Consider the following 1,153,433-nt stretch of genomic DNA (forward strand, 5'->3'; position numbering starts at 1 on the left):
TGACAATGAAAGTCAAAAATGTTAGCCATTATTACACTGCAGAATGATTCAGAGATAGAATATGTTGGGGAGGAGACATATGGACCTTGGTTTTTCTCCTCATACCCATAAGCTGAGCAAAGAAAGAGCACTATGGGTTAAGAACCTAAAGTGATTAAAGGCATGTAGACTTGAGAGTAGAAATAACATAGCCTGTTTGTGGAACAGCAACAGAGATAAATCAGGCTGCAAATATTGGATTCAGATTTTCTTATATGTGTTTTCTTTTATGGGAATTGTTCTACCATACTTTTGATACATAACAAGTAGAAGAAAATGAAGTAGAATAGAGATTTTATAACTCATAAGGTAAAAATATATCTGAAATATTTTGAGACAGGCATTTTAAACTCAATAAAATATACAATAAGATATATTATTTAACTGAAAGAAAGAAATGTCATAAAGAAGGAATACAGTCTATTCAAATTACCAGAACGGATTATTACTCCAATAGGAATAATTTTGTATAAATAGCAAAAGGGAAAATATTTTCAAAATTTATTTTTAAATAAGATAATACAACTGCCTCTTCTATTGATGTAATTTATTATTGTAGACACTTTTTTACAATTTTCCCCAAATGAATCACTTAATTTTTATTCTTCAGAAATTGTAACTGCAGAAAGAAATCAGTGAAAAATAAAAAGAAATTAAAAAGATAATCATCAAGAAAAGCAATCTTTTGACTCTTGCTTCAAACTGTTTTGAAGCATTCAAAACACAGGAGAGAAAAAAGAATTGCAGTGTAGGTCAGACAATGTTTATCTGAAAAATACGTTTCTTACAATGAAAGAGCAATGAACAACCCGGGACACTAGGTTTGCCATTCCATTCCAGAGGAATATCATTGCTGAGAGAATGGCAGAAATGGAGCAGGTGGCAAGGAAAGAGTTATAACATTTGATCTTTCTCTTTCCTTCATTCATTTTAATTTTTTTTGTTTATTTATTTTTATGTTTTGTACCAGGGTGCTTTTACCTAGTACTAAGACATCCCCAGTCCTTTTTTTATATTTAGAGACAGGGTCTCACTGAGTTGCTTAGGGCCTTGCTAAGTTTATGAGGCTGGCTGCAATCCTCCTGCCTCAGCTTCCAGAGGCGATGGAATTACATATAGAAATTTTAATAGCAGTGAAGAGCTATTTTGAGGAAATGATTTAGGCTGTATGGATTAATGAGCGTGTCTCCCTGAAAAATGTTACAAGGTAGGACATAAAATACAGATGTTTCACATGAAACACCTTCTGCTATGTGATGTAAGCTCACAAAAACTCTTTTGGAGATCTGACCTGTTACTCTGGAAGAGTGGTGGATGCTCAGCATAGAGGGGTCCTTGTTTTCTGAGCTTCTTAATCCCCAGAACCTTTGAGATGCTCAGTAGAGCTTGACATGAGGTAAGGTCTTTGATTTGTGTGAATCTAATTTGACAATCCAATACTCTATTTTAGCTCATCTGTATTCAATATTTTTTTCATTAAATACCAACAATACTTTTCCAATGTTTACACAGTATTCTGTTAGATGCTTTTCACTTTTAAAATATTTTAATTTTTTAAAAAATTTTGCTTTCTAAAGCTTATAATCAGATAACAAAATGTTGGAACAGTTATATATAGTTATGTCTATGCATATATAAAGTTTGACTCATGCTGAAAATGTATTATTGAAATTGACAGTATAGTTTTTAAGAGTCTAGGCAATTTTCAGTATCCTCTCTTCAGAATTGATGTAGCTATAACCAAAAGACAATCAGTTATAGAGATTTTTTAAGATCATAAATCACAAAATAAAGTTTCATAAAAATTTTTACTGGAAATAGAAATTAAATCAGAAATCTACATTAAAATATTAATTTCTTAAGAAATAACTAAACCATGGTAAAGAAATTAACATTTATTTCCACATAAAGTTATTTGTTACGAAAGAGTTAAACAGCAGTTTTTTTCAGATCAGAAATCTTGTCAGCCTTATTAAGAAGAAAGTGCTAGAAAGAAACTGAGTATGAAGGTATGACATTTATTCACTCTCCCCAACCTTTACATCCAAAATTTATTAGTACACATGTCTTTCAGACTGCTCATGAAAATTAAACTACTAGCTATTTTCCATATAGGAGTAATGGAATCCTTCATCTTTGGAGTCATATTTTCAAAAACATGGAAACTTAAAAAAAAAACAAAACTAAATCTTAGAGTGACTTATAGGCAGCATTATTTTACCCTTGCTGCTACTAATGTTTTCCTCCATCAGAATCAAATTAGCATTCACTTGCCATCATTTTTCCCCAGTCATGAAACTTGCCCTTTCTTTTCTCTAAGACTGCCTATGCTTTCTACACCTGTGCTCCTCCTAATCAAGTTCCTTTTTTACAAAGACAACTTTAACATGAGAAAATTCTCATTTTGTGTGTGTGTGTGTGTTTGTATATATACAAACTGACCATGATGTTTACAAATTAAAGATGCAAACAGCTTTCAGATAGTAAAAACAGTTATCATAAAATATCTTATTATCCTTTGGGCCTCTGTTGACTGACTTCTTGTAATGTGCATCCACATGCAGCAAACCATAAAATAGATGGAGAAAAGCTTTTAAAAAATAGAGGTAAGAGAAGATAATAAAGGATAGAATTAAAATGATGCTTATATTTTTCTTCCTTTCTCCATTCTACAGCCTGTTTTATTCTTCTCCATTATATAAATCAAGATATACAACATGTCATTTTTAACATATATGACATTCTAATGCTCATTAGTATGAAGAATGATTCTTTTGAATGGAGGAAACACATCAATCTGTTCACTGACATTTAGGTTTATTTTAACTAAATATATCAAATGAAATTAACATATGCTTGAAAATATATGCTAGTGTTACTGTTTTGGTTTTTAAGGTGCCAACATATCACATTGACATTTACTGTTACCAAAAAGAGCATCAATTGAGATATAGCCCTTTTTGAGAATTTTTATATGAGAAATTAAAATTTGATGGGGTTTCATTTGGAGAATCAAATAACGAGAAATAAGAATAAAATACAATGTAAAAAGCATTCCTATGTTAAATCTGGAGATTCATGTCTCTGGTTTTAAGTTAAACATGGAAAGAAAACTATTTTGTTTTGCACATAAATATTTAACACAAAATCCAATTAGGTAATTAAGGAAAATTAGTAATTTTGAAAACTTCAGCAAGTAAGACTACATGTCATAATAAAATTATACACACACAAACACACACACATATATATAACATATTAGAGTCTCATTTAAAACTTAAAATTTTCATTTAGGTTCATGACATATTGCTATGTTTTAAGTACATTCATTTAAAAATATGGTAACAACATTTAATAAGTTTATATTTAAGGACATGACTAAATAAATATTCAGAATGAGTTAGAATAATGATAAAATATGTTAATGATTATTAAACTTACTAGAAATTGTGTCCATGGTTTTCCTTAATTCCTTCTCTATTTGAATAAATAATTCCCCTATTATATTATAAAATAATCTCCTTAACACATATATTAAAGACCTTAGTTTGGCATAGCAGATATCATTCACATGATAAATGTCTATCATTGCAACTTTCCATAGTCCATAAAGAACATTTCAAAGAAATTTAACCTTTAATAATATATAATAAAACACACAATAATACATATGTGTGTATATAACCAATACATACTTTCAACTGCATTCTGTAGTCATACAACCCATTGGCATTTTGAAATCAAGAAAACAAAACAAAACCCTGACTTTGGATCTGGACCATCTAGGGCTTTCTCTTGTTGGAAAAGTCATGTGAACTTGAGAAGGGCACTATACCTTTTTAAAGTTGTCTCTTTATTTGGAAAGTCAAGTTGCCTAATCTTTTACTTTGATTTATTGACAGTGAGAGCATTTTGGATGAAAATGCAGGCATAATCATAAAGCGTAATGTTTCCTTTGATCAATAAATACAGATGACGCACTACCTACAAAACCCTCATATATATCCTCATTTCTCTCCTCTCCTTTCTAAAATAATTAGCCTGTTTTGTTATAATAATAACTCTTACAAATTTTCTAGAAATAGTAGCAACAATCATGAATCCCTGGTTTTATCGATATTTTCTGTAATGACACAAAAACTTGCAAAACAACATTGTAATATTTAATGGAAAAAAAATGCATAGTTATATTACAATAATTATATAATAAACATTGCACGAAAAGTTGAAAATATTTCCCCTAGAAACTGAAATCACTGACCCATAAGCATGCTCACTGATGTACATTCAGCATTGGTTCCAAAAGGAAGAAAGGGAGAGAGGGAGATAGTGAAAAAGAGGTATATAGAGAGATCGAGTCCAAAACAGCAGCATAAAATAGTTTACTGGTATTAAAAAGCAGTCTTGAAATTGTACCTCTGAGGTAGTTGGCTTATTTAGTCTGTATGACAGTTTATGTATGACAGTTTATGCTACCTTGTTTTTGTGAAAGTAGCATTCTTGACTTACTCCTCTTGCAAATATGTTTTTATCTCTGTAGCTTAGTCAAAATATCATATTTGTATTCTTTCTTCTTCAAAAGACTATTGACCATTGAAATTAATCAACATCTTTATCCGGCAAATGTTTTACTTAAGATGATGGAGTTTTGCATTATCTGCACTAAAAAAATGTCATACTCAAAATAAGACAATTAAAAATGAGATAAAAATAATAAACTATGAAAACAATTGGAGAAATAAAAAATGTTTTTGTATCTTGGATTCTAAAAGGATGCTTTAAGGGGTGAAATCAGCAAAAGCACATATCATGTGATAGTATAAATAAATACATTTATAGTTTTATTTAATAGCATGGTTTATGCCCAGCATCTGATTATTCATATTATATGTTACATAATAACTCAAATAATTCAATAAATTGTGTATTTCTGAATGTTACCATCATTAACCATGGCTATTTCATGGCTTGTATGTGAAATAGAAAATGTGCTGTCCTGTCCTGAGCTCTTTGGCTCTCCTATTGTCCTGCACAGTTCCCACAACAGTGCGTCATTCAGAAGTGCCTTGCAGCCACCTGGCTGTTTGATAACTAAAATGAGCTATTATAGAAAGGCAGTAAACAGGAAACACAAAGAAATTGGGGAGCAATACCAAGTTCAGGATACAGACATCCTTTTATGACACATTAAAGAAACATCTTTCAGTGTGAGGTCAGTAGCCAATAAGCATTTCTTCAACTCTTTAAGGTTATGAGTAGGATTTCTTTTTTTTTTAATATATACTATAGTTAAGACTCTTCAATACATATTCCATTTGAAAACACTATTTTTATATTAACACAAGAGAAAAGAGGTTTCAGATAAATTAGTTATTCAGTAGGAATTGTCCCACTGAGATGGGAGAAACTAAGGCAATGTTTTCAAACTAATCTACTCTTCATACATGATGAAAAAAATGAAAACTATCACCAGAGAGACAAATGATATGGATGAGAAGGTTGAGTAACAACATTTACTGCCAAGTGGAATATTACATTTTAGAATATTTGCATATAGAAGTAATTTCTATATAAAAGTATATTTTTGTTTTTAAAATAGAATAGGAATAAAACAGACATATATTAATTGACTCTTCATCAATAGTATGTGTGATTATTTACAAATACAAAAAGTATAAAGTATCTGGAATGAAAACATTTCTGTATCACATATTCTGAGAAACAGTTAACATATGGAATACTAGAAAAATTGATTTTACTCAATATTTAATGTCACAGATTAGTGATGCATTTCTTGTAGTCAAATAATGATTTAGCCTAGGTTGAAATATGTACTGGTTTAAATAAAACTTCAGTGCATGTAGGATTCCACAGGGCCTTGAAAAGAAGAAAACAAAAAAGAAATGAATGATAAATTAATAAAATGAAATGAAATTTTAAATGAAGATTTAAAACATTTAAATAAAAAACAGACCAACATAAAACCACTGTTAATGATTTTTCTAGTAAAAATTATTATTAATATTTGTAAAGAATATATTAATAATGTTTACAAACTCCCAACTTCTAATTAAATATATTTTGCTACAAAACATAAGATGAAAAACAGAAGATAAATCAGCAATATTTTATTTCTTTGGCTTTGTATGTAGGTTCAAAAATAACAATTTCACTCAACTCTTAATGCATTCCTCAAATAGAAAACTTCAAGAAAATTAAATAATAGGTAAATCTCACAAGGCTCTCCTGATATTTCTGTAAAATACTGTTACCATTCAAAGTCCTAAATACAAAACTCCAAGAATTTTTTTTTATCCTGCAGCAATTATTATTATGATCCTTAAATCACTGAACTTCATCGAAACTGTAACAGTTAATTAAAACAATTCAAAATAATTCACTCAATTTTTAAAAAGAATTCCACTTGAAAGGTAATATGTATGAAAAAAAATACAATATCTAAGAAGTGAATAGTATGCTGCCCACTTGCATGGAATGTGCAATTTTTGTTGGAGAAATATAAGTGAATATAGGAAAAGATGAATCATCCTATGTAGCAGTAGGTTGTCAAGATATAAGACATGTCAATATTTTAAAAAGATGAAAATACATATGTCTGGTAAATGTAAGAAGGTAGGTCAAATATGACTGAAAGTTGATAAAGGAGATAAAATGGTTAAAAAATAAAGTCTAAACAACTGAAACAAAAAATAGCAGTCTTTACTGAAGCAGTTTAGGTGGAAGCAGTTTTGTTTGAGAAGAGCAAGAGATAAAAATCACATAAATAGTAAAGGGCAGTATTCTAGCAGTCATGCAGGCTTGCAGGCTGGTTAGAGGAATGTAGATTGTCTTATAAAGCTTCCTGAGAAATTTTGTATGTGTGTGAGTTTAATTACAAGCACAACATGATGTTGTGTACTTGTGTTCATTTCTTTACAGGTTTATGTATAGTGCTGTATAGATTGGAATAGACCTGTAAGTAAGAAGACAAACTAAAACCAATGTGAGGAAGCCCTAAAACACCAGGCACTACTGGAAGGCCATCATTCTTGGTGACCTGATTTCCACTGTCAAGATGCTCATTGTGGTTATGTGAACTGCAGCTCTATTCTTAAGTGCAAGATCCTTAGAAAGGTATTCCTGAGCTTTTCTAGCCCCTTCTGTTCTCCCTTGTTGCTCATAATCTCACCTTCTTGCTTTCTGTTTTAATGGTCCTTATCACTGTTTACAATTCTTTTTTGGTCTCTTTGATTTTTTTCATTGCTTGTCTTTATTCACCATAATAAGAGGCTTTTGTAAACAGGTAACTTGCATGTCTGTTGTCCACTTTTATACTATCAGTTCCTGGACCATATTTTTTGTGACTATAAATGACGAAGGATGATATACTCAGGACCATAATCACATGTTACACACAGAGGTAGGTGTGTATTTGAAAACCAAACACATTCTATTTTTAAAATACAAAGACCTACAAAATAAAAATTATTTAAAAGATAAAGGACTACATAAACATTAAGGTGATGCCTATTATTCAGTGTCTGTTGTACACATGCAATTTGAATAAATGTGAAAAGTCAGAGGGAATATATCCCTCTATTCTTTTATGTAATTTAAAAATCAGGATACTCAGTTTCCAGTACATTTCAAAGTTCCCTACTATTCATATATTACATAAAATTTTAACCTGAATCCATCTTTTAATATAATTGAAAAAAGCTGGTAGAATGAAGGGAAAAATACCATAATGGGTTGAATGTGTTCAAAGACACAAATGTCACTAAAATACATGATGGTAACATTTTTCTTTCCGTAAAAGTTTATAATGTTCTAGGATTGGCCACATAAGAAGGGTGGACAAGTATGATACTTCTGTGTTATTTTTAGTTGCCAAAATATGAAGAGGACTTCAAGGAAATATTATACCTCCACTAAAGATAATAAACAGCTTTCACTGACTACTCCATATTAACAATGATAATTTGAAAAATAGGATTCCTTTTATGTTTAACTGCTCTGGAGATATTATAAACTAAGAAAATCAGCCAAAAATAAATTAATATTTGTGAGCTTTAAAGTATAATGCATTCAATATATTTTCATATTAGATACTCTCCAAAAATTAGCATTTATTTTTAATAATTTACTTTAGAAGACTCAAATATTTGTTTTCTCAAAAATTAAATACCCATACTAAACATAATTTCATATTCCTTATAGCAACAAGAATTTGCTTTTTAAACAATACATTTTTACACTGATAGTACATTTTATTATTTTAAAGGTATATATGTTCATTGAAAAATGTGACAAAAGAGGTAAGCATTAAAGGAGGAAACACAATACCACCAGAGATGATCACTATACCAACCTTTGTGTATTAATTTTTACTTATTTTTTTTCCAAAATAAGACCGTATAGTGCAAGATGTTTTTTACATTACTGTACTTGGGTGTTCTCTCTCTCTCTCTCTCTCTCTCTCTCTCTCTCTCTCTCTCTCTCTCTCTCTCTCTCTGTCTCTCCCTGTAATGACCTTTATTTGCTCATGTTAATAAGTTTCATCTAGTAGCAATTCTTGTTAAAATTTCCTCAAATGTCCAACAAATACATGTTACTGTTGGACTGCCCAACTCCAGATTTAGTCCAGGACTGTGCATGTTTTTAATTTTCCTGTAAATAGGGAAGACTTTTCCTTTAATGGGAAAACTTCTAAGTCCTAAGAAAAATGGGAAGATGTGCCGTCAATACCCACATAGCCCTCACCTAGTTTCACTAAAGGAATCCTCACGGCTGCTTTCTGTGAGCGTGTGTGTGCATGTGCACATGCATGTAGGAGGCTTACATTTGTCATTTTGTCTCTTCAATCCAATGGAGAAAGTTACCTGATTTTTAATAGCATTTTCTTTTAAAAGGGTTCCATATCAGTTGTTTCACAGAATTGCAAATCTTTTATCCATTCACCTCTGGGTTTGCTTCATGCACAATGAAAGTTAGGCTTGTAAACATGAAATGGTTTCAGGTCAGCAATTTTTAGCTATTGCTTTAGAGTCTTCCAGTGGACAAGCTTAATGAGTATGTGAGTTTTTGAGTGTTTTTATGTTTATTTTAGTATATGAAAAAGGGAAAGGTGGAAGAAAAACAACTTTTAGAAATGTAGAAGACCACACAATCATAACATCTAAATCATGCTTATTTTATGGTTTATGTAAAACATAAATTCCTGTAGTTCCATATTTCAAAAGTCACAACAGTAAGCTATACTTCTGATGTTATTGCAAAGAAGAAAAGTTTGTCTTTCAGACTTAGTGTTTGTAACTTTCCCATTAATTACAAAAGACTTCTAAGTAGCTTTTTTTTGTTTGTTTGTTACAAGGGTTTGAACATCAGGGTGCTAAACCACCAAGCCACATCCCCAGTCCTTTTTTATATTTTATTAGAAACAGGGTCTTGAGGAGTTGCTTAGGACCTCTCTAAGTTGCTGAGGCTAGCTTTGAACTTGGGATCCTCCTACCTCAACCTCCTGAGCTGCTGGGATTACAATATAAAGCCATTTATAAATTTTTTTTCCCTTTAGTGCTCTCTGATTATTTAAAATTCATCAAATTGTAATTATTTATCAAATCATTTTGCATCTTTATTTTGAAACACTAATTATCTAAACATTTCAATGTTTTTTTTTTTCCCCTAAAATCAAATCAGATCTTTCACTGGCAAAAGATCTAAACCGTGTATTCTTACATCCCAAAACATGAATCAAATATCTGAAAACCTTTTTGATGAACAAAAACAATTAAGGGGGTAATTCTCTTTACAGAAATTATCCCTTTTTGTGTTCCTAAACAAATCTCCAGTAGAGTTGTCAAAGAGAACAGCGTTCTACTAAACAGGAAAGCTGAAGGGAAAAAATAATTAATTAAATTTGACAGCTCACTGAAACAAAGGCTCAGCCATGACATTAGCAGAGAAGCCAGGAATTAAGAGTAGTGTGAAAAAGAAAATAACTGTCATACATATAACATGGTAAATTTGGTACTATTATTGTTTTAGAATGTCTAATAGTTTTAAAATTATTGCCTGTTGAAAGATTAATTTTTCTAGAGTTAAATTTGACTATTGTCTTTAAAATAAGCCACTTTAAAAGTAATTTTTATCAAGTATTATGAAGTTGGGCCATAAATATGCCCAGTCAATAGCTGTATAAATATGGTTTAATCACATTAAAATTTAAGCAACCATTTTACACATTAATGTGGTATGATTTCCATTAAATCTTTTTATATACATAGACAAATTAATAGATTCATGCCTAATAACTTCTATAATATGAACAATATAGCAAATAAAGTAGATTTTTTGTAGTCCTATGTCATATCATACAGTTTTGTGTGTCTTTGTACTTGTTTATTTACAGAGTATGCATTTTGATGTACATACATTCATGCACACACACATATTTGAGGTAATATGAAATATATATATCAAATACATATAATTTGAAATGATACAAATATATTTCAAAAATATATATAATTTGAAATATACAAACATATTTCAAAGACAAATTTGCTTTTGCAGATTTTTCTGAATATAGACCATATCAAAAGAAAATAGCACTTTTGATCCCAAATAATTCATATAAAATAAATCCACAGAGATTTACTTTAAACTTGTACCTGATCAAAGTCTTAGAACTATTTAATACCTATTCTAATTAGCTATAATTGCATTACATACCATAAATAGGCACTGAGAAATTAGGAATCTATACTTTGTTTTTCCCCCAAAGAGGAGCAAAACTTCCTTCAGAATGGCCTCATTATGCAATGCCCTTTAGCACACTATTTACTGAAAAAAACTAAAGTCAAAGGAAATATTAGAATATTTTGGAATTAAATTTAGATTTCCTATACAAGTAGAAGTCTATGATTTGGAATTAGACAAACTGGGAAACATTTCTTTTCAATGAATATATATGTTTTTCCCCTCTATTACCAATACTACCACTAAATCAACATAGTTTCTGCAAATATCAATGGTTAATAGTTTAATCTATATAAAAATATTGTTGTATGTAGACTTTTAAAACACATTTTTAATCTACAAACCATAACTGCATACACGTATGGGATAAAATATGGTGTTTTGACATAGTTATACAATGTGGAATGATTACATCAAGCTAATTAACATATCCATCACTTCACTCATCCTTTTTTGTGATAAAATATTCTTAGTTATTTTAAGATATACAGTACATAGGGTTGATAATGCTCTCTCAGCTGTGTAATTTCAAAACTTATTCTTCCTAACTGAAATTTTATACACATTGACCATCAACTTCCCTATCTTCTCCTTCCCTGTGTGCTTTCATCGTTTCATTTTAATGAATATTTTCATGATTATAAAAACTTTCATAGTTGACATCTAGGCTTGCTATTTTTTTTCCTACAAGGGTATCAATCATAAATTCTCTTAACAATATGTTGACAGTTAATTGGTACTAATTCTATGCAGTTATCGCCGAGTTCAAGATCTGGAGATGCTCCAGGGAAGACAAGGCTTCAAAGATAGGAGTTTAGGAAGGAGCTCCCAGTGTGATGCTATAAGAGCAACCACATATTGGCACTTGTGTTTTAAAATCACTGGTTGCTATGATGATCTGCATTTCATGCAGTTTTCTAAATGGCATACAGTAATCACTTTCAAGTAATTGTTGGATATAAAAAGTAATATAGAATGATAATATGACAGCAATATCCTCATCTGTATGATTTTTTCTGAATAAAACAATGCATACTGATTTGTTATAGATATTTAGTACTGTGAAAACATTAATAATTTATTCATTAGTTCATGTCACTACATAATTATTGAGTTCTTTTCGTATTTGTGTATATTTCTTTTCATATTTTTATTAGCACATCTTACGATAAGAAAGTACTGATATACAATGAGGTCGATTATACATTTAAAGGAAAGTTGGCCCTTCGAATCCACAGGTTCTATCTGTGCAGATTCGACCAACAATAGATCATAAATAATCAGAAAATTTGTATTAAACACATGCAGATTTGTTTATAATTCTCTAATACAATTTAATGACTACTTGCATAGCATTTACATGGTATTAGGTATTATAAGTAATGTAGAAACGATTTAAAGTATATAAGAGGATGTACACCTGAGGGTTTGGGTATCCCATGGGGGTTCCTTGAATCAACCCCTCTTGGATACTGAAGGATGACTATGTATATAAATTCAGCTTTGCCTGCTCTTGTTAAATGGCATATTCAGAAGAGAGCAAGATGAACATAAGTGGGAGGGAGAAAAAGGGAGGAGGAGGAGGAGGAGGAGGAGAAGGAAGAAGAGGAAGGATAAGAGGAAACAGTACAAAAACAAATAAACATATAAAAACGAATGCATATATGCTGTGGTTGATCTTGCCCAGCTTTCTCCTCAGTGCTTTTGCCAAGTGAATATACATCGAGGCCTGAGTGTCATTTTTCCCTCAGGGGGCTGTGTTTTTCAAGCATTGAGTCTGTTGATATGCTGGATCCATTTCTAGGTTTAATAGTACAGAATGCATTTTTTCACACTTCATGGTCTATAAATGAAGCTGACTATTCTTATCTAGGGATGTGGCAAAGGTAAAGCAATCTGTTACTGACTGAGGGGCTTTGAGGAATTTTCATGTATCACATTACAATTTTTTAAATTAAATATGATTTTTACTTCACCTTCTTCAAATTTCACATATCATCCTCAAACCTACTAAGATTACCCTGTTCAAATTTGATCATAGTCCTGACCCCTACCTGATACACTCCCAATTATCATTTCCTCATGTATTTTTCTTTCTTACATTGCATGTAAGCACTTTCTAATATATTATATAATTTGCTTATTTATTATATCATGCTTATTGTATAAGTATGCCCTTAGCAATTGCAAACTCCATGTGGGAATATTTGTTGTTTTGTTAAAGAATGTTTCCAAATACCTAGAGAAGAAACTGGCTCCTAGGGGAAATAGTAATATTTTTTTTAATTAATGCATGAATAGATATTCAAAAGTGATGCCCTTAGAACATTACTTTCGAAAATCTACCCATGCATTAATTCAACAAATATTAAGCCTAGATGCCTGTTACATGTCTGTGGCATATAATCATGTTAATATTTTTAATGAATGTTCTTGTCTAAAAGTTATCTTAAATGTAATATGAAAGATAATGTCCAAGAGAAAACTCAGAAAATGTAGCTCAGTTTATAAATTTGATTTTTTAAAATTTATAAAATAAACAGAAATGTCTGAGATAAATGAATAAAAATAAATGAAGTGTGTGGAAAGATTTTTTTTCCCCCTAACAAATGCCAGGAAAGATGATAGCAATGAATGAAACTTAAATAGAAAGCTTTAATAAACGAGTTTATCAGCAGCTGGATGAGAGAGCTTTAATTCAAAGTGATTTAGTTCTTAGAATTGGGCTTAATGCAAAGGCTAACATAAATATTAGCGTAACAAAAAATAGTCCCTTCTCTATCTAATAGCTAATAAAACAATTGCGATAAAGCTAATCATTTTTATTTTTTAATGAACAGGACATGATAAACTATTTTCATATTTTTAAGAACTCCCCATAATACCCTGTGCCAGAGCACATGCAAAATTAAATCTAATAAAAGTAGTAGAGATTGCAAAATACAAAGAAAATTGCATTGAGAATTTTGTCAATACGGGCATTCATAAAGCATACACATTTTATTATTATTATTTTTATTTTCATAACTTATAAATAGAAGCAATAATTATAAAACAAATCTTTTTAAAAATAGTTTTTAGTTGTAATGGGTATAATACTTTTATTTATTTATTATGTGGTCCTGAGGATCAAACCCAGTGCCTCACATGTGCTAGGCAAGTGTTCTACCACTGAGCTAAAAACCCAGCCCCTGTGAAGCAAATCTTATCACTTGGAAAGTACATTAAAATATTTGGAAAACAAACAAAGGAATGAACATCCATTACAAAATTGATTCATGCTTTTTTTAGACCTGACTGTGTGATACCACAATCTGACCAATTTTAAAGGGACACATAAAAATCACTAATGATATTTAGACTAATATAAATTAATAATAATTTACTATTTAATGAACTATCTGATAGCTTCAAAGCACTTAAAAAAGGTGAATAATACCTTTCAAGTTCAAGACCAGTGAACATTAAATATCAGTGTAAAACACTAATAATAAAAGTTGATGCAAGAAAAGTAGGAAATCTCTTTACTTAAAACTATCACGCTTGGCTTAAACAGAATTTAGAGATTTTTGTGACTATGCAATCAAAGTTATACATTAATTGAAAGGAAAATTTATACTTAAAAGAATAAAATGTATTTAAAAATCTTCCATAAAACCTAACAAGCAAGAAAAATACTATTATTAACATGTTAAATTAATAAAAGTAGTGGAATTTTCCTACTCTCAGGATGTAAGTTTTTCACTATAGTATTTTGCCTATTTTCTCTCAAATATTCTAATCAAAAGTTATTTTCAGTAATTCAAGCTATAAAATATTTATGAATAGCGTATGTGCTATGTTGAAGCATATATATATAGTTGATGCAATCAGAAAAATCTTCCCTGCCTGTTAATGTAATTTTATAATGGGCAACATTGCTACTTGACTATATCTATTCATCTTCCATCATGTTTTAATAACACAAATGACACCTAAGAAATTATTCTTTGATCTTTCAATAAACTAAGCCTGAGCAGACAGAGGAAAGTGAACAGGGTTAAATTGGCATTGATTATTTAAGACACATTCATCATTTATTTAACAATTTTCATCATCACAGAAGTATTATAATTATGGGCCTCTGCTGAGACACTTTAATTTGTTTTATAAAAAAATTGTACTAGGTGCTTTAGAAATCAGAGCATATTGTACACTAACATTAGTTTCTAAACTCCTGATAAATCTTTTTAGGACAGAAGTTTACTGTACAGACCTTTAAATTTACTCACTACAGTAGATTTTTAGTGAGTAAATTTTTCTTTGTACCTTATTCAAAATGTGTAGCAACAATGATCTTTTTAAATAGTGATATTTATGATGACTCGTAGTCTCATGGTCTCATATATATTAACATTTATACCCATGAAACATTATCCTGAATGATCAGTAAAGAACAGTTTATGGCCAATATTGGCAGCTTTAGAAAGACGATAAGGGAATATAATTACCAGTCATAATGAACAAGATTTCTATAAGATTTTTCCTTTTCTTCTTTTAAGCACTGCTTTTAAATTATAAATAGATATGACACATATCTATATATACTATATTTGTGAAAATTAACATTGAATGTAAAAATTGAATACAAAATTAAAAATGAAACATTAAAACAAGATTATAAAATAAAATTATAAAATCAAAATCAAAATATAAATATATACATCAAAAATATAAAACAATATGAAATTAAATAATTAATAAATTTTTATTTTTTATGTAGAAATATTCAATAATATTTTAGAAGTATATTAAATGTCTTCTGGTCATGGGAGAAATTATAATATAGATGAATCACATACTTCCAAATAGTAATGTAACTCATCATTCTTAAAGTATTTTACATATTTATAACTTGTTTATTTAAAATATTTCCCTCCCCAATTTTTTACATACAAAATGCCCTATTAATAAAGTTATATCCACTTGCCTTCATACATTTTTATTTGTTGATTCTGATTAATATGCCTTTGAATGCATCAGTAGGAAATGTGAAACATGAAATCTTTAAAACAGATTCCTATTCTATTTTAAACAACTACTCAAATAATAATATAGACTTATATAAGTGGGTTCTTTAAAGACTCACTGCCAAGAAAGAATTATTTCTTAATTCAATACAGTCAAATACATTAAGCTGTTACAGTCATATATAAAAACAAGCTAGAAAAAACTAATATTTTAGGAGGAATACTATTTTCTATGGTTTAATTTTTCATTTTTATTTACATGTTTAGAAATATAAACACTGTTGACATAAGAAATTTTGTAGAAATGAGAAAATTATAAGACACAGATGGGCACATTCATAAGAGGCTGCTGGTAGCTACAGTGTTAGGATATAACAGTTCACAGCTTAGCTGTTTCCCCAGAATTATCATCCATTCCTCAGTAACCAATCTTCACATGTAGTCCCTGCTAGTGTTGCATTTTATATTCATGTTCAGTCATTCAGGAAGTTAGAATTCAGTCTCCCAAACATCTTTTCATCGAACGGATTAAAGTGGACTATTTGAGTTGACATGCACAGTGTGTTTCCTTTTCCTTCTTTTAAGAACATATTACTTTTTACACAGAGTATACACTCTCACAAAGTTTATGTGGTAGTGGGCAAATGACTTCACCTTTGTGGAATTCAATCAACTTACATAAAAACTGAGGGATTTGAAATAGATGGATTCTAAGAAAACCTGTAACACCTGTTATGTTGGAATATAATTTGGTGGGAATTATAGTTTCATTGTTCTTACTGAAAAACTCTCTGATGTGCAGATGTGTAAATTCATGGGCTATTATTATTTCTAAAAATCATTTAGATTTATATTCTAGGTACTGATATACAAATATTGAAAATTTTTTCGGTGGGAAACAAAACAACTTCCAAAAGAGATAAATACTGAATAACTTGTAGTAAATTCTCTTCAAACTCCATAAAAAAACATTTTCTTTTAAAAATAATAACCAGATCAGTAACCCTGGTGCATGCCTGTAAGTAATCCCAGTAGCTTGGGAGGCTGACGTGCTAAGCAATGCAGTGAGACCCCATCTCTAAATAAAATACAAAATAGGGCCAAGTGCCCCTGAGTTCAATCCCTGGTACTCTGCCAATAAATCAATCAATCAATCAATCAATATCATGACCATCATCATTTCAATAATGTGTAATGCTAGAAATCAGGATGCATTGTGGTCACAAGATAAAACAGATATTTACATTAAAATCAATGTGATAGAAAAATTCAAAAAAGCATAACTTTAATGGTTTTTAGAAAAAAAATATAAAGTCTATAAGTATCTGAAAACAATTTGTGTCAGAATTTAAAACTTTCATTTTTTCCTTCAAAAACAAGTAGTTCTATATTAACTTTATTAACACAGTATATTAATATAGTGTACAGGCAACAGAAAAGTAACAATCACTTTTATGTTATTTCATACAGTGAGGATACACAGATAGTGAGGATATACATCTTCATAAAACTTGAAATTATTTCTGTTCTACCTATTTTATTTTGTCAAAAATGCTAAAAATATAAATAAAATTTTTAAGTAGAAGAGAGGGTTCTCTCAAGTTTTAGATACAAAATAACAGACAATTCCTTTATTTTTCATTGAAGGAAAGTTTAACATTATGAATTCAGGCAAAATATGAATTTCATAACTGTGTTTAAGAAAAGATGGGTATTCATATCAAAGATTTTCACAATCATCCAGTGTTATTAGAAGCAATGTGTATTAAAACATGTTTTACTATCCTATTTTGAGAGTTCAAGTATTTCACACTAAGAAAAAATACTTTCAATTAAATTACTTTCTGTTTCTTGCTCTGAAGTCCAACAGCCAAAATATAGAGTAAATTTCTCTGTAAAGGCATGTTTCCTTTTGTGTTCTGGCATGTAAAAAATAATGTTCTTGGCCCTTGGCGATTGCAGACATAAGAATTTTATTAAATTGTTAATAAATAAATTAGCACTTTCTTAAAAATAAATTGCCCTAATATTCCAGTATGTATCTTCCACATGTCTGCAATTTCACAAACCCAAATGAATGTATTAGAGATGTTGGTTTAAAAACATTAATAACACATTGTTATGCTAGTTGGTGCCTGTAATTATCTTTTTTAGTTCTGGAAGGTATTTGGGGATTGTTTAAGAGCAAAAGACGAATGGTGTGCTGTTAAATCCTGTTAAATCAATGCATAGACACAGCAGCAGCAGAGGTAAATAAGCTGTGGAGGTCTGAATACCAATAAAGAAGATAAAAATGGTTTTACATAGCTACTTACATCACAGCTTAGAAGTTCAGTCTGTGTAGATTTATCTACTCTTGAAGCAAAAGCCTTCTGTAAATGCTGAACTTTTTCCTGCAAAATGAAAAAAATAATTGTATTGTTGGTAAGTCATGTGCTTCTATACTAATAGTCCCCACTTATTGAAATATGATTAGTATGCAATTCATGATCTTCTCAGTGTGTACATACAGTTGGTGGTTTTCAAATCAGCCTAAATATTGATAGCTTTAATTTTCATGTCACAATTATCCTACCTTAGGTATGTTTTCTTCTTTCTAGTCTAGAAGATATGGAGTCAAAGTCATAGTTGATTGTTGGACACAATTTGCTTGAATCTAAGACCACCTGTTTATATTAGCTGTTTTTTTTTCAAATTTTTTTAGTTGTAGATGGACACAATACCTTTATTTTATTTGTTTTTATTTTTATGTGGAGTTAGGGATCAAACCCAGTGCCTCAAACATGCTAGGCAAGTGTTCTACCACTGAACCACAATCCCAGACCCTGTGTTAGCTGTTTTTTCATAACTAAATTGATATGAGTTTGTTGATCTCATTTCAAAATATTTAAATTTCAAAGCATTTTCAATACATGAGAGAGCCATAAGATTCAATTTAGTTTGTGTAAAAATTTTTATGCTTCTTAATTCTCTCTAGGAATCCCTACACATTTGGATGTCTGTCTTTTAAGGAACTGACACTACCCCAACCCTGTGATAACTGGGTAAGAGGAGGAACACATGAAGGAAATCTGGGGTTTCATATTTCAAATGCAAGGGTACTAATTCTTGATCCATTTATTTAACTGGATTTTGGTGTGTGGGCTTCTTTTCTCATTCCAAAACCTTTACATAAAATAAAACAGGATCATGGACTTAATTATTATGTAATGTGTTTACAGCTGAGAGATTTGTTCTCTCATGACCACATCTCATGTTGGGTTACTACTGTCACTCTTCCCCCTGCTACCCTCCTACCCCCACTAAAAATTAAACACAGTGACTAATGAGTCACATCCCCAGCCCTTAAATATTTTTTTTTTTTAAAGAGAGAGTGAGAGAGGAGAGAGAGAGAGAGAGAGAGAGAGAGAATTTTTTTTTAATATTTATTTTTTAGTTCTCGGCGGACACAACATCTTTGTTGGTATGTGGTGCTGAGGATCGAACCCGGGCCGCACGCATGCCAGGCGAGCGCGCTACCGCTTGAGCCACATCCCCAGCCCCAGCCCTTAAATATTGAGATAATATTTTCCCAAGTTGTCCAGGCTGGCCCTGAAATTTCAATCCTCCAGCCTCATCCTCCTGCAGTAGCCAGAATTACAGGAATATACTACCCGGCCTGGCTTCTATTACCATCCATTTTAAAAAGAGAAAATGCAGCTTAAAAAGTTTAACTTAGTTCCCAAAGAATTTGTTTCAACTAGCCTATGTTTAGACTTCACTTAAAGGAAAATTCCTTTCATTTTCTTTTCTTCTGAATGCTTAACAAGATAGTTTTATAATGCATTAATGATTAAACACAAAACAAAACAAAAAAATTACAATTTACTTAGAATTTTCCCAGGATTTTCAGTAGTTATCAAAAATCTCAATCCAGAATTCCAATTACATAAGTTTCTTCCTTCCCCTCTCACTTTTTCCTCCTTGCTTCCTCACTTGGTTTCCCTTTCCCTCCCCTCCACATCACTCCTTCAGTTCTGGGATTTGCAAGATTACTTGGGATTTTGAATGAATTCTCAATATAATTTAGGTAAACAGAGTTTGTTTTATTGTAAAACAGAAAAGAAATATTATAGGTACTTTTAATGTCTCATACTTTCTAATATCCTTAGTCATAAAAATTCTAGTGCAGCTATTCAGACAAAAATGAAAATTAGATTAGACAATTCAAGATGTGATATGAGGTAAAACTGATAAGTGTCTGAAAAAATTTAAGTGAAAATGTGGCTGCATTGTCCAACTTAAAAGGAGCTGGAGGGCTGGTGCTGTAGCTCAGTGGCAGAGCACTTGCCTAGCATGTGTGAGGCACTGGGTTCGATCCTCAGCACCACATAAAAAAATAAACAAAGGCATGCTGTCCATAAACAACTATAAAAGAGATTATTTTAAAAAATGAGCAGGAGCACATTGTGTTTATTTAGATGTATATTAGGAAGGGTGTTGGAGAAGAACAGGGAGAGTTAAAAAATAGGTACAGAAAGCAGTAATGTTTGTTATCATTGAAAGGTTGCTCAGAAAAGTTTAATTATCTATTTTTGAGGTAGATGGAATCATAAACATCTGAAAAGTAAATCTCATACACAAAGTATATAAACTTTGTGTATGAATTCGAGAGCAAGAGAAAATAGCTAGGAAAAGTTTCCATTATGCTTCACCTCACATTTTTATTGTTAAGGGCTTCTGTCCTAGTATAGGAATTGGAATGGTCTGGTAAAGTTGGCCTCATTGGGCTGAGTAATGAGTCTAAGGAAATTCAAAAAATATAAATATAAAACTCAAATAGCTTCATAACCAATAGCCTGATCAAAGCAAAACAACAATAATTTTAAAAATACCTAATGAGGGCTGGGCTATAGCTCAGTGGTAGAGCACTTGCCTAGCATGTGTGAGGCACTGGGTTTGATCCTCAGCACTACATAAAAATAAATAAATAAAATAAAGGTATTATATCCATCTACAATACACACACACACACACACACACACACACATATACATATATATTTAAATACATATATTTTTAAAATACCTAAAAAAAACAATTACATTTAGACATAAATAAACAGACACATATTCAATCAAAAAGTCATTATCACTCTTTTTTATATATTTGGATTTTGTATTATGTATGTATATGTGTGCCATATTCAAAAGTGAAGAGTAATTATAAGCTTCTAATAGACAACTTAAGTAACAAAAATAAAAAATTAAAAATTAAAAATCTATACCCATCACAATATATATACTTGTCTTTAAGTTTCCCTTTTCAAATAATAACAATATCATTGGGATTTTTTTCTTATTTAAGATCAATAAAACATATACAGTAAAACAAAGAAAAAAGATTATTATAGTAGTGTCCATGAAAAAAAATTACAAAATGGAAAGAAAAAGAAATTTCACGATGTTATTTTTGCTGATGAATTATTGTGTGATCTGAGTCTTGAATTTTGAATGTGGAAATTTTGAATATTATATAATATTGCTACTTGAACAAAAGTATAGTGTTTTTTTCTCAGCAAATTTCTAGGTTATTTTATTTGAGATTAAATGTGATATAATAACTATGTGTACAAAAAATCCGACTACCATAAATAAATGCATAAAGCTAAAGGAATATGAGTTACACATTTACTTGATTATATTCACATTTTCTTTCCTTCTGTAATCTTTACCACTATAAATATTACTAACAATAATGGATTCCATTGGTAGACTGCAGGTTTTATGCCAGGCACTGTACCAGCAAAATAAATAAATAAATAAACACATAAATATACATATATATTACTTGTTTACATAGTATTTTCCCACTTTTAAAGAACAGGAAATTTATTCTTAGTAAGATTAAATAAATTCCTAAAGATCATACAAGACAGTAAGTGGATAAAAGATGAAAACCTAATTTTTCTCTCCTTAAACTGTGGTGCCAGGGCTGGGGTTAAGGTTCAGAGATAGAGTGTTTGCCTAGCACATGGGAAGCCCTGGGTTTGATCCTCAGCACCACATAAAAATAAATAAATAAATAAATAAATAAAGGTATTGTGTCCAACTATGACTAAAAAATAAATATTAAAAAATATATTAAAATAATAATAATTTAAAAAACTGTGGTGCCCTTTCTATATTCTGACTCTGGAAAAGCTTTACAAATGTTCTGTCTCCAAATCATATATGCAAAGAAATATACCAAATATGAGGTTTTTATAGTTACTTCACAGCCAATAATTATAGGTGGTTAATAAAGCAGTATTCTTGATATTCACCCTACCCATAGTCTTTTGGGGATCTATTAAGTTATTTTACTTTTCTCTGGAAACACTTTAAGATTACTTAATATTTACTGATGTATTTCCTTTAAAGGTTACAATTCCACGAAATACCCATTACTATAAATATTATCAGTAATGCACTTTGGAGCATGGGTTACAAATAGAATGGCTATTTGCACTATAACACAAAATTGGAAACAAGATGTGAAAAAGCAAACAAGTAAAAACAAATTTTGAAGAGGCATGAAATCCTTCAATAGCAACGATATTATCAGTTTAAAGAAGAGAAAATATTCTGTTTAAGCTTTTAGAATAGGGTCAGGAGTGTGTATGTATTATACACTGGGTAGTGATAGAATCTGTCTTCACAATACATGCTTTCCACATAAAAAGTTGTTCTTTAATATCTCTTAGGATTTTTAATTTAAATTTCATCAAAAATGTATTTCTATTGAATGCTAGAGGGAAAAAATAGGTACCACTGACTTGTGCACATTTTACATTTGCATTTGTATCAAGCACATAGCACCGAGAAAGTATTGAAGGGGAGGAAATGTGATATAAACAAAAAACAAGATAAAATCATGACAAGCTAGTGAAACTAATTTTTTTATATTAAGCTTTAATGTTTTTAAATTGGTGCATCATGATTTTACAAAGTAGCAGAATTCATTGTGATAAATTCATATGTGCACATAACATAATCTGGTCAATTCCACACCTGTTACATTCTCTTTCCCTCTCCTCTTTCCTTCCCCAATCCCAATTCTCTCTCTACTCTTCCCATCTTGCTACTTTAATTTTTTTTTTATTTTATAAATACCATTTTCCCCTTTCTTTCTATCTTTCACATATGAGCTAAAACATCACCCTTTACTTTCTGAGTCTGGTTTATTATGAAAACATATGACCCTTGACTTTCTGAATCTGGCTTATTTCACTTAACACATTGCTCTCAAGTTCCATCTATTTTCTTGCAAATGACGTAATTCCATTCTTTGAAAACTCCACTGTGTGTATATATTCCACATATTCTTTATCCATATGTCCATTAACATGCACAACTTGTCTATTATGAATTGTGCTGCTAAACCTGAATATGCATGTATTGCTAAAGCATGATGATTTTAGTTCTTTGGATAAATACTGAGGAGTTGTACAGCTAGGTCATAAGGTGGTTCTACTCCCAGTCTTTTGAGGAACTCCATACTGATTTCCATAGTGGTTGTATTAATATTAATCCCACATCTTCACCAGAAATTTTTATTATTTGTGTTGATGATTGTCATAAAATCATTTTTTTCAAATGGCTTTGTCAAATCAAACTAAACCCCTGTCTCTTCACCAGAGACAAGATCAATTCAAATGGATTAAAGACTTAAATGCAAGACCTGAATCTATGAAATTATTAAAAGAATACAGGCAATATCTCAGGACATTGAAATGGACAAGGATTTTCTTGGACAGGAATCTAAAAACAGCACACTAAACAATAGTTAGAATAGATAAATGGAATTGTATCAAGCTGTAAACCTTTGCCCAATGACTATATCAGAAGTTAATATAGGAAATTATGTGATAATGATTAAACACTGTGGTATGAACTTTGAATCTGAAGGGGAAAATGCATCTGAATTGTTATTCCAAATTGGCAAAATTTGGCAAATAGTAGGTTAAAAATATGCTTCAAATAGCATATTCCTAAATTTAGATCCTAAGTTATGAAGCTTAAAACTTTATGCTTATGGAAAGAGAAATTGTTGAAAATCTTGAAAATCTGACACTAAAAGAGGGTGAAAGCTAACCTTTACAATTTATCACATGAAAATTCACAGTGCTCTGAGTCAGTTTAAAGCTAGAAATTAGGTGTGTCAAAAATAATTTGATCATCATCTTGTAATGGACTTTAATGTCAGTGGTCAATCAAATAAAAAAAGAAAAAGAAAAAGAAAAAAAAACTATAGAGAAAAATCACTGGAACTGGTACTATGACAGCAATGCCAAGGATAAACTCAGGAATGAAAAGGCAACAGTACACAGATACCACTGATTATTTTCACCCACCTTTAATGAGCGGATATCACTGAAAATATCAGTAGAATTATAAAGCAGCACAACAGTGGCCAAGCAAACAAACCTCCTTATACAGAACTTAAAATTTCTGGAAACAAAGAAGTAGGTGTTAAACTTTATTAATGAAATTCAGCCAAAAATAACAAATTCCCTCCTCTTCAAAGATGATAAAGATGTTCTTCAGGAAGCTGGTAGAGAACCTAACCTAAAATGACCTTAAGAATTTGACAAGAGTCTCCCATGAGAAGAACCCAGTGAACAAGAAGAACAAGACTCCTGGACCTAGAAGAAAGAACAGTAAACACCTCTAACCAGACCAGAGCAACAGAAAACCTGGAAACTTACCAATCAGAAAATATCTGCAAGTTCTAGCCAGACTGCCTACTGAGTACGGGCTATTCCACCAAGACAAGTAACCCCGTATTTCCCTCCATTTCTTCTTACTCCAGACAGACTTGAGCCTGTCACCTTGTTCATGGGCCTACAATAAAGCTCTTTCTTAGGGGACTTTTTACCTAGCATCAAGGATTTGATCCTTAGCACCACAAAAAAGGAATAAAAATAAGAACTATTTTCACAAAAACTTGTGCTATAATATTGGCTTCAGTGTACATGCTGCAAAGAGCTCTTGCTTAGTAACATTGATATTAGTTTTTGTTATGGGAAATTGCTAACATAACAAAAAATATAGGGCAAATAATAAAAAAGAAATACTATGCAACCATCACTAAGCTTCAAAAATTCATATTGAAATTTAAACAAGAAGTACTGATGCTAGCTGTACTCTTTCATAGCTCACTGTTCAGTAATGTCATCTGACTTGGAAGAAGCATCTGTGTTAGTGGACCCAGATCTGACCATCTCCATGCCTCCACCTATATGGACAGGATTCTGTCAGGATTAGGCAAGTGTCCCAATAACAGAGTATTCCTTCCTTCCACATCATATCCAGATATCCAGAACACTGGCACTGAGTGCCCAATTCACAGTATATTTGGGTAAGTCCTCCTAAGGGTCAATTCAAAAATCAGTCATGAGTATCTGGTTGGTGAGGTATGTGGGGGATCACACATGTGTTCATAAGACTTTGAAGGATAGAACCTGTGGTAGACTGAGGCTAGGTATGGCTAGAGCCAAGGTCTGCTCTCTTTATGTTGCTAAGCACCTGTACAGAATGCTATGGAGTCCCTCAAATATGTGCAATTTGAACATTTTTTTTCCAAATTACTAGCAAAGTATATTTGCCAAGAGAGGAGAATAGAGCAAATTTTATTCAACAGGTTTTTAAAGCATGATTTATAACCTTAATATGAAGACACATTCTGTAAACCCCTATTTATAAGGTTGGCCTGGGACTCACCAATGTTAGTTCTGTTACTGAGATGTGCTTTCAGGTGTTTTGGTCAACACACCTCAGGGAAAGCATTGTCAGGTTTTAAAAAGGTGTAGAAAAGTACAATGAAGAGGTTTATTTTATGTTTATACGTTAAAAAATGGTCAGTATAGTAAGAGCAAACAGAAAGGTGAAATGTCAGTAAATCAATAAAACAAACACCTGGAAAACATTTATTTTCATTGGATCTTATGATAACTGAGCCAGAAAAACTGCCTGACATGTGCCATCCCCCAGAGACCACTTTCAGACTGGTTAGTAAGTGGTTTTTACAAGAAATGAAGCTTAACTCATTACACAGCATATTTTAAATTTATAAGATTGCACAAACTAAAAATATTTTAAAATTTAAGAAGTGTTTAAGTCACTTAAGAAAGAAACAGACTGACCAAATGTAAAATGTAATGCTAATGTCTTTAGAGACAAATTATGAGGAATATTTGTATCTCCATACCCTTATCCAATGTTCTCAATGCAAAGCAGGTGGGGTTTCTTAAAACAGAATTAAACGATGCTTTACATTTCAATTCTAACATTGCTACTCTATTTCCAAAGTTTTTAGAGCATGTTGCACTACATATAAACACCAACAAAGTTTCACTAATGGTGGATTAAATAAGTATTTATTTCATTTACTTAGTACGTATGACAGACTAAATCCATTTCTTCTAGTTTAAACTTCTTGTCAATGATGTAGAGCTAAATTTAGAAATGTGAAGGTGCTGGTTTTGAATTAGGTTCTTTAGAGGCTAAGAACATGAAATTTCAGGATAGTAACAGTGGACTTGTAGTCACCAAACAGGAAAATGATGAGGGACATTGTAACTAGGAAACAGCTTGCAGCTGTCATTCTGTCACTGTAATATCTAAGACATCAGTTAATCACAACACTAGAATTCATTTCACAGTCACATCCTCCTTCATTTTATATCCCCTGCCCTAGTCCACTACCTATGTGGCAGGCAAACAGGAGAACAGAGACATGTGCTGGATTAAACAAGTACCACCAATAACTTCTGCTACAATACCCTGTGTACGGAGTAAACTCCTCATGGACGGGGAATGTTGTTCCCTCAAAATCTATACCACTTAGAAGCTATGAATGGGATCTGATTTGGAAACAGTGTCTTTGCAGAAGTAATTGAGGTAAATGAATGGATAAATTCATGAATCTAATTTGCCTGGTATGCTTAAAAGAAAGGCACATTTGGAAACAGTAATACAGACACCCAAAAGAGAAGGCTTTTCGAAGACAAGAGGTAGAGGTTAAGTGCACATCTACATGGCAAGCAACTTTTTTTTTAAGGAGTGGGGTTTATTCAAGTGCGAAGAGAAACAGATCTCTGGCAAGGGCAACAGGAAACTCATTAGCTGGTCCAAAGATGAGCAACCTCAAGAATTTCCAGCAGCCACAGAAGGTGGCTGAGGCCAGGAAGGATCCTTCCCTAGAACCTTCAGAAGAAATGTGGTTCTACCAACACCTTGATTTCAGTATGTCTGTCACCAAAACTGAGAATAGATTGCTACTGTGTCAAGTTAGCCAATGTATGGTACTTTGTGACAAGACTCGCAGGAAACTAATATTCCCTCCTAACTGGTTTTCAACTACACATGTACTTTCTTAATTTCATATTTTCTGTCAATAATTGCAAAGTAACATGGAAATATAATTTGAATCAATCTCTCTTTTGTTGAAAACCCGGTAATAATTTCCCATTCCTTCTGGTCAGGTATGGCAAGTGAGCACCACATAAGTAGCTCATTCAAACTGACACAAGTGTCAAATACATAATGAATTTTGAAGAATTAATATCAAAAACTCTCATTAATAAAATATCCTATTAATGACTTTATACTTATTACATCTTCAAATCATACTATTTTGGAAATAGTAATTGAAATGAAATGCACTTGAAATATTAAATTATAGAAGTGACCACCACTTATGGCTTGTTCTATATTTCCATTGCACAGTTTGGCTCCATAGAATAATAAATTAACCTTTTAGCATGATGTACAATCCCTGCCTCCTATGGCCCTAATGTACTCTGCTAAGTTCACATCATACCACCATTCCATTTGCAAACTTGACTCTCCTCACACTAATCTTTCAGTTGCTTGACTGGACTAAGAATTTTCCCACATGAGGAACTTTAACATGCCATTTTTTCCATCAGGAACATTCTACATATTAAATGTTACCGTCTCAAAGATTTTTTCTTTTTTCTTTCTTTCTTTTTTTTTTTTTTCGTGGTACTGGGGATTGAACCGAAGGCCTTGTGCATGTAAGGCAAGTACTCTACAACTGACTATATTCCCCAGCTCCAGAAATAAACTTTTAAAGCAGATTCCCCTCTCTAGATGATTCTCTGTCTTAATATCTCTCCTCTCCCTCTCCCACCCCTCTCTTTCTCTCTCTCTCCCCCCCCCCCAATGAATTTCCTTTTGACTGGCACCTATCTCTTTTATTCATCTGTTTTTCTATACTTAGTCCAACTTCAGCATGAGCAGAAAGTTCCTCATAGCAAGGAGCGTCTATTTTTAGAGCCATAATAACTCCACACTGCTCTAGGTACATACTGGGTTCTGGGCACATTCTAGGTGTTCAATTCTTTGAGTAAGTGAAGAAGTAGGTGAATGAGAGAAGATCCAGGAGCTTTGAGTGGCATCAGAAATCAGTTGGTGAACTTGACATCTGTGGAAGCATTCACTGGCCAGGAGTTAATGTTGTTGAAGTGACAAGTCCAGTAAAACTTCTGGCATTTATATGGCATATAAATTTGAGTAGGGACAGACTGGAAATGAAATATGAGCTAAGAGGTTCTTCTCATAATTCTAGGTTGCACAAATGTCTTAAGCTGAAACAAAAGAAAGGCAGAACAGTAATATTGGGAAAAAGGGGTAGACAAAAAGGAACAGGTACAAATTTTACATGTGTCTGTGGAATCAAGGCTATAACACCAAATGAGAAAGTCATGCATGGATTACGATTTCTTTTATTTGAAGAGAAGCTTATGTACTCCATTCTCACTCTGCTTGAATTATGAGAAATTAATGAGGTGATTCATCCAATGAAGGTAATTGGGGGAAAATAATAAAAGTAAATGTGTCTTCTAAAGGAAATAGGGCCCAGCAGAATATTTGGATACATCAAGTCCCAAACATTCCCTCACTGTCAATATCCTGGTTTGAAAACACACATTCTATTTTTCAGGGGAAATTTCCAATCCCATTGCTCTTATTTGTATGAGGTGACTTCTATAAGATATACACTTGTGGTTTTTATCTCTATCTCTTACTCACTCCTCTTTATCAATAAACTGGTAGATGACTTTGGATTAAAGTAACATGCTTTGCTTCTTATTGATATAACCTATACATAGGATGAAATCACAGTTTGTCTGGTCACTAGCTTATAGATTCTTGTCCTGGAGGAGAGGTCTACAATTTTCTCTTTGTGTCTGCAACTCCAGTGGGTAACTTCAGTTCAAAGAATATACTGGAAGCTCACAGGATTGCACTCTAATCCAGATTTGCATTACATTATGTTTTAGTGAAGTTTCTCTGAATCTTCTAGTTTGCAATTTGTTCTTCTGTTAGTCAGTTTTCTGTCACTATGACAAAGTACCTGAGATAATCAACTGAAAAGGAGGAATGGTTTAGTTTGACTCAGTTTCAGAGGTTTCAGTCCATAGTTTGTGGGCCCTGTGATTTGGGGACTGTGGAAAGTCATGGCAGTGAGCACATGATGAAACAAAGCCTCTCATCTCAGGGTAGGTGAGAAAGAAAGAGAGGTGAAGGGGCCAGGATCACAATACAACCTTTGAGGGCATGCCTCCAATGACCCAGCTTCCATCCACTAGGCCCTACCTGCTAAGGGTTCCACCATCTCCCCAAAGTGCCACTGTCTGGCAATAAAGCTTTTTAGAATTTAGGCATTTGAGCAAAATGTAAGATCCAAATCGTAACTTCAGCATGCAAAGAAGACTGTTTATTTTCCCCTTTTAAGGCTCAAAAGTGTGTGTGTGTGTGTGTGTGTGTGTGTGTGTGTGTGTGTGTGTGAGAGAGAGAGAGAGAGAGAGAGAGAGAGAGAGAGAGAGTGTGTTTTGAATAATTGGACCTAAGAGAATTAATCGAAATGACCAATACAATAACCGTAAATCCCTAATGCAACCTTGAAAATTCTTTCTATGGAAAAAAAAAACTATTACTAAAAATAGAAACCTGTCTGAAATGACATCCTGAAAATATGGCAAGATTCTTCAAGTCTTTTCCTGATATTTTTATTGAGGAAGACGGACTATAATACCTCGCCTACTTTATCACTGCTGTTTAAAAGTAAAACTTCTGTTTTGAAGAAGATTCATTCTGTGGGATTGTGAGCATTTTTATTTTATGGTATTGATTAAACTTCAATGTATATAAAAATTCTCATAATAAACTGTGAAGTGATACAGAATTCTTCAAGGCAGTCACTCACTAACAGTAATATGCTGATGACAGCACTCCAGAAGCACCAGAATAAGGGAGACAAGAGGAAGATCACTAACCACTTGCAGAGTCAGCACAGCCTGACAGGTTGACAATCAGCTAGCAAACAATGATGCTATGAATCAAATTTCACTAGAGAAATTGTGCACACAGATCAAATTTTACTGGAAAGCTCAAGAAGTTCTAACTGTGATGAAATGCATTATCCACCAATTTTCCTTCAACACACTCATAAGCAAAAGTAAAAATATAAATTAAAATAAAATACCACCTCCATATGTATGTCTAAAGAGAAAAATCTATATAAATCTATGTCTAGTGTGGCAGATATAAAGAGATTGTTTGTGACTAGTGGAATTACTTATTGCTTTTGATATCTGTTTATTCATAACAGAAATGATAGGCAAAGACATTTAAAGCTGAACTTTAAAGCTGAACTGACTGCAACAAATATTTAATAAGCATCCATAATTTTTATTCATTCACCAGTAATTATAGTACATTTAACTATGCAAATTAAACTGAATTCATTGTTTATATCTGTGCAGATATATAATAAAATTTTATTTTGCTTAATATCTGTTGTATTATTTTGTACATGGATGCCTCTCAACTTATGATGATGTTACATCCCAATAAACCCGTCTAAGTTGAAAAGTTTGTATGTCAAAAAATGCATTTAATTCCCCTCATCCACTCAACATCACATTTTAGCAATACAGTACATTACACTATGGGTTGTTTACCCTTGTGACCGTGCAGCCATCTGTGAGCTGCAATTCACTGCTATTGCTCAGCACTGTGATACTATCATATTGCATACTATTAATCCAGGAAAAGATCAAAATTTAAAGTGCGGTTTCTACTGAACACCAATTGCTTTTGTACCCTTGTGAAGTCAATAAATCATAAGTAGAATGCCCATAAGTGTGGGACCATTGGTATTTTATACTTGTTATTTAGAGGACACTTGTAACTAATTGTTTATCGTGAGTCTCTTTTGAATCCAACGCCTGAGGAGGACACCAATTCACTATGCAGCTAGCTAGTGGAGAAGAGGTGCAGGCTCTGTACAAAGACAGTGACTCAAACTCACATGCTCTTGCTGAAGAAGGTGGGTTAATTAAGTGCCCCTGTCCTTGCTGTTTCATAGCTTATAGTTCACAGGGTAGAAGACTTCCAATAAGGAAGCATACATTGGTCTACAGTTACAAATTTTCATAAAAGATATAAAGAAAAGTGAGCAAAAAAAATAATTGAAAACTATATTAGACAGAGGGATTGGAAAATGCTTGGGAGTTAGATAATAGGGAGGAATTTTTTTCCCCTTGAGAAACTGATGAATGTATGGGATGACTAGAATATGGAAGGGGAGTTTCAGAATTATGATAGGTTCTGCGAAGTACTGGATTTCAGGTGTAGATCAATGGGAAATCAGAGAAGTGTTTTATATGTTTCTATGATATTTAGCCAACATCATTCTGGCTGCTGGATGCAGAAAATCGAAGTTGGAAAGAAGGGAATTTGGATAATATGGTCTAGAAGAAATCTTTTGGCAAGAGGAATAGAGTCCTACACATTTTATAGTCATGAGAAAATTAAAAACGAGTAATTAATGACATGAGTAGGTTAAAGAAAAGGGAAAAGTCAAGACTGACTCCAAAGTTCCTATTCTGAGCAACTGGGAGGCTGACTGGTGGTGGCTTTTCTGGTACGGGAAATGCCTTCAGACAGGTAGGTTCAATTGGAGACAGGAGTGCATAGGAAATCAAGAAACAGGCAAACTGAGAATGCAGGTGATTGGGAGATTGTAACTATATTGAAAAGTGAGAAAACTGTGAGACATTTAAACAGGTATGTGGTGGTCTAAGTTGGCGGGACACACTGCAGAGAGGTATAAATAGTGCTACTAGCTGGGCTAAGAACACAAAATATCTTTACTTGAATGCAAATATCTTTACTTGAATGCATTCATCTTGCAGATGGACATGGATCCACTTGGTTTCTGCTCAGCACTCCACATTACTTGCTTTGCACAAACTTTCCTGGAATCTTGTTCTGCTTCCTAAGCCACATGGCAGTAGGGTATAATCAACTGTCATGTTTCATTGATTTTTAGGGAATATACACATTTCCCAAATTGAAATGTAATGTTTTATGGCAATTTTGGTAAAAGGAGTAAGAAAAACAAGTGACATCCCTTTTGTGGCACTTGGGTATAAAGTAATAAAGTCTGAGAATAAGCTATGGTTGAATTTACACTCATGAAAACCAGAGAACCAGATGAGTTTGCTTTCTAAAAAGACAAAAATCAAAGAACAACAGAGAGGAGAGTGCTGATAAAGAAAGTTAACATTATTTGAGTTAATAACAGTTGCCCCTGGGGTCCAGCCTCAGTCTTGTTCTTGGTTTCCTAAGTCACTTCAGTAGTCATTTAATAAGTTCCCATTTTTGTTTAAGGGAGAGCACACTCTCTTTCTGACATATACAGTCAAAAGATAACCAGTCCAGGAAGGAGAAAATTGATTGCAAAGAAATCATAAATTTACGAAAACTCAATAAATAGTGGTAAGATCATGAGTAGCAGTTTTCAAACCAGTTTTGTTTTTTGTTTTAGTAAGAAAAAATATATATTATTTATTTTTTTATAGTTAAGTCTTAGGAATTAAGAAATCAAAAAAACCCCAAAATTTTAAATATGAAGTTATATGATCAGAATCCATGTATATCCATATTTATAGTCAACTTACATGTTGACTATTATCCTTCCTATTTGTTCAATTGGAGCACCCACATATTATTTTGTGCATAGATTATTATCCTATTATTTTAAGACACATTTCAATTTCAAATATTAATGCTAGCAACTAATTTAAAACTGAACAATATATTATAGATGAAATGTGTTTATTATAGATGCAATGTTTTTAAATATCTCCACCTAAGCATATAAAATATATAAAATTAAAAATGAAAACTTATTTTTTTTTCTTGTTCCCCAGTCTCACAGATTTACACATTCTTAACTTACTTAACTTTATTTGTTTTGCATACTACAATTTAAAAGATAATGAATCAAAAAAAGATTAAATTACCTTTAGACACCATTGATGCCCCATTAAAAATTGTAATTAACATACTTCATTTGAGCTCCATTTTTCTTTCTCCTGCACCTTCAATTTTCCCTGGCTACACAATTGTTAATAATATTGTTTTTAGATCTTTTAATGGACACCAATATTTTAGGTGATCTAATTAAGACTCTGGTTCTTGACATGTCTTATTTAGATGGTATCTAGTGATCCTTGATCATGAAAGCTTTATACCCAAGTGCCAAATTTTATTTATAAACATTCACTTTTTCTGATGGGGCTACATTGCTATACTATTATAGTAAGTCTTGTATGCTTTCTCTATAAATTGATTACATATAAAATGGATAAAATGTGATGATTTTGGTATGTAAGTATGATTTAGGTAATAAAGCAAGTAGTGTAATTGGTCTCAAGAAGAAAATGCAATTCAATTAATAAACAATTTTATGGGGGCTGGGGTTGTGGCTCAGTGTCAGAGTGCTCTCCTAGCATGTGTGAGGCCTGGGTTCGACCCTTAGCACCAAATAAAAATAAAGATATTGTGTCCAACTAATAATAATAATAATATTATTATTATTTGACTTTATAGATGCAAAAAGAAGTGAAATGTATAAAATAATTTACATTTTAAATCACAAGAATAATGACCCTAAGCAAGATGAAGGGTTGTTATTATTATTATTATTATTATTATTATTTTCTGAATAAAATATTAAGATTCAAGGTTTAATGGACATTCTCTTTAATTTCATTCTCCTTTCCCTTACATGTGAATTTGTAATGCAGTTTTCTGATATTACATTATTTAAATCTTGAGGATATAAGACTAACTTTTGATCCACATTGAACATTTTCATACATATCTCTATTTTTTTATTTTGAAATATTCCTTAGGGTAAATTGAGGGAGTAGAATTAATCAAATATTGTTTTTAAAATACCTTTCATACTCAGTCTATATATTACTAAATCGTATTCCAAAACAGTGTAAGCAAAAATGCTTCTGGAAATTAATACACGTATCAGTTTATCACCTTGCTCCCAGCATTTGATTTCTGTTTAAAATATTGGCTAACTTAGTGAATATGTTATTTTAAGTTCATATTATATTTACATGCCAAGGATGAGTGACTACTGGAGATGACAAGGGGAGTGACGTTTGGTAGACGTATTTACTGTCATTTTCCTTTTGGTATTTCCCTTCACAACTGTAATATTCATTTTGAGAATATTATATAAATCCTAGTGATGTCAGCAGCTTAAAAGCAAAAGCTGACTTCTATTGAAATTGTAATAAAATAGAAAGCTAATACTCAGCAAGTCAAAATTATGAGTGATAACATCATGCCTACTCCTTACATTCATTACTAAAACCTATCTAACTTCTTTTAATAATGTTTATCTTATACGTCAAATTGCTTAGGAGGCATGCCTACTTAGATATCCTTCATGTATCACAATCCCAGTATATTCTAAACAAAACTAGTCATCTTCTAATAGTGTTTTGTTCTTTTAGATTCTCTGTACCAGTGACATAGTTTCAAAATAACTTTCAATAAAGCCCCTATATGTTATCCTCGACACTTAGCCTCCCACAATCATCTATCTCAAGTTCAAGAAATTCTACTTCTGACATCTAAAATAATTTCCAAATCTATGCCTTCTATTTTAGTTGCTAGTGCTTACTTCAGGATCTAATTTTTTTTCTCAGAATCAGTGCAATAAAATTTCAAAAGTATTCCCTCTTCTTATTTTGTTTCACTTAATAAATGCTCCATATTGCAGCAAACTAATCTTTCCAAACTAGAATGAGATTGTGTTTGACTGGTTCTTTACAAATTCAAGGTAAGTTTAAAATGCATTAGCATCATTCATTTGGTTCTTCATGATCTGTGTACTGGCTATGTGTATTATGTACCAATTTCCAGGACACTATAAACCAACCCCATCCTCAAAATATTACTTTCTGCACAATGAATCTGATAAGCTCTCTAAGGTAAGTTTGTTCTTTATTATACTTAAACCAAGTCTAAACAATATCTACTCTACAATCTTCTTCATCTTGCTTAGGGTCATTATTCTTGTGATTTAAAATGTAAATTATTTTATACATTTCACTTCTTTTTGCATCTATAAAGTCAAATTGGTTTGGTGCCTGCAGTTACAATGCAAATGGCTTTCTATATTTTCATTCTTTCTAAATGGGCTGAGAAAAGCAAACTTGGTGACCTTCTTAGAGAAAAACACCTAGTTTCCATTTGTCTAATGCTACCAATTTATTGTAAAACAATTTCAGTACAGAATTTCATGATAATGAATTTTACCCTTGAAAGCCAATCACAAAATACATCACTCACCTGCCTATCAAGAAGCTGTTCTATATTTTTTTCTATTATAACACATTTCTCTGAAAGAGACTTTTTAGCACTCTTAAATATTATTATTGCATAAAATAACATCTACTAAGTTTATTATGAAGTACTATATGTTTTTGATTAGTGTTTTAAAGCAAGGGGAAGAGTACTTTTTAAAATAGTGCTGTTTTTATAAAATAAACTTATGAGCAATTAAATTTAATTTCAGTGTTATTTCATTTTAAAATATTCACCACAATTCTTATTCCTTAAGAATTATATTTTTCTCCATTTTTAAAATCAACCCAGGGAAAAAGTATATATAGAGGGGCAATATACTTTACTAGGAGTGTATCAACACAACTCTAGAGTTCTTTTGAAGTCTATCTTCTTTAATCTAAATTCATTAATCTATTAATTCAATCAAATTTGAAAGATATCAGAGCATGATTTTAAGCAAACTGCATGCAAATTGAATTGAACTTCCCATTGAATCTCAAGCACTAAAATTACTCATATCTGGTTAAAAGCTGAGCTCAATGTCGAACACATGGAAAGCATTTACTGGATGATGAATACAACCATTATTAGTACTTGCAAACTGGCAACTACTACCACTGCTACTTGATTACCAAGGAAGAAGAGAAGGAAAAAGAGGAGAAAATATGAAGAAGAGGAGGAAAGAAATGATGGAAGAAAATACAAAAAATAAAAATAAAAAGTAAGAAGCAGGGTGAGGAGCAAGAAGAAAAAGGAAAGCAGGGGTAGTGAAAGAGGGCAACGAGAGAGGAGCCAATAAGTACTACCCTCAGTGTTTCTTGAGACAAATTGTTTTGGGGGTGAGGAGAATCAACAAAATTTAAACTGGGATTTGAGCAAGTATTAATTCTTTTTCAGTATTTGCTTTCTTGGCAGTACCAACACAAGGCAATGTGCTCATGTTAATGCCTTCAAGTATGTACATTCATCAAACAATCTTTTCTGTTAATTGCTGTGTTTGTTTTAGTCAAAACAATACGGGGGCTTTGTGTGACTCAGTATACCTAGCATGCACAAGGCTCTGGGTTCAAGCCCCAGCACCCTAAAAAAATAAAAGATGCTTTGATAAATTAAAATAATGTTTGGAGGTTACTTAGGCTATAAACTAAGTAACATTTACTAATATTAAATTGTGTACATGAAAGAACAAAAATTTTGATAAGATTTCAAAACTCTTCCCAAATGCGGTCTATTGATTCCATGTCTTAAATTTGTGACTTATTTAAAAATTGCATATAAACAAATTTTCACAAAGATTTATTAGCTGATGTTTAGCATTTTCACACTTCATGAAGTGTCCTTTCAAAGGAATATTTATAAGGTCAGCTTTCAGAACATCTATTTTCATTGCAAATGGAAATTTTTTTCATTGTAAAATAAGCAGATTTTCAACTGTACAATATTATCTAACTATAAATAAGCATATGTATCTTCACAAGTAACAGAAATGAAAAAAGCATATGATTTTAAAAAAAGAACGTGAACTATAGTAAAAGTATCAACCACGAAATAGGAATTCTTTATATAAATTAATACATATTAAATATATATACAAGTTCAACATGCACACACATCTGTATATATTCACACAAGATAGCAGGTGTTCAACAAGATGTCCAACTGGCACAGGTTACTGCCTCAAAAAATGATGCCAAGAATCCACAGGATGAGAAAAATGGATTGCAAGATCGAAAACAATAGCAATGCTAACAAGTGTATTTTAAGCTGCTCTGTTGAGAGAGTGAGTGGCCAGCTTAGGGCAGAGAGGAGCTAGAGGCAACACAGGAAGATCAGTTTAAAATCTGCTTTAGCTCTTCCCATCCCATTCCCCACCTCTTTGCCTTTGGGCTGTCATTTCCTATCCCCTTTCCCTTGCACCACTGCTGTGGGGTCTAGTTGGGCAAGAGTTTTTCTAGGTGAGATCAAAGTAGGTGGAGGCTGACATGTTTTGGGCATTCAGTCCTTTACTTCTCTAACCAACTCCCAACGTATGTGGATTGCAACCTGGTAAAACTGCCTTCTACCTACATTCCAACATAAAAAAGAACTTGGGGTGCCATCCTGACCATAGTTATTTTCTGCTGGGCTATTGCAAAATCAAGTGATAACTGTTTTATGATGCGATGCACTGCCTGGGACTTTCTGATAGAAAGTTCATGTCCCATGCCCTGTCTCACACACTTGAACCTTGAGCTACCCTGCAGAGATAAACACTATGTTCTGGCCTTTGGTTCTTCTCCAAACCCAAAGAGCCAATACAGGTAGTTGAATAATTTTAAATAAATATGATAAACTATGATTCATGAATATATAAATGTAAGAAAAGAGAAAGATTACTCATATCACCAGAAGTAATATTCCAGGCATCATACAGTAGAGATGAAAGGAAAAAAAGACATGAGGTTTACTAATGCTCTTCTTTTCCAAGAGGGAAGATACAGCCACTGATACATTTGGGAAACAGAAGTATTGTTTGTGTCTCTAAAGAGAAACAAAAATAAAATTATTGTATAAAACTTTTAAACACCAGAAGAAAATATCATAGAAGTGAATTAAAAGAGCACAGAAAGTACAGGAAATAAAAAGAACATTAAATAATATGGCAGAATTAAAACCTACTTAGAAATTAAAACAAATGAAGATGGATTAAAGTAACTAAATAAAAGACAAGGATCCATAAATTGAAAAAAGGAAAACAAAATCTAACAATGTATTTTCTGAAAAAAACCAGAAGACTTGGAAATACTGAAAAGGACTAAAAACATATGCCTTATAGATATAAATCAAGGGAAAGCTCGAACAGCAGTCTTATGTTCTCACAAGCAAGCAAAGAGAATCCTGCTTTGGAGGGTTCAAAGCTTTATGTGAGTTTACAGGTGATTTTTATAAATGCTCCTGATCCAATCAAAGTGAAAGAGGAATAATACAAGAAGAAGGTAGCTAGTGGGGGGAAAAAGAGGAAAACAAAAGAGAAAAAAAAAGTGAAATAAAGAATTTATACAAAATTCTGCCACCAGTACAGATATAATAGTACAATCCTGCTTTCTAAGAGTAAGCCTCATTATAAAGAAACTTCTACCTTGTGGATCTCTCATCTTCAGATTTTATGAAGCCAATAATGAAATATGTTTTTAAATAATTGTATTTAAATGTAGCCAGTGTATTTAATTTAAGAGAAAATAAAAAGGGAAATTTTCATTTCAGCTTGCTAAGTGATGTTCGTTAATAAAAACATGTAATATGGAATGTAATGAAGGAGATAAGAGAGAGAGAGTGCCATTGGGCAAGAAAGAAGTTGGTGTGGCCATGTGGACTACTCTCCTGTACAGATCCTGTTGATATTACATTTCCAGGTAGCAATTACACTGTTCAATGATCCATCAAAATGATATAAGTTGAAAAGTGAGACTTTAGAACAAAATTCGAAATTATTGATCAGTAAAAGAAAAATGCCTTGAAAAATAAGAGTGAACATACGGTTAATCTTTATACTTTTTTTTTTTAACCCCAGAGAAATGAAATCTTTCCTCTTAGCATGAATTCAAAAGAAATGATTGGTGAAAATAAATGTCAGGTTGAGCAGTTGTGCTTATTTTTCTTCTTATTAATCATGCCACTTGAGAGTAAAAATAGTATTTTGAATATACTGGCATGCACCAAGGAGGTCCTTTCCCTCAGAAATATTTTAGTGTTAGGGAGTATTTATATCATGCAGCTGATGTGTTTAAATCCATGACCTGTCTTTATCAAAGTGACTTTTTTTGTGTGTGTGTTTTTTAAAAGAATCTATTTCCATACACCAATATTTTAAAATGTTGTAAAAAACTTTCAAAGATTATATGTGTGTGTAATACATAATGCCAGAATTATAATGGTAGGATTTTGTTCTGAAGATAAATTTTAAAAGTAAACAATGAAGCCAGAATTAGAGAGGCAGACAGTCAGGGGTTGTGGATCCAGAGAATGGATGGATTGAAATGTTAATGCCTTCAGAGCCCTATCTCCACCCGTATCAAGATTACCTGCTCCAGCTCCAACCTGTTGCTAAGGTAACCTGCCAGAGATTGCCCCTTCCTACAGGGAGTTGTTAATTACATTCCTGTCCTGATTTCTCCAATTTGGCCCCTCCAGCCCATCTGCTTCTCACCTTTTTTGGCCATCCCACTGAGCATCTCCTGGGCCTAGTCACATGAGCAGGAAGGAGAGAGATAAGGGGAAGAGAGCAGGAAAACAAAGGAAGCCTAAGTCCTATAAAAAAAGGCAAAATGCCCCCATTTCTTGAAATACCAGCTATGGCCCCCTTCTCCCTCCTCAGAGAAGTCTGTTATCCCTTTTTAAATAAACCCAGCTTTATATGCTTGCCTCAGCATGCTTTTCTAATGTGAGGGAACAGAACTCATCATTGGCAACTAGCAGTATCAACAACATAAAATAGAATTATTTTTTAGAAGACTTGAAACTGAAATTATCTGTTTGATTAACCATTTACAAATATCCTTTATCTAAAAGTAAACTTTAATCTCAGTATGTTACATCTATATTTTTAAATCTATTTGTAAGATTGCTCAACTTAGCATATTTCCTCAATTTAGCATATTTACCTCCTCCCCCTTATTTCTTTTTCTGTTTCAATCTCAAAATAGATTATATGACATGGTAAGACTTTAGGTTTGCTTGAGAAACATAATATACATGGTTAGTGGTTTGTATATTGGTAAGGGTTTCACCCAGATATCCATCAGGATATTATCATTAATTTATTATACAAAGTTATTATGGTAATTGAAGTGCCTTATTTATGATGATTATATATATATATAATATGATGATTATATATATATATATATATATATATATATATATATAGACTTGTTTCAGGCACAAAGATTATGGTAAGTAGTTCTTGCAATATTTGGGGGGATGATATGCATTATCTAATGCTAGACATTAGACATGCTTCACATAAACCAATGTCAATCCAAAACCACATGAATCAGAATATTATTGCTGAGAATACTTAAGGACTGAGGTGAGAAGTCAGAAAGGGAGGAGAAATAGAAGCAGCATTTGAAGAGCAGATCTCAGAGGGTGTCACAGGACAGCTCTGGAAAAAGGGGAAGTCTCTTTTCAAATTGTCTTAGGCTCAGGGCAATGGAGCAAGCCTATGGAGCCCTCCAGGAAATCTAATGCAGGTTAAGGGAGTAGGGCTGGGTGTATCCAGGCGGCTAGAGGCACAGTATCTTCAGGCAGTGTGGGGTTTAGGTTCCTTGAGCTGCGATGGCTCACTCACAGATCAATAGGAGCTGGGTGCCAAGAGTGAAGCATTCTCCCAGGGCAAAAATTCACACTTAGGCATATCCAGCACTCACTGGTAAAGCAATCCAAGGGGAGATGGGCAGAGCCCTGGAAGCACTTGCTACAATTTGGCTGAAAAATACCTAGGATCTAATCCTTGAGGTGAGATATGAGAATACTAAAGCCCAGAAAGGTAAAACCATTTCCCAGAGACACATACCTAATAAGTGGAAAACCAAAGAGCAGCATCCAAGGGTCCACTGTTTCATGGCAGGACACTTTCAATGACAATGTTCAACATTAATACATTGATTCAATTTGTTATAATCGTTATTTTTATGCAAGAGGCAAGATTTGAGATTTGTAGGTTGAATAATGCTCTATTTTATTCATATAACAGTTTATCCATCTCTCCATGGACTCAATGTTGTTTCCATATCTTGCCTATTTGTATGTTATAAAAATATTTTTAAAAATAAATTGCTCTAGAAGTTCCTGTAGTGGGTTTATCTCCTCATTCCTATCTTTATGTATAATATTTCTCAAGGTGTTGAAAAGTTCTAGGGTTGTAGAAAATAACCATCGAAATAAAAACTAACTGCTATGAAGAAATGGTAAGTTTGTATGAAAGTACTTGGGTAGGCAAAGGAGAGATAGGATACTCAGCTAGTAATAAAGACAATTTTGGTAGGAAAAATAAAATTAAAGAGGGGAAAGTCTGTATAATTGATAATATAAATTGAAATCATATGGAAATGTATTTCATAGTCTCAACATTAAACTGATCTGTGAATTCAGTTAATAGTTTATCTCAGGTGATGTTGATGCAAATATTATGTATATTTTAATTTTTTTTCTGTGCTTTTATCTTTATTGAAGATTAATCAGAGAGTATTTTTATTGGTATAATAAGAATATCTTACAAAAACACAAGATAGGACTATGTGATACTAGACATAATTTTATCTGGAGATATATTTCTCATACTATGAACAAACTTGTTAATCAAGTAAAAATGAAACTACTTATAAATTCTGATAACAATCTACTGATCTTACAATGAAGGACTAATTAAATGTTCAATATGGATGTATAAATATTTACCAGTTGTATAGTAATATCAAAAGACACTGTGCTGGATAGAAAATTTGGGAACATCTTTTTTTTTTTTTTTTTTTTAATTTTCTCTCTTTAAGGTACTTTTATCTCAAACCCACATTGTTTTCAGTTTGTATCTTTATGCTTATTTTCAAATAATTTGACCTGAAATTTAAGTGAGAAAACGCAGAAATGTGAAAGCATTCCTCAAAATGACAAATGATTTATTTCTGTCTAATTAGATAAAATATAAGCATCAAATGTTTTATCTTACTCATTTAGAAATGCTACTAGACACTGATTTTTATAGGAAGCAACAGAGATTATCAAATGCTGAAATATAAAATAAAGCTACAAGATAAGGCTAAGTCTCCATTATATTTTCAGAAAACAGAAAGGCTCATTTTCTGTAAATTTATTTTTATTACCTTTTTATTCACTATTCTTTCTACTCTTGCCCTTTCAAAGTGTATCTAAATCAAGAAGGAACACTTAATATAAAATTACAAAGGACAGAATAAGTCAGTAATAAAATAGTGTGATGAATTAAAGGTATAAAATTGTTTTCCTCTTTAATCTACTTTTTATATTTCTGTGTGCTATTTTTCATTGGCATTACAATTGAACTTTTAAAATTTAACTGTAATCAAGTATTACTTAATACCCATTAAAACTAAATTATTTTTAAGACAACAAGGAATATCGTATTTGTGGATATATATATTGACTATTGTTAATATAAGTAAGTAGCTTGCATTCTTTCAGAGCCAATTATTCCTAACTTAGTTTCCCTTCTCCTTGGTTTTTATATTCGTTTTTATATCTTTGCAAATTTTTCCTCACTGCCTACACAGTATTTCTGCCCTTTGCATCATTATTAATTCTAAATGCCTTTGTAAGGCTGTGTTGGTCTCTCTGTCCTTGTTGATTCCAAATTGCTGTCTTTTTAAAAAAAAATCTCACTTGATATCCCTTCTGGATATTACAGAAGTCTGGAATGTTCTACGAGGTTCCTGAATAGGTGAATTTATAATTTCTTTAAGAATACCAAGAAACAGCACAAGTATGGACTTTAGGCTGGTTGATCTCTGGAATAAATCAGCCAAGAAGTCAGCCTTCAATTTGTCCAGTTATATGAATACATTTTTCACAACTCAACTGTACAAGGTGAGAAGATGGTCAAGGAATGAAGATCTCCTAAAAAGTAAGGTTGATTCAGAAGGGTATAAAACATCTCTGTCTACCAATACCCTTCTTAAGAACTACAAAGGTTAAGGGAGTTTTAGCTTGTAGGAGACATTTTGTTCCTTGCTGACGGTATTCTCACTCAAGATAATTCTTCTAAGTGGCTGGAATCTGGGAAATCCTACCTCCATCTGGGAGCACATTCATTATGTACTGCTTTGACAACCATTCTGTAAGTTTTACATCCTGCATCATTAAGGGATGTTTATATCAGTTGGTGTATAACCCCGCTTTTTTAACCTCCTTATTTAAATACTTTGATTTTCTGAATCTATTCATCTAATTTCTTTTAAGAAGTTTCAGTATGTGTGATGCTTGCTGAATATGCAAAAACAGAAACAATAATCCAACTAGAGAATGTCTACAAATTTCTGAGCCCATGAGATTTATGAATTCACTACAGACCTAATTTTCTCTTAGTCAACCAAGTAGACATGGCATTTTTTAAAGGACCATTCTTTATAATTTGTAGCTTCAGTATATAAAATAGTGCAGCTGTCATTTCTTTGTTAGGTGACAGTGGACAAGTTTATAAACTGCTTAACATCTCAACTTTCTCATCAATAAGATGAAGATACTCATATTTGATCTGCAGACTGAGATCAGATCTACTACACAATAAATGTCCAACATATGTCATTACAATTCTTACTGAGAGTGAATGCTACTAATCGTAGGGATTATACTTTAGAGGTAAATATCTTCTTATCAATTAACATAAATACCAACTGTCTGTATCATTTCAGAAGTATCTAAAGGTTTGCCAAAGAGAAATTTCTATCTCAAAGGAGTTTAAAATTCTTCATTGAAAGTGTGACAGACATTTCTGGTAGCTCACTTAGACTAGTAATTACTGCATTTGAGAACAATGGAATGGTTTTTTTTTTTTTTTTTTTTTCCATGCAAAGAAAAGACTTGACTGAAACTGAAAACTGATGCCTGAGAGATGGAATTAAAAAGAGACTGAAGGCAGGAGATGATAGGAGGGTTAAACAGAATCAGCATCTGCAAGATGGGAGGTGTCATCGATTATTTTTTCCTAGTTCATAATTCTGCCAATTAAGCTCTGGCTCTGCTTCTCAAAAGGTGAAAGGCATGATTTAAATCCCAGTGCTGTTATAAGTGCAGCCAACACATTGTAACTCCAATTATCTGACTAGGAACACTGTCTCGCCCACATTTAAGATTTTAGCTAATGCCAAAGCATAGAAGTCATTGGAAACAAGCATTGAGAATCAGTCCTTGGGAGTCAGAAGTTCAAAGGGACACTGGAACAGCTTGGCACTGACATAGGCGGATGATCATTGATGGGACTGAAGGAGGAAATTAGAGAACGACCAAGGGGAGAGCATTTGCAAAACAAAATTAAAAAATAAATAAGGAGCAAATAGTTTGTGATAAGGGGATTAATCATAATGGCAGCTGAATACTGGATAATTTGGCGGATTTGCCCTAACAATTGATGATCTCTCATTTATGATTTCAATAAATTCTGCATTTCATTAACAGACTTTCTATTACCAGGAGAAGGCTGTATGTCTTCTTTTACCACTGATCATAATTTTTCTTAAATGCCATCTCTTATCATGGTCATCTTTTCCTCAATTCCATTATTGTTCAGGCACATTAATGATGACCTTATAACTGAAAATGCATCTCAGGAAAATATTCCATGTCCTCTACAATCAAATGGAGGACCTGAGGGACAAACCCAACAAATAAAAAGCAGGTATTTCCAACTAAGTTGCCATAAAGCTTAAAAGAATTTTCAGCTCACAGAATTGCAATATGTGCTATCATACAGAGCAGATGAAAGGCAATTATATTTTACCTGAGATAACAATGCTTGAAGTCCTTCAGAAAGTCAATATTATAAATAGTGACTTCTCTATTGCCATTCTGAAGCACTTTCATAATTTCAATTATATCATCTTTTCAATGGTCTTCAGTATTCAAAAGTATAAAATTATATGTTGTGTAATATAATACATTTTCCTTTCCTTTTCTTCCCACAGGTGTTCTCTTTCTAGTGTGTTTTGGTAATGATAGAGTATTATTGGGTACTGCAACTATATGATGATTCTTTAAAATATATAAACGCACTTCAGTTTGTGAAACAAAAAAAAAGTCTCATAGTCACTGATTTCCTCTGAGAAAAAAAGATTATGTGACTTTGTCTTACTATAATTTCTTGAATGATGTCATCTAACAAGTATAACATTATCCTCTTAGCTCTTTATTATAATGCAGAACTAGAGAAAATGAGTTTATGCTTTTAGTAGGAGAAGGAATATATTAAAAATAAAAAGTTGTAACTCCATTGTAATAAAATTTGAAGGACAAACATCAGACAAGTTAAAATATTTCTCATTTTTTATTTCGCATCTATATTGCTGAGGTATCTCCGAATGCTCATGTTTCAAAAACTCTTTATTTCCTCTTTTCTTAAATCCATAAAATGCCAAATTCTCTCCTATGTTTTAAAAGGAAAATCTTGTTGTCTAACTTTTGCTCTCCTTTTTTCCTTCTAGCCAAAGTTTTACAAAGTGCATTCTATACTTACTTAATCTATTCTTCATGTTCCAGTTACTCTTTAATAAAAATTACCAGGAAATATTTCAAGCATATATTTATGGACTCACTGTGAAATTTTAAAATGCATTTCCTGTTGTTTTAAGGTTGTATTTAAAAACACAATAATTATTGATATTGTTGAAGTCTTGGGTACAGCTATCTTCCTTTATCTTTATCTTCCTTGCAAGCAATAGTTAATCACTAAATTATTTTGATACTCACCTGCCTTGTATTCTTTTATACTTTTACTATATATGTGTAGGTCCACAGAAAATAATTAAGTAAATGACATTATGTGGTATTACATGTACTTCCCTTCTCTGTTGGTGTTTCCTGTTGTCTATATATGGTGCTATTCTTGTCTCTAGGGATATTTTTTTTTAAATAGGTAATTTTGTAGAACTTATTATATGCTACATACTACTCCATGAACATCCTGTTTGATCATCCTTGCATAGTTTTACTGCCACCTGTGGGTTTATAACTCCCAAATGCCTTGTATTGACCTCTGCACTGATACCCAGTCATCTCTCCACTGGGCTGTAGCTACTGTAAGTTTCTTACATAGTGAAAAATGAGCACGATTAACTCACCAACCTCCTCCATCTCCACCCTGAGTCTTCCTCTTGATTTCTGAATATCAGAATGGCTTTATATGTCAAGCAGTCCTCTTACACTAGAGGTCAACTTACATTCCTAATTAGTTGTCAATCACTGATTATTTTACCTCAAAAAATTTCCTAAGTGCATCTCTCTCTCTCTCATCTTCTTTCCTTTTCTCCAATTATCCTTTAAAGGCCCTTTTGACTTTCAGTATTATTTCCATTTTGTTCGGTTTCATTTCACCCAATACCCTTCAGATATAACACAGGCGAATTAGGAAGTAGCTTCAAATAGTTCCAATAGCATGAAGCCAAAGCCCCTCACCATGACAGTGTGACAGAAGGCTCCTCTAACTGGCACCTGCCTCTTTCCCAGCTTCCTTTCTGCCACTCTCTACTTGGCACTTTTCTTATTTAACACCGGAATATTTTTAGTTCCCTATGTATGTTTGGCTATTTTAGAACCGTGTACATTTGCTGTTCATTCTGCCTGAAAAAGCTCTCAGACTTTCCTCCCTTGTCTTTTATTCATCCTTCAGGGACCCATTGCTTTGGTGGTAGGCAGAATTCCATTTCCCCCCATCTTATCATTCTTCGTGCACCCAAACACACTATTCCTGGCATAGCTGAATATCTAAATAAATACAAGTGGGAAGTGAACTCAATTTAAAGGTACTATCTTTAGTGAATATGCATATTTTGGACACACACAAAAACATTTTTTTTAAATATAAAGTTTATGGTTTGTCACTGATATCATCTCTGACATATGGAAACAATTTATAGTTTCTTTTAATTTCCTGCTGTCATAAATTATATTGGTAGCTTAATTTAAACTTTATTCTTGAATCTTGGTGAAGCAGCATAGAATGATGAAGATGAACCAAGGAGACATAATGGAGGGGTTCTAATTCCAGCTTTACCACTCACTACATTTGTATTGATGGGAGGTTTACTTTACCTCCCCTTAAGCCTCACTTTTCTGATCCAATTGTGATAACAGAAACTATATTATAGAGTTATATAAACATGAATCGATATCTTCACTCATGTTTAATCATGACATTTGCATGATTCTTTTTATTTCATTCTAGATTTAATTTGCAAATACTTCACTAAGTGTGGGCATGGTGGTGCATCCCTATAATCCTAGTGCCTTGGGAGCCTGAGGATCATGAGTTCAAAGTCAATCTCAACAAAAACAAGGCACTAAGCCCCCCTCAGAAACAATGAGGCTGCTAAGCAACTCAGTGAGACCCTGTCTCTAAATAAAAAGCACAAAATAGGGCTGAGAATGTGGTTTAGTGGTTGAGTGCTCCTGAGTTCAATCCCTGGTAACCAAAAATAAATAAACAAATATGCCTTCACTGAGAAATTAGGTAAACTATTTTTAAGTGAAATTTTTCTGAATATGGTCTGTTGGTTTGGGGGGGGGCAGCTGGCCTTTTATTTGTAGTGCTAAACTTAGCCTAGAATTATAAAATAAATGGAAAAAAAGCTATTCAGTGTTTCTATGGTATAGAATAAATTAGTGAAGTAAGAATCATTCATTCTTTAATGATAGATAAAGCTCAATTACAAAAATATTGACTCTTAACTATTAAAAAGTTCCAATTCCTTAATTTCAGGACATTTTCATTTGAATTTCACAGGAGCACTAGGCATAAAAAAAATCCAGCATTATATAACCAGTATATTAAATAGAAAATGAAATAAAAACTCAAAAAATATTTAGTAAATAATTTAAATGCATCAAGAATCTCTATGTTCTTCCAATCTTTGTATTCGTAATTTTATGCTTTGTCTTTGGTTTCTGAATGACTGTATTTATATGTGTGTATTCAGTTGAGAGCAAGTTTACATAGGCATCTGCTCATATCCCTTGGTAAATTTGTGTCAATGCTTTAGCTTCTTTCCATGACTAGGGATTATATTTGACATATTTTCACTCATATATTGCTTTGATCTTACCAGAAAAATAAAGAACAGTAAAAGAAGATAAAGTTATTAGACTTAATATTCTTTTTTTAAATTTTTTTAATTTTTTTTATTGTTGGTCGTTCAAAACATTACATAGTTCTTAATATATCATATTTCACAGTTTGATTCAAGTGGGTTATGAACTCCCATTTTTACCCTATATACAGATTACTGTATCACATCAGTTACACTTCCATTGATTTACATATTGCCATTCTACTGTCTGATGTATTCTGCTGTCTATCCTATTCTATATTATCCCCCTTCCCCTCCCCTCCCCTTTTCTCTCTCTACCCCCTCTACTGTAAATCATTTCTCCCACTTGTATTATTCTTCTCTTACCCCTCCTTTCCTCTTATATGTAATTTTGTATAACCCTGAGGATCACCTTCCATTTACATGCAATTTCCCTTCTCACACCCTTTCCATCCCACCTCTCATCCCTGTTTAATGTTAATCTTCTTCTCAAGCTCTTCGTCCCTACCCTGTCCTTGGTTACTCCCCTTATATCAAAGAAGTCATTTGGCATTTGTTTTTTAAGGATTGGCTAGCTTCACTTAGCATAATCTGCTCTAATGCCATCTATTTCCCTCCAAATTCTATGATTTTGTCATTTTTTAATGCAGAGTAATATTCCATTATGTATAAATGCCACATTTTTTTATCCATTCATCTATTGAAGGGCATCTAGGTTGGTTCCACAATCTTGCTATCGTGAATTGTGCTACTATGAACATCGATGTAGCAGTGTCCCTATAGCATGCTCTTATTAGGTCTTTAGGGAATAGACCAAGAAGGGGAATAGCTGGATCAAATGGTGGTTTCATTCCCAGCTTTCCAAGAAATCTCCATACTGCTTTCCAAATTGGTTGCACCAATTTGCAGTCCCACCAACAATGAACAAGTGTACCCTTTTCCCCGCATCCTCTCCAGCAATTGTTGTTGTTTGACTTCATAATGGCTGCCAATCTTACTGGAGTGAGATGATATCTTAGGGTGGTTTTGATTTGCATTTCTCTTACTGCTAGCGATGGTGAGCATTTTTTCATGTACTTGTTGACTGATTGTATGTCCTCCTCTGAGAAGTGTCTGTTCAGGTCCTTGGCCCATTTGTTGATTGGGTTATTTGTTATCTTATTGTCTAATTTTTTGAGTTCTTTGTATACTCTGGATATTAGGGCTCTATCTGAAGTGTGTGGAGTAAAGATTTGTTCCCAGGATGTAGGCTCCCTGTTTATCTCTCTTATTGTTTCTTTTGCTGAGAAAAAACTTTTTAGTTTGAGTAAGTCCCATTTGTTGATTCTAGTTGTTAACTCTTGCGCTATGGGTGTCTTATTGAGGAATTTGGAGCCCGACCCCACAGTATGTAGATCATAGCCAACTTTTTCTTCTATCAGATGCCTTGTCTCTGATTTGATATCAAGCTCCTTGATCCATTTTGAGTTAACTTTTGTGCATGGCGAGAGAAAGGGATTCAGTTTCATTTTGATGCAGATGGATTTCCAGTTTTCCCAGCACCATTTGTTGAAGATGCTATCCTTCCTCCATTGCATGCTTTTAGCCCCTTTATCAAATATAAGATAGTTGTAGTTTTGTGGATTGGTTACTGTGTCCTCTATTCTGTACCATTGGTCCACCCGCCTGTTTTGGTACCAGTACCATGCTGTTTTTGTTACTATTGCTCTGTAGTATAGTTTGAAGTCTGGTATCGCTATACCGCCTGATTCACACTTCCTGCTTAGCATTGTTTTTGCTATTCTGGGTCTTTTATTATTCCATATGAATATCCTGATTGTTTTATCTATTTCTACAAGAAATGCTGTTGGGATTTTGATTGGCATTGCATTGAACTTATAGAGAACTTTTGGTAATATCGCCATTTTGATGATGTTAGTTCTGCCTATCCATGAACAGGGTATATTTTTCCATCTTCTGAGGTCTTCTTCTATATCTCTCTTTAGGGTTCTGTAGTTTTCATTGTATAAGTCTTTCACCTCTTTTGTTAGATTGATTCCCAAGTATTTCATTTTTTGGGGGGATATTGTGAATGGAGTAGTTGTCCTCATTTCCGTTTCAGAGGCTTTGTCGCTGATATACAGGAATGCCTTTGATTTATGCGTGTTGATTTTATATCTTGCCACTTTGCTGAATTCATTTATTAGCTCTAATAGTTTCTTTGTAGACCCTTTTGGGTCTTCTAGGTATAGAATCATGTCATCTGCAAATAGTGATAATTAAATTCTTCTTTTCCTATTTTTATGCCTTTAATTTCTTTTGTCTGTCTAATTGCTCTGGCCAGTGTTTCGAGGACTATGTTGAACAGAAGTGGTGAGAGAGGGCATCCCTGTCTTGTACCAGATCTTAGAGGGAATGCCTTCAATTTTTTTTCCATTCAGAATGATGCTGGCCTATGGCTTATCATAGATTGCTTTTACAATGTTGAGGTATGATCCTGTTATCCCTAATTTTTCTAGAGTTTTGAAGATAAAGAGATGCTGTACTTTGTCGAATGCTTTTTCTGCATCTATCGAGATGATCATATGGTTCTTATTTTTAAGTCTATTGATGTGGTGAATAACATTTATTGATTTCTGTATATTGAACCAGCCTTGCATCCCAGGGATGAATCCTACTTGATCATGGTGTATAATTTTTTTGATATGTTTTTGAATCCGATTCGCCAGAATTTTATTGAGGATTTTTGCATCTAGGTTCATTAGAGATATTGGTCTGTAGTTTTCTTTCTTTGAAGTGTCTCTGTCTGGTTTAGGCACTCCCACTGTTGGTTTTCAATGTTATTTTCCATTTCCTCTTCCTGTAATGTTTTGCCGAGGATGTTTTGAAGAGATGGTTTTCTAGCTGCGAATTCTTTTAACTTTTGTTTATCATGGAAGGTTTTAATTTCATCTTCCATCCTGAAGCTTAATTTCGCCGGATACACGATTCTTGGCTGGAACCCATTTTCTTTCAGTGTTTGAAATATGTTATTCCAGGTTCTTCTAGCTTTCAGAGTCTGTGTTGAGAGATCAGCTGTTATCCTGATTGTTTTACCCCTAAATGTAATCTGCTTCCTTTCTCTTGTAGCTTTTAAAATTCTCTCCTTATTCTGTATGTTGGACATCTTCATTATAATGTGTCTAGGTGTGGATCTCTTATGATTTTGCACATTCTGCGTCCTGTAGGCTTCTAGGATTTGGGATTCTGTTTCATTCTTCAAGTCTGGGAAGTTTTCTCGTATTATTTCATTGAATAGATTGTTTATTCCTTTGATTTGGAGCTCTGTGCCTTCCTGTATCCCAATGACTCTTAAGTTTGGTCTTTTAATGTTATCCCATATTTCTTGGATGTTCTGCTCATGGTTTCTTAGCAGACTTGCTGAGCTGTCTATGTTCTTTTCAAGTTGAAATACTTTGTCTTCATTGTCTGATGTTCTATCTTCTAAGTGATCTACTCTGCTGGTAGTATTCTCAATTGAGTTTTTAAGTTGGTTTATTGCTTCCTGCATTTCTAGGATTTCTATTTGTTTGTTTTTTATTACCTCTATCTCCCTGTGAAATTGATCTTTTACTTCCTGGATTTGTTTATGTAGTTCCTTGTCAAAGTGATCTTTCATTGTCTGATTTTGCTGTCTCATGTCTTCCTTGAGAGTCCAGATCATCTGAAGCATGTATATCCTGAACTCTTTATCTGACATTCCATCTGTTGCAGCTATTACCTCTTCTAAAGTTGAGTTGACCTGAATTGCTTGTGGTCCTTTCTTTCCTTGTCTTTTCATACTGCTCGCGTTTCTTTCTGCTTGGTGAAACTGTTGTGTTTTTGAAAATTTCCCCCTATTTATTTATATTGCTCTTGTATAGTTGGGAGATCTCCCTTGCAGGGCGGGTAGTGGCTGTGCTCCTCCTCCAATTAGGGTGATCTGTCTACCACGCTGGTCGGTCGCAGGTCTGCCCACCCTGCGGGCGCGGGTGGTGGCTCTGCTCTGCCCCCACTCCATTGTGGTGACGTAACTACCACGCCCTTGGGTCGTTGGTCCTGATCCGGATGTGGGTGGCGGCTCTGCTCGGCCCCTACTCCAATTGGTGTGATGTGTCTACCACGCTGGCAGGCCTCTAGGCCTGTTCCGCCGGTGGGTCGCAGGTCTGCCTACCTTGCGGGCTCAGGCGGCAGTTCTGCTCAGCCCCCACTCCCAGTGGGGGTACCTGACTGCCTCTCCAACGGGTCGCTGGGCCTTTTCCAGACACGGGCGGCGGCTCTGCTCCACCCCCACTCCAACCAGTGTGACGTGACTGCCTCGGTGCTACTTGTCCACCACGCTGGCAGGCTACCGGGCCTGTCCTGCCAGTGGGTCGCAGGTCTGCCTACCTTGCAGGCTTAGACGGCGGCTCTGCACAGCCCCTACTCCAAAAGGGGTGACTTGGCTACCGCGCCGTCGGGTCGCTGGTCCTGTTCTAGGCGTGGGCGGCTACTCTCTTTGGCCCCAGCTGCAGTTGGGGTGTCGTGATACCACGCTGGCGGGTCACTTGGCCTGCTCTGGGTGCAGGCGGCAGCCCCACTCTGCCCCCCTGGCCCCCACAGCACCCAGCAGGACCCGGACCGAGAAGCAGTCACCGCAGGTTCCCCAGCCATGGGCCAAAGCAGCTTTGGGAGCCAGAACCTGGCCTCTCCGATCCCGGCCACGCTCCGCTAGGAGCAGGCTCCAAGGAGTGACCCCCGCGGGTTCCCCAGCCCCAGGCCAAAGCTGCCCTGGGAGCCAGAGCCCGGCCGCTCCAAGCTCTCCGAGCTCGGTGAACGCTCCGCTGGGAGCAGGCTCAAAGACGCAGTCCCTGCGGGCTCCCCAGCCCCGGGCCAAAACTGTTCCGGGAGTCAGAGCCCAGCTGCCCCGAGCTCAGCGCACGCTCCACTTGGAGCTGGCCTCAACACGCAGTCTCCGCAGGTTCTCCAGCCCTGGGCCAAAGCAGCCCCGGGAACCAGAATCCGGCCGCTCAGGGCCTGGCGCATGCCTTGCCAGGAGCGAGCCCCAAGGAGTATTCTCCACAGGTTCTCCAGCCCCGAGCCTGAGCGATCTGTCTGCAAGACGCAGGCAAATACCAGCCTGAAATCACCTGTTCCGTAGCTGAATGAGCTGAGATCAGTAGAAAACAGGGATGATTACATCAGCTCTCCAAGATGGCGGCTGCTGTCCTCCTCCGTGGTCTGACCGGTGTCGAGAATCGAACTGGACCGCTTCTCTCCTCTGTCTCAAAGCCGGAACTCAGCACTAAGCACGGCCATTGCACCACTGGCAGGAGCCCCCAGAATCCGCATCGCTGCACCCCTTCTCCGGCACCTCGCCGCTTCCCAGCGCACGCCGCAGACTCCAGCTGCGGGGCGGTCAGCAGATCAGGCAATGCGACCCTCCGTGCGGAGAAAGCCCCCACAGCCGAACCTCGCGTGATGGAAATCCATCCACTAGATTCTGGAGCACCTCAATTTCACTAGAAATTCCCAACAAGATAGCCTTCAGCTGTTTCACCTCGTCTTTCTCCCGCACAGTGATGCGGCGCACGGGGGTGATGCACTCCCTTCACCGCCATCGTTTTCCTCCAGAACCCTTGATATTCTTTAGTAAATGAAATCTTCATATTTGGAAGAAAACTATTAAATATTGAAGTTATCTAACTTTATTTTAATACTATTGATTAAATTTCTTAAATTTTATACTTTGAAATTAATATATTAAAGAAAGTTTAAAACAGTACTTATTTTGCATGCTAAGAGCAACCACATAAGTTTTTATTGCAAAGGTATCTTTTAGAACCACTTGCAGACAAAACAATGACTTCCACTAAAAAGGTTTGTGGGAAAAAAAAAAAAGTTGATAAAAGCCATATCCATACTAGTAACTAAAATTAAGTAAATTCATAGCTTCTTGATATTTAGTAGTTAATGACTTAATTGTACATTTCCTTACATAAATTTTACTTCTAAAAACTGCACAAAATAATATTAAGATCACTTATTCATTCTTGGAAAGAGAAATTGCTACTAAATGATAAATAGTAGAGATAATCAAATTAGTTTAAGCAGACAATTTTGATTTAAAAATGAAAGTGAAATTTAGTAAATAAACAGTTCTCTTATATATTTATAGTCTTCCAGGAACAACACAAAGGTCATGCAAAGTATAAAACTTTAAAATCTCTTATTTAAAAAGATTAAAAATCTTTAATATCCTAGGGGTATTTGACAGTCTCTCTTTGAAATATTTTTGTACTATTCATTCCTAAAGTCACATTTGATTCCACACAAAAATCGAACAGGCTTTTTACCATTTTGCTTTAAAAGAAGTCCCAAGAAGTAAATCCTGGCTGTAGATATGAAGGCCCTCGACTTAGCCAAGGGGACTCCTGAAGGACTGTGATAACAGCTCCAGAGCTCTCATTTTCTCACTTATGTCTTGTCTTTGGCTTCATATATGAGACCAGACCTGACTTCAGTGATGGTCAGGATGTGGTGGTCTGGGATTCCCCTGTCCAGTGCTAAAACACCCTTAGCCAGACCTGAAGGTTTTACATTAGTCATTTATTTAATTTAGACAATGAAGAGCCATTTACAATGAAAATAGGAGATGATATTTTAATTCCTTCAAACTGGGATGTTCACATACCCCGGAACTAGCAATGTAATGCCAATGAAAGATTTTAGGCAGTGAAAGTTATGTGACAGGATAAATGCTCAAATATACTGATATGCTCAGAATAATACAGAAAAGTGTTGGGTAGCAAAACCTCTGAAGGTAAGGCCATTGAGGATATTTTGATATTTGGAAAAAGAATCCTGTTTTTTTCTTTGAAGGCATCATTTTTTTGTTACATCTAGAAGGAAATAAAATGAAATGGACATAATACTGTAAGCCTATATGGCAATCAATGTTATTATAAATACTTCGCAAATTATTAATTTTCAAAACTATTATCTTTTTCTCACATAAGAAATCTGAGGTACAGACTTAAATATCTTACTCAAGTTCACAAAAGTAGTGGCATGCCTAAGACTGATACCCCAAGCATCCATAATTATGAGTATCTTGAGAGAGCCCTTAATCTGTGCAAGGGTGTGGAACTAAGAGATCTAAAGATAACAAATATGTAAATACTTTTAAGAAAGGAATATAAGATTTTGTAAAATATTGGAGTTCTAATTTTGGTATTTTAGAGCATGCATTTTAGAAAACAAGGCTATCTTCCCAACCATATCATTCTATTTATCATCTCTCTGTTCCCTAGTCATTCATAGAAAGTGAAGAAAAGTGAGGGAAAGTGTGTAGTTTTTTTTATCTAAAAGTGCTCAAGGAGAGGTACAAATGAATGAAAAATGTTAATGAAATGTTATTGAAAAGAATCAGAATTGGTGGGAAGTGAAAAAAAATGTCAAAATAAGACTGGGAGAATTTGATTAGAATCAGAGACTACAGGGCATTGTGAATGTCTATAAAAAGCAACTGAAAGGAGTTTATGGTTATATAGAATAGGATTTGGAATGTAAGTTTTCTACAAAGTGATCTGTGTAACCCCCAGATGAACACACATGGATGGCTGAATGGGGTGAAGAAGATCATTGGAGGTAAGGAGTCCAGGATGATGAAGCTTTAAATCACAATGTATCATTGTAGTTTTCCAGAAGGACAGCAAGAGAGAGAATGTAAATGAAGTTTATAATCTAGCAACTGCTGTGGTTCATCTTCAATGGTAATACACATAGTATGTCTGAGAAAAATGAAATTTGAATTGTTCACCCTAATTTGTTCCTTCTACTACCCATGTGTAATTTGGACAGAAATTAATGCTTTATTCCACAGGGACTAAAATAGTTAGAGAAAGACTACCTGTAAAAAAAAAATTAAGTAAAATTTAGACTCGATTTTTTGGATTTGACTTTTCCCTTTTACTTCTGTTTTTGTCTCATTCTCCATTCCTTAATCTCTCCTCAACCTAAAGCAGCTGTTTATGTTTAGCAAGGGTGTAAGGAGGAAAATAGATTTGCCTTTATTTAGCAAATTTTCTACGCCACTGTCTTGCTTAGTTGCCATTTTAGAATTCTCATTTATTCCTTGCAATAACATTTATGAGGTAGATGTTGTTCTTCCAATTTTCACATAGGATTATATAGTACGCAAAGTCAAGAAACATAATCAAGATTACAGCCAGGGTCTGTATCCTGGATTCTCTCCTCTAAGTTCCATGTTCTTTTCAATTCATTGTACCTTTCCCCAGGTACACAGCAGCCAAGGTGAGGTGAGTCAAATTACTACTACACCTGAAATCAAATCCAGAAACACTGACCCATAGAAAAGTTCAGAAAAGGAGAGAGAGAGAGATTGGGACATTTATTGAGCTACTAAAGTCAATGCAGTCTGCAAATGACTTCAATTTGGAAGAGTTGCAAACTCTGACAATGTCAGTAACATTAAGCAGAGTGAACTTTTCCACTTTCCACCTAGTTAGGCATGTAAAGGGCCAGAAACAAGTATTTGATCCTGAAAACAATTTGTCTAGAAAACACACTTAGTTTTATCCACCGCAAAGACGAAAAAAAATAAAGACTATTGAAATAAAATGATGATGTAATTCACCTCAATATACATTAATGATATACACAGAAAAAGGAGAGTGCTATCATTTGGGTATAGTTTGAGTGTTGCCCAAGGGTCCACTGGAGGCTTGGTGATTGAGGGTTGGTCTTCTTCAAAGTGGCAGTTTGGGAAGCACTATGGAACCCTTAAGAGAAGGGACCTAGTGTAAGGTCCCTGGGAACTTGCTCTTGCTCTTATAAGAAGACCATGTGACTCCTTGGTAGTTCTTTCCAGAGGTTGGTATAAAAAGAGGAAGCCTGACTCCTCCCATCCCCTCTGCTTCCAACTCACTCCATGATCCTTCTCTTCCACACAAGCACACCACTGTCCACCATCTGCCATCTGCATGGGAACTTTGCCAGAACTTGCCTTGTGCTATTTGGAATTTGATCCTCTAAAACTGTGAGCTAAATAAACTTTACTTCATAAGCAGTATGTCAGGTATTTCATCACAGCGGTCTAAAACTGATTATTGTAGAAAGCTGAAGAAGAGATGAAAGAGGAGCCAATGGTGTTTATGTTATGGTTATTACAGTAACTCTAACATGAGACAAAAAGGAAATTCATAATTAAAGATCCTATAATAATCAAGTTTTATAGGTAGAATAAAGGAAGAGTTAATCTTTTAACTATTTTTTCAGTATAGGGGATTAAATGGGGGCTGGAGGGCTCTCTACCACTGACCTACATCCCCAGCCTTCTTTATTTTTTTGTTTTTAGACAAGCTTCCCAGGCTAGGCAGCTCACATGTACAATACTCTTGCCTCAGTCCTAATCCCTCAGTAGCTGAGATTACAGGTATGTGCTACCACACCTGTCAAAGAGAGTTAATTTTGATTGAAAGCATTTAAAATGACTCTAGGAGACATCAACTGAGCTGCATGGAACAGAAGAAGAGTGCTTAAAACAATGACTAAAGAGAGGCTGGGTTTGTGGCTCAGTGGTAGAGTGCTTGCCTGGCAAATGTGACATACTGGGTTGGATTCTCAACACCACATACAATAAAAAAAATTTAACAATACAAATATTTTTAAAAATTCACACAATGGCTAGACAAGAGTGTGCAATGAGTAAAGTTTAGTGATAAACAGTTGTGATTCTATGAGGCTCCAAATGTCATACTAAGGGAGCTGTGCACTGGGGACAACTAAATATTTCTGAACTAAAACATGATTATCTAAATGTTTAGAGAAAACTCTGAGATCTTTTGTTTCTCATTTATCTTTGAAACTATGGTTTTATGACTAATCAGGAAATGACTCATATTTACAATCTTTAATCTTGAAATATCATAGTATTCCTTTCACATTAATTTCTTCTCTCTTGTGTTGCCAGCACAAGATTGGAGAGAATTTAATTTCTGATATTAATTGATAGAATCATTTTAGCTTATGAATTGCTGTAGTAATAATATTTATGTTCTGTAGGCTAGAACATCCTTGGAGTTGCAAAAGTCCTAAATTTTGTTTTTTTTTTTTAATTTTCTTTAGTGGTGCTATTATCAGTGCTCTAAGCTAAATGTTTTTGGAGTACAAATTGGATGACTGTAAAGACTGCTTTTCTAGTCTTCTAATTGAGGAGGATAAATACCTTCCTAGGTAGCAAGTGAGACAGGAACAAACATTTCAGTCTTTCTTCTCTGACTTCCTTTGCAGATTTAATGATGTTTTGTGTTTGAATAAAAGCAGGCAGGATTAGCACAATGGAAGAAGTACACAACATTCTCAAAGCACAATGTTCATGATTTTTAAAATGTACTTTTGTAAACACTGTCATGAGATTAAGAATTTATTGCATTGCTTTCCATAAGTGAAACACCATTGCAATGCTCTGCTCGGTTTTCTTTTATTTTGTTTGGTTACATTCCATTAAACCATGCTCTGCAGAGTGCTTTTTAATACGCCCAAAGAAAATTTGTAAATGACTAGGCTGCATGTGCACTGACCTTCGCTCTTCCTTTGAATCTGCAGTATGGCTCGTTTTAGTCAAGCTGTTGAAACATTTGTGGCATAATGCATCAAATTAAAGCAACCAGCTGTGATGTTTAATTTAAGCTAAAAGTTTATGATCTACAACTACATAATACCTTAGGGAATAATTGATATTGTATGTAACTGCACTACAGTGACATGCAAGACTTGTTACAAAATGCCTATAAAATGTCACATATTTTATCGTATTAAGCCATTTGGACTTCAGGTTTAAAAAGAGCACCATCATTTATCCAAAAATGAATACCAGAGGATAAATGAATAGACTTCACCATCATTCTCTAAATATAGATGAGATGTGAAGTCATTTGTTCTCATGTGTCAGAAGAGAGGTTCATTGTTTTAGTTTCCATTGTTTATAATGAGGTTTCTCCATTATTTACGGACGTTCTAAAATTTGGAAATGTCATTAACCATGAAACTCAACTCTGTTTATCACATTTCTCACTGTATGAAAGGAAAGGCATTTAATAACCACCGAAACAAGATGATGTCGTTTATCATGTCCCCTGTTCTTTGTTCAGTATGATGCACAACACATAATTGCTCAAGTGGCCCAGCTGATACCAGCTGCTCCATGCCATAGATCACTAGAGAACTCTAGAACGTGAGAAAATACTAGATAGGTACGTAGGTAGGCAGGTGGTTGGTAGGTATGTGGACAGACATACGTAGATAAAAGCTTTGCCTTCAAGAATGGCAGGTATTGGGTTTTCTAAGTGACTAAAGCTGGTTGAAGAAAAAGCAAATAGTTATAAGTATCTACTTTAAAGAAAATCAGCATGGGAACACCAAAGACATCATGAGTATTTGTTGAGTTTATTTTTAACCATAAAAATTACTATCTTTTGATAAAGATAGCAAAGTTATGTTACTTTCTCAAGGTCTCTCCGCAGGGGTTGGGGTGGCAGAACAGTAGCAGCTGGTGAGGTGTAGTACACCTGATGACCTGGCCAAATGCCCCATCCACAAGACTAGCATCAAAATAGACAGCCTATGGGGAGATTTCTTCCTAGGAAGAAAAAGTTTCTGTGGTTTGGAAGACAGAAAATACTTTTACAAGTGTAGGGAAAATAGGAACATTTCAAATAGGTTTACAGTTTTGCTACATATCCACTAGCTTTATATGCTTATTTTAAAAACTTCAAATACAAATGGTTGAATGATTTGTGTTTGTAGATAAAGGATTTATGTAATCGTATCATAAGAAAATATTTTTGTAACTTTTAAAATATTACCTAAAGCTGTGGCTAGAGATAACTGGAAGCAAAGAGGAAAGAAATGCTTCAACAGCAATTTTAGGTAGAAGAAAACATTATTTAATGCCTCTGACTAGGTACACAGTTAACATTTTAAGGTGAAAATGGAAGGAAAACCAATGGGAAGGAATCATTCATTTTTCACTTTACTAGCCTTCTCTTTCACCTTGAAAACAGGCCAAAGAAGGAAAGGTTGAAAGTCAATTATTAACACATCTACTAGCATAGTGTTATATATAATTATTTACATACATTTTTGAAAATAGACTCAAAAGAGAATCAGTTATTAAATAAGACATCTTGGTAGATCTGAAATATAGAGTTGCTCATTGGGAATATAAATGCCATCTGTCAGCATTAGGGGTAAAGCATTAGAATCAGGATAAGATCAAGTTACTCCAAATTTTAATATTGGTCTTTTTTTATCCACATGTTTGCGATAACAGTTCCCTTTCCTCTTCATTCTGTCAAAAACCTGTATGTGCGTGGGTGCACATGTGTGTACGCAGGCGCTCACACATGCCTCAGCAGGTAATCTTTATTTGCTTGGATAACTCTTAGTAAGTAACAAGATCTGTGTACATTCAGTAGGATTCCTGGTCAAAGGGCATAGCAAGTCAGTCAGGGACTAATAAAATAAAGATAATGATCAGAAAATTTATTTGGAAGATAAATAAAATCTACATGGGATTTTAAAGGTAAATAAACTTTTCTTAAAGCTTTGGTTTGTTATTAACAATAACTGAACATCCAAATGAAAAAAAAAAATTGGATGGGAAAACTTTTAAGGGAATATAAGTCCTATTTGGAGGATGTGAAAATCACAGCAAAAATTTAATAATGGATATATTGTTTTAAAATTTGTCAAAAGTTTAGATATTACCAATAATACTGCATAGAAGAGCTACAGCAAGTTCTAACTACTAAGAACTTTATAATCAAGAGCTCTTATTTACAGTTTGATTAATCAAGAAGAAATTATTGAACATGTACTATTCCTAGGATTATTTAAGCCCCAGGGGAAAGAAAAAATTAATATATAGTATGTGTACCTCAGCAGTGTTCAATCTGGATCAAGAGACAAAAATAACAAAAGTGATCGGGGCTGGGGATGTGGCTCAAGCGGTAGTGCGCTCGCCTGGCATGCGTGCTGCCCGGGTTCGATCCTCAGCACCACATACAAAGATGTTGTGTCCGCCGAGAACTAAAAAATAAATATTAAAAAATTCTCTCTCTCTCTCTCTCTCTCTCTCTCTTTCCACTCTCTCTTAAAAAAAAAAATAACAAAAGTGATATAATAATGATTAGTATCACTATGTAACCATAAAATGAGTTGCTAAATCATAGGAGAGTGAAAGATCAATGAAAGCTGTAATAATTACTTAAGGTTTTACAGAGTTAGGATCATACTGATCAAACTTTTCATCCATAAATAAAACATAAAGCCATAGAAATTTATTCATTTTTTTAATGAAGATAATTCTCAATATATCATCTGAAAGCACCAATAGGGATTGCATTGTTACTCTAAAATGTCAGTCATTTCCAAATGAAGTGACATGCTCAGTTAAATGTCTTCATTCACCATCTAATATTGACATGAGAATCTAAAGGCAAAAATCAAAGTTTCTATTCTTTCATTAATTCACTGTATGAAGTCTCATATTTTTTATTAGTTCATTAAAATGAAATGCACACTTAATTTTCCATTATATGACAAACAATTATTTTATTGCTATTCAGGAGGCAAAAGTTAATCCTGCTGAAAATGCCACCTTGGGACTGAAAAACGCTCTTGAATATAATAATTTACAAATGCCTTACTGCCTTTCTCTAGAAAACATTAAAAACCTGTTCATAGAAAAATTGAGACCAGTGAATGTTTTTGCAAAGGTAAGGCAGTTTTTAAGGAAACATTATAGAGTTGCTATATTTCAATCATTTCTAAAGCTGACTATTTAACCTTAGCTCCGCACTCTATAAAATGGTGGCAGTTAATAGTTTATACTTAATATGGCAGGATGACTGTAAAAATGGAAAGATTTTAAGATCATCATCAGTATATGATAAATGCTGGATAAATGTTAGCTACAGCTGTAGGCTGGATAAGTGGTTCCTAAAAGCCCATATGTTCACGCAAGCACTAGCCTGTGACACTATGGAGACAGGGTGGACTTTCAAGAGGTGGATCCTTCAGGGAAGAAGTTGTATCATTTCAGGAATTCCCTTGAAGGGGATATTGAAACCACAGTCCCTTCTCTTTTTTTGCTTCTGACTGTAATCTGGTGAGCAGCTACCTCGGCCACATGTTCCCATCATAAAGTGCTACCTCAATGCATATTCAAAAGCAACGAGCCAACCAATCATGGAGTGAAAATTTCAAACCTGTGAACCAAAATAAACATTTCCTCTTTTTAAGTTGATTTATTTCAGGTATTCTTTTAAATAGTAATTGTAAAATCATCTAATACAGCTAATATTAATGTTACTAATTTGATTGACACTGTCCAAAGTGATTACTCCTGCTTTTAGCAGGAAATAAGGCACTAGTAATAGGTATACTCTTATTCTTGTGAAGTGTATTGTAAAATGTAGAATACTGGTTTATTCAGGAACTTTTGAAAGTCTTTCTATACCCACAACAGAATTTGAAGAATATTTTTCTAAATGTATGTGCATGTGTGTGTGCACACAATATGTATGGGCATTTATGTGACTTGTGTATACACTTTGTACATATATACACAGTACAGCAATATATAGTTTCATTATGAATCTGTATTTTTAAATAAGACAAACTGGGAATGTGCTATTACAACTATATTTTACACATTTAAACTGTTCTTTAACATCATACTTCTCACCTACTTCCTTTCTTTATCTGAACTTTTCTCAAAGGTACACATATATTTTTCAACACATCTATGAATTACTGATGACAAAGCTTTTGATCCTATTTTTTCAGCACCATTTTAAATTATATACTCAAAAGAAACAAAACAATGAGATTTTTAGTTTCAATAGCATATATTTTAAGTGTTTCGTTGCACATTTTAGTATTATAATATTGACTATCATTTTCATATTTCTTCCCCATGTAAGCAAATATTGATGTAGCTTGCATATATTGAGAATTAATGGAGTAAAACAGCCCAGGTAGCCTTCACAACTATTATGTGTGATAGGTATTATTTCCAACATTTTTCATGTGTGATTCAGGCAGTATGGGTAAATTACCAGTGTCACCCTGCAAGTACTATGAAAGCTGCAGTTCAAATTCAGACTTATTTGGACAGATATTTGGAGGGTGCTGTCTTAAATACTGTGCTAATCTGTTATTCACATCTTGCCCTCCACCCAAACCTTTCTAGAGAAAAGCAACTGGGAAATAACCATCTTGCTAAATAACATAAATATTAACCAGCTTAATAAATATATTTGAAATTGGTTATTGGTTAAATATAAAATATAAAAATGAAAATTTTGCAAGTTTAAATAATTGTAATATATGCATGAAGTATGAATTAAAAACAGAAATGTGTTCAGTTTTCAAAAATAAGAGAATTGAGCTAGGGATATAATTCAGTCATATGCAGGACTCCCAGGTTCAATCCTGGTACCACACATATACACACACACACAAAAAAAAAATAATAATAAAATTAATTCTTACTGGTTATTAAGAGTACAAATATAAGGATTCCAACATGGCAGCGGGCACGGAGAGATCAAGTCTCTGACCTCTTCAGCTGTGCGGGCATAGGGAGTCGTAAACAACCTAAATCTGTTTGCTCAGGATCACTAGGCAATGCTGAGCTGACGTGCATCTGGGGCGAACAGTCTGGGCCTCTCAGAACACACACTGAGCCCGGATGGGTTGAATTCAAGCTCCCGTTCGCCTGCTTCCCGCAGACAAACAGCTGTGACTCAGCATTAATCCATCCGGCTGAATCAGCTGGTCAGCCCTTTTCATCCTACGGAGGTAAATGCCTACCGAGCCTTCATAAGTAGTGGCCACAGGTTTGAAACAGGGCTTGGGAGAGACAGTAAGGACCCACCCATTGCATTGGTCGCCCGGCAAAGGGAAACAAACTGTCGCCATTTGCAAGAGACACCACTATGGCAGAGAACTGACGTCATCAGACTGTGACGGAGGAGATAACGTCATTGAAACCTGCAGCTACAGGTCTGTAATCCCCTAGCCTTCCCTCTCCACACATCGGGGAAACCTTAAGGGCCCCTCCCAGCTCTCCCATAAGGGCCCCTCCCAGCTCTCCCGTGAGTGCGACAGCCAGCCCGAGGGAATCCCAGGTGGCGCGGGACCAGCGGCACAGAACTACCGCTCCCACCAGGGCTGACTGCTGAGGTCTCTTGCACCAGCTACCGGGGGAGTGGCTACCGGAGGGCAAATAAAATTTGCTAAGGATTCTCAGCCCCAAGCTCTACAAACTTAAGGTCTGAGGGAATGGCAAACTGGAAGAGTGTGCCCACTCGTTCATGAAAACAGGGCTCCCGGGAGCAGCTGACCTGGCGTGTAGCCAGTATTGTGATGAGCGGCACCGGTGAGAGGGGCCTGGCTAGAGGAAAAGTGGGAAGTGACTAGACACAAGAGGAGGCCCTAGACACTCAGGATTGGAGACTCGCCCAGTCTGGGAGGAGCTGCTGCACAGTGATTGGTTCCCGCGTATTGACAAGAGAAACTTGACCTGGTGGGCACAGCGCCACCTACTGGAAGAGAAGTTAATCAAACTCTAAGACTGCATTTATTAGTTTTTTTTTCTTTTTTTCTTTTCTCATTTTTTTTGATTTCGGTTTTTCTTTCATTTTCATTTTTCTTGTTTTTTAAATTTTTTTTTACAATTTTTTAATTTTTTTTCTTCTAATTTTAATTTTAATTTTTTTATTATTATTTTTTAAAATTTTTTTTCCTTTTTTTATTTCCTATTTTTTTCTTCTTTTGTCTTTTCATTTTTCTTATCCTCCCTTCCTTGAATTCTACCTGCTTACTCTCATTCTCTTTAGTGACTTCTTCCCTTCCCTTCTAATACCTTTCCTCCCAAGCATCAAATAAATTTATAGGACTAAACAGTAACTCAGCAGTCAAACAGAACAAGAAGTAACATGAGCAGTTTCAAAAAGCAAGGAAGAAAAGGAGTACAAACAATGCAGGACAGCCTAAATATTCAGGAGGACCTAGAGTCATCAGAAAAATGGTCATATAAAGAACTCAAGGAACACCTTAGACAGATGGAATGGAACCTTAAAGAGGATACAAGACAGCAAATTCAAGCAGCGAAAGAACACATTGAGAATGAATTACATAAACAGATAAAAGAAGAAGTTAAGCATCTTTATCAGGAGATAGAAATTATAAAAAATAATCAAACAATAATTCTAGAAATAAAGGAAACGATAAACTAAATTAAAAACTCAATTGAGAGTATCACTAACAGAGTGGAGCAAGTAGAAGCCAGAACGTCAGATAATGAAGACAAAATATATCATCTAGAAAAGAGTCTAGCCAACTTAGATAGGCTGGTAAAAAATCACGAGAAAAATATCCAAGAGTTATGGGATAACATGAAAAAAACCAAACTTACGAGTCATTGGGATAGAAGAAGGTACAGAGATTCAAACCAAGGGAATGAGTAACCTGCTGAATGAAATAATTACAGAAAACTTTCCAGAAATAAAAAAGGAAACAGATATACAAATTGAAGATGCATACAGGACACCGAGCACACAAAATCACAGTAGACCAACGCCAAGACACATTGTTATGAAGATATCCAATATACAGAACAAAGAGAAAATATTAAAAGCTACAAGAGAAAGGAGACAGATTACATTCAGGGGTAAACCAATAAGGTTAACAACGGATTTTTCATCACAGACACTGAAAGCAAGAAGGTCATGGAACAATGTATTTCAAACACTGAAAGACAATGGATACCAACCAAGAATTCTGTATCCAGCAAAATTAAGCTTCAGGTATGACAACGAAATAAAAATCTTTCATGATAAACAAAAGTTAAAAGAATTTGCAGCCAGAAAACCAGCATTGCAAAGCATTTTGTGCAAAACACTACACGAGAAAGAAATGAAAAACAATAACCAAAACCATCAGTGGGAAGTGCCTCAGTAAAGCAGAGGGTGAGGGGAAAGATAATCATGGAGAAACAAACTAAATTTTTTAAAAAAAGGATAAACAATCAAACATGGATGGAAGTACTAACCATATATCAATAGTAACTCTGAATGTTAATGGCTTAAGCTCTCCAATAAAGCGACACAGGCTGGTATCATGGATTAAAAAAACAAATCCAACAATATGCTGCCTCCAGGAGACACATCTGACTGGAAAAGACATACACAGGCTGAAGGTGAAAGGATGGGAAAAAATATACCACGCACACGGTACTCGTAAGCAAGCAGGGGTGGCCATCCTCATATCGAATAAAATCGACTTCAAGACTAAGTTAATCAAAAGGGATAAAGAAGGTCATTATATACTGTTAAAAGGAACCATTCACCAACAAGACAAAACAATTATCAATATTTATGCACCAAATAATGGTGCTGCGACATTCATAAAACAAATTCTCCTCAAGTTCAAGAATCAAATAGACCACAACACAATAATTATGGGTGACTTCAACACACCTCTCTCACCATTGGACAGATCCTCCAAACAAAAGTTGAATAAAGAAACTATAGAACTCAATATCACAATCAATAACCTAGACTTAACTGACATATATAGAATATATCAACCATCATCAAATGAATATACTTTTTTCTCAGCAACACATGGATCCTTCTCAAAAATAGACCATATATTATGCCATACGGCAACCCTCAGTAAATATAAAGGGGTGGAGATAATACCTTGCATTTTATCTGATCATAATGGAATGAAACTGGAAATCAATGATAAAAGAAGGAAGGAAAAATCCAACATCACATGGAAAATGAACAATATGTTACTGAATGATCAATGGGTTACAGAAGACATAAAGGAGGAAATCAAAAAATTCTTAGAGATAAATGAAAATACAGACACAACATATCGGAATCTATGGGACACAATGAAAGCAGTTTTAAGAGAAAAATTCATCGCCTGGTGGTCATTCCTCAAAAAAAGAAAAAACCAACAAATAAATGAGCTCACACTTCATCTCAAGCCCTAGAAAAGGAAGAGCAAAACAACAGAAAATGTAGCAGAGGGCAAGAAATAATTAAAATCAGAGTGGAAATCAATGAAATTGAAACAAAAGAAACTATTGAAAAAATTAACAAAAATAAAAGTTGGTTCTTTGAAAAAATAAATAAGATCGACAGACCTTTAGCCATGCTAATGAAGAGAAGAAGAGAGAGAACTCAAATTACTAACATACGGGATGAAAAAGGCAATATCACAACAGATGCTACAGAAATACAGAAGACAATTAGAAATTATTTTGAAAACCTATATTCCAATAAAATAGAAGATAGTGAAGACATCCATAAATTTCTTAAGTCATATGATTTGCCCAGACTGAGTCAGGAGGATACATACAATTTGAACAGACCAATATCAATGGATGAAATTGAAGAAGCCATCAAAAGACTACCAACCAAGAAAAGCCCAGGACCGGATGAGTATACAGCGGAGTTTTACAAAACCTTTAAAGAAGAATTAATACCAATACTTTTCAAGTTATTTCAGGAAATAGAAAAAGAGGGAGAACTTCCAAATTCATTCTACGAGGCCAACATCACCCTGATTCCGAAACCAGACAAAGACACCCCAAAGAAAGAAAACTACAGACCAATATCTCTAATGAACCTAGATGCAAAAATCCTCAATAAAATTCTGGCGAATCGAATACAAAAACACATCAAAAAAATTGTGCACCATGATCAAGTAGGATTCATCCCTGGGATGCAAGGATGGTTCAACATACGGAAATCAATAAATGTTATTCACCACATCAATAGACTTAAAGATAAGAACCATATGATCATCTCGATAGATGTAGAGAAAGCATTCGACAAAGTACAGCATCCCTTTATTTTCAAAACATTAGAAAAACTAGGGATAACAGGAACTTACCTTGACATTGTAAAAGCAATCTATGCTAAACCTCAGGCTAGCATCATTCTGAATCGACAAAAGTTGAAGGCATTCTCTCTAAAATCCGGAACAAGACAGGGATGCACTCTATCACCACTTCTATTCAATATAGTTCTCGAAACACTGCCCAGAGTAATTAGACAGATGAAAGAAATTAAAGGCATAAAAATTGGAAAAGAAGAACTTAAATTATCACTATTTGCAGATGACATGATTCTATACCTAGAAGACCCAAAAGGGTCTACAAAGAAACTACTAGAACTAATAAATGAATTCAGCAAAGTGGCAGGATATAAAATCAACACGCATAAATCAAAGGCATTTCTGTACATCAGCGACAAAACTTCTGAAACGGAAATGAGGAAAAACACTCCATTCACAATATCCTCAAAAAAAATAAAATACTTTGGAATCAACCTAACAAAAGAGGTGAAAGATTTATACAATAAAAACTACAGAACCCTAAAGAGAGAAGTAGAAGAAGATCTTAGAAGATGGAAAAATATACCCTGTTCATGGATAGGCAGAACTAACATCATCAAAATGGCGATATTACCAAAAGTTCTCTATAGGTTTAATGCAATGCCAATCAAAATCCCAACGGCATTTCTTGTAGAAATAGATAAAGCAATCCTGAAATTCATATGGAAAAATAAAAGACCCAGAATAGCAAAAGCAATTCTAAGCAGGAAGTGTGAATCAGGTTGTATAGCCATACCAGATTTCAAACTATATTACAGAGCAATAGTGATAAAAACAGCATGGTACTGGTACCAAAACAGGCGAGTGGTCCAATGGTATAGAATAGAGGACACAGAGACTAATCCACAAAGTTACAACTATCTTATATTTGATAAAGGGGCTAAAAGCATGCAATGGAGGAAGGATAGCATCTTCAACAAATGGTGTTGGGAAAACTGGAAATCCATATGCAACAAAATGAAACTGAATCCCTTTCTCTCGCCATGCACAAAAGTTAACTCAAAATGGATCAAGGAGCTTGATATCAAATCAGAGACTCTGCATCTAATAGAAGAAAAAGTTGGCTCCGATCTACATATTGTGGGGTTGGGCTCCAATTTCCTTAATAGGACACCCATACCACAAGAGTTAATAACAAGAATCAACAAATGGGACTTAATTAAACTTAAAAGTTTTTTCTCAGCAAGAGAAACAATGAGAGAGGTAAATAGGGAGCCTACATCCTGGGAACAAATTTTTACTCCTCACACTTCAGATAGAGCCCTAATATCCAGAGTATACAAAGACCTCAAAAAATTAGACAATAAGATAACAAATAACCCAATCAACAAATGGGCCAAGGACCTGAACAGACACTTCTCAGAGGAGCACATACAATCAATCATCAAGTACATGAAAAAATGCTCACCACCGATAGCAGTCAGAGAAATGCAAATCAAAACCACCCTAAGATACCATCTCACTCCAGTAAGATTGGCAGCCATTATGAAGTCAAACAACAACAAGTGCTGGCGAGGATGTGGAGAAAAGGGTACACTTGTACATTTCTGGTGGGACTGCAAATTGGTGCGGCCAATTTGGAAAGCAGTTTGGAGATTCCTGGGAAAGCTGGGAATGGAACTACCATTAGATCCTGCTATTGCCCTTCTCGGACTATTCCCTGAAGACCTTAAAAGAGCATGCTACAGGGATACTGCCACATTGATGTTCATAGCAGCACAATTCACAATAGCTAGACTCTGGAACCAACCCAGATGCCCTTCAATAGATGAATGGATAAAAAAAATGTGGCATCTATACACAATGGAGTACTATGCAGCAATAAAAATTGACAAAGTCATAGAATTTGGAGGGAAATGGATGGCACTAGAGTAGATTATGCTTAGTCAAGCTAGCCAATCCCTAAAAAACAAATACCAAATGTCTTCTTTGATATAATGAGAGCAACTATGAACAGAGCAGGGAGGAAGAACAGGAAGAAAAGATTAACATTAAACAGAGACATGTGATGGGAGGGAAAGGGAGAGAAAAGGGAAATTGCATGGAAATGAAGGGAGACCCTCATTGCTATATAAAATTACATATAAGAGGTTGTGAGGGGAATGGGAAAATAAACAAGGAGAGAAATGAATTACAGTAGATGGGGTAGAGAGAGAAGATGGGAGGGGAGGGGAGGGGGGATAGTAGGGGATAGGAAAGGTAGCAGTATACAACAATTACTAATAGGGCATTATGTAAAATTGTGGATGTGTAACCGACATGATTCTGCAATCTGCATTTGGGGTAAAATTGGGGGTTCATAACCCACTTCAATCTAATGTATGAAATATGATATGTCAAGAGCTTTGTAATGTTGTGAACAACCAATAAAAAAATAAATTAAAAAAAAAGAAAATAAATTCAAAATGTTCAATATACATATTGCTTAACTCAAAATATTCAGCCTACCAGTCAAAATAAGATGAAACATGTACTATCTTTTCCCACCAATTTATAAATTGTATAATTCAACTGTGGCTTAGTGGCCTAGTACCTCTGAGTTCAATCCCTGGCATCCCCCACCCATTTTTTTTTTTAATTTATAAATTAATGGGGAAAGATAGTACATGCTTTAAAAAAAAAGAGTACAAATATTTTGTTCATTTGTATGAGTTATAGTAGCAAATCAGTACTTTTCGTTATTAATAGAAGTTAATTATTTATAAATATTTCATAGATGATTAGTTTTAATTTGTCTTCTTATTCCTTTGTACGGATTTGTGAGAGCATAGTGCACGGGGCGGGGGGCGGGAGTGGCAGGAGATAATGATACTAAGGTGTTCTGAGGTTTGGGTATGAAGAGTCTCTTATGTCCCCCATGTATGGGCAACAGCAAGCCATCAAAAGTCTTGTGGAGAGGATAAAACATTCTGTGTAAAATATAGCGGCAGGAGGAGGGCTGGGTGTGGCAAGAAGGAGACAAGCTAATTAAGTAATCAAGATGAGGAAAAACAAAAAAAGTGATGTTTATTCCATGTAAACTCTTGATCAGCTTCATGACATCTTAAGATATTGCATGTCTATAGTCTTTCTAACCCTTAGAATTTTTCTGTATCAACAGATTCAATTTGTACCCTAAAATTTAAATCTAAATTTTAACAAGCAAAACAAATGATATTTGAAAAAGTGGAAGAGAACCAATAATTAGATTCCAAATTGCAAGTGAATATCTTGGCTAACGCCTATGCAAACACTCTTGCTGCTCTTCCAGCTCAATTTTTATTTCATATGCACACACCCTGTTCTGGGAAGTGACTATAAAGACCCTTTGTAAAATAAGATTAATGCTTTTTTGCCTTTGTAATTTGCTTCATTACTCCAACTACTAACTCATTTATAACATGCTCAAATATTTCCTCAAAGCAAATTAGTCACATTAGTAAATTATTTCTAATTTTGAGTGGCTCAGTGATATTAGACATACAGACCACTGACAAGGAAAATAAGGGAGGGGTAAGTGTGCACATGAAGGACACTTAAGGAAAAAGGACATTAAGAACAAGTTACACAAAAACAGCATGGTATTGGTACCAAAACAGGCGGGTGGACCAATGGTACAGAATAGAGGACACAGAAACCAACCCACAAAACTACAACTTTCTTATATTTGATAAAGGGGCTAAAAGCATGCAATGGAGGAAGGATAGCATATTCAACAAATGGTGCTGGGAAAACTGGAAATCCATATGCAACAAAATGAAACTGAATCCCTTTCTCTCGCCATGCACAAAAGTTAACTCAAAATGGATCAAGGAGCTTGATATCAAACCAGAGACAAGGCATCTGATAGAAGAAAAAGTTGGCTACGACCTACATACTGTGGGGTCGGGCTCCAAATTCCTCAATAGGACACCCATAGCACAAGAGTTAATATCTAGAATCAACAAATGGGACTTGCTCAAACTAAAAAGTTTTTTCTCAGCAAAGGAAACAATAAGAGAGGTAAATAGGGAGCCTACATCATGGGAACAAATCTTTACTCCTCACACTTCAGATAGAGCCCTAATATCCAGACTATATAAAGAACTCAAAAAATTAGACAATAAGATAACAAATAACCCAATCAACAAATGGGCCAAGGACCTAAACAGACACTTCTCAGAGGAGGACATACAATCAATCAACAAGTACATGAAAAAATGCTCACCACTGATAGCAGTCAGAGAAATGCAAATCAAAACCACCCTAAGATACCATCTCACTCCAGTAAGATTGGCAGCCACTATGAAGTCAAACAACAACAAGTGCTGGCGAGGATGTGGAGAAAAGGGTACACTTGTACATTGCTGGTGGGACTGCAAATTGGTGCGGCCAATTTGGAAAGCAGTTTGGAGATTTCTTGGAAAGCTGGGAATGGAACCACCATTTGATCCAGCTATTCCCCTTCTGAGTCTATTCCCTAAAGACCTAAAAACAGCATGCTACAGGGACACTGCTACATCGATATTCATAGCAGTACAATTCACAATAGCAAGACTGTGGAAGCAACCTAGATGCCCTTCAATAGACGAATGGATAAAAAAAAAATGTGGCATTTATACACAATGGAGTATTACTCTGCATTGAAAAATGACAAAATTATAGAATTTGGAGGGAAATGGATGGCATTAGAGCAGATTATGCTAAGTGAAGCTAGCCAATCCCTAAAAAACAAATGCCAAATGTCTTCTTTGATATAAGGACAGTAACTAAGAACAGAGTAGGGAAGAAGAGCATGAGAAGATGACTAACATTAAACAGGGATGGGAGGTGGGAGGGACAGGGAGAGAGAAGGGAAATTGCTTGGAAATGGAAGGAGACCCTTAGGGTTATACAAAATTACATACAAGAGGAAGTGAGGGGAAAGGGAAAAATAATACAAGGGGGAGAAATGAATTACAGTAGAGGGGGTAGAGAGAGAAGAGGGGAGGGGAGGGGAGGGGAGGGGGGATAGTAGAGGATAGGAAAGGCAGCAGAATACAACAGACATGAGTATGTCAATATGTAAATCAGTGGAAGTGTAACTGATGTGACTCTGCAATCTGTATACGGGGTAAAAGTGGGAGTTCATAACCCACTTGAATCAAAGTGTGAAATATGATATATCAAGAACTATGTAATGTTTTGAACAACCAATAAAAAAAAGAACAAGTTACATCATTGTGGCTGTTGCATTAATTGTACCCTAGGAATTTAATTAAAATACATGAATTATAATGTTTTTCATACTAAAGTGATTATTAGAGTTGTATATATAGGTAAAAAAAATAGAGTATGATGTTAGAAAGATAATACGAATCAGTCTATTGATGTCATATGTGTCTACTGGCTGCCTGAATTAGTGTAAGAGATGCTAAGTCTTAAGAGTGATGTTTCCATTCCAACAATAAATCATCAAGGAAGAAGGCAATGTTCTCAGATATTACAGTCTGAAGGTATACATTTTAAAATCTCCATATATTATATTTGCTCAGGTGTTGTTGTCATATGAACTCCTAAATTCTAGTTAGTATGAATTAATTTTCAGTTGAAGATAAAAATCATCTTTTCACTGCTTAAGAGGTCACCTCTGACTAGGTAAAACTATACTAAGTGGAAATGAAGTAACCTTAAAGGATATTCAAAGAGAATTTTTGCTCTTATGTTCTTCATTTTCTATTCACATTTATGCCTATAGCAAAGGCCTGTGATTTTGAGTGAGTGACAGAAGACAGATTGTTCCTACCTGGATGCTTCTATATCCCTGGGTAACCAGTTAGTCTGTATTAATAATTACTTTATCTATAAAGGAGCATCCATTTATATGATATCAAAGTTTCTTAAAGGTAAAAAATAAACTGCTAAAGAAAGAATCTATTAATCAAAATGAAAAGTTGCCATTTAGATTAAAATTTTTAGAAAACCAAAACCTCAGGGTTTTTTTAAAAAATAATTTTGAAATGTGTGGACATGTGTAAAAAGTTATCTCTCAATATTTAATAGTCAGAGCCTCTAGAGAACAGAGGACACATAATAGCAGTCACAGAAATGTCATAAATGAAACTCTTTGGTAACCTGATGTGACCACATTGGTGATGTCAGTAGCCTCAAAGAATATTGAACATAGCATATTTTAAAGGTTATCGTATCTGATTCGCTATAGATGAGGCCCAAACATTTCTTGGCCCAGAGATTGGAAAGAAATAATCAGTGTTCTCTTAGGTTTTCAGGGAATGTTGTTACTGTATCCATATATCTACTTTTCACTTGGGATCCAAATAAACTTCTTTTTCTCCCCCTCGCCCCGGCCCTGACATAGAGGAATCAGGAAAAAAATATCTTTATTACAGAGGGATAGAAAAAGCAAGGGCAGAGAGCTTAGATTAGAAAAAGAAGAACAGCTTTAAGTATGTGGAAGTAAGCAACCAATAGCTTGTAGAAAATAGGGGAGGATGCAAAAGTGTGAAGACAGCAGTGGGGAGAACCGTACTCTGAGAAGTTTATAGGGAAAAAAGACACAGAATTCTAATCCAAGACAGGGCTCTCCTAGCACAGATCACTGTGGTCGAGAAAGTTCACAGGGGAGGGTCTGTATTAAATACAGAGGAGGAGGCATGATCCCAAAAGGATTCTTGTAGCTATCTAAGTCCTAGAACATTTCCCTGGTGCTTTAATCATGAAGCCTTGTCACATGAACTGTAATTCTGCTACTCAGGATAAGTACAACGTGTCTAGCAAGTTTAACAAAATGAAAGTTTAGCAAGTCAATTTTCCTCCTGTTCCTCCCTTTCATTCTTTATTCGTTATTATTTTTTTCCTAATTGGGAAAGTTATAACCTTCAGATGTATAGCAGTATTTAGGATAATTACAACCAAAGTTATAGTTTTGCTAAATTGTTAAAGGTGACTAAATAAATTGTTTTGCTTTTAAAAAAAAAGAAATACAAAGAAAATGAGAGTTAAGGAAAGGAAAAGGGGAACATAATAGGGATATATATGATTGCATTTATTCCTGTATTAGCAGTTAATGAGATGTGATGTGTAAAAGAATCTATTATCTGGCTGGAAAAGAAAATGGTTATTGAACCAGTGAGGCAGAAGAAAATGATGATTTCTGTGAATAAGGCATATTTAAAACATGTCAGGAACTTAATATTCATAAGAATAATATATTAATAAAATAATTTCTAAGGATTCATGTTAATTATTTTAAGTATTCACTGGTATCTTTCAAGAATAATAGGTTAAAACAGTCATTTTTAAGAAAAATAAAAAAGGGAAATTAGTACATCATGTATTACCTTAACAGGCAGGAAATATTGTGCTCCTGTATTAAGGGTTGGGAGTTAGATGCCACCATGTTCCTATGTTCTACATTTATAATTTATTAATTAAAAGGAGCGAAAACACAGAGAGGCCAAATGGTAGTCTCATTTCCAAAATAAGCTTTTTTTGTTGAGTGCATAATAAGTTGAGTAGAAATGGTGTTTTCTTGGAATCCAGTATCGTAACACAGAATCAATTCTCATGTCTGTCCTGCAACTTCAATTGTGAATCAACAGCTTCAGGGTGCTCACAATATATTGTCCTGTTTCCTCCTTAAGGCAGGATGAGGTCTGGAAAAAGGTCTTTGTTGGAGTAATGTAAAGTCTCCATGACATGGTCCTGATATGCTAAGAGTTGCCTCATGCCTGCTAGATGGAGCTAAGAGCACTTTATTAAATAGAGTACTGTATTATGACATTCTGTTGTCCTCACAGAAAAGTTTAGATTTCCAGATAGATGAGGCATGAGAGGCACCAGGAAAAGCTAGGGATACCCTTAGATAACATGTCATTTCTAAAAAAAGAAGTGCTAACTTTTGATTTACTTGGGAAACAGCCCAAATAATGAAATATTTCATTTAAAAATAATTGAAATTCATTTGAAAAGAGGTACCAGATAGTATGTTGTATCTAGGTTTTACGTAATTATTTACTAGTCTTAGGGACAGAGTAGCAGTTCAGACATATTTTAAATTCATATGATTACGTGATCTAATTGCTAACATATTTTACACAGAAAGTCTTGAGTCTCTTAATATGTAAATCTTCCTTGACAAAATTCTTGTAAGAATTGGTTGAGTAAATACATAAAATGTACTCAGAAATGTGTCTAATAAGTTGTCTTTTTAGTTTTTCACCTGTCAGACTCTTAACTACCTGCTGATAGACTGTGAAAAACAGATGTCAGTATGCTTATAAACATTATTCCTCATAGTCTTTCATCATCTCCACCTCACTCCTCTCACCCCCACCAATACCACTGCTAGGCCCATGCTATTCTAACAGAAGAGATGGAGTGCTAAATCTGATATCTGTGGGTTTTGTCTTAGAAAGCCTCCAACTATGAAATATCACATTTAATTTCATGTTGTCTTTCCTTATCTGTAAATATGGAGGAAGGATAGCTGTATGCTCTATCTCACAGAGTTTGTGAGGGTCAAATGAGGCATGGTGCTCACAGGTACATGAAGAAGTTCAATGACATTCGAATTTAAGGTGACATTACTCGAGATTCTAAACTCTTAGAACTCTAAAACTATTTGTATCTCTTTTCTTATTGTCACTTGCTTAATTAAATGGTATTGTTGGTACCTTCTCCAACTTCATCAAGAAACAATAACTAATTCATTAAAAACAAGCATTCCATAGCCTATCCTTTTACAATGGCAGCTTTCTAAAATGTGCCAATTCCAAGCTGCTTAAATGTGTACTTACAGATTGACTATTTATTCTAAAATGTATCCTCAGTTATTTAAATGAGTAGAATGAATATAATTCCATAGCTGCATGCCTATATCACTAGAACATTAATAATTATACATAGTAGCGTGTGAATGCTTTTGAAATCTATTTATTAGAATCATAAGCCAGAAACCCTTCAGAAACTGATTTAAATACACATTACATCCCTCAGAGCACACTACTGTCTTTTTGATTTAGTTCATTTTTTAACTTCTTGTATCATGAGTAGAATACTCTGCATTTAATTCTAAATCTGAAAACTCAAAGGTCTGCCTTTATCCTTCTGAAAATCTTTATTTTCAGATAAAGATTCATCTCTAATTCTTTATTCTCTAAAATAGATCCCTGCTTATTACTATATTTGTATCAAATTTGTTTCCTGAATAACTCATATCTCAATTTAAAAATACTTATTTGATAATTTTTATCATTTTATAATAGTTTTTGAGCTATGATTCATATATCATAAAATTCATTCTATCAAACTGTCCAACTGAGTGCTTATCCCAATAATCACAGAATGGTACATCATCTCTATTACGTAATTCCACAACATTTTCTGCACCTTAAGGAGGAAACTCCATTCCCACTAACAACTATTCCCCATCTTCCTTTCCCCCAAACCCTGGCAAGCCCTAATCTACTTTCTGTCTCTAAATACTTGTCTATTCTGGACATGTCATGTAAGTGGGGCAATACAATTTATTTACTATATTTTCAAGTTTCATCTATGTATCTGTACTTAATACTTTTCATGGCTATATAACATTCTATGTATGAATATGAATATTCCACATTCTGTTTAGTCATTAATCAACTAATTGACATTTTTTATACTTTTACTTTGGGCTATTATAAATATCATTGCTATAAACATCATGTACACGTTTTTGATGGACATATTTTAATTATTTTGAGTATATTCATAGGAATAGATATTGCATTACTTATAAGCTCCATATTTAACGTTTGGAAGAACTACAAAACTACTTCCAAAGCAGTTGGACCATTTTTCATCATGAACATCAAAGTATGAGTGATCTAATTATTCATGTCAACATTTGTTATTTCTGTCTTTTTGATTAAAGACACTTTAATACCAAATGGTAGCTCACTGTGGTTTTTGATTTGCATTTTTCTAATGACTAATGATGCTGATCATCTTTTTCATGTGCTTATTGGTCATTTGTATATCTTCTTTGGAGAAATGTTTATTCCAATTCTTTGCTCGTTTTTAAACTGAGTTACCTTTATTGTCAGATTTTAACAGTGTTTTATATATTCTGCATACAAATCCCTTAGATTCATGGCTTGCAAAAATTCTTCTACCATTGTGTTTTCTTCTCTTTCTTGATAGTTACTTTAATACCCAAAACTTTTTAATTTTGATGCAAAGTTTTATATTTTCTTTCCTCAGTTCTACTAGTATTTATTGCTTAAATTTAAACTTATATGACTACAAATATATCACATTTTTAAATACCACTGTCTTAATAAAATATTACCTCCTTAAGGATTGTACTTACATATGAAATAAAATGTTTTTTTTAAAAAAAAACATGAATTTATTCTTCAATAGGACAAATAGCCAAAATGATTCCATTTTATTTTTCATCTGATAATAAGCTTATGATTCTAATACATTCAAATTTTAAAAAGCAATGTTTCTAATAGAAATATGTGGCTCTGTACCCTTAACTTATAAATGAATGTTGGATATTAATATTTATAATGTACAATGAGGTAAATTAAAACAATTATTTCAGACCTATTATAAAGAACAAGTACTTATGAGAATCACAATAGCATAATGATCAATATAACTAAATTAATATAATTCTAGATTTTGTGAAGAATATTCCATTATTTTTTAAGAGCATGGAAACAAACAACAGATGATCAGGATGTCTCATCGTTTACACAAATCAGAACTCCTTAAAGTTTCAGTATTAGGTCAATCATAAACCTTCATAGGGCAAAGAGCTTTTCTCCCATGGATAAAGGAATAACTGTAGTTTTAAAATTATATTGTGAATTTTAATTTGTTAAATACATTATCAAGACACTTTGAAAATTTGCACTTATATTGAGTAGACAATAATATTTTCTTCACATCCACTGTGAAATGTATAAGCTTTATAGTAACTAAAATTGTCAGATATTTTTCCTTGAGAATAAAATTACAAGTGAGATGAAGTAAAGGAGAAATTAAATGAATTCCACTGAATTATCAAAATACTGTGTGTCAGAAATAAGACTAGAAGTGATTTCTTTGTTCCATATATGAATTCTTCCTGGTCACCAGTCATTTCTGTCACTTTGAATATTAGACTGATAAAATTACACATTCACTTTTCATTTTTATCTTTCTCTTTTAAATTTAAGACACAATGTCAAGTAGGTGCCATAATTTTGTGAGAACCATAAACACACTTCAAAATATCTTTTGATCTCTGTTATTTCTCAAGAGCTGTATTGTTGCTTTTTATTCACAATCTGATAAGTCATTATTTCTTGTAGCACACGAAATGTTTGTCTTTCTGTCTCTTTCACAGCAGGAAGAGATGATAAGCAAATATGTGGGACTGAATCATTTTCTAGATAAAATGTATCAGTTATATCAATTCTGTAGACTATGTGAATAGATTAAATGCCATGATGAAATATTTCTATGGTATATACTTCCAAATAAAAATCATATAGCATCTTTAAAATAAAGAATTTTATTTTGTAGAAAACAAGTTTAAAATGTTTATAACTTTTATCCATTACCACTGGGGGTTTAGGTCCTATATGTACAAATTGTCTTATTTGATCTAAATAGCAATTATCTATCTTTGTGTCTGTGAAATGGAGAAAGACTTGTAGGTTCTGCCATTTGGGGCATCCATTTTTAGTTAAGTCACTTGTGAAAGCTTTGCTCAAATCATAATGTGGAGAACTATGTCCTCTTAGGGGCTCCCTGATATTTATGCCCATTATATGATCTGCCTTTCCTCTGAATGCAATGAATTTAGTGAGTTTGATATAACAAACAGTGTATAGAATACATCCAAAGTGATGGGGTGCCACTTCTGAAAGTGGGTCATGAAATACTGTCATTCTTGTCTTGCTCATAACTCTAAGTTCTATTCATGAGCTTGTTAAGAGGAAACAAGCTATAGGTTGTCAGATTACCTATGGAGAAGCCAATGTGCCAAAGAGGTAAGAGCTAGTGAGGGACTGTGGTCTCAATGCAATAACCAAGAAGAACATAAATCCTTTGACAAGCCACATGCCTGGGCATGGAAATGGTTCATTCCCCAATCAAACCTGGAGATAATTGTAGGCCTCACTTGATTATAGTTTTTCTGAGACCCTGAGTCAGAGGATTCTGCAAATTCACTTTTAGATTCCTGATCCACAGCAACAGGGAAACCAAGTGTTATTGTTTTAAACCAGTAAATTCAGGGTAACATTTTTTAAACAAAGATAGACATAACTAATACAACTTGTGCCTCAGAATTCTGTCTCCACTCTAACCTCAAAATAAAAAAAATAAAACCTAAGCAAAAATTAGCATTCTCATCATGGTATTTTTTTTAAACCAATCCCCAAATTGACACAAACAAGAGAAAACAACAAAAACTAGTTCTTAAGACCCAAACCATCATGGTTTTAAAAAATAAAATCAAACTGTATATGAATCCTTAGATTCAAGTTCCAACTGAATTGTCACTTATTAGTTTCCTCAATATAAGATGCTAAGTCTGCTACTGACCCACTCTCATGGCAGTCTATACATAGAAATATACATTTTTGCATATTGTTTCATTTGATTGATATAACCCCTTAAAGCATTTGAAGATACCATTATTACCATTTTACAAATGAAAATTGAGGAAAAAGAGATAAGTTAGTGTCACAAGCTAAGAATCTGATAATGAGTTATAAATGGGGATTGGTCTTAACACTGTTCCTAGTGCAGAATTGTTACTATACCACCCTACATTTACATCTGGGAAGATAGTAATTTCCATAATTATACCATGTTACAAAACATGGCATGTTACCCCAGTGGAATATATAAACTAATCAGACACTTCATTCTCTGTGAAACCCTTCTTAATTGCCAAACTTAATTGCCATATTTGTTTTAAATTTCAAAATTATTTTATATACTTTCAAGTGGCATTATCAATGGATATAAAGCAAATATTTTTAAATTTAAAGATATTAAAATTAACTTTAGAATTTTAAAATTAATATTTATGCTATTTCCATGATATTAAGTTGTCTAATGAAACAGTCTTGTAAAATATCGTAGTAGGACATCTTCCAAGTAAACTGAATGCTTTTGAATTCAGAAGTCCATAACAGACATTAGCTCATGAGCGCGCGCGCGCACACACACACACACACACACACACACACACAAAATTGACAAGGAAGCTACATGTGTTGAAGTCATTCATCAGGGAGCTATAATTTGGAATTAGCATTGAAGAAAGACAGGAAAGAAAAATGGGAAATAACCAAATTGAGTTGAACACATACTGAATATTTTGCATAGTCATGCAATTTGAGGGGTAGCAATGTAAATACCTTGAAAATACAGACTCATTTTTGTCTTTTCTCTGAATTGGCTACTGATAAACTCAATTCCTAAATAAAGCAGTTGCTGAAGAAATGGTAAAAGACTAGCATGTGACCGTGTTGCTAATTACATGTAACAGATGAAGACAATAAAGCAAATAGTAGTCAAACATTTTCAATAACACTGTTAATGAGAATTGGAATTTGACAAAGATATTACCTTTCCACTTGTATAAAGTGTTCTCAAATAATTGTTTCTGATAATAATTAAGAACTAGATAGACATCTAATTGATTGTGAAGCCAGAACATAAGGGTGATAGTTATAAATATCATGTATCTTCAAGGAAAAAAAAGAATGATTTTTCTAATAATTTTAATAAAAATGACTTAAGTCTTATGCTTAATAATTCCATATTTACCTCCAAATCTGTACTTATTCCAAAAATAACAGTTCAAAAATATAGATTGAGCAGATAATAGTGGGACTCCCAAATTCTACTTTTTAAAATTCTTAGACTTCACTAATGGTTGAGCTAGCAATAGCAGTGGTCAAAGCCAACTAGTGTTGCTCTAATCACAGAGAAAGACATCACTCATTTGAACTCAGATTAGTCATCTTTTGGCCTAGAGCTTATTTAAATTCTGAATTTAAAGCTTAATGCTCCTTTTCAGGCTGGAAAATGGTAAAATAAGAAGGCTACATCCTCATATACCTGCACAATTAAGTGTGAAAAATGAAGCATCTCATGGGATAGAGAACAGAGAGGATGGAAAGACAAGATGAACTCCTGGATTGTATGTTATCAAAAAAAACTTAGGGAAATGTCCTGGGCTGAAACACTGTGTATTAGACTTAAAAAGGAAAAAAAAATCTCATTATATTTTCTTGGCAGTAGATAGCACATGAGTTTCTAAAATAAAATAACAATGTAAATAAAGACCTTAGGCATTAATTGGATAATTGCTTTTAAACATGATCTGAATGGTAAGAAAGCAACAACCACTTGAAATGTCCCCTTTTAGAATGTGAGTGAAGCAACTGTTTGTCCCCTAATTCCCACATGGAAGATGCATCTTTCCAGCTCTTATTTTCTTTCCAATGCCCTTATTCAGGATTTGCACACCAGCCAAATTGGTTCATTCCAAGTTTCCTGAACATCCTTTTGAACCCTTGTGCCAGTTAACATTATTAACTCCATCTGGCTCTTCTAATTATGTAACTACAGATGATCTTCTCTTCAACATCCAAAATAGATGCCAACATAGCCATGAAATATTTCATTACCATCACGTTAGGGGAAAAAAATCAACCAATATTTCTGTACAATTTTGGACCAGGTCATTTTTACTTTTTTTTTTAATCTTTAAGCTCCTTGAAGAGTTATTAGAATGCATCAAGAAGCCAATATGTATTTGTTAAGCTGAAATAAATCATAATTAAATTTGATGAGTTCAGTCAAAAGCCATATTATATATTTTTCTGAGTTCTTGTCAAAGTAGAAAGTAAGTGCTAAAAGATAAACAATAAATGAATGCATTTACTTGTAGACTAAGTGGACTGCAAACTTTCTTCCAATAGTTTTTGTTGTTATTGTTGTTGTTGGTACAAATTTCGAATTTCATGAGTAAAACCACCTGAATTAACTGCAATGACAACCATAAAAGTAGTACTAAAAGACATTGCTGTTTATGAAATGTGATGTAAAACAAGTGATCAGAAACACTATGCATTTTTGCTCAGAACTTTCAAAAAAATATATAGGCTTGCTTTAGTCTTTTAGTTTAAACCAACATGTTCATTTCCCAGCTTTTTAATTTTCATTAATAAATTTTTTATTCAACTATATATGATTAAATGTATTGGCTTATATAGCTAGAAAGGTATTTTTTTATTTATAAAGGTGAAAACAAAAGCCTAGAAAAACCTTACACGGTACTTGAAATGGATCAATGTCATTGATGAGAAATAATAATCCATCCTTAGCTTAAATGTTAAATTGCAATTTTAATTAGAATTTTATTTATACGTACATACTGTCTCACTTTTCTTGTACTTTTATTAATTAGTAAAACAAATTATAGCAGTAATGCTCTCGTTAATTGAGTTTTTTTTTAATCCCTAAGATTTTGTTAGTTTTAAATTCTTTTAAATGAAGGCTATGTTGGGGGGTGGGGAGAGTACCTCTGTTTTAGACAACTTTTTCTCTTCTGTGACTAAAAGACCTATCCAGAACAATTGTAAAGGAAAAAATTTATTTGGGGCTCACGGTTTCAGAAGTTCTAGTCCATAGACAGCCTGCTCTACTCCTCAGAGCTGGAAGCGAGGCAGAACAACATGGTGGAAGAATGTGGCAGAGGGAAGCACTCACAAAGTCATCAGAAAGCAGAGAGGGTGCTCCACTGGCCAAATACAAATACAATCCAAAGCCACACCCCCAATGACCCACTTCCTCCAGCCACACCTGCCTCCAGTTACACTGTGTTAATCCCATCGGGGGTTAAATTCACTGATTTGGTTAAGGCTCTCACAACCCAATCATTTACTCTCTGAAACCTCTGGCATTGTCTCACGTGTGAGCTTTTAGGAGACAGCTCACATCAAAACCATAAGAACCTCCAAGAAAAAAGTATCATAAGAAAATCACCCATTCTATGCACACACTTCCATTCTTGGCTACATCTGTCCCAGAAAGGTTACAGAGAAGCAGCAGCCAGTGAATCAGTAGGATAGGAATAGAGGCAAGGAAGGAACCACAGGCTATTATGTGTTTATTTCTGTTGCTATTGTGGCTGATTCTGTACAGGTGGAAACCATGGACTTCTTTATTTCATACTTTATCTCTTGATTCTCCCTAAAGCCTTCCTAAACCACAGTGCAATTGCAGTTATTTGGTTCTGAAAGTCTGTAACAGGATTTTGCCTCAATTATTTTTTTTTTTTCAACTTGGATTAGTCAGCTTTTTCGTTGTTGTGGCTAAAGGATCTGAACAGAACAATTTTAAAGGAGGAAAAGTTTATTTGAGGGTTCACAGTTTAAAAGGTCTTAGTCCACAAAAGGCTGACTTCATTCTTCGGGGCTCAAGGTGAGGCAGGACATCATGATGGAAGAGTATGGCAGAGGGAAACAACTCACATGTTGATCAGTAATCAGAGAGAGAATCCACTCTTCACATACAAAATTTATATCCCATAGCCGCGTCCCCAGTGAACCACTTCCTCCAGCCACACCCACCTGCCTCCAGTTACCACCCAGCTAATCCCAATTATTGATCCTTGGATCCTTCTTGCACTGTATCACATGTGAGCTTTTGGGGGACACCTCACATCCAAACCATAAAACAACTTCAAATTAATGCTTCATTTCCTGTTCTGCAAAAAATTAGCTAGAAGCATTGAATATTTTTTCTTTGCCAGGTAACAAAGTAGCAGGATGTTAAAACTTTTAAGGAAAAAGAAGAATAGAGACCTGAAAAGAGGAAGGAGTTTTTCTTCCTACTTCCGAGGTGCTCTCTCAACAGGCTCCTGCAATATTACCAGTTTCTCCAGCACTAGGCTTCTGGAGCATCTGGCTCCCCACTGTCCAGCTGCTGCAGTATGACTGCCAGCTGAACTCACTGGCCAGATATCTCCCACAGGAATGAGTTTATATAGTCTTGTGGAAGAGTTCATCTACCAAGACATCCCCTTTCACAGCATTCCTCAGCAGTGTGAAGGATAGACAGATCTTAGCCAGCAGTGACTCCTCTGCCATCCAGTCAGCCACAGTTGTATTCTCTTCAGCATGGTGTAGAGTTTAACCTTGGAGAGGGTGGACTTCTCTATGGTTGCTTTTTTTCAGTCCTAGGACTACGTCTGCTCCTTACATCTTCTGTACCTATATTCTTTAGAGTTATTATGTATTAGCTATTGCTACATTATCCAAATTTACTATAGTTAATAACATTTTATGTTAAATATATTCTTTTCAAATTAATATCTGATTTCTACCTCTTGATTTATGACTGATGCAGAGGATTTGAAGTTTACATAGAGGATAAAAGATTAAATAAATATTTAAATGTTTTAGAGAAAGGAACTAGTGGCTGGGAAAATCAAAAAATAAGGAGCATATTAGTACACAGAAAAATAAGGTACATATTTATGTACACTTGGCTGAATATTTAAACTAGTGAGCAACGCTTTGAAAGAAAAACATCCAGGGCTGGGGATGTGGCTCAAGCGGTAGCGCGCTCGCCTCGCATGCGTGCGGCCCGGGTTCGATCCTCAGCACCACATACCAACAAAGATGTTGTGTCCCCCAAGAACTAAAAAATAAATATTAAAAATTCTCTCTCTCTCTCTCTCTCTCTCTCTCTCTCTCTCTCTCTCTCTCTCTCTCCCCCCCCCCTTAAAAAAAAAAAAAACCACATCCATCTTTAAGATTCACAGTGCCTAATAGGGCAATCCAGCTGAAATAGCTCAACTAGCTTAGTGTAAGTGAATAGGCACCAGTAGGCTGAAGTGGATCAAGGGTAAAATTCTGACCACTTAGAGGAATAGACAGATTTCCATGTGTTTCAGGTAAGTCTCTATAAGTATATTTAATACAATGATGGGCAAAAAATAGGTCAAGGTTGTCATCCTTGATAAGAACCTAAAATTCTGATTCTGTGTTCCCAATGAAGGCGAGGGTCAAAAATACGTGCTTGTAGAGCTATTTTGAATTTCACCTTGTCTTCAGAGACTATTCCACTGAAACATTCCTTGAAAGTATCATAATGATGAAAGACCATACATCTGACCATAAAATATTACAATCTATTGATTGATCATTACCAAATTTTTGGTTGAGAGTTAATTCTCCCTAGTAAGAATGAGCTGTTGGTAAATCAAGAACACATTAAATGAGCTCATTTATTTAAATTATAACTAGAAGAGGACACTAGATATTTTAGATTTTTAGAGTTATTGGAAAACTTTGCAAAAGAGATTTCCTTCACCATGTCCTTATCTTGGAGGAAGAAACAAATTTGCTATTGAGTTATTTATACTAACCTTTTATACCTTTTAAATACTCTGCTACTGCCATCTATATCTTAGGGCCATATATCTTCTGCCCTTAGATTCTTGCTATAATTTTTGTAAAAGTGACTTAACATTTGAGTGCCATTTTTACATGAAATTCATGGTGTTCTCTCTCTCTCTCTCTCTCTCTCTCTCTCTCTCTCTCTCTCTCTCTCTCTCTCTCATAGGTGTGATCCATAAAAGCAAACATATAAGTCAACTATATTGGTCTCCCTATTGCTATGCATTTATATTATGAATCATTAATTCCTACAAGCTAACATAATGTTTGCATTTACCAAATATAAAATCATGAGTTATTAATTATTGGAGATGGTATAAAAAAGTATAAATGCAACAAGTATAAATTACAATCCAAAAAAAATTGACTTAAAAAAACTCTTGATAATCAAACTTGTGTCTGTCAGTCAGTCTAATTATGAAATGACTACCATGTAATAAGACTAAGAAACAAGTATGCTGTTAGAATATGTATAGTCACAAATATCAATTATCTATGAGTAAAAGGAATCAGAGAAAAGCACTGTCAAAATAAATAATGCATACCTATAACAAAAATATTAAAAGGAGATAAATCAAAATACACAAATTCTGAAAAAGACAATTAGAAGACCTAGAATAACATTGCATCTCCACAGGTCTATTTGATATGAATCACAACATTATTTTCATATATTTTTCTGGAGTTCTTGGTACTTTTTTTCCCTTGCTTTTTAATGTTTGTGGAAATTTACATTAACACATGTCAACCTAAGAAAGCTAAAGGAAAGGCTGATGAAACTGTCTTGAGGCTGGTGAAGCAAATGCTCTTATTAGATGGCAAATGGGTTAAAAACAATTTTTAAAGCAAAAGATGAGGAGAATTCAACCAAAAAAAAAAGAAATTGGAAGAAGAAATAAGATCATAAACATTTAGGATTGAATTGGGAAATCTCCAGAATAAACAAAAAACAACAAAAAAGAAAAAAAAAACTGTAGTGAGGAGCAAGGTCAAGATCCAGAGGCTGACTTTCTGAGATGCTAAGTGGCAAATCTGTGGTTTCCCCCATGACAATCTAGGAGACACAGTAACAGACCAGAGTTTAGAAGCTCACAGACAGATCCCCATTCAACCCATGCACAGCATTCATCACAATGAATTAAAAATCACTGATCTGCTAATATATATTTGTATGTCCTTCAAGACTATAATGGTTTAAGTATAAAATTATATCTTATTCTATTTGATTATAAAGACCTAACTCAAAGTAAGCACGCATAAGTGGTGATAAATAAATACTTAAGCAAATAAATGAATAAAATCTTTGTAATAACACCAAAGAAAATATGGGTCATCAATTAAGTTAAATCAAAAAGTATGTTACAAATGTGGGAATATATCGAAAAGAATAAAGACACTCTATTATAGAGGATTAAGCCCAAGTAAAACAAATGCTTACAGTTTTCGTCAGCTTTTGCATCACTGTGGTAACAACAGTTGCACACAGTGAATACTCCTATTCCAAAAAGTAGGAATGGGGCATAAAAAGAAGTGATGAGGCCAAAGCAAGACTGAAATCCAGCTGGGAAAAACACGTCTTAACTCTGCCTATAACTCCCTTTATAGCATCTAGAACACTTGGTTGTAAGATGTTATTTCCAAAGGTCTTGGGGAGCTTTGCCCCTCTGGCATTCCCAGTTGCAGTGCCCATAAGCTCTATTTTGGCCTGGCTTGCTGCCAACAGCATTTTTTTTTTTTTTTTTTTTTGGCAGGGGTGGGTAGACATCCAAGTTACTGGCAGTTCTTGATTCCTGATGTCTCCATGTTAGCTTTGACTTTACCTTCACAACAGTGTGCATTTCTCTCTCAGAGGCAGCCCACAAGGATCCTGACCCTGCTGTGTCTTGCCTGGCCTTCCAAGCCTTCCTCTGAAATCATAGGGGAAGCCTCTATGACCCTTAACTTTAGCATCCAGTTTTCATGCAGAACCAGAATGATGTTTAAGGTGCCACAGTCTGCTGCCAACTCACTGAATACCTGGGCCCACTGGAAACACAGATGCACAGGCTTCTGAGTGCCTGGTGGCTGAGCCTGGTGAAATAACTTCCTAGGTCCCCTTATTCAAGGAGGGGCACACCCAATATTTCTTTTCAAATGAATTTCCTCTTCTACATCCTTGAGCCTGCAATGGGCATGTTCTCTCAAATTTCTAAGATGCCCTGAAGGCATCTTTCCTATTGTCTCTGTGATAAGCACTTAGCATCTCTTTAGGAGCTGCAATCTCTTCAATAAGCACAATTTGTAATGTTTTGAACAACCAATAAAAAAAAAATAAGCACAACTTCTTCAGCCCCAGCTTTACAGACACTTTTTTGGTTAAACTGCAAATTTTAAAAGACTTTATTTAGTTCTAATTTTTGCTCCCAATACTCACAGTAAACATGGCTAAAAGCTGCCAGAAATATTCATTTCACTGACTGAATGCTTTGCTACCTTGACATTTTCTCCATCAAATTAATTAGTCTATCACTTTAAATTCAGCCTCACACAAAGTCTCAGGATATGGCCAAGTCATTTGCCAGAATGTAACATAAATGACCTCTAGTTGAATTCTGAATAGAGTCCTCCTTTCCTTCTGAAAACACATGAACACTGTTCACAATTTGCATTCCTGTTGACTTCTAGAATTTTGAATTATATCTAGAATCACCCATTCATCTCTGCTTACAACATTCTAAATCTTTTCCATCCTGAATCTCTAAACTTTTCAAAATTCCTCCTGCAAACCACCTCAAAAATTTCTGAATCACATGGTCTGGTTCAGGCATAGCCATGACCCCACTCTCGGTACCATTTCTGTTTTATTCAGTTTCTGTGCTATTGTGACCAAATTACCTTACAACAACACAACTGAGAGGAGGGAGAGTTTACTTGGGACATATGGATTCACAGTGAAAGTACCCAGTGGAGAAAAGATGCTCAGCTCAAGGTGGAATCAGGAGGGGTGGGGAGGGAAGGGGGGAGGGGAGAGAGAGAGAGAGAGAGAGAGAGAGAGAGAGAGAGAGAGAGAGAGAAAGAGAGAGAGAGAGAAAGAGAGAGAGAGAGAGAGAAAGAAGAAGAAGAAAAAGGAGGAGGAGGAGGAGGAGGAGGAAGGGAGGAAGGGAGGGTAACGGGAAGTAATCACAAGAGAGGAATCACCTTTCCAGGGTATGTACTGAGTGACTTTGTTCCTCCAGCCATGCCCCACCTACCTAAACTTACTAGTAGGTGATAGATATGAATGGTGGGAACATGATCTATCTCTCACCCTGCACAAACCTCAATTAAAAGTAGATCGAAGTCCTAGGCATTAGGCCATAGATCCTGTGCTTATTAGAAGAAAAAGTAGGCCCAACTCTCCATCATATTGGCTTAGGAACCAACCTCAATAAGACTCCTAAAGCAAGAAAAGTAAAATCAAGAATCAACAAGTAGGATGAAATCAAACTTAAAAGCTTCTTCACTTCAAAGACCACAGTGAAGAATATGAACAGAGAGCCTACAGAATGGGATAAAATATTTGCCACCCGCACCTGAGAGGTGAACACTATCTCCAGGTTATAAAAATAACTCAAAATACTTAACACCCCAAAAAACAAATAACCCAATTAATAATAAATGGGAAAAGAAACTGAACAGATACTTCATGGAAGAAGAAATGTAAATGGTCAAAAATACATGAAAAAATGTTCAACATCTCTAGGAATTAGAGAAATGGAAATCAAAACTGCACTGAGATTTTATCTCACCCCAGTCAGAATGGCAGTTATCAAGAATAGAAACAACAATATGTGTTGGCGAGGACGAGGGAGAAAAGGCATACTCATACATTGCTGGTGAGACTTAAAATTGGTGCAACCCAAAGTAGTATGGCGATTTCTTAGAAAACTTGGAATGGAATCACCATTTGACCCAGTTATCCCATTCCTTGGTCTATACCCAAAGGTCTTAAAATCAGCATACTACAGTGATACAGCCACATCAATGTTTATAGCAGCTCAATTCACAATAGCCAAGCTATAGAACCAACCTAGGTGTCCTTCAACAGATGAATGGATAAAAAAAATTGATACATGCACACACACACATACACACACACACAATGGAATACTACTCAGCCATAAACAAGAATGGAATTATGGCATTTGCCGGTAAATGGATGGAACTTGAGATTATCATGCTGAGTAAAATAAGCCAGTCCTCCAAAACTAAAGCCAAATGTTGTCTCTGATAGGTGGATGTTAATCTACAAAAAGGGAGGGTGGGGAGAGGAAGAATAGAAATCCACTGGATTAGACAAAGGGAATGAAAGGAAGGGTGAGGAGGGGAACAGGAAGTACAAAAAAATTAACAGACATAATGTCCCTCACCTTGTATTTGAATACATGACCAATGTAACTCTGAATCATGTACAACCACAATAGGATCCTAATTAGAATAAGCTATACTTCATGTATGTATAATGTGCCAAATACATTCTACTGTTAGCTATATCTAAAAAGAATACATAAAATTTTAAAATTTTGTAAAAAATCAATTTATCTGCAGCTCTGTCCTAGCTTAGGTTATTCTCTTACATTCTTCAGGTACAAAATCTGTTATTTGCAGAAAAAATGCAGGTCCAAGATGCTGAGAAGAACAACACAGATTATCAGGGGTGTTTTAATTGATCATGTGTTAGTCTGTGTCTTTTTAAAATTTAAATGTTGGGGCTGGGGATGTGGCTCAAGTGGTAGTGTGCTCGCCTGGCATGCGTGCAGCCCGGGTTCAATCCTCAGCACCACATACAAACAAAGATGTTGTGTCCGCCGAAAACTAAACAATAAATATTAAAATTCTCTCTCTCTCTTAAAAAAAATTAAATGTCAAAGATAATTTCTCCATGACAAATCTTTACAACAATGTGGAAACACATCTATCTAAAGTTGGGGAGGCATTTTTATGACCCTTACACAGAACAGGTTCCAGAACTCACAGATTAGGACAATTCTCTCTAACCATAAAACCTGTAAGAACAGATTCCAATAAGAAACAGTCATCATGGGCCACTGTAAACTGGAGTTATCGGGTGCAGTGGGGACTTGAAAGCCTGATGTCATTCTTCAGTCAGTCAAAAGGTGGAGCTAGGTGGGATTCAGGAAATTTCCCGGGGACCTACAATGCAGCCTGAGGGCAAGAGGGCTGTGCTATCCTTCTCCTCTTTTACAGGGCCTATTCTCTCCCTTTCTATCCTTTCTAATAGACTTATACCTGCTACTCAGAGCAATATGTCTGAAATCTTTCTGGCATATCACAAGATCCAGTGAGAAAGGACTGCAGGGGCTGCCTTGGCTCCATAGTCAACACTCTCCCTATAACAGTTTCAGATCTCTGAGTCCATCCAAACTCATTAGTTTGCATCTTTAATAATGTAATCATTTGACCTCTGAATATTCCTGCAGGAATAACGAGGAGTTTTGGGGGAATACCTCATATTTAAAACATAACACATACTATACATATTATTTCAGGACATTTATTATTTGAATGTAAATATCCCAAAATAAAATTCCAACGAATTTTAATGAGGAGAACAAATTATCTTGGACTCTCCTTCTATACTGACCTGAGAAAAGAATTAATAAACACCTCTTGATGTGACAGCAAATAATCAATTCCTTCAGAATAAGTCAATGCACATGAATTATTTATAAACTATTTCTTGTGTATTTTATATATTTTTATTTCTAAAATTTAAAACCCAATTGCTTTTAGAAGTCCCAAAATGTACAAATTCTGGGTGATTATCAGGGGTGTTTTAATTGATCATGTGTTAGTCTGTGTATTTTAAAATTTAAATCTCAAAGATAATTTCTCCATGACAAATCTTTACAACAATGTGGAAATACATCTATCTACCTCACCCCCACCCCCTTTCTTTTTCTGGTACTAGCAATTGAACCTAGTAGTGTTCTACCACTGAGATCACTAAGATATCTATATCCCCCATCCCAACCCCTCCCCACTTAAAAAAATTGAGGCAGGGTCACAAAGTTGCTGAAGCTGGCCTTGGCCTTGAACTTGTCATCCTTCTGTATCAGCCTCCGAGTACCTGGGATGACAAGCATGAATCATAATACATGGCATGAAAATAGATTTCTATAAATAATTTATTCCAATTTCAGCAAACAGAGCCTGTGAGACAGCTAATATACCTGAATTCTTATACATCCCATAATTATTCACTAATTTCTTTCCTTAAGGTGGATATACTTCACTCTCAATTCTGAAGGGTTTCTGCACACACACACACACAGACTACTTAGAGCAAACAAACAATCACCTTGAAGCTCTTGAACAATGAAGAAATCTTCCTAGGGTTATCAGAAACAAAGTGATCTAGTAAAGTTCAAAAGGTATTGATATATGAGACAATGAAGCAATTCTCCAGTTTTGGGTGACTGAGTCAATAAACTCAAGAGTGTTCTACTCTGATTAAAAAAAAAATAACTACTTTCTATCATTTATTCATATTGTGACTTTAGGATCAATGACATTTGTAAATAATGTCTATAAATAGATTTAGAGCACTAATTCACTAATTATTCAGCATTTTGTGCTTACAAATGTGCTCCACAGTGAGGAAATAACAATTTCAGCTACAACTCCACATTTCAAGTTGACATCTAACTCATGAAATAAGAAAACCTACTATTCATGTAGTTAAAATAAAAGAGAACATTATGCACTATTTTGAAAAAATACTTCTGTTCTTCAGGAATTAAACTTAAGAATAAATGTCAACAAATAGGTATGAAGTGAATCCTAAATTCAAGATTTTGTGCCTCTGTGGCACAGGGAAGCTTTTTGTCCTCATTATGATAACAATATTTATTCTTTCCTGGTTTTTCTATCATACTCCAGAAGAGCTTGTTAACCTTATAGTTTTCACTGAATGCAGAACATTTTTGTTTAAGATGGGGATATAATAAGGGAAGGTAAATATTTGAAATAAAAATAATGACTACCAATTTTAGAGTGAGAAAAGAGGTAACCTTCTTAAGTAATTTATGCTCATGTCTTTACTACACTTGACTTTCATATATTTAGTTTTCAAAAAATATCTTAAGAGTCTATCATGTACCAGATATTATCACTAGACTATGGGCTATCAGCTAAATCCAGCTGACAGTCTGTTTTTATAAATAACGATTTATTGGAACACAGTCACACAACACATTTGTTTAGAGTTTGTCTATAGCTGCTTTCAAGCCATAATAACCAAGTTAAATGGAGGCAGAGACACTATGGCTGATGAAATCTAAATATATACTATCTACCCTTAATGAACAAAGTTTGCCTATTCATTGTCTAGAAGCGAGGATACATGAGTGAGCAAAGACAATATCTATCTCCCAGCACTTACATGTTGGCTAAGGTGGTTATAGAGTAACTAAAGACATATAAATACTCAAATAAATAATTTTTAGGAGGCAATAAATGCTAATAAAAAAAGAAAGGATAATGGGTTCAGAGCATGAGATGGGGTCAGGCTGTAATTGTAAATATGGTAGTTTGTGGGAATTTGAGAAAGTAACATTTGAACAAATTTGTGAGTAGGGGTGGTAGTAATTCACATGAAAACTGGGGTGAAGAAATGTGGAGTCTGTGAAGACACCTGAGACAAAGAATCTCAAGGAAGAGCAGACTCTGTGTGTTCAAGGAAGAATAAGGAGGCCCATGTGGCTGTGGCAGAATGAAATAAGGGGAAAGCCATTCCTATAGCAAGGGTTGTTTCCATTCTCCAATGGTACCAACATTTTCTACTACCAGTAATTATAGTAAAATTGTGACTCAATGCTCTGAACATAGAAATTATTTTGTATCCTGTGTGGTTAAGCAAATACAACTTAAGAACTCTGAAGTACACTGTTTGTGTAGTCATATCCAGTTGCTACATCTCAAGTTATACATATATGTATCACTGGAAAGGAAATTGAAATATTAACATGATTTATAATAATATCTTAAAGAACATCTCACATATTATATGTGAGGACACAGCATGCTTAAACATTTCATAATATCTTGAAAGATTTGGCTAAATCTTAATAGTACTGAAAATGTAAGCAAATGCATTTTATATTGTGACCTTTAAGCTTGAAGAGGCCAAGTAATGTTATTAGATTCAGAATCTTCAGGTAAGTTACATTGTCCTGCAGGACTATGGTAATAATTATAAAATAAACAACTGGTGAAAAAAACTCTTCCTAGAGAAAGGAATATAAATCACACACTCTTTCAATATACTATATTGTCAAGAAATTTAGAGATTTGCTTATTAAAAAGTTTTATGCCAAATGGCTTAACCAGATTCCCAACAAAAGGTACATAAAAAATTGAAAAAGATGAAGGAAAGGATGAATATGTATAAGAAAATAATTTTGCTTATGTTGCAACTAATAATGTGAAAATGTTCCACAATACATTACTAAAGATATGCTCCTGTCAAAACCATTATTCTATTGAGAAAGAAAAAGGATTAAATTTAAGAATGGATCAAGTTTTTAAATTTTTAAATCATATTCTAAAGTATTAAAAGCAAAACATCAAAAATTCATAGAATACGAATACACATTAATTCTACTTAGCATTTGAACAATGCTCTAGACTATTTTAGGCAATGTTGGTCAAAGGTCTAGTTCATTATCAGTTTTTCCTGCAGCCAAACTTTAATACAGCCACCAAAGAACAATTGGAAATCTGTAAGAAGCAGATTTCCCAGAATCTGAGAGGTGCCACCTTTGTAAGAAATAGCCACACTGTTATAAGCACTTTCCTTTTTCCATGGATTCATTTAAGCCTCATCAGTTTTATTTAAGTAGATATTATTATTGCCTATATACAGCAGATAAGAAACAGAGGAAATAAGATGTTATGTAACTTACTCAAGGTCATGCAAATAATGAATGGTCAAAAGATGGATTTTAAACTATGCAGCCCGGCTCCAAAGGATACACATGTAATAATTAGACTATATGGACTCCTTGTGAGAGATATCATCCTCTTAAAACTGTTAAGTCTAGAAATACTCTTCAGCTGTTTACCCAGCCTGAATTATTACTCTCATTTCAAAGTACACACACACACACACACACACACACACACACACACACGCATATATATGAAATTTCGTAGCTGTATTAGAAGTCTTTTCATACACATTTTTTTAATTATACGGAGTGGGCATATATTATGAAAATTGTATATTTTTAAGAGAAAGAGGACCATTAAAAAGTCATGATAGCAAAATTGTTTTTGTGAACTGGCATTGTCTTTTATAAACCAGATATGGTCACCCTAAACATGAGGATTTATTGACCTGTTCCCTTTGGAAGTTCACACCATAAGTATCCCTGCCTATGTCTTATGAGTGGACAATGTTTTCCTCATCCATTTCTTTTCCTAGGGGCTGTTTTCCCCCAAATTGGGTCTGTTTCTATTTGTATTTTACTTTCTTATGGTTTTCTTTGATTATCATATGCCTCAGACCATTTTCATAGTCTCTTCTTTATATATCCAAAACTACACCCTGTTCTTCATCCCAAAAGATATTACTCAATCCCTTTCAAACTCCAATGCTTACCTGAGGATCTGGTTTCCTGTAGGATGGAAATATTAGTTCATCCTTGAGGTCATCATTTCTGTTCCTACTTTTCATCCATATTCCTGCTAGTTTCCTATTTTAATATTATGTTAATTTGTTTGTGTGTCGTCTATATAACAAAATAACTGGGACTGGTTATTTTAGAAAGAAAAAAGGCTTATTAAAGCTCAAAATTGTTGCAACTCAAAATCTATGACTGGGTGACTCATCTGTTTGGCCTCTGCTTAGCCATCTGGCTTGTCACAATATGGTGGCTGGCATCACAATAGGGGGAACTTATGCAAGAAGGGTGAGCAGTGTGTATGGAAAGCTCACATGGAGGAAGAGGAAACAGGAGGAGAGGGATAAGCATTCTCATTCTCTTACGACAACCCAAATCTGCTTCTCACAGGAATTAATGCACTTCTATGAGACCTAAACCACTTCACAAGACCAGTCATAATTCCCTCATGAGAGAAGTCATGACTCAATCAGCTCTCACTAGACTCTACCTTTTTTTTTTTTTTTTTTTTTTTAAAGGTACTGCTACCTTTCAACACCATTACTTTGGGAATCAAGCTTCCATCACATGAATCTTTGGGGGACATATTCAAACCACAGCACTTCTCAAGAAGAACTATCAAACAACAAAAAGATACAGAACTAACTCAACTAAGAAATTAGAGTCACAACATACCGAACACATTTACTATTTAACTTGTTCCTGGTGTATGGAAAAAAAAAAGAGTTTTACTGGCATTATTAGATTAATAAAAATATTATTTTTAAAAAATTGGAGAAAACGTGTTCTTGCTTTCAAAATAAGTCTGCTTAAAGATCTTTTAAAATAAGAAACTGGTGGGAAGAAATAAGCTCTGTGGACTAACAAATTAGTGCAAGGAAGGCTAGCAAGGTGAAGTAATTAGTTTCACTGGGCACTCACTAATACCAAGCATTATTTTTTAATGGGAAAAAAGAGAAAAACCCTTAAATAGATCAATACTTAGGAGAGAGAAAAATACAAGGACAGTGGTCACACAATTAAATAGAAGAAGTTTCCATGACTTATGCCCAAGTTAGAAGAGACACCACAGTCTTTCTACTTAAGAGTTTGCACTATTATTAGGATGAGGGAGAGCTGGATACACTTCCAGAAACAAGGGTACTAGAGTTTTATCTTGATATATAATATGATGCAATTCAATCTATCCTTTAAAATTGCAGAGTAGTCAGAAGTATAGGCAAAAGAGAAAAAATGTGAGGGTAAATAATAGCTCTAACAAAAATGTTTCCTGAACCAGATGGTCAGGGGAATACATGGGAAATGTCTTCCTGTTTATGAAGCACTGATTTTAACATTTGTTTCATCTTTGTTCTTTGACATTTTCTTGTCTCAGGAATGAGTTATCTAAGTCACAAACTAATATTTTAATAATAAAGTTAATTTTTTAGAAGATGTATGTCAGTCTTAAGTTTCTATATTGGCTATATGCTTGTTAGACACTGATCTCATTTGCCAGAAGGGAGGAAGAGTGTCATTTGCTGACAGCTGACTCTAGCTGCTGACTCAGCATCTCTAAGTTAAAGAGATAAAATTGCATAGTGGCAGGGCAGAGGCATGATGTTTTGGACTGGGAAGGAATCTCAGGTAATCTCCCTATCTTAGGTAACTATTGTTTTAGATTTTTAAGGGGTTGAAAAATGTTTTAGGCTTTTTTATTAACACATATGCCATTTTATCATGCTGAAAAATAATTTAGATTTTGATGAGTAATGCCACACTGTCAGAGAAACTTATAGTGATTTGCAGACAGAGTCATAATTGTTTAAAAAAAAGTGAGATGTATTTCATGGATGAGGGTATTTCTTTTTGCAATATAATATTGTCCCTTTGTGGTTATGCATTAATCTATACACAAAAGCACTATGGTCAGAGAAGACATAAAATATATGAACTATGAAACATTTTAATTTTGACATTTTAAATTATTTTTTTTAATACTCATAAAACCTTACTCCTGAATTTGCTGAAATTCAGAGCTGTCTACTTCAGTTCATCAGATACCTAGTGGGAGGATATAATCACAAAGCCAGAAAAATGTGAAACACTCCAGGCTAGACATCTTAAGCTAATCATAATGTAGAAAAGTTCTTCAAGGATTTGAGCACACAGCACTTCATAAATAGTGCTGCTACCAATTAATTTCTCTAAAATGAAGATTACTGATTTCCCATGGTGAAATTAATGTCATAGAGTAAACCTCTTTTGTAATAGAAAATGGCTATTTTGTCTCCTTTCTAATTCTGAATTAAGATATGCACTTTCTTCCATTCTTCTCGCCCACACACATTTAGTATTAGAGAGTGGTGGAACTGTTTTAAATTTAACTCCAAAAAAAAAAAGTAAAGAATTCTCTCAGCTACAAAATAGATGATGCTTATTTTAATAGTATATTTAATAAAATCATGAATCTCAAGGTATTCAAGCAGAAGGGATCCAAAATATACTTTAAAATATATGTCATGTGTTGCATTATATGTGCTGTATAATACATGGTATCATATCAATTATATTTTATAACTGTATTATAAAATTATACCAATTACACCAATTTTTATAATTAATCCAACCAAGTTGGAGATCAGAATATTGGTTAATGATAAGATACGAAAATAAGAAAACAATTCATGTATCAATCTCATAATTCCTTCTGGGGAAGCATTTCCTTTCTGTACTAGGTGCCTCTCTTAGTTTATAAAGTGTTATAAAGCATGAACTCTCTTTCTGGAAGAAGGAGAGAAGGATTTGCAGGCTTTGTTCCATCTTCATCTATTCTTCAACAACAGAGCAATGTCTTATCAAATTGCTGAGATTGGGCAAGAGGATTAACTATGGAGAGTTCAGCCTTTCTAGTAAAATTATTTTCTGGTATAACCTGATCTGTAGTTGTGGGCTTTCTGCTCATGCTCCTTCTTTATATAAATACTCTTGAACCAGGGCTCAGGGCCAGCCTTCTAGAAGCACTATCTTTCTTCAAGCTCCCATTTTGGGGTCTTGATGGATGCAAGGTGCAACAAGCCTGTGGCAAGTTGCATAAGCACACACTCTTTGCTCTTCAGATCTAAGTCATGAGAAGGGAGCTGTTTCAAGCTCTGTCTGTTCATGTTTAGGTTTCAATTGTTTCAGAACCTTAAGTTGAACTGGAAGCTATTTACAAACTCTCACATTTCTTTGCTTATTTAAATATTCTCTGCCTAATTCAATCTATGTTTATATATGTGTTTGACAAACTGATCATTTTAAGTGTGCAACAGGCTTAACTGAGAAATTTGTGATATGTGATAGTAACTGCTTACAGCTGTGTCTTCCAGATTTACAATTTAGATAACATATTTCTCTTGAATGAAGATCAATATTATTTCTCAAAAAAGTTAATCATATAGAAGAAATAAACTGAGTGGTCTATATAAAGTAAACTCAAATATGTATTTAATAGTAGAATATAGATCATTAAATTTACATGCTTTGGTAATTTATTTTAATTATTGTACTACTGAATTAAAATGCACAACTTACATATTTTTAAATGATTGCAATAAAGTTTATGCTTCCATTACAATAATGAAAGTATCCCTTGAAGACCCCGTAGCTAGAAAAATTACTCATATTCTTAAATTTAAAAATATCTTTGTTTATACTATTTATTTTCCTACATAGATATATACTCTGTTACCATTAAATTTAAAGATCGTTTTAAAATTTTTAATAGACTAGAGAGATTAGTCTTTCCTTTCACTCATTGAATTATTTAAATTAGTGACTCATTTAAATCACCGGCATACTTTATTGCACATTTATTGTATTTACTTATGATCTACCATAAACTTGGATTTATAAGACATTTTCATATAATTTGTCTACTCCTAATTCTAAAAGGTAAGTGTTAAATATACTTATTATCTGGTATTTATCCTGAAATATATATTCTTGATTTAAAAATTATCCTTACATGATTTCATTTTTTACTTATGTTTAGAACTACATCTGAGACACTGAGAACTAAAAATGATACCCTATCATTTACAATCCAACTATCTAGTAGCTATGTCCATTTAGAAGTCCCAAGAATATATCAATTTTAGCATATAAAAAACTAAATATTTTTTTCCCAACACTGTTCTTCTTTCTAAACAATTTTAGTGTCTCAATATCTTATACTGCAGTTTCATGATTTTTTTAAATGTATTTTATCTTATTTAGTTATCAACCTCAAAAACAGGCTTTTCTAACAGTTATTATTTATTTTTATTCAGGTACTATACTAAACACTTTGAAAACATTTTGCTATACTCATACTAGTGTGCTAAATTAGTGGATATTCTGACCCCCTTTATACTGATGAAGGAACTTATAGAGGGCTGCACACCCAATAATGTGGAAGCCATGACTATAATTCTATCTCAACAATAACAAAAGACACAAAATTTTTAGAGAATAATGAGGAAGCATTTTATCAATCTGTATGGAGTCATGCTTCTATGAACATATTTTTTTGTCATTTTTATAGAAAGATGAATATTATTTGGAATAAAAGAAAAATAACAGTGCTGCACAGATTCCAGAAATAACAAATTGAAAATAAAAATATATTATATCATTTTTATATTACTTGATGCTGTTCTATAATATAGCTCTTCCTTTAGCTTTGACTTCATGTGTTTTGATCAGTACTTCATATGACAACCATTTTTATATTTTCTATAGATATAATAGAAGGTAATTCAATGTGGCCTCTGGCATGGCTGGTCAAGTTTTATTTCTATTACAGTAGGACTTGGGTTTGTTCCCCAAGCGTTCATACCTATGTTGGAAACTTATTTCCAATTATGGTAATGTTAAGAACTGTTGGGACTTATAAGAAGTTTGGCCTAATAGGAGGAGAATATTAGGTCATTGGGGGTTACTCTCTCCTGGGACTTTAGTTAATTCTTGAAAGATTATTATTACAAAAGACAAGACTATTCCTTAAACCTCTAAAACTTTGAGCTAAATAAATCTCTTTATACATTACCTCACCTCAGGGTTTTTGTCACAGCCTTAAAAAACAAGAAAATATGAATAGCAAAGAAAAGTTATTTCAGCTTCACTTCTGGTCACTACTAATTCCATCTCTATATGTTTTTACACTGTAGTTTCTTCTTACTTCTTGGAAATAATGAGGAACAAGTGGCCATGTATTACTAGTTGTGATATCCTAGGCCTTACCTCATTTAGGTCCCTCTCCTTGGGGTCAAAAGTAGGCTATCAACACTTGGTGAGGTGTGTCAGAGGCTCACCTCTGACATCCCAATAATCCCAACCAGTCTAGGGTTCATGTCCCGGTTTGTGTAGCAATACCTTACAATTCCATTGTGGGGCTGTGGCTGCTGCTCCGTGCTGCAGTTTCCTAGAAGAAAACAAGGTGTCTTCTGCATTGAGCTAACAGAATATCACAGACTGGATAAATTATAATTATAATAGAAGTTTATTTGGCTTACAGCCCGGGAGGGTGGGCCATCCAAGATCAAAGGGCTATATTTCTTGAAGGCTTTATTGCAGCCTCATAACACAATTTAAAGCATCATGTGACAAGAAAGTATGTGAGAAAGAGCAAGAGGCCCAAACATGCTTTTAACACAAATTTACTCTTCCAATAATGACACTGATGTATTCATTAGGACAGACCCCTCACTGCCTGATCTCTTCCTAAAGGTCTCATCTCACTACCATTGCACTGGATATCAAGCTTCCAACACACTGACTTCTAGGGACACATTTGAAGCATATTAAATAAGTATAATATTTTCATAGTAAATTCACTTCCTCTACTATTCATAACCTTAGAATTGGAAATTTATCTGTGTGTCTTCATTATTTTTCAGGAACACCAAGAGTGAGTAGAGAGTGCAGAGGAGGAAAAGTGACCCACAGAGCAAGGCTTATGAATTGAGGATGCTGAGCAGAACCCAAGCCTGGCTCATCCATTTTAAGCCACAAACATAATCCTCTATGCAGTTTCTGACACTTAACTAATACTCATACATCAGAATGACAGATTCAAAGGTTAGGTTGACCTAAACTTCTCCTCTGTGGTCAAACTGATGATATTTCTAGTCATCAATATCAGAAATTTAAGGTAATGAAGGGCACAAATAAGGGTGCATAAAAACCCCACTTGTCAACATTATTTTTACCTAAGAATTTCTACCCAACTGTGCCACAATATTTGCAAATATATAAAATGCCAATAACTTCATGCCAGGTCACATGAGAGGTCTCACTAGCTCAGAATGTGCAAAAGAAGGCCCAAACAGGAATGCAATCCCCAAAATCCTGAAATAATCTTAAATTATTTACAAAGGCACTAGTTTTAAATGGTGGAGTCTCTATCACTGCATTCTAGGCTTTATTTAGTATAGTGCAGTCACTAGGAAGTTAGAAAACATGCACTATGTCCCAGACCTTGTGTTGCCTGTAATACGACAAACATGTCACAGTGGCATGAGACTCTCCAGACTGCAGCAAAAGTCTCTGGGATGTCTTGCATAAAATTAAAACTACCTGGTATGGTCTATTTCAACTTGGCAAAATTAATACTATCGTCTACTTGGATATGTCTCTCTGGGAAAATTCAGTTTTCCTAAGCTGTCACCCTCAATGAACAATCCAGGTGCCACTAACAAAGCACTAAATGCTACCAATGATGTACAGAGAAAGAAAAGAAAATGTCTACAACCATATTTAAATAAAATATGCTCATGGGGCAAATCCCAGGTACCAATTCAAAGTAATTCTTGGCATATAAGTGAATTGGGATTACTGTCTTGCAAGTTTGTCTCATGGCTCCAAGGTAATAAATACTGTGCACTTTAAAAGGCAGTTTAAACAAGAAGTGGCAAATGTACCTAAATTGATTACATTAAGTTTAAATATGAAGCTGTAATTGGTTGCTCTAATTTGGAAAAAGGCAAAATTAGAATACTAAGAAACATGTTTGTAAATACAAAACAAGATATTTTAAAATATTAGAAGAAGTTTAAAAATGGCATTTAATGTACACACAGTTCTTTCGTATCAGTGATTGACACTTGAAAACTATCCATTATTATTCACTCCTAGAATGAAAGTAATTTTTTTTTGTGCTCTGTAATTTGCCAAGGAATCTTAGCAGGAAAAAGGAAGATTATATTGAAACTGTTAATTTGAGTAAAATCTAGCATCAATATTATATTGGTATCAATTATTCATTCAGTTTATTGAGTTATTAATAATACTAAAATTATTCTTCAGAATGTGTATGAAATTCTAATGACTTAAAATGGTCATTATTCACAAGAAGTAACTTATTCACTTTGAGGTTCCCCTGATCATTAATAATCACCTTCTTAGTACTAGAAAGGGAAATGGGCTTGATACTTCCAAGGGAGAGAACTGATAGGGATCTTACTAAAGACTGCCTTTACTGTGAAAAAAAAAATAAGCTGTATAAATAACACATTGAAGGGATTCATTTATACACAATGGAGAATTACACAGTACTAAAAAATGACAAAATCATGGAATTTGCAGGGAAATGGGTGGCATTAGAGCAGATTATGCTAAGTGAAGCTAGCCAATCCCTATAAAACAAATGCGAAATGTCTTCTTTGATATAAGGAGAGCAACTAAGAACAGAGCAGGGAGGAAGAGCATGAGGAAAAGATTAACATTAAACAGGGAAGAGAGGTGGGAGGGAAAGGGAGAGTGAAGGGAAATTGCAAGGAAATGGAAGGAGACCCTCATTGTTATACAAAATTACATATAAAAGGTTGTGAGGGGAAAGGGGAAAAAAAAACAAGGGAGAGAATTGAATTACAGCAGATGGGGTAGAGAGAGAAAATGGGAGGGGAGGGGAGGGGGGATAGTAGGGGATAGGAAAGGTAGCAGAATACAACAGTCACTAATATGGCAATATGTAAAAACGTGGATGTGTAACCGATGTGATTCTGCAATCTGTATTTGGGGTAAAAATGGGAGTTCATAACCCACTTGAATCAAATGTATGAAAGATGATATGTCAAGAGCTTTGTAATGTTTTGAACAACCAATAAAAAATAAATAAATAAATAAATTGAGGAATTAGGTTTTTATTTAAATAATATGTTCATTTATTTACCAAATAAACATTTGCTGATTTTTAGTATAGTATTTTGTGCACTGGGGACTGGTTGACAGTGAATAAACAAAATGCAATTATAGAGATGTGCAAATACCTTAGTATAAGCTTTTTCTTATTTCTACAGAAAAAAGACCTAATAAATAGGAGAATAAGAGGGTTATTGATAGTCCCCATAATTTCAGAGACTTGATACTGTCCTTGTTTTAGAGAGAAGTAACTGGGAAAGTGCTGAGTAATGAAAGATTCATTGCCTTTAAAATGACATTAATGAACATCCTCCTGCTTCTCTGAACATTGAGTATAAATAGGATAAAATGCTTACTTTATCAGTAGGTTTGGGTCATCCCATTTATCCACAGGAAATGTATTCTTTACAAAAGTGAACTTAGTATTTTATCTATGGAAGAATGTTATGAATAAAGTTGCAATTCCCCTGTCTTGTAATGCTTTGTTTAAAGATTATACAAAATCACCATTGACTGCTCAAAGGTCAAATCTATGAAATGTGAGAGATATTGGCCTTGTCTGTGTTCTTTCATGAAAAGTTATAATAAATATTTCTGAGTAAAAAAAGAATATGGACAATTTCTGCAGATTCTGGAATTGAAGGAATCAAAGAAATAATGATCTTTTGTGTAATAACAGACATAAAATGCTTCCAAAAAGCACTATATCTTTTTTTTCATAGAGCTCTAACATGGTATATATTTCAGTAACCATAGTTTAGCACACATAACAAGTGAGAAGTCATCAAACAGGAAAAAAGGTCAACTCGATGCAATTAACATGCTTGCATTGCATAGTTTTAAAGAAGCACTTTTTACACATTAGAGAACATGACACTTAAAATATTTTTGCTCATATGCTATAGCAATACCCACTTATTATGTGGGGTTCTAGCTGAGTATCTTTACCAAAATTTTAAAAAAGTGATTCATTTTTAGGCATTTCTAGAGGAACAGACAACTTTAAAAATAGAGTTACTGAAATTTCATTGTTTCATGAATAGGATCCATGTAATAATAGCTTGTTTTAATGTATAAATGGAAAAAAAAGACATTGTTCATAAATTATGCCAACAAATTAGGAAGGAAAGGAAATACTTGATGATTATGAAAAAGAATGTCTGGCCTGCCTTTAATAATAAGCTTCCTCTGAGAATCTTACTTCCGAGACTATATTTTAGGAAAATAATTAGACATTTAAGATACTATGTGATATTTAATTAAGAAAAAGTGGAGCATAAACTATATAATTCTTATTATTTCAATCACATAAAAAGGGTGATGGTGGTAATACCCAAATATTTCCAGAAGAGTTATGGTGGGATAATTGATAATTTTGTTTACCTTATGCTACTAAATAACTTTTATTTTTAAGGAGATTTAAAAAGTATAGTCAAAAATAAATTTTATATGTTTAGTTACAATTATTATTTTGATCAAAAAATTACTCCCTACTGTAAAATGCAAATAGTTAAAGTTGTTTAAGCAGTATTTAATGTTGATATGACAGTTGTGTTCGTAAAGTTTCAAGGATGAAATAAAGTGTTCTTCTAACCTTAAGTTCAATTACATCAGATGGATGGCATTAAACTTGCCAAGTGTCTGCCTTTTGCAACATATTGGAGATAACTTAAACAAATTGTTTAGCCAATCTTGAGCCATTTAAAAGGAATATTGTTACCTTTCTAGCAGCTTATCTATTTTTCCTAAAATAAATGTGCTCATTGTGACAAAATTCAGGGGAAGAAAAAATATATAGATTCTCATTCACCGGAAACTAAAATGATAGTTTTCTTAAATGACATGTCATAATAAGATAGGTACACAGCCCAAAATTCCTGTGTGCAAAATGATAGAGAGCTATGAATACGCCCTATTATTTTAAATTAAAAAGGTTAGATTTGCTAAGAAATAAAAATCAATTAACAAATATCTTTTCAACTAATTTGGCCTCTCTCTCTCCTCTCTAATGTGGTATCTCTTTGTCAGTTTTAAGAGAAGTTAGGGGGAAGTTAGGGTAGGGTCCCGTAAAGCCTCCCTCAATCATTCCCCTGCCACTTGTTAGCTTATGGGAAAGTTCATTAATAATGCTAACCCTTAATTTCCCTGTTTAAAATACAGTGTGAATGAGAATAAAACTGACAAGATACACAGTTGTGGAGAACAGTACTTAAAGACAGACTGTGGATGACTAAAGATCAACATGAAAAAGGAGAGCAGAGGGTTCACATGAATTAGATGTTGTTATGTTGGTGCTAGATACATTTCACTCCTCAGTAATAATTATTAAAATTCACATCATTTTTAAATAGCAATTTTGTGTTGCTACCAAACTAGAATGTTCACAGACCAAGAACAAATGACAAAAGTTATGCAATTACAAGAAATGGAAGATTGATCATAGCAGCCTCAAAGCCTGGGATCCTTCAAGTTCATCCTGGATGGCTGTGTAATAAACCAAGAACTGTAAATTGTGCTAGGAACTGGGAATTTAGTAAAAGTAAAATTGACTATTACATGTGGAAAATTATAAGACTATTAAGAATCTTTCATTCCAAGGTAACAAATTTCTTTGAGCTTCAATAGCTCAGAAATACCCTTAATCACCAATGTGACACAATTTGTATTTTCTTTGTTCTTCTCATCCGTAAGTCTGTGCACCAGAACAGTGGGAAATAATTTGTACTCCTCCATAGCAAATAGTTGAATTTACATGTGCATACACATCTTTGAGCCTTACTTTCACAATTATAAAAAAATATACAACTGAGGGCAATGTGAAACATAATTAAATTACCCTTCATAATATTGACACTTGATATGGACCCTTATTTGCCTCATATATTTCTTAGTCTTTGTACTTCTCTGAACATGTTTGCTATTTTAAAGTTAATTTCACTCCTCCATTTTATTATTTATTCATTTAGTTTTAGTGCAGTTCTTCTTTCTCCAATGTCATTACTTTCCTAGTCAAAGCTACTTACTAATTGTTCACATTACAGATGCTCCTGGATGAGGTTACATTTCAATAAGCCCATCCAAAAACTGAATATACCATAAATTAAAAATTCATTTAATACAACTAAACTACCAACACCTTGGCTTAGCCTAACCAAATATGCATGCACAGATCACTTTCATTAACTACAGTTGGCTAAAAATCATCTAACACAAGCCCTATTTTATAATAAAGTGTTGAAAACCATGTAATTCATTGAATATTATGCTGAAAGTGGAAAATAGTTGGGAAGAATATATGTTCAGATATTCATAAAGCAGAAACCAATCATTAATTGAACGATTATAAATTGAGTACTATCTCTAGAGATCATTTCATCTGCAAACATATATTTTTAAAGAGGACCTCCACATCCTGTTCAACCAAATGATTTTTCTTGTGAAGCAAAGAGAAGCAGATGATATTCCTATTACCTAAATTTTTGAAAATTTTCACTATTTTGCTTAATATTTCTTTAAAACTTTTCTTCAACTTCTAGAATGTTAGATTATGATTGAGTTTGATCTTTCCTTTTCTCTTTGTTTCTATAATTTCTCTTGATTACTGATTTTTGCAACATTTCATAATTCTTCTTTCCTTTCCCATGTTCTTTTTCATTATTTTTGGTGGCAGCCAATTGGCATTGAAGTTCCCTACTTTCACATTCCTGGCTTGTTTATTCTGTACAACTTCTTAAGGAAATTATAAAGCAAAACTTGCACCTTCTTCCATTTTTTTCCTATTGTTTTATCTCCTAAATTATACAATTTAATAATAATGCCATTGTCTTGCTTTATTCTTGAAAGGTTTTTTTAGCAAATGTAAGAGCAAGATCTGTGATATAAATTTCATTCACTTCTTTGAATATTTAATAATGCCTACAACTTTGCTAGATACAGAGCCTGTAAGAATGACAAGGACCCATCATTCAGGAACTTGTCAATGAAAGAGAAACTAAATAAAGGTGACAACACAGTGGAGTGTGATAAGGGAACCCACAGAAACAATTGTAAGCCCCAGCTTCTGGGTGGGAATCATCACGAGTTGCATTTTGAATCTTCCTATCCATCACTTATAGAAACTAAAATAGTCCTAGAAATAGCTTAGTCAAATAGTTGTGAAGTGGAATGAAATTAATTCTGAAAATCCGTTTCAAGCTCATTTATTCATGTTTTGTTTAAACAAGTAAAGTATTTGATCAAAAGAAGATATCAGACACTTGGTGATGTTTGTTTAGATATTGCTTTTCCTCAATTTTGATATTTTCCTCCTTTTAAATTTGGCTGATTATGATAGATTTATTGGTGATGTGAAATAGATATATGCAAGAATGTATATAAATGATTTGCCATACAGATACAGAGATATTCAGTATCATTAAAAAACTTTTGCTTTCTCAGCTGCAGTTCAGGAAAAGCTACCCTTAAATATGGTCCTTTGATATACTGATTACTTTGAACAGAGAGCACTAGGGGAACAGTGGATTGAAGAAGAGGTTTTCTGTGAGTTCTCCATAACTGCCTAGAAATGAAACTTCCCAAAGGATTCAATCTGTCACAATCCCCTTCCTAAGGGTTTTAACAAACAGCAATGATTATGGAAGAACAACACTTATCACAGGAGAGAAAGATTAGATATCAGAGTTAAGTCACAAACTTTGTTGTAAACTATATTCTGTTCATCCAATAGCCCATTCATCTTTTCCCCAAATCACTTACTCTTCCCTAAATTGCCTATATCCACCCTCTTTCCTTACTTATGAAAAAAGTATATGAATCTCATTAGGTTTTAGGGTATTCATCATTTTTTCCTTTGATACCTTTGTGCACACAATACATTATATACATCTTCTCCTGTTAACCTGTCTCTTGTCAATTTATTCCATAGACTCAATTATTAATGCTCGACATGTAGACAGAAAATGTACCTTCTTCTATATTTAAATTGTTTTTTTCTCTTTGTTGTTCTGATAACACCAATTTGTGATTTTACAAGCACTTTTAAACAATGGGCGGCATTTGCTGTGTTCAAAGCTCAGATGGAAGGTGTATCCGTGAAACAGGACATGGTAATAGAAATGACATTAGTTTTTAATATCCTATGCCCTTTCTATTGAAGGCTATTGAAGGTGTAGTTACTATAGGTGATTCCTCCAAAATAAGTCTGTTTTGTGGCCCTGACCACTCACTTCTGATTATCACTACCAAGCACTAGGCAAGCAATCTATAAACAATAGCCATTATTTTTATTATGGTATTTATATGCAGCAAAAATAAATTGGGTTATCCACTTTTACAGCACAAATCTCACAGCTTTTTAACTTAAGAATGTTTGAAATGTGAGGAAACCTGTTCAATGAGTCAGACAAAAGCTACTTCAAATCCTAATCCCATCACTTATTATGCAAGTTGAAGAAATTGCTTAATTTCTATGAATTTTGGTTTTATTATGGATGAATTGGGAGTGATAATACTTCTCAATTTGATTATAAAAATTAAAGGCAATAATCAACGTATGCATTGAGGAGAACATCTATCAAAAAGCAGGTGCTTAGTAATTAATAGCTATTCTTATTAAAATTATCTGTTTCTGCCTGTCTTCTTCATTTAAATGTTGGCTTCTTAAAGACAGTGACCACTGCATTTCTTTTTCTTATTGATCCTTGCTCCAATCAAAGTCTGGCTCAGACTGGCTTTCAAATATTTAAAGGTAATCTATTGTGCAGTAGAGCATAATGTACATATCTACTACTAAATGAATCCAAAATGGAGTCACTCAGTATAAAGTTCCACAATACCAAACTGAAAATGAGGGGTTTTTTAATTTGACCTTCAGAAAAATTGAAAGTCAAATTCCCAAATAGTCCAAGTTCTGTCAGCATAATAAGAAAGTCCCTTTGCTTTAATCCTTACAAGGAAAGTAACATGAAGTAATCTGATGATAACCAATCCACTTTTTGGCTTATGCTACTTCTTTGTTCCTGCTCAAGCAACTTTATAAATATAATCTCAATGTTCTGCCATGCCTACTGAGGGTCTTTTCTAAATGTTTATTTGAGAGTTGTGTCTGATTCATAAATGGCTAATAAAAGCTATTTAGATATTTAAATCTGTTGTAAATTTGCTTCTATAAACCACACACATGTGCGTGTTTGTGTGTATGTATGTGTGTGTGTGTACATATATATAAGTACAACTTTGTATATTAACTTCACTAATATTTCAGGAACATGATTTGTATTTTCCCCTGAATTCTATATCTTTGGCTGTCATTGTGTCTTGATGACTACTTAAACAGTTGAATTTGGTAAATTTTTACTCTAAGCCATAGGATGTCAATTGGTATGAAAAAAGAAAAAATTAAAACAAAGTAGTTTGCAAATTGTATGACATCTCTAACAGAATAAATGAAACAATCTTCAAAACATTCAGTGACTTAACTATGTAAAAATTAATTTCTGCAACATACCCACTTTGTTCATGGTGTGGTTGCACTCCCCTTTTTAAACTCTATTTACATGTTAAAGGTAAAACACCTTCTGCTGGAATTTACATTATACAACAATTATTTCTCTTTACCCATGACATACTGCAATATGACAACACTTTGTGATAAAGACTTAAACAAATATGTAGGGTTGTACAGCAAATGCTGCACAATATTAAAGATCATATCTTTTTGGCAGCTCTTCATCAGGGTACTAGGGTACGAAAGGAACTAGAGGCTAATCCCCATTATGTATCATAGGATAGTGTCATATTCATACTCTACATCTGTCTCACTGAGCTGAGTAGAGAGTAATTACTGCTGAGATAAGCCTTTTCTGGAATATATGCAATTAATTCTCCTGAAAAAAGAAGGAAAGTAGCCTGACACTTTAATAATGTTTAAGTATACCTAATCTATTTCTTTTCTGTTCCTAATGTTTCCTAAATATGAGAAAGAAAGAGGATTTGAAAGTACTTACAGCTGTCTGTTCTTATGTAAATCATCCATGGGGCTGTAATATTCTATCTTAAAATGACTGGCATGAAATAATACCATAAATTATAATAGAATGTAGAGCAAGTGGGAAATTACTTTTAAGATGAATTCAGGATATGATTTTCATGCACAAAGAATGTTTCTCTTATCAAGTAGGAATTATTCTGTTATTAAAGCTTCAAGGGTGTACAATTTTATTCAATTTGAATTCTGAATATATTTTTAAACTAAATCAAAGTTACTCTTCTCTCCAGAATCTTGATAAAGTGCTATTTAGCTATATGCATTTCTTTGTGGGTCTTTTATTTTTAGCTCACTCTTTTTTTATTATGCATAGTAACCTGATTACACATAATGGTATACTTTTGGTTTTTCAATTGCCTTCAATTTTTCAAAAAAATCATCAATTCTCAAGCTCCTTTATGCAGTCCCATGCTTTGCTATTCAAATGTTAACAAATGAGCTGAGAGCTTGGCTTACATTCAAATAGACTAAATGGTGTTTTAAAGGGCCTGAGAAAATGATTGTTTATATGTTTACTTGCACTCAAGTAAGAATATAATTTTCAATATTTCCTTTGAATGAGAACAAAAAAAGTTTAATAATACAATAAGGTATATAAACTTTTTAACCTCTTTTACGTTACCTGGCTTTCTTGAGACAATCTTTACATTACTGGAGGAAAAGTATCCTCAACTTGGTGATATACCTACTGTATTGAGCACCAGGACAAGAGCATTTTAACAACTTCCTCTTTTATAAGAAAAAAATTATGATAAAATAATAGTCATAAAATTGAATTCATATTAACAGGGGCCAGAAAATAAATGCAGGCAGTTAATACTTTGTTTTATTGAAGTGTGTAAATATACAATTATCAAAAGCAAGTAAATTTTTATAAACAAAATGTTGGTTTAAAAAGACTAGAGTCTGTAAGAGATTGAGGTAAACACTAAATCTTGCCTCTGATGTAACATTTATTTTTTTTTGGTGTGCATTAGTTTTGAAATACATAATTAATGCTTCAAAATGAAAAACTGTCAAGTTTTTAAGATTGTATTAAAATTCAGTAAAATATTTAATGTATGAATTGAAATTTCCATGAATTTCCTAAAAAATATGAATTTCATAGTTCACTCTTTATTCCTTTGTTTTAAATCTTAAATTCAAATAAGTAGTCCAAATGGTTGCACCAAATGATAAAATTTAGTAACTAAAATTCCACTCCTTCATTCCCATAAATATGCTTTCACTGCTTATTTTGAATCTATTGTTGAGTACAGAGATACTCAGTATCACAAAGGATATGAATGCAAAGTCTATTTAAAGCTAGCTGAAATGTTCTGTACTGTTATAAACTCAACTCTCAAGGAAATTTATACTTCAATCTTTGCATATGTTTCATCTCTAGAACTAAAAGTTCTCCTAGTCACCTTTTATTTAAAAAATATTTTTTATTAAAAATGTCTAAGAAAAATGTGATAATTGAAATTGTGTTTGTGTATAAACTTAAAAATCATAACTTATTAGAATTCAGATCCACAGCAAATCTTTCCAGGGGGGAGTATTTTATCACTCATAGTTTTAGAATTTTGGTCCTTGATAATAGTACCAATAACTTTTAGTCAGTGATTTTCATGCTCTACCATCATCATGCCCTCTCATTGCTTAACTTAGAAAGATGGTGTTTAAGGAAAGTGATGGCTTCCTGCTACCTCTTGATACATATATCTATTGTCATGTTAGTAAACAGAAGGGTATGAAGACAAACATGAGAAGGGGTTTGTTTTGTTTTACTTTATTCCTTGAATAAAGGCTATATCTGCATGTATTTTTAAAGCTAATAAACTTGGTTTTTAGAAAATTTATTTTATTTTGGGGAGACTCATTTAGATTTTTCTTTTAAACAGAAACAAATATTTTGGGAAGAAATACATTGCAAAAAAACTGTCCTTGAGGCTTTTTACTCAGATCAGCTAGAAAATGAATAAAAATGCCCAAAGGGAAGACTCTGAGTGGGAGAATTCATTATAGTTTAGAATCATAAACTACCTAAAATTCACCTTTGCCAATGTGCACTTCCATATAAATACATTTAACGTTTTGACGGAGTATAAATAACAGGGGATCAAATTATTAGAAAAACAAAATCATAAATTCAAAGCATGGCATACTGACTCAAATTAGGACAGTTAAATCTTGTTCCTCACAATGAAAGACTAACTAGAATTTCTTTTCATCTATAAGTTGCTTTTGACTTACTTAAAAATATATTTTGACAAAACCCATAAATAAATGCTAAGTACACTTTCTTTAATTTCTGATATCATGTGGGGCACACTTTTCAAGCAAAGTGTGAAACTACTTACAAGATTTCTGAAATCACTTACAAGGTTAATAATAATTTATAAGAAATATCCATTTCCTCAAAACACAAGGCTACATTTCAACATCAATATTTTTGACAAATCTCTCAGATTTATTTTAGCCACATGAAGATAATGTTTACAATGTCCCTCAGTTTCATGTTAGCAATAAAATTACATGGCATTCCTCAAAATGACCTTCACTATATAGCAGAGAAAAACTCTTAAAACTTTTCATCAATGAGAGAAATATTTCTGTTTCATATCATTAAGTTTAATAAAGTAAACATATATAGATATGTTCAGTAACTTACAGTATTATAATTGATTCTGGTTAAGTATGCTTATGTTTGGTTATTATGTTTAGACTTTGGGGCTCAACTTAAACTTTGCATTAAGTATGTTAATAAATGAGTAAAACGCCACTATCTTTGTATTATGTAGGAAAGTTATAGTTCCAACTTTCAATAAAGTTCCAAATTTCAATAATATGTCCTACAAAGAAAATAAATGCTTATATTTAAATATACATGTAAATATTATTTAATTATCATAAAAACCCTTCCTATCAGTCCTGATTCTAAATGTTGGTTCTGTTCCATGCTCTCAATTAGCTGATATCCTCCCCAATCAACATGATGTTGATTAATTCTCATAGAGGTGTATGTCTCGGCTTTTCATCTCACTTCCTACTCTTCTAATAATTCAGAGTAGCTCTTAGAAATCATCTTGTTCAGTTATTTGGTCTGTTTGATTTTATTCTGTGGCTTCTCATCAACTAAACTTTTACAGGCTATAACTGTATGCAAAAACAACAAAATAAGACAACTCTTGTCCACTGAGTAGGGACATGAAAATCCACAAGACCCCTCTGATTTCATCATTTCACCCAACGCACACAGATCACAGGAATAAAACCACTAAACTCATCTAAGTTCTTCATTCATTTTCCAAAGATATCTGATTTTTTTTTCTGAGTGTAAAAGTAGTATGTATTTGTCAATAAAAGTGAGACACTACTAAGTTATAATAAAACACATTCTCATTATCCAAAGATAAGTACTATTGACTATTCTAGACTTTCTATCTACATATAGTTTTTACATCATGTTACTATACAATATGCGATTGAAAAAAATCTGATTTTGCCTCCCACTATTTTTAATATTATGGTGTCATGGTATGAATATATCCCTCAGTGTCACAGTGTTTGGAAGTGGGGCTAATAGGAGGTATTAGAATTAGGAATGGATTAATGCTTCTGTAAAGAGGGCTTTAGGCATTATATTCACATTTTTCTGCATTTCTGACATGTAAAGACATAGCATTCCTTCTCTCAGAACTCAGAGTTCAAAGTGACATTTTGGAAGTAGTAATGTCAGGCCCTACCCCACTAGTGCCTCAATTTTGGGCTTCCCAGCCTCCAGATCTGTGAGAAATAAATTTCTGTTCTTTATAAATTACATGGTCTATGGTACTTTGTTAAAGCAGCACAAAATGCCCTAAGCCACAAGATAATATTGTTTGAAAGCTTAAGAAACTAAGGCACAGAGAGAAAAATACCTTAATCTGGTCCAAGGCGATTCGAGTTAGCTAGAAATTTATATTGTGATTTTTTATGCAGTACATGCCCTCATTTTTCTCTTCGAGTAATAGTAGAGCCACAAAGAAGAGAAGAAATCTGTGCATTCCTCTCTTTCTTATTTAATCTCAAAACCCAGGTAAGTTGGTCAAACTTGGCACATGCATCTAGGCTTTGCGCCATATGCTCCCTCTGAACTCTAAGAATTACACTGGTGGAGAGGAAGTGGGTTTGAATAACAGTTACTAGTTTGGATTTGCTTACTCAAACATGTGAGCAGAAAAAGTCTCAAAAGAAGAGGGTTTTCTGAATACAGTTCCCTACATCATCCTCTTCCAAGGTCACACTAACTACTTTTGAGCTGAAACAAAGGCTGGTGAGTACAGGCAAGACTTGGAGAGTGTATGACCTCAGGAGATTGGGAGGAAAGAGAAGGCTCACAGCTTTGTTCTCTTCTGGGCTTAACCAGAGCCACTGGGCACAGAGCCAAGAATCCTGGGTTGGTGATAAGAAGTCCAAATTTCTGAGGAAAGATTTATGACTAAATATTTATCCTTGAAAGGAAGAGTAATGTTTTTCCAAATTTCTGGTCCTAAGAGTATCTAAAGAGTATTTTTGGCTTAGAAAAACTGCAGAGCAGTCCCCACATTGGCAGAAGGTGTTCTAATGTTTACAACTGAAGAGAATTCATGGTGTTATAAAAGAAGTCGTAGGACTTTCAAGTTTCTTCACTGTCACTAGGCAACAGAGGTAAGAGTGCCTTAGGCCTTTGACCATTTGTGGATGAGTGCTGAGAAGGAACAGAAAGAATAAATAAGTAAAAGAAAGAAAGAGTGAATCTTAAGAAGGACCAAAGATGCTAGGAAAGAAGAACAAGAAAAACACAGAGACAGGTCAAGTAAAGTAAAACACAAATGCTGTGAAGATAAGTGACTAATAAATAATATTGTATATTTAAAGTTTCAAATTATTTTCTGGAATTAAAAATAGAATTCTCAATTTGAATATATCTTAGACTATGAAAGTGTAGTCATTGAGAATTAACTCAATGTTAAAAGAAATATCTCAACTAAAGATAAAACCCATAAATACTGAGGGAAAAATATAAGAGGAATTGGAAAGACAGATTGAGGAGATCAAATATGAAGATACTGAGTTTCAGGAGAAAAACAATTATATCATTTGAAGGAAATTTGTATGGATTGTATTACTGAATTACTGCTGCTGTGTGTGTGCCATTTTTGCATGGCGGACATACCTAGATAAAACATTGAAAAATGGCACATACGCAGCACCAGAATCTAAAACTCATCTATTAAGAAAAAAAGGACCAACAACTGTAAAGATGATGCTTAGACGTGGTGTGGGTACTAAGGCTCAGGCCAATTAGTGCAAACACCATAGACTGGGTGACTTAAACAACAGATACCGATTTCTTACAGTTCTGAAGTATGGAAGTCTGAGATTTGGGCACCAGGATGGCAGGGATCAGTTGCCAATTCTCCTGGATTACAAACTGCTCTCCTACTCATGTCTTTGCAGGTGAAAAGAGAAAGTGAGGAAAGGGTAACTAAAGGATCTTCCTCTTGTTATAAAGCCATGAGTTTTCACTATCAACGTGAAAACATGCTATTTATATAGCCCGTATCACATAGATAAGACTAACAATACCCTTCACTATGCCTTATAGGAGTGCAGGAGAGATCATGTTTTATTATGACAGAGTTGAGAGTGCATAGGTTCTGTGTTGTGAGCCACATCTTTCCTGTTTACAAGACATAACTACTGGCTGCAGATTGTGGTTTTTGTTTCCTTCAATTATATGCCCCACCATGTATATAACACCAGGATACTCTAATAATCAAACATATAATATTCCTTTGGACATAATAAAATAATTTCAATTATTATTTTTATATGTGGAAAACCAATAAAGCTCACCAAAGTTTAAGTGATACAAAAAAAAGTTCATAGATAATAATTTAGACTCCTTGAAATTGTTCCTAAGAATATAAACTGTTGGTTGTCTTCTTTTTAAAGAAAACTGAAAGGATTAAATTGAAAGTGTGGTTATAGAATACACTCAAGTTACAAATGCAGCTAATAATTTGGATACTTTCTCTAAATAATATAAATATATAATTTAAGATCAAATTATTATTTTGAGTTTAATAGTATATTTGTGCTTTGTGAAATCTACCAACCTGGCAAACAAAAAGTGTTGAGCTAAAGTAATAATTCTGAAATCATAGAGCAGAAAAAGAATAATAATTTTTGAAATGTGTATTTAGTGCTCGAAAAAGAAATATAATAGCACTCTCTAGCCACAACTCTACTTGTTAACATTAAACAAGCATGAATGAACATAAATAATGCATGATATTGATTGCATGGTGCCTTCCTCCATTCATATATTAAAGTCCTAACAATGTGATGATATTTGGAAAAGGCGCTTTTGGAAGATGTTTGGGAGTAGGTAAGGTCTGTAGGTATGGGACCCTCATGATGGGATTATATAAAGAGACACAGAAGGCTTGCTTTCACATTCTCTTTCTCTATGTGAATGTACTAAAGAAAAGCCATGTGAGCACACAGTGAGAAGATGGCTTTCTGTCAGCCAGGAGAGTCCTCACCTGAATATAGTCATGCTGGCATCTAGGACCCAGGCTTCCAACTTTCAGAATTGTGAAAAATTAACTTTCTGTTATTTAGGCTACTCAATTTAACATAATTTGTTATAGCATCCCAAGTAACTAAAACAATATGCAAATACCTACATAAAGTACAACCCAAGGAGTAGGTTTTAATATTAATTATTAATATTAATATGAATTAATATTATCAAAATGACCATATTTCCAAAAGCACTACACAGATTTAATGCAATTCTGATCAAAATTCCAATGACATTCCTCATAGAAATAGAAAAGGCAATTGTAAATTCATCTGGAAAAATAAGAGACCCAGAATAGCTAAAGCAATCCTTAACAGGAAGAGTGAAGCAGGTGGCATCACTATACCAGACTTTAAACTATACTACAGAGCAATAGTAACAAAAACAACATGATATTGGCACCAAATCAGACTGGTAGACCAGTGGTACAGAATAGAGGACACAGAGACTAATCCACAAAATTAAAATTATATTATATTATATTAGACAAAGGTGCCCAAAATATGCATTGGAGAAAAGACAGCCTCTTCAACAATGGTGCTGGGAAAACTGGAAATCCATATGCAACAAAATGAAATTAAACCTCTATCTCTCACCATGCACAAAACTCAACTTAAAATGGATAAAGGACTTAGGAATACCACCAGAGACCCTGCATCTAATAGAAGAAAAAGTAGGTTTTAATCTCCATCATGTGGGATTAGGCCCCAACTTCCTTAATAAGACTCCTCTGGTGCAAGAATTAAAATCAAGAATCAATAAATGGGATGGACTCAAACTAAAAGGTTTCTTCTCAGCAAAAGAAATAATCTGTGAGGTGAATAGAGAGCCTGTGTCTTGGGAGCAAATCTTTACCCCCTTACACACCAGATAGAGCAATAATCTCTAGGGTGTATAAAGAACTCAAAAAGCATAGCACCAAAAAAAAAAAAAAAAAAAACAATCAATAAATGGATCAAGGACCTGAACAGACACTTCTCAGGAAATGATATACAAGATATACAATCAATCAACAAATATATGAAAAAATGTTCATCATCACTAGCAATTAGAGAAATGCAAATCAAAACCACTCTTAAGATTTCATCTCATTCTAGTCAGAACAGCAGCTCTTATACATACAAACAACAATAATGTACATACAATAACAATGTTGGCGAGGATGTGGGGGAAAAGGTACACTCACTCATATACTGCTGGTGCGACTGCAAATTGGTGCAGCCAATACGGAAAGCAGTATGGAGATTTCTTGGAAAATTAAGAATGAAACCACCATTTGGCCCAGCCATCCCTGTCCTTCATCTATACTCAAAGGACTTAAAAACAGGATACTACAGGGACACAGCCACATCAATGTTTACAGCAGCACAATTCACAATAGCTAAATTGTGGAACCAACTTAGATGCCCTTCAATAGATGAATGAATTTTAAAAAATGTGGCATATATATACAATGGAATATTACTCAGCAATAAAAGAGAATAAAATCATGGCATTTTCAGGTAAATGGATGGAGTTAGAGAAGATAATGCTATGTGAAGTTAGCCAATCTCAAAAAACCAAATGCTGAATGTTTTCTTTGATAAAAGGAGGCTGATTCATAGTGGGATGGGGAGAGGGAGCATGGGAGGAATAGACAGACAAACTCGATATAGGGCAGAGGGTTGGAGGGAAAGGAAGGGGGCATGAGGTTATAAATGATGGTGGAATGTGATGATCATTATTATCCAAAGTACAGGTATGAAGACATGAACTGGTGTAAATATACTTCATATACAACCAGAGATATGAAAAATCGTGTTCTATGTGTAAAAAGAATTGTAATGCATTCTGCTGTCATATTTAAAAAAAAAAAAAGTAGAACCCAAGGAAAGGCTCATCCCTAGGACTTGTTTTTCTCTGGGTATAGGTAAATTTTTATCCTATAACACAATTTCTTTTAGGGACTATAACTTAACCTGGCACCGCTAGCTAAAGTGATGTTTCTCAACTGGGGGTAATTTTGGCCCCAGAGGATATTTGTCAATGTCTGCAGGATGCATATTGGCATCTAGTGCAGAGTGTTGGAGAGTCTGTTAAAGATCCTACCATGCCCAGCACAGCCACTTACAACAAAATGTCAATACTGTTGTTGCTGGGGAAACACTGCCCTAAAAATATATCACTTAAAAAAAAAGCATATAAAATGATCTCTTTTGCCCCAAACGCTGATTAACTTTTGCCAACCTTTGAAACTGTTAAAAGTAAGGCTAAACAGGCAACCATAATTACTTTAAAAACATTTCTTAATGACCTGATGCAAATATTTCTTGGCTTAATTAAATCTAAATTTGTGTTACCATGTATGGGTAAATAAAATTGCTTATGATAATAGTAGGGGTCATCAAAGAAGAAACCCATGACAAATAATAGGAAATGAAACCAGTTCTAAATTATTATAGATTATGAATCTGCAATATAAGTAACAGCTAAACTGGCTCCTAACATTGTTTAGAATTTTCAAATTTGGATGAATACAAAGTGCAATTTCCACCTTAACAAAATGTCAGAAGTTATTTATTACAAAGATTGGAAGTTATATGGATCCTGGTGGACTATATGTGATTGCCCCCCCCCCCCCATCATGAATGCTCCAAAGCTAGTTTTATTGAGCCTTTTGCTTTTTAAGGTTTCTTCTCTTAAATTTGTAAATATCACTTACACACTTTCCTACTTAGTAATAATTCTCATTTAACAAAACAAACTATATTTTCAAAAGTTAATATTTTTCCTTTATTAAACAGTCAAAAGGATTATGCAAATAACATGGTTCAAAAATTAAAATGATATCTTGGTTACTACCTGGGAAATTTTATAGAGTAAGGAGCCAATTTGGGAAATTCAAGTTTAAAGGAAAGGAAAAAGAAGATAATAATTTTACACTTATGCCTCATATTAGTATGTCAGCCAATATAAGACTTTTTTGGAGGGAGGGGTATTGAATTACTTTAATTATAGCTATGTAGTGTTGGCTCTGGAAGTAATCATTATCTTTTTCATTTCATTCAACAAATGAAGGTCTGATTTCTTATATACCATATATTTTAAATCTGATCACAACTAATGTTGAGAGGAAAAATGAATACTTCTTTCTGAGTTAATTATACAAAATAAGCACTCTCTGGCAAAGAGAATGAATAAATACTCTTCTATGTTAAAACTGACAATTCCAATCTTCAAAAACATCTATATTTGATATTCATTAAATTCAAAGATATTTTTGTATGCTACATAAATAAAGCTTGATTTTATAATATATTCCTAGAGGGCTGTATCAATATAAAATGATTTCGGTATGTAATATATAAACTTTGTATCATAAACCTTACATATATATTTATAAAAGGTTATTTTCAGTAATGTAAGATGTATTCCTTTTGTCTATGATACTATTCCTGTTTTCAGTAATGGTTTATAGGTCTTCTAAAAGTCACAATTATATGTTCAGGAGACCAATAAACACCATAAATCCAATCACAGAGCACAGTCTAAATAAAGATCAAATTTTGGTAAAAAACACTGTCATCAAGAGTCAGTAATAAGAAATGCTCTAAATTGGTCTCATATGTCATTAAAGTTAGGAGTTTTCAGAAGCCTTGTTCTAGAAAGTCTGCTTCATCATTTAATTTTATTTAACAGTTACCTAATATGACATTGTCAATGTAGCCAAATATAAAACAATCATAAAGAATATTTTTGGCTACAATTTGGTTTTTGATCTGGATAATGGATCAGTTTGTTTTACAGCATTTAGTTTACTCACATTAGAGAGGTCTTGATGAGTTTGAAAAAAAATCTTTCTCACTTCTTAATTCTTGTTTTATAGTACTATGAGTTTTATGTATATGCAGAGTGTACACATTTTATTTTAGACTACTTTTCACACACATCCATAATTTGAAAATGCATACTTAGAAAATTAATGGCCACAGCTTTTCCTGTTATCTACCAGGTATATTTCATGTTGTGAAGGTATGATTCCTTCCTGACATTCTTTAATAATGCCATATAAAATAACTAAAATTTGAACTATATGTATTTTGTATTTTACATCATTTGTGAATTATATATGAAAAAAGCTACACTTCAAACTTTATGAAAAATAAAAAGCAAAATACATCTTTGTTGAGAGCCACAGCCAAAGGGGCCCCAGCAAACTTCCAGCTGCCAGCAACCAGCTGCCAGCTGATGATTGGCTCACAGCGGCCCCAGCAACATCTAGCTGATTGGCTCCTCTGCGGTGATGTTCATTGGGCTGTTTCCCTGCCCTTCAGACTGCCGGCTGATGATTGGCTCACAGCAGCCCCAGCAACATCTAGCTGATTGGCTCCTCTGCAGTGATGTTCATTGGGCTGTTTCCCTGCCCTTCAGACTGCCAGCTGATGATTGGCTCACAGCGGCCCCAGCAACATCTAGCTGATTGGCTCCTCCACGGAGCTGCTTATTGGGGGACTTCTTTGGCTCCGCCCACGCAACCCAGCCAATCGGCCTCAAGAACAGGAGGATTGTGGGAGGTGGTGAGGTTTGTGTGGGGGTGAGAGGCTTGTGGGAAGCCGATGGTGGCAGTTGGGCTCTGAGGGGTTTTTCCTGAGGAGCGGTTTTGTTTGGCGTTTGTAGTTCTAAAAATAAAGTTAGTTTCTTTTGACAAGTGGCTCCTGAATTGTGCCCAGCCAGACTGCGGCACATCTTGTTTTCAGTATTATTGTTTACTTTGCTTCATAGAAGTTATATCATGCACTTCACAAAACACAATATAGCCTTTGCCTTCAAATTTTTGATAGATAAACTGAAATGATTAACCCTGCTTTCAAGATCTATTTCTAGAATTACATAAATTTTCACACATATTTCTATTTCCATCTTGTCAAAGACCTATAGTTTTTATTACTATAGAATTATAAATTTGATAAACAGATTAAATCATTAACAGTATTTATAAATAAGTAATAGTATTTAATAGATAAGGGTCTATAACAAACATGCACTCTGTTGGCTAAATATTGTTGTCACTTACCAGCTCTTCCTGAAGTTGGGAAATAAGTTCATCCCTCTCTTTCAGCTGTAACTTGAGCATAGAGCATTCATCTTTCATTATATCCTATAAAAACATCAAAGAAACAGTATAATAAGCTTAGCCCTTTCACTTTGCTCTTAATAAAGAAAGTCAACTTCACACAATGAGAAATAATTACATCTGAATAATGAAACTCAAATTTCCTCTATAGCATGATATTTTAAATATTATATTCTAACAAAAAAACAAGCTAATGTATCCAATAATGTTATTATGTTATACATGATTTTATATAAGAATCATCCATCCATCTATCTCACTAGTCCATTATGTTGCTTCAGACTGAAGTGAGTAATTCTTGATTCTTTCCTCTTATTTTTGTGCATATATATTCAGTGAAATAAAAATAATCATACTCTCAAAGAGACACCGTATAATTTGTTCCTTTGTTTTAATTAAATATTAATTCTCAAACCTGTGGCCACTAAGCAGTCTTATCACCCATGATATGTGACCCTCTCACTGGAAGTCTTTGGGCATTTAATCTTCTCACTGTGCAGGCTACCCACAGTGATGGACTCTATGTACATAATGGATCCATACCCATGACCCTTCCCATTCTGTGCTGCTAACTACTATCCTCAGTTCAGAGTCCCCTGACTCTAAGTTGCAGCTCATTAATGTTTCTATTTCCTGAAGACGTAAATAGCACTGTCCCACACACATGACAACTCAACATGCAGCTCTGCTCTTGTCCCACCCTGAAACTTCACTTCTGATTATTTTATGTTCCTATTCCTTAAAATACCAACTAGGAAGTCACCCAGTACTCTCAGCTCCTACTCACTATGAACCAAATCTGATACCTAATTCATTAACCTCTACTTCCCTCATATTTCTTGGACTTGGTCCTCTCTAGTTCACATTGTTTTACTCTAGGAACTCATTGCTCCTTACTTGAATTTCTACAATAGTCCCTAAAATGTTTTTTTCTTACATCTATCACTTTTCCTATTTATCAGTGAGATTTTTCTAATTGGGAATGGATTCTTTCTCTTCCTAATTTAACAGAGTATCGTCTTTTTTATGGAAGGGGAAAAAAAAAAGCCAAAACTCTTTGGCATGGCATATTGTTCCCTTCATTATCTTTTACTTACTTATTTCAAAAGCTTCAGAATTTTTGATTTCCACCCTCCTTTTACTCTCTGTTCACTCCTACAGATTTGAAATTCATTGCTTTATGTCTCCTTGCTTTACACATGAACATCTTGGGATTTTACTGCCCTCTTTTCATCTCATCTCTCCATTTTACACAATATCTCATACTCTAAGACTAATATAAACTTCTACTTACCTCACAGGAAAGTTTTCCTTTACTGGTTGAGTTATGCATTCTTTTGGGGAAAGGGGATAAGCCATAATATCTAACAAAATATTATTCCATACAAAATTTCTTGAGCTCTTTGTTTTTCTCCCGGTTTCATTGGATTACTTTAATTCCTTTTTCTCCCCACTTGAGCCTTTAGACTCTATTTCTTTAGCATATTATTAGCACCAAACATAGTAAATGACACCATCAATTCATCTTACCTTCCCTTGAAAGTGCTTTCATTTTGTTTGTTAGACAATACAAAATTCTGGGTCACTAAAATTAATTTGCCCAGTTATTGATAGAGAAGGCTTTTATGAATTTTCTTTTGATGGCATATAATATTTAGCATGTGCTAGTCTGCAAATAACTGTAAATAATATATTACCATCTACCTAATTTAAAGTTGTGAAACTGTGAACTTCATGAAAAATTTCCCTGGGAATAAAATATGAGAATTTTAAAAGTGAGCATATTTTCAGAAAACTGTTTCTTCATAATTCCCATAAACACAAGAGAAGCAAATCTTCCACTTTAAACTAATTAATCAACAAAATTTTGATTAGTAAAAATACTGTTGATAATCAATGGCAACAAAAATACTTTGTTGATTAAGTCTCAGGTCCCTTTTTAATGAAGGATTCACTGAGTAGCTGTGAGGATTGTGGTTAGCTGACTACTTTCAGCTGTTAGCTCTTCCAGCAAGAAGTCCAAGATCATTACTGGGTGGTCTGATACAAAGGACTGATTTAAGGCAGTGGTGCCTGAGATCTAGCTATTCTTCTCTCCAACCACAGACTCCACAAGAGCTACCCACTTTTCCTCAGCACGAGATTAGTCTCCTAGGTTCTTGGATCTGGAGTTCCTTGCTCAGCTGAAAGAATCTGTTACATGGAGATGAATAACAATACTCTCTCAATATTCTCATTATATCCGCAAAATTCTGCAGCATATTGACAAGATGATCTATTGAGTTTGAAAGCATACTGATGTGTAGAATTAAAAGGTTTTTAATATTCTTGGGTTTCAAAATAAGATTATTCCATTAACCTGTGGGCTAATGACCAATTTAACCTTGTGATTTTTAAAATGCACATTATTCATAGTTAGAAAACATAATTTTAAAATGATGATATCCTTACTTTCTCATTCAATTATAATTAATTTTAGGGCCAAAATTCGATTGTATTATTTCCTCCTTTCAATAATATTCATAAATATGGCACTCAGTATGGTAGACTAAAAATGGCTGTATATTTGTGATACTAACGCTGCTCTCCTAGGATCTGGTCTGTTCTAACTGACTTTGCATGACTAATAGAACATAGTGGAAGCAACTCTGCATGACTTTCAGGTCCAGGTCAGGAAAGGCTTCTCAGCTTCTACAGTGTGTTACTTAGAATGTTTCTCTTCAGACTACTCCTTTGCAGAAAGGATCTAACAGATATGCTGAGAAGTACAACCACATGGTGCTCCCACTGAGAGAAGAGCAGTATCTGAGCTTCCAAAAAACATGCAGCATCAATTACAACTGTAAAAAGGAGCCACCTTGGACATTTAGCCTTCAGGTGACTGCAACCTCAGCACCTCACTCTTGTCTAAGAAACCCAAGAGACCCTAAGCTAGAATCACCTGGTTGAATCATTTTCAAGTTCTTGACTTACAAAATTGTAAATAAAATCCATGATAGCTTTAACTCATGATGTTTTGGGCTGATTTACAACAGAGATCACCAGGATATATGGACAACTTCCAAATTATTATAACTAGAATTAGTATGAGTGACTTACTCTAATTGCATAAAATGCATACAATTAACTTTTATAATAAAATATTTCATGATGTAATTTTTATTTTTTGATTTAAGCTATATTTAGAATGATTTCAAGTAGCCTGTTTCAAGCATATCAGGAATGTTCTTATCATCTAAGCTAAGGAACTCAGAAAATGAGCTACTATATTACTATACACTTATTTTATAAATTTGGAAAGTTAGTGACATATAACCAGAAATTGCGGTGATTAGTCCCAAATTCAGTTTCCTGACTTTAGTCCCATGCCTTCTATGATATATTTTCACCTGTAATTAGAACCACTTCATTGTTTAAGACTATAAATAGAAATCAGGTATCAAAAAAATAAAAGCAAGCAGAAGCTGTCAGTCACCTGGAAGTCTTATTTTGAAATTAGAAACACACATACGCAAAAAAAATCAAATACTTTATGATTTACAAGCCATTTGTAAACAAAAAGGTCAAAAGATTCTAAAACCAAGGAAACAGACCACTATATCAGTGCTGATGAGTACAGAATGTTTACGAACAAGTGAAAAAGGAATAGAAAACAGAAACATGTCAGGGGAGGACAGCAGGTCAGAGATTAGAAAACACAGGAATGAATAATAATTGACAATGTAGTTTGCAGCTCTTTCTAAATAAGTGTAATTCTTATGTTGACTTAGCTTTAAAGTAGCATACTGCCTATGACAACTGGTAGCTAATGAAAATACAACTCCAGGGGAAGAAAAGCCTTTCAATCATCGAAAACTAGGTAAATAAGAACACTATTTTAATTATTTATTATTTTTTAAAAATAACTGAAACTATTTCATAATCCATTTCATTATTAATAATATACATGATGGTATTAAATTTTCTTTTTATAAACACTTAACAAAAAATTATAAATCTACCTTTACATGCTCACTAAAAAGAACTAACATTCTATTGATCTATAATAGTATGTTTTTTTCCTCTAGTGTTGCTTTCCTGGAAATATAAAAATAATAAAGCATTATATATTATTATGTTTTAAATAGCTGTACTACAGGTTGAACACCCCAATCTGAAAACTGAAATGCTCTGAGATCCAAAACTTTTTAATGCCACAAGTGGAAAAATCCACACCTGACCTCATGTGAAAGCTTGTACAGTCAAAACACAGGAGAACTAAAAATATATAGAATTACTGCCAACTAGGTGTATCAGGTCATATAAAATATAAATGCACTTTGTGTTTAAAATTGGATCCTATTCCTCAGATATTGCATTGAGTATATAAAAATATTTCCAAATCTGAAATAATTCTGGTCCCAGGCATTTTGATAAAGGATATCCAACCTGTACTATATTAACTAGAGATAAAATGCACATAGTTTAAAATTATCTTTTTACCTTTTTTTTAAGAACTAGCAAATGTATTACCAAAGAGTACCACAGATTGTATATCATAAATCTTTTTCACAATTAAAACTGAATGATTCTCAGATATTACATATATCCTGCTTTACTCCAGTATTCATAAGAGATATTCGTGAAGCTTATATATAAAACACAAAATCTATGCAATTTTTAAATATATATTTATATGTATGTATATATATTTATATGTATATATATTTATATATATTTATATGTATGTATATATATATATATTTATATGTATGTATATATATATGTATATATGTATCTATATATATAACATTATTATTTGTTATTAAAATTGTTGGTAGTTCTTTTTTAAGGTAAAGAATGAATAGATGTACAAAGCCAGCATCTCAGAAAAGCATTTTTTAACATACAATTCAAACCAGGAAATTGTATTATCCTTTGTCATAGTGGTGTGTATGCATATATATATACATGCACACACCCACGTGCGCGCGCGCGCGCGCACACACACACACACACACACACACACACACACACTAGAAATTTCTTCGTGTGTAGGTATGTTTTTTTTTTACTGCAGATTCTGCAGATTTAATTCAGGGCTGCTCTATGGCTGACCTACACCCCCAGTTCATTTTTATTTTTATTCTGAGGGTCTTTCTAAGTTGCCTGGGCTGGCCTTGAACATGCAATCTTCCTGAGATTGTAGCTGTGCATCACCATGCCCAGCAGATACCTAGTAATATTTTCAAGTAATTAAAGAAGAATTTTGGGAAACCAGCATTATCTTTTCATCTGTAAATGGTAGTCTTAGGAAATCCTAAGAATTCTTACGGATCTCCAGCATTAAAAAGATAACACCTTATAAAAACACAGAATCATCTTTTTTACCTCCAGAATCTTTCTTGATCGGCTATTGAACAAAATGATAGAATTATGGGATAAGTAGGGTTTAAAACACAAAAAAAATGAAGCACAGAAGACCACTGCAGCAAGGGTAATTAAAAGGCAAACACTCATTATAATACCAAGAGCCTGAAATTTGGCTCATCACCTGTCAGCAAAATTCATCTTCATCGTAGTTCAACATTTTTTGGAATACTTAAAAAAATTAGCCTACAATGAAAAATTTGCTAAAATGTAAAATTTGTTTCATGCAACTATAGACTTATTATTTCCAAGTTGATATTGTTCTCTCTGATTCACATACTTACACTAACAAAAAAAAAATGAAGTTTTAAAACTCGTTTAAAACAATATATTCTGGCTGGGCATGGTGGTGCATGCCTGTAATCCCAGCGGCTTGGGAGGCTGAGACAGGAGGATTGCAAGTTCAAAGCCAGCCTCAGCGAAAGTAAGGCACTAATAAGCAACTCAGTGAGACCCTGTCTCTAAGTAAAATACAAAACCAATATAATCCATTGACTCATTTTTTTTCTAATTATAGGGAAAGTGGACATAACATTTTAATCTAACTCAGGATCATTATAAGAAAATTACTAGACACTTCACTTGTGTTGTTTCACCCAGTACATTTGTATAAAACTTCAATTTAAGGATAAACATTGATGTTCAATTTTTCTAAAGCTATTTTAAAATAAAGAGTATTTTCCTGATGGAAGTATGAGAATTTTCTCAGGGTCATTTAGAGACTTACTAGGCAAACAATATTAGCTTTCTGATGTCCAAAAGCCCCTAGGTTTCATAAATATTAATTTTGGCCAGGCACAATGGTGCATGCCTGCAATCCCAATAACTCTTAAAGCTGAGGCAGGACTATTGCAATTTCAAAGCCAGGCTCAGCAACTTAGTGAGGCTCTAAGCAACTTAGCAAGACTGCGTCTCAAAATAAGTAAAAAATGGGTTGTGCATGCGGTTCAGTGGCTAAGTGACCCTGGGTTCAATGCCTGGTACAAAAAAAAAAAAAAAATCAATTTGGAACTACACTTAAGACACAACTATCTTTATAAATTCATCATAATGAGCTTCTTAACAAATAAAGCTGACAAGTGAAAGTGATAAACAGTTTTTATCGTCCCACAGGAAACACTCGTCAGGAATTCCTGGGGCAAGAAAGGTCCTTATAAATGTGTCAAGAAATCCTCTGATACAGCATTTTTCCCCCCTCAGAGAAGACAGGCAGAATTTTTGTGTGTGTGACCAGAAAGCAATTATTGAAGTGTCCCTTTCCAAAATATACATTATAGAAAGAAAACAAATTTTCAAGTGGTTATAAAAACACTGTGTTGAAAGTTTCTTTCTATTATACAGCACACTTAATTTCTTTTCATGCTTTCAATATGAATAGGGGAAATCTTGTGTTTCTGTGTCCTGGATTTTATAAGAAATGTTTGAATACTATAATGATCTTACTTTCTGGAAGGTAAAAATGTAATCAAAGACATCTAAGTTATCAACCCTACCAGGCCTCCTCTACTCTATCCAGGCCAAGTTGCAGGCAATAAGGACAGGCCCTAGTCCTCAGAGCCCAAGAAGTTATTCAAATTAGCCAGTCTACAGGTTGCCTGGGAGCCCATCCTTAACCCCATCCTGCTTTCCATGACATTCCCAACAGTTCCTGTTGCTATTCTTTCCCCACAGGCAATAGTTTGCAAGGTCCTGCAGGGCAACCTTTGCCCCTTTGGTGCCATTAGTAACAAACAATTCTGTCAGTGTGATGAGTCAGTGTTATTTCTGTCTCACCACCTTAAGCACCTTTAAATGTAATTGAATATAGTGCCAGCAGGAGTGTGTCTGCTGGTAGTGACCACCCTTCTGCCCTCCTCCTGGAATGAGGAAGCCAAGCCATCTCTTGGCCCCTAAACCTTTACCTCACTGCAGTGCCAAAAGAGACTGTGCATAACATGGGGGGCTGCTTGACAATACATATATTCTCTTTGTTTTAGATACAAAGGGAAAGTTATGCCCTTATGATTTTATCTGTTAATAAAGGGCATTAAAATCAGAGAGGACAGACTTCCCTAACATTAACAGATCCTTAAAAAAAATGTGTATTATTTTGTTTTACGGGATGCTGAGTTGTGACACTGTTGAAGAATACAGAACTAAGTAATGCTTTAAAGATGTTTCAAGGATTCTGGCATAATTATAGAATTTTGGAGAGGAGGAAAAAGCAGAGAGTTCAATATTGTGCTGTACAGAAATTACAGATAATGTGACTCAATTTAAGCAGTGGTGTCAGGCAGTCTAGGAGGTCAGAAAACTAAAGTGCAAAAAGGCAATGAACACCAGCTGAAGCTAAGGATTGCAGCTACAAAACATAAACCACTATTACATAGTAAGGAAAGAAGTAAAGGTCATGCTTTGTTCTTTTTTAGAGACACTAATGGATAGCAACAGCACACACAGTAGTACATTCAGATACTCATTATCTGTATCATTGTAAAGCAGGAGTCTTTTAAGATAGTATATAAATGAATTTGGTAAAAGTAGCTTTTTTAACACATGAAGTAGAAGCACTTTGAACAATTGCTTATGTAGTGAATTCCTGCACACATTCAACTATGTAATTAACTTCCATCACAAAATAAAATCTTGGGCTCAAAGATTCTATAAATTTAAATGCAGTCCCAAATCGGAAATATTATTACATCACTTTTCTAAGGTTCAGTTTTCCTCATAAAATTGGGTTTGTGGCATATTATCTGCCCAATAAGAAGCTTTCAAGTACATGTAAGGGGAAAAATCCTATCAGGTTGTGGTACACAGAGTATCTAAAGTGGCCCTCAGAGTTGTCCTGCCCATCTCCAGAGTCTGTCAATATACAAAGATATCACTCCAATGGTTATCTTCTGTTTTATGGCACAGATGACCCTAAGTACGGAGGTGATCCAGGTGGGCCTAATCAGTCACATGAGCCCTTCAAAGCAGAGGCCCTTCCCTGGATGGAGTATAAATGATACTTGAAGCATAAGAACTGACTACTGAGGGTGCTTTGAGGACTGAAGAAGCCAAGCAAGAAGGAAAGAAGGAGGATTTCAAGCCACGAAACAGGTCTTCAGTTGACAGCCAGCAAGGACATGGGGACTGCAAATCTGCAACCCCAGGAAGTGAATTTTCCAATAGTGAGAAAAGTCCCAAGGGGATCTTGGGTGTTAACTTTTGACTTGTGAGAATGACTAAAAAAAAAAAAAAATCTTTATTAAGTCATCAAGTTTGTAGTAATATGGGTCACAGGGACAGAAAACAAATACATGCACAAAGACTCAGAGAAAGACTTCTTGAGAAAGAAATAATCTAACCAGAATCCCAAAATTTAGAAGAAATGTATACATGATGAAAAAAGGGAAGTGATTTTCAGAGAAAGGCAGGATGAAGATTCCCAGAGGCACAAGTTTGGAGTTTAAGTAGTATTTTGATATAGTGGTATAGAGATGCGTCTATTGACAAAGAGAAAAAAAAAAACAGAGTCACAAGTCACTTATTGTGTAATAATAAATTCAGTGTTATTCAGAAAGCTATGGTACATTAATTGTGAATTCTAATCCATTAGAAAGTATGATGAGATTTAAATATATGCACCTTAGTCCTGATACAGTACTGAGAACAACCCGATGGCATAGAGACTAGAGACAGATAAAAGGCTATTTTAACAATCTACATAAGAAAGAATTAGAATTTAAACCAAGATGGGGTTATGGAGTGAATTTGAAATCTACTAAGAAGATGAATGGAGTAGGGAGAGGAAAACGGGGGTGAAAAGAGTAAAGGATTATTCCATTTCTGGCAGGTCTACTAAGGGACCTCACTTCTGTTCAGAGCTACAAATTTCAGCTAGAACTTTAGGGTGAGAAATATATGCATTCCATTTTAAGGTCATTTATAGAATTCAGCTGAGCTACCTATCAGTTAATTATTTTTAAATGAGAAAAAAATCCAGCTGAAGAATTTAATAGCCATTGACTACATGGGTATGAGCTTGGAAGAAAGGGACGTTTGGTCATCAAATGGGAATTTGAGAATTACCAACCAGCATGTTGATGTAGTAGAAAACCAAAAAGATTTAAGAACCCTGAGCATACGGGTATAGTAAAAAGTAAAAATAAAGTAACCGTGAAGTAAAATAAAATGAACTGATGGAGAATAAGTAAAGACATTGTCACAATGACTTAGAGAGGAAATAACTTAAATGATTTTAGATGTAATAGGAGTGAAATAAAAATAATAGTTTTTGTTGGATTTACCAAAACAGTAAGTCATTGTGGACTATAACAAAACAGTCTCGGGTGGTATGTGGGAGTCAAAATCTAAATTAGAGAAAGCTAACAAATGAATCGTAAAGTGAAGTACTAAGTTCCCAACTACACAATTATCAGAATGCAAGCTTCTTTCAAGAAACTTGTGAATAGTAGAAATGAAGATGATTATTTTGTGTTGCTATAACCACATACATGATACTAGACACTTTATAAAGAAAAGAGGATTATATATCTCAGCTCTGGAGGTAGAAGATCATATTGTCAGCATCTATTATATTCTGGTGATGACCTCATTGTGGATGGCATCACAATGTTGTGGAAAGAGAAATCACTTGGCAAGATAGCCAGTGGAAGATGGGAGGGGCTAGGCTTTCTTTCTATATAACTATCTGCTCTCATGGGAACTAATTCACTTACAGGAGATCTGGCCCACTCCCAGAGAGAGCATTAATCCATTCATGAGGGTTCAGTCCCCATGATTTAGTTACCTTCATGGTCCCACCTCTCAAACATTCTTAATACTGCCATATCAGGGGCCAAAATTCCAGCCCTTTAACCTTTAGGGGCACAAAATATTCCTACAAATACAACAGATAATAGGATTGAGATGGCGATAATGATGATGATGAACATGTGTGTGTGCATACACATTTAGATTTAGAAAAGGTTAAGAGTGATGAAAATGATCCAGAACTTTAATATACAGGTGAAAGAAGAATGAATGAGGGAGAAAAATCCTTCAGGTATCAAGAAAAACTAGGAGGAAATGATACGCTTTAAGTAAACAGAGAAGTGTACGAAAAGAAGAAAAAAAATAATATTTTTGTTGATGGTGAGTGAATGTGATAAGGGAGCCCTTCTCTAAAAAAACTCTAGATAATAGTTTGCAATAATTGAACTGTTTGCCCCAAATTCATATGCTAAAGTCCTAACCCCCCAAATGCAACTTTATTTGGAAACAGGGTTACCACAGATGCAATTAGATAAAATGAGAAAATACTAGAGTACACTGGGTTGTTTTATAATGACTGACGGTCTTACAAAGAAAGAAAATTTTGACACAAAGGAACACATACAGGTAGAACAACCTTGAAGATGGGAGTTACATGTTACAAACCAAGGAACTGCTAGGAGCTAGGAGTGAAGCCTGGAACACATGCTTCCCAACAGCTTCTAAAGGGGATTTTACGACCAAAGCTTTGGCCTGAGAATTCTAGGCTCCAGAACCTTGAGAAAATAGTGTCTGTTCCAGATACTCAGCTTATGATACTTTGCTGCAGAAGCCCTAGAAAAATAATATGTAGATATATCCATCATTTTCAATGGCTACATCATGTTATAATTTATAAACATATATATACATATATATAAATTACATATAAATTATATAATTATAATTTACATATATATCATATATAACATATATAAAAACATATATAACATTATAACATTGTATGTTACAATGTTATATATTATATATAATATTATAACATATATAAAAAATTACATATATAAATAAAATTTAGTTGACGTGATTTTTTTAAGTAATTGATAAATGGGCTAAGAGAGAAGAAAGGAGGGGAAGAAGAGAGTAGATAAAAGATGACCACAAGTTTTGTCATTTTTAAAGCTCTCCAAAAATTTATTATTATTTTTTAACATGGGGTGGCACTAGAAATGGACAGATTTACTAGCAAGTCTAATTAAACAGGTTTTTAAGAGTCCTTAACATTATAAAGTACCACTGTCTGTACATATTTTGTCACTACTTGATTCCTGAACAGCTGTCTACTTAATTCTATAGCTGCTGTGATATTTTCACCTTCACATTACACTCACCTAATCATTCATATGAACTATAGAAGTTACTGTTTGAACCCTGATTCATGCAGATATGAGGGCAACCACCACATAGGAAGTATCACTGAATTCAAGCACCCTGATTGCTCATCAAAATTTTAGGTAAGTCAATCTCATCAATGTCAAGGTCACTTTGTTCTCTAATCAGTACGTGATGCAGTTCATGGAGACACACAATTCTCCAAATTCATTTTCACACATGATTAACTTTCAGTGAGGGAAATATCACCCCCAGACCCTGCTTCCCACACTTAATCTCCATTCCATCTAAGCCCCGCAGATAAAACAACATCAAAGACTGAAAATTAAGGGACTATATATACCAGATACCTAGCATTTTATTGTCTAAATATTGAAAGCAACCTTTAAGTATATAATAATTAAATGATTAATGTTCAGTGATGATAATCATCTATTTAATGAAATACTATGCATTGCTTTAAATGAAAGTGGAAAGTACACTTTTTTGTTAATGGAATTTTTTAAAAAGTGCTTATTACAAACAAAATTCTGCAGAATTATGATGATAATTTTGTTAGAATTATAGTTTTATATGTGACTTAATTTTGTCTTAAATTTCTAAACTTCACTTACATGCTTATAAAATTAAAGGCTCTGTGTTCTAGAAAAATATCTATAGGAAATAAAATATTTATTTAAATACATTTAGTAATCATGTAACAAATTGAATCTATGGGAGACATGGTTGAGTTTCAGAGTAATATCATATTCAAAAGAAAATATTCCAGGCCCCAAAAAGAAATTCACAACAATCAGAGATTTTCATATGTATATCTTGAACATCATTACTAGAACATATTCAAAGAAGTAGTTTTTACTAAAAACTACCCCCTTTTTCTCTATCACTTTCCCAGACTCATTCAGCAGTTCTTTCAAGTGCCCTGCAGAACTTAAGAACCACTAGTCTTGCTACATGCCCATCTTGCCTTCTGATTCTGTATCAGAAAAACCCTGAGAATATATCTGACAGAGAAGAACCCTCCCACCAGAGAGCAGGGATGAAAAGAACAGACATTTGTTTTTGTTTCCATTTTTTTTTTTAAGTGAATAGGATAGGGGTATAGTTTAAAAACAGTTTCACATAAATATTCCTAGCTCCATAAAATTAAAACTGTGACTCTTTACTATATAACAAACATGAATTAAAAGGGCTAAATTGGAAGTACCTGCAGTGAAAGAATGGCGCCTTTCAATCTATTTGATACTAAAAGCTCCTTAAAATAGGAAAGCATTAAGCATTTTGTTAATTAAGCTTAAGAAAATATACATTATTCAAAAAGATGTTATTGTAAGTCTACTAAAAGGTTAAGATTATAAAGAAATGGTAACTTATGAAAATGTACAAGTTTAACAGTTTTAATAGATTCAGACTGGGATTTATTTAGAAAGTTGAATATTGTAAATGCGAATGGTTACCTTATTTCTATCAATAATTGTCAAGTTATTTTGCTTGAACACAGAAATTGTAATTGTAATTTCATGAAGTCTTTACCCTGAATTTGTCATGTTGAGAGATTTGCACTTTAATGGTATAATATTATATTGAACGTAATAGACCTTTTTGTTCACTTTTACTATGAATTTAAGTACTATTCCTATTTTGCTATTGCTACTTTAATTTTGTCCAGCTGTGCAACATCGAACATCATAAAAAGAAAGCCAGTCAAGGCACAGGATTATAATTTAAAAAAATAAAATATTTGTTGAGAGAAGCCGATACTGAAGCATGTGTGCAACAAAGTAGAAACAGTTTTCAACAGTGGGTGGGTGCAAACTTTGTCTCAATCATCTGGAAGCATTTCAAAGATTCACAGTGCCTTTCTTGACATTCCAGCCAGATTGATGAGAACCAGTTGGAAATGTAGATTGGACCTCATCATTTTCATCAAAATAAGCTCACTTTTTTTGAAACACACTTATTGAAAACCAGGTAAATAAAGGAATGATTATCAAAATAAATAATGAGTTTTTGTGTTTATGATAATTAGTATGATGTTTTCTCACTGTAATCACAACGTGCCACAAAGTGTTTTAATGTGGAAAATATTCTCCATCATCCCAGAATTATGGAAGTAAAAAATTTTCCAAGACTTATTCAGTTAGTTGTACATAAAATATTGAGCAGTATGGGCATCTAAGAGGAAAACTCCTTATATTTAAGTAACTTTCATTTTAACTTAATCTCTACTAGTTATGTCAGTCTATAAACTAGCTTAGTTTCTACCTTTCCTAAAACAAACATCACAGCAAAAAAATACTAACAAAATTTTGTGTTTCTGTCTATATCTGATTCTCTCTTTCATTAATAAGACTGTTGGGAGACATATATAGCATGTACATAATCCATATCATCATTTGCAATTTACACTAATAATTGTTCAATCTTCCTGTCTTTGAAAGATGGTTTTTATTGTAGTTCTTTCAGTGAAATTATTCTCATGAATGTTAAGTAGAAACCCATCAACCCCCATGTTTTTCTTTTCTTTTTTTTTTTTTTTTTTTTTTTTTTTTGGTCCTCAGCTTGATCTATGCTTTTGATTTGGCAATACAAAATCCCTTCAAGATACCTCTTCTTCCTCCTGGGCTTCTGTACTTCCAATCAACTTAACTTTCCCTTCCTTAATTTTTTCCTTTTTCATTTTCACTGTCTCCCTTCCATCAGCTGGGTTGCCCTCCCTTCTTCCCTCCCTCCCTCCCTCCCTTCCCCAGGAGTGCTCTAACACTGAGCTACATTCCCAGCCCTTTGTTCATTTTTATGTTGAGACAGGGTCTTCCTAAGTTGCTCAGGCTAACCTGGAGCTACCTCACCCTCCTGAGTGGCTGCAATATACAACCGAAGCTACCACACACAGCCCAGTTTTTCCTGTGATACACTTTGAATCCTTTTCAACTCTCTGACAACATTTTTTCTTTGAGTATTTCTCTGGTTTCTGTCCCAAGCCCAATCTCATATCCCTCTCAATGCTTCACCTCAGCAATTTATTATATAGCAATGCCCTATAAATTCTCAAATAATATTTATCATGAATTCCTTCCACCTGCTGAAATCCTGTGCCAAATTTTTACCTTCCTCTATGTAGATCAGCTTTAAGCTTCCAAAGCTAAAGCAAAAACAAGGTGTTTTTCCTACACTTGGTAAGCAGTTAATAACATCATCTCCCCCTACAACTTAATTGATAAACCTAATCAATCCTCAACTCCTTTTGAACACTAAGTATTTCACTTAATTATCTTTCTGGCATGGTTTCTGATGAGAAATTTTCTTATTCATGTTTCTCTCTATATATTTTCTTTCTCTGATTTCTTTCAAAATTTCTCCTTATTTTCAGTTATCTGCAATTCTAATATGATATGTTGTAGGAATTCTGTGTTTGAAATTGGGGTCTATAAACGTTGTAATTGTGACATGCTTGGTGACCAAGAAGCTTCTGTGCGAAGACACAGAATACCTGGCTGCTAGATAATACCTGGCGACTGGGAAACTCCTGTGCAATAGCAGGGGATGCCTGGCTGCCATAGCAATGTCCTTTACAAGTCTTCCCTGCTTCCCAGACCTAGGATGCCCAGCCTCCTCCCTCTGAGCTATGGAGCCAACTCTGCAGGCACTATCTGGTTTCCATGGATATGTCCTTGGTAGGTAGGAGCCCCATGTTACTACTAACCTAGACCTAACACTCAGGTTACAGAAATACTAATTAGAATATAGTCATGGTATTGGGAAGTGTTTCTTTACAATATGTATAGGCATAATTTTTTTTTAAAAAATTTACCTCCTTGGTGTTCTCTGAAGTTCCTGAATCTGTGGTTTGGTGTCTGCCATTAATTTGGAAAAGTGCTTGACCATCATGACTTCAGAAATTTCTTCTATTCCATTTTTGTTCATCATTGCATGGTATTCTGTTATGCTACAATTGCAATCTTTGAAATCATCCAAGAATAATTCATACAGATTCTTTTCTGCTTTTCTTTTTCTTTTCTTCCCTTCTTTTTCTTTGCATTGTAGCAGAAAGGTTTCTATTGGCATATCTTTGAGCTCACTGATTATTCATTCCTTAGTAGTGTCTATAATGTACTGATGAGCTTGTCAAAAATATTCTTCATTGATGTTAGTTATTTCTTTTCACTCTTTCTTAGAATTTCCATCTCTCTGCTTACATGATTTGTGTGTTCAGGCATGCTGTTTATTTTTTCTATTACAGCCCTAAACATATTACTTATATTTACTTACCCTAAATCCCTTGCCTAATAATTTCAAAATCTGTGTCATATCTAGTCTGGTTACATAGCTTGTTTTGTTTCTTCAGTGTATGTCTTTTGGACCTATACTATTTTAGCATGTTTTCCATTTTTTTAAGATGGACATGATATGTTGAATAGTAATAAATGAAGTAGCATGGAGTTATATGTTAATCCTGCTAGAAATTGGTCTATTTAATATTTGATGGCACCATAGATACCAGAGGTGGAAAATTCTTCTACTTTCAACATTTTTGTTTCTTCACTTTTGTTATCTTTGGGTTACTGTAAAAATTCCTCCTTAAGTAGAGTCTGTGTCTTATAACTTTTTCAATGGTAATCCACTATTATTTTACTGGATTCCTGTTGAAGTTGTGATAAGGAACTGTGGTGGGGAATCATTAAATCTTATGATTAAATCTTGGTCTTTTTTTAATGAGTCTGTGTTATGGATTATGGATAATGTCCTTCATGGATTTTGTCCTTCATGACTTTTAAAATGTACAACCTGACACATAAAACTAACCATCACACTTAATTTTATTTCACTCCTTGGTGAGACAGGAAGGCGAGTGAGGACAGGAATTAGGCAAGTACCCTTTCTTCTAGGGGAGATAAACCTTTTTCTGCTAAAGTCCTTTCTGCAGTAGAATAGACCTTTACATGGGGAATGGGGAATGTGCTGGGCATATTTCATATAGTTACATTTCTCTATACCTGCCAAAGATGCAGGGAATTTTGTTTTTCCTAACAATGAAGTTTCTAACTTTCAGGCTAGTCTACACCCACCTTCCAGCAACTCATCAAAATTTCTACTTCCAAGTCCATACCTATTTATGTCTTCAGAGTCTTCTGCTTGAAGCAAGCTAATCTCAGTTATGATTCTCTGTATTCATTTGTCTGTCCAGTTTGCTCTGTGCCCTCATTTCTCTGATAGACCCAGGAAAAATAGATTATATTCAGCTTGTTCAGTTTTTTCCCCTCTTATTGTAAACACAGGAGTGAAGACTTCTGAACTCTGTTCGAGCTCTGAACAGAAGTCCTTGACTTCTCGTTTTCTCTCACATTCCATACCTGACAATCTTCTTACTCCAAAATTCTTTCAGTGCATTCCTTTAGTTCAATTCCCATTGCTCTTGCCTTAATTTGGACTTTCACAATTGGTTAGAATCCTTTATAATTCTTGTAATTGCTTCCTTTGCCTTTGAATCAACAGTTACTAATAGACCGTTCATAGAATTATTTATGTGTAGTCCATAATTTCCCTATTAACTATGAACTCTTTGAGGATGAGATCTATATGTTATGCTTGTATATGCCAAATCATCCAGTCCAATGACTTTCACAGACAGGGAGTTTGATAAGTATCAAGCAAATGGATGAATGGCTGAAACTTTACTGTCCTTGGTGACTTTCATGCTTTAGCTGAGAAATTAGACTGAAATTTGAAGTTAAAATTGATCTTGAATCCCTTAGATTAGTCCAGAAATTCCTTAAGGGAAAATATTTTGCCCACAAATATATTCCATCAGTGACTCCAGTAGCTGCCTCCTGGTGGTATCTAATTAACAATTCAAAGAGGGCCAGCCAGGAAATGTGCTGTATAATCAACACACTGATTCTTTTTTTAATTCTTAACAATTGATCCCTGAATCATCAAGTAAGTATATATTAGGAAATAATTTCACTGCCTTTCACAATACTAAAACCATTTAGGAAAACACTTTTTAATCGTAATGTTCTTCATTTATTTTTGTTGCCATATCTACATTAGCACAATGCTTTAGTTTTCAACATTCATTTTAATTTGATTTTATTTTTTGTCAGGTACACCACAATCACTATTCCTGTCTTTCATAAATTAATTGAAATAGAAAATAGAAAGAGAAAAGATAAGTGACTTGCTCAAGGCAAACATAAAAGTTATCAAAAGAGTTAAAATAAAAGACTGTCAATATTTCAATAACAAAAACATGATTTCATACTTACAGACAACAGCTATAGAAAACAGAAAATGCAGATATTCTTATTTATCATAATATCTAAGCCAATATTAAATAATATTGTTTGTTTTTTTAAAAGATTACAGGCAGAAAGTATACAAAACACCTCATTGTTTTTAACCTCATCAACAAAGAGAACAATTTCACTCATTCTTATGTTTCATGTTTTATCAGGAAAAAAACTTTCAAGTGTAACTTTTAGTCAGATATGAGACAATGGTCCACTCAATTCCATGAGCTTTATGTCCATCATTTCATTGAGTCTGATTTTATAGGAGCCCTATGGATGAAGTTACATTACAGCACTGGGATTTTGTAGGAGAGTAGATCAGACACCTCAGCAACCAAGATTCCACAGTTACACTTATTTAACAAAAGAGGTTTATCCATTTGTATTTGATGAATTACTACTTTTTGAGCTTAACCCAGTGCCTGTCTATTTCTGAAGAGTATAAAAGTTTTATGGGGATACTCTTTGTAAGTTCCATGGATTCGTGGCCTCTGGAAACTCACACATACATAAAAATATTGATACTTCATTGAATTTAAGTTAGCTTAACAAAGTATGTTAGCAAAGTAAAAAGGAGAGTATTCCTGGGGCAAGAAGCCTTCCTGATTGTCCATCTTGCTTACAGCCTCTATAGTTCATTCTTATTTAAAGAAAATTATTTAAATGGATGTCCATTGATGTGAAAATACACATTGTCCTTCATCCCTTCTCCTTTTAACTTTAAGTCAACTGGATGGAAAAAGTGCTTCCTCAATTGTCTCTCCCCTAAAACTGTTGAATAAATCCTAGTGGATAATCTCTACCTCTTTGACTCCTAGACTCATTTGACCAGGGAATCTTTTCAGAATTCCCTACGGCATAAGACCTTCAAATACAATTTTAAAAAATAACATTCAGAGCATTTACCATCTCAGTCTTTGCTTGAACTATTTTTGGGATCACTAATGAAGCTGAAATACTCTTAGAGATAATTAGATTGGAAGTATAAAAGAACATTGATGTTCCAGACTCCATTAATTCAATGGCATGGTGACATCATCAAAGGTCCAGATGTAATCTATGTTTATTTTCTCATTTATCCCTGAAAATTTGGCACTCGTTCTCAGGCTTCACCATTCATAGTTTAAGGAAGGCAAAGACTGAGAGCTAAAAAGCATTTTCTCATTAAACTGCATTTAATAGTGAGGACTGTTTCTCCTCACAATGTCTATTTTTCCTTCCATCCATTGTTCAGCACTGGGGTCATATGACCAAGGCCTTGCTTCTTGGGAATATCAGGTATTTTTCACCTGGTGGGCTCAGTGTCAAGGAAGAGTACGTGTGCAGGGAGGGTATCAATGAGGTATGTGCTACAGAATCTGACATTACAAAAATGTATGTATGCATAATCCTCAGATAAAAATCAGTGTGATTTTATACTCACACAATTCTCATTAATTTAAACTCTTTTATTCAGCAACACATTTAGGAATGAGTGAATGTTAAATGTTAGTCACTGAACAAAATGCTTAGGATACAGTAGCAAATAGGAAGGTGAAAGGATTCTTCCAATTCAAAGGAGAGATTAGGTATGAGCACCGTTATGTAAGAAAACTTAAATTCTAGAGAAATTCAAAATAGACTTTATGAGGAAGTAATGTTTAAGCTGAGATCTGAGGAGTAAGCATGTCTGTGCTTTGAGGAAAAAAAAAAAGAAAAAACACTAAACTAAGACATATATAAAAGAGAACCCAGAGAGTTCAGAGGAATAAAAAGACAGAATAGATAAAATTAAAAAAAAAAAAACCACAATGAAACACAATGGCACTTGTAAATGTTGTAAAATAAACCATGTTATTTTGTGCTTTTTAGATATGAGGAATGAATGAAGTATTAAAGATATTTTAGCTGGGACATAACATTTGTATAAATCTGAAAGGAAGACAGATGGTGGGAAGTGAGGAAAGTAGATAAGGTTTTAAGAGAGGAAACGAGAATACCATCTAGGAGACTGTTACAGTATTACAGGAAGGAAATTATGTATTGCTGATCCTGAGTTACAGATATTGTGCCTTAGGAAAATACTCAACTACTGTCTGATATGACTTTTACCAACCTGTTAATACACCTGATTCTGAAATGCCTAAGATCAAATGTTAGTCACCTTTGCATTACTATAAAAAATGCCTGAAATAATCAACCTGAAGAGAAAGCATTTATTTTGGCTCATGGTTTCAGAAGTTCCTGTCTATTATCTGTTGGTCATGTTGGCTTTAGGTCTGTGGTGGGGTAGTACATCAAGCCAGAAGTACATGGTGGAGCAAAGTTGCTTATATCATGGCCAGGAACTGAAAGAGAGAGAGGGAGGGAGAGACCAGAAACCTCCTTCCAGAGCATGCCCCAATGACCTAAGGAACTCCCACTAGGCCCCACCTCTTAACATTTCTACCATTTTCCAATAGTGCCATGTCAGGAGACCAAACCTTTAATACATGGGGCCTTGGGGAACATTCTAGATCCAAGTTTAGCAACTAAATAATTCAACCTAGTTTAATGATGAGCTTTAAAAATTCAACCAATGACCTCTAACACTTACTGCTAGAGGGATCAGGAACTTTGAGGAATGTAGGATTCCCTCTACTTAAACATACATTATTTGCTTCACTACAGAAGACTGCTCCCTTCTCAAACACATAGCAGAATACAGGAAAAATATGTAATCTCTGGAGTGTTGGTTTTAGAAATGATAGATTTTTTTTTTGTTTTTTAATATGCTTGTGTATTGGTCTGGTTATTTTTCTGTAAGAATGCATTTCCAGTAATATACTGCCATTTAATGGAGAACTCGGTTACAATAAATTTTGCTTCTTAGGTATTTTCACAGCAAGGCTTACTTACAATCAAACAACAAGAGATACATCTATCCATGCACTCATGCACATCCTGCTTTAAAATTAATCTTCTCCAATATATTTTTCCAATGCTTGAATTGTGTTTCTTTCTTGAGAAACTTATGAATATAAGGATATAGTATAAATCTTCTGCCTATCATAGTCTTCCAATTGCCACTGGTCTGTAAAATACAGATTCAACACATTAGCTGTTGTTAGACCTGAATTTTCTACTTCTTGCAGTAGTAACTTTAAGCAAAGTAGTGTTCAAGATAATATAATTTGAGTTTTATGGTTATCAGGCAAAAATTGTGGTTATATTTTTGAGAGAACTACATGAAAATGGTCTAATAAATGTATTCAGTTATGAGGCAGTGAATTGCCTTCTTTGAAACTTGCAGATTAAAAAAAATTGAGTAAGAGGATATTTAAAGGAAAGGAGAATGGTTATAAATAGGATCAGCTAATATGTACTTTGTTTTAACTATATATATGTCAGGCTTTCTGGACATATTATCTCATTTACCCTCACAACAGACTCAAATTAAGAACTTATATTTTGAGATTAGGCATTGAAAAGCTAATATTTTAAACTTATGTATAACTGTTGCACCAAATATTCCACAACTACCCAGTAATAGTGTTAGGTAGGTCTGCTTGGCTCCAGCTTTTAGCTATTTCAACACAATGCTATATTAACCTCTTTCATATCACATCTACAATATGTCAAAAATTCTTAGGTATTTTAAACACACTCTAATTTAGTTAATACAACAGACCTGCTGGGTAGATACAGTGACTATTAATAGCTGCAGTGTATATAAAGTAAAATGAAACTCCAATCAGTCCAAATACATCTTCCTAAGTCATACAATTAAGTTACATGCACGGAAAGAAGTAATGGTTTTCATTTGAATCTACACATTCTGACATAAAGACACACTGTTTCAGGTCCAAATTCCTCATGACGTATAACAGAAATGGTGTCAGATTATCAAAAGCAAATTAAGCAAGGGAGGAGAACAGGAAGTGCTAGTTGTGAATCAAGTTTATCAAGTTATATGTAGAGACATTTTTAGTCTCTGTAATAGCATCGATTAATTAATCCATTCATACATTTATTCAAAAATACTTTGTGAGTGACTATCTCCTGCCAGAAGTAAAACATTGAAAGAAGCTAACTTATAATTGAGAACTGGGAGGACAAGATAACTAAAGATTACTGGAAGTACTGGAGTAGGGAAGAGTAAGAAACAGAAATGCATAGAAAAATGAGTAGTTACAGACTTAAAAAACCTTATCACTTACTAGCTGTGTGATCTTTCTCAAATTTCTTAACCTTAAGATATTTTAGGGTTCTCATATATAAAGTGGGTACAACAGACATGCCTATTTTGTAAGGTTGTTGTAAATGCTACCCTACATGGTCAACGCTAATGTGTTAATACATGTAAAGAAGTTAGAAGGAGTGCCTGACTTCCAAGCACTCAATAAATATTAGTCAGAAATTCTTAAATAAATTTTGGTGTTTTGGTGATAAGTTATATTCCCTCTTAACATTAGAGCCAGTTGCCAAGGTTTATCCAGGATCTGTCTACTAGCTTTTAATTGTTAACACTAATTAGAGTTCCTAAGTGGAGCATGTCTTTTTCACACACAGATTCTTGTTCAAAACAGGGTCAACCAAAGCTCTGAAAAACTTCCTGAGGCTATTGTATATTTTTTCTATTATCTTTGAGATATCTTTCAAGAAATTTGCTTCCTTTAACAAGGAGACATACACTGAATATTCAGCAACATGTCACTGTTGTCTCTAAAAGATGATATAGTAGCATAGTCAAAAAATGAGGTGCCTGTGCGGGAGGACTTAGAGCACAAAAATTATCTGTATAATTTCAGAAGAAGTGAAATGAAACAAAAGAGAAAAGTTGTTTTGCTTTAAAATACAATATTTTCCATTGTTGCATTAAAATCATTTAAAATACCAAATTTACTATTAGTGGTATTTTCTCCATTATTGGATGCACTGTTTAGCCTTACCCTTCACTCCACAGTGATACTCATTTGGACTCTGGCTAAATTGTTTCCTCAAGGCCATTCAGTGAGGTAATGGGGCAGCCTTCATTAACTCCCAGGTCCTCTAAGCTGTTCACAGCATGGAGCCAGCTCACCTTCACACATGCCAACTGACTGTCATGGGTTAGAGCTGATCCCAGAGTGGTAGAGATTTTGCTCAGTGACAAAGGTTATGAAATATTAGCTAAGAATTCACAAATGTACACAATTCTGACCATATTATCATAAGTTAAAATATGCCTCCTTTTTTCCAGAAAAACTTGGTTCCAGGGGAAGAGAACTGGCTGCATGGTGCTTTGAGACAGAAGAAAGAGTCATATGAATGCAAGATGGCACATTGTGCAATTTATTGAGGACTTATGAACAGAAGCATGGGTGTAGACAGCAGTACAACCAGATGAGCCCTCCCATTCAGGTCAGAAGGAGGGGTCCTGTGTAAGGGTCAGGTCAAAAGTGACTTTATCCACAATGGAATGTACTTGGTTTATTACAAGCTAATATCTAGGATTTCAGGCACATTCCTGGTATGACAGCACCAGGATCTGGTCACAAAGCTCACATACTACGCTAATGATTTTGTTTATATACAGTATTCTGGGAAACTCTGCAGGGAACTGTCTAGGGTTGCTGGGGGCAATGATGACAGTTATACATACCTCCAGATGGCAGTGGTCAGTTCAAACTGAATTCTGATGATGGTTATTTGTAATTAACCCATTACTACCATTCTTTGTTAGTTTTAAAGCCTACATAGTTATAATTCACTTTTAGAAATGAGAAATCCATGTGTGTGTCATAGAAATAATGAGTTTCACAATAAAAACTTCTGTTATAAAAATATCAAATTATAATGAAAATAAAATAACAATTCCCCCTAAAATATTTTTTCTAGTAACACTTGTGGTTCAGAAGTTTTTTTCCATGTTTACACTTAATAATCACATTTAACAACCTTATCTCTTTGACTATGAAATTATCTCTGGAACATATGTCTATGTTACCAAACTCTTTGTAACTGAATGGAATAATAATTCTTAGGTTGTTTGATCAGGCACTTCAAAGAGCTGGAGACAACTTAACAACAACAAAAATTATTATTATTATATTTTGACATTCTGAGAAGATATGGTAGCTCTATCTGGAGAGGAAACAGGCTGTGTTTTTATGACTTGATCTCAAGTACTCAATTCATCATTCTTTCATGATCTCTGAGAGGAATGTTGAGTGAGTTCATTGAATGTTAGTCTTCGAGGTGCTGAAGAGTTATTATTTTGTAATGAATCATTTTTTCATTTATTAAATCAATGATAAGGGAACTTAAATAGAAAAGAATCCTGTCAATAAATAATCTTGGAAGAGTGTAAAAGATACACATTTCATTCAAGGCACTGATCAGCAATTTGCAATTTTTTAAACTTAAATATATGATCTTTTTGGATTTTGTGATAGTTGTCCATTTTTAAGATGAAGAGTTATACTCTTTCAGATCCTATCTATGGACTTTTTGGAATAAGGGTAGGTGAGATTAATGAGCTTATTATAATTCATTAGGAAGTGATATGTGGATGACTGCCTACTTTAATTAGTTTTATAACTGTAGGAAATTGTTTCATATGCCAGGCTCATCACCAAGCACGCCTGGAAAACATTAGAGCAGTAATCAGACTTGATAGGAGGTACCTTTCATTAGGCAGTATGGCTAAAGGCACTTAGAAGGAACAAGGAGGACAGTAAAGAGAGGGACATGACAGCAGGTAGCAAAAAGGAATTTATCACATTTATCACATCAACTATTTTTGTGAAGGATAGCACAAAGTGGAGCACTTCAAAATACTGTTGTGACATACAGGACACAAGACTCATAATTATGGCAAATGGTTTAAATAAGTCAGGTTTATCCAATTAACCTCAATGTAAATTTTCTATGACTCATATATTACCATAAAATGTTATTAGTAACTAGATCTTTCAAGAAAGTAGTCCTACAAAAGATGCTTCTTAACCCTTTCTGTCCCAAAGAATAATACATCTACATGTAACTTTGAGCAAATGGAAAAATCAAGTTGCAAATTTAAGGAAATAAATTCAAATGTAAAACTTATTTCAGATTATAGGCATATGAAAAAACTACAAATACGTCTCATGGGAATTATCTAGATGCTTTTGGTAAATTCTGATTAATAAAAAAAATTCTTCTTAATGTTCAATACTGTTATTCTTTCCTGAAGTTAAATAAATAAATACACACACACACATACACACACACATTATTCTTATGGGTATTTCATAATTAGAAATTGGCTTTAAATAAGTATTATTTTATATTGCTGGTTAGTGTTTAGGGAGCATAATTTTTAGTTCACTGATCAAGAAAATGAATGCCATCCTGTTTTTTACCTATATTGACAGCATGTTGAAATATCTAACTAGCAATCTAACCTTTCCTTTTGTGTGTATATTCTTTCAATATTCAAATTTATTCCTCTAAATATATGAGCTATAAATTCAAGATATTCTAATTTATATTCAGCTATTACAGAATTAATGCTATTGTATTTGGGAGTGAAGACTGAAATTGCTGTTCTCTCTCCTACTGTATCTTTGTTTTAATGAAAATATTGTAATTGACAAGCGTTACAACCCAAAAAGCTATCATTAAGCAACAAATACAGAAAACACCCATAATGGTTTTTCCATTCAATATATATGTCACTAGGCTGGATGAAGTCAAACTTAACTATATCGGGAATGATCAGGGAAGGTATTTAAATGTAAATTCTATGCCTGAGTAGTCTTACTAAACAACAGCAAACAAACTTAACTATCATCATGAAAACCCACAGAAAGAACTTCAATTCCAAACCACAAGCATTTTTTAGTGTTCTAAACAAAGTTTCTTGTATAAGGTTTCCCAGGACCTTCAAATGACAATGGAAGGATTTTGATTTACTGTCCTATGATATATTGATTTAGTATACAAGGCTACCATCTATTGCTTTTACAAAAGTGAAAAAAAGTCACAAAATCAAATAGTCCATAAGATGCAAATTAAGATAAAGATGATCAGTGGTATTAGAAATGTTTGTCCATTTGGGAATTAATTTTTAAACATTACTTTCTTTGAATTAAATTTATTTTGTTGGCAATACTGACTATTGATTACTAAGTAAAATAGGATATAAGAACTTGGGAGAAAAAAACAATTTTTTTTTCCTTTTGGGTCGTAAAGGGAAAGATCTTCACAAGAAAAGACACTTAATAGATGAAATCATTTTTTAACACAAGAAAAGCCTATTTTTCTTTAAGAGGAAATCAATTTTAACAGACAAGTCACAGTAATTCTGCCAGAATGTTCCTGAGATTAAAGAATGATTTGAGGCTTCATTTTATCTGCTACACCACAACTCAAATGTTTGAATACTTCAATAACTTAAGCCTATGCATTGAAATAGTTTCAAGTATGAAAGCAATCTGGTGATTGATGCATATTCCACAAGAAAGTTATCATTCCCTGTCAGTTTTTCTTGTGACAGTGAAATATTTGTGTTTTGTTCCAGTAGTGAGTATAAGCAATATCTTTCATTTTCTGTGAGAAATTTTACATATTAGTATAGAATAGTCATCAATAAGTACTATACCTATATTAAGTATGTATTTTACTCAGTTTGGACAAAATCTAGTGTTAATTTTTTTAATGAATAGAAATTGACTTGGAGTTAGCCATATGTTTCCTCTCACATTTTATAACACACCTGGACACTTTATTAAATAATATTGATTTAAAAACAAATTGTTTCTAATAACAAAGTCTTGGTCTCCCTAAGAGTACCTTTAAATAACAACATGCTAAGAAATAATCTAAGAAACAAGGGAATGTTTTGGTATATTTCTTTTTTTTTACTAATATACAACATATTTTCTGAAGAATCAACTTTTCTTTTTGTATAACAAAAATGATAGCATCATTTATGCTTTAGACTTGATTATCTCACAGTTAAAATACCCCTCTAGAACTAAAGTGGGTTATCTGAGTAGAGTTGTATAATTTCTCATCCTTCTCTGAGAGCACCTGGGGTTTAGACAAAGATGAAAAATTGAGGGTCCACCTTGGCCAAATTTATACTGATTGTATGATTTAGGCCTTAGCAATTACAAATAGCAATGACTTCTAAGAATCACTCCGGGACACACATTTTATTTACTACAATGTAAATAAAATAGTAACAAGAAATAGTAATAATGAAATAGTAACAAGAAGCCAGAAAACACACCACACAAAGCTATATATAAGAAGAAAAATGAGTATTACCTGCTGTGGCTCAAAGAAAAAGCCAAATGCCCATGTCAATATTGAGATCTATGAAACTGCCACAAACTTGAAAACCTTCAAATTAAGTGAACCACCTCATGCAGTATGCTTCAACATTACTGCTTGGAAGCTATTTAAAATCAAAATAGTACCTCGTTTTCTTACAAAAAGATCAATTTCATTCTGATTTTTTGTTTTTTAGTGCCTGACATTTTCTAAATACAATCATTTTACTTGGTGAAAAGGTTTCAATATTATCTTGTTCTCACCAGAAAGAAAAGAAAAGCAGGATGCAAAAATAATAGATTTTTATTCTTATTGATTCAAGGGTAAAATTGTAAAGTGGTATAAATGACTCAATGAAAATATTTTAAGAACATCTGTTTCTGAATTTAAAAATGTGTTTACTGAAAAATTTTGTCCAAATGAAGGCAGATGATTATTAAATCACCAATAAGAAATAATATTTAGCAATATAGTAATTAATAAAATTCTATTTATCACTTTAATCATTTGAGTAATGAATTTAAGGAATTCACACTCCTAGAATAATATTTTATAGACAAACAAAAATATCATTAGAGATGAAAAATATTTCACATTTTATTTCCAGTAAAGGGATATGCCATTATAAAGATAAAACCAACAGGAGGCTAATTAGAATAATTTGCATAAATATTAGCAGAGCGTAGGCATTTTAAAACATAACTATATAAGAGGTTGAATAAACAACAATGCATTAAAATTTCATAGCTATATTTATGATAGCAAAAGGAGTACCCAACCAAAAAGATAACTCTGTACTTGTAAAATATCATTAACTTGGAATGGATTAAAAGCCAACTTTTGTCTCTAGTAACTTTTCTTTTGAAATAAATGAAAAACATCCAACATCTCCTTTTTTCCCCAATGTAAGTTATAAATTTAATTTGCTTTATTTTCAAATGAATTATTCAACTCAAATTTTAGTAACCTATTGACAAAGACATTTTATTTGACTTCTACAGTTTTAATTATATCAGTATCTCTGGATTTTTTTTTTTTGTGTGTGTGTGTGTGTCATTTATATGTAATTGCACTCTGGTGTGTGTATGCATGTGCAAAAAGAAAAATATTTTTGTGAGAAAGAAAGAAAAAGTGAAGCAATGGAATGAGAGAGAACTAGTGGAAGTTTAGGACAGAGGCAGTAGAGAGGGAATGAAGTAGAGAAAAGGGAGGACAATGGTAAGCATAGTTGATGGTATCCACTGATAATTCAAAAGGGAAGTAAATAAGAGTTAATAATAAGGAATGTTACTAGTTTGGAGATTTCATCCTAATATATGAATTTCATATTAGGATACTTAAATCTTGTTCAGTAACTCATTCTTTCACATTATATGTTATTGCTGAAATAATGATCTGGATGAACCATAACACAGTTCCCAAATGATAATCCTTACATGTCCTTTTCCCTTCTTAGTGGAAGTCGATTAAATATAATACTCATATACATATTTGGTTGAAAACATTGAGCACTGAATTAATTATCTATAACAGCATAATAAACTAAATGGAACAAGTATTTGTATCACACAGTTTCTCAGTCAGGAATCTGGGTGTGGCCTGGCTACCGTGTTGGGTGTTCTATTTTGTGGTCTCCTGGGGTTGTAATCAAACTGCAAGGCAGGGCAATCACCTTCTTAGCTACAGATCAATTGGTGATCTGTATGAAGGATCATTTTCCTAGCTAAAACAGGACTTTCTTCACTGGGTGCTCATGATGTGGAAGCACCCCCCAGGGGAAGAGATCCATAGGAGAAGGAGACAGAGTATCGAAGATGGAAGCCACAGCCTCTTCATAACCTAATCTCAGCAAAAAAACTTCCCAAATTTTGTTGTATTACATTCATTATAAGCAAGTAAATGAATATAACTCTCACTCAAGGGAAGAAGATTAATTACACGGGAACTTGAATAACAGGAAGCAGGGATAACTGAGTATCATTACATTTGGCCTCTGACCACCAAAGACTAACTTCCTCCTCACATGTAAAATATGCTCATTGCTCCCATAGTTCACAATTTATATAATTGCACCATCTTCTTAACCCTTGCCATCTGAATCATATTCAACTGTGGCCTAGGTGTAGTTCCATAAGTTCATCTACTTGAATACATTCCCTTTTGATCTGAAGATAGGTAGATATTTTCTCCCCAAACAACAAAAACATGATAGTAGGACTGACAATAGTGTAAAGGCTGTAGGGCATCCATGTTCAGAACGAGGTAGGAGGTGGAAAGTGTGAAACACTAATGGTCCACAGCAATTCTGAAGCCCACTCGGGCAACAGCTGGAAGTTATTTAATAAGGTAAAAAACACAATGCTCCATGGCTCTTGGCTTCAACTGCCTGAGCTGTCACTCTGTCCTTAATCATCATTCGGCTGAGTAGCTCTATTGAGCCTCCTGTCCAATAGAATTCTGAGAGTCCAATGAGCCTAGCATATATGACATTTAAGCATGTCATGGGTCTCTTGTTAATCACCTTAGAGATTCTGTCATTTGACTAAGACATATTCACAAGTCTTGAAATAATCTCTTTTCTGGGGCTTCCATTTCGATAGTGTCTTTAAGCCTTCAAGAAGTCAAAATAATGTTTCTGAGGGATTGGGCAGAGTATGTTCTTAAACTCTTTAAGCATTTTCTGAATTGCCAAGTTTAATCTATCGTCTCAACAAAATGTTTTCATCATCATACCCTCACTTTCATCTTTAGACTACATTTTCCTGGAAGTGTCCTGAATTTAATCTATGCTTGAAGCCCTTTAGTATGATTTAATTTCTAGAGAGGCTGAGGGTTTTCAAAGCCACCACCAGTACTGGATGCTCTTGGTTTAACAATCCTTCTTTTAACTCATCTCTCTATTATTGTATTATACCATATATTGCTAAAAGAAATCAGGTGGCATCTTCAACATTCTGGTTAGTCATCTCCTGAGGCAAATCATCCAGTTCATTGGGCCTACTTTCTATTTTTCACTTTTTCAATCAACAATATTACTGCATTTTATGATAATACGTAACAAGGATTCTCTTTCTTCCAGTATCCAATACCATTTATTTAACTTTTCTGAAAATCCTAACTTGCAGACTTATTAAGGATATCTAGTACTTGTAAGTACACTACACTTTCAATAACATTTTTCTCAAAATCTACTCTCTAAAACTGAAGTTGCTCCTGTAGGTGAGAAATCCAAATTCAGAATCAAAATCTATATCAGGTATCAGTTATTATTTAGCAAATTATCCCCAAACTCAGTGATTTAAAATGAGTTTCTGTGGGTCAGAAATCTAGACACAACTGAATGCCTCTGGATCAAGTTCATCATGAAGATACATTTCTAGCTCCTGGCACAGAATATTGATACTAAGACTCTACTCAAGGACTGAATCTACTTTCCCCAACCTTACTCACAAGATTGGAAATCTTGTATCTAAGCAGTCATTTGAACCCCAAATGTGTGACTCAACTGTTGATTTCCCTCAAAGTGAGCATTCCCAGGGACAGTGAGTTATAACACTTAAGACAAAAGATAGTTTTCATCTTTTAGACTAACCTTGCAATCATAACTTCTCTTTGCATTTTATCCATGTGAAGTAAATCAATAAGTGGAGGAAGTATACAAAAGCATAAACACCAAACTACGGGTCATTTGGGACAATCTTGTAGTCTGCCTACTAGAAGTACCTAATAGAACTATGCTGTCTAACTAGTGCTATGATTTGAATATGTTCCCCAGAAGGTCATATGTTAAAAATTTAATCTCCCAATTCATATGTTAATGGTACTTGGAAATGAAGCCTTAGGGAGATAATTAGGATTAGATAAGGTTATGAGGGTGAAGACACTTTGATGTTATTAATGGCTTTATAAAAAGAGAAACAGAGCCCCTGCCTCCCATGATTTCTCTGTCTTTCCATGTGATGTCTCCTGCTATATTGTCATAGAACAAGACAGCCCTCAACAAATGTGTCTGGTTCACCTAGGACCACCCAACCTCCACAACCTTAAAAAATAAGTTTATTTTCTTTGTAAATCACCCTTCTCTTATTGTGCTATAGCAATGAAAAAAGGGACTAAGAAAACTATCCTGTTAGATTGAAAAGAAAATGAACTTTAATTAATCACATTAATGAAAGGCAACCTAGATATTGAGTGATCTGAAATTTGATATGATTTATAAAATTACAAAATCTTAAACCTAATTGATAATATTCACAAAGATATTCATGAATAATGGGTCTTTTGAGTTAACTAAGGCAGAATAGACATGTGGTTTAGTTCAATATCAGCAACATAAAATTTAACTGATCTCTGGTGGGATAAAAAAAGGTCATAGATAATTCTAAAAGTAGAATAGCTAACTGTTAAACCTATAACACTATTTAGCTCGTCAACAAAACAGCAAATCCAAAGTTTATGTCCAGCTACTTCAGATGCCTTCCATAAAAATAAAGACTTGTTCGACATTTGCATTTGTAACTTTTGGCTATGAATGATTACACTACTACTAAATTCTCAGATTAATCTATTTCACCTAAAAAACAAATGAGCAAACACATAAGAATAAAGAAAAGCAGAACAATGAATCTGTTTGTGCCGTTTTTATTAAATATCCACTTATGCAATCAATCCAGAATGCTTAGTGGGGCAAACATTGTGATTTTGAGATAATAACTATCTTATGCATTTTTCCCCAATATGAATAGCACACAGAGCATCTGTGAAATAGCTGGGCAACATTCTTTAGTCAAAAAAAAGGGCATTCAAGTTGCTGAATAGTACCATCACATTACACAAGCAGTCCATCTTCAACTGAACTGAATGCTAAGATGCTAATAAATTGCTATTGCTCTACTAATCTACAGAGTATATATCACATCTAATACGACCCCCTGTAAAAATGTAAAGGTAGTTAGACTTCATATATGCTTTGTATCTTTATATTATTTCCATTTCTATGCCAATAAATACAACTTATGGCTCAAATGTGTGAATACAAAGAAAAAAACAGTTTTTTTAAAGTTTATTTGCATGTGTATAAAATTAAAATTTCATATAAGATGGCATTCTCCATACAACTATATTTGTAACATATTTTTGTATATATATATATATTACATATAAGTAATATATTCATATAACATAGACTACTACTTTCTGAGTATTCAGATATTTGACTTTTCCTTTCTTAGCACTATATACCGTTATTTAATAGACATCATCCTGAAAATGTGAGTTGTAATAAAAGTTCTGCATAGAGGACATTCTATGTAAACTGAGGAAAATGTGTGAATACAACTTTCAGAAAATTATTTTCACAAGTAGGAACTATTTCCATCTGCACTACAAAGATTCTCATCTGCTATATTCAAATAAGCGTAGGATTGTTGATCAAGATAGACTGGTTTCTTTAAATTTTGGCATAATACAAATTTCCAAATTTCTAACACTTTATGCCTATGTTAGAATGGTTATCATTAAAAATACAAGAAATAATAAATACTGGTAAGGATGTAGAGAAAAGGAAACACTTATACACTGTTGGTAGGAATATAAATTAGTATAGTCATTATGAAGAACAGTATGGTGATTCCTCAAAAACCTAAAAATAATGGTTTCAAGATGGCAGACTAGAGGAAGGTTGCATTCCTAGTTGCTTTGTCACTCGATACTCAAGCAGCAAGAGTACTACTTCTCATAAAGGTGGGAGAAAGACAGATTTCACTAAAATTCAATATTGAATAGAGTGTTTAAGAGACTCAGAAATTTTGGTACACTAAACAAAGAAAACTGAGTACATTGGCACCAAGCTGGTTGTAACTCAGCATCGTAGCTGATTTACACAGAAAGGAGCAATAACACAGAGAGAAACACAATGGACTGATTTGATACAAGAAACTGAGATTAGAAAAGTAGTCTGAACCTGGACAATCCAGAGGCTGCACTGATGTTTGAAAAGTGCTGTGTGTTTCTGAACTGGCTGCAGAGAGCAGAGGTGGATCCCTGTTAAGGCAGCCACACTGCAGCTGCTAACTGCAGACCAGGGAAATCTCAGCAAACACTGCCACACTGTCCCTTGCATGCATCTACCATGTGGTCTAGGGTGTACCTAGCAGAACATGAGTGAATCATGCAGAGATGATTGTGTCAGGGGGATTCGAGCAGGAAAAGCAAAAGGGAACCAGTGGCTTCTCCTTTGAGTTTGACTCAAATGACCAGCTGAATCAGATAGGAGATCTGAACAGGTGGTGTGAATACCCTCAGGGAATGAGCCTGGGAAGGCTGTGTTCAAGGGAAGCAGAATGTGTGGAGGATGGGGTCTCCACCCCCAAAAATAGAGTTCTTGGGAGACTCCTGAGATGGAGACTCCTGATAGAGATCAGCAACTGGCAAGCCCTAGAAATGCAGTGATCTAATCTCCCCAGAGAGGCCCCTCAACAAAGCCCTATGGCCTGGTTTAGACCTCAACTCCAGCCGATGGAACTCCTCTAATAGAACTCTGCAGCAGCCGCACCCTGGAAGTGCATCTTTCTGGTCTGTGTAGACAGAACTCCAACTGATCCTGATCATACTTCCCACTCTCTCCTGCCTGATACTGGTGAGAAGGGAAGTGGAAAGTTATTTCAACCAGTTTCAGTTTTAGGCCACTCCAACAGGCAGCTCAAAGAGCAACACAAGAAGAGAAAGGGGTTAACAACCCCCAGTTCTCCATCTCTTTCTCTCCAGTATTTAGTCCAAGAAGAAACAGAAAGAAAGACAGTTGGGCACAGACAGTGACCACCCATCCTTGTTGACTATTTTGACCACTTCAGTGGAGATAATTCCCTTACTTTTCATTAAGAATAGTTTCCCTTTTTATTTTTTGTGTTCCTGCTGTGCTGATTGGTTCAAGGGTACATATGCATAAACATTTCTTTTCCCCATTTTTGGCATTTTTAAAATGCAGTTATTTTTTCTTGCTTTTCTTTTGAGGGTTAAGGTTTTGGGTTTGTATATTTTGCTTTTCATTTTTTTTTCCATTTGTTTGTTTCTCTTGTTTCTCTCTTTTCTCCTGCTACCAGCTGCATGCTCTTGTTTTCTTTGTCTTTATTTTTGTTTCTCTTATTATTCCTCCTCCTTCCTTATAACCCTCACCTGCTGCATCTCTTATGCATTCTCTCCATTAAATTTTTGAAACTGTAAACTCTTTCCTACCTTTCTAGCACATTTTCTTTTCTCTTAATTAACGATATCTTTTTCATCTTTTAGAACTAATTGGTTTATATAACCCCCTGCCCTCACCATTCATGTTGTTGCAATATTTACTTCTGTGGATGACACAGTTGACCCCTACTGTTTGCTTTATTATCAGATCTAGTTAATGGTTACTAATTGTTTTTGCTGTAGGCAATTGCTGAGCCCAGCATTTCTGGGTTTTGTGGTAATTAACTTTGTATATGTCATTGTATGAACAAGGTATTTATTTTAATGCTGTACATTGTTTGCATTGTTTGTCATTATTGTTTGTTTTGCCCTATTCTGTGAGGGGCTGGGAACCTACAGGAACACTACAAGTTAACAGGGTAGAAACTGCTGCTGAACTAAACTCACCCAAAAGACAGCTCACCTTGTTCCATATACAAATTGATAATGAACTGCAGCTATACTTTTGTACAAAGAAAGAAGGGAGAAAAAACACCACAAACTAATGATCAGGCCCTAAGTAAAAATGGCAAGGGATGAGCCCTCAGGACCCACTTATGTACATTTACTGCTACAGCAAAAGAGAGAATTAACATAAAGGCTGTGGATACCACACATATGAGGAGGTATCAATCTAGATCACTCTAGGATACTTCGGTAAACCCTGAAAAGGTCCACATAGAACAGTTCAAGAAAAATCCCTCCCAACTGATATATAAAACCCAACACAGGAAAACAAGAAATATGAGGAAACAAAGTAACAAAACACCTCCTTAAGTTCATAATTCACCAACAACTGACCCCAAAGATATTGAAGTGGATGAAATATCAGATAAGGGATTCAAAAGAATGATTATAAAAATGATCAATGAATTCCAAGAGATCACAGAAAAACAACTGAATGAAGTAAGCAACTCCATACAGGATATGATGGAAAATTCAATAAGGAGATACAGATATTGAAAAAGAACCAAACAGATATCTTGGAAATGAAAGACACAATAAATCAAATAAAATGTTCAGTTGAAAGTCTCATAGAGTGGATCATGCTAAAGACAGAATCATGGAGCTGGAAGACAAAATGTCCAGCCTTAAACATTCAGACAGCATGAATAGTTTTGGAAAAATTGGTTATCCATATGTAGAAGTTTGAAACTAGATCTTTTTCACTCCACATAAAAATTACCTCAAAATGGATCAAATGCCTAGGAATTAGATGGCAAACTCCGCAACCGCTAGAAGAAAATATAAGGTCACCACTCCAGCATGCAGGCACAGGCAACTTTCTCAATAGAACTTCTAAATCTCAAGAAATAATGTCAGGAGTTAATAAATACGTGGCTTCAAATTTACTGCACAGCAAAACAACAACAACAACAAAACCAAATAGGAATGTGAAGAGAAACCCTGCAGAATGAGGGAAAAAAAACTCTTTGCTAGCCTCTTTTATGACAAGAGTATGAATAATTAGAATACAAAAGAACACAAAAATCTTAACACTGAAAACTAAAATGACTTAATTAATAAACAGGCAAATGAAGTTTTTTCAGGGGAGGGTACCAGGGATTGAACACAGGGGCACTCAACAACTGAGACACATCCTCACCCATTTTTTTTTTTTTGGCATTTTATTTAGAGATAGGGTCTCACTGAGTTGCTGAGCACCTTGCTGTTCCTGAGGCTGGCTTTGAACTCCTAACCCTCCAGCCTCAGCCTCCTGAGCTGCTGGGATTACAGGAAATGTGCCACTGTGCTTGGCTAAACAGGTACTTCTCAAAAGAAGAAATACAAATGGCCAAAACATAAATGAAAATTTTTCAACATTATTAGCAATTAGGAAAATACAAACTGAAATACAAATTACATTGAGATTTTATCTGACATGAATCATCAAGAATATAAATAATAAGAAATGCTAGAGAGGCTGTGCAGGAAAAGGAACACTTTTAAACTGTTGGTGGGGTTGTAAATTAGTTCAACCACTATGGAGGTTTCTCAAAAGACTAGAAATGAAACCACTACATGACCCAGATACAACTACCACTGCTCAGTATTTATCCTAAAGAATAAATTCATCATACTATAATGATACATGTATACCTATGTTTATAGCAGCACCATTCATAATAGGCAAACTATGGAACCAGGATGTGAGCATCAATGGATGAATGAATAAAGGAAATGTGGTATATATACATAGTGGAGTTTTATTTAGCCATAAAGAAAAATCAAATGATGTCATTTGCAGGAAAATGAATGGAACTTTACAGGCCATTAAGTTAAGCAAAAGAAGGCAAAGTCAGGTGGTCAAGGGTTTTGTTTTCACTCACATAGGGAAGCTAGAGAGGAAAAAGGAAAAGAGGGGGGCAACAACCTCAAGAAAATCAAAAGGATATCAGTAAAGGAACAAGGGGGTGGAAGTTAGGGTGGGGAACTGGTAGGAAATGATATTGGCCAAAGTATACTGCTCTATTGGTACATGTCCAAATACGCAACAACAAATCCCATCATTATGTTCAAATATATATATATATATATATATATATATATATATATATATATACAGCATTAATATATAATATAGTTAAATATATGTATATATATACAGCATTAATATATAATATAGTTAAATATATGTTCAACTATGTGGAAAACAATTAAAGAAATAAACAAAATGAAGAACTAAAAATAAAACTACCATTTGATCCAATGATTCCACTACTAGGAATATGCCCCAAAAGGATGAAATCATTATACCATAAAAGATGTTTGTAATCCCATGTTTATTGCAGCACTCATTTCAGTAGTGAAAATGTGAAATCAACCCAGATGCCCCTTAGTAAATAAATGGAGAAAGAAAAATTTGGTATATTCACAAGATTGAATACTGTTCAACCCCCACAAAAGACTGAAATGCTGTCATTTTTAGCAATATGGGTGAAATGGGAGTTCCTTATATTGAGTGAAGCAAATCAGACACAAAAAAAGCAGAAGTCACGTGTTATCAAAGCAATGGCCAACCTTGTAGAAAAATAGAATGGAAGAGTGGTCACTAGAATATGGGAAGCAGGATGAGGAGGGAATAGAAGGACATTCAATGAAGGAACACCAAAAACAGAGTGAAGAAATCACACCTGGTTCTTCTCTAACAGAGTAGGGAAAGCATTAGGCAAAACTCCTCGTTAGTTCTTTTTCCTCCATGACACCTCTCATAGGAGCCTGCACTGTTAACAGTCATAAATGTGTAAGTGATCCTCAAAAAAATCGTTCTCAACTCCATAGACCCATTTTTATTTTGTTCAGAATGACCTGTTCTAGCAAAATCTGACTCACTCTCTAAAACTGACCCCAGATTATCCAGTCAGAGAAATCTTAAATCTCCTGATTTTGTATTTTCTTAAAAATTTGTAATATCCCTTATCAATCTAGGCTATACTCAGTATTTATTTTCTTTTCTGAGGCACTCTTTGCTCCACTGCAATTCTCTGAAAATATGAAACCATTGACTTTGCAACCCTGGCTATAATGAATGATTTGCAAAGAGTAATAATTAATAAAAAAAAGAAGCATGAATGGGAACATTCCAAGAGGGGACTACCCTCCTTAAAATGTCTGCATTCCAGATCCTAACAAAAAACGACACACAAAACAATCTTAAACAGGTTTTCAGGAATTTTCTTATTTGTCAAAGTTCTGGAGGGAGAATTGGGTAAGATATTTGTTTATCAGGTGCTTACAGGTCAAGAAATTAATAAAGGAAATCCATATTAGGATACTCCCTAGGAAGGCAAAAATAAATATATTTCTTACTCTGTTTAAAATCTGCATACTTATGTGCTATTAATAAGCTTATTATGATTTTATGCAGTGATTAAGAATTCTTGAAAGAGACCAAAGCCTATTTTAAAAACAGATTTTGTTAAAAAAAATGTTAAAGTTTGTTCAGATTGTAATTAAGCCAATCCAGGTTTCATACAGAAACTCTTCCTAGAACATAACAGAATTAACTAAATGAGTTAGTGACCTGTTTGCTAAGAATTATGTTCCTGATTGGAAGAAAACTTGGACAGAGGCATTTAAAGAGACTACTGCAAAGAGATAAGTTTGCCATGATTTTTTTTTTCTCTAGTTCTCATTTGTGAGAAGAAATGAATATAGGCCTCCAAAGGCAGATGAGAACAGTAAGATACCCCATAGAATAAGGGAAAATTATTTTGAAGTAAAATAATAGGTAAGTTTATTAAGTAGTGAGGAATATATATTGAGTAATATATAATACATCATTTATGTATCTGGAAGTAACCCCAGTCAGAAGAAGAGAGAGTATGAAATGCTGTTTATATCCAAGATACAGTGACTCTTTTAGAAAATCATGAGTTAAAGACTTCCAACTAATATTCTAGCTGAGAAAAATTAGGTTTCCAAAACTTGGTATAAATCAAATAAAATGTTCTTCTTTCCTTTAAATGACCTATATCTTATAATTGCACAAATAGCAAATGCTAACATAATTAATATTTTAAAGGCATGCATTTATTTCAATAAATAATTCAATTCTTACAGAGAAAGCATTATGACTTTGATACTCTATTTTTCTGTTCAAATTAGCTTTGCCATTATTCTCTATGTAACCCATACCTCAGAAACCACCATCTATACGTGACAATTGATTTCTCTGTAGCCATAGGACACCTAAGAAAACATTCATCAGTATTATTAGCACATTCCACAAATGTAGACTTAGTGATGATTATATTTACATTTAAAGAGAAAGTATTATCATATCTCTATTGCAGACCAACAGCTTCATGAATTATAGTTCTGTTCATAGTGTACAGGCCAAAGAGATACTCCTTGAGAGATATCATCTCCTAAGATGTTCTTCATCTGTTTACTAAGTAATTATGTACTAAGTGCCAACCTGCCTTGATTACTTTTTACAATGTACCCAGGAGAAGAGACTTTGTATAAGTCCTGATAGTATGTTACTCTGTAAAAGAAAAATGAGGTGGTAGGAACATTACAAGAGAACAGGTCCTGGTGAGCCAAAACAACATATATCTTTCCTTTTTCCTCTCATTTTAAGAAAGGACCTGGAGTTGATTTAAAGGAGAGTCAATGTAAAAGTAGAAACTCTTTATAAAATCTTATATTGGATATTGGAAAGTGATGAGAAAACACTTGAGAAATGGCTAAAATGTAAGGGGAGGTCTTTTAGGGCAGCTGGGAGGTGAAGGGTATTGGTAAGGGAGATTTGTTCCTGTTCCTGATGTCACAAGGGGAGGTGGCAAAGAATAGTGGGGAAGGAAGACCTTGTTCACCCTTGGCCTAAAAGTCTAGATCCACTTTTCCAGTCCATCCAAAAGTGCCTCAGGTATGCCATGAAATGAGCAAAGACATGAGATCTAAATGGTGGAAATTTTGTGTGAATTGATTATCAATCACTATACGGGCTCACCAATGGCTACACTATTTGCAAAATTAAGGACATTTGCAAAACCTTGAGGACAGAACAATACATACATGATTGAAGTCATGTTTCCTACATCACTGGCAGATGAGTTCTTAGAGCTAAAATTTATTCAGTTCAAAGATCATTAAAATAATTGTAATATTATTCTTGAGTAAATTTGTGTCTTATTGGCTTCTATACATTATGGAATCTGTACAAACACCAGGAATAACTGGAGGTGCTCCAGGTCTTCCAGAATGTGTAGGTTAGTATTTTTTTCTACTGATTTATCTGTCACCACCCATGAGGTTTCCATAGTTTAAGGTACTCAACACCTGGGCCTAAGCCCTAAGGAAATAACAATGTAACCTAGTGATCCCATAGCCAGAAAAAAGGAAATACAAGAGAAACAATCATAATCTGTAGCTTTTTGTCAAAATAAAGCTGTTAAAGGAGCAGAAGATAATTTGAACAGTAACAAAAACAGCAATTTAAAAGAGGTTGAAGCTGAACTAGTCTTTCCAGAACTAAATAAAAAATATTGTAACCTAAAGCCTACTGCAAGACCACCAAAAGAGTAGATAGTCTTCTTCTAAGGCTTATTTCAGTGACCTAAAATATCAAGAAAAGAAAAAAAGAAGAGGCACAAATGGAAAACAAAACAGAGAAACTGGGCTGGGGGTATAGTTCACTTGTCTAACAAGTATTAGGCTCTGCGCTCTATCACTAGCACTGCATAAAAGAAAGAAAAAGAAGAAGAAAGAGAGAAAAATAAATAAATAAAACCACAAGAAAAATAAAGGAGATTTGGATAACAAATTCAGGACACACAACTTGCAAAATAATAGAATTTACAGAGTGAGGAAAAGAAAGAAAGAAGAGAGATAGTAACCATTTAATATATTTTTAAAAAAACTTGTAAGCTAAAGAATGATTCAAGTATACAAATGGAAAAGGTTCACTGAGTTCTAGGCAGGGTTGACATAAAAAGATACAAACTTGAAGTTTCTGACACCCTATGGGTGTATGCATAAAAAGATGCTTGAAACTTTTATCACCAAATAGATTATGGTTAATATATGGGAAGAGTAAAACATCTTTGAATACTCCTACTTTGTATTTATTTTTATTATTTTTATTTGTTCTAATTAGTCATACATGAGAGCACAACGCACTTCTATTCATTATACACAAATGGAGCACAATTTTTCACTTCTCTGGTTGTACATGAAGTAGAGTCACACCATGTCTTATTCCACCATCTTTCCTACCCCCTGCCCCCTTCCCTTCAATTCCTCTCCTTTGCCCAATCCAAAGTTCCTCCACTCATCCCATGCCTCTCTCCAATTATGGATCAGCATTCACTTATCAGAGAAAATATTCAGCCTTTCTTTTTGGGGGGATTGGCTTATTTACTTAACATGATATTCTCTAACTCCATCCATTCACCTGCAAATGCCATAATTTTATTCCCCTTTAATGCTGAATACTCATAGAATTTATTGTTGTTTTGGTTTTATTTATTTATTTGACAGAAAATAATGTGAGTTGATTTCCTATGGCAGCCATAACAAATTACCACAAATTTGCTTGTTTAAAACAGAATTTTATTTTCTCACAATTCTGGAGGCCAGAAGTCCAAAATTAATATCACTGAGTTGAAATCAGGTGACAGCAGGACCACACGTGCTCTGGAGATTCCAGGGTGTTAGAGTCTGTAAACAAGTTTGGATGGCTCCTGGCAAAATGCCAGAGGGAGTGGTTTGTGAAGTAATGCCAGCGAGCCAGTAAGTGTGGAGATTCCTTATTGGTTGACTGATGTATCTAGTTTATGCTAATTAAGATAAGCTGTGTGGAATGTACCAACACTGCCTCCTCTTTCAGTGGCAAATATCTTTCTTAAAACCATATTTGGGATTGTGCTTTGGACTCACCACAGGAACCAGGACAAGAGTGGTTCCAGCATTAGGGAATGGCTATGTTTAGCCTACTACAAGAAGTTTTATTTATTTATTTATTTATTTATTTATTTATTTAAATGTCACAAATACATGAAAAAAAATTCCAAGGTGCAAAAGCAAAAGGGATTTGGAGCTTTTACCTAAGTACTAGGTCAGAAGCCATGAGTAAATTTTTTACATAACTAAACTTTATCTCTTAAAGTGTTAAGGATTTTTACAAATGTTGGTAGTTTCTGAAATTACTTTGTTTACTTGTTTTTCTGTCTCCCTAATCTTTTGAAAATATTTGACCCTTTCTTCATTATCCTATCATGGCCAGCATGCCTAATAAACTGCAATAGAAATGGGCTGAAGCTTTGGTGTCTCCTCTTGCTACGAGCTATTGTTTCTCAGCTTGGCCAGCTACAAAGTGAAAGATTCACTTCATCTCTAATGTGCTATTCTAACAACCAACCACAAGGAAAATCAGAAAATCGGTGAATCTACCTTTTCAATTCTGTAAGGCAAGTCCAAAGCCAAGACATGACCTTTATAGAAGCTGTGTATCAGAATCTTTCCCAGTTTGATCCAATTTGGGGATAATGCTTATAGATAAGAGGTCATAATTCACCTCTATCATCTACAATAGGCTGAGTATTATTTTTTAAAATTATTCTTGTTAGCTATATAGTTAAATAATTGGAAAGTAGGCTAAACACTTGAAACCTCCAATAACCAGGAGGGTAAAAAACTGAAATCATGGGAGCATAATTGCATGAATTCACTGAAAAATGCTGTATCTTGTCTCAAAAATTGGCATCTCTATGGATAACTAAGAACTCCATTTTTCCCATGTATTCATAAACTTATTTTTTAAATAAAACTTATAGAGCACCTGTTAAATTCTAAGCAATGTGATCAGACGGAGATGTAAATAAAAATGAGGTTGTGACTGTTAACCTCATTAAGTTTATAGTATTTTTGCAGAAAGTTATATGTAAAAAATAGCAAAGCACAATTAAGTAATTGCTATCATAAGTGAAACCAAGAGCTACCATATAAGTGTATATTTAGAAAAACTAGAGTCAGTGCATGGCAGCATCTGCCTATTATTCATCATCTACTATTTGATAGGGACCTGATAAGGGCTGTACATTTGCCATTTTAATTTCATAATGTGCTATAAATGTCATTATTGTCATTTCATATACTCTGATTCATCGTGCTAATTTTTATTTTTTGTACAATTGTAAGGTTAAATAACAGGCTCCTCAGGACTTTTGATTCTGAAAATAAATTTAACATTCCCTGTTCTTTACTCATGTAGCTCTCTGTATTTCTACATTATCACATGGTGAGTCCCTGTTTACTTGATATTTATATTCACCAAAAACCAGAAGGTTCATGAGGACAGAGACCTTGTGTACCTTACTTATTTTATAACCTCAGCAGAGTTCAATCATAAATGAGTGAATATGTAGTCTTATCCACAGGCCTACAAAAAGAAACAGAACATGGGCTCAATATTGATCTGTTGCTAAAACCTGCATTTTTAATCATTAGACAATTTCATTTCTAATGATCTAGAATATTTGTATTTGTTTAAAAACTTTTTATAAATTAAAATCTGAAGTTTTTTCTTTCATGTGGTATTAGCAATTGCTTGTTAACAACAACTTAGACAATGCTTGCTCACTGTCTTCAATTAAAAATAGTATTATTAGGCTTATCTTGTCATTTTTTCAAATATTACTAGATAACAACATTTAAATTTTAGAACCATGATAGTAAGATGTGTGAAAGATAAATGAGAAGATAAAAATTCAAATTACTAATGATTGCAGATTTTATATGACAGGAAAATAGAAATGAGATCATATCTGCTCCTGCTAGATGTTAATGATGAGATCATATAGTAACATTAATCAAACATTACGAAAGAATAAAATTTTGTATAGTCAGCATTACTATCATAAGTGAGCATAATATCTTGACTTGACTATATTCTAAAAGTTATTTATTGATTAAATTTATAGTAACTTTTCAACTCAGAATGGCATATATTGTTTCATTTGCTCATTTATCCATTATATATTCTGCATACTTTATTTTAAATAGGCAATAATTATTGCTTACAAGACTAGTTTAACTTGGAGCATTTCTCTCATAATAAAACTCCTAAAGAAATCCACATTATAAAGATTCTTAGTGAAATATTTACATATCTATAATCATTTGCCATGTTAAAAATCACTAATTTTACAGAAAATATTCATATTTTGACACAGTAAGTAGTTTTATATACTATTTTAACCATTTTTGTATATCCTTCTTTAAGTCAAACTTTTATCATTTTGTAAATTTTGTATAGGTAATAATTTTCTTTCTGATTTCATTGTCAAAATTGTTTTTTTCATGACATACTCCTGTGCTTTATATGTAGTGAGGAGGGAAAAGACTATTGAAAAAAAAGTTAAATCTATTTTGTGTTTCCAGATATTGGTTTTTTAGTCCAAAAAATATAGTGGTATAGATTTACAGATATACACATACACACACACTCATATACATGTATGTATTTAGAAGTAGTTAATATTAATATTTAATATTAATCTATTAATATTTAATAGGTTTGTTAATAGGCATCACCCAAAGCTCCTTTGTTAATGCATGGATAGTAAAAGGTGGAATGATTAAATTATGAGAGCTGCATAATTGGTCCAGACCATTTTGAATGGAATGACTGGGTGTTAACTATGGCTGGGAAGGTCATTGAGGATGTGCTCTAGAAGGGTTCAAATTCCCTGTGGTTCCTTCTCTCTCTCTTCTTCCAGGATGTCATAGCTGAGCAGTTTTCCTCCACCATGCCCATCTGGTATGATGTTCTGCCTCACCTTGAGCTCAGAGTGCTGGAGTTGGCCAACCATGGACTAAAAATCTGAAACTGTAAACCAAAATAAGCTTTTCCTCTTCCACATTGTTCTCATCATGTATTTTGGTCACAGTAATGAAAAGCTGACTACAACTGCTTAAAAATGCTTAGAATATAGATGATCACTGTACTTTTCCAAGTTGTTTCAGACATCCATAAATTTAGGTTTTCTGCTTTACAAAAATTTAAAGATAGTATCTGGACATTCTAATACAAAGCAATTGACAATGAAATCAAGTTTTCAGGAATATTATAATTATTTTATGCAAAGAGAGTATATCAACAGAATTTTGTTTATGTGGACAGATGAGCATACGTCCTTCTCTCATTGAGCAAGATACAGTCTATGGCTCTCTTTCCTAAAGGTTATAAATGCACTACAAAGCATCAGATAACTTGCCATTCTCATTGATGTTTTTGAGAAGCTTCTCATTTATGTTTTGCTTAACATATCAGTTGATTCTGTGATACCAGCCACTGCTGAGTGGACAGGGCGATCAGAGTACTGTGGCCTCCAATCTGGGCCTAGAGCAGCACGAGGAGAGACCATGGACGCAAACACTAACCTTGGCATTTTATTCTAGACAATAACTGGTCACTCCAATACATAATTCACACAGGTTTGCACAACAACCATCTCTAGTGTTCATGGGAGAGTAAGAGGTAGGCATTAGTTGACAGAGAAGCATGCAGATATTAGCCAACAGGACATACTATGTAGTAGGATGATGAAAAGAAAATCCTAAAAATTTACCGGCTAGAAACAAAGGGAAGCTGAGAGAAGTAAGGCAACAACAGAAAACAGGAGATAAAGAACAAGCAGCTGAGAAGAGGTATCCCATCAGGAGAACCACAGTAAAACTAAAAGAAACATCAATTTTCAGTTCACCAAGAGTTCTCTGCTGACTTTGGCAGTTTATAAGAGTTGGTTGATTATGCTCATCTTTTCACAATGCCACATTAAATGACCTGACTTGGTAGCTTGAAATCAGGCATGGTAGAGTAATAATGCCACAGAAATTGGCCACAAATCACTTTCTTCTCCTTCTCCTTCTTTCTTTCTTTTTTTTTTAAATTTTTTATTTATTTATTTTTTTGGTGTGTTTGTGGGGTACTGAGGATGGATTGAATCCACCGGAACTTCACCTCTGAACTACATCCCAGTCATTTTCATTTTGAGACAGGGTTTTGCTAATTAGCTTAGGGCCTCACTAAATTGCTGAGGCTGGCATTATCCTCCTCTCTCAGATGCCTGACTCATTGGGGTTAAGGAACTGGCGACTTTGTTTCCTTTTCAAAGAGCTGATTTTTAAACATTTACTTGCAAATCACCTGTCATAGCTAGTTTACTGCTGAGACTGTTTCCTTGTTAATCTTCTATTTTATTTACAAAATAAAGTCATATTTACTGTGCTATTTTCCCCTATTCCTAACATCTTGAAAAAAAAGGGAAAAAAAGTAAAGTTTTCTAGTTATACTCCTCATTTCATGCAATGTATTCAAAGTCCACAATTAATTAAGTATTGTAGACAATATAATACGTGCAACTTATTCAGAGGTAAATAAGATATCATGTTTCTTTCAAATCAGTTAGACTCCATTAGAGAAAATGATAGGAAATCATTACAATGTAGTGTCCATTGAAAATACACAGAACATTAGAGACATGAGGTTAAGGGGGTAGTTTTATAAACTGGGCCTATTATGGTGATCCCTGATACACTTTCTTTAAAAACAAACAAACAAACAAAAAAACTCATTTCCTTGTAGCCTTGCCTGGCTTAAGTCAATAGGGTATGTTACAGCAACAGCCTGCTATCTACAGGAGAAATGCAAGTCCCCAAAGGTTCCTCTCTGCCAATATAAGAAGAACACAAATTACCCTGAAGTGTAGGATTTTTGTGACCCTCACACTAGTAAGGATAATTCCCCAGCTATAAACTAAGAACAAGTTCCAATTAAAACTAGTCAGCATGCACTAAAGTGACCCAGAGTTGCCTTGAACATTTATGATGTGTGCGGGGACTTAAAAGAGATAAATCTGTGCAGGACTCTCTGGAAACTTTCTTGAGGCCCCCAGTAAAGAGAAGGGCTTGCTATCCCTCTCCTGAGAGGACCCACTCTTTTCCTTGACAGTGTTTGCTTTTCACCCTTTCCTATCCCTTCTAAAAAAACTCATCTCTGCTACTCTGACATATTTGAAATCTTCCTGGTGTTATTACAAGAACTGGTAATGAAGGACCACTGTAGTTGTGTTGGGTCCTGACAGGTACTTGATGTACCACAGTGTCACTGGGTTTATTGTTGAAATACAGAGGATGAATATAGGATAAATATATAATAAAGATATTGTCCACTACTTAGGAGGAAGTGTTTTGATCTGGAAATATTACTAACAAAATTTGATAATGGGAGTTTGAAATTAAATATGACAATGTTTTGGCTATACAGATGGCTTAGGAGGAGATAAATGATGTTCTATTAGAGAACAACAAATAAGTTAATAAATGAGATTTTATGAGAATGAATTGGAGAGAGGTCTTAGGATCATGATAAAAAACAACAAAATGGGAAAAATTCAGATCTCTGTTCTGAAATTCTAAGTTCCTTCCTCCTGAAATCATCTGCTTTAATCATCAACATGAACTAATACTTGTGTTATATTCCTATATTTTAATCTGTTAGAGAAAGAGATTTCTTTATTCCTTGATTTAGCATCCTTTACAGGATTTCACCGAATACTCTATGTTTAAAGGACCTGAGTATATATTTATTGACTGGAAAATAATAATACATTATTTTTGATGTCATTGATGTATGATGGAAAATACCACTTAAACATTACTTTTAGTTTAGCATCATAGTAAGACTAAAATTATTTATTTTAGAAATAGTAAAATTAAGTATGTGATACACAGTATATTTCAACTACTCATTTATTTTTCTGTTTTATTTTTTAAAAATGTTTAGTTGCAGATGGACACAATACCTTTATTTAATTTATTTATTTATATTTATGTGTTGCCGAGGATTGAACCCAGTGCCCCAAGTTTGTAAGCCAAGCAGTCTACCACTGAGCCACAACCACAGCTCAACTCATTTATTTTTGAAGATATTATCACTTACCATTTATGTTTTTTTATATTTGCATATTGGAGCATAACGACTTTACTTTCTCCAAAATTGAAACTTTTTAATTTTTTTTTCTATAAGTAACGTTTTAAACCACTAAGCATTTTTCCTATTAGCATACCAAAGATGTAAAGCTCTACAAGATATGCATTTCACATTTCTATTATTTTGACTACACAATAATTTGATTCTTTTCCTCTTAATAGGAGCAAAGGGGGCTAATTTTTGTTACAAAAGAGAGATTATCATACACTTCATTAGTCCTCTTTCACACTTTGAGCTTTGCCTACTTTCAGTTTTCAATCACATTTAAATGTAAAAGGTAATACTGGGATTTAAAAGGAAAAATTCCAAGTTACTTAAATGCATTCCCAGGCTGAGATCCCCACTGTGACTACTGAATGACAAACATCAGCCACTGGTCTCTTGCTCCTGTAGAGTAGTAAAAGTAAGAGAGGCCCCTTGGAGTGGGCTCCCCAGTGAGCAACTTGTTAGGGATTCTTCCCCTGCTAGGAATTGGTCCTTGTCTGCTCCCATGGTTCCAGGGGATTAAGTGACCAATATTCTGGAGCTCTACCTGAAGCTCACTATGGCTTAACTATGGCCTCTTATCCAATTCCATTTTAAAAGTCCGACACGATAAATAAGAAACTATTGTAAATGCTCTAATATAAAAAAGATGATCTTTTAATGATGAAGAATAAAACAAAATGTTGCACTGAAGTTATTTAATGCTTAATATGAGTTGAATCTGAGTTTTCATAAATTCAGTTTTAGCTTAAGTAATATGTACATAGTGATAGAAAAACTGCATGTAAGTGTCCTCTTGTTAGCTTCTAGGCAGGAGTGATCATCTATGCTTGTAAAGGAAAAAAGTTCCTGTCCTTTTAAATGACTCTTAACATTCCTGCAAAGCTGTTTTGTTGTCTTCCTTTTGGATAAGGCCCTCCAGAGAAACTTAAAAGAAACAGCCAAAATCACTGAGTTACTTTGACCCACTGTTTAGGTGACCCAGAATACACTCTGTTCATACTACCAAATTCTCTTCCCAGAGACATTCCCTGGGTGATTTTCTTGAACCTGTGATCTATGACCTAAAGCTGAGCATGCTTGGGAATAAGTATGGCTCCTCACGTGACAAGTCTTCTCTATATGAAAAGGAACAAGTTTCCCAATATAAGCCCCTTATTTTCTTTGGTCAGGGAGAAACTTTTCTTTGAGAATTATCCTCAGTGCTATCCTCACTTGCTACAAGTCATAAACCTTTCTTCACTCCAATCTCCTGGTTGTCCTTATTGGATTTGTACCCACCAAGGGCTAAACACACTACATTTGGTTACACTCTGTGATCTTTATTTCATCATTTGAATAATGCTACACTTCAAGAAATACTTAAACCTAAGAAGTACTTTCATTTGATAAGTACTTAATTTAATTACACAAGGTACTTCACTAGGTATTGTATAAAAAAGTGTGTGGTTCTTGTCCTCTATCAGTTCACAACTGACATAATGAGAACTAAGAACATACTTTTCATATCTTTTCAAGCGTTAAAAGAAAATTAATATGTAATTGTCACAAGTGCTTAAAGTTAAAATTAGAGGTTATTTGCCACCTGACATAAAGCTGTCAGTAATTCTCAAGCATATTACATAATGTCAAAAAACAAATCTCTAGAGAGCTTGGCAAATAAGACATTGAAAAAAAAAAGACTTTCTTAATAACCACCTTCAATTTAAAAACATACATTGATTACTCTGATGCATATAATTCTTTACGAATTATTTCTAATACTATTGAAAAGTTACTTCTATCCTGTGTCTCAGAGTTGAATAAAAAGACAAAAGTTATATTTATGAAAATCATTATGAAGTTATACGAACAATGGGGAAGATATTTGGCATTTGAAAATAATGTAAACAATTTCATAATAAATATTACCTTATATATTTTAAAATTTAAACTTGCTTTTAGATAAGATGAAAGCATTTTAGTAAAACTGGAAACACACTTTAGAAATGTAAATGCCTCATTGCATCTAATTTAGACAAAGGAGCAAGTATTGTTGGAACTTTTACTCCTGCTTTAACTTCATTATGGCAACTGATGGTCCTTTTATTCACAGATTCCATTAGTAAGTTCAAGGTTTTGTTTATTTTATTTAATACAAATCACAGTTAGCAATGTTTTTGTCCCTAATAATTCTCTTCAAATTCTGTTGATACCTCAGTTGGGTTTTCTTTCAAATTTAAATATGCAATTTGGCTATTTTTATGTGGGAATACAGTACTAAACAGAATGTGTGCATTTTTCTTGTTTTTAAAATGTCTGTGGAAATGCCTACAATAAAAGAAAAAATAGAAGAGCTGGCTTCTCCAGCTTCTTAGCATCTGCCAGAGTAAAGAGCTAAGGAAATCAAGCTAATAGGTTTCAGTCACTTGAATCCAAATTTAACAAGTATTTACTGACTATTTTGTAAAAGACACTGCTAGATGGGATGGCAAATAAAGAGACAGCACAATAATGTGATTTATGGGGGAGGGAGTGGTAAAAAGAAAATGTGGGAAAATAAATATATACTAATAACTATATGCTAAAACAGAATAAGTTTTGTAAGAAACCAAGATGTATTTGGCATCAACTGTTATTTGTCTATAGTTATTTACTTTACCCTTTTTCCTCAGTTACACAACCCTGATATTATTTGGGTGGTAACATAATGAACTAAAACATTGCATTTTCAGCCTCCTTGGCAGTGAAGTTTGAACAGTGAGACATAAGCAGAAGTGCAGTGTGGGGTTTCCAGAGTGGCTGCTTAGACCATGTTGTGGCTATTAATGCAGAAACTGAAGATGAGGAAATTAAAGCAGAAAAAACAGGAGTTAGGTTCCCAGACAATTTCCAGAAGTAGCCCTATGAACTCTAGAATGCTTACCTTTAGACCTTTTTTTATGTGTAAGACTAAATGAACAGGATTTAAGTCAGTGTTGATTTCTTTTTTTTTTTTTAAGAGATAGAGAGAGAGAGAGAGAGAGAGAGAGAGAGAGAGAGAGAGAATTTTAATATTTATTGTTTAGTTTTCGGTGACACAACATCTTTCTTTGTATGTGGTGCTGAGGATTGAACCCAGGCCGCAAGCATGCCAGGAGAGCGCACTACCACTTGAGCCACATCCCCAGCCCAGTGTTAATTTCTATTATATCTTTTTTATTGTTTTGTTTGTTTTATTTTTATAGTTGAATATAATTTCTAACTAAAACAAGGTACCAAAAATGCTAGAGAGTTTAAGTCAGAAAGAGCTTAAATGTAGTTAAAAGTAGAGAAGGAAAGAGATTGCTTTTGAAGTGAGGGTTAAATACCCTCACCATACTGAGTTATATCAAGTTAAAACTCTGCTTTCTGTTTTCTGTTTTCTGGAGAAGTATGTATTTTGAAGGATACAAATTTGTCTGCCAATTCTGTCACCTGTGTAAACTGGATGAAGACAGGGATTGATCAGAAAGAACTCATCTCCACTCAAAGAATGTTTTGATAAGATAATTCAGGATCATAGAATAACATTTTATCATGATTTCTATAAACAATTATAATAAATTCTCACCTTTTTGCATATAATATATAAACTCTTTTGCTTATGTAAAGGAGTACATAATATGCATATAAATTCGTAAATAATATGACAAAACATCTTTTTTATTTACCAAATGTTTATTAAATAAGGTTTCTGAGCTAGTCACTATTGCATGAGCTTTAGATACAAGGTGAGCAAAATCCCTCCTCACCTGAAGCTTCTATTTTCCTTAACAAAACTGATTAAAACACAAAAATACAAAGTAATATCAGATCACAGGGTTGTGGAGTTCTGTGATAATAAAAATAAATTTGAAGAAGAAAAATACAGCAGGTAAAGGATAGTAGTAATGGCAGCTATTTTAGAAGGGTAGTTAGGAAAGTCTCCTCTGATTAGCTGACTTGGTTGCAGATTCTTAAATGCAGTGATAAAATGAGCTGTATGGTAATCTAAGGAACAGCATGGAAAATGCAGACAGAAGAAAAACTTACTATGAATGTCACTACTATGTATGCTTGAGGAACAACATGAAGGTCAGCATTACTAGGTCTAGGAAAGACAAGAAAATAAATGGGAGACAGGACTGGAAAGATGCCATGGGTTAGAACATGTCTTGGCATGTGATGTGAAGCCTATTTTATAGTGTTCTGAGCAGGGGAATCATACAGTGCAATTTAGTTTTTAAAAAGATCACTCTGACTCCCATGTAGAAAATGGATTATAGGGGAGACCTCAATGGAAACAAAGACCAAAAAGAAACCATTGTGGTAGTCCCAGTGAGAAATGATGTGGACGGCAGCATATATAGAAGAAATGAACAGATTTGGAACATATTTATATATGTTCCAGACAGAGCTGACAGAATGGGTTTGAGGAAGCATGGAAAAAGTCAAGGACAAATTTCTAGTCTGTTTTGTTGTTGTTCTTTTATTTCTTGACCTCACCCTCAACTACCTTAGCAACTGAAGGAAATCAGATTGCATCACTCTAAAATATGCTTCTTTAATATAAAAATTAGTTTGAACTGAAAAAAAATGCACAATTATCAAATGGAGAAAAAGCTCTCTCCATTCTACCTTTTTCTGTCTAAAAGCAGATTATAAATTCTTCTTTGCTGAAGATAACTGAAGATTTTTATCAGATCAAAAGGAATCTACAAACACTCCTTACTCCATTGTTATGATTTACATCAGGTGTAAAGCTCATGTGTGAGACAATGCAAGAAAGTTTAGAGGTGAAATGATTTGGTTATAAAAGGGATAACCTAATTCATGCATTATTCCTCTGATAGAGATTAATTGGTTGGTAAAAGGTAGATAGGGTATGGCCAGAGGTGGTGAGTTCCTGGGGGTAGGGGCATTCGTTGCCTTTGGATTTTATATTTTTTCCATGTTGATTAGATCTCTCTCTCTGCTTCCTGTCATGTCCTGAGATGCTTTTCTCCAACACACCCTTCTGCCATGATATTCTGCTGTACCACAAGCCCCAAGGAATGAAGTCTGCAGTCTATGGACTGAAGCCTCTGAAACCTTGAGCCTCAAAATAATTGTTTTTTCTCTAAAATTGTTATTGTCAGGTCTTTTGGTCACAGCAACAATAACAATACAAAAATCTGACTAAAATATCCACTATTTTTTTGTCACTATGTATCTTCCAACTATGATTCCTATCCTTAGAAGTTTAAAACTGCTCCTTTTGTTTTGTCATTTCTTTATAAATTCATTGTTCTTTGATGAAGAGGCTATGTAAGCCAGATTTAAAAGTCATTGTTTTGAGTTTTGTTGATGTTTTTTATTTCCTGTATAATGTATACTGTGTGTTATAACTGTGTGTTAATAAACCTGTTTTATTTTCCGGTTGTTAATCTGTCTTTCGTTATAGGAGTCTGTTCTTAAAAAATTGTAAGAATTGAGAAAAAAAAAAAAAGAACACTTTTTCTTTTTTTTTTTAAACGTTTATATCCATTCACAATAGAGAAGTGGTCAATGAAACCATGTATTGAGATTGAGAAAGGAATTTGAAGATTAAAGACAGCAAGGTGGATTAAGGGGATGAGAATCAAGTTTTGGATGGTTCTATCAATGTGGCAATTCCTCGTAGACATCCAAGTACAGTCATGGAGTAGACATTTGTATACACGAATCTGATACTCAGACAGGTCTGGGATGGAGATGAAATAATTGAGAGGCATCATCCCATACATGGTATGAAATTACCAACAGAGTGGATCTCAAGAAGAGGCTGTAGAAGAGGGGATTAATAAAGGGCAACATGATATTTATGTATTGGTTAATAAAACCTTCATCTCACAGAAAGAAAACCATTCCTAATATTTGGGAAATGATTCTCTATAAATGAGAGCATCCAGATTTTTTTAAAAAAATAAAACTGTAAATATTACCTCTTCTTAGGCAAATACAGGTTAATAACATGACTTGAAGCCCCACATTCTTGTGCTCCTGGATGAAGTTAGAGAGGAAAGACTCTCCTGTCTGTGAATTCAAAAGGCAGTGTTTCTCAAATTTCAAAGTAGATGTGTAATGATTATTCCAAAGAAACATAAGAGTTGAGAGCAATTGAAAAGTAACTTTATGCCAACAGAGAAAAGCATAACATACTACCGAGAACCATGAGTTTTAAAATCGGTTTGGCTCTACCATCTATTATTGACATACTGGACACATTAAAGACTTTGAATCTCAGTTTCTTCTTATGGTAAATAGGATTTAATATGCCTAGCATAACTCATAAAGTTGTGTGACATTTTCCTTTTAAGGATATATGTAAAATGCATTAAGATGTCTCTAGCTCATAAGAAGTACTTATACTATAGCTACCTTTTAGATACACCCTGTGCTTAAATAGACCTTGTATTTAGCAGGGTCAAGGTTCCTAAAAACTCTTAGCAAACATTTGGAACTTGTCCTCTTGTAAAATTACTATTAAATATACTAGTATTTGAATTGGATTTATAACTTTAATATTTAAAAACAAATTTTGTGTCCTATGTTTTTTAATTTAAAAACATTCCCTGTTATCTGCTTTTTATACATTGAAGACTAAAATATAAATGTAAATGTGAAGTAATGCTTTGTTTTTCAGAAAAAGGGATGCATAGTTTAAAATGAATTCCATGATAATTAAATAACATAAACTTCAATTCATAAAGATTACTCAAAATGAACATATCATGTAATGATGACAATATTCCCCAAATCCCATCTATCAGTATTTTAATAAGACAAATTCAAATCCTTAAACAACCATTTAATATTCTATTAACTGCAACTAATTTTTGTGGATATTTGTTCTTGGTTCCTTAATTCACTATTTAAATTAATGTTTCTGTTTTTTTCCCCCTGCAAGGAGCTCCTGAGAAGAATGTAAACACCATATGTTACATAGGGTTAGGACAAAATTATAATTAGTTACACAAGTCAACAGGTAATTTAAATCTGAATAAGTGTAAAGCCCTTCTACAAGCAGCTGCTACCAGTTAAACTGTTCTTACCACATAAAAATGTATTAAATTATGTAGGTAGTAACCTAATTATACAACAAGAATACATGAAAAAACTGAATTTTGAGAATATTAATAAATCACATTCTTTATTTTGACTAAATCTTTAAAACTAACTTATAAGACAGTAAAGTATTGAGAGCCACAGCCAAAGGGGCCCCAGCAAACTTCCAGCTGCCAGCTGATGATTGGTTCACAGCGGCCCCAGCAACATCTAGCTGATTGGCTCCTCTGCGGTGATGTTCATTGGGCTGTTTCCCTGCCCTTTCAGACCACGGGAGCTGCTCATTGGGGGACTTCTTTGGCTCCGCCCATGCGACCCAGCCAATTGGCCTCAAGAGCAGGAGGATTGTGGGAGGTGGTGAGGCTTGTGTGGGTGAGAGGCTTGTGGGAAGCCGGTGGTGGCAGTTGGGCTCTGAGGGTTTTTTCCTGAGGAGCTGTTTTGTTTGGTGTTTGTAGTTCTAAAAATAAAGTTTGTTTCTTTTGACAAGTGGCTCCTGAATTGTGCCCAGCCAGACTGCGGCAGTAAAGTAATGGTATTAAATCATAAAGCTTATGGAAATTTGACTCACTTCCTTATGTGGGTATGGCTCTTAGATGCAATATTAAAGCAAAATGTGAATCTATTCAACTGAGTTTATGCACCATTTTTTGCACAGTTTTGGTGAAGTTTTCCTCAAATCTTTGCATGCACTAAATCAAGTGGAATTAAAACAAGTTAGTTCCAGCACATTTCTTGAAATACAGAAATGATTACTAATAGAGTTCAGGCACTTTCCAAATCCACTGTGCTCTACTCAGATGAATTTCAAAGATGGGGCAATTCAAAATTTTAACTAGACCTCTCTTGACACATAATATTGTCTGTGTGATAAGAAAAAAAAATTAAAACAAATTTCATATTGCTGTCATTTAGACCTGCCAAATTAAGCAGAGATAGGAACTGATCTGTTACCAATGTACATATACAACTGGATATTTACTGTTCATTATGTTTTACAACCATGTATCCATATTTAGCTTGGTTTTAACATAGAATTATTATTCAAAGTTTTGTTTTCAAACATTGAATATAAGTATTCTTTATCTCAAAGAGAGAGATTAATGCATCAGACACTTGTTCATTGTTTGAGAGAGAGAGAGAGAGAGAGAGAGAGAGAGAGAGAGAGAGAGGAGGGAGGACATGGAAAGCAGAAAGACAGAAACATTTTCAGATAAGTTCATGATGGAATATTTGAGCAGCTTCAGTGTAGACAGCAGCTGAAAAAGGAAAGTGGAAAGCAGACAGACCTGAGAAACCTGGATGCTGGGTCAGAAGCACACCTGTTAATCCCCAAACATGTCCAAGTTATCACTCTGCAAAAAAAAAGAGAAGCCATATACCTATACAGTGGGACGAAAGATGGACCTGACAACTAAAAGTCTGTCCAAAAGGCTCATGCAGCCAAGCACCTTCTCCTCCTGTCCCTGGTAGAACAGAAGTTTATTCTCTTCTAAAAGAAAATTAGATGAATTCTGGACTAAAGAAACATAAGGCAAAACTGAGGAAGGGAGCACCCCACTGAAAACAGGTTAGATAAAATTCTACATGCTAAACACTGAAAAGTCCCCAAGCTCCATCTTTTTTTCCTTTAAACTGGTTCCACACGCTATCCCCTCCTGGCAGAAATCTCTCCTAGAATTCTTCCCTATATATCCAAGCATGGTTTGCTGAGAACCTTCAAATAAATTCTATGAACTATCAAATTCTTTCTAATAAAATCCCTTCTGTTTAAAATAGCTGAGGCAAAAAATATTCCAGGTAATTTTCATTCCAGGATCCCAGAGATAGCTCAAAACTACTAGGTTTTCTAATAAAATAAACTTATATTTTTAGTAAGATTATGATCACAAACAATGCAAATCTAACAAAGGGATACTTTCTTAGATTTCTTTCTTTTCCTCCTGTGCTCTGGTCTCTCTGGCTTTATTTCTCTTTAACTTGTCTCAGGCATACAAAATAAACAAACTTTCAGAGTTATGATTAAAATAAAAACACTGTGCATTGCTTGCAGTACAGTAGTTAAAATCACAATGTTTATACTTTTATATACCTGACTTGGAATCTCAGCTTAGCTATATACAAGTACTGTGCCTTCCAGTCAGGTTACTTCACTATTTTCCGCTTCAATTTCCTTATCTATAAAATGAGACAATAATCCACTGTATTGAGGATTAACACTTTAAAAAAGCAGACAGCTTTCGGGATTTCCAATTTGGAGAAATGAGACTGTATCTAAAACTTCTATTGCCTGGCATTGGAAAAAAATATTCAAGAGTGGAAATACCTATAAACCCCAAATAAGCGGTTGACAGGGATGCCGTTGTTTCTTAAACACTGGTTATCAAATAAATATGAGCTAAGGCAGGAGCCAAGTTTTCAGAACACAAGATAAGATCCTGACAAAGAACAAGAAGAAATTTGACACTAAATTTCCTAGAAACAAGTCAGAGTCTCAAAACAGATCATTTGTATCTAGGACTGGCTGAGTTATGCTAGGATTGCAGGAAAAAGGAATGGAATAAGCTACAGAAAATTTGGCAGGCTGAAAATACTTGCATATCTTGGTAAATTTTATCATATTATTTCATCTTATAATGGCAAATGTAATAAAATAATCATTGTGATCTAGAGGAAAATACTTGAGAGGAAATTAGGGATGTTTTCATCATTCATTCATCAACTAATCATCAATTAAGAGTGTGTGATATACTGGTTCTATAGTAGACACTGAAATAGGAAATTTAAAGACTATATCTTTATCTATTGGAACAAAAGATTTTAAATAAGCATAATTAAAATTTTGTTTCATATTAGATGTCTGATTAAAGTATTGCTGAGAATTGTAGAGAGGAATTTTCATGCTCAAGGTGGCATTAAGTGGGAAGTAGAAGTTTTCCAGAAAGAGATGGTTGGAAGTATACCAAAGGTAAAGGAATACCTTGTATAAATCAACACAATGGGAATTCCATTTCCATGTTAACATAATAACCAATTATCAATTATGAGTAATTAATTAATATGCATTTCAAGTATTTAAATGACCAGCTCAACATTTGCGAACAAAACAAACCTTGCTTAGGAAAGAATAAAATCCAAACCTTACATATATGATATTTCTCACAGTAGTAGGCAGAATTCTGCCTCTCTCCTCTCTCCAAAGACATCCATGTCAAAAGGGAATTAAAGATGCAGATAAAATGAAGGTAGTTAATAGCAACTCATAAAACAGTGAAATTTACTTGGACCACCCATGTGTACCCAGTAAGATCACAACTGTTTCTAAATGTCAAAGAGAGAAAAAGAAGAGTAGTCAGAATCAGAGTGATGTAGCGTAAGAAAAATTTGATGGGCCATTGCTGGTTTAGGAAATGGAAGGGGCCCAGGAGCCTAGTAAAGCAGGCAACCTTGAGAAGCTCAAAAAGGCTAAAAAATGTGACTCTCCGTAGCCTGTGGAAAGAACTAAGCCCTGCTGTAACCTAGAATTTCATCTTGTAAATTACATTTCTGTTTTCTGAGTTCCAGAATTGTGAAATTGTAAATGCATTATTGTAATCCTCCAAGTTTGCAGTACTTTCTTAGAGCAGCAACACAGAACTAATACACTAAGTACGATTTAATAGAACTAATACACTATAAATTCTCAAGATATATAGATAAATGTAAATGTATGTATCTTTTATTATATACTTACAATAGTCTAAATCATCTATATATTCTTTTAATCTGAATATAGGCTATTTCATTCTATTTGGATCATGTATAGATAGAGGCAATCAATAGTACATAATACAAAAATTGTTCATGTTTCTTAAAATTTTTATTTGATCAGTACCATTATGTGTATGTATGTGTGTGTGTTGTGTGTGTGTGTGTGTGTGTGTGAGTGTGTGTGTGTTATTTTTGGGGGGTGGAGACACTAGAAATTAAAAAAAAAACCTGCATGTATACTGAATATGCTTTTTTTAAAAAAATTATTTATTTTAATTAGTTAATCCTACTTGATATTTTTGATTGACAAATTTCAAACAAAGTTCAGAATCCATTCTGTGGTAACCAAGCTAAAGTAGTATTATTTTTTCTTTACTTTGCATCTTACCATTTGTTCTACTCTTGCTTCCTGTTCTTCACATCCTTTAAAAAAAGAGCCTAAGTTATTTGTGGAGCAAGCCCAAAATGGCTGCAGTTTGGCTCCCTTGCCAATGCTTCTGGAAGGCTATGTTTTTAGTATATAGCGAAGGTCATGACTACCCTGCTTCAGTGTGTGTTAGGTCTTAAACATTTAGTTATAAGCATGCAACCACTTATGTTACTTGTTGGCAATGAGCCTTCTTTGTCTAGCCTGCATATATTTTTTAAACATTTTTTTTTAGTTCTAGTTGGAAACAATACCTTTATTTCACATATTTATTCTTATGTGGTGCTGAGAACTGAACCCAGGGTCTCCCATGTGTAGGCGAGCACTCTACCGCTGAGCCACAACCCCAGCCCCCAGCCTGCATATTTTTTTAAAAGGCCTCTGGAAAGTCTCAAGAGGGCTAAACAGAAATGGCTGGGGCAAAATGGGACTGGAACTAGAGACTGGGGACTCCTGCCACCTCTGAATAAAGAATGTGTACTATCCCAACTGCATCTTGCATCTTCTTCCACCTATCAGGATTCCAAAAATGTTTTCTGGGTCTAAGCCTTCCATGACATTCATTATTAAGCTTATACTGTCCTACACAGCAAACAACTTCTACTTCACCACTCCATATTAAGCCATGACTCAATGTTTATAATTTCTGCATCTTCAGGGTCTGTACTGAGACCTTTACTCTTAATTGGCTGAAATCTCACATTTCTCTCTGCTCAACACCACGTAGTTGAAATTCTTTGAGCTTTTCTAGGCCAGGCTCAGGTGTGTATTAATTAGTCTGGGTTCTCAAGAGAAACAGAATCAACAGGAAGTATGATTATAAATAGGGCATTTATTAGGTCAGCTTATGCACCAGAAGCTGGATAGTCAACAATGGCTGTCTGCAGGCTGGAGAGCTGGAGAAACAGTAGCTGCACAGTCCAAGAGGCTGAACCCCAGAACAACAGGGGTGAGTGGTACTAACCTAGTCTGAGACTTAAGCTTTCTGGAGAATCACTGTCAGAGTCCACTTTAGAAGAGTAAAGAAGCAAGAGCCTGATATCCTCCGATGATCACAACAGTAATCAAGAACCCATTCAAGAAGAATCCAGCTTGCATCTGTTGCCGCTTCTATGTGCTTCCAATTTTTACTCCATTCAGGTCATCATCTTATTGGTCAGTACTGCCCATGCTTCCAATTTTTACTCCATTCAGGTCATCATCTTATTGGTCAGTACTGCCCATTCTTAGGGAGGGTCTCCATTTCACTTGGATATCCCACATGCCTATCATTCCTAGACACACCCTCATTGGCACACCCTCTATCTTTGGCATCTCTTAATCCAATCAAGTTGACAGTTCAAATTAATCATTGCATGGTAGGACTATGATTTTCTGTAGCTTTGTATAATCCCAAAAAAATATATCCACCTCTACTACCTTCAAATAAGGTCTTACACATAGTAGGACCTCAATAAATTTTCCATGACTCACCCCTTTCAGGAAAGTAACAGAAATGGTGAGAAATGGCGAGAGTAAAGAGAACATCACTACTAAGGTCCATGGGGAAAAGCAGAAAAGAGAAAGAGGAAAAGGCTAATGCAAACAAGAGGAGAGACCACCATTAACTTTATTCTGTGAGTATATTACCACAAATTATGGTGAGTCTCACTATAGTATGGGTACTGGCATGTCCTTATCTTCCTACTTTGCCAAAAGGTTCCATTTCTGGCAAAGACACTTACAAAAAGAAAATTGAGCTTAATTCCTCTACCTGAATTATGATTTGACAAGTTAAAAAAAAAAAAAACTTTTTGACTCAAATGCTGCAGCCAAGTTTTCTTGTTAAGCTGGTCTAACTGCTCTTAATGTACCTTTGTTCCCAAGAAGTATATGCAACAGGATTGTAATATAATTGATTTAGCCTACGTCTTCAGTGTTTGTCACATATCCTTAATAAGTGTCTCATCAGATTTGTTCTGATAAAAGACATTAAGAAAAAGAGGACATTCTAAGTGCGAAATATAAACCAAATGCTGATAATATAATTCAAGAGTTTCAAAGAAAATATAGAATTTCTTCCTTTGAGAATCTGACATGAATAGTTGCTCATTGTATTCAAATTATATATCAATTTTCAAAATTTATGCTATTAGACTATTGATTATAGTCTAATACACCCAACTGGTAATTGTTTACCTTCTAATTTTCTGAGATGTGTATCAGCTACTATCTGAAAAAAAAAGAAGTTTCTGCCAAAACATCTTTTTCCAGAATGCATGGTTTTATTTCCCTACAGTACTAAGAATGTCTTTATTATGAGCACGACTAAATAGAATTTCCTAATTCTCTCATTATTATCCAGTTTCTAAGTTTGATTATCAATATTATATTATAAATATAGACTCTCAGCAAAATTACTTAAATGTGGTATGAAAACTGCAGCAAAGAAATGCTAAATTTATAATAAATGCAAAAATTTCAAAACATAATATTTGCTTATTTTGCTAATTTTCTGAATCTGTCCACACAGTTACTTAATATTTCCATACAAAACAATAAAAACAAGGGAAACCTAATGCTCTAATAAAACATTTTACATCCAGAATTTATTTTTTTAAAATATTTTTAGTTGTTGATGTACCTTTATTTTTTATTTATTTATATGTGGTGCTGAGGATCAAACCCAGTGCCTCACACTTGCTAGGCAAGCACTCTGCCACTGAGCCACAACCCTAGCCCCTGGATTCAATTTTTTTAAAAAAAAATATCATAGAGTTACCAAGGAAAATAGAGACATTTCAAAATTATTTTACATTTGATAGAAATAATTGTACTTATTTTCTTGCATATTTTATTTTATAGTTTCAACTGCATGTATTTCAGTCGCTTCTGGTTGTTATAACAAGATACAGACTGAGTAACTTCTAAATAATTGAATTTTTTTCTCTCAATTCTGGAGACTGGAAATCCCAAATCAAGGTGCTAGCACATTAAGGTTTTGGTTAAGATCTACTTCCTGTTTCACAGGTGGAAATCTTCTCTATGAATCCTCAAAAAACAGAACATTCTCCAAGTTTGCATATCAGGGCACCAATATAATTCACCAGGCCCTACTATCATGACCTAATCAATTTTGAAGGTCCTACTTCCTAATATTATCACATTGAGGGTGAAGAGTTCAACATTTGAATTTGGGGAGTGCACAATGTATAATATTTACATGTTATTTAGTATTATGCTAATTCCCAGATACATTGAACTCATGCTGAATTCACATTTGATGGCTTCTCATATTCATGTTCTACCTCAAAAGATGAGGATGATAATAAGTTGTAATCTTTGAAGATTATTTTGTTTGCTCAATTCTCCTTTAAAGAAATGGCTGTAGTATACTTCTTCATACTTACATATAACTCAGCAGCAATATTAAAGATCATATAAAAAGACGAAGGATAAATGTGATTAGAAGTTTATATGAAATGATAATATCAAAATGAGAAATAAACACTGATGTACTACAGATGTGATCAGTTGCTTTAATTATTATTGATAATGATGATATTCTCTTACAGAACCCTAAGTGTTAAATCCTAGACAATTACAATGTCTGATTTCTGCACTGGATGTTAAGAGATCTTATTATATTGGTATACACAGCAATGATAACCTCCTCCGCTATTATCTCATATCAGGTTTTTTTTTTTTTTTTTTTTTTTTGGTTTGGTTTTTTTTTGAGAGCAATAGAACAGAGCACCAGCCAAATGTGCACTTGTTGACTTCAATAATTCACAAATAAAACAGTCTGGTATTTTGTTGGCAGACAAAACAAATATTTCAAAGATGTGAATCTACTCTGAAGTCAGTTCCCAAACCAAAAATGAGGTTGTAATGAGTCACTTTCTTAAAATCTTTTTATTTAAAAAAATAATCCATAGTTTTTTTTTTCCAAATTTTCAAGGCTTGTACTGGCATTTTTGCTAACAATAGTTCAACATCCTGTACTTTACATACAAATGAATCCAGAAATATCTTTCCACATTTTGTACCTGAAATACAGCACACTATTCAAGTTTATACTTCCAAATCTTTACATTTTCCCATTAGAGAGGATAATAGGAATTGACATATCTGTAATTTTCTGGAGCTCTGTTTAGCACAACGATAGAGAAAGCAGATCATTGAATTTAATGTTCCAATATCATCTTTTACAAGTGCTCAATAAATGTTGTCAAGTAAATTTATCAAAGGGATTCTCTGATTAAAGTAAACAGATAAAATAAGACTTGTTATGGTTTGGATATGAGGTATCTCACAAAAGCTCATGTTAGACAATACAAGACTGTTCAGAGGTGAAATGATTCTATTATGACAGCAATAACCTAATGTAGATTAATCCATGCCATGGGTTAATAATTGAAAAGGACTAACTGGGTGGTGACTGTAGGCAGGTGGGGCATGGGTGCCAGAAGTAGGTTCTGGGGACATGCCTTTGGGGATTATATTTTGTCTCTGGCTCCTTCTGCTCTTTCTCACTCTGTTTCCCAGCTCTATGAGCTGAGCAGTTGCTCTCTGCCATACCCTTCTGCCAAGATATTCTGCCTCACCTCAGTTCCACAGCAGTGGAGTTAGTTGAAGATGGAATGAACCTCTGAAATCATGAACCCAAAATAAACTTTTCCTCCTCTAAGTTGATCTTATCAGGTATTTTGGTCACAGCAATGAAAAGTTAACGAACACAAGGTCCAAAGTCTGAAACATGCTAAAATAAAAGTTCACAAAAAAAGGTTTTTCCATTTGTCATACCCCTTGGAGAACAAAAAAAAAAAAAAAAAAAAAAAAGTCAGGAAAAATCTAAGGCACCAACCTGGACAAACATGAAGAAACTCTTTGAGATTTAAATTTAAGTAAGAAAATGAATGAGATGGGATGGTAAGAGGTCTGCCATTATTTTGAGTATGTATCAATGTTGACAAGTTCTTCATCTTGTACATACCTTCCTAAAATCATTTGGACAGTATGTGAGAAGAATTTGGACAGCTGTGCGAAGCTAGCAGGCAATAGAAAAGTATTTGCTTATTTTTCCCATTAACATCTTTTGCCCTGAGGTCTACAATGTATGAGAGATACTGCATCTTTTGCCACAAATTAAGTTCACTTTGGCTTTCATTTATGTCAAACTTTTATTTTTCTTACTAGGATATAAATTCCAAAGCTATAAGAGCAATCATTATGGAACAATAATGCTATTTGCAAACATCAATAGATATAATGTTAATTCTAAATTTATCTCAATAGAGCAGAGGAAAAATAATTAATCTAAATTATACTATATAAACATATTATAGAAATTATTGTTTGGTAGTTGTTATTTTGATTTAAATTTTACTTTTAATGTATTTATATGAATTCAGTAAAATATTCTTTGATATTCTCAACAACAATTTTTGAAGGACTTTAATTCAAATTGAGTGAAATTTCTAAAATTAATAGAATTTAAAGGGGCATTGGAAAATATGCTCAAATGATATACTAATTAATAAATATGAATAAGAAAAACTATTTTCTTTCTGCCTTCAAACCAAGATTCCTCATACCTGACTGAGAATTCAATAGACATGAAACTGACCTACTAACAGAATATCACATAGCAATGTACAGTTTAAAAATTGCTACAATTCTCTGTCATTCCCTATCAAAAAGTGCAATTTTATTTCCCCATTTCTTGCTTTAAGGTTTTTGTGTGTGTGATAGAGAGTTCACATAGCAGGTCTGAGTCTGCCTATTCATTATAGGCTGAATTGGGCTCCCCACAAATTTGTAAGTCTCAATCCCTAGCATCTCACAATGTAACCATATAGAGAGATATGATCTTTAAAGAGGTGGTAAGTTAAAATGAGGCTCTTAGGATCAGGACTTGATCTGATGAGACTGGTGTCCTTATAAGAAGAGGAAGAAAGGTCAGTTACACAGAGGAAAGGCCACATTAGGACACAGCAAGAAGCTAGCCTTCTTCAAGCCAAGGAGAGTAGCCCCAGAAGAAACCCCCAATGCTAACACCTTATCATGGGTGCTACCCTCCAGAACTGTGACAAACAGAGCTCTGTTTTCTAAGCCACCTTAGACTGTGGTATTTTGTTATGGCAGCCTTCATGTTACATACCACCCTTCCAAAGCCCTGCCTGCAATGCTGGCTATTGGCCCTTGTCTAAATACTTGACCTGTAACCAGTGTCCTACAAAAAAAAAACTTTCCATAAAATGGTAAGACTGGTTCACTGTTCCTCAAATGTTTGTATAAACAATCTGGTTTATGTTAAACACCAGATTTCTTGCTTGGAGTTTGGAATTTTGGTAACCATTAGGTATAGAGATCCCGCATGATCAGCCCACAATAAAAGTCTCTGTTGTCAAGTTTCTAATGGGCTTTACTGAGATGAAACTCCACATGTATCTTGCTGTATTTTCACTGCAGGGAGATGAGATTGTATAGTCTATGTGGAGTTCTGTGTTTTTACAAATCTTTGTGGAAGTAGACCTGGGGACCACTGGCATAATTACCTAACCAAATCAAGAATGTGGAAGTAAAGCTGGTATTGCTGACCCTAGTCCTAAATGGCCTGGCACTTCTACTTTTTCTTTTCTTAAAACAGTCACTAGTTCCTGGAGAAGAGGAGGATGAAGGAAGGGATTGCAAAGGAAGGACAGGCCAACAGGCTTTCAGGGGTTCCAGTCATATAGGCAGGTATTGGATTTGTTAATAAAGGGGTGATCTTCATAATCTACCTTACTTAAGCCTTCAGTTTACTTAAATATGCATATTATAGATAATAGATCCCCCTTAACTTCTATTCCCATTATAGAACATATTGATGACATTTTTATTTAAAATTACTTTCATAACTGCTATGTTTTGAAATTCCCCTCCAAAACTCATACTAAAATTCAGTTGCCACTGTGATGGTAATAAGAGAGAGAATCCTCAAGAGATGATTAGACCACAAGGGCTTTGCCTTCATGATTAGAGTAAGATCAACATGGTGGGAATGGGTTCCTAACAAAAAGGTTGAGTTCAGTCCCATTTCCTCTCTCTTTCCCATCTACTCACTTACTTGTCCATGTTATGATGCAGCAAGGAGACCCTCACCAGTAGCTTGCACCACACCCTTAGGTTCTCTAGCCTCCATAACTATGGTATAAATAAAATTCTGTTGTTTATAATTCATCCAGTATGTGATATGCTGTTACAACAGCAGACAATTGACCAAGACATTAATATCAACTGATCCTTTAAAATAATCATAATCTGAATTTATATTAAAAATTCATCATCTGTTCCTTGAAAAATTTTACCTAATCATTTTGTCAACTAAGTACCAATGAATCACATTTTTCTCCTATAATTATTGCTCTATCAGAAACTGCCTCAAATGACTTCATGTCTAGCTTTACCTGTGTGCTTTTCAGTTATTTAGAGAAAATAGATTATAAAATGAGTATTAATTTTGGAATTGAATATTAGCCTAAGCAAAGTCAATATCCTCTACCATCTCACATTTAATCTTTCTGTTTTATTACTATAATAAAAACCAGTCAAATAAAAAAAACTTCATTAGTGTTTATATCATGATATTTAGTTATTTATGATACCATAAAGATAATTTATAGAGTGAAACTTGGGAAATATAGAGAACAATATAACTAGAATCATCTTTCGTTTTGTCTTTTCAGTATATGCTATGTATGACCCATCCTATGTATTAATACATTCCACTAGCTCAACATTCAAAATGTGTTCAATATTCAACCAATTCTTACCCCTTCAATTTTACCACTCCAGTTTAAGCCACCCTAATCCCTAAACTATAGGAACCTTGATTTCCTTCTTTCATCATGTCCTTCAGATATCTTCATAAAAGCCAAGTAAAAGTTTTAAAATAAAATCTGATTATTCTATTGTTTTTTCTGAAAATGCTCCAGTGGTTTTCTGTTCCATGCAAAGTAAGATACTGAGTCTAACACAGCATATAATACCTTTCCTAATAAGGTTTCTCCTCGGCCTGATCTCTTAAGCTACCTGTTCTCTCATTTGCTCTTCTCCACTCAGAATGCCAATTCTGAATACGTAAACTGTTCTCTTTGCTCAAAACTTTTGCCTCTTAACCTGGAAGCATGAGTAGCTTTCTCCCTTTTTATTATTATGGTCTCAACCAAAATGTCCCCTACTCAAAGCAGGCCTTCTTTGAATATCCTTGTCGAAATAGCAACACACTCCAGTGCCACTTTCTATCCTGCAAATCCTGCATTATTTTTCATTTTAATATTTACCCTACCTGAAGTGTTGTATATTTATTTATTTGTTGTTTATTTCTTCTCACTAGAACCCAAACACCATTAATGTGTGTACTTATAATGTCTGCTTTGATGTCTTAGAAAATCATCAAGCATATGGTAAGTATTCAATAAACTGTTCCACCAACAAATCAGTGAAGGAATAGGTGGACTAGTCAGAAAGGGACTAGAAATGCAGAAATACACCACAGTGGGCTGAAAAGGTGATTTCTAAAACTAAAAGAGACTATTAAATCTAATATATAAAAAGCAACAACAATAAGATACAATACATCTTCCACTGTATACCAAGCAGAGTCAGATTTGTGTGGGAGCACACAAATCTAACGCTGCTTGGTGTACAGTGGAAGATTCTGTGAAGGTCACACCACAATTTTTGACCCCTCTCTTCTAGAGTCTCCAAAGGTGCTCTTTTCACTCCTGATATTGATACACAAGATAAATGGAAGCTACTCACTATATTGACGTTATAGCAAAAGAGAAAAATATCAACAGTGCTTTGTTTACAGTGAGTTTCCCCCCAGTATTTTTTAAAAATTGAGTAATATTCTTTTAGCGAAAGCCATGCATTTAGGAGTTACAAGGTTATCCTACTATGGAGGCTTGGAGAATTAAAGAAAAGTTTACTATGGTGTGTTCCTGATAAAATGATACCTTATTGTCATTTTGGTTGTCTTTTTTCCAACTAATGTTTTACTACACTTATTAGTTATTCATAAAGACAGTTCATTTACTTTTTCCTTCAAAATTAATAAACATTTCTATTAATTAGTTTTCATAAGAACCTGATATACAAGCTCAACTGAATAGCCACGACTTGTGAAAATAAATTTTGGGAGGAGGGGTACTAGAAATTGAACATAGGGTATTCTACCCCTAACCTATATCACGAGTCCTTTTTTTTATTTTGTGACAGGGTCTTGCTAAGTCGCTTAGGGCCTTGTTAAGTTGTTGAGACCAGCCCCAACTTTTGATCCTTCTGCCTTAGCCTCCTGGTTACCGGGATTACAAGTGTGCACCACTGTGCCCAGCTACAAATGAATATTGAATAGTGTAAATCCATAGCAAAAATTATAACTCAATGGGGAAAAATTAAAGGAATTTCCTCTAAAATCAGGAATGAGAAATTGGTCTCTACTCTCAACACTCTTTTTAAATTTACCACTGGAAACTTTAGCCTGAAAAAGAAATAAAAGAGATTCAAAAGGAAAGGAGAGAGTGAAATTATCTCTGTTTGCAGATGATGTGATTCTATACTGAAAAATTCCTGAAGACTCCCCCAAAGTATCTCTTAGAACTGATAAACCAGTCTTCCAATGTAGCAGGATACAAAACTAACATACAAAAGCCAATGGCTTTTCTATATAGTGAATCTGCTGGGGGGGAAATGAGAAAAACAGTTGCATTCATAATGGAAGGAAGAAAGGAGGGAGGGAGGGAGGGAAGGATGGAAGGAGGGAGGGAGGGAAGGAAGGAAGGAGGGAGGGAGGGAGGAAGGGAAGGAGGGAGGGAGGAAGGGAAGGAGGGAGGGAGGGAGGGAAGGAAGGAAGGAAACAACTCCTAGGAATAAATCTACCCAAGAAGGTAAAGATATCTACAATGAAAATTATACAACACTGAAGAAACTGAAAAAGACCCTGGAAGATGGAAAGACCTCCAATGTTGTTCATTAGGCAGATTTCCTATCCAATATTTCATTTATTTTTTTTAATTATTTTATTGTTGGTTGTTCAAAACATTACATAGTTCTTAATATACCATATTTCACAGATTGATTCAAGTGGGTTATGAACTCCCATTTTTACCCCGTATACAGATTGCTGTGTCACATCAGTTACATTTCCATTGATTTACAAATTGCCTTTCTAGTGACTGATGTATTCTGCTGTCTATCCCATTCTCCACTGTCCCCTCACCCCTCCCCTCCTCTCCCCTCCCCTTCTCTCTCTCCATCCCCTCTACTATAAATCGTTTCTTCCACTTATATAATTTTTCTCCTACTCCTCCTTTCCTCTTATATGTAATTGTGTATAACCCTGAGGCTCACCTTCCAATTCCATGCAATTTCCCTTAACTCTCCCTTTCCCTCCCGCCTATCATCCCTGTTTAATGTTAATCTTCTTCTCCAGCTCTTCGTCTCTACCCTGTCCTTGGTTACTCCCCTTATATCAAAGAAGACATTTGACATTTGTTTTTTAAGGATTGGCTAGCTTCACTTAGCATAATCTGCTCTAATGCCATCCATTTCCCTCCAAATTCTATGATTTTGTCATTTCTTAATGCAGAGTAATACTCCATTGTGTATAAATGCCACATTTTTTTAATCCATTCATCTATTGAAGGGCTTCTAGGTTGGTTCCACAATCTTGCTATCATGAATTGTGCTGCTATGAACATCGATATAGCAGTGTCCCTGTAGCATGCTCTTGTTAGGTCTTTAGGGAATAGACCGAAAAGGGGAATAGCTGGGTCAAATGGTGGTTCCATTCCCAGCTTTCCAAGAAATCTCCATACTGCTTTCCAAATTGGCTGCACCATTTTGCAGTCCCACCAACAATGAACAAGTGTACCCATTTCCCCGCATCCTCGCCAGCACTTGTTGTTGTTGGACTTCTTAATGGCTGCCAATCTTACTGGAGTGAGATGGTATCTTAGGGTGGTTTTGATTTGCATTTCTCTGACTGCTAGCGATGTTGAGCATTTTTTCATGTACTTGTTGATTGATTGTATGTCCTCCTCTGAGAAGTGTCTGTTCAGGTCCTTGGCCCATTTGTTGATTGGGTTATTTGTTATCTTATTATCTAATTTTTTGAGTTCTTTGTATACTCTGGATATTAGGGCTCTATCTGAAGTGTGTGGAGTAAAGATTTGTTCCCAGGATGTAGGCTCCCTGTTTATCTCTCTTATTGTTTCTTTTGTTGAGAGAAAACTTTTTAGTTTGAGTAAGTCCCATTTGTTGATTCTGGTTGTTAACTCTTGCGCTATGGGTGTCCTATTGAGGAATTTGGAGCCTGACCCCACAGTATGTAGATCATAGCCGACTTTTTCTTCTATCAGACGCCGTGTCTCTGATTTAATATCGAGCTCCTTGATCCATTTTGAGTTAAATTTTGTGCATGGCGAGAGAAAGGGATTCAGTTTCATTTTGATGCAAATGGATTTCCAGTTTTCCCAGCACCATGTTGAAGATGCTATCCTTCCTCCATTGCATGCTTTTAGCTCCTTTATCAAATATAAGATAGTTGTAGTTTTGCGGATTGGTTACTGTGTCTTCTATTCTGTACCATTGGTCCACTCACCTGTTTTGGTACCAGTACCATGCTGTTTTTGTTACTATTGCTCTGTAGTATAGTTTGAAGTCTGGTATCGCTATACCGCCTGATTCACACTTCCTGCTTAGCATTGTTTTTGCTATTCTGGGTCTTTTATTATTCCATATGAATTTCCTGATTCTTTTATCTATTTCTACAAGAAATGCTGTTGGGATTTTGATTGGGATAGCATTGAACTTATAGAGAACTTTTGGTAATATCGCCATTTTGATGATGTTAGTTCTGCCTATCCATGAACAGGGTATATTTTTCCATCTTCTGAGGTCTTCTTCTATGTCTCTTTTTAGGGTTCTGAAGTTTTCATTGTTTAGGTCTTTCACCTCTTTTGTTAGGTTGATTTCCAGGTATTTTATTTTTTTGGAGGATATTGTGAATGGAGTAGTTGTCCTCATTTCCGTTTCAGAGGATTTGTCGCTGATATACAGGAATGCATTTGATTTATGCGTGTTGATTTTATATCCCGCCACTTTGCTGAATTCATTTATTAACTCTAATAGTTTCTTTGTAGACCCTTTTGGGTCTGTTAGGTATAGAATCATATCGTCTGCAAATAGTGATAATTTAAGTTCTTCTTTTCCTATTTTTATGCCTTTAATTTCTTTCGTCTGTCTAATTGCTCTGGCCAGTGTTTCGAGGACTATGTTGAACAGAAGTGGTGAGAGAGGGCATCCCTGTCTTGTACCAGATCTTAGAGGGAATGCCTTCAATTTTTCTCCATTCAGAATGATGCTGGCCTGTGGCTTATCATAGATTGCTTTTACAATGTTGAGGTATGATCCTGTTATCCCTAATTTTTCTAGAGTTTTGAAGATAAAGAGATGCTGTACTTTGTCGAATGCTTTTTCTGCATCTATCGAGATGATCATATGGTTCTTGTTTTTAAGTCTATTGATGTGGTGAATAACATTTATTGATTTCCGTATATTGAACCATCCTTGCATCCCAGGGATGAATCCTACTTGATCATGGTGTATAATTTTTTTGATACGATTTTGAATCCGATTCGCCAGGATTTTATTGAGGATTTTTGCATCTAGGTTCATTAGAGATATTGGTCTGTAGTTTTCTTTCTTTGAAGTGTCTCTGTCTGGTTTAGGTATCAGGGTGATGTTGGCCTCGTAGAATGTCTTTGGAAGTTCTCCCTCTTTTTCTATTTCCTGAAATAGCTTGAAAAGTATTGGTGTTAGTTCCTCTTTAAAGGTTTTGTAAAACTCTGCTGTATACCCGTCTGGTCCTGGGCTTTTCTTAGTTGGTAGTCTTTTGATGGTTTCTTCTATTTCCTCTATTATTATTGGTCTGTTTAGGCTGTCTATATCTTCCTGACTCAATCTGGGCAGATCATATGACTTAAGAAATTTATCGATGCCTTCACTATCTTCTATTTCATTGGAGTATAAGGATTCAAAGTAATTTCTGATTATCTTCTGTATTTCTGAAGTGTCTGTTGTGATATTGCCTTTTTCATCCCGTATGCTAGTAATTGGGGTTCTCTCTCTTCTTCTCTTCGTTAGCATGGCTAAGGGTCTGTCAATTTTATTTATTTTTTCAAAGAACCAACTTTTGGTTTTGTCAATTTTTTCAATTGTTTCTTTTGTTTCGATTTCATTAATTTCAGCTCTGATTTTAATTATTTCTTGCCTTCTACTTCTTTTGCTGTTATTTTGGTCTTCTTTTTCTAGGATTTTGAGATGATATATGAGATCGTTTATTTGTTGGTTTTTTCTTTTTTTAAGGAATGCGCTCCAAGCAATGAATTTTCCTTTTAAAACTGCTTTCAATGTGTCCCATAGATTCCGATATGTTGTGTCTGTGATTTCATTTAACTCTAAGAAGTTTTTAATTTCCTCCTTAATGTCTTCTATGACCCATTGATCATTCAGTAACCTATTGTTCATTCTCCATGTGATGCATGATTTTTCCTTCCTTCTTTTATCGTTGATTTTCAGTTTCATTCCATTATGATCAGATAAGATGCATGGTATTATTTCTACTCCTTTATATTGTCTAAGAGTTGTCCTGTGACATAATATATGATCTATTTTTGTGAAGGATCCATGTGCTGCTGAGAAAAAAGTGTAACTACTTGATGTTGGGTGGTATATTCTATATATGTCAATTAAGTCTAGGTTGTTAATTGTGTTGTTGAGTTCTATAGTTTCCTTGTTTAACTTTTGTTTGGAAGATCTGTCCAGTGGTGAGAGAGGTGTGTTGAAGTCTCCCACGATTACTGTATGGTGGTCTATTAGACTCTTGTACTTGAGAAGAGTTTGCTTGATGAACGTAGCTGCACCATTGTTTGGGGCATATATATTTATGATTGTTATGCCTTGTTGGTGTATGGTTCCCTTGAGCAGTATGCAGTGTCCCTCTTTATCCTTTTTGATTAACTTTGGCTTGAAATCTATTTTGTTTGATATGAGTATGGACACTCCTGCTTGTTTCCGCAGTCCATATGAGTGGAATGATTTTTCCCAGCCTTTCACCTTCAGTCTATGTATATCTTTTCCTATCAAATGTGTCTCCTGTAGGCAACATATTGTTGGATCTTGTTTTGTGATCCATTCGACTAGCCTGTGTCTCTTAATTGGTGAGTTTAAGCCATTAACATTTAGGGTTATTATTGAGATTTGGTTTGTTCCTCCAGTCATATTTGTTTATTTATGTTACTAAACCTGATTAGTTTTCCTCTTTGGTTACTTTCCCCCCTTTACTGTCCTACCTCCCACTGATGGTTTTCAATGTTATTTTCAGTTTCCTCTTCCTGTAATGTTTTGCCAAGGATTTTTTGAAGAGATGGTTTTCTAGCTGCGAATTCTTTTAACTTTTGTTTATCGTGAAAGGTTTTAATTTCATCTTCCATCCTGAAGCTTAATTTCACCGGATACACGATTCTTGGTTGGAGCCCATTTTCTTTCAGTGTTTGAAATATGTTATTCCAGGATCTTCTAGCTTTCAGAGTCTGTGTTGAGAGATCAGTTGTTATCCTGATTGGTTTGCCCCTAAATGTAATCTGCTTTCTTTCTCTTGTAGCTTTTAAAATTCTCTCCTTATTCTGTATGTTGGGCATCTTCATTATAATGTGTCTAGGTGTGGATCTCTTATGATTTTGCACTTTTGGCGTCCTGTAGGCTTCTAGGATATGGGATTCTGTTTCATTCTTCAAGTCTGGAAAGTTTTCTCGTATTATTTCATTGAATAGATTGTTCATTCCTCAGGTTTGGAGCTCTGTGCCCTCCTGTATCCCAATGACTCTTAAGTTTGGTCTTTTAATGTTATCCCATATCTCTTGAATGTTCTGCTTATGGTTTCTTAGCAGTCTTGCTGAACTGTCTATGTTCTTCTCAAGTTGAAATACTTTGTCTTCATTGTCTGATGTTCTATCTTCTAAGTGATCTATTCTGCTGGTAGTATTGTCAATTGAGGTTTTAAGTTGGTTTATTGCTTCCTGCATTTCTAGGATTTCTATTTGTTTGTTTTTTATTACTTCTAACTCCCTGTGAAATTGATCTTTTACTTCCTGGATTTGTTTCTGTAGTTCCTTGTCAATGTGATCTTTCATTGTCTGATTTTGCTGTCTCATGTCTTCCTTGAGAGTCCAGATCATCTGAAGCATGTATATCCTGAACTCTTTATCTGACATTCCATCTATTGCAGCTATTACCTCTTCTAGAGTTGAGTTGACCTGCATTGCTTGTGGTCCTTTCTTTCCGTGTCTTTTCATGTTGCTTGCTTTTCTTTCTGCTTGGTGAAACTGTTGTGTTTTTGAAATTTTTCCCCCTGTTTATTTATGTTGCTCTTGTATAGTTGGGATATCTCTCTTGTAGGGCGGGTAGTGGCTATGATCCTCCTCTACTCAGGGTGATCTATCCACTACGCTGGTTGGTCGTAGGTCTGCCCGCCCTGCGGGCACGGGTGGCTGCTCTACTCTACGCCCACTCCAATTGTGGTGACGTTCCTACCACGTCCTCGGATCGTCGGTCCTGATCCGGACGTGGGCGGCAGCTCTTCTCCACCCCTACTCCAATTGATGTGACGTGTCTACCACGCTGGTCGGCCTCCAAGCCTGTTCCGCCGGTGGGTCTCAGATCTGCCCACCCTGCGGGCCTGGGCGGCAGTTCTGCTCAACCCCCACTCCCAGTGGGGGTACCTAACTGCCTCTCCAACGGGTCTCTGGGCTCCTTCTGGACGCTGGCGGCGGCTCTGTTCAACCCCCACTCCAACCAGTGTGACGTGACTGCCTCGATGCTACTCGCCCACCACACTGGCAGGCTGCCGAGCCTGTCCTGCCAGTGGGACGCAGGTCTGCCTACCTTGCAGGATCAGACAGCAGCTCTTCACGGCCTCCACTCCAAGTGGGTTGACTTGGCTACCCTGCCGTCGGGTCACTGGTCCTGTTCCAGGCGTGGGCGGCTACTGTCCGGAACAAGAAGCAGTCCCTGTAGGATCCCCAACCCTGAGGCAGAGCCGCTTCGGGAGCCAGGAGCCGGTCTCTCCGATCCCCGCCACGTTCTGCTAGGAGCAGGCTCCTCAGGGCAACCGCCGCGGGTTCCCCAATCTCAGGCCAAAGCAGCCCCGGGAGCCCAAGCCTGGCCACACCAGACTCTCCCTGCTCGTTGCCCAAGCCTGGCCGCACCAGACTCTCCCTGCTCGGTGCACGCTCCGCTGGGAGCAGAGTCTAAGACGCACTTCCCGCAGGCTCCCCAGCTCCGGGCCAAAACTGTTCCAGGAGACAGAGTCCCGCTGCCCCTCGTCGCAAGTTTCACTTGTGGCTGGCCTCAGCTCTCGGTCCCCGCAGGCTCCGCGGCCCTGGGCTCCAGCAGCCACGAGAGCCAGAACCCAGCCTCTCCGATCCCTGCCACACTCTGCTAGGAGCAGGCTCCACAGAGGTACCCCAGCCTCAGGCCCAAGCAGCCCTGGGAGCCCGAGCCTGGCAGCTCCAACCTCTCCCAGGGGCAAGGTCAAAGATGCAGTTGCCGCGGGTTCCCTAGCCCCGGGCCAAAACTGTTCTGGGAGTTAGAGCCACGCCGCCCCTCAGTACACAATCCACTTGTAACTGGCCTCCGCCCGGAGTTCCCGAAGGATCTCCCGCCCTGGGCCAAAGCAACCTGGGGAACTAGAATCTGGCAGCTCAAAGTCCGGCGCCTGCCTTGCCAGGGGTGAGGCCCGAAGAGTATTCTCCTCAGATTTTCCAGTCCCGAGCCTGAGCGATCTGTCTGCGTGACGCAGGCAATTACCAGCCTGGAATCACCTGTTCCGTAGTTGAATGAGCTGAGATCAGTAGAAAACAGGGATGATTGCATCAGCTCTCCATGATGGCGGCTGCTGTCCTCCTCCATGTTCCGACCGGTGTCGGGAATCGAACTGGACCGGTTCTCTCCTCTGTTTCAAAGCTGGAACTCAGCACTCAGCGCGGCCAGTGTGCCACTGGCAGGAGCCTGCAGAATCCGCTTCGCTGTAATCTCGCTCTGGTATCTCGCGGCTAATTAACTCTGGCGCATCCCAGACTCCATCCACGGGGCGGTCTGCCGACCAGTTACTGCTTCCCTCCGTGCGGAGAAATCGCCCGCGACCAAGCCCCTGCAGCCGAATCCCGCGTGCTGGAAATCTGTCCTCTAGGTTCTGGAGCACCTCAATTTCACTGGGGATTCCCACCAAGGTAGTCTTCAGCCGTTTCACCTCGTGTTTCTCCCGCACAGTGGTGTAGCGTACTGGGGTGCTGCATTCCCTTCGCCGCCATCTTCTCTGGTCCAATATTTCATTTAATATCCAGGTCAAGAAGGCACAGCCATCGTGATGGTGCATGCCTAGAATCCCAGTGGCTTGGGAGGCTGAGGCAGGCAAGCCAGCCGTAGCAAAAGTGAGGCTTTTATTTATTTTATTTTATTTAGGGACTCTGTCTCTAAATAAAATACAAAATAGGGCTGGGGATGTGGCTGTGTGTCCTTGAGTTCCATCCCCAGTAACCCCCCACTCTCAGAAAAAGAATGAAGTCACAAACATTAGTGGGATAGTATTTATTAGGTTTTTAAAAATAACAATCTTTTTTAAAATTGAAAATGGTATGGTTAAAATTAATTTAGCCTGAAATGTCATTCTAAAGATAAAGTGAAAAGTAAAGCATTCATCATGATAAATGTTTAAACCAAAATAAGATATCTTCCTTCAATGGTTCTGAATTTCCAAAATGAACCATGGAAAGGGAGGGAACACGTTTTTATTAGTAGACTAGTTTTCCCAGAAGAAAAGGGAAAATCAAGTCCTTCAATCAGTCACCAACACTTATCTTTCAGACGTTTTGGTCTTCCAATATCAGAGTGGATGGTGATGGGTTGCTGCACATACTTTATTGTAGGAGGCTAAGGAATGTCCCTCACCCATGCAACATTCATGGAGAAAAATATAACACTTTGTTTTCTAGTTAGCGTATTGGTCAAGTATCATAATCTTAGAGAGAATTTAATCACATAGGAATTATAACATTATATTTTTTTCCTGGTATGTTTATAAGAAAAATTACGTTTTCCATGGTTTCAATGATTTTTCAACAGATTTTTGAAATTTATGATACAGACTGCTAAGTACTTCTAAAGATATTTTCAATACATCTTGCCTTTACATAAAGATAAATAAATATTCCATTACTCATTTACATAGTGAAAATTTATAAATTAAAGATAAAAGAAGAAAATGCTGGAGTTTTATTTCATAATTTTGAAATTTAAATTTTATATACTTTTAGGTACTAATGACATCATTTTACAAGTGATAAAAATTTTTTAAAAAATATAAATATTCTTTTCACAAAAATGTAATTTAAGAAAGACTACACTAGCATTGAATGTCAATATTACATATTATAAGCACTTGAAAGTTTTAATTGCTTATGAAACCACTTAAACACATTAACTTAGAAACAATATTGATCTCTTAGAACCAGTTAAAGAATCTAAGTAGAATAATTATATTTATATTAGCATTATGTCAGCAGATTCTGGAACATATCTGACCTACTTTTTTTACCTTTGTTAAAAAATACATTAATTTTTGAGGACTGCAGTCATTATCAATATATTAAAAAGAGAAAATGGTTTCTGGTGAAGCTTTCAGAGTTCAAATAAAGTCTTGTTAAAGATTTGTTTCTTCTATAAATTTCATCCCACATGCCAAATAAAATGGAAATATCAAGTCATGCTAAACTTTGAAGCATTAGTATTATGTTCTCATTTTAATATAAAATAACAAAGGAAATATTTCTCAATAAATAATGGAATCAAATATTATTCTGCATGTAACCATTCTTTTGATACAGAAATTAGCTTTTAACAATTATTTCTTTATTCTTAAGCAAATAAAGCATCCATAAGGGGAAAACTAAACATCCTCAATGGAATTCATGACCTTTTATAATTTTCAACAATATAGAAATACTGAGTATAAGACATCCATAATTAGGCATAAGCAAGATGAAGTTCCTCATGGTTTGGATGTGAGATGTTCCCCAATACTTCATGTGTGAGACAGTGCAAGAAGATTTAGAAGAGAAATAATTGGGTTAACCCAATCAGTGAGTTAATTCCCTGAAGGATTATCTGAGTGATAACTGAAGGCAGTTAGGGTGTGGATGGAGGAGGTGGGTTGGGGGCATACCTTTGGGTTATGAATTTTCTATCTAGGGAGCAGAATCTCTCTCTCTCTCTCTCTGCTTCTTGATCATCCTGGAAGCCCATTCCCTCCACCATACTCTTCTGCCATGATGTTCAGCCTCACCTCCAACCCCAAGGATTGGAGCCCACTTTCTATGAACTGAAACCTTAGAAACCATGAGCCCTCAAATAGACTTTTCCTCCTCTATAATTATTCTTGTCAGGTCTTTTAGTCACAGCAGTGAAAAAGCTGACTAAAACAAACTTCAATAGCATAGAGTTTTGACATGAACAAGGAAAAGTATCTCATAACAATAATACTTTTATGACAAATCATGAAAATCATGAGTCTCAAAAGCATGAACTGCTGTTTTAAACCAAATTATATGGAAAGCAATTCAGGTGTCTACATCATTCCAATTTTATCAGTTTTTTCCTCAGACTCTTAAGAATTGCCTTTATTTATAATAATTCTAATTATATTCACTTTTCTTGGTACAAATATAAAATAGTTGATCTTCAAGCTTTGGCTGAAAGTGAAACATCTGTTCTTAAATGGGGAAATAACATACTTCATGTTTGTAATGTACACATAGCATCTCTACTCATAGCATTTAAATATTTATTTGCATATTTGCTTAAATACTTAATAAATATAACGTATTTCAGAGAATGAGTCCATATTTCAAATCTTAATGTTGACTTTTATTTTGTAATGATTACATCATTACTTTTTGGTGACCTAGTATTGCTAACAAAAATGTAACTGCTGATAGGGCTTAAATAATTCATTCGAAACCTTTAATTTGAATTAGTATAAACAACAGACGTGAAACTCCTAAATCACATGCATCGAAGATTATGATAAAATCCCTGTATCTTAGATGTAGGGCAAACAACTGTTCCACAAAGTAGTTAACACCTTTACCTTAAGCTAGCAATAAAATAACAATGGAGAGAAAAAACAATGGTTTAAATATTTGAAATCATGCTCTTAAAGATTAAAGCAGCTTACCTTGCTTCCTATGCATCAAGTATCTAAACTATTTTTTAACCTAAAAATATGAAAAAAAAATTCCTTTCTGGTTATTTCTTTACCTTGAAAGGCACTGGCTCTTCAGTGAGAGGACTAACAGGAAGCGAAGTGGTGCTGCTTGCTGGGCTCATGTCTGCACTCTGTGAAGAAAGAAAAACTACAATGAACGGGGGCCTTTCTGGAGTCATTCTTGCCACTCATACCTTAGAATCCAATGCTTCTTGTTATAAGAAACAGATAAATAAATAAGGACATATAAGAATCCAAATCATGATTATTTAATCATCATACATATAGAAATAGTTATCTGGAAAATTAATCAAACTATCGTTCTTCATGGATCTTTTTTTTATTGGTTGTTCAAAACATTACATAGTTCTTGATATATCATATTTCACACTTTGATTCAAGTGGGTTATGAACTCCCATTTTTACCCCGTATACAGATTGCAGAATCACATCAGTTACACTTCCACTAATTTACATATTGACATACTCATGTCTGTTGTATTCTGCTGCCTTTCCTATCCTCTACTATCCCCCCTCCCCTCCCCTCCCCTCCCCTCCCCTCTTCTCTCTCTACCCCCTCTACTGTAATTCATTTCTCCCCCTTGTATTATTTTTCCCTTTCCCCTCACTTCCTCTTGTATGTAATTTTGTATAACCCTGAGGGTCTCCTTCCATTTCCAAGCAATTTCCCTTCTCTCTCCCTTTCCCTCCCACCTCTCATCCCTGTTTAATGTTAGTCATCTTCTCATGCTCTTCTTCCCTACTCTGTTCTTAGTTACTCTCCTTATATCAAAGAAGACATTTGGCATTTGTTTTTTAGGGATTGGCTAGCTTCACTTAGCATAATCTTCATGGATCTTTTAAGTGTATTTCATTAAATATAATGGCTACCAAATGCATCTCATAAATACAAAGATTTTTAGCATTATCTTTGCTGAACGCATAGATTTGCATTTTCTTTTAAAAATTAAACTGTATCTGCAATGACCTATTACATTGCTATTTCAATGTCTTTTAGTTGATTTTGAAACATGCATTATGCATTTTTTTTCCTTCCACAGAAATTTAAGTTAATGGACCTAGTTTTATTTTTCATCATAGAAACCATATCTGTCAATAATATACAAATGAAAACTAAAGAAATATTAAATTTAAGAAGTTCCTATATTTATAGTTTCTGGTATTCTAAAAGCTCTCTTACATTTTTCTAGATAAAAAAATAAATACAAAGCATGTAATCTAATATAAGAGAATGATAGGAATGTTGTTAACACTGTCCTAATCCTTTGAAAATATAATCCATTAAAACTTCTTAAATAAGGGCTGGGGTTGTGGCTCAGTGGTAGAGCGCTTGCCTAGCTGGGTTTGATCCTCCACACAATATAAAAATAAATAAATAAAAACAAAGGTATTTTTTTAAAAATTCTTAAATAAAAGATTAACCTTTAAAAAGATATGGCCTTAGAAGTTCATTATTAATTTAATTTACAAAAAGGAAGAAAAAAGATACTAATAATAGGCAGCAACAGAAGATACTTAATTATATTCTTAACACATTCTCTCAGGATATTTTCCACTCAAGTAGATAAGCAAATAAAAATTTGAAAATAATGTATGCTCATATTTTTCTACTTGGTTTCAAATATACATGCACACAAATACAGAAAAAAATTTCAATGAAGTTTAAATAAAGAATTAATCTTGACTCAGATAAGAGAACAAGTTTGCCTAGATGGTACAATTGCTACACATTCTTAGTGTCTATTCAAACATTATTTCAATTCTTTTGATTAAAATGTACAATAAACTGAACATATTTTAGATAGCCATTAAGAGTACTTTAGATTTACTATTCCAGAAACCATGAATAAGAACTCTGAAATAGGAATGAAGATATTCAGTATAATTTTCACATAATATATTGCAACTATTTTAGAAATTGATATAAGGCTATGTATTTAAAATGTTGGTAGGAGAACTCTGGTAAAATCTGAACAATACTTTTAATCTACTAAAAGTAGAAAATACATGTAGCAAATACTTGAATGAGTTGCTCTTTCTCTTTTATTTCTAAATTTAATCTAGAGATTCCAGGATATTTAACTGATAAAAATTAGGAAATATTATCAATTATTGCCTGTCACTATCTGATTACATGACACAAGAGAGAAGTAAAGCTTTTCTAATCAACCAAGCTATTGGAGGATTCTAATAGAAGAAATGAATGAAACGTTTTGCAGAAATAGAAAAAAATCATAAGCAAGACTCCTTGAGCTGCTTTTGTCAGTGTGGGATTTCACATGAGATTTTAAGCAAGTGACAGAAAAGATTATACACAGATGAATTATCTGATATTGACTCATAAAATTGATGGTCTGCATATCCTATTAATAAATCATCCCTTAAAAATGTATATTCAGGAGACAGTGGTAACATTCAGTTTTGGAAATTCAAAAGCCTGGATCATACTCTTGCAGATGAAAGTTTTTGAACTCCCATAAGACAATGAGCTTAAAATAAAGCTCTATAGCAAACTTTCTCAAGGGCAGAGGTCTCCTACAACTTCCTGGAAATAAATGTGTATAATTCTAAGGAATTTTGCAAAACAGATTCCAAGCTTCATTGCCTCACATAACACTGATTATTTAAATGTCATTCTTAAAGAAAACTTTGTACTGGCTTTTACTGTCAAATCCATTTTATAATAAGTGTTACATTTTAGTTCTGTTGCTCTAAGAAAATCTTGAGATAAATGTTTTGAAAAACAAATCAATCTACATGACAACATTTGATATACTGCACTAAATTATCGAGTTGAGAAAACATTAAAAAATCAGAAGTATCTTCATTTATTATTGTTTCTCCATTTCCTTTTCAGTGTTCTATAATTTATGTGTCATTCCACTATGTTTATGCTTTTTTAGATAGAATTACAGTAAACACTTGAAGATAAGTCTTTTCTGTACTTCATATTTTAATCCAATTGCCCTTTCCTTTGAAGATAGTAATATTTATGCAAGTGTCTACCAAAATATACATTAATGGCAGTTGTGGTGACTGTGCCTATAATTCCAGTTACTTTGGTGAGAAGGAAGGATCCAAGTTCAAGACAGCCTTGGAAACTTGGAATCTGTCTCTAAATAAAATAAAAAGATGTGTTGTAGCTCAGTGGTAAAGCATCCCTGAGTTCACATATAGAATATATATGATAGACATTATATATATGAAATCCTTTTGTAAGTTACTTTTTGAGTTTTCAAAAGGTAGCAATATATGTTAATTCACAATTTTCTTAATAAAATAATGCTAAATATGGCTTCATTTACTCTTTTTATATTTTGGAGACTCTGGGAATGGTTGGTTGACAACAAAGTGAAAGTGAAACCCAAGAGATTCATTAACACACTTGGGCTTTGTTATCCACTGAAGACTGCATTAGACATTTTTGTATAAGAAGCCTATCCCAAATCTAAGAAGTGTCCTGGGCCTGGCTGGTTCTATATCCAACAGATAAACTGCTTCTTTCTGATGCTAAAGTGAATAAATAATATGAACCTAATATTTTTCTACCCTTAAAGTATTCTTCCACTCAAATTAGCAGACTTCGTTTCTATCTCATGTCATCAACAATATTTTATTTTTCTTTGAATTGAGCTTCATGTTACCTATGTTCTTTAAGTTCAATAATAAAATCTAGACAGATATTTACTTTTGAACATTTTGTACACGTTCTGGTGAATATCATCCTCTTCTCAATGCATGTTGCGCTCTAGAATTCTCTTTACTTGACTAATTTTAGAGAAACTACTTACTACTTTGTTACTGCTGTTTCAGAACATGAGTCTTCTATGCCATGGTTTGTATAGGTGTCATCCATAGACACATGTGTTAAAGGCTTGGTCCCCAGACTGGGGCACTACTATTGGGAAGTGATGGATAGAGGCGGGGCCTCCTTGGAAGGGGATATTGAGAACTAGCCATTCTTCTTTCTATCTTTTACTCCCCAGCCATCATGTGGTAAGCAACTTCTATGACCACACACTATCACCACTCCAAACAAATGGGTCAAATAACTATGGACTAAGACCTCCAAAACTGTGAGCCAAAATAAACCTTTCCTCTTTTTAAGTTGGTTGTCAGGCCTTTCTTTAAAGAAACAGAAAGCTGACTAAACACCCTAATTCACAAGTAGTCTCACGTCTGTCATCTCAAAGACTGGTTCTTTTTAACTATTTGCTTATCTTTGTCCTTGAGGGAAAATAGAAAACGAGAAGAAATAGAAAATGCTATTTTAAATAAAATGCCAAGAGATGGGGAGGGGATATTACTCTGTTCAGCAGATTGCTCAATGGAATTAATCATAGTGGAAGTACAAAGATGATCTACAAGCACCACACCATTTATTAAACTGTGCCACACAATGAGAGCAAATACCAAGGGTCTTAAATTAAAGTGACACCAGACTAGAGAAAAACAACAGCAGAACCCACTATAATTTCTCCCAGCTCCTATGAGATAACTTCTATAAATGTACAGAATAATTAATGATGATTTATCCAGAGGCAGGATATAAGAGATAAGTTATCTCACTGAAATCCTCACGTTAAAGTATCATTTTATGTACTCTGACTACCAACCTAGTACCTACTCTATCACCACTGCAGCCAGAACTAGCATAGTCATCACTGTTGATGGGGGGAAAGTGTATGAGTTATAAGAACAAAAAGTTAACAAGAATAAACAGGCAAATCATAATTGTCAGTCTCCCTCAGATAAATAATAACTATGAAAGAAAATATTTTATTATAATAGTGGTTTCTTTCCCAGGTGAAGTTTCAGATGATAGTTTGAAAAATGGAATATCACCAGAGATTTGGGTGTTCAGTTAGAAATTTGATCATATCTACTGATACTGCTTTATGGACAAGTGGCAAAGTACACAGTCCAGGGCCCTGGCACTTAGTGCATGTTGGTTAAAGTATCAGGAAAATTGAAGGGTAAGACTCACTATTAACAGTTACTAAATCAGAAAAGAACATGGAAATTTTGAGCATTACATCCCTTAACTTTCACTATTATATTTATTATTGATACAAATTTGTACTTAATTTAGTAATATTGAGAGACACAATTATTATTCCCTTAGATATGAAGAGATGAAGAACACTCAGATGATTTACAAATGGTCCATCACTTGTACTTATAATGTTCTGACTATGAAATTTCAAAATCAGCTATTTATATAATAATGATAAAATTTTTAATTTAAATTTAGTTTTAAATATTCTTAAATCACAAATGAGGAAGTTATTCTGTGAGAATGAGAGAAATTTTTCACAAGCATTTGGCAATATATTATGAGGCATATTATGTTTTTTTTCTCTGATTATGGGTAAATACATTAATTTATTTAATAAAAATGTTCTTTATTAACTTGGATCTTGGTATCTTCTAACAAAGGAACAGAGATCCTCAGTGAAATGGCTGACTCCAGCCAGAAATGGGGCATGGAATGTACAAGATGATTCTGAAGTTTATTGGCTTGCTAGAAAGTAAGAGAGTGCTCACAAAACAGGTAAGAGTATGCCAAAGAGAAAAGCCAACATTAACAGTGCTCCCAAATGCCAGAGTTGAAATGATATGAACAAAAAAAAAATAACGTAGTATTAGAGAACAACTTGAAAGTATTTTTTTTAAATTCATGAATCCACACAAAAATAAATAAGAAAATCAAATAAATAATTGAGAGAAGGGACAATTCCTCTTACGGGAAAATTTCAAAAATTTATCTAGACACTCACTCTCTTCAAGAGATGGAACTTAACATCCCTTCCTCACACTTGACCTTTGGTGACTAATTCCAAAGAGCAAAGTATAAAGGGAGAAAGGTAACTTTATACTGGAGAAACCTGGCAAACCTGTCTTAGACATGGGGCTCAAGTTAGCATCATGTTGACAGCATATACCTTGATAATGTTCTAAAAGGGGTACTCTATATCTGTGCTCTTCCTTTCCAAAACCAGAAACACCACTCCTCTTATGAGAAGAACATCAGACAACCCAAGTTGAGAGATGTCCTGCAGCAATCTTGACCAGCACTACTCAATATCATCAAAGCCATCAAGAAAAAGGAAATTCTGAGGACCTTTTACAGACCACATTACTTGACAGCCTTGTTACAAGACAACCAAATATAATATAGTATCATGGATGGAAATTTGGAATAACAAGAGGCACATTAGGGGAAATGGTTGGAATCTGAATAAACTATCTAATTTAGTTAAAAGTAACTTTAACTAAGCAATATACTTAAGCAATATACTTTGCTTAGTTAGGATAACAATAGAGGAAAATTGGTAATGAATATATAAGAGTTCTCTATACTTCCTCTGCAACTTTTTTGTAATTCTAAAACTATTCTAAGATTAAAACTTAAAAACACTTAGCAATATAACTGAGTTACTCAGGGTTATAATACATGATAGTCATTATACTCTTAGCTTCTAGGCTTTTATCGGAGTTCTTATAACTTTCATAAACACAAATTTTGACAGATCATTTTATCAGGATGCACAATATCCTCCACCAAGGAAACTTAATTATCCAAAGATCTCAGAAGTTGATGCTAAATTGTTTTGCATGCTTTTATGTTCCATGTGGAAGTGTTGAAGGAAAGCGTCAGCCATATAACATGATCTATTTGTTTGGGTCCTCTTAAGTTGCTTGGTAGAGTGAGTTTGCATTATTAATATTTACTGGAAGCTATAATTCCATAGTATAAATTCATTAATTATGTTGTCCATGAAAGTATAATTAATGAATCTGTCTTATGGGATTAAAGCTTGTTTAAAAGAATTTTTTGAAGTAAAGCATGATCAATTGGACTAAAATTCTTTGGGTACATAAACAGATCTGAATATAAGTGAAATATTTTACTTTTTTAAGCCATCAGGTTAAATTTTATAATTCTTTAGGTCTAACAATTTAAGGCTTACCCTAAAACCTAACTTAAGGGTGTATTAAAACAGTCCTAAAATTTTATAGAAATATACACACACATTGAAATGTATTGCTGCTATAATAATGTTATTCTTATGTAAAGTATGTAGGTAATTTTTATTTGTGTTATATTGATGAAATACTATTCTTAATATTTTTATTTTTACACAAGAAAATTCATTTATTCATACAGCTGTTCAACATGTATTGAGTATACTTAGGCTTCCATATGCTTAGATTTTAAGTTTTGCTATGATTCGCCCTGCTGGGAAAATGTGATCAGGCTTGCTGTAGACCTAAAGACTTAGTAAAAAAAGGAATATAGAATATCTAATTGTGATACAGAAAAACATTTTTTTATATATAAACAGTATAATCAGTTCTAAAATGTGCTTTTTATCAGTCTTATACACCAGGGGCCAGGAGCCAACATACCTGGATTTCTCCCATCTAAGTGCCAACCACTAACCATCAGGCAAAACTCTATGAGGAACTCTGAGAGCCATGGGAAGCTGATTCTACTCATTTCATCCCTTAAGTGGTAGGTGTCCGATGCCTACCTGTTTGGTAGCAGCAAACCACACTGAGAACATCAGAAAATTGAGTTAAGTCCTATAATCAGGAGCAATTCTTTGTGTTTAGGCCTATTTCAACAATGCTTTCCCTTCCAGTTACATCTTCTACTGGCTATACTTTTTCCAAATGAAAATCAGGCATTTTCTTTATAACATCCTCTTATAGTTGTTATCTGCTATTTTTTTCTATCTATCACATATTTTAGCAACAGTTTTGTTTTCATGGGGGTGTGATTTTCCCCAAACTCTCAGTTCATGTGTTTTGAGAAATAACTAGGCACTTATAATAAATAGCTAGCCAATGTTTCCTACTAGACATACACACAAAAGGCACAATAGACAAATTATTTAAAATTATTTAAATGAAGCTCAAATCTGAGAATTCTGTTGGAATTTTTAGAAAGGAAAGCTTCCATTCAATTAATGATGCTGAGGTCATAAAAATGTGTTTCTCTCTGAATTTCAGAGGCCACCAAGTGGATGGAACATCCCTAGGAATAAATCCAACAAAGGGCCAGTAAATCCAGGAAATGGAGAAATAGAATAAAAGTCTAAGGACATATAAGACATAGTGATGGTCCAGTTCTATTTTGCTCACTAAAACAGTGTGGCTGAGATTTGAGCATCTTTTCCAATCCAGTAATAAGCACTATAGCTGGAAAGTTGCTAGTTACAGAATGAACAGTTTCACATTGGCTGACATAGTGGAGCAGAGAAAGCCATGATATTACTCTATTCTAGAATAGGAAGGTAACAATATTTATGTGATGAAAGATGATTTAAAAAATTATTTTCTAAATTTTTTGGGACTCATTTTCTAATTAGTTGGTCATGAGATTGAGTGGGAAAAAATGCCTGTATATCAAGCATACTTATTTCTTAAAAACATTTTTAGTTGTAGATGGACACATTACCTTTATTTTATTTATTATTATGTGGGGGTGAGGATTGAATCCAGTGCGTCACACATCCTAGGCAAGTGCTCCACCCCAGCCCCTTTGCTATTTTTTATTTAATACATTTTTAAACTTAGTTTTGACTAGTTAACATGTTCACATAGTAAAAAATTCAAAAGATACATCTTTTTGCAAAAAATAGTCTGTTTTTCATGAGTAGTTCCTAGCAATGCTGAGCCAACAAATTTTACTTTTTAACCTTCCACAGAAATTACATGCATAAAATAGAAACACACACAATTTTTTTTCTCATTCACATATATATGAAAAAAATATATATATAAGGAATATATATATATATTCTAGGAATATATATATATATATACATATATATATATATATATTAGGAATATATATATTTTAGGGAAAAAAATATATATATATACACCCACATACGACAGCTTAACTATACAAATAGTCCTTAAGCTTGCCTTTTTGAAATTTTTTATTTTTTAGGATTCTGTATGTATGTATGTATGTGTGTGTGTGTGTGTGTATATATACATATATATTTTAGTATAGCATGCTATACAAAGTGTCCTTAAGCTTACCTTTTTGAAATTTTTATTTACTTCTCTATATTGAGTTTCTTGATTTCATTTTAGGGCTATCTTATAATGTATTTAACTGGCATTACATTCCCACTTCTGCTATTATAAACATAGTTAAAATTAATAAAACTTAATAATATTAGGGGCTGGGGCTGGGGCTCAGTGGTAGATCACTTGCCTAGCATGTGTGAGGCACTGGGTTCGATTGTCAGTACTGCATATAAATAAATGAATAAAATAAAGGTAAATCAACATCTAAGAAATATTTTTTAAAATAAGTAATATTAAACTATGCACATAATTATCTATAACATAACTTTTGTATATGGAATCATTGGTCTAAAAGATACATTCAGTTGTAATTTTCAGGGATATTAAAAATTGTCCTGCATAGAGATTCTATCAATTTACACAGTGATGTAAGACTTAGGAGTAAATATTCTTCCACTGTCTCATCATGTATTCTCCACCTGAAAAAAACATTTAGTACAGGAGGTAGGGTTGTGGCTCAGTGGTAGAGCACTTGTCTATCATGTGTGAGGCACTGGGTTCGATCCTCAGCACCACATAAAAATGGATAAAATAAAATAAAGGCATTTTGTTCATCTACAATTAAAAATATTTTTTAAAGGCATTTAGTACAGACGTACAAGATGGTAGTTTTATTTGATGATAATCTTCCTAAAACGACAGAGAAAAACGTAAATAATTTTTAAAATTAACTTTCTGTTTATCAATAATATTAGAGGGGAGAGATACACTATCCTACAAGAGGACTTGAGTCAGTTTTGTTCTTATCTCTACTCTGATTATGTGGTACAGTTACAGTGAATCATCTCTTTATTGTTCTGTGACTAAATCAAAGCTGTGACTAACCCTCCAGAATATATCAAATTAATGGGCTATAGCAAAGAAGTAAAGGTGGCTTGTTCCTTCAGAATGGATTCCAGAGGAAAATCATGAATTTGCTCTTAGTTTGGAATGTTCAGAAATTAAATTATATTAAGGGATGAGAAGGTTTTGTTGGATGATTCAAAGTAAATGAGTAAGAAACTTTACCAGGTATTGGTGAATACATTAACCAATGACAAAACCTAAAGTTGGCCTAAGAACTCAGGCTTATACCTTATTTGAATTTGTGCTTTTCAGTAACTAGAACTACTGGGAAAGCATTCCTGAGTTGAAGACTCATTTTTTTAGTATAAAATTAGACAAAAGCAACTATATACACACACATGATGCTTATTATGAAGCTGTGGTAGTAAACATACAAGCAATATCAGTCACCGAGATCCAGAAAATTTTCTCTTTATAACAGTGCTAGAGGTCAACCACAATGACAAAATTCACATTCTATTATTCACTAAAAAAAAAAAAAAAACATAAAATCAACTACCAAAAGTACAGTTACTTCATGCCAGACAAACTACAATATAATGGAGAACAGAAAAAGCTAATCTTATTAACTATGTAATTTTCAAACCAGCTTCTTTTTGGGTGGTGGTATTAGTTATCTCACAATTACTAAGCTTCCTGATTTTATCTTGCTTCTTGTTTGTTTCAGTTTTAGGAAACTGAAGTTTTTAACCATATACCAAATTCTGAGAGTTCATAATACTTGAACCTTATATTCTTGTACAAACACTTGGAGAATCAGTCCCTGTTTTAATTCATTTCTTTTCCCAGGATGAAAAGTTCTGTCTCTAACCTCCCATTTCTGGTTGGAGCCACACTAATTGCTGCCAGAACTCTTTATGCCTTGGTCTATGACTTACATCTCCATTATCCATCTATTTATCTTATTGGATATTCTTGGTATCTTCAGCTGCTTTCAACAAGTCCCAATTAGGTTCTAATTTTATTAACAACATTTAACAGACAGTACTGAGAACCTCCACCAAACCAGATACTGTGATGTGTGCTCAATAAAAACAGTCCCTGTCTTCAATTATCTTAAATTCATTGTGGGGACAAGCCAAGTACAAAAAGTACAAACTAGAAAAAGGAATAAATGAATAGATTTGATTGATAGATGGATTGAGGGGTAAATAAAGAGGAAAAAAAAATCCACTGTCCAAAGACAGTCACATATACAATATCTGTACTTTTTCCACCATTTTTCTGTTTATAATTATTTATATCCTAAATTTTGCTTCTAACTACATTCTCAGTATTTTCCTCATATTCAAAGGAAAATGTTTTACTTTAGCTTATTTTATGATGAACTTGCAATTTCTATCATATAAATGTAACTTTATTCATCTTCCTAGAGTCCTTACTTTAGATACTTTTGCATTTTAATTTTTTCATACACCAAATTTTGTGATAACATGTATGTAAGTACATTCCCAGGCTTTTACAATAAAATTATTAAAACATATCCTTGATTATTCCATTTAATACATTTATAGAGTTATAAACTCAGCTAAGGGCTGTGTACATAATTGAATAACTTCACATATATTATCAATTTCACTCCAAGGCAATTGTACTATTATTTGACAAGGGATGTAGTTCCAAATGTATTGAACTTTGGGGGCAAAGAGATATATATCTGCTTTTTAATATGCTCTGATGTACCAGCTGGTTAACTGTTAGGGGGAAAAAATCCCAGAACCTTACACTGCATTGAAAAAACTTAATGGATTAAATTGTTAAATATAAAACCTATGAGAAACAAATACCTAAAGAAAATAAAAGTAAATATTAACTATCAGTTGTGTCAGCTGTCATAGAATGGGCAGGGCCTTTCTAAACGTAAACCTAAATAAATCACAAAATCAAAGATATATGTTTGGCTTTATTAAAGAGAACATAAAATTACCAAGGAAAATATCTGGAAAAGTTGAGGACACTGATTTTTCACTCTTGCTCTCCTTCCATGCAGAAGGAGCTCTAGTATATATTTAGAATGGATGAACTCAGTATGTATGGCTCAGCCTATTCCTTTTTCTTTTCTTGCAGGATCACATGCAGAGAACATGTGTTCTCAACTGCTATGTAGCTGGCTTTTCACTGCTAAGGCCTGTGTAAGAGCTTTAAGTCTCAGATCACTAGGGGGTTTAACCTGGAAGGTTGTCTACTGCTCCTGAGGGCTTTTCCCTCAGGCAAGGAGCTATTTTTATGTGGCCTTAAGAGATTTAAGAGATGACCTGTGTGATAAATGGGGCTCAGCAAAGCCTGTGGGCCCTAACAACTTCAGAAAAGACAAAGGCTATGGTAGCCTCAGTGAAAACACAGATAGCTAGGCCTCTGGAGACGCAAACCACAGCTGACTGACCTTGAATGATATAGACAGGTTTTTCCGCAGATTTGACTGAGATAGTAATGAAAGGAAGGAAAGTGTCTTTCCATTCTTGGGTTTTTCAAGTTAGTAGATAGGATAATAATTCTACTTTTAAATTGAAATACAGCTTAGTTCTTAGTTCTGGAATAACGAAAGAGTAATTAAATGAGAGTGAGCTTCTAGCATTAAATTCTGAAAGCCAGACCTCATAGTAATCCCTGCCTCCCTGTATTTACCTCTTTTGTGAGACCCTCCTCTTTAGGGCAGGGTGGATTTAATAACTTACTTGTAAGTAACAAATACAGCAAATGATGGTGAAGAAAAACACTACAAAAGAGCAGGAGTGGAAGCTGAAAGGTCACTTAGAAATAAATGTAATATGTTGACAGATGATGGTCATTTGGACAAGGTATTTAGCTGAAGTTGATGTTTTAGTAAGCTTTTTCACTGCTGTCACCAAAAGACCTGACGAAAAATAGAAGACAAAAACTTTATTTGGGGGCTCACAGGTTTCAGAGGTCTCAGCCCACAGATAGCCAGCTCCATTCCCTAGGGCTCTCGGTGAAGCAGACATCATGGTGGAATAATGTCGCAGAGGAAAAGTAGGTTAAGACATGGCCACCAAGGAGCAGAGAGAGACTAAGCTCATCTGAAAAATATATACCCCAAATGCATGTCCCCAATGACACACCTCCTCCAGCAACACCCTACCTGCCTATAGTCACCACTGAGTTAATTCCTATCAGAGAATGTTATGGTTTGGATATGTGGTGTCCTCCAAAAGTTCATGTGTGCAACAATGCAATAAAGTTTAAAGGTGAAATGATTAGGATATGAGAATCTTAACCCAATCAGTGATTTAATTCAATGATAGGAATTAACAGAATGGTAACTGAAAGCAGGTAGGGTGTGGGTAGAGGAGGTGGGTCTTTGGGTGCATGCTTTTGGGTACATGTTTTGTCTTGGTGAGAAGATCTCTTTCTCTACTTCTTGGTGCAATGTCCTGAGCCACTTCCCTTTACCATACTCTTCCACTATGACATTCTGCCTCATCTCAAACCCTGAGGAATGGTACCAGGTATCTATGCACTAAGACTTCTGAAACCATGAGTCCCCAAGTAAACTTTTCCTCCTCTATGTTGTTTAGGCATTCATTGATGAAATATGTAAAGACCTAGAGGAATGTTTTATGATAATGGGCAGCTGAATTCATACTTCTGTATGCTAAGATCAGTCTTTTTTCAACCAGAAAACTTCTTTAGAGAGGAGTTAATGGCCTTCAATCAGTTAGATCTAAGATGGTATAGGGGAAGTTTTCCTGCTAACACTTGCCAAATTCATGTTCAGTTACACCACTGGTAGATAGAATTTGGCCATGGGATAAACTTATGTCATAGTAACTGACAAATACTACAAATTTCTTTCTAGAGAGAAATAATCATAAAACACATGGAAAAGGTCAATTTCTAAATAGGGCTTGTTTTATGAACCCTACCTTCACTAAGCACTCAACTCTATATTGGTCTATAGTTTTGATTTAAAATAATCATAATCCTTGTTTGCACTGCTACATCTTCAGAAATTTCCTAACTCGGACTTTTCCCCCTTCAACCATTCTAGCATCCCAATGTCAGATCAATTTTTCTGAGACATGGTTCTTTATGTCCAGCCTTTGATGAAGGATTTCAGGGTTACAAGTAGAGCAGTGAATGAATTCCATACTTCTTAGACTGTCATTTAGACCTACCAAAGAACAACCTTTTCTTTTCATTCTTATCATCCTTACTTACTTGAGTCCAACTGTCAAGACAATTATCAGCTGTTTTCTAACAATAGTTTTAACAACTATTATCATCACCACACTTAACTTTCTTTTAGCCACAATTCTCTTTCCACCTGAGCATTTGGAAATGGCCTTCTCTAGTAAACCTGGTATCAAATACCATTAATCCTTTACAGCTAGGGTCAAATGCTCACTTCTCCATAAAAACTTCCCTAATGTCTTCAATAGTAAGCACTACTGCATTTCTCTGAACTCCTACATTGCCTTCACCTCTTTGGCGCTTCTAACATGTTCTATCTAATTTTATTATGCTTTGTGAGTGTGTACACAGCCAATTTCCTTGATAAATTTCAAGCTCCCTATGAATAGTGCATATATATTACATGTCAGGGACTAGAAGGAAATTCTCCTTCAAAGAATAGCCTGACAGCCCCCTGGGAGACATCCTGCAGCTACCTATCTCCCTGGAACATCCTGCGGTTATCAGGATCATCAGACATCTTGCAGCTGGCAGTTTTACCACCCACATCCAGCAATTGCTGATTAGAGAGCTTCCCCATCCCCAGCATATAAATACCCCTGTGTGAACAATAAAAGTTTGCAGCTTGATCAGAATTCCTGTCTTGCTGTCACCTTTCGTGTCTCTTGTCCCTTCATTCCTCCCCATCTAGGTTCGCTGCCCACGTTGATGTGTCTGCCGGTCGGGACATTACACATAGTACACATGCATTCCTTAGAGTATAGGATAAAAAGGCTTTCATACAGTAGATATAGAAAATACCCATAAACTAATTGTTCCCTTTTAATATTTCTTTTAAGGAGTACCTCACATTATCCTATTGCTACCAGATTTGAGAATCACTATGTTAATTAGCAAGCGAATGAATGAATGTTGAACTTGTTCATATCTTTTGAAACTTTCTGTATAATGATTTTTTGCAATAGCAATAAATGGACTAGAATGAGTAAGGGGAAAATGTAGTGTCTAAATAAAAGAGTGGGGATGTATTGACATTTTTTTTAGTCAGTTCTTTAAAAGATTGAATAAAGATCTAAACAAAATATTTTATTTTGGTCTGTTGGACTGCTTATTTTACTTCCATGTTTTAAATCTATACTAAACTTTATTATGTATTTTGAAATATTTTTCCTATCTTATAAATAAATTAGAGGAAAATTCAGGTTTACAATTCTGTAGTCCTTATCTACTTCCTCTCTGGACACTTTCATCGTGAACTTTACAATACGGAAGAGAGTATTGAAATTCTTGATGCAGACCAGTTAGTCATTTGGCATGCTCTGTTAAAATGTTCATTTTGGGGTCCTGCTGAAAAGATTGCAACTCAGTAGGTCTATGACATGGTCTAGGACTCTGTATTTTCAACATGTATCCAATGACTTCTTTCTCCAAGAGTCTGTAGACTCACTTTGAGAAATGGGACTGAGGTTCTCTGAGGTAGGAACGTGCTATAAACCCCAGGATGCATCCATTGGTTCATAGCTCTTTGCTCACAGTAAATCTCTTAGCCCAGAAAGCTCATTAACTGTATCCACCACTTCCCACAGGGTTACCTCACTGTTACTTCCCTTCACTGTGCAGTCAACTCTTAACTAGTATGCTGTCACTCATTTTTTTCTAGCTGTAATGGCCATTGTGTCAGTGCTACAATTGAACCCAGTGTATCACTATTTAAGTTTTAATCTACTACATGAAAACAAAAATTGTACATTTATGAGGTACCATTTGATGTATACTCTGTGTAATTCGTAATGGAGGATAACCATATGTATGTCTTCAAGCATTTTTTAAAGGTGAAAACATTAAAAATCTATTCTTTTAGCTTTTTGAATTATGGAGTGCAATGTTGTTATTCATAATCATCTGATGCAGTAGAACAACAGAACAGCTCACTTTTATCTAACTATAACTATACCCTAGTATCTATTTATCAACCTTTCCCGACCCACCCTCCCCATTCTCTCCCCAGCCTATGGTAACCATCATTCTACTTGCAACTTATTTTAAACTCGACATATGAGAGAGATTATGCAGTGCTTGTCTTTCTGTTCCTGACATACTTCACTTAACATAATGATATCCTGTTCCACCTAAGTTGTTATGAATGACAGGATTTCATTCTTTTTTTTTTTTTTGTTTTACAAACAAATAATTTTCCATTGTGAATATGTACCACATTTTCTTTATGTCTCTCTTCTCAAGTGATTCTTGAACTGTTTAGTTTATGTCTCAGCTCTTCTATTTACTAATTGTGTCACTTTAGGCCAGCTGCATATCCTCTTTGGACAATTGATTTCCCTTCTGAAAAATGGCAACATTAATAGAACCCACTTTGTTAGGCTGTTGTGAGAAAAAAATGAGGAAAAACTAATAAAAATGGAGTTGGTATACCCGATGGGCCGAGTAAGTGCTACGTTTTAGTGATTAGCATGTTTTATTAAAATTATTGCTATATGTCTGTCAGCTAAGAATATAAGTCAACTTCATAACAGCTTACTGTGCTTTTCATGTTTACATCATAGAAACTACGATTATTATTCACTTAGGGTTTATTATGCAACTGAATTTAGATAATCAGGTTCAAACAAAGTCAAGTGTTTACTTTGAAAAGCCCTTATTTTGGTGAGTTCTACTTATCAGAACTTATGTAACTTTCTTTTCATAGCTTTATCAGAAAATAGCAGTTTATCATTAATTTTAACTATAATAAAATATCAGCAAATTAGAATATCCATCTTGTCATTAAAACTACAATGAGGCATTTTTTAATAATTTTTGAATATAGAACAGCTTGGCAAGAACTAATCAGTTACTGTGAATGTAAATAAATTTAGCTACAGAACACAGGTGCATATATCTATGGACATTATTCACCTAGACTAGGGGCATAATTTATTTTCAATTAAAATGAAATGAAAATATAAAATCAGCATGATTCTAAGCCAACCTTAATCTTTACTGCCTATAAATTAAGGCTTGTTGCTTCATAATTACTTATATTTGTAAAACTATAACAATGAGTTATATAACAATATAACAAATGAGTTTTTAATAAGGATATATATTTAATTCAAGAAAACACAGAATTTTACTTATTAAAATTATTATTTAAAATTAATCATTAAAGTAATTTAAATAGTATTGAGGCATTCACTTATTCCCCTAGGATATCTAGATCTTTTGTCATATCCATTTCTGAATAATCAATCTTAATATGACTATGTACATAATAGAGTGGTTGCACTCACAAAGTATGATGGAAATCTTATGCTATAATGTAAAGATTCAAAAATAGAAATATCACTACTTAGAGCATCAATGTATAAGTATTTAGTTCAATAATATGAATAAATGAAATTTTAAAAATGTCCCAATGAAAAAAGAGAACTTGTTTTCCCTTCTGACATTCAAAACTGCTCAGATTCACTTAAAAGAGCTAATGAAAGTCATGAGACCACAGACAATACTCATATCACCATAAACTCACAATCAGCACTGTTACATGTTCCTCCTCTGTAAACAAGGTTTGTGCCATACTTTACTCCTTTCAAGATCTATATATTTCGAGTGTTACTTAACACTTTCATATGTTACTTGCCAGTGGGGATATGTTCTAAGCAATGCATGGTTAAGCAATACTGTCACTGTGAGAGCATCAGAGCACTTAACTCCAGATGGCTACAGTGTCACTGGGCAGTGTAGTCATATGAGAGCAATATGATATATGCAGTCCACAGTTGACCAAAATGTCCCTATGTGGCACATGATTAACAGTATCTACCCAGAGTAAGTTCATGAAGAGAACTTTTAAGATCTGTTTCTGCTTCAGGCCCTAGGACTCAATATGCCCCCAAAATGATAATGTACAATAAAAGTACAATACTATTATCTAATTTCTACAAGTTGGTGATTTGGTTTATACATTAATTCTGTATAATATTATACTGTACTCAATGCACTTAAAATTTCTTTAGCCTCGCATCACAAAATCCATCATTTATGCCCAAACTTTTATTGAAAATTGATGAACTTATCAAGTTCACATTACTGGAACCTTTTATTCAAAACACTGCATCCTGTATTTAATACTTTAATTTCTTTTTAAATTTTATATCTTTTAATTCCCCCAATGGTTGGCAAAGCATTTAAAGATAAGAACAAAAATCTGGATGAGCACACATAAGAAACATCTTTTCTAATTCTGTTCTTCTCCTACATGCCCTCTAAAGACAAAAGAAAGCAACAGCTGTAGCTCAGTAGCAGAATGCTTGCCTGGCATGCCTGAGGCACTGGGTTCAATCCTTAGCACCACACAGAAATAAACAAAAAAAAAATAAAGGCATTCTGTCCATTTACAAATACAAAAAAAAATTTAAAAAAAGAATGCAAGTTATTGGTAAACTGTAGCTCATTGGCATTCAGATTTGATAAGAAAATAAACGATTTCCAAACATATTTTCTATTCTGTAAAATTGAAGATGGTGGCCAGCATTTTAAGAATGCTGTATTTAAATTGGTCTCATAAATTAAAACACACAGACGCACAGATCATGCAGTGAAAAGGTGCCAAATTGCACTGCCTTAATGGAGCTGTTTATATTGAAGGGAATGTTTGGCAGAGGTTGGCACATTTAATAAGCACTCTGACTCTTTGTAAAAATTTTAAGATTTTAAAAGTGCCTTGCAGCTCTGGAAATTTTCGTGAAGAGAAAAACAATAAACCGACTTGCAATCATTTTCCAAGCCCCATCCTCTCCAGAAAATAAGGCCTTTTGAATCCTCAGGTTTGTCTGTGGCACAAAACATCCCACTGGCCCTGGGAGTTAGGGAGAACACAAAACATACTCAAGTTTTCTGAGCTACTTTCAATTGACCTTTTCTCTCAATTAAGCAGGGAAAGTTAGTAAGGTACTGAAGACGGAATAAATCAGCAGCCCGCCAACACTAAATGACTATCTACTCAAGCTCTGCAGCCTCCTGACTGTAAGCAGCTCATAACATAAATAAAAGTTTCTACAGAGAAAAAACATAAGTTGTGCTTTTCAATTAATCTCTTAAACATGAAGTCTCAAACCCTGGTAATTAGCAAAGTACCTAATTCATGATAAGTGCTCCATAATTATTATTCTTCCCACTCAACAAGATGATGCAGCAAATTTGGAATTAATTTCACTATTTCTGATTCTGAGTTCAGAGTCTACATCTACCACAGTAGCCATTATTCTCTTTCAGGTAATTTATCTTACTTATGACTGTTAAGGTAACAAAAATTCCTAAATCACCATCACACTTTCATTGTCATGAAGATTGTTCACAGAGTTTTTAACACGTTTGTGCCCTTGTTCTAAGAATTAGATTATTTAAAAAAAGGACAGTAATTGTCCTTCTTCACCTTCTCTCCCCCTTTTCTCTCTTCTTCTTTCTTTCTTTGTTCCGTGTTCTCTTTCTGCTTTATTCTTTTGCTCTCAGTACTAACTAGTATTATATTAGGGTGATAGAGACAAGGAAAGATAAGTGAAAATTGATGAACCTATCAAGTTCATATTATTGGAAACTTTTATTCAAAGCACTGCACCCTTGAACTTAACACTTTAATTTCTTTTTTTTTAAATTATACATCTTTTAATTCCCCCCAATGGTTGGCAAACATATAAAGATAAGAAAATCTGGATGAGGGGCTGGGGATGTGGCTCAAGCGGTAGCGTGCTCGCCTGGCATGCGTGCGGCCCGGGTTCGATCCTCAGCACCACGTACCAACAAAGATGTTGTGTCCCCCGAGAACTAAAAAATAAATATTAAAAATTCTCTCTCTCTCTCTCTCTCTCTCTCTCTCTCTCCTCTCTCACTCTCTCTTTAAAAAAAAAAAAAAAAGAAAATCTGGATGAGCACACACACATTTTTAAAAAAAAGCATTTTACAATGACTGCTAAAAGTTACACCATGTAACTGGCTGGAGTGGGATTAGGTATCTGAGGGCTTGAGTCAGATATCTTGAAAGAGAAAATAGGGAACTTCAGAAGACAGCACCTTACCTCATATTCTGGGGCCATAGTTTATGTGGTGTCAGTTTAGCAGGAAATTGAAAGTTTAATCTCAAATAATCATTTCAGGAAATATAATAACCAAAAATTGCTTAGAGAGAGAGAGAGTTATAAAACATTGAGGAGGTAACAATGTGATTTCTGCCTGCAGGAAAGGATGGGATGATAAAGAGAGGACCTCCTGCAGCCTATGGTCTCTGTGACTTTGGAAGAAAGGATGAGGAAGGAAATTAGGATAGGAGGAGACAACAAAAACGAACTTAGAGAACTGAAGAATATTTGCCAGGCAGAACAAGAAGCCTCTCTAAGGCAGAATTTATGATCAGTTTGAAAGGACAATAATTATTTCTTTCAGTGGGAGAGTTTTGGACAGATAATACAAGAAACTATAAAAGAGACCCTTCTTTAAGGGTTAAATAAAATGATAACATTGTCCTGAAAAGAAGCAGTGATTGGATCACATGTGTAACTAATTAAAACAAATATAAATAAAAAAAAGAAGCAGTGATCATCAAACTAGACTCACATTTTAAATAGTGATGGAGCAAGCAGACTAGCATTTGGTCTGTTCTCTTCACCTTTCTCAAGAGTTCCTTGACCCCTGCTATTAGTTGGATGTGGTTCTTCCTCAACAGGTTCATGTGTCATAAGCTTGGTCCCCTATATTGAGAGCTAGTGAGAACTTTAAGAGGCTATGGGCTAGTGAGAGTTGGGTAGTTCATTTAGGGTGCTGTGCTTGGGAGAGAGTGAGATGTTTTTGTGGTACTCTGAATTAGTTACTGAGAGAAATTGTTATAAAAGAGCTAGTCTGGCCTTTTCCTGCATTCTAGTTTCCTATCTGGCCACAGGATCCCTTCATGATCCCTGCCATCATGAAGGCCCTCACCAAAATAGTCACCATGCTGTTTGATCTATCAGCCACCATCACAACTGTAAGATAAATAAAGATATTTTCTTAATAACTTTCCTAACCTCAGGTATTTCATTATAGTAACAGAAAATGGACTAATATAGTCCCATCTCCTACCACAGTCCTCTAGTTCCCTTTCTGTGTATTGTGACTTCAATTATAACTTATTACTGTATTTATTATGCTAACATTTTTAGGGATTACCACCCACTTCAGAATATTAATTTCTGACAGTAATCATTTCTATTGTCTCCACAGACTGCTTCCATATGTGACACCTGCATTGACTACTATACTTTAACCAGCTCTGTACATGCCTTACCCAAGTTCATGCTTGTTTTGCTTCTAAAGACTTAAAACTTTATAATTCATCCTTCAGAAGATTACCCTGCAAACTGTGTTTTCTTCTTCTGTAGGAGTTATTAGATGATCCTGGGCAGCAGTATTACCCTTCCATCCCTCAACTGCATCCTGTTCTGTGCAAAAGAATTATAAGGCAATGCCCTTTACCTACTGTTAGAACAAACTCTGAGGTGTAATTTATCTTCCAGAACTTTTTACAGAATCAGGCTGTTTCTGGAACTTCAAGTGAGATCTCTCTATTCCCTGACTCTTGTCTTCCTGTTACAGTTTTCTCCACTCTTATTGGCTTCTCCTGGGAGCTTACCGTCAATCTCTCACACCTGAACTGTAAGCTCAGGTTCTACTAATTAGAGCATCCAATCTATGGCACTCCTTGAATCTGGGTACCATGATAAATTATTTTTGAGGACTCAGCACCAAGCCTGTCCCTAGCACAGAGCAAATATTACATAAAAGATAAGAGAATAACATTTGTATTAGATGTTAGAAATCTTATTTCAATTTTATCTATATTAATAAACATTTAAAAAATAACTCTTCTTTTTTTTTTTAACCAGATACGTTGGGTAGTATAAAGAATTGTTTTTGAAACATGGGGAATTTCTAGTCCCTTAACATGCCACTCTTTACTTAGACAACTTAAACTGTGACCTATTGAATGCCCAAGAGTATTCAGAATTCCAAATAATTTGTTCATCATTCCCAAAGGGCAAATGTAACTTTGTTTCCCCCTCTCCAAATCTTTTTCTGTATTAATTTGAATGTGAAAAGACTGATAGAGGAAATATCTTTTAGTTTGAACTCATATATATCTTCAGCATTTCCAAAGACTAAAATATCACAAGTCCTTGAAAACGGAATTAAGTACAAATTAAGAAAGTCTGCCAGCTCTAAGTGGTTAGGTAAATGAGTTGTTTTTACCATGGTCTACTGGGCATATGTAAGAGTGTTTTAACTCAAACACTACTACTCAGGTTTACTTTATCTTTCTTAGCCTAGATACATATACACTATCTTCTAAAGTAAGCAGCTTTATAGAATGGCAATATAAAACTATTGTCAGATATGCATTTGAGTAAAAAATGTTTATAGTCACTCTTAAGGTTCCTCAGAATCTGAAAGCACAATCTATCTATCAAATAGTAATTTTATAAATAACTTGTGTGACCAAGGTAGATATTTCATTTAAAGGGTTTAAAATTTCCACAGATGCATCTGTTAAGTAGATTTGTCATATTTTTTCATCTAAATATATGAATAAAATGATTTAATATTGTGAAAACAGGTTCACAGGAGAACATAAAGGCCACTATTAGGCATCATCTAGCACGGGAATTAACAAGGTCATTTACTTGAATTATCTACTAGGTCTTCTTTACTTTTCCTAGGGGCTAATATTAATTGCAACTTTTGAATTCAGTATATTTGTATTAAGGTACAGAGATTTGATAAGGTAACAAGTGTATAATTTTGTGGCAATTAGTACAATAAGTCTAGGATATGATTTCAAATAATTCTTGTGACATTATGCAGTATATATTATTAAATGTTCTCACAGAAGTTTAATGTACAGCATTTTTATATTTCATAGATTTTTCAGAAAGAGACCACACACACACACACACACACACACACACACACACACTTTAAATATTGAGAAATTATTTAGTAAAGAATAGAGACCACATAAGGGTATAAAACGGCAATAAAGGGTAGGGGATGATGTGGAAGTCTTGGGTGATTTTCCTTGGCCACAGTTCCTTAAGGAGGTATGCAGACATCCTTGACACTTGCCTCAAGGTAAACTCCAGAGTTAGGAAAATAGGCTAATGCTGACTACTGCTCTCCAATATTTTGGCCTTACCCACTATCTCAGAAAAAAATGTCCACTAATAATCTACACTTTTCCATTTAAGGAAATGTTTATGAATATCAAGTTTTCCTGTTTTTTTTAAAGATAGATAGAGAGAGAGAGAGAGAGAATATTTTTAATATTTATTTTTAGTTTTCGGCGGACACAACATCTTTGTTTGTATGTGGTGCTGAGGATCGAACCCGGGCCGCATGCATGCCAGGCAAGCGCGCTACCGCTTGAGCCACATTTCCAGCCCAGTTTTCCTGGTTTTTGAACAAAACTCAGCATCAGCCAGGCCACCTTGATATACATGTGGGGTGGGAATGGGCTTCAGAGTTAGATCAAAGTAAGAACCTAGGTATCACTGAAATATTTCTCTCTTACTTTCAGAAAAGTATTTCCCTAGAGTATGAAGTAATCATAGTTCATGTTGGGCAACTACTGATCATGAAATATATGTTCTCAAGAATTTCATACTAGAGACATTTAACATTGAGAAAAGAGAATTCTGCAGTGCTTCTGTGAATAATATACTCATGTCTAAGATACCTGGAAAAGAACTATTCTTCTTTCTCTTCTCATCATTGTATCTTCTCTGAAGGAGCGGAAACTATTTTGCTAGTCGTCTGGGAGAAAAGCAAGGGACAAGAAAATTATAATAGTTTTAGATCCAGTTATGAGACATAGTTTCTTTTACTTTTTAAAAGTACTTGTTTGATGTTTTGTGATGACAGTTCCATGAGGAACAGTCTTCAAAGTACTCAATTGGCAGAAGAAAGGAGATAAAACCAGGGTGAGGAGACTCCACTTTACTCTTCAAATCTTGTGGATACTGACCCTTCTGGTGTGGCTTTGAAGCATTTGTCCAAATGTTTTCTCATTTGGGGAACTGTGAGAAACTTTCAGAACATTGGTGTTTTGGCTAATTCTTGAATCTTTCAGTTAAGTCCTTAAGGAAGAGTTTTGCTTGGATTAGAATTTATTCACTGGAAAGCAGGGAAGGGATTAAATACAGTAATGCCTAAAGAGATTCTTCATGTTTGTGGCTATAATTTAAACTTTTTTAAAGACCAATAATTTGAAATTTGGGGGGTTAGAAGAGCCAAGTTTTCCACTTCAAGATCTAGGTAAGAGCAGAGATAGGGAAACTAGGTGAGAATATTTGGTAAGTAAAAAGAAATAATTTAACTTCATATTTCTACCAAATTCCTTTAGTTAAGAATTGTTCACCTGGAAAAGGAGACAAAATTTATTTATAAAATGCAGTTTGTGAAGTACAGAGTCATTTCGAGTGAAATCCTATGATTAAACCAATATTCATCCCACTAAATCTCATTCATAGGAAGGGGGTTGTTAAAGTTGTGCAGCCTGAAAGGAAAGCTGTTTTACTATGGGTCATGGTAGATACAAAAATAAACTTGTTACTCTTCTCCTGCTCCAGGCAAATGGAGTACCCAGATTGGCAGAGCAAGCAAGGTAGTCAAGTACCAGACTGAGAAGTATTCACTATTATTTTCCAGCAGAATACGAAACATCCTATACATCAGTACCCAATGTTTTCCAATTTTCTGAATGAAAATTTTTTTATGGTAGTAGTCTTTCCAATTTTCCACCTATCAGAAATTGTTTATCTTGGGTAGAGAGGGAAAAACTCTTTCTCTGGCTCATAAATTGTTATATTCTAACAGGACAGAAAAGACTACACTTAAATGCTGACCCTTAATTGGAACTTGCCTAAGTTACTATGTGAGTCTTTGTTTTGTCTCATTCTGAAGAAACTATAAATACCTTTGATGGGCATAATTACTTTTGGAAATGGCCTACAAGTGAGAAGAATGTGTGTCTTCATGCTGGATATATAAATTATAGTATATAGGGGTCACTTTGACACCCTTATATGCATTAAATTCCTAAATGAGCAATAATTTTATTCTTCTTTCCAATTTTTTTTTGTAGGAATAGATAATTCTGGAAAATTCACTGGGATCTCTTAGGAAATTTTCTTCAATCCCAAGAAGGAAATAGAGTGTTAGCTCTTTTTCTTAGGGTTTGGCATGGTCTGCAGGAGTAGCTTGGAAATGCTGCTGCCATCTTGTTCCTGCCTAAAGTTGATGTCATCACCAGTAATCACAAGACAGAATTCTGTAAAAAGCCTGGGTCTTGGAAGACATGGCAGACCTTCATATCAAAACATCAACTATATAAGAAGTTATCACTGGATGGAACTATGTCCAAAATTCAAATGCAACCATAACTGCTTATAACTCTTTATAAAACTAATAATATTGGTGAATAATTCTAGCCCATTCCAATTTATTTTCTATTTTTCCTTGGATGCCACAATTCTAAACTAGAAAACTGACATTTATGAAGTAATAGATAAGCCTAATTTAAAATAGAATGTGTAAAGACATCTCAGGACTTTCCTTAAAGCTCCAAGAGTCTACAAACCTGAACAAATAAAAAGAAGGACAATAATAAGTGTGTGTAGCCTGGCAGACTCTATGACAGTTGCGACCTAAGAAAATTAAAGCTTAAAGAACCTGTATTTCAAACCTAAGTCTCTCTGATTTTGACATTATTCTTTCCCAGACACAAAATATTTTCTTGAAGAAACAGATTGTATCCAACAATAAAGTGAAATGACATAGCTATAGCCCTTGCTACACAATATTGTAAGCATGATCACTACTTTTCTAATATTGATAATGTTATAAGACTTTATTTTAAATTTTGGAAGGTGATGAGAAGCTGGTAATTCAAAACATAATAATAGAATCAATCAAACTCAGAGTATTCTTCTGAGCACAAACAAAGCATGACAATTTGAGGCTATGGGAAAGCATCTTTTGCGGAATTGCTACTAACCTTTGAAGGCTTAGAACTATATTAGAGGAAAAGACTGAAAACAAGATAGCAATTATTTTGTTTCATTCTTCCTTCAGTCAAAAAAACATGGCTCAGAAGACAATTTCAGACTATTAAAAAACACACAATCTCTTATTAATTGACTAGTTGAAACAATCTTTTCTTATTAATTTTATCAAAACTCTAATTTCACCATTTTAGGAATGTATTACTTTTTTCTTGACTCAAATGTGTATGCTATTTTCTTTTAGACAGTTTAAAAATAAAAGCATACTTAATCATTACAACAGAAAATAGTTTTAAGTACATATATTCAAAAAATAAGATGATGTTTGTTCCAAAGCAATTCAATTAGAGCTTGTCTATTTTAAAACCATTTTCATTGTACAAATTGTTAATTTCCCCTCTAAGATTTTTCATAATGAGATTATTTAGCAAATGGTAATTTTTTAAATTGTGGTTTAAAATGACTCAGAGATTAATGAAAGTCATTCTCCATTACTGTTATGAATTTAGCTAAACTATGATTTATAAGAGGATGTGGAAAATATGGATTAACTAAGAATAATATGACTGCCATTAAGCAATGCAGTCATTTATCGTAATTTCATGTTTAAAAATAACCTGAGAAAGATATATTTTGCTGTCAGATTATAAAAAAATTAAAGAAAATGTTTGCAAAATTTAACAATTAAATTTAGTCACACATTTAGGGTTATTTAGTAATTCACAAAAAAGAGACTATACAATAACACTTATATAGTCACCAAATTCTGAGAATTTACATAAGTTGTTACATATTCAAGAGAAAAGTAGCCATGGATCTCCATGGACATTACTAGTGTTCAACAATAGCCAGTTCCTTGTAACAAGGCAGGAGACAGACTCTTCCTTTCTCTCTTCCTTGGGTAACACTTAGTACTAGTGCTGGGTATATGCACTTCCAGAATAGAGCTCAGGTGAGCCAACATGAGCCGGATATGTGTTCTATTGGGAAGCTGTGGTGACTAGGGAGATGAAGCTGTAGGCTATAATGTGCCATCAATAGCTCAGGGCCCTAAATGATTTGTGGAATCAGAGTACTCACTACATAACTGACATATAACAAAGCAACAAGTAAAATTTTGTTTTGTTAAACTGCTAAGACTGTGCATTCATCTCTTAGTGACCTAACATAACCTATCCTGATATATGATACAACTCTCTGTAATGTTAAGATAAGGAGAAAGAAGCCAGTCCAAGATAAGCTACTTGAAGGCTTGATTAAATAATTAAGATACACTTTAATATTAGAAATCATAAAACATCATTTCAAGGTAATGTTTTGTGAAAGTAAGCAAAATAACCACTCATATAATTAGGTGTACAACCAGCATTTGCTGAACATATGACAGAATACACCACTAAATTTTTTCCTGAATATTTAGAGCGCATTTGCTACATGTAATTTTAAAAGAATGTATTTTAGTACAACATTCTTCCAAGAAATATTATCTTTCATTTTATTTTTATTTCAAGTAAAGCACAGATCATCTCCAGGTTGAAATAAGCCTTAAATAAGCCTGTGAGTAATAAATTATAAATAATAGATTATATTTCTTGATTTGTTTTATTTTTTTTTTCTGTCTTGCATCTTTCTTTCCCCCTAATTTCCTCTGAAAACTCATCACAACTCTTTGAGATAAGTGCTATTAGCAATTACCATTTATTAATGAAGTACGGGTTAAAATAACTTTTTCCAGGTTATCCTGATTGTAAATGTCAGCACTGCGATTTGAACCCAGGCAGTTTGGTTTCAAAGACTACAGTCATATATCCTAAGCATAGGTTATATTTATTCAACAATCCACTGAAAATTAGCTATAATAACATGAAACAATATTTTGTTTATAAAAGCAATTAATCTTTGCTTTTCATCCTGAATCAGGTTCCTGTTTCCTTGGTGGTGAATTGCACATAAACTCAACTATTTGTTCACCTTCTATAATACTTATAAAACTCAACAACCATTCACATACAGAAATAGCACATTTTTCACAGACTGTGAGGAAAGAAGTGGAGAAGTCAGATGGAGATATCATCAAAGGGTTAGGGTTAGGGTTAGGGTTAGTCAGATGGAGATATCATCAAAGGGTACCATTTAAAATAGGTAAACATTGCAATAATGTGGCCTCAAAATCCATTGAAACTCTGTGGACTGAATGTGTTAATTTCTTAGCGATTAGAGAAATGCATTTTTAAATGTGAAATATAATTTTTGTGCAGAAAGAAAAGTGATAGATCTGTTTCTTCCAGTCAGAAAAGATTCCTGACTACCACCTTCTTCCCAATCTCTCACCACCTCCTCCTTCTTTACACTTTTGTACCTGCTTTTTATAAGGATGAGTTGGCCACTCACTGTCAGGCTTGATGATTTTCCCTTCATCATGTCCTGCTTTCCTCTAACAAGATGCCTGCATCTCAGATAATGTACAGCCTGCCTTGGGATTTCAGACTATGTAACTGCATCAGAAATAAGAATAAATGATTCCCCTTGGGACTAAGGAGCTCCAACATGGTAGTATAAGGACAAATACAAATTTAAAATAAGAGACAATTCTTTCTGTGGAAAGACACTCAATTTCCCCTTCTCCATTTTCTTAGAGCATGTACTCCAGAAAACTTGTAATTCTAAGTACCTTTTCCATTCTTTCAAAAGTCTATAAATTGTTTTAAAGCCAGGTAGGCCTTTGTCAGCATTCTGTCCTGACAGTAGTTTTCTCAAGGACCTGGGAATTATCCCTTTGAAGTATAAACTTGGGAATTATTGCTCTCATTTCCCAGCTCCTGTGGGAAGTTGAGAGTCCAACTCTGCAAGGGACCTTGATCCATGTTGCAAAACTACTGCCATAAAGACACCCCAAGTCTCCTTCTTCTCTGGATCAAGCCCACTAGTTAATAAGGATAGTCCCCCAGTTAACAGGAAACCTTTGAAAGAACTACACATGATAAATAATGTTGTCTAGTCTTCTTTATTTGTTAGTTACTATTTATCTTGAAAACATGTAAACAACAACGGGCTGCACCTGCTTGCTTATGCAGAGTGAGGTTCCTGGCTTTGCAGTGTCTTAGGGAAGTGATTCACCTGTGTTGCCCAACAAATTCAGGCTCAACGTTTGTTTGATAATAAAAATGATTTCCTTGTTACCTTTGTGGAGAGAGTTTCTGGATTGGGAGAAGACTTTGACCTTAATTATATTTTCCTAATAGGTAAACGTGCCTCATCCAGATAAGGATTTTGTGCCCTGTTGTGACACTCAGGAATTCACTTAATTGTTTTCAAATATTAACAATCCATGTCATGTTCTAATTATTTTGAAGTTGGTGATAAATGGTAATCCAATAAGTGACATGTTATTATACATGCATAGGCACAAATATCTGGCCATATATAATTTATAACCACACAGTAAAAAGAATTTTTCACAGAAACAGGGCCTAAAATTTTGAATTTAAAAAATCATATAGTGCAAAAATATATAAATAACAGGCAGCAATAGTTGAGACTCCTGTCTTCCTGTAACAGTTGAAAACTAAATATTACTTTATCATATTAACTATTGTACATAAATGCTGGTATACTTCACCACTGTCCCCAGAAATGCTGACCCCCTACTGAGTAAAGGGGAGGTCAAGTATTTTTTTTTAAAGCCTGTAATAGTTCACTGTCCCTTTTCAGCAGTTAATAGGTGTTTAATGCCTGTCCAGTGATTAAAGAGTATCCATGCTTCTCATTGGTCAGGACTGCATACTGAACATTTTAGGTTCCCTGGCCACCTGAGAACTCCTTTTTAGATCCTGTTGCTTTTTGTATTGGCCACTAAGGGTTCATAGTTGCTTGTTTCTTTGGAGAATTTCCTTTTTCCTATGAAAAAAAACTCCTTCCTATAGATTACTAAGCCCCCTTCCCCCAATTCAATAGTGGATATACAAAGTTACTAAATGCCAGCCCCTTTGTCTCAAGTTGAGACAAGCCAAAGGGTAAATCATACTGTAGAGTTTCCTCTTCTACCCATGGTATTGGGCTAGACCCAGATGACAGAAAAGATTACCTTCCTGCTTAGGGATTTCACCTAATCTCTTTCTTTCTCTCTCTTTCACTAACCATGAAGAAATCATGTGCAACTGAAATCCTCAAGGTCTTTTCCTAAGGAGCCCAATCTGACATATCATGTAGAGTATAGAAAATTTAAAAGTAAGCAGTAAGCAATTCTGTTAATATTAGTTGCAATTCTCAGCATCTTGGCTACCTTTTAATTCATGAGACTGTAATACATTTCACCTCACTAAAAGAAATCTACTAAATGCTTTTACATAGGGCAATGAGAGAATTTTCAAAGTGTAAGACATTGTATGGAATTATAATCTGCAAGGTAGATATTATAATTGTAGGGAAGGATCATTCAAGAATGCTTTTCTTAAAGAATAGATCTATCTTGTAGAAATTGTTTTACATATAATAAAGTCTAAATAAAACATTTTAGAGATTTTGGCAATTTCTTTTAAAATAAGAACATTTTATTGATCTGCAACAATGAGATAACATTCTGATGACAGTTGTTGACTAATATTAGAGCTTTTCCTAACTAACCTTATATACCAATTTGAAAAGCATATTTATCTCCTTCATATTTTTTTCTTCTAGTCAAAAAATAGAAGAAGAGAGAATCCAGGAAGAGTAACAGTATTCTTTCACAAAAACTTCCGGGCAATGTCTCCAAAAATTTGCAGAAAGTTTGGTTCAACTCTGAGTTCTTAACAGGTCATTTAAATGATGCTTTCCTTTCCCACAGTATATCAAAATGAAACTTATTAGGCATGGCATGACAGTTTTTTACTAAATAATGTTTACTCCAAAATATCAGAAAGAGAATATTCTTTACAGGTGCTTTGCATAGCCAGTGAGAGTTCAGTAGATTTACTAAAGCTGTCCAAATGTGCTTACCGACCTGCTTCAACATTTTTCTTCTTTCTTAAAGTCACATTTTAAAAAATCATACGTGAACATATGCTTAATAATTCCCTCGGAGTCTTCTCTTATCTAATGTCTGTTCAGTATAGATTAATATCTGACCATATGTTGTAATCAAACTGCTTATTTTATTAAGAAAAATATAATTATAGAAAATTTGAGAATTTCAAAGAAGAGGCAGAGGAGGAGGACATGGAGAAGAAAGACTGGGAGAAGGAAGAAGAAGAAGAAAATGTATATGACCTACTACACTTTTAGACCTTTACTTCTCATATTTTCTCTTTGTATATATGTTTATAAAATATGCATTATTTGATTTTACTATGTTGTAATTATATATTGTATTTTTAGACTTGATATTTCCATTGTCTATCTGCAGTAAAAAGAGAGTTTTCATTCTCAAAGTCCATTATGTTTTGCATTATCTCAGGGCATTTACTATTTTATATCTTGTACAATAGTTATATGTGTACAAGACTGACATCTTACTTTTATTAGTAGCCTAAGGCAGGAATGAATTGACTAATTTTTGCATTTTCTAAATGTTTAACAACAGATATTATACATCTAATTTTTAATAGAGTGGTCCAATCAAATTATGCCAAAGTGATAATACCAACTTTGTAGTTATGACTAGAGAGCTGATCTAAATAAAACAATTACCAAAATAACAACTGCCAAACAATTGCTTAAAATCTGAAATCACTATTCTTAGAAAGGTTTTTATCTATGAATTTAATTATTTTAATCAAGATGTACTTAAAAATACATTTAATCTCATATCCCCATATCAATATTCTTTGAAAGCTTTTTAATCTATTCAGATAATCATTTTAATCAAGATTTACTTGACAACACATTTAATCTCATATCCTCTGCTAATGAATATTTTATATCTTTGTGATATATATTTTTTAAAAAAATTAGCATATAATACTCTGATACCTTTAGAGTATTTTATTCAACCATAATAAGTTAGAATGAATTCTGAGACATTCAACTTACAAAACATAAAAATGATCATTTAAGTGGTTTCAAAACACTAGTTTTATAGTCTGAACTAAATGGCAAGAGGCCAGCATTTTGGGAGATAGTTCTTTATCTTAAAAAGTTTTTACTCTGCTGAAAATTGAGTTGTACAAGGATATTTCCCAACTGAAGGGTGCTTGGAGGAGAGAGCTAAAAAAGAGATAGACAGTTTTCCAATAACAGAAGTGACAGTATATTTCTTCTGCCTCACTCTAGGTGACAGTAGATATTTATTGTGACTACTATACCTAGAAAAATCATTTGACCTCCTTTGTTTTTAGTGACAAATACATTTCTCAAGAGCATTACTTCTAGAAAATCATGGCTTGTTTTATTAAAGAAAAAAATAATCCATCAGGAAAGTCTACGTTACTAGGATTGGCATCTTTGGATCTAGCAAACTCACTTAAATTGTAACCTATTTTCCCATCAACTATGTTGACACGGAAGCTCCACAATACACAAGCAGTAATACCTGTATCTCCAAGGTTAATATTATTTCCTATATAGTAAAATTAGAGCAAAATTGCATATGTAGAATTATTAAATTTTGCATATATATCCAATCTGAAAACTGTTTACTGGCGTTTCTATAATATTTAATCTTATGTAAGTAGGTAAAAAAAATGTTAGTAGTGGCCATTTACTAATAATAGCTATTACAAATGCTTATAGTAAACTAACTTGTTTAATCTTCAAAACTACCTCGTGAAATGATTGTCAGTGACATTATTTTCACTTCGAAGCTGAAGAATCTGAACACACTGAGTTTAAAAGTCACCTGTTTAACCACAGGCCAGTTCTGTACTGACACACCTCATGCCACAGTTTTTGTTCTTAACCACTGTGGTGAACCCACCTTCGTAAACTGGAGTAAGTGACCAAGGAAGGAAATGGCTGACTTTTTCATACAAGCTCTAGGTATATCACTGGGCTTTGCTCAGTATCCACGCTACCACCCATAAGTAAAGACATGTAGTTCTTTCCTACTGAAAATCCTTTCCTACTGGACTTCTGGAAAAAAATACACCCACTTCCAAGAGATTATTAGGGCTCATGGTTTTCTTTACACATCTTTAGTCAACTAAATCAATTTTTGCTTTTTACCACTACTTTCTTCCATCTCTCCACTGTTCCCATCTCCATTATGTTTTCTGTATACTTTCCTGATCCATGTGCCTGAGTGTTCCTTTACCTCCCAAATTCTCTATCTAACCCTTGGAATGTCCAGAAAGGAACCAGGACTGCTGACACTCAATCATGCTGTCACTATTATGAGTGACTTCAATGTCTACATGAATAGTTAAAAAAAAAAAAACACTCGAAAACTTAGTTTCTTGGCATTCTCATTGGCAATGAAATTCTACCAACATGGTAGGTAGAAATTTGGTCTTGATATCTATGAGCATGGTTTCTAGATTGTGAATAAGTTTCTAGATGATGAATAACAAATGGCAATAAGAACTTGTAATTGAAAATAAAATTTGTAATTAGAATTAAGTATCCTTTGAGTTTAGGACTAATTATGCATTACTCACTGTGTAAGCTCTATATAATCACATTAGCTCTTAACCAAAAAGCTGTTTTATTTTTTTCTTAGGTGACTGCAGGAAAGGAAAGTCAGAAAATATGTCCAAAGGGTAAGTCAGACAGAAAGAATGGGTGAGAAAACCTCCACAAACTGTTGATGGTTTGGGGGAGGGGGCTGCCTGATAGAAATGAAGGAGTCCTCAAGTTGAGGATAGATGCTACAGGCTGACTTCCACCTAGTGAACGGAAACCTCAGCCTATGACAATAAGGAAATGAATTGTGCCAATAATTGAAAGAGCTTAGAAAGCTTCCCTCCTTCTACCAACAACATCATTGCCATTAGGATGTCCAGATAGGACCCAAGACTGCTGACATCTTGGGATTTACCTTTTGAGAACTGTGCCAGAGAAATGAGATGAGCCCCGAGACCAAATCTACATAAATATGAAATAACAGATTTGTGTTATTTTCAACTTCTGAGTTTGTGATAATTAACTATTGCTGCAAAAGAAAACGAACATATCAATGCTTCCCGTACACTTGGGCTCAGTGCCTTCAGACTAGTATTTCTTTTCTCCAGCCAGAAATACACTTCTTTTACCCCTAAAGTCTTGGCATATTTTTCAGTACCCAGAATTCTGCCTCTCCCCTAAGATTAATGCTGCATGTCCATAAACTCAGAAAATAAATCCCAAGGAACACTTATAAGCATTTGTTTAATGATTTTCTTTCCTGGTATTGTGTTAAACAGAGACACTGTTAGTATCTACGTATACCACCACCACCCAACTAGAAGAGTGTTTGATCTTAGCAGGTACTCATTAAATTGTATTGGGTTATAACTTAATAAAAAGCAAGGAGAAATGGAAAAACTTGTTCACAACATGGACATAAAATTGTCAAGATTAATTTTTATATAATATTCTTTGAAAAGATTTACTTTGCCACAATACTAAAATTTGGTAAAAGCACATCACCATATGCCAAAAATTTATGTTTCAGTTTCTAAACATATGTTTTATATATCTTAAAAAAAAAAAAAAAATATATATATATATATATATATATATATATATATATATATATATATCTTCCAAGTATATAAATTCATAAAACTTTTACCAGGATTATAATTATTAATGTAAACTACATGATAGTATATATAGGCACAAAAAATATGGTGCTGATAAACTCCATTAGCTTAACAAATTGTTTTAATGTTTGAAAAAATTTTTTTCTTTTTCATTCACATATATATGAATTTATGCTATTTTTACACTGTGTGAAGACACACCTAAAATAAATTTAATTTTTTATTGAACATTGAAAATAACAAGAATCAACAAATGGGACTTACTTAAATTAAAAAGTTTTTTCTCAGCAAGAGAAACAATAAGAGAGGTAAATAGGGAGCCTACATCATGGGAACAAATTTTAACTCCTCACAGTTCAGATAGAGCCCTAATATCCAGAGTATACAAAGAATTCAAAAAATTAAACAATAAGACAACAAGTAACCCAATCAACAAATGGGCCAAGGACCTGAACAGACACTTCTCAGAGGAGGACATACAATCAATCAACAAGTACATGAAAAAATGCTCACCATCTCTAGCAGTCAGAGAAATGCAAATCAAAACCATCCTAAGATACCATTTCACTCCAGTAAGATTGGCAGCCATTATGAAGTCAAACAACAACAAGTGCTGGCGAGGATGTGGGGAAAAGGGTACTCTTGTACATTGCTGGTGGGACTCCAAATTGGTGCAGCCAATTTGGAAAGCAGTATGGAGATTCCTGGGAAAGCTGGGAATGGAACCACATTTGACCCAGCTATTGCCCTTCTTGGACTACTCCCTGAAGACCTTAAAAGAGCGTACTACAGGGATACTGCCACATCGATGTTCATAGCAGCACAATTCACAATAGCTACACTGTGGAACCAACCCAGATGCCCTTCAATAGATGAATGGATAAAAAAATGTGGCATTTATACACCATGGAGTATTACGCAGCACTAAAAAATGACAAAATCATGGAATTTGCAGGGAAATGGATGGCACTAGAGCAGATTATGCTTAGTGAAGCTAGCCAATCCCTAAAAAACAAATACCAAATGTCTTCTTTGATATAATGAGAGCAACTATGAATAGAGCAGGGAGGAAGAGCAGGAAGAAAAGATTAACATTAAACAGAGACATGAGGTGGGAGGGAAGGGGAGAGAAAAGGGAAATTGCATGGAAATGGAGGGAGACCCTCATTGCTATACAAAATTACATATAAGAGGTTGTGAGGGGAATGTGAAAATAAACAAGGAGAGAAATGAATTACAGTAGATGGGGTAGAGAGAGAAGATGGGAGGGGAGGGGAGGGGGGATAGTAGAGGATAGGAAAGGTAGCAGAATACAACAGTTACTAATAGGGCATTATGTAAAATTGTGGATGTGTAACCGATGTGATTCTGCAATCTGTATTTGGGGTAAAAATTGGGAGTTCATAACCCACTTGAATCTAATGTATGAAATATGATATGTCAAGAGCTTTGTAATGTTGTGAACAACCAATTAAAAAAAAGAAAAAAAAAGAAAAGAGATACACTAAACTACAAAGTTATATCATTCCATTGCATCCCACTTTGACTTGTCTGCCTTCTACTTGGAGATTTGTACTGAAAGGCAAAATCATCATGCAATTCCATTAGGAAATAATGGAGTACAGAGAGAACACTGTATCCATTTCATGATATTTCTATTATATTCATAACATCTTTATTTTGAAGTTAATCCTTTGACTGAAAGTTAATTTCAAACATATTGTACCAAAACAGTTGTTTGCATAGAATACCTTGTAAAGTAAGTAGAGGTTTAAAAAAAAATTATCCGCAAGCTGGGAAATTAATTCTTTTTTTTTTTTTGGATTTTAATTCTAATTTTATTTATTTATTTATTTTCTCTTTTTTTTATTGGTTGTTCACAACATTACAAAGCTCTTGACATATCATACTTCATACATTAGATTGAAGTGGGTTATGAACTCCCAATTTTACCCCAAATGCAGATTGCAGAATCACGTCGAGCTTTAATTTAGTAAGAGCATTCAGGTACCTTACATTCTTATGCATAAGTTTAACTTTCAAAAAACTAGAAAATAACTCTCAAAACTTTGTTTCAAGAGTTGGAAACACTCATCCTTGATATTTGGACATATAAGTAATAATAAAAATGGTATATTATTTTCTACTTTGGTCATACAGATAAAACATACCTAACCATCTGTCCATCAGCAATATTGTGATAGAAAATAACCAGAAATCATAGGTTTTAAACTTGACACATGTATTAAAATATTGTAAAATAAATATTTCAGATAGAGTGATACTACTTGAATGCATGACTTGTAGGAGTGAAAGTAAAAAAAAGAGCAATGAAAGTTTGAATAATGGCAAATGTAAGTATAATGTAAGATGTGAACTTGTATTAATACTTTCTTAAAAGAAAGCTTCAATTATTTATGATTCACTTTCTTACGTGAATTACATGTTACACAGAAGTGAAAATCAAATTTAGTTGAAATAGTGTGCACTTCACAAGATTATTCCAACTGAATGAATAACCCCATTAGAATACACATTAAATACTCGGAGAAGTACATTTATTGTGCCTTGATGTAGTAAAGTAAAAAATGCAGTTTTTTCATCATTTAATCACAGAATGTTACAGTTAGAAAATCTCAGAAATCAATGAGGAAAATGAGTAAAAGGAGATGCAGAAATGTATAGCAAGGTTCTGTGGCGCACACCGGTAATTCCAGAGGACTGGGAGACTGAGGCAGGAGGATCTTGAGTTCAAAGCCAGCCTCAGCAAAAGCAAGGTGCTAAGCAACTCAGTGAGACTCTGTCTCTAAATAAAATATAAAATAGGACTGGGGATGTGGCTTAGTGGTCGAGTGAGGAAGGAAGGAAGGAAGGAAGGAAGGAAGGAAGGAAGGAAGGAAGAAAGGAAGGAAGGAAGGAAAGGAATGTATAATGACTTACCCAGTCAGTAAGTAGCGGAAGCTGTATGAAGCATGAATGCTCTCAAAACCAGTTGAGCTGTTCCTCTCCCCCATAACAGTAGTTGCGGAGAACAAAGCTGTTTTTTCACAACTTGTCAAACTATCACATAAAATAAATCACTTGTTTGTTTGTTGATGGAGGATCAGGGCAAAATCCCTTTCTCGGTTTACTCAACAGGGTAGCAGATTTTTTGATATTTCCTGTGTTGTGTTCATTTTACATGTTTTTAAATGTCACATTATTGCACTGAGGGTTTTTTAAAAGCACAAAATCCATGTGTATAAAATCCCTGAAATTTTCATAAGCACAATCAAAAGTGAACACTGATAATTTAGGGAATCTTGGAGGTATCCCTCAGCCTCTTTCTCTAAACTGTGGCACAGTCTGATAGTCATCAATGGCACTGGGAGATTCTATTTTACAGCTAACATAAATCACCTCATTCTACAGTTAGATTCTTTTCATTGTATATTTTGCTTCAACCTTCTCTTCTTCATGCTGAATAATGTCTCCCTGTCTAATCCTTCCCCATAGGAATCATTTCCACAGCTGCTTCTATTTTATTCTTCCATCACTTTTCTATTGATGCACAAACACATTTGCCAGTTTTCCTTTTGGAAATGCAGTAAAACAACTGCCTACTCTTTAAGTACTGAAGAAAAAAATGATCTTTTACAAAATGTTCAAAATGATTGAGACTAAACGTATAATTCACTACTTTCATGACTGTTATCTACTCTAATTGCTCAAACAATTTGAAAAATGCCACAGGATAAAGTAATAAAACATTGAAACCTCATTATAAGGGATTTTGCAAATTATAATCTTTTCAGTGTTGAAATAAGGCAATAAGAAAGGTAAAAAGTGTTTATTTCTCTATGTAAATAATATAATTTGGGGCTGGGGCTGTGGCTCAGTGGTAAAGTGCTTGCTTAGCACATTTGAGGCCTTGGGTTTAATCCTCAGCACTACATAAAAATAAATAAAATAAAGGTATTGTGTCCAACTACAACTAAAAAATAAAATAATAATAATAATAATAATAATATAATTTTAAGAAATACTTATGAGAATTTATACAACCAAGTTAACACTGTTGTAATAAAATTTTTGCATTGTCATCACTACCAGAACTCTGTACTTATTCTAAGAAGGTAATAATGATAACATCTTTATCATTATGGAGAACTATATGCCAAGTGTTGTATATATAATTTATTATATATTATAGAAAGCATAATTTACATACTTTACAAATTGTTTAAAAATTACAAGGTTATTATCAATGTACTACTTTACATAAGAAAAATTAGAAGTACTATCAGATTGCAAAAATCAGTCAGAAGTCCACATGGTACAAACAGTGTGACTGGCTCACTGCCCATCAACGTAGTACAACTACTCCCATCAATACATTACAACTAGTTCTCTCATCATTTCTATTTAGGATTAAAACTTTCCTAGCCTTGTATTTGAATACACAACCAGGGTTACTCCACATCATGTACAACCAGAAGGATAGGATCCTAATTAGAATAAGTTACACTCCATGTATGTATAATAGGCCAAAATAATTCTACTATCATGTATATCTTAAAAGAATAAATGAAATAAAAAATTAGGAAAAAACACATATGTGTATGTATAACACATATACTGAGAGCTCTTTTTAATATATTTATTTGGTCTCAGATTACTTAATATTTTGTATTTAATGATGTGGCACTGCATACACTTAAGATTTCTAATTTGTAAAGTACTGCAAATATCAATCTCAGTTTTTCCATATTAAATTAAATTTCTCATAAAGAAAATATACACTGTGTGTGACTTTATTTAAGTTTACTTAAATTTATTTACTCTTTTAATGCACAGTTATCATATTTTTAGAAAAGTTATTCATAGAAGAGTGTTATGGAGAATTATTTGCACAAGTGTGGTTGACAGGAGAAATAACTTGTTTTAATTCAAGAATATTACTCTGAATTTTAGTAAAAGAAATTCTAATGGTTTGACAGTAATATACATACTAGTCAACTGGGAGTTTATCTAAATTGAAATAATTATAACCAGTGACTGTCCATTTTCTGGGGACTTAAATTGTTGAAAGTTGAGTAAACACATTTGTTCTTCTCCTTGGGGTTGAATAAATAAGCAGTAGAGTCTCACAGGATGAACTACACTTATCCCCTGGAATTTTCTTTCATTGCTGAACTATTATCATAGGTTTTCCTATTTAAAATCATCTGCACAAATAATGCAAAATTAGATTTTGGCTACAAAAAACAGCAATATAAAGAAATTTAAATAGTGAAAGCATAAAGAACCATTACATTTACTTTTACATATGAAAAATAATTATGTTTTAATTGTATTTTATAAACATTGCAATAGAAGAAAATGAGTCTATGAGAAGAAATGGGCAGAGAAGCAGCTGATAGATTTAAATAATTGTAGTTCTTTTTTGTCTGGCTGTGGTCAATCAAAGAAGCTGACAAAATTTTTCTAAAAAAGATCAGATAGGGCTGGGTTTGTGGCTCAGTGTTAGAGCACTCACCTAGCACCTGCAAGGCCCTGGGTTCCATCCTCAGCACCACATAAAAATAAATAAACAAAATAAAGGTATTGTGTACAACTAAAAAATAAATTTTTTTTAAAAAAAAGATCAGATAAAAATGTTTTGTCTTGCAGGCCACGAAGTCTATGTCACAAGTACCCAACTCTGCCAAATCTGCTTTGTAATAGAAAAACAGTCAAAGAAAATATATAACAAAATAGATGTGTCTTTGTTTTCAAAAAATTTTATTTATAAAAACAAGTGGCAGGTAGATTTGGCTTGCAGTCATTGCTCTCTGTTCTATAGATTAGATCAATGCTTCTTCTAAGTAAAACCAGAAAAACTTTTTGGCCAGAAGAAAAAAAAAAGAGAACAAAACGAAACAACTACAAAAATGTTTCAGAGAATTTATAAGTTTTCAATGTAGCCTTGAAAAGTGAACTAAAAAGTCAAGATTCCAGGAAAAACAAAAACAGGTGGAGCGAGAATCCAGATAGGAAAATTTTACATTTGGTGCCACTTTTTTCTTTGTGGTCATTGCCAATATAAAAGCAAAACATGAAAAGTTCAGTAAAAGCCAGTAGCTGAGAATTAGAGATCTTAAGTAGACCTATCAGCAGTGTCACTGGATTAAGAGGACAACATTGGAATTTAACTATTCCCATGGGGAGAGACTGTGGGGAAACTCCTGGCTTTCCTTTCATTAGTAATCATACCAGGTTTTCAAAGACTGATGTCTATCTTGGAATCACTCCAATTCCTGATAGGAGGGAGATGAAATGTTTAGATCCCAATTGCCTGAAAAAGTAAAGTCTTTCTGCAGGAGGTTAATAAAATTCAGAACTTGAAGTTACCCTCTCATTTAACTAATCATTAACAGGTATACCACAAAACATACCCAAATAAATAATAAGGAAAAAAAACCCAGCCAATATAGACCTAAAAGAGATCTATATATATATAAAGAGAGAGTTGTAAGACACAGAATTAAGATCATTTAATTGATATTTTAGAGAAATTATATAAGATAGAAAATTACAGAAAAGAATTAACATCTATACACAAAATAAAATTAACTGAAATATACAGGAATCAAAATTTAAATTGTATCAAAATGTTTTAACATTGATTTAATATAGCTGAAGAGAAGATCACTGAAGTGAACAACGGGTCTGATGAAAATACTCAGAATGAAACATGGAGAGAAAACTATGAGAATACAAGAGAAAGAGCACAACAGGGCATGGTATGTGGTAAAATGCCAACATATGTGCAATTTATTGGATTCCAGTAGTAAAAAGGAGAGGAGAAGGGTAGAAACAATGTTTGAAGAGATAATAGATTGCAGTGTTTTAAAAGTGAAAATTCTCTACAATGGTACATCAAACTACTAAAAGCCAAAGAAAAATAAAAGTTAAAAGCAGCCAGAGAAAAGATATTATAGGCTCCAAAAAAATAAATAAATATCTCACTAGGATAGAAGGCAGAAACTAAAAGGACTAAAGGCAAAAATTTAGCTGATTTTAACTGAGAGCATCAAATTCTATATCTATTAAAAAAAATGTGCCTTAAAAATAAAACCTAAGTAAGTATTTTTAGGGAAAAATGAAAGAGAATGAATTAATCACCAGTATGCCTATACTGAGACAATATTTAAAAAGTTTTTGAGGCATTAGATGCATAGAGACATAAAAATGTAGAAAGTTCAAAGAAAATGGTAAATATCTGAGTAAACAGTAGTGAATATTGAAGGCATTATAATGTATTAGGGCATATATCTGTAAAATTAAAATACATAATTAAAGATATGATAGAGATAAGTGCAATTACATTATAGTGCCTTAAGACTGTAACATTACAAGGAAATCACATGTGTTTATTTAAAATTTTTTTCTGGGCCAAAAGTACATGTTAAAATATCTAGCATAGTTGCTAAAAATAGGTTTTAAGAATTGCACAACGAAATAAGAGGAATTAGAATAATTAAAAATAATTAAAATGATACAAAAAGAAATACAAAACAAGTATGACAATATGAAAAAAAATTTACACATTTCAGTTCAAATATGTCAGTAATTTCATTAAATAGAAATGAAATACAAGTTTTAACTAAAATATACAAAGAATTTTAATTCTAGATTTTAAGAAAAAAGCCAATTATATAGTTTACAAAAAATGTATAAAATGTAAGAACAAAGAAAAGTAAAAATTAATGTATGATATATCAAAGGATATAAGTACATTCTACTGTCATGTATAACTAATTAAAACAAATTAAAAAATTAAAAGAGAAAAGTAAAAATTAATAAAAAATGGAAAATGCATACTATGAAAATATTAACCACCAGAAATTACTATAGCAGAGCTATTAATAGAATAAGAAGACTTAACACCAGAATGTTTAAGAGAGATAAAAAGAAATTAAATGATTAATTATCCAATAGTATACTTTAAAATGTAAAAAAGGGATAAATTTTAAAGAGTCAAAATCAGAATGGAAGATATATATATATATTACAAATATGTGATCAGATTATATATATATATATATATATGTTATATATATAACATACATATTATATATATATATGCAAACATACTTGGGTTCATAAAGATCTTTTATTGGTTGCATTTAGACATTCCAAAGAGGTTCTTGAGTTATCTTTTGTCAAACAACAATCAAAGGAACAAAGATTTTAATGTGAACATATCAAAAAATTGACTTTATTTTTTCTATAAGAAGAAGTTACATGAAGTAAAGAAAATCATTGGAGGGTGATGGAGAATAAAATAAAGCAAATCATTCTATATTTGAGGCAACATTTTCCTAAAAGATAAAAACTAAGACAATTATAATATGCATAAGTGCTCACAATAGCTTATCATATGCATTTTGTAAATGTTTAGTTATGCATTTAAGGCATACTATTTCAGACAACATTTAACTTTTTCAGAATAATATTAATGATGCCTCTACTTGGATCCAAGAGTTTAATCCTATCTTTCTATTCTTTATATTCATTTAAATCCTAAGAAAATGTACACAAAATTATTTATTAAAATTATATCCTGGCAATACTAAAAAATTTAAAGATGATAGTCTTAATACAGCTCAAGCTGGAACACATGAAAATCCTGAATTGGAAGTATTAAACAAACTACATCATCAGAATCAATATGAGAATTCAGTGTATTATCTCAGAACAATGTATATCAGATTAGATATGATCTGAATTTTCTAGTCTAAAAGACCATATACATCCTTCAAAGTTCACAAATGCAGTTTAAATGCAAGAAAATAAATAAAGAAAAGAAAAGAAAAAAAAAAAAAGAAAGAGAGAAAGAGAGCAAGAGAACAAAAGTGTAGCCAGAGCCAGGATACAGTACTAGCAAGAGAGAGGAAAGTGTTGCTATTATGAAAAAGTAATACAAAGGATAGAAAATAGAATATTTTTGTTTTAATATGAAAGAAAGGAGAATTTAAAAATTTTCAAAATCTTCTTTTACCACACAATTCAATGCTATCAAAAGCCATGAAAATACTACTGTTTTTGTCATGCCATAAAGCAAAAGGTGCTGTAGAAATTTGTTCATAAAATGGATCTTTCACCTCATGAAACCAGAATACCTTAAAGAGCAGCTGATATAAAAAATTTATTATAAAACTTTATTATGATTAACTATCCATAACTCAGATATATTTTTTATTGAACTTGCTAGAATCTGACATGAGAAATACAAAATCAGAATTCCTTTGGTCACACTGTCAAAAATCACCAGGCAAAACATTGAACATGGTTCTTTATTTATAGTAATATCAATACCATTTACAGGCACAGAACAATATGTGGAAATCTAACTCTTACTCAAAATATTACCAATGCCAGAATAATCAAAATTTACATATCCAAAATATAATTTGATTATATTTTGTTATAAATGAGTAAATTGTGTTGTTATTTACTTTAATTGATTAAAATTTCTGAAAGCAAGAGCCAATCTCAATTTTATTTATTTTCTACTTCTCCACTATGAACCATCCATTGAAACATCAATGATCTGATCAGCATTATTTATAAACTTCTTTCCTGGCAAGCATACCACTACTGATTTTACACTTCTTACTTCTGTATAGTAATAAAAGAGTTTAGGTTGTTTATGATGTTTTTACATTAATAGATGTGGTTAATATATCTCAAGAAACTGAGAGAGGGTTACGCATATTATAAGCCTAAATAGTTTTGAATGAGTGGATAATAAAACTTTCTTTAGGAAGTTAGATTCTATAAAAAAGGTATGTAAGATTTATAAAATTCACAATGCTATAGAAATAGAATAATAAAGGGTATACTCTATTATTAAAAATTTAAAAAGCACAAAAATCAAACTGCAGAATGCTGACGGAAATTCAAGATTTTTTTTTTAAAGCAAGTTGCTAAGAAAACAAATGGGCACTTGAAAGAGTTATAACACAGATAAACAGATCATTAATTCTTTATCGCAAAAGTAAAAGCCCATATTTTCAGTGGAATAGTGCTGATGAAACTGATAATGTGCTATTTTATAAATTACATTACATGTTGTGTTAGTCAGCTTTGCATTACTATGACAAAAAATACTTGAAAAAAACAACTTAGAGGAGGAAAAGTTTATTATGTACTCATGGCTTCAAAGTATCAATTCATTCTCAGTCAATTCCACTATTACGAGCTTGAGGTGAGGCAGACCATCATGGTGAAAGTGTGTGGCAGAGGTGTGCTGCTCAACTCATGGCCACAGGAAGCTGAGAGAGAGATAGTACAAGGAAGTACCCCTACTGACCTTCCTCCAGCTGTGCGCAGCCTGTCTGTAGTTACCAGCTAGTAGTTCAAATTATTACCCCATCAAGTGAATTAATCCACTGGTGAGGTTACAGCTCTTATAATCTTATCTTTTTCACGTGTGATCATTGCTACAATGCCTGACACATGAGCTCTTTGGGGAACACTTTTAGATCCAAACCATAACGTGTATTTAAGATTATAGGACACATGGAGATAGTGAAATAATTATTATAGTTAAGTAAAATGATACTCTCTCACATGGTTATTTTTTGTTATAAGAGAGAGTCTAAAATATACATATTTAACAAAGATTATCTCCTAATATACCTTCTGCTCTTGAGGGAGACACTATCTTACAACTTCTTGACTATATAAATTTATTTGGAAAAATAATCTGGAATAAAAGCTATAACATGAAATAAAATAAAATGATGACTTGTTATCCAATTATCTACATATTTATAATTTTAATAGTTCAGTTGCTTTTCTATAAATAGAAAATTATCATTTTATTTCATATTTACCATGTTTGTGGCACACAGAAACTTTCAACATCTCTATTAATTGAAGTATATGACATTTAGTTCAATTAGTGTAATGATTTCTCAGAATGTCAATTTTGTAGTTCATTTAATAATGTCAAATAAGTATAAAAAAATCAAATGTTATAATATTTGATCTAGGTACCTGTGTGTTAATTGGCTTTTTTCCCTACTTTGTTTTTTAAGGCTTTTAGCTTTATTTTTTTAAATTTTTTTTAATGTTAAAGGAAATCATCAAGCAATAAAATCAGAAATGAATATATATCTTTTATAAGTTCTGGAAATCTAAATTAAATTTAGAATAAAACAAGCTGCACTTAATAACTACCTGTGCTACCACCTTGTTTGAAATTATAAAAATAAATTTAAGGCATATTTATTTAGACAACAAGATATATTCTTTGTTTCTGTAATACCTGTATACTTTCTTCATACAATGAAGAAGTTTTAGTCAGCAACCCTCCCCATGATCATGCCAGGTGCTATGGTAAACAAGGAAACAAAGATGTGGTCTACAGCAGAAACCCATGCATTTATGTTAAAACCGTGGTGCTGCAATGACCAGAGCAGAGCCCAGACACTGATTGGAAGAGAGAGAAATTTGGATAATCAGATTATGAAGACCTTTGAGTAAAAATTGAGGAAGTTGACTTTATTCTCTTTTTTTTTTCTTTTTTTTTTTTTTTTGAGAGAGAGAGAGAGAGAGAGAGAGAATTTTTAATATTTATTTTTTAGTTCTCGGCGGACACAACATCTTTGTTGGTATGTGGTGCTGACGATCGAACCCGGGCCGCACGCATGCCAGGCGAGCGCGCTACCGCTTGAGCCACATCCCCAGCCCTTGACTTTATTCTCTATGAGACAAGAAGAAGTTGGAATTCTTTGAAGCAAAATAGGTCATAAAATAGGTATGGATGGATTAATGAAGAAAGATGATTATATTCTCTCTTTGTTTCCGACCCTCCCCCTTTCTCTTCTCTGCTCTCCACCCCCCACCCACTTTCTCTCTGCAGGAATCTTACCCACACATTATTATTCAATTCTTCATTCTATAGATGAGAAAACAGTTTCAGAGATAATTAAATAACTTCCCCTAAGGAGCTTAATATTCAAATGTCAGAAATGGGATTCTATCCAAAATCCGTATGACTACATAACTTAAGCTCTTAAACACTTCTCAGTATTGCTTCTTTCTTTATGAGACTATTGCAGTACTTCATTTATTTAAAGCAATGAAACTTTGCACTAAAGCATTGGTCTTATAAATGGACAGCAAACGATGAAGCAGAGAAAATATTTTAGAGAATGAACAGGATTTAGCAACATACTGGTGAAGAAGAAAACTGTGTCAAAGTGGGCCCTGGTTTTCAGTCTTGGCATTTAAGAAAATGGTGGTGGAAAAAAATCTATGTATTTGTGGAAAGGCAATATTTACACTAAGAAGCACCCTTCATTCATGTACTGAGTAGGAAGTTGGGTAACAAATAAGTGGAGGTATCAGCAATGGAAGAGACTATACCAGATAGAGTGCTTATTTCCATTCACCAATTATCTTTCCTTCTTTCCTTCCACAGCCAGAATTTTATTGTCTTTAAGAATGACTTTTTTCTATTTATTACTTTATTTTTTTCATAAACTTTCTCCAGTGTCTTTAATAGTCTGGCATCCAATCTATCTTTATCATTATCTTAACACATTCCTTTTTTAAAATCAAATACCACATTTTCAATCTAATTCAACAACCTTTTTTAACTGTATTATCTTTTCTTACAAGAATATCACAACTCTCTCCTTTTTTGTTTAAAATATTTTTTTCACTTTTTTTAAACTTTCTTTACCCTTTATTCTCATCAAATTTATACATTAATTTAGACAGGCAGTATAAGCTAGAGATTAGGAGGAGCATGAGTTTTAGCACTCTAAAGCTCTGAGTGATTTTTTTTTTTTTTTTAAATTGTAGCCTCAAAGTACACAACCACTCTGTTCTCATCTATTTGGACCGCTCTAACAAAGTACCATAGATTGAGAGACTTTGCAGATAATTTTTTCTAACAGTTATGAAGGCTGTAAGTTCAAGGCCAAGGTGTGGGCAGTCCTTGATGAGGGCTCTTTTACTGGACTACCTACAGCTGCCTTCTTCCTCACTGTGTCTTTACATGACAGAGAAAGAATTTCTGGTGTCTCTCCTTTTTCTTACAGGAACACCTGTCCTATCAAATTAGGGGCTTACCAATACGACCTTTTGTGGCCTGTATTATCCTCTCACAGGTCCTATCTGCAAATGTAGTCTCACTGAGGGTTAGTGAAGTTAGACTGCGAAGTTGGGAAGACTTCAGCATATAAATATAATAAGACACTGAATATATACGGATCATTAATCTCTTCATTTTTAATGCTGATAAAGCTTCCGTGCTTTTCTTAATATCTGTTGCCACTGCCCCAATCCATACTCTTTCAACCACAGACCTGGATCAGTTCATACTGATCTCTGTTATTCCCCATAAACTTTACTCCAGTGTATCTGAAATATTGACGCCAGATTAAATTCTGGACAAGACTGCTATTTTCACAACATGCTTCTGTACAAAAAAAGAAAAAAAATGGCACAAAATTTACTTAACCTCTTGGCTATTTTAACAGTAAAGCCACTTGGGAAGCACTGCTCCTTCTTACTATAAGTATGAAGTCGTCAATGTCGATTGCCACACACACACACAGATGAATGTGTAAGAAGGTGCATTGGACTTAGTGTCATAATATAACACTGTTTACTATATTCTCTTGGTGGTTCCCTCTACATTAGTAAAACAAGGTCCTCAGGTCCCTGTACAAAAGCTGCTCCTGGCTTTCTATCTGGAAGATTGGGTGCTAGTTGTGTAGAGTTGCCCTTACAAACTACTATAAACTATAAGGCCTAAACAATGAATTTACTTTCTCAAAGTTCTGAAAGCCAGTAGTCTCATTTCAAGGTGTCTGGTTTCCCCTGAGGCCTCTCTCCTTGGCTTGCTGATGGCTACTTTCTCTACATGGATTTTTCTGAGTTTCTCCCTTTCCTTATAAGGACATCAATCACACTGGATTACAGCACCACCATTTTGGCCCAAATTAACCTAAATTATCTATCCTCTATGTTCAAATACAGGCACTTTGGGAGGTTACGTATTAGAAATTAAACATGTGAATTTTGGAGGAGTACAAGTCATTTCATAGCAACTGTTTTCTTTAGGATCTCTCATTACTATGTTCTACACCTGTCGAAATTTCACTCTTTAAGCTTGACAGTACCTTCTGAATACAAAATATTGATACACATATTTCTTGACTATAATTATATTCCTTCCTTCTTTCCTTTGTTTCAAAGAAAACATGTTGCTAAAATGAACAGAAATTTGTGAATTTATGTACATGTAGACATATATATATATATATATATTAATTGATAATATAATTATGGTAAAGGTTTATAAAAGAAATGCACATAATACAGAACCTTAAAAAACGCATAAAACTCAGGGAGTTAGTGAATAAAATAAAATCTTTTTAGGAAATGTGATCATAAATAAAACCTTACATAAATTATTAAGTATTAAAAACATTTTTTACTCTTTCTGTCTGCATTTATATTCTAAACACAAGCATGAATATCCTCTTATTGTTAGCTAAAATAACGCTATCATTAGAATACTAAACATGAGCAAAATATCAATGGTTATTTATTTAAATTGGTTAGTTTTATTTTCATCTGGATTTCTTACTATCTTGAACTGCCTTCATTTTCTATACTCTTAGGACAAAGACTTTGAACTCCATTTGAACTCATTCCAAATGTATACATTAAAATATTTTTAGAATCTGGTTTTGATTTCCCTAACCCCCCCTACTACAATATTACTTCTAAATAGATATTTTGTATAAACTTGAAAACATCAAAATTTCAAAACTAATTTCATTAAAAAATGATTTTTTTTTATTTCTGAACATTCACTCCATTTCACTAATATGACTTACCTGACAGATACATAAAATATTTTTAAGGAAAAGACTACAATAGTTTGTGTTCCTAGTTTTGTGTTTGATTTTAGGGGCAGCATATGAAAGACATTTCTGAAAGTTTTGGGAAGAGCAAGAGTTGCTAAATTGGCCAGTAACCATTAAAGTCTAGAATACCTTATTAAAGATGATTCACTTGATCATATGTATTTATTTGAGAAACATAAAATACTGCTTGAACATGATTTAGCCTCTGGATGTCTCACTCAAAAATCATGAAGAAAAAGTGCCATTGGTACTTGTGGAAGGTGGTCAGTGTAGCTCATTTTGTACACAGTAAAAGTCTCACAGAAATTTATAATCAGAAAAATAGTAGTTAAACTAATATGAATAGGAACAGAATTGGTACTGTTAAAGAAAGCTAATTCTCATTTCAGGTTCGGTGGAATTAAAAATTAACATGAGAATTAAAAATATCTGAAGTACCAGAGGAAATGTACCATTCCTCCTGAGTTATGATTTAAAATGAATAGGGTGTGTGTGTGTGTGTGTGTGTGTGTGTGTGTGTGTGTTTGTGTGTGTGTGTATGTGTTTAGGGGGGCTGTGGTAGACAGCACAGTACTAGGAAATTGTATACTTTGTGTAAGGAGATACTTTATGAGATGTAGGGTCCAGAGAGGCAATTTATCTCTGTCCAGCAAGGCAAGCCAAAAATTTTATTACTTTGAAGAAGTAAAAAGAAATAAAATGTCACAAGGCTAATACAAATGATAGGGTTGGGGGTCATTAAAAGATAATCTATTCACTACTTCTTGGCTAAGTGGGAGAAATTACATCAGAACTTAGGGGAAAAATGTGAAAAGAGACTAAAAGCAGAGAGGAATAATAAGTTGAGCAAACACAGTGTTGAAAAGCAGGTGAGAGCTAATAATAAGGATACCAAGAAATGGCCCAGAAGCAAAGTCTGTACATGCAGACATATGTCCTGGTGTGAGTGAGCATCCATTGTTTTCTGCAAGATTGAAGAACATTTTTAATGGGTTCAAACCTAATATGATATGGAGGAAGCAAAGATGTGATAGAATTTATTTAAAGAATTTTTTTTTCAACCTATTTTTAAAAATCTTTGCAACTCTGTCTTCCAAACCCAGGATAACAAAAACATATTCAATAACCCCAACATATATAGGCACTTGCGTACATGCAGGTAGAAGCATGCAAACACACACACACACACTATACTGGTATCATTCACACTCTATAATATTATAATATTCTGAAATCTACACTTAAATTACTACATTATATCATTACCTTTCAATAAATTTTCTATAGTTGCTATATGAACACAGATAGAAATGTTATTTGTAGGATTCTGCCCTGCCCCAAGTCAATGTTGCCAGTTTTTGGCCTGTGGTTCCCAGAGGTAAATGTATCCATGGCAATATTAACTGCTCTCATGAAGGTTTCTTGAGGAAAAAAACAATATAACTTTGGTAGATATTAAACTATTTGCCAGTAAGATGGTAGTCTCGGTTATCAACTAAGTAAAGAGATTGTCCAGAAGAAACAATTCAAGGATATTTACAGTTTGCAATGATCTCTCCAGTGGAAGTTAAATTTGACTCACCCCCAGAAACTTCTAAAATACTTTAATAAAATATATATCTTTCTCAAAAACATATAGTAAATGAGGAAGGCTTCTAATATTAGAAACAACCTTGGTTTCAAAAGCAGTGGTGGCACATCAGATACCAATTTTTCATTAGATACTGAAGAGGATCATACTGAATAGATCAACTTTATCAAAGCACATTTTTATAAACATGTATTAAAACCATGGTCCAACAGATAAATAAAGGGAAATAAGCTGAGTGTGAGCTTCTGCAAAGTCTCAAATGAGAAATAAATATAATAAAATAAATCATGAATTCAAAGAAATTTCACCTGTGAATTCATGATTAAAATAATGTTTTAAGTCAAAAGTGGTAGATCTCTCTATATTTATAGAAAGCATCACCTTGAAAACTAGGAAGTATGGATTTGAAAGAAAGCAGAATTATTTGTGGGAAGATAGAGAAATTATTTGCATTTGGATGCAAATAGGAACTAAGAATATGATCTCTATAACAATGTCTTGCAAGCAAAATCTTTATGTCAACATTTATTAATATGCCTTAAAAATGAAAAAAATGGATTTATTTTAAAATCCAAATATAGGCATTTTATTTGGACTCACTGTTAATCAGTGTTAATTCACTAATACCTACTCCCAATTTACTATAAAACCATGCAATTTTCTCGGAGAATTAGAAAGGGGACAAGCAGTATTTAGGGATTCTGTGAACAAGGAAAAGCATCTTTGTAGCAATTATGAAGCTCAAGGACCAAAATTCAGTTCTAGAGCATGAAAGAAATAAGAGTACTAAAATCCAGGATCAACTCTAGAGAAAATGTTGAGTCATAGGGGCATTATCAAGCCAGGGATTGAAACTCAATCTGGGGAAAGAGTTTAGAATTAATGTTAGGATACAATCTCTTTAAAGGGAAGAAAGATAAGAGAGTGTATTAGCATTTCTTAAGACCTTTCCATTGCCAGCAATAATTAAATTTAATCTTATGAAATTTATGAAAAGTTTATCCTTATACCATATACGAGGAAACCTCGTTGGTATCAGAGAAGTAAAATGTAATCACACTGCTGAATTGCTGTACATCTATAATTTAAATTTGGGTTTGTCTTATACTAAATCCTTGCTCTTTATTTCACTAGTAGTCCTCAGACTTTGCAATAACAATTAAATAATAACTAATACATATAGAGCATCTGTGGGATATCCAACATTACTCCATGCATTTTAAATGTATTAATACATTGAATATTCTCAACAAACCTAAGCAATATGCCAATTACTACTATACCTTCTTTACTAATGAGAAAACAGAGGCACAGAATTTAAAAATGTTGCCCAGGACCCTTCAGCTATAAAGGAATGGGATTTACATTGCCTGCTAAATCTGGCTCCCTAAACTACTGTTATTAAGGGCACAAGGCCTCTTCATGATACTTCAGTCACCTTTCTCTGAAGTAGAATAGGATGATAGCCTAAGACAAATCCTGAATCTGGCCTCTGCCTATTTTTATGAATAAATTTTTATTAATTTGTATAATGCATCTGGTTTCGCTACAACTTATTAGAGTCAGAACATAGGCCACACAAAACCTAAAATATGTATTCACTGGCCTTGACAAAAAACCTGTGTTGACCCCTAATGTGGAACGGAGATTTAAAAACAATTTTTTTTATATCAGTGAAGTAAATCTTTAATGACAATTATTCTTTCTGAACTCTACACATCCCCCTACTGAGGCCAGAAACTCATTTAATCAGAGAACAAGACAAATGCATCTCTTTATTTTCACATGTGTTTACCATAAATACAAATTGAGTCACTTCTACTATATCAATAGCTACTTCTCTATTTACATTGTCCAAATTAACTTTAAAAACAATAACAGAAAATAATTTAAGACTATAATGTTTGAAATAGTAAAATTTGAATTTCTCTTCATAAATCTAAACTAAAATACAAGCAATAATTAATTTCCTCAAGTTTTTATTTTCATCAAAGTTAAAATGACATGGTTAAGGAATAGCTGCCTTCCATCTAAATGAGTCACTAGATGTTAAATAAAACATTTTTGCTCATCTGTAAACATATAAATACTTTAAGGTTTGTATTTCTCCTAAGCAACTGCATTATGTAATTTAAATTTGTAACATCATCTCTTATATACTTGGTGATTAAAAACAGGCATTTCACTGCAGTTAAATATGTCTCTGATTTATAAATAAAAACAAAACACAATTTAAGTAACAATGTGTCTCAGCAGAACACAACTGCAGCCTTTTCATAATACCATTTGCTTACTTGGCTCTGGATCTCTCTTTCCCTGCCCCACTGGAAGTACTGATCACCCTAGGGATTCCCTGGAGACTCTAAGGGGTGCCATCTGCTCTATGTCTGCTATGTATGTGTCAGCTTGAAATTCTTGATGCCAGACATAGTCCATGGAATGGCACAAAAATATAGAAGTGGTACTATAAGAGAAACATTAATGCTGGACTTGTGACGAAAATTAGAGGTTAAACATGCATAGCAAAACAATATTCGTGGTTATTTGATTAATCATTGAACATGATTATAACATACATAGTGGATTACCACAGCAGTTAAGTACAAGGAATGGGGCATTTATTAATATTTTGGGTTATAGTTTGTTTTATTATAATTAATCAAATAAGACTCATGACTAGTAGATTATATGAGGACATAAATAAGAAAAGAAATCTCTGGATAATAGGTATATTCTTGTTCAAATAATATCATTTCATTTTTATTTTGACATCAAATAAATATCAAAACATACTGACAGGAAAGAAGTAATCACCATTTTTCTGAAACCCTTAAAAGCATGAAGAAATAGAGGGAAATTAAGTTGTGAAAAACAGATTTCATGGATATTGAGCCACTCAAGAGTACAGACTTTGGAAAGACTACATTTTTAATACATTTTACATGTGTAAGAAAATATCACATACATACTCTTACTACCTTTATGCAGATAATTTTATCCCAGATATCACATTTAGCATCTCTTTACAATTTTATTACTTTTTTTCTTATGGTTTTACTATATTCATATTGATTCTTTAACAATATATTTCAAGTTTGCATATTGTTAAAGTTTATATTCTGTATGAATTCATTTGTAACTTGAATTTTGTTCTCAAAATGTTTTTTGTGGGACATGGAAATTCAATAACATAAAGCATTCTACTAGATGAATACACCATAGCCTGAGAGTAAATTGGTACAAAACTTTGGGAGAAACCTGAAATTGTCTAGGAGTTTCAAATATACACTAATCTAGTAATTCTATTTCTGGAAGAGACTAGATTTTCATGAAGAGGTTAAACACCTTGCCCCAAATCACATGCACACAATCAGCATGAAGGTTGAAATTCTAATCTGAACAGTCTACTCTACTACCTTCATTTTGTGATCACTGTTAGATTATCTCTACAGTATAAGTAATATCCTTAGGTAATAATAGCAACATTAGTAAAAAAAAAGATAATACATCAATATGGTGGATGCGATATTTAAAATATACTTTTGATTACCATTCTTGATGAACCTAATATAATATATGGTGTCTTTCTTTTTTATAAGTATTTAATACTTATTCTTATTAAAACCAAATAGGCAAAAGCAATTCTAAGCAGGAAGTGTGAATCAGGCGCTATAGCGATACCAGATTTCAAACTATATTACAGAGCAATAGTGACAAAAACAGCATGGTACTGGTACCAAAACAGGCGGGTGGACCAACGGTATAGAATAGAGGACACAGAGACTAATCCACAAAGTTACAACTATCTTATATTTGATAAAGGGGCTAAAAGCATGCAATGGAGGAAGGATAGCATCTTCAACAAATGGTGTTGGGAAAACTGGAAATCCATATGCAACAAAATGAAACTGAATCCCTTTCTCTCGCCATGCACAAAAGTTAACTCAAAATGGATCAAGGAGCTTGATATCAAATCAGAGACTCTGCATCTGATAGAAGAAAAAGTTGGCTCCGATCTACATATTGTGGGGTCGGGCTCCAAATTCCTTAATAGGACACCCATAGCACAAGAGTTAATAACAAGAATCAACAAATGGGACTTACTTAAACTTAAAAGTTTTTTCTCAGCAAGAGAAACAATAAGAGAGGTAAATAGGGAGCCTACATCCTGGGAACAAATTTTTACTCCTCACACTTCAGATAGAGCCCTAATATCCAGAGTATACAAAGAACTCAAAAAATTAGACAATAAGATAACAAATAACCCAATCAACAAAAGGGCCAAGGACCTGAACAGACACTTCTCAGAGGAGGATATACAATCAATCAACAAGTACATGAAAAAATGCTCACCATCTCTAGCAGTCAGAGAAATGCAAATCAAAACCACCCTAAGATACCATCTCACTCCAGTAAGATTGGCAGCCACTATGAAGTCAAACAACAACAAGTGCTGGCGAGGATGTGGAGAAAAGGGTACACTTGTACATTGCTGGTGGGACTGCAAATTGGTGCGGCCAATTTGGAAAGCAGTTTGGAGATTCCTGGGAAAGCTGGAAATGGAACCACCATTTGACCCTGCTATTGCCCTTCTCGGACTATTCCCTGAAGACCTTAAAAGAGCATGCTACAGGGATACTGCCACATCGATGTTCATAGCAGCACAATTCACAATAGCTACACTGTGGAACCAACCCAGATGCCCTTCAATAGATGAATGGATAAAAAAATTGTGGCATCTATACACAATGGAGTACTATGCAGCAATTAAAAATGACAAAATCATAGAATTTGCAGGGAAATGGATGGCACTAGAGCAGATTATGCTTAGCGAAGCTAGCCAATCCCTAAAAAACAAATACCAAATGTCTTCTTTGATATAATGAGAGCAACTATGAACAGAGCAGGGAGGAAGAGCAGGAAGAAATGATTAACATTAAACAGAGACATGAAATGGGAGGGAAAGGGAGAGAAAAGGGAAATTGCATGGAAATGAAGGGAGACTCTCATTGCTATACAAAATTACATATAAGAGGTTGTGAGGGGAATGGGAAAATAAACAAGGAGAGAAATGAATTACAGTAGATGGGGTAGAGAGAGAAGATGGGAGGGGAGGGGAGGGGGGATAGTAGGGGATAGGAAAGGTAGCAGAATACAACAATTACTAATAGGGCATTATGTAAAATTGTGGATGTGTAACAGACGTGATTCTGCAATCTGCATTTGGGGTAAAATTGGGGGTTCATAACCCACTTCAATCTAATGTATGAAATATGATATGTCAAGAGCTTTGTAATGTTGTGAACAACCAATAAAAAAATAAATAAAATTTTAAAAAAACCACATAGGCAACAGAATTTTAAAAGTTATAGAGTGCTAAGTAGCTCATACTAATGCAAGAATAGTTGCTCCATCATCCTCAGCAATATTAACCCCACTATCTCAAGGAAACTACTTTCAAATAACATTTTTGTTTTCTAGGATTTATCTCCATGCTTCTAAATCACTTCAGGTCTAACTTTAACTGTAAATATGAGTCACTGCATGACCAAATCCATACTCTAATTACATTTTCTTTCCAGAACATATGTTTTGCTTTTTCCTAGAGTTATATATTACAGATTTTTAAAGAATATACTTAATTTTTCTCTGAATTTACTCTTTTTTTAAATACATGACAGCAGTGGAAATCATTACAATTCTTATTACACATATAGGGGACAATTTTTCATATCTCTGTATATAAAGTATGTTCACACCTTGAATTGGGTGTCAACATACTTTATGTACAGAGATACAAAAATTGTGATATATATATGTATTAAGAATTGTAATGCAAAAAATACAAAGTACACATATAAAGGCATAAATCTATGGTGTATTTCTAAAACTAAAATTGGTCACACTTTAAAATAGAATTTTGAGACTTAGGTCATTTATTTTTAATATTCATATTCTTCAATTCATGGACCGATTTCTTGTAAAGAAATGAACCACTAATTCAACCACTAAGAACCAGCCAGAAATGGTTATTATCTCTATTGTAGGACTGGGTGTTATAAATTAACACTTTACTTGGTTGCTGTAAATTCCTAAAGGCTAGGTTTGCTTTGGGAATCAACCCGAAAGGATCTTGAAACCCACTAATGGCTTATCTTTCCTAATCCTACTTTCTTCTCAGCACCATTTCTTAAGTTGACCATCTGGATGGAATGTTGTTGTCCCCCCCCCCCCCCCCCTCCGCTTTGGCCTCTTGGTAGGCTCTACATTCTCACTGGACACTCTTTGCTGATTTTCTGATCCTTATTCATATTGGAACATCCTATGATATTTATAAACATATATTTTCTCCTCCATAACTTTAAACAGAATCTATATCATCATGGACACTCAGTCTGTGTTTCCAGCCCTGGTCTGCCTGGGTGTACAGACACATTAATTCAAAATTCTACTTGACACCGTGAATATTTAAATAAGAGTCTCAACCTTTGCCTGCCCAAAATAGAACTCATGCTTCCTTCTGCCTCACACAGGCAACTCTTCTTATTCCCAGGCTCAGGATGACAGAGATATCTGTTCCTAACTAAAATCACAACTTTCAGAGTTTTCTTGCTTTTTCTCTTTCTATCACAACCTTATTCCAATTCACCAGCAAGTACTGTTGACATTACTTCCAAAACATATCACACATCTTTTCCCTTCTGTCTATTTTAACTGCTACCACCAGGGTCTGTCACTGCGATTTCTCACATGTAACAACTTTCTTAGATATTGAACTGAAAACAGGAAATTCAACTGACATGTAGTAGGTTTTTTTTTCTTTTACCAAATAACATCATGTCAAGTTGCTGTTATACTGAGTCCAGAAGAAGCATAAATGGCAAACTATTTCTCTTTTAGAATCAGCCAATAAAACCTTTATTAATAATTACTAATACTGAATTATTATTCATACATACAATATTTTATGCTATTGAAGATAATTTACTGTTGTATTCCCCCACAATGAAGAAATCTCAATTATTTTCCATAGTCAGTAATTACCTGTAAATAAGATTATTATCATATCTCATGTCCATGTATGTCCAGTGTGAGACACACACACACACACACACACACACACACACACACACATAATTGTGGAATTGTACAAATAACCCTATAAAATAGTCATCATTAATATTACATATAATGAAATAATCTCAAAAACCTTAATCATCTTGTAGTAGCTATTATGTGGCTGATGTGAGATACATCTATCATTTCAAGCCTCTGTTGTCTTTACCACAATAATATACTTCCTGCAATAAAACTGTAAGTGAAAGGAGGTTATGGATAGGGAAAATTTTTTTCTTTACCTTCTCTAATTTCTCCTAGAGGACTTTTGAAAATTAGGATTGCTTACATAGAAAAAGAGTCCCATTCAAATCATATTTTTTTTATAGTTAGTCCTCATGCAAGTATAGTACTCTTACAGAGTACCCTGTCAGTTCTCAATGAATCTAAGACAGGTCATTATCAAAAGCCTAACAACCTCATTCATCCAGAGGTAAAAATGTAGAACTCAGGAATTTATTTAGTAGATTCAGAGCTGTTCTGAAAGACAAAAGGTGGTGTTTCACTCAGACAAAAGGTGCCTTTGGTTAAGGCTTTAGACTATGCAATGTAGAATACCCCCATCAAAAGCAATTGTAAAAGACTAAGAGGTTGTGTCTGACATTTCATGTCAGAACAAGGTTTACTTTAAAGAGATTTGTGAGTATGCTTTGTCTAATTAAATAAACCCCAGATAAATTTCATAGGCAATCCAAAAAGAATGTAAAATATTCACAGGAACATCTTATAGTTTAACTTTGAAAGGTTAATAGTGGAAAATGAAAGACGACTTTGGATACAATATTTCCAATCAGATTAAGAATGAGAGAACTGAGTCTGGCACAGTGGTTTACGCCTGTAATCCAAGCAGCTCAGGAGGTTAACATAGGAGGATCATGAGTTCAAAGCCAGCTTTAGCAAAAGTGAGGCACTAAGCAATTTGGTGAGACCCTGTCTCTAAATAAAATACAAAAAAGGGCTGGGGATGTGGTTCAGTAGCCAAATGCCCCTGAGTTCCATCCTTGGTATACCATCCTCCCCACAAAAAGAATGAGAAAACTGTACAGCTGCAAATATATGCTAACTTTATAAGAAAAGATGACTCAGAGAAACAAGAATACAGAAAACAACTTAAAGGCTGTGGAGAATTATGCCAAGGACTTAAAAATGTATGACACTAATTTCTAACTTCTGATATATTTTCATACTCTAGGATTTTCTACTATTGATTCCCCTTCTCTACAATTATCCATTTCTAGACTTCCTATTCTATAGAATATCCTTTTTTTTTTTTGTTCTTGAGATGTTCTGATAGGAAAATGTTAGTGATTATAAAATCCCTATTACAGCTCTTGAAATCATTTCAATAAAATTTGCAAAAGAAAAAAAAAATGGAAACATGATAAATTAAGTTCAAAACACAGTGTCATATAAATGTGATTCATATTTAAAATAAATGTAAGCATTTCACATTGAAAATTATCCTTTCATGTTTTTAGTTATTATTCTTTTCATAGAAAATGAAATCAAAGTTTGAATTATTAGATAGTTTACAGGAAAAAAAAATATAGGTAAGAGCTCTTTAATTAGTGGCAGGTCTTTATTAAATGTTCCATGTTCCAAATATTTTTGTCATCTCTAAATGCTCATAAATCACATTGATTCTCAAATAAATATTTCCCTGATTTTCACTTTTCTAGATATTTTGTTATAATTGATTCATCTCATTATTATATCAGTATACTGTTTATTTAACATTTAACTTTAATTTTTTTTTTTAGAGAGAGTGAGAGGGGGGGGGGGGAGAGAGAGAGAGAGAGAGAGAGAGAGAGAGAGAGAGAGAGAGAATTTTCAATATTTATTTTTCAGTTCTCGGTGGACACAACATCTTTGTTGGTATGTGGTGCTGAGGATCGAACCCGGGCCGCATGCATGCCAGGCGAGCGCGCTACCACTTGAGCCACATCCCCAGCCCTTTAATTTTTTTTTATTCAGGAAATTTTCTAGTTACATTCCTAGTACTTATTTCTTAAGTACAAAAACAAAAGGTATGTGGGTGTGACAGGGGACACACTCTTTGATTAACATTCTTATTCCTTGTCATCTTACTAGAAACAACTATTTATTTGCATCTGAAATCCCTTCCCAGTATTCTTCTTGGTCACATACCATAGACTACAGCAAATTTTATAAGGATGTCAAAAAAAAGAACACAATAATCTAATCAGAATAATTTTAAAAATCCTATTTCTATATATAGCAAATATTTTTTCTTTTGTAGAATGATGGTATTATATGAAAAAATTAATGAAGAAAAATTAAAACAGTTCTCCTTCTTTGCCATAATTGCCTTTATTTTTATCATTAATACTAAAAATAAAAGTGAAGACAGTAGAATTTCAGAGGACCAAATATCACTCTTTTTTTTCTTTTTTAAATGAAGGAGTTGGTATTTAAAATTGTTGGTGGGAATATACAAGTGCATTTTAATAACAAATGATTTTTAAAGAATGAAGATGAAAAGAATGTGGGAATGTGATATTCCATTTGAAAAACCAGTCTCTATCTCAGAGCAAAGCCTGTCCAAGGAAGGGAATGACCCTTGTCCTTGAAAAGACCCACAGAGCACTCCTAGGCACACACCCACCCTGCTGAGTTGTTTATCTACAAATAACAGGAGAGATCTGCTGTGCCAAGTGTCCCTGACTCAGTCAGGCTAGGTGGGGATCCATAGCAGCCCCCTAGCAGCCACCAATCAGCATGAGACAGGGAAAATACCTGGGATGCCAGATGACCCTCCCAGTAGTTTATGGTGGTTGATAACATGTTGGGAAACCATGTAGTTCAGCACATACACCCCTCTTGGCTTAAACCAATCAGTTCAAATGAATACCCCTTTTGTACTGACCAATCACCCTTACCCAACTTGTTCCCACCAGTAAATGTGCTAATCATGTTTTAGAGTTGTTATTTGATTTTGCTGCGGTGTGTGATGATTTGCTAAGAGATGCTATGCTATATGTGGGGGTCCCTGCCTTCTCCAAAGAATGTATAAAACTGCTGCAAACCCTGGGCTCTCAGCATCACCAGTTGCTGTGTGTGCACGCAGAGGACCAAGCTAGCTCGCAATAAACACCTCTTTGCTGTTTACATCGATTTTGGTCTCTGGTGGTCTTTTGGGGGTCCCAAATTCGAGCATAACACATTCAAATTATCCACAATGGCCCATTTCAAAATTAATATCTTAGATATCCCCACAGCACCATTAGAAAAATATCAGAAAAATAAAGATATTAGATATATTGATATACTATTTACATATAAAAACTATTAGATATATTGATTGGTGGTTTTACAATGATTTACATTTTATACTTTTCCTTTGCAGTTACAATAATGGTTTGTCAAAATAAAATCATCTACATTTGAAAAGAGTGACTTATAGAGAAAAAAATCTTTAAACCCTTAGGCTTTTCCTTTAATCTTGAAGATTTAGAAAAAAAAATAAAATATAGTTAATATAGTAATCACCAGAGCTATCTACTCCAGAGAAGGATCCGAAATGCTTCAGATTATCTCTACCATTTTTAGTATTCAGGGCTTCTCAGGGTCTTGATTAAATCAAATCTAGTAATTATCACTGTGTGACTTCATTTGAAAAGCTTAGTCTACACTTCTTTTAAAGGAGGAAAACCTGCTATATACTTAGTTTGATCTTTATTCCATCAGGCATTCGAGTTTATCATTTATATTCCATTAACAATTCTTTAAAGGCAGGCTAGAATCTGAATAGAATGTGTTTTCCTTTCATTTGTATATTAAGCCACAAATATATGATAGGTTGGGAAGACACAACAAAGGACAAGATTACAAAACCATTCTCTTTAGGCACCTTAGAGTCTCATTGTAAAAGGGAAGATTTATAATTATTATGAAGAAGGATAAATAGTTTAAGCTGCTAGGAGATGTAGACTGTCATGGAAGCTACTGAGAAAATTATGAAGGCAATTATGGAATATTCAAAGACGTATAGAAAGGAGAGTGACATGATCATATATTCATTTTTGTCTGACTGCAATGAGGAAAATGGTTTGGTAGGTGGGAAAATTAGAATTGGAACAATTCTGAAAGTACTACAGAAACTGGGACATCACTCATGTATGAACAGTTGAAAAAGAGTGATAGGCAATTTTGAAAAGTATTTAGGGCAAGTGTGTTTAATGTATACACTCTGTAACACAATGTCCTTGCCCAGTGCTTCTATTCCGGGATTCATGGAAGAATCACTTGGAAAGCCTTCAGCATTCACATGCTTGGACCCAACACTAGGCTTGCTGAAGAAGATTCTTCAGAGCTTCAGCTATTAGGTACCTCCATAGCTGGTTCCTATCCTGAAGTGATTCAGACACAAACACACTTGTGTATTCCTTTTTCCCTGTTATATTCACTTTAATAATTATATTTAACTGAAAGTCCATATTATATATTAGCATAGCAAATATAATTCACAAAGCAGGATTAGTTAAGTATTATTTATGTTGCTATGATGACAGCACAAACTAGAGGAATTACTAATCCCCAAAATAAATTAATAGATGAACATTTTTTTTATAAAACCCAAAGTAGGTATGAAATGAATAATGAAATTCCAGTTAAAGACAAATTAGCTAAAAGGGAAAACATTCTGAATGAGCTAATGGGATTTAGAATTTTAATGGCATCCAAGGCAGTTAGTCAATGAAAAAAAAATTTAAACAAACCTGCAAAAATCATTTCAAATGTGATACTTTACCAAAAGAAGATTTTTTTTTTTTTAAGTACTGGAGATTGAACACAGGGGTGATTTCTCACTAAGCTGCTTCCCTAACTCTTTTAATTTTTTATTTTTGGACAGGGTCTCATTAAGTTGACAAGGTTGATCCCACACTTGGATCTTCCTGCTTCAGCCTCCTGAATAGCTGAGATTACAGACATGTGCCAACCCACCCAACAGATCTGAATATTTTCAAATGAAACATGTATATGTCCCCTCAAAATAACAAATGATAATTTTATTTTTGTCAGAGAGAAAATCTTTATTTACTAAATTGAAAATTTCATAAATGCATTGCATTCTATCAAGTAACAGGTTTCAAAGAGATCAATGAAAATTAATATATAAAATCAATACTTAAGACTCGAAATCCATTTTTTTCCATTAATTTACTTTTTCAGGATACTTTATTATAAAATGTACCCATATATATTAGTTTGTAAGGCAAAATTTTAAGGAATGTTATTAAAATGGGGTTAAGGAGGGGATTGATATGGTATGAACAAATACCTATGTGATAAAATGCTATTAAAACAAGAGTTACTAAAAGATAACTAAATATCTGTGTATTCCACAAGAACCTTCTGTGAAACTCGTAAACAAGATAAAAACTCAAACAAGGACATATTATGCTGAGATGTATTAAAATTAAGTACTTACTTTAGTTTAAAAATAAATAATAAGGATTTCTCACAGTTACAAAATAATTTGTTTACAAAAGTTGGACTTTTATTAAAAAGATATTTTTAATCGAAGATGAATAATTTGTAGTGAACTCAAATAAACTAATGAAATTTGATTTGTAGTTTAAAAATTTTTAGCTTAGAGAATAATTCAATTGATTTTTAAAGGTATCTATTATGAATATCTTATTTTAAAAACAGTTGTCTATGCTAATCATAATAAAATTGCTTTTACTTGCCAGGCATGGTTGCCCACTCCTGTAATCCCAGCAGCTTTGGAGGCTGAGGCAGGAGAATCTCAAGTTCAAAGTCAGCCTCAGCAACTTAGTGAGGAAGCAACTCAGGGAGACCCTGTCTCTAAATAAAATACAAAAACCGGGTGGGGACATAGCTTAGTAGTTAAGTGCCCCTGAGTTCAATCCTCGATACTCATCCCCAAATTGCTTTTACTTGTTTGCAATAAAAACTGATCTGAATTAGCTGCACAAACATGTATAATCATTACTAATCAAACATCACTTTAAAACTCAATTCTATTTAGTTCTGTTTAAGGGAGAAAAATGGATGGAAATATAAAAACAATCTCACTAAATTCTTAGAATTTCTTATATAGTGAATATCACTAAATAGTTCAAAATTGTGAAATTAAGTACCCTCAGAACAACTCAACTCTCTCAACTCTTCCTATTGGTTCTTCCTACTTCTCTTTTACTGGTATTGATTTATTATTAAAATCCATTCCAAAGAGACAGGTAGAAAGTTAAATAGGGAAATATTACAGACTTTAAGATTACTATCTTCTTATTAAAAAAAAAAAAAAGGTGATACTAAGTTTGTCTTGTTCAAAGAGGTTCAGAGTGCATGTTAAGCCAGAGGTTGGGGAGATTCTGTCTTACCTATTCATGTGCTTAAAAATATTGTGCTATCAGTAGAGAAACCATGTAGTCAGACATAGTGTTGGCTGGTAAATATTTAACAGCAGACTTGCCAAAAATAAAAAGCCCTAATTTGTGTTGTTTGCCAATTTCCATGGCATAAATACTCCTACATGGCTGGTTTTGAGCTATCAAAATGATATAAATGAATGTACAAGTGGAACAATGCTTGGCTGCTATTATATAGAAGTTTACCATACAACTCCAATAGTGTATAGAAGTTTGCAAGTACATACAATAGTAAAATAAAGAGGAAATGAGTTTTGAATGCTGATTAGCCTTTTTAAAACATAATTTGTTCAGTGTTGTTTATTCAATTTAGTTTCATTCCTTTTCTTAACCACCAGCTCACAAAGTTACTGAAATTCTCAGAGATCAGTTTTATATATGTATAATTATATAATTAAATAGATATATAATTATATATCTATTTAGTTATATAATTATACATATATAATTATATATAAATATATGAATACACAAATCATATATATAATATATATTATATATATTATATATAAATACATATATATATATATGTGTGTGTGTATATATATATATATATATTATATATATATATATATATATAATATATATATATATATATATATAAAACTCTAGCATATTCTAACATATTACTTTATAAAGTTTAGGCACAAAGACCACCCCAGTGACATATACATGTATGGGACACACAAACACAAAAAAGACCTTCTCCAGTATGTATTTACATTGGCTAATGAGAACACCTCACTAGATGCCTCCAATAGCCTATATAATCATTTCATTTAGATTGCCTACCTTCTCCTGATTCAATTCTGGTCCCCAGTAAAGTTTGTAGAATTACTATTATCAAAGTGTTAAATGTTAGTAATCATTATTATAAGGCAGTCATAACATAATGGACTCCCTTAAAATTGGGCATTTTCAATTAAGTCTCAATTGTTTTCTCAGGGCTAGTTATTTTCCTGCCAACCTGTTCTTGAAGCTATTTTCTCCAACCCTGCATACCACAGACTGCCATTTCATGCTGAGCAAAGAGGCTGAAACTGCTGCAACAGTTCAAAGACAAATCCCTTGGAGATAACAGGATGTGGAAGGACCAGGAAACCAGAATTCAATATATCTCAAGGTTCCACTCCAGGGTACACAGGCTGGCTGAATTGACACATGATCTTTCTTGGCAATTGTTATCCATTAATGATCCCTTCTAAAAAGTAGAATGTTTCTGTAGGTTAGGAGAAGGAAGACTAGCTGTCTTCCCAGTTTGTGCAAAGTTCTAATAAATTCATTTTTCTGTTTTATGTAATTTTCCCTTACTCTCAAGGTGGGCTGTTGACTGAATCCAGTCAGTTGGGATCTCAAGATTCAGGCTTCTGCCTAGCCCTTTAACAATGATAATATTTCTCCTAAATAATAAGTATCTTTTGTTCTTATACCATTAGACTTTCCTATTAATAAAGACAAATCTATTGAAAGGTAATATTATGTAATAAAAGTCTTTGAATATGAAGTCACAAATCTCAGGTTATTGTTTTGAAATCATACTTACTAGAGTAATTAATTTAAAATCACTGAAATTCTCTGCATATTATAAAGTAGTATTAGTGTACATATATTTTATAGAAATTTTCAAAAATAGAAATATTATAATTATACCATAATACCATAACATATTTGAATGCTAAAGAATGTCTAACTCTTGGAAAAAAAGGTGAAAGAATCCTATTACATTTTCTTTACATGCTCAACATTTTAGTAAATGAGCGCAGGTTGCGGGAGGGTAAATGTACTCAATGGACAAAATCATTCAAACCTTCAGATTTAATTTTCCTGGGTTGATTATTTTTTTTTTAATATTTTATTTTTTAGTTCTCGGCTGACACAACATCTTTGTTGGTATGTGGTGCTGAGGATCGAACCCGGGCCGCACGCATGCCAGGCGAGCGCGCTACCGCTTGAGCCACATCCCCAGCCCATGGGTTGATTATTTTTGATACAAAAATATACTTTTATGGTATCATATAAGCAAAGCCCCACTATCATTAACATGAAGTACATTTAATAGATCTCTCAAAAGCTTTGTTAATATATATATGTATATATATATATATATATATATATATATATATATGTGTGTGTGTGTGTGTATGTATACACACACACACACACACACACACACATAACTTTATAACTGATGCCAATATCTCCTCACCTTCAGTAATGGGAAACTTAGCATCAATTTTTTTCTTTCATAGAACTTTAAAATTTTAGAGCTGAATTTTTTAGTATCTATCTACAAACCAGAACACCAAACCCTTCATTTTACATATGGAAAATACTGGTGCCCAGGAGTATAAATGACCCTTGCCCCATGTCACATAGTTAATTACTGACAGAGTAGAGTCTAAGCACTTCTAAGACCTCATTGTCTGCCAGAGCTAAAAGACATTAATCTTAGAGTAAACCATTACCTCTTGAAGAACTCTCTTCATCTTTAATAATAACGTCTTCACTGCTGTGCAGTCCTGTAACATCAGTCTGAAAGGCAGAGAATCTATGCCCCCATTTTCTTCCACACCTTGCAGGGGCCAATCTGTTGATGGACTGCTGGGCATTCGGCTTAGATGGGAACACCTGGATTCCTGATCTTCTTTTGTTAATTTCAGGGAAAGATTCCTAACAAGGAAAAAAAAAAAAGAACAAAAATTATAATGTAGCATGTTTAGGGTGTTTCCAAAGTTGTAGATTAATGTCTATAGTATGCTAGGAAAAAACATTTTGTGAACCTCATAATTTCTTCATAGTAGTCTTTGAAAACATTCAGACCTTCTGCATACATTTTGAAATGACTTAATTGTATATTTAGTGGCAAGATTCAATGACAATTACTGTTTTAGAATATGATCATTCTTTAATTAGCATTTCATGTACACATGATACTTAGTTAACTCATTTAAAAATTCTGAGATTCAACAAAAATATCACTGGAAGAAAAATTTCATATTTGTGGTTCTAGTAACGGGCTTAAAATTAACTGGAAGGAAAAGCTTAAGCAGCAAACATTGTGACAAAATATATTTGGTATTTATTAAATTATAAAGAAATCAATAACAATTTTAGTGGTTAAGAAAGCTAGTCATTGTCCTGCCAACCTGTTAAACTTTTAGAGCTGAATTTTTTCGTATCTATCTACAAACCAGAACACCAAAACCTTCATTTGACAGGAAAATACTGGTGCCCAGGAATATAACTGATCCTTGCCCCATGTCACATAGTTAGTTACTGACAGATTTATGTAAAAAAAAAAAAAGTGAAACAAAACAGAAAATGTATAATTCTATGTTGGAATTAGCATGTGAAGGGAAGCAACACATGCCACCCCCAAAAATGTCCCCTTTAGCTTAAGGATCATTTTGAACTGAAGGCAACTGAGAAATGGATACAAGAATAGTTCTTTTGTCTTCCACCTTTACATAAAATCAGATATACATTTACAAAAGTGTTCCTCTCCTCTCTCCACCAGGAAGAATGAGTTAATTACTGGAGACAACCCTATATTCTCATGAGTCAGGATAAGGCAGCAGAGGAATCCATATAGCTAACCTAAGGCTTTTCTCACATTATTTGCCCCATATATTCACCATGCCACACTTTGATGTCCTAGAAACTCAAAGTCCCTGTATTAGGTTACTTTTCTAAAAATGTATTGTTCTTTTGTTAAAATGATAAGATGCCATCTAAGCCCCAAGCTGACCACGCCTCTGATTGACTCATTTCTGAGTGCTCCTGTGTGTGTATGCAATGCACATATTAATAAACTTATTTGTGTTTCTCTTATAAATCCTCCTTTTGTCAGTCTAATTTATGGACCCCACTTGGAACATCTGAGAGAGTAGAAGGAAAAGACTCAAACACAAAGAGCTCATTTCTCCTGAAAGACAGCTTCTTCTAAACTGACAAAATACAGATTAACAAGAACAGATGATAGTTTCAAAACAAATCTAACCTAACATATATATGAAGTCCTTATAAGACTGCCTGAGTTACAATGGGCACAGAAACATTACTTATTATTAAATACATTCTATTAGTAAGGGGAAAATCTTATTTTGCAAATGCACTTAGGTTAATTTATCCCAGACCCACCTACTTCTTACCATTTCTTTAGCTCTGAGAAAATTTATGTATCTATCTAAAAAATAAATGTAAAAAATGTAAAAAATGATAATACTCATTTTACAACTACTTTATCTGGACTTGTTCAAAATTTGAATAAATTAGCACATATGAAGTGGTCAGCAAAATATCTGGCCAATAGTCAGTCATTCCTCAAAATTGCTATTTATTTATTTATTTATTACATTATTACTGACATAAAATGAGAGTAATAATAATTATCACTTCAAACAACAATGATAATTAATAAATATGTCTATGAAGATAAATAAAAAATTGAGTGTGATTCAGGAGTGTGTTTTCTTTACTAATTATTCAATAATTTAAAAATTAAATTATTCCCAAGATAAATAACAAGATTTGAATAAAATTAATTGAGGCTATATTATTTTATTTGCATTTTTACCTAACCTGTATAGCAAGTACCAAGGCATCTCTTTGTTTTTTTGTTTGTTTGTTTGTTTGTTTTTTGTTTTCCAATTTAGCTAAAGGATCATGCCATGTATTTCAGAAAATAATAGTATACAGACAGAGATAAAAATTCAAGGGTCTCTGTTATTTTCAAATAGTCAAAAGGAACATGCACAGCAATGAATTTAGAAGATAAAACTAACCATTTGTTTTGTATCACAATAGTTTGTATCTAAATTCCCCAAACAGAGAATAGTGACATTTTTCACAGTTACTAAAACCATCCACATTGTGTCCCACAGATCAACACCGGCTTAAATTGCAAAGATTAATAGGTTTCTGGCACTGGATTTAGGAGCTTCACCATATTTTTAACTTATTAGTTATATTAAAAAAATTAACTAATGTTCTTTCACATATGAAAAATTTATCTTTGAACATTTTATTTTTACATAAAAAAACAGATCTGCTACAAACCTGTAGTAATCAAAACTGTTCTTAATTAGGTCAAGGCAATTGATGAAATGAATATCAATCAGGACTGTTACTCAGGGCCTTGGTCAGCATACCATTTTGTTTTACGTTTATTTCTACTGGCCTTCTGACTGGGTAGTACCCATGGTTTATAATTAATAATATTCAATAACATGTTCAGTATATTAAATATTAATGTTTATAACAAGAGAACATTATTGGGTCCCAAATATGCAAGTTCCTCTGGGTAAATCCAACTAAAAAAAATAAAATAATCCCCACGGTTGATGAGAAAAGAAGAAAAATCTTTAATAAGATGTCATAGTTTCTTCAAGTACAGACAACCCAAAATAAGACAGTGAGGATATTATTAGGTTCAAGTCTTGCTCTGTTCCTATATTAGCAGGGCCCACCTGATAATACAATTCATGCACTTCTAGATATACACCTCACTGTCAGCAAATTCTCTGAATTATTATGGTTTCAGAAAACTTAACAAATGTGTTGTATACCAAAAAAAATCATCCCTTACCATGGGGGAAAAAAGTATGATTCTGAAGCTGGACACAGTGGTTCATTAATCACCATAACTACTACAAACAAAACGCAAAGACAGTGTAATCTCCACTGAGAACATTTATATACAGTTCACCCTCTCTGTGTCAACTCTATGAATCTTCAGTAGAATTACACAATAATATTTACACATGCCTTGATGCTTATAAAACTGATTAAATCTGTATAATTTAAAATTTAGTAACATTTAGATAAAACTAAATCAAGACTTAAGAACCTTTTCAGTTATAAGTGCCAAAGCAATAAAAATTTTGAGATCAATAGCAATGTTTATAAATATTACATCAAATGCATTCTTGAAAATTTAGAGTATTTTAGAGTTTTAGCTGGTATTTAAAAAACTTAAACTACTACAGAATATTAGCTTTGCATGTGGTTACTGTGATTCTTTGTGTAGTAGGAATTTCCTATAAAACTAGTTCAGAAGTTCTACTGTAATTCTGTTTTTCAGTATGTCAGTCAAGTTTAATGGGAAAATATATATCTTGACAAAAACTATAGGGTGATTAAAGTTTTTTGTTTCCTACCACAGAGAAAAAATATAACAGCCTTTTTATCATTTTTCACATAGTTATAACTAGCAATATCACCTTGAGAGTAAAACATTTTCTTCCCATTCACAAGAAGTCTTCAAATCTTTTGAAAACTTCCCAATATAATGGCCAAAATGACTAACAAAATACAAGATCATGTCAGTTGCACAGAGATCATATCATATGCACACTTCCTATTTAGTGCACTGACAAATTTCATTACAGGGATTGTCTGTGGCTAACAGGTATCTCAATGACTTATACTTTGTAATGTGACTATGATTTCTCAACCAATTTACAAGAAAAAGAAAAATAATAGTAACCTCTAGTTGCCTAATATAATAAATAAACACATGTATATGACTATCTCCCAAAGCTTCATTAAGTAGATTTGCAGAAAACAATGATTTTTAAAAACCTTAATTTGGAAAACTTACTTTTATTTAAGCTTCATTTCAAAATAAACCTGGTTATTTATGGTGAATTCAAGCTTCCCTTGAATACTTCTAAGACAGGTACAATGATGTAAATGTATGCTATTTGCAATGGTTAATTTGAATTGTCAACTTGATTGGATTAAGACAAACCAATGATTAAGAGGACTAGGAGTGTGTTCTATAATTGGATATCTAGTTACTTCTGGAAGGAATGTATACAGGATCTCTCCATGTAGTAGTTTAGTTTTTATCAGAACTTAACATATTACATTTAGATAAAAATGTACCTGTATCAAGCTATTTTACCAGCACTTGTGATATGAGAAAAGGTGAGGTACACTCCAAACACCTCTACATAACCAATGTAGTTCTTTATGACAGGACATAACTGCCTCACCACTTCTCATCTCAGAACACTGCCTCCTTGCTCTTTGAATTCTAAACACATGATCTTCTGAAATATATAAACTCCTCTGGCCTGAAAGGCTTTGCATATGTTCTTCTATCTACATGAAAAAAGTTTCTCTTACCCACCTTAGAATAAATCACATCTCCAGAGAAACCTTGGCATATGGTATACCACTAATCAAAACTGCATAGATTGCCAGGTACAGTGGCATATGCCTGTAATCTCAGCAGCTCAGGAGGCTGAGGCAGGAGGATTGTGAGTTCAAAGCCAGCCTCAGCAACTTAGCAAGGCCTTAAGCGACTCAGTGAGAGACCCTGTCTCTAAATAAAATATGAAAATGTGGTTGGGGATCTGGCTCAGTGGTTAAGCTTCCTTGGGTTCAAACCCTGACACTAAAAAAAAAAAAAAAAAAAAAAAAAAAAAAAAAAAAAAAAGCATAGGCTCCTTTTTCTTATGCTAAGGCTTCTTTTGTGATACTTATCAAATATGTAGTTAAAAAATAATTTGAAGAGAACTCTAGGAAAATTCTTGGCTAAATAATCTATATTCCATGTTTAAAACAGAAAAATAATATGTACATTATACCAAATTTAATTTTTAAAATTTTACAATGCATTGTAAGAAGTCAAGACAGATGGATTTCAAGGTGCCAAAAAGATATATCAAAACAACAATAAGTACACATACTGCCAATGTGGTGATTTTAGGGCCCTGAACTTGGATGAATTTGGAAAGAAAGTGTGGTTTTTATTCTGGTGAAGACATAGGAGAATAAGTGCCACTGACAAAGGAACTTCAAAGTTCTGGGAGACTTTAAGAGTTCCAACATTTAAGAAGCCTCAAAAATCGATCTTATCTACTTGTAAATTAAATACTTGCTAGAATAACACTGTTTTTGTAAAGGAAAGAAAAAATAAAGACTAAAAAAATGTCATACACAATGTCTGGCAAATATTAAAATCCATAGATATGCAAAGAGATGACAACACAGAGATGACCAATATTGGAAATAGGAAACAAGAATATTAAGTAGCTTTTATAAATATGTTTGAAGTCTTTACAGAAAAAAATAATCATAATAAATAAAAAGATGATGTATCCCAGCTGATAAATGGACACTCTATAATAGAAACAAATGAAAACTTCAAAACCAATTGATTCTCTTTCTGAAAGGATGGGATTTATTATGTCAGACCTCATTGGCTGCCCGTCCCACCATTCCTGGATACATCCTTTCTGTTTCTTTAACAAATAAAACAGAATTCTCAAATTTGTTCAAATGCTTGTTCACCTATGGTGCAAAGAAGTAAGCTGAAGTCTAAAAAGAAAACTCAGGAAAATGTTTCCTCTCTGATACAAAGTTAAACAGAAAAGTGATAGACATTTCCTTTGGATGTTGTTTTGTCTTGATATATTTCTTGAAACTGTTGGCATATCTCAAGAATATCAAGTGTCAGCTGTGGGAAAACTGAAGAACAAAAATACTGAATAGAACTGCATCTTTGTTGATGTTATTATTGCCCTGAATTAATCAGTTCTGCAGATTTCCTAACTCTAGATTGCTTTTTAAAATTTTTTTAAAAATTTTTTATTTTATTTATTCTTTTTCTTTTTAGTGTAGTGCTAAGGATCAAACCTAGTGCCTCACACATGCTAGGTGAGCACTCTACCACTGAGTCACAACTCCAGCCCTGAATTTTTTGATAAACAAGTAATTTATTTGTTGTCTGTTTAATGAGTTAGGTCTTCATCTTATCTGAAGGTAAAGATATTCTCAAGTATAATTCTATAATTATATTCTAAAGTATAATTGCTAAAGGATATATTCCTCCTAGAAGGATATTAAATCTAGAATACGGATGGGATAATGTAATTAATTGTGTACATATTTGTCTTTCTTTTAGAAACTAATATGTTTCAGGGCAATATGGGCATTACTTGTATCTCATGTTCATTAGTGAATTGTAAAAATTTGTACAGTTTTATGCAATACTCAAATGGATAGAGTAATCAAATTTAGTGCACAAAAATTATTATCCATTGAGTTTAACATTTCTTAGGAAATTAGATTAAATGGTAAGGATTTCCACTACTACTAACTAAAACTAGTTATACTTCCCTTTTCAAAAAGTTTAGATAAAATAGACAGTCTATACGTACAAATATGCTCACTCATTGTTTAAAGTTCTTGTTTTGTCTTTAGACAAAGAAAATAAAAAAGGCTGGCTTGGATGTCTATATCCAATCCCTTTTCTACATGCCATTCTTTCATTAGCATTTCCTCTCCCATTATTTTTGGTTTCCTCTCCCATTCTTTATTTTTGTTTTCATGTGTGACTTGAGAGTCAGTTAAAAAGCAGTCCACATATGAAAAGGATTAGAGTTAAGGAAAAGAGAGCTGAAAGTATTTACATTACATTAAATTTATTGTAAATACTTACAATAATGGTCCAAATTACTATTTAAAGAAAGAATGTATACCCATAAATCTACACACAAAATCTGTGCATACATGAGTATTTTTCACCTTTTAATTAATTATGTAATTGCAGGTATTGGATTTAGTATGCTATGTCTTTAAGTCTGGATTAATAATGCAATTAAGTCTTTTTAACAGAGAACTAAAAGTAAAAGAAAATTGAACAAACAATCATCAAAAATATTTTGTCAAGTTGATAATAAATCAAACACTTATTTATTGTCACCTGATATTATAAAAGTAGTTCTAAAGTTAGAAAATCTCACAGACTGGCTGATCTTCTTGTATCTAGATATGAATCAGTTTTTTAAAAGAAAACCTAAAATGCCTCTCTCTAGTCTTTACTGCAAGTGACACACAGCGTAAATTTTCTGGTGTGTTGGCAGATTTTTATATTTGACACTTTTCAAATTGTATATTTCTTTTGGTGGGGTCAGGAAATCATTCCCACACACTCATTCATAACTATTTGGAATAATGGTTTCATTTAGGACCTTTTAAACTACACAATAAAAAATAAAAAAATCAGAGTTGAAAAAAGGTCTCTAAAGAATTATTCTTATTAGGATACTGATGAGCTTTTAAAAATTGATAAAAGTTCAATTTTGTTGCAATAAGTTGTTTCTAAACTTTCAAGTAAATTTCAAATATAAAAAGAAAAGAGTTTTACTCTAGTATTTTATACTAGTTGAAAATAATATTCCATACCTAAGTTTTAGATAACTTGGAATTATTCATTGCTACTTGTGATACATACTTTATAGTCACCTGTTAGATATATTTTCTGTCTGAACCTTAAGTACTCTAATTAATTTTAAGTATTTTTGGTGAAAAAGATATACAGATGAACATATAATTTTATTACTGCTTCTGAAAAAAAATCGTTTCTTTAAAGTCACCAACTTTAGCTCCAATACGATTTGCCTATTATGAACTTCTTTCCAATGATAAGGGTTTTATAGTTGCATTGCAACAGAAACATTAATGTGATCATTTATAGAGATGGAAATTATATTCTTGAAAATAAATTCATAAATTCAAATGGCTGTGTCTTGCTTACTGCATCTCAGAGTCATGTAGGAAATTTAATTAATCTTTCAAAACTAACTACCACCATCAAATCCATCCTATTTCATCATCACATAAAATAGTTACAACCTAATGTTTTTGTTTTAGAAGTTTCTGTGTGAAATTCTTCTTTTATGATCATTTAAGGAGTACATCTAGAGGGCTTTTAGACATAATTCATAAGAAATATTATTAAAAGGTATAACTGTATGTATATTTACTTCTGATAATTTGTATCATACCAGAATTTATTTAAAAAAAACCAAAATGATAAAATATTCTCAATTTTCTTCTACATATTTAAGTAACATTTATTATAATGCAATGTTTCACAAATATAAGCTGGGAGAGTCAATTACAACATATGAAAATAGGTCATTTTTAAAGTCTTAAAATGCAATTCTAATATAATATACACCAACAATGATATGCTTAAATTATATAACTTATAGACAGCTATGTAGTTTGAGTTGTTAGTTCAATGTCTGCTTTTCATATGTAATATTCAGTACCTGGTGATCTAAGTATAATAAGTGTTAGGTAGGAAAGTATAATCTAGAAAGTAATGTTTCCAAAAAGAAAATAATCCTCACTTTGTAAATAAGCATAAGGAGAATACCTAAAACAATTGGTATCATACATAGTGGCTGAGAAACTAAAATTTCCAATACTTGCCCAGAGAAAAAGAGTTGGAGATTATTGCTTTGTCTAAATCTTACAGTCACAGAGCTTTATATCAATTTGAGAAGTATTAATAAAAGCCACATCGATCTTACCAGCCAACTTTCAGACATTCTGTTCAGAGGTAACAAGAGTCTTTGTGATGGCTGATATTTAATTTTAACTGGAAAATATTTTTTTCATAGTACACAAAAATGAGGACTCCCCAATATCTTGACAGACTTGCTCACATGTTAAAAAAAAAAAAGTGATCCAGTTTACTTTTATATGTATGAATTCCAGGGCACAAATCTCAGTCTAGTGAGTCATATCTTTGTCTTGCTTTATGATGCATATTTTGCCCAGGATATAGTGAGTTTATGATATAGTATGAAATCCAGGTGGCTAATTTACACTCTTCCCTTAAGATTCGACTCATGCACTGTTCCATCCACCCACCCCTTACCCAAGGCAGTTCCTCTCCAAACCTTCTGTACTAGCTGCCTCCTGTCTTTGGTTCAGTAGCACCCTATACACCTTTCTCTCACTTCCCACATTCCAAACTCTCTCTTTCCCATGACTGTAGACTCTTTGAAGTTATAAGGTTCTCTTTCAGTGGGTTTCTTATGTCCAAATGCCTAGCTTTCAGACGTATCTCAGCAAGTGTTTATTGAACAAATGAATCCATGGCCATTTCACATACACAAAACCCCTGTCCACAGGGTTTGTAAGGTTTACATATCACGATTTCTCATGAAGTACATTTTACATTTATCTTTAGAGACTGACCAAAGGAAAACCTATTCAAAAATGTAAAAGCTTCAGAGTCAGTACATTAGGGGTAGATGCAAATAAAAGAAATTAACAACTGGAATAAAAACAATGACAGTTAACAGAAATAATAATTCCAAAGATTTTAAAGAAAATCAGGATGGAGAAAGAATGTAGAAATCACATCAATTCACAAGGAGAAAGCGTTGTGGGAATTTTCAGGGACTGTGAGCTGATATCCAGCTCCTACTGAGGCATGAGAGACTTATTCTCTATGAGAACTACTTTAATGTAAAATAAAGTTTCACTAGAGGATAACCTTTTGGTTTCATTGACAAAAACATCTTCCATTTATTTTAAAGATCATACCAACTAAATAAAAAGCATATAGTGAAGGCCCAGGCAATAAATTGTCTCAAAGCCTTAACCCTACAAGTTGAATGGCTTTGAATCATAGGTACCGAGTGAGTTAAAATTCTATGCCTGTAGTAAGATTAAGAAAAATTAGAAAGCAGATGAAATTTAACTAATTATTAATGAATAAGTATTGCTTTCTTTAAATACCTGTCCTATATGTTAAATTATATCATGTTTAAGATACTTTCATTCTCAGCTATACTACTAATAACACACAGTGAACTATAACTCAGTTTATGAAAGTTAGAGATACTTTTACTTTGGATTACAAGTATGTAGTCTAGGTTACTAACAGTTACAGTAGTAACTGCAGATATAGTGCACAGTAAGTAGAACATAGCTAGCTTCACAAACCAAAAGGGGGGAAAATCCTTCTAACTTTGTTTAACCCTGTATTTCCTAAACTTATGTGAAACATTGAAGGAGATGGAAAAGCAACTCCCAGGGAGAAAAGGAGAATAATGGGTCCCAGGGAGAGAAGAAAAATAATGGGCGCTGGACTTTCACAATTTCCCATTCTACAACAATTTCCCTGACTGCCTGACTGACACATTCTGCTATGATTAGGCGTATATGATTAAGTATCTACATATTCTGCTCTGATGATTAAATTTCACTTAAACCCTATAAAAATCAGAGCGCTATTGTACCCAGTTGCCATTTTCCTCCTGAAAATGTGCCCCTTCAGTGCTTAATAAAGCATTGCCGGTCCAAGGAGGTCTGTTCCTATTTTGGCTTTTTTTGCTTTCAAACATTCATTAATAATAAATATTTATTACAATTAAATTTACAAATATAAATATCTTAAATATTTATATTTGTGATATAAATATTATGATAATATGTATCATAGTATCCTAATCAGTCATGATTTCCTAAGAAATCATTTCATAAGAAAATGTTTGGATAGCTTATTAGAAAATGTCTTTGACAAAGCACTATTCTTCAAATCTTAATGATAAATATTATAATAATAAATATTATGATAGCACAATCATACAGCAAACAGGTAGGATCGTGAAATAGCACTGACTCTAAAAGTGTAATTATTTTGTAAATAATTACAAAGTTAACCATAAGTGGATAGAAATAAAAAGTGTCTATTCTCTTTCTCCCTGAAATTGAATATTCATCCTTTCTCTGAAACAGAGAAACCACTGGACTTTAGTATAAATAACAGGCCAGATGATTGGTGTAAATGAAAAGCATAGAACATGGTTTATACATAATTTTACATCACAGAACTGTCAAAGTATAAATGTCTGTTGCAAGAAACAAACAAAAAATCCTTGAGTTAGTAAAAGATTCTGTTGCTAGCCCTTGAAAGAGGTGACATAGACAAAGTGCCACAGCTAAACTGATTTAAATGCTTCAGATTAAAGTAGCTGAATTACCTTTCCATTATTCATCGGTCCATCCCAGACAGACAAATACTACAGTCATACATAGAAACATGATATGTGGCTATAAATCACAAGGTACGATAAAGCAGAAGGCACAAACTGTTTTAAGTTTCTGTTGATGATTTTTTTCCTAACTCCTGTCTTGAAGACATAGACGCTCCGACAGTTGGACTGTATCTCTGGCTCAAACATATTCCTCTCTGAATGTTATCTCAGTTTCTTTCTTTCTGTACTGATGTGTACTTGACATTTGAAACCTGATAACAGTGGTTGCTGGTGGCACAGGATGGCTTCTCTTTTACACAAGCAGCAGAAACACAGATTGGTATCAATGTTCAATTGTCTTTGAAGCAGAGAAGAGGGTGAAAAAGAAAATACAGTCTTTCTCTTAACATAACCAAAGAGGAGCTGATGAAAATAAAACCCACAGTTTGCTCTTTCCTCTTGAGGGACAAGTACCCATTTAGGAAAGATAAGAAAGAAAACAAAAACCCTGGAAAATAAATTGAGTCCATCCTAAGAAATGAGTCTTCTCCAAATAATCATATGTTTGATTTTCATTTACTCTTGGATGGCTGAAAATAATCAAATCTGTTTTCATTATCAATCTGAATTATATCTTAAATTAAGTCACCTTTTAGATTATTTTAATAGTTATGACACTAATAATTTACCTATGGTATGTGGATTGAATAGAATACAAGTAGCACAATTAGACTTGAAACACAGAAAATCTGGCTGCAGAGTACCTGTCTAACCTCTCCACCCTCTTCAGAGACAGGGGCTTGGCTAAACCTCAATGAGCTCATTATGCCCAACTCCAAAAGTCACAAATATACTGATTAGTAGAAACATAGTAGTTTCACCTCAGAGTAATTTCTGTGACCTTTTCATTCTTTTTCATCTAAAAACCTTTCTTATTCTTCAATATTTTGTTAGACGACTCGATGATAGTGGGACATTTGACATTTATTTAGGAAAATAAAATATCACTAAGAATTACTGAAGTTTCTATGTCCTCACATGACCCATTGGAGGTACAACAGGAGCACTGGTGAACTATCTATGTTCTTGGAGACAATTTCTAAGAAGCTGGCCATGGCAGTTGAAAAAAGACATCTTCATTTTACCTTTTTTATGTGAACATCATTTTTTTTTCCTTGCACACAAAGAAATTCTCCTGTTTCCTTGTCCTCTTCTCAGAAACTCCTTCCCTTTCTCTCCTCCATGAATGCATGGAGTTTTGATGGAGTTGCCCACCCCCTCTGCCCTGAGTGGTCATGTGACCTAAGACTTTGGTTCCCAGCAATGTGAACCCTGAGCTGTGTTAGAGCCTGAAGTGCTTCCTATTCATCCCTTCTACTCAAGGCCTAACACACTGTCCTGTGACCTGTGCACTTCAACAAGGATCTTACCTTTGGTATGATGTTCTGCTGTCAGCATTTTGAATTGTAAAAATTTCTGAACAAGAAGTGCTGGATGTATATAGCTGGTCTTGCTTCTGCTTCCAGCTTAGGTCTCTAAAATTACTGTTGTTTGTTTCTAACTTGTTAAAGAAACACTCAAGTGGCTCAAGTTTTGTTAGCTAGTGAATCTCATTCCAATAAACACACTTTTTCTTATGAAGTGAGCAAAAGTAGGTTTCTGTGACTTGTATCAAAGAACTCTATATTATACTTTTGAGCAGTGCCCAGACAAAATGTAAAATGTAGTATAAGATTTTCCCAATTCCCTTATACATTTTGGTATATTCATGTCAAGTTCTTTTTTGTAATCTGAGTTTGTTTTAGACTCTTACGGCTGCATGGATATTCAGAATTCATTATTGGGATGCTATATTTCATTTTAGTCTTTCAACATTAGAGGACAGTCTCCTTTGTACTTCCTCTTCAACACATACCTGCACTGTGTCCTGGTCCTTGCCACACTGACCACTCTCGGGTAATTAATCCATCCAGTGTGATGTTAGCTTTTAAGGAACTGGTACAACCATTTTATTTTGACAGATTACTTCTTATCCAGGAAGAATCACTCCACATACAACACTGAGAGCTTTCTGTCTGCTCAAATCAGGGAGTCTGTGGCATTAGAATTTTTGAATCCTCCTAAACAGCTGTGTATTCTGTCCATAAGTTTATAGTGGATTTAGATGAAAAACCACATAAGCAATTCTAAGACTGACCTTTTTACACCAAGGAAAATAAAGTGGCTTAGAGGTCAGCACTAGAAAATTATATGAGCTTAGTTTTAATGTGGAATTACCCTGCTTTAAAATGGAGCTACATGCCTCATAAATCTTATAGGCTTTATGTTATACTGCCCAAGTTTCTTTTCAGAGGTAGTGCTAATAAATTGACTTTAACACATTTTCTCCTTTTGTTCATTAGAAAGGCAAAAATTGATGGTTGCTTTCTGTGATTATCTTGTCTTTTAGATGATGTACTATCCTCTATTCTCCAAGTATATTGTCCTACTAAATTATCAACAGAAACTTTAGGATATGCTTTCTACCATTTTAAAAAATAATAATCTATTTGATATCCTATCTTTTTTTAAACTTAGATTCCTTTTTAAAAGTTCTTTGTAAACCAAAATTTTTACCTTGAGATAAACAAAAATTTCACATGGATATAACTTTTTATATTTTTCATTTTAATATTTTTTAAGATATATAGCATTATACTTGTAAGTGATAAAAGCAATAAAAGAGAATAAAATCATCTGCAGGTAAAAGGATGGAGTTGGAGAAGATAATGCTAAGTGAAGTTAGCTAATCCCCCCAAATCAAATGTCAAACATTTTAATTGATATAAGGAGGCTGATTCATAGCAGGATGGTGATCGGGAGCATGGGAGTAATAGACAAACTCTAGATAGGGCAGAGGGGTTGGAGGGAAGTGGAGGGGGCATGGGGTAATTAATAATGGTGAAATGTGATGGACATTACTATCCAAAGTACAGGCATGAAGACATGAAGTGGTATGAATATACTATGTATACAAACAGAGATATGAAAAATTGTGCTCTATATATAAGAATTATAATGCATTCTGTTGTCATATATAAATAAAAAACTTACATAAAAAGATATATAGCATTATAGTTGTAAGGGAGTTCAGTAATTTTAAATTATACTTTTAACATATATACTAAATATGTAATATGTATAATACATATAATATATTAATATATACATGAATGGACAGGAAAAAATAATATTCTTCAAAGTATTAGTATTACAAAAATATATGAGGCTTTGTCTAGTAATTATCTCACACAAAATAAAATATGTCAAACAAGTAAGAACTGGACTTACATTTTAGAAAGGTCTATTTTGGGATTTTAAACACCAGGAAACGTGGGCATTGGTAAATGAAGTTCTTCTACCCATGGGATCATGGTGTTCTCTCTGTAAAACTGAGATTTGAATAAATTCCATTGATTTTATGGACTGGTAAGGCATGAAAGGGATTAAAGCACTGTGCTTTTGACCTCTGGTTCACTTACTAAAAGGATCTACTGAATTTACATCTCAGCACTCATGTATGGCAAGAAAAAGATAAGAATAAAATGTTAGCCACCAAAATAGTCCCAATGTTTTAAACTGTACACCTATTGACTACCTTTTAATCAATGTATTAAGAATATTAGCTAATGCTATTGTTTTGAGTTTAATGTTGCCTTATCTCATTATTACAATGAGATACTAGCCAATCTGTCATCTATATTGTGTCTCTTAGTTCTATTTGTTGAATGCATATTAATAATTTTGATATTGTTTGCCTGCATATTAAGTCAGTACAGTTTTTATCAACAAATACCCTGCTAACAATATTAACAGAAGAACTTGATCAATGTATTCCTTAGAGTGAAGTAGATTGCTAGCCTCACTGTTAAGCTTTCAGCCCTAGAAATAAAATATTCACATAATATCAAATATATTTTCTTATCTACATATAAGAGTATATGTAAACAATCATTGTAAAATAGTATTTGACAGTTATTCACAAGTATTCTTCCCAAATGTTTAAGAATATTAAGCATGATACTAAAACAGCAGTGAAAGTTTTGCCTGTGACAGAAAACACAGGTTCATTGGGATATTTTGTGATTACAGGCATTAATATCACATTTTAAACATGTAGTCAGCAGGAATGTTATTTTTAATTCTGTAATAATAAAAATTGCACTAAACAACATGTATCCTGTGTCATTCATGTGAGGTGTGAAACTAAACATGATTTGAATATTTTAAAACCAATGACTATTCCAGTGGTCACTAAAGCAAATATCCAATTGGGTTCCATTCTTCTAGATGTACTAGCATGATTTTAATTTTAAAATGTTTTCTGAGTGTCCACCCATACAAAGTACCTCTATGACAGCTAGATAAGTAGCTGGCTGTCTAAATTAGAGATGGAGATAGCTAATACCTAATAATATCTTAGTAGATTGACATGTGTATAATGTAAGGCATCAGATGTTATGCACATATATAATCCTCTGTAATTTTCCTTCTAAAAGATGAGCATCAAAATGTTCCCACTTTAATTTGAGAACAGGGTTAATGTCTTTAAATAGAACATTTTATTTATTTTTACAGAATGTTTTCCTCTTCCTATCAAAAGGAAAAAAAAATATATTGAATGCTTCCCCTACTCTTAACTTTTCTTTTTCTGTTTTTGACATAACAGTGCTGGTATTATATTTGTCTGACAGATTAGAAATTTTCCTATCAGTTTTTAAGTGAAACTGGCATATGGTGTTTTTAAAATATGTCATAACCAGCTGAATTCACAAATAAGTAAGCCAAACATATTAACTCCAATCATGAGAAAAGAGAAACAATTTAACTCTTAAACCTACAGAAAAAGAGGTGATCTCAATATGGCCTTATTTTTTTTCTTCAATGTTCTCATTCTTTATTAATGGAAACAGTAATGACAAATATCTAAGAACAAATATATGGAAGAATAAATAAAATAGACTCAATATGGCCAATGCAGGGAACATACCAAGATGTGGTTATTACAAATGACATAGGAATCCAGGATTCTATCTTGAAGCAGTAGCATTTGATGCAAGTATTAGTTTTTAATATGATGCTATCAATAAAAAGTGGGGTAAAGGGGGGAAAGAATCCCATAATGGAACAAAATGAACAGAATCATGGAGCCCAGATACATGTTTAGATAGATGGGGCTGAAGAGTAAGCTACTTTCTTTATTACAAAATAGATTGAAGTTTCTAAACAACAGAAAAAACCTTTCTATGGAAGCAGAAAGGTCAGGTAGGGATCAAGTGAAATAAGTAGTAAAGGAAATTAGAAAGGCTAAATAGTGAGATAAATGATTTTCTAGAACAAAATACCACATTAGGAGTTTCACAAAAACACAGCAGTTCCAAAGTTTTAATTATTCATGTATTTCATTTGTATTAATATTATCTATTAATTATGTAGGCTAAAGTGATATGCATGTTAGTTACTGTAAATAGAGCTCTGACATGATCCAAATGTGCCACCCCCATACACATACATGCCTTATATATTCTCTCCTCTTGAGTGTGTGTGAAAATTATGAATATGATAGTATATAATATGATTAATTTGGAAATCAGTTGTCCTTGAGTTAGAATAATAATACAGAAAAATAAAAATAGCTTATCCTGCCTTGTCCTGACTCAGGTTTTAGAAGATAATAAAGGAAAAAAGATGTGTGTTCATTCTGACCTCAAAATGAAAGACTCCATGTGTTCTACAGATAGAAGAATATAAATTCTGCCAATGTCCACCTAAGCTTGGATGAGGATCCTCAGCCTGACCAACAGCATGAATATAGCCTTGTGAGACACTGAAAAAGGGACCCAACTGGGTCCCATCCAAACTCTATGCCCACTGTAATCCTTAATATCTAATTGACTTGGGAAAAATTTCTATATTTTAAACTACTTAACATGTTATTGCCGTTCTTGCAACTTTGGATTTTTCTTAATTTCTTTTTATTTAAAAATAAGGTTTTGTTTAGATACAAGAGATCACTCTTCAAAATTACTGGAGAAGATATTAATTTATTTCTTTTATAATATTTTCTATTTCTTTATTTTTATATACTTATATCAAAAATAAAATGTTAATTTGTTATTTATATGAGGTAATATAACTCAATACATAGTGAAAGTTACAAAATTTTATAGGTAGAAAAACTTTTGGTAGAAAATTATAAATATTATTATTTCCATAGATACATAATTGTATCTGTGAATGTTTTGTTGTCTAAATCTATAAACTAGACAATTAAAAACTAATTTAAATTATTAACTAATATTTCCATCAGTAAAGATATCAAAAAAATTTTAAGAATGATGATGCCAAACTGTGTAAGGTACTGTGAAACATCTGAGATTTCACTCTACTTTCAAAGTAACAAATTACTCCGTCATTTTCATAAAAAGCACAATATTTCTGAGTAAAAGACAAGTGGTTTTTATTAATCACAGGGGTATTGGTAGCTAGTGGATTGGTATTTTACTATTGCTCTGTAGTATAGTTTACGGTCTGGTAAAGTGATGCCACCTGCTTCACTTTTTTTGCTAAGGATTTATTTAGTTATTCTGGATCTCTTATTTTTTTCTTTGTAATATTTTAACTGTTTCAGGTGATGTTGCATTTGGTAGACTACTGAAAGAAGCTTCCACAGTATATTACTCCTTTCTCAAGAAAACCTTTAGTTCTAAAACTACATAGTCAGTACCCCTGTGGATGACTTCTCAGTATCAAGAAAATTATCAAAAGAAAAACAAATGTAATTTAACTACTGATGAGCATAATGTGAACATTTTGTGGCACTCTAAGTGCTTTTCAGTGTTATGAAAATAGACTTATATTAACTTATATTATTTAGAGTATATCACTGCCCTCAAATAAATATTTTTGCCTGACAATATTTTGAAAAAAAAAAAACTTGGTCAATTATACATGCTAACACTAATAAGTATAGAAAATTATAAAGAGCAATTAATTTTTACAGTAGACAAGAATATAATTTTTTTCCTAATGAAAATATCACTATCTCATTACTAGGATTTTCAAAATGTTCCTGATTTCCTATTTTCTGCATCAGGGCAAGATAAAAAAAAAAGTCATTATGATGGGATGCTAGAAGCCAATTTTCCAAATGAAGAAAATGTATAGGTAAATCATTTTTGAGTGAACTTGTATAGACTTGTTTTGTATAGTGTGATTCTGAAATCTGTATTTCCCATTTTCAAATATTTTATTTTTCCTTCTCAGCTTTCATTTGTAAAGAGATAAACGACTTGGTGTTTGACATTGGGAGTAAGAAATATAAACTTGAGCAGTCCATATTTACACCATTTTTAAACACGATATACAACACATTACTGTTGCATCTAGTTTCACAGTATTCAAATTGTGGTAATCTGGGAGTCTATATTCTTCACCCCCTTGCCCTATAATCACAGGTACAAATAATTAATGCTGTAACAATGTGCTAAACACATTGTATCAATTATCTCTACTTCCTATAACAATCTTGTCAATTATGTATTAACAGATCTATTTTTAGATGATGGAACTCAAGTTCAGAAAGCTTAATTCAATAGCTCAAAAATCTCACAGCTAGTAAATAGCAAAGATGGCACTCAAACTGTAATTCAGATTCAAGTCTTTATACTTTTATAGTCCGAAACTTTTCCCAATATACATGGCAGTTGAGAAAAGAGTACAACAGTCAAAAATAATGGGAGGCTTAAGGATTTTTACTGGGAGGGAAAGAAGATTTCTATGAGATAACAAAGAAAAAGAGCATGGGTTTCATAATTTTTTTATAGCTGTTTTTGAATCTTATCCCTGCCATTAATTAAATGCATAAACTCCCACAAATTACTTGGCACCTAAGCCTCAATAGCTCATCAGAGAAGATGGTGAAAATAACGCACCTATTTCATAAACTTACATTGACAATTAAATTAGAAAATGCAAATAAAAGCTGCTGGCATAATGCCTATTACAGGGCACTCAATCCTTTATTTCTTCTTTCCTTCTCAATGGGAAAGGGACTTATGCTTCATATTAGATCTTATGATAAAAATATCAAGAGTCCACCACACTCTGATCTTCCCTCCCATTGGCTCAGAGACACCATCTAAAGGCATAGAGTCATACCATAAAGGAGAGATTTGGGAACTAATTTCTGCTCCTAAATCATCTGCATATAAGCTTTTTCTTCTTCCATTCTCCTATGGTTAGTTCTTGGAAAGCAATTGCTTTTGGGGAGTAATTTGTACTATCTATAGGCACACACTGTGAGTCATTACTCTACTAGGAATTTAACCAGTGAAAATCCTTTCATAAAAGAGAGATGTATTAGATTATTTACTAAGATATTGTTTGTAAGATAAAAAATGTTAAAATTATATTAATAAAGACATTGACAATTATCTGTTGTTGATTCAGCAACCTCTTCCTTCATCTACACTCTCTTCTAAAATACAGAAAAGTTGGGGCTCAAGCGGTAGCGCGCTTGCCTGGCATGCATGCGGCCCAGTACGATCCTCAGCACCACATACCAACAAAAGATGTTGTGTCCGCCGAGAACTAAAAAATAAATATTAAAAAATTCTCTCTCTCTCTCTCCCTCCCCTCTCTCACAAAAAAAAAAAAAAAAAAAAAAAGATACAGAAAAGCCCAGGAGCTATCCTTACCAAACTCCAGAATGCCAGGGGATTGTACAAAAAAAAAAAAAAAAAAAAAAAAAAAAAATTTCTCTTGAATGACTTTTGAGATCCCAAAGAGTAAGATAAGCCATTATTATCTGACACTGTCAAGTGCAGGCACAGACAAAGGGGCATCGATAGGTAGCAAGACCTGGAGTTTTGCCAATAGCTTTTGGGCATTCTTCTGAGACCAACACACCTTTATTCCAAAGATACACAGATCTGCAGCCTTAGTTACTTGGTCTATCTGCATATGCAGATATCCTGATAGGCCTTCCCTTCCAACTACTGCATAAGCATCTTGGCATAAACATGCCAAGTATTTTCTTATAAGTATATTCATTTTTTTTTTTCCTGTAGAAATTTAGCTGATACTTGAAGATTTGGGAAAGTTTGTAATTACTCTCTTTATAAGACTAGGGGTGGTTTTCCTCTGTGACAAAGAATACTATGTGTAGAGTTTTCATCTACATTATTTCCACATTGCCTCTTAGAAAATAAGGAGAGGAAAGAAGGTGAATCAGTTCACACATGAATATCATATTATTTACTGTATGCAAGTAATAAATTGTATGTTTTTGTTAGGGCTTACTGCTTTCTAATTAACTAAATTATTGGAATGTGAGCCAGCCCAGTTGTTGCTTGTTTAGACAATACTTGAGCACTTGGCAATATAATGAAATACTCTGCATGCTTTAAAGTTAAAAGATTAATGTACTAAAATGGAAATTGGTTTGCTGAGATAGGCCATCTATAAGGCAAAGAATGTGAAATTGAGTAAAATAGCAAGACCTAACTAGATAGTGCCTATAAAAAACAAACTTCAGTTAGAATTATAGATTAAAAATTAAGGGATAAAAGAATGCATACAAAGCAAGCACTAATCAAAAGAAAGCAGAAAAGGCTATACTAATAATAGCCAAAGTAGAGTGTAGGGAATACTGCCAGGAATAAAGAAAGGGATGTATTTCATGTTGATAAAAGAATTAACTCAAGTGGACAGAAGAATCCTATATGTTTTTGTACCTAATAACAGAACTTCAAAATACACAAAGCAACAACTAATAGAATGAAAATATACAATTGTAGTCAGAGAATTCACAAAAGTGAATTGGAGAAAAGACAGGTTTTCAAAAAATGGTGTTGACAAAACTGCATAAACATATATAGAAGAATGAAACTACAACCTTATTTCTCACCCTGCAAAAAGGTTAACTCAAAGTAAATTAAAAAACATAGGGGTTAGTCCAGAAATTTCACATATGGTAGAGGAAAATATAGGGAAAACAATCCAACACATAGTCACAGGCAACAGCTTCCTAAATAGGATTCCTAAAGATCAGGAAGTGATATCAACATTTAATAAATGGGATGACACCAAATCAAAAAGCTTCTATTGGGGCTGAGGTTATGGCTCACTGGTAGAGCACTTTTCTTGAATGTGTGAGGCACTGGGTTCGATTCTCAGCATCATATATAATTAAAAAATAAAGGTTTGTTAACAACTAAAATGAATAAAATAAATAAAATTAAAAATAAAATAAAAGCTTCTACAGAGGAATAATTAAGTAGAGGAAATAATTAAGAGTGTGAAGAAATAACCTACAGAATTGGATAAAATTTTGCCAGCTACTTCTGTCAGAGGATTACTATCCAGAATATCTAAAAACTTCAAAAATATAACAATAAATAACCCGATCAATAAATGAGACAGTCAACTAAACAAACATTTCTCAAAAATAAATATAAATAGCAAGTAAGTATAGAAAAAACCTTTAACTATTTGAGAAATGCAAATCAAAACTACATAGATTTCATCTCACTCCACTCAAAATGGCAATAACTAAGAATACAACTAATAAAAAATGATAACAATCATAGAACGAAAAGAAACACTTACGCACTATTGTTAGGTTTGTAATTAGTACAATCATGGTATCAGCCTAAAAAGCTTCTTCACAGCAAAGGAAACAATCAAGAATGTGAATATAAAGCCTAGAGGGGGAAAAAATCTTTACTGTCTGCATCTCAGATACAGCATTAGTCTCCAGGCTACATAAAGAACTCAAAAAAATTAACACCAAAACACCAAATAACCCAATCAATAAGTGGGCAAGGAATTGAACAGAGACTTCACAAAAGAAGAAATACAATTAGTCAACAAATATGAAAAGTGGTCAACATCTCTAGTAATTAGAAAAATGCAAATTAAAGCTGCACTGAGATTCCATCTCACTCCAGTCAGAATGCAATTATCAAGAATAAAAGTAACAATAACTATTGATAGATGTAGGGAAAGAGGTACACTCATACATTGCTGATGGGACTACAAATTGGTGCAACCACTATGGAAAGCAGTATGAAGATTCCTCAGAAAACCTGTAATGAAACCACGATTTGACCTAGTTATCTCACTCCTCAGCTTATACCCAAAAGACTTAAAATCAGCATAATACAATTACAAAGCCACATCAATGTTCATAGCAGCTCAATTCACACAAGCCAAGTATGGAACCAACCTAGGTGCCCTTCAACAGATGAATGGAAAAAGAAAATGTAGTATATATACACAATGGATTATTACTCATCCATAAAGAAGAATGAAATAATGGCATTTGCCATTAAATGGATGGATCTGGAGACTATCATGCTAAGTGAAATAAGCCTATCCCAAAATACCAAGAGTTGAATGTTCTCTCTGATATGTGGATGCTAACCCATAATGAGGAATGGTAGGGAGAGGAAGAATATAAGTTCACTGGATTAGACAAAGTGGAATGGAGGGAAGGGAAGGGAGATGGGAATAGGAAAGACAGTAGAATGAATTGGACAAAACTTTCCTATATTCATATATGAATGCATGGCTAGTGTAACTCAACATCATGTAAAACCACAAGAATGGGACCAAAATTGGACTTGATGTACGTATGATAAAATATGCCCTACTGTCATGTATATCTAAAAACAATAAATGCAAAAATTGTTATTGTTGACAGCTGGACATGGTGGGGCATGCCTCTAATCCCAGTGGTTCAGGAGGCTGAGACAGAAGGGTGGTGAGTTCAAAGCCAGCCTCAGCAAAAGTGAAGCACTAAACAATTCAGTTAGACCCTGTCTCTATATAAAATATAAAAAAAAATGTATCTAATAAAGAATTCTACAATTGTACTGAAGATGTCTAGAACTTACACAGTATTTTGTACAAAATTTCTCGTTTAATTTTCTGACCTTATAACAACACTTTAATATTATAGAGGAACTTAACCACAGTGAGATTTTCTCAAGTGTACTGAAGTAACATGTAGAACTGAAATTTGAATCTAAATTCACTGAATATTAAACCTCATGATTATTAGCTGCATCATAATATCCAATATGAAAGCACCACATAATGGGAAGTACAGATGATATAAACAACTGTAAGTGATTGTCTATGAGATTTCTCCCACTCTGACTCAAAAGGTAAAAAGGATGATATATATATATATATATATATTTTTTTTTTATATGGGACAAGGCATACAATGAATAAAAATCATCAGTGGCAGAGAAGGAAGTGTGGTGTGTAAGAACTGAAGAACTAATTATTGCCAGAGCTGTAAATGTTGAGCTTATAGTAATGAACAAGTTTATATATCCTCAAAAAAATGTATAGTATTCATACCATGGGAAGTAAAATGACAATTTTATTATGTCTAATGGGGTGTTTTACTCCTGCCCCGGCACACACATGTATAACTATTTCTGTGTATCCCTATAAACATCTTTAAAGTTGCTAACACAGAAACACACCTAAAATAAATAATTACTAACTTGTAATTCAAAGTCTAATGCCTTCCTTAAGGTCTATAATATAATAGAATTTTCAAGCATTACCACAGGGATAAAAGATCCCAATTACTGATAGTAGTGAGAAACAATATATGAATTCACATTCTATGTTATCTTTCTGGAGACAGAGGATTGTAATGTAAGGAGTACCAATGGATATCACAATGTGATCTAGCTAATTCATAATGGAACCCTTCTGGCAATCCAAAGTATTTCAAAATAAAGAAAATATTCAGAAATCTAATACATAAGAAGAAATCTACTCTGGCCACTAAAATTCACTCATTTTGACATGAGTTTTTCAGTTTAAATGGTATGTCATAATAGTTGTATAATACTCTGAAATAGGATGCAAACATTTTGAACTGTAAAGAACTTTGAGGAATGATATCTACTTACATGTTGACCTTATTGGATATTTGATTTAACAATGGGAGAAACACTTCTAGGCCTCATATACTACACTCATAGAATACTAATATTTAATGAATGTGAAATGCGATTTCTATGATGTTCTAACATATTTTTATATAGTTCAATAATCATCATAACATGATATATTTGGATATTTTAAAATTTAAATATATACTTAATTTATGCTATATTGGCCCTTCTTTTTTCTTGAGGCTATTTAAAATTATTAAGACCCAAATTTTAAATATTCATCATCTTTTAAATCATGTCTACTAAAAATAATCATTTCTACTAATATGTTCTTTATACATGAAATTTATACATTGAAAAGGAAAAAAATTACAAACATACACACACATTTAATGAAAGTAATCATACATTGTCTTTTATTTTTCAACATGTGATGGAAAATGTGGTAAAAAATTCTTAACCAAATACAAGAATCCTATAAAGAGATATAAGTTTATGCTTAAACTAAACTCACAAATTAAATTTTTATTGAATGCCTACAATGGGTAAAGTCCTATTTTAGTAGTGTGAGTACATACAAATATTGTTATCTTTGCCCTTTAGATATTATATCATAAAGAGATAAAACGCTAGTTTTAGCAGTTTGAGTGATTCAAAATAATTACTTTTAGGAGTTTCGAAGAAGACAATCACATTAGTCATTGTCTATGGACAGCAAAGGATAATTATATAAGAACCTCATATTAGTCCTAAAGATTGAAACTATTGACATCTAGGGAAAAATAGATTAAAATAAATTTCAGCAAAACTAATCATTAAAATTCCAGTCATTAGGAAGCTGTTGGAATTTTGTGTTTAGGAAAGCAATACAAGATTATCTACTTCCGTCTTAGAAGATATGTTCTAAGATGAGCAATTGGATATATAATAGAGGTAGATATTTAAGGCCAGAATACCAGTTAGAAAGCTATTGGACTAGCCTAGGTAAAAGCCTAAAAGTTCCTGACATTAGGCAGTGTTGTTGTGGAGCCATAAGAAGAAAAAATGCGAGAGTCATTGTAAGAGCTGAATTCTTTACCCAACAAGTCTTTCAGATTTGACCCCCATTTGATTTTAACAAATACTTCCCTGATCTACCCAACTGAATACATTCTCCCGTTGACTGTCAAACCTTTGTACATTCATTCTTCTTTTGCATACTTTCTCTATATTTTAGTTACTAGCATATTCACTTTATGGCACTAATCCTTGCTAGATAATGAACTAGTTCATTGATGGAGATTGTGCTGTAGAGAAATTATGGTGAAATACTTTGATACAGAATTTGCATATTTGCATGCCAGTAATTCCTTATTTACTGAGAGTAGTAGGATATATTCAGTTGATTCTTTCCAGCATTTCATTCTAAATTTGACTATGAATACAATTCAGGAGAGCATCATCATATCTCTTTATAAAATTTTTTTTCTTTATATTCATATCCATAATACAAAAAGTTGTACAGAATACTTTATATTATATTTTGTGAGTTATATTTTGTGAGTTATGATAACTCTTTCTTGGTCTTTATTTTTATAGTAGGCAGACTATAGGCAAAAATGTGAGCTTAAATATGTAGTTGATTTGATTTACTAGGAAATACTATATACAATTACTCTGATAAAACTAGCAAGATTAGAGTTCCCTTTTACATACTGTATTATTTCATACATTTCACAACTATTTATTTAATATCTACTATTATTCAGTCATTCAATTAGAAATAATCTTTTTTTAAAGAATTTAGATCATATACAATAAAATAGAAAAAAAATCAGTTTAAATCTTAAAATCTTATATGTGGTAAAAAGAAGGAACAATTTATTTTTTAATTATTCACTAGCTTAAAAATCTAGTATTTTAAATACATGCTAGATATGAAGGTAAAATTCTAGATCACAGTTTTTCTGCAAGTTAACAATGAAAACATGTATAAATTAAACTTTTTTTCTTTAAAATATTTGTTATGTTGTGTCACATTGAAAAGTGTCAAACTGAAAATCCAAAATTCTTTTAAAAATGGAAAATTAGGAGAATGGATTTTTAACACTTCAGACCCTTAAGTTCTAAGTGATGAAATTTCATTTCAAAATAGGAACCCCAAAATCTTCTGATGGAATAATTAAAATTACCTATGAAGAAGATATAGAAAAAAGTCAGATGCATTATAGGATAGTAACAATCACTCTCAGCATCATTAGGTTTCTTATTATTGTATGATTTCTCATAGTTATAAAAAGAAATATCTATAATCACAAAATATACTAAATATTAGGTAATTGATTTTTCCATTTTACTAAAACTAAAGCAGAAATAATATTGACTGCAAACCAGTTGTGTATTAGAATAAATATTTGATAATCTAGGACTTTTTACATGTTTTAATGTTATCTTTCAAGAACAAAGTTCTAAGGAAATAATTTAATGGTTATTATATCGACACAAGAAACAGAACTTCGTGCTTAAAAGACAGGCTGTAGGGACAAGCCCCAGAGGTTTAACACAGGATTGGCCCCTGTTTAACTGTATATCAGGAACAAGGTACACTTATTTAGTAATCAAATATTTCATGTATGCAACAAATACTTTCCATCATGTACTCTATATTAAGCATTTATTTTAATTTCCTATGGATGGTGTCCTAAATTGCCACAAACTCAGTGACTTAAAATAGCACAAATATGTCATCATATGATTCTATGTCAGAACTCTGACAGAAATATCACTGAGCTAAATTTAGGGGCCAGCAGGGTCGTGGTTATTTCTAGAAGATATAGGGGAAAATCCATTTGCTTGACTTTTCCAACATCTGGAGGCTTCTCACATTTCTTGTCTCAAAGTCCTCTCCCATTCTCAAAGCCAGCAAAGGTGGATTGAGTCCTCCTTACACTGTATCAGTCTGACACTGATTCGTCTTCTGCATCCCCATAGCATTTTTAAGGATCTTTGTGATTACACTGGCTCCATCTATCTGATCCAGGATGATCTCCCTTTAGGAAGATCTTTCACTTAATCATATCTGCAAAATTTTCTTCTGTCATGAACGGTAATGTATTTACAGGTTCTGGGGACTTGGGGAAAGGCATTTTGGAAAGGTTATTATTTTGCCTACCACAGCCTTGTACTAGCAATAGTGATAAGGTCCTCAGAAAAGTTACTGTTATCATGAAATTCATAGGTAAATAACTAGTGATATTAATTTAAGGAAAATTGATAGCAATATAAGTGATTCTTATTTTGCATTCTAAAAGAGATGCAAGTGATCGTGTCCATAACAATCTAAAGAAATATTGTCTAGTATATATGGTCAATTTTCATCTAGTAAAAAGGAAAACCTCAGATTCTACAGTTCATTGAGCTTTAGGATATTGAACAATTTTGCATCTATTAGAAAATTAATCTCAATGTTCCCTCAGTGACTATATAAGTTACCAGACTTCAAATAATATTTTAAATCAGTTTCAAAATCTTCTGAACACCGCATTACTTAATTATTTGAATAAAAATCACAACCTTTGTCCATTTTATATTTATGAAGTCATGCATTCAAGAATTTGGAAAAAAAAGAATCTGCAAAGTAGAATAAACCTATGTTAAAACTTATTCTTTACCAACACTTATCATCTGAATGGTTATATCAAATTCACATGAAATCTCTGAATTAATGTCATTTATTTTTATTTGTAAATTAAGATAACACAAAATAATAAATCTCAATGTTACTGTGATATAAATGAAATAATGCACTTAGTAACAGGCACATAATAGATAATATATTCATGATAGTCACTTTATGACCAATGCTAGTAATCAGAATTTCATTTGGAATTAATATGCTACTTTGATACATATAAGTGTGTGTGTCTGTGTGTGTAGAAATTTGAAGACTGACAATTCACTGCTTTGCCATTGACACTTTTAGTCAAATATGCTGATGTTACTTTAATGACTGTTTCTACAACATGTCTATGCTTTATTAGTCAGTGTTAAATGGAAGAAAAGTCATCCAACATAGTAACCACATTCAATATCAATGATGTATGTTAAATATATATTTTTAAAATTCAAGTTACAGACTAATAAAATAAAACTTTTAATATTAATTAGTATTCCAAGAATAAAAGAACATTCAGTAATATGTCAAAGCATTTGTTTTCATGTATGCAATTAAAGGAACAAACATTTAAAAACCTTTCTTATTATCCTTTTTGTTGTTTGGTATTTTAATAAGGCAGTCCTGCTCTTTGCATTTTAAAAAAAACGGTTTACAGTTCAGTCAAGTTTTAGTTATAATGTTCGATGAATCAGATGAATCAGTGGATATTTTATTCTACACAGAGGATTTCTTTTCTTAGTTTGAGGAATTTGTTTACAATTTGCTTTGGAGTTTATATAGAAATCTACCAAGGAAAATTAAAAACCTGGCAGATCAGAGGAAACCACTGTATTGTAGCAGCTCCTGGAGACTGAATTAAAACAAAAGTTGATTGGTGGCATACTGAAGTAAGGAGACTGTGGGGAAACACTGGTTGATAACTCAGAGAGTCAGTAACAAGGGAAAAACCCAGAATATTGGATTACAATGGAAAGATAATAGATACGATAGATAGTGACAGCACAGCACAGCATGGTAGTTAGGTGGGGAAGAGGAAGCTGTCCTACCACTTAGGCAAAAGAAATTTTCCCACCAAATTGAACAAGAACAGGTGGTGCTGTCTAAAAATTTCACAACTGAAACACAAAAATCTCAGATAGGGTGACCTGATCTGGCACAGGAGAATATCCCAGCCATCTCTGGCAGAGATAATGAAAATGGGGATGTGGTGACAGTTTAAAGTTTCCTTGGTCTTCCTGAGTGTCAGAGTAGAAATTTCATCCCCATTTTCACATCCCCATTTTCATATTGTTTTCATATTTGGATCTTTGTTTTTTTTCTCCTTTGTCTTGTTCCTGCTTTTCGATTCCTCAAGACCAAAAAGCCACTTGAGCTTTACTTTTTTACTGAATCCCCAGGTCATGAGTAGACTGGGAGAAGGTTAGTGTGACTACAGAAATCATGGCTTCCAGTCTGTCAGTCTGCAGAGCTGAGAACAGCACTTTCCTTTGGAATTGGCGTTAAATCGCTAGGATGAGGGGTGTAGCTGACAGGGGGTAGAACTGGAACTGGATCAGGGTTTTGCTGAAAGCAGTGATTTATCAACACCCTTGTGGGAGCCACCTCCCCCATTACCAGAAAGGTCTAGAGGATGGACTGATACATTTCACATGCCCCCCCCCCCCAAGCCCACAGACTGAGGCTATAAGAATTAGGGGTGCAATCAAATCTAGACCATTTCAATGATGGTACAGGTGAACAGGATGGCCAGCAGCCCAACCAGACTTACACTTCCATCCCTTGAGAGTATAGTCTGCTCTGAATCTGACAACCCTCTCCCAAAAGAATCTGTCAAAGAAGGTGGTATAACTCAGCATATAGACTTCCCTAATAATATAGTCAGTTTGGGTCAGAGCTGAGTACAAATGAATATCACAACATTTGTATCACAAAAACGTACCTGTAGTTGGGAGATTCTAAAACCAACTCCTGGGAAACATCTCCTTTAAAAAAATAAACCTCATGGGCTGGGATTATGGCTCAGGGGTAGAGCGCTTGCCTAGCATGTGCGAGGCCCTGGGTTTGATCCTCAGCACCACATACACAAATAAATAAAATAAAGATATTGTGTCCAGTTACAACTAAAAAATAAATATTAAAAAAAGTAAACCTCAATAAGAAAAAAACAATGTCTGTCATAACTGTTCTTACATTAACTGCTTCATGTTAATACTGATTTCCAGGTCCTCTCCACATTTTGTGTTTTGCCAGAGTTCTAATTTTAGATATTTGATCAATTATTGTAAGTTCTCTCAATACTTTATTCCTGTCCACCATCTCCATTCACTTTCCCTTTCCTTCATCCTTTTTCCTCTCTTCATTTTATCTTCGGTCTCCCTTCCCTCTCCCATTCTTTCATTTTTTCTTTTACTCACTATTTTCTTTAATATATTTCTTCCCATTCATTTTAGTGTAGTATCATTAATACTTAATATTTTCATCCAATTCAAGATTATTTATCATCTACCTTTACCTTTAGGTAATAGAGGTTTGGAGATTATTAGTAATAACTCTTATAGCATATGTTGATATATGGTTTGTTATGAAATTACCACTGCTACTGGAGGTTATTCTCTCCTCTCCAATTTATACTGGTGGTTGAAATTAGCACTTTAATTACACTAATAACATGTGTTGAAACTAAGATATAGCCCATCCCGAGGTTTTTTATAAAGATTTAACTACTAACTAAAGAATCACCACATAAAAAAGGAAAAAGAATTCATCCCTCAACAAATCAGAAAGGTCTAAAGGATAGACTATGGATATTGGACTTCAGAGAACCTAAAGAAAGAGGCCAAGAAGAGGATTCCAAAGGTTTGTAATCTCATAAAAACTGAATCCACAGATACTGAAGTAGATGAAATATTAGACAAAAAAATTTTTAAAAAGTTGATTGTCGAAATGAACAAAGATCTATGGAATTATCTAAGAGGGAAAATACATGAAAAAGTATTTTAATGAAGAAATAGATATTCTGCAAGACAACAAAACCAAAAAAAAAAAATTGGACATGAACTAAATAAATCAAATTGATGTCTCAAAATAGTAAAGAACACAGAGAAGACATAATTTTAAGCCTAAAAACAAGGACTATGTTCTTGAACACTGATTCATCAATAAAGAAGAAAAGTAAGAAACCATGAACAGACAATATAAGAACTCTGGTACAACACTGTGATCAAACATAAGAATAAATAAGATAAAAGAAGGAAACAAAGTATATGATAATGACATTGATAACCTTATCAGTAAAATAATAACAGAAATTTTCCAATCCTTGGGAATTAGATATCAAGATACAGGAGGCATTTAGATCTCTGAACAAACAAGATCAAAAGAAAACCCCTCCTTGATACATTATAATTAAAATGAATGAAGATATAAAAGTCTAAGGAGAAAACCCAATCACAAAAAATATGTGGTTTCTCCACAGAAACCCTGAAGTCCAGGAAAGCTTAGTTATGTGTTTCAATCTATCCAAGATTGCTATATCAAGCAAACTGTCCTTCATAATTTTAGAAGAAATAAAAGTTTTCAAAATAAGCATAAGCTAAAATAATTCATAATTACTAAGTAGCACTGCTAAAAATATTTAAAGAAATTCTCCTCACAGAAAAAAAAAATAATAAATAAACTCCAGAGCTCAAAAAAGGCTGACTATCTTTAAAAGAGTTATTAAGCTAATGAAAATTAGGGCTGAATTAAACATTAGACATAAATCAAAATGGCAAGAATAATTATCTCTCTATGATAACAAAAAATGTAAATGTTCTCAGGTATTCAACTAAAACACATAGACTGGTAGAGTGGATTAAAAAAAAAAAAAAAACAAGACCCAATAACATGTCTGCAGGAGACTGACCTCTCAGGCAAAGCCAACTACAGGATGAAAATAAAAGAATGGAAAATATTTCTTGCTAACAGGGCCCAAAAGCAAGCAGGAAAAGCAACTCTCATATTTGACAAAACAGACTTTAATCCTAAATTAATGCAAAGAGACAAAGTGACTTCAAACTCTCAAACCAAAGATGTTGACTTCAGACTCATAAAAGGAAAAACTCCAAGAAGATATAATGATAGTTAATATTTATGCCTCAAATGTGTGTGAACGTAACTACATAAAACAAACACTATTTGACATAAGCTTCAGAGAGACCCCACTACAATTATACTGGTTGATTGCAACACACATCTCTTACCAATAGGTAGGTCATAAAAATCAGTAAATACTCTTCAGACCTAAAAGATATTACAAAATAAAATGAGTCTAAAGGACATCTATAGAATATTTAATAAAAGAACAGCCGAATTCGTTTTCTTCTCAGCTGCTCAGTTAGAATATCTCCAAAATAGAAAATAATTTAAGTCACAAAACAAGTCTTTTCCAATAAAAAGTTTGGTATAATTTCTTATATCTTACAATTTCATAATGGGATCAAACTAGAAATCAACAGAAAAGAAAACTACAAAAAATCCATAAAATATAGAGACTGAACAATATGCTTTTGAATGATGAATACTTCACAAAAGAAATCAGTGGAGAAATAAAAATTCCCAAAATCAAATACAAATAAACATACAGTACCATAGTCTCTAAGACACTATGAAAGTGGTTCTATGAGGAAAATTTATACCTATGTGTGCCTACATAAATAAATCAGAAATATCTCAAATAAATAAAACTAATGATACAACTAAAAGGTCCTAGAAAAGTAGGAACAAACAAATTCCAAAACTAGTAGAAGGAAGAAAATAATTAATATCAGAAATGAAATTAATGAAAAGGAAGTTAAAAAACTAATACAACAGATCAATATACTTGTGACTTGGTTCTTTGAAAAAATAAATGATTGATTTGTTCCTAGCCAAACTAAGCAAAAGACAGAAAAGAACTAATTCAACAAAATTAGAGATGAAAAAGAAGATATCATCAGAGAATTCAATGAACCCAGGAGAATAATTAGGGACTACTTTGAAAATTTTTATTCTAATAAATTGAAAAAAGTAGAATAAATGAAAAAAATTCTAGATACATATAACCTACCAAATTTGAGCCAAGAGGATAATGAAAACTTAAAAGAGACCAATGATAAGAAATGAGATTGAAGTAGTAACAAATATGCTTTCCAACAAAGAAAAACCAAGGACCAGATAGATTTTCACCTTAAATCTATCAGATGATTAAAGAAGAACTAATGTCAATGTTCTTCATATTATTCCATGAAATAATTGTGGGTAAAATTTCCAAATTCATTTTATGAATCTAGCATCATACTGACACCAAGAGCAGATAAGGATACGTCAAGGTTAGAGCCCCAATATCCCTAGATGCAAACATTCCTAATAAAATAAAAGCATAAATAATAAAAACAAATATTAAGAATACTGTGCACCATGATAAGGTTGTGTTCATTTTAGGGATACAAGTATGGCTGAACATATAAAAATCAGTAATTATAATTCAACATATAAATAGAATTAAGGAAAAAATCACAGAGTTATCTCAAAAATGCAAGAAAAATATTTGAAAAAAATTAATACAAATTTATGGTAAAAATAATAAAGAAACCACAGTTTACAGGAACTTACTAAATTCATAAAGCTTATATGTGACAAGTCCAATTGACCAATATCATAATGAATGGGGGAAACATCTTTAAAATCAGGAACTCAAGGATATCTATCTCAGACCTCCTATTCAATACAGTACTTGAAATCTCAGCACAATCAGTCAAGAGAAGGAAATTAAAGGGATACAAATATGAAAGGAAGAAGTTAAATTATCATTGCTACTAGATGCTAGATTAGAGATTAAATATCAAGAAACCTGCTCTATGATAATAACAAATTCTAATGAATAAACTAATTCTAACTAATAAACTAATAATAAGACAAAATCAGCAAAAGTAGCAGGATACAAAATCAACATACAAAAATACATAGCTTTCTATACATCAATAATGAATCTTCTGAAAAAAATCAGGAAAACAATTCTATTCACAATAACTAAAGGAGAAAAAATACCTAGGGATATAGCTAATTAAGGAGTGAAAGAACTCTACAAGGAAAATTAAATGATGCTGAATGAAGAAATTCAAGAAGATATTAGAAAAAAAGATCTACCATCTTCTTGAAAGTCAGGTTTAATATTGTTAAAATGGTCATATTACCAAAAGCAACCTCCAGATTCAATACAATTTTCCCCAAAATACCAATGACATTATTCTTCAAAGAACTAGAAAAAAGTCCTGAAATTCATATGGAAGAATAAAATCCCAGAATACAGAAAGCAATCCTGAGGGTGTGGACAAAGGAGGGGGAAAATGATTGAGGCATAACAATATCTTTTTTTTCTTTTTTCTTTCTTTTTTTTCATATTTGTGTTTTTTCGCAGTCACACCACTTGAAGCATTGCCATTGATTTTTAAAAATTTGTTCCTTTTAGTTATACATGGGATTAGAATATATTTTGGCAAAATATACATACATAGAATATAACTTATTCTATTCAGGATCCCATTCTTGTTGTTGTACATGAAGTGGAGTTACCCTGGTTGTGTATTCAAATACAAGGCTAGGAAAGTTGATTAATTCTACTCTCCTTCCTATTCTCTCCCCTCTCCCTTCCCTTCCTTCCTCTTTGTCTAATCCAATGGATTTCTATTTTTCCTCTCCCCATCCTCCCTTGTTTTGAGTTAGCAGGTTAGCATCCACATATCAGAGAGAATATTCAGCCTTTGTTTTTATTGGGGGGGCAGGCTTATTTCCCTTAGCATGATATTCTCCGTTCTATCAATCTACCAGCAAATGCTATTATTTCATTCTTTCATTATTATATTATAATGAAATAATGGCATCTGCTGGTAGATTATTTATGGCTGAGTAATATTCCATTGTATACAAATACCATATTTTCTTTATCCATTCATCAGTTCAAGGACACCCAGGTTGGTTCCATAGCTTGGCTATTGTGAATTGAGCAGCTATTAACTTTGATGTGCCTTTATCACCATATGATGATTTTAAGTCCTTTGGGTATAAGCCAAAGAGTAGGATAACTGGGTCAAATGCTGGTTCCACTCCAAGTTTTATAAGAAATCTCCATATTGCTTTGCATAGTGGTTGCACCAATTAGCAGTCCCACCAACAATGTTAATAATAAATTATAACATAGAACTATAGTAACAAAAATAGTGTGGTAGCAGTGTAAATACAGACAAACAAATAAATGGAAAGAATAGAAGACAAAGAGACAAACCCACAGAAATGTAGTCATCTTATTCTTATCAAAGGTGCCAAAAACATACAATGGAGAAAACATAGCTTTTAAAAATAAAATGATGATAGTAGAAGTGGATATTCTTATACAGAAAAAAAATGGAACTAGATCTTTATCTCTCACCCTTTACAAAGTCAACTCAAAAGGATCAGAGGCCTATAATTAGACCAGAAACTTTGCAACTGGTAGAAGAAAAAATAGGATCAACACTCTAATATATAGGCACAGGCAAGGAATTCCTCACTAGGACTCTCAAAGTTCAGGAAATACTATATGTTTTCTTTCATATGTGGAAAATAGAAGAAAAAGGGGGGAAAGGCAGGGGTATTGTGAAAATAGAAGGGAGACCAGAATAATACAGAATCATTCCCCAATCAATACAGGGATCAGGGAAAGGGGAGAGTAAAGAGAAAGGTGTGGTACTGGGGAATAAAACTGTCTATGTTATGTGCATGTTCGAATATACCACAAGGAATTCCATTATTATGTATAATTATAATGCACCAATAAAGGAAAGTCTACTGAAAACATGGCAACATACATACTCCATAGCCTGATATATTTTTATGGGTATGATTTTGATTAATTTAATCACATTTAATTTTTATATTAAAGTGTTATTAAATACTATGTTACATGACAGTTTTTTGGGGGGCGTAAACTTATAGGAAGCACGTTAGTTTTCTAAGCTACAAAACAAATTACCAAGAACTTACTGTCTTACAATACCAACCATTTTTGAGTAACAATTCTATAAGTCAGAAATCTGTCATACTGGTGGGCTCTCTATTGAAAGCATAGTAAGAACTAAATCAAGGTGTCAGCTAAGCAGGGATATCTTACGAGTTACTAGGCAAAAAATTTACTCTCATGGTCACTGTGGTTTTATAAGTTAACTTCCACGAGACTGAAGTAAGGAAGATCATACTTACTCACTGACTCCAGTAACTAGAGTACCTTCAATGCTTAGCATATAGCCTCTCTCTTCTTCGAGTAGCAAAGGCATGACAAATCTTCATGCTTAGAATGTCTGATTTCATCCCTCCCCAACCTATACTCCAGATTTATATGCTCTCAATGAGGAGATCAAGGAACATCAGACAATCTTCATATTTTAAGGAAAATGGTTCAACACTAATTCATAAACCTATGCAAAATCACTTTTGCTATATAATAAAACCTACTCACAGAAAGCCATTATATTCATAGTTCTAGGAAATTACATAAATCAAAAAAGTGGAAACCTTGTCCATCATTTTAGAAAACTGTGTACCATAATGAAATTTGACACCATTTCCAAAGTATAATCTTTTTATTGTGTGTGTGGTACTGGGGACTGAATGCTGGACTTGGAACATTTTTTTGCAAGTGCTTTACCACTGAGCTCTATTCCCCAACTCTTTTTATTTATTTATTTATTTATTTGTTTTACTTTTTTGAGACCAGGTCTGGCTGGCTAAGTTGCCCAGGCTGACCTCTAACTTGTGCTCCTCCTGTCTCAACCTCTTGAGCAGCTGGGATTACAGGCCTGCACCAACACACCAAGCTATACTCGTAATCTTAATTCATTTTTTTTCTCTTAAATGGTATGTGTTATCTTATTGGGCATGAATGATGAAAATAACATATTTCAATTAAAATTAAATTGCTACATATTCTAAATAGAAGATGTATTACATTTTATTGCTAAAATATTTTTACTTAACATTTGCAAGACTCCCCTTTGATATTTGGAAAAAGAAACCTGATTTTTTTCCTTGAATATTTTCATCCATGGTTGATTTTTAACCTCTTATTATTTAGCTGAAACTAAAAACAGATGTGCTAGGAAATCACATGAAAAGTTATTCTCGTTTGAAAATTTTGACCTTTAAGATAGAGACAAGCTTGGCTGAAAATCAATACTCAGGATATTTCTCTGAAAAAAAAATTATTTAGAGTTTCAGTCACTGCTAAGAGATAGGCTAACATTTTAGCACATTTGATGGAAAACATATTTTTCCCCTTAATAGCTACAAAAATATTTTTGAGCATATACAAAATTACACATTAGTTCAGTTAACATACTTGCCAATTGTGTGCGTGTGTGTGTGTGTGTGTGTGTGTGTGTGTGTGTGTTTTACTGGGGATTGAAATCGGGGGCATTCCACCACTGACCTACATCCCCACTCCACCCACCCTAGCCCTTTTAAAATTTTCCAGGCTAGCCTCAAACTTTCAATCCTCTTGGATCAACCTCCGAAGTAGCTGTGATTATAAGCATTAGGCCACTATGTCTGGCTCATATCTGCAAATTTTTAAAATGTGAATGAATTTAATATAATTAATTGAATCACAAAACAATAGGAGGAGGTATAGTTGGTAGGGTTAACATAAGGTATAATAAAGAAAATTAGGGTCTGTTAAGCAGAATGAAACATAAAATCAATATGATAAAACACCTAAATGTATATGAGAACTAAGAAATGCTATTAAAAATTATTCTTCAGAGAACTCCTGGTCAGCACATGAATCTAAGCAATGCCTCAAGAATTAAAAGTAGTGAGTTTGTTCGTCAATTTTTTCATAGACCACACACACACACACACACATAAAATCTATTTTTTCTTAAGTATGAATTAACTAGGTAATTGGATAAATTTTCTCATAACTCTTGATGTTTTAAAGTATGAACATTATCATCAACATAATAATACCTGAGTTTCTTCAAATATTCAGACTGTATATAGACTCTTGTTAAATCTGAATTACAGTTATTTGATCAAGTGGTTCACAGCTAAGAGAACAGAATGGAAGAAAATGCTGTCAAGGGTTGAGTTCACTTCATACACACGGTAAAAGGCATATCAGATCTGTATTTGTGCAGTGGAATTCACTTATTGATAGACATAGTTTAACATTTATTTGAAAGAGTTTACAATGTGTTTCTATTGTCATTGTTCATTTGGACCTTTATACAAAGACATAAATCAATCATACTCTTCTCAGATAGCCCCAAACTTTTCAACTCTAGGCTACCAACTCATGTAGAAATACATTTTTTTTTTTTAAAGGGAATCCTTGTGATTTCCCTATACATAAAAAGAAAACAAAAAAATCCTCTCAGAATCAGATCCCAAAATTCATCAACTCTTCTTCCTACAACAACATGTACACTAACACACACAGAGTTTGTCAAAACTTTACAATCACTCTTTCCCCATAAATGTTAAAGATTTGTACTGATGTGAACTTTTAATTTTTTTTTTTTGCCTAATTCTATCTTCACTTACAACGCCTTCCCTCTCAAGGGACCAGTCAATTCCTATGCAAATATATTTTGTACCAGTTAGCAGGCAAGGCAAACATGCCAATGAATGGCTAAATTCCAAAACCAAGACCCAAGCTGTGGAATACCTTCTGCTCCTATCCCTGAACTCCAATTGCAAATTTCAGATGAATAAACTGAGGAACAAAGTACTGTGGCTGGAAAGGAGGTAAATAGTTTGATCAAGGTCACAAACAGAGCGGGAAATAGATACATAATTTTTGTTTTCATCATCTAAATTATTTCCACTAAAGGAAAGTTCTCCAAAATAATTCTTGACAGTTCTTCAGATGCTTATTAAATAAATAACTAAAAATAATTATGCAATGAATATATATGCGCATGTCTTTTCTTAGCTAAATATAGGCTCACATTAAGCAAACCCTAATCAAAGAAATCTCAACTATGTCCTTTTCTCTTTTGTATAACAACGATTTCCTCATCATTATATCTTCCTATTGAATGCACTGTTAGGAATGCCAAGGTTTCATAAGGATTCAGACATGTACTGGGAAGTAGCTCAGCAAGGCAAAAGTTCCTTCTGCAGAAGGGTGTGCTCAAACACAGTCTGGCAAGCAAGCACACTCTTTATCCCTAACAGAGCACTGCACCTTGCTCTCCTGGGAGGAACTTGGGGTTTCAATCTACATGACTGGCTAATTGTAAAATCGGGGAGGACAAAGGAAAGAGAGATAGTTTAAATGACTCTGATTTGATAAAGATTGGGAAGCTCAAAAAAGGCTAATTGGGTTATTTAAAGAAATCCATAGGCTATGGAGCTATTGTGTAACTTTTCATTCTGCTCTAATTTCCCTCTGGCTGCCCTTCTTATATTCCAATTTTACATTGAAGGCTACATACTATATTCTGCAAATCAACCACCAGACTTTCTATTTCTCACACGTACTAAGAAAATAAATGGTTGAATTGGCCTACTAAAAGGTTTTATTTTCCTTTGCATGGAAGATTATAATTTATCTTTTATATGTGTTTATAACAAACTTATTTAAAGAGTTTTCTTTACTTTTGTTACAGATCAGTGCTGACTCACTAGAACACTCACTAGAACATTGATAAGGGTAATCTTGAGGTATTACAAACTATATACAGTATACAGTATAGATAAGCTTACCTCTCTACATATTTATTAACCATTTTTCATATTTTATACCTATTTGAATTAAAGATTCTGGATTGAACATAGAGTTAAATTTATTGTATAAGATACCAAAGCAGATTTTTACAGGTCAAAGAGTAATTTTAAAGTATTTTAGAATTATTTTCAATGAAGAGGTATGAATTAAAAGGTATTTCTAATTAGTCCTTATGAATAAAATACACAATTAATTAGAATTCACTTGCCCACATGAGCAAGATATTTATTTAAAATCTTATATCCCACTTGTTAAATCAAATACATTTTCCAGTGAATCTTTTCTATTTTATCTTATTTTTAAGTGTGTATTTTTTCTCCTGACTGTGAAAAAGGAATGAGAGAGGAGACCTGTATAATAATTCAGTTTACAGAGCTCTATATGACTTTAGTCATCTTCTTCTGAAACACCTCTTTGCTGTGAATGAAATTGTCCTCCTTGGAAAGTCTTCATTTGCCAAATTGCACCAAAGTCTAAGCATGCTATGCACTGAGTTAGAAAATGAATTATTCAAATACTATCCCTCAATGTCTGAGTTTCAGAGGTTTACAAAGCAATTTGTGTGTGATTTTTCATTTCCAAAGGCCAATAACTTCCTCCAGGTGCTTTATTTTAGTATTTTCTATCCTCTAGTAATTATATATTGCATTTGAAAATAGCAAGGAGCCATGAGTGTAAGAAGGTATGAATAATCTTTCTGAAAAATTATATATGAGCAAATGGATGCCACATGAAGTGGATTAATAAGTTAATTGTCTAAATGGAAAACACATCTCATGCAATTTCAGGCCATTAATGAGATCAAGAATCCCAACTGAAAGAAAGCAGTGATTTTTATGCCATCAGAAGCTAGAGTTTTGCCCTTACCACTTTTTGATTTTGTACATTAATTGTTCTCTTTGGAAATTTTTTAAAAGTCAGAAAAAAGAACACTTAGTTGTTACCTCTGCACTGCTCAATACAACTAATGACTGTAAGAATACTAGACCTGCAATTAAATAAAGTAAACAAAGATCTTGAAATATTAGTTTCAGTATCTCAGTTTCTTTATAAAAACATGGTGACCTAAACAATAGTAAACTTGCTACTTAGCATGTAAAAAATTTTAATCTTTATATGGCCTCAAATCAAAAGTAAGCATTACCATCTTTTTACACTTTTATATTTGAAAAATATAAATTACCAAGTATGTTATTTATTTCCTTTACTAAAAACTGTTGGTCAATTAGCTTTCCATCAATCAAAGGAGCAATCATGAAAAGGAAAATATTTATAACTTTCATAAGTTATACAATAAATGTCTTGCCTAACTTCAGGTTTCCTTTGTGTTACATAATTAGTGAAAATTTAAATTATATGTCCAAAATAAACTATTACAGATTTTATTGAATGAATAAGTAAACCTTCCATTTATTGACAGTCTGTGTTGGGATTTTCCTAGACACTTAAGGTGGGGAGAACAATGGCCACCAAATATGTCCTTGTCCTTGTCCTAAGAACTAAAGCTTGTGAATACGGTATATTATGTGGCAAAAGGAATTGAGTTTGAAGATGCCATTAAGACTGATTTCCAGCTGAATTTCAGATGGGAGATTATTCTCATTGACCCAGAGTAATCATATGAATCCTTAAAGTTGGACAGTGGGCAAATGTTAGGGCCATAGTGACATAATATGACAAGGACTCAATCTGCCTTTGTTGGCCTTGACGAAGGCCAATGGCTGTGATACTAGGAGTGCAGACAGTCTTAAGCTACTAAAAGAAAGAAATGGATTCTCCCTTAAAGCTTCAGATAGGAAAGCAGCTCTGTTCACACCTTAATTTTGGTCCTTTAAGAGACCTATGTTAATACTCCCTCAGAGAAATAGCATAATATATTTCTTTTTTTGAAGGCAATTTGTTCTAATTTGGTATGGAAAAACTAAAAACTAATACAAGAGTCATATATTAATTCTTAATTGTTGTATTTTCTCAAGTCATTTTTGACTTTTATTTGTAAGTTGCAAGAGAGAGTATTGGTCTTGGATGTTATTGTAAAAAGTAATATAAGCTCTTTTATCTGGGCTGGAACTATGGAGGGTGCTGAAGAGAAGAAAAGTTCCTGCTGTGCCAGAAACCCTTAAGAAACAGTGAATGAATTTTGCAGAGCTAAAGGTAAAGTTTTTGAGAATGAAGTTTGCCTAAAGGCGCTTTAAAAGGCAAAGAGGAAGAGAATGAATCTATGAAAAAGCCAAGCACTATCATAAAGAATATAGGCAGATGTACAGAACCGAGATTCAAATGTCTAGGATGGCAAAAAAAAAGTTGGCAAATTCTATGTACCTTCAGAATGCAAATTGGCATTTGTCATCAGGACCAGAGGTATCAATGATATAAGCCCAAAGACCATTAGGAGTTGCAGCTTTGCCTTCCCCATACCCTCAATATTACCTTTGTTAAGCTCAGCAGGCTTTAGTTAACATGCTGTGGATCACATAAACACACACTGTATGGGGTTACCTGAATCTAAAGTCCATGAATGAACTAATTTGCAAGTGTAGATATGGCAAAATCAATAAGAAACAGATTACAATGACAGATAACACTTTGATGGATTGATCTCTTCATAAGTATGGCATTATTTGCATGCAGAATCTGATTCAAGAGATCTACACTGTCAGAAAATTATTAAAAGGAGCAAATAACTTTTTCTGGTCCTTCAAATTATCTTCTTCACAAGGCAGAATGAAAAAAATGACCACCTATTTTGATGAAGGAGGGGATGCTGGCAACAGAAAAGAACCCATCAACGCTCATTAGAAGGATGAACTAAGATATCTCCCATGGTATTTTTGTAATCAGCTCAGCTAATAAATAGTACCTGCTCTCAAAAGAAAAAAAAAGTATTAAAAATCTAATCCATGTTTGACTTTCTCTGTTAATTTCTTCCTATCATACCACAGTATTTCCTCACAAGATGCAAATTTACTGAAAGTTTTTGTAAACATATAGCTTCACACCAAGGCAATGAATATTGATATTCTTATTGCTATTGATAACAGTAACAGTATTAATAGTGTGATCATATACTATTAAATACACGGAATCTCAAATGTACATATGAAATGACAGAAAACATATTTGTCAAATTAAACAGCTAATTCTTCTCTGAAGAAACATAATTCAGAAAAAGAGCCTTGCTATATTTGCATTTAGTGGTCTAGAACGACATCTTGAAAATATAATAGAAATATTTTTAAAAGTCAATAGTAAATATTGAGATGCAACAGCAGAGTGTCATATTCACAACTGGTGGAAATACAAAATCATATGGCTTTTTTGAAAGACAGTTTGGCAATTTCATACAAAATACACTTTAACCATAGAAGTAAAAAAATCATATTCTTGATGTTTAACAAAAAAGCTGAAAACCTATGACCACCCCAAACTGTGCCAATGCATGGTATAGAAGCTTGTTTACAGTTGCCAATACTTGGAAGCAACCAAGATGTCCTCCAACAGGGGAAACAATAAATTGAATGTGATATATTGAAACAATGGAATAACATTCAGCACTAAAAAGAAATAAGCTATCAAGTCATGAAAAGAAATGGAGGAGATGTAAATGTATATTACTAAGTGAAAAAAAAATCTGAAAAGGCTACAACTGCTCCAACTACTCAATGACTGTATACCACCTACTATATATATGACATTTACAAAAAGACAGATGTGTAGAGATAATAAAAAGATCAGTTGTCACTAGGGGTTAGGGGAGTGATAAATAAGTAAGCACAGAGTGTTTTTAGGGCAGTGAAATTATTCTGCATGTTACCACAATGTTAGTATATGCCATTATACATTAGTCAAAACCCACAGAATATATAGGAGTGAACCCTAAAGGAACCCATGTGATAATGATATGTCAACGCAGGTGTTTGGACTCTTAACACTTACCACAAATCTGTTGTAGATGTTGAGAAGGCTGCTATATGTAGTACAAAGGGATTTATGGGAAATTTCTATACCTTTAGCTCAATTTTACTGTGAACCTAAATCTACTATTAATAAATAAAACACATTGATAACTTATTAAATATACAGACTTAATCAAATCCCCTACAAATTATACAAAAAGCAACTAAATTTATATAGAAAAAGTAAAGACTATCACTCTATTAAGAAAAAATGTTGGCTATCATGAAAACTAGAAATAAAAAGGAGAATCAGAGTGAATGAAATTGTTTGTAAATAACTAGAATCTATTAGTTAAATGGAGATATTCCCAAACCCACAAGGATTAAGAGTAAGGTGAAAAATAAAAGAGTATCAGATAAGTGAATATTTGTAGTATATTTTTCTTATTTGTTAAGGTAAAAGAAAATGATTAGATACAAAAAGTCTGGTGTGTCATTGAGGGCACAAGTGGAGTTTGGATCAGCATTTATTACAGTAATGTAATTTGTTTACTATAGCATGGCTAGGATACCACTGGCCAGCAGAGATTAAGTCAAGTCACAGAAAGAATGTCATAAGAGAATGGACAGAAGTGAAAGGAATAAGAAGAAATTCATGAAAAATGGAGGTGGGAAAGGAAAAAAAAAGGCAGAAGACATTTGGAGAGAGAATGGTGTAATCGAGGATCTGAAATTTTAGATACAAAAATACCTCACCAGATTATATCAAGCTATTCAACACTCCTTTGTAAATTTCTGACCAATAAGAGTTAAACATTCATTAAGCATTACATGGAATAGAGAAATTATTATATCATATTATTGTGTAGCTGTAGTTTGAGGGAAATGATCTGGTAAAAAGTTCTTTGAAAACACTAGAAATGTTATTACTCCATTTCATTAAAAGATATTTCATCATTATGTCATTTATTAACTGTCTTTGTGTATTTATAATCCAAAGATTATTGGTTACCTTTTATACATCAGGTGTTATGCTGAATTCTGGTATACAGGAAAAATATTCTATTCCTGTTTTCACAATGCCTTTTTTTTTAAATCATCTAATTTTTTAATGTATTTTCACAATGTTTTGAATCCCTTAAAGATTTAATTAAAATTTAGTCAAAAAATAAGTGCATTTCTTCAGTTTAAATGGTGTCATTTTAATAATATTTTTAATTTTAAAATTAAATAAAGGTTAAATTTTGCTTGCTGACTTATAATTTTATATATTTATTATAATATTATTTAAATTCATAGAGATAATATTTCATAAAGTTTAAGTCTTCCATACCAAATATAAAACAAAGTGTATTAGCTTTTCATTGCTGGCAAAAATAATTGAGAAAAAAAACTGAGAAGAGAAAAGATTTATGCTCTGGGTTTCAGAGGTTTCAGACATGATTGGCTGGCTCCATTGCTCTGGCCTGAGGCAAGGTAGAACCAAATAGCTGCAATACTCATTTTTGAAAAAATGAGAAATAATATTTCATCAGAATAAGAGACCAGTTTGCTTTAAATAATATTTGTACTGAAAGAAGAAGAGAAATCATCAACTTATATAAAATATTGCTTAGGTAACATTTCTTTTTTTCTTTGTTACATTCATTCCATAGTATAAAGCCTTTTAGGCAATCTCTAATGGATACAGGAAGACCAGCAAAATGGCATCAAACGTGGTGGTTTATGAAGTATGAATCAATTGGCATAAAATGTATTTTATTACTCACATAAAAGCAGGTGACTACTGCAGATAAATAATCAGGTTATTTAATAAATATAGCTGTAGAAAAATAATAATTATTGGATTACATTATAAAATGCTGACACTATGAAGAATTTTCATAAATGGTAAATTTACAGAGAAATATAGAATATGACATTTAAATATATTATTCATTTTATAGTAATAATTTAAATGTAATTGTACTTTAAATGTTATCAGAACTTATCTTTGCCTTGAATTTTGGTAAAATTTATCAATATTCCTTCCAAACTTAGAAAATATCTTTATATCATTTTAAAAATATGTCTGTATCATATTTTAACTACTCATTTCCTTTTGTAAGCAGGTGAGGCACATAATGTGTTTATACAAACTTCAATATTAAAATATGCTTCACAATGTGTCCTCCCTTTGATTTTTAATTCTCCTTAATATAATAGAATATTCAGACTGAAATTTTTTCAGAGAGACTGTATTAGTTCAAACTGATGAGCAACCAACATGGAATGTCAAAGTCATGAGTAATGCTAAATAGCAACTCTGTCAGAAACCACTTGAAAATATGCCCCATTCAAAACAGTATGATTTAAAATTTATCTTCACAGCCAATTCCCTTTCTATGTATGGTGATCATTATCAGTAATATAATTTTCCAATTATGCAATAATAAAGTGAAAGTAAGGAAATCTGAAAAGCCACAAAAATAAGAAAATACTGTTTATAGACATCAATATGCACTTACTACTGCCCTCCTGATATTTGTGTTTGGCAGGGGTTCTTTGATGAACTTATTTTAATGTCTAAACTATTGCAGAAGAAATGTGGATATCAAGAACATCTTTGAACAAGTAAGATTCAGTCACAAATAAGTCTGTTGGGGAAAAATATCAATTGTTCTTTCACATTGTACAATCTAGAAACACAGATATGAAAATAAATTATTGAGTATATATTATGGTTGATATATATTGGAATAGCAAGCTTTAATCCCAATTTTATATGTTTAGCCAAGAGGGAACTATTGAACTATATGAGATTTTACACATCTTTCAACTAAATTAAAGATACAAACATTAAAGTTAACACTTGGGATATCATGAAGATTTGTGTGGCTCTCTAGGGTGCCATAATCCATAAAGTAGGGGAAGAATCCATAAATGAGCTTTTTCGTTTTCAGTCAAAGTATTGGTGAGTATCTTTTAAATTAAAAATTTTGGAAGGCCACTAAGAGTTGTGTGGAATAGAAATGATCTGGCAGAGTTGAGCCAGGAGATAGGAATGATCAGAAGAAAATGAGAACTGTTCTATGCTTCTGAACAGAACTATGAAAACTAAGTGATAACCTATTTATTGTATATCATCCAGTGAAAGTCCATTTCAGAAATTTTCTGAAATATACCTTGACCATCTTTATACCAATATGAAAAAATTGTAATTGAGAATACCTAGAAAGAACATATTACTATTAACCTAATTAACATAGTATGACAGAATTACACTAAACAACTAATTCCTGGTACTTTAAAAGTTACCAGACAGATGATTTGAAGTAAGTCTTGTTTTGCGTTTCTGAAGGCTTTTTAAACAATCAGAAGTAATTTTAAAGAGCTGGAAATAAAACAGTTCAAAAACATTTTCAGTCTTCTTCTAAATAAAAGAATCTTACTATAGTATTTTGATAAAGTAGTTAGATATTTACAATAGCATTAATATTGTTCAAAGTAAAGATGCCAATAACTTATAACTATATAAGAAATTCATTTTGATAATGTGGAGAATGAATAATAGATGATTAATTTTTAACAAATCATGAATTTTATTAACAGTTCAAAATTCCAACAAAGGGCCATTAGGGGCACATGGAGAAGCAGACCAAGCATATCATCTTTATAATGAGTAGTAAAACACAGCTAATAATCTCTGAAAAACAAAATAAAACCATTAATCATTTTGCAGCCAACCCACAAGGGTCCATCCTTTTCTGGCCATTTGGAGCCAACTGATGAAGTTGTGCTGGCCAGGCTGAGTACTGAGGGCAATACTGAATTCTGTGTTTGGCAGGCACTCCCAATACAGTGGCCACAATGCCAGAAATTTCTGGTTATTTCATATCCATTTCCTCAGTTTCACTGATGGTGTTTAGAGCTTTGGTTTTGAGAATATTTGGGATATCAAAGATGCCCCCATGGACTCATGGCTTCCTCAAGAGAGGATGGCTTACATTTTCCTTCTCTGCTTCCCTCAGCTCTCTCCCACACAAGATAGGAGAATGGAGGTCATCTGAATCACAAGTTATTTTTATGCAAATTCTTATTATGCAAGGACATATCATTATAGGCACAGGGAGAGTACTGCTGGTAGAAACTTTCAGCCACCAGCCATCTTCAAAATCATCTGAACCAGGTGCTAAGAGCCACAGCCAAGATATATGATGCATGGCATTTTTGGTTGAAAGGTGACACCAGCAAGCCATTGAGATGATATGATTATGTTAAGATCTGCATTCATATGGATATTGGACTCCTGCTGTCCACCTACGGGACTCCTGGAGAGTTCCCATTGGTTGGGGAAGTGCGGTAGGAGGGAATTCCGGAGGAGGGACTTCCTGTTGGGGTCCAGGAGAACGCGGGGTGGGTCCGTCAGCAAACGGGGCATTGGCGGCAGTTTCAAAAATAAAGTTTGTTCCTGTTTGAGTGGCTCATGATTTTGTGCCCAGCCAGACTGCGGCAACCAGGTACCCTGCCCAGGGCAGCAAATCCTACCCTTGGTTAATAGGAGTGCAAAAAACTTAGGTCCTCCACCCCACTTTGGTCTATTCTAAAACGCTCCCCTCCGCTCTCAGAGGACTTTGTTAAAACTTCAATGCAGTGTAACTTTTCCCTCTGCTTAATCTTGCTTTTCCCCTTTTTTGTCCATAGCTGGTGATCTCCAAATCACCTCCCAACAGATTTCCTACGAGTTTCTTACCATCTCAGTAGTTAGAATCTGTGAAAATAAAGGACAATTAATAAAAGAGGGGGGCAGCTAAATTTGGAAAATACTCAATTTAATTTCATGACTTTAGAAATGTTCAGATGCCTAGAAATGGGAATATAGAAAGGAGATGGTAGTACTTAGACAAGTATGGAGGCCAGAAAGCACTGTGGATGAAAAAGGACTGTGGTGGACCCAGACAGATCTGGCTAGAATTCTATTTTATTACTTATTACCTGTTTGGCACCATGTCACTTACAAAGTCTCCTACAGCAGACCTGGCAGAGTGGCAGCCCTTGGGCTACATTTGATTTGTTTTACAGTAAAAACAAACACGATTCAATTTCCATCCTTAAATATAGGAATATTTAAAGTAAAAATCCACATATCTAAATTCTTTTGAAAAAACTAAAATCTGGAAATGCTTAGCTCCCCTGAGCACATGGTGACAATCGTGTGCTAAAGGGTCCTATCCCCCTTCAATAAAGAACACACTTTCCTAGTGTATCATGTATTACGGCTTTTTTGATAATTTATGTTACTTGGCTGATTCATTTGCAAAATGAGTTGCATGAAGGTAACGTCACCTATCTTTTCAATAAATATATTGGATATAAAACACCTAATGCAGATCTAGTTATATAATAAGCAGATAGTCACAAAAAGCTATTGTAGTATTTATTATGGTAGTGCTGGCATTATTGACCAGATATAAAAGAGGATACAACCAATATAGAATACCTTGGCTGTAATTAAGAGCATAAGCTACATAGCAAGCAGATAAGACCCATGATCAGGTGATATACTAGAATTTATGAGCAATTAAATAGTAAATTCCATACTTAAATTAGAGGAAACATTTTTAACTATTTCTATAAGTTATTTCATTTAATTTATCACAAATGCATCTATGACATATTAAGTCTAAATAATGACTAATGTGTCTACAGAGAACATTTCCAAATATCTGTTTTTTTGTTTTTTATTTTTTATTAATCTTTTTGTATTTTTAAAAATTGCAACCCAACTATCCTGGGGAAAGGAACATATGCTGTCACCTAATAAAAACTACTCTGAATTGTTGGAAAATTTTTTGTGAAATAATCAATAGTCTCTAGATTCTCCCTGCCAATTAAATCTCATCTCAGTGACAGGAACCAAAAAAAGCAACAGTAGCTACTATCTCCTTTAAAGAATTCTTGGTTACATAATAATAAGTGAACATTATATTACCATTATTGTAAATAACAACTGAAACTGTACTTGGAAAGAAATATTTACTAAGCCAAAAGCATTAAAGCACTTTAGTATAAATTTTTAAAAACATAAATATATATTTTGGATCAATATAAGCTTTTCAGACTTTTTCACACATTGAGACATAATAACCACATATCAAACTATGGTGATAAAAGTACATTTAAAATGTCCACACTTGGAAACATGAAAAACACTGCCAAGGAATATCATATTACTTTGCCACACTTGTATACGTCCTCACAAAGAACTGTCTTCAGAGCTTGCCAGAAAATCCTTCCAAAAAAAGAAATAATTGAAAGGAAACAAAATGTTGATATGGTACACAATGTTTGTTTTCTACCTATTCAGTCCTTCTTAATTGCTAACAGAATTTCTATTTTATCTGAATTTATACTTCATGTCCAGACATTTACTGTCTCATTACTCTGGGCAATGAATCATGATTGCTCTAATCCAGTTATGATGATGCTGTTCCTTGATTTTTCCAGTCTGGACTATGTGTAGAATAGCTGTATTATCATATGGGGCCAATAAAACTAAGTGTACATCTGCTTGGGGGTATTCTGGAAAAGCTTTTGCCATCTTTATGAAAAGAGAATAGATGAAGCTATTACAGCCCTTTTGCTTTTTTTCCATCCTCTTGCTTTAATTTTGGATATGATATTTGTTGCTGAGGCAGTCTGCTGCCTGGTAAATCCAAATTGCTCTATTTTTATTTTTTAAATAATAGCTAACATTTGTAAGAGTTTGGTATATGTGACAGCATGTGACAGCATGCTCTGTGGCTCATTGCATTTTAGCTCATGTAATTTCAACTATCCAAGCAGTGTATTACATATGTGTACACAGGAGGAAACTGAAGGTCAGCAAGAAAAACTGATGAACTGAGTTGCCTGTGGTCACATTGGTAGCTGCTAGAAAAATTGGAGTTGGAACCCAAGATTGACACTAGCAGCATGTGTATGTGTGTATATATATATATATATACATATATATGTGTGTGTATATATATATATATATATATATATATATATATATATATATATATACTGCCTTCCTAAAAAATGAAAGCTACCTCAATGTTTATAGAGCAAATGCCCAGTGCTCAAAAAGTCAACAGACTCCACACCATCAAGAAATTGGCAAGCCTGTTCGGCTAACGACACCTTTATTATAATTTTTCATCAATGACTAAAAGCTCCATTACGAGGTAAGAATAAATCTGAAGTTTTTCTCTGGTTTGAGAAATCCTTAATGTGCATTAGTTGCAGCCAATTCTCAGAATAATTTCATGAATTCAACCTCTTTTTAGAGACCAGAATTAAGTCAACTTAAGTGTGGTTTTGGAAGAACAACCAGACCCTTTATGTCCTTAGATATCCCCATCAGGGGCTACTCCACTAAAATGTTTTGTCCATTAATACAGGGACTGTGTCAAAAGAAGGGCATGTGGAAGCAAAGAGTCTCCTCTTTGTCTAATATGATAATAAGTACGAATGAATACTTCAAATGCTTAAAGATACAGAGAGTTAATTGCAGACAAAGCGGATAGGTTTCAATGCCAAGATTAATCATGCTACAGTTGGTAAAAGAGAAATATGTTAGTTTTCTATGGCTGCTGTAATAAAATACCACTAATTCAGTGGATTATATATTGAAAAATTGTAATGTTACAGTTCTATAGGTCAGCAATGGGACAAAATCAAGGGTCTAGGGGGACTGAGTTCCTTTCTGAAGGGAATATTTGTTTCCTTGCCGTCTTCAATTTCTAGAAGCTTCTGACATTTCTTGACTCATGGCCCCATCTTCCATCTCCGAAGCCAACAATGAAGGGTCAGATTGAAGTCCACGCCCTGTCATCTTCTCTATTGGAAACCAGGGAAAAGTTCTCTGCTTAGATGGGGCCCACCTAGTTATCCATAATGATCTCTCCATCACAAATTCCATTGTGCTGATAAAATCTGCAAAGTCTCTTTTTCTCTATAAGGTAACTTATTTAGGGTTCTAGTGAATAGAACGTGGACATTTTTGGGTGTCGTTAACGTACCTTTGACAGTGCAATAAAGGTTTACAAGTGCACAGTTACAAGAAAGTGAAAAAAGGCGCTATTTTACTGCATCCATAACACTTGGATCAGTGCTAAGTTCATGAAAGTATAAAGAGAAAAATATTTTTTGAATTAGAGAAGTTTGCTTGAAATTTGCTCTGGTGACAGTAATAAAGTGTATAAAAAGATGGCTTATAAGATGTCCTCAAGTCGAAATATCCTGCATAATATCTAAAACATAATATAAAATACTTAATTGATAAATGAGTTAACTGTATTCATTAAGAAAAGGTTAAATCTATGGGCAATTCTTTCAGTATGTCATAATTGTCAGGAATAACTGATAATCAACCTAAAAAAGTACATAAGTTACCTCCACAGCTTAAAACACAAATGACCATAGCTAATGAACCAGGTATTTTCTATTATCCCTATGCCATGATCTGTTCTTTTCCCTGGTAGTCAGACATTCATAACATACATTAACAAGTTCCTTTGCTCACTAGCTTGTGGTTATGTTTATCCAGTGAGACATCCAAGGGAAGAGTGGAATCAAAGAAGATAAGAAGGAAACAGAAGGCAAGGTTATCTTTCCCCTGGCTCCTTCCAAATTGCCTCAGGCTGGATGCATTCAGCACCTTAAGGTCCAATTTCATCTTTACTTCACTTTCTATACAAGACATTCTTCCTTTTAGTGGAGATAATTTCATTTTCATGTGTCCTTTTATACCATACAAAGGTAATGGCTTCAATCTGGGCATAATCCTTGTGATATTTCGATATTTAATTCCCACATTTCCAAATATTTTTGTTAAACTCTCCTGAGTTATCAAATTTGTTTTGTTCTGTTCTTTCCTGCAAAGATCCATGATTGGCATTGCCATGGATACAGCATTTGTGGCTTAAAAAGTAGGAAAAATTATCAGAGAATGTTAAAGAAAATGAGTAGCAAGAATATACTCTACTTTCATGTTTATTTAAAAGGAAAAACAAAAATATTGAAAATAAAGAATAAATGCCAAGGTAAAAAATTGTCACTTTTTTCTCTTATTGTATCAAGTAGAAAATGATGCAATTGGTTTCATATTTTGAATTATATATAAGCAATAGGAATATATTGGAAGATAAATATCAATAAAGATCCTGATTAACAATATAATGTATAAAAGTATTTATAGTGTGAGTTCTGGATACATTCAGAGAAGTTAAAGTGGTTATCCAGAGGCCTGGTAGATAAGGCATGCCCCCAGCATGAGTAGTTCAAAATGTAACAAAACAAATTCTTTCCCTCCTTGAAAATGTTTTAACATCTGGAATATTAGATGTTATATTTCTCTCATTCACACTTAATTGCACATGTACAACTAATAAAATCTTTAACTGTGTGCACTATGGATGCAAAATGGAAAAATATTAGTTAATACATCTTTACTTAATTTTTATTATAATGCAAAATAATTAATGTCAAGCAAAATGCTGAGGACCACAGTCTTTACTGTGAATTCTAAGATGTACAAAGTTCATAATATTGAAACAATTTTCTTCTTATTAATTTGTATTGATGGAAGTTTAATGAGGTATCTTAGTTAAGCTAGTGATTATTATTGTCAAAGTTTAAACAGAACAATAATTAGTGAATTTGATGACTACTATTTTCCTTTAGTTAGTATTTAGTATTTAATAATCAAAACACATCATTTACATGTATTCTAAGTATGCCCCTTATGATTTTCCTGGTATTCAAATCATTCTGACATTTACAAAGGTGAAATTAAAATTGCAGAGTTGAAACCATGAAGAACACAAGCTTATACAAAAGCACATTCTCATAGGAATTTAACAACAAACAGTACAAGTTACCAGTCAAATTATGAGCTATAAATTCTCACCTAGAAATAAGAAAAGTGGATTTATATTGAATATATGCAAACATTCAAAACAATAGTATATATAAAAGTAAGTGAACATTTTTAATAGAAAATAAAAGGGAAGACATTTGCGGCCAAAACATGTGTTTGAAACTTTTATTCTACTACCATTTCATCTAAGTTGAAACCCTCAGGGAAAATTCTCCTACTAGCAAGATTTTGGTTCTCTGTCTACATTACAACAAAATGTGTTCCTATATGACTGCTATTATGCAAAGATTTTTTTAAATGTTTTGTCCATTATATCACTTTTATCAAAGTAAAAACTCCTAAAGAAAAAAAAAGCTGGATTCTTTGGTTATCATATTTTTGAGCAAAAAATACACCTCTGCAAATCTCCCATTGAGAACATAGTAATTACTTAAGTTGGCAGAACACATCTGGCATAATAAAGAGGGGAATATAAAAGTCCTTGATGTAACCAAAGTGTTTATCAGTTTTAGAACACTCCAGTTACTGCCAGATTCAAGAAAATATTTAATTAGGCATTGGCTCTCTTTTCATCTTCACTAATTTAAGGTGCTGCCCCCCTTATTCTCATGGGTGCTGAAAGAATCAGAAGCACAACCTGCATCAAATTCTACTCCCTAAATATCTCCATTAGTAACTATGATGATAAGTCAAAATCTTTCACTAGTGAGCTAAGGGAAGTAAAATCTGCATTCATTTACAGAAAGATAAGTTACCCTAAACACTCTCATGCTTTTAAGTACTTCCTTAAAATTTGGAACATCTCCAGTTTAGCTCCTAAATTTTTGGGAGTGTTTTCAGCTGGCTGGTACACACTAATTTAGTAGCAATATAAACTCATATGTGAGTCATCCCTGATGTACAAAAACAGATGAACAATGTAGGCATCCAGATGCGACCACATATAATTGGTACATCCCAATTGTTATGAGAGTTTTTAAAAATACATTGCAATTTAACTACATACGTGTTTTAAAAATACATATATTTTAAAGTTAATTGAGTATTTACTGCAAAATTAATCCATTTTTCAAATAATGCACAGATGTGAAAAATGCAAAATTCACCTTTGTAACTCTCTGTCTCCCTCCCACCCCTTCTGGTTTTGTTTGCTTCTTTGTATGTGTGTTTGGCAGTGTTATAGAACAATCCTGGGCCTCACACCTGGGAGGCAAGTGCTTTATCACTGGGCTACATCCTCATTCCTACTGTCACTCTTCTATACTTAGTCCTTCTACTCAATACTTTCTAATCTAACTATAAAAAAATTGTTGTCTTGGCTTCCAAGCTTCTAAGTTCATTTTAATTTCATAATCAATCATGAATATTTTTCTATGGTAGTAAATATAAGCCCTCATTTGTTTTAATGAAAAGACTATCACAAATAAGGGATGTCTTATAATTTATTTGAACATTTCTTTAATATTAGTATCTAGTTTCCTCCAAATTTTTTTAACAGTAATGATGAATTAAACATGTTATATAAAAGAGAAGAAATGCTAATTTTGGTAATAATACCCAGTACTTCTAGAATTATTTGGTTTTAAAATGTGCAAAATTTAAATTATGCTATTTTATTTGATGAGTTTGTATAGGTGATAGTGGTGGCTGTAAATTATCTCAATGAAAATGTTAACACCTCTCTAGTTGCTATGTTTTATCTGAAATATGAAACTCATGCTTACTCTCATCACTTTGAATACTTTTGTTCTTGAGTTTACTCTATTAACACATTGTTTTGTTATGATCATCATAAGCCAGATATCTCTTTTCCCTCCCTGATGCTGCCTTAACTGCTCTTCTAGGACATCCATGCAGTGGCCCAGATGTTATTTTAATTGCCAATTAAGTGAAATTCCATGCCATGAGTTTACATAGCTTAATAGGCTAGAATTTTAATGGCCTCACGTGTTCCAAATCCTGTGAATAAAGTTTCTCACAAAGTTGAATGACCAAATGCACGCCCTGTAGATATCTTCACATTGTGTAAGATGGAAGGCAAAGATAGCTGCACACTCCATGAAGCGTTTTTCATAAGGCTTGAATCACATTCAGGAAGGAGGAAGCCATGTGGTCTGATTACCTCTTAATGAGGCTACCTCTTAATATTATCACATTGGACATTAAATCTCAACACCTAAAGTTTGAATAAACACATTCAATCCGTAACACCTTTGTATCCTCAACATCTAAGAATCTAAGAGCATGTGCCTCTGTTACTAAAGGTTAAATGATTTAATTGATGTATTGCTCTTTTTTCCCCTTGTTTTTTGCCATGCCAGGAATTGAACCTGGGGTCTTGTGTATGCTATCACTTAACTATACATACAGCTCCAGATGTATTATGTTTTTGTTATGGTTGTTGCTGTTTTGCTACTGGGATTGAACCAAAGGACACTTAACCACTGAACTATATCCCCAACCCCTTTTTGTGGGGCCGAAAACTAAGAAGGCACCTGGCTAAATGCCAGTAGGAGGACACTGAAGTTGCTTTGAAACCTCCCTGATTGGCTTACTTCTCTTCCATGCTCATGTACAGCTCATGCTCTTTATTAGAAACTATGGTATGGGTATATATGTGAATTCCTCCTGCTGATTTGACCTTTATGTTGATTGGTTCCCGCTTTTCCGTGTTTTTAAATGATTGGCTCTTACTCTTTATATAAGTTGTGTGTGCTTCCTCAATAAATGAGATCCTGCTTTGACTCATCTCCCTGGGGCATCTGATTGTCCTCTGGTGGGGAGGGCTGGGTGGGCAGCTGGCCCGCCCTCACCTTTCTTGATCCATCTGGGTTGGGGCGTGCTCTTCTAAGCCTCTCTGCGGATGAAGTGGATAGAAGAAGCTAAAAACCCCAACACCTTTTGTTTATTTTTGAGACAGGGTCTCCCTAAGTTGCTTAGGGTCTTGCAAAGTTGCTGAGGGCTGGCCTTGAACTTGTGATCTTCATGCCTTGGCCTCCTGAGTTGCTGGATTTACGTGCATGCACCACCATGGCTTTTATATAGTTGAACAATATGATAAATATCAGGCCTATACTCCAACACATTCCATAAAGATTAAAATACAGTAATATTGGATTTTAAAAGTATGACATTAATTTGAATAGTAATCATTAAACAAATTTCCAATAAGTAGCATGCTTGATACTGTGTTATGAGATTAACCTTTTTATATACTTCTGTATTTTAGCCATGCACAAATTATTTTTCAGCTTTGATTTATTGCTCATTGTCGATTATTTCTAGATTGCTACCACTAAGAAAATGATCTAGGCTTTGGATACATGTAATTTAAAGAGCTATATATATAGCTATGGGTGTAACTTTGTGCTGAAGTACATATTCAACATATGGGGAGCCCTAAGTTTAATATATAGCACCAATAAAAAAAAAAGTAATTTGACAATTTATAAATGGTCTTTACCATTTTTTCTAAATATACCTTTAATTAATGTTATTTGTTTCCTAAATTATTCTTTTTTTTGGGGGGTGGGATACTGGGAATTGAACTAAGAGGCACTCAACAAATGAGACACATCCCCAGCCCTATTTTGTAGTTTATTTAGAGACAGGATCTTACTGAGTTGCTTAGTGCCTCACTTTGGCTGAGGTTGGCCTTGAATTTTTAATCCTCCTGTCTCAGCCTCCTGAGCTTCTAGGATTACAGGTATGTGCCACCATGCCAGACTTACTAATTAATTGTTCATTAGCTGAATCTTTTTTCCACATCAGAGAATATTTATAAATATTACATTCTTATAAAATGAAAAAAAAATTCCTAAATTAAATTTTAAGGAGAAAGTAGTAAATGCCAACAAAGCTGATAAATTATTTAACATTATTTTCTATCATAATTTTTCTCATTCTCGTAGTTTATGGTGGTTCAAGAAGTTAGAAAATGAAATTCTGAACAGAATGTAAATGAATAAAAACTTCAGCTGCCAAAAAAGTTATTTTGAAATACTTGGACAAATGAGACAATAGAATTTCAAATAATGGGATGAGTAGCTGTGTTAGACTGCTTTGCATCACTGTGACCAAAATCCCTGAATGAACAACTTAGAGGATGAGAAGGATTTATTTTGGCTCACAGCTTTAGAAGATTGAGTGTAAAGTTGGCTGACTCCAAGGCATAAACATCATGGAGGAAGGGCATGTCAGACAAGAGATGCACAGCTTTTAGCAGTCAGGAAGCAAAGAGAGAGAGAAAGAATTCAGAGGCAGATAGAGTCCAAGGCACACACTCAGTGACTTATGTGTTCCAGCCATGTCCCACCCCTCACTATATAAACTAACCACCCAGGAATAAACTCAAATAATTAATCCATCAAATGGATTAATCCAAGGATGCAGTTGCAGTTTTCACAAACCAATCAATTCCTAAAAGGCTACCGCAGAACCTTGTGCATTGGGGACCACACTTCCACTCATGAGCTTTGCAGGGTAGGTGTTACTCCAGATCCAAACCACAACAGTAAATGAAAAAAAATATATAGATTTTATAAAGGATCAAGCACTTTTCTGAGTCACTTATTTCTTTCTGGGAAAATATCTACCTTCAATAAGTGTAAAACATCAAAAGATGACATGTTTCAAGGATAAACACTACTTACACTTGCATATGCCATATAGTCTCCTGAAAAATATTTATTACATTCTATGCTACATGAAGACATGACAACTGTCTCTTCCCTAAAATACTCCTTTGTCTCTTAAATACTTCACTGGCTACTCTTCCCCTGGTATCCATCAAAATTCCAAGATGGGAGAAAAATTAGCTTGAATATATATAAAGCATGGTGTTGGTGACATTATAATAAGTTTTTTTTTTCTTCTCACCACAAAACTCTTAGTTACAAGACTTTAAAATTCAGAACATTGTATTTTACTCCTTTTCTTCCAAGTCCAGTAATTATCAAGACTTATTGAATATACCTGTGCAAATTTTTCTCCCCCAATTTCCCTTTATTTTGCATTTAAATTCAAGAACTTTTTACATTTTACATGATCTCAATGATCTCCTAAACACCAATCTCCTCCTCTTCAACTCACCACAAACTACTTCTTAATATTTTTTCTTTTTCTCTGTTTTTGGGTTTTTGTTGTTGTTGTTTGTTTTTTTGTTTTTGTTTTTGAGTACCAGGGATTGAACTTGGGGGTACTCAACTACTAAGCTACATCCCCGTTTTTTTGTACTTTTTTTTAGAGACAGGGTCTCACTGAATTGCTTAGCACCTTGCTTTTGCTGAGGTTTGCTTTGAACTCACAATCCTCCTGCCTTAGCCTCCTGAGCCGCTGGGATTACTGGTGTGCGCCACCACATCTGGCTCAGAATATTTTTCTTAATTACTCCTAGCCCTTAGGGGCATTTTATTATCTGCACGATGATGTTTATACTCCTTACTTAGCATTCAAAGCAGTTTCTCTCTTTAAAAAAAAAAATATTTTATGTAGAGACAGGGTCTCCCTAACTTGCTTAGGGCCTAGCTAAATTGCTGAGGCTAGCTTTGAACTCTAAATACTCTTACCTAGCCTCCTCAGCTGCTGGGATTACATGTGTGTGCCACAGTGACAGCTCAAAGGAGTTTTATATGTGGCCCCAAACTTACCATTTAAATCATATTGATAATCATTTTTCCTATGTGGTATCCAAGGTTGTTGTAAGCACACATTCTATGTGCACATACTACACCTTCCCAGCATTTGTCAATGCTTTTTATCCCTTTTCCTGTCTTAGATCCCAACTCATATTGGAAAAATGCCATAAACCCTTTCCTGAAATATTCCATTTTTACTACTACCATAGATTAAAGTATTCTTCTGAGAAAACCTTTTATCTTGTCTCCTCTTATGGCACTTATCACTTCCTATATTTTATTATGTATTATTCCTATAGCAATTCTCCTAATAGGCAAAGCTTATTAAATAAAGAGTTTCATTTTACAAATATCTATATTATGGATATTTATCAAACATTAAGAGAATAAATTTTCTCATACAATGATGAAGTTTAGTGGTTAGTAGTCACCATGTCCTGGTGAATCACTTGCCAACTGACATTTACTAAATGAAGCATTACAGAATGAATGCAGCAAAGAAAACAGTAGTGGGTGGTCAGGGAACAACTGTGGTAGGTCAACATATATTCTATACAAGCACAATGAAGGTAGATATAGGTACAAGTACAGTGAGGTCATCCTTTTTCAAGTGTGGCCCAAAGATTGGATCCAGAATGGATGTTTATACAGCAAGCAAATTCTTGGTTTCCTCAATAGGCCAATTCAATATTTATTTAGAATCTAAGAAATTATTAAAGATTCTTGTCCCACCTTACCTAATGATTATTTTGCATACTGAAGTTCACACTACACTGTAAGCAGTTAATGAGAAATAAAATGCCAAAATAGTCAACTTTTTATATTACCAGTTTCCCTATCCTTGGATTCAGACACAGTTTGAAAATATCTGGAAAAAAAAAATGAGTCTGTAATGAATATGTATAGACATTTTTCTAGTTATTGTTCACTAAACAATACAGTGTACCAACTATTTACCTACAATTTATATTATATTAGTAATTATAAGTAATAGAGAAATGATTTAAAGTTTACAGAATGATGTATGTAAGTTATATGCAAATACCACACTGTTTTATTTAAGGGACTTGAGCATATTTGAATTTTGGTATCTGGTGACGTCCTGGGGAAAAAAAAAATCCCCCATGAACAATTGTCCATAACTTTACATAATTTTGAACACTGTTTAAAATTTCAGTGTGACTGTCACTTTTCCAGATCAGTTTTGTTGAGCATGACACAAAGAGTAATAGAAGTTTCCCAGTTTCCACATCTCTCTAGAAGATAAGCTGTATTAGGCTGTAACCTTGAAATACGAATACTTAGTATCACAGTTTCTCGAAACCCTTCATAATATTTGACATGCTGATCCCTAGCCACACTTAGATCATCAGTCCTAGGGCTTGTGATCAGGTGCCATCCTCTTTCATTCAGCCTCTTGAAATTGTTAGTGAAAAACAATAGCACTGTATTTGCACCAGGCAGGAGATGTATGTGCCTGCTCATGTGCAACACAGGCAGGCCTGAAAAGATTAACTGTGGGGCTAAAGGGTGACTAGTGCCTGGAAAAGGGATACTTCAGAGAGCTGATGGAATGAACTGTTGAAATGAACACTGAAGTTAAGCATGTGAGTGCGACTGAATCAATCCATTTTGCTTTTTTTACCTGCCCTAGAGTCCTTTGTGCTACCAGGATATAGTTTTCTGAGAGATCCAAATTTACCCTTGTTAAAAATCCTCTTTATGGCCATGACAAGATTTTTTCTTGTCTGTTCAAATAGCACACCAAAGTGATTTTCCTTTTCTTCTCAATTCCAGATTTGTGAAGCCTTAGGCTTTTTCCTTAGCTCATTTGAATGAATTTTTTTTTCTTTTTAGCTAAAACAATGATGTTTAAAAAGAAAAACATAGTAAACATTTTTCTAATGATAGGCACATTTTGCAACTGTTATATAAATCAAATAGCACAAGGCACAAATAATTTTCCTCTGAATTATAGTCAAATTGTAAAGCCACATAAAATCAAGAGCTAAATTATCTCATGTCTAGCCTGTCAGTCTTAATTTGAAATCATTCTTTAGATTAGGATTAGTGAAAGCATATCTTAAAATATTTAGCACAGATGTTATCTTATAGAAATAAGTAAGGGATTTTCCTAGAACACCATTATGATATGAATGCTTTCTCTAACTCATCATTCCAACATTTAAAGTTTTTTGAAAATATATGATAGAGAATATATTTTCATTGTTCTCATTTTTCATGACTGACATGTGTTTAATAAATTTTCAAGTTCAACTAGATGAAATTGAACTATAAGATTAAAATATAAGAGCAATATAAACATAAAAGTAAAAAATTACGAACATATTCACACAACAGATTTCTCTTTAGCATCAGCAAATAGCAATAATATTTTCCTGAATACAAATTATGAAGAAATAGACTTTGTATTCTAAATAGAATTAAACATTTCCAACAGTTCTTTCAAATAAATACATTGATAGTTAAAAATAACTTGGTAAAATACATAACTATCTTAATTTTTTGCTTCTAAGTTCTGCATAACATAACTATATTGTTATTGTTTTAACAATAGGCATAGACAAAATGTCAGCCCACAAAGGCATAAATACCACAAACTAATTTCTCCAAAACTAATCTCACATGAATTTATCTGCAATGTATGTTTTATCTTTCTGACCTTCAAGTAGGAAATGTAGATCAAATGTTTTAATAATTCTTTCTAAAAATTTATTAAAGCTCATGCTAATAAAATTGTGACAGCCTTTTAAATGTGATTTACACATAAAAAACACAAGATTTATAAATTAAGCTTTAACGCCTTTAGAAAATTAAGTTCATTTTGGTCCAACTGATAAAGAGTTAAAAACTAGCTTTACACACTGAATCAAAACAAACAAGTTAAAATAAACAAGTAAAGAAATGACTACATGCTTATGTATTAGAAAATAAACATTCATACTCTAAATCTTCTCAGAAGATTCAAAGTCCGCAAGTAGATAATTGTTACAGATAGGAGATGCTGATTTCTCAAAGAAATGACAAAATGTTATACATTACTATATCTGGTCTTTTAAAAATAAGTAATATCCTTCATTGGAAATATGTTATATTTTAAAAGACATTCCTTTTCTAAGTCAAACATAATCTACTTTAAATTTTTGTAGAAAATAATGAACTGAAATGATTTTCCATTAAATTATCTTGCTTGTCTTCTTTACATTCTTTATACATAGCATTAGCATGATACAGCATATCTAGAAAAGTACCAATTGACTCAATCACTATTAGGGGAAGAAAAATACTCTGATCTCTGTGTTAGGCATAAATTATACTTAAGAAATATCAACTGTTTACAATGAAATGAGAATTTTGAGGTCCCTACTAACCTCCTCTATTAATATCTGCATTTTATGTAAGAATTGTGTCCATTATGTTACATTGAATTTGGTTTGCCTTTGTAGTTACTGAGCAAAGCCACAGCCTGAGGGTGTACATACTCTTTCCTTGTAGGTCCAATCATACCAATATTCACTGAGAAGAACTCAGAAAGAAGTAGGCAAGAAGGAGAAGAAATAATTTCTTTCTATGATCTTACTTTCTTAGATCTAGATCTTACACTGTTAAAATATTTCAGCCAATGCTTCTGCATGACAAGGCTGAGAACTAGTTTTTTCACATGAAAGGCAGTCCTTGAAACTCAGATCTGATGCCATAGGGGGTTTATCATATCTTATAAGAAAATGTGATAGAGACTTGCTGTAATCTGTATTTACTTACCTGTTGTTACTCCCCTGTCTAGATTTTGCTGCAGGAATTTGTTGAAGTCTTTTATGTATTACGTGTATTTTGAATTTCCCTGGAGAAAAATGATGTTTACAACACTCTCCAAATGTATTTGACAATGAAATTCTTTCTTTAAAGGAGCCGTGTTTTAGAGGTAGTCCTTAAAGGCAAAGTAAATTTTGAAGGACAAAAGTCATGACTAAAATAGTGAATTCATTGAGAGGAATAGGAGATAGTGATTAACAGGGGAATCTGAATGCAAAATGGAGTTGCTGTGCTTCCTTTCTAACCTTTGGGTGGTATGAGCAGAGGGAGACAGTCACTCTCAAAAATGGAATAGAATTTTAAGGTCCACATAAAATTAGCTCTTTAAATTCTAAATTATGGCAAGTTTATTAATTCTATATCCACTAGAGAATTACAATGATTTTAGGAGGAAAAAAATAGAAATAAATTACGATTATGCCATCTCATCAAATTGGTATAATTTTCAGGTAATCTGTGATCTCTCTTCATATCAAAAGCCTCCTAAAATTCCGGTCAAGGTATGTATCTGTACACTAAGGGATGTAAGGGACTGCCTGGTGTGGAAAATCTTCCTCTATTACCAATGTTGGTGCTATTTAAAGTAGTTTGATATTGTATCTCTATATATAATGAACATATTTGGATAGAAGGGCTGTAGCCCACCAGAAGTACAAGAGATTGGAGCATAGGAAACTCAATAGATGAACTCTATCAAATACAAAGCTATTTCCATTTATTGACATATTAATCTTCATAAATTTGCGAATCTAGGCGTTAACAATCCGTTTGGCCCAAGGTATACTTTTTCAGAAATACTTGTATGAGTACACATCTCTAGAAAGGTGAAGACACTAAAGATGAAAATACTTTTTTCCCCCTTCCCAGAAAGATCTGCTCATATTCCAAGAATTGTAATGAAGAAATAATAGGCTAGTCTTTGCCCTTGGCTTTTGCAAAGTTTGTAAGTCTTTGGAATTTCATGCCTAATAGGAGGCTTGCCTGAAGGACTGGAGTCAAATCAGATTGTCTAACAATAGGATTTAAATGGGAACTGGGAACACCTGGTGTGAGCTGTCATGGGGTCTGGGGTTACCCAGTTTCAGCTGGAGAGCTAGAAAGTAACCATGTAAGCAATAGACTATACTTACATAATGGAGCCTCCCTGAAACCTCTGGACACCATGGCTTGGGTGAGTTTACCAGGTTTGGCAATATTACATTCATACTGTCATAAGGAGTTTTCAGGACGACTACCAGTGTAGTCATATAATTCCATTGAAAAGAAAAAATCACAAGCTCTGCACTTTTGAACACTGACAAACACATCCTTTGACCATTTTAATTTGTATTCTTTCAATGTAAGAAATTGTAACTATGAGTATATCAACTCTTGCTATTGGAATCTTATGCCAGAAGGCTAGCTCATGGGGTCACAACAAATCAGGTCCAGCCACTTGCCCTAAAACTCAAACAGGAAAAATTAATGTTGAAAAGCAGGAACTGAACCTAAATTAGTATAACTTTACAAGGAAGACAAGGGAAACAGCATCTATAGCACTGTCTTCAGGGTAGTGACTCAGATTATTTGGACAACAATACTAGAAATATGCACAGTCTTGGTCTGATTGACCATTACCTCAGGATTGGTTGGACAGAGCTTTGTTGCAATGATAAGAAATTTGCTCTTGCTTGGGGGGCAGTTTTTTCTCATCATAAGTTGTTCATCAATCAGACCTGTAGCTCCTGGAATCCTAGGTGACCCAGAGGAAGGCAGACAAATGTTAATTGGAGGCAGAGATACTAAGGTTCTTAACTCTGCTTTTAATTTACCCATTGGACATTTTCAGGCCCAACTGAGGACAGCAAAAGCGGCTTCCAAGTCATTTATATACTTTCAGTGGTGTCTTCTCTGAGTATATCCAGTGAATCATTAAAATTGAAAGTGGTTTGGAATCTCTCGGACTTAACAATTGATGTCAAAAGGGAGAATGCTCTTATGGACTGTCCTCTATCTTCACACAAGGTAATAAAGACAATGTTTTTATCCCAGAAGAGAGGATAGACAGATTTGCAAACAGTTTACTTAAACAGTCTCCTAATCTCAAGGATTCTCTATAATATACCTTTCCCATACATGCAAATATCCCCTGATCTGCACCATGGAGTCCTTTGAGAATTGGGGCTCAGAAAACTGCAAAACTGGATTACCTCTGCTGCTACTTTTTGCTGTTAAAACTGTTTTGTCTCTGACCCAAATGCTACATGTCTTTCTGCTAATATCTGTGAAACTCTAAAAGGCTACCTTATTAGCATAAAATCAGAGTGAAATCACATCCCTTCACAACTTCTGACTTGATGGTTCAACAGTAATCCTAAAGATGTCTTACCAATTATTCATCACATATTCTCACAAAGATTTATTAACTAGAAAATTAATTCTAAGTGTACTTAAGTGGCTAGTTTGAAGATGGCTTCAGTTAAATAAGATAATGTCTTTAAATTGCAGTGAAGAGGCATATAGATGGAGTTAAAGAAGTGTAATGTTAGGCATTCTTGCCTGAGAAAAAGAAACCTTTCACTCCATGCTTGATAAGCAAACTCATTTTGTGTTGTGAAGGTTCAAGGAACTGCTGCAATGGACTCAGTCATGGGATAGCTGGTAATCTGAGGTGACAGTACCTATTTACTCTGTGACATCCTGGTGCACTCTCTTCTGACTTAATTAAGAACAAACAAAAACAATCACCCACAAGGTTTTGAAATGGTTATTTTCATTGGTTACTAAATTTTCCAAATCGAATTCCCCTCTAAAAACATTTATGAATTCAAGCTACCACAGTATGACTGCTTTACAAATGCAGGCTTTAGTGCCCATCTGCATATTTACAATTTCTTTCTATACAGGAAAGGTCTAGCTTCAAATTATACCTGGCAGGGAAGACTGAAAATTTAGATATCCATGGTTAAGATTTTTTTATACTCACTCAGTGTGTTTTTAGGTTGCTATCTATTTTATCAACTTTATGAAAAACTTCTCTATACAAAGCCCTTATAATTCTATTCCACAACTACTAAGGGAAAAGTGAACAGATGACACGATAATATGAAACATGGACAATTGCTTTTGATCTCCTACTAGGAGATCTATTCAGTCTCTGATTCTTTGCTTTGACAGACATATACTGCCGGCAAATATCATTCAGATAAATATAAGGGCCCTGAGTGTCAGTTTTCATGAATCAGATTTTTAGAAATAAATATTGTGAATTAAATGTGAATATGTATAAGGCATAATTTTCAAAATGATCCAATAATTTTATTAAATTCCTTTTCCTCATTCTTGAGACTAACCTCAACTCCAAACACAAAGGAAAATCCCAAAACAAACAGAAAAATTCTGTTTTCAGGGATCCAACTGCCTTTATAATATTATGTAAATAAAACCTTCATTGAAATTGTGATACAGAAAATTGACTTTTTTTAAAGTAATGAAAACAACATTCATATCTTTTTTTTGCAGTAAATATTGTAAAGGACTTTATAGTTATGCAAAATAACTGTTGAGCCTACTAAAAGATAAAAGGTTTTCCCTTGCTTTATCTAGCATATACACTGGTAATTCAGTTCTGATTTGATTTATTGAGTGTGTTACTGGTTTGTCACAACTGAGAACTCTAAGTGACTGAGCCTTATTTGCATCAAAACAACTTTATTGTGGTGCATGAAGCTTAGTTGGATAGCATTGCTATTATTGATGCCATTGTTATGGCAGAGCAAAAACAGAAAAAGAATAACATCTATGAGACTGACTACAATAAGTGCACTTCTCACTTTCCTCCTGCTGAGTGAAAACTCCATTTTCATCTAAACCACAGAATATATCAGTGAACTTAATGGGATCTGACAGTCCATCTTAAATAGTGTCATTAGATAACAAAGAGGAATCTGAAGCTATATTACCCCTGGTCATTTTGATGACTGTTTCTTTTTCTCTCAATTTGAACAGATAGATAGCTGGAATTCCCCATCAAAAGGCTTTTTGAAATTTTGTGCTTTTTAGTCTGGTTTTCTCTAGGGATAGTCCTTTCAATTCAAATCAATGTCTTAAACAAATGGTAGAAAAATGCAGTTAACAAGGTGTTGAGTCATAGGACAGTATTACTAATAATTTATATAAATTACAATCTCAAATAATTATTCAAAACTGCAAATTTCCTTTAAGAAAATGGTATGCAATGAAGTTTTAAAAAATTAAAGTAACATACTAGTTGTTCAGTAGGTTAGCCATAAACACGTAGATGTGGGAAAGAACCATGAAGGGCAGATATTAAAATCCATGAGTCTTAAAACTAGAATCACTGGTAAGTGTCCAACCTTTCCCAAGCTACATAATTATGATTGTTTGAGAGAATTATGTCTTAAGATCATAGGAAACCTTGTTGAAGCAAACAAACTTCAGACAATGGGAGATGGTCTGTCAGACATTTCCCCTACCCATGTTAATTACAACCTTAAGGGAACTACTGTTCCCAGGCCCTGTCATCACTACCTCTTGTGACCAAGTCCCCAAGACTCTCCCTTATTACCCAAAGCATGGCACAACTGCCCTAACCACTCCTTGAGACCAGGACATCAAGAACCTCACAAAGAAAGCTTGCCAAGGAATATTCAAATGGTAATAAGCAGATTAAGGAGATTTAAGAAATTCAGGCAAGAACCAAAGAAATGTAACACCCTTAAAAACACAATATTGTTGGGGCCACAATGGATGAACCTCAAGAGGTGATCAATGCTGTATGTCCCCATCATCTTTACTCTCTGGCATCAGTACTGAACTCCTGCTAACAATTTGCTGCTGTGCAATTTGCCTGAAATTTTTCTAGCAAGATTCCAAGAACCAGTGGCTAAGAACCTCTGTGGCTGCTTCTGCTCCCAGGATAGACCCCTTCTAAAAAAACCAACCATATTTATTTGTACCCATAAAACAAAGGACACTACCATTTTTGAAAATAATCTGTGTATATATATATATATATATATATATATATATATAATATTTTTATATAAAATATATATTTTAATATATTTTTATATAAATATATATTATGTATATATTTTAAAATAATCTGTGTTTATATTTATCACTCAAATATCTATTCATGCACATATGGGTACACACAGAGAGATATTAATTGCTATGTGTATATCAGAGACAAAATATATTTGTCATATTTTATGTCATCCATAAAAGACTCTACATGCTATATAATTTCCTGTGTCTTTTTTTTTTTATTTAATCCCTTTAAGTTAGGTATTCTAATCGTCACCATTGTATTGATTGGATCCACAGTTATTCAGTAATTTGCTCTAGATCAGACAATTTCATGGGTCAGACACAGGGTTTGAAAGGAAGCAATCTGAACCTTATGTTTGTGCTACTGAAGTTCACTGGATTTCCTCTGAGAAAAGCAAAGAAAAACTGACTTTAGAGGCAAGAAAACTGTCTTGAGGAAGTTGTAATTTTAATGAGTCAGACAGCAAAAGCAGAGACAGAGGGAGTGAGCCCCCTCCCCTCAGCACTTGATTTCCTTTCTCACTTTTCTTCAGTGTCTTTGTTTTATACATGTTGTTCTTTGGTTTTCTTCTTTGATACTCAACAATTTCAACAACCTTTTCTTCCAAATTCTTTCTTTTCACCCTCTCTATTTTTCTCTTCACTCTCCTAAACACAGCTTTATGCCAGGATGAAAGAAATGAAAGTTCATAATCTACAACTCTCTCATGGTCGCAGTGGCAAAGAAACTTTCTAACCCAATGAATCAATAAATGGTAGAATTTCAAATAGAAATATAATTTCAAAAAGTTTGCTGTAAGATTTTAGAAAGAGAATAGTATTTCATAGCTTGGACCTCTCTCTACTTGACCACAATCCCTTGATTATAAAACATCAAATGTCTACTTCTTGCTTACTAAATGTTAACCACTGCTATGCACTTCAAATTAGTATGACTTGTAATTCTTAGCACAACCCTATTACTGTTGTTAATGTTTTTCCTTTACAGCAACAAAGGCTAGCAATAATTTTGCCTAGAGCCTCAGACTCAAGAATTGGGAAGAGATGAAGACTCACGTCTAGAATTAGAAGTCCATCATTTCTGAAGCTTTCTGAGATTACACATATAGCTAGATCTAGAAATTGATACAAAGATATCAATTTTTAAACATGGGAGAGGGACAAAATAAAGAGGATAGACTGAGATACTGATAGAATGAGGAATCCTGATTTGAATACAGTATTCTAATACTGAATTATTTATTAATCATATAATCACTTTTCAAAGGATTTTAAGGAATAACTGAATCCTTTGATTTCCTTAGTTTTGAGAATTTATAATATGGCTAATACATTTGCATGAGGGACATGAGTAAAACTAATAGATTAATTAAAATCATTGGAAATGGCTTTATTTGGTCTCTATGGAAATCTTCTCCCTTATCATCAAAACTTTACTACATAAAAAGAAACAATTTGCAAGTACAGATTCTGCTATTTATGATAACCTTTGAGATAATGCTATTGAACGGGCATGCTGACCTTACTTTGGAGATCAATTGAGAATTAATCCCACTATCCACTCATGGTTTGAGCAAAAATGTAGACCTTTCCTCTTAAAGATAAAATTAATAAAAAATAAAAGAATTTATCTATTTTTCAGTCTCTATAGCAATGCAAAATTTATTTTAGGTATTTTATATAGTTTAAGAACTCCATGAATCTGAAACATGTTTCGTACGTATTTTATCAGGAAAATTGCTTTCACGTTCCTATGTCAAGTTGGATCTTCCAAATAATTAGCTTTGAATATTTTGAATGAGGCAGCATTATATAACAAATCAACTGAATCTACAATCTTGCCTTAGTATCTCTATTGATCCTCAAATTAGCCTGTGTTCACAGATTTGCTCCATTCTTTATGCATAGCCGATGGTCAGTATCTGAGGTTGCCCTGATTTTTGCTATTTTCATGATTTTGTTGTTCTTCCCCTTTCCTAGAATTCAAGAGTCTCTTTGTACAAATGCCATGGAAAACCAATCTGTTCACAAAATCAAAGTGAATTACCACTACCTACATAAATCACATATTGAACTCTTCCAGAAGCCATCACTCACTACCTTTGATTCCCATAACATTGTAATTGTATCTTCTAGATTTTATTCATTTAGTCAATTGGTTGGATGATTATTTGTTAGGATTGTTATCCTTTCATACAATTATTTTATACTTCTCATAATCTCTATAAAACTTACAGATAGGAAGTAAGCCTTACTTATTTTTGGTCTCAATATATAGTTCATTCACCATTTATGTGCCAGGCCTGTTGTAGGGTGTAATGCAATAGAGATATGGTCCTTATACACTCAGAACATATATTCTACAGGATTACAACTAAATTATAACAAAAATAAGTGTAAATTTGTAATTTAAACAAGTGCTAAAAGTGAGCTGTAAGAACCCATGACAAGTTATTTAACCATGTCAAGAAGTCAAAGGAGATTCTTCTATAAAAGTCTGAGCTGAACTATCATTCTTTCATTTAGCATATATGTGCTGAGAGTCCACTATGCTCTTGAGAATACTGTAGTCACTTGGGCTAAAACAGCTAACAGCCCCCATCCTTAGGGCTATATTCTCTGGAAGGAGTTCTTAAACATATTCATGCCCTGTATCTTTTGTTAGTTTGGTAAAACCTATGAAATTTTTTTAGAATTCTGTTTTTTAAATGCATAAAATAAGATAGCTAGGATTATAAGAGAAAGGCTTAATATTGTAAGATAGAGCCTACAATGTTAATAACAATACTGTGGTATAATAATCTGTTTCTTTATTAATAAATTAAAAGATATGGTATCATATCTAATAGCTGGTGTAATTTAAAATTATGATGAACTTAGGTGACATTTTGAAATGTCCTCCATAAGCTTAATAAGATTTAAAAATATATATACAGTTCGAATTTGTGACAAAATCACAGGCATTGTGGATATTGCTGCAGCCTGTTGCCTAAATTTATACTTGAAGGAAATGTTAAGTTTCACTTGAAGGTTAATGAAAACATGGATGGCTTTACTTTTCTCCCTCAACTGAGTTTGCAGAGGATCTAGTGTTCTTCATGATGTCCCAGGGCACTGATAACCTGGCCCTCTGAGGAAACTGAGAGTAGACAATAAATATGTTAGAGATCTGAGTGAAGATCAGAGCAAGAGCCCTTACTCTCACACACAAGTGCATGTGCATATGCTCCCACACACAGGAAGGATAGGGCCTTTACACAATGAGAACATGACATGCCAAAGCCTTTCAGAACAAAAAGAACAAGACACACTTGGGGAAAGGAATTAAGACCTACACAATTGTAGCATATATCTTAAGAGTGAGAATTTACAATATTTGACTGGAGTGGATAGAGACTGTGTGCAGCCTGGCAAGCCGGGTTAAGGATTTTCATCTTCATAATGTGAGCAAGAAGAAGACAGTGACATGATGTCAGTGGATAGGGGGTGAGTTGTGGAAGAGGGAACACTGGTATCACCATACTGCATACTGAGTTGCACCCCATACAGATCATCCTGGCTCCAGTGTGAAAAACAGATTCACAAAGCAAGTGTCGATGTTCTTCTCTAAGAAGGTTACTGCAACAGAGCAGTGATGAGACTACAGTGGCTAAAGTAAACATGGAAAAAAAGTGGATTCAGGGATGGGAGATTTAATCCAACATCTTAAATCAAGTGGTATATCCACGTATTGTATGCTTGAGATAATATATCCCAAGGATGATTCATACTTGGTAAAGTTAAATAATTCCAAATGGAAGCAAAATGGTTAAAATACTGCTCCAGAATCTAAGTAAAATATTTCTCAATTTCAGTTCAATTGACAGTTAATAATACATTTATATGGTTTTAGGAATTCATCCATACCTGAAATATTTTTTTTAAAAACTCAGTTTTCTTTCAATTGCATTATCCACTTTTCTATAAATACTATGGTCAGGTCTTTTATAATGTCCTTTAACTTAATTTTCAACTGCTACTTTTATATTTCACTTGTGTATACTTAAAACTGTTTATAGCTAGGCGAAGTGGTGCATACCCGTAATCCCAGCAATTTTGAAGGTTGAGGCAGGAGGATGGCAAGTTCAAAGCCAGCCTCAGCAATTTAGCAAGGTCCTAAGAACTTAATGACACCTGTCTCACAATAAAAAATAAAAAGGGCTAGGGAATTGGCTCAGTGATAAAGTACCCTTGGGTTAATTCCCCAGTGCCCCCCCAAAAAAAACTATAAAATTTTTGTGGCTTTACATTTCATCTAGCTATTCCATCTTTACAGTTAGTAATACATATTAAATCAAAGATTGCATTATCTAGCAAATTTGGTTTTCTAATTATTTGTATTATTTACGAATTTTAAAAATGTATCCATTCTCATTCATTCTCATTATCAAATATAATAACATTACTTTGTGGTTCTGAAATTTAGATATATCTATAATGAAGAAAGCTATAGTAAATTATATTTTTAGTGTTTTTGTGGATCTTGTGATTTGAATAAATATCTACACAAATACAATAAATCCTTTGTCTAGTATCTTTATATAAACAAAATTTTGTTTCATTTTATTAACATTTTGAAAATATCAGAAGACAAAGTAACTTACATAATGACAAAACCAGAAAAACAAAATAAAATGTTTTATCTTGAATGATCCATTCCATTCTACAAGGTCCTCACCACTATATTTCATGACAATACAGTTATTATGATATCATTTCATTATATCTGAGGAAAAATTTATTCTATATGGAGACACTCTAGAGACCTTGTAAGATAAATATTTCAAATATTTTCAATTAGGGAACAAGCAACTAATCCATCAATGCATTAATTTAGTTTTATAAGCATGTTAAAATATTACTTAATATGAGCCAATGGATAGGCTGTTACAAAATACAATATATCATGCTACAAACCAATGCACAGTGCATTCCATCTAAAGTTTATGAGAGGAAGAAATCTGAGAACAGGGCAAATTAAAGCTGTCAAGCAGTAAAATTATGTAAGTAAAGCTTTTCAAGGAAAAACTTTTTTAAAAGACTTCCTATGTAGTTGAGGGCAATAGTGATGGTATAGCTACTTATCTTCCACAATATCCTGCAAATTAAATTTAAACAGAGAGAGAGAGAGAGAGAGAGAGAGAGAGAGAGAGAGAGAAGAGAGAGAGAAAGAGAGAAGAAATCTTAAATGATGAGATTTTTAAAAAAGAGTAGGAAAATTAAATTCTAGGTAAATTCTTCAAGGACAACTTAAAGACACAGAATGTCACAATGCATAATTGATGTGAGTGAAATGAGACATACCAGCACATTATGAGTCCTGACAACATCCATTTGCAACTTATATGCCAACATATGTAGACTGAAAAAAGAGGGAGGGTAGAGAATATAGAGTGATTTACTACAATTACTATAAAGATAAAATACATCCTGTATCTGAAAATAATTGGAGAATATCTGTGCAGATTAGAGCAGGAACTACTCAGAAAGGATTTCAAGGTAAGCACAATTTAAAAGGTTAGATGCCTTTTTAAGGGGCAGGCAAAATTTAGGCAGACATAGTTTAAAGAGATAGATGCAAAGGTGCATACTTTGAAAAGTTTAAAGTATGTGAGAGAAAAAGACAAAAAAGTGAAAGAATTACATTTTTGGCTATTGCATAACAAGGAAAAAGAGAGAGAAAAAAATCAGGGCCCTGCAAAAGAGAAAGAGAACCTTAGATTTACATTTCACAATGCCTCCCCCACCAACATACACTTTAAGAAAATGAAACAATAAAAACTATATGAACTAAAAAAACATCTTCCAATGGGAAAAAAAAACTAGAATTTAAACATTTAAAGGAATTACCTAGGAAACTAAATCCAAAAATTGACTTGGCGCTTTATTAGAGAGTTTAAGCCATTAACATTCAGAGTTACTATTGATATATGGTTTGAACTTCCATCCATGTTTGATTGTTTATCCTTTTTTAAAAAAAATTTAGTTTGTTTCTCCATGATTATCTTTCCCCTCGCACTCTGTCTCTACTGAGGCACTTCCCACTGATGGTTTTGGTTATTGTTTTTCATTTCTTCCTCATGTAGTGTTTTGCTCAAAATGCTTACATCACCCTGATTCCGAAACCAGACAAAGACACCCCAAAAAAAGAAAACTACAGACCAATATCTCTAATGAACCTAGATGCAAAAATCCTCAATAAAATTCTGGCGAATCGAATACAAAAACACATCAAAAAAATTGTGCACCATGATCAAGTAGGATTCATCCCTGGGATGCAAGGATGGTTCAACATACGGAAATCAATAAATGTTATTCACCACATCAATAGACTTAAAGATAAGAACCATATGATCATCTCGATAGATGCAGAGAAAGCATTTGACAAAGTACAGCATCCCTTTATGTTCAAAACATTAGAAAAACTAGGGATAACAGGAACTTACCTTGACATTGTAAAAGCTATCTATGCTAAGCCTCAGGCTAGCATCATTCTGAATGGACAAAAGTTGAAGGCATTCCCTCTAAAATCCGGAACAAGACAAGGATGCCCTCTATCTCCACTTCTATTCAATATAGTTCTCGAAACACTGGCCAGAGCAATTAGACAGATGAAAGAAATTAAAGGCATAAAAATTGGAAAAGAAGAACTTAAATTATCACTATTTGCAGATGACATGATTCTATACCTAGAAGACCCAAAAGGGTCTACAAAGAAACTACTAGAACTAATAAATGAATTCAGCAAAGTGGCAGGATATAAAATCAACACGCATAAATCAAAGGCATTTCTGTATATCAGCGACAAAACTTCTGAAACGGAAATGAGGAAAAACACTCCATTCACAATATCCTCAAAAAAAATAAAATACTTGGGAATCAACCTAACAAAAGAGGTGAAAGATTTATACAATGAAAACTACAGAACCCTAAAGAGAGAAGTAGAAGAAGATCTTAGAAGATGGAAAAATATACCATGTTCATGGATAGGCAGAAATAACATCATCAAAATGGCGATATTACCAAAAGTTCTCTATAGGTTTAATGCAATGCCAATCAAAATCCCAACGGCATTTCTTGTAGAAATAGATAAAGCAATCATGAAATTCATATGGAAAAATAAAAGACCCAGAATAGCAAAAGCAATTCTAAGCAGGAAGTGTGAATCAGGCGGTATAGCGATACCAGATTTCAAACTATATTACAGAGCAATAGTGACAAAAACAGCATGGTACTAGTACCAAAACAGGCGGGTGGACCAATGGTATAGAATAGAGGACACAGAGACTAATCCACAAAGTTACAACTATCGTATATTTGATAAAGGGGCTAAAAGCATGCAATGGAAGAAGGATAGCATCTTCAACAAATGGTGTTGGGAAAACTGGAAATACATATGCAACAAAATGAAACTGAATCCCTTTCTCTCGCCATCCACAAAAGTTAACTCAAAATGGATCAAGGAGCTTGATATCAAATCAGAGACTCTGTGTCTGATAGAAGAAAAAGTAGGCTCCGATCTACAGATTGTGGGGTCGGGCTCCAAATTCCTTAATAGGACACCCATAGCACAAGAGTTAATAACAAGAATCAACAAATGGGACTTAATTAAACTTAAAAGTTTTTTCTCAGAAAGAGAAACAATAAGAGAGGTAAATAGGAAACCTACATCCTGGGAATAATTTTTACTCCTCACACTTCAGATAGAGCCCTAATATCCAGAGTATACAAAGAACTCAAAAATTAGACAATAAGATAACAAATAACCCAATCAACAAATGGGCCAAGGACCTGAACAGACACTTCTCAGAGGAGGATATACAATCAATCAACAAGTACATGAAAAAATGCTCTCCATCTCTAGCAGTCAGAGAAATGCAAATCAAAACCACCCTAAGATACCATCTCACTCCAGTAAGATTGGCAGCCACTATGAAGTCAAACAACAACAAGTGCTGGCGAGGATGTGGAGAAAAGGGTACACTTGTACATTGCTGGTGGGACTGCAAATTGGTGCGGCCAATTTGGAAAGCAGTTTGGAGATTCCTGGGAAAGCTGGGAATGGAACCACCATTTGACCCTGCTATTGCCCTTCTCAGACTATTCCCTGAAGACCTTAAAAGAGCATGCTACAGGGATACTGCCACATCGATGTTCATAGCAGCACAATTCACAATAGCTAGACTGTGGAACCAACCCAGATGCCCTTTGATAGATGAATGGATTAAAAAAATGTGGCATGTATACACAATGGAGTACTATGCAGCAATAAAAAATGACAAAATCATAGAATTTGCAGGGAAATGGATGGCACTAGAGCAGATTATGCTTAGTGAAGCTAGCCAATCCCTAAAAAACAAATACCAAATGTCTTCTTTGCTATAATGAGAGCAACTATGAACAGAGTAGGGAGGAAGAGTAGGAAGAAAAGAGTAACATTAAACAGAGACATGAGATGGGAGGGAAAGGGAGAGAAAAGGGAAATTGCATGGAAATGAAGGGAGACCCTCATTGCTATACAAAATTACATATAAGAGGTTGTGAGGGGAATGGGAAAATAAACAAGAAGAGAAATGAATTACAGTAGATGGGGTAGAGAGAGAAGATGGGAGGGGAGGGGAGGGGAGGGGGGATAGTAGGGGATAGGAAAGGTAGCAGAATACAACAATTACTAATAGGGCATTATGTAAACTTGTGGATGTGTAACCAACGTGATTCTGCAATCTGCATTTGGGGTAAAATTGGGGGTTCATAAACCACTTCAATCTAATGTATGAAATATGATATGTCAAGAGCTTTGTAATGTTGTGAACAACCAATAAAAGAAAAAAAAGACTGAAAAAAAATTGACTTGGGAACACATCAAAGGCAAACCTTTGAACCTTCAGGCAAAAGCAGTGTACAATCTACAAAAGCAAAGTGATCAGAATAGCACTAGACATTTCAAAACCAACACAAAAAGCAAGACAACAAACAAGCAAGAAAACTGAACGGATATCAAGGGTGGAGAAAAGAGTTTTCAACATACAGGGCTTGGGGGATTCTGTTTTCATCAGTCTTCCTTGCAGAATATACTATAAATGAATTTGAATCAAATTTAATGATAGAAATAACCATATAAGTTAGTTGAAAGATGAAAGAAAGAAAGAAAGAAAGAAAGAAAGAAAGAAAGAAAGAAAGAAAGAAAGAAAGAAAGAAAGAAAGAAAGAAAAGGGACAATAGTGAGAGAGCTTGAATGAAAAGGCTGAAATCAAAGCAGCATCAGTAACAGAACTGGTAATTAACCCAAAACTTCAATTATCAGATAATTAAACCTAGATCTTCAATTTTCAGTTCAATGTACTTCCAATTATGTCACAGATTTCTCCTCATTTTAAAGAAATTCAGGTCAAGCTAGAGAGTGCAGACACATGCCAAAGTCCACTACTGCCACATGCTCAATCCAGAGCACAGTGATCAGAGGGAAAGGACACAATGAAGGCCAAACCATGTGATATAGCACAAATCAGAAACATGCCTTAAACAATTTCAGAACATATTATTAACCTTTCAGCTATTTTGCAAATAGGTCTATGTGTTCCTGATAATCAAAACCCTCCCCACTAAAAAGGTGAAAATTTAAAGTATTTTAAAAGCATATTAGCAAGAACAAGTTATACTTCACATGTTCAGCAATGCTTTGTTATATACATTATGTCATGATCCAGGAACTCTGAAATCAAAGTATACTGTTGTCAAAACATTGAATCGGAGACTTTCATCTCCTCTGCTGTGAAGGTGTGATTAATGTCCCCTAGTAGTATTCCTGTAAAAGGCAAGTTAGAATCTCAAGTGAAAACAGAGTATCTGAATAGTAAATTTGTAATTTAACTTAAAATTATAGATTTATTTAAAAAAATGGGCTCTATCTTCTTTATTTTTCCTTAATGTTATTTGTGACTCTTTGTACACATAGAAAATAAGTTTCAGTGATATTTATTAAACGACTACTTTCTTGGCATTTCTCTGTCATCAAAATAACAGAGAAAAGACATCCTATCCTTACAATGTGTATGCTTTGTCTGTGAGCCAAAGTAGATGCAGGTGTAAGGGCTATATCTATGTCCCCTTGTTGAGTACTGCCCAAGATTATTGAGTACCTTTCTGTACTAATTTGCAATTAATATAGATTTTCAAAAATATTCATGAATTTTGCTACAATACAACATAAAATGATCCCTAATACCTACCCCATACTACCAAAATTCTTCCTAAAACTTGAGGTAGGTGGAAAATGATTTTAAATGTTAAACAAAAATTTAACATAATTTTAAATGTTAAACAAAAAATGTACTTAAAATACATTCAAATAAATAAGACATAAAATGTAATGTAAATATTTGTTCAAATTTTAACCAATTATAAATGTTCCAAAATCTGCCAGTAGACATTTAGAATTTGGTAGTTAACATTATTTTCTTCTAATTCCTGATGAAAGAATTTACATATTAGGCCAGTGCTTAACAAAATGTCAGATGCAAAAGATAAGCTTGGGAACTTGAAGAAGTGCAGATTCTGATTCTGTAGAGCCCAAGTGTCCAACCTTAGCTCAAGTGATAAGAATGTTTCTGGTCCTTGGACCACTGTTGAACAGAAAGCTATTAGAGAACACTTAAGTGCAGATGTTATGTTGATGAGTTAAAAACACAGGAGTGTCTAAAATGAATGATTAGCTTCTGTAGGCATTAAATCTGACCCCCTAAGTTCTCTATAATAAAATTGATGGGTGCTTTTATAAATATCATATTTTTATATTGGTATTTTCCAGAGTAGCAAAACACATGGAAATGTTTGAATAGAGGTCTGATGATATTGTTACCAAGGCAATCTGGCCTACATACAAAGGAAAATGTTATACCTAAGATGAGCAGCCAAGCATACAGTGACACAATAACAATGCCTGGTTTGTATAACAGTTAATACATCTTCCTTGCAGTGCAGCTGAATTGAAAAGTAAGTACCAATGTTAAACCTCCCATATCATTGTGTCTTCTATTGTTTTGCATGTCTCTGGGAGCATGTGAAAAGTTAGTTATATGCCTATTAGTCTTGGTATATCGGCTTTAATTCCTATTAACAGTAACAGTGGGGCTCTTCCACAGTAAATGTTTTAATATAGATAATAAGTACACACAATAAAACAGACTGGCACATTTTTATCCCCTTTGCTGAGCTCTGTGGCAACTCTGAAGTGTAAAACATTGTTTAAACTAAATATTTCATTCAGTTGTTCAATGGCCTTAAAGATCTATACTGATGTAATCTGTGACTTTGGCAAAATAATTATTCTGTCTTTAAAGAGAAAATGAAAACTGTATACTTTTGAAGAGTAAATGGAATATTCTCTGTCAAAGCAACTGCTGTGATATCTGGAACTTTCTATGTTCCCTTAATCACAAAAATTATATATAAGTCCCTGGAATTTAGTAGACATTCAATAAATAAATGGCAATGTTTTTCTTCTTTTTACACCACAAATGACAACTTTTTAAAAAATATTTTGTTTTAGTTGTAGTTGGACACAATACCTTTATTTTATTTTTATGTGGTGCTGAGGATCAAAACCAGTGCCCTGCACATGCTAGGTGAGTGGTCTACCACTGAACCACAATCCCACACCCATGAATGACATTTTTTTAATGAATAAGAGAATCATTTAGTCAATGGACAAATCAATAAGTAAAAACATTATCAAATACTAGAATATAGAATCCTAGGACAATGACTGTCCTTTTTGAAAAATAAATGTATCAAATGACTCCCATTAGGGAATTACAAGAAAATACAAAACCTAAATAGTTTTGAGCCTTCTCTGTCTTCCTATAAAAACAAGAGCAAAAATGAAAAATCCTTAGACATTTACTAAAATTCCCAGTTATAAACTCCAAACCTTAATGAGCTCCAAAATAAACAGTGAACAAAGAAAAACTACACAAAATCTTCAGGGTATCAGCAATTGTGCAAAAGGACGAGGGATAAGCAGGAGTGCATTAGTGGATCTAGGTCCAAACACAGTAGAGAACTATGGTAATCCTGTACTCAAATTCAGGTGAGCATAAGGGGACTATCGTAAAACCAGAAGGCAATAGAGGAGTCACACCTGTGAAATCTCAAAATTTAAGAAACCTAAAATCCCTTTCAGGGCAAAGTACCACACTGCAAAGGAATTTGGGAGAGTGTAAATTTGCCTACTTAAATACAATAAGCATAAAGACAAGAAGAGATCAAGATGGATCTTTGGGAAGGGTACTGAGGAGGCAGATGCTAACAAATCAATCTATTTGATCATTTTTGGAAAAATATGGAAAGTCCAGAGTTAGAAAACAAGAAAAGCCATTCTACCCTAATCTTCCTTTTATAAAAATAACTTCCTTGATATGCAATGAAGTAACAGTTTTTACAGAGTTCCATTAACACTATTTTAAGAAGAAGAAACTACAAAGGAAAGTACTATATTTAGAAACACAGTACATCCATTCTTTGTCTATGGTTGCTTTCATGCTCCAGTACCAAAGTTGTGACAGAGACTATGTTATTCAAAACATAAAATATTTATAATTTGGCCCTTGCATAAGAGTTTTGCCTCCCCTGTACTAGAAGAGCTCTGTGACAAGCTCTGCTATAGTTTGGATAAGATCTCACAAGGGATCTTGCGTAGGGCACTTGGGGGCTAGTATGGCTATGCTGAGGTAAGGTGGAACCTTTCAGAGATGGGGCCTAGTGGGAGGACCTGAGCTCACAGGGGGAGCTATTCTTGGAAGAGATCCTGTTGTTTTCCTGGTCCCTAAGCTCCTGAGAGAGGAGTTGTTGTAAGACTGATCCAGACCCCTTAATCATTTTATCCTTCCTGTTCATTGAAGTGATCTCTCCCTCTTGTATGCACTCCTGCCATCCATGATGAGGTCCTCACTAGAACAAAGAGAATGCTGAAAACATGTTCTTGACAAACGCCTAAAACTGTGAACAAAATAATCTCTTTTTTTCTTTATAAGTTATCCTGCCTGGTATATTTTGTTATAAAAATGACAAATGCAGTAACAAAAAAATCCAAAGTTTTTCAAGGATGAGACAAAGTTAGAAAAGTAGAAAATGACTACAAAAGCAGAATAAGAAAAGACAATCTGAAAGAGCAGAAGAAAGGAAAATGTGGAGCCTCAAGGCAAAAAGAAAAAAACGTAAGAAAGAAATGTATAAGATGGCAGGTGTATCTCTTCTTTTTTTATATTTGCTAAGAGTTGCTTTGTGGCATAGTATATGGCCTATTTTAGACAAGGATCTACCCTGCATTTTATCAGATCATAATGGAATGAAATTAGAAATCAAATGATAAAATAGAAATAAAAGCCACTCCAACACCTAGAGACTAAATAATATGCTACTGAATGAACAATGGGTTGCAGAAGACATCAAGGAGGAGAATAAAAACATTTTAGAGGTGAATGAGAACACGGATACAACATATAAAAATCTCTGGGACACTATGAAAGCAGTTCTAAGAGGAAAGTTCACTGAATGGAGTTCATTCCTTAAAGGAAGAAAAAGTCAACAAATACATGACTTAACATTACATCTCAAAACCCTAGAAAAAGAAGAACAAATCAACACCAAAAGCAGCAGAAGACAAGAAATAATTAAAATCAGAGCTGAAATCAATGAAATTGAAACAAAAGAAATAATAGAAAACATTAACAGAACAAAAAGTTGGTTCTTTGAAAAAAATAAATAAAATTGATAAACCCTTAGCCATGCTAACAAAGAGAAGGAGAGAAAAAAACTCAAATCACTAACATACTTGATGAAAAATGAAATAACATGCATTTTAACATAAAATAACTCTCTACTTTGGAGTAACTTATTCTCAGTTCCAAATAAGCAACTGTACCCTGACTATTCTGACTCTAAATATGATTCAAGTATGTAATTATACTTTAAATAATTGACATTCAAAGGTGAAATGCAAGTATTTCCCTTCTTCATACCCATTTAAAAAGCTTAACAGTTTGTTAAAGGGACTTGTAAAATAAATATTCAGACTCAGAACCACATAAACTAATAAAAAGACACCTGGTGAGTAAAAGCTTACAATTTCAAAAGTACAAAAGTTAAAATAAAGATGGAAACCTGCAGCATATGAAACCCACTGAGGATTTTATTAAATTCAATGAAGAAACCTCCAGGAGAATAAACACTCATTTTTTAACATTTTAAGATCTTTATAAGGCAAAACAATTTAAAAACTAACAATGCATTTTTATATAGGGAGAAAAGAACATTTATAAATGTCATTTCCTTTATAGATCTGTATTTTGTTTTCTTCTATAGTTCCTTGCATAAAAGAAAAACAAAAAGCAGACAAAGACTATAAATTTTTCTGAAAATATTTCAACTCATATAGAACTAATTCACAGATATGACATGGCTAATAATAAAAAAAATGTGAATTATATTTTGAGTTATTTTTTTCCAATTACTAATTAAAGTGAAATATAACACCTGTTTTTAAGGACAATCATTTGTCTGATTAGAAGTGTTCGCTTTGATAATATTTTAATTTTGCTTCTCATTAAGAGCACAGATTTAGGTTCAGTTTCATTGACAAAAATGCTCCATGAAAACTACTAACATGGTTGATCATTTTAGCAAAATTACAGAAAAGATTATGATTAATTACTCCCTCTTCTGTATTTCTGTAATGAACTTTCAGCTCCATATCTTAAGGCTCCATACCTTTATCCATCTTTGTCTCTCTAGTGTCTTGTCCAACATCTGTCTCAGTGTCCGACGTCTGTGTTCAGTGAATGTCTATGTGTTTTCCTGAAGTTTATATATAGAATGTAGTTCATCTGGGATTTTAATTCTCATATACAGAATATATTCCCATGCACATCAAATGTAAGGTAAAAGTTATGTGAGAACAGATCTTAACTTGTGTATTTTTAGAGGAAATACACATATTCTAAATATGGCTGCTAGAGGCTTATGAAGATGTAAATTCTTTTCTTTTTTTTAGTTGTAGTTGGACACAATACCTTTATTTTATTTATTTATTTTTATGTGGTGCTGAGGATTGAACCCAGCTGTAGCACTTTGCACATACAAGGCAAGTGATCTTCTGCTGAGCCACAACCCTAGCCCCGTAGATATTTTTTTTAAATTTTGTTTTATTTTGCATTACATAACATACTTCATGCTACATAATATATCACAAAATCGTCTAGCAGGGGTAGATGACCACAATAGATTTTTTCATTGATCAGGAAAAGTCGTCCTTAACCAAATCCTTTGACACATAACAGTGACTAACTCCAGGTATGTGTCTATCTCTTTGCATCAAATTCACTGATAGGGAAAACGGGAACCCATTTTTCCTTATCCCATTAGTGAACATGTGGATGTAGCCAATGGCCACAAGCACATGCCAAGGATGCTAAGTTCTGGAAGAATCATGTACCACATCTCAGAACCATTACTTAAACCAAAACCCTACCTATTAAGCTCCTTAGAGGCCAACACTTTTGGCTATTTTCCCAGTAAGACCCACCATATGTAAACTCTTGACTGATTTGAAAGGGAAACCACTTTCTCTTTCCTTTACAGAACAACATTCCATATAAGAAAATGTGTTATCACATGGCATTTTGTAACATTTTGCCTATATCTTAAGAATTATTATTTTCATTTGTACTGAATTTCAAGGAAGCTCAATAACAGGAAGTAGTACACCTAGCATGAATATTATGGGAATAGAAGTATTTAATAATACTTCTAGCTGAAAAATAAGATTTATGTTATTTTCAGTACATTGCAATATCATGATATCCATGCTTTGCTAAATATTTATAACTGGCTAGTGCAAAAATGAGCATTATATTCAAATTCCTGTCTAAGAAAACAACTAGTTTATAGACACTAAAAATACTATTCTATTTGGTTTATGTGTGTGCATGCACGTGTGTGTGTGTGTGTGTGTGTGTGTGTGTGTGTGTGTGTGTGTTTTGTTTTGAGGTCAGGCCTTCCTGTGTTTGCCCACTCTGGCCTCAAACTTGGGATCCTCTTGCCTCAGTCTCTGAGAAGCTGGAATTATAAGAGTGCACCAGTGCATGCATGTGCCAAGCTCCATACTATTCTTGAGTGATTAAGTCATTAACAAGGGGGTATTTATTGCTTTAAGGTAACATCAATATCAGTTCATTAAGCCATCAAAAATAGGAATCACAAAGTCCATTTTTCAGAGAAACACATGAACCATAACCTACAATCTGGAAGTTAGTAAACAGTAAATACTTAATAAAAGAGAGAAAGAAATCATATGTATTTCTATTTTCTCATTATGCCTGGAAGTGGCACTTATAAAATGGTTAGTAATAGTTATTGAATCAACAAATTAACTCATCACAAGTTTTAGAATCAAAGAGCAGACACTTTTTTTAATGTTTAGCTGCTATGTAAATAAATCATTATGAGGAACACAAAAGTACAGCAAAAACAATCTAAAAATCCCTTTCAACCATTACCCAGTATGAGATCAGGAATGATATAAACAGCAATTTCCATCATTGATTGTAAGATAAGTAAAATGTCACTTAAATATTGAAAAACATGCTATAAATAAATGTAAGTTTGACATTCAAAAATATTATAAAAATGCTGGGCACAGTGTTGCACACCTGTAATCCCAGCATCTTGGGAGGCTGAGACAGGAGGAACTTGAGTTCAAAGCCTGCCTCAGCAAAAAGTGAGGCACTAAACAACTCAGTGAGACCCTGTCTCTAAATAGAATACAAAAAATAGGACTGTGAATGTGGCTCAGTGGTTAAGCGGCCCTGAGTTAATCCCTGGTATCCTTGGTATTAAGTATAAGTGAAGAAAATACACAATAGTCATTAAAGTTTTTCATAAATATATATGCCTTAGAAGAAACACATAGTATTCCCCATTTATTTCTTTATCACTACATTAAATCTTTTTGTTGACAGCCTAGGGAAAATTATAATGATTTAAAACACAAGAAATAATTGTATATTAGGAATACAGACAAGGTGACCTAATATGCTCTTAAAACTTACCTTCAATTTGGAATGCTATTAATTTATAGCAGTACCTGATATTTATCAAGAATTATTATATAAAATGTGCACTGGTGAGATTTTATTTTTTCATTTTTTCAATCCCTGGTATACGCCCCCCCCCCAAAATTATAAAAGTATCTAGAAAAGGAGATTGGGTTCAATTGCATTTAAAAATTTGGAAGATGAGCCAATACAAAATAAAAAGTACTTAGGTAGTAAGCACTCCAACAATAAGGCCGACTTAATTTACTATAAAAAAAAAAGAAAACTAATTTTATACAAAAGCAACTCTATATTCATATTTCTGAAATACTACCTTAAGGGATATGTTGGAAGACCCATTTCACCTGTCATTTAACAAAGCAATGAGAAATAAAACACAAGAAATAATTGTATATTAGGAATACAGACAAGGTGACCTAATATGCTTTTTTTAAGAGAGAGAGAGAGAGAGAGAGAGAGAGAGAGAGAGAGAGAGAATTTTAACATTTTATTTTTTAGTTTTCTGCGGACATAACATCTTTATTTTTATGTGGTGCTGAGAATCAAACCCCGGCCGCACGCATGCCAGGCGAGCACGCTACTGCTTGAGCCACATCCCTAGCACCCTAATATGCTTTTAAAACTTCCCTTCAATTTGGAATGAATGACCTACATTCAACAAAATCTAGATGGATAGAATAAATTATGAAAATTTACTTTCTCAGGTGACTGTAAAAATCATAACTGGGTAAAGGAAGATACTGGTATACTTCATAGACAAATTTATAGTAGATCACCTACAACAGAATTGAACTGCATTTCTTCAGGTAAGTTAGTAATGGTGGATGAAGTGATACTATGAATTTTTTGAATTTTTAATGGAGTCAATGAATTCTAATCCAGAATATCAGTAACAGAATCAAATCAAATTTCTAAAACTGCAATACTAAAGATAATTTTCTAAATCTGGCTCCATGAAGACAGGACAGCAGAAGGTTAATAATCTCTGTATTAGTTTGGTGTTTGGTGTTTCATTTAGATTTTAGATACTATACAATTTTATTGGTATGAGATGGAGTAGTAAAGAGAAATTGATTGGTGTAAATTATTAAATATGGAAAAGTCAAATGATAGTTTAATAGATGAAAATAATAGGCTACCTTTAAAGTATGTTGAAGCAAAAACTAAAATAATTTTGCAAAATATACTATACAACTATTTCTTCATATTCACTTTCATAATCATTGTATACACAAAATGTGTATTTGAATATTTCAAAAGAGAACTGAACAGCCTGCAGAAGTCTGTTCTATTGCCTAGAATAAATGCATAAATCAAATACTGAGCAACTGCCACATTCAAGTTAAATTTTGTTATAAATAACTGTTTGTATGTTGTCATCATTTTCCTTCTCTGTCAAATACTGATAAAGATTCACTCTTTAAATCATTATAATTTTCCCTAGGCTGTCAACAAAAAGATTTAATGTAGTGATAAAGAAATAAATGGGGAATGCTATGTGTTTCTTACAAGACATGTATATTTTATGTAAAGCTTTAACAACTATTGTGTATTTTCTTCATTTCTACTAAAATTATATGTTCAATTTGTTGAAATGCAGTAGCTAAGCAAAATATAAAATGCATTAATTTATGCAAACTTCCCAGAATTCAGGATATATGACATAATGATTGTATAAATAAGAGCTAATTTTTTTAAAATCATACTTTTATGTTAGCAACTTCAGTTCTCCATTTCCTGAAAACTATCTGGATTCACCAGGCTGGTTTTGATTTCATTTTAGCTAATATAAATTCCATTCTATAAAAAGACCAATGAGACTTGATTTCTTTGGGTATAAAACTGTGCTAGTAGGAGACTGTGGTCACTTAGTTAAAATAAAAAAAATTATTTTAATTTATAGCATTACCGGATATTTATCAAGAATTATTATATAAAATGTGCACTGGTGAGATTTTATTTTTTATTTTGTTGTTGTTGTCAATGGACCTTTATTTATTTATTTTATTTATATATGGTGCTGAGAATTGAACCCAGTGTCTCACACATGCTATGCAAGTGCTCTCCCACTGAGTCACAACCCCAGCCCATGGTGAGATATTTTTGTATTACTTTCTCAATTTAATTCTCACAAAATTCCTTGTGATTACCTACATGTGACCTACATGTTACCATTCAGATTACTGAAGTTCCTGGCAGATAAATCCCTTGAGCTATTGAGTGAGCTATGATTAAAACCTAAATGAATTCAAAACTTCTTTCTTTGATTGTTCTAAAAATAAAATACCAAGATGGTTTAAAGCAGTCATTTTACTTGGTAAATTAATTCCAGGATAGTAAGATCAGAGTGTGTTAAAGTAAAGAGAGAATCTGGGATGAGTCAAGGCAGTAGTTTCTTCTCCTGTGTTGATGGAAATTTTATTACAAGTACCATCTTTGTGAATAAAGGAAGACATATTTCTAGTAATAGTGTATACAAGAGAACTTTAAACAAGTGGAAAAGAACTTTTGCTCTTTAATAATGTGCCATGGACATGAAAACAAATTAGTGTTTGATAATGTATTCAATTATTAAGAAAAAGAGGGGACAGAAAATCAGAAGATGATAGTCATCTAATCAGCAAAGTTGAAATGAAGACTTAAAATGTACATTATATCAAGAAGAAAGTACAATAATACTCAAATTATCACTTGAGTAATAATAATTATCATTTGGCAATGACACTACAAATTATAGTTTGGATAATTTTTTTTTTCCTTTTGGTATGATAAACCTAAAGCAACATGAAAAATAGTCCATATAATTGCTAAAACTGTTTTAAGAATTTTGGAGTCTTCATAGCTATCTAAATTTATAAATCTTATTTTTTAAAAACATACAAATTGCATATGAAAAATTTTCCAAGACATTTAGTTATCTTGTGTAGTCAATAAAAATATTTTTAGAAATTATCTACTATATCATTAAAACACTTAGCAAACAAAGTGGAAGTAAAAAATTTAACAGATTATTAAATATATATATATATATATATATATATATATATATATATAATTTTTTTGGGGGGGGATTTTCAGAACACATTCAATTCAGGGGCTGAATGGAGCAGAAAGAAGGTCCTGGAGCCAGGTGTCATGACAAACTACAAAAAAAAAAAAAAAAAAAAAAAAAAACCCACATGTTGTGAAGATGAGAACTAGTCACATGGCCTGTCAGCCTCTGAGTGGGCTCTCCCCTCTAATCCTAGCTGGGGAGGCTGAAGTGGAGCATAGCTAGTTCCAGGTCAGAATCAGCAGCTTAGCAAGACCCTGTCTTCGGAACAAAACTCTTCCAAGACTGCATTTGTTACAGGGTGAATCAGTTATATATTTAATAATTATAATTAACTCATCTTAAGCACTGATTTTATTTGAATATGAAACAAATATTTTACCTCTGTTGGGATTTCTTAATTTTTAAGAAAAAAATTTCCTCCTCTGTTTTATGAACTTTCTATAAGAGTAATTCACATATATTTGTTAAATGAAATGGAATATTTATTTTGATTTTCAAAAACAAATTAAAATATATACCCAAACACTCAATTATTTTGCTTTATCTTCCTCCTCAAGAAATTTTAAACAGAACTAGTATGTTTAATGGTAAATGTTTTCTGAAGAAGTTTAATTTTGACCTAGACAATTAATATTAGATACTGGTCTTTGTACAAAATATCAAAGGATTAAAAGTACACATAGTGTTAAGAATCAGAAAGGATATAAATCTTAAAAACAGTATTTTAATAATAACTGTTTAGCATTTCAAAGTAAAATGTTCTTATTGTAGAATCTTACTGTCATATGCATGATTTTAAACAGTGAGATTATGTTTTGTCCAGCTCTCTTCCTTTTACTCTCCTCCCTGTCTTTAGGTGATTGTTGTTTAAAATATGAAAAAACAAACAATTATAAAAATTTAAGAAACACAAGAGCATGTAAAGACAATGAGGGAACCAAATTGCATTTGTCTTATTTTTACAGTAGTAAAAAATTTAATCTTCACACCAAAGAAGGCAAGAATTAGACACCTGTTATTGTATTTCAGAAGCTCCATCCCAAGGTCTTAATGTTAAATCCTCCAGCTGTTTGCCCCTTGGCACAACCACCAGATGCTAACCTGGCAGCTTGCTGTGGTGATACTTAAGCCCTATCTCCCTGAAAGTGGGCTGGAAGCTTTATCAGTATAAGAATAGGATGTTTTGCACTACAAAGCTTTATTCTAACCAAGTTCCTATGGTGCTCTTAAAAAGAAAGGGGAAAAAAAAAGCCCCATCTTTTCAGATAAAAACAGACAAAAAGACAAAAACAAAATTTAGTCATTCTCAGAATTTCTCCCCAGTTTTGCTCCAGCCTGAATGCCTTTCCTCTATTCTCATAGATATGTGTTGCATTTCCATCTGGTTGTGAGTAGCTTCTGACTTACAGCATTTTACATAATATTTCCAGGTTTATCTTAGAATTATATTCCATCTCACTAGCTAGGTTTCCTGTGGTATGAACACAGTGTATACTATTCAGATAGTGACATCTTTAGCTTATCCTCTATATAGGATGAATTTCCTGAATCTATGATTATTATTGGCATTCATAGTGATTTTTTCATATATGTCTTACTTCTCAATTCTTCCACAAACTTTTGGGAAGCTACATACTTTTCAGATCCAATTCGGAAGACTCATACTAAATCATCTTTCTAGAGTGATCCTACCTGTTTAAGATTAAATTGTTAGTAGCTGCAGAATCAAGTCTGGGAATTAAAGTTGAATTTACAGAACCTGATTATTCTATTTTATTTTCAAATGCTACAAAAGATAATGCTTTTTTTTAAAAGTATATTCTCAAATCCAAACTTAGGTCTACTTAAATTAATATAGTTGTGTAAATAGCCAATGCACATGTGTATTTACATATTATACATAGGAGACAGTATGGAAATTTCACCCTTTATTTGCCAAACAATCAATTCTAATTCTAAGAGGATGATCTTGAAATAAAAGCTGGTTACCAGAGAAGCAAGATTTTAGTAAAGTAAATCATGTATGAAGTCACAAGGTGACCAGAAACAATTTTAAAGTGGTGATTAATTGTCTGCATGTTTGCCTCTTTGGCACTGGACTGATATGAGTCTGATTCCCAGCTCTGTCAGTTTTTAGCATAAACACTCGAACAATTTACTCAATCACATTTTATTAATTAGTAATACAAGCATATTGGTTATTCCTCAGTTCTACAGCAAGAATTATTCTTAAATTATTACTATTGTGCCTAGCTTAAAATAGCAGTAAATAATAATTTACATCTGGCATTCTCAACCCCAAATTAATATATTTCTTATTTTATGATCTTTATAGGATTTTGGATAAGATGGCAGAGGAGAAGAGGTTATCTTCCAAGCTGCTCCCTGGCCTGAGATCAGAAGAGTGGACAAACAGCCTCTCTTTGAGGCTAGTGAAAAGATAAACCTTAAAGAGATTTAATATGGGACTCTAAGAACAGCCTAGGGACTCAGTTTTATTCAAAGGAATAAAACTAAAAAAAAGAAAGAAAAAATCCCACCACCTGTACCAGCACAGCCATCAATGTGAAGTCTGATAGGGGGAGAAATCCCACATTTCAGTTGGCACTGTGGCATGTCTTAAAATGGAGAAATCAATGATCAAGAACATTGTTGAACTGATCCAGTGGGTCAGCTACACTATATTCTGTTGTGGTAAAGAAGCTGCATGTCTCCTGGTAGCCCTCTGACAGCCCAGACAGATGTCATTTCCCCATGCTCTACGGGTTGGAAGGTATAGTTCCAAATCCAGATGCCCAGACCTGTGTAATTAATTCCAACTCTGTCCAAAAAAAACTTGACCTGGGAAAGGCCCGACAAGTGACCCAGAGTAAGACTAGAAAACCAGGTGTACTTCAGGTGTAGATTGTTGTAGACAGAGGAATTCAGGACTCAGACCCAAGAAGTTCTGGGTGCCTCTCACCCTTTGAGTCTCATGATTCACAGGAGGAGCAGGACCTTGATTGGGCCAGGGGGTGTGAATGTGCACTTTGGAATCATGCCTGGAGGCCAAGATAGAGGAGTCATGAGTGCCAAAGTGGGCTAAGCACTGGCTCCTCTACTACAGAAGTGGAACCCAGGGGACAGACTCCCAGAACAGACTGGAAGCAGCCAGGTTCTAGAAGTGTGCTGATTTAAAAGCTTCAGACCAAACATCATTCAACAAAGCACCAGGGATCTAGCTAGATCTACATGCTGCCTGTAGGAGCTCCATCTCTGAGAAATCCTCTCACAGAACTACAGCCACCCCTCCCAGTGGTGAGGGGAGAAGACAATGCCCTCCAAAGCACCCCACCTAATACTGCTGGGGGGTGAGAACTGACAACCTGACCAGCTCCACAAAAAGAAGGAACCGACAGCCTCCAACTGCTACTCTTACAAGAAATACATTCCTCAAGAAAAATGGAAAAAAGAGAATTGGGAACAGATCATTTTTGACCACTGAAATTAAAACTGTCCCTTAATCTTCCATCAAGAAAAAATGAACATGTTGGTTAGGATGTGGGAAAAAAAGGCACACTCATACATTGCTGGCGGGACTGCAAATTGATACAACCACTATAGAAAGCAGTATGAAGGTACCACAGAAAACTTGCAATGGAATCACCATTTGCCCTGTCATCCCACTTCTCAGCTTATACCCAAAGGACTAAAAATCAGCACACTACAGTTATGCAGCTATATCAATGTTTATAGCAGCTCATTTCACAATAGCCAAGCTATGGAACCAACCTAAGTACCCTTCAACAGATGAATGGATAAAAAAAAATGTAGTATACACACACAATAGATCATTAGCCATAAAGTATAATAAAATGATGGCCTGTGCTGGTAAATGGATGGAACTGGAGATATCATGCTAAGTGAAATAAGCCAATCCCAAAGAACCAAAGTCCAAAGGCCAAATTTTTTTTTTAAAGAGAGATAGATAGAGAGAGAAGAGAATTTTTAATATTTATTTTTTTAGTTTTTCGGCAGACACAACATCTTTGTTTGTATGTGGTGCTGAGGATCCAACCTGGGCTGCATGCATGCCAGGCGAGCACGCTACCGCTTGAGTCACATCCCCAGCCCCCAAATGTTTTCTTTGATGGGGATGCTAATTCACAAAGGGGGTAGGGGAATTGGGAAGAATAGAGCTACTTTGGATTAGACAGAGGGGAGTGAAGGGAGAGGAGAGGGCATGGGAGTAGGAAGGAGAGTAGAATGAACTGCACCTTATTACCCTATGAGCATATATTATTACACAATGTACAACAAGATTATTACATCATGTACAACCAGAAGAATGAGAAGTTATACTCCATCTATGTATGATGTGTCAAAATGCATTCTACCATCATGTATAACTAATTAGGACAGGTAAAAATAAATGAAAGAACATTTGAACACTTTTCTGTGTGTGTGTGTGTGTGTGTGTGTGTGTGTGTGTGTGTGTGTGTGTGTACATGCACTAAATGGGTGGATGGGTCATGGACATTTGTACATAGACATATTGGTCTCACTCTTCTCATTTCTAGCATTTCTTGAAGGTAGTTATTTTCTTGACTCTGTCTTTTGAGTACTAGGGTTTTGATTGCTATACTTTGGTTTTGTTTTATATTATATTTTGTTTTATAGTGTTTTTCTCCTATTTCTTTTGATTCTCATCCTCTCTTTTCTTTAACTAACACCAAATTTATTGTTCTCTATTTCATTCTTCTTTTAACTCTTTACCACTAACATCTCTCATCTTACCAATCAATTATTACATCCAACAACTGCTTTTCATTCTCTCTCTTCACATTTTTGAAATAGAAAACCCTTTGCAAACATACTATCTCTACTATTGGCAATTGTTTACCATACCATTTCTGTTTATAGTGCCAATTAACATTGTAGATGTCAAACTAGGAACTAAATATTTCATTAATTGCCATATATTGTTTGCATTGATTGTTATTATTTGTCTCCCTTTAGACTGTAAGGTATTAGAAACCTTCAGGGATACTATAAACTCAGATAGAAGCTCTGCTGCTCAGTTTCTTACTGATATATGGGGGAGATACAAATAGTATGAAAAGGCAAGGGAACCAACCATACCAAATAAACCAAATAACTAAGGAACAGAATAAAATGATATCATAGTGGAGGAAATATCAAAGAAGTAATTTAGAAAGTTCATAGTTAAACAGATTTGTGAAGAAAAAATTATGTAAGGAGTAAACCAGAAAATGGAGGACATGAAAGAGCACTTCAATAAGGAAACAGAAATCCTGAAGAAGAATCAATTGAAAATTCTCAAAATGAAGGAATCAATAAAACAAATTTAAAAAATCAATTGGAAGCATCACCAGCAGACTAGACTACTTGGAAAACAGCATTTCAAGCAATGGAGACTAAATATATAATCTGGAAAATAAAGTTGACCATAGAGAAAAGATATTAAGAGACCCAGAACAAAATTTTCAAGAAATATGGGACAACATGAAAACATCAAACTTACGATTTATCAGAATAGATAGAGGCTTGGAAATACAAACAAAAGGAATGTACAGTCTTTTAAATGAAATGATATAAGAAAATTTCCCAAATCTTAAGAATAAAATGGAAAATCAAATACAGGAGGCTTATAGTTGATTCCAAATATACAAACTCACAACAGGTCTACACTAAGAAATATTATTATGAAAATACATAATACACATAAATAAGAATAAAAAAATTGAAGGCTACTAGACAGGTCATATTTACTAGGAAATCAATTCTGATCTCAACTGATTTCTTAGCCCACACACTCAAAGATAGGAGGTCTTCAAATCATTCATACCAAGATCTGAAAGAAAATCCATGACAACCAACAACATTATATCTGGAAAAATAAAGGTTCACATTTGATAATAAAATAAAAAGAATTCAAAACTAGAAAGCCTGCACTATAAAACTACTCAATGAATTATTTCATGGAGAAGAAATAGTCATTGACAAATTTCTATAGACACATGACATATCCAAATTGAAGCAGGAGGATATAGAAAATCTAAACAGATCAATTTTAAGCAATGAAATTATAAAGATGCATCAAAGAAAAGCCCAGTACTGAATGGGTTCTCAGCCAAATTCTACCAGACCTTCAAAGAAGAACTAAAACCAATTTTCCTCAAAATATTCCATGAAACAGAAAAGGTGGGATCCCTTTCAAACTCATTCTATGAAGCTAGAAAGAAAACTTCAGACCAATAACCCTGGTAAACACAGATGTAACAATTCTTAATAAAACACAGTCAAACTACATACAAGAACACACTAAAAAGATAGTGCACCATGATCAAGTGGGGTTCATCCCAGGGATGCAAGGTTGTTTCAAAATATGGAAATATAATTCACCACATCAATAGACTTAAAGACAAAAATCACATGATCATCTCAAAGATGCAAAAAAAGATTGACAAAATATAGCATCTATACATGCTCAAAACACTAAAAAGAAATCCATGGATATCTTTTTATAATCCATGCATATTATAAAAGCTATAGGTCAACATCATTCTAAATGGAGAAAAATTGAAAGCATTCCCTCTAAAAACTGGAACAAAACAGAGATGTCTTCTTTCACCACTTCTATTCAACACAGACCTTGAAATTCTAGCCAGAGCAATTAGGCAAAAGAAAGAAATTACAAGGATACATATACGGGGAAAAAAAGCTCAAACTATCCCTATTTGCCAATGACATGTTCCTGTATTTAAAAGATCCAAAGAACTCCACCAGGAAACTTTTAGAGCTCATCAATTAATTCAACAAAATACCAGGATATAAAGTAAAAATCCATAAATTAAATGTATTTCTATAGACCAACGATGAATCATCTGAAAGAGAAACTGGGGAAAATTTCTCATTCAAAATAGTCTTAAAAATAAATAAAATACATGGGAATCAATCTTACAAAATAAGAGAGAGACTTCTACAAAGAAAAGTTCAGAACACTAAACAAAGAAATTGAAGAAGGCCTTTGAAGATGAAAAGACCTCCCATGTTCTTGGATAGGCAGAATTAATATTGTCAAAATGTCTATACTACCAAAAGCACTATACAGATTTAATGCAATTCCTATTAAAATCCCAATAATATTCTTCATAGAATTTGAAAAAAAAATCATGAAATTCATTTGTAAAAATAAGAGACCCAGAATAACCAAAGCAAGTCTTAGTGAGAAAGTGAAACTAAAGGCATCACAATACCAGACTTTAAATTATACTACAGAGCTGTAGTAATGAAAAAAGCATGTATTGGCACCAATACAGATATGAAGACCAATGGGACAGAACAAAAAACACAGAGACAAACTCATATTAGTGCATTTATTTCCTACTACACAAAGGCACCACAAACAACATTGGAGAAAAGACAGCCTCTTCAATAAATGATGGGGGTGGGGACTGAAAATTCATATGTAGCAGAATAAAATTGAACCCCTACCTCTCACCCTACACAAAACACAACTCAAAATGGATCTAAGGACCGAGGCATCATACCAGAGACCCTGAGTCTACTAGAGGAATATGTAGATCCAACTCTCCATCATGTAGGAACTGAATGCCTCAACATGACTTGTAAAGCTCAAGAAGCAAAATCAGAAATCAATAAACGGAATAGATTCAAGCCAAAAAGCTTATTAACAATAAAGGAAACAATCAAAAATGTGAAGAGAGATCCTACAGAATGGGAGAAAATCTTTGCCACCTAAACCTCAGAGAGAGCATTAATATCCAAGATACACAAAGAACTCAAAGAACTTAACACCATAAAAACAAATAACCCCATTAATAAATGGGCAAAGGACCTAAACAGGCACTTCCAGGAGAGATATGAGCGGTTAACAAATATGAAAAAAAAATGTTCAACATCACTAGCAATTAGAGAAATTCAAATTAAAACTACACTGAGATTCCATCTCACTCAAGTCAGAACGGCAATTATCAAGAATACAAGTAACAATAACTGTTGGCGAGGATGTGGGAAAAAAAGGTAGACTGATATATTGCTGGTGGGATTGAACATTGGTACAACCACTCATGAAAGCAGTATGGGGATTCCTCAGAAAACTGAGAGTGGAACCACCATTTGACCCAGGTATACCACTCCTCACCATATATCCAAAGGACTTAAAATCAATATACTACAGTGACACATCTACATCAATGTTTATAGTACCTCAATTATAATAGCTAAGCTATGAAACCAACCTTGGTGCACATAAACAGATGAATGGATAAAAAATGTGGTATATATATATATATATATATATATATATATATATATATATATATATATATCAATATTAGCTGTACAAAAGAAGGACTTTGTAACTTTTTCCCATAAATGGATGAATCTGGAGACTATTATGCTAAGCAAAACAAGTCCAAAGCAAAATACCAAAGGTTGAATGATCTGTCTGATATGTGAATGCTAACACACAACAAGGGTGGGGAGGGGAAGAACAGAAGTTCAGTAGATTAGACAAAGAGAAATGAAGGGAAAGGAGAGGAGAGAGAAATTAGAAAGAGAAATAGTGGAATGAATCTGAGATAAATTTCCTATATGCATATATGAATGAATCACAGTTAATCTCCACATCATGTACAACCACAAGAGTGGGATCCTGATTAGAATAAGATATACTCCATGTTTCTATAAATATGCCAAAATACACTCTACTGTCATGTATAACTAAAATGAACAAATTTTTTAAAAAGATCTTTATAATGGCCCTAATCTAATCACAGGTTAGCTGTAGAGCTTGGATTAGGAACCAAGTACAAGGTGTAGGCTAAAAGAATATAGAATTTAAAATTAGAAGATGTTAAAATAGTCAATAATGTCATAAAGGTTATAAATCCCTCCAAAGAAGAGATTTAAAATTAAGAATTAATCATTCAATTAATATTTAACCCATAATACTTCAAAACTGACAATGTTATGTACCAAGGATATAAAGATGTAATTAGTATTATCAGAATTTTTCTTTTCAGAAAATATTTAAAAACCCAAATTATAACACATATATTTGTTTCTGTAATACAGCATTAAAGAGAACTTGAGGAAAGCCCTCACAGAAGTTATTGTCAGACTAGGAAGTTGTATGTGTCTTCCCAGAAGTCTTCACACCAGAGGTGAGAGCTGTGCTGGGTTTTAGGGTCTACTCGTCATTTAAAGGGGACAGCTTTCATAAGTAGGGAAAAGACCAGACATGTAAGAAAATGAGAAGTTCCTCTGAAGGAGTACAGGGTATTGTATCCTTTAGTGGGGAATGATCATTGAAGAGGCTGGAGAGAACATTCCTCGATAGACTTGGTAGGGTAATGAGGTTTGGAATTGAACCTAGGGTTAGCAGAGGCAAGTGGAAATCGTTTAGCAAAAGAAATGCAGTGCCAAACTGGATATCAGTAAACAACCAATACCAGTGGAGACAATGAACTTCTGAGGGTTAAGGAAGTGGCAGGTAGCTGGGTCATGAGAAAGTTTAAAAACTTGGTAAGAAAGTGATGAACCTGTAACCTAAGCTGTGGTACATTAACGATTCTGATTAGAAGCAAAATATTCTATAATAAAACCTACAAGATTTGATGACTGACAAGCTGAGGTGTAGAATAAGGAATAGGCCTGTCTTACAGAGAATTTTAGCATGTGAGCTTGGTGAGATGATGACATTATTAATCACAACCCTATGAGAATACAGAAGGAGGAAAGAAAACTGTGTGGGACTGAGCAGAAAACCAAGTCAGGATTTGGCATGAGGTAAACTGGAAATTAGGTTCTGAAGCCTAATTATAGAAATTGGAACCAGATTTTACACTAGAGAGCAGTTAAGCCAAAATAATTGAGTTGGTAACCCAGGAGAACTGTTTAGAGTAAAGACAAAGAAGTTTTCATTATAGACAGCCAACATTTAAGGAGGAAAAGGAGAAAAGAGGTCAATGAAGAAGACTGAGGAGGAGTCGCCCATCCTCCTTGCTGACATTCTCTTACTAGGAGAAAAATCTCAAGAAATAGGGAGTGATTTACATTTCAAATGCTATCTTGGCCCACATTCTCTTAGGCTTTAATTAATGATTCCTGTTTCAGAAAGGCCCAAAACTCACATGTAGGAAAAAAAATATTTACAAAAGAGGATAAAGAAAATAAGTCAATTTTCCTCACACCATATTCTGGGAAAAGAAAAGAAAAGACTATTCAGTTTAAAAATGAATCCTGCCATGTTTCTATCTCTAACCTGCAGAGAGGAATCAGTTTCCATCTACTTGCTTTTCATGACCACGATTTAGTTTTATAGTTACCATTTTCTTCTCTCTCTGCAATAATCCATTCATACAGTGTACTCCCTAGTGGACAGATAGGTTTCAGAGGGTTTATCCTGTTCTTGAGGGTGAAAAGCTTGTGGGTGGTGAAATACAAGGCTGAAAAATTCAGGTAAATGTGTACTTTTTGACCACAGGAATTGTGTCCCATTCCTTTTTCACTGTGCTTGTTTTGTAAACTCTTAAATCTCAAATGCTTGTGCCTACCCTTACCAACAAATGCAAGCATCATTCTAACAATATTCTGCACAATTTTTACTTTGTTGTTCTTTTCTTTCCATCATCCCTCCTTGTTTGTTAAGTCATGGATTTTTTGTTAAAGGATTTTTTTTTTTTTTTTTGTTAAAGGATTTTGTTACTGGCATATTAGAATTGTAAATGGGGAACTTTGGGGGAACATAGAAACTCTCATGCCAAAAGCAAGAAAATTATGGAGAAAACTATGCTTTAATTTTTGACCAAAGTTTGTTAAATGAAAATAATTGACTATTAGACTGCTTTTAGATTTTTAAAATGAAAACATCATTGAGTATAATTAGCTAAGACTAGCTTTAATGTTCCATATTCCTTCTCCCAATGCAAGGTAAAAAAAAAATTATACACTTTACTTTCTTATTCATTTTAATACAGATTGACAGTAGATCACGTGTTTCTTCCAAACGTTCTTTTCAGCCATGTCTCCCAGTACCCTTCATGAGAGAACAGGGTACACTTGATTTACCAGAGGTAAGGCTTCACATTAAAATGATGTTGATGAATTTCTTATCAATGCATTCATATGTAAGAAGAAATGAACTAAATATTAGGTATTCTAGCACAAATATCCAGAAAATCACTGGAGTTTAGGGAAAAACAAGATGTCCAGACCACATGCTTAATCACAGTCAGTAAAACCAACTGAGAAACTGAGACTAAGATTCTGTTAGCACTAACACCAGCAAGTGTTTTTAGGTGACAGTTTAGATTTCATGCACCCCATGTAATAAAACCAAAAACTAAATTACTGAGGGAAAATTCATTATAAAAAATATATTTATTTCCTTAATGTTTTCAAATAATTATATTTCAATCATACCATGATAATTACCAGAGCTGGTTGTTATTGATATAATTTTTATATTATACATAATTCTATTATTAGATAATAATACTTTTTATAGAAAAATAAAGCTACAAAAATAATAACTAGAATTTATCACAGGCTTTTTGTTTCTGGCATTGTTATTGTAGCCAAACACAGATAATCTCATAGAATAACATTTTAACTAATGAGTTAAGCATTATTAAATATCTCCATCTTGCCTATTAAGCAAAATTTTGAGAAACTTAAATAGCGAATATTTGTTGGTACACAAATTCATATCCAAACAGATATGATTTCAAATTTCATGCCAAACCACTGAGTCATGCATTAAATTGATTAAATTAAATCATGATTAAATCAATCAATGGATAGTTTTCACTTCAGAGAAAACCTAATTTTTAAATAGCTCAAAAATTAGGATGATTAAATTCTTCCAAGATTTGTCAATCACTGGTAACATAGAGATGTTCTGAGATAACTAAACAATAATGAAATGTAAATGATCTTTTGGTTTCCAAACATTAGTCTGAGAGTTACAACTCCTTAACATCTGTTATAGTTTCATAAAAGTGCTATAAACAGTGTCTGAATAAAATAACCAAAATTTAAGTCTGATTCTGGTAAACTCAAAAACTAAATAACTATCAAGGATCTTAATTACTATTAGTAGTTATTATTTTTCTCATTGTTATTTGGTAAAATCAACCTTTTAGAAGCAGAGAATTGGTAATAAAATTACTATAATGTATTAACACAACTTTGAAAATGTTACATTAATTGTTACATTGATATAAGTGTAAAAATACATTTTTTATATCCTTTCCTCTGTATTGCTTATTTGGGGCATCCCACTCTTCCCTATTATAAAGGCCAAATTTCAACTCTGTGAATTTGATTAAATTCTAGGAAGTTCTAAATTGTTAGACTAAAATAATGTTGTTAATCAGTCATAGATTTTTACTATGTTATTTAGTAAAAATAGTTTTTTTAATAATTTCTGTCATAAATTTATAACAGAAACATTCAAATGCATTTATTTCTATTTCTTTCCATTTTTAATGAGTGCTAGAAAGTGGGAGTCTTGACTGATTCCTTAAAATACTATATTATCAGGAGATAGAAGAGTGTCTGACAAAATGTAGGGTATATACCTATAAATCAGCAACTCAAGCTTGGGATGTAGCTCAGTGGTAAAGCATTGTGTTTAATCCCCAATACCATTCACACACACAAACATACAAAGGAGTGTCTGTCACACAGAAGACGAAATGAATGCAGACTACAGAAGTTACCTGCACAGTATAACTTCAATTCAAAAAATAAACAATTACACAAATACATAAATAAAGTATGAAAATTAGGTACAATTCTAAAAATTAACTGGAAAAGATGATTTCCTCCAAAAAGTAAAGTATACATTCTGCCATGCCTCCAAGCAAGTATTTCACAATATAATCCTGATCATCCCCTTTAAGTGAACAGATGTGGTGGAAAATAGAAATAAATTTCCTCTTCTTTAGGCCAAATATTTTCTGCTATATAGGCACATTTGAAGCCTAATATCATGAAAGGTGCAAATAGTAGCAATCCTATTTTTACATCCTTATTTAACATCCTTATTTTATATCCCTATATAAATTCTTAGCCTTACTAGATTCAAATCATAAATTGTATTAAGAATATACAAATAATTTTCACATGGAAAAACTATAATACCTAGAAAGCTACAAACTATGAAAGGTATAATGTAAAATTTTCATCCTAACCTCTCAAATCTGGACCAAGCCACAGGTTCCTTAATGTTTTCGACTCAAGATACATTATGGTTACTTTGTGATTATCAATCTAAAGGTGCTCTCCCCTCCGGAGAATATGCATGCCTAAGTGGAAGCACTCACTGATCATTACGGATACTTACTGGAGTTCATGAGAGTTATTTGATAGTTAATGGATGAAACTGCAGTCATTACCAAAGATGTTTCAAGCTCTATTGTTAATATCTCAATAGAAAATAATGGATTTCATATTTTCATGTGATGAGGTTTAAATGTCAAGACTTGTTTTGAAATGTACATTTCAAATACCTATTCTCTAGTCTCTATTAATAAATTGTATGCTCAGCTATTAGAAACAGCTTGTGGGAAGTAAGTACAAAAGCTCTTTATAAATACAGATTGAGAATGAAATTAATTTTCCACCCATTAGGTAAGAAAACCAAAATGGTGGCAACTCTGTGACATGATCTATTTAAAAACAGGTTTGAGTTGAATGAGTTAACTCCATTTATAAGATTGAAAACCACATCATGAGGGAAAAGATGGTTAGTTAATTATAGTTTAATTTATATATTACCAAGGTGATACACAATAACAAGGATAATTCCTGAGAAATGCATTATTAGGAAATTACATCCTTGTGTGAACATCATAGAGTGTACATAGACTACTATACACCCATGAATGTGGTGTAACCCATGTAGGTCCCTGATGAGCAAAACAACACAGTTTAAGTCACACACAAGAGAAGATGATGCATCCAAAGTTGTGGTAAATACAAGATGAATAAGGCTGCTAATAAGATGTAGCATATTGCTTAAGAGTCAAGTTTTTAAATATACAATAGACTATAAAATAATGATAAAAGTGTAGTATAGTAGACACATAATCCATCAATCATGTACTGTACTCAATTGTATGTGCTCCTGTTTTATATAAGTGGCAGCTCAGTGTATTTGCTCATAACAGCATCACCTCAAGCACATGCATAATTTACTGCCCTATGGTGTCAGGGTGGCTGTGATATCACTAGATGATAGGAATTTTTCCACTGCATTATAATCTTTTAAGACCACTGTTGTATAGGTGGTCTATTATTGACTGAAACATTGTAGTATGATACATGACTACATTTCAACTACTCACATTGTGTGTGTATATTCTTTCTTTTGTTTTCTATCACTCTTCAAGGAAGTTTTTGACTTTGCTTGAACAAGTATTTATAACAAATGATAGCCTCATGTCATGTAAAAAGTATTGGTCTTGGAGTGAGGTACAAATCAAAGTGAACAGCTGGGTGCAGTGGCACACACCTATAATCCCAGTGACTCGGGAGGCTGGTGCAGGAGGATCAAGGCTAGTCTAAGCAATTTAGGGAGACCCTGTCTCAAAGTAAAAAACTAAAAAAAGAGAGTTGGATGTAGCTCAGAGGTAGAAGCCTCTCGAGTTCAATTCTCAGTACTAAAAACAAAACAAAACACCAAAGTTAAAATATAGACAAGTTAATTCATCTGATTTTTCAGATCCTCATTCATAATGTTAATACCCACCTCATACATCTACTATAAATTAAGTGTGATACTTTTCATAAATTGATAGCTTATTGTTAGCCTTGACTTCCCTCACCAACTCCTTGTCTAATATGTCTTTTCTAAATGGCCAAGTTTACAAGGTTTAGTTCTAATTCTCTTCTGGTCCCTCATTACATTTTTTCTTTAGATAACATCATGACTGCCTAATTTTAAATTTATTTGCACTGGACTCCCAAATGTATACCTCTGAATGAGACAGTTTAAATCTGCATATTGAACTTGTTGACATTTCCACTTGAATATTTCACATCTAAAACTGATTTATTGTTCAACATTCCTATCCCTGTTTTTTGATCAAATAATTTTTACTCTGGCAGTTCAAGGCACCATGTTCTACTCAGTTACACATGTATGATAAACAAGTGTCACTCTGACACTTTGATTAAACTATTCATACAATCTATTATCAAATTCTGTTATATAAACCTCCTAAACTGATCTGCAATCACACTAATTGAAGCCACCATATGGACTACTCAAAAATTTGTAATCCCCCAATTTCCACTTCTGGCCATCCACAACAATCTTCCCATTAAAAAAAAGAAAAGAAAAAAAAAACACTTCATGAAATTATTATAATCTTCCCATTTCAAAGACCCTTCATTTTTCCTAAAAATTCCATAACATAAGCAAAGACATGGCATGATCTTTAGATATCAAAAATTCTAGTGGATATTTGAGTCCTCTGTTAAATTACACTCTCTGTTCTCAGAGGTTTAACTTAATGAACAAAACAGTGAGCTCTCATGATCTTCCCCTTTGGTTGGGTTCTGTGTCAATGGAATGAGATCCTACTGGAACCGGAGGACAGGAGCTGTCATGGGGTCAGGAATTTATTTTCCTGCCTCCCTCCCTTTGGGTTTGCTCTATTTGGCTGCACCTGAACCTGAAGTCACTGTTCTTATAAGGAGGTCCACCATACCTGACCCTCTCATTTCCAGTTCCAATAACTTCTATTTCTCCTCTGGGTCCTGGGGGTAGCAATAACTCCTCTCCTGTTCATTACAAGTTCCTGCACATTCCTGAAGTGATGCCCCTTTCCAGCCTGAACTTTTAATAATTGGTTTCTTTGTAAATGAACCAACTGTGGAATATCCTAAGTTTTAGTGTGCCATCTGTTTCCTATCTGGACCCAAGTGATACACAAAACAAGGTCATTCTTTCAGCTCACGTCCAGAAATCCTGACCTCCTCACACTGTCTTCTGCTGGCAACATTCCCCTCACTCATCACCTGACTGGTTTCTCATCATTGTTTACTTCTTGGCTAAAACACAAGTTCCTCAGAAAGGACGTGTCCCCAAAAGACCTACCTGTTATATCATCTTAGTGACTTGTTGACATTTCCACTTGAATACTTCACATCTAAACTGAGTTCTTGGTCAACATTCCTATCTTGTTTTTTGATAAAATAATTTTTACTATGGCAGTTCATGGCGGAAGTTCATGGCATCATTTCATGGACTTCCCCACCACTACCACCTTGGTACAGGGGAAAAAGTTTTTCTAACTTTCAATGATTTTACATGAATTTTGTCTTTATGGTGGTGTGAAAGCAATACATATTCAGTAGAAAACTTCCTTTGAATTTTGATCTTTTCCCAGGCTAGTGATCTGCACTATGATGCTGCTTTGTGATGCAGGGCAATGGTGATGAGCATAGCTCCCCAGCAGCCAGGCAATCACAAAGGTAAGTACAGATACCTTGAAGTTTACTGGGGGACTAAGCTCTGATGCTCTGGAGGCTAGGCCTTTTCACTTTATGATGATTTTATCGAGATCATAAGCCAGGAAGCACCTGTACTTAAAATTTTATAACTATATGTACAAATTATGTGCGTGTCTCTCTCTTGACTCTAGGCTTCATGAAGGGAAGAGACATTTCAATTTCATTAACTGAAAAACAGTGCATCTGGCACCACAGACACTTATTAAAAATACTTACTGAAAGAAAGAATTGATTCAATAAGTGTTCTTTGCCTTCACTGCCATTGGGTACAAGCAATTTACCAGTCATGTACCTGATCATTAAAAGCATGGTTTTAACTACAGGGGAAAAGAATTAAACCATGGTTTCTAGAGTCTGACCTCCGATTGAATTCTTGTGACTCTAACCAAGTTACACACCATTTGTATGCCTCAGTTTTGTCTTCTATTTATATGAGGAAAATAATAACAGAATCTATCATATGCAATATGCGAGACTTGAGCACCCCAATATAGTGCTGAGATTTATGGGTCTGGAATTGCTAAGCACTATATAAGTATTATCATTTTAATGACCTTTATTTTGATTTTTTTAGGATACTGGACGTTTAAATCAGGGGTACTCGAGTACTGAGTCACACCCCCAGCCATATTTTGTATTTTATTTAGAGACAGGCTCTCACTGAATTGTGTAGCACCTTGCTTTTGCCGAAGCTGGCTTTTTGAACTCACCATCCTCCTGTCTCAGCCTCCTGAGCAGCTGGGATTATAAGCATGCACCACCATGCCCAGCTCATTATTAGTTTTTTTTAGAATAAGCAGTAAAGAAGATGAGAAAGATTCAATAAAAACCAAGCCTAAAAAGAATTCTCAGTGGAGTGAAAGAAGAAAGATATCTAAAAGTAATTTCAACATAAATAGACCACCTCTAAACCAGTAACCTACTCTTTCTGATTAATACATAATAATAAAAGGTACATTACTTAAGAAACTAAAATCAAATTACTTAAGAAATAATTGATTCATTATATGGGGTATGGAAAGATCATGCAACACCACAAACTATATAACACATTATTTATGAATTAGAAAATATGCGGTATGGCCAAATATGAAAATCACCAAGTTAAAAGTTATTGCATAAACTAGATTTTAAAATATTTTATTTGCCTTTTTTCTTGCATGGATATATTTATAAGTGTAGAAATTAACTATGCATTTTAAATTCATATATCCATAAGATATAGAGTCATATATATTATCTTAAAAGTTTTAAAATATTTTTGAAACTACATCCATGTGTCATTTTCTGTTATATGAGCTATATCATTCTACACCTGCAGTCCATGTTAATTATCAATGTTATAGAAAATAATATACTTCTAATTTCACATAAAATAAATGCAATGTTTTATCAAATTGATCTTTAATGACTGAGAATAAATATAAGATTTTACCAGAAAATATTTAAGTCATCTTAATTCATTATTCATGCAACAAATTAATCTAATCAAATTCAACACATTTATTATTAGAAATAATCATTACTTAAGCAGCAGCAATTTGCTGATCAATTCTTAAAACCCTTTCAGGGTCTCCTTTGAAATTCCAGATCAGTTATCTTCAAAAATCTCAGTTTCTCTTTTGTAAATTTTCTGTTTTATAAACCATGTCTAAAATCTGGTCTCCCTTGAAATCAGCTTCTCCCACAGCTCTCTCACATGGCAGCTCTTTTCTCTCCCACACTGCTAATTTTTCTGTACATGGGGGAACCCTTTTTGCTCCTTGTCAATTATTCAGATCATTCTTTCTGCTTCCTTTCTAATCCACTCCTAAGCTTAACTCTCATGTCATCAAACTACACCAAGTGCTCCTCAGTCATTGCCGTCATCCACCAAGCCCTGCACACCCTCTCATCTTTTCATGATATTGTTTCCTGGTTTACTAGAATTCCCTCTTACCTCTGTGATTCTTGAACCCAGTATCTTCAAATGATCTTTGCATTCACCCTCTTTCCCATGGTCATTCACTGTTAATTCATCTTTCAACAAAGATTTATGCTTAGCTTCTCCCAATCAAATAGATAACGTTTTAGGCATGAGAGAGCACCAGCTGGGGGAAGAGAGACAAAAATTTCCTGCCCCAATGGATCTTGCATTGTAATACAGAGAAAAAGACAAAATAGTATGGAATCAGTTAAATCTGGACTTTGCCTTTAATGATACCTACAATTCACCCAAATGCTACAACATCAGACATTCCAATCATCACATTTATTGTCAGAGGACCCAGACTTCAATGAATTTTCTATGTTGTAAAAACCTACAATTTTTTTAAAGAGAGAGAGAGAGAATTTTTTAATATTCATGTTTAGTTTTCGGTGGACACAAAATCAGTATTTTATTTTTATGTGGTGTGCTAAGGATTGAACCCAGCGCCCCGTACATGCCAGGCAAGCACGTTACCGCTTGGGCCACATCCCCAGCCCCAAACCTACAATTTTTGATGGAATCACTGCTTTTAGGGCTCCTGAACCACATTATGTTTTCCTTCGATGTTTACCCAGTATAAATTCCATGATTCATCATTATATTGCTTTATTTCTTACCTCATCAATTTCTTTAACCAAACAACCCTGATAAAATACAGTACAATTTCTATTCAACTTATGCATCTATACACCTTATCATGATGAAAGAAAAATAGAAGTCACATGGCATGCACATGCTTTACATGCATGCCTTCTAAGCTCAAATGAGTCATGTTTTCAGCTGGGCAGCTTGACTTGGTGTTCTAGTTTATGCACTCTACCTCTCTCCTCTACCAGATACCCACATGTCTTTCTCTAGTGAACCATCTAAAGTAGTCTTGGAAAATTCTATACCCTTAGCATTTTTAATGTTGAATTATAAAACCGTTATCAGAAATTCAAATAGTTGCAAATGATACAAGTTCTGAGAAGTAATAAATACACACTATCTGTCTGAAACAAAATATGGTTTACCTATAACAAATTATTTTTGTGACCATTAAGCTTTAAGTAACACTTTGCTCCTGCTATACTGATACAGAAAAATCACTATCAGTTTAAGAATAAGCAAATTAGATAAATATATTTTAAATCTGGAATAGTGATTATCAAGTTACAATGTGTACTTTTAAAGAAATGCATCATAGTACAAGAAAAAAAACATTTTTAGTTTCTGGTCTTTCTGATTTTGTATATTTGATTAGTGTGTATGTTATTGGATGATGTGATTATTCAAATTAATTGGGGTTCAAGGCCATTTCCTCTGCTCACTGATTTTTTTCAGGAATATCTGTCAGTTTATTGAACTCCTAAAAATGCCAACAATCACATAATGACAAATTGTCAGAAGCAATTCCTATGAATCTAGCAGTACGCAAATGTATTAGGTCCTTCTTCAGTTTTGATGAAAGCAAAAACTTTGGAAAAGGACTTATTGCTTTGATTTGCAAAAGAGCTTTTTGCTCAAATATGTGAGACATTTGTTTTCTTAATTCAAAGGGTAATATTTCAACTTATGCTTTTGTATGGAGTCAAAGACCTTTTTTTTTTTCACTCAAAGGAAATGAACACTATAGAGAGCAGAAAGGCTGGGAGGTATGTGATAGAAGCAATGAAAGGAGTAAAGGGTAAAAAGAGCCTTCTCCATCCTCAGGAAATCAGAGTTAGAGAAGAAGGCCTTGAAGAAGTGAATTAAAAAGAAATTATCTGTGACCACATATCCAACCCCAAATCTAAAAGGTAGGCAGACCGTGTCCTAAACCACTGAATTCACCTTTTTTTTTTTCTCTTCCTATACCTCTGGCTCCTCCTGTCCCAACCTCACACTCAGCTGATGACCTTGCTTCTTATTTCACTAAGAATACAGAGGAGATGAGGGAAAACTTCTGCAAACCCTACCACCACACAATTACTCCTAAAAGCATATTTTCCCAAATACTTGTTTCTACACTTGTAGGAGGATGAATTGCAGGCTCCTCCCTGTTCCCTTCCAATAGTGAACTAGGTTCCCTTCTCTTCACCTATCAACAGAATTCTCTCAGCAATTGTTTTCTTTCTATCAAATCATCACTTTTATCCTTTTATTTTAGTACTTGCAGCAGCATCAGAACATGCTGCTTTCTCACAGAGTGACAATAATCCCTTATACCCCAAATCTCCCTGGAGCTACTGCCCCACTATTCACAACAAAAGTGGTTGACAATTTCCTGTACTCATCAACTCTAGTTTCTTTTTGTCCATTCTGTCTGAACTCGCCCTCGGAGCACCTCAATCTGCCCACATCGTGGAGCTTCCATTAAAGTTACTAATGACTCCTATCTGTACCTTATCCTGCCTCTCAGCAGTATTTGACACTGTTGACCACTCCCTCCTGCTGGAATCGCTCACCTGCTTCACTAATCTAAGGACACCATTCTCCTCTGGCTCTTCTTCCATTGCGTTGGCCATTCCTTCCTTCCCAGCCTCCTTGCTGTTTTCTCCTCATCTCACTGATCTCTTCAAGATGAAAGGCTTCAGGATATGGTCATCAGAGCTCAATGGTTCACAGCCTCCATCCCCTGTACCAAGTTCTCCTGTTGCCTGGGTCAGTTACCTGCTGCTGATGTAGCTGTAACTCCCTGTCCACTCTCCCTCAGCCGCAGCAGCAGGTCTCCGTACTCTTATACTCTTCCTGTTCATGGGGCTGCAGTTCTGCTTGTGCTGGTCCTGTGTGCTCTCTGCACATATTACTACATCCAGTGGTCACCCTAGCTATGGGATATTGCCAAGAGCAGGTAGGTGTCCAGGGCTACTCATAACACCAATATAGCTCAGGTGTTTCCTCTCCTATGTTTCCTCAAATCATTTCTCTCTCTCTCTTTCTCTCTCTCTCAGATAGGAATGTTCCATGAAGTAAAAGAGGGCATAAAATAAAAAGCACTGATGACATCTGGAAGAGTGTCATGGAAAAGTTAGAACAGACAACATTTAAGTCCAGAACTTAGTCTGTCATGTTTAGCACTTTTTTTTTTCTCGTACGTGATTATGCCTGCCAAAGTGTAGGTTCAAATGGTTTTTTAAAAGTATAAGATGATAGATTAAAGAAATAATACTTCTTACTCTAATTATTATTTGTTTATGTGATGGTAACTTAGAAAAGAATGCCAATTACTAAATATAAAAAATTCCTTTAAAAACCCATTTCATCCTAGAATGCAAGAACATTTTCATATATTTTAGCTATTTAGAAACAATTTAAAACTTTTATTGATCTCAATTTCATTTCAAGGAAGGTTAAAAAGCAATAAATACCTAAAAGATTGAATAAGCATAAAGTTTTAAAATGTATGACATTACTACTGGTATAAGAATATCATGCTGCCTATTCTAGGATATATTTATTCCATTTCATTTATTTTTGCTTTCATTTGTCCTTTAAGAATTCCTTCAATATCATACATTACATTCCAATGTGACTGAGCACATCTAAAGGAGAAATGTTTAAATTCTAGCATACTGTGAGATTAATAAACCATGAAAATCTGACATTACTACAGATGCAGGGTATTAATTGCCTTTAGAGTTAATCTCTATGTCCCATAAACATTTAGTTATGATTTTTAAGATAGCAAAACAATCGCTAAGACAGAATTGTTTCTATACCCAATGCACATATTAATAGTCATAATATTAATATTCTATAAAGTATGTATTTGTATATTCAAGCACGCTAATCATTGTTAGGCTAGCCACCCAGCTATCAGTACTAAACCTGTTATATTCCTAGTCAGCATCCTGTAAGTTAGGAACTAAGAATGAGGAAAACAATTAAGAAATGGTTGTGATAATAATATTCAAATATAAGCATCAAGAAATCAGTGGCCAGAAATAATGTAAAATGAAAAGGTTAATCTCTAAATTTGGTCTAAATCAATGGTTAAAATTGTTTGGCTTGAGTCAAAGCAAATTATACAAAGTTATATACAGAAGTCCGTGCTCATCCAAGATCCCCCCTGGATATCTGAAACTGCAGATAGGACCAAATTCTACAACACTATTCATGCTATGTATTTTCCTTTATATACATACTTATAATAAATTTCTTACCTTATAAATTAGAAACAGTAAGAGATTAGCAACAATGATAATAAAACATTACAAATATAATAATAGGAACACATTTTCTTTCATGTCTTCCACTCATAAATTTAATTCTCTTTTCCTCTTTACTAAGTATGTATCACTCACTGTAGCCACAACTTTTGGAGTTTGAGTTGCATAAATTTATTTTTATATCTTAACAATTTCAAGGAGTTAGTATTTGTTCTAACCATACATCTTACCAACATTAATGTGCAATGCCTTTTCTTTTCCCCATTGAGACCTTCACCTTTCCATTTCAAGGAAGCATGTTATGGATTTTCTTTAGCACATATGAATTAAATAAAACAAGGATCAGTGGAACACACACAGGGCTAAACTATGACAGTGGATCTGAATCTGCTACTAAATGATAATGACAAACTCTTGAAAAAGCAATGCTTAATGTATTGGGCTGAACACAGTAGGAAGGCAGGAGATTTCTTCCCATTATAGAAAGGAATTCAAGTTAAAACTTTCAGTTTTTTATTTCTGTAATTCCCATTTAATATTTTTAAATATCAGTCTATCACACACAAAAAAAACTGGTCCTAAAACTGGTAGAAAATTAACCTCTGGGTAAGGGGTACTGCACTGTTAAAAATGTTCATAGTTACAGTTGGGTAAAATGTCAAATAATCCCTTGTTTTAATCAATAAAGCTTTTATATGCTGATGTGGTGTTGGTGAATGATTTAGAAAATTTAAAGTTCTTTTTAAAGGATATATCATAACACATGATTTCAGAGAGTTCATTTGAAATGTTATAACACATGATTCTTATTATTCTTTGATTTTTATTCCTCCTTTCAGATGCTATAGCAACTTAACATCTCCTGGAACATTATTAAACAATGGCCTCTCCATGACCTTCATTTATCTAAACCTTGCAGAAAGGCAGTATGGAATAGAAGTTGACCTTCAGTGTACAGTTAAATGAAACAATTAGCTGCTTTATGCTATGAAAATATGCATCATTAAATATAGCTATTTTCAAACCCATATATATATCCACAAACTCATGTACATGTACATACATATGCATATATGCAAATGTATAATTTTAAAAAAGTATTTAATTCCCAAACTCTTCTGACTGCATTTTTCATCACTGACTCAATTCTGTGAATTTACTAAATGCATACCTCTATGTGTTTACATTTACGCACACACATACATAATAAAATATTTTAAATTGCAAATTTTCCTCAAAGAGCAACATGTTAAATTAACATGCACAAATACCATTTTAATAAGACTATTTAGCAAGCTTCAAAATATCAGATACCTCAAAATTATTTATGGTATTTTAAGTAATAAAACAACTGTAAGATTTTTTTCTTTCAGTGAACAAGGCTGTTATGTTAAATATGTTAAAATCAGCTCCATGCTTAAATATATAAGAATATTAATTTTAGTTAAACTAGATCAACCAGGTACCAGAAATAAAAATACCAAACTGTCTTCATTGCATCTGACACTAATAACAGAACTAATTCATGAAGGAAGCAATCGGGAGTACCCAATTGGCATCCCCTCCGTGTCATTACTGTAGTGAAACTCAGAATGGATCATTTTCAATAGAAAGATGTAAAGAAGCAGAATATGCTCTTTCTGCAGAAAGGTTATGTTCAAACAGTATATTACAAGGAAAGGTTATAGATGCCAATGAAGAGACAAGATGTAAATGATGCAAAGTCAGGGGAATGAAACTAAAATGAACCAGGAAACAATAGAGTGAATTCTGTCTAGGAAAAACAAGTCCATGGGTTTGGACTAAAACAAAATCCAAAGAACAACTTTGATTTCAAAAAATAATATTGCCAAATAACATTTAAGAAAGATGAATGGACATATAGATAAATTAACAAGATAGACATGGGCTGACCCAAAGCTTATTCCTCCATTATTAGATGCTATCAGTTAACTCCTACACAACTCCATTCTTCTATCCATGATATATTCCTTTCATTTCCCAGTATAATTGTTTTTTCTTTTTCTTTCTTTTATTTTGGAGAGGCAATTTCAGTGTCTTTAATGTAACACATTTCCTTAAATTTAACCTAAAATTTCTTGTGCATCCATTACTTTCCCAGTCACCCAGCCCAAAGATAATCAATTTAATACATTAAACAACAGAAATACAAAATGCAAAATGAAACCAAAATTTCATCCAAATTAACATTTAATCCCTAATTTGTACGGACATCTTATATTGTCTATTAAATATATTCAATTCTTTATTTTCAGGATTCTTATGTTTATTATTAAGCATTTTATCTTAAGTATATATAAAGAAAACTCACCTATATTATTTTTCTTAATGAGTTGTCAAATGTTTACTAGAAAAAATAATATTTATTTATTTATTTATTTATTTACGGTATTAGGGATTGAACTCAGGGGCACTTGACCACTGAGCCACATCCCCAGCCCTATTTTGTATTTTATTTAGAGACAGGTTCATTGAGTGCTTAGCACCTCACTTTTGCTGAAGCTGGCTTGGAACAGTCTATCTTTCTGCTTCAGCATCCCAAGCTTCTTGGACTACAGGTGTGTACCACCACACCCAGCAGGAAATTGTCTTTTAAAAGCAGGTTTTTTTATGGAAACAAAATCTGGTATAACTAAAGACAGTCTGACCTATTCACTGAAAATTAGTTTTAACCAGGCTTTAAGAGTTAGAGACCCTGAAAAGAAGTGGGCAGATAGGAAAAAGTCCTACCTTGATTAGAAAAGTATGATAATAGATATACACAAAAACACACATTTTAATTTTTCTCCAATATTCAATATTGGATAACTTGTGGATTTCAATTGACCATACTATACCATAAAACTGTGGACTACATCTTGTCTTTTTGTCTTTTTTTCTACACCATATAAGATCTAATAAGTATTTTCAATCTCTGTATTAAATCTATATCCATCTCTATTTATGTTTGCATGAAAAAATATGTAGCTATTCTACATGCAGGAAAAGTAAACTAAAATCTCTAAGAGAAATTATTACAATTCAAAGTTAGATAGATATACACTTTTCTCCAAATAACGTTGCGACAGGATAAAGTCCTCTATCATTCTCAATTGTTTTCCCGTTTCTTTCTTTCTTTTTTTGTAATATTTATTTTTTTTTTTAGTTTTCGGCGGACACAACATCTTTGTTTGTATGTGGTGCTAAGGATTGAACCCAGGCCGCATGCATGCCAGGCGAGCGCGCTACTGCTTGAGGCACATCCCCAGCCCCCCGTTTCTTTCTTATATGCTCTTTACTCTTCTTTTCCATTTTTAAAAGATAAAGGAAAGATGGTAAAGATGGTACAACTTATAGCATGTCTATTTTTTTTTTGAGCTCTGTTCTGAGCCATTATGTTTTTATTGCTCTGGGACACACAAAAAAAGACACAATCACTGCTGTTTTAGCAAATAGTAATCAGTGTAAAGAACAAAACTAGTGAGTTCTTTTATGCTTGGATTTTATTTCAATGTACAAAACCCCATTCTTTTATGCTTCATTTAATTCTTCAATTTTCCTTGTTAAATGTCAAAATTCTGCATAAAAGATGGGGAGTAAAATAATGCAACAACTATTTAAAGATTTTATTGAAGAGACAAGAAGACTTTAAAGAGATTATGTCAACCATTTCTCTCCATCTACTTGTTAGAAACACAACCAAATTATTACTACAGAAGTTAGAAAAGAATATCTAAAGTCCAAAATGAAAAGCAACTTGACTAAATTGTAGAATGTAGAAAACAACCTATCATTTAATTTAATAATATTTAACAATGTTTGTTATTTTTTCAAGTTCCTATTTAAATACAGAGAAATATTTATTTATCTGAATAGAAAATTGTGTGTGTTGAAATGAAAGACAAGCCCTGTAGTGCTCAAGAAAGCTCCAAAACAAAGAAAAATATAAGCAATTTTTACTTTACTTGATCTTTCACTGAAATTGTACAATATAAAAATTTTTATTAAACTCTACTTTATTCTAACTGCAAGAAACTTAACCATATGAGTACTCTGAAAAAAATAGTGTTTCCTAATGATCACTGACTTGCTTTAAATTTTCACTACCCTTCAGAAATGATCTCTCTTCTACACACATAAACTGTAGGCTACATATGATAAACTGTAGACTGAGAAACAAGATGAAAAAGTTTAGAATTTTGCTTTTTTGTACTCACCCTCTAATTCAACAAACATATGCTAAGCATCTATATGTGTTACATCTTCAAATGGAACAAGTACTGAAAGTTGAATACAACATTATTCTCTTTCAAAAGAAATATTAAAGTGGAACTCTAAGATCTTCTAGAGGAAGATCAAAGTGCTGAGGAGCCACAGAACTACTTTATGAAGAGGGTTCAAAAGGACTAAGGGACACTAATGGAAATATCTCAATACACAGGTTTTGAAGAGCTAGTACTTGCACAAAACTTCATCACCATGTGAAAGACCAAAGGCCACAGAAGTTAAATAACTTCTGGGGATTTAGATTCATTTCATATAATGATGAGGAAAACAGTATCAATATCTTCCCTTGTGATGATTAAAAAGCATCATAGCGAGAATTAAAAAGGATCTATCATCATGCCTGATTTAAAACTATCATTTAGGAAATAGTAGTTGTCATCCTTTATGTCTTAATTTATCATGGTATTTCACATTAGATAACTTCCATACAGTTTAACAATTTTAGAGCATAAAAACTATGAAATGGCTCTTGTATTTTTATCTTTTTTTCACCATCCCTAATAAAATCTATTATGTATTTTTATCTCTATCACTATTTCTGTATCTATCTCAACCTCTTATTTCTATTTCCATCTCTGCATAACCTGTTAGGTATATAAATACACACTTGCACAAAAACACAAGGAATTTGTGATTTATATGTATATATACATATAAACTACCCCAAAGCACCACTGGGTTTATTCATTAACTAAAAATTGAGACTTTGGATGAAAAAGCTAAAATAAGTGAGGAAAATAATGGTTAGCAGTGGCCCAGAGATTTGGAAGGTCTCTGTAGGACTTAATAGGATGTTTCAATACCTCAATTGTAAAATTTAATGCATATAAAACTCAGATACATTTTAAACTATGTCATCAGTACTGATTCTGGAAAGAAACTTCACATTTTTTTTTCTGGTTATACACACAGAGATTCATGGCTCCTATCAGAACATTTCATATTACTGAAGGCTTCCTTCAATAAGAACTACAATAAATTTGCATTAACTAGTTCAAATTCATTTAAATACGATTTTAAGAACAAATTCCTTTCACTGTAAAATAAATAATTGTATGATTACTTAATTTCTTTATATAATTGAAAATTAATGCAATTTGAAAACACTTGAAAATATTAAAAGACTTAAATTTCTAGAACAGCATAAGAATTTGTTACTTTGTACTATAATCATATAATTAATATGATTTCATCAGTAAAAAAAAAAAAAGGAAGGTTGATGCTTTCACACTAATCTCATGGTAAAACAGTCATTCAAATATGTGCTCTGTGATTTCTTGGAAAGCTGGGAATGGAACTACCATTCAACCCAGCTATTTCCTTCTTGGACTATTCCCCAAATACCTAAAAAAGCATACTATAGGGATACAGCTACATCAATGTTCATAGCAGTATAATTCACAATAGCTAGAATGTGGAACCAACCTAGATGCCCTTCAATAGATGAATGGATAAAAAAATGTGGCATTTGTACACAATGGAATATTACTCAGCACTAAAAAATAACAAAATCATGGCATTTGCAGGGAAATGGATAGCATTAGAGCAGATTATGCTAAGTGGAGTTAGCCAATCCCTAAAAAACAAATGCCGAATGTCTTCTTTGATACAAGGAGGGCGACTCAAAACAGCAGGGAGGGAGAGCATGAGAAGAAGATCACCATTAAGCAGGGATGAGAGGTGGGAGGGAATGGGAGAGAGAAGGGGAATTGCATGGAAGATGAAAGGAGACCCTCATTGTTATACAAAATTACATATAAGAGGATGTGAGAGGAAAGGGGAAAAAAAGAGAAAAATGAATTACAGTAGATGGGATAGAGAGAGATGATGGGAGGGGAGGGGAGAGGAGGGGAGGGGAGCGGGGGTAAGAAGGGGATAGGAAAGGCAGCACAATACAACAGACATTAGTATGGCAGTAGGTATAAACGTGGATGTGTAACCAATGTGATCCTGCAATTTGTACACATGGTAAAAATAAGAATTCATACCCCACTTGAATCAAACGTCTGAAATATGATATGTCAAGATCATTGTAATGTTTTGAGCAACCAATAAAAAAAAAAAAAGAAAAGAACATTCAAGAGAAAATTTGAGAAATTTTGTTTCTCTTTAAAAATTTAAAATTATTTTTGTTTCTTTTTTTAAAAATCCATTAGACCGCATTTTATAGAATTTAAAGACTGCTGAAAATTTTTGAATACATCTTCTAAGAATCAATAATTATAATAAATAATTATGATAAATTAAGTTGAAAATTAATAAATTTATGCCTATGAAATTATGTACTTTCTGATTTAAAAAAAAAGTTAAATTTGAGTAAAGTAAGAAGGTATTGTTTTGTTAGAACATGAAGGTAGAAGTATAACAGGTGATTTCACATGTCTTATATTTAGAAAAATGTAATCTTGCGTTTTGTGGGGGGTTAGTTTTGCAGTGAGGGAGATCAGACTCAAGGTCTCGTGCATGTTAGAAAAGCTAAATAGTTATATATTATACATTTTTGAAATATTTACATCTTATAAAGTCATATTTACAGTAGTATTGTTTCATTTACATTTTCCCATTGTGAATATAGAGAACATGTTTTAACTATCATAGGAAGAATTAAACTGCACCTAGAGAGCAAATCTGACAGTTATCAAATCACACACACACACACACACACACACACACACAGAATAGATACAATAAGAAGCAATTATTATTTTATTCGTAAGTCAAAAGACACAATTTACTTGCTAAAACAAATCCTCTAAATAAGACAATGTTTATGACCTCTGGATTAACACAGCCTCTTTTTTATGAGAACATGTATTAATATCATTAGTTAGTTACCAGCATCTGGGATATTTATATAATTTTAAAGAACAGAAACTTAAGCATGCAACAACTATCAACATGGCCAACATTCTATTACTATAAAATCTCATTTCTTTCTAAGTGAAATTTCTATGAACATCAAATATATTTATCATCAAGAATAAAATGATTCAGAAATGAATTTGCAATGAAGGTCAGGATAGGTACAAAGAATTCTTCTTCCACATTTAACATCCTTTTCTTTCTTAGTCTCTAGAAGAAAAAAACTACTTTATCCATTGAAATTGGAAAAAATGAACATGTCATAGTGAAAGACTATATACTATTTGCTTCACATATTCTTTTATTGCTGCCATATTCTACTTTTGAAGCAATCTTCTTTTGGTCTTTAGTCAGTCTTTTAATTCCTTTTCCTTTATGTTTTTTTTTTTTTTTAAAGAGAGAGTGAGAGAGGAGAGAGAGGGGAGAGAGAGAGAATTTTTAATATTCATTCTTTAGCTCTCGGCGGACACAACATCTTTGTTGGTATGTGGTGCTGAGGATCGAACCCGGGCCGCACGCATGCGAGGCGAGCGCGCTACCGCTTGAGCCACATCCCCAGCCCCTCCTTTTCCTTTAATTCCCATGTTCTGTCAGCATATATATGTGTGTGTGTGTGTGTGTGTGTGTGTGTGTACACATTTATATATATATTTATGTATACACATAGTTATATATATATATATATTATAAATTCATCAAACTAAATAATGTACATATATACACATAGTTATATATATATATATATATATATATATATTATAAATTCATAAAACTAAATAATGTGGGGCTACAATTTTATCCTCCTTTCATAAGTTTGGTATGATTTTAATGTTTCATAACACAATGCCTCCAAAATATGCCTTTATATTTCATGATAAAAACATTTATTTTCTTAATAGGTTGCTTGCTCATTTGTTTATTTTTTTTTGGTTACTTTTCTTTCAAATCTAGATTTATGTATACTTCAATTCTATTTCCAAGTAAAGGAACATAAATATTATATAAAACAAAAAATGTAGACCAAGTACATAGACCTTTTCTTTGTCTGATTTATTTTTCCCAATTATAAAAAGCATACATATACCAATAAGGACTTAAAGTTTGAAATTAATATGTAATATAATACACAGGCAATTTTTAGGATATGTGACTTATTTATTGATAAAGGATACACTGGTAATTAGAGCTTAAATATTATATAATCATTGACTCATCACTTGAAGTTAAGATTTTTTAAAAAACAACATTAGTCAAGTAAATGTCTATTCACATAATAGGATAAAATGATGCTTAATTTTAATCTTAACCTTGATTTCAGCCTCTGTTTAAACACTTGAAATGGTGTTACTATGTATTACATGTGGCCAATAAAGCAAAATGAGACTTATAAATATTTAAAGTACATATGAAAAAAATTTTAAATCTATTTTAGTTCTTTTTGCCATGTGAATATAGACACTTTGAGAATATGTAGTTTATGAAAAACATTAATCCTTTGTTACAGAAGAGGCAAGACTTAGTTATTATTTAAAATTTATAGTACCTGTCTAAATTGAAATAATATTAAACCAGATAATGGATGAAATAATCATATGAAGTAGATTTGAAGTGAAAGTTAATAAGACTTCAAAATTTTTACTTCAACTCCAACTCATATATCAGATTTTATGAGTTACTCTCAACTTAAATGTAACAAAAATGTTAATATTCTGAGTATAATAAAAGCTTTGTAAATGATGGCTGTTCTAGTTTTTAACTCTGAATTAATGCAATCAAAGTAAACAGTAAATCTCAATTACAGCTAGTATACTAAAACTTATGGATCGTGTATCCGTGAGATAGCATATGTTGTTCACAACTTTCCTTCCTTTTCCTTTGCTATAGCGAGTGTACGGTAGAGTATCTATTATAATTTTAGTGAGTTCAGACTTAGTCATGAGACATGCTGTAACCCCTGAAGTGTGGGAAGAAGTGCCAAAGGTAGATTTTAATGTAGGACTAAGAGATATGTCATGATTCCAACTCACAATCTCTCTCATCCTTCTGCACTCCATCTTGAGAAAAGTATGACCAGAATCACTACTGAGGCCAGAAGGAGAAGACAGATATACCAGTTCTGAATCCAATCCAGGCCCAGGTCATGGCCCAGGTAAGTCACTTTTACAGATAAGGCAAGCAAAGCACATCCACAGTTAATCCAAACATACAAGAGCACTGAGATATGCAGTTGTTTGTTGCAGTAAAACCTTACATAGTAATTTGTTCTTTGGCTTTGTACTGATTTTCTTTATCTAGTTAGACATTATGTAATATTACAAATGTTTGTGTTGGACTAATTCTAGTCTGTTTCAAAATCCAGCAATATTTTAAAATAAGCATTAAATACTTTATAAATACACAACCCATGATCTCAAATGCTCCAAAGTTCCATGAAATACTTTGCAAAGCCCAATTATTTAAAATGTCCTTTTTCTTTAATTCTTTGGTTAAAGTATATGGGGGATATGGTTTCTTTCTTACTCATGAGAAGGATGTAATAAGAAAAGAACAACCCCTTCTCTGCGGCGCCACGCCTTCTGTAGCCACTCCTTAGCATATACCCAAAGGACTTAAAATCAGCATACAATATTGATGCCACCACATCAGTGTTCATAGCAGCTCAATTCATTATAGCTAAGCTATGGAACCAACCTAGGTACCCTTCAACAGATAAATGGATAAAGAAACTGTGGAACATATATGAATATTACTCAGCCATAAAGCAGAATTAAATTATGGCATTTTCTAGTAAATGGATGGAACTGGAGACTATCATGCTAAGTGAAATAAACAAATCCCCCAAACCCAAAAAACAAAAAAAAAAAAAAAAAAAAAAAAAAAAAGAAAAGAACAAACTACTCTTCATATACCCCATATATATTAATATTGATTAATGGTTCTGGCTTGCTTTTTTTCACAGTATAATAGGAATTACCTAACAGCTAAATACATTCACCTTTTTGCCCTCCACCATATTACATGAAACTAACGCATATCAGGACCATGTGCTCACATCTGCATGGTTTTATGGTAACTGAAACAATCCATGCAAGAACATAAGTCCAATATTTATGTTTCTGTTAACATGAGCAAAATTAGGACTGCTGTTATTATCACTAAAAATTTGTCAGTTATTGTCAGTTATTAAGAAATAATTTTATATTACTTCAGTTTTTAGAATTGCAATATAGTTACCTTAGAAATAATAACAAATACATAATTATTCATATTATTCTGTCTTATGTTCTATGTATGCAATGAACTTTTTTGGGATCTCTTGCATTACTTTCAATCCATTTCAAGGAAAATATTGGTTGAATGAGTCATGATTCGTTAAACTGAGTGGGGTTTGAGTAAAATGGCCAATATTTTCATTCAAAAATTATACTTGAATCCCATAAAAGCTTAAAAAAAAATGAAAAATCAACCACACCTGTTTATGAGGACAAATCAATTCTAAGACAACAGAATCCTGTTATCTTTTTATACATGGTGAAATATAGAAAATCTAGTGACAAATTTAGTACTTTTCATTCCAATTGACTCTGTGGGCCAACACATGTTATTGAATGCATTACCATTATATTCTAACTCCTAAGTACAGGTATTATTGACTGAAATAATTTCAAGTGTCAGTATTTCCATTGTGTACTTTCTAAGAAATATCACAGATCACTGTCTGAAAAGAACATAAGGAATCCTTTGATGGTTGTCACACTGTCCCTTAATAGCTCTGTCACTCTCATCATATGAATGGAGGCCATTTTATTAGACTCCTTAATTGTTGTGACTTCAAGTGGCATCTATTGTGCTTTGATTGAATAACTCCAGGCCAATGTTATCTGAATTATGTTCTATCAGTACTGGTAAAGTTTTAATATAAAATAGGCCTCATTTATTCTTTGAGAGATTTCTATTTCTAAGCTTAGAACAGATAACCATAATTCACACTTTTGCAAAAGATATTATTTGAATGAATATCTATCCTGAGAAAAATAAAAATGTACATTGACCTTAATTCATTCTAATGTCAGATTGTCTTTCAATAGTAAATGCAAAGGGTTTGATTCTTCCTCCTCCTCCTGGCCATTCTAGTTCACTGCTGCAGGGGTACAGTAATTGTAGAAAGATTTGCCTACAATTTGAAACGCCTAAACATATAAATGTGGGCTTTATAAAAAGATATTTTATCCTCAATATATACAAATTAAATAATAATCTCTGATCTATATACCCTTACAGCTGTAATTAAAATAACTGATAATGAAACAAACTATAAATCATTGTTCATTTGGGTTATTATAATTACTTGCTATTCCTATTTACTTTTTTAAGTGCTCACAAAAAAATAGTGGGTATCCTTTAGCTCAAATATAATTAATTATGTCTTATGGTACTATTTATTTGAAAGAAGTAATCTATGTATTTGCTTACATAAAATATATTCCTACCTACTTTTTCAAGCAGCTTAAAAAGAGTATTGTTTTGAACAAATGGCTATGTAACTCAGGACATCCATTTCCTTGTAAGGCATAAACTAATCTGAAAGTCCACTGAAATCAGGATCATGAGTGCTAAGGGGTAAGGAGTTAATTTCATTGCAAAATTTCATTTTAACAGAGAAAAAATGTAGTTTTCCATAACATTTATAACTTCCATTTAGTGAGCACCAACTTTAGGCTTGATACTTTGAGGTCATTAATTTTTTTAATCCCTCACAGTCTACAAATTGGACATAAATCTATAAATGTGTAAGTATCAAAGAGTCAAAGAGATTGGGTAACTTATTAAACTTTTAAATAACTAAAAAAAGAATTTGGTATTAAAGTTCATGCTAAGAATTTCCCACTTTGCTCAAGATTACTAAACTCTCAACTGATATTACAAGAATGCCAACTCCCATGACTGAGTGCCTAACCACTGTTCTGTATCCTTCCTCAACTTGTGGAAAAAGAATCTTTTTTAAATTGCACAATAGTTTTCACTGGCAACTGAAAATAAGAGTACTTTCACTTATTTCATTGAGATACTAAATACTAGAATTCATGTTAATACCTGAGATTATATTCCATATCTCCATGAGAAGTGTTTTTCTTTTCCTTCTTCAGTACACTGGTTTTAATGATTCTGTGTAATATACTGAAACATGAATCAAGAGAGTAGGCTGCTCAAAGAAATAAAAGTTGAAAAATGGCTTTCACCATCAGAGAGAAGTTAATTATGAATTTGGAGAATTATCTACCCACATCATTAAATATTAATCCAAGAACTCAATAAAATACAAGGTATTCTCATTATCCTAGTATTAATTATCCAAGTTGCTATATTTATAGTTCTGTGTAGAGAAGTGAAATTTACCATACAATAAAATATTCTCTAGTAAACTACTTACAAAATTGATCTTCCCTCAAAGACTCCCACCATAACTATCCCGATCCTCATCAAAATAAGGTGCTTAAAAGAAAATGATTTTAATATAAATTGATGATTATAAAGGGTTTTGGAAAACTTAGTGAAATATTGACATATTTTTATGAAAATGACCTATGTTTTAAAAGCTACCATTCTATATTGTTCAAGATATTATATCTTCCTAAAAGTTATAACTATAACCTAAATGTTATTAAATGGAACAAATTATTTTCATGTTGTATTGTTTTCAGCCATTTAACCTTTTCTCACCATTTCTTGTAATTTTTTTCTCCATATTTACCAAGTTCTCATTGGGAGACATGTGTTTTTCTTATATAGAAATCATTTAATATAGAAGACTTTCTTTATTTAAAAATTTTGAAATAGAGAGAACCTAAGGGACCAAGTAATCCAATCACTATCTCAAATTTCCTCAGCTATGGCTGTGCAGGGACAGAGATCTCTCAAGGTGTGATCTTCCCTATTTTCCATGTGGGATAAGTTCTTAATGAGCATTCAAGATGAAGTAAGGTCATTCCTTAGGAGAAGCTTTCTTGCTAACCTGCTTTCACATCTCAACTAACAAAACGCTAGATTAAATATCCATTTTTACCATCATGTATTCCATACTTGCTTATGAAGATCTACAAGAGTAGGGAAATATGTGAAGTCCTTCAGATGCACTGGCAAATAAGTGAAACAGTTCCTGCTTTCATCAAATTTAAGTTTCTGTGATATGTACGTAACAGCAGGTATACAAGGGAAAAGACTATCATTTGTAAAAAGAAAAGGATGGCCATATAGCAAAGTACTAAGAAAAGGATATCTATGACCAATTTAAGACCATTTTAGTGAAAACTTCTAGGCATGATATAAATGGGAAAATTGAAAAACAAAATCTACATTTCTTTGTTTAAGAAAATAAACAGAAAACCTGGGTGCATCAATTAGTATATTATAGAACACCTTCTTAAAATGTCTTAAGGGATTAGGACATTTATTGTTTTCCCAACTTAAAGTCCATTAGTTAGAGGTTAATTAGGCACTTTTTTTTTCTTACAGTTTCAAGATGGGGACTCAAATATAAAACTCAATGCAGAAAAGGAGAAAAGGGAGCAATAAAAAGAATTTTATGTCTGTATCAAGAGGAAAAATTTTCTTAGAAGCCTGTAGCTAATACATTCTATTATCTGTAACTGACTCATATGCTCAAATTATGACAAAAACACAGCATGTAGGAAAGGAGTTTCCATAAACAGTGAAGCCTTAGATAAGACAAGATTCAGTACCTGTTGCTGGCACATTGCTATTCCCAAAACTGAAGGGAAGCTATTGCCAGTGGAAGCCAAACTTCTTGTAGACTACCACCATTATTTACAGGAATGTGTTTTCAAAGAGCAGCTTTGTCATATAAAGAGAAGAAAAGTGAAGAAAAATCCTAATAGAAATAAATCAAGGAAAATGCCACCAAGAAAGAAGCTGTCCATGCCAGGACTTCAGTGTACTGAAGGACACTGACATCAAGGGCCAAAACACAGTAGGCAAAAACATATCTCACATAAATTACAGATTTGCTCAGAAATGAACATCAAGGGAAACAAGGACCAAGAAGAAAGGAAATGCTGACACTTCTAGGGAATTTGGGATTAGGAGTGAGGACCATTTCAGTTGACAGAGTTCTTTGGATCAGAACCAGACATTCTGTTTAGATATCAAGGAAAAGTACAGCTTAATAAAGTACTGGTGATGTGTGAATATTCACAATTTTTGATTAGTTTCCATATTTAACTGTTTCTTTCCTTACAAAGAAGGAGGAGGAGGAGGAGGAGGAGGAGAAGGAGGAGGAGCCACCACCTATGACAGGGGGGCAGGGGGGTTAGGGATATAGCTAAGTTGGTAGACTGCTTACCTTGCATGCACAAGACCCTGGGTTTAATCCCCAGGACCACGTGCGCGCACACACACACACACACACACACACACACACACACACAAAGACAGAAAAATGTAAAAGTAAATTAAAATTACAGGTGGAACACAAAAGATAATCCCTTTGTTGTAGTAGTGATCTTTGAAATGAAAGATGAATATAGACAGTATGAAAGATACAAGGAGGATTTCACAGAAAATAAACAATACATATTCAAGCCATGAATAAGAGACAGTATATATTTTAGAACTGAAAATCCAGTGAAAAGAGGGTGAAAAAAATATGTAAGGTAGAAAGTAAACCAAAGTCCTGAAGGATATGTTTTTAAAAGTTTAAAGAAAAATAACTCCATGAGCAATGGTTTTGAAGATATTTAATTCTTGAAAGATCTCTGAGTTGTGCAGCCAATACTGAAGGACAGACAGGGATAAATGTGGAATTCTCTTTGCAGGCTACTGAGATCAGTTGAGAATTTGTTGAAGTGGCAATAGTGCATCTAAGGCTCTCAAGGAGAGATCTGGTATCATAGCATGGTCTTTGCTTTCAAATAAAAAGAGGCAGTGGATGGTAAAAACTTTTACTGAACCAGCTAACACTTGAGGACACACAGGTCTTAGAAAAATGTATTTACCTAGTTGTTTATTTAATCTGGTGGGATGGCTGGAGAGTAGGAAATTCACAGTCTGCCAAGCTGAGTGGTGATGCTTATGAGACATGCAATGAAACAAGAGGAGCACAATGTTACACATCAAGGAATAGAAAGTCTGATTTGGGTAGGCCAGTGGAATCTGTGTGTTTGACTCTAGCCTTTTGTAGATTGCCTTTGGGAGCTCCTGTATTCTTCTCAGGATTCTCCAGACCTTATGTGTGTGTCATTTGATTTCACATGAATAATTTACATTTTTATCATTTTCTCAATTTAAATTGCTTACAAGAAATATTTTATATAACAAATATTGCTTTCTACTCTCAGATTAACATATATCTCGTTGGGTGGTTTTAATATTTTTAAAAAATCGGCTGTTACTCTAAAGTAACCATGCTGCACATGAAAAGTGAAAATATCATTTTATAACATAACACAAATTAACGTTTATGAATTTTAAATATTATTATTGGTGAAACATATTTAGAGCATCACCTTTTCTTTCTTTCCTTCTTTTCCAGTACTGAGCCTACCACACCCTAGGAAAATGCTCTGCCATTAAGCTACATTCCCAGTCCTTTAATTTTTTTGTGAGGTATAAGTTGCTGATGCTGGTCTTGAACTGACAAGAACTTGCAATCCTTTGCCTCAGTCCCTGGGTATCTATCTGCCACTATGACCAGTTTATAATATCACCTTTTTTTAAAAAAAATGTACCATGGATTGAACCAAGGGTACTCAACCACTAAACCATATTCCCAGCTGTTTTTAGTTTTTATTTTGAGATAGGGTCTCCCAGTGTTTCTAAGAGCCAATGCTACGTTTGTTAGAGCCTTGCTAAATTGCTGAGGCTGGCCTTCAATTTATAATCCTCCTATCTCAGCTTCCAAAACTGCTAAGATAACAGGCATGCACCACCAAGCCCAGCTATAATACCATCTTAATATCAAATTTTGATTGAGCTATTCTTGGCATGATGAAAGATCAATGCTTCAATGTTTAATATCTATGAATTTAACAAGTCCAGTTATATATCTGAACCCTGAAATTAAAATAATGAGATGTCAGTTGATTATCCTATTTATAAAGTTTACAGACAGCTATTTTGACAAAAGTATTCTTTCTTCTGGCACAAAAGTATCAAAGATATATAAAATATATACAGAAGGAACATATGAAAGCAGTTTCTTGAAGAAATTTATACTCAAAATTTCTATGAGTTTACGCTTTTCTTCTTGTTCTATAGTTACGTTTTGAGTTGGGAAACTGTCATTTATAATCTAAAAAATATCAATTTGTAAAAAATACACAGGAGTGTCCCTGTCCCTAAAATTAACATGGTTTCTCATGGCACTAGATATTATCCACTGAGGTAACAGTGATAGCAGCAGAACTAGAATCAAACTTCGTCCTTTGTGGTACAAAACAGACCAAATTCTTCAGTAAACCAAGTTTCTGCAGAGAATTGGTTAGAGAGCAGCACAGTGTGTTTACTACCACCTGGCCATGCTCAGTCCATCTTGTATGCAGCAATTTTTGTAGAATTCTCTCAAGGGCCTCATGGGTCATCAAAGGACATTGTGAGTTTTTCAGTCTGGTTAAAAAGATAAAAACTGCAAAACAGTGTGTGATATTCTGTTGTAATATCCCAGGTCCATCATGATGCAACTGAGTGAAATAAATCACATACAGTTTCTTCCACAGAGCGTTTAGTAGCTCCTGATAATTTCTTTCCCTCATGTCAACTACAGGTATGGGAGAAAATATGACCAATAATTGGAGTAAGGATACAGCAGATTTAACAAGCCATTCTTTGTTTATGTTTTTTATTTCTAAAATAAGAAGAAAAGTATTTCTTTGTGGCACATTAATCTTACAACCATTAAACTTCATCATATATTCAATTTTAAATGGTAGTCATTTACCATGTGAAAAATTTTAAAGTGCCCAGTAATTAATGATGTGAGACATATGGAAATCACATTAAATTTAAATCATAGGATTGCTATTTTTAATATCAGCAAGCTCCTTCCCATTTTTTTCTTCTATTATCTATTTTATGAAAGTAAACTTTCATTCATTTTTAAAATGCTTTCTACCTTGTTTCTGTTCCAATTAAATGATAAAGCATGTACGCACAGTTCAATATAAGAAGTAATTTCCTGTTCTGAATTTTTTAGATCAAGAGCACATTTCTCTTGAAATATGTAAATTTTGAATGTCAAAATATTTTTAAAAGATTAGTTATTTAGCATTGTTATATTAACCCATTCAGAATGGATTACCTCAAGTCCATGAGATTATTTCCAAAGTTACTTATTATAAAATAGAAATAATGCCCTCAGGATAAAAAAGTAGTATAAACATAAATTTGATGTACCTTATTTGTCTAATGTTGATGTTTAGCATTTGCACATATAATTATTGAGTTAATTAGTTAATAATATGACCAAACGAGAAAAATATCCCATAATAAAACAATGAATTACTAAGTGAAGAAAATGTTTAAATTCACACTGGGAATGGGTCAGGTTTTGATTAGGAAGACAATAGAACTAATAACTTGATGTAAACATAGTAAAACATTTTTGAAATCATAAAACTTAAAAATAGAAAATTATGAATTCAACAATACTTAATTCCTATTTATTATTTTATCAAATATTTTTCAAGTTATATAGCTCAAAGAAATGTTTGAAAAGCAACCAAGTTTGAGAAAGTAAGAATTCATGAAACCTTAAAAAATATTTACTTTAAATACTTCATTTTATTTTATTTTATTTTTAAAGAGAGAGTGAAAAAGGAGAGAGAGAGAGAGAGAGAGAGAGAGATTTTTTTTTTAATATTTATTATTATTTTTTTTTTAGTTCTCGGCGGACACAACATCTTTGTTGGTATGTGGTGCTGAGGATTGAACCCGGGCCGCACGCATGCCAGGCGAGCGCGCTACCGCTTGAGCCACATCCCCAGCCCTAAATATTTCATTTTAAAAAAGGAATGAATGCAGAGATTTAATGATTTCCTGGAAGTAAGACATTTAGATTATAAAGGAAGTAGGACCCAATTCATATATTTCCTTTATGTTTTTTCTATTATATGGTATAGTTGTTATAACCTCACTAATTTCTGGACATCCTACATAAGAAGGGATTACTATTTAATTCTATTTAATAATGTGTAATGAACCACTTGACTCTAAAGATCATTATAAGTGAACTATTTAACATAAAAAATTACAACACAGTACTTCATAGGAAACACAGACAGCAATTTGGCATCATGCTAGTTTATCATAAATCCCCAAAGTGCAGCATGATTTTATATAAAAGTTCAATTATACCAATGCAAATTAGGATAAAAACAAATGAAAAACAAAATCTCTCTCCAGCAATAGTAGGGTAAAAAACTCATCCCCAGGGTGGAACTATAACTGGTACAGAGTAACTTAAACAAAGAAGGAAAAAAAGTTGACAGAGAAACACAGTACTTCTTAAAAATCTTTTCAGACAAAAAAAGAAACAAAAAAATTACCATATTATAATTAATCAAGTTACGTTATGTGTTAATTATCTTAGTGATTTAGGCAAATATGACATTTTTAAAATCAAAGATATATATTTTTAACTTAAGTAATCACATTTCTAAAAAAAAATTCAGTTTACCTGATTTTGAACAGATTATTTAGATTGAAATGGATTTTACAGATCACTGGGTCAAGATTATGTCTATAATTCTTGAATTGATCTACATTATTCCTACAAGATAGTCACATGAAATTTTCAGTGACAAGAAGCCCCCCAAATCCACTGTCTATTATTAAATGCATCTGGTACCATAATCTATTTTTGTGCATAAATTTCTTGTTAATCTTTTATGCTTTTTAGATCCACACAGAACCATACACATGTCGTTATTTCTGGTCTCAAACTACAAGGAAAATCCTAAGGCAAACTGTATGAAAAAGTAAAAATTATAATGGTTTATCTAAATTTTTTAATGATACTATATTCTGGTGTACTGTTTTAAAATATCTAGGACAGCTTGTGATAATTTAATTAATTCATTAGTCAAGGGTATTTTTTCCATCTTATACTATTTCTCCAAATTCATATGTGCCTCTATTCCTTGGCAAAATGTATAATTTTAGCCTTATTTACATTAGTTTATTAAAGGTTATTTTCCAATTTTTTTTAAAAAAGAAACTAATGAAAATGTCACAAAATACAGCTAGTAAAATGGATGGCATTAAGTAGGACAAAAGCATTTAAAAAATCACTTTTTTGTTCTTTCTTCATACCTCATTTGAGAAGAAATTTATGCATGAATGAAGACATACTGATTGATTGTAATAATCAACAGTGAAGAATGTGTTACTTAAGCTCCTCTATTTATTCTGTTGATTTGAAAATGCTAATCATCTTTAGCATTATTGGTTTCTAATGACATCCATATTTTTTAGGTTGTAAAAGCCAATGAAAAGAACTGAATATATAAAAAGAATAATTGCACACTGTGACAAATTCAAAGTATAAAATTAAAGTAACTGATAAGAACGTACAATTTATTCTTTTTTCAAAGGGTCATCTTGGACAAATTATTTAATCTCTGTGTGCCCTTGTTTCCTGAGCTGTAACCTGGTGACAATAATATATGTATTGTTTTGGAGATGATTAAAGGAGTTAATACCTATAAAGCTTAGAATAGTTCATGACACTTCATATGAACTACATGTTGAACAACAAATATATTGTTTTTAAAAAATCATTAATAAATTTAGGAAATAACAATACACTGAACAGAATGTGTAATATTTGTACTAAGCATAGGAGATGAGAGAGAGAGAGAGAGAGAGAGAGAGAGAGAGAGAGAGAGAAGAGAAAGAGAGAAAGAAAGAAAGAAAGAAAGAAAGAAAGAAAGAAAGAAAGAAAGAAAGAAAGAAAATAGATGCATATATTGATAGAAAATACCAGTTCTTAAAAAAATACCTCCCCTCAATGTCTGGTGAATGACAGTGAAGAATGTAGGCAATTATAATTCTGTCTAATAGGTTCCCTAATAGAAGTATGTGAATATTATAAGAGCACATGGGAGACAATTAAAATATAATACCTTGGTTTTACCATCAATCATGGAGATTCTTTAATTCAAAGAGATTTGAGAATATTAATGGATGTTTACTATAGATCTCTCTATAAAACAGAAAATAAAGGTAGGTTCTTTCACAATTAACAAGATGCACTTCTACACATTTGTTCAGAATTTCTCTGTGTTACTAATGCTTATTTTATAAACTTTATAAGCGAGAGTTCAGGAAAACAAAGACACTTTCATGTCCTAGTACTGGCAGTCAGGCTTCCAGACTCTTAGTAGCAAGATTTCTCTGTCTAATCATGTATGACAATCATATTATTTGAATTCCATGTGAAATTTTCAAATATTAATTATTCAAATGTTGAAAATGCTAATATTGAAATATTAGCAGTGAATATGTATTAATCAAGATTAATTTATTTATTTTCATTCTAATTTGTTATATATGACAGCAGAATGCATTACAATTCACATTACAAATATGGATCACAATTTTCCTATCTCTGGTTGTATACAAGGTATATTCATACATTCGTGTCTTCATACATGTACTTAGGGTAATAATGTCCATCTCATTCCACTATCTTTTCATAGTGGGGTTCTGAAGGGAAGCATGGGAGGATTAGCTGAACTCTAGATAGGGTAAAGGGGTGTGAGGGAAAAGGAAGGGGTATGTGGGGAGAAAAAATATTGGAAAGAGAAAACTGATTTTAAAAATTTTGATAGTGTCAGAAAACTATGATGTTTAGTTTTAACTTGTAAATTTAAAAAAAAATCTCAAAATTAAACATAGAATTTAATCAATTCTCATGTATTTTTGGGTACTTTCTATTTATTATTATCCCAAGTATCACAGAAGTTAAAACACAGCCCAAATAATATTGCTGTAAAAAGGACTTACTTCATTCAGCAAATGAAAAAAAAAATTAATTTAATAGTGAGCAGATAAACAAGTACATGTGTAGGTAAATTTGAGGAAATACATAAAATACATTCAAATGAAATATTTCAATTATTGAAAAACAGAAATTTTCCATGGAATGATGTTAGTGGAGAAAGGGATATTAAATATTGGCCACATGTCTTTATCCACACAGAAAAGCTACTTCTACAACAGTGGTGATGTGTGATGCACCTGCAATTTTTTTCAGGAATCCAATATATTTTTTATTTCTATTACACTATAAAGAGTACTGCACTGGTGAACTGAAACACTCCAGTCATCAAGTTGCCCAACTCATCTGAAAAATAGCTTTTGTGTGCTCAGTATACAAGAACAACTGTCAAACTAGATGCAAATGTTACCATAGTGTTTCCTGACTTGACAGGTTGACTGCACAGGGGACTAAATATAATGACTCACTAAGGAGCTATAAAGACTACAAAGATAAAATAACAGTATTATCCATCAAGGGAAGCAGGTTCTCTGAGATCTTTTTTTTTTTCTGTGAGTGTGTGTGTGTGTGTGTGTGTGTGTGTGTGTGTGTGTTAAAATCCAATGCTCCTTGAGTAACACATGTCTGGAAAAGATCAACTTTCTTTGGTCTTTTTTTTAAAATTATATACTATTGAACGATGAGACCACATCTCCCAAAAAGGTGATAAGAGATAATATGACACATGGAAGGGCAATGGAACCTAATTCTGTCACAAGTGATACAAGTTGAGAGAGCTTAATTGACCAAATGTCTAGCCTGCTTTCTTTTTTCTTCTAACCTTGGTTTTCTTCCTGAACACCCAGGACCTTGAAGGCCTATGGGTGAACCCTCAGCTGCCCCATAAATTCTGTCCACCACTACAGGTAAACACCAGTTCCTCTGCAGTCTCTGGGCTATGGATGGTACATGGGAGAGGGAAGAACAGAGATTCATCATCAGGGATGTCTGTACACAGGATACTGGTGGAGGAACAGGTTCATGGTAGATGGGATCCCTTGGCTTCCTACAAGCTTTGCTCTGTGGAGGAGGTTGCTGATGGAGAAGTGACAACACTGTCCCCTGACGTGAAGAGCCCAAGGCAAGAATCACCCCTGACTTAAAGGCATTAATGCAAAGGAAAAGATCCAGCTTTGGGGACCTGAAAGATCTTTTTTTTTTTTTTTTTTAAAGAGAGTGAGAGAGAGGAGAGAGAGAGAGAGAGAGAGAGAGAGAGAGAGAGAGAGAGAGAGAGAGAGAATTTTTAATATTTATTTTTTAGTTCTCGGTGGACACAACATCCTTGTTGGTATGTGGTGCTGAGGATCGAACCCGGGCCGCACGCATGCCAGGCGAGCGCGCTACCGCAAGAAAAAAATAAATAACACACAAGTAGGACAAAGAAAAAGAACAAGTTGTCAGGATCTCTTCTAGAGCCTCACATAAGGAAAGTCCAGAAAATTGAGCTTCCTCTACCTCATGGTCATGTATTCTAGCTGCCAGAGTGAAAAGTAGTGAGGAGAGGTGTCAGATGGCCAGAAGAGTTTTTAAGGTAGCTTGGCTTTAGGAACCAGTAAGTGGGTTCACAAGTGGTCCCTTCACAGGTCTCCTTTTGGAGTTCTCTAGTGTTGGGTAGATGTGAATTTTTTTCTTCTCTTTACTGGATCTCTTCATCCTTCTACATAGCTCCCCCCAAACCCTGCCAACTTCCTGACCAGCTCTAAAATCCAAGATGTTGTCTCTTTCACAACTGTCTGGCCCTCACTCTTTAGATTGTTTGGGCAGGGCTATGTCACTAAGACAAAAATCAATATCAATATCTGTCTTTAGTGCTTCTCACCACAGAGGGCACATCTGAAATTCTCTGATTGCTTTTTTTGAAAGCCTTTTACTGTGCTTGTGATTAGAAAGCCACCCATCCCCAATTACAACTTCTTCCAAAACTTGGGGTAGAGATTCATATTTATGCAACAGCTTTCTCTATAGAAATTTCTTCACTTACCTCCTCTGACAGCTTGTTTCACCCCTGAATTAATCAAGATCATGAAATATTTGTTGTTTCTTTGAGAACATGCCTTGGGCACAGGGGCAGAGGGCTGTTTTATGTTAATAGTATTATCCTGAGAATCAATCTTATCCATACCTCAGTTTGATTTTTATTATTTGGAAGAGTTTCAAGGCACCAAGTGATGAAGGATAAAAGAAAGAAAACTATTAGTAAAGAATCATAAGAATTTACATAAGAACCTCAGTGAAATTTACTTTCATTTTGTACATTTCCAATAAGAATTAATGATTGGGATTTAGAAAAGAATTTTGCTCAAAATGCATGTGTGTGTGTGTGTGTGTGTGTGAGTGTGTGTGTGTGTGTGTGAGTGTGTGTGTGTGTACCTATGTGTGTACCATTTACCTTCTTCCATTAATACTACTCACATAAGTTCACATAAGTTCAGATAATATCAAGACTCTTCTTTCAATTCAAGATAGCAAGTTAGGATTACAAACATGCTTTAGCACAAGTATAGTTAGTAATACAGTACTTGGCAAAATGTAAGTTATTAGTTTTACAATTATATTTAATTTGCCAAGTTGCCCAACTATACATTGACTTACTTTTATTTTCACAATTCACCATTTCCAGTGCCAGTACCCTACTCCAACCAACTGTCAGAATCATTGAAATGTTTTCATGGCAACAAAATTTATGCTCTCTTTAGTGTTGTTGTTCTGGCAAAAAGTTAAGGGCTAGTTCTCTGGAAGAGGGACATAGCCCTGATTTGTAGGATTTTCCAACTGCTATGTCAATACACTCACCACAGTGAATTTCAAGCTTCCAAAGAAAAATCACTGAGCCAGGAGTTGAGGAGAGCTCACAAATAAGACCTCCCAAATGGGCTCCAATTCATCACTAGTCTCATCAGACACAATTTGTTCTCCACAGCAAACCAGGAGAAAACTTTCAAAAGCAAATCTAATCATGTCACTGGGCCCTAATTTAAAAACTGTTTTGCCCTCCTTTTGTTCACACAAGCCTTCTGGTATTTCTCTGTGAGGACCCATCACTAGTGCAATTTAACAAGCTGTCCTATCTGCTGAAAAGCTCTTCCTTCGCTCTTTCACTTTGTTATTCTTCAGATCATAACTCAAGTGTCTTACTCAGGGAAGCTTTTCCTGATGTCCTTGGCTATGTTAAAACTCCTCACAAGGAACCCTTAGAACAAGATATACCTAAACATTACAGCCATGGTCACAGCTACAATTTTGAATTTCTTGTTGAAATTAATTGATCATTCCTCTGGTTATGCTCTAAGTTTTATGAGGGACTACATCTGCTTTTTGACAATATATCACACCCTATGCACAGTGCCAAGAACAAACAAGCTCTCCAAAATTACCTATTGTGACAGATTAATTAATAAGTGAGAGCATAACCAAATATGTCCTTTTGAAATTTACAAAGGAAAAATCAAAAATTAGCTAATGACATATTTTTCGATATATGCCTAATACAACTGCAGTTTGTAAAATTATTTTATTGATATTATAAAGTGTACTTAACTTTTCCATATTCAGCATATATTATTCAGATGAAACTAAATACAAAGAACAGATAGAACCTTAAACAGTGTGGTTTAAGTACCTTCTGACAATCAGTTAGTTTTAACCATTCTATAAAAATAAGACTTTGGAACTGAAAAATAGCATCTGTGCCCTCTCTTAAGAATTCCAAGGAACCCTTTTCATGTCCACATAAGAAGGCGCTATAAGATGCTAAGAGCCACAGCCAAGTAATATGATGCATGGCATTTTTGGTTGAAAGGTGACGCCAGCTAGCCATTGAGATGATATGATTATGTTAAGATCTGCATTCATATGGATATTGGACTCCTGCTGTTCACCTTGGCCTGCTATGGGACTCCTGGAGAGTTCCCATTGGTTGGGGAAGTGCAGTAGGAGGGAATTCCGGGGGAGGAACTTGCTCTGGGGTTCCGGGAGAACTGGGGGGAGAACGCCGCCTGTGATCTTCCCAGGCGCGTACTGGGCATTGGCGGCAGTTTCAAAAAATAAAGTTTGTTCCTGCTTCAGTGGCTCGTGATTTTGTGCCCAGCCAGACTGCAGTAACAAGAGACCTTGAAGCTTGAAGTGAAAGCCACCACGATTAATTACTACTTTAATTCCACAAACTGAACCGATGAATCAAATATCTCAGATTAGATTCCTCCATATAAAATAAAATTTTAATATGGAAATAGACAAAGAAATAAGAGGAAAATTTATTTTCTTTCACCCCTATATTTCTAACATTACAATGGCCATAAAAGCCCTTCATTTCAGACACTGAGTCATGGTGTGTGCAGAGTATTTACATTTCGGCAAACATATTTCACATAAAGCATGGACATAATCCCCCCAAAATTATGAATATTATTTTGTTACCTTGAAATTCTTATTCTTTATGTACATGTTATGTGTGCACAATTGCATGTAATTTATTGGAGAAATGTATAGTTTTTGGGTTACCTGATCAATTTGGATAGATATTTGAGCATACTTTCAATACTGTAATCTTTAATAAATTAATAAAACTTCAGATGACCTCAACTTTCTATGCTTAGGATGAAATATTTCAAAACTGTGTATTCTTTGTGAGAGTTCATAATTTTTCTATTTTCTAGAAAGTTTATCCTTTCCATGATGTTCTGAATTATGTATCTGAAAACTGGCAAGAAAAGCAAAATCCACACCTCTGTTTCCTGAATAAAGATGAATTTTGAATATATCAGCAACAGAAAACCTGTGAATCTTCCTACTATAATATACAAAATGCAGCTTCCCTTCTTAAGACATTTACATACTTTCTTCCTATCATTTATTGTGCTAATATATGCATACTTTGTTCCTAATAGAAATTCCTAATTACAATTTTTCCTTATTGAATATGCCTAAAATGGATAAATACATGAGAATATTTAATAAGAAATTGCCAAAAATAATAATTTGTAATCAGAGTATAAAAGTTGATAATATAAATATTTCAATCATGAAATGTTTCTTCTCAATTTATAATAATAATTATTATAATACTAGAGTGAACCAATTTTTTAAATTGATTTTCATAAATTTATATTGATCTATAAACCAGATCTCATTTTAGATAATCATATGTCTAACCTAAATATATACCTCACAATGGACAAATGGTATATATTCTAGTTACACAGTGATTTAATTTTTTAGGTGCATGTCTTTTTCCCTTTACTTAGATTATAACACCTTCAGAAACAATATCTTTATATAGTTTTATGTATATTATTACATGTTCTGTAAGATTATGTATAATCTTACAAATCACCTATATGGATAAAATTATTCCAGTGCTTAACAAGAGATTTGTTAAGCTCTGAATTAGATAACTTTATGAGTCTTATGGTTCAAAGATTCAGTGGTTTATGAATTTATATGAAAAGCCTGTAAAATAGAAGGGAAAATTTACTTAAGGAAGTAATTTCATCCTGAATTAAATTTAATCCTGATACAAAGGAAGCATGTCAACTTCTATCCTTCAAATGTTTCTGTATCATAGCAATAGGTTGTTATCTTATTTCTAGTAGTTTACCTTATGAAAAATACAAGACTATAAAACTGATATCATACAGGGATCTTATAAATCAATCTATAAAAATGCAATGTGGTTACTTATTTATTTCTTATAAAAAGAATTACAAAATTTATATATTCTTGCCTCCTTATTATGTTTGAGACCTTGCAATATGAGGCAAAGTAACTGTCACATTACAAAGCAACTAACAAATGGGTGGAGCCTTAGCTCAATGGTAGAGCACTTACATAGGATGTTTGTGATCCTGGGTTCAATTCCCAGTACCACCAAGGCAAAAAAAAGGAATCATACATAATTTATAAAGTAAACAAATTATAGTAGTGAAAAATATTTAAAAACTTTGCCCAAGGTCTCCTTGCCACCAAGTTATACTGCCTTTCAACAGTACAACCAGATCAAATACCATGAAATAAAATTAAACATGTAAACATTATTTAAAATAAAAAATGAAGATACACATATTATATTTTATATTTGTATTCAATGTCTACAAACATAATAATGAATTCTAATTTTTAAAATGACTGGTGATGATATTGCAAAGTGTATTGAACATCCATTATTTTGACTCACATCATCGATCTCTGCCTTCTTTTACCAAAGTCATTAATATTTCAAATATTGAATCACCTTCTCCTTTCAATTTCTCTTATGTTCCAGGAAACCTGGTTCTAGACATGTCATCAAACACTTTTGGGTAAAAGGACAGCTTCAGAAAAATGAAGTCAAACAACCTAAGCAGTCAATACCAATGACACTCAAATCTGGACCATATTGTTTTTTTTTTTAAGAGAAACCATTTAGTATTTGTTGGTTTGTTGAAAAGATAAGCATCTATCTCAGTTGCTACTGAAGGAAGTAATGTCACCACTTGAAGAACCTAAGAAAAATGGGAACTCTTGGACAAGACGGGAAACCAAAGAGATGGAGACAGGAAAAAGGATCCTTGACAATATGGTTGAGTACCACACCCAACTCTACATAAATTTCTACCTCTATACTTTTTTTCTCATTAGTACATTTTAACTATACAGAATAGTGGGGTTTATTGTGGCATATTTGTATATATGTGTTGACCACATCTACCCCTTCTCTCCTGTATCAATGAGACAATAACAACCACTCTGCTTCATTTTCTGAAGCCAGTTTGCTTTGGGTCCGTTCTCATTTAAAATCAAGAATTCTAACTTAATTTTCAGCTAACAATTTTGATTTTATATTGTGTTTTCACCCATTTACTCACACCCATCATTTAATTCTCAAAATTACAGTCAGTGGTATATAGGGTATATGATCTCCATTTGAAAGATGAATTCAATTAGATCACAACTGAAAATGCATGCTAGAAAATATTTAAATAGCTTCCTTAAGATCACAATTGAAGGGAAATATTAGAAAAATTAAAACATGAGATATTTATGTCTTCCAGCTCTACTCAAATGGTATTAAAAATATAATGGAGACATTAATCAAGAACTGTTAACTGATAAAATGTGAGATATGAGGAAGGAAATGTGTTAAGATTTTAAGAAAAAAAATGATGGTAGCTTTACATAACTATGGAAATCAGAAAGAATCAAGATTTTAAGGGGGCTAAAATTGATCAATAATTGGCTTTTAGGCATACTTAGGAAGTTCTGGTAGGACATTTCATTGGTCAAGTGTGTTCAACAACTTTAAATATTAGACTTGCATTCAAAAGAGCCTTTGGGAGAGGAATATATGCCTGGAATTCTCCAGAATATCAATAGCTGAAGCTGTGGCAAGGGCAACAGAACTAGCACCTATGGATTGCTGGATCCCTGGTCCTTCAGTAACATCACCTCATGTGATCCTCATAGTGGGGGTGGAAATACCATCCCAATTAACAGGGAAAATAAATTATAGAGAGCTTAGAAAAACACCAATAATTCCTTTCTAACATACAGCAAAACTGAGATTTTTAAAAAGGTCTCTCTGACTCAAAACAGCAAGGGCTAATAAAATCTGTACAAATTAGTCATATTGCTGAGGAAGAATGTTTAAATGAAAATATGAATGCTGGTCTATTACATATCTCAGAATAAGAATGACATTTTACCAAGTAGCAAAAGATTGGGTAAAAATACATGTAATAACACCACTCACCAGTTTGATCAGAGTCCTTGAAAAAGAATTAAAAGAATTTAAGATCCAAGTTACAACTACATAAGTTCTTTGTGTAAACTCAAACATGTTGCAGGAAAATACATTTAAGCTTTCTAATATAATTCACTTGGCAAATATGGGATGTAATTTTCTCCCTATTAGACAAAAAAATGACTACTGGAACCTAAAAATAAGACTATATTAAGAACAGTTAAATTGTTTTCACTTTTAGATTATATTAAAACTGAATTACAATCATTACTTTCTGCATTGGCTAGTAATTGTTTCCTCTATAATGAGAATATTAATAGTGAATGTCTTCATGCAATCAAATATATGCATTGGTCCATTTGAATTAAACAATATAGAATATAGCATTAAGGGATTTTTTTTTCTAATTGACTTCACAAAGAGTATCACACACTACCCTTTTCTAGGAAACTCTCTCTTTAGAAACTTATTATCCAGCAGGAAGACATGCAAGAAGCAAACAACTACAAAACAGTGCAATCCAGTGGTATCTCCTGCCTCTTACTATATGGGTCAGCCATGGATCACTGGCAGCACTAAAGCATCACATAGTCTTTGAGACCTTCAAACAGACACAGTACTATTTTCCCTGGGAAATCAGCAGCAGATTTTTCCTTTTCATTTATTTAGTTTCTAACTAGAAATAATTGCAGTTTATTGAACATTTCATGTAAACATATATTGTATTTGTTACCATGATTCAATAATCTTTGGGTTACTATAAGAGTAAAATTCTATGATTTATTTAATGTAAGATCAATTATAAATTTAAATAAAAGTCTGAACTATTAAATGACAAAATATACTTTATATATTACCATTGAAACTACTTTATTGAACAGATACACATGTTCATAAAATGCATGTATAGATCATAAGCCTGAAGCTTGTAAATTTTCACAAAATGTGCACACCTATGACAACCAGCACCCAGATTAAGAAATACAATGTTGCCAGCAACCTGGAAACTTTCTGTGCTTTGTTTCACATGATACCTCACAATTCCTAAGACTCCATATATTTAAATAGTGTAGCTTTGGTTTGTGATAATGAAAATATTTATAAATAGTCACATATTCTTTATAAGAATGCAAAACACTTTAGGTTAAGAAGTTTATATTGAAAACTGGTTACATTTTAGAACACTGAACCCTACACACATAAATATGCAATCCAAGAACAGGGCCTCTGCAATCAGTGTTAAGTAAAATGTCCAGATTACTTACTCATGTCCGAAAGATTAAGGTAACAAAATCAACTTAAATGACACGTGGTGGTTCAAACACATAAAGTTAGGAGATGGTGGTTATTTATTGAAATAACAGATTAATTTTTTAAATGTGCAAGATTCATTTCTGTCTTCCCCATAATCTAATATAAACACATTTCTTTTACATCACTGTTTCTGATCAAGTTTATTCTGTTTAGTTTTGTAATTGATTTCACAAGTTCTGAAAAATTAAATGAACAACTTACTGTCTGGAAGTCTCAGAAAATTTTGGTTCTTCTCTTTTCTTCATTTCTATTGCTGGTTCCATTGGAGTGAGAACTACAGCAGCACAGGAGACTACAGAGTGGTATGAATCCTCCCTGCAAACTGTATTTTAAAGAAAGTTGTAAATGTCAAAATTATTTATCAACTACTTTCCCTTACCCCTTTTCTCTTTTCAGTCAAATAAAAGAAATATTTCAACTAAAACATTAATTATCATTATTATCCTCAATTATCATTTTCTATGCTGTCTTTCCACTCTAGCTGAAGAATAGAAAATGCATAACACACACATATATAGTAAAATGTATCTTCAAAACATATCTGTATAATTGTTGGAGTCTATAAACAAGTCAGGATGGCGCTTGGCATTTTGCCAGAGGGAGTGGTTTGTGAAGTAATGCCAGAGAGCCATTAAGTGTGGAGATTCCTTTTTGATTGACTGCTGTATCTATTTTATGTTAATTAAGATAAGCTGTGTGGAATGTATATATACCCCTCCTGTCCTACAATAAACGGCTCCCACTCTTGCTGTATCAATGTACACAAGTTGTTCGTCACCCCCCCCCCAGGTATTTTGCCCAGCCAGCTGGACTGCGGCAAACAATCAGTACTGAGATGTATAAATCATGCTCTGCCATCACACTAAACCAGTCATCCCTTCCCAATCACCACTGTAGCTCCAAACTTAATCAATTATTAGTATCACTGATATTGCCATGAAGTAGCTGTGCCTATTTCTGATCATTATCCATATAGGATTATAAATTGACATATATTCTTACATGGGTGACATTTTATTTAAATGTATGTTTATAAGATTCATCCATATATAGCAACAGTTGGTTCATTCTAAAAGCGATACAATTTCCATTGGATAAATAAACCACAATTCTGTATATTTTTATTGGTAACAGACATGAGTTATTTCCATAAACATTCTTGTACTTGTTTGGTCAGTATGCAAACAGGTTTATATTGGGAAATCATCTAAAATCATAATAGTTCTTAGGGTATGCTTATGTGGTTTGTGTTTTGCCTAAGTAGATACCACCAGGTTTCTGAACAAACTATACTGATTTACATCACAAAAACAGAGGGTTTCAGTTTTCCACATTCACAACAACAGTTAGTTTTGTGACACTTTTCCTATTAAAATTTTAATTGTCTATTAATTGTGTATTGCTGCATAACAAATTCACACAAACTTAGTAGTAATAGCACTGATCTAATGTATTAAAGATCTGTAGGTAAGGAACATGATAGGCTCAACTGGTTACTCTGCTCATGATCTTAGTAGTCAAATGTCAATGTGTGGGCCAGGCTGGCTACTTATGAAAAGTTGTAGAATGAATTCACCTTCAAGCTCATATAGTTTGTTGGCAGAATATGCTTCCTTCTGGAAGTAGGACTCATCTCCTTACCTTGCTGGCTGATAGGTAGGGATAGAGTCATGTTTCATTTCAGAATTCTGCTTTCCAGAGCCATTAAGGACATAGTGGATCACATTTTAACTTTAATTTGCATGCTATTTGATAAGTGATGAAATTGAGTATACATATATTCAATCCTCATTTTACATAGTTTTAATACAAAATTTTTCTGTTAAATGATTTAGTTAAAAAACACCAATTACCAAAAACATATGGCTTGAATTTCAGCTAGCATGGTGTGTCAATTGTGCATATTGTGTAAAACACAATCTTCTCTGCTAGCTCTTCAGTCCATAAATCACTATGTAAATAACAGATATGCATCACGATCAGTGACATATGCGTTGCTGCATTCAATATCTGTTGATTATTGATCACTAGGTATAAGCTATTTACTTCAATCACAGACAGTCAAGTGTGTGGTTGCATTATTTCCTTGCTTCCCAGTGATAAATTAGCATAGCATTTTATGAAAACAGACAATCTAAGGGAGGAATTTGACACTTAAAATAAAAGTACAGCAAAGAAATTAAAATTCATATTTTAATTTCTTTTAAGTTTTATTTATCACAAGATATAAACAGCAAAGTGATATTAAAGTTGAATACAGAATGCTGATATTCATTTATGTAAGTACCCATTTTAAGAATTAAATGGAAAGAATATAAGTTAGATCCTTTATCAATGAAAAAAAGAGGCAAATAATAAAAATGAGAGCACCAATGTCCCCTAAATTCTTCTGTGCTGAAGGCATGAACCAAAGTGCTGCAATGTTCAGAGGTAGGGCCCTTGGGATGTTATTGGATGTTGATGGTTTTGACTTTCTCAGTGGATTAATTCTTTGAAGGATCCACAATTTGATGTCATTATTGGGAGGCAGTGAAAACTGTGGAGACTGGAATGTAGTTAAAGGAAGGAAGTCATGGGGCCATATTCTGAAAGGGTATATTCCATCTCCAACCCTTCCACTCTGTGCTTCCCAGCCACCTTCAGGTGAGCAGCTTTGCTTGACATACCCTTCTGCCATGATGTTCCACCTCATGTCAGAAAGAACCATGTGACCATGGATTGAAACCTCTGAACACTGAGCCAAAATAAATCTTTTCACTTCTAATATCATTTTTCAAGTATTTGGTCATAGCCAACAGAAAACTGACTAACACAGGGAGATGCAAGTCATCCAGAAAAAAATGGAGCCATAATCTCAAGGAAAAAGAAGTGCAAGAAATGAACCCAGGGCTCTTAGGTTTCCCCCTTAGCTGAATTATTAATTTTTTCAGGACTAGAGTCTGATATACAACATAGATGTCTAATAAAAGCTAAGCAGAATTTTAAACTATCTTCTGGCCACTCAAGAGATACAAAATCATGTCCAGTATGTGTCAAGCAGGAGGAGTCATGATTCCTCTTTGTCTTCCTAAAGCTTTCAAATATAGGTATTGGTTTTTTTCATTTAAATTTAATATTCTCTACTACTTCTTTGCATGACCTCTAGAACAAACAATTCCACACAAGTTGGGAGTAGAAAGCAGTATTATATTTAAAATTCCCTCTATTGGAATGAAGATTCCTACTAGTGAAGAAATAGACTATAAAGAATATTATCGATTTATTCCTCCGAGTAAACAATAATATATATTCATTAAATATTTACTGAACTATTGTCATGTTCCAAGAAATAGTATTTTACTGTGGACAAGGAAAAAAAATTCCTTCCCCAAGTTACCATTGAGGCTTTTATTTTATAAAGAATACATCTCAAGTATTAGGGCAATAAACTCTGATGAGATCAGATGAAAGGTTTTATATACATCTCTATGAAGTAAAATGGAGCTTTGTTATTTCAAAATAGGAAAATAGTCAAGCAGGGGAAAATGCTGTTAACTAAGCAAGGATGAATTGAAAAAAAAAAAAACACAGTGATATCTGCTTACACAATGTACATTTAATTTCACTACCTAAATTTTATGACAGAAATATTGAAAAATGAAACTACATTCCAAATTATGTGTTAAAAAAATAAGCAAATGGAAGAATACAACCATTTACTTGTTAAGATGATTAATTGGCCTGTCAAAAAATGGGTTCTTGGGAGTGCCATGTAAATGACTAAGTTTTCATATTTTGCAGGAATTAAATTACATTCATATTTTAATTCCTTTAAGTTTTATTTATCATAAACACAAGAATTAGTATAATAACTACAAGTTAAGACAATAAGTAATAGATAAATTATAACAAAAAAGAGTTAATGGTGTGATTAAAAGAACAGTAAAAATTCAAATAATATTTCTAGGCCATTCTTCACTTTAAAGAGGAAAGAAAAAAAATTTAAAGCCTTAGTAATATGTAACTGAGAGGAGATAATTTCTGAGAATCAGTAGAGAAATAGATAGTTATGTGAAAAACAAACACTAGCAAAAGATATTCTTCAAACCCCATGTTTACATTTCAAAAATAAATCAAAACCTTTCATTAGAATGATATGATGGAAACCACTCTGTATAGCACTTTGGTTAGCATCTAAAAAATAAGTTCCTGGATATTACTTTTTTTTTTTAATTTTATCCTCTCACAAGTGCATGAATTACTTTGGGAAAATGACATAAATATTACTAAATAAAGGTAAAACATTTTTCATTAAAATAAAATTTGAATGATGAAAAGAGAAGTTTGTTAAAAAAAAAAAGACCTAAGTAGTGGAGTTTAATTAAATATGTGCTTTTTGAGAAAACATTCCAAGGTCTTGTTGCCATAGAGAATTTTACAAAATAATACAGGTGTCAGTGAGAAACAGGGAAACCTATATTGATAATAATATTTATTTTATATCCCTAATACAACATTTTACATATTCCTATTTAAGAAAAAATTCAAATATTCCTAATACATGAAAAATTATTGCCAGACTCTTACATTACAACATAAATGTGGATAAAATAATGCATGGCATTGTGGTACATGCGTACAATCCCAGCAACTTGGAGGGTGGGGCAGGGATACCCTAAATTCAAGGACAGCCTTAGAACTTACTAAGACTCTATCTCAAAACTTAAATAAATAAATAAAGGTCTTTGGGTATAACTCATTGGTAGAGCACCCCTTGGGTACAATCCCCACCTAGTCTATCTTTCTTACACACACACACACACACACACACACAAAATCTCTCTCTCTCTCTCTCTCTCTCACACACACACACACACACACACACATACACACACATGCATACACAAAGACTCAGTGTAAATAAAATGAGAATACTATCTATAACCAATTATAAGTTTCTTACTCCTTCACTAGTAATACAAGGAATATGTTTTAAATACATTAGAACTTAATGTATTTTATTCACATTTGTAGGGTTGAACAATTTTTAAAAATTTTTTATTTGCTCTTTTTAGTTATACATGACAATAGAATCTATTTTAATATATCATACACACAAGGAATATAACTGTGCATTTTTGTGTTGTATGTGATGTGGAATTACATCGGTTATATATTCATATATAAATACAGAAAAGTTATGTCCAATACATTTTTTAAAATAGAATAAATTAATATACTTTGTTGAATATATTGATCATTTAAAAAAAACAGGAAAGCAATTTTTTCTCAATATTGAGAAATATTGCTTATGTACTAAGCAATTAAATAATTGTCAGTACAATTCAAACCTTGCTTTTCAATAAAATATGATATAAATTATTAGATAAAGGTAGCTATAGCTTTAAAACCCAAAATGTAGGAAAATTGTTGCTAAATCACTAACTTGGACTTAGGAAAAGAAAAACAAAACAACAACAACACAAAACAACCAAGATGATTAAAAAAAAAAAGAAAACACAAAGGAAAAAATAAAACTCATAGAAAGGCAATAAATTAATTAAATTATAAACAAAACATAAAAATCAGTAAGTAATATAAAATACTGATTTTTAAAGGCAAAAACAATTGGGGAAATTATTAATTCAAAGGACAGTAAATGCATTAAAATTTACAGATGAAAAATTACATTATACATATTTACGTTTTAAATTGAATGCCATATAAAATAACTAATATTATTTTTGAAGTCATATTACTTAAATATTTAAAGACAGAGAATTTTTGAAAAAAGTTCAAAAATAATTAGAAAATTAATGGCCATGTAATTACTACATGAGACAGAAAAATGAATAGTTTTGTAATAAATGCTAAAATATCAATAAGATTTTGTTACTAAATGTAAATTTATCAAAATTATTATAAGTTTTGATTATTGACCAATATAAGATTTTACTTTCTTCTTTATTATTTTCAAAATTTCCATTTGTGTCCAATTTATTTAAATACAAAATATGTTTTTTTCTTCATGATTTACTTTATAAAGCATAAAAAGCAAAAATAATAGAAATATACCAATTAAATAATGGTTTGTTATAGCAAATTGGAAAAAAGAAGTAAAACATTGATATGCATCCCTGTTTACTATGTATCTTGAGAGAAACATTTTGGAGAATACAGCACTAGTGGGGAGTAATTTCACATGAAAGCTTATTCTTTGTCATGTAAGATATATGACTATTCTTATACTTACAAATGATTTCTATGGTGTCATAAAAAGTCTGTAGATTTCTGAGTGGCCAATAGAATGTTTGATCATATTTGGTCTTTCCTGACTTATAAAAACAGGAAAAATATAACATGTGTTAAGATATAGTCAGTCATTAAAACAAATGAAGTAAACAGATGTGTGAAACACTGACATTGACCTCAAAATAGTGAACTTTCTTGAATTCCTTCAGGAAACTATTTTTTGATAAGAGGTTAAATTTCATTTCATTTTCTGAATGCCTCCCTCCTCACAAAAACCAATACTTTGCTGGTTATAGTGGCCTATGCCTGTAATCCAAGTGGCCTAGAAGGCTGAGGGAGGAGGATCATGAGTTCAAAGCCAGCCTCAGCAAAATCGAGGCCTTAAGCAACTCAATGAGATCCTGTTTCTAAATAAAATGAAAAATAGTGCTGGATATGTGGCTCAGTGGTTGAGTACCCCTGAGTTCCATCACTGGTACCCTCCACACCCCCCCCTCCAAAAAAAAAAAAAAACTTATTCAGAGGTATTTTAAGGGACTAATGTAGTTGGTTAGTCTAAAACTGTTAATGTGAAGATATTATTTTCTTAACTACCTTTAAATTAATGAATTTGTGTACTAGCAGGAACTTTTAACTTTTCACTAAGTGACTAAAGCATAGTGGTATGTTTAGGCACAGCCAAAATTGTAGGAACTCTTCCTTGAGGTGAGGATGACTTCTGCACTTTTTAAATTACATCAAATGCAAATGGCTTATTATTCAGATTGAACACTAATGCCATCAAAAAACAGCCTTTAGGAAATAAAACAGAGAATAAAATGAAACAAAAACTTCCCAATTTTAATTACTTCATTATTCAATTGTACTTATAAAGCTAGTTCTATTAGTGTAAAGAAAGTTTCATTTACTTCTAAATTATAAAAATGTAAATTTATGGAACAGCAGGAATTATTACATAATGTAACGTATAAAACAGGAGCCAGTGTCAAGGCATTGCATATTCAAGTAGATTTGCAGCATCCATGGGTTGAAAAATCGATACATTTTTCACCATTACTTCCAACCAGAAATGCAAATAACCATTAGAGGCACCAACCTACAAATTTATATGCTAAATTTGCTCTTCTGTGAAAAGAATTTAGGTTGTAAATGTATTGCATGAAGTGCACAAAATTCCATCAGAGGCTCCTTACTAGGGAATGTCTCAAGAAGGCTGACTAAAAATTAAAATATATGTCTTTCTAGACATTTGTAAAGAATGGTGTCAGTAGTTAGAACATTGTATGAAGGACTCATTCAGATATACAAAAACTGCACCACACAGGAAGTCGAATATCAACAGCTATCAGTTAATAAGGATAAAAAAATCATTATTATGCTCCAACATATTGTTCTTCCATAATTATTATTAAATACAATTTATGAAATAGTAGTTATTATATAAAACACACATATGTATACTTTAAAAATTAGGTGTATAATTTATTTTTACTTATATTTGATTGAGATTAACAGAAATATTATGTGATATTCAGCCTATGCTTTCTCTATGTGAAAGGCTTTTGTGTGACAGAGGAAAGGGTGAGCAAGATGCAAAAAAAAAAAAGGAAAAACAAACAAAAACAAATGAACAAACAAAAAAATCACCTCCTGAAGCATGTAATATATGCATTATATTTTGTACTTTAAGAAAATCAAAAAATTTTGAATTATATTTCTGATATTTTCAATAGATTTATTTTTTCTCTCAAAAATGTATGTGCAAATATTAAGTCTTTAGTGTGACAATTACCTTGGTTCTTGTTGTTAATTTTTCCAGGGTAGGTTTGATTGCCAAAATGTCTTAGTAATATTGTACATAAAAATAGTTGACAACTTTCAAAAAGCAGTCAATCTCACTGAACTGTGCTAATAGAAATAGAACCAATATTTAAAAGAAAAGGAAAAATGATTTAGTCCTGAAATTGCATTTAATTATAAGATTATAAAATAAGGGGTTAAAAAGAAGAAAAAAACGTTTGATAGTCACAAAAATTACTTATTCTAAGATTAGATTCTAAGTACTAGTCTCATTTATTTCTAGGTAACTATAAATATATGAACACCTAAAATGATCAGACCTTCAAGGGAACACTCCTTTGTCAGAAATCTGCAAATCATAGAAGAGTAGAAATCACTTCTGCATTTTTGACTGAGTAGTCTCATATAATCTTTTATTATACCACAAAGAATATGCTATTACATGAAATGACTCTCTACTATTCTTGTACTCTACAAAATGTTTCTTTCAAGATTCATAAAAAAACAGAGATGCAAAACCTAAGCATCAATATTTTACTCTTTCTTTCCAGTTTGCTCTAGTACCCCTATTTCATTTAATTACTGGAATTCTCTTATTTTTTTTCTAATTTTTATCTAATTCAATTTTAAAGCACTAAAAAAACATGTACTCAATGTATTTTATATTTTAATAAATTTAGCAAAAATGCCAAAGATTTATTAGAAGAAGCATTTATCTTTTTCATGCAAAATGAAAACACTCAAATTACTGAAGGTGCCTAGAGTACAGTTAACTCATACGTAGTTTATATTAGATACTTTTTTACAGGTTGTTAGATTTATTTACATTTAGTAAGCAAGTCAATGCACTAGTATAGATTACTACAAATTAGCAATTGTAGCCTTAAAACAAAACAAAACAAAAATGACATGATAGTGTTCATTTTCCATGTTCCTTTTCCAATATCCAAGAACCATGTATTTAAGACATAATCGAAAAACTTAACCTACAAAAGGATAACACATTTCACAAACACTGAAGTAATATTTCATGATGAACACAATCTTGTGTACTAACTATGCATGTTAGTTACTTCACATTTTAATTATGTGAAGTAACTGTATTGTTTTTACCTCAGAGAAATTCCAAGACATAGTATTTTTATTCCCTGTTATGTTTCTACTCCACAGACCTTGGGAGTAGCAAAGCTGGAGTTAGTTTGCCTATGGTCCCCAACCCATTGAGCATACCTCATACTGAATTTCATTTAAATATATCAGGAAGTCTGAAAGAACAGGTTAAATTAAATAGTTATCCTTTCAATTATTTCCACTCAGAAATATTTTTATATCTGATTTCTTTATCCTTGGAAAACTGTGTCAGAACATAATATAGCTTTCCTTCACAGTTCAAATTCTGGGGGTTCCAAGTTCTTCCTTCAAAATGACTTACAACTATTTTTCTATTGTTCCCCTAGAGAATGAATGGCAAGTGCCAGGATAAAACAATATATTTATCAATAGCAAAGAAAGGTATTCCATATGGGTAAACACATATCTTCAAACTTATTTTTAATTGGTTGCTATTGTTTTTCTTACCTAGCATTATTCTATGTACTTAAGGCCATTAATATATATATATGATTTTGTGGAACACAGACCTTTTTAATCAATGGAAAAATTTTCCCATGGGGGTTACATTCTTCAATTGACTCTTTAACAGAATAATTTGTCCCTGGACTGCAGATCAAATTCCTACAGACAAAATTATGATTTTTTTTTGTATTACAGATAGTACCCATCACCACCCAGTGGTCATTTGGAAACTGTTAGCAACTCTTCTGCTTAAACTGTCTATTTCATGATGTATACTTCAGCCTGATTCAACCATCACTGTGATTCATGGAGAACATACAATAACATTCATTCTCTCCTTGCTTTCCAATATGCTTAACAGTAATGATACAAACCTCTGTGTCAGGGTGCTTCTTTGTATGCATAATAAATAATCAAGCCCTACTGAAACAAATATAAAGCAATGTGCAAGACCATAAGATGAATTCATCATGATATGTTAGATTTATATTTGGCTGAATGTATGTGGCATTCTCAATTTGAAAATGTTTTCAATTCCCTTTTAGTGCATATATCAGAACAATTTCCTGTTAACTAATTATTTTTAGTACAAATATCCAGGGACAAATTTTGCATATGAACCATCTTCTATTGGAATAGACTCTCAAATCAAATTTATATTTCTTTGTAGTTTTCCCATCAGTACAATATGAATAATATCTTCAAATTAGATTATTGTGATGATTAAATGAATTAATGCATGTAAAGTGCTTACCATCATGTCAGGAAAAAAAGAGCTTTTTAAGTACTAGCAAATACTGTTTATAATTGTTTTTGATTGGTTTTGATATACTAACTCAGCTAGGCTACAGACTCCAGATATTTAAACTTTAATCTAGATGTTCCTGTGGAGGTGTTTACTATGTATGACTGGAGTTCATAATCAGTTCTTTTAGATAAGAGAGATCATTTTAGATAATCTAGGTGGGCTTGAGTCAATCAGTTGAAAGGGATTAAAAGCAAAGATGAGGACTCCTGATGAACACAAATATCCCACAAATGTGAATTTTTTTTTAAAAAAAATAATGCCCTCTTATATTTCCTACTGTTTTCATTTCTCTGGTTGATAAATTCACCAGTCAACAATGATATTTTGTTGTTAAATACTAGACTTCGCAAACTTCTAAATAGTTCCTTTGAATTACTGTCCTTAATTCTGTGCTTACACAGAGGATCTTGATGAAATATTATTTCAGAATTCAAAGAGAAATTAAAAAATAAGCAGGTAAGATACAAGTCATTATATCATGACTGTAAATAACACTTACTGAGCACAAACAGGCATACCTAGTCATCCCATTGCAGCATTCATTGAATCATGCCATAACCTAGCAATGTAATACTACACTGATGAAGATAAAAGACAAAATATTGCCATTGAAGTAAATTCAGGAGCAGTGAAGGGTAACATCATGCAAAAAGTAACAACAGGAGGAGAACCGCAGGACTGCTACTGTCTTGTTCCTTCCTGTCTGATGAGCACAGTGTCAGGCACACAGCAGTCCTTCAATAACATAAGTAAAATGAGTGGGATTGATAAAAAATGAAGGGAGACATTAGGGAGAATAAAAGATGCTGGCCAAGCATGGGAAAGAATGTGGTCAAAAGTAATGAAACATGAAAAAAACGTAGCGTATTCTGAGAAGTACAAATTCAATGTGGTTGGAACCAAGGCAAGACACATGAAGTTGAAGAAGAATACACTGGAGACAGAGGTCATTGCCAATACCTTTGGGGCCTTCTTAGCAACTTTAAAACATAGGTATTTAATCCTGAGGTTATTAGGAATCATTACCAACCATTCAACAAAGAAGCGATATGATCAGCTTCATGTTTTCTACAAATAGCCTGGGCAATGCAGAAGTACAGGAACATGACCAGGCGAGATCACTGACAGCACTATGAAAATACAAGACAGACTTTTGCTGGAAGCAGCACTGACATAAAAAGAAAGAAGAGGTAAGTGCAGAGTATTCTTTGAACACTTCTATGTCAAACAAAGTCACATTCTCTACTTATTTCTTTTGTTATAAAGAAACTGAATTCACAGTATTTTACAAAAACAAAAAAAAAATAGAGTGAAAGTACAGATGGATAAAAACTTGCAAAAGAAGGAAGTGAAGACCTTAAAATTAGTGAGACAAAAATTTAAAGTTTGGGCTGGGGATGTGGCTCAAGTGGTAGCGCGCTCACCTGGCATGTGTGTAGCCCGGGTTCAATCCTCAGCACCACATACAAACAAAGATGTGTCTGCCGAAAAAAACTAAAAAATAAATATTAAAAAAATTTCTCTCTCTCTTTCTCTCTCTCTCTCTCTCTAAAAAAATAAAAAAATTAAAGTTTAAAAATACTTTCACAAATATATTGTTGAAGGATAATACAATCTTGAGATTTTTTAACAAGATATGAAGGAATTACACTGAAATTGTTAATAACCTAAAGTTAAAACTTATTAGGGAAAACATGGACATGAAATTAATTATATCTTAGAAACTGGAACAAAACTATAAAAAGTAAAAGGCACCATTAAATTTAAGGAGGCTTATCTCTTAAGACCCCAATTCTGGGACTTTCATTGCTGCATACCAAGAATAACCTTTCATATTTTGATACATGTTTGGATAGTTGTCAGGTTTATAATAAAATTTGTTCCTTGAAACTGCATGTTTTGAACGCACTTCTCACATTTTCTTGGAGATAGGGTCTTTATTTTTTTTTAAATATTATTTTATTTATTTATTTTTATGTGGTGCTAAGGCATATCATATCCTGTGCCAAACACTCTTGCTAAGCTAAAACCCTCGCCCAAGATAGGGTCTTTTCTTTTTTAAAAAATACTTTTTAGTTATAGATGGGCACAATGTCTTTATTTATTTTTATGTGGTGCTAAGGATCATACTCAGTCCTCACATGTGCTAGGTGAGCACTCTACCACTGAGCCACAACCCCAGCCCCTGAGATAGGGTCTTAGTGGAGATTTACCTTCAGCAAAGGTCATTAGGTTGGTCCAATTCACTCTGACTGATATCCATATGAGAAGAGATTAAGACACAGACACACAGGGAAAGACCACGTGAAACACAGAGAAACCAGATACAGGTCAAAGAGAAAACCATCAGGAAAAACCATTTCTTCCTATATGGGAACTCAAGCTTCTAGATCCAGAACAGTGAGTTGATTAATTCATGTTGTTTAAGCCACCCAGCCTGTAGTACCTTGTTATGGCAGGCCTATAAACTAATACAATGCCCATTTTTAGGAAGAGAATTAAATGCTTGCTTTTGCTAATATTCATAATAAAACTAAAAGATCACAGTCCAAATTCTCAACTAATGACCAAAGTTTTATTCCTCCTACTACTATTCTCTCCCATTCCAAATATTTCTGATAGATATACATTCAGGGCATTCAGCTCAAGCTTCAATAATTCTAATGCTCTAAAATGCATTCCCTTGCCATTATGGTTGCCTTCTTTTAAATATGATATAAAATTTTAGTATATTTAAAATAGATTGTAGGGGCTAGGGTTGTGGCTCAGTGGTAGAGCGCTTGCCTAGCACATGTGAGGCACTGGGTGTGATCCTCAGCAACACAGAAAAATAAATAAATAAATGTCCAACATAAAAAATATATAAAAAATACATTGTATAGAGTTATATGTGTGTGCATATACATATATGCATACACACATTTATGTCCATATATTATCTTTCCTGTGATATATTACATATGCATTATAAACACATACATACATTCCATACACACAAGTATAGACAAGAAGAGAAATAATAAATTGTAAACAATTACTGCTTTTTCACAAATGAAAACTGCCAGCTTTTCTTCATATGCACAATCATAATACAGTGTATAAATAAGACCCTGCATTAGGTGTTCTCCAAGATTCTCTAGAAAGTTTTGTATAGGAACATTAACAGCACTGGAAGTCTGTGAATTCCTTCATGATTGATTTAGATACAATACATTATATTAGAATGGCATCATCATCTCTGCTCAACTGCTTCTGAGAAATTCAGATAGAAGGCTTATAACTTGTTTTTTTTTAAATTCCCATTTGAATAATTAGCAGGACTATTCAATAATCATGAGGCAGACAGTTTCTGTTTTAGTGTGGGGGTTGAAGTGAACATGCAGTCTCTCTCTGTTGCCATCAGGGATTATACTTTCTACAGATTTTCACAACAATAAATGCTCTATCCCACTTGTCTTAGAAATGCCCTTTGAGTAGAAGGCCTTAGTTGCTTTCCTTTGAACCTGTGTGGACCCTTGTGGCTGCCTTGACTAAAAGATGCAATAGAAGTGACACTGCATGACTCTCAAGGCCAGGTTGTAGAGGCACCTTGCCTTCTCAGGGCCTCAGGACATTTGATACAAGAATTCATTTTCTGTGGTGTGAGGAAGCAAAGTCCACATGGATGACTTGTCTGAGAATCCCATCAAGGATAATCAGCAGACTGTCTTCAAGCACAAATGTGTGAGTAAAACAGCTTTGTCTTCTAAATGAAGCCTTTAATACCAGAAGACAGAGAACAATGCTCAACTCCCCTTGCTGCAGTCTGCTTGAATTCCCAAATCACAAATATCATAAAGATAAATGATGTCTACAGTTTATAGGAACCATGTTTTAGGAAAACTTAGTAAAAACCAGACAATACAGTGGACATGGCTCTCTGATCCCCAAGGCTTGCAGCCAGACTATTGGTTCTTGCTAAGTAATGGCATGTGGAACAGAAGAGCAGCGTACGGGCAGGTGGGTTGAAGCACAGGTGGCAAGCAAAGAGGTGAGTCTGCACAAGCCTATCCATCTCCCTAAGGTAGCCCAGCTTGCACACAGTGGGGATACCTGCTGCAGAAGTGCACTCCACTCAGCAGCACTGCCACTCCAGTCACCCTACTGAGCATGCACTATTCAAGGACTTCAACCTCTGGCTTCAGGAAGCAGGGAGAAAATGGAAGTAAGGCAAACCCGAATGGGATTCGGGGCTAAACTATGGCATTATTACTTTTCAAACCCTAATTAGCATAAATATGGACCAATCATAGTGACCCAATTGCTATATAAACCCCTAGACCAGCATACTCCAGCAGAGAAAACCTGCTCTCAGGCCCCCTATTGTTAAAATTCCTATTCCTGTTCTTTAATAAATCCTACTGTTGCACTCACTCATTGTGGCCTATAGATTTCATTCTTCAAATTCAAAGACAAGAAGAAGAAATTGATGGTGAGCTGCTGAGGTCTGCTGTAACACTGGAGGGCATGGCCCAGCATCCAGAGCTGCAACACTTCTCAGCCTGCAGAGGCCTACAACCTTACACAGATCCCACTCGGATTTCACCTGCCAGCAGCTGTGGGGACTCAAGTTTCATCTCAAAACTTTGACTTCACAGTTGTAAAAAGCACTTATAATAAACAACAAAATATAATTTGATCTCCTTGAACAAGTTTTCATTAAATCTGTAACTTGAATGAAACAGGGGGGAAAAATACAATGCGAGGCATAAGGGGTACAAAGATGCTACTGCAAGTTATATGTGTGTGAAATTTATGAATGAATATTTCAAGGAACTAATAGTTAAAATTTCATTCAGTAGTTGTTTACAGTTCAAAATTATACAAATAGATAATAATGAAAGCAGCAAAGTACATATGTATATGTGTATGTGTGACTATATATTAATATATATATATATATATATATATATATATATATATATATATATATGTATATGGGTGTGTGTATGTGTGTGTGAGTCCATAAAAAAAGAAGTATGATAAATGTGCTGACTTTCCTGTTTGGGTTTCTCATTTCAAATTTAGAAAGCACCCTGGAGCTATCCTTGGAGCAATTTTGCAAATTTTGCAATAGCAAGTACAGACAAATAAGTATCTGCTCTACTGCTCAAAATAATACTTTATGAACTTTCCAAGCATAAGATGAAATCATAGTTGTTATCCATTCTGGGAAAACATTCATGACAAGAATAATGTTTAACCTAAAATAGCTATAATATGATATACTAGAATTTAGAACACAGAAAAATTTTAAAAAGGAAAAAACAAGATGCTTGATATATCAGAATATGAAGAATTTGCAAAGCATTCCTCAGGAGCAATAGTCAAATGTTCTCAAGGGAAAGATAGTTTAACCAAAATGTATTTTACTGTCATTCTTTCTGTAGAAGTGTGTCAAAATTAGACATTGTTAAGAAACACATTCTACCTGGATTTGGCAAGGAAATAAGAATTCAAAACCACTAAGAAATAAATATTATTACTTTTTAAAGCAATCTTTTAAAATTTATGGAAAGGGGAATGTAATTATACTGCATATAAATACAATATGTAATTACATATAAATAAGACTTTCTTGAATATTATTTTCCTACAGGTATCACCATTTATTAAAAAATAATAATTAATTCCCATGCATTTTTTTTTTTTTGGTACTGGAGATTGAACTCAGGGGCACTCAACCACTGAGCCACATCCCAGCCCTATTTTGTATTGTATTTAGAGACAAGGTCTCAGTGAGTTGATTAGTGCCTCAACATTGCTGAGGCTGGCTTTGAACTCAAGATCCTCCTGTTTCAGCCTACCAAGAGACTGGGATTACAGGCCTGTGCCACCATGCCAAGCATTTTGGATGTTATGATTTACCTCACATTTCCTCATGTATCTGCTTTGCTTTATGTATTTTACTAGGCAGGTATGTACTTATTTTTGATATTGCTGATTATTATATACAACACAATAGAAACCAAGATACAGTGCAAGTTTTAGTTTTTAATGTGCATGGAAATTATATTCTAATATATATAGTCACTTACATGTTTATACCACATAATTTAACTAGTTAAAAAACCCGCCTTATAACAATACTACTTGTTAACTCCATTCTTGGAGCAGACATATTCTAGCATCTGAAGATACACTGGTGAACAAAATTTAGAAGGTTCTTCCCCTTTCCAGAAGTTTTAATATTTGATTTTCAACAGTCAGAAAAGTAGTAGCAGTACCACTCAATTTCTAGACAGAAAAGGTATTTTAGCAAATTTCTTTTTCTTTCTTTTTTTGACAGAAGATCTGGAGAAACTTTCTCTTGCATCTCTGTCATCTATTTTTTATAATCAACTAACAACTAGCTACTAAATAAACACAAAATAAGAACTGTTTCTAACAGCTAAATATTTTTGTTAAAAACCACATTATACAGATATATTTTTTCATGAGATAATTCCTTTCACTTCAAACATGATATAGCCAATATTATCATATGACAAACCAATCTCCCTCTTTTCCCCTCCCCATTCCTCATGCTGTTCTTGGCCCATTTCTTGCACTACCTTTTGGGCTGAACAGAACAAGCATCAAATGAATCATGAATCTTTGTTGAAGAAATTACATTAGATATATCAAGAATCATTTTGAGGTTATGAGACATAATTTATTAGTCCTGAGTTCTATAGTGCTGATAGTTATTTAATGGGCTTCACTTTGTAAAAGTATGAAGAGTCATATAATCTACATAATGTTCCTACTCACCTTTAAGAAGTTAAATAAATTATTCAATTATCTCCTAAAAATATCACCCACTCTTCAGAATTTTATATATGAATTACAAATCCAAATGAAATGTGTAATACCTGTAGCTTCAATAGATGATTTAAGTGACATAAAGAACTTAAATATATTGCAACTAGTGGTTTTAGTTTGTTTCACCCCTTGCTCTCATTGAACAGATCCTAAACTGCCAAGATTCCTAATTGTTTTCCCTCTGCCTTCTTCCAAACCGCTCCAAGTGAAGGAATAGGTGAAAACCAGGAAGTACAATTTTAGAGGTAAATGGGATAAATTTATTCATAGACAAATGTTAAACTCAGTTCAAAACTAAATATTAAATTTCCACAGGAGCTAACCTTGATGACATATGCTGCTAGTTCAGTGAGGAAAACGAAAGCCAACAGACATTGTCAAATCAGTCAGGATATATACCAACAATGTGTGCATTCAAACAAACAGGACAAATTGCTGAAAAGTCCAGTATTTCCATAGAAGCACCATGTAATCTGAGAGGTGAAAGGGAACAAAAACAAAACAACACCAAAACATCAAACCTGTCTTAACCTCTAAGTCTCTTTCCCAAGGATTACTGAGGATCTAAACATTTCATAATTTATTAATCTCAATATTCAGAAGAATCATTTCTTGCATTAAAGTACTTCCTTTCTTCAGTCTTCATTAGCTTTCCTAGATGGGATGGAAGTATTATCCACATTTTGTGTCACTGAAATGTCTAGAAATTGAGTACAACTAAATAAGTCACGAGTATAATTTAATTTGTACCACCAGGTTTAACTAAAGATTCCCAGTCCTCAAAGATCTTGAGATAATTATAGCACCCATAAACTTTCCTGTAGACATTCATTGGATCATTACTTATGAAAAGCTGTTGAGCTCTGCCCAGAAAAATTACCAATTTTTGAAAAGCTCTTTAATATGACAGGTTAATATTCAAATCCTTTGTCATAAGAAATAATTTGTATAGACTGAAGTTTTAGAGTCTTGGTATGAATACAATGCTAAAACCTATGTCTTTAGCAATCCAGTTTTGTGAGTTCTGTATGCACTTAGTTTTAAGCAATGTCCTGAAGCTGAAGACTAATAGTCCCTTCTCCAGACTTGCTCTTTATGGCCAGGAAGCCCAAATCTTGCCCACAATTGTTTCTAGGTAAAGTTTCATGAATAACTAGTCCATAGCTGAGTTTGTATTTCCTCAATGAATAATTTTATCTCCATTCATCATTAATTAGTCATCAGCTTCACAATTATAAATATCCACAACTATAAGTTTAGAATTACAGTATTAGATTCTTGTACTCTAATTACCATGCCTTCATTGTCAATGTGTTTGTTAAGTCTGAGAAGTGAGGCTTACAGGGCTTTTTTGTATATTCGGTCAAATATTGGTCAAGAAATTATACTTGCCCATAATTTTTCACGTTTTTGATAAAGGCATTTAAAATTATTTTTTTATATTTTTTTAATAAATATAAGTTTTTCATATTAAAATTTGATTTGTCTTAGATTATCAAATGCTATATTTGTGAAAACATAAAATAAAACATGGCACATGATAGTATCAAAAACTGTCTTTAATAATACTGGTCCAATCTACCATCATAAAATATGACACCACAGCAAGGGCACTTTGTCATTTCCTTATTTGTATTATGAATGGAATAGAAAGAGCAGCTATCAGAAGCCAAGATTTCTGGCCTTATTAAATAATGGATGGTGAAAATTCTAAAGGAATTTGAAAGATGTAGCATGTTTGATAAGTTGGCCAAAACCTAAATAGCAATAAGAGAAATGTCAGGCTTGTAAAATTGTTGTGGGGGTTGCCTGGGGTGAGTGCTTCAAATGGGTACACTCTAGCTGCACGTTTACTTATTTTCTCCTTTGACATGTTGAAAAATGTCAAAGAATGGCAGTAAGATATTATTAAAGCCTGAGGAATGTTTTCTCTGGCCATCATAATAAATTGTATCACAGATTGATCCTGGCTTTTAAGTAACTATTATTTGGCCTTCTTGTGCCAATATAATTTCTTCCCAGTTTGCCTGAATCTCAAATGGCAAAAGAAAGCAGGAAATTCCATAGATTCTAGGAAACAATATGAGCATTTTCTCTGCATTAATAATATCTTTATGATAATCTTCACCATCCCCTAGGGCTAGTAATTGAGTTTCCCCAAATACTAATTCACAGATTTTATATTCAATAATATTTCATCATTTTACCAGCATAGATATCCTTTAAAAAAATCACTAAAGTTTAAATTTCCCAAAGATTACATTTGTTTGTCTGTATTATGTCAGTATGGATTACATGTAAATATATGCATATATTATAATGTGCCAACAATCTTCCTTTTCTTTCCTAGAATTTAAACTTCAAGAAGGCAGAGGCTAAAATAGTACCTATTATAGAAGGTTAAATGAATATTTATGTGCATTATTTTCAATGACTTTATTTGATCTTTATTAAAAGTAAAATATTATATTTTTATAATAGAAAGTAGGCCAATTAAAATATTAGATCACTTTATACTTTGATAAACCAAACCAATGTCATGTGTTCTACTATTACATTTGGGTGAATACTGAAACCTTGAGCATCAACATCACCTAAGTAGACAGAAGTCTAGAACCTTCTCTGTGATTCAAAGTGTTGTGATCCAAGTAATTCTTTCCAAGAAAGATATAAGTGCTATAATGTTCTTTGAAAATAAGTTGATTGATAAATAGAAAGACCTAGTATGAATTTTTATGTTCTTTAATGACATCACCAACCTTGACTCATATCAAGATTGCTAATCTACCATATAATATCTTCTTTCCCTTCAATAAAACTTTGTGGACCTATTTATTAAATATCTTCTATTTTTAAAATTATGCTTATACTGAGAAATAAAATAATTTCATATATATGTTTTCCAAGTGCATGAATTAGCATTCTCTGTCCTTTTCCTAGATACATCTGTTTTTATCATTATATTTTATTATTGTCCTACCTAGGGTTTTTTGTTTGTTTTTGTGAACTATCTTAATAATGTCATTTATAAGATTGTATTCTTTTATAGTTTATTGAAATTGACCAATGTGTGGCAGCCTAAGAGCAAAAATGAAGTTATGAAATAATGGGTGAATTCGCCTTTGAAACGCTATTAACTGAAAAATGAATACCCTTAAAATAAATGACTCTGGATTATTTTACCATGTTACTACCAACAAATCTTTTGGTTTATATATCTTGCTCAATAGCATTGCTATCTATCCTGTTGCCCATAAGTTTTATGCTTCTAAAATTGTGCAAAGATCAAGTGTGGTTATTTAAAAGAGAGATAAAATGTTGTTACTGCCTTAAAAATAACATCAATGATGTTTAGAAAGTCTACTAACATTTATTGACTTCTATGTCAAGCACTGATACAATTTTTAAATGTTCTATTTCATTTAATCTCACAATAACTTTTCAGAAAAATATTATCATTATATTTAATAGAAGTATAAAAATGTAAAAAATGATTATGCAGCTTTTAAGTACATGATCCAGCACTGTAAACAGAGCATATGTTTTATCAATTGTTGATAAAAAATTGTATCATAACTTGCCAAGAAGAAAGACTAATGAACTTTAAATCATCTTGAGCTATTCAATTCCCCATGATCATGTCCTGTATATTACTTTTACAATCTCACAGCTAATCATAATGTACCCAAATAACCCACTGCATTTTTTTTCAGATATTAGTCTTGTTAGTACATTGAAACTGCAGTATTAAAATATTAAACAATAATCACATTGTGCTGATGTGTCTCTCAGTACCAATCAAAGTACATGTAAATGACTATGCTGACCACATAATATGCATTGCCTTGAACATTCCAGAAACTAGCAAGTTTAAAATATGGAAAAGAAAGAAAACTGGACTTAGGGATACTTACCATTTTCAAAAGACATCCAGCTGATAAAGAAATGTAAAATTTAGATTTTTATTCTTCCAATCTCATCATACTCTTTATTCATGTTTATAAATGACAATTATCAGTCAAGATATGATAGATGTGTATATATATTACTCACCATATAGATTATATGTCCACATAAACATATACACATTTTCATGTATGGTATGTTTTATTACAAAAATGAGAACTCATTTCTTTACATGTTTCTAATTTTGAAGTTTTCATCCTATAAAGTTATGTTCTCCTTGATTATGAGGCAAATACAAAATGATATATTATACTCTTTTTATTACCAATGTATAGCTTCCCCTTATTATCCATGGGACATTGGTTTCAGGACTACCCTCAGATACTAAAATCTCTTGATGCTCAAGTCTCTTATATAAAATAGCATAATATTTTTCATGTAATCCATACACATTCTTTTGTATACTTTATGTCATTACTAGATTATTTACATAATAGAATGAAAATGCTATGGAGTCCATGTTACATAGTATTGTTTATGGAATAATGATGAGAGAAGAAAAGTCGAAATAGATTAAGAATCAAGGAATGTGATTCTTATAAATTAATCTGATTTTAACTAGCTTGTATGGCTAGGTATCAATTTCTTCACCTAATACACTGAAGATCAAAATTTAGATTTCTAATTCCCTTCTAGCAATAAGCTCTTAAGACTCTGCTTTGTGTATGAAATTCAAGTGGTATTAAAAATGTGCCTTGCATTCAAAATATTCACATCATTGCTGAGTATAACTGTATTTTCTAGCTTAAGCCATATTTAATTTCCTGTAGAAGATTCATGTCAATAAATTGAAAAGCATCAACATTTTATTTAAAAATTTATGTTTAATTTTCTTTAAAAGCAACCTAAGTAAGTTCTAGGAAAAACTTATCTTCATCTATTTATGATCTATTAATGCACTTAATCAAGAGATGACACTGCATTTAATACAACCATTTATGCTAATATACATAGGAAGAAACACAATCCTCTTTGTAAAGATTGTTATAAGTTTTTGTTATGATCCTTAATTAAAGTTCAGTCTTGACTTGTGTTCATCCTATCATATATGTAAGTGAAAATCCAATTTTCTAGTAATTGATATCATCGATATTGAAAATTTTATTCAGAAAAATTTAGAAGCATTTTTCTTAATGCTATGTTTATATTAGGTTCACAGTTAAAATTGCTTTTGTTTATATTGCAAGGACAAAATGAAAGGGAAGAAGAGGAGGAAGAAGAAAAAGCTCATGATCCTGACATGGCTTGACTTATCAGAACAAAAACTTATAACAATATTTACAAAGAGAATTGTGTTCCTATGTATGTTAGTAAAATTGGTTGTATTAAGTAAAATGTCATCCCAAATTTGCATCACAAATACCTTCCGCTCTTTCATGTTTCTGCTCTTTCACCCAAAATCTTTTCTCTGCCTTTCACATGACATTTTTCTTTCTGTTTGGACCAATCTTATATTAATTTTTTAAAGTTTTTTAATTCTGTTAGGTTTTAGTAGTTGCTGTTGGCTCCCAGTGCAGTCACAGAATGTTCTAAAGATTTTCCATCAGACTGACTAATTTCCCAGTGTCTAAGAATAACTAGGGATAAAAAAGGGTTAAATAAATCTACTTACCAGTTAAAGATAATGAAAGGTAGAATCATTTGACTACTAAAAACTAGTGGGAAATAATTGTTCTATTGTTATTTTTGTTTAAACATTTGCAATACTATTTTCATTTAAAATCAAATGTAAAAACTTATTGGGGCTTAATTTAAAAGAAATAAAGTTTATGAACTTGCATTAGTAGATATAAACTAAGATCCTGATAAGAACAATCAGACATATATAAAAAATAAATTAAAATTCAAAACAGGAAACAAAACAAATAATACAAACTGAAATCTTAACTATGATTGTAGTGAAAAAGTTAAAAATTCAATATTATAATTGTTTTATTGAAAATATTAAAATGTTTATTGAAATACCACAAAGTTTGAAAATGAGGGGATCATAAAGAAAATAAGGTAAAATAGTTGCTCTCATATGTAGTTGTCAGCCTGTAATTATATATAATTCTTTTGTCATACAATTTGCCAATATATATCTCTAAGATCAAGATTATGGACACCTTCTTTTCCAAAAGTCCATTATCTTCACTTTCATAAGAAATAAGAGTGCAATTTTTATGCAAAAGAGTACAAACTAAGACATTATAAAAAGAAAATAGAGAAATATATCAAAGGTCCAACATAAAGCAATTTTTAAAATAAATTACTGTATTATATTTTTGATAGATTACATCATTATGATAAAGAATCTGGTTCTGGAAATCAGGCTATCTAACTTACTATATAATTCACTAATTTCTTTCAATAGGAAAATGCAGATTTTATAGAAGACAAGAATGGTTGTCTGTTAGCCATAGACAATTATTTGCTCTTCAAAGAGCTCTCTATTGAAGGGCATATGCTTTTTATTTGAATAAGAAGATAATAACTGCTGAGATGGGGTATCCAGGAACCCAACAATATTATATGAAAATAACTTTGAAAAGTCTATGAATACTGAGTATGAGGGCTATACTCACAAAATCAATAAAACCACTAGTACTTAATTTCTTAAAGTCATTCTCCATGATACAGAAAGAAGAATTTCTAAATTTATACCTCCATGCAATTTTCTCAAAACTCTTGACATTTAAAAATATTAAGAAAGAGCAAATAAGAACTGCTTATTTCTTGAGGTATCAGTAATAGGAGACTTGCCCCACAGGATGGTAGGTTGGTAGGTACTTATGCAATTTTCCCAGGTACCTACATTGAAAAGATGACCCTTGTCTCTTAACTTTAGGTATTCATTCTTCCTAACCACACTAGCCCTTCATGGAGTTAATACAATATAACTAACTTCAATAACAGCTGGGATCTCAAGTAAAAGCTTACTTTTCTTCCCAAACTGGGCTGTCAGAAGTAGACTGGATGGTCTCTATGTTGCAGTGACAGTACACTTTGCCTTCACTCTTAGATTAAGGGACTACCATCAGATTTGTGTATGTGAAGGTACAGTCAAGTTCACTGGAAAGATTAAGAAGAAGGGCTTTGGTTTTCTGAAGTTTTTCTTTGTTTCTGTTTTTTTTTTTTTTTTTTTTTTTTTTTTTTTTTTGCTTGCTTGTTAGTTTAAGAAACTCTTTCAAATAACTCATGAAAATCAGCTATACAACATTTACTTTACCAGTTCAGCTTAGAGACCTGCTCTCTAAAGGCAGAATGCTTATCTGATGACTCTCTTATGCTCTTCATCCAGTGGTATCCATTCCTTTGAAAATTACTCAAATTCTTAAGATTCCAGTCCATTTCTTTCTTTATTTGTAAATTTATTTCACTGGAGAGTAAAATTAGGTTTTGGGGTGAACTTAATGTGGTACATATGTATAAACTAGAAAGCAATCTTCCTTTGGCACAAGTGAGAATCAAAAAAGAAACATAAATCTCTTATTCACCTAAATAAGCTGAGCCTGCTACAAAATTAAAAACAAGTCAGAGCTTAATCTTTTAAAACTTTGGAGGTTTGCCTGAAAACATCCTGTTCAAGGGTTCTTGATCTCAATTTTATATCAATCTTTCACCCATCATTCCCCCTAGGTATTTTAAATTATTAAAAATTGAAAATTAAAGAAATCTTTCCTTAAGACAGCAGTATAGAGATTCAGTTAAAATTCCATAAACATAATTCCTTTAAATTAAAACAAACTTCAGGAGAACTGTTTCAGTATTTTTACTTCTAATGTGGTTTCAAATTTTTCTTCTCCCTTTTCTTCTACAAAACAGAGATCATCTTTACTTGACACCATTTTACCTAGCATACATTTAGATCTATGCATATAATAAAGCATAAAATTTTGCCTTTCATTTCAATGAGATTATTATTATATGAGATCCACTTGGATTTCAGTTATTATTTAAATGTGTTTTCAGGTATTGTTTAAACCTGTAGTCATGGGAGGGAGCATGGCCGCCGAGGAGGAAGCAGCGACTCTAATGTCTCCGCACTAACGAGATCAAAAAGACCCTTTGGAACAGCGGCAGTCTTCACACTGAGGAACTTCTAGAAGAATTCCATGAAGAGGGGTCCTGCAGGGATCTGGGAGGTCTACTAGAAGTGTCGGTTTGTGGCCGCCGGGACTCGGGGCCTGGGGACTGCGGTACTTGCCGGAGTCAGGCCGTCGCCTCCCCGGCCCCGGGCGCCGCTAGAGCCGCGAGCCATAAAGACACGGACCGGGCCGCGGTGCGGCTAGAAGCCGGGAACGCCGGGGGCGGAGAGAGCGAACAGGGCAGCGCCGGCTGAAGAAACCGCGGCGGAGAGAGGCGTGGGAGCTCGAGGCAGAGACGCACCGGACAGAGCGAGCCAGCACCCCGCCATCATCCCGAAATAGCGAGAGGAGAAAGATGGCGGCGGGAAGTGAGTAAGCCCCTCCATGTTCTGTGCCCGGCACCACCGCGTCTGAAAAGCTGAGACAGACAGCTGCGACTCAGCATTAAGCTATCCGGCTGAGGCAGCTGGTCAGCCCTTCTCATTCCCCGGAGGTGGATGCCTGCCGGGCCTTCGTGGGTAGTGGCCGAGGGTCCAGGCGGGGCTTGGGTGACAGTGGGGACCCGCCCGTGGCGTTGGTCGCCCGGCAGGGGGAGGCGAACTGTAGCCGTTTGCGGAGAACACCACTGTGGCGGAGGGCTGGCGTGGCAGGACTGCGGCGGAGGAGATAACTTCATTGAAGCCTGCTGCAGCAGGTGTGTGGTCTCCTGGTTCTCCCTCTCCACGCATCAGGGAAACCTTAAGAGCCCCTCCCAGCTCTCCCGAGAATGCTACAGCCAGCCCGAGGGAGTCAGAGGTGGTGTGGGACTGCCGCTCCCGCCAGGGCTGGCTGCTGAGGTCTCTTGCACCAGCTATGGGGGTGTGGCTACCGGAGGGCAAGCAAAATTTGCTGAGGATTCTCAGCACCAAGCTCTACAAGCTTAGGGTCTGAGGGAATGGCAATCTGGAGGAGTGAGCCCAGTCGTTCATGAAAACAGGGCTCCCGGGAGCAGCAGACCTGGCCTGTAGCCAGTACTGTGGTGAGAGGGGCCTGGCTAGAGGAAAAGTGGAAGTGTTTGGACACAAGAGGAGGCCCTAGGCACTCAGGATTGGAGACTCACCGAGTCTGGGAGGAGCTGCTGCACAGTGATTGGTTCCCGCGTACTGACGGGAAAGACTTGACCTGGGGGGCACAGCGCCACCTAGTGGAAGAGAAGTTAATCAAACTCTAAGACGGCATTTATTAGTCTTTTTTATTGTTGTTGTTGTTGTTGTTGTTTTTCTGATTGGGGGTTTTTCTTTCATCTTCATTTTTCTATCTTGTTTTTTCTTTCTTTTCTCTTTTTTTTCTTCTTTCTCTTCTAATCTCAATTTTAATTTTTTTTAATTATTATTAATATTTTTTTTAAATTTTTGTTCTTTTTTAGTTCCTATTTCTTTCTTCTTTTGTCTTTTCATTTTTCTTATCCCCCCTTCCTTGAATTCTACCTGCCTACTCTCATTCTCCTTAGTGACTTCTTCCCTTCCCTTCTAATACCTTTCCTCCCTAGCATCAAATAAATTTATAGGAATAAACAGTAACCCAGCAGTCAACCAGAACAAGAAGCAACATGAGCAGCTTCAAGAAGCAAGGAAGAAGAGGAGTACAAGCAATGCAGGACAGCCTAAATATTCAGGAGGACCTAGAGTCATCAGAAAAATGGTCATATAAAGACCTCAAGGAACACCTTAGACAGATGGAATGGAACCTCAAAGAGGATACAAGACAGCAAATTCAAGCAGCGAAAGAACACATTGAGAATGAGTTACATAAACAGCTAAAACAAGAAGTTAAGCATCTTTATAAGGAGATAGAGATTATAAAAAATAATCAAACAATAATTCTAGAAATGAAGGAAACGATAAACCAAATTAAAAACTCAATTGAGAGTATCACTAACAGAGTGGAACAAGTAGAAACCAGAACATCAGATAATGAAGACAAAATATACCATCTTGAAAAGAGTCTAGCCAACTCAGAAAGGCTGGTAAAAAATCATGAGAAAATCATCCAAGAGTTATGCGATAACATAAAGAAACCAAACTTACGAGTCATCGGGATAGAAGAAGGTACAGAGATTCACACCAAGGGAATGAGAAACCTGCCAAATGAAATAATTACAGAAAACTTTCCAGAAATAAAAAAGGAAACCGATATACAAATTGAAGATGCATACAGGACACCGAGCACACAAAATCACAGTAGACCAACGCCAAGACACATTGTTATGAAGATATCCAATATACAGAACAAAGAGAAAATATTAAAAGCTACAAGAGAAAGGAGACAGATTACATTTAGGGGTAAACCAATACGGTTAACAACGGACTTTTCATCACAGACACTGAAAGCAAGAAGGTCATAGAACAATGTATTTCAAACACTGAAAGACAATGGATGCCAACCAAGAATTCTGTATCCAGCAAAATTAAGCTTCAGGTATGACAACGAAATAAAGATCTTTCATGATAAACAAAAGTTAAAAGAATTTGCAGCCAGAAAACCTGCATTGCAAAGCATTTTGAGCAAAACACTACACGAGGAAGACATGAAAAATAATAACCAAAACCATCAGTGGGAAGTGCCTCAGTAAAGACAGAGGGCGAGGGGAAAGATAATCATGGAGAAACAAACTAAATATTTAAAAAAAAAAAAGAAAAAGGATAAGCATTCAAACATGGATGGAAGTTCAAACCATATATCAATAGTAACTCTGAATGTTAACGGCCTAAACTCTCCAATAAAGCGACATAGGCTGGTATCATGGATTAAAAAGACAAATCCAACAATATGCTGCCTCCAGGAGACACATCTGATTGGAAAAGACATACACAGGCTGAAGGTGAAAGGATGGGAAAAAATATACCACGCACACAGTTCTCATAAGCAAGCAGGAGTGGCCATCCTCATATCGAATAAAATCGACTTCAAGACTAAGTTAATCAAAATGGATAAAGAAGGTCATTATATACTGTTAAAAGGATCCATTCACCAACAAGACATAACAATTATCAATATTTATGCACCAAACAATGGTGCTGCAACATTCATAAAACAAACTCTCCTCAAGTTCAAGAATCAAATAGACCACAACACAATAATTATGGGTGACTTCAACACTCCTCTTTCACCGTTGGACAGATCCTCCAAACAAAAATTGAATAAAGAAACTATAGAACTCAATATCACAATCAACAACCTAGACTTAACTGACATATATAGAATATATCAACCATCATCAAATGGATATACCTTTTTCTCAGCAGCACATGGATCCTTCTCAAAAATAGACCATATATTATGCCATAGGGCAACCCTCAGTAAATATAATGGGGTGGAGATAATACCATGCATTTTATCTGATCATAATGGAATGAAACTGGAAATCAATGATAAAAGAAGGAAGGAAAAATCCTACATCACATGGAAAATGAACAATATGTTACTGAATGATCAATGGGTTACAGAAGACATAAAGGAGGAAATTAAAAAATTCTTAGAGATAAATGAAAATACAGACACAACATATTGGAATCTATGGGACACAATGAAAGCAGTTTTAAGAGGAAAATTCATCGCCTGGTGGTCATTCCTCAAAAAAAGAAAAAAACAACAAATAAATGAGCTCACACTTCATCTCAAAGCCCTAGAAAAGGAAGAGCAAAACAACAGCAAATGTAGCAGAAGGCAAGAAATAATTAAAATCAGAGCGGAAATCAATGAAATTGAAACAAAAGAAACTATTGAAAAAATTAACAAAACTAAAAGTTGGTTCTTCGAAAAAATAAATAAGGTTGACAGACCTTTAGCCATGCTAACGAAGAGAAGAAGAGAGAGAACTCAAATTACTAACATACGGGATGAAAAAGGCAATATTACAACAGATCCTACAGAAATACAGAAGACAATTAGAAATTATTTTGAAAACCTATATTCCAACAAAATAGAAGATAGTGAAGACATCGATAAATTTCTTAAGTCATATGATTTGCCCAGACTGAGTCAGGAGGATACTCACAATTTGAACAGACCAATATCAATGGATGAAATTGAAGAAGCCATCAAAAGACTACCAACCAAGAAAAGCCCAGGACCGGATGGATATACAGCGGAGTTTTACAAAACCTTTAAAGAAGAATTAAAACCAATACTTTTCAAGTTATTTCAGGAAATAGAAAAAGAGGGAGCTCTTCCAAATTCATTCTATGAGGCCAACATCACCCTGATTCCGAAACCAGACAAAGACACCTCAAAGAAAGAAAACTACAGACCAATATCTCTAATGAACCTAGATGCAAAAATCCTCAATAAAATTCTGGCGAATCGAATACAAAAACACATCAAAAAAATTGTGCACCATGACCAAGTAGGATTCATCCCTGGGATGCAAGGATGGTTCAACATATGGAAATCAATAAATGTTATTCACCACATCAATAGACTTAAAGATAAGAACCATATGATCATCTTGATAGATGCAGAGAAAGCATTTGACAAAGTACAGCATACCTTTATGTTCAAAACATTAGAAAAATTAGGGATAACAGGAACCTACCTTGACATTGTAAAAGCTATCTATGCTAAGCCTCAGGCTAGCATCATTCTGAATGGACAAAAGTTGAAGGCATTCCCTCTAAAATCCGGAACAAGACAGGGATGCCCTCTATCTCCACTTCTATTCAATATAGTTCTCGAAACACTGGCCAGAGCAATTAGAGAGACGAAAGAAATTAAAGGCATAAAAATTGGAAAAGAAGAACTTAAATTATCACTATTTGCAGATGACATGATTCTATACCTAGAAGACCCAAAAGGGTCTACAAAGAAACTACTAGAACTAATAAATGAATTCAGCAAAGTGGCAGGATATAAAATCAACATGCATAAATCAAAGGCATTTCTGTATATCAGCGACAAAACTTCGGAAACGGAAATGAGGAAAAACACTCCATTCACGATATCCTCAAAAAAAATAAAATACTTGGGAATTAACCTAACAAAAGAGGTGAAAGATTTATATAATGAAAACTACAGAACCCTAAAGAGAGAAGTTGATGAAGATCTTAGAAGATGGAAAAACATACCCTGTTCATGGATAGGCAGAACTAACATCATCAAAATGGCGATATTACCAAAAGTTCTCTATAGGTTTAATGCAATGCCAATCAAAATCCCAACGGCATATCTTGTAGAAATTGACAAAGCAATCATGAAATTCATATGGAAAAATAAAAGACCCAGAATAGCAAAAGCAATTCTAAACAGGAAGTGTGAATCAGGCGGTATAGCAATACCAGATTTCAAACTATATTACAAAGCAATAGTGACAAAAACAGCATGGTACTGGTACCAAAACAGGCGGATAGACCAATGGTTTAGAATAGAGGACACAGAGACTGATCCACAAAGTTACAACTATCTTATATTTGATAAAGGGGCTAAAAGCATGCAATGGAGGAAGGATAGCATCTTCAACAAATGGTGTTGGGAAAACTGGAAATCCATATGCAACAAAATGAAACTGAACCCCTTTCTCTCGCCATGCACAAAAGTTAACTCAAAATGGATCAAGGAACTTGATATCAAACCAGAGACTCTGCGTCTGATAGAAGACAAAGTTGGATCCGATCTACAAATTGTGGGGTCGGGCTCCAAATTCCTTAATAGGACACCCATAGCACAAGAGTTAACAACAAGAATCAACAAATGGGACTTAATTAAACTTAAAAGTTTTTTCTCAGCAAGAGAAACAATAAGAGAGGTAAACAGGGAGCCTACATCCTAGGAACAAATCTTTACTCCTCACACTTCAGATAGAGCCCTAATATCCAAAGTATACAAAGAACTCAAAAAATTAGACAATAAGATAACAAATAACCCAATCAACAAATGGGCCAAGGACCTGAACAGACACTTCTCAGAGGAGGATATACAATCAATCAATAAGTACATGAAAAAATGCTCACCATCTCTAGCAGTCAGAGAAATGCAAATCAAAACCACCCTAAGATACCATTTCACTCCAGTAAGATTGGCAGCCACTATGAAGTCAAACAACAACAAGTGCTGGAGAGGTTGTGGAGAAAAGGGTACACTTGTACATTGCTGGTGGGACTGCAAATTGGTGCGGCCAATTTGGAAAGCAGTTTGGAGATTCCTGGGAAAGATGGGAATGGAACCACCATTTGACCCTGCTATTGCCCTTCTTGGACTATTCCCTGAAGACCTTAAAAGAGCATGCTACAGGGATACTGCCACATCGATGTTCATAGCAGCACAATTCACAATTGCTAGACTGTGGAACCAACCCAGATGCCCCTCAGTAGATGAATGGATAAAAAAAATGTGGCATCTATACACAATGGAGTACTATGCAGCAATAAAAAAATAACAAAATCATAGAATTTGCAGGGAAATGGATGGCACTAGAGCAGATTATGCTTAGTGAAGCTAGCCAATCCCTAAAAAACAAATACCAAATGTCTTCTTTGATATAATGAGAGCAACTATGAACAGAGCAGGGAGGAAGAGTAGGAAGAAAAGATTAACATTAAACAGAGACATGAGATGGGAGGGAAAGGGTGAGAAAAGGGAAATTGCATGGAAATGAAGGGAGACCCTCATTGCTATACAAAATTACATACAAGAGGTTGTGAGAGAATGGGAAAATAAACAAGGAGAGAAATGAATTACAGTAGATGGGGTAGAGAGAGAAGTTGGGAGGGGAGGGGAGGGGGGATAGTAGGGGATAGGAAAGGTAGCAGAATACAACAATGACCAATAGGACATTATGTAAAATTGTGGAAGTGTAACTGATACGACTCTGCAATCTGCATTTGGGGTAAAATTGGGGGTTCATAACCCACTTCAGTCCAATGTATGAAGTATGTTATGTCAAGAGCTTTGTAGTGTTGTGAACAACCAATAAAAAAAATAAAATAAAATAAACCTGTAGTCATTATCATAGAAGTTTTGAAAAAAAATCCTCAAATTCGTTACTAGCTCAGGTGAACATCTTTTCAATGAAGTTCTCAAGAAGAAATGTTCCAGATACAAACATCACCATTTTTTGCATTGGTCATTAAACACACACACACACACACACACACACACACACACACAACGCAAGGGTTAATTAAATTCCTTACAAAAAAAAAAAGGTAGGATGCAATTTTTTTTTTTTTTTGGTACCAGGAACTGAATGAACTCAGGGGTACTCAACCACTGAGCCACATCCCCAGCCTTATTTTATATTTTATTTAGAGACAAGGTCTCACTGAGCTGTTTAGTGCCTCACTTTTGCTGAGTCTGACTTTGAACTAGGGATCCTCCTGCCTCAGCCTCCTGAGCCACTAGGATTATAGGTGTGCACCACCACGCCTGGCCAGAAGGATGAAATTTTATAAACATAGGAAATACTTTACTGTAAAGAAAAAACAATCTTGAAAAAATTTTGCTGTATGGCTTTGGTTTTCATAGCTGGCAAGTTTTGCTATACTTCTGCAACAGTGACATTACTGAAACATTAACCAGTATAGCTGCTAAAATATTTAAACATCCAAATTCCTGAGAGGCAGTAAGTACTGTCAATAAAATTGGAACTGGCTATGTGATGTATTTTAATTTACATATGCTTTTCAAAGTACTAAGATAATGTGGATTGATTTTCCTTCTGATGAATTTCACTCAGCTTGTATTGGAGATTTAAATGCATACAAACTCTGCACTTAAAAAGGCAGAGATCTCCTTGAAAATGAATTTTGACATTGTCATGAGTGATTTTTGCCTCCTTTTTTTTTTTTTACATTTTTTCACATTTTGTACTGTTGAGATCAATTTCTCCCTTACTGAGAATACATCTAAAATAAATTCAAATGTTAGATATAACTTGATATGTTAATATTCTCACAACTCATCAAAAATCATTTATTAGCTAAAATAAGTCCAAATTGTAACCACAATCCCATTAATTTATACCAAGAAGAAAATGCCAACTTCAGGCCTCTTTGAAAGTACACCACATATAAGGTAGAATTGAATGACAAATACTGCTAGTATTTAAATTTTCCTATTATTTGTTGAGGACCTGGATTGCATTTTTTGTAAATACCTCTTTTTCCATGGATATTCCAATTAGCTTTCAATTTTTTTTTCACGAAGAGTGAAAATTTCCTCTGATTCTTACCTATCCTTGGTCTTCAGAATCAATTCATTCATTTTATATGTTTTCACAGAATGATGTTTGGTTTTTGTTTTAATGACTAACTCATTCTCCTGTCTTACTAATTGCATCTTAGGCCCCTTAAAGGCAAACACCAGGTTTGTTTTATTTTAAGAACTATTCATGAGATTTTGCACAGACCTTTATCAATGCATAATATCCATTGGAATGATGTGTCATATAGAATGATAATTCTAAAACAACAAAGTGTTTCTTTACTGTGACTCTACCTTTTTTCCAACTAAAGAATTAAAAACTTAAAATGGATACACAAATACATCAAACCATATATTTTCCAAATATAAGACTAATATTGCTGCTTAAATTTTGACAAGCCACATAATTTTTATCAACATGATATATTGTTTTTCTTTATTATCAACTTTCTACTCTACATTTTCTGAGCCAGGGTCTTTATATACTTGTGTCACTTAAAACAAACTAATCTGAACTAATTCCCCTCCCTGACACTACACCAAGAGCAATTTGATATAATCTACACATAGTTTTCTGACAACATTTTCTAAATGACAGTTGTTATTTCAAGCCTCTTCCCAAATACTGTTCTACAACTGTTGAAATAAATTAAAATGGCATCATATTTTCCTGAAATCTTAAGACATATACCCTTAGTCCTTTAAATCTCATGTGATATATAATTATAAAGATTACCTAAAGATTTTTTTTTTACATTTTATATGTGCATATAGCTTACCCATGCAAATGCCCATCATATAATGAATTTTTAACAGATCTATGCCACCAAAACCACTTTGAATATAAGCTAATGATCCTGTAATCATTCAATGATGTAAAGACTTATACAATGGTAGGGGCTGGGGTTGTGGCTCAAGGGGTAGAGTGCTCACCTAGCGTGTGTGAGGCACTGGGTTTAATCCTCAGACACACATAACAATAAAATAAAGGTATTGTGTCCAACTACAACTAAAAATAAATATAAAGAAAAAAGACTTACACAATGGCAATGCACTAACAAATTTTTCATCAATATTTTATTTAAGACACTCATCTATTTAAAATTGAACACTAAAGCAATATTTTAAAAGCACTATTAGTTTTTATTATACTTTACTTTTAGAATAATTAAAAATTCTCAGCAAAATTCAGAAGATAATTCTTAGAGTTCCTACATCACACGAAACACACACACACAACATACACACACACAACATTCCCTATTATTACCATCTGATAATAATATGGTACATTTGTTATGATTAATGAATCAATTCTGATTCATTACTATTACCTAATGTAAGAATTGAAGAAGACCTCAGAAGATGGAAAGACATCCCATGCTCCTGGATAGGCAGAATTAATATTGTCAAAATGGCCAAACTACCAAAATTGTTATACAGATTTAACATAATTCCTATTAAAATCCTGATGACATTCTTCATAGAACTAGAAAAAGCAATCATGAATTTCATTTGGAGAAAATAAGAGACCCAGAATATCCTAAGCAATCCTTAGCAAGAAGAGTGAAAAAGAGGCATCACATTACCGGACCTTAAACTATACTACAGAGCAATATTAACAAAAACAGCATGGTATTGGCACAAAAATAGAATCTACTGAAAGAGAAATTGGGAAAACTACCCCATTCACAATAGCCTCAAAAAAAAAAAAAAAAATAAACAACCTCAAGTAAAATACATGGGAATCAATCTAACAAAAGGGGTAAAAGACTTCTACAATGAAAACTATAGAACAGTAAAGAAAGAAATTAAAAAGACTTTAGAAGATGGAAAGATGTCCCATAATCTGTTTTTAATATATGTATCCTTTATTCAAAATGCTGGGGATATAGATCAATTGTAAAGCACTTGCCTTGCAAGTACAAGGCCCTGGGTTCAATCCCCAGCACCACAAAAAACAAACAAAAAACAAAATGGTTGAGACCAGACTAATTTCAGATTTCAGAGTTTTTTGATGTTGAAATATTAATGTAGACTTTACTGGCTGAGCATCTCTAATTCAAAGATCCATTCATATTTCAGAGCATTTCAAATTTCAGATTTTCTAATTAGGGATGCTCAATTATATTTAAAAGCACATGAAGTAAAAAGAAAAAGATATTGGACTATAAGTTTAAATTTTTTTGTGTATAATCCCCATAAATCCTTTGCCTTTTGAAAGTTTTTTCTAACTTATTTTTCAGTTATACTTAGATATTTCATTCTTCAATATTTCCCTTCTATTGATCCTTGTTCATAGAACTTCTCCCCACAAGGCTTTATTGTGCTTTATTTCAGTAGTTGAAGTAGGACCTCCCATACAGCCTGTCCCATACACTGAAGTCTACAGAAATATTTCTTCTCCCAAATACAATATCTTTATTTAGTCTTCATTATCATCGCTTAGTATTCCATTAATCGCCAAATATTAATTCTTCAAATAGGTCAGTGGTTTTCACACTTCTTTTAGCAGTTGAACATTGATACTTAATTAAAAAGGAGGGGGCATTCCAGACTAAGAAAACAGAACTCCCAGTGTCTCATAGGTGAGAGAGAAAGCGGTGCGTTAAAGTCATTCCTTTAACACCACCCATTCTTTGTACTGTGAAAGAGTGTTGGCCTTGCTTTAAGTTCACCAGTGTGTGACACTTAACTTTCCTCTGTGGTTTCCAATTTGCTAAACCATCTCTCTGTCTACATCACCTTATCCAAAACCCATCTATCCTTCATGTAAAAGCTTAAACACTACTTCCCAGGAAGGTCTTTCTTCATCACCAAATTTAAACATTAACAAATGTTTAAAACCAGAAATCTGCATTAGAATGTATGCTATCTGGCTCATGTTTGCTACTACAATCCTCAGGCTCACAGTAAACTTTCATTAAATATTTGCTAGAAGTCAAGTTGAATATGTAGAAGTGATAAGCACTGAACCTTCAGATCTTTGTACAGGCTGCTAATGAAATTGGACTTTATAATGAAGATAATGGGGGATATTGACTTTTAAATAGGTCAGTGACCAAATTCAGGTTTTTGTGTTAGCACACCTTGTGAGAGAAAATGGAGAATGGATTAGAGGAGATTTAACTAGAGATAAAACAAGAGGCAGGTATAATGTAAGGAGAGAGAGACTAGAGTATTCCTCTGGCAGCTATTATGAGAGCCAAATTTAGAAAGTCTTGGTTTTGTTAAGAAAATGCTCTACTAAATCGTTTTGAAGATGGAGACCATGGCCTTGGAACTCAAAGTAGCCTAGGGATTTGCTGTATTTGAATTATGAAAGAAAAAGGACAAACTGGCTAGAATTTGGAGAAGAATATGGCTATAGAAGAGAAAACTTGGAAATCCAGGAGAATGTATAAAATGAAGTATAAAATGAAACTGTTGAATATTTTACATCCTCTCTCACACCTCTGTGAATTTTCAACTGCTGTGCTCCTCCTGCTCTAAATTGATCCTTCCCATAATTGCAAAATTTGAAAGTAAGTCACTGTTAACCATGCAAGGTTTTAGTCAACAGAGACATTTTGTTGGGTGGGGTAGGAGATTAAAAACTAAGAAAGGTCTGAATTTTGCATCAAAGATGACAATGGGGATAAAAAACAAAAAGGGCATTAATGAACCCTGGAGCCATAGAAAGGGCCCTAAAACAACAACTTGTTGTATAAAATGTTCAACTGCTAAAAGAAGTGTGAAATCCACTGAATTAGAGAAAAATGATGATACAGAGCCAATAATAGCTTAAAAGTAGAATCAGTTCAAACTGGTTGACACCTGATTTCAAGTTTTGTGGTCTGCACCAATGTTGATGATATTCACCCCCCAAAAAAAGGAAACATGAAGAGCAAAAACAAAGCTACAGACAGGTAGAATAGGTTAATTTCAGAGGAATTAAATCTAATGTGTATAACTGATATCAGATGAAATTGCTAGCAGGTTATTAAATACACATATCTACCTAAGGAGAAAGACTGAACTGTGAGTTAACTTTAGAGAAAATATTTCTAAGTGATAGTCGAAAAATTGCCTTTCCTAGTTCCACAGAGGATTAAAAATGTAGCATATGTATCAGACAGGTGCAGTGGCAAACACCTGTAATTACAGAGGCTCGAAAGGCTGAGGTAGGAAGATCACAAGTGCAAGGCCATCCTCAGCACTTTGTAGAGACCCTAAGCAACTTAGGGAGACCCTGTCTCAAAGATGTAAAAGATATTAGGATATGGCTCAGTGGTTAAGTGACCCTGGGTTCAATCTTAGTACCAAAAATAAATACATAAATGGGCAATATCAGAAAATAATGTAATTCTTAGTACAAGAAACTCATCTCCAGTAGATTTTTTTTTGTTTATTTGTGGGGTTTTTTTTGGGGGGTGGGGGCTATCAGGGATAGAACTCAGGGGCACTTGACCACTGAGCCATGTCCCCAGCCCTATTTTGTATTTTATTTAGAGACAGAGTCTCAGTGAGTGCTTAGTGCCTCAAAGTTGCTGAGGCCGGCTGTGAACTCATGATCCTCCTCCCTCAGCCTCCTGAGCCACTGGGATTACAGCCGTGCACCAACATGCCTGGCTTCCAGTAGACTATCTTTTATATATCATGATAATAAAGACTATAGTATGTAAGACTAGGACAAAATTATGCACATATAAATGCAGGAATAGGCATCAAAAAATGTGCTATATAAGCAATGCATACATATGGACAAATATGGGTATCATACTGGATACTTATTTACTAAAGATTAAACATATTTTGCTTATAAAAATGAGACAAAAAGCAAAAATGATCCTATTAAGGGTTTCTAATCAGAAATGGGGGCTTTTCTGGGTTTTCTAAATGGAAGGGTCTGAGGCAAAAATATATGTGTTAATATTTCACTCCTACTATTCTCTAAGAATCCTATTTTCTTATGTGGTATATATGATATTATATATACATTATATATAATATGTATTGCATTACAAATGTATATATTTGGTCTAAGATAGTTTTACTTTCAAGATACACATATTGTGTAGTTATTTAAAATAATTCTGCCAATCAATGCTAAATCACCTTTGTTAGATCATCATGGGTTGACTGACTTCCTTTATCTGGTGGTATAAGTTTTAAATTTTTATTCAATAAATATATTGTTCTACAAATTTTTTTGTGGTTGCAAAAGAATCAAATAAAAGCAATCATTTTCAAATCTATAGGCATTTCAGTCAAAGTAGTTGTCAATGATATAAGCTATTAGGTTGAAAGCTGTACTCTATAAATAAAATTATGGTAAGTGAAATAAGTGGTAGAGTACTTGCCTAGCACGTGTGAGGCACTGGGTTTGCTCCTTTCTGATTAATATTATTGATTATTAGCTTTTATAATAGTTAACAGGTTTTGCAAACTTATAAGACTACAGAGGTCATGTATGTTACCTAAAAGGGCCTACTTAGGCCTCAGAAGATTCCACAAACAAAAGACTACTGGCCAGAGTCCATGGCTAGTAAGAGTAATATGTGAATTATTTACTTTGTAAGCCAAAGTATTATATAAATGCAAGGAGTTGTTGCACTTAAAACAAATTAACTTGTAAAATTTTTAGCGTGTCAATTGTTAACTCTAAAATTTAATTTCTTTGTATAATTTCTAGCGAGTCAATTGTTATCTCTAAAATTTAATTTCTTTGAATGTGTGGCTTCATCTCTAAAGTCCCTTCTACTACCTCATTTGATTAGGCTTTTTCATATCTTTAGATAGTAGTTCCTTCCTTGATTATAAGCTGTTAGCCTTCAGTAATAAATAAAATTGCTGGCATCTTAAAAAAAAGAGATCAAATCAAGGATAGTAAAATGTGAATCTTCAGTTCATTGAAATATATTATCAAAAACAACTACCTGGTAAAATTGGTTATGACTTCTATTTCCATTTTCACTAAAATATTTTACCACAAACAATACATGTTTCAAAAATTTTCTGATCTTTGAGTGTTGTACATGAGGAGTAGGCACAAATTACTCTTGGTGCCAAGATACAAAATGGTCCACATCTTCCAGTGCACATCAGTGATGTTTAATATGTAGATAAAAATCTCACAGAGAGTGAAACAAAGGATACTTCCCAAATCATCACCTTAAAAGGTAGATTAATTTACAATGATAAGATGATTCAACTTATCACTGAGAAAATGTTCCTATATAACTGTCATTTTGAGGTGCTGAGAATATTCTATACTTGGGGAAAAAATGTTAGAACACATTAATCTAGGAGTGACTTATTCTTTTCATCTAAACCTTTTTCAGACAATCCATTCAGTCCTAGGTTGAAGATGTTTCTGTGATCTCACAGGAGGAATCCTGCCCAACACAAACTATCAGGAAGAGGTTTAGTTTAGTTAAGAAGCCCATATCTGGTTTTGTGGGCTCTTCCATGTAGCACTGGGGTCTATTGTCTGGTTTAATCTAGCTTTCCTGGTACTGGCTGAGAAGTAGACACAAGTCCTGATCATACATAATCCTTCTATTATTAGTGTTTTGTGATTGGTATATAATGGATCACAAGTGTCATAAATGATGTGACTCAGCTGCTACCCCATATAGGGTCATTTGACAGAGAGAAGACTGACTTTTAGGGATGTTTAAGATAACTACCCCAGAAACTTCATAGGTCATTTTGACCACTCAAATGGGAGTGAGCATCTGCCATATCCATGCTGCCATTTACGAAGAGCTGGAGAAGAAGAATAACATTAAACAGGGATGATAGGCGGGAGGGAAAGTGAGAGTTAAGGGAAATTGCATGGAACTGGAAGGTGAGCCTCAGGGTTATACACAATTACATATAAGAGGAAAGGAGGAGTAGGAGAAAAATTATATAAGTGGAAGAAACGATTTATAGTAGAGGGGATGGAGAGAGAGAAGGGGAGGGGAGGGGAGGGGAGGGGTGAGGGGACAGTGGAGAATGGGATAGACAGCAGAATACATCAGTCACTAGAAAGGCAATTTGTAAATCAATGGAAATGTAACTGATGTGACACAGCAATCTGTATACGGGGTAAAAATGGGAGTTCATAACCCACTTGAATCAATCTGTGAAATATGGTATAATAAGAACTATGTAATGTTTTGAACAACCAACAATAAAATAATTAAAAAAAAAAAAAGTTTTATTCTGCTTCCCTCAGTGGGAAGACCCAGGGCTAAAATCACTGCAGCCAAAGAGTTGACTCTCACATGAACATTACATTTCTATTTCACTGTCTTTGGCATAAATTAACTATTCCAAATCATTAATTTTCATTACAGGACTTTCCCCAAGAACCTTTAAGTTCCTCAATAGAAAGTATCAACAATGCATGCCCTAGGAACATTAAACCCTTCATGTTAAAATCATCACCTTGTTGCTCCCACCAGTCCCACAACCATAAACTGTTAAAACAAGATCCTTGCCTAATCTCAGTCAAGCCCCCAAATTAAAGGACTTGCCTTAAGTCATTTTCAAATTCTACAATACATTCTACCTTGTTCTTTCACTTCCAAAAACGTACCAGAGTTCAGCAGTGCTAGCATCTTCCTTTCATCTCACTAAACAATAAACTGAACACTGTCTCATCGAAAGGTTGGAACTTAGTATTTGAGACTAATATCATGGCATCAATCAGATTTACTTACATTCCACTCTCCAGACCAATCTTTATCTTATTTCAATTATCATAGCTCACCAAAATGCATGGGTATAGAAAAGGTGGTTTGATAAGAGATAACCAATAGATTGCAGTGCAAACTTTTGAATTTTTTAATAAGATGTAGAATCAAAAAATAAGTAAAAGGGTCAAGATGCTTCTATAGCACCTGATAAAATTATGCTATTAAAGGAATAGAAAGTCTGCAATTGTATTTAGTGTGTACAATTACAACTTAATTTGTTGTAATAGTATGAATGTTCATTATTATTCCTTCCTTTTATGCCTCAGGCATTATGGAAATTATGTTTCATGTAAGTGGTTATTTTTCTTATTGGTGAACAATTTTAAGTGCATAAATATTCTGTTTCTTCAGAAGAAATACCAGCATTTGCTTTCTTAATTACTTGCTCATTTTGATAGTGACAGCTGATGCTGCTGGCATTATTCAAGCAGTTGTATGGGGATGTCACCACATAATTGTAAGAGGCCACAAAATTTTATATGGAGACACATATTTTCTTTCTAATTGCCCCAGAAAAACCATGCTGAATGAAAGAAATCTTTTGACTGTGTCCTCTGATGAACTTGGGCCATTGACTGCCCTTTTGTGCAGCACAAGAGTTTACTAGAACAGCAGGCTACAAGTAAATACTATGACTTCATTAAAATTTTTTTCACTTAATAAATATCAAATTATGTTAAAATGTATAAACCTTTTTCAACTCTAGTTGACTATATTTTGAAAGCTGTTCTCTATGAAAGCTTTCATTGTGCTAAAGCATTCCTCTTAAAATATAGCAAAGGCTGAAAGGAGAAATAGCTGTAGGTACTTTTATATCAGCAAATACAAATGATTTACTCTGCTGGCAACCACTACAAAAAATAATAGTAAAATCACTAATTGTCATTTTGTTTTTTAAATGGAGTTGGTGAATTTCTTATTTAAGAATCACCTCCTATTATAAACTAACTGTATGACCTTGAACAAAGCATTTAAAACAATACTCATAAAGAACAAAAGCAGGAGAGAGCCTTTTACTTCCCAAATTCTCTTCCCATTATGACATCATTTGGTCAAAAAAGTACGCCAGTTAGCACAGTTAACTGAGTAATGAAAATCCTGCACCCAGGTAAATATTACCATCTTAAAGCAGGTGATAATTTTGAAATTTGAATTGGAAACAAAGTGTCAAATTAATGAATTAATTGTTCATTTAGTGAATTGGTCAAGCAACAATAGAAAATAAGCTAAAACTGTTACAACTTTAAATTATTTATCCTGAAAAATAATTCTGGCAATTGTATAGTCTTGTGTTTAAGTAAAATGATCCTGGTACTTTCCATCAGTAGAGCATACCTGACTGCTTTTTGAGGATGGGAATTAGCAACCTCTTTCACATGGCTAGCCTTGTGTTGTCTGCAAGAACTTGGGGAATGAATATGGGGGAAAGTAGAGCATATAAAAACTAATCTAAAGTCTATATAAATTTTTGCTGTCTGAACCCTCCTTACAAAATGATACTTTGTGGAAAGCTAACATTTATGAAGGAGAATTTTTCCCATTTAATATATTAAAATCAAAATTTAGATAGATATATCTCCAAAGGAAATTTTATAGTTTTCCATTTTACCAGTTTGCAGAAGTTATTTATTCTTGATGATTCAGAGCTATCATAAGAACTTTTAAGAATCAATAGAGTCATACACTGCCACATAGTAAAACCTCCTTCCCTGCTGATATGGATAGAGATGTTTTTGTTTCTGTATTAAATGACCCCACACTGTTCTGCTTTATGACTTTGTCAACTTTTCAAAGCCTTTCTCCTTTCCCCTTGCTTTTCAGCGAACAGTCCATACTTTTTAACCAGAGTCAGCAAGACTACATCATTAGAACAACTTCTCTTCTTCTAATATATAACTATGATTTTCAGTGACCTTGGAAAATATATAACCCAATATATTAGAATTGTAGATAAAATTAGATGCACCAAGGTCTGAAAAGAATGAAGAGAACCTGTCATGTAATGTTAAGATCTGAGTTAAAATTGGCTAAATGGTTTTTTTAGCCAAAGAATATTTGCTTCCTCCACTATACCTGGGATATATTAACACCTATTTCAGAGAGTTACTGTGATAATTTGACGAGATAACGGTATTTGAAATACCTTGTAAACCATAAAACTGAGTACAGATTCATGGTAGGGTTACTGTTATCATCATTAGAACAAGATTGCCATCTAATGGCAATCAAGCAGATAACGGGTACTCTAACCTCTTTAAAACAAAAATAAAGAGTAACAAAATCAACCGATGAAACCCACGAAAATGACAAAAATTTGTGTCACAATGGCAACTTTACTATAGTACTATGAAAAAAATACACTCTTTAGTTAAAAAATGGCTAATCTAATACAACTGCTCCTTCTAGTAACTCAACATCATAGAGAGATTTCTATAGCAGAATCGGTAAGTAGGTAGCAGTCACAAAAGATAATTTAAAAAAATGTATGCTCTATAATCATGGACAAATAACAATGCTTTTCTGATGCTTTTCTGAGTCTATATTCCTGCATCTTCAATGAGAATAGTACTTCCTGAAAAAATTTTTATGAGGATTAAATGAGATAATCCAAAGTGCTTATAAATTATAATTTAAAGCAAAAACAGAACTAAGTGTCTCGATCAGTGCTCTGCGTAATGTAGGTGCTTCGATGAATCAATATAACTTAATTTCAGCTTCTTGTCTGGAATCAAAGACAAACATAATTAAGTGATTTTTGTAACTGAAAAAGTTACTAGCAAAAAGAATCACTTTGAAACAAAAGCTTCAAGTGTACTTCTGATTTTAAAGTTCTACATGAATTAATTTTATTAGTCCAGAGAATCATAATGATTAAACACAAAACCTCAGTCAAAAAACACTTTGAGTCCAGCTGGTTCATCTATTGCCTGAAATCCCTTGTCACTCAAAGTACCAATTTTCTCAAATGTGAAAGAAATCTGATTTACCTTATTGAATTGCTACCTAGACTCAATAAAGGTTATTTATCAGGCTATTATTTTATTTTTTATGCAATAATGTTATAAGTTTGTTAATAAATAGTGATCAAATTTAAATATATGTGAGATTGCATTTTATTCTTACAATATAATAGCATGAGTATCTAAAAACATGGTTAGATTTTCAACAGAGGCTGGAAAGAATAATAAAATTGTCAGGATCAGATTCTTATTAATCCTTAGCTGATTATATTTTATCATGCATATTTTTAAAATCAGTACAAGACATCATATGCTACACATGAGACTGAATATTCTAATATGCTTTCACTTATTAATTCTCAAAAAAATACATCTGTATACAGGGTAAAAATTGGAGTTCATAACCCACTTGAATCAAAGTGTGAAATATGATATGTCAATAACTATGTAATGTTTTGAACAACGAACAATAAAAATTTTTAAAAAATACATGAGCTAGACCTGACTATTTCCCCACTTGCTGATGAAGAAATGGAAGCTAAGAGATTGGATTATTTGTTCCATATTACACAATATATTTTGTAAATCAGATTTGTCTACTTGCAGTATCTACATTTCTAACCTCTATGTTGTATCTCCCAAATTAAGTGGCATACATTTCAGAGCTTTGTCCAATCAGATTAAAAACACCTTGTACAGACTCTTTCTGACTGAGACATATCAGAGCTTGTAGAAACTTACAGCTGATTGGTACAATTTTCCCTGTGTGAGTGTTGCAATTCTTTGTACATTACCATTCATATTAGCAAAACCACTAGGGTTTCATCTCTGCTCTGCTGTGCTATTATCCATTAAAAATTAATAACTAAAATTACCTTCTTAATTAATAGGCGCAGAAGGAGTTCCTAACTCACTGAAGAATTTTCGTAATGCTTGTTCATCAAACTCAAAATAATTTAGCAACTACCTAATTAATTCCTAATTGATATCATTGGGCCATTACTTCCCCATTTGCATTTGGACATATACCAAGAGATAATGCTCTATGTGTTTTTAGATGCAATATCCAAAATAAACAACAAAAACACAATGTAAGATTTCCTCACTCTATCATCCAAATGACCATTATATTCTTTTCCCCAAAGAACACTAAATAATGATATATATTTTCAAATAAGTAAATCATCTGCAAATGGTAAAGATCAAATGTAATGCATAGAAACACTTCAGTTACCTTTTGAAAATAATGATTTGGGGTGGTAACTTTTTAAGGTATTTAAAACAGAAACTTATTCTTTCTCAGGGATATTATTATTTCAAATATGTTGTAGTAATTTGAATATTTGAAAATATAGTTTTGCACTTTTAGAATTGCATGGATTTTAACAAAAAAAGAAATGTACTACCTAATATAAGCAAAGTATCTTAATTAATTTTTGAATATTTAATACTGGTAAATCACCATTTAAAATGATAGACAGAATTTACACAGTGAAATCTAAATCAAAATATATTTTAAATAATCTATAATAATGATTAAGTATTCAGAAACTAAGGACCATTTAACTAATGGCAAGACACTCTTTAACAAGGTATTAAAACTGTCAAAAATTTCATGGGACATAGCCAAATCATGGTGAGTTCCTACTGTATTCTAAGTAACTGGGAAAGTCACTTTGCATATAAATGTGTCTGTGTCACAATTTCAGTTAGGATGATTTGAGACAGATAAGTAATCCTTGCCATTTTACAAATGAGGACAAAGACACTTGGAAAGATCACCTTCCAAGGTCACCATGGTGTAGCTGAAATTTTAATTTGGATATATCAGACTCCAAAGTGCCTCCAGTCTTTTGATATTAACTTTCAGTTTGTTTATTTGGAATGGATATTGGAAGTACCATTTTCCCTAAGAGTTATGAGATTTACTTGAAATCATCTAGGAAAAGAGCCTGGCTCATTACAGGCATTCAATTTCCCTTCCCATTGACTTATTTTTTTTCCTTTTTTCTAAACATGCTTATCAAGATTTAATGGCTATGCAAATACACTATATATATTTAAGGCACACCATTTAATAAATTTTGACACAAGTATACAGAATCAAGATAATCAACAAAGTCAATCCTCTCACATTTCCTCATTATGTTGTCTGTTTGTAGCATCTTCATGCCCTCTTTCATAATCCTAGCAACCACTGCTTTGCTTTCTGTCACTGGAGTTTAGTTTTCATTTTTAAATTTTTCTACAAAAGGAATCTCACAGAATTTACTCTTTTCGTCTGGCTCTATTCATGTAGCGTAATTATTTTGCAGTTTGTCCATGTTGTTATATGTGTCAAAACTTTTTTTTTCCTGTGCAAGTTATATCATTATATTTTCATATAGAATACAGCACAATTTGTTCACTCTGACCATCAGCTTATTTTTATTTTTTTTAATTTTAAAATACTTAAATGACAAAGATTGAATATGTTGAGAATATACAATAAGAATTATATACATACATATTATGCAATGATTGTAACAATCAAATTAATTAACATACCCACCATCACCCATAGTGTATGTTATATGCCCAGAACTTGTCAATTTAATAACTGAATGTTTGTGTCCTTGGATCAACATCTCCCCATTTCGTTTACCCCCATCCCTTAATAACCACCAATGAATTCTCAACCATTTGGATCACAAACTAGTGAATGCTCATGGTCATATACAATCTACCCCTGGCAGTAAAGGGAGCCAAGGTAAGAATAGAGAGACTTTTTTTTTTTTAATTTGTTCCATCTTTCCTTTTAACTCATTTGATCAATTATGATGCTTCACTGGCATATTATCAAAATGTATATTTACCATCAGCTTCTTCCACTATGAAGGTAATAGTGGGAAAAGCCTATATAGAAATACAATCATATTCTAGCTCACTGTGTAACAGATATTGAAAGATTAAGTATTCAAAAACCAAAACCTAAATTCATATTTAGGATATGCATTGTTTGATATTTTACCATATTTTTAATAACATTCATTTGCAGAAAAGTCATCTTATTCAATGTCCAAGGATTTCATTTTACCCAGTTAATTTCATAGGATTCATTGGTTAACATTAGACATTCTATTAAGCTTTCAAACAAGCAACCCATACCTTGAAATTGACTCAGGAAATTAACAGAATTTCTTATGCCACTTTTATTCTTTAAAGTACGTGAACAAACTACATAGCATTATTATTAGTTTGTAAAGAAGATTTAAAATTTAAAGAGGTTAAGTTTTGTCCCAAAGCACATACATTTAGTTAAGACTTCAGATTTGTAAATCATTCTTTGGGCTTCATTATGACTGGCAACCAAATATAACTGAAATTGTTATATTATTGGTACTTTTTTCAATTATTTTAATTGTTTATGAAAATCTTCAAAAACACACAAAATAGAATATTTTATTTCATGAAACTCTAACTCCATGAGTTCCTCCTACTTCCATGCACCATTACCCAATTTTGATAGTTTTCAACAATTTGTTAACTTAGTTTCATCTATTCTTTTGTCCACACTTGTTGGTAAAGCAAATCTCAGATACCATATTGTTTCAACTACCTACAACTCTCAAGTTTTCCTTAATAAACCTAACCAAAATATCATTACAACAAATAAACTATAACTTACTGTATAAATTAACAAAATAAAATATAATCCTATAACTCACTCAAATCTAAAAGTTCTGATTAACTCATTGAATTTTAAAAATATTTTTACTATTGTAACTTAAGTGATACATAAAAACATAAAAATCATACATATTTATAGAGCACCCTATGCTGTTCTAATACATGTATATATGTGTAATTTATAAGTCAGATTAAAATATATTCTTTGAATATATTTTAAAATGAGTATACCAACAAGGAAGTCCCACAGAATTTAGCTTTTTTAAATATATGGCTGTCTTCCCTCCCCTATCATCAGGTCAGTTATCTTTCAAATAAATCACATTATTTATCCTATAGAATTCCTTGGTTACCTATTGACAATCTTCTGACATTTAACAATTTCTCTCCACTCATCCCATTACTTCCTAAAAATCATGGTTCCATCTAATTTTTTTTTTAAATCCCAAATTAACTGGGCATGACAGTACATGCCTGTGACTAGAGAGCCTGATGCAAAAGGATCACAAGTTTGAGGTCAACCTCAGGAAATTAGTGAGGTTCCAAGCAACTCAGCAAGACCGCATCTCGGGGCTGGGGGTGTGGCTCAAGCGGTAGCGCACTCGCCTGGCATGCGTGCGGCCCGGGTTCGATCCTCAGCACCACATACCAACAAAGATGTTGTGTCCGCCGAGAACTAAAAATAAATATTAAAAATTCTCTTCTCTCTCTCTCCTCTCTCACTCTCTCTTTAAAAAAAAAAAAAATTCTCTCTCTCTCTCTCCCCCTCTCTCTAAAAAAAAAAAAAAAAAAAAAAAAAAGACCGCATCTCAAAATAAAAAAAAATAAAAAGGGCTGGGGATGTAGCTCAGTGGTAAGATGTCCATTGGTTCAATTACCAATTTCAGAAAAATAAAGGACTAAAAATCCCAAATTAGCAAAATTCAGTTATATTCTTGTTCTTTACAAAAAAATTAAATACCTTTAAAATTATGAGATTTGTTTCTGATCTGTTGTCATATTGTCAGAAAAATCCTCACTCATTTTCTTGGAGACTTTAGTAGTTATGGGATTGGGAATGAAGATTCAGCATAACACCAAGAGGAAGAAAATATCTACTTATTACACTTTAGTGATGTTTAGGGGATTGAATAATATACACATTGACAATTTATTCCATCATCATAAAGCTCAACATGAAGAATCATTCTTATAATGCAATAGCAGGATGGACACCTCTCATTCCTTTTAATGATTGTTAGGTATAATATTGTATATTTAGTAAGTGTTCTATTGATGAAAATTTGAGATGTCCTAATATTTGCTATTACAAGTATTTTAATGCATAAGCACATATTCTGTATTTTCTCAGTATCATAGGATCACAAATATAGAAACTGCATAGTTGAATCTAAAGGTAAATGCAAACTAAATATTTTTAAAAATGTACAATTCTTCAGACAAATACATATGAATCACAAATTTTAGAAGTTATCTAGGTAAAAGTGAGAAAGATCTACATATATAAAAGGTTATCTATCAAATCATCTGCAAGAATAATATTGTGAAAAATTTGTATCTTAAAATATTTTCAACAAAAAATTTTACAAACAACTTCATTTCAGATTTTAGCCTAACATACAGTGTAAGAAAATATAAGTATCACTATTAACATCTTTTGGAAATCATTAATATGATTATCATCTGTGGCATAAACACATGGCATAAACAGAAGTTCATCATAAAATGTTATAGTTAGAAACTACTGTAGAGATTACATCTAATACCCATTAGATAAAAATAAGGATGTTATGATCCAAGAGTTTGATTTTTCTTAAATTTATTCACTAGAATCCAAAAATTTAAAGCTCGTATTTAACAATATTTCACATGAACTTTAAAATTGACTATATTTAAGGTATTATCAGAAATAAAAAATAGAATATAAAAGTTTACCTTTGTTGTCAAATATCTAAATTTGAATAATGAATTCTTATAAGCTACATGGAGTTATTTGGAAATAGAAAACATGATATTTTATGCTTTAATATAAATTTGATTTTTTTATGAATGTAGTGGTCCCCTTAATTCATTCAACATGGATTTATTATTCATATACACAACCCTATGTGTGTTTATGTGTTTATGAGTATGTGTTTGTGGACACTATTTGGAATTATTAATTTTGAGCCAAATATTACTGCATCAGCATTAATCTGTGTAGTTATGGGGGAAAAAAATTTGGAATAGTAAATTTAGATCCACAAAACTTACATTTAGATACATAAAATAAATGAAAAGTGGGATTGTAGTTAATACTTTTGCCCTAAAGTAGAAAATGTTAACTTTTTACATTTTTCAGTATTCAGTTGGAATACTTTTCTTTGACAAAAATTTTATTTTATAGTTGTTTTCTATTTTATAAATTTCTTTCAACCAGATCAAGGTTTCCATAATGAACTTCAAAAATTATAACCCCATAGTACATTTTACAGTTCCCTTGCATATAAAATATAAAGGTAGATTTAAAAGACTGAATGCAGTCTCAATAATATTTAGCCTATCAGTGTAAGCTAAGTGACAAATATCAGTTATATTATGTATTTGTTCAACACTTACCTGAAGGATGAAGATTCTGTTCCTCTAAAAATTCTAAATCGAGCATTAGATCATCTTCATCTAGTTCACAGGATCCCAGGTTATTTAAAACATCCTAAAAGAAAAAGAAAACCAATAATTACAAACTGATGTGCTGAGAAATGGAGGAAGTATGTACATGCAGAAGCCACAAGCGGTAAGAACTCAAAATCTCAGAAATGAGAAGTACCCACTGCATCTCAAAAGATATTTAATTCTTAGAGACTCTAAAATTATCAGTCCAATAAAAAATTAAAAATCATTTTAAAAATTACCAATTTTCCATTTATTTTATTTTCATTTTTTTAGTTGTAGATGAACACACAGTATCTTTATTTATTTTTATGTGGTGCTGAGGATTGAACCTAGTGCCTCACACATGCGAGGCAAATGCTTTATCACTAAGCTACAGCCCCAACCCCTCCAGTTATGTTTTTTTAACTGATATATATCTGTTAAAATTTATAGCATTCAAATTATAATGCAACAAAAATATATGAACAGGTGACAAACATATCAGAATATAGGAAAATATTTCTACATATTAAATATACTGACAATATTAGATATACCAAGAGTAGGGAGTTTTAAACAAACTCCAGAGATATGAAAAAGACTTTGCTGATCAAAAATTAAATATATATAATATATATATATATATGTATTTTATATATATATATATATATATATATATATATATATATATATATATATAGCTTTTAAACAAATGTTTTATAGACTACCAACTGTGAAGTACTAATTTAGACAATATTTGGAAGTAGGGATCCAGTTAACATATCCAAATCATTTGTACTAAATTAAATTAAAAAATTTGACAAAAAGATAATTATTAATATTCATTATAAAATAATACAATAAAGATGAGATGTAATTCCTATTTTTTTCAAGACATATAACAAAATAAACTGGATGGGTATACACTGTTGAGAAGTTCTGAGGGGGTTGGAGATGCATACAAGAAGGAATTCTTGAGGGAGGAACAAAATCCTGATTTACATACTTGTGTATGCACATAGATGGGTGTATTAAGAAATTTAAACTTACATTTGTGGACTAAGAATGAAATAACAAAAGTACAAAAAGTACAACATCAAGAGAAATAGCCTATGTCAGATTACTTTCTCAATTGATGGGAATGTTACCATAATTTACGTTGAAAGAAGTAAATATTCATTAAGGAAAGGCTAATGATATTGTCAAATGGATACTGAACACTTTAATTCTTGGAATTAAACTAAGGACACTGGGACTTTTAAATAAATCACTATCACTTTAACAAATAGAATTAAACATTATTAAACTTTAGAAACATGTGTGATCCATGAATACAGCAAAATGGTTTGAAAGGTGATATATATTCTCAAATCTAAGTGCTTCTTTTTCCTAACAAAGATAAGTAATACTTTAAACTATAAATAAAATCAACTGTTTATTGGAAGCTCAGTAGCCCAAGAAAGCCCAAGTAGCTCATCTATATACAACAAAGGATGGTGTCGGCAACAAAAAATAAGCTGTCACACTAAAAAGAGCAAAATAGGAGATTAAAACAACAGTGCTGGGCTCAACGGTGCATGCCTGTAATTCCAGCAACTCTGCAGGATTGTGAGTTCAAAGCCAGTCTCAGCAATTTAGTGAGGCCCTAAGCAACTCAGCCAGACCCTGTCTCTAAATAAAATACACACACACAAAAAAAAAAAAAGAAAGAAAGAAAGAAAGAAAGAAAGAAAGAAAGAAAGAAAGAAAGAAAGAAAGAAAGAAAAAAGGACTGGAATGTGACTCAGAGGTTAATTGACTCTGGGTTCAATCCAGGTACAAAAAAAAAAAAAAAAACATCATGAGTTAAATGTGGAAAAGGAATGTTTAAAAGGGTGATTTTGTGAAGACACCATCATCAATGTCTATGAAGTACTATCCAAATGAAAGACTATTAATCTAATAGTCAAGAATATATTAGTTAAACAAAAGAGACACTTTACTGTGAAACAGTAGTAATTTACTCAAATTTAAATCAGGCTAAATAATTTAACACTTGGACTTTCAATTCATTGGACTGAATTATGAACCTTCAAAATTCATATTCAATCCTAATCCCAACTAGCTTAAAATGTGACTATATTTGGGGAGGAGGCTCTTAAGGAGGGAGTTAAGGTTAAAAGAGGTCATATAGATGGATTCTAATCCAATGTGATTAGTATTTTTGTAAGAAGAAGAATTTAGGACAGAAGGACAATACTGTGAGGACATAGATAGAAGACAGGCCATTTGTAAACCAAAAAGAAAAAATTTCAGAGAAACCAAATCTGCCAACAATTTGACCTTGAACCTATAGCCTTCAGGACTGTTGGAAGGTAAATTTCTGTCCTTCAAGCCCCTTAGTATTTTGTTATAGAAGCCCTTGGAAACCAATACAACCAACAACGTTGAGAAAGCAAGGAAGGAAGGAATAAAGGGAATAAATGAATACTAGGTATATTGAGTTCACTTTTTTTTATTATGTCAAGTAAAGGCATTTTACATTTTGTGTCCTTCTATTCCATGGTTTTCACATTCTTCCTTTAATTGGAACCACTGCAATTCACCTAGCTGCCAGGTTCTTTTATGAGCCAAACTCCCTACTCTTGGTGAATGATCCAACATGGGTATTTTACCCAACATCCTGACCAGAGCCATGTTCCAAAAACAAGAACATGGTGATCAATACTGCGAGATGCATAGTGCTGCCAACAGAGGATCCATGGATTTCATTGTGTGGCCAAGACCAGGCTAAATGTACTTAAAAAATAGAATCATCATGGCAGAAAGACCCCTGGTTCCTGGTTCCAGAAATTCCTGAGATCCAGAAGCAAACATTATCTTTTCAAGGAGGTTTGTTCAGGCCCTTTTGAATTTTCAAAATTAACACATCCACCCACAATTTGAAAATAATTTTTAAATTACTTTTAATAGGGAAATGCTTGAAACTCTGACACTGGTATTCCAAAATTTCATATAGGAAAGTAAAGTTAATAAAAGGATCAATTAAATTTGGAAAACACAGTGCATTGTTCTTATTTTACTCTAATATTACAGGTGATGCTTGACATTTGTGCCAGCAGGACTCCATCACTGGTCTAGAAGAGTTGCTTCTTAAATCTATGTGTTCTAAATTGCCTTGCCTTGATATTATGTTTACAGAGCAACAATGTTGCTCTTCTACAAAGTCTTTGAAGCTGGAGAAACCTCATAATAAAGATGAATGGATATAGCAAGGTGAAATGTTACACAAAAAAAGTCAGTGTGAACTCATAAACCTAAAATATTTGGTTTTCCAGATCTCTCCCTAAAAAAGACAAACAGCAGCAGCATTACTTTTGTCTTCAGTCAGCTATTGAATATCCCTAGCATCTGGACGCTTGTTGTCTGATAGCCCCTAACAAGAAAGAACCAGGATTCCTTAACTATTATAAGGAAGAAAGGAAGAAAAAGAAGAGATATGAGGGAGGAGGGAGGAAGGAAACACAAGGCATGCTGGAACATGTCTTTGTTGCTAGAGAAAAAGTCAGTTTGTTTCAAAAGGCTGGCTAAGAAAAGCAACCTAAATGGAAAATCCACAGCTAAATGTTGACACTATGAGCATAAAAAAAAGTGAATATTACAAAATAAAACAACTTGTGTCTCTCAAAGGTTACAAGTTCATAACACTAGAAGAGAAAAACTAATGTAAAAGATATAAAGAAGCACTAATAATACAAAAGATAGGAAATAATATCCTTAGTTTCCATAGTTTTTAATAAATAGATAATATATGGGTATTTTTCTAATTACACATGTGTTTCTAAAATGTAGACATATATTTCTTATGCTCTGTATAAGCAGAGACTTGTAAATAAATCAGTAGCACCAAAAGTATTCCTGTACCAGGAACAGAAAGGACTAATCAGCACTGACAGTCACAGATAATAATCAGGTAAAAAAGGAGTTCAGGAACTAATTCATATTTTTGATCATATTCACAATATAAAAAAGAACAATTGTGCATTTTGGAATTACCACATAAAATTAAAAGTGAGGCTTCAGGGGGTTTTGCTATTTTGTTTTTTAAAGGCATAAAGGTATCTAATGAGTAGAGTTTAATTGTAAACATAAAGTTCAACCTGATGGCCAGGATCTTTGGTTGGAATCTTCTCTAAATGTACAACAAAGTCCAATGAATAGATAATAGCTATCAACAACTAGAATTTGAAGATTTAGAAGATGACTTTCTTTTTCTTATAAGTCTAATATGGTTAATAAATACTAGAAAAGTATAAAATTAGACTCCGCTGTGGAAAATATAAAATTCCCAGATCTGCAAAGTATAAGAAATAGGAAAAAGATGAAAAGAGATGTAAATGCCTAGGATTCAAAATTTGTAACCAGATTCAAGGCATGCTGATTTGCTATAGGAACGTTTTTAATATGTAGAATTTTCTTCTTTAAAAAAATGGTTAAAAAAGGAAATCCTGTCACATTTGCAACAACGTGAATTAACATGGAGGACATAATGCTAAATGAGATAAACCAGGCACAGCAAGACAAATGCCAGGTGATCTCACATCTATATGGAATCTAAAGAAGTCTAATCCCTAGAAGCAGAAAATACAATGGAGGTTACCAGATGGTGGAAGGAAGAATGTATGTATCACTTAGGAGAAATAAGATCTGAAAATCTATGCTTCACCATGGTGATTACATTTAATAAGAATGTACTGTATACTTGAAAATTGCTTAGGGAGTAAACTGTTTTCACTACCAAAATGTAAGTATGTGAGGTGATGGATGTGGTAATTAGCTTGATTAAATTATTCCACAAAGCATACATCTATCAAAATATAATTTTGTACAACATAAATATATACAATTTTGGCAATTTCAAAACTGCCATAAAATCAAAAAGAATAATCACATGCTTAAAAGAAAAATAAAAGGTGGTTAAAACCTTTAAGATAAATTGATATGCTAGACTTGGTAAGGTAATTATATATTGGGAAAATCTGCTTAGACAAAAATTAAGCCAATATTTAAAGACTGCTGAAGTTTTAATTTAACATATATTCCAATTATTGCCATGAAACATTTTTATGTGGATATTTTAAGAAGGGTTAATTATTTAACTAAAATGCTAATTATTAACTAATTTATAAGATCAGTTAATTGGATATTAAACTGAACACCAATATAGCTAAGTATTCACCAGACATTTAAAAATCTTGTAGTAATACTGATAACTCTCATAATGTCCCAAATGATTTAATATTAGAAAAATTAAGAATAGACTAAATAATTATTTTTGAAGTAATTCAAATTAATTTTCTAAGCCTCAGCTATATAACAATGAGCTTAAAAGGCATGATTTCTTCAGTCACAGACCTTTCAGACAACTGTATTTTAGTAAATGTATCTTTTAAAAATAAATTGGTATTATTACTTATAAATCAGCTTCTTGTATTTGACTAATGCAAATCTATTCTTCACAGTCTAGTCCCTCTTGCACAAAATAATAAAATTGAATTTCTGAAGCTTCAAAGTCAGGGACAAAATATTTGAGTACCCCATTAAGATATAACTCTTCCATAAGGCCTGGTCTAAAATATCCCATTAAACTTATTTATTCTCTTCACTGCAATGTACGTAATTACTATGATCCTGCTAAAAATAGAGGAAGCTGAGACACATCACTACAGAAAGTACTACTGCTTTAAATGAGAAAAAATTCCATTAAAAGAAATTATTAACTTATTCAAATAGTCATTAAATGTCATAGCATAATTGAAGTTAATTGCATTTAATTACTGTTAAGTAAATTTTAGTCAAAGGACTATCCAAATAGACTTGTAAAATCTAAGAGACCAGATCTGGGTGCTGATATGGACTTTAATTGTTGTTTACATAATATTTAATTGACATAGTGTAACTCTGAACAATATTTGGTTTAAAAGTGAAGATATTTACAGTCAAATTAATAAGATATTTACAGTCTAGTCTGCATTCATTTAGTAGCTATTTCACACCATGAACAGGTATAGTTCAGATATATATTCTTTTCCATTATTTTAATCATAATAATTTTTAAAATTTGACTAAAAAGAAAATACTGTTATTACAAAACCAAAATGTATGATGTAGCTATTATAGAAGACTCTCAAAATTCTCTGTGCAAGTCTAAAAACACATTCTGAGAAACATTTTACAATTAATTCTATTTTCCTTTTTACTTGGGAAAAACAGATAATGTCAACTAAGTGTCTTTAAGTAAATCATATTGTCCCAGAAAGATAAATTATAAATGGCAAAATGGAAGATGTATGCATGACAAAATATCATCATAGATTTTTAGTTTTGATTTAGTTTTGAATTGAATTAATAAAACATACTCAGTCCCTTTGGCAGAATTACCTTTAGCTATCAGCATTGGCAGCCACAAAGTTCTTCCCCTTGTTGTTTGCTACGTATTGATTTATCTTGGGTTTTGTGTAATCCAGATACATTTTAATAACTATTTTTCAAAAATGTGTCTTGGACTGGGGCTGTAGCTCAGTGGCAGAGCATTTGCCTACCATGTGTGAGGCACTAGGTTTGATCCTCAGCACTGCATAAGAATAAACAAATAAAACAAAGGTATGCTGTCCACACACAACTACAAAAATTTTTTTAAAAAGTGTCATAATTTTACCAATCCTTACTCAGGCCTCCCACAACAAATCTTAAAAGATATGCAATCTGAAAATATGAATTTAAATTTTAATCATTAAAATCATGCATTTTCTTTGCAAATGTGTGAAAATAATAATAGTTCTTTGTAAATGTGTGAAAAGAATATTTAGCTTTGCTTGTTGTGCATTTTTATGTTTACATATGAAATACTGACCAAACTGGCTTCTGAAAGCTATGTCCAGAGTTTCTGGTTCTTCTTCTTTTCCACTAACCAAAGACAGATAATTCCAGAAGTCATTGCAAGTGGTTTTAAAATACTAAAATTTAAAAGTTATACTGTAAAACTTTACTGTTTAGGAAAAATTAATATTTATATGGATTCATATAATATTCTGTATGGATTTTAAAATTCTATCAGAATTCATATAAAATTTAAAATTAAACTCTAAACATATTAATTTTATATATGCAAGAGGATAAATTAAATTTTATTAAGTAACAAAAAGTAGAGAAATAGGAAGTAAAAAAATATATATATATATATAACATTTACTGTTAGTTTAAGAATTCATAGTTTACTTCTGGTCACCTTTATAATATAATGAAGAAAAACAAAAATGGTATCTTTGGACATTCTATTTTCATTACACAGTAGAATCAGTGTCGTGGACACTACCTCCTTGATTCTAAACCTGACTACATCAGATTTTACCTTTTGTTGATGCATTAATATTTTATCATCAACTAGTCTCTGAAGAAAGCAACTTGTCTCTTCAATAAAAACCCACAATTACTCTGTGTTTAACTGACTGGTGATGAACATTGTAATGAAGAACAAAGTAATGTTACAATTAAAACATCTGCAACTCTACTATTTTAAGAAATATTTGGGGAGATCATTTTCTCCTAACCTCATGCTTTGTATATTACCAAAATTGAATGTACCAGTAACAAAATATACTTCATAATTTTCTAACTAGTACCCCTGTCAACTTTTTGACAATGACCATCCCAGTTTCTCAATTCTTACTTATACATCACTCTGCTATTTTTTTCACTAAAATATTCATTTGTATATATTTCTTCAAATGTCAACTGTATGTGTCAACAGAATACTAAAATATAAATCTCTTAGCATTTAAAGCCCTACAATATAATCCTTATATCCTCCAAATACTTTCCTGTAAAATTTACTCAAATATATTCTTTCCTGAAAAATATCTTTGGCATTTCTTTATTGAATATCTCTAGAGTGTTTTCCCTTGCCCATATATGCCTGAAGAGCAATACAAAGTGATTTATCTATATTTATTTCATGGTAGTTTTCATTTTTTGCAACACTATAGCATGTGCAAAAATAATGCTTCATGAAAATGATAGAAAAACTTTCATATTGTGCAGAATATCCTGGCCCTTAAGTTAGGAATGTAAGAACATCAACTACACAACAGTGAATACAATATTTTGCCCAGGGATAAATATGGACAATTCACTGTGTTTCCTGCTACAGAAGTACAGAAAAACATACATAAATTTCTTGTTGTTATGCTTTTTACCAGAGAATTCTTGTACATTCAAAATCTCTGTTGTATCATTATTATGTATAGAAACTAATTCATTTACCTAGTGGTTTGTCAGCTTTTCATCACTGTGAACAAAATTTCTGACAGGAACAACATAGAGAAGGAAAAGTTTATTTTGGCTCAGAGTTTCAGGGATTTTCTCCTGGCACTGTGGTACATGCCTGTAATCCTAGAAGCTCAGGAGCCTAAAACAGGAGGATTGCAAATTCAAAGCCAGCCTCAGCAACTTAGCAAGGCTCTAAGCAACTTAATGAGACCCCCATCTGAAAAAATAAACAGGGCTTGGCTGGGCATGTGCCCCTGGCTTCACTCCTTGGTACCAAGTTACCAATATACATATATATATATATATATATATATATATATTTTTTTTTTTTTTCTTTTTCCCCAAAACAGAGATTCAGGGATTTCAGCCCATGGTTGGCAACCTCCATGGTTGTTACTACTCAGCACTCAGGAAGAAGAGAGAGGGAATGAGGAGCCAGGGACAAAATATTATCCCCAAGGGAATATCCCCCCACCCTGCCCCAGGGACTTACTTCCTCCAGCCAGGATCCACTTGCCTAAAGTAATCCATTCAAGTGAGGAATCATTGAATTGTCGAAAAATGAAGTAACCTATTGTTAAACTATTTCAATGACACAGTAGTTCGTTTTTAGAATGTCAGTTTTTAAAAAGTATTAGATGTTTTGATGAAAATGCACAACACAGAAGAATTTTTGAGGATTCCTATTTGCTAAGCCCTACTCTACTCAGTTTTCTTAGAATTTCTGAACGACGCTTTCATTTTTTTCCTAAAGCTATTTTAACCTCACTGAAAAATGCTTATTTTTCATGAGTAAAAATTGTATGAGGACTGAGAATATGGCTCAGTGGTACAGCACTCGCCTAGCATGGGTGAGGCACTGGGTTTGTTCTCAGTACCACAAAAAAACAATAAAAAATAAATGAAGATATGTGTAAAAAAAAGTTGTATGAATCTCTTATCACTTTCCAGTTTCATTATATGCTAAATCTGAATTTTTCAAAAAGATTCTACTGTTTATGTTTATTAAACTAGTGAAACATAAAGTTAAGCATAAAGTAACTAATTTTAACCATGAAGTTAAACAATACTTCTTGGTAAGGACACAGCTCCAGCAAAAATGGAAAATTCTACATGTAAACAGTAGTTAAGATTCAGGTTTCATTCTAGGTTTATATTTACATATACAATTCTACAGATTGATGTATTGAGATTAATGAATATCTTACTAATTTCTAAGTTAATGTTTTTCATATTGTTTCTAAAACAAGAATCAAATATGTACAAATAACACTGACAGTCTTGATGTAAAAAAATATATATCTATTGGGAAACTCGAAAGATTGGGAATTATAAATCTTATTTCTAACACTGATCCAATCACCAAACCAACTCACCAACTCTGCAAACAAAAGTACATTGTAAACATCATGATGCTCTTATATGAAATGAAATATCAGAATAGGTATACTTTTCAGCCTACCCAAGTCTTCAATGTTAAAATATGTAAGACAGATAATAGTTTCTTTCCCATGATAATATACCAGCTAGAGTTATTCCAACTGCAAAGCCCAGGACTGTCTTCACTTTTGACACCAACAGCAAGTTTTGGGGTTCACAAACACACTCCCAGGCATCACAATGCAATAGAAGAACTCAGAGAATTCACTGAAAGTCACTGTATTCAAGGTTATAACCTGTCATGGGGAAAAGGTTCACATCAAATATGAGCCATAGGAAGAGATGGGTAAAATTTGGCAGGAACAAATACAAAGCTTCCATTGTATTGAAGCTTCGTTGTTCTCATGGTTGAAAATGCATATCAAATACTGCCAACAACAACAAGAAAAAGTTTATCCAAGCTTCAGGATGCAAAGTTTTATTGGGGCTTCATTACATAGATATGACCAAATGAATGCCTATATCATTGATCACTATCTCCAGGTTAACTGATATTGTGTGACTTAAAGCCTCCACCCAAAATCAAATAATTACCCTTCCTAGTTTGGCTAGCCTCTAAGAAAATACAATCAGGTAGAGACAGTACACCCTAAGATCCAGAATAGTCATCCCTTACTCTAAACAAAGAAATTCCTATCAGTTATTACAAAGATCAAATCTCTCAAACCAAGTTCCTATTGATTTATTTCCCTGTTGGATTGTAAAGTCTTTGTTCATTCCCTTAAAACATTGAATCAACAAACATTCCCATTCCTCAGGTTTTAATGTTTTGTTTTGGTTTTGATACCAGGGATTGAACTCAGGGGTACTCAACCACTGAGCCAAATCCCCGGCCCTATTTGGTATTTTATGTAGAGACAGGGTATCACTGAGTTGCTTATTACTGCCTCAGCCTGAGACAGAGCACCATATCTTGTACTTCTCAAATGAATTGTCTATCCCTAAGTAATACACTCCATCATAAACAAAATACTAAATCTTACTTAAAAATTGAAGAGTGGGGCCAGGTGTGGTGACACACACTTATAATCTCAGCAGCTCTGGAAGCTGAGGAAGGAGGATTGCCAAGTTCAGGGCCATCCTCAAAAACAGGTAGGTGCTAAGCAACTCAGTGATACCCGGTCTCTAAATAAAATACCAAATAGGGGTGGGGGGGATGCGGCTCAGTGGTTGAATACCCCTGAGTTCAATACCTGGTATCAAACAAAACAAACAAAACAAAAACCTAAGGAATGGGAATGTTTGTTGATTTAATGTTTAAAGGAAATGAACAATGACAAGTTTCTTCATTTGGTCAGATTTAGGTGATAGAAATTTGAAATTAGTTGAAATATCAGAATATCTGAGGAAAGCATATTTTAAAAGAGATTTCACAGTAAAATACACAAGTAACTAATTTGAAAAGCAATGAAGACAAATGATTTAAATGCATTCTGGATGGCAAAAAAAATTTCAATCAAGGCAAAATGTTTTATGTTTCTACATATAATAAATGATCAAACATTACAAAATAAATATATAAGTTATATGAAGATGCTAATAGTATTGATATGTTAAATTCTTTGAACATAATGATCATTAATGACAATGATTACAAGATTAAATTCTACTCTTAAAATTTATCATAACCAGTAAAATTTATCATAACCAGAAGATTTATTTAGCTTATACTTACTTTTATAAAGAAAGAAGAATCCAGTTTTATCATCTTCTCACCTCAGCTACATTATATATTTGTCCTCTGAAATATCACGTCCTTTTCCTCAACCACTTTCCAAGTTATTTAGAATGGTTATAGAATCTATTAGCACTTTCATTATAATTCTCAGACTATCTTCTTCCATTTCAAACACCAACTATATCTGTAGAGGTAAGCTGCCATTTCTTTGTTTCCAAGATTTATATGACATTATCTCAACTTGGTCATCACTAGCCCTTCCTCAATTTTTCAAGAAAGTGGCTTCCTTCTAATATACCAGTCTTTATTCTTCCCATATTTTCAAAAGGTTTCATCTTCTATATCACAATTAATCTTGTGGGAAAGCATTTTAGTCATTGATCCCTAGAAACAACAAACTCCTCAGAATTTACTTCACATGGTTATCTCACATGGAGGAAAGACTATTTCAAAACCTCACAACTTCACCTATGTCTTATGGATGGACATTGACCTACATATTACTGGGTCTCTCAGTTACGTTACAACTATGTCACTGGGTTCTGGCCTTAAATTATCCCCTGTAAGCCTCCAACACGATCTACTCCTCTCCAGATAACTCAGGAGATACACACATTAAAATGACATATGTACAAAATGGAGAAACACTGGTCCTGAGTCAATGCATTAAAAAGACCTGACCTGGGGAGTTGCCAGATTTACACTGGATTTTATGTCATCAAGATATAGATCTTTGTTGAGTCTAAACACTAAAACTTTTCATAATTTATTTCTTTGCACTATATTGTTTGGTCCAAAATCACAAATAAACATTCATTCTGGTTTTGCTTTCAATTTGTATGCTCCATATTCTAATTTCATCTTTAAGTTCTACTATTTCTTAATAATTATATTCATGGATAAACTTTAAATATTGTTGCAATGCCATCTTTGAGCAGGCCTCTATTATTTTCTTTTTATCACTAGCATTATTGACTCTCAGCTGTAAACTTTACATACCACTTCCTTAAGTGGCTTTTAAGAATGTGTTTCAAATATTAAGGTTTCAAATCTCTTTATTTCAAACATTTTAGATGATGTCCATAAATACTTTGACACATGGTTTAGTGCTGTAACCCTATACATAAATTATACATGAGTTGATGGGATTCCTGAATTGATGGGATTAAAGGCATCACACATGACTGTACCAAGCAAGAGTTGTTAAAAATTAAAAGCCAGTAACTATGTCATTTAAAATTTTTCAGCCCATTTTTAATTTATCTATTTTCTATTTTCAATTATGGCTAGGCTAGGGGAACTACCCAGACTAACTGCCAACATTCACCTATAATTTTTTGGTATAGTGTCTCATCCTCCAGAAGGTCACCTTCATCAGCTCTGTAAATTCAATCCAAGGTATTATGAGAGCCAATATTATGTAATGCTTCATCTGTGGTTTACCTTGGGAATCTGTCACAGAAATCTGTCTGAGAGAGCCAGAACACACTTCTAGCCACAAGAACTCATTAAAAATTCCTTGAAGAACTTTTACTGTCATATCAGAGTAAGTAAATCTAAGGTTTAAAGACTATAAGAGGAACTGGGGAATAAAATAACCAAGGTGGTGCAATTAATAAGCGTTATATACCTGGGTATTAATTACATGACCTCTCAAGTAAACCCACTAAAGTTGTAATGAGTCACCTGGTTTCTACCTATAGCAGGCACATATTTCCCTATCTTCGCTTGCCGTGTAGCTATAAGACTCCATGTTTCCTGAAAGAAGGCAGAATCCTATCTACCTAGAAAAACTCTTAGTTTTAGTTGTTTTAAGGGAACAAAACTGAGACTGAAATTTGATTGCCAAGGAAATCCTTCCCAAGGAAACTAGTATTCACAACAACCCTAGGACTATTCAAGGTCACACTCTATCTTCTACCAATTCTTCCTTATTAAGAAGCAATGAGGGCTGGGGGCATAGCTGAGTTGGTAGAGTGCTTCCTTGCATGCATAAGGTCCTGGGTTCAATCCCCAGCAACACATTAAAAAAATGAAGTGAAAGACAATTTATGGCCTGCTTGACTACTAATGTAAGCAACATACCTTCCACCAATTCCTAGACTTTCCTCAAATCTTATTAATCAACCCACAATGCTTTCATCTATCCTCCTTCAAAAATAAAGTATTTGCAATCATCCCATTTTTATGACCAAAATTATTCAGTTTTTAGTGAATGATATTGGCTAGAAAGGTATTTAGGCTCTCTCAAGAGAGATTTCTAAAATAGCTTCCAAAGGTAAACACCATAGACAAAAGGTCTAATGTTTTACATTATTTTGCAAACTAACAACATAGCTTGCTAAAGTCTGGTGTATGCTGGCAGAAGCCACAAGATTGCTAAGTCAGAGAAAAAGGACTTTATTATTCATAGCTATATCAGTATTTTCTTATGCAAGTTCTGAGCCCCAATTCCCATAAAGATATGCAAAAGAAGATTGGTGCCATCTGCATATGCAGTGGGTTGCATTACAGGAGAGGAATCATGAGCTTAACAACTATATTTCATGAATGAGTAGTAAACATGTCTGCCCTTTCTTCCAAAGGGAGATAGTGTATTTTCTAACGCTGTTCCCTATACAAATACACTTGAAAAGATAGTGATTTTACTCATGAGACATGGACAAATGATGGAGACCCATGAAGAATTATCTCTATTCAAAGTTCTAGAATTTTCTCAATGAAATATAGCTCTATTTTATCACTATTTCAAACTTTTAAAAATGCAAAACTAGTTACATTTATTAAAGTTATTACTTACAATATAAATGATCTAATTAAAAAGAAAACAATTCAGTCACATTTTTGATAGAAGAGTGTGCAGAGCAATGTATTGATTAACTGTACTTTCAAGAAGCACAATTGTTTCATGACTGTTTCATGACTTACCACTGCACAGAATATGTTCTTTATTCCCAATGTATTTAGTTCTGAAGTGTACAATACTTTCTTATACTTTGTACACAATAATTCCTTTGCTTCAAATATTTCTGTCAATTAAGGGAATGTTTTTCAAGTCCATGAAGCATCACTTCAGAAAATCCTTCCTAATCACAGAAATTTGGGGTCTTTATGTCCAAATACAACTCTCTCATATGACATAGGGTAATAATATGTGATATGTTTTACCTGTACACTCATCACTGCATAAAACACACACACACACACACACACACACACACACACACGTGTGTATATTATATATAGACTTAGGTGAATTGAGGATGAGATCTATGTAAGTCTACCATATTGTAACACATAGAGTGGGTGGAGGAGTAATTTGTCTTATGGATTGTCTTGTTAATGAAATTCATGTAGAAAGAGCAAGAAATCCAAGAGTAACAGGAGTTATTAGTATAACATCCCAAAGAATCAGAGGTCCCAAGAGAGGGATGGCAATGGGTTGTCCAGGGATTTTCCTACTCTATTTATGAGGAAATAATATTTCTGACTCAATTGAAAGTGTACAATCTTAGTTTCTTATTCCTGTAATGGGAATGGTTTAATGTCTTTGGTTACCTGAGTTTCCCTGTACTTATTCCTTAAAACAGGAGAAATGTTTCAGTTAAAAACAACTCTTTGAGGTTGACTAATGTTATGGTCCAAGTAAGTAGGACTTTCCATTCAAGCACTTAAAAATAAACAAAAAAAAAATAAGCTCTAGTCTGGAGTTTCTATCTAGGGTGGTAGGAACCCCATTGTCTGAGGTCTCCAATTCTATCTTCCTATAGGTAATCTATCTCCTACCTCAATACAACCTAAAGATCAGAGAATTTTAAGGGGTATGTGTTAATGGACAGATGGCAGATGAATGATGATGGGTGCATGAATAGTAGTGTGACTTAATAAAGTCTGCATCCTTATCATCTAATGCCTTGGCTAATGCAATAATTTGTATCTCCTTTATGTTTTCCTTAGTGTACTCCACAACCTAGCATCAGATTAATGTCATTTAAGCATCAGATTCATTATATTACTTCTCTTCTGAAAAAAAAATTATAGCACATAATAAAATGAAGAACTGATTCCAACACTCAGCACAGCTTTTAAAAACCTATACAACATAGCCTCAATCTAGCTTTTTAAAATGACCTATTAAGTCCTCAATATCACTTAGATATTTCCTCTCTGTACCTCCATTTGTATCATTCTCCTCACAACACTGCTATTTTCTCTCCATTATCTGCCATTTTATCATTACTCAAAAATTTAAACTTTCTCTTACTGCTCAATTCAAAGTGAATTATGCCACTCTCAAACTTTCACTGAACAATCTCTGGACTAGACCACAGAATTACTTGGGCATATAAGCCTCGGATTGCTAAATTTTTATTTTTACATGAAAGCATCCTTTAACCCACAAACATTGTATTTCCCTTATGGCAAAACTGGCTTCCTTAGCCCCCAAATTCTAAGAAGGTATATAGAAATTGAAGAGTACAAGCATGTTTAGAGTTAAACATGATTATTAATTGGTAGTTAAATAAGAGCCCTTATATAGGTGTGTTTTTATAAAAAAACACTCTTAGAATGACTTTTATAATGTATTTCCATACTTTTTTTTCCAGGTATTTAGAGATGACCGTTTATTCATTTAGTATTCCAAATTAAATCTACTCACATTCATTTTTTTGAGAGAGAGAGAGAGAAAGAGAGAGAGAGAGAGAGAGAGAGAGAGAGAGAGAGAGAGAATTTTAATATTTATTTTTTTAGTTTTCGGCGGACACAACATCTTTGTTTGTATGTGGTGCTGAGGATCAAACCCAGGACACATGCATGCCAGGCGAGCGCGCTACCAGTTGAGCCACATCCCCAGCCCCATCACATTCATTTTTTATCTAGGCTATCACTTTTGGTTATAGTAGATTGATACATGAAATCTTCTAAGGACAATTTTTCACAGGACTCTCTTCAAATAATGAACATCAAGAAAACTGTTGATATCAAGTGATGATCCTAACACTGGTTTTTGTTTATAATGCTATTAATATAACCAGCTCTGTTTATTCACATACACACAAAAACAGGTTAAATTAGATGGTCTCCAAGACCTTTTTTACCTCCAAATTATTCCTAATTAGAATATTGATAAAGAAAAAAAATGTTTTTTGGGGTCACACTTTTACATTAACCTCTTTCAAAATTGTTTTCTTCTTTCACTAATTATTAGTCTTCAGAGAGTTTGTTACTATTTGTTTATAGGAAGTATAAACTCCAATTCATATTTTAAAGAATAATGTTATCTCACTATTTAAATTAAAATTGAATAAAATGTGTAAAATATGTGATATTTTAGATCATATAAATACATTTATAAATTAGTTTTATGTATATTTAATTATATATGCTAGTATAATTAAGAACCAGAAGAGTTAATTCCTGAAGGGTACATTTTCTCTATATGTCATAAAATTTATTACTAAAGAGACAGTATAGGCATTATTTCCTAAATCAATCGAGGATACGTTTTGGAGATTAATTGGATTCATTTTCTCCCACCATGTTCCCCAAAATGATGAACATAAAACATATGAAAATACAGACAACTATACCTTGTATGATGTTAGAAAATCAGACTAAAATTAGACACTTATTTATAGGCAAGGTTTGAGTTTGTTTTTTGCAATAACCTGTACATGTTAATTCATCAAGCTTTGTACCCAACTAAAAAATGTAGCCTTATGAGCTGCAGTAGACTATTTAAGAATCAGTAAAGGAAAATTCAAAGCCATTTAAACCAATCTTAATTCTGGAAAACAAACCTGAATAATTCATGGTTAGAATTAAGTATTCCACCTTGTGCCAATTTCACACACTTCAAAGGGAAAAGAATGTATATAATAAAAATAATAATAAAATAGTAGAAGATTTAAATCTGCAGAATCCTTTGCAACTATGATTAAAATGTTATGTGCGTGCATAAAGTAAAGCTTTTGAATGCCTTTCGTAAAAGAAAAAAATCTGAAAAGCTTTTATCCATAAAAAGAATCTTTTAAAAATGGCTTTCTTAAAAGAATATGTATAAAAGGCTAGAAAAGAAAATAAAAACCTTGTGATTTCTGTAAGTAAAGCTCCCACAAAAGACAAAGTAACCTAAATTGTAATAATGTTCAATATTACTCTAAATTGAGAAATGTAGTTAAAAGCATATGAAATATGCGACTTCATTTAACTTTAATTAAAAATCATTATATGTTGGAGGTTGGCTCAACATACCAAAATCAATAAAATTAATTTATCACATCAATAGACTTAAACATAAGAATCATATGATCATCTCAATAGAATAAGAAAAAAGCTTTTGACAAAATACAGCACCCATATATGTTCAAAACACTCGAAAACCCAGGGGTAGTATAAATGTACCTCAACATTGTAAAAGCAACATATGCTAAACAGAAGACAAACATCATTCTAAATGAAGAAAAATTAAAATCATTTCCTCTAAAATTTGAAACAAGTCAATGATACCATTTTTCAACACTTCGATTCAACATAGTCCTGGAAACTCTAACCAGAGCAATTGAAAGATGAAAGAAATTAAAGTGATACAAATAGGAAAAGAATGCAAACTATCACTATTTGCTGATGACTTGCTTTTATATTTAAAAGATACAAGAAAACTCCACTAGAAAACGTCTAGAACAAATAAATAAATTCAGCAAAGCAGAAGGATATAAAACCAACATACATAAATGAAAATATTCCTATACATCAGTGAAAGAGAAAGTAGGACAACTACCCCATTCACAATAGCTTCAAAATAAAATAAAATATGTGGGAATCAATCTAATGAAAGAGTTGAAAGATCTCTACAATGAAAAACTACAGAACACTAAAGAAAGAAATTGAAGAAGACCTTAGAAGATGGAAAGATTTCCCATGCTCTTGGATAGGCAGAATTAATATCATCAAAATGGCCATACTACCAAAAGCATTATACAGGTTTTATGCAATTCCTAATAAATACCACTGATATTCTTCATAGAAACAGGAAAAGCAATCATGAAATTCATTTGGAAAAACAAGAAACCCAGAATAGCCTAAACAACCAGAAAAATGAATCAGGAGGCATTACAATACCAGACCTTAAACTATACTACAGAGCCACAGTAACAAAAATAGCATGGTATTGATACCAAAATAGACACATAGACCAATGATATAGAATAGAACACACAGAAATAAATCCACATAAATACAGTTATCTCCGACTAGACAAAGGCACAAGAAAACATTCACTGGAGAAAAGAAGAACATATTCAACAAACAGTGCTAGGAAAACTGGAAATACCTATGTAGCAAAATGAAATTAAACCTTTATCTCTCACACTGCACAAAACACAACTCAATGTGGATCAAAGACTTAGGAACTAGAACAGAGAGCCTGCACCTAATAGAAGAAAAAACAGACCCAAATCTTCACTATGTCGGCTTAGGACCTGACATCATTAACAAGCTCCCTAAAGCATAAGAAGTAAATAAAATCAAGAATCAATAAATGGGATGAATTCAAACTAAAAGCCTTCTTCTCAGCAAAGGAAATAATAACATGAAGAAGGAGCCTACAGAATCAGAGAAAATGTTTACCAGGTGCACCTCAGATAGAACATTAATCTCCAGGACATATAAAGAACTCAAAAAACTCAACACCAGAAAAACAAATAACCCAATCAATAAATGGGCTAAGGAACTGAACAAACACTTCACAGAAGAAATACAATCGATCAACAAAAATATGAAAAAATGTTCAACATCTCCAGCAATTAGAGAAATGCAAATCAAAACTAAGATTTCATCTCACTCCAGTCAGAATAGCAATTTTCAAGAATACAAGAAACAATAAATGTTGTCAAGGATGTGGGGAAAAAGTTACACTCTTACATTGCTGAAGGGACTGCAAATTAGTGAAACCATTATGGAAAGTAGTGTGGAGATTCCTTACAAAACTTGGAATGGAACCACCATTTAACCCAGCTATCCCTTGGTTTATACCTAAGGGACTTTAAATCAGCATATTACAGTGATACAGCCAAATCAATGTTTATAGCAGCTCAATTCACAATAGACAATGTATGGAACCAGTCTAGGTGCCCCTCAACATATGAATGGATAAATAAAATGTGGTACATATACTCAATGTAATATTACTGAGCCTTAAGAAGAATGAAATCACAGAGCAGGTAATGGATAAAGCTGGATAATATTATGCTAAGTGAAATAAGCCAATCCAAAAAAACTACAGGCTGAATGGTTTCTCTGATATGTGGATACTAATTCACATTAAGGCAGGGGCAGCTAGGGAAGAATAGAGGTACTTTGAATTAGGCAGAGGGGAGTAAAAGGAAGGGAGAGGGCATGAATATAGGAACAATAGTAGAATGAATCAGACATTATTTCCCTTTGTGCATATATGACTACATGACCACTGTAAATCCATATCATGTACAACCAAAAGAATGAGAAGTTACACTCCATTCATGTATGATATGTCAAAATGCATTCTACTGTCATGTATAACTAATTAAAATAAATTTTTAAAAAATCATTATAATTTCTTAAGTCTTAACCTGTCCAATGTGAAAACACAATTATCCATTAATTTTCTAGAACTTATTGAAATTGACATTTTTTATAAATATTGAGATCTTAATTTAGAAATTCTAGAAAGCTACTTTCCTTTCCCTATTGCCTTAATATAAAAACATACTACACTATGTGGAAGATTGACATTTCCACAAAAACTGAGAATGCGGAAGACAAACATGGAGCTGTACAGAAACATGCAGGCACTCATGTTGTCAGGTAAAGCAGCCAAGAAAACCTAGAGGTCTATGCGGTGGCAGATGTCTGTGCCAGGTGGTACAGACACCAAATAACCAACATATCTCCTAGGTTAGTTTCAGTACATAAAAAATGAAAAATAAAAAATGAAAGTTAAAAGAATACAAATATTTAATGTGTTTCTCAGGCCTTAAAAATAAATGCATTACATAAAACTTCTAAGATTAAAACAAAAATCAACAAAAGATGATACAGCTATTTTCGATTTGTATCTAATAAAACAAGAAAAAGTTTTCATTATGTTAACTCATTCTCAATTTTTTAAAATAGTATAGTAAAAGTCTTGCTAATAAAATGATAAAATAAAGAGTAGAATTAAAAACTAGAAAAACAATCGAAAAGATTAATGAATCTGTAAGTTTTTTAATTTCAGACTCATATTCAATATATCATATGCATAAAACAAGCCTTCTATTGCTATTGAACATTATGTATAATTTATCTAAAGTAAGCACATGACACCATTTTTAGTTTCTGATTACAAACAAGTTTTAAAATACTCTTTAATTGTATTAACAATTAAAAATAAGTTGTTTGAGTCTGGCACACTGCAGATATTTGATCAATACTGAGTGAATAAATATAAATAAATTTAGCCTGTTTAATCATATGTCAAAAAAAAAGCCCAAGAATGACTTTATTGGCTTTTACCCAAGGTATACAAGGATCAATCAATCAACCACAGGAGAAATATTCTGAGTCTGAACAAATTATGAGTTGGTATTATGAAAAATTGAATCACATTGTCAAATACTTAGCTAGATTATCTGAGAAAAACTAGAGGAAACTTGAACAATTAAAATCAGAAATGATAAGGAAGCATCAGAACTTAAAACACAGAAATAAAAAGGATAATGAAATTATTATGATTAATTATATGCCAACATATTGGACACCATAGAAGAAATGGACACATTCCTAGACACATATAATCCATGAAAGCTGAATCAACACTATTTGAAATCTGAATAAACCAATAAAGAGTAGGAGATAGAATTAGTAAAGTTTCCCTTCAAATACAAAACAAAACAACAAAAAGGAAGTAGATGGCTTGACAATTGAATTCACACATTTTAACAATAATTAATATCAATCCTTCTAAATGTCTTGCAAACCACTGAGGAAGAGAGAACATACCCAAACTAATTTTACAATGCCAGCATTACCCCAATATCAAACCCAGACATGGACGCTACAAGGAAAGAAACTACAGGCCAATATCATTATGAACACAGATACAATCTCCTCAGCAAAAGTGTAGCAAACCATATTCAACAGCACACTAAAAGTATCATTCACTATGATCAAACAGTATTTATTTATCCCTGGCTGCAAGGTTGGTCCAATATATGCAAATCAATAATGTGATTCACCATATTTTAATGAAAGAAAAAACACATGATTGTCCAATAGATGCACAAAAAGCATTTGACAAAATCCAACACCATTCCTGGTTAAAAAAAAATTTCAACAAAGTAGGTAAAGAAAGAATTTTCAACAAAGGATGTATAGGGAACTCCACAGCTAACCCCACAGTCAATAATGAATAGTTGAAGCCTTTTCTTCTAAGTTTATAAAAAAATAGAAGGCTAACCACTCTTAGCACTTCTGTCCAAAATTGTATGGCAACTCCTAGACAGAACAAGCAGGTACAAAAAAGAAATAAAAGACAATTAAACAGGAAACAATTGTCACTATTTATTGATGACATGATCTTATATATACCAAATTCTTAAGACCACCAAAAATTTGTTAGAACTGACAAATTCAGTAAAACTGCTGCATAAAAAAATCAGAACCACTTCTATACTCCAACTAAACTTTCTGAAAAGGAAATTTAAGAAAACAGAACTCTTCACAATAACATAAAAAACGTAGGGGGTTAATTTAACAAAGAAGTAAAAGGTCTGCATGTTGAAAGCTGTAAATTATTGATGAAATAAATTGAAAATGACTCAAATAAAACTTATCCCATGTTCATGGCTTGGAAAAATGAACGTTGTTAAAATATCCATACTACCCAAACTATCCAAAGTCATAAATAATTCAATGAAATTTCTATCAAAATTCCAAAATTATTCTTCATAGAATTAAAGAAAATTACAAAATTTCTGTGAAACCTCACAAGAACCCAAATAATAAGAGCAATCCTAACCAAAAAGAATAAGTTAGAAAAATAACTGTACCAGATTTCTAATTGTAGTACAAGGCTCTGTTAATCAAAACAGTATAAAATCAAATAACATGCAATCTGACACAGTCAAAAGAAAAATAACAAAACAAAAAATAAAGTCACATATCTATGATTAATTGAGTTTTGATAAAAGTGCCAAGAACACACACTGGGAAAATGAAAGTCTCTTCAATAAATGGTGTTGGAAAAAATCTTCATATTTAAAAATGGAGCCTCATCTTCCCCATTACACAAGAATCAACTCAAAACGGACTGAAGATTTAAGTGTAAGACCTGAAATTTAAAACTACCAGAAAACACATAGAAGGAAAGCCTTGTTAATGAAAATGGATATAGTGGACTTTTCATTCCTCATATTGTATGATGACTGTGGTTTTATAAAAACAAATTTGTATGTATGAATTTATGTATATAAGTTATTCCTGATCACATAGGCCTATGTGTCAATCATCAGACCTTAGTTTGGAGTTCATGGGATGATTTTGACTTGTTTCAATTGGATGGAATAATTATGAAAACACTATAGGAATACCAGGAAAAGTGGATAAAAGATAGGAATATAACACAATAATCTAAGCAAGAGGTGATAGTGACTTAGACCAGAATATACTGATGCAGGTTGGAATAAATTTTCAAATCTGGATACGTAAAGTCAACAGGACTTCAAGATCCACAATAGTTTTAATCATTTTTGTGCTTTTGACCTATCACGAAGTATAAGAGGTGAGTTTAAATTTCCTATTATTGTGTTTTATATATTTTCATGAACTTTCTACTCCTATAATTTGATTAGTAATGGATTGTTTGTTGTCATGGAATATCCCATTTAACTATTTTTAAAACTTTGTCATGAATAACATTCTGCCATAGTTTGTGACTTTCAGCTGCTTTGTTCACATCTGACTGGTGTCTATCCATGTTTTTATTTGAATCTTCCAAAATTACTTCATTTAACAAGTATTTTTTTTACCATATACATTGTGTTTTGTGCTCTGAGAATTGAATAGATCTAAATTACATTTTTACATATAATTTATATATCTCTTCTTAATACTGATTATTATGATTCCTTCTTTTTTTGTTTATATTTCTTATATATTTTGTTCTTTATATTGATTCTGTTTTACCTGGATTTGTTCCTTCACAATATAAAATTCTTTTTCTGTTTTTGTTTTTTCTAAACAAAAAGTACAGTACTTTTTATATTTTGAAAACTAAGAAGTTTTCTACAGTATACAGTGTACTATACACTCAATACCTTTATATATGACTCGTCTCTTAATTATATATGATGGAAATGGAAACATCATTTCCTAACACCCTCATCTGACATCTTCCTTCTACCTCTTAAATGTTGGATACACACACACACACACACACACACACACACACACACACACACACATGCACATACACACACACACATATACACATATACACACATATACACATACATACACACACATAGGTTCCCTTTCTTTTCCATTATTTTTCTCTAGCTTCAACATATGAGAGAAAACATTCAGCCCTTGGCTTTCTGAGTCTGGCTAATTTCACTTAGCATAATTTTCTCCACTTCCATCAGTTTACTAGCATATACCATGATTTATATTCTTTATGGCTGAGTGAAATTACATGTGTGTTTGTGTGTGTGTGTGTGTATATATTTTTGTTTGTTTGTTTATCCATGTATCTCTTTACTTCTACCATGTTACCTGAAAAAAAGACACTACAAACCCAAGACTTTACAAAAAAATTCTTTACAGAAGGTACAAAAACAAGATCATTTCCTACTTCTGTTCTTCCATTAACTTTCCAAAAATGAAGCTAAATTCAAAAGGAGCAAATTTTAAAATAAAAAAATACTAATTCTGAAAGAGTAACAAACCAAAGCATACACCGCAGTTTTTCTAGGTGCATATCAATAATATGAACAAAAGGTAACATGGAAATTATTTTACATTAAAAGTACTGTTCATTATTTTGTAGAACAAACATATATTTACAAAAACAAAAAGTTTCTACTCTAGCTGGCAACAACAGATCACTACAAAACAAATCTAGTGGGTTGGAAAATGGACTGGCCACTATTACATAAAAATGGAACTATAAACGATTTTAAATTTAAAATCAGAGTTTATACATTGATGACAAAATGATTTTACTAGTTTCTTTTTGTTTTCTTTGATTCATTTGAGAATTTTCTTTAGCTTCTTTGGGTGACACATGTTATTCCTAAATAATATTAAGATTTTTTTCCTTCTACATTTGAAAGTTCGTGTTTTTTTTTTCTTTTCTTTTTTTTTCCCCTCAAAATTACAGTAGTTGTATTTGGGAAAGGAGTCTTTTTAGAGTAAAGCTCTCTACACATAAGAGTCAGGAAATATAAAATAAGGAGAAACCCCCTAAGATTTAAAGTATACTTTAGAGATCACAGTGGTATTTATTCAAAAAGCATTTATATAGCACATAGTCTATGTCAAACGGTCTAGTAGTATCCCTGCAGAACTAGGAGTTCCAAGATGAAAAAAATTCAATTTAAAATTTAAAGACATTCCTCCCATCAGGATGCTTACAGCTTATTTAAGAACATAAAAATTAACTATTTAAAATATCACAAAAATGCTTGATTAGAAATTGACAAAGAGAAATAATATGAAATGTATAGAAAACTGGAAATCAGGAGTTCAGCCATTTCAACTTTGTGCTCCTTTTCCCATATAATCAGTTTTGAGATATGTTTGCTGGAAGTGTTCTCATAAGTAAAATAAAGATAATTGTTTTGAGGATTAATGACTTAATATTTACAATGCTAGTGTCATCATCATTTTAATATTATGTGTTTTTTATAAGTAAATATCTGAGAATGATTTCCCCCTGAATAATAATATATATTTGCTCAATTTCAGTTCTCTATAGTCATAGACATCAACCTACAAAGAAAATTAATTTACTCATTTAACTTAGAACATACCCTTTGAATCAAACTGATATCACATCGTGTTAATTGCGAAAGAAAACCCCAAGGTGAAAAGCCTGGTTCCTGGTAGCCCATAGAGTTACATTATACTACCTAACCAAAAGTTTCTGGCAAGTCAAAGAGGAGCAAACTGAGGGACAAGAACATAGAGAACATCTGTGGTTCTGATAATCTCCTTGCAGATTCAAAGCAGAGAAAGTAGAGAAACCAGTGGAAAAAAAATAATTTGTAAGGAATAACATACCAGGAATTCTTTTCTAACTTGTTATCATTATAATATTACATTCTGTTTTTCTGAAGAAAACAAAATTTTAATAATGTACTATAGAGCAAAATGTGATCATCCTCAATGATGCCTAGCCTTTGGTTTCTCTGATGCAAACAATTTATGAATTGACTCCTGCTTCTAAACCAGTATACTAACACCAGGTTTATATTGTTGGTGATATCTTCAAAACAGTAATTTTAAAAATTTTTCATATAACTTTAACTAGATGAATTTATATAAATGCATTCATAAATACATGCATGCCAGTTTGGCATTCTGTGTTGTTTTTCACCAAACTTTCTATTCCCCATTCCCTATCACAAACTGCAAAGGAAATTTTATTACACATGCTGGTATTATCTATCCCGATGAGTGGTGACATAATACATGAAATTCCTGGGTCAGATCTGGTCAAAGAATTTTATTATTCATAGTAACAGTAAAACAAAGTGTCAGCATTTGCATGGCTTCTCTAAGCCCTACTTTCCACCAGGTGATGGAAACAAAACCCTATGATGTCTTCAGATGCAGTAGTATAATCAGGGATTAGAAAGGAATCCTCAGCTTAGAGAACTTGAATCTTCTAAAGTAGAAGCATGCCTGCCTACCAGCCCACCCTTTGACCCAGGGGGAGCCATTATTATAGTAGAGAATAAACAAACTTGATTTTTGCTTGAGACACTTTATCTGTCTTCCAAGAGAGATCATTCCTATTCAAAGACCCTTTAAAAGGTTGTCTGAAGGCAAAGGCAGTCTGTGCTCTGTTCACAAGACTTGCAAAAACATGAAAGATTCATAAGAAATTGTCTCCCAACATCCCTTGGCCCCACTAAAATACTATATGATTTTTAAAAAGGAGTTTAATCAGTCTTGAATCATAGGTTGTCCCATTTGCATACAGCACACAATTTCCAAACAGACAGCCAAAGAGAACAAATAGAAGACAATAAGTTGTAAGTTTATTTTTAACTAGATACTATGGAGCAGATGGGAAAAGAGAGGGAGAAGTAGACCTGAAGCAAGCATGGAAAGTCATAGCAACCGTCCCACTAGTTGGCCATTACCAATTACCGACTGACTGATATGTGCCAAGACCTGAAGTAAAATTAAGATTTGACAATCATTGTATCATTTCATTCTCACAAATAAACATTTTTCACAAACATACATGTGTTATTTTGGCTTTAGAGATGAGGAAACTGAGACTTAATTCTATGAAATGTCACACAATGGTAAAAACTGTATTTAATAATTTACTTTAACCACTATCATTATTTCTCTATTATAAAGCCTTAGTTAGTCTATGTTTGAAGAGCATCACTAAAAATGAAAAAATAAATATTTTCAGGGTATAGGAAAAGTCCATTTGATTCTTTCAAGAATATTAGACTATAAATATATACCAAAGACTGAATGTTGTCTCTGATATGGTGGGATTAGGGGTGGGGGGTGTGAAGTTTCACCAGATTGGGAGGGGGAATTGGGGAAGCGGGGAAGGGAATGGGAAAGAGTAGAATGAATCAGATATAACTTCCCTATGTTCATATATGAATACAGAAACAGGGTAACTCCACATTATGTACAAACACAAGAATGAGAAGATACACTCCATGTATGTATGATATGTCAAAATACATTCTACTGTTATATATAACTAAAAAGAACAAATAAAAAAGACAAAAAATTGTTGCAATAATATTATCAGCAGGTTCCTTAAAGCCTTTGCCTACACAGAATGAACTATGAATAAACTGATCTGCAGTTATGTAAATTAATACAGTAAAAATGATCCCATTTTGTTTCACATGATTATGGTGCTAGAGTAAATAAAAATATTATAGTAAAAATAGAGCACTGTAAACAAACTGAACCATTAATGCTGAGTATAATATTAAAAAATGTGTGATTTTTTTCTGAAGGAAAACAATCTTTTCCATATGGTAATCATATGCTCACTGTTATCAGGTAGGTGTAAGTAGGTGGGGACCAAGACACAACCATGAAGGGCTCCTTTGCACAGAATAGACCATAAAAAAGTGATGAAGCTGTGTATCTCCAAGCTCCATGGCTTTATAGAACAAACATATCCAGCACATGAAGATGCTTCTTGATTATCCAAATGATGGAATATTGCTTGCACAAGTTACCAACCATTAAACTACAAAGCTATAACTACAAACTGATTTTTAGCCTACAGATCAATATGGATTTAGAGCTCATATGCTGAATATGTAAATTTTTGGTTCTAGCAAAAATAAAAACGAAAGAAAGAAAGGAGAATATTCTATAAAATTAAATGATACTTTTCGGAAGTACATAGTGATAACATTTATTTAGTTATGGTTCTAGACTGAACCCAGGGCCTCATGAATGCTATACAACTACTCAACAACTGAGCTACATTCCAAGACCATATTTAATTTCTGAGACAAGGTCTAGCTAAGTTTCCCACCTAAAATTTATGATCTTCCTGACATAGCCTCTCAATAGCTGGGATTACAGGAGTGTACTACATCACTTGACTGCCTGACTGATGATAATTAATTCTTTTATAATGGATTACAATTTTAACGCATTCTCAAATGCTATGTTTTTATTCCAAATCCCCTTTTTTATCAATATTCCCCCTTTTGAATAATATGGACTCAGAATGTTCTCCCTTGACTAATTTTGTTTTTGTTATTCCTACCTAAAGATTACTGTTCAGGCTCACTAGAATATCATCTCTTCCCTTAATCCTCAGCAGCATTTAAGCTTATCATATCTCCTCTCCGAATTCGTAATATATTATTCCTACGATGCTAAATTGACAATTAAACACAAGATGCCACATGACACCAAATTGCTTTCATCATATTTTAACTTTCTTCTCATAAAATTTAGAAAATACACGTCTGACTACAATTTTAATACCTTATAGATGAAGTGATGCTTTATAATTTCTGGGATCCTCTGCAATTACCTAAGTACCTTAGGAGGTAATCAATAAGTATTTGTTGATGATTATGATAAAGCACTCATTAACTGCATGCCAACCAAAGGAGTCAAGATGATAATGCTGCCACCTCTGTGATTTATTATGTCAAATTATAGACATTTTACTAAACATTCATTTGTGCTATGACAAAGCCTTCAAATTGGTTTCACTCCCAAATTTAATTTTCTACATAAGACATTAAATAATCTATATTTTAATAATATGTTTCATATATTATGTTATAAATATGATAAATTAGGCAATAAAATCATCATGGAATATCCACTTAATCTCTTTTCCTACAATATATTTTAGATATATTTTTAAATGTATTGGTCCACAAATATTTCTCAAGTATTAGATACATTCTGCTTATATTATAGAACAAAAAATTAATATTTATTGAAAACTATTATGATCTAGATGCTAATTACTTAGCTTGTATTAAAGAATATTGCAATTTCAGATTTCAGGTATGGATTAAGTAAATTGGCCAAAGTCACACCAGTATTTAATGGTGGTGAGAATATAAAGCAGTCTGTCTTCTGACTGTAGATAGAAGCATGTTTGAAGTCAAGTCTAAATCACTAAAGCTCAAGTTGAGGCAACATAAATGTACTCCAGATAAAAGCAAACAAAAGTTTCAGGAAAAGAATCATTATATGGAGGTGATTATTGGACATAATGTATTGTTGACTCTCATTTTTGACATCTTTTGTCAAAATGTTCTAGTTTTTCAAATTGGATTTTGTTCTTCCATTTAAGTTTCAGTGAAAAAGATATATCTAAGTTTCTATCAGTTAGGTTTTAAAATGACCTGAATTTCCAAAGATCCCATATATTTTTTGAGACACTTCACAGAAGGTTGATTTAATTGTTGGGATGATGGTTTTAAATAGTGAGGACAGGTGTAACTTTTTTTTCTTTTTTTCTGACTAAAATATTTTAATCATTATTATGTTGGATTTACTTGCAGTAAAGATTTAAAGTTGAGAAACAGAAAATCTCTTTTATTCTTTCCTTCAACGAAAAGAGTTGTTCTAACAGTTGTGACTAACCTTCTACATCCTATCAATAAAATGGAAGCAGACACATTACCCTGCCACAGGGGCCACTTCTTTTTGTGACTGGTACCATGATTCTTAATTTTATGCTTGCTCCGTGACCTCTTAACCAATGAATGAAGATTTTTCCTAATGCTGCCCATATTTTACCTTTTTCTATGACTGAAAGCAATAATAAGAACAGTGAAAGCTAAAATCCTGGAGTCAGAAACTTTAAATCCTGGAAAATCCTGATTCCCTCATTTCTGAAGTGCACCTCTTCTCTAACATGCAGCAGTTTTACTATGTTCCTGTTTGGTTGCTTGAAAAATCATTTATGCATCATAACCACTTAGGAATTAGTAGAAAATAAGTCTCCATAATTTATGTTTTAATTGAAAGGCTTACTTACACTATTAGACAGGAAACCGAGTATAAAAAAAAATTTACCAGAATTGTGACTTTACCAAAGGCAATACTGCCATCAAGTGGGCACCGAGACTAACTGCACAGCAGACAAACTAAATTCCTTTAATAATAAAATAACTGTTTTAAACCAACTCAGAGGTGATTATCAAGTAAGATTTTACATATATTTCCTTTCTCTGTGACTGGGGATTAAATCCAAGAATAATCTACCCCTGATATACATCACCATCACTTTTGAGACAGGTCTTACTAAGATATCCAGCCTGGAACACCTCTCCAGAGCTCAGTCCTGGCCTAGATTTGCCCCCACCCTCCTTCTGGGGAACCTAGACCAGGGTAGGTCTGATTCTGCTCTCCAGACCCACCACACGCACACAAACTTGGGAGCCCAGGGCTAACCTAATTTCATCTTGGGACACTGCAGACATCGCCATACCTTCCCCACGCACTACCCTCCTCTACCTTTTGACACTGACAGGGCCTAGATACAGCTGCATCTAGAAGCAGGCACCCAAACACAGTGAGGCCCACCCTTTCAGCCCCATCTCTGAAAGACGTTGCATCCATCTTGGGGCACCCCCCACTGCTATCTCGAGATACTTCACTATTGCAGCCATCACCTTTAGTTGCAGTAGCATACATCGAGAGACACCTGCAGGGTCTAGAAGCCCAACATCGAGGTGAGATACAGGTAATCTGCTCAGGTAGTAAAAGAATATAGGGTAGAAACTGTAATATCTCAGATCCATGCTGCAAGAAAGAAGACACATAGACAACATGAAAAAACAAGGGAGGAAAGTGCCCCAAACAAACCAGGATACTATAATAACAGAACCCATGGACGGTGAAATTGATAAAATGTCAGAGGAGTTCAGAAGGTTCATAATTAAAATGAACTGTGAATTAAATAATGACTTACTTGAACAAACACAGGCAAAAATTGGCCACTCCCACAAAGACATAAGAGAGCAAATACAGGTAGCAAAAGATTACTTCAAGAAAGAGACAGACACTCTGGGGGAAAAAATCAGAAATCCTTGAAGTGAAGGAAACAATAAACCAAATAAAAAACTCAATAGAAAGCATAACCAACAGACTAGATAACTTGGAAGAAATAACATCAGATAATGAAGACAAACTATACAATCTGGGAAATAACGTTGAACACATAGTGAAGAAAGTTAGGAACCATGATCAGAACATCCAAGAATTATGAGATAGCATCAAAAACCAAATCTAAGTAGGGTAGGGAGGGAGAGCATGGGAGGAAGATTATTTCTAGATAGGGAAGAGGGGTGGGAGGGAAAAGGAGGGGGAAGGGGATTAGCAAGGATGGTGGAATGTGATGGTCATCATTATACAAAATACATGTATGAAGACTTGAATTTGGTGTCAACATACCTTATATACAAACAGAGATATGAAAAATTATGGTATATATGTATTTTAAGATTGTAATGCAAAAAAAGTACATGTATAATGGCAAAATTTGACATGAACATACTTTATGTAAAGAGTTACAAAAAATTGTGCTGTGCATGTGTAATAAGGAGTGTAATGCATTCCAGTATTATCATGTATTTAAAAAATAAATTAATTAATTAAAAAAAACAAATCTAAGAGTTATTGGGATAGAGGAAGGCACACAGTTTCAAACCAAAGAAATACACAATCTCTTCAATGACATAATATCAGAAAATTTCACAAGCATGAAGAATGAATTGGAAAGCCAAATACAAGAGGCTTACAGGACACCAAATGTACAAAATTACAACAGATATACACCAAGGCACATTATAATGAAAATGCATTCAGAATAAGTATAGAATTCTTCCTATCTACGAGCAAGATAGATTTTTCCATATTCTAAGGTCTTCTTTAATTTCTTTCTTTAGCATTCTATAGTTTTCATTGTAGAAGTTTTTCGCCCATTTTGTTGATTCCCAAGATTTTTGTTTGTTTGTTTGTTTTTTTGAGGATACTGTAAATGGGGTAGTTTTCCTCGTTTCCCTTTCAGAGTATTTGTCATTGATATACAGAAATGCATAGCAACCATAATTCAGAAGGCATTAATACTGAAGTATAACTTACAAAATTTGTATATAATTCAGGTGCATACAATATCACAATTTTATGTAAATATACACTTGGAAATCATTACCAAAATCAAGGTAATTAACATGTCTATCACCTCATATAGTTGACATTTGTGTGTGGTGAGAACATTTAAGATCTACTTTCTTAGAAAACTTCATGTGTATATTACAGTATTTCTAACTGTAGCTTCTATCAGGTACATTAGATTTCTACAACATATTCTTCTTAGAACTGAAAGCCAGTACCTTTTGACCAATCGCTCCCCATTTCTGCAACACTCCAGCCCCTGAAACTGTGTTCTACTCTGAGTTCAATTTTTTTTTAGATCCACAAGTGAGATCATATAAAATTGATCTTTCTTCTGTGTCTGGCTTATTTCACTTAGCATAATATCCTCTGGGTTCCTCCACATTGCCACAAATAGCAGAATTTCTTTGTTTATATGACTAACATTCCTCTGAGTATGCAATGTGTATGTATGTATACTCATTAACCTCACATTTTCTTTATCCATCCATCCATCTATGGATGTTGTGCATATTTCAATATCATAGTTACTATGAATAATGCTTCAATGAGTGGATGGTTGAGTACAGATATTTCTTTGAAATATCAATTTCATTTCCTTCTGATACATGCACAGAAGTAGGGCTTTATGGTTCATAGAAATGTTCTACTATTTTTTTTAGAAACTTCCATATTATTTTCCTTAATGTCTAGGACTAGGCCACTCCTTATGATGAGGTCTCTCTGGAAGGTTTCATTTGACCACCTTAAAGAAAGAAGTCTCAGTGCATTCCCTGCAGTGGTGTGTGGAGCTTCTCTTGTGTTTTAGAGGGAATCTCATTGTTCCAAAGGAGTCATGCATCTACCTAGCTTGTTTTCTCTTTCTAGGTTTGTATGAGGGAAATTTAGGCATGAATCACATCCTTCTTTGGGAAGTATAAGATATAAAACGCCATTACAATAGCCAAACTGTGGAAGCAAACTAGATGCCCTTCAGTAGATGAATGGATAAAAAAATGCAGTATATATACATAATGGAATATTATTCAACAGTAAAAGAGAATAAAATCATGGCATTTGCAGATAAATGGATGGAGTTGGAGAATATAATGCTAAGAGAGGTTAGCCAATCCCAAAAAACTGAAGGTGAAATGTTTTCTCTGATACAAAGAAGCTAATTCATAATGGGGTTGCAGGGGTCGGTGGGAGCATGGGAGGATTACATGAACACTAGATAGGGCAAAGGGGTAGGAGGGGAAGGGAAGGGGGATGGGGGTAGGAAAAATGGTGGAATGAGATGGACATTATTACCCTAAGTACATGTATGAAGACATGAATCGTGTGACTCTACTTTCTTTACAACCAGAGATATGAAAAACTGTGCTCTATATGTGTAATATTAATTGTAATGCATTCTGCCATCATATAACAAATTAGAATAAATTTTTAAAAAGTTTAAAAAAATCTCATCTAGTTCTGTGATCTCAGGCCAACTTCCCTTCTTCTTACCACCTTTCAAATTTTTCCTTTTATTATTACTTACATTATCTCCACAGTTTATAGTTACACTTAGCGAGTAGAATCAGAGAAAAACAGGTACAAGACGTCCATTGCAAACTGACTATATCGTGTAGTGATCTTTTAATATTTAAATCTGAAAAGTAGTTCTTTTTCTTAAAGTCTTTCAGAATTGCAATTTCATCTCTTTAGCATGAAATAAAATGCTCTTCATGGTCCCACGATTTTTTTTATTGGTTGTTCAAAACATTACAAAGCTCATGATATATCATCTTTCATACATTTGATTCAAGTGGGTTATGAACTCCCATTTTTACCCCGTATACAGATTGCAGAATCACATCAGTTACACTTCCATTGATTTACATATTGCCATACTAGTGTCTGTTGTATTCTGCTGCCTTTCCTACCCTCTACTATCCCCCTCCCCTTCCCTCCCCTCTTCTCTCTCTATCCCCTCTACTGTAATTCATTTCTCCCCCTTGTATTATTTTTCCCTCTCCCCTCACTTCCTCTTGTATGTAATTTTGTATAACCCTAAGGGTCTCCTTCCATTTCCAAGCAATTTCCCTTCTCTCTCCCTGTCCCTCCCACCTCTTATCCCTGTTTAATGTTAGTCATCTTCTCATGCTCTTCTTCCCTACTCTGTTCTTAGTTACTCTCCTTATATCAAAGAAGACATTTGGCATTTGTGTTTTAGGGATTGGCTAGCTTCACTTAGCATAATCTGCTCTAATGCCATCCATTTCCCTGCAAATTCCATGATTTTGTCATTTTTTAGTGCTGTGTAATACTCCATTGTGTATAAATGCCACATTTTTTTTTACCCATTCATCTATTGAAGGGCATATAGGTTGGTTCCACAGTATAGCTATTGTGAATTGTGCTGCTATGATCATTGATGTGGCAGTATCCCTATAGTACGCTCTTTTAAGGTCCTCAGGGAATAGTCCGAGAAGGGCGATACCTGGGTCAAATGGTGGTTCCATTCCCAGCTTTCCCAGGAATCTCCATACTGCTTTCCATACTTGCCACACCAATTTGCAGTCCCACCAGCAGTGTACAAGTGTACCCTTTTCCCCACATCCTCGACAGCACTTGTTGTTGTTTGACTTCATAATGGCTGCCAATCTTACTGGAGTGAGATGGTATCTTAGGGTGGTTTTGATTTGCATTTCTCTGACTGCTAGAGATGGTGAGCATTTTTTCATGTACTTATTGATTGATTGTATGTTCTCCTCTGAGAAGTGTCTGTTCAGGTCTTTGGCCCATTTGTTGATTGGGTTATTTGTTATCTTATCCCTCGATTTTTAACTGCCAAATCTTACCAAATTTCTGTTTATTCCAGCTGTATCCCAGCTACTTTAAATTCCAGACTCTTCCAAGAAATACCTCAATGCCTGTCACAACCCTAACCCAGTACTATTGGTACCTTGTGCTATGCTGAAATTTTAAGATGTAGCTTCAATTGTCCACTTTCCACTGGAGGAAGAAAATAGGAAGGATCTCCTGACTCCACAGGGCTACATTAGGTGTCTTCTGTGTTCCTTCACTCACTGTCATAACACACCCTCTGTTAACATGCTTCACCAGATTAGCTGATGACAGCCAACATTTCTTCAGTTCCCAGGATAGGTCTGCAAATTGTAGGTTATCAATAACTAATAAATTATTACTGATAGTGTTATTTGAGCATCAGAAATGTCCCTACGAGACTGTTAAACTAAAGAAATTTAAATATTATTTAAAGAAACATATAAATGTTCAAAACTTGTTTATTAAGTGCCTTACCAACATTGTTTTCCTTAGTCTTCCATATATATATATTTCCCAATTTCCCAATGAAGAGTGTAATGTTCTTAATCTTGCTACCTATCACCATCTCAATAACTTTTTAATGAGAAGACTTAGAAATATAAGTTACTGCTTATAAACTCCAAATTGGAAAATGTATTTTAAAATATTATTAAAAATAAAAAGGATCTATTTGAAAATATTTTTAAACAGTATAAATTAAAATCATTCTCCCACAGATCTGTCCCAATACATTGACTGTCAACATTCTTAGGTGTTATGAATAAGTAGTTTTATGCTTAATTTCTTATGCAAAGATAATGTGAAAAGGGATATATTTAAATATATATATTTACTCAGAGAATGGGTATTCATTACTACCACTGTCACTGAATAATCTATCTTTCCCTACATATTTTTTGTGTTCTTCCAATAATATATATACACATACCCTCTTTTTTTACATGAATGGTAGTTGAATGTACTCATCAACAAACATATTTGAGTTTTCAATTGCTATAATGTTTTCCAGAATTTTTTCACTATTATTAGTAGAATTTTGTCCATTCATATGTATTCAAATTTATTATTTATTTCTTCTCTTGAAGTATATAATTACAAATATTTTTCTCATTGAGATTTACTTTTTAAAAATCCTGCATGTCTCTTTATATCATTTTTATGGCTTCTGGCTTTGTCCTCTCTCTGAAATTCATTTTGATATAAAACATAATAAAGATAGAACACAACTTCACCTTTTTTTCCAGGTAATTACCAAGTTTCCCCAAATGTCCACTGAATGGAAATGCCATTTTCATTTTTATTGAATTTCTCTCTACATATATTTTACAATTTTTGTTCTATCAATTCTTCATCTACCTGTACCAAATTTTAATTTTTGTAGCTGAGCTTTATACTATATTTTAAAACCTGTTGACACAGCGCACATGCACACACACACACACACACACTTTTTTTTTTTTTTTTTGGTATGGTATGGGGGATTGAACCCAGGGCCTTGTGTGTGCAAGGCAAGTACTTGACCAACTGAGTTACATCCACAGCCACACAGCACCCATTTTTAGTTACTATAGTTAATTGTATAATGTCTAAGATACTAGATATATTATTATTATTATTATTATTATTATTCTCTTTGAAAAGTTTCCTTGTTCTCATATTTGTTCATTTCCTCTCAAGTGTTAATCATCTATTATTATTCTTTCCAAAATCCATTTATATTTTATTACAGTGCAGTAGATTTTACATTAACCTGATGAACTCACTATCTTTATGAAAAACTGATTATTTTTATCAAGAAATATAGTACTACCCATTTCTTCAAGATTTCTTTTGTGTACCTCAAGATCATTTAAAGTTTTCTTTAAAATCATCACATTTTCTATACAGCTTCTAAGTCATTTTTTTTTATTTTGGGTTCTATTAAAATAGAGTCTTCTGTTAAATATTTCAAGCACCTTTGTTTTAATATAACAAGACAATTTAATTATGTATATTAGTATTGTATAATGGTACATTAATTGAATAGTCTTTTGTTCTTATTTTTGTCTTTGTTGCTTTTCAAATATTTCAAATAATGATAATTTTACCTCTTCCTTCCAATTTTTATTTCTTCATCTTGACAAGTTACATTGGTACACACTTTCAGAACATTGTTAAATAAGTCATGATCAAGATCATACTTGTCTTTTCCTCCCTGTAATGGGAAAACATATAGTGTTTTCCTTGAGCATTGCTAGACTTGGAACAATCTGTCCATGAGTCTTTTTTAACCTTCCCAAATAACCTGCTGGGCTAACCTTTCCGCTCTTTTGTTCATGCACATATTTGAATGCTCCATTTACTTGCGTCTCCTATACAAGACTTACTTCAGTTCCTCCACCTTGCTGGATCACCTTATGATAAGCCCTCTAGCATGTATTCTTCAATATATTTACTTACTTGTTCATTATTTATCAATTCAATAATTCAATAAAACTGTTTATCTAGTATGTATAAGGCCCCAAATCAGGAACTTTAGTTTTAAAAACTGAAATTGCATCATCCCTGTCTTTCAGGAAATAAATGCACAGTGGAAGATGCAAAATTCTTTTGTGTTCATCTATGAAGACAGTATGAAGCAATGTTTATAGTTTATGGGTTTCAAAGTGGAACAGTGCAGGATTTTCGATTCTTACCTTCCATGGGGTCTTGAACAAATTACTTAACCTCACAACACTTCATTTACTCACATGAATAAAGGATGTGCCTCATGGAGTTTTCTATAGATGTACATGACACTGCTTAAACAGCTCTGAGTTCAGGACCAGAACATAGTTAAGTTCAATAAATGTCAGTTATTGTTACAACTATAACCATTGCTATAATAAATAGAGTTCAGTGCTACTAGAAATACATATAACAGCACAGGAGATCAGAAGTCTTTCAGGAAAACAGGGTAATGGCCTGAAAAGAGAAAAGTGAGATTATTCAACAGACAAGGGTAAAGATTCTTAAAGGACAAGGAATTATAGAGAAAAAGAAAAGCATATAAAAAGGGATCAGGATATGTAAATAAGAACATGACATACTGAGAAATGAAAATAGTTAAGTAAATTAGAGTCCACTACCAGCTTACACCTTGGAAACTAAACCTTAGAATTGTGTGTCACAGAGTTTCCATTCTATAACCTAAATATTTACTTAAATGTTTCTTGAATAAAGTATTGTACATAATTTTAAAGAATAAAAATACCTTCTGAGTAAGTGATAACCTAAAATTAGAAAGTCAATATACTTACTTAAATTTCACCTTCCCAACTCCCTTGTGTAGCGAGTTCTACATGTCTGTCTCTCAAGCATGTAAGAGGGAATTCCCAACAGTGTAGTATCAATTTTATGTTAGAGAGGAAACCATTAGGATTTTGATGCAACTGGAACTCATTCTTACTAAGCCATTAACTCAACATTAATAAATTTCAACTACATTGGCAGCCATACACATAAATATAAAATGATTTTTACTTTTGATAATCTCAAATATTGAAAGAAGTACAAACAAGTATGCTATAAAGTCACATTTAGATACTTAAAATGTGGCAAACTGCAGTATTGAAGATAGTGGTTTAGGATTATTATTCAGACAATGATAAACTGATTGTGGGGGAAAAAAAAAACAACTTGAGCAAAATCACTAACTAGGGGACTAATATAATGATCCACATGCCCCTACACGTTAAACTAAAAAAACTCACTCTAGTCTGCCATAAAGATATTATTAACTTTTAAATAAAATGAGCAGATGTTAATACTTACAACCACATGTGGTAAATTGTATAGCATTCAATCTTCAAAACTAAAATTAATTTATCATAAAGTTTGCTAAACAAGAAAAACTTTCTAGACAGATCTACTATATTAACACTTTTGCTTATTCTGATTACCCTCTTTAGTGCTCTTATGATGTATTATGTCTTTGGTGGAAATTAAGAAGAACCTAATACACATATTATAAAGTACCACATTAGGAAGGATTAACGCTAGTATACAAAAAGTATACTAAAAGTATACAAAAAGTATATTAAGCGAATATACTATTAATTGAAAACCATACAAACAAAATTAAATGAATCTTTATCTTAAAACCAAGACCTTTCAGAAAGTTCATTAAATTCATTTTTATAAGCATAGAAACATTCCTGTAAAATCTGACCTACAGTATACAGTGAGATTTTTACTGTTTCTTTGGTTTAAAGTTATTGTATTGTCTCCTGTAGCCTGAATTAAAAACTGTATGGAAAGAATGAGGCAATTTTTTTTTTCAGCAGACCCTTTAGATCATTACTTTTTATTGAGATGCAATATTATAAACAATAAATATGAAAACTGCAATAGTTCATTGTTTTTTCATTACCATGTTAAACAAGTCAGAACAATGTGTTCCAATATAACTGGTACTATATACATGAAGGTATTATAATACATTATTGATGAAGTACACCACTAACATAGACATCCACATGCCAGCATTTACTGTTGAGTAACCATAAATCATGATCGTACTGAAGTTTCAAATAAAATCTCATCAAGTACTTAAAAGCTCTTTTCAAACCTAGAGAAAATAAAAATGAAGCATTACTTGATAATGGAAAGCGTTCCAAGTTTAAAAGCTCTCAGATTTAGTATGCAAATTAAATTTTGTGCTTTAGGTGGGACGTGTTAAGTATAATCTATGATTCCATTAACACTTACTTCAGCTATTATTGAAATATCATTAAAAATGCCACAAAATAAAATGATTATAAATTTCCATAATATTTATTCTTGTAGATAATGAAGAAACTTTTATAAGGTGATAAGTGTTCAATATATAACTAACTGAATTATATAATATCTAAATTAAATTTTAGGATACACATCCAATTTTAAATATGTGTTATCACATCAAACCTATTTATATTTATACAGAAAATTGCTTTGTTAAAGTGTAAAACCTCTATGAATTTTACAAAGGACTGTTTATGCCACAAGGTGCTATCACCATTGGTCTAGTGGCACCCATTGTTTGCATTAATATTTAGCTTCTTTAAGTTATTTAAAGGGCACTTCATATAGAGAGACCAGTATTAGAACAAGCCAAATTGCATTAAAAAAGCAAATATTCAAATAAATTCAGTAAGGAAAGTATGGTTAGACAACACAAAGAAGGAGAAGCACAGTATGGAGTGAATCTAAGGAGGAGCCAGACCATCACAACCTAGAGAAAAAAATTAGTTTTCCTTTATCCTAAGAGTATTGGTAAATCTCTTAAGTACTTACTTAATCAGGGAGATGATACGAGATTTGTGTTTTATAGTAATTACTCTATCTGAAATATGGTTTGGAAAATGTCCAGAAAGACACCAGAGATTTTATAGATGGCTCTTAACTTAATCCATGAGGGAAATGATGCTGTTGAGTTTGGAGGGAGCAAGAGCCATTTGTCTTGTCCATGAGTATTCTTGTTCTCTTTGGCAAAAGTTCCAGAGGTAGTTTTGTTTATTCACTTGTTTGTTTATCACATGATTTGAAGGTATCTCTGAGAACTAATTATATCTTCTGTACTAAGAACTCTACTTATTTCAGAGTATATTTTTATACTATATATTTTTAAATACAATAAAATTCTCATCTCATCCTAAGAAAAATTAAGAAGAACTTAACACACATATTATAATGAACCACATTAGGAAGGATTAACGCTAGTATACAAAAAGTACTTATGTAAAAGATATTCTTTGCTTGGCATTCACCACAATAAATAATAAATTTTTACTTAAATGTCCCAATTCAAAATATTAAAACTTCAATAACACATATAATACCCTTACTTTTGGGAGACAACTCAACCTCTTTCTGTTTCTTCCATTCACATACTCTGTCTAACACAGATCTCAATGACTTGAACCTCCATGGTTCGGCCATTACTTTCCTATGCATATTCCTGTTCACTATTTGTCAAGGCCAGCTAACATGCAATCACACTTTTAAATATCACTATCATCCATAAAATCACATAAACAATAAAACATTCAATAAATTATTAATAGACAAAACATACTTTTACTTTTTTCTTCTTCTGCTTTTTCTCTCTGCATCTTCAGCACAACAGACTAGGAAAGAAAGGAATTATGGGCAATCTGAAAGGAGTTGTTCTTATGAATGAGGTGAGAAAATTGAATTTATATATATTGAATATACTATGCACAATAAGAAATGGTCTCACTGACTATAAATCACTCAAAATAACATTTAATATATTTAATATGCACATGTTCTCTTATTAAGCTAACCATTTTATTCTTATTTGGTGATATCTATTAGAACATGTGCACCTATATTCATTCACATATTTACTGAAATTTGATTAAGTACAAGTTACTATGTTTTGCATGAGGGCAAATTTAAAGGTACAAGATAGCCTGTATGTTTATCCTATACTGAGAAATTAATTGAAATAAACTATGCAAATAAATGCAAATAAGCATAAGAAGAACTATAATATTTTGGGAGAAGACCTATGTGTTAAATTTTAAAATATGATGTTAAATGAAGAAATTGGATATCAAAAAGATATGTAAAAGACCTAGGCATTAGACCGGAACCCCCGCATCTACTAGAAAAAAATGTAGGCCACACACTCCAACATGATGACTTAGGAATCAATTCCTCAATAAGACTCCTAAAGCACAAGAAGTAAGATCAAGAGTCAATAAATGGCACAGTATAAAACTAAAAAGTTTCTTCACAGCAAAGAAAACAATCAAGAGAATGAAGAGAGAAAATCTTGCCATCTGCACCTTGGATAGAACATTAACCTCCAGGATTACGTAAAGAACTCAAAACATTTAACACCACAAAAACAAATAATCCAATCAATAAATAAATGGGCAAAGTAAACGAACAGACACTTCACAGAAGAAATAGGAATTATTATCAAATATATGAAAAAATTTCAACAGCTTTACCAATTAGGGAAATGCAAATTAAAACTACACTGAGATTTCATCTCACTCCAGTTACAATGGCAATTATCAAGTATATGAGCAAGAACAAATGCTGTCAAGGATGTGAAGGAAAAGGCACACTCATACATTGTTGGTGGGACTGCAAATTGGTGCAACCACTCTAGAAAACTGTATGGATATGATTCTTACACAAGTAATAAAGATAAAAATCTGTAGAAGTAAGGATGGAGATCAAGGCAACTATGATGTATTAAGGGATCTCCAAAATACTTCGGATTTTATTTAGACTCTTTTTAAATTGCATAAAAGCAATATGACACGTTTTGTGTTATGAAGAAACTTTATGGCAACAATGTGAGAATATATTAAAGAAGAGCAAGATGAAAAACAGAGTGTGGTTTGAATACTATTGCAATTACTGAGGTGGTAAATAATGGGTCCTGAATTTAGGTAATAACCACATGAATGAAGAGAAGAATTAATTAAGAAGCTTTATAAATAGGACTTAAAATTTAAAAGAATAAGCAAATGACTGTTCAGGGAGTTGATCAGGACTCCCAGAATATAAGATGAAGAGTCTGTTTATAAGATAAAAAGGATGATCCATTTTGACTATATTAGAGGCGACATATCTATAAGATAACAGAGGTTGATCTAATGATAAATATTTTATTGTCACTAAGAACGGAAGTGGTTTGAATCATTCAGGTGAAAATACAATGAAAAAAAAAAGTGCCCAGAATATATATGAGGGACATCAGTGCTTAAGGAATATTCTTTACTGAAGAAAAACTGAGAAGAAATGAGAACAAAGATAAGAAAGAATACAATGGTGTGGAAGGAAAGGTTTTATTTTCACAATAAAAGAATCAATAGAATAAAAAGTGACAGAGAAGAGAAAGATGATGATGTTGCGCTGATAACAATGAGGAAACTATTGAAATGCTTCCTAAAGCAGTTTCCTCAGTGCTTCAGCATGCAGAACTTAGGAGGTGATGAGAAAGTAAGAGAAGACACTTCCAGCATGGCTGGTCATGAAAGCAAACCAAGAAGTAGGATGGCAGGCAGAGGGACACTCAGGGCTGGGCTCTTCAGTTGCAAATGAGGTTCCTGACTAAAGAACTGTCCTTTAAAACTGGAATGAAAAAAAAATGATGTAAAATGTGAAAAAGTAACGTGAGAAATTGAGTGAATTAAACTCCCACCATATTCTATGGAAAGGAAGACAGGCAAGATGACCTGAGAACAGAACATGAAGCAGAGGTGGGAATGGTCCACATTTAAAAGACTTAGAGTGAGTTATGGAGACCAAGATGATGAGAGACAGGAAACTACTGACCAGGTGGTGATAAGAATATAAAAAGGGCCTAGGTCTCACATACGCAATGGTAGCAAGTCAGTCTCTCCCCAAAAGCATTAGATCCCCAGATGGATGACTGTATCCATCTATTCTCAGCTGAATATTATCCTTCTTGGACTAAAGAAGCCAGAAAATAGTCACTTTTTCTTTATATTCCTTTCTGCTTCAATTCTCTAATCTTAAATTCAGATTTTACACAATGTCTCCATTTCAAAGAAAATAATTGACTATCTTATTTTGCTAGTGGATCTCTGAAAATTCTTCTGGAAGCAAAGATGATATAGATTTTTAGTGTTTCCAGGGGAGGTATCCACCAAATCCCTGGCTTTTAAAAATTTAAGCATTCTATAACAAAAAGTACTACAAAATACCCTAAGGTTCTTTCATATGTATTATTTCTCAGTTTAGTTTAATCTCCATAATTAAAGCAAATTTGGGTCAGAATAAATTATTCCCAAAGGGAAGAGTATTTATTAATTTTATTTGGTATAATAATAAATCAGATCCAGCCTAGGAAAAAAGAAAGTGAATTTATGTCTAAGCAGCCTAATAATCATGTTAACAAGTTGAAGCATTCATCCATTGACCATAAAATACAATACAATATAAATGTAAATGGAAGTGGCAAATAAATTTCATAGAAAAATGGTCATTTTATTTACTAGTCTGAACTAATGAAATTAAATAAAACAAAAAGTATAATATTTGAATTCCTTGGGGATAAATTAAGAATTAGTTTTTGTTTTCTTAACAGTCTTATCAAAACACTATTTGTTATTGTTTGGACTTGGGATACCATCCCCAAAGGCTCATGCTTAGTCCCCAATGCAGCAGTGTTTGGAGGCAGAGCTTTAGGAAGTTCGGGATCATGAGAAATTTGATCTGATTAATTGATTAATCCATTCCTGGGTTCATAATAGAATGACCTATTGAGTGGTGAGGGAAAATAGAGGAGATGACACTTAGAGGAAGTAGGTCACTGGAAATATATATTGTCCCCAGTATCTCTCTCTCTCTCTCTCTCTCCTCTCTCTTCCCATCATCTTCATGGCCACCATAATGCACATAATTTTGCTCTACCATAAGTTCCCTGCCATGATGTTGTACCTCAATACAAGTCCACAGTGATGGGGAAAAGCAGCTTTGGGCCGAAACCTCTGAAACTGTGAATCAAAATAATTCTTTCTTCCTCAAAGATGATTTGCTCGGGTATTCTGTCACAGTGATGGAACACTCACACAGTGCTATGCTGAAAAATGATCCTTGTGGTTTATAAACTCCACGGATCCAGAAATTCATTTTCTATGTTACTGCTAGATAGCATAATCTGATTTATTGATTTTCTAAATCTTGTGGAGTTAGTGTTAATTACAAACAAGAGATATTTTTCATCTATAAAGGAGATAATAAAATTCTCAAAAGATCACAGAGCTATGTACTTCATCAAATAACACTTTTACAAATTTTACTTCAAGATGCAACTGTAAAGATGTTGTAAAAATTTATATGTGGCGAAACAGATACTTCATCTGATCTTCCAAATGGAGTGATTTTCAAAAACAAGAACAAAATAACGATAGCAACAGTTCTCAAAAATATATTCTATCTGGAACAATTTCAGTTCTCCCACAATAAGTCATAATTGCCTTTACAATGAAAATCAATTACAAATATTAATACCTTGGGCATTTTAAGTCATATGTTAAAATGCACACACACTGTAAATTTTTGTAAAACAATGTTGTTACTAAACATATCTAATCATTAGGTCAAATTTCCAATGTTCCAGTTTAATGCCTAAATCCAGGATGAATTAAATGTTCATTGTGATAAAAGCCAATGGGTTGGATTTTCAATTACTCTCTGAAAAGAATAAAAAACTACAATTAACAATGAAATTTTAAATTAATGGAAACTACTCTGAATGATTTGAGTATTTCTAAGTCTTCTGTGAATCTTGTGGGAATGGTTAGAAATAAAAAGGGGAAACCTATTAAATTGCTAGAAATTGCCAAGTTGTAAAGCACAGAAAAGTTGTCATGTTAAATTAATTGAATCACTTACAGTCCAAAATTACAAATTATGCAATATGCACCAGAGCTGATCCAACAGTTTTTAGTTTTTTCATTGCTTTACAACTGCCATAATTATAATTTCCTTTGAACCTATAAACTATGCCAAAATGTCTAATTTCTAAATGTTTTAAACTAGCACCACACACTCACCAATGAAATTCAATTTGACAGAAATAATTTGAGTAATAGTGCAGCATTCTCTAAGGATTTTTTTTTAACAAATTTCTCTTTCATTGCACAGGAAATTCTCTATGAAAGAACAAAGGTGCCAAACCCCTTTACTTTTCACGTTTGAGGATAAACGTAGATCAATGTTTTAGAATAAATATATACAATTGGAGCTTCACAATCATGTATCAGAATAGATATTTAATATCAAGACAGATCTTTCCATCATTTGCAGTAATTCGAATTCTTATTGTGTGGTGAAAAGAGAAATTAATATGGAACTCAAGAGTTTTATGAAAAGACTGTTTTAGCCAGGTCACATTCCAGTGGCATAAAAACATTTGCAATGTTGGTAGGAAAAATGTAGTAGTAGATGGGTTTTAAACTGTCATTGAGGAGAAAGTTTAACATAAATATATTACTACAAATTGGTAAATCTTCATCTCAATTGTTCATTTTTTCTTTACTGGTTCAATACATATTCCATGTTTTTTGCAAATGGTCCTATTCTAGGTCTTGGGGGATATTTCATTCCATGCCCTAAAAGAACTTTTATTCCAGTACTGGATGAGTCGAACAACAAACAAGTGAACAATTATATAATATATAAAATGGTGAGAAGGGCTAACAAGAAAAACAAAGCAAGGTGACAAGGATGCACAGGGATAAAGGAAGTAGTTGATCTTCTTAAAAGAATGGTCTGGGAAGACCTAACAATGATAATGTAAACCTGAGCAGAAACCCCCCAAAATTAGGGAGAATGCATGCAGAAATCTGGAGGGAAGGTTTCTCCAGCAGCTGGAACTTCAAGTGCTAAGATACTGTAGACATGAAAATGGCTTGACCAAGGTGAAGGAAAATTAAGAAGGATGGAGTGGCTAGCAGAGTGATCAAGGGTTCAAATAACAAGGATAACACCAGAGGGAAAGAAAACAATGGGGTCTTTTAGGGGAGTGCAGGCCATTATAAGGCCTTCTGCATCCTCATTGGTGAATGGAAAGCCACAGGAAAGTATTAAAATAATTTAACTTAAAAATTAAAAGGATGACTTGATGAGTTCTGAAGGCCATGAACTAAGTGAGCAAGTGCAAAACAGAAGCAGGACAGCAACTGGAGGGTTACTGCAAGAACTAGTGAAGGAGCAAGGCTGGAGGCAGGGCAGTGGCAGACATGGGGAAGACAGGTCAGATTCTGCATATCTTATGACAAAAGGGAAAAAAAATAACCTGGGAATGAAGTGTGAGTTCTCAGAGATGGAACAAAAGCAAGGATGGATTCAAGTTTGAGGGCATGAGTAATATAAGCAAAGTCAGAAATTTAGTACTGTGGAGTTCGACTGAAAGAAAAGAACTCTTTTTTTCCCTGAAGGATGATATTAGAAACTACATAAATATATGAATAATTTATTATGAAAATTATAGCAGACATTTAAATCCAGAGAAGCCCAGGGGGGTACATGTTATTTATTCCTTTGACATTGCTTTTACAGAAGACCCTTTGCAGAAAGTAAGTTGTCTACCAGGAATATAAAGTCTACCAATTGAAACCACTAGACTGTTTTATTGTATTGCTTTAAGTGGTTTAGACCTGAACTTTCTTAAGAAATAAGTTGTTCCTGTGGAACAACTAAACAGCAAAGAACACAGATACAGCAGGACTGGCTTTTGTCATCATCACTGTTCACAGTAAAAACTTGATACTTTGGGCCAGGGTTGTAGCTTAGTGGTAGAGCACTTGTCTTGCATGTGTGAGGCACTGGGCTCAATTCTCAGCACTGCATATAAATAAATGAATAAAATAAAGGTCTATCAATAGCTAAAAAGAAAAAAAAAACAAAAGAAAACTTGATAATTTTATCTGAAGCAAACAGACAGTATTATTATTTAAATGATATTCTCTTAGTATTTATTGAATAAATGAAAATGTGGACCCAGAAAGTAGTCAATTAAATTAAGCTCAACAAACATTAATTACCTGAATATTATGATTAGGCACTGTACAAGGAGTAAAATGATCAGTAATACTCCCACTGTCCTTGTAGGATATTAGGAACAAATGCCTTCACTTTATTATATAGATGGCATACTTTGGGGGTTGGCTTCTTTTCTATGCAAGTGGTAACAAAATGAAACTGATAAAAATTCTTTGTTGTTTTTTGTTTAAACAAATCACAAATATAACTGCAGTTTGTTTTTTGTTTTTTTAGGTTTTTTTTAAAGAGTCAAAAAAAATAGAAAAAGAAACAGAAAGCAATTGAAAGTTATTTAAAAAAATAGTTATAATCTTTTAAAGGTTTTTGTTTGCATTCCTGATAATTTGGCTCCTTGTAAAGGATGTGAGCATAAATCAGGCCTCCAAAAGTCCAATATTTGACTTTGGCTGCATTATTATAAGAACTTGCATAAATGTATAATAACAAAGGGAGCTTAATACATCAGAGCAAGAGATTTAATGCTGAAAACTTTTCTAAAAAAGGGTATAGCAGCAGCCCTAATTAAAAATAAACATTTTAAAAAGCAAGAGTTATATATATTGTGAAAGAATCTAATCTGATCTTTTATTATGGAAATCAAAAAGTTCCCTTAAGTCTAAGGTATTCAAGTCATTAAATATGCATTACATATCCAATAAGCTCAAGGCCATTCTCACTGTGAGTATAGTGGTGATCTTGAAATGATATACCATTACTCTCCTCATCAAGTGTGTGTTCTAGGGGAAGAGAATGATACTAATCCAATAGTAACACTGATACATACATAATCATAAACTGCTATAAGTTGTTGTGGTGGCACACACCCCTACTCCCAGCAGCATGGGAGGTTTGATGGGAGGATCACAAGTTCAAAGCCAGCCTCAGCCTCTACAAGGTGCTGAGCAACTCAGTGAGACCCTGTCTCTAAATAAAATATGAGGGCTGGGGATGTGGCTCAAGCAGTAACGTGCTCGCCTAGCATGTGCGGGGTGCTGGGTTTGATCCTCAGCACCACATAGAATAAAATAAAGATGTTGTGTCCACCGAAAACTGAAAAATAAATATTAAGAAATTCTCTCTCTCTCTCTCTCTCTCTCTCTCTCTCTCTCTCTCTCTCTCTCTCTCTCTCAAAAAAAAAAAAGAAAAATAAAAAATAAAAAATAAATATGAAATAGGGCTGGGGATGTGGATCAGTGGTTGAGCGCCAGTGAGTTCAATACCCAGTACCCAATAAATAAATAAATAAACTGCTGTAAGTTACTGAAAAAAAGGGAAGAAAAGTTATATAAAAGTTCATAAGATAGTAAATACAAAGTAAGAAGACATAGCTAGCTGATGAAACTTAATAGATTATTTATTATAATGGACTATCATTAAAAGGGTATCCTATTTCAATAAATCTTAAAAGGTCTTATTATTTCAAACACCTGAAAAGTACTAAGTAATAGTTCATCAATTAAACTATATGTACAATACAAATAAATAATCAGTACTTTTCAAATTTCATGGTGTCATAAAGAAAAGACTTGACTATCTAAAAATGCTAATTCCAAATCAAGAGCATCCTGTGTTTCATTCCTTACAGAAATGACTAAGCATAAACTCTAGAGTCAGAGATCTTTAACGAAAGCCCATCCTTACACTTATTAGTTTTATGTCTTGGAGAAGTTTCCTAAAACTTTTGTGCTTCAGTTTCTATATCTGAAAAAATGTAAGCAATATTGCCAAATGTTAAATGAAATGAAACAACGAATGACACAGTGTGAACCATGAGTATTACAGAAGATCAAAACAGATGCTTAAACCATTAAAACTGAAATTCTCCTAAAAGGGCCTCACATGGAAATAGTGCTTTAATTAAATATTGAGGAAGTAGAAAGGGGCAATTGAAGTGAAAAGTATGAGACTGTGGTAGAGGAAGATAACAAGATGTGCTGAGCCCCAAAACTGAAAGTGCACATGTCATTTTTTAGAAAAGAAGGAGAAGAAAAAGAATCATGAGTAAAATATGAATATCAGCATCATCATTAATATCAGAATATGAAAAGTTCATTGATATGGTTCAGACCTGAAATTAAACCTAAATTTAAACAACTACCCATTTCTTTTTTTTCTTTTCTTTTTTTAAATTAATTTTTAAAAATTTATACATGACAGTGGAATGTATTACAATTCATATTACACATATAGAGCACAATTTTTCATATCTTTGGTTGTATACATAGTATATTCACACCAATTCATGTCTTCATACATGTACTTTGGACAATGATGTCCATCATTTCTAACCCCCTGTCCCTTCCCTTCTCCTCCCACCCTTCTGTCCTATCTAGAGTTCATCTATTCCTCCCATGCTCCCCCTCCCTACCCCACTATGAATCAGTCTCCTTATACCAGAGAAAACATTCGACATATGGTTTTTTGAGATTGGCTAAGTTCACTTAGTATTATCTTCTCTAACTCCATCCATTTACCTGCAAATGAGGCCTAATGTTATTCACAAAACAACACATTGCAACAGATTGAATGAAGAAACAGATATGAGATCCCACCACCTCAATCAAGCCAGAAAATAAACATATTTACAAAATGTAACACAATGCTACTATCCTCAATAATTTTCTGTTTGAAGAAAACAGATACATTGAAAAAATGTATTGTAGTTAAAAAATTGGTTTATTAATTTATTTGAAAATGACTTATTAATCAAATGTCTGTTTCAATTTCTAATATGATAAATAGCAATTGATAAAACCCACATAAAGTTCTTTTCTATCCTCAATAATTTTTAAGAAAGTCAAAAAATACTGAAAAAAAATAAAAACTGTATTATCTGTGTGTGGTGGTACATGCCTATAATCCCAGTGGTTTGGCATGCTGAGGTAGGAGGATCACAAGTTCAAAAAAAAAAAACCAGCCACAGCAACTTAGCCAGGGCCTAAACAACTCAGTGAGACACTGTCTCTAAATAAAAATACCAAATGGGCTTGGGATGTGGCTCAGTGGTTAATCACCCCTGGGTTTAATTCCTGGTACATAAAAAAAAAAAAACCTCACTATATTAGCATAATTATAATTAGTAATTAAAATCTATTCAATTTCCTCATTTGTAAAATGTAAGTAATAGAAGTGAAGGTGGATACTCCAATGACTAAAGTGTTACACAGCCCAGATCCCTACCTCCAGGAGTGAAACACACATTCCCCCAGCTGCTGTGTCTTGGCAACTGACAGCACTCCACTCAATCCCTCCCCAGACATCAGCTCTCAGCCCTCACTGCCTTTCCTGATGATCACAACCTCTTCCCAGCACCCTATATTCACTGGTCAATGTGGGCTTCCTTTTGCCCCGGCTGAGGACAAATACAAAGGACTATTCCAGTGTGAGAGATCACTATAGGATCAGCTGAAGCCCTGATCCCACCATAGAACAGTTCAATTATCTATCAGGGTTATTCTGCTTCCTGCATTCACCTTACAACCTGAGGCATAATCCACAGGAGGATGGGTACTGGTTCCTTGGAAGAGCCAGAAGACAGTTAAGCAGGACTTACAGATTTTGTTATAAGCAAATTTAGTCACAGAGACTGTGTATGTGTGTGTGAAGTCCAGATAAGAAATCTTAACATTGGAAGGAACTAAAGGACTACCACATTTTTCATGCAGTGGATTTGCAGGTAAGAAAGATTTCAAAATCTCCCAGGTGTTTAGTGTTTGTTTGAACAGCATAAACTTTCAGTTTAAAACTTTGAATAACCAGGAGAATGATTTTGTTGTCAAACTGAAAAAACAAACAAACAAACAAATAAACAAACAAAAAACATGACTCTTAATCTGGCTGCTAGCTTGGCTTTGGGAGGCCCACTGAGGCTCGGGCAGCTGGGTCTGAGGGCTGACTCTTGTCTGTTAGAGATGGTAACTGAAGCAGTGCTTTGAGATTCTGCAGGTAGGCTTCACTAGAAAGCACACTCTCACATACACAACAGGAATTGCCTTGAATGCTATTAGTTTGCATGAGAAATTCCTCAATTTTAACTTAATCTCCACTTAACCTTCACAACTACTATGTGAAATAGGCATTGAGTACATAGATTTTTCAATCTGCATAATTCTTAATTAGCACTGTTAAAATGTGTTGAATGGCAGCTACTAGTCCAGAGAAAAACTGAATTTCCTGGATGTAGAAGGCTTTAAGAGCTAATGACTGTCATCTTAACTCTAAACAACAATACATTCACACAGTACACAACAGACTAGTGTTGTTTCTTAGCCTGCAACAATCCCAAGAGATAAAGGTCAAAAGAACAGACTCCAACAACAAAATTTAAAACCCCATCTACGATTAACTAGAATAACTGCTTCAACAATCCTGAGGAAAGTTATTTATTAGTTATAAGTGAATATAGATAGTCATTTCTTAAAGATGTACTTCACAATAAAATCTGAAAGATAAAGCCCCAACCACCAGAATGGACGGAAAGGAAGTATTCAAGCCTATTTCCCAAAGAAAATTATAGTGCACTATTCATGAGTTCTGGGTATTAAACTTTTCATTCTAGTTTTAAATGCACAGTGGAAATTTGAGAATGAGTAAAACTATAACCTTTGAACATGTGCCTGGAGATATAAAAAATCAAAAATAAAGCTTTCTTCAAGGTTTTATATGAAAATATAAAAAGAAACAAAAACAAGAAGGGGGGGTTTCATCTCAGATCCCTGAAAATCCAAGAGAGTAATTATTTTTTAAATACAATCTTTCTGATTCCAAGTTCTATTTTCTTTCTGCTTCATCTCATCTTCTGAGTCAAGTATTCCAGGTCTTGTACTTTGTTATGTATATCAAAACACCCTCTAAATTCACTCATTTTACAAATGTGCATTTTTAGATATTGGACTTATATTAGCAAGCTGCATACCCATCATCTCATCTTCAGACATCACTACTTTCCTGACACTCTGAGCAGAAGTAAACCCTTCAGTTCAGCATCACTACTTTAATGACATAAAGCTAGGTTAGTTGTCCTCAATGTCAGGGACCAGACTAATGTAATTCTTTTGCATATTAAAAAGGACAATGAGAAATTTACTAAGTGTTTTGAAGTCTTTCACATGGTGGGTTCCTGCTTAAAATAAATAGTTTCAAATTAAGTCACAGAAAGGCAGAGATGAAAACTGGTTCAGATTCAATAATATTATATTAATGAAAGAAGAGAGTTAAGTTGTTCACAAATACTGTTATTCATTTTATACTTTCTTATAATGTCATGTGCAGAATCCAAGGTTTGGAATCTGAAATAGTGTTCCCTGTATCAGTTATTAATTAGGAGAAATAATTAATCAAATCTATACCACCAAAGTAAATAAATCAACTGTATCTCCTTGGTTCTTTGACTCAACATGTAATTCCAAGTAAATAACCCAGTCAGGAGTCAAAATAACCATCCTGTGGAAATTTCATAATTTCTTGGAAGGAAATAAGTGACTTTCTAAACTTAAAGAAATTCCCAGATTTAGTGTCCAGAAAAGATAATTATCACTCCCTCCTTAGTGTGCATATAGATGACTTGTAATTAAATATTTAAGATTATTTCCCAAAAAAAGAGTAACTAATTGAGTAGAAATGGTGAAGATTCTTAACATTGAAAAAATCTTTAAGTTCATAACCTCTTTTATTTATTTAGAGCAAAAAAATAATAAAAATATTTTTAAATATTTATAAATATATTTTAAAACGTTTTTAAATATATGAAGGACTAGAATTGAATGTCACAGAAGAGAACAAGGTATAGGGAAAAGGTTTCAGGAGAAGGAGAATTTTAATGACCACATCTATTTAAATAAAATATATACACATAGATCTTTAGTGAAAATTTTACTTCTTAGGAAAGAGTTATAAACAGGAAATAATATTTTTCACAGGAAAAAATGACCCCATAATCCATGACAAAATAAATTCCCAATCATATTAGCTATCCAATTACTTTTTATCTGACTATAAACAAGTTTATGTAATAATTTTAGCTTTGATTAGGGTTAATAAAAGGAAAGGGAAAATGTTATCAAATGTTTAATCATGAAACTTAACAGTTAAAATTCATAGAGGGCTTATGTTTTTAGGTAAAAGGAAAAAACCACAAGATCTCTTGATAAAAAATACTTGACAAGATTGTAATGACTTACAAGCTTGTCCTTCTCAGATATACTTGTTTGTATTTCTAATTTCTAACCCATCCATCATTAAGTAATTAGTGTGATATCTTTAGGTTCACAACCAGAAACATGAAAACAGTTTAGGAATAAAGTGTGGGACTGTCTATCAGTAAAAAAGTATGCATGATAGTTAATTTGTCTTTATTAGTTATGACCTATATTGATTAGAAGATAATATTGCAATCAATTCATCTTGATTACATCTTATCCCTTAATGTCCACCACCTTTTTTTTTTTTTAGTCATGCACTTTGAAGAAGGTGTTTGATTGAAGAATGAGTACATAGGAAAAGCAAACAAAAACAGGAAGACCCACTGCTATTTATAATGCAACTAGAGTGTCAATCTCTATCCATGTACTTACAATCACTATTGCCTACAAACAGGATTTCCTGTTTCTATAAATATTTTACATATCTTGTGACACTTCCTACACTATACTAAGTGCAAACTTATGTGAACATTGTACAGGTGACAGTTTGGCTTGGCTAGAAAATGTGTTGTTCATAAAGTAGACTATGTGACTTCACTCACTAATAAACTATGGTATTTTACAACTGAACTTGTAACATAAGAAAAGTACACAATTGTTGAGCAAAATAAAAGCAACCAAAATGAAAATAACTCAGTATTTTCCTTATTTTAGAAATACCTTTATTGCTGTTCTCCATAAGAGATTTAATTGATAATTATTTAGTAAGTATTAATTAGGAGAAAGCTTTTAAATATATAATTTCACAATTTGGGGAAACAAGCAATAGTAAAAAAAAAAAAAGTGAGAGAATAGTTTTAATTTAGGAGCAAAGAAATCCAACCAAATTGAAACTTAAAGAGTTTATCTCAAATGTCAATGAAAAAGTAGTATGCTATTTTGAATTCACAAAATAATAAAAATAGTACTATTTTTCATTTGAGGTGTTTATTACTGAAACCTTTAGGCACCTGATAAATTTATTTAACCCATTTAAAATAAAAAGAATAGTAATTCAGAAAGGGCATACCTTTAATGCCATCATCCTGCTTAAAATCATCAGTGGCTCCTGACTTCCTACCAAAATTCTTATATAATATAGTACTCCCTATTTAGCTCTTCCCTATCTCTCTTATCTCTACTGCAACATCTCACTTCTACTCTTATCCTCCTACCTTACTAGAATGCTTTATGCACTAATAAAAAATACTGATGTTCTATTGGTTTTTGTTAAGTTCACTATGGTGTAATGGTTAAGAACACAAAATTCAGAAACAAGGTCATACTGAAAGATTGTTAAGACCCTAAGTGAGGGTCTCACTTTTGATTTCACTACCTGCTAATTGAAAGCTCAGACTTGGTGAAGTTCCATCTGAATGTATAAGTTTGTGTCCAAAAGAGATACAAATATTTGTTGTCTGGTTTAAACACACACACACACACACACACACACACACAAAAAAAACTTAATGGTGACACTTTCTAGCCATGTAAGATATTAATTAGTTTTATAGTAAAACTAATAATCTTAATTAATAATTGTTTTATTAAACTTCCTATAAATAACTAGTTTCTGAAATACTCCTTGAATAACCTCTCATTTTTATTGATTATCCATCAATCAACTAGAGACATCTTTGGTGTGTATATAAAAGTCATATTTTCAATGTTAAAAATTAGACCTTTATAGCAATTAGTCTGATTGAAGATACTACCTAGCATGTGAAAACTTTTGTCAATACTCAGGAAGAATTTAACACTTTTGAATTTGTGCCACTATTCTATCTTGCTAAGAACGACTGAAAGCACATACACTGCTTATCTGTCTTCCCTTATAGATCTGTGACCCATTTAGCCCAGACCCTGTGAACATTATCACTGAATTTCCTTCCAGGGCTCAACACAAAACACTACTTTTTTTTTTTAAAGAGAGAGAGAGAGAGAGAGAGAGAGAGAGAGAGAGAGAGAGAGAGAGAGAGAGAGAGAACTTTAATATTTATTTTTTAGTTTTTGGCAGACACAGCATCTTTGTTTGTATGTGGTGCTGAGGATCGAACCCAGGCCGCACGCATGCCAGGCAAGCGTGCTACCACTTGAGCCACATCCCCAGCCCCCCAAACACTACTTATACATTGCAAAATGTTAACTGAATTAAGTGAAAGGAATAGTATACATATTTACTTAAAATTAAGTAACTGTTTGCTTCTTATTTATTCATTGTAATAGGGTAACTAAACTCAAAATGTAAGATGTATTTCAATATAGGATTTAACAGCAAATCATTCAGTCAATGAGTTCCCCTTGAAATCCTGGGAAATGAGCTGCTGATATGAAAATCATTATGCCAACGTAGAGCTTAAAAAATGTATGAAGTAAAACATATCCAGTTCCAGAGCTGGAAGCTGTGCATGACACAGTATTTACTAAAAGATGGTTTTCTTCAGCCTAACAGCACCAACTATCACCCAGCTTTAGTCTATTAAAGACTAGACATTTGTTGGTTGATGTCTTACAGAAATCCCAGAATCACTTTGAAGAGGTTCCCACATATCAAATCTGGACTAATTTGAGCATCAAGATAAATAAGGATGGTAATGGATTCTGATCCTTTGAATAAAAGAGAAACTCATGATTATGTTCTGAAAGAGGATATTTACATAGCTTCAAAGTATTTCTCCAGAGATTTACCTATTATTTGGTTAGAGAAAAAATAATAACTTTACAATGGTGAAGCTTAGCAAACATTTTTACCAAGTAATCAATAGAAATGAGACAAGAGGACCTCATGCACCTCCTGATGCAATAACATGAGCACTCAGCAGCCGGAGTGAAGAGACCTCTTCTTGTTGACCAGTCCCTCCCCACCCACTCCAGCAGCAGCAGAGACTTGGGATGGGCACCTAGCTAGCACTGGCTTCAACTGAGAATACATATTAAGTGATGTTATTAAATCCACTTAATAAAATCATGTTTTTATTTTGTCTTCAATTTGAGATACTGCTTTATCCTAAGCAATTCTATTGTTAATTTATTGTGCAATTTGCCTTCAGTATGAAAAAAATATTTTCGGGGATGCTTTTATGCATTGCTTTAATAAGATTGACTTGCTTATCAAACCAGAAGAATTTGCTATTTTATGGTAAAAGTATTCATACTTTTTGAAAGAACACAGACATTTTTAGCAAACCCATAACACCAAAATTGAAAAAAACATTTTTTTGTTGTTGTTTATAAGAACAAAAACCAATTTCTGTAGAAATCATTTGTACGGGTCATTTATTCTGATTTCCTAAAATTTAACTAAAGATCTATTTGTCAAAAGGAAAGAATCATGAAAAGCTCAAGATGCTACCATCTTTCATGTTCAACTCCACTACACTGAATAAAAAAAAAAAAAATGCAAAGCAAAACTATATACTGACAACAGTGGCTATCTTTGAATTTCTTTAGTTAACAGACTCACAGGCTTCCTGCAGCGTAACAGTAAATTCCCTTCAAGAAATCACAGTATCACTTCATAAAACTTAATGGTGGCCCAACTCCCTTTTGTTATGCAGGACTTCCTAGAGAGATAAACGCTATTGGTGAAGATCACGCATTAATAGCTCCTTTCTCTTTCTCTAAATGTAAGCTCAGCATTGATGCTGTGGTTCTTTTTTTCTCAGCTATAGCAACTTCCAATGGACTGCTGGGTCAAGTTAAAGCTTTAGGATCAGAGTCCTCTGGCACCCACTTGGCTCAGTGATACTTTCTATCTACTTTTATTATTATTATTATTAAAAAATAATAGAGAGAGAGAGAGAGAGAGAGAGAAATCACTGTGATTCATGAACCATAGCTAGGTGGCTGATCTTCTTTTCATTTAAAATCACTATTTGTATTAATGTGCCCACATTTCTTTGGAACATAAACCTACAGAAGGCAGCAGCCTGCTGAGACATACTGTCTCATCTCAACCAGTGCCTAATACATGACATGAATTATCTGACAGGTGGTTACCCTCAAGTTCAAATTTCAGAAAATTTAAACATCCAAGCTGAATACCCTACTGGTAGAGGTATTCTTGTGAGAGAATGAAGAGAGAAGTAAGAAAAGCAAGCACAAAAGCTCTGTGAAAAGTTTTTCTCACAAATATTTACAGATTTGAAATCAACACAGAACACACCAGTACTGATAAATACACTACTTTAAAAATTTATTTTTAAAGGAAAATACATTAATCTACAATTATTTTCTTAAACATTCCTTTTTATCATTGAAACCACTACTTATAAATATATAAGTATTATCTTAATATTTAACAGAAAATAATTTAAATTAGTAATTTATAGTTAATGTGTAATAAATTATATAAGTGCACATGTAAATAGCTAACAATAGTAGTATTATGTAATCAATTATATAAGTGCACAAATAGCTAAACTTGCTTTTTATTTTAAAAAATGTAAATCATGTTTCTTTGTGAATAGTCTAAACACCTTAAGGACTTTTTTTCTGATTTAAAAATCAGGAAACAACTGGGTTGAGTTGGGTAAGCCTTCTAATTAAAGTGTAATATACATAATATTCAAATTTCAAGTGTACTATTCCATTATTTTTTCTAAGTGATATAAATTAATCTTGAAAAACAAAATGAGAAATCAAATAGTGGATTACCCTTAAAAAGCAATAATATATAAACAAGTTGAATTTTTCAGAACATTTCTGTCAGGGCTCACAGGAGCGAACTTGTTGTCATGAAAAGATATATGCAAAGTGAGAATTTGGCTTTTGAAAAACTTTTCTTTCTAAATGACTAGTCTAAAAAGTAATTTTTTTCAATGTTTCTCATTTTGACTCAGGTTATTGATTAAAAGCCAACCATTGTATTATTTTGTCTTTTACTTTTAAATTTATAAAGCCTTTCCACATAAAATATATTATTTTATTCTTCCAACCACTCTATAGCGTAAGCAATATTATTAAGCGAAAGAAATGAGGTTAGAATTTCATGTCCTTTCTTAAATAACCTGCTTCTTTCATACCATACTTGCTTAAAATAAACTGAAAACATGTTAACTAACAAATGAGAATTCCTATTTTGCAAATTTTTCTATTTTGATCATGTTTTTTGGTGTGTGTGTTTAGAAAAGTGTGCCTCTGACGTTTTGAGCAATGTGATTTTATTCCAGAATAGTTTCACAAAAAATAAAATAAAATAAAAATAAAAATTCTAGTAACATATTAAAGATTAGAGGGTAGCCACAAAGGAATTTAACAAAATATGAAAATATTATAAAGTGTAAGACTTCATTATTTCATTACATTCTAATCAAGTTTTTACATTTTTTATATTGTTAGAAACAAGAAAGTTATTTTATAGCTCCACTTTTCTCCCCTCCCCAACACACTGCACACAAGTCTCCTCTTGGAACAGAGCCAGCCTGAGGCACAATCCCTGGGAGATTAAAAGAAACAAAGAAGAAATAGCAGTTCAGAGGTCATGGTGTTAGACACAGGTTGGTAGTGTGTGTTGTAGTAGCCAAGTTTCCTGTAATATAAAATACATGCTGCTTGCATAAGGCCCACAACGTGCACCAGTACCTGTACTATGCTCAATAAAGGTGCTGTCAATTTGTTTAAAAAAAAATGTATAATTTTGGGTTATGGCAGTGAAAGTAGAATTTACTTTCTATTATAGCACTGTATTAACACTGATTTCAACATGGTGGTCCTATTTTAAGCAGTATAATTGCTGTGTCTGCAGTGTGAATTTAGGCCCAAAATGGGGATTGAGAATGATGAAAGTATCATAGAAGGAGGCTAAAACATGTATGTATACAAAAATTAAAATAGTAATAAAAATGAAATGGGGGGAGAGATACACCATGAACTCTTGGACAAAAGTAACTTTACTACATATTTCTCTGCATCTATTACAAAGACAGATGCCCTCAGGGTTTCTCCATATGCCAATACATTTTTTATTAACACTCATTCCATTTCCAAAAATCTAAATATATCGCAATTCTTCCTCTTTGATTTTCTCATATTTCTGATATAACAGATTTTCAGCCTTTTAATCTGGAATCCTCATAGAACCTCTTCTAGGTCTTAAGTTTTCAGATTGGATAAGTAAATGAAAAGGCAAGAGTCAAGGACAAAACACCAAGGAATAACTGTGCTTTAAGTGCGGGTGTGACAAAGAAGCAGCCTGCAAATGGGTCTGGAAAGAGAAAAGAAAGAGAATAACCACAATCAGAGCAGAATGAGCATGGTAAACAGGAGAGAATCAGGGTACAAACAGAGCCCTCAACAGTAGGAGATGATGAAGAGAAATCAAGAAAAGATGAGACTGAATGAAAGGCCTTGAAAACCGGAAAGTCACTGCTGCCTGGGTTCTCAACTAGACAACTTTTGTCCACTGCAGTGTAGCTGGCAAAGCATGGAGACATTTTTGGTAGTTACACATGGAGGCCTTAGTAGCATTTAGTGGGTAGGAGCTAGGGATGCTAGTAAACATTCCAAGAGTGCACAGGGCAGCTCCTCTAACAAGGAATTACTAACACCAGGTCGGTAATGCTGACATTGAGAACCTATGGAGGAGCTAAATTATGTGAAGGTGAGAAGCAAGGGCAGGTGTCAGGAAGGGCTGCTTGCCTCATAGGGAGAAAGAAGGATCAGGATGGAAAATTCAGGCACAGACAGAATATAGAAAGAGTGATTTGACTGTGTTCTCCTCAAGGATGGAAATATTGGCAATGTCACCAACTGACAGCAATGAGGAGATGGAGGAGAAACCAAAGGAAAACAGAAAAAACACTGTTGGAGTACCGCTCCAATGTAGGTGAGTTACAATCCAGATGACAGGTGGAAATATCTGCTTTAAGAGAATGAAGGGACAAATATTTCTTTTAAAATCATAGAAAATAAAGGACTTATGAGTAAAAATGTGAAATTGGGGGGGTAGTGGAGGACTGCAAGAACTGGACAGTCCATTTGAAGTGTGTTCAAAGTTCATACTCACTGCCCAAGTTAAGCTGATCTATATTCCCTTTTCCCTGTTATAGGGGAAATGGTGCATGTTTCCTGGACAGAAAGAAAGCAGGTGAGCTGGTGTGACCTCGTAATATTCTAATGAAAGTCTTCTCAGAAATATACAGCTGACACACTAAATTGTTTTTATGAGGACATTTTATTTATGAACTGCTTTCTGTAGAATATATCTAACTAACTAGGATTACTACAAATGGGACTTAATTAAACTTAAAAGTTTTTTCTCAGAAAAAGAAACAATAAGAGAGGTAAATAGGGAGCCTACATCCTGGGAACAAATTTTTACTCCTCACACTTCAGATAGAGCCCTAATATCCAGAGTATACAAAGAACTCAAAAAATTAGACAATAAGATAACAAATAACCCAATCAACAAATGGGCCAAGGACCTGAACAGACACTTCTCAGAGGAGGATATACAATCAATCAACAAGTACATGAAAAAATGCTCTCCATCTCTAGCAGTCAGAGAAATGCAAATCAAAACCACCCTAAGATACCATCTCACTCCAGTAAGATTGGCAGCCACTATGAAGTCAAACAACAACAAATGCGAGGATGTGGAGAAAAGGGTACACTTGTACATTGCTGGTGGGACTGCAAATTGGTGCGGCCAATTTGGAAAACAGTTTGGAGATTCCTGGGAAAGCTGGGAATGGAACCACCATTTGACCCTGCTATTGCCCTTCTTGGACTATTCCCTGAAGACCTTAAAAGAGCATGCTACAGGGATACTGCCACATCGATGTTCATAGCAGCACAATTCACAATAGCTAGACTGTGGAACCAACCCAGATGCCCTTCAATAGATGAATGGATAAAAAAATGTGGCATCTATACACAATGGAGTACTATGCAGCAATAAAAAATGACAAAATCATAGAATTTGCAGGGAAATGGATGGCACTAGAGCAGATTATGCTTAGTGAAGCTAGCCAATCCCTAAAAAACAAATACCAAATGTCTTCTTTGATATAATGAGAGCAACTATGAACAGAGCAGGGAGGAAGAGTAGGAAGAAAAGATTAACATTAAACAGAGACATGAGATGGGAGGGAAAGGGAGAGAAAAGGGAAATTGCATGGAAATGAAGGGAGACCCTCATTGTTATACAAAATTACATATAAGAGGTTGTGAGGGGAATGGGAAAATAAACAAGGAGAGAAATGAATTACAGTAGATGGGGTAGAAAGAGAAGATGGGAGGGGAGGGGAGGGGGGATAGTAGGGGATAGGAAAGATAGCAGAATACAACAATTACTAATAGGGTATTATGTAAAATTGTGGATGTGTAACCGACGTGATTCTGCAATCTGCATTTGGGGTAAAATTGGGGGTTCATAACCCACTTCAATCTGATGTATGAAATATGATATGTCAAGAGCTTTGTAATGTTGTGAATAACCAATAAAAAAAAAGAAAATATATACAGAATGTAGAAATGTATAGGATATGACTCCATGGAAAATGCCTATTATGCTGTATACCGCAGTGCAAGATCCAGATGGTTCATATCAAGACAGTTTCTTCTGATGTCTTGAAGAGGGGATTGTGCACATATATCGCCCAACACCATGGTCCAGAGCAGTAATAATGACGATTCTGCAGTTATAGTTATTTAAATCGAAGTTAAACTCACTTAAAAGGAACTGAATTCAATCTATGAACAAGATGTTTATACCTTTATGCATCAAACATACAAATCGTGACACTTTCTAAATGAAAATATATCACTCCCTAATCAGCAAATTTACTTTTAATTCATTCATATTTATTAGAAACTTATTTCTACATCAAATACAATATTAATACCTGATAGGAATGCCAAAATATACATTTCTTTCACTTACATGACTGAAGTCTAATTGCCAAAATGAAGCACATTCAAATAACTACATGCTGGTTATTCTATGTGTGATAACCTCAAAGAACATTGTGAGGAAAATGCCATCAGTAACTAAATCAATAAAGCCATTGTGGATTAGGGCTATTAACCTAAAATTAATATGCCAGTTATCAACAAATGTAATTTCCCACTTAAGGAGTGATACTTGTGATTTCCCTTCTTCATATTTATAAGGATTGAGGAGGAGGATTTGTATAACTCCATTTCCCTAAAAATATTACTGACTTCCTTTGCTCATTAAACATGTCTGACATGTGCAATTACATTGTCTTTAATCCCACTGATAATGAGTTACACCAAAAGCTACAATTATTATTTTAACACCCCAACATCCATTAGCATTATTACTTATTGCAAATTCTCATTAAGGACTTAAGGATTCAGGGGAGACATATCTTGAGTCAGGTATAATCATCATCTTTATTTTGCTCTTAATGAACAACTTTCATCCCACAGAATGGAAATGTGATGGTGCATATCCCAAATGAGGCCATTGGAATTCTTTTGCCAGGCAGGTTGTAGAGATGGAGTCTTTTTCAACTGCTATTTGGAATACTAATATTGAGATTCATTCTGTGTCTTTCTCTTTACTGTATCAAAATGGTTAAATTTGTTGTATTGACAAGATCATGGTCAACATTATTTTCTCCTTATCTCAGGACTCTGAAACCCTCAAGTGACTCTTCTTTGTATCATCAGAATAAGTTCTCAATCAGTATTTATTAAAGAAACTCTGAATTCATGAATGAACTGATAATAATGAACAAAGGATAAGCTAATAGGTGAAAAAAAAAACCACAGGGCCCAGAAAAAAAGCATATGCATAATAAATTGCTTGAGTCTCCTAAATAGTGCTTGATTAATTAGTCTTAGATTGTTTGACTATTAACAGTGATTATCTAGAGTTCAACATACCAAAGCATTAAAATATTCATGAGAAAATAAATATATGTATGTTACTACTTTTTCTTGTTTTAAGATCAAACATAAATCTGGTCCTCACTTCCACCAAGGCATTCCTAAGACTGATGCCATTCACAGTTTCTACACAAAGGCAGCAGGATGCCCAACTGCAAATGAGAGGAAATTATGCTGCGTCAGAGCAAAACTGGCCATCAATGACTGCTGTCAGGATCACTTAGCACAACAGTTCAGAGCAACACTATGAATGCATTTGCTGAGTGAACTAAAGATAATCAACTTTCCAAACCAAATTTGTAATGTAATAAAATACTTCCAAATACACTAAGACTCCTTGAGTCAAATAAAAATGTAAATTTAGTCCATTTAAAGTATACATCTCAAGGACATTAAGAAGGGAAGAGAGCACATCCCAAAGAACAAAACTCATCCTTATACATTAATCCTTCAGTTTCAGATGTGATTTCATCTTTTTCAACAACAAATGACCAACCCAGTGTGAGGCATTCAATGACTGGACAACAGGTAAGGAAGAGTCCTGCAGGAAATATCACTTAATTAAAAAATGGAGATACAAAAAATATTTGAAATGATAGTCATTGGTGCTCACCAAACACAAATCAAGTCTATATCTTCCAGACACAAGGAGAGATTGCATGGCCTCTTTTGTGTCTAATTTGGGACACCTGATGAGATCTGACCAATGAGTTGTGAGCAGAAATGAAGTGACTCTCATAGGTCAGAGCATTTTATTATCAGGACCTCCAGAGTCTCTTTTTATATTTTACCATGGTAAAAGGCAAGGTTAACAATAGTAGCTGCTTTGACAGCTACTCTGAAAACAGAGCAAAGAGACACAATAGAACCCCCTGGCACCTTTCACCATGAACACATAACTTGAGTGAGAAATAAATGCATATTATAAAGTCACTAAGACTTGAAGCTTATTTTTTATCATTTAACCAAGTTTATCACAATCCAGGCACTTTCCTGCCTTGAATGTCAGTTCCTTTGTATTGCTCATTATTTATGAATTGACCCTCACATTATTATTTATTTTTTTAAAATCAGGACAGGGTGATCCTGCAAATATCCAGAGTGAGAATTCACTGTGTAATGCAATTGGTAAAACCATAACAAAACCTTATGCTTATTCATTTATAAATCAGAGTTCAAAGGGAAAGCTTGTAAAAAAGAAAGAAAGAGAGAGAGAGAGAGAGAGAGAGAGAGAGAGAGAGAGAGAGAGAGAAAATAAAAGAAAAGAAGAAGACCCTATTTCTAGAAAAGCTCTTTGAGCTTTTTTTAGACAATCTTATGGAAAGTATCGAGAAAGTTTCTCCTTAGAGAAAAATAAAGAAAAGTCTCTATAGTGGTTTCCTTGAAAAAAAATAAATAAATGTGAATTTCTATTAAATAGTTTTAGATATATTTTCCCTATAAAAAAATTAAGCAAATTCCATCTGTTTCTGGGCCACTGACATTCTATAAATTAATACAATGTGCCCTTTCTCTTCTAGATTGCAATATCCCACAAGTGTACAAAAACAGTAGAATTTTCATGTATCTAAACCATTAGAGTGTATCTTCTGCCATGCAGGAACACCTTGGTATCTTAACAGACCCATATTTGACATCCCATGAACTGTACAAAGGACTGGAGTTCCACCTTGGTATGCATATCCACTTTTGATGTTATATCTTTCAGTAGAGACACTGATGCACTCATCACTATATCAAAAATACTAGTATATTTCAAGTTCAAAATAAGTATTAATTTTTCAGGGTTTTTTCTATCTGTTATAGAGGGTTAGAGTATAGACTGACACCAAGCATAGGTTGCCTTAAACATGTTAATTTATTTTCTTTTTTGGGGGGAGGGTGCTGCTGGGAAATAAACATGTTAATTTAATGTTCTGTTAATTCAACAGAATTAACAGAACAAAACTGAAAAGTGCTTCAAACTAATTTTAAAGCTAATACATTCTCCCCAAAGCCTGTAGGTTTTAAACTTAAAAAGCCAGGATCCAAATCCATATCCGACCTCTGGCATTTACTATCTATATGATTTTGGGAAAGTTATTTATCTTCATAGTGTCTTATCTTTCCACTTTTGCAAAACTTGATTAAAACAGTATGACTTAGTCCATAGTATTTCTATGAGGACTGAATGTTCAAAGCATTAAGTGTCCCTTGACACTAATAAACATTAAAAACACCTGTTATTATTTCTTTAAAAGGAAATAATAACTAAACCACAGATTTATTCTCAAGTATGTACAGTTGCTTGAGCTATTTTGGAAGAGGAATATAGAAAATGTGTCACTTTTCACATATAAAGCTATGATTTCCTACATACTTGTCACTTGTTTAACACAGATTTAGAATTACCTAAAGCATCCTAGCATTTCTCCTTGCATTGCTAAAATAATATATTTTGTACATTATAAATTAACTATTGAATAATAAAGGAACTTATGAATGAAATGTATATGGAAAAATACAAAGGGAACCAGTGAAATCATAAAGTATTTTAAGGTTCAAAAGTGTCAGTATTTATTTCAATTAGTACAAACCATAAACTGAGAGAACAGGTTCAATACCTTCACCAGGTTTCTAGTCAACCACATGGCAATGGTGTAATACTGCCATCTAGTGGAATTATTGTAACTCTGCAGGAACACTTTTTGAAAAATTTAAGCAAGGGTTCGAACAAAAAAACAAAATCACTTTCTATGTTTTTTGACATTTTCAGTTGTAAATCTCGGAAGTGGAATTGAGAAGTGTGATTTTGTGCTTTTACAAAGGCAATTATTTAAATCACATGGTGTAAGAAAAACATCTGATATATTAGAATACATAAAAGTTTCAACTTTGAGCAAGAGGAGTTTATACTGTACATAACAATATAAATACTTCTATATAAAGAAATAATGTAAATTATCTGAAGAAAAAAATGTTTAATAATTCCAAATTACCTCTAACTTCTTGGGTTTCATCAAATGAAAATCTTTTAAAAACATATTCTCATACCTTAAAAAAATCAACTACAACAATAAGGATATAACACTTTTAATGTACAAAAGAAAAAAAATTTACTATCTTTACATATGTTCAAATGTAAACCCATTACAATTTTTTCGTACAATGTAACCAGAAAGCCCAGTATCCTTGGCTGTTCATTAGTTCCTTGTTTGACCAATATTAAGAAATAGTGAAGCCCAAATAATAGCTATAACTTCCAATTTCAAGCACAATGGTTTTGCTAAAACTCAAGGTAATTGTACTAACTGAAGGCTTCTGCATAATACAATTATCATGTATAACTGACCTAGAATTTTCATTTGAAACTATATTATCTAAGGTATAAGAGATATTATAAGTGATTTATTTATTAGCATTTTTCAACAAACATCTATGGATGGGTAGGTCGGGGTAAGCAGGTAGGTAGGTAGGTAAATAATTTTAAAGAAATGCTGTTAAACAACAGGAGTAAAATTCACTGCTGAAAAAGGACACATTTGCAAGAAAACAAGCGAAACGAATTCCAAAAGGCAGGCTCTCTATAGCTTGGACCAGGAATCTGGTGTCTCAGTTATCTGCAGTGTGTTCGAACTTCAGATAGGCATGTTGGATTGGCCCCCACAGTTGGCACCCCATGTAATGTACCCTGGCTACACTACAGGAGCGATGACTAAATGGCTTAAAGGTGGTATGAGTGCAAGTGTGTTTTATGAAACTACATTTTATAGCGGGAAATGAGGCTATCCTCACAATCCGTGTTTTTTTACCTTGTGTATCCTTGGGTCTTGTTCTAAAATGAAGAATTGCAAACTTCCCATGGAGGCACAGAAGACAAGAACTCAAGGGAATCTGTCATGGTATGCATCTATCTGTTCTGCCCCGTAGGAATCTCAAGTGAGAAATGACTCTGATTTGTGACATCAATTATAGAGATCAACTTTCCCTTCAAATAATATATATCTACCCTTCAGCCAGTGTATTTCTTTTGCAAGAAGCAAAAACCTGAAGACAGATATATAAAGCAGTATTTTATTATTTGCATCCATGTGTATATACTTACCATACTGTTCATTTTTGAGGATGAGGAACTCGTTCTTTGCTTTCTTAAGCTATTTACTTCTTCTACATTTCCGTCTTTTGGTTTCAAAATCATTCTGCTACTCCCTGCAGTTCCTTCTGATGAGGACCGGAGTCGCCTCTCTATAAACCTTCCTTCCCGATACGGACTGAGGCTACTGGCAAGAACTAGTGAAAGAAAAATAATTAATATGAATATATTAATATGAATATATAAACTGAGTTTTTATAGATGTTCCCTTGGAAATTAGCATAACACTCCCTAAAATTATCTTGCGTACTCGCACCTGCCTCTCTGCATCCCCAACACAAAACCTGCTTTCACATGGTGGCCAGAACCATGTTGCTTAACACAGGAAGCTCCACCATCATCATCCCTCCAGTCATAAAGCTTTCCAAAGGGCCTGCCTGGTTCCTTGAGCCATGACCCATCTCATCATCCTCACACCAGGGCCTGTCCTGTTGAGATGCTCGGTCTCAAATCCCCCCACCCTGTACCCTTCATTCTGCTATGCCACATGAGCTTCTGGAGGTTTCTGGAACATCTAAGGCTCCAGACCCACATCCTTAGACCTGTGATCTTCACATAAATATATTTCTTGCAAATATCTTCATGGCTTGCTCTAACTTCATTCAAATCTTTGTAATATCTTACCTTAGGTGCCACCCTTCTCGTCATGTTGAAAAAGGCAAACCTCTACCCCACTTCCCAATCCCAGTCCTTTATTCTGCTTTAAAACTTGTACTCAGCCATTATTAACATATGACATTTATTTATATGCACTTTCATTGTCTGAGTATCCACAGTAAAAAATAAGCTTCACGAAGGTGAGACTTCTGCCTGTTGTATTGCTAGTGCTAAAAACAATTTAACTTAACAAGACTCCTAAAGAGCAAGAAACAAAATCAAGAATTAATAAATGGGATATACTCACAATAAAAAGCTGCTTCTCGGCTAAAGAAACAATCAATGAGGTGAAGAGAGAATCTAAATTTTGGAAACAAATTTCTGCCACATGCACATCAGATAGAACACTAATCTCCAGGATATATAAAGAAACTCAAAAACTTAACACTAAAAAAAACAAGCAACCCAATCAATAAGTGGGCTAAGGATCTGAACAAATACTTTTCAGAAGAAGATATACATTAGATCAATAAACATATGAAAAAAAATGTTCAACATTTCTAGTAATTAGAGAAATGTAAATCAAACTACTCTAAGATTGCATCTCACACCATTCAGAATGGCAGTTATCAAGAATACAGATAGCAATAAATGTTAGCGATAATGTGAAGGAATAGGCATACTCATACATTGCTGGTGGAACTGCAAATTGGTGCAACCAATCTGGAAAGCAGTATGGAGATTCCTTAGAAAAACTTGGAATGGAACCACCATTTGACCCAGCTGTCCCACCCCTTGGTCTATACCCAAAGGACTTAAAATCAGCATGCTATAGCATTACTATAGCATTCAGCCACATCAATGTTTATAGCAGCTCAATTCACAATAGCTAAACTGTGGAAGCAACCTAGATGCCCTTCAATAGATCAATGGATAAAGAAATTGTGTTATATACACACAATGAACTATTACTCAGCATTAAAAGAGAATTAAATTATGGCATTTGCAGGTAAATTGATGGTAAGTAAGCCAATCCCAGAAATCCAAAGGCCATATGTTCTCTCTAATAAATAGATTCTGATCCACAATAGGAAAGACATGGAAAAAATGAGGGAATTTTGATGAGGCAAAGCAAAGGTGGGGTGGAGTGTGGGTATGAGAGTAGGAAAGATGGTGGAATGAGATGGATATCATTACCCTAGGTACATGTATGACTGCACATATGATGTGATGCTACATCGTGTACAACCACAGAAATGTAAAGTTGTGCTGCAATTGTGTACAATGAATCAAAATGCATTCTGCTGTCATATACACCAAATTAAAATACATTTTTTAAAAAAATTCCACATTTGATTCCAGGAAAAAAAAAGGGTCAAAACTATACTTGTTGAATGAAGAAATTATTAATTATAAACTAACCGTTCTATTTAGGCTCATCTACTAGTTAAAACATTTTTTAACAAAACCTATTAGACTAATATAGCAATTTTTTAAAATAAGTTTAAAACCAATGAATAAAATTTAATTTCATTATTTTTTTTTTAATATTTATTTCTTAGTTATCGGCGGAAACAACATCTTTGTTTTGTATGTGGTGCTGAGGATCGAACCCGGGCCGCACGCATACCAGGCGAGCGCACTACCGCTTGAGCCACATCCCCAGCCCCTAATTTCATTATTAATAGTACTAATAGGACATCTAAGACACTCAGGTACATATAATATAGTAGCTTAACTATATGTTTCATAACAAATACAAAATAAATTTAGTATATGGAACTGAGTGTGTGCAGCATCTTTCTTGCCTGAAACGCATTTACTTAAACTGATTTTAAAATTTTTAAGTCCCAAATTACAAAATCCTTAAGAAGATGAGCACATCAATATTCAATATTCTCACAAATAAAAAATATAGAATATCAACTTTTCCTTGTTGATATTACCAGAATATCTGTACAAGAGCAGGTAATACATTGTCAAAATTATTTTAATGTGTTAAATGTCTTAACTCCATTTTCTTAACAAACAGATAAATAATCACCAAGATCATCACTGCTTATTCTCTAGTTTCCACAGAGACAAAAATGCACAGTATTGAATTATACATTGAGGCAAGTCATCACCACTAAATAAGAATTTGATATGTAAGATATATATATTTGGTATATAATTATATTTCTGTTTTGGTGCTTTTTTTCTTTCTCTTTGCACCAAAAGAAAATTTATCTTTATAACAGTTCTATTTATTTGTGGGGTACACAGTGACATTTCAATGCATGCATATAATGTGCAATGCTCAGATCAGAGTAATTGTGTGATTTTTTTTTTAACTGCCTGCATTTCAACCGAAGGTCCATAATTTTCTAATAAAGTGACTTGGTAATGTTATCAATTATAAATTTTTATCAATAACTTCTGCATGAAAGTTTTGTGAGCATTGAATAAAATAGTACATGCAAATTTCTTAGCACATTTTTGGGTATGCAGGAAGTACCCAAAAGTTTTCTTGAACTGAATTTTGTGTTTAATAACCAAGTTTTCTGGAGTCAAACTGCTGGGGTAATTCATTCTCTCTCTCTCTCTCTCTCTCACACACACACACACACACACACACATACACACACACACACACACACACACACACACACACACACACACCCTTTCTTTTAAACTAAAGAGAATGAGTGCCAGATTGCACACCTAGTTAATATTAGAGACAAGGTCAGAATCAAGCAGGGGCTATATGCACCATGAACCTTATTTTTAAAGTTTGCAATTCTTTCTTGTCAAGAGATGGGGATTATTTATATCAAATCATGTACCCTGGTTAATAAACATTTCTTAACATAAGCAACAGAATTTTAAGTATGAAAATGTATAATGAGTTTGGCTGAAATATATTCATTTCACTAACTATGAAATACCAATAACTGCATAATGGATTATTTTAAAAAAGACAGCCCTTATTCTACATAAAGTCACATTGCAAACAGAATTAATTTCCTTCCACTTTCTTTGGAGGTTAGAATCTGAGTAACATAGTAGAGGAAAATGAATAGTATTAATGAGTTATGCTTTTAATATATATAATTGAGGTAAATTTAAAATTAAGAAGCAGCAGTATTTAAAACAAAGGAGAAGAAATGTAGAGTGAAAAAATGAAGAAAATGTGGATTCATGAGATGAAGTGAGAAAATCGAATACATTATAATGAACATTGATTCACATCATTTATTATACAAAGAAAAGCAGCATACCTCGGGCTGTACTTGCTTCATAACCATAAGATGTTTTGTTTAAAATGTGATGATCGCCAGAAGAAGGTATTATCCTTGAATCTGAAACAGGATGAATCCCTTTAACACGTTCAGCTATTGCTTTATGTTGCTCATAGAATCCAAGTTTCCTTGGAGAGCCTGTCCTTGGCATTGATTCACCATTTTGTAGTGGCATATTTTCTTCTCTTTGAGTATCTGCTGATAGGTGAGTCTCTGAGTTGTTCACATTCTTAACCAGTAGCTCAGTGATTTGCAATGACACTTCCTTTTGATTAGCAGCAGAGGTTTCTGATAAGGAATTAGATTCAGTGCTACATCGACCTTCTAACCTGTATTTCCCAGGAGACATAACTGCACCAGGCACAGCTCCCATATGTTCTATTGTTGTCTTTGTAAGAGCAGCAGGTTTGGGAGCGCTCTGAGAGGTAGGGTCATTGGGGCCACCATTGTCACAGTGGGATGCCATGCTTCCACTATTAGGAAATGCATCTGCTTCAGACACAGAATCTTCAGTCAAGGCTAAAAATTCTGAAGGTGTCTGGGCTGTGGTAAGATCAGCAGAAAGCAAAGGAGATTGCAAAGAGCTTCCTGCCCGTTCATTTACATCCACAGAACAAGATGGAGAAGCTCTTACTAACACAGGTTCTCTCTCTTGGTACTGTGTAATTTCAAGTGAAAATTCAGACTGTTGTACCAACGAAATGGATTGGCTCTGTGGAACTGGCTTAGAAAATTTATAGTGAGATGAAAAAGATTTAGGGAGTAACTTCCTTGTTGACTGCTTAACAGAACGGCGAGTTTGTTCTTCTGTGAATCCAGAATCATCTCCCTCACTCTTGCCAGAACTTAGACAATTTATAAAGACATTCTTATTAGTTGAGTGCTCCTTTTCCCTTTCAAAATTCTCTGTCAAGGATCTTGTTATCTTCTTATGTCGTGAACTACTAAAACCCACAGAATGTCTTCCCCTGGTTTTAATATGTTCTTCCAAACTCAATTTCTGCATATTGCTGTGACCAGGTTGAGCACCATTTGAAATACTAAGGTTCTGGTTAGTGGGTTCTTGCTTAGGTTCACTCCCTTTCTTATGGTGGAAGCTGATGGAAGGAGCTCGGAATATGCTCCTGCGTTTTCCTGTACTACCTGAGCTTGAGTTAGTGCTGGAAGGAGAAGAACTGTGGACACCAACGGTATTGCTGGAAGAGGGTGAAGAAGGAAGAGAGTCATGTCTTCTGCTAATACTTTTTCTAAATATTGGCAACCGTGAGACCAAGGTAGATCTTCTTGATCCTGAGTCCCCCATTGGGACTCCAAGGCTTGCACGGGGATAGCCAACTTAGCAACCTGAGAAAAGTTAAAACAAAAAGAACAAGTTAATAGAATACAATTAGAAATAAGACCTAGTAAAACAAAATATTGCATTTCAAGGCACAGCATAGAATTTGAGTTATAACAAAACAATAAATGATTAAATTCTGATACCGAAGAATCTTTTAAATTTATAAATACAAAAGTGATACACTATTTTACAAAAATTTCAAATGGTAAAAAAAAGTTGATGTAACCAAAAATACTTAAAGTATAATCAAAAGTGTATTAGGTTCCCTGATATGAGATCATTTATTTAAGAGCCAGACTAACTACTCACAACTGATTTCATAATTTTGGCAAATTGTTGAATCTTAATTTTCTACATGTGCTTAATTAGGAGGAAGCATATGACAGCTATGATTATTGCTAAGTAAATGCTCCAGATTGCCTGTGTAGGAGAACACCAGATGAAGCCATTTTTTAAACTATGTGACTCAGCAGGTTATTGACATAAGCATAATAGGGTCAAAAACCAGACAAAGGTATGGCCAGACACTGAAATCTCCATTTTGAGAAAAAAATAATTAGGATAAATTCTTCTCTTTGTTGTTCGATTTAGGAAGCTCAGAAATAATCAGGCCATTAACAGAAGAAATTAAACCACAAAGGATACAGGGTAGGCTTATAAACAAGTTAAACTTATGAGGCAAACACAACTATAATTTGAAGACTTGCATGAGAGCTAAATCAGTTGGTAATCATAAGAAAAGTGAGAATATATACTGAGGAAATCTAAAACAAAAAAAATTATGAGCCATATCAGTGTCAGTATACAAGGGTTCTGATGATCAATCAGAGGTAGAAGAAGAAGACAGCAGCTCTAGTTACCCAACTTTTCCTGTAGTAAATATTTTCCACAGATTTTCTTTTTACTCTAGAAGTAGGTAAAACTTCTAATTAGGACACAACGGTTCAGCAGTCACTGAATGAAAACTGGGCGTTTTATGGCAGAAGTAATTCATCTGAAGTCACTTGGCTAACAAGCAAGCAGGAATAAGAAATTAAACCATCTCTACTTTAAGGTTGGCTCAGGTAAGCCTGGTATATACTGCATGCACTGGAGTGAGAACCAAATCATGCTACCTCTTCAGGGATTCCTAGTTTAGAGTCAATCTTAGGACTCTGCTGGCTGCTACTTTTCAATGGGCTTCACAATGTACCAGGATGTGCTTCTGTTTTGTTTTGCTTTGCTTTAAATTTCACTTAACCTTTTACCTGCACTGTCCAATCCTCCTTTGTCCACTCGAATTGGACTCTGTTTCATTTTGTCGTTTTTTTGTGTCCAAATCTGCCTGACTAAACACTAATAAGTATATAATATTAGAAACCCTCCACTTCATTATCCTTATTGATAGGAGAATTGATTAAGTAAAAAAAAAAAAAACAAACTTTCATTTCCTTGAAGAAGGAAGACATGAAAATGGAGAATATTTTTTCTCAGATATAATTTCAAACAATATAGTTTGACACATTTGCATTTTAAGATTTTAATGGATGATTTTTTCATTGCAATCACTGAATCTGAGTTAATCTTTGAAGTTGACTTTATTTTTAATTTGCTAGTGAGATCACATAGCATTTATTTAATTTGACAAGGAAGAATTGTATATATTTATGTAGTATAACATGATATTTTGATATATGCTTACATTGTGCAATGATTAAATCAAGCTAATTAATATATCTACCATCTCTCTTGGGAGAACATTTAAAATCTTAAATTTTGAAGTTCATACTTCTCTACTATTGTCTGTAGTCACTATGCCATGCAACAGATTTCTGAAATACATTCCTCCTGTATAACTGAAAATTTGTAACCAACCCTTTGCACATCTCCCCATCCCCTATGCCACCTATTCCAACTGTCACCCCTAGTAACTCCTATTCTATCCCCTACTTCATCAAGTTTGACTTTTTAAAATGCCAATTGTAGTGAGATCACATAGCATTTATTTCTCTGTGCTGGCTTCTTTCATTTCACTGAGCATGCAGTAATCCAGGTTCATCTACATTGTTGCAAATATAGAATTTCCTTCTCATTTAAAGCTGAATAGCATATCATGATATATATACACCACATTTTTTATTTATCCATTTATCCTTTTGTTTCATATCTTGGCTATTACTAATAATGCTTCAATGAACATACGTGAAGGCATTTCTTTGAAATTCTCATTTCAGATCCCTAGGATATATATTCAGATATGGAGTTGCTAAATCATATAGTCAATCTATTTTTAGTATTTTGAGGAACTTCTCTAGTTTTCTCAAATGACTGTACTAATTTACATTTCCACCAACACAGTATAAGGTTTCTTTTACCTCCACATGAATTTGAGTTTAAATCTAAACTGTACATGAGCCACACCTGAGAATTTCAGTGTTCCTATAAGGTCTTCATTGAAGAAAGCTTTAAATATAAATGGAACTCTTATTTTTCACAAATAAAAATGTCTCCTCCTCACAGCTTACATTTTCCAAATTAGAGACAATGAATAATACATTTTCCATGATTTTATTCTTAATGTTTTAATTAGCATCATTCTTAGCTCTGATTTTTTTCATTTATATGCAGCATTTCAGTTTCCATTCAGTGCCTACTGAACAACTATGTCCTAATTAGAGCATTATCAACCATAATGACTTGCAGCTGGTTGTGAACCTATGGCCTTAAATGCATTAATGCCAAGATATTCACCATGATGACTTAAGTACTTCAAAATTGATGTATATTGAAATATTTCTTGGCCTTTTAAGAAGGATTTCTTGCATTTAGATCAGCATTAAAATTTCTAAAACTGACTCAATTCCATATCTCCTTAGCAAGTATTCATAAGATTTAACTAAGAAAAATTTTTCAAAAAAAATTACAATAATCACTCCTCTTCTGACATATAATGAACAGAGCCAGACTTCCACTGGGAACAAATAACACATTTAATCTACAGATACATTTGTCCTAATTTCCTTAAGTAAAACCACCACAGGTTCTAAAGCATGTTTAAATGTTCAATGAAATGAACTGGGGTAGATAAAATCCATTAAAGACAAAAATCCTTTAGATTTCACCTTGTTTTATATGAACTCCTATTTCCTAATGAAAAGGAATAAATGAAAGAAAGATAAAATATAGACTCGAATTATCCATCTTCTTTAGAAAGGCTCTTCAGGGCCCAGATACTCTCTAAATCTCCAGATTCATTATTTCTCTCCTCACATTTCATTCTCCAATTACACTGATGACTGCCATTTTCTATTCACTTTCACCCTTAGGGCCTGTGTAGATGTGGGTCCACATCTACCTGTTCTGTGACTTTAATGTGGCAAAACTCCCACAGATGCCATGCTTTCCCTTCCAGGATGCCATCTCTAAAACCTCCTTCCCACCGGCTCCATTGTGGACCCTGTACTCTCTCTTTATATATCCTCAGGCATTAGCTCCTTACATGGGAAACAGAATCTATCTGTACTATTTTTATCTTCAGCTTCTTAATAGCAAAGGCCATCTCTGGTTTTGCTTTGATACTGTTCTACCTATTACAACACAGCATTAGTCCCTATAGAGGAAACGGATTTCAGAAAATGAAGTTGTAACTTGATCACATCAGGATTTCAAACATAAATAAGAAAACACATTTGATGTTTTGCTGTCATGAATAAATGTAATAATCCTGAGACTGATTATGCTGCAATGTACCTTTTAGACATTTAGAAGTCTGTCAAGTCTTTCAAACAATTTACAGTTCAATAATCTGAAATTTGTAAATAAACACCTGAAAACATCATGAAAAAAATTAATGCTGAACAAATTCGATGAAACAATCCATTACATCAACTTGAATTATTTATGAGAGATAAATGTAACAGCGTTATAACATGCTAATTTCATTTCTTTTTCTATAGTGTCACTATAATTATAAAAATAACCCTTAATTCCTTAGCCAACGTGTATGTTTTATATACTGTTATAAATGTCCAAATCAGATAAGGCATCTTTTTTTTTTCAATTCCTACTTTTCTCAGTTCAAAAGTGACAGTTACTTGAATCATAAGTCTTAAAAGTACACATTATAGGCTGATCTATACCTAACTATTGTTCAGGGGCTTCTACTACCATAAATATTATTCTCTTTTAAGAATCAAATTTGTTACAAAAAAGGAGTATCTTCTAATTGAAACTTTAATGCTATTTAAATTAACAAAAAAATAATCCTAACTTGTTGACCACATAACACAGATGTATATTGACCCTATTAGAAGTGGTATAAAATTCAGTCTGATCTCCGTGAAGTTTACAAGGAGCACCTGAAAATACACCCTTTGGTATTTAGAATCAGAATTTAATAAAAAGTACCCAGAAAGTAATTTATTCGGTAATCTACACAACCTTAGCAAATAATACCACCATATGGTAGATTTATTCTAAATAAAATTAGAGTCACATTTCTTATTCAGGATGATTGAGGAACACTTGATTCTAGTTTTGGGGATTATACATCTCACTAATAAGCAATTTATTTAAAATTTGAGTAAATGTAAAATACATTAAATAATGAAGTCATATTGATAATATTAACTGTCCTACTATGATTCCAAATACATTAACCAAAGGCATAAAAAGCTTTTGTGGGGTTTCAGAACTGCATCAACTTGGAAAAGGATTACCATAAACACAAATGGGTATATCTGTACAGTAAAAGAAAAGAAAAACACAGTCATTTTCCCCATATTTTTTCAAGTATTTTTCTAGAGATTGGACACCTCTTGTGTTGTTCACATTATGAGCCAGAGCTGTTGAAGGGTGTTCTGATGCCACACATCTGTCATGAGCATCAGTATTTGTGTTCTCTCCCAAAACTGACTGAAAAAAAATAAAATAAAATCTATACCCACACTTTCCTTTGGCATTACAAAGAATATAACGTGAAACATTGATAATAATTATTTTACAGGAATATTCTTAAGAAGGAGAAGGTACTACATTAAAAAGAAATTAATACTCCCTGGCACAGAATAGATTTGCAGCCTCTTATGATGAAATACATTAAAAACAAGTGACACATGAAGTATGAGTATGAGACACATAAAGTCATCATGAAAATAATTTAGTTATCAAACTCTATGCCCTAATCTCACTATTCAAAACACACACACACACACACACACACACACACACACTAAATAATACTGAGAAGTGAATGAAGGGAGGTCAGGCTTCTGATACTTTACTATGAACTTCCCCTAAGTTTACATTTGTACTGAAATTTAAAAGCAAATGATTAACATTTGAAGTGTTTATGGGAAATGCTGCATAAATTAAACCTGGCCCCAATCTCATTCCTGCTCAGAAAAGGTCTCAGAAAATAACCAACAAAGCCTAAATAACCACAATAAAAAAAAAATAAACAATAAAAACACTTCTACTCCACGTGGGGAAATGCAGGAAACCAATACTCTGTGAATAACAATTTTCAACATTAAGGGAACTAAAGCAGGAATAATTCATATACAAGCATTTGAAAGGATTTGATTAAGGGCTAGGGATGTGGCTCAAGCGGTAGCACGCTCACCTGGCATGTGCGGGGCACTGGGTTCGATCCTCAGCACCACTAAAAATAAAATAAAGATGTTGTGACGCCAAAAATTAAAAAATAAATATTAAAAATCTCTCTCTCTTTAAAAAGAAATAAATTGAAAGAAAGGATTTGATTAATTTTTACACAAATTAGGTAAGATAATAGCTGGAAGAAATTTCCCAAGCAATCCTATCTAATTGTGTCATTTAACTCAGACTTAATGAATCTCACATCTGTTAGGTACTTAGGGGTCATCAGGAAAGTCTTCCAGTCCAGGCAAGGGCTGTGCGATTTATACCTCAACATTCTTTCACTTTAACTATCTTGCAATTTATCTTTAAATAAACTTTTGTCTTACATGAATGAAGAAATAATGGAGGCATTTTTAATAGACAAATCACTCCCACAACATTGACAAGGGCCACTTGTGCCAGTGGGGTCAGTGAGGACAATATGAGAAACATTAAAGGAATGGACTGATCAGGACCAAGAGGGTGATCAGTCACAGGAAAAAGAATGAGACTGTAAGCCTAAGATAGAAAGAGCAAGAAATCATTAATCAATCAGATACATTCAATTAAGATTATTAAATTTGTATACAATTTAGCCATGTTAATTATGCTATGTTATCCTCAACAAATGCATGTAGCAATACAAAAATTGCTCTATAAGAAATGTCTACCTTTGGGTAATTTTAAAAACTTATTTGGCCCTTAAAATGATATACAAAAAAGGTAGATTGTCCCTATTGCATTGTATAAATCAACCTTCCCATTAAAAAAAAAGAGTGGTGAAAATTAGTATGATATCAGGAACAAATAGAATAGAAGAATAGATTTTGAAGAAATCAGTCTAGCAGGATTTAAGAAAGCAAATGAGTTTTTAATCTGAATTAGTGGAAGGACAGGCACCATGATACATACTTAGAGATAAATGTGATCCTGACACCCAGTCATATAGGATTTTAGCTCTTTATTGTTCAGAAAAGACAATAGAGATAGGAGAGATAAGGAAAGGGTGGGTTTTAAACAGAAATTAGAAAAAAGTTAGTTGTGAAAGAAGTGTAAACATCTAATCTATGTATACCTCAGGCTTCAGTAAAGAATAAGACTGCATTTTTAAAAAGTGTTATAGTTTATATACTGAGATTTACATATAGCAAGTTCCTAACTATTATGAATGCAGACTGATGCAAGAATACCTCGATTGGAATTCAGCACTGCATTTAAGACCTGTGTGACTCTAGTGTGACCTAAATTAGTTACTCAACACCCTGAGCCTGAGTTTCTTTGTGAAAATAAGAGGAGCATCTGCACTAAAATATTTTTGTGAATAGCAAATAAATAAATTCAACAAAGTACTGAATGGGGTTTAGCACATGATCAATGCTCAATAAGTGAATCACCATGATCAATTAACCATGCTTGTGTTGTTTCACAGCAGATATGTTTTTCTCTAGTTTATGATTTACCCCAGTTCTTTCAGTCTGAAGTTCTAATTCTGTCTACTGCTGAACTAGTCCTGTCATTTCCTGAGCTAATCCCAGACTGAAAGGGTAGCAGATACTGCAGGACCCAAGTATCAATGGGGCTTAGCTTAGACCACTCCCTAGATATCACAAAATAAATCATGATGTAGACAATATTAAGAAACTTTTTTTTAAACCACCTCTTATAAACATGGGTTAAGCATCTGTTATTTAAAATGCTTGGGATCAGAAGTGTTTCCGATTTCAGATTCTTTTTAGAATTTGGAATATGTTCGTACACATAATGAAATATGTCAGGGATGGTACCCAAGCTTAAAAAGGAAATTCATTTACATTTCATATACACCTTATACATATAGCCTGAGCGTAGTTTTATACAATATTTTTAACTTAGCTGCATTTTGACTGCAACCAGTCATATGAGGTCAAGTGTGGAATTTTCCACTGTGGTGTCACATCAGTGCTCCAAAAAATTGAAGATTTTAGAGTATTTTAAATTTTGGATTTTTAGACTAGGAATGCTCAACCTTTAATTAAATTTATCCTTTCCTAGCTTTTGGCCCCAAATATTAGACCATGTTGAATATACGTGATTGAGTAAACGTTCACTTTCAACAAAAATTACTCAGACAAGGAGCAATATTTTCAAAATTAGAAGACTGTGTTAGGCTCTGATCAAAATTTCCAAAACGTGTAATAAACGTGATGAATATTCAATACTGCCAATATCCGAATGAAATACTAATACAACAAATATACAACTTTAAAGAGAAAGTATACCTGTCTAAAAACATAGTGTATTTGTTAGTAAAGAACCATTGTATGTTTTTATAATCATAACCTACTTTGAAGAATTTGGTTAGTCTTAAAAATATCTACTGCTGAAGAAAAAACTACCCAGTGTCCTAGGTTAGGTGTCTTAGAAGCAGAGCCTAAGTAATATTTTTATGCAAGCAATTTATTGAAGGATTATTCTTAAAAGTTGAAGAAGAAAAGGAGGCATGATAGGACAAATCTTGGGGGCAGGGGGATTCTTGGATGAATAGCTCAACAAAGATGTTGTTGAAAAGTGAAAACAATCTTCAAAATGATTTCTTGGGGCAGCCCTGGAGCACTAATTAATGGCCTGAGATGAAGGGAGGACTTGCCTTTGGTACCCCCATGCCAGTCAGTCAGTAGACTTCCTTAAGGAATGGGGGAAAGTATTGGGAAAATATAAAACAGGAAAAGAATTGATATCTGAAATGTATAAATAATTCCTATAAATCAAGAAGGAAAAATATCTAAAAGAAAAATAAGCAAGTGAAGAACAGGAACAAGCATTTCATAGAAGATACACAAATCAACAACAAATATAAAAAATCATTCAAATGTATTAGTAAACAGGGAATATAGAAAGAACTCCTATAAGACAATAAGAAACAGAAAACACAAAGAATAAAAACAGGAAATTCATAGAAAAGTAAACAAAACACCAATCAACATATAAACATTCAACCCATTAAGTGGGAAAAATTAGAAAATACTATTTTTCACTTATAACATTTTAAACATAATAATATTAAGTTTTGTGAATAAAGGCATAACTCATAGACACCTTCATTCCAAATTGCTAAAACCATTTTAGAGGATCATTTAACAAAATCCAAATTAAAAACAATAATTACTCTAAAATAATACCTACAGTTCTGCACAAAGAAGACTACATACAGATGTTCACAGCAGGTTTATAAAAGAATATTGAAAACAATGTGTGGTCTTTAATAGAAGAAAAAGAGATGACATTTCTATTCTATAACACAATAAATAAGATATGGACATCTTAGAAAGAAAAAGATACTAACAAGCAGATAAAAATCTTTCAAGCCCTTTAGTTATTAAATCAAATTGCTAAAAAATAAGCTATGCACATTTATGTCAATTACATATATATTATAAAATAATACTAAATATTCTGTAGACTCACATATATAAATACACAGGAAAAAATTCAGAAGGATGTACTTCAAAATGTTAACAGTGGTTATCCTTTAACATGTGTCTTTGCAATGGGGGTTGTCATATGGGAACATTAGTTGTATATGTAATATGAGTTATAACAATGAAAATTTATTCATAAATTACTTTTATATTAAAACTTTAAAAATAAAGGAAATATAAAAACATAACTTATCAAAAAATACATGTTATGAAAGAATACAGACATAAGAATGTATAATGTGTTGAAACTAACACAGAGGGCACACAAAAATTGATATCATTTGCCTTTTGGAAGGAGGAAGAGAATAGCATGTGTGAAAAGCCTCTAAAAATAATTTATCAAATACAACAAAATTCCAAAGTTAATTCTTACTGTTTAAAAAAAGTCTTCTGTAATTCCCTTGGCTCAGGAAGCTGAGACAGGAGATCACGAGTTCAAAGCCCACCTCAGTAAAGGCAAGGCCCTAAGCAACTCAGTGAGATCCTGTCTCTAAATAAAATACAAAACAGGGCTTAATGTGGCTCAGTGGCCAAGTGTCCCTGAGTTCAATCCACAGTACCGAAAAATAGTCTTCAAATTTATAACTTATCTAAATAAATAACACATGAAAGTGCTAAGAATGCTTAAATAATATGAAGACTATGCTTTCTGAACTCTATTTTTAGCAATTAAATTTATATTTATGTGATTTTTCCATCCAAATTGAATTTGTTTATAAATTGAGATTTACTTTTCTAACAGTTCAAATTATATTCATTTTTCCTATTGCTATGGAGTGTCCTCCTGCTTTTTAAAATAATAATTCATTTTAAATGTCAGTAGTGAGAGATCCAAAAAAATGATTCACTCCAGGTTTTTCACAGTCTTTTAAATGTTATAATATTTCCTTATTATCAATATTAAATCACCAGAGATTGTTTAATGCATGCTCTCTAGTAAATATAAGAATATGATGATGTGGAAGTATCAGGTATTTTGACTATTTCTAATTGAAATAAGTTGATACCATTATAACTATTTTTACAAAGCTAGTTAGCTAATTAGATATAGCAGCTAATGTGTTGCTTAATTTATTTTTAAAGCAATAATAAACATTCAAAATGCATTGTCCTTATAAAAATCTATGTTAGTTCATTTGCTTGCTAATATTAACATGACTGGGTTTGCCTTAAGTTTTTGTTTATTAAAAAGACCCAACATTATAATTTTAAAAAAACTGCAGTTGCATATATATATCAGCAGAGGGTGCAGGAGATCTTTTTGACAAAAGTCAAATTTTTAAAATTGTAACTTTGAAAACTATTTTAAGAATCTATTGGGTATTTAATGGTCAAACATATTATAAAGTTCCTAAATGAAAATTTATTGAATCAATATATCTTCAATATAACTCTTTTATTTTTTTAAATGATTAGTATATGACAAAAATAAACTGCTTTTTGAATTAAAGGACTGCAACCCTTAACTTGAAAATTTAAAACAATAGAATACTAAAATAAGAGGTTTTTCCTTGTAAATATGTATAAGACCTATATTTTAAATGAAAATTCAGATTCATATATATAAATTAAAATTTGTTATCTATTTTCTAGTAAGTAATTTGCTGGTTTTGGAACCATAATAATGAACATATCTCTAAGGCAAACTATACTGCCTTGTAGGAAATATTGGTGTAAATGATGAACAAAAATGGTGCCATATTTTATTCAAATTATAAATTTTAAGTATTTATTACTATATTACATAGAGCAGTTAATGGCCACAGACAGAAATATAAGTAAAAATTTGGAAAAACTATGTCAATATGGAATGATGTAAAATCATGAGGAAAAGTATTTCCCTCATGCTATTATAACTCCTAATATTAGAACACATTTTAGCAGATTAAATGAAGGGGTACCTATATTGAACATTGATAATCCTGTGTGTGTGTGTGTGTGTGTGTGTGTGTGTGTGTGTAGTTAGTAACACAGAAGCCTGACAATCACATCAGCATGGCAGTAATAGGGAATCTAACAGTTCATTGAGTGATCCAGTGTAACATGCAAATGTTATATCAATGTAACTAAAAGATAGCATTGATCTGGTGGCAGGAAGAAAGAAAGGAGTGGAGCCACACATCACTGCAGCCTTACTTTATTGATTTCTTTATAAATACTCTAATAGTTGTCTCCTATATAATGCTGACTACAGCATGTTAAAGAATATTCAAATTTTCATTCAGTCATGTTTGAAAATTAGTATCAATTCTGTCAGAATCATGTTCAAAGCAGAATCTTGGCTCTGTCTTTACTGTTTAATTGTTGTCCTTCAACTCAACACATAATAATCAAATTCATTAATGGCATTGCTTCACAATATTTGTGGATAAACTTTCTCTTGAATTCTGTTTTCTTATTTATAAAATTAAATAACTGGTTAGATAAATTCTATAAGCCCTGCTACTTCTTAAAACACATGAATAGAATCTGTAAAATATAGGATACAAACATACATCTGTATGTACACACACATACACACTCACATACATTAATCTGAATATTATTTTTTTCTAGTTCAAATAACAAATTTAGATTCTGTATTGTTCTTTAGATATTGTAAGGTAAAAATAATGTTCTCTATATTAGCTATTACTACAAACAAAGATGTAGGATTAGAAAAAAGAGTAGGAAAGATAGTACAAAAAGTAAAACTATATGAAGAATGCAGTTATGTGGTAGAATCAGAAATATGATTGCAAGTTTCTCTCTTCCCCTTATAATTGCTTATCTCGTCTATGAGCTAGACAAACCCATGTTTACTTTGTTCTTATGTTTGTCCTCTAATTTATGAATTACAACAGGAATAACATTTTTAGATACTACGAAGAAAGGCATGTAGACATTTAAGATATTTTAGCTATAAACTGCTCTCATGTAGTATCAGACTGAATTTATTTTAGGTTATGTAAAGATAAGTTTTATATCAGAAGAAATGCCACATTCTATACCAACAATTAACAGATTTATTCTAGATGCATAAAGTTCATTTTACAGTAAATTTTGATAAATACATTAAGTTATACTATCTACAATGTTTATTTTCAAATTTACTTACTTGTAAAAGGAATTATATAACATAATAAAAGTAAATATAATAAATTCAACTAATTTCTTGCCTTTAAAAATAAACCCTAACTTTGTTAATAAATTCAGTAAAATTCCAATTTGTGAAAAATCTTCTTCTTCAAGAGGTGTGCATCAAAGGCCACTATTATAGTTGCCCAGGTGATATTTGCATTTATTCTGAGTAACATATTATTAACCATAGACAAATTCACGAGGAAAGAACCTGCATTTTCACCAAAGAGGTTGCTTTAGCTGTCCAGGTAGGAAAGGTGCTGTGCCCGATTTGAGTTGCCACTAGATGGGGATTATGCATCCTGAAACACTTAAGGAGTCTGTCTTGGTAAACAATAAGAAGCTTTTTTTTTTTTTTCCATCCTCCTACCACTTTGTAGATAATTATAGTTGTTACCTTATAGATAAGAAAATTCAAATCTCAAAGGTAAACAAGATTTAAATCCAGGCCTTGCTGATGCTGAAAGCAAATTTTGAAATTACATCATTCTTTCTTAATGTACAAAACAGATAACCTATTACACATACAATGGTGACAATAATGGTGCATAATAACATACATCATTAATGTTACTGCCGCTTAGGAATGTTTAGTTGAGAGTTTAATATGAGGTCACTACTTTAACAATATTATTATGAATATGATAAATATGATTGTTATATGTTGAGTAATATATAATATAAATGTTCCCACAGTATTGTCAGTTTATATTTCAATGATGGATATATCATCATGTAATCAGGAGGGATTGTGAATGACTCTCCAATCACTGCAATTCATAAGGAATGCTAATTTGGCAAGAAAAATGCAATTCATATCAAAGAGGAAGAGAGACCAAGAAAGGGAGGCAGGTAGAGAGATGGGCCTTTCTACAGACTTCCTAGGCTAACAGTTACATGTCCAACACTGGACATCAAACAAATGTGTAAACAGATCTTACAACATTTTTTTATTCTTTTTTTTAAACTGTTATTTTTTTAGTTGTAGGTGAACACAATACCTTTTTATTTTATTTTTATGTGGTGCTGAGGATTAAACCTAGTGCTTCACGCATGCCAAGCGAGTGCTCTACTACTGAGTCCCAGACCCAGACCCATTTTGTGATTCTTAATAAAGAGTTCAAGAAATAAACAGATATCCTAATTTAGACATAGAGGAGAAAGGATATTGTACAACAAACAGGTCCACAGAAACTAGAAGACAAAACTAAAAGGGGCTTTGTTTACCTTTTTATCTTTTTCCTTCCCTTAAATAAAGATATATATATATATATATGTATATATATATATATATATATATATATATATATGCAGATATATATTTATATATATTTAAAGCACATGTATATTTATTTAAAGCAGAGTATCTAATATATATGAGTAAATTTAATTCTATGAAGGAATTTTTACAGAATGAGGGACAATGTTATTTCAAAAATATGGTTTAGCTTTCTTTTGAACTTGTTATCTCATTCTGGGTTTCTCCTGTATATGGGTTAAGAATTCTGACATCACATTTTATGTGTTCAGCTCTTGGTTTCTGTGCTCACTAACTGTGGACAAACTGCTTTAATCTCTCTCTGAACCTCAGTTTCATTATGTATAAAAAGGAGACATCAAATAATACCTTCCATAAGAGAGGTACCTATTATGAGAATTAAATGAGTTAAGTGCTTAGACTTGTACCAATCACAAAGGAAGCCCACATTACATGTAGCTATTTTTATTATTTCAACATTAAGCAATGTGAATCCAACCCTTCTATGTTATCAAGACATTGATGCCATGACTATGAAAAACTTTTGAAGCAGCACACCTTTCCCTCCTTAGGCATATTTGTTTCTATGTGAGCTAAAAGTTAAGATAGCTTATATTAAGATAGGGCAGGAATGTAGATTCATGCACCAATCCTTAGTGAAAAGAGCTGTATTGCTAACCTGGAAATGAGGAAAGGAGAAGGTGCATGGTTACTTTAAGTGAAAGACTAACACTCATTTTAGGTTATCATTTAATCAAGTATATTTTATCCTGTGATATTTTGAATGATTTTATGTTGCTCACTTTATCCAGCACAACAATTTCAAACTATATTTTTTCTGCTAAATTAACTTTGAACAGCTATATAATCCCTAGAAAACTTAAAAAGTTATTCACTAACAAATTGTCTGTAAGTGTAAATACAACAAACATGTGTGTTTTTCCAGCATGTATATACTCTACATGTTCGTTAAATACACTTTCACCAATAATGTCAAGTCACATATTTAGTTAATTTGAAATAAGGAAAATATATGTAAACATATATTTTATAATCTAATTGGCAAAAGCAATTCTCATTGTCAAATCAATCAGCCGATCACAATAAAAATATTTAAAATAATCCAATAAACCTGCTAATACCCAGTGTCTCAGTCTCACTTTTTCACTTCTGGGAATCTAACAGGGGAAGGAGAAGAGGGAGGAAGGAAGGAGAAAAGGACTAGCCAGGATATTGCCTCTTATGAAATAAGGTACTGTCTGCCCCTTCTAATATTTCCTTAGGAAATTCAAAGGACCCTTGGGGTTCTATAGACTGAGCAATTCATCCTAGAAAGATTCAGAACTGGTGACAAGTTTGTCTGGGTTTTTAATTTTTTCTTTTTTTTTTTTTTTTTTTTTTGTAAAGTGGGAGAGGGAACTGTGGAAGGCAACATGAAGAAGATTAACTGAAAAATCTCCTAAGTTTCTTAAGCAAGAAACTTGTATGAAAAATCACATTTGGAAATGGAGGATTGTGAAACTAATTCTTCTAATGGTATCTATGCCTATGCAGGTCAAGAGGAGTTTTCGAGACCCTGGTTATTACACTATAGTCTGAATATCACTGCCCTCACACCCACATTGTGCTCAGAGAAATCTCCAATAATTCAAAAACATCAGTCACTCTAGACACAAACAGTAGAAGCAAATAAGAGATACTGGGTCCCTTTCCTGGTATAGTACCTATCCAGTGAGGGAGACAGAATGTAAACAAGAAACCAAATGAACAAGTTAGATGATCTTAGACAGTGATATATGTCATGTAAAATTAATCACAGTAATGAGATAAAGAGTGAAGGTGAGAAGCTGAATGGAAATCAGTTCCTAGCAGAGAAACATCAAGTGCAAAGTCCCTGGGGTAGACCAGAGCTATTCAAGTAGGGAATTAGGAATACTTTCGTAGGGAATGAATATAAGAATGAGGCAGATGAGGAAAATAAAGGGCCAGATCCAGCAGCACTTCAACAGGCCATGGTAATGCACTTGGATTCTACCCCAACTGCTAGGATAAGCCATGATATTGCTAAATTAAGAGAGAGAGAGGCTCTTTGTAGAGGTGGATTTATCAAACAGCCAGCCAGTTGGGAAGTAACTATAGTAACCCAAAGAAGAGAAGATGATGGCTGGGCTAAAATAGTCACAACACAGATCTTTTAAAAAAGGAAGTAAACTTGGTTATTTTGGAGGGAACACCAATAAATATTGCTGATGACTTTAGATGGGTAAGGGGAAAAGAGCAAAAAAAGAGAAAAAATGCCTAAGGGTTTTGCGGTAGGTTGGTTGGTTGGCTTTGTTTTTGTTGTTGGTTTGTTGTTTTCTTTACTGGGGGAAGACATACTCTCAAAATGATCATCATGATGGTAAAATCAGTATGCAATAGGTTAATGAAACTAACCAAAAACTTACATTATGATTAAATATTGACTCATAATGTATTTTTAAATTGCAAAGTAAAGTATTCCTAAAACATAGACTTTAAAAATAAGTTCATTTCTAATCTCAAAGTTAAGAAAAGTAAAACCTGAGGGCAATTGAGTACAGAAAAAATATTAAAAAAATGAAAAGCACCTAACCCTATCAATGTAATATGTTAGTTCATTTTTAATACAAGGTCCAGTACTGAGCATGGCAGTGGGTTAACTGAAACTTGTCCACAGAATTGTGTTCTCACCTGGCATAGTTTCTAAATACTTAATCCTCAGGCAAAAAATATGCAAAATAATGAGAAGTGTCTGTATCCTTTTTAAAATGTTTACACTGTTGAGATAAAATCATATCTAAAACAATCTCTCACATAGCATCTACTTTTCCTAATAGTTTTTAATGCTGAATACTATTTCTTAAAGGTAATGACCATGATGTAAGATTTCTCCTATCATAAAACATGTAGGGGGTTTCAATCATTTGCTGTTAACACAGCAATCGTACACTATACCATCATAAGAGCAACTAATACACTTTACTCCTAAATAATAATTTGATAGCATTAAATGCCTCTGGTTTTGGCTGACCCAGTTTTGGGGAATTTTTATTAATGGAAGAACCCTAAGTGATGTTTTGGATTTCAGCCCAACTCTATTACCTCTACTATAAGTTGGACCTAATTCCCATGTGTAAATCTCTTCCTGGTAATCAATGAAGCCATTCTAAAACCTAGAATGTCATTCAGACTACCAGAGTACTATTTAGGAAATTATACAACAACACACTAAGGCTACAGTGACCAGAGGCAAATGTGTCTAATCACACTATGGAATTTGTTCTCAAGATGTCTCTCTCCCATTGTGCAATAATTAATCCACTTGAAACAACAAGGACAGTAAGAGTACCTCGTTATAGCACTTTAAGTAATCAAGTCATGAAAGCAGGTTATAGGCAGAAATTTCTAAAAAATAACAACAAACTACAAAACTAAAAAAAATTTAAACTTTCTTTATAAATAAACAACTCAGCAAACCTTAAAAATCTATTTAAGGGAGCTCTGTACTAGAAAAAAAGAAACACACAAAATAATTATAGATTAACTCATTGCCTTAAGAATCTCATTATCTAAGTGATTAAGCTAATAAAATGCAATAAATGCCAAATGTAGATGACATTGTGGTATTGGTTATACATGCAATTATAGTTCTGAGATGAAAAGATGATTCAGAGTAGACAAGAAAGCTCTGAATAGCAATTAGGAATGGTGTAAGAACTGAGACAAAATAGTTTCTATGTTTTTAAGAAACTGAGTTCGTTTATTTAATAAATACCCATTGAAAAATATATTCTGTTTGAGGGAGGGCACTGAAGTCCTCTTCTCCTTCTGTCTCTTTCCCATGTGACATGAGACCATGGACAGCAAGAGCCATAAACAACTGGTTCTAACATGATTATCTAAGCCAGTGGTTCTCAAAGTATGGGTTCTAGTCTAGCAGTCTCAGCATACTCTGGGAAATCACCTGAAATGCAAATTCTTGAGCCAACCCCTTCTCCCCCCCCCCACACACACACACAAAAACACTCACTGAGAAACTGGGGTTGTCACAAAGCATTCTGTGAATAAGACCTCCAGGTGACTATTACACATTGACACACCTACTGTCTACCATGTAGGAACCTGGAGGTAATGACATTCTTCATAGAACTAGAAAAGGCAATCATGAAATTCATTTGGAGGTGAACAGGAGGTAATGACTTGCTAGGTAACAGTTGAGTAAGAACTAGAGACATGATTTCTCACTTATAAGAATTATTTCTATTTCACTATTATAATAGGTGTGAACTTTCTCTTGATTTCAATAATTTCTTTGGTTTTTTACCCTCTCCCAAATGTGAGCCATAGCACATTTATAATAACTTATAATAGTGTGTACTTTCCAAAACCCATATTCCCTTTTTTATTTGATGAATAACTCAAGAAATGAAGATCCTATATATAAAATATTTTTCATTATCTTTTGTTAATTACAATTTTAGAATTATACTAGTAGGACTGAGGTAATTATTTTTAAATACCTGGAAAAATATGCAAAGGGGAAAAATGTCTTTCAACATTCTTTTCTACTTTTCCCTTATAAACTTGTTATTTATATATATTATTGATAATTTAACATTTCAAGTATGTAATCTGAATTTACTCACATCTTCTACCACAATTTTAAAAAGATCTGTCATTTCTAATATAAGATGAACATTCACCAATTATTTCCTTGAATATGTTTGGATTCAGTTTTATGTTTAACTCCTCTATTCTCCCATATCCAATTTTAGTGTACATGAGACTCATGGAAAACTTCTTAACACAAAGACTGTTGGATCTCATTCCCACAGTTCCTGATGTAATTGAGCTGGGATGGTAAGTCTTACATTTCTAACAAGTTCACAGATGGTGTGGATGCTACTCATGCTGGACCACAGTTTGATAAATAGTGGATAAGAAAAGCTATCAACAAAGAAAACACTCTAAATGCATATAAGATTTGTATATTACGTTCTACACTAGTTTATAGTGGCTAAACCATATCCTATAAAGAGGAAAGGTCAGAAAGAGATAAAAAAAATTAACTTGGGATTACAGTGCAAATATATTTTTAATATCATGAATAAAAATTTCTCTGTGAGGCAACACAAGGCCTGTCTAAATTTTTAAAAAAATGTTCATAATAAATACTCATTGAATTTAAATTAATTATAGCTTTATAATTTCACTTAGAATGAGAAATCACATGCTTTTTAATTTTAAGCTCATTACTTTTCTTTAAGTTAACATTTACCACTATGAGAAAAAATATAAATAAAGCATCCATCAAGGAAATTGTATGTGACATAAACTATCAAAAGAATTACATAAATTATTTTTAATGAGCCAAACTAATTATTATTTTGCTTTATAGAAATTTATTAATTTCAGTGAAATCATAAAGCCTGCTTCATTTCCTTTTCCAAATGATGCAATTAAAAATCAAAGATGAAATGCATTTCATGTGAATATTATACATTTTATTTAGTAGGGTACTTGGTACTATGTAATGTTACATAACCATTCAAAACAGTGTTTTGGAATCTAATCTAAACCACACCAATGACAAAATACTTTATATCATAAAATATGTATTAGTGTTTCTATGAGAAAGATGATTTACAAAGAAGTTTACTTAAAGGATAATGTGAGTAGAATAACATGTTATCGATAGATAATGGCCCACTATTGTTACATACAGTAGATTACAGGGAAGAAATACATAGGAAAATACCTAGGTAAAGCAAAGCCATTTATTTTCAAAGCAGAAGAAAGTCACTCTGTAGTAATGCTATATAAAAATCATTTTATTTCTTTATACAAATGCTTTGATGTGACTTTGATCACTTAGCACTCACATATCCCTTCATTCTGGACAGGAAACTCTTATCAACATCAATAAGACCTAAGAGAGGACTGCAGAAAGTAATGGACCTTAATCTGACTCTTGTGAGATACAGTGACCCATAAAGGTCTCCATGAATTATGTAACTCCTTTAAAGGGTCATATCTAAGAAGCTCAAAAAGAGTACAGCCTCTACTGTAACATATTGAGGACATACTACATAGGTTTGTTAACTGATAATATTTAGAGATTTGTAACTGAGCTACGCTAAAACAGTAATCTGGGTAAAATGAGGTGAGCATATGAAACATCAATTATGTTAATGCATATAAATCTCAAGCTTCACATTTAAATTTATTTACCACTTATAATACTTTAAAAACACTAACAACAAATTGAAAGTTCATTCATTTACTCAATTGCATTACAGAAATTAATAGCAGCAATAACAATAATATATATGCTATACATGTGTGCATATAGCATCTATGAATACAATATAACCTAGTTCAAATAGGGATGAAATACTTTCTATATCATTTCCATATTAATAACCACTAAGAAAAGTGGACACACCAAGCAGTGTTCTTAGTATTATAAAAATAAATAACATGGTATACTATATGTATTAATATAAAACCATAACCCATTTATAGCCAAGTACAGTTAAAAATGTTTTTAGTGAAAACTAGAGTAAAAATTTATAGCAAAATATTAACAACTAAGAAGCACTCAAACATATTTATTCAAGTCTAATTGGTATGCAGATGCAATTAAGCTGATTCAGGGAGTATAAAACCAAGATACCATATGGTTCTTAGTTCTCCAAAATTGCAGACATAAATGTAGATCTCACACACTAGTATCTGAGCACAAGCACTATTGATAACGGAATGCTTTGCTCAGTCATCCTTAGTGCCTTTTTCAAAATCAGTTTAGAAAATATAGCGTTTTTATCCCATCAAAATGTGTGAGAGTGAAATGCAGCCAAATAGGCAAGTCAATCATGGATATCCCCATGGAGACTCAAATGGGAATTTTTTCATTGAATAAGCTAATGCTGTTTCAGTTAGAAAATTCTGCTTATGTTCAAGTCTAAAAGTTCAGGATTATGAAGTAGTTGTAAATACAGAATATATTTATCTATCTAAACACATATTCTGAAAAGACTGGGTACCAATCATAGATTTTACACTTCCCAACACTATATTGAAAGAACTAACAGATAAAAACAGATGTGAGAATGTCAGTGATTCATTCCTATGAACAGCTTTACTAGATATTTTTATAGTTTTATCTGTATTTTCTCATCAAACCATGAGCAAAGACATTGCCTGGGCCCAAGGAAAGATGGGAGGTTATATAAATCAAATCACCTCCAGTTAATTGAACAAACAAAATATGGAAGAAATTCCTAACCTCAATACCACACCAAGACTGAATTTGTTTAGTAAACAAAATGAGTCCATTGTGTTTAAAATACTTTCCAAGTTGAAATATAGTGCAGTTGTATGTAAATATTTGTTATTTCACATGTTCTGGGCCTATTTCATTCCAAATAACTTTAGCTAAGAAACAACATTGGCCTTTGTAATATGACCACGTGACTTACACAACACAATGAAACTGCTAAGATAATAATCTAGGCTGAAACATGACTTTTAGAGCTTTTATTGGGAGTGTTCCAATGGTTCTTTAACCAATGTGATAAAAAAATTTAGACTAATGGGTAAAGGACATTCTCCTTTGTCAGAAGGGTCTGTGCTTTCTTATTCTACTTTTCTGATTTAGCAAGATGATAGGCTGACAACTCTCACTGAAAGAGAGCAGAGGACAGTTGTGAAATTTATATGAAAGTATAACTGAGAGCCTAATTTTGACTTATAACCTCCTGATTTCTACTTTTCTTAGCCAAGTCCAATTAATTCAGCACCATAGACCTCAACTCTAAAATAGAGGCCTATTTATTGGGTATCCAGTAGTCATATAAGAAATAGAAACTTTGACTTCTTCCTTCTATTCAGAACAAGACAATGCTTAGAATGGGTTCAGGAAATTCCTGTGATTAACAACCATATGTATGTATATATACATATAGGGAGAAAATGAGGAAGGTAGAGAAAGAAGAGAAGGAGGAAGTAAAAAACCTATGATATGATCCCATGATTCGTCAAAGAAAATATTTTCTGTATGCCAAAAGATTGGAATAATGGCTTTACTCTTTTATTCCTTAGGTTCTTAAAATTAGACATGCAAAAAAGCACTCATGAAGATCAGTACTTTATAATGCTTCCCTTATCAACTCCTTGGAATTAATTTTTTCTTTGCATAATTCAACCCATTCTTTCACACACACACACACACACACACACTTATTTTTTTGGTACTGAGGATTGAATTCAGGGGCACACGACCACTGAGCCACATCCCCAGTCCTATTTCTATTTTATTTAGAGACAGGATCTCACTGAGTTGCTTAGCAGCTTGCCATTGCCAAGGGAGTTTTGAACTCTTGATCCTCCCATCTCAGACTCCCAAGCTGCAGGGATTATAGGCACAAGCCACCATGCCCAGCTTCATATCTTCTTTTTAGTTTTTCATATCTTCTTAATATAGGCTAATGAAGGGTATCTGTCCTCTTCTCTGATAGAAATTTACTTAAAAAATAATTGCTTTACTCTTCCCATTTTTATAAAACTTCCCATTTTTATAAGAACTTCAGTTTCTTAGATTTGTCTTGGCAGAGAAAATGTCAAAGATTAATTTTCTACTAAATTCTTAACATCTAACTAGCACTCATAAGCCACATCTCCACGTTTTTGAAACAGTGTACAATTTTCATTCATAGCACACTTTACAGAAGGTCACAGAGATTTCCAAGAGCAGTCACAGCTAGAGAGTGGGTGTTGAAAACACTCCTTCATTTTCCAGTCTGTGGACTAGAAATTAGAAGTGGTTGGGCATAGCTTCTTGGATATTAGAAAACTGAATGAAGAACCACTTATTCCATCAGGTGTCTTAATATGTTCCAACCACTTCCACACAATGAAAAGTTTGGATACAATGCAGCTAGAAGCAGTAAATCCAAGAGTTGGTTTCAGCATGTAAACGCCAGAGGTGGTAGGCTAGAGTTTTTACCCAACTTGTACTGCATTTCTTTTCCTCACCTTAGGGATTCCAGTGCTCACACTGGAAACTGCCATTCCTCCCTCTGCACATTGCTATGTGGCTATTTCTTTTGGAATATGGTTGATATTATAAGCCCTTAGCTTTATTTTCATACATTACCTATCATTAGTGAATTGATATAAAACCATATTCTTTGCTTATTCCTTTCCTAGTTACAATACCACACTGCTAAAAACTATTTGCATATAAGCCTATCTATTTTTCTTTGAGAGAATTTTGTAATAAAGGCATTTGGCAGAATACAAGAACCAATCTATCTTTATATTCATCTAAGTTTTACACATTCCAAGAATGCTTTAGATTATACTCTGTCCAATATAAGAAAGAGATTTTATCTCAAGTCCAATTTAATTAATGAAGCTACTTGGAGTGAAGTATGAAGAAGATTTATGAGATCTATCCAAGTTTAAGAGAAAAAGTACCATTACAGAATAAATGTATGCCATGGAAAATGGAGGAAAAATTAGTAGCCTATATGCTGTATATTCTCCATCAAATCCTGGAGTCGCCCAGGTATGGACCTACTCTCTTATGGAAAAACCCTAAGGCCATTAGCATATGCCCTGATTAAACATGATTTGCCAACAACAATCCAAAACATCAAACATTTCACTTCTTGGAATTCAATATCACCTCTGTTTTTCAATAACATCTGTTACTCTTTTCTCCTTTTTTTCCTCACTTCTGAATTCAGAGAAGAATTTCTCAATGCAATCGAAGAATAGAAAACATTGTTCAAGATATTCCTGCTAGAACATTAAAGATTTCAGGACCTGGGAACACGAACACACACACACACACACACACACACACACACACACACACACACACACGGTTTTGTCATTAGGATTCATCAAGAAAAACTAACCAATAAAAATTCCTGGATATTCCAAGTTGTGGGCTTGAACGTTGCACAATTATTAAAGACATAGTTTCAGGTTTAAGAAGTTGTAAAGACCAATCATGGCAGATGATATTTTTTTTCCCACTTAACTCTCTCTATAAATTGGCATGCGTCCTGCATTTAACCTTATGAAATTTAGTTATGTTAGTAATTCTCACACACATCTTTTAATCTACTGATCATTCTTTAAAAATTGTGCTGAATTTCCTTAAGTCTTCTTTACCTTCCTGATCATTTTTTACATCACCAAGTGATGCCCATGCATGTTCCCCACATATAAAATCTACCATGTTCAAACCTCTTCTTTTATTAAGTGAAAAGGTGGTTTGGACTAATAGGCAGGATTGGCTTCATGTGTGGACAAATCAGCCATCACACAGGGTCTTGCCCTCAATCAATTCTCTGTTATAACCATCTTAAATTGTTTTAAACAAGGGACACCATGTATTTTTGGTTTTAGGATTTTTGGAGCGTGGGGCACTCAACACTGCAAATTTCTATAACTAGCCTCACTATAAAAGCATCACCAAAGAGCTTTATTATTTAGCAAGTTGATGGCATTCTTACCATTTTTATTAATTGGGCTTATTAATTTTTCATTACCAGACATTAGCACAATTAACTTGGTCACAGTACCCTATTTATTTTATTATTTATTATTCTCCTGCACTCTGCACCTATTTTGTATATGAAGCATATCACAGGACATGTGAAATTATTTATAATTACTTAAAAGAAGCATCACACATATAAATACTTATATGACTCTATATTTATCTGGCTAGTCAAAGAGATTTGTTTACAAAACACAAAAAGTAGTCTTGTGTTGATAAGACTATTTTAGCAGGATTTCAGTCTGCTAATTGAGATTTCCTGTTGATTACTTGAAAAACACCTTTTAATGCATTTCTGTCTTCCTGGAGAAATTTTTAAAACTCATCACCAAAATGATCCTTCAATTATAATGTATTGAGAAAAGAAAACTTTAATGGAAGGGAATTGCTAATGTTAGTAATATCATTTGCTCATAAAAAGTTATTACTATTCCCTTCTATTTTAGTGCTTTTCCAGAGTAATTACATTTGTTATATTCTTAATTACTTTGCATGTTTTACACAGAAATATTTATCTTACATCAAGCCAGGTACAACCCAATCTTTCCTTCTAAAATTATTTATTTGATCTTTTTATTTTAACATATTCAAATACATGCACTTACATGCACTTACTGAATCTATTTAGTAATTGTGTGATTCAATATAAAACATAGAATTAAGAATATTGTTAGAAAATACTGAAACCACAATATCCTTAGGTCAAGATGATCAAAGGTGAAATCTTAAAGAAGAAACAACAAGAGTTCATTATCAAGATAAAAGAGGATATTTTGGACTTCCTGGACTTATATAAAATATCACATAAATAGAGTTGTAGCCACAGTTTGCATCTCTTATGCATACCAATTCTGGTCTTAATTTCTGAAAATCTCACTTAAGTTCTAACTTGCTCATTGAGAAATTATCACAACCCAAATATTCTACTTTAGCATCTCTAGTCTCAGTTTTCTTAACAGCAAAACAGATATCATAATATGTTTAAGCAAACAAATGACAAATATTAAAATAAACATAGTTAGTTTGATGTTTCATTAGTGGACTATTTTTAAATCCAGAATCTACAAGTACCTGGTGGTTTTCTATTTTTCCACAATGTACCTGATATATACCTGATGACATAGATCTTCTAGACTATCCAATGTGCTTTTGTGAAGTTGGGAAAAGCTCTACTCCAAAACAAACTCTTTCTTATCCAAAGGGTTGAGGGTATGGGACAGAGCAAGGATTTGGGGCACAAAATGATGTTAAAGTTTTGTATTCTTTGGATTCAATGTCTCAGAAATATATATGGGTAGTACTCACCCACAAACACTTTCAATTTGTATTACTCCCAAATGTCTTACCCATGCACCACCCTTCCAGCTCTTCCTCACAACATAGTTGATAAAACAGACAACCTGAAAGTATGCAAATGCCTCATTTCCTTCTATGTACGTTTTATATCTTAAGTGTCTGATTTTTGTTGCTCTGACCTGGTGAGGAGAGGGTATCACCCCTCCTACCAGGTTAGATTGCCAGTGGCAAGACTATTCCCTAGGTTTTAAACTTGACTTCAAGCTTAAATGTGTTTTCCAATGCAAAGGTTAAGGTTTCTATTTGGGGACATACTGTTATACGGTAAGAAATTTTACTCTATTACACTAACTATATTACTTCATTTTTATGAGTTTATATCAAAACTTCTTAAATATCTCTGAAATAAAAACTCAAAGGAAAATGTTTTCTCAGATTAAAAACCTAAATTTAAAAGTATATTTTGGGATATATAGATAAAAATACTATACATACTTAGGGTCAATAAGGATTTATAAACAGTATGGAGGGAAGCATTTCATAAGTTTTGTAATGTACACATTTAATTTATTTTTAATAAAAATGATTAATGTTAAGTTCTATAATGACAAGAAGCTAGGAAATGAAAGAAATGAAGAGATGAGAGAATAGAGGAAAAAAATGAGGGACAGAAGGACAGAGGGAGAGTGGGAGGGAGGGAAGAAGGAAGGAAGGAGGGAGGAAGGAAAGAAGGATTGGTTTTAGAAATCAGTTTAAATAATTTTACACTGAAACATATAAAATATTGGAATTTTATTTTAAGATGAATAATATTAGTGCTTATCAGTTCTATTAAAATAATAATCGTAATATTTATTGGAGCTATATTTTATCAGGAGATTGCAATTTTAAATATTTAGCTAAGATCATAAGTGAAATAATTTAAAGCTGAATGTTAAAATCTAGGTTTCTGAACACCAATCAAGTTAAGTACATTGCTGAAAAATATCTAAAGGCTATAACAGAACTAGACCTGTACTTAATAGGCCAAAATGCTGTAAGATTATAATAGAACTATTTAATCAGAGCCTGAGGATGTAACTGTCAGCAGATGGCAGTGCATTTTATTCCATGTATGTACTCAATCACGAAAATGAAATATAGTGATGATCAAATTGTTTCTCTTATAAAACTACTATAAAACAGATTTTATCCTTAAGATTAAGCAATTAATATTTCATAAGGGAAAATAGCTAGGTTAGGTATTCAAATATAAAATATCCCTTTCTTATTATACTAATGATACATTATGATTTTGCAATAACTCTAGACATAGCCTCATAGTAGAATATGGAATATTTTTTATAATTTTTTTCAGTTGTTGACAGACCTCTATTTTATTTATTTATATGTGATGCTGAGAATTAAATCCAGTGCCTCACACATGCCAGGCAAGTGCACTACCACTGAGCCATAGTCCCAGCCCCTTTTTATAAGTTTTTTCCCACTGTAATTTTTCAAATTATGGACAAAAATATCTTTTAAAACAATTTTGATTTAAGCTCATGATAATTTCACATTTTTATTTATATATCATGATCAAGGAAAAACTAATTATTAAGCAACCCTAATTTTTTTATTTTTTTTTTTTTTTTTTTTTTTTACATTTTTTTTATTGGTTGTTCACAACATTACAAAGCTCTTGACATATTATATTTCATACATTAGATTGACATGGGTTATGAACTCCCAATTTTACCCCAAATGCAGATTGCAGAATCACGTCAGTTACACATCCACAATTTTACATAATGCCATATTAGTGACTGTTGTATTCTGCTACTTTTCCTATCCCCTACTTTCCCCCCTCCCCTCCCCTCCCATCTTCTCTCTCTACCCCATCTACTGTAATTCATTTCTCTCTTTGTTTATTTTCCCATTCCCCTCACAACCTCTTATATGTAATTTTGTTTAGCAATGAGTGTCTCCCTTCATTTCCATGCAATTTCCCTTTTCTCTCCCTTTCCCTCCCATCTCAAGTCTCTGTTTAATGTTACTCTTTTCTTCCTACTCTTCCTCCCTGCTCTGTTCATACTTGCTCTCATTATATCAAAGAAGACATTTGGTATCTGTTTTTTAGGGTTTGGCTAGCTTCACTAAGCATAATCTGCTCTAATGCCATCCATTTCCCTGAAAATTCTATGATTTTGTCATTTTTTATTGCTGCATAGTACTCCATTGTGTATAGATGCCACATTTTTTTTATCCATTCGTCTATTGAAGGGCATCTGGGTTGGTTCCACAGTCTAGCTATTGTGAATTGTGCTGCTATGAACATCGATGTGGCAGTGTCCCTGTAGAATGCTCTTTTAAGGTCTTCAGGGAATAGTCCGAGAAGGGCAATAGCAGGGTCAAATGGTGGTTCCATTCCCAGCTTTCCCAGGAATCTCCAAACTGCTTTCCAAATTGGCCGCACCAATTTGCAGTCCCACCAGCAATGTACAAGTGTACCCTTTTCTCCACATCCTCTCCAGCACTTGTTGTTGTTTGAATTCATAGTGGCTGCCAATCTTACTGGAGTGAGATGGTATCTTAGGGTGGTTTTGATTTGCATTTCTCTGACTGCTAGAGATGGAGAGCATTTTTTCATGTACTTGTTGATTGATTGTATATCCTCCTCTGAGAAGTGTCTGTTCAGGTCCTTGGCCCATTTGTTGATTGGGTTATTTGTTATCTTATTGTCTAGTTTTTTGAGTTCTTTGTATACTCTGGATATTAGGGCTCTATCTGAAGTGTGAGGAGTAAAAATTCGTTCCCAGGATGTAGGCTCCCTATTTACCTCTCTTATTGTTTCTTTTGCTGAAAAAAAACTTTTAAGTTTAATTAAGTCCCATTTGTTGATTCTAGTTGTTAACTCTTGTGCTATGGGTGTCCTATTAAGGAATTTGGAGCCCGACCCCACAATCTGTAGATCTGAGCCAACTTTATCTTCTATCAGACGCAGAGTTTCTGGTTTGATATCAAGCTCCTTGATCCATTTTGAGTTAACTTTTGTGCATGGCGAGAGAAAGGGATTCAGTTTCATTTTGTTGCATATGGATTTCCAGTTTTCCCAACACCATTTGTTGAAGATGCTATCCTTCCTCCATTGCATGCTTATAGCCCCTTTATCAAATATAAGATAGTTGTAACTTTGTGGGTTAGTCTCTGTGTCCTCTATTTTATACCATTGGTCCACTCGCCTGTTTTGGTACCAGTACCATGCTGTTTTTGTCACTATTGCTCTGTAATATAGTTTGAAATCTGGTATCGCTATACCGCCTGATTCACTCTTTCTGCTTAGAATTGCTTTTGCTATTCTGGGTCTTTTATTTTTCCATATGAATTTCATGATTGCTTTATCTATTTCTACAAGAAATGCCGTTGGGATTTTGATTGGCATTGCATTAAATCTATAAAGAACTTTTGGTAATATCGCCATTTTGATGATGTTTGTTCTGCCTATCCATGAACAGGGTATATTTTTCCATCTTCTAAGATCTTCTTCTACTTCTCTCTTTAGGGTTCTGTAGTTTTCATTGTATAAATCTTTCACCTCTTTTGTTAGGTTGATTCCCAAGTATCTTATTTTTTTTGAGGATATTGTGAATGGAGTGTTTTTCCTCATTTCCATTTCAGAAGTTTTGTTGCTGATATACAGAAATGCCTTTGATTTATGCGTGTTGATTTTATATCCTGCCACTTTGCTGAATTCATTTATTAGTTCTAGTAGTTTCTTTGTAGACCCTTTTGGGTCTTCTAGGTATAGAATCATGTCATCTGCAAATAGTGATAATTTAAGTTCTTCTTTTCCAATTTTTATGCCTTTAATTTCTTTCGTCTGTCTAATTGCTCTGGCCAGTGTTTCGAGAACTATATTGAATAGAAGTGGAGATAGAGGGCATCCCTGTCTTGTTCCGGATTTTAGAGGGAATGCCTTCAACTTTTGTCCATTCAGAATGATGCTAGCCTGAGGCTTAGCATAGATAGCTTTTACAATGTCAAGGTAAGTTCCTGTTATCCCTAGTTTTTCTAATGTTTTGAACATAAAGGCATGCTGTACTTTGTCGAATGCTTTCTCTGCATCTATCGAGATGATCATATGGTTCTTATCTTTAAGTCTATTGATGTGGTGAATAACATTTATTGATTTCCGTATGTTGAACCATCCTTGCATCCCAGGGATGAATCCTACTTGATCATGGTGCACTATTTTTTTGATGTGTTTTTGTATTCGATTCGCCAGAATTTTATTGAGGATTTTTGCATCTAGGTTCATTAGAGATATTGGTCTGTAGTTTTCTTTCTTTGAGGTGTCTTTGTCTGGTTTCGGGATCAGGGTGATGTTGGCCTCATAGAGTGAATTTGGAAGAGCTCCCTCTTTTTCTATTTCCTGAAATAACTTGAAAAGTATTGGTATTAGTTCTTCTTTAAAGGTTTTGTAAAACTCCGCTGTATACCCATCCGGTCCTGGGCTTTTCTTGGTTGGTAGTCTTTTGATGGCTTCTTCAATTTCATCTATTGATATTGGTCTGTTCAGATTGTCTATATCCTCCTGACTCAGTCTGGGCAAATCATATGACTTAAGAAATTTATCGATGTCTTCACTATCCTCTATTTTATTGGAATATAGATTTTCAAAATAATTTCTAATTGTCTTCTGTATTTCTGTAGCATCTGTTGTAATATTGCCTTTTTCATCCCGTATGTTAGTAATTTGAGTTCTCTCTCTTCTTCTCTTCGTTAGCATGGCTAAAGGTCTGTCGATCTTATTTATTTTTTCGAAGAACCAACTTTTAGTTTTGTTAATTTTTTCAATAGTTTCTTTTGTTTCAATTTCATTAATTTCCGCTCTGATTTTAATTATTTCTTGCCTTCTGCTACATTTGCTGTTGTTTTGCTCTTCCTTTTCTAGGGCTTTGAGTTGGAGTGTGAGCTCATTTATTTGTTGGTTTCTTCTTTTTTTGAGGAATGACCACCAGGCGATGAACTTTCCTCTTAAAACTGCTTTCATTGTGTCCCATAGATTCCGATATGTTGTGTCTGTATTTTCGTTTATCTCTAAGAATTTTTTGATTTCCTCCTTTATGTCTTCTGTAACCCATTGATCATTCAGTAACATATTGTTCATTTTCCATGTGATGTAGGATTTTTCCTTCCTTCTTTTATCCTTGATTTCCAGTTTCATTCCATTATGATCAGATAAAATGCATGGTATTATCCCCACCCCTTTATATTTACTGAGGTTTGCCCTATGGCATAATATATGGTCTATTTTTGAGAAGGATCCATGTGCTGCTGAGAAGAAAGTATATCCATTTGATGATGGTTGATATATTCTATATAAGTCAGTTAAGTCTAGGTTATTGATTGTGGTATTGAGTTCTATAGTTTCTTTATTTAACTTTTGTTTGGAGGATCTGTCCAATGGTGAGAGAGGTGTGTTGAAGTCTCCCATAATTATTGTGTTGTGGTCTATTTGATTCTTGAATTTGAGGAGAATTTGTTTTGTGAATGTCGCAGCACCATTGTTTGGTGCGTAAATATTGATAATTGTTATGTCTTGTTGGTGAATGGTTCCTTTTAACAGTATATAATGACCTTCTTTATCCCTTTTGATTAACTTAGTCTTGAAGTCGATTTTATTCGATATGAGGATGGCCACGCCTGCTTGCTTACGAGGACCATGTGCGTGGTATATTTTTTCCCATCCTTTCACCTTCAGCCTGTGTATGTCTTTTCCCATCAGATGTGTCTCCTGGAGGCAGCATATTGTTGGATTTATTTTTTTAATCCATGATACCAGCCTATGTCGCTTTATTGGAGAGTTTAAGCCATTAACATTCAGAGTTACTATTGATATGTGGTTTGAACTTCCATCCATGTTTGATTGTTTATCCTTTTTTAAAAAAAAAAAAAATTTAGTTTGTCTCTCCATGATTGTCTTTCCCCTTGCCCTCTGTCTTTACTGCGGCACTTCCCACTGATGGTTTTGGTTATTGTTTTTCATTTCTTCCTCGTGTAGTGTTTTGCTCAAAATGCTTTGCAATGCTGGTTTTCTGGCTGCAAATTCTTTTAACTTTTGTTTATCATGAAAGATTTTTATTTCGTTGTCATACCTGAAGCTTAATTTTGCTGGATACAGAATTCTTGGTTGGCATCCATTGTCTTTCAGTGTTTGAAATACATTGTTCCATGACCTTCTTGCTTTCAGTGTCTGTGATGAAAAATCCGTGGTTAACCGTATTGGTTTACCCCTAAATGTAATCTGTCTCCTTTCTCTTGTAGCTTTTAATATTTTCTCTTTGTTCTGTATATTGGATATCTTCATAACAATGTGTCTTGGCGTTGGTCTACTGTGATTTTGTGTGCTCGGTGTCCTGTATGCATCTTCAATTTGTATATCTGTTTCCTTTTTTATTTCTGGAAAGTTTTCTGTAATTATTTCCTTCAGTAAGTTTCTCATTCCCTTGGTTTGAATCTCTGTACCTTCTTCTATCCCGATGACTCGCAAGTTCGGTTTCTTAATGTTATCCCATAATTCTTGGATGTTTTTCTCGTGATTTTTTACCAGCTTTTCTGAGTTGGCTAGACTCTTTTCAAGATGGTGTATTTTGTCTTCATTATCTGATGTTCTGGTTTCTACTTGCTCCACTCTGTTAGTGATACTCTCAATTGAGTTTTTAATTTGGTTTATCGTTTCCTTCATTTCTAGAATTATTGTTTGATTATTTTTTATAGACTCTATCTCCTGATAAAGATGCTTAATTTCTTCTTTTATCTGTTTGTGAAATGCATTCTCAATGTGTTCTTTCGCTGCTTGAATTTGCTGTCTTGTATCCTCTTTAAGGTTCCATTCCATCTGTCTTAGGTGTTCCTTGAGTTCTTTATATGACCATTTTTCTGATGACTCTAGGTCCTCCTGAATATTTAGGCTGTCCTGCGTTGTTTGTACTCCTTTTCTTCCTTGTTTTTTGAAGCTGCTCATGTTGTTTCTTGTTCTGTTTGACTGCTGAGTTACTGTTTACTCCTATAAATTAGTTTGATGCTTGGGAGGAAAGGTATATAACCTTTATATTCTGGAGAGGACTCTTATGCACTCAGAAAGCTAAACATAAATGTTTAATTGCTTAGAAACATTCCAGCAAACTCAGCATCCTGAATGCCACTCCACCCAGAAGGAAAAACATAAAATAAGACATTATGTATACACTGAACAGGAAGGTAGATTTGTTAAGTGACACCCAATGGAGAGAAAAACACAGTTAAGAAAAATGCAACAGAGAATCTAAAAACAGCATTTCAGTAAGTAGGAAAGAGTCACAATATTAAGGATGTTCTCCTTAGGTCCAGTCTCGTTAGTTCATATTGTAAATGGGGAATAACATGAATTATCCTAATATTGAAATAGTATATAATAAACTAAACTTCTAAAAACTTAATAGTCACTAACATTTCTCACACTAGTTAATACTAAAATGACTCCCCTGAAATCATGTCAATGCCTTGAAAAGCCAGGATTTCCTGTAAATAGACCAAAAATGTAATGTATTCACAATGCAATAACTTCCACAATGAAATCACAGAACATGCAAAATAACACCATTTTACCGAGTTCATAAAAGTGAGGTTAGGAAACTGTTCAAAACATACTGGAAGGCATTAACAAATGAGGACTGGAAGACACAAACCAGTTAAATGTGGAAGAAGAGAAAAGAGTATTGACAGGAGCAGGTAAAGGGTTTGTGCAACCAAAGAGCATATTTTTAATATCACAGATTATGACCTTATAGAAATTTATGAATCCCTCAGCATTATTTCTTAAAAAGATCCTGTTTATTTTTGTGTTCTAAAAATCAGCTGTAACTGGAAAGCTGTTACATTGTTCTGTTAAATCATATGTCTAAAAATATTGCTTTCACAAGTCAACACTGGGCATCCTTTACTCATTCCTTGTATTAGATTTTTGCTGCAACTGTCACCTAATATAAATTTGTATTTTGTTTCATTTTTTCAGATAAATTTGGGAATTTTATTTCTTCCTTCCAAGTATTTACTGTGAATTTGGAGTCCCTATTTATAGTGTATTTATCATAATACTTTTTTCCCCGGAGTCAATTAACCTCCTGCATTATAAAATCAATGTTGCTAATAAACTGAACCAGAACCAGTTGTGTCACAGAGCCAAAAGGACCAGGTGGGCCATAAACAGTTCTTTGTGACCCCCTAGGAAGGATCTCTAGCAAGTCCCACATAGCAGCAGGCAAGAGTTTTATTATAAGGAAAAGAAAAACGGAAAAACTCTCAAAGAGAAAGTAGTAGGTCTTCTCAGAGAGGAGAGGGATGATGTACCCTTCCCCTTTCCCTCCAGTTAAAGTGGAGATCTCAAAAGAAGTTTCCAGAAAGTCCGACCCAGGTCCACCTCTCAACTTTTGACTGGATTGTATCAGATTTCCAAGTCCCCACTGCATATGTTCTTACTCGATGGAGAGGAAATTTTAACATTCTGGCATGCTGAAATTCCAAAGCCAACTTCAGGTCACCTTGATTCATGCTGTTTCTAATTGGAACTTGTTTTTATAGATATTAAGATTGGTGGACTGTGCTTCTAATTATCCTGTTTCCCTGACCTGGAATCTGGTTTATATAATGGTAATAAAAATTCCCCCTTCAGGGTAACTTGTGTTCTTATAGGCAAAGAAGAGTCTTTTGGGCATACATTTCTCCTGTTGATAACAGGCTGCTTGCTGAGGAATGTAAAATAACCTATTGATTTAAGTCAGGGCAGGGCCAAAGTGTCCCTAGGTAAATTGCGTTTTTAAAGAAAGCATGTTGGGGTCAGGGACAGTAGGCCCATTCTATGGAATTATCCTCTTAGCCTCAAGTTCCCATCACTCACATCCCCCTGCTACCTATCAGTTGTGATATTAAATGTTTCTTTTAGGGATACACTGTGGTGGATTTATAAGAAAAATTCACTCATATTAGCAGAATACCTCCCTTTCTTACTTAACCATCTTCTCAGCTATAGCCCAATTTTTGCAACCATCAGTTTTCACCTAGACAACTCATATGTCTACAGCTGGACTCCCTGTGCCCATTCCTGTTCCCTTCACAATCTCTTCTGCATTTTGAAGACAGGTTTTGTTTCATTTCATGTGTGTGTGTGTGTGTGTGTGTGTGTGTGTACACATTTAACAATAATGTACTAAATGCATTTTCTCATACACAGATTAATAATTAGTATAATTAGTTTTACTCATTTCAAGGACTGTTAAGTACTACCATTATATTATATTTCTGGGAAGCTCAATTTATGCACTTGCATGATTTTAGGGCTAACATTAAACATAAATTACATATGTAATTTTTTTAACTATCCCCTTCAAAGTCTCTGAAAGATCTGCCAGTGCACATAGATTTAATCCAAATGAATTACACATATTTGACAAAGCACTTCCCCTCTGGGGTTATCCTCCTTGCTTACTGTTTCCACCCCCCTTTTGTTCTTTATTGACTATCCTAAGCTTATTATCACCTTGGAGGCTTTTCACTTACACCTGCCTCACTAGGAAACTTCTGCTCCTGGATTTCTGCAGGGCTGGCTCCTTCTTGTTATCCAGGTCATATTTTGAATTTAACCCCCATGTAGAGATTTCCACACCATAGATCAATTAGCTTTGTTTCCTTACCTCCTCACTCTGTTAAGCATACCTCCCCACCTTCACATCCTCACATTTCATTGGAGTCATCAATCTCTCAGGCTGCCTGGCTAATCTGTTTGCTTACTTGTCTTCTTTGCCTTTCCAGATAAGAATGAGCCCTCCCACGGCTGTTATTTGCCTGTCTTGTGCATTATTGCATCTTAGCACACAGAAACACGCCTAGATACAGTAGGTATTAAGAAAAAACTCTGTTTAAAAGATGAAGGAACGAAACGTAAAAATCATTAAAAAATCTTTCTTAATGTTTTTATGAGAGATGCATGCCCAACAATTTAATAATGCACTAAATGCATTTTCTCATACCCAGATTAATAATTAGTTTTACTCATTTTGAGGAAAGTTAAGTGCTACCATTAGATTAGATTTCTGGGAAGCTCAATTCCTTTCTTTATGTACTTTCATGATTTTAGGTCCAACATTAAACAGAAATTATCTGTGATCTCTCAAGAGTAAAGTGATCTCAAAAATTTCTATAATCCTAGAAAACTATCGTAAAATTGTTATTTTAAAAACAACCATAAAAATAGTTCCAAACAAGTGTGAAGGGAAGATTCTAAAGAGACAAAGAGTGGGTCATTAGCACCTGAGTTCATGTTAACCTCAGGATCATTAACAACAGCTTGAAATTACATTGGATAAACATTAAAACTAAAGGAAAAGGATCCCATGCTTCAATTATCATTTTATTCCATTTTCTAATATTGTAAAGAGATGAAGATAGTTTTTAGATATTCTGTGACCCATCTGTCTTTAAAAATATAAAACAAAATATTCTAAAAAATGGCTGTCTTTGTCTATTATAAAGTAAGAAAACTTGTATTTAGTGTGTGTGTGTTTGTGTGTGTGTGTATGTTTGTGTATGTATATATATCCTCCTGCAGTAATGGGAGTTGAACCCTGGGGAATTTTATTATGTTACATTCCCAACATTTTTTTTTTCTAGAGAACAGGGTCTTACTAAATTGCCCAGGCCGACTCTGAACTTGCAGTCCTTCTGGCTCAGCATCCCAAATTACAACTCCATACTTGGTGGGCATTGTGGTACTTGCCTATAAGCCCAGCTACTTGGAAGTCTGAGGCAGGAGGACCACAAATTCAAGGCCAGCCTTAGTAACTTAGGGAGACCCTCAGCAACTTGACAAGACATTGTCTCAAAATGTAAAATAAAAATAACTGTGTGACTAGGGTCATAGCTCAGTGGTTGAGTGTCTATCTAGCAAGGTTCAATCTCTGATCCCAGAAAAAAGAATGAAAAACATGGAATATACATCAGTGGTTAAATGTCCCTGGGTTCAATATGTAATATATATGTATATAATATATATGTATAATACATAATAATATATAATTCCATATATAGTAAATATATGTATAATTCTGTATATGTATAATTCCATATATTTTAATTTTTTATTATCACTTAATATATTTACTAACAAGGATGCTTTTAGATTTGAATATTATTTATCACAATTTACTTTCTTAATTTCAAGAAATCTTATCACAAAATAATGTAATTCTAACTAAATTCCAAGTTTCTGTGATAATTTATTTTCCACATGATAATATAGAATTAATATAATTAACTACCCAATGAAGTTTCTTTCAGAAGCAAGAAATTTGCAGAAACATAGAAATGATGGAATCTTTTACTTAGAAATTCATAAGAGTCCATCTCATCTTAAATACTTAATAAAAACCCAGGGACTCAAAGTATTTTAAAATTACCAACATTTCTGTAAGCAAGTACTTCTTACACATAAATGTTTTTTCACCAGAAATTTCCTATTGTTCCAATAACCCTCCAGTATGATTTCATTCTTTCATGTATATTTAGCAAGAGATAAAACTATTACAACAGTATCTTGTTAAAACTTTGCAAAGTATTCACATTAACCTCTGAGACTATAAACTGGGTAAAAGATGACCCTTCCCAGTTTGAAAGTGACACATCCCTTGTTGGATAAATAAGGTAAGAATTCCTTCTCCCTGTCTCTTGGAGCTGGAGGTCAGCCTTCCCCTGCCTTTGAACTCAGATTGGAACTTACACCACTGGTTTCTTGCTTGTCAGGACTTCAAACATGGTCTGGAACATTACCCCTCCTCAGGATTCCCCTATAATAAACCTATATTTATTTAAATATTTATATTAAATTGAACTTTTTATCTACCTCTCTGACTAGTTGTGTATGTGTGTGTTTGGAGGCGGGGGAGGAGAGGGTCTATCTCTCTGGATAACTCAGACTTATACAAGGAAAATGCGATCTAGCCTAGAAAGAATCTCTTTTTTACCAACATAAGCCCCTTCTTAGGGCTGGGGATGTGGCTCAAGCGGTAGCGCGCTCGCCTGGCATGTGTGCGACCCGGGTTCGATCCTCAGCACCACACACAAGCAAAGATGTTGTGTCCGCTGAAAACTAAACACATAAATAAATATTTAAAAAAAAAAAACCCTTATTTGCTCATCTGAGTTTTAAATTCACTGTAATATATGCTATTTTCTCCCTCAATAAATATTTATTGGTTCTCTGTTATAAGTCATGTTTCAAAAAATATATATTTTAAACTGCACAGGGTCCCTCTTCTGAAATTATAAGGGGTGATTTTTATAACTAATATCAGATAATGAATAGCAAATGCATATTATCAGATTCCATTTTATGTCATAGGACATAAAATCATATTTTATACCATTACTCTTCATTCATTTGTTAAACTATTTTAATTTCCAAATAACTTCTAAATCTACTATAAATACCACTATTTTTTAGAACAATGAATAAATGAAACTATTACTGACCCACTTTTTATTTGATTGTACCATTTGTTAATATGCCACAGCAATCTCAAGGTAAACTATGTAAATAATTAATCTTTTTCACTTTGCACTTTTAATCCTTAATATACAATTACTAATAACTACCTCCTGAGATGTGTGCTGATAGCAGCCTGCTCACACGGCCTGCAAGGGCAGAGCACCAATTTGACACATACTATGGGAAAGAACAAACTCTTCAGAAGAAATGACACAATTCAGCTTCAGTATTTATAAACTGTGTAGCTAAAAGTATGTCAGTTAACCTATTTATCTATAAAATTGAAGCAATCATAGCTGCCCCACCAAACTTTATCATGGATTGAATAAGATATCACACATAAGAAACTAGAACAATGTCTACCTAGCACAGTTAAGTTTGGGCTCTTATATGTTTCTTCATTTTTTTTTTTTTTTGAGAGAGAGAGAGAGAGAGAGAGAGAGAGAGAGAGAGAGAGAGAGAGAGAGAAGGAATTTTTTAATATTTATTTTTTAGTTTTAGGTTGTCACAATATCTTTATTTTATTTTTATGTGGTGCTGAGGATCGAACCCAGCGCCTCGCGCATGCCAGGCCAGCACGCTACTGCTTGAGCCACATCCCCAGCCCTGTTACTTTATTTTAATCATCATATAAAGTACATATCCTGAGTTTTAGATGGAATAAAAATCTTTCCATCTTAACATGGACTATAGGAATGATTTTCTCCAATGCAACAAATAATCAAGTTAGAAGAAACCCCAGCTGGCTATGGAACAGGGTCAACAAATGTGTATTTTAAATATATGGATCGCAACGAAATAAACTATAAAAGATGAAAAGTTTGCATACTTTTGGGTGCAATGTGGTATTGCAAGAGAAAAGTTCTGCAATGAGGCTTCAGGGGTTAATGCCATAGTACCATCACTAACTAGCTGTAGAACTTCAGATGGGTTATATAAACTTCTGGACCTCTAGTTTCCTCATCTACAATATGAATGACAACTTCCTACCTCTGGTGAAACTGGGCAACATTATACAGCAAATAGTGGCCAAAAAACAGAAAGCTACTGTTAGATATTATCATACTTGTACACTGGCTTTCTATGGTCTTTTATAGACTTCTATTGCTTTAAGTGTGCTCTTTACTCCTCTTTGGGCAACTGGCAACACCATTTCAGTGTACCATTTCATTTAAAAGCTGGATGTCTATTCTGTAATGAGCAGTTTCCATAAAGCTGATTTTAAGACCATGGATCTGAGTATTGTTAAAAAGTGAAAATGCTAAGCTTACAAAATATTTCTGTAAACTTCTAAATGTACACATTTTTTAACGTGCACACTAAATTTTTGGACTTATTATCTGCTGTGGTTTGTTCCTTCTCAAACTTTTGTTGAAATTTGATTGTTGTTGTGGTTGGTTAGTGGCAGCCTTCCAGAGGTGTTTGGATCCCTGACAGGAATTAATGTCTTTCTGGGGAATAGGTTTGTTCTCCCAAAGGAGGGTTGTAAAGTGAGCCCAGCTCCTCCTGCTTGTCTCTTCTGCACATGCCACTGCTTGCCTTTCCACTTTTCCATCATGTTGACACATGTTATGAACCCTTTCACCAGATGAAGCCTCTTGGTGTTGAACTTCCAGCATCAAAATCTAAACTTCTTTCTTTTACAAATTACCCAGTATCAGGAATTCAGTTATAGCAATAGAAAATGATATACAAAACACTATCTTTACATTTGAAATACTCTAATTTATAATAGATTAATTACATTTGAAATACTCCAATTTATAATATTCTAATTTATAAATTGATTCAAATTTATTAACTATATAACAGAGGATGAAGACACAACAAGACAGTCAAAACAAAATGGCCTCTCATTTATTAATCATTCTAATTTTCAAATATTAACTATTATTCAGATTCCATGAAGCAACCTTCTAATTGTGAATTCCCTACCCGTGTAGATCTCTATAATGAGAAAATAAAATATGATAGTCATCTGATTCTAATAGTTCTGCCTATCTAACTGTTAAAAATTTTCACTGTAAATTCACAAATCAGAATTTGGATAGCATTTTAGAAAGGAATGGGAGATGGTGTCACAATCACTACTTCACAATGATTACCAAAATTTGTTACTTGCTAATAGAAAGTATTAGAGGAAATTTTGTTATGCTTTGAAAAATGGTTCTATTTAAATGAAAAAGAGAACCCTCATTGGTAGAGGCAGAATAAATACAGACAGGAAAGATATGTTCAAAAGTATACATGCATCTAGCTAGACAGACATCTATCTATTCACACACACAAGCACACATATATTTATGAACAGAAAAAAATTTTCATAGGAATTTAAGTGTTCTGAACACTGTCAGGGATATGTACTTGAGGTAACCATGAGGATTTCTTATATTAAAAATTAATAAAAATTTTACAAATGTTTCCATTTTAATAAAATGTTTATACATTGCTGAAAGTTTTATATGGCTACCTCCATGTTTAATCTGTAAGCTATATTTCAGAACTTTATAAGGATGCCAGAAATATTCAGTTAAATATGTTCATGTTAGAATCTAGTGATACTCATTCTTAAAAGGAAAAAGAAAGCATTATTAAGATTGAAGTATCTAACTTTATTTCTCAAAGAACAAAGACAGCCTAAATTAACCAGACGTTATCACAATTTAGTTCAGATATTTATTTTCCACACATCTTTGGTGTGCATTACCAAGAAACAATAAATAGTTCAGCTCCCTAGAATAAAGATATTTTATATGCAAAGAATCAGTAACACATATTAAATCTTTGTGAAAATCTGGTTTTACACATCCATTCAAAATCCCATTAACCTACTTTACAGTATTTTTCAACTTCACAGTGATCATTTGGAGAGAGCCTATTATGCAGAAAAGGATAAGAATCTACTTGAAATAGCACTTCTGGAGTGGTCTTAAAGAGTGGTGTGGACCCTCTCCCCAGTGAAAAAAAATATATGGGTATAATTAGACAAATTTCTTAAATTACCAGTTACCTGTCCTAAGGACATGCAACAAATGAAGAAACATCAATTCAAGAAAATCTAATAAATCTCCCTGAGAACAGTGTGGTCTGGGGCATTTGTGCCACAACTCACTTCCATGTTTTAGTTAGCTTTTTTGCTGCTATGATTTAAAGACCCGACCAGCACAATGGTAGAGGAGGAAAAGTTTATTTGGGGGCTCACAGTTTCAGAGGTCTCAATCCAAGGACAGCAAAATCTAAACCTGGGGGCTTGAGGTGAGGCTGAACATCATGGAGGAAGAGTGTGGCGGAGGAAAGCAGTTCACAAGCTGATCAGAAAACAGAGAACCCACTCACCAGATACAAATATATACCCCATGGCCACGCCCCAGTGAACCATTTCCTCCAACCACACCCCACCTGCCTCCAGTTACCATTTAGTTAATCCCACCAGGGATTTATTAACTGATTATGTTAAAGCCATGGCCCAATCATTTCTCCTCTAGACCTTGCATTGTCTCACATGTGAGCTTTTGGGGAATACCTCATCTAAACCATAACACTCCCCTCCCCAGATTAGCCAGAAGGAAGCTCTCTGACAGGCTTGTGCAGTCAAGATCCAAGGCTCTCTCTCCTCCCACATGCCAGTCAAGGGCAGGGCTTCTCCCCAGGAGGAGCTGGCCACAAGCATTCCTTATCCTGCCCACTTCTTGTTGCTGTGACTCCATTCCAGTCACGAAAAAACAAATAGTCAGGGCTCCCTAACTCCACTCAGCCCCCAATAGTGGGATGGAAGATTACCCCAGATGTGGCTGGCTGATGAAACTAGACCTTGGGGTCCTTTCCTCACCAAGTTTATAGTGTAGATGTCTAATATCAATGTAAGAACAGTTTTACAAGAAAAAGGAACTACCGGGCCTGCCATTCACTGCACTCATTAGAGCAGTGTCACTTCTAGAGAAGTAAGCCATTGCCCTCAGCACCAGCTCAGGGGAACTGGACAAGGATTCTTCCCAGAGATATGGGTGAGCACAACAGCAGAAGACCCTGCAGCTCGCCCCAAAGAGTCTTCCTTTATTTGAGACAGAGCAGGTGAAATACAAGTCTTAGAAGAATAATGATTTTGATAATGAAAAATTAAGAGGAGACTAGAAACAGCATGGGTACAGTAAGTAGAGTAGACAAGCTAGAATTTTAGCAAAGATAACCAGGAAGAGACACAGCTAAAAGGGGCAGTTATTAACTAGAACTCAGATTCCAGTTAAGCCCCATCTCAAAGAATACTTCTGCAAATGGACCCAAATCTGAGTAAATAAAACTCTTTTTTTAAATTATTTTTTTAGTTGTAGATGGGCACAACACCTTTATTTTTATTTATTTATTTTGATGTGGTGCTGAGGATCCAACCCAGTGCCTCAGGTATGCTAGGCGAGTGCTCTGCCGCTGAGCCACAACCTCAGACATAAATCAAACTCTTAAGGTATATAAGCCCCAGGTATTCTCAAAAAACAATAGACAAATCAGCAAGCATTCAGTGAATGCTAATAGTTGGGTATGACAAAAGTAGAGGAAGAATTAGCCAAAAATTTAACAGTGAGATTAGAGACAGAGCTGGACAAAAGAGACTAACCAAAGTCATTATGATCTCTTGAGAGGTTACAGGACAGAAGTCAGTGTGACTGAGTTCAAGTCCAAGGGTGTGACTTCTAACAATGTCAGAGGCTGCAGGACATGCAGAAAATGAATTTCTCTGAAAACAGTTTAGCAAAGTCACCAAACAAATAAGCAAGCAAACAGTAATACCAAGAATCCCATGAAAATCTGAAAAATGGCAAAAGAAAAACAATCTGTTACAGACAAGGGAATACCAGTAAGAATAACAACCAAGTTTTCAGCAAAAGTGATGGAGAACGTAAGACTGGGTCTACATGATGAAAGGGGAAAAAATGTCAATCAAGCATCTCAAATTCAACTAAACAATCTTTCAAAAATGATGATGAATGAAGGCTTTCCCAGATTAACAAAATCTGAGAGAAATCAGTAATAGCACATCTGCCTCTCATGAAATACTAAAGGAAGCTTTCCAGTTCTTTCAATGAACAGTAATTTGAATGCACAACAAAACAACTTTGCCAGTAAAGGTAATTATGTAGAAAATTATAAAAGATGACATAATTGCATATTTCTTCTCCTTTCTTCTCTTAACTGATTTTTAAAAGAAATTGCGTAGAATAATATGTGTATAATTATATTGTTGGACCTATACCAACACAAAAATGCACGTGAGTGGGAGAAACTCTGTGCTAAAGTAAAAACAAGACAACCAAAGCTAAACAAGAAATGGAGAGAACCCTAAGTGGTAAATAAGAAGGTTGAGACAGCAAAACTCTGTGATTATATACTTGCTCTCCTTTATTCTCTCAGTTTCCTTAAAAGACATAAAATTATCCAAAGTAATAATTACAAAGCTGCATTGTCTGGCTCATAACATTGAACATGCGTACCAACAACACATATGATAAGAAATGAGTAGCAAATTGTCTTAAGTCTATTCAGGCTGCTAAAAACATAGTACCATAGTCTGGGTGACTCACAAACAAAAAAATGTATCTCTCATAATTATGGAGGCCAGGAAGAGCAAGATCAAGATGACAGCAGATCTGGTATGTTGATGGCCCATATTGTGACTCATAGATGGCATTCTTTTTGCTGTGTCCTCACACGGTGGAAGGGTTAGGGAAGTGCTTTAGGGCTTCTTCATAAAGATAGAAAACCCATTCATGAGGGCTTTCGCCTCATGATCTAATCATCTTCCCAAAGGCTCCTCTTCCAAATAATGCCACTTTGAGGATTAAGTTTCACATATGACTTTTGGGAGAGATACAAATATTCCATCAATACCATGAATACCGACCTATAGAGATGCAAGATTTCTATTACACAGTAGAATTAAGTTAGCCTAAATCTAAGGTGTATGATAATAAATTCTTCTGTATACTATAATCCTGGGTCATCCATTGAGAAAATAACTAATACATATTAATGTGTGTGCTTTTAGAAAACAAAATGTTAGTAAACAAATGCAATCATACCAATTGTTAAACTGGTAGACTGAATAAAAACAACAAAATCCAAAATATTTTATCTACAGGAGATATACTTTATACTCACAGATACAAACAAAATGAAAGTAAAAATATACAGTGAAAATCAATGACTGGAAAGCAAAAGGCTGTATAAATATCATCCAAAAATATATTATGAGAGCCTGGGGATATAGTTCAGTTGGTAGAGTGCTTCCTCACACATGTACAAGGCCCTGGGTCCAATGTCCAGAACCACCAAAAAAAAAAAAAAAAAAAAAAAATATATATATATATATATACACACACACACACACATATATATATACATACATACATACACATACATACATATGTATATATATTGAAACATAAAAATATTACCAAGATAAAGAGGAGCACTTAATGATTAAAAAAACTGAAATAGTGCAAAGTAGGTTATCCAACCACAAGGGGAAAAAATTAGAAATTAATAATAAAAGAACATTTGAAAAAAATTGCAAAAAATATAGATAATATGTAGTATTCCTAATAGAAGTTCAGTGGGGGATGAATGAAAGAGCAGAGGGGCTAGAAATAAGAAAGACAATAAAATGAATCAGACATAACTTTCCTATGTTCATAAATGAATACACCACAGAGAAACTATATCAGGTAGAACCACAAACATGGGATCCTAATTAGAATAATTAGAATAAGTTATACTCCATGTACACATGTCTAAATACACTCTACTGTCATGTATATCTAAAATGAACAAATAAAAATAAGTAACACATCTAAAAAGCTATAGGGTTAAAGAAACACAAAAGAAATAAATACTTTGAGATGAATGAAGAAGAAAATAAATTACACAGTGCTTATAGGGATGTTTCTAACTGCGAAAAAAGTGAAAAAGAAGTATCATAAATCATTAACACCACATTTCACCTTAAGACACTGGTGATGTGTGCCCTTTTTGGAGCACAAATCAATAAAGTAAAGAACAGAGAAAAAGTACAGAAAATGTACAAGATTATAAAACTGACAAACTGTTAACAAGATTAATCAAGAAAAAAGAGGGAAAACTATTCATATTATTAAAAAAGAGTCACTTCTTAAAGAAATTAAAAAAAAAATACAAGGAAAACTGAACAATTGTATGCCAAGCAATTGTAATACGATGAAATGGACACATTCTTAGAAAAAGGTAAACTATCAAATTGACTCAAGATTGAAGAGATAATATGAATGTACCTACAATAAATAAGAAAAACAATTTTAATTCTTCCAACAGAGAAAAAGGCCAACCTCAGATGGCATCACTGCTGAATTCTACCACTTAGAGGAAAATTAATGACAAACAATTATTTTTTATTAATTTTTATTTACATATGACAGCAGAATTCATTACAATTTATATTACATATACAGTGCACAATTTTTCATATCTCTGATTGTATACAAAGTATATTCACACAAAATTGTGTCTTCATACATGTACTTTGAATAATGATGTCCATCACATTCCACCATCATTTCTAACTCCATGCCCCCTCTTTTTCCCTCCCATCCCTCTGCCCCATCTATAGTTCATCTATTCTTCCCTTGCTCCCGCCTCCCTACTCCACTATTAGTCAGCCTCCTTATATCAAAGAAAACATTCAGCATTTGGTTTTTTGGGATTAACTAACTTCACTTAGCATTATCTTCTCCAACTCCATCCATTTACCTGCAAATGCCATGATTTTACTCTTTCCTTTATTGCTGGGTTATATTCCATCATGTACATATGCCACATTTTTTTAAATCCATTCATCTACTGAAGAGCATCTAGGTTGGTTCCACAGTTTAGCTATTGTGAATTGTGAATTGTGTTGCTATAAACATTGGCTGTGTCCCTGTAGAATGTTTTTTTTTTTTTTTTTTTTAAGTCCTTTGGGTATAGTCCGAGGAGAGGGATAGCTGGGTCAAATGGTGATTCCATTCCCAATTTTCCAAGAAATCTCCATACTGCTTTCCATATTGGCTGCACCAATTTGTGGTCACACCAGCAATGTACGAGTGTATCTTTTTCCCCCACATCCTTGCCAACACTTATTGTTTTTTGTATTCATAATAGCTGCCATTTGACTGTAGTGAGATGAAATTTTACAGTGGTTCTGATTTGCATTTATCTAATTGCTAGAGATGTTGAACATTTTTTCATATATTTGTTGACTGACTGTATATTCTGAGAAGTGTCTGTTCAGGTCCTTGGCCCATTTATTGATTGGGTTGTTTGTTTGTTTGGCGGTCAACTTTTTGAGTTCTTTATACACTCTAGAGATTGGTGCTCTATCTGATGTGTGAGAGGTAAAAATTTGCTCCCAACATATAGGCTCTCTATTCACCTCACTGATTGTTTCTTTTGCTGAGAAGAAACTTTTTAGTTTGAATCCATCCCATTTATTGAGTTTTGGTTTCAATTCTTGCACTATAGGAGTCTTATTAAGAAAGTTGGGGCTTAATCCAACATGATGGAGATTAGGGCCTACTTTTTCTTCCACTAAGTTCAAGGTCTCATTTACCTCTAAGAATGTTTTAATCTCCTTTCTAGTGTCTTCTGCAACCCATTGCTCATTCAGTAGCATATTGTTTAGTCTCCAAGTGTTGGAGAAATTTTTATTTTTTATTTTGTTGTTGATTTCTAATTTCATTTCATTATGATCTGGTAAAATGCAAAGTAGTATCATTTGCTAAGAGTTGCTTTGTAGGATATTATATGGTCTATTTTAGAGTAGGATCCATGTGCAGCTGAGAAGAAAGTGTATTATTTTGTTAAAGGATGAAATATTCTATATGTGTCAGTTAAGTCTAAGTTATTGATTATATTATTGAGATCTATAGTTTCTTTGTTCAACTTTTGTTTGGTAGATCTACCCTGTAGTGAGAGAGGTGTTCTAAAGTCACTCAAGATTATTGTGTTGTTGTCAATTTGACTCTTGACCTTGAGAAGGATTTGTCTGATGAACATAGATGGTCCAGTTTTTAGGGCATATTTATTCATAATTGTTATGTATTCTTGGTGTATAGTTCTCTTGAGCAGTATGAAATATCCTTCTTTATCCCTTTTGATTAATATTTAACACAAAGGTGGAAACCCCTGCTTGCTTCCGCAGTCCATGTGAGTGGTATGATTTTTCCCAATCTGTCACCTTCAGTCTGTGGGTATCTTTTCCTATGAGATGAGTCTCCTGGAGGCAGAATATAGTTGGGTCTTTTTTAAAAACCAATCTGTTAGCCTATGTCTTTGATTCATGAGCTTAGACCATTAACATTCAGGGTTATTATTGAGACATGATTTGTATTCCATATTTGGTTATTTTTATTATTTAACTTGACTTGTTTTCTCCTTTGATTAGTTTTTCATTTAGGGTAATTCCTCCATCTGCTGATTTTCATTGTTGTTTTTCATTTCCTCTTCATAGAATATTTTGCCAAGGAAGTTATGTAGTGCCAATTTTCTAGCTGTAAATTCTTTTAACTTTTGTTTGTCATGGAAGGTTTTTATTTCATCTTCAAATCTGAAGCTTAATTTTGCTGGATACAAGATTCTTGGTTGGCACCCATTATCTTTCAGAGCTTGATATATGCTGTTCCTGGATCTTCTGGCTTTCAGGGTCTGTGTTTAAAAACCTGCTGTTATTCTAATTGGTTTTCCCCTATATGTAATCTGATGCCTTTATCTCATATCATTTAATATTCTCTCCTGATACTGTATGTTGGGCATTTCATTATAATGTGACTTGGTGTGGACCTGTTGTGATTTTGTACATTTGACATTCTGTAGTCTTCTTGAATTTGGTTTTCCAATTCATTCTTCATGTTTGGAAAGTTTTCTGATATTAATTCATTGAGTAGATTGTTCATTCCTTTGGTTTGGACCACTATGCCTTCCTCTGTCCCGATAACTCTTAAATTTGATCTTCTTATGCTAGCCCATATTCCTTGAAGTTCTACTCATGGTTTCTAAACTTTTTCACTGTGTGGTCTACATTTTTCAAGATTATATATTTTGTCTTCATTTTCTGATGTTCTGTCTTCCAAGTGGTCTACTCTGTTGGTGATGCTTTCAATTGAACTTTTAATTTGATTTATTATTTCTTTTATTTCAAGGATTTCTGTTTGTTTGTTTGTTTGTTTTAGAACCTCTATCTCCCTACTGAAGTAATGGTTTGCTTCCTGTATTTGTTTTTGTAGTTCATTGTCAAAATGATTTTCTTTTGCCTGTATTTGTTCTCTTACATCATCCTTTAATTCACAGAACATTTTAATCATGTATATCCTGAACACCTTCTCTGTAATTTCTTTTGCTGTGCTAGCCATGGATTCTAATAATGTTGTTTCCTGATTTGTTTGGGGGCAGTTTCTTCCCTTGTCTTTTCATGTTGCTTGTGTGTCTTCCCTTCTAGCTCTGTGGGTCTGAGGTGTATTGTTTTTACCCTATAGGCTTATAGTGCTCCTGTAGGGTTCCAATACCTTTCCTTTGTGGGGAAGGATAATGTTAACAGATCCCAATATCAACAATATACCACCTATAAACAATTTGTTGCTGTTAAGATGTTTACAGCTTAGTCACAATGTACAGAAATGTTGAATTCAATTATTATCTATAATATAATCAGTAGGTTTATAAAATGGTTTACAATTTCTGACAGTGAACAATCAACTGGGGGTGATACGTAGAATGATATGCTGAGGAGGTAGGATGTGAGGATATAGAGTTAATATATCTTAGGAAGTATGAAAAAGAAATCTAATGAAGAGGGCTAATAGCAAAATAATAGATAGGAAGTAATTTTGAGTAGACAAGTATGTGGGAAGGCAGTACAGTACATAAAACAAACACACATATGTATTCAGAAAAAGAAAGGATGTTAAAATAGTAAAAATTGGAGGGAAAAAAGAAAAAATAAAGGCATATACAACACACCTATGTTATTCAGACATCCCAATCCTCAAAATCCTAATTCATGCAAAGTACTTGGTTTCACATATGTTGGGAATGTGAGGGTGAGAGCATAGAGGGGGAGGAAAAAAAAAGAAAAAAAAGTCTTGAAGAAAGAAACCAGGATTGTTGATTGTTTTGAAGATCAGTTTCTTTACTGCTTCCCTTCTCATCCCATAGGTGAGGCTGTGTGTTGTTAGCTGGTATCTTCATGCTCAGAATGGTGAAGGTAACCAGGATAGGAATGCTGGTCCTGGTACAGGACACCTGGAAGTGAGGTATGGCATCCGCCAGTCCCTGCAGGGAGACTGCACCTCAAAGGTCTCTTTTTGGGTCCACTCATATGATTTGAGCACCTGGTCCTATCTCCCTATCTTGCCTGAAGATTTCCCAGTTCCTGGTCTCTCTGTTAGTCTCCAAACTTTTTCACCATCTTCCTCTCCCTTAGTAGTTCCTAATTAAGGGACCTCTCTCACCATGGCTCCCATGGGCAGTTCCCTGGTCACACTGTGCACCCATCCCACTGAGAGCTGTTTTGTGTTGGGCAGTTACTGTGCCGGGTTACCACCACTGGGGAGGAGGGGAGTTGGAAACCGGTTCCCTGGCCAGCTGGAATTCCAATCTGGGAGCTGCCCCCACCAAATATGGTGAGGAAGGTGTACTCAGAAATACATATTTCTGAATGGAAGCTGTCCGCTTCCAGCACCAGGGTGTGGGGTGGGGTGGTGGGAGCTAGGCGATGGTGTTGTGCAATGTGTTCAGAGATGAGCTCTGTGACATTCGGTACTGTGGCTTTTGGCTATCTTCAGAGCCTGTGAGATGTCCCCAGGTGCAGGAAGATTACTGTAAGGGACTATGGCAGGCCAGAGGGATGCAACATTCTCTCTGTTAGTCTCCAAACTTTTTCACCATCTTCCTCTCCCTTAGTAGCTGCCAAGTCCAGGCGCAAGATGGAGGCTACTCGGGGACCCCCTTGTTGGTAGATGGGAGTCCACAGGAGAGTGGCAGCCAGAGTTCCTGTAGTAAGTAGCAGCTGAGTGTCCTGCATGGAAGTGGAGCTGCATCTGGGAGTTCTGCAGCAGTGCTGATGTAGTGATCCTGCTAAGGCCCTCTGGAGCCCTGGGTAGGCTAGTACTTCGAGAGTTGGGTGTCAGACGTTAGGAGTCCTGCTCTAACGCAGAGGCCAAGAGCCCTGTGTGGGGGCACAGCACTGGTGATTTCTGTCCAAGAGCAGCTGTGTAGGGGTCCTCTATCACTCTCAGGGAAGCAGTATTCCCACTAGTTGAGACCTGGGTCACAGAAGGAACAGAATGCTGCACCCCTCTGGCCTGCCATCTTGGATTCCTCTGACAAACAATTCTTTACACACTTCTGCCAAATAGGAGAAAATGTTCCTCAATATAATATTGTTTATCAATATTGCCTTGATACCAAAATTAGACAAAAAAGGGGAAAAGAAAACTTAATAGCAATATGTCTTACAATGTTATACACAAAATTCTGAATAAAATCCTAGCAAAGACCCAGATAAATGATGAAAAGGTCAACACAATGATAACAGAATTTTTCCAGGGCTGTAAAGTTGTTTTAACATCTGAAACTCAGTCAATACCATACAACATGTTCATAGTACAAAGAACAAAAAGCACATGATTATCTCATAGGTGAGGGGAAAGGGGTGGGAGGGCATGAAACAAATTCCAACACAATCTAGTGAGAAATACCAACAAGAAAGATCCTCAACCTGATAGAAAGCATGAAGAAAAATCCATGGCAATCATCACTCTTAGCAGTGAAAGCACAACTACTTCCCTCTAAAATTAGGAACAAGTAAAGATACCTACTCACACTATGTCCATTCAATAGTACAATGGAGATTGTAGCCAAGACAAGGGTACAAAACATTAAAAACTGAAGATACACAGTTGGGAAAAAATAAATCTTTTATTTGTAGACAACTAATAGAATTAATCTTATAGTCTTATATGCATAAAATCCTAATACACACACTCAAATACACTCTCTCAACTATCAGAACTAATAAACAAGTTTAACAAAAGTGAAGGATATGAGATCTGAACACCAGGATCAACTGTATTTCTATATACTAGAAAATAATCTGAAAATGAAATTAAGAGAACAGTTCCATGGCTGGGTATGGTGGTGCACATCTGTAATCTCAGCAGTTTAGGAGGCTGAAGCAAGAGAAAAGCAAGTTCAAATCCAGCCTGGAAAACTTGGCAAGGCCCTAAACAACTTAGCGACATCCTGTCTTAAAATTAAAAGAAAATAAGAATGGCCAGGAATGTAGCTCAAGGGACAAAAAACAAGTGTAAAACTTGTACTATGACAACTAGATAACAGGAGGGCTGGGTTGCGACTCAGTATAGAGTGCTTGCATAGCACACGTGAGGCACTGGGTTTAATCCTCAGCACAACATAAAAACAAATAAAAAGTTAAGAAAAAGAAAACTACAAAACATGTTTGAAAGAAATTAAAAGCATAAATAATTGGGAATATACATCAACTAATAGAACTAATAGTATTAAATGACAAAACTCCCCAAATTGATCTAGATTCAACTCAATGTGTATCAAAATCCACCCTGCTTTGTTTTTCAGAAATTTATACACTAATTCCAAATTTCATGTAAAAAAGGTTCCAGAATAGTCAAAACAGTCTTGAAAAAGAGAAGCAAGCTAGACAACATACAATTCCCAATTTCAAAACTTATTACAAATCTACAATAATCAAGACAGTGTGGTACTAGCATAAGAATGGATACCTAAATCAGCTGAGCAGAATGGAAAATACAGATCAATCCTTATATTTTTTGCTCAGGTGATTTTAAGCAAGAAGAGGATGTCAAGAAAATTCAATGAAGAACTGAACAGTCTTTTCATCAAACAGTCATAAAGCAACAAGATAATCACATATAAAATAACAAATTTGAAATTTCTTGCACTATACACAAAAATTGACTAAAAATAGTTCATAAATCTAAACATGACTGGCTAAAATTACAAAAGTCTTAGAAGAAAACACAGGAGTGAATCTTAACTATATTGGGTTAAATACAATATTCTTAGATACAACACCCAAAGCATAAGCATAAAAAGAAAACATGAATACATTAAGACTTCATCAAAATTTTAAAATTCTGTACTACAAAGGATACCATGAAGAAAGTGAGAGGCAACTCACAGAAAGAAAATATTCAAAAAAAAAAATATATACACACACACACACACACACACACACATATACGATAAGGAACTTTTATCTAGAATATGTATTTTAAAAAGCCCTTCAACTCAATAATATAGAAAAATAACCAAATTAAAATTACACAAAGAATCTGAATATTTATCAAAAAACATATAAATGGTCTTAAGCATATCAAAAGATACTCAACATAATTTGTCATTAAGTAAATGCAAATCAAAACTATAATGAGATACCACTCTATATCGCCTAGTATGGTTTACAATAAAGAATACTAATAATTACAGGTGTTCTCCAGATTATGAAGAAACTGGAATCCTCATCAGTTTCATTGATGATGGAAACATAGAATGGTGCAGGCATATTGAAAAACAGTTTGGCATAGCTTTAAAATGTTAAACATGGTTACCCTAAGACAATTAACTTTTAGGTGTTTACCCAAAAGACGCATACATTCAAAAAACAAAATTTTCCCATGAAGGTTTATGGCAACATTATTCCTCAAAGCCAAAAAGTGGAGACAACTTAATGGTTCATCAATAGTTAAGTGGTAAAATAAATTGTGAGGTATCTATACAATAAAATACAGTTTAGAAATAAAAGGAATAAAGTATTGATACATACTTCAACATGGATGAAACTTGAAAAAATTATTCTAAGTGAAAGAAGACACAGAAGACCACATGTGGTATGGTTCTATTTATATGAAATGTTCAGAATAAGCAAATCTATTAAGTCAGAAAGTTACCTACACATTTTTTTGAAGGGTGATTGCTAATAGGCATTTTTGTGTTCTTAAATTTATTGTTGGTTATACAATTTGCAAATATAGTGGAAGCCACAAAATTGTACAAATGGTTGAATTATTAATACATGACTTATATTTAAATATAACAAAAACAACAATATATAATATGAATTGTCATCCTGGCTCTTGCAAGAACCTTATTGACAAACGAAGGGTTCTCTAGAGTTGGCCAGTTTCTCTCTTGCCAATGGCCTTTCTTTATTGAGATTGACAAGTAAGAAGGTCCAATTGTTATAAAGAGCAACTTTCCATATTTTTCAAGTTTCCTTGATACATATGTGGCTAGGGCTGTAGAATACAGACTATATCATTATGAAGAACTGGAAAGATATATGCAATGTCCGCCACAGAATAAAGTTTTCTTCATTATAATTTAGACAATTGCTACCACAGTCTGGGACTCAGAAAAAGTAATTAAGATTTTTAAAGTTCTACCATGATGAAAAAACAATCATTCAAATCCATCCTTAGCTAGTTCCTGGTGGAGCACATGACCCAGCAGAGGAGTAGGGTCTGAAAGTCACAGGGTTTGTAACGACAACACAGACTAACAGTGAGGTAAGGACCTGCAGAAGATTGCTATTAAGTTCCCAGTGTTTCAAAGCCCTCTACTTATTGATCACTGCATTACTGACAAAGTGTCATGAATCTGAGGTAGAAACTGTAGTATCGTACCAGCAAGGCAAAACCCAATTAAGAAGCAAGACATAGGAGCACAGTCTGATGACATGAAGAATCCAGTAACGTATGGGAAGCTACTATGAGGAACTATTTCTGCATACCCAGATTTTCATCTTTACCATGGTAATTTAATACACTGATTCATTCAGTATTTATTTATTGAGGGCCGATTATATGCCAGGCCCTAGGAAGAGAATGGCATGCAAGAGAGATAGGGATCTTGTGCTAGTAATAGGTGTGTCTGTTTCTAATATCCACTCACCAATTTACCACGTTTTTCACTTTTAACACTTATACATAGAACTTTGAACCCTAAAAATTTAATCATCGGTGAAATTATTAAATATTTTTGCCCAATGTATTCAAACCAATATAATATACAGCTCCTGCCACTATCTCCATTAAAAATGAAGACAACTGAATTAGTTGTTAAATTTTGTTATCTCAAATTTTTTGAAACAATAAGATATGTTGGCGTTATTAGAAAATTTATAGTAAATGATATCCTGGGCTATATGTTAGATAACACCTTCATTCTAAAAATCTTATCAAATATTCCTTTTTTGTCCAGAAAACAGAAATAGGAACAACTGATTTCAAAATAAGGCTACACAGATACACGCATACATGATATGAGATTGTAGTGAATTATTATTCAAATAGCAATCAATACGATCAACTTCTACAATTTGTCACCCCTCCCTGCCAAGGCAACTGTCCTCAGCTCTGAGCTACATCACAAATTGATAAGATTATCTGGCCCAGTGAATGAACTAAGACTTATCAATTTTGATGACCAAATCTGTTCTTACATATGTAGTTAAAATATTTATATGTAAACCTAACCTGGCAGCTCAAAAAAGTACTTTCTATTTTATCGACATTTAGTATACTCTTAGTTTCTAACCTGATCAATGCATAGTTACTTTTGAAAATTCTCCCAAATAAGCTATTTCATTCATAAGGCAAAAATCAGAAGTTTGAATCTGCAACCCACATTCTTGATTATTTGTACACATGTTCATGTTGATGACAAGAGGGAAAGTTATCATTTTGGCAAAAAAAAAAGAACAAAGAGCCATTTTTGGCTGTGAAAGTTCTATTCATCACATAACTCCACCATCTATTTATCTCTCAGGCTCTAATGTAGCATGAGGGAGCCTTACTAAAAGCAAACAAAATCCTGTAGTAGCCCAAATCTCATTTAACCAAAAGGTTGCAAAATCTGTAAACAGAAGTTAGACTTTCACATTTAGATTCTAACAAAAATACACAACGTAACTAGGTTCAGATGCTAGCAAAAGGCAAAAGGCAAAAGGAAAAAAAAAAACTGTAAATTCCAGCAACTTCCATTCCAGAACTTGCCAATTTGTACAGTTGACCCCTGGATTATCTTGGGTACTGTTCTTTATCTATATACACAGGCACTCCTCTTTGGACTTCAATCAGTCCTATGGTAATAAGTCTCAAATCTACCTATTCATCCCAGATTGCTTGCTGGTCTTTGAAACTTGGCTGTGCAGTGTCCTGTATGTCTAATAAGTTTTAAGCTGAACTACATGAAACTTATATTTTGGATGGTAAAGAATTGAAATGAGCAATTCCACATGGTTCAAACAAACATTTCAGATTTAACTTAGCCTAAAAAAAATTCCTAACTCTCTTGCCATCATCAAATCTGTTCTACCTTTTGTCCCCCTGTGCTGAGGGCCATTACGAAGTAGGAATGACACATCGAAATTTCCTTGCCAGCGTACCCCATGTTAAATTCGCTGTTGACCTTGCATGTGTGTTTGAGAAAGGTGACCCTGCTCAACGACCAGGGAGGATCCAGGATTAGGATGTGTCCTGCAGTTTGAGGAAGTATCCTGCTCCTTGGGTTAAGGGCGTTCCCAGTTTAAGACCTTGGATTTTAGGGAAGTTCGATGTTGAGGATTATTGCTGCTGGAAATAGGGCGTTCCTGCTACCTGAGCTCCCGTTGAGCTCTCGTGAGATTCAGAGAGCATTTTGGGTAAAAAGCCTCGTGTAGTAGGTGAATTGGGTGGCAGGAGAACTGGGATTGCCCCAGAATGTGTGTGGAGGCCGGTGTGAGTTCGGGAATAAAGAATTGCTGTTTGAATCTACAAAGCTGTGTGGTGGCTGGTGATTCTGTGCCCAGCCAAGACTGCGGCACCCCTGCACCCTAACCTCCAGCATACTGAACAAGTTAAGGCACTATGTGGGATTCTACTTTTCACTCAACACCCACATTCAGCTCATGGCAGCTGAAGCCTCAGTGCTTCCCCACTCACTTGGCTTTCATTCTTGCCCCATGATACACACTCCACAGAACTGTAGGAACTACAGGAATTATCTTCATGTTTTTCCTGCCTTATGTGATCTGAACTTGGCCTTCCTTCTGACCTTATCACCCACCCCTCTGCCATATACTAATTCCCATCCAGGCACATGTAGGTCTTCTGTCCTCATTAACAACCCTCTCTCCCACCATCATTTGTCATATAACTATCTCTTTTGGGTCAATAAGACATCAGGTTTTTAACATCATTTATGCTAGGAGACCTTCCTTAATTATGCGATCCAAAGAGGCTGCTCAATCACATCACTGCAACTGAATTTTCTACATAGAACTTACAATTTGTTTTCCCAATTTGTCTTTCTCAAGCAAAACACAAGCATCATGAAAGCAGAGATGTCTCTGTCTTGTTTGCTGCTGTACCTAGTGACTAGAACATAAGCACCAGCAACAACTGAATAAAATTTTTGAGGAATTAATTAATTTTTATTGAGAATAAGAGAAAAAATATTTCAGGGAAAAAGACATTCTTGCTGGGATGGGTTTATTACATGCTTTTATAATAACTTAGAACTAAATATAGAGTTTCTATTTGTATGTTTGGTAAAAATAAAGAGAAATTATGCAAAAATATGTAAACCTTGCATTTCAGTAAGCCAGGAAGTAAAAAATGTAATTATGTACAAAGACAGGGTCACATAGCAGCAAAAATTAATATTTAGAATCAAAGTAAACTGGATTGAAATTTGATTTTGCTAACTTATAGCTATATAATCTTTTAAAAAGTTGGACTTGCCTGAACCTTTATAATCTCATATATAAAATGAGGCTACATTTTATATATGAGATTATATATAAACACACACACACACACACAGCTTTTAAGCACAAAAATTGTTGAAAATCAAAATAGTAATATATGAAATATAACTGTAAAATTGGAGACGCTTAACAAAAGCTTTTTTCTTTTTCTTTTTTTTCCTTCAAAACAGATCTACAATTAGCCACAGGACATCAGCTGGTCAATTGGTTTGTAATCTTAGTAAATAATACTATTCCCTCCTGTGATAAGGATAACTATTTCAGGATGAATGAATATTTAGGGAACAATATTAATTATCTTCTCTAGAATTTCTGTTTATATTTAATCCCTAAGGAGAAAATAAAAAGAAAATCTACTTATTGGGTCCAATTTTCCTAGGCTATTAGATTCCTTGTGGTTGCAAATATTTCATAATGAGTTCTGGGACATTTTAATTAGACAGAGAAGCCTACCATTTCCAAGCAGAATATTATCAGGCAATTGTACATTTTAGCTCCCCTTCCCTTTTTTCCCCCATAAATACCAGAAGCTAAAGGAGTCAATATATGAAGTTGGCCTCAAAGAACTCAGTAATAGGGTTAAAATCAGAAGCACTAAACAACTATTTCAACTAAAAACTCTTCACATATAGAGCAATAGACTCACTTGGAAATGTAATATAAACGTTAACTTAATTTACATTGGTCACTTTTACACATTCTCTGAATTTTCCAAGACATACAAATAAAAGTGTGGTAGTTAACTCTCATCTAACAATGGGCTGTTATAAGAGCACAAAATAAAGAACTTAACAAAATCAATGGAAGTGTAACTGATGTGATACAGCAATCTGTATACGGGGTAAAAATGGGAGTTCATAACCCACTTGAATCAAACTGTGAAATATGATATATTAAGAACTATGTAATGTTTTGAACAACCAACAATAAAAAAAACAAAAAAAAATTAAAAAAATTAAAAAAGAGAACAAAATAAACCTAAGCTAACAAGAACATCTTTTTTCCTGAAGTCTGTGATTTATGAAAAGAAAGCAGAGGAGAAGCCAATTAAAGACCTAACATACCCATTAGATTAGAGAAAGGGTCAGCCACCAGATGAGGAAACTAATTTCACTACACAAGAACAAAAACAAAATGAAACAAAAACCAGGCTAAAAGGTCTCAACAACTAAAGGTCTACATATTTTCCCTAAACACTGAATGAAAATTATTGTTGAAAATGCTTTTCGAAATTTAAAATAGTCAAAATGGCAAACAAGCAGGCCTTCTGTGACATTAAAATCCCTGTAATTTTCTCTCTGCAAAGCCTAGGAAAATATTAATACTTTCAGTACATAAAATAACTTGACTCAAATGCAACAGTCTGATATTTAAAATTTAAAGGAGCTACAATTTGTTGACCATCTCTTTATACCAGATGCACCTTCAATCACTATTACAGTCCACCCTTCCAAACCCTTACATGAACAGGTGCTATAATATTTATGTTGTATATAAGGAATTACAGCTTAGTGAGATTCCTCACCTTGGCTAAATTCATAGAGCTAGTGACAGAGCTCTAATCCAGAGGACTATGCCACTCACGGCTCATCAACTATGCACTTGTTTGTTCACAAGGCCTGGAGAGCTTTGGATCTTTCTGGTGATGCCTTTAACCTCTTTACTGGAAGACACCACTTCACTGTAAATAAGTCTGATGTAATTTTCTAATGCTGAGCCATTTGTCAGGCCTTCTTCAGGTCAGAATCCAATATTTCTTATTCTAAATTGGGTAATTTTTTTTTTACTTGTTCTAATTAGTTATACATGACATAGAATGCATTTTGTCACGTTATTATATGACTGGTGTGATTCTACATAATGTACATCCAGAAGAATGAGAAGTGATACTCCATGTATATATGATGTGTAAAATGGGTAAATTTTCTTACTATCATCATAAACTAATTTTGCTCGCAAGTTTGAAAACTGTATTCATCCATCAAGTGTCTTTCATGTATCATTTAGCAAAATGGCATTCCATAATACTCTCTCCACTTAGAATAATCAGATGTTTAACCTATAATATTTATTAAATCAACAATGATACAACCTTTGCAAAGCTTACTTTCCAACTGGAGAGATGTGATAAAAATCCTGAAGTACTCAACATGACTCACACAAGGGAATGATAGAAAATAACAGGGAAATTTGTTAATTCACAGCTGTGATAATTATTATTCTCATTACAGCAGAAGTTAAGTAGCAATATTAGAGAAATACAAATCTATAAATAAGCTTCAAAGTAGAAATAAACATGCTTAATTTTTATAACAAGAAATATGAAATTACCAGAAAGACACAACAAGAGAGAGAAGTTTCCCAATGTAAGAAAACAATTTTTTTAAATTGTAACTATTCACTCCACTCATGTATATCACAGTTTAGTTTCCACCTATGTATGCACTTTAGGAAAAATCACAGTACAATTTAAGGGACTATCTAATAGAAATTATCCACTGAATTTTCAGTTTTCAAATTCGAAATGGAAGTTAATGAAATCATCAAGACCCTAAAACTAAAAAAGAACTAAATAATTTAACCATTCTTCAATTTTAGAAGCCACATTATGTAGGAAAAAGGTCTTTGGGGATGAGCAATCCAGATTTTATATCTCAGTTCATCACTTTTAAGCTGTGTGATTGTAGGCAAGTCCCCATTGTGTCTGAATTTCATTTGAAACTTAGAAGAGATCCTGAATAATGTAACAAGGATTAGTAAAGAAACCAATTCTGTATGTATAAGTCATGCATCTAGTGTACACTCAATACATGCTCTATGTAATAATTTAATACCTTCCCTAAGCATGAAAAGAATAAACAAACTGTTTTCAAACTGAATTTTCACAGAGCCATGAAAATGATGAATTCTGTGGTAATTTGTTAACTAAAAACATATCATATCATTTACCAGGCTCATGTTCTTTTCCATCCTCTTATTATATCTTTCATGCACTCATTTATTAACAGTTATTACTTCTACTACAATTTGGATCTGAAGTGTTCCCTAAAGGTCCAAATGTTAAAAAGGCTTATTTCCAAGAGCAGTGGAAGAAGCAGAACCTATAACCTAGAAGAAGGTTTTAAGTCACTTGAAGTCTACCTCAAAGGGGATTGTTAGACTCTAGTTTCTACCTTTTTCTTTTTTTGATTTCTGGTCATGATGTGAGCAGTTTTGGTCTGCCATGTTTTCCTAGCATAATGTGTTGCCCTACGTGCAACTAGAGGGCAAAAAGCAATATACCCTTGTAATCCTTGATCACAACCTCCACAGCTGTGAGCTAAAAGAAACCCTCTATCTTCATAAGGTGATTCTCTTCGGTACTTGTTACAGTACCAGAAAGCTGACAAACACATTATATCTTTCATATAATTTTTTGTTCTAAACAAGTCTCGTATTTTTTACTCAATTATTTTGTACATTTCTTGGTACTATGGCAAAAAATAAATAGAATGTCTATATTTCAAAAGCTATAAAAGTTTGGGATAATATTATTTATGGTCCACTACAACATTAATGCTTTGCTGTACTTGTGGTACATGGATATAAACTTATTCATACATCTTAAATTTAGGGTTAGTAGATTTTACATTTATGTTAGAAATTCACATAAAATGACTTCAAACTAAGACACATTTCTTGTTCACAAATTATTCTATTACTCATTTAATAAATATGGATCACATGGTTTTTATAGAATCACTTATTTTCTACACTAAAAAAATAACCATTTGTACTTTCTCATTGTGATCTTTTAAAAATATAATTGCCAACTATTTATCTATTAGATTTATTCACACTAGATTTTTGTTTTTACCATGTATGTAATATACTAAGACCACTTCTTTCTTTTTTTTTTTTTTACCTAAAGGAGAAAAAGCACTATGAGAAAAGACTACAAATCCAAAGCAAATTGTCAAAGGAATTTTAGTATTTCAATCAACAGTGTTTCTTTTCCCCATGACATAATAAAGAATAAACCTGGGAAAAAGAAATGTGTGTGCCAATAGTAATTCACAGATTAAAGCAACAACAATAAAGAAAACGTACTTATCAAATTATTTAGCACCTACTATTACTCTGGTGCCTATAAACCAGCTTCATTCACAAATTATTAATTAGCATATATCTTTTTAAACACTATTTTTGACACCTGTACACCTGTATACCTGCCTCCCATATGATATATAATACCTGAAAACTTGTTGACACATGATTACAACAGTATACAACTTTGAATATTAATGATATCATCTTTAGAACACTAGAAAGCAGTCATTAACAATAACATTTTTACCTAAACCATTACAATGATTTTAATAATGGCAGAGGGAAAAAATGACTGATTAATCACAATGGATCTGAGTACCTGCATGTTCCTCAGTGTCCCCAAATCAATACTGTATTTTGGTTTTACCCAATGAACTGTATGGTGTTTAAGGTTTTAAACTAGTGCAGACTCTGGTATAGTTTCCTCACTTGCATATAAAAGAGATTGAATCATTTTAATTAGAATAGAGTCTATTGATACTCCATGAGATACTACCACTAAAGCTACTCAATTACTTAAGAAATTTGAGCATATTTATAGTGGCATATTTAAGCAGGCTTCCATTTCCACTCCTGAGAATTTCTGGTGGTGTGTATAAAAGATTGTGTAAAAATAAACACAGTATTACACTCAGCCACTGAAAGCAAAAATAGACAAGTACAATGGGCTCATTTGGAGCAACTGTAGAGACCCGATATTCTCAAGGTCTTTGGAATTATCAGTTAGCTACAATTGGTAACTAAATGTAAGGCAACATGTGCCAATTACAAATTAACTGCCTCCTGGCTCTGAAAGCACCATTCAGTAAGTACATGCCCTGTGATCATACATGAAATTCTTTTATGCACTCCTTTGCGATGATCTTTCCCAGTAAAGCACTCTGAAGGTTATAATCCAGGAGGAAGGACTATGAGTCAGGGGTTTGGGTGGGGATTTGAGGACAAGCAGAGGAGCTCTGCCTCACATTGGGGATCAAATTACCTGAAGCCTTGCCAATCTTGGAGCATCAACCTGGTGATAACCTTTCGGAGACCATCTCTACATGGAAATTCTCAGGAGCTACAGAACTCTCTCATCAGGACTTTGTGCCACCTGCCTAAATCTTCCCATCCCAAAAGTCCCAGACAAGCCTGCTGCAGGCTCCCCACAGATCCTGGAGGATACAAACACCCTCTGATGCACAACCACTGGTTTGGTTGCCCAAATCTGACTTTATCTCTTCACCGCCAGCTTGCCTAGAGACAAGGGACCACCTGCAGATATTCAGCCAGATCTGAGAACTTCTCTGTTCTTCTGCAGCATGAACTACACCTTCTCTACAAGGGTTGAGCCTCTTCCAATTTTGTCCATCTTCCAATTTTGTCCTGCAGCCCTAGGATACCACTTAAGTTTCCTCAGAGGTTAGTATTTTGTCATACTTTAATGACTTTTTAAATATTAAGCTCACTTGTTTAAGCTACTAACTCAGACTGGCTGATACACAATTCCTCTAAAACCCATAATCAAATCAACCTGATTGTGATTCAACATTCTGAAACAACTTTAAGTTGCAACTACAAAAAATATAAAAATGATCAATTTATTTGAAATAAAGCATTAATCAACTATATCACAACACTAAGTAAATGAATTGTTTGGAAAATTAGGTAATGGTATTATTTTAAAGTTCAAATACATAGCAGCATTTTTATTTGTGCCCATCTTTCTAAGTTCAACAATCAAAGCTTATGTTGCAGTACATGACACAATATCAATGAAGTAATCAATACCTCAAGCTATGGACTTCAGAAGTTGTTTTTTTTTTTTCCTACAAAGATTGACTCCTATGAAATGTAAGTGCATTCTTGGCTAATTAACGACAAAAGTGTGATTTTTACTTTGTGAAACAACTTCCAAAAACGTGTATTGTTATAAAATTCTATTTAGAGGAAAACTATCAAATTAGAAAATTAGATTGTAATTTTAAAGGATTGTTTCAGAAGCCTTCATTCCTCGTAGTGCTCTATTAACAAAAAAAATCGAAAAATAAATGTTCTTTATAGAATTATGGGGACCATATTTTTTCAAACAATGGATCCTTAATTACTGCAGTGGAAGGTGGGCAGAAGTAGCAGGTAGGTACCCCTGGCAGAAAAGTCACCTGCAATTAAGGTAGCTCTACTTCCATGACAGTATCATCTAGCAATAGAAAATACCTTGGAGTTAAAAACAAACACAGTAATGAAACCTGTATCCTAGGCACAGTATTTTATGGAAAATGTTAGCTGTTGCATTATTTTACTTTTGGCAAAGCTTGTTTTTCCCATGTGACCTTTGAATACCATTGTACAAAGCAAGACTGAGCTTTATAACACCCCTTAAGCTTTAATTCATTAAGAACTTTCTGTAATCTAACGGAAACATGTTGTGAAGAGCCTTAATCAGCCATCCAACAGAAGCAATGGCTAATAGACCCCCAGACTCCTTGATCACTGGCATGCCATTCCTGGAGTTCATAGCAGGATATCGCCATACCCCTGCCGCCCCATTACCCAAGATAAACAGTTGAAGTTATATGAAGTGCAAGGGCTTCAAAGGAAGGGTTGACTTTTTGAGATACAGTAATTATTTTTTTATAAACAATGCATTTTGACAGCATTTTCCTTTTCTTATCAGCACCCTGGAATAATACAGGTTCTCATTACCAGCACCTTGGCCAAGAATACTCTGTTTTTGCTGTCTCTGGCTCTGATAAACACAAAATCACTTTAACAAACACTCTAGGGAGCAGGACACACATTTTGATTAAGAAAACTGTTGAATATTAACTAGCAATGCTCCCTGAGACAATAGCTAAGCAACTTGTCCTTGAAAAACACTCTACACTAAACCTATTGTCAGGAAAAAAAATGTTGGTGTTTGACAGCTGCCAGTGCTCTGGAAATCTAGGATGCATCACTTATTACAATAGTACAGTTTCAATAAAATCCACCCTAATTAAGGTACTGTCATTATTTTCAATTTAAAGTTCTCCCTTCACAGGTTAATAAATTCAGACATTTAAAAAAAAATTCATCTTGTGGTAGAATTCCATCTAGAATTAGCATACTGGCTTACAGGTAGCTGTGAGCCTTCTGTTTCCAGAGACTTCCTAAGTCATTTGTAATTTTAATTGCTTATTTTCCAAATCATTGTTTTGTCTTGTTTTAATTTCCTGAGAACTAGCAAACCAAAGTTTTCTACAGGATGTACAGTAAAGATTAAAATTAATTTTTAATCTATTTAATAAAGTAGTTAATATTTCCTTGAAAAAGCTACTAGAAGTACTCCTACCAGTCTACTCAAGTAAGAACTTTGAACTCAAGTACTTTCATACCTCATTTGACTGAATGAGTTTGGGGCCTAAGAGGAAAAACATCTAACTAGGCAAGTAACTCTAAAAACAAGACAAACATTTCTTACATATACTATAAAAATGAAATGAAACCAAAAGTTCGGATGATAGGATATTAAATATTCATAAACACTAATATTTATATATACCATTTGTGATTTTACAAATTTAAAAGCTCTTACTCTATAATTTTAATGATATTAAGAGAACATTAGCATCTTCATGCAAAGACAAGGGGCATGAATTCCCGTGAAGCACTAAAAAGCAAGGAGGATACAAAATGCAAGGCAACTCCACTGCATTTTTTTCTCTGCAATGCTTTCTCATAGAAGAATGCTTTACCCTATAGATGAAGTTCTTTACAATATACTCTGGCATGTAGCTCACAAAACAGATATCCATGTACAGATGTTTAAACACAGTGATATCATTGGTTTGCTTCACAATGCATCATATTTTTACATTTTTCTTTCAAACTGACTTTAAAATTTTAAAAAAATCAATCAAAAAGAAAAATACACATTAAATATTCATAGACTCACATATACACACACAACAGAAGCATCTAACATGTTAGGATTAAATTATATAAATACTGTCAAAAGTCACATATTTACTTCTTTTTTAATAAAATTATATTTTCCATATAATTTACTGAAAACTAGAGAGTCCTGGATACCAATCCTTATTAAAAATCCATATATTTAAAAAATCAAGAAGTCCATCCTGTTTGAAATGCATGCATTTACATATTATTTACCAAACTCCATATTCTTAGGTTTTTCTTTTTAAACTCTGTTATTATTGCAGACGGGATGAAAATACAAACTCTAATTGTACTCAAAGAGAAAATTTGATTGCATTACTCTTAAAGGAAAAAAAGAAAATGTTCTTTAAGTACTGATACAACTCACCCATCCCACCTTACCCCCTATTAGAATACTGGGAAACAATTTAAAAACAGACAGAAAGAAAAAAAAAAGAGGGAGTAAGCAAGTTCTGGCATAGAACTTTGAGTTCTTGTCCCCATATGTCTTAATTAAAAATTTCAAAAAAGCCTTTTGCTTTTAGTTAGGATGATAAAGAATTCAACAATGTGACATTATTTTCCTTCAGTTAAAAATTCCCTTATTTTTCATGTCCTTAATGAGCAGAGATTTGTACATTTTTATGCTACTTCCTTACTTTCCGGTTCTGACACAACATTGTTCTCCTTAGGAGTTAAGGGTTGGACTGAAAAACAGAAACCACCTCTACTGATGAAGTCACTTTGTCCCTGTAATCCTTTCTTGATATGAAAGTATGAATTATTGATAAGGCTTGAAAGAAAGATTCAAAGATTGACTCTGAGCTATAGTGGTTTTTTCCTTTTTTTTACTAAATCACACCTAAATCACTGTCGCTTGATACCAAAGTTATACTTAGATAGTTTAAATATTTAGTAATTATTACAATTCAATTCTTGCACAAATACACTGTGAATTTGTATGTATTCATGAATATGTAAGTGCTTTGTACTGTTTCTTTCAATCTAAAACACCAAATGAGGTGAAGATTCTACATTAAGACTAAATTATGTTCTTTCTAAGGTTCAAGTGTTTATGCTAATGTTTCCAGGGAATGAAGCAAGAAAGAGCCTCTGAGAAAAGACATCTCTAGGGAAGAAGAGAAATGAGAATGAAGGTGCACATGTTTTGGTTCAAGGCCAGTTGTCCCAGATGCCAGGGATGATAAGACATACCTCCAGTTGTCTTCAATCCCAAGCTCCATGGACTTAAGCCTGAGTCCTAAGGCAAAGGATCTGCAGGTAATGAGCAAGTGGAATCCAAACACAGCTGCTGGTCTACAGAATCACCTTGGGACACTCTGAGCCCAAGGCGTCAGCAGCATTGGTACTGGCAACAGCAGCGCTGGCAGTGTTGGCAGCAGTACTAATGACAGCAGCAGTGCAGTTAGTGATAACAACACATTTGGCAGCAGCAGTAGTTCCTTTAACTCTTTGCACCTCAGCTGCCTGCACCTTGAGCTTCCACGGCCCAGCGTGGACAGCAGCAGAGGTGGAGGACAATAGCAGGACCTGCAGCAGCAGCAGTGTCTTCTTTTCCAACCAGTGGCATGCTTGGCTGCCAGGGACTAAGAACACAGCAATGAAAGCAGGATGATAGAAAAATCTAGGTGACATGGTAGTCATGTCAGCATGAATCCTGCAAGTCAGCCATAGATGGGTTAGGATCAGCCACAACCATTTAATCATTTAAATAATTTTTTAAAAGTGAGATAAGGTGACAATGCTCACATTACTTAACCTTTCTAATGCCACAAATTCCTGTGTGCAAAATAAAAATAGAAGTCCCTACCTACTTTTATTTTTGTGATAATGAATAAGATAACTTACATAAAAGTCAGTATAGTAACTGGCATATAATAGGGGTTCAATAAAGATGATCTTTAAAATAAGAAAGCAAATCAAAAACACTCCATACCATGAGAGCTATTTTTTATTACTAGGGGACTCCAAAAGTTATTTCCAACAAACATGAAAGGGGAGGGAGAATGCACAGCCCCAGAGAAAATTATGCCCTAGTTTTATCTACTGTGTAAACGCAGGAGGTCTGGGAATGACAGGTTGGCTTAATACTATATTTTCTGATTTTCTAACTTCAAATATGCAAAGTAAGCATTTTTAAAATCAATTCATACCATATAAGTACAACATTTTTTAAAAACTCCATAACAGTTCAAGAATCAGAAGTAAATTTCATCAGGTTTTAATTTATTCTAGAATGAGTATATTTTAAGAGATACATAATTTAATAGTTTACACATTTCAAAACCATTATGATTCATGTTGTTATGTGATAATTATGCAAAATCTGGGTACACTGTTCCTACTAATATGTTTCATATTAATAAGAGAACAAAATGGAAGAAAGGGAGATTATTTTCCAAATTATAACAAAATCAGTATGTTGATAGTTCTTCAACTTTTAAAGCATCTTTAATGCTGGTGTTATCTTATCAGAAAACATGTATGTTACCAGGAGATTGATTTAGAAGGATATCTTTTACTTGACACTCATGTATTTCCATTTTTTGTGCTTAGTTTGGCAGATTCAAATGACTCTAGATAATTACAAATATTAAAATAACATCTATTTGCTTATGACTCTAGATGACTATAAGCTAGGGTGGCTGGCTGGTTTTCACCTGATCTCATTTGGGTCATTTATGCAACAACAGTTTTCTGGAGGCTCTTCTAGGACTGAAATCTAAAATGTCTCCACTCATACATCTCATGCATGAACTGAGATGGGTAAAAAAAAAAAAAAAAAAAAAAAAAAAAACCTTCTGTCTTACAAGAAGTTTGTTCTCTTGTCAGGTTTCCTAGTAGGGTATCTCAACACATTATATGATTATGAGAGCTTAAGGTTTTAAGAGAGTGAGTGATACTTCCAGGCTTGGTAAAGCCAGGGCTTATCACAGGCATAGCATTACTTAAACCACATTGTTTTTGTCAAAGCAAGTCACAATTCTATCTTTTGGATTTCAATGGAGGGAAAAAGACTTTACCTCTTGATGAGAGAAGCAGTAAAGCATTTGTGGCCAACTTAAATTCTCCAGGGAGGCAAAGCTGCTATCAAAGCAGAAGAATACTTAAAGCATCAATCTCCAAAGCTGTTTTAGGTAGAAGGGACAGAAATGAGAAAAAAGAAATAGAGCAAAAAGTGGGAGGCTCCAGACAGAGTAAATAGGTTGTACATCAAAAGTAAAAGAAATAATCCAGCAATAACCTAGCGACATAGTTTTAGAGTCTTTCTTCTTTCTGTAAGACCAAAGACTAATTCCAGCACTAACTAGATGTATGACACTGACCTAATTTCATAGCTCTGTCATCCTCTATTTTCTTAATGGCCAAATAGAGAATGTAATATCTGTCTCCCAGGATTGTTATGAGAATCAAATGAGGTAGCAGACCTCTATAAAACAGTCCTATGCAAGAATGGATATTGGTAACATGGGTTCCTTTGTTTTTGTTTGTTTGTTTGTTTCCTTCTTGATTTTAATAGGGGTATCATGAAGTAACTTTAGACTCAGTAAAGTTTAGTTACTATATGGACAGAAGCAGGAGAAACTGAACCAAATTTGGCAGGGTCCCTTGGGCTCATCTAAAGATTGGGAATTAAATATGTGGGAGAGTTGAGGGCCTGTGTCCTGAACCATGAACCCTTGAGAGCTACTTGATTATACTGGTCAGAGACAGGAAGCTTTTGGTGTACCTGGAAAATTTAGAGTCAGCTGCATGTATATGTAGTGGGCTAAGATCAATCCCATGGCTTATCTTTGGTCTTCTGGAGCCTTGTGAAGAACTGGAACTGGCAAATCATTCTGCATCATTTTTAACCTAAAACTATAAATATTATCCTTCCTTCATTCAAAGAAAGTCTGTTTCAAGTGTCTATTACATGCCAACCATTATACAAAACTATGAAAACAACAAAAACTCACTTCCTTCATACAATTTACTGTAAATCAAATGTGAAACAAAGCATGTTACCTGAGGTATTCATTAATCATTATATGTGCTCTCTATTTTATAATCATTTGTTTATAATACTTAGGGGATTGGGAGAAAAACTATGTTTAAAGAGAGGAAGAAAGCAAATGATGAACACAATGATGACAAAACCATTTATAAGACACCCTGCCACAAAACCCACTTTCAGCAGCCAGAGTTTTCTATTTAAGCCTGTTTTCATCTTACAATGCAGCACCATGAGCAGTCCTTTACAACCACAATTTTATTCCATGTCTTTAAAAATCATTTCAAATGTTTGTTAAGTGATACTGACCTCCCACAAAGCAATGATAACAGAGAGAGTTAAAGAAAAAAAAGTGACCAAAATGCAACCCAAGAGATCTCCTTCTAATATGTCAGCATCAAGAGCCTGCTTATCATATGTCAAGAGCTTTGTAATGTTGTGAACAACCAATAATAAAAAAAAGAGCCTGCTTATCCCATGTCGTTGGATGAATGTTGGAGTTTTAAACATGAATTCAACCTGATCAGCTGCATTCTGTACACGGACAATAAAACTTCTTACCATAAGATCTGAATGATGCTGCTACTCAAAAATTCAAATCTTTCTCTTACTAATAAGTGAAGAAAATATTGACTTAAAAGGTACCAGAATAATATACACTACATGAGCAACTTCTCAATCTCACAAATCACAATCACTTATCACATATCCACTGAGCATGCTTTACCTAGCAAGGCACTGAGGATACAAAGACAGAGGAGACATCATCTACCTTGATTATTTCAAAAAGGACTCATGGTCAAGAATATTACCTTGATTTCCTTTCTCACAGAGCAAATAAGTTGAGAAGACACTTAAAGAATTTCTATAATTTGGGCTTGTTGCTGAAAAGGCTTCTTTCAGTTATGTCATATTCAACATAATATGCAGTTCTTTTAAGTTATTATTTCTTCTAGATCCAAAATCATTTCAGTAAAATAACTAGATTGACAGTGTTCACATTTATTATGGTTCTTTTAAGTTAGGGTCCTTCAAGTTCATAAGGCAGGCTCAAGATAATGTAAATTACTAGACATTCTGACTCTAAATCTGCCGTTTTCTCTTATTTGTGACACACTGGAGAACACCTGGTCTGTATTACATTCTAAGGATCAAGTCCATATATTGTCCATATTAAAAATCAGTATTTGTAACCCGGCACAATGGCACATATCTGTGATCCCAGCGGCTCAGGAGGCTGAGGTAGGAAGGAGGATTGTGAGTTCAAAGCCAGCCTCAGCAAAATCAAGGCACTAAGCAACTCAGTGAGACCCTGTCTCTAAATAAAATACAAAATAGGGCTGGGGATGTGGCTCAGTTGTTGAGTGCCCATGAGTTCAATCCCTGGTACAAAAAAAAAAAAAAAATCACTGTTTCTGTGATTCCTACCACATACTTCTTGGTTGTAATCTGAAATATTCTTAGCTACTTAATTAGCTCTCAGATGCCTGTATTAATAAAAAAAAAAAAGAATAGTCACTAATTTTCAAATATGCTAAAATACAAAGATCACTGATGGTGATTAATCACTAATAGTGAAATCAACAGTCTTTAATCATATTCTTAGTCTTACCACCAAAATCTGCAGTAAGGAAAATACACATTAATTGTTTAAAGCACATAGGGAAAATGTTTACATACTGTATCTCTCTGTCTCTCTGTCTCTCTGTCTCTCTCTCTCTCTCTCTCACACACACACACACACACACACACGCATGCACACACACACACACTCACACTCTCTCTCACACACACACACATATATAAACCAGGGGCACTTAACCACTGAGACACATCCTCAGCCCTTTTCTTATTTTTTTTTCTTTTTTGAGACAGCAACTTGCTAAGTTGCTTAGGGCCTCACAGAGTAGCTGAGGCTGGCCTTGAACTTGAAATCATCCTTCCTGAAGCTTCTGAGTCAGTAGGATTACAGGCATGTGGCATCATGCCTGGCTATGTAACATTTTTAAACAACAAATTTTAGAAATAGAGAACATATCAGTGAGTGCATGGTATTACAAATGGGAGGGACAGAAAGATGATGAGTAGAGCCATGCAAGGGTAATAGCAAGGACCTCTGTGCTGATGGAGCTGTTCAGTATCACCTGTGGTAGTGCATACATAGAATCACATGTGCAAGAAATCATAGGACTACCCAACATACACACAGGCGTATGTGAAGAATGGACAAAACTGAGTAAATTTGGTAGATTATACCCATGAAAATATCTTAGATATAGTAGTATAATATATTTTTTCAAGACACAAGCATTAGGGGAAACTGGGCAAAAGGTTCATGGAATCTCTACATGTCTTGACTGCATATGAATCTATAATTAACTCAATAAAAATTTCAATTAAAATAAAACATGGAAAACATACTTTCATAAGGTTCTCAATATGAAATGATGTAACTATGAAAGCTATTCAAATATACATGAATGAGAATAGATAAACTGAAATGCAAAGCAGAGTTTTAAAAAGAAAAATTGTTATAGTGAGTACTAAGGAACAAAACAACACTTTGAAATTTAAATAAGAGAAAAATACCAATGTAAAATAGGCATTTGTGAGTTGTGTGATCTGTTCCCTTGTTCTAATTCCCACATTTTATCTTGGAAATAATATGCTGAGCCAAACTTTCAGAGCAATTCTTAAGTCTAGCCAAGTCCAAACTTGCCTCTCAAACATAAGCAATGCTATTAAAACAATTCATCCTCTGAACTATGCACATAACTCCTACTAACACCAACGAGTAATGTTTAAATATGGTGGCACAATTGATGAGGTGAGAGAGAAGTAAGGAAAGCTAATTACAAGAGTACAAAAGGTTGGAATGGATCAAAGGATATTATAAATTCTAATTTTTTCAAGACTCTCTTTTAATACACTAATGAGAGGAAAGAGAAACTCTCTTTAAGAAAGAAGGCTGTAAGAACATTTCACCTGTACATATTCCTTTCCAAGTATGGGACATGTCTGTCTGACACTGTGCTCACATCAGGGTTGGGATTCATTCTGACCATGAGCTCTCAATAAGGAGAACCCTTAATCTTCCAACAATGCCTCCACAATTACATTACTTCTATCACTGGAATAACCATATGCTCCAGTTTACTTGAGACCCTCAAGGTTGCACATGTTGTTCAAGCACCAGTATTAACAGTGTTCCTTTTCACCATCAAAGTGCTTGGACGATAATTTGTATAGTCATCTTATCTATCATGGATATGGTTTATATTTGTCCTGTGGCCCTACACTTTCACACTGAACACTGTTACCCAAGATAGGCATTGGCCCATTTGGAGGGAAACTACTCAATGAAGAGCAATCAGACTAAGGAAACAACCCAGGGTTTAATTTCCTTCTCAAACAAAAATTTTGTTAATTTAAATAAAAATTTGCATACATTTTAGCACTAGCATCTACCCTAGTAATAAGACCACCAATGTAAATAATGAAAGAAAATGATTAAAATTAAAGTTTTCTTGGAAAAAAGAAATTTTTGAGAGAGTATTTGAATGTCATTATGAATTAAGATTATTAGTAAATTTTCCTTAATCTGACAATGAAAGTCAAGATTGAGATTTCACAGATAATGTTTAGAATATGTTTTGTAAACACACCTACACAAAGTGCAATATACCTATTGAATGCCCATAGGTATCCACTTCAAAGTAGGGAAACTGAATTTGTTACCTTTCTTTCCACAAAGATGTTATCAGTTCTACCCATGGCACACAGGCCTATGGAAGAAAGTGTGAAAGCACACAAATGTACTGACAAGAACTCCAATTCTTTGACTTAGGGATTTCATAAAGTCATTCACAACTTTTTTCTGTTAACTCAGACTTATTGCTCAAGAACTTCTCCCCCCAGAAATCACTCCCATACACCAACTTGCTTTGTTACATCAGTCTGAGAAAATCACTCTGATGATCTGGTGCTTGCACTATTATCATATTATGAGTATTCTTGCACTATTATAATAGGGTGAAAACATCCAAGTTATTCTCAGAATACAACGAAGGAAAAAAAAACAAAGAACAACAGATTTTTAGATATGGATTTGACTTTTCTAATATAAAAGTTACATTTTATTTAATTAACCATTTTAAGAGCAGCCTGGATCATTCCCACTTGACATAATCTGGCAAAACAAACACAAAATCTTTCTCCTTTAGCTCCCTCCCAATTTTTTATCTACACTAGCTCAGTTCCAATAATAGAAAGCTCTGAACTCATTCCTACTTCCTCTATCAAAGCCCACTCCAGAACAGACTGTAAACATTCACGTCACAGGACAGATATTTATGAAGACTCAAGGAATAAGTCCTCATAGAAATGAAGATACTGCAATAAATTTTTATAATTTCTATAAAAAGAGTTATAACTTATTCTTAACAGTGATAAAGCTTTAAATTTTGATCAGCAGAATTCCAAATATCAAATAATAGCCATAGATGACAATGGAAGGCATTTGAAGGACACTAGAATCTGTCTGTGAATTACGCTATCTATTGCATCACCTCCATCCAAAAACACCAGGTACAGGGCTTAGCATATGGTAGGTGCTTTAACAATATGCTGAATTTTAACAATTGTATAATAATACCACATCTTCATCGACAAGCCAAATACAATGTCAGCTCTGAATGTATTTCTAGAAAGATTTAATTTCTACTAACTCAAGAGACAAAGACTATATTATATATAAAATTATCTTTTCTCTATATAGTGTTTTCTATTGTCTTTTCCTATAAAACCATTACCTATATATTCACTAAATTATATAATATATAATGCATTGGGAGTTCATGTATTCTATTGTCTGTTCCATACGTAAGGCCTAAATCATTCAAGTGAAAAACTGATACCACAACTTATTATTATCAAAATAATGATTTCTTGTTCATTATATGACATAAATAAAACTATTTTCTAAAAATCAATTCCTCTTTATATGAATGTAATTTTAAAATGATCCTCAAAACTCAAAAACATGCCAAATTACATCTAATTAATTTTACCAAATAATAAATTAGGACGTATTTTAAAAATTGATTTTTCCATTAAAAAACAAGAAAGTTAATGAGAGAAAAATTAAAATTAGAAGACACTGAAATATGCACTTTTATATATTTGTGGTGCAAGTACACATCCAAATTGTTCCTGGTCAGTCACATTTTTTTTTTAGACAATACACATATCTGAAATGATCAGGACCAGCTCTGGCTGGTTCCTACAGATAGTCTCCACAAACTGTTGGTAGCCTGGTAAATTAAAGTGATTCATCAATGTCATCCCTGTCGCAAATGCACAAGATTGGCGAGCAGAGATGGATACAGAGTACAGAAAATGTGCCAGATGTGTTGGATGCTTGCAGTTTTTTCAAACAGGATATTTACCTCTCGGTGCTGAAGTCTATTAAACCTGATTTCTGGTTTTTTTTTATATTGTCAGAATTATTTTCTATTAAAATATTTCTTAGAATTATAGCTAAAGACACTGAAAAAGATGCAGCACTTTCAATATCCTTAGTAGTTATCTATATTTTTCCCAAATTCAAAAGCAAATTAAGAAATGTTAAACATATATTCATATATAGGGGAAAATAAATTACATGGGTGACAGTCAGTAGAGGAACAGGAGAGAAGCAGCTCAGTTTTTCTTGTTCTATTTTTTTTCTTTTTTTTTTGAGGTAAGTGATAAAGTGATAAAATTAAATTTTTAAATTACATGTTTTTAATAATCTCCCAAAGAATATTAAAGACATAGACATTTCATATTTTAATTATTAATTGTTGTGCTGATTCCTCATATGCTCATTTCTTCTTTCCTAATATATAACAAGAAATCTGAAGGATCTGATTTCCAGCATTTAATTCCATATCTATTTGAGCATGAACTACTTATAAGATATGGTTTTAGTATACAAACGTGATACCAAAACAGGTATAGTTATAACACTTGTCCCCAAATAATTATATTTTTCAATACCTAAAACTGAACAATACCCCATATGTTAATACAAATCTATTTACAATAAAATGTATAATTTTTGGAAAATAAATTTAAACTCACAAATGGGGTGGTTAAGTACTATATTTGGGACTGAAGTTCAGGTGAGTGGTCCAGATTAACAATGTACTTTCTTTCCTTCTTTCTCTTAAACAATGAAAATGAATAATACAAAATGTATGTGGTGTGAAAAATAAACTCTAACCCCAATCAAGACAGTTAAATAGTTAAGACATACCTATTACTAGACATCTACAACTTGGTATTCATTCTTAAAAAAAAAAAAAAAACTTGGTAAACTTGGTAATAGACTCAATCATTTCTTTCCAAATCTACTCCTTCTCCTATATTTTTTACCATGTTTTGGAGACCAAAAATAAAAGAATTAGCAACAACATTTCCCTCCTTCTCATCAAAACTAAGCAACCAATCAGTGCATAGCCTATCTAATTATTCTATTTCTAAATAGTTCATTTTCCTCATCCCTATTTCTGTATCTCTAATTCACGTTACAATCATTCTCATTTGAATTAAAATAATTTATAGATTGTCTCTCTGTGGTCAACTTAGATTTTTTTCACTGAGACTAGCATCAGAATTTTGAAATGTCAGTTTCACACCTTTAATAATTTCTCCTTGACCTTTGATGAATTCAAGCCCTTTCAGGGAATATCAAACGCCTTACTCACCAACCTCACATCTCACCAATATAAGCTTCTTCCTCATGGTCAATACTATGCAAACTTTAGATCTAGAGACACCTGACACCCCAGGTATACTATTCTCTTCACTTCTACATTTTTCTTTTGCATATTCTATGCTTCAGTCTGGAGTTATAACCCCTCTCCAACCCATGCATAGTAAATTAATCATAAAAAATCAAGACCTTATGAAGTTATCACTTGCTCCTAATATGTAGTTAAATGCATATACTTAGATAATTAAAACCAGAGTGCCTAACAGTAATTTAGTCTTTTATATCTTATTATATTTAAAAACCTTTCTTTTGTAGCAGTTGAAATCTCTCTTAGAAATGACATCTTAGAACTCTATTATGCACATCTTAAATATAATATACTCTGTTGCAGTTTCACAGTTGAAAAGTCTCAGAAACATTCCATTTACTGTATTATTTAAAAAACACTAAACACTTTACTTAACTAATGGAACCTTATGAATTTGAAATGTAGGTATAATTTATTTGACTCTTTCCTACATTATGCCTTAATATAGAAAAGAAACTTATGGCAACACATTTGTCCATTAGAGAAGTGTTACTCAAATTTAATGAAAAAAAAAATTATCCAGGAATGGAGAGGGGTTTTGTTAAAAAGCACATTCTGGCTCAGTAGGTCCAGAATGGAGCCTTAGATTCTACATTTCTAACAAGCTTCCAGGTGATGCAATTACTGTCAGTAAGTTTTGAAAAAATTCTGCTTCTTTTTACCAACTTAATCATATCCTTTCAGAGATAAAAGTGACAAACTTTATCCAATAGAATTTTTTACAAGGGGTCAGTACATTTCATTAAACTTTTATTCACTGTTATAAAAGAATACACATAAACTAATTCACAGACACCACAGCCTTTGTTGTCTGAACCCATTTCACCCTAACCCTGAGATGGCTCCCAAGGTTAAAAGTGGAGCAATATTTTCAAGTTTTTAAAGTCAAGTTTTTTACTGAACCTTTGCCAGAAAATTATGTATTTGGGGAATTATTTGGATTTGTCTGGTCTATTATTAAAGTGGATACTTTGATTCTAGCTTAGCCACCAGTGCCCTATGTCTATTTTCTCAGTCAAATAATACAGCAAAAAATAGTAGAGAATTTTGGGCCTTCCCAATCATTACACTAACCCAAATCATCTTAAATTTAGTAGTAGTTTTATTATAAAAACACATTTCTAAAATGTGTATTTGCTACCAAAGTAGACAGGACCTTGATTTAACAAAATAGACATGCACAAGTATTGCTGGATATTTTAAAACTAAGATCAACTATGTTTTTCCTGAAATTTGGGAAAATCAAGCTTATGCTGAAATCTATAAAATGACAGCTCACTCACCCATCATTAAACTACTCTGCCAAAGGTAGAAAGTGGTTTTATTTCTTACAAACAAGTAGGTCAAGGATATCCTTTTCCCAGGCAATGTGCTTAAGAAATAAACATTGGTGGGAAGACTTTCATTTACTAAATGCTCATTCAAGTGAAAAAGTTGAAAAAATGCTTTAAAAAGAAAATGTTTTTATAGCTAGCTTTGTAAAGAAGGGATACAATGTAGTCTTTCATTGTTGATGATAATGCTTCACTGGCTGAGTATTACAGTACTTACTTGCTTAGGAGAATTTTTATATAATTCATATCTAATCATTTTTAAATAACCTATTTCTTCTGATAGAATTTTATTCATCCTAAAATAATATATAAAAAATATAGTACTCAAAACATTAATTCATGACACATATCTTTAAAATTAATGAGCTTTTAAAACTGGAATCCTTAGTCATTTTTCTCCTCTTAATAACAAATCTGTCAAAAAGAATTTACATAACTGTACATAATTTACATAACTGTACAATCAAACCCAAACTGAAAAACCAAACAGGAATGCTCTATTAGAAGGAAAAATTAGAATAAAATGTAACATTCCTTGAAGAGCATACTAAATAGAAGACTCAAGATTCTCTGTAAAGACCCTTTAAGATTCAACAGAAAACAAGTGATTGCTTCAACCTCTCTGAACCTCAGTTTCTTCATTTATAAAATTAAGAAAATGTTCCAAAGCACATCTGTAAAGTGCATTAAACCAAAAAAATCTATATGATTATTCAAATTTCAGAATTTATCCTCACCTAAAACTAAGTGGATACGAATTTTCTTATTCTGCTACACATCAAATCCACTACTCTGGCCTCATCTTTCAGCATAAGCTCTTTTTTAGGAAATACATCTGCTTTTCATTGCCCTGTAATGACCCAGCAACCACAATACAGATGGTATTAAAAGAACTGAAAATCCACAGTTCATTCATTTTTTTTGGGGGGGGGAAACAATAGTTATTGCCCACTGAAGGGACCAATCACATTTTATATTGGTAAGCTGTAGCCTCTAGTGTGTCCCTCGGTACTCTCTAACAAGGATCAGTTTGCCCCTCTCTAAAGCACCTCCATGATCTAGTCATACTTTTTCCTCTCTTTTCAAACTTCTAGAACCTCCTGATATAACATTCTTACTCTCAGGTTGGTCTATCACTAAAAACACAGAAGCATTTTGAAAAGAACTTTCCCAGACTGCCAGCCCCACACTTCTACAACACTTGTCCCAGGCCCATGCACTTTACCTCCCCCAGTTATAAAAGACAAACACTTCTTGCACCTAGCCCAGGCCTGTTCTTCCACATTGACACTACATTCCATCCCCTTTCAGGTAATGAATGGCCTCATTCCAGATATAATTGTACTTGCTCTCAATTGCATAGTTGATTTTATTTTTATCTTTTGAAGCATTCCCTACATATTATTCAGATTATTCCCCTCATATTATTCAGATTATTCACTAGGAAAATAATGTATTCAAACTTAAAAAAATTCATCCTTCCCTTCTTTCAGTTATTATTCTCTTGTCTTCTTTTTTATAGAAAAATTATTTAAAAGTGTCTCTGTCATACTTGCTGTGTCCATGGCTGCTTCTTCCATTTCCTTTCCATCCTCCAGACAAGTCTATATTACCACCATTTCAATGATGCAACTTTTGTCAAAGTGACAAATAATCTTGATATTGCTAAGGTCACTTTAAATTCAGTTCTCATTTTATTTAAGACCTATGGGCAGCATTTTTTAGAGCTCACTGATCCCTTCCAGAAATTCTTTTCTTGGCTTCTTGGCTTTTCCACTTCTTCTCTGGCTTATCCTTCACCATGTACTTGAGGGTTCTTCCTCATCATCCATAATATCCCCATGTGCACACTCGTCAAGCTTCATTCTAGGATCTCTCCTCTTCTTATGTGCACTATTTTGCCAGATGACCTAAACTAGTTCTGCTCTTAAATGCCAGTGATATACTGGAATCCCAAATCTGTGTCTCCATTTCATACCTTGCTTCTGAAATCCAGATTCACATCTTCCACGGCCTATCCAGTACTTCCATTTGGATGTCTAATAGACAGCTCAACTATAGTATGTCCTAAAGTAAACACCCCATTTTCCCCCGAGAGCTGTTTATCTTAAAATCTCTGACCCCATCTCAGAAAATAGCAACTGTATCACCAAAGGTCCAAACTAAAAGCCATTCATCCCTTGTGTCCCTTTCTGTCACTTGCACATCGATCCTTTAGTAATTCCTATAAACATTTCCACCTCTACCACCATCAAAGCCACCATCTTCTTTCTCCTGATTACATTGCTATCAGGGTATCTTCAACACTGAAGCTGGAGTACACCTGGTAAGTAAGAACTCAGATCATATAGCTCCTTTTTAAAAACACTATGCCCTGTACTATATCACAAAGAATAAAAGCCAAAATCCTTCCTCCTTCCTCACCAGCCACTATTCTTCCTCTCAACCATCTGCTACAGAGACACTGTTATCCCTGCTGGGTGAGTACTCTCCTACTAAAAGGATTTTGCACTTGATATTCTCCCCATAAACTTGCCATCCAAAGATTCCTGTTCAAACATTACCTCACCAGAGAGACCTCCTCTGCATGTCTTATATAAGATGCAACTACCACTGCATTCCTATTTTGCTTCATCCTGTTTTACTTTTCTCTTTAGCATCTATCACTGTCAGCCATAGAATATATTTACAGTTGTTCAGAGTTAAGAATTCAAAAACTGCAAGTATCATTAATTTGGAATAAGTCAAATATAGACTATTTTTGGGAAACAACTTTCTAACATGATCAAATGTTTATACCGTTTATTCAGGGTTGAAACATATTTTTCATTTGTTCTTTGTTCCTTTGAAACTTAAGACAGTCAACCCTTTGAGTGTATTTAAATATATGAGGTTTGTAACCTTTTGAGTGCCACAGCATAAAGAAAAAATTTAATGTGAGTAAAAATTGGACGTTCTTTAAGATGGAGTTATTCAAGTAATAAAAATATTTCCAAAAGAAAACATTGTGATTATTTAATGCCCAAATTCATTAGTGCCCATCACATATTTAAGTGAACAAAATTAATTTGAATACTGGTAAATATAACAATCCAAACAAATATAGCTGCTTTTTCAAGTTGTCTTCAAAACTTGAGCTCTCTCAGTGAGTATTTAGAAATTCAAAATGCCTTTTAATATCTTATTTTGGTAATATAAAAATATGCAAACTACAAAATGCTTTCATTAAAGTTATATAGACAAATCAAAAAGTCTCCACAAAAAGATGCCTAATTGGAAGATACAACCTGAAATTTTTCTACTTAATGCAAGTGGGTATAAGATCAGAGTTGTACTCAAATAACCAAAGGGCTGGTATTTGGTTGATGTTTGCACTTAAGCTTAACATTTTATTAGGATAGACTGTCTCCTTAAAGAGGAGACCTGTTTTCTTCAAAATTTCCAACTATTTTATATTTTGTTCTTTTCTACTTCATTTTATCTGCCCATACATATGCTCAAGATTCTTGAAGTCCTTGAGAAAAAATCAAAAAGCAAAACACAATGAATTTTTTAGTTGTCTTGTTTCTCTCAAGAATTTATTAATAAAACATTCTCCTGATTATATTATCCACATCTAGTAATACTCTCTCTTCCTTACCTCTACAATGAAATCTAAGATTGTTAGGGTACCTATTAGGGCAGATTGCATTTTCCAAGAGGACTGTAGGAAAGCCTTCACTCCACATACTTTTAGTTTATATGATTTTGCCACCACCAACCAATTTGGAGGCAGAATCAAATTGTTCTCCTCTTGAGTCTTAGCTGGCCTCAGTGGTTCTTTTGTCCCTAAGGGAACACAATAGAGATGCCATTGTCATAAAAGTAGTTTCTTTTCCTCTTGAACACCTGTGTACAACACTCAAAAATCTTCATTCTTACTATAAATGCAAGTACACCAATTGTTCTCTTTCCTAGAAGTAAAACTATTCATGCTGGAATTCTGCAGGGCCAATTCTGGTTGGTTGAATCATCAGGAAATAACAGAGATATATGATTCTTATAAATGGCTTCTGAGCAGGGATTTGAAAAACTCACAAATTTATAGGCATATAGAACTTAAAGTTTAGAATGGAAGATATGTTGATCATATCACATATAAAGATTCCAAATGCCATTATACTTATCAGAAGCACTTCAAAGGAATTCTTTGAGGATTTTACTTTTATTCAAATGATGGAAGGAAAACTACTAAATTCTGAGCCCTTGTTTCATATTAATAAGCAAAGAAGATGTCTTTAAAGTTGCATTGTTTCTAACATTTAGCAGCTCCTTTCAGCAAAATGGAAAGTGTCCAGTGTGTGAGAATACACACAAAACAATTTAAGTAAGAAAAAAAGCACATCTCTTCCATAAGATAATATAACTATCTGTGTTAGCTTTCATCACTATGATCAAAATATCCTACAAGAACAACTTGGATGAAGACAAATTTATTTTGGCTAACACTTTCAGAGGTTTAGTTTATAGTAGGCTGACTTCATTGCTCTGTGCCCAAGGTGAAGAAGAAAAACATGGCAGAAGGGCATGGTGGGGAAGTACTCCTCCATTGATGAAGACAGGATGTAAAGAAAGAGGAAAGGGCAGGGGCTTCAGGGAAGGTGAACCATTCTAGGGCATGTGCTCAATCACCCCCTTCTTCCAGCCTGACAACAGTTACCACCCAATTAGTGTATTCAACCTAGGAAGGACTGATTATAATTCTCACAATGTAACCACTTTGCCTCTGACTATGTCATTATTAATCCATATATTTATAATACATTTAATATATTTCTCATTATTAATGAAAAATTCTGGCAGGCTTACTTAAATATTAGTTATGTGAAAGCAAATGGTTTGTTTTTTACAATGTCAGTTGTATCTGAATTCACTTCTCTCCTAAATTCAATTCATTATAGAGATATGAGTACCACAAAACAAATTCATTAACTTTTGATTCTTTACCTTTGACCCTTGTCAAAGGGATAAATTACAATATAGTTTAAAGATCTTACTTTATTTTGCAATTCTAGAATATAGCAATTTTATTCCATAGAATAAAGTGTGTCTACCTCCTGCTCCAGTCAAAAAAGGCTTCAGTGAACATCTCCCTAAGACTCTGGCATACCCCAGCTTCCCTATCATGGACACAGAAAAGTGGAATTGCTGAGTCAAAGAGAGTATCTTTATTTCCATAATTGTGCCAAATTGTTCTTAAGAAAAAGTTTCCAGTGTCCTGAGCAAAAGAGAAAAAGGTCATATAGACTGAGAAGGGCTGAAGGAAGCAGCAGCAAAAAAAAAAAAAAAAAAAAAAAAAAGAGAGAGAGAGAGAGAGAAAGAGAGAAATAATGTTAGTTAATTAGTTTCCTTGTAAGAACAGGGAGACAGAATAACAGAATAATAAAAATAACTGGCTAATGTCAGATTACTTCACATTACCATTCTACAAGGATTAAAGCGGTGAACTGCAGTACCACGCCAATTCAAACTATCGTGTTTGGCAAATTTTGTTGTTTTTCTCTCCCTGTTTCTCAGAAGGCCAGATAACAATTCAGCTTCAGTTTGGTGACATGGAACTTGATTCTGGGTGACTATTTTGATTTCAGTCTGGTCTGTTGGGGCCCAGTGTGGCGCTCAGTCCGAATAAAACAGTCACCTATAATTTTACTTAATACCATTAAATGAAGCTTACTATAAAGAGTGGAATGTCTTACAAATATTTATTGCTTTGTTTTATGACAGTATGGAAAACTGAACCCAGGGCCTCCTGCATGCTAGGCAAATGCTCTACCACTGAGCTACATCTCTAGCCCCTATGAAAAGGTTTTAAAGGTTCTCTTTTTTAAAACTACTATACATTCTCTTGTTTAAAACTACGTGTAGTGGTTTTTAAAAGATCACAAAATTATTCAGTTTTGCTATCTCTGTCTTTAATTAAAATTCTATTATTTAAAAATAATAGAATGCTGAATTCCACGCAGAAATTATCTGTAATTATTACAAAGATAACTATTTAAACTCACAACTCAGTTTTAAGAAATAATATACTATATATACAGTCAATTTTAAAGCATTACTTTTACTTTCTTTTTCTGCAGATTTTGCACATTAGGTTCTATGGAATAATCACTAGTTCTTTTAGAACTATGCAAACAGAAAAGATTGAGCATTAACCATGCCTGCAGATGCAGGTCAAAGAGGGGAAAAGGAAATGTCTGCTCAATTCCCTCCCTGTTAACAGAAGACCTTTCACCTACATTGCTGTTTCTTGGACCATTGAAAAGACTATAAGCAGAGCCTTGAAGGGCCATGGAGGATTTCCCTGTTTAGTGGTTAAGTAGGAAATCCAAATCTATATTGTTAAGATTAGGGAATAGCAAAACAGCAAGATGCTAAGAGAGAAAGGTTGCAGCAATTTTAATTACCCACAATGTTGAGTAGGAGGAACTATAGCTGGATAAAATAAAACTAAAATAATTACTCAGGCATAAAGAAGAATGACTTTATGGCATGTACCAGTAAATGGACAGATCTGGAGCCTATCAAGATAAGTGAAATAAGCCAGCTCCAAAAAAAAAAACAAAGGTCAAATGATATATGGAAGCTGAACCACAATAAAGGGGGATGGGAAGAACTTCAGTAGATTAGACAAAGAGGAGCAAAAGTAAAGGAGGGGGGACAGGAATCAGAAAGAGAGCAGAATAACTCTAACATAATTTTCCTAAGTGTACATAAGAAAATGCCTAAGTGAATCCCACCAGTGTGTCCACCCACAAGAATGGGGGCCTACTTAGAATAAGATATATCCTGTGCATGTATAATTTTATCAAAATGGATTCTGCTGTCATGTATAACTAAGAAGAACCATCACCACCAACAACAAAAAATGCAGAAACCCAACATAGAGTAAGATGGTTTGACTCAATTCTAAAAAGGAAAGTAGTAAAATACAGGAGAGAATTAACAATGACTGATAAACATCATTCTTAATATGACTAACATTTTTTTACAGTACTGAAACCAATTTTTTTACATCCAAAAAAGAAGACAAAAGCAGTAGGTAAACACAATGAGTTTAATTATTACAGAGAAATTTTAAAGGAAGTCCTAAAAATTTAATCTTGCTCAAAATGAAGAAAAACTAAACTTTGAAGTGTAATACCACACACTGAAAAACTTTTATTGTACAATCCATTGTTTTCAAATAAAATTAGAACTGTCTTACAGCCTTACTCATTAGATCTTAGTCTAAGCAAGGTCTTTTCTAATGGATGGGTTGTTAGTTTGTTTTTTTTTTTTTGCTGCTGCTGTTGTTGTAGTTTGCATCATGGCCCCTCTGGGCAGTTCAAAAAAGGAACATGGCCAAGCTTCCATCCCAGCAGGAGAGCCTGGTGTGGGCAGACTGCTCCCTCCCCTTAACCTTAGAGGTGGGTGCTATTGGATTTTGCCTCTGCATCATCTGCCCAGCTCTATAGCTCACTGGTAAACTCTCCCAGATCTCTACCAAAGTCAGTACATCAAACTAGGATACTCAACTACTCTGTGTAAGTCTGAGCTAGGAACTCCCCCACTGGGCTACCAGGACCTAGAGACTTATTGTCTTTTCCTTTCTGTATCCACACAGTTGTTTTAGTGGGTCATCTTTTATCACTTCTTTCTAAATTTAAGAGGAGCAATAAGGAACAGAAGACTGTCCAATAGACACTGTAATAGGCCACATTTCTCCTGCACAGGGAGGCCTTGGGGCATCTTCTGAAAGGACAAAATGAGAGCCCTAAAACTGATCTCCAGCAAATGCTTTCATTTATTGAAAGTACAGAGCCAAACTAGACTGCATTAGAAAGAACACTCAACTACTTTATCATACATAATGAAATATGTAAGAGGAGAGTCATGGAATACCACTGTATTCTGTCTACATTAAGAGTATCTTCAGAAATCAGTTTTTTCTGCAGACATGTTGCAGGCAAGAACCTTGTCAGTCTTCCATAATTATACATTAAAGAAACTAATGATGAAAAATTTAGTCTCCTATAATTTTTTGAAAATCATTTAAAAATTAGTGGATAATCAAACATAGATTGCAGATATTCCTGAGCCTTTTAACTGAAGAATTTTTAATGAGGTACAAACAAAGTATTGTGCCTATCATTTATCAATTTACATGAGTCATTAGAAATCACATAAGCAGCTGTGGTTCAGGAAAAATGCATTTTCATAGATGAAAAGATGGTAATTTCAGTGAATAAATGAATAAATGTCATCATCTAACTAAATGTGACAGACTATGTAATTAGAAAGATATAATTAGAAAGTATTCCTAAATTCTGGAAATAATGATAAAATAGCTCTTCGTATATCTTTTGCAGACTTGTGAAAATACAAAATACATTAGAGAAGTTCTCCCAAATATATGTTCCATGGGACAACAGATATCTAAGTGTTAACAGTAATGCTAGGAAAATAAACAAACCCCTTATTCCAACAGTTTGGAAAGATTTATTAAGTAAAACCAAAAAGATTTACATCCAAGGAAGTTCAGTATGTTAGGATTCACTCTAAATCACTATGCAGGGTTATTTAGGTTTTAATACTTTTATATAAAAGAATTCTATTTTATACAATATCTTGAAAGATTGCTATTCTGCTGATATACTTTTGGAAACACTGAATAATCTTTTGATATTGTCCCATGTCCTTAAAAAATATAGTTAAGACTAAATGATTGAATTACAAACTCCTTAAATTGTATGACAATCTTCCTTACCAGTAACTGGAAATCCATTATAAACTAGCAAACTATTTAGCAGGTATTATGATTGTTTTCTATAAATTGTTTCAAAATCTAGCTTTCTTTCCATTTTCTTGTCATTCTCTCTTTCCACCCTACATAAATTCTGCTAAACTCTCAACACCCAGAATAAGTTTACATATGCTGTACACCACTTATTTGATTTAAACTTTCTCTGAACATCTTTAATTCTAATCTTATCCAGAAGTAGTAATAGAGTATCAATCAGCTATTGGCATTTTTCATTTTTAGTATGGGGAATTGAACTCAGGGTCACTTAATCACAGAGCCACATCTTTTTGGGGGGAGGGGTATTATATTTAGAGGCAGGGTCTCATGGAGTTGCTTAGTGCCTCACTAAATTGATAAGGCCAGCTTTGAATTTGCAGTCCTCCTGCCTCAGCCTCCTGAGACACTGGAATTACAGGTGTGCACCACCTATGCAAAGTTCTGGCAATATTCATGTGTCTAATTCAAATTGAGATGTAAAGTAAATATAACACACATTTGATTTAAAAATTTTAAAAATCAAATGTTTTAATAATTTCATATTGGTAATATATTAAAATTATGATATTTTATATGTTGATTAATTAAATGTATTAGTAAATTAGTTTTACATGTGTATAGTTTACTTTTTAAAGTACAGCCATTCAAAAACTTAAATTCACACATGGAGTTCACATATTTCTATGGAACAACTCCCTCCATATCATACATTTTACTCAATTCTAATACCTGTGCAAATTATATAATAATATGTGTTAATTTATTTTCCTTGTCTCTTCAGCATGTTCTTTTAGAAACAGGTGTCTACAGTCTATAGAGAGCATAGAAAAGTTTATATAATGTTAATACACATACATATACTTTGATATATTAAATCAAGTAGGAATTGAATTCTTTATTTCACTTGTTGAGATGGCTCTGAGATTAAAGTTTAATTTGTACATTTACCTTAGGAATGGTAAGGGGGTAGCACAGACAAAGCTGTTTCTATTAGTCAACATATATGCCACACACACACTTGTTAAGATAGATTGAGGAATTTTCATCTAAGTCCTTTCTCACATTCCTTGACAGGACTTAGAAGTAGTTAGGAACTCTAAAAATTTTGGCTGTGCTTCTTTGGGAAATGTGTTTTCATATTACATTTTACCATAAAGATTAAATGAAAATGGATGCTAGTTTTCCTCATAGACTTTGAAATTCTTGAGGACTGAAAATATTTCCTAATAATCTTTATATTTATAGAATACCATCATTCATAGCACATGGTCAGAGCTACATAAATAGCAGAATTAGTCTATAAAATCAAAAGTTCACTCTTTGTAATGATATAAAGGTAGATGAATAGATGCTAACATACACACACACACACACACACACATACACACACAACATGTTATGTTATATTTTTCTCTTCCCTTATAAATGAGATAATACCCATGTTTAAATGGTTTGATTTTAGACTTTTCAACATTACAGTGGAGTAAGAAACTGTAAATTGCAATCTTTTCTGGCTAACAACAATGTGATAAAATACTCTCTTTTGATTCTGGGCAGCAGCAGGGAGTCACAGCTCCCAGTCAGCCACTGGATCAGGAGGGTAAACCACTAATCAGGACATAACCCCATCATAAGTTGAGGAGTATCTGCATAAAAAATCTATTAGGTAATATTTATAAGAGCTCTCAGCAGTACAATACTCGTTTTTAAAATATTAATGGATTTTACATTTTAGACTATAGATGAAGTATAATCACAAGTTTCCTAAGGAATTAACATAACTTTATAGCAATAGATATTGAAAGTTCTAGAATGGCCTTTCTTCATAAGCAAAATATGCTTCTCTGCTTTTTATATGATTATTTAGAGCCTAAAAGTATCCTCTAATTTACAAAGCTCTCAAATAGGTATCAAAGTACTTTCATACTCAGTTATGACTGTTGGTTAAAGTATTAAATGTCCTTTTGAAAACAGTAATCTGTTATCTAGGAAAAACAATATAGAAACCATTATTAATTATATAATCTTCAATAGAATTTAAGAGGAAGTCTCCTATGAAATTCAACCCAAGGATAGAAGATTCTGTTTACTTTGAGAAAATGTTTTAGTGTGGGATGGTTCTGAGTGGGAGTACCACAATATGTCATCATAGCTTTAGTTTTGAGGGAACAGGGTACTAGGTATCAGGCTATCAGCAGTCAGAAAAGAAGTGTGGTGGGGGTCGGGGGCAGGAATAATAATGTAATGAGAAAAACGCTGCATTGAAATCAGACACCATGAATTTGAATTCTAATTCTTCCATTTGTCTGCAACACAATATTGTGCAAATTCCTTAAGTAAATATAGGGCTGCTTTTCTGTAAGAATGAAACATCAAGTTTCATGAGCATTAGAGAATATATATGTAAGGAGACTGGCTCATGAAACTTTTCACCTACTATAATTACCAAAAACAACATGAAAAAAATCACAAGACTCCATTGTAACAAAGGTCACTAATTTCACAAATACCAGGCCTTGTTGATCCTATGATTCTGAATAAGGATCACATCAGGTAAATCAAATATTGATTATCCAAAATCTTCCTCAATACATTTTTCTTTCTTCAGTCTGTTTTACATTGCTTGAGAAGAAAGGAGAGGGCTAGAAGTCTTAATTATATACTCTTGGGTTTGTGTAAAATTTTTGACAATTTTATTAATTTGTAAATTTTCATTAACAGAATAATTACATATATTTATAAGTACAATACACATTTTAGTACAGGATACACAGGGTAATTGGCATATGTATCCCCTCAAACATTTTTTTTTCCTTTATGCTGGGAACATTCAAAATTCTTTTACTTTTCTATTTCTTCCTCAGAAAATTCATTACAGGTATATAAATTTTTTCAGATTCTGTATGTTGATTTTTGTATCCTGCAAACTTAATAAATTCACTTATAATTTCCAAAACATTTTTTGGTGGAATTGTAGGTTTTTCTATTTGTAAAATCACGTCATCGGCAAAAAGGAATAATTTAACCTCTTCCTTTCTTATTTGGGTGCCCTTTATTTTTTTCTCTATTTTTTTTGCTCTGGCTAAGACTCTTAATAATATATTGAACAAACAATCAATGAGGTGAACAGAGAACCTACATTTTGGAAGCAAATTTTTACCACACACACAGCAGATAGAGCACTAATCTCCAGGATACATAAAGAACTCAAAACACTTAACACCAAAAAAACAAACAAACCAATCAATAAATGGACTGAGGAGCTGAAAAGACACTTCCTCAGAAGAAGATATCCAATTTATCAACAAATATATGATAAAATGTTCAACAGCTCTAGTAATTAGAGAAATGCAAATCAAAACTACTCTTAAGATATTATTTCACTCCAGTCAGAATGGTAGTTATCAAGAATACAAACAACAATAAGTCTTGGCGAGGATGTGGGAGAAAAGGCACACTCATATATTCCTGGTGGGACTGCAAATTGGTGCAGCCAATGTGGAAAGCAGTATGAAAATTCCTTAGAAAACTTGGAATGAAACACTATTTGACCCAGCTATCCCACCCCTTGGTCTATACACAAAGGACTTAAAAACAACATACTACAGTGACTCAGCCACATCAATGTTCATAGTAGCACAATTCACAACAGCCAAACTGTGGAACCCACATAGAAGTCCTTCAATAGATGAAGGAAACTGTGGTATATATACACAATGGAATATTACTCAGCATTAAAAGTGAATAAATTATGGCATTTTCAGGTAAATGGATGAAGTTGGAAAATATCATGCTAAGCTAAGTTAGCCAATCCTCAAACACCAAAGGCCAAATATTTTCTTGGATAAGTGGATGCTAATCCATAAAGGAAGGAGGGGTATGGGATGAGTGGAGTAACTTTGGATGGGGCAAAGGGGAGGGAGAGAAGGGGCATGGAGGTAGGAAAGATGGTGGAATGAGATGAATATAATTACCCTAGTGCATGTATCACTGCATGAATAGTAAGACTCTAATTTGGATACAACCAGAGAAGTCAAAATTGTTCTCCATTTGTGTACAATGTATCAAAGAGCATTGTGCTGTCATGTATAACTTATTAGAATAAATAAATTTTTAAAAGTTTTTAAAAAATGAATAATGAAAGTGGACATGTTTGCCATGCTCCTGATCTTGGAAAAAATGATTTCAGCTTCTCCCCATTCAGTATGATGTGAACTGTAGGTTTTTCAAATAAGTTTTACTATATTGAGGTATGTTGCTTCTATACCTAATATTTTGGGGGTGTAGCATGAAGGGATACTAATTTTATCAAATGCTCATTCTGTATTTATTGGTAGAATCATATAGTTTTTATACTTCATTCAGATGATATATTATCCTTATTGATTTATGAATGTGAAACTATCTTTGCATTCTTGGGATAAATCCAGTTGATCATGGTGGTAATCTTTTTATGTGCTGTTGGATTCAATTTGCTAAAATTGGTTGAGAATATTTGCATCCATATTAATCAGGGATTTTGGTCTATAGTTTTCTGTTGTGTACTTATCCGTTCATGGTATAATGGCAATGCTGGTTTCTTAGCATGAGTTTGGAAGAGTCCCTCCCTTTCAAAACTTCGAATAGTTCAAGAAAGTTAAATTAATCTTCTTTAAGGGTTTGGTGAAATTCTCCAGTGAAGTTATCTGATCCTGGTCTTTGTTGGGAAGTTCGTTTTTGTTGTTGTTTTTGTTTTTCCTAATTCAAGCACATTATTCTTTATTGGTCTATTTAGATTTTTCTATGTTCTATATCAATTTCTTCAAGGTTTTTTGGCATACTGTTCATAATAGTCTCTAATGATCCTTCTTGTAGTTTAAGTGTAAAGTAGCACTTTTCATCTCTTATTTACTTGGGCCTTTGATCTTTTGTCCTTGATTAGTCTAACTAAAGGTTTCTCAATTTCCTTTAACATTTAAAAATACCTACTCTCTGTTTCATGGATATTTTCCATTTTTTTTATACTTACATTGTTTATGTAAGTATACATTGTTTATGCTCTGATCCTTGTTATTTTTTGCTTCTATGAATTTTGTATTCAGTCTTGCTTTTTCAGTCCTTTGAGTTGTATTGTTAGTTTATTTAAAATTTATCTTTTTTAAAAATGCATATTCTTATTGCTGCTATTTTCCCTCTGAGTGCTACTTTTAATGTATCCCGTAGGTTTTAATATACTGTGTTTTAATTTTCATTTGTTACAAGAAATTTTTTAATTTTTTTCAATTTTTTTTCATGAAATCATTCATCCTTCCAGAGAATGTGGTTTCATTTCTGTTCTCTTGAGTGGTCACAGTTTTATTTCACTGTGGACAGAGAAAATACTTGTTATCATTTCAGCTTTTCTTAAATTTGCTGAAACTTGTTCTGGAGTCTAACATCTGGTCTACCCTGGAAAATGTTCCATGTGCTGATGTCAAGTATGTGTGTTTTGGAGCCACTAGATGAAATGCCCTATGAATATCTTTGTTAGGTCCATTTGGTCTATACTTCAATGTTTTCATTTATTGTTTGCCTGGATAATCTGTCCACTGATAAACATGGAGTTTTGGAGTCTCCAATTATTATTGTATCAGAGTCTATCTTACCTTTTAGATCTAATAATGTTTACTTTATATAATTGGATGTTCTAGCACTGGGTACATTTATATTTAAAATTTTTATTTCTTCACATTAAGCTGACCCCTTTATCATTACATAATGATTTTCTTTATCACCTTTTACAGATTTTGTCTTTTAAAGTCTTTGTTCCAGTTGAACTCAATGCTTCATGCATGCTAGCAAGCACTCTATCCTGAACTACATCCTGAATACTTAAAGTGTACATGATTTGATATAAGTATAGTTACTCCTGTTCATTTTTGCATATATATTTTTTCATTCTTTCAATTTTATGTGTGTCTTTATTAGTAAAGTAAGTTTCTTATAAGCAGCATCACACTGAGTCTTGTTATTTTATCTATTCTATTTATCTATGCTTTTAATTGAAGGATTTAATCAACTTACATTCAATGTTATTATTGATAAATAAAGAAATACTCCAAAAATTCTGTTAACTTTTTGCCTGGTTGTTTTACATATCATTTATTCTTTCTTTCTTTCTTTTTGTTCATCTTTCTGTTTCGTTGGATTTCTGCATTGATAGAGTTCAATTCTCTTCTTTTCCTTTGGGGATCTACTCGATTGTTAAGTTTTGTACTCTAGAATCAAAGATGCAGAAACAAACCCACATAAATACAGTTATCTCATACTATACGAAGGCACCAAAAACATACATTGGAGAAAAGACAGCCTTTTCAGCAAATGGTGCTGGGAAAACTGGAATTCCATATGTAATCTATAAATTCCATAAGCTGGGTTCAGTGAGGGCAAAGGCTTCTCTAGTGCAAATGTGTAAAGTAACCATGGCTTAAGAAGGGACTGCTGGGGACCTCCTGCTTAGTTTTTTCATCCTCAGCGAGTTTCCTCTTGGTTCAAAATTGTGAAAATCAGGCAGTATTTTCTGTGTGCTTAGTTCACTTTTTTATAAGACCATCTTGAATCTTTGTGATCTGCAATGTCTCTGTCACACCGAGAACACTCCAGTAAACAGCTGTTGCTCTTTTCTTCGTTCTGTTTGTGGACACAAGTGTTCCAGGCACCTCTAGTCAGTCATCATGCTGTACAACATCAGTTGATGCTGTATAAGATTTTAATTATGAAATAATTTGTCCTACTGCAGAGTTATAAAATTCCCTTCATTTGAATAAAATCATTACAGGTTAGCAATTATAGAGTAACTTGAATTGGATGTCAGATAATATTTTCTAGAAAAACAAAATGGGAAATCATATGATTAAATGGGATTTCTAGCAAATATTGTCAAAAGTTTGAGGGAAAATTATTGGAAGAAAAGATAACTAACAAGTATAATATATTTAATATTAATAAAATGCTAAAATATTTATGGGTTTGGCCTATGATATTGTAATTAAATTTTCTGTTACAAGTGTGATTTTCAAAAATATTTTAATAGTATTTTAAATATTTTAATATTATTTTCAGTCTCAGAAAAATAGAAACTAAAAATCTAAATTACAAGTATATTTAAAAATCAGTATTTGCAAACCTGAAGATTATTGACTTCAGTTACCTGAAATGAGTTTCTTACAAAATATCAGGTAAATCTCTGAGTGTCTATATAGCAGACACTTGAAAAATTTATATAAGACTGATAAAGAGATTAATAAAACGATTGACAATTTGTTTTCTCAAGTGAAAGGTAAATCTTATGAAAAAATTAAATTGTAGCAAAAGATGATGCTTGGCCCAAATACACTTGCAATAAATAGAAAGATGTGACTAATCAAAAGGTTTCAAAGCATTTATACTATCCTGTTTGTGAAAATCCTTGTAGGTTTAGAGTTCTGGGGGAAAAAAATATTGATTCTTCATCACTTTCTTCAAAGAAAGAGCTCTGTTTGGATTGATAGGTTTGTACATTACCATCAAAAGGTCTCTTACATGATTGATTTTAAAAAGTTCTTTTGAAAATTGAAAGATCAATAAGCATCCCTTTTAATGCTGACTAAAGATGGTGAATTTAAGTTTTCTGTATAAGCTGAAACTGTCCAGAATTGAAATTAACCAAAATGAACTTCTCCTGAAAGATCTTGATTTGCAATAAAAAGGGTGAGAACACATTTTACCATGGTACAAAAAGCTTCTTTAAAAAAAAATATTTTATTCCTATTCCTACACAGCATGAAATCTGTATATTATTGTGATATAATAAGAAATATAGGGGCTGGGGATGTGGCTCAAGTGGTAGCACGCTCGCCTGGCATGCGTGCGGCCCGGGTTCGATCCTCAGCACCACATACCAACAAAGATGTTGTGTCTGCCGAGAACTGAAAATAAATATTAAAAAAAAAAATTCTTCTCTCTCTCTCTCTCTCTCTCTCTCTCTCTCTCTCTCTCTCTCTCTCTCTCTCTCTCTCTCTCTCCCCCTCTCCTCTTTCTAATTTCTAAAAAAAAAATATATATATATATATATATTTGGTCTCTGCACCTAGTTCTGACAAATAGCTTCTAAAATCCATAAGTGTCTTTTTGTATGCTTTAAAAGGTGGCTGGGCTTATATAAAGCCTTAGATTGGGGGAGATCTATATGTTATTGTGATACAATAAGAAATATATATTTGGTCTCTGTACCTAGTACTGACAAATAGCTCCAAAAATCCTAAAGTGTCTTTCTGTATGCTTTAAAAGTGGTTGGGGTTTGTGGAAAGCCATAGATTACTATAGACTGAAAGTTTCAGTTCCATCCCAGACTTAAGGCAGAGGAAAGTGACTTTAAGCTCAGTTACAATGGTGATGTAGTTCATCACTACTTAAGTAATGAAGCTTCCCATAAAACTAAAAAACACTGAGTTCAGGCAGCTTCTGGACTTCTAAATACATGGAGATTCCTGGAGGATGGCAGACTATGACATAGCAGAGAAGCACCTCCTCCACTCCCTGACATCTTGCCGGGGTCTATCTGGATGTTCATCTGTATTCTTTGTTTAATAAAAGGTGAAACTAAGTGAAGTGTTTCCCTGACTTTTGTGAGCTGCTCTAGCAAGTTAATCAAACACAACAAGGGGGGGTGGGGGTCATAGGAACCCCAATTTATGGCCAGATGGTTAAAAGCACAGGTCTCAACCTAGAATGGGTGATTAGCAACAGAATGGGAGCCATTTTGTGGGACCAAGCCCTCATCCTGTGGGATCTGAGGCTATCTCCAGTTTCATTCTGGTATAGAGTGTCATAATGAATTGCATGACACCTAGCTAGTGTCCATTGGGGTACTGATGGCTTGATGTACACATCTGGTGGCAGAAGTACTATGTTCAGTGTTCTACTTTGTTTTTCCTGTCCCTAACAGTCAGAACTCATATTTCAATGTCACCTCTATAATATAGAATTTGGTTTTATTTCAGATAATCCAGTATTTTCTGAATTATTGCCTGAACATCTAAAGACTGTGGCCAAAATTACAGGCATGCCTTGTTTTGTTTTGTGTGCTTCCGCCTTACTGCTCTTTGTAGATACTGCATTTTTCAAGTTGAAGCTATGCAACCACAGACCTCAATGAACTCTATTGGCACCATTTTCCCAACAGCATTGGCTCACTCTATGTCTGTATCACATTTTGATAATTCTCACAATACTTCAAACTTTTTTATTATTATTACAATTGCTATAGTGATCTGTGATCAGTGATCCATTTCTTGAATTGTTTTGGAGTGCCACAAATATCACCCATGTAATATAGCAAACTTGATCAATAAATGTGTGTGCTCTGACTGTTCCATCAACTGGCCATTCCCCCATCTCTCTTCCCCTCTTCCAGGGTAGCTTCTCCCTAAGACCAACAAGATTGAAATTAGGCCAATTAATAACCCAATAATAGTCTCTAAGAGTTCAAATAAAGAGTTACACATCTTGTGCTTTAAGTCAAAACATTAAAATTATTAGATTTTGTGAAGAAAACCTGTTGAAAGCCAAGGCAGGCTAAAAGCTCATACCAGCCAAGTTGTTAATACAAAAGAAGAATTACTGAAGAAATTGAAGGGCTACTTCAGTGAACAATAAATAATATCATATCACAAATAGGTGGATTGATGACTTGGATAAAGTTTTAGTGGTCTGGACAGAAGATCAAACCAGCCACATGCAACACCCTTGCATCAAAAACATAATCCAGAACAAAGCCCTAATTCTCTTCAATTCTATGAAAACCAAGTCAGCAAGCTCTAGAAGCTATCTCCATAACATAAAATATAAGGAGAAGCATCATGTGGAGATGCTTCCTAAGATCTAGCTGAGATGATTAATAAAAGTAGCAAAGACATAAATAAAGGTGTCCTAAGATCTAGCTGAGATGATTAATAAAAGTAGCAAAGACATAAATAAAGGTGTCTGAAAACTCCTGTCAGGGTATGGGTTGTGGGACAATATGGTACCCTCCTAGATTCCAAAGTCTCATGATCTGAGACTGTTTAACCTTGACTGCTTCAGCTTAGTTTCTTGTAAATGAACTGACACCATTAGAGTAATAAATAACTTGTATGCATTTTTCTGCTTACCTGAAAATTCTTACCTGTAAAAACATTGTGACCAATTTCCAAACAGCATTCTGTGCCATTCTTATCAACCAATACAGTGTAACAACTAGTTTGATATAATCTTCTTGTTGCTCTTTTATTTATTTATTTTTTGACCATAAAACCAGATCTCTCAAATGCCACTTCAAGAACACTTACAAACAGCTAGAATTCATGTTTTCCTCAGGTGCCATCCTAATGCTCTCATATATGGTGTGCCTCAACTTGCCTTTTAGGTTGACAATGGCTACCCTAAACAACCTATTTTCTGCATAGGTGAAACTGCCATATGTTAAAAGAAAATGTCATCTAGGACTTCCATAGCTAGAGAGGAGAAGCCAAAGCACTCCTGAGTTCAATCTCAAGAACAAAAAAGGAAACACAAACACACACACACACACACACACACACACACACACACACACACACACAAGTTCATTGTCAGTGCATCTATCTGGCCCTTTAAGACATTTGATGGAGATATGCAATGAGAATAATATTTTCATGCTATTAACACATATCCATTCTGCATTCCACAGATCAAGGAGGAATTTCAATGATCAAGTATTACTATTTAAGAAATACATTTTATAAGGCTATAGCTGCCATATATAGTGATTCTTCTGATAGATCTAGGAAAAATAAATTGAAAACCTTTTGGAAAGGATTCACCACTATATATACCATCAAGAACATGTGTCATTTGTGGGAGCAGGTTGAAATATCAAAACTAACAGATGTTTGGAAGAAGCTGACTCTAACCATCATAAATGACTTTAAGTGGCTGAAGACATCAGTAGAGAAAGTAACTACAGATATGGAGAAAATGGTAAAGGAATTTGAATTACAAAAATAACATGAAGAGGGGCTGCAGTTGTAGCTCAGTGGTAGAGCACCTACCTCACACATTTGAGGCACTGGATTTGGTTCTCAGAGCCCTATAAAAAATAAATAAACAAAATAAAGGTATTGTGTCCATCTACGACTAAAAAATTTTTTTAAAGTCTTTTAAAAAAGAAAAAGAACATGAAGATAGAACTTTTAAAAATTTCTACAATCTTATGATAAATGTTCTTTATTGTTTGTTTTTTAGGGTTATTTTTATTAGTTTTTCTTAAAGTATAAAAAATTGTTGTTTCTTTCTTCGCACCATTCTTGCAAACACACAATCTGAAATAAATTTTTCTTTAACTTACATACTAAATTATTTAAGACAATGCAAACACACTGATTATTTTTCTGACATATTTTACAACCATTTTGTTTTTGATTTTGTTTAATTTTATTTAATTGGATCTTCTTAGTTACACATGACAATAGAATCTATTTTGATAAAATTATACATGCTATATATCATATTTTAATTAGAACCCCATTCTTGTGGGTGGACAGGTTAATGCAATTCACTTAATGCAGATATATATATATATATATATATATATATATATATATATATATATACACACACACACACACACACACACACACACACACACACACACACACATATATATATATATAAAATAATTTCTTTATTCATTCATCTGTTGATTGGCATCTAGTTTGGTTCCATAGTTTAGCTATTGTGAAATGTGCTGCTATAAACATTGAAGTGGTTGTGTCACTGTAGTATGCTGATTTTTAGGTCCTTTGGCTATATGCCAAGGAGTGGAATAACTGGGTCAAATGGTAGTTCCATTCCTAGTTTCTTGAGGAACCTCCATATTGCTATCCCAAATGATTGCACCAATTTGCAGTCCCACTGGCAATGTATGAGTGAACCTTTTTCCCCGCATCCTCATCAACATTGATTATTTCTTGTATTCCTCATAATTGCCATTCTGACTGAAGTGAGATGAAATCTCAGTGTAGTTTTAATTTGCAATTCTCTAATTGCTAGAGATGTTGAACATTTTTTATATATTTGTTGACCATTCATATTTCTTCTGTGAAATGCCTCTTCAGTTTTTGCCCATTTATTGATTGTGTTATTTGGAGTGTTTTTGAGTTCTCTGTATATTTTGGATAATTTTATCTTGATTATCTTGATTTATCTCTGTATATCTTGGAGATTAATGCTCTATCCAAGGTGTAGGTGGCAAAGATTTTCTCCCAGTCTGTAGTATCTTTTCAACACTCTTGATTGTTTCCTTGGCTGTGAAGAAGCTTTGTAGTTTTATACCATCCCATTTATTAGTTTTTTTCATCTTATTTCATGAGTTTTAGGAGTCTTATTAAGGAAGTCAGTTCCTAAGCCAACACATTGGAGTGTTGACCTTCGTTTTCTTCTAGTAGGTGAAGTGTTTTGGGTCTAATTCCTAGGTCCTTGATCCACTTGGAGTTGAATTTTGTGCAGTGTAACAGATAGGGGTTAAATTTCATTCTATTACATATAGATTTCCAGTTTCCCAAACACCATTTGTTGAAGAGGTTATCTTTTCTCCAGTGCATGTTTTCAGTGCCTTTTGTCTAATATGATGTAACTGTATTTATGTTTGTCTCTGTCTTCTATTGTGTTCCATTGGTCTTCTTGCCTATTTGGTGCCAATACCATGTTGTTTTTGTTACTATAGCTCTGAAGCTGGGAAAGTGGGAACAAGGCTGTCATGATTTTGTACCTGAACAATGAACATTGGTGCCATCATAGTATCTGGATTCTATTACCTTAGAAGAAAATAAAATATATTGGGCATTCAACTAACAGGTTTTATTAAAAAATATACTTCAGCAAAATCACTTCAAATAATTTAATATATATATAACTTACTGTAGTCTCCACTGCTGAACATTTTGTTTGTTTCACACATTTTCCATTTTCTACAGTAATCTGTCAATACCCTCATTTTCTTAGGTAAAAATGCAAACTATGTCCTTTCTGGACAGACAGAATTCTTCTTTTTTGACATAATAATTTTAATAGACTAATTTTTAGAGCATTTTTAGGTTCACAGCAAATTTGAGCAGAAGTTACAGAGATTTCCCTTATGCACCCTGTCCCCACATAATCACAGCCTACAATGGCACGTCATTATCACCTAATTTACTATGGCATTCACTCCTGGGAGTTTGGACAAATTGACACTGACATTCATTATAGCATCACACAGAGTAGTTTCACTGCCTTTAAAGTCCTCTGTGTTCCACCTATTCATTTCACCCTTTCACAAAACCCCAGGAACCATTTATCTCTCTACTGTCTCCATAGTCCTACCTTTTCCGTTATGTCATATCACTGGAATCATGCAATATGTAGCCTTTCAAGACTGGCTTCTTTTACTTAATGTACATTTAAAGTTTCTCATACTTCTTCATGACTGGACTCCTCATTTCTCTGTAGTGCTGATTCATGTCACATTGAGTGCATGTACTACTGTTTATTTATCCATTCACTGAAGGACATACTGGTTTCTCCTAGGTTTTGCCAATTATAAAAAGGCTGTTATAAACATCCTTGTTTTCATGTGTAATGTTTCCAATTCCTTTGATATATTTTGGGTATATTACTCCATTTTTAAAGCTTCCCTTTTATTAAAGTGTGATAACACACCCATACATCAGTTTAAAGCATATTTACCTGAAATCTGGTTAAAATATACTTTATTTGGTATAGTTCATTGATAATTTTAAGGCAATTACATAGACAATTCAAGCAAAATTGCTCATCTCAACTTTTCCTATGCCTCCAAAACTTGCACAGCACACTTCCAGAAAAATAATCTAGGATTTTTTTTTCAGAAGATCAGCTAGATTACAAGAACTAAAGTGAAATTATACTAATTATTTCTTCTTACACTATTCAGTGTTTTTCTATATTGTGCTTGGTTTCACTAGTCAGCTCAAGATTCTTTTCTATTTTAGTAAAACGAAGTATGCTTTTATTTAAATAATCTATTAAACTTTGACTTTCCAGTTTCCTCAGGGATTGACAGGTGGTAAATTAACTAGCATAAAATATGACCACAAAAGTAAAATCAAATATTCTGTAGTTTGATGAGTTCCATATTTCCATGGGAAATTTATATATACACAAATGAAAAATTATTTAGCAGAATTCAAGCTTTAAATTAGTAAAGAACTGTTAAGTTTTAAAGCCGGGTATAATGCAAAACACCATAAAGTTCAAATCATTCATTATTAAGGATAGTAAGATGCAGTGCACATAACTGATAAATTTACATAGGTAATGATCAGTAGTAAAGTATAAAGTGCTAGTAACACAGCAGGATTTATACATTATATACTATAACCAATGTTCTTCAATCACAATTTTATTTAATTTTCATAATAGTAGCATAGCTTAGGCAATAGTTTGCCCACTCTGAAGATGAGCAAAAAGAGGCTTAGTTTAAACAAATTGTACAAAATTAAGTTATTGATAATTAAGTGAGCTAGAATTCTTATATAGGCTATTCATTAAAAACTATAATCCTTTATAGATAATAACACTATCCTAGACTGGAATTCAGGTATTTCTTATTTCTCCAAGGCTTCCACTATGACCACAAATCCACTGGACCTACAAAGGCATCTCTAATTAATATACTAATATATTTTTATAAAAGAACTTAAAATTCTTAGCAGAATGGATAAGTGAATGTTTACAAATTGGTTGATACAGTAGAAATACTTAAATTCATCATGCCTATCTAACGTACTAAATAAGGAATCAAAGCAAAGTTCCCTAATTCCAAAATTTTTAGCACTTATTTTTATCTTTAGCATTCTTTTTTAGCACCAGACTTATAGAATTTATTGAATACATCAGTGAACATTTTCCTCATCTATTTTTTCCCATTTTTTCTATCAAATGAGGTATGTTTTAATATGCAAGTGTCTTCTTGTAGGCAAATGTGTTCTAAGTGGTTTAATGACCTATATTTTAAAAACTAACTGGAATATTAGTGTATTGAGCAAAAATAATGTTAGTGGCTTTCTAAGATTGCATCCTAGGGAGTACAGGAACAGATGAGATTTTAAAAACTACATAATTAGGTGATCAAAAAAGTGATAACTTTCACAAATATGTGTTGCAATTTTGCAGCTCCCTAATGATTATGTCTCTGTTATCTCACTTAATTTGCAAAACAACTCCATAAACAGAAAATTTATGAACTGTTTCCAAGTTACCTTACCTGTTTGTATTCATAGTTAACCCTTCAATTGATAATTTATTGTGTTACCATTACACTAGGGAATTATTCTTCAGATAGACCAATATGTGAGGCATGAAAATAGATTTCTCATTTGTCAGCAACACTTATGTTTTCACTGAACATTGTGACATACCAGGCCGCTGTTTAACATTTGAGCTTGGTGTGTGAATGAGATGGACCTAGTCCTCCCTTCAGGGTGGGTATAAGAGCCTGGGTATCAGACATCTCCTAGAAACAGTCTAATTCTTCAAAATTATGTGTTCAGGGGTTGGCACTGTGGCTCAGCAGTACAGTGCTTGCCTACCACATGCAAAGCCCTGGGTTCAATCCTCAGCGCCACATAAAAATAAATAAATAAAGGTATTGTGTCCAACTACAACTAAAAAAAGTATTTTAAAAAAATTATGCATTCATGGTCTCTACACATGGCACTTAAGAATATCAGATTTTACTTTAAAAAAAAACAAACTAAACATGGATACTAGAAAATCATAATGTGTTGCTGCATTTAGTACAAAAGAATTGTTCAAGATTCTCAATGGGGTGTCACTTGCATGCTGAGGTGATAATAGGCATCTTAATACAATTTATTTTAAGATTTAGTTATATGTGGTGCACAAGCTGTTCTCTGGGAAGAAAAATTGCTTTTGTTCCTGTTTTTATTTTAAAAATGTAATATGTCTACCTACTTTCATGACACCAGGAAAAATACTGGTGGCATACTTTATTAAATCATCCCTACTGCCTTCTATTCAAACCTGACTCTCTACAAATGCAAAACTTAAAAAAAATACAACTCGCCTTTACTAATAACTTCATTCCTAGAAAACCACCTCCTATTCAAAAGTGGGATTTTATTTTTGCCTATTTGTTTCATTCAATTATAATACTAGCAATATAAATAATTTTCATTATTATTGCTATGAACCAGAAACCATGCACTACATGTTTTCAAATTTGTCTTCTAAACAATCTTAACAGATATGAGCTATCATTATTACTTTCTAAATAGGAATGTAACCTCAGTGAGACTAAGTACCTTTCACAAGGTCATACAAATACTGTGTGGTAAAGTTGGGACTCAAATCCAAGACTTTAGGCTACAAAGCTGAAATTCTCAACCATTATCGCAATTCTGCTTCTCAAAGAAAAAAAAAAAACAACTAAATACTTATTGAATAAATTAAAGAGATGTGTTCTTGATTTTTACTTCACATTCTTTCTTTGCTATCATGTTTATGTCTTTATAATTAGTGTGGGAGATTTTTGGATTTGGTAAATTCAGGGTAAGGAGACAACATCTGTTATACAACCAAACTCAATGCATTACTTTAATGTATAGTAGAAAATGCTCACATTCTGAAGTCCTGATGTAATGCCTTATTTTATGCTCTTCCAGTTTTTTTAAAAAATCATTGCTTTATTTTTATTTATCTGTGTTCATCAAAAGAACTATGAGCTTCTTAAAGGCAGGGAGAATTATCGTGATAAACTTATCTCACTTCATATTTTAACTTTCTACAGGAAAGACAGAATTGCTTCCACTGCAGGTGACAGATGAAGGAAATACTACCAGGCCCACTTCCTATCTCCTTACAGTTCTTTCCTGTAATGGCAGATGTCTGATTATGCAGAATGTATGTTGTGTTGGTATCTTTATCATAACTGGGTAGTCTAACTGTAGTTTGAAGGCCATTTTCCAAAAGTCCTCTATACCACATCCTTCACCTCTGTGACAGACGCACTACTGCCTCCCTCCACTTCTCCTTGGTAACTTGACTGCTCTGTTTTCCATAGATTGAGTGAGTTAGGCCAGGTTGGCATTAGGCCTTAGGGACAAAAGAACTTTGTAATGACCTTCCATTGTTCCTGTAAATGGACATTGGGCTTCACACTAGATTTTCTATCACGCTCAGACTCGGACTCTTATAATGTGGACATGAAATGGGCAGAGACAGGATAAACAGGCCTCATCAATTTTTATAATATAAGTGGCACTTGGAAATCACTTTTCCAGAGTTTTGCTTTGGGAGGGTTTGCTCAGCCATGTCTTACACTTTTTCCATAAACCCTACAAAAAAGTTAACTTGTTAGGAACATAAACAATCACTTAGTCAAGCTAGCCCAAAGCAAACAAGAAATTGAGAGGTCAGGTGAAGTTCTTTAAATATGTATAGCTATGAAACTCAATTATCATTAGAATTCTGAAACTTTTTAAAAACAGCACAAACAATTTTAATGCCCTTTTTCAATTTGTATTAGCTATAGACGTATTTTTCCAGTAATATTTTTATCTATCATATGGACAGAGTTTCAGATTTTCTATTTTCAAGTTGCTGCTGCTGATAATCATTTTGTTCCAAGTGCTAGGAAGAAATCCTTGGTGCTAATTAACAGCTGCACCTAGCATCTTGCCCAAAGAAACGTTCCTTCCTAATCACATAAGAGAGTCAACTAGGGACGACAGAGTAACCAGATGGCAGTCTGGCAATGGCAACAAACTTAAGCCAAAACTGGGTTTGAGATAAGTAAAATACTCCCATTATTGTCTGGGAGAAAGTGGCTTAGAATTGCCTATCTCTTAGAATTTGTAAATGTATGTTTGCTATCAGATACACATATACATACATAATCAGAAAACCACAAATAGCATCTATGATGTTAAAAAATTGAGGAGGTATATTTGAGAGCTAAAAAATGAAAATAATTTTTCTTTAAGTAAAAAGTAGTAAATATTTGTGAGCAATCACCTTACCTTCTGATGAACTCTCTATATTCTGTCCATGATTAGTTCCTTGTAGATAATCACATTACCAGGAAACAGCTACTGTAGTGGTTCTTAAAACAACAATGTATAATGCTTTGAACTTTCTGCACAATGAATGCCACAAGACTCAGCTGACTACCTTTCATCCTAAATGCAAATATGGTATAGAGAAGTCTCATATTTACTTTTCAGGAGGGGTCCTTTAGTTAGTGTCTGAGAGCTGGATAGTTTTATTCAATATTCTAGATATAGTTGCTAAGTCACTTGGCATTTCTGTACTTCAGCTCCTTGACCAACTGTAGTTATTAGCACTAGAGACAAATCACAATACATAAATGTTTAATCCCCTGCAGTCCTGGGTTTCTAACAGAAAGACTGCCAGGAAAACCTCTTATTGTTCCACAAACAATAACAAAATACAAGTAGATGTTGATTCTATCCCACACTCTCCTTCCCTAGTGGTATCTGTAAATATCATGGGTCCCCAAATGAAACTACATGCTTTAAATTTCTTTATCCCCTAATAAACAACAAAATTCATTATGTATTGAAAATATGGCTTTTACCCCCTGTCAACAATATTTAAAATTAAATGGACACACATAGTTCTCTATTAAGAAAATATCGGGATAAAATTAGAGGACATACAATGAAAAAACTAAACTTTCAATATTTGCATATGTTGGACATCCAACTGCAAAAGTAATGTATATATTTTTGTATATAAAGCAAATAAATGGAGAGAGGAAGAGGGAGGGGGTAAGGGGGGAGAGAGAGAAGGAATTCTGCACAGTTTAATGGGATAAGATAAAAAGGAACATAAAAAATATTAAACCCAGATAATGTTCCTCTTATATGTGTGTATGTGTGTGTGCATATACACACATAATGCACACACATCCACACATACATACATATATACATACACACATGCATTATACACAGATATACACTAAACATACTTGAACACATTCATATGCTCAGAGCACTTCATAAGCCAACTATTTCAGACTCAGAATTACAGAGCTGTAGGGGGCACAGAGAGGTCATCTGACAAGATCCTTTCCTTTAGGCAGTTTAACGCTTAAACCATCCAAAGACCTTGCTATCTGTTCTATATTTAGAGCTCTCTAGGGATGAAGATTCATTATAGACCACAATGTATTGTACTTATAATAGACTCACAGGTGCCTTTCTTGACAAAACCATATTTCACAGATCCTTGGCCTGTCAAGATTTTCTTAGGCACCTTCTGAATGCACACCTCCTTCCTTACTGTGACAGCATGGCAGCTTAAAGATTTAGTTTCACAAGAAAATGCAGTCAGAGTTCAAAAGGTGCAGATGCATATGTAAAAATGATGTTAATTTTTGCAACACTGCTGTCAGCCACAGGCCAGCCATTCATTTCCAAAGCCCCCAGGCTCGCCCTAGGCAAAACCAGAAAGAAGGTAAAATTTGTTTTCTGCATGGACACCTCTCTAGTCTTCTTTATTGGTGCAAAGCAACCTCCTGCCATTAGTTACCAGCACTTCCTCCGGTTCATCAGGTTTTTCTACTCCCACAGTAACAGTATCCTGTCCTATTTCTTACTCACTCAGGTCACTTTCCTGAAGATTGCTAATCTGAAAAATACTAATTCTGGCTGAGATATTAAGAAGGAGCAAATGGATTCATATTAACATTTCACAGAACTATAGTTTTAAATTTTCCTAAGTACCCATACATACTAAGGAGTCTATAAATAGGTATTGGTAGCTTCAGGTTTCACCCTTTATTCTACAATCTACCTAGTGCATACATGAAACTCAACCCCATCCTACTGAACTTTTGGAAAATTTTTATATATGGGACTATAATAGTAGAAGTTAAATGAAAACTATGTTCATTCACAAAGAATCCTAAAAAATATACACTGATTGTCAAATGATGAAAGTATGACTGGTATTATAGTTTTTTTAAAATCCTTAATTTCACTGTCCCAAATTTTGAGCTTGAGCGGAAATAAAGTTTTAAAATATCCTAGAAGAATATACATTAGTGTTCACACCTCAGGAGGGAAGTGGGATTGTGGAGTTCCTGGTGAAGGACAAAAATGGAGTGGGGTGGGAGGTGAGAAGAAAAACAGAGTCTGCAAAGGATTATTCAAATAAATGTTCCTCTTGCCAAGCCAAGAAATACTACTACTTAACTGCTTCAAAAGAGTAAACCAATATAAAAGGGGGCAATGGATTTGTGTGGTAGAAAATTGGAGAGCTTTCTTTCAGCCACAGCTTTCAGTCTCAAGAACACAAAGAGCTGAATTTTAGCCAATTTTCTGATGGATTTTTTTGTTGTTGTTGATGAGCTAGCTTTTTATTCTGCAATTGTTTCTAATGTCTTCCAAAAAGAAAGAATGACACTCACTCTTTTATTTGAAATTATGTATCACATGATGGGTAATTACATATACAAAGCCTTTTCGTTTTTAAAAAGATAGCCACTCCTCAAAGACTTTATATTCATCTATTGTATTTACTCATATTTATCACTTCCCTCTCAATACAAAGTGCGACAGAGTAAAAGGGACTCAAGTATTAAAAACACTATTAAAAAAAATAGCAAATAAATGTTATAAATATTATAAATAGAATCTCATTTCCAACATCAATTTCTTATAAATGTCTTAAACCAAATCTAGAAAGTGTTTGTTCATGTTTCATAAAACTACCCTAAAAACATAACTGAAGGGTTGGGGTTGAACTTCAGTGGCGGAGCACTTACCTTCCACACATGAGGCACCAGGTACAATCCTTAGTACCACATAAAAATAAGCAAATAAAATAAAGGTATTGTGTCCATCTACAACTAAAAATATGTTAAAATAACATAATTGAAACTTCTACAATAGTAAACTAGAGAATAAAAATAGTTGAATAGTGCTAGAAATTTATTTACTTACAAGTATTTAGTTTATATAGGAGTGTGTGTGTGTGTGTGTGTGTGTGTGTGTGTGTGAGAGAGAGAGAGAGAGAGAGAGAGACAGAGAGACAGAGAGACAGAGAGAGAGAAGTAGCTGCCATCTACCACAAGGTACAGTGTGACTGATGGCAAAAAATTACTAATGTATTTTATCAAATCTAAGATATCACTGATTTTAAAATGATATTATTTTGGGCTGGGGATGTGGCTCAAGCGGTAGCGTGCTCACCTAGCATGGGCAGGGCGCTGGGTTTGATCCTTAGCACTACATAAAATAAAGATGTTGTGTCCACCGAGAACTGAAAAATAAATATTAAAAAATTCTCTCTCTCTCTCTTCTTTCTGTCTCTCTCTTTGTTAAAAAAAAAATATATTATTTTATCTATCACTAAGAATAAAAAAATGTATGTCTTCAATCACTTTATAACACAGTGTTTTCTTAGCACACCAATTTTAAGAATATATCCTTGTTCTCAGAGATGGTAAAATGTGAAAAAAAAAATCTAATATGCTACTTCTCCCAAGTGATTGGTCAACAGGATTTAGATTCTCACACTGACTCATTTTTTAAATAAAGTTATGATTCTAAAAAACCCTCTTAAAATGCAAATATTTTACCCAGGAGGAACAGCAGATTAAGCCATTAACAATCATTAAGATGCATTAATCTATTAGCAGTCATTACAACTGTGAGGAATATTAATTTATCAGATTATCAGAGCAAAGAGGAAAGGGGAAAAGGATGCAGAATGAGATAAAAAGAAAATAAAGATGCTCAGCTTGTGCCCTTTATCTAGGCTGCCACACTAAACAGCCCTCTGGGGCACTCTGAGGGGAAAACTGGGGAATCCCAAGCAGCAACACAGTGGTTTAAGGATACAAACCCAGAGGATAGGAGGAGCAAAAACAGAAAGAGTGAACTGCCCATTCTACCTGTATTCTGCCCAGAAGACAAACTGGAATTTCATAGGATAGAGGACAGACCCCTAGAAAAGCCATATTTCTTAGGTCTTCCAAGAATGCTAAGAACAGGGACTTCCTAATGACAACTACAGGTATGCATTTGATTTTGCAAAATCATTATATTGTGAAGTTATAAATAATTCAACTCTTCTCAAGACCAGGAAGGAGTTTATTTACTCATGGTTTGTAATTCATATTTTATGACCTATGACACCTTTTTTTCCTCTTTACAGTTTCAGAAAGACACTGATTCATACTATAGTGAGTCACAGTGTTTTCTATTGATACAAAGAACACAGTTCAAAAAGTCACTCAGGTCAAACGTCTAAGGTTTTACACACAGATGTGCCACTGACTTCCTATAAGACATATAGAGATGATTTAACCTTACCCCAATAGGAGCACAGCAACCTGACACAAGTCCCTTAAGGAAGACAGTAAGCATTTTCAGTTTATGAGAAAAAGGCCATATGAAAATACCAAAGGCGCTATAGAACCTTGAGTAACTTAACCTTTCAGCTGCCTCATTTCTAAAGCAGAGATAATGTCTGTGTGAAGAGTCCTGACCAGATTATTTCTTGGTAATCAAGATCTGGTATTCACTGATCTGTTCTACTCTAATAAAACATGCAAGGCAGTTAGTTGAGAGCTCTGGAATGCACATATTCCATTAGAGTGGGCAATTTTGTAACTCAACATAAAAATGCTTAATTGTGAGGAATATAATGTGGCACAATATAAACAGAAATTCAATTCAGCAAATATATTAAGCACCTGTCCTTGGAAAAGCACCACACCATCTGCATCAGGCTGTCTCTAAACACACAACACAGTAACCCTATGTGTAAACAAAATTTCTTCCATCAATAATAATGCCTCACTTCCTGGAAACTGCAGATAAATATTTTAAATTTATTTTACACATTCAGTTGTCTAATGTAGTTTCATTTTATACATTTTCAATAGAGATTTTATATACTATATGTATGAATAATCCATTAGACCAGTGAAAACTTTGCTTGGTGACTGAGGGCTGTTATGTAACATCAACCCTCTGGAACTCTGCTGAGTCCTTCAGAGTGAAAGGGACTACAGACAACAGTGCAGTGAATTTTCAGTCAGCACTTCCTGCTTGGTACTTTATAAAATCTGCCTACCCATATTCTTTAGGTCTCAAAGGACCTGTCTCTGACATGCTTTCCCTGATCACATGTTCATCATGTACCCTCACTGTATATCAGACTGATTTTTCCAGGTATATATCAAAGTCAACATTTAAAACTCATATGTTTTCCCTGTTCTCACTTCTGTCTTTACAGTGCTCAACCAGGGAAGATAGGATGCCATGTTCCCTCTTTCACATTCAGTTGAGCTATCACTAATTTTGTCTAGATCATAGCATGCTGTCAGAGGAAAAGATCAGTCAAAAATATGCTGTAGATCTTTAGAAAACTTTTTTGAATAAATGCATGTTGAAATTAAGGCTCCAGAAACATGAAAAGCAGTTTTTCCTCACAAAAGGTTAGTGATCCATGACTTGAGCATATCATGAAGGTTGTGTAAAGTACCTTCTCAGGCTACCTGTGGATCAGTCCTTCACTCCATTTGAATGATAGCCAGCTGCAACAGTGAGGGACACTGATGTGAATCCTGTCCTCGCATGGGCTAAAGACTGATATAGACTGTCTTCTCTTCTACTACACAAATCAAGGTATCTAAATTTTGGTCTAACTCTAGGTAGTAAGCATGTTTTAGCATGGAGATAGGTATTGTTTTCCCTTGTCTAAAACTGGAAAATCCAGAAATGCATCAGAAACTAACACTTTAGTCTGGCCTGAAAAGCACATGGTTCCTTGAGGGGTCTGGAGTTGCATCTCCTCCACCCCACCCCACCCAAACACTACCTCTACCCGCCCCCAAGAAGAAGTCACAGCACCACACTGTGATTCCTTGTTCCAGTGTTTACATTTCTCAAACAGAGGAGTCCAGAAACTGTGCCAGGTGTGGCAAACAGGTGTGCCAGTACTGTGTTTTCCTTCAAATGAAAGTCTAAAGTTACTTTGCAGCCATGGCTAAATGGTTTTAAGAAACATATTAACCATTGCTATGTTTGGATGCTGTTTGTTCCCCATAGATTCGTTTGTTGGGAGCTTGGTCCTCAGTGTGGCGATATTAGAAAGTAGGTCCTTTAAGAGTTGAAGCCAAGGGGAAAGTCATTAGATCACTAGGGGTGTGTCCTTGGAAAGGATTGAGGGAACCCCTGGCTTCTCTGGCTTCTGATTTTGCAGTGTTATGGCTCCTCCCAGACACACCCACTGTTGCAATCTGCCATGAAATGACATAGCCAAGAGGACCCCTGGCCAGATCCTACACAATACTATGTAGATTGGAAGCTAAATAGACCTCTTTTCTTCATAAGTAACCTGCCTCAGGTATATCATTCGTAATAACAAAAACTGGACGAATACAACAATGTAACAGAATCTCTTCCCTCTGTGTGCAATTTCTAGCCAAGAGCTAGATACTTCAGGCACTGTGAAGTCATTGGGGAAATATTTCCATTCAAATGTGTTTTATGATGGTTCTCAAAATACTGCTTTCTTCTTTTAAAAACACAGCACACTTACAACTTTACAGTATTATATATTGATTTGTCCACCTTTAGTTGGCTATTAATACAGTTAAAATCTAAATTAAGATTTTCACATTAACGATTATCATTAAAAGTAAATTTCACTCAGAAGTTTATTAAAACATCCTATACATACATACATACATGCACACACACACACACACACACACACACACACACATATATATATATGGCATAATGCATTATATATGTATTATATATAATGTATATATATAATACATATATATGTATTATATATATATATATATATATTATATAGCAATGAAATGAAATTGTCCTTGATACTGCCACATTGTGACAAGAGAAGAGAATCTAATTTACAATTTCTAGTGTTACAGTTACACTGACTTTAAGGGCTACAAATCCATCCAGGGGAAAGGCTCAGGTGAGAATAGCTGGGTAAGCACTTGTCAGAGCTATCATATTAGACGTTCATTATCCATTCCAAGATTACATGTGGTGGGGGTGGGGGGGCACACGTGTGTGCTGTGGGAGAACAGCACTGACACCTCATGGTGGGCCAGTGAGTGGTGCTGAAACATCTGCATCCAGAGGTAAATTTAGTACATGGTTACCATTCCAATCTCATCTTCTGACCCCTTCAACCCTTTTTCTTTGGGTAAACATAAATAAACCATCATAGACTTTAAACCTTTATCAGGTTACACCTCTGGAAGAAATTAGTTATTGTTCCAACTAGATAGTTATGACAAGGCTCAGAGTTATGTACATATGTGTTTAGAGGTCACAAGAAAATTAATAAAGGAAATCAACACAACTTTAATCTATTTCATGATTTTACTTATAGACAATAATGAATATTTACTTCAGCATCCTCTTAAATAATCATGACTTAAACATTTCCTCAAGATCCACCAATAATTCTTTAGAGGTTTCACATTTAGGAATAGTAATACATTGGGAAATCACATCATAGGTTTCCCCTTATGCATTGGTACAGGTGAAACATCCCTAATTTGAAAATCTGAACTCTGAACTACTCCAAAATCTGAAGTTTTTTAGAGCACAGACATGATGCCACAAGTGAAAAATTACACACCTGACCTCCTGGGAAATGTCATTGTCAAAAAGCAGGCACACTGAACATATTGTATAAAATTACCTGCAGGCTACATGTATAAGACACATATGAAACATAAACAAATTTCATATTTATACTTGATTCACATCCCCCAAGACAGCCATTATGTATTTGCAAATATTCCAAAATTTAAAAAAAATCTAAATCCAAAACTCTTCTTGTCTCAAGCATTATAGATAAGGGATAATCAATGTGTACTAACTGAGAAAATTGAGGATACAGAATTTAGAAAAAAAGGGACAGGAAAAATAAATTATTTTCTCTGTTTAATTATAAATGGATTCCCTTCATTTTTTGCAATAGTTTGTTTAGAAGCAAATAACATTTAATTATACTAAAGCAAATGTCAATAAAATGAAAGTTAATACCTTTTATTAAACTCCTTTTTAAAACATGTTCTTCTTTTCATATATCAGTGATGAAGGCAATTCTCTTTCAGGATAAAGGTATTAGTTAGGTGTATATTTCATCAAAGTGTTAAGTATATATTTACTTTTCAAAAGTCAATCTTTTCTCCAAGCTTATATTGTTTTCTCAAATTGTCCTTTTCAAATAGAGGTGAACAACTTTTACTAAAAATTATTCAGTGACATTTAATTATCTGCAATTGCCTAAATAATAGAAGTTTATTCAAATCTTTTCTTGCCATAGACACTATGATTTTTACCAAAGATTTATCATTATCCACATGTAACTATGATAACAACTTATTCTGAAATAACTCCTTCACCTCTGGGTAAAATAAATTGACTATAGTATCCTGAGACATCACTAAAGAATAACAGAAAGACTGGTCCCACTCCTTCTGAGATAATAACAATGAAAAATAATAATTGCTCTGATTAAACTAATTTTGCTTCCCAGAAAATTCCATTCATCATAATCATAGGTAATCTGATTTCTAGTTTCTCTTAGGTCAAGTAAAATGAATCAAATCAAAAGCGCCAATATATTCTAGTGTTTTAGTTTTGATAATCTCTATATTGCAAAATACAAGAAGTCATTTGTATAATAATCAGACAAAAGCAATTCAGTTCCACCTAAAATTTAAAGAAAAAAAAAATACAAAGCAAACAAATTTGCTTGTAGTAGTGAATTAGAGGTAACTTTAAGATGTTTCTGACACTAATACAGAGGTTTTTTTTCCCCAAAAAAGTCTAAGCATCAAATATTATCTTCTTTTTCTCTATGCAAATTAACAGTTTTAATATATATTTGCCCACAAATTCCAATGAACTACCTGTGTTTTCACATAATCTATTGTAATATTCTAAATCCTCTGACCCTTTCACCCAGATTCTTCCAAATCTAACCCTTAGATATTAAAAAATATATTTATTTGACAAATTACTCCTGTTTTTATTCTCAAAGGACTGGGCAAAGTAAAAAACAAAAAGAAGATAAAAGCAACCCAGTCAGCCATGTTGCCAGCTCTGAGTATCTGCTAGACCAGCCCAGAATCTTATGTCAGTAAATCTGGAATCTATCAGAGTGCTGCAAATTCATATATTAATGGGGCTTCTAATTATTGGGGAATTTAATTTTTTATAATTAAAAAAGAGTTGCTCTTTGAAGTTTCAATTAAGGAAAACAAAATCAAAGAGCTCACTAGAGCCATTGAAAAAGCAGATTACCTACCCCTGCAACATTGTCCTCTGTCTCCCTACTTTTTTCCTTTTCCTTCTCTTTCTGATGCATTCTCTTTACCCCTCTCCTTCCACTGTTCTCTCTGGAATGGGTTGCATACGGGAAGTAATAGAAAAGACTGAAGATGATATATAAAGAGATACTGATGCCTTTTGTATCTGACTTATTTAGAAATAATGTCTTCTAGTTTCATCCATGTTGTATGTAACATATATTGAAACCTCATTATTTTTGTACTAATTTTGTATATCACATTGTACCTATCTTTTCCCTTAATAAAAATTAGCATTTTATTAATTACTATTAGCACCACCACTAGCTAATTGCTATTAACTACTTAGTTTATCAACTTACTTGACCCTCACAAGGACACATGAATTAGAGATTATTGTTATCTTATTATACAGAGAAAAAGTGAGGTGCAGAGAGGCTAAAAACCTTGCACAAGGACAACTAGCTAATAATCAGCAGATTAACTACTCAGATGCATATATAATCTAGTTCTCCACCTATATCTTTAGCTACAATATTTATATGATGTTCATTTTTAAGAATTATTTATGAACAAAGTCATAAAATATTACTGAATACCTAAATAATCCCATTCTCAATTTTTAAAACCCTGAAGGAAGTGATGTTGGTGTGTAATATGGTAGGAATGTAGGTGACTACGATTATATGCTAACTCTGTGATTCAAAACAGATTTTTAAGAAAGTATAATAGGACTTATAATAGGACAAAGAGGGAAGATTTGAGAAAGGAGGTAAACAATTGTCTCTTTACACTTAAACTAAAGAACTAAGAAAGAACATATTTGATAAAATATGTTCATGATTAAAGGGCTTTATAAAATGTCTAAAAATATTTCAGTTATCTTTTCTCCACTAAGTGTTAACAAAAGCAAAAGATGTAATACTTAACTCCAATAACCATCCTGTTTTAGCAAATCAAATATGTTCATGGGACAATTTTGTAGCCATAAGAAAATTTATTCTATTATACCAAAAAAAAGTCTTTTATTTCCTATTTTAGATGAGGAATGCTTCAATTTTTCTAATTTATGGAATAATCATTTTAGATATGTCTTATTTGAACAAAAAAGTCATAGGCACAAAACAATGAAGGTTTCAGATCCTTAGAGAAACAAAACCAAGAACACCTCTTGAGTATATTTGTAATTATACCAGCTAAAAATAATACTGTTTAAGTGGATAAAGTAAAAGTGGATTAAACATCAGGAAATAATTTGTAATAAAAAAGGACTATGTAAGAACAATGAACCATTGAAAGGAAGTTACTGGACAACCATGGCTAGAATCACTCAGAGGAAATGGCTAAAATACTTTGCTATACCTCCGAAAATGTCTTGCATGAGTTGGAGACATGCAGTTTCATAACTTTCCATTTTTTGCCACATTATCTATTTACTCCAGGTCCTATTCCTAGGATATCCCTGGACTATATACATTTTTTTATTTTAACTTTGTATTTTGCTTCTTAAACAAATCATATCAATACTTTCACTTAATTATTTTCTTAAAAGAAAAAAAAACTAATCCCTTGTTCTGATTGTTCCTACAGTGTCCCAGAGAACTATTTTTTTTAACAACAGATGGTTGTAAAAAACTAACAGAAATCACTACTTATACCACATTACTAGAAGTCTGATGACCTACAGAAACCAAGAAACAATGTCCCTGAGGATGTGTGTATGGATGTGTGCACATGCATGTGCGTGCACAGATGTGCATTTCAGGATAAATGGTGAGAAAAAAACAACCCTGAGCATTCACCACTTATTTAGTCACTTCCAAACATTACTCTTCATCCAAATTTCAAAACTATTTCACATTTGAGAAGCATAGCATATAGAATATCACTGAAAGATGCAAACATGCTTTACACACACATAATTTAATCACCACAAACTTCCATCCTTCAGAGCAAACTGATTATTCCATGAACCTTGACAGAATTACAATTGCCTTTCAATAATGTCTTATTGTTCCCTAACCATAGTCATTTCCTAAATCCAGCATGTTCATCTGGTGTAGTTTATGATCCTCCTCTCTTCCTGTTTTTCTCATTTATTGAGTAGGAATGAATTATTCTTTATAGGAAAATCAGGACACTCATTAGCACTTATTTATATTCAATTTTCCTCAGTAAGAACATATAACACAATAATAAATGTCACATATTGAACTCATATTTTTTCCAGGAAAACCTTCACTACTTCAACCAAAAATTAAGATCAAATACTTGATGTTTCAAAAAAGACAACATAAAGTGCTTAGCTAAGACACTGTCCTATAAACAGGATGGGAGAGCAGAAATAGAAAACAAGAATTTCTATCAAAGATAAATTGTTTCCATTTATAAAAATATTAATTGTCCTACCAGTTACTCTATTATTATTATTATAACCATAAACTTCATTTTAGAGCCAAAACAAAACTGAATTTCCAATTTTGCAAAGTTTTGTGAATACCTCCCTATTTTTATTCTAAATTCATTTGGTTATACTAAGTTGCTGCAATTTGGCTCAAAAACACAGGGATAATTTTTACTTTGAGCCTAAGATAATCCATTCATGAAAGTTGAATAGCTCTACCTTTCCATTTCGACAATGAGTGCTGTCTGCCAAGCCTGCCCTGACCATGTTAATGAAGTATGACCAGAATGACCAGAGCTCTCATCCTTCTTGAAATTGTATGAGCACTCATGAGATATTTTATGGTTTAAATATTTTGTTTATAATGAAAAATATACCAAAGAGCAAGAATTGTGAAAGAAAACAGTAATAACTTCCTTGATTCTAGGTTTACAAATGCAATCATGGATTCAGCCTCCAACATTAGAATGATTTTTCCCAGGGCGGATGGGGTAAAGTTCAAGGAGTTTTGTGCAAAGAGACATGAAAAGAATAAAAAAATGAGTGGATTTCAGTGACCACTTTGATAAGACCTCACTCATACTCAGGATTGTCCCTAAGTCTTCTCCATCCACAGTATCCTCCACATTTGAAATGATGATTTCTGGTTCCTCAAACAAAGGCTGCCCACCCTGTTGGGCATCTCGAGATAGAGCTGAAAACCCATCCATTCATCCTATGGTAAAAAAAGCCCTTTAAATGTCTAAGGAACCTTTCAAGTAAAAAGGGAAATCAGTAAGTTTGTTGCCGCTGCTGCTGCTACAGCTGGTGTATTTTCACATAGATTGAAAAGACTGGCTGTCAAGATCAACATCTTCATTCCCTTTATAAACTATTTTCTCCTCTCTTGCCCTGCAACTGCAGAAAATATGGCTTATTTTAAAATGAACTGCTCTTTGATAGCTGGCATATATCGTACCTTTCATATTCAGAGATGATGTTCACAATCTTGTCATCATCCATGTGTCCTGGATGCACAGTTTATCTGAAAATATCATGGTAAATTTTACCAGAGGGCACTTTTTGTACACTACTGGTAAAGGCTGTCACTTCGGCTCTGTATCATTGCTTCATGGACCAATACAACTTTGAAATCCCCTGCTCATGTTTTGCTCATAATATCATTCTAACTCATTTATCTATAGCAGGTATTCTATTGTGAAATAGGGGAATGTGAAAAAAAATGCGGAATGGAATTTTTCATGGCAGTATGAGAAAAAAAAGAAATAGGGGAATGTTACTTACAGCAGCCTAACTAATCTGTATGCAGAGAATAACACAGGGCCTAACTTATATTAGATATATTATTTCTTCAGGATTACCACTTTCCCACTGAAACTCAAAAAGGAAAAATTTTAGCCTACTTACTAGGTTCCTCTTAATTTTAAGCTTTACATGATATCCCTTATTCTGAAGTTTAAATATATAAAAATAATTTTCCATCTATCATGGTATCAGTAGTATTTGGAAGGACTCTGGAAGTCCTCGGGGTTTTGGGATACACAAAGTTAGTCCAAAACTAAGACAACTTTTTATTGGGGAAAAAAAATAACACACCAAATTTTCCCTCTAGAAACGTTACATGGAAACTCAGTAGTCCCAACAGATTTATTTTCTGTGAACTTTTTCACTTGGTTAGAAGACATCTATTCAATACTGTTCAAATGAGAAACACATTTGTTATGTTTATTTAAGAAGCCAACACCTTCTCATTGATTTTATACTCTTTTTACTACCCCTCCTGGTCAGTACATGCCCCACCCGTTCCCTAAAGAACCACACCATTTTTATCATTATATAACAGCTCCACTTTTTACAGTTTCATGCAAATTGAATCACACACTATGAATTTATTATTTTCTTACTCTGTCACTCAATATAATTATTTTGATATGTATGCATGTAGTAGAATATATTAATAGTTCACCTCCTTATATATTTAATATTCCTTGTGCATATACCACAATATGCTTATCTATTTACCTGTTGATGGACACTCAGTTTACTCAGTTTCGGGCTCTCAAAACTAAAACTGCTCTGATCATTCATGTAAGTCTTTGTGTGGATATATGATTTCATTTCTTCCAGGTAAATACCTACGGTTAGAATAGCTTGGTCATAGGTAGAAATATGTTTGAATTTTTAAAGAATCTGACAAATTGTGTTCCAAAATGGATGCAAATTTTACATTATCTCCAGCAATGTTCCACATTCTCAACAACACTTGATACGACCACTCTTTTTCATTGTAACTATTCTAATAATATGGATAGTGGAATCTGGTGTCATCTGTAGTCCTGTCTGAATATCTGTCCTCTGTTGCCTCTACTGATTTTTTATATATATTTTACAGGCTTCATACTACTTAGTATTCAGCTGAATACCTGAGAAGGATCCTCTGCAGATACCTGATATTTTTCCTTTGAATACAACTCTATCTTCTCTTTAACTTCTTTGCCTTAGTTTCTAAAATAATGTTATAAAATATAACATATTATAAAATACTTACAACATGAACACATCCCTTCTTCAAACTGACTATATAATTTTTAAGAATAAAAATCATGTCTTATAGCAAACAATATATACAGAGTATGTATATGTGTGTGTGTGTATGTATAAAGAGTATGCTAGAAAATTAAAAATCTATCTAGAACTCTTCTAATTTTATAATTTCAATATTTACTTCTCTGTATTGTCAGGATATACCTCTTCTCATTGTGCAAAGAAGCCCAGTAATCTCCTTATAGTATACTATCTCCACAGACTATAATATTTATAACTTAACTCAAAGGTCTTACACAGTGGAATATGTTTGTAAGTAAAGACAAACTTCTGAAATTCTTTTAACTTAAAACGTCTTTATTAGTTAGATATTACATTGAAGGTTTAAAAAAAGCAATTTAAACTAGTAATGGTATAATTTTAGGAACTTTTAAGAAAATGATATATAGTAGGCAAGAGAAATCTGAGAAAATATTTAATAGTAGTAAACAAATATTTATTCTGTCTTCATTTGGGCAGTTTTACTACAACGAGCATTTAAGTCAGATTTTAGTAGAAATTTATTTATAACCACATTATTGAGATTTTACCTTGATAATCCCTCAAAGGAAACTGAGGAATCCCTTAATCTAACTATTTTTAATATTTTTTCATTGTTAAATTTAATGCTAGACAGATGATACAAAATAAGAATGTCATCTATTAAGTCAGGCATGCATGACATTGGAGAACAGAGAGAATTCACTGTTCATTTCATACAGCTCTAGCTTCATATCTATAATCTAATTTAAGGTCAGAAAAAAAACAGCAAAAACAATGAAAATCTTGTCTGGGATATAACAGAAAGTATCAGATCTGTTTTAATACTCAAGTAACATTTCTATAGTTTTCTAGTATCTAAGATAGAAACAACAGAATGAGGTAAGTTGCTTGTAGACATAGTACCTCCCTCCAAGAGGAGAAATAGACACTAGAAATAGACACATATCAGTCGAGTGAAATGGACAGATGACCAGGTAAGAACCAAGATTTGTGGACTATAAAGAAATCTGGAAACTTACAGAGGAAGCCAAAAATGAATGAGAGCCACAGTAAATCCTGGATGATCTAAAATCAGAAAGGGTACCAGAGTAGTCATTCCTCTAGGGGACATGAAAACAACCTAAGGACAGAGAGAAGAGGGAGGTTGGGGAGAAGAGAAAAGAAGGAACCCAGAAAAAGAGACTGTCATAGAGACTCAGCCTGGAAAATCACATAAAAGGATTTATTCTTGGCACTAAATAAAACATGAGAGGGACAGCAGATACGCAGTAATGCAGTGATTCACCACATGGAAACCAACAACTAAAGAAGCACAAAGAAAAATGAGGAGGGAAAAATGTTGAGTGAATCCCTAGAATGGAAGAAGCTATTCTCATGATCTGCATTGAAACTTTCATTGGTGTGTAGAGAGACTTCCATAATAATGCATTTCAGCAACATGATGATTTATAATAACTCTACAATTTTTCAAATGACACCCATTTTTCTTCCTTTGGTTAACTTAGATTTCTCATATTTCAAATAAAATTGTCCCAAACCCTCTTTTTCATCACATTTCTTCATAAATGTCTACTTGTTATTGTGTGGATGACCCTTCCTTAACCCCTGACTGATCATTTATAATCTGAGAATATTCTTATAATTTTTTTAAAAATTGTGTATTCTTACTCTTATAACAGCATTCTTAAGATTAACTCACTCCTTATAGTTGCAATTGAAAAAAATGTATTCAGAAAGCACTTTTGGAATTTTCTGAATTTTTAAGTACCTTTAACATAGAAACATGGAACTCCAAATTACATTGGCAAATTGTATTTTACCTGGTTTCATAATGTAAGTCACTTATGAGATGATTTGTCATAGAAAGAACTTCCAAAATGAGGTAGTATAGCATAAGGCCATGTTTTAGTAAAGTCTAAAAATTCACTAAGTTTCATGTTTCCAACAAGTAATAATCTGAGGAATTTAAAATATGACAAAAAATAACTACCTGAAACAATGATATGGCCTCAGTCCCATATCATCATCCTAAATTGCTTAAGCAGTGTTCAATTAATTATATTACATATGTAGGTTAGTTATATACTACTTGAATCAAGTTGGTTTATGATAAGCTTTTACATAAGTTTTAAATGCTAACATTTAGAACCTTTAACATTTGTAAGAAAAACATCCAAAATTTTACTATACTGATATCATTAGATGTTTTTGTTTCATTTTTTTTACTGAAATCATTATTATAAAAATTATTTTAGAAATCATAGAAGGAAGACTTAATTAAATTACAAGTTAAATTTATATATGTAATCAGCTTATACTGATAAAAGCTTTTGAGTCAAAATTTGAAAAGGATCCCCCCTTAATTGAATAAAACAATGCTATAAACTTTTAATAATCTAAAGAAAATGCTTCTTTGAGGGTATAACTTCCAAAAAATGCTATGTCAAGTACATGATATAGTGTCTTATATTTTCTTATATGTAGAACTTTATTTTAACTATTATGTGAAATATGAAATATAGTCATGAACTCATATCATAAACTTCCCTTCTTAAATTCCAGAAGTCAATATTATCAGCTTTACCCTAGTTTTCACTTGAGATTTCAATGAGGAACTAATGAACCTCTGATTTCACCCATTCACAGTGAATCATCTGGCCTTCTAAGTTACATTTCTACTTGCCTCATCCTTCACTACAATATTTTTGACCTGATTACCACTGACAATTCAGATTCTCTACCTGTGGCAACCAGTCTTTTAAAGTAAACAACTTGTAGATTATTGTCTTGTTCCTTTTTTATCATATACATATTTGTATACCTTTGTAATAGAAGCATGCACTTATAATGTTTATACTTATCTGTATGACCTATGAGGCCAAAGAGAATTTTTATTTATTGTTGTATCTCAAATAACACAGTGCCTGATAAGAGAATCTAATGAATATTTGTTGAATTAATAAATAAAAGAGGATATACTTTCTTCTGTCTGAGACAGGTGGATTTTAGGTTATCCTCAAAAGAACTAGATCATAAATAAGTTAATATTATTGTATTTTTATGAAATATATCTGAAATTAAGTTTCAGAAACTCCAACTCACATCTCATTCTTCTGACAAAATATACTTGAGCAAGCCTGTCACTAAACCAAGTAAGACTAAATCTTACTGAAGAACAGGAGTCACATTTTTAGACTTTTTTGGAGAGTGTAGGATAGTTTCAGGCTTGTCAACAAATAGTCCTTTACTGACTTCCAAGTGTGGGTACAACATCAGCTGTTGTGATTACTGAAACAATATTTGAGGTAGTTGGTGTTAGAAAGCATTCTATCAATTATAAGACATAAACACTGCACTAAGATGAAGATTCTAGATCCTCAAGACCTATGCCAAGCAAATTCAGCCTTAGAGATGAAGATTAGTATTCAGAAAAGAACAAGAAGTAACTAGTAATTTTCAACATGTTCAAAACATGAAACATCTATCTTTGTGTGTTTTAGCAAAATAAAAAACATTATTTTGTTTCTTGTTCTTCTACCTTTCTGGCCTTTTTCTGCCTGCTATCATATTCATAAAACACCTATCCAAATCCAAAAGATTCAAATTAGGAAATCCAAAAACATTTAATTTTACCAATTGCCAAATGGCAGCAAAGTATATTGGGGGAAAGTGGGATACAGGTTGGCATGGAGATTCTCTATACAAAAAGTCAAACTATCCAAAATATACTCTTTGCATAAATTCTCATTCAACAAAGTAGCTGATTCATAATTTTTTCTCTCTCTCCATTCCTATAAGCATTTCAGGCTGCCTCTTATTTTCCTCTCCCATTTCTATATAGATTATTTTAGATTATTTTTATGTGTCTATTCTTTTTTATGAAATAATTTTAATGGATATATGATATTTTGGGTGGTGCTCATAGAGGAATTTTGTCAAGTTAGAAATCTTGGTCTGGACAGCCAATGGGCTAATAACTACAAAACGTTTCTGTATTTCTTCTGTTGAGAGGTACTATTTCACAATTCATGTGTCCTTCTTTGGCCTCCTGAGATCTTAAAAAAAGATGATGGTTAACAGAGGAGGGAAAGCACACAAGATTCAGTCATTTTCCAACTTTTTCATTCCAAACACCCAGATCTCCTTGCCTCAAAGTCTTGTCACTTTCGATATACTTTCTTTTATCCAAGTAGCATTTAGACCCTACTAGCTAGCAGCTGGCTAGTATATAAATGTGACCTCATTCTGTCTTTATGTCCCTTTGATTCCCATATTAAAGTTCATAAAATTGAGGCTCAGGGAGAATAAGTAGCTTGTTCCCTATCAAGCATTTGGTATTTTAAATCTACTTCTTAAAATACCCTGTTACTTCTAGGTCCTCTCCAATTGTTTTAGTCAGCTATTTCACTGCTGTGACTAAAAGATCTGATCAGAACAATTTTAGAGGAGGAAAAGTTTATTTGGGGGCTCATGGTTTCAGAGGTCTAAGTCCGTAGAAGGCTGGCTCCATTCCTTGGGGCTCAAGGTTGGGCTGAATATCGAGAGTGTGACTGAGGGAAGCAGCTCACATCATGATTGGAAAGCAGAAAGGAAGAGAGACTCTGCTTGCCAGATACAAATAAATATATACCTCACAGTCATGCTCCAATTCTCACCTACTCCAGCCACACCCTACCTCTTCAGTTACTACTCAGTTAATCCCTATAGGGATTAATTTAACCCAATTCACTGACTGGGTTAAGAGTCTCACAACACAATCATTTCTCCTCTGAACCTCCTTCCATTGTCTCACACGTAAGCTTTTGAGGGACACCTCACAACCATAACCATAACACCAATGTAACTCAATCTACCCTTTCTACTACTTCACCATTCCTATCTATTACCCTGGTTATCAAAAAAGAAGGAGGAGGAGGAGGAAGAGATAAGAACATCATCTTAAGAGTTTGGCAACTCAAATGTGGACTCTTCTTTGGCCAACAGCTATTTAAGGAAATTTTTGCAAGTATTCCTTGAACTTTAAATGTTTTTTGATTGCCACCATATCTTAGATAAGAAAATATACATTTTGTGCTAACATATTAACATATTAACGTAATCTGTAGATCAGATTCTGACAACAGTAGAAAGCAGATTTTGAGGAGAAAATGTTAAAACCTTAACAATTTAGGAAATTGTAGCTGGTTTTGGTGGTTGTTGTATTTTTTTTTTTCATGATTTGAAAAAGTAATGTCTTTATTCAATTTGTACTGTGGAATACCTTCAGGTAGCTTCTGAATTGCTCCTAAGCCTTGGAAGTTAGAGAAGCCTTACAGGCACAAGTGCTGAGACCCAGTGGCTAACCTAAATATATGCAATCTCTTAAAGGTGCTGGTCATTCCCTGACAAGTATGACCCAAGATGGCAGCAGACAATAGCCCACAGAAATAAAAATGGAGTACATCCAACTTCAACCTGGTCAAAGAAGATGTTTGGCAGAAATGGCTATAGTATTTCTTTCAAAAGAAATGCTCACCTTTAGTATGTCAAGGGCCAACAAGGAAGCGTTCTTGGTGAATACACCTTCCCCCTATTTTCATGCCCATGTTATTATTGACAAATCCAACATGTTAGGCTGTATAATGAGGTCTTCAAAATTCTATTCCCCTTCTTGGGGAAGCAAATTTCAAATATACTAGGGAATTTATAAGAATCTAGGCTTCATTCCCTTGATATTTAGGTGATCTTAGGAAAATTATTTAATGTTCCTGTATCTCATATTTTAAAATTATTATCATAACAGAAAATATCTCTTGTGGCTGTTGTAAATTAAAGAAGATAATATATGTAAAGTACTATAAGTTTGTGGTGCAAAGCAAATATTGAATCAATGAATTAATACCAGGAAAAGTACAGATGTATAATTTAAATTTCAAGTTCTCTTTATTTCTTTATGCACTAATAGAATGAACTATTAAATTCTTTCATCAAAAGTAAAAATGTCATTTTCCCCATATTTTCTTTAAAAATGACAAGTAGAGCAGACAGACAGACATAGTGAACCAAATTCAAAGCCTTGGAAAATAAAATGGATAAATTCTGAGCCATGTAAGAATGGTGTTCTCTTCCTACATAAGCTATTTGCTCTGGTGCCAAATATAAATATTAAGAAAGCTTTTGTTATTCTCCTTATTTATTACATTAAAAACTATGTTATCACATTTGCCAGCTGCTACAGTTTGAATGTGTCCCCCAAAATTCATGTGCTTGCAACTTAATTCTCAATGCAACAGTGTCAGCAGGTGAGGCCCAGGGGATTGGTCATGAATTGATTAATGTTATCTCAGTAGTGGGTTAGTTTTCACAAAAGTGTGCTTGTTATTAAAGTGAATTTAGTCCCTTTGGATCTCTTTCTTTGAAGTTTTCTTATCCTTCCACCTTCCATCAAAGGATGACAGAGCACAAAGGTCCTCAGCATATACCAAAGCTATACTGTTGGACATCCCAGGACCGAGAACTGTGAACCAAATACCTTCCACTGTTTATATATTATGTGGGCTCAAAACCCCCCTTTAACAATGCAATGCTTGAACTTTGTACCATAAACTGAGACTAGCAGGAAAAATGTAAACATTAGTATATGAGAAAACACAGACAGATTTAAAGATGACTTTATGAAAAGGTTAAAAAACCATCACTGAATTGACAAAAACTGAAAAGTAATAATCCCATGGAATTCTTCTTTTGAAATATAGAAAATTATGATCAACCCAAATGAAAACAGGACAAAAAATAATCTTGGTACTGAGATATAACTGCATAATTTTCATGGCTGAACAAAGACACAAATTGTTTGAGATTATTCAATTAAGTGGTTCTCTAGTGACCTGAGATATTAACACACTTATCTAAGCCACTATTTCTGTCGCACATTAATCCACCATTTTTAGAACATTGTCCTTCTTACTTTTATATTCAAATAGTAAATATTGTAAATTCAATTGATAAAAATCTCACGAGGCTATCTCTATATGCCAGGGAAGAACAAAAGAAATTGTTGTCACAGATCAAAAGGTAGCAACCACATCTTTGCAGCACCCTACAGCTTCTGAATTAATTTAGCTTATTTATGACTCATTGGATTTCTCATCTTGTCACTGTTCAAGTCACTTCCTACCACTGTTACGATTTTGATGTCTTAACTTTTTTTCCAGGCCTCTAGAATACTTAGTATATTGTTAGCCTTGCTTAAAAACAGGATAAGTTTTGGAAATTCTTTTCCAACTGAAATACACTTAATCCATTGATGTTAACTTTTATACACAGAGGGATAAATACAAGCATTAAGACTAAATTTAATCAATTACTTATTTGCCAAAAATGCCATAATGTCAGTATCTGATGTAGAAATGACAGAAAAGGACTGTGTGTATGTATGAATTTCGCTATTACAATTATTAATTAATAAAACATTAGCAATTATTGAGACAGAACATGTAAAAACATATGAGATATGGATTTTTTGCTTTGGGAACATATTAAGGGAAAGCAGATTAATGAAGTGAAGGCCTTCTGCATTGTTCTCAGGACAAAAGGGATAAGATAAATTGCAAAAGACAATTCAGTGAAAGACAACAGTCAAAACAAGCTTCCCCATACAAAAAGAGGGTCAGCCTGAGAGAACCTAGCTTATACCATCTGCACCTGCCCCTTTCAACAAATACGAATCTATCCTTTCTCCACCACGCCACACTCTACTTCTTCAAACACCTCAGTTTTTATTCTTTGTATTCCACCCTCTAAACCAAGAGAGTAGATTCGATAAGGATATAGCTTTTCTTTCCAATACAACAATTCTCAACTTGCTTGAAAAACTATTTTTAAAAAACTACAATTAGTAGCAGTTTACTTTATATTTTACATAGCTAAAAGTTTTTAAGTGATTATTAAAATGATTTTGTTGGAATTAATTATCACAAAATGCAAATGTTAATTCAGTAAGTACATTAATTTTATATTTCAACTTCCTCATTTGCAAAAATGGAAAAAAAATACTATCTAACTCACAGTGCTGGTTAAAGTAATTAAAATCACTTTTGTCCCACTGTATCAGATGTGAAACACCTATAAAAACATATAGGATATAACCTAATTATAATATATGAATCATAATAGAACAACACATATAAGTTCCAGGTTATAATTTCCAATCTATTTTAACATGCCTGTGTCAATTTTATTGCGATATTCATAGAATTGAAAACTTGGGACTCAATAGAATTAATCATTTATTATATATAAGTTAGTAGAACAGGGCCTGGGACACATTATATGCTAAACAAACTATTAATCTGCTCTTATTTTGCATGGAGGAAGAGTGAAAAGAGAAGGTAGATACCAGATACCGTGTAATTGGAATAACCCAAGCAAAGGTCTTCAACAAGAAGGAAAACACATAGGATGAACAGACATATGAGCAGAAATTTGAAGACCTCACACATTTACATAAAGTCACTTCTCTTGTTACATTCACTTGGGATACCACAATACTGGTTGTACATTTTTATCAAGCATCTGCATGGGTAGGCAGTTTTATTATGCATGGTTTCTGGTTTCAGTAGCTTATCTTTGGGGCAGCTGGATTTGAATTTTAAGTCTTTGTTTCTAGGGAATTCATTAACTGTTATATATGTTGGTCTTTTTGCCAAATAATTAATGAAACATTAGCATTTACTGAAACTGAACATGCAAAACAGACAAAATGACAATCTTTCCATTTGGAAACACAATATTGGAAAGGAAGTTAGTAAGGGAAGGTTTTCTACTTTGCAGTGGGGAAGAAGCAGGTAAGACAGTCTGTCAACACAGTTCAGTAAGAAGGTAACAGTCAAAGGAGCTTAAAAACAAGGACCAACATTACATAGAAGCACACCAAGACTTGCTGAGAACTTACATATTTGCTGAGAATACTGAGACCATCAGTGAAATTGTTGCCCATTTTACATTATTCTATTTTAGTTGCATATGTATTCTTTTTTTAAAAACTTTCTCAATATTCACTATTCTCTCCAGTTTTTCTTTGCAGAGTTGATATTTCCACTAGAGTTTTTCTATTTGTTCCCATAGATTCCAATACCAAGCTTCATTACCTATTTTATCTCCCTAGTGATTTTTTTAAAGATTTCTCTGTCTAATGGAATCGCTCTCCAACTATAAATAGTCATTACATTCACTCATTAACCCTACTTCTAGTGCTTCCCATAATTGCCACTTGATAAAAATTGGTCTCCCAAGAAGCCACCAATGACCTTCTACTTACTACACCTAATGGGATTATCCTGAAACACTGGGGAATTTGGTCATTTCTTTGGTTTGAAAATCTTATCCCCATTGTATTCTGTCATTGAATTCTCTTGATAGTCCTCTTACGGGGCTTATCTTACTTACTCTTTGCGTCCCGGATTCTGCCTCTATGCCTCTTCCCTTTTTCTAATCTTTCCATTGCAAACAAAACCAATATTTGTTGCTATGAGGTCTATATCATCAGCCTTTTTAGGTTCAACCTTAAGACAGACTGTCAGTCTCACATTTCTAATTACCAAGAGCAAAGGTCTCCAATCCAACCCCCTTCCTCCACCAAGTCAAAACACTCATTTTAGGATTCACTATACTTTGAAAGCAGCAGTATGCACTGTTTGAGTTTGACAATTATTATGAATTCATAATCTTGCTCTGGCCCATCAGGCTGCATGATCTTAGGCATATTAAATAAACTCTTTAAGTATAAATTTTTCAATCTGTAAAATGTGTACCACAGAATGGTCATTAAAAGCATAGTATATAATGTATCCAAATTGCTTGATAGACATGTTGGATGCACTTGGTAACACCAGATACAATGATTTTAATTACCATATCTATCAGCTAACTATAAATAATAAGAATAAAAATGTCTGAGACAAAGTGGTTCTCAGTAAATGTTAGATATCATTTATTGTTCAGGAAAAACATATCTATGTGTATGTCAAACATGGGAGGAGCTATAATATAATGGATAGAATACAAAGGTTAGAACCAGAAGGGCTGGATGCACAAACTAGCTCCAAAACATTAAGTATCGTGAATTGAGTAAAGTCACTCCATTCTGTGAATATCAAATTATTCACTGGTACAATAAAAAGGTTAAAAATTGAATTCCAAAGCCCTTACCATTCAATGGATAGATGAATAATTTGGTATATTCAAACACATACTCCTAATCTCTATGCACCCCCAATTTTTTTCTATTGTATTTCCTTTTACTAGTAAAGAAACAATCATCTTTCAAGAGACTCAGGTAAGAAATTTACAAATTGCTTCCCATCCTCTTTCTCATGTTAGAGTATGACATCACCATTCAACCAGGCACTAAAGTCAAATATCATGACTCACTTGTAAATTTTCCTGAGAAGTATTCCCCTGTCACTGACAAATTCAAATACTAACAGCACCTCTGAGCATGTTGGCCTAGTGCTAAAATCACTGAGCACCTCACTTCATTTACAGAATAAATCCTAAATTTCACTGCCAAGCTTTCAAGTTATTCCATCTGATCCCAACTTACCCTTTTGATGTTATTTCCAACAACTTCCCTTCAAGCTCTCTCTACCTTAACCATGCTGCAATAGTCAAGTGCTCTCTTCATGCATATTGTTTTCCTTCCTTCATATGCTCACACAACCCACAATGCTTGAATGTCATTCCTGGTATTTGAATGTCCAACACACATTCCAGTGAACACCTTAAGCTGCCTACTCAGGATCCGTTCTCCTTTCCCTGTCTCCAACAGCATAAGCTTGCTTAATGCAATATTCCAAACCACTCCCCATGCAGCTGAATACTCAGGGAAAACCAAACACTATTTTTAACTCCAGCAATGAGCCTTAGTTCATTTACAGCAATAGGCACACTCCTTCATCCTAGCCACAGGTTAAGGTCAATCCTCGATCCTAAGCACCTCCAATCCAGATGGATCTCAGAAAGATTTCTTGGGGAGGTGTTTCTTCTTCTGGAGGTTATCATGCAGAGTCATTAGTCTCAGAATTCATTCCTGCTACCCTTCTGCTAGTCAAGGAAAAAAACAATCTGGCAGCAGCAGAGAGAAATAAAGCAGAAGCACCAAATGAACTGTCACGGCTGTTGCTGTGAACCCTTTCAGTTATATGAGCCAATAAATTCCCTGTGTTGTTAAGGATACTTTGATTTGGGTTACTTGCAGTCAAAACATTTTAAATTGATATGCACACACACACACACACACACACACACACACACACTTCAGACCCAAATTCAAATACAACTTCTTTGATGTTGATTTTTCTACGTAATACAGTTGAAGATAATCTCTCCTTTAAAACCACAGTTTTTTATATGCATTTTATGACATTTATATTCTACAAATGTAATCCATTAGAATAGTATGTTTTATGGCATTTTATATTTTGCCTATTAAGACATTAGAATATAGAGTGTATTTGTCATAGCTACTGCTTTAGAATGCAAGTCCTTTTTTGCAAGACCCATGTCTAATCCATCTTAGTGTTTTACAATGTAAATGTAAATGTCTATTGTAAATACTGTATAAATAATTGTTGAGTAATAAGTAAAGGGATAAACAAGCCAAAAAGTGGCAGGGGAATCTATTGATAAAATTATCACATAGAATCAATTCTGATTTCACAAAACAATGATTATCTGAGTTTGTTCTACAATAGCATTCTTTATACCTTGTGTTTTCTTAATTATACAAATATTCTGACACTCTTATCAATGTATTCTAGATTTTTTTAAACTTAAAACAATTAAGAGAAAAATTTTTATATGTTATTATTTAACATATAAATATTAAATACCTGATAATCTCTTTTGTAGCTTCAATATCTGCATTCTATTTTAAATTATTGGTTTAAAAATTAAATTGTTTAAAAAATCCCAAATGGTAGACTTTATAGATATAATTTTAAACACCTTCAAACAATTGAATATCAAACATAATGTACCTAAATAGGAAATTTACCAAATTGAAAGTTTTAAAAACACCATTTTGAAGAAATCCTACATCCTCATTTTCTTTAATAAATTTAAAATAAAGTAGCAAGTATATTTAATGCTATCTAGAAAATTTTACCTCTATTGGGTTTTATCATTCCACTTATTTTATTCACTAATATTTCATTTTGCTTAAGATGATTTTTTTAGGTTTATATGAAAGAGTTCAGACATGAATTTTCATTATTCAGCAATAGGACTTTAGTTCTAATTTCTTCATCAGCTTTGTTTTAAATCATTCATATTCCCATTCATGCTAATAAACCAAGCAAGTCTTTGTCAAGTGAGAGCGTGATTGTTGAACCTTTTATTGAATCAAATGCTTCACTTTGGTGAAATGAAAAAATAACAATCTATTAAAAATATTTTAGCAATGATAATCTTTAAAAACCCTAACCACAAAACAATACTAAAATGATGAGATATGTCACATATACACACATATATATATGGAGATATATATATATATATATATATATATTTATTTATTTATTTATATTTATATAAATAAAAAATATATATATATATTTATTCACTGAACAAATCATAGCTATTTAGATGCTTAGAAAGGCAAGTTGATTATAAAAGTCCTGTATCTATAAATACTAAACCTATTACACTGCATGACATATGTTTCCTATATAGATACTTAGATCAAGTAAAGCTGGGTACAAAAACAAACAAACAAAAAAAACTAGGTTAAATGCAAATAACCAGTTACCTCTTTAAAATTACCACTGAAATAGAAGTGGACAATTTCACTAATATTAGATTTTCATTGATTTTAAAAGGATCATCAAATTGCTTGGCATAATATCAGCAACAAAATATAGACGTGTTTATGAAAGAACTTCGACTAGCCTCCCTATGTATGTAATGAAGTGACCAAGAGCATGGACATGGAACTCTACTGCAAAGATTAGTCCCTGCTCTGAGTAGAAACCAACTTTACGAACTTGGATATTTCTTTAAAATATGTGCCCTTCATCTGCAATATAAGGAAAATATCACCTACTTCATCAGATTATCGTGAGAATTAAATGAGTCAATATGTGTTAAGTCCTTGAGTAGTGAATGGCAAATACTGCAAGCTTATCAGTATTGTCTATTACTTGCAGTTACAGACATCACTGGAGTTCTGAAACATATGTCATAAGAAGCATGGATTGAGTCCTAAGAAAGCCAAGATAACTTTCACATTCTAAAACACATGCCATCACTCATGTCTTTTATTAAGAGTATGATCTACTTGTGAAACAAAGCCTCAAGAAACGTGACTGAAGAGGTCAAAGAAAATTCCTATTCCTGCACTATGTAGGGAAATAGCAGATGCACAGGTGAGTTCCTGCTAGAATTTGGAGGATGGCATCACGGAATGTGAGAGAAGAAAGGATAACTTTGGTTAAGCCAGAAGCACAAGTAACAGTGATATCATAGGAGAATATATTAATTTCTAATCCTTAGGTCAGTCCAGTATAAACTGACATCAAAATAATTGGCCACTGAGGTTCAAAAGGGATAGAATTTGGGAAAGTGGTTTATAGACTCTAAAACTTCTCCTGAGGAACGTTGTGGTTGCAATTCCTACTGCAGGTAGACATATTTCTATGTCCAATCCTCTCTGACCAATGAGGAGAACATCTGCAGAACCCTGCACTCTATAATCTACATTTTCCACACCAAAAAAAATGCATTTCATTGTGCACCTTTTTTAATAATATTGTCAATCAAAATGAACTAACTTAATACAAAAGACTTATACTGTTTGATTATTTTTCCATGAGGTTTTTTTTTTTCAGAATAAATTCTTGGACACTCTGGGGAAAGCACAATCATCGGAACTTACAAACACTACTATTTTGTTTATACAAACATACTCATTTGTTAGAAAAAGACATTGTTAATTTCCTTAACTCCTAAACAGAGCCTGTAAACTCAGAAATATCTTGCCCCAAATTAATCACCTTGTAACCTAAATATTATAAAGTTCACAACCTAATACAATATAATTTTTAATGAAGGCACACTGATATAGCCAGTAGAATAGCATTTCTGTTTTAGAATATACACATGAATATTTTCTTATTTACATTTATTGTTGTACTCATCTCATTTCCTAACCTAAAATAATTTTGTCATTCATTTCTAGGATTTCTTTCAGTACAAAAAAATGTTTATTCAAATGCTAATGATTGAGAATTAATTAACGTTTATATATTCTATGAAATTATTTTTCGAAATAACTTATAGTGTTAGGCACCTGAACTTTGCCAAAACAATTTTTATATCTGTAGGTACTAGAAGAATATTTTGATAGTCCGGAAAAACTATTCATTGTAAACTGCCATTTATAATGGAACACAGAATTTGATATAAGCAACAATTATATCATATAAACCCCAAATAATTCCTTATTCCATATCATACAAGTTGAGTAATCACTAACAAGTTGACATATTTTTATGTGCCTACATTTTTACAAATAAAAGTAGGGATTGAAAACAGCCTATCTCAGAGAATAAAATGAGATCATTAAAACTGAGCACTCCATACAGTACTTGCATGTAGAAAGTGTTCAATACCTGTAAAGTACTTAAAGTTTTTAAAATAAACAAATATAATAATAAATCACTGAATAAATGAATAAAATGACTAAGTAAATAAATATAAAGTAACTAAAAACACATGTAGTAGCCTGAAGATAATCAAAAGAAATAATTGGTTTAACTTCATAAATTATTGAGATCATGAAAATAAACATTTAATCTTATGTTTATTGCTTTTATAAGGATATTACAGTGTTTTAAAGAGAAGTAATTTATATGTTTTCAGAGACTATTAGCATCAGTGATGCTGATTTCATGAAAGTTGAATACATCCAACCAGTGTCACACTCAAGTTAGGAAAAACTGGTCATTTTCTAAGAAATATTTCAAAAGTATGCTATTTTAAATGATGCTATTCTTTGGATAAATAATGACAAAATATCAACTATTTTATACTTGCAAAGGGCCACCAAATGCCTTGGCCTAACAAAACAAGGAAATATGCAAATGTTTATGAAGAAAACTTTAAGTAGGCTCCAGGTCTATGTAGTGAAGTGACCATATAAAAATTGGCTGATATAAAATTATACTTGTTTATCTTAATGACTAATAGTTAACAAAATTATCAACACTAAAATACATCTTCCAACAACACCTCCCTCTTGTAGTATTTAACTCACAATATTATGAATTACTCCTTGAACAAAGTACAAGCAGCTGGACCAAACTTACCAGTAATAAGGTTGAGGGTTTCCTGGTCTAAATTCAGTGGTATCAGGTATTGAAACACAGATTTAATTTATAAGGGAAAAAGATGACCTGAAGACCACACTCTTTACATTCGTTAAACTTAAACATCAGAAAATGCATATGTAGGGAAAGTATCATTTTATTCTCTATAAAAAATTAAATAGACTTTACATATTAAAATATCCCTCAGACAGTATATTCTTGCACTGCAGAAAAAGATTAAAATTCTACATCTGTTCTATAAAATTTGGTCCCACTAAAAGACTTGAAAACAGGAATGCTAAAAATGAGAGGTTATGATTACCTTACTTGCTCTTTTTCACTACTTAAGTTGAATATTTTACCTTGCAACATGTTTTCCTTTAATGTTTATTTGATTTTTAAGTCATAGGAAGGTGATAATGATGCTTCATAGTTACTTAGTAGCAGTTTTCAGCAAAGGCCAACAATTAAGCTTTATAATAGCTTAATATATAATTTATAGATTATTTGGAGAAATTAATCAGCTCTTTCTTCATTTCTCAATAGCACAGGAAAAATTTATCCTATAACAAAGCCTTGAGTGTATGGATATACACAATATAAAAATTCTGGTCCCATTTTTAACTTTTATCATTTGTAGAATTTTTGTTCATTATTTTATTGCATATACTAGACAAGGATGGTGAGTTTTATCGCCAGAATTAAAAATTTCCAAAGGTTGGATAAAAGTAAAAGAAATAATAATTTTTTATTACAAGTCACTTCACAAATAAAAGTAGATTAATGTAGTCAAAAGAACAATGGAAAGTATATAATAATGATCCTTGAAATAACTATCATTTAAAGATCATATTCCCTTAAAGTTTAGACATCCATAATGAACTCCTAACATACAGATTGTGAACTGAAAATACAAAATCACTTTCAGTACAATAGATATTGAAATGTTAAGCACAATGACTCAGCCCAAGCTTATGGCAATGTGGATCCAAGCATGGGTGCAAATCATAAATGAGAAAAGCACACTGATATAGCAGTGAAATTTTATTTTAAAGGCATTAACATATGACACAAAAGCCAAACAGGCCTCCAGTTGTCTCTTTTCATCCTTCCTAGTTTTATAAGGTAACTCTTTAATTACTAGAGTGTTATATTGATTATGTGGTATTCCACAATCATGTATAAAAATTACGTATTTTGTTTGCTAAATACAAAACTTCTCTGAGATTTTTATTTGGAATCAAATAGAGGCTTATGTGATAAGGATATTTTAAAAGTATAAGTTATTTCAAATGCTATCTGTAAAGTACATAGAAATAATTTTTGATATTTTTATCATGTAATTTTATATCTAGAAGTCTACTGAACATGATCTTTTTTTAATGGAAATTAAAATGCTTGTCACCAGAAGATAGATTGTTTGTTAAAATGAAAATAATGGTCCTAAAATGGTACAAAAATATTACTGAGCAGCAATAAATTTAGATGAGCTAATTTTTTTCTTTGCCTTTTAGAATATTAGAGAAAAGTAGTTAAATTGTTGGGCTATATAAAAATGTACAATTGATCAAAATGAATACATGGGACATTTTATTTCACAAAAAAGAAACTAAGCATTATGTTTCACTTAAAATAACTGAGGCACATACTTGTCATATTCAACAGAAATGGTAAAGGTGTAACCCACAAATTACAGTTAATTCAATGAATAATAAACTTTTCTTTCTACAATCATGTGTCCCTGGCAAGAATGTGAACTTTGTCTCACTGAAACTTGACCAAGCAAGGTATGGAGGCAAATTCAGGAAAGCTGTAAGCTACACCACAACAGAATTTCAAGGAAAAAAAAATCCAATTGTCACAGTTTGAGGAGTAAAAGTAATAAATAAAGCAAACTGACAAGTACCTTATATCCTGTATTTTTTAAAAAATACTGTATAGTTTGTATAATAAAGTGGCCTCAGAAGCATTGGGTATACAGACCAGGAAAACAGTGATAACAAAAATAATAAGAGATATAAAAAAAACAATTCTAGGAAGAACTCTCAAGATTTAGTTGTTGGGCTGGGATTGTGACTCAGTGGTAGTGTGCTTGCCTAGCATGTGTGAGGCACTGAGTTCAATTCTGAGTACCACATACAAATAAATAAATAAAATTTAGAAATAAAGTTCATTAACAACTAATAAAATATATATTTTTAAATTGTTAAAAATAAAGAAAGAAAAATAATTTTTTATTAATGCATTTATTCAACTATAATTTACCAAATACTCTCTATATAATTACACATTATTCATTGATAATGTGTAATAATACTGTGTGTGTGTGCATGTGTGTATGTGTATATTGTTAAGAAATGGGAATACAAAGATGAGAAAAAAGGAATATGATCTCTATTACCTGTGTTTACAGTGGAATATAAAAAGAAAGATATTTAGACAATCTAATAAAAATTCTAAACAGCTACCTTAAGTGCTAATTTTTTTTTAAAAGAGGTGCATTGTGTTATGAGAACACAAAACAGTATTACAAAGTGTTGCCTGAGTTGAGATAAAGTTTAGTGAAAAACAGCTAAATAAGGCAGGAATGGAGACCATTCAAGGCAAAGAGAATGTGCATGAGCCACAATCACTACTTGCTGTCTCTCTTCCTCACCTTCAACTGAGCTAAGTAACAGAACTAAATCAAACATATCAAATAGGACGTTTGATTAAAGACTTCCATGTATTAAGATGTTAAGTCTGGCTTGCTTTTCATACATTTAACATCAGTATCAGTGAGTAATGCATAGTGGATAAATAAATAAGTTGAGTAAATATTATTCAAAGTAAATTTGTTTAGTTTCTGCTACTACAATGCATATATTTTTCATTCTCAAAGACTTGATGATAAATACAACAGTTTGTCCCCAAAAATAGGGCTGTAGAAGAAATACTCAAAACTTATAACACAATGTTAACCAAACCTATAAAAACTTTTATAAAAATTCTATATACCTAAAAGGACAAGAAAAACCCACCCAACAAAAGAACATGGGATATAATTGGTACTGTATCTCTCTATTGCAATTTGTATTTGCCTGCATAAGTATACTCTGCATTCAGCTGTATTTGGTGAAGCTAATATGCTGGTGGAAATCATACAAGAACCAACTTCCTCATTTTACTAACATAATTCTCCAATTTAGACATCATGTAGGAGTTAATTCACATTACACAAAAATGCACTGTAGCAGAACAGACTGTGCTTAATTGTCTGGTGCCAACTAGGTATTGCTAACAACTCAGAGTGCCACATAGGAAAACTCCCAGGGCAGGTTGAAGTACCATGGAAGGCCCGATAGAGTTAGGCTTATAATGACAGCTGAAATTCGAAAACAGAAAGGATTAAATGCATATGTTGTGTGTGTGAGGGCGCTCTGAGTTATATGACCTCCACAAAGTGGGAGATCTATGTTTGGATTAACAAAGTATGATGAGTTTACAGAGGACCTCCAAAGCCAGAAAAGCAACACATTTGATGAATATGGAAATAGAAACAAAATGTAATTTTAGAATATGAAAGCAGCATTAGAAAACCCCATCAAGAGCAAGTAAAATAATAATAATAATCACTCATACTATATTAAGAGCAATACTATCAATAAAACATGATAGTCCTCTTGTCAGATCTCTTTGAATACAGTACATTAAATTACCTTTGCATAGGTTGTACACAGATATAAATCCTTAATTGTGCTAAAATAAATGTAAGCATAGGAAACATGGTTCAAATGAAGTTGATCTGCAGTGGGCAAGCATGCTCTCCAGGATCTAGTTTTACATATGACTCACTGTTAAACTAATATGCATAATAACCTGGCATGTTAACCCTTTCTATAATTTTTTGGTTGCTCATGGGGAAAAATGACTTTTAATTGGTGAAGCTGAAAATTACACACATTTACTCTTCAAATTTATCATTCAGGCATCTAATATATTTGTAGTTCTTCCACTAGAATGAACACACTAAGAAGACATAACCTTCATCTTTCATTTCCTTCAAATTATTGAGTTTCATAGAATTATCTTTTGCACATGCTTAATAAATGGATACAAAATAAATGAAGAATAAATCTGTGTCTAAATATTCCAATAACTAATGATAAACTATCTCTGGTCAAAGAAAAATATGTAAAATATACACTAACATTATGTAAACTAGAAAGACCTTGTTAAATTTCTCACCATGTGTGGCAGTCAATTTTATATTTCACCTTGGCTAGACTATAGTGCTCAGCTGTTCTACTAAACTCTGCCCTAAATGTTGCCATGAAGGTGTGTTTGATATCTGCAATCATTTGACTTTAACTAAAGCATATTGTTCTTAATAATGTGAGTGGGTCTCACCCAATCATTTGACAGCCTCAAGAATAAAAACTGATGTTTCCTTGAGAAGGATATCTGCCTTAGATTATAAAACAGAAACTATGCCTAAGTCCAGGCTGACAGTCAGTACTACAATTTAGTCACATGAAACAATCCTTAAAATCCATCTTCTGATAGATACATAGACACATACACACCCTACTGTTTCGGTTTTCTGGACGACACTGACTGATTAACCATCAGGAAAAAAAAATTAGACTAAAAACATCCAGAATAAGTTATATAAGATGTCATGACCAGAAATTACATTTCTATACACCTGTGCATGTTTATACATACACTTATAAAGAAGACTGACTCAAGCTTGACTTAATAGCAACATAAGCTATTAATTCAATAGTATCTGTACTGATTTTGATGGCAGTATGAACTGCATTATTTTCTTCTATTGAAGAGGAAGATAGACACAGCAGGATCCCATCTTTCCATGGCCACACTTTAAATCAGAGGCAATCATCAGTTTTGGTCCCTAAGGAGTCCTAAACTTGACTAAGTGCTGAAGATTGTTAGGGCTACATTTAAACAACACAATCATTCACATGATTGCTATAATTCACCCCTTTCTCCTAAGAGTTCCACTAAAAACACCTAAACTGTAAAATTTACTCATGAAAGAGCTTTAAGACAACTTTTCTGTTAGATTAAGCACAGTTTTTATTGGAGTATTTTGGGTCTAGTATTATTTTAAAATGCACTACAGATTTTTAACACACGAAATTAATGATGATCATTTCATTTGACAAAATGCTAAATATTTACAAAAGAAATTATTTCTTTTCCAATTTTTTAGTTAATTCAATATGGTTAAGGAATCCTTTGTTTTTTCATTTTCATACTTGAAATGTCCTTTCTTATACTCCCAACTTATTTTGAATCCATATTATTTACCTGAGTTATTTAAGTGGGCTCCCAAGGTTAAAAAAGATTAATAGAAATACAGTTGTTATTTTTCTGCTTCAAAACTGAAACATTCCTGTTCATAGTAGGTAAAAGGAAAAAAAGAATGGAAACAGAAGTATGATCAAAGAATACTTGTAAATCAATTGCAAAAATGTGAAAGGTAAAAACTATAAAAATGAATACAGGAAATTTCTGACCAAGAGAAACAGTACATAAACTATACTCAAGATTTCCCTAATAAGGGAAGATGTGCCCAGACACACAATTTACCAACATCATGTAAGAGTGATCAATCACTAGGCCAATACCACTAAAGACAAAATGTCTTACATGTAAATAAAGGAGTTCTTCTATGATGTCCATATTCCCTATTGACACTTTGGACACTCTGGGCAATGATGTATGAGAGGGATGCAGCACAGGATATAAACATGCTCACTCAGTCTGCAGAAGAGGTCACCGGTGTGTTGAAAAGAAGACCACCAATTTCCCAGGATCATGGATAATATGGGCTCTGAAATGGGGAGCTAAATTGTAAACTTCAGAAAGATAGGCTCATTGATCCATGTATACACAGAGCCTAAGAAAATTTGTCTACTGAATGTAAGATATTTGCCAACCTCACATGGCCTCAGAAAAGTGGATACTTTGAAATTTTCATCTGGTTTATGGCTAATGGTAGGAGATGCCACCTTCTGGAATTCTATAGAAAGTGAACACTGAGTGGATATTCTGAATTCTTATTTGTGCAAGTAACAAAACAGACCATCCTTTGACCTTCATTCTCCAAATAAGCCTGTGCAACTGCTTCTAGCTTCTTTATACCTCACTCATCCTCAAATATATGTGGTAGTGATTCCATAGTTCCTCCAGTTCTTCCATTTTCTTCAGTTGAAAATGAACTTTTGCCATTTTAAGTTACTCAGTTCCAAGTTAAAATTAAATTTTCAGTCTATGAAGTAGCCAGGGAGAGCAGTATTCAATAAAAGCCTAGGTACAATTTAAGACAGCAGCTCACACAAATACAAAGTTGAAGTCATTCTTAAGTGGCAATGCATGTATTCATTCAGTTTTCTCTTCCTGGGGATCTTCAGCTTTAGACCAGTTGGTGGGTAAACATAATAAAATTAAAATGCCCTGTCCTCACAGGGCATGGGGTACAAGAATGTGGTTACTTCTACTACTTTAAATGGAGATTTAAGAGCAATTCACAGACTAGTATAGGAACACAGCAGAAGTTTCTAGCACGGGATAGACGTGAGCTTCCTTGAATTTACATTTGAATTGAACCTTGAAGGATCCACTGGAATAAATCAAATGATGGAAGGTTAGTGACTCCAAGTGAAAGATGCAGCATCTGCAACAGCAGGTTCTAGGATTGGCATAAACAATATAACAGATTTTGCACTTTTGCAAGTCAGCGGATTTCTAGTACCCTGGATAGCTCCCTAGTAGCAAAGATGACTGGATAGACTGAGGTCCATTTACACTGGAAGAAGGATCAAGAGGATCTGAACTTCAAACTTACCAATCTGTCTTGTATTCAAATTACATCTATTTTGGTTTTTTAAAGATCCATTTATTTCCTGCACTAGACTTCTGAGGCTTGGAGATTTCTGTGTCATCAAAGAAGAGAGAATATAGAAGAGCCAAATCATCTTGAAACTCACAAGACACCAGAAAAAGAGAAATGAGAAAACTCTAAAGAATTCATATGCACATTATGCATACAGTTATATACATATCATATTTGGGCATAAAACAAAATATAGAATAACTTTCATTTCATTTATTGTAGATTAAGCTATTCAGCAGCCATCACAACTTACTTCTAATGTATATATTAAGATTATCCCACAGGAGGTTCATACTTTTTGAAACAGGCTGACTTATACCTAATAAGCATTTATAGAATGTTTTTGCCAATGGTAATGAATGAGTACCTCTACAGCAGGACACAGCCAGAAAAGGAAAATGTACCAAATCGAACCAATCAAGACTAAGCTATAAATACCTCCAAGAAGGGGTTATGGCAATGTGCCTTAAGTAGTTGGCATGGTGAAAGTCCAAGAACGAATGTTGAAATGAAACATACATCTAAGACCTGGCAATGTTTAGCAATCCAGGAAACTGGCTGTACTTTGAGGATTCTGCTGGCAGACAAAAGGGCTCAGATAATGAAGTGTTTCCAGAGGCAGGAACCCAGTCTTCATAGAAATAGAGAAGACCCAGGCAAAAAAAAGGGGGGGGGGCTTTGTAAGGAGAAATTTAAGAAAGAAGATTAATTACTAAAAATGTTACAGTATTAGAGCAGAATATTAAGAGTTGCTTTTTACTAAGTCCCAAAATGCTTGGCTAGAAACCAGTCAATCCTCCCGCCACACAAGAAGAATGCTCTAAATCCAGATAGGAAGAATCTTTCAGTCAATGATTAAATAGTTATGGCAACAAAATCAGTTTTTGACTCATACTACAAATCAGGCCGCAGGTGAAATATTCAGTTAACCAACCAATTATTTTTTCTACGTGATATAATGTACCTAAATTTATTCATACCATTGACTGATTTAAACATAGCATCAAATGTATAACTTTATGAAGTCAGTCTAGCAGAAGAATTCAGAATAACCAAATTTACCTCTGCTCATAGCCTTCTACTGAATCAGTCTTTAAATATTTCTTTTGCTACAAACACTTGAACATTGGTTTAAACAGATGAACTGAAGATTAAAAGTCAAAAGAAACTAAATTTAATCTTATACTATCATATGAATATATTTCATTTTCATGGGGAAAAAGCGGATTCAAAAATTATACTAAGGTCAACTTTTCTTGAGCAAGGTGCTCAAATCTTTGTGTGAACCTATTCAAAAGACAAGCTTTATATTTCCAAATATGGAGGAGTATTTTTAAAGTTTGAACCGTGTCTGCATAAAGGCACACATTCTCCAAATTATATTTGATTATGTGTTAAATTTCCATTAAAGAATTCAAGAACTGACCAGATAGGGGAAGAGAATTTTGATTGAATGATATTGAAGTTACCAGTATTGAAAAAAGCAACATGGTGGAAGTAAGAGTCTTGAAAGACCTCCATAATCTATTTCAATCACCCAGGAAGCAACAGCAGCAGCATAAAAGACAGTGGCAACAAGGTAGGCAATGCACAGACATTACCTGGCCCTGAGTGAAGACAGGAATAAAGTGGACATATACTTCTTAATAGTTTCTCTGCCTACTGAGTTCATAATTTTTGCATCATTGTAACAAAAAAAAATAAAGTTTGATGTAGTTTGCCCTATAAGTCTCTGTTCTGAAAACATTATTTTCACAAACCAACTTTACAACATTAGAAGAATTATGTGACATAACATAAAGTGTAAAAAGTGTTTAGCACACTATAGACAACTGTTGATAAGATACTATGTTGGCATTTGCCAAATAGAAAGGAAAGAAACACCCATGTTTATATATGTTCTTGGAGTGCCTTTTTTTAAAAACCTTTCTTACTTAAAGAGTCTTTTTTTGGAAAACTAATGAAACATTCTTAGATTGCATAATTGCCTAATTTTTATTCATATATTTACTCATCCAATGTTTATTGGGCATCTACTCTTATGCTGGGCACTATTAATTCCTGATGACACAATACCAAACCAATCACATACATGTAAATAAAATATTTCAATAAGTAACACAAGGCAGAGGAACACAGAACCAAGATATTATAATATAGAGCAACTGACACACAAAAAAAGAGGCAAATAAAGGAGTCTTTAGGGAAGTGAGGATTGAGTTTATATCCCAGAGAAGGGGTATAGGAAGAGATGTAGGAAGAGATGTAGGAAGAGATGGAGAAAAAAAGTGGTACCAAAGGAAATGCAGGATGTAAATACTAGATCTCAGATTTCAGAGGATCTTGAGATATCTAAAGTTATTGCAATAGTAAGGCTTCAAGAATATTCCACATGTGTGATCGTGATCCTTTGTTGTTTGGCTAAAATAACTGTAACCTTATACAGAGAAAGGTTATTACTATATGCCAAGAACAAAAATATCACATAAGCATGAGGAAGATTAAACAAACTGTCAACCTTTGTACATCATGCATAATCTTTGCTTTCTAAGTGACTACCAATAAGGTCTAGCCTGGGGTCACTACTGTGTAATTAAATTCTCACATAGTCCCTTCCCAATCCATAGCAAATGTGTGCACAAGAATAGGAAACTCATTTGAAATTCTGCCAAGAAATACAGTTAAGAAGAAATCTTTTGATAGAAACAGTAATATTTTCTAAGATTAAACAGTAAAACCACAGTTTACCACCAGCTGAGAAAAATATTTAGATAAAAAATGTAGCAAGCTTCAAATTTCCTTTTAAACTACTCAAACCAGTGGTTGTCAAATGGTAGAGCACGCAGCAGAGGATTCCTCTGCCAGCGTTTCTTATGCACTCACTCTGTGGTGGGGCTCCAGATACAGTGTTTTAACAAGTTAACAAGTGTTGCTGTTGTTCAGGGAACACGTGTTGAGAACCCTTGATCTAGGTTAGGAATTAGCCATTAGATAATAAAATGTTTCTTTATAAAATACATTTGTATTTTATTCAGTATCAGAGGACACTTAAGGTATTCAAATATTTTAATCAGATTAATTAATATTTTACAAATTACCAAAAACCATGTTTTAAGTTATCTAGGGACACGGCCAGAAACTGAGCCAATCAACTTTTTTTGTTTGTTTGTTTGTTTTAAAATATTTATTTTTAGTTACAGGTGGACCCAATATCTTTATTTTTATGTGGTGCTGAGGATCAAACCCAAAGCCTAATGCATGTTAGCACAACCCCAGTTCCCTGTGTTGTTTTTTGTTTTTGTTTTTTGAGCAATTTTTTTATATCTCATCAAAGACTCTCATAAATGTTTTCAACTACCACCTTTTCTTCTCTTTTAATTTAGCCCATATGTAAATAGCTAAAATGCAATGTGGTTGTTTAAAATAAGAACAATAATAATATTTTGGTACTCTATGTATTATAATGTAAGATGCTTAGCTATATGTTTCTATAATTAGAAAAAGCATCATAATGAAACATGTTACTTTTGTTATAGTGTTTTTCCCTCAATATCCAGCACCTGTCCTCCCATTCCAGACTTCATGTTTTATTGTGAACTGACACTCTCGCATGGTGAAGATAATATTACTGATAGAAGCCTATGTACTCAATATAAAGCAAGCAGATTTTGTCACTATCCAATAGGGAAATCATGCAGAGGCTGTCAGTCACACAGTAGGCAAGATTACATTATCAAAATGATACACCTGTGACATATAGTCCAAAATCAAACTCAAAAGGGACTAATTAAAGATAGGCTGGTATATACTCTGACTATGTTGGAAATCATTCCATTCTTGCATGAATATGAAATTGGTGATTTAATAGACTTTCACTTTTATAATAACTCTTATCATCTATGCACTGTCAACAAAATATATATGAGAAAATCTTTTAATTCAACTAATCTGAAAGTAATTCCATTTGGCTATTGAAAATCTTATCTAATATTTGTACAATTTCTTCAGTGTCACCTTAACATACTTCTGAACTGTCATATTGAACAGATAGGCTCAAAGTCAGTTCTGATGTTTCCCTTTGTGTTCTTAAAAATTAAGAAATGCATTCTAAGCAGTTTTGTATTTATGTAAAAACAACAAATAAATACATGCAACAAAAAAGTAAGTTTAGAATAGAGAAAGGTCATCCTCCTATTATAAGTTCATTTTTAAGAATATAGATAAAAACACTTTAAAATTCTTTCTACAATTCTAAAAAGTTCCCCACAAACCCAGTATTGTGGCTCCATATTCATGGCAAATGATATAAGAATAGATAAAGTATTATGTGGATACATATAATAACTTTAAAACATAATCTAATAAATCTAACAACTTTAAAATAAAATCAACATAAAAGTATGGTATTTAATGAGTCATAGTTTTATGATGATAAAATATTAAAAATTCAAGGAATGCTCATTAATGCTTTTGTTTTACACATTATCACAAGTCTTTAGAACAAAGGTAAGGAGGTTTGGGTAAGGAAGTATCTTAAACACCCCACTATAAAGGGGCTATACCTGCACAATCTTGTTATTCAGTGCTTTATCGTGATATAAGTATATTTAAAGATTTAAAGTGCATATTCTCCACAAATACTCTACTGTACTTAGAGTAAGCAGTATAAGTATATGCTGTTTATTAAAAGCAAAATAAACATTTGTCTTCTCAAGTTCATAAATACTGACAATGAACTCCAAGAGTGAAACTTTCAGAATGTTGTACATCTAAAACAGATTTGCCCTGCACATTGCACAACAATATCTAGCAATACCTAAATCTATTGCAAAACAAATTTGCTTTCACTTCTGTCTTCTCTTTTTTTTTTTTCTTTTTCTATCATTCCAGGAAACTAACTGCTTAGACCTTGATTTCCTCTCATCCACAATTTACTAACTACTTATCCTTTAACATTAAGACCAAGCAAGTCTTACCTACCCTTTGAAGCCTTTTCAGATGCAATCAGTATGAAATGTTATTGTCATGCTCTGAATTCCTGTAGCCCTTTTTAGATATGCAATCTTTTATTGTCATGTTAACTCTGTTTAAAGCATGCACATCAGATTTCTCTCAACTGGCCAGTTAGTTCCTAAGGATAGGAGCAAGAACCCCCACAATGCCTAGACAGTGCATTGCACATGATAAGACTTTTAGAATGAGTATTATGAGTTATAAAATGCAATAAAAAATTGAATAAACTTATTGTAGGAAATAATAAATGGTTCACTTTTCTACTTTATAACTTTCTGTAAATTAACATTCAATGGTGTAAATGATAATTTTAAAATAAGTAACAATTGGCTCACTCTTAGATAGTGTCAAAGAACAGATATTCATAAATACAACTTTCAATGATTGCAGTTACACGGTTCATGAATGACATTTTTTAATCACCAAGTATCCCTGTGTTTCAATGGTTTCAGATATTTAAGGTAATGACCCTCTGAGTGGGATTCTCCATCTAAGTTCTAACTTAATATATAAAACTGCTCGTGCCAACTCAGAAAGCTGAGGCAATAGGATTGTAAATTCAAAGCCAGCCTCAGCAACTTAGCCAGACCCTCAGCATCTTAACAAAACCCTCTCCCAAAACTAGAAAAGAAAATTAAAAGGACTGGGGATGTGGCTCAGTCATAAAGCACCCTTGGGTTCAATCCTCAGGACCAAGAGGAAAAAAAAAAACTGCACATGTGTCAGTGCTGAAAATATGAATCTAACCAAATCAAGTCCTTAACTCAGCTTCTTGTTTCTAATGAACAGGACTGTCAAGAAATGCCACCTTAGGCACAGGGAGGTGGTGCACACCTGTAATTCCAGTTACTCAGGAGGCTGAGACCTGAGACCGGAAGATCAAAAGTTCCAGGCCAGCCAAGGCAAATTAGGAAGACTCTGTCTCAAAATTGAAAATTAAAAGGCTGAGAATGTACCTCAGTTAAAGTGCCCTGGATTTAATCCTTAGTACAGGAAATTAAAATCTACCTTCATATTTTGGTGGTGCTGGGGGGCATGGGGACAAACAACAATTGATAGTTTTTGCAAAAAAAAAATTTGATCAAGCTTCTTTATTAAATCAAATGAAGACAAATCACTCTGACAATAGGGTTGATCAGTTTACTTCTCTGTGAAATAGTTATAATATGGAATTTCAATGTTGTAAGAATATTGTGTTTGGTAAGAACTTAGAAACATCTCAGTTTAAAATTAAGGGTGCTGTTCTACTATCACAATTCAGTCAGCAGTTTGGAGTTGCTACTTTTAAGGACAAACAGAAATTTGCTAAGTGACAGACATTGTCCCAAGTCATCTCTAAGCTTCAGGTTATGTCTTTGGAATGTGTATTTATTACAAAGCAATAGAATGAGAAACCAAAACGAACTAATTATGTTGTAGCCTAAATAACAGCATGCCATGTCTTCCCTTAATATCTAGTTTTTAAAATCAGTAGAAATATATATATATAACCTCACTTAGTAGTCTGTTTCTCTCTCCTCACAAGGCTTTTAATAGAATTAGCTTTATGTAAAAAATGTCTACATATTATTTTTAATAGCCTTTAGGAAGGAGGGAGAATGAAAAATGTGTGATATTTCAGTAAAAAAGTATTCAACTGCAAAGATTTCAGAAATGAGAGCTGATGAAACCAAGCAGGTATTTTCTGTCTTGTGGACCGACGGAGGTAAGAGGAGTGGAGACTAGGGCATTAGAAACGTTATAGGGCAAGAGATCTGTGACTTCCAAGGAGCTTATTTTTTTTTTAACTTGTGATTCTCTGACTTCCTTCATTTTATATTGCAGGTCCCATGAGTAGATTAAAAAAAAAAAAAGCAAAATTGCTTCAAATTCTGTGAGACAAGGGGAGAGGAGGAAGAAACTCAGGATACACTGAAGGAAACCCCGAGAAATTTCACAACTCTTTGCCATAAATAGCCTTTCTTCTCACTCTGGATACCTCCTCCTTTACATCAGCAAGGCTCAGCCTCCACGCGCTGAGAAGCACCATTCACAAATCCCTCTGTCACCCCTTCGTGCACCCCTACCTCTTATTGGCACCATGTGTATGATTCCCTGGAACACAAGCCAAAACATCAGAGGCCTGGGAGTCACCTGCAGTTTCAGCTGAGGGCTGACTTTCTGCTCAGGTGAACCAAGGCACTGATTAGTCCACAGTGCGAACACACACGAAGAATCTCTCTCTCTCTCTCTCTCTCTCTCTCTCTCTCTCTCTCTCTCTCTCTCTCTCTCTCTCTCGACGCGCCACCACAAAGCAATTTGTTCACTCTAAGTCGCCGCTGTTGCCACCACCGGGGAGGGTCACCCCTCCAATCCAGGAAGCCAAAGGACAACCAGGCGCAGGCAAGAGACGGTCGGGGATCCAGCACTGCTGCTCCCACCGGAGCCCCGGGCTCCCCGCGCCCTCCCCTTCCTCCCCTCCTCTCCTCCTCCCCTCCTCCTCGCCGTCCCCGCCCTGGCACCCGCAGCCCGGGCGCCAGCGCTGGCCCGCCGCCCCTACCTGCGGGACGCGAGCCGCGAAGGAGGGGAGCGGCCCAGAGCCTGCTCCAACTCTTGCCTCCTTGGCGGGCCGCGCTCCGCGTCGCCCTGGAGCGGCCGCCGGGGCCGCAGGGAACAGGACACACAGGAGCGCAGAGGAAATGGCCACGCAGCGCACCCGGAGTCGCGGGCCAGTGGCGAGCGAGCCGGTCCTCCTCCCTCCCACCCAGCCCACAAGGCCAGGTCTCCGCACCGCGTACTCGGGGCCCGCGGCCGGCGCCCGGGGCCTGGGTGGGGGCTGCTCCGGAGCGGCCCCGTCACCTGCCGGGCGGTCATTCCCGCGTCCCCCAGAGACCGGCCCCGGCGCAGCTGCGACGCGACGCGCGACCCGCCGGGCGCGGGGGCACCGGAGGCGTTACTACCTTGAGGGCTCCGCGCCGCTTGTTAAGGCTCCTCCCGGGCACTCAGGGATTTATGTCTTCGGGGCACGGGCTGTCCTTCCTGGTCCCCCTCCTCTGTCCTCCCTCCCCTTCTCGACTGTTGGGCTCCTTCTCTCCACTCCCAGTTGCACAGAGTCGAGCTGCGTTATTTAATAATCCTCCTGCTCCTCCTGCCTGCGCCAGCAGAGCTGCTCTGCCTGAGCCACCTCTTCCCAGTCAGTCATGTTGTTGAGAGAGAGAGGCGGATTGGCAGTCGATCGGCGACTATTTGTGGTGAGGAAGAGAAGAGCAGAGCAAGAGGAGGGCAGGGGAGGGACGTGGGGAGGCGCTTCCAAGTGTGTGAGTGCGCGGAGTGTGACTGTGTGTGGAGTGCAGAGAGCCACCTCACTGGCAGGCCGTGCTCTGGGGCTGTGAGAAGGGTGGTCAGGAGCGCGGCCTTTATAGACGCGGGTGGAAGAGTTGGCCTGGGGCGGGGGCAGCCTGGTGGGCGGTGCCGGGCCAACTGAGTGGCCAGATACCGCGCACTCATACTCTCACATTAAAGCACACACACCCACTGCTGGCCCGCTGCTGAGTTTTCATTTTAGGGGAAGCAGTATCCGACGGTGCTGACTTGGCTTTCCCCCCAGCCCATCCTTGTATATGTCGAGTCCAAGTGCATTGGCAGGTCAAGGACTAGAGACTAGTAGGACTCTGAAGAGAAGCGAAGCGGGGATGCTGGAAATGCACTGTATCTGTTTTTCTCCAAGACACTGATGTTGTCTTCTCTCCCTTCCACCTCTAAGGAAGGAAATTATGAGGTTCTTTTTCCTTTTTTTTTTTTTTCTTGTCAGTCGCCCCATTCATATTCTGACAAGTCTTTTCCTAACACAGTAACAAGAAAAGAAACCTGGCTTCTTTCCTTTAAGCAGGTCACGCCTCCCAGGAACCATTTGCAGCAATCAATTCTTCTGTAAGATAATGAAAGCATTGCAAATATGACTGAGTGGGACTTGTGTTCCTATATGTAAGGTCCTCAACAATACAGGCATTTTGAACAGAACTAGCTACGATTTGACATCATTTGACTGATAGCCCCCTAGAGAAAATTTGCCAGTTTAGAGATGGAGAAGACTTCTGATGCATGATGCTTTTGTTTACCTAATTTATTTTTCCTTGGTCTTTTTTGTTCTTGCACTGCCTCATTTCCTTTCAGGTTTGCATTGGGCCTGGAACTCTTTCCCCTCCATGCCCTTCTTTATCTCCACTCCTACATATTTATGTCTTTAGTAGCCAGTACAGCAAATATAGTACATATTGTGTGTTTGTATGTGTTTATGTAAGAACCATTATTGTTAACCCATTGTGATGGAATGTAATACCACTTTTAGGTAGGTAATACATCCCCGATATTAAGTTATGTTGAGTTTGTTCACCTGTCCTCTCCTCTCTAGCCCCTTATTTGTTTCCTGCACATATTGCAAGATCTTTGTCATCTGATGTACTTCTTTATTGGAAAACAGGAAACATGCAATCTACACTTCTTTCAAGTCTGTGTGTGTGTGTGTGTGTGTGTGTGTGTTCTGTACAGTCTAGCCACAGTCTGACTTTTAAAATGTGCCTATATTGGGAGTAAAAGCAATGTATACTTTCTGTGTGAATCTTAGTGATTAATGTGTACTTTGGCATTGGAAACAACTCAGTTCTGAGGTAACAACTTTGGGATTTTTTTTTAAATATATGACAAAAGAAAACACTTAAGAATATAGGGAGTCGGTGGCAAGGTTGACAATTCATGTTTCAAATCTTCTTCTGTGGGTGATGACCATTGCTATATATACAGTATTTCATCATATGCCAACCCTTTATGTATTCTCCATATACTTTACCTTTTTCACATTGACATTGCTACCTCCAGTTCTTCCATGTCTCATACAATGAGTTTATAGAGTTCTTTTAAAACGGCTTAAGCATACAAGCAAGATTAATAGAGATATTAATAGGAGTGTGTAAAATACAGAGATATTATAAAGAAAGGGCAACAAAGTGGATGGATAAGGACTAGTGGAGAAATATCAAATATCAAATATATATATATATATATGTGAAACATTGTCACTTCTTTGACTAAGCATTATAAAATGGATATGTACTAACACAGGATGTTGACACTTAATGTGCACCCTATGAAACAGCTATTGATATTTTCTCATTTGGACAGGTCAGGATTTGGGAGGTAAGTAGTTAACAGGAGATCAAACAAACACCAAGTGATGCAGCTACAGCTCTGTTTAACTCTACTGTCCACATGGCTTTCCCGTTCAAAACTCCTAGATCAGTTAAAAATCTTAAAAGAGTTTCCTTTGAGCTTTTGATAATCATGAAATCAGCTGGTCTGTAATCTTCAGGCATTTTCCTTCTATATCCCTCCTTTTATATTGCAAGAGAAGTTTATAAAATATACATTTTTTAGATGTAGGCAAGAATTTATAAAGTCTTAACATATTTGGACTCAAAGGTGGAGTTAGAAAACTTCCCCACAGGCTTTAATGAAAGAAATTGTCACTGCAAAGGAAATTTTGCAGAAGAGTTATTTCTGAATACTTGCATCTAGTTAATGAATATGTGGTTTATTAGGAGCTGCAAGTAGACATTTTTGAAAGTTCTGATCCCCCTTGAATAGCAATGCTTAATCATATTGGGTAAAATTTTGGTAGTTTTATTGTCCTGATTCTCTATTTAATTGTCACCTATAATGATAATTTGATTATGATCTATAATGAATACTTCAAAATTATATATTAGATCAGATATTTCAGGGGCATTTTTGGTAACCGCAACTGATTGTAATTTTCACACTCTCAAATTGCATTTATAATTAGTGAGAACCATGACAATCTGTCAATTGCCTTTTTCATTAAAGTATTAAATAAAACTATCATTTCTTGCTTATTTTCTGATACTTTTCTTTCTAAATGAAGATTAGAATTCATATGCACTACCCAGAAAGATACACAAAAATATATGACTTAAAACACGTCTGAAAAGTTGATTCATTTTAACTATTTTGTATTTTTGTTGAAAAATGAGCACGAGAAACTCCATTTATAAATTTTAATGAACAGCAGTTTAGAAGTTTAGTAAATGAATTATTCTCTTTTAAGATTGTTTAATGTTTCAAGTAGAATTTCCCGCTTTGCAACACATTCAATGATATAATTTTTGTTGTGATAGAAAAACAGAAAGCTAATGACTCTTTCCAATTTGTTCATTTTCATCTCTTGTATGCTTGCTGCTGTTTGGTTCCCAAGTGCATTTAACTGGCAAGTTCAATGAAGACTTGGCATTGCACCATTTGATGAAAGCAGAAAAATTAGGTTGCCAATTACATATGTGCCCCTTATGTGCACTGAATTCCCACTGAAGTGATGAGCCAAATTAGAAATTCCTCAGTAGTAGTACCTAGAAAAGACAATTAGTACTCAGGAAAGGTAAAAGATATCATTTTTATTTCCAACCTCATTACCAGTCAGATCTTAGGAAGTGAATTAACTTTTTAATACAATTGCCAAACAATGTAAATTAGATTTCATTAAAAATTTAAAAATTGTCTCCATTTGGTTTTCTCTTTCCCTGGTATTTTATTGTTTTTTGCTTTGAATTCTATTATGATTATCCAATCATGATGGAGGAAAGTAAAGATCATTTTCCTCCTTTGCTTTATCCTAATTACTATGGTTTTAATGTGTTTCCCAAAGTTATTCCTGTATTGTAGACCTGAGCTCTGAATTCACATGTTGATGATATTTGAAGGTAATGTCTCTGGGAGGTAATTGAGATTAGATGAAGTCATGGAGATGGGGGGTGGCATGTTAGGGATTAGTGGCTTTATCAAAAAAAAAAAAAAAAAAGAAGAAGAAAAATAAAGAGACCCGAATTTGGATGCTGTCTTACCATGTGATGCCCTCTACTATGTTATGAGGCAGCAAGAAGGCCCTTGCCAGGTGCCAACACCTTGATATGGAACCTCCCATCTTCCAGAGCTTTAGAAAAGAAATTTCTTTTCTTTACAAATCACCCAGTCTGTGGTTTTCTCTTATAGCAGCAAAAATGGATTAAGACACTAACAGTATGAAAGAAATAAAAAATGTTAGTATTCTGGATTTCTTCCGTATAAATAAGAGGTAAGTTATCCTTTTGTGGTGACTATTGAGATATGAAAGGGACGCTATGGGTACCAATTGAGCAACAGGAGCAGTTAAACCAGATGAGAGTTGAAGCTGATTCTTGGTTCAAGACAAGGACTGATAAAAAAGTATAAGATGATGATATGCAGATTTGTTCAGTTGCAGTTCTGGGTACAACATCAAAAATTCCATCTTAATATGGGAAACTCTCTTAATTGGGACAATCTGACAAATAGACAAGGCCCAGTAGATAAAAATTTAGAATTATTTTCCCTAAATTTGGTAATGGTATCTATTACTTAGTAAACTGTCTTTTACAGCAGAAATTCTGCCCAGTGGCAAGACAGCAGGATTTATTTATGCAAAAACCTATGCAGAAGCTAAACCCAGGTTACTAGGTCAAAACACTCATTGCATGAGCTGTCTTTGATCCAGAAACTGCACAGACAACTAGGATCCATCCTGTAGGGCAGATTTGGGAACAAGTCTATTAAGGTTCAAGTAAGCCAGTATCCTTGTATCTGGGCTACCATGTTCCAGGTTTATAAAGTGTTGTAATTCTAAGCCCATTTACTGGGCCAGGGCTTGGAAAGAAAAGGACTGTGGAATGCATGTCTGACCCATCAGCTGAGTGGATCCTAAGTTTCCAAAGACAGCTACCCAGTTTAAGAAGATGAAAAAGTTGAGGTGGTGGAAGGAAGTTAAGAGCTGACAACAGCACAATGAAACTAGTATTCTCTGAATTTATGCTTCTCTGTTTTTTCAGGTAGGAAAACTACATTAAACTAATGTTTATCAGATGAATCAAAAGGATTCTTATAAGCAGATTCACTATTTGAAACTGCTTTTTTATAGTTAGCTTATATTTGTTTCTATTTTCTAATATTACTAATGAGGTACTCAGGGAAATTGCTTCAGAAGTCCCTGTCTTTGCATACATTTATGCTTAAATACTTATTGTTGGTTTTTTTTTCTGATTGTAATGTTTTAAAAAATTAGCCCAATTAATTGGTTAATTTTTGGTGTCTGTTATGGGTTATATCTAACAAAATGACTTTTTTTAATGAGGCTTTAGAGTCTTTCTTCTATAATTATTCCCAGATCTATGTGGTTATAGGCATTTCATTAAAACAAATAGAATTTGACACATACCAAAATAAGGCATCAATTAAATCATCCTAAAATTAGTATATTGATAAAATCTGAAATTAACACTTTATCATATAATAGATTTAATTTTAACAATAAAAGAAACAAAACTGTAATACTAAAGTACTCTTGTACTACTTAATGTATAGTCAACAAATAATGCTAATAACATAATCTAAACCAGGCTAAACCAGTACGACAGCAGGCTGGAAACTGGTTTTACCATCTGTCAGTTTTTATACTGGCAATATCACAAATGAGATCTCTCTTTAACAAAACATCACAGCAGGAGATACAGACATGTGAATTGTAATTAAAATGTGAAAACTGAATTTCCTAGTTTTTGTCATTTACACAAAGCTCCTCTTAGAGTGAAATTTAGGCTTATGAAGTTATACAAAGTGGAAGTCATTTTATTTTGCCAAATCTATATACAATTTGACCAAAATATATCTTCAGTAATGAATGCCTGGGTTTTCATGAATGAAAGGGTATTTTCCTTAGGTCTGGTTCAGTCAGTAATGAGATTCAATTACTTTTTAATCATTCAAGTCTAGAAGATGAAGAGAAATAATTTGTATATTTTTATGCAGTCAGTCTAGATCTGCTGAGGACTAATATTATTGCTTTACATTTATTTACCATTATGTTCTGTAGATAAAAAGAGTATCAAATTTTATTCACTTTCTTTCTTATTTTTTCTTTGCCGGGGGGGAGGACTAAATCAGATGCCTACCCCTGTAATAAAAAACTTGCCCACATTTTATAGCTGGGTGAATACTAGTGTTCCTATGTTTTAGCATTTAGATTATCAAGCAAACCGAAATTTGTAACATATGGAATGTGACTATTATTTTTGCTACATATATTGAATAAATATACAAAAAAAGCAATAGTAGTGTATTTCAAGTTGAAATAGCACATTCACATTCAAAAATGTCAAAATTTGTATTTTTAGTCCCCATTCTTAGTATCTTGGCTTTTTTCTAGAAATTTTGGTTAATTTTACACTAAGTAGATATTCTTAACATTAGTTACTATGTAATGTATTATTATATGGGTATATTATATATTCAAACATATTGTATCCATGACCTACCATAGGGGTGTAACAATGCTTCTATTTGCACTGTCATTATTTCTAATTTTCCTTTAAGTATTAATATTTTTAAAACAGAATGGATATCAAGGTAGGAGTAAGTCATTGAATCACCACATAATTGCATATTTCAAATATGACTGTCAAAAATGTTATATCCCACAACCATCTTTTAGTGGTAAGAATTTTGTCCTTTCCTCTTTACCTTAACCAACCTTGGTGATGGCTTCAACTAATAGAATTGATAAAAATATTATGTGATTTCCTAAGCTAGGCCATAAAATTGACATTCACTTTTTCTTATTATTTTCTTGGAATACCTTATCTTGGAACAAAGGCACTTGCTGTAGGGAGGCCAAATACTTCATGTAGCAGCTCACATGGAGGAGAACTGATGCTTCTGGTCTTTAGCACCATCTGACAGAGGCCACATGCAACCAGAACCAACTTGCCAGCCATGTCCTGAGCCATCTTGGAACTAGATTCCCCAGTTCCTGATCTATGCACTGTAGTCATCCATGTGAAACAAAAACAAGCTGTGTTAGTTTTCTACTGCTGCAAAACAAATTACATAAACATAGTGACTTACAGTAGGATGCCAGTTTATTGGATCACAGTTCTGTACGTAAGAGGTCTGATAAAATGAGGTTAGATTTCTGCTATATCACAAACCTGAAATCTAGATGTTAATCAGAGTTCTCATCTGGGGGGTTCTGAGACACAAATTCAGTTCAAGCTTATTCTTGGTGGAATTCTGTTTCTTGACACATGGCTCCCTCTATCTTCAAGCCAGCAGTAGCAGCTTCAAATCTTTATACTGCAAATCTTTAGCTTCCTTTTCTTCCACCAAACAGAGAAGACTCTGCTTTCAAAGGAGCTAGATTATGTTAGGCTCATCCAGATAATCTCTCTGTTTTAAGGTCAACTGTGCCATACAGCAACCTAATCATGTGAGTAAAATCTGTTCTATTCACAGGTTCCAACTCTATTTTTAAAGAGGAGAATTATACAAGTGTAAGGGCTACCAAGGGGTTATTGTAGAATTCTGCCCATTGCTTTCCTCCCTAAGTCTTTATTTACCACTAAACTGTAAGCCAGTCATAGACTCATGACTGAGTTGTTCATCATAGTGTCCCCAGTGCCTAGTAAATGCAAAATAATGGGTACTAAATAATATAAGCAGTGGTATATGTTATTGCAGTTTTGCTCTTTTTATCATTTTGAAAAAAATTATAGTAATACACATGCATTATTATTCATTACACATTTGATAGACTTTATTTTCCTTCAAATGCTGGCATTTTTTGGTCCCTGATAATCTTTCATAATGAGTTATGAAAGACCTGCATATCATGGAAACTAAGCAAAAATTTCTCTTTCTTTGTCAAGTGGATATAGGGAATTTCCCATGGGGACATAGGTAGAGGTGGAGAAGAAGGAACGACTAGCATGCATGGGAGTCACAGGCACTGGGCCACTTTATGGTGTAACTTGTAAATGCGGGGCCCACTTGGGCCCAATTCATAAACATGCACCACTTTTATTCAGTGTTGGAGTTTTGCTATGTAGACCCAACTTTATGGCTTGATGGTTCAGATAGCACCTGATTCATGATGAGAAGCTTAAGTTGCATGGTAGCTTGGTGACTCATGGTAAAGTATTCACTTCCCATTAGTAGACAAAGAACTGCCAGTTACAAGGAGAATAGTTACCTATGCATGATGGGAAAACCTTCCTCCCAAATAATAAAGACCTGCACTGTAATTGATCTATTAAGACCCATGAAAGATCCAAAACATCATCCCTATCTGCCACTGCCACTTCAGGCACCACAGAGTGTAAGTGACAAAGCACCTGCACAGCAGCCTTGACCTATTGCAGAGCCTTTTCATTTTATTATATTTCAGATCATTCAATAAATGGATTGGAGTAATATGCCTATAGGAGATATATATATATATATATATATATATATATATATATATATATATGCAATATATTCCTAACTTAGGTATATATACACACACACACACACATTGCTAATGTATTAGTTCTACTGGATATTGATCCCTTTGTTTGGTTTTAGAAGAGACTTGATTTAACAAACTATCCTTCACTTTTGAGGGACTATCTCTACATATCCCTACCAGTGGGCCTTCAGAAATTTTACTGAAGTACAAAGCCCTGAATGTTAATCAAATTAGTCAGATCTCTTATAAATACTTCTTGAGTGCTTTTGACTTCCCTCTTACCAGGTCTACTCATCATTTTTTCTCCAATATAACGAACCTGTGAGAGAAAAATGTTGTTATGATCCTTATAAACTGTTATGACATAGAGCTGGAGACATGATACAATTGTGGTAGGACAATTAAAGTGTATTGCTGGCCTTGTTAGCTGAAAGCAAACAGTTTCCAGTGGGCCTCATGGAAAGGGATGGAAGATTTGCCAGACCAAAAGCTGCATACTGGGAAACAGGGAATGTGTTCATTTACAAAATAAAGAAATGACATCTGGTACAGTGGTTTCATTTGGTGTCACCATTTGGTTAAGCTTATGATAATCTACTGTCATTTTCCAAGATCCATCTGTCTTCTGCACAGGACAAATAGGAACATTGAATAAGGACATAGTGACAATCACCAACCCTGCCATCTTTCAAGTCTTTGATGGTGGTATTAATCTTTGCAATCACTATGTGGATGCAGCATTGCTTTTGGTTTAGTAATGTCATACTGAGGCAGTTCTGACAGCTTCCACTGGCCTTTCCCACCATAATAGTCCTCACCCTACAAATCAGGAAATCAAAATGGGGTTTCTGCCAGCTGCTGAGTATGTCTATACTAATTATGCATTCTGGGACTGGGGAAATAACTGCAGGATTAGCTTGGGGACCAAATGTGCCAGCTGTGAAATGGACCTGAATTAAAATTCCATAGATTGCCTGTCCTCCTTGAGTCCCAGTGAAGGAGGGCCACAATGACATTTTGGGTTTCTTGGAATCAGAATCCAATTGTTCCTTAGAGATTGGCTTGTTTCTTTTTTTCCAATTCCCAGTTATCCTGGTAAAAGGCCTTTTGTGGAAAGAACATTTATTTAAGAACATCAAGGATAATGGGGCTCTTCTCATAAAGTTATTTTTTAAAAGATCAATGATAGGTATGGCTTCTGGACTCTCCCTGTGTTGATGAGGAGGTCTTATCCACTCTAACATCCCAATTTCTCTTAAATCCATGATCTTCCTTCAGCAAGTTGGGAGCTAGGAAAACCAATAAAGTAATTCAGTTCAAGTTTAAAATCCTGAGACAGGGTGGGAAAGGCAGTGATGCTGTAATTCATAGGAGTCTGAAGGTCTAAGAACCAGAAGTGTCCATTTGAAAAGGGCAGGAGAAGAGGGGTGTCCTTCTTCAGCATTTTGGTTCTTTTAAGTCCCTAAACAGATTCGATGTTTCTACTCACATTGGTGAGGGCAACCGTCTTTACTTTGTATACTAATTCAAACGTTAAACTCCTCCAGTAATACCCTAAGAGTTTCACCAATGATTGTGTTTCACCAGGGATCTGTGCATTTCTTAGCCCAGTCATGTGGGCATAAAAAATTAATCATCAGAGTCTGCAAATATTTATTGAGTGACTACTATGTATCAGGAGCTAGATATAAAAGTGAATAATGCAATATCTATGAAATTTTATTAACCAGTGACAATATGTTAAGCAGAGCACTAAGCCACAAAATAAAAAAAAGATATATATTAAAAAATACTGCCTAAAGAGTTTAGAATCTAATAGGAAAGATGGATAAATAAATATGGAATTACTAAACTATGTGATTACTTAAAAATATTTGTATCATACAATAGAATTACACATAATCTAAATTTGGGTAGTTTTAGGGAAGGATCCCAAGCAATAGGGATATCTGTCCTGGGTTCTAAAAAAATTGCACTTGGTTATTTAAACTTTGTTAGACAAGTGGCAGTATAATATTATATATATACTTTTATATTTATTCTTTGAATTTGATACATAATTCTTGGATTTGGGAATTTGGGTTTGTTGTTGTTATTTGTTTTGTTTTGTGGCAGTATTGGGAATTAAACTCAGGACCTTGCACCTGCTAGATAAGTGCTCTACCCACTAAGCTACACCCCAGTCCAAGTATTATTGGGTTATGCTATAAGTCATAAAGTCAATAAAATTAGTGATTAAAGCTATTTTAATATACAAAGTTTATTTTAAACTTTTATTGCTAATCTAAAATATGATGAAATTGATCAATCTGAAGTCCTAAATGTCTGTTTTCTAGATCCATGAGGACATAATGGAAAATGTTTATAACACCTATACATTGGAAAATCTCTGCTCGTGGAAAACTAACACAATGTACACATTTCTGAGAATGATAAAAACAAAACAAAAAATATTTGGCAGTTCTTTATTTCCTCTTTCGTCTTGAGACTCAATAAATGTGAAAAAAATAAGTCCCGTTATTTTCTAGTTACCTTCTTTTTAAAAAATATATCTTTTTTTTTTAATATGGTGCTGAGGATAGAACCCAGTGCCTCACAGGTATGAGGCAGGCACTCTACCACTGAGCTAGAGCCCCAACCCCTGTAGTTACCTTCTAAGTTACTTAATTTTGTATTAAGTTGTTGACATCAAAAATATTAATTTCTTGTTTTTTAAGTACTATGTTCAAATAAAATGCCTAAAAAAGAAGATGATAGATGTAAAGATATAATCTTATGTTATAGAATCATCATATTTTGGAAAAGTTATGTGTATGGTACAAACTCTGGGAATAATACTCAAAAGGAGACACCATTAGAATGAAGAAAAATGAACACGTTTAAATTGAATTACTATTCTTTCTGAATTCAAATAGTTATACTAATATGTATGATACACCCAATATTTTTATATGTCATAAATTTTTCAAAGCAGTTCTATTTTTATTCATATCCAGCCTCAAAATATAGGTCAGGGTGTTACTAACTGCTTAGAGCAAGTACAAGCTGAGGAAATTTCATTTTCCTAAAGTCTTATCTAAAGAGAGATATGTCTAGACATTCTGTTACTTGGATGTTATATTATAAAATCTCTGAGGTCTATATCATTAATATATGGTCACATTTGAACATCGAGTATAAACCTTAAGGATCTGCTTAAAATCAATTTGTATCTAAGTTTTAAGGCTTATGCATTGATTTGGATCTTTTAGAAATACCACACCTCGATAAGATCAGATTATATCTCTACAGCATTAGATTACCTATAAAATGTAACTTCTTTCCTTGTAAATGTACTGCCCAGATTAATTTTATGATATTTGGAATAACATGATTCACTTGCTCTTCTAGTTCAGGGCACAGGACTGTGCTGCTTTTATGTTAACCATTCAATTTGGTAGTTTTCTTCTAATGCAAAGATACTTGTGCTTTTTGTGTTAATGTTCAATGTTCTCCTAGCAAAAGTATGCTTGGAACCCAGGTGATTAACCACTTCCTGGAAAACACTGTTTTAAAAGGGTAACATAAGTGCTGAAGCATGTAGAATGTGCTACCATATTAAATATGTGTTCATTAACAAAAATAAATTAAAAACAAGAATGGTTTTTCATCTCCAGGGCAATAGCAAGTTATGCCTCAATAATCTGTCTGAATTTACATCCCTAAATATTCTTTCACGTAGTACACTATAAAAACCTATAGAAACATATTAACATACATGCACTTTTGGCAGACAGTTCTGTTTTTTTTTTCTTAACTGGTTAAAAATTTAAAGTATTTTTAGGTGTTTAATAGCAGAATTTAATTTATTTGCAGAATACATAACAGTACAAAATGACCTTCATCTAATAGTTTTTAGAAGAAAAAAATCGTTAAAGAAAATTAGCAAGTATTTTAAAGGTAAATATATTTCTTTTGTTTTCTGTATTTCCAATAGCTTTGTCTCTCTCTTCTCTTGCTACCTTTTCTTTTTTTCTCCTTGTTATCATTCTTCCTAATCCTATTTCTTTCTCTTTATCTCAATCATAATGACTTCCTTCAATGGAGAACTTATTGACATGGTCAATACTGTGTTTTTTCTGAAAATATATTAATCAAAATTAATATTTTTAAGAATTATTATTATTTGTTATACTGGGGATTGAACCCAAGGGTGCTGTACCACTGAGCTACATTTCCAGCTCTTTTTAATTTTTTTTTTTTTTTTTAATTTAGAGACAGGGTCTTGCTAAATTGAGGATGCCAGCCTCAAACTTTCAATCCTCCTGCTTCAGACTCTTAAGTCGCTGGGATTACAGGAATGTGCTACCACACCTGCTTTAAGTAAGCAATTTTTAAGTTGACACAAAAAAATGTACATATTTTTGATACCATGTATGTTCTTTCTATATATGTATACTTTATGTAATGTTCAAATCAGAGTAAGAATCCATAGCACCTCAAACACCATTTCTTTATGGTAAAATAAAAAACTACAAAATCAAGATTTTTTTTCTTCTAGTTTTTCTTAAATATGTAGTAAACTATCTGCAGTCACACTGCTGTGCACTAGATCACCAGGACTTATATTTCCTTTAATTATACCTTAATTAATACCTGTCAACCTATCTTTTTCCATTCTTCTACTTCCCCTGTCTCTGGTAATCACTATACTACTCTCAACCTCTACAAGGTTTTATTTTTTATTCTACAGAAATGAGACATGAAGTGTTTATCTTTCTGTGCCTGGTTTATTTCACTCAACATAATGATCTCCAATACCATCCACATTGTTACAAATGAAAGGACTTCATTCTTCTTTATGGCTGAGAGTTTGAATACCACTTTTTCTTTATCCACTCATATCACTTGGTGGACACTTTGATTGCTTTCATTTCTTAACTATAGGTGCATAGACATAGTGGTACAATAAACATGAGAGTACAGATGTGTCTTCAATATACCAATGTCATTTCCTTTGGATATAAACCCAGTAGAGTGAATGCTAGCTTTATATCCAAAGATCTTGGTATAGTACTATTTTTAATTGTGAGAGAATATCCTTATTATTTTACATAATGCAAAATGAATGGAGTTTGACATAAAACCAAACACAAGATAAAATCCATTCTTGTGTTAAGCATGAAACTCCATTTGCAAGGAAAAGCTACAAGATGATAGCTTCATCTACTATTTGTGGATTAAGCCTGCCTCCAAATTCTTAGAAAAACTTTCCCACAGGACAGTAAAATAGACCTGAGAGGGATTTTCAGGGAATGTGTGCTGGTTAGGTATGTGCTAATGCTGTTACAGAAGGAAGGCCACATTTGAGGGTTTCTCCCTTCACATTCTTCTCTATTGCCACATTCCCACACTGTGGTGTGACCATCCTAAAAAGAAAGACATAGTCTTGGTTAAGAAAGAAAATATGTGATTAAAAGTTGTACATCTTTACTTCAACAAAACAAAACAACAGCAAAAGATGAAAACAGGAGGAGGAAAGGCCTGTGCTTGATTGTTCCTTAAACTGTGGGCAGAATTTGTGAAAAATAAAAACTATGTAAATAAGGAAAATGTGTAAGTTAAACAGCTGTCCAATAGAGGTTGTAAAATGAAGGAATTGAGATCACTGGTTTTGTACATCCCACATAGCAGGGTTCAAATTCAGAATCCATAATTCGAGTAATTTGGGATAAGTTACTTAACTTTCATTAGATGCTTATCTATTAATATTCATATGCATAGAAGCTAAAATTGCTAACTCAGTTACAATATAAAATTTTCCTTCACACTGGGCAACTAAATACACACACACATACATACATACATACTTGTATGTGTGTGTATCATGGAATGCTATGAATCTGGAATGTCCCCTAAGGGCTCCTTTGTTGAAGACTTAGTTCCTAATGAAGCAATGTTCTGATGTGAGGCTTTGGGGAAATGATTGGCTGATGAGCTCTAACCTCATCAGCAGATTAATCCATATCGGGATTCCTATTTAATGGCAATATTGGAAGGGGTCAACACTATAAGCATCAGAACCTTGTTAGAGGAAGTAGGTCACTGAGGGAGCCCCAGAAGGGTATATTTTGTCCCTGGCTCCTCCCTCCCTCCCTTCCTGGCTGCTATGAGGTGAACAGCTTAAATCTGCCATGCTCTTCTGACATGATGTTTCTGCCTCACTACAGGCCTGGAAGCAAGGGAGCCAGGTGGCCATGGACTAAAACCTGTGAAACCATAAGCAAAATAAAATGTTTCTCCTTTAAGTTGATTTTCTCAAGTATTGTGTTCCAGAAACAAAACAATAACTACCACAGAAAAATAACTCCCAGTTACCCTCTCTAATAGAAATAAGTGGAGAAAAATATAAATTGAATTTTTTTTGCAATTTGCTAGAAAATAGCTAGCTTTATCTTCTAAGCATAGCATTTGTTAAGAAGTAATATGCTTCCAAGAATTCAACAAATATTTAATGAACACTTAGAATTTGTTGATTGCTATTCTAAGACCAGACTGAGGTAAAGCAGTGGATAATACAGGTATTTCTTGTTCTCCTGGGGTTCACATTGTAGTCTAGTCAGTAGAGGAATGGGTTACAGCAGGGAAGGAGGCAAATATATAAATAATATATATTCATTAAAGGACAAACACTATGAGGAGAATGAATTAAATTGATACATAGTGTGTAATTGCATGGCTTCTTTGGTTTATCAGAAGAGCACTGTCTTTGAAAGTATATTTAAACTGAGATCTGAATGATAAGGGGGAGCCAGTTACAGGTACTACAAAAAATCCTGATTTAGAAATAAGCCTACCATATTCCCCCATTGGAGGAAAAGAAACTAGGCCAGTATGTCCAAGAGTCAGTGGTCTAGAAGAAAAGTAATGCTCTAACAATTTATTTTGTGCTTCATTTTCTTTCACTTTTAATGTTGTTTGTTTATGTCTGTTTATTCATTCATTTATTCATCAAGTATTTATTTGCAGTGATGGGGATCGAACTCAATGCCTTGTGCACACCAGGCAAATACTCTACCACTGAGCTACATCCACAGCCCTATTTTCACTTTTATGAGCATCAATCAGTTTGTATTTAATAGGTATGTTTATTTTTACTCTTAGCCAAAAACATTTCCTTTCAGGGCAAGATATCTGTGATATACTAAAATATTCTCATGGTGCATTCTGACATCCTTAGCCATGTTAAAAAATTCAACAAAATTATATGTCAAAGGGAAGAGAATTCCTGAGTTTTTAGATTCGCTGGAAAACATTATTCCATGCAAGTTTAAATACCTCCCATGAAAACTATTAATTCTCTTTTTCAGTAGTACATTTCAGTGAGTCTTCTATCTGCAAGAACAGAAGTAGGTAGTGGGAAAAATCGAGAACAAGGCACTGTGGCACCCTCTCCCCACCCCACCAGCATGCAAATCATGTAGCAGTACACCTCTGGACTAAAGCCTGCTCTGCCAGGGGTCCCCAAGCAAATCATTTCCATGACTAGTCCGCTCTAATAATCTCTCTGCTGACTCAGCTACCTGAATGTAAATATCATAGAAATGACCGGGAAATAGAAGCCAATTTGAAACAGTGAAAAGAGAACTAAGAGAAAATGCTTCCAACATTCCCCTTCATATTCACAACTCTTTGATTAAAAATCAGCTTATCAGAGATAAAGTCTTCAGACTCTATGGGAAGCCAATAGAAGAAAGACAATTCCTTTTTTCACATATCACTCTATGTTGTTAAAGCTCCCTATCTTCAACGACAGCTGTTTTACCCCATACTAACACAATACACATAGAAAAGCTCTTATTAATTATATAAATATATATAAATACATATATACATAGGTATTTACTCAGAGTGAAAATTTGCAATAAATATCAAAATAGCCTCAGTAAATTCCGAAGTATTGTAGTTAAAATCCTTCATCGTTTATTCAACAGAGATCTTAGTGGGTTGTCTTGAGGTACAAATGAGATCATGCACTGTTTATTTGTGACACACAGGAGGTGTTTTTCTCTCTGCTGGAGTTTTGTTTAGTCCTATATTCTTTCTACATATTCAGCCCTCCCCCAACCCCCAATAGTCTTTTAATACTACTAGCTGTTGAATTTAAAGACTGGCCTCAGGGGGAAAAATCCTTTGTGTGATCTGTATGGTGACAATATTAAAGTAAAAGGTGGACTAACAATGTAGGTTTTTGAAATTCACTCTGAATAATATTAGTAACATAGCTTGAAAGTTACAACCCTCATATCCAAAGTACAAGACAGAAATATGATTATTACAGATGCTTTTTAAACCTGAATAATTATATATTTTCAAACTGCTCTGAGTAGATTTTTAGAAGACTATAAATTGCAGAGAAGTAAGCAACTGCCTATAGAAAGATTTTGGAATTAATTTAGTATTGAGTTGAAATTCCATCACAATTAAAGCTAACATATTTAAATACGTCTTAAAATATAAAGGCTCAAAGAAGTGATATTCCTGGTGAAAACATAGAGTGAATTTGTGGCTATTACAATAAATGAGTAGCGCTGAATCATGCTAGAATAAATTATATCCCTGAGAATACAAGTGGAATTTTAAGTGGTTTCTAGTATTCTTTTTTGTAATACATTTACAATGTCAATTCATCCTCTCCTGTTCTAATATAAATAAGTGCACATTTTTGAAAAGCAAAAATATCCAAAACTCTTTTACATTTATGTTGATAGTTCAGTCTGAACTTAAATAAGACAATGTTTTTGTTTGGTTCCTAAAAGGTACATATTAAACTGAAGTGGAAGTCACCCTGTGGAGAGAACTCAGTCAGTTTGCATGTGTGTGAGTAGGTGTGTGGAGAAAGAGCCAACTGTTTGCATTTGACTCCCTTTTGCCTGCAGCAGGAGATAATTATAACTGTTTATAATGATAGTATTATTTCCATAAATATCTATTGCTGCGTTTTTGTCTTTCTAAATAGTAAAATTATTTCTATGTTTTATGTCATTATAGTTTCCTTTACAGAATTTTTAATCTAACAAAAATACTCCAAAGGAAAATAATTTTTTCTGGAAGTTTTTTGTCTTATTTTTACATGGAAGGTCAGGTCAAGGTCAGGGTTCTAGGAGGAAATAAAAAGCAAACACTTGTGATGGAACTCTGGTCTGTTCTTAGATCATTCACATGATAATATTTGTCACTTGAATGGCCCTATTGGTAAAGTTATTAAAAATTTCAAGGGCCAGAAATTTCACAAGGTTAATTATATAAATAAAGCTGCTGGCAAACAAGTCTTTATTTGGAAGAATTTACCAACCTCAGATTCAAAATACGTTTGTAGTTGTGTTTTTCAAGCTTAATGAGTGTAAAGAGGAAACAATGAAGCGAGGCGGATTCTTTATTATTTTACTTTATGAGAGATGTATGCACAGCACAAAGATTAAGTAGGGCATTATTTAAATATACATTTCTAAAAAGACAAAGGAAACCTGTTTTCCATTCAATGGCACAGTCTTTTTTAAAATTAGAAAAGGGTAAATTTAAAGATAACCTCTTTTCTTCTTCTGGTCTGAACATCAGCAAACTAGGGCTTTGTTAGAAAGAACAGTAATTGCAGAGCTTCTGTCAATCCTGAAAACTACTCTCCTATTATCAGCATTCCAGCTAATTTCAGCAGTCAGAATAGAATATGGGAAAGGTGACCTTGAATACTGTATCCAGCCATTCTTGTTTGGAATATTTGCCAAACTCAACAAAATTTGCAAACTGTAAGGCAGTGCACATTCAATGGGAAAATTAGAGAATTCAAAGCACATGAAAGTGCCTTTCAAATCTCAATCAGTTCCCCACCTCTTGTCTAGCTCCATATCTCACTGCCAGGTTGATTCAATATCAATCACATCATGATTCTTTGTTTTCCTGGTCTCCTTTTTGCACTCTCTTTTTCTCCCTCTTTCAATCACTAGCATGACATCTAGTTTTATATGTTTCTATAATACATTACATTTTGCTCCTTCCAATTTTCCTTTTATTCCTTCTTCCTTTTTCCTAAGTGGTTTATAAACATAAATCCTCAAAACTTAGCTAAATTATAAGGGAGTAGAGAACAACTTAAAATGCATACATACCACCACCACCACCAACAACAACAACACTTTAGCTACAGATTTATGATCATTTATCTGATCGGATCACACTATAAATTAGGAATCTTGGTCAAATGAGGAAAATTTGCAACTAGCCACTTTCCAGAGGTTTTATAACCTAACAGCTCCTAGAATATACAATGCCTCTCCAACTATTGTGTGCTGATGGGTTTCGTGGTGGTAAAGTTATATACTAGACACAATGTCAACCCTGCTTTTCCTGGTACCCTGTTGATCTCAAATCATGCACTAATAAAAACTTCCTTCTAATGAAAAGTCTCAAGAATCACCTCTGGATGAAAACATAATCTGGATTTGAGCACGGTCATATCTACTAATTAAGAGTGTAAAGTAGAAAGTGGCCCGGGAGATCAGGAACCACTGAACAAGAATGAGGCACCAAAAGAAGGTTTATTGGGAGGAGCACTCCCAAGCGGGCAGGGGAAGTTGCAGGCACCAAAGGCAAGAATAATGATAATAAGGGAAACTGGAGGTAGGAGGGCCTAGACCTTCTAAATTGCAACTATCACACTAGTTTGGCTGAGCTGAGTTTAGGGGGATCCTGTCTCGTGGGTTGGTCAGAGCTTATGTGAGTTCACAGGGCAATTGTTTCAGAGGCTGGGAACCCATGGTGGTTGGAGTCCATTGCCATGTCATCTTCTGATTAGCCATTTCTGGTCTCCTCAGCCAGGTGGAAAGTCCCCACCCACAGCTGCTCTGAAAGGGGAGAGGGAAGGAAAGGCTGAGGACCCAACAAAGAGTACTTCTGGGGTCTCTGTTTCAATGAATGCTAAAAATGAGACAAACTGTATTGATACTCTCCTTTAATTTTATTAAGGATTCGATTTTTCACACCTATAATCCCAGCAGTTTAGGAGACTCAGGCAGAAGAACCTCAAGTTTAAAGCGAGCCTTAGCAATTTAGACTCTAAGAAACTCGGTGACACCCTGTCTCAGAAATTAAAAAAAAAAAAAAATTAAAACGTACTCCAAAACTTGTAAAACCTTCAGATAAGCTGAAACAGAGTTAGTCTTCTGTTACAGATAATGAACCAACTCCTGCTTCCAGAGGGGCAAAGACATTCAAGCAAATCAGAACCACCTCTTAAGTGGAGTTGTTTGGAATTGTTATAGTGCTTACATCCACAGTTTACGTATGAAAAAACATGGAGCTTGATGCATTTGGAGAGTGGGTGAATAAAAAAATGAGTGCATGGATGAAATAAATGCAGAGTTAGAGAAGTTGAGCATTCTAGGGCATTTGAATTTTTCTTTAGTAAGAAGTGGCTTCATAATTCTTCCAGCCTGGCTCCTTTATGATCTGATTTGGCTTTTGAGAATGGAAAATGAACAGAAAGCCATTTTGGCATCTCCATTGGTGAACCACACCACTTCCCTTGTCCACTCTGCTCTGCCTGCTCTGAAATTTCATTTGCTGATCATACCAACTAACTCCAGTTCCCTGTTAACTTTAGGACTTAAATCTTGTCACAATTTAGGTACCAGATGTGCAGATTTCCAATATTTGCCCTCATTCCTCTAGAAGGATATCACCCCAAAAGGAACATCATATTCCCCACTTCAAATTCTGAGAGAATGGAGCAAATTCCATTTCCTGTATAAAAATTTTGAGACACATTATATCAGACATGATCAATAATTAGTACTGAGGATTTTCAAGGGTAACATTCATGGTAGAACTTGAAATATAAAACCTAATTATATGGGGCTGGAACTGTGGCTCAATGATAGAGTGGTTGCCGAGCATATGTGAGGCACTGGGTTCAATTCTCAGCACTACATATAAATAAATAAAGGTCCATCAACAACAAATAAAATATTAAAAAAAATTATTATCTTTTGTCGATAACTATTACAATTATTTTAAAATCATTTTTATTCATTTCCTTTCAGTCCATGGAATTAGACTTTTTGAGTTACTGAATAGGTATAATTAAATGAAACATGATAGTTAGTATACATAAACAGAATTATATTTCTGAAAAACTAATTTTGGAGATAATATACAGAATATGTAATATTCACTAAAAATGAATTTTCATTTTATACATGTGTTTGTTACAGTTTAATTTGGTTTAATTGGTTATTGTTTGGAAAGAAAGTAACAGTGTTCATAATATTCCTTTCTGTTTTTATATATAACATCTTATATTGTCTTATGGTTCTTGAAGTTCATAATGTAAAGTTCATTACATTAATTATATCTTCCTCACATCTTTTCCAAGAGAAATTAATTTTACCTTCCACTAAAGGTTATATTAAATAAATAGGATTATTGTTTTACTTATATATTAAATTTATGAATTTAGCATCATAAATTATGTATAATGTATATATAACTATGAAGCACTTGCTTTTATATGAAATTATCCATCATCATCTTTTTTAGTTTAGAAAAAGATTAGATTCAGAAAAACCAAAAAAAAAATCATCTAAATTCAAAATTTTAACAGAGTCCAGTCTATATGAAGACAGAATCTATTTCACAATCAGGAGCATGAATGCTTCTTGACAGTTTAGTATGAGACTAGCCCACTCATCCACCTCCAGACCCAAAGTCTTTGGCATCAAGAATTCCACAACTGAGAAATTAAATAAAAAGAGCAAAGTGTGTACATTTTATGGTATATATTTTTCATGTATCCAATGCACAATTTTTATTTGTTTTGTATATGAACTTTAACCAGTTCTTACATAATAATAAAATAGCTTATACTTACTGAATGCTTATTATTTTATAAGCACTATGGCAACCAATTTCCATTCATTGGTTAGTTTAATCAGAACATATCTCTGTGAGGTATGTATGATGATGTATCCATTTTACTGCTGAGGAAATGGTTTTAATAAATTCCATACCTAATAAATGCAACTGAATACCAGTCTGTGTGATTCCAAAGTTTATTCTCTTTATCACTGCACTGTATTTCCTATTTTTGAAAAAATGTTAAATTTCATATATTTCTTTTAATTTGAGAGATTTAATTTTTAGAATCAAATTGATTCTAAAATCAAGTGAAACACTGTGGCTTATGAAGTCTGTCGTTCTTTGCCATTATTCTAGGAATGGTTGCTGTTGGGTCAGAAGCAGAAGACAAAGGGAACATGTTTAATAATCTTGTATGCTTGCCTTTTCTTTCCATTTCTATCACCTCATAACATTGGAGCTTTAGTGTTTCTTGAATAATCGATTCATTCTCTAAAGCTGATGATTTTCTTGAATTAATTCTCAGCATCTCTAATGAGAGTATCATTATCAACTTACAAAAAAATTCAAATCAAAGAAGAATCTATGTTGTAATGGGAAGTGATGCATAGGTGTAGTGTTCTGTAAAAGCTATAATAAATGTGGTTTGAAGTCAACTTGCAAGAGAAAATAATCATTGATATGTGCATGTATGCTTGTGTGGTATGCATGTGTTTTGACTTTGCAATTCCCTTAAACCATGGTTTTAAACAAGAGATTATTTAAATTTCCCAATATGGGTTAGATAATTATTTATATTCACAAGTATCTTTCTCATATCAAAGATATGAAAGATGCACTGAGGAAAATGCATAAGTCTTTACTGTTTCATACTTAATGTACCTCATATGTTCCTTAATATATAATATCCAGATTTGCATTTATATCCCCAGTATTTTTAATTAAAAAATTCCAATTGGGGGCTGGGGATGTGGCTCAAGCGGTAGCGCGCTTGTCTGGCATGCGTGCGGCCCGGGTTCGATCCTCAGCACCACATACAAAACAACGATGTTGTGTCCGCCGATAACTAAAAAATAAATATTGAAAAATTCTCTCTGTCTCTCTCTCTCCCTCTATCACTCTCTCTTTAAAAAAAAAAATTCCAATTGTTCTATGGGTTGCTAAATTTTAAGTGTAAGTTTAAAATAATTATTTTTCAGTATATGTCTAGTGTGTAAAGAAGTAATTGGAAGTTCTTAAACTACCATTGGTGTGATTAATTATAATTTACTGTCTTTTTGTTGTTGTCTTCATTTCTTTGGCTTTTTTAAAAGAAATGCATTTGATTTTTTAAAACATCTTAGAAACGATTCTTAGTTTATTATGGTTTATAGAGCACTGACAGATTTTAATCGGACTGCAGTATTTGTCCTTAGTAAAATGTTTCCAAGGATGTTGATTTTAAATTTTCTACCCTTATAATTTGTAAACAAAAAGGACTATCAAAAAGAGTATACATCAGACACTAATATGGCAATATGTAAAACAGTGGATGTGTAACGGATGTGATTCTGCAATCTGTATACGGGGTAAAAATGGGAGTTCATAATCCACTTGAATCAAATGTATGAAATATGATATGTCAAGAGCTTTGTAATGTATTGAACAACCAATAATAAAAAAAAGAAAAAAGAAAAAAAAAAAGAAAATCATGGGGCTGGGGTTGTGACTCAGAGGAAAAGCGCTCGCCTAGCATGCGTGAGGCACTGAGTTCGATCCCCAGCGCCACATAAAAATTAAATAAAGGTATTGTGTCCACCTACAACTAAAGAATAAATGTTTAAAAGAAAAAAAAGAGTATCTTCAAAATATTTCAGAGAAAAATATTTCTATTTTAGAATCTAGTTTCAAAGCAGTGAGTTCTTATTTTATTCCTCTGGATAAATTTCTTCTTGTATACATAAATTAATAAATCATTACTACGACCTTCAAGACATGACCAGACTATGATTTGACTCTAGTCTTGTGAAGCACATTCAATATGACTTATATGGCATTATTCAAACTTTAGTAATTACTTGATTGACCAGTTATTTTGCACCATGGTCCATTCTGTTCTTTAGTTTTCTCCCAAAGACAAGGTATCAGAAACATTTTGGTTCAATAACTTTTTTTTTCAAAAATTTGAAAAGTCTTATGGAGACACTATCTGCAGGGAATTAAAAGTATATTAATTCTTTGATAAAAATATTGTCAAGACAATTAATTGCTTTGCTACAAAGTTTCTAATACCTGAGCAAGTTAATTAGAGTGGAATTAATGAAATAGAGTTAGAAGAAAAAAGTTCTAAGAAATCCTCATACATACAGAAGGCATATCTGATATTTTTGCCAGTGGCAATGCTGTAATTCCAGTGGCTCTGGAGGCTGAGGCAGGCAGATCCTGAGTTCAAAGCCAGACTCAGCAACAGTGAGGCACTAAGCAAATAAGTGAGACCCTGTCTCTACATAAAAACAAAATAGGGCTGGGGATGTGACTCAGTGGTTGAGTGCCCCTGAGTTCAATCCCTGGTAAATGGAAAAGAGGGAAGGGAGGGAGGGAGGGAGGGAGGGAGAGAGAGAGAGAGAGATCTGAAAGAGAGAGAGAGAGAGAGATAAATGCCTAATATTTTAGTTGGAGAAATATATTTTTTCCCCAAAATCTAAAATTATTAGAATGTTAACATGAATGTGGTTTCTACCAAATGGTTCAATGAAAGACAGGTTTCTTACTTGCTCTATCCATTAAAGGAAAACCTAAATATATCTACATCTAAAAGACTGTGAATTTAGTTGCTTGTATTTGAAAGAATAAACCATAAAAGTTTTCATTGCAGTACCATTTTACTTTGGCTTTTTTAGGATAATCCAAGTGGGACAGTGATTAGAAGGTATTCAAGGTATGAAAGGGTATATCTAATTTGCATATCCCACTAAAAATCTGGAATCAACAGGTAAGTAACCAAACTAACACCTGCATGAATATCTGATTGGTCTGGTTAAAAAAAAAAATCATGACTCTAAGGCTCTATTGAGTCTAGAATGTCTGCCGTGTTCAGGATGTTCTTGAATATCTGGAAACATTTTTGGTTGTCCCACTCAAAGCACGCTCCAAGCATCTCTGATGGAGATCAGGGACTCTGCCGTACATCACACATTGCACAAGACACCTCTACTCTCCCCTACACACAACAACAAATCATCTGTTCTCACAGGGGAATAAGGTAGTTGCAGAGAAATCCTACAGTAGAAAAAATAGAAACAAAATCAGAAGGAAATTTGAAGAAAATACGTTAACATTTACTTCCATTCTCTGTGTGGTGTGTGTGCCTTTACTAAGCAAGAAGCATACTCCAGGGTAGAACGTACACACTAGACCTAATTTTATTCACGGTGGTCACCATCTTGGCAAGAGTAATAACACTGATCTATGTATAGGAGAAGGTGGGCTGTTTTCTAAAATCAACTCTGTGGGGATCCATTTGGAATCTTCTTGGTATCCCAGGGCCCACCTGCAGATATGGATGAACAAAGGAAGCAACCTCAGTCTCACAGCCTGAGAGAGTTCTGAGAGAAGGAACAATGTCACTGATGACCTGGGAAAACATCTCATAGCTGTAGGGCAGGAGAGTTTGTGACTCTCCCCTTTGTCATTGTCCTCTAGAGAATAAAATCTAACTATGTCACAAGCATCTATTTCATGAGAGGCTGACATACTCTCTTATAGTATCAGACCCTCTGACCACTTTCTCTTAATTTTAACCACACATGGACTATTCTTCCTATCACTAGTCTATCCTTTTGCTCTCTCCTCTCCCCACATTACTCTCCTCCTTTTTTCTTTTTTCTTTTTTTGTGCACTCAGGTTTTCCCATTGTAAGCAAATTTCTCTGTATCCTCAGTCTCTGAATAACATATTTTGTTCTTAACTAAAACCTGCTTCATTCTTGAGTTCATTTTCTTCACTGATGGTTGTTTTTGCATGCTGTATTACACAACTTTTCATTGTTGTGTCCAAAATACCTGATGAGAACAACCGAGAGGAGGAAATGTTTATTTTGGATCTCTCTTTTAGAGGTTCAGTCCATGGTCAGTCAACTCCATCATTGGGCTTGAGGTCAGACAGCACATCATGGCAGAAGGGCATGGCAAAGGAAAGCTGCTCAGCTCGTGGCAGCCAGGAAGCAGAGAGACACAGTATAAAGAGCCGGGGGGGGGAAATATGATCCTCAAGGACACAACCCCACTAACCTACTTCCTCCAGCCACATTCTAACTGCTATAGTTACACCTACCAATATCCTTTCAAAATTATTAATCTATCAAATTGATTCATCTGCTGACTATATTATAGCCATCATAATCTAATAACTTTACCTCTGAACATTTCTGCAATAACTAACTCCTGAGCTTTGCCAGGTTCACCTTTTATCCAAACAGTCACAAGAGCTCTACACACTTCAGTATAGGAAGTAAAAGCCATCCTTTCCTCTTCTTCATTCACAGTATGGCTTCCAGATGATTTTCCATCTCTTTTATGTCAAATCCTTTGTGGCTTTGATACTCCTGCTCTCCATCTTTGCACTCCTGTGTCTCTCATCATCATTCTCTGCCAGGATCTAGTCACTTTCTTTCATTGATTAATGTCATCAGGAACTTGACACCAGTTTCTTCATCCAGCTAAGTCCTGCCATCTTTCTCAGTGAGTTCAAATAACCCATTACCATTTCGAGGACTGGTTCATCTGTGACCATTTGGAAACAACAGAGCATTGGATTGACAGAGTTGGCCCATTTGATAGGTGGGAGAGTGAGGTTCTCTCCTATGTAGATGACATTGTTAGAAGGGAGTCAAATAGGAGTAGGTAGCAAGGGAATATGGAATGCAATTACTAGAGCTGATAAATGTGATTAGTACTTATAGAGGCGCTGTACCAGTCAGCTTTCGGTCACTATAACAAATACCTGATAAACTCAAGTTATAAAGAGAAAAGCGTTATTTTCACTTATAGTTTTGGAGCTTTCAGTCCATGATTGATTGGCCCCATTGCATTTTGGCCTGTGGCAAGGCAGTACATCATGGTAGGAGCATGTAACAGAGTAAATTGTTCACTTGATAGCCAGGAAGCCAGAGAGAAAGAAAGGGATCAAGGTCCCATAATCCCCTTAAAGGGCATACTTCCAATTACCTAAGGACCTATTACTAGGCTCCACCTTTTAAAGGCTCCACTACCTCAATATTGCCTTGCTGTGGGATTAAGCCTTTAATACATGGGCCCTTAGGGAACATTCCAGATCCAAACAACAGCAGGGTCATTCCATGAAAGGCATGCTCTGATGAAGACAACAAGAAAAAATATGGTATCATTGCTGATATGTCTACTAAGGCTTAAAAAATTCATGTTGACACTTAATCCTCTTTGTAAAGGTATTAAGAGATAGGGCCTTTGGGGAAGTAATTAAGTCATAAGGGCTCTGCCCTCCTGAATGGATTAATGCCTTTTAAAACAGATGAAAGGAACTAGCTTAGGCCCTTTTTTGCCCTTCATTCCTCCTGCCATGTGAGGACAAAGAAGAAGGCTTTCATAAGCCAATGAACAGTAGCAATTTGATCTGGGACTTCCTAGCTTCCAGAACTGTGAGACATACATTTCTATTTTTTGTATAAGTTTTCCATTCACAGGTATTTTATTATAGCATCACAAACAGAATAAGACTATGTTTCATTTTTTCAAAGAAGGGTTGGTGGGGTTAAGGCATGTTTGGGTTAAATTTACTTAATTTCTCAACAGCATTGATCACCATTTACAGCACTGATCTACCATGGTTCACACATTATTCTATGAAATTTACAAATATTTATTCATTCTTACAAACCATGATTTTATATCACTAATTCTTTGAAATCCGTGCTCTCTATTAAACAAGAATCTGGCTTATATCTACTTTCTGGGCAACTCTGACTCAATCTCAATGGCAACTTCTACTCTTACCTTGGGCCTTTTTCTGCAGACTCTGGATGATTTGACCCACTTTTCACCTCATGCTCTTTCTTCACCCTAGATTAGTATATATGACATAGTAGAGCACATCTCTGCTTGGATGTCCCCAAACATTTCACATATTCTGTTGTGCATTACTGAAAACATTGGTGTGTGTGGCAGGTGTTTTGAAAAGGTCTTTTATATATTCTTGATATAACGACTGCTTTCCAAATTGACACTATTCAATTAAAACAGATATAATGGCCAAACCAAATTCATGAGAAATATCTGTCAAAAAGCATGTTGAAATCAAAACTTATTATATCTTTGATAGTTACCTGAGAGAGACACAAGACAATATTAGTTTTATTTCTTCTTTTTAAGTAAGTCCATTGTATCTTGTACTAATGGCTGCTATTGCTGATGTTGTTCCCTTTTCCCAAAAGCATAATTCATTGCCTTTCCATACATTTTGATTATTAGTATGAGAATTGACTGTGACCATCATGTCATTAGATAGCAGCAAAGTAGCATTGTAAGGAAAAACTAGAATGATTTTCAGAGATGGATGAATGTCATGGTGAATATACACAGACTTTGGTATCAACAGCCTATTTTTTGCAAGTCATAGCAACAATATGAGGAAAAGAAAAAAATGAAATTGAATAGATTTCAAAAATGTATTTGACATTCAAAATGATGAGACATTTTGAAATTTTTATATTTTTAAAATATATTTTAAAATGATTCTTGACTAATCTAGAGAAGCATCCATACTCTTAAGTCTCTGAAAACAACTTCCTGGATATATAATATTCTTGTGTCTGAGGGTGTAACCACCAGTGTTTAAGGCAAGTTAAGTTTACTAGGAATCATATTCAGAAACTTTTCCTGATTTCCTAGAGTAAAATATATATCTATATTCTGTCTTCTGTGCTTCTATAATGCCCTGTACACATCTATGGCATTGGGATTCTAAGTTGTATTTTATATATATATATATATATATATATCTTTTCATGTTTCTGTTTTGCTCATGAGACTAAGAATTTTGAAGAAAAGCTGTTACATATTTATCCCTATATCTCTAGTGACTGTCTTTATGCCTACCACATATTTGATGTTCAAGAAAGAATAGATGAATTAATATTTTTATAAAGTGGAAGGCATTTTTTATAGTTAGGAAAAGAAGAAAAGTATGAGAAAAGAAGAAACAATATGAAGCAACTGGTATTGCTGAGCAGTCTATAGCACCATTACATCTTTTTTTGCATTACTTTCTAATAATTTGATAGGTAGAAACTTTATCTTCTGAAATATTATTTCAATAATCTAACTAGTTTCTTTGCTCTGTATTGGACAATTTATTCACAATAGAATATAAAGAAGAATTGTGTTTTAAAAGGCCAAATAACTTTACTCTTCCGCTTAAAATCTTTAATTATTCCCTAGTGATGCACAAGGCCTGCCATATCTGATCCTTCTCACTTCTAAATGCTCATCCACCCTGACTCTCTCATTGATTACTGTGGTCCACCACGCTGCCAGGTGCATTTCTGCCTCGGTATTGCCTTCTAGTGAATTTCTGGATGGGTCCTGTCCTAGAAATCCTATGTTTTCTTCCTTCACCTCCTTTAGGGACTCACTCAAGCATCATCCCTTCAGGGAGGACTTCTGGTACCCACTGTCTGCATCGCCATAGCCCCTAAGAGACTGCCCTGTACACATACACTTTCTCTACCCCTTGCCTCATTACTTTCTCTCGCCATTTGTCACAATCCAACACACTGTATATTGTACTATCCTTCTCGATGTTGTCTTATCATGAGGGTAGGGAGCTCAGGTTTTGTTTTTTTGTCTTATTTTTCAATAACATAAATTCCCACAAAAACATCAGTTTCTGGAACTTGGTAAATGTGATGGCTAATTTTGTATGCGAGTTCAATTGGGTCCTGGGATGCTCAGATAGCTGGTTAAACATCATTTCTGGGTGTGTCAGTGAAGGTGTTTCCAGAAAAGATTAGCATTTGAATTAGTGGACTGAGTAAAGCAGATGGCCCTATCCAATGTAGGTGGACATCATCCAATTCATTGAGGGCCAGAATAGAACAAAAAGTTGGAAGAAGGTGGAATTTGCTCTCTGCTTGACTGCTGAGCTGGGACATTGATCTTCTCCTGCCCTTTGTGCTCTTGGATCTCAGGCCTTGAGACTTCCACTGAAATTTATAGCTCTTTGGCTCTCAGTCCTTTGAACAATAATGCCAGCTTTCCTAGGTTTTTAGCTTTTAGAAGGCAGACCATGGAACTTCTCAGATTCCATAAAATCACATAAGCTAATACTTTATAATAAAGCTTTCCATGTATGTATGTGTGAACAGACCTATTGAGTCTGTTTCTCTAGATAACATATATTAGATATTAAAAGACTATTGAATTAATGAAAAAAATAATTTATAGCATATAGATTTTATTTTGACTTGCTGAGATCTGAAAAGGGGTTTTTTTCCATTAAAATGTTTTTTCAAAGAAATAAAACATTGATATTTGATACATAAAGGAAATTTCCTATGTATCTGAATCTTAAATGCCAAAACTAAAATTTTCAAATCACTTTGTTTTTTGCAAGGCAAACAGAAGTAAAATATTCAATATTGAATGAGAAATATAACTTGCCTTATACCCCTGAATACTAACTTGTCTTTCAAAAGAAATAATTTTCTTTTATGTAGTGTTAATCCTAAATAGTGTCTGCCTAATAGTTATAAGCATTTCTTTTATGAAGGATATTTCCAAAGAATCTTCATCAGAGGATCAGAATCATTTATAGTGAATTATTTACCTTTAAAACTATTTTATGCAGTAAATATGCCCCAAAGAACTTTAGGAAAAAAGAGTACTACCATGGTCAAATACTCCCCCCCTTTTTAAAAATAACTAACAAATAACATATCATGCTAAACACTAAAATGTAAGTCAATGTCAAGACAATGACAAATAGCTTTGCAAATTTCATCTGTTTCCCAAGACACAAACTGATTTTCCCGTTTATCATAGATTTCATGTGTGCCATGAGAATCAGCTGTGACTATCACATCATTAGATAAAGGGACATAAACTGGCAGCCGACAAATTTGGATGACTTCCAAAGACTCAGGAAAGAAAGACAACTCATGTACTGGCCCCACCATCCTTCTGGACTCAGAGTAAAAAGGAAAATATTGTAATTGAGAAAAGCATAATGACAATTCCTATCAATTCCAAAGATTTTGTTTTATTTTAAATATGAATGGATGAGGGAAAACATGTAGATAGTAAGCATTGGAGTGAGGATAGCTAGCTCTGTATGCAGGACTTCATGCCTTTTAATGCTTGTTTTCTTTTCTTTTCTTTCTTTCTTCTTTTTTTTTTTCTTTTTAACCTTCTGGATAATGAAATCAAGATGTGCATTTCATACAAATACCTAGTCTTACCCTTTGACCTCAGCCTGGTCAACAACCAAACCCTCAACCCTCAACCAAATAAATGCAAACCCTTTCAGAATAAATATGCCTTTGAGCCAGGAAGACCTTCAGCAATAATGCACAGAGTTATTTGATGCCTGCACAGCTGAATATTAGTCATCAGAGCAATAGATTAACCCCGTCCTGCTTGCTCAGATAATGGGAATGTTGAAGTAATTTGTTCCACCATTTTGATAAAATCCTGGGTTTAGCTCAACCCCCTTAGATAGTCAGAATGTTGCTTGGAGCACATGACAGTTGATATTGGTTCCATTTTTCAGACCTACAGATGACACAAATAGAAAATGGAACAATGTATATAGTGATGTACTTAACTGTACTGGACTCTTTTTAATCTTATGACAGTGATTTTTATATTTTTTCATCATTTATAAAGACAACTTATGAGGAAAATTTCATTGCTCTTCTTAAATATTACTGGTTTTTATTAAAACTATCATTTTATTTTCTTTTTATCTTTTTCTTTCCTTTTCCTTTTGAAAACTCTAAAGGTAATATTTTTACATTCTACCTGAATTTCAGAAGTACTGTAGAAACTGAAATTTGATGAGCCATGATAAAACTATATTTATATACTGACAACAACTTCAAAATGTAAAATCATTTTCTTTTAAGAAAATGTCATTTTTTGAGTATTGGAAAAGTATTTATTTTTTCTATTTTCAACACGTCAGTTACAAATAATCAACATCCCCATATATCACTCATTCCCTACTCTCACCTGCCACAATTCAGATTATGGCAGGGAATAGATGTCATTTTGAATAAAATAAAACTGCTATGCTAAGGTGCCTGAAAAAAATATTCTCTCAATTAAAAACCGTCTAAGAGAAATATGCCAAGTAGTTGGTACTTTCAGAAACAAACTGCTACTTAATACTTTAATGAATTCCCAAATGTATCTGAAGAAGGTAGCACTAAGATGTAATATGTTGAGTTGGGCTTCTGTTAATTGATAGAAAATGAGGGAAATATTTTTGGAGAAATGATGTGTTAAAAAACAGTCAGCTCTTCATTTTAGGAGAAACTCAGTTATATATATAAAAGTATACCAGCTTCTACTGCTACCCAAGTTTCACTTTTAACACCACCACCTGCCATCAGTTGTTGCAGCAAATATTTACCCAGATGACTAACAACCACCACCACCACCACCACCATTTTCTTTCTTGTTGAAACATTTTCCTTTGTCTCGTGTTTTAATTTTTTTGGTAGAATATAGGAATTTATATCCTTTCCCAATGTCTCCTATTTGAACTGTTTGCTTTTCTGTGGGTGGCATCTAGCCCTCTTAATACGAATTCTGGCAAACAGGGACAGTGTAACACTATCCAGATGGCTTTCTAAGCAGGTAATTTTGGATAAGTAAACATAGAGGTCATTCATCTGTAACAGATGGGTGACTTTTGCATTCTGTTTATGAGGGTGAGTCCAGCTTATTTCAGGTTTTTGCTTCAGGAATTCAGAGTACTTTGAGACCACAAAGGAATCTTTGTTTTTCTTGGAAAACAGATTTGGTTAGACAATCTTGTTCCTAAAAACAATGTTGGGTATTCTCTATGATTCATATCTATGAATCATTTAAGAATAAGAAATATTGGTCTTATGTCAATATTTTACTTCTTTGAAATGATACTTTGTAGCCTAGTTCCTTCAGAGTTTCATCCTTAGTATTCATGAAAGCTACTAGATAGTGATGTCCATTTCCTGACACTCCATGAAATCTATAAATCATTTCTGACACTTTTTGCCCACAAATTAATGCCTTTTTTTGTTCATGTGAGTTTAGATCAATAACAATATAGAGAAAGCAACTCTTTAATCTAAATACTTTGTGTATGTGACGCACAATTAACCTGTAAATTATACTTAGATCTGAGAAGAAAGACATTTTCCAATTTTACCCATCAGTAATAAAATCAATCCTTTTCATTTATCACTACAAACAAACCAGATATTGTAGTATTTCATGAATGTCATGAAAATCTTTTATTTGGGCTTCACAATGGGCAAAGACAGCTTCCCTTTTTTATTTGGTATACTATAGAGACAATATTAGGCATTGTCTTTATTCTTTAAATATTTTTAGTAACAATTCTCTATGCAACAAGAAAAATATAGTTAGCCATGTCTCAGTAAGTTTTCACCATTGCTTTTTTTTTCTTATTTTATTTACTAAATGTAAAAATGATAATAAGCATAAATAATATTGCAAATATTGGACATTTTGCAGTATTTTTTTGTGTTCTGTTTTTTAAAAGGTAGGCTGGCAGTGATTTCTTGGATATGATACCAAAAGCACAGGCGAGAGAAAAAATGAATCTGATTTCATGAAAATGAAAATATTTGTGTAGCAAAGGACAATAACAAAAGAATGAAAATAACTCAGAAAGAAAGAAAATATTTGCAAATAATATATCTGATAAGAAATTAAAGAATCCCTACAACTCAACAACAGTAAAACGAACAACCCAATTAAAAAATAAGCAAAGGACTTGAATACACATTTTTCCAAAGAAGATATACAAATAGCCAATAAGCACATGAAAAGATGCCCAACATCATTAATTATTTTGGAAGCACAAATGGAAACCCTATGCCACTGGCTTTACTTTGATTCTGAAATCTCCCCAAAAGACCTATGGGTTAAAGAGTGGGACCTGTGACCATGGGTCAGTTGGGAGTAGACTCTATAAGAGATAAGGCCTAGTTGGAGGAAGTTAGATCACTGAGAGAAGTTATGCCCTTGAAAGGACTATTGGGACCCCAGTTGGCCCCTCCTCTCTCTTCTTTCTGGTCACTATAATGTGAGCATTTTCCTTGACCACACACTTCAGCCATGATGTTGTGTTCTGCCACAGGCCCAGAGTAACAGGGCCAAATGAACATGGACCAAAACCACTGAAACCATGAGCCAAAACAAACCTGGTCCTCATTGTAAGTGATTTTTTTCAGGTATTCTGTCAGTGATGGAATATTAGCGCACCATTTCTTACTCATTAGAATGCCTGTAATTAAAAGCAGCACAAACAAACAAACAACAAACAAGAAAGATAACAAGTATTGATGAAGATGCAGTGAAACCAGAACTCCCCTGCATTCCTGATGGGAACGTAAACGTAAAATGGTTAGCCAAATTAAAAAAATAGTATGGTGGTTTCTCAATAACTAAAACAGAGTTGTCATATGATCCAGCAATTATATTTCTAGGTATATATCTAAAAGAGTTGGAATCAGGGTCTTACCAAATATTTGTTCACAGTGTTCATAGCAGCATTTTCCTTAAAAGAGAATAAATTTTTGATACATGTTGCAACATAAACATGAAAATGTTATGCTAAGTAAAATAAGCCAGAAACAAAAGCATAAATATTGTATGATATCTCTCATATGAGTTACATAGAACAGCCAAATCCATACACAGAAAGCAGAATAGAGGCAACCTAAGGTTCAGGAAATGGAGGAATGAGAGTTATTATTTAATAGGTACAGAGTTACTGTTTGGGATGATGAAAAAGTTTTGGAATAGTGGTAATAGCAACAGAGTATTGTGAATGTACCCAATGCCACTGAATACTGAATTATACACTTAAAATGTTTAAATGTTAAACTTTTTTAAAAAAATGTACTTTTCTAGTAGTAGGTGGACACAATACCTTTATTTTATTTTTATGTGGTGCTGAGATCAAACCCAGTGCCTCACGCGTGCCAGGCGAGTGTTCTACTACTGAGCCATAGCCCCAGCCCCTACATGTTAAATTTTTTAGTATATATATATTTTTTTTTAAAAAAAATATTTTTTTAGTTGGACACAATACATTTGCTTATTTTTATTTATTTATTTATTTATTTTTTATGTAGTGCTGAAGATTGAACCCAGCATTAGGTGAGTTAGGCAAGCTAGGTGAGCGCTCTACACAACCTCAGCCCTAGTACATATATTTTAATATAACTTAAAAATGGATGAACTTGGCAGAAAAAAAGTAGGCTGAACAGTACTTTCAGCTGTCTACATATGACAGCTTTTTTAAAGAGCAGGATGGACTGAACTATTTCAGTTCAAGGAATTAACTATCTTCAGTGAAAGCCTATAGTTTCTGTATATTTTCTTGATTTTTAGTTTCTATTTGGTTTGACCTGGAATAGTGCACAGATTCTGGATTTTGCATTTTTGTAGCTCCTATTATATTAGGAACAATGTCTTGGCTTTGGCTTTCATCCTAGATGTCAATCCTTTTCTATAAGCTTGCTGATTCCATGACTTGCTCCCTAGTTTTTCACAATATACAGCCTGATGTTAGAAAATCCAGTGTTACCACCACATGACATGACCTAGATAGCATAGTGTTTGGTATTTCTGTGGAATTTGTGTGCATGTAAATATAGGTTAGAAGAGGAAACTAAGCATTAAACATCCCTGGACATAAAGCTTTGCTGCAATTATTTTCCTGAATTCATATGACCTGTATTAAAATTAGTACATCACTTAAGAAGTTCCCAGAGATTTTAATGAATGAAACTTTGGTGTGGCCATTAATATTTAAGCCATTTCTCATTACAGCTATATCCCTAAAAATCTGATATGTTTATATTTTTATTTCTCACACAAAAATCTTACACAAAAAAATAATATTAAGGTTTAATATTTATATCTCCAAAGGTTAGCATAGAACTCAATTATTCTTGGTCGACCTGTACCATTTAATAACAACAATATTTAACATTTCTACTTATTATATAGTTTCTCATGCTTTATTTACCTAACCCTTAGAGCAACTCTGAAATATAAGTATTATTATTATTATTATTATTATTATTATTATTATTATTATTATCTGAAACAAATAAGTAAAACTACCCCTTGGAGTCTTGACATCTTGAAGGTTAAACATCACCTGAATAGGAAAACTCAATCCTTACCTGAGATCTTTTGGTTCAAGAACCCAGTGTATATTCAAAGGCATCGCAGTTGCCTCTCTCAACATGACTGAAACAACTTTGTTAGAGAACACTTCATTCATACTCCTCACATGTTTTTCCAAATTGAAGAATGTGGATTCTTTCTGTCCCAAGGAAAAGGGGATGAGTCTCCTGATTGCTTAATTTGAGCAAAACAAATTGAGCATGCACTGCTTCAATCAGCTCATCCCTTTTTCTGCTGGGTATTTGATGCCCACAGATAGCACAACTTCTCCTCAGTACTTCCATGTCACAATTGTTTTCTTTTTTGTTTTGTTTTTCCTGTTCTAGGGATTAAACCTAGGGCCCTCAACAAAGGAGTCACATCCCCACCCCTTTTTTATTTTTATTTATTTATTTTTGAGACCAGGTCTCATTAAATTGCTTAGGGCTTCGCTAAATTGCCTACACTGGCTTTGAACTTGTGGTCTTCCTGCCTCAGTTTCCCAAGAAAGTGGGATTACATGTGTGTGCCACCATGTCCAGCATTCTATGCCATAATTTTTACTCAGAACTAGATGCTTAGATTAATTTAGAGTTGAATTAATAGCTTATCTACCTCTTAAATTAAGTACATTATCCAACTTATTGCAAAGTAATAAATATGGTAATAATGCTGATGTTTGTTGTTCTCCATCTGAAGTACTTTTTTTCTGTCAATTTGTTCATGTCTCATGCAGGTTGTTATTTATTACACTCCCCAGAAAGGTCACAACAACCTTCTTAAGGAACTAAGATCATTAAAAAATTTTTTTTTTTAGTTCGTATTTCCTTTGTCTGACCGTGATATTACTTTAGCTGTAGATGGACACAATACCTCTATGTTTTTTATTTATTTATTTTTATGTGGTGCTGAGGATTGAGCCTAGTGCCTCACATGTGCTAGGAGAGTGCTCTACTGCCGAATCACAACCCTAGCCCCAGGAAATAAGGTCATTTTAAGAGTGGAGTGGAAGGAAGACAAGTTGCAAGAATCCGTCAAGAGAATCTTTAACTCTTTGAATTTCAGTGACTAATATCTGGAAATTTTCACTATCTAAATGATATCTGATAGCCAATAAAAATTAATTCTGATTTTCATCCTATTATTAGTTACACCAGAGAACTCAAGTGTGCATGAAGAACTCTATCACTTGCAAAGACATTAAATGTATTCTCAAAGTATTATCAGGCAATTTTTGCTTATTCTACTTGTACTGAGAGGTATGAGGCATTATGGCAATGAAGTTTAGCATTTGAGCAGTAGAATAAAGAAGTTAAAGTACTTTCAATAAATGCATTATAGGCACCTAAAAGTTTTATATCAGATATTAGATGCTCATCATATTTGATGTAAACATGTCTTACTTTTTAAATGAAAATTAGCTTTTTAAAATATGTAAAGCACATAGGTAACAATTCACATAGTTAGTGCATCTTGTCTTTTCTGTAGGAAATTACAATAAATTGCAAGAACAACTTTATAATCAAATCTTTCCTTTATCTGACTGTGATATTATTTCACATAACCCCTTCTTTCATATAAAACCTATTCCACAATATTCTAGTGTGCCATATGAATAAACAAAGTTCATTTTAAAACTAAATATTAGATACAAAATTAGTTATTTAATTTCATAAAATATTATAGATTTACATATTATTTATTGGTAAGAATAGAAAAAGTGGATACTTCAATTTATTTGTACATTTATTTACTTATTTAGCTGGGGATCAGACTCAGGGTCCATCCCTCATGCAGTCAAGTGCTCTATCCCAGAGCTATACCCACAGCCCTTCTGATTTTATTTTGAGATGGGATCTTGCTAAGTTGCCCAAGCTTACAATCCTCTTGCTTCAGCCTGAGATCACAGGTGTGTGGCAGGACACTCATTCTAGTACAAAAATTCCATTGTGTTTTCAATTACACAATATATTTCAGACTAAACACTTATAACCTGTAACTAATTTTCAGCACCATATTATTTAGATTCTAATATGCTAGCCATGTAACAATAAGTCAAAGAAGTTAATTTAGAACTATATCAACTGAAAACAATCTCACCAGGGACCTAATACTGTGCAAACTTAAGTTTGGTATTGGTAAAAATATATTAAGGCAAAAATTTATACTACCATGAAATCCAAAAACATTTCACTTTCTGTTTTACGGTCAATTGCCACGTTGAAACTAAACAAAGTTTAAGCACAACATATATAATACAATTTCTATATCAGGATTTCAAAAATTTTGTATAAATACATTAATCACATTTAGTTACTACAACTCAGAATGAGCTATGATATCTGTTGCCATTCTCCAGGAGGAGATAATTGTGTGGGTGTCCCCAAACACTTGGTCAAACATCTAGAGATTGAATATTAAAAAGTTTATTTTGGAAAATTCTGTTCCAAATCATCAACCCAGTGAGAAGTATTGACATATAAACAATGTTTACTTACCAAGCTTAAGTGAACTAGTGATTAGAAGCTAAATGTCTCAGTTTGGATTGTACATAATTAGTAATGCCATGAGGTTGTGATTTTTGTTATTAAAAGTTAAAGACTCTGATAAACTCATAGAGAATGTCAACTATCTTAACTAACTTTATTCCAGTTTGCATACATCCAAACCACAGTCTGGTGAAATATGATAGCTTTTAAAAAGAATAAATCATGTAATAAAAAATGTTCATTAAGGAACAAACAGGTAGTAAAAAGTACTATCCTGATCAAAGGTTATTTTCCAAATTCAATATAATATGAAAGCAATTTGACCCATACATTTTATCTTTGACTTATATTGATTCCTTTAGACAGGTACAAATGCCATTTCATAGAACAACTCATAAAAATACAATAACCAATAGGATAGAAACATAACTATCATTTGAACATTTTATATATTTTCTCAATGTACTTTTGAGCTATTGTAGTATAGAAAATGAATTTTAAAAGATTATGATAAAAGCAAGATAGAATTATTTTCTTTTTGTTTTGATCTAAGATAAAATTCCTAATGTGGAAAAAGAATTAACTACCTGAAAATATAAGCTTTCTGTTTCTGAAAACAAAGATAAAATATTTTTAAATAATCTTCTATTTGTTCTAAAGAAAATAATATTTCCGGTAAGTGACCCCAAACTCTAAAATCTTATATCTATTGACTAAATGAATTGAGGGTAGAAAATTGATTGGCTTTTAGTTCTCACAAATATGAAAATGAAAAATCACATGTATCCTAGGCCAGCCCTAAATATTTCATGTACTTTTATGGAAATAGAGGACAAAGAGGAAATTGAGTAATATTTTTATCAGATATAGAATATGTGACAACAAAACCAAAACCAAAAGAAAGAAAAACAAAAGCAAAAAAAGCCCACACAATTTGTGTTAAGGAACTTTATACTTTAAAGTAATTTAATACATATTTAAAGGTAAGAATGAGGTATTACATATTTAAAGGTAAGAATATGGATGAAGGTCTAATAGTTCTTTAAATATAAGACAAAGTAATAAATCAGAGCTCATCTTTGAAGAAAACCATTCTAGTTGCTAAGCCTGGCTTGCTACCATCAATCTATGTAACCTTAGGCAAGTTATTAACCTCTCTAAACCTCAGATTTTCCATTTAATAAACTTAGTATTAAAAATTTATTGGGTTGGGGATGTGGCTCAAGCGGTAGCACACTCGCCTGGCATGCATGGGGCACTGGGTTCGATCCTCAGCACCACATAAAAATAAAGATGTTGTGTCCATCGAAAACTAAAAAATAAATATTAAAAAATTCTCTCTCTCTTTAAAAAAATTATATCCTTTCTTCAAATGTTACCATTAGCATTCAATGAAATATTAAGAATAAATATCAGTCACTACCATTTAATTTGCATCTACTATCAGCTGATAATTATCTAAGGCATCATGAATATAAAGTGCTTAGCTAAGTCATATATTCAATGAATAAAAGCAAATTTATTAAATAAATATACTTTTGTGTGCAAAAATATACTCTCTCAATAGTGGACATTATGATTACAATATTATGTACTATTATAATTTAAAATATAATTATTATTCTAGAAAATTTGCTTCAAACCATATGGCTAAAAAAATATTGAAATCAGGGACTCAGATATATTACACCAGAGTTCATGGAAGTATTATTTATATACAAAGGTAACAACCCAAACATCTCTCAAAAAAAGCAATATAAATATACAATTGAATATTATTCAGTCTTAAAAAGGAATGAAATTTTGAGACTCACCACAACAAGAATTAACCTTGGAAGTATTATGGTAAATAAACCAGACCCAAAGGAACCACTATTGTATAATTCCACTTAACTGTGATGCTTAGTAGAATAGATAAGTTCAAGGAAAATAGAATGGTGGCTGTCATAGGTTAGGGGAGATAGGAGGATGGTGAATCATTGTTCATTAGGTACAAAGATTCTGTGTGGGATTGTGAAAATATTCTGGGAATAGTGATAATGGTTACACAACATTGTAAATGGATTCAATGCTACTGAATTGTAGATTTAAAATGGTTAAAAGGGTAAGTTTTATCTTAAGAATAGTTTTAACTGTAATTTTTAAAAGTAAGACATCATTAAAACAATGAAAGGTAAAAGTAGCAAACTGTTTAGGCCTGATGTGTTGTAGATAGTTTTATATTTATAATTTTATGTTTGTGATTTTGAGTGCCTGGTTTATTTCTAGCAGCAAGATTTCCCCAGAATTGATTGATGGCAGAGGGATTGGCATGTGCCACATGAGAAAAGATTTTCAGAACTGAAAATCTGCAGCACTGCTGGGACTGTTGCAGGCTCCCAACTCTGTTCTCAGTCTAGTCATAAAATTGCCTAGAGCTGCAGAACTATCCTGCTAAAGGTCACATCCGTGTCCTGGAGAGCCTCTATCCTAGGGAGAGGGAATATAAAGGTTGCTTCCTCACCAAAATGTGAGACAGCTTGACGGGGCAACCTGTGAGCTCCACTCAGGGGCAGCTGAGCTCTTTGTTGAAGGTGCACTGAAGCCCAGCCTCTCCCTCTGTTAGTCCTGCTTCATTCCCTGTCTTTCCATAGATGCTGAGTCCCTCACTGCCTACTAAACTTCTTGTACTCCTTTCCATCTCAGAGTAAGTTACTAATCTTTGATGAAAAGAGAAGACGTGAACATTTCCACATCATAGGGCACCAGGTCCTTGTTAACACTGAGCCCTAGAAAACTCAAGTGACATCACAAGTCCTCTGTTGAAGAAGGGACATACACAAGGCCGGGTATTAAACAGAGTCTTGACCAAGGTCCTCTCAGCTCATGAACCCTACTGGTAATGGTCCATTACTTGAAATGGACATATTTGGTAATCAGCATGGCCTCTGCCTTAGCTCCCTTGACTGGATCCTGTTTTAATGTGTAACATCTGAAACCACTCTCCCAGACATGAGTTTAAAAAGAGAATACTATTGTATTGTTTAAGGAGTGGCATAAATTAACACCCCTAAAAGAGGTAGAGCTAGTGGTCCTCAATCTGTGTTCACTTAAATCACAAATCTGGTCCTTAGAAAAACTGGGTGATTCCTGGATGATGACTGTCAGCTACTACAAGCTCCATCAAATAGTAGCCTCATTGCCACTGGTAATGATATTCTATCATTTTTAAGACAGCCTCAGGTACATGGTGTAAGGCCTTTAATCTGAAAAAGGTTCTGAACATTTCTAGGTCATAAGACACGTGGTCCTTGTTAACACTGAGCCTTAGGAAGCTAGGGTGCCATCACAAATCCCTTATTGAAGAAGGGTCAGATATAAGATCAGTTCTTAATTGTAACCAAGGTCCACTCAGCTCATGAACCCCAATGGCAATGGACCACTCCTCATATGCATACTTGAAAAACAAACACTTGGCTTTTGTAGGACTATATTTGAGATATAAGTGAGATTTGTGATTTATGTAGTAATGATCAGAATATTCCTTTTTTACCCATCTCAGAAAAAAAGGAACACAATTAACATTCTCCCAAGGCTGTGTTCACATTTTTTCCCTCTGTCAGATAAATCTGGACTGGTTGCACATCGTGAGGAACATCCCGCCACCACTCTGTACTGCTGACATCACGCTAATGGAACCAAATAAACTAGAAATGACAAGTGTGTTGTAGGCTGTAGTAAGACAGGTGTGCTCTAAAGAGTAGGAGATAAACCCACCAAGTATTAAGAGCCTACCACACATGTAATTTTTTTTTTTTTGTACTGGGGATTGAACCCAGGGATGCTTAATCACTGAGCTATATCCCCAATCCTTTTTTGTATTTTATTTTGAAATAGGGTCTTGCTGAGTTGGTTAGGTCTCGCTAAGTTGTTTAGGCTGACCTTGAACTCATGATTCTCCAGCCTCCTGATTAGCTGGGACTACTGGTGGGCATGCCACCACGCCTGGCTCATACCTAACATTTTTGAAGCTCCTGAGATCTAAGGAATTTTGAGCCAGTTCCTTCAAAGGAAAGAAGTTATTGCACCTCCCATCTTCCACTACAAAGAAGAAAGCAAAATACTTGGTAAGCCTCCTTAGGATTTGGAAGTAGCCTACTCCGTGTCTAGGAGAGTACTGCTGCCCACTCCTATCTGCTGTACTTTCTGACATGAAAAGCTGCCAATGATGAATACAGCACAGGGCAGGACAAGAACTCAGCAGCAGATCTAGACTGCAGGGCAATGACCTTCACTATTGGGGTCATATGACCCTGTAGACCCTATGATATTAGAGGTGTTTTAGGTGAGAAAATATGACAGTAGTTCATGACAAGCCAGATGGAACAATTAACATAGTCCCCTGTGATTTTGGATCCACCTTTAGAGAAGAATGCTTCACATTTTGAGAAACAACTCCTGATGTGTTTCTGGTTCCTGGTGAAGAGGAAGTGCCTAACATGAGTCTCAAGGCACCATAGAGCCAGAACTCGAAAACATAAGCCCGCTGTATCAAGCTCCTCAATTCTGCAAAAGGCGATTGACCTAAATGATGAGCAGATGTTAGGGCTGTGGTTACAGAAGATTTCTGAGAATTTTAGAAAATTGTAGAATCAGGTTCAAACCGGTTCTGCCACTCAGAAGTTGTGTTATTAGGGGCAAAGTGCTAACCCCTCTGAGGCTTGGTATTTGAAAATGCATACTAGCATTAATGATAACTATCTTGTAGATTATTTTGAGGCTGTGTTCATGCCTGTCTTGAGAAGGAAGACCAGAGAAAGGATGGAGCCCATCATCATACTCCGAAGCTAAGGAGCCCACAATGGTTGACACAGCTGTCAAGTAAACAGGGATAGGCCAAGTATTTCCCTGAACCATGTCTGCTCCAAAGTCCACTTTTCCTTTAGCTAAGTGCTTAGAGAGGAGAGGAGGTAAATTGAGTCTGAAAGTCTTAAAGTTTTTATTTAAACAGTCTAAGTTTGACACGAAGAGACTATTGAGTTTGGGGCTCAAATTATGTTTAAATCAGACAGTTTTACAACCCTCCCCCCAACACACAACCAAAAATTCAGGATTTTAAGTTTAGAAAGGTAGTGGACAAAATAGTGTGGGTAAATCTGTGGCACCATTTCATCTATTTACGCAAGTAATTTCTTAAATAAATTAGATAAGGGATAAAAGAGTTGCAATATTCTAGTTAATGCCTAATTCAGAATGATTTTCTCAGAAAAAAAATTATTAGCATGACTTAAAGTTGATTGAGTATTATATGGTGAGCAAGAAAATCTTGTAGAGGGTGAAAGTGATCATCCAGAGGGATCATCTGGATTAGTGATGTATTTATATGTCTATTTCATATATGTATGATATGCATACCAATATAATGGTTACACATCTTTGGATGTGTATAATGGATTTTAACATATATGTAAATTCTACACATAGCTACCAAAATCCAAGAGTGTTAAAAATACAGATTAATCCTGGGGAAATGGTGCAGCAATTAATATAGGAAATGAATGTCAGACTTTAAAATTCAAGGAATGTCCTGTTGTCTGAGAATAATTTAGCATGTAAAAATGAGAACCTATTTTTTTTAAAAAGATACTTTTGTATCATAACAGAGAATTTGTCTCTAAGGATGTCTTTGTTGGTGTCTTAGGAGTAAGTAATGTTTCATGTACAACTTTACCTTTTTAACCCCCTCCATCACTTCAAATCAATTTGCCATATTTGATTTTTTATCACCTTGGGTGAATTTGTAATGCATTCATAATTGCATTTGTGGTGTAATGGGTTGGAGAAATTCTGATAACAGAAAAATCATAGTAGGTAAAGGAGACAATAAAATTATATGTTGGTAATGAGAACAGGATTTTGCTTGTACCATTTTGTATCCTACTGGAATCTTGCATCTAGCCTCTTTGAGCTACACATGCAACTCTTATTACCACTAATTGCAGTTTCACTACACAGGCACATCAAAAGAGAAGAAACAGACCTCCTTTGTGCTGTGGGTTTTGTAATTCTTTTTATATTGAATAATGAGATCCAATTCTACTTTCAGATTTTAGCTACTGAGTGCTCTTATTCCAATGTCTACCCATTTTTAATTTTTCTTCATTCATTGAAACTCCTTGGAATGTTTGGTTACATGTATTAAAACGAAAATGGTTAATTATACTTTTTTCAGGATATTATTCTTGATTCTAAAATGAAAACAAAACCTTGAGAGAGTGTGAAACTGTTCATCCTTAGGGTTAATGTAGCTAAAAACAGAATCTTGAACTTGAGATCTATGTAGGAATTTGTTTAAGAAGGTAAAAATTTTCTGAAATTAAATCAAAACTGGTAACCTTGTCTTGCTTAAGATACAATAATTATTTAGAATAAACAATAGTATAGTTTTCCTGTACAAAAGAATGAAATGAGGGTACCTTGGTTTGGTTGTTAGGCTTTGTTCTCATTCTTACTGGAAAAACTCAGGCTTTTGTACACCAAGTAATATTTGTGCTCTACAAAAGCTTTCAAGACCAATGAGGTATTAAAGTGAGGTCTTCCAGGGAAAGGGGAGGGCACTCCATGACCCATTCCTTCTTCCATGTCCATCCTCCATGTTTCCTCTCAGAGATGGCACCACATAGGGTAGCAACCTCACGGTCATCCCTTCCATCCTCATTTCATCTGTTCTTTGTTCCCCTCTTTCATGAACTCTGAATAGTTTTAACTCCTAAAGAACTCATGACTTCAACAATTTTTCTTCATATTAAAGGTCATTGAAGCTCCTTTGGCTTCCTTTCTAGACTATGTGAACTTAGGCTTTGCTTTTGGCATCAAAAAGGGATCTTGCTGAACATGCAAACAGCATTGTACTTCAGTCATAGTCAAAATATTTCAATGGCTTCTCATAGCTCTTCTAATAAAATAAAAATGCCTACCATCCTTAGGCCTTGCCTCCTTCTCTTGCCACTCATGGTATAAACTGCCCCTGGACTCTCTGCTGGCCCCCTCTGCTTTCTTTGTATTGGCATGTTTGTCCTACGATGGGTCTTTATGTGACTTCTACCTTGTTCATTCTTCAGATTTACAACTCAATTCTGCCTAAAAATTTAGGAAGATGAATTTGGAATAGGTTTTATTTAAAACCTCTTTCACAATATGCCACTATAGTATATGAATAAACCAATGGTATTTTAAAAATGTCAAGCAAAATGCTTCTTCATAGCATCCTATCTGCACTTCCCCTCAAAAGCCACCTTCTCTTCTTTAGACATTTAATGAATAATTTAATGATGGGGCAGATAGAAATGATTCCAAGCACTAGGGAGGAACAGTCAACTAGATAAGCTCTTTGCTCTCAGGAACTTCTGAATTAGTAGGAAAAAAATGCAATAAATAAAGGAAAGACATGTTGACAAACAAATAAGTGATATGAGGCAACTAGAGTAGTGTGTTAGAAACAATTGAGGGAGGAGGCCTTATTGCAAGTGGAGACAGTGAGAGCTTCTCTAGGGAGATATTTGCTGGGACTTGAGTGATGAATGGGTTCCATTTCCTTTCAAGATTACTAGATTACTTCTGTATCTCCCTCAGCTATAAGCTCCATGATAGCAGGGGCTGTAATGATTTGCTCAGAAATTCTGTATCTTAGTAGGTCAAGAAATATTTCTGAATAAATCAATGAATGAAAACATTACATATTTTAGCTCAAGCCTATCTGGATTCAAACCTTGGTTCTTGTCTTTAACTTGGTCAAATTATTAAAACTTCCAATCTTTGATTTCCCCATGTACTGATGATAGAATCATGTCTACCTATTAAATTCTTATGCATGCCTCAACCTTATCAGTTTATGGTTTTAACTATCATAAATACAAAGGCATGTATCCCTGATTTGATGTTTTGATTCTCATGTCTGAATTAAAAATATGATTTTTAAAAGTATGATTTTTAAAAATATGATTTTCATTTGCTAATTAAAATAATGATACCTACATCACATGGTAATTTGTAGAAATGAATGAGACATTAATTTGGAAAAGAATTTAAATCATTTTCTAGGATGTCAAAGACTTTATTCTAAATGTTTTCAAAATACTATGAAAGGTTCATAAAATTATTATTAGATACTGGTTTTAAGAATGACTTCATGACTTCATGAACACTGGGTACTGAGTGTTCTTATTCCAATATTGCTGTGAAGAGGAAGAATTGATTAAGATTCTGATGGTATCTGCATGTATGTGAATATACATCTATCTGTTTAACAATATCTGGATATGTGTTTAACACAATATCTTAAATATTGTCAGAGATTTGTATGTACATATGATTCATGCCATAGATTCATATATATGCACATATATGTGCTACCTGATAATAATATACATAGCATTTATATATTGCTTACAAAACACTTCAGTAAATATTCTCCCATGAGAGTCTCAAAAGAAACCAGGAGGCAGAGATTACAAGTTTTAAGGAACACTCATGTTGACAGTGCTCTCAGGGGTTGGTCAGGCTCTGGGTTCATGTCTGTTACCCTGTTCACAACAGTAGCAGTGTCCTGATTTGTCCACCAGTGTTGGTACAGAAGCCTGAACCTCCCACCCACTGGAGAGGCAGAGAAAAGAAGTATAACCACACAGCCATTTTCAGAATAGGGCAACACCACTGGTTGTGATGGAAGATAAATTTTTCTACCCTCACATGCTTGGTCTTTTACAGTTCACTGCCTAAGCCTGCTTGGAACTTTACATTTATTTAATCCTCCCAGCAGTGAACAATCAACTGTGCATTTTCCCACTGACATACTTTTATTTGCTGAACATTCATTCTTCGCAGGTGGAGAATATAAAAATTTAAAGAGACAGTGTTGAAACTACTCTAAATCACCAGCCTCAGTCCATAGAAAACTAAGGTACTCCCTCAAGAATGGTATTACCAGGAAATGTATTCTCACTGAGATTTGAATGCAAAAAATATAAAATTAAATTAAGAAAAGAGCTAACCTTGCTTTTTCACAGATCAAAATGTTCATTCAAGTAGTATTTGCTGAAAAATTGCTGAGTGTCTCTGACGTGAATGATGCTGCATTCATCATCTCCTCTTCAGATGTAAAAAAGAAATTGTGATATGAGTAGGTTTTTGGTTAATCTGATTTTATTTGAGTCCTGGTGATAAAGTCATAAGGCTCAATGAATCTCTATTTTCTAGAATTTTCAAGTATTTCCATTTGATATTTAATATTTATATATCTAAAAAATTATTTGGACTTTATTTTACAGTGAACAAATTGTATTTGTAGATAAGGATAGCCAAAGGAAATAGGACTAGACTATTTTTCTATTTATTCTCTAAAGTTCATTGATTTATTAATTCTGTGATACCTGATTATATGGTTGTAATATGTAAATATTTTATATTTATAATATTCAATTGGATATAAAAAGTTTAGAAAATGATAACAATATTGCAATATTCTCTATGAGTTGACATCAGAGAGGAACTTGGAAAAATTGATTTTTTTTTTACTTGTTCCAGGCTGAATTTTAAAAGGCTACAATGAGAATATGCAAAGGTGAAGACACTTTGCAAATATAATTAGGGTCCCAAGTCACTTTATTGTGAGCTAGTCAAAAGGGAGAAAGATTATCCCTGGTGGGTTTGACTCAATCAGATACAAACCTTTTCTAAGAAGAATTCCTACCTGATGACCTCACAGAGATACCAGCCCAGTTGTGAGAGGGCCTGAAGACAGTTTCTAGAAGAGGAGAAGGATCCTGAGTGATAACAGAAAGTAAACAGGACATCAGTGCTACAAAGGCAGGTAACTAAATTCTGTTAGCAGGCATATGAGCTTGGAAAAGGACCCTGAGTTCCTGAATGGAATACAACCCAGTGATACCTTGTTTGCCACCTGATATGATCCTGTCCAGAGGATTCAGCCAAGCTGTGCCTGGACTTCTAACTCGTAGAAACTGTGAGATAATAAATGTGTGTTATGTTAATCTACATTTAAAAAATCTTATCAATAAATTGTGAATTCCACCTTAGGTATATCCACATAATATCTTAATTACCATGTAGTAAGTGGTGTTTCAGGTAGAATGCAAAGACCAGACAGTGGGATAGATAAGAATACCCACATGGGTTTAAATGAAACCACTAAGAACCTCTGATTTTTCAAGCACAATTTAAATACAATAGTCTCTTCCGAATCTCTACTTTACCCCCAACTTCACCTCTGACACAACTGAGTTCTTTGCCCCAGGATGATGAATGCCAACCTCTGGGTTTCTCTTTCCCTAACCCACTACAAGCAACTCAAGTCCTGGGATCATAACATAGGCTTTTTTTTTTTTTCTTTTTTATGATCTCCTTACGTTATTTTACAGTTTCTTTATGTTCTCCACATTACAAATTGCCCATGTGGACTTAAGATACTTCTTTTGTCTTGTGTAATTTCCTTCCTTGACTTATAGATCTACTTTAGTGGCCTCAAACTTCCCTTTGAAGTCTATTCTGTCTCCTTAGATGCATGCTTCTCAGGGTGAATCCCGGTGAAGCTACCTTACTAGTCCTGGGACTTCTTGTTAAACCTGTCCTATGGCTTGGTATGTTGTCTCAGGGCTGAAGGCTCTTAATACATTGTAAATTATGACTCATTCATTCTTTAGTCATTCATCCCTTGTCATCAGAAATTGCTCTCTGTCCCTCCAACTTACTAGGATCAGATGCATCTTAAAAACATTAGACATTTTGAGTTCCAGAATTAATTTTGAAAAAAGTTTGGGATATTTGGGTCTAATCATCTCTGTGATATGATGGGAATTTTGAGATACCAACTGAAATTCAGCTTTCATTTTCTCCCCTCTTTTTTCTCATCTATACCAAACATAGAGACCACTGCATTTCTTTCTGCATTTCTTTGCCTGAAAGGCATTTGAAGCAGGCTAGAAAACTAAAATGACTTTTTTTATAGCATGTTTCTCTCTCTGAAAGGTTAAATTCATACTAGCTCTCCTGAAATTAATTATATGAAGTAAAATAATAATAATAATAAAGTTTTGTTTAAACTTGTAAGAGATTTTCCAGGGCTCAAAGAAGGAGAGTTGAGAAGACTGTAACTCTTGGGAACAGGTCTTGCTACCTTGCAGTGCCACCAGGAAATTAACAAGGTCTCAGTGAGGCATGAGGGCAAAGGCTTTTAGCATATGGGACCAAAGGTAACCTCAACAAGCTACCTGCTCTTAGAGAGCTACACAGAATTATAACATTTGAATTCCCCTTCCTGAGAGCTTTGACCACTCTGTCACCTGCCTCGAATGTCATTTCTTCTCCTAACCTATTTGTATCCCATTCCTCCTCAAGCCCCACCTAGGGCACACAGCCTTTCTCTTAGCCTTGTGCTCTCTGTGATGGCTCCATCGAACACCTCCCCAGTTTTACCCATGTCACTCATTCAGCACTTATTCCGAAAGCTTTGTAGCCTGCCATTTGATCCTTTATTATTTAACTTTTCAGACATTCTTTTATTAATTTAAATTAGAATAGAAATTCTTTGAGTTAGGGACAATATCTTAAAAATCTTTGTTATATTGGTAGACACAAAGTAATTAATAGAAATGATGTATAATGATAGAATATTAGAGTATTTCTGGGAAGAATCATGCTATTCTGGCACTTAGATCTATCTTGAAATACCAGTAAAGTAGAATTTTATTGTCAAAATACAATTACATTAGGGTTTCATACCTAAAAATACAGTTTTATAGCATCACTCTTAAGTAGAGGCACAGGGTGAGGCACAGAGATTTTTATTTTTTTATATATTTTATTTTCTTGGTACCAGGGATTAAACCCAGAGGCACTTACCCACTGATCCACATCCCCAGGCATTTTTATTTTATTATATTGAGACAGGATCTAATTAAATTTCTTAGGGCCTCACTAAGTTGCTGAATTTGCGATCCTTCTGTCTCGGCCTCCTGAGCTGCTGGGATTACAGGTGTGCATCACCACACCTGGCAGCATAGAAATATTTATGCAATGTAAGCATTACGTATGCTAGTGCAGTGATCAGATATGTAATTAAGCATTTTTTTCAAAGCTAATAAAACTGAGTGAACCCTAAATTAAATTATGGATTTCATTTAAGTAGTGTGTCTGTACTGGTTTATCAAATATAAGAAGTATACTACACTAATATAAGATGTTAATAACAGGTGTGCATATATGAATGTGTGTGTGTGTGTGTGTGTGTGTGTGTGTATTTGTGGGTCTCTGTATGTTAAGGAGGGAGGGAGTAAGGAAAGGAGTATATGGAAACTCTGTACTTTCTATAAACTTAAAACTGCTCTAAAAATAAAGCCTTTTATAAAAAAATTTAAATGCAATTTTATAATATCACTCCTATCTAAAAGCATGCTAAAATATCTGAAATCCCTAAGAATCCTTTAAATTATTTGAAATCCCTCCCTATATATATTTTTAAGACCAAAAAATCCGAAAACTTCAGATCCCCAGCCCTGCCCCCACCTCATTTTTGACAACCTTTTACTTTCTATATTGAAAAGGATATTTTATTACAACAGCCAGAAACAGCAGGTGTTCACTCACGGCTAGCCAGATGTGTACTACAGCAAGATCATCATATCTTATTTCTACTTAAAAATCATGCCTATTACCTGCTAATTGCCCTGTATTGATTTGCTTAAGCATCCACGGTTGCTGTAGGAGAAAGATAACACTTGGCTCTAGGGGGCCTGGAAATTCTTTACACTGTCAGTGACCTTGACTGAAAGGGTAATTAATCTGAACCTCAGGATGGCATTGAAAGACTTAGCCCTTTCATTCTTTATGAAGAGCCTCATCTTCAGTGGTGTGAGCATACAGTTCTATTTACTGAGAAAACACCTTATATTAACTTATCTCCTTCACTTTTATGATCAGCTACCAGAATTGCAAATTTTCTATATTAGAGGAAGAGAAGAAGAGACAAAAAGGGCCTGGTATGTTGCAAGGGATTTGGTTTTCTCTTTGGGACTGTCTGCTCATTTACTGAGCAGCCTCCTGGTAATGGCCTGGCCACTTTATTTTCCTGTCTAGTTTTTCTCTTGTGCACAATGAAATAATAAAAGCTTGCACTTCTATGAGATAAAAGTAAAATAATAAATCAAAAAATTCTGAAGGTGGATGTCCAGTTTTTCGACTTGTTTTGTTTTCTTTTTGCTGTTACAGAGCCGACTGAGTGTTAAAATATATCTAGATTATCTTTCAAACTTCTCACTTTTCTTTAGTTGTTGCCTAGCTTCTTGAAACATGCCTGAGAAGTCAGATATAGTGACATAAATATGAAAAAATAATAATGTCAAATCAAAAACCATACCTAATTTTCTTAAAAAGTAGAAATGTTGGGAGATTCAAGTGTTCTTCAATGTGCTGTAGTAACTGTATTTTGAAAAAATTTTTAGAAAAAAGGAGAAACAGCTTTTCTTTTGATAAATATTCATTGTGTTCCTTTAGCTAGACAAATACTTATAACTTACCAGGTGACATCTTATTATTTTTTAAAATATACTCCTTTCCTCCCTCCCTCCCTTCTTAGCAGGTGTGCGCCACACGCACATCTGTTATTAATATCTTATATTAGTGTAGTATACTTGTTACATTTGATAAACCAGTACAGATACAATTATACAGATAATTGAAATCCATAATTTACTTTAGAGCTCACTCATTTCTATTATCTTTGAAAAATGCTTACTTACATATCTGTTCGCTGCACTATCATATGTAATTCTTACGATGCAGTAAATGTTCCTATGCTGCCAGGTATGGTGGTGCACACCTGTAACCCCAGCAGCTTAGGGAGGCTGAGACAGGAGGATTGCAAGTTCAGCAAACCAGGCAAAGCAAGTATAGGGCAAATTATCAGGTATTTCCTGGAAGGAAACTTGTTAACTTCTGAATTCACTCAGACAATCTATTTTAATTAAATTTAAGTGCATTTCTAATCATTTTCTTTTCTGATCAGCCAGACACCAGGCTAATTGGATTCTATGGCTCAAAGAATTCTGAAATAAACCACCTTTCCCTACCCAAATATTTCACTTTGTGGGGGTGATAACTTTTGCTTCTTTACCAAGTGCCACTTCTGGAACTATTCTCCTGTCTCATACCCTTTTCATTTGATTTCCCTCAATGTTTTCACAAGGCTGCATGTTTTGCATGTATATCTGTGAGTGTTATTTTTTCATTCTAGCAAATGTAAATAGCCACCAACGGGAAGTCAGGGCTAATTTGCTGTGGAATAGCATAACACATTCTGTACTGTAGGAACACACTGACATTTATGTTCAATTGACTGAACAGTGAGCAACAAAGAGAAAATAGGGTTATGGGGAATGGGAGAAGAAGCAGTAGGTTTCCAGTTACAGTAGTTCTCAAATTAAGCAGGGTAGAACTGAAGGTGTCTTTGAATGCACATACCTGAGCTAATGACGGCAGAGCCACAGTGAGCTATGTATTCTACATCCGTGACTCATAAAGAGAGGGGGTAGATGGAAAAGGGGAGGAAAGCCCAGGCCAGCCAGAGAAAACAACTACGATGAGGTACACCCAGGGAAGGTCTCTCCTCTCTGTCTCAGCCCCTTTGGTTTCAGTTTGCCTAGTATTTCCTTATCTTCCTAGTATGTAAAAGCACAATAAATGTCAGGGTGGAGAAGCTGGGTAGTGTAAGCAGAGTCAAGCTTCTTCCCAACACCTGGAGTCTGTATATCATTCAAAAACAGTGATTACATGTCCTAAGCTGTTCAGGCTGCTATAATAAAATACATTAGGCTGAGTAATTTATAAATAATAGAAATTTATTTTTCACAGATGTGGAGGCTAGAAAGTGTAAGATCAAGGGTAACAGCAAACTCAGAGTCTGGTGAGGGCCCTGTTCCTCATGAATGACACCTTCCTGCTGCCCTTTCTCATGGTGGAAGCTTCTCACCAGCCCACTCAAGCCTCTTTTATGAAGGCATTAATTCTACAACCACCTTCTAAAGACCCCACCCCTTCACAGTGTAATGATAAGAGATTAAATTTCAATATATGAATTTTGGGGAGACACATTAATTTACAGTACAGCATTACCAAACTTGTTTTTAAACTATACTACATTAAAGGTATATAATTATTAATATTAATAGAATTCTAGAATGAGTTTGAAAGTCACATATTCACTGAATACTTTTTCAGTTTTTCATCGTCCTGCATATGCATCCTAATTAGAAATATATTATGAAAGCACTTTAGCAGAATATTTTTTTCTGGATTACTGTATATCAACAATAGCTGAGGTAGAGATTAATGAGAAAACAGCTTTATAACAAATGATATATACACTGATAACTTAGGTCAGAGATAAGCATCCAAGTATTTCAGAAGACTACTTCTGCCCAGGGGTGGTTTTTTTTTTTTCTCCCCATAATCCACCTATTGAGACTTGTACAAATTATAGAAATTTTAAAAATATGTAAAAAAAAATAGAAGGAGGGTGATATGGAGATGGGAGCCCCAAGGAAATTCTCAGCAATTGGTCTTACATATGATGGGCTCACCATGTTCAGGGTTGATCTACTACAGAGATCTTTCCTTAGTTTATAGAAAAAGACCCATCCATCCTAACCAGCAAACAGGTTGGTTCATAAACCAGAAAATTAATTCATTACCTTACAAACATCAAACTGAACAGAATATTTAAGCTGGCCAACCAGAGCGGTGAGCTTGACATCAGAACAAGAGAAGTCAGTTTATCTTAAGTGACTTTTAACTAGCATTGTTTTTCCATGCTAGACGGATACTCTTGCCAAAGAAACCTTCATGCTTGAGTCTGCTTAGCAAAGATCCATTCCAGTGAGTGGATGCTCAGGGAATGTTTCCTTCTAAGAATTTCCATTTCTTATGTTCCCATGGCTCAGTACCACTATTCTGTTTCCACAGTCTTTCAAGTAGATTTAACCAGTTAAGTCTCTACATGGTAGATTACGCACACAAGGGGTATAGTCTCTGAAGTGACACTCAGAACTCCCCATTCACATTAACTCATACTTTTAACAGTATCTTATGTTGTAATGCAGTTGGCTACTCATAATAGTTTTAATTAGATTTGAGAAATTGAACTCTCTTTAAGGCAATCTTATTTATATAGTTGAGAGTGACTAATCATAACCCCTGTTACCCTATTAATAAGGAAAATTAGCAGAAAGTCATTTTTTAAATTTACAAACATCAACAAAAGCATAGGAATAAATACACATCTAACATGATGTAAATAATTATACACTAACACTTGCAAGGCAGATTGTTACTGTGGCATCTGAGAAAGATTTTTAACCTATGTCTAGCACATTTTAACTCTTTAAACTTTGGTAGGTTATTTAAATTCTCTCCATTTCTAAAATGAAGAGTAATAGTATTAATAATTGCCTCTTAGAATTGTCATGAGGATTGGCTGGAACTCTTTCCTTTACACAAAGTAAATGCTAGATAGGTGGTAGTACTTACTAATTCTAAATAAAACAATTATAACACGAACTGATCAATGTCTCTAAGCATAAAAAGTTTGCCTTTTCAATGATGAAAGAAAAAAAAAACAACTAATCATATGCCTTAGATAACACTCATAGTACTTTATTTCCATTCTTTATTCTTCACACTTTTTTTGGTATCAAAGTCTTTTTTTAACTTTTAAAAAAATGTATACTTATCAATGGACAAAATATCTTTATTTATTTTTACATGGTGCTAAGGCTCAAACCCAGTGCCTAACACATGCCAGGCAAGCATTCTATCACTGAGCTATAGCCCCAGCCCTCAGAGTGTTTTTTAAAGCTGTGGATATCAGTATAATAAAGAGGTTGGGATCAAAATCAATTTATTCTTTTCTCACAAGAAATAGGGTTTATCCAGAAGCAACAGGTGTCTATAAAATTTCAATTGCTTGACATTCTTTAAGTTTTTACACCCAGATTATAGCTTTATTTCCCTGGCTGTCTGCCAAGGCAGGGAAGAGAGAAGGTGCACAAACTCCCAACTCTGCATAACAGTTCATGTTCTCTCAACCCCAAACAAAAAGGCTGCCAATTTAGTACTTCCCCCTCAAGAAATGTGGCTTTTGAGCTCATATCTGCTAGATATCAGGAATTTGATGAGTCAGCCTTAAAAAGGAACAAAGGGGTAAAGCACAGGCAAAGAATACTTTGTGTTCCTCTTTTTCCAATTCTAGATTCTGAGTTAGTTCTCATGAGGAGATTTACACTTAAAGTATGAACATAAATGTATCTGTTATGGTTTGGATATGAGTTGTCCCCCAAAAGCTCGTATTTTCAGAGAAAAAATGATTAGATAATGAAAGCTGTGACATAATCAGTCCACTCTAGTTTGGATGGAGTGGGTGGTGTCTCTAGGTAGGTGGGTGTGGCTGGAGGAGGTGAGTCACTGGAAATGTGTCCTGGAAGGGTAGTTGTTCCTCTGGATTCCTTCCTCCTCCCTCTCTTTCTGCTTCTTGTCCCCACCATGAGCTGTGCAGCTTTCCTTCACTGGACTCTTCCCTCATGATGTGCTGCCTCACCTTGGGCCCAGAGTAATGGAGTTGTCTATAAATGAACTGAGTCCACTTAAACCCTGAGAGCCAAATAAGTGTTTTCTTATCTAAGTTGTTCTTATCAGGTGTTTTGGTCACAAAGACACCAAAGCTAACTAATATAGTGTCATGTAATATGCTTCATTTTCTCTCACCCCCAAACTCAAGGATATGCTACATTTTTAGCTACCTGGGTCTTACATTCTGTGATTTCTTTCAAGGCGGACGTACTACATCTATATTGTCAAGGCCAGATTTGAATTCTAAATGAATACAGAAACAGGCCGAGCGAGGTGGTGTACTCCTGTAATCCCAGCAGCCCTGGAGGTGGAGGCAGGAGGATGGCAATTTCAAAGTCAGCCTCAGCAATTTAGCAAGGCGCTAAGCAACTCAGTGAGACCCAGTCTCTAATAAAATACAAATAGGGCTGGGGATGTGGCTCAGTGGTCAAGTGCCCCTGAGTTCAATCCCCGGTACCCCTCCTTTCTCCAGAAAAAAAGAATACAGAAACAAAAGATGGGCAGTGTTTAGATCTATGTCTTCATCTGGCTGGAATATACTAGGATTTAACACATACGTAATGCCATTTTCTTAAGGATAACTTGTGGTAAACTCCAGATGGCACATCTCCTTTTATAAGTATCCATAACATCCTGTATTTTTTTCTTTCATTATATATATTGGGAATACAATCATTTGATTAGAAAATGATTTTTTATGTAGTCTGTTAAAATTCAAGCTGTTCAGTTGAAAATAGAAGGTGGTATTGAAAAAACGCCAGAATTTGTCTGAGCCTGAAGAGAAGAGACAATAAACTAAGGCTCAGTACAGACTGGATTCAGAACAGTTATGGAGGCCACATTAGCCAGAGCTTGCCTCTCTTTTGTAGGTACCAGGACAAAGTGTTTAGCTTCAAATACTTTCTAAAAAATCTTTGGCTTACTCTTTCCCCTACCCCTGATTAGACTAATGATAATGGCATTCTAGAATGAACAAAACAAAACAAAACAAACAAACAAAAACAACAAACCCTACAATTGGCTTACTTAGGGGACATTTGCTTAGATAAATGAGAATGGGGAGAAGATACTGACAGATGAAAGCAATGCAAGTTCTCCACTCTAAATTCCATGAGAACTGGAATTGTGTGTGCTAGTATGTGTTTCATAGATCTCTCCATCAGGACAACAGATAGCTGTTGCATGAAGCATGCTCAATAAAACTTTATGGAATAAATCAAGGACATAATTCTGGAGGTACAAGTGCTGTTATTATTTGTAAGCACATTAAGAACTTCTACATATATTCTTCCCACCTGAAACAATCCTTTCTTGAATGCCTAAGAGTCCACTATTAAAAATAATTCATTTATGTTATGTTTGCTTCCTCCACTTCAAATTCACCTTTAACTATATTTTAACCAATCCCCTTATATATATATATCTTACTTATTCATCTAAACTTTTTCTCTGGCACTAGATATTTGAAGAATCAGTTTCAGATAAGGATGAAAGAATGCAAAAAAAAATACTATAACTGGAGAGAATAGGAAAAACAAAAAGGACCTATGATTTTGCCAAGACAGGCTGATATAAATATTGTCAATTTATGGTTTATATCTTCATTATCAAAGCAAGATCACTTAATGAACTTGATTTTATTTTGATTCAAAGCATAACTGTTCTAGACTTAATGATATTCCAGTTGCCTTTCCTTGGCATAATTATTCTTAGTTAACATAATTAATACTGTCATGTCAGAAAACATATATTCTATATTTCTAATTTTGATTATTGGTGAATCTCAGCAGCTATGGCTTCCATCAAGGATTTTCAAAGCCATGGCTCTCTTCTCTTTGGCAAAAATATTTGAAATGGGGTCCTTGCCTGGGTAACTCTAAGACTCCTGGTATCTGGCGCTAAAGGTCCTGGCTCCGAAGTATACTAATACTGAACATGACAGCTCTATAAGAACAGAAATTTTCTTCTTATATAGAATCTGTAAAACAGTGCCAAACAAATAATGGCTATCTGATACATACCTATTGACTAATTAATTAAATCAACAAATGGATAGAATTACTCTGAGATCATTTCTAAGCAGAAACTGGATATTTATCTAGATATATGCAATTAAATCAAGTAAAAGACTTTAAAACATAAACTTAACATTGCTGAAAAGGTTAGGTGAGGAAACTCTAGATGACTTTCATAGCATTCATAGTGCATAGAATTTTGTAGTTCATAGAATCAGAAACAAACTTAGTTCAAATAGTATGGACAAGAATATCTGATCCTAACTACAACATAGAACTGAAATACAGATTCTTATTCTTTTTTTTTTTTTCAAATCCAAACACTTTTATGTATTCTTAGGTTTTGGAATTGAGCCTCAGTATCTGAAACTGAGTTTATCCATCTCCATCCAAATCTCTTTGCGTGCTTATGACTGAGATATCATCTGATGTAGAAGGATAGATTAAACAAATTTCATTTCTTGTTCAGTGATATAGAACATTGAATAATCAATTTTTATTAAGGTTAAGTTTATAATAGCTTTGCCAATGATTATCATGATAAAAATTTGTGTGCTCATGATATTTTGTTCCTTTTTATACATAGTAAACAAATAAATATTTATTGTGGTAAGAAGAACAAAAACTAAGAATTTGTGTATTTTATTACCACATTTAAGGCATTATCACCTCCCCATCTCCTTGGAAGAACCATAAATTATATGTTCAAGAAACTGGTTCCTATTACAAATTCCTTCTCTGTGTATCTGTAAAAGCCTAACAACTTCTGAAATATTTGTTCAGATTTTTAAGTTATCGTCAGCATCCTCTATTGATATACAGTGAAAATAACTGTCTTAGAGCTAGTAAGTTAAGATGAATATAGGCATTCATCAACTTTTTTTTTTAGCTTTGTGAGGATACCTTTTTTTTTAACTTTATGAAGAAAAGGGGTTTATTTAGCTCACAAGATACCTTTTCTTTTCTCAGTGTATCTTACAGTCCCTATGCATCCTGTGCCATATTTGCTTCCCAATTTCCTCAACTATGTGCAATAAACTGGACTTCCTATTAGGCAGTATGTACATTAGCCCGATTTTTAAAATGTCTCTGTATGGTCTGTGGACTTATATTCACATATATTCTTTTCTTACTAGTGTTCATCTATTATTTTCATGAGATAGAACAAAAATTATGCAGGCTGGCTGAAGATATATATATATATATATATATATATATATATATATATATATATATATATATATAAACAAAGCTTTCAGAAAGTTTGTTTATTGCAATCACACCACCCTATGAGCCTCCAGCTCTTACTGATACTTGTACTCCAGAACCCATTCCCTTTAATGAAGTATTTACATAAACCCTAAGTATTACCTAAGTATGCAATTTTCCCAGCCTGTGGGGGACAGATTATGTTCCTTGCTTCTCCTGCCCATACCCTAGAGAATTACTAATACCCTAAGGACTTAAGGCCTATCAGCCTCAAAAGGCATTTGCTATCACAGGTGTAAATTGCCTTCTGTAAAATAACCAATCAGCTGCACTGAAAGAGACCTTAATAGATGGGAAACAGAACAAATAGCTAACCTCAGAATTAAGATTCTTACAGCTTACTTCTGCCAAGGTAAAGAAAATCCTGTTCTTTATCCCCTGAAACTTGAAAATATTAGTTGTTTCTTTTCTGATCCTTAGAAACTGGGGCAGGTAAAGGGATTGAACTTACCTTCAATTCCACAAGCATAGTTTTTTTAGTGTTAATAAAACATTTCTAAATTCTTTCATAGGAAAAACATCTTACTCTGTATACATATGTAGCTAGGTAATCGATGGCATGGAAAAATTACACTGAAGAGACTTTTAAGCAGTTTTTTTTTAATGCAAGACTGTACTCCAAGTTCTGTGAATAAACAGAAATATTTAAATATTCCATGTGCATAATTCATATTTACTACAAAATATGATGAATGAGATATCAGTTTATCTTGAAACTTAAGTTGACATTCAAATTGAGATGATCCTAAGAAGTGCCATTTTTAAAAATAGGGTTGATTCTAGCAAAAACTGAGATTGTCTTTGAAGATGAGTATGTTAACGTGGTGGATTTAGGAGTGTACACTTAATAACCTCATTTATTCCTTATTTCCATTGTGATAGCAGTCACACAGGCAGGCCTGTGATTCACACCTGCCTAGATGTAATTTGGAAGGATGTTGGCTTGCAGAAGTGTCACTGTATTTCTATAAACATTTGACAGATTCATTCATAAGACAAAATGTAGATTTTTCTTCAAGTCCAGGAAGCATTTTCTATGAAAAGCAAGACTTAAGCATCTGAGTAATCAAAATTCACACAATATTGACAGCACAATACACATGAAGTAATGATCAACGTTTATTATACTTGTACTTTTGACTTAAAAATCGTTTAAATAATGAATAAATTATGCTTTTGTTGTGCCTCCTATTGTTCCCTTCCACATAAACCCATTATAATCAACAATTAGTCAATATCTTTCAATAATTATTTACCAGTTTTAAAGACTCCTAAAATTTACCAAAATAGAGTTTATGTGAATATTTCTTCACAAAAGCTTTGGCCCTCAATACAAATTATAAAGTTAGCTACTCAATTTTACTGCAATAGACTGATTTTATACTCCCAATTTGATGAAAATATCTAGCTTTTATTTTGGTGAGCAGGTAACCAATGTTATTGATGGGTTTTCCATAATTCTTTGACAGAAATGTTATTATAATATACATAATTTTTAATTCTCTTTTGGAAAAAATTATTGACTGCATTTTTTACATGTAGGGAACCTGGCTGTGTTAAACCTTTGTAATTACTTCAGTGGTTATGGATTTCATTCCAATGAGGATATTTCTGTTTTGGTTAATATGACTTCTTTTATAAGATCTGGCCTATTAACTTTCTGACTGTGCATAGCTAACATCTTTTATGTATGCAGAATGCATATGATTTTGGAAAAGGAGAGTGGTAGAGGGAGAGGAAGAACAAAGTATGATATAACAAAATATTTAAGTCTTGACTCTACCACTAAATAGTAATTATTTTACAATACTTAACATTGATTACTTCCTCATAAACAGTGGTAATAAAACAATACTCTCTCATATTTTCTAGAAGGATTGCTTTCTAAAATAAAGAAGACCAGTAAAAATATTTTGACAATCATTAAAGGATATATACATATAAAGTATCCTTATTATTCTGAATTTTCCTGTGAAATAGGTATGTACAATTTGACAAAATATTCACATCTTCTAGATAAATCAGGCTCTAACAAAATTGTGTAATTATTAAAGTATGATTAAATATATTATTCAGTTTGGGCTAGGTCATGGTATATAAAAAACTCAAGATTGCAGTGGATTAAAACAAAAGGTGTATTTCGCTTTTAAGGTACATGAAAATTACCCAGGAGTTGCTGAGCATAGTCAGAACATCCATCTTCTGGAACACTATGTTCCCATGACAAAAAGAAAATGGACAACAGAGGGCCTTTTATGCTCAGGCATAAAAGTGACAGACATACTTCCCATTCATATTCTTGGGCTAGGACTAGTCATGGGTTTCATTTAACTTTCAGAGACACAGGAACTGCTATTCTGAAAGGTGTGTAGAAATTGGAGAGCTGCAAAGATGTGCTTCTTATAATTACCTCACTAAGGTTCTGTAAGATGCCACCTTGCATAACTATATCTCTTATTCTCCTTCCAGGTGCTCACCCTTTTAAATATTAACCTATGTATAAGTTTTGTAGGAATTTAAAGATTCGTCAATAGAATTGAGCATTGCCTTAACGTGTATGTGTGTATGTGTGTGTGTGTGTGTGTGTGTGTGTGTGTGTGTGTATGAGAGAGCATGGACGTGTACACGCATGTGCATACACACACACAAGATGACACAAAATTAAAGAATTTTATTTCCTGAAAATGATCTTTGTTTTAATCAAGGACTCTTAGGCCACAACCATAAATACAACAAAATCTTTAGAAATCCAGTTAATCCAAATTCCAAATCCAATTAATTCCAAATCCTTTTTGGAATTTTAGGATTATTTTGCCAATTCATAAGAACCATATTTTGAATCAAATGAGTCTGTTTTTTGCACTTCGAGTCACAGCAAAGAGTTGACCTTCTTTTATAAAACGTGAGGCTGGAATAGATGTGTTCAATTCTCTTTTCTTTAGAGGGTTGAACTGGCACACCCTGTGGACAAGTGAAGTGCTCTGAGGTTACCCTCTCACTAACCTGAAGCTTGAAGGGCTATACCTCAGGGAGTTGATGCAAATGTTAACTTAGAATAATAAAATATGAAGGCAAAATGGAACAAAGTGAACTAAGTTCACTGCAGTTGTTTCAGCTATGGTTTAACCAGATAGCTCATATAAAGTACTGTTTAATTTTTTTAGATTTAAACTTAAATTCATTTTTTCTATAGCTGTCTTCTTTAAAGTCATTGTTCATTTGAGTCTTTTTTACAAAAGATAAGCATAAAACAACAAATAGTTCTATACATAAAAACTTTCTTTCATACTTTGAAACCTACTGTTTTTTTTTCCCAAAGATGAACATAAAACTAGCCAAGCAAAGATAACATTTATTGAAAATTGAAACAAAGACTATTTTTTCTCCCAAGAATATACACCATGGCAGAAATCTATTTTTTTTTTTCTTGAAGACAATGGCAGATAACTGGCACCCTGTCGTCTAGTGATCTCAGGGTCTTCAATCAGTATGTCATAATAGTTGAAGAGTTCCACAGAATCAAAATAATTAAGAGAGGGACATAAAACATGCAAAAACATCTTTCTCTTATTAAACCCAAAAGTTGTAATATAACAAAAATAATGTTGCTTAGCATATTAAATTTATGTTTTCACATTTAACTTTGTAGAAGTTGTAGTTTACCTATATATTTAATTTAATTATTTCCATTTAATACTATATGAAATATGCATGCAAAGAAAATTTCAATACATGCTTTGTTTACACACATTTACTTAGCTTAAAATCAAAGTAATGTAAATAAATAAGTGGCATCCAGGATTTTTTTTTTTAAAGAAGTGATGTTTCTTAAATTAGAAAAATACTGATGTCATAGAATTTTAGAAGTGGAAAGGTCACTAACTTCAGTCCTTTTCCTTTAAAAGCAAACAAACTACTAGAGAAATTATGCAAATTGAATATTGTCAGCAGGTATAGTATTAAAACCACATCCAATTTTGGATCCTTAGTCCTACACCTAATTTTGAAAAGATATTTAAAAATGAAAATTAAAATGTCCAAATTTAGCTTCTCATGGATCCTTTAATTATATACAAAATTCATGTGATATTTATTTTCTCTGGACATATCACTAGAGAGATAGCAAGAAAGAGAGGTAGCTATGTAGAAAGATAAATAAATAAAACTATTCCAAACAGAAAGCTGCCATTATGGCTATCAATATTTGCCTACATGTTCAAGGATCATAATTAATTCTGAGAGAAAAGTTTTGGTGTGCTACTGCATAGTTGGGTGAATATGGACAATGCCAAAGTACCATATATTCTAAAAAGCTGGAAAAATGATTTTAATGTTTCAACATAAATGTATAAGAAGAAAGATACATTTGACTCGATTAAAGTATTATACAACATATATCTGTATCAAAACATCACATAGTACCCCATAAATGTGTAATTTATATATATATTTATATATTAGTTAAAAATAAATTTTAAAAGAATATATTTTACGTATATATATGTCTATATATATCTATGTGTATGTGTATATATATATATATATATATATATATATATAATATATTTATATATCAGTATATAGCAATTTATTTGGAACACCAAATAAATTCTGTCATTGACAATAAATTACCTCCCATCTGTGGCTCAAGGATCACCAGTATGATTGGTGCAGCAGGAGGGAAGACAGGGCAACAGGTAGAGCTGCATGCTGCACCTAATATTCTCACCATAGATTTCAGGTGAGGGCAGGTCACTGTTAATGACCTCATTTGTGCTCATTCCATTTTATAGAAAAATAAACCTAACCTCAGGTCAAAAAGCAACAGCAAAAATACAACTTTAAAAGCACATAAGAGTCAGTCAATTATATGGCCAGAAGTTAGGATTATATTCTAGATTGAGCTGAAATATCCTGAAGGATATTAACCAAGAATTGGAGGTGATTTGTGTGAAAAACAGATGGTAGAAGGATTAGGTGGAAAATGGAAGGCCATTTGGGATGCCATAGCAAAGGCCACTGTTCAGGCAAAAGAGAGGATTGTAGTTAAACCAGAAGTAGGATAAAATTTAGAAGGATCAAGTAGTGGACAGAGAGAATGGAGATGACAGTTGATGGTGGTATGAAACATGGTTCTACTATTGGGTGGATGTTCTAGATCATCCCAAAGTGTTCCAGAACTGGTCCTGTCTATGCCACCAAAAATATTCCCTACATTTTTCTCATTCTTCATTTTTTTCTTCAGAACAGAACAGCAATTGTGATGATCTATTTGCATTGTAGATTGCGTCGAATCCAGCTCATCTGTTTCACTCCATGTACCATGAGGGTGAGGGCTGTATCTGCTTTGACTGTGTACTCAGCAGGTTGCCCAATGCCTGGCAGTTTTACTAAGTCTGAATGAATGCATGCAGCTTTCACCCTAGTTTTACAGGAAAAAATACAGGACGCTATGTTAAACTTATATAGGTCTCCTTGCAACAATCTCAAGATTTTAAGAAAAGGTGAAGCATGTTAGATATCATTTATCTGTTCTAAACAATATTTAGATTAGCCATGGTAAGTTTCCTAGTTCTTTTTTTTAATTTTTTTTTATTGGTTGTTCACAACATTACAAAGCTCTTGACATATCATATTTCATACATTAGATTGAAGTGGGTTATGAACCAATGGTATAGAATAGAGGACACAGAGACTAATTCACAAAGTTACAACTATCTTATATTTGATAAAGGGGCTAAAAGCATGCAATGGAGGAAGGATAGCATCTTCAACAAATGGTGTTGGGAAAACTGGAAATCCATATGCAACAAAATGAAAGTTTCCTAGTTCTTTACTCAAAACTGTATATGTTACATGAATTATAGCTTTTACCTAAATCAAAAATATGCCTTATAAGCCTCTGACTTCAGTTACCAGAAAGGGAAGCAGGATTAATATGTTCTCATTTATGGTATCAGAGGAACTGGTTTGGAGGGTAGAATTTGAAGCATCTATTTTTCCTTACTTAGAACTTATTTCTAACCCCTGGCGATACAGCTAACTTAAAAAAAAAATTAAGCCTTGATAATAGTGTTTTCAAGAAGCATGTCTAAAGTATTTAAGAGAATAAAATCTAAAAACAGCATTAATAATTAATAAGCAATGATAAATGGGAAACTGTATAAATCATTCTCTTTTATCTATTAAGTCAGTTCTTTTCGGGGTCATTTATTTGATACAATTTATTAACCTACTTTTGGTATCCATGTAAACATAAACCATAATTCTCTAAAATATTTATTGATTTAGAATTCCATCAATTTACTTATCTTCCTCTTTCACAAGACTGCATTTATCAGATTTGGCCATAATTTTACAATTAATGATGAAACAATAATGATTATATGATTTCTGTATTTATTAGATCATGTCATTAATAAAAGCAATATCAATAAAAGAAAAAAATATTATTTCCCATGATGAATTACTAAGAAATTGTGTGTTTGATAAAGGAATTTCTATGAAAACACTTAATATAAAACATAAAGTACAACAAGTGAAATATATTTAGATTTTATAATGAGATTATTTGCATTGAATTATAGTCAACAAACTGGTATTTATTTTTCATAGTATTTGTTATTACCAGAAGTCTCTTTTAAAATGTGATCATATATATTATACCTGTGCATGACATACAGAGGTAATATTATTTTAAATATTGATGGGTTATATGTCACATTAAAAACTCATAGCACTTTCTCTTCTTCCTGTATTGGATAATCAAAAAAAAACACTTTTAATTTTTTGTGGCTATATTAAAATAAATGAAGTTCACACTAATCTGTTCCATGTAGGCAATTAGCCCAGTTAATAGCATGAGATTCATTGCTATGTTCTAAAAAATGCAGGCAGAATTGCAGACATATGAGAACAGGTTTATTTTTCGCCTAACTATATAATGATTCCAGTGATAAATGTCACAGATTAGGAGGTAGAGCTTTGTGGCAAAAAACAAAACACAACACAACCAAAACAAGACTGAGACTATATATTATAATCCAGCTGAGATAGTAAAATTGCTAGTTTCCATTGATTAAAAAATTGTAAGCTTGTCTCAGCTATAGGGAGGTAAATGCTGCTCAACTCAAGAATAGCAATGCTTGGAAGGGTAATAAATTCATTACATGCAAATAAATTATCCTTATTAGGCAACTTGTTCTATTCATTGTTTCTATTTATTATTTCACTTAGTAATGAATACTATAGTCAATCTGCAAACTAATGAACAGCTTTATAATACTAATGAAAAGAACACAGGCCCAGTTTTTAAAAAAATGGAATTTGCATGGTGTATTTTATAGTCTAGAAATAAGAAGCAAATTTCCAGTTTTAAAGTTATTTTATTGCCAACTTTAGAAATATTGCCCTTTCTTCTTTTCCAAAATGCATTTGCAAGAGTCTGCTCCTTGTTGAGTAATATTTTATTAAAATATTTTGTTTAAAAAATTGCAGGATAAAACATTAAAGACAAGTAAATACACCTAAGAATGAAAGCATTGAGTTATAAATTAAAACTGTAGATATGCCCTTAGTGTCAGGTATGGTCAAGAAAGCTACTTGGATTTAATATATTCTTGTTGTATGAATTTGCACAAAATGGATATTGTCTTTGTGTTCCTCAGTAGGCTGCCAAAGCCAAATATCACACATGGGTGGCTTAGACAAAAGAAATTTATTTTCTCATAATTCTGGAAACTGGGACATTCAATATCAGTGTGCCATCATGGTGAGGTTCTGGTTGTGACCAGAACTCCTTTCCTGACTTGTGAACTGCTTTCTTCCCTCTGGGTCCTCACAAGGTAGGGAGTGTGAGATGTCTGGTTTCATTTCTTAGAAGTGCACTAATCTCATCAGGAGCCTCCCCCTTTACCAGCACCCCTCCCCCCATCTAACTCTAATTACCTCCCAAAGGCATCATCTCCAAATAACAGCACATTGAGGGAGGCGGGGGGGGGGGGGGGGGGGGGAGGCGGGGGGGGGTTGGGCTTCAACATGTGAATTTTGGAGGAGCACAAACATTTAGCCACAACAACAGTATATTCCGAGAAAATCCATTAATCAAAAGATACATGCATATGTCATTTAAGAGGGAGGGAGGAAAGGAGGGTGAGAGAGATTGTTGCCTTTTATAATGAACAACAATTTTATTTCTAAGCAACTGACCCCTTTTATGGCACCAGCCCAATGTCAGGTGACACTAATTATGTGTATCATGTATGATAGAAAAGGTCTTAATAAGATTTAGTAAGTAGGGGACTCACACACTTACATAAACTATACCATGTAAAAGGCTCTCTTTCATATTTTAAAATATCTAAATTTGCCTTTTTACTTTTTAAAACTATGTAGACCATATACTTTATAAATTATTGGCAGTAATGATCTTTAACAAGGTGTTAAGGGCTTTCTAGTCTAGCCTTCCAGATGAGGGGAAATAAACATAGCACATTGACTCACAGTATATTGAAACTGAATGCCTTTATTTATATTATAGGAAACCAGAGTTTTATATCCACTTGAAGATGCTGATTATTCTTCCCAGGAGTCTTTTCTTGTTAAAGAAACAGAAAAATAGGACAATGAAAGAAGAACCCCAGGAGGAAGAAAGAATAACTAGGAATAAACAAAAGAAGAGACAAGAGCCAAAAGAAAGTACTTTCCGTAAATTAAATCCCCTTCTTTATCGAAAAGCTAAATAAAAGCACCTTGTCTGTCTGGAGTCTTTGCTTTTAATTCCTCAGAAAAATGAAGGTCTAAACAGTCTCTAGTTAAGTATATTCAGCAAAAATTATTATTAATCAGGTTATTGTTTAATTAAATGGTTTAATTAATTTAGTGATTTTCTGCATAATACTCTTGTCAATCAAAAATAAGTTATATACCATTTTACTAAGTATGTATTTATTGTAATATCTATCCTCCTTTTGTTTCCCCAAACTCAGAAGCAATTCCATTCAGAAATGGCTTTGCTATTTTGCAGACAGTGTGTGCTAACCCATGGTCTTCCTTTGCCAATATTACAGTATTTTGGTTTACTAAAATGATGGACTTAATATGATTGAGATCAACTAAGTTAAAATAAAATGGAAAGAAAGCCAAAATGTCTGTAATTTGTATGTTGTAGAAGGAATAATAATCTTTAGTAACAAAAACATTATAAATTTTCATGCTCTCATTTGAAAGTCTGAAAAGATGTGGAAATGTTAAACAGTTTTCCTGTAGATTAGTATGGTCATATTTTCAAATTTAAGCATTATTTTTAAACTAAGATATATAAAATTAGACAAAGAAGAGCAGCTGTCCAGCTGTGATTTTACATCTTATGCAGCTGTGGCCCACCTGCCCCGAGCATCAATGATTTGGAAGCTGGGCATTCTTGGCTCAATAATACACTTGTTGGAAAATGTTAAAGCAATTAGCAGAGGCAATCTCAAAAGAGAAGACCCAGGAGAATAATTTCAGTGAGGCTGTTGAATAAAACATTATCATCTTAAAATTTGTGCTTATTTCTTCTGTATAATATTAGCACAACTAAAAGAACATGCTTGATTTTGCCTGCAGTGAGCTATTTTAAGTCCCTCAATTAAGCTCTATTCTAATAGCTATTATCATTAGTTAGCATTTCCATAACAATATACATTTTAACACAAGTGCTTTGTAACAGTTTTTAGAAGTTTCTCTTTTCTGGGGTCTTCTGAGGCAAAATTTAATCTACATAAAAATTGCAAAGAAAACACAACAAATTATATGGATCCTACATTTCCTGTTGAAATCACCTGCAGTTAGCTTCTGCACAAGACAATATAGATTACAGTTCTAGCTAAATCAAAGGAATGGTTACTAATTTATGCAAGGTACATCTGGAATAAGCCAAAGACCCAGGCATAAAACAATGTCCCCTTTATGGTCTTATGCTCCCCCCCCATAATATCATAAAGATTCAGAATCCAAGGGCCAATAAAATCATGATGTGAATGTATACAATTAAGTACATCATCAGAACAGCCAGATATTACTGGCCTTGCATAATGCATGGCAATCATGAATACAATTGAAAGTGAGATGGGATCTCCAAAGGCCAAGGAAATTGGAGCCTTAGCTCCAGGGTTGGATAATGGATGCACTAGGTTACCAGAGTCAGGTTAGATTGCTACAGGTTCCACAGTATTATTTTCTGGAGGCAAGGTAGGATAGAAGAAATAAAAGGGGAAAAGGAAACAAAAGAAAGGATTAGGAGGCTGTCATTTTAACCTGAAAGCCTGTTCTAATACATTGCTTATACATTGCTTGTCCAAGCCAGCTCTCTCACTCAGGCCTGTCACTCCCAAATTTCTGGAAAATCTACAAATCTCCCTCAGAGTCTTAAAGATACTGGAAACTCATCCACTTTTTTTTTCTTTCTTACATAGATGACAATAGTGGAGTGCATTACATACATAATTATCCATTCATAGCACAATTTTTTTGTAACTCCGTATATAAAGTATGTTCAAGCCAAATTATGACATTATACATTCGCTCTCTTATGTTTTTTTGCATACAATTCTTAATACACCTTTATACCACCATTTATCATCCACTTTTGAAAGTTTCACAATGCACTGTTAATTAATCCACGAATACATGTGTTTTTAGAATACATTGAAAAAAGGGGGATCAATACCTATAATGTATGTTATCTATTGATCAGATAATAAGAAGATGTCAACCTGAGGTTCCTGGGAATTGCTAGACCACCACAAACCATCTTGTGAACATATCTGATGTTGTCCCACAGACCTTCCTATGCCCACCCCTCACTGAATTTCTTTAAAGGAAGCCTGAAATCCCAAAAGCACCTTCTAGATGGCCTGCATTCTCCCTTGAATGATGCCTATGATTCTTAAATAAATCACTGTGCCTCAACATCTGAAATGTCTAGAAATTCTTTTCTATGGCATTTCTCAAGGACCTTGTTTTCCTCAATTAAGGTCCTCTTTTCCAAGACCTCTTTAGACTCTCTTCAGTGACAGTGGTGGTATTTTAAACATAAAATTGAACCAGAATCAATAATCTCTCTCTCTCCTCTCTCTCTCTTATAGATGTCATATTATAGCTTGTTCATTAAATTAAAAAAAATCCCTCAAAACTCTGATAAATGTGACAGTTAAAAATCTTGAAGGCCATTTCTTTGTGCCTTTAAACTATATGGTCTTCCCCTCTCTTTTCCAGTTTCAGGCACTAAATGTTTCCTGAATCAGAGATTTTCCCTAAAGTCTGCTTTGACTCATTTGTTTTATTTTATGTCAATGGTAGAGATTTGCTTATCACAAATCTTTTATCTCCTTCTTCTGTGTTCTTAGTTTAATATGAGAGGAAGATTCAGAGATCAGGAATCATACAGGGACATTCTATAACTGCTGTTTCCTCACTGGAAACAAAATATTTTGAAAATAACTTAAGATTTATTTGTTTTTGTATGTAATGCTCCATTTCAGGGGAGAAAGTTACTTGGGATATACTAGTAATAACCCCTATTGTTATTCACTAAATTTAAAAATATTTCAATATCCTTATTCACAGAGTTTCTTCTCTAATTGGGCTATTATTAAAAAATCTTAATGCAACTATATTAAAATGATTTAGGAGGAAAGGAAGGAATGCTTAAGGAGGAAAATAAATTAATTCAGTATATTAAACCCATACTCATCTAAGGAAATCTGAATTTAACAAACTGGTATTGTTCCACAAAAGATCTAAATAGATGCTTCTCCAAAGAAAAAATAAAAATGCCCAACAAATTTGTGAAAAAATGTTCAATATCCTTAGTAATCCGGGAGATGCAAATCAGAACCACACTGAAATTTCATCTCTCCCCAGTCACAATGGCAGTCAACAAGAGCACAAATAACAATAATTACTTGTGAGGTTGTGGAGAAAAATATATATTGCTGGTGGACTGCAAATTAGTACAACCACTTTGGGGAGCAGTATGGAAATTCCTCAAAATACTAGGAATGGAACAACTACATGACCTATATTCTACTCCTTGTATTTATCTAAAAGAACTAAAATTAGCATACTATTCTGATATAGCCACCTCAATGTTATAGCAGCACAATTCACAATATACACGTAATGCAAACAGCCTAGGTGCCAGTAAGTAGATGAATGAATAAAGAAAATGTGGTATATATACAGAAGAGATTTCTACTCAGCCATAAAGAAGAACGAAATTATGTCATTTGCTGGTAAGTTGATGGACTGAAGAATATGATGGTAAATGAAATGAACTGAACTCAAAAAGTCAGGGGTGAAATGTTTTTTCTCATATGTGGAAGCAAGAAAGAAAAAAAAAAGGAATAAAAAAATGGGGTCTTATGAAGATAGGAGATAGAGAAGCAGAATAGAACAGCAATAGAAGTCAGGGATTCCAAGTGTCAAGTGGGGCCTACTGCAGACATTCAATAAGGAAATGGAGATCACAGTCCTACAACCTAAGGGAACTAAAGTCAGCCAACAACAAAAATGAATAGGAATGCAGCCCTGCTGACTCCGTTTAGCCTGATAAGACTTGCATCATATTTATGATCTATACAAGCTCTAAGATAATTATGTCCTTCAGTTGGTGCTTATTTTTTTACAGCAGTCATAAAAATAGAATTCACTCCACTTCTCTTTTTCTCTGATATAATTCCTTAGTGTGCATAATGCCTTAAATCTGTTCTTCATATTTCTTGGACAGCATGCCTTGGAGGAAGCATTATTAAAGGGACCAAAGTTTTCCCAATGTAAGATAATTTCACACAAAATGTTTATTTCCTTTAAATAAACTTCACAGATGAACCTGAATTCCCTTATTATACCAAACTTTTATGACATTCCCTCCCTGATGACCTTATTCAAGCAGTTTTTCTAGTCCAACATCAGAACTGCATGGAATCTTGTTAGTACATACATTCCAGTGTCCCACCCCAAAGTTTCTGATCCATTAAATCTAATTGTTTGGATGTGGGTTGAGTGTGTTCCCCAAAGTTTCATATGTGTGACAATCTCTCCAGTGTGATAATATGGAAGGTGTAGGAACCTTTAAGAAGTGAGGCCTAATGGGAAGTGACTAGCTCAATTCAGACATTGACCAGGGAAAAGATTAGGGTAGATCTACGGGGTCCTAAATTGGTTCTCATGAGAGTGCATTGTTATATAAATAGGGAGATTGGTGCCTCCTCTCTCTTGGCCTTCCTGTCTTTTCATCATACTCATGCTATTGTCATGAAGCCATCTGCCATGATATGACACAGCTACAGGGATTTTCACCAGAGCTGTTGCCATATGGTGTAGATTGCAGCTTCCAAAAGTCTTAGCTAAATAAAACTCTACAGTAGTTAGGGTTTATCAGAGGAATGGAAAATGTGTGTGTGTGTGTGTGTGATTATAAAAGGGAATGTATATATATATATATATATATATATATATATGTGTGTGTGTGTGTGTGTGTGTGTGTGTGTGTATATATATATATATATATACACACACACGTGTGTGTATAAATTATATACATATATTTATATATGTATATACATACACACAATTATAAAAGGGGATTTATTAGTTTGACTTACAGTATCAGTAGCTGGATAACCCCCAAATGGTCATATTCTTACTGAAGAGTCTAAGGAATGAGTAGTTGCTCTAAGAAGTTGGAGCCTCAGCAAAGAAGGGACTAATAATGCAACCCCAGACTGAGACCAAAAGCCTGGAAGCCCCTGGAGACTCAGTGGTGAAAGTCCAAATTGGAAGACTGAAGAAATGTAGTCTTATGTCAGTGGGTGATGGCAGCAGCAATAGATGCACTCGCTCAAGAAGAGTAACGTTTGTATCCATTGTGACTTATTCCTTCTTTTGCTTTTTGCTGCATTTGGGCAACCAGCCTATTGGACAGTGCTTCTCCTGTTCAGAGCAAGTCTTTTCTCTTGGTTTCTTGTCCCAAACAACAATCATCTTTGGAGATACCCTCAGCAGACACACACAGAATTCTCTTAAGTTTCCTAAGAGTCTCTCAATCCAACCAAGTTGACAATTCAGATTAATCATCACAATCTCTTTTCTTTACAAAGTACCCAACTTCAGGTATTTCAGCAACAGAAAACTTATCAATACAAGTGTGATGTAGGGTCAGTGCTTTTGCATGTCTAACAAGTTCCCAAGTGATGCTACTTCTGCTGGTTAGAAGAACATACTTTGGGAACTGGTATTTACTAAAGCCAAATGACACTTTTACCCATAAAATATTAATCCCTTTTATTTTTGCTCCTTTTAAACCTACTTTCACATAAACATTCACATTGGCATATACCCTTCCATAGAGAGTAGAAAAATAAAAAGATATTTCAGTAAATATTTATAATAATAATGTAAGTTATTAAAATTATTTGGAGATTAATATGTTAATACTTCTCAATGGGGGTAATTGTTGGTATCTGCAGTGAGACAAAGAAGAATTGTCTCATTGCAGATACCATTATCATTTGCCTCTTGACTGAGGAAGTTATTACCTCTGGCCCTTGTCCACAAAGTGCTCAGAGAATTCATCAATCTGTGTGGTAACGAACAGTGTCCCCACATATTGCTAGATGTCCCTATAGAGTGTGTGCAACATTAATTGAAAGCCATAAATCTGTGTTATTCAAGTTTCCATGCTATTCTTCCCTATATTAGTAAGGATTTTCAAATTTTGTTCTCATGTTTTATTCATACATTCTAGTTATTCTAAATATTTTAATTAATAGAATATATTACTGAATTAACTCCCTGAGGCCACAATCAAGAAGAATATGTAGCTGATACCAGGAATTGGCTCACTTAAAAATGCATTCTATCTTCTTTCAAGTGTGCAGAGTCTTGAAACTAAAGGCCACATTTGGCAGACCCCCCGAGGTTCCCTATACCACTTAATTTCCACCAGTGAGATGCATCATCATGACCTAGAATTAGAAGAGAGACATACATGAAGAGAATCTAAGCAGGAAGTTTTCATTTTATTTGTGCATATTATATCAATAGTTATATATTTTGGAGCCAGAGATTATAGAAATAGCTTCCTAATTTACTAGTCAACTTCCTGATTCCATACGTTCAGCATTTCTGGGTCCAAAGACTCCTGAGAAAGCTAATTCGTATGTGTGGCTATCCTGGAAATCATATGACTTTAGGACTTATCACTCAAATTTATGCCTTCAGTCTATTTCATTAGAACTCCCCCAAATTGTGTAAGCCTTTAAATAGCCAGAAATAGCCTACCTGGTATTCAAATTAGCTAGTGTGGAGTCTGCCCTCTGTAACAGAACTCCTCTCAACATAGAATACAAGTAGAACTAAATAATAACCAGGAGACTACTTATAGGTATTTGTTTTTTAAATCTATAATTAAGGTAACTCAAAGGTAATTAGGAGAAGCCTGGGGATGGAGGATTAGGGAAAGTCGCTCTCCTGGTTGCTCCATGGTGTTAAACAAGATCTCATACACACAGCTACTCAACAAGGTGAGAAAAAGGATATTTTCTGGGAAATAACTAGACATTTCAAATAGATGCAGGAATCAGACAATCTGATAAAACAAAATAAAAGATATCTTGAGGGCTGCTGCTCCCAGAAGCAGCATCAGTGGGTTAGAGGTCTCCTGCACTAAACATGTGGAACAATATTTCAATTAAAGGAACCCCCAATTTTGGGAGGTCTGAGAAGTGTGTAGATATAGAGAGAATAGAGTTCAATGTCACTGCACAAGTAACCTGAAGGGTGCTTTGTGCAAAGATATTGTGAGGAGGGGAAAGGGAGGAAAACAGGTCTCCCCAGCTACCAGGGAAATCAGAGGGAGGAATAATTGAAGGGCAGTTTGGGGACCCAAGCCCCGACAGCTGTTCCTGGATGGAAGAATAAGTTTAGCAAACTCACAACACAAGGAACAATGTGTGTCTAAGAGATCAGGAAAAATCAAAAGTGGAGCAGGGATGGAGGGTAGGGGTGTTTATAGGGGAAAATGGTTGGGAAAACACACTCAGCTTCTCCCCTCACACTGCAGAATGGCCACTTACAAGCTCGCCTGCTTGAAAGTAGGGCTGGAAAGACTCACTAGGCAGAGAATTTGAAAGGGTGGGTAGGAGTACATTGAGTATGGAGTCTGAACTCTAGAGTCTTAAGGACATGCAGGCGTGTCTGAGGGGAACAAGAATTGACCCCTCCACCACAGCAGTGAAACCCAGGGGGTTTTCCCAGGGAACAGTCTTCCAGCGTGGCCCAGCATCTCCTTGGCCAGGGAAGTGACCAATTTAAAATCCTTGGACCAATCCAAGGAAGAGCTTGGAAACTAAAGAAGCCTAAACCCTGCCCTCTGGATTCCTCTCTGTGGGATCTCCAATCAGTCCAGCAACCCGACTATCACACCTGAGAAGAATATTAGAAACTCCAATAGAAACAATTCCCTAATTTTTCAGCAATATCTTCTTCTTTGTTTTATTTTTATTTTTAAAATTTTTTTCTATGCACTGTGCAGTTGTGACCTGAGTGGTTCATGCTAATGTATACATATTCAGACATATGTTTTGTTGTTGTTGTTGTCTTGTTTGTTTCTCATTTTAACATTTTTATAAGCAGTTAATTCTTGTTGATCAATAGTTTGAGGAATAAAGTAGTTTAATTAGAATATAGCAGTTTTGTTCTTATACTCTTTTATTTTTACTATTAACTTTAAAAATTTTACTCTGGGTGGGGGATGTGGCTCAAGCGGTAGTGTGCTCGCCTGGCATGTGCAGGGCACTGGGTTCGATCCTCAGCACCACATAAAAATAAAATAAAAATGTTGTGTCCACCGAAAACTAAAAAATAAATATTAAACAAATTCCCTCTCTCTCTTTTTTTTTAAAAAAATTATTCTATACACTTTTTTCTCTCACTTTTCTGTTTCTCTTGATCCTCTTTCCCTCCTTTTCCTCTGCTAACAGCCAACCTTTACTGATCTCTCTGTCACTCATTCTCTACTTTCTACTTCTATTATCTCTCTCATTCCCTAATAAACATCGAATCATACATTAACTACTTCTCATCTATCCCTGTCCAAACCTTAAAATTGTAAATCCATAAATAAAATGACTGTATTGATCATGGGCAATAACTGAACATATCATCTCTGTTTATTGTGACAATTAACATAGTAGATACCAAAGGAGGAACGATTTGGTTTGATGCTGTATATTGTTTGCATTGGTTGTTGTTTTTATATATCTCCCCCTAAACTGTGAGGTACAGGAAACCTTCAGAATCCCTACAAGTCAATAGGACAGAAACTCTCTGCCTCAAAATCTTACTGTCAAATGTGTAGACACAAACAACATGGAAAAAAAAGGAACAAATTGCCTCAAACAAACCAATATAATTCAATAACAGAATCCATTGACACAATAGTGGAAGAAATAACAGAGAAGGATTTAGTACGTTCATCGTTAAATTGATCTGCAAGCTAAAAGATGATGTAAGGAAGAAAATACAGGAAGCAAAATATCACTTCAATAAAGAGATGGAGAATCTGAAAAAAAAAAAAACAAACAGAAAACCTCAAAATGAAGAAATCAATATACCAAATTAAAAATTCATTGGAAGGTATCACCAGCAGACTATACCAATTGGAAGACAGAGTGTCAGAAAATGAAGACAAAATATATAATCTAGACAATAATGTTGATTGTGGAGAAAATATATTAAAAGAACATGAACAAAGCTAACAAGAAATATGGGATATCATGAAAAAATCAAATTTAAGATTTATCAGTATAGATGAAGGCTCAGAGATACAATCCAAAGGAATATACAAAATTTTCTGTGAAATAACGTCCAAAAATTTCTCCATCTTAAGAATGAAATGAAAATGAAATTCAGGAGAACAAATATACAAAATTACAACAGATCCACACCAAGGCACATTTTTATGAAAATGCCCAACATACAGAATAAGGATAGAATCTTAAAGGCTGCCAGAGAAGAATGTACGATTACTTTTAGAGGAAAACAGTATAAATATCAACTGATTTCTCAACCAAGTTCCTTGAAGCTAGGAGGTCATGGAATAAGATATACCAAGCACTGAAAAAAAGAAAAAATGGATGCCAACCAAGAATGCTATACCCTGAAAAATTAAGCTTCAGATTTTAAGATGAAATAAAAACTTCTCATGACAAATAAAAGTTAAGAGAATATATACTGCTTGGCCATAGCCAAGCAGTATGATGCATAGAATTTTTGGAAGCCATTGAGATGATATGATTATGTTAAGATCTTCATTCTTATGGATATTAGATTCCTGCTATCCACCCCGGCCGGCTGGCCGGCTGGAGAGTTCCCATTGGTTTTGCAAGTGCGGTAGGAGGGAATTCTGGAGGAGGGATTTCCTGTTGGGAAGGCCAAGTGGGTCAGTCGGGAATCTTCCTGGGAGCGTTTAGGACATTGGCGGCAGTTTCAAAACTAAAGTTTGTTCCTGCTTGAGTGGCTCATGATTTTGTGCCCAGCCAGACTGCGACAATTTTTTTTAAAAAAATTATTTATTTATTTTAATTTGTTATATATGATAGCAGAATGCAATTCATTTCATATTATACATATAAATCACAATTTTTCAAATCACTGGCTGTACAAAAGTATTTTCACACCATGCACATATTTAGGGTAATGATGTCTAACTCATTCCACCATCCATCCTACCCCTTTGCCCCCGCTTCCCCTCCCTTCTCTTTGCCCTATCAAAAGTTTCTTCATTCCTCTCATCCCCCCACCATCACCATTATGAGTCAGCATCCTCATATCACAGAAAACATTTGGCCTTTAGTTTTTTTGGGTTGACTTACTGCACTTAGCATTATATTTTCCAACCTCATCCATTTACCTGCAAATGCCATGATTTTATTTTCTTTTAATTATGAGTAATGTTCCATTGTGTATATATACCAAAGTTTCCCTATTCATTCATCTACTGAAGGGCATCTGGGTCAGCTCCACAATTTCATGATTGTGAATTGTGCTGCTATAAACACTGATTGTGTCATTTCTCGTAGAAATAGAAAAAGCAATCATGAAATTCATCTGGAAAAATAAGAGACCCAGAAAAGCCATGGTAATCCTTAGCAAGAAGAATGAAGCTGGTGGCATAACTATTCCAGACCTTAAACTATACTACAGAGCAATAGTAACAAACCAGCATGGTATCGACACAAAAACAGACTTATAGACCAATGGTACAGAATAGAGGACACAATGATTAACCCACATAACTGTAGTTATCTTATATTAGACAAAGGCACCAAAAACATACATTGGAGAAAAGATAGCCTCTTCAACAAATGGTGCTGGGAAAACCGGAAATCCACATGTAACAAAATGAAATTGAACTTCATCTCTCACCATGCATAAAACTCAACTCAAAGTGGATCAAGGACCTAGGAATTAAACCAGAGACCTTGCACCTAATGGAAGAAAAAGTAGACCCAAATCTCCATCATGTCGGATTAGGCCCCAACTTCCTTAATAAAACTCTTATAGTGCAAGAATTAAAACCAAGAATAAATAAAAAGTTTCTTCTCAGCAAAAGAAACAATCACTGAGGTGAACAGAGAGCCTACAGAATGGGAGCAAATTTTTACCACAAGCACATCAGATAGAGCACTAATCTCTAGGGTCTATAAAGCACTCAATAAACTTAACACCAATAAACAAACAAATAACCCAATCAATAAACGGGCTGAGGAACTGAACAGACATTTCTCAGAAGAGAATATAACAATCAATTGACAAACATGAAAAAAATGTTCAATGTCTTTTGCAATTAGAGAGATGCAAATCAAAACTAAGATTTCATCTCACTCCACTCAGAATAGCAGCTATTAAAAACAACAATAAGCGTTGGCGAGGATGTGGGGAAAAAGACCCACTCATACATTGCTGGTGGGACTGCAAATTGATTCAGCCAATCTGGAAAGCAGTATGGAGATTCCTTGGAAAACTTGGAATGGAACCACCATTATACCCAGCTATCCCACACCTCGGTTTATACCCAAAGAACTTAAAAACAGTATACTACAAGGTCACATGGATTTTGTAAACAAGCAGGCATCTCTATTCTCCTATCAGATAAAGTAGACTTCAAGCTAAAGTTAATCAGAAGGGACCAACAAAACCATTTCATACTGCTTAAGGGAACAATACATTAATAAGACATAACAATCTTAAATATTTTTGCCACAAATAATGGATACAACATACACCAAAAAAAAAACCTTCACAATTTCAAAGAATAAAATAGACTACAACACAATAATACTGGGTGACATTAATATGCCTGTCTCATCACTCAATAGAACTTGCAAAAAGAAAACCATAAACAAAGAAACTATAGAAATAAATAATACAATCAATAGTTTAGACTTAACAGACATAAATAGAATATTTAGTTCATCAATGATCAAATACACTTTCTTCTCAGAAGTACCTGGATCCATCTCTAAAATAAACCATATCTTAGGCCACAAAGCAACTTTTAGTGAGTTAAAAAAATAGAGATAATACCTTGCATTCTGTTATATCATAATTAAATGAAATTAGAAATCATGATAAAATAAAAAATAGAAGCTACTCTCCCACCTGGAGATTAAACAATACATCATTGAATGAACAATTGATAGCAGAAATAATCAGGGATGAAATAAAAAATACTTAGAAGTAAATGAGAATAGCAAAAAATAAAAATAAATATCTTTAGGACATTATGAAGGCAGTTCTAAGAGAAAGTTCATTGTGTTGAGCTCATTCATTAAAAGAATAGAAAATTGTTAAATAAATAACCTAACATTACATATCAAAGCCCTTGAAAAAGAACAAATAAATCAATGCCCAAAGCAGTAGAAAACAGGAAATAATTAAAAACAGAGCTGAAAATCAATGAAATTGAAGCAAAAGAAACCATTCAAAAGATTAATAAAACAAAAGTTGGTTCTTTGAAAAAATAGATAAAACTGACAAGCCTTTAAGAGAGAAATGTCAAATTATTAAAATTCAAGATGAAAAAGGAAATATCACCATGGACATCACTGAAATACAGAGGTAATCAGAAAATACTTTGAAAATCTATACTCCAATAAAATAGAATATCATTAATACATCAAAAAATTTCTAGAGACATATGACCTACCCAAATTGAAACAGGGGGACATATAAAACTTAAACAGTTCAATTTCATGCAACAAAATTGAAGTTGCCATCAAAAGCCTACCAACAAAGAAAAGCCCAGGACCAGATGGCTTCTCAGCGGAGTTCTACAAGACCTTCAAGAAGAACTAACACCAACCCCACTCAAATTATTCCATGAAAGAGAAAAGGAGAAACCCATTCCAAACTCATTCTATGAAGCTAGTATCATCCTGCTACCAAAACCAGACAAAGACTCATCAAGGAAAGAAAATCTCACACCAATATCTCTGATGGACATTGATGCAAAAATTATTTGTATAATACTGGCAAATTGCATGGAAAAAAAATTAAAAAGGTAGTGCACCATGATCAGCTGAGGTTCACTCTAGGGATGCAAAGCTGGTTTAATATATGGAAATCAATAAACATAATTCATCACATCAACAAACTTCAAGACAAGAATTAGATGATTATCTCAATAGATGCAGAAAAAAACATTTGACAACATACAGCACAGATCAATGTTCAAAAACACTGGAATAACTAGGGATAGTTGAAACATACTTCAGCATTGTAAAAGCTATATATGCGAAAACCAAGGCCAACACCATTCTAAATGGAGACAAATTGAAAGCATTCCCTTTAAGAACTGGAGCAAGACAGGATGCCTGCCCTATTTTACCATTCCTACTTAACATAGTCCTAGAAACCCTAGCCAGAGCAATTAGCCAAAAGAAAAAAAGAATTAAAGGATATGAATAGGAAAAGTGGAGCTCAAACTACCACTATTTTCCAAGGACATAATTCTATACTTAGAAGACACAAAAACTCTACCAAAAAGCTTCTGGAATTCATAAATGAATTCAGCAAAGAAGCAGGATAGAAAATTAACATCCATAAATCAGTTGTATTCCTATACACAAATGATAAATCAACTGAAAGAGAAATCAGGAAAATGATCCCACACACAATAGCTTCAATAAATAAAATAAAATAAAAAGCAACTTTGGGACTCAATCTAACAAAAAAGGTGAAAGACCTTTACAATGAAAATTACAGAACATGAAAGAAAGAAATCAAAGATGACCTTAGAAGATGGAAAGTTCTCCTACGTTCTTGGATAGGCAGATTTAATATTGTGAAAACAGCCATACTACCAAAAATGCTACACAGATATAATGCAATTCCTATTAAAGTTCCAATAATGTTTTTCATAGAAATAGAAAAAACAGTTATGAAATTCATTTGGAAAAATAAGAGGTCCAAAATAGCGAAAGCAGTCCTTAATGAGAAAAGTGAAGCAAGAGGCATCAAAATACAAGACCTTAAATTATAGTAGAGAGGTATATTAACAAAAATGGCATGGTATTGGCTCAAAAACAGACATGAAGACCAATGAAACAGATTAGAAGACACAGAGTTATAACCACATAAATACAATTATCTCATATTAGACAAAGGCACCATAAACACATTAGAGAAAAGATAGCCTCTTCAACAAATGGTGCTGGGAAAACTGGAAATCCATACATATGTAGTAGAATAAAATTGAATCTCTCACTCACCCTGTACAAAACTCAATTCAAAGTTGGTTAAGAACTTAGGCATTAGAAGAGAGACTCTGCAGCTACTACAAGAAAAAGTAGTCCCAATATGTGTGTGTATATATATTATATATATACACATACACATATATGAATTATAAATAGACAAAATAGTTTATTTTATATATATATATATGTATACACACATACATACAGGTGTATATATATATATTTTTTTTTTCTTGATAGAAATTTAGTGAAGTCCTACAGATAAGAATAAAAAATATTTGTCTATTGATAGGGATTACTGTCAGGTAAATATAGTTTGAGTGTGTCCTCCAAGAGTCATGTGCTAGAAGCTTTGTCCTTGGTATGTCACTATGAGAGGTAACAGGGTCTTTTAAAGGTGGAATCTAGTGGAAGATCCTTTGTCATTGAGGTGTGTGCCCTCAACAGGGATTAATGGTATTTCTGTGGGACCCTGGTTAGTTCTAGTCCATCTTTCTGACTTTCTTCCTTATTAGGATCTGTAGATGAGGAGTACCAACTGTCTTCAGTTATCCTTGTTCCCTACCTTTAAAATCAGGATACTTTTGACACCTCTCACATGCACTCTTGCCATGATGCCATCTCCCATGCAGTGGCATAGCCAGTGTGGCCCTCCCCAGTAACAGCATCATCCTCTTTGCATTCTCAATCTCCACAACTATAATCTAAATAAACCTCTTTAATTATAGAGTATCTAGCCTCAGGTATTTCTTTATAGTGACAGATAACGTCCAATACTGGGTTGGAATTATAAATAGACAAAATAGTTTTCATCTTCATGGATTCCTTTCTCATTATTCTTCCTCTACACTAAGCTGTCAAAGTTGAAGAAATCTTGTCATTATACAATGACCTATCTGACTTTGCAGGCCTTTTAAACAAAATGATTTTTTTTATCACAGTTTAAAATTATTCAGATAGAATTGACCACTTTTTATTAGTGGCCTTCAGTATTTAAGTATCTGGAAGAAAAGAGCTTGATTCCAAGTCTGGATCAACAGGTACACCAAACTTAATCATTAAAATACATTTTGATGCCAGACGTAACCATGAGAACCTACCCAGCCCCACCTGCCTTGGCTGAAAGAAGCGGCACACCCACTCATACACATCCACAAACCCTAGCCCTTGTAAAGCAAAGAAATTCTGGTAAGGTTTTCAAGCATTCCAAATGTTTTAACACTGACTTACTCGCCACTCTTATCTAGTGTTAGATGGTCAGGATTACACTATGATGATATCTTGTTTTCCCTTATAATCCCAAACACAAAATCTATGTCTGGTTGTTCCATACAGGGCCAGCACTAGGAAAGAATTAAATAATGTTTAACTATTATTTTTCATTGCAACTTTTTGTATTCATATTTTTACTAATGTTTTGAACTATTTATTTAAAATACACACATCTCTTGATTTCTCACTGTACCTTTTTCTTATTTTATATACATATACATAATACAGAGATGAACACATGGAAAACCTTTATGTACAGAAGATCTCAAAAAAATTGAGGCTTATAAATATACATTGCTAAAATATAAACTGAATTGAATATGAAATATCATGTTAGAATATCTGTAGATATTTCCACAACTCATAATTTGGTCTCCCATCATTCCATCCACTCTTCATATGTTGTTATACTTCTTCCATCTTTCTCTCTTCCTGGCCCATTCTGCTGTTTTAACCCCCTTCCTCTTTGTAGTGTTCCTTCCCATTATTCTCTGCTTCAGTCAGAGGCAAATCAAACAAGAACAATATTCCATTTTCTTATAGTAGTCATGCCTCTGTTTCTGTGGGGGACTGGTTCCAGAATCAATCCTTTTCTTACAGATATCAAATTAGTGGATAAGCAAACACTTTACAAATATTACTACTATTAGTAATACTACAAAAACTACTACTACTACTACTACTAATACTAAAGGTGCAGTATTTGCATATAACTGACATACTGATCATTTCTAGATTACGTATCAGACTGAATACAGTGTAAATGCTATGTAAATAGTTGTTATACTCCCAATTTTACCCCAAATGCAAAATTGGGAGTTCATAACCCACTTCAGTCTAATGTATGAAATATGATATGTCAAGAGCTTTGTAATGTTGTGAACAACCAATTAAAAAAATTAAAAAAAAATAGTTGTTATACTACATTGTTTAGAGAATAGGTAAGAAAAAGTGTACACATGTTTGGTACAGATGCAATCATTATAGATCTAACTACATAATACACAATATGTAGTTGGTTGAATGTATTTTTCTTTCAATCTGTAGATATGGAGGAACAACTGTCTTCAGTTATCCTTGGTACCTACCTTCAAATTCAGGATACTTTTGGCACCTTTAGAAAATTTATCTTAGGATTCTGAGAACTTCATCTTATTTTCTTTGATAATCTGGTTTGAAGGTTTGCAAAAGACTGAGGGGCCTCCTGGAGTGGGTTGGAAAGATTCAAGAAGGATGTAATATTTTCCAGTTATATTAAGATTTACTCTGTTATTTATATTAGAAAAAAATCATTAAATTATAATTGTATAGAAAGAAAGCTATTTCTTTCTATAACTGTATAGAAAGAAAGCTATTTCTTTCTATAACTGTATAGAAAGAAAGCTATTTAAAATTAAAGAATTAGAAGAAAATATTAACCTATAGGCTTTATGTTGCAGGAAGCATCAAATTACCTTTAGCTGGTACTGGTAGACAAACAGTGATTTACTTTTTTTATGCATTTTTTTCATAAGCAACTCAAATCAAATCCTCATATTATCCATGTAAATGTTTTAAGACATGTTTTTATACAAAGCAATTTATAAAGGGGTATTAATACTTAATTTCTTATGCTCCAATGCTATTTATTTGCTAAATAAGGTTAGACTGTATTCTACCTTCTTATTTCAGTGTACCCATCGCTGTTTTGCAATCTTTTGTGACTTATATTATTGCCAAAATCTTTTTCTGTTTTCTAATCACACAGCTTGACAGTCCGTCATTCTTCTCCACTTCACTGCCCCATTCCAACTGCATTTGGAATCCTCACAGATAATGAACATGAACCTAATAGACATGCTCCTCAAGTCTGGTAATGAGAAGAAAAAATTAAACTATTGCATTCGTGAGTTAAAATTATTAACTGAAAATTTCTTCATTTGTCATACTTAATGAGGTAATTCATATGCCAGCACATTCAAAATCAAAACATGCTATGTAAATGCTGGTTATTATTTACAGTAATAGTAAAAACAACAACCACCCCGTTGCAACAATACTTTCTCTTCTCCTTTATCATACATTTTGAAAGCTGATTGAGAAGATAAATGTCATGAACTGTGATTTTAACTACTAAAGCCTAGTGAGGAAGGAGCTAATTAAACCTAGTTTTGTTGGAAGAAATATATTAGAAAATGAATCTGTAAATGATATTCATTTAAAAGGATTTTCTAAATATGGGGAGTTACTTTCTATATGAAGCTGCATATGTAAACAAACCATAATAAAATAGCTATTCACACAAAGACAACATTTACCTTAGGCTTATATTAAACAGCTAGCTGCCACAATTCATTTAAGCCAAGTTTTCCTGAGACAGAACATTTGATTTTATTACATTTCAGGGGGAAAAAACAACAACCCTACAATCTGTAAAATAAATCAGGGGGAAAATAAATGAGTGAGGAAAGGGAACAAGTATTTATCTCAGAAATTTTGAGTTTGCTTCCACATTCAGGGATAACTATCTAACAAAGTCATTGGTAGAATGGAGGGGTTTGTTTGGGAGTGGAAGTTGGCCAAGAAATGAGATATGAAAAATTGTGTTCTATGTGTGTAATAAGAATTGTGATGCATTCTTCTGTCGTGTATTTTAAAAATAAAAGCAATTTAAAAAAAGAATCTGGGGTTCTTAAAAAGTTTTAGCTAATCAAGCAAAGACATGTTGTTGATGTTTTTAATACTTTTTAGTTATGGATAGACATAATCACTTTTTAAAAATATTTTTTATGTGGTATTAAGGATAGAACCCAGTGCCTCACACATGCTAGGCTAGCACTCACCACTGAGCCCCAACCCCAGCCCCAAGACATGTTTTTAATTTTGATCTGGTTCTTAGTTGCAAGTAGAGGAGTGTTTTTAAGGAATGTCACAGGTAAGAAACATGATAGTTTTGATTGTGGAGAAGTATGTTTTAGCATGTATGAGCTTCAGTCTTGGTTTTCACAGACTTTTCTTATTATTCTTCCTTTTAAATTATTATTATTGTTATTATTACTATTATAATTATATAATCCAAAATGTGGGGTGCATGAGAGAAATGGAAAATCTTTCCGCAAAGGGTGGGGAGGGGAGAGGAGGAGGTATGGGAGTGGGAAAGATGGTGGAATGAGATGGACATCATTACCCTACCTAGGACTGCACATATGGTGTGACTCCATATTGCATACAACCAGAGAAATGAAAAGTTGTGCTGCAATTGTGTACAATGAATCAAAATGCATTCATATACCTAATTAAAATAAATAAAAAATAAGTGTCAATGCCTGCCCAATCAACTACTAGAGGAATCCCCAGAAATCAAAGCATCTGGCTAAGAATGGTGACACCATCTTAAATAGTGATCCTTCATTTTCCTAAACCAATCAGAAGTCTTCATAAAACTTATTTGGTTGTTTTACAAAACAGAGCAGCTCAACATATATAAGGTGATCTACTGTTTTCTGTTAAGACTCTTACTGTAATATATTTGATCATTCTTTAATTCATCAGTGCTCTAGGCCGGGCTCTCTCTTAAGCAATGTGTGTAAAAGTTTTGCCAATTCCTACAGACAATGTAAAATCAAAAAGATTAAACAAACCTAGAAACATTGTTTGAGAGGAAAGTATCTGGCCAATAGTTTAGCTGTAACGTTTTTATGGCTCTGAGTGACTGGCTTTTTGATTTTCTTTTCCTCTCTCTGGATGATTTTGCTGCTTGTTTTGCCAATATATTATTTCAGTTTCAGTGTGAGTTTTAGGTATGTCATTTCCTGACACTCTCCTTGGTCCTTAAATTCACTTTGGAATGTTGTGGATACTACTTAATATGAATAGTCTTCACCTAATCATGTCTGGCATGTCAGGATATTTTTTTTTATGATTATTCAAGTTCAGATATGCCCAGTTCTGTTTAAAATGAATTATTTTCAGTGGCATAAAAATTGTAATATACAAACACAAAGACATTAAGAAATAAACATAACAAGGTCAGGGGAGAAAATCAAGAAAGGGGAAATTCACATAAAAATGTATAAAGTAATCAAATAGACAAGGATGTTTATGATGGGGTAATTAATGAACCACAATTTTACATTAGTCTCCAGCAAAAAAGAAATATGGAATAACAAAGGTAATTATGCATTAATGAAGACTGTGATAATATGTTAACAATATTAGATAACAGAAAAAGATTTTAAATTTTATAAAGGAAAATTCCAGAAATATGGTTGATAAAATGACAACAATATATAAGCTGGCCAATTATTCTAAGAAAATTATATCTGTTAACAACATTTCTATTGTACTAAAATTTTGACTTTGCTTATAAAAATGGAAACATAAAAAGAACATTTTTATGATATACATAATTTAGTCATTTACTTCTATAAGTATTAAAAATTTAATTCTTTTTATTATTTTTTTTTAGTTTTTCTTATAAGCATTTATCTCAACAAAACAATTTTGATAGAAATTTACCTATGGGGAACTAGTGGTTCATAGAGATAGCTTCCCAAAGGTACAAACATTTATGTAATAGGGCCAGAGGCTAAGATCTGAACCCAGCACTTCCTCTCTTGATATTAATTTCATTTCCTAAGTGACAACCTAATCCCACTCCTGGTGTGTTAACTTAAAATAATTTCCTTCAATTTACATTTTCTTTCTAATTGATTTTAAGATGAATTTATCTCAACCTTATCAGAATTTTCTCATGCTTTACCATGTTGGAAAAAATCACTTTAAATCTAACTTTTTTGTTATTGGAAATGGAATAAAAAAAAGATGCGTTACTTTAGCACTTCCTTTTGGCATTTCTCCTTTCCTCTTTCTAGAGAAGAGTAAGACATCATTTTCTGAAAGAGATCAGTTGTAATTAGAAGTGACTTGGTGATGTGTAATTGGATCTTTTAATAATATAGTGGTCACTCCTCACATATGTTGTAACGGTAAAGTTATTCATGCAGATTAGAATTGTAATATGAAATTGGCTTTTTAGGAAGCTTAAAGAAAAGATTCCTGTTTGGTAAAATAAAGACATAAGATAAATGAACAAATTATAGAAAAATGAGATATAGATAGCAAAGCTGATGAGACTAATTGCAGTTTTAATTATTAATAGGACCCTGATAAAATTGCAATTTAAAATGAGCTATTAATACAACTTCAACATATAATTGTTGGAAGATTTCATACTAATTGCTAAAGTAGAAAAAATCAACAATATTATTTTTTGTGGAAACATGTAGAAATTACAATTTGAAGTGAATCTTTAAAAAGTGATTATCTTTCCTTGCACAGATGCTTTGAGGTATATGATTTATATTCTAAATCAAAAAAGTAATGGGAAAATAAAAGCCACTGTTTTCCACAAAGTACTTCATATAAAGAAAAATGAAATCTGACAATACAGAGATCATTTTCAGTTATTCCAGCAAAAATCTTTGATTGTCAAAATTACCATTATCATTTGAAGGAAGGTGTTAGTTAAAAGAAACAATATTCGAGCAAGTTCTCCCCTTGCCTCTGTAACTACTATTATAAATGTTTTAATTTGTGATATTTGAATTAGGTTTTCTACAAAGAATTCATATCGATGCTTATAAGAGTAAACAAAATTTTATTATTTAAAAATTCAAAATATTAAAACCAAACAGGAGAAAAAGAGAGAAGGGGAAATAATAAAAAGCAACCAGTATTTAAGAAGCCTGTGTCTTGGTCAACAGAAGCAAAGAAATGCAGTGTATCTCTTGGATGAACGTTTTATATGAATATTGCTTTTAGGTTCTTTTCAGGCAAGGGAGTGAAGGAGAGACCCAAATTGGACACAATGTGAGAATTGATTGCTTAATGCCTTTTAAGTCCCTTTGAAAATGAATTGGTCAATAAAATTCCTCTCTGTTTATTAGGGGGTGAGGGAGCAGTCAGGCCTTCAGGCAAAAACAATAACAGATGATAAGGAGTAAACAATTTCCCCCCTTATTTTCCCTCAAGGAAGAGATAAGGAAAGTGTGAGTTCTCTTGATTTAAATACTTTCTAAACCAGGAAAAGCTGGTGTTAAAGACCCAGGTGTTGCATCCAGATGCAATGGTGCAGATGCTGCCTGTCACAGGGTGGTAGTCCTTCTCAGAAGCAGTGTCACAGATTTTTCCCTAAATCCCCAAGCCGAACATCAACTGGGGCTAAGCTTTTGCATTTTTCTTCCTGGATATGAAGATCCCTCAGCTCACACCAATGATTATCACTTTGTTACTTAAGTCAATTTAAAGTAAAACTGGAAAAAATAAACGTCATCAAAAATTGCATTACTGTGAATAAGGGTTTGTCCTACTGGATACAAAGAGATAACCAGTGCCCCGATCAGGCTTATTTCCACTGGCTTAATCTCCTGAGAATGTGAGGCCTCCAAGTCCACTCAAATAGTTCTGCCCAAGAGCAACCTAAGGGAAGCCAGAATATCTGCCTTAATCCAGACAATTTTTATGCTAAGTATTTCTCTAGCAAAAACACAATGTGGAAGAGACTACTAATGCACGGATGCCCAGCTATCCCAGAATAGAAAGCTGACTGCTCTCTCCCTGATCAGCTTCTTCCTCTGGACCTCTGTTTAAAAAAATAAAATCAAAATATATAAAAGCTCCACTCCATCCACACATCTTTTACTCTGTGGAAATATTTAGTTGAATTATATAGGAATATTTAGGCAGTAAGGGATGGTTATTTATTGGTAACATGTATTGCAAGTGTTTTCTTATTAGTTCTAATAACAATTGGATATATCATTCATTGTATTTTTGAGATGACTGGTATTTTACTTACTGAAGGTTACAGTTCTATCTAACAGGCATGTCATTGTTGTCTATAATTATCATTATTTATTTATTAAAAAGAAATTGATAACACTGGGTGTCAATAACCACTGGAAATTGTGCATTAATTAGTGTTGGAACATTCAGATATATTTGAAATTACAAGAAATTTGGGCTAAAGTTTCCATAAGCACTGGATTATAAGGAACCTATTAAATGGAGGGAGATTGGGAAAAGGAATTATAGAAATATGGTAAGATTATTTTCACGTATTTAAATTCAAAGCAGTTGTCAGGATTGTATGCATCAAAGGATATCATTCCACAAAGTTGAATGCACTTGATATCTCCTATTGCTTTCTGAAATAAAAGCCACTTAGTAGCTACTTATTAAATACACTATAAAAGAATGTGACCTTAAGGTTTTATTCATATAACTAGTATGTAAGGGTCCGTTAATTTCTGTTTTATTTCCTTCACTTCTACTATCTTGCAACCCCGTTCAGAAATTCATCTGATTCTTCAAATCTTCATCCCATGCAAGTACATGCTCCTGCAGCTGATCTCCATCTAGATCTCTGAGGTAGCTGCAAGATCTGGAACCTCTAAGCCAATCCAGAAGTGGCCCATAAGGTATTGGATTGACTTTTTCAGCTTCTGGTTCAGATGCCCAATATATATTCATGGAATGGCAAATAAGTCAGGGACACTCCATCTGATCTGAACACAAAGCAAAGGGAAAATGAGTTCACTCTGAATTAAAGGACTTTTTCCCCCTATTAAGTCTGCAACTGTGTTCAGGAAAAACCATTTGGGTGCACTATTCTTATTTTACCATTGTTCACAAAGAATAGAAAAAAAATTATGAAAAGTATGCAGGGATGATAGGGTATAAGAAAACCACAACATAAAGATTGAGATGTTGTACTTTGTAAAGACTCACTGAAACAGTGCATAGTAGTCAGTAAGAGGCAGTGCAAAATCAGTTTCTCAGAACAAAACAGTGTTTGAAATGTCAGGGCAAATATCTTTTGTATGTTTATAATGGCTATATAAAGGCAATGTGAATTTTTCTGTAATATAGATTTACAATTTGTGATGTTTGAGGTGACATTTGTAAATTCTAACATGATTAGTTTATCATTAGCTGTTCAAACTGTTCCTCAGCATACTGTGGTATATAGAAAGGGACATCGAAAAGAGAGCAGAAGGTTCAGGGAGGGACATCAAGGTGTATGGTGACATTGTCAAATGTTTCTCATACAGAAATTTGTCCCCTCAAAAAGGTTTATAACCATGGTTTTTCTTCTTGTATTTTAATCTAACTATGAGAGTTTATTTTTCATAAAAATGTTATTCACACCTTCTTAAGCATTTAATACATTTTGATTCTCTTGTTGATATAAAGATTATCTAAATTATTCAGTTTGTAAATATTTAATAAAATAATATTTTGATAATATTTTAAAAACATCAAAACTGGGCCTAATATTTTGAAAGTATTATATAGTTCACGATATAAATGTTTCTAAATTTGCATATTTAACATTTGATTAGCCTTTCTTAGAATTTAACAGAATACATTAAGATACTGAATCAAATTATATGTGGTATTCGGCAAAGGCAGCAGAAGTTGATGGTCAGGAGCCCAGAATCTGTATCTAGTTGACCCAGGATCCAATCTTAGTGCTGACCATTACTTACGTGACCTTGGTTGAGTTACTTATCCCTTGTAAGCCTCAGTTTACACAACCGTATAATGGTAACAATAAAGTTCCTATGTGCTGGGCTCTTCCGGTCTAGATATTGTTATCATTATTCATTTATTCAAAAGGAAATGACATGGTCATTAACTTGCCAATAACCACTGAGCAGTATATTAACAGTGTTAGAGCAGTCAGTCACACATGTGAGACTACAAGCAGTAAAGTAATAATGTCTTTTTATGATAAGGTATGCTTAGTTGAAGGTATGTGGTTATTAGTCATTAAATAGCTCTGCACATGCTTCAATTTACCTTATCTCATAAGAAGTTTGTAATAAATTATAGAAGGAATTTCTGTTAAAACATAATAATAATCCTGCAGTTGTTATGAGATTGGGAGAGACTTAGATGACAGGTCAATGGTTCTGTATTTAGCTGAGTAAAAGCAATTTTGTTTCCTTTTTAGGAGCAGCATTTTGCTCCTCATTACAGTAGATAATGTGGCATTTTCCTGACTTCTATCTCAACATTAGAGACGGGATTATTATCATCTCATTAATTTTCACAGTCCCTCCAAGAAAGTCAATATTAACAACTTTTGTAATGAGGTACCTATATGGACAAAAGTCTAAGTAATTTGATCATTGTTTCAAAGCAAGGAGAAAAGCAGAGTTGTTGTTTTTTTTTTTAATTCCAGTAAGGTGGTCATAATGTTAATATGTTCATCTTATAAATATTATAAATTAGTAATACTTTTTCTTAGCAACTTAGTACAAATACATTTTTTGTAGGTAATCAATAATAAATGAGAAACGATTATGAAACTTTACTGTGTTTATAATCAATTCCTAAATTATTCTTTTTTCATTGGAGAACATTTGGCTCTGAATGATCATTATATTAGAAATACATTAATTTCTTATTACTCAAAAATGTGTCTGAATATGTTGAAAACTTGAATTTCAAATATCATTCATTTGCAAAATATTTTGTTTCTTCTTAGTTTTCCAAAAAAATAAGCATTATTTTTGGTTCTCTCTCTTTGCTTAGACCTGTTTTTCAACTCACCATGCAAATATTCTATGCTGGAACTCTGTAAATAATTCCAAGTATGTTGCAATTTCTGCCTTAATAGATCTTGTAAGAAACTGCCTTGTCTAACTTAACATGACAAAAATATAATAGGTTTTCAGCTTTGCAAATTATAAACTGTATTTTCCTATCATATGCAGAAATATTTTTATTAGGTAGAATTTTATTTGCCTATTTACCAACAAAGGCTTCAAGTCAATGGACAGTAATACAGGAAGTATTCTTGAGAGTCCTTAATTAGGATTAGTGGGAAGACTTAGAGCTTCTGTGGATGCATATTAAACCAAGGACAAAGATGTAAATGCATTATCATGAGCATCCTGAAAGATCAATGAGGTGTGGACAAGTAGCCCAATGTGTTTTATCCTTCTGTTACCATCCTACCCTCCCAGCCCCCACTCTTTAGAAGCCGAATATGACTGAGTAAAGGAAGAACGCAAAGCATCCTATTTTCCCTAATTTATACAGAATTTTCCAATATCATAGAATTATAACTTTCTCTTTACTTCACATGAACCTAAGAGCTATCAGACATACTTGTGTTTGTATTGAGAATTCCAGATCACCCATCAAGGATTTTTCTGAAGTATAGCCTCTGTTATTTACTGCTGTGACTAGAGAGTAGAGTCTGTGCTTTGCTCATATTGTATAGGCTCATCACTTCCACTCAAAGAGGTGTTTCACAAAGGCGCCGACACATGGTTTCTTCTGTGTTTTGTGCTTGTACTATGTATCAGGCATGTGCATTACTTCCCTTCTATCAACTGCGTGGTGTTGAATACTATTATGGAAAGTACCTAAACCTACTTGACCCAACCTTCTTAACACAAGAGCATGCCTTTCAATGAAGAACCAAGGAGTTAATAATAAAGTAATACAGAAAAAAATAAATCACTGCTGCTTTATTAGCCATATATATTCATGAGCATAATTGTATATGAATGAGGATGAAGCAGTCTGTTGATAAAACAAAAATAAGGTCTTTACTTTTACTATATCTCCTGTATGCCACCCTTTTTTGTTCAGCAAGCGGGTGCAATGGAAAGGGAAATCATGTAACACACCTCCACTGTGTATGGGTTATTTTGGCAATTTAAATTTTGTTTTATGTAAATTATAAAGTTCTGCTTTTTTAAAATTTGGCTGTAAATTATATCACATATATTGCTGTTTATTGTTGTATATAATTCAGAGACATGTTTTGATAAATACTTATTAATTTTGCAATTTTAAAGAGCCCTAAAAACTGTTTCCTTCTGTTCAGCACAGTTAACTCAAATCTGAACATGAAGTAAAATGTTCATTAAATTCTTGGAAAAAGCAACCTTAGATACTATAGTGATGAGATCTTTGAATTTAAAAGAATATGGAAAAAGACACTAGTTGATATGCCCTAAATTAAATTAGAATTGTATACCTGATTAATTATTTGGTAAAAAAAAGTCTGAGTAAATCACTAAGAAGATAGTGTATTAGACTTTCACATTGACATATATTTATTGATTGATAGAATAACTGGATACAAAGAAAATCAGAAATGATAAATGATGCTGAACTGAAGATAAAATCTCAAGTCTTCAGGGTTGTGGTAGCACTGAGATATTCAAGTTTGTAAATATTGTGGAGTATATATTTGGTCTTCAATGTTTTCTAATATACAGCTCCTAAAACCCTTGCAATGAGCAATCAGGTGGCTGGGGCCCCTAGATAGTTTCAGGATGCCAACTGGTCACTGGAGAGACCAAGACCTGATTGTAAGGTTGGGACTTTCATCCCTGCCCCTGACCTCCAGTTAGGGGAGAAGGGCTGAGAGATCGAATTCAATCACTAACAGTCATGATTGAATCAGTTGTGTTTATGTGGTGAAAAACTTACATAAAACCACAAAGTATTGTTTCTTAGAGCTTCTGGGTAGCTGATCACATGGAGGTGCCTGAAGGTTGGTGTCATGAACCAGTCATGTGTGTGTGAGCTATGCGTATTTGAGCATATGAGGGGACTGGCATGTTGTTACTGCCTGATTGAGCTGTGCCTTGTATGTGTGCCTTTCCTCTGACTCTGCCTGTGATCCCACACAGCCCCTGAGATGGGTGTGGCTTTCCAAGATGTCAATCAATCTGCTGACCACAAGACATCACCAAGCAAGACTCCACCCTTTGAAATCAATCCCTTGCCTTATTTGGGTGAAACTTTCTATCCAATGTCTTTCCCCTAAATCAATAAAGGAGTTCAGGGTGTGCTTGCTCTCTTGCCTTGCCTCCCTTACTCCCTTTGCCTTTTAGCCTGGGAACTGACACCTGAGGCCTCAGAGGTGTCCCTGAACCCTGAGAAAGGTATTTCTGTGTTTGTGTGGTTTTTTTGTTGCCAGCCCGGCCAGCTGGTGATGGGATAGTGTGCCCAGAAGGGCATGGAAGCTTCTTACCACATACCTTGCAGTATGCATTTTTTCAATCTGGCTGTTCATCTGTACCTTCGTGATATTCTTCATAATAAATCAGTAAACATTAGTAGTGTCTCTCAAATTGTGTGAACCACTCTAGCAAACTACTCAAGCCCCAGGAGTGCACACATTTGCTTTGCTGATAAAGTCACTTAATCCTTTCTATGGTACTGTGACAGAATTCTTGAGACTGGGTAACATAGAATGAACAGAAATGTATCTGGAGGTTGAGAAATCTATGTCACAGTTCTGGAGGCTAGCAGTTTGGTTTTCTGGTTAGGGTCTGATCTCTACTTCTAAGATGGCATCTTAAATGCTGGATCCTCACAGGGCAGAGGTGAAAGGGCCAGAGGGAAAAACCTCAAGCTCTTTTAAAAGGCACCTGATCTCATTCTTTTTTTTTTTTTTTAAGAGAGAGTGAGAGAGGAGAGAGAGAGAGAGAGAGAGAGAGAGAGAGAGAGAGAGAGAGAGAGAGAGAGAGAGAATGAGAGAATTTTTAATATTTTATTTTTTAGTTCTCGGCGGACACAACATCTTTGTTGGTATGTGGTGCTGAGGATGGAACCCGGGCCGCACGCATGCCAGGCGAGCACGCTACCGCTTGAGCCACATCCCCAGCCCCCTGATCTCATTCTTGAGGAAAAACTCTTATGGCCTAATCACTTCCTAAAGGCTCACTTCTTTTGTAGTGCTGGGCGCCAAACCCAGGTCTTTGCACATATTAAGCAAACTCTACATGATCTTTACAAAGACTCACCTCTTTTAATACAGTCACATTGGAAACTCCTAAATTTTTAAGGGGACACATTTAAACCATAGCAGTCACATTCCTTGAAGCTTTACAAAAATCTGATCACCTTTAATGTGCAACAGTCCAACTGTGCTTCTAAAAACCAATTTTTAATCCCTTTGGTGCAGTTAGGGTTAGCACCAGAAACAAAATTGGTTGGTTATACTAGTCATGCTGCCCCAAGAAATTTTTGTTTTCAAGTAAATTTTTGAGTCCAAAAACTAAAAACAAAAACACTGACAAAGAAAGTGAAGGAGTTTATTTGAAATGGTACGACCTGAAAAGTCTCCCCTCACAGCCTTTTGGAATGGGGATATGTAAGTTGTACTTGGTTTAATACCCAGGGCGTGTCCTCTCTCTCACTTTCCCAGAATTCTTAATACTTTTTGAAGAAGGGACTTCAGATTTTCATTTTGCACTGGGCACACCTATTCATATAGCTAGGTCTGGCTCTTGCTCTACATTGCCTTTCCCAAATAGGATTGATAGTATATCTGTGTGTTTTTATTAATTTAATTTAAATTTTTAGAATAAATAAATGAGTTTAGACTACTTTCCAAAGAAATCAGAGCAAATATTTAAATTGTACCAGCACTAAATATGTTTGTTTTTGTTTAATTTTAAATCTGTTTTTTTAAAGGAGTCAACATAGGAAAAAATGTTTTCACTGAATCTGAAGCAATATATTAAAAAATAAAGACAATAGATTCATTTTTAAAATTGAAAAGAATAAGAGCTTTGGAGGATTTTACCCCCAGGGTAAATTATTTATAAGGTATGTGGTTTTGAGTCAATTTGTTAATTTCTGTCTCAATTTCCCCCAGAGGAAAATAAAGATAATAGTAACACCTATTTTATTCTATTATACAAGGAATGATTTGTTACTATGACTAAAACACCACAATTATTATCAAAGAGGTAACACTTGATACTCAGCTATATTAATATTCCTGAGTGCCCTTAGTATGCTTCCTTGTACATATAAGGAGTTAAATATTGAATTGTTAAATTTTTTTCTTTTTGGGGGAGGGGGGTGGCGACTAGGGATTAACTCAGGGGCACTCAACCACTGAGCCACATTCCTGACTCTCTTTTGTATTTTATTTAGATACAGGGTCTTACTGAGTTGCTTAGTGCCTTGTTGTTGCTGGGGCTGCCTTTGAACCCGAAATCCTTCTATCTCAGCCTGGGAGATGCTGGGATTACAGGCGTGTACCGCTGTGCCTGGCCATTGAATTGTTACATTTTTTAAAAACCTAAAAGATATCAAGAAATATCTAAAAATACCCCCCTTGGTAAAGGGGAACTATATAAAATATTTTTTCAATACAGCTTTTCCCTAATGTCTGTGAAGGATTGGTTCTAGGACCCCCACAGATACTCAAATCCCTTAAAGCTCAAGTACCTTACAAGTGGCATTATGTTTCAATATAATTGATGCATATATTCCCACATTCTTTGTCATATCTAAATTATTTATAGTGCCTAATATAATGTAAGCTATGTAAATAGTTGTAATACTGTATTGTTCAGGGGATGATGATAAGGAAAAAGAGTCTGTATATGATCATAGAAACAAACATTCAGGGCCTAATGACCTAGTACATAATCCATGGTTCATTGCATCTGCAGGTGCAGAAACTGTAGATAAGGATGCCCAACTGTACTTTATTAGATGTATGATTCTTCTAATAATGACTCAGCAGAAAGAGGCCTTGGAATAGTGACTTTTTTTCTTTTTTTTTTTTAATCTATAAAGTCCTTGGATTTCCTTTAAAGAATGTATGAAAAAGTTCTTAAGACATCAGACAATAAAATTCATCTTCTTTTAATAATTGGTGTCAGTTTTGAAAATAAAAAGAAATAAAACAACCTGGAGAATATGCAAAATAACTTGAAGCCTTGATGAGTTATTGTTATTTTTAAATATCAAATTTATAAAATTGAGATATATAATAAGAAATTCAAATGTGTTTGGGTGTGGCCTGCATCTACTTCATATAATAATAATAATAATAATAATAACAAACTCCAGACCATTCACTGATAAGAAATATCAAAAAGTTTATTCAGAGTTCACTTGATAAGGGTGTTGGCATACTGGTTATCCATTGGCCTCTTAACGTGAGTATGGGATTTGCTGTAAAATTTCCGAAGGCACAAAACCTCCAAGGCAAATGAGAATAATAATAATAATCCCAATCATAAACCTAATCATACAAGGGTGATTAAATGCTATTCTCTGGGGAAGAACTAGATTGATTCTGTTTCATAAAAGGGAAGAAAATACATTTTCCACAAATATGGCATTAAATATATGGCTGAAGTTGGGTTTCAAGTGGAGGCTGGCAAATTGAGGAGAGATAATTAACTGCTTCTGGAAGGTTTCAGCACTTACCACATGCAGAGGTGGGTATATTGACTAAGCATCTCATTTGGTATTAGCACATTTTAGCTGCTGAATACACATGACCTTCTTTTTGTTTCCAACCTGCTAGCAACCACCTAATTAGATTCTGTCACCTCACCTCCCATTACCACTACCAAAAATGCCCTCCGTCAACCTTAAAGCACACCAGTCTTTTACATAGCAGATCTCTATGGACAGGGCCTTCTAGAGGCTGTGGAAGAACTCACCTATACCTGGGCTCCACTGTGCTTTTCTCTGCCTTCAGACAGCTCCATTTTTAACCACAGCTATCACCACAGTTATAGTAGGTTAAAAAATAAATAAATAAACAAAATCCCTTCCCAGGCACTCAGCACTTCCTCTTTTACATGTAGGCAGCTTACTCAGGAAATCACGAAAAGGAGGACCTGAAACGTTGAAATTCATATTTAGTCACATATTTATCACAAAACCCATTCTCATCTCGTTTTTCCTCATTTGACCATTCAGTTTACGAAGAAAAATAATAAACTGATTTCATTTATTCCTGTCATTTCTTATAAATATTTTTTATCACTTTGTAATTGTCCTATTTAATCATGAACACAAATCATTCCCATAGAGGTTATCAAATAATAATTTCAGTATGATAAGTTTAGTTTGCACTAACTTTGAGGTAAGAGAGAAATAAATATATTTCCACATCCTCTCTCCCTTCAAGAATAAGGGATAAAATGAAGGGAATTCACATTATTTTGAATAATACATATTAATACAAAAGTTACCCAGTAACCAATGAAAGCATTTATTTATTTTTGCTCTTGCAGATAAATATTACTTGACTTGTTTCATTCACTGGGTTCCCACAGACAGCTTAAAAAAAGATTTTAAAAAAGCATTGAAAATAATAATTTAAAAATTAAAATGATAAATTCATTAATTCAACTGGCACAGTAATCAACGTTTATGGTCTAATTCTTTATTTCAGAATGAATCATATAGCAGAAAGTTACACCAAGTCCATAACTTGAAGAACCACAAGTTTCTTTTCACTTCCTTATTACTAAAGCAGAAGTCATTGTTACATGTTTGAAAAAATCTGTATAAACATAGGGGAAGGGGGATAGGAAGGACAGAAAAATAAAATAGACATTATTATTGCTGTATGTATTTATAAGACTGTATGATCAATGTGATTCTGCAACCTGTACACTCAGAAAAATGAGAAATTATATCCCATCTGATTCAAATGTATGATATGTCAAGATCATTGTGCTGTCATGTGTAACTAATTAAAACAAAACAAAACAAAACAGCTTTAAAGGGTGAGAATTAAAAGAAAGGAAATTTAACAAACAAACAAACAAAAAACATAGTAGTATATAGAACTTTCAACAAATTTAAATATATACATAATTTAAACATGTGCCTATGTTTGTGTGTGAGTGTATATGTATATATAATGTTATGTATATACATACAACATTTAATATATAATATATATATATATATATATATATATATATATATATATATATATGAAATCACATGTAACCAATTTAAAGTAGGTCATAAAAAATAAACCAGGGTTTGTTTTTGGTGGTGTTTGCTCTTTTGTTTTAGGCAAGGAGGCGGGATGACACTTAGTGAAGGCTGATTGTTTTTTTCAGTTCTGTAATGTAAATTTTTACAAAATTAGGAACACTGAATGCTACATTGTTTAGGCTTTGATGCTCATAGCATATCCTAAGATTATTACATTAATTTTAAATATTAGATTTTAAAGTAAAATGAACTACACCTAAAGTATTCTTTGTAAGTTCAACAAACAATGGTACTATAACTTGGTTTTAAAAATGGAGAGAGGAGCAAGAAGGAAAGAAGAAAGAACAAAAGAGAGAAAATAAACTGTGGCGCCAGAGCATCATTGTTTGGAGCCTGATGTTTGTCAGCTACGTGGGAAACAACGCCAGTCGAGTGTACTCACAGTTGTCCAATCTGTTCCTTTGTGAGGTGCTCAACCTTCCTGACTACACCTTGTTAGCACAATTTCTCTCTCTCTGTCTCTCTTGTATCAGCTCCTGCATGTCAGACAGATCAATGTTTTAAGACTATCTATACTCTTTATTTTAACAATAAAAGAGAGGGAAAAGGGGCTGAAAGGGCTCTAATTTTTTTATGAAAAATAATAATCGCTTACTTATAATTTCATAAGCTTTAGGATAACAAAAGGTACATATTAATATGCAAATTGCAAAATTATTTAACATTTAAGTTGCATAAAACTTTTAGTTCTGATAAAATATTTGGTAACACAAATATTCATCCAGTGAGTTTGCATTCATTAACATTGGAGAAATCAAACTGGGGTTCCCAATATGCAAAAGATTTATTTTGGAAAAAAACACAACTTCTTATGGATGACAATGGTCTTATTTTCTCAAAGAGCCTCTGCTTCTTTTGTCTGGAATCTTGGATCTCTTTCTACTGTTATCACATTTGACTACATTGTGCTTGAATATTTTAAAAATAGCATAATCTTTTTCAAATTGAGCTTTTTAGTTATATTCTCCTTAGTATATTTTCTGTATGTGCAAATAATTTATTTTTTAAATGTAAATTTCAAATAACTTATGTTTTACAGAGTAAGTCCAAACTGTCTTGATTTATACAGCTCAGCAATAAAATACTACTATGGTTCTTGTTCCACATATGCTGAAATCTGGAATTGTTAATCATGTTCACCTTATCTGTTAGAACCTTTTAAAAGCTGATGTAGCACTTGAACTTCCATCTGTGAGTCCTTTGTGTTAGTTTTGGTGCAAGCCTGGCTGTACAGTGACTTATACAAAATACTTAAAATTTATGCTACTGGAGAGAGATATCAGCCAAGAGCCTATGGCTTCTGCTTTTTAACATTACTTTTTATTTAAAAGCATAACCTTTTGATGCGTGCAGACACAACATATCTGCAATTATATAATTATCTGATGCATATGCATAATGCTGAAATTACACATGCTCCTCTGTGCTCATTTAGCTGACAGTGTAAAAAATGTCATGTTCTAGCAACCCATTGGAAGCAGTCAGAAGAAAATATTCACAAGTGTTCTGAAGCTATTAAACAAAATAGTCAGTAGACCAGTTTTCTTTGCTCTACTCCGATTTATTTTCTTTAAAAATGTTCGAAAACTTTAAATACCAGTTCAATTAGGTTTGGAATTCTACAAGTGTTTATATTAACTTTAGGCTAAATCAAATAAACAGTTAAAATTTTTGCCAAAAATGTAAATATTTGTTGACCACTTCTTTGGTAATTCTAGGTCCAAAATTGAATATCAAAAGTAGAAAAACCAGAATAAAACATAATTAGAACAAAATGAAGGGTCAAATTTTCAGCCAAATTTTGCAAAACCGAAATATATATTAAAATTATTTCAGATTCAGTAACAATAATATGTGTGCCTTTTGGTTCAATTCAGATCTTAAACTTTTGAAAGAAAGTATGAATGTGTTGGTGTTTTCTTTTTTTCAATTAGACTCAGTTCAAATAAGATGTGGTCATACAAAACCTCTAATGTGGCTTTAAAAAAAATGTTCCTGTTTGTAGATGACAAGAAACAAAGAAGAATATGCATATATGCCCTCTGCTGGCAAAGTAAAGATCATCGTCTTTTTCTAGAGACAATAGAAACAAATTCATGAAGGCAAAACAGCACATTATATTCAAAGACATATTACAGAAGGAGTAAAACAGATTTGAATTAAAATCAAGTAAATGTCTTCAAAGAATTATGGGCAAGTTTTGGTATTGTGTTTATAGCAAGATTAAATAAGCTTACTGGAAAATAACAATGATGTATTTTATTCTTCAAACACTTATTTTTATTTGTTGAAAATTAAAAAATCTTAAACATACAGTTGGATTCATTCCATTAAGGTTATCAGAAACAAAATAAAACTAGATTACTTCTAAATACTAATTCAAGCTTTACAGAATGTTGACAATATGTGTAGTGTATTTGTCTCTCAGTCTTAAATACTAGATAAATTTAGTATTAGGATTATTAGAATAGTAATCTTTTTAACTGAATTCAATTAATCCTATATTCCTTCCCTTTAAAGTCTCAGGATATAATATCTAAAATGAATTTGCATACTCTCATTAAAGGAATAAGTTTTTTTTAGAAGATACAATAAAATTAATCTTCTCCGGAAACTTTGTAAAACATAGACAAATGTTCCCCAAACTGGAAACACTTGCAGGGAATATAAATGAGAAACAGAGATGTGATCAATGCATTATTGTCAACTTGGGAGAATGTGACAAATGGTGCCCTGGAAGAGTTGAGCTGGGGCCTGATTTGGTCTATTCTTCTCATCAAGTGACTGGATGATAAAATGTAGAATGTACTCTTTAAATCTGCAAGTGGCATGAAGGAGCCAAAGACAGATTTAGTCTCCATTTTGATAATGATGTTTTGATGGTGAAAAGTATGGCAGGAGTTAATGCACCCAAACTCCTTGTTTTAAAAATAAGAAACCCAAGCCCAGAAAGATTAAGTAATAGAGTGAGTTTGAAAGAAACTATAATAAAATAAAGAAATAATCAGAGACAGAATGAAATTCAATAAAGAAACTGTGGAACTTTATATTGTGGAAAAGAAAGAAAAATATCCCATTATTCTGGCAGAAAAAAAAATGGTTTGGGGTCAGCTCATTAAAAAGTTGGCCATGAATCAGTATCAGAAAAGTATAAAAATTTTCTTTAAAAATATTCACAGATTGAAGAGAATTCAGAAAGGAAGAAAAAAATGGATAGAAAGAAATATGTAGCCATATACAAGGGACAGGGAAACTGTTCCTTGTGCTACTAACAATTTATAAAATTGATGAATCCTTTAATCATTCTGAACCTCATTTCCTAAATACAGATGGTCCCCAACTCTTGATGGGTTCATGTAGGATTTTTCCACTTTAGGAGAGTGTGGAAACAATGCACATTCAGTAGAAATTTTACTTTAAATCTTGAACTTCCACCTTTTCCTACATTAGTGATATATTCTTCAGTGATAGAATCTTGCATGATATTCTCCCGTGGCAGTGAGAAGCAGCTCCAAGGCAACCATGAGATCACAAGTGTAGACAACTGAAATCTACTGTGCTCTGCTGTTAAGCTAGGATGTTCCGTGGGTTGAGTGTATGAATGTGTTTTCAATCCATGATAACTTTATCAAGATGTAACCTCATTGCAAGTTGAGGGGCATCTGTATATAAAATAAATGGCTTATGTAGGTGATTGATCCGTATTGTTTTTATTTTTCTGGTACAGGAGGTTGAATTGTGGGGTCTTCTATCACAAAAACCTATCCATACCCCTTTTAATTTTTTTCATTTTGAGGCAGGTCTAGCTAAGTCACTGAGGCTGTGATCCTCCTGCCCAAGCCTCCAGAGCAGATGGAATTACAGATGTGGGCCACCATTCCCAGTACCCTGTACCCCTCTTGACTTTCAATGAACTGTGCAGTTATTATTAGCAACACACATATCCTTCATGTGGGCTACCTCATAGGAGGGGCATACACAGTGATACATTATTCTTATTTAAAATCACATAACTTTGTAGATCAACAAATAGTTACAAAACTAATCCATGGGCTGGAAAGAACCTAGGAATGTTTTTAGAGATTAGGGGTAAGGAAGAGGAAATATATATATATGAAATGTGGTAAAACTCATGGCCTTACAATTTTATCACCAGAAAAACAATTACTCCAATTTTTAAATTTTAAATATTTAAAGATATGGAATCTGACAGTAAAGTGATGTGGCTAAAGTTAAATTTAACAAACGGGGCTGAACATGGTGGCGAGCCCCTGTAATCAATCACAACTATTTGGGAGGCCGAGGCAGGAGGATCACATATTCAAGGCCAGCCTCAGCAACTCAGCAAAATTCCAAACAACTTAGTAAAACCCCATCTCAAAATAAAAAATAGAAAGAGAGCTGGACATGTATCTCAGTGGCTAACTGCCCCTGGGTTAAATGCCCAGTATGGAAATAATTATTTTTTGAAAATTTAACAAATGGCCAGAGAAATGAAAGCCAAGTCTGAGTTCTTTGTTATTTATATTACCCTTAGTAAAATAGCAAACTCTTCTCCATTACTGTGGATAGATTGATAGGAATGAAATATAGGGAACTTAATTGAAAAGCATTCTTTCTACCCTCTTTTATAGGAAATAACAATAACTTACCGTGTGTATTAGTAACATCTAGCAGTCTGTATAATCAGTGGAAATTGAAAATTTATTTCTTTTTTCTTAATTTTAAGGGTTTTTTTTTCATTTTCACATCTTCTCAATGATGTTACCAGTAATCCTTGTCAGTTATCACTAGAGTTAATATTTTAATATTAGATGAACTTTTCTAAGAGTGAATAACAAAGTATACTTTATAGAAATATATTGGGTTTACTATAGAGACACATTAGCAGCCAATCAATCAAAATGTAACACAGAATAACACTCTATTTATCTGGGGGTTTATTACTGGCCTAGTACCTCTAACAGATATTCATATTCATATTTCACATTTATATTTTCTCAGGAAAACAATAGAAATATCAATCTGCCCAAAAGTGAACTAGAAGTAATATATGTAAGGGTTACACATATAATAAGAAAAATCTCCAGAGGAAAGGAACCTGCCATTCATAGGAAGTAAAAAGACATAAAAGACCATTTGCCAGATGAAAAGGTAGTCAGTGACATGTAAAAGGGTCTTAGATGAGGAAATACAGAAAGGGATGTGAGACAGTTGGATCTGACAAAAGTACATGCAGAGGTTTAATCTATGATAAATATAACACAATAAGGTCAAGCTACATGTATATATTCTGTTGGGGATGTACATGGATGAGAGTTCAAGGCAGGTGACAGCTTAGTATTAGGTGATAAATGCATTAAAAATTAAAGATTATAACTATTGTTTTTCACATTTTCTATAAAGATGTGGGAAAGACGTGAAGCTAAGTTTGAAAGGATATACAAAACCTACTAACAGACAGAGGATGCCAACCAAGACATGATCAGATCATCACACCCATAGGCCATTTGTGCCATTTATGTTAAATCTTACACCATGGTGAACTTTAAACAGCACTGCACTAAAGGAAAGTAAAGACTGTGAAGTGGGATCATAAAACTAAAAAATAATTCTTTCACTTAATACTTTTTACAGGGCTAAAGATTCTAGAATGAAGTTAGATAGTATTTGAATGGAGAGGCATTCCCTGTGTTACTTACTATACCTTACTTTCAGAAAGAAAAAGAGAGAAGTCATACCATTGGAAATTTTGCTACTAGCCAAGGATATAGGACATTTTCTAGTTTGCTGTGTGTAGGCAATGGGACTATGCTTTTAAATATTACCTTAAATATCTAGTAAGTAGCCTGAGGAATGACACTTTTCCATTTGTACCAAGAATATCTTGACACCTCTTTGTTATTAAGATTAATAAGGATTGAGGATTAAGATAAAGGATCCTGTATTTTGCTTTTCATCCCCTATTTTTTATTATTTAGGTCATTTTGATTTCCTATGAATTTAGTGGTGCAAATTTGTCATAATACTCACTGTTGTGATTTTTATATTTCTTAAAAAAAGAAGTATAGTATTCAAATAAGGACGGATTCTATTTTCAGAAGTGATCTTGAAATTTTTAACAATAATTTAGCTTTACCAAGAAGCTGTATACAATGGGGAAAATATTACCTTTTGTATTTAGGCAGATCTAGTTTTATAATATAGTTTATTTCTGTATGTAAATACTCAATGCATTGGAGAACTCTGGAATTTAGACATTCGGTAGAATTTGATCAACAGCTCTGATTGTTTCTGAAAGCATCCTATGTATTAGAACATTGTTCCACCACATTTAAGTGACTGTTTTATAAACAGAAACTTGATCTCACTCTCCACTTGGCTCAGCTTCATCTTTGTCTAAATAGCCACCACCCTGTCTCCTAACAGCTGCGCTTTTGTTGACTTGTATGTGTAGAGTTGTGGATGAGACGACAGGAACAGGACAAAGTTACTAATACTGGTGGTAGAGTGAAGAGCTGGTCCTGAACTTTCAACCCATAACTTGAGATTCTGTTTTGCCGCAGTCTTGGCTGGGCACAGAATCACGAGCCACCACACAGCTTTGTAGATTCAAACAGCAATTCTTTATTCCCGAACTCACACCGGCCTCCACACACGCTCTGGGGCAATCCCAGTTCTGCTGCCGCCCAATTCACCTACTACACGAGGCTTTTTTCCCAAAATGCTCTCTGAATCTCACGAGAGCTCAACGGGAGCTCAGGTAGCAGGAATGCCCTATTTCCAGCAGCAATAATCCTCAACATCGAACTTCCCTAAAACCCAAGGTCTTAAACTGGGAATGCCCTAAACCCAAGGACCAGGATACTATACTTCCTCAAACTGCAGGATCCACCCTAATCCTGGATCCACCCTCGTCCTTGAGTAGGGTCATCTTTCTCAAACACACATGCAAGGTCACAGCAAATTTAACATGGGGTACGCTGGCAAGGAAATCGATGCGTCATTCCTACTTGGTAATGGCCCTCAGCACTGTTTATTAGCCATTCAAGATTTTTTCTTCTTTGAAAAGAAGCAAAATGAAGTTCATATTGTGATATATATTCTTTCTTAATACTTTCATCAGGTTTGTAATGAATTATAAAATTATAGTTAACAAATCCAACCTTCTGTACACAGCATCTAGATTAAATATTACTTTTCCTGTCCATTATCAAGGCTTTTTCATAATATTCAACGGCTGAAGATAGTCAACAACTAAAGAAAGATTGATTCACCTATTTGGATTTAGTGCCCATTTTTTGACTTGATTAAAATTCCTATCAAGACCACAAACAGCCATTTTTTTTTTTTTTTTGCCAATTGCTTAAGGATTACTTTTACTAGAATTGAGAAATAACGTTGAGAAGACTTTAAAAAACCCTAACTGTACTTTCAGCTTCTGACTGTTAAACCAATCTGTTCATTTTTTTCCTTTGTTTCTTGAATGGTTTAAAATATTTCCTTTCCCCAGTGCACAAATATCATTCTTTTCTATTTGGTGCATCATGGAATTTATTTCTTCTCTTTTGTGTCAAAGAGACTTGGATGTCATCAAAGATTTTTCTAAATAGCAAAAGGGTAAATGTATCCCAAGGATAAACTTGATAAAGTATTCTTCCCTCAAGATCAATATGCCACATAGGATCTCATAAGAATTTTAAGTTAAATAAATATAAATTGTTGCTCTAAAGAGATATTAATCTGTCATGAAGATAGCAGTGATGAATTTCTATTGAGTAATGAAATTAATCTCCCATATAAGTGTTCATTTTTGGTAATGTTACTATTAACCATAATAATGAGATAGAAGAGATATCCTTTGACTTTCATTTGTATTCTTAGAGAGAAAGACAACAATGAAAATACAATATATTTAATATATTTTAACAGCAGGAACAATATTTTTAGTAAGATAAAAACCTGATCATAGCCTTTAAAAAGGCTAGGAATGAGAAACAATAATTTTATAAAGTTATTAGATATAGGTCAAGAATATTCTGCTATGATTATCAGAAAAGTCAGCCAAAAGACTTTATAAATCTTTTCAGAGAGAGGAGGAAAAAAGTGATTATTTTCTATGAAATAGAAATTACAATTAATTGCTAATAATTAGTGATGTCAGTAAAACCTGTGATTTGGGAAATAAAGAGAGCAATATTGGCTATATTTAGATGCTTAGTTGGGAAGTAATTCTATAGTACAAAAGCAGTAATGATTTGAACTCTTTTTAAAAAACAAATCATGATTTCTACTTACATTTACTATCAATAAAAACCTGGGTGTATTCATATTAATTTGCTTATGAGGTATAACTTTAAAAGAACCACAGTTCATTTTAAGGCCTAAAAGAGTAGACTATTATTTTTTTATCAAAATATCAAACAATAAGAAAAATAATTTGAAAAGAATACCATTCATTTTGAACAAATTTTAATGCTAGTTACAAAAATATTTCCAATCCGACTTTGAGAGAAATTTATAATATCACATTCAAATTATTTTAGAAAAATTCCTATAAAATTTTATGTGAGGGATTATCATTTGACTCATAAATGGGATGGAATCCCAATTTTGAGTTACCTTGTACTAAAAATATTAAAAATCATCAAATAGTCACAGGTGTATTTGAACTAATTTTCATTTCTCACTAGTTTTTTATGAAGAAAATATTTATAAAGGGATAAGACCTTATGATTCTGCTCACCCCATGAATATACATTAGGGTTATAACTTTGGATAGTTCTCCAGGCCAGTAGTAATGCCTACCTAAATCTTTCTGTCTAGGTAATTTTAGTAAAAATCAAATTGTCCAGTCTCATATTCCTTGTTCGTAGAACACTAAGTTCTCTAAAAGATCTCTTTTAGTGGAAATCTATAAGGGGGAGACTATTGGAGTGTGAGAATGACAATTGAAGAATCAGAGGTTTCTGTAAATCATAAATTGAGAATGAACTTTGTCAATTTTTTATTAATATTTATTTTTTAGTAGTAGTTGTCAAAACCTTTATTTTTTTGTGTGGTGCTGAGGATCGAACCCAGGGCCGCACACACACAAGGTGAGTGCTCTACCGCTGAGTCACAACCCCAGCCCCAAATTTGTGAATTTTTTATTTATGATTATTAAGATTTTTTAAGAGCAGTTTTATGTTCACAGCAGAATTGAAGGAAGAAGGTAGAAGAAGTTTTCATATACCCCCTGCCTTCACACATACAATCCTCCCCTATTATCAACATCCCACACCAGGGGGATCCATTAGTTACAACTGATGAACTTACATGGACACATCACAATCACCCATGTAACTTCATTGCAAGTTGGGGTTCACTCTTGGTGGTGTGCATTCCATGAGTTAAGACAAATATGTAAAAACACATATTCATTATCATAGTATTATACACAGTATTTTCATTGTTCTGAAAATACTCTGTTCTACACTTATTCATCTTTCTTTCCCCTAAACCCCTGACAACCAGTGATGTTTCTATTGTCCCCATAGCTTTATATTTTTCAGAATGTCACATAGCTGAAATCATACAATATTGCTGCTTTCAGATTCCTCCAGGTCTTTTTATGGTCTAGTAGGTCATTTCTTTTTATTACTAAATAGCATTCCATTATGTGGATGATCCAATTTTCCATTCACCTATTTAAAGACATCTTGCAAGAGTATATTTAATTTTGTAAGCTACTGCAAAACTGTCCTTCAAAGTGACTATACTATTTTTCTTTTCTACCAGCATTGAAGGAGAGTTCTTGTTGCTCTGCTTCCTTGTCAGCACTTGATGTCAATGGTTTGGATTTTTGGTCATCCAAATAGGTACATGGCAGTATCTCATCAATTAATTTGCAATTCCTTAATGAACTATGTAGCACATCCTTTCATATGCTTATTTTTCCATGTATACAGTATTTCTTCTGTGATGAGTTGTCTCTTAAGAACCCATTAGAGCAATGTCATTAAAAGTTTGCAAAAATGGAAAATAATATGAGCAGATTTAAATTTTGAAGAGTACTTCTGATATTTGTCACTGTAATAATCTATGCTAAGATGTCAGCTTGGTTAGGATGATAGTGACTAGATGGATAACAGAGGAAAGACTCAAGAGAAAATTGGAAGGTAAAATATTTTTAATAACAATCATTTTATATTATGATTTCAAAGTACAACTTTGAATTTAAAACATATAATTAAGATAAAAACAAGGAAAGAATATTCATGATACCAGAGTAAACAATAATTTGATATTACTGTGAACAATACAAAAAAAGAACAGATATGATGAATTATGTAAAATTAGAATATATACGTATATAATGTATTTTTATATAAAATATGTATATTTTCCACTATTAAATATCCTGTGGCTTCCAGTGTAATCAAAGGAATCTATGATTATGACTTTCAACAATGCACACTATTTAGGTGGATTTTTCCAGTAATAGTGCCTAATTGGTCGATGATGATATGCATAGTCTATGAAGTTTTCTTCTGTACTAACTCTGGGTTGATGATATGACTTGCTTTAGCCAATGAAAATTGCAAATATGACTTAAGCAAAAATTTAAAAAGCACTTGCACTGTGGGATTTTTCTTCCTTCTTTGCTACTTCTGGGATCACTGTGACTGCCCCTAGAAGGAAGTTCAGGCTTGTTAGTCACCTGGAGGATGACTGACCATATGGAGCTTGAGCTCATCTGTGGCCCCCAAGGCCAAGAACAACAATTGTCAGAGAAGTTCATGAAGTCATCTTAGACCAAACAGCCTCAATGAGGTACTATCTGACCAAAGAGATACCAGACTGATTCAAGCCAGAACTGCCCAGCAAATATGCAGAATCATAGAAAATAAGAAAGATTTGTTATTTTTAACCATAAAGTTTTGAAATGTTTTTATACAGGAAAACCTAATTGATGTGTATTAATCACCTCTAGTACTTAGTAAGATCCTAGAACCTAGTAGATTATCAATAAATCCTTGAGGAAGTCCAAAATCTTTATTTAATGACTTTATAATATTATATGTACTGATTAATTTCTAAAAAATAATATTTTGAATAAAAAAGCAATGTTCCTACTAGAAGTTGAGTTATCTCACATGATTTCTTTCTGTCTTGGTAACAGTTTTAAAATATTACTTTCTAAACTTAGGTGAGACTAATAAGCCATAGAGATCAAATGTCACTTTGATATTGATTTTGAAATTTTAGTTTGCATGAACTAACTGCTAGTAATTAATTCCAGGTATATTAGTCAACTTAGACTACTAAAATGAAAGACCATAAATTTGGTGTATTAAACAACAGACATTTATTTCTTATGGTTTTGAAGGCTGAAGTCCAAGGTCAGGGGGTAAACATGGTTGGATTCTAGGTGAAGGCCCTCTAACTGGTCATGTCTTCACATTATATTTCCTTGGTAGATGCACAAAAAGAGAAAGGTCTTGTATCTCCCCCCCCTTTTTCTAGTAAGGGTATTGACCCCAAGATGGGGGTTGATGACTAACACTAATTATCTCCCCCAAATCTGCCTCCAAATACCATCACCTTGGAGACAAGGATATTAACATGAATTTGGGAGAACACATGCATTCAGTCCATAGCATCAGGAAAAGATATTTTGCACATGCATCTGTATACTCACTTAAAAATATTAATATATGTATGTATATGTATATACACACATATGTTTATATACATATATATGACTCATGTATACAAGTGGTTAAATTTTACTTTATTTTGAGGATTATGCAAAAGTATGGTACATGATTTGGAAAGTGATAACAGTAAAGATGAAAATTTTGTTAAAATCAGACTCTGAAGAAATTTGCATATACTTTGAAGGCTGATATCTCACTTAAAATAAGCACCAAAGTGTATACTATGACTAGCGAAGTGCCACATAATCTGCTTAATGTCACTCTCTGGCTATTTGGATCTGCTTGCCTTCTCACTCTCTTCATTTTGCTCTTCAAACATAACAATCATGCTCATCTTTGCACTTGGTAACTCTGATGCCTAGATAATATTCATATGGATAGTTAACTCTTTCAGTTTTTTGATCAAAATCCACTTTCTCAATGAAGGCTTTCCTGGTTCACCCATTTAATTGTCCACTTCTATGGTTTCTATTTTTTCCCCAATGAACATTACTGTCTCATAGTTTATTTACTGTACTTGATCCTCAGTACCCAGAATAGTGACTGACATTTAGTAAAAGACTACTGAACAGAGTCTACAGAATAGGTGAAAATCTTTACTACCTGCACCTCAGATAGAGCATTAATCTCCAGGATATATAAATAACTCAAAAAATTTAACACCAAAAAACAAACAAACAAACAAACCCCCAAATTACCCAATCAATAAATGGGCAAAGAAACTGAACAGGCACTTGACAGAAGAAGAAATATGAATGATCAAAAATGTATGACATCTCTAGCAATTGGAGAAGTGCAAACTAAAACTACACTGAAATTTCATCTCACTCCAGTCAGAATGGCAATTATCAAGAATACAAGTAAAAATAGATGTTAGTGAGGATGTGGGGAAAAGGGTTCACTCATACATTGCTGGTGGGATTACAAATTGTTGCAATCACCCTGCAAAAGCAATATGGAGACTCCTTAGAAAACTTGGAATGAAAACAACATTTGACCCAGTTATCCCACTCCTTGGCATATATACCCAGAGGATTTTAAATCAGCATTGAAGACTAGGATCTCAACATGAATTTTGAGAAACACAAACATTCTGTCCACAGCATCAGGAAAACATATTTTATACATGCATCTATATACTCACTTAAAAATATGAATATATACACACATACACATGTACTGCATACTACAGTGACACAGCAACATCAATGCTTTTAGCAGCTCAGTTCACAATAGCCAAGCTATAGAATTGACCTAGGTGCCCTTTAACAGATGATTGGATATATAAAATGTGGTATATATACACAATGGAATAATTACTCAGTTATACAGAAGAATGAAATTATGGCATTTTTTCAGTAAATGGATCAGATTGGAGAATAAAAAAAAAACATGCTAAGTGAAATAAACCAGTCCCCAAAAAACAAAGGCCAAATGTTCTCTCTGATATTTGGATGCTAACCCATAAGGGAGGGTAGAGAGGGGAAGTATAGAAGTTCATTTGGATTAGACAAAGGGGAGTGAAGGGAAGGGAGCAGGAATGGGAATAGAAAAAAAACATAACTTTCCTATGGTGGGATATGAATACATAACCAGTGTAACTCCACATCATGTTCAACCACAAGAGTAGCATCAAAATTGTAATGGGTTGCACCCCATGTTTGTATAATATGTCAAAATATGCTCCACTGTCATGTATGTCTAAAAACAACAAATAAAAAGACTGCTAATATGTGCCGATTTTTGAAGAAATAAAAGAAACACAAGAGTTCTTATTTCTATGTATTTTAGTGTGTTTGCAAATTAACTGGACATTGTATGGAAATTTCATAAATGTAAATGTACTTGCATTTTATTGGAAGAAAGCCCCTAATTTTCATTATGTTCAACAGATTTCTTGGTATAGGAACCCAAAAACATGACAAGTCATTGATCTAAAGGATTTAAATATTTTTTGAGGGAGAGAATTGAGAGTCTGAGGTCTTTTGAGAAGGATGGTGACCAGAGTAGTGGTCTAAAGAAAGATTAACTAGGCAAAATGATGGATTCAAGGAAGAAAGAGATTAAAGAGAACACTCAGGATGTGATTGAGTACACAATAAGGAGCTCCTGAGCTGGAAGCATGGTTGGGGAATGAAGAAGCATCCCCGCTTGTTATATGCAAATACTGTCAGTATTACTACTATGCCTGATGTGGGACCCCTGCTGAAATGGAAATTAAGTGTCAAATTATGAAAGGTGTGTTCTTATTTTAAACTAATCAAAAATTTGAATGATGGGAAATTGTGAACTGAGGTAAATCAAGGAGAGAAAACTTTCTCACCACAATACAATTATTTTAACCTCCACCCAAAGTCATTTTTTCTTTCTGCCACTATTGTCAAGAGTACATTCAGTTATGAGGAAGATGATGGGGCAGTATTTGTGGAATTCCTTAAGGATTCTGGAATAAGACAAAATTATATGTTATTTACTGTTTTGAATTTTTTGATTAACCATGAATGCAGTGAAATATCTTAGTGTTTTGCAAGAAACTTAATTTATTATTTGGAAAATGGCTTAATGCAACATATTTGAAATGTTTCAGTGATGTATTCCTCACAGCAGAAAGGAATAGAAACATGTAATTTTGAGAATTGACCTTTCACATTAAATTAATTCCAAGTCCCATGTTGCATATGCATTCTCATCAATAATTTATCTATGTAATTTTGATGAAAATACTACTTAAAATTATTCAAGGGTAAAAGACTTATTGAAAAATTCTTTAAGAATTTCAATGCTGCCTTTTGAAAACTCCCATCATAAAGCTACACTCCAGATTTTTGGGGTAATAAGCTTGATAAAAATGATTTCATCTTATCAGTTGCCCAAAAAGGGTCATACTAAAGTGAATCATGAACTATTATAATTAATATTTTAAGATTAAATAAGAGAAATGTTGGCTGTTCTCATCTTATAAATTCCTAGTAAAGAAATGAATGCAATGGAATGATTAAGAAGTAGGTGCTCTTCTCTCTTGGGTTTCTCTGTACACTGCAGTTCATTTGATGCTCTCTCTTCCCACAGACTCAACTCATGTGCCCCTTCTCTTTTCTCAGCAAGTCCTAAATTTTGCCCCCTGAAATTATCTGTTCAGGTGCAAAATGCCTTCAATTGCTGAAATTAACAGGTAACTGATACAAATCATACATCCCTGGCACTATGTTCATGGTTGTTCTTAAAAAAAAAATCCCCCACCCCCAGACATTCATCTGTCTGTCTATCTATCTATCTATCTATCTCTATTCACACACATAGATTCATATACATATTTCTCTATAAATGCTGCTTATCTATGGTTTACTTATCTTTTCCACCCTTATTAGCCTCTCTCCCTCTCAACTAGCTCTTGGCATCAACCCTATTTACTTACTTAAAATCCACCAGTAGTTTCTCAAAACCATAAGATAAAATTGAAAATATTTATGCAATCATACCCATTCCTCCATGTTCTGACTTTGCTTTCTGCTCTTGTTTTGTGCTTTTACTACTTCTACAGGCTGTTCTTTTTCATTCTATTTTCTGAAAACAAGATGCCATCCTCTCCACTTGATAAATGCACTCCTTCAAGTCTCATTTTCACAGACTTTTTTCTGTTGCCTAGACAGGTTCATTCTTATTTTAGTTTTCAGGACTTTGTATATTTCTGCAGAAGTACTATTCTATCAGATAATAATGGTCAGTCAATTTCTTAAGCATCTTTTTATTCCCAGTACCTAACGTGTGGCAAGTATATAATTGATTTTTTCAGAGATAAAACTTTCACCCAAATAATGACTCTAAATTCCAGGTTTTACAAATGTGAGAAAGAAAAGAAAGTAAATCACTTATGTTTTGCAAATGGTGCCACTTTAAGGCATGCTTAATTGCTGCTATTAAACTGCTTCATTTGTGCAAACTCGTTTGGCCTCTGGTGGACTCACTTTCTGTGCTATGCCTCCCATAATGAGGCTGCATGGACATCCAGCAATGAGAGAGGATAGAAAGAAAAGTGGTTAGGAAGGAATTGAGGAATCTGTTACTTAGCTTCTATCATTTCATGCATAATGGCTTCTGGAACTATAGACAGCTGGGCCGGAAAAGCACTAGCTCTCATAGGAGATAAACAAATGCTAACCATTTTAATCCTTGCTGTGACTTTGCAGGTAAAAACAACAACCACAACAATAAAGCAAAAACCCAACAAAGGAAAGCAATTGCTCCCTCTATACCAAGGAAATTTCAGCAGCCAGGACAGCTGCTTTCTTGCAGCCACTGCTTTTCTGGTACATAAATATTGGGCCATCCCAGAAATTCTTGGCAGGCTGACCAGGAAGTTTTCTAACCTCACTGTCTACCCAAACTAACCATCTGGAAGTGGAACATGCTAAGATGATTCACCTCTGTGTCAGACAGCCTTCTAGAGACTGGCACAAATAGCACTGCCCCAGATCAGATTTCTGATATTTTAAACATGGAATTGTGCAGTGGCTCCACTACTGTAGGTACTGAAAGCCTGCTAGTTTGAAGGAATGGACTGTTAATATTTATGCATAATTATTAGACTGAATTCCACTTATTAAAGTGTCAAGTTTCATTAAATCTGAAACTATGATTTTCATTTTAAAATAACAGTTTATACATTAACATGTTTAAATATATTTTCTGTATTCTTGCATAAAACAAACTTAAGTTCTCATCCATAATATCTTACTTTATTTTACCTTATTCATACTACTTATTTCTTCATTAAAATATTATCAACAACAATGTGATGTACCCATAATGTGACCAAGATGTCTACATCTTGAATTAGAGAACAATAAATCCATTTCAAGAATAGCTCTATTGGTGGGTGCAGTGGTGGATGCTGTAATCTTGTAGCTCTGGAGGCTGAGGCAAGAGGATCACAAGTTCAAAGCCAATCTCAGCAACTTAGTGAGGTCCTGAGGAACTCAGCAAAACCCTGTATCTAAATAAAATATTAAAAATGGCTGGTGATGTGGCTAAGTGGCTAAGCACCTCTGGATTCAATCCAGGGTATGTGTGAGTGTGTGTTGTGTGTGTGTTTGTGTGTGTGTGCATAAAGAACACTCTATTTAAAAAATTAATATTTGCCCTCCCCTCCCCCAAATCTCATGAGAATTTGGTTGACAATGAGAAAAAATAAATCACGTGCAGTTGTCCCTCTATATCCATGTGGGATTGGTTCCGGAACACCTTGAATATACTAAAATGTGTGGAAGTTCAAGTCCCTTATATCAAATGCATGGTCTTCACATATAACCTATGTACTTCCTCCTGTATACATTAAGTCATCTATAAACTATTTGTAACAACAAACACCATATAAAGTGTTGCTATACTATTATGCTTAGGGAATGGAGACAAGAAAAAAGGTTGGTACATGTTTATTACAGATACATTTTTCCCCAAAGGTTTTCTATCTGAGGTTGGTTGAATCCTTGAATGTGAATCCTTATGGATAAGGAGATCAGGTTGTCCTAGATTCACTGACTCCCTCTCTCTTTTTCCTTTCCTAGTAATTCAGTACTATAACATCATAAATCATATTTCATATAAGAAAAATAAGATGGACCAAAATGTAATTAATATATGTAAACATAACTTTGTTTTCTTTGATCTTGACATGTTGTCTGACATGTATTTTATTTTATCTTCATCTGTTTATAAGCTTTAAAAATAGTTCCCTATAGATCTAAGATTGTCAAATAAGATTATTAGACAATTCCTCTTACTATAGCAATAGAAGTATACCCTTATTTATAGCAGCACAATTCACAATTGCCAAACTATTGTATTAACCTTGGGTTCATCAACAAATGAATAAATAAAGAAAATGTGATACACACACACACACACATACACACACAGAGAGAGAGTGGAGTTTCATTCAGTCACAAAGAAACATAAAATTATGTCTTGCAGGGAAATGGATGGAACTTGAAACTATTATGACAAGTGAAATAATACAAACTCAGAAGGTCAAGGGTGGCAGATTTTCTCATATGTGGAAGTTACAGAGGAAAAAGGAAAAGAATGGTGGCCGGAGCGGGTGGGACAGGGAGTCTTATGAAAACCCAAGAGAGATCAGTAGACTAGAAGAAAAGGACCTGGGGAAGGAAGGAGAGGAGGCAAAAGGGAAATACAGGAGAATGATTTTGGCCAAATTATATTGTTATATTTTGTGCATGTATGAATATGAAACCACAAGTCCCACTATTATGTACAAGAATAATGCACTCATGAAAAAATATGGAAAGAATGAAAAATAGAGTTTGTGATGATGATGATGATGATGATGATGATGATGATGATAACCACATACAAACACTAGCACCATTTCAGGAAAACAAATATCCATCTAAAAATGATCTACCTCTACCCTACTACGAAGAGAAAGACCCAGTTTGGTTCTTACCTTTAACCTTCATAAAGCTATGCTTCCTTCTGAGAGTTCTCTGCTGGAGCACTCTGCTTGTGATATGGCTTGAGACTATATCACAAAATTCCCTGGTGATGGCATGTTCATTGTACATAGATAGTTTAATGACTATGTGTGTAAGGTAAGCGACAGTGTTCTTGATAAAGAAGGGTGGAAGGAATGAAAAAAGGGAAAAGTAAGGGAGTTAGGAAAAGAGGGAAAAAAGAAAGAATTAAGAAAAAGAAGGAAAGGAGGGAGAGAGAGAGAGAAAGGAATGAAGGAAGTGTTTTAATCAGCTTTTTCCCTGCAATGACTGTAAGACCTGACAAGAACGATTTGAGGAGGAAAAGTTTATTTGGGGGCACATGGCTTCAGAGGTCTCAGTCATAGAAGGCTGAAACTTCATTCCCCAAGGCCTGGGGTGAGGCAGAACATCATGGTGGAAGAGTGTGGTAGAGAAAAGCAACCGGGAACATGGCACCAGGAAATGGAGAGAGAGTTCCCTCATCACAACAAAATAAAAACCCCAAAGGCAGGACTCCTAGGGAACTGTCACCTCCTGCCACACCCCACCTGTCTACAGTTACCACCCAGTTAATCCCTATCAGGGGATTCAGGAATAGATTAGGTCAAGGCTCTCATAACCCAATCATTTCACCTCTGAACTTTCTTGCATTGTCTCAACATTAGCTTTGGGAGGACACCTAACATCTAAACCATAACAGGAAGGAAGGAAAGAAATCTAAGTCTGAAACTAGACAGCATCTTTTGTCACTGTGCTTTGATGCCAAAATCACACCACCTGCATTGGGCTAGAGCAGGAGTGTTCTTGTCAGGATGTCAGTGCTGGTGTGGTTTGGTTGACACTGCCACATCAGCAGCAGCAAGGAGCAGTGACAGTAGAGGTGGCAGCAGGAAATGGCCCTGGTGGAACTGATGAGGGAATTTCATATGGGTTAGCCAGCAACGGAGGTCTCAGAATGGAGGACTTACACAATCATGTACATGAGAAATACCTTTAGGGCTTTGTCTAATATAGAGTAGAAGATAAAGGTACTATATTATATTTCTAAGGAAATAGTTTAAATTATTTTTAACACGGCATCATTATTCTATCTAGAGCAATATGATTGAAGGAAATAAAATATATTGACAAAAAAATTTTCCAAAGAAATTATAATGATAAAAATGAGACTGAATATTACACTACTTACCCTGATTCAAACTTTATACAATGTACACATGTCTGAATATTATATTGAACCTTATAAAATGTATAATCACATATGTCAATCAAAAATAAGGTAAAATTAAATGAAACACAGTTTTAAAAGTGATTTCTTGGAAAAATTACTTATATTCAGAAAGGACACAAAGCCCAAAGCCAATGTTTACATTTGAGAGTTCATTCATTAATAATTGGTATAAAATATTTGTGGGAATTAGACCTATTTTAGTGCCTCTAACATTACAGTACGAATTTTTTCTGCCCTATCCCTTAATAAATAAAACAACCATATGAAGTCTACTAGAATGGCATGGCCTTACTTGTTGATGATTAGTTTGCAATTTTCTTACAAAATGTTAGTCAGCTTTTCATCACTGTGACAAAATATCTGAGAAAATCTATAAAGAGGAAAGCTTTATTTTGGGTCAAATTTCAGAAGTTTCAGTCCATGGTTGGCTGTCCCTATAACTTTTGGGCCTGTGGTGACAGGGCAAACAGTGGGCCACATGAGGATAAATGAATCTTGTCATCTCATGGCAGCTTTGAAGAACAGAAGCAGAACCATGGGAGGGTCCTCCACTATCCCTTTTGAGGGCATTCCCTTCACTAACCTAAATTTCTTCTACTGGAACCCATCACCCAAAAGTTCCACCACCTCCAAATACTGCCACAGGCTAATGACCAATCCTTCAACAAATGGATTTTGGGGTACATTCCAGTTGCCGACCAGGGCATCGAACATGCATTTTCTGTCTTGAAAAGTTTACTTAATAATTATGAGTTTGTTAAAAGAAAATTAAAATTCTTCTTTCTTGACAGACCTTACAGCTACTGATTAAAACTAAACCTCATTCTTAAGACAGGAGAAATGCCTGGTAAGCACAGGTAGGTGGTTTAACTCTCACCCATTTCAGCTTAGGGGTTTCATAGTAACTAAAAGCAATTTCCTTTGAACTTTCCAGTGACCTTTATGAGATTAGGTATTGGCAGCTCAAATCTACTTTCTAGAGGACCTGGCCATATTTCAAAAGCACCAGCATAATTGGCACTCCTTCCAATAACCTTTTCAGAGTCGCAAGGTTAAGTGGAAACAGGGACCAAACCAAACATTCAGAATGATCTTCCTTGCACCAGATTAAAGCTGTTTTTCACTTGTTTGTTTGTTTGTTTGTTTTGCTTTACGTGATGATTATTTTTCATAAAGGGAGATTTGCCTATATTTCTGTTGACAAAAGCAGTTCATAAATAAGAAGGTATGTTAAAGTTAATTCAACCATTACATCTATTTTCTATGCTATTCACAATCACTGCAAACTACTGGGAAAAAATTAGCAATCTGAGCACAAAATATCAATTTATTAAGTCTCTTCATGGCGAAAACGCTACAGAATGATATAGCTAAGTGTTGAATATGGAAAAAAAATCACAGGAGTTTTTTTTTTCTTTTCTGTGGTTGTAAACAAATGGCATGAAAATCATAAGACTGACAAAGTATTATTCTGTTCCTCCATGATTTTGTAATTAGTGGAATATACCATAGTAAATTAATTGGAGATAGGTGGGGATGGAGTGTGTGGATGTGTGTGTGTGTGTGTATTTGTGTGCATATGCGTGTGCTATATGCATATCCCAGGTGTAGAGAGAGTTGAATTGCTCCTGCTTCTGGCCCAATGTGTTTTACCATCTGGACCGCTGCTAACTGCTGGAAGTACCCCCTTCTTCCCAAAGGGGGTGGGGTGGGGAATGAATGCTTTTGAATACTTCTTTATGCCTGTTTAAACATCAATTTCTGACTATGCAGTGTTCCCTCCCCCTCCTCCTCATTTCCTTCATTTCCCTACCTGCAACTAATCTGACAAGGAGAAAGAAAGAAAGAAATCTTATGTCTACCACATTTCCATTATGATCCCCAGGGGGTGCCATTAAATAGTCCCCTTTCTGAGTGGCTCTAATTGGCCAATATGTGGTGCTTTCTATTGATGTATTTTGGTCACCCCGGAGTTCCATATACTTACATGTATATAATTCATCATGTGAAGGTCAGTCTCTTCACCCTTATTGTTCTGCTGTTTAAATTGTTATTCTACGTGAATTTCCATGTAATTAATTGGTTTGGTCACAATTTTAAACACTTCGGAAAGACAAAGGGAAAACTGAAAGAAGCCGCATTTGTGAATTGGTTTACATTCAGAAAGATTGCCTGTCGGTCCCCTGGACCACCAGATGTCAGCCTAAATTGAAGAATAGAAAAGAAATCGTGTATCATAACGTTGCTGTCTCGTGTGCCAGATGGAGTTTTACACAACCCTCCAGGAAGAGTTAGCCAGCAGTAGTTAAAATTCAGTGTCAGAAATAGCACAAGTGACACTGCATGCACGGTAGCATTTTTGATTATGGAACTTAATTGTATCATAGATCATTGATGGCTTAATTTATGAGGATTGATTTTGTTAATTCAAGCAGTTCAAAAGTCACTGTTAAAGCTTTAGTCCATTTAATTGTATCTGACTTAAGCTTTACTCATGCTATCAGAAGACAAATGGCTGTATAGAGGGAATGCATTTTTATTTTTTTGCTGTTTGTCCATTTAGTTCTCCACGTGTCACTTACTGGGATTTACATTTCAATGAGCACAATTAGGTATATGAAGCAGATTTTTTTTTTGTCTTTCAGTTAAGCTTTAAATAAATGCAAAGGATAAACTATGTTAAAATGTGTCACTTTTGATTTTATAACAATAGAATTATAACTACTATAAAATGTTAAGGTTTTCCTCTAAAAGTTATGGATGGCTTCAAATCAGGAGATTATAGATGTTACTCCTTAGGACTGAATGACTGTGTTTTGGACTAACCGAACAGAAGTAGTCTGCTATATTTCATTAATATATGCAACATTAAACATCTAGGGAAATTCCATTAACACATTCATTAAGAAAAGCAGTCAGAAATAAAATTAGAGTGATCTTACTTATCCTTGTCTTTTGAATTTAACATGGGGGGATGAGTAATAGATTGAATAACAGGTAAATGAAATGAAATTAAAAGACTCTGTGTGTGTGTGTGTGTGTGTGTGTGTGTGTGTGTGTGTGTGTGAGAGAGAGAGAGAGAGAGAGAGAGAGAGAGAGAGAGAGAGAGAGAGAGAGTTTTGCCTTGATAGATTATTTAGGATTCAGTCTTGCTCAGGCTGGTGCTCACTACTGATGTATCAATGAAACAAGGTATTTCTACCTCTGCCTCTTCAGTTTCTTCCTGAATTTTTAGCCCTGACATTTATTTGAACACCACAGTAGGGTTATTTATTTATTTTTTTATCCCACTGCTATGAAAGACAAGTTCCTTTTGAAGCCAATGATAATGATAATAAAACCTCATATTTGTTTATCATTTTGAGAATTAAAAGAGCTTGAAATCCTCTACAGACATGATCTTATTGACCTTGTAATAAAGTTCTTTTTGACTTAGTGCGTGTGAATTTCAAAAAGGTTAAAGACTATTCCACAGTTGCCCATTGTATCAGTGGCAGAATGAAATCCTGCTCCATATGCTATCTCAACAGTGGCGTTGACATCTGAATGTTTTTAAGTGAGAAAAGCAGAAAAAAAGAACAAAATGAAATCTGAAGGCTTAGATTTGATTAGGTCCCACATATTAGATTTATATATTTTGAATCTCACACATTTGATATGGATGTCTTCCTTTTTAACAAACATTGTGATAACCCAGAGGTTTGTTAATTTCCAGCAAATTCTAAGTTGTATGTGATCCAGAAATAGCCCAAGTATTATTTTTGAAATAAATAAACTTCAAATAGTAAGAATGCTAATGTCCTAAAGAAGATAGAATATTCTTACATGATGTAAGATACTAGGAAATGACATATATTAGGAAAGGGAAAGAATTGATTTGATATTTATAGCTTCAGGAATAAATTACAAAAGAAGATTGACAGAATGCCAATATAAGACTATCCAAGTGATTCTTATCAATAGGCTGAATGTGAAATTGTGTGCCCTGCTTCCATGGGTGTGATTAGATGGAATCTGGACATATGCTTTCAGGCACATGTATGAAATGTATAACACACATGATCGTTTTTGCTTCTGTGTATTCTTTGTTATTCCTGTAAAAGGAGTAGAAGTACTTGGAGTTTTCCTTTATCTGTCTGTGACCTAACGTCTCAAGTCACAAACTAAAAAGAAAAAAGAAGTTTCTGACTAAGTAGAAGTCACAAAGAGGAGAATTGTAGTATATGAATCATTCTGAATTCTGAGTCATTGTTTAGATCACACAGAGCTTTGAGAATTTCCTGAAAGACCTGTCAACCCAGATCTCTAAATAGCCTCCATGCAAATGAAAATCAGAATTGCTGGGCTATTCCCCTTTTCCACTTGATCCAGAAATAGCCCAAGTCTACACCACAGATGTGTGTAGTAATTTCCCTCCAAATCAATATTGCATGGCCATCAATGCTTTTTGGTTCCAATCCTCTTTCCTTCTACTTCTTCAGTCAAGCAAAATAGTCCTTAAAATTAATTCCATCCCCTTTGCTCTCTGCTCATTCTCCTTCCCATGATGCAACTTTGAATACGTACCCTATAGCTTCCTTTTTTCTCTCTCCACCCCCAAAATTATTCAGCAAGCATCTGTTGTCAGGAACTAGAGGGGGGATTCCATGGGAGTTATCCACCAAGGGAAACATTTTTAAAGACATACTCGTATTAATTTAAAAGAGATATTACCCCCCAAGGATAACTCCCATGGAGTCTGAGGTCCAGCAAGGGCTGCAGACACAGCGTGGCTAGTGCTTTATCAGAGGAACAGGGAAGTGTTAGAGAGCTGAGTAAAGGGGGCCCAACATTCTTTCCTGGAGGCAAGGCAGGGCTGGGAAGGGCCAGGCAGAGCAGCCGCAGGGCATGGTTAACATATTTTCACATGATTACTTTAAAGACATTTTAGCTGGTGAAGATTCATATTCTGAAAAATACAGGCAATGTTTAGCTGGGCACAGTGACATAGGCCTGGAATCGCAGAGACTCAGGAGGCAGGACACTGCAAGTTCAAAGCCAGGCTTAGCAACTTAGTGAGATGCTACCTTGGAAAAAAAAAAGTTGTGGGGGGATGTGGCTCAGTGGGCAAGTATCCCTAGATTCAATGCCTGGTACAAAATACAGATATATATATATATATATATTTGTGTGTGTATATACATATATTTGTGTGGATATACATATATTTGTGTGTATATATATATATATATATATATTTATATATATATATATATACACATATACGTATATTTGTGTGTGTGTATACTTTCGTTTTTTAACCCCTATCTAATACCTAGTCAACGCTAAACTCTGAGGAGATAGTACATCTCCAATATCTGAACACTGCCATTCAGTTTCCTTTCATTCTCTATAAATCTCACAAGTTTCTTTTTTCTTTCTTTCTTTTTTAACCTGTCATGACTCAAAGAAGTTAGAGGCTCTAATCTTCACTGCCCTCTAATGTCATTTTAAGAGTCTTTCCTAACGTCCATTTTCAAAGACATACTCATATTAATTTAAAAGAGATATCTGGGTGAGTCTCGTGTGATATCCCCTGGTGTAGGCTGACTAAGTATGTCTGGTCTTCTGTGTTGTATGTAACCAAAGCCACAGGATAGACTTCTGTACTAATACAGGGCAATAAGTATGGTACATACTAACTTAAAATAATCTATTGTAAGTGGAACTTCCATCTTTCCTTGGTAGCAGTTTTTTGTATTATCTTTCATTGGGGTGGACTGTAGGATAAAGTTAAAGTTGTTTTTATTTGTTCCTTTTAGTTATATATGACAGTAGAATGTATTTTGACTTTTCATACATACATGGAGTATAACTTCCCATTATTGTGGTTGTACATGATGTGGAGTTACACTGGTCCTGTATTCATATATGAACATAGGAAGGTTATGTCCTATTCATTCTACTGTCTTTCCCATTCCCATCCCCCCTCCCTTCCCTTCATTTCCCTTTGTCGAATTCAATGTACTTCTATACTTCCAGTCCCAACCCTACCTTGTTACGGTTAGCATCCATATATCAGAGAGAATATTCTGCCTTTGGTTTGGGGAGACTGCCTTATTGTAGTAACCTGATATTCTCCAGTATCATCGATTTACCAGAAAATGTCTTAATTTCATTATTCTTTATGGCTGACTAATATTCCAATGTGTATATATACCACAATTTTCTTTATCCATTCAGCAGTTGAAAGGCACTTAGGTTAGTTCTATAGCTTGGCTGTTGTGAATTGAGTTGCTATGAATATTGATGTGCTGCATCATTATAGAATTCTGATTTTATGTCCTTTGGGTAAATGCTGAGGAGTGGGATAACTGGGTCACCTGGTGATTCCATCCCAAGTTTTCTGAGGAATCTCCATATTGCTCTCCAGAGTGGTTGCACTAATTTGCACTCCTACCAGAAATGTGTGAGTGAATTTTTTCCCCAAATCCTTGCCATTTATTATTACTTGTATTCTTGACAATTGCCATTGTGACTTGAGTGAGATTAAATCTCAGAGTAGTTTTAATTTGCATTTCTCTAATTGCTAATGATATTGAATATTTTTTCATAGTTTTTTGACCATTTATATTTCTTCTGTGAAGTGTGGGTTCAGTTCCTTTGCCCATTTATTGATTGGGTTATTTTTTTTGGTGTTAAGTTTTTTGAGTTTTTATATATTCTAGAATTTAATGCTCTATCTGAGGTGTAGGTGGCAAAGATTTTCTTCCATTCTGTAGGCTCTCTCACGTTCTTGATTGTTTCCTTTGCTACGAAGAAGTTTTATAGTTTGAGTCCATCACATTTATTGATTCTTGATTTTACTTCTTGCACTTCAGGAGTCTTATTGAGGAATTCAGTTCCTAAGCTGATGTGATTGAGATTTGGACCATCTTTGTCTTCTAGTAGATACAAAGTCTCCGGTCTGAAGCCTAGGTACTTGATCCACTTTGAGTTGAATTTTGTTCAGTTTTGTTCAGATAAGGGTCTAATTTCATTTTGTTACATATGGATTTCCAGTTTTCACAGCACCATTTATTAAGAAGGAGATCTTTTCTCCAATGTATGTTTATGGCACCTTTGTCTAATATGAGATGACTGTATTTATGTGGGTTTGTCTCTGTGTCTTCTATTCTCTACCAGTGGTCTTCACGTCTGTTTTGGTGCCAATACCAGGGTGTTTTTGTTACTATACCCCTGTAGTATGATTTAAGGTCAACTGTGATGCCTTCTGCTTCACTTTTCTTGTTGAGGATTGTTTTGCTATTCTGGGCCTCTTATTTTTCCAAATGAATTTCATGACTGCTTTTTCTATTTATGTGAAGAATGTCATTGGAAACTTAATAAGAATTGCATTAAATCTCTACAGTGTTTTGGGCAGTATGGCCATTTTGACAATGTTAATTCTGCCTATCCAAAAACATGGGAAATCTTTCCTTTTTCTAAGGTCTTCTTTGATTTCTTTAGTGTTCTGCAGTTTTCATTGTAGAAGTATTTCATCTCTTTTGTTAGATTGATTCCCAAATATTTTATTTTCTTTGAGGCTATTGTGAATGGGATAGTTTTCCAGATTTCTGTTTCAGCTTATTCATCATTGATGCATAGGAATGTATCTGATTTATGGTGTTAATTATTTTATATCCTGCTATGTTGCTGAATTCATTTATGAGTTCCAGAAGCCTTCTGGTGGAGTTTTTTGTGTCTTCTAAGTACAGAAGCATGTCATCAGCAAATAGTAATAGTTTGGGCTCCTGTTTTCCTATCCATATCCTTTAATTTCTTTCTTCTAATTGCTATGGCTAGAGTTTAGAGTATTACGTTAAATAGAAGTGGTGAAAGATGGCATCACTGTCTTGTTCCAGTTTTTATAGGAAATGCTCTCAATTTTTCTCCATTTGGACTGATGTTGGCCTTGGATTTAGTTTATATAGCTTTTATAATGTTGAGTTATGTTCCTACTCTCCATGATTTTTCTAGTGTTTTGAACATGAATGGATGCTGTATTTTCTCAAATGCTTTCTGCATCTATTGAGATTGTCATGTAATTATTTTCTTTAAATCTACTGATGTGATGAATTATATTTATTGATTTCTATATATTAAACCATCCTTCCATCCCAGGAGTGAACCCCAATTGATCATGGTTCACTATCTTTTTAATATGTTTCTGCATGTGATTTTCCAGTATTATATCAAGAATTTTTTGCATCAATGTTCATCAGGAATATTGGTGTGAAATTTTCTTTCCTTGATGGGTCTTTGGTTTTGGGATCAGGATGATACTAGCTTTGTAGAGTGAGTTTGAAAGGGCTCCCTCATTTTCTATTTCATGGAATAATTTGAGGAGGATTGATATTAACTCGTCTTTGAAGGTCTGGTAGAACTCAGCTGAAACTGAATTCTGACCAACTCTGTCCGGTCCTGGCCTTTTCTTGGTTGATAGGCTTTTGATGGTGTCTTCTATTTCATTGTTTGAAATTAATCTGCTTAAATTTTCTATGTCCTCCTGATTCAATGTGGGTAGATCATATGTCTCTAGAAATTTTTCAAAGTCTTTAAGATTTTCTATTAAAGTATAAATTTTTATAAGATTTTCTATTAGAGTAGAAATTTTCAAAATTCTGATTATTGGAACTGTTTCAGTAGTTCCTGTTGTGATACTTTCTTTTTCATTATGAATTTTAGTAATTTGAGTTTTCCCTCTCTTTCTCCTTGTTAGCTTGTTGGTTAAGGGTTTGTTACCTTTTTTTTCAAAATTTTTTTTTGTTTTGTTGATTTTTTGGATTATTTCTTTTGTTTAAATTTCAGTAATTTCAGCTCTGATTTTAATTATTTCCTATCTTCTACTGCTTTTGACATTGATTTGTTCTTTTTCTAGGGCTTTGAGATGTAATGTTAGGTCATTTATTTTTTTGACTTTCTATTTTTAAATGAATGGGTTCCATGCAATGAACTTTCCTCTTAGCACTGCCTCCATAGTGTCCCAGAGATTTTGATATGTTGTATCTCTATTCTCATTACTTCTAAGTATTCTTTTATTTCATCCATGATTTATTCTGCTATCTATTTATAATTCAATAACATTATTTAGTCTCCAGGTTTTAGAGTATCTTTTGTTATTTTATTGTTGATTTCTAATTTTATACCATGAGAGTTGCTCTGAGGTATAGATGGTCTATTTTAGAGAAGGAGCCATGTGCTTCTGAGAAGAAAGTGGATTCAGTCATTGATACATGCAATATTCTATATATATGTATGTAAAGTTTAAATTATTAATTGTATATTTTATTTCTGTAGCTTCTTTGTTTAGTTTTGTTTGGAGGATCTATCCAGTGATGATAAAGGTGTGTTAAAGTCATACAGTATTATTGTGTTGTAGTCTATTTGCTTCTTAAAACTGAGAAGGGTTTGGCTGATGTATGTAAATGCTCCGTTGTTTGGGGCATAAATATTTATAATTTTATGTCTTGTTGAGGTATAATTCCCTTAAGCAGTATGAAGTGGATTTCTTGGTCCTTTCTGATTAACTTTGGCTTGAAGTCCACTTTATCTGATAAGAGGATAGAGAGTCCTGCTTGTTTATGCAATCTATGTGATTGATATCTTTTCCCACTCTTTTACCTTCAGTCTGTAGATGTCTTTGTCTATCAAGTGAATCTTTGGAGACAGCATATTATTGGGTCTTATTTTTTAATCCAATCTGCCAGTCTATGTCTTTTGATTGATGGGTTTAGGCCATTAACATTCAATGTTATGATTCAGAAATAATTTTTATTCCCTGTCATTTTGATTTATTTCTGGTTTATAATTTGAATTATTTTCTCTGTTGATTGACTTTTCCTTTAGTGTAGTTCCTCCCTCTCCTGGTTTTCATTTTTACTTTTCATTTCTTCTTCATGAAATATTTTGTTGAGAATATTCTATACTGCAGGCTTTATAGTTGTGCATTCTTTTAACTTTTATTTATCATGGAAAGTCTTTATTTAATTTTCAAATTAGAAGCTTAATTTTGCAGGGTATAGGGTATAGTTTTCCTGGTTGGCATCAATTTACTTGCAGAGCTTGGTGTATCTTATTCCATGAACTCCTAGCTTCAAGGGTCTGGATTGAGAAATCAGTTAAGATTCATATCTGTTTCCCTCTGTAAGTAATTTCATATTTTTCTCTGGCAGCCTTTACAATTCTATCCTTACCCTGTATGTTGGACATTTTCATGATAATATGCCTTGGTGTGGGTCTGTTGTAATTTTGTATATTTGGGGTCCTGTAAGCCTCCAGTATTTTATTTTCCATTTCATTCTTAAGGTTTGGGAAATTTTCTGATATTATTTCATTGAAAATAATTGTCCATTCCTTTAATTTGTATCTCTGAACCTTCATCTATCCCAATAAATCTTAAATTTGTTCTTCTCAGGTTAGTCTATATTTCATGGAAGTTCTGTTCATGGTCTTTTAACAATCTTTTCTTCGTGGTTAACTTTGTTTTCAAGATTATTTATTTTGTCCCCATTGCCTGAAATTGTCTTCCATGTGATCTAGTCTATTGGCGATGCTTTCAGTTGAATTTTTAGTTTGGTTTATTGATTCCTTCATTTTGAGGATCTCTGCTTGTTTTTCGCAGAATCTCTATTTCTTTATTGAAGTGATCCTTCACTTCCTATATTGTCTCTCTGATTTCGTTTCTTATATCATCCTTTACTTAACATATGAGTTTAAATATATATATATATATATATTCTAAACTCTTTCTCTGGCATTTTTTCCACTGTGGTGTCAGTGGATTCTGTTATTAGAGTATCTTGGTTTGTTTGTGGCAATTCATTCCCTCACTTTTTCATGTTGTTTGTATGTCTAACTATCTAAAAGTATGGATCTGAGGCAGTAGAGTTTCTATCCTGTGGACTTATAGTGTCTCTGAAGGTTTCCAGTATCTCATTGTTTAGGAGGAGACAAATAATAACAACAACTAATACAAAGAGTATACAGCATTAAACCAAATAGTTCCTACTATGAAGTCTACAATGCTAATTATCACAATAAACAGAAAGTATATGATCAGTTTATTGCCTATAACAAAAACATCAAGTTTGCAAAAGGGCTTACAATTTCAAATGATGAGCAGAGAGAGAAAAGCAGTGTTATAGGATATGATAACTATGAAGGAGGAGGAAAGGAAATACAAGTTTAAAAAATTATAGGAAGAGTGAAAGAGAAAAATAGAGATTGGCTGTTAGTGGAACAAAAGAGTGAAAGAGAATCTAGGAAAGAAGAGAGGTAAGAGAAAAATATGCATATCTTAAGTAAGACATTTTAAAAATTGAACAAAAAATTAAAGAATACAAAATAAAACTAAAATATACTATCAAACTTCCTACTCTTCAAAACAAACAAAAAATAACTGATCCTTAAAAGTAACTGGCTTCCAAAATGCTAGAAATGAGAATAAAAATATGAGTCTGTATAAATGTTTATGTACCATTAAGGTTCCAATTAAACAGAGGGAAAAATTGACAAGCAACAAAAAAGAAAAAAGAGCAAACAAAATATCTTGATGAAAAGTTAAAGAAGTCTTTCAGTTGAAGTGGGAAAGATTCTCAACTTCTGTTCTCAGCAGTTTTAGGTGGGGTTGTCTGAAGCATGATGTACCACCCTCTGGATTGCTTTAGTGAGAGAGGTAATCCCATAGGTGGAATTCCTGGAGGCATGGTTTAGGTTTAGGTGGGCTCCAGGGTCTTTGCTGAATGGCAACCAGTCTGGAGACTTTAAATCAGTGCACCTCCAGTACCCAGTAATTTTCAGTCCATGCTGGAAGACTGTACCCCTGATATCTCCCCTGAGTTCCACTCTTGTGGAGGAGGAGCAAAATCTTAGTCCCTTACATTACCTGCAGCCCCCACATTTCCTGGTTTTAGGTTCACTCTCCAAATTCAATTTTTCCTGCTCCTGCCCTTGCAAATTTATTACCAGATACTTCTCTCCCAGCTGGTCTCTCAAGCAGCTGGATTGGAGAGGGAGGAGCAGAGAGGGGTATGTTTCCATGACAGGTTGTTCCTGTGTAAACCTCTCTTCGTGTTCAATTTTCTCCTGGTCTTTTAAGCACACTCTAAGTCATGTAGGGTATGTTCACTCTGCCTGTATTCAGGCCAAACTCAGGTTTGCCAGGAATTGGCTCCTGCACTGCAGCTACGAAAGGATTTCTTCCTCTGTCCTCTGCACACTGCCTGGAGAGATGGTGGCTTCTTTCCCGCATATGGATATTGTGCAGCACATCTTTCAGGTTTGCTGGGCAATGTCCTTGATCTCTAAATGATCTGACGCAGACATGCCTCAAACCTCCTAAAAATCTAGGTTCCTTTATTTCCCTTGTTCCTCCACTTTGCTCACAGAGGGACCTTTCTGTCTGGTGCTTTTGGCCCAGCTGCACCAGTGGCTGTGCCACTGGGGATTTCTTCCTTATTTTATTATATCCAATTTCTTGAGTCCCCGATTGGCTTTGAATGTCCAGTTTTCAGTTCCATAAAGTCCCTTCCCATTTTTTTTTTTCACTCACCTTGCTGAGAAGCCGCCTGTCTGCTTTCTTGGTTTCACACCACGGAGCAGCCAGGAAAGCAACCTCCTCTATTCTGCGATCTTGAAAGTCCCAAGTTAAAATTCATAATGAACACACCAGACCCTTGATTAATGTCTTACTACATGCACATTTATACTCATCTTCTGATGTGTGAGACACAACATGTCATCCTAAATTGAGACGAATTCTTGAGCCAAAGGCAATTAAGAAGAGATACAGGACAGCTTTCTGCCCTGCCTCTATTTGCCACAAATAAGGTTGTACATGTACAAACACAAATGGTATCCTTACCAAGAAGAGCAAAGTTAACCACTGAGACCCACCCTCTGTCCTTATGGGCTCAGCGATAGCTCCAAAGGAATCTACACTAATAAACTAAACCAAACAGCCTTATCTGCCAGTTGTTCTCTTTCCCTTGTAGATCCAACATTCTCTTCTTTTGTCTTTCCCTTCTCTAAAAATGTACTGTTCTTGAAGATGTTTAAAAAACTTAAATTTAAAGCCACTTCTTGGCAATGCACTCATTCCCTTGGATGACTCCTGTGCATTTGAAATATACATGTTTGTAAGCCTATGTATTTTTTTTTCTTATGTAAGTCTATATTTTGTTACAGAGGTTCATTCCAAAAATTTTTTAAAGCTGAAAAAGATTTCTTTTCCACTCCCATAGCTGTCATGTAAACACTCTTACACGTGCCCACACGTACACATATACCTTTCTATCCAAGGCCATAGACACACTTGGTACTTGCACAATGAGCCAAGATCCCTTGCAACTTCCAGTTTATACATCTTCCTTCACCTATCCTGTCTTATTCACTTATTTTATCTTATACCTCTATATGTCCCACTCATCTTTTCAAGTTTCATAAGGAATTGTTCCTTGATAGTGTTCCACTCTTCAGGGAGTATTTGGTCTTTCCCACTCCCTACTATGTACATAATCTAGTTCAGTGGTTAATTTTGCTCTCCTTGGTAAGGATAACTTTTGCCTTTGTAAATGTACACCCTGCTTTGAGGGAAACAAAAGCAAGGCAGAGATTTCTTCTGTATTGTTTCTTCTTAATTGCTCACAGTACCAATAACTTGTCAGTAGTCTCTGAAAGGTGAGGTGAACTCCTACTTAGTAGGAAGAGTGTCATGTTTAACTCTGAAACCCTTTTTATCTGCTTAGCATGTAATAGATGCTCAAATATCAATTGAAAAAATAATTACACAACTTGATTGAAACGAGTTACTATCCTAAACTTTGATAATATTTCTAAATGCTTGCATTGTCACTAATTAGCTTTTAAACATTGGGCATACTCCAGAGCCAAATTTTCATAGCATGTTGGAGCTATACTGTTAGATTTATTCACAGATTTCCAGGTATACATACCTTAGTTTTAGAATTATGTTATTTGAAAATTATTCTTCATACTTAAAAGCCCTGACTGGGGAAATGCTAAATAGTGCACTGATTTCTTTTGTATATTAATAGAAATTAATTGGATAATTTTATTTGGAAGGAAATTGCATGCTGAGAAGATATTTTCTTTTTATTGAATTCACTATGTCCATTTCAAGCTTTAGGAAAGGGAAACTAAGAAAAAAATTACTTAAATTGAATAAGCAAGCTACAGATCAGTGAGAAAGAACCTAACTAACCTTTGAAGATCCCCTTGCCTTCAGTTTTTTCCCATTAAAAGGGTAGAAGGCATTGAAATTGCATAAATAATGCTAATTAATATTTAATGAGTGATTGATCAAATGCCAGATGTGAACCTACCGTGACCAAAACCAAGGAAATATCTTTCAATGGTTTTCACAGCTCATGTCTTTTGGGAATCATTTTTTCAAATAGGCTGCTAAACTTTTCCTAGCTTTCATAATCAGGCATTTGCCTTCTGATTCTACATTATATGAGAAATAACAATCTTCAGATTTATAATCAATGAACCAATAATCATGTCTCATGGAAGTATAACATTGTATACCTTAAAGCTGCAGGAAACACAAAGATAATTTAAATTGGGCTATGATATTTTGACTGCTAAAGAGAAATAGTCCTAGAGTATAATGAAACCTTTCTATTTAGATAATTTCCTCTCATAACAACTTTATTTTCATCAATTGCTTCACAATGTCTTATTTATAGACAGATACTACTAAGATAACCCAATTAAAAATTTCACTTTTAAGTGTTGAAACTCTTGGTATTTCCTTTTGTGCTTATGATTTTTTAAGGTTTCTCCACACTAGTTATTTTGTCCCTTTCTTTTAAATATCATTGCTTTATATTGCTTATTGCATAATTTTAACTAATAAGGGACAGTTATAGCTTGGGTTGCCTGGAAAGCATGCTCTGAGATAAAAATTCTGTTTAGTAACTTTGTTAGAAAACAGTCTCTGAATTAAGAACTGTGAAAGGGAAGGGTGATATCTATGTCACCTGGGATGCTGTAACAGAGTATCATGGACTAGCTTCACAGTTTTGAAGGCTGGAGATCCAAGTTCACGGTGTAAGTATGGTGGAGTTCTATGGATGGCCTTCTTCCTGGTACCTGGCTGGCATCTTCTCTCTGTGTCCAGAATCTCTTGTATAATGGCAGCAGAGCCCTAATGACAAATTACTTTTCAAAGTCCTCACCTCCTAATACCTCACAGTGAGAGTTGGGATTTCAACAGATGAATATTGGAGGAGACAAAAATTCAGTCTATAGAAGAGGAAATCAGCATCCAACAGAGGAGACAGTGAGAAGAAAAAACTATTGTCCTGGAGCTCCACAAAAAGAAAAACAGGTTTTGTTCAAAGCTGGTGTTTTAGCTGCTGTGACTAAAGGACCCAACCAGAACAACATTAGATAAGGAAAAGTTAATCTGGGGGCTCGAAGTGAGGCTGAATATCATAGCAGGAGAGTGTGGCACAGGGAACCAGCTTGCACAGAGATCAGAAAGCAGAGAGAGAGACTCCACTTGCCAGATACAAATATATACCTGACAGCCACACCCCAATTCCCACCTCCTCCAGCCACACCTTACCATTTCAGTTACCTACCAGGGAATGAATTCACTGATTAAGTTAAGACGCTCACAACCCAATCACTTCTCCTCTGAACCTTCTCAGATTGTCTTACACATGAGCTATTGGGGGACACCTCACAACCAAATCATAACAGCCAGCTTTTTTTTTAAAAAAAAATTTGTTCTAATTAGGTATATATGACAGCAGAATGCATTTAGATTCCTTGTACACAAATGGAGCACAGCTATTCACTTTTCTGGTTGTACAAGATGTAGCGTTGCACCACATGTGCAGTCATACATTTTCCTAGGGTAATGATGTACATTGCATTCCACCATCTTTCCTACCTCCATTTATCCCCTCTCCCCTCTTCTATGCCAATCAAAGTTCCATGCTCCCCTCTGCCCTCCCCCCATTATGGATTAACATTCAGTTATCAGAGAAAACATTTGACCTTTGTTTTTTTGGGATTGGCTTGCTTCACTTAGCATGATATTCTCCAGCTCCATCCATTTACCTGTAAATGCATAATATCATTCTCTTTTAATGCTGAGTGGTATTCCATTGTGTGTATATACCACAGTTTCTTTATCCATTCATCCATTGAAGAGCATCTAGGTTTGTTCCACAGTTTAGCTATTATAAATTGAGCTGCTATAAACATTGGTGTGGATGCATCACTACCAGTACACTTTAGTCCTTTGGGTATAGACTTAGGAGTGGGATGGCTGGATCAAAGGTCATTCCATTGCAAGTTTTCTATGAAATCTTCATACTGCTTTCCAGAGTGGTTGCACCAGTTTACAGTCCCACCAGCAATGTATGAGTCTATTTTTTCCCCACATCCTAGCCAACACTTATTATAGCTTGTATTTTTTTTATTAATTTGATTTTTTAAAGTACATGATGCATTACAATTCTTATTACACATATAGAGCACAATTTTTCATATCTTTGTATAAAATATGTTCATGCCAATTCATGTCTTCATACATGTACTTGCTATTTTTTTTTACATTACAATTCTTAGCTGCCATTCTGACTGTAGTGAGATGAAATCTTAGAATAGTTTTGATCTGCATTTCTCTAATTACTACAAAAGAATAACAACCAGGTTTTAGGGAGATGGAGGAGACCATTTTGTTTCTCAAATCTCCATCTTTTTGGATTAGGGGTGCAGAAACCTTCTGCAGTCCCCAGTTCTGAACAGAGATCTTGGTAGCATGTCATAGTTCCCACTGTAAAAAAAACAAACTGGTTCATGTGTACCTTTGTGCATAGGTTAGATAAATATTTCCTCATGAAATTTAATGGCCTTTGCTGACTAAAGGTTTTAGATAACACTATGATGAAAGACATAAAAGCACTATAATGTAAGACATAAAAGATCTCTTTTTATGAAACTAAAACAATACAATGACTGAGACAAGGTCAGAAGGAATAGAAAAAATGGGTGGGAAAGAGAAGGACTGAGAGAGGTGGTTAAAGTTTGGGCACGGCATGAAGGGCCAAAGAGAAACTCCAAGGAGCATTGGTAGACAAGGATTTTAAAGAATATGATTGTCAATGTCTGATTGGAAATTGACATTGCTTCAATATAAACTTCCCTCAACTCCATGCTATCACTAATGTCTTTATTTAAATCCACTTCAAGCATATATCTTGTATGAATGAAGTAATTTTAGTGGAAACTAAGTTTAAGTTTGAGATTCATGAATGGGTTGACATGCTGTGTGTGTGTAAGTAAATGCCTAGAACCAGAATTTAGGGCCATTAGGATATAAATGCTTGGGAATTTTCATAAATTTTAACAAGGGTTTTTATTTATATATGGACATAGAATGGAGTTCAAGTATATTTTAATACATTTCAAGGCATGATGAAACTCCTGGGTATTCTTGTGGACTCAAAATTAATAAATAAAAACAATTGGGAAACAAGAGATTGACAGTACAGAATTTAGCAAAAAACACATTAGAACTCATCCTCTGCTGATGGCAAGGATGTACTGTATACAATAGAGGACCATTTATTCATAGATTTGCTGAAGGCCACACTTAACCTAGAAGCTTTTCTTCTTCCATGATACTTAGGGGAATTGATGGACTCCTATTTGAGCGACTATGGAGGGTTACTGCTGGCAAAAAATCCATACAAAGACTTCTCAAATGTGTTTATGGATCTGACAGAAACTTATTGCCACAATTTCTTTCCTGGCATCCCATGTTTTTGTCAAAAAATATCAAAAGAATAGAGCAAAGGACACTGGATTAACAAAATATTAATAGGTTAATAAAATACATTTGAGAAAAATATCATTGATGCTTTGAGATTGAAACTAGAATAATGAGGAGAAAACTATGAAAAAAAATGTCCATTTGCAAATACCCACTATGCACCAACTGGTGTGCAGGTGTCTCAAATCCTCCCACAATTGCAAATGGCAGATTTATTTTGCATCAAAGAGCCCAAGGAACACAGAGATTATGTCACTTGCCCATGGCCATAAAACTAAATTTCAAACCCTGGTGGGTGTGACTAAAGGTCCTTGTTTTCTCAGTTGCTGAGAAGTTCCTACAATTTCTCATCAATTCTGACAAAAGGGAACCATCAATTTGACATGTTTCAGCAAAGTTCTGTGTAGACTATAAATTATTGTGAAATGCGGAAAGGGAAGATGAAAAAACAAAACATTCTTACAGAACTGTTGACCAGTGGATTAAGATCTCTTTAGTGGATAAGAAGGTATTGATGGTTAACAAGAATTTCATTATAATGTTACCTGTGCATTATTGAATTTATAATGAAACAGGTATGGTGTTTATAAAATTATAACATTCCATAATGTTTCATCAGTGGTTATCAACAGTCTTCAATTGACCTTCAGGGATTTATCTTAACTCAGATTACTATGTTTGTAATCTGTAGAAATCTATAATATTTATAATTTTCAATGTGGTATACATGTGAATTGACCTGGCAAGCAGTATTTTTTAATGAATGACATCTGAGTTAGGTGTATCTATGTTTAGTTCCTCTATTACCCTAAATTTAAAGATATAAAAAAAATTCATATATTTCAGGCTTCTATAATTATGTGAAAATAAATCCCATTCTTGTTATGTATAACTAAGAAAGAATTTTTTAAAAGATTCATTAATGGCTTTAATACAATTATGTAAATATTTAATCACACTGTATTTATGAACAGTCTTATTTAATCTGACTTATTAAAAATGAATCCATGTGGAGTATAAATATACCTTTATATTTACATTTTAAAGAATTAATAGTGAGATTTCTAGAATTAGAGGATACTCTCTTTTATCTTTTTATAATACTACTTTTTCCAAAGAAGCCTTTTCAATGGCTATCTGGGACCTTTAACAAATTAGTTTTGATTCTTATCCATTCGTCAAAAACACACTTTTAAACCTCCAATCCTTTCCATTCTCCAAGGTACTACTCTGCTAATTTTCTTATGACATGAATTTTTATCTTTGTGCCTTTATTCATTTCATCCTTTGTCACCAATGCAACACCAAAATAGTTTTCTACCACAAAGCCAATTTTAAGCATATTTATTAAAAGAGGATATCACCACAGTTTTGGTGGGCATTTGTCAATCAAATCAGAGTCACCTAGAGTCTGATCTCAAGTATGCTTGTCCTTTAGGCAAGATTTCAGTGAACAGTGCTTTCCCCTTTGGGCAGAAGCAAGCATGAGGTCACCTTGGTCTTCTTCTTGAACAGGATTCCAGGCAATAGCCCTTCTTTCTTAGCTTTCAGGCCTTCTAAGCTATGACAGGGGAAGACAGAGTGTGTGTGTCTGCGTCCACAACACCTTTGCTAATACTCTGAGTAGAGTGGGAGCATACCTGTGGGTGCTCATACCCTGCGCCTAAAGTCCAGCTCACACCTCTTAACAGGAGTCTTTAAAGAATCAGTCTTTCTTTTGGTTATATTTATGTATAGTTTCCCCACAGTTATGGTAAGTACATCATACAGTAAAGGCAACACAATTCTGTTTCAGAAAAAAAAAAACACATTTTGGAAATAATAAATAAAAAGTAACATATTCCTATAGGTTAGAAGAGGGAAAAAATGCCATTTTCATTTTTCCTTTGTGTTACATGTGTAAATATTCCATATGGCAGGGCTGCTTTTCTTGCAGAAACATGTACTTATTGAGTCCCGATAAGAATGTGCAAACAGATGATGACACAGAAACCCCAAACTTCATATGTGGAAAGGATGAGCTATATCTATTAAGCACAGCCTTAGGAATGTTGTGTGTGTGCGTGTGTGCACACAACTTGTGTTTCCTTGCTTAGTTTCCATTGCATTGGGCAGTTAAGTCTTTCTACCCTTCCATATGGGGCAAAATCTGCTAGATGCTTTATGTTTTACTTTTTCCTGTTTGCTACATTTTAAATTTACATTTTTCACCATGACAGTGCAGTCTTTTCAACATTTCTTTCTCAGGTCAACTTGTTAAAAATCTGTTTCCATCCTGTGTTCATATTTTAAAAAATAATCTTACAGTATTTTTAATTTTTTAAAGTTGTTACCCTATTCTTAGTCACTTCTATCTTTCATTTACTTTCTTTTTCCATTTTGGCTTTTGGGTTTATGTTCCTAGACCATGATCCCACTGGGCAACCATTTATTACAAAGCATAGCACAGGAGTCTCCAGGGGACACTTTGTCAAAGTTGTCTACTTGGTGATCAGTTACAATGTGTGGCAGGTGGCATGTGACTGATCACTGTTTGAGTAGAAACGTATTAAACTGATTTGTGGGCACATTATAGTAACCTGAACAAACCATTCTAGATGACAGAGTAGCCATAGAGCAGAAAAATAAAATGATATAAGCACCAAGTAAAATTACCAGTGAAATCACACATAGTGTCTAAAGATGGGTCAAAATATCCCTGTTTCTATTGTTCTGAGACTTACCTTTTCTTTCATTATGAAATTTATTTGTTGTATGTATAAGAAACAGAAGATTGCACACATATTCCTGTTTAAACCATGATTTTCCTAGTTATTTGCTAATCTTAAATTTGGGTTCTCTGATCTCTACCAACATTGACTATCATTGACCTAAGAACTCCATATCAAAAATTTTAAAAAATAAGAAAAATTGATGACATTATGGGAAAGAGTGGGAAGTGATAAAAAAAACCACTAGGAATACTCTCTGGATTTCGAATGAATCCTTACTTTTCATTTAAAGAAAGCAGGTCTCCTAGGATAATGATATGCTGTCCTGCACATGGGCCTTAATAAAACCATTAACTATTTCTTTATTTACAATGAATGAAAGGGGTAAAGAATTAACTTTTGTAAAAATAACAAAGCAAATTTGTGAAGAAAATCATTTTCAAAATAATGATTGACATATTAAACCAATAATTAAAATTTTAATCACACAAATCTCTGGTTAAAAGATTATAAATGAGAAATAACATATTTATGAAAATGTAATGAAATTGGTGTGTGAAATGGAAAAGCCATTTAAGCAGTTTGTCGATTCCTCAAAAAATTAAAAATAGAATTGCCATATGACTGTTGGGTATATATCTTCAAAAGTCGAAAACAGGTAGTTAAGTAAATACTTGTACACAAATGTTTATATCAGTTCTCTTCACAATAGCCAAAAGGTGGAAACAGCCTGTATGTCTACTAACAGATGGGTGGATAAACACTCTGCGGTATATACATACAAAGGAAAACTGTTTAGTACTAATAAAGGAATAAAGCACTAATACATACTAAAAGGAGAAAGAGCCTCAAAAATACGCTAAATAAAACGAGTCAGATGCAAAAAGCCGCATTTTGTATTGATTCCATTAAATATCCAGAATAGTTAAAAACATGAAGTTCAACAGAAAATTGGTGGCTTACTGGGATAAGGAGAGATCTATTTGAAGCTACCTCCACCTTGACCTTTTGTAAGTGGCTGCTGATCTTGGAACACAGTTTGGAAACTACTGCTTTAGCCAGTTCAATATATTTAATGACATTTCTTCTTTCCCCTATTTCTATATAATTTGTTGGGTCTGATATTACAAGAAAGGAACAAATTGCTCATTTTCAGTGATACATGAACTCAGGGATTCCTCCAGAATACATTTAGTAAATTACTTCTTCTAGTGAAGTAAATTGTACTTTAGCGGCCTGAAAGACATCATGGAATTTAGAAGAAAAAAAATCTATGTCTTGTCCAATTCTTTCTGTTAGAATCTGAGCATTTTATATAGTTCGTGCCTTTAATTTAAGGCATTATGGTTGTTCTAACTCCCAAAAGGATAGGTCAGGGACCACAGTATTGATCCCTCTTTCTTTTTTTCTAGCTTTCTTTACTATTAACCTCATAAATCATCTGCCAGCCATACCTTCATCTATACATCTGACTTCAAATTCATTTTGGTGAAGTGATCACACAAAACATGGGTAATTATAGCAGGAAAAGGTAGCAGGTGCCTTTGCTGATTCAATTGTAGCCACTAGGAGGAATTCATTATAGCAGGATATATTTCCATAAGGGCTGGAGGAAAACAAGAATTGAACTTATCAGCAGCTTGACTGATAATATATTAAGGGGTGTGACCAAGACAACTATGTTCTGATACGGAATTCACAAGCTCACTATTTCTGATTCCTTTCACAAATATTTATCTTCTGCAGGCACCAGAAACTGCTACGCTCTCCAAAACTTAGCAGAGGTCAGGAAATTACAAATAACATTAGCTGCTGCCCATCTGTGCTAGAGTTTAGCCATAAATCCAACCCTTCAATATAAAATGTGAGTTCGGAGAGACCTAAGTCCTTCTGCCTTCCTATTCTTTTCTCCCCACCCTCACCAGCAGTACCCTCCTTTGAATAACAGTTCTTGAAAACATATCCTCTATGCTCTGCCTCCTCGTCTTCTGCTGTCCCTATTTTATTCTTTTGACTCTACCTAACCTCCTTATTCTAATATTATATTTCTGTTGCACCCATTTGACAAAATGATAACCTTTGATCAACAAAGCTTCACCACTGTAGAATGTATGGGAGATGCTGAATTCTCATAATTGCTGAATTCTCATAATTCTCTGTGTTAGGTTCTGGATCTGCAGTGACCCCCAAAAATTCATGTGCTAAAGGCTTGGTTGACAGTCTATCATGTGATTTTAAGGTGGTAGAACTCTTAGGAGGTGGAGCCTAGTGGAAGGACATTAAGGCCACTGAGGCAAAATCATCTAAAAGGGTATATTGGGACACTGACCTCTTCCCTTCTGTCTTTCTCTCTTTGCTTGCCTATCATAATGAATTGAGTAGCTTTAATCTACCATACACTCTCTTCTTTGCCTTGCCATATACCCAAGAACAACCAAGCCAGCAGCCTATGGACTTCCGAAACCATGAGCCAACATAAAGGCTTCCTCTGCTGCAGTTGATTATCTCATGAATTTTATTACATTGATGAAAAAATGAGTAACACAGATTGGTACTATAAAAAAAATCATGATTTTCAACTTTGGCAGAACAGAATCCTGGTGCTGTTAGTCATTCTATATTTAATTTTCTAAACATTTATTATGTCCCTAATATGTGCCAGAAACTGTTCTATCTTCTGTTGCAGGTATAAAGAAAACAGAAGAAAAACCCCTTCCTTTAGGGCATATTTCAATTTAGGAGACAGAATATAAACACTGTGATATTTTCATTCAAAATTCACAACTGGACTCTAATTATCAGTAAACATTAGGCAATCATAAATTGGAGAACATTCTAAAAGATAATGTGACCAGTCCTATTCAAAAATATTCAGGTTCATGACAGATCCAGAAAAGCTGGGAAATGATCCTACATTGAGGGACAAAGAAGACACAACACCTGCTCACAGCATGGTATTCTGGATAGGATCCTAGAAAAAGACAAGTACTTTAGTGAGAAATCTGGTGAAATTGATGTCAAGTTTGGAGCTTAGTTGATAGAATTATTTAGTCTTGATATCTTAGTTTTGTAATTTAACCATGTAACAAAAGATGCTGACATTTAAAGAAATTAATAAGGGGCATATAAGAACTATCTTTACTATCTTTGCTCTATTTCTTCAACAACTTTCTGCCGAGAAACTTTCTCACTAGTTATTTCATTCAACTTCAGACCTGAAGAACTCAAAAAGGAGAGAGCAAGGGGGTGGTATTGATCTAGGTATGCACAATTGATGCTTGATCATGGATGTCTAGCACATCTCTATAAAATGTGAAAATATAGGGCTGCGGTTGTGGCTCATTGGTAGAGTGCTTGCACTAGGTTCAATTCTCAGCACTGTATATAAATAAATGAATAAAATAAAGGTCTGTCAACATCTAAAAAAACACTTTAAAAATTGTGAAAATGCTTGTGACCTATTTGTTCTGAAACTTTGGGGCCCTAAGTTAAACTAAAGACTAAAGAGTCCCATTTTTTAAAAACTTATTGATAAGAATAAACTTTCCTAATAAGTATTGTTTTTCATTATCCACAATAGACCCAAACAACTTTTCAAAAAGTTTCATGACCTTTTTTCACCTCATTAAAAAAAAATAAAATCTAAACTAAATACCTCAATTTTGCTCTCAGGCACACATATACCTATTTCTACTCTAATCCTTTCCCTTTTTTAATTCATTAAGTGCCTGAAATAATGGATAAAAATAAATCACACAGTGAAAATTCAGAACACTGTGGATAAGAGAAAGTATAACAAGCTTCTAGAGAATGGGGGTGGGAAGGAAAGTTACTAGCAAAGAACAAAGGGTCAGAATAATTTTGGATTTTTCTATTGCCATATTGGAAGCTAACAAAGTCATGGAACTAGGTGCTAAGATTATTGAATAAAAGTGATTTTATATTGATAATTTGAAGTCAATCCACACTGAACTGTACTCAAGAATACAAGAATTGAAATAGAATGAAGATATTTACTAAACATGGAGCAAAACATTATATCTTCATAAAATTCAGAACTAAAACAAGGAAGAGGAAAATATGGAGTAGATACAGTTTGGAAAGACATAAAGGGCTCCCCAATAGAAGAATAAACAAAGTTCCTGGACGACAGCTGTGTGCCAGGCCAGAAGGGCAGGAAAACTAGATTGGAGCCAGAGAAGGATGAAGGAGAGCTCTTTTAAAAAATCAGTTGAAGGACTCATGAGTCTAAATATTTAGAAGTTTTAGACAATTAACAAAGGGTTTGGGATTGAATTAGTGGTGAATGCATAGAAATCTATAAAAACAAGCAAACAAAACCAAGATGACTACTAACTCCAAAGAAAACTCTTTTGTGATTTGCATTTGCATAATGATTATAATGTAAACATAAATTATTATTCTAATCAAATACATGATCTAGCTATGTTAGCAAGTTTGGTGGTGGAAAGAGTATGTGAATCTTTGGGGCTTAGTGAAAGAAAGTTAAATGCTCATTTTTGACAACTGAAATATACATAAATAAAAATATAAACACCTTGATAACTATTATTCATATTTTAAAAAATTCTGGACACATGAAACTTTTGAAAAATAAAAATGTAATAAAAACAAAATTTTAATAAAGACAAATGGGTTTCCTCATAGCATTTATAGCTTAGTGAGAGAAAAAAAGGCAAATAATTGGTATATAATAAAATAATATAGCAAGTGCTTTGAAAGGAATAAACAGAATGCCCTGATAGAGAATAAGTGGGATTGCCTTCCCCCACTCCTTTTCTTTTATTTTTTGCATTGGCTGGTCAGAAAGATTTTCCTAAGGAATAGAAGTGTGAGTCAAAACTAGAATGAAAATTAAAACTTTAATGCGTGGGAATATATTCAGATATTTTTTAGACAGGAAATACCATTTTAAACATATTAAGGCAGGGGGAAAAAAAAGTTTTGTAGGAATTGAGAAAAGACCTCAGTATGTACAGTGGTTGTGATAAAGACTTGGAGGTGAGTTTCGAGAAAAAAGAAAGACCTAAATCATGCATAAACTTTTCAAAATAAAAATTATTTAGGAGAAATCAAAGTGTTTAAGTGGGCAAGCAAACCGATCTAATGGCTAACCTGGCTTCCATTTGAAAACTGGGTTGCAAACAGGAAAGACTAGAAGTAGGAGACCACCTAGAAGGCAGTACAGACTAAAGACAATTGTAGCAATAGAGATGGAAAGAAATGATGAAATAAAAAATATGTTTGAGACATACAAAATTATATGATGGATCCAACATGGTAGTTCTTGGTAGCATTAAAGATTATTTTCATATTTCTGGTTGGAACAAGTTGGTAGATGTTGGCTTCGTTTAATATTATAGGAAATGCTGGAGAAAAAACAAGTGAATGTGCACAAAGAGAAATACAGAGTCCTTTGTTGCCCAATATGGATATCAGATGTCATTTATAATCAAAGGAGCTATGAATCTTGCAACTAGATCTGTAAATATGAAGTTTAGATATGTAAATCAGTGAGCCAGCAGAATTCAGAAGGCATATTAAGCCATGGGAATAGATAAGGTCATCTAGATTGAGTGGGTAAATAGAAAAGAATAATACTCAAGTTTGAGCTCTGAGTAATTCTAAGAATTAGAGATAGAAGAAGAAGAGGACCAAGAGAAAGACAAAGACAGGCCAAGAGAACATGATGATGTAAAAGTCAAAAGAAGGACGGTTTCAAAGAAATCAGTTATATTCAATGCTTCCAAAAAAAGAAGTTAAGAAGAGAACAATACTGTCCCTGGATTTGGCAGTGTGGAGACTATTAGTGACTTTGAGAAAAATAGTTTGATCCAAACGATAGAGGCAGCTTCCAGAGCTGGGCAGATTAGAGTTAGAGGGAAGTGAAGAATTTTTAAAGATAATGATGGAAAATAGATAAAGAGAAAATTCCTATGAAACATTTCCCCCCCCCAATGGAATTGCTATCTAAATTACCAACTCTTCTATCACTAAGTGGGAAATATTGATCATAAAATGTTGAGTAGACCATGGGGAGGGCTGTGGAGAAGACAATGACAGTGGTTAAGAAGGCCAATAACATTGGGAACTATAATCCAAGTATCATAAAATTAGACATTATGTTAATCATGGACAAGTAACAAATGGTTACTTTTATTTTTCAAGGAAAAAAACTTCACTTATAGTAAAAAATTTGAACCAATCTCTAAATCAGAGTCATAGATGTCAAGAAGCCCAAAGCTCTTCACATCCTGTTCTTCTTCAGAATTTTAGTTAGTAAATACAAGTTACTCTAAATGCCTATTGATTTCCATATGTTGAATTTTTTGCCAGCTATATAGTTTTATAGCTGTAAATGTCATGTATTAGTTTCTTACAGCTGCTATAAGGAATTACTGTAAACTTCATGGTTTGAATTGAGAAATTTATTTTCTCACAGTTTGGGAGGTCAGAAGTCTAAAATCAATATCACTTGTTTCCGTGCTGACACCTTGGTCAGCCACAACCCTCTAGAAGATACAGAGAAGAATCTGTTTCTTGCCTCATCCAGCTTCTTGGCTGCTGTCATTCCTTGGCTTGTGACTGTACCACTTAATAGCTGATTGCCTTCCTCTATTCTGTATCTAATTGATCTGCCTCTGTCTTATAAAAAAAAAAAGTTGAAATTGTATTTAAGGCTCACCAGAACAATCTCTATCCATCTCAATATTCTTAACCTAATCACAGCAGAAAGTACTTTTTTTTGCCATAAGAGGCATTTTACAATTTCCTGAGAGTTCGGAGAATTTTCTAATTTTTTAAAAAAAGTGTTAAAAAACACTGGTGTAGATCAGTATTCCAATATTTTTTTTTTCTTCAAGTACCTGGGTAGATAATGAGTAATGTAATATGGCTACAATCTTTTTTGTTCAGGGAACAGGGGAAGCTAGTAGGGCTTATATTCTTACCAAGCCATTTTCTATGACCAGAAGAGCACATGCTTTTTCAGTTTTATTTTTTTAAACACCTCACATGTAAAGGTTTCTAAGCCAAATGGAGAAAATATTAAAAACACCATCTTAGGTAATCAGATCACACTGGGTAGAATTTAGTGTGGTAAAATTGTTGTGGTCAATTCATTTCAAACTTTTCCAAGAGTCCCATCAGTCTTACATGAAAAATCATAAAATAAAGAATAAAATATTCAAATTCAAGTTCATTATTTCACAGTTACTTAACACTGTCACAGAGAAGGATGGAAGGATATTAGCATATCTTGCCAATAATTGGGACATACTTAATACAATTTGAAATTTTCATATGGAATGAATCCCTGTTGAGGAATCTTTTCCAATTATCACTGCACTCAGCCCCTGACACTTTGTCTGAAAGTTAAGCTTTAACAAATGCCATGTTTTTAGTCTCACCTCTACATTCATAAAAATTAATTCCTTTCCTCTATATTCTTACAATATTTTTATTTTCAATTATTTTATTTTTTATCAATTCTTATATCATTGTAGCTCTATTTTGCTTTTCCCAATGTTGTGCACCTTTTTAAATGTTCATTGCTTATTTGGATAACTTTTTGTCAAGTGCCTGTGTAAACTGGTTTATTGAGTAACATCACTTTAAAATAATGAGTCTTAGAATTTATTTATAATTATCTTAATGAGAATTATGTATTAGTACAGCATAGTATTAAGAGTGGGTTTCAGCATCAATTATGGTTTGTATTCTTCTGGTATCTAGTTCTGATTAGTGAATAATCAAAACTTTATGAATCTGTCAGTAAATTCCTCTGCAAAATAGGGAAAAATAATGCCTACCTGGTAGTCTCTTACTTTATTAGTATTTATAATATGTCTTAATAAAATGTTATTCTCTCACTAATCCATCCGGCTGAAACAACTGGTCGGCCCTTCTGTTCCTACGAAGGTAAATGCCAACCGAGCCTTCATAGGTAGTGGCCACAGGTTTGAAACGGGGCTTGGGAGAGACAGTAAGGACCCACGCGTTGCATTGATCACCCGGCAAAGGGAAACAAGCTATCGCCATTTGCAAGAGATACCACCATGGCAGAGAACTGACGTCACCAGACTGCGGTGGAGGAGATAACTTCATTGAAACCTGTGGCTACAGGTGTGTAATTCCCTAGCCTTCCCTCTCCACACATCGGGGAAACCTTAAGGGCCCCTCCCAGCTCTCCCGTAAGGGCCCCTCCCAGCTCTCCCGTGAGCGCGACAGCCAGACCGAGGGAATCAGACATGGCGCAGGACCCGTGGCGCGGAACTCCCGGCTACCGCTCTCAAGAGTGCTGACAACTGAGGTCTCTTGCACCAGCTACTGGGGACGTGGCTACCAGAGGGCAAGTAAAATTCGCTGAGGATTCTCAGCCCCAAGCTCTACAAACTTAGGGTCTGAGGGAATGGCAAACAGGGAGAGTGTGCCCAGTCGTCCATGAAAACAGGGCTCCCGGGAGCAACAGACCTGGCGTGTACCCAGTATTGTGGTGAGCGGCACAGTGTGAGGGGCCTGGCTAGAGGAAAAGTGGGGAAGTGACTAGACACAAGAGGAGGCCCTAGGCACTCAGGATTGGAGACTCGCCCAGTCTGGGAGGAGGAGCTGCTGCACAGTGATTGGTTCCCGCGTATTGACAGGAGAAACTTGGCCTGGTGGGCACAGCGCCACCTACTGGAATAGAAGTTAATCAAACTCTAAGACTGCATTTATTAGTTTTTTTTTCCTCTTTTTTTTTGATTTGGGTTTTTTTCTTTCATTTTCATTTTTCTTTCTTGTTTTTTATTTTTTTTACATTTTTTTTAAAATTTTTTTTCTTCTAATTTTAATGTTAATGTGGCATCTATACACAATGGAGTACTATGCAGCAATAAAAAATGACAAAATCATAGAATTTGCAGGGAAATGGATGGCACTAGAGCAGATTATGCTTAGTGAAGCTAGCCAATCCCTAAAAAACAAATACCAAATGTCTTCTTTCATATAATGAGAGCAACTATGAACAGAGCAGGGAGGAAGAGCAGGAAGAAAAGATTAACATTAAACAGAGACATGAGATGGGAGGGAAAGGGAGAGAAAAGGGAAATTGCATGGAAATGAAGGGAGACCCTCATTGCTATACAAAATTACATATAAGAGGTTGTGAGGGGAATGGGAAAATAAACAAGGAGAGAAATGAATTACAGTAGATGGGGTAGAGAGAGAAGATGTGAGGGAAGGGAAGGGGGGATAGTAGGGGATAGGAAAGGTAGCAGAATACAACAATTACTAATAGGGCATTACGTAAAATTGTGGATGTGTAACCGACGTGATTCTGCAATCTGCATTTGGGGTAAAATTGGGGGTTCATAACCCACTTCAATCTAATGTATGAAATATGATATGTCAAGAGCTTTGTAATGTTGTGAACAACTAATAAAAAAAATTGTTTTTAATCTTTTTCTTTTTTTAGTTCCTATTTTTTTCTTCTTTTGTCTTTTCATTTCTTTTCTATTTTCTTATTCCCCCTTCCTTGAATTCTACCTGCTTACTCTCATTCTCTTTAGTGACTTCTTCCCTTCCTTTCTAATACCTTTCCTCCCAAGCATCAAATAAATTTATAGGAGTAAACAGTAACTCAGCAGTCAAACAGAACAAGAAGTAACATGAGCAACTTGAAAAAGCAAGGAAGAAAAGGAGTACAAACAATGCAGGACAGCCTAAATATTCAGGAGGACCTAGAGTCATCAGAAAAATGGTCATATAAAGAACTCAAGGAACACCTTAGACAGATGAATGGAACCTTAAAGAGGATACGAGACAGCAAATTCAAGCAGAGAAAGAACACATTGAGAATGAATTACATAAACAGAAAAAAGAAGAAGTTAAGCATATTTATCAGGAGATAGAGATTATAAAAAATAATCAAACAATAATTCTAGAAATGAAGGAAACGATAAACCAAATTAAAAACTCAATTGAGAGTATCACTAACAGAGTGGAGCAAGTAGAAGCCAGAATGTCAGATAATGAAGACAAAATATATCATCTTGAAAAGAGTCTAGCCAACTCAGAAAGGCTTGTTAAAAATCACGAGAAAAACATCCAAGAGTTATGGGATAACAAAAAAACCAAACTTATGAGTCATCGGGATAGAAGAAGGTACAGAGATTCAAACCAAGGGAATGAGTAACCTGCTGAATGAAATAATTACAGAAAACTTTCCAGAAATAAAAAAGGAAACAGATATACAAATTGAAGATGCATACAGGACACCGAGCACACAAAATCACAGTAGACCAACACCAAGACACATTGTTATGAAGATATCCAATATACAGAACAAAGAGAAAATATTAAAAGCTACAAGAGAAAGGAGGCAGGTTACATTCAGGGGTAAACCAATAAGGTTAACAACGGATTTTTCATCACAGAAGCTGAAAGCGAGAAGATCCTGGAACAACTTATTTCAAACACTGAAAGACAATGGATGCCAACCAAGATTCTGTATCCAGCAAAATTAAGCTTCAGGTATGACAACGAAATAAAAATCTTTCATGATAAACAAAAGTTAAAAGAATTTGCAGCCAGAAAACCAGCATTACAAAGCATTTTGAGCAAAACACTACACGAGGAAGAAATGAAAAACAATAACCAAAACCATCAGTGGGAAGTGCCTCGGTAAAGACAGAGTGCGAGGGGAAAGATAATCATGGAGAAACAAACTAAATTTTTTTTAAAAAAAGGATAAATAATCAAACATGGCTGGAAGTACAAACAATATATCAATAGTAACTCTGAATGTTAATGGCTTAAACTCTCCAATAAAGCAACATAGGCTGGTATCATGGATTAAAAAAATAAATCCAACAATATGCTGCCTCCAGGAGACACATCTGATTGGAAAAGACATACACAGGCTGAAGGTGAAAGGATGGGAAAAAATATACCACGCACACGGTCCTCGTAAGCAAGCAGGGGTGGCCATCCTCATATCGAATAAAATCGACTTCAAGACTAAGTTAATCAAAAGGGATAAGGAAGGACATTATATACTGTTAAAAGGAACCATTGACCAACAAGACATAACAATTATCAATATTTATGCAGCAAATAATGGTGCTGTGACATTCATAAAACAAATTCTCCTCAAGTTCAAGAATCAAATAGACCACAACACAATAATTATGGGTGACTTCAACACACCTCTCTCACCATTGGACAGATCCTCCAAACAAAAGTTGAATAAAGAAACTATAGAACTACGGCTGGGGATGTGGCTCAAGCGGAAGCGCGCTCGCCTGGCGTGCATGTAGCCCGGGTTCGATCCTCAGCACCACATACCAACGGGGATGTTGTGTCCGCCAAGAACTAAAAAATGAATATTGAAGATTCTCTCTCTCTTTCTCTCTCTCTAAAAAAAAAAAGAAAGAAATTATAGAACTCAATATCACAATCAATAACCTAGACTTAACTGACATATATAGAATATATCAACCATCATCAAATGGATATACTTTTTTCTCAGCAGCACATGGATCCTTCTCAAAAATAGACCATATATTATACCATAGGGCAACCCTCAGTAAATATAAAGGGGTGGAGATAATACCATGCATTTTATCTGATCATAATGGAATGAAACTGGAAATCAATGATAAAAGAAGGAAGGAAAAATCCTACATCACATGGAAAATGAACAATATGTTACTGAATGATCAATGGGTTACAGAAGACATAAAGGAGGAAATCAAAAAATTCTTAGAGATAAATGAAAATACAGACACAACATATCGGAATCTATGGGACACAATGAAAGCAGTTTTAAGAGGAAAATTCATCGCCTGGTGGTCATTCCTCAAAAAAAGAAAAAACCAACAAATAAATGAGCTCATACTTCATCTCAAAGCCCTAGAAAATGAATAGCAAAATAACAGCAAATGTAGCAGAAGGCAAGAAATAATTAAAATCAGAGCAGAAATCAATGAAATTGAAAGAAAAGAAACTATTGAAAAAATTAACAAAACTAAAAGTTGGTTCTTCGAAAAAATAAATAAGATCGACAGACCTTTAGCCATGCTAATGAAGAGAAGAAGAGAGAGAACTCAAATTACTAACATACAGGATGAAAAAGGCAATATCACAACAGATGCTACAGAAATACAGAAGACAATTAGAAATTATTTTGAAAACCTATATTCCAATAAAATAGAAGATAGTGAAGACATCAATAAATTTCGTAAGTCATATGATTTGCCCAGACTGAGTCAGGAGGATACACAGAATTTGAACAGACCAATATCAATGGATGAAATTGAAGAAGCAATCAAAAGACTACCAACCAAGAAAAGCCCAGGACCGGATGGGTATACAGCGGAGTTTTACAAAACCTTTAAAGAAGAATTAATACCAATACTTTTCAAGTTATTTCAGGAAATAGAAAAAGAGGGAGCTCTTCCAAATTCATTCTATGAGGCCAACATCACCCTGATTCCGAAACCAGACAAAGACACCTCAAAGAAAGAAAACTACAGACCAATATCTCTAATGAACCTAGATGCAAAAATCCTCAATAAAATTCTGGCGAATCGAATACAAAAACACATCAAAAAAATTGTGCACCATGATCAAGTAGGATTCATCCCTGGGATGCAAGCATGGTTCAATATACGGAAATAAATAAATGTTATTCACCACATCAATAGACTTAAAGATAAGAACCATATGATCATATTGATAGATGCAGAGAAAGCATTCGACAAAGTACAGCATCCCTTTATGTTCAAAACATTAGAAAAACTAGGGATAACAGGAACTTACCTTGACATTGTAAAAGCTATCTATGCTAAGCCTCAGGCTAGCATCATTCTGAATGGATAACAGTTGAAGGCATTCCCTCTAAAATCTGGAACAAGGCAGGGATGCCCTCTCTCACCACTTCTATTTAATTTAGTCCTTGAAATACTAGCCAGAGCAATTAGACAGACAAAAGAAATTAAAGGCATAAAAATAGGAAAAGAAGAACTTAAATTATCACTATTTGCGGATGACATGATTCTATACCTAGAAGACCCAAAAGGATCTACAAAGAAACTACTAGAACTAATAAATGAATTCAGCAAAGTGGCAGGATATAAAATCAACACGCATAAATCAAAGGCATTTCTGTATATCAGCGACAAAACTTCTGAAACGGAAATGAGGAAAAACACTCCATTCACAATATCCTCAAAAAAAAAAAAAAAATACTTGGGAATCAACCTAACAAAAGAGGTGAAAGATTTATACAATGAAAACTACAGAACCCTAAAGAGAGAAGTAGAAGAAGATCTTAGAAGATGGAAAAATATACCCTGTTCATGGATAGGCAGAACTAACATTATCAAAATGGCGATATTACCAAAAGTTCTCTATAGGTTTAATGCAATGCCAATCAAAATCCCAATGGCATTTCTTGTAGAAATAGATAAAGCAATCATGAAATTCATATGGAAAAATAAAAGACCCAGAAGAGCAAAAGCAATTATAAGCAGGAAGTGTGAATCAGGCGGTATAGCGATACCAGATTTCAAACTATATTACAGAGCAATAGTGACAAAAACAGCATGGTACTGGTAATAAAACAGGCGGGTGGACCAATGGTATAGAATAGAGGACACAGAGACTAATCCACAAAGTTACAACTATCTTATATTTGATAAAGGGGCTAAAAGCATGCAATGGAGGAAGGATAGCATCTTCAACAAATGGTGTTGGGAAAACTGGAAATCCATATGCAACAAAATGAAACTGAATCCCTTTCTCTCGCCATGCACAAAAGTTAACTCAAAATGGATCAAGGAGCTTGATATCAAATCAGAAACTCTGCGTCTGATAGAAGAAAAAGTTGGCTCCGACCTACAGATTGTGGGGTCGGGCTCCAAATTCCTTAATAGGACACCCATAGCACAAGAGTTAACAACTAGAATCAACAAATGGGACTTAATTAAACTTAAAAGTTTTTTCTCAGCAAAAGAAACAATAAGAGAGGTAAATAGGGAGCCTACATCCTGGGAACAAATTTTTACTCCTCACACCTCAGATAGAGCCCTAATATCCAGAGTATACAAAGAACTCAAAAAATTAGACAATAAGATAACAAATAACCCAATCAACAAATGGGCCAAGGACCTGAACAGACACTTCTCAGAGGAGGATATACAATCAATCAACAAGTACATGAAAAAATGCTCTCCATCTCTAGCAGTCAGAGAAATGCAAATCAAAACCACACTAAGATACCATCTCACCCCAGTAAGATTGGCAGCCACTATGAAGTCAAACAACAACAAGTGCTGGCGAGGATGTGGAGAAAAGGGTACACTTGTACATTGCTGGTGGGACTGCAAATTGGTGTGGCCAATTTGGAAAGCAGTTTGGAGATTCCTGGGAAAGCTGGGAATGGAACCACCATTTGACCCAGCTATTGCCCTTCTCGGACTATTCCCTGAAGACCTTAAAAAAGCATGCTACAGGGATACTGCCACATCGATGTTCATAGCAGCACAATTCACAATAGCTAGACTGTGGAACCAACCCAGATGCCCTTAAATAGATGAATGGATAAAAAAAATGTGGCATCTATACACAGTGGAGTACTATGCAGCAATAAAAAATGACAAAATCATAGAATTTTCAGGGAAATGGATGGCACTAGAGCAGATTATGCTTAGTGAAGCTAGCCAATCCCTAAAAAACAAATACCAAATGTCTTCTTTGATATAATGAGAGCAACTATGAACAGAGTAGGGAGGGAGAGCAGGAAGAAAAGATTAACTTTAAACAGAGACATGAGATGGGAGGGAAAGGGAGAGAAAAGGGAAATTGCATGGAAATGGAGGGAGACCCTCATTGCTATACAAAATTACATATAAGAGGTTGTGAGGGGAATGGGAAAATAAACAAGGAGAGAAATGAACTACAGTAGATGGGGTAGAGAGAGAAGTTGGGAGGGGAGAGGAGGGGGGATAGAAGGGGATAGGAAAGGTAGCAGAATACAACAATTACTAATAGGGCATTATGTAAAATTGTGGATGTGTAACCGATGTGATTCTGCAATCTGCATTTGGGGTAAAATTGGGGGTTCATAACCCACTTCAATCTAATGTATGAAATATGATATGTCAAGAGCTTTGTAATGTTGTGAACAACCAATAAAAAATTAAAAAAAATGTGGCATCTATACACAATGGAGTACTACGCAGCAATAAAAAATGACAAAATCATAGAATTTGCAGGGAAATGGATGGCACTAGAGCAGATTATGCTTAGTGAAGCTAGCTAATCCCTAAAAAACAAATACCAAATGTCTTCTTTGATATAATGAGAACAACTATGAACAGAGTAGGGAGGAAGAGCAGGAAGAAAAGATTAACTTTAAACAGAGACATGAGATGGGAGGGAAAGAGAGAGAAAAGGGAAATTGCATGGAAATGAAGGGAGACCCTCATTGCTATACAAAATTACAGAGGTTATGAGGGGAATGGGAAAATTAACAAGGAGAGAAATGAATTACAGTAGATGGGGTAGAGAGAGAAGATGTGAGGGAAGGGGAGGGGGGATAGTAGGGGATAGGAAAGGTATCAGAATACAACAGTCACTAATATGGCAGTATGTAAAAATGTGGATGTGTAACCAACATGATTCTGCAATCTGCATTTGGGGTAAAATTGGGAGTTCATAACCCACTTCAATCTAATGTATGAAATATGATATGTCAAGAGCTTTGTAATGTTGTGAACAACCAATAAAAAAATAAAAAATAAAAATAAAAATAAATGTTATTCTCAGATGTTACTTTTATAAGCATTTAAAAGAAGTAAATTCCCAAATTGTTTCAACCTGAAGATCATGTGAATTTTCTGCTATCACTAAATGTATGAGTCAAAACACTCCTATAGCTGTGGAATAAATACAAATCATACGAGAGCAAGAATTATAAAGCACCATTCAAAAGATGGATGGATGCTCACAATTTTACTTTACAAATGACACTTCAGGCACTTAATCAATTTTTAAATTGCTTTTTGAGAGATGAAAAATAAACTCATATATCATCAACATAACAAAGTCAACTGAAACTGCTTGAGAATGATGATCATAGAAAGAAAAAAAATATATACCTTAGATTCAATAATTCCAAAGCCCTAAGTCAGGAATTAAATTCCATGGATCTTTAATTGCAAATGGGAAAATGTTTCGCAATATTGACAATAAGGTAACATATATACTGCATAGGCAAAGAACTGAACCTATTTAAGGCAGTAACATATGCTTTGCAAGAATGTGAGATTCCATGATCAAGTATATCAAACACAGTAGGAAGGTCTAACAATGCGGATGTTGACAGCACACTGTTATCAGCACACATGAGTAAATGATTGGTACCATAGTCTAAAGGAGGTAGCCATCATGCTGTGGGAAGATCAAAACATAGATAGAAGTTCCTCATTAAGGTTGTTAGGTTGGAGGCAATTGTGTCAGTGTGCTGCACACTATTTAAAATGCTCTTGTCCAGAGAAGATAAATTGCTTGGTAGGAAAGCAGTATCAGATCCTTCATAAGCTACCAATAAGGAAAGATCTTTGCATTTGATTTTTTTAATTTAAAATTAATGTTTTCCGATATAGATAAAAATCATTGAAATTTGCATGGGGATATTAATTAATACTGTATCATTTCTTTCAAGAGAATTCACCTTGTCTGGAAATTTCCTATATGGAGAGATAAGATATAATGTTATAACATTATTTTAAACATAAATAAGTGTGTTATATACATAGATGTTGTTAGGGCTGCCATACAAAATATCAGACTGGATGGCTTAAACAATAGAAATTAATTTTCTTGCAATTCTGGAGGCTAAATGTTCAAGATAAAGGTGTCTCTGAGGCCTCTCTCATAGGCTTGTGGATGGCCACCTCCTCAGTGCCTCATCACATGGGTGTTCATGCCCCTCATTATAAGGACATCAGTCAGACTGGATTGGGGTCCATCTTATAGATTTCATTTTAACTTACTAATTTCTTTAAAGTTCTTATGTCCAAATACAGGCATATTCTGAGATACTTGGACTCAGGATTTCAATATCTGAATTGGGAGAGGAACATAATTTAGCCCTCCAAAATGTATCTGTATTATTGTATATTAATTATAATTGCATAAATGAGCTTTATAGTGCTGAGTTTTACTGTTAAGTTTGATAACTCATTTTCATTTTTAGAATGCTTTATCTAATGGGAAAATTGTTTAGACTCATTTTAGATCTCATTTGCTAACATAATGGGCAAGGAAGCCTGCAGTACAATCTCACATGACCCTCGACTGGCACTTTCTGAGAAATGGAAAGTGTAGAGGGGCTGAACACTAGTCATCTTTCTGTCCAGAGCCTGAAACTCCTGGTGATTCCCATTAGACATAAGCTTCTCAGCATCCTCCAATGTGACTTTGGAGTTGCTCTTCGGAACAATTCAGCATTTCCTTCTGGTTGTGACACTCTAAAAAGAGCATTGACAAGCAGCTGCAAGACCACAACAATTATTTTCTGTATATCACTATATGACAGAAATAAACTAACAGGAAAATAATAGAGAAATAAATTGTAGCTCAGTTTTTGAAACAATGTATGTGCCTCAAATAGAATAGGTTTCTCATCATGTAATAACCTCCCTGTCCAATATAATATCAAAGGACAGGATAAGCCCCAGACTGCCCCTACCCCTTGACAAGTACTCTGCCTTTTTCACTTCTAGTGTCACATAACTGGATCATTTGTACATTATCTAAGTTTTGAATGCAATTACTAATTTGTCTTATCCTAGAGAAAAGAAACCTGCTGTGGGTGAGATGCTGGGTGCCCTTTAAATATCTGATGGCATCCAGGGTTTCTGGAAGATCAGTCTATGAAACACAATGGGATAGCTACAGAATTATTTGCCTTCAGCTTATCAATATTTTAGCAGTTTTTAATTATATAATTAACTTGATAACTTAAAAAAACAACATAAAAACTTTAAAAAATTTTTTGTATGCAGCAAGCATGCTCTCTTCAATATAAAAGCAATGATGCACTTATGCTTTCTTGGCTTTTTCTCTAGAGAATTAGCTGCATAGCCCTGAGTGGTTTAAGATCAAGGATAGCTTACTACAATATGCAGATGTATTTTTAAAATAATTTTGAAAGCATTGACATTTTCTGAGTGTTCATTAGCTCTTTGTATTTTCTCTTCTCTTCACTTATGACGAGTCAAATGACTAGACCAAGTTAACATTTTTTTATTCCTAAGGTGTCTAGAAATGCTTCAGCTTAGAGGAACTTCTCTCCAAGAGGGAAGCAGGTGGAAGAGGAGAGAATATGGGGGACAGTGTGATCCAGTGTCCCTTCCCAGTGTGCTGTACACTTTGTGAAGGACCATGAGTTGGAAGGTAGGTTTAGTTTGGAAGGGATCAATAAGAGAAGGAAGAAAATGGATTTAACATTTGCATTTGTGTCCTAAGACTTATACTGCTACATGTAAGTAACTCAATTCATTTTTCATTATATGTTAAGTTTAATTTTTTTCTACAACACTTTGTCATAATAAAGTAGACAGATTCATGAAAACCATAAAAATATTACCATTCTGATTTTCAAATAATAAAATATTTTAAATCTATAAACATTCATGTTATAGCTCATGTTGATACTTTCTATTCTAAATGGAATAGAATATTTAGTTGATTTATATGATGCTATAAAGTTAAATGAAATTCTGAATTCCAGAAATAATTTAATATATCTTCCTTTTATTGTGCTCTCATTTTAAGTACTTTATCCCTACACACAAACTGTTTTACTAGAAGTTAATGACATCTATGAACTGCAGAAATATGCAGGGAATCCAGAGTGCAAAACCATTTCTCCAAGTTTTTGTACATCAACTTTTCAGATATATATACAAATATATATATATATATATATATATATATATATTTGTATATACAACAAAAGACACAGTGTCTGTTATTAGTATTTTGCCAATTCTCAACTTGATTTTCTCTTTTTGTTTCCAAATGATTAATCCACACCAAAACTGAGTCAGTTTTAACCCAGTTTTGTTTCCACCTTACTTCCCCTAATTGTATTCATTATCCATGGGTGGACGAGTTAGTTTAATATGCTTATTCTTTCATCAATATTCTTTTACTCAGGATATATCTTTATAGTGGATTCAGCCACTCTGTAAGATAGCTAATAAGATCATACCTGAACTTCTTCTTAGGTGACACATAACTAAATCAAACATGCAGGGATCCATGTGGATTAAATCTGAAATCTGTGATTTTTTATTGTAGAGTACGTTCTTGATCATGTATGAAAAAAGAAAGAAGAGTGACAGACAGGCAAATGGGAATGAGTAAAAATTTCATTTTAGTATTGATATTGGCTTACCCAAGAGAGTCTTACTTTTGTTATAACTGCAATTCTTTGAACATCCCCAAATCTGTTTTAAGTGACATCTCTTGAGTTTAGGAAAAAATATTTTGTGAGATAATGCATTGAAATGTAAAGCTGTGATGAACACCTTCAACCTAAAGATGTTCTATCATATATGTATGTGTGTTTAAACTCTTGAGATTGTTTCAAATATTTATTGCCATCATTTTTAAGTGCAGAATTTCAGAAGTACCAATAGTGAACACTTCAAGAGTACACATTATGTGCCAATTGTATACAAAATGATGTCTATTAATTAATTTTATCCCTGTACCAATCCTATGAGGTAGATACACTTATTATTATTCTTATTCATTTTATAGGAGTTGAGATTGGAGTTCAGAGAGATTAAAAAATTAACCACAGCTCCCACAGCATTTAAAAGGCAGAGCCAGGTGTTGAATTAAGCAATTTAGTTTGTAACCATTATACAATCTACCTCTTAATTAAAACCTTTTAAGTAATTGATCCTGCTCTTTTTGTTAGTGTCTTTCAAGTGTAGTAGAGAAAGAGAAGAACATCTTTGAAGGAATATTTGAAAATTCTTATTTTTAAGAGATCAACCAAGAAATTTTAGTGCAGTTTTTACTATTATTGAACCAAACAATTTGTATAGATATAAAATGATTTCCTTAATTTTCAAGTAATTTAGATGCACTAGAACTGCTTATGATAACCCTGAAATCTTACATGTCCTTCTATGTGACCTATCATTGACATTTATGGTCAATTTACTAGATAAAAAAAAATCTATAAATACCATAATAAAAAAAACCCGATTCTATTAAGAAAATAAGCAGGTGAAAAGGATTAATTGTTTTTCACTAGTGGGAGAAATCCTTTTTCATTTTGAAAATAGTTTTATAGTCTCTTAAAGCCTTTTTTATACTCCTGCTAGGATTATGTCACTATGAAATAAAGAAAAGCAAAGAATTAACATAGAATCCGAAGTTCAACAAATAATTTCCTGCTGAATTTTCTTGTTCATATACTCTCATTTCCTCTGCCAGCTTAGCCTTAGCTTGTATTATCTCAGGCTAAAGATACCTTTCATTTTAGAAGTATGCAATTGGATGTGAAGATTACCTTTTTATTTGTTTCTTTCGGTATTTCAATTTGCCTGTTGATGCCTGTGCAAGTTTTTGCTGGTGACATGATTTCTCTTAATTTATCCATTTTTATATGGTGTCCTACTTTACCAATTTTATTCCTCTTGTTGCTTTTTCTTTTCTGTGCATTTAAAACTCAAATCCAACTATAAGTAGTCTTTAGAATTTGCTAATTGTCTCCTTCCTTTTCCTGTGCATTCTCTTTTACCTTTCAAAGCTTCCCCACTTCTTTTTCTAGCATAACAATAGTGCCAGCCAATCATTTTTGAGTATTTGCTAAGCATTAATCATTGTGCTAAATGTGTTATATGCATCATCACATACTCACTACATAACAATCTTACTCAGTAGGAACTATTTTATATCCATTCTGAATGAAGAAAATGAGGCACAGAAAAGTTAAAGGTCAGATGGTGGATGATGGGGTTTGAACTCAGTTAATCCCTGTCCACATGATCCCCATCCCTTCCAAACCAGTCTCCCTTTCGCATCAAATAGTATGACTTTTGGATTTGATCAAGAGACAACCAATTTCAGGTCTTGTTAGTGAGGAAGCACTTGATTATCTTTGCACCCAAATCTGTGATTAGTTTTGATAAGAAAATTTCAACTTAAAGTAAATAAACATTGGAATCAGAACTTTGAACCACATGCAAATATTTAAACTGCAGTTGATAGAAAATTCCTACAGCCTTCTATGTGGAGTTGATCCAGTTTTATAGATTTAATTGTTACAACAAGCAGACAGACAAAATCAGGGAACTCCATTTATATAATATTTTTATAAACATTTAGTATTCCTCTTATTGTTTCCACATATGGACTGTATAATCCTTATGACATCTTTCTGTTTGAAGTAATCTTAGTTACTTTCTCAGGTAACATGGTTTGTTTGTACCCAACCCAAACATATGTCCTTAAGAACACTTTGTTTGTACATTTGTTTTAAAACTCAAGCATTGGTTAAAAAAAATATACTAATACATTTCTGCTATTTGCTGACCTTGTAAATATGAACAAGGATAACCAATGTTAAGACACTGTGAAACACCTCTAATAAATATAACCAGTATTGCTGTTATTGAATAACTGACACTGAGAGTCTTATTTTCTCTAGTAGATATGCCTGAACATAAACACTAAATACTAGTGTTTTTGTAATATATTTATATACACATATATACATATGTATGCATATGTATATATAACATATGTATATTCAGAAATCATTTTAAAAAAAATTCTGTCATTTGCAAAATAGGTTGACTATTTTGATTATTTAGAGAAGTCTATAAATTTTCCTTTATTCAAAATGTCTATAATCTTAAATCATGCTATTTTAATTGCAATAGGTTGTAAATTTGCAATAAAATAACAAGAAGGGAGTCTGTAACAGATGTTCTGTCAGTACATGTGATTTCATCTGAGGCAATCTAGCATTAATCATGCTTAATCTTCATCCAATGAAATGTAGTTATGTATAATAATGTGAGCTCTATATATTCAAAAGGCTTCTGATTTTCAGGAAGGAAATTTTTTGACCAATGCATTTTTTTTGTTTACTGTTTAATTTACCTCATGGATTTTTTTAACCCTGATTATAAGTAATTTTATTTAGTTTTATATTATTTCATATGATAATGTTATAAAAGTGGCTTTTTTTTTACAAATACGATTTAATGATTCTTTGCGAATGACAAATATTTTACCTCAATAAGTAAAATGTGGTCTTTCCTTAAACTGAAATTCATTGTAAAACCACATTTATAAATAATGGTGTTAAGTTTTTTTCTTTGAAATATACTATCCAGATGGCAGTTAAATTTAATCTGTTTAAATAGTTACAGAATACTGTAGAACAGCATTTTCTGTAATACTTTTAGAAAAAAAAATACAATATAGGTCTACTATATACAATGGAAACTAATTTCACTCTAACCATTGTAGGCCTATTATATTAGAGTGGGTTTTGGATTATTATGAGGCCTTTAAAACTATGGGGCAAAAATAGAAGAAAAGACATGGCAGGATTATATTATATATACATCCTTTAAACAAAAGCAAAGGTTTATAAAAATATGTGTAAGCAAGGGAGAGTGGGAAAAAGAAAAAGAATAAGGGGGAGAGCAAAGGAAACTGAAAGTGAAAAAAGAATAATATAGATATAGAGAAAAATGGGCAGTTAGAAGGAAGTAGGAGGAAGAAGAGAAAAAAGAGGAAGAGGAGGGAAATATGAAGGAGGGGTCAGATGGGGTAAGAGGAAAAAAGGGGGAAAAAAGAAGTAAAAGGAGAGACAAGATCATGTAAACAGATCAAAGCTTGTCTTCACATTTGTAAAAGGACTTCCATAGACTGACTTTCAAAGAGCAGGTGGAGTCAAGCTGGGTGTAACAGAAAGGTAATTTCCTGCACTGGCTCTTGCCTCTGTAGCAAAGTAGTGCACATGGGGATGCTATAGTTTGGATTGAGGTGTCCCCTAAAAGCTCATATGTGAGACAATGCAGAAAAGTTCAGGGGAGAAATCATTGTGTTGTAAGTCTTAACCTAATCAGTGAATTAATCCCCTGACAGAGATTAACTGAGTGGTAACTGAAGTGGTAAGGTATGGCTGGAGGAGGTGGAAATTGGGGCCGTGACTTTGGGGTATATATTTGTATTTGGCAAGTGGAGACCTCTCTCTCGGCTCTCTGATCATTATGTGAGCTGCTTCCCTCTGCCACACTCTTCCGCTGTGATGTTCTGCCTCACCAGGAACCCTGAGCAATGCAGTCAGCCAGCCTTCTATGGACTAAGACCTCTGAAACCATGAGCTTAAATAAACTTTCCTCCCCTAAAGTTGTTCTGGTTGGGTCCTTTTAGTCATAGTGGTGAAAAAGCTGACTAAAATAAGGGATAAACAGAGTCTCTATGGATGGAATCCAAGAGAGGCAAGTAAGTCTTGGCCCGTTTCTTAGGTCCCACAAAGGCCATTTATCTGGACCTAGAACTCTCCTGGTTGCTGGGTGAATGATAACATTTGAGAGGTTCCTGGGGATTGCCAGAAGTTGTCTAGAACCCCAAGGGTGGTGAATGTGGAGATCAAAGTAAGATATAAAGTGGGCAAAAAGGAACATAATTGCCCTTTCTCTCTCTCTTTCTTTCTTTCCCCTTTTCCACTGTGGAAAACAAAATAGAATACCTTCTGCAATATGGTTTTGTTCATTCTGAAATGTTGTCATTGTAACCTGGTCTGTGTGATATTATGAAATATTGTGGGAAGAAAAAAAATCAAGACTGTGCTGCTTTTGATATCTGCTCTGTGATTTTAGGAGTCTCCTCTTCCAAATCTCACTACACCTTTATTTTCTTACTTATACATTTGCTCATGGGTATTCTCATCTTTTTTCCAAAACTGGTATTGAATGAAATTTTACTGTAGGTGAAGATTTGTTTTCTCTTGTCTTTTAAGAGCTTTGTGTTTGGAGAAGAGAAAGAAGTACATACTGTTGCAGGCTATTTTCTGATCAATATTTATACAACAAACTTTATATTCAAGGCACATGGAATTCAATGTAGCTTTATTTTAAGGTCACTACTCTAAACATCTTTAAAAATTCATATTCCAATTTTCTTTACTTTAAAAGATCAGAACACACAGAAAATGTTTAAATACATTTGCTACCTTCCTACATTTGTTCAGTAGCAATGCCAGTGTAGAAATTTTGTAATTTCCAAGCTGGAGTTTGAGCTCTATTTATTAAAAACATATGCATTTCACCTATTTGTGCCTTTTGAATTAATGTGCAGAGCTGAACAAACATACTGATAATCATATAGTAGGAAAATCATCTTAGGATTTTATTAACAGAACATTTAGATGATAAATTCTCATCTTAGATAAATTTCCAAGTTTCAATAAGAGGATTTGATAACATTTGACCCCAAAGTTTTGAACTAAAGCATTCATTTTTGTCCTTTTTCTTTCTAGTTTGTGATTCTTGAATTAAGTTACTCAGAGAAAAGCAATTTTACAAGGTGCAAAGAAAAATGTGTATCTTAAAACTTTTTCAAGACAACTTACAAGTTTTCAAAATGGCAGCTGGAGTAGATAGACAATTATGATTTCCTATTAATATTTCCTCTGCTAGATTTTTTTTAATCATCTAGGGTTACTAAATTTGTGCCAATGTCTTACATTGCCTGTGATTTTTCACTCTTTTACACTATTTCACACTGTGGCCACAATCTATCACTCAACACTCACCCATTTTGCTATAGATTTTTCTCTTCCTTACTCTCTTTCATCTTTCTTTGTCTTTCTGTTTTCCCCACACTCTTTCTCCTCTCTCTTTTTGTGTTCTCCTCTTTCTTCTCCTACCTATTTTTTCCTTCTTCCTCTTGCCTCTACCATATATTTTCCATAGAACCACCAAAGTAGGAAAAGCAATAGAAAAAAAGTTTTTTTTTTCTGAAGTTTGTGTTGTTTTTATTTTACAAGCATAGAGAAAAAATAATGTTTTAGCTTTTACACTGAAGAAAGATCAATAACTCTGAACTTCTGAACTTCGAGTGACACACATTTCAAAAAAAGATTGTCAAAACCAAATTCTGTGTAATTATTTATGTGGAAAGTGGTCATCATCTTTGATTCAAGAGCCATTTGGCTCTATTAAACACAGTTTTATTGCAGGATAATTTGCTAAGAAAATTCATCTATTGATCTGAAGAAGAAATATCTTGTTAGCAGGACTACATCTGCATATTAAGAATACACCTACATTATGTAGTTGTTGTTTGTTAGAACTCAGAATATTTTAAGAAAATTTGATGTTACCATGACAGACTTGAAAAATCTTTATTCAATTGAAGATAACAACATCAATCAAATATAGACATCATATTTACATCTTCAGATTTTAAAAATTAGAAATAGTTTTGGGCTTAGTGATTGCAAATTGAAATGTGTGTCTTCATTAGAGTGAGTAAAATGAATATAACTAGAATTTTTTTAAGTTTTAGAAATTCTAAACATTTACTTTAAATGTTTAAAATTTTATTCATGAATTTATGATATTCCACATTTTCAGCATTTACTCATCTCTATGATTTTCCTTGATACGAAGTGCCAAGAACTTTCTTGATAGAAAACTTTATTGACATGACCTCATGGAATTCTAAGTTGTTCTGTAGATATTTTAGTCTACTCAGACTATAGACTATGGAATCTGTTTTTAGATATCAGTATTGATCCAGTAATATCTAAAATGTATTTTTTAAATTTAAAAGGATGCTCAAGAATGCCTTTAAGGTATACAGACAGGTGTGCTGTTGCTGATGAGGATGATTATTTTTCCCCTCAAACAGATGTTCTACTTAGAGCCAACCATATGGGAAGAGAAAAGCCACACATATATAGAAATGCAGTGATGACATTTATTGTTCCTCTTCATTGCATGGAGTAGAGTTCTCAGTTTGCTGTTAATACAGAGCTCTGAGATAGGGGGAAAACTCACTGATGATCTATCAGTATGCTGACCATTTAAAGGAATTAGAGTTTATGAAATAGATTAATGATTCAAAGGATTTAATGACAAGATTCAGAAAGGGCAATGAAAGTCACATTACAAAGACATGCAATCTCTGGAGAGCCTTTGAATTTTGTCTACAGAATAATTTCCACACTATTTAGCTGCCTCCTCAGCAGGAATAAAGAGTTATAAACATGTTCATTAAATAGCAAATCTACAATGGAGAGATAGAGAATTGGGACAGTTGGGAATTGGAGGATGTTGAGGGCATCTTTTTAGAATATTCTTTGTTAAAAACATGATTGTTCTGTGACAAACCATGAAAATCAGTGCATGTGAATATATCTAAGAAATCAAGATAAGGACAGCACATTTTCTTGACATATATAAATAGCAGCTAAATGCCTTTATGTAAATTTAATATTTTTGTTATAAAAAATTACATACCTATGCACCTTGTCTCTTTTTTGGAAATGGCTACAATACTTTTCCTACATATGTTTGCTGGCAAATTATTCTCACTATGCACAGATTTCATGTAAATAAGGAAATGTACAAGTGATTCTTTGTACACAAATTATGTACAATTAAATATTTTGATCATAGTGATAGTGATTGCAGAGGTAAATGAGGGAAAATAAGTGACAAAAAAGGACATGAAAAGCTATTTTTAATTTTATCTTGGTATAAGTCGAAATCTACACAAGTAACTAAAATGAGCAAAATTGAGATTCCCCCTCCCTCGGTTGTATAATGTGGCATTTTCATTGATAAGTTGGATTGACAGAAGTACTGATTTGAATTTTAAAAAATGAAATCCAAATATGTATTTGAATTGTAATAAGACATTGAAAAAACACCTTCACTGCATGTATAATTACACCATAAAATATTTTCGGTGTTATCTTTAGTGAGCTTGATATAAAAATGTGTTTGAACCTAACTAATACGAAACCATCTTAACCAGGTTGTATTATAGACTGATATTTTAAAACTATGAAAATGAGGTTTTACAAGCACCATTAAAAATATCATCATGTTCATTACCTGGTACTGTGGAATCCATATCCATATTCATGCTTCCTCGAAAATTCATATGTTGAAACCTTTACTGCCAATGTGATGAGATTTAGAGGTGAGGTCTTAGGAAGTAAGTAGGTTAGATGAAACCATGATTATGGGGGCCCAGTAATGCATGGGTTCCCTTATAAGAAGAATAAGGCACCAGAGTTCTTCATACCCCACCCCCCTCCATGTGAAGACACCATTGAAAGGCCAGGAAGCAACCCCCTCACCACACCCAAATCTTACTCTGGGATCAAGCCTCCCACAAGCTGGGAGAAATGGCTGTTGTCTACCTCCTAGTCAATGGCTGTTTGTTGGCAGCCAAGCTGACTAAAATACTTCTTGTCTGGAAAGGGGTTTCATTAAAGTTTGGGCTTTGACAACTCAGGAAACAATTCATGAATAAAAGAAATAAAAACTCCAAAATATGTACTTTTCCCAGAATTTTGGATTGTTTAATTAGGATGTCAGAGCGGCTAAATAAGTCTATTCTATTGTTGTTTTCTTTAAACACACGCAGTAGAGCTCATTGAGAATTCTCACTGAGCTGTGGAAAAAGCACTCAAGGGAAGGTGCTTAATAACACTCCTCAACTTATTGATGAGAGGCTGTGTCTGCAGCCACGGGTAGTAAATGTGTCTGCCTTCTGAGAGGAAAGCAACCCAACCACACTGTGAACACTAGAGAGAGCAGGTTTGTATTCTGCTTTAATGTGTCTCTCATGTACCCTGAAATAATAAACACTATATAAATAATTTTTATTAATGATGAAAATTTTTCTACATTTAAAATTGCCTTTGATGAAGATAAAGAATGTGACTCCACACTATTCAATGTGAAAAAGGTGACATTAATAGACCATAGTAGATTTGTAAAGAGGTACCAAGTTGTGTACTCATTTTCTTCAAATTCAGTTGACAAGTGCATAATAAAAACTTTACATCTTTTATATATATATATATATATATATATATATATATATATAAAATATTTATATTATTCAACTTAATGCATATATGATATAAACAAATAACAAAATGCAAATGACTGTTATATATAAAAGTATAATACAAGTAAACATAAATATGCTTCAGACATTATATAAAATCATATTTTATATAAAATGATTTTTATATTTATCATAAACACTGACATATTTATATAGTTTTAAATGATAATTAAAGATATATCTATGTTTATGTATATTATATAGGATTTATCTATGCAAATGACAATAAATAATGATTTATACATGTAAATTTATAATTATAAATGATATATTCTATATAAATTATATATTTATTGATAACATTTGTGACTCTACCTTACCTTAACTTACCTATTTATATATCAGTTACTTATATTTTCATATTTCATATTTAAATAATTTTATATAATGTTTTATATACTTACATATAAATTTAGCTGAGTATGTGCAAATCAAAGATTCATTTGAGTTAAGAAATTTATTTTTAGATAGATTAAAAATAACCAAAAAATCTTAAGTAGAATATATAGTCAATAACAAAAGATTTTGATTTATTGAATCCTTTTTTAATGCCTAAGTAATATTAGCCCATTCTTCCAAAATAAGAGTTGACTGTGAAATAGTACAAGAAAAAAAATTAGGCACAGTTGTATTTGAATATGAAGTCCCAACTTGTGGATAGAGTCAAAAATGTAGAAGTTTGGTTAAGAAAAAAAGAGATGGATGATTTTAGAGATAAATTTCCCATTGTGTTGAAGAGAATCCCATGGTGTTGATTGCAGTAAGTAATATTATGACTCTGAATAATGTATTTCAATTTCAGCATTTGTTTACACTGACTTAACTTGATATTTATTTTTATATTATATGGTATGTATGATTTATAATTTGTTAATAATTGATGAATGGATGAGAGATTGTCATCAATAGTTACTGTCTTGGTATACTTTGGGAACTCTCTAGGGAGGAAGGTATGGTGAAAAAAAAAAAGCCTCTGAAATTTAATCTACAAAGCAATGTTGAAGATAGAGGGCTGTATCCATAAAAGAAATTCAGAAAAATCTCAGTACTGTATTGCTTCTCCATGAATAAATTTGACCTGGACAATTATTATACTATAATACATTATTTAATTGTCTTACATGATATTTGTTAGGTATTTAAATATACCAAACAAGTTCACAGCAACTTCAAAGCTGCTATAATGCCTCGTGGCTATTGGGAGAAATTTGATATCTAATCATCTATTCTACAAAAACTTATAAAAATAAAGAATAATGTTAATAATTAAAATCTCAAACATCAAAGCACCATTCAATGCTAACTGTTATCTAATTATAAAATCAATAAATTGGGCATGGCAATGATGAATATCATCAAATGATTTACTTCCTTCTATTCTGGTACTGTTAAAGATAAGCAGTATTTTGAAAGCACGAAAATATATATTGAAAAGTGTATTTAGAAATTAAAATTATGTATTTAACCCATGAATGAGTACCTGAAGTAATGAAATGAAAAACCTTAAATGATAAATTTTTATGCAGCAACTGAAGAAGGTATAGTAACTTTTCAAATGTTTTTGAAAATGACATACTTACACATAACAGGGTAGAAATATTCACCCAGTCTTCAGTTTTCAGCTACTAATTCACACTTTCCCCTGGAATCCTGAGTCTAATACTGAATGAGGCTGGGATACAAAGCCCTAGCTGTTCTGTCTCAACATGGGACATTCTCAAGGATAATAGTCTACTTGCAGGATTGTCCAAGATTTGTTAGACTGCAGTTTGTAAACTTCTGCATCATTATTGTAAAATTCATAGGTATTTCAGTGTGTTCATTCTCTTTTTATTACTTGATAGTGCTCCATTGCATGGATAAATGAAAGTTTGCTTCATTATCTGTTGTTAAGCATGTGGGCAAATCCCAGTTTTGGGCTCTAATGAAATTACTATGAACATTTGTGTACAAGTCTTTGTATTGAGGTATTCATTCCAGCTTAAACAAATTTTTTTAAATTTAAGTTTCTGTTATATGGAGATAATTTCTTTTATCTTAAAGACTGCAAATATTTAAAAATTGTGAGTTTTGAATGTATGGGGCATAAAGAATCTTTTTATATATATTTTTTTATGACCGCAGATTGTGGAGACATATTTTTAGGGTAATTTGGTAGTATCTATCAAAATAATAAAATTGCTAGTCCTTTGTTCCTGAAATTCTACATCATTTAATGTAATATTGGAAAAAAATATTTGCTTTTATGTGCCTTTGTTCCTCAGGGCCATAAAGAGGATAATAACATGCAATATGTATTTCACATTGATATATAATTCATAGAGTTATAGTGAGCATAAATAAATTAATTCATGAAAAATGCTGGCCATGACAATTGTTTTTTATTATTATTTTTATTACTACTTAAGAAAATATATTCTTCAGAAATCCTTTGATAAATATAAAAGGCAAAAATTTTTAAGAATGTTTACTAGAACAATTTCTTATAATAAAAATTGTTGACAACCTAAATGTTCATTGATAAGGGGTTATTAAATAAATTTTGGGACAAATGAGGGAGGCAATGGGGAAGGCGAGGACTCCGTTCAGATGTTGCTTCAGTGGGTAGGTTTGTGGGCTTGGTCCATTTCTTAATCTCTTTATGCTTAATATTTTATGCCATTAAAATAATGATAGTACCATCTTATATGAATTATTATGAGAAATCAACTAGACATGAAATGTAAATTGTTTAGAAAATAGCCAGGGCATTGTGAACATGCCATAATCCATAGAATTTTATAGTATTACCCTTTATAAGAATAGAGGCAGATCTGTACGTGTTGTAATAGGATACTTATTATAAAATTATTTTATTTTTTCTCACTACAGATGTTATATGAGGGAGGTAGATATATAATCTCCTTATGTATCCTTAGAAATAGGTGGAAATATCCCATATGTATCAATTATTATTTTATCCATTAATTATAGGAAGGAAACAGTAGTTAAACTTATTTCATTTCATGCTTCTAACTATACCAAATTGAGGATGAATGAATATTTAAATATATTAAATAGTTCACTTCAATAGTAAACAATAAAAAAAATTTAAAAAGCACTTTTTGTCTTTTAGTAATTTGAGTTTATTAAATCAGGAAATGTTTGTTATATATTTATATACACAGAATGTAACAAAAATCAAGGGTACCATGACTGCAAATATTGTATGATTATCATTGTACAATACATTGAAATGACTTAAAATCAAGGAAAAAAGTAGGAATAGTTAGTTGGGCTAACAAATGCTCTTCTGTGTGCCACTATGTTCCTTTGGAAGCAAGAACACCTCCACAAGCAGGTATACTGAGATCATTTTGTGAAATAAACAAACATATAGCTTTACTAAGTTTAGAAAGAAAGTTGGTTTTTGTTTAGTGTAGAAAATCCCAGATAGATGAGATGTTCATACAAAGATAATAAAATCACTTACTGTTTCTCAGTGAAGTTGATAGTATCTTTCATACTAGCTTATGTACGATATAACAAGTAACCACTAAATGTGGTAACTGGGGGAAACTTGGCTGGAATTGTTCCTTTAACAAGTCGCAACCACACTTCCTGCCCATAATTTAATTCTAATAAGGCATCTCCAGTCAAAACTCTGTCACAGTGTATTTCACTGTTAATATTTTCAGCCTCAAATGCAAGCTTGTCTACTCCATCAACCACTAAAAATCCAGAGATATGAGCACTAAATGACTCAATGGTATATTTGAAAACATACACCCCAAGATATGGAATTCTGAATCTTCCAGTTCTTGGGTTATATGAAGCTCCATAATTGACATCCAGATTATTAAACAGGATAGGGCCAGGTGTAGTCATTCCATATGTATGAGATGCAAAGAAGGCCACCATTGGTGCATATCTATAAGATCCTTTGGAAAAATCTGTTACAGAAAAAAAAAAGGGCAAGAGTTAATTTTTATGTTTGTATCTTGTTTTTTTTTTCTTTCTCATGTCATTATCATTTTATCTTAGTTACAAAAAGCCTTACAGAAGCAACTTTAACAATGGTTATGTTCCTGAATGTCTGCCTCTTCTCTTGACTGAATTACCCTAAATCATTTCATTTTTTAGAGCCTCAGTTTCTCCATTTAGATCAGAATAGAGGAAAATAACATTTGTTATCTTCCTCATACAAATGCCTCAAAGTTTAATTTGCATATTTCTTTGATCTCCCCAGAGATAAAGGAATTCAAAGCACTCTATGATTATTATGGTATGCCAGAATGTTTTAAAGTCCCTTGCAAGAATTGAAGCTGACATCAAGTAGAAACAATTTTTCCAGCACCTTGTCAAACTGTTTCTAGAGGCTAAAACAGAAACTAAATGAAGTCATATTCACTATAGGGAAGTAGACAAAAGAAATTTTCTGTGTAATTAATGCCAAATGCACATACAAAGGCTCAGTTAAAAAATAGGCTAAAAAATTTACTTTTCAGTATGCAGCATATTTAAATAAGGCCCTTTTTGAAATGTTTTTTTTTTGCTTCTATTAAAGATAACATAATTTGAATGCTGTACATATTTTCTTGTATTAAACCAGAAATGTACTATTAAAGTAAATGTAAAGCAACCAATACTTATCAAATGACATGATGAAAAAGGCATCTTGTTTTATTCCATACATTTGAGCATGTTCTAATAATCCCCATGTCATCAAAATGGCAGCTAGCTCAACCCTCATGGAAAACATACTGCCAAGCCGATGTTGAAGCTTCATTTAAATGACCATATCTGACATGACTCAAAGGTGTTTCTTTAACAACTTGTTCGAGGAGAGTTTATACCTTTCAGATATGTACATCTGCATTTTCTCTTAATACGCACTAAGAGAGAAAAACTGATGGGGGTAGGACTTTCAATACAATGCCTCTAGAATACCAACATAAAAATGTCAAAAAGTTCCTGCAAATATAAATTTTCCTGACATAAAGACATTCTATTTGTAAATCAGGTACGTTATTCAATAAGTTTCCGACAGAAAACTAATTAATCCTCACGTGGATCCAGAATAGATCGACTTAATATCCGTTTGCAAATATTTTCAGAATTTGTTTCCGTATCTGACATTGAGCAAATCTAAGGATGCAGACTCTTTTACCTGGAGTTAAAGCATTTTCTTGCATCAGCTTGATAGTGCAGTTGTCACCAGTGAAAGGGTGCCGGCAGGCGCAGGTATAGCTTGTTCTCCCACTTATACAGGTGCCCCCATTCTGGCATGGGAATCTGCTACAGCCTGAATACTCCTCTGTGACTGAAAAAGAATCATGATAAAGGAGAATAAAGTGACTCTATTTTCCTGTTCATCTCAAATCATAGTTTGCAAAAGAATAGGCAAAATGCTGAATTTGCAATTTAAAAACCAGGTTCCTAGGCACAGATCTCCTGCCAATGTAATAATGGGACTCCATGCAAATCACTTAGCTCTGACCTCTTTCTTCCTTTTTGTGAAGGAGGAATGATTCTTTTATCTATTGCATTTACTTGTGTGAAAATGCTAAGATTTTGATCAACTGTGATAGAGAGTTCTATCATTTATAATTGGAACTGGTATGGGATAAAGGTAATGGTGCAAATCACTGAAGAAGAAAAATATCTGCTCAATACATAATATTAGGATTATTGGATAATGATAAAAATGCAAATTCTACATGTACAAAAATACTATATTTTTTGTATAAAAAAACCCTTTGATTATATTACAATCAAATAAAGGAGAGTATCTTTATAAGGTTTTTTAAATTCTAGAAAACTATTTCAAAACAAAACAAAAAAAAAAACAGATGCTATAAGAAAAAATTTCCACATTTGATTATGAAGGAATTAAAACTAATTTTAAATGAAAGTTGTTAAATTAAATGTTCAATGATAAGGGGAAAATTAAGAGACAATATTTTAATAGACATAATCTAAAGACTAATATCTAATAACATATGACAAGCTCTGATGAATCTAAATGAAATAGAACACAGTTCCCTGAAAAATAAAGTGAAAAATGAACAAATGGTATGAGCAGATAAGTCACTGCACAAAAACTGTAAAATTTTACCAAATGTTTTAAAACACATTCAATTTGCTACTAATCAAGTAATAATAAAATTTACCATGATAACATTATTTCATATTTTAAAAGAGAAAATATGAAACTTCTTATACAACGTTGGTTTTGAGCTTAAATGATTTGACATTTTTAACAGAACAATTTGACCATATTGACTTTGAGCCAGAAATTTCTCCTGGCAGAAAGAGATCTACTTGTCTATGTATATAAAGATAATTTTAAAAAGGTGTTCTTTATGGCGTCATTTTCATTAGTAAAAAATTTAAAGACAACTAAATAAGCAGTAATTCAGAACTCATTAAATGAATTGTGACATATGTCCACTAAGAAATATTACATAGCAGTTAAAGAATGAGGTAGATCCCCCAACACATTTGGTTTACCAACATCAGCAAATTACCATTTGTATTTTGCACATAGACTAATTCCCTTTATTTATAAAGCTTCAAATTATAAATATGGTTGGAGCATAATACATGATATATAATTAAGTAAATGCTGGGAAAATGCTGGAAGAATCATTACCCTTCTTGCCATATTTACACTACACCACCACCTTGTGGCAACAATGTAAATAAGTTTACAATTCACTCTTTTCAAATTATGTGTTTCTTGATGTTTTTTTTAAATTGGGGATTATTTTCTTTATTTGATTTTTTTTCATGAAGTGAGATATATAAACATTTTAATACATTTTGTTTCCTATCTGCTTATATTAAATTCTTATAAAATGTATTCAAACTATATTCTTATATTAAGATTTTTTTGCAAAGAAAATATAATATGCAACTAGAAACTAAATTTGAATTATATTGATGTATTCTCTGCAATAGTCTATAAACTACTTCCCTCATCAAGAAGAGTGTAGCTGACCCTGATGATGCACATCCTTTAATCCCAGTAACTCAGGAGGCTGAGGCAGGAAGATCCCAAGTTTGAGGCCAGCCTCAGCAATTTAGTGAGGCCCTAAGCAACTTAGGGACATTTTGTCTCAAAATAAAAGATAAGAAAATGGGGTTTTGGCTATTGAGCCACAGTGTAAAGCACCTGGGTTCAATCCCCAGTACCCCAAAAGCATAAACTGGGTGTGGAGATGCATACTTCTAATCCCAACTACTGGGAAGGCTGAAGCAGGAAGATCACAAATTTGAGGCCAGCCTGAGCAACTTGGTGAGTTTCTCTCTCAAAATACATTATCAAGATCTGGGGATGTATATCTGGACAGAGTGCTTGACTAGCATCCATAGGACGCTGGGTTCTATCTCCAGTATGTGATGAAAATGTAAAAAAAAAAAAAAAAAGAAAAAAAGGACAGGAATATATTTCGATTTATATAAACACATGGTATGTAATACATTTTAACAAGTCTTTCAAGCTGACCTACATTTTTTGAATGCCATTTCTCTACCATGTGACTAGGTCATTAAAACACTCTCATTTGCTGTGAGCTATAATTCTAGAACTTAGTCCATTACTTGCTGGTTCTCAAAAAATCAGTGATTCTCCATTACCTGTAGAAATGTGAGTTCTTCACAGCAAAGCACTGCTCCATTTGTTGTTACATTCTCTGAATCTAGTACCATGATTGATTCAAAGGAGAGTGCTCAGTTATGTGATTCACGGGGAAGGGATCAACTGTGCAGTAGGATTGGGGAAACACTGTAGTTACGCAATTTGATCAACTCTATAATTCTCATTTTCCCAGATGAGAAAAAATTACTGTCCTCTGTAAACACAGCCTATTCATGAATGACCAAATCCGTTCTAGGGAGAATTCAAAAAACTAGAAACAATGCATTGCTTTGCATGGCTTTGCTACTCTGATTCTTCAGGTCAAAAGTTTTTGACTTCTATTTAATGTCCAGAATGAGTATTCTATTTTTCTCCTCTTTATGTTGCATTACCTCCTGGAATGGTGTCTTGCCTTTCTTTTGTTCTTTTAGCAATTCAGAGACTGTTATTTTATCCTATTTTTCCCCCTGACCTGTTTTTAGGGTCATTTATCTGGATGAGGGCCTGCATTTTCTCCTATTGATATAGTATCCCAAACTTCTCGAGAGCACAGTTTGCCTTCTCCCACATCTCTCTTGGTACCTACTGATCATCTGTAGGGAATGCCTCATTCGCCTGGCTGCACCTGCTTCTACTGCTGTTTTAAGTTACTTTCTTTGCCTTTCTTGCTATTTTATGTTATTGCTGTTCTGTAAATCCCAGCCAAAATAATCCACATTTTAGTTAAGCAATGCCCATGGCGTTTTGTACTGGACTTATTATGCTAACATAATCTAAGCAGTGCAGGCTTTGGCAATAATTGCTAAGTACCTTGTTAAAATGACTTTATATCTCTTGTCAATGCAAACTACGTATTAGGTGTTCATTATTTTTGCATCGGTATCATACTTTGTCATAACAAGTCTATGTTCTGATGTTATTGAAAGGCTCCAGAGTCCCATATTTATGTCATTCATTTAAACATACATTTACAATTATTACTGATAACAATTAAATTTGTTATACTTGAGTTGTCATTCTGTGCACAGACATGACTCATTGTTTTATTCCGTAAAGAAATGTTTTAGCCACTCCTCCCAGCATTTTATCATCTCCAATTTTATGTTGCATTGTGTTAATCCAAATCATTGATAAAAATGTTTCATGAATCACTGTCAAGTACAGCACCTTATAAAAGACAAGTAAACTTCGTTGTCAGTGATTTGCCAGTTGAAGTTGTCTGCAATATGTTACGAAAATGGGATAGACATCACTACCCAAAGTACATGTATGAAGACATGAATCGGAGTCAATATACTTTATATACAACCAGAGATATAAAAAATTGTGCTGTATATGTGTAATAAGAGTTGTAATGCATTCCGCTTGCTAATCATTTTTTTAAAAATTCAATAAAAGGAAAAATAAATTTAAAAGAAAGAAAGAAAGTGAGCCAAAGTCTTGAACAGACCTGTATTTGAACAGAGGAAAAAAATTAGTTATAGATTGTATAGATTTTGTGCATCTTCTGATTCACATTTTCCATTTTATTATTAAAATACTTAAAAGTGGGGCTGGGGATGTGGCTCAAGCGGTAGCGCGCTCGCCTGGCCGGGTTCGATCCTCAGCACCACACACCAAAAAAGATGTTGTGTCCGCCGAGAACTAAAAAAAAATATATATTAAAAAAAATTCTCTCTCTCTCTCTCTCTCCTCTCTCACTCTCTCTTTAAAAAAAATACTTAAAAGTGGTCAGATATCTTTATTAATATCTCCTGCACAGATTAATACTTAATAAGTATTTGTTCCTGAGATGATAACAAAAATTACAATCCAATAAAGCATCATTTCTGACATCTTTCCTCATTCCTGCTGCTAGAGTTAATTACTTTAATTCTCTCAATTATTGCATGATGCTCTGGATAAGTTTTCTCATTGAACTGATTATTATATGATACTCATAATAAGTATCATACTTACTGTTAGTTTGATAGTGTTTTTGCTCATGTGTTCTTCATCCAATTGAGAGTGAGCTTTTTTGAGGTCAGGGCTTACCTCTATTTCTTAAATAGGACCTTAATATTCAATTTACTCCTACTCTCAAATTCATAAATGTTCATGTTAAATTTGAACAGATTGGAGAGCTCTTTACATTCTCAAAGCACCCTGCCGTGGCTAACATTTGTCATATTTTTATTGTAAGTATCTGCTGTCACTACTGATTATCACAAAACTTTCATATAGAAAGTTTTAAAGACTTTTTAAAGAAGAATAAACAAGTTAACAAAAGATAGAGTAGATGACCACACTTTTACCCGACTTTATCCCTTCTTTACAGTTTCTCAAAATCACAGAATTTGCTGCTGTATCATAGATATATTTTTGTAGAGACATGGAATTATCTCAAGAAAACTCAGGCACAACTTCCCTCCTCCCTGGGGTTTCAGTAACTTCTTAAACCCTATCCAGTCCATTTAATGTCTTTGATGGAGAAAAGTGCAATTAGTTGAACAGTTCTACCAACTCAGCATTCTACTATTTTGTGTAAGTAGCATGACAAATCTTTCACTATTCATTTCCCTGCTTTGAGTATGACTAGAATTCCTTTCCCATTGTCTTGGAATATTTCATCAATCACTATTTGTTCTGGCCTTTGCTTTCTGGACCTTAATATGTACTCTAGTTGTACTTTCCCCTTAATCCTACTTTCAAATTCATAAATGTTGATGTTAAATTTGAACAGATTGGAGAGCTCTTTACATTCTCAAAGCACTCTGCCATGGCTAACATTTGTCAGATTCTTATTGTAAGTACCTGCTTAATGTCTGAGCTCCATGAGGAGAGGGGGCTGTGTTGAATTGACACTGTATGCACTCAGCCTTTCTCAGGGCTTGTTCAGAACTTACTCAACAGGGAGTTCATGAACAAATGAAAGAACACTCTGTGCTGCTCTTCTACTTAATCCTCATTTATTTTATATATAACTTAATATTTATAATTTTTGAAATATACATATATGCTAGATAATATATTGTAATTTATTATTTTACTTTGCTTAACGTTTCACTTTTTTTCTTACTCATAGTTTGGCGTAAAGATCTTACTTTTTAATTCTTCATTTGAACAATAACGTACGTAGCAAAGGGCACCTAACTCTGAAATGAGTTATCAACAGATTAGTGAGAAGACCTGTCCTTTTACCTCTGGAGGAAAGCATTACACAAACCACTACATAACAATTCTGCTCCTAGGTAATACAACCTCACAGCATTACCACTTTTCTTTATGTTTCATACTGATTCCAATCAATGCTTTCTAAAATACTTCAACTCTAATATTTGTGAATACATTCTTAGCATTCAGTGTTATTCTGCCTCCTTACTTATCAAAATTGTTTCTATCAAATAAGATTTATTCTTCTATTACTCTAGAAATAGTTCATATTCTCCTTTCCAACAACTCCTAGAAATGAAAATATTTATGTTCATATTAAATATTCAAATATATTGATCTAAATACTCATATTTTCTTCATTGATGTATAAATGATTGGAAATGTTATTTCCAATCATTTTTTATTGCTTTTACTTCAAATACCCAGCTTTTATTTTTGTTCTTTTTATTTGACATCTGCTGTTCTTGACATTGTTTCCTGGGATTTTTTTTTCTCAACCATTCAAATGTCACTTTAAAGCACATTTAATCCTATCAGCAATTTTTACCAAATATATTAACCCTGTCCCAGAAGATTTAACCTTTATCATTAAACAATCATCATGTGATCTTAAGCCATAAACTAGAAAATTAAATGTTTTATTTGACATTATCAACTGTTTTCTCATTTTTCTTCAGAGTCACAAACCCACAATCAAAAGCATTAAAAATGCTCTCAGGTAAATGCATGAATATATTTTTTAACATCATTAGTCATTAATAAAATGCAAAATAAGGTCACAAGGAAATATAGCTGCACCCTTATTAAAATGATAAACTAAAAGATATTGACAATTTCAAGTTCTGGCAAGAATATTTAAAGTTGAATTCTCTCATATATTATTGATAGAAATACTAAGTGACTTGTCATTCCTTATAAAGTTAAGTTTGGGTTTATCTTATAACCAACCTTTGTTACCCTATTTTTTTAACTCAAGAGAAATCAAAACTTATGTTCATACAAAAAACTTGTATGTGAATGTTTATTGCATCTTTATTCATAAATACCCTCAACTAGAATCATCCAAAATATCCCTCAACAGGACAGCAGATAAACTGTAGTACAAGGTTACAATGGAATACATGCAGCACTGTGGGTAATCTCAAACCTACCACACTAAGTGGAAGATGTTAGACTCACAAGTCTACAGACACTGTGTTGTTTCATTTATTAGATATTCTGGAAATGGGAAAAAATGTGTGGAAAGAAAACAATTATCAGTGCCTGGGAGTGATGTGGAATCTGCCTACAAAGGTGTATGGGACATGATGAAATACTATTCAGCATTAAAAGAGAATAAAATCATGGCATTTGCAGGTAAATACATGGAGTTGGATAATATAATGCTAACCGAAGTTAGCCAATCCCCCCCCCCAAAAAAAAACAATTGCAGAATGTTTTCTTTGATATAAGGATATTGATTCATATTGGGGTTTGGGGTGGGCAGCATGGGAGGATTAGAAAAACTCTAGATAGAACAAAGGGGAGGGAGGGGGAGAGAGGGGAAATTCAAATCAAAACTACTCTTAAGATTTTTATCTTGCTCTAGTCAGAATGGCAGATATTAAAAATACAAACAACAATAAGTGTTGGCAGGGGTGTGGGAAAAAAAGATACATTCATATATTGCTGATGGGACTACAAATTAGTGCAGTCAATATGGAAAGCAGTATAGAGATTCCTTGGAAAACTTGGAATGGAACCACCATTTGATCCAGCTATCCCACTCCTCGGTCTATACCCAAGGGACTTAAAATCAGCATATTACAATGACATAGCTGCATCAATGTTTATAGCAACACAATTCACAATAGCTAAATTGTGGAACCAGCCTAGATGCCCTTAATTAGATAAATGAATAAAGAAACTGTGGTATATATACATAATGGAATATTACTCAGCATTAAAAGAGAATAAAATCACAACATTTGCAGGTAAATGGATGGAGTTGGAGAATATCATACTTAGTGAAGTAAGCCAATCCCCAAAACAAAGGCCAAATGTTTTCTCTGATATGTGAATGCTGATCCTTAATGGGGGCGGGAGGAGCATGGGAAGAATGAGGAACTTTAGATAGGGCAAAGGGGAGAAACAAAGCTCTGTAGAGGAACCTTTCACTCTCAACTTCTTCTCTTTTTTCTTTTCTTTTTCTTTTTTTTTTTTTTTTTTTGTTGTTGTGTATTGGGAGGGTATTGGGCTGATCCCAGAGGTGCTCTACCATTGAGTTACATACACAGCCCTTTTTTATTTCCAGACAAGGTCTTGCTAAATTTCTGAGGCTAGCCTTGAATTTGCTATCCTTTTGCCTTAGCCTCCAGCATCACTCTGATTACAGGTATGCACTATGGAGCTCAGTACTATCAACGTTTTCTAGAACAAAATTACAAGGATTTTTGAGCCAGATCCTTGCTATTTCATTCTATTATCATTTCCTTACAGAGAAATACATACAGCACTATGTATTGCTTACAGAGTTCACTATTTTTTCCAACAAATGAAGCCAATCTTACCGTCTAATTTAATAATGCTACCTACTTCCAATATACCCAAACACATTCTATAATACTCTGATTTCTCTTACTTTTCTCTGCATTTCTTCCATGCATAGTATCTGTCAACTTTTAGCATAACATTTGTCCACTTATTTATTGTGGATTTGTTTCCTCTCTCTATCCTTGATAGAATGTGAACTCTAGGAGATCAAAATTTTTAAAAAAATATATATTGTGGTATATTCAAGGCATGAAAAATAGTAGCTGATTCCATCTGGCACTTAAATAATTGTTGAATTGAAATGGACAATTATGATTGCTATAATTTTCAAATATAAATAATTCTAAAGATAAATTATTTCAATCCCAAGCCAAAAATAACTTAAATATGAGGTTTTTTTCTTAATGACACAAATCTTTGATTTTATTTTTCTTATTTATTTATTTGTGCATTAGTTTTAACACAATACTATGCACTAATGTGACACACTTTTAAAAAATTACTGCACCTCTATTGCATCTTCAATCTAGTAAGGTGTTTTACAAAACTTTTCTTGGATTAAATCTGCAGTTTGATATTTTTCAAGCAAATTTCTTGGGTTATAATAAATGTGCAATAATTTGTTAGCTGACAACAAATCCAATGAGTTTAATTTATGTTTAAAAGGTAGTTTTAATATTTGAAGGGTAGTTTTGAAGTCTTATTATTATTCAGAAAATTATTTGGGATATTGAATATTTTCTATAACTTCTAATTCACTGTGAAAGACCTGGAAATCAAAATTAGATGTTAACATTCATATATTAACTTATTTGCTTATTCTCTTATCTCTGTTCCTCCCCAATATTCTCTCTTGACTTTTCTCTCTTTCCAGCTATCCTTTAAAGGTTATTGTTGCCCTAACTCTGATCCTGTTTCCAGTCCCAAGGTCAGATAGGTTTTTCCCTTGGTTTATCTCACCAAGCCCAAAGTTTTCCAACATGGTTCTTGTGCTGAGGTCTCTTAAAATTAAATCTCCAAACAAATTACAGTTTTATCACTTGCTTAAAATTATAAAAGATTTCTAGCAGGATTGTTAATTAACCATGGTATGATAATCAATACAACATGAAATAATACTATTGTGCACAATTTAAAATGAATAATGCAGTTAATGACCAATAGAAAAACATCTATTCATTATATCCAACTTACAGATCACTTAATAATCAAATTTAGTTTCAAATTTTTGATGTCCTTTTAAATTTAATTTAGAAAATGACTCCTATGACTCATGCTTAGTCAAGAAAAACCCAAACATAAGCAGCAACTACGTAAACAGAACCTGACATTCTGCTACATTTTGCTATTAATGTTAAGCTAAATATTAGAAATTTTGGATCAGAAAATATCCACCCCATGCATGGGAATCTGACTGTTCACCTGAGATATGCTGGTTATTTTATTTTAAGACAAGGTGCAGGAAAGGGTTGCTAATTGTGTCAGACTTCTCTCTTCACCTGTGATCATCTTTCCATATGAAGAGAAATCACATAGAAAGCTGGGAAGGTATTTTTCTTCTCCCAGGGAGCCATGGACAACAAGTAGTTTTTTTAATATTCTCTTCAACACTGATGATTTAATAACAGAAACTGGGGTAACCATCCCCAGGCCTGCTGACCAATTCTTTTTTTAAATGTTATTTTATTTATTTTTATGTGTTGCTGAGGATCGAACCACAGTGCCCCCCCAGTGAGAGGCAAGCACTGTACCCCTGAACCACAACCCCAGCCTCTCTGCTGACCAATTCTGACACAAAAAATATCTTTAAGATCATGTACAGAAAAAAGTTAATCTAGCAAGCCTGAGAATGTTTTCTTTGAAAAGCCCACTTGCAAGGTTTTGCCTTTGGTTGGGATGTAAGAACTTGACTTCACTCTCTAATAGGTAAGTATCATTCATTCACCTTGCACAGACTCTTTGTATGAGCAGTGTGCTTTATGCTGAACATCTGCTTTCCTTTAGAGAACATGGAGTTTTGGTATGTGCTTCGCCAACAGTGCCTAAATGACAAGGTCAACCAAACCCTTGGGTGTTGAATACCTGATGCACTTCTCTGGGAAGAAACATAGCATACATGTTGCTACATTTTTTTTTTCCTGAATGGAAAAAAGAGCTCACAGATATGTTCCTTATCATGGAAAGGAAAACATATAAAGAAGTTATGCATGGATTTCTCAATTCTGCCTAAATCTTTTTTCCTAGTTGGTCCTATTGTGTATCATATTACCATAATAAACCTTAGCTATGTACACAACTATATGCCAAGATCTATGAGGGCTTGTGGAGAATCAGTAAAGTGGGCATGATTTGGGGGGGGGGGCTTCTAATAGGTCAGAAATTCTAAATTCCAGTAAATGCTCTTCAAAATTTAACCCCTTTTTACTCAAGTCAATTTATTTGATAACATGAGGTATATTGGAAAAAAAAAATATTTTTTAATGTAGAAAAATTCTATAAAAAGAAGACCCCTTGGAAGATATCATTCTTGAAACATTCTGGAGGTATTTTTTTCCATGTTTACCAATGCACATGTCTTTGTGCAGTTAAGATTTTATATTTTGTATTTTATTCTTTGTGATTTATCATTATAGAGCAAGCTTAAGCTAAAGTATAAGTATATGCTGGATTTAAAACACAGTGATGGAGCTGGGGTTGTGGCTCAGTGATAGTGTGCTTGCCTAGCATGTGTAAGGCACTGGGTTAGAGCCCCAGCACCATATAAAAAAACTAAATAAATAAAATAAAGGTGTTGTGTCCATCTACAGTTAATTTTTTGTTTAAAAAGTGAAATAAAAATAGAGAATGATGCTATGCCATGAGTCTGTCAATTGTGTTGATGCATACCAATAATTACAGATGAAATATTAAACAAAATATTGAGAAAATACATCATTAAAAATAGCTAAGAAGGAGCTGGGGTTGTGACTCAGTGGTAGAATGCTCACCTAGCATGTGCGAGGCACTCAGTACCACATTAAAATAAATGTATTGTGTACAACTAGAACTAAAAAACAAATATTAAAAAATAGTTAAGAAAATTATATACATCACAGCTAAATAATATCCTATATGCAGATTATTTTCTTGATCTGGAAAATACACTTGTAAGGTGGGTATGTTATTCTTATTTTATACTTGAGGAAATAATGCTGAGAAAAATGTATGACTTTTTTCAAATAAATATGATAGAAGTTGGACCCTGATTTCCTGACTCCCAATAGTCAGTGCTCATTAGTCATTAAAACTGCTTCTATTAAGAGTCACAAACCTTAGAAATGGTTTTAGAATATTAAAAACACAGTTGCATATGTAATAGGTTCATTTTTCTCCCTTTTTAAAATTGCTTATATTCACAACAATGATTTTTTTAAAGTTGTATACTACTAAATATTTTATAGAAAGCAATCCTTCTTAGGAGTACTGGGATCATTATGAATAGGAGAAATAAAAAAAACACTCTTGATGTCTATTAGAATATTGTTTAGCAACAAGACAAATATCAAGGATAGCTAAACTGTTACATATCAGGGAGATGGTTAATAAAAAGTGAATGAATGAGCCACAAGCCTGAGTGCCCATACTCCACAGTGGACTGAGAAATGATGCCAAGGCAGGATTTAGCTGTCCTTGAAAGGGCAAGCAGCCAGACTCTCTCTGCAGAGACCAGTCTGCCAATTGCTGTACAAACAAATCTTCACAAATGAAATAAAAAACCTCTTGATGTCTATTGGAATATTGTTTAGAAACAAGACAAATATTTAGCAATTGAATCAGAACAGCTTATCAGCACTGGCCTACTAGGAATCAGAATTAGCATAACTGAATGTAAGCATGGTTTGAAAAGGAAGTGCTGAGGATGAGTACCCTGAACTTTGTTGCCATTCTCCTACATCTGGTAAAGAAAAATCCTGATTTAGTCAGCTCTTCTGTTGCTTTACCAAAAGTCCTATTGAGAACAATGTAGAAGAGGAAAAATTGGGAAATATTGGAGCTTAGTTTCAAAAGTTTAGTCGGTGACCAGCCGATTCCATAGTCCGGGCCCCAGGTGAGGCAGAACACATGATGGAAGGCATGATGGAGGAAAGCATCTCAGGATGTGTCAACAGGAAGCAGAGAGAGCTCCACTTACCAGGAACAAAACATTTACTCCAAATGCACACCTTTAGTGACCTAACTCCTCTAGCCACACTCCACTGCTGACAGTTAAGTTATACCTCTCAAAATCGAATCATTTCACCTCCAAAACGTCTTATATTATCTTGTAACTGAGCTTTTGGAGGACACCTCCTACATAAACCACTGGCCATATAACATAAAAAAAAAAAAAAAACTGAAAATAGTACCTTTACTTCCTCAGCGTCAACACACAAAAAGTTGTCAGGATTTGAATTCCCAAGAAAGGAAATTCCCTGAGAATATCAACTGTAGTCATTATGGAATATTCAGATATGGTGAGACTTTGAAAAGTACATGATGCATGGGACAGAAGCAGAAGGAAGAGGAAGGCATGTGAAAAAACAAACAAACAAACAAACAAACAACATAAACAAACTAATGTAGTGGATGAGAACACAGCCCCGAGTCCAAGAGACCAGGAGCCACATACAAGGTAAATGACCCTCAGCAGGATGCTTGGGCTAATCTCTCTGCAGGTTAGTCTAGTCATCTTCAAAATATGACTAACTCATATGTATTGGTAAAGGAAGGATATAGTATATAGTTTAATTTATACAGTGCCTTAGATGCAGTAAACATTAATAAACAGTATCCAATATCATACTGTTTTGACACCTGACCTCTAAACAAAATATTAAAAAGGACTGCAGATAAGGCTCAGTGGTTAAGTAACCCTGGGTTCAATCCCTAGTACCAAAGAGAAAGAGATAGAAAGAGAACTTGGCCTGCATCCACTGCCTTTATCACCTTGCAGAAACCTTACTTATTCAGATTCCCAAATAATGCCACTAATTTTATGGACCCTAGGAGCATGGCCAATTTAATGGGCATGAAAACCCATACGATTGCTTGAAGGGGCCCGACACATTATGCCACCTGTCCCACATAAGGTGAATTTCCAACTTGCACATAGAATTAGGGCAATACACCTTTGTTGCCCTGGAATCATTATTGATATTTTTACAGAGATGTCAGTTTGGCCAGATAGTTCTATAAACATTCTGCTCTCAGTAAGTAAAGAAACAGGAAACAACTTAATCAAAACATTACTGGAAAAATATGAATCAAAACTGAATTATTCTCTTTTAGCCCATTAAACTCAATATTGAGTAAACCACTTTATATTTCAAAATGCATTCTTTATACTACTAAAGTTTATAAGTTCTTATATTCTATAAATTTTTTACTTCAGGTTATTTAAAATTTACATTTACTATATAGATCCAGATAGTTTTTGGTTTAAGAAAAAAAATGACATCACTTGCTTGATGTATGATCAAACATGCCGCAGAATTTCACTGAAGCTCATATTGCAAATCCCACATGAAGACCAAGATAGTATGGTACTTTGGAAAGGAACAAATCATTATCATTCCTAAAATTGTTACTACAAGGACATCTTATATTGGGATACTAAATTTCTTTGAGGACACATAACTCTAATCAGTTTATTCTGTATACCCATAGGGGTAAGATTAATCCTCCTAGTCAGACTAATTTGGGGTACTCATAAATAAATATACTAGTTAAACATTCACAAGAATTCATCCCAATAGTATTTTGTGATTTTTAACATTATCAAAACATTTGGAGATTAAATATGAAAATTCACTTTATGTTAAGACAATGAGCACTCTTTGTAATTAAAAAGCAATAAAATACAAAATTCATCCAAATGAGCATATAATTTAACAGCTTACTTATGTGAGAAAAACACAGCCATTTCTCTTAGTAAGAATAAGCAGCTATTCTCACTGTGAAAATATTACTAGATATTACTCAGCTGGTGAACATTTAAAAAACACTTCTTTTTTTTTTTTGAGTTTTTTTTATTGTTGGTCATTCAAAACATTACATAGTTCTTGATATATCCTATTTCACAGTTTGATTCAAGTGGGTTATGCATACTATTAAGTTATTTATATTACCACACTGAATCCCTCTTTCCTCTCAACTATGTGCTTTCTCCTGTGGTGCTAACAACATCTGTTAATGGCACCAACATCCTCTCATTACCCAAATCTAAAACTTCAGAATAGTCTAGGGTCTCCCTTCTCCAAGTTCCATACATGGAGTCTGTGAATAGATGTTTATTTTTATTTTATTTTTTTCAGTGATGCAGTCTGCAACACATTTCTCCTCGGCAAATTACCAGTTGCAATCCTCTCACTCTGAAGGAAGAAACTGAGACACCAGATAGGTGAATATTTAAATTAGTTGCTCTTTTTTTCTGTTAATTATACATTCACTACATTTCTTGTCTCTGTTGCCTCTTTTTTAACTACCGCTTTCTTAGATATTACTCTTATTGATATTGCCAAAATTTATTCAGTAATGCTCTAATCAGTACCATAATGTCATTCTCTGCACTCATACTATTTGCTGTTGTTAGCTTCATGCTTCTGAATCTTACTACACAGAGCCCATTACCCCAAATTTCTACAGATATCCCTCCACTGGCAAAATTGTATCTAAGTGGCTTAGCTTGGCACTTAATGACCTTCTGTGATCTACCCAACCCTAATTCCTAAACATATATCATAAAGCAGTCATTCAACAGATAATTACTGAGTTCTTATTACACATTTGATATTGTGTCCAGTAAAGCCAAAATGATTTTTTGATCTTGTTTATCAAATCACTGTGGAATACTTTTCTTTACTTATGCTGAAATGTATTGAATGGGAGAAAATTTAATTATTTTATAATGATCATCAGATGATCAAATCATCAAATATCAGAAAATAATAAAAACATGTAGACAAATATGTACACTAGAAGTACATGTTTTGTTTTAATAGTTTACATAGAATGAGATTCAAATAATCTTTCTATGATCTTCTAATACTTGACTATCCAGTTTCAAGGGAACACCTTTTATACTTGCTAGACTGTACAGACTTGCTAAATGTCATTTAACTAGAAAGAGAAATTAAAAGTTATTTTTAGAAATAGCTTACCAGGATACACAAGGTTGTCTGTGTTTCTTTGAGTCCGGCCTATCAGAACGGTCGTAAGATTTACTGTGGGTTTCTTAAGTGTGTTAGGTTTCTTCAGCAATTTTACTTGCTTCTGAGACTTGACAACATTTGCCAGACCTTCAGACAACAATCGATCTATATACCAAGTTAAGTTAGATAGGGCAGCTTGAGTTTTTATTTCAATTATTGATTCCACAAATTCTGTCAGACCTTTCTGAGGAAGCTGATTTTGTGGCAGAGAACCTTTTATCCACTTAAGTACAGCAGCATTCTGTTCTGATGCGCTTGTTGAAGCATTACAACACACGATAAAAAATTTGTGCAGAGTTTTGTTAAGCAAAGAGAAATTAGTTGAAAGATGGATGGATTTGGCTTCCAGGGCCTTAAATCTGGAATTTAATACTTGTAGTTGAAGAGCTTGGTCTCTCTCATTTGCAGTCATACTGCCTTTTTTAAGTGAAATATAATAAGGAATGAGTGTCTGACTCACTTTAGATTCAATGCTTTGCAACCGAGTTTCAAAGTTTTTGTAAATCTTGGTGGCTGAGAGTATATTTTCTTCCAAATGACTCATGTTTTGCTGATATTTCATCACTTCGTAAATGGTTTCATTGAACATTTGATAAATATTTTGAAAGTTGAACTGATCTGCTTTTTCATCTTTAGGAATAGCTGCAAGGGCCTTGGCAACTTGCAAAACAAAATTATATCTCTGACTGTCATTGACCAAAATTTGAATAGAATCATTTAAACGTTGGAACTGAGGAATAAATCTCATAATGGTTTCCATGTTTTGGTTACATTTGTGGTGGACCTCAGGATTATACTTAATAGTACTTAAAGTTTCTTTTAGCACGTAGTTATCTTGAACAAAATCAATGGCATTATTTATAATAGTTGTTGTCTTATTCAGGCCATCTTCCATTTCAAAGGCAAATTCATGAATGCGTCTTTCTAAGGCATTTTCACGACTCTGTACTTCATTTCTCAGTAAATTGTGTCTTTTTGTAAGTTCTTTGATCAGAAAATGTAGACTGTTGACAGCACTTATCAGACTTTCCACCTTTTTCCTTGTAACTACTACTTCTTTGGGTTGCTCTAATGTCACTGTCTGTTTGAGTGATGCTCCCTGCTCAAGCAAGGGTTGAAGGATCTCCATGTCATATGTCAAATCGTTTAGTTGCTCACTCATTTTATCCATCTTGCTCTCCATTGGAAAGAGAACCTCAGCCAATGTTTGGTTTAACACATGTACACTCTCTTCTGTGTCTTTAAGTTGAAATTTAAAATCATTTCTGCACTTAGATAGCATGTCTTCGCATTCAACCCTGACAGATTCCTTCTCCATCCCCAAACTGATGGTGAGATTGTTAATCTTACTCTCTTGGATGTGCAACTCATCAAACATGTGCAGCATCATCAAACCTTGCTTGTTTATCTTTTCATGTAGAATAGATACGTATTTAGTGACATTACTGCTGATGGATTCAGCAGCTGTAGCATTCTTCTGGTCTGACACTTGTTCATTTGATAAAAGCTGCTCGTGTACTTCCTTCATTTTGGAAAGAGTTTTATTGAGGGATTCATAGTACAGAATGCCCCTTGAGTGTTCCTGTTCTAGAGCACCTTGTAAATGAGCCTGCTTTGCTTCTAGTTCTTTAATAGGCTTCTCACATGTAGAAGTCATTTCTTGTCTGATATTCACAATGTGATTCTTTAGATCTACTATATCAGTCAATGTGGGCCTGTTTTCTTGCATTAAAATAGACTTTTGTTGGACTGTTATTGAAACCACAGATGCATTAACTTGTTGAATTATATGCCTGGTGTTTTCAAGGTCCTCTGACAATCTCGACACAGTCTTGAAGAGCTGTGCGACAGTCTCTTGCATGTCATTTTGAAAGACTTTAAATTGTTCTCGTACTATGTCCTTTACTAGATCATTAATGCTTTTGGATTTTAGACCTAAAGACAAAGATAACAAATAATAAAAAATACATGATTTTAATTATGAGAGGCTAGATATATTTAAAAGGTAGATGTTTGAAACTATTAATAACATGAACTAGTGGAAATAATACTCTAATATATTTACTTACAACATTTTAAAAACTACGATTTATAGGCGGCAATCACCTTGTTGGTTGATGAATCTGATTGGAGAAATCAAGTGTAATGTAGAATATGCTAGAACCATAAATCTAAGGTTCTATGGACAAAAGACATGAAGGAAATACTGTTGGCTTCAGTAATAGACATTACTATGCAATAATCTGGGTCTAGCCCTGAATGAAAATAAATGGCTTTGTTCTTTTTGCCTTTGCAAATAATACCCATTGTTAGCTGATGACTGTGTTATTAGATTTCTGGTAATCAGGTTCAGAGCTTACGTTTTGAATTCATAAACACTATGAATCTGCTCTAGTAAAGAAACTTAATGAATTGAAGAAAAAGATGAATTCACATTCACAGGAATCAACATGGTTTACAGCAACAATAAAAAAGTAAAATAAGAGGTTTGATGATCACAAAACAATTCAATTGTAAATCAAAACAAGAATTCAATATATGCTTAATTTTCATAATATGACTTACATTTTAACAGAAAGAGAGGAGGAAATTTCCTGCTAATGATTACATACTAGTGTCTCCAATATGAGAAAGCACAGGCTAATTATGAACCAAGATTGTGGTAAGTTTGAAAAGTAGTATTAAGAAAGAAAGAGAAAGGACTTTCCAAATCCACTTAAAGCAGGAAAAATAAATTCAAATAATTCCTCAAAAAAAAAAAAGAAAATAATGCAGATTAGCTCTAACACATAAAACATTTAGTTTTATTTCTTTCTGTTTTTTTGGCATTTACAATATTTTTGGCAAATGTTTTAAACTAACCCTCAAGGGATTTTTTCTTTCTTCTTGATGAGAAGAAACCTCCCACTTACTGCAATTTTTTGAAACAAAGTAAGTACTTTTAATGGGACAATTTCATTTGGAAGTGAAAGAAAGTACAGTTTTTTTGTGTGTGTATGTGTGTTCTTTCTTCCATTAAGTTACAATGTTAGGAAAAGTAAAGGGGGTTATTATTGTATTATTATCAATGTGTTAGACCCACAGATTTCTCCTTGTTTGGAATTTCCAAAATTGCCTGTTTAGATTACTGACTTCATTAGATAAGAGTATTTTGTTGCCCTAGATATTGTGCTCTGCCATCTGTATGTCTTTTGCTGACTAGTAGGATACTTGGAATTTCCTGATTTTTTGATAGTCATAGGGAAATAAATACAAAAGAATAAAGGAAGAGTTTTCTTTGTATTAAAAAAAAAGAAAGAAAGAGAAAATGAAAAGTGTATTATATAGATTATTACAAATGATATAAATAGAAAATGAATATTTAAAACTGCAACAACATTCTACTGTTTCATTCAGAAACAAATATATATATTTGTTATATATATAAACTGGGTTAAGGACATAACTAATCCCTTCTATTGAGTAGATAATTTTATTATTATTGCCAAGTTTATTTCCTGTATTAGTTTTTTCCTGTGCCAGATTTTTTTTTAAGTAGGCTAATGGGTTACAAAAAGCTGTTTATGATAACCAAATTTTATAGTACTAGCTATTTAGCAATGTAAATGTAAGATCTGTCCATTCAAATTCAAAAACACCAAAGGCCATACAACAAGATACAAGCAACATAATACTTAGGATTTTCAAAAGGAAAATCGGTGCAGTGGGATATTGCCATTTGAGTTATGGCTATTAAGTAGCCTATATAGGAAATATCATAGGATAAAAAAAATGAGTGTAGGCTCTTTATTTATTTTGTAAGCATGTTTTCAAAAGTATTTAGTATGCATGAAAGACTTACATGAAAATTATTGTGAAAGAGAAATTATTAAAAAATAGAATGAAGTGTTGCTTAAATATCTTGCTGTCAATGAATCTAGTACAAAGATAAAGTTGTAAAAGTAGATGGTTTTTACATGGACAAAAATGATCCAGTAAATCCTATATTTTATGATTGATGTTGCTAAAATGAGAAAAAAAATTTACATTTTCTAAACCTAGTGGAAACTTAAATAAATTTTGAAGTTCAAAAAGTATAGAAAACTCAATCTGTATGTAATAGGAACATTTTTAAAAATGTCAAATATGGAATAATAGTCAGTGACACACAATACCACAGAGTACTCGAGAATGAATAAATTCATTAGAAAAATGTAAATAGCCACAATTAAGAGATGTTACACATAAAAATTCCTAGCTTTTGAATTGTAACAAAAGGTTTTAAAATATTTGTATTTTCTAAATTCAGACAGCCTTTAACCAATCACCATTTATTTGACAAATATTCTTTAAATATATTCTGTATCCTATACCAAAAATAAAATCTAGAAAATTAGATTTTTGGTCTTAAAAACAGACTATATGAGCTTCCCCCAAAGAGAGGTGCCACTCCATAGTGCAATTACTTTTGTAGCACTATCTACAGGTAATTAATTATCTCCTGTTAGTTAAACCTAATTTTAATTCTCATGATAGCAAAAAAAAAATGATGTAGTGCAATAAAGCATACATAAGGTTGGGGTTAACCCTTCTTTGAGTTTATAACCTCAGAATTATGACAAAAGATGCTTTTCAAAATTGTAAAGATAAAATATAAGTTAAGCTTTTTTGAATTAATTAGTTGTAGATAATGACAATTATGTGTTTGACCTTGGGAAACAAAAACTACATGACCTGAAAGTCAGAATAAGAAATACAGATAAAAACAGTGTCAGGTAAAATTCAGGTCAGAATCTTTGTCAAAATAAGTAGGAGAAATTATGAAATGAAAAATATGAGATGCCTTAGCCATAATTCTTTAAAATCTTTATGAAAAAAATATATTGGAGAAAAGAGAAAATTACAGCAAGGTCTGAAGAAAAAAAAAAAACCTGAACAGATTATTAGCTTAAAACTTTGTTTCTGTTTCAGATTACATCTCCACAATTTGTTACCAAAAATATTTATGTAAATCTATTTTTGAAAAAATATGCCAAGATGGCTTATGGTAATATCTATGTGGGAATATAATTTTGAACTCTTTTTTATTCTGTTTCTTGTGACTTAAATGCTTCTACTTTCTTAAAAAATAATGTTTTTTTGGTGACTTAGATATATTTAATATCAGACATAATTGCATGCCCTTTCTGTGGTTGTGAACATAGGGTCTTTTCATAACATTCAGATAGATTGTGAGGAGTTGAGACATTTGATTTTCAACAGTTTCTATGGTTACTAGCAGATTAAGCACTGTTCTTAACCTTGGATGTGAAGTAAACAAGAGAGGAAGCTGTGGCAAGCTTGGCACCTTAGGGGTGGGTTTAGTCTTTGTTTCCTATAAGAATATTCATGAACTACAAGCCCTCTGGTCCTCATAATTAATGATTGTGCTAAGGACATAACTAATCCCTACTATTGAGTAGGGAGTTTTATTATTGTTGCTGTGAGTATGATTTTTCATGTTTCAGTTTTTTCCTGTGCCAGATTTTTTTTAATAGGTTAGTAGGTTACAAAAAGCCATTGACAAGCATAAATCTCTTGGGTTGTGTTAACCAAATTTTGCTAATTTCATTAAGATAGTTGCAGTCAATCATACGCTGTTTCTTTTTGACTTCTTTCCTTTTTATATTTTATTTTTATTTTTTGTTGTAGATACATACAATACCTTATCTTATTTATTTATTTTTATATGGTACTGGGGATTGAATTGCACCCAGTACCTCACATGTGCTAGGCAAGCGCTCTACCACTGAGTTACAAACCCAGCCCAACTTCTTTCTTGTGTTATCACTTCAGGGAGAAAAAATTCTTCTTATATGGTTTTAATTGGTAATTTTGGCCATACCAATTATGTAGGACAGGGTCTTCATTTCAGTAGCTGAATAGCACTATTTACATGATTGAAAAACATAATGGGGTCATGGTTGCTATTGAGCTGTAAAAGTGTCTTTCTTAGTGGATGATACATCAAATATATAACTACTTAGTTTTTTTTTCTTAAATGTGAACCACAAGAGAGAAAAAAATAAATAAATTGTATAGAAATAGGGGTATCCAGTGAGAAAGTTTTAATAAAGCAAAGTCAACGTGACCACTCACCTTGAGACTTGGAAACATATAATAAACCCAGTGCATTGGGATCCTCCTAGTAACAAAACTAATTGCCTGAAACATTCAAGTCTTATCAAAAGGTCAACTTCTCCTGATCCTCCACATATCAGATGAGATGACTTCTCTTCCTAAATGCATTCCTTGACCCCTTACACTGGATTTGTTGCAAATCTCAAATGGTCCCATTGTACCCTGTGCATAACACTACTGTGCTAATTACTATGTATATATAAATCTTGATGGTAGACAGAAAGGTTCACACTCCTCTCCCCACAAGAGGTCCACATCCTAACTCACAGTGCTTATGAATATTACCTTACATTGCAAAAGGGACTTAGCAGATATGTTTAAGGATCTTAAGATTGTCTTTAGTCATTCAGATAGGTCTAATTTAATCACATCCATTCTTAAAATTGGAAGAGGAAGGCAGAAGAGTATATTGGGGAGGCATTATAAGGACTCAACCCACTAGCTTTGAAGGTGGAGGAAGAAAGCTATGAGACAAGAAATGTAGTGGCCTCTAGAAGATGAGAATTGGCCTCAGTTCTCAGATCTCAAAAAAGTAGGAACCTCAGTCCAACAGCTGGGAGGAAATAAATTTATCCAACAAACTGAATTAACAGAAAATAGATTATCTATGCTATAGATTCTCCATAAAAGAGCACAGCATACTTCTATGCATATTGTTTTAAGAGCATAGATTTCAGACAAAACTTAATCTGATTTATATTGCAAATTTACTTTTCTGAACTGGAATGTTTTAGAATATACTGTATTGATTATAAAACATGACTTAGATAATTTCTGGGATAACCACTTCAGATTTATTCTCAATACCTCTGTCAATAATATTGAGACATCTGTGCATCTAGTTTGCCTTGATAATCATTACCTCAGCACTGTCTTTATTCTTGAACTGGATATTACCAATGATGGATTTTAAACATAAAAAAAGACAATTATGCTGTAACTAGGTACATACCATCAATCAACCATATGGAATATTCAAAGATTTTTGCACATAGTAAAAAATATTTTGATATAATATTTCAAGTTATTTCAGAAGTTGAGTGATTATAAAATATCTCATTAAAAAAATGTTGTAGACTTCCATATCACCCAGTCTACAGCAAAGATCCCAAAGTGACACAAGAAAAGATGAATAATTTTCCTTTTGTATGAACTGAAAGAGTCATTTATTTTAATTTTTTTACCTTTTAGAAAAGACTGAAATTCCCTGCCTTTATCTTCACTGATTTTCCTTTCTAGGGAAGAATATGTGTTCCTTACGTCATCCATAGCCAAAGAAATATTGTCAACTTTCTTCTGCAGAAGCGTCACTTTCATGGACTGCTGGTTCATCTGGTCAGTCATTTTTTGTATTACTGCTGCATGTAGAAGAAGAGAAAATTGGAAGCATTGAAAATATATATTTAGAACCACTTAAATTTCATATTAGATTTAAAGATAATTCAAATAAATCATGTTTGCAGTGATAAATTTGAAAATATAAGTAACTGGCTACATTCATTTACCAAAAGGCAGTCTGAATCTTAAGGCTATTTAAAGATAGATTTTTAAAAAAGTATTATAATATCTGATTTCTAAAGTGTTTCAAATTTTCTTAAAATTTCTGTCTTTAAAAAAAACTCTCATATAGTTATTGTCACATGGTCAAAAGATGACAAAAGTGAAGTTTGGAAAGCCAAAATAATTTTTTTTTGAGATTGCAGAGCTAATGGCTCATCTTCGGCTTCACAATATGATGACCCACATCTTCTCATAGAGCTTTTATCATCTTGTAAGAATGGGATCACACCATCTACAAAGAGTGATAATTTGATTTCTTTCTTATCTATTTGTATCCCTTTTATTTACTCCTCTTGGTGAATATTTCTAGCTAAAATTTCAAGTTCTATATTGAACAGAAATGGTGAAATGGGACATCTATTATCTTATTCCTGATATCAGAGGAAATGCTTTCAACCTTTCCGTATTCAGTATGATGTTGATTTGGGATTTATCCTTTTAGTCTTTGTGAGGTAAGTTCCTTCTTTCCTCAGTTTACTTATTGTTTTTACTGTTAATAAAGCTAGAGCTTATAAACAAATTTAGCAAAGTAGTAGGATAGAAAAATCAATATCTTTTCTATACACCAACAATGAATTCACTGTAAAATAAATCAGATAAACAATTTCATTCACAATAGTCTCCCCCCAAAAAAATCCCACCTAGTAATAAGTGTAACAAAACCTCCACAAAGAAAAATCACAGAACACTAAACAAAGAAATAGAAGAAAACACTAAAATGAAAGACCTTCCACATTCATGGGTAGGCAGAATTGATACTGTTAAAATGACCATATTACCAGAAGTGATCTACAGACTTAATACAATTTCCATCAAAGTAACAGAATTATAAGAATTACAATTATAACAGAATTATAATTCTTCACAGAATTATAAGCAACAGTCCTAAAATTCATATGGAAGAAAAAACCCAGAATAGACAAAGCAATTCTGAGAAAAAAGAACAACATCATAGTACCTAGTAACATCATAGTACATAGTAACAAAAGCAACAATGGTATTGATATAAAAATAAACAGGAAAGCCAATGGAATACAATAGAAGATGCAGAGACAAACCTGCAGAGATAGTCACTCAATCCTTAACCAAGGTGATAAAAACATACATTGTATAAAAGATAGTCTCTTTAACAAACAGCCCTGGGAAAACTGCATGTCCGCGTACAGAAGAAGGAAACTAGATCCCAATCTCTCACCCTGCACAAAAGTAACACAAAATGGATCAAAAACCTAGGGATAGACCAGGAACTTTATGACAGCTTGAAGAAACGTGGAGGCAATACTCTAACATAAGATGTGGGCAATGACTTCCTTAATAGTACTCCTAAAGTTTAGGAAATAATACCAAGAATTAATAAATGGGATTGCATCAAATTAAAAAGCTTCTACACAGCAAAGGAAGCAAGAGCATGAAGAAACAGACTACTGAAAGGGAGAAAATTTGAGGCAGCTGCTCTTCTGACCAGGATTAATATTCAGAATATATAAAGAACTAAAAAAAATTACCATAAAAACAACAAAACAAACATTAACAAGAACAAAAACCAGATAATCCAATTAATAAATGGTCAAATGAACTAAACAGACATTTTTCAAAGAAGAAATGCAAATGACCAACAAATGCAGGAAAAAGATGTTCAACATCTTTGGTAATTAGAGAAATGCAAATCAAAACAACAGTGAGATTTCTACTCATTCCAGTTAAAATGGCAATCATTAAAAATATAAATAAGAATACATGCCAATAAGAATGTTGGTAAAAAGAAACTCAACACTGTTGGTGGGAATGTAAATTAGTACATCCATTGTGGAAATCAGTTTGGATGTTCCCCAAAACACTAGAAATAGAATCACCATGGGACCAACCTATAACACTCCTAGGTATTTAACCAATAGAATTAATGTCAGCATATCATAGAGATGCATGGGTATCAATGTTTATCACAGCAAAATTCATAAGATGAGTCATTAAACTATTATAGGTATCCTTCAACAGATGAATGCATAAAGAAAATATGATCTATATATAATACCACTTTATGCAATCATAAGGAAGAAAATATATCTTGTCATTTGCAGGAAAATGGATGGAACTGGAGAGCTTCATGTCAAGCAAAATATGACAGGCTCAGAAAATAAAGTACTGTATGTTTTCTCTCATATGTGAAAGCTAGAGAGAAAAAAAAAACACAAGAAAAAGGATCTCATGAAAACAGAAGACAAACCAGTAGGGTAGAGAAAGGGGAGGTAGTGGGAAATTAAATTAATCAAATTGTATTATATGCATTATGAATGTGTCCCAATGAAACCCACCATTCTGTATAATTATTATGCACCAATAAAAAGTAAAGAAATCCAATGACCCAGCATTACATATGTGTAACTTTATATATATATATATATATATATATATATATATATATATATATATATATATATAACAGTAGCTATATTCTGAGAATTTTATTGTTTACTGAGGCATTCCTTAATGAGATTTATAGAATTTAAATTGGATCACTTTATACAGCAATGACATTTTCTATACCTTTACATATAACTTTAATAATTCAAGGATTGGACAGTATTTTATAAAGCTACTGAATTCCAATCCCTATAATGCATTAGAAGACAGTTTCTACGGCATATTCACCTGCATTCTTAAAGAAATTCCCCTTAAGTCACATTTCTCAATTTGATTGCCCTGTTATATGCCAAATATCTGCCAAGCCCAGAGAAGAAATGTTAGCACCTTAAGGGAGGTTGGTGCTAACATTTTTTAGACCTAAATTTAAGCCCAAGAAATATGGTAAAACATTTATGATTAGAAGAATAGAAAAAGTATAACATGCCAACTTTTTATCAGCAGAAGATCCTTGGTATTTCTTAGTCATAATTGTTTTTCTCGACCAGTCAATAACATTGCTGATCTCCTATCAACCAATGGAAGAAAGCTTTCCTTCTCTGATTCCAAAACGGGACAAAGTGTCTTCCCTTCTATGTCAAGATTCTTCCATGATTGCACTGTTTGAAGGATGAAGGTTTGAATTGATTTTAGAAATGTGTTCTTTTCCTTATAACTGAATATCACAGTACTTGTATTCTCCTTCTGTGTTTGCATACAATGCTTCAATAATTATTCTCCATCTTTTCACCCTAGAATCTGTAGCACATCTAGTTTCTCCCAACATCCAACACCAATAGAAAAGGATTAAGGGGTATGTTAATGTGTCACCATCACACATTTGACAGCTGAGATTTCTTGTTTGGAAGTTGAAATAAACCTTGTTGACAATAATTGGGTTAGAGATGATAGTAATTACAATCTATGACCTGGGTCACCACAGTCTTGCTGCTGCTGCTGCTGCTGCTGCTGCTGCTGTTGAGGCTGCTCAGCTGTTCCTCTGTCAATAGCTAGGTGACTTTCAGCCTGATTGCTGTGCATTAATTGCTGCTGTTCCTGAGCTAGATGGAAACAAAAAGAGAACAGAGAGTGTTAAGCACTGGAACTACCTCATTTTTTTTTTTTCCCAGTCCTGAGCAATATTGTGGCTGACATTCATTTTCCTGGGTACTGAAGCGTGATGGTCTAGGATGATTGCAAGAGTAAGCTGCCCCGCCCCCAGTCACAGGGCAGTGTGACACCACACTGGAATTGGAAATACTCTAATTCTGCCTGGAAAAAAAAAAATTATTCAGAATTCCTTTAAACAAAAATGGATGGTGGTGTTTTTTTTTTTTTTTTAATTTTGGGGGATGGGAGAAAGATGTAAACTGCCTGCAAAATTGGACTTTAAAATCTGCTGTGTTAAAAGTACAGCAGCCTTGGGCTGGGGATGTGGCTCAAGCGGTAGCGCGCTCGCCTGGCATACGAGCGGCCCCGGTTCGATCCTCAGCACCACATACCAACAAAGATGTTGTGTCCGCCGAGAACTAAAAAAATAAATAAATATTAAAAATTCTCTCTCTCCTCTCTCACTCTCTCTTTAAAAAAAAAAAAATTAAAAGTACAGCAGCCTTATAAGTGGACCGCCACAAAGGCTAATCTTTTAATGGTAGAATTTCTGACCAGTGACTACTTGAAAGTAAGGGAGCTCTACAGGTTCTTTCCTGGGGGGAGGAGATAGTTATTTAAATAATAGAACCAATTAAAATGGTTCTTCCCAGATTTTAAAAAAGCACATAGTCTCTAAGGGACTAAAAGTAAAAGTAAACTTACAGGTACATCTCTAAGGTGCTAACACCCATGATGCCAGTGAAATTTCAGAAGAATGGAAATTTTACTATCTACTCTTAAAGAATCCTATTTCCCATAAATCTAGTGATATTTTCAGTGGTAGTGTGACTCTTCATTGAGAAAAATAATTTAGAGAGATTTTTTAAAAAATTTGAATACACTAAATAATGTATCTCTATAATTCATGGACTTTGAATGAACAAATTTATGCATTAAATTCTGCATATCAGACTTGTGCAAACAAGTGTTTGGTGTCTGCTAGGCTTCTTCCCATGTGAAATCATGTACCAGTGAAACTCTGCACCTCTGGCACATGTTAATTATGTTCCCTAAGGCATATGTGGCTGTGACAATAATACTGAAATTTTTTACTCCATAAAAAGAAATATAATAGACTTGGCAGTAATTTGGGTTAGTTGCTGTTGTTAGATTGAATTTTGCATTTCTTTTCTTCAGGGCATTGAGCTAAATTAATGGATTTTCATTCATGTCCACAGTTTTTGTTTTGATTCTGCTTTCTTTTCCTTTCCTTTTGGCCTCTACTGTGTAATTTTTTATTTATTCAATGGTAGAAAACAATGTGCTGTTTAGGGAGAAGTGTAATTATTTGGGCCTGAGGTAGGTGGGAAAAAGCATTAATCTCCTAAATCCTATTGAATAAGGTTCTTATAGCCTAAATACAAATTAGTTCATAAAAATAGGTCTATTAAATTATTATATAAAATGTCTGTCATGGATCCTCCTTAGATGGTATAATAAGAGATTTTTTTTCCTGGAAATTTATATCTGTCGACTCAAAAGTGTGCCTGGAGAGTAAAACAAAGGTCCTCAAATTGCAGTCCCCAGTACCAACAGCTCTTGGAACTTTTGTACTTGCAGCTTCTATCCCCCTATCCCAAATTAATAATTTAAGAAACTCTGGGGTGGGCCTGCAGACTGTGTTTTAACAAGCCCTCAGGGTGATTGTTACACATGCTCCACTGGAGTAAAGTGTCAAGATAAATCCTCCTTAGCAACTTCTCACCCCACTACCTTCAATGTTTCTCCAAGCAGACAGTGTTCAGGACACAAACTTGTAAGGATTGATAGCAGTAGGAACGGGTGGCTTACCAGGATGACCAAGGGCCTTTTCATGTTCTTACTCCTTAAATTTTGAGCTAGATGATAGGGACAGCAAGCATTTAAATGCAGTACCTTAACAGGGTGATAGGTTAATATTTTATTAAGACATAAAACATAACTATGGTGAAAACAAACTCTAGACCATTTTCAGGTATACAAAAAAGGTTACTGTTCAAATGTTCCTTTCTGTCAACTTTTGACATGTACTATGTTTCCCCCCCCCCTTTGTTTTTACTAATCCTTTAGAGTACAGGCTTTTCACATGGATAGAACACGGAAGCATCTGTAATCTTTGAATCGATGAGAGTATGCATGTTCTTCCATTTCCCCACCTAAGATTCTGGTCCAGTATATCTACCCTAGAGAATTGAGTATGTGTGTAAATTTATAAAGTTTAATTTTACAGGTGATTTCAATGTGCAGCTCTGCTTAAGAGCTACCATATTTTGGGGCTGGGGATGTGGCTCAAGCGGAAGCGCACTCGCCTGGCATGCGTGCGGCCCGGGTTCGATCCTCAGCACCACATACCAACAAAGATGTTGTGTCCGCCGAGAACTAAAAAATAAATATTAAAAAAATGCTCTCTCTCTCTCTCTCTCTCTCTCTCTCTCTCTCTCTCTCTCTCTATCCTCTCTCACTCTCTCTTTAAAAAAAAAAAAGAGCTACCATATTTTGAAAAAAAATTGCAAAGTATTCCAATTCTATTAAGTAAATTTATTGTTATAAGGCAGAACATGCAATCATTTTCTTATTAAAATTACAATCCAGAAGTCAATCTTTAGAGATTTATTTAAACAGCCTGCAAGTTGATAAACAGGGCACGTGTTAAAGACATGATTTATTAAAAATCATATAAATAAAAACCTGGAGTCCCCTACCATTCCATAAAAAGGGGGCCATTATCAGAAGTAAATGGCATGGGTAGAATATGGAGGCACTTTTCACAGCTTCTTATCCCCCCTCACCCCATGTAAACACACCCTTGTAAGAGGTGCTGCTGAGCTCAAATCATATGGAACATGTTGTTCTACTCTGTCAGAAGTCACACCCAGAGTCCACTGACATCTTAGAAAGTCTCAGGGTTAAAAAAACAAAACAAAACAACAACAACAAAACCCCTTTCTATCAAAAGCAAGGCTGTTGCTCCTCAGTTCCACCTAGAAGTATCCACATTCTCCCACAAATTCAAGATTGTGTTTAGCTAGTATGTATCAGTGTGGTCTACCAACTATTGAAATATTGAAATACAGGTATACTTTTTGGAAAATATGTAGTGATGATACCTAATAACTGATAAAATTAACTTAAAAATTATAATAGCAATTTGTTCCCAGTTAGTTGTGGATACACAGTAAAGGATGTGTTTTGCAGGACACATGATGAAAGGAATTTCTATTGCAGCAACATCTGAGAACTATTTTTCAGAACTAGAAATGTGTTGGGTCCACATCATGCACTGCATAGGCTTTGTGAAATATAGTGTTTTACTAGCATAACTGGTTTAACGTTACCTGTGACTTATGTAGTTCTTAGAGCCAAGTCATTTGGCTCTAAGAACACTTCAGTACTTAGAATGTTCTAATTGTCCTATCTGCAGGGTTTTCTTATATTTCTTCTTCAGGAATATAAAAAGAATTCTCAAACCACTGAAAGGGACAAAAGTTTAAATTTTTAAAATAGTTCAGGTATCATGAGTGTGAATTTGTTGAATTTAAGAAAAAAAGGTAGAAATTTTACCAGTTATGAATTTGGATCTGGATTTTTAATCATATTATGCAAAAATCAAATTGAAACATTTTTCAATGTGTACAATATCAAAATAAAAATCTCATATCAATATAAAAAGTAAATTCAATAAAAAACAAATTGTGTTTCTGGAATAAAAATTAACTTTTCAATAAAAATTATTGTAACATTTTCCCTTGTGAGTATTAAATTCAAATAATATTCCAAATGTATAAATCATTTAAAATTAAAATTACTGAACCAACTTTCATTTACATTGTATTGACGGCATTTACAGTGTATTGAAGTTCACTTGCAATAATTAATAATGAAGAGGAAAATATTAAAGAATGTTATGAAATTTGTAAAATTAAAATTTTAAGGATAAAAGTTTTCATCAAAGCAAACCATTTAAAATAATAAAACATTTCAAAAATACTTTATGAAAAATAAAAACACAGAAAAAATAATACTTTATAAAAAATCACTTTAGTAAAAATAAAAACACTTAGGAAATAAAATCAAAATATTAAACATTATTTATCTATATTTGAAGTAATAAACCATTTCAGAAAATATAAATATTAGGGAACTTACCTAATATATTAATTCTGACATAGACATATCATTGGAAATCATTTTTATGTTACTATACTTTGTAAAGCATATATCTAATAAAATGAGAGAACAACTTCTTAGAAAACCTAAAAGTCAAATAATAAAAATTTTAAATATTATTATACAACTTGAGTGCTTTTACATCTAAATGTTTTATATGTAATTTACATCAAATTTAAAAATCAAGAATTTGTATACAATTAATAGTTTTCCTTATCTCAGGAAATTAGAAGGAAAAATAATCTTTAATACTATGTTAATATTATAATCATACATATGAACACTAAAGAAAACAATGTTTCCATGAAAATTGTGCTCATGAAAATGTATTGAATTTTTTAAACAGAGACAGTAGAATAGTACTGAGAAAGTAAGCCAAGTTTTTCAGACAAAATATTTTGAATTTTTAAAACTTTGACACTACAGGTGTACTCAAACACCCCTGACTAAAACAATGATAAATGCATTTTCAAGTAAAAATCTGTAATTCTTTTCTAGATGAACTCCATATTTTCTGACATATATCAAATCAATGACAATAGGAATAAATACAGAAGAGAGAGACAGAGATGAAAAGAAGAGGATATGTTACAGATTGAAATAATAAACACTGGGAGAATGTTTAGACTTTAATGGCAGCATATGGATAAAAAGGCATTTTGTAAAACATCCCTTGTTGAACTCCCTTTGTTAAAATTTCATATACACTATGAAAATATTTATATTTTAAGCATATATATTCTACTTTATACACATATTTATATATGTTACTTAAGGTACATATACGTATATATTATGTGAAAACAAATATAATAATCAACATGTGAAAATGAACAGATTTCCCTAATAAGTTATATAAAAATTAAATTTATTTGACAAAAGTAAAAAAGTCAATGTTCCTTGATTTACGTTGTCCTTAATTTGGCCAAAAATTTTTACAAAGCTCTATGATTAATTGAAATAGGAAATTCCTATAATAATTTTCATAATATAGTTAAGAATATAGATATTAAATATTTTAAAATGTAGCTTTTAAACTTTAGAAAAAAATTGAATACAATTGCATTTACTTTAGTAGTGCTTAATAGATAATTCAATAGAAAGACATCATTGATAATCATAGAAATTATTACATGTTTTAACTGAAGAAAATAAATAATGCATTCTTAATCTTTTATATATTGATCAATATTACTGAATTTGTGGGTAATGTTTGAATATGACCCCAGCCCCTTCCCACCTTATCCTCAAAATCAAAAGGCAGGTTGATTTTGCTTGATTATTATTTTCAGGAGTTCAAAAAACTTTGCTAAAAATATATTATGAATATTAAAGCTTTCTTTTAAATTGCAATTTAATTTTTAAGGAAATAGTTTCACTCCATTTCAACTTTTGTAAAGTATTGGACATTGTGCATTTAATATAGAGACTATAACATTATGTTTTACTTAGAATTCCTCCAGGACTGGGGAAATTAGGTGTCTCTGTGTATCTCTCTTACACACACACAAACACACACCATATGTGCAATGCACACACATGAGGAGGTAAAAGGAGTATTTTAATAGTTTAATTTTTCCGGACCCCTTTGGTGGGCACACCTTTGGAATCTGGTGGCTAAGACCATTGGTGTCGCCGCTGGTGGTAATGGGAGTATTTTAAGTCTCCTCACATCCTAGATGAGTTTTGAGTAGAGTATTCCATCAAGTCATAGTTACCCAGTTCAGCAAGAACCTAAACATTCAGGAAGTCAGAACAAACCCAGATTAGAGGTAATGTATCAGGAAGAGACAGAAAACAAATGAAGAGCATCAAGGTCTAATTTACTACTAACCTTAGATTCAAAAGAATTCCAGATAAATCTCATTCATGTGATCTGGAAAAATGCTATTGTGTTATAAACAAGGTCATAGAATGTGAATTGCTAGAGATACTACTATATTATAAACAAGGTCATAGAAGGTGGCCTGCTAGAGAAAACCAGTACTTTCAAAATAGAAACTAAAAACATAAGAAAGAAATTTTAAAATCAGTGACAAGTGTTGAAGGACAAAGTAAATGACAAACTATTAGAAATAAAAAGGAAAGAAATTGAAATGGATAAAAAATAACAAATGGGCATATCAAAGGGAGGTCTGCAGTTTTCTTACACATTCTGATATTTGATGACTAACTCCTCTTTATGTAGATATACAATATATTTTTCATATATTGGTGAAATTAAAAAGATTAATTTGAAAGAAAATTTAATTGGAAAATACTTGAAAACATTGATCAATAAAGGAATATAACTGTGTGTGTGTGTGTGTGTGTGTGTGTGTGTGTGTGTGTGTGAAGCAGAAGAGAAAATTTTACTCTAAAATAAAGAAATAACCATTAAGCATCACACAAAGATCTTTGGGATCCAGATGTCACATGAACCTGTTTGCTCCTGAATTCATTGCATGGGATTCCTGCCAAGGCTGTTAAAAACTGGAAATACCTGTTTTACAAATTCAATAGTTCATGTTATCTTTTCCTAGCTCTGTTTGTCAACTGGAGTTCAATACTTGCATTCATCCTAATTTATTGCATGGGATTTAACTGGTGGCTGTGAAAAGCTGATAGGATCTCTGACAGTGGAGTCAGTTACTCTCCTGTAATAAAGAGTCTGGTTTTGATTAATACTCTTATTTTTTTTTTCATTTAGAAATCTTTCAGTCACCCCAAGTGTATTCTCTACCACAAGGACTGCCACAGATTCTAGATTTTCCAAGCAATCTATCTTTGCTTTCACCTAAAGACAGACCTTTGCTTTGTTTTTAGAATGCAGATTTCAAAGTCTCTTTTTCTTGGTCCTTTCTAAATGACAGGTGCAGAACAGAACACCATTTATTTAAATCGATGAACTTTTAAAGATCTTTGTGCACTTTAGGGTTTTTTTGTAAATGCAATAGAATTCTTAAATTGGACTCCTTCTGTCTTATCTGCTAATGTAACTGCTCTGTTTTTCTTCCTACAATGGAAACTCTGACCTTGGTGGATCAAAGACTTAGAGAATCAAGGTCAGTAAATGTCAAGAGCAAGAGCACAGCTTCCTTATTAGGTGCTTTTTTTTTTTCCTTTTTAATTAGACAGGTTTTATTTGCAAGTTTTTTTTTTCTTCTTTCTTTCCAGGTCTCTGAGCCATATGGAGGAAGTCATTAATGGCAACTCAGTAATGAGAATGCTTGCTCTTTCTCCCTTAGCTCCAGAAAACCTTCCTGTGTGACTTGACAAGATAGATTTCCAGCTGATCCTGCAATATCAAGTGAATATTTGTATGGTGAATATTTAGTAAATATATAAAGATAGTTAAATTTAAGCAGGCAGCATGGTGCAACAAAGACTTAAGGAACAGTGTTCTTTAACTTAATATAACAATTTTATTAAGCAAGATGCTGAAAGAAGGAAATGTTCTTTCTAAAAAAGAAAATGTTGGGCTGGGAATGTGGCTCAAGCGGCAGCACGCTCACCTGGCATGTGCGGGGCGCTGGGTTTGATCCTCAGCACCACATAAAAAATAAAATAAAGATGTTGTGTCCACCGAAAACTAAAAAAAAAAAAAAAAAAATCTCCCTCTTTAAAAAAAAAATGTTAAAGACTACTGAAAAGAACTAGATAAGTGATGAGAATGCTTATGATAAGTGAAAAGAAATAAAGGCTTTCCTCTTTCAATTTTGTAATTTTCAAATTATTTAAATTACATTTTAAAATAGTTGTACTGCAGAGGACCCCATATTGAAAATGTTGGTTTCAGCAGTTGGTTCATTAACTTGTTGAATTATTTCACAGGATTGTAAAATGAAATATTTATCATATATTGATAATAGAAATCTGGTAGGAATCAGTTTACCAATAGCTGTGTATTTGTGCATGCACACATCTTTTTAGCATTCATAATATCTGTGGTAAATTTCATAAAACATAACGTTATAAAACATCTTTCCCTGAGTAACATAGGGGCTGAGGTTATGGCTCAATAGAAGAGTACTCGCCTAGCATGTGTGGAGGCACTGGGTTTGATCCTCAGCACCACATAAAAATAGATAAATAAATAAAGGTATTGTGTCCATCTACAATTTTAAGATATTTTAAAAAAAGAAAATCTGAGTAAAATAGACTATTTTTTAACAGATGTGCAAAAAAATTCTTCATTTTCTTTAATCTAACACTATTTGAACTTAATTTCCTTTCCTTTGTGTCATTTAGAGCAAGTTGTAATTTTCTTGTTACACTCAGAATATTTTAGAGACATCTGCTGGAAAGGTGCATAATTGCAAATTTTATAAAATAGGCTTAAGTGGTATTTTTCTACTGACATTTCAAAAAATGTCTTGAATATTATACCACAAAATTAGGCAAAATTCTGTAACCCTCAAAAGATACAGCAAATGTAAAATCTCTCAAAACTATTATTTGGACTTAAAGATCCTTTCTCCTAGCCAATAAAAGTCTACTTGAACTTCCTAAGAATTGGTTCCTTTTGATAGTGTAAGTAATATTTTTAATAAGATATCCTATAACTATACTACTATTTTGATTATCTGAACTGCAGTACAAGTGTGTGTGTGACGGATCAGTGTATTGTGGAATAAGACACCAATGGCATGCCTCATGAATTTTGATGCCTTAATAATGACCTGAAGAAGATCTAAAAAAGAGTGGGAGAAAGATGAAGAAAGAGGTAGAAAAGTGAGGGAAAGAAGAAAAAGGGTGCTTAGTTGCTAACAACACCATTTTATTACAATTTATTGATACTTATTGTAAATTTAATAGTCCCTATTGCAACCTAAATTAAAAGGAAACTGTTCTTTTTAATGTTCTGGAATTAATTTTGTTTGTGGGGAGGGAACTTGTTGAGGGAGGAAGAATTTGTAAGGTGAATATACTACCTTACAGACTTTCTGAGTAAAATAATCTCCTGACGCTGTGAGGAACCAGTCCTGAAATGACTGCCATGGTGGCTGCATTTTCAGGTTATTCCACACCCGTGAGGGTTCAGAAAGAGGTTTGAAGAATACATCAGCCAAACTGATTATCCTTGCCATATTTGAGCCAGCCTGTCACATGAGACAACATGTGACAGTGTTGTCAAACACTGTTTTTTTCTTCTGGGGGACAATTTTTCTTTACTGTGTAAGAATAAAAGGCTGGTGGCACATTTATCAAGTGTGATAGAAAGGGTGGGGGGGTGGCGCGGGTACTTGGCATGTAATTGGGCAGTCAGAAGGGGAAAAAGTGACTAAATCCCTAGGCTAGAGATAATGAAGAACAGGTCTGGGGAAAACTCACACAGTAGTTCTTGGTATCAACAGTGCCTCTATTGCACTGATAAAAAAAAATTCAACAGTCTTTATGGACTGTAATAAAAGTGAAGAGAAGAATGGTATGAAGTAATAGGACATCCTTTTGGAATCAAAGTTATATTAGAATTCTCTGACATCATGACACACTGGTTCCTGCCTTCAGAGCATTATTTCCACCAAGATTCCAATAGAAAATAGATCTTTCCACAACAACTTGATAAGTGGATAGCTGATTTATGAGTAGTTCTAACTATATGATTGTGACAGAAATTCATAAGCAAAATGTTTTGGGATACTTTTGTCAATGTGAATTAAGGCAACAGTTTGTAATTTTGTATTAAAAATATTCACAAGTTGTTTTTAATTAGAATACAAAATGTCACTAAATAATAAAAAGTTAACCTCTTGAATTCACTTAAGATATCTGATGTAATACTTTGACAAATGGAAATAATAGTACATAGTAGATATTTAAAATTGTCAACTAGACTTTGTTTCTGTGTGTATATTTACAATCTATGGATTTGTTTTTTTCTCCATTGTGGATGTAGTTCACCATAGTGATTAAGAATTATTCACCAAGGGCTGGGGCTTGGTGGTAGGATGGTAAAGTGCATGCCTAGCATGCCAGATCTTGGGATCCATCCAGAGCACTGTGGGGTGGTAGCAGGGGGAATCAATTTTCAGGTACATAAGGCTGAAGCAGGGAGTAATTGCAATCCTCAGCAGTTAGAGCCCGTGATATTGTTTGACCTGAAGACTTTGTTCCCTGCCACATATCTACATTCAGCCCTTATACAGCAAGGTGTATAATGACATCTCAAATGTCTTGAAAGGCATTCTTTAAGCAAACACTTGAATCTTCAAGAAATAATAATGAAATTATAATTCCCCAAATATCCTTTCTTATATAAAAAGATAAATATAAACCTGAGAAATATGATTCTAAATACTGTCTAGAATTTTTATTCATCTGTAAAAGATAAACAAGAACAAATATATTTTACCATTGTGAATATATGTCTCATGGAAATCAGAAGTCCTCTGAAAACAGGGTATATTTGGGTCTTTTCAGAATATGCTTTATTATCTCATATTCAGATATTTTCAGTATAGATCATATTTTCTTTAAATTTTTTAAATATTTTTTTTAGTTGTAGACAGACACAATATCTCTATTTGTTTTTATGTGATATTGAGGATTGAACCTAGTACCTCACACATGCAAGGCAAACACTCTATCAACTGAGCTACAACCCCAGTCCCTTCTTTAAAATTTTATTCTATCTGATTATAAATGAGTACATGTTCATGCTATGGTCTGAAAATGCATTGATTTTTCTATCATCTCTGAAATTCAGGCCAGACTCAGAATAAATAGCATTACAGAGAAATTTGCCTATAGATTTTCATTGTACAGCTAGCAAAACCATCTATAATACCCCTAACTAAATTGCAAGATTCCTAGAGCTCTTGTATTATAATTTTCTTTTTCTTAATGTGAATCATAATGGTTTCTCCACACTTACATTAATTTTTAATCACAGTCTCTTACAATGTTGATTGAATTCCCCACCACTGCTAATGGCCTTTCTTGTAATATTCATTCACTTAAAATATGTATGCTAATGCCATATCTTATTTTTCAAAGGCAACCTGTTTAAAGCCAAAAGCAAAATAATAGTCACATAGATGTTAGGCCACAGCAGGTTACCATGTGTTTGATCAGCTTTGCCACCAGAAAATCCTTAAAATCTCAGTTGAAAAAATTTGCTCTATTAGGATTAAACAGAAGAATTATTCATATACTTGATATATTCTTTAATATGGAATTTCATTCATATGTGCATTATTTCAAATAAGCTGAGACAAAGCTAGATGTTATTCTTATTTATACCTACAGCCACTTCTAATAATTACTTAACAACATAAAATTAATATTCTTGATATCATAGTGTGCTATATTTTGTAGCACATATTTTTCTAGTGTTAAGAAAAAATAAGATATTTAATAAGACCTTCATTTACTCATCATATAAAGCCAACATGGAAATGGAGGGAGAAACTAAAGGATAGTTTAAGATTTTAGGGTGCTATCAATAGCTATCAAGTCAGAAATTTAAAAAAAAATAATAGTCCTAATAGTTTGACTATATGTTTATTTACCCTCATTCAAAAGGGAAAAAATAATTATTTTCTTCTATAAAATCATTCATCAATTTTTCAGACTTTATATGCTTGTAATTGTTATTATGAAATTAATAACAGAGTGTACCTTTTAGCTGACATTTTGGTCCACTGTATCCAGGACAGCACTTCCATTCCAATGAGGTAACAATTTTATGTTGCATCCTATAGACAGGATTAGTTCTCTGCTGGGTTCTAGAGGGGAGAGAAATTGCAGGAAAATAGATTATTTGTCTCATATTATCAGTAGGAATTATAAATATAAAGCATTTGAAACAATGCCTGATATATAATAAGCATTTTGTGTTAGCTGTTATAATCACGATCTTCAGCATCAATATTATATCTGAAACTGCCAAACTTAGATTTCTTTGAATACACTACAAAAAACATTAGTGGTTATACTTTTGATATTTTCAATTTCTGTCATTACATTTTCTAAAGATATTTCAGCTTTTCCTTTAATAATGTTTTTTAGCTAAATCAATATTAGAACTTATTTTAATTTCAAATTTTGGAGAGTTATATAGGAATAACTTACTTTATTTCAATTCTATTATTTCCTATATTGTTTCAGGAGAAAAGATCCTCATTTCTTCTAGAAGAATATCAAGCAACTTGAAACGAATTGGATACTAGAGATCTAATTGTCTCATTCAATCTCTATTTTCTCTTCTTCCAGTTTTAAAATTATACTATCTACTATTTCTACCATACAGTATTTTAGAGAGAAAGTGAGGGAGGGAGGCAAGGTGTCTAATGTGCAAAAATATTATTTCTGAGATAAAATCATGGAAGAAAATTAATGTTATAATCTTTCAATACAACAATCACTCTATAGTTAGTGAATGGATACTAAATTACTAAATTGCAGACTATATGTCTGTAGATATAAGTCATAAAATCAATTTGGCCATATTATTCTTATCCATGACTCTTATACATAGATGATATTTATCAAATGGGTCTATGAAATAGTCACACATTTTCTTGCCCAAACCTCATATTATTTTTATGATGAAAATACTATTGTCTTGATTTCCTGATGAGGAACCTCAAAACAGAGAGATAAAATAACTTGCTCAGAGTCCCACATTTAAAAGTGATAGAACTGGAATTTTAACCCATGTTGTGTGGGCCAGGCTTACACCCTAGAATTTGTTAGCTACTATCCATGAGCATGAGAAGCCCTTGGATATGTGGATGATAGCATATTCTAATAGACTGAGCATTCAGTGACTGTGGTTTTGGGTTGTGATACAATGTTCAGGTAACTCTAAGTGTCCAAGGTTATTCCTCAATTATAAAGGGAGTTATAAGATTTATTTCCATCTCTAAAATTTCAATAAATTATAGTTAGTAAATAACTCTGTTCTGTGAAATATCATATCCAGTCCAACCACTACAGCTAAATTGAAAGTGAGCCAGTTTGGAAATGGGCTTTGTTCAAAGTTTGTAGGGAGAGGCTCACACAATTAATTTAATCACCATTGGGTTTGATTTGCTGATTTGGAAAACTGAGTATTTGTTGTATGTAACTCAGATATAATAACAGAAAAGGTGACAAATACTGTTTAAGTACTGAAATAGTGAACGAATGGAGAGATCCATTCAAAAGTACAAAAAAGATAGATAAGAATAAAAATAAGTATTTCTGGCTTATTTAAAGAGAAAAAATAACAAAGAGCTCACCTTGAACCCAGAAGGACAATATGATAGGGGTTACAGTGGTAATATTTTCATTACTGAAGAATTAACAATGCATTCTTTGTGTCTTACATTCACAAGGAAATTATCACAAAGTGAGTAAATGCTGAAGGCAGAACTGGAGCTCAGCTCTTTCAAATCTCTAAGATGTGCTTAGTTCTCTGGACCATGAACCTTAGCTATCCCCCATGGGAGTAAGAAACACCTTGATTTTATGTACCCTTACTGTGCATTGTTCCAGATTGCTGATGTGTCAGATTCATTTCCTGAGTTATTTGTATCACAATCTGCATAACATTAGCCATCATGGCCTGAATAGCAATTCAATTTTTTATTGCAGACTCTTCAGGAACATCTCCAGCTGAGCTACTGTGACTACATGAATTCAGAGAATTTATCAAGTGCTCAGCCCTACATTTTAGGGCAATGACATAAATTAAAAAAAAAAAAACTAAATAACATGGGTCATTAAAATAGACACAAGAAGAAAGGCCCCACTTAACTGCTTTACCATACATAATTGCAATTGCTTTTTAAATTTTAGAATATGTGCCAAGTTACCGTATTGCATTGTATCATAGTCACCACTGCATTAATGTATATTCACAAGTATTCTATGGATCCTTATCTTAAACAAAAGATAGTGTAGAAATAATTTTTTTAAAGTAATACTGGCACAATTTTTTTAAAGCTTCACATAATGGTCGCAGCCTACTTCTTTTCACAAAATAACTTCGCATAAAATCTGCAATGATTATGCGGTGAAATATGGTATGTACAGAATCCTCTCTGAGCTAGTATGAAGAAATAATAAATAAATCTTCAAAATTGGATTTTTATTTCATAAAGATAGCATTGTTGGTCAGAATATAGAATGAAAGTGATATGACTATAAGAATAGAAAGAAGCGTGTTAACATTTATTAAATATTCACAATGCACCGGGCTCTAGGTCAAGTATATTACTGCATTATCTCATGAGATTTTAAAATCATATGACATAAGTATTATTAAGATTTGCATTTTAACTTACTGAAGGTCTAATGTGATGGCCCTTCTTTGACCCTATTACACATAAATGCATGAGATGACTAACTTTGCATATTCTTAGTCATAATAATAATAGCGCAAGCTGTGTTTTCAAGAAACATTACATACGTGTAAGGACAGGATCCAATGGTCCGGCTGCAGGGTCCTCTTCCACCAGGAACATAAGTGACCTGGTTGTCCAGTATCACCGTGGGAGATAATCTGGTATGTACATAAGCACACCAGTTTCTAGGGGATAAATCAGTATCATTATAAAGATCACTGTCAGCAAGTATCTTTTCCATCAAAACTATATTCATGTGCCTATATCTACTTCTGCAAGTATTGTAGTTTAGCTGTCTTAACAATCATATCTAGCTTTAGGATATGTAGATATTAGACAGAATAGACTGATTACTACATTTCAGTACTGAGATAGGATACTCAGATCTAGGTCTATTAGTTTGGATAATGTGCAATAAGGGAAAATTAAATAAACTGAATAATGATAAAGAACAAAAATAGAAAAAAAACCCACCTGTTATTAACGGAATATATTTTTTTTGTGTGTGGTACTAGGGATTTAACCCAGGGGAGCTCAACCACAGAGCCACATCCCCATCCCTTTTTAATATTTCATTTAGAGACAGGATTTGCTAAGTTGCTTAGGGCCTCACTACGTTGCTTAGGCTGGCTTTGAACTTTCAATCCTCCTGCCTCAGACTCCCAAGCCCCCAGGATTACAGGCATATACTACCATATCCAGCTCAGAAGATGTTTTGATTGTAAAGAAAATACAATATTCTAGATGCAAACTATTATAATTAATAAGAGGTCCGCAGTGTATTCAAGTTTAATATAAAAATTTATAATAGCTAATCAATTTATTTCCCCCATGACTTGAAGATCAATTACATTTCTTTGTACCAACCACAAATTCAAAGAAGACATCATTGGCAACAGCAAAAAGTAACAAGGATAATGAACTTCAGACTCAATTCACCAAAAATAGTATAAAATTTAATCTATAAATATTTTAAATGTATTGAAAGGCTAAAATGAAAATCTAATCATCAGTTGATGGGGAAAGCCAAAATAAACATGTTGAATCTCTTCAAATAAATCTATAAATTAAATGTTTATTTAGCAATAAGTCTTTGTTTTACATGAGAATTTAAGTCATTTTATTTTATAAATTTTAAATAATTGACTAAAATTATGAACTTCAAAGAGTTGTTTCTAGCTCTAGCAGAACATTGGTTATACTTGCCTATGTTAATAATTCAATCTAGCCAAGACATATAAAGCAATAGTTTCAGATGCTGGACAGCAGATGATACAGTCATATGATTCTTGAAAGAGTGGGAAAGCTTAATATGAGCTCCATGTTCAATAGAGCTTTCAAAATGCATCAATGCTTGCAAACAAAAAAACTGAGACACTTGAATAATAGTCCACAGTGCCAAGCAAGAAGCAGTAAACAAAGCTAGATGTGAGAAGCAGGAATATAAGACCAATACATAGAGTAAAACTCCAGTAAATAGTAGAAACAGAGATGACACGGGTGTTAGAATTAGCAACCAGTGACTAAAACAGTTAAACATTTAATAGAACAAGAAACATAGACTTTATGAACTAAAAATTGACTGGATATGCTTAACAGAATTTGGCCTAAGATTGCATAGTTAGAGTTTTAGGAGCCTAGGAGATAGATTGTGACAGAATAAATATTTCATGAATAAGAATGAAATTTTTTTTGTAAATTTGATTTTAAAAAATCAACCTCATATCTAAGAAGCTCAATGAATGCCTAAAGGATAAATGAAAGTAAAACCTTACTTAAGTACATCATATTAAAATTCCAAAAATACCATATGAAAAGAAAAAAAGCGGCTATGTTAATTATCTTGATTTAATCATTCCATATTGAGCTCATCTAAGGAATTCTTCCAAAGCAGAAAAATTGAGTACCATAAAACTTGTGGAAGGTTTTTTTTTTTTTTTGAATGAGATGTTTTAAGTATTCAAAGAGAGAGAGAGAGAGAGAGAGAGAGAGAGAGAGAGAGAGAGAGATAGATAGATATTTGGGCATATTTTGCTAAAGCATAGTGATACCTAAGGCAAAAATATCTCAAAACAAAGAACTGGGAAAAGCAAGAAATGAAAACATAGGTTTATAAATTAACATAACTATAACAAAGGAATCTCCAAAAGAATAATTAAATTTATCATGCAAATCCAATGATGATCCTTTTTTTTTTTTTTTTTTTTTTTGGTACTAGGGATTGAACTCAGGGACACTCAACCACTGAGCCACTTCCCCAGCCCTATTTTGTATTTTATTTAGAGCCAGTGATGATTTTAATCACTGACACAATTTTAACAAAAGTACAGTGGGATTGTGTGTAACATGAATACTTAGCAAATGACTAGGGAGGTTGGGAAGGGATAGCAAAGTTAGGAGTCCTAAGGTCTCATGAATGAAAGGAATGGAGGGGAAATGGGAATAGAAATGATGCGTTGAATGAATTGGACATTACTATCCTGTGTGCATATAGGATTACATGACCAATGAGGTTCCACATCATGTACAACCCAAAGAATGAGGAATTATTCTCCATATATGTATAATATGTTAAAATATACTCTGCTGTCATGTATAATAAGAAGAATTTTTTAAAGTAAAAAAATGTATGTTTTATTCTGTGAAAATAAAATGGCTGTGTCACCTGCAAAAATCTTTTAAAATACTAAATAGTAAAACAGTCTCATGACCAAAATCGTTAAGGAGGCAAGGCAGCAGATCAGCTTATTGCTCATGGCCCAGCAATCTTTGATCCAGCATAAATTCAAAGAGCTATCCACAGCAAAAGAACCCCTGGTGTGACTCATAATTAGGTTTATGCTACTGATGAAATAAGCTCACCAAGGAATGCTTAAAAATGTAAATATAATTTTAAAACCAAATTATCTGAAAATGTAGGTTTAAAAAGACAAAATTAAGCATGGCAAAAATGGTGATAGGTAATTTAAAGGCAAATGCAACGAGCCCAGACAAGTATTTTGCTGCAACCTGGATATCTTGTGTACCTTTCCAGACTGATTATGGTGAATAGAGAGCAGTGACTTTGAAGTGTTTAGCTGTCCATGGGGTCATAACCCTCCATCCAGCAGGCTGCATTTGGGATTCTCTTTAAGGGTAATAACTCTGTTGCTTTTGTGCAGCAGCATGTACTGAAAAAAGCTTGTATTGATTTTTTGGATTTTCCAAGTTAGTAGGTAAAATGTTTGGTCCAGGGAAAAGCAGATTTCTTTGGTTGTGTGTACAAACCTAGCTTGTGGAGTACATAAAACAGAAAGTGGGAAAAGGGTTCTGTGATGACTTGTCAAAGTGGAAGTCTCTGTATAATGAACTAAGAAAGGGCATTGTAAAAAATCTACTGTACTTTTGATTTTGACCTTTTAGAGGCAATCTTTCAGGGGGTAGTGAAAAGATTAAATTAAGAAAAACTTCCACTAACTCATCAGATCACAATCCAGATGTAACAATTCTTATTCTGAATGGGAGTGGACTAAAGCAGCAAGGATGTCTTTAAATAATGACCAAGGATATTTTCCTTAAAAATAAAGGTTCAACAGTCCAAGGATTAACATTGGTCAGTTATAACACACATTACTTAATTCCTTATTATCCAATTCTTAAGAGACTAAATGTTTAAACTTTCATATTTCATTATCTGTGACTTGATTTGACACATAGTATAAAAGCATCAAATCCTGAAGGTGTTCAAGTTAAACCAGAAAAGTCTCTACCATAAACCCAGCCAATACTAGTATTTGTGTGTGTGTGTGTGTGTGTGTGTGCACGCGCGCACGTGTATTTTTTTCCCCTTAGAAGTTGGAGAAAATAGGTTAAGGAATCTATCATCCTCTTATTAAGATAAATTTAGAAATCCAAAGGGGAACAAGAGGAAAATGAGACAATACAAGACAAACACTGCTGTTTGTGAAAAGTGATATTTTCAAAGAAATAGGCTTACCTGGTAACTTGGTTAGCAACCTCCTTACCTCATCTAATTACCCACCTAGGCATCCCTGCCTGGAGAAAGTGTAAGATTATAAGTGACCTTTCCTTACTTTGGACTCACAGATGAATACAAATTACAAATGATAATAACATATACATGTATTAATCATTCATACATGCCTTAGGAAAAAATTAGGTCTCTGGTGGGATTTAGAGAGGAAAATATTAATTAACCCTTCACAAGAAAATAACCCATTCATATTTCCACTAATCTATCTCATGCAGAGCCCTATTTTTAAATTACAAGATTATTAGTACATGGAAATACTTAACTAAGTTTGACTATAACTACTAGCAAGATCATAAAATGACAGTGCTGTATGTCTTAGAAGTAAAATCAATTTGTCTTTTGTGAAAGACAAAAGGAAGAAAAAAGAGCCAAAAAGGGGTAAAAAGGGATAGGGAAGGAGGGAAGATGAGGGATTTCCCCTGACATCAGAGCTGTCATAAGTACTTGCTATTTCCACCTCTGTGAGTCAGAGTTAGAAGGTCATTTCTGATGATGAAAGACTGCTGCTTGCTGGACAAGATTTCTTGCTTTGTTTTTACTTTACACGCTGAGAGAGCAAATAAGGAAGAAAATTCATTTCTGCATTGAGTTTGTTTTTTTCTATATCAGAATACATCAGGAAGAGAGAGGATCTGGGTGGTGACAGAGGAGTAAGCAAAAGAAGATAATAAAAAGTTTCCCTGAATGGAGTCATGTAACATAGTTGTTGACCTGTTAATAGGGGCATGTGACAAAACTGGATGCCGGAGATAGGCTGACGGCTTCTACAGCTTGCCTCCACAACCTGTTAGCCATTTCTTTGTCTGTGAAATGAATCTCTTAATCTGTAAGTAAATATAATCTTCCGTACCTCACAAAATTATTATGAAACTAAATATGTTAATATATGTAAAAGACCTTCTCCTCAGTCTATACCCAAAGGACTTAAAAACAGCATACTACAGGGACACAGCCACATCAATGTTTATAGCAGCACAATTCATAATAGCTAAACTGTGGAACCAACCTTTAATAGATGAATGGATAAAAAAAAATGTGGCATATATACACAATGGTATTTCACTCAGCAATAAAAGAGAATAAAACCATAGCATTTGCAGGTAAATGGATGGAGTTAGAAAGGATAATGCTAAGTGAAGTTAGCCAATCCCAAAAAATCAAATGTAGAACGCTTTCTCCTATATAAGAAGGCTGATTCATAGTGGGGTAGGGAGAGGGATCATGGGAAAAATAGATAAACTCTAGATAGGGCAGAGGGATTGGAGGGGAAGGGAGGGGGCATGGGGTTAGAAATGATGGTGGAATGTGATGATCATTATTATCCAAAGTACAGGTATGAAGACATGAGTTGGTGTGAATATACTGTGTATACAACCAGAGATATGAAAAATTGTGCTCTATATGTTTAATAAGAATTGTAATGCATTCCGCTGTCACATATAAATAAAAAAATATGTAAAACACTTGCTGCCATCACCACTTGTGCAAATAATTAAATGACTCAAGATATTTAAGTGAGATAAGTGGGTAAGTGGGATTTTTTTCTGAAGAATATATACTTTCCCCCTTTTTTTTCTTGCCTCATGGCTCCATTTTTACTTTTTTAATGATATGACAAATTCATCTTAACCATAATTGTTTGTATGCTTTAAGTCAATAATAATTCCCCGAAAAATACAGAAGTATATCATCATTTGTGTTCAATTACAATGATGAAGCTTAGCTCTCAGGAGAAATATAGTATTCAAAGTGTCTCTTTAGACTTAAGAAGCTATGAACATAAACATTTTCAAAGTGTTACAGAATAGTTTATTGGAATTTTAAAAATCACACTTAAAAGAGAAATTCTTCAACAAACTATTAATGTTAGAGACTAAAATTTACGTGTAGCTCAGTAGTCCTAAATTAGAATGTAGTTCAAGGGGAAATATATGCAATATGAATAATAGCAATGGAAATAAGGATTCACATTTAGTAAAAGATTCTCCATAAGCAAATCACATTTAAATAAAGCACTCACTGGTCTTTATATATCTTTTTTTCTGGCTAATAGTCTAAAAGACTAGTTCAATTCAATATTATTTCCTTAAGAAAATGGAAATTTTTCTGGGCACACTGGCACATGCCTGTAATCCTAGCAGCTCAAGAGGCTGAGACAGGAGGATGGAGAATTTAAAGCGAGCCTTAGCAACTGTGAGGCACTAAGCAGTTCAGTGAGACCTTGTCTCTAAATAAAATACAAAATAGGGCTGGGGATGTAGCTTAGTGGTAGAGTGCCCCTGAGTTCAATCTCTGGTATGCACCCCCTCAAAAAAGTAGAAGTTTTATTTTCAGATAAAAATAATAATTTGTCCTTTATTTTCCTTCAGTGTACCTTTCTGAAGTTATAGCTTTTTCTTTTCAAAATTCTTTATAGTATTTAAGCTTAGATAAAAATATTAGTTTTATAAAAGAATAATGTAAATGAATTAATATTTTAAAACATTTCAGAAGTGAACCATGCAAAGCTCAGATCGTGGGGAATTTTTGGTACTTTAATTTTATAGTTATTCAGGTTTCAAGAAGAAACATGTTTTTATATACCAACTTTTGTAATCAAAGTCTTTTTCAGGCATCATTAATTTTCTTTCTGTAGTGGGCACAGGGTGGTGATGAGTTTCCAGTGATAAACGAGTATATGAAGCCACAAGACACACAAATTATATTGTCTTTCTACAATATTCTCAGTGTAAAATAATAGGAGAATGAGCTGGATGTGTTCCCATCGCAGGAAATACCTAAGATTTTTTTTTTTTAATCCAAACTATTTTCCAAGTTTTAAAGTTAAAGTTAGTACTCTTTAAAAAGTGGTACACTGAATTTTTTAGGTATAATATATACCTCTTTTAAAATAATGAGTATTAAGTTTAACCTTAAATATAAATTTTTTCATACATTTTCTTTATTTCACTTTATTTTATTTTAATCTCTTTTCTTCGAACTCTCAGGGCATTGTAAACTGTTTTTATTCCAGTAGGTGTCAGGCTTTCCCAGGGTGCAGACCACAAAGCAGGCTAACATTTGTGTGATGCTTAATTCTTATGTTTAATCGGTTGTTCCTGCAAACTGTCCCTCTTAGCATTTCCCCATAAATAATGAATTTTAAAAATTATAGTTTTATAATCAGAAAAGCAGAAGGTGTTGAAATACAAAAATTTACCTGGACTAAGGACTTGTTATATTCTAGCAAATAAAATACAATATAGGTCTATATATTCAGTAAAAACAGTGAACAGAAATGGCAAAGTAATATAATAAAGTAAATGATTAATGCAAAAAAATATATGGAATATACATAATGTTTATATATATAAAATGTTTGGAAAAATATATTAATTTGATGGTTTAATGATTTGGTTGTATAATTCAAGATAATTTTTAAATGCGGTATTAATTTCTTAAATTACAAATAATAAAAGATATGAAGAATATCTTTTGAAATATTATATTAGAAGTTGCAACTCATTCAACGTAAGCCTCCTCTTTGTAAATAAACAAGTTATATAGTTTATAGAAAAAGAATACTATGAACAAAATTTTAAAAGAAGTTGTCATTACATTCATCAAAAAACATTTTGTTTTTACCTGCATTTTCAATTTTTATTTTTTCATAAACATTTTGACCCCAGATGTATATGAAATAAAATAAGGAAAGAATAAGATACAAAAAATAGAAACTGAACCAACCTTAATTTCTTTTTCTTTTCTTTTTCTTTTTGGCATTGGGGATTGAACTCAGGGGCACTTAACCACTAAGCCACATTTTTGCATTTTATTTAGAGACAGGGTCTCACTGAGTTGCTTAGTGCCTTGTTTTTGCTGAGGCTAGCTTTGAACTCTTTTATTTGTTAATTAATTAATTTTTTATTATATATGACAACGGAATGCATTACATTTCTTATTACACATATAGAGCACAATTTTTCATATCTCTGGTTGTATACACAGTATATTCACACCAATTCGTGTCTTTATACATGTACTTTGGACAATAATGATCATCACATTCCACCATCATTAATAACCCTGCCCCCTCCCCTCCCCTCCAACCCCTCTGCCTTACATAGAGTTAATCTATTCCTCCCATGCTCGCGCTCCCTACCCCACTATGAATCAGCCTCCTTATAATAAGGAAAACATTCAGCATTTGTTTTTTTGGGATTGCTAACTTCACTTAGCATTATCTTCTCTAACTCCATCCATTTATCTACAAATGGCTTTAAACTCTTTTTTTTTTTTTTAATAGCAATGGTTGTTTATTGTTTAGGTTAAAAAAAACAAGGGGGAGAAATGAATTACTATAGTTGGGGTAGAGAGAGAAGAGGGGAGGGGAGGGGAGGGAAGGGGGGATAGTAGAGGATAGGAAAGGCAGCAGAATACAACAGACACTAGTATGACAATATGTAAATTAGTGGATGTGTAACTGATGTGATTCTGCAATCTGTATACGGGGTAAAAATGGGAGTTCATAACCCACTTGAATCAAAGTGTGAAATATGATATGGCTTTAAACTCTTGATCCTCCTGTCTCAGTCTCTGGAGCTGCTCGGATTATAGGTACACTCCACCTCCCCTGGCACTAATCTTAATTTCTGATCTCTTTCTTCTCTGTTTCATTAAAAACAAAACAAAATGAAAATAAAAAGTAAAAACCCCAACAGAGCTGTCTGTAACTGCCCTCTCTTTTGTCCACCTTCCTGCATAGCTCCATTCACTTGGGCCTGAGCACAGAGCTCACTTCTCTATTAAGCTTCATGTCACTGTAGTAGTGGATATTTTTGGTCTTCATTTTCCTGCCCTTTTCAGCAGCATTATACACTGTTGATAACTTGCCTCCCTTCCTAAAATATTTTTTTTCTTTGTTCCATGGGCCATTCCATTTAAGGGCTTATTGCCCTGGTACCTGCTGCCCTTATTCCACCAAATATTAGAATTTCTCTGATCATGATTATAGAACCTTCAGCATCATCCATATCCATAACTTAATGTATTTCTATACTAACCCTTTCCCAGATTCTTGATCTTCCTCCTGAGTTTCAAACCCATCCAAAACCTGTTTTTCCACACAATTTGTTTTTTTGGGGGAGGGGGCAGTGGTACTGGGGATTAAACTCTGGGCACTCGACCACTGGACCACAGGGTCTCACTGAATTTCTTAGTGCCTCATTTTTGCTGAGACTGGCTTTGAACTTGAGATCCTCTTGCCTCAGCCTCTTGCACTGGGCTTCCACACAGCTTTATTGAATTATTTCTGCAAACCAGCCACTACTCTGGGCAGTAAATAGAATAATATGATGGGCAAATTTCCTGTGTTAGTGAAATGTATATTCTATTGTGGAAAGACATAGACCAATTAATTTTAAATAAGTGCAATGAAGGAGAAAAAAGGGTCACAAGATTGAGGTAATCTGCAAGAGGATAGATAACTTTACATCAGTTATTCAGAGAAGGTCTCTTTGAGGAGGTGACATTAAATCTGAAGTTGCAAATGAAAAGGAGTCCCTCAATCTAAATGCTGAAGGAAGAGCATTCTAGTAAATAAATAAATAAATAAATAAATAAATAAATAAATAAATAAATAAATAAATAAATAACAGGAGCTTTTTTAGAGATGCATATTAACTTGACCTGTTCAGTAAGCAGAGGGAAGGCCAGTGTGCCCAGAGAAATCCAGCGTCCTGAGTTTGGAGTGTGATGGTCAGTGAAATACCAGATTTCACAGATTTGAAGACATACATTTCTGTGAATCCAGAATGTATTCTGAAATCAGTGATACTCTTCAGTCACAATTGGTCAGACAGTAGTTAGTGCCATTGCCTTATAAATACCTTAACCAGTTTCACTTGTATTTTCAAGTTCATAAAAGAATAATGAGATAAAAATTTCTAAGTCTAAAAGATAAATAAATCTAAGAATTCTAAGAAATAAAGTGTGATGTCATCTTTTTCCTTCTTATTAATACCTAAGTGTCACAACGATGAAGTCTTACATCCAATGAAATGCGTTAATCTGACTTAAATGTCTAAAAGATCTCTCACTTGCATGGGGCATAGATCATGGAAGGCAAGTGTGGAAGGATATGGACCAGTTAGAAAATTATTGGTAAATGATGGTAGATGGGAATAGAATGGTGGTAGCAAAGTTGGAGAGAAGTTGAGGGATTTGGGAAATATTGACGGGCCTAAAAGACTTTATAGATTAGATTTTTTTAAAAGGAGAGAAAAATGTAAAGGATATACCTAAATTCTACAATTATGGAATTAATCACTTACTGAAATGATGAAGATTGAGATGCATGTGTGCAGGGGTTGGGAAATATGGGAGAAGCTAGGGAAGTTGGATTGCATCAACACTTCATTGTACTTATTGTCCTCTCAGGCCAGACTCACTGACCCTGTTAAAGAATGGCAGGCTGTTCGTTTACCTGTTACACACTTAGTAGCTTCATTCAGAATGTTATTGCTATTTGATTCAACATCAGCATTTGTGATTTGTTGTTTTTTTTTCCTCTCACCCCTCCCACAGGACATGTAAGTGATTTGTTTACTATTGACTCCTAGCATAACCATAGCACTGGAGTCAGATTAGGTGTTTAGCCAATATATGTTTAACATATAAATACACTAGTCCTAATTTCTTCTTTTATTCCTCAACCATTTCAAAGTGCTTGGTCACTGATTAACACCCACTCTGCCACACAGGAAACCATAGCTCTGTTGTAGCTAAGAGTTCTGCAGTGCTAAAATGAGGGAAAATGCATGATGATGCAAAAAATGCACCAGAATAACCATGTAGAAAGGAAGTTGTCATAGATAGAAGTATTCTCCTTACTAAGAACTACTATAACATTCCAAGAATGATAGGATGGGAAAAAAAGGAAGAAGAGTTTATAACAAATCAACCATACTTTGCCATGGAAAAATAATATATCTTTGGGAAAGAGTCTTCTTCATATTCACAATTTGATCCACATATTTCACATTTAATATTCTTAAATATTTATTATGCACTTAGTAAGCACAAAGATTTTGCTATCACTGAAAATACGCCCCTATATGCTCTCAGTGATATATGTCATTAATATTTAATAGGCACAATTCTGCTGTTTCCAAAAATAAACAAGATTAATACATGTTTGTTAACTCTCTCTTATAGACAAAACTTACTCATTCCACATTGAGCATTTTGTAATCTGTAGTATTGATTTTACATTAAAAATTTCAAGTAAATAAATTCTAAGTAAATAAAGTTTTAATTAAAATCAGATATACATGTATATTTTTACAAATTGCATAACCTTTAGGATATGGTGAAAAATTTGTCTCAAATAATAAGAAATACTTATTCACAAATTCATTGGTTTGTATTCTTCCCAGTGTCTTGCTTCTCACCTTTGTATCAGCACCAGCTTGAACAAATGTCCTCATGTATCAGGTGCCAACTACTATTTTACTTTTGATTTTTTAAATATTATTAGAAAGAAACTTAATTTAGATCCCAAGCATGTTTGGTGTATTGAAATCATTTTATTACAGGTAAAAGTATTTTACAAGTTTAATTTTGTAACCCTCAGCTTCCAGTATTCCAAACACATTGGTGACTATGAGCGTTAAAAGGAATAAAACACTAACTTAGCCAGAACTGTTTTTTCTTTGTTTTTGTTTGGTTTTCAGTTCATTTGAAAGCCCTCTCTAACAATATTTGGTTTTATTATTTCACTTCAGCAATTGACACTGGACTAACTTTAATTTAAAGTCAACACATAAGTAGTCTTTTCTAATTTATCACATTCATGACAATGAACACAATATGATAACAATGCGAAATATGATTTGTTGAGAACCTTTCCTGTGAGAATTATTTGTATAAGCATATTTCATTATTTTGAATCTGGATGATAAACCCATAAAATTATACTTTTATCTGCATTCCCCTATGATATCTTTTTTTACATTTGAGGAAATTAAAACTTAGGAAGATCAGTTGATTTACTCCAAGTCATGGGTTGTGACAGCCCTAGAGCTAGAATTACAACCTCAGCCTAATTATATAAAAAGTATTTTTGCACATTGTAACTTAGTTGGTTTGGTCTGATGATTGATTACTGCATATTTTCTACAATTCTCCTATTTTAATTTTCACATCTGTTTATGTCTCCATTAAAAAAATGTTTTTCTTTCAAGTTGTGGATGTAGTTCTGAACACAACTAACACTAAATAAAAATCTAATAGCCATCATGTTGTTACTTTGATAGTGACTATTCCAAGTTAACAATATTTGCATAATTGAATAAAAAAGTGATTTTGATTATATCAGATAAAACAAAATTGTTGCATTTTACTTGTTCATCTTTTCTCGACTAGGTAAGGTAAAAATTGTAATGGTGGGATTACAATTATGATCTGATTTTATCTTGAACTTGAAATAATTTTCTGAGAGTGAGGTAGTTCAAGCAAAAAGTTAGCTTATAATCTTATAGAATTTATAGTCAGACACAGAAAAAAATAAAAAAGTGTTCCTTACTTTCCTCTAGTTGTTTCAAAACTTGATTTTTGATAGCTGGATCGTTGACTTTGAGGGCTGTCTCCTCTGCTGAGGTACGTTTCTCTTGGCGATCGATTTCCCATGCCTCTAACTGAATTTAAAGAGATGTCCTGTTCATTTGACTTTCTGGCAAAGCTCCGAAGAAATTTCAGGGTGGAATTAGAAAGAATGACCATCTCTGCTCCAGGGCTGACCTTGATGCTGGACTCAGTTGGGAGGGTAAGGTTTTGAAGCCCCACCACCCCTTCTTCTGTCTTCTCTGTGGGTGTGAGTGTTGGGTTTCTCATACCTTCAGGGAGGGTGCTTGTCTCAGAGGGAGGTGGCAAGGATTGTAGAGGATTCTCTTCAGAAGTTCTGGCTTCAGGTGTTGTAACTCTCTCAGCAGATGGGATCTGAGAGGTTGATTGCATTCGGAGACTTTGTTTTTTATTTACTGAAGAAAAGGCCACATTCTTCTGGAAGTTTTCATCCTCAGGTGTAGTCCAAGAATGCTCAGTGTTGTTAAGCCCCATGCCCCCACTCCATAAACTTGAAAGCAGGAAAAATAACTTTGCGCCCTTCATTTCAACAGATTAAAACAACAAAGAAAAATTCATGTGAAATTTGAAGATAAATTCCTTCAAGCCTTTGGGATGGCTGCTTCTATACTGAATGTGCTAAAACAGAACTTTGCCAATTTGAGATGTGTAGAGGAAACAGGTTTCTGTGTTTTGTGGTGGACTCAGGAAGTTGGATTTCCTGTTTCTGCAGGCTTTCTGTGATCTGTGACCTCTGCTAGGATGGATCTATGGATGTGGTAGAACGGCCTCTGACAAAACTAAGGGAAAATGGGAAAAAAAACCACAATTATTATCAGGAAAACCCAATGAGAAAACCATGAGCAATTTTCCTTCCGAAGTATACACATGATTTTGAAGAGAAACTTCACATGGATAATGGGAACTATGGAATGTTGTTTATGGAGGCTGAAGGAAAAAGCTTAACATTTTGTTCTGGACATAGGAAATGGAGAAAACATTTTGTGATACTTCTTTTCCACTGTGCCATATCCAGAGAGTCACATTTTATACAAATGTATACTTACAAGCACATAAATAAACAAAAACACCTTTATAGTGTCTGTCTTTCATACATCACAGGATGAGTTATTAAAAATTACGGTATTTATAAACACCTTCAACTGCATCATTACTTGAAATTAATCTCAATGATTATAATAACAAAAAAGGAAGCCTAAATAATCGTAAAGAACCTTGCTTTAAATTTTGTTCTTAGAACTCTGCCACTGACACCAACTAATAGAATGAATAATTAGAATGTCACCTTATCTATTTTCAGCACTAATTTTCTAGAGGTTGTGTGTACCACTGAAAAATAGATGAAGAAAAATGAGTCACATGAAAATAAATTAAAATAGTATCATATAAAACACACATATATCTTTGCTGTAGTGCACAGAGAACTAAATTGATCAAAAGAGTTTTCTAGGTTTATTTATTTTTTTAGTAGAGGTGCTTCGTGAGATGTATGATTTCATTTCTCCAGCAAATCTCTGATTCCTAGGATTCTATTAATCTCTTTCATTTGCAAAATTCCTTATCATGTACCTTAGACAAATATATGTTAAGTTATAAGAGTTTATTCATTTATCCTCACATTTAGTAATAATCTAAACCTTCAGTCAATGCAAGGCACTCTCTCTTAGATGATGGTGGGATTACAAAGGAAACCAGGAATATTACTGGATATCAATTTTTTAATGGTCATTTACATGTTATTTAAAGATTAGATACATGTGTAATTAATCTTTTGTCAACTTCTTTGCCAGGCATTAGGTTCCTGCTAAATAAACATCATAGAATTTTTTTTTCAAGAATCAGAAAATTGGAAACCTGCTCCCATTTGGTTCCTGTGTTATTGTAAATATGTGTTCTTGTACCTAGTTCTAAACACAGGATATCAAGTTTTGAAACAAGACCTAATTTTCCCTGACTTGCTAACTAACTACTTAATATTAATACCTCCCCATCATTGCTATTCATTTCTATGTGCATACTGTTGTCCTACTAGACAGCATATAATATGGGGTTATTTAAATTAAAACACATGGGAATCAGCCCAACTGACTGGAATGTGAACTTCAAAGTCAAAAAATCCATAAACCTGGCATTAGTAAAAACACAAGGGTCCAGCACAAAAATCCAGGCATCTATTAGTTAGCCAAAAGGGTAATGGAAACACATAATTTTTGCACTACAAACATGGTTTTAAGTACAAAAAAAGAAATTAATTAATTAATTTTAATTTAAAAAAGACATTGTAGCTCTTTACCCAGAAAATACAGAAACAAATAGCTTTGACTTATAATGGAATAGTAATTCAGAAAAATACAAGTAAAATATTTCTATTTAATGTACCATTTTGAATTTGTTTCCTTAGATTTAGTAGCAGTAGATGAACAGACTATCTTGATGTCGAAAACACAACTAGAATAATGGCATTCACAGTTTTTTGTTTTGCTTACTTTTGGCTTTTGCTTCTATAGTTTAAAAATCCCATCTTGATTCTTGATCCTAGTCAAAGTAAGTGAATTTTAGTGGTAAAAGGTCACTCATTGGATCTATATTTGATACCAAAGAACTACCAAATGATAATAAAATTGAATGGAAATGAGCAATCCATTTCACCTCTTGCAGGGTATTGACCAGTGATCCCTGTTGTCTGCATCCAAGCTTACAAGTGACCTTGTGATCTAAAGGGTAAAGGTGCTGTATCTCATCACTCATCTACTAAATGATCTTGTGCTATAACTCTCCAGAGAATTCTCAGCTCATTTGATGGTTTTAGGTATATGGATCTGCTCTTAATTAGAGACAAAGTCTCTGTACTACAGAAACTATCAGAGACCTAACTTCAAATTCTGCTGATATTCACTAATAGCCATCAAATAACAATTAAGAAAAATAGTATTCCTAGAATGACTGACAGAACAATACTCAGATCATTTCTTCTTCCAGATACTTTAAATACTACTATTGAATTAAATTTGCTGTCAGTTCATGTATTTGGACCCCTTCATTCTGCTACACCCCTATTTTCCATTAGACTGTTTATATTAAGTTATGTTTTTACCATATTGCTAACTTATTTGCTTTGAGTATTTTATAAAAATAAAACATGAAATTCATTATGTTATGAGTTCTCAGGAGATTTTAATGTCATTTTTCATTGTATCATTAACAGGATTGAATACACACTGCAAAATGGGTTACCTCAGTCTCTTCTGGGTTTCTTTACAACTCACATAAATTTATTTTCTAACCACTAGAAAAAAAAATACAAATGTTTTTTATTAAGTTAAAAAAATACAAATGTGAGTTAAACTAGAACCTTAGACTGAGGACTTCACTGTAGATTGTGCTATGTATTATTTGAAGCTATTTTTATGGCTTCAGGAGTCTTCATAAAAGACTGTGGGTATTATATAACTTTATTTTTCATATAAGAATGTTTTTATTTTCTTAAAACATTCAAAATAATATTTCCTTATAGCTTTACTCTGTCATTTGGAATTGTTAAAAATATTTTCCCCATTTTTTGTTGGTTGAAAATATTCAAAACCTATTACCTTTTCATGTGAATAAAGGGAGTGACATGTATGCAGCAAAAGGGTTGGGAAAGGAAACAAACAAGTTTCCTCATGATTTTGATGAAACAATGTGGTGCATAAGTTAAATTTGGCATGCTATATAATTATAACAACCATGCTATATAAATATTCTCTTCTCATTTTACTTATAGAAAATTAGTGTTTAAGAATAACTTCACAGGGTAACACACTAGTGACTGACTCATAGAACACACAATTTAGTTTTAATTTATATTCTTCCATTTGCTAGTGCCCTCCAAAGAAGTAATAGACTTCTAGGTTTAGAAAAACTGTAAAAAAAAAAAACCTTTCAAATTGTTTTAAATTCATCTTCTTAAACAATTTTAAGCTATTTTTCTTCTCTCTCTCTCTCTCTCTCTTTTGTACTGGGGATTGAACCCAGAGACACTCAATCGCTGAGCCACATCCCCCAACCTTTTTTTATATTATATTTAGAGACAAGTTCTTGCTTAGTTGCTTAGGGCCTCAATAAGTTGCTGAGGCTACCTTTGAACTCATTATTCTCCTCAGCCTCAGCCTCCCAAGATGTTGGGATTATAGCTGCCACCTTACCCAGCTACCAAGTCCAGTTTCAATTTTTTATTTTTATTTCACACCTAAGTTTAGATACTTCTAAGAATCTAATAATTTCTATTAGTTTGAGGTTATGAAGTTAGAGGGAACGTTTGGGGTTTTTATAAGTTTGCCTTTAGTCTAATAGTAACTGCTTCTTTCTTTTCTGTTGGGCATCTTTTAATTCCTGCATACAATTGTAGGAGCTGATGATGTCATGTCCTCTACAGCACAGGTATTACACTCCTTTCATTTGCCAGAAAAGACACCTCCAGGAAGACAGAACACTATGCCATTCCCAGTATCCAGAACAGTGTTTCATAGGCACTCAGAAAATATTTATTGAATCAGTGAATGGATAGATGTAGCTATGGATGCGTGAGGAAGTAATTTGCACTTCTCATAGCCTCAAAAGACAGAAAGCAATGTAAATAAATGTACTAGAAAATTATCCACTAGAAAACTTTAAAAAAGATAAGTACTCCCACCAAACACCAAAATGAAAACCCCACCCCTGCCAGTAAAGGGGGTTAAACTTCCGCCTCACCAGATGCATCAGGGCGCCACAACCCTTGTTTTCCTGCTGATGGGAGGTGGGGTCAGAAAAGGGCCAGTAGCCAGGTGCAGTGGTGCAAATCTGCAACTCTGCTACTAGAGACATTGAGACAAGAGGATCACAAGTTTGAGGCAAGCCTCAGCAAATTAGTAAGGCCCCGTCCTAACAAAAAAATAAAGGAGGGAGATATTGAGGGGATGCAGCTCAGTGGTAGAATACTTGCCTGGCATTCATAAAGGCCTTGAGTTTCATCCTGAAAAAAATAATAATAAGGCTCCATTGTAGTCTCTGCCTAGCCCTCCAAAGACTTGTTGAAGAGCATGAAAGAGAACTCAAATATATAACTTTGAGACATACTGAGGCCTGGCTGAGCACATTTTGGAGTAAAGTAGAAGGACATCTCCCCTCACAGTGTTTTGGTTTTTGTACTGGGGATTGAACTCAAAAGCGCTTTACCACTGAGCTACACCACCAGCCCTTTTCACAGTGTTTTAATCACCCCTCTCTACTGCATTAGCAAGGGACAAATACCCACTCTAGGGTTCTGAGGATGACTGAACATGTAACACCCAGCAATAGATGGATGAGACAACACCAGTTCATACATGCACTCACAGCCTGGGGAGGAGAAAACAGCACACCACACAGGGTCACACTCAGAAGCAAAGTAAACAGTCAAGGACTATAGGAGGCAGGTTTTGTAAGAGCAAGAGTGGCATGATCCCTGCTTTCAAAAGAGTGTATCATTGGCTTGGTTGAATAATTCTGTGGGCTGGCAGAAAGCTGAAACCCACTAATCAGTGATAAACAGGAATTGTGCCTGGTCTTCTTGATAAGGGGATCATCTGGCTAGGAGACTTTATCCTCAAGAGCAGAGTAGGGAAAGGAACTTGCGGTTAGTCCATCCAGTGCCCTTGGTTTTAGATGTTGAAGCAGCACATAATATTGTATTTTAATTATAGGCCTCACACAGCACCAAGAGCTTTTTTTCTGTATTGCAAAGAACAAAGAGAACTCCCAAGCTTAGCCTATGCTCAGGTATCAAGTATAGTTAAAAGAAATTCCCAGTTATGGACTTTAAAATATTTTAAAACCATGATGAGTTAAACTAATTAATTACAGATTTAATGATTTTGGTTTAGATTACACCTGCCTCATTACAAATTGGGGTTACTTAGTCCCCATATTAAGGCAGGACAGGATAAGGGTATATACTTCTCTGAGATAAATATTATTTACTACACTTTTTTATTGTTCCATTACACATAATGTCTCTCATATAATCAAATTTTGTGAGGCAAATGAAGAAATTAGAAAATTTGACCTATAGTCATGTAAGAAATCCTCAATAGAAAAGGATCCAAAAAAAGCCCAGAAATTGAAAATATACAGATAATTTAAAATAACTATTCTAGAATGGTGTAGAAAAGTGGGCTACATGTCTGCACAGAAAGAAAATTTCATCTGACAAAATTACTTAAAAGAAAAAGTACAAATGTGTTAGGAATCAAAAATATGACATCATTAAGAAAATACTCATTTGAAAAGCTTAAAAGCTCATCAGAAAAAAATAAAAGAATCAATTAACTTGAAAAAAATTTAAAAAGAAATTATCCAAACTGAAACACATCAAAAAGTAAATATGTAGAAAAAGCAAAAAGTGTCTGAGATCTATAGAACAATTTCATATGTTTTAACATTCTAATTGGAAGAAATACGAAATAGGACAAATGATTATTTTTAAAAGATAATAGGTAGAAATTTTCCAAAATTGATGACACATATTAACCCAATCCTTCAAAATGTTCAGGAATACCCTGTAGAAAATAAGAGTTAGGTATATGCAGGTAAAATTCTGAAAAACTAAAGATAAAAAGAAAATATTGACTGTAGTCTGGAAAAAAAAATGTCATACCACACAAAGAGATAAAACATTGTAGAAGACTTTTCATTAAGTCAAACAGATGAGAGAAAACAATGGAATGACATCTTGATAGTGCTCAAAGCTTAAAAAACAACTCTACCTATTTAAAATTTTATATCTTGTAAAAGATATCCTTCAAAAGCAAAGAAGAAACCATCATCAATAGGCAAAACCTGAAAGAGGTTGTTTCCAGAGCACCCACACTATAAGACATGCTAAAGAAATCGTTCTTGCTAAGGAGAAATTAGACCAGGAGGGAGAAATGAAGACCAGTGGAACAGTTATATATGTAGGTAAGCATAAAATTCAATATTATTTATTATACATAGTAAATTATAATACATTATATCTTTTTTCAAAAATTTAAATATCTAAATAAAAATCACACATTTGTGTTAAAAGTATGCATCACTTTTAATTACAAATCTGATCAATGATCAGATCATTGATGAGATTTGTAATTAAAAGTGCAGGCTGAAGTGAGCACAACCAACACAAGGGTGTAAATACCTTAAATATAAAGAGAATAAATATTCCAATTAAAAGTCAATATTTCTTTTATACTTTTGGGTGGAACTTGAGACTATTATGTAAAGCAAATTAAGTCAAGATCTGAAGGTCAATGGTCCTATGTTTTCTCTTATATGCAAAAGCTAGAGAGAAAAAAGGAAAACTAAGGAGGGTCATGAAAATCAAAGAGGGTTCTTTAAAGGAAAGGGAGTGCGGAAGGGAGGTGGGAAGAAGCAAGGAAGTGCTGGGGAGTGATACTGGTCAAATTATACTGTTGTACTGTATGCACATATGAATATGCAACAACAAATCCCATCATCATGTACAACTGTTACTGCTGTTGACCAGTGATGAGTCCTTGCTTCCCCTTGTTGAAGAATAACACCAGAGAGCACTCCGAGGCAAGGTCAGAGTAGAAATTAGAAGTTTATTAAAGGACAGCAGAAAAGACTTCTCCTGGAGGAAGAAGGGGACCCAAGAGGTAGAATCCATGGAAGTGTGGTTGTCTCCCCTTTTTATAGTTTTGGTGATGGAATGTAAGGGGGAAGGGTTGGGACACAGGTGGGCCAAACAAGTAATCTGGGCAGGAAGGAATTCATTATCACTTCTTTGGGATGGGCTATCTCCAAATCTGTTGGGGGCTGTTTCCTGGATGCCATTAACATTTCTTTGGGGTGGACTTTGGCCTAGGGCCTTTCCTGGACTTCATTAACATTCCATGAGTTGTCCTGGTTTCCCAGAATCATTATCAGCATGGCCTCCATTTTAGATTTCGCTTGATATGATATTAGACCAGATTTACCTAACTACACTGACTACCTAATTTTAAATCTGGCTTCACAACTATAATGTACCAGCAAAAGAATCTGAATGAAAAAACAAAAATCCAGGCATTGTTACAACTCCTCTGCTACCCCCGGAACCTGTAATCTCTGTAGCTGTTAGGAAAATACCTGAACTGCCCAGTAAATATTTCTTCTGGTCCCCTGGTCGTTCAATAGCTAAGGGCTCCAAGTAGCATGGCACATAAGCATCTAGGCTCCAAAACCAATCAGTTTAAATGTGTACCCGCTTAGGAATGACCAATCACCCCTGCCCAGACTGTTCCCGCCAATGAATGGACTAATCATGTCTCAGAGTTGTTGTTCAATTTTCCCGCGCCTCATGATGATTTGTTCTGATGCATGCAAAGCCCCTCTCCCCAACCCACCCCCCCCACCCCCCCCCCCCCCCCGCCCTCTCCAAAAAGTGTACTTAAGCTCTGCTTGACCTCTGCTCTGGGCTCTGGGCTGCTCTATCTTCCTGAGTGAACCTGAAAGCTCAGCATGCTGAATTAATAAATCCCCTTTTGCCAATTGCATGGAGCCAGTCTCTTGTGTGGTCTCTTTCTCCTTTCTCCGACACTCTGCCAGACCCTTACAAAACTGTATTTGTATTAGAAAGCAATGACTTCAAGACAATTTTCAAAGACAAAGAGGGAGATTTTAAAATCTTCAAAGACAGTTCATCAAGAAGGCATAACAACATTGTATTTAAGTGCATCACATATAGTTTCAAAATGCATAAAGTAAAAATCCACAGAACTGCCAAGGGTGGCATAAGTCTGTAATCCTAGCAACCCAAGAGGCTGAGGCAGGAGGATTGTAAATTCAGAGTCAGTCTGGGTAACTTAGTAAGAAAACTGTCTCATAATAAAATAAAAAGGGCTTTTGACCAACTAAAGGGAGACATAGAAATATCTATTATTATAGTCACAGATATTAACATCTTTCCTTCAGGGTAAAATTATCAATCAACTAAACATAATTGATATTTATAGAACATCCATCAGCTGTAGAATTTTCTCTCTTCCTATCTCATCAAGGTATTGGACCCACCTGACCTTGAATTTAATTTTCAGGGCTTTACTCTAAGCACCAGAAATCCCAAAAGACTTCTGTGTCACTGAACTTTTCTGTAAATTCTTTTTTTTTCCCCCCAGTGGCAGAGATTGAACCCAGGGCCTTACGCATGCTAGGCAAGCACCCTACCATTGGGCTATATTCCTGTCCCCTTTCTATAAATTCTTGTTGGACAGATTACTATTTCTTTGAATTTTCTCTTCTTATACCAACAGAAGGGCAGGTTAACACTGACTTATCTTTTTAAGATAATTATAGAAATTGTTTAACTCTCTGTGTACTGGTTTTATGCCATATTCTCTGTTAAGTGACATATAAACTATGTAATCTTATTTATTTTCTCTAACAACCCTATGATATATTGTCAAGAAGCCCAAGGTATGGTATATGAAAAGTGATATAACCATTCTTTAAATCTATGACTTTTCACTTAAGGGCTTAAACTAAATCCTCTCACCCATTATCTTGATTTCATATATTTGATTTAGATTTCTTTGACACACAGAAGTCAACCTCTGCTACACTAGAAAATGAAGAAAGAAAGAAAGACTGACTCAGAACTTGGTTTCAAAAGAAAAGTAATTAACATGTGTGAATATGCCTAACTCAATTGTCTGTGCTCCCCAGTGTTTCTGTATCAAGAGCAATCAGAATACCTATAATATTAAACCAGCAGCATACCACATCCAAAAGACTGAAGTCTCACAGTACAAAGTTTGTTAATTTAGTAGTCGATTCAGTCTATCAATGAAAGTGCCATAACTGATAATAACATAACAGTTTTTTACATAAACACTTTTCTTCGAGCTATTTTCATATGTCTTGTTAACTTCTGCCAGATTTTCTCTGCACATACTCTTACTGGATTATAAGTACCACACATTTCAGAAGAAAATAAATGCTTTTTTAAAAATAAAAAGCTGTTTTTGTTTTACAAAGTTCTTTAAAACTCAAAATAGACCTGTAATCTCATTGGAAGCAACAATAGCAAGCTACTTTTAAAAATTAAGCAAAGTATTACGTACGTTTTTAAAAGAATTATTGATAGCTCTTACCTTAACTTTTGGTACCCATGTATACTGACATGTGGAAACCTCTGTGGGTCTCTCTGTCCACTGAATTCAAATATTCACTTACTTGCAAAAGCAGAGAAAGAGGAGCTTAGAGTGGGGGAGGGTAAAGAAAACCACACTTACAATGGCCCTGCCATTATTCTTTCAGTAAATGCCTAGCAACAGAAGTGCAGAGACCTAGAAACTACTGTGTCTGAGGGCACTGACCCCCAGTCTGCTGAGGTCCTTTCAGTATTGCACAAGGTCCTGGAGCTCCTACTGAAGCTCCGACCTGAAGGTTTAGCCACTAAGGTGATTTGTGTTCAGAATAAAGTAAGGCTAGGAGAGTTTTCTCAAAAATTGAGATATTATAGCTTGTTAATCAATAATATTTAAATCATTATTGAAAACAGGCATATTAATCTTAATCATACATGTTAAGATTTAAACAGTTAATTCCATTCACCTTTGAAACAAGAAAAATATAGAAACTAAGGTCATTTTGTGCTTTAGCATTTTTTTATTAACCCCACCACTATGATAGCTCTGACTGTGTTCCTGGGAATATTTCATGGTCACTTAAACCTCCTTAATGCATATGCTATGTGCTATAGAATTTTATAGTTGCTTAGACAGCTACTTTAAGTGGATGGAAAATGATATGTTGGGTTTCTGTATCATAGTGAAGCTGGGGGTCTCTAGTCATCCGTGTCCCTTTTCACTTACTTGACTTCTGTGTTGCAACATCTGACACGTTTTTTATGTTGAATTAAAAGATCTTCCTCTTCAAACTGATGCCAGGAAGGAGCTTCTGCCTTGTTCATCTTTTCAATACCAAGGCCAAACTTTCATGATAGATGATCAATAAATGTGTTGAAGTAGAGTAGAGTATTTGCTTTGGTAGCCTAAAATAGTGGAAGATGTGGCTTAAGTTTGAATTCTCCACTCTCCTTGACTTTCTTTTGATTTTTCTCTGATAGCTGAGACTGTCCAACTAAATAATACTGATTGTTTTGAAATCAGTATTGAAGCTGTTCATTGTTTAAAAAGTCACCAGATATTAGCACATTCAGATCCCTCTGCCAGAACCACTTTGAAACTTTATGTACATGTGAATGAAAGTCATTGTATCTAAATTTTGGTGAATGTTTAATATTTGGCTTTTGAAAGATAAAAACAATGAAAAAATAGTCTACTTAGGGAAATTTTAGAATGATGTTCTTTATAAAATGAATCAGGCATTCTCTAGTAGTTGACTTTCTTTTATGAAATGAATTGAAACATACCATAGTATCCTAACCCTCTCATATTAAAGAACAAAAATTCTATCACAGAATTTTATGCAAACACAAGGCAGCAAAATCATGAAGAATACTGTATTCAGCTCTTCTCTCTGTGCCACCAGTTTATTCTGACTCTATGCCACTAGCTTTATTTAGACTCTGTGTATTTAACTCTGGGTATGTAGCTTAATTGCATTATAATTATATTATCCCATCACAAGGAAAATAAATTGAATAATGAGTCATAAGTACATAAAAATTATTTTGCTTTGATACTAATGTTAGAGTTAAAAACTACATTTTAAAATAAATTATATTTGGGTAGTTATATTTTCATCTAAAATTAAAAAAAAAGACTACGTATTTAAAATAATATTATCTATTAAATAAAATATAAGATTAATTTCATCACAACATATAAAAGTTTCTTTGAATTCAAGAGGGAATACTGTGTGGGCCTAATGCATATTATAATGCATGACAAAATTGAGATTGCAAATGTAAATTTGAGTAATTTTTTTATCTTCACTCAAAAATTACAGAAAATGTAAAAACTTTTTAATATACCTGCATAATTTGGTGTATGGTATGTTATATGTAATATAATATCTATATAGGACTATATATTACATATAGTATGTGAATAATATATACATGTGTATACTTACAAAATATATGTGCATAAATACATAATAAAATATACAGCATGTAGAATACATGCATAATTTATTATACATAGAAAGTAGAAAGGAAAAAGCATTTTAAAGAATAAAAATAAATAGCTATGGAAGTTGTTCAGAGTTTCTTTTCATCCGTTCATTTTCACAAATCTGTGTGTATACATCTATATATACATGTCTGTGTCTGTATGTATGTAGGTATGAAGAGAGAAAAGTGGAGGAGAATCTCTTCAAAGAAAAGTAAGCTTCAGGAGGCAAGAAATTTTGTCTTTTTATTCTTTATCAAGAATGTGGCACATTTATAAGTTTAATAATTGTTGAATAAAAGTTGAAAGTAGTTCTCAAAATCTTTGACATTAAGCTTTTTGATGCCCCTTCAGTCCTTCAACATCACTTTCTCTACTGCAGCCAGAAGCAATTTATGGGAACCAATAATCAGATTACATGTGCTCCAGTGTGTGCTAAGCCCTTGTCTTCCCATTGTTCTTCACACAGCCAAGATTCTCAGGCTCCCAGGGTCTTCTCCACACTCCCCTTCTTCTCAGACCACTCCCTCCTCCTTTGTTAATTATGTCACAGTCTTGCTGGCATTTGCAAATCTTCAAACTTGTCACTGAATTCTGGAATATTTTATGCCTCCTGCCTCTGTCTTTCCATTCTCTTTGTGGCTGCTTCCTTCTCAGATTATATAACCAAGTTTATATTCCTCTTCCCTTTGAGCATCTTCTTGAAAAACAGAGTTCAGAATGAGTAATTTATTTGCTGTTTATTTCCTTCCCACAATATATCAAAATTAGGAGTTATTTTACTTTTTAAATTTAGTTTCAATTATTCTTCCAACTGAGTCACTAAATTCCATTTTGGCAAAAGAACAGATCTGTCATATTCATCTCTCTGATGATACAGATTGAGCATTTCACATGCTCCACATTTTGGAAACTTTTAATACTGACATGATACTACAAGTAGAAAGTTCCACACCTAATATGACAAATCATATTCAAAAGCAGTAGCAATAAAAATATTATATGCAATTGTCTTCATATGTATATCACATGTGAAACAACAACAAACTTTGTGTTTAGGATTGGGTTCTGCTCTGGTTGGATACGTTTTCTGTGAAGATCCATGTTATAGTGTAGAAATAAGATGTCCTCCCAAAAGCTTTTGCAGCAATGCAGAAATGTTCAGATGTGCAGTGAATAGATTATGAGAGTTGTAACATAATCAGTGGATTAATCTATTTAATGGATTAATAATTTGAATGAATTATACAAATAATTCATTCAATATACCAATGTAGGCAACTGGGATGTGGCTGGAGGTAGTAGGTGACCAGGGGCATGCCCTTAGGGATTATATTTTCCCCTTATTCCTCACTCTATTTCCTGGATGTCATGAACTGAGAAACTTTCCTCCACCATGCCCTGACACCATGATGTGCTGTCTCATCTTGGGACTAGAGAAATGAAATTGACCAACCATGAACCAACCGTGAAATTGACCAATCATGAGACCTCTGAAACCATGAACACAAATAAATGTTTCCTCTACTAAATTGTTATTTTTTTTTTTAAAGAGAGAGTGAGAGAGGAGAGAGAGTGAGAGAGAGAGAGAGAGAGAGAGAATTTTTAATATTTATTTTTTTTAGTTCTCGGCGGACACAACATCTTTGTTGGTATGTGGTGCTGAGGATCGAACCCGGGCCGCACGCATGCCAGGCGAGCGCGCTACCGCTTGAGCCACATCCCCAGCCCTACTAAATTGTTATTGTTGGATAATTTTGGCACAGCAATTAACACAGTCCATGTGTTAAAAACTCAGTCCCCAAGTAATGGTGCTGGGAAGTGGTGGAATCTTTAGAAAGTGGGATCTAGCTGGAGGACCTTAGGTTATTGCTCTTGAAGGGAACTGTGCAAACCTGATCTCTTCCTCTTTCTGTTTCTTTCCTGGCTCATGAGGTAAATGGTTTTGCTCTTTTTTCTACATGCTTTTGCTATGATACACTTGTACTGAAATCTTTAAAATAATTAGCCAAAATAAATAAATACTTTTATAAGTTAATTATCTCAGGTATTTAATTATAGTAATATAAAGCTGACTAATAGAGATCCCATTCTCAATCCATCTTACTGTGTATGCTAATATTCCAAAGTTTAAAAAAAGTGACATCTGAAACACTTATGGTTCCAAGAATTTTGGATGAGGTATACTCAACCTGTACTGCCTAGCATACATGGTATCTAACATCTGAGTGACATTTAATAAATATTTGTAAATGAGTGGATGAAAAGTAACCTCTGAACTCCCAAAATTCTTCACTTGTATTGCTTTTTAGATACTTCATCCTTTCTGTCTGTTATTTGGAATATAGCTGAAACATAAGTTCTTATGTCTTCAAGTCAAGATATGTTTTTATTTTATTTATTTTATTTTTTATTTTATTTTTTTTTAAAGAGGGAGGTGAGAGAGAGAGACAGAGAGAATTTTTAATATTTATTTTTTAGTTTTCAGCTGACACAACATCTTTGTTTGTATGTGGTCCTGAGGATCGAACCCAGGCCGCACGCATGCCAGGCAAGCGCGCTACCACTTGAGCCACATCCCCAGCCCCAAAGATATGTTTTTAAATTTCCTTTTTCATCCTTTATATCATCAGTGACAGACAGTGCTAGCATTCTGCTGTGACACAATCTGTGATGTACTACCCAGATTCTCTTCAGGAACAAAGGATTTATTCCCACAAATTCTGGAAAACAGCCTTCAACTGTTAGCCTTCTTCACAATTTTTTTTTCAGATGGAGAGAGTAGCCTTGCCTAATCTCACACCTTTTAGTAGTATTGTGCACAAATGATCAAAGTTGAAATATTAGGACATGGCCCCCTCTCTCCAACTAGGGACAAATATAAAGGTCATTCCTGCTCCAGAGTTTCCCATTGCATTGGCTTACAAGTTTGTTGGGACTGATCTACTCACAATTGCTCTTTTCACTGACTTTCCACAGTCATTGACCCCAGGACACTCTATAATAAACTTCCTTGCTAGTGAGTTTCCATCTCAGAATCTGCTTCCCAGAGAAACTGAACTGCCACATCTGCAAATATTCATTTCTCCCTTTTCCATGATAATAGAATTCTTTATTTTCAATAATTAGACAAATGTCTTAGTTTTCTATATAGTTAACTATGGCCACATGACAATAGGTTATAATCAGAAATTTTGTGTCCAACTGCCACCTTAATAATTTACATTCAAAGGCAAAAAAAAAAAAAAGCAATATAAAATACTATGTTTTGGTTTAAATGAACTTTGATATGTTTATTAAAATGTATTCCATTGACCATGCCTCAATTCTCTTTACTTATATCTCTGCCATAATTTTAATTTTATAATTTATGAAATATATTTGGCTAAATCTAAGAAAAATTGCAGTGTTCCATATCATACTCTAGGAACACATATTTTTAAAATGCTTCTACTTCAATAATAAATCACACTAAAAAACAATTTGATTTTTGTTTGCACTTAGTAAATATTAGTTGGCTCCTGAGAAACTAGTTCTCTAGTAAAGTCAAAATCAAATATAATTTTTCATCTTATGATGTAAGAAAAATAAAATGCTAATATTATAAGAATTATTTTTATTTATATTAGAAATTTCATCACAATAAAGTATTGAAGGGGACAAAGAATAGCCTTGGGTATTGACTCTGGAGTTAGTCAAATCTTCGTTTAAATCCTGACTCCTATTTATTTATTGTATGATCTTAGGCAAGCACCTTCCCGTTTCTTATCACAGCTTGAAATAAATAGACTTGGATTTTTCAGTCTTTCTAAATTCTTGACTTTATACTACTTATTTTTAAAATAATATGATTGCCAAAACCCATCATTTCAATTTTATGTCCCTAGGATCCCAAATTCTCCTCTCTGGTCAGTCCAGTCTATTTCCCCATTTAATGAACCTACTTCTCTTCCCATATGACTCTGAAATACTCAGTCAAGAAGAATGCTTTCATCTGTTCTTTTATTTATGAATTAGGTATTTCTCTCTACTTAAAAAAAAAAAACGAGATGAAATTCACATGCTATAAATTCAACTTTCTGAAATCTGCAGTTTAGTGGTATTTAGGATACCCCAGAAGTTCTACAACAATCACCACTATGTAATTTCAGAATATTTTCATCACCCTTTAAGTAAACCACATACTCATGAACAGTCATCTCCTGTCCCCTAAGCTGCTGGCCACCACTAGAGGACATTGTCACTGTGACTGGCCTATTCTATACATTTTCTATGAACAGAATCATATATGGCTTGGTGTGTCTGGTTTCTTTAATTTAGGATGACGTTTTTAAAGTTTACTCCAGTTGTAGCACATACCAGTGCTTCATTCCATTTTATGGCTAAATAAATTTTCTTTGTATGAATACATAACAGTTTATAATTTATTAGTTGATGTATGCTTGAGTTTTTTTTACCTTTTGGCTATAATGAATAATGCTGCTATAAGCGATATTGTTCATGGAAGTGAAATGGCAGGGTTATAAAATAACTCAATGTTTTGCTTTTTAGAAACTGTCAGATTTTTCAAAAAGTTTTTATCATTTACATACCTGTCACCAATAAGAGGATTCCACTTTCCTCATATCTTCACCAGTGTCTGATATGTGCTATATTTCAGTTTTTGTAGCTAGGTGGGTGAATATAAAAAACTTCATTTTTTTTTTTTTTTTGTACGCACAGACTTAACTGTGTAAACAAAAGGAATCAAGGAAACTATTTTAATTTGAATTGTTGCAAAAATCATTCCAAAATTCCGTTTTCTTTTCTGAGAATGTTCTTTCCCATTTTTCTCACCTTCCAGATTTTATGTATCCTCTCCATTCTCTGCCCTTACAGAAGACTTGAATAATGATTCAAGCTCATGGTTACCATATCTGCCCTGAATGTTATGGCAGATATTATGTCCTCTGCCTTCAGATTTATTGTTTTGTCTATCTCCATACCATATGCCCCTTGAATTCCTAACTCCGTCTATACCTTTTCTGATGTAAAGAGCCATGTCTCACACAGCCAAGTGTGCTCTACAGCATTTAGACATCCCCTGGCAGTGCCTACTACGGTCAAAGTAAAATCCTTGGGCGCTGCTTTATTATTAATTGCGGGATATCACACTTCCCCATTCTCTTGCCCTGTGTCTTCTGTCTTATTTTCTAAATACTCTACATACTGTTTCAAGCATCAAAGTTTAAATACTCTTAAACTGAAATATTTAGTTGCATTTTCACTCCATAACTTCTCTAGCATGTAAAAAAACCCCACATCTTTGATAAGATAATGTGAAATATTTCCTTTCAGTAAATTTTTCAGTAGTTCAAAATTGTCTGTCTACTCTAGACCCATTTTTAAATATTCTGAATAGTTTTAATGAAATATTACTACCACTTAATAGGTTTCAGTAAGTCACTGGATACTAGTAGTCAAAACAAATAAAATTTAAAAGATTAAACTTGATAAAATCCTATATTTCTATGTTAATGGATTTATGTGTGGAGGTGAATACGATTAATAAAATGAAGACAGACAGAGAGAGAAAGAGAACCCTCCCTATGCTCTGTGCTTTCAGACCTCATTCTATTTTTGTTCCTTTTTTTTAGAAAATCAATGAACTATACTCGACTTGTTCAATTCTTCATCCCCCTTTTCTCAACAACTCTTGTTCTCAAATAAGATTTTTCATTACCTCTTATTCCACTGAATCAGTTATTCTCACTATCTCCTTGACCTGACTGCACAGTGACACTATTCTGACAAATCCTAATGGTCAATTCTTAGGCCTTGTAAGATTACAGTTATTTAGTAGCATTTGATATGGTTGGTGACCTTATCTTTCTGGAAACACATTCTTCACTTGGAATGTCTGTTCTGCATTTTTATCTCAATTCATTGTCCACTCCTTTTCAACCTCTTTTTAAATTCTATTTTAGACATTTTTTAAAAAAATTTTCTCTTTCCTCTGGCTTCATTTCCATGTGCTTTTTACTTTGCCTTTATGTCTCTTGTGGAATATCACCTTTTCCAATATCCTTTTATGGCAAACCCACTACAATTTTTTCCATATATCAATAATAGTTTTTAGTTGAAATAATAGAATTCACCATGCACAGCTTAAAAAATTATTAAATGATATTATGTAACACACATCATATCAACATGAACAATGATTCTGGGACCTCACTTATCCTAATACTGTTGGGAACCAATTGTCATGATTGGCCGGTATGGCTTCTGAAGACCTAGATTCCCTTACCACAATATCTATCAAGAGATTCAGTGTCCCGAATGAAGCACATGTCTTACTGATTCCATACAAATACAAATACAAATGACATAATTAGTGTATTACCAAATTATTTTTTACTGCTCTTGTCACTATTTGATATTATAGGATATACTCATTTATTGCCTGATTGTCTCCTCAATTAAAGTGTGATTTCTTTGAGAACAAAATCTCTGCCCACTTGAACCACCTTATTATCTGACTCCCAGTATGGCACTGTATGGCTCTCTATGATCATCAGTGTGTAGACAAACATGGTAATACATAAACTTTTATTTAATTTAAGATGCTTAATAGAGGAGTCTGTGTCTGAAGTATGAGCACTGGCTAAGTATCAAACCTTGAAGTTGATCTAACTTTCCAATCCTTGTTTTCTTCATCTCAGGATCATAATAATACCTACTTTCAAGGATTAATGTGAAGTGTAAATAAAATAATCCCAAGGGACTTAGCAAAAGGTGTTTCACTTAGAAAATTTTCAATAAAGTCTGAATAAAAATATTTCCAGTAACAAACATTCATTTGAGAGACACATCTTTGACTGGACATAATGACTTATTTTTGCATTGAAGACTTATATTTGTTGAAAACAAAGGTTTTATCAACTAAAAACAACTCATAGAACATCTCTGCAAAAGACAGTCCAGAAACCACACTGGACTACTAGGAAGAAAAAACCCACAAGGCTACCAGATAAGATATGACTCTAAAATGTTTATAATGAAGGTAGCTATTGCTGGGCGTGGCAGTGCATGCCTGTATCCCAAAGGCTCAGGAAGCTGAGGCAGGAGGATCACAAGTTCAAAGCCAGCATCAGCAACTTAGCAAGGCCCTAAAGCAACTTAGTGAGACCTCACCTCTGAATAACATATAAAAAAGGTCTGGGAATGTGACTTAGTGGGTGAAAGAAAGAAAAAAGAAAGAAAGAAAGAAAGAAAGAAAGAAAGAAAGAAAGAAAGGAAGGATAACTGTGAAAGTGGAAAAACATTCTATTTTACATTTAAAACAGATTTACAAAGGTAAAAAAAAGTTCTAGCTGCTAGAAATTGATGTTAGAATATCCAATATCTCTCAGACATAAGTTTTTATTTTAAAAATTTACATAGTGACTTGAATATTCAAAATTTTCAAATTCTGTCTTCCAAAAAAAACTCTCCTCCAACTTGAAGGAGACGGATAAATCCACCATCCATCAACATGATTATTGAAAAAGAAGGATAGGATGATTAATTAGGGTTAGTCTTTTTCTGTTCAGTTCAGGTTCAGTAATGTGCCCTGGAAATGACACAAAATCATATTTCTCTGGAATTTGATGAATGGAGTCATAAGCATCAAACCATTTTCTACACACTCTACATCAAATGGCTTGTTATTGAGGAGTGTTTAATAAAGGAAAGACAAACTCAATATAACTATAAAGAGGAAGAAATTCTATTATTGATTCTGAACAAGAAAAATAGAAACATTTTATGAAGAAAAAAAACGTTTAGGCAAATATATAAAGAGAAAATTGAAGGCTTTCTAAAAATCATGACAGATTTTATTACTGAGTGCTCATAGGACCTAAATCAAATGCAGCTTTGTAAACATGTTGCAATAGGGCTAGAACTAAGATCTAACATTACTAATTATAATGTGGAGCAAATGCTTATTGGAAAAAATGTTGGCCTCCTCCTTTCTTTGCTGGTACCATTTCCATTTTCTATGTTGCATCATTACCTCAGATGCTTTTACTATTTTTCTTTCACCTACTATTTCATGTAAATGCATCTAAGCTGTATGTATGAACTCTAAGTCCTTTATGATTTAAAATAAATATATGATAATATATAATTTAAATCATAGTACAATTGAGCAGCTGTATAGGTAATAAAGGCAATGAAATGTAAAAATCATGTAAATGCAGTCTTTGGATTGAGCACTTTCATTTAAAGTCAAATACAGTATCAATTCAGGATGCTTATGATTATAATTAACAATTAATTTTCTCCCTAATTCAGTATTCGGAAAGATTAAGATACTTTAAAATAAGATACTCAAGAGAAGACTACATGAAGAGTGAAATTATTATTACTCTAAGAAATACCACTGAGTTTGGGTATTGGTTCAAACAAAGCAATTGCAAAACAGATATGTTGAGAAAAATCAGAGGAATTGATTATGAGCAGAGTGTTAGATGAACATAAGTAATTTTCTTTAGTTGCATGTGATAATGATTTTGTAGTTATGTAAGTATATAACTGTATTTTTAGAGATGCATGCTGAAATATAAAGATGCAATGATATAAAATTGCTTTAAAATACTTCAGCAAAAGAAAAAAACAATTTTGTCAAAATCTTGATACTTTCATCTGGATACTGGGTATATGGAATTTATTTTATTAGTTTATCTTTTTCTAATAATTTAAAAGTAGAACTGAGTAAATATGCAAAAGCAGTGAAAAATATACTGCTTTGAAGTACATGAAAGAAAAATATGCCAACAGTTGTTTAAAATGCTTACATTTTGCTTGTTTAAATCACTTTCTTGCACAAGGATATTTAAATAGAAGTACTCTTTGAGTATTTGTGTTGTGTGTGATTGTCTCTAGAATACTTGATTGCCTTATTGCCTTCACAGGATGGCTAATTAAGCCATGCAGGTTATTCTTTCCCCCATATCTGACCTTGTCTCTGTATCTTGCTCTATACCTTGTCGAGCCAGCCACATCCACCTCCTTGGAGGTTCTTACCTCAGGGCCTTTGCATAAACAACTGCTTCTGCAGTTTTCTGCAGTTTTCCTTAGGCATCCAAATGGTTTGCTTCTTCACTCTTTGAAGTCTTTCCTTTCTCTTCTTTTCCTTTCCTTTACTTTTCTCTTCTCTTCTTCTTGCTTTCTTTTTCTTTTGAAGCCAAGGATTAAACCCAGAAGTGCTTAACCCCCAAGCCACATCCCCAGCCCTTTTATTTATTTTTTTATTTTGATACAGAGTTTCACTAACTTTCATAGACCCTCTCTAAGTTGCTGAAACTGGCTTTGAACTAGTAATTCTCCTGCCTCAGGCTCCTGAGCCACTGGGATTACAGGCATGTACCACCATGGCCAACTCAAATCTTTCTTTAATTGTGACCTCATTGAGGCTTTCCTTTTTTTATTTTATTGGTAGGAATATTAAGATGCCATCATGATAAGATTTATAATTTAATTCTATGTGTTCAGAGAATAAGCTTCATATGAATTAAACTTTTGAAATAATTATACTTTATGGTTCAGGATTTGGCCTATCATATTGGCTATTCAATATAAACTCGAAAACTGTGTGTGTTCTGCTGTTGGTAGATAGAATGTTCTAAACATATCAATTAGGTTAAGTGGATTGCTGGTGTTACTTAAGCCTTTTATTACCTTACTGAATTTCTTATTTTATAAATTGTTTTGTAAAATTGTATTTTATAAATTGTCTACTTATTAATTGTTGAGAAGGCTGTTAAAATATGTAGCATAATTATGAATGTTTCTATTACTCTTTGTAGTACTTTCATTGTTGGTTTCATGAATTTGAAGCTCTGTTATTAGATATTTTGCCTATGTGATAGGCAAAGTTCTAAGGTGTGTGTGCCATGTATGATCCTTAGAGACTCTCTACAGTGGACTCTGTCTACTCAGTTAGGCTCTTAAAAGGGACAGGAGTCCTGGAGAGGGAAATCCCAAGTATGAGAAGAAGTTTTGTGTGGGGAAGTTTCCTGTCTGACTATGAAAGTGGAGGGAGCAATTGGGCAAGTTATACTGCTGACTTCCAGGAGCTGCAAGTGGCCTTCAGCTAAGAGTCAGCAAACAAATGATCCTCAGTCCTACAAATGCTAGGAATGAATTAATGTCACAACTATGTGGGCTTGGAAGATGACCCTGAGCTCCAGACTGGAACACAAATCAGCAGCTACCTTGATTTTAGCCTTGTGAAGCTGAATAGATTTCCATGGCCAGATTTCCAACCTACACAGCTATGAGCTAATAAATGGGAATTTTTTAAGTCCATTAAGCTTGTGGTAATTGTTATGCAGAAACAGAAAACTGATGTGGTCTATAAATATATAAGATTGTTAAGTCGACTTGATTACTTGAACTCTTTACCATTATGAAATGATCTTGATCTCTGGTAATATTCTTTGATTTGGAATCTACATAGTCTGAAATTAATATAGCCATTCTGACTTTGTCTTGATAAATGTTCGCATAGAATATTTTATTGTATCCTCTTACAACCTTATTATGCTTTTACATTTAAATTGAATTTTTCATAAACAGCAGGCAGTTGGGTTTTGCTGTTTTATCCAATCCAATATTGTGTGCCTTACAATTTCAGTATTTAAAGCTTTATATTTTCTATGATTAATAAATGTGTGTTTGGGTTTAATTCTACCGTCTTATTTGACCTCTCTGTGTCCTCTCTGTTGCTTTTCTTTTCTACTGTCTTTTCAATTAATAGAGAGTGACTTATGATACTATTTATAATTCTCTTTTGTTATTAGCCATAACTCTTTACAGTCTCATTTTAGTTTCTGTAGGGTTAATAGTATTCATATTTAACTTATCATTGCTTACCTTCAAATAATACACTGCTTCTTGCAAAATATAGGAACCTTAAAAAATATGCTTCCTTTTCTACTTGTTGAAATATGTGGTATCATTAACATTTTCCTTTTACATGTGATAAGCATCACAGTACATCACCATTATGTTTGCATTATGCTATTATTTTGTTATTATTTTCACACATTAATTGTGCAAATTCATGGGGTCACTGTGATATGTCCATTATGCATTAATTGTGTCCTTCCACTCTTTTACCCTCACCCCTTATAGTCCCTCTTGCATCCTTCCCAGTCCCTAGTAATCCTTCTCCTACTTTTAGATCTTCTTTTTTACCTCACAGGTGAGTGAGAACAGGTGATACTTTTCATTCTGTACATGGTTTAGTTTACTTTGCATGATGGTCTCCAGTTTCATCTGTTTTCCTGAAAATTACAACATTTCATTCTTCTCTAGGATGAATAATATTCTATTCATCTATTGGTCATCCAGGCTGATTCCATATTTTTGTTATTGTGAATAGTGCTTCAAGTAAACATGGCTATACTGTTGTCTCTTATATGCTGACTTTATTTATTTTATATAAAAACTCAGGAGTGGGATAGTTGAAGCATGAGGTAGTTTTATTAAAAATCTCCATACTGTTTTCTATAAACTATACTAATTTACATTCTTACTAACAATGTATAGTTAATCTATTATTGTAATTTAAATTTGCATTTTCTTGATGGCTAATGATATTTAGCATTTTTCCCTATATCTATTGGTAAATTGTATTTTTTCTTTTGAGTAGTATCTGCTCAGATCATTGTCCCATTTTTAATTGGGTTACTTAATTTTTTTCTTTGTTGTTTTTTGGCATTTTTTATATATTATAGATATTAACTCTCTGTATGATGAATAGCCAACAAATAATTTCTCCCATTCTGTAAATTGTCTCTTCGCTCTGTTAATTTTTTCTTTGCTGCACTGAGAATTTTTAATTTGACAAAATACCATTGTCAATTCTTGCTTTTGTTTCCTGTGTTTTTGGAGTTCTAGCCAGGAAATCATTGCCTGTTCTAGTATCTTGAAGTATTTCCCTGATGTTTTCCTCTAGTAGTTTCAGAATTTCAGGATTTACATTAGGGTCTTTGATCCCTTTTGAGTAGATAGTTGTACAGGGGGAGAGATAGAGGTCAAGCTTCAATCTTTTGCCTGGCTTTTTAGTTATTTATATAAAGCAGGAGGATAAATGTAGTCTCTATTATTTCATTCTGGAAAAAAAAATGAAAGAATACCAGTTTGATTTCTTTGGGGGTTTATATCTGCTTGAGAAATGTAAGATTGAAGATTTACTTAAACATTTGGAGTCATGTAATGATATACCAGGTTATTCTTAAAATACTCTAAAATCAATGTATTACTGTGAGTTTATTATTAATGAATGTTGTAGAGATAAACTTAAGAGAAGTAAAGGTTCTTCTTGGCATCTTTCCTTATGGAAGCCACAAAAATTGTCAAGAATATTAATGTATTTCTTCATTCTTAAAAAACTTGGTAATCTATTTATTTATCTCTTAAAGAGCACACTTAGAATGAGTATACAAAGCATCTAATTCTAAAGCAATTTTATGATTCTACTTGGAAAATTAATAACATTATTAAAGACTCTGCCTCTCACTAAGTTGAAAAGACCTCTGTGAAGTGTTAAATGACTTCCATGAACAAACAACAGCATTAAGAAAGTGATTTGAAATGTAACCCGTACTAAAGATGCTTCTGAAATATTATAAACTTAAATTGTTAAGAACTTTCCTAAGTTCCTTTTGTTAGTGTGTTAACGATTTTATTATACAACAGATCTTTTGGCAAAAATAGAGAATAAGGTTACAGAGATGAAGCAATGAATAATGTATATTAGCTGACTATGAAAAAGAAAATGAAAGAGGGTTTAATATCTTTAAATTTTTATTTTTCTCATTAAAAATACAGATCGTACTGCAAGAATATCTTATTTTTTAAAAAATACTAAAATTTTTTTAAAAATACTAAATTTTTTAAATTTTTTTAAATTTTTTAAATTTTTTAAAAATACTAAAATTTTTTAAAAAATACTAAAATGGACTCCTAATTTTCAGATATGCAGAGTGGGGAATTGAACCCTGGGCATATGCATGTTGATCAGTAACTCTACAACAGAGTTATATCCCCAGCTCCTCATATTTTTTTAATAATGATAACTTGTCCAGGGCAGTGGAGGACACCTGTAATCAAACCAGTTCGAGAGCCTGAGGCAAAAGGGTCACAAGTTCAAAGCCAGCCTCAGCAACTTAGCAAGGCCCCAAGCAACTTAGCAAGGCCTTGTCTCAAAACAAAAAATGAAAATGGCTGGAGATGTAGCTCAGTGGTAAAGTGCCCCTGGGTTCAATTCCCAGTACCCATCCCCCCAAATACTGATGACCTTTATGTAGATATTTATCTAATATTTATAACAATTTCAAAGCTATAACATATCATACAATATAAAAGAAATGACACATTCTCTTGTATTCAGAAATACAGCATGAACAAATCACTATATCTTTCTCTCTTATATATTGACAACACAGGGTAAATTTGTCTTATAATATTTTTTCTTGAAAATTATCAGAGAAAGGAATTGTACCTTTAAAGAATGTGCAGTTTTTGTTTGTAATCAACAGAGGGCAGTGCCAAATTTAGATTCACTTTATGTTTTTTCCTATTTCTCTGCTTTTAAAAAAATGATAATGACTATCAGCCCCAGAAAAAAAATAAATTTAATTACAAAATTACAGTTTTTTTGACGTTAATCTTGAAGAAAAATCTTTGTAATATCCTTAATAAAATATTGTTTTTTTCACATTTAATGTGTGATAATAGTTGAAAAGCTGATTGCTGTAAATTTTTAAATATTAATATTAAGACAACCAGAATCAAGAACATGATCTATTGATTTACAATAGCAAGAAGTGTTTCATTTTAAAAAGTGAATGATCTCCTAGTCTCAGTGGAGATGAGGATGGTCTGTGGTGGGGAGGCTAAGGTGGAAACACTGGAACCAAGAAGCCAATGAAATAATGAAATGGTCAACTGCTTCTTTTCTGTCCCTTAAAAATGACAGTCTAAGGTAGAACACACAGAGGAAGAAACTGGGAAGGAAAAAAGATAGAACAATAGTTTTGTTCTCATAGTAGTTAGATATTCCAATCCAGTGTAGGAAGAGAAGATTCATTTACTGTAGAATTTTGCCATTCACATGACTTCTTTGGCAGGAGCAGTAGAGTCAGCAACTTTGCTTTGATCCCTTTCGTATTTAGTCCATTCCAGCACTGTTAGGTCCAATTGGAGGTACAACTGTCAACTTCAAATCTGCCTGTGTGTCCTATTACTGAAATCCCATTTTCAACAATCCTGGTGATATGCCATTTTTTTGTGCTGTTTTTGTTTTTCTTAGAAAAACATTCTGGAGATCTAGCCTAAAATAATCGTGATCCAGCCTTTTCCAATTTCTCTTTTTTACATTCTTTATCTTAAAGCAACAACAACAACAATATACTTTTCCACTCTAATGTTTTCTTTATTATTCAAGAGAAACTTACCACCTCCTTCTGTTCTCATCACTTAGAAAAGTGTTAATAATGTATTTACCATTATTTTGTTTCTTTCTAAATTCTATTTTGCTTGGCAAAATAGATTTTGAGTATACCTAAAGTGTTTTAATCCCACTTAATATATTTTTTCTATTTCAGAATAACACTTCATGTGTGGTTTAGAAGAGATTTCTATTGCAGTTTATATGTTCACTATATCTATTCCTCTACTGAATTTATAAATAGATTATTCAATAAACTATACATTCTCTCTGCTAATTTGGTAATATTGAGAGTAGGGTTTAACTGTACTATTTTTTTAATACTAAAATACAAAAGCCTTTATATAGTCATTCCCCATTCCTGATTGTGTAAAACTCTAGGGCTTTATTAATTATCTTAGAATGTCACAACGTTCTTAAAAACAAACCAACCATGATAAAACTAAGAGTGTTTAAGGTGGATTGAGAGCTCCTTATGGGGTCAGAGAAGAGTGGGTTGAAAGCATTGTTGTAGCTGCTGGCTTCCTGTTGCCAATCCAGAATCTACCAAGAAAAGCATAGTAGGAACAGGAGCAGCAGCTCAAATGTTCACAAGTGACAGGTATTTAATTAAATGAATAAGAAAAAAATGTCTTGAAAAGTATAAATATCTACTTTTATTTTCTATATTTCCACTTCCATAGAGACATGGAACATCAGAATTATTTTAAATTGCAAATAGCAGAAAATTCCGATTAACAATGGCTTAAATAAAATAGAAATAATCCCCGACTTGTGGAAAAGTTCTAAGTCAAGTGCTACTATGGACACTTTAAGGAAGTTCTCAAGGACTCAAGCTATATCTAACCTACTACTTTGATATCTCTAATACATGTCTTATGCTCTCAGGGCACAGAATGGTAGCAAAAGTTTTCCCTATTGTATCTATATTTCAGGAAGTGGAATGGAATAGATAAATGGGAAAGAACAGGAGGAAACACCATCTTTTTAGGAAGGTTCCAGAAGCTGCCTTTGACACTTCTGCTAATACTTAAGAGGCCAAAACTTAAACCCATACCACACCAATCTGCAAAAATGCTAGAAAATGAAACTTTATCTACTCTACCTGTACAACCCTCAAGTATTATATGATATTTCTCAAGTTCTCCTTTGAATAGAAGTAGAAATGCAATTGTAACATCCTCTTCTCTCTCTGAATTTCTCTCTCTCATTTTTGGTTGTAGCAATCAAATACAAATGAATTTGATTGACTAAAATAAAGGAAAATGAATTATGCTCTGTTGTTATGGTAACTGGAATGGTTGAAATGTACGTATTATTTTCACAGCATAAATGATACATTTCTAACCATTTATTTTAAATATTGCTGCAAGGTTTGTATAAGGATGAGTGTACAAAAGATTATTTGTTTCCCTGTTGGCTAAAACAGAGTTGTGACTAATCTGATAAATTTTCAATAGATCTATAATTTATTTGATTCAAATAAATTTTCAACTTGTTTTCACATTAGTTATTGGCAATAAAATCTAAAGGCCTAAACAGGGAAAATCTGAATTTGAATTTCATTGGTGGATCTACTTATAATTTTATTTATAATTCACAAACAAAATAAAGAAATAATTCTATACTATTTAAAAATCACGTAAAAGAGAACATGACCTATTGAAATGTCATTAGGGGTTAAAGTGACCCATAGATTAAGATTAGTTATGTTTCATAATACACAATATTATAGATGTACAATAGGGAAAACATTTTGTTTATAATGTAAACAAGTGTGAGGTATTCACCTGGAGATATATATACACACAAATATATATGTATATAAAATTGTGAAAATTAGACTTTTATTGAAAAGTAGACTATTTATTGACAATTGAAACTATCATTTTTAAAACACAAAGTTTAAAATGTTCAGCTTTTTAAAATAAAAAAGAAATATGCCACCATTGTATGAGCTATTAACATTAGGGGAAACTGTGAAAGAAGTACAAGAACTCTCTGTACTTTGCAATTATTTTGCAAATCCCATATGATTTCAAAATAAAAAAGTAAATATGTTGCTTTGAAACATGTTAGAAATGCTTATCCAAATTTTTGTTGGTATTAAGGTGAATATATTAATAATATTACCTAAAGGAAGATAGAAGAGTGAAAGTAAATGATAAAGTGCCCCAATCTCTTGGCACCTGTGCCAGGCTGTCTTGGAGAAGGCTTGTGTTCCATTCATGAACATTCATGAACAGTAATCTATGGAGTCAGCATTTTGAAAAATATTTAAAAATTTGAAATTGCAAGAAACCAGGTATACATCTCAGAACTTTATCCAGAATAGCTATAGTTTTTAAAAAAATGAGTATTGACAACTCTGCTAGTAGGAATGCAAATTTGTACAATCAGTTTGAAAAACTATCAATACCTATTAAATCTGAATATATGCATATTCTATGCCATATAGTATTACCATAGAATGGAGAATTACTAAAGATATTATGTTCTAATTCCTGTGACTTGTGAATTCATTACAGTATGTGGTTAAAGGATTTTTGCAGATATGATTAATTATTGATGTTCTTGACATAGGAAGATTGTCCTGGATTATCCATATATGTTGAGAGCCACAGCTGAGTCGGAATGGCCCCTGGCATTTTGCCAGAAGTAATGGTTGAGAGGTGAGCCATTGAGATGATGCTGGATTTATTCAATTGTATATAGAACCCTGCTGTCCGCCTCGGGTGCCCGCTACTTTGGAGTTCTCGCGGGGGTTTCCTGGGGAGTTCGAGTTGGTTGGTGAAGTTCAGGTGGAGGGAGTTCCAGTTGGTGTGGTGTGCCAGAGAGGGGCTGTGTGGGTGGCGTTCAGGAGAGTTCCCGGGGAGTGTGCAAAGTGGAGTGCTGTTGAAGTTCAGGCAATAAAGTTTCCTGTTTGAACATACAAATGCTTTGTGGCGGTCTCGGTGATTTGTGCCCAGCCAGACTGCAGCACATAAAGACTCAGTCTAATTCATGATTCCTTGGTAGAAGCCATTCCTGGATGCAGGAAGAGGAGATACTGCCCCCTTTATGTGGAATAATGATGAGAGTGACACTACATCATTATCTTGGAAGTTTGAGAACGGATGCCATGAGTCAAAGACTGTGAGTGGTCACTGGAAATTAGAATAGGTAAGGCCAGAGTCTCCTCTAGAACAAACACAGTCCAAGCATTCCTTCATCTTAGCCCAGTGAGACCTGTGCCAGACTTCCAACATACAGAACTTCAACATAATAAATGTTATTTTATGTCATTAAATTTGTGGTAAATTGTTACATCAGCAATAGAAAATTAATAGAATATGTTGCCCCAAATATGTGTGAGAGAGATTAAATTTACGTAAATAATTATAATGGTAAAAGTACTCTGTCCTTTTGGAAGTAAGGAAAGTGGTCACTCATGGTAGCAATTATTACTAAGAGACCACATGGTGGGAATTTTGAGGTCATGGTAATCATCTCTTTCGATCTGACTATTGATTGTGTATATATGTGTTAAGTTTATGATAATATCAAAGAAACCCACTTATAATGTGTTTACTTTTTTAATATTATGTTGTATTTTAAATAAATTTAAAGTGCAGCAGTACATGAAATCACAATACTGAATTGACTGTATATATTAGATAAAGCCCCTTCACCTTTTTGTTTCTGAGCCTCAATTATCCTTAGTGTGAAAGAGGGGTGATGATGTCGATGATAATAATAGTACAGTTGTGGGTCTGATAATGTCCCCTCAAAATTCACAGAATGCCAGATTGCGACTGTGCTGGGAAATAGAGTTTTGATATTCTCTTAAGGTAAGATAAAGTTACACTGTATTAAAGTGTTCCCTAAATATTTTATTGTCGCGTCTACCCGCCGGCAGGAAAGACGACAACAGCAGGATTCTTCTTTAACACACTTTATTGGAAGCTTCCATGAGGTATAGATGAGAGAAAAAGGGCCCCGGGCCCGAAAAAACCACCCCTTATATACTTCAGCTGCAGCCCTGCTCGTACACCATTGGACAAAGAGTGCATAGCAACACAGCAGCAGCCAATAGAATGATAGACCCAGCACTTGCACATAATGCAAGAGACACCCAGCTCCAGCTTGTGCAAAGCAACAAGCACTTCTTGAAAACAGTTTGTTCCAGGAGCTGGACAATTGATACATTGTATTCTAGGGAGTGGCTGAAAACAAAGAACTGGGTCTCAGCCCAAGAATTAGGCTCACGCCCACACAAGGCAGCACAGCAAAATGGCTCTCTACAGTTCCCCCCTTTTGTTTTCTAAAAACAATACAGGCAAGAGTAGAGGTGAATTGCCATTATTCATACTAAGCCTTCAACCAGGAACCTTATCAGACCCAAGCAGGTCAGGACGTTCCCGCATGACCGGTATTGGCTGAATATGAAAACAGACACCACAGATCTTACAAGGCCTTGTGAGCTGGCCTCCTTGACGTGCATAAACTTCAGGGCTGGATCCAAGCCCTGGGGGCCGGGGGGAATCCACTGCCAGCAGTGTTTTCCTTTTGTTTGTTGCACGTCAAAGGGAATCAAGTAGCCCCTGTCTTAGGTCGTTCACTGCCCTTACATTGCTTACCCGTCCTTGGGGAGGCCCCATTCCCCTGTCTTAGGTTGCAGTGCAAGCGTGAAAGTTGCCCGTCTCTGGGTACTACAAGATCAGCTCGTTGTTGCCAAGGCGTTTAATGGTATCTACTCAGCCAGTCATTATTAGGTCTCTGAGGCTGAACTGTGGCTATAAAAATACAACGACAAACAAGTTGGCAACACCCTAAAAGAAAGGCACGGGTCCTAAAGCGATAGAAAAGCACTAGTGTGGAAACCCATCTGCGTGCAATGGCAGTAAAGCCGGCAGAGTGCAAGGGCTTTCCAACACTAAGAGAATAGCAAGAAGAGACATGTCGTTCCCAGTGCAATGTCCGTAAACTTGGGGTGCAACGACCATGTCAAAGATTCACTGTTTAATTTGCGTAAGCCAAACTTGAGGTGAGTTGCCATTTTCTAAAGCTGCAAGAGCTTGTGTGAGCATAGCCTTATCATGAGCATTGCGGGCCTTAAGGCGACAGAGAAACCACAAGCAGAGAACCATACCGAAGCAACACATTGCACCAATCTCTGTAAAGTGCTATGCTTCACTTTCAGGCCCTTGGAGCGTAACAGACCATCTAGGGCCGAGAAAAGCGGACTTGAAGGTGCGGCACCCCTGACACAACAACAAGAAAAACACAGAAAACAAAAGACACAGACGACAAAAAGAACACAGAAAACAAAAGTGAAAGCACACATTGCAGCTGCAATAAAATATGAGGCCTACGGGGTCCCGCTCTCGGGGACGAGGGGTCCGCTCACGGACGAGGGGTCCACTCAGGGACGAGGGGTCCACTCACGGGACGAGGGGTCCACTCCGGGACGAGGGGTCCACTCACGGACGATCGGTGCACCACTCCTGTCGACTGAAAGTTCTGATTCTCCCGGGTCTCGGCACCACTTGTCGCGTCTACCCGCCGGCAGGAAAGACGACAACAGCAGGATTCTTCTTTAACACACTTTATTGGAAGCTTCCATGAGGTATAGATGAGAGAAAAAGGGCCCCGGGCCCGAAAAAACCACCCCTTATATACTTCAGCTGCAGCCCTGCTCGTACACCATTGGACAAAGAGTGCATAGCAACACAGCAGCAGCCAATAGAATGATAGACCCAGCACTTGCACATAATGCAAGAGACACCCAGCTCCAGCTTGTGCAAAGCAACAAGCACTTCTTGAAAACAGTTTGTTCCAGGAGCTGGACAATTGATACATTGTATTCTAGGGAGTGGCTGAAAACAAAGAACTGGGTCTCAGCCCAAGAATTAGGCTCACGCCCACACAAGGCAGCACAGCAAAATGGCTCTCTACATTTTATAAGAGAAAAAACAGGGAGATTTGGATGGAGAGACATGGACACACAGAGGGAAGACAGTCATGGAAAAGACGAAATGATACGATTGAAAGGCAAGCAATGCCACAGTATCTGAGAACCGCCAGAAGCTAGGAGGAAGCAAGAACTTCACCAAGCTACTTCAGAGTGAGCACAGACTGCCAAAGTCTTAATTTAAGACTTCTAGCTTCTAGAATTCTGAAAGAATAAATTCCTGTTGTTTTAAGTTGCCTTGTAATTTGTTTTGTAGTCCTAGTAAATTAATACCTACCTACCTCCCAGGTTTTTTTTTTTAATTTTTTTTTTAGTTGTAGATGGACACAATACCTTTATATATTTATTTGTTTGTTTGTTTTTATGTAGTGCTGAGGATAGAACCCAGCGCCTCACACATGCTAGGCAAGTGCTCTACCACTGAGCCACAACTCCAGCCCTCATAGGTTTATGAGACATATGGATGACGTCATTTATATGAGTGTTTGAAAATCCCACACATTATTTCATCTCAGTGTTCATTAGTTTCATCATAAGAAGTCTCAAGGTAGAGATAATCTTCTAATATACAAACCTAAATAATAAACTGCATTTTTCTTCTATGAACAACAACAATAAAATGAGGTGAGGTGTGTATTGGGGGAACTATGTCAAACATCCAGTTGATTGTGGCATTTTACATGCTTTTGGTCTTCAGTTGTCCTTTGTATCATGTCTATATGTTAAAAGACCACTCATCAAGGGGGTCTTGGAGCATACAGAGGCACAATTCACAGGTTATTTTCTTCAGTGAGATTCTGAATCAACTGAAAAAAAAAAAGGAGAAGAAAAGAAAGCAGAGGGAAATTGAAATATTATCAATATTATTATTGAAGTCTGAGATAGAAAATGTAGGTTAAGACAAACAGGTCTATTGACTGGATTATAAGAGCTAACAAATTAACCCATTCTGTTCTCTGCAGCACTGAACTGAAATGAGCTTTCCCACAGAGTTCTTGTGTAAGACCATGACTAGGTAGTACCAGGTTCCTGTCCACACATATAGTTGATAAATGTATTATACAATCTAAGGACCCTGAGGTATAATGATTTATTGATGAAGACTGAGAATAAAAGAGGTGTTTTTATTGTCCAATTAATATATATATGAAGATTCTTTATCATCTTTGGGTGTCACCCTTCCTTATTTACATAATCACCCTTGTCGTTGCATTGCCTGCCATGCTAGTCTGTAAAAAAACACCTGCTTTCAATGACTCTCAGAGGTGGTTACTTGCCGCAGTCTGGCTGGGCACAGAATCACGAGCCACTCAAGCAGGAACAAAACTTTATTTTTGAAAATGCCGCCAATACCCCTTACGCGTCCGGCAAGCAACCCGGTCCACCCACACAGTCGCGTGTACCAGAACCCGGGCCCAGGACCTCCCCCGGAATTCCCTCCTACTATCCTTCCCCAACCAGTGGGAACTCTCCAGGAGTCCCGTAACATGAGTCCAGTAGCAGGCCAAGGTGAACAGCAGGAGTCCAATTTCCATATGAATGTAAATCTTAACATAATCATATCATCTCAATGGCTAGCTGGCGTCACCTTACAACCAAAAGTGCCATGCATCATATTATTTGGTTGTGGCTCCTAGCAGTTACTATGCTTTGTTGATGAGGACCAAGCAAAAAGTTAGAGTGTCCAGGAAAATGTGACAACAATTCTTTTTGCTCCTCCTGTTAAACTTACTATTCAAAATTTTGTACTATCAGTTTAGAACAACACATCCAGTTATGTCTTCTTTTGAGCTCTTTAAGACATTATCACTGAATTTCAAGAGTATAATTTCTTCCAATTTTACCTTATCTCTCACTCATGGCCACTGGGTTGGGAGGTTCAGACAGGGACTGCAGACAGAGCAAGAAGAACAGTCACATTTATATAAAGACGTACATTTGGTCCTCTAGCATGGCTTCAATCCAACTTGAGCAAAAATAATTTTACCATATTGAGGCGAAGCAAAAGAGGACATTAAACAGAAGGGCTTATCATCAGCATGAAGAAATTGGGTGGAGAGCCCTCACAGGAGACAGAGCCACATCTCAAGGCTTGTCTGATGAATAGCTGATGGATGATAAGAAATGGCTTCTCCCACCCCTGCTCTGGTGGGAGAGCTGTAAATTTTAGGTGGCACCATGAAGGAAACATTGACAGGAAAGACCCCATGCAAGAGCCCAGATTTCTGGGTTGGTGAAAGGTGATAACCAACCTAGAATCCTAAACTGCCCCTTTGTTCAACATGAATAAGTCACCCTAAGTAGGCATAACTGTACAATTCTGACTGCCTGTTCATGCAAAATGTATGCCTCTTTACCCTGTGAAGAAGCGTTCTACTGGTCCAGTTTTCCTCCTAGTCCTGACTGGACAATAGAATCCCAGAACAAATGTATGCACATGAGTTCCAGGCTTCTGGCTGACTCCATAGGTGGAGTCAAAGGGGTCAAAGAATAGAACCTGCAAAGGGAGAAGGAAAAAGCCCATAGGATCCCGTTCCAGGCTAGGAGTGAGCACTGCAGGCACTGGAAGGAGGAAGATTTGGAAAAATTTGTAAAAGGGATTCCAAAGTGTGGAATGGTGGCATCAAGGTACCTCTGTCAAAAAAAAAAAAAAAATACAAAGAAGATATTTATTCTAAGTGGTAATGGGAAGTAGTTGAGGCAAGCTACTTGTGTATTCTTCCTAATTTTATCCAGTTATTAAATTTCTCCTTCTTCTCTGGATAGAATAAAGAGTAAGGAAAGACATCAAGGAGAATCCCTCCTTATGGAAACCCAGGAAGCCTGGGACAACTGTTTTAACTCTAATGATGGAGACAAGTGCATTCAGTCACTCATATTAAGTTCATTCTCTTCTCACCTGCAAACACCTTGCTCCCAATATCCCAACTGCTTAAAACTGGCTTATTTTAATTGTAATACTTAACCCCCGACCCAACCACATGTTGGAAGGTATAAAATACCTCAGTTGTAGTGCTGCCTATATTAAAAAGGCACCCAATTTAAAACCATGTGCAAAAGGATAAATTTTATTTCTTTCCTGATCTAAGTAACTTTTGTTTTCTAACTGATTTCAGCCACCAACCTCCCTTGTCTTGTGAGAGGAGAGTCTCCTTCAGACTGAAATTTAGAGCATTGCCATGCATTCCAGAGAAATAGCGCTGACTGGCTTGGGATCTGTGCCACAGAATCCATAAACATGGATTAACATGAGGCTCTGTCATTGACTCAGGAATAAATAGTGGGCCATAAAAGTGAAATATCCAATTCTCAGGGCCATTTAAATATATAAATATGCACCACAACTCAATGTGCTTTTCACTGGATTAACAACACGCTGCTACATAGTGATCCTGCCAAAGGACCTGATATTTCAAAGCCAGCTCCATTAATGCCAGAAAATGAGGAGCAGCAGCTCTCGGGTATGTCCATGTTCTCTCTATGAATACATTGTCTGTTTGGGCCTAAGGCAGAACAAATAGTGAGCCAAAGAATACAAGAGTGGATCCGCAAAGCCTGGGTTCCAAGCCCAACCTATGTCCTTTGGGATTCTGTTTTTGTATCTGTGAAGTGAATATTATTATTAATATCCAACACAATTCATAGGCTTGAATGAGGTTGATTAATTTAAAGCACTTAGGGTACAACCTAGGCCATAATAAGATATTAATCAGTACTTTATTATTGGTATAATCAATCTTTACTTTCAATTGAGTGATGGAATAACCATGTTTATAACTTACATATTTATAGGATAAACATAAAAAAGTAATTTTAGTAAAATAAACTAAGGTGCTAAAAAATAGAAATTAAAGTAGTAAAATTGTGTGTATTGTGTACTTTTAACTTGTGTGTATCTGATTCCACCAACCTCAATATTTCAGTAAATTTAGTTTGATAGTTCACGGAGTCTGGTTCTTGGGCCAGCTACCTCAGCATCTCCTGGGGAACAAGTTAGAATTGCAAATTCTCAGGCACCAACCAATAACTATAGGATCATAAAGATCTAGTGTACCTAGGAGAAAAACAAATCAGGTATTGAAAGATGTTCTCTTCACCTTTATATGCTTCTTCAAAAAGAAACTGATCTAGCTAGGCACGTGGCACACACCTATAATCCCAGCTGCTCCGCAGTCTGAGGCAGGAGGATTACAGGCATGTGCAGAACTGATCTCGAGTTCGAAGACAGCCTAAGCAAAAGTGAGGCACGAAGAAACTCAGTGATACCCTGTCTCTAAATAAAATACAGAATAGGGATGGGGATGTGGCTCAGTGGTCGAGTGCCCCTGAGTTCAATCCCTGGTACCAAAAAAAAGAAGAAAGGAAGGAAGGAAGGAAGGAAGGAAGGAAGGAAGGAAGGAAGGGAGGGAGGGAGGGAGGGAGGGAGGAAAGGAAGAAAGGAAAGAAAGAAAGAAAGAGAAATGAAAGAAACAAATCTGATTACATTGTTGAAAATAAAGTTGTAAATTTTTTACAAAGAATTTGTAGTATTGTATTCTACGACCGGAGAAAGGCTGAATTCAAATGTCCAGCCAGGATCATCCTCTTTTCTACCTATATATCCTTCTTTTTGTCACCCTTTCCTGTTGACTTCTGGGATCCTCCCCTATCCTCTCAGGACTCTTTTCTTGAGTCCTCAGTCAAGCCTAATTTCCCTTTCATTCAAATATACTTACTTACCAGTACAATTCTCTTCTCTTTCCAAGTCTACAATCTGGAGCCTCCATTACTACTTTGGAACCCAGAAAGCTTCCAATTACATTATCCCAATGATGACTTCTCTGTAAGGAATGGAAGATTCTCTACCTTAGCTGCAGTTTTTAGATGTGATTTATCTCCTAAATTTCATGTGTTGAAAGTTTTTGGTCCCAGTGTGAAATTGGTGGGAGGTAGTAGAACTTATATGAGATGGGACCCAGAGAGAGCTATTAGGTCTTGGGAGCATTCCCAGAAGGGATCAATGTTGGTCTTAATGAATGAGCTAATTAGCATGAGGAGGGGTTGATATAAAAGAGCAAGACTGGCAACTTGCTGCTCTCTGGCTTCCTGCCTCTTCATGAGAGCTTTCCCTGTCTCACAGTCTCCAATCATGATGTTCATTATGCTGTGACACAGTCAAGGGGGTCCTCATCAAAGCTGAGATGAGGCTGGTGCCATTCTCTAAATCTTCAAACATGTGAATTAATCTTTTTTTTTTTTATAAAGCACCCTGCTTCAGAATTTTGTCATAGAAACAGCAAAGTGACAAATATACTAGCTGTGGCTTTGTGTTGATGATGTTCCTTCTGTTTGGAAAATTATTTCTCAATCTTACACGTCTTCATTCAGTCTGTTCAGGAGAGTCTCTGCTTAGGTATCACCTTTTCACAGGTCTTCTTTTACAATGGCTTGGAAAACAGCCATTTCACTCTCCTCAGGAACTCTACTACATAAACACTCCTCTGGTCTATTTCTTTTAAAATTAGCCATCACACACACACACACACACACACACACACACACACACACACGAGCGTTGCCACTGCCAATAGATTTTAAGTAGATTCTCTTCTCCAAAATAACACAAGACACATAATGGACTCAAATACATACCAGAATTATAGCTTAAAACTTTGAGATGCTTTTTACTGTAAAAATAGTGTATACACAGTGATTTCAGGGGTTTAACAAATATTACTTTAATGTCTAATACCTTCTAGGCACTGGATAAAATACTGAGTAGAAGAGTGATAATATTTATTCCCTATGGGAAAAGAATGCATCCTATTTGTGTGTGTGTGTGTGTGTGTGTGTGTGTGTGTATGTGTGTGTAGCGAGGGGGGGTCATATACACACACCACATACAAGCACACACACTCTCACATGCAGAGACATATAACAGATTACTTAACACATAATGTCTCAGGTGTAGCAATAGAAGGCCATATATAGTGGCTATGAATATTAGGTCCAACTTGAGAAATCAAAATATCTAAGATTTTTAGAAGGAAATGATGAAAAGCTGAGTCTATTAAAAAAACTGTTTAACAGATTTTCAAAATGCAATAAACACTCATGTTTTTCATAGACATTATAAATGGTATGTTTTATTTAAATTAGTTCAGATCATCTTTCAATAGTAAAGTAGATTTGTCTTTTCTCAATTTTTCTTTCCCTCCAATAAAAAAGTTTTAAGTTAAAAGGGTTACTGAATATGTCTTCACAGCATCTTCTTGTTAGAGAGACTTCACAACCTCACATACTGTCAACACAAAAACCAGCAAGCCATTACAATCTTCCCTATTCCTTAATTTTCACACCAAATGTCTTCTTAAATTAGATCCTTTTCATCATTGATTCTTAAATTCATTTTCTTCCTTTTACTTCCCCATTGCCTTCTCTTTAACACTCACTATTTTATTTCTAGATACATCTAATATCCTAACTATTTTCCATGAATTTATCTTTCATTACTTTCAAACATCTGAAGAATATTACAATGCTCTTTAAGCAAAACAAATTGGATAATATTTTCTCCTTTCTGCCCTTTATCATCACTAAAATAAGCATACATCCCAGCTTTCCAAATGCAAACAGCTTAGTGCTAAACTTGAAATTCTAATTTAATTGTTAGTAATGTTCCCTTCTACTTTCATAAGTGTCTTGTCTGAATAATAAATTAATACACTTACCTTCTAATTGCCTTCATTATTTAGTTTGAATTCTATAGTCTTACAAAGTCTTCATCATAACATGAGTCTTACTAATCAGAGCGGCAAGGTTGATCCTGAAAGCTGTTTTACCCTGCATGATCTCATTATATCAAAATCATGGATTGGGTTTTTATCATAGCTAGCATTCATTACCATGAAAGGCATTGGACAGGTACTTAAGGATGACAAATGATTTTGGAATAGTTGCATTTGAAATTAAAAATATTAATTAATCATTTTCTGTTTATCACCCGTTGGTTATTGAGTGCATATTATTTTAACATGTTTATTTGTTCATTGACAAAATTATTGTTGACCACCTAGTTTATGTTATTCAAACAATGTCATGGGGATGCTCAGAGACAGAGAAGCTGAGGAAACAAAGATATAACTACCTACAGGCACAAGCCTCACAAGAAGATATTGCTGTAACAGGATTCAAGATATTGTAAAGACAAAAATGGAAGTGATACACTCTAAGGGAATGGAGGGGAAAAAATAGCACTATGCCAGAAATGGCTCCTAGACTGGGTCCTAAAGAAGATCAATTGTTTCTCTGACACATAACTTGAGGAGGCTATTCCAGACCTGGATATGCAGGGTTGAAATAACTAGGCACATGGAAGAAGATGTAAATATTCAGTAGTACTGGAGTAGGAAATAAGAGGAGTCATGAATGAGTCTAGATCAAAGGGAAGCCAGAGCTTAGAGAGGATTATTGGTGGGTTGCTATAAACAATAGTGAGTCTCCAAGGGGTGTCAGATGAAGGAAGGGCATGAACTGACTGGAAATGCAGACAGGTGTGATAGACAGACATATTGTAGACATACTGAAAGATGCAGACACCTACCCTGGGGAAATAAGACCATTTCAGATACTCAGGAAAGCAAAACAGGGTGCAAATTTAAGTTCTGCTGTGGAAAATGGGAGAAGATCAATGCTGGGCAAAAATATTAATGAGATAGATTTGAAAGACTTGTTGACTAATTGGATGTGGAAAGTGAAGAAACATGGCCATAAATTTCAGGTGTTCATTTGGGAAGATTTAATGTTTGGTGCTGCCAAATAGAAGTCCATTGGATTAAACAAAGAGGAATAAAGGAAGGAAAGAAGACTAGAAATAATCACCCAAAATAAGGACATCTGTATGAGAAGCAAGTTTTTGAGGAATGATGAATAAAGAGAGAAACAGTAGTGTATGAAAAAGAGGATGAAGAGGTAGAGAAGTAGGAGAATGATCAGAAAAGAAGAATGTTGTAGAAACTTAGGGTTGGAGGATTTCAAACTATAGACAAATATCAAAAATAAGAAATTCTTCAAACTTGATCAGAATTGTAAGGAGTAGAAAATATAAAAAATACATTCAATGTAGTATGCTGATTTTAAGTCCTTTGGGTATATACTAAGGAGTGGGATAACTGGTTCAAATGGTGATTCCATTCCAAATTTTCTGAGGAATCTTTACACTGCTTTCTAGAAAAATCAGCATATTACTGTGATGCGGCCACATCAATGTTTACAGCAGCTAGTTTCACAATAAGTAAGCTGTAGAACCAACCTAAGTGCTCTTCAAAAGATGACTGTATAAAGAAATTGTGGAATATATATATATATATGTATATATATATATACACACACACACACACACAGTGGAATATTATTCATAAAAAAGAATGATGTTATGACTTTTGCTAGCAAATGGATGCATCTGGGGACTATCATGCTAAGTGAAAAAAGCCAACCCCCCAAAACAAGGGTAAAATGTTCTCTTTGATAAGTTGATGCTAATACACAGCAAGGGGTAATGGGTCTGGGGAGGCAAAAGAAGTCCATTGGATTACACAAAGAGGAATAAAGGAAGGAAATAAGACTAGAAATAAGAAGGACAGTAGAATGAATATGACATAACTTTCGTATGTTTACATATGAATAAACTACCAGTGAAATGCCACATCATGTACAACACAAAAATGGGATCCTAATTAGAGTGAGTTGTAGCCTACGTATAAATAATATGTCAAAATATACTCTACTGTTGTGTGTATCTATAAAAAAACAAATAAAGAGATGGAAAAAAAGAAATACATTTATATAGAGAAAACTGAATTCACATAGAGAAAACTGAATTTAATGATTCTTTTGCAAATTCATGGAAAAATGTGTAAAAGTTTACTCAGTTTTATATTTATCCCACATACATTGGAGTCAGTTCCTCCAAGTTCCAGGTTCCATTTTAGGAACTGTGAATACTCACATGAATAGGGACAATCTCTGACTCCCAGTTCAGAAGGGTAAATCAGATATAAATCCAGATGAAAATTTTATTGATTGACCCCACCATGTTGATTATAAATGTAAAGCTTTCAAATTTTTCTTTATTGCCTTTAACCGTATTACATTCACCATCTTTTCTGCATCCTTTAGCAGAATCTGGGTAGACATTATAACTTCCTGAAGGTTCTCAGTCATTAATGTTTCAACAGCATAATCAATTCAAAACTTCCTCTTCCTTCATACCAGGTTAATTTACTTAGCAGTGATTCCGTCAACTGTGGGTAGCTTTCTGTGATGTGTGGCTCTCTGTGTAGGGTTTGTCAGCAGTGTCAGACTTTCTCCTCATCTCTTATTCCTTATGGGAAAGTGGTGTCATCCTTACCAGGGGTTTACACCTTTTATAGCTCTTCTCCCTGAGCAGACTCTCTGGGAAGCCCTACAGCTCTATCCTGCAACTTCTGCTCTCCTTCCCTGGAGGAACATCAGGTACTGGAGACTTATTTCAGATGCTCCAGTGCTGCAGAAAATTGTAAGGGAATATTGATCATGTAAGTCCCATCAGGCACACAACATCACAGTCCATACAAAGCTTTCAATAATATGTTCATCCACCCCTAGAAATATGTATGGAGCAAGAACTGGAGCAAGAACTAGTCTCAGTGTCTACGTTTGTATCCTTCTTCCAATTCTAGAGGATCCATGTCAAAACTCCATTTAATTGACTAAACCAGAAAGGCCTTCAGATTTTGCAACTCACTGACCATCCTAACAGGGAAAATAATTGCAATCTTTTCTTCCCACCCTAACTCTAGGTGATTTTCTTGGAGCAAGCACCAATTTAGTTATTACTATGTGGGATTTAGGGACTTAGGGTTTAATGTAAAAGAAGTGGGTATGTCTTTAAATAAAATCTGAGGTAAAGTATATAGTGCTAATTATTGGTGGATCTCCTTATAATGTAAATATTTTCATCCTAAGTTTTGGGTCTTTGAAAAAATTTTAGGAATTATGGAGCATCAGAATAAATCATGTATAATGAAAACAACATATTATGCTATATATAATGTTTGGAAAAAAAAAAAAAACTCCCTGCCTAAACGGTTAATTTCAGTGGGCCTGGGATTTATCTGAATTGTCTTGCTCACTAGAATTAGCCATCATTGCACTGAGGGTTTTAAAAAAATTATGAGGTGTAGTGACTCCCATAGTCCTTGATATAAAATTCTGACTTCTATAGTTGGTGATAATATTGAATTTCATCGGTATTAACAGTTTAACTGTTAAAAATTTTTGTCTGTATTTCATGAAGATTAAAAATACTTTAAGCTATTAAATATTGTATACATGCTTTTAAAGTTGGTTGATAAACTGGTACAGACAGTTCTAATCCTAAAAGGACAATATACTAGAAGGTCAATCTTCAATTGGATAATAGCTTGGAGAAGAAAATGGAGGTGGGGGAAGTGATACTTCTTGACTCTGCTTGTGTGATGTCATTCCCATGAAGGTCTAAAGCTCGGAAAAAAAGAGGATTCTGGAAGTTTTACAAGATACTACTCTGGAGGAAACATCCTACTTCAACTACATGGAGTGAAAGACTAACTAAAGATTCTATGCTTACTGAGAAGGTTGCTGGAAATGGCCCTTTGTTAGTTTATTACCTAAAGTCTAGCTTCAAACCTAGCATTTTAAATGTGATGCTGTTACTGCTAGCTCCTCTGAATTCAGCATAGTCCCTGGATAGAAACATTCTGGCACTTTGTCCTGTGGGAAATCCTCATATTTCAAGTAAACACTGTGTTAATGCATATTAACTCTGCTGTGGCCATTTTGAGATTTTTTAATATCTTACTAATTTTAAAAGTTAAATCAAGTGAAAAACACTGCAACATTTAAAAATTTTAAATCACAAACTTTATGAACCTATTTCCAGATTTTAAAATTCAATGCATTTTCAGTAAATAATAGAGAACTCTTTTTAAAACAAAAAAGTACAACAAACTTGTGACATAGATGAAGCCTTTAAACAGTGGTTCTATTAAATTTCTAAAATGAGTTTAAAGAAATATGATATCATATTACATATTAATATGCATGACTGTGTCTGAAAATAATATGAGTTAAAACTTTTCTCAACCAATCAATAGGAAGCAAAATGTTTGTTCAAACACAAATGAGAATTTAATTGGTATTTTTAATTAAAACCATAACTCACATTATATGTCAATTAAAAGAATAGAAGTGTTTTGATATTTGCCACTTAGAAATTAATATAGGTGATGAAAATTATACTATTGTTATGAATTTATGTTGACAATGAATTGGCCATAAATATATATGCATGAATATGTACATGAACATACATATAATAAATGCTATATGCTACTTGAATTTAAAAAGTTAACTGTGCATTAATTCTTTCATAGTTTTAGTTTGTTTTTTTTTAAGAGAGAGAGAATTTTTTTAATATTTATTTTTTAGTTTTTGGTGGACACAACATCTTTATTTTGTATGTGGTGCTGAGGATCGAACCTGGGCCGCACACATGCCAGGTGAGCGCGCTACCACTTGAGCCACATCCCCAGCCCAATTCTTTCATGGTTTTTCAATGAAAATATTTTGGAAATGAATGAAGAAGCAGATGAAAAATACATCTGAGATAAATTAAAGTGTGATAAATTGGTACATTCTGAGAACAAAATACAAAGTAATGGAGAATAGGTTCACATTTCCAACTAGAAAGTTAACTTGTTCTTTCATGTTGTGACCGTGTTGAGCACCAACTAGGCTAAGAATGCAATAATGAAGGAAAAAACCCCACAAACATTGGAAGCTGGAGAACTGGGTTCGGATCATGAACTTATACTTAAAGCTCTCTGAGAGATCAGTTTTCTTGTTTCAAGTAAAAGGGACGAAGCAATGCATTATTCTAACCTCAAATGTGAATAGGGAGTTAAATGCTAACTGAAGCAGGACCTTACAGACTGTTTCAAGGTAATGATCAAAAAACGTATCCCTTTTACTTTTTTATAAGAAATTATGATTTATTAACCTTAGTACATTTCTTGTTTGTTGTAGGGGAAAAGCAAACACTATCTCCAGTTATCTTAATTAATGATTTGCTGAAAAGATGTTTTAATTAAATTACCCATGTCCATTGGATTTTCTATGCATAATAATGTGAGTATTTGTTGCAGATTTTGGTGCAGCAATAATAAAATAAAATTCTACATATCTGCAATTTAAGAAGAATTGTCCCACTAGAATTCCAAACCATTTGCAGTTATTGTTCAGAGCCTCCTAGTTCAAATTTTAAAATCAGTTATTGAGGTAGATACTAAAGTTTACTATTTCTGGATTTATTTTCAAGAACTATAAAAATAACATTGAAAGCATATACTAGAAATGTTGATGCACATTTCATTAGTTGATATATTTGCTATTTACTATTTTAAGCATAAAATAAGCTAATAATCTAAAAATTTTCTTTCTTAAATCTGTTTTTATTTATCTAGATAAACTTTCTATGAACTATTATATAATTTTACCTTCACTAATTCAGAATTCTTTATCTATATTTTATCCTAATCACTAACGATATCAGTAAAGTCTTCGGAAAATAGGAGCCATAGTAGAAATATGGGTATTGGTTCAGTTGTCTTAATGTACTGCAAAGGAGGGACTGGGATTGTCACTCAGTGGCAGTGCACTTGCCTAGCATGTGTGAGACACTGAGTTTGATTCTCAGCACTGCATATAAATAAATGAATAAAATAAAGGTACATCAACAACTAAAATTTTCTTAAAAAATACTGCAAATGAACACAATGGGGTAACAGAAATATTAGTGGGTGTAAGAAGCATGATTCTTCTATAATATTGGGGCCACAAAAGTCAAAATTTGGGGACAAGCACCAAAAAACTTAAAGCAAGAATCCCGTGAAGGTGGCACTTCTATTTCTGAGGACAGGTTACCATCAAGCCTGTGCCACCACATCAAGAGTCCCAAGGAGACGCCTTGAAGAATGGCAGCCAGACTCCAGGAGGGAGGGCACTGCTTGGACAGTTGGTACCTGGATGGCTGACAATTCAAAATCCTAAGGAAAGAGTCCCACATTCTTGGGCTTAGACATTAGAGGAGGGGGTGCTACTTTTCAGGTCCTGGAATCCCTGAGAAAAGAAATCACTGTTTCTGGGAATACAGAAAGAAATTAGAGACTAGAACCAGTTGCTGCTGTAAGAGTGGAGGACTATGGCTTGAGAGGGGTGGCAGTGATAATAGCAGCCATCAAGCAAGAACCCTGGAATCCTTTTCTCCTTGCTGTGCATTATTCATCTCAGTAAGGTCCTTTATTGGCAGACTCATAGAAGTTTGGCTGGGGAAGAAACATATTTTGTAGATCCTCACTCTTGTACTAGAAAGAAAGGAAAGGAAGAATAGCCTTGGACAGTAGCTTTGTAACTGGTACTGTGACACTTTCATAGGTTTACAAAAATCTTTCTCATCATCAACTCTGTTCTGCAAATCAACTTATTCAGACGTTCATATGAGTTGGTTTTGTGGTAATCCATCAAGAAAGAATAGAGTGCCCAGTGTTTTTGGAAAGCTAATTAATATCTTAGTATAATTTTTAATTCAATATGCAATATTTTTATTTGAGCCCAATCAGGATATTTTTTGAAATATCATACTCTTTTCAATTGATTACCTGGCTATAATGATCTGGTTGTAAAGCTGTCATTAATTTTGATAAATTATTACTTCTTATCAAGAATATAAGTATTAATAAGATATATCTTCTGGTTTTGGACTTTACGAAAATGAATAATAAGTGTTTTACTATTATTGTCATCCACTGCACAAATGTGTGGCTGTGGTATTCATTGAAATAACATTGTCCTTTATACAGAATCAGTCCAATATTAGTCAATCTTCTATATGTTTGTGTCCAGTGGTGAAAGATATGACAGGGATTTGATTAAGTACATAAATTTGTTTAGTCTTTATAGGAGAATAGCCCTTCATATTGCCAAATACCTTCCTGGTTCAGGTACACATCTTTATTCTTGATGTTTTTCCAGCATCCATAAAGCTGCATTTATTTTAAAGTTCCACTTGCATCACATTTTGTCACTGAGCAAACACAGCTGGACACAGAGCGTACTCTACAATAGTTGGAGGGACAAAAAATTTGAAGAATGTACTATAAAACTAATGTAGTAGGCAGGGTAGACTAGTTTTCCCAAAAGGTCCATGAATGTACAACCAATTGAGTTGCTGTTCTCAAGTTTTCATTTTCTTTGCAGAGTTTCCAATAGTTCTGTCATTGAAAAGTGTTTCTGCCAGGATCAATGGCTTCAGGATTGAATCTGAGAAATAAAGTGCCCAACATCCAGGTAAAAAGAATGTGTAAAGAAGAGTGAGTGTGTCAAAGCTGCCCTTTCTTATTCTTATACCATTCTGTTGTCTGGATGAATTTCATTCATTAATGGAAGAATAAGACTAACAACATTAGTAAAGGTGAAATCTGTGGGTAAGAAAAGGGGAAGAGTAAAATTGCCTGAATTGATCTCCTTCTCATGAAGATACCAAATAGTGAGCTAGAATGATGTAATCTCATATTTAATTAATAGTAGATTTTATATATATTTTATGAATATATAAATATAAAACATTTATATTTTATAAATTTATATATTATAAATATTTTGTGTATATTTTAAATATATATTATAAAATTATATTTTATATATGTTATAAATATATAAATATTTTAAATATTTATATTTTATCATTATGTTTATACAATTATAAAATATATATTATAAATATAAATAGGTTATGTATAGTTTACATATATACGTATACATATTGTATATACATATAAATATACAAATCTGCATTTAGGAAGACTGGAGCAAATTACCAAGTTCCAAAAAAATGAAAATGATTCCCAGGGCAAAAGACTTCACTAGTCCTCACAGGAGTTCCTTGGGTAAATAGGTAGTTCCCTATGATAAGGAACAATGGAAAAAGAAGAGGACAAGTACTGTGAATTCAAGATCAGTGAATGAACAATCATTTGGGAACCTCCTGATTGCTTGCTCTAGCCCAATGCCAGGTACTGGAGATGTAAAAAATGTGTGACCATTGCTCAGTTGTTCAATAAATAACACTGATATGAAATGAATAATTTGATAACACTTCACAATCAAAATTTCAAATCCCAGAAAAATATATTTAAAACATCAATCCCTTGGAATATAGGAAAATTCTCTACAAGGCTATCTTCCTTTTTTGGAGTTAATGTGCATGTTTTATACTGAATTGTCGAGGTTTTCAGAACGGGAAATCTTGCAGGGTAGGAAGCTCAAGAGTATGTTAGTCAACTCTATCTGAGAAAATCAATTTAGAGGAGGAACGATTTATTATGGCTTATGGTTTCAGAGATCTCAGTCCATCGTCACTTGGCTTCAGTGATTCTGGGCCAGAGGTGAAGCAGGACATCATGGCTGGGAGGGTGTGACAGAGCAAAGCTGCCTACTTTGTGGTGGTCAGGAAGTAGAAAGAAAGAGGGCCTGGAGATAACATATAGCCTTCCAGGGAATGCCTCCCATTAGCTAACTCCTATGACTAGGCCCTACCTCCTACTCAATAATGACATTAAATTACAGATCTTCCAATGGAATAAACCGCTGATAAGAACAGAGCTTTCATGATCCAATCACCTTCCTGAAGGCCCTGTCTCTGAACACTCTGCATTGAGGGCTAACCCTTCAATACATGAGATTTTGGGAAATGTACCAGATCCAAATTTTAACAAAAAATTAAAGGATGCTTTTGTTCCTCCACTTGGTTCTAGAAAGAGTGATAAAATCAGACAATACACATTAAATAATCTAATAAAAATTTAGTTCCTTACTTTCTCAGGTTTAAACTTTGCCTGCTATATGGATGATTTTTGAGGATAGCACACCTATTTAACAAGAGACAGCTGAAATAATATCAGTCATAAGATACTGATGGTTTTAGAGTCTCCAATTCAAGCTTCAGAACATTATTTTTAGTTGTGCATATTTATTTTAAAGTATTCATAGTGCCAGCTTATGTACTCTACCCCCAGATTTTGTTCTCTACCTTCTGAAGCTGCAGAGCACAAAACAAGCATTTTAAAAGGGAATGATTGGGTGGTGCTAATTCTATGCATTCTATTCCCTGGCATATTAGAATATGAGAGAGTGGACAAAGGTATTAATAGATTTGATTTTACAAAGTGGCCTCTGCATCATCTACTGGTATGATACCTGTTGGGCTGGGCATGTAGCTTCTCAAAGGTTTAGGTTCCCTGGACAAAGCAATGTGTAATGATTATCATGTAGCAACAGTTTTACTTTGTAAATATAAATACTACCTTGACATATTTGTTTGCCAGGACTCTCATAACAAAGGACCACAGACCATGTGGCTTAAACAAGAGAAATGAAATTCTCTTACAATTCTAGAGGCATTTTACCTTTATATGGATACGTTTTACCAGGGTTGATTCATTCTAAGACCTGTTTTCTTGGCTTGTAGATGTTGGGTTTATTCTAGTGTCCTTATGTTGCAGTTTCTCTATATGTTTCCAATGTGCTCTATTCTCCCTATGAACATATCAGTCATGTTGAATTAGTACTCATCCTAATGACATCATTTAAGCATAATTTACCCTTTGAAGATCCCCATGTCTAAATACAGTCATTTCCTGAGGTACTGAGTGTTATGATTTCAAGGAATAATTTGCAGGGATGAAATTATCCCATAACACTTGGGATGTTCGCAGTATCGTCTAGCAGTGCCTCAGTGAATGAATGCAAAGACCAGCATTTTAGGAGAGAATACTTTATTGTTTTTTTCCCCCATGGGATATAAGAAAGTTCAACATGAAAACATGAAAGGAAAAGACAGAAAGAGACAAAGGATAAGGTGGAAAGATAGAGGAAGAAAAAAGTGAGATATGTTATATCTATTTTATTCTGGCTAAATGAGAGCTCTTGTGTTAATGCAGAAATGTTCAGAGATAGAGTGATTGGATTGAGAAAGCAGTAACTAATCAATCCATCCTGGCTTAAATGGGCTGACAGGGTGTTAACTGTGGGCTGGGGGGTATGACTGGAGGAGGTGGGTTAGGGGGTGTTATTTTTCTCAGTATTCCCCTATACCCTGCTTTTGGACTGCCATGAATTTAACAGCACTCTTCCACCATGCCCTTCTGCCATGATATTCTGCTTCATCTTGAACCCAAAGTAAGAGTCATCCCACCATGAACTGAATCTTTGATACTGATCAGATTGTATCATCACTACAGCCAGGAGCCCTGGGCATTGTCAATTGAAATAACTAAAGAAATTTCCATTTTTTCCATGTAATCAAACTTTAGTTAATAATCTTATGCATTTATGTAATTAAGACAGTTGATTAGCAAGAATGTATGTAAATTAAACTGGCTTTCTTCAGAGAATTGACATTTGTGACAGAATATTACAACTGATCAAGTTCTATCTTTATCATTTTTTTTCCTCTTAAGTTGTTCTTGGGTGTTTTAGTCAGTGATGAAAGTATGACTAATACAACCCGTTAATTATGTGAAGATTCTAAATTCCATCCCCTGTATATTGAGCAGGATTTATATATTACTTTTTACCTTCTTTAAAGGTCTTGAAATAATGTCAATCAGAATATGCAATTCATATGTTGACAACTTTCTCATAATACCTTCTCTAAATCCATAGAAAAAAATAAATTTGATTAATTTTCCCATGCTCCCCCTCTTCCCATGGTTTTTTGGGATTGGCTAACTTTTAACATTATATTCTCCAATTACATCCATTTACAAACTCTAGAGAGAGAAAAGGAGAGGGAGGAGGAGGCGGGGCAAGGGATAAAAAAAAAGATGGTGGAATGAGATGGACATCACAACCTTAAGTATTTCTATGAAGAAGACACAAATGGTGTGAATACACTTTGTATACAAGCAGAGATATGAAAAATTGTGCTCCACATATGTAATATGAATTCTAATGCATTCTACTGTCATATTTAACAGATTAGAATAAAAAAAAGAAAAAAGAAATTTGAATATTTTTTAAAGGCTCAAAAGCTCAACACCATTCCAACACTGACAGAATAAATTGAAAGGATTTTAGATGAGACTTGTTATATTATTACTGGCTCCAATTAGCACTATAAAAAATATAGCATTCTTTCTATGTAATTAAGCTATATTCTAAAAGATGTTATGTTAGTTGTTTTTTCCTTTGAGGAAATGAAAGATGCAGAGGAAATCTTGAGTAATAGAAATATTGTAATCATGAGGCTGTGGATCAAGAATGCCAAATAGCCCCCTGTTATTAGAAAAATAACATGTAAAAATTATATTATGTAGCTGGACGTGGTGGTACATGCTTGTAATCCCAGCAGCTCGGGAGGCTAAAGCAGGAGGATTGAGAATTCAAAGACAGCCTCAGCAAAAGCGAGGCACAGAGGAACTCAGTGAGACCCTGTCTCTAAGTAAAACTACAAAAATAGTGCTGGGGACGTGGCTCAGAGGTTGAGTGCACCCAAGTTCAAGTTCCCTTGTAATACCCCCCACCCCAAATAATAATATAATGAACAGTGCTGGCTATTTATTATAACAGGAATCATGTACTCTGCAATATTATTTTGTTCAGGTAGGAATTAAAGAGCATGATTCCTTCTCGGAAAACAAGTGACCACTTCTACATTCTATTCTTTGGAGATAAGTTTCTGAGATGCTGACCCTTCCACAATGGAAGGGACATGTGTCCTGTTTCATTATTGCTCTTATCTGCCATTTTGCTATGCTGTTGTTAGCCCTGATAATAAAAGACACCCATGAGCTTCCATGAGCTCCCACCTGTCTTTAAATATGTCTCTCTGTTACTAATACTAATACATGTAATAGTAACCGAATAATAAAGACAGAACTTGACCACTTGCAATATTCTGTTACAAATCTCAATTCCCTGAAGAAAACCAGTTTAATTTACATACACTCATGCTAACAAACTATCTCAATTACATAAATGCATAAGATTATTAACTAAAGGTTGATTATATGAAAAAAATGGAAATTTCTTTAATTATCACAATTGATAATGCCCAGTGTTCCTGGCTGTAATGATACAATCTGATGAATTTTTATTTGAAGCTTTTTTAATAGCTCTACTTTTGTTAATGATAGAAAAGGGAAGAGAATTATTTTAAACAGAAGAACTTTCGATGTTTTCAAACATTTTCATGTCTGTCTTAAATTTTACTCTTCTAGTTTGTTTCAATTTTTAATATTAGTTTGGATTTATAATTTAAAAGACAGTGTTACATACTATATGCTAGAAATGGTTGAACTCAATTTCATTCTGCTTTATATCTTGATGCCAATCACTTCTTAAGGAATTATAATTTTGTAGACAATAAAATTGGATTATTTTAAACAAATTATTTGAATAATTATAATGAGTATAAGGCAGACATGGAACAATTCTAATTTTCTTGTAAGTCGAATTTTTCGAAGGATCGATTTGTTTTGGTGTTTTTCTTCTTAACTGGGAAACTTTTATAATCCTACTTTATTCTCATCTAATCAGTAGCTCTTCTGTGTTCAAATCTAAGTCTATCCTTAAATTATACAAGCATTATTTTGGCACATGCATTTGCTCAGCTAAGAAAAGAGCAGCACGATGATTATTCTTGGCTTTTTTTTCCCTCTATAATATGCTTTATAAGTTAATTGGGGTCAGAGCCTTCACATACCATCATAGTAATTGTTTACATGTGCTAGCTCAATCCATTTTCACATACATATGAGGTATATATAGTTAATCATTATCTCTTAAAGAACAGAGAGCAAGTGAAGAAAAGGTAAACTGCAAGAATTGAAGTTGTACTGTCAGCTGCTTAAGAAGAATATGGATCCTGCATGCTTCCTCACATACTAGTGACATGACATAAAGAGGAAGTGGCCTTGGACAACCACTTAAGCAGAAATGTCATCGAGCAATTGTATTGGTAAGAACTTTCTATTGAAAATGCCAACAAGAAATACATTTCTTTGATATATGATATTATGTTCTTAGGATACATTTCAAGAAATACAATTGCTAAGTCAAAATGTATATTGGATGATTTTAATATATATATATATATATATATATATATATATATATATATATTTTAAATGATCTTTTAGAGATGGTAATTTTTCAATAATAAAGGCAAAGGATTATCTCTTTGTTGCTGGGCATATTAATATCATATGTTGCTTTCTTTTCTTATTGACATTTACTTACTTTTCTTTAATTAATTTACTTTAATTCTTTTTTAACAACAAAAAATAAAGAAACATTATATTAAAAGAGTGTCATGTTAGTTTGTCCTGCCATAGAAATTTACTTTGTCTTTTAATCTATGCTGAAATTGTTATTTCAGCTATTTAAATGTTTCCCACAGATAAGATCATAATCCAGAATGACTAAAGAGATGGAATGCTCATTTAATTGATTATTACTACAGACATTCCCACAGAGATAACCAAATCAATTAAATGCAATCTCTTTCACATTTAAAAAATCTTGCCAAATTACATCACTACTATCCTTTTTTTTTTTAGTATACATCACATTTGCATCATAGACATGTATGTGCATGTGTTTGTATTCTATTCTTTTGTCTGTATCTGGGAGGTATATGTTACTTCTATGTTAGCTTTTTATTGCTGTGACCAAAATAACTCACAAGAACAACCTACAAGAGACAAGACTTGTTTTGATTCCCCATTTCAGAGGATTTAGTTCATGGTCAGTTAGCTCCATTGCTCTGAGCCTGAAGTGAAGCAGAACATGATGCCATTGTGGGAGAGAATTTCTTAGCTCATTGCAGCTGGGGGTTGGGGAGAGAATAGAGATAATCGAGATAGATAGAGAAAGGAGCCAGAGAGGAGATAAACCTTCTTAGGCCATGCCCCCAGTGACCTACTTCCTCCAACTAGGTTCTACTTCTCAGTAGCCCAGTCAGCCATTAATGTCCTCATTCACTGAAGAAGTTAGAACCCTCAAGCTCTAATTATTTCTGCAAAGCCCCACCTCTGAGCACATGAGACCTTGGAGGATACTCCATATCCAAATTGCAACATTCCTCCCCTAGCCTCCACATGTTCACAGCCACCTCAAAATGCAATATGTATTCAGTCCATCTCCGAGAGTCTCCAGAGTCTTAACAGTTCCACTATTGCTCAAAAGTCCAAGTCCAAAGTCTCATCTGAACTCAAGGTAAATTCTTGGCTATGAACCCTGTGAAGATCAAAAGCAAGTTACATAGATCCAATTTACAATGGCATAGAAAAAAATCATTGCCATTTTAAAAGACAGGAATGGGGGCCCAGAAAGGAGGGATGGGACCAAAGCAAGACAGAAATCCAGGTAGGCAAACAGGATTTGCAGCTCCATATCCAGCATCCATGGCACATGGTGATGAGTTGTGGACCCCAAAGGGCAGGGGCAACCCTGTCCCTTTGGCCTTGCTGGTTGCAGCCCACATGGCCTCTCTCTTGGGCTCTGTTCTGCTCTCTGCCGATAGCTTTATTCAGTAGATGTTTCATGTTCCTGGCATCTCCAAATTCCTGTGGTCTCCATTGAAGCTTTGGCTTCAACTCTTACAACTTCACAGTCACTCTCTTAAGAACAGCTTACAGGATTCAGACCCTGCTGCATACTACCTGATCTCACAGGCAGTCCTTTGACTTCATGACCCTGTAACTCCCACTTTTTTTAATCCCCCAAAACCAGCACCACATAAATGATTCCAAGGTTTGCTGCCAGCAGGAACACTAACTAGGTCCACTTGGAGAATGGCTATAATTGCCTCTGAGTGACTCTGCAGCTGAGCATGGTGAAAGGAATACTGGGGGGAAGAGCTTCCTAGGAGGCCCTATGGAAATTGGGTGTCCTGGCTTCCTTTCAAAGTTTTCAATTTTAAACCCTTAAGTCTGCAATGGGAGAGATCTTGCTAATTCCTATGATACCCTCCAGTCATCTTTCTTATTGTCTCTGAAAACTTCTTGGTATCCCACAATCTTTTTAATGTCCCCTAAAGTCTTCACTAACCTTTCTTGACCTCAATTTTACATGCACTTATCTAGTCAAACTGAAAGTTTTAAAAATCTTTCTACTGTTTTCTTCAATTGTCATAGTAAACTTGGCTAAAAGCCATCAACAATACCCTTGCTGCTGCTTGGATGCTGTTCTGCCTTAGAATTTTCTCTAACAGATTAATTAATCTGTCACCATTAGCATCAGCCTCAGACAAAGTCTCAGGACCTGAACAAAATGTAAACAAGTTCTTTGCCAGAATGTACCACATGTGGACTCTATCGAAATCCCAACGGAGTTCTCATTCCCACAGGAAACCTTGTGAACAAGATCTTTACTTTCTGTATCCCTATGCACATTCTGGTCTCCCAAGATCACACCAGAATCATTCATTAAGCTCTTCTTGCAACATTCTAAGGCTTATTTAGCATGCCTGTCCAAACCTTTCCAAACTCCTCTGCAAACCAATTCCAACGGCTCTGAACCATGTGGTTAGGTATAATCAGAACAGCATACCCAATTCTTGATACCAATTTCTGTTTAGTAAGCTTTTCCTATTGTGCAAAATATCTGATGAGAACAACTTAGAGGAGCAAAGATTTGTTTTAGCTCTTTCGTTCATACAATTCAGTTCATAGTCAGGCGATTCTCATCTTTGTGAGATGAGGCAAAACGTCATGATGAAGTTCCTGGCAGAGGAAATCTACTCAGCTAACAGCAGGAGAGATAGATATATCTGAGTGAGAGGAAAGGGCCAGAGAAAAGACAAACCTCTTACAGGCCATATGCCCAATGAACTACTTCCTCCAATTAATTATTATTTCCAAGTACTTCATTTAGCTGTCAATAGATTAATTTAGTGAAGAAGCCAGAACCCTTATGATTTAATGGCTTCCCAAAAGTCCCAAGTCCAAGCACAGGACACTTTGGGAGACATTCCAGATCGAAACAGAAATAACTTCATTAATTGAAAATGAGCTACACCACATGTGAGTAAATCAGTGATTTTTTATGAATCCGTGATATTTATTATCAATGAAAGTAAAATCATTGATAAAAAATGTGATGATGTTTATATATAATTTTTTGTTGTACATATATTTAAAAATATATCTATGAAACATCTAGCTAGACTTCTGGTAGGCATTAAAATGTGTATGTACGCAGATTAATTTGTGTAGTCTAAATTTTAATAGGAAAAATAAAAATTCAGAAATTTATTCTTTTAATTTTTCTTAGGTGCTTAGTATGCACTATAATGAAAAAAAAAAAATTTCTTGACAGTTATTAGTCTGATTACTTGAAATTTCTTTTTATTCTTAGCTAAATGCACACACACCACAAACAACTAGCATTTTCATGAGGAAAGCTAAAAACAATTTGTATAGAAATGGTCTCAAAAGAAAAAACTTAGAGAAGGATCATAGAGAGTTTGCTTAATAGAGTTGACTTGACAGAAAATTATTAATAATATTCAATTATATGAAGAATCAGAATGATTAAATTAGATATTTAGCAATTCTTGTAAAAACAAAAGAAATTTAATTCAACTGATGTATATGGAATATGAAGGTAAAAATAGATGATTGATTAAATGCATGATATGATAATACAATAATATATTTTCTAATGAAAGCAACATAAAAAATCTGCATTTGTTGACACAGATGTTTTGAAACTACAGTATTTAGCATATAGTCACTAAGAAATAATTTTTCCTAATTTCCTTTTTTAAATGTTTTCAATAACATAAATTTCAAGTTTTATGTGGAATAATAAGCTCAAAACATTATTGAAGTATTTTTCCATAGTGCTGAGAAAAAATTTTTAAATGTCACTTTATACTCTCAAGTACTTTACACAGAAAAAAGATTACATGTATAGATATGTTTGATATTATAAGAAACATGTTCATTTATTAATTTGCTATGATTTCTCTTTTTATAGTGGCCTTTTGACTTCAGTTCAAAACAATACACAAAACATTATATAAATTCTTCTGAGCATTTTTTCATCTATTGCTTTCTGCCATTCTGAACACAAATACTATTGAAAAGTAGCTGTGTCCTATCAATCTGCCCATTCTTCACTCTCCTGGGATGCTAGAGTTTGAGTTTTTCTTTGAATTGGATATTCTTCTGAAATCTTTCAGTCAGAGGCATGAAGAGTCTGGCAAATTTAGAACAGAATTGTTGCCTCATTCTATTTTTCTCCCTTAACAAATCAACATTATACAGAACTTTGCTACTACTAGTCAAATTTGAGAATGTAAAAAGTCAGTAAAGATGGGGAATATTCATTCTGTCACTGTTACTATATAGTTCTTCAGGCTACTGATGCAAACTGCTACAAATTATGCTATTTCAACCCACACTTGAGGGAAACAAAAAAACAATATTTGGCAGATTTTTAATTAATTATCCCTCACATTGTTCCTTGATGTCTCTTATTCTCTCTTTCTACAAATTTCCATCCCTGGTTGGAAATATTTTACTCACCATAGCAAAACAAATTTATTGATGAGAATACCAGATACCTCAGATGTGTGGCTGATGAGCTGAGATTATGGAAGGCAGGATATAAGGTGGAAAATGACTCCACTGAGAAAAAGTTCTTCCCATGGAACCCCAAAATATGGGGGTGAGGTGACAAAAATGGCTACTCATATTGGAGAGATTCCACTATGTCTGGCTCCCTGCTAAGAAACACACCATTTATTCCTTAAAACAATTGCACAACTAAGTTATTACCATTACATGGAAGAAAAAGCTAGAGATAGGGAGGTGAGACACTTGCTCTGAGTTATCTTAATAAGTAGCAGAGCTCTAGTATCATTCGAGTTGAACTTGTACTTCCACTTGCAGAAGCCTGTCATTCTCACCAAAGCTAAGTGCATTTCTTTCGGTTATCGATGCTTTTTCCTTGTAATTTTAAAGTCATTTGAAAATTCAGATTCTAAAATATTTAAATATCCTTTCTGTCCTTTAAAGTCTTTTAAAAATTTTTTTAAGTTGTCAATGGACCTTTATTTTATTTATTTATAGGAGGTGCTGCGTATTGAACCCGGTGTTTCACACATGCTAGGCAAGGGCTCTCCCACTTAGCCACAACCCCAGCCCCATCTTTTAAAGTCTTAATCTTGCATGTCTTTATGTTTTAAGGATCATACAAACTATAGGAATATCTAAAATTATTCCAATTGAATATCACACAGTTCACGTGATATTTTCCTATAGTCAGAATTTATTATCACTCTTCATTATTGTTCATTATTTTTGCTGCCTATGGTATCATAGAATCAATATGAAGCAGCCCATAGGGTCAGATAAGATAAACTTTGGACACTGCACTCCCTGTTCATCATACTTTATTCTTATTTGGAGTAATGCTCTCTCATAAGTGCACCCCTTTCCCAAAATCATACACAATGCTGTCCCAAAACCCTGCAATATTTTTTCTCTCCTGCATCATCCAAAACAGGAGATTACAAGAGAAGCCTATTGGAGCTCTAGCTCATGTCTCTCATATAACTTCAGAAGATGAGGGGAAGGTGCAAACAGAGAATAAGAAGCAGATAGTCCAAGGTTCAACACTACCTTGGTTCTGTGTTCACAGCAAATATGGAATATTATCCAAATATAAAGATTAGTTTTTCCTCATTTAAACACACAAAATCAATTCTTTCCTCTTGTTAATCATGTTACCCTAAAAATTCAGTCTTCTTATGGGGACAATAAAGGAAGTTTTAGTTAAGGATGCATTTCATAGAATGTTAATGTTTTAGTTTAGATCTAAAAATATTCCTTCAAAATCTTGTGTTTTGAAAGCACTATCTCCAATGAAGCAATGCAGTTCAGAGGTGGAGTTTTTAGGCAATTATAAGAGCTATAAACTTATGGGTGGATTAATCAATTTGATAGATCAATAATTTGAATGGACTACAGGGTGGGCAATGTATGTAGAATGGATGTGGCTAGAGTAAGTAGGTCACTGGGGCATGACTTTGGGGATTATATCTTGTTTCTGGCTCTGCTCTCTCTCCACTTCTCTGCTGCCAAGATCTGAGCTTTCCTCTACCAGGGCCTTCTGCCCTGATGTTCTGCTCCACTTCAGGCCAAAGCAATGGTGTTGGTCCGCCACTAACTGAGACTTCGGGAAACCGTGAACCCAAAAAGGTTTTCTTCTTTGAAAATTTTCTTGTCAAGTATTTTGGTTACAGAGATAAAAAGCTGAGTGTTAATCCATAGCTAAATTACTGAATTAAACCCAGATAAAACAATCCTATAAATGAAAGGTGAAGTATTTAGATTCCATTTACAAAAGAGAAAAACCAACATGAATGTGGTAGTTAATGCTCCCACGAGGTTATTCTTCCATGTTTCTTATGAGGTACAGGTGCTTTAATTGCTCTAAGTTTTAATGTTATATTCAGAGAGGCTAAAGATTTACACAAGGTCATGATGAAAAGAGAAAGAGAAAACTGTATTAACTTCCAGTTGCCTTCTTTGTCTTTGAGTAGCTCTGCCTCTTATCTCTGTGTTCTGACTTTAGGTAGAACATAAATAACACCCTGTTGATATTATCTATAATTAAAACTTTAGTGAACACTTCCTACATTCAAAGTGCTTTGAGGAATGAAAAGAACTATAATCAATTCAAAATAACAAAATTTATTTAATTTTTTTCTTTTGTGTGGGTAGTGAGAAATCATTTCTCCTCACTGAGGAATATTAATAGAGACAAACCTAATTTTCAAGTATGAATGTACTATATTGTAGGAACATAAATTCTTGATTTCCATTGTCACAGTCAAGTTTAAAGGCAAGTCTAACCACAGCTGGATCTCCCCTTGTTCCTACCCACCCTATGCCACACCCAGTCTGTGGGCTTCAGAGAGAGATTATCTCAACTCTGCCTCATATTTTTTTTCCTTCAGTGTTGGGGGCTGAACCCAGGAGGGTTCTACAGCTAAGCTATATCCACAGTCCTTTTTATTTTTTATTTTTATTAAAAAAAAAAAAAAAAACAGAAATTGAACTCAGGGGCTCTTAACCAGTGAGCTCTTGCCCAAGCCTTTTTTATTCTATATTTTAAGACAGGATCTGCTAAATTGCTCAGGGCCTCCCTACATTGCCGATGTGATCCTCTTATCTCAACCTCTTGAGCTGCATTGGACTACAGGTGAGCGCCACTGTGCCCAGCTATTTTTAATTTTGAGACAGAGTCTCACTAAGTTATTCAGTTTGGCCACAAACTTGTCATACTCCTTCTCAACTTCCTGCTGGGATTATAGGGTATGCCACTGTACTCTGCTTCAGCTGCTTCTTAAGAGTGAACTCAGAGTTTCAGATCACCTATCTACAAAATTTACATAAAATTTAACTTACCCACTTGTTATTATTAAATGACATGTTAGTTCTTAACCAACCATAAAATGTCATACAAGGGTGTGGAATTTTGCTGTTACAAGAAGCACGAATGACCCCAAATAATTCGTTCTTTGGTCTGCTAGTGGGACCTAAAATATTTTTTACCTCTTTAATTTAATGCACTTGGTCTTGAGGAGGTTCCTGTTGAAGTATGAAATGTCATATTAAACAATACATTGAATAATTGACATCATAATCTATCAAGGTACCTGGATGTGATGTGTCATAGTGGAAAGCATATGTTATTGTCAATAATAAAATGAAACGATAAAAAGCAATAAAAAGACAATAGAATGAATCAGACATAACTTTGCTATGTTCTTATATGAATACATCACCTGTGAAACTCCATATCATGTACTACCAAAAGAATGGGATTCTAATTAGAACAAGTTATACTCCACGTATGTATAATATGTCAAAATACACTCTACTATCAGGTACATCTAAAAAGAACAAATTTTAGTAAAAGACAAAGCTACTGATGCATGCAACATCATAAATGAGTTTAACCAATATGCAGAATGAAAAAACATCCAAGAGGTACAAAACAAAGGTCATAGTATGAGATTTTGTTTTTATGGAATATGTACAACTAGAAGAGGCCTAATTTGGAAGGGTACAAAGCAACTTTCTGGGCTAATAAAAATGTTCTATGTCTCCAAAGTGAGATGTTACACTAACTCATGGATTTTTCAAAAGTGATATAAATACACTTAAAATGGAACATTTCACTATATAAGTTGCATTTTCATTTAAAATATCATCTAATGTTTTTGTTATTTTAAATTGTTGCATTTTATTAACGTAGGCTGAATTATTCAACGTTGAAAATATATACGTAAAATTTAGAATTTGCTAAAAAGAAGAGGGGTTGATAGTGATAAAGTGGATAGACATATAGATGGGATAAGATCAACCATGTACTGAAAAATTTCGCAGTTGAGTCATATTCATATGGGAGTCCTTTATTCTCCCTACCTTACTATGGGTTTGAATATTTTCCGTAGTAAAAAGTTGTAAAGAGAGGAATTCTCTAAGTTCATGTCTTCATTTACAAAATGGGAAACTGGAGACTGGAGAGCATAAGTTCTCAAAGTCAATCAGTTCCCAAGTCCAGCCTTCTTTCTCTGATCCTAAGGAAACAAAATATAAACCACTGCATTACAAAGGCTATTTTTTTTTTAAAAAAAAGGCATACTAAGGGTGAAGGAGTTCAAGCAATAAATCTCTTTCTCTTACAAACATATACGTGTGTGTGTGTGTGTGTGTGTGTACTTTTCTATATGTTTAATACATAATTATTTAATTCTTTTCCCTCCTGGTTTCAAAAGGTTGTATTTGGTCTAAGGATATCTAAAATGTCTTTACTTAAATTTTAAATAAAACTTAAACTTCATTTTACACAACATTTAGAACCTAAATGAGTATAAGAGTCAGAGAAAACATTTTTTTCTATAAAAATAAAAACAAAACAAAATTTAAAAATGCAGCAAAAAGTTGTTTTTCTTTCTAGTACTGTTCAGAATCCAGGCAAAGAAAGCAAAGGCTTTCTGCTGGAGGGAGGAGCTTGGTTCTCCATTCCGGTGGGATCCGGGAACAGCTGTTCTCCACTCAGCTCTGAAAGAGGTGAAAATGTATTAACCTATGCAAAGATTGTCTTGATGCTCGTGCTTGTACGTCTTTTTGTCTGAGTGTGTACGTGTGTGTGCTGGGAACTAGAGAGGGGGCTGTCAGCTCCGAGTGCAACCAGAACCAGAAGTCAGAAAGGTGAGTGCTATGCAGAATCTGCCTTTCAAAAATTGGATATGGTGCTCCCGGAGGGTAAAACCACACCGGATTTATCTCCTAGACCAATGTTCTTGGGTCTAGAAATAATGTCCCATTTCTAAGAGGGAATGTCTTATGATCGCTTGTTTTCGACGGCTGGGGAATATTTATTTCTTGCTCTACAGATGGGAAAAAAAAAAAAAAATCAGCGTCTGGCATCCGCTGATTGGTGGAAAAGAAAATGGTGATAGTGGGGTGGGAAGAGGATTTGCCCAGCCTCCTGGACCTGTAACTCTTCCGTAGTCGTCTTCTTTCCACCCGCGGGACCCTTTCGGGCTCTTGCCAGATTAAGAGCAAAAGAAAATCTTGGGGATGTTTGAACAAAAGCGACCCTTAACATTGTGTCTTAGACCCTATCGATCTCAATAATGCCAGGAAACGTGCTCCTGGTGGACTGGTTGTGAGCACCCTTGCCAAAGCCGCCTGACTCCCTCAGCTTCTTCCCAAGAGCTAAGCACTGTTTTTGGTGGTGACTCTGACGGGAGGGTCCCCAAGAGGAACCAAAGGAAAGCCCAAGACAGGGAAGCAGGTGGTGAGGGGAGCGGGGGAGACTAGAGCCCAAGCGTAATTGTGCCCGATAACCCCAAGAGCCCCCGTGACCCTGAACTCCAGGTGAAGCGCGGAACAGCCCACCTCTTCGCCGCCCGGACCTTAAAGGGGGGACTGCAGTTGGAGGTGCAACCTGCTCTCCCACCCCCATCCCCATCTCCATCCAAGAAAAGGAGCGAAGCGCACGCGGCAGCGAAAGCAGCGAGCGCGGGGAGAGGGGCGGGGAGAGGCGCTGACAAATCAGCTGTGGAGGCGGTGAGCCGCGGGGAAGGAGGAGGAAGAGGACGGGGGAGGAAGACCGAGACCACGAGAAGGGGGCCGGAGCGAGGGGGCTAGCGACCCAGCGCGGCGACGTGGAGTGAGGTGCGTGCTGGCTTTAGAGAGCCCTCGGGGACCCAGCCCCGCCTTTTCCATCCTCTGCTCTCTCTGCCTCCTTCCCTTTCGACCCTCTGTATCTTTTTCTCTGATCCTCCTGTGTGGGGGGACGGGGAGTGGCAATTCGACGACAGGTTCGCGGGTTTGCCTCCCACGCCCCCACTCTCTAGTCCCTGTGTTGTGCTGACAGCAGCCTCCACTGAGGACCACCCTCTCTCCTGGTGCCGCCTCCGCCCTTCCTATGTGCTCCTTTTCCTCCCTCTACCTATTTAAATAACATTTGGAAATTGTTTAGATTTAAAAAGGAAAAAAAAAAAAGAGGAGGAGGAATTGGAGTTCTGGAGACGCAGAGGGACACAGGTGAGTACCTGTAGATATAACCCCCCAGCTTTGGAAATTCTGGGGCGGCGGGGGGGACTGGTAGTAGGGGAGTCACCATGGACTCCTGGGAGGTGGTTTGGTGCAGCGTTGGCGACCAGCTGCATCGGGTCTTTGGGTACTTGCGGGTTAGTGAGCTTAAAGAAAGTAAATTGACCCAGGTTTCCTCCTGCTTCCTACACTCCCAGCTTCTCCTTCGCAGAGGTTGAGGGGTCAGGTTGCTCCTCCGGAATATGCTTTTGCTTGTGGAAACGCTAGGATGATGGATGCGTGAACATTCAACTTTTTTCTCTTATCACATCCCGCTCCCCCTCCCGCAGCCCGCTTACTCAATTTTCTCTGGAAAGTGAGGAAGCTGCGTTTGGTAAATAATTAAATGGAAGTGCAGAGAAGACAAGTCAACAGGTGGTGAGGGGTTAACAAGTGCGAGGCTCAAGGTCAGATACCACATTCTAGCTGAGGAACATGCTCTCTGGGTTGGCTGGCGCTAGACTGGAGTCTGCCCTTAGGATAGAGAGGACCTGCTCTGAGTAGATAGCCCAGGGCTGAGGTGGATGGTCTGCAGGATTAAAACCAGCGCTTTGGGGTTAGCCTTAACATAAGGTTCAGCCACATCTGGAGTGGGTAGTTAGTTCTCTTCCCTCCCCTCTCCTGGATCAACCTATAAGCCCTCGGCTTGGATTCATTTTAAGGATTCCCCTAACCCCAAGCCTCCAGCTCCCTTTCTTCTAAGCATGCTTCTAACTTTACTATTACCTTTTGGACCCTGGGAAGTTGAAAGACAGGGTCCATCTTTTCAAGCAACTCCACTTCTGAAATGCAGGAAGAACAACTCAGATAATTCATCCTAATCTATGTTTAGGTGACTAGACTTTTACTAGCCAATGTGGATGGGAGATGCTAAATTTTTAATACAAAAGCTAAAAAGACTGGTCTGTCCCATGGGTGAAATGGGGGTACTTTCAAGTCTCTCAGTCTCTCAGTCTTGGGGATTTCTACTGTTGTTCTTTAGTGTTTTTTTTTTTTTTTTTTTTTTTTAATCTTGGATGTTTTAATCTTGGTTGTTTTTGTCCAGATGTTCTCATTGGAAGTGTATTTTGTGTTCTCCAGGGTAGTCTCAAGAAAATCTTTAGCCATGGATGTATTCATGAAAGGACTTTCAAAGGCCAAGGAGGGAGTTGTGGCAGCTGCTGAAAAAACCAAGCAGGGTGTGGCAGAAGCAGCAGGAAAGACAAAAGAGGGTGTTCTCTATGTAGGTATGTAAACCCCAGATGTCATTTCATCTCTATTCATGACTGAAGGCTCAGAATGATTGATACTCTAAATGCTGGTGCTTCTTGCTTGATTCATTTTCGGGTGATCACTTCTCAAGAGGATGGTATGAGTCATAGCTGTCCATAGGTAGGTGAATGCAAATGTGTGTGTTTTAGCAAATAGTAAAAGATAAGGCTAATCTTTTGTATTTCCAGAATCATTTTGCTAGAAAACTAGGATTTTTATTTCTTCCTAAATGAAGATGAGCAATTAAGATAGAGGATGAGCATATGGGGTGGTATAGAAGGCATGGATGCTACTTCTAGGTTTATGGAATTAAAGAAAGCATGGTGTCAATCCACGGTAAGCGAGCAAACATTTATAGCCTGAAACCATTTTATGAATGCTTCTCATCAAAGTTTATAGCAGATCACTTTTACTTATTTTTCAAAGACTCTTTTTTTAATTGACTGAATCTCTCCACCAATTTTTTCTTAAAATATACTTTCTTTACTTTAAGATATTTTCAGAAAATCTTAAAATGAGTGTGAACAAGAGGGAAAAGATTGATAAGCTAATTTCAGCTTATTTTTTGTGAAGTGTGATTATGTATTTTAAATGAAATTTGCAGTACAGAATTAGTGACATCCAGGTAATTGCTGTCTCTCTCTCTATCCAGTTTTTAGATGTTTTGCAATTTCAGGCTTGCAACTATTCTTTGATATCAATTACTCAGTAACTTTGTTCTCTAATGTTATTTTTTTTAGAATGCTAAGACTTACTCCCTTAGTTTGTAATAAACACATAAACTATTGCATATTGATGTAATGTATTGCTCTTTTTCAGATAATGAATAGATCTTGTCATTTAGAACACTTATATGTTTTCATTATTAACTATGAGTTTGGGAAAGTAAAACGTTTTTATTTTTCAGAGATTAATTCTCTTATTTGCTGTTAAGTGATTGTATAATATTGTAATATGTTAATATGTCAAATATTCTAATAATGTTCAATGCTATTGTAGTATCAACACATGGTATATCTTACAAATTATTTATTGGTTATGTTCTGAAATCCAATTAAAAGTTGAACATGTATATAGGACTTAGGATGAAAAATGACCAACTGAAGACATGAGAACATGGTCCAGGTTTTGGTGAATATTTCTGGTAAAAGATCATGTAGTAATTATTTGGCTTTAAGATCCCAGTCTCAACTACTCAACTTTGCCGTTGAAGTGAAAGCAACCATAGATGATAATTAGTACGTCTGTGTTTCAAAAAAAAAACTTTACCTAAGAGGATAGTAGACTGAAATTGACCATAGGCCCATAGTTGGACTACTCATAAAGTGGAGAGAACACAGACTTGATGTTATATAGATCTAAGTTTTATATTACTTCTTACCTTTAGTGTCTTGGTGAAGGTACTTAATTTTTCTGAGTATTACTTCCCTCATTTGTAAAAATATGATCTAGAAAAATACAACTACTTTGTGGAATCTTTGTGAGAATGGCATAATAAAACAGGACATCTGAGTAATTGAGCACACTCTCAGTTATAAGAACTATGGTTATTACAATCAGATCAATTCTCCAAGAGAGCAATTACTTTGCCAATATGCTTTATTCTTATCTTTTTATCCTTTGTTACAAAAACCATTGTTAATAACAAGTTTGAAAGACTAGAAGTGATCAAAGAAAAATGTATAATTTCACTTTTGTCTGAAGAAGTTTGGAAGAAGCCTCAAAAGTAATCTCATTCCATATATAAAATACATATTTGAAAACTACCTTTTACATGATTGAAGAAGTATCATAACAATCAGTGTTATTTTTATGTATTTTTTCCTCCCTTGGTAAAATCTGTATACAGAAATTTTCAATTAGCCTACTTCAGTTTAGTAGATACAAATCTCCTCAATCACATGACTCACAAATTGTAAACTGGGATTCAAAAATCAAAAGCAGAAAACTTTAATTATCTTTATATAATATAAAGTATTGAAAAATAAATGCAAGAAAATGATGATCTTCACAATTCTTCTAGCATCCTGCTCAACCAGCAATGTGGTCACCGGTGTGACTGATCTCAAATGCTCAAGTCACAGTATGCTTTCACCTCACAGGTTGAGAAAGTCAACACAGCATATGCAAAAATTGTACAGTGGAGCTCTTGAAAATCCCAGGTGTTACTTGTGATCTTGTCTAGCCTGCACCCCTGTGAGGTGGTGAGAGAGGTGAGATAGGGAAGGAGTGGGCTACCTTAGCTCAAAGAGGTCATCAGCTCTGCTAGCCCTTCAGCTTTGATATCTTGCTATCACATAGCCCCTTGGTACTTATTTTGTAGTATGTTTTATCAGTTAGAGATTGCTCATGAGTTAAGGGTTAATAATCAATTAAATTAAATTACCAATGAACAATTATGACAGCAAAGAACAGGTCATTGGCTTGGTGTGTGTATGTGTGTGTGTGTGTGTGTGTGTGTGTGTGTGTGTAAACTTCATAGGGACTCTTGTCTTTGATTCTAAGTGCATTCCACAATTTAACCAAGGGTCAAATTCTCAGGTACTGCTGAGGCAGAGAGGGAAAACCAGATCAGCCATTAAACTTTTCCACAATTATTTATTTACTTTTAAAAATGTGGAGTGCAGGGTGTGAGGGTGAGGGATAGAGATGAGAGACATTCTTTTAAATACAAGGTGTTCTTATTGTGCATTGCCCAGTATACACAGATTACAGTTAACACAAAGTCACACCTGTCCCCTAACAGCACAATTTAAATTTCTGTTATCACAGTGCATAAATTGAGAGTAACTGCACAAGGCATAAAATTTACTGCTAGCTCTTCAGCCCCCATACCATTGCATAAATAACAGAATTGCATTATACTCAACAACTAAACTACATCACCTTTATAGTTTGTCAGTGATTTGTCACTTTGCATTTGTCATGCTGTTTATGCAGAAGCATCACCTGTAGTTGTATAGCCTCCTTGTCTTCTAGTGATCAATCCATGTGATATTTCACAGAAGTGCACAATAGGCACAGCAAAGAGGCCCACAAAGATGAAACAAATAAGTGAAGTAGAAAATGCTGGAAGTAAAATTTGAATCAAACACGTGTTGATTTATTGAAGAAATAGCTGATCACAGGAATATGGTTACTAGTATAGTTCAGAGACTCTAGGTATGCTGTCAAGAAGACTCTGTGAAAGTAAAGTATATCAACATTAGGGAGGAGGGGCTGGATTGGTTGGAGTGTTATCAGAGGAAGTAATGTCACAAAACACTTTAAGAAACTATCAGGGAGATATTATCATATCAAAAGTGCAAAGGATAACATTGTGGAAATTGATCTAAACTTAGAAAGACTATGATGGTTCTTTAAAACCTAAAAAGGTGGGGCTGGGGATGTGGCTCAAGCGGTAGCACACTCACCTGGCATACGTGCAGCCCAGGTGCGGCCCAGGTTCGATCCTCAGCACCACATACAAACAAAGATGTTGTGTCCGCTGAAAACTAAAAAATAAATATTAAAAAATTATCTCTCTCTCTCTCACTCACTCTCTCTCTCTCTCTCACTCTCTCTTTAAAAAAAACCAAACAAACATAAAAAGGTGCCCAAATAGAAAGTTATGCAATGATAAAGCAAACACTGTTTTAAACTTCTTTTTTTAAAAACTGGGGATTGAACCTGGGGGTATTTTATCACTGAATTACATCTCTGGCCTTTTTTATTTTTTATTTATGAGACAGGGTCTTGCTAAGTTATTTAAGGCCTCACTAAATTGCTGAGGCTGGTCTCAAACTTGTGATCCTTCTGCCCCAGCCTCTGTAGTTGCTGGGATTATAGGAATGTGCCAACATGTCCAACTTAAACTACTTTTGATAAAATTTTTATGAAGCAATAAAACACTTTGATTGTTAATATTTTGAATTACAGTATACTAAATAAATAGCGTTTTAAGAGTAAGTTAAATTAATTTTAACATTTTTATTTCTTTATGTATTTATAAATAAGATTAAATTATCTTATTTCAACAATAAAGGTCATAAGACAATCAGGTTTTTCTACTGACTACTTGTAATTTTCCACTCATTAATTATTAAGATAACTTACAGAGCTTTGGCTCAGTGCATCTCACAATGTCACAATACCATTTAAAAATGAACCTTGTCTGGAATGTTGTATTATATATAATGCTATAATATATACTTTGACATATTTAACAACCGTACATCTTCATTTTTATGACATTTACAATTTGGTGCTTTGTCCTCTGCTTTAAACTGCAAATCCCTTTGCAAACATTATTTATGAAGAATAATACTTATCACTAAGTATTTGCTATATACTAAACATGCCTTAAGAACTTCATATGAATTATTTCCTTTTATCATCATGTAGACCAGTAATATGTATTTGCCTATTTTGAGGTGATATGAATATTAAAACCCAGACATTCTGAATCCAAAGACTACATGCTTAACTATAAAGCTTTAGTTTATGTTTTATTTGTGTTGGGGGGGGCTCTTTACATTGATATTGAAGATTCTTAAGTATACTTATTTTATTAAATCTGGAAAGTTCCATTGGCTATTTTTATACCTTATAAAATAGCAAAGGTTCAATAGGTTCAGATATGATGCATGCACAGTTCACTTAATGCCATATTTTTATATGTTCAAACATATTCAATAAATATTTTCAATATGATCTTATGTATTTATTTAGATCATCTTATCAATCATATTATTAGATCATGAAAGTCTTCTAAATTTTAAATAAATTTGTATCTAGAAACAACCTCAGATAAAACATTTTTCAAAGTTTGATTCATGAATTACGAGCAAGAGATAACGAAGATTATTAAAAATTTAAATATCTGTACAATGTATTTTCTTACCATTTGGACTCTGACTTGATGGTCAGCATTTTAAAACCAGCACAACCACTAAGTAATCATATTCTGTCCCCACGGTTTTAAAAACCTTTTTATTTTGAGAGTAGTTGATTAATTTATTTATTAAATTTGCTGAAAAGGAAACTGAGGCTCCCTTACAATTTTCTGGTTTGTTTTAAAAAAACATTGCTAGTTATTTCTTGTATACTCAGGAAGGGTTTTACAAAATTTAGTGCATTTTTTAAATGAAGCTTAATAATTATCTTAATGTTCACATATGAGTTTAAATCCTTTTCAGCTTTTATGTCCTCATTTCCTTATATTCTAGGTCTTGATAGAGCAACATTATTTGAGGTTTAGAATAGCTTTTAAATGAATCTCAAATCTATTTGCTATTTTATTTTAGTCCAAAAAAAACCTTTTAGTCCAAAAAAAAAATGGTGTCAACTATACTGAAAATTCAACCTCAGAGAGGTTATGAATGAAATAATTAAGAAACATAGTTTGACTAATGCATGTAATAAGTATTTGTTTGTAAATTTAGTAATGGTCAAGGTTTGAAGGAAATTCTTATCTTACATTTATGTCCTTATTTCCTTACATTCTAGGTCTTGATAGAGTGACATTATTTGAGGTTTAGAATAGCTTTTAGATGAATCTCAAATCTATTTGCTATTTTATTTTAGTCCAAAAAATCCTTTTAATCCCAAAAAATGGTGTCAACTATACTGAAAATTTAACCTCAGAGATTATGAATGAAATAATTAAGAAACATAGTTTGAATAATGCATGTAGTAACTATTTGTTTGTAAATTTAGTAATGGTCAAGGTTTGAAGGAAATTCTTTTCTTACATATGAACCAAGGTTGAATGTGCTTGTAGCCTATTAGTATATAGCACTGGGCAAAGCACTGTGGTTTTTAATTTCCTCAGGTATGAATTGGGCAAAATGCACTTCTATTACATGAATATCATAGAGATTAAATGAGATTTAATAAGCCTTTTACATAATAGCTGCTTGACAAATGTTACTGCCTTCTTTTGCCTTCCATCTGTGTTTCTGGGATATCTCATCTATTGGGCTGTGCTTTTGTGGTTTCAACAGCTCTGAATCTAAAATCTTTTTCTCACTAACTCCAGTGTTATCTCACTTTTTGTCTTTCTGTATGTGGAACTGTGAAGTGGGAAGCAAGGGAATAAAAGGTCATTTCATGTCCAAGTCTTTTCTTTCATTTTTTAAATTAAGTGTATTTTATTAACTGATATAGAAAAACACAAAATTGTTTATATTAATAGAGTACCATGTGATGTTTTGATACACACACACACACACACACACACACATATTATGTAATCAGCTTAAACATATTCATCTCAAACATTTATTATTTCTTTATGGTGAAAACGTCCAAAAATCTCTTCCTCCAGCTTTTTGAGATATATAGTGCACAGTTGCTCTCTGTAATCATTGTGCAGGACCACCTCAGAACTTCCTACTGCTGTATAACTGCAACTTAGGGTCCACTGATCAACCTCTCCCTACCTCACCTCCCTCCTGTTAGCTTTGATTTCTTCTATCTGTGGTAGTGATTACTCAATTTCCTCCAGTTTCCTTTTGTTTTTATTTTTGGTATCCTCAGGAATATCTTGACACATGGACTTCTGAAGATTGAGATTTTAAAATTTGGTTCTATTTAAAATTGGCTAACTAATCATCTAAGGATGATTTGAGACTTATGTTTTGAATTTTTTTTTGTTTTATAGGTTCCAAAACCAAGGAGGGAGTGGTTCATGGTGTGACAACAGGTAAGCTCTCAGAGACTTATATCCAGGGATAACATTCCAAATATTGGGTAACCAATAGGGCATTAGCATTGATTATTTAGAATGTAATTGTAAACAACTACTGTGCCTATAGAGAAGCATTCTAAGGGAGTATTAGCCTAATTTAAACTTACTTATTTATGAATGTTTTAATTATACATATTCATCAAAAACAAGAAAGACATATATTTTAATTGCCAAGAATTGCTAAGACTTTGCATTGACCTGCTCTGTTTAATCTATAGTCATTGGGCATTCAGGTATTCCAACCAAAAATCAGCAAACTGCTAGCATTAACAAAATGTGAAGGTTATTATTTGTCAAAATATTAACATAAAATTTCAAGTCCAATAAAATATTCTGGCCATAAATTATGCTAATTATATTATTTCTTTTATGATTCAGAATACATTATAGAAAATGCCCTTGAGGTGATTATAAATTGTTAACTATATTTATCTCTACTTGGCCCAATTGTGTCAATAATTTGAATAAGTCTATAAGAAGATTTATAATTAAAAAGTAAAAAGAATAGTGAAAATGATGGTCATGATGAGCATCAGGAGGATGAGGATAATAATGATAGAAATAGAAAAATCAAAGGAGAATCAAAATTTAACAAATTATCCTATAGACTCACTGCCATTGTTCCATGTTTTGATGACTCCCTTTCCTGACAGGTGTGCTGAGATGAGATACCATCAGAAACATGAATCATATCACCAGAAAGCCTTAAATATAATAGTGCTTCACCAAAATAACATGTTTTGTGTCACTAAATTATAAAATGGAGATGGGGAAAATGAAATAGGAATCTTAAATCAGTTGCTAGTTACGACTGCAAACACTAGAGTCAATCCTCTCGGGTTCAAATTTCTGCTTATACACACCAGCTGTGTGATGTTCTGCATGATTCTTAACCTCTGTGTGATTTAATTTACTCATCCGTAAAAGAATTAAATGAATCCATATACACAAAGCATTAGAAAACTGAAAGCAAATAGTATGCACTATACAAGTATCATTTCTTTCTAGTGGGCCTTTCTTAAGCAACAATTTTATAGCATATGAATAAAAGCATCTCGTATGTCTTTTTTTGGGGGGGGGGTGATGGGCTACTGGGGATTGAACCAAGAGGAACTTTACCACTGAGCTACAACTCCAGCCCTTTTTATTTTTTATTTTGAGACAGGATCTCAGTAAGTTGCTTAGGGTTTTTCTAAGTTGCTAAGGTTGGCCTCTAAATTTCGATCCTCCTGTTCAGCCTCTCCAGCCACTGGGATGACAGGTGTGGGCCACCACCCCCATCTCATATGCCTTTTGAATTTATATTTTTTATAAAACTGAAACTACAAAATAAAACAGAACTCTTTGACAACTGATTCTATTAAAAGCTAATTATGCAGCTTTCGTTTACTCTGTTGTAATCCAATATATAATGCAGAGAACTAGGCAAGTAAAGGCACTGCATTGATTACCTTCCTGGAGCCTTCTGTAAATATTATCAACCTTGATTTTTGTAACAACTGGATAGCAGACAGGAGGAGGCTATATTATCTGAAGGCAGCCAACCTAGATTAATGGTATTCCATTATGACACTCGAGGGTAAATCATGTGGCTTAGAAAGAAGACAGCAAGTCCCAATATTTCCATCTGCTGAAAATCACAGAAGCTTACTAATACTTACTGATGTCTAAAGGAAACTATGAAGATGAGCTACAAGGATTAAATGTTGACAAGTTTGGAAATTTTCAGTCTTTTCCAGAATGTAATTATGAGTGTGTGTGTGTGTGTGTGTGTGTGTGTGTGTGTGAGAGAGAGAGAGAGAGAGGGGGGGGGGGGACAGAGGGAGAGAGAGGGAGAGAGGCACTCAACATTTTACAAAATATTCTCTGAAGTAAAATAGCCCATGAGCTTATGTTTCTATGGTTTGGTAATGTCATAAATTGTATAGTGTAATCCTTCCTTTACCATGTTAAAGAACAAGAAATGTTCTTCGGTAAAATAAATTTTCATAACAGTTTAATCCAGGGTTTTTCAACCTTATTTGACTCTTGAAAGTTTCTTTCAATAGTTATAGGGTCAAGAGAAACTAGTGTTTCACAGAAAACTATGGGAAAGGCCCTTAGGTAGCAAGGATATAGTGGTTTAGGCTTGGTCAATAGTACAGTCACCATACTAGTTAATGACCCTGGAAGTAGCAGAATATCAAAAAGATGTCATAATTACTCTGACTCTGAGAAGGCATTTCAAGTAACTAGCTGCAATAAGTGCCACTCCTCTTCCACATCAGATAAACACACTAATTAATTTGTTGTATTTATTATCAAACCCAAATTCCAGTTATGAGGATAAGTAAGTTTGTGATAATCACTTCAGTGTATAAGGAGAGAGAGAACTGATTGCTTATTATACTTCGTCTAAAATGTTTATATAGGAATATCATAACTGTTAAATAAATGTTGTTCATTATTGTCTTTATTGAGGAAAGCAAGAAAATATTTTATAGTACATACATTATCCAATATTGTTAGAAGAATACTTTCCCCAAGATTCAGCTTGTGAGTTGCTTGTGCAGAAATATAGATTTCAGTCAACTTATGCCAGGGATTTTCTATCAATAAAATCTAAAGAAGTAAATTCTCTAAGTAGATAATTTCAAGGTAAAAAAAAGAAAGCTTCACTTTAAATCCTGGCATTTTTTGGGCCTCAGAAAATTATATTTAAGTTGTCAACCAAAGCATAATGTTAAAGGAATATATGAGAATGTTTTAGATTAGACTAACTGAAACACATGACTTTTTTTTAATGGTTGTAGTTGGACATAATACCTTTATTTTATTTACTTATATGTGGTGCTGAGGATTGAACCCAGGGCCTCACATGTGCTAGGCGAGCGCTCTACTGCTGATCCACAGCCATAGCCATGAAACACATGTTTGGAGAGATGCTTTAAACGTAAATTAGGATAGGCCAGGTGCAGTGCCTGTAATCCCAGTGATGTGGGAGGCTGAGACAGGAGTATTGCAAGCTTGAGTCCAGCCAGTCTCAACAATTTAGAGAGGCCCTAAGCGACTGTCTCATAATGAAAAACATAAAGAGCTAGAATGTAACTCAATGGTAAAACACTCATAGGTTCAATATCTAGCACACACACAAAAATAAAAAACAGAAAACAAAAAACCAGAAACACACACACCTCACATATATGTAGATTTTTTTCATATAAGTATGGTATAAAGAAATGTCGAACACTGGATATTTTCTGAAAGTTTTGATTCTTATCAACAGAAATTTATTACATCACAATAAAACATACCAAAACTCATTTTCAACATGATTTAATAATATTCCTCAGTAAATTGTTTTAAATTTACTTTCCCCAAATCTAGAATTTGTATACCAATTCAAACTAGAGCTTCTTATTTTATAGTTTTGTTTAATGTCAAAGATTAGATTTACTGTATTCTAAAACTTGGTTCTGTATTTCCATTTTGGAATTTTAACTTAGCTAAATAAGATGTAAATTTAATGATTGAAATTAATGTAAACATTTAAGATAGACACTATATTCCTTTTAGTACATTCCAAATTATGTGTTGACTGTCTATTAAGGGATAATATAGGAAAAATAAAGCAGGCTCCTTTTATTTGAAATAAAATAGGGCAGATGAAGAGGAGCTGACTAGTGGTTAATAGATGATTATAGTTCAAGGCAGAAGGAAGTTCAATAGCAGAGTATGTCTAAAACTTTATGAAGTCATGTGGTGAGGAAAATAGGTACTTTTGGGAAAAGGTTTTTTTGTTTTGTTTTGTTTTGTTTTAAATGGAATATGACATTTGAGCTGAGTTTCAGCAAAAGCAGTTGAGTCTGCTTAGTGAACAGGAATGGGAAAAAGGCTTCAAACCAGATGGAGCTGTGTGGACAAAAATGGGAAAGACTGGCACATTGGGAAGGAGATAAGTGAATTCAAAATATTATAGTATCTGTTGGTTGGGAGGAAAGTAATCCTTTGTGGTCCCAATTATAAGTTCTTTTCTTTTCTCTTAAAATTAAATACCATTCATTAAATCCAAGTCTACTGATTTGCATTTCTCTGGGTTCCTTTTGTTCTGGCATCTCAGTGAGTAGAAAAACAGTCTAAAAGACCTTAAATGGGAAATACTAAGGTCAAGGTCAGGGGAGATCCTCTTGGAATAATCAATCCTAGAAAAATCTCTTCAGATGTGTCTGTTATTGCTATCTGAACATTCTGCCATTTATAATGGAATTAATTTATTTGCTATTAAAATAAGCCTAGTGAAATTATAGTAACATACAAGGTTAATTTTACTGTGAAGTTTATATGTGTTAAAACAATATATTAAAGTTTATACATATGTAAAGGATTATCTGCATACTGTAAAATTCATGGCTGGCAGAAAAACCGTGAGTCTGTTAAAAAAAAAATCAAAACCTATTTTTGTCTTGCTTTAAGATTTTATGACAAGAAAATGTTCGTCTTGAGCAAAACTTTCTATTCGTGTTCTTGGAAAAGAAAAGAAATGACAATTTAAACCATACAATTCACTATTTTTAAAGGATCGGCATTCCAGGAATGTTAAAGTCATAAAATTTTCAGGACAGTCTTTCACTGGCATTTGAATAGAACTTGAATTGTGGTTAGCAATGATTCTTCAAGAGGTATCAGCCATGACCTAAAAGGGAAGACAGTAGGTAATCTACAAAATTCTAGTCTAAAAGGCAGATAGATACAGAGCAACATCAGCTGTGGACTCTTTTTGGTTTTAAGCTTTGTGATCCATGTCAGGCTTCCCCACACTGCTTGGACTAAAGAGTCCTTACAAACCACATTTGCTTCTATGACCTCAGCCCTTCCTGCTTAACTATTGGCCTTTCCAGCTAATGATGTCAGCTCTGCATAGTATAATGATCATGTGATAACACTTAAGAGCTGATATAGTGTAACTCTTTGGGGTCACCATACTGAGGCTTATCTGGAGAGTATAAAACATGATGAAAAAATGGTCTTTTTATTTGTTTAGGAGAGTGCCTGAGGAAGAGTATCCCTCAAAAGCAAAGGATTTCTTAAGTTTGGAGGGAAAAACAAAGGATAAGTTTGTGAGATAAAATGAAAGGCAAACATGACATACATGTAGATGAGATGCAAAACCTAAGGCTTTGACAGAGGTTTGGATGAAGAGGAGCTGTTTCATTTCTCTACTGACCTTGGAAATATTAAAAGAACAGAATCTCTTTCTTTGGTTATTTTTTTTTCAAATAACCCTTTAGTTGATTGAAAAAAAAAAACAACACAGAACCTTTTTTAAATTGGAGCTTTCTTTATGCAATCTTACGGAAATAATATGGAAATATCATTCAGCACTTAGATATAATTCTTGAATATCTTGGAGAATTTTTGATATGAAGTTAAGATCTCTACTTACAAATCCAGTCTGTAGTATTAACACTGCCTTCTCTTAAGTTTTGTTTTATTTTATTTTATTTTACTAAGATAAACTGAGTGACAAATGAAACTGTTATCAGACTCAAAGTCAGGCTCCTAAGTTCCCATTGAACTTATGGAAATCAATTTTATTACTAAGAACCCTTCTGTTTTCTAAAAGGATAGAAGTTGCCTTCTATTGTTGTTTATTTCTAGCATGTGTAGGTAACATGTATACTATCTTACCTGAAAGGCTTAGGACCAGTAATGTTTCAAATTTCAATTTTTCCTTTTTTGGTTCTGGAATATTTACATATAAATAAGGAGATATCTTAAGAAAGGGACTGATGGGACCCAAGTGTAAACAGAATTTCTTTGTTTCATATACATTTTATATGAATCTTGGAAATAATTTTATATGACATTTTAAATAATATTGTGTGGTTCCATGTTGGTTCCCAAAAGTTTTGAGTTTTAGGAGCATTTCCAATTTTGGATCATTGGATTAGTGATGCTTCACCTGTAAGCAGTAAGTGTTATATTACTTTGGAGGTGTGGTGAAAACGAGTTTGCTGAGTGAGATCAAAGAATCGGTACTGAAAATGAAATAAAGAAATGCATTTCATGCTGAGACTGATTCAACTGTAACTAATCCTGTAGTATGGCTTTAGGAACACTTTCCTCAATATAAATCCAACCCAAACTGCTAATGAGTGTATGTTCATGATAATTAAATTTGAAGCACCTTTTAGCATTGTGCACAATTACAATGAAATGCTTCAGCAAAGATTGAATCTTGGTAGATTTTGTTTCTTCTGATTCCTTCATCACATCATCTAAGGCTTATGTCAATACAGATGTATAGAAGTTCACAGTAGCAAGTATTTAAAGTCACTGTCATCCCACCATGCATTAATCTTATCGTTGCTTTTGATTTGTTCAAGTGGCTGAGAAGACCAAAGAGCAAGTGACAAATGTTGGAGGGGCAGTGGTGACCGGTGTGACAGCAGTAGCCCAGAAGACGGTGGAGGGCGCAGGGAACATTGCAGCTGCCACTGGCTTTGTCAAAAAGGACCAGCTGGGCAAGGTACGGTTGCCTACGTTTTTATGCTATATTTATAAGGTCGTGAAGTCGTGGTTCATTTTCCCTTGAGGGAAGAGGCAGGAATAATATGCTTCCTGTGAGGGATGGCTGCCTGACCCTCCCTTCTTAAAAAAAAAAAAAAATTACTATCTTTATATGGATTTTGTTCTTTGCAGTAATAACCCAGAGAAATGCTGTATAAATTGTACAATAATCATGATTGTTTCAATTTCTGGAAGAAAGTTAATGAGACGAACAATGTAGTAAATGCCAAAAGGATCAGTGACATTTCATAAAGAATGGGTGCTTACATGTGAACTATGAATCTTAGAATTTCTCTTTGTTGGAATAACAAATCTCTTTGTGCCTGTGTTCTCAATTTCTAAAATGAAGATCTTTTAGTTGATTACTGTACAATGACATCATCTCCTATTAAATGCCATATTTGCATATCAAATAACAGCTTTTTACAAATATATGTTGGTCAGAACAGAGAAAGTTAAAATGCATACCAATCAGATCATGGTTCTGGAGTGATTCATAAATTTTCAGAAGAATTTTAACTTTGCATATCTTGATAAATTCAGGACTCTACTAAGATTATATAATAGGTCTTATGACTTTCATCTTAAATACAGAAATAATAGAGTATGAAATGTGAACCAAAGATGAAATTTTACGTATTTCATGATCACAACATCAGGATGATTTTTGCTTTACCCCTAGCACAGTGGTTTCCTTGCTATTCCTTGAACAAATCAAGCATAACCTGGCTCTGTTTCCTTCTCTGCTTAGAAAGCTCTTCCCCAAGATTGCTCACTCCCTCATCTCCTCAGGACTTTTTGAAATGACACCTTCTTGGTGAAGCCTGCATTGACCTATTTAAAATTGGAAACCTCTCCTGTGATATTCTCCATCTTTCTACTCTGTCTCATCACCCTTCCCCCTTTTTTGCCCAAGTGTTTATTGTCTTTTAAAATAATAATTTACTTATTTTTACATATGTTGTTTATTTCATTTCTCCTCTTGCACAAAGTAAGGATTATGAGAGTGGAATGTGTTTATTTTGTTCACTGATATTTGACAGGGGTCCAGGAGAATTTCCAGCCATGTGAGATAATTAATGAATTTTATTAAATTAAGGATAGATGAAAGGAAGAAAATATGTGAATAAGCAGAGTGACTTTCTGAGTCTTTTGTAATCATGTGCATTCTATAAGAACATCAGTTATTCAGCCATCCATTCAAAGGTTATAATCAAAGTGTTTTGGTGATGGATTTTTTTTTAAATTATTGTTTTGATAACTGTGAGAAAGGAGCTTTGTGTGGATAGACTTTTTGTGTGTGTGTGTGTGTGTGTGTGTGTGTCTGTGTGTGTGTGCATGTATATAACTGATCCTTGTATAATCCTAAGTAGCAGGACTACCTTGGTGGCCCATTAAAATATTGATAATAAAGAGGAAGGACTAGAAATTGGTGATATATTTACATTTTCCATATGTAGTTACATTGTCTGGCCAATTAATGGTAATCATGGAAAATCTGGACTGGGCTTCTATAGAATTCCTTCAGCTAACATTTAAATGTATGCTTCACTATAGCCATGCACCTGTGTACAGAATGTTTTTTTCCAATAATCTTATTCGTGCTAATAGTTATACTGATTCCTATTTCCAATTTGAAATTATGTTCATAGCTTTATTGCATTCAGAAGTTACAAAGGACTTCAGATACTAATACAGAAGCAATTAACTTGCTTTTTGATCCAGTTTCTTTTGACAATCTAATAAAAGCTATAGAACCTCTTCTCAGAAAAATGAATGCTCACATGTAGACACAGGAGGGCCTAAGGAGACATCCATTGACAGAAGCCATGATTTAGCACAATCCCATGATTGTACTGAAAGTCACAGAGGAGACTTAAGTATCCAAGGTCGCACAACCAGGCGGGGTAGACTGAGCACCCAGAATGTTGATCCATCTACTTTAATGTTCCCCTGACAAATCCCTCAATAGTGAACCTCCTCTGGGTCTTTATAAACTGAAATGTGGACAACCAGATTTAACTGGAGAATTTCATTGCTTCAGAATATGAAGAAATCAGGCAAACATACACCCTCTACTTTTTGCCTTTATTTAAAATATATAATGCAAATTGCAAATGAGGTGTGAAAGTGCTTTATCATTTTCAAAATTGCTTTTTTTCACCTTTTAAAAACACTGCTACTTATTTTAATAGTTTAAAGCAGAAATCTAAATGATATAAGAAAACCATTTGGAGATATTTCTCTAATGGGTACTACAGGTTCTAACAAGTTTCTAAAATGAAACGAAGTCATAAGACCTAGAAATTGCAGCATGGCTATGGGAAAAATACATTGGACTGGGAACTAAAATGGCTGATCTTTGTGTCCTGCTTGGTCATTAATTGACTGGATGACCTTTTGCAGATCCCTTAAAGCCCTTTCTCATTTACTAGCATATTCTACTAGAAAATTGTTAAAGCCAAATTTAGCAATAATATGCTGAGTTTCTATAATAATTCAAGGAATATTCTAATAAACACCCATAATTGTGGCCACATCTTTGGAGTGCCAAAAATTCTAAAGAATATAAATGAAATTATTGAATCATTCAATATGAAATTTAAAATAACTTAATTTTATCTTTTACACTCTAATTAGAATGATCCATGTGAATAGAAATAACTTTTTCTCACTTCCTTCTTTTCTTTTTTCCTCTCTTCTCCTCATCTCCTTGCTTTTTCTCCATCTTTCTGTTGTGGTTTGAGTATGAGGGGTCCCCCGAAGGCTCCTGGGTTAAATTAGGGATGTTCACAGGTGAAAGGATCAGATTATGAGAGCTATAACCTTATCTCTCAGTCCATCCTGAGTTAAATGGACCAACTGGGTGGTAATTATAGGCAGATTGGGTGTGGCTATAGGATGTAGGTCACTAGGGTAGTCCTTTGGGGTTTATGTTTGTCCCTGGCACTTGATCTCTCTCCCTCTGCTTCTTGGCTATCATGAGCTAAACAGCTTTCCTCTACCATGCCCTTCTGCATCACCTTGAGCCCAGAGTGATAGAGTTGGCCAACTCTGAAATGAACCTCTGACAGTGTGAGCTTTACCTCTTCTAAATCATTCTGGTCTGGTATTTTGGTCAGAGAAATGAAAAGCTTACAACCTCTCTTCCTCCCTCCCTCCTTTTTTTTCTTCTTTTCTTTTTTTTTTCTTCTTCAAATACTTGTTATTCTAGAAATAATGATGGTTTTCTATATGCTAGAAATTTGGAGAAATATGAATGTGACAATGAGGACTGTTAGATATCTGGATTGCAGGAGGAGATGAATGGCTGTGCCATTCTCTTGGCTACTGGTATTTCTCTTTAGGATCAGAAATGCTGCAAAGTAGGAGGTGGCTTTGGTTTCCCCCTTTATGCCCTTGAAGGGTATCTGGCTTATAATTGGATGTTCTCTCTCCCTTCTTCCCCCTTTTTTTTTCTGTTTTATTTGAAACTAAGATGTTTAGTAGTTCATTTTTATTTTCCTCTTTTTATTTGGTGCATTTGTTTCTTTGGAATGCTTGCTTTGATGTATTCTACCTACTTTTGATGTTAACAGAAAGATAAAACCACAGCTACTTAAAGTGGTTTCTCTCCTGCTTTATTAAGGTATGATTGGTAAATAAAAATTGTATGTTTATGGAGTATGATATGATAGTTTTTTTTGTTTTTGGTCCTTTTGTTCTGTTTTTATTTGTGGACTTGGGGATTAAACCTAGGGTTCTTCCACTGAGCTTCATTCTGACCCCTGAGTTTGATGTATGTGTACATCCTGAATGATTCCAGGGTCAACATTATTAACATATACATTATCTCACATAACTATCATTTTCTTTTTTGTGGTGACATTTAAAACCTACCCCCTTAGTACATTTCAAGTATATAATATAGTAGTATTAACTACAGCACCTCCTGCTATACATTAGATCTCAGAACTTATTTTTATTCTATTTATTTATTTTTGCTTCATTCTATCTACTTGAAATTGTATACCTTTGACCCCATTCTTTTCCGTCCACCAGTCCCTGGCAAACACTGTTGTATTCTGTTTCTTTGGGTTTGACTTTTTTTGGGTTTCACATAGAATAGAAATCATGAATCGTTGGTCATTCTGTGCCTGGCTTAGTTTACTTTGCATAAAGTCCTCAAATTTATCCACATGGCAAATGGAAGTGTTTCTTTTTTTTTTTTTTTTTTTGATCACTGAATCATATTATAATGTGTGTGTACACACCACAGTTTCTTTATCTATTCATCTGTGGATTGACCCTTGGGTTTGTTGCATACCTTGATTATAGAAAATAATACCACAGTTCATGTGGGAGTGCAGTTATCTTTTCAAGATCTATGTACCTAGAACTGTGATTGCTGCATGATGTGATAGTTCTGTTTTTAATTTTCCTAGGATCTTCCATACTCTTTTCCATAATGGCTGTACCTTTCTACATTTTCAACAACAGTGTAAAAGGGTTCCCTTTTCTCCACATTCTTGTCATTCTTTTGTCTGTTTTATAAAAGATATTCTAAAAGGTATGATGAGGTGATATCTCATTTGAATTGCATTTCCCTGATGATTAGTGATGTTAAGCATATTTTTATATGCCTACTGGCCATCTTTATGTCTTCTTTTGAGAAATGTCTATTCAGATTATTTGCTCATTTTATAAATCAGGTTATTTATTTTCTTGCTACTGAGTTGCTTGAGTTCCTTCTATATTTCGAGTTCCTTCTGTATTAATTCCCATCTGATGTATGGTTTACAAACATTTTCTCCTATTGCGTGGGTTGTGTCTTCATTTTGTTGATCATTTTCTTTGCTGTGCAGAAGCTTTTATGATTGATACTATTCTATTTACTTAGTTTTGCTTTGTTGTCTGTGTTTTGGGGGTCATAACTCCCCAGATTATTGCCCAAATCAATCTTGGAAAATTCTGCTTTATTTTCTTCTAGTTAGTTTTATAGTTTGTTGTATTGTGTTTATGTAAGTTTTTAATCCATTTGAGTTGATATTTGTTTATGGTATGCGATGAGTCCATTTTTAAAAGAAATTTTCATGTGGATATCCAGGTTTCTCAATACCATATACTGAAGAGACTACCTCTTTACCATTGCATGTTTTTGGCATCTTTGTTGAAGATCAATAGATTACAAATGTGTGGACTTATTTATAGGTTCTCTTTTCATTTCCATTGCTGTTTATGCTGTTTTTTTTGATAGTGCACTGATATTTTGACTACTACAGCTTTATAGTATTTTTTAAAAATCAGCTACAAAGATATCATATGGCTTTGCCATTACTTGTGGCTCAAGATTGTCTTGGCTATTTGGAATATTTTGCTTTGACTCTTTGGGTTCTGTATGAATTTTAAGATTTCTTTTTCTATTTGAAAAAATACAGTTGGAATTTTGATGGGTACATTGAATTTCTAGATTGTTTTGGGTAGTACAGACATTTTCAGAATATTGATTGTTCTAATCAATGAGTACAGGTAATTTTTCCAATTATTAGTATTTTCTTCAATTTCTTTCATTCATGTTTTATGATTTTCAGAATACTGGTAGGTATTTTAAAAAATTGATGAAATTGATTCATAATTATTTTATTTTTATTGATGTCATTGTTAAAGGTATTATTGATTTCTCTTTCAGATAATTAGTTTTTAGTATATAAAAATGCTATCAATTTTGTAATGTTGATTTTGTATCCTGCAAGTTTATTGAATTTATCAATTATTTCTAGCTTTTTTTTTTAAATTGGGCACTTTAGGGTTTTTTCTCTATATATGATCAAGTTGTCATATGTACACATGGATGATTTCATTTCTTCCTTTCCAATAGGGATTGCTAAGAGTTCCAGTATTATGTTGAATAGAAGTGGCAAGAGTTGGCATTCTTCCCTTTTCCTTTCAGGTTTTTACCACTAACTATGGTGTTTGTTGTGGGCTTCTAATATATGGACTTTATTATGATGATATACATCTTTTCATACTTAATTTTTGAGTTTTTAATAATGAAAGAATATTGGTTTTTGTCATATACTTTTTCTGCATCTGTTGAAATGAACATATGATGGTAGTAAGAAGTCCTTACCTATTAAATGTAAGTGTACATGGGCTAAATTTTTTCAGTCAAAATCTGTAATATGGCCAAATCGATAAAAAATCAAGGCCCAACTAATGCTACCTATAAGAAATTCACTTTAGCTTATAAGAACACATGTACCATTATTCCAAAATCTGAAAATACTCAAAAGTCTATGTGATTTCTAGTGTCAAGTATTTCTGATAAGGGATACTTAATCTTTAATAATATATAAAGTGTCCAATTTGTCAAGAGGATATAAAAATTTGAATATATATGCAGCTAACATTGGAGCCCCTAAACATATAAAGCAAACGTTATTATAGACCAAATAGATCTAACAAACACGGATAGAACATTTCAGTAATGTACACCTCTTTTCTATTGGACATTGAACAGTCTTCAGGATAGACCATGTTGAGCCACAAAACAAATCAACAAATTTAAGAAGATTGAAATTATATTAAGTATTTTTCTAATCAAAATAGTTTGAAACCAGAAATCAATAACAAGAAGAAATAGGAAAATTCACAAATATATAGGAATTAAACAACACACTCCTAAACAACTAATCAGTCACTCAAGAGGAAATTAAAATTGATACTTGTAGATTTGAGCATATAAATGAATTCACCCTTAGTAAGAATTTTTAATTATAAAATACTAGATTAAAAAGATTGATTGTCTTTAAGATTTGTTTTATCAAACATTATTACCTTCTCTATTTAATACATTAGAATAATAAATTTTTAATATATATATTTTATTTGTGTGCATAATAGGTTATCAGTCATATAATTAATTTTCCACAACTTGATATTGATTGTCACAGCAGAAACAAGCTGAAAATGCATTTGCAGAAATTTCAAGTCAAACTAACAGAGATGTTATATGGATAAAATTTACCTTTTTTACTTAAATTGAGAAAGATAGATTTACTTGTAGCAAGATTTGCTTTTGCTTGTACAAAAAAGTTACTGACATCAGAGTTATTCTATAGTGCCACTGTTTATGATATAGAGCTAATCACAGGAACAGTTGATCTATCTCAACCCCTCAACAGTATTTTGCTTGTGGTTACTGCTAATGATTGTTAAATAAATGAGATTCTCTTTAATGCTATCAGAAATGCTCTAGAAGAATTGAACTGTGAGATTTTTTTAAATGTTTGCAATTTTCTGAATTTTTAGAGTGTGAAAGTCCCAAGTAATCTGTGAAACCATTGCCTGACAAATAATATACTGTTCAGCCTCATTTTCTTTTCCCATGTAGACATTGAGCTATCTACATGGTGATTAATCATTTTCTGCAAGAAATAATCTTGAAATATCTATAGCCTTAGCAACTTAAAATTTCCAGATTCAATGGTGTTACTTGTTTTTTTTAAACCAGAATGAAGTTCTTAAGCAATGCTAGTTTTCAAAAGTTAAATTTGTATATGATAAACACTTTTTAAACCTCTTGATTTCAATAGGTAAAAACATGTTTACTCTGTAACCCAAACTTAATTCATAAGAGGATCAGTAACTAAATGTGTGCTAAAAGAAAATGAAAACAGAATGAAAATGTCAGAATTGACATTATGATTTATCGCATTTATAACATCCTTCTACTTATTCCTTTTGACTTATCAGGATTGCTATGTTTAGCTTCATGCAAATAAATTTTAAATACTTAAATAATTAATCAGATGATGTATGCTGCCCAGAGCTTAATCATTTAATACTATTTCACAAAGAAGCCACAGGTCAAAGGAAACATTTGCAATTTCTTTGAAAAAGTACACAAATCGTTAGGTATAATGTTAATATTGTTAATATGAAGGTAGCAATAAGAGATAAGAGGATTTGCAAAATATTTTAATTTATAGTAAGCTTTCTTCTTATGTGTTCAATAATGATCAATATAATATATTGTCTCAAATAAATACAAGTTTGATCCTTGTCTATGTGCTTGACCTCAGAAAATAACCAACATGACTGTTAGGTATATTTAAACCTCAACTAAAATTAGCGTTGTGGCACAGTGACTTGGCTGATTTATATTTGTTATGGGAACACTGTGTACTAACAACATTGTAATCTTAAAGTATACAGTGATCTAACTGGTTTATTTCAAAAGATACATAATCATTAACATTTTGCAGTGTGGTAAATAAAAGTCGATATTCTATACTCATGTGAGTTTACTGATGGTACATAAATCGTCCCCATTTAGAAATACATCCATTATAAACATTCTTTTTATTTGACAACATTTCACTGGGTTCAATATGGATGAATTGTGAATTTTAATGACTCTTACTCCAGTAAGGTTTAAATGGGAATATATATTTTATAAATGAAATGGTAAGGAAAATAGGCTTATTGTTCAGTTTTGATTACAATTCAATCAAATTTAATCATTTATTGACTATATCTGTTAGACATTCTGGTGGCCCTATCAGGAATGCAAAAGGGAATCACACTAGAGGGTTCCTGCCTTTGGGAAATGTGTAATCCAGGCATGGAGACTAACATGCTTATGCCTAGAAAAAAGGAGCATCTCTGCTCTCTGAGAACAACATGTCCTTGTTAATAGGCCTCTATCCCAAGAAAGTCAAAGTGAGAAATGAGAAGAACTAGCCTCTCAAAAATATTATACATACTCAATAAATATATTAAATAATGTTATACTTTAAATTGTGTTAAATAAATATCATTCTTTGTCAGTAGACTGAAGTTATCCATATAGATGATACTTTAGCTGTTTACACATAGACATAAAAATACTACCCCGAGTCATGCTAGTCTTGTTTGTTGAGAAATGTATTATAAGGTGGAAAAATTGCTTTGAGGCACACTGGTGAATGGGTTGAAGTCATATTTGTGCAACTGACTTATTTCTTCATAAATGCTTAACATAGATTAAAATTCTGCTGAATGCAACATGAGAGCAATGACTATACTTTTATGAGCACATTTTATTATGAATGTGCTAACATCTATTGCTAGTGTCCCTTCACCTGAAAAGATGGCATGATATTTTTGATAATATCTCATATCAGGTTAAATGTAGGATGGTTTCAAACATAGATGATTTTAAAAAATTTATCGTATATATTTAAGGTTTATAACATGTTTTGATATACTTACCTTCACATATGTGTGTATGTGTATATGTGTTTGTGTATGAAAATTAACATACATTACCTCATATAGCAATCATTTTGAGTGTGTATGTGTGAGTACCTAAAATTTATTCTTCTTTGAAAGTTACCAGTATATAATACAATGTTATTAACTAAAATCCTCATGCTGTACATGAGATCTATATTCTTGTTCATGCTATGTAACAGGTTGTTTGAGGTTTTATTGCCTCTGTTCCCATATAAGCCCCATTTTCTTTTCGTAATAAAGTTGGTAAACCTAGAGAGCATTTATAGGTTTAGGTGAGAGGCAAGAAGAAAATAAGATGTGTTAACATATTATGATATAAAATACTGTTATCTCATACTTCAATGGTAAACAACTTTGTCTCTAAAAAATGAGAAATAATTTTTGCCTCTTCCATTTTAAGCTTTCAGTTTCTAACCTTAAGAAGGCATTAATGGTAGCGTTTGCAAAAATGATCCAATGATGCTCTAAAATATTCAACACACACAAAAATCTAGTACATAATACAATTACTTCATAGTCACAGGAATAGAAATAAGATAAATGAGGTATCAGTTTTGTTTGGCATGTGAATATACAATTATGGGTCCTAGAATTGGCTGATAGAATTGGTTCATCAAACTAATTGTTCGTTTACAAAGAGAAAATGAATAGTTTGTCAACTCAAATATGAGGTAATTCTTTTATAAGGAACTTTAATAAAACTTCTACCAGCATTTGAATTTTTAAGTTTCAGTATAGATATCCTTCTTTCCCAAGTGATTCTAGAATCACTAAACATGTATTTATGGATATACCAAAAATTGTATTTAATTATTATTAAGACTATAACGTATATTAATACATAAAAGCACACAGGTATTGAGTAAATAAATAATTTGAAAAGTGAAAAGAAGGTATACACATTTCACCTTTCTGCTTAGAGACGGGAACTGTCTTGTCTTTTGTATTTTTCACATTAACAAAGTATAATAAATCTATTTGGAACTCAATTCATATGAATTAATTCAGTTGCAGCTTTGTGAATTGTGAATTACCATGTGAACCTTCAACTTAAAAATCAAATATATTTTAACTATCTGTTCTTAAAGGGAATGGTAAAGTTCTGATATTGCTTAATAGCAAATCATCTCCAATTTACATGTATACATAGATTTTTTTTTTCTCTTTGATTATTTGGGATCCATGCAAGGATAGGAAACTTCCCTTTTATTATACATTTACCCATTTTATTCAGCATTTTTACTTCTGTCCCCAAAGATCTGACAAGAACAACTGGAGAAGGAAAAGTTTATCTGGCTCCTGGGTTAGGTCTCAGTCTATAGATGGTTGACTCCATGCTGTGAGCCCAAAGTGAGGCAGAACATCATGATGGAAAGGTGTGGTGGAGGAAAGCAGCTCAGGACATGGCAACAAGGAAGCAGAGAAAGCTCTGCTCACCAGGGACAAACTATAAACCCCAAAGGCATGCCCCTGTTGACCTATCTTTTCTAACCAAACCATACCTGCCTTCAGTTACCACCCAGTCAGTCTGACTCAGTGGATGGATGCACTGATTAGATTAAGGCTCTCCTAACCCACTCATTTCACCTCAAGAAGTTTTTGTACTATCATCTTACACCTGAGCTTTTGGGGGACACCTCATATCTAAACCATAACAACACAATTTCATTTCTTGTATCTGAGGATATAATACAGCTTAGCCTCAAGGCCCCAGTTTTTGCTCAGTGGATTGTGTATTTTTTGCTATCTCTAAGGGAAAAGGCATATGCTTTCTACTTAGGTCACTGAGTTTGGGATTAATATAGTTTTCATGCAAAGCATAAAATGATACTAAGAATAGTTCATCTTTAATCTCTTATATTATTATATATATATAAGGTAGCCACCTTGAAAAAAGCAATCTTCACTACATTCTAAAAGTGCTTATAGTAGCAATCCTCCCATGGTATTTTTTCTGAAAAGGGAAACTAATGTGAGTTTGAAACAAAGGCAGTTCACATTTGTTCTGACTATAGCTTCTCTATATGTGTTGTTTGACCCATTGTTAGGGCCAGATTGCCTCGCTCTTCTTATGGAGAATCTGGTCTACCTGCACCATTTGATTTGGTCACACATAGTGAAAGTATGGCTGGGTGTAGATAGCATGGAACAGAGTTGGTCTTATCTCCTTCATTATGCTAGAGGAGGTCATAACACTACTCTGAGAAAGGGTTTTCTCATTTATAAAATAAAAATGTTGAATTAAATGATTTCAGAATGTTTTGAATCTGTATAATGTCTTGAAGTTTAGTCCCATTTATTCAATTATGCATTGCCAGACCCCTTGTTAGCTCATTTAACTTTGCAAATACAAAGCTGCTTATCTATAACTGGCCAGCACAGGGTTGGAGTGTGAGTAAAATGAGATTTTTGCAGACAAAAGATAAATGATGAATTTTAACATTTTGCTAAGAAGGGCTTGAATTTCAACCTCTAAGAGGTAAGTAGATACATGATCATAGATTTATTTTTCCAAATTTGTTTATAGTTTGTAAAATCATGCAGTTCCGTTGAATTTTATGCATATGGTATAATTAGAAAAGGCTCTTGGTTCAAATAATTTGAGAAACAGTGGAATAAACAAAGTTAAAATATTTTTTCTTTTAATGTGAGAAAATTTCAAGAGTCTTGAGGTACTGTTTTCTTTCCTAATGTCTCATTAATATCATACATGGAGACTAGTTCCTAATGTTCAGAGGAACATAGGTTTGAGATGCTGCAGGTTAACTGAATTTTTTTAATCTACTCTCTTCCTCCTGCTCGTAATAGTAACTGGGTTTAGATCCCAGATTAAAGATAAATAGAGATTCTCATAAAAACTCAGAAGTCTGAACCACAGTCTACTCTTCTGTAGTCATTTATTTAAAATTCCTTGAGTCAATTCCAAATAAGTGACCTGATAAAGATCTCTGATGACCTGAATTACAGAAGGTCCAAGTAGATGGCAGCTGTGAAAATAGGCTGGCACATCTTCTTAGATCCTTTTCCTCATACCCCAAGGCAGAAAAGTCATTAAAGGGAAGAGTACCATAGAGTTTCTCCTTACCCTAGTTTCCCATGGCATAAATTTCTAAATGGGAGCAGTTCCAGTTGAATGTAGGAAGGTATATCTCCAAAGGGTGAAGGGAAGAAAGAGAGGAACAGGAATATCCTTGTTATCCATAGGGTCTGATTTTCATTCACCATACTTACTGCAAGGCAACTCATGTCTTGGCATGAGTCTTCTCATGTGGTCTAACTGTCTCGATGGTCCCTTCCTAACCTTAAGTCTAGAAAAGAAACTACACTGATATTCCTGTCACTTAGTATCCTCCATCCTTTGGTCAGCCAGCTCCTCCCTACACTTCTTTCCCAGACCTTATCTGAGCCCATGGGAAACCTAGGAATTCCTATTATATCAACCTCAACTCTCAGGAACCAAGGTGTGTATGTGAGAGTGCCAGAAGCTGACATTCTACAAATTGGCATGCCAGCACTCGCTGTCTGTATTATTGTTGGCTCACACTATATTGGCAATGAGAAGGATCCATAGGCCTTGCTCTTAAGGCAGCATCCCAACAGGGAATGAGGTGCAAGACTTCCCTGCTTGAAGACATCTCCAAACTTCATTAGTCACCACTTGTCTCCACAGAGGAGGGATTAGAGCAAAAGACAAGCTCCAAAACTTCACTACTACTTTCCATCAAATATCTTTTCCTGACAACCTCTTTTTCTTTCTTTTTTTAACTGGAAAAATAAGGAAAAGGTCTGGCATTTGTATTTCAGATGAGTTATATGGTTTTCAAAGGCAGATTTATCCTACAGTAATCCTTGCACCTTCCACTAAGATATGGGATGGGAAAGGGACCAGCCTGCTCCCAGGACACAGTGTTCTCAATTGGTGTTTCACATTTTATTCAACTTTATGTTAGAGACATCCATCAATCACCAACAATATTGTTGTACAAAGAGTTGGCACAGATCATTCTTGAGGACATGTTGGAAATGTATATTAAAAGTACGAACTTATACATACTGATTCAATGTCATGTGTAAGAATTTTAACGATCATAAACGTAAATAAAAGGACATGTACCATAGTACTGATTATAACAAAATTGAAAAAATGAACAATGCTAGAAATTTGACTGTAGGGACTTTATTAAATGCAGTATAACTATTCAGGGTATGCTGAATAAATAAAATGTTGGTGTAGAAGAATTAGTGACATGGTAGTTTTCTCTTACAGAATTATGTGAAAGAATAGGTTATAAAACCATACGAACAGTTTGTGTACTGTAACATTTTTATTCTTAAAACTATCCATATGTGGTGTTTTGTATGTCTGTAGAAAGACCTGAAGTAAATGCACCAGAAACTCAATTTTTCTCAATGAAACACACTTTGCATTTCAGGCTGGGAAGTTCTTTGCTGTGGGGAACTGTCTCATTCACCATAAGGTGTTTATAAGCTTGGTGCCTTATTCATTAAATGGCAGTAGCGCTCCCTGGGCATTTGCAACCACCAAAAAGAGCCCCCCACCATGTTGTCCTTGAGGAAACTGCAACTCAGGGACTGTTTGTGGATCATGGAGTGCACTCATTTTCTACTTAATAGTTTCTCCAATTTCCTTTAATAAGTGTGTGTCAGATTTATAACAAAAGCATAATATGTGGTCTTTGTAGTATTCCACCCTATTTTACAATTTATATATCTAAGTGTTCTGCTCCTTTAGCCACAACTAGACATTTAAGGGGCTAATTTTCCTTCTTAGTGCCCTAGGTCCCACTTATACTCATGCAGCTGATTCAGAAAAGTCATTTTAGTTTTCATGGGTGCTTAAAACTGTGGTTAAAGTATGGTCCACTCTGATAATCTCTATCAAAGTTGATTCTTTGGAATTCATGAGATGGTTTCTAGTGGTATATTCTTTAATGTAGTGAGCTGGAAATTTGGAAATTCTAGCAGGTTTAGTTCTTGAAAACTATCCAGTAGCTTTCTACAACTTATAGAATCAAGTCCTAAGGCCTGATCCTTTTATTCAAGACCCTGATTTATCTGGATTCTCTTTTCAACTGTTCATCTCTCCATGACTCAACAGAACTCTGAACTGTAGGTACACAAGTATCTTCAAGATGCCTCTCAAATTCCTAATGGAATAGACAACTTGTAACTCTGTCTTACCCCTGAGAAGGCTTTTATGTCTACTGTCTAAGTATTATTCATGCTGAAAAGTCCAGATCAAGCATCCCAAACTCAAAAAACAAAAAGCTTTTTCTGACTACTGAAATGCATAGTAATTTGTTCTTTCTCTAGTCTCATAGCATTTGCAGATATGCTACACATATCCTTGATGCTTTTCCTTTTACGCTCTTCATCCTTTAGCTAAACATTTTACCTGTATTTCAAAACTGGGTCTATAATCTCATCACATCTCATTTTTCCACTGCTACCAGCCCAGGCCAGGCCTTCATCACTTCTCACCTGGGCTGCTTCCCTAGCTCTCTGCTGCACTCTCAGCCTTCACTCTACATCCTGGCTAGTCTATTCTTGATCAGACAGACTAATTCTTTAAAAGGGTAAAGCAGATGATGTCTTCCCTGCTCTAAACTAGCCAATGACCTCTTATAAAATTAAGAATGAAATCCAAAATTTTACTCTGATTTAAAGGTCCTGCATTGTCTGGCCTTTATCAAGTTCTTAAGTTCCACCCCTTTCTCTTTATGAACCCCAGCTACACTGCCCTTCTCACTATTCCTCAGACCTGGTAACTGTATTTTCAATACTTGCTAAATAGTAGAAAATGAGTTACTAGTAAAGTAAGTGTGGACCATTTCCTTCTATCAGATAAATGACATAATCTTCTACAAAAAACCTGGCCAAGAATTCTTGATCTTAATTTTAAAAAGAGGAATTGCAAGACTATGTAAAAGGGCAAAGATAACATGCTCTACTTTAGATTTCCATGAGGTTTTACTGCATGTTAGTAATTTAGCATTTTATGGAACATGAACCTGCTCTAATGAACTTAATTGTGCCTGTGTTATATATACTTATCTCTGAGAAGGCTTTTATGTCTACTAAGTATTAAACATCAAAAATATTGGGAAATTCCTTGTATGAAACTGCATTTCAGATTTCGCTAGATTTATTCATATTATTTCATACAAAATTATTTCTGCTTTTCCATGCTTTTATAACAACTTTAGTTGTTGTGCATTAATACGTAAAATCAATTTTCTTCTTAAAAACAAAGCAACCATTTCACAGATGAGCCAAACCTTTGGAGATTTAAAAAAAATGGTTTATAACCATACATTATTCATATCCTATGAAATATTTTCTTTGTAAACACATTATTTAGAATGTCTGTTGGACAGATGGGTAGAACCACATGCATCCAATATGAGGCAGTTGGTGAGTATAAGATGCCAGGAACAAGATTAGGAATATCAAGACAGGGAGAGTCTGATTGCTCTTGAAAATGTTGATCCTGTGATCCTGAATCTCCTCTATGTGTTTTACTTCGAAAAGGAAGGTCTTCCAAAACAACTCCCCTTGTCTTATCTACAAATGTACCCAATGTGTTCTCACGGCAATTGGAATGTAAATAATAAAATGAAATGTTGAGGCAGATGGAAAGAGGACTTCCCCCTCCCTCTGCCTTTCATGCCCGTATGACAGTTATGAAATGTAAATTCCTGTGCAGGGAAGATTAGCAGTGTTCAGTTGCAAGAAGATGAGAGGGCAAGAACGGTGGCACACTGAGGAATAGTGTGTCATTTGTCACTGTCTGGACTCATCAGCCATGCAGAACTCTGAGATGTAGTGTTGGAAACGCCAGGCTTCTTTATTTCTTCAGAACACTTAAGCAGTGAGGATTTCATTAGCAGCAGAGAAAAATGTTAAATTAGCATTTGTGATATGGAGTTGTCACCTCTGAAATTGATCAAGGTTCCAAAGGAAGGTTCTGTACCTCCCTTTATCTAAAGGCTATACTGATTTATTTAGAAAGGTCTAATTTCAGGAGATAACTTGGTGACAGATCTTCATTATAATAAATAATCTACTCAAAACTATAGATAAATTCCGCCACTTATAATATTTTATTTGGTTTGATTCATTTTAAGTTAATAATTTGTCTGCTTTAGGAGAGAGTCAATTGATAGCCTACAGCAGAATCATGGGTAAAGGCCATTGTCTACACTTCCAATGCAAATTTTGATTATGTTTACTCTGAAATCCAAAACATTTCCATCGGATCTAAATGCCAGTGAAAACTCTGTGAGTCAGATGGGTTGAGGGCCACAGTCCTTTCCCTTTCATGTCTGTCTCCTCTTCTGAGTTAATAAAGTTGGAAGAATCCTAAACAGTACCAAATGACCCAGCCCTTTTTGCCTCACGAAGGTAGAAGCAGGCAACCACACCTTACCTTTTCTTAATCAGATAGATTTGGGTATTTGCTTGAAATTGTTACATCCTACCACATTAAAAATATTGGGAAATTCATTGTATGAAACTGCATTGCAGATTTTGCTGGATTTATTCTTATTATTTCATACGAAATTATTTCTGCCCACAATTTTCACTTGTTCTCTGCCCAGACACACAGGCATAGCTTTTGCTGCCTCCAGGTAAATTCTTCCTTTAAAAATTGATTTTAAAAATTCAGTAAAATATACTTTTCAAAATTTATAGTCTTCTGGTTTCTCAGGCATGTTATCCCATTCCTTTTGATTCTATGTCTATAGTTTTCTTGTACAAATACACTTTCAGCCTCCTTTTTAGGTGCATTCTCATTAAGTTTTCTCAGCCTGAAATATGCCTTTATTGATTTCTTTTCTCTATGTTCCCTTTTGGGTTAGTGAAAGGTTTAGTAGTGTTTTTAAATAATTTATTTATTTATTTTTTTACCATGGGAATGTCTTAAAATATTTTAAAGAACATCACTAGTTTTTCCTTTTGGAGCTCATGGATGGCTTTTATGCATTTCACTGGGAGAGGAGTTAGCATGATGCTTTTTTAATGATATTAAAAAGCTGATATTAATGGCATGGCTTCTGAGAATGCCATTGTTCAGTTCCATTCAGGAGCAAATCATACAAGCTGATAGTCAATACTTGTTTTCAGGATCTGTTATTGCATAGATATTAAAATTTGTCATTTTTATCTATACATTTGGGATCCCTTATGTGATTTAAACTAGAAATGCATTTGCATTTTTAATTTTCATTCTTTTTAAAGTTTATATTTTCAATGAGAATTAAAGGTGATCCCTACATAGCAGCCAATAATAATTTCAACAGCAAAACTCTCTAAAAACCATCATAAGGGCAAACACAAAACGCAAGTGAGTTCATAAAATTATATTAGGTTCTATTTACATCATTAATTCCTTCCCCAAGGAATATCTGACTAATATTTAATGAATTTCTGTGCAGTGTCAGGCACTCTACTAATTTCTGGAATACGAGTGTATAAGACATGTTCTTAGATCTTAGTAGACAAGAGCTTGGCATCTCTGCATGACAGTTATTCTGACTCCTCTTTTGTGCCTCAATCCATATAATCTCAAAAAACTAAAGGAATGGTTTTCCGAGATCTGTTTTGAACTCTGGATGTTTAGTTCAATGTCTTTTTATCCTTATCAGATTGGAGTCATTCCAAGCCTCTTAAATTCTGGGCAACTGTGATAGGATACTAAATCTGTCACCAATTTATCTTGATATTCTATCCAGTCTTACTTGGTATTGAAGGTCAGAAATAGAATAAGGTTGTTGCTGTTGTTGTTGTGTGTATGTGTGTGTGTTTGTGTATGTGTTTTATCAAAAGAAAAAAATAAAACAGCACTATGAACACAGAATCAATGTCTAAACCTGATTGTTGAGAAAATAGGAATCTTGTTGGCAGGATCTCTACAGAGATTCCACATTTTAGCATCATCAATGTTAAGGTTAATGTTTGTAGCATGGCTTGATTTCTAGACATTTGAATTCTAGAAATTACCTGTGCAGTTGAGGATATATTATAGCCTTCTCTCTTTTTTTATGAAGGATGGAACTATACTGTCTTCATTAGCTATGCTTCCATGAACAAATTGCTTCATTATTTAGTTACCTCATCTGTATGAAACAAGAATAAAATTTACATCTTGAAGGTGTGATGGAGATTAAATGGTATGAATGTGGTCCCAGAGCTTGGCAAAAAGGAGCTTAATATTTATAATCCTGTCCTATTATTATCTTCATTAAATGTGCTATATCTCATCTTTAGCTCTGACCAAATTGAATCAAATTGTACCTTGGTTAATTTCATGCTTCTAAATTCTTTGGGGGTAAGGACCATCAATGATATTGTACTTTACATATCACTTTATGATTTTTCCAATTCTCCATTATTTCAAATACACAGTATAGTTGATAAGTTCTGATTATTATTATCATTGTTGTTTTCAACATTATTACACAAGCTTTCTAGTAAGGGGATATATATATGTGTGTGTGAATATATATATATATATATATATATATATATATATATATAGAGAGAGAGAGAGAGAGAGAGAGAATTTTCATTTTATAAATGCATCTTCAATGCTTGCAAAAGACGGTTGAACCAAAATCTGGACCTGTGATCTACACAGAAAAAAACAAACTGAAATCCACTGACTTCAAGCTCAGTGCTTAACTAAATATATCAGAAAGAGTATTGCCCCTTCCAGGAAAATTTCTAATGTTGTATTACATGATTCTCATCTAAATTTTCATACATACCAGAACAGGTATCCTGTTACTTGAAATTGCTAACAATTAACAGATACTGACAGTTATTATTGCCTAAAACTTTACAAATGAGACATTGATACCAATGCAAGAATGGGCAGCAGAAGGTTCATATCCTATGTATGTCAACTTTAGAATTTTTTTTTACATTTTCCATACTGGTTTACTGTAGCTGCCACTTACTTTCTCATTGCTTCCATAGAAAAATAGAACTTCTGATTCTCGGCTCTTTACTTGATCACTTGCCAGTCCAAAACATAGCTATCAAATTGTAAAACTCACTACACATCTATTAGAATGACTAAAATCCAAAATGCTAATAGTACTAAATGCTGGTAAGGATGTAGAGCAATAGTAACTACTCTCCTCCAATGCTAAAGGGAATGCAAAATGATATAGTCATTTTGGAAGACAGTTTGGCAGTTTCTTTTAAAGCTAAACCTAGACTTAATATATGATCCAACAATCACAGTACTTTGGTATTTACCCAAATGAGTTGAACACTTATGTCTACACACAAACCTGCACATGAGTGTTTATAGTAGCTTGATTCATAATTGCACAAACTTGGAAGCAACCAAGATGTTCTTCAATAGGTGAATGCATAAACAAACTGGCACATCCACTCAGTGGAATATTATTCAGTGATAAAAAGAAATGAGCAATGAAATCACAGAAACACATGGAGGAATTTAAATACATTTCTAAGTGAAATAAACCAGTCTTAAAAGGCTACACACTATATGATTCCAACTATGTGACGTTCTGGAAATGACAAAACTATTGAGACAGTAAAGAGATCAGTGGTTTCCAGAGGCTCTGGGAAAGGGTGGAAGGATGAATAAGTGAAATGCAGAACAGCAGGGAGCCTGTTTTTTAAAGAGGGAATCATAAATGAAAACTATGGACTTCAGTTACAGTAATATATCAATTTTATTTAATCAATTTTAATAATGTGATACACTAACACAAGATAATAATTATGATATATTATTATGAGAATTTAAGGAGGAGAGGAATAGAATATATGGGAATGCTCTGTGCTTTTTGTGTAATTATTCTACAAACCTAGAATTCCTTTGAAAATAAAGTCTTAAGAAGGATATAAAGCCCAGATTAGACATAATACCAGAATAGTGGGGAGTTTGTTTCAGATTCTTTCACCTTTTTGACCTTTTAAAATTGGATTTCATTTTACTAAGGCTTAGTATACAAATATCTGGATTAAAATTTCTGGGGAAATTATTTTTATTTTAAAATAATCTGTAATTAATGTAGCCCTAAAGTAAGCATGAATAGATCATTTAATCACAAAATATTGAGGTACACAAGATATGATTGAAATGCAATTAGGAACTGGAAAAAATATATCATATCTTTAGATTCCACATAGCACTGTGATGCATTCTGTGTGTTTTTGGCCTCCTTCCTTGAAATTTTGTACATTCAACATTTTATTGTGGGCCTATTGTGTGGTCTCTCCACAGGTACTGAGGAGATCTTTTTGTGACATTGATGATTTAACATTCAAAATTCACTCCACCTACAGTCTTATTTGTTTCTCCATGCATTGGAAGATTGCAAATTCTTCCTTAGATTGGACCATATTCTACTCATCACAGCATCTGGCACAATCAAAGTCTTCAAATTCAACAGGCCCCAAGAATTTATCGTCTCAATGAACCTGTGGCTAAATGAATTAGCAATCACCTATTTCTACTTCCCTGCTTATATTTATGAGATGTGACAATCAAATACTGAGATAGATACACATTATCTATGGTCACAGTCTCATTTTATTACCATCTCAATACTTCTTTCTTTGGATATAGTGCTATGAACAATTTCAGTGACTTGCCACTTGTTAGTATAAATTCACATCCCCATTTCACCTGATAGTAAAAAGAATAAGTAGTGTTTTTAACTGGTCTTGTTATTCATATTTAGCCTTCATTAAGCTAATTAAGGTATATGGAGTAATATAGATATCAATCAGTGGTTATTACAGTGCTGTGTGCACAAAACGTTCCAATGATTGGGGTCTATAAAGAGGAAGCATCTCAATGACTATTTGCCATTTTGCTTCTGTAAATATTTTGATGTGCACTTACCCTGTATCAATTGTAATTCCTGCAGGAAACAGATCATGCACACAAATGAGGTAATTTTAGGAGACTATATAAATGACCATTTATGAAGGTTTGGACAAAGTTAGGAAAAATAGAAGGGACTAGTGCAGCCCCTCAGGGTGGTAGCAATGGACAACATTACAACATTAGGCTAAAACAGGCTAAGTGAACAGGGAAGGTTACCATATACTCGGTGAAAGAGGAGAGAGAAAAATGAGCAAGCAAATTCTGTGTGAACATGGCTTCCTGACCAGAGCTGTTATCTTTAGAGTAACACTGCCTACCAGAAGTGGTCTGACAAGGAGTGTATAGTGAATACCTGGGGAAAAAAATCACCTGACCTTCCTTTCTTCCTACCCTGTGCCCTCTCTTGGGTGCTCCCATTGGCGCAACTCACGTGGCAGCCAAAAGGCAAAGGAGTACCTTGAGGTCTCAGTAGTTCTCAACCTGGGCAGTTTTGTTCCCTGAGATGGTTTAGGTGGTCATGACTCTAGGGAAGAAGGGGAGGAGAGTGCCACTAGCATTCCACGGGGAATCCTCGGCATTCTTCTAGGCATCCCATAGTACAGAGGACATCTTCCCATGATAAAGTAACCCATTCAAATTGTCAGTATTGCCAAGATTGAACGACCCTAATACTGTCAATATGGCTCATTTTTCTTGGGGCAGAGCAAGAATAGGATAGTTTCTGAAGGGGCTAAAGGAAGGAACCAGTATAGCCATAAAAGAAACTAATGAAAGTAGACCTGGGAAAAGATAGTACTGGAAATGCAGACATTTCAAAACACATGTAGTAATGTTTTATGAGATTTATTAAAATTCAACCTGGAGTGCATAATATTTAGCAAGCCAAGTTTGTCTTTAGAGAAATCCTTGTGGGATTTATAAAAGGATTTATTAATAAAGGGCACACACAATTCTCATATTACAGTAAGTTACATTATGTAAAACATGGACAAGAATGTAATAGAACACTGTGATGTGTGTACAGAGGATTTCATGACTACACAGGCAATCCTCTATCACTTTTACTTGTGTGCTGTTTAAGGTTGTGGTTTGCATAATGATACAGCCAGTATGCTAGTAAACTTGACATTTTGCAGCTGTATATGTATATATACACCTAGATGCATGGCTTCTACTTAGTTGATATTTATTTCTTTTATTCATCTTCGGTTTATTTCTAAGAGCATTATCCACAAATACCATTTTCCACATTCTCTCAAGGTAAACCTTTAATCCACTGTATAGACTCCTGATTCATCCTCTAACCTTTTCTCCTTTTTCCTCAGCAGAGCCATGTATTCAAGACTATTTATCTCCTTCTTTACAATCCCCCTTTCCTCTCTGGGGGAAATATTAAGTTGAACTTTCAGACCTATTGAAATTTAGGTGATGATGTAGTATCTATGTAAAAACGTGCAGTTAACAAAGAGAAATATGAAAGAGTAGATTAGGCAGGAGCCAGAAATACAGGTGGAGGTGATGAAGCCTTTGATATTTGGCAAAGGAAGGGAAAATAGACTTTGTCCTAAGTTAACAGACTTTAAAAATACTAAATGAAAGGGATAATAATAACATGCATTTTGAAGGAGTTATGGTTTTTACGTAGTATAAAGTGTTACATATAAAGAGGAATTATATTATTCATCCAGGGGAATAAAACATTAAAGATCTGTTAAGGGGTCCAGGGAAGTAAAATATGCAGGAACGTTTTGTTAAATGATATATTTAACTTTCAGAGCATGTGGAATAAAATTGTGCAGACAATGGAAGGGTGATTTTATATCACTTGTCATGCTGCTCACGCAATGAGTTGACCTTTTCCTAAATTTGCTCCTCCTCCTAGAATCTATCCTTTGGATCACCTTCAACTACTTCCTCACCTGTACTTACTTAATCACAAAGTCTTTAAATTTCACTTTTTATTATAATGTAATTCTGGAATTCGCCTCAGGGATTCAGGGTCTCTTACGTGGATAATTGCTTAACTGGTCTGTCCCTTTCTGTGCCTAGAGCCATAGCTGTCAAAGTCGCCCCCTCCTTCAGATTCTGGATACATTTCTGGTACAGAGCAGCTCAGGTTTCTGCTCCTACCTCATCTCTTGCCTCTGCCACCCCACATTTTACCTTCTGTTTGGTTGATGATTTCTTTAAAATCCTCTGCCTATCTTTTCATGAATATTATGACTCGTGTTGTCTCGTAACTTTGTTTAATAATTTATTTCCAAAATTTAACAAGGAACTTCTCAAAGGCAGGTATTTGTCTTTCTCATTAAAATAAAAGAATCTTAAGCATTTTAAAAGTCCTTGAACATAGAAGATCTACAAATGAAATCAATCAATTATTATTTAGTTTGTGGTTTACCTTTTTTTACTCTATTTTTAACAAAGAATAAAAGTTATGATATTTTTATTATGTAGAATAAATAATGCTGCATAAACAACAATTTTAGGAAAATAGAAGATGTCACTTCTTAAAGTTCTTTCTGTAATCTTCCTAAATATTTTTTCACAAGGGTATAAATAGAAAACAAATTAAAAGTCTGAGTATATATCCAAAGTGATATTATGATAAATAATTCTAATAATTATTTGAATTCTCATCCAGTTGTGATAAAGGTAGATCTGAAGTTAAATTTTTCTACTTTAATGTAAATTAGTTTCATTGGACTACCACCAAAATAAGATTTTAAAAAATCTCCCAAATTTTAGACATTTTAGGGAGAAGAGGACATGGATTTTTCTTCTTTTGGAATATTAACTGAAGGAATAGGATAGGTTCCCTGTATATTTGAGCCAATTTTGTGTGTCACCCCTCTTTGGTAACCTCCATCCAAAGTGAAAAAGATTTGCTCTGACTTTAAAGTTTTATTGATTGCTCTATGTGGATTTTTATTGTTTGGATCTCCATGTGAAGATGATTAAGTAGCTCCATGTACTCTCTAACACTCTTAACAATAGGACAGAAATATTATATCAATTGCATGACTTAGTGATATTTACAGTTACAATACTGGATTATTTTTTAACATCTTTGTTCAGTGGTAATTTGAAGCAGTTCCTGGCATACATGTAAGTATACTCTAGACAGGTTAAGAAATCCCCAAGGAATGATCGTGTGGTAAACGAGTTCTAGGTTACATACAGTACAATGAGAAATAAAATAGCATTAAGATTATTACATGAGTTATCAATGGATGAAAAGTACATTAAAATGCTCCTGAACTTTTGTTTCTTTCTTCATCAGTTCTTTTCACAGTCAATATTGTTTCAAATTTTTATTATAAGTACAAAATATATACAAAGTAGAGCTCTACAGAGGATGGAAATAAATCCTTAAGGATGGTTTATCCTCCCTTACTCTCCCAAGTACCAACACTACTTATTTGGCTTCACATAAATCTTCTAATTCCACCATCACAATGTCAATTCTGATCTTCATGATACCTCACCTGGACTGTAGTAATAACTTTCTATCTTCTTTCTTTCATTATAATGTTTTCCTGCTATGTCAACCTACCAGATTGCAATAGTCACACACCATAATCTCTGAAAAGAGTCTGCCCTGAGGCTCTTAACCTGAGGCTTGTGAGCAACAGGTGGATCACTGGGTTATCTGCAGTTGCTTAGTGGTATGTGGGCATGCTGTGTGTGGGAAGTAGCACTTTGTGAGCATGAAGGGACTGCAGTATCAGAAGAACTGTTCCTGGCTTTCACCATGTTCTTACAGGATTAAATAACATACTAAAGATTAAGAACTGTAGGGAGAATTCAAAGCTTCTCCCATTCCCGCTACCAACCACTCTGTCTCATCTGATGTCTTACACTGAATCCTCATGAACACACGACAGAACTTTTATAAGAGTGGACACAGTAGCATAATAGGTGGTAGAATGAAAGACCCCTGAGGTTCTTATACTACATACACCTAACATTCATTCAACACGTTTCTTCATTTTCTATTTTGTACCCGACACTGTTCTAGATATTGGAGAAGCAGAAGCAAAGCATGCAAGATTCTCGTTTTATGGGATAATTTAAAAATTAGTAAATAAATAAACAAGGTAATTTGGATGGTTATAGTTGCTCTAAAGAAAATAATCATAATTCTATTTTAATAAATAATAATAATACAATTAGTTTATCCTATGTGTTAGATACTGTGCTACCAGGTACTTACAAACATAAACTCAGTTAATCCTTAAAATACCATTTGGATATTCATATTCCCAGTTTACATATGAGATTTAAGATGTCTTCACATTTTTTGCCAGATAACAGTTATGGAGTGATGGAACCAAAATTTTGGCTCACTAATTCATTAACCCATGTTGAATGAGAGTCTGTTGTGTGTCAGGTATCATTCCAAGATACTAAGATATAGTTCTGAACAAAACAAATACAAATCAGCATGGGAATTAACATCTTCCCAGAGGTTAGGCAAACACAAAAGCAGAAAATGATCATGAGATATAGCATACCAAAGAAGAGTGATCATATCCTCAGGAGCTAGAAAAGGCAAGGAAACACCCTCTCCTGAAGCTTCCGGAAGGAATGCAGTCCTTCCAGAATCTTGAGGTCAACCCAGTGAGATTGCCATTGGATTTTTAACCTGGAATTTTTTAATAAATTTGTGTCATTTGAAACTACTAAATTTGTAGTAATTCACAACATCAGCAACAGAATACTGATACTATATAAAAATAATTTGTATCATAGAACAATGAAATGTACATGTAACAAATAGTAGCTACAAAAACTTTTTAAGTACTAAAGAAGATTATATAATCAAAGCACTTGCAGTAATCCATGCTTAATATCATCATCATCATTATCGTGACAATTTAGAGGTTCAAACAAATGATGTACATGTAAGGAGATCTGAGACAATTTTCTTCCTAAAGTGAAATTTATAATAGACTATGTACCAGTAGAAACAGCAATCAAACAAGGAAAAACCAGTATTTTATTGGATTAATTTTAATTTAAAAACCAAGTATGCATGAGGAAAATGTGAGCCGAAAGATAGTTTAGATGTTGACTGCTGTGTGTTTACGAAAAATGGATGATAGAAACATCAAGAGACAACACTGAAACTCTTTATATACTAGTGACAAAGTCATGACCAGGGAATTAGCTATGAGAAATGAATTGCACCAGAAGTAACCCAAGGAGACTGATAACTTGGGAGTGTGTTCACAGAATTTTTCTCAGTCCAGACATTGGGGTCTTGTGATGGAATTTTCTAGGTATTGTATGACTAGGCGTATATCACGGAGAAAGTAAACTGGATGGCCCATTCTGTTCTTCTACTAGCTAATGGATTAGGAAAGGCACTTAGACTAGCATAACCCTGTAACATTTGTAAATATGAAGATGTGTGTTGCAAGATCTCTAAATGGATCTCTGCATCTCTAACATTGTCTAACTCTTTATTGTTACCACAGTGAAAATTTGCTATTTATTGTAAATATTCTAAATGCATGGGATATCAGAAATACTCATTTAAAAAGCAAAATTCAAAAAGTAAACATTGACGCATTCTAGAAATAAATGCAGATAATATTTAGAGTCTACATATCTTTGTTTCTTTTCAGAAGTGTTTACAATACAGACCATCCAGAGGTGAGAAAATTGTCTGAGGTTGTTAATACAAGTTAGAATGATTTGCTTTTCTGAAGTCCTTTTTGTTTTTTCCAATAAAAACAATTTAGAGGGGGTTATTATTCATGTTTGAAGGCAACTGGGTCATGATTATCTGTTTGCAGATTTTATCTGTAGAAACCATTGCTATATGTACAGCATAGAAGCAAGAAATTTGTTGGTAGGTATATTTATGAAAAACTAAAAAATTGCACTGAATATGATTTTGAGGCAGCAGTGTATCCTCACCATAGGGGCTGAGAACATTTCACCTGGCCAAATGGTGGTGATGGGGGAGGGAGACAAGAGGAGGGGATTCATATTGTGTTTGCCTTGTAGACAGAGAAACACTTTCTTCATTTCTGTCACATACTAAGTCACAGCTATGCAGAATTTATTAATCTTTTCTTTGTGAGACAAGAATAAAGCCACCAAAGGAAATTAATAACTTGCTTTCTTCACACCCAGAGAACAGTGTGAGAGACCTATCTATCAGTGACTTTAGTTTTTACCTGAGAAATATTCTCAAGCAAAAGAAATTAATTCAATGACCATCCTACTTAATCTTTGAGTTTTATTTTATGAGTTTTTTTATACTCTATGCTAAGCTGTTTGAATAAGGTCAGCTTTTTTTTTTTGAGATAGAAGAAAACTCACAAAGGTTATATAGCACAGAAATCCTTAACAGTAACTACGTACCAAAATATTAGTTAAGTATGCACAGTGCAATTAGTCCCCACTAATGTCAGAGAACATTCTATAAAATACTGAATCTGGGCAGTTAAATATATTGTGTAACAACTATTAGTTTACCCTAGCTTGCAATGTTCCAGACAATATAGTAAATTGATACTTGACAAGTATTTCCTGAAGCCAGGATTTTGTTACTCAGGAAGGCTTCTGCTGAAATGATCTCATGGACTTTGATATTTCTGGGTTAGAGATGCAGTATTAATAATGTGTTATATTTTTTGGCAAATTAAATAAGACTGCTTTGGACTTGCCTTGGGAACCAAAACACATACTTAATGTAGTTTTGATGGAACAAAGTTCTTTGTGTAGGCAAAAGACTTAAAAATTATATGCCAGGACCAAGTGTGCTGGTGTATGTCTGTAGTCCCAGCAATTTGGGAGGCTGAGGCACAAAGATTTCAAGTTCAAGGCCAGCCTCAACAACTTAGTGAGACCCTGTCTGAAAATCAAAAGGGATGGGGATGTAGCTCAATGGTAAAGCACTGCTGAGTTAAATTCCCAGTACCTGTGTCCCCAAAAAACTACATGTTATGACAGGCATTCATGGTTTAGGTGACATTGCCCTAGGTAATAATATTCTCTTGCTATTTTTTAAGTCATTTGTTTTCTTATATATTCTTATTCATATTGGTTCATTTTAGCCCAATTTAATAGAATTATTATAGATATTGAAGAAAGTCTTTACTTTTTGTTAATTTATCAATCTTGATAAAATTTTATACATAGTTCATTAATCATGGGATTTTTGCAGGATTATTAAAATCAATAGATGTTTAAATTGTCTAAAATCAAAATTATTATTGTATTAAATAAGATACTGATAAACAGTCCTATCTTTATTCCTTTGTGAGAATATTTGGCAAGGATTTGTGGATATTCAATAATGAAAATGTATTTTTAGCAGGAATGTTATGCCTCCTACATAGGAACCAAGTATTTACTAAAACATCTATGAGAAACAAAATGTTTCTGAATGTGTGTTGCACACGGTTTTCATAAAACACTTCTATAAGTATATTTCAGGGGAAAAAAACCTTTTCTTTGGCAAAAGAATCATGTTGACTTACACACGTATTTTATAAATTAGCAGTATTTGGTATGTGGTGAAAGATACAAAAAACATAAAAAATATTAATCCCCCATGAAGAAGAACTTGTTGGTGATTTGAATTATGCTACTGGACAGATGAAAGGAATGTTCACTGTTCTCTGGTGGCCTTTAGACTCTCTCTAGTCTAGGAAGATATTTTACAACCAAGAGAACAAGAGAAGAAGGATTTATATTTTAATCTGAGTGAAAACTTCAGCTTGGTATGACCGATTTGGCTAATTTGGAATATAGCAAAAAGATGGTCAGCAAAGAGAATTGTAATTTTGGCAGCCAGCTCTGATTTTTTGTGCCCTGTCCTCTATTTTTAAGAAATTCAGACAGAACTTGGGGTGAAATGTAGATGTCCACATTAGGTAGCCTCTGAGGACATTTTTATTACTGAGGACATTTTTATCACTTGCTGGCATTTTCTTTCATGTAGTTTTATGTTGAAAATGAATTTGTTCATCCATTTTCCCTTATCTTCTCTCCTTTCTCTTCCTTTTGCCATTTCCCTCCTCATTTGGTATGGAGACATGCAGACCTAGTGCCTGGTGTCTGAGCAGACATGGTGATGAGGGAAGGGGTGCCAATCACAGGCCAAGGGCAGTGTCTCTGGCAGCAAGAAGAGTGGGAGGGAAGTGGAGGGATGCAGAGATGTTGGATGGAAGAGGAAGTCTAGGTGGTTTTGAGATTTTTCTGTCACACCAATAAATAATTGAACAAACATAGACTAGAACATTTCACCATCTTTTGGCTTGGAGGGTAGTGTTATTTCTGTGCCAGCTTCCTGGTTTGGGCAGTGTTTTGTCTGTATAGAGTTCTCCTTATTTTGAGGAGGTACATGCTAAAATACCTGGGGTTAGTTTACTATCTTTTCTTTGCCTGAAACTGAGTGAGGTGATTAGCATATAGAAATGTTGTAAGAACACATACCTGGAGTTAATTATTTGCTAGAAAAAGGCACATGTGTGCATGTGTGTGCACGCACACACACACGCACACACACACACACATTGGACAGGGAAACAATTGAAGTAAAATACTAACAATTGGGGATTCTGAGTGAAATTGACACAGGGACCCCTTGTCACTATTTTTGAAACTTGTTTTGTGGTTTTGAATGTATTTTGAATTTTGAAATAAATCAAAACAAATAAACACCGAAGTATTTATTCGGTGAATATCTGTTGAACTCTCTGCTAAATATCATAAAATGAACATCTATAAAATACTCAAACATAATAAAATTCCCATTTCTTATTCTTTTTTTTTCAACTTCTCAAAAAGCTTTATTTTTAGGTAAAACTTGAAACAATACTTTAGAGAATTAAAATATGTTCCATATTGACCTTGGTTAACTTTTCATTTATTTTTTTTCTTTGTCCCAAGTTGTTTATAATTTTATTTTTTTTATTGATTATTTAAAGCATTACATAGCTCATGATATATCATCTTTCATACATCTGACTCAAATTGTGTTTTGAACTCCCATTTTCACCCCAAATACAGATTGCAGAATCACATCTGTTACATATTCACATTTTTACATAATGCCATATTTGTGACTGTTGTATTCTGCTACCTTTCCTATCCCCTACTATCCCCCCTCCCCTCCCCTCCCCTCCCATCTTCCCTCTCTACCTCCCCTGCTTTTGTTCAATTCTCTCCCTTTTTTCCCTCCCCCTTGCCCCTCATAACCTCTTATAATTCTATGTATCATTGAAGGTATCCCATTTCTTATTCTTATAAGTCCCAGGTATGTTTTTATGGCAGGTGGGTGAATTTTCTCCTTCCAGTTGCAGTCTACCATCTTATAGAGGGATGCATCCACCATGGTATGATGTAGCATATATTTATTTTCTTTCTCATTCAGTTGGCACTGGCCATAATTAATGCAAAGTGTAGTACAGAGCCACATGCCCTTGCAAATATTGGTGGACCACTAGAAAACTCCAGTGCTACCTGTTAAGCACTCTGTGTGGAGAGATGCTCAGTACAAAGAGATTCTCTTCCCTTTAGCATGCTCATACTGAATACCTTCTCATTGGTTGAAACTGGGCAAGGTGATCAGCATTTAGAAATGCTATAAGAACACATAGTCAGTTCTGTAAATGAACCCAGAAAGGATGAACATATGCTAAATCATCATATCTACCTAGGAGTTTTGCCACTTGAGCAAAATGAAATATTTGCAAGTAGAATTTAGCTATAAATTTCTGTGGGGTGGTTAAAAGTCATCATTGAATGTCATTGTGTCAGGTAGAGGGAGACAATGTTTTGATTGGAGGGTTTGCAATTATAGTTGAAAATAGTTAACTTTTTTTAGTTTTTATTTTCTATGTTTAAACCTATCTATACTTGCTAACATTCAGAGGGTAAAGACTATTGAGTTTATAACTTTGATGAGAATAGAATATGTCAGCAAGGCAATTGCTACATTTTTCACAACCAACTAATCATATTGATGGTTTTGTACAAAATTGATCATACAGATTGATCTATCCAAGGTTTCAGTTAGAGCCAAAATATGGAGAAGCCCATCTGTGTTGCAGATTTCCTTGCTTATTCTTGTACAAATACTCCATAGGATTTTTTTTGTTGTTTATTAGTGGATATATTTTGGAGATCAGACAGCCTCTTGGCTAGATCATCACCTCTGTAACAAATCTATATGCTATTCTCATCAAAATATATTTAGACATTGCCCTACTGGGAATTTTTTCAAATAATTAATGTACAGCTTGTCTATCAGCTTGAACTTGGCTTCTTGGGTATAATTCACTCCTAACAGTATCTAATGCCAAAAGATCATTTGAAACCTCTGTGAATGCTAACTTACAACTTTCCTTTAAATATTATACATTAGTTATCTTTTCTCATCTGTTCTTCTTTGGCTTCCCAAAAATGAACCCAAAATGTTATTTGAGAAAATAAAAGAAAAATCAGTTGAAGTATAGACTTAGGTTTATCCCTAAATTTTAATAAACTTAATTTTAAGCTCTAGTAAACTCAGTCCTTAGTTGTCATATGAATGAGACATTCTGTAGTTACAGTTTTTAGTTTGACAAGATCATTCAACATTGTGGCTTTTGAAGGAGATAAAGACCTTGGACATATATTTAAAAATGAAGTGTGTTACATAACATTTGGTACATGTGGCAGTATGGCAATCTATACTGTTTACTTTTGCCACAATCTATTCACTTATAGATTCTTCTTTCTTTTAATAAAAATAATGACTTTAATCACAGTTATACACAAACATAAACCCATAAGCACAGTTAGGCACAGTATCATTCTTGCAGTTAACGGATAGTATAAAAAGTTCCTGGTAGGGAAAGTTCTATATCTAGAGGTTGCTAACATAGATTTGAGTCCTGCTCCTAACTACTGCTGTGCCTATGATCAATCATGTGGCCTTTCTGAGATCTGTTTATTGATGAATAAAATGTTATCCACCTGTTTTTGAACATTAAATTTTTCTGTAATTTTTGCATATTAAAAATAAGGTTCTGATTAACATATTTACATTTAAATAATTATATCTTCATCAGTTTCTTATGAAAAGGTGAAAATAAGTCTGAGAAGCATATTTTCCATTAACATTATTAAGAACTCCTGATGTATAATAAATGCATTATGCAAGATAAAAATTTCTCATTTTTAAATGTATTCACCTTCCTCATTTTGCAATAGTTTCTGAACAAATGCATATAAGGCCACTAACAAGTTAACAGAATTTTACAAAATCATGTACTTATGTGTCATATTTTAATATCAATGGAGCTAGCTGTTCTGATAGAAAAAATATTAGAATTATAATTAACTGCACATAATTTAAGACACCCTCTGACCTTATTTGTGATATTTACTCTCTCTGAATCTTATTTATAATAACAGGGGTTTATATGTGATATGTATATATACATGTTTATGTCTAATAGCAGGGTTATTATGAGAATCAAAAGGAAACTTGTAAAAGTACTCCTTTATGTAAGACATATATATTATGTAAGACATATATTTTATTACTGTTAATTTTTTGGTACAGTGGTCAACTTCATTAAGGTATTTAGTTTTAATTTCTGTTTATATTGAATTTCCTCTAATATTTCTTAAGAATATTGAAAAAGGTACTTTTTTCCTAATAAATATATCAACTATTATCTTTCAATTGAATACATGGGATAGTAATATGATGTAGTAATATGAGACATAATGAAATTGTGAAGCTCTTTGTTTACAGAGTACAGATTTATGAGCCAGACTAAATGTAATAAAATGTACAAATGAGCTTTTATGAAACATTTCCCAAAGCATCTCATCCCTAAGAGAGGTTAATTTTAAGAAAAATCTGACTTGTTTTTCATGGACATTTCAAAATAAATATAGCTCATATGGTACAGTTTTAAAGATGGGGGTGGGAGAACCCATCTGAAGATCTTTGAAACACTGCCAAAAATATCATTTGGCATTTTTTCCACCTTCTGGATGCAGTTGATTGACAGCAGTGATATGATGCCAGGGCCATAGTGGAACTAGAAGGAGAAAACCAGAGAATTCAGTGTTCTTGCTCTTGTAGAAGAGCTTGTTTCTTTACAAACAGTAAGATTTTACCACCTCATCCCCCAAATGTATATGATTTGTGGGATAAGTCCCTTTTGTTGTGCTAGATTTTAACATTATTTTCCCCACACTGTCATAAAAGAATAAACATTTCTCAAAAAATACTGGTTGACAGTCCCATTCCATACTTCTAAAACAGAATTACTTGAAGATTGAATTTATGCATATTATAGATTAAAGTGACTAAGTAAATATTCATATAAATATATTTTATAAAGGAAAATGCTTAAAGGCTTAAGTTTTATAATCAAGTAGAATGGTATCAGTTTTTTTATTGTTGGTCGTTCAAAACATTACATAGTTCTTTTTTTTTTTTTTTGAATTTTTTTTTAAATATTTATTTATTTTTTTCTTAGTTCTCGGCGGACACAACATCTTTGTTTTTGTATGTGGTGCTGAGGATCGAACCCGGGCCGCACGCACGCCAGGCGAGCGCGCTACCGCTTGAGCCACATCCCCAGCCCCCATTACATAGTTCTTAATATATCATATTTCACAGTTTGATTCAAGTGGGTTATGAACTCCCATTTTTACCCCGTATACAGATTGCTGTATCACATCAGTTACACTTCCATTGATTTACATATTGCCAATCTAGTGACTGATGTATTCTGCTGTCTATCCTATTCTCTACTATCCCCCTTCCCCTCCCCTCCCCTCCCCTCCCCTTTTCTCTCTCTACCCCCTCTACTGTAAATCATTTCTTGCACTTGTATTATTTTTCTCTTACCCCTCCTTTCCTCTTATATGTAATTTTGTATATCCCTGAGGATCACCTTCCATTTCCATGCGATTTCCCTTCTCACTCCCTTTCCCTCCCACCTCTCATCCCTGTTTAATGTTAATCTTCTTCTCAAGCTCTTCGTCCCTACCCTGTCCTTGGTTACTCCCCTTGTATCAAAGCAGTCATTTGGCATTTGTTTTTTAAGGATTGGCTAGCTTCACTTAGCATAATCTGCTCTAATGCCATCCATTTCCCTCCAAATTCTATGATTTTGTCATTTTTTAAAGCAGAGTAATACTCCATTGTGTATAAATGCCACATTTTTTTATCCATTCATCTATTGAAGGGCATCTAGGTTGGTTCCACAATCTTGCTATCGTGAATTGTGCTGCTATGAACATCGATGTAGCAGTGTCCCTGTAGCATGCTCTTATTAGGTCTTTAGGGAATAGACCGAGAAGGGGAATAGCTGGGTCAAATGGTGGTTCCATTCCCAGCTTTCCAAGAAATCTCCATACTGCTTTCCAAATTGGCTGCACCAATTTGCAGTCCCACCAACAATGAACAAGTGTACCCTTTTCCCCGCATCCTCTCCAGCACTTGTTGTTGTTGGACTTCATAATGGCTGCCAATCTTACTGGAGTGAGATGGTATCTTAGGGTGGTTTTGATTTGCATTTCTCTGACTGCTAGCGATGGTGAGCATTTTTTCATGTACTTATTGATTGATTGTATGTCCTCCTCTGAGAAGTGTCTGTTCAGGTCCTTGGCCCATTTGTTGATTGGGTTATTTGTTATCTTATTGTCTAATTTTTTGAGTTCTTTGTATACTCTGGATATTAGGGCTCTATCTGAAGTGTGTGGAGTAAAGATTTGTTCCCAGGATGTAGGCTCCCTGTTTCTCTCTCTTATTGTTTCTTTTGCTGAGAAAAAACTTTTTAGTTTGAGTAAGTCCCATTTGTTGATTCTAGTTGTTAACTCTTGCACTATGGGTGTCCTATTGAGGAATTTGGAGCCCGACCCCACAGTATGTAGATCATAGCCAACTTTTTCTTCTATCAGACGCCGTGTCTCTGATTTAATATCAAGTTCCTTGATCCATTTTGAGTTAAGTTTTGTGCATGGCGAGAGAAAGGGATTCAGTTTCATTTTGATGCAAATGGATTTCCAGTTTTCCCAACATCATTTGTTGAAGATGCTATCCTTCCTCCATTGCATGCTTTTAGCCCCTTTATCAAATATAAGATAGTTGTAGTTTTGTGGATTGGTTACTGTGTCCTCTATTCTGTACCATTGGTCCACCCGCCTGTTTTGGTACCAGTACCATGCTGTTTTTGTTACTATTGCTCTGTAGTATAGTTTGAAGTCTGGTATCACTATACCGCCTGATTCACACTTCCTGCTTAACATTGTTTTTGCTATTCTGGGTCTTTTATTTTTCCGTATGAATTTCATGATTGCTTTATCTATTTCTACAAGAAATGGGGTTGGGATTTTGATTGGCATTGCATTAAACCTATAGAGAACTTTTGGTAATATCGCCATTTTGATGATGTTAGTTCTGCCTATCCATGAACAGGGTATATTTTTCCATCTTCTGAGGTCTTCTTCTATATCTCTCTTTAGGGTTCTGTGGTTTTCATTGTATAGGTCTTTCACCTCTTTTGTTAGGTTGATTCCCAAGTATTTTATTTTTGGGGGGGATATTGTGAATGGAGTAGTTGTCCTCATTTCCGTTTCAGAGGATTTGTCGCTGATATACAGGAATGCATTTGATTTATGCGTGTTGATTTTATATCCTGCCACTTTGCTGAATTCATTTATTAGCTCTAATAGTTTCTTTGTAGACCCTTTTGGGTCTGTTAGGTATAGAATCATATCATCTGCAAATAGTGATAATTTAAGTTCTTCTTTTCCTATTTTTATGCCTTTAATTTCTTTCGTCTGTCTAATTGCTCTGGCCAGTGTTTCGAGGACTATGTTGAACAGAAGTGGTGAGAGAGGGCAACCCTGTCTTGTACCAGATCTTAGAGGGAATGCCTTCAATTTTTCTCCATTCAGAATGATGCTGGCCTGTGGCTTATCATAGATTGCTTTTACAATGTTGAGGTATGATCCTGTTATCCCTAATTTTTCTAGTGTTTTGAACATAAAGGGATGCTATACTTTGTCGAATGCTTTTTCTGCATCTATCGAGATGATCATATGGTTCTTATTTTTAAGTCTATTGATGTGGTGAATAACATTTATTGATTTCCGTATATTGAACCAGCCTTGCATCCCAGGGATGAATCCTACTTGATCATGGTGTATAATTATTTTGATATGTTTTTGAATCCGATTTGCCAGAATTTTATTGATGATTTTTGCATCTAGGTTTATTAGAGATATTGGTCTGTAGTTTTCCTTCTTTGAAGTGTCTCTGTCTGGTTTAGGCATCAGGGTGATGTTGGCCTCATAGAATGAGTTTGGAATTTCTCCCTCTTTTTCTATTTCCTGAAATAGCTTGAAAAGTATTGGTGTTAGTTCCTCTTTAAAGGTTTTGTAAAACTCTGCTGTATACCCATCCAGTCCTGGGCTTTTCTTAGTTGGTAGTCTTTTGATGGTTTCTTCTATTTCCTCTATTGTTATTGGTCTGTTTTGGTTGTCTATATCTTCCTGACTCAATCTGGGCAGATCATATGACTTAAGAAATTTATCTATGCCATCACTATCTTCTATTTTATTGGAGTATAAGGATTCAAAATAATTTCTGATTATCTTCTGTATTTCTGAAGTGTCTGTTGTGATATTGCCTTTTTCATCCCGTATGCTAGTAATTTGGGTTCTCTCTCTTCTTCTCTTCGTTAGCATGGCTAAGGGTCTGTTGATTTTATTTATTTTTTCAAAGAACCAACTTTTAGTTTTATCAATTTTTTCAATTGTTTCTTTTGTTTCGATTTCATTAATTTCAGCTCTGATTTTAATTATTTCTTGCCTTCTACTTCTTTTACTGTTGTTTTGCTCTTCTTTTTCTAGGATTTTGAGATGAAGTATGAGATCATTTATTTGTTGGTTTTTTCTTTTTTAAGGAATGAGCTCCAAGCAATGAATTTTCCTCTTAGAACTGCTTTCAATGTGTCCCATAGCTTCCGATATGTTGTGTCTGTGTTTTCATTTAACTCTAAGAAGTTTTTAATTTCCTCCTTAATGTCTTCTATAACCCATTGATCATTCAGTAACCTATTGTTCATTCTCCAAGTGATGCATGATTTTTCTTTCCTTCTTTTATTGTTGATTTTCAGTTTCATTCCATTATGATCAGATAAGATGCATGGTATTATCTCTACTCCTTTATATTGTCTAAGAGTTGCCCTGTGACATAATATATGATCTATTTTTGAGAAGGATCCATGTGCTGCTGAGAAAAAAGTGTAACTACTTGATGTTGGGTGGTATATTCTATATATGTCAATTAAGTCTAGGTTGCTAATTGTGTTATTGAGTTCTGTAGTTTCCTTATTTAACTTTTGTTTGGAAGATCTGTCCAGTGGTGAGAGAAGTGTGTTGAAGTCTCCCATGATTATTGTATGGTGGTCTATTAGACTCTTGAACTTGAGAAGAGTTTGCTTGATGAACATAGCTGCACCATTGTTTGGGGCATATATATTTATGATTGTTATGTCTTGTTGGTGTATGGTTCCCTTGAGCAGTATGCAGTGTCCCTCTTTATCCCTTTTGATTAACTTTGGCTTGAAATCTATTTTATTTGATATGAGTATGGACAATCCTGCTTATTTCCGCAGTCCATATGAGTGGAATGATTTTTCCCAACCTTTCACCTTCAGTCTATGTATATCTTTTCCTATCAAATGCGTCTCCTGTAGGCAGCATATTGTTGGGTCTTGTTTTGTGATCCATTCAACTAGCCTGTGTCTCTTAATTGGTGAGTTTAAGCCATTAACATTTAGGGTTATTATTGAGATATGGTTTATTCCTCCAGGCATATTTGTTTATTAATGTTACTAAACCTGATTTGTTTTCCTCTTTGATTACTTTCCCCCCTTTACTGTCCTACCTCCCACTGTTGGTTTTCAATGTTATTTTCCATTTCCTCTTCCTGTAATGTTTTGCTAAGGATTTTTTGAAGAGATGGTTTTCTAGCTGCGAATTCTTTTAACTTTTGTTTATCGTGGAAGGTTTTAATTTCATCTTCCATCCTGAAGCTTAATTTCACCGGATACACGATTCTTGGTTGGAACCCATTTTCTTTCAGTGTTTGAAATATGTTATTCCAGGATCTTCTAGCTTTCAGAGTCTGTGTTGAGAGATCAGCTGTTATCCTGATTCGTTTACCCCTAAATGTAATCTGCTTCCTTTCTCTTGTAGCTTTTTAAATTCTCTCCTTATGCTGTATGTTGGGCATCTTCATTATAATGTGTCTAGGTGTGGATCTCTTATGATTTTGCACATTCGGCGTCCTGTAGGCTTCTAGGATTTGGGATTCTGTTTCATTCTTCAAGTCTGGGAAGTTTTCTCGTATTATTTCATTGAATAGATTGTTTTTTCCTTTGGTTTGGAGCTCTGTGCCTTCCTGTATCCCAATGAGTCTTAAGTTTGGTCTTTTAATGTTATCCCATATTTCTTGGATGTTCTGCTCATGGTTTCTTAGCAGACTTGCTGAGCTGTCTATGTTCTTTTCAAGTTGAAATACTTTGTCTTCATTGTCTGATGTTCTATCTTCTAAGTGATCTATTCTGCTGGTAGTATTGTCAATTGAGGTTTTAAGTTGGTTTATTGCTTCCTGCATTTCTAGGATTTCTATTTGTTTGTTTTTTATTACCTCTATCTCCCTGTGAAATTGATCTTTTACTTCCTGTATTTGTTTATGTAGTTCCTTGTCAAAGTGATCTTTCATTGTCTGATTTTGCTGTCTCATGTCTTCCTTGAGACTCCAGATCATCTGAAGCATGTATATCCTGAACTCTTTATCTGACATTCCATATGTTGCAGCTATTACCTCTTCTAAAGTTGAGTTGACCTGCATTGCTTGTGGTCCTTTCTTTCCTTGTCTTTTCATACTGCTCGCGTTTCTTTCTGCTTGGTGAAACTGTTGTGTTTTTGAAATTTTCCCCCTATTTATTTATATTGCTCTTGTAGAGTTGGGAGATCTCCCTTGCAGGGCGGGTAGTGGCTGTGCTCCTCCTCTAATTAGGGTGATCTATCTACCACGCTGGTTGGTCGCAGGTCTGCCCACCCTGCGGGCACGGGTGGCGGCTCTGCTCTGCCCCCACTCCAATTGTGGTGACGTAACTACCACGGCCTCGGGTCGTTGGCCCTGATCCGTATGTGGGCAGCGGCTCTGCTTGGCCCCTACTCCAATTGGTGTGACATGTCTACCACACTGGTCGGCCTCTACGCCTGTTCCGCCCGTGGGTCGCAGTTCTGCCTACCTTGCGGGCTCGGGCGGCAGTTCTGCTCAACCCCCACTCCCAGTGGGGGTACCTGACTGCCTCTCCAACGGGTCACTGGGCCTTTTCCGGACACGGGCGGCGGCTCTGCTCCACCCCCACTCCAACCAGTGTGACCTGACTGCCTCAGTGCTACTTGTCCACCACACTGGCAGGCTGCCGGGCCTGTCCTGCCAGTGGGTCGCAGGTCTGCCTACCTTGCAGGCTCAGACGGCGGCTCTGCACAGCCCCCACTCCAAATGGGGTGATTTGGCTACCGCGCCGTCGGGTCGCTGGTCCTGTTCCAGGCGAGGGCAGCTACTCTCCTCGGCCCCAGCTGCAGTTGGGGTGTTGTGATACCATGCCAGCGGGTCACTTGGCCTGCTCTGGGCGCAGGCGGCAGCTCCACTCTGCCCCCCAGGCCCCCACAGCACCCAGCAGGACCCGAACCGAGAAGCAGTCCCCGCAGGTTCCCCAGCCCTGGGCCAAAGCAGCTTCGGGAGCCAGAACCTGGCCTCTCTGATCCCGGCCATGCTCCGCTAGGAGCAGGCTCCACAGAGCGACCCCCGCGGGTTCCCCAGCCCCAGGCCAAAGCAGCCCCGGGAGCCCGAGCCCGGCTGCTCCAAACTCTCCCAGCTCGGTGCACGCTCCGCTAGGAGCAGGCCCAAAGACGCAGTCCCCACGGGCTCCCCAGCCCCGGGCCAAAACTGTTCCGGGAGTCAGAGCCCAGCCGCCCCTCAGCACACGTTCCACTTGGAGCTGGCCTCAGCATGCAGTCCCCGCAGGTTCCCCAGCCCTGGGCCAAAGCAGCCCGGGGAACCAGAATCCGGCCGCTCAAAGCCTAGTGCACGCCTTGCCAGGAGCGAGCCCCGAGGAGTATTCTCCTCAGGTTCTCCAGCCCCGAGCCTGAGCGATCTGTCTGCAAGACGCAGGCAAATACCAGCCTGAAATCACCTGTTCCATAGTTGAATGAGCTGAGATCAGTAGAAAACAGGGATGATTACATCAGCTCTCCAAGATGGTGGCTGCTGTCCTCCTCTGTGGTCCGACCGGTGTCGAGAACCGAACTGGACCGCTTCTCTCCTCTGTCTCAAAGCCGGAACTCAGCACTAAGCACGGCCATTACACTGCTGGCAGGAGCCCCCAGAATCCGCATCACTGTACTCCCACTCCGGTACCTCGCCGCTACCCAGCGCGTGCCCCAGACTCCATCCGCGGGGCAGTCCGCCGACCAGCTGGTATCAGTTTTAAATGAATTTCTAAGATTTATTCAGTTTCCACTATCTTTGGAAGCAACAACCTAAGATGAATTTTAATAAAGACACCTCTCTACATGCATGATATGTATTATGCTTAGGAATTACTACCATAGTTTTGTTGTTGTTGTTGTTGTTGATTTTGTTTTTAATAAGTGGATGTTGAATTCTTAGTGGCATTCAAAAATGCCACTGAGTTTCCAGATGGAATTATGTTTGCAGAACCACTGGTCTTGGTGTTGGAAAAGAGCATCATAATCCTTCATGTTCAGATTTATCTTCACACCCAGAGTAATTGGCTGACGTTGAGTCACAAAGCTACAACATGACAGGATGTGCTTTAGAATAAGTACCACTTTCCCTAATGCTGCAGTTGTTTGTTATGAAGCCCTGTATCTTCTAAAAGCATTGAAGACCCTCTCTGATCTTCCTTTCTCTGATCTGTTTAATATATTTTCAGCAGTATAGATATAACCTCCTCACCTCCTATCCCCATCCCATAGTAAAAGAAACATTTCTTTTTTTTTTTTTTAAGACAGTGGTCATCCTCTCTTCTTTACCTGCAAGAGGCTTGATAGTGATGGCATACCATGTACGTTTTTCCATTCCCATTAAAGCAAGGTTTTTCTATTCATTAGTAAAAATATTACATCAAGAGTTGAAAAGTGTTTCTTTAATGGGGAACTTTCATTCCTTTCTTTCCCTTATAAAATAATTCTGAGCTTTGTGAACCCATGTTTTCTGGTATGTGTAGTTAAGTCTGTTTATTCACAGGTGAAGGAGGCATGTCACATGATCCTTTCTGAGAGGCCAGCACTACTTATACATGATAACAAAAGGGTCCCCTGGTACAAGTATACATCATCCATTCATTCATTCTCATATTCAACCATTGCTTCAGCTTAATAAATACTACTATTAATTTTCCCTCAGGTTTAGTTTCTGTCACTCCACAAAGAAGGAACATAGAGAGAAACCACAAAATACTCTTTGCTTCTCTCTCTATCCTGTTTAAGTATATTTACTTCTGTAAATATATCTAATTTTGACCATAGTCTCTTTGTTGTACTTCAGGTTTCTTATTTTTTTTAATTGGTATAAGGCATTTTATTTATTTTTTTCCATAGCTTTATTAAGGTAAAATTGAAGTACAATAAAATGCATATATTTGAAGTATGCAGTTTGATCAGTTTTGACATGTGTGTAAGCAATACAATCGCTATAAAAATAATTTCTATTATTTTTTAAAAATTTGAAATCATACTATTCATTACATTAGAAATCAACCTAAAGTTATTTATGCAGCATAGAGATTCTCTCATTCACTTAAAATGCTTTTGAACATATAAAACTAAGAAAAATGATCCAAAATTATTATGGCACATTACAGTCATTAAGCAAAAATGCTGTCTATTTTGTTATTATATGATATTCTTTTATTTATACATGGTTTAGAAAGTTTCAAATAAGGTGTTTAAAGAGGACATAGGTTCCATATAAATAGTATAAATAGGTTTTATTACTCCCCTTTCATTCTCTAAGCCAATATTAAAAAAAAATGTTTCTTAAGAATCTAATCTGGAAAAAGGCCTATCATTATGATTATGTTTCTCTATATAGTTAATAAACTCAGAGTTAAAAATGTGGTTTCCTATGAGTCCATTTAGCTGTTGGACTCTTAAAATTTAATGGCAAATATTGTGTTTTCCTTTTTAAAAGTAAAAATTTAAAAATTTTCTACAAGCATTTATTAAAGCTAGAGATAATGAGGTGCCTAAATTCAGTTTTTCCTATCATGTTGGATGAAAAATGATGAAAATTTTTTACCATAATGTAGCCTCAGCTATAATTAAATTTGAAGTCAAGAAAATAGAAGGTATCTTTTTTTGCCAGTCAAAAGTCATGTCTATAGATTAATGGTAAAATAGAGTATGAAAATAAAATTTATTTGGCTTGATTAGCAAGGGCCCATCCACTTGACCTGACAAACAATAATTGGTAATGAAAAGAAATTGCTTAGCTTAAGTAAGAATATATGATCCATTAAAATGCAAATGTAAGAATTAAGAAGAAATATCTATTTTCTCATGTCACCACTGTAAAAGAAGTTAAATAGGAAAATACAATTTCAATCCCAAAATATATTGCAGATCCAATCTATTTCTTTCCTATTCCCTGGTGGAATATATCAAATCCTTAAAGATCTTTCTTAACACTTAGTTGATAACTGAAATAAGCATAACTCCTTGTTTGACCTGACTTTTCTAAGCTCAAACATCAGAATGACAGGATACTCAAATAGCCTTTGGTTAGAAGACAAATAATTTACGGATGGAAGTTAGTATGAGAATTAGGCTCAGAATTCTAAGTAATAGAATAATTCTGTAACAATTTGTATTGAAGCGGGTGTGGTGGCGCACACCTATTATCCCAGGGGCTCAGGAGGCTGAGGCAGGAGAATCTCAAGTCCAAAGCCAGCCTCAGCAAAAATGAGGCACTAAGCAACTCAGTGAGACCCTGTTTCTAAATAAAAAATATAAAATAGGACTGGGGATGGGCTCAATGTTTGAATGCCCCTGAATTCAATCCCTGGTACTGAAAAAACAAAAACAAAAAAAAAAAAGGAAAATTTTATATTGAAGGCATGCCAAATGACAAAATACATTTGCCTCTGCATGCAGAAGTAACTGTATTCATATGAATATATGAATGCTTATAATCACAAGGAAATGACCACCCAGGATTCCACTGTACCAATAGTATTTTTCCAAAAGCATAAATAAATTTAAAATAAAAATGCTTGTATCGGTTAGTTCTCTTAAAGAAGGGCATTTTCAATTGGTAATGCCTTTTAAAAGTTGAAACAATTTCAGCATGTTGATCATTCATCTCGAACATCTTCTTCACTGTCACAGTAATTAACCATCTGTTCTCAAATCTGAAGAATGTTTCTTTGCTTGATCACACTCATTCTTACATCAATGAAATGAGTTTAACATAAAGATGAGCGGGTTAAGGACATGGCCCAGTGGTAGACTCTTTTCTACCATGACTGATGCTCTGGGTTCAATCCCCAGAACTGCAAAAATAAATTTACGAATAAATGAAAAATAAATACAGGAAAACTGTATAATTAACACCTTTCATTATTATTTTCAGTGAATCCCCAAGCACATATCTGTCTGTCCTCTGAGACCATGAAAAGAACCAAACAACATTTATACTACTTTAATACCAGTTCTAAGTGGTTTCTGGTTATGTTTGTAAAATATGTATGTGTTTGTGTGTGTGTGTGTGTGTGTGTGTGTGTGTGTATAAATGACAAAAGCCAAGTATTTTGCTTTATCTACTTTATAAACTGTATTTATAAAATAAATATTAAGAAGTGTTTTCCTTTTATGTCCTTGTTTAGAAATAATATAGAAAGGATTTAAAAGATATATAAGACTGTTATATAGTCCTAAAGTGAGATACCACTGCTATTAGGTAGAATACTGCATTATTTCATAACAGAACATAAAATCTTCTTCTCCATTGGGAGGAGCTTAACAAAATATAAAAAGAGGGAGTCTTGTTGAAGATTAAATGTGAGCTGCAATCGGGATTGTGCACTCAGACATATAATTTTTCTTTTCCATGAATTTTGTCGAAGGATATTGAGAACCCTCCTGTGGCCACAGCTTATTGCAATGCAGCTAGTCTGGCTTAGGGATCCTCTTCTTGATGTGAAAGACTGATGTCCTGGGGTGAAACATGGGTCTATAAAGGTTTTGACTTTCCAACTAGGAAACCACAAGACTTCAGTTGCATTTTATAGATAAGTGAAACATTTATCATATTTTATCAGCAAGGTATTATTTACTCAAACTTTACAAAGTGCAGCTAGTTGATTAATCAAATAACTGATTTCTACTTGATTCTTGTACTTTATGTGAGGGAGTATATGAGGCCTTATATATGAGACTTTCTACATAAAAAAAGTATAATTTGATTCAGCAATCACTTATTAGTTCTCTACTCAATTGACCTTAAGCTTTTAAAATCTAATTGATAAGGCATATTAATTAATCCACTAATTTAAAGAATAGGCCACTTAATATTATAATTAATGCTTTAATTACTACTTGGTCTAATAATATAATAAAATTGTAGTCAAATAATAAGATACAATATAATTGGGCTGGGGTTGTGGCTCAGTGATAGAGTTCTTGCCTAGCACAGCTGAGGTACTGGGTTTGATCCCCAGCACCACATTCAAAGCTAGAAAAACAAAATAAAAGTATTATGTCCATCAGCAACTAAAAGTATTTTTAAAGTTACAAATAATTAGTGCACTTATTAGAGTAAATACTAATGAATATTATGAACAATAATTTTGATCAAATCCTTGAAAACTTAAAGAAAAATAACAAGATAAAATTGAAGTTTTTATACAGTTAATCTGACGACAATGTGAAGAATGCTTTTACGAGAGAAGAAGTCAGAGGTAGGAATGATAATTGGAAGGTCACAATAGATTTATCTCAATATTTTGGAGTGATTTTTACATATTTCAACTGCTAGTCAAATATTTAACAGGTAGTTTCTCAACGATAAAATACTCTGTTAACATAGCACATGTATAATAATTAAAATTAATGTATTTTCTATATTTTGCCATGGATTTAGAAAGACTTTTGAAAAATAATTTTCTTGTTACTAATTCATGGACTTCTATAAGCTGGTATAGTGTTTCTTAAGATCCTCATTATAAATAACTTGGGGAGTGTTTGTCCTTCCTTCTGAGGTACTGAACACAAACAATTCAGACTTGTAGATATATTCTGAGAACTCTTTAAAATATTTGTCATCTTTGTGTTTGTGTTTGGCATAGGGATGTATATCTCATAACAAAAGAGCAAAAAGAACTAGTATCTATGATGCGCAGCAGAAATCAGGAAAATCAATAGTACCAGAGGTTTCACTGAGGATTTACCAACAGGTGGCAGAGCACATGAATGGAGTTCCATGGATGGTCTTCCTCAGGAGTCAAATACAAACTACACACACACACACATACACACCAGCAGAGACATCTATGAGGCAGGGAGGGAGGGCCGGGCCGTGATAGTATGATAAGCATCCTATATGGCCATCAAAGAGTGAGTTACAATTTCCACACAAACAGTCCATAAACACAACCTCAGTACAGGTTTTTGGCATTGAAAAGAAGGAATAAAAAGCAGGGTCCCAGGTATACAAATTGAGATACATAGGGTATGAATTGAGACATAGTTTCCCTAGACTATGTCTCTGGAAGATAGCCTTAAAAAACACTCTTTAGGAACAAAGTCTTGTGTTCATTCAGGGAGATATATATATATATATATATATATAGTGGGACACTAATGGCTAGGAGATGATTCCATGAGCCAGGCGTTGCCACTGTCCTCTAAAAGACTTTTGACTAAAGGCAGGCGATCAATTCTCAGGTTTTTATGAAATGTAACTTGGTGTCTAATGTGCACCAGGTTTGACCAAAGAGACATTAAGGACCTGTCATGGACAGAAACAAGGCCAGAGACCCTCTGCAGTGCTGTTTTAGATAAGCATTTGAACCTGCCTCAGTACCTTGAACCCTAAGTCAGGTGGGTTCTGGAATGTGAAGAGGGGATAAGCTGCATGGGAAATCAGTGGGTCCTGCAGTTACAGCAATTTCAGAGAAATGCTATGGGGTAGTTTGTTGTCGTTTACTATGTAACTGATCTCACAATAGTTTGGGAATCCAAATATTAAATTGTTGGAAATATGGGATTTTAAATTTTAGTCTTTATTCCTCTAATTTTAAAAGAGTTTATAATATTCAACATGGTTCACAAGGAGAATTCATGAGCACGTGCTTCTTAAGAGTTGGAATATTTTTTTCTCTCCCAGTTTCTCTGATTCCACAATAGAAAGTCATGGAATTTAACCACCCAATCTTCTCTAACTCAGACATTCACAGAATGTTTGCGTGGGTCTCACTATGGACATATTCTAGGGGTGAGAGATACAAAGATGAATAAAGGCTATGACATCTCAAGTATAATGGAATTAGGTCTAAGGTGATTCAAGACAAAAGGGAATCAAAAAATAAACCCTGAAGGAGAAAATTGCAGAAAGCGTCACAAACTGTCATTTGAACTTCAGCAAAACCAAATGCTTCTACTCAGTCTTTTCTTGACTTGATGCCCTGTGTCACTCTTTTATTTTTATTTCAAAATTTGTTCTAATTATGGTAGAAGGCATTTTGACATGTTATACAGAAACGGAGCACAGCTTCTCATTCCTCTGGCTGTACATGGTACAGAGCCACACCAGTAGTGTAATCATGCCTGTATATAGGTTAATAATGTCTGTCTCTTTCTACTGTCCTTCCCAACCCCAACCGCCCCACCCTAGCACTCACTCCCCTCTGCACAATACAAAGTTTTCTCATTTTTTTCTACCCCTCCACTCCCAGACTGTGGATCAGCATCTGCTTATCAGATAAAACATTCAGCCTTTGGTTTTTACAGATTGGCTTATTTCACTTAGCATGATATTCTCCAGCTCCATTCATTTACCTGAAAATGCCATAAATTCACTCTTCTTTAAAGCTGACTAATATTCCATGGTGTGTTTGTACCCGTGTAGCTCTTTTTGTTATTACCCTGCTGCTTTTAGCCGATTCTCACATGTACTTCAAGACTTCCTAGTAGGCATAGCATCCAGTAAATTCTTCCTTCTTTCAGTGTGGCTTCTTATTTATTCTTTCTCTTTGCTCTCGTGGCACCTGTGCACATTTCTGTCATTACATTAGCTGAGCTGTTATATAGATCTGCTTGTCTTTCTCCTCAGACTATGAGGAGAGTAATGGCCATCCCATTCACCATCACATCCTCAACACCATTCTGAGAGCAAGAGGAATCCCCAGATTTTAGCTGGAAAGTTGGTTATGTCACTTGAGGAATGACTCTTGGTGTTCTGCATGTCTGAAAGCTGTAGCCATTGAGCAATATGGACACCATGGCAGCTTTGCAACAGGGGATCAGTGAAATAGCTTATGGCTTTTAGAAGGGAAACTCTAATGACATGCACAGAGTTAGGAGATTAGAAGGAGGAATTCCAGCCAAGAAATTTAAGCACACGTGTAAGGGAGAAGTCACTGAAGGTCTGAAGCAGATTGTTAATGTGAGATTGGAGAAAACAGTTAATAACTTCTTTGAGAGGAGTGAGGGAGTGAGGTGTGAAGAATGATTAAGTGTGGATCTGTTTTTAAGGAGTGAATGAAAAATTGAGTATTTGGGCTAATCAGTCCTAATATTTATTTTTGAAAAGCAAGATGCTTGTGATTTATCACTTCACCCATGGAAAGAAAAAATGAAAAAAAAAGAGAAAGTTCTCACTTTGCAAACTCTTTCATATGTCTGACTTGACAAAAGGAGTCTATTTCCATTGCCACCAAATTCTATTTGAAATCCTAGATCAGCAGAAATGAGTGAATGTTACTTAACCCCGAAACACTATTTGAAAAGCCTATTGCCTTTATTCTAGTCTTATGTTTGGGAACTTTTGGGAAGAAATAGGTCTTAAATGAATACAAAATTTTACATACTTACAGGTAGCATGTGATATTTTAATACATGTACACAATGTATAATGGTCAAATCAGGGTAACTAAACATTCCATCTTTCAAACATTCATCATTTCTTTGGGTTAGGAACCATCCAATGTTATTCTTCTAGCTATTTATAAAATCTATAATAAATTATTGTAATCTCTAGTTACTCTACTTTTCTATAGAGAACACTGGAATTTAATCTTCTGACCTAACTGCATTTTGGTGCCTGGTATCTGAATGCCCTCTGCCTCCTGTCTTCTACATTAACTAGCCTCCAGTGACCTTGTCTATGAAATTAAAAATTAAAAATTTGTCTCTTCAGTTCAATAAATTTTGGGTATAACCATTTATCTTTATAGCTTCTTCAAGTAAACAAATTTTTTCCCTAATCTGAAAATTTTACAACTGGGAAAAGTGTTATTCAGATAAAAACATAAAAATGTTAAAATAAATACATTTGAAATTAAGCAATTACACTTTTTTTAAAAAAAACCTATTGGTCAAAATATCTCATAAAAAGTGATATAGTTACAAAATACTTGAACTTTGATTGCTATTTCTCATGATGCTGTTTTTATATATAATGTCATATTTATATGGTCTTTTCTTGAAACCTTATAAAGCACACTTCATTGTACCCTAAACCACCAGTAGTATCTGTGGATATGCCATGAGGTAGAAAGATACACCATTCCTCTTAAATTATACTAATTATCCATCAAAGGAAAATGCTTCATTTTATTTTAATTTGGAACCAAGGAAAGAAAAAAAGTAGAATTTTTACATAGTATTAAATAATTGAATATTGATATTAAGTTTAGGAAAACATGCACCTTTTATTCATAACCTACACTTTTTAGAAATCATACAACTCTTTATTTTTTTCCAAATAATAATAGGCTTAACTTAGGGAAATTTTTAACTTTTGATTTTTTAAGCAATCCACTATTTTAGCAGTTTAACATTTTACCTAAAATGTTTATGCTTTAGTTTTTACAAATTCTAGCTTAAAAAACAAAACAAGTAATAACAACAACAAAAAACTTAAGCAATTTGGATTCGAGGTAGAAGAAACCAATTAAGTGGTTTGGAAATATCACACATTCTTCTTTGGTTTTTAATTTTTAATTCAGAAACAAAAATTGTAGAATTTAGCTTAAGTTTTGATTATCTCACAAGTGTCAGTGTTTCACACTCAACCATATCATTACAGCAACTGAAATAGTATCTTAGTAGCACAACAAAATTGGGCTCAGAAATTTGTTTAGAAATTATTTGGCTGATGGCCAGTATCTGAGGAAAAAGTAACAATCCTGACCATATTTTTGAAGCCAAATGCCAAATTGTTTGTGCTTAACATCACAATATTAGATTACCCTTCAAAATGGTTCCAGACCAAATGCTAGGCATGTTCTGCTTCTGGCTACAGAATTCTGTTCAAAGTGAGAAGAAGCAAGAGCTTGCATCACAATTATATATTGCTCTTGTTGTCCTCAGAATAAAGATCTTTACTTTCTTAGTTAATGGTTAGAAAATGACCTGGTTTTTATTACATGCCCCAATAAGATGAGTCCTCGGTGAGAAGTGCTCTCAATATGTGCATGTGTGCATATGTATTTTTTTAAACACTAGAAAGCTTTTGAAAGTAGTACAAACCTTGTAATGTTTAATAGATGTGATGAAAAAGGAACTTAAAATATTCTTTCCTTATCCTGTCCTACTTTGGCATCTGCATTTTAAAAATGTTCTGTTGTAAACACTTTTTTTTTTTGGTGACAGTAGCTGTTACCAAGGCAACCCTGTAACTCCACCCAAACAAAAATGAATCCTGAAGATGAATTTCTGTGCCTCTGAGCAGATGTTACATATATGAAGAGCAGAAGATTATAGAGGGTCAAAGATATCTAAACTTTTGATATTTTCCAGTTTTGCACATATATAAAGTTTTACACATATATATTTAAAGCTATATATTTTTCTTATTTAGATAAATAACAATATAAAGCAACTGCTTCTCCATGAAATATCAAGTACATTCTCAATAGAATATGTTTAAATGTTCCTTCTGCAGCTAGCCATTTGTCTATCTAATTTCTTTCTTAATCTCACTACTCAGTTTTTTTTTCTGTTAAAATCAGTCAGCAAACATTTAAAAATGCTTGTGACATCAGTCTCATCCTGTGACAATTTTAGTAATGATAAAAACATATTTCAACTAATATAAAATAGACTAGTTGTTCAGGGAGGCAAAAAAAATCTACTTTGTATTTAGAATAACTAATTTTGTTCTGTATTTTCAAATTGTTCTTTCCTAACTGTAGGCATCTTGAATATAATTTAGGTACCTAAGGATAAATAACAGAGTAGCAATGAGAAGTGAAACAGAATATTTTCAATGAATTAAATGAATTACAATAAATTCTTTTCCCTTTAAAAAATAGTTTCACGCTTATTTTTCTTTCTCTCAGATTTTTAATGGAATATCCAACAAGAATTTAGTTCAGTGAACACTTTTAATGTCAATCTTCTTACCCACAAAGAGCACAGTAATCCAAGTAAAGATCTTGCACCTTGGCACTCTGCTCATCAGCAGAAGTAGCAGCATGGCTGTCAGGATAACCACTACTGAGCCATCTACCTCCCTGAAACTGATGTTCTTAGATCAGGGAGTTGTTCTCTCCACATTCCCATCTGTGACTCATAGAGATTCCAGGAGGCAGGGGATTTGTGATTGGAGCAATGCCTTGTTCAGATAAGAAATGTACAATGTCACCAGTTTTAGTCAAGAAACATCCTCAATATCTTTAAGACCAAAGGAATCCTACAATTTGCAAATTATAAAATCCTCATCTACCACTGGCTATTCATGTTAATTACACTTATGTTTGAAACAAGCAACTTCTTAAAATGAGTCCCTTTGTCCTTTGTCTGATTCTCATCCCTTCAATCCCTGCCAATTTCTAGAGAGAGCACTGTTCTGCAAGAAAGTTTTGTTTGTTACTCCTGCAGGTGAGGGATAGCTTCTTACTCTTCCCTGAATTTCTGACACCTCTTACTTTGTTGGTCATATAGGAGATGTTTGCTGCAGAGTTGAATAAGATGAAGTACCCAGGAAGGAATTATCCTTGTTGAGGGAGATGTAACAAGATAGGGGAAAGAAAAGCTGTGGAGGGTAAATCTTCAGTCAATCAATAAAGTCTCCTCTTCCATGGGTCAGTTGCCCTTAGATTTCAGCCATTGAGTCAAGCATTTGATATGATACTATTCCCTTATGTTCTTGACTTTGATATCTAATAATGAGTTATGAAATGAATTTAGTAATATTTTGGAAGGGACTGGGGGACAGGAGGTGAGGGGAATATATACACCAATTTAAAATATGTATCACACTATCTCACCTGTGTCCTGCGCAGGTGATGGAAATGGGGTCCCCCTCAGTGGAATGGGCTGGCTGAGTAATAAAAGCTAAGAAAAATCAACCACACACACACAAAAATAACCCACACAGGACACGGAAAATAGTTTTCAAAGTAAGGGCAGGACAGGCAAGCTGATCAGACAGATGAAGCTTCTATACTCTGGCCAAACAGAGCCTGAACTTGATTTATTTATAAGGAGGAGGGACATCAAAGGCAGGGATAAGGATTCAAGGGTGGAGTCTTGTTTGTGGTGTATTACAATCAGTGGGACGATTGACATCTTGGCAGGTCATACCCATCCCAGGTGCTGTGTGGGATCTCTGGTAGAACTTGAGGGGGAAGTTCACCTACATCAGGAGGTCAATCCTTATGGGGGTGCCACAAGATGTTCCCAGTGCCAGACTTATCCCCTTATTAGGCTACTATTTAACATAGTCCACACACAGCCCATGGACAGCTTGTGACAGCAATATCAGAAATAAAAATATGAAAAATATATATCATTTAGTCAAAAAATACAACACAGGTTACCATGTTGACTCTGACACAATAGCAGCACATCACCATTATTTCTCACATATACTGAGCATTTTCTATGTGCCAGGTATTGGATTTTGGCTTTTATATGCATTATCTCATGTCATTTTTATAATATCTTGTGATGTAAGGAATTTGATACATTAAATAACTGAGTACTGAGTATTCACAGATGTTTCCAGCTCCAAAGTCCATGTTTTTTGCTATTGTTGTACTCTCAACATTAGCCCCCAAGTTAGTCTGCAGTCCAAATATTAAAATCAAGTCATAAACTTAGTATCTGCTTACTGAGCTTTTCTTTCAAATGGTGGTTTTGTCTCATTGTAATGACCTTGGCATATTTCCACATTATATAATGTATGGTTTAGATATGATGTGTTCTCCCACAAGTTCATATGTGAAATGATGCAAGAAAATTTAGAGGTGTAGTTATTGGGTTATGAGAGCCTTAATCACTGTATTAATCAATTGATAGGGTTAACTGGGTGGTAACCATAGGCAGGTAGGTTATGTCTGGGGGAGGAGGGTCATTGGGGGTATGCCTTTGGGGTTTATATTTTGTCCCTGGTGAATGGAGCTCTCCTTGCTTCTTGATGGCCATGTTCTGAGCTCTTTTCCTTCACCACGTCTGCCATGATGTTCTGCCTCATGTAGGACACAGAGCAATGGAGTTTACCATCTATGGACTGAGACATCTGAAACTGTGAGCCAAATAAACTTTTTCTCCTCTAAAATTGTTCTTGTAAGGTATTTTGGTCACAGTGATGAAAAAACTGACTAAAACATACAATAAGACCCCTTTTGTAAATATGCAAGAAACTGGTTAGAGACATAACTGTTTCCTGGGTGATCTCACAGTGGTGGAACATAACAACCAACAAAACTGCTAATTTTCAGATACTCACAGGCCTGTGATTTCTGAATAGGAAAAAAACCCACTTACAACAGAGAAAGCATGTGAAATATTCCAGTGAACAGAGGTCTTTATTCAGCCACAAACTCAAGAGAAAAACAAAAACAACAAAAAAAGAGAGGGCAACATTTTTCATGCAAAGTTCATAGAGAGTTTACTTGTGCCAGCAATCCAAGTTCTACAGCTACTAAAGATCCTTGCCAAATATTGGAATTATTATTTTCTTAGATATCCTCCATCTGTGCTAAGTTGATAAGGCCTGGTATATTTTCAATTTCCTCTGATTTAATGAGATGTATAATAAACATGCTAAAACAGTCGTCTCTGGTTTCTGTTGTTGGTGTCAGAGTTCTGCTTTTCCACTTACAACTGTGCTATCTCAGGAGATTCAATTTCCTTTCTCTCAAATATCCAAAATGGAGAACAGTAATTGCCTCAAGCTAGCAATAATATGTCAGTGTTGGGAAAAGTGCATGGCACATACTGAGCATTGAATAAGTATTGGATATTATCACCTCTTTGGAAATGGAGAGTGGAATTATGTATGCCCCTAAAATCCTTCTAAATTACACACATGGGAATACTACCAGTGTATTTAAGAGAGCTTTGCTGGACTGTCAATTGTGTTAGGACCAGACAGATCAACTTCAGCTTTCAGTGAGTGTATATCTAAGTGTTCACCCCTGAGAGCCAGATCTCTCACATCATCATGTAAAGAAGTTTTGATGGAGGCAGACTTTGACCTGGCTCCATGAGTTATTTTCCGTTGCTATAACCAAAATACCCAATAAGAACAGCTTAGAGGAGGAAAAATTTATTTTGGGATCATGGTTTCAGAGGTTCAGTCCATGATGGCCTACTCCATAATTTGGGGCCCAAGATGAAGCAGAACATGGTGAAAGGGCCGTGGGGGAGGAGTAATACTCTGCTCATGGTATCAGGAAAGCAGGGGAGGGAAGGGGGTCTCAGGGAAAAAGAAATCTTCCAGAGACCCATCTCCTCCAGCCATACCCCACCTGCCTAGAGTTATAACCCGGTTAGTCTGTTTAAACTAGGATGTACTGACTAGGTTGCAGCTATCATAGTCTAATTGCTTTCCCTTCGAACATTCCACCATTAGCACAGAAGCTTTGGGGGACCCCTTACATCCAACCCATAACACTCCAGAAGCTTTCCTGGAGGAGGTAGATATCCTCTACTCCCACCTGAGAGTCAACCAGGACAGCTGGGGTTGTCTGGATAAGTAGAAGAAATTGTCACTTCTATGAAGTCTGAATTCTTACAACGTGTAGAAATAGTTTTCAACCCAAGGACTTCTGTGAGGGGTGGATTTTTATTACATAGGCCTGTACTTTACGGAAGTACAATACTTCAAAGTTGGAAACCAGAGTCAAAACTACAACCTAAGTGAAGAACTTTCAGAAATTGATAGAAATAGATAATCTCCTTGCTGCTACCTGATCTTCATTCAGTTTTCACTAGACTCCCACAAAGCATGCACCGTGTGCCTGGTCTCTGTTGAAGTCCCTGACCCCATCTGCCTCTTCTTATGCTGTTTTCTGTTCCTCTCACTCTTCAAATCACAATCACACGAGGAAAAACAAGCAAAACTCTTTTTGATGTCTTCTTTTCACCATTATTTTTTTAAAACAAAATTCATCTTCCATCCTAATAGAAAACACTGTTAAAAGTTTTGATTAGAGCTTTCCAGAAATTCTTCTGTGTAGACTCATATGCTAACATGCACATGTTTTGGTTTTCTTATATTAAACATAATGGTTTGCATTTGTATTATTTTGCCCATATTTATTTCATCATGATTCTCACCTGAGCTCTTGCTGTTTCTTTCTAGTAGGCTTATGGGACTCCAGAGTCCTACTAGGCTAAACTTTTATGTTATGAAGAATGGCTTGCCTTGGGATTTCATAAGTAGCTCTAGGAAAGGTGCATTTTAAAATTAGCATTCCTGCTGGAATGGTGGAGGTGAAGAGTTATGACACCTATTTTATTTTTGCAATCTGAGAACTATCTTGAAAGCTGCATGATTGTAATTATATATATATATATATATATATATGTGTGTGTGTGTGTGTGTGTGTGTGTGTGTGTTTGTATAAGTTATAGATCTCCTTAAGTTATAGAATCATCTTCCTAATAATTATTCATTTGAATTTGAAGAGCACCCATAGTATGTTAAAATGCTGCTCAGTTAGAAGTAGGATTTTTATTTGGAAATATTAAAACCACAATTAAATCTATTTTGATCAGATTTTTTCATAAATAACACTGTCAGTGTTGTAAATAACATCTGTCAATGACTTATATACACAGATGCACAGGCAAACACACAGCCTACCTGTGCAGTCATAGCCTGGAAACCTCAGGTCTCATCATTTTCTCCATCTTCCTGTGATCCAGTTATGTTGGGTCAGTAGGAAATGGGAGTTTTAATCTTGGGGAAGCAGCCACTGGGAGGGCTTAGTCCAGGCTAGGGGTGGGACTAACAGCAGGAACAGAAACAAGCATTATCCTAGCTCAGCTACAGTAATAGTCATAAAGTGGAGGTTTATCAGACAGTGGCTCCCTCAATCCCATCAGTCACAAGGGTTCCCTATTCCACTTCCAAATAGTTTTTGATTCTGTCTCTCCTTTCAAGCTTGCCAACAGTAAAATAGCTCAGAGTCTCCTCATCTTTCCTCTGGTCTCCAGTTAGATGTCTCCACAATGCAGTCCTGCAAATCCCCTGCTACTACCCTTTAATAATATCCTATCCTATGCAAAATGAAATCTGAACCTCTTAACACATTCAGGTTCTCTATTATACTGCAGACTATTTTTCTAGCAATTTACTTCCAATACAAGTTAAAACTTTGTGCTATGACTTCAGGATAGATGAAAGTGAAGCTGAAGACCATGCCATGAACTGTCTATGGTAATAACACAAGGGCCCATAATAGTATGTGGTTGAGAGTTTGGTCTTTGCTGTCAGAAAGATCATTTGCTTCTGTGGGACCTTTGGCATGATGCCTTAATTTTTTATGGGCCTCAATTTCTTCACATGGGAGATGAGAATAAAAATTACCCCTACTTTATAGAATTTAAATAAAGTATTCATCCCTAGTACTTATCCTTTAACAGTTGCAATTCAGTGGTGATTATTATTATAAAAGGAAGATGATTGACTTTATTGCCATATTTAACATATTCTGATAGCTTTAAAATAGAGGTTAGGAAATGACCTAGAAAGAATCAACCACAGGATGACTCAAAATAGTGACAGAATAAAAAATGACTGTCAAAGGTAAACCTGCAGTAGCAGGAAGAATGAAGTCACTGGTCCTGTGGAAACTGATACAGGGAAAAGACACTTCAAAAAGGCTTTTCATGTTCCTGGCCTCTTTTGCCAAACTGGAAGTGAGAAAATTGGGATTAAAAATTAGAACACTCGCATTTAGTTTCTACATAATTCTGACCCCTATAAAAAATCTCTAAGTACCCACCACCCCACCCCAAAGAGGCAACCATGTGTAGCATCTCATTTTAAATCATCTTTAAGGCTATTCAAGTTATAGTTTAAGTTTCCAATATTAACATAAAGTTTGTAACTTAAAGCAATGTCCCAAATTTGTGATAAGTAACATAGGATAAAATCTACTAAGGATGAAATCCATCTTTTTAGAAATCAAGTATATGGATTATGAATGTTCAGTCAAGCCTTAGGTAGTACTCTTTCATCATAATTTCAACATATTATTTAATGATGCCAGATAGCTGCACACTCTCTTGATACCACATAGGCATAAAATGATTTATGCAATAGAATTGTCAGTAAAGCTAAGCTACACAGAATGTTCAAATTGTATATGAATTTATGCAGAAAATGGAATATCAGTGAAGTAATTCTATTGGGATTAGAAAGAGGCAAAAACTGTCATATCTTTTGATTTATTTTTTTCTTAAATGGAATATCCCTGTTAAAGATAGTTCTATATGGTAGGGTTTGCATAAATATTCTGTAGCTAAAGTTCAAAGAGGTAACATATGGTTCCAGTAAAGCTATTAAAGTAAATTAGTTTGTAGTTAGGCAGCAATTATGTTACTAACCAGAGCTTTGGTCCTTTATCATTTTCCATTTGATTTTGCACAGTGGGATTTTAAAAGTTCAATGTCTTTGGTATCTATAAAATTTATTGAAAGATGTGTTCATTTATTTAGATCTGCTGATTTTTATAAGCATACTTGCATTCATAGATTTCTTATAAGAGCAATGCACATGATTTGAATTGTAATAAATTTGTTTATTGTATGTATAAGAGGCTTTTACTTAGGGAACTCCAGTTTTGCTCTGCAATTCCTTAAAAGAAGAATGAAAATTGTTATAGCTTACATGTTGTAGAATTTATAAATTAAAAGTTACATGTTAGGAAGACCCACACTGTATGAATGTATTAGAAGTTATAGATAATTAATCTGTCAATTATATCTTTCCAAAAACCCCCTTTCCTTGACAAACAAAAGGAAATTTAGCAATGAAAATATATCACTAAATAATTCAACTAACATAGATTATCTCTAAACCCATTGTAAATTCAACAATATAATTTCCCATTCAACCATCACTTACTCCTTCATTCAATAAATATTTTTGAGTGCTTATAATGTATGAGACATTGTACTCAGCCTAGGCACTGTATTATGTATTACCCTTTATGTACTTTTGAGTCTACTAAGAAAAAAAGTTCTGAGGAAAGACAAAGGGTTAATTCATTTAAAAAGTAACATTTTTGAGCACTAATTTTTTTTTTTTTTTTGCAAAGCATAAAGTTACCACCTCTTCTAAGAATAGATATTTCAGATTTTGGATGTGAGACTCCAGTTCCAGTGAAGCTCACAGAACAGCTGCTCCCTGATTAAACTGCTACATGAACTCTGAGCAGCCCTACACAGTAGCTTCATGCTTCAGCTTTCACAATGGTTAATTCCTTCCATTCTCATTAGTGGTGTTCTGAGCTTTGGGATTTCCTGTAGTATATCGGGTCTAAAGCATATTTACCCTGAAAAACAAAGAATTAGATGAAACAAATGCACGAAAAATATGAATGCCTTTCTCACTTTATTGTAGCAGAAAATGTCTGTGGGAAAAATTAAAGCTGATGCTAGAACATGTAATTGCTTTTTAGCTGGAAAATATTTCAAGTTTTATATACTTTGGGGTTGAGAAAAAATTGGAACTGAAATTTTGTTCATTGTCATGCCATTTATTTGGATGAGCTCTTAGGAATAAGTGCTATGTAAATTTAGTAGAACTATTATTTATAGAACTATTATTTATAGTTCCTAAATAATTAGTGTCATTTCAGGAGTGCCCTTAATACTTGACCTTTTGCTGCAAGCCCTGCCTAGACACATATCCAGCCTATTTTTCACTCTCGTCCATAGACACCTTGACAGTATTCTTCAGATAAAACATCTATTCCCCCATTCACATGACTCATACATAACAACTGGCCCTTAGGACTGGCCATGCCTAATTAGGGCCACGCTGTTGGTCCATTATTGCAGCTCTGTGAGGAAAGACAAAACTTCTAGGTAAAGTACCTCTTGCAAGAATGACCCATCAGGCACCCAGTTGACCCATCCATTCTCCATCTCTTCACTTAAAACCACACCTGAATCTGCAGCCACACAGCTCACAGTCAAGTTTGAAGCATTGTGCTTCTTGGCAAACCACAGTCTTCCCTGGCCTAAAAGAGTCTGGCATCTTTTAATTCTTTCCTGTCTAATAATTGCAGATGATATTTCATATTTTGTTAATGATTATTAAAACAATTGTATCAAAGCATTAACAATTACAATAAGGTTGAAACAGTAAATTAAAATAGAAATGTATAGAACAGTAAATGATGTGATTAGAATGCTTCTTCTATATGGATATAAACTTTGTCTTTTTCTCTTCTTATATCTTTTTTCTATGGATATAAGAAGTCTACAAAATGCTTATTGATTAGATTTTCTGATATCATGGGAATGTTCAGAGTATCCTGTTAAATAAGCATTATTTCTATACAGTGGCCATTCCTAATGTAATTTACTGAAATTCACAGAACCCAATTGGGATGTGGAAGAATATGCAGGGATGCTGATGTACCAGTGAGGCATTTCCCTACTTGTTTGTGATTACACAAGCATACTTCAAGAAATGTATGATACAGGCTCAAAATGTCTGTCCTGTAAAAAGGGCCATTTTTCATATGCTACCTTATAAAAAGACTAGTTATCAAACAGATTAGATGATGGAAACAAGTTGGGTCAGAACTTCATATAACACCCTTGAGAATCACTTGCTTTTCACCACAAGTATGCTTCATGTGTTGCAGATTCCATTTTGGGTTCTGCTTCTAGCTAATAGTCTTCACACTACATTCATACTCTCTCCTATGACGTGACTAGTGGTGCACAGAAAGCATTGAACAGAGGTGGTTTTCTGTGGCTTCACAAACATGTCTTTCATAATCATCCTTGAATATCTTAAGGCTCATTCTTAAGGTATAGTCAAAGATCATCCACGGGGGTGCTCAAGTACACAAAATTTAATAGGGATTTTAATAGGTCATTTTATTGTCAGATATTGTTGATCAGATTGAAAACAAACCCATCAACTGAGCAGAACTCAAAGCGCCAGAACCATTTGCAAAATGTGATCTTTTAAAATAGGAGTGCTGGCAGTTGAGATGAGTGTTCTGTCACACTTGAGAGAATCCAAGTCCCTGAAGATTTATACAAATGCTTAGCAATTATCGAACCATCTCCTTGTAGATGACTTAGTAAAGGTCTGTTTTTGCATCTGATAATGGCTTACAAGTTAATCTCCTCTTGCTCCCCATCACACACACATATACCTTCTTCCCAAACAGCTTATATGAAAAAAAAAAAAAAAAAGAAGACGAAGACTTTGATTTCTGGCTGATACTATCACACAGACTTGCCTGCCCATCATCTGCTCATCACATTGGAAAATCTTACAGTTTTAAACACATTAAAAGCAATGCATGTTAGGAAATTAGAAGTTTTTTGAAATATGGTTTATTATTTTTTATAAATTGTCTATTACCTCATATTTTGAAAGTTTGATAATAGAAATGGCATACTGATTTTGAACTCCTTGTTTAGAATAGCTTATGAGAGCAATATCTGGAGGCTAAATTTTAAATTTTTCATTCCTCCCAAAAGCATTTTGACTGTATTGGTATTAGGGGCAACTCTTACAGACTCTATTGGGATCATTGCATTGATACATATAAATTCTTTTAAAGGTTATTTCAAGCCAAAGCTGCCTATTGTAAGTCAAGCACACCCGAAAGTGACACAGAACAGTGACCTCCAATCTCTCAAAACACAAATGTTATTTTTATTTTAAAAATGACATTGTTCTTTCCCAATATATCGTATTCTAGATGTATTCCTCATAGTCATAAATATTTTGTTAACTGTTTTGGCATCTCTGAAATAAGCATATATATTTTCAACTTTGTCATTCCATCAGAAATATCTTGTGGAGAGATGTTACTATGAGTTGTGCATATGTATGCTTAAACGACTAGAGTAAACAGAAGTAATAAACCAAACCAACAGTATAAATGTGTGTGATGTTTTCCAGGACTACAGATTGAAATAGTTCCATGAAAGAAATTTATTTGTTCAGTTCAGATTGCCTTAGCCTAAGATAAAAGTCTTTTTCTGGTATTATACAGCTTATTTTAGTGAATGATTAGTTTTCTCTATTGTACTACACAGATTTTATATTTTGGTTGTCTTTTAGACGTTGCCTAAAAGGTATTTGAAGAATAAATGACTAGCAATAAGAACAAGTGTCTATACAAATACCCTTTATTTTGGTACAGTTCACTACTTTGAGTTGTTAATAGCCACAATGCATGACAGGGACAATTAGCTGAATAAACCTTTTGGTCGATTATTAGAATATAATCTAAATATGCATAAAATCTGTACTTCACATTACTATTAATTAGGTTATCAGATCCTGATTCATTCAACTTTTATTTCCAATAGTTCCACTTAATTTTTTGCTTGCCTGTTAGCTGAATGTCAAGGTAAATTAAGCCTAAAGGGGAAGCTTATTAAAAATACCAGAACACTTAAAGCAAAAATAAATGTATCATATAGATATACTTATTTTATTTTATTTTATTTTTGGGCATTCTAGATGTACTTTATTTTTTTTATTAATTTTTATTTTCCAATGTTTACATTTTTAATTGTTAACGTGATTTTCTGCTTTCCCTTTGTTCTTTTTTTTCTTACATACATGACAATAGTGGAGTACATTACATTCATAATTTTTTTGCATTACAATTCTTAATACACCTTTATACCACAATTTATCATATCTCTGTTTGTATATAAGTCATGTTGACACCAAATTCACATCTTCATACATGAATTTTGTATAATGATGACCGTCTCCTTCCACTATCCTTGCTATTCCCCTCTCCTTCCTTTTCCCTCCCACCCCTATTCCCTATCTAGAGGTAATTTTCACCCATGCTCTCCCTCCCTACTCCACTTTGAGTCACCCCCCTTATATGAGAGAAAACATTCGGCATTTGTTTTTTTGGGGATTGGCTGACTTCACTTAGCATAATCTTCTCTAATGCCATCCATTTTCCTGCAAATGCCATGATCTTATTCTTTTTTTGTGCAGAGTAATAGTTCCATTATGGATATACTTATTTTATATTTTATGTCATCTATGGCTTTTTAAATGGATCATATTTATAAATTTAGATTTCTAAAATTAAGTTATCATTAACTTAAAAATATATTGTTACTTTTAAATTTTCTTTGAAATATTAAATTAAAAAAAGGATAACTACCTCTTAATCACACATTTATATACAAACATTCAATTTTGGCAGTTTTGCAGGCTCCCAAGAAAGCTCTCTATTACTTATGCCTTAGAAATTAGAAATCTAAGGAATATATTATAAAAGCCATCTTTCAACTTTCCCTGAACTTGATAAAAATCTTTGCTTCTTTACTACTTCCCTTCATCAGGAATCTTCATGAGCTGTATTTCATCTTAAGTCTCATGAAATATTCAGGGGAATATTTTTGAAACTGCAAATACTAGAAAAATGAAATTTCAATTTCAACTTAATACACTTAGTAGTTTTAAATTAAATTAATTAATTAATTTAATAATTAATTAAAATAATTAGTAGCAAATACATTTAATATATCCAAATTTTCTTGCTTTTCCCATGCTAATAGTAAAAAATCTTACCTAGTGGTCATATTAAGTATCCTTTTTAAAATCTCTTTCTCTCTCCCTCTTTCTCTTTTGTATATATATAAAAAAAATCATATATGGCATCCCTCTATCTCTGGAAAGGATTGGTTCTAGAACCACCTACAGATACCAAACTCTACAAAGGTGCTGATGCTTAAGTTCTTTATATAAATTAGTGTAATATTGGCATAAAACCCACATCTTCTTGTATACTTTAAGTCATCTCTAGATTACTTATATTTACCAAATGCAAGGTGAATGCTATGTAAACAGTTATTAATGCTGCAACATTTATGGAATAATCACAAGAAAAAGTAGTCTCTGCATGTATAGTTGCAAATTTTTTTTCAGTAATTTTTGAAACTTGTGACCATGAAGTCCAGACATGGAGGGTCAGCTCTATTTGCCTTAGTACAATGGATGCATCAAAAGAATAATATTAACAAATACATTCTATCACTTTATATTTGTACTTTATGATAATTATATTTGAAAAAAGCATTCAAAATCATCCATTTTAATTTGTTTTTCATTTGTATTTTTGTGCTTTTTATTTTCAAAATAGGTGGGTTTTCAATTTCACTGCTTAATTTTTAACATAGGCCTACAAATAACACATCTGCTTTGAAATTTATTATAACCACAAATTGAAGCTATCTGAGCTCCAAATGGTGCCTAAATGGATGGCTGAACCTTATTATTCTGAATCCCCCATTGCTACACAATATGGTCACATAGAGTACACAAAAGCCGTCTGACTCAGTCTCCGTGCCATAAATAGTTTAATGGTGTTGTTGGAATCTGAAAGTGGAGCTGTCCACAGATGATGCCTCTTCCTTTGAATCTCATTATTATCTCATTTACAAGTTAATTAATAAAGAATAGATGTTGAATTAGCACTTGATGAAATCTTAAAAGCCTTGCTATTATGATTCTGAGTGAAATTCTTGAAAAAATGAAAAGCTTGATCATATGCAAGAATACCCACAGGTATCAAACATATTTTTAATGCTTAAAAAGGTTTACTATTCATTATAAAATGTTAAATATGATTTTAAAATACATTATCAATGGCTCAAACTTGTTTTCTGATTAAAAAGTAAATCTTCAAATGATACTCCTTTTGAATAAAAGAGCAATTTGTTGTAGCTCAGTTAAAAATATCCTTATTATCAGTTATAAACTTTATAAAAATATCCTTATTATCAGTTATAAAGCATGTACAAACAGTTTCTTCATGGGCTGAGATGATATTTCAAGTAGGCAAATTCAATTAAAAAAATATGTCCATGATTTGTTCAGTTCCTATGCAAGCTAATTTGTTTGATATTTAGAAGAAATATAGCCACTGACTAGAAACTCTGCCATATCCACCTACCTCTCAAATGCATCCTATTGGACCCATTGGAGACTAGGAGAGATATGATTCATGAAAGTCCATAAGCATCACAAGAAAAAAAAACAGTCATTGAAAGCATATATTATACCGATAGCATCGTAGGATAACTTGTATACAAGCAAGAGCATATTAATACTGTCCTATTAGTAGTAATTCTTCATAATTGAGAATCATATGAAATGCTTAAATGTATTGAGTCACTGGAGTTAAATACAATTACAGTGAGTTTTATGGCTGTGCTAAAATAAAGCCAGTTAGAAAACAGATTAAATTCCCTGACAAAACCAAGTCTGACTAATGATTCACCTTAAACTGGGGAGCACCACTTATCTTCACTTCTTTGTTTCTCTATTTGACAGCTTGCCCATATCTATTAAGTAGCAAGGAGGAGAGGGAAGAGTACTATGTGGGTGTGGGACAAGACTCTGAGATTGATTTGTAGTTTTTGATAATTCCTAGATACTGGTATCTGTTTTGGTGCAGAGACAGATCTCTAACTGCTAATAATTGCTGACTGTTACCATCCCAGGGGTCATTTGCTTTACCCAAGCATCTTCAGACCTCACAGCCTGAGGATAAACATGATTTCCTTCCATTGCAAATTCCATCTGCTAGGTCAGAGCCTCCCCTCACAGTCTCCCAAGTGATTTATTGGACTCTCCAAGGGTATCTCACATGTGCTCAAGAACAAATGTGCTCTCTTTTCTCTGCTTAGTTTTCCTTTTTGAAATTTGTTGCCTTCGCATTGCTAAGGTAGAGCTCACACCATTGCCACCCTTGCTAGTGACTTTGCTTCTTGTGTCTGGAGTATTGCCTCTAGCAGATCAGCACTGTCTCCACATGACACATTGCTCCCTCTCTGTGGATGTCAGACCCTAGAGCCAGATTGAGGAACAGGCTCTATTTCCACTTTCACTATACTGTACTTACATTATTCACAAACACCACTTACATTATTCACAAACATCCACTCTCTGTGGATGTCAGACCCTAGAGCCAGATTGAGGAACAGGCTCTATTTCCACTTTCACTATACTGTACTTACATTATTCACAAACACCTTCACCTTGTTTTTTTTCCAAACAAACCATCATAAAATAAAAAGTAAAATCAATCACCCATTTGATTTTATTCAGACAACACAGCTTATATAAATTTTATAAAGTCACCCTTAAATTAAGTCCAGAAGGGTGAACAGGGTCTGTTCATGTGATGAGAGAGAGAATTTAGGGGGTGAGCTATTAGAATGTGAAGTGGAAGTCTCCAAGGCAGAACAACCATACATGTGAAGGCTTTGAAAATCTGAGACTCAGGTGTTTTTAGTGTCATGTCATAAAAGAGGCCAGACTTACTAGAATATAGTGAGAGAAGATGAGGACTGTAGATAGGACTTATAAGGTAAGTCTCATAAGCTATAATAAGAAGTCTGTATTTTATGTATAGACTTATGAGTATTTTGAGGAGATTAATATTGTCCTATTAAGTCACACATAATTTAAAACCAAAAAAAGTGCCAAAAACCAGCCAAAAAAATAAATAAGTAAATAAATAATAAAAGATAGCAACAACTATAATGGGAGTACAGTGATGATTTTGGTTAAAAGATGCACATCAGTTCACATCATGCTTTGTTGCTCAGGCACTCAGAGGCCACTGTAGCCAAGGTCCAAGGGGACCCAGTGACCGTACAAGCTGTGCCAGGTCTTGGTTTTGCCCATGTGGTGGTAGCTCCATAGGATGTGAAAGTTAAGGTGTCATGGAAATTTCCACCAAGATTTCAAAGAAAGGTTTAGGAGAGCCTGCAAGGTATAGCAGGGTTGAAAAGCCCCTGAGAGGGTGATGCATATGATTGTAAGATGGAGGCCAAACCAGGAAGGGAGACCCAAGAGATTAAGAGATGCCAGTAACATGAAATGTCTGCTGAGGAAAGCTTCAGACTGTGGGTAGAGCCAGCCTGAGAGACCATGTGGGCTGCAACCAGCAAGGCCTTAGGAGTGGTGCTGCACAAGCTATTTGAAGATCATATCTTGTCACCATGTGCCCAGATGTTGAACATGGAGCTACATACAGTACCTAACATTTGCCCTGCAGGGTTCTGGTCTAGTTTTCATCTCATCCCTTCTTTCTATGCCCCATTTCTCCTTTTTAGAATGGAAATGTTTATTCTTTGCCATTGTATATTGGATATGTGTAGCTTGCTTGGTATCTTATTTTGTCTCTGGCTTCCCTCTCCCTCTCCTTCTCCCTCAACCTCTCCCTCACCCTTCCCTCTCCCACCCCTTCTCCCTCCAACTCCCCCTGCTTTTGTGATTGCCATGGGGCTGTCACACCAAGCCCTTTCTACTATGATGTTCTGCTTCTTCTTAGTCCCAGAACCCAGAGCAAATGGAGTCAGCAGACCATGGACTGAACCTGTGAAATCAGAATCCCCAAATAACTTTTTCTTCTTTCAAGTTGTTCTCTGTTCTTGTCAGGTGTTTTGGTCACACTGGTGGAAAGCTGACTAACAGCTCTGCTGCATGTAGCATACTTATGTTTTTGTCGAAGGTCCTTCAGTCCATAGAGCATTCTGTAATAGTAGGTGCTTAAAACACAATGATTCATTGTATGAAGCATCTTAAGATTACAGACCATCACCACAAATACAGCAGACTTGCAGGTACAAAATTTCATTGCCTTACTTTTGCCACAAATAACTATTTCCTTTGGCTTTAAGCAATAAAGTCCAATGCTTTTTTTCTCTCTCAAAATAACTTCTTTCCTCCCCATAAGTATAAACTTATTCACAAAGGAATATTCCAATATCGGATGCTATTGTCTGTGTTTCTTCCTGGAACCAGTGTTAATTAATCTCTTTGGGTTTGTAGGTAGAGAGGAGTAGGGATTGAGCAAAGGTGAGTAATTATCTAGAGAGTTAACTTCATCTCTGTAGGAAAGCAGACATGATGTATGTGAAAGGCTTTTAAAAAGAAAATGGAGTAGCCACTTCCCCAGGGCTTCTCCAATGGCCAGACTCCCACCATTGTTTAAGATTCTTTGGCTTTTTTTTTTCCACCCAGAGGCTACTTGATTGAATGAGGAGTCATTATTCTTACTCTTCTTTTGGCTTACTTACCTGTGCTCTTTAGAAGAAATTCCTAGAATAAATTGCATGCTTTCTCTGAAATAACCAGGCTATATTATGTGTTGCAAATAAAGAGACAATATGATTTATAAAAATTACTTACAACAACATGCCAGGGGATATGTATTTTTTAAAAATCCACCTACTTCACTGAACTCCTATTAAAGAATCATTATATTGAGACAGATTGGAGATCTGGGAAATAACTTCAACATTTTTTTATGTATTTACCATTTTTATAAAACCTTTCAAAAAAAGCTTAGTTAACTAATTTGGTAGCAGACTATAATACTTAGAACATCTATAAATATGACCTTAAAACATTTTCTGTGTTTTTAAATAATTTAAAATCATATAGAATGTTAAAACTTAAAGAGGAAACCTGTTTCAACAATGCCTCGGATAATTCTAGCCACTGATCTCTCTTCAATGTGCTAAAGCATAGTTTTCAAAAATAAAGAACATAACTTCTATACAAAGATAAAATGAACACATATAAAATATCTCCCCCAACTAATGAATTCATGTTAGAACCTGTAAACTAGTAAGACTGATTTATTCTGGAATATACAAAGATTAAATATTTATAGAAATAATGAGTCAAAGGAATTCTGAAATGATTTTACTAATGGCTACAAAGCTAGTTAACATTTCACCTGGCAAAGAGCTGGGATTATGTTTTCTTCTGTACAGAAATCTATAAATTAACATATGACTCTAAGATGTTGGGGTTCTAATTAAGTAGTTAACAACAAAGTCAAACTCAGATGTTTTTCTTAGATATTTTAATAAACATTAACTGAATCCATTAAAAAATAACATTTAAAGGACAAGTTTTCTTTATTTCCAAGCTTTCAATTTTTCTCATAATGAGAAATGCTAAGAGATTTTGGTAAGTATAAAGATATCACATAGGCCCCAAGAACCATATTCAAGAAAGTATATATATATATAAATAAAACAATTATATGTTGTATGCATGTTATATATCTATGTATGTACATATACATGTTATACATGCTACATAAAAACTTAGATATATAAACATTTGTACATTATACAAATGCATGTATTTACACATATATTTCTGCATATTTATATTTTTATCTAAATACACATTTATTTGGACCTGTACTGTTATTCACTGATGATAGAAGAGGTGGCATGCTATATAGAGAGAATTGGAAAATGACTGTATTATAATAATTGCTCACAATTGTATTCAATCTTTTCTCTTTTTCCTAAATCTTTAATAGAATTAGGCTAGCTTTCTGGGAAATGTAGCAAGATCTAAAGTCAAATCCAGAGGGAACTTGAGTCGTTTGAGTAGATGTCAAAGTTCTGTTTCTTCCTATGCAAACTTCAGTTTTGTTTTTTTTTTGTACTTGTATTCAAGTCATGCAGTGAGAAAGTTCTCACCTACTTGTTAGATTTTAAATATACTGCTGAAATACAAAGTAATAAAGACGGTTAATGAATTTCACTGAACTCTTGATGGTTTAGGAGTTACAAATATGTTCTCATTTTTCTAGAATTCCGGCCTTTAAGGTAAACATTCCTAGAGAGTTTCAGCAAAACACAGTAACATGCTGGTATCTGGATGGCTGAGCATATTTACCCTTGCCACACAGACATGTATGGTTTGAGAGGCTTTGTAGCTGATATTTCACAGGGTTACTTGTGAAGCCAAACTCTCTGATTTCATTTCCCATAAACAGAAAGGGTTGGGGTAAATTACTTATATCTATAGAGTGGGCCTTACCCTAGTATGTTTCTCCTAAAGTTATAGTAAAGCTCCTAATGAGTATCAAACAAAAATATATAAACTACTATCATCTGACCTACCATTTCACTACATAGTCAAGACACTTTACATTGTTTATAATTACTATTTTTTTATATTTCTGAGAGACCATTGTTTTTGCTTTGTTAAATTAGGTAGTCTATTTTGTGCAGTCCTTTCTTTATCCAGATACCTAAGCTGCTGTCAGACACCAGGAATGGAAACTGGGCATCTGTGATGGGATTTCATAGCCCTATTTGCAAGGGAGTAAGGGCTGGGAGATGGAGGTCACTCACTCTCTTGATTGGTAGTCACATGGACTGGGGCTTTGCTGGAAGATATGCTTTTGGAGAAAGCTGATGATCTTTTAATTTTCTCCATAAAAAACAGTCTTTGTCAGAAAAAAGGAGGCTTACCTTCCAGTACATATGTAAAAAATATAAATAAAGTCCCTATTCACCTCTACAAAGAGATAGCTTAAAATAAACCTCAAATATCTCTCTCTAGTTTTCTTTGTTATGTGTTAAAGTGTGTTAAGGAAGTTCACTCATGATGCATAAGAAACATTCTAAGACTTAATTTTTAAGATTCATATTCTTGTTAGCTTACTCCCCAAGATTCTGATTTAGTAGTTATAGGTTAAAGCCTAAGAATTTGCATTTCCTGTGTACTGAATACCTCTGATAATACTCATACATGTTCTTAATGCTCTATGATTATCTGTAGGTAAAAAGTTGGTAATTTTTTTGAAAATTGAAGTGTAATATAAATATATACATTTTTGCCTATAATACAACACATTATAATATATTCTCAGAGCAATAGTCTCTTATTTGAATCCGAATCCTAATATCAGCTGTTAATTAAAGTAGGGATTCCTACTTTAGAAATTAAATTGAAAAAAAAAATTGAGTTAGATTTCTTAGTGACTCTTGATTTTCTGTTTTGCCACTGATGTTTTACATACATGCATTCCTTTTTTTATTTTGTTATTCTCCCTTCACCCCACATCTTTTACTTGGCATTCTTTGCCAGGCACTGGACAAAGAACTGTAGGAGGTACAGGTGAATGTGTCTTTGCCCTTGGAGTCTCACCACCCAGTTGAAGACATTCACCTGTACCAGGAGTCTCCAACCATGGCACTTCATAATGAGCTAGGTCTGTGGGAGAGCACTTACGGAAGCTCACAAGAGAGAGAGATTCGTTCTCTTGGAAGATAATTGTGGGAAGCCGTTCTCACGCGTGATTGGGCACCTCCCTGCCTGGGTGTGAGGTGTTCCAGCCAAGCTGGGTCAAAACTTACCCCCACCCTTTTTAGGTGCAAGAGCCCATCCATGTGGGGGTGTGACTGACCATTGACCCTGAAACCAATCACTGACCCTGACCTTGGAATGCTGTCCCCCTCAACCTTCATTGGATGGAATTTTCCCCTGAATTTCTTGTTCCCCAATAAAAGGCCACTCTCTGGCGTGCTCCTCCCTCACTCCTGCTAGTCTCTTGTGTAAACCTAGGGTGGCTCGAGGCAGGAGCCAGGAAGGGCCGTCTCTGAAATGGGCAAGAAAAAGGTAAATTGAGTTATGTGTCTTTATTTTGATCTCACTAGTTAACTTCTATGCTTAGGACCTCTAGTATGAAGCTAGTGTGCTGGTTGAGTGGCAGATTGATAATCAAGGGAGAATTCATAGAAAAGGTGCATTCATTCACTAGCTACTGCTTGGCACTTACTAGGTACATTTTTGTTCTAGGCTCTCAGTGACAATGAACACCTTTAGGTTATTCTTCTCAGATACCTCCTTCTCTAGTGTCATGTAAGCTGGCCTCAGGAAAAGGTATTAGGGAAATTTGGGAGGACAAAAGAAATTCTTACTACTAACTTCACTTGTTTTTGCTTATATTATTTTTGTAGTGTGGTACAATGTCGTAAGGCATCTTGCAAAATTCTGCGGGTGGCTATGCTTTAGTTGGCATTTCTGTGGCTATGAGCCAGGTTTCCCTATCACTGCATTAACCCAGGAAGGCTCCCCTCAATGTAGATTATACCAGTCTCCAGCTGATCAATTATCAGTTTACTTCTTGTCTCACTAAAGCTTTCACACCTTACAGTGGTGATGTAGCGCAAATATAACTTTAGCATCTTGATCACAGCAAGCACCTGATTCACATGTCTTTACCAGTTCAAATTAAGTCAGATCAGAGAAGTACATTGCAGGTCATAAACAATGTGCAAATTTCTTAATAACCTTCTTTAAGAATGTGAAGAAATAAGATTGTGAAGGCACACTCTGAAAAAATCCTTTCTTTTTTATTTCTTAAAGAATATCTGTGAATCAGGGCTGGGGTTGTGGCTCATTGGCAGAGCGCTTGCCTTGCACATGTAAGGCACTGGGTTCAAACTTCAGTACCACATAAAAATAAATAAGATAAAAAAAGATAATGTATCCATTTATAACTAAGAAATATTTTTTAAAAAAGACTGTGAATCAGAAAATTTGAAGCAATCTTTTTCTTAATGCTTTTTTTCCCTTTTGAAAATAAAGGACTAAAAATACTTACAAATGCAGAACAGCAACCTATCCCCAGTGAGGCTTTCTTAATTAATGAAGTGATCTATGTGGAGAAAAGGGACAATTGCAGAGTCCCTCAATAATTATCTAACCAAGGGTTTTAGATAATTACAGCAGAAAGATTTTCAAGACACAGAATATTCTGAAAAACTTGACCTTTCTTGTTGATTCAAGCTTTTTATTGTTAAAATCTCCTCTCTTGTTGGTGTTTATGCTCGACAAAGCCTAATGTCAGATGAATCCCTGAAACTCAAAACATCACCAAATTCTCAGATGAGGGATTTCAATATTAAATAAACCAGCTTTTAAAAGAGTGAGAATAAGAGGACTGAATGAACAGAAAATGAATAGAGAAATGTTGAATAGTAAAATATGTTCAAAATAAGAAGTTATTTAATTATTGGCAAAAATGTCAGCAATGTATTCCCTTATTATAGATGACTATTAATTTGAATTCTTATGACATAAAGTATTGGTGAAAACTTGCTGAGCCATCACATTCATGAAACCATTCATTAACAAAATTTCCTTTGGACTCAACTTCACAAATGAGAGAATAAGATTCATCTTTCCCCTATTGTAAAAAAGACCTTAGCCTTCAGGTGAATCTTGGGACATTATGTTCAGTCAGTTAGAAATTGCATGAAAATATTTTGGTTTTGATAAGAACCACCTTGCTTCATGATTTTTTAAAAATCTTTTTAACGATCTGCCTTCAGCCCTCTGACTTGAATTATGGCAGTGCTTTCTGGAAATGGTAGACTTTATCTCCTTGATTGCCTCAAGATGTGTGTAAAAACCACTATTGGAGATTGAGCTCTAAGTTCTAAATTGTCCTTCTTGAAAGCAGCAGGAACATTGCTTTGTATTATGTGGTCACAACATTAAGCAGAGTCATAGGCAACGCTGTTGTCAAAATACCTTATGTTCTTTTTATGACTGATGGACATCATATTATAAATAAACAGGTGGATAGCTGTTATATTTTCGGCACCATATCTCTTTCCCCTGGGGTTACTTCTCTGTTTGGGGGCAACCTTTTATCTCCTGTGCCTTGTGCTCTAGAAGGGCATGTGTTCACACTAACCAAGGTAGTCATCTTACCTGCCAGAAATAGCTGTGACTCTGAAAGAGAAGGCTAGAGGAAAGAACAACGCTTCATACCCAGTGCTGAAAAGCTAATTGTGAAAGTGAGGTGTCAGTTACCCAGAGATTAAGGAATAATACTGTGCAGGTTCATCTTTCAATATTTAAGAAAATGAGTTTTGTTCTGAATATGATGAAAACTCACCCATGTCAACCCATTTCATCAATTTGTTAACTCATTCAATATAGCTTGTGCTGGGCCACGAAGAAAATAAAATTGAAGATCTCAGCTTTCTCATCTGGTTGCTCACAGAATATTTGTTTTGCAACATCTGTGTGTAGCTGGTGGGAATATGTGCTTTAAAAATTCCCATTTTACAGTATGCAGATGACACACAGGAATAGTAAAGACTGTCATAATAATTTATCAATGGTGCTTAGAAATGGCCCCAAGTTTCAAATCAGTGATACTCTATTAAATCAGACTGCATTTTCTGATGCAATGTGTTTGTATCTTTCTTTTTATAGAAACATTTATATAGTTCATCACTGTGTTTTTCACACTTGCTCCAGTAAACCCCAAGAATTCCTTTGCTGTGTTTGTCTCATGACTAAGGGAAAGAGAATGATGAGCAGGAACCACTTTTATATATTAACACAGAGATTTTATTTTAAATTTCTTCTGAAGAAATACTTTTCTGTACTTAATAATCGTGCTGATAATGCCGATGATAATAACAATGATGATGCCAAGGTTTAAAATTACTAGATTATCAATCTGGAAAGGAACTGTTCTACTGCAATGACATTTAATGATACAGAAGCTCTGACCTGCTTATTTTCCAGGCATAAGCACACAGAACACCACATAGTTCTACCACCTGGCTTTTACTTGGTTTGGGTTGCAACATTTGGTGGTTTTCAAGCATTTCATTTGCCTAGGAAAATTGCAACAGAGGCAGACATCCTGTCCCCTGTTAAATTTGCTGAGTCTGGTGGGAAAGTAAATGGTGTGCACTGGCTCTTCCGCTCTAGTGGACTTTCTAATAAAATTATCTTTGCATTGCCTACATCTTGGTTTCCATAGAGATGCGATGCATGGGTACTCCACAATAAATTATGGTTTGAGGTGTGAAAAATGGGATAGTAAATCCCCAGCTCCAGAAAAAAAATAATATCAGCACTGGAAAAAAGATAGGGTTAGTGAAGGTTGAATAGTCTGTTTAAAATTCAAAGATTAAAATTAAAAATATTAAACAAGTAAACAGAATGTTAAGAAAGTGATATTTGCTATAAAGAGTATCAAAACACAAAATATTTATTCAAAAAATTAATATCCTCATATTCAATTGTTTTTGAAATCATATCACATTTTTGTTTTTATCACAATTTAATATACATTTTATGTAATCTATATTTCTTAGATTGATGGCAAAGTGACAGTTCTCGTGTTTGTGTATATGTGTGTGTATAGTGTATATTTACATATTGTTGTTGTTTTTAGTACTGGGAATTGAACCCAGGAGTGTTCTACCACTGAGCTACATCCCTAGTATTTTTATTTTGAGGGTCTCAGTAATTTGCTGAGGGTCTTTCTAAGTTGCCCTAGCTAACCTTGAACTTTTAGTCCTGCTGTCTCAATCTCCCAAGTTGCTGGAATTACAGGTGTAACCTGACTGTCTGTAAACATTTATAGTTATTTTTAAAATCTAGTTATATGATTTAGGTATTTAACTTACAAATTTAATAGCTGATTTCTTTGCATATAAATATGTTATTATATGTGTGCTTTCCTCTTGGCTTTTAGTAAATGTAACATAGCAGGACCACGTGAATTATTTGCTTACAAATTAGCTGGAAAGTTGCCCTAGAGGAGAAACCCTGGCAACAGAGCTACCTGCAGCAGGAGAGTTTTGGCATGGTTGTCTGTTGGATTTGACACTGTTACATTATTGCTGTAAAACAACAGTTCACAATGAATTCAGTCCATGTGACAGTTCAAAACTTACATTTAACCCTTTGCCTGTTAAATAAAAAATCAAGGTATAGGCTAATTGGTTTATATAAAAAGTGATGATAGGAAGATTTGACCTAGCACTTAATTGTGTCTCGGCCATTAATTTTCTTCTAATTTATAAAACTTTTCCACTTAAGATCACAATCCATCATGGCAATTAAAACTGATGCTCTAATGTAATACTTAGATGATTTCAAATGTAACTTTATTATGATCTTTTTTGACTTTAGGCAAAATTGACGCCTTACATTTTATCTTCAACATTTGTATCTTATGGTAAGATGGAACAGTAAATGCTTTACGAGATCATTCAATAAATAAATATAAATTCCCTCTCCTTTTTTTATCCTTCTCATCTTTATTATCTTATTGCCAATTTTGTCCAGAAAATAAATTGTGTCATGGGCTTCTTTCAGTTCTCTGGGCTGCATCTGGGAACCTAGCTACATATTAACATGCCCTACTTTTCCCAATGTAAACATCTCCTGTGTTCTTGACTCCATCTTTTCTCTCTTTTTTGAGATCTTGTTCTGTCAACCAATCACTCTTTGCCTCCTCTCATGAAACCCTACTCCTACCAAATCCTTAACAAGTCTCATAGTTTCTTTAAAAAAGGAAAATAAAGCAAATAAATAACAAAACAACTCTACTCAAATCCCAAATCTTGATTCCCTCAGAATGAACTGTCCCACAGCAACATTCTCTGTTCACAACTTCTTAAACTGTTGTCTCTCCTTATGGAGTCCAGTGGTCTTCCTGTTCTTTTATCTCCTGAAATCTGACTTATTTCTCCATCTTTTTCTGGAGCATCATACAGACTTAAGGAAACAAACATTTATTAAACATGTATGTATTCCCAAAATGTAAATACATATTTCCAAGAATGTACACACGTGGCTCTTTTCCTTATTTTCTTTATTCAGTGTTTGACACTGACAAGTAATGTTACAATTCCACATAATAGACTTTTTAAAATTTTGCTTCTAAAACATTGTTATTTCCTCTTTTTGTTAATCTTCTGACAGTATCTTCAGTTTTCTGTTTGCTGCTTTGTCTCCTGAGGAAGTTCTTCATGTGATATTGTATTGCTTCTCTTCACTTGCCTTTCTCTCCTTCAATTTTATGAACTCTGACGACCCTATCATAATCTCTGTGAAGGAATTACTCAAAATACATCCATAATTCTGAAATCTCTCAACTCTAATCTCATATATTTACAACCTATTTTCTGAAGGCATCTCAGATACACCATATCCACAAAATTACTTATCTGCCTCTAAAATCTACCCTGTCCCTTTTTCTCTGCTGTTAATAATAATGGTTGCATCTTCCTGGTCAAAATGCAGCATTTTTATATCCAGTCCCCATGTCTTCTGCACACAAACAATGTTTAAGACCACATATTTCACTTTTGTAATTATTTTGTGAGCGAGACACTTTCTGATTTTTGTTTGGGACTATATTTTCAAGATTTTTGTATAAAAAATAACTTTGTGAGATAAAAATGACTTTGCCAGGCATGGTGGCACATGCCTGTAATCTCAGCAGCTCAGGCAGCTGAGGCAGAAGAATAATAAATTCAGAGCAGCTCAGTGAAACCCTGTCTCTAAATAAAACATTAAAAGGGCTGGGGATGTGGCTTAGTGGGCTCAGAGTACACTTTGTCCCTCTGGGAAAAAAAAAAAAAGCAGGTGTGCATTCAACCTTCATTAGAGATTTTGTCTCTTTCTGGAGCAAAAGGACATTTTCTATTCCATTATAAAGATTCAGATTGCCTAAGCTCTGGGTTGGTCCTGTACTAATACAACACACTAGGCTTGTGGGTTTCACCAGAACTTGCTTGTTGAAATTAGGGCTTGGAAAGTCAGTGCAAGAAAATGATCATACTCCAGCAACTGCTAGTACTGTGAGTAATAAAGACATTGTTTCTGACCTAGGACTATTTTGTCTTTTCCGACATTCATAAAATTATAATTGCTAAACTTTTTAGCTTGCAGGTAAGACATAAGAGGACTCATCACACCCTTAAACAGTTGTTGATAAATTCTATCCATTTAATTTCCACAATATCCCACAAACCAGTCTTTTTTTTTCCATTTCCACTCCTGATACCCAAGTTACCTACCACCTCTCCCTGGATTATTGCTTTAGTCCTCCTGTAATTCATTATCTCTGATTCCCTTTATTTTCTATTTTGCACTTCATTGCCAAAATATTACTCCTGAAACAAAATTTGGACTACACAATCAATACTTGAAACAAAAAAAAAATGGCTTTTCAGTGCTCAAACTCCATGGGTAAACTTTCAAGGTGCTCATTTATCCCAATACCTATTCTCCAACCAGACAAAATTAGTTTTTCTGCCATCATGTTTTTGCCCATGATATGCCTTATAGCTGAAGTTCCCACTGGGACCAGAATATTTAGACCTGATTTTTATTTTGTTTTCAGAAGTATTCTGATCCCATACTGAGCATTTTATTCTTATCTCCCTTATGTATTGTGTCACATGTATGACTTTCTTTTATTAGCCTTTTTATATCTCTTAATTAATGTTTCTAGACTTGAAGTGATTTGAGGTTAAGGGACTATATCTTGTGCATCATTTATCATCATATTATACATATATATTATATATATATGTATAATATATAGTTTATATATAAAAATATACTTGTGTATATATATATACATGTTTGTATGTGTGAGTATATATATATATATATATATATATATATATATATATATATATATATATATATATATTTTGTATGAGGAAATGAATTTAGGGGCATTCAACCACTGAGTTACATCCCCAGCCCTGTTCATTTTTTTGAGACAGGGTCTTGCTAAGTTGCTTACGTCTTCTCTAAATTTATTTTCTTTTCTTATTTTATATTTTTTAGTTGTTGATAGACCTTTATATTATTTATGTATATGTGGTGCTGAGAATTGAACCCAGTGCCTCATACATGCCAGGCAAGTACTCTACTGCTGAGCCTCAGCCCCTCTTCGCTAAATTTCTGAGGCTGGCTTTGAACTTGTGATCCACCTATCCTGAGCCACTGAGATTGCAGGCATGTGCTGCTGTATCCAGCCATTCTTGCCATCATATATTGTGAATATTGAGTATTTTATTGGAACTTATACTGTTAATTTCTCTTTTTTTTTTGATTCATCAGGTAAGTTGATATTGGCAATAAGATTGCATATTTTCTAACAAAATATATACCATTTCTGAATTAGACTGTAGAAAATAACATTTACTATTTTATTGTTTTTATTGTGATTTAGAGGTCTTTATTGATTAATAATATTGCAAAAATGCTTATTGTGAAGTCATTTGTTAGTGCAAACCAATTTTGAGTCTACATTTGCATGCTAAGATTTGATAACCCTTTATAAACTAATATGTGGCATTTTTTGGAAGCCAGACAACATGCTACTAGTTATTTCCATGTATTGTCATAATTAAAATTATTGTGATGGATATGCGCCATTTTTTAAGATCTCCTTTTTCTAATCTTTTTTCATGTGCTGTTTCTTATACAGGGGTTGGAATTGACTAATAAAAGCAGTCTAGAGTTTCACAGGTGTAGAACTGACCCTTCTCTGAGATTGAGCCAAGAGAAATTACAAAGAAAGGGTCAGAGTTTTAAATATAGGTCTCATTTTGTTTCTGTTATGAGAAGCTTATGATTGAAATGATAAAAGAAGTTTTCTTGGGCTGGGGATGTGGCTTAAGTGGTAGCGCACTCGCTTGGCATGCGTGCGGCCCGGATTCGATCCTCAGCACCACGTACAAACAAAAAGATGTTGTGTCCGCCGAAAAAACTAAAAAATAAATATTAAAATTCTCTGTCTCTCTCTCTCTCTCTCTCTCTCTCTCTCTCTCTCTCTCTCTCTCTCTCTCTCTCTCATCTCTCTCTCTTAAAAAAAAAAAAAGATGTTTTCTTACCAGCATCACAAAAGTCACTAGAAGCAAATTCATCTCTAGGTACCGATCCTGAAAATATTTCTCACTCTCACTATGGTAGAACTACACAGCACTAGTTCACTGTTTCTACTTTTAAGTCTTAAGTTGAGAACAATTTAAACACTATACTTGCAGCATTTACTTCTTACCTGCCTCAGTAGGATGTAGTGTATCAACTGATACTGAAGTCTTCAACTGTATTCCTCACCAGGTAAGAGGAAGGAAATAGAATAGGATCCCTGTGCTAGTGTGAGAAAGACAGAACTCTGAGGCCCTTTGGAGATTGGAGATGGGAATGAACTTGATGGAAAATGGCAAAAGCAGTAGATTTTGTTTATAACAATCTTTACCAAACAAGTTTTTTAAAAATACAAAATGAGCCATAAGGTGAAAATATAAAACACAGAGGTAACATTTATTGAGATAACATATGACATACACTTATTGGGATACTTAAAATAACAAAAATAAAGTGCTTCAAACACTCTAGCACACAATAGATGCTCAGTAAATATTTGGTGTTGATATATGTGTGCACTGGTCATTATAGATTTGATGCATATCATCTCATTTGATATTCACAGTAACACTCTGGAAGAGATCTTCTTATCACCATTTTCCCATAGAGATATTCACATTGCTGAAGATATCATAGGTACCATTTGCTATTATGTCATTCTGCTACCAAATGCCATGCTTTTACAAGCTTATTTCCTCCTGGGCTTCCTAACAACAAATAGTGTATAGAACTGCTGGTGGAGAGACTATGATTCAAAGTACTTAGATTGTGTAACCACAATTTCAGTTCCTCTGCAGCATGACAGAGTGATAAATCATTCCCCAAAAATATCTTCACAATGCACACATGCACACTTACACAGGAATACATGTACCCATCCACCCACTGCTCATAACCATAGAGACAGTCATACAATCTTCAATACAGAATATTCTTTGTGTTTGTTCTTCCTCCCTCTGATACAGAAATCATGAATTCTTATTTAATAAACACTAAAGGAAGTTATATATGAGCCAAAAGTATAGAAAGGAGATAATGTTAAAAAAAAGTAAATATGGTACTGTGTATTGATTTATTGAGAGTATAATAACATAATCCATAAATAATGGGTGCTTTAAAGTAATTAAAATAACACAAACATTTAATTCCTGATTAAAGAAAAAGGCAGTATTAAACAAAGAATTTTTATTTATTATAATGAGCAAATCTTTTATTTCTCTTTCAATTCTCTGTAGATAAAGGCAGAGTTACAAATAAATAAGCATCATGACTAAGTGTAACATCTGCTTCATGGACTTAATGGATCATTGTGTTTCATTGTGATAATAAAAATGAATGTGATCAGGGGCTTGGGAGGAATTACTATTTCCAGAGTAAATCTAAGAAAGATAAGGTCTGTAACCCAGGTAAGAAAACTTCATTTGTTATCAAAAGGAGTGAAATAAGGAACTCAAGTGATAATATTTCAAATGGCTCCAAACAACTGTTATATTTTTGCCACATATTTAGGGGAAATATGAACATTTTTTTTCTGAGAGTTTTGTTTTTATTTTGTTAGAACACACTCTAATACAAAGGTTTAAGCCACTTAGAAAATGCTATGCATTAAATTCAGAATAAGCTAGTTTTACTTATAACAAAATGTTGATTCACTTAATGTTTCCAGATTTAATTACCATATAGTTAAATATATGTATAAATGTCTGATTTTTGCCCTTTCAAACACACACACACACACACACACACACACACACACACACACCCCTCCTTAACCTCCTGGAGGTTTTGTTTGCTTTTGCCAAAAATAGTGAAAACCTCTAAGTAATATATATCTCAGATACTTATTCATAAGATATTTACAATGTATTTTGAAAGAATTAATTTCTGAAACTTAATTTTAGCATGTTTAAGCAGCACAACTTGATTTTTTTTCCAAGAAGTTTGACAAAAACTATTACATATATTCCACAGTGTGGCCTATGAAGCCAGACTGTCCATCTCTGTTCTTTGATAAGATACAGGTTATAGCAGTAACTTCCTTATAAGGTTATTTTTTTCTTTTCTTATTTTATTATTTGTTTTAATTAGTTATAAATGACAGTAGAATGCACTTATATACTTTGATGTATCATACATAGATGGGATATAATTTCTCATTTCCCTGAGTATACATATTGTAGAATCACATTGGTCCTACAGTCACATACATACATACAGTAATAATGTCTGTTTCATTCTACTATTTTTCTTATCCCCACATCCTCTGCCTTCTCCTCCTTTCACTTCCCTCTACCTAATCTCAGGTAATGTTTTGTTTTGTTTTGTTTTTACATTACAATTCTTAATACACATAAGTACCACACTTTTTGTATTCCTATTTGTATATAAAGTATGTTGATACCCAATTCAAGTCTTCATACAGGCACTTTGTATAGTGATGTCCATCACATTCCACCATCCTTGTTAATACCCTGCCCCCTTCCTTTCCCTCCCACCCCTCTTCCCTATCTAGAATTTATCTATTCCTCCCATACTCTCCCTCCCAATCCCACTATGAGTCAACCTCCCTGTATCAGAGAAAACATTTGGTATTCACTTTTTGGGGGATTGGCTGACTTTGCTTAGCATTATCTTCTCCAGTGCCAACCATTTACCTGAAAATGCCATGGTTTTGTTCTTTTTTATGGCTGAGTAAAATTCCATTGTGTATATATGCCACATTTTTTTATCCATTTATCCATTGAAGGACATCTAGCTATTATGAATTGTGCTGCTTTGGGTTTAGTCTGAGGAGAGGAATAGCTGGGTCAAATGGTGGTTCCATACCCAGTTTTCCAAGGAATCTCCATACTGCTCATCATGTGGGATTAGGCCCCAACTTCCTTAATAAGACTCCTATATTGCAAGAATTAAAACCAAGAATCAATAAATGGGATGGAATCAAACTAAAAAGTTTCTTTTCAGCAAAAGAAACAATCCGCGAGGTGAACAGAGCCTACATCCTGGGAGCAAATTTTTACCCCTCACACATCAGATAGAGCACTAATCTCTAGGGTATATAAAGAACTCAAAAAGCTAAACACCGAAAAAAACAAATAACCCAGTCAGCAAATGGGCCAAGTACCTGAACAAACACTTCTCAGAAGATGATATACAATCAATCAATAAATATATGAAAAAATGCTCATCATCTCTAGCAATCAGAGAAATGCAAATCAAAACCACTCTAAGATATCATCTCACTCCAGTCAGAATGGCAGCTATTATGAAGACAAACAACAATAAGTGTTGGCGAGGATGTGGGGGAAAAGGTACACTCATACATTGCTGGTGGGACTGCAAATTGGTGCAGCCAATTTGGAAAGCAGTATGGAGATAGGGTTATTTTTTAATATCAAATAATGCATGATGAAAAATAAATATTTAAAAGTATTTCATTACAATGACCTTCTCAGGTTACCCTTAGCCCATCATCTTTCTTGATAATATGGTAATACGATTCCCTTTTTACCACCAATCTGTTGAGGTATGGGTAGAGATTTTCAGAGAAAACTTTTTCTGGTTACCAAAACAAAATGGCAATCACACCCATGTGACAAAGCTTTAAAATGACAGAATTTACAGGGTAGAGTAATTGCAACCCTTTTTGAAATTAATTACTGCAGTTGTGGGGCATTGCTTCCTCAGTACTTCCTGTCTAGGATGGATGCTAAGCAAGATATTCCACCTTGAAGTCTGGAACCCCCTTGACTGAGTTTTCCTTCCAGATCTTTGAGGACATCTTGAACTTACTATGCTTGGTGTTTGTGCTCAGTAGCATGGAGATCCCTATAACCCAAAGATTCAGGCTACTACATACACTTGACTACTATATATTATTCCTGTTCTGGTTTTCTTAAAGCTCTTTAATCTCTTAAACAAAGAAAACACATCCTTTCCTTGATTTTTAAGATTTTTCTGGATTGCATAGCCACAGTCTTGAAGGTATTGCCTTCATTCTCTTCTGAGTGCCATAAGTCCTATCCATCCTTTCACACATAAGCTTGTTTTGTCTGAGCATTTTCTCCCAGCCACATATTAAAGCACATGTCCCTTTTTAATTTGTATTGTTTGGGAGTACCAGGGATTGAACTCAAGGGCACTCAACTACTAATCCATATCCCTAGCCCTATTTTGTATTTTATTTAGAGACAGGGTCTCGCTGAGTTATTTTATAGTGCCTCGCTTTTGCTGAGGCTGGCTTTGTACTCAGGATCCTCCTGCCTCAGCCTCCTGAGCTGCTGGGATTGCAGGCATGCGCCATGGCATCTGGCCACTTTCCATTATTTTTTAAAGCAAATACCTGGGCTTTGGCTTGCTTATATTTTGCTCTTTCTTAAGAGTATCTCAGCATTCCCTAGATTACAATAAATACAAAAGCTGACTCCCTATCTCATATTTGGCCAAAGCCTATATCTCCTCACAACTTCATTCCCCAGTGGCTGGTTTAAAGACTTGCTCCCAATTATCAATTCACTTGAAAAAAAAAATGAAATCACTGGCTGATTCTAAGCCCAACACAGAAGCAAACCTTCCTCAGCTTAGCCTGTTTTCACAACCAAGGAATTGATCTTTAGGAATCCAATCCATGCAATAATCAACTTTATTTAAACAAATTCAAGTGTACATTGAAACATACATAATAATGTTTTTATCAATAGAAGATGATCCATCCTTAGACATGAAAAGTAAAAATAGTTTATTCTCAGATTTCCCATTGTGTGTTAGTATTTGCAACCAGGTCTATATCCAAGTAACGGAAAAAAAGCTGGCAATCGTTGCTGTGCAGTTATGTCTTATTAGGTGAGTCAGCTAATTACATGGCTCTGCCATTAATGTGGCAGCCACTGAGCTGCTTACCAAGGAGAATTAGAATCTAAGATGGAAATACTTCTCTGCTATGTAATGAAAAGTTCTTCTTAAAAATAAGATTACACTGATTCCTAATTTATGTATCAGTTATTTTTATAAATTATGATTGTCCTACATAGAAACAGAATGTATTTAAAATGATTTAAAATGATTCAGTAACAGTACTTACAAATAGCTTTCATAAATAACCCTCAAATATGTTGAATGCATAGGCTTACTTTCTCCTCATCCCAAACTTAAAAGGAACAAGATAAGCTAGTTTTCATTTCACTGGTTCGCTTTATCTTTCTCTTGCTCTGAGAAGATTACCAAGACTAAAGAAATAGCTAGAAGGGCAAAAAGGCAAGAAAATGAGTAATGTGGTAACATTATTCAAAGTATAGCATTAGAGGCTTCCAAATACATTCTGTTTCTATGTAGGTCTAGTTCTTTCAAAGCATCATTTAATTAAAATCTGCATTCTTAATCTGAAAAGGCTCCCTGACAGTATAAACTGTGGACAATGTGTTTACTATATAACTTATAGTGCTTACCACTTTGACTCTTCCCAAGTGACCCAAATGGTTGATGACATAGTAATGTGTCATTTACTGAGACACAATCTGAATAGGTATATACCATAGCTGAGGTAGGGTAAGTCACTTTGCCTATAAGGTGGTCTCCCAGTTGACTCAGGAGTCACATTTTGACTAAAAGTTATGGCTAGGTATTGCTTGTTGTGTCTTAAGTAATGTCTGATAAATATCATATGCTATCATTTCACTTTTTAATTAGGAGATTCAAGATAGTCTTGGGAGATAGCACCAGAGGTAATCAGTGGCTTGCTATAAATTAACATAAATTGCAGTGTAAAAGCAGGGATTCGAAAGGTGCATCTCTTGCTTTGAATGCTTAAAGTCTACATGCCAGGTAATTGATGAAGCCCTACCATTTTAAATAAGACCATGTTGTTTCACAGTGTCTTTTGAAAACCCTGACTCTTTGCTAGCTTTTCATATACTTCAAAATTGAAGACATCTTTTACCTTAATGTAGTCACAATGACAGTACATTGCTGTACTCTTAAACTAAATGACACCGCAGAGTTTACAAATGGTTGCTGATATTGGGCAGAGTTTTCCAAGGAGTGTACTTAACAAGACCTTTACAAGACCCTAGAAACTTGTATTTTTAACAAGGACTCCAGACAATTCTATGTTTTGCTTGAGACTGTGGTTTGGGGAAGCCATTTCTATCTTCCTTATGTGCCAGACTAAATATGTAATAAAATTAAATTATGTCATGGAATGAAAAATTTTTAAAAACTATAGAAAGTATTAATAGACATATAAATACAATAAAATTTAAAACATGAAATAAAATGAAATATTATCTATTCATAAAGAGAAGTATCCTAAACAAAATCTGCTCAATGAGAAACATTTAATGGTAGAAATATAAATCGAGGTAATTAAATTTGGTGTGCCTGCTGAATCATAGTTTGGTCAAGAAAAGAGACTGCACTCTATTTTCTAAATATAGAAGTTTGCAACAAAGGGAATTATTCCCTCACACAGCCAAGGGAGGCACTGGAAGTCTGGGAGACCACCTCCACCTTGCTCGGGAGGCAGCAGCAAGCTCTGGCTCTCACCCTGATCCTGAAGCACACTGAGTGGTCAGCTATGTGTCTCTCCCACAGCTGAAATTTCTTTCTGTTTCTCCTTATCCTTCTTCCTTTCCCTCACTTTCACGTCCTTGGAATTGTACTTCCCAATAAAGTATTAGCCTAGTCTGAAGATTGGTTTTATACAGAAAGTCAGCTAAGACAGACTTCAGGTGGTCATTGGTTATGTATCATTGGAAATTATATATTTGACACAAATAGATTCATTTAAAAATAAACTGAGTCTTTTTTTTTTTTTTTTTTAGGGTGGGAGAGATCAGTCACATCACTTCTAGTCCCCACTCAGTTACTGTGTTTAAGGCCCTCCTCATTAGCAATGGAAGGGCATTCCACTATAATTTTTTTGGATAATAATTTTTCTTTTCATGGGTTGAATGCAGGGATAAGATACTGAATTTACTCTCACTTTTAAAAATTTTTATTTATTATTTATTTATTTATTTATTTAGCAATGCTGGAATTAAACTAAGGGTGATCTACCACTGAGCCATATCCTCAGGCATTTTTATATTTTATTTTGAGACAGGGTTTCGCGGAGTGGCCCAGGCTGCCCTGAACTTGCAATCCTCCTGCCTCAACCTCCTATATTTCACCATTCTTAAAATAATGCCACTTGAAAAAGGAGATCATAGACTTTCCAGAGACAGGACATATTAGAGAGGAAAAGAGGTATTATAAGTTCTTTTCCCAAACATGCAGAGATATATCAGAATACAGAATTTTCTTTGTATGTATTTTATTGCCCTAAAATATTCTGGCTTAATATAATATCTTAATGCCAGGTAATTGATGAAGCCTTGCCATTATAAATAAGACCATGTTGTTTTACAGTGTCTTTTGAAAACCCTGACTCTTTGCCAGCTTTTCATAGACTTCAAAATGGAAGACATCTTGGAAAGGAAATGGCTCTTCTCAAAGATGTTTAATATTTATTGTTTCTCCTTTTTTGTGGTAAAAATGAATAGAGAATATATCTCAAATTTTCAGATATAATTACATTTTGAAAACAAGTCATTAATAGTCATAATATGCAAAATTTTATGTTATTTTTTGTAACAAAGTATAATTAAGCACAGTTCTAAATTGGAATTGAAATTTATTCAAATAATTATCAATAACATTTAATGTTTTTAAGTATTTATAGGCATAGACATAAAATTGTATCTGATGATCACATAAATTGTTGTTATATTCTCTTTTAGAACATCTGCCAAATATTTTAGTGTGCTTAAAAATCGGTTAATATTTTGAGGTCAATAAATTTGGAACACATAATCATATTTAGAACAACATATTATAGAAATAATTTGAAGTGAGTATATACACTTTTTAAATTTCGTAACAGAATTGAATACAGTTTCTTCTGTATCCCAACTATCTTCCCCCACCCAAACCTGTATAGTTTTTAAGCAAATACCTAAATACCTTATCTTATCTGTGGATATCTGCTTACTTAACATCTAAAAATTAAAAACTTCTCAAGTCAAAACCCCAACATTTTATCATACTAAAAATAAATAATAAATAATTAATTGTGCAGTCAGTGTTCAAATTTTCATAAAAATCTCACATGTGTTTGCTGTTTGTTTAAATCAGGATTTAAATAAGTATAAAATCAGTGTTTAGCTCTGAAAACCCCCCTAAGCTCCTATGCTAAAGTCCTGCCTACCAGCCTGTGAGGCTATTGGGAGCTGGTGGAACTTTTGGAAATGGGGCATGGTAGAAGGAAGTTAGGTCATTAGAGGAGGTGTGCACTTGAAGGGGACATTGAGATTCTGGACCTCTTCTGCCTCTCTCATTGCTTCTCTGCTACTATGACATGAATAGTTCTCTGTCACATGCTCCTGCCATGTTTACTAGCCCATACAATAGGACTAGGTGTCCATGAACTAAAACCTCTGAAACTGTGAGCCAAAATAAATCTTTCCTCCTCTTAAGTTGATTTTCTCATATTTTGGTCACAGAAACAGAAAGTTGATTAACACAGTAAAGTTCTTAAGTTGCAACTTGGTGATGCTCACTCATGTCTACTTTAATATATAAATTACAAATAAGTTGTTTTCCTTGCAATTTACTTGTTGAAGTAGTTGTGTTACTTGCCTTGTACACTTTTATACATTCTAAAATTTGCAGATTGCATCCAATGATGTGAATCATTTCTTTAGCCCCTTCTCAGTGATAAATGGTAATCAAATTCAAAATTTTGGCAAGAATACCTGCTAGATGGTGATGTATACTTCCTTCAAGGAACACACAATACATGGCTAACTCTTCATGTCATATTAGCACCCATGGGTGACCTCTACCCAAATCCATTGGGAAAAAGTGATATTCAGTTCCTTCACTCCTGCCTTAGCTTAATTATATCTGTAACAAAAAGCTTATTCTATCAACCCCTTAAACAAGGAGTACCTTAAAGTACAGTTTGTATAGGAAGATAAGATACAAGCTTAATAGTTTTCAAGTTTGTTAGATTTTTCATTACTGTGGCCAAAATACCTGATAAGAGTAATTTCGAATTTGGGGAAAGGTTTATTTTGCCTCATGGTTTCAGAGGTTCAGTCATGTGGGCCAATTTCATTGCTCTGAGCTCAAGGTGAGGTAGAACAATATGGTAGAAGGGCATGTCAGAGAAAAGCTGCTCAGCCCATGGCAGTCACTGAGCAGAAAGAGATAATGAAAGAGGGTGCACAGGGAGCCAAGGAGTAGATAAAATCCCCAAGGGTGGTCCCCAGTGACCCACTTACTCCAACCATGCCCCACCAACATTTACCACCATTAGAATTATTAATCTATCAAATGGATTAACCCACTGATGAGGTTACACCCCTCATGATCCAATCATTTTGCATCTGAACATTGCTGCTACATTGACTCACCTGTGCCTTTTGGGGGACATTCTGGATTCAATCCATAACATCGTGATTACATTCCTCCTGGTCAATTCTATCCCTGAGTTCTTCTTGTTTCCATGAAATAATCCTTCTCTTCCCTGTACTTTACCTTTTCCATCTGGCAGATTCCTGTACTTAACACTGTGTGTCAAGCTTCAATAAAGAATTAGACACAACAAGGTTATGTGTGAGAGGCCAGGTAGGATAGAAGTGTTATATTGCAGCACAGGACTGGATTAAAAATAGGATATTGCATATCCGATATACTTCACTTCTTCTTATAGCATGTGGGCTATTTTCATTACAGGAATTATTGCTGAGGTATTCCTTTCTTTTCCACTGCTAAATGCCTCCATCATCATCTTGACCTTCTCTAGTTCCTCCTTATTTTGCCCTCAGGCCAGTCTTGTCTTGACTGGTATCACACTTTTAGTGTATACACATTTCTTATCATTTGTATTAACTAACTTTCTGTCACTGTGCCAAAACACCTGAGATAATCAACTTAGAAGGACAAAGGTGTATTTTGGTTCACAGTTTTATAGATTTTAGTTCATAGTTAGGGAACTTGTTGTTTTAGGGCCTGTGGTGGCATGGTAGGTGTATCATGGTGGGAAAATGTAGTAAAGGAAGCTGCTTATATCATAGAGGCCAGAAAATAAAAGAGCCAGATAGGAAGGGGCAGGGGTACCAATATATCCTTTAATGGGATGCCCCCGATGTCTTACCTTTCTTCTACAAGGCCCTTCTTCTTCAAGTCTCCACTCCCTCCCAATTGCATCACAGGCAAGGGACCAAGCCTTTAATACAAGGAACTTGGGGGGACATTTCATATCTAACCTATAGCATCTTTATTTCCTAAATGATATAGTACAGAACTATTTATATAGTATTTACATTGTATTAGGTATTGGTATGAGGTATCATAAAGACTCTAGAGATGATTTTTAAACACACTAGAGTATTTATATAGGTTGTGTGCAAATACTGCTTCATTTTATATAAAGGACTTGATTGAGCAGGTATTGAGGGACAACTGTATTTATTTATTAAATGGGCTAAGGTGTCTGAAAATATAGGATTGTAATTGTGAGCTTGACAATTATTAAACATCCCAGGATAATATTTGTTTGTTCACCTTTCTTATTTTATTTTTCCCCTCTTTCTTGCATTTATTGATGATGGCTCTTCATTCCCATAACTTATTTCTTATCACTTATTTGATTCCTCTTTCATACTCATTTCTTCTATAGTCTCTGAGCCCTTGCCCCAAATTATGACAGTTTTATAACTCTTTAAACTTTTAAACTATTGATTAGGAAAATTTTTCAAGATGTAAAATGCAGTAATTACCTAAATAAAACACAGGAGAGTTCAATTTTGATCCCCCATATTTTTTTAAGTTGTTGATGGACCTTTAATTTTACTTAGTTATTTATATGTGGTGCTGAGAATTGAACCTGGTGCCTCCCACACGCGAGGCAAGCACTCCACCGGTAAGCTACAATTCCAATACCTTATTCCCTGTATTTAGTTCATGATAAGTTAGACATATTTTATTTTATAGCCTATATATCTATAGAGTATAAATCTAAATGGATTAGTAAATGTGTGTTAAGATGTACATATTTTGTACTTTTAAAAATAAGCAATCATTCTGGATTAAAGTTGATCCCAGTACATGATCAATCTAGTCAAAGAATCCACCAAGCAACATCCAGTATCACCTTAGTGTACATTGAAGGTACACCAAGACACCCCCAAATACACATGCACACCCAGATCTAGTAACTTTCACCAGTCCTAGTTGAAGGACAGCAACTCAATTGTAATAATTAATAATAAGCAGACCAGGTTGGCCATATTGACTAGTCCAGTCTGTGTCAAAACTTTTTAATAAATTACATTAGAAAATTAATTTTCTACTTGTTAGTTTAAAAATACATGGGCTAGGGATGTGGCTTAGTGTCTGCTTGGCATGTATGAAGCCCTGGGTTTGATCCTCAGCTCTGAAAACAAAAACCCATGAGAACCAAAATTTTGCCTTATTTTTCACCTACCTATCACTAACAATTATCTATATATCAACGAAGAGGTTAATGTTGTCAGATGCAAAGAAAGTATTGCTGTCCATTTTATTTCTAAGTCTAGTTGATGCTTAGAAAAGCATAAAAACACTTGCCCAAATTCACAGAGGATCAGTAATAGAGAGAAACTAAAAACTTGAACTCAAGTCTTGTGATACTACAGTCTTTGTGCCTAACTACCATATAACAGAACTTGTATTCTTGTACCAAGACATGAAACACTATTAAAACAATATCTATTCCATATTTAGAAGTGAGGTAGTTTAGAAACAGTTTTCATTGTATTTAATTTATAAATAACTTGCACTTTTGGGTGTGTGAAAAGGAAGGGAGTCAAGGTAGGATGATATATAAACTTCTCTGCTCACCTACCTGTGATGTTTAGTTTAATGTTTTCTTACTGTGAGCCACTTCCTTATCCTCCTGCCTACCTGTCAGTTATGTTCATGATGAAGGCAGGGGAATAAGATATTATTTATATCAAACATATTGTTAAAATTAGCTGAGGGGCCATTGGATCTCTTTAAGCACATTTATGTCCTCGTTGCCTCTCTGTTCTTTGAATTTTTTATTAATTTTTTCATTTAGAAGCAAAAGGTATTTAATGAAGAATACTAATAAAGCCATGACCATTTCAGGCCAAATTTGATCTAATATTTCTATGAAGAGATAACTTTGAAAATTAGTCTGTTCGTGCATTTTATTTTCTTCTTTCAAAAATATGTATGTAGTCCAAATCTTCACATTTCAGACAATAATTTGTTTGCCATCACTTTAAGTTGTAAGAAAGTATGTTATTTATATGTTTATGTTATAAATAGTAGTATAAGAAAAATTCAGGAAAAAATAAGAACATACATATCTGTCCAACAAAATACTTACAATTATTTTGTTGTATTTTCTTGCAATCATTTTACTCTTGCATCTGAATTCTACATAGATTTTATCTACAATATATACAATCCTTTATATCCTACTACAGATTATGCCACACATTCTCATTTTGCTGCATAATTCTCATGTCATAATACATGTCTTCCTAATAACTTATTCAGTAGTTGAATGATAATCCTATTGACTCCACATCTCCCAATTATCAGTTAGTTTTTTAATGTTGGCATTTATCTAGTGCTGAAAATCTTTGAACTATAATTTTGGACTTTTGTGAGTTACTTGGGCAAAAACTTTGTGTACTTTTAGGATTTATAACCCATGTTGCCATGTTGTTTTCCCAAGAATGTTTTATAATTAGAAGGCCAGCAATAATGTAAAGGAGTGCCAAAAATTTGTACAGCATCCTTGACATCATACAAAATATATATAGATTTTGGAAAAAAAAGTTATTTTATATATAATATAATATATAAATATATAATAATTTTATATATTTTGAATTTATATTATATATATTTTGAAAAAATTATTGTATATATTTTATATAAAATATGATTTTTTTCAAAATGTGCTTCACAGATGAAAAATTGTACCTCATAACATTCTGTTTTGTGTTTCTCACTTTAAATATTAGAGTGAAGAAGGATCCCCACAGGAAGGAATTCTGGAAGATATGCCAGTGGAACCTGACAATGAGGCTTATGAAATGCCTTCTGAGGTAAAGAGTTATATGCAAAACACTCCAAAATTAAAGTTTAGGAATTTAAGTTGAGTCTTCCTAATAGGAAGCACCAAAAATCTGTCACTGTCAGATTTCTTTTATGTTAGAATGGGTGTAAGTCCATCAGGAGAAGATTTTTTTTTTTTTTTTTTTTTTTGAGGAGGTGAGGTTGATCTGGTGGAAGTGGGTAGGAGATACAATAGGTTAAAATGAGGCAAGAACATTGCAGCACAGGGATATATCAGAAGCAAAGGCATGTAGGTCTGTGCATATGGACAGGTCTGAGGAACAGTAATTGTGATTCAAGTTTAGGAAACAGACAATAGCAGCAAATTAAGATTACAGATGTGAATACCATGGTGTATACATGTAATCCTAGCAGCCCAGGAGGCTAAGTCAGGAGGACTCCAAGTTCAAAGCCTGCCTCCGAAACTTAGTGAGGCCCTGTCTCCAAAAAAAAAAAGCAAGGGGCTGGGGATATGGCTTAGTGGTTAAGCAACCCAGTGCTAAAAATAAATAAATAAATAAAATATTACGGAGACGATTTAAAGACAAATTGTAGAACATCAGGACAACCATGCAGTCTGTTTGTACTTTATTCAGAAAGCAACTGGAGATTTTAAAGATATGTTTATTTTTAAGCAGACTCCTAATCTTATTAGAGTTGGTTTTTAAAAGCACTTTATACGAGTCTTTTAGTAAAACACATTAATATTTTTATTGTGGATACTACCTAAATATTTTATTGAGGAATTTGGCTTTAGAATAATAATCATTGAAGCCACAGGTGAAGATGAAATTTGCAGTTGAGAGAGTGAAAGGAGAGAAAATATATCTATTTTTTAAATGTCTTAAACTTCTTTTAAGAATTAGAGAATTTAGTCCTGAATTTAGCCTTTAAGAGGTTTCATAAGCCATTTTATTTGGCTTTCAAATTTTGTAATTGAGAAAACTGAGAGCAAGAGAATTCCACCAATATGCTCTATAGGATTAGGTCACATGGATATTAAATGGCACATCTGGAAATAGAACCAGAGACCTTAATTCCAACAATTACCATAATTGACTTTCATATCTGACAAGTAAGACAAATTATTAAAATTAAGATTATATCTGTTTGTAGTAGAATAGTTCCAAACTATCATGAATATAAATTTTACTCAAAATGGTGAGCCATGCCCTAATTTGCTCTAAATCCTTGATTACTGATTGCTTGCTGTCTGTTTGATTTTCCTTATTAGGAAGGCTATCAAGACTATGAACCTGAAGCCTAAGAAACATCCTTGTTCCCAGTTTCTTGAGATCTGCTGACAGATATTCCATCCTGTACAAGTGCTCAGTCCCAATGTGCCCAGTCATGACATTTCTCACAGTTTTTACAGTGTGCTTTGAAGTCTTCCATCAGCAGTGATTAAAGTATCTGTACCTGCCCCCACCTAGCATTTCGGTGCTTCCCTCTCACTGAAGTGAGTATATGGTAGCAGGGTCCTTGTGTGCTGTGGACATTGTGGCTTCAAATCTAAAATGTTAAAGCAAATTAAGAACACCTAAGTGACTACCACTTATTTCTAAATCTTCACTATTTTTTTGTTGCTGTTGTTGAGAAGTTGTGATTTACTATCATATAAGATTTTTAGGTGTCTTTAATGACTCTGTCCAAGAATAATGATGTATCGTGAAATTTGTTAATATATACAATATATAAAATATGTGAGCATGAAACTATGCACCTATAAATATTAACTATGAAATTTTACTGTTTTGTGATGTGTTTTATTAACTTGTGTTTGTATATAAAATGGTGAAAATGAAAATAAAATGTTATCTCATTACAAAAATATTTTATCCCATCTCACTTTAACAATAAAATCATGCTTATAACCAATATGAAATTAGAGCTGACATAATGAACTTACATTTAAAGTTCTCAACAGCCATTTGAAGAAGGAGGCATTTGAGAGGACTTAGAAGAGATGAAATAGTAAGCCCATACTCAGAATTCCCTGAAACAACACTACCTCATGGGTGTTTTGATGTACATTGTGCCTTAGATGGCTGTACTGAAAAGTGGATTCCCCGGAAACCAATGTGATTACATTTGTTTACAACCCCTATAGATACTCATTAAGATGTTACAGCAAAAGCTCAGATAACCTGCTTACTTAATCCGTGGTGCATGCATGTAATTTTAGCAGCCCAGGAGGCTAAGTCAGGACAACAACCAGTAACAACCACCACCAATAGCTTTAAAAAAAAATCTAAAATCCCCACTCCCCACCCCAGGAAATGCTTTTAAAATCATCTCTGGCCTAGGGTGTCGGCACGCGTGAGGCTGTGTGTTCAGTACCCCCAATGAAAATCGAAAATAAAAACCCCTGGATTTTATCTGATATTAGGAAAAGCCAAGTCCCTAGACTGGTAAAAATCTCATCGGTTTCTTTAAATTTGGTTAAATATGTGAATTCTGTGAGATTTCCTAAGGAAAATTTTTTCTCTTTAAGGAAGTTTCACTAACTCCCTCTGAGTGCTGACAAGAAACTTAATTGTGAAGAACCCTATAATAAGTTAATTGAAAAATTATTCCATTTATTTTTTTACTTATTCAAGAAAAATGGTATTTTAAAAAATCACTTATAGAAAGTATGTCTTCAAGAAAGAATATTCTAGATGTGCTAGCAGTTCATATGTAATCGTGAGTGATTTGATGTATATTGGGCATTGGCAAGGAAGGAAGAAAGGAAGGAAGGGGGAATGTGAGACATAAAAATAGTCACCATAGAAACTTCCTTGTCTGCCTAATTGGAAAGAGACTACTACAGAGTTCTCAGACACATGTGTCCTCTTCCCCTAGAAAGAAGTGATAAGTCTCTTGTTTTATTTAAGTTACATTTAAGCACATAAAAATTCATTAGTGAGCAGTCTATGTCAAGGCAGCTTAGAAAATGGTGGTAGATTTTAAATCTACCTAAAACACCGTGTTATAAAAGACAAAAAGAATTGGCATTAAATAATAAAGACAACAGAATTTAATTGACAACATGGTTGAGAATAGTTTAAAGTTATAAAAGGTATGAATTTGAATTAAGGCTTTATACTGGTAGAATTTCTACTCTAATGTGCTTAGTCTCTGAACATTTATCTGGCAGTTATTTATAAGCAATGAATTATTTTATCTACCTTAATAATTTATTTTGAACTGAGCATTTACACAAAAAATTATATAAGCCATATGAGCCTTTTCAGGATGATTGTTGTATGTTCACTTCCAAGACCTTAAACTAACAAATAGCCTGAGGATTATCCTGGTCCTGGATTTATTTTCTAGATATGCATTTTATCCAACTCTGAACTATTCAGTGTAGTACTATTTCACAAGAGGCTGAGCAAAAAAACTGCACAAGGTAGACTTTGGCACACTAATAGGCAGCAGAGTAATCTAGTGTGTAGTTTGGCATTGCAAGTTGTATCTTTTTCAAATTCTTGCCACCAGTGTGAAATGCAAATATGTTTCCTTATCTTCCAGCCATGCAGGATGTAGCTATTTGTAACATAATAAAAAATATATATTTGGCTTCTGCTCCCCAGTTTCTGCCATAGAGTGCCAAACCCTTGTAATGTCCGGAGCCATAAAATTGTTTCATACTTCTTCTGTGGCCAATAGCTGATCTGTAACTCCTGCTCCTGACCGAGTTTCTTGGAACTCCCTTGGGATTCCCTGTGTGTTAGGAGCATCTGTTGTCCTATGAAGTGCCTCCTGGGGTAGGGGAGAGAAAGTGATAACTTTTCCTCTCCCATCACAAGGATCATGGCTGACATCCTTAGAACATAGACAGATTAATAAGAGAAAAGCATAGCAAATTTATTTAACCAGAGTTTGATGTGATACAGAAGCCTCCAGAAATGAAGACCCAAGGATTCAGAGAAACTGCAATTTTATGATGAGTTTTGATGAAAGATAGCTCTGTAGAAAGGGATGACCTCATATTGGTCAGCTATGTTGCTGTGACCAAAGTACCTGAAAAGAACAATTTAGAGAAAGATTTATTTTGGCTCATGGTTTCAGAGTATTCAGTTCATGATCAGCTGACTCCAAGGTGGACACATCATGGTGAAAGGGTATGCCTGAGGAAAGCCACTCAGCTTATGGCAGCCAGAATATAATAGAGAGTTGGGAGGCCAGGGGACATTATGAAGGTACCAAAACCAGACATAGTCCCCAAAGGCATACCCCAGAGACCTACTTCCTCCAGTCATGTCCCACCCACCTATAGTTACCAACTAGTAGTCTGTTCAAAGTATTAGTCCTTCGAATGGATTAATCCACTGATGATGTTATAAGCCCTCATGATATGATCATTGCCCCAAAGTGCCCCAAAGCCCCACCTCCGAACTTTGATGTACTGGGGAATGCTTTCAGTGCATGAGCTTTTGGTGAAACAAACAGTCCAGATCCAAACCCTTAAGAGACCTAATAGTAATAAACTAGAGCAGGGTGGGAAGTAGCCAGACCTTTCTGTTCATATTCTTCTTGGCCTGTCTGTGTAATATTCCTTCCTTCTGGGAGTGGGGCAGTATACCTGTCCCGTGAGGGTATACAAGCAAAAGAAATTCAAAGAGTCTTTTTTTTTCTGCAGTGTTCTCAGTTTTCTTCAGTTCAAAATATGCATATGACAAAGTGCTGTACATTGGGGTGTTGTGTTGTGCGTCCCAGCATTGGTCGTCAGAAAGATTAAGTCATGGTTACAACTTTGGAACTTTCAGCCACACTGCTGATCATCTGGGAGAAGGAAAAGGAGTTAGAGACTGAGTTAATATTCTAGAAGGCTTTCATGAAGCCTCTATAAAGTCCTAAAAGATAGGATTCAGAGAGCTTCAGTGTAGGCTAATTCCCAGACATGGCATGAATGCTCCCCACTCCCAATCCTCTATTTGAAAATCCTCTACCTGCAAACTCTTCCATCGCTGTTCCTCGATTGTATCCTTCTATGATAAACTAGTAATCTAGTAAGTAAATTATTTTTCTGAGTTCTTCAAGACACTCTAGCAAATTACCAAAACTTAGGAGAGAATCCTGGAAACCTCCAATTTGTAACCAAGCAAGAAGCTGTGGGTAACCTGAGAACCCACCACTGAGAACCACTGGCTTTTCATGGTAGCTCTGTCCCTGGATTTCAGTCCACTTTGACAAAAAAATACATCAAATAAAGATATAAGTGATTTATCAAGCAGCATCTTAAGTGGAGGAAGCAGTCTTTGGGGACTAAGTCCTTAACCTGTGTGTTCATGCAAACTCTCAGGAAAGAGAGTCAGTTCTGAACTACGGAACATCAGTTGGTGTCTTTAGAGAACTGGAGAAATTTTCATTGAAAAAAAAAATACACCTATCTGGAGACAGAAGTGAGATGTTCTTTTCAGAGATCAGACTACATTGAGTGTTGTCAGTGAAACTATAGAAGGAAAAAACAGGTGGGTTTTCTTTTTTACTATTGCATTAAACACACACACATACACACACACAAAAGACAACCAATAATTCTCAGAGAGAGTGCTGTCCAAATCTATACTGAGAAAGAAAAATATTTTCTTACTGCAAATTTGACAAATTGCCACTGTCCGTTACACTGATGGCACTCTTGAGTGTTTTTGTTTTTTCTTTTCTGGGATGAGTTCATCCCACTTTGTTCTTTCAGCCTTGAGCAGGGCAGAAGTGCAACAGGACTGGCATTTCATGCTAGCTGTGTCCCGGATCTCAGTCCACTTTGACAAATATTACATCAACTAAAGATATAAGTGATTTATCAATATTAAGTTGTTTAATTCTCAAAACAACTCTAAGAGGTCCCATTATTATTCTCATTTTATACAGTTGCAAACTAATGTACCTATAGATTAAGAATCTCTAGGTCACCTAGCTAGTAAGTGGAAGAGATAATAGTCCTAAGCAATCCAGCACCATGTTGTCTGTCAGAGTAAACACATGGAACTATGTAAAGGAAATTTCCAGAAGTCTACCATGTGGGGTGGTAGACTTGGTTTTCTAGGCATAAAAATTATATTTCTATTTTTCTTCAGGCATCTGTGTGTGTTTTAAGCAATACTTATATATGTGGAGATATATTCATAATTCTAGGAGAAATTAGCCAGAACCCGATATATATTTCCTTGTAGTTAAGCTATGCATACCTTAGTGATAGAGCTGTTACTTATTTTCAGTAAAAAAATAAAAATATTAATATAATGATAACAACAGTCTACATTAAGGCAGACTTTGTCATTTCCCATATTGAATCATGGGTACTTGGCTTCTGCCAAATGGCTAAACAAAAAATATAAATTAAAGTATAACCAGGATATTCAATTATAATAGTTGGTAATGGAATTACTGAATTTGTAAATGTATTAAATAGTAAAGGGCATGACTTAACCATTTGAATTTGTAAATAATATTAGCACCTTAATATTTTGTAATATCTTTAATATTCCTCATGTATTTTTTGACACAGTAATGCTATATTTTATTCTTTGAGTAGGTTAGGTTTGAAGAATCCAAAACAATAGAATAGCTGTAACACTAAAACTATCTCTAAATATGACTTTAGTTCCAATATTTTTTGTACAATTATAAAGATATCCTTTAATGTTTCTTTGCTGCTACTGAAGTATCTTTAATTATGTTAAATCCTTTATTGGAAACAGTTAAACACATTCCTTCAAAAAGCTCTAGTTTGAGTCTCTACTGTTTTGCTAATATAATTTAGTTCTAAAATCAACTAGGACTACATAGGGGATTTCCAAATATCTAGACTACAACTGTAGAGTAATATACTGGGTTGGCTTCTCTTATGAGTCTTATGAAAATGTACCCTCAGATTCCCTCAAAGGTCAGTGACCAGAAAGTCCCCACTGTTTCTATGGCAACACAGCAAGATATGGTGCCTTGGAAATGTGCTGCATTTTAATTAGTTTCCTCTAGGGCTTCCTAACTGCCTTTTATAGGTAAACTAAATACCAGGTTGCTTTATATTTTGCAGTGAGATAAAAGCTAACCCATGTCTGTAAATGTCACAACTAAACTGGGCTCCAGTAAAGTCAAATCTAAACAAATATAGTAGCAAGTCTATGTATTTATCTTTAAAAAATAATACAAAACTCTACCTAAAATAATAAGCAATGCTTGCTTAATGAGATGGGCAGGGATAGTAGTGAAGAGCTCAGACTCTAAAACTAAACTATGTAGTTATGTCAGTTGCTACCTGTGTTAGTTTGGGCTAGTTACTTAATCTCTGGGCACCTGTTTCCCTATGTGTAAAAGTGCAGTTGACAACAATACCTCATAGTATCATTAAGTGAAATAAATGAGTTAATATGCTCAGAATACTTAAGACAATGCCTGGCTGATAGTAAATGATCAATGAGTCTTTCATGCTGGTAGTAGTAGTCGTGCTAGTAGCAGTGGAGTGTATTATATTTTTAAAGGTAAATAAGAAATAAAATGACCATGTATATTTATATCATTTATGTCTTCTAATAACATAAAACAGTAATCAAGATTGGGATCTTAGTAGACTCACTCTGGACACTGGAGGCAGAGGCTCATTACTAATAGTTTGGAAGCAGTTTAATAGTTTGACAACTGATGTTGCAATATTTGCAAAACTTGGCAGAATATCACCAAGTACCCACAAAGAAAAACAAAAATGGACGAAAAAAAGCAGACCTTATGAAGAAGACCTAGGAACCAGACACATAAGTAGTATGTGCATGGAACATATGTATCTTTAGACTTAGCTATACTTATTGGATCACATATCTTCTCATCCTCATGAGATAGATGATTAGATAGATAGAAATAATATTCCTATATTCACTGATTATGGTTCAGGTCACTAGAAAAAAATAGTAACTGTATACAAACAAAACTCACTGATCAAAAATTCATTGATCTGTCAACTAAGGGAAAAAAAAAACAGGCTTTTAAATGTCCATCAATTTCCTATGTCTACCTCATCTTCCACTATTTTCCCTCATTTCTCTCTTCTTTGGTTATATTTCATTCTTGACCCAAAAGGAGGCTTACATGACAACTCTTACATTGCTCCAGAAACAACAGAGATATCAGCAATTATTTTTCTGGGGAAAGCATTGTTTTTTCTTTATGCCTTTGGTGAGTTCCCAGGATAAAGACCAACAAGAGGGACATGGTCTACAATGTAGACCATCCTGGGCAGCAGTTTTCAAAGATGATCAGCAAGATAGTGTGGACTTGCCTTTTTACTCTCTGTACACTTTGTCACAGCCTAGGAAACTAAGTTGGAGTAGCAGAAAATTAACTCTTGTAAAATATAACCAAAATCTACAATACAGACAGATGAACATCTAGGACATATTATTTGTTGTATCAAGCCTCTCTCAGATCTCTGTGGAAGAGATCTGTGAAGGCAAGTCTTGAGAGGCTGCCAAATATTTTCAATTCAGCAGCACTGACTCCTGCTGTTGGAGAGGGAGTGCCAGGTTGAATAATGAGAAATTTGGCAAGCCTTTTTGGCAGACTTCCCAGCCAGTCAGTCTCGGGCAACCTGAGCAGCTCATGCTGCACTTCAGCCAGGCCATTGCCTGAGAATGGTAAGCAAATGGGTGATCATCAAGATTTTTAAAATAACTCTACAATTTTTAATATTTCATTTAAACCCAGCAAAGACACATAATCTAAAGCAAGTGTTAATTATATATTGTTAATAACTTATTCTGAACCATAATTATTACAGCAAACTTTGCTGGTAAAGTATTGGTGCCATTTCTATAAAGGAGTCTCTAGCATAACCCAAAGTTACATCTAAGAACAGCTCCATAAATCAATATTATGATGGCTGTTTTGTCATTGCCCATGGTGAGAAAAGACATCCAAATGCTACACTCTGCCAGTTTTTTACAATCAGACCTAGTTCCAAGCCATTAGACATAGCTTTTAGTTATCAATTTCATGCCAGCACTTCCTGGATGTGCTAGAAGCAGTTTGCTCAAAGTAATTCTTTCTGGAATAACAATGATTTCCACATAATAGGCTCTTTTTATAGATGATAACTCCTATTGACAGTTTGTAATTGACTTGAATTCCTTGAGCAGTTTCCTAGCTGACAAACTTCTCCATCCTACTCCCACTCACGCCCATCAGCAGCTTAACACAGACCAATCTGTCACCTTGTGGATTTAATTATGGAATGTGTTAAAGATGAATATGTCGATATCTAATCCTTAACACTTAATATCTGGGTAATGTTTTTGACTTCTTAATGTATTTTTATATGTATCAAACTTAACTCCAAAATAACAGCCTGATTTAACAATAAAACACACTAGCAAGCCACAAAAAAAAATAAATAAATGAAAAGACACTTGACTATGAAATAATGCTGAATTTATTTTTAATTGAAAAGTCATATGAAAGAAGACTGTAAAAACTGTAGTATAGAATAATACATTTTGACCCTACATTTAAATTTAAGTTTCTTGCAGTCAAATCTATATGAGAGAAACACAAAGATTACATAGTTTTCGGTATCTATAAGCAGAACACATTTTGTTACTGTTGTTGTTTGTAGTCATTATTATTGTTTTGCAGAGGTGCAGAAGAGCCATTTAGTTTTTCCTTTTATTACCAAACATCTCTTAAAACATAGCATGGTCAAAAGCCACCTTTCCAAAACAACTACCTCTAGTCAAAGACATAATTATAAACAGGATCTTTCCTAAGGAAGGAATATTGAGAGTCCTGGGCATGATAATAATGGAGGATCTGAACCAACTACACTGTCTTTCCCTTTAGTAAAGAGAAAACACAGGAATGGATATTTCAATTTGTCAGTTCTATGTTTTCTAAAGCAGTTATCTCAAGTCCCAAGTGCTACCTACACAATGACAGAATTAAAAGCATGACCATACTTTTCCTTAAGAAAAGGACCATTCTAGTAATCTGTACAAATTGTGACTCTATCACATAATATTGAGGAATAGAAGACTTAGACACTTGTAGTATGAGACATGTTGGGAGGTAAAGCATTGTGGAATTTACTTGTGTTTGAAAATGAGATGCTAGGAAGAAGTCTAGATATAGACAATAGAGAGGAAACCACTCACAAAGGACAGGGCAAGAAGGATCCAACATCAATTGGCCAGAAGTGTGCTGATGAGCAGAAACATAAACATGGGAACAAGGACTATTCACAGGGAAGGGTCCAGCCTTGGGATTCTGGAGCCTTCAGTGAATTGGCAAGACCCTAGTCCTGACTACAGAATAAAAGATGATGGTTCTTAAGAGGTTAAGCAATTATCTCTCCTTGAGAAGTCTTATCACCATATCAATGAGGATAGTCAAAAATATCAGCCTTTTCTCACAGACATTTGGCAAAATAATAAGGAAATCTCTTAATATGCTCTTGATACTTTGGAAAGTTTTTTTTTAATTAAGAATGATAAAAAAAGAATGATTCATGTAGCCTTTGAGAATTTGTTCAGAATGAAAAATTTTCATGCATATCTTCAGCCAAGGTGAGGCAGAAATACAATAAAATGCTATTTTGTCGTGTACTTAGGCCTCACATTCTTTAAGATAAAATGCACACTTTAATTTACTCTCTGTTTTTGCATCAAAAATCAAAGTCATCTAACATATACATTACAGGGAGCAAATTGATTGACGTAGTGCATTCTAAACATCTTCAAAGCACACATTTGAACATAGTCAGGTTTCTAGATGACATCTTAACTGCCCAGTGAGCTAGTGTTCCTTGTGGTGGATTTGTTTATCTTGTTAGGTTCAGAAAGGAGCTGTGAAAAGGATTGCTCTACTAACATTCCCTAAATGACAGCAAAATCAGAACAGCTCAAAATAGCCTAGATTGCTAAATGATAAAAAACAAAATTAGGAGTTAGACCAAGTCAAGATTTAGGATTTAACATAGGTGTTGGGAGAAAAATCAATCTGTGTAGTTCACAACTTCAGGGACCAGTAAACAATAATGCCAACAGCATTCCAGAGGATTGATTCAACTTTTGTCCCCCTTTCAGCCCTTTAGAGTGATAAGAAGCCCTACCATGGTGTGACCAGAAATTGGATTAGTAAAGAATCAGAGAATGACCAACCTTTATAAGTATCTTAATGCCTTTGCTTCATAAACAGGCAAACAGTTAACATTGCACATTTTGAACAGAATTAAAACAAACTTTCACCCATTAATGCTTTATTTTTATAAAAAAACTATTATTGGCAAATTTCATGCTATTTCATGACAATATTCCAGTACATGTCTCCAAGGAATACAATTTTTTGAGTGTCTGTGTGTGTATGTGGTGGCTGGGGATCAAACCCAGGGCCTAGTGCATGCAAGGCAAGCACTCTACCAACTGAGCCCAGGAATACAAAATATTAACATGAAAAACTGACATGAATGGGAAGCATGACAATGCTCCTGAACGTTGGCTATTCTCCTTTATAATGGGTTCAGTATTTACTACTTCTTGCTTCTTTGAGCCACTATATTCATTTTTATCCCCATAACTTCCCTACAACTGTGGAAATGAAATTGCATCTTTAGGCAATCTTAAAAAGTACAATAAAAGTTACATATAAATAAGAAAATGAACACAAAATTCCATGCCTAAATGTTAAGCACAAAAAATAAAGAAAATATTAAGAACCATCTACATACTGAAATACAAGATCATTAAGTTCCTTAATGAACACATTTTGGGGGCCCTCACAGAACACTTCCTGGTAGACTCTTGCTCAGAAGAAACCTCTTAATGAGTAACTCAAGCCATTAGATGTTGCTCTTAAATATAAAATTTCTTGTATAAGATATGTTAATATTGAAGTAGGAAGAAACTCATTTGTACATTCACTAAATAAAAAAGCATTGATAAAAGTTGTCATATTGTTCAAGTATATGAGTAATATATTCTAAAAACAGGATAGATGACCTTTGAAGCGCTTACCATTAAGTACACTGATATTTGCTTTCGAATTGCTATCTAATAGATCTTTAAACCATGACCAAGTTGTCTTGATTCTTTAAATAAAGGTCAATGGGGAAAAAAAAAAGAGGTGGGTGTAATCTTTTAGAAAAGAAAGCTTCAGTCATCTCAGGACACCATCCACTTAAAGAAGACAGCACTTTTTTGGGAATATGTTTGACATTTTCCACATATTTCAAGAAGGTCTTACTGATCTAAAATTGTAGCAGATGGAGAAGCAGCAGGTGTGAATTCAGCAACTATACAAGAAACAAGAATCCAAACTAGGCCAGCCACTTAAGGTCTTTCACATTTGAGGTTAGAGAATAGATTTACTTTTAAAAAAATGTGAGGGAGGGCATTAAAAATATGAGGGCATTTTTTTCTATGGATGGAAATTCTAGGACAGGGATGATAAGCAAGGGAAAACAGGTAAGGGACACCAAAGTAAACAGAAGACTAACTCTTCGTACTGTGCAAACTGAAAACAAAAAAATGACACTTTGGTCAGCAACAGACCACACATGTAACAGTGGTTCCAGAAGACTGTAATGAAGTGGCGAAGAAGTTCCTTTCTCCTGGATAGTATGGCCCTCACAGCATCATAAGACGCGCCTTTCTCAAATGACTATGGTCATGCTGATATGAACTCACCTACTGCTCTGCCACTCATGAAAGCCTAGCACCTAAAATTATGCAGAGCATATAATACTGGATAAATAAGACCAGAAAACTATGTTTCTACTTTAGGTGTTTAGTATACCATGCTTTTTCATCATTATTATAAGGTATACTCCTCTTACTTAGGAAAAAAGTTTACTGTCAAGCAGTATGCCAAGTGTTTATAGTGTGTGTGTAAAATGTATTTAAAAATTACCAGAGCATCCTGAGACCAGACAAGTGACTGACCTACACTCTCTAGGTACACTTAGGATGTGTGCACAATGATAAAACAGCTTAACAACACATTCCTCAGCACATACCCCATCTTTAAACCAGGAATGGCTGTAGTTGCTATGACTTTAAAACCAGGAATTTGTTTCTCTAAAAGATTTTTATTCTTATTTATTTTGACAAGATCACCCAAATACTTGCCATGCCGATGACTTTAAATTACATTATTATTAATAATTATTATTAATATTATTCATTATTATTATATTTGTAGAGATGGGGTATCTTTAAGTTGCCTAGGCTGGCCTCCAACTCCTGAGCTCAAACCAGCCTCCTGCTTCAGCTTCCCAAGTAACTGGGCCTACAGGTATGAGCTACCATGAGCAGTTATTTTAAAATTATTAAAAAATAAAAATTATTGGCTACTTTTAAATAAGAAAACCTGGGTTCAAGGTTTAACCTTATTACCTTTTAGTTATGTGACTCTAGGAAATATTCTGGCCTCTAAAAATTAGATATAAATTGAGAATAATGGCATTTATAGTACTTTGTCAAATATTAATTAAATTACACTTCAAAAGTCAAGAATTTTTTCATTTCCATTTTTTCATCTCTAATGACATATGAAAAAATCAAATTTTTAAGGTCAAGATGCAACCGAAGTGATATTAATATTATTTAAATAGATATATCCATTAGATTTATAATGTGCTGATTTCTTATTTTACTATGCTGAGTATTATAAAAAAGGAATGAAATTTAAAAACCACAAAGAACAAAAACCATCAAACAATAAGAGTTTAGGGAAAAAGAAACCAAAGGAAAAAATGTTTGAAATAAAGTTTCAAGCTTTATTACTAATACAGAAACACCTTTCTAATCATTATCTTGATATTTGATAATTTCCAAAAAGCCTTTTGATTCAGTAAGAACTTCTAGACTTAGATTTAAAGTAGATTGTAAAGCAACATTTATTTATATCCTTACATCATCCTAACTTACATGGAAGAGAAAGGAAAATAATAGAAAAGCTAAAAGTATCACATCCTTAGACATATATTTGAAATAGTCTGCATACTGGCTAAGGACAGTCTGCATTTCTTATTTTTGGCTAAAGTAGAACACTAAGAAATGTTTTAGAGACTGTTAAACCAATTCAGTAGTATGCTTTTGAATATCAGTAATATAACAGAATAAGGAAATTCTAATATATCAACAATTTATTCACAAAATAAATACACCTATAACTTTTATTCTAAAAACTATATTTTAGAATACTTAATGGGGTCAGGGAGGAAGCGACCTTGGTTTCCTGGTTCTTAGTTTTCTGATAATATCCTTTTCCTTTCAGATTACTCAGAGGGGCCAGGAGAAAGGTGACAGGCTGACATTCATTAAGGAAAGGTGGGGATAAAATCTATAAAACTTAAGTTATTACACTGAAATACACCTCATGGCAGAAATGCCAAAAGAAAGCTTAATTTGTAAGTGAATCAAAAGGTTCAGGTTTCCTCAGCATGGTGCCCAATGGTGTATTTTAAGCATAACACTTAAATAATATGCAAATTTTGAATTTTACATAAATTTAATGTCCATATGTCTATGTCATTTTTCTGGCTAGAAACGTTGACCCAGAGGAGATGATGAACCTAAAGAAAAATATTGTGTTAATTATTAGAGGTATATCAGACTTGCCAACTAAATCTTATTTTTTCAAAATATATTCCATAAAATGTTAGTTCTCAGGGAATTAAGTATAAAATAATTTGATGGCTAAATTAAACTTTTTTATTGCACTATTTTTCAGAGCTTTTAATGTTACTGTGAGCATTATTCATCTTCAAGAGCGAGATGCAACAGGCAGAGCTTCAAAAGCTCACCCTCATGAGGTACTTCCTGTTCTAGGGAGCATTGACTGGTTTCAATATTCCAAGGAAAACACTTGGAGAAGTGACAGTTTTAATTCGTAATGAACAGTGAGTGACAGAAAATTAAATGAAGATTTTATAATTCAAATTTATAATTCAATTCAGATATAGCAATTTCTTTTGGGGGGGGATATTCCAGGGATTGAACTCAGGGGCACTGGACCACTGAGCCATATCCACAGCCCTATTTTGTATTTTATTTAGAGACAGGGTCTCACTGAGTTGCTTAGTGCCTCACTTTTGCTGAGGCTGGCTTTGAACTCGTGATCCTCATGCCTCAGCCTCCCCAGCCACTGGGATTGCAGGCGAGCACCATCTTACCCTGCAGATACGGCAATTTTTAGAGTAAAATGGTGAATGTGCCTTTGGCACTAGATTGTTTTCAATATGAAATAACCGTAGTTTTGCCCAGCTGGGTAACTTGGCCAATAGGTCCCCATTGGATGAGTGCTTCCCACATATTCTTTAATCATCAGGCTAAATTACCTTTTAAAATACATAATGCCTGGCTTTTTTATCCCAAGCGTCCTTATTATTTTCTCCCTAGTTAATTAGCTGATATATAGGAAGGAAAAATGTTAAGAAGAATAATAGAAACAGAAGAGAAAAAAAGAAAATGTTTCTATCTGAAATCTCCAGGAAGTAGAGAGTCATTGGTAAAATTGTGTAAACTGTGGTAAGTATAGACATGAGCTAGGATTCAGAATTGCTAGGATTTTAATCTAGTGTGAGCCTATGCCAAATAGAACAAACAAAACTAAAGACAGAGATTATTAGCAGACAAACACTCTGCTTATACTTCAACTTGAAAAATAGTGGATTTCCATTACAATACTTCCTCAGACTTAAAAACCTATGTAATTGCCTCTAATGTTATAAAAACCTGTAAGATTGATGTTCTTTATCAATCAAAGGGAGACATATTTTATTTCCACTAAAATGACAGTTGTAAACTCAAGTAAGAAATAAGCTTGTAGGTCACCCTTTTCCTTCTCATCTATTTTATCAGAGACTCAATTATATCCACTCTGTCCATTCAAACTGACAACTGATATTTTTCTTTTATTCCCTCTGCTCCAACTAATGATTTTTTACCTTCTCTGTTCTTCCTCGTGCTACCATCTTGCTTTTGCCTGCATCTGTTCATCATTAGCCTCTGGGGAGGTGAATTTTCATTCAACAAATATTTATGGAGAACTTACCATAAGACTGAATATATGTGTTTGGGAGACTTGTGCCATGACCCAGGGAAGCTGGTATTATTGCAAGGGAGCAAAGGACAAAAATAACTGCTATTTTATTCAAGAGTAAAATGAATTTTTCAATAAGTGTCTTTTTTTTGTGATAGTAGTAAATGAGATGTGGCATCACTAACTTGATTCCTCATCTGTAAGAAGCTATTTTGACATTACATAAGGGTTGCTATGGAAGCTGTTATTATTCTTCATTTGTACAGTGGCAAGAGGTTGAACATTTAAAAAAGAATGATGAATTAACATTTTAAGGAAATCTACTGTTAAAAACCCTAAGTTGGACAAGTAACAATATTTAAAATGTTGAGCTGATCTTTACTATACTGTGACCTTTAACAACTGTCCTTTACAATATTTTCCTTAGTTAGAACACTGATTTATCAAAAATTAATGGAGTATACTGAGCAGCAGAAATGAACTTTCTAAGAATAAATCGACTTATAATAACCGAATTTTTAAAAATATATTAGATTTTGACGGAATACCTTTTATATTTAGATTAAGGGCATATTCTCTCAGCAATTATTTTTTTTGTTAAACTATAATACTAAGTATGAAATTTTTAGTTTGGAAAGACTTGAAATTTTGTTTCTTATGATTAGTGCAAACATTTTAATCTGAGTACAAATTTTTAGAGAAAAATACTTGTTCTACCTACTTTAGTAAACAGGAGAAGTGAAAAATAACATTAATGTTTACAATGTGAACACAAATGTATATGCATGATGAAAATAGAAGTCAGGCATTACTTAAGTATATGGTTGCAAGGAATAGACACCAACTGGAGCTAAATTAAACTAATTAACATATGTTTTAGGAATATGCTGGCAAATTTCGCCAAAGTAAAACACCAAATTGTATTTGCTTATAAAAATAAAATTGAATGCATTTTGTACTGTCTCTCTGTCTATACTACAGACAAAACATGTATCAGAGCAGGTTCTCCTGAGAGAATTCACAGATCTTGGGTACACTACCATAGTGAAACTGAGCTACCAGAAATTCCCAACCTCTGTTTTTATCCGTTCAGCTTGTTAAATTCCAGGGATCATCTGATTGCCACAGCTTAAATGAAGTGTCCCCAACAGACCCAATCAACTGGAGCAGAGAAAACAGGTTGGACATTAATGGTGGAGCCCGGTCCCTATGTATCAGAGTTAGTTCCCAGACAGGCACAACTGTTGACAGACATTAAAGCAAAAGCTATTGCCACAGCCTAAAAGAATAGCGTGTGATAGTTAACCAAATTAAATTTTAATTTTGATTATCAATCTTGATGTTATGTTGAGATGTTATGTTTAAGACCCAACATTCATTCACTAATAATAGGCAGATTATCTCTCATTCAACAATACAACTAAGAAACATGCTCAGCCTTCCCTCATAATTCACAGAGAGAAACATTGCAAATTGCATTCAATTTTATTTTTATAAATAAACACTTAGATTTAAAAAAAAAAAAAACTCAGCCCAATCAGCTTTATTATTTTTTCTTTAAGCTTTTTCAATTCTTGGATGTGAAATGTGATCATTCAACTCTGTTGAATTTGTTTTTAAAAGTTTAAAATTGAAATGCAATTTTATAAAAGAATAAAGTAACTCTTCTATATACCAATCCATTTGTCAAAAATGGATGCATTTGAGGCCTTTTTAGAAATAAGCTAGGGTTTCTTTCTTTGCCTTACAAGCTATTAGAACTTTTGACTACTCTTAGATTAAAGGATTTTACTCTGTTACCTACAGCACTTGATAAAGGTAGTAGCAGAAGTTTCTTTAACTTGATCTCCAGGAAAGTTGATCATCATATGTCAATCATATTTGCTTTAACATTCAAGACTTACCAAAAAATTCAGTAACTTCACATGTGGCATATAAATGAGCAAAGAACAAAGAAAACGCTGATTTCTTCAAATACTTACATATCTGTCCTTGATATGTGTGTGTGTGTGCGCACGCTACTTTGAAATGTTTTATTGTGAAAATGTTTGCCATTGGATAGTTAATCTGTCCATGTTTTTTAAATAGCAACAAAACCCACAGTTACCTGTCCTATAGTGGCATCTGAGGTGACCAATAGAAATTGTATGTGATTCTTTAGGATTGCAGTTAACAAGGAAAAAGGTCACTTTAATGGCTGTTGTGAAAGATCACTGTGGTTAAAAATAGCTACATTTGTCCCCCCCCCCCCTTTGATAATAACCAAACACTTAACTCCTTTAATGAATTCCTTTTGTTGGATCTTGGGAGTGGAGAATGGAGAGTAGGAAATTGCATGATGAAGAGACAGGCTCTCATTGAGCAGCTGACTGCTGAGCTGGAGTAACATCAGGGGAGCTCAAGCAAGAACAGAAATGGAAACAAAACAAAACAGAATTCTTTGTGCATTCAGCAGCGCTCTTAGATTCAGGGCTAGAAACCAGTGGTGGAGGAATGACAGGAAGCAAGCCTGGATATCCTTTAGGCGATTGAAAGCCTTGCTGTTTTGCATGCTGCCAAATGGCATATGTGGAAACTTCAGAGTTTTTTTTTTTTTTTTTTACAAGGCTCCAGTCTTTCTTGTTTCTTCTTTCTCTGGAACAAGGAAACATACTTAGAGTCCTTGACATTTACCCCAAGCATGCAAACAAGCTACAAAGGCATTCCCTCTGTGTTAGCCTGTAAAACAAGCTTGAAAGAAATTGCACTGGGAATGAAAGGCAGAGATTTGGGTGAGGGGATAAGGGTGGCTGTGAAACTGATCCCATTATGTTCCACTAGTTAAGGCAGTACTCCTGGAATTTTGCAGGTGTCTACTCTAAGTCATAATGGACTCCATTTTAATAAAAAATATACATGTGTGTTTCTGAGGGTATGTAAAGAGGATAACTTCTCACTGAAATTAAGAGCATTGCTACAACTATTTACACAGTTGATTTTAAAATTAACCTAGAAAAACAACTGGGGTTTCTTTCATTACATGTGGAGAGATCTCTGTCAAGAATCCTGGTGTCTATTTCCAAAAAGCCTCAAAACAGGAGGTACTGTCTGGAGCCACTTAGATTAGACCCCAACACATCAGACTGAGCTGAAAAGCCAATTTTAGATAAATGATAACAATTAGCTTAGCTGCAATCTATTTCTTGTTATGAATCTGATTCGTTCCAGCAGATAGAATCCAGTTTTAGTATATTAGAATTAGCTTCATTCTGTTTGCATTATTTAAACAAGCAACCAATTATTGGACTTAGTGAAAAATCATCACACAGAGCATAAAATAAATCTAATATTTACATATTCAATAAATAGAGTAACTACATTGTGTCAAGCACTGAACTAAGGACTTGCAACTCATTTTGAATATTGTCTAGTGAAGAAGAAAGGTATAAAACAAGGAGATATAATGAAATTTGATGATTTGATGTGAGCAACAGTTACTAAACTTTCCCTCTTGGAATGAAACACCAGAAAATGAAACTGCACAGACTGCTACAATTTATCAGGCTTTGGAAAGACTGGTGGAAGTACTAATTATAAAGACAATGGAATCAGATGGCTCTTGCTGAGCATAATTGATGCATTGGGGAAAGACACTGAGAGGCTGAGGGTAATTAATCACAGATCAAGAGCAAACTGTGAAAGTCAGAGTTCCTCCTTGACAGCATATTTAAAGTAACTTTTGTCTTTTACAAAGCAGAGGATCAGGGCCACCAGCAGAGCCACTAAGAAAGCCAATGCATCACCTGCATTGTCCAGCTGTGGTTGGAAATGAGGGAGACTCTTAGGTGTGGGATGGTGCCAGGGATTAAAAAAGGTCAAAGCCCCAGATTTTCTTGAACTCTCTAGGTCTATTTCAAAAAGTCCCATTTCCTGCTACAGACTATCCATTTTCTCTGCCTGAAGATAAGGCAGCAGTCTTTAGAGAGCAGCCCCACCTAAATAACTAGCTCCACCTCACTTCCTTACCACCAGACCAGTAAGTAACATCAAGCCACAACCTTAACTGGCCAGTGAACTGCTGGGACTGGAAGAGAGGAAATGGACTATGTCCCAACGGAATTCTGTGATCTAGCCCACATATATCAGCAGGAACCAGAAAATCATGTTATGAGACTGGATGAATTCTGTAGATGCTGTATAATATGCTGGTAAACCAGAATATCATTGGGAGTTTGGAGGACAGGTGGAACAGAAACATAAATAATGAGGAAATCTATTGATATGGTAATATTCTCCTATACAACATGCTCTAATAACCTGGCAAGGACTTGAAGAGGTGGTGCACATAGGCTAGTTGGCTGGCGCTTAGAAGTTTGAGATAAAAATGGCCTATTGTATTGAATAACTACAATGGCAAATAGTGGAGTGCTAGAATGGATATTGATGTAAGGCTAGAAATTCTACCAACTGACCATATTCTGTGGCTATACGTAGGGGACACTTCTCTTACAGTGATACATTATGTTCTCATGAGAGAGGCACAGTATCATTGAAACAATAAACAGTGATCTTCCCTCTGTACATGAGTAAAAATAGCAGAATATTCTGTTATAGAACTGGGTTTAATAATACAGTTGAGAATGCCAGAATCCCCAAATTTAAAAATTCCAGGTGGTGTTCTTTCACATAAAAAGAAAGGAGGTGGGCTGGGTTGTGGCTCAGCGGTAGAGCGCTTGCCTCGCATGTGCGAGATCCTGGGTTCGATCATCAGCACCACATAAAAGTAAATAAGTAAAATAAAGGTATTGTGTCCAACTACAACTAAAAAATAAATATATATAACAAGGAAGGTGGTTAAGATTAATACAATTAACAGATTGACAGGGAAATCAGGGATTCTGAACCACAGGGTTTCATGGAAATGGTTAAGCAAGCATATCTTTCCTAGGAACAAGAGTGACTTAATTCATCTGTTAGTTAGCTTTTGATCAATGACCAGAATACCTGACAAGAAAAACTTACAGGAGGAAAAGTTTATTTGGGGTTCATGGTTTCAGAGGTCTCATTCCATAGTTGGCTGGCTTCATGGCTGTGGACCAGAGTTAAACCAGAATATCATGGCAGAAGTGCATACTGGAGAAAACTCATTCAGGCTGCCAGAAAGGAGGGAGGGAGGGAGGGAGGGAGGGAGGGAGAGAGAGAGAGAGAGAGAGAGAGAGAGAGAGAGAGAGAGAGAGAGAGAAAAGCACGCTGAGATAAATACACCCAAAGGAAAGCCCCCAGTGATCTGCTTCCTTCAGCCATGCCCCACTTGCTTGTAGTTACCACCCAGTAATCCATTCAAATTATTAATACATGAAATGGATTAAACCACTGCTTAGCTTACAACTCTCATAATCTAATCATTTTACCTCTGAACATTTCTTCATTGCCCATGTTCTTTTGGGGGAACATCGCATATTCAAACCATAACACCATAGAATCAAAATAAGTCAATGAAGGAGGCTGAGTGGCACCAGGACAGATACCATTTCAGTGCTTGCCAGTTTGTATACCTAAACCAGTTTTCATATTTGAAACATAGGAGCTGAAGGGCAAACTGGGACCTCAGGAGGAAGAAACCGAACCTGACCATGCAAATGGGCAAGTATGTAAGAAAATGATCCTTACAATATTTCCTCAGGCAAACCATACACTAGGAAGAGGGGAATACAAAAACATTTTAAGGACTGTTGAACAGTGGGTCTATGCTGACATTGTGCTCAAGTCTGTGGAACATATAATAAATGCAATATTGTTACAGATTGTCACACAGTGAGTTCACTGGGTCCCCAGAACTAACCAGTGGCCACTTTTCTGGTCCTGACCCTTAATTGGTATTGATATACAGAGTTATTGTTTTAATTTCCTCATGTGTTCCTGTCCTGATTGGTAGAATATGTTAAAATGAAAAAGGCCACATGGAAGCCTCTGAAACTGTCACCATTCCCCTCCCCACTGGTCAAATTAGTAAATCAAATACAATATTGCATTTTGGAAAAAAATGGCAAAGATCAGTACCACATTTAAAGGCTTAAGAGATACAGGCATGATGGTCCTATTATATCCCAAATTAATTCACTAGTCAACCAGATGAATTCTGTTTGCTGAGATGGATGTGGAATAATTAGCATGGGCTCCCATACACAGTGTGTGACCATTGATCTGGAAAATGTTTAATTTCCATTTCCATTGAGAAAGAGGATCAGAATAAATTTGCAGTCATTTGGAATAAACATCAATGCACTTTTATGTTCTTGCTACAGACTATGTGAACTCTTAGGTCATTGTTTCTTAGCATACTCTAAATAGATCCAATGTCTGAACATTTACATAACATCATATTAGCCCAATATGTAGATAATATTGTGCAATGGAACCAAATGTGCAAGAAGTGGCAAATGCATTAACTAAATATGGCTTTGGTTAACCACATGAACTCCTGAAGTTGGGAGATAAACAATATGAAGAATCAAGAACAAGTACATTGTAAAGTTCTGAGGAAGTGTGGGCAATGCTGAAATATCTTCTCCAAAATAAATTAGAAATTATTGCATTCCACACATCCCATATCTGAAAATAACTATCTTTGTGTCTAAGAAGCAGGATTGTCTACCCTTGTGTATAGTACTTCAACCTTTAACATATGGCTTGGAAGGAGGCAAACTTGAATAGCTTCTTTCTGGAGAAAAGTAGCCTACAGTAAACCCAGTTTCTATGAAAGCAGTCTGACCAGTTGGACCACAGGTTGTGAAAAAACTAATATTTTTCATTTATGTCTGATCTAGGCTTTCTGAGTAAAGAAGAGTTGAATAGCATCATTAAAAATGAAATGCCCATGGAGCCAAAATAATGAAGAAAAGTTAGAGACTATCTAATCCTCTCCTGGAGAAGACTTGTTTACATCGCAGAGCAAAGTCTTCAGAAAGGAGGGAGGACAAATGTGCTAGCTGCTCTGTAGAAATTTGACTTTCATAGTTTAGGGTTTCTGTCCTATAGTGGATCCTATGCATGCATAAATGGAATATGGACTTCATTGTGTTGCCCAATTAGGAGTTGGGGCATTTCTGAGATGCTGTATAAACACATGGTCTCTTCTCTCAACCACAAGTCTGTTAATAGATGTATGGGTATGTAGATAAATAATAGATAGATAGGTAGCCTAACTTCTTACCTTGCAAATGGAATAACATTTCATATCCTTTACATTTTCAAACTTTAAAATGTGATCCTTTTTTTGTGGTGGGAAATAGGTTATATAAAATTTCTTGCAAATGCTTTTAGTATTTCTACAGCATAAATCCTAATGGTTCTGGAAAAACACCATATCATCTGCCACAGAGTTAAACATCATTTGTAAAGATAGTGCTTGGATTGTTGCTTAGCCCAAATATAGATAAAGACAGTACAACTTATTGTCATGAACCGTGAAGAAGATGCAATTTTTATGAGAAAGCAAAAACAAAACAAGAACAAAAAACAGGGTCTGAAAATGACCATGAAATGCATAGAGTGTTTAGGTCCTCCCTTACAACACTATGTTAGTGGGAAAATACAGAGCGTTGTTTGAAGAAAAGAAGTTAATCAAGATCTTCCAAGAAAAATAATGTTTTTTTTCTTTTTGCATAATCCAGGTTATAAAAAATATTTTGAAAAACATTTGATGATCCCAGGAGTTCATTTATCATGGAGTGGTGACATAGGGAAGGAACTTAGAAAACAAGTAGACATAGGGTGGGTTAGGGAACAGAAGCCAAAGTAATACTGATATGAGAATTATCCAAAAGCTTCTATATTTGAGTGATGGTTGAAATTAACAAGGATGTGAAGCAGATGGATGTTGGTGCCAAAGAGAAATGCATTGTCATGTTTTGGATCTGGAATCGTTCCCCCAAAAGCTCATGTTGAAAGCATGATCCCCACACAACAAGATTCAGAGGTGGGGGTTCAGGCAATGATTAGGGTACTGGCCTATTGTAGTCAGCTTTTTCGCTGCAGTAACTAAAGGATCTCATCAGAACAACTACAGGGGAGGAAAGGTTTATTTGAGGGCTCATGGTTTCAGAGGTTGTTGTCCACAGAAGGCCAGCTCCATTTCTGATGGTTCTGGCAGAGGGAAGCAGCTCATAACACAGTGAACAGGAATCAGAGAGTGTCCACTCTGGAGATACAAAATATATACCCCAAAGCCATGCTCTCAATGAACCACTTCCTCCAGCCACACCCACCTGCCTCAAGTTACCACTTAGTTAATCCCATCAGGGATCAGGTTGAGACTATAAACCAATCATCTCTCCTCCGAACCTTCTTGCATTGTCTCACACGTGAGCTTTTGGAGGGTACCACATCCAAACCACAACATGGCCTAATCAGTGAACTAATCTACTTGCTGTATTGATCCATTGATAGATTAATGGACTACTGGAGTGGTAACTATAGGCAAGTGACTGGAGAAAGTAAGTCTCTGAGAGCATGGTCTTGTGGACTGTATCTGTCCCTGGCCCCTTCCTGACAGTCTCTCTCTATGTCTCCTCTCTCAGTCTCTCCTTCTTTCTCTCCCTCCCTCCCTCCTTCCTTCCCTCCCTCTCTCTTTCTCTCTCTCCTTCTGGCTGCTATGAGCTGAGCAGAATTCCTCTGCCTCAAATTTCTACCACGATGTTTCTGCTGTGGAGCCTGCTGACCACAGACCAAACCTCCAAAACTGTAAGCCAAAAGAAACCTTTTCTCCTGTAAGCTGCTCCTGCTAGGCATGGCAACACAATGCCATTGACATATGCATGATAGTGAATGACTGGCAACTCAGGATTTAACGGTTTCCTAAATGGAGACCAAGCAATAGCAGCTACAACACAGAGTGGGGTAATTTTCGTGATGATTGATTAGTGGCAAAGACAGTGGAGGGTCAGATTCCTTATCTCTTCTAGAATAAGGAGAATATGTTCCCTTTTACTGAAACATGCCTATTTTCAGAAAGAATGTTAAAAAACAAACAAACAAACAAAAAACAACCCTCTAGAAACCTGCTAGGCTCCCAGTCACCTTAAAACACAAATGATTCTGTCTTTAGGCTTGTATGACAAAAGAAAACAGACCTCAACTGAATGGACCCAGAGATACTGTAACTTTGTCTGGCTTGAAATACACAGAGGATTTGCATTATAATGAAGTTAATCCAATCAGATTCCTTCAGAAGTGTGATGCTAATGTTACTTGTATCTCTGTTACACTACCAATGATACTCCCAGATCTACCTTAAACCTATTTTACTGGAAGATAACATGTCTGAGGATACACCATATGGTAATTATCATATGCCCATTTCCCTATGTGCTTGCCTTTGTTGGGAAGAACAACTGATGCCACTCTGTTTTTTTTTTTTGGGGGGGGGGGTACCAGGAATTGAATCAAGGGACACTTAACTACCAAGCCACATCCCCAGTCCCTTTTTAATATTTTATTTAGAGACCAGGTTTCACTAAATTTCTGAGGCTGGCTTTGAACTCATGATCCTCCTGCATTGGCCTCCCAAACCACTGAGATTACAGGTGTGCACCACTGTGCCTGTCTTCTACCTTTTCATGTTAATAAAAGTAATTATGGAACAATAAGCTCACATTTCCTGAGGGCTAAAAATGTGCTTACCACATTTCCTGAGGGCTAAAAATGTGTGCTTGCTTTCTACTTAAACAACTCAATCTATTTGCTCCTATTATTACTCTTATGCCATAGAAATGAAACTAAAGTAAAAAGTAGTTAAGTAAACAAGGTTTCACAAATAGTAAATATTGGAGCTTGATTTTGTGAAGAGAAGAATTCTGAGATGTGCTAAATTTAACTGCAATAGCCAAAGGATGGAGAAAAGGAAAAAAGAGGGAGGTTAATAACACAAGGTCATTTCACATTCAAGAATGTCTATTAAAACCATACCTTACCTCAAAGACTGTCACCATGCCCTAAACGTCACATCCTTTTTTACAATCCCAGTCAATCCAGAAGCAGCAATTACTGCACCTTAAGGACTTGCCCTTCTATCCTAAATCTCTCCCACTTGGTGGTGCTCCACTCTCTTACAGCCAGTGTAGTTGCACTGGGAACAGCTTATGTCTGCCTCACCCACATTTAGCAATAAAAATACTCTTGGCTCTTGGTCCAGCAGCCTATCTAGTCGAGCTGCTCCAGGTCCTGCAGCCATGGTCCACTCCTGTCTAGCTTTATTGCTGGAAGTTTCAGGATCTTGTTCCAGGATTGGTTCTTTATCTGAGTAGCATCTATAATGGCTCAACAAACCCACATTTTTTCAAAGATCCTGTCAGTTTTTGAGTCTCTGGGTTTGACATTTTTAAACTCAGTGATGGACTTCTGCTTAACTGCGTTCTCTTTTCATTTTGCTTATTTCCATCTTCCTTTCTGGAATCTCTCTGTTAGGACAGCTAGATACAATTTCTGCAGTCATAATATTGTGTTTTCTCAGACAGGAATCAGTGAAGTGGCAAATAGAGATAACCAAAATAAATAAATAAATAAATAAAACAGGGGCTAATGGGAATAGAATCACTTCATTTAGAAGGCAAAGAAGGAAGTTGGGGCCTAATCCCACATGATGAAGATTAAGGCCTACTTTTCCTTCTATTAGATGCAGGGTCTCTGGATTAATTCCTAGGTCCTTGATCCATTTTGAGTTAAGTTTTGTGCATGGTGAGAGAAAGGGGTTTTTGATTCCTTCAATGAGAAGAAGCCTGTTAGCTTGAATCCACCCCATTTATTGATTCTTGATTTTACTTCTTGTGCTTTAGGAGTTTTGTTAAGAAAGTCAGAACCTTCAGCTAGAATTCTTACATGTTATTTAACCATATAGCCTAAGCTTCCTCTCATCATGGATGCAAGGTTCAAAGGGCTTAGGCCTGGGCTGTTCTCGGTGCTTAGTATCCTAGAAGGTACCAAGCAGATAGTAGAAAAAGCATTATTTTCTATTTTGCATTTATATTTTCAAAAGAAAGTGCACGTGGTTTTGTTTGATTTATATAAATAAGTGATTAGTCCAAGCAGATTTGATTTTTGACATTATTTTTCTTCCCCTGGAAAATATAAATGCTTCCTTTCAAATCATTCTTGCTTTTTCTTCTTCTGTGTCCTGCCATCATTTATCATCCAGAGAATGAGGTTTTTGTGTAAAAGGTGAAAAAGAAAGGAGAGAGTCCAGAAGACAGGAAGACAGACATTACAAATTTAATCCTGGTACAGTTTACGGGCTGGGTGACCTAGACTTGAAAGTATTTTAAATCTTTCTAAATCTGAGGCTCTGCAAAGCTGTGTAAGCAAAGGTTTTCTGATGAAATCAGATGCATAAGATGCACATATATTTCCCAAGATATATGTGATATGGTTTAATGCTGTCTAAAGAAGGATGAAGATCTTTCAGATTTGTTTCATGGGCAACATGCTGAGTAGAAAGAATAGGGGCTGAAAGTCAGAAAAACTTCAAATCTGACTTTTACATTTTTAGTAGAGCCTGTTTCAAAGTGACCTATAATTACAATCAAATGAAATAAAGCATATAAAACAAAAATACAATAATTTCTCAAACATTGTTAATATCTTTTCCCAATTAACATTAAGAAATCAAATTATGGTAAGCCATTCTTCATCTCAATTCAATTAATGCCAATATTCTAGTTCTAATATTGTGCTATAATTTTGTTAAGATGTCACTGTTGTTGGAAATAGAAGAAAGTACAGGGGATCTCTCTGTATTACTGTGTTCAACTACATATGAATTCACAGTTATCTAAGAAATTAGTTAAAAATATATAATAAGAAGGAGGAGATGAGAGCCTCAATTCATACAATGGTGCAGCTGATGGAAACATTAGGAATTCAATTATTCAGTCTCTGTTATATTACAAGTGATATAAGGAAAAAGTTAAATGACTTAGTAACACATGGTTCTGGTGAGCAATCAAAAAAAAAATGCTCTTGTCCTAGTTCCAGGTTTACCGGATAATATAAATCACTAAATCACTTACTTTTTAAAATATTTTTATGTTGTAGATTGACATAATACCTTTATTTATTTATGTTTTTATGTGGTGCTGAGAATCAAACCCAGTGTCTCATGCGTGCTAGGTGAGCATTCTAGTGCTGAGCCACAACCCCAGCTCCTAAATCACTTATTTTTAACAGGGTTTCTTGACATCTAGGTAATCTTTGATGTTTTAATTCTGGAGTGCTTTTTAAACACATTAAAAGTGTCTTTGTGTTTCTTTTAACTAATGTGTAATTTCACAAAATCACTTTATGTTGTATAGTCATGTGTTTCATAACAACATTTTGGTCAATGACAGACCACATATATAATGGTGTTCCCATAAGATTATAGTGGAGATGAAAAAATTCTATTACCTAGTGACATCATAGCCAACATAACATCATCATAGTACAATGTATTACTCACAAATTCCTGGTGAAACTGGTCTGAAATGGCTTACTGCACTGCCAGTTGCATAAAAATATAGCACATAAAAATAGTGGATAGCACATAATAGTGTATGGCACTTGATAATGATAGTGACTATGTTACTAAGTTAGGTATATACCATACATTTCAACATTATTTTAGAGTGTGCTCCTACTCCTATCTATTAAGAGATACCCAGTAGAATAATAGAAACTACTCTGGGAAATTAATAGAAGACAGTTCTAATTTTAAATTAGAAAAAAATGCTTATCCTGAAACAGTATGTCATGCTATGCTGACAGCATCCTCATCCATCCTGTGTTTACTGCATCATCTCTTGGTTGCTTCAAGAGGCAGCATGTAGTAATGGAACGATACCATCTCAGTTTATAAGTACACACTATGATGTTAGCTCAGTGTTGAAAATGACCAACAAGGCATTTCTCATAACAGTCCCCATCATTAATTGTCACATGACTGTAATTTTTTTAAGATGGCATCTTTGATATATAATTTTAGAATGCCGAGAACAACCACCCTAAGATACCATCTCACTCCAGTAAGATTGGCAGCCATTATGAAGTCAAACAACAGCAAGTGCTGGCGAGGATGTGGGGAAAAGGGTACACTTGTACATTGCTGGTGGGGCTGCAAATTGGTGTGGCCAATTTGGAAAGCAGTATGGAGATTCCTTGGAAAGCTGGGAATGGAACCACCATTTGACCCAGCTATTCCCCTTCTTGGACTATTCCCTGAAGACCTTAAAAGAGTGTACTATAGGGATACTGCTACATCGATGTTCATAGCAGCACAATTCACAATAGCTAGACTGTGGAACCAACCTAGATGCCCTTCAATAGATGAATGGATAAAAAAAGTGGCATTTATACACAATGGAGTATTACTCTGCACTAAAAAATGACAAAATCATGGAATTTGCAGGGAAATAGATGGCACTAGAGAAGATTATGCTAAGTGAAGCTAGCCAATCCCTAAAAAAACAAATGCCAAATGTCTTCTTTGATATAGGAGAACAACTAAAAACAGAGCAGGGAGGAAGAGCATGAGAAGAAGATCACCATTAAACAGGGATGAGAGGGGGGAGGGAAAGAGAGAGAGAATGGAAATTGCATGGTAAATGAAGGAGACCCTCATTGTTATACAAAATAACATATAAGAGGAAGTGAGGGTAAAGGGAAAAAAAACAAGAGAGAGAAACGAATTACAGTAGATGGCGTAGAGAGAGAAGAGGGGCGGGGAGGGGAGGGGAGGGGGGATAGTAGAGGATAGGAAGGGCAGAAGAATACAAAAGTCACTAGTATGGCAGTATGTAAAAAAGTGGATGTGTAACTGATGTGAATCTGCAATATGCATACGGGGTAAAAATGGGAGTTCATAATCTGCTTGAATCAAATGTATGAAATATGATATGTCAAGAGCTTTGTAATGTTTTGAACAACTAATAATAAAAATTAAAAAATAAAAATAAAGGCAGAAGTCAAGTACCATGGTGGAGGGCAGGATTGTCTTGCTAGCTGTGCTGCTTATAGGACTTCAGCACCTTCTCCCAGGAAGTGATATTTGCCCAGAAGTTAAAGTACAAGAATGAAATAAGCCTGCTCTCCTCTCAAGAGTGAGGGTGCTGTGTTGAAGAGAACAGGATAAATAAAGTGAATACATAGAGAAAAAAAAAAACAAGTTTGAATTCAAAGTTTCTGTAATTTCAGATTTCTGGTGTCAATTTTCCTCTGGCACTCTTTGTCAGAAATGCCTATGAGAGAGGTTGTATGAGTTCAATCCAATTCTCCATAAAGCAAGAAAAAATGTTTCAGATGATAATATATCCATCCTCTTGTTTGTTGAAATATAACGAATGAGGTAAATTCAACATTTAACCACAAAATACATCACAAATATGCTAATTTTAATGTTTAGTTTAAAACATCATTCAGGACCAAGAAGGCTGAGTTTTGTGCTTGGTGAGAGATAGGGGTTTAATTTCATTTTGTTGCATATGGATTTCTAGTTCTCCCACCACCATTTGTTGTGAGGCTGCTTTTAACTCTGTCCTCCTGCCTCAGCTTCCCGGGTTGCTGTGACTACAGGTATGTGCCACCTAACCAGGCCTCAGATACATTTCTAGTGCTTCAGCTGTAATTCTGATATTACAATGAAAAGATCACTTTTTCTACCAGTTGACTTAAGATTCCAATCAGAATATGTATATTCTTCACCTTTACAAAAGCAATTATCCAGATTTATTTTCTATATTCTTATATATATATATATTAAAGTGGTTCTGCATAAATATGTTATCAAGAGCCCCCAAGAGACTGATCAAGCTCAAAGCTAATAGCACACACAATAGATAAAAGTGAAGAATTAGATAGCAGCTCATTCTGCTGTTGTTTCGGTATATGTACTATCAAACTGAAAACTGAATTTTATTTCAATTCTCTGTATTTAGTATTGCATTAGAAAATGTATGTTTATGTATGTTATGCTTTTTTCTCAAATATGTGCAATTCTTTATTATCTATTGGTCTGTATCTAAATGTGATCATGTTTGAGGAAAAGCATTATAATTTTCTCAGTATTCATGACAGTGTTAATCGAAAACCAAACATTTCTAAAATGATGGGGAAATTTGGAGGGCATTGCTTCCACTATAATAGCTTCTTTAAACCTTTCTTCTTCTTCTTTTTGTAATAAAAGAAATGAAATTCTAACATCACAGAAAAAGAGCAAAACACGACATTCTCTTTTAAACTTTAATTCTCTCTAAGGTTGAACATTATATCATTAAAATTTCAGTGGGTGTTTTAGTCAGCTTTTTCACTTCTGTGACTAAAAGAACCAACCAGAACAATTATAAATGAGGAAAGTTTATTTAGGGGCTCACGGATTCAATTCACAGAGAGCAGGCTCCATTCCTTGGGTCTTGAGGTGAGGGAGGATATCATTGCAGAAGAGTGTGGCAGAGGGAAGCAGCTCACATGATGATCAGTCAGCAGAAGAGAGGTGACACCTTGCCAGATACAAATATATACTCCAAAGCTACTCCCCAATTCCCAACTCCTCCAGCCACATCCTACCACCTCAGTTACCACTCAGTTAATACTTATCAGGGGATTAATTTGCTGATGGGGTTAAGACTCTTTTACAATTCAATTATTCCTCCTCTGAATCTTCCTGCATTGTCTCACATGAGAGCTTTTTGGGGGATAGCTCATGTCCAAACCATAACATTGAATATCCTTAAAAGCTTATTTGTTCCAGTTACAGAGATCTAACACCACACACATACACACACACACACACACACACACACACACACACACACATATACACACACTCCTGCACACACTCATATATAATATGATACCATTCATACTGTTTTGTAATCTAAATTAGCTAATTATTTTTCATCAAAAACAATTTGGTATTTGCAATCATTTGCTATTACAAATATAACACTGCAAGTGTCCTTACATTATATTTTTATACATATATACAAATATGGTTATAGTTCACTATAAAAGGTACTTAAGCCATTTTAACTTGGATAGATATTGCCGTTCTTTCCAGAAAGGCTGGACACTTTACACTCCTATGGATAGTGAATAAGTCTCCCTTTTGATTACCTTTAATTTAAATATTATAGAATAGCTCTGCCCAGTAGAATTGTCTGCATTTATGTAAATTTTCTATATTTGTGATGTCTAATATAGTAGCCACTAGCTATACATGACTGGTACTTGAAATTTTGTTAGTGCATTAAGGAATTTAATTTTAATTTTTTTTCAATTTAAATTATTTTAAATTTAAATACCACTCGTGGCTCGCATTTATCATATTGAACAGCATGGTTACCACCAGAATGGGATCTGGGTAGTAGACATTCTTTAGTTGTCAAAGATATTTAAAATAGCTGTTTTAATTTTTTTAACTAGTAAATCCAATGTTTTACAAGTCCAGTCACTTTTCTGGGGGATAGTTATCTACTCTGTATATGCAAAATACTTCTATCTCATTTCTTTTTGCGTCTTATATATTTTTTAAATATGTATTTTTTAGTTGTAGTTGGACACAATACCTTTATTTTATTTATTTATTTTTATGTGGTGCTGAGGATCAAACCCAGGGCCTCGCACTTGCTAGGCAAGCGCTCTACCGCTGAGCCACAACTCCAGTCCCTTGTGTCTTATATTTTTTATTTAAAAAAAAAGAGTCCTTTACTATGCTGTGGCAACCCTAGAAATGAGATGGAAATCAGACTTCCATCACCCCCAGGGATTTTGCTATTGCTGTTTACTATTGTTTCTTTTATTTTATGACTTTCCTTTCATTTGTGACCTTCCTGAACTAATTCTGTTAAATCTATATATGTTCAACCACTTCAATGTCTACTTGGTTAATTTAGTCATCAGCTAGTGATGGGACAGAGATCCCCTTAAGTAATTTGAACCATAAAAGCCTCTCAGCATTTGCTGAAGGTCTCTGTTCACGTTCAGACACTTCTTTTAACACTTCAGCACACAGTTTACAACTGTACCTTGATCCTCACTTCCTGATTGTGCAGTAGCTGGAAGTCAACCAGATGTGAGAGTTTAGGGCCTTCTTGGGTGTTTCCCTCACGTGTTCACAATCCTGAACATGCATGTGGCCAGCTAGGTTCCCAGCCATGTTTATAGCTTTTCAAAGCCTTCTCAATTCCTCTTTCCCTATTTTTTTTTTGCCTTTCAGGTTTCTTTTTCAGCCTCTTATTAGTCTTCAGCAGTATCTCACTCAGGAAACTGTTTAAACAATTACCAATGAATGTTTTAGACACACACTTGGGATATGGATGTTCTCACACAGAAAGCTCTAAATCAGGTCAAGTAAAAAAATGAGCCCTGAGAACAGAGAATATCAGGTAGCTCCCACACAGTTCAAGTGTAACAGCAGAGCAGGATGAGGATCTGCAGGAGGTCCAAACTCCTTTCCCCCTCTATAAACTGCCAGGCTCCCACTTTTCACAGCTACTGTGGTTGTGACTGTTTTCAAGGCTACCTTGGTGAGAGGGGAATGGGCATGGAACAGTTTTAAACACCACAAACCTCACCGTTGTTACCAAGATGCCATGATTTGTCTCAACTAAAATAACCTTAGATTTTTGGAAGCTTTTGGTTAGGTTTCAGAGTTCTAAAAAAGTTGATTGTAAGTTTTATGAGTGTTCTCACTGCTTTTATGAAAGAACAGTCTGGGGAGGGTTTTAACACCTCATTCTGTGTTTCTCCCTCTTCCTTTTATTTTACAATTATAGCAGATTAGGGAAATACATCCAGTGACTGGTAAAAATGAAAGGCTGTACAATTAGCAGCATTTATATTCAAGAAGATAAAATTCAAGGTGAAACCTAAATGACTAAAATATTTTATTTTATTAAATCTGGTCTTTGGTGTTGCAAATAACATGCCTTTGAAATATATAGATGGAGAGGGAGAAATAGCAAAGCCACAAGGGTCAAGGTTTAACATAACTGCTTTAAGAAACCATTGTTTGTAGCCTAAAACAATACAGTTTTATAGCATTCTAAGGTATTCTAACACAGCCAGGCTTTAAAACTATTTATATCTATGACAAGGATGATTTACATTGTTTTAAAACTCCCATGGAACAGTTATAAAAAAATCTCTTCATATACAAAGAAAATCTCTAAAAATTCTCCAAAGAAAAACTTCTATACATGACATTTTCTGGGCACAATAACTCAAACTTAATAGGTAAAAGACAGGAAAAAAAATACGATAAACCTACCATTTTGAAATAACCACTCTTCTAAATAACTCAGATTACAGAGAAAATCAAAACTAGAAAAAAAAAATAGACAGCTATGACTATTTTAACCTTTAAGAAAGCTATCTTTTCAAATAGCAGCTATTATTTTTTTGTGGATACGTTAATTTCTTAAAATTCCCTTAGGATGAAAATTTCAAATAAAAAGTTGTTCTTTTTGTGTCTCTGCTTTCTTAAAAGCAGATTTTGACAGCGCAAAATACTATAATAGCCATAATCACATCTCCCAGAGGCAACCATTCTACCACTTCCATTTTGTGGTGTTCTGCTGGTTATCTCTTCAACTCTGAATAAATTAATTATAACTCTATTTTCTAGATTAACAACTTTAGATATTATGTATTTTCTCTTCCCTTTGAATGATCAGGGTTTCTTCACATTACTCACTATTTCTTCTTGGCTTTGTCATTTTTACATTTGTATTGTATTTTTAACTCTGGTGACTTTAGTAATTTTAAATAATTTTTTAAAGTGATCCTTTCTCATGGTAATAACTTTAGACAAGTATTATAACTACCCAGTATCTACCAGGAAGACAGGATTACTGTACCATATCATTTTCGTCTCATCTCAAATTTCCATGTGGATACCTTCATTATTATAATATCAACAAAAAAAATCTACATTTAATGTATCTGTGCTTAGTCAAATGTTTTGCTGGTTCAAATTCTAAACCAACAAACGGTAATTTTTCTTACTGATATTGTTCATTCCCCACCTAAGTAATGTGTTACATTTCCCATTCCTTCTCAATAGGCCCAATGCCATGGTCTTCTGAAATTATCAAGTTCAAACATATTCATTAGTATTATACTCTGCTGACCACTCAAAATCATAAAACATTTTGCTTTGCTTAATACTAGGACCATTCTTTAATTCTTCAGCTTTTATTGTTTTATTTATTTATTTTTTTGCATTTCTTATCTTTCTTCTGGTTGTGGTTAACAAATTGTGCGTGTGTGCGCGCACGTGTGCGTGTAGATACATTCATTTTCAGAATAAATAGCATATTAAAAACCTCTGACCAAAATAACAAGTCAGTTGTGTTTCCTTTTTTGTGAATTCATTTTTTACAAATGCTTGAGAGTCATTTTCTTCATTATAAATGGAAGACTAATTTGGTTAGTATTGACAGATGACACAGAAACTTATAGTCTATGGGTACCTGTTTCCCTAAGTGTCTTTTTTCTTGAAAGAAAAACATTTCAATTTCTGGAATACATGAAAAAGGCATATGAATTCATAGGCTTTGTTTTAGAAGATTGATGGGACAGGTAGCACCCAGCATATTACACATACAAAAAAAAGAAAAAGAAGAAAGAAAGAAAGGAAGGAAGGAAGGAAGGGAGGGAGGGAGGGAGGGAGGGAGGAAGGAAGGAAGGAAGGAAGGAAGGAAGGAAGGAAGGAAGGAAGGAAGGAAGGAAGAAAAGTTGATTTTCTTTTGCTTGTGGTAGGCTTCTTGAGGGAACTACAATTGAAGACCATTAAATGAAATGTTGACTTAAACTTTTCTGAGCCCCCACCTGCATTATGAATTGAAAGTTCTACTCAGAGAACAGCTCTCACTTCTGCTAAAATTTCATTCTGTGTGCTGTCTGGCTTCTAATTTCCCGTTTTGACTTTTACATTTGTGTCATTTAAAAAAAGTGATTCTTACAGAAGGCTAATAATTATATTTGTCTCTGATGAATGAATCTATCTAATCAATATAGGCCTGCACTCAAAAAGTTTAGATGTTGGCATATTTGGGATTTCAAATTCTCAGATTAGGGATACTCAACTGGTAAATTCTATGCAAATATTCCAAACTGAAAAAATTCTAAACTTTGAACCCTTCTAGCTCTAACATTTCAGAAAAAATATGCTAAACTTGTAATTATCAGAATATGTTTAAACTTTTTTGCTGCCATCTTGTGTTATCATTTCATTGTTCATATTTTTATGTCATTTTGATAAAATTCCTCTATCTTCAACTTGGTTACTTCTTTCTGATGAATTATAAATTATATATGTTATTTCTGCTATTGTATTTGTTTTGCTTGAATTTGAGACAAAGTATCTTAATTCATTTATCCATCAGCATCAATAATTTATCATTTAACTTCTGATGCATTATAGTTTTCAGTACATTGTGTAACTTCTGTTTTATGAATTTACCTCTAAAAATGATATGTATTTTGGAGTAAAACTTCAATACTTATTTAGAATTAGGTGAACATTTTTCTGGCCTGTTTCCTTACCACTATTTCTTGAATCCAAAATTTTACTCTTTCTTGGTTTGTAGTGTATTTTTGTCATTTTGCTTTGTCATAAGATATCTTAAAGCTAATTCTGTTGGTGCCATTACTAGCTAACATGGCCAGAACTACAACTATGCTGAAGTCTTCCTTCTCTTCACTTTCTTTTTCTTCCAGATCTTTCCATAAAGTAACGACTATCCATATATGGGTATTTCAATTCCAATTAGTTAAAATTAAATTAAATTAAAATGTCATTCTTCATTTGCATTGGCTATATTTCAAGTGCCCATTCACCATATAGTAATAGTGACCATTCTCTGGCATGCAAAGTAATGACCTCCCAAAGATATCCACATCCTAATCCCTGGCACCTGTGAGTAAATTACCTTACATGGCAAAGGGACTGTAGATGTGATTAAGGTTGAAAACAGTGAGATGACAAACTTACCTAGATTATCAAAGTGTGCCCAATGAGATCAAAAGGTTCTTAAAATGGAAAAGGAAGACAGAAGAAAAGATCAAAATATTAAGCTGTGAGAATGCAACTCACCTGACTGATTTTGAAGATGTAAGAAGGGAAGCAGGAACCAAGTAACCCATGTGGTGTCTCCAAGATGGAATATAAGCAAAGAAACATTCTCCTCTGGAAACTCTAGAAAGGAATGTAACCGTGCTGACATCTTGGTTATAGCCCACTGAGGTGGACTTCTGACCTATAGAACTGTAAGATAATAAATTTGTATTTTAAGCATCAAATGTAAGATGATTTGTTATAGGAGAAATAGAAAATGAACATAGCTACCATGCTAGATAGTATAGATATTGAATATTTTATCATTTCAGGAATTTCTGTTGTACAGCACTAAATTATAAGGTTTTAAAAAATTGAGGGTGTAATCAATGGACCCCTCATTCACTTTTGGAAGTATTTTCATTCTTACAAATATTCACTTTGGGGCATGATCTCATCAATTTGACAGCATTAAATAGACAACCATAAATGCTGTTCATTCCTAAATTTATATCTCTAGTCTGTACCTTTCTTTTGAACTCCAGATGCACATAGGTGTGTGTGTGTGTGTGTGTGTGTGTGTGTGTGTGTGTGTGTGTGTTTGTGTGTATAGTAATTTGACAGTTTCAATTTAATGTTTTATACATATCTCAAACATACATGTCGAAAACTGAACTCCCGATCTCCTCACCGTATTCTTGCTTTCATTTCATACTTCTCATTTTAGTTCATGGTAATTTGATCATTTTTTAACTTTTCAGGAAAAGATAACCAGTCATCTTTGACTTCCTATTTCTCTCATAGCACTCATAAAATTTACCCAGAAATCTTATTGACTACATAAATGTACACTTTAAGATCCAGCAAATGAAAGATGCATAGGACAAGGAAGGGAAGCAGATACAGACCTTCCATGTCCCCTCCAGGTTTGCTATGTTCCCAGCTCCTTCTTTGATGTGCTCATCAACCCAGAAGCTTTCATAGATTAGAGGTTTCTGTGGATATTTCATCATATGGGAATGATTGATTAAATTATTGGCTATTGGTGATTTAACTCAAAGTTAGGCCCTCTCCTATCCACAGAGATCAGGGGGTAGGACTGAAAATTCCAACATTCTAAAGGAATGGTCTCTTTGATGACCAGTCCCCATATTGAAACTATCTAAGTGTTTCCAGAAACTAGTTATCTCATTAGCATACAAAAGACACTCTTTTCACTCAGGAAATCCTGATATCATTAGAAGCTATATGTTGAGACAAAGACCACATGTTTATTACTATGCCACATTCAACCTATAAATTAAACCCTAAATCTAATCACTTTCACACCCTATTCTAAGCCACCATTATCTGTAGTTTATTGTTTTTCATATCCCCTCTATTAATTGATGTCCAATGGAACAGCCAGTGGAATAATAGAAACTACCCTGGGAAATTAATAGAAAACAGTTAATTTAAAAAAAAAATAGAATACCTGAAAGGTTAGGAAGAGTTAGAACATTAGCTATCACATGCAGCTACTACCTCTAGAGGTGGCAAGTGTTCCTATGACCCAAGCACCAAGATCCCTCAGTATAAATGTCAACCACAATGGCCTGCCCACTTGGGACCGGTCCATGAGCAGAGGCAGTACAACAGAAGCTCAACCACAAAACAGAAAGGGAACAATACCCTGGTTTTTCATTTCTTTGTGCCTTGAACTTCATGATAGTGTATATACTGGACCTAATAAATTATCAAGGGAGCCTGGAATATAGTTATATAGGCATTAGATCTCTGAAATAGATCCAAACAGTAAGGGCAGGAAATAAACTTAGAAGAAAACAAGACCAGCCACAATGTCCAGATGGCTCTTCCTTGAAGACACCAGGAATCTTCCTTTCTTTTCTCTTCCCCTGATAACTGCTTGGATTATTTCTTTACTGACTTCCAGAAATGCTCAAAGGTGTGTTTTCAGACTGAAGAGTGATCCTTGACATCAACAGCAATATGCCTAGAAGAGTTAACAGATGTTGTAATGCAAAATATTTCAAATGGAAGATCTGTTTAGGGCCCACTGTTTTTACTGATGCTGGTAAGCTAACACATTTTAATTGTCTTCTTCTATGATTTGATATCTAATGAAAAACATTACATTATTACCAAAGTGATAACTGTAGAAAAAAATTGAACAGCCAGAAATGAAAATGCAGATGACACCCCAGAACATTTCTGTTGTTAATGTTGTTCAATACAGTTCATTTCATGGTTCAATTCAGCACAGTATCCTGCTTGAACAAAATAATAAGGAGAAGAATGTAGAATAATAGAAGGAAATGCAGTAGATGAAAACAACAGTTTAGTTATTATATCCAAAACAAGTGCTATCTGAATGAATCATAAAATTGACAGACTTTGATATGAGAAAGTTAATTTACTAAAACACACTTGATTCTCTCTCTCTCTCTCTCTCTCTCTCTCTCTCTCTCTCTCTCTCTCTTGTCCTTCGTTTCAAGAAAATTTCTATTAAATGATGACTGAGGCATAGAATTCCATGATTCTACATTTTGGAAATCTATCTTATTTTCCTCAGTAAAACTGTAACAACAAAATAGTCCATGACTTATAAGTAAAATCCGATGACAAAACGGAAATCAACATGTAGGTATTTCTTGCCTCATACTTGCCCCACACTTCATAAGGAATCCTTTACCTAAATGGGGTATTAGCTAAGTTATTACTCCCAACCAAGATCAGGGTTTGTTTTAGGTGTTGACATGGAATCAGTCTTCCTGACCAAGAGAAATATGGCACATTGCAAAAATGGCCACTATTCTCACTCATTCTTTATCCATGCACTTTTCAATTGATTGTCATCAAGAAGTAGTCTTTATTTTATCACCTCTGATCTGGGTTGTCCTGGTAAACAAAAAGTGGTAGGAATGCCCTGTCTAGACTTTTTAAAATGTTCCCTGTAACACAGTCTTTCAAGGCTCCACCACCTGTGCATAGGCTGATGTAGCCTCTGGGAGATGAGATACCATGTGGAGAGAGAAGAGTTATCCCAGCTGAGGCCATCTTGATCCAACCAGTGCTCAGCTGATACAGCTGCAGCCCCTGCACATGTGATTAGCCCTGAAAAGACACTTGGCTGAGCTCAGTTCATATTTCCAATTTGGAGATATGTGACATAAATGAAGAGTAGTAATATTAAGCCATTATGTTTTGGGTTTGATTGTTAATAACAATTGTTGGATAGCCTCTTCATTTGCTATCCAATAAGAAAAAAAAAGCTACTGATTTCAGTTTGAATTACATCTTGAGTTTTAACTGGTGTAAACAGTGGTGGGTTTTTTTTGAGTCAACACATTAGATAAAAGCATTACCTTGTTTGTCCCTGCTAGTGTCTCCTCACTGAGTCCCAGTTTTAGGAACAGGTGGCTGGCATCATGGCACCAAGTGGCAGTATAGTGAATTCAGTCCCCTTAGTGAAGAGGATCTATGAGCGCAGAGCTGGCATTGCCAAAGCTACTCAGAAATCTAGTAGAAAAGCCCCACATTTTATCACTGTCATACAAATATATTCCTTTAGTTGTTAACTGTTGTTGAATTAAATTAGCTTTTTTTTTTTTTTTTGTGAAAAAGGAGGCCAACATTCTTAGGGCATAACATTGACCCATACAAGTTGGAAGATAAAAAGTTCATATGCCAAACACCAGAGTTAGGATTTAATTATTTTGGCAGTTTTAAGTAGAGAAAAGAGACAGTTCTCAGCCTGAATATAACTGTTGCTGTAGATACAACTTTCTGAAGAGTAGGAGTTAGATGCATTCAGAAAACAGACTGCTAATTCAAACTTCAGCAGGAAGAGCCAGTATAAAACATATTTACATCTAATGAATTTCACTTCTTACAGGAATGTAAGACATACTGGGAAAATGATAAAGGTATAAAAAATGAGAAGGTAGGAAAAACCTTCCCAACCAAATATCTCCCATTGTATTTCTAGATTTACCATTAGTGGATATGTAAAGCTACCCAAGTATCTCCCCTACACTGACTAAAAACCTCATTCCACATGTCTTCATAGACACAACTTAAATTATACAAAATATTTTTCAACTGAATCTATCCTTTACTAATTAACTCATTTACTTATCATTTATTTGTTAAGAATCTTCAATATGCCCCGTCCTGTAAAGGGTAGAGCAATGACATGTCATTGACACTATGTAACACAATGCATGGGGGATGTTAGTAAAAGAAAGAGTTAAACATACCAATAAAAGGCAGAGAATAGAAAGATATGGTATTAATTTGGAAAAAGAATAATTTTAGACAATATATAACAGGAAAAAAAATCCTTGAAGGGGTAGCCATTTGAATTAAACCCCGAAGGATTGTAAGAATTTGGACAGGGAGGACAGTGCTATAGAAGACGTGGAACTCTAGGATGAGACAACAACTTGTTTTTCTTTGTAAGGGAGAAAAAAGATTGGCTGGACCTAGCCAAAGGCATTATATGAGAGAAGACTTTTATAAGGCCTTGGCCTCTGATTTTTGTCCTAAGAAGGTAAAAAGAAGGAAAAGCTATTGGAATGAAGAATTAACAAAAATTAGGGCCAAATCATGTAATTTTAATTACTTAAGGAGTATTGTATGCTTAGATAAACTGCAATAAGAATGCATTCATACATCATGATTTTCCACGTGAACATTCAGAATTTAAAATTTCTTTCAATGGCATTTTAGTAGGATATCCAGATATACAAGCATTAATTTTCTTTTGTCTGCAAATTTGTCGTTTCATTGTAATTTACCTTTAGCAAGTAAATCCTGCCTGATTTTGTTCTGAGGATATTATACTTGGTTGTGAAATATTTCTCAGCAATATCACTTGATTGTCATAAGAAGCAGAAGATTGGGGTTAAAATTTGACTATAAATAAGCTTTATATGCCTTAGTTCAGTTGCCTTATGAATACATTTTTACTTTGCTGAGAAATAATTAATGTTTATTATTTGTTTTGTGTGTCAGAAATTGTGCTGCATGACAGAGAACATATGAAAAGATCTAAGATACTGATAAGCCTAAGGAGTAGCAAAATTTGAAAAATTCAATAAAATTAACCAAAATACCTATCAAAATGCATGTCATGTTATGGAACAAGAACAACTGTGGAGCCAAAGTGAGAATGGATGTTCTTTCTCAGTGGTTCTTGCGAACACTCCAGAAGGATTTCAGACACATCACTCAGAGTAGCAAGTGTGAGTTTGTTAGAAGGGATAGGTAAAGGGGAAAAAAAGTACATTGTCAAAGGGAGATGGTGGGTTTTCTCAGAGGGGAGAAACTCCTGTCCTCCAGTGTTTTTGAGGTTCTCAGGAAAGTTTCCAGGAAGTCCTGCCCAGTTCTCTTCTTGACTTTTGACTGACAGTAGAATTGCATCCTACTTTCAAGTCCCCAAGGCACAAGACCTTACCCCATACAGGGGAGATTTTACTATTATCATGACATGTTAATGATCCAAGGCAACTCTGAGTCTTCTTGGCCCATATTGCCTAGTCCTAATGGAACTTGTTCTTACAGATTTTATGGTTGGGGGACTTTGCTTCTAAATATCATGTAAATATCTAAAATCGAGATTGTATAAAGGTCACAAAAGACTCCTTCTACCACCCATTAAAGGTAACTTGTGTTTTTCTTATCAGCAGGGAGCAGACAGAATTTAGGCCTGCATTTCTCCTGTAGATAACAGGTTGTTTGATTGAGAATGAAACATATCTTATTGATTTAAACCAGGCAGGGTTGCAGGTAAATTACTTTTTAAATAAATGAATGTGGGAATCAGCACAGAAGTCCCAGTTTGTGAAATTATCCCCTTAGGTTGGTTTTGGTGGGGCACTTATAATTCTAGCAACTCAGGAGCCTGAGAAAGAAGGTCACAAGTTCAAGGCTAGCCTCCTCCTCCTCCTCCTCCTCATCATCATCATCTTCTTCTTTTTTTAATTTTTTAGTTGTAGATGGACACAATACCTTTATTTATTTATTTTATGTGGTGCCCAAACTCGAACCCAGTGCCTCACACATGCTAAGCAAACACTCTGCCACTGAGCTACAGTCCCAGCCCTAGCCTCAGCTTCTTAGAGAGACCCTCAGCAACTTAGAACCTGTCTCAAAATAAAAAATAAATAGGACCGGTGATGTAGCTTGGTGGTAAAGCACACCTGGGTTCAATCCCTAGTACCAATACAAGAAAGAAAGAAAGAATTTTCAGTTTAACCTCATGTTTCCACCAGTCATATGTCTGTTACCTATCAATGCTTTTAAATGCTAAAGAGAATTTCATATTAACTCTACACAGCTTTATATTTTAGCATAAATCCTATGAACAACAGTGAAGGCAGAACATTTTCAAATAGATTCTATTTTTCTTCTACTGTTTTCCAAGCATAACTACTTAAAAATTATGATTTTCCAGGAAAAATAATTTTCAGTGTACATGATTGATTTAGAGTAACTTTTTTCTGATTCTGCAGTGTTTGTATTTTTCTTTGATATTCCCAAAGGCTTCCTTTTCTTTTTTTAAAAATCTACACTTTAGAATTTTGATGTATTGGTGCAAGATATTTAGGGCATATATATAACTTAAAATATTATGAGACTTATGGAAGGCTGTGGAAGCCTAAAGCTGACCTAACACATAGTGCTGTGTTCCATGGATTATCAAAGCCCAAAGACTCAAAAAATAAAATTTTAACCACTCATACCACACTGGCTAAGTTATGTATTCTGTAATATATTTTTTTCTGTGATAAAGAAAAGTAGTGGACTTAAGAAGGGATTGGAGAAAAAAATACTGATGGCTAAACTCCATCATTAGTAAAAGTTTACCTGTATGAATTAGACTTGAGAATCATAATGTAAACCATTCACTTGGTGACAGTGGTTACACACTCTGAGGTTAAAAACAGATTTTAAGATTCTGAAAATCCAAGGGATTTCTGAATTCTGTTTTTATTTCAGATCCTATAATGTCATTACACCAAAGAGCCATTACTTGTGGGTAGGGAATTGAAAAGAAGACTTTATATTTTTTACCAAAGATACATGGAAAAATTATTTTGAAAAATGGAAATTTATTCATAATTTTTGAGAATTATAAAGTCATGATTTACATAAGTTAGGATGCATTAATCTGGTACTGTGTGATTTGTCTAAATGATCACTATTTATTAAGTATTATATGAAGCATATATCAATTATGCCAAAAAATATATTTAAAATAATAAATCATGCTGGGTGTGGTGGCATATGCCTATAATCCCAGTGGCTCAAGAGGATGAGGCAGGAAGATTTTGAGTTCAAAGCTAGCCTTAGCAACTTATGGGGATGCTAAGCAAAGTAGTGAGATCCTGTCTCTAACTAAAATACAAAAAAGGGCTGGGGATGGGACTCAGTGGTTGAGTAACCCTAAGTTTAATACCTGGTTCCAAAATAATAATAATAATAATTATTATTATTCATGTATAACTTGTCCCAATAATCATTCAGTACCAGAAAATCTATCAAAATAACATTATTAAAGACTGAACTAGAAATATATGTTTATCTCAGTTATAATTCTTTGCTTGGGTCTAAAGCAGTATGTTAAAAACTCTTAGTAACTTTTTAAACTTGTAATAATCATTTAGAACAAATCTGCAGCAAAATCCAGGCATGGTGTTTTGCACCTCATAGTTCTAGAATTTGGGAGGCTGAGGAGTGAGGGTCACTTGGGCTCAGGAGTTTGAAACCAACCTGGGAAGAAAGGAAGGAAGGAAGGAAATAAATATGTATTAAACCTTGTTCATAATGGAGAAATTGGTCATATTTTTAGGGATCTCTAATAACACAAGAAGGGTCATAGCCAACAATAACTCTATAACAAAATCCTGGATGCCCTGTCAAAATCTATGTGGAAAAGAAAATAAATGAGTTATAAAATTTGAAAGAAAAAGAACTGTTATTATTTTAAAAGAATTGTCATTATTTTAAATTGACACAAAAATCATATCCCCAGAAAATAATAAGAATCAAAAAACAACTGATAAAGTATTGAAATAGAAAGATGAGTACAAGACTTTTACTATACTCAAGATCAATCTGTATAGGAAACTTTCCATAGATGCAATGCATGGGATAAGTCCCAAATAAATAAAAAGAAATTACACAGAATTCCACAATGGTCTTTGAGTAAATCATTTTCACTTCTTTTTTAAAAAAATATTTTTTAGTCACCAATGGACCTTTATTTTAGTTATTTATATGCTGTGCTAAGAATTGAACCCAGTGCTTCATGCATGCTAGGCAAGTGCTCCACCACTGGGCTACAACCCCAGCCCGAATTTCTACTTCTTAAAGAAATAAGATTAAGAATGATCTGTGCACCAAGCACTAAAGATTACTATACAGAAATTGAAATGAAAAAAAAACTGTAAAAAAATGAACAAAGTTATTATTACAATGGGAAACTCAAAGGTTGAAATAAATAGTTGATGAAATAGTCAAATTAAAATGAAATCTAAAAATATAGGATTGATAAATGAGAAGGCTGTACAAGAACTAGGCAAAGAGAAATATAGGAAAGACTATTTTCAGAGTCCCCTGCCGGAACCACTCATTTTTAAATCTGCATTTATGTATGTTATTGCAAAATGGCCAAATGTCAAGGCTAAAGAGAGTCATAAAAGCAATTAATGAAAAGAAACATTATCTATGAAGGATGACATCTGACAAGAGCTCTTGTGTGCAGCACAATGTGCTGGAAGTTACACTTTCAAATTTCAGAATTCTGTGCCCTGGAGTGAGGGTGAAATACAAGTATTTCAGATACTCGAAGGTGTCCACTAACTGAAAAATAAAATAGAATTACTGCAGCAAGAAAAGAAAGTGTTATCTCGGATAAGAATATCAAGAAAGAATTGTTTAAAAACAAGCAGCAAAATAGACTGAGTTTTAAATAAGCATTTGCTGTAAAATATCTCTATTTTGTGCTTAAAAACAATTTACAACATATATTCCACCTGGGATTATGGATGATAGACATGTGGCTTATTCAAGAATGCAATATCTCTCTACAATAAAAAACAGAGAATAATTGGATTTTGTACATAAACTTCCAAATTTGGACACACTGTATTTTATATGTGATCAAAAAATGTCCAACTAACAAAAATTGAATTGAAAATGGAAATCACTTTCTTGTGACAATTCTAAAACTGTGTATGTGGGGGTAAGTGATTATTTTCATGTAGTCATTCTAAATTATATTAAAACATTATAATTTTTTAAAATCCCTTAAACACCTGCATAAAGAAAGCCACCATAAAATGAGCCCACTGATCTTTGTTTCAAGTCTGACTACATCCCCTCTTTTTATCAAATATTCTCTTTAAGTTAGTGTAAAAATTCTTTATCCAGTAAGTTTCCTGTAAGTTCACCCAGTTCTTACTATCCATTCTGCTGATCAACACTTATCCATTCACAAAAGGTCTCTTTCTTAATAGGAAGACACAGAATCTTTGTCTTTACTTGTACTGACTTTTAAAAATATGCTTGAATTTGAATAAACCATTATGAACTTGGAGATTAGGCAATTCACTCCATTTTGAAGCCATTTTTAAAAAATTTAAACCATGCTAAATTTTCAGGAATAGCCTTATCCTTGACTTTTCAACTTACCATTCTGTAAATCACTTTTGCTTTTTAAAAATAAGGATTAAAAAGTCCACAATTCAACGTGAAATTCTTGCAAAGACAAGTGTCTCTTAAGAAATAGATGACTTAATATTTATTCATCATTTTTATTTTTATCTTAATTTAACAGACAAATACTTATTGTTTATATTTTCTGTGATGTACAATGTGCTGGTGTGATATGGATGAGATGCATTACCACTTGCCTTTTATTCTATGTACAACTATAGATAAATTCTAATGTTTACCCGTATCTCCACTGAATACTTTTGAGAGGGCAGGTTACGTCTCCAGGGATATCAGTCTTAGGCAGTTATAGAGAGCTATTATATTGAAGTGTAAAGTATGAAAATGTTTCTCATAATACCACAAAATCATCTCACATATGTCTGTCTAATTTAGCAATACGATAAATTGGACTCCTGCCTCTTAAATTAATTTAGCTCAAAATAAGAATTAGAACCAATGATGAAGCTTAGAATCTTAGAATTCATTTGACTAAACATGAAACTAATCTATAGTGCTTCTTTGAATGCTTTCAGTATTTGCTCACTACCTCTTAGGAGGTTTGGTTTAATGGCTAAAGCTGTTTCACTATTATTAAAACTGATGTCTCTGTCAGAATCTGTGAAATTGCAGCTGGGTAACTGACTAAGCTTCAGGATGGATGAAATCACAGACCCTTCAAGGTTCTAGTTGTAGGACCAGGGAGTGGTTGCCTTTGGGTGCCTGGAAAGGGGCTAAAGGGCATCTTTTATAGCGAAGAAAGTCTATTTCTTTTTTTGGGTGTTATATACAAATGCTAAAGCTAATTTTTGAGAATTACACATTTATTGTATGCAAATTATTACTCAGCTTTTTTAAATTCCCCAAAGCCCTTTTTACTAAGTAACATTTATACTGATTCCTTTTCTTAGACAATTTAAAAGATTTTTTTTTGAATTAGCATTATTGACATACACATGGTAAATGACAAAAATTAAATATTTACTCATAAATATTTATAAACTAAATGCAGCAATTACCAAAGGAATTACATGAATGACAATTCAGAGGATAAAAAAATACAAGATTGATGTGAGAGTTTTAAATGATCAAGGCTTTATAAACTTTAATATTTCATTGTTTAGGTTTAATGAAATGTATAAAGCTCTAAGCAAGAATTTTTCATTGAACAGTCTCAACATGAGCCTACAGAGAGAAGCCTAGACACAATATTGCAGGTTTTCATAGAGAAGAAAAGTAAGTTTGTTTGCAAAATTATCCAAAATTTACCAATGACAAGCCAAAATTAAATATTTTACTTTAAAAAAAAAAGTAAGAAATTTACACTGGAAAGAGCAGAAAAAGTTACAGCTTTTTAAAGTTTTTTTTTTTTAAATTGTTGCTAAACAACTAATTTCTTTGTAATACCACCCCAAATGAATTATAGAACTGTGTGTTAAAAAGATGTTTGTAAGCACTTCAAAAATAAGATGATTCCATAAAATCAATATGTCTTCATTTAAGACATGCCCAGCCAGTTTTAGTTTCTCTTTAAAAAAACTAATCTAAACCAGTGAATTTTAAATTGCAGGTAGCAACCTGTTTACCAATGTTCTTAAAAAAAAATAAAACAGGTGAGAAAATATCAGCCTGTGACGAATGGGATCAAAGAATATGTTATTCTGGGAAGATTTATTTTGTTTATGTTTTATAAAAATGTGTGTATATATGTTCTGCTTTACCATATGAGATATATTTTTTATTTTGCATTCAATGTCAGAAATATTTGAAAACTACTATTCTAGACAGGTTTGTGTATAATATTTGAATTTTTAAAAGAATTTTTTTTAAAAAAACAGCCAGGCACAGTGGCACACACCTGTAGTTCCAACAGCTCGGGAGGCTGAGGCAGGAGGATTGTGAGTTCAAAGTCATCCTCTGCAACTTAGTAAGGCCTTAAGCAACACAGCGAAACCCTCTCTCTAAATAAAATCTATTTTTTAAAAAGGGCTGGGGATGTGGCTCAGTGGTTAAACATCTCTAGGTTCACTCCTCGTACCCCCCCCCCCAATAAAAGACCTTTTTAAAAAACAGCCTGATGCAAGATTCCTACTCAATCTAATTTGTTCCACTTACCAGTTTGGGTTATAATCTGTCATTTTTTATAAAACCAAATGCCTCTGAGCCTCCAACCAACAATAGCAGTGTCTGATCCTTTCCTACATGCACACAATTCCCTCATAAATAACAGGATTGTAGCAAAGTATTTTTCCTTGTTAGCATCATCCCACTAATAGATAATCTGACCAATCTGACCAGTACTGTGCCCGGAAGGAGGCATTCCTCACATGATTCAGTTTTGTGCTGGAAGCTGAGTGGCATAGTTGAGAGAGAAAGGTGGTTCCAGTCACCTGTGATGACTGATGTATAAATCACTGCTACTATCCAGTAGCAGCTTCTCAGCTTTTAGAGGGAGGAAGAAGATACCTCTCTTGCCCAGAGCTACCTTAAACTAAGGTCACTCAGTGCCACCCAAGGTCTGAGCCCCCTCCTCCGGGGCATCCCTTGGTGTGGTGTTTTGCATTTTCTGCTTCTACACAGCCATAAATGGTAAGGAGAACAACAGGAAATTATCTTTCAGTTATTGACAATGAAGAGATCATCAGAGGTTAGCTTGAAAATGTTAAATGGATACAATTGAATCCCAGTGTATTTCATGTTTTTTTGAAAGCTCCAAGGAGAATGTGTGTTTTGGAGCTTGGACCAGTGGCTCTTGCCTGTAGTCCCAGCCTCTCAGGAGGCAGAGGCAGGAGGATCACTTGAGTTCAGGAGTTGAAGGCCAGTCTAGTCCACAAAGTAAGATCCTGTCTCATTAAAGAAGAACGAGGAGAAGAAGGGGAGAAGGAGGAGAGAGGGAGGAGGAGAAACAGGAGGTATATATTTACAGGAAAAAAATAGAATTTACTGTGGTTTGAAGAGTGACAGAAAGAAAACATTTCAATAAAATGACAATTACTATAAATACCCATCTTGGCTGTGATTGTTATATTTCTGCCTGATCCTCTGAAATTGCTTTTCATTTTCCTGAAACAGATGGACATTTTAATTCACCAGGTGAGTTATCACAGCCATAACCTTTCTTGACTTCTTCCCCAAATGTAGAAAAACTATTTCAAAGCAATGAAGGGGAGCCATACAAACAGTATGTTGAATTATATTCTCATGTCTCTCCTAAAAACTCAGTAATGGAGGAAATTATGGTTTTCTCAGTCTAAAGGAAAACAGCAGTAAAAATCAGCTTGTTGGCTTTGTTTGCAAGCTGTGTCTGATGGCAGAAACCAGCCTCATGCACAAATGAAGTGGCAGCACTGTAGTAACCTTTGCATTAAGATTGGAGGAGCATTTTGAGAAACTTCATCCTCCTAACACCATATAATGCAAATTGAATAGTATTAGCTACCATGGGACCTGTCAAAAAATTCTGGCTCATTTACCTAAGTTTCATGATTTTTTAGAAAAATAGTCACTCCCCTCAAATTTTTTTCCAAGTTTACAAATCTCTTTTTCATAGTCTACCTGGGTAGCTGGAAATGCAGTTTTAAAGATTAATTTGTACATTCTCAGGATCTTCAGACATTATTAGTTAAAATGTGAACATTTTACATTTTACACTGACCTTTATTATCCTCCTATGCCGGCCTGGCCCTAATGTGATTATTAGCAATTTGATGAGGAACAAGTAATCATGGTCACAGAGGCTAAGTACATCTGGGAGAGGCAGCTGAGTACCCCATACTTGGTGGAGCAGGTGTAAGGAAAATAGTTGTATGAATTGGAGAAGAGGACCCCCAAACAAGCTTTTCCCATCTTGCCTTTCTGTCTGCCTATTGTCCCCAAAGTAAAAACTAGCCTAAGAACATTGTTGTATACAATAGAATATAATAATTAGAAAGCAAGGTGCTTCAAGGTCCTCAAGAGGACTGGGCTTATAATATTTCATATATGATTATGTAACAGATTTGTCATTTAAAGGAAGACCTCAAAACCACTAGAGGCAGAAAATCTGCCTTTGCCTGCAGGGTTTCTACCTGAATGAAATGATGTTCTGACTTGGTCCACCTGATCTGCCCAATGGCTCAGGCCAGAGGGAAACTGAGAAACCCCACTACCTTTCCCACAGCGCTGTAACCTGTCGCCTGCTTCCTCTGCAGAGATCTCCCCATTCTGCACCCTCCTGAAAATTCCCTGTTAGTCTCACCCTGACCACTCTCTCACACTTAAGGACCCCTGAGTTAATATAACTTTCTCAAATAAACTTATCTTCCTGGAAAAACATTACCTTTGTAAAAAAATTCTAAGCAGAGCTATCTATACCTAAAATCCAATATGACAAATTTTCCTTTGATACAGTTGGTTCCATTGTGCTCATCCAGGACAGGTGAGTGAAAGAGAATATTTAGGGCCAACTCCTCTCTTGCAATATGCACTTTGGAACGACACTTAGGCCATTTATTCCTTTTTACACCCAGGAATCTGTAACTTCCTCCCACATCCATTCTAATCGTCATCTGTTTATCAAATTCTGCTTTGTCCAGTCTGATGGCCACTTTGCAGGAACTCTCCTCCCATCCTTCACCCACCTTTAAAGCTCCAGCTTCACCAACCCAGAAGAGCATCATCTGCCTGCAGGACCCCCACCACAGCCATCTCACAAACCCCAGAACAGTGACCTGGAAATGAGTTGTTCTTTTTCTGCTTGCTGTAGTCATTTTCTTTACAGAAATATGAATGTCTCTGTACCTCAGTTGCTTCATCTGTAAAATGAGTAAAAATACCTTCTCATAACTGTATTGTGAGATTAATGAATTAACATGCAAAGTGGTTTCAAATAAACAATTGAGAGACTATTCTTAAGGGCAATTAGTTCTAACAAGGAATTGTATGAAAAAGATGGTTCCCAGAGTATGGTTTTCACCAATGACAATTTTAGTGATTGTGGCATGTGTTTTGGCATACTTTACAGTCTTTAGATATTTACAGAGTTTTCTGATAAGCTCTTACCATATCTTAGCATTTTCTCTAGTGCCCAGTGAATGCTCAGGCAGTGATGGCTCTTTTCTGATTTCCAAGCATGGTCATACCTTTTTTGTCTACTTACTGAAAATTTTCACATCCATTGCCAATTTATTATGCTTTAGTATGAAAATATCAATACTTAAATACTAGGTTCTGTTTTACACTGAGAGTTCCTCAGGACAAGAATTATAATTTAATCAGCATTGAAAGATAGTGTTTATTTCACTTAGGAGTAAATAGATGTTAACTAGATGCTTACCAAACCAATTTAACATTTTCTTGGATGATTAGAAATAAATAGTCATAATATAAGAATTGTACTACACTTGTAAAAATATGTTTATTGAGTTTTATAAAATTTGAGTGACATAATCTAGTTCTTAATAGAATTCTGTAGACAGACTTCTACCTTGGCTCAACTAATAACCCAGATTGGTGAGTGGAGCAAAGATCTATTTTTATAAACATCTCTTGAAAGCTTTAAAAGAAAAGATTTTCCTGGTCAGATATAAAGTCTAACATGACTGCAGATAAAGTTTAATTACTGTTTATTTAATCTTTCATTTTCTAAATTATATTTACATGTTTAATCATCTGAATTATGGAAAAACATCTTTTGTCTCCTATGAAAAATTAAAATTTATTAAATTACATTTCTATTTAGTTTTGCTTAATTAGTTTTAATGCCATATTATTTGGTGGTGATAGTTCTTATGGGCAATTTTGGATCTTTTTTTCCTACTTAGGTGTTGGGAGTTGAAACACAGCCCCACATGATGGAAAGGGAGAGATTAGGGTAATGTGTTGTTAATGTTTAAATATGAAGTATCTCCTGAAAGTTCATGATTATATCATGACTTGAGGCCTAATCAGTGGATTAATCCATTAGCTGAATTAATAATTTGAAAGGCCTACAGTACTGGGTAATTACTGTAGGCAGGTAGGATATGGCTAGAAGTAGGTCACAGGGAGTGTGCTTTGTGGTTGATATTTTATTCTTGGCACAGCCTTCTCTCTCTGCTTCCCAGATGCTATGAGCTAAGCAGCTATCCTCTGCGGCACCCTATCAGTGTGATGTTCTGCCTTGCCTCAGGCTGGGAGCAATGGAGTCAGCTGACTATGAACTGAGCCTCTGAAACCATGAGCCAAAATAAACTTACCCTCTAAGTTCTTCTTGTTGGGTATTTTGGCCACAGTGATGAAACACTGACCAAGATTTGTGTGTACATGTGAAGGAATGCCAAACATTTCTGGAAACCAGCAAAACTAGGATGAGGCAAAGAACAGTCCTACCCTTGAGCCTTCAGTAGTAGGGCTCAGCCATCACTTCGATTCAGATTTCCAGCCTTCAGAACTGTGAGAAGGTAGATGTCTGTTGTTTGGAAGCGCCTTAGTTCTTGGTAATTTGCCGCGTCTGGCGAATGGACCGAGTCCGGCGGGAGACGTCGGGGTTAAAAGAGTTCACAGGACACCAAGGTTCTTCATCCAGGGAGAGTCTGACTTTATTATCTCAGCTCATACTTATATATTTCTTGCAGACAGAATGGAAAGTTACTGGTAGGCGGGAGCAAGGACGGAGGGGGACAAGTGGTTCTTGTCGACTCATACTAAGCCTTCAACCAGGAACCTTATCAGACCCAAGCAGGTCAGGGCGTTCCCACATGACCGTTATAGGCTGAATATGAAAACAGACACCACAAATCTTTCAAGGCCTTGGGAGCTGGCCTCTTTGGCGTGCACACAAGAAACCAGGGCTGGTACCGGGCCCCGGGGGCCAAGGGGGATCCGAGCCAGCAGTAATTTGTTACGTTTATCCTAGGAAATTAATACCTAAGGATTTTAAAATTTCTCTAGGATATATCCAAATATAACTCTACAGGCATTTATCTTGTTCGACACTATGTTGACACTAAACATAGAGACATATCTTTTCTTACCTCTGGAAACATTCTCCTACTGTGTCTTTGATTAATTCCTTTCCTCTGTCCCTTCTGTTCTCTCTTGCACTGCACTGATTCATTCAGTGAACCTGTCACCACTTCAGTGACTGTTGGTCATTCCATATTCACAAGCACGAAAAAGGCCAGGCTGCAGCCTCTGCTGAATGATCCTGCTTGTAGCTCTAGAAGTCCTTCCTGCTTTATGTTTTTATTGGTTCTGAACATGGAATTTCTCAGAGGATTGTGGGATAAACCATCTTTTGCTATCCATCCAATACCTGTCCTACATAGTTTCTGGCTATAGTTTTCTCTATCCTTGCTTTTTTAACTCCTGACCCCATCTAGATTCCAGTTTCTAGAATTTTTTTTAAACCAATTTCTGGCCTATTCTTGCTTTTTATTCTTTACAGTTGTGTTTTCTCTCTTACATCCATAGAACTGCTGCAAAGACAGGGAGTGAACGTGTGCACTCAATCTCATCCTGAGTCAGGCTGCTGATACTTTTAAATCTATATATTTTCCTGAAATTAATTTTTTTCCCACATCAAGTCTTTCAAACCACCCTGATATTAGACATATTTCTGTATTTATGGCTGTCTCTCAATATGAACAAGATAGTTTTTTTCCATCCATGGGAGAATTATTGATTGTTTTTATGCAAGTAGAAATTTGTAAAATCTTCTTTATATCACAAACAGTGGTTGTGTAGTATTTGGATAAGAGATGTTACTTAAGAATAATCCATTAATGGCTTTTGGTGTTCCCCAATTTAAGTTGATTTATGTTTCAAACTAATCATGTTTGACTAACTTGTATTCAGTAGTAGGACTGCTAATTTAGACATTCTTTAAAATGGCCTACATAGTCCAGTTAGATTTATTTTGGCTTCTAGAAATATGTGTGCACATGTATGCGTGCACACAAACACACAAATTGTAATGCTTTCAGTATTCTTTCCTAAGGAAAAGCTAGAACTAGAGAAAAATTCTCAATTTGCACTTATACAGGCAGATAATCTTGTGTGTGCTGTACAGACTCCATGATAATCAGTTTAATAGCAAGCATCAGTTGAAATAAATGTAAAAGGAACATAAAGTTAAGGATTCTAAAATTAAAACAAGCAGATAATATACCAAAGGAATTAAGAAGGTTTTGCCTATTGTATTGAATTTTTGTTTTTTTAGGAAAACTGTTTTTAGGGGATCTCTAGTATATTAGCTTATTAGCTTTGAGTAATTTTTTATATCTTTGAAATTTCAGAAGAACTAAGAAGGAAAAGGGTTGATGACTTTACATGAAGATAATACTTTCTTTTTCTTTCCCTTGGCAATTCCTTTACATTTAAAAATATTTCTGTCTTTCAAAAAACTACAGAGAATACTATAAACAATGCCTATACACCTGCCATTTATTCAACAAATAAATGTTAATATTTCGGCATTTCTGCTTTGCAGGCTTTTGTCTTCTTATGGGTAAATGGCTAAGATACACCTTGAAGCCACCATTTGCTTTCTGTCCGGATTTCCTTTCCTAGGAAAAAACAGTCATTGTCAAGTGAGTCTTTTGACAAATATTTTCATTTTTTCTTCTTATGCATTTCTTCATTTTTCCTCATTTACCCTCTTCATTCTGTATTTCTTAACTGCAAATTTTTCCCATGATATGTAATTTTTGTTTTCTTTTAGCTATCTTTATCCTAAGTCAACCAAAGATGTTGGTTTTGCCCCACACCACACTCCAACTAATCTGTTACTATTAACAAGTACTTTGGTTTCTTTTGTAGCTCTTATAATCAGTAATTAATTAAAATTTCCAACATATTTTACCAACTTTTTATGTTCACAGTTTTTTTTCCATGCATCCTATTCATTTTTCTGGGTTTTATTTTCTTTGTACAATATATCTTTTAGTAGTTTTTTTTTCTGGAAAAATGTAAGTAGCAAATTCTTTGAGTTTTTATGTGCCTGAAAATATATTTTCCTCTTCCTCTTAGCAACAGTTTAATTAGGTAAAGAATCCTAGGTGGAGAATTAGCTTACACTTTAATGGGAAATTATTATCTTCAGGCAGGATTTGCTGCTCTTGAGAAGTCTACTTTCAGGCTGTGGCTCCCTTGTGGAAACTTTTCTTCCTTTGCTGGTAGATTTCAGGGCTTTTTTCCCTTTATTTTTAATGTCCTGAAGTTTAAGTAGGGTGGATCTGACTATTGGCTTATTTTTACTCTTTCTTAAGATGAAGTGCCAAGATTACAACTCCTAATTTTATTCAAATAAGGAAAATATTTAATTATTATAATTTTGAACCCTGCTTTTCCCTCTTACCGATAAAATAAAATACTTCATCATTTAAATTGTAAATATGTTGGCTGTTTTCCTTAAACTTTTCTCACATGGTTAGGAATATTATTTGTACCTTAATATTGACTGGAAATTTCCATTTCTATTCCAGTCTTCTATTCTAGAAGTTTTACAGTTGCTTTTCCTTCTCCATTCTCAAATGGGGGCATCTGTGTTGATTTTATGTCTCTTTGTGTACTTGAATACAAATCAGTTGGGGGAGATACAATAAGATGTGAAACATTCCACTCATTTTTACATTCAACAATTAATTGCTTATTTTTATGATTCACTGAAAGTGTACTATTCTCACTGAAATAAATAGTGCCATCTACTGGTTGAATTTTTCTCATAGAGACAGCAGTGCCATTAAAAAAAAATTTTTTTTTATCTAACAAACTTAAAATTCTGAAAATTTCATGTTACTGGAGTACTACATAGTAACAGTAGCATGAACTCAATTTATTTTCTAAATTATCAGCAGACAGGTATACAGTATACACATGACAGAACTATACCAGGTATTATAGAAATATATATATATATATTTCTCTCTCTCTCTCTCTATATATATATATATGGTTTTCTGTGTCTTTTTAAAAAATTTATATAAGACAGAATGCATTACAATTCTTATTACACATGTAGAGCACAGTTTTTCATATCTCTGGTTGTATACAAAGTATATTCATACCAATTCGTGTCTTCATACCTGTACTTTGGATAATAATGATCTCACATTCCACCATCATTAATAACCCCATGCCCCCTCTTTCCCTCCAACCCCTCTGCCCTATCTAGAGTTCGTCTATTCCTCCCATGCTCCCGCTGCCTATCCCACTATGAATCAGCCTCCTTATCTGGGAACTCACATATACCTGATTTGGTTTACCGCCTCATCTCCTTGTGAGGACTGAGTGAAAACTCTGATGTAAAGCAGATAGCTGTCTCAATTCAATAAAGGCACCACCTGTATAATAGAATGAAGACTTGGTAACTTAGCCATATTTGCATAAGGAAATAAGAATTGTTTCATAGTACACTAGCTTTCTCCAACTTTAAAAAAAATCCTTCAGTTTAAAAACCACATATCAAATTTAATGAAGACACTGAGTAGCCTTAACCTTATTACATAAGAAGAAACACTTTTGCTTCTGGAATAAGATAATAGGGCATGGGATAATCTGCTTCTTTATTAGTACACCCTTTTATTAGTGCCTTGTCCTCCAGAAGGGTGAGGCTGTGTACTGTTTGGGGTCTATGTCAGTTTGGGGCTCAGTAGTAAGAAAAGGCTAAGTAGGATGGCAACGGCATACCCAAATAAAAGCTTGGTTTATATGCTAATTACTAGAGCTTCCATATACAATGGTAACTTTCCTATAAAAATCAGGTTGATAATTATTTGCAAAATAATTTTATAATGTCTGATTTGAATTTGATTTCACCCAGCAGATTAAAATTTCACCTTCAATAAAATTATCTTTGTGAGGTCTGTAACCCCTAAAGCATTTCTTTTTTGTTGTTGTTCACTGAACCTAAGATGACTGAGACCTTAACATTACAGGTCATCAATAAGGTAGTTTCTAGGCAGTTGACTCCACTGTACATTCCCCAGATATAATCAACTACAGCTCTTTAGATCTGTAACTGTAAAAATGATTAGCAATTCATCAAATAAGTCTTAAAGAATGTCAAAGACCCCAGATTTCTTTTAAGATAAGTGTTCTAAATTTCAGCTATCCATTAAGGCAAAACCTAATTTTATTTTCAAAATAATTCTTCAAGATATCAAAATTATTATTTATTTTAAAGAAAAATTTTAAATCTCCTTTTCTTCAGTTCATGACTATCAATATTTGAGAGTTTACATATAAAATAAAATATTAAAAATATAAACTGTTTGAAGAATTGAATCCTGATAACTCTGTATTAAGGACATAAGTTAACATTTGAAGAAGGACATCACATAAATTTGGACTTCTGAAGATGATTATGAAATCTAGTTTGGAGTATAAAGTTGAGTAAAATATGAGATAAGCATCAACACATAAGAGGACAAATATTTAAAGAATTAATGTAATAATTACATTTCTATTAGATGTTCTAGGAAAATTTTATTAAGTGCATGAAGACATAGAAAATGTGGTTCAGAACACTCAAGACTCAATTTTCTCATCCAAGGGGGAAATTTCCCAATTAGCAGAGGCTTGGTAGTCACCACCAACTGTAGCAATGCGATCCATTTGGCTGAGCCTCACACACCTATGCTTCGTGCTTAGATAATGTTCTATCCAGGCTAAGGAGCCCCAGTAGAAAACTTGAAATGAAACTTCAGCTCAGAAAACATTCACTCAAGTGATATGAAAGCGCTGCTGTCACCAGTGAAGCTAAGCAATCAGCACAATGATTGTCCAGCTTTTTCATTAAAATAATACAACATTTTCCATGTGGCCATGAGAGATTTTGGCCAGCAGTATGTAATATGCCAGTGCTTCTAGAGATAAACATAATGATCATAAACACTATTGGATATTATAAAACGGGAGAGCAAAAGGCCTTTTCTCAAATATTATGTGTAAATGTTTGTGTTAAGTGACAAAAAGCCAATGAGAAATCCCCTCACTTACATTCCAACTTTTTCTCATCAAGTTAAAAAATAAACTGTTAAAGGCCTAGCATCTGCTAATGATACAATGAAATAAAGCAATAGGGTACAGGTTTTAAATGATATTCCTTTGGAAAAGTCAGTAAATGATTGTGAATTAGAGAAACTAGTGCTTTGGTGTCTAAGTAATTTCCTTTTTTTTTTTTTTTTGTAGCTACTAAATTCTCACTGACGACCCCTCTTTCTATTCTCTACCCTTGTTATGGACTAAATTATGTAACCCCAAATTTATATGCATAGCTCCCATTGTGAGTATATTTGGAGATATCACCTTTAAAGAGATAATCAAGGTTAAATGAGATCATAAAGATGGCGCACTAACAAAAGACTGGTGTTCTTATAAGGAGAGAAGAGACAAGAGCATTCTCTCTCCACATGTGCACAGAGCAAAGGCTGTGTGGAGAGGCTCCACCAGGAACCAACTCTGCTAACACCTTTACCTTCAACTTGTAGCCCCCAGAACTTGAGGAAACAAATGTCAGTTCCCATGTTACGGTTTGGATTTATAATATCTCCCAGGGGCTCAAGTGTTGGTCCCCAATGCAGCAATGTTCAGAGATGGGGCTTTTGGGAAGTGATTGAATTATGAAGACTCTAATCTCTCAGTGGATTAATCCATTGATAGATTCAAAATGGGAAGGCATTACTGGCAGGTAGTAGAAACTTTAGGAGATGGAGCCTGGTTGGAAGAAGTGGGGAGGCATGCCAGGAGGACATATATTGTCCCTGGCCTTCCTTGCGCTCTCTGCCTCTGCTTCCCAGTCACCATGAAGTGAGCCGTTTTGCTCTGCCATTTCCTTCTGCTGTGATGTTCTGCCTCATCACAGAAACACTGGCACCCGCCAACCATGGACTGAAACCTCTGAAGCTATGAGCCAAAATACATTTTCTCAGTTCTTTTGTTACAATGATTAAAATCTCACCCACCCCAAATTCTATATTTATCTAATTACATGTATGTAATACAGAAGGCAATGTATTGGGTGATAACCATTTGATTATTCAAAAAAGTAACGAACAAATGGCTACTTCTATGTAGTCTCCTCTCACCACACCTTTTTGCCTTCCTCCTTCTCTTCATAGGAGAAGTGTTATTGTTATAACTTAATATTCTACACTACTACAAACTTAATGGTCATATTAACTATATATGCTCACACCCCACACACAAGAATTTAGACACATAACAGTATGAGAACTAATGTTTTTAAAACATCTATGATGTATTCTCCTATTCTAGGTTTTTAGATACTTAATACATTGTTTCCAATTATGAATTGGCATGTTGTTATATCTATCTTAAATATCAGATGTGAAGAATAAGTTGCCTAAGGCCATATACTGATTACTTGAGGGAGGTGGGAATCTATATAATTGTGGTTTTTTTACAGCTTGTGCATTACAATATTTTTTGCCTCAAGAACACAATTTTCCAAGAGTATTTCCAAGTTATATCACAGCCTGGTTTCTGTTTAATATTTCTAAATAAAAAAATAAATTCAATTTAAACAAAACAAATAGAAAGTGCATACCATTTCTTGAATATGTAAGTATTCTTGTGTCAAAACTGCAATATGAAGAAAAAAATCTCTAAGCAAGGTTTCCTTAAATATATAGTGATGTTACTCAAAAATATCAATAATATTATTTAAATTATGTATTTGTTTATTAATATTTGGTTTGGGATCCTTTTAGTTCTGCATAGTTATCAATATTTCTACAAATTGATATTTTTCTAAAAAAATAGGTACTTCTGAAATTCTGTCACTAAATAAAGGTATAAAAAATGGAAACCAATAATATCATGAACAACAGTTTTTATTGTCCATTGGGAAATTGGGTTCTATGAAATCCTGTTTTTTTTTTTGTTTGTTTGTTTTTGTTTAATACTTTTATTTATTTGTATATATATATATATATATATATATATATATATATATATATTTTTTTTTTTTTTTTTTTATGTGGTGCTGGAAATCGAACCCATTGCCTCATGCATGCCAGGCAAGCACCCTGCCACTGAGCTACAACCCCATCCCTTTATTTGGCTTTTGTTTGGAAAAATATAAGAGTTATATAAATATAACTTTAAGTAAATTTTTTTTAAAGAGAGAGAGAGAGAGAATTTTTAATATTTATTTTTTTAGTTTTCGGCAGACACAACATCTTTGTTTGTATGTGGTGCTGAGGATTGAACCCGGGCCGCACGCATGCCAGGCGAGCACGCTACTGCTTGAGCCACATCCCCAGCCCTGAGTAAAATTAATAAACATTTAGATACTTATGTTAAATTAGTTATTATACTTTGAAAGCTAAAAATATTTGGAATATATAAACTCTTTCAGGAGAGTTGTGTTGCAGAACAGATTTTTGTGTGCCGCAGTCTGGCTGGGCACAAATCAAGAGCCACTGAAGCAGGAACAAACTTTATTTCTGAACTCCACCAGCACGCTCCACACACGCTCCCGGCAACTCCTCCCAAATGCCAGGCCACACGGCTTGTCCAGGAACCAGCAGCCGGAAATATCCTCTGGAAATCCCTCCTCCTGCACTTCCTCAACCAATGGGAACTCTCCAGGAATCACTGGGAATCCCCAGGAGAACTCCAAAGTAGCATGAGAACTGCAAAGTAGCGGCAGAGGCGGATAGTAATGCCTCGCCTGTCAATCAATACTATTGACAAAATGCCAGGGGCCATTCCGACTCAGCTGTGACTCTCAGCATTTGTGATAATGAATCTTTCTAATATAATGTAGCAATGAGCTTCCACTTATTGCTTTACATAATCCTTGTACATCTACTTTTGGGAACACTTCCCATCGTATTATTATTCCTGTCCCTTCTGATTGATCTTATAGTTGTGCTGGGTTAGGCAAGGGCTTGAAAGATGGGGACCACAGTTCTTACTAAATATTTAATTAAAGACATCTAAAGTTTTTCTTCAGCAATGAAGAATGAAGTCTCCCAGACGAGCAAAAGTTGAAGATCTGCCTTATGAGAAAAGCTTAAAGATCTTCAAACAGAAATGAAGATAACAATTACTATCATGAATACATATGAAAGTATAAAACTTACCAATGTAGGTGATCACACACTGTGGTAATGTAATGGTTGCGGGTAAATAAAACCTGTCTCTAATATATGGGTTAAAAATCAAAATAGTAAAAATGACAAGAGCTATGATAAGTTGTTAAGAAACACACAATGCCCAGATGTAAATTGTGACATCAGAGACATATATTGTGGGAGGACAAAGTGTTTAGAATTTTATATGTGGCAGAAATTATGTTGTTACCAGTTTAAATAGTTGACTAAAATGTTTTATGTAAGCCTCACAGTAACTACAAAGCAAAAGAAAATTACAGCATATATACAAATGATAAAGAGAAAGTTTAACCACATAGAAAATTATCAAATCACAAAGGTCAACAAGAGAGGAAGAAAGGAACTAAAAAAATGAACAGAAAACAAATAACGAAATGGCTTAGTATACAACATAGCATAAGTCCTTAGCTATCAATAATAATCTTGCATATAAATGGATTAAATTTTCCAATCAAAAGAGAGTAGCTGGATGAATTACAAAAGAAAAAACAAGATCCAACTTCCACATGATAGAACTTCCATATGACCCAGGTAACATCATTCTGAGTATATATCCAAAAAGAAGTGAAATCACCATCTCAAAAAATACTTGTCCCATGTTGATTGAGCATTATTCACAACAGGCAAGATGTGGAAACAATCTAGTGTTTGTAAACAGACAAATAGATGAAGAAATGATCACACGCACGCAGAGACACATGCATACATAGTGGAATATTATTCAACTCTCAGCCCTCAAAGAAGAATGAGATGATCTTGCCTTTTGGTACAATGTAAAAGAGTTATATGAAATAATCCAGACAGAAAAAGAAAAATATTGTGTAGTCACATTTACATGTGGAATCTAATATATATATTATATATATAAAATCTTATATATATATAAGTATATATGTATGAATTTATACATATGTATATATATATAAGTATAAATACATATATATACATATTTATATATAATGAGAGAAGAAAGAGAGAGAGAATAATGGTTACCACGGGTAGGTGATTGGGCAATGTGCAGATATAGGTCAGAAGATACAAAGTAACAGATGGATAAAATGAACAAGTCCAGAAATTTAATGTATAGTGTAAGGATTATACAATTGCATTATATTTAGGATTCCCAATGAGTAGATTTTAGCTACTCTTGCCACAAACACAGAACTAATGGATAATTATGTGAGATGATGAATCTGTTAATTTGCTTCCCCATAAAAATCTTCTTTTACCATCTGTGTATCCCATAATATCATGTTGTATGTGTTAAATGTACACAATAGAGTTTATATAGAAAAAAGAAAGAAAGAAAGAAACAGGTAAGTCACACTGCACTTTATTTCTGCAACTAAGCAATACATCAAAACAGGCAGAAAGTTCTTTGGACAATACAGAAAAAGCCCAACCTTGGTCAAACAAATGTAAATCTGAGCATAAATTCAGACTAGATGATATTTAGACTCTTCAGCTAGTTTGATGTCAAAACTTAATGTTCTTTAAACATAGATTCTTTTGGAGTTGTAATCTTCCCATTCTGGCAGAGTTCACATGTGCCTATGTGAATCAACTGGGTCAGATGGAGAGATATGAAGCACAAATACAAGATTTAAGATGCATTTGCACCAGAGATGCCCACAACAACATACAGTTGAATGAGGTTTTCCCATTCACACTCTGTATTGAGATTTCTAAAACCAAGTTGTTATGCATAAGGCACAATGACTCACTAACCTAGCCACAATACTGAGACATATCAGTGTGGCATTTAAATAAATCCAGGTCAAAAATCAGGGTGAATATAACATCATCATCATCATTATTATTATTATTGTTATTATTATTATTATTCTCTGGTCAAACGAAACCCAAGAGTTAAAAAGTAATTACTTAGAACAGAGTTTAGAAAACTCCTGTAAAAGAATTGCCTCAATGACTCAAATATTGGTTTTATCATTGGTTTTACTTTTAAATATAAGTAGCTTGGGGTAAAAATCTTTTTCTGATAAAAGTTATAAGTTAATTTGAAGTATAAATGTTTATTATTGTAATAGTAAAAATGGAATAATTCATGGTTGTAAACATTGTTAATTATTTACAAAAACCATTTTAAGAACTTTCTAATAGTAAAATAAATCAGGAAATAGGTTGACTTTTATGAATGGTAAGAGAAAATATACCAAACAGATAATTTTAGGATGAAAATTATGATTTTATAGCCAATGAACTACTATGAATAATTCCAATACTAATAAATTTAGAAGGATACATATTAGCTCCTATTATATTTCCAATCTATGTAGAATTGTTTGAGGACTAGCATATAGTAAGACAACCTTTAACACTTGTACTGTATTTCACATTTAATTATTTAATTTGCTGTATTTAATATCCAATTACTTAATTCACACTTTTGCAAGAAGTCTTTCAAGAAAAAGATTTATTTGGTTGTATTTATTTATTTATTCTAATCAGTTATACATGATAGCAGAATGCTCTTTGATTCATTGTACAAAAATGGAGCACAATTTTTGACTTTTCTGGTTGTACCCAAAGTAAGGTCACACTATTCGTGCAATCATACATGTATCTAGGGTAATGATGGTCTCATTCCACCATCTATTTACCCCCATTCCTCTCCCTACCTCATCTTTGCCCCATCCAAAGTTCCTCCATTCATCCTATGCCCCTGCCAATATGGATGAACATCCACTTATCAGAGAAAACATTCCTCCTTTGGTTTTTTGGGATTGACTTACTTTGCTTAGCATGATATTTTCTAACTCCATCCATTTACCTGCAAATGCCATAATTTTATTCTCTTTTATTGCTGAGTAGTAGTCCATTGTGTATATATACAACAGATTCATTATCCATTCATCTACTGAAGGGCATCTATGTTGGTTCCACAGTTTGGCTATTGTGAATTGTACTGCTATGAACATTGATGTTGCTGCATCACTGTAGTATGCTATTTTTAAATCCTTTGGGTATAGACCAAGGAGTGGGATACCTGGGTCAAAAGGTGGCTTCATTTTCTATGGAATCTCCATACTGCTTTCCATATTGGCTGCACCAATTTGCAGTCCCACCAGCAGTGTATGAGTGTACCTTTTCCCCCACATCCTTACCAACACTTATTGATGTTTGTATGCATAATAACTGCCATTCTGACTGGAGTGAGATGAATCTTAGAGTGTTTTTGATTTGCATTTCTCTAATTGCTAGTAATGATGAACATTTTTTCATGTATTTGTTGACTGATTGTACATCATTTCTGAGAAGTGTCTCTTCAGGTACTTGGCCCATTTATTGATTGGGTTATTTGGTTTTTTTTTTTATGTTTAGCTTTTTGAGCTCTTTATATACCCTAGTGATTAGTGCTTTATCTTTATATACCCTAGTGATTAGTGCTCTATCTGATGTGTGAGAGGTAATGATTTACTCCCAAGATGTAGGCTCTCTGTTCACCTCACAGATTGTTTCTTTTGCTGAAAAGAAGCTTTTTAGTTTGAGTCCATCCCATTTATTGATTCTTGATTTTAATTCTTGTGCCACAGGAGTCTTATTAAGGAAGTTGGGGCCTAATCCCACATGATGGAGATTAGGCCCTACTTTATCTTCTATTAAACACAGAGTTTCTGGTTGTATTTTTAAGTCCTTGATCCATTTTGAGTTGAGTTTTGTTTATGGTGAGAGATAGGGTTTGAATTTCATTATGTTGCATATGGCTTTCCAGTTTTCCCAGCACCATTTGTTGAAGAGGCTATCTTTTCTTGGCACCTTTGTCTAAAAGAAGATAATTGTAGTTTTGTGGGTTAGTCTCTGTGTCCTCTATTCTGTACCATTGGTCTACCAGTCTGTTTTGGTGCCAATACCATGCTGTTTTTGTTACTATTGATCTTTAGTTTAAGGACTGATGTAGTGATGCCACCTGCTTCACTCTTGCTGCTAAGGATTGCTTTAGCTATTCTGGGTCTCTTATTTTTCCAGCTGAATTTCATGATTGCTTTTTCTATTTCTATGAGGATGTCATTGGAATTTTGATCAGAATTGCATTAAATCTGTATAGTGCTTTTGGAGGTATGGTCATTTTGATGATATTAATTCTGCTTATCCAAGAGCAAGGTAGATCTTTCCATCTTCTGAGGTCTTCTTTGATTTCTCTTTTATTAGGGTTCTGTAATTTTCATTATATACATCTTTCACCTCTTTTGTTAAGTTTATTCCCAAGTATTTGATTTTTTTTGAGGCTATTGTGAATGGGGTAGTTTTCCTCATTTCCCTTTCTGAGGATTTGTCACCGATATACAGAAACGCCTTTGATTTATGGGTGTTGCTTTTATATCCTGGTATTTTGCTGAATTCATTTACTAGTTCTACAAGTTTTCTGGTGGAATTTTTAGGATCTTCCAGGTATTGAAACATATCATCAGCAAATAGTGCAAATTTGAGTTCTTCTTTTCATATATGTATATATATACTCAAATTTAAATAATTAAAGGGATAAATATATATCCCTTTAATTTCTTTCATCTGTCTAATTGCTCTGGCCAGTGTTTCAAGAACTATGTTGAATAGAAGTGGTGAAAGAGGGCATCTCTGTCTTGTTCCAGCTTTTAGAGGGAATTCCTTCAGTTTTTCTCCATTTAGAATGATGTTGGCCTGGGCTTAGCATACATAGCCTTTATGATGTTGAGATATGTTCCTGTTATCCCTAGTTTTTATAGTGTTTTGAACATAAAGGGGTGCTGTATTTTGTCAAATGCTTTTTCTGCATCTATTGAGATGATCATACGATTCTTTAATTCTACTGATGTGATGAATTACATTTATTGATTTCCATATGTTGAACCAACCTTGCATCCTTAGGATGAACCCTACTTTATGGTACATGATCTTTTTGATATGTTCTTGTATTTGTTTTTCCAGAATTTTATTGAGAATTTTTGCATCTATGTTCATTAGAGATATTGGTGTGAAGTTTTCTTTTTTTGATGTGTCTTTGTCTGGGTTTGGAATTAGAGTGATATTGGCCTCATAGAATGAGTTTGGAAGTGCTGCCTCTTTTTCTATTTCCTGAAATAAATTGGAGAGTATTGGTATTAGTTCTTCTTTAAAGGTCATGTAGAACTCGACTGTGTATCCATCCAGTCCTGGGCATTTCTTGGTTGGTAGACTTTTGATGACATCTGCTATTTCAACACTTGAAATTGATCTGTTTAAATTGTGTATATCACCCTGATTCAATTTGGACAAATTATATGACTCTAGAAATTTTCTATATTTTCTATTTTATTGGAGTACAGGTTTTCAAAAGAATTTCTAATTATCTTCTGTATTCTGTAGTGTCTGTTGTGATATTTCCTTTTTCATCACGTATGTTAGTGATTTGAGTTTTCTCTCCACTTCTCTGTTAGCATGGCTAAGGGTCTGTCAATTTTATTTATTTTTTTCAAAGAACCAACTTTTTGTTCTGTCAATTTTTTCAATTGTTTTTTTTGTTTCGATTTTATTGATTTCAGCTCTGATTTTAATTATTTCCTGTCTTTTACTGCTTTTGGTGTTGATTTGTTCTTTTTCTAGGGTTTCGAGATATAGTGTTAAGTCATTTATTTGTTGACTTTTTCTTTTTTTAAGGAATGAACTCCATGCAATGAACTTTCCTCTTAAAACTGCTTTCATAGTGTCCCAGAGATTTCAATATGATATATTTGTGTTCTCATGCACTCTAAAAACTTTTAAATCTCCTCCTTGATACCTTCTGTAACCTATTGTTCATTCAGTAGCATAGTATTTAGTCTCTAGGTGTTGGAGTGGATTTTTATTTATTATTTTATCATTGATTTCTAATTTCATTCCTTTATGATCTGATATAATGTAGGGTAGTATCTCTACTTTTTTATATTTGCTAAGAGGTGTTTGTGGCATAGTATATGATCTATTTTAGAGAAGGATCCATGTGCTGCTGAGAAGAAAGTATATTCTCTCATTGAAACTTGGAATATTCTATCTATATCAGTTAAGTTTAAGTTATTGATTGCATTATTTAGTTCTATAGTTTTGTTCAGTTTTTGTTTGGAAGATCTATCTAGTGATGAAAGAGGTGTGTTAAAGTCACCCAAAATTATTGTGCTGTGGTCTATTTGACTCTTGAACTTGAGAAGAGTTTGTTTGATGAACATAGCTTCTACATTGCTTGGGGCATATATATTTATAATTGTTAAGTTTTTTTAGTGTATGGTTCCCTTGAGTGTCCTTCTTTATCCTTTTTGATTGACTTTAATTTGAAGTCTAGTTTATTTGATATGATTATGGAAACCCCTGCTTGCTTCCACAGTCCATGTGAGTTGTATGATTTTTCCCAACCCTTCACCTTCAGTTTGTGGATGTCTTTATCTATTAGATGTGTCTCTTGGAGGCAGCATATTGTTAGGTGTTATTTTTTTCCTTTTTTAATCCAATCTGCTAGTCTGTCTTTGATTGGTGAGTTGAGGCCATTAACATTCAAGGTTATTATTGAGACATCATTTGTATTCCCACCACTTTTGTTTATTTTTGGTATTTAATGTGAGTTGATTTTTTATCTGATTAGATTTTGCTTTAGTGTAATCCCTCACTCTACTGATTTGCATCATTGTTTTTCATTTCTTTTTTTAATTGATTGTTCAAAACATTACAGAGCTCATGATATATCATCTTTCATACATTAGACTCAATTGGGTTTTGAACTCCCATTTTTTACCCCAAATTCAGATTGCAGAATCACATCTGTTACATACTCACATTATTGCATTATGGCATATTAGTGACTGTTTTATTCTGCTACCTTTCCTATCCCCTACTATTCCCCTCCCCTCGCTCCCCTCCCATCTTCCCTCTCTACCTCCTCTGCTGTTGTTCAATTCTCTCCCCTTTTTTCCCCCTCCCCCTTGCCCCTCATAACCTCTTATAATTTTGTGTATCATTGAAGGTCTCCTACAATTTCCATATGCTTTCCCTTCTCTCTCCGTTTCTCTCCCCCCATTCGTCTTTGTTTACTGTTAGTCTTTTCCTCATGCTCTTCCTTCCTGTTCTGTTCTTCGTTGCTCTCTTTATATCAAAGAAGACATTTGGCATTTGTTTTTTAGGGCTTGGATAGCTTCACTTAGCATAATCTGCTCTAATGCCATCCATTTCCCTGAAAATTCTATGATTTTGTCATTTCTTAGTGCTGCATAATACTCCATTGTGTATAGATGCCACATTTTTTTATCCATTCATCTATTGAAGGGCATCTAGGTTGGTTCCACAGTCTAGCTATTGTGAATTGTGCCGCTATAATCATTGATGCAGCCGTATCCCTATAGTGCACTCTTTTAAGGTCCTCAGGGAATAGTCCGAGAAGGGCAATATATGGGTCAAATGGTGGATCCATTCCCAGCTTTCCCAGGAATCTCCATACTGCTTTCCAAATTGGCCTCACCATTTTGCAGTCCCATCAGCAGTGTACAAGTGTACCCTTTTCCCCACATCCCCGCCAACACTTATTGTTGCTTGACTTCATAATGGCTGCAAATCTTACTGGAGTGAGATGGTATCTTAGGGAGGTTTTGATTTGCATTTCTCTGATTGCTAGAGATGGTGAGCATTTTTTCATGTACTTGTTGATTGATTGTATGTCCTCCTCTGTGAAGTGTCTGCTCAGGTCCTTGGCCCATTTGTTGATTGGGTTATTTGTTATCTTATTGTTTAATTTTTTGAGTTCTTTGTACATTCTGGATATTAGTGCTCTATCTGAGGTGTGAGGGGTAAAAATTTGTTCCCAGGATGTAGGCTCTCTATTTACCTCTTTTATTGTTTCTCTTGCTGAGAAAAAACTTTTTAGTTTAAGTAAGTCCCATTTGTTTATTCTTGTTATTAACTCTTGGGCTATGGGCGTCCTATTAAGGAATTTGGAGCCCGACCCCACTATATGTAGATCGGAGCCAACTTTTTCTTCTATCAGATGCAGCGTCTCTGATTTGATATCTAGCTCCTTGATCCATTTTGAGTTAACTTTTGTGGATGGTGAGAGAAAGGGATTCAATTTCATTTTGTTGCATATGGATTTCCAATTTTCCCAGCACCATTTGTTGAAGATGCTATCCTTCCTCCATTGCAAGTTTTTAGCCTCTTTATCAAATATAAGATAGTTGTAACTTTGTGGATTAGTCTCTGTGTCCTCTATTCTGTACCATTGGTCCACCTGCCTGTTTTGGTACCAGTACCATGTTGTTTTTGTTACTATTGCTTTGTAGTATAGTTTGAAATCTAGTATCGCTATACCTCCAGATTCACACTTCCTGCTTAGAATTGCTTTTGCTATTCTGGGTCTTTTGTTTTTCCATATGAATTTCATGATTGCTTTATCTATTTCTACAAGAAATGCCGTTGGGTTTTGATTGGCATCGCATTAAACCTGTAGAGAACTTTTGGTAATATCGCCATTTTGATGATGTTAGTTCTGCCTATCCATGAACAGGGTACATTTTTCCATCTTCTGAGATCTTCTTCTATCTCTCTCTTTAGGGTTCTGTAGTTTTCATTGTATAAATCTTTCACCTATTTTGTTAGGTTGATTCCCAAGTATCTTATTTTATTTGAGGATATTGTGAATGGAGTGGTTTTCCTTATTTCCATTTCAGAGGTTTTGTTGCTGATATACAGGAATGCCTTTGATTTATGCATGTTGATTATAACCTGCTAGTTTGCTGAATTCATTTATTAACTCTAACAGCTTCTTTGTAGACCCTTTTGGGTCTGTTAAGTATATTATCATGTCATCCGCAAATAGCGATAATTTAATTTCTTCTTTTCCTATTTTTATGCCTTTAATTTCTTTTGTCTGTCTAAATGCTCTGGCTAGTACTTCGAGAACTAAATTGAATAGAAGTGGTGATAGAGGGCATCCCTGTCTTGTTCCAGATTTTAGAGGAAATGCCTTCAGTTTTTCTCCGTTTAGGATGATGCTAGCCTGAGGTTTAGTATATATAGCTTTTACAATGTTGAGTTAAGTTCCTGTTATCCCTAGTTTTTCTAGTGTTTTGAACATAAAGGGATGCTGTACTTTGTCAAATGCTTTTTCTGCATCTATCAAGATGATCATATGGTTCTTGTCTTTAAGTCTATTGATGTGGTGAATAGCATTTATTGATTTCCGTATATTGAACCAGCCTTGCATCCCAGGGATGAATCCTACTTGATCATGGTGCAGAAGTAGCTTTATTATTCTCTCCTTGTTCTGTACGTTGGCTTTCTTCATAATTATATGTCTTGGAGTTCGTCTATTATGGTTTTGAATGTTTGGGGTCCTGTAGGCTTCCAGGATTTGGCAATCCATTTCATCTTTCATCTCTGGGAAGTTTTCTAGAATTATTTCATTTAATATGCTGTCCATTCCTTTGGTTTGAGTCTCTGTGCCTTCTTTTATCCCAATGACCCTCAAATTTGGTTTTTTTATGACATCCCATATCTCTTGAATAGATTGCTTGTGGGATTTAAGCATCTTTTCTGTGTTGACTATATTCTTTTCAAGTTGATATACCTTGTCTTCATTATCTGATGTTCTGACTTCTACTTGATCAAGTCTATTTGTATTATTCTCGTTTGAGTTTTTAATTTGGTTTATATTTTCCTGCAATTCTAGGATTATTGTTTGATTTTTTTAAGATCTCTATCTCGTGGTAGAGCTCGTTCTTTGCCATTTGATTTTGTTTGTTTAATTCATTTTCAAAATATACTTTTATTGCTTGGACTTGCTGTCTCATGTCTTCTCTAATATTCCTTTCAATTCGAGTTAGGTGTGCCTTGAGTTCTTTCCCTATCCCTGCTTCTGATGTTTCTATGTCCTCCTGTAGAATTAAGTTGTCCTGCATTGTTTGTACTCCTTTTTTACCTTGTTTTCTCATGTTGTCCACGTTACTTTCCAGCTCTATTTGATTGCCGTGTTTCTGCTCTCTTCTATAGAGTTGTTTTGGTTCTGTATTACTCTATTGTTTCTTCTTTGTGTTGTTAAACTGTGCCTGCTAACGTGGATTCTGCTGGGAAGGAATTCCGACAGCCGAGCTCCAGTGACGTCACTACTCTGCTATGAGGGGCCCCAGGCTCCTTGCTGGGGTGTCCTAATGGGGCTGTGTGACTGGAATGTCTCTGTTTGGTTTCAGCTCCCCGTGAAGGCAGGCGGGCAGTCTCCAGCCACCCAGTATCTCAGGCAGCGGGCGGGTGATTGGTCGCGGCGGGGGAGTGGACTCCGGCCGCCCAGTCGCGCGGGCAGCGGGCCGGCTGTCGCTGGTGGGCGGGCGACTTCTAGGCACCGAGTCCAGCGGTCAGTAGTCGGCGGGCGGGCGTTCTCCTACCGCCCAGTTACGCGGGCAGTGGGCAAACTGTCGCCGGCGGGCCTGCGGTTTCCAGCTGCCCAGTCGTGAGGGCCAGGCCTCTAGTCCCCTGGTTTCTCCTGCTAGTCTTGGTTTCTCCTGCTAGACCAGATTTCCCCTGAGTGATGGCTCTCGGCAGTTCAAACTGTACTCTGGGCCTGCCGTTTGTTGGGTGTGGAGGGTGTCTATTGGGAACCCCGGCATTCTATTGTTTTGTTTCCGTTGTGGGGGATAGAACTGCACCGCTTCCTTCCCCCTCTGAAATCCTGTACTCAGCCCGGGGGTCAGTGCGGGCTCATCTGGCAGGATTCCACAGAATCGCAGCCACTTTTCTCCCTGCTTGCTAATTAATCGCTTCTCTGTGGCACCCCGCCTTCTGTAGCCGAGGGAAGGCTGGGCGTATCAGTCAGCCCGGATCTCCGGGGTCGCACAATTGGCTATTGGGATCCCTGGCACTCTATCGTTTTGATTTTTTCTGCTTGCCCCTCCCCCAGCGCTGGATAGACAGGTTTCATTTTGGCTGCTGATGGGAGGGGGAGTTGAAGTTCAGGTGTCTCTAGTTTTCCCCTAGTCTTTATGCAGGCTCGCTCTGATACTCCCTCCCCCGGAAAGCCTAGGAGAGATTTTATGCAAATTCCCCGATGTATGGGGGATGGGCTGAGTGATACAGACCTGTTTTATTGTTGCAGTCTGTCGGAGAGTGGCGGTGGATACTTCAGCTCTCCAAGATGGTGGCCGCTGATTGCCTTGGTGGAGTTTCCGTAGTGGGGGATAGGACTGTATCGCTTCCTTCCCCGTCTGAAATCCCGTACTCAGCCCAGGGGTCAGTGCGGGCTTGGCCGGCGGGGTTCCACTGAATGGCCTTCATTTCTTCTTTTTGGAATATTTTGCTGAGGATGTTCTGTAGTGTAGGCTTTCTAGTTGTAAATTCTTTTAACTTTTGTTTATCATGGAAGATTTTTATTTCATCCTCAAATTTAAAGCTTAGTTTTTCTGGATATAAAATTCTTGGTTGTCATCCATTTTATTTAAGAGCTTGGTATATGTTATTCCATGGTCTCCTGGTTTTGAGGGTCTGGGTTGAAAAATTTGCTGAGATACAAATTGGTCTCCTCCTATATGTGATCTGATTCCTCTCTCTTGTGGCTTTTAAGATTCTATCCTTATTCTGTATGCTAGGCATTTTCATTATAATGTGCCTTGGTGTAGATCTGTTGTAATTTTGTACACTTGATGTCCTGTAAGCCTCTTGCATTTGATTTTCCAATTCATTCTTGATGCTTGGGAAATTTTCTGATATCTCATTGAAGAGATTGTGCATTCCTTTGGTTTGAAACTCTATGCCTTCCTCTATCCCA

At 34.0% G+C, this 1,153,433-nt stretch overlaps 3 protein-coding genes and 1 pseudogene across 7 annotated transcripts; 2 read left to right on the forward strand and 2 right to left on the reverse strand.

Annotated features, from left to right (window-relative positions):
- Nucleotides 1–5,712: 5,712 nt before the first annotated feature.
- CCSER1 (coiled-coil serine rich protein 1) lies at nt 5,713–683,465 on the reverse strand. The gene is made up of 10 exons (XM_081304852.1): nt 683,123–683,465; nt 533,394–534,758; nt 529,489–529,673; nt 461,640–461,733; nt 411,419–411,539; nt 270,072–270,276; nt 202,743–202,820; nt 123,245–123,328; nt 18,125–18,202; nt 5,713–5,916 (listed from the first exon to the last, which is right to left on the reverse strand). Exons 2-10 carry the CDS (start codon nt 534,715–534,717, stop codon nt 5,857–5,859), a joined length of 2,229 nt encoding a protein of 742 aa, XP_081160978.1. The 5' UTR covers nt 534,718–534,758; nt 683,123–683,465; the 3' UTR covers nt 5,713–5,856.
- Nucleotides 311,871–312,613, forward strand: LOC308654825 (large ribosomal subunit protein uL30-like; annotated as a pseudogene). Its single transcript has one exon. The product of its transcript is annotated as a large ribosomal subunit protein uL30-like (transcript).
- Nucleotides 683,466–853,973: 170,508 nt separating the features above from the next.
- MMRN1 (multimerin 1) lies at nt 853,974–911,270 on the reverse strand. Its single transcript, XM_081304691.1, has 8 exons — nt 910,248–911,270; nt 897,717–897,836; nt 894,941–895,047; nt 882,970–883,101; nt 879,265–879,438; nt 871,871–873,856; nt 856,536–856,688; nt 853,974–855,318 (listed from the first exon to the last, which is right to left on the reverse strand). Exons 1-8 carry the CDS (start codon nt 910,829–910,831, stop codon nt 854,897–854,899), a joined length of 3,678 nt encoding a protein of 1,225 aa, XP_081160817.1. The 5' UTR covers nt 910,832–911,270; the 3' UTR covers nt 853,974–854,896.
- A 60,802-nt stretch (nt 911,271–972,072) lies between these two features.
- Nucleotides 972,073–1,081,602, forward strand: SNCA (synuclein alpha). Of its 4 annotated transcripts, XM_081303127.1 has the most exons (7): nt 972,537–973,183; nt 973,491–973,555; nt 974,684–974,829; nt 981,498–981,539; nt 987,950–988,092; nt 1,079,698–1,079,781; nt 1,081,026–1,081,602. In XM_081303127.1, exons 3-7 carry the CDS (start codon nt 974,709–974,711, stop codon nt 1,081,056–1,081,058), a joined length of 423 nt encoding a protein of 140 aa, XP_081159253.1. In that variant the 5' UTR covers nt 972,537–973,183; nt 973,491–973,555; nt 974,684–974,708; the 3' UTR covers nt 1,081,059–1,081,602. The 4 variants fall into 4 exon arrangements, with proteins under 4 accessions (XP_081159255.1, XP_081159253.1, XP_081159252.1 ...); XM_081303129.1 differs by lacking the exons at nt 972,537–973,183; nt 973,491–973,555 and adding an exon at nt 972,073–972,211; XM_081303126.1 differs by lacking the exon at nt 973,491–973,555 and having other exon boundaries at nt 972,538–973,183.
- Nucleotides 1,081,603–1,153,433: the final 71,831 nt, after the last annotated feature.

The sequence above is a fragment of the Spermophilus citellus genome (assembly GCF_964194105.1).
Source record: "Spermophilus citellus genome assembly, chromosome: 8".
Lineage (NCBI taxonomy): Eukaryota > Metazoa > Chordata > Mammalia > Rodentia > Sciuridae > Spermophilus > Spermophilus citellus.

Coding starts and splice junctions, on each gene's coding strand:
- CCSER1 (XM_081304852.1), bottom strand. CDS start 534,717: ATGGGGGACTCAGGATCAAGAAGATCTACCTTGGTCTCACGGTTGCCA. Junction 270,277..411,418: donor TTTTCTGAGACTTCCAGACA/GTAAGTTGTTCA, acceptor TTTCCTTGTTAG/GAATCTTTCCCTGAAATTAA. Junction 123,329..202,742: donor AAGAGCCAGTGCCTTTCAAG/GTAAAGAAATAA, acceptor ATGTTTTTATAG/GATATAATGAAAGATGAATG.
- MMRN1 (XM_081304691.1), bottom strand. CDS start 910,831: ATGAAGGGCGCAAAGTTATTTTTCCTGCTTTCAAGTTTATGGAGTGGG. Junction 895,048..897,716: donor ATTGGATCCTGTCCTTACAC/GTATGTAATGTT, acceptor TCTCCCCTCTAG/AACCCAGCAGAGAACTAATC. Junction 856,689..871,870: donor AGACAACCTTGTGTATCCTG/GTAAGCTATTTC, acceptor ATTCTTTTTCAG/TCACAGAGGAGTATTCAGGC.
- SNCA (XM_081303129.1), top strand. CDS start 974,709: ATGGATGTATTCATGAAAGGACTTTCAAAGGCCAAGGAGGGAGTTGTG. Junction 974,830..981,497: donor AGAGGGTGTTCTCTATGTAG/GTATGTAAACCC, acceptor TTTGTTTTATAG/GTTCCAAAACCAAGGAGGGA. Junction 988,093..1,079,697: donor AAAAGGACCAGCTGGGCAAG/GTACGGTTGCCT, acceptor TTTAAATATTAG/AGTGAAGAAGGATCCCCACA.